This window comes from Paroedura picta, chromosome 3 (assembly GCF_049243985.1).
Source record: "Paroedura picta isolate Pp20150507F chromosome 3, Ppicta_v3.0, whole genome shotgun sequence".
Classification (NCBI taxonomy): domain Eukaryota; kingdom Metazoa; phylum Chordata; class Lepidosauria; order Squamata; family Gekkonidae; genus Paroedura; species Paroedura picta.
In genome coordinates, this window is record NC_135371.1 from 44,669,748 (window position 1) to 45,823,180 (window position 1,153,433).

Below are 1,153,433 nucleotides of genomic sequence, written 5' to 3' on the forward strand. Positions count from 1 at the left end.
ACTCAGAAGGCATTTAAAGAGCTTGCAGTCCCTTTAAATTCTATTGACAAGTGAAGAGTTTATTCTGAAGACATTTAAAGGAATTGAGCCCTTTAAATGCACTAACATCTATTTTTTGAATTTTGAATAGACAAAAGGAAACAAATGAATTAATACCCAAACAATATTGATACATTTTTCTGATTTTTTCCCCAGTTAGGATTACCCAGATACATATACCCAAAGCTCTAAATATTTTCATGTTAATGTTACAGAATTAAAATTAATGCAGACAAAATCAATGTAGTGACTACTTGTGCTCCTATCTTTCACAGTGTTAGTAGCTACACTGAGCGATTTATGTAGGAGCAATCCTACATGCCTGCATATAAAACAAGACAAGTTAAAGAGTATTGGAGAACTTGTGGTCAGAAATAGGGCTGATGATATGTATCACAGGTTTCTCTTGCGTGTTGATAAAATGTTTTCCTGATAAGCAATAAGGTACCACAAATAGTGTATACAAACTTGATTCAACTTCTCTAGGTGTCGAGAGAATAGATGTGCTTTGAATTGTTCTCTAGATAGAAGTGGCAGTGTAGAAAGCATATGAATAAAAATTACCATTGTTGGAATGCTTCCTGTTAGACATTGCATAACATGTAAGGACATGGAACAACTTGATCTCCTTTTGGATGTGCTTTTACAATTTATGCAGGTAGGTGAATTATTCAAATTGCTGAGATACTAAAATGGCTTTTGTGGTTGAATAGGCTTTATAATCTGATTGATAGACTAAAAGGTTTGGTTGGCATTTGTACAGGCAGTTAAAATCTTTGCAGGGTAGCAGTTGTAGATTTCCTTGCAAGACTATTAAAATCTGTTGAGGTAAACTTCAGCGAGCAAGGTCAAAAGAATAGGGCTGAAAAAGGGTCATTGACCTTGGTGAACCAACAAGAGATCCTCTCCTGGCACATGTGTAGCTGTTTCTGGATATGTGTGTGTATATTTAGTGCAACTTCTATTGACATTGAGATTTTATTCATTTCCCCTGTACTTAGCCACTAGTAGTGTCTAATACTAAAATCAGATTGTCAAGTAAAAATATTTTTGGAGGAAGTGGACTTACAGATGGCATGTTTGAAAAGTGGGTTAAATGCTGGTGTTGTCAGGGCTAGTTTGCATTGTATGCACATGTATGGGTACAAATGCTTTTCTTCTGAACTTTAAACTTTTTATGTATCTCCTGGATCCGGTCTGTGGTCAACTGACTGACTCAACTAGAGTATATGGGTTGAAGCCAGTTTTTCTCCCAACCGTGACCTTAGTCTTGCATGAACTTGATTCAAGTAAATTGTTTAAGAAGTTTATAACTTTGGGTGTGTATGTATACACACACACAAACCTGGCTCAAAGTGTGTGTTTTTAAGGAAGAATGTTTGCCTTATTTTAGGCATAATTAAATATGTAGTTGAGCTGGACTGGTTTTACATTTTAGCTACTGGTATATCTAAGGCGATAAGAGTCTGCTTCCACAGCTTTGTTCAGGATGAATGCTGAGGGTATCCCTATAGTAACCCTGTTGTGTGATACCCTATTAAGCAGAGATGAAATAGCCTTGAGGCAGGAGAAACATGAATTTTCACTTAGCTTTTTAAAGAAAGAAGGGCCTGGTAGTAACGTGGGCCAGTGAAGGGAAAATGCACAACTTTCCATTTTTAAGCATTCAAAACAGTTTGGACTTTTTGCTCATCACTTAATTGTAAAATTTGCAGTAGATGTCATTTGCGCAGTTCATTAGGAGTGAATATGCTATTTGGTGGAAGAACTGTATTATCTTAGTTACGGAGATACTGTTGTTCAGGTAATCAAAAGTGAAAATGTTTCTAAAATCAGATGGAAGATGTTGTGAAACAAGCTTGTAGTGTACAATGATCCTGGGGAAAGCAATTTTATATTTCTATTCCAAGGAAGGCTACAGTTTCAGAACAAACTGAAATGTAAAAATTAAATGCAGTGTGCCTGTTGGTTTAATAATCTTGCTACAGAGGCATTTTGTCAACAGAATCTTTATGGTAGTTTTCCTCTTCAAAGAAATTTGAGTCCTCTTGGGTACCTTTGTTCCAATACCTATGGTAACTTGCTCACAACCTACAAATGCCATTATCCCATTTGACACCACACTAAAATTGTTGAAAAACCAAATCTAATCATCAAAAGCGCTCAAACCACAAGTTTTGTTTGTATATTAACTAACCTTACTTGGTTACATACAGAGTTATAATTTGGATTCCATAATGCAGCTTGCTTCAGTGAAAAACGAGAGGGTTGTAGTTTGCTGTACCTTAATTCTATTATGTAATCTGCATGAGAATTATAAAATTTACAAAAATGAGAATTTTTCAAACTTTAGTGTTAAATGTCACCTGTATAACTTTCTAACAAAAGCTGCCATTGTGCCATCTAATGAATTCTTAAGTTTTGATCTGTGAACGCAAACTATTAGCACTTTGAAGTTTTCTATACATTTATTTACTCTTCTACCCTTCCTTGCAGGGTCAGGGTGGGTTTTTATAACCGTCAGTTGTTTTGGTAAAGTTGGGATCTTAGCTTAGATTTTTAAAAACACTTTATAATACAACTCTTTTAATAGTTCTGGATAATAAAATGAACTTGCTATTATGCAACTGTTGGGATAACTAATTATTATGCATAAGCAGACATAACTTAGTATGAAGCAAGACAAAGTGAAGCATGAGAATACTTAATAATTTATTCCTCATGGCAAGAACACACATAAGTTAATTGTACAAATATTCCATGTAAACAAAACCACCCGCTACAGTGCTGTTTCCTTCCATATGAATTTCTAGTTGCTGAAGATGTATCCTAAAGATACAAAATGTGGTCAGTTATTCAAGCATCCTTCAACAAATATCCATACTGTTTACACAGATATGGGTTATGATTACAGTAGTAAGTACTATAAAGTGCCAACACAACAACATGTTCATGTATCAATCTTGGAATTTTTAAAATGGTGAAATAAAGTTCTCTTCCTGGCTTATAATGCTTGGAATAAGACATGTCTCCAATTCTTTTTGCTTCTGGAGGAGGCCCTGCAAAGAGAGATGCATGAATTTATTTTACAAAAGTGATATAGTTTAGGCAGTCACCAGATTTGCACAATTTTTTATCATTATAAAACTGAAATCGAGTTCTTATACACACACACGCATACACTCAACCCCTTCTGTTTCATTCAGTTATCATTTAGCGGCATCTTGCAGGTGCTTTGCCCTAGGTTGGCTTGGTTAGCTGTCATCAGGGGAAGGCTCTTTTCAGTTGTGGCCCCTGTCCTGTGGAATGTTTTTGAATGACAGGGTTGAATTGTTTAAGTTGGCCTTTGGAGGATAACCACATATTTGGACTGTTTTAATAGTGGCATGATGATAGTCACTATTTAATGTTAATATTTTATATTTGTTTTTATGTTTTGATGAGTGAGTTTACTATTATAAGTTGCTGTGGGACCCTTCAGAAGCCTAAAAAACATATTTTTACACACACACCCACACATGCTTGAATTTTCTAGCTATGAAGGTGGTAGCTGGACAGGAGAAAAAAGGCAGTTGAACTACTAAAAATTAGGAGTATTTCTTGAAAAACAAGTGATGGTATTCTGCAAAGAAATTGGGCATGAATAAGGAGTTGAACTGAGGGCAGTACTGAGTCTATCTGGGAACATAATTTTGAGTCTGTGTTGGAGCACAGAGGAGTTCAGCCCTAGCATAAAACTGAATTATCCTTTTTCTACCACCTCTTCCTTTTGGCTGTGCTGTTAACTACTTTAGACGTTGGATGCTGTTTCAACCTAAATGAAAACCACTAATAACATTGAGACATCTACACATTTTGACTGTAGGTGAAATATTAAAATTAGTAGCTTCATCAAACTAAATCTAGTGGCCTAATCCTATCCTAAATAAATGCAGGGCGGAAGTCATTGTTAATTCTGGTGTTTGCTTGAGAGTAACTAAGAAAAGATATATTTGTTGATTAAAGATGCAAAGTGTGGGAAAAAGGGCTTCTATACCAAGAAAAAGTATAGTGGCAATTCTACTTTTTCATTAGATTCCTGTCTTGTGGTACAAAGTGCATTAGCATAAATATTATCCAAAATCCATTCCATGAAATGGAAGGGAATGCACTGTTTTCTACAGGGCACAAGAGATTGCTGCCATCCAACATTTATGTAACTACAGTGATATGAGGATATATATTTTATTTTTACAAACAGTGGAGAATATTCTGAATTTGAGCCAATGAACTACGAAAGGAGAAAAACAGGTGCTAATCCTGTGTTGTGAATGCACAATAGTACACTACACAAAGCTATTACAGGTTCCCCAAGGTGAATGTCGCACTTGGGCTCAGTTCGGATGTATATTGATGTATTAATTGTGGTTAGTTTCTGAAAGGGAGGGAAGGCATCAGGGTTTATATTTGGATGAGGGCCCACCAAGGAAAATTCTACAGAGAAAGGAAATTGCAAAACTTCTTACTTGCCTTGAAAGCTCTGTGGTTCTAGGGTCATTATCTGTTGGTTGTGACTGACAGCATATACATCAGTATTCACTCCCATTTAAAAACAATAAATATGCCAAGATGACATACTACATTTTCTAGAGCTCTCTTGTAAATTAAAATATATACATAATTTATGAAACCAGGAATCTTCTGCTTGTATCTATCATTCAAATCCTGGTTTGCCTCCACAATTATAACTAGGAAGTATGTGATCATATCACCAGGGACCAAGATCAGCATTCATGAGCCACAAACAACCACAAGGTAAGATTGTGGCTACTCAAGAGTTTCAAACTCTGGTCTCAGATCCAGTATGTGATAATGTGCCCTGCAGACAATTACACCACCAATAGATACAACTATAGTTTTGCATTGTTTGTAATGAGTCTCTATTTTATTTTTCTTGTACAATACTTAAGCATGAACTCCTGCATATGGAATGGTACATGTTGGATATAACTGAGCTTTCTTCATTCTCCCCTTCTTCCCTATGGAGACCCACACAGGAAAGGTGATTTAGATATGGATACGGTCTAAATTGCTTTTATATGTTTTCACAAAATCCAGTTACAATTTCCTTGCTGAACAACATCTTAGTTTAGGTCTTGGATTACATTAAGGAGTTTCAGTGAATTGTATAAATCAATCCTAAAGTAACTGGCATCATCATCTAAGATACTTCTAAGTTATTCCATCCAGCAAATCGCCAGTTCATCTCTAAGTTAGATCTGAAGAATTCTTTTATTACAGTAGGGTTCATCTACTTTACTTACACTGGAAGCTGCTTCATTATATATTTCAGTCACAACAGGTACACACATCAATTTCTGTATTTAAATCGATGCATTAACAACTAACAATTCTGTTTCTGCAAGATGTAAATAGGGCTACACATAAAACTGAACAGCCGAACAATGAAATATTTATGGGAGAGCCATCCATAATGCTGGATGTGAGGCTGTCATCAATGCTGTAAAATAAACATTGAAGAATTCTAAGTGGAAAACAAAAGATTTCTTGCAGTTTTCAGTCAACAAAGTTTACAACAAAATTAATTTTAAAAATTCTGATTCAACAATTTGGAGAACTCTTTCCTAAGGTATGCAGCCAGCATTCTTAACTTCATGTAGAATCTAACAATATTCTCCCTGCTGTGTGGTTTTTCCTGTTTCATTACATTATCATTCATGTCCAAATTATTGAGACTGGAAAACTCTTCATTGGACTCCTGTAACAACACTCGGAAATGTAGTTACTGGAAAACTACCCACGATAAAAAAATCTGAAAATGCATAACCTTCATTCAAGATTTCTAAATGGATAACCCTTGAAATACTGAAGACCTACAAGCCTATCTGTGATTCCTTACCAAGCAGTGCACCATTTTAGTAATGTACCATCATTTAGTTAAGCAGAGTTAGATTCAATTTTATTTTTCAACATCTCAATTAAGGTAGTAGCGTATATGTATCATAAACTTTGACTAAATCCCAGTACAAATGTTCAATCTACTGTTAATGTATGGCCTTCTAACATAGAACCCTACTTTAAAGTCCTGTTTTGTTAAACGGGATATTTTACATGTTTCTACCACATTCAATAAAGCATATATTCTCTGATACAGGTCTACTGTAAGACAAGTTATTGCTGGCCTTACCTGGACATCGTCTTGAACATTTAGCTAAGTTATTTTGCATCAAAATTTTGAGGTTACCAGTATATTAAATTCTTTAGCAAGATATACAAATTCATTAATAAATATAAAATAGGTATTCTGTTTGGTATTCATTAACATATGCATTTCAACACATTTTTATTCCACCCTTCCTTCAAGTTGGTCAAGGCAGCATATAATGTAGGCCATACCTGTCACACAGAAAAAAGCTAAAAAGACGAAGGGCTATAGAATCCCTAAACATGAAAATGTTATAACTCCTGCCTATTTTCTGTAAACTTTAAAGGAGTAGAGTCTATTAGAGGGCCTCTGTTTACCACAGATAATATGACAAGAAATATGGCAACGCGTAGACTTTTAAAAAAAGATATTGCACTAATTTTTGAGGCACAATTGGGTGAAGAATTCTGAAGGAAGGTAAACCAAGTTGATCAATCCCCACAGAAGCATGTACAGCTGTTTTACTTTGGTTCACAAACACAGCCTAATTTCAATTGGCACGTTGTTTTACACAAAGAGTGACTACAACACAAAAACCTGTCAACAAATTGGATAGCATAACCATGAAAGGACTTACACACCAGTTTCACAGTTACTAGAAATTGGTTTGAAAGGGCAGGAGCTACTTGTTTTCCAAAGAAGCAGAAATATTTTTGCAGCAGGATCAATAATAATGGGTTCTAGGAAAAAATTATCTTGATGCCTACACCAGTGCATGGTCTGACAACACCAATTTCTTACTTCAACCTAGGTTGGTACTGTGTACCATATAAAAATGGCACTGTCACAGTAGAGGTGAGCTTTTATTTGTAATGCAAGTAGTACGCAATTTGGTGCTGGAAATCCATTGAATCTGCAAGTGGTCACAGGGGCTTCCTCATCCTGAGATATTTGAAACCAGAAGCAATAAAGAGAGCAAAGAAGGAAGCTAACATTGAGGATATACTTTGTGACTGTTCCCTGTAAATGCTTCTGAACTCAAATTCATTAAAACAATGGCCAGATTATTTTGCACATATCAGTATTCCCATTCAGAAGTCTCAGTAATTCTAGAATCAGTGTATATTCACCAGTTCTTCTGAATCTTCAAACATTCATTTGTAGCTCATTTCTATTCTCCGTCCCTGCTATGGACAAGGGTAGGTGCACTATGTTACAATATCCCTACAAGCCTGAAGACATTCATGAAACGTAAAGAGGTGGATCCAACAAGCCACAGCAAGAATTCCTGTATATACATAATCAATATAAAGCAGTACATAAGGTGATAGGCACAAAGGGAGGTGAATCCAATTATTTGATTTGTTGTTGTTAGGTGCAAAGTCGTGTCCAACCCATTGCAACCTCACGGACAATGATCCTCCAGGCCTTCCTGTCCTCTACCATTCCTTGAAGTCCATTTAAGTTTGCACCAACTGCTTCAGTAACTCCATCCAGCCATCTCATTCTCTGTCGTCCCCTTCTTCTTTTGCCCTCAATCGTTCCCAGCATTAGGCTCTTCTCCAGGGAGTCCTTCCGTCACATAAGGTGGCCAAAGTATTTCAGTTTCAGGATCTGGCCTTCTAAGGAGCAGTCAGGGCTGATCTCCTCTAGGACTGACCGGTTTGTTCGCCTTGCAGTCCAAGGGACTTGCAAGAGTCTTCTCCAGCACCAGAATTCAAAAGCCTCAATTCTTTGACGCTCGGCCTTCCTTATGGTCCAACTTTTGCAGCCATACATTGCAACTGGGAATACCATAGCCTTGATTAAACGCACTTTTGTTGGCAGGGTGATGTCTCTGCTTTTTAGGGTGTCTAGATTTGCCATAGCTTTCCTCCCTAGGAGCAAGAGTCCTTTGTTATTTGATAATGTAGCATAACTGTGGACACCTCCCCCCAGCCTCCAGAAAGTTGAAACAAGCACAAATAAGATAGCAATTAAAGAAGCATGAGCAGAATGTTCTTAACACCTTCAACAAATTAATATCATCAAACAGGATTAGGGGAAAGTAGCTGTTTAATTTATACACAGGTGATAGATAGTAGATTAGCCCTCTCTAGCTAATCCACTGGCTAACTTTGGTACTGCCACATTTGGTCCATATTTCAAACAGTACAGTGGAATTGGGTCGCACCGATCTCTGTGCAAGGATCCACATAATTCAATGACAGTTCTGATTGAGGGCAAGATCCCGGATATAAATCTGCTGCTGCCATCTTTCATGGATTAACCTCTGGAGCAATTCATAATACTTCAACATGTCAAGAAAATGATCTCATAAATGATCTCATAAATGATCTCATAAACATGTCAAGAAAATGATCTCTTCAACATGTCAAGAAAATGAACTATCCTTACATTTTAAGGCAAAACCTCTGCATCTAAGTCAACTGCAGATGTAGCAGTGGCTTCCATTGCTATAGATTCAGAATGTGAACTAAAAAAAGGACTCAAACATTTGAGCTCATTTTGAAGGCATACTTATTTTCCAAGTCAAAGTAGTAAACAACAGAAAGATTCTCAATGTTTTCATCTACAATTATACTGCAAACCCAATAGTATACAAAGATGGCAGAGTCACTAGCTACTTATTGAGACAGATGACTAAATAATTTCCCTACAACAAGATGGGGCCGTTTCTGTGGAGAGCATGCCAGAATCTTGGACATGTGTTGTTAGAATGGTTTAGCCTTCATGAAGAACAAGGAACAATGCTTAAAATGGAAATGGTTTGGTATATTAATGCTTAAAACCAGAAGACAATAAAAAAAACAAATATAACATATTCAAAAATGTTATTTTGATCATTTGATGTCAATGCTGTTTTGGCTTTTTTGGCTGATGCAAGAGCCTGGAAGATTTCAGTAACCAGCCGCCATTCATTCAGCAATGCAAGAGAAGAAAGAATACCCTCTTGAAAGTTAACCAAATAAATATGAATTGTGCAGCTTGAAGCAATCTTCACTCAGATCAAGGATAATGCACATTTTGCTAGTTAACGCTTTCTTTTTCAGTTAAAGAATGCTAAATCAAAACAAGCATGTGCACTTACTACTAACTATCCACTTTTAAATTCTACCAGGCTTCAGACTGGCTTAACTGTGAAAACCTGGGACAACAAGCATGATCTCCCATTTACAGCATATACTAGAGTGTTTTCACTCTGTAACCAGAAGAGACAACTAAGATTTCCATTCTGTATTATCAACAGCTATTACCTTAGTCTTGCATCAGCAGTTGCTGCACAATGACATCAGAAATCTGCAAAATATGTACAGTAGCCGTATTCTGATATTTTCTATCTCTTGGCATTTATAGTATACGGAATTGACGATAAGTCTTGACAACAAAATTGTACCTGGACTTTACACAACTGAGCAACCACAAAATCTATTTACTTACTTACACATGCAATATAAAATCTTTCTTCTAATAACTATTGTAGAATTATGTTTTTATTACCTGTTCCTTTCTCAATCTTCATTCACAAGTTTATTTGTTTTATTGAAGATTTAAAAAAATTGTAAAGCTTTATAATGGAATTGTAACATTTTGTAAAATGTGAACTACTTTTGAAACTTGATATAAATCTAAACATGAATATATGTACAGAAATGTGTAACAGGCACACTATGAGGAAAAGATTAGTGGCTCATCGAAAACAAAATATAAATGTTTTTACTTGGTCTTCTAACAAAAGACTTTCCATAAACAACTAACATCATCATAGTTATTTCGAGAGTTCTATACTAAAGAGTCATCATAAAAAGCCTAAATTTTTGAAATGTATAATCTGAATCTATATCCTATCTCTTCCTACAGGCTATTTTGCAAAGGAATATGTTGTTGAGTTGACTCCCAGAGGTTTGTCACCTAACCATTTGCTGACTGTACAATCAATCTAACTCCAAAGTAAGTTGAATGCATGTTGATGCTTACAAATTTAATTCACTCTCAAGTTTAAAAAAGTGAAACTGTAATGATTAAGTACCTTTGAAATACCACAGACTGGATCATATGGAAAAGGCTGTAGAAGGAATTGGTGAAGCAGTTCTTTCCCCCAGCAACTTAAAGTTTATCCAAAAAATCCTTTCACGGGGGAAAAGAGCTTTCATCCAATCTTCCCTTTTCATTACAACCCCCCCCCCGAACTGTGATTTGTTCAATAGCATTCCTTAGTCTTGGAAAATAATCTGCCAATTCCTCCTATGAGTATTTTCCATGACATCCAAGTCTATAGATCTTATATCTATCTTTGTAAATTGATTGATAAATATACCAAATATGACACAAAAATTATGCTGTCTAAAACAATCTAAAAAGTACACAGAATGACTTGGTAGAATCCCAAATGTATTTACTGAAAAATCAATCTCATTTTATGCAATGGGGATTACTTTTTAGAAAGTGTTGAGGATTGCAGCCTGTGTCACTTCACTAACTGTATTAATAGCCCTCCTTATATAGCAAGCTTCTTAGCCTGGATCCAGAAGTCTGATGTTGCAAGTATTGCAGATAATTTCCAATATTCTCCCCTCCAAGGCCCTCCCAATTCCAAATGTTGACATTTATATGGGTTAGTAGCCATGTGTGTAAGGTGTTTAGTATTAAGAATGGCAATGCTACCTTCTCCCTCTTGCATAAACTCCAGCTCTTCTAACATAAGAGGTAAGGGGTAAACTTTTTGTCTTGATGCTGCATTCAAAACTATCACCCTTCACATGCAGTCTAAGTCATATAGTCCACAACTCAACCAGTTTCTTCTTCATTGTATGTAAGTAGTCTATTGTATAAATAAGTTCATCTTATTTCTTACTCCTCGTTGCTCTCTTCTGCACCATCTCAATTTTGTCCACATAACTTACAAATACTTTGACAATTAAAAGAAAAAAAACAACTTCAGCAAGAGTCATAATGTTCATACTACAATGATCCTTAAAATATAGCACTAACTATAGGATATCAGAATAATTCCATGGTAAAAGGGTAATAAGAGAAAAGAACTCATGACAATACAAAGACAGGAGATGGAATATGTATGAAACACTAATACAGGAAAACATGATGCCAAAACATTCATTATGAATTCAGTTCATACAGTACCTGTCGTAGTTCTGAGAGTCCTTTCAGTATGGCCTGCTGCCTGTCTCTCACCACATTGGGATTAAAAAGTGGATCCCTTACATGATCAGAGCTAAAAATCTGTCGTGGAGTATGGTAAGAATCTAAAGGTAAATATAGATGAAATCAGCTAAACAGCATTACATTTTCTGAATATTGTACAGGAATGAACGTCTTAATTATTCTCCTAAAATTGTTCTAAAGGAAAGAAGACAAATCAATAGAGTTTCAGAAGAATTAAATGTTTAATGTATCTGTAACAAATTGTTACAAATTAGTGTGTTCATTTTAAAATTATTTTAATTAAGTTATTACTTCATGAGATTATCACTAGAATTTACCAGTCTGTGAGACATGTGTGTGGGAGATCCCATTCCACCGCCTTCTCACAACCATTGCTGGGCCTGATATGTCTCATGGTTTAGCTGCTGTAACTAGGCCTGGGCCAATCTCCATCATAACCAATACTGGGCCTGGCATGGCTACTGGAAGCCACTAAAGGCAATCACAGAGAACGCTCTTTTACTTTGGGGGGAACCTAACCGCCCTCCCCCCAGTGCATTAAAAAAAAAAATCAGATTTTTCTGCAAACCTGGGAAGTCACCCAAGTTTCAAGAAAAATCTGTTTAGCATGTATGGCCCCAATCTGTAGATTTAATGGAGGCTACACTTGAGAAATGGACATATACAAAGATATTTATACATTATTGTACTAGAAGCAGTTAATTGTGCTTTTACAAATACAATTTTAAATGTAGAGGATTGATAAAATAGTCATCATTAATCTTAGGCAATTATCTAAATCTATGTTTTAGTACCGTTCCGCTGTTGGTATTGCAGATCATGTGTCGAAGGTCTAGTCATGGGTGCATCTGGATCCAGGTAATACACTTCGTTTGTTCGCACATAGGGAACAAAGTATGCTGATGGGGGCCTTTCAATTTCAGTACTTGGAGCAGATCTTTCATTCTGATGCTTATCTTTATATATACTCTTCTCTTTCACATCATTGCTATTATTACATGACAAATCAGAAGCCTTCATTGGTCTTTGTAATCTGCTTTTAACTGCTGGAACAGGTGGTGAGTCGGATCTGTGGACATACCATTATGAGTAAGATTTTAGACAGTTTCTTATGAGTCTTTATCATCCCCGTCCCAACACTCTTTTATTTTAGTTTAATATTTACTATTCTTGTTAATCTTTTTTTTTCTCACCTAGGTAGCTACTTATTTAAAATTCTGATAATAGTTATTTAAAATCAGTTAAATGGGGATATAGAAAAAGCAGGGACAGTGGTGTGAAAGGGTCAGACAGTAATATATACAATGCTGAAACTTTGTACAAAATATGCAGTAAAAAGACAACCTAAGTAACTGTACCGACAGAGAGCTTCATTGATTTTTTGATTGTTTAGATCAATATTTGCTTGTGTGTATATTTTTTGTGGCTTATTCAATTGTGTTCAGCAAAACTGGGCCACTGCTAACTGGAAATCTTTAGAACTGCCATATATTTCTAGATCATGGTTTCCTCTGCTCAGCTTTGAAAATATCTGCTTACTTGAGGCATTCGTAATTGTGTTCTGCCACAGCCAACTGCAGAGGCCGACATTCTACTTGTAATGAGGCATTTGGGTTTTTTTTGTTTCTGGTGCTTAAAATTAGTTGTACTTTAAGACTACTGAAAGCTAGATCTGCTTAAGCCAGTGGTCCCCAGGCCTTCAGGGAATAACAAAGTTTAGCCCATATTGATAGGATATAGGAATATGAATAAGATAAAGTTAAGCGTCATTCAGACATTAATGTGAACTACACATGAATCTTTCTGGATGCTTGGCTTGCTATGCACACTTTACTTCTCTCATCTCACACAAGGAAGAAATACAGTTTAAACAAGCTCCATTTATTCATGATATACTACTGTAGGCGCACAATTTAACTAGAATTGGTTTCCCCTTCCACAAGCCAGCATTCTAAACTTGGGTTATATTGTGGCTTACACTGGGGTGGGATATCTTGTCTGAGGAAAACTAGCTCATCTTAAGCCATGTGCATTCGTACCTCAAAGGTAACTGGAGTTAACTTTAAAGCAGGATTCCTACACTATGCTCTATATAAGGGAGGAAAGGGAGAGTAGCAATTTGCATATACAAAGTAGCAATGAACCAGGTTTGTTCATATTCAAACTTAATGTTGATGATATGTCTGAATTAGGGCTTAAAGATCTCATGGGGGAAGAAAAATAAATACATTAAGAATAGTTGCACCAGAATGGCCCATTATGCACGGCCGCCGAAACGGCGATTTCGGGTCACATGGAAAACGCGGAGGGGGAAGACGTGACACACACCGGTTATGCACGGGGCGGGGCGCGACGGCGGCAAAACCCAGGGTAACCGATTATGCACGCGGCGATCCGGGCGCCGCTTCTGGTTGCGCCCCGGTCACCCGGAAGCTGCGCTTTCTTCCGCGTTTCACTGATGCGGCTTTTTCGGCGGCATGCACCGAAGCTGCGGCCGGTTGCAGCCGGCTCCGTGCGTTATCGGTGATTTTAGTCGCCGCCATTCCACCCCGAATGTGCGCTAAAACCCCTGTGCATAATGGGTCTATGTCAGGAAGTAGGGAACATGGTTAGAAATAAACACAATAGTAACTAGCAATAATAATAATACATGGTACATTTTGATGGGTGGGTAAATGGATTTCCAGTCCCACTTAACCACTGTTATTTACAGCCTCTTCCACCCTTATCCCATGTATTTTCTTTGCACTGCAGAACTCAGTGGAAGCCATTGAGGATTGACTCAATCCTTATCTACCTACCCCTATCATGCACTACATGGATTGGCCTGGGCCTTGTTTGCTGGACATCCAAGTGTAATAGAATGGTAGAATAATGGGAAAGAGGTGGGATTATAGCAGTTGACATGAAATAATAGATTGTTTCATTTGTGTTAAACTTTGGCTTTCTCTGGAATAATGTGTATGGTTTGGTGATGGGAGGATTTTCTACTCTGCCTTCAACATGAATTCACCATTACTGGTGAGTAGATAAAAACTCTTTAGTGAATGCAACTGAATACAGATTAGAGCACCTTATCATGCCTACCATGTGGTAGTGAAAGCAGCAAAGCAAGCTCACTGTCACCAGTGGCTCTGCATAGTGCTGTCCAGTGGTGCTTTCCCAACTTGTGAAGGAGTCGTTATATCAAGCCCCAGGGGATGTTAACTCAGTATACAAATATGTCTAGTGCAATTTCATTGCAAAGCATTTTGCAGAAAAAATTGCTCTCATTCACCATGACTTAGATACTACAGTTGGACTGGTCCAATTTCAAGATGTTATTGGAGTGCAATATGGTTGTATGTTCAGATGGTGAGGCCTGATTAAATGGTCAAGGTGCTTTGAAGTGTACCCACCACCACATCCATGTTTGATCTTTCCCTCGTGGCTAATAGTATAATGCTGGGCTGGGCTGGCTGACAGGGTCCAGGAGGTAATAAAGGCCTCTCTGCACAAAGCTATAATTAAAAACACTTCAAAAGGGGTGGTTTTGACACCTTTCATGAAGAAAGCATCCTCAGACTCAAAGGACCTAAACATCTCCCTGCCAGTGGCTAGCAAATCTGTTCTTAGGGCAGGTGCTCAGGTCAGTGGTGGCTACACTGCTTCAGGTAGACTTGTAAGAGACGGTGACAGAAAAAGCCTTGGTATTCCTTACTAATGATCTTTGCTCGGGGAGTATTCCCTGTTGATTCTCCTGGACCTCCCAGCAACTTTTGATACCATTCACCATGATATCTTTCTGGAGAAGCAGGAAGGGAGGGGGCACCATGGTTCTGCTCTTACTTGACTGATTGCAGAAGGTGGTGCTGGGGGACAGCTGCTGGGTTCCTTGGTATTTATGCTGGGGGTACCTGTGTCCCCATACTATGAAAGCGTTGAAAGAGGTCATCCAAGGATGTGGAATAAAGCATCACCAATATATATCACCAATATACCTAAGGCTATATCTCCTTAACCAGTAGGCTAAAGTAGGTAGGTTTGTAGAGTTCCTGATAAATACCTGAAGAAGGTATGCAAGACAATACACTGAAGCTCAGTCCAGACAGTCTATGGAGAAGCTGCTTGGGAACTATAGAGTCAACCTCTCCTGGAATGGGTTGCACTCCCACTGAAGGAAAAGATTCATAGCTTGGGGGTGCTACTGGATCCTGGTTTATAGACAGAAGCAGATGATTTGTCAACTACAGCTGTTACTTCAAAAGTGTGATCTGGCCACAGTAATCCACACTTCGATAACAGCTGTTAGATTACTGCAATGTGCTCTATGGGGGGGGGGGGGGCTGCTTTTGAATATAGTCCAGAAACTTCAGTTGATACAAAATGTAGTGGTCAGGTTATTGTCAAGTTGGTTAGATCAGTGGTTCTCAACCTGGGGGTCAGGACCCCTTCAGAGGTCCAAAGACACTTCCACAGGGGCTGTGGCATGGCAAGCAGCTTGGCCGGGGGAGCACCATCCCCCAACTGCCACATGCTGCCGTCTGCCACCGCAGTGGAGGGCAACCCCAAATGGGGTCCCGACTTCAAGGTTGAGAACCACTGTTTTAGGCACTAGACCAAAACATCTCTCTTTACTCTCTTTACTCTCTACACTTTTTACATTATGGATTGTCTGGTTCTGTTTTATGAACAGTTTTTATTTTATGCTATGTTCAATGCTTTTTTAAAATATTGTGATGTTTTAATTTTAAATTAACTTGAGCAGGATTTTGAAGAGGCAACATAGAATTATCCTAAAGAAATATTCTAAAATACATTTTAAAAAGTTGGATTTTACATTTTGAGTCTAAGGAATCTTTTGCAGGTGTAAAATCTATCACTTGTACTTAAAAATTTATTTCCAAATGTTAGTAATAATACAGATCTTGTAAATTCAGCTACCATAACAATACATCTTTAATAAGTAAAGTAAATACCTACCTTGGTTCAATCAAATTATTTTTTGGAGATGGTTCTTCCTAAAATGAGACCAAATAATGAAATTATAATTTCTTACCTCTCTGTGTTTATAGTTAATATCTTTATTACTGTGTGGATTGGATTCCTTTTTTTACCATTTACAATTTGTTTGGCATTTGTATGGTTTATACTACCATGAGTGAAAACTAGCAGCACTTTTTAAGCATGCAGGAGGGGACAGATAAGGCCTTCCCTTCTTCACCATTTTCCCAACTCAGAATGAGTTGTGGAGCTACTAGTTGTTCTATTGGGGCAAACATACTAGTCAGGAAAACTGCAGAGATGAGAGCTTAATCCCCTTCTCCTTGTGTCATGGTTCCAGTCTAAACTGGTCCTCTACATATCTACAGAAACACAAAACAGTGGAAGGTTGTATTCATTGAATTCCTAGCATAGTGTCCGGTTTGGTGTACCTAGTCAAAGAATGCCTGCTAGTTCAAGAATCTCTGATAGCTTTGCCTAAGTACAGAACAACATGGAGGCATTTAGTTCCTAGGGTACATTGGGATAGCTGAAAATTATTATGGGTTGTGTCTTACAATACCTGGAATAAACGTGTATCATTTTGTGCAAACATGCTGGCATACAAAATATAGTGGGGTATGGTGTGGCTTCACCCATATCTGATGTTTTCGCACAACAATGGAAGCCCCTTCCATTTCAGTTACCTTTTGTATGAAAAATACCAGTGCACAATCAGCTGAGTTGATTACTTGAAGTGTGTGTATATATGTGTGTGTGTGATCACCAGTTTTTGGACATTAATGTGCATGTAGAAGAAAATGTGTGGAGTAAAAATAACAGATACATACACGCATTAAGAGTCTGTGCTTTTTGCTGTAGAATTAATGAATGTTGAAATTTATATTTTGGGCTTTTTAATTGGTGCTGTTAATGGCTGGCTCCACATTTGTATTGTTGACTATCTGGGAATGTGGCATATGAAACTGTATATAAATAAAAGTGGATAAGCAATTAGTGGTAAGTTCACATGAAGTAATGAATAGCTTCCAGTAAGTGTTCTTATGACTACAGCCTCAGGGTCATTCTGAAAGATGTTTGTTATTTGTTGTATGCAATGTCCAACTCTTCTCTTCAAAGCTGTATTGTTTTTGTAGAGATATTGCATTTTTTTCAACTGTGATTCTCCCAAACTGCACTTTTCATCATCATCATCATCAAGATTATATAGATTTATTGGCTGCCCCTCCCTGGCAACAGGCTTGGGCGGCTGACAATAACAAAAACATATACAAATAAAAACATTAACAGATTAACAGTTAAAAAGTTTAGGCTATGAACCCCCACAGAATGCTCTTTTTCTGGCCAAAAGGTTCTGGCATTTATGTTATGTCCACCTTCAGATGGTGAGAGAAATGGAGGGTCTCTTTCTGATGTCATATTGTACATAAGTTGACCTCAACCTGGTGGAAGAGTGCTGTCCTGCAGGCCCTTCGGAACTTTGTCAGCTCTTTTAGGGCCTGGATCTCAGCTGGCAACTCATTCCATCAGGCCAATCACTCTTCTTGGGAGCTGGGGACTTCCAGGAAGCTGGAATTTGTGGATCACAACTGTCTCCAGGGGACAGAGAGGCAGTCCCTCAGGTATGCAGGTCTTGAACCATGTAAAGCCTTAAAGGTCAGAACTAGTACCTTAAACTTGATCCAGAATTCAACGGAACCAGTGCAGCTGCTGGAGTGTCCTCCATGGGGTCCTTGTAAGGACCCAAACTGCTGCATTCTGGACCAGCTGTAGTTTCAAGGTCAAGGGTAGGCTCACGTACAGTGAGTTAGAGGTCTAGCCTGGAGGTGACTGTTGTGTGGATCACTGTGGCTAGGTGTTCTGGATCCAGGTAGAACGATAGTAGCTCTGCTTAGCATAGGTGGAAAAATGCCCACTGAGCTACCCTAGTAATCTGCACCCCCATAGTAAGGGAGGCATTGAGGATCACCTCTAAGTTCCGAACGATGCGTGCTGCTTCCAGCTATACTCCATCCAGACAGGGGAGGCATGCTTTCTGTTCTGGTCCCTTCCTTTCTATCCAGAGGATTGCTGTCTTCACGGGGTTAAATTTCAGATGGCACTGCTGGAGCCACTCCCTCATGGCTCCGTGAAGCTTGGTCAAGGAATTGGGTGGAGTATTTGGCTGGCCACTCATCAAGTGGTAGAGCTGGGTGTCATCCACTTACTGGTGACATCCCAGCCTATATACCCAAACAAGCTGAGCTAGAGGGCACATAAAGATGTCCAATAGTATCAGGGAGAGAATTGTGCCTTATGGTAATCCACATTGGAGTTGACAGTGGCACAACCGCTCTTTCCCAATGACGATCCTCTGACCCCAACCTTGAAGAAAAGAAACCAGCCACTGCAAAGCTGGCCCTTGTATCCCCGTATTAGTGAGCCAAACATTCCTGGCCTACCAAGTCAAACACTGCCATCAGATGCAAATGCATGTGTTCTACAGGGCTGTACTGGATTCTGTCTGTGGGATAGCTGTCAACATACATCTCTATTCCACCACAGACTTTTGTGAATTACTTTTAAGTTCTATTTTGGGATTTTTTAATTAGAGGCTTTGCATTTCCTGACAACAAACTCCACTGCAAGAATGGCCATCCAACCATCTTTCTTCTGAAGATGCCAACACTAACAATGCCATCACATCACACTCTTACTATCACTGAAAAGAGATTTGCAGGATCGGTATACAAGACATAAATCTGTTTGGACAACAACTGATTGTATGGAAAAGATCCTTTGAAAATAATCTCATTAGCAGTGCCATTGAAGAGGAGACAGATGAAGAACAATCCAGCAGAAGTTGGTAACAATCATGGCTGCAACCCTCTGCATGATTAAAGATTAGTCTCATGGAAATCTACTTCTGAATAAAGATGTATACAATTATGCTTTGCCCTGTAATTAAACAATTACCTTTAATACTATTCAAATATCTCAAATAAACACTAATATCAACCAAGAGCCTAAGAAAGGCAAATGAATCTTACAAGTGGACTTCATTCTAGGCACTCTTTTTAGTTTCATGTTCCCAACCTTTTATGCAATGATTGGAATTATATTAAAAACATTCACAAATATTTAATTTTTACCTTAATTAAATGTTGGTTATATATATTACATACACTATCTGTATCTAATATATTATCATTTGTATTGTCCTACTTCTGAAGTTTTCCCCAATTTTTACCCTGTAATCCACCTCGAGTCTAAATGGGGAAAAGAAAGACTATAAATAAAGTAAATAAGATAAAATAAATAGAAAGTTGTTATGAATGGATTAATATGCACTAGGATGGAGAAAATGGTTTTGAAATAATAAAGCATCACCTTTCTTACTGCATTCACTTTATCTTCATGATGAGGCAAGGGAGACGGATCTGGAGAAATACTTTTCTTTTGACAAAGATTGCCAGGGCTATTTCTTTCAACCAGCTGGAGCAATTCCATTTGCCGTCTTGCTTTCTTTTCTTCTCTTTGTTTCTGAAGGCATCTTGGATATCTTTCTGACGCTGGAACAAACCTTTTGCAAGGTTTGTTTATGTTCCAGTCCGGTCTTTTATCATTCCTTTCCAGTGGCTTGATATGTTTCAGTCTTTGCATAGTCGGCTCGTTTAAATTGCTGAAGCTGACAATATTTTCTTTTTCGGACATTTTCTTTTTATCTGTATACTGTGGCTCTTTCTTACATTTTTTGCTGTTAGAGTCCACTTTATATTCTATAGAAATATCTGGAGACATACAGTCCACGCTTCCACTCCTAGTTTGCTCAGTGCACACATCAGTGTTAACACTATCTAAAAGGTAAATACATACATGCATTGAAGGCACGCCAAAGAGCAACTGATTTACATTTGGACATGGTACATTTACACTTATTCAGATTTTGTCCCAGGCATTTTCCATTGGGTGATTTGCAAAGAAAAAAATATACATTCGGCATAAAAGAGCATTTATTTAAAACAAACAGGCAAAAGTGAAGACTAACCTACCTCTTCTGTAAAGCTAAAATTGCAAATTATCAACTATAGCCTTAATGTGAAAACATAATTCAACATTTCTATGATGGCATTTTCCCTGCTGTTTCACAAAATGGATGTTCATTTTCCCTTTTGAATTTTTGTTTTTCTACCAATAATTACTTTTCAATTACAAGTTTCATGACTATTACTTTTATATTATTAGCACTATCATAAAGTGATCCTTTTATGTTAGTGCTGATTTATCTATCAAGTGATAAAGATTCTATTACTGATAAAAACTATTCCTGGGCACATTACTTCAAGTCTAAGTAGAAATGTTCAGTTAATTGGTGTTACCAACATGTCATAACTAAAATTAGGGTTTTTTTAAACAATGCAGTCCTAAGAAGAGTTACTTCCAAGTTCACTGAAAACAGTGGAGTTTTGGATTATTACATAAATTGGGTGTTTTTTTACATTAAGTATTTTTAACTAGCATTAATATTAGGCACTTTGTCTGTTCTTAATGAACTTCATGGTTTATACTTAACAATGTTTGACTATATATTGAGCCTATTTCAGACACACAATTTAGCTGAAAAACCTTTTATTGCATTCTCTCTCTTGTAGTATACTATCTGAAAGAATGGAAGAGACAGCCTTGCCATTCTGATTAGTCTAAAGGGTAGGAGTACTACATTCAAATTTATACTATATCGTGATAAGAATAGCAAATCTATATTCATGCTGCAGTAAATTTTCTTAGGGAATCAAAGATGTAATGTGCATGCTTTGTGGAAGCTTTTCTTTATATTATTTAGATTAGAAGTAGCCTTTAAAGCTTGTACTAAAAAAAGTTATTTCCTAGAACTGACATATATCTTTCGGTTGCCAGGAGTACAGCTTTGTTTAGTCATAGTATTTCAGCATGAGTGTTTGTAAACAGGAATACATTTCATGTACAACAAGGACAGAACTCCACTAAAGTTGTTAAAAAAACTGTCCTAATTACATGGCGGATACTTCATATAAAACAACTTACAATGTGTAGAAACACACTGGATTTATTTTCTGAGTGGCAACCATAATACAGAATAATGTGCATGCAAGTGTATACTTCATACAGGTTTTTTTGCTAAAACACAAAAAGCAGAACTAATGAACAACCCAGAACTGCTACTATATAATTGAGGAGTTAAATGCTAAGAAAATGATTGAAAATTATGTACAAGTAAATAAATGTTCAGCAGGAACTGAATGGTAGACTCCAATAATGGAAAGCCTAGGACATTAAAATGAAATTATATTGAAAGGCATATGACTGGACATTAAAGGAAGAGGCAAGATGCCTAAATGTTAACAGAAGTTTGTCATGTTTCTGTCCTTACAAAGACAAGGGTCTTCTACACTTTTGGAGACAAAGGTGACTTGATCCTTCCTTTCAGCTCTTCCCCTCTTTACAAATATGTTGTTGGCTGGCAATTTACCATATCCTGCCACCATGTATTTCTCTTGTCCCCCAACACCAGATATCACATGATACCATTCTTACTGCACATAAGAAGTTGCACAATCCTATATCCCATTGTACATTCTCTAGTTTAAACACCAAAAATCAGTTTATATTGTATTTGGAACTTGCTTCATACAGTTCAGTTAGCACCACAGATCTCAGGAATGGATGTATAATGATGAATATTTTAGCATGCTGAATGTGAACCATCTACCAAGGCATATCATTGCCAGTAAGAGTGGGTTTGTTGTCCATCAATTAGTCAGATTTAACATCTAAATATTCCCTGCACTAGGAATTGCTCTATGAATTAATACTAAACCCATTTAATCAAATTATCTTTTGAAGAAATAGCCTTTTTAATCTACAAGAATAAAGAAACCCCATCTAGAAACCCCCATCTTTTTCCTGTGTCATTAAAATGCCATATCAAGATAATGAACATACTACTTAATGAACTAGTGTACCTGTCTGCACAGCAGTGTCCTTCCGAGGAGAGAGGACAGTTTTGATATCTTGATTTACCATTCCGGCACTCTCTGCAGAACAATGATCATGAAGTTGGATGTCATCTGGAAAGCCATTCAGGTCAGCACTATAACTCTCTTGGAACGTATCACCTAAAAGGGGAGGGGGGAGCCAAAAGCTTGTTCAAATAGTCCTGATACTATTCTATCGAAATAATATCAGCATAACATGTCTAATTTAAAATGTATTGTTTTCTATTTTAATGTTTTTTATTTTTATGTTATTACATATTTATAACGCCCTTGTGGCTCAGGGTGGTTGCCAGTGAATTTGTCGTTTTTCATTAGCATCAACCAAAAGCCTAGTGGAAGAGCTCAATTTTGCAGGCCTTGCAAGACTGTTTTAGCTCTGGCAGGACCCTGATCTTTTCTGGGAGGTCATTTCACCAGATAGGGACCAGGACAGAGAAAGCCCTGGCTCTGGTCAAGGTCAGGTGAGCCTCCTTGGGGCCAGGGATCACCAGTTTGTTGATGTTTGCTGAATGTAGTGCTTTCTGGGAGACCTAGGCAGCAAGATGGTTCCTTATGCACTCAGGGCTCAGCCCACATATGGCCTTAAAAGTAATTACCAGAACCTTAAGTCTGATCTGGAATTCAACTGGTAACCAGTGCAGCTGTTGCAACTGGTAACCAGTGCAGCACGGGAACACCCTCCAAGATGCTCCCGTGAGAATCTTGGCTGCTGTATTCTGGACTAGTTGTAGTTTCTGGATCAGGGATAAAAATAGGCCCATGTAGAGTGAGTTACAGAAATCCAGTCTAGGGATGACCGTTGAATGGATCACTATGGCTAGATGTTCTGGAGCCAGGTAGGGTGCTTGCAGCTTAGGTTGGCGCAGGTGGAAGAACACCATCTATGCTACTCTTGTAATCTATTTCTCCATGGAAAGGGAGGTGTCAAAGGTCATGCCTAGGTTTCTGGCTGAGTGTGCTATTGATAGCTGTACCCCATCCAGGTAGGGCAACTGTGCATCCTCACTAGGACCCTTCCTACCGAACCATAGGACCCTCGTCTTTGAAGTACTAAGTTTCAGACAGCTCTACTTGAGCCATCCCATCACAGCTTCCAGATATCTGGCTAATGAGTATGGGGGTGAATCAGAGTGGCCATCCATCAGGAAGGAAAAGCTGGGTATAATCAGTGTATTGATGGTATCAGAGTCTGAAACTCCATACCAGTTGAGAAAGAGGGTGCATAAAAATATTGAACAGAAATGAGAACTGCTTTCTGTGGCACACCGCACAGGAGTTGACAGTGCCGAGATTGGTTCTCTCCAATTGCTTCCCTTTGTCTGTGACCTCAGAGGAAGGAGATCAGCCACTGAAGGGCTTTCCCTCATATCCTGGTGTTGGTGAGGCAGTGAGCTAGTAGCTCATGGTCGACTGTGTCAAACACCGCCATGACATCAAGTAATATGAGCAGCACTGACCCGCCTTGGTACAGCTGGTGATGGAGATCATCTATCAGGGCAACCAGCACTGTTCCAACCCCCTTGGCCAGGTTGGAATCCCAACTGGGCTGGGTGCAAGGCCAAAGCTTTGTCCAGGAATACTGATAGTTGGTCCACAGCAGCTCTTTCCACCACCTTCACTAGAAATGCGACAGGTAGTTGGCAGGTTCCTGCGGATCCAAGGTTTTTTTTTTCCAATAAAGGCCCTACCACCACCCTTTTAGGTTGCTGAATATTTTGTATCATGTTATTGTATTGTACTATTCTCTTGGATTCATAGCATGAATTATTCTCTGTCATCCATCTATCCCCCAGTCCCACTAATGTGTCTCATGGCAGGTACCAGTAGTTGACCCACATTAAAATCCCACTAAAAACAATAATAAAATACTTATAACCCACTCCCTAGGCAATGAAAAATTCCCAACTCCCCCCAGTACCGCAGACCCTGCGGTATGTCTCAGGAGGTAACTCCAGGGGCACCCGATGACCTGGCTAGCCAGCGAGGGGCCCAGATCTAACTTCACTGGCCTCAACCAAAGACCTGGTAGAAGAGCTCCATCTTGGAGGCCCTGCAGAACTGAGAATGTACCAAGCCACAACCAGTAACCAATTCAGCTGCCTTAGCACCAGCTGGATGTGGGCCATCCAAGATGTTCCTGTGATGACCCTAGCAGTTGCATTTTTCACCAGCTTCAATTTCCAGGTCAGGGACAAAGGTATATGAACTAAGCAAAAATTAAAATTGCCAGACAAATTGTTAAAAATCAGGAACAATGATGTAATATATTTTTACTAAAACCAACAACACTTAACAGTGTTCCACAGAACTCAACAGGCTGGATGTTCAATACCAAACAAAAAGGGGAAGGATAAAAAAAAGATGTTCCAGGATACTAAGGGAAAAGCTATCAACTATGGATTTTGTGTTATGCTGCTGTTACAGCTTGAAACACTAGATTATTACACATAAAATGTTGGAGGCCAAAGGAGGCTTTCCCAAGATGCAACCCCCCCCCCCACAAGAATAAGTGATGGTATTTTTGTTTTACTGAAAAACATTCAGCCAATTCTACTGAAGTTTGGTACTTACCACCACTAAGATTCTTCTGCAGTTTGGAAATATCATGCCCTTTCTGAGCCAATTCTTTAATACGCTGCTCTTGTTTCAATCTCTGGGCTAACTCTTGTGCTCGTTGCATTGACTGATACAGTTCATTTGTTTTAAGGGTCATGATCTCCTATCACAATGAAAAATATATAAAAACATTAATAAGGTAACAAAAGGAGGAAAAAACTTGATACTATATCTGAATATTGCAATATATGTTTTTTTAATGCATGTGGCTCTGTCTGTGCAGCACGCAGTTAGATGCCCACCTCTTTTTGCTTTTGTCTGAGCAGATCTTCTTCAAACTGCTTTTTCATCAGTTCTTGTTCTCTTGCAAGCCGGCATTCTTCTTCCTGCTCTTCCTGCTTCCTCTGCTCCTCTTCAAGTTGCTTCTTCATTCGTTTTTCCTCTACTTGAGCCATTATTGCTTTCTATGAGAATACGATTGAGAAAATGCTCTAAAATTAATGAAGAGGTAAAATATGGCCTAGAGAAAATGGTTGAATGTGACTGCAATCCTTTAGTTTTTTCTTTGTATGCGGTAGCTTTGATAATTGGCTTTATATGTCACATATATTACATTTAAAAGAAACAGAAATAAATATAATATAGAAAAAAACACTCTTTGTGTATTAACTTCCACCAGGGTTTTTTTTTTCATCGCTATAAGGTTTTAACAAACCATGCAGATCTGCTGAATACCTGCCCTATTGACCATAGCTATAGTGGCATTGCTTGAGCTACTTGCATATCTCTCTTCTACCTCCTTCTAATAGTTGGGCAAAGATATGTGTGCATATGCAAGAGGGAGAATGGAAGGGGCAGTGCAGCAGCTGTTCTATGAGGGTGAAAGCAGACTAGTCATACTGTCATATCCTGTAGCAATTCTCCCCAAGAAGGTAACTCGGAATCTTAGAAAAAATCTTCAGTAGTTTATTAGAAGAAGAGCTGTTTTTTTTTTTTTTGTACCCAGCTTTTTACTATACAAAAAACTCTCAAAGTGGCTTATAATCTACTCTTCATCTTCCCAGAACAGACACCCTGAGAGATAGGTGAGTCTGAGAGAACTGTGACTGCCCCAGGTCACCCAGCTGGCTTCATGTGAAGGAGTGGGAAATCAAACCCAGTTCTCCAGATTAGACACCACTGATCTTAACCACTACACCAAACTGGCTCTGGAGAGACATACTAATTGCTACATAGAATGTTAATTGCTGAAACTGACCACATACAGAATGCAAGACAATTGTAGAGCCTGACTTGCCACCCCATGCCAGTTGTTTTCCCACAGTCTGTGATCTTACTGAATTTGTCCCTTATCTGCAAAATGAAATTTTATAACTTGGCATCCAGAGGCAGAAAGAGCAGTCATAACATACAAAACATAATAAGAAACCAGATGGCCCCTATGGCTGGAGGAACCTTGATAAAACAGGAGGAGGAACTCAGAGGAGTAGAAACAACCAAGTTCCCAGTGGCCATCTTAGGACACTGGTCAGGCCATCACAGCGTGAGCCAAAGGTTAACTTGACACATATGCATTTTCCTCAGTACAGGAGAGAATTTATAACTTCAAGATTAAACTCTATCTCTTCACAAGTAATGCAACATCAAATGCAAAGGACCATATATACTGACAGACATTGTGATTGTGCTTCTGGATAGACAGAAACTCACTAGAATGTGGTGTCTTTTGCAGTATTATTATTATTATTATTATTATTATTATTATTATTATTATTATTATTATTATTATTATTAATATTATTATTAAATTTATATCCCGCCTCCCCCCGGAGGCTCGAGGCGGGTCACATAAAAACCAATCCCCTAAAACAATAAAAGCACAATAAAACATAATACAATGCAAAAGTTAAGACAAGAATGGCGGCAAAATTCAATATAACTAACCCAATTCCACACCCACTAAGAAGGGAAAGGGAGGGAGCAGATGACAGACGCAACCATCACATTTGTGAGGGGGCTAGACCTTCTTGCTGCCCGGTCTCAATCAAAAGCCTGGCAGAAGAGCTCCGTGTTGCAGGCTCTGCGGAATGATGACAATTCCCACAGGGCCCGCAGCTCTTCCGGGAGCTCATTCCACCAGGTTGGGGCCAGGACCGAAAAGGCCTTGGGCCCTGGTCGAGGCCAGGCAAGCTTCCTTGGGACTGGGAACGACCAATAGGTTAGCCCCCGCAGAGCGTAAGGCCCTGTGGGGGGGGGCATAGGGTGATAGGCGGTCCCTCATATACACTGGGCCCAGACCATGGATGGCCTTGAAGGTCAAAACCAAAACCTTGAACCTGATCCGGAAGATAACCGGTAGCCAATGCAGCTGCCTCAGCACTGGCTGAATATGTGCCCTCCAAGGTGTAGCCGTGAGGACCCTAGCAGCCGCATTTTGGGTCAGTTGCAGTTTCCGGATCAAGCCCAGAGGCAGGCTAGTGTAGAGCGAGTTACAGAAATCTAATCTGGAGGTGACTGTCGCATGGATCACTGTGGCCAAGTGTTCAGAGGACAGATAGGGCGCTAGTAGCCGAGCCTGGCGGAGATGGAAAAATGCCTGGCCAGCTACCTGTTTGACCTGTGCCTTGAGTGTTAGTGAGGGATTTGTGGGATTTGTGGACTGCTCCTCTTTTCTGCAATAACAGGGAGCTGTCAACACCAGATATGGTTAAGAAACTTGTGGCACGCATAGATTTAGGAGTTATATTGGCTGTAGCTAATTTTTTGTTCACATAATTCAAAGGACCTCAAGCATGGTTACTGGTTGATTATTTAAATTATTTCTTTTTCATTGTACCTTGTGTGACACTGAGTAAGATCTGTAGGCTACATGAACAATATAATTAAGGTAAAGATTAGTTATAAGTGAGGACAAAAATTCCTCTACTATTGCAAGATGAATGGTTTAACTTAAAAGTGTAACCTGAATTTGGGACAAGTAAGAAGCCATGTGTCACAGAAAAGATTTAGGGACTTTGCTTCAATTCTTATCTTTCCCTTTTTTAAAAAAATGAATGTTAGTGCCTTCTCTGATTTTGTAGTCTTTGTAGAAAAGTGGGTTATAAACTAGCAAGGCTGATCAGAAGCTAATGATTCTACCTGGTGTTCTATCTGCTTCTGCCGTCGCCTTTCTCTTTCTTCAATTTGAGCGGGATCCAAAAGGGCAGTCATTGAACGAAGGAAACTATGAAAAAAAAGAGTATTTAAATTAAAAAACACATACGTGTGTGTATATAGAGCCCTATGTAGGAATGTAGAGAGTCTTTGACAGTTCTGTATATCAGCTTTTATAATAATCTCACATAATAATCTTAATAGCTGTGGAATGTCAATGCAGTAAACTAAGATTAAAGCAAATTATTCCACTGTTCCAAAATGTTGGAAAGGTAGCTATGAAAACTAAAGGGAACTCTCACCTGCCTTTCTGATTTGGCTCTGAAATATGGCTCCCAACTGATTTTCCTGAACTTTCCACCTCTGTAGGTGTAAAAGTAATTGAGTCTCGAGGCTCAGGAGAAAAATGTAAAGTTTCAGTAGGCTTTTTGTATGTTGTATTTAAAGGATATTGTGAAGAAGAGTAAGCATGATTCCTGAAAGAATCAAAATGCATCGTCCATCGGTCATGCTCTTCAGCCTAAGAAAAAGATGAAGAAAATATTAAGGGTTTTTATACTTAAACATATATTCTGCTTTTGTGTAAAAATTTAGAAATATTTTTATATCTTAAACTTTAAGATTTACATATTATAATTGTAAAACACATAGAAAGTGCAGAAGAGTTTAACGGAGTTATCAATGAACCTAAGGATGTTTCTTCAATAGCTTGGATCCAACAAAGCATAAGCAATTAGTGCTTGGACTCACAGACCTTACCTACTTCCCGTCTTCCCCAGCAGCTACTGTGGCTTCCCCAAAACTGATACTGAGGGTTGGACACCCTTGTGAACACAACTTCACATGGCACAGGAGGCTGACATGAGGAAGATGGAGGTAGTTCCATCCAACACTTTCCTCACTGCTGCCCCATACTCTGCATGGTATTTTGTCCACGAGTAGTATGCAATACAAAGCCATATGCTTGATGGACTAATAAATTTAACACTTCTTCTGGATGAATCTAGAGTGGCAGGAATGGAAAATGACCACTGGACTTACTAGTAAGGAGGACATCTATAGATATGGATTTTCTCTTCAGTTATTCACAGAGACAGAAGAAAAACACCTTCCTTTAATTTCCTTTGGCAGTCTGGGTACTCTGAAAGCCGTAGAGCTGTTTTAACTGTAACTACAACTTTTCAAACTTTGTAAATATTATAATTAATTTTTTTTTGTAACAGGAAGCTATAAGGGCAGGTAGAGGAGGAGGAAAAATTTACAGACTTTATGAAAAAGGATTGCTGTGCCTCTGCTAAGCTCAGTATACTGAGTGATGTCCTGAACACAAGAAATGAAGGGTGGGAGCAGACGTCCTCCTTACTCCAGAGAAGAAGGACCATCTTCAGTAAGTACAGTGGTTGTTCACCCCATGGTATGGGGGACATCTGTAGATATGATTCCTTCTCCAGAGAATGGTTCTTTCTCTAGAGCCTAATAAGTCCCATGCAGGGTATTACTTATTGGGTCCAGTACATGCTTCAGTACTCAGCTGCCATACGCTGTATCATCAGAACTATACTTGTCAATTTTATAGTGTCTCGTGAAGGTTACTATCAAAGCCCATGTTGCTGCCTACAGGCCTCTATGATTGAGGCCCTATTTGCCAGTGCCGCATTAGTAGAGGTGCTTCAGATAGTGTGTGCAGTAATTCCTGGGGGAACTGTCATTCTCAATTATTTGTAGGTCTCAGCTATGCAGGTACACAGACACCTGCTTATTCCTGGCTTCAATGTCTTGTGGCCAAAATTAGGAGCAGTTCCTGAGATGAATAAGCTGTCAGACCTTCTAATGGGTTTAGTGAGAATGAGATATACCGTAATGGTTCATCTATCATCCAAGATGTACCACTCCTATTCCTTAGGATGTTTGGGATGTGGGCAAAAGGATGGGAGGATGATCTGGTGATGTGTGAAACATTGTGTCTATTTTGTTGCTCTTTGTTTGGGACCAGGAACTGGATTTCACCAGGACGTCTAGCTAGGGATGGAGATGTATTCCCTTCTTTCTGAGGATTAAAATGAGATTGAACACTAATTTCAAGAAAATTCTTGGGGCAGTTGGTGACCTGAATGGAAGGATATGTTGAAAATGGCTATTTCCCATCCAAAACCTCAGAAAGCAATGATGGGATGGATAAATCGGCACATGGAGGTATGCTTCAATGAGATCTTGCGATTTTAGGAATTCGCCATCCTGCAATGACTCAGCTATTGATTGAAGTGTTTTCATGTGAATCTTCTTGAGCTTAATGTGTCTGTTTGTGAATTTTAAATCGAGAATGGCTTCCAGTTTCCATTTGGTTTTGGAACTATGAAGAAGTATGAGTACACTCCTTTGAAGTGCTCTAAAACAGGAATTGGCTCAATAGCTTGGATGGAAAGACATTGATTTACTGCCTGGGTTAGAATTTGCTAGTTGTTTTCACTCTGAGGTAGAGTTGAAAATACAAACCTCTCTGGTGGAAGATGCTCGAATTCTATTCTGTAACCATGGGCCACAGTTTCTATTGCTCATTTGTCTATCTATCTATTTTTCTTTGAACAGTGCCAGCGACCTTCCACAAGGCCCTGAAATCATGCTCTGTTGGTCTCTCAATCACTTTTCTTGTATCTGTTAACTGACGCTTTGGGTGGTCTGCAGAATTCTGTCCCCACCAAAACTTAGACCAGGAGCCTCAGTGATTTTCTTGGCAAACTTTTTGTAGGGTGCCTTGTGTATGAAAGGACTCTGCATGGAAGGATGTTATCAGTGTTCCGCCTGACATACCGACCCATTACTCTTTTCTAGTCTTTGGTTTCTATTAATCTGCGTTCCAAAAAGGCGATTACATTGGAAGGGATAGGTGGCCACTACAGATTTTGATTGGTTGTTAGCAGACCAAGGCTTTAGCTACAGGAGTCTCCTTGCCACTGCTGTGGACTCTAGAGTCTGTCTACTGTCTAGGGTCATGACTGAGAAGAAGGAGACTGCCTTTAAAAATCTATTGGCCCCCTCCAGGATCCTAGCGTTTTCTGCTGGTAAAAGTTATATTAGCTTCCTTGCCCAAATTATGGCAGATCTAGATAAAATGGAAGTTATTGTTATTGCCCTTACTGTGATGCCATCACCTCATACACCTCATACACTCTGCAGAGTGACATCTCTGTTTTTCTATCTATTGGGTATCTGATGTTCCCCTTTCTGTCTTCAGATACTACACCTGGAGAATGAATAGCCACTACAGGTGCATCGACAGATGAGACCTGGAGTACTTCTTCCCTGTATTCATGCAGGCTGTATAGCTTTTTAATAAGAGTCCTCACAGGAACATCGTGGAGGGCCCCTATCCAGCCTGTGCCGAGACAGCTGCACTGGTTGCCAGTTGCTGTCCGGATCAGGTTCAAAGTTTTGGTTTTAACCTTTAAGGCCTTACGCAGGTTGGGATTCACTAGACATACTGTAACCCACCACGAGCCTGCTTGGGAGTGGCAAGTAATAAATTAAATTAAATTAAAAAATAGTAATAGTAATAGTAATAAAACAAATGTGGGGAACTATTTGTTCATTAGTGTTTTTTCCCCACTCTGCTCTCATTTCCCCCCCCAAAAAACATTGGGAGGGGAAATGACTTGGGGCTGCTTTAGTTGTTGGAAAAAACTCCTCTGCACCTAAGGTAACTCTGCTCTTTTTGGCAGGGAGTTCCTGTGGATCTGGTTCATCAGAGTGTTTTAAGTTAACTGCTGCCATTGCTCTAGGAAGCAGGTATTGAATAGACTTCCTGCTTGAAAAACCTAATAGCCTGGTCTGGTCCTTGAACCTCCTCAGTAGTTTCCTTTTCTGAGAGGAACTCTACCTCATCTTTAATATTTTGTTCACTGCCTGAAGAATCATAATGTACAGAAGCACAATTTCCCCTTGTTCTGGCTGCTTTTGTAAGCTAGTTTTAAGTGTGCTCAGGGACAGATTCCTCATTAAAGTCATGTCTATCAGAACAAGCGGAATAGTGATGGGAATGAGCGCCTTCTGATAGGGGACCCCCTTTTTGGCAAAAATGAAATAATTTCCTCTCTCGTGGTCATGTAAAAAAAATGGTAACATTTCATCACTAAAGAGATTTTCTCCCCTTGCACTCACATGAACCTCTTCAGGAGTATCCAAGCTTGGATTCTTCAGCAAATCTGGCTGTTGAAGCTTGCTCAGAGTCTTATATTTTCTCTGGGTCCGTTGCCTCTTTATTCAAGGTCCCCAAGGGGACCTCAAGATTATCCTCTGAGAGAAAGTCTTCCCTATCTGGGAATGAAACCTTTCTGTTTGGCTGGCTAATTAAACTGAGTCCCAATGCGAGGGGAAACCACTGTGGCAGCTTTAAGCCACGCTTTTAAAGTGGTCATGGCTTTTCTCTTCTTCACTCCCCCCATTTCTGATCATCTCTCAACAAACGATTGAGAGGAATGGTTAAGGTAGGAACTGTGGAAAAGGAGGGAGGGGAAGAATTAGGAAAGTAAAAGGGTAAAGGTATCCCCTGTGCAAGCATTGGGTCATGTTTGTGCAAGCACTGGGTCACGCCCTCTAGCGTTTTCATGGCAGACTCAATATGGGGTGGTTTGCCAGTGCCTTCCCCAGTCATTACCGTTTACCCCCCAGCAAGCTGGGTTCGCATTTTACCAACCTTGGAAGGATGGAAGGCTGAGTCAACCTTGAGCCGGCTGCTGGGATTGAACTCCCAGCCTCATGGGCAGAGCTTTCAGACTGCATGTCTGCTGCCTTACCACTCTGCACCACAAGAGGCTCTATTAGGAAAGTAGGCACAGATAAAAGGTTTCCTTCGCAGAAAGCAATAGTTACGCTCTCCCTATTTGAGGCAGGAGAAAGACTGGTGAAGAAGACGCAGTGCTGAGGACAGTAAATGGAAGGAGAGCATTTTTCTTCTTTTGGCTCCCTGAGTACCTGAAAACTCATATCTACAGTCATCTTCCATTTCAGGGGGAGAACAGTTGATATATACTTTTTTATTTAAAGACATCTTCACAAACAGTAACTACCTTTGATAAATCACATTTTTCTTCTTTTTTTCGTAATTTTGCAGCTTCTTTTTGTTTATCAAGTTCTTCAAGCCACTTTTTTTGTTGTTCACGTTTTACAGCACTGAAAGGATGCTCTACGGGAGTGGCTTCCTAAAAGAAGAAGAAAAATTGTACTTCTTCTGACCCTTCTGTCAGGCCATTCTTTTCCCATTTCAACATTTTACTATAAAATTTGATCTGTCACTTAGAAGTATAATAAATATGTGCTTAAATCATGGAGTTTTTTGTGTTTTCATCATCATTTTATTTCAATCATAAGCTGCCTTGAGTTCCACATGATAGAAAAGTGGATAATAAATGTTTTAAATAAATTTAAAAATAATCGCAGTGGCTTCTTATAAAAGACTGTCTCATATTATTTTAGTTTCTGTATAAACCTGTAGCAGCTGCATGTCTTGCCATTTGTGGTCATACTACCAGTGACAGTCAAAGAAGAATCAACTAGAGAAGGAATAGGATAAGAAGTTCTGCCTTGACTCACTAGGAGGTATGCTATATACTTACTGGCCACTCTCCTTATCAGCCAGCTTGGTGTAGTGGTTAGGAGTGCAGACTTCTAATCTGGTGAGCTGGGTTTGATTCCGCGCTCCCCCACATGCAGCCAGCTGAGTGACCTTGGGCTCACCACAGTACTGATAAAACTGTTCTGACTGAGCAGTAATATCAGGGCTCTCTCAGCCTCACCTACCTCACAGGGTGTCTACTGTGGGGAGAGGAAAGGTAAGCCACTTTTAGACTCCTTTAGGGAGAGAAAAGCGGCATATAAGAACCAACTTTTCTTCATGGACTACTTTTTAAGTGTTCCCAGTTGGATGGAAATGTGTCTAGAAATGTAGTCTATGAAGCAAACAGATTTGTGAAAGACAAAGATTTGTCGACAAAGTCCTGCTCACCTCTCCCCTTCAGTTAATTCAGCTTAGAATGCTGCACAAATGAGTTAGATCACTGTATACATTAGTCACTGGAATGCATCACATATGCATGCTACCCTAAAGAATTTGTTGAAATTCAAAAATGTTTTGTGAATCCCAAATTCCCAATTTAATATAATCCAATTTAAGACAATAACTTGTTCTGGAAATGCAGTCAAAAACTTTTTAAAAAATGTAGTATGGGCAACAGGAGAACTGACAAGCACTATACTAGGGTTTTTTTAAAAAATATAACACTCCTAGTTGTTGTTCCTTACTTATTTACATGGCTGTAATAGCAGCATTCTTTAATTTTTAATTCCATTATTAGGTGGACATTGTTTTAATATCCACATCTAGTTCCATTCAGCTGTCACTAACAGAGATCCATCTACATTCTCAGCAGTTAACCTATCAATTTCTTCCACATTCTGTATACTTTTTTGTTGTTCTAAAACAAACACTGTATACTCAAAGAACATGCTGTTTTTAGTGCATGTACAAAATTAAAATTAAGATTAAACTAGAATAAAATGTACTGGAGAGACATCTTCCCCTAATACTTTATTACACAAAAACTGGAAACAACCTTTAAATATTTACACAACTAACAGAATCAGAGATGAAAGTAGCCAATCTAATCACACCTAGACCTTAAAAACTGCCCAGTCAATCTCTTGGAATATCTTTTAGGCAGCCCATTCCAGAACTAGAGAAATCTGAGGCTTAAATACAAAATGTCTGAAATCTCAGGCTTAAATACAAAATGTTGCATGCAAGTAATTTCTTACCCCTAACACAAACGATGATCGAATGGCAGCTGGCAGGTCCGGAGAACTGAAACTAGAGAACTGTCCAGTTTGGCCACTTGAAATACTGGGTGAAAGCTCACTAGCCTCAGTGGTTGAACTTCCACAGATACGGCTATCTTCTGTTGCAGCATTTAGATCCTCTGAAATTGGCATCTACAAAGGAAATATTTTGATGACTTCAAGCTACTTTTATGGTGTATCTGAATGTGTTCTATATCTTGCAGATATTCTTGTTCAGTACAAATAACTCACTACTCTGTATTCAGGTGGGAGCCATCTCGCTCAACTTTTTTACCACTGAGAAACTCCTGAAACATTCTTCAGACTTCGAGAAACCCCATAAGTGGTGCGACCATGCAGCATAACTGTGAACACACCCACTCAGTGCCCCTCTCCTTCCCACCCCCTCCAGACCCATCATTGGCCATTGGGAGGGTTGACATGACCATCCAATAAATGTTTAACACATCTTAAAAATATATAAAACATTAATTACAGTATTTGCTGGCGTATAAGACTACTTTCCCCCCCTGAAAAACATGCCTCCAAGTGGGAGGGTCGTCTTATACGCTGGGTGCACTTCAGTTGAGATAGACATAGCTGCCCATAGTGGCCCATAGTACTGTATTTTGAGTGGAAATGTTGGGGGGTCGTCTTATACGCCCAGTCATCTTATACGCCGGCAAATACGGTAAGTCCCATTCATTCAGGAAACCCTTCCAGTGCCATCAACAAACCCCAGGGTTTCACAAAACCCAGGTTGAGAAAGCCTGGTCTGAAGCAACAGAACAAAGTTAAAGTTCAGGGGCACCTTTAAATCCAACAAAGTTTAATTCTGTGTATAAGCTTTCATGTACATGCACACTTCTTCAGATACATTGAAACAAGACTTCCTCAACCACTACATATAAGTAAAGAGAGGATGGATGGGGAGAGTAGTAGCCAGGAAGGACTGTTTAGAGTCAAGATACATAGGTATCAGAGTGGTAAGTTTAGCTTAGATTGGATTTAAAAAAGTTTTAAGACCTGTGAACAGCAGCAAATTCACATACAGATAATAACAAGCCCATGAAAGCTTAGATACAGAATTAAGCTCTGTTGTTCTCAAAGGCGCCACTGGATTCAAACTTTACTGTTATTTATCACATGCTAATTTAAGGATTGGAGAACATGCCCCACTATTTTTAAGTAATGGCCTAAAAAGCTTTTGCTTGAAATTGCAGTAGTCTTTCCAAACTTGCTGTCCATTCATTGGAACTATATTTTTCTGTGTCTAACTTGGAAGAAAAACTGCAGTTACTCTGAAGGATAGACAATTAGAACTGAAAATGCAAATATCTACTGATCAATCAAAAGTAAAATCAGGATTTAATAAGTAACATAAATAAGCCAGTATGATGTAGTGAAATTCAACCCCCCATTTGCTGGGTCACCTTGGGCCAGTCACACACTATCTTAACCTACCCCACAGGGTTGTTGTAAGGATAAAATGGAGGTGAGGAGAACAATCTCCATTGAGGAGAAAGGTGGGATATAAATGAAGTGACTACAAATACAAAGCAAAGTGGTTTTCTTACCTGACCTTGATTAACCATCTGTCCTTTTTCTAAGCAATTTTTAACTGCATCTGCTTTCCGCCACAGGTGACATTTTGACTCTAAATTTTCTTTGAGTTTCTTCTTTAAAGCTACCTGCTCATCTTTAAGAACAGAAAAACAGGCTTATGGAGCTATTCAAAAGCTTCAAAAAGCAGTAGTTTTAAGTTTTAAATTACCAGAATTAGAGAAAAGTCATCTTTTAAAAACTGAACTTCAATGGAAGTTCTTAAATTTAGCACAATGAAAATGATTACACAGAACTTTAAAATAAGGTAAAAGAAACATATCTCCAAAAATCAGAAGAATATCAGGAACATAGCCACTTATTTATTCCTTAAACATATATTCTGTCTTTCCTAAGGAGCTCAGAGTTAAAATAAATAAAATAACTAGAAAGAGTAATGTTTCATTTCGCACGACTTAAAAATGTGAATGCCTGGAATATAATAATGAAAAATGTAAAAATAGGGGTGTAGATCCCATCCCATGTTTCTGCAGGTACAAGGACTTCTGCATGCAGAGCATTATTTTTGCAGCTCCCTCTCCTCACTGAAGCACTCCAAAATGACCATTCCAACTGCCAAGGGAAGGGGAAGTATGAAAGTTTTGCTCTATAAGAGGAGGTGTTTGTGCATTCAGAAACATGGAGCAAGATCTGCTCTAATCAATTTATCATTCTCAATGTGGTTCCATCTGTGGATACTTAAATCCAGAGACTCGTGCCATAAAACCTCCTAAAATGATAGAAGCAGCACCTGTAGCTTTAAGAAACAAATGTTTTCAGTAGTCATTGCCAGGCAGCCACAATAGTACAGCCAGCCTTCAAATGCTGGTTTCTGTCAAAAAAGGCTGAGGGAGGGGACAGGCCTGTTCTGGCCTTCGGGGAGGACTTCCTGGGGCCACACCTATCAGCAACCAACAAGCCACTCACTACTGCACAACTTCCATGAATCACTCAGAACCAGCTTCTTCCTACTGTTCAAACACCAATCATCAGATTATCTGAGTTGTAAAGACTACATTCCTATGGGGATGGAGGGGTTGAAATCATGCCATATTCTACAACTGGAGCTTGCCTCCTCCTCAGTGCAGTCTCCTGCTGAGTAGGAATATGAATTCTCAGGGTCAGAAGGAATGTTAAATTGAGGGGAAAGTGACAAACATTTATTTATTTTATATTTATATACCGCCCTTCCCCAAAGGCTCGGTTTCATCTGTAACTGATAACATCCCCTACTACTACTGATGCACTACTGTGTTTTAATCTATTCATCATACAACATAAAATCATGACCATTCTACCCAATGACATCCTGGGCTTCTGATTGGCTCTCAGTGGGGGCCTACGCATCCTCTGCAGGTGCTTAGCTGACATGGTTCTCTGTGGCCACCCTGTTGCTCAACCATGTATCCTCACCACAGGACAGCCGGCCACAAGGATCCACCATACCTGCCTGCCCACCTTGGAGCGCTGCGGACATCTGTCCACGCTCTCTGCAGCTGCCTCACCCTTGAGGCAGAGGTGGGAGAGGGTTGCTGCATCCTCTGCTATGGTCCTGGCACTCTTCTTGCCCTAGGAGCTGCAGATGGAGGATGGAGAAACCCCTCCCATATGTGGTCTGCTGCAAGAGCTGTATGTAGGGGGTATCCCTGCCTGTTTTAAAAATGGGCTTCTCCACTAGTGAGACTATAAAAAGCTGACAAATGGTGCAGGTATTTTAAGTATCAGCTACATTGGATTAACATATATAATTAAGAGGGTGACAAACTATTTGACATTTAAATGTCAAATTCTTGCCTAGTTTAAATATTGATTACCTATGTGTATAATACAAAATGGAACTAAATTAGAAACATGGATTAACAATAGAATAATTGCATATAGAAATTGATTAACCACACTGACCAAATATTTGCATAAAATGATAAGGCTATTTAATAACCAGTTCTGCAGTATACAAATGCAGCCAATTATATGGTACCTAGTTCCTTCTTCCATTGGGACTTCTTAGCATCCAACAAGGGTTTATCCCTTTCCCTTTCACCCAGAGTACTAAACATGTCAGCTGGTTTCCATGAGTTCCTGTTAAAGAAAATTTTGAGAAAATGAAGGGAATTATATATTAGTACTGTGAACATACTAAAATATTAGAAATGGGGCTAGGAATAAATTTAAAGTAGGTCTACACTGCTGTACCCCTGCAATTCTTCCTGCCTTGTATCTCTTTCCTGGGCTACCAAGATTCTTCCACACGTTGTACAGGCGAGAATAAGTGTTTTCCCTTGTCTATTGCTCCTTGTAGACTAGTGATTGTAATTTGACTCTATTGACTTGTTCATGTTACACACATCCAGAGCTACTGGAAATTCCATACCACATCAAAGTTGTGTGAATACAGGCATCATGAGGAAGAGCCCATGGCTCTTATAAAAATTATTTGCCTTACCACACAGTACAGTAGACAACACCTGGTTGTGAAAAATATAAAATACCTTAAATATACATAATACATTCAAAGAGTATTTAGAAATGTGCATGAAGAAAAAATTCAGTACTTTTCGGATTCAGGGTTTCCTGATTGGGTACAACTTGAATCAACTGAATCACTGATTGATTCAATATATTGCTTTGAGTTTGGCTGATTCAGGAACCCTGAACCTATTTGGCCAGAACAGCAGCCAGACAGCAGCTCTCCTCACTCCAGCCTTCCTGGGCAGTGAAAAGTAACATTTAAAGAGACCCCAAACAGCTGACACTGAAAATCAACTGTTTGGTATCTCTTTCTACTCCTTTACCAGGCTGCAGAGAGCAGGCTGTTTGGTGGATTCTTCTCAATGCCCCAATTTCAAACCAGCCAAGTGATTTGGCTGGTTTAGACATGAGATGTTTCATTTGGCCTGGGTAAGTACGAAATGTACTTGAATCTGGATTTGGGTATTTTCGGGCATATCCAAGCCAAATTGCCCATCCCTATTTGTAACCACTAAGGAAGGCTGTAGAAGCCAAAACACATCTAATTTTATGTGATTCATAGGACATATTCATCCACCAGGAATGTTGGTAAATTGTACAGTCTGACATATTTAATTTTACATCTGCACACTGTATAATAAATATTGTATTGTTTGTTGTAGTTTCACCCTTTTGACAGAAGTTATTCAAATTAAAGCTGTATACATGTTTACCTGCTTAATAACTACCATGACTCTTTGACCACTGTCAGAAATAGAGGCAATGAAATGTCTACTGTACAATTCCTGGAACATCTACTACTTGAATTTTTGTGCAACTATCCTTGTATAATTCTTTAATAGTGCATTTTGTGTACTATATATTTATGTATTTATTCGATTTTTAACCTGTCCCCCCCACACACAGTGGCTTGTGGTGGGTAACAGCAAATGGTCCCCACAATAAAACCCATTAAAATTATAAAATCAAACCCACTCATAGCAATGATAAATAACACCCCCCCCTGCTCCCCAGGCTTCAATTTAGTGCCTCAAGGGATACTCCCAGGGCTGGCCAATGACCTGGCTGTTTCAGGGAGGGGTCCCCAGATCTTATTGCTCTGGCCTCAACCAAAGACCTGGGGAAGAGCTGTTTTTTAGGTGCTGCAGAACTGGAAAAGTTCTGTCAGGACCTTCAGCTCTCCTGGGAACTCATTCCATCAGGTTGGGGCCAGAACCTAAAAGGCCCTTGCCCTGGTTGAGGCTAGGCAAACCTCTCTTGGGCAATAGATTTGCACCCACAGTGCAAAGTGCCCTGCAGGGGGCATAAGGAGATAAGACAAGCTTTAAAGGTTAATACCAGGACCTTGAATGCATTCCGGGCTGCAACTGGAAGCCAGTGCAGCTACCTCAGGACAGGCTGGATATGGGCCCTCCAAGATGTTCCTATGAGGACCCTAGCAGCCGCATTCTGCACTAGCAGCAATTTCTGGGTCACAGAAAAGGGTAGGCCTGCATAGAGTAAGTTGCAGAAGTCCAGTCTAGAGGTGACCATTGCATGGATCACTGTAGCCAAGCAATCCAAGGACAGATAGGGCACTAGTAGCCTCGCCCTAATATAAGGGGCCATCCATCTACCTTGAAATTTATATTATCTTTCAAAAGCATTTATATTATAGAAATTCAAACTGATTTGAATTCTTAACTGAAAAGGTTTACATACGTGTTAATATTCAGTTCAGGCTGCTTCAATGCTTCTTTATTTCTTAAACTATTTTCACTTGGAACAAATAGAGTTTCACCAGCTTTCTGAAGTAATCCCATTATGTTTTCTTCTTCTGGTACATGATCAGCAAGAGGATTAGTATCTAGACTGTTTTGAACTGGAAAATAAAAAAGTGTTCTTTAAACTTAAGTTCAGTAGTTTCTCCATTTATAATCCTTTAAAAGGAAAGCGAAACTGAGTAGGTCATACAAAAGGCCATAACATTACTATTTTTGTTCAAGAAAGATATCCATCAGTCTGTGATTTCTGATTAGCCAAGGATTAGAAACTTATTTGAGTAAACTGACATTTTTATAAAAGAAGTCAGCAAAATGATATTGAAAAACTGCTCTCTTCTGTACTGGAAAAACAAATATCAAAGTTGAGTTCAACCTTACATATATTTGAAAGCTTTTTAGTTGGTTACTTGTATGATTTATATTGTGTATATTTTGTCATTTAATTTTCACATAAAAAGTCATCCTGTGATGAAAACCATGTTGTTTAGTTTTCTACTTTTTAGAAGAGATATATCCCACATTTTCACTTTTTCCAAAAAAGCACTGTATAAGATTTATAAGTAAGTGCTTTTGGGAGGGAAGGAGGCACTGTATAGTCTGATCTTGGATATTAAGCAGGTTTAGTACTTGGCTGGGAGACCACCAAGAAAAACATTGCAGAGGAAGGCAATGGCAAACCACCTCTGCTTCTCAGTTGCCTTGAAAGCCCCTTGAATGGGGACACCATAAGTTGGTTGTTACTTGATAGCAGAGACAAACATAACTATCTCACTCCAGTTTAAAAACAATAAAAATACTAACACATACCACTGTTTCTGTTCATCTTCTTGTAATTTTGTTATTCACTTATGTCTAGAACAGCCAGCATATTGGTGGACTATTTCACAGTTGCTTTTTAAATTGGTTTAAATTTGGGTGCCTGAATTTAAAATTAATGTAACAGGATTCCTTGTGACTGAACATAATAAGCACACTGCTGGATCTGACCAGTGGTCATTTAGTCCAGCAGCCTATTTCACACAGCAGGCAACTAGTTGTTCTGAAGGACCAAACAACAGATATAAAAGCCAAAGATGCCTCCCTAGCACTGATAGGCAAAGGTTTCCTACCTCTGAATATGGAGGTTTCTTTTAGCCACCATGGCTTGTAACACTCTCAGGACTTTCCCATTTTAAAGAAATTGCCAGTTTCAAGGGTTTTTTAAAATTACTCTCACTTACTTAAGACACAGATTCTCTTTCCATTTACAACATTGTTGAAGCACAGGATCAACCTAACGTGTTCAAAAGCTCAAGGACAGTAGACTTGGTGTGCTATAAGACCTTACAGCTACCAACCTGCTATTGCGGATCCTACCTCATGGGATTGTTTGCCGGAGGAAGTCAGGAAAGTTCCCATTCCTTTGGCTTTCCATAACTTTACAAAATGGAATTATACAAAAGGGTTTTTCTATGCAGGAAATAGGATACCTCTGTGCAAAATGGTTCACAAGATTACTTGACAAATTATTACAGGTTGTGGTTTACATCACTGTGCATAGTTGGTTGTAAGCTAGATCCTACTATCTTGCATAATTTAATTTGTAACATTAACACACATGCTTTGCTTCATTTAGTTCTTTTTAAAAAGATTTCTTGTTAGGTCTAAAATCCAAATCCTATTTTGTCGCTTAATGAATATCCCATCCTGTTGATTGTATTGACTCGAGGGTAATCTGCCTGGAGTTCCAGTGAGAAAGGCAGACTATAAATAACAAAAATAATAAAAAATAATTTATCTACTTGATCTTCTGGTATTTACTTTCCCAAATAATTATGAATTTCCACACTTACCTAATGGTGATATTTATATGGAAATGCCTAAAACCTAAGAGCCTCTTGTGGCGCAGGGTGGTAAGGCAGCCGACATGCTGTCTGAAGCTCTGACCATGAGGCTGGGAGTTCAATCCCAGCAGCCGGCTCAAGGTTGACTCAGCCTTCCATCCTTCCGAGGTCGGTAAAATGAGTACCCAGCTTGATGGGGGATAAAACAGTAATGACTGGGGACGGGAATGGCAAACCACCCTGTATTGAGTCTGCCACCCCAAGGGTCAGACATGACTCGGTGCTTGCACAGGGGATACCTTTACCTTTTACCTAAAACCTATTGTGAACAATTTTGTTTATATCAGGTTAATTTCTCCATGGTGTCAGATAAAACTAACTTTAGGTAAATTGTACTGCAGTTTGGTGCTACATAAGATATTAGGGACCAAGATACAGATGGAAAAACTTTATAAGATGCTTTCCTGTCAGGCATGGTTAACAGAGGCTATAGCACATGCAGTGTTACCTAATCCAGGTGGTTTTCCTAAGACCTCCCACCAAACTGTGGTTTATACTAATCAGTTTTGAATCCAAATCATCTTTTGAGCTTCAAAATACATGCCTTGCCATTCCCATTCCCATTCTCTTGTGCATCTTGTTTCCCCATTCTGAAGTTCTACTTCAGGCAATGAAAACTGTGATGAAAGTTTAGCATTTCAAGCACAAAACCAAAACCATTCTTATAAAATGAATAAGGTTGTAAATGTCTGTGGAATTCAAAGCAGACTTTATTGCTCATATTATGCACAAAACCAGGTTGTAGTTAATGTCTGTGGAATTCACAGCAGACTTTATTGCTCATATTATGCAGTTTCTTATTGCACTGTTCTCCAGTCTTATAATCCTGCTTGGTCTAAATTATACTGTGTTTCAATGCCCAGTTTTCTAATATTGTTGGTTGTATAAATTATACTGTTCTCATTACATTGTTTTAAAATGTAATCTGCCATGAGCCTTAGCGATGAAGGATTGTAGACATCTAAATCATGGTTGGGCTTCTACGTCCATGCTTTATTTTAATCATATAGAAAATTTCAAGCTCAAATGAACCTGCCCAAGGAAGCTTATATATATATATATATAATTTAACATAATAAAAAGCAAAATGTCTTTTAAAAAGAACCAAACACGTTATACCATAAAACAACAGGAATCAGCTTTATACCATAAAACAATACGAAACAATCTTAAATCTTAAAGAGACACTATAAAATGATGATTAAGAGTCCAGGTAAACAAATATTTTGGACTGACACCTAAAAAAAGTGGTATTGGTGCGACTCAGGCCTCAAGGGGAAGGGGCATTCCATGAGTGAGATGTCACCACTGCAAAAGCCCTGCCTCTGATCAGGACCTGCCTCAACTCCAAAGGAAACAGGATTTGCAAGGACAACCTTGGTTGGCAAACTGGAAAATACGGGGTGGGAGCAGGGATCAATTACTTGTGTACCCTGGCCCCAAACAATTTAGGGCTTCCAAGGCAAGAACCAGCATTTTGAATTGTGCTTGGAAATAAATGGACAGCCAGTGCAAATCTTTTAGCGCTGTGCTGATAAGGGTCCCTTTATCCCACCCCCTGACAGTAGCCTGGATGCAACATTTTGGCTGAATGGAATTTTTCTGACTCCTTCTGACTTCAAAGGCAGCCCCACGTAGAACTCACTACAGTAATCTAACATGAATGTAATCAGAGCATGAATCACTGTTGCTAGATCATGATGTTCAAAGAACATCAGTAGCTGGCATGTCAGACACTGTTGATAAAAGGCACTATGTGCCACAGAGTAGATCTGGATCCAGCTAGAGGCCAGGATCCAGCATCATCTCCAAGACCCATTATGCACGGAGGGGAAGGTCCACCTCAGAGCTGGGACAATGCTGGTGGAAATCCCCGATAATGCATGCTGCTGGTGGAAATCCCCGATAATGCATGCTGCTGGTGGAAATCCCCGATAATGCATGCTGCTGGTGGAAATCTCCGATAATGCATGCTGCTGGCAGCATCCGAGTGAGGTTTGATGCAGGCTGCCGAAAAAGCTGTTAGGGAAACATGGAAGAAAGTGAAGACTGACGCCTGGCTAGGGCGCAACCAGACACAGCGCCGGAGAGAGTGTGCATAATCAGGGAGGGCCGGGGGTGCCCAGGCAGCGCTACCCTGGAGGCGGGCGCGAGAACGCCACGTCCAGCAGGCACCCCCAGCAGTGTACAGCGCAGCCTCAGTCAGCGCATGGGAATGAATGTAACGGGGACCGAACAGCGGCCGTGGAGTCCAGGACGCAAAGGCGGGAGCCTCAGGCCGGGTGGGGGGCGTCCTACAGGGGAGGGGAAGTCGCCTGATTGATGGGCCAGGTCCGGGAAGCCCCGCGCTGCATTCCTGTCCTGTTTGCTCCGCATTGCCTTCTCTTCGGCTGTCGCCACTGCTGCTCCGGGCGTTGCTGCCGTGCCATTCATACATGGCTTGCCGCGTACCTTCCTCCATCGCATCTTCTATCCAACCCCCACCCGCCGTAACGGAAGCTGTGCATAATGGGTCTAAGCTATGAAACTGCTTTATCAAGGGGAGTTCAATCCCCTCCATGATAGTCTCATTCCTCAGTCCTCTGGCTTGTTAGTATGCTCTAATTTGAATTTTATTTCACCTACTATCCTCTAGCTGTCTGCTCAGCTACTTCATCATCCTAAGCTCCTCAGTGAACCACCAAGTATTGTGATCTCTGAAGGAGGGAACAGGGTGATCAAAGGGCAGGGTGATTCTCCCTTCTCTACTCTCTCATTTTAACTACTGCTTCACTATGTAGCATAGATAACATCATTGTTTCCTTCATCAGAAACATTGTTACTGCTTGGGAAGAGAGACTGTAATTTGGCCAACTGGATCTATCAATTAAAAACAATGAACATAGATGATAATAGGCAGATTTTTTTTTAAGTACAGAAGCTGACAATTTTTCTCTTCTTTCAGGGAACAAGTTTATCCCCAGTATAATTCATGCCACAAGGTGTAATCAAGTTGAAAAATACTAGTATCACTCCTGTAAAAGCAACCGGTTTACAAGAGCTATTGCAGCACAGAGAAACTAAACTATACTTAGGGAAACACAGGTTCAAATCTCTACTCTGCCATCCTCAGGAGCATTCCACCCTCCTGTTCTTTCTAGTGAAACCAATTACAAAGCTTTATTCAAAATGTGTTGTGTGAAAATTTTATATAGGAGGACTTAGAAGGGTGCCTAGCATGAATCTACAGGTGACTTTGAGCCAGTCTTTTTCTCTCAGCCTAACCTAGCTTGTGGGGTTGTTGTAAGGAGACCAAGTTCCTTGCAGGAAGGATATGTAAAATCTAATACCATTTCCAATTGATCACTGATACTATTATTAATAGTGGAAAACAAGGGAATACAAATTTTTCCCTTCCCTCTTAAGAGGATTTCTTTATAAAAATAACAATGAAATTATTTCAGAAGTGCACACAGGCAGAGAAAATATGCTGGGGATTCCACACTAGGATCTTTGAGCATATTACAATAATTAGACAGGATTAGACTAAAGTCTGGTCAAGAGTGGCGGCTTCTAATCTGGAATCCCCACTCCTCCACATGCAGCCAGCTGGGTGACCTTGTTAGAACTGTTCTCAAAGAACAGTTTCTTTCAGAGCTCTCTCAGCCTCACCTTTCTCACAGGGTATCTGTTGTGGGGAGAGGAAGGGAAGGCAATGGTAAGCCACTTTCGGACTCCTTTGGGTAGTCCGAAAAGCAGGGTATGCTAACCACCACTTCTTGTTCTTCTAAAGAGAAATATGACTTTTCTTCTAAGCCCCCAAAACTGAAATTATACGTTATGTGACTAGCACAGAACTATTCAAGAATTTTAAAAACCTTTATTGCTTTTACTTAAATAATAGCCTATTTGATCATTAAATGCTGAAGCAAATATTTCATTACGAGTTAGGCTTGCTTAAAAACTACTAGGAAAACAATGTAATTGTTATGAAAATTAACCATCTTACGTGTTTCTTCTCCCTTTTCATCCTGACACTGTGACACTCCTTTGGTTCTTCCTTTTACAGCCATCAAGATCTGTTCAAGCTGCTGTTGTGTTAAACATACCAAACTGTCTCTTAGATCTTCAACAGAAATAGGAGTTTTTTTGGACTTCTTATTGGAGACCAAAGGCTTTTTAACAGAAACTCTGGTGGTGTAGATATCAGGCTTTGCAGTTGTACTGTCCTTGTGGATGATAAAAGCATGGTCTTTCTGGCTGAACTCCTTAGTTGGTGTTAGAATTTCTTTTGTGGCTGAAAGACTTGATCCAGTTCGGTGTTTTGTTAAGCATCCATTCTTCTCACAGATTGTTTGCACTGATTTCAAAACATTTCCATTCTGTTTTGTTCTCAATGTATGTTTTAAGACTTTATTTTTATTGCACGTCTGATAAAACAATAACAAATGCACCCGTTATAATATAACAGAAACCTCTAAGCTATACTACTGAAACAGATTTTTACGAAACTGCCCTACCTAAGCAAACAGGACACTTGTCTTGTTCAGTTCATTTTAAGATGACAGTCTATTACAATGGATTTGTACAGATAGAAAGCAAGAGTATACTACTCTTGAATAAGGCAAAGTTCTATTGTTTTTCTCTAGATACTAGAAGTACACATTTTGCTTAGTAATTTTTGAAAAAGACATGTGGACATGGGGACAAAAAATTGCATTACACTTCTTTTCAAGATTTATACTCTTTTGGCCCATTCATCTTCAAGATGGATAACAACAGATTAAAATAGGCCCTTAAACTGTCTGAATCTGGTGGGACTTTTGAAATGTTGATGAAAAGATAGTGGATATCAACCACAAAATGATTAGAAAGGTTGAAGGCAAACCCCCTGTAACCAAGGAAAGTGTTTCTGAATGGACTGCCGTGGTATGTGTCTTCGCAAACTGCTTTCAAAACTGAACTGGTATTGCAGCCTGCTCTTCCAAGGGGGGAGTGGGGGAAGACGGACACCTCAGCTCCTACTGGCTCTCACAATTTCTGTATTTATCAGAAACAGCCTGAGTCTAATGAAGTCTTATTTGGAAACTTCCTCTAAACTAAACAAGGGATCAGGATCAGGATACTGCTCTGCTAAAGATAATCATTTAATAAAGCTCATTGTTTGAAATATAAAGTAAAATTTTATATTTTCTTGAAATACAGCACCATCTAGTAAAAAGCAAAACTAGAAGAAATTTAGGTGGAAATCTTCTACAACTGATGCATTCAAATGGCAACTTGTAAATTACAGGGTCTGCTTAATTATGCTGAAATTCTAAAAACATACCTTTACACTTGATTTGGATTTACCCACTGTAAAAGGAAGAAACATGGACAAATGAGAACTAGGAACATTACAATGTTTAGCATTAGAAATGTTATCAACTGTGATGATATCACCAGCAATGCTAGGATGAGGGCCTTCATGTTCAATCTCGCAAAATGATCACTTGTAGAGAAGAGTGGGAGATATATGTATGTTGTAAATTAAATGTAATGTATTGTTCTGACTGGCTACAGTTCTGGCATCCCTCTCCTCAAAGCAGTCAAGTTAGCAACCTTTTAACAACATATGTAAGTGGGGTACCTGTAAGATACAGACATTTTGAGAGTTAAATCCTACTGTTCAGCCATGCAACCTGATCTTTGTGAGCAGCAACCAACATTATTATTATTATTATTATTATTATTATTATTATTATTATTATTATTATTAAATTTCTTACCCGCCACTCCCAGAAAAGCTCATGGCTGAGTACAAAATGTGCATAAAACCCTCAATAAAACTTCCCCTTAAAACACAACCAGAAATTGTGTTTCTGATCTGCCCCCCTACCACCCAACCACAGGACCTCTATCTTGGAGGGTTTGAGTCTCAGGCGACTCTGCTCAAGCCATCCAGCCATGGCTTCCAAACATCTGGCAAATGGTTCCAGGGGAAAGTCAGGGTGGCCGCCCATGAGGAGATACAACTGGGTGTCATCTGCATATTGATGACAACCCAAGTCAAAGCTCCGCACCAGCTGGGCCAGAGTGCATGAAGATGTTAAACAGCGTGAGAAAGAAAACCAAACCCTGAGGAATCCCACAAGGGAGTCAATAAGGACTCGATAACTCCTCCCCCACCGCCACCCTCTGTTTAGGAGAAAGGAGCGTATCCAGCTAAGAGCTATGCCCTGTATCCCCGTCCCAGAAAGGTGGCAAGCCAGCAGTTCATGGTCAGCCATGTCAAATGCGGCCAACAGATCTAATAGAACCAGCAAGGCTGATCTGCCCCGATCCAGCTGGCTTAGTTAGTACATATTAATTTCAATATATTGCAAAAACTTTGTTAACATGCATCCTTGGGGAATGAGGATAGCCAATATTCCTGTTAACAAAGCTTTTACTCGATGGCAAGAGGGCAATATAATAAACTGGGGCTGTGGTTAAGCCCAGGACCAGACTGGGAGCCACAGCCTGCTTCACTGCCACCTGCTTGGCACTGCTGCTCTCTCACCATCACCAGGCTGAGAGGTGCTTGCACAAGTGTCTCGCCGACTTGAACCTGTGTGAGAGACACACTTAGATTCAATTGCACAGAAACTGCTCATCTGCTGATTCCTCTGCACTTAGGACTCCTGTTATAGTAGGCATTGTTCTACATTACACATGTGTGTGGTCAAATAATTCATCCAAAATTTAATTACTGCTAGGAATTAATTTAAGACAAGACAACAAGAGATCTATAGTAGAGATCTAAATGCTTGGAACTAAATCCTGCTTCAACTAGACATTTCTTAGAAAGTGTATTTACATTTACAGCAATGGTGTTAGAACCAGTGGAAGGATCTGTGGTCCCAGCTTTCTACTCGTTCCCTGAGCAGCCATTTCTGAGCCTGGAGAAGTTTATTCCCAGGATCTGGGAACAGCCACAAGGCCCAGGAGGATGCAGTGGGAAGGGAACAAATTTGCTGCCTTCTACTTCTTCCATGAGCAGAAGTAACAGCACCTTTAGCTGAGAGATCACAGGATCCCAATCCATACAGTGCAATCCTAAACAGTAAGCCCATTGATATCAATGGACTTAGAAGGCTCTAATTCTATTTAGGACTGCACTGTTACTGTTAGGACTGCTCAAGCACACTAAAACAGCATTCTTCCCTTGCCTATCACTTCATAGAAAGACAAGTATGTTCAACAATGAAAGGCAAATTTCATATAATGTCAGAGGGCTTGTGAATTTTTGCTGCCCTAAGTGACACTTATAGGTGAAGTATGACCCTTTTTTGATTGATGAGGGGAACTGCCTATATCAGAAGTAACAGAAATGTTCAGATTCATTCTCAGAAGATACTACATTACTCCAGATAACTCTCTGATGCTTCAGGGAGCAACCTAAAGTAGGAACAGAACTCAGAACACTTGAAGCTTCTGCCAAGATCCTCTCTGAACTGCACTATTGGCTCAAGTTGCTGCCTATCACTCTCCCTGTACGTGGTGGAGTCAGTCCTAACTCACAGTCATGACTTCTTTCCTTCTAATAACATGATATCCTGCCAAAGTGATCATATTCACCTAATGCCCTGATTAATCCACACAGTTCTTTAGAATCCATTACTACAATGCCCATGATATGCTTGGATTTTCAAATAATGCATGGTAAATAAGCTATGCAACTTAATAACATGCACTTCCCATGAGAGCTGCTGGAAGTTATTTCAAGTATACTTTGAAAGAACTCTGACATTCAGTTTCAACAGATCATTCCTTCTGGGAGGAAGACTGCTACATGTCCCAATATTTTTATTGGCCTGGGTCCTATGCTTTTAACCGCAGTGTGGCATGAAGACATTTTATCAGATGAAACTTTTCTATGAACTGACAAAGGGATTGGAAAACTTTGCCAGCTTTAAATTTCTGTAGGTCAGCCTGCTTTGAAAGGAGAAGAAGGGTATACTTCGGGGAGGGCGTCATAAAAATATAATAAATAAATAAACAAACAAACAAACAAACCGATTGGGAAGCTTGTGCTTGCAGTCATTCCAGAACACAGTACAAGTAAATCTCTAGAAAATGGCTATCACTATTCAACACAGCCTTAATTTGAATGGCCCAAGTTGGCCTGATCTTGTCAGATCTTGGAAGCTAAGCAGGGTTGGCCCTGATTAGGACCTGGATGGGGGACCACCAAAGAAGTTCAGGTTTGATACATGAAAGCAGGCAATGGTAATCCACCTCTGAATTTCTCTTGTTTTGTAAACTCTACAGGGTCACCATAAAAAAGCTGCAACTTAACAGCAAACAAATGAAATGTGGTGTGAGCAGTAATATGCATGCTTACACAGAAATTTCATTGTAGTCAACTGGGGTATAGCTAAGTAAATCTACCAGGATTGCAGACATCATTCCTTTTGTGATATCTGCCCCCCAAGTACAGCATCATTTCAGTTCCCATCAATCTTCAAAAATAATTGCATTATATGAATTAATGTTTGCGTATACTGCTTGGAAATTGCAAAGTCCATCTTAAACTCTTAAATTTGTTCAACAATATATTTTAAACATTTCAAATTTAATGTAAGCTGAACACAGTAGTCATCTAACAGAGCTATATCTACATCTCTTGTGTTGGATGGGGCCAGCCTCTTCAACATATATGTGTGGAACTAAACTACAGTAACTCAAGGACATCAGTAAGATATGTTCTAATATAATCAAATGTGTATTTGTGAAAAATATGCAGCTAAACAAGGATTCTAATAATTCATGTGATTATATGCAAAGATGATCATACCAGAAGGAGCCAATATCAGCCTAGTTTTCCCATCCAGTATTTCAGTTTCAAGCTTTAAACCATCCCTGTAAAATAATATAAAATGGTATGTTGTCATCATTGTAACAGCTAAGCAAAATACAGAATACAATTTTAAAATGTTTACCATGAATTACTAACAAATGTAAGACTTTTCACTATAGTAAACTTAATATAGGTTACAGTATGCCATCTGGTTTATTATCCTATTTCCTCTCCTCTCCCACCCTGTTGTTTTCCATTACCACCACATAATCCAATTACAGATTATACAGAAGAAGAGCTCAACTGCTTTTGTAGCATCATCCACCATCGCTGGGAATAGAAAGATAAACAAGACTGTGTGGGATGCATAGATATTCAGATGTCCACCACATTCTGTTTTACAAGATGAAAATGAAAATAACCCCTAGTGAAACCTCATAATTAAATTCCAGGTTTTTTTTTTTAATCCTACCAACAAATGTTTGGATTTAGACTTTGGTAAACTACATTCTAAACAGTTTTTGAGCGCAACTGACGCAGTGAGAGTATTACAAGGCCACATCTAAATATTCAGAGACTTTGATGGAACTTTAAACCTTCTCCCATGGGAGGCACTATCTATCTTACTGGGGCAAACATATGGCTACTTGTATGTTTTTCCGAAAAGGCAAACAGCAGCTGCCTGGTGACATTTTTAAAATCAGAAAACAGCACAGGGAGAAGGTTTATCCCCGCCACCACCACCACTGTACTGGCACACCTCCAACCCAAACTGGGAGACCATGCCTATTAACCAAGTTTTTAAAAATACCAGAAGTTGCAGAAATGATCCACCATGTAAGGAAGTTCTTTAACAGTTACAAAGAAGCCTTCATTAGTCGACTCATATATAGCATAGTGATTTGATAGGCAAGGAAGCATTAATGTCTTATGCTGCATAAAAATGTGGGGGGAGCATATTACAGTTGTAATCTTTTCAGGGAATGAAGTGCCACACTGACTTGCAGGTCTAAGTACGGAGTGTGGATTCACTCTATCTAAAAACTGTACGCTGTTATAATTTTGAAAATTGTCTGTTCATGTACATGACCCAAAGCTGACACCGATCATCCTACAACATTCATCTTGGGGTTGTGAGCAGAACATATTTTTAGAGTGATCATGCCATACATACAGTAAGTGTCCCTTAAAATACTGTAGATTCTGAATTTAATGCATACATATCAATTTCTGAAAACTGAATTTATGGCCTACTTATGTAAAGCTGCTTTGTGGCGAAACATCTTCACCAGTCATCAGGCAATACAAGTTCATGTGCTTATATTATGGCTTGATACAGAAGTCAGGGACTGGCAAGTTGCCTGGTCTCCACAGCTGATTCATTATTTCTAAAGGCCAAAGCCATGTATGTTTACCTTCACTCTCACAGGAAACACTGACACAATATCATAATTACTATAAAATCAGAGTCCAGTAGCACCTTTAAGACCAACAAAGATTTATTCAAGGCGTGAGCTTTCGAGCGCAAGCACCCTTCGTCAGACTAATTACTAGTAGTTCTTGCTGTCCTAAGGGCAGACGGGCAAGGGAGCAGGCAGTGCAATACAGCAAGCACACAAAAATAGGGTTGGAGGTGCAACAGGTCACAGCCCACCTGCTGTAGGTATGCCTTAAGTGGATCCCTTGTCGTCTGAGTGGAGCTAAGCAACAGCCCTCACACTCGGCATGTCGCTCACTGGCTCCACCGCCAAAGCCATGAAAGAGGGTCCCCAAGCAGGGGATGTGGACACACAAGCAGAGCCCCCCTTCCCGAATGGATCTGAACCAATGCCTTTAAGCACCACAAGAGCCAGGCAAAGCTGCCTACTCCCGCGACTATTAGCAATTCTTATTTGTGGTTGACATTATTCACCTTTTTGTTGGAACAGAGCAGGGTAAGACACAGCTCATAACTAACAAAAGAGGAGGCGCTGACTAAAATGGAAAGGTGTGCTGGGAACCTTCAGCGGAGGTGTCAGGAGAGGCGGCGCCGCCTCCTTAAAGAAGCCCTCCGGCGATAACAATGGGGAGAGATCCCCGAAGCACGCGCGGCCGCCCAGCGCAGAGGAGAAGAGACGCCCGCTCTGCTGCTGCCTTACCCCAGATTCATGGCTCTTCCACGGGCACAGAAGCCAGCAGCCAGCCCCTCGGAGCAAAGGCGGCGGCGGCGGCAGCAGCACGAGGCGGAACAAGAGCGGCCCCGCACAGCCCTCGAGGATGCTGAGGCAGGACCGATCTCTGTTTAATGTGTGTACGTTGGTTGCTGCCACCGCACAATGAGAGGACCGCTGATAGGCCTGCCGGGTCCTCGGTCCTTTCGCCAATGAGGTCCTCTCACACTGAGCGAGTAGCACGGGCAGCCTGCGAGGCATTGTGGGAGTTGGAGTCCAGCCCGAATCTGGAGTCTTCCCGCTTTCTCTGCCGCTCTACAGCGGCGCGCCCTTGCCGAGGAACGCCCCAGGAGCCGTTGGGCGGGCGGGCGGGCACCGCAGGGCGGCTGAACGTTCCAACGCCTGCGGCGTCTCAAGCGCGGAATCCTGCTGTCTTGGCGCGCCTAAAATCATGCTATTTCACGGGAAGGCTCCATCACCCCTCGACACAGTCCCTATATTATATTGAACCACGAGGGTGCACCGGCTAAACATCTGAAAGTGGTGCTGGCTGTAGCACAGTTCTGGAAAAGACGTTATTACCCGTGCTTCGTAATTTTCGAAATGGAGAAATGTGATCTCCAGGTGACCAAGATCATTTTTCCTGGAGAAAGTGGCGGATTTTTTTTTTTTTGGGGGGGGGGGGGTTGGACACAAATGTTGCAACCTGCTGAGGTGTTCCCCCCCATCCCCACCACCACTTTCTCCAGACTCCATGCCCCCAAATCCCCAGGTATTTTGCAACCCAGAGGGGGTAGCCCTGTGTATTTCTCCAGATTTTTGTGGTATGTTTTCTGGGCAATCTATCCAGTAGGATGGTCTATGCAGCCCCTTGATTATGATACGGAATTCAAAACGTATTGAGCAACTTTATAAAAGATTATATTATTTAAAGGCAGAAAATTGAAGGTCTTTTCTTATTCCCAGTGTATTCCAGATCAATTAAAACAAGAACCCAACAAGTGCTGGAATCTGCCAATTGGAATCTGTATAAAATTTATTGTGAAGATTGTGCTGGAAATATAATTATTCATCAATTGAAAATGGATCAAAAAAAGAGACACAACTAGGCAACACTACCAGCGAATCAGGGTACTTAAGACAGTACAGGGTACTTAAGTAGCTGTAGATTAAAGAACAGCTAACAACCACAGCATATTAAGCATCTGGCCAGATATTTGCCACCACACTGCAACAGTAAGATTTACCTGCCACTTTCAGGTATAAACGCCCTTGAGTAGCTGGTGTGGAAAAATATCAAGCATTAAATAGTACTTGCCTAAAGAAAGACCAATGGTCTCTCTCAACTAGATATTTTTGTAATGATTTGCCTAATAAGTAACTATTTTTAATGGTGCTGTTACTGGAAGAAAATTACAGTTGATGGGATGTGTCCAACCACACAGTTCTTCAAACAGAATATTTGTGTTTGCAGAGGTGGGGTGGTAAATTCCACCAATACCCCTCCCCACTGCAAATCCACCCACCCTCATTCTGTTCTTGAGTGTATGCTCACTCCAGAAACAAATTGCAGCTGCAATAGAAAAGGAAGCAAAAAAGAGGATTAGGGAGAAGTACCTAGAACTTCAGGAAGAAGATATGTTGTTGTTGTTGTTGTTAGGTGCAAGGTCGTGTCCGACCCATCGCGACCCCATGGACAATGATCCTCCAGGCCTTCCTGTCCTGTACCATTCCCCAGAGTCCATTTAAGTTTGCACCGACTGCTTCAGGACTCCAGCCAGCCACCTCATTCTCTGTCGTCCCCTTCTTTTGCCCTCAATCTCTACCAGCATTAGGCTCTTCTCCAGGGAGTCCTTCCTTCTCATGAGGTAGCCAAAGTATTTGAGTTTCATCTTCAGGATCTGGCTTTCTAAGGAGCAGTCAGGGCTGATCTCCTCTGGGACTGACCGGTTTGTTCACCTTGCAGTCTAAGGGACTCGCAAGAGTCTTCTCCAGCACCAGAGTTCAAAAGCCTCAATTCTTTGACGCTTGGCCTTATGGTCCAACTTTTGCAGCCATACATTGCAACTGGGAATACCATAGCCTTGATTAAACGCACTTTTGTTGGCAGGGTGATGTCTCTGCTTTTTAGGATGCTGTCTAGATTTGCCATAGCTTTCCTCCCCAGGAGCAAGCGTCTTTTAATTTCTTTGCTGCAGTCCCCATCTGCAGTGATCTTGGAGCCCAGGAAAATCTCCATTTCTTCCCCATCTATTTGCCAGGAATTGAGAGGGCCGGATGCCATGATCTTTGTTTTCTTGATGTTGAGTTTCAAGCCAACTTTTGCACTCTCCTCCTTCTCCTGCATCAACAGGCTCTTTAGTTCCTCTTCACTTTCTGCCATTAGAGTGGTATCATCTGCATATCTGAGGTTGTTGATATTTCTCCCTGCAATCTTGATCCGAATTTGTGACTCCTCTAATCCCGCCTTTCTCATGATGTGCTCCGCATACTAGTTAAATAGGCAAGGCGACAGTATACAGCCTTGCCGAACTCCTTTCTCAATTTTAAACCAATCAGTGATTCCATGTTCAGTTCTTACTGTTGCTTCTTGACCTGCATATAAGTTTCTCAAGAGACAAATAAGATGCTCTGGTATTCCCATCTCTTTAAGAACTTGCCACAATTTGTTGTGCTTCACACAATCAAAAGCTTTAGCATAGTCAATGAAGCAGAAGTAGATGTACTTCTGGAACTCCCCAGCTTTCTCCATGATCCAGTGTATGTTGGCAATTTGATCTCTAGTTCCTCTGCCTCTTCGAAATCCTGCCTGTACTTCTGGAAGTTCTCAGTCCACATATTGCTGGAGCCTAGCTTGTAAAATTTTGAGTATAACTTTTCTAGCATGAGAAATGAGTGCAATGGTGCGGTAGTTTGAATATTCTTTGGCATTGCCCTTCTTTGGGATTGGAATGTAAACTGACCTTTTCCAGTCCTGTGGCCATTGTTGCGTTTTCCAAATTTGCTGGCATATTGAGTGTAGCACTTTTACTGCATCATCTTTTAAGATTTTGAATAGTTCAACTGGAATGCTGTCACCACCACTAGCTTTATTGTTGCTCAGACTTCCTAAGGCCCATTTGACTTCACATTCCAGGATGTCTAGCTCCAGGTCAGTAACTACCCCTTTTGTGGTTATCAGGGATGTTAAGCTCGCTCTTGTATAGTGTTTCTGTATAATTTTGCTACCTCCCAATTTGTAGCAAATGCAAAAACTCTGATGAGTCCTTATGGTTTTGGTGTTCTGCCCTTGTGTTAACTGCATCGCTGTTGTTTTTTTGTCAATTTTTTCCTTTTTATTTACATTCGTATAGATCCCCCTGATGCATATGTGAAATGTGAGCAGTATTGTCCATAATAAGTAAATGTAAGGCACCTGCATGTGTACATGTGATTTTTCACATGCCTTCAATGGTGACTAGATAATGGAGTAGTTGGAGTGGGGTATGGAACGAGTCCTGTGCCCTCCAAGGCAACACCCACTGCTAGCAAATTTCTTTGTTATGACCCTTTGCCTAGAAGCCACAGAGAGATCATAAAAGGAAAAAGTTTCATTTCTCAATCAAATGTATCATAGGGATCTGCAAACTTGAGAAAATGCAAGTAATCAGTCAGCAGCACAGTTACAGGCTACAGTGGATCGATCTCTTGAGAGGGAATAAAAGAGACTCCTTAGTGTCTACGCTAAAAGCAATTAATGAGACTCTGAGGAGTATGTTCACAGGCTAATAGCAGCTGCGGAGAGCACTCTAGCAGAGTTTGCCGCTCCCCTAGTGAGCTCCAACAAGTGTGTGTAAAGTTCACAGCTATATGTATCTCCAAAGTCACCTAGTCCTTGTCTCAATTGAGGATTAGGGAGAAGTACCTAGAACTTCAGGAAGAAGAGATGAAACAAATGCAAAAGCTCTGATAAGTTCTTATGGTTTTGGTGTTCTGCCCTTGTGTTAACTGCATAGCTGTTCTTTTATTACTATTTTTCCTTGACCCCCCCCCCTAATGCGTATGTGAAATGTGAGCAGTATAATTGAACAAAATAATTTTTCTTCCTACTAAAGTATTTTTCTTTTTTGTACACAAGAAAAGGGCCTCACACCTTAGAGTTTTTACTGTTTGATAGCATTCCTCAGCACTGGGAGAAAGCCAAGAGAGAATTATTAAGTACAGAAAATGTTTAAAAGCCAATATTGTACATTTGTTATTGTTTATTTTTAGCCTGGCATTCCATGTTGCTCAGGATGGCTAATACCCTTGTATAGATTTACTCTTGTCTGGCCATGTGGAAAATAGGTAAAGGTAAAGGTATCCCCTGTGCAAGCACCGAGTCATGTCTGACCCTTGTGGCGACGCCCTCTAGCGTTTTCATGGCAGACTCAATACGGGGTGGTTTGCCAGTGCCTTCCCCAATGTGGAAAGTAGCAGGGTCTAAACTTCCATGCATGAAATAGAAAGTCTTGCCTGAGATTCAAAGTTATGTTCTTTTTTCCTCGTCTTAAATAGAGGGTAAGTCAGATTTTGAACTGAGAGGGACTTAAACTGTTTAACCATGTTAAACGGTGCTTGTGTATTTTTGTGCTGCAATTCCTTCTTATAATAAACATTAGAAATAGACACTGGCTCAGAACCCAAATATTTTTGTCTGAAAATATTTTCCAAAAGAATATCTTTCTGATGAAAAAATCCTGGGCTGTGGTCCATACTGGTGCCCTTAGTCTTCACGATGGAGTCTCTACAAAAAGGACAAATCTATGACAAGTGGTTGTCTTCTCTGGAACTCCTTTGTCCATAGATAAATTGGACTTCCCCTGTCGGGATACCTCTGCTCCCTCTTCTGTGTCTTGGATTTAACAACCCCAACCCCCTAATCATCCTGGTTGCCTTGTTGTGAACTATTTTCCAGGTCTACGATATAATGTAAGACAGGGGTAGTCAAACTGCGGCCCTCCAGATGTCCATGGACTACAATTCCCAGAAGCCCCTGCCAGCATTCGCATTCGCTGGCAGGGGCTCCTGTGAATTGTAGTCCATGGATATCTGGAGGGCCGCAGTTTGACTACCCCTGATGTAAGATATGATGACCAGAACTGCACCAAGTATTCCAAATGAATACCATACATCTATACAAGGGTATTAGCCATCATGAGCAACATGGAACGCCAGGCTAAAAATAAAAATAAACAACAAAAAATTTACAATATTGGCTTCTAAACATTTTCTGTACTTAATAATTCTCTCTTTAATTATGGTTTCTATTTTATCTGGAACAGATGTTAAGCCAACTTGTTTGTATTTCCCAGGATTTCCTCTAGACCTTTTAAAAAACCTGGGATGTTTGCCACTTTTCAGTGAAGAAATCGGTTTTAGCAGCATTACATATACGGGTTAGTAACTATTGATCTATCTAGCACAGTACTGCTAGCCTGGCTGCAGCTCTTGAAATTATCAGGCAGAGAAAACTGTCTTTCCCAGCTTTGGCCAAGAAGCCCTCCCAAGAAGATCTGATATTAATGCTGAGAAATTAAGATCAATAGTAAACATAGACCTGAACCAGCCACTTCCCACTGTCCCCAATACTCCTATGGTAGCCACTGCCAATCCATCCAACCTACAGAGCCATCAGTATGCATTAGTTGATTTAATGTTCTCCCCATTGTTCTACCATTCTACTATGTTTTCTACCACTGTATAATTATCGTTATAAATACTGAGTTATCTGTTTTGTTCCTGTTTTATGTAAACCACCCTGAGCCTTCGGGGAGGGCGGTATATAAATATAATAAATAAAATAAATAGTAACATGCCTGAGATCCAAACTACACATTACATTTATGTGATCATTATTTGCAGCAATGCAGCAGCTGAGAATTCCCTGTGACAACTTAGGAGCAGAAGTCCCACCTCTCTTGCACATGGTCACGTACACAAAATCACACCCCTGTAGCACTCCTACATTGAGTTGCTATGAGGAAGTTGCAGCTGTTGTCTTGTTATAAGTGACCATACGTTAAATGTAAGGTGTAAAGCTTAGATTCTTTTAAAAGTTGTGCATTATCTTAAAAACAAATTAACAATTTGAATACTGTTCTTTATGCTGTCTGGTGGCTTTCATCTTGATCTGGAGATTTGTTCTCTTGTCATCTTCATTTCAATCAGTAGGTGGCAGAAGACTCAAGCACTTTAGAAAGAACCATCCTCCGTAAATTGATAAGATATAGCCCCAATAGAACTTCTTATCTAGCCCAAATAAAAGAATATTATCTAGATCCTGCCATACAGATAGAATCATAGAATCATAGAGTTGGAAGGGGCCATACAGGCCATCTAGTCCAACCCCCTGCTCAACGCAGAATCAGCCCAAAGCATCCTAAGGCATCCAAGAAAAGTGTGTATCCAACCTTTGCTTGAAGACTGCCAGGGAGGGGGAGCTCACCACCTCCTTAGGCAGCCTATTCCACTGCTGAACTACTCTGACTATGAAAAATGTTTTCCTGATATCTAGCCTATATCGTTGTACTTGTAGTTTAAACCCATTACTGTGTGTCCTTTCCTCTGCAGCCAATGGGAACAGCATCCTGCCCTCCTCCAAATGATAACCTTTCAAATACTTAAAGAGGGCTATCATGTCCCCTCTCAACCTCCTTTTCTCCAGGCTGAACATTCCCAAATCCCTCAACCTATCTTCATAGGGCTTGGTCCCTTGGCCCCAGATCATCCTCGTCACTCTCCTCTGTACCCTTTCAATTTTATCTACGTCCATCTTGAAGTGAGGCCTCCAGAAATGCACACAGTACTCCAGGTGTGGTCTGACCAGTGCCGTATACAATGGGACTATGACATCTTGTGATTTTGATGTGATGCCCCTGTTGATACAGCCCAAAATGGCATTTGCCTTTTTTAGCGCTGCATCACACTGCCTGCTCATGTTTAGTTTACAATCCACAAGTACCCCAAGGTCTCGTTCAGACACAGTGTTACCTAGAAGTGTATCCCCAATCCAGTAGGTATGCTTTTCATTTTTCTGACCCAGATGCAGAACTTTACACTTATCTTTATTAAATTGCATCTTGTTCTCATTTGCCCATTTTTCCATTGTGTTCAGATCTCGTTGAACTCTGTCTCTATCTTCTGGAGTATTTGCCAGGCCTCCCAATTTGGTGTGCGGTTCTCTAACCAATTCCCTATCCACCTAACTATCTGAAAATCCAGATTGCAGTCCTTCAATTTATCCATCAGAACATTATGGGGAACCTTATCAAAAGCTTTACTAAAATCCAAGTAAACTACATCAACCGAATTTCCATGATCCAGCAAACCTGTCACTTGGTCAAAAAAGGAAACCAGATTGGTCTGACAGGACCTGTTGGAGACAAATCCATGCTGACTTCCGTGGATCACCAAATTGTCCTCCAGATGTTTGCAGATCGCTCCCTTTAATATCTGCTCCATTATCTTACCCACAACAGAGGTCAGAGGTCAGACTCACTGGTCTGTAGTTTCCCGGGTCATCCTTGGACAGAGTTTGTGCAAGTTCTCCGAAAAGTTCTTTGAGCACTCTCGGGTGCATTTCATCTGGCCCAGGGGATTTGAATTCATCCAGTGCAGCTAAATGCCTCTCAACAACCTCTCTGTCCATGTCAACCTGCCACCCAGACACTATCTCTTGGCTACTGCCATCTCTAGATGTGCCTAAACCCTTTGACCTGTGGGTAAAAACACATGTAAAATAGGCACTGAGCCTTTCTGCTTTCTCTGCATCCTCCGTTAGAGTTTGTCCATCCGCACCCAACAGTGGGCCTATTGTCTCCTTTACTTTACGTTTGCTCCTCACATAACTGAAAAATCTTTTCTTGTTACAGTGGGCTTCCCTGGCCAATTTTAGCTTACTCTCAGCTTTGGTCTTTCTGATGAGTGATCTACAGTGCCTAGTAACCTGTAGGTACTCTTCTTTAGAGCTCTGTCCTTCCCTCCATTTCCCTCCATTTCCCTTTTCTTTCTTAGTTCCTCTTGAAGTTCTCTTCAAACATGTTTGAAGACAAAAATTTTACTGTTTGAAGACAAAAATTCCATGGCATACCTGTAGATGATATTTTGTTTACTGAAATACCACAAACGTTAGCCTTATTGCATAATTCCATACTAATTTTATTTCATCAAATCTCTGTTAAGCTATCAACAGCCTACCAGACTGTGTTTCCACTTTGCCGAACTGGGCCAGCCTGCAGAGTGCAAAACCTCTAGCAACCTCTAGCAAGCTTTCATAGCAAATCATATTCTGAGACTCTAAGCACTATATAAAAAGGTAAAGGTAAAGGTATCCCCTGTGCAAGCACCGAGTCATGTCTGACCCTTGGGGTGACGCCCTCCAGCGTTTTCATGGCAGACTCAATACGGGGTGGTTTGCCAGTGCCTTCCCCAGTCATTACCGTTTACCCCCAGCAAGCTGGGTACTCATTTTACTGACCTCGGAAGGATGGAAGGCTGAGTCAACCTTGAGCCGGCTGCTGGGATTGAACTCCCAGCCTCATGGGCAAAGCTTTCAGATGGCTGCCTTACCACTCTGCGCCACAAGAGGCTCATAAGCACTATATACGACACATTATTTTCATTTTACATAGGTGTACACATATACACATATTCATGCACATGCCTGTGTAGTGAAAGAATGGTTTCAATTTCTGCTTTTGTAAAACTTTGGTTCACAAGTTTCCAGCAAGCCAGAAAAAGAATTTTATTTTCTGTGCAAATATGTGCTACCCAATTACCCACCTGTGTCCTTGATGATTGGCTCACCAGTGCTAACTCTGATAAGGTAACTAGTTCAAGATGTTTCCATTTTGAGAAATGGGTTTCTAGCTAGATGAAGTCAGCATTCCATCTTTAGGCCTAGGATTTGCTCTTCTTGTGTCTTCTGCTCTGACACCGGTAATTCTATACATTCACAAATAGTCCTGATTGGTTTTTGTGTCTGGAATCTTATGTGGGAATACCCCATAAAGAAACTTAATTTGTTACAACATTTTGTCAGTCCTCTGTCATACCCTACCTGTGCCTGCAACTTGCTTGTGGTTTGACATTCTGTATCTTTGGCCTTTGAAACTCTGCTTATGAACTTTGTCACTCCTACCATGTGAGTATAATGTGTTAGCTAAAGATATTTCACTATGTACTTATTTTTTACTGCTTAGTATAAAGTATCTATGTGCACCTTAATAAAAACAAAATAATTAAAAAAACTTTTGTGTGATTCTTGAACAAGCTAAGTGGTGACCCATTCCTTGCTTTGTGTTACTCTACCAATTCTGTGTTGTGGACTCTTGACTTTGGACTGAGTCAAGACTCCTGTTAATTCCCTGATAGGCCTCAAGATCACTCCTGAGTCTTGAAAGCCTAAGGAACCATTCAGACGTGGTGGCAGTCCTACCTAGCAGGGGGTTTAGAATATCTAACTTCCTTGGTTTTTGTAATCTTGTGTTTTGTCCCATCTTGTGGACACTACCGTTAGCTGAGCAGCGTGTGACCACAGCATGGGTATACAATTTGTAAACAGTAGGGGCAAAAGCTGTGATTCTACTTACCATTGAGAAGGTCACCTGACTTGTTCCCTTCATCACAGACAGCTGAGACAATATTTTTGCTGATGTTCTTCATACTCAAAGTCCAAACAAGGAGGACAAAAAGTGAGGCACCGGGTTTGCACTTAGATTTCATACTTGGCTTAAAAGAATGTCAGGGATGAGTAATTGTAGAGGGCTTCAATTGGCTGCTGATTTAGTTAGCATTCTAAGGTGTGCTGGTACGTGGAGGTGGGGTGGCAAGTGTAGTAAGACCAGATCAGTGGACCTGGCAATCCTAAATATCATGGTTCTATGATTAGGCAAACTGCTATATTAGTAAAATATCCAAATAATTCTACAGTAAAGGAATCTCTCAGTAATCTCTCTTATTTAGAGAACCACCTTAAGTGGTTCTAGTCAGGGCTATTAAATGGGACTTACGTCTAGGAAAGTGTTTTTAGGATTGTACTAAGAGCAACTTAATTTCATCTAGGCTGGTAAGCACAGAATTCCAAATAAGCCATAATTGTGAAGTCTGTACAATACTGTACAGGAGATGCTGTATATCTGTCACTATCTCTAATCATAAAGCTATACTGAATTCCTGTTGCCAGTCTTTGATATGCAGAAACCCATCGGCCTTGAAATAAATGTGTGCATTATGGTGCCAACATTGACAAATGTGAGCAGCACTATGATTAATATTTAAAGCATATGCTTGGTTATGTTAAAGACTGTATTTTGCACGTTTTGTTGTTAGTTGCTTTCTTTTAGCAGCTCTGCCTGACTGCATATTCAAGAATGGAAATGTAGTAATGGGAATGGATGAAGTCAGAATTAAATTGTCCATGTAATCTCTCTTGATACATCCTCTGCATAAACAGCTGATTAACTGCTGACATGACTCGCTCCAACAACCTTCCATTCCCATAAAATATGACTCGGGACTAGCTCCAGCAGTGGTATGATGCAAGAAAATAAGGTTGACCATTAGAACTGTAAAAAATTTACTGACAGTCTGACTCTCAGAGGGTATGTGGAACACATACCTGCTCTGGGGCTACTTGATGAGGGCCCCCTCCCTCCCCTGCAAACACACACACACGCACAAAGAGACTCCCTTCTCTTTCCCCTTTACCTGTTGGATTCCCAACCTTCTCCTTGGTTCCTCTCCCCTCCCTGACTCGCAAACACACACAGACCCCCTTCCCTTTCCCCCTCCTGTTCCTCATTGACCTCGGGCTGCCTCCACCACTTCCTCAGCCCCTGTTGGCATCATAGGTGCTGGCTGAGCCCCCGGGGGGCACCGTGGCACAATGGCTTCCTCACACACTGCTGGTGTTGCAGGTGCTGGCTGGATCCCTGGGAGGCGCCGTGACCTCAGCCTCTGCAGCAGTGTAGCCCTTCCTTGGTCCCCAGTGGTGTAGAAGGCGTTGGCTGAGCCCACGGGGGGGGCACCATGGCATCTGCCTTGGAGGGAGCACGGCCACTTCCTCACCCCCCTCGCTGGTGTTGCAGGTGCTGGCTGGGCCCCCGGGGGGTGCTGTGGCCTCTGCCTCCTCAGCTCCCTTGCCTCTTCTGCCTCTTCTGGCATGCTCCCTGGGGTGAGACTACGGATGTCATGTCTGTACTCATATCTGTTTGAGGAGACTCACCAGAAGATGTGTCCCACATCAAAAAGAAAAGAAGAATACCTATTTGTTAGTTTGAAGATTACGGTGAATAGTTTCAGAAAAAAGGTCAGTGTGTACTGCAGCCATATTTCAAAATGTTTCTGAACCTGGCAACCTCACTGTATATTGTTCAAACCATTTTTGTTCCTGCTCAGTTCTGATAGTTACCTTTTCCAAAGAAGACTTGGTTTTCTTGCTTTCCATTACTAATTTGCTCTATTTCTTCTTCTTCCTTCAGCTCCTTTTCTTCCTTTTCCTCCTTGAAGTCTTAATCTATTTATATAATCTGTGATTTTTCTTTCTTTAGCTTCCTAAAGAAGCTTTGTCTTTGTCTTTTTGTCTATATCCCCCTTTCTTTGAGCCCCTACTCTCCTTGGCACATCAGTACTGTTTTGTTTCCCTTTGTGTTTTTTTCTATTGCACACTGGGTCACCATCCCACACTGTTTCCTCAGTATCTCACTACTGTTTCTTTGGCACATGAACAGAAAGTCCTGAATAATGCTGCAACATGTCATATTGGCATTCTTCCAATTGTTCTTCTATTCCGGCTCATTCTTTCATTTCTCGCAAAGTTTGTGTATCAAACCTTCCCTATGATTCACATCTAACAGTGTCTGAAGCTCATCACATGACATGAAAGCTGAGGCGCAATGCTCAGTTACTTAGGAGTAGGTTTTAATGAATTCATTGACATTTAAACATGTATATCTTGGGACTTTATATTTTAACTTACTCTTTGTTATGATACATTTTCACACTACTTATTATTCCATGGTAAATTAAGCATTGTCCCATGTTGAAAGGATGCTCTTCATCAGTTGAATTCCCTTAATTTTTGAAAAGCATACTGTAATTTGCTTCAATTGGTTCCCTCTTGCTTTGTTTGAATTATGCTTGGGGTTTCATCACACTGTGTGGTAGGGGTAGTGTGGGCTTGGGTGAGGAACTGATAGAATGGCATCCTGGTGCACATTTAAAGAGAGGTAGAGTGCTTAAAGTGCTCTCCACAGGGCTTGAGTAGCTTGAGAAGTTGGCTAGTGGCTATATAACGATCTCAACACAGGTTTCTCTCCTTCTCACATATTTTCCAGCCAATACACTCTTTCTGGCCCTAATGTTAAGTGTGGACTCACCTTGTCCGCTTGACCCAAGTAGCTTGACAAATGCTTTGTCTATTGGTGCATTTGCTGGAAGAGACATTGATACAACAGAGAAAAAGATAACCAACTTCAATGACGAGTCAAAAAAAATATATATCCAATTTTTCTTCAGTGGCTTTTCTCTACACAATAAATAGTAATAATAAATAATAACAACCAATTAATCATTCTAAATTGTACCTTATTAATTATATACAATGTAAATGTATGTGAAGACATAGAAGTAGGAATTATGATTATTTACTCAAATAGGGCTTGCGAGACATTGAATCTATGTTTTTCTTCCCATTCTTTGTAGTGTTGCTAGGCATTGTGTGTGCTGTAATGTCTTTGACGAATGCACAGAAGCAGCATATCCTTGCTACATTAATATCCTCCAACCCATCCCTGAGTCTCTGGAGGCACTCCAATCCTTCACTGTTTGCAGGGACTCATTATATGGATGCAAGGTTTGTAATCACTGTTGTCTCTCCCCTAAACATTTTCCCCAAGGATGTGTGTGGGAGCTAAATCCATTTTTTCTGGCCCATGTTCATGTGTTTCTTTGGGGATGATGTGAAAAAAGAATGGATTTAATTCCTGGGCTGTTTCAAAACCCAGATGCCACCTAAAGGCAATATAATGTTGTTATTATTGAATTGGATCCAATACTAATCAAATTTTCACTTCTTCCTAAACGTGATATGAATTCAAAGACAGTTTCTGATTCTGGCTTGCATCAAAACTCAAGGAATATGAAATCACATTTTGTTTTTATTTTTTAAATAGGTTTCCAGGAAAAAGTCGGCTTTCTATAATCAAATGTCAGTATGAGAGTTCATTAACTGATTAGCATTCCTGAGAATAAAGATCCAAGCACAAAACAATACCCCCACCCTGGCTTGGCAACCAAGGTTATTTGCTGAAATCAAACAAAAAACTTCTTACAAGCATTGATTGAGAGAAGTCATCAGGCTTGAAGTATAGCAGTGTCTGCCGTTGGGTAACCTGTACCTTGACATTCTTTTGTTTGTTGTTGTTATCCTTGAGTCCCAAAATCAAACCTACTGTATCCTTTATGCCCAGAAATACATTTTCCCCTTCCTTTGACTGAGAGAGTCACTTTCTGTGTGAGGAAACACCCACAATTGTTAAGAAACATTGACATACTTCTCTACTGGAACCCAAAAGACTGATGCACTTCCTTTTGACTTACATATATGAATACACTAGCATTAGCCAATAGCATCCAAATCTTCTGGAGATGGTTGTGCTGCTGACTCAAGAGTTTGTACCTTGAGAAAGGATAGTCACATGTAGTGTTGTCTTGATAACATGAGGCTGGAACACCAAAACTGTAATGATTGAACAGAGTTTTATTAAATGGGACATGTGTACAAGGAACTGTTTGAGCAAAGAAGAAAAAGAAAGGGATTTTTTTTAGTTCAGATGAGGCAATACATTGGAATCAGGATAATGCTCAGTCCTGAATCAAAGGACAATTGGTGAGATATTTATTTACCTATTTACATTCTGCCTTTCTTCACACCCAGCAGCCACTGAGTGGGTTCTTGAAAGAACATTTTGCTCATTTGATGGTATCTGAACAGAGCAGGCTGTACTAGAAATCTTTTTGGTACTTGCATTTTCTCATCCTGTCAATAACCAGGCAATTGATCCTTGCAGAATGAAAAAAAAATATTTGAGTGGCAATTATGTTAAGTTGAGCATCTGAAAAATATCCCAGGAAGCTTCTGTAACAGGTGTCTGCATTGTGGCCTATGGCTCAGTACAGAACCAAATATGGCTTAAAAAAAAAGAAAGCCAAATGTTAAAGTATATTGGAGGATTAGATGGGATGCCGCAATAACCAGTTTTTAAAGAGAAGAGCAAACAAAAAACATGGGCTAAAGTTCATACTTTATGAAAAGGGAATGATGGAGGTGTACACTTGCTATTTATCCATGGGTGAACTAGGCACATTTTAATGTTGGTTTACTATAATAATTGTCTAGGGCCACTCCTATGTATATGTATTCTCTTCAGACGGCTCTCTCAACCCGAAGTGGACGGGTTGCTAGGGAGGATGAGGGCGACCACTTGCCCCCTCAACCCCTGTCCATCTTGGCTCCTTAAGAGGAGCGGTGAATGGATAGGTGTTCAGCTCAGGGACATTGTCAACTGCTCTCTCCAGTCGGGGGAGTAGCCTGAAGCATTGAAGGAGGCGGTGGTATGCCCTCTGCTCAAGAAACCTTCTCTGGACCCGCATGACCCCGCAAGCTACTGCCCAGTAGCGCATTTAGCGTTCCTGGGTAAGGTGGTAGAAAGGGCTGTGGCGGACCAGCTCCTAGCGTTACTGGAAGATACTTCGGCGCTCGATCCATATCAGTCTGGCTTCCTTCCTGGCCATGGGGTCAAGACGTGCTGGTCTCCCTGTTGGATGACCTCCGTCACCAGCTTGACCGAGGCGGCTCTGCTGTGCTAGTTCTTCTAGATCTGTCAGCCGCATTTGATGTGGTTGATCATAAGCTGCTAGCGAGCTGCCTCGCTAGTACGGGGATAAGGGGTACGGCGTTACGCTGGATATGCTCTTTTCTCCAAAACTGGACTCAGAGGGTAGCAGTGGGAGAGGAGTTATCGGGCCCTTACCTTGTGGGTCCCTTGTGGGGTCCCACAGGGCTCGGTGTTCTCTCCCACATTATTTAACATCTTTATGCGCCCTCTGGCTCAACTGGTACGGAGTTATGGGCTGGGTTGTAATCAGTATGCTGATGACACCCAGCTCTTTCTCCTCATGGATGGGCACCCGAACTCCCCCCCAGATCCATTTGCCAGATGTTTGGAAGCCGTAGCTGGATGGCTCGAGCAGAGTCACCTGAAACTCAACCCCTCCAAGACAGAGGTCCTGTGGTTGGACCGTAAGGAAGCAGATCAGGAAGCGCATTTACCCTCTCTGGCCGGGATGCAACTTAATATCGCGTCTCAGGTCAGGAATTTGGGGGTAACCATTGATGCCTCATTAACACTCGAGGCACAGGTTAAGCAGGTAGCTGGCCAGGCATTTTTCCACCTTTGCCAGGCCCATCTACTAGTGCCCTATCTGTCCTCTGAACACCTAGCCACAGTGATCCATGCGACGGTCACCTCCAGACTAGATTTCTGTAACTCGCTCTACACTGGCCTGCTTCTGGGCTTGATCCGGAAACTACAACTAGTCCAAAATGCAGCTGCTAGAGTCCTCACAGCTACACCATGGAGGACCCATATCCAGCCAGTCCTGAGGCAGCTGCATTGGTTACCAGTTATATTCCGGATCAGGTTCAAGGTTTTGGTTTTGACCTTTAAGGCCATTCGTGGTCTGGGCCCAGCATATATGAGGGACCGCCTTTCGCCCTATATCCCCCGCAGGGCTTTACGCTCAGCAGGGACCAACTTGTTGGTTATTCCCGGCCCCAAGGAAGCCCGCCTGGCCTCTACCAGGGCCAGGGCCTTTTCGGTCCTGGCCCCGACCTGGTGGAATGAGCTCCCAGAAGAGCTGAGGGCCTTGCGGGAATTACCAGCATTCCGCAGGGCCTGTAAAACAGAGCTCTTCCGCCAAGCCTATGGTGAGGCTGGGTGGTGAGGAGGATCAGGCCTCCCCCCATGAAATCTGGCGGTAGTGAGTGAGCACTAGTTTCCTCCACCTCCTGGTAACTGAGGTGGCGGAGACTCGATGATTAGTATTGCCATATATTGCTGTTATTGTTGTTATTGTTTAATTGGTTATTGTAATTTTATGTGATTGTTATGGATTTTAAGGGAGGGTTTTTTATGTGAGCCGCCTCGAGCCTTCAGGGGGAGGTGGGATATAAATAATAATAATAATAATTATAATATTACTTATTGTGAGATCATCTTTGTGCCACTTACTAATAAGGGACTCAACAGCCTGTGTTTTGGCTTCAGAAATTGCATGGGTTATTAATATGTTGATTATCAGTAACATTAAGTTTTGTATTTTCACTTATGCAAATAGGGATCAGTACTGGCTTTTTATTGATCTCTTGCTCTGAATTTTGATGTAGTTTAGCTCCTTAGTCATAAAAAGCTGCAGAATCCTGATTTATAGCAACAGTCCCCTTTGTGGTGCCTCTGGGCACAATTGCACCCACCTGTACCTTCCTTGGTACCCACCAAATATTTGTAGGAAATGGGAGGGGGCCAGTTGGGCTTTTTGAGTTTTTTATGTGTATTGTTATAATGCAGATATAAATTACTTGTTCAAATAGCAAAGTGATACTCTATAAATACAATGAGAGTTGATTCTGACTAAACATAATTGGGTTAAGTGGCTAATACGCTTAATGAACCTAAATGGAACATCTATTGAAGTTATCTTCCTAGTTTTAATGTATTTCTGTAATTCAGGTGGAAATCCAGTTTTGCTCAGTTTTCAAAAAGTGCTGTCATTTTTTTCAAATAATAGTGCCGGTTCAAAATTGTACCTACCCAAGCAATAAATTAATGGAGGCAGATACACTGCCAAGTCTTTCTCCAATGCCATAGGTTATTTATTTATTTGATTTATATTTACTAGCACTCCTGGGCTAGCTGGCTTATGGAGGCTTACAATAATAAAACAGTAAAAACATTGTTTACAATCATAATTACCCACATAACACAGCAATAGCTCCCAATGAGTTATACTCCCCCCAAACACCCTCCTGCCAGATCCCTCACCTCGAGAGAGATGGTTGAGATATAGGTGACACCTTCCCTTTGGCAAGGGCCACTCCTCCAAGATCCTGATCAGGCTCTGAGTTGGAACTGCTGTCCCTTATCCAAAAGGGAGTAGTACATGTGGTTCCTGACTTGGATCTCATCACAGGTTTCTACTCTTGCTTTTCCTGATCCCCAAGAAAGATGGAGGCTTTAGGCCAATCCTGGGTCTAAGGACCTGAGTTTTTTCCTGAATATTAGGAAGTTCAAAATGTTACCTTTGGTTAGTTTTGCAGCTGTTAACACTGAACTGCTAGTTTTGTGTACTTCACCTTCAGGACACTTATTTCCACACAGCTGTAGCTAACAGCAAGAGTTATACTTCCAGCCTTCTCCAAAGGTTTCCTTTTTTGGGGACCTTTCTGGACGTTACAGTGGCCAGAGCTTTCCTACCAATGGACAGGGCCTTATACATCAAAGCACTGATTAGGTGTCTGCCTAACAACAGATTTCAACTAGTCCTTTTCCTTCCGAAGCTGCTAGGGCTGATGGCCTTTACCCCATCCACAGGCACACATCCACACATGATGCAACCTTTGCAGAACTGGTTTTTAAGTAAATTTCACCCTGGCATGGATTCCCAGCATACTAGGTTCATAATACTTAGATCCATAGTACAGCAATTGGGCTGGTGGGTGTGCAATAGTAACCATTTGGGGGACATCTGCTTGAGCTTTCTATCAACTCTGATGCATTGTTACAGGGCTCAGGAACCCACTGCAAGCCAATTCCCATTTAGAATGTGTGGTTGCCTGAAGAAAGGGGTTTGCATATTAGCCTCTTTAAGAGTTACATGCAGGATATTACACCCTTTCCACGTTTGCAGAGCTCAACAAGGGAAAAGTCATTCAGGCCATTACATTCAATTCTATAGCAATGACCTATATAAGCTGACAAGGAAGCGCAGTTTCAGCAGCTGTGTGCAGGAAAGCCACTTTGATTTGGGAATTGTTCATAGCCCCTTCAACCAATGCATAAGAGCGGACAACCTCAGCAAAATATGGCAATCAGAACATGAATGGTCTCTGCGGAAAAATTATATCTTACCAATTTTTCAACGGGTTTTCTGGGAGTGGGCCTTTTTGCCACCTACACCAAAGTGAAAGCCCTGCTGTGGTGTTTCAGGGTGGGTGCCGATCATGTACATTCCAAATCTCATTGACAGGCACTCTGTTTTATGCCTTCCTGTCATTTCCATTTATCCATAAGATGCTGAACAAAATCTGAGAGGAGCACACATGGTGTATCCTAATCACACTCTTTTGGTCCAGACAAATTTGGTTTCAGGGCCTCCTATCATTATCCAAGGGCAGACCTACTTTGCAGGCCCAAGCTGACATCTTGGCTGCTGAACTATCCCAGTTTGAGTTCTCTACCAGGTACCAAATGCCCTCCTTAATGCCCACAGACCTTCTACTAGGAAATCTTATATGAGTAAATGGATCCATTTTTTTCTGATTGGGCCCAGACACAGAGAATTGCCCTATTACCCTGGTATTAGAATATCTACTGACTCTTAAAGAATTTGGTCTGGTGGTTTCTTCACTTAAGGTAATTTAAGTAGAGAACTATATCTGCCTACCATGTCAATATCCAGGACAAGACACAGTCTCCTCACCAAGCATCCAAGAGATTTTTAAAGGGATTGTTTGTTTCGTCCATGGCCACCTATAGTGCTGCAGTGGTTGTCAGTGGTTCTCTTCCAACTCACGCTAGCACCATTCGAAAAGCTAGCTTCTTATAGTTAACATTGTTGGTATTATTTCACATTACACTGTCCCAGATGATTTATTAGCAGAATTATAGGAAATAATAAAGACCTGAGAGAGTGGGCTTTCTTCCAGGATGCAGAAATTGACAGATCTTTAATTGTGCAGTCCAGGTGTGCTCCATGGTTTAAGACCCTTAAAAAAGATCACAGCAGAGCCCTGTATCTGGGTCATATAAATGTGAGCAAGCTAAGGGTAGCGTTTTCAGCCCTGAGATTTCAGTCAATGCCCTCTTCTGTTTTGACTGGGTAAAAGGTAAAGGTATCCCCTGTGCAAGCACCGAGTCATGTCTGACCCTTGGGGTGACGCCCTCTAGCGTTTTCATGGCAGACTCAATACGGGGTGGTTTGCCAGTGCCTTCCCCAGTCATTACCGTTTACCCCCAGCAAGCTGGGTACTCATTTTACCGACCTCGGAAGGATGGAAGGCTGAGTCAACCTTGAGCCAGCTACTGGGATTGAACTCCCAGCCTCATGGGCAGACAGATTCAGACAGCATTTCTGCTGCCTTACCACTCTGCGCCACAAGAGGCTAATTTTTGACTGGGAGATATGCTCAAATTCCTCTTTTACAACGGTCTCTGTATTTGTGGGTACCCAGTAGTTGAAGATCTGCCATACTATCTACTGGAATGTCCACTTTACACAGATCCAAGGAGGAAATTTCTAAATAAAATTCTTCCAGGGGCATTTTCTTCAGCTCATGATAAATTAAGGTATTTGCTTTCCGATACGGACCCATTTGTGACACCTTTGCTTTGGCCTCAAGAAAGATTCGAGCTGCCCTTGTGGCAAATACTGTGGGCTCATGAGTAGAATGAATGGGTTAAGTGTAATTTTTATTCTGCGTTTGTTTTTAACAATTTTATTGTATCTGATTTTGCGATGGCTTATGGCCTAGTGCAATAAAGTTAACTAGTTAACATTATTCCAGGTTTATTAAGCTCCAGACTAGCTATATAGTTCTGAGACCCAGTTTATGAATTTTTTTAACCTAAGGTGGTCTCTAGTTTCTACCTTGCTAAGGACGTTGTCCTTCCTTCCTTACCTTGGAGGCTAAAAAAACACTGCATTCCTTAGATGTCAAGTTATCTTTATTGTTTTACTGAAACAGAACAAAAGGCTTCTGGCAGTCCTTATGCCTTTTTGTGTGCTAGTCTGGTAGCTCAAGAGGGAAGCCAGTCTCAGCACGGATCATTTCTACATGGGTATTCTTGGATGGGGTGTGCAAAAGATTGTTGGTGTTTACCTCGCTAGCTAACATTTCATGGTTGTACCAATTAACCGGGGTCAGAATTCCAAAAGTGCCTGCATGTGGGGAAAGCTTGGGGAGTCCTGATTTACAGCATTTGGTGAAGGCACCGTACTGTCTACTGCACTCTAAAATATCACCAGCAGAGGGAGAGGTTCAAGGATAAGATCTCCTATAGAGGCAGCTGTTCCCATATTGAGTATCATTTAGAAATATTCCACTTCCCATTAATGCAAATGTGTAGAAGTAATACAAGTTTTCCGATTATATTCTTTTCCTTTATTCATGAAAGCATTGCATAATGCAGAAAGAAAACTCACATTCATGAGCTGAGAGAAAATGATTATGAATATGATGTGCTAGGGGGAAGAAAAAGGAATGAAGCCGTCAGATTTAACCAGCTGCATAAATATAATACCAAACGACAGCTTTATCTAATGAATGCTGGTAATTATATCTGCATCATTCTGTGATATATTGAGCTGGCTGTTTCTTGGTATAAAACCAAACTTATTCAGCAGCTAAATTACAGACTTCCAGAACTTTGGCTAAGGTACAGTCGAGATACAATGGGATATCTATCCATCTATCCTTCTTTTGCTCGGATAAAAATGGGGCATGCTTCTTTTGTCTGCTTGTCTCCGTTGCTTGCTGCCTCTCTCCCTACTGCTGCTGGATTATTTATTTCAGACACATGAACCACTCTTCCAAAGAAAGCTCGAAGCAGCTATCACACAAATTAAATACAATTAAACTTCAGTATACAGCTATGGTAATTAAAATAAAAACACGACTCAGCCCATAATTTCTGTGTAGGCACACATTCCCTCCCTCCTACCCCACTGTGAGTTCATAGAATGTAGTTACATTTATGACACTTGTGGTGGCTCAGGAGGACTGTGGAAAAAGGAGTTTTCTGTAAACCATGCTGAGCTGCAAGGGGAAGGCGGTATATAAATATAAGAAATAAAATCAAATGAATACTAATAAAAGGAATTAAACCCTCATTCCCATAAAAAACCCCAAGAATGTACAGATTTTACCATTTCATTTCCACTTAGTAACTGTCAGGAACAGGCTCCGTGAAACAACCAGATCCTACAGGCTTTTAGGAAGCATTTGGCATAGCTCTTCAGGAAGATTATTCTGCAATTGGGAACAGCCACAGAAAGAACCCAGTTTCTCTCTGAAGCCAACTACACTGCCTAAGAAGAAGACATGGAATTGGGAAAAAATTGTTTGCCTAACCTTACATGTCTATACTACTGTAGCCCCTTAGACTGTTTATGCACTGGAGGTTTCATGCCAGCCTGCAAGTTGTTTTAGTCGTAGCAGGTTGCCCCACCTCTCCCTGCACTCACACAGAGGAGCATTTGGCTCAGTGCACCTCATCCACCCCTGATTTGTGCTCCTGCACGGGAGCTGGGGCAGTGAAGTTCCCATTGCATAAACGGTCTTAGAGATACATGGTCATGCAAGGTTACTGAAGTAATAGCCTGCATCTTGAATTGAACCCTGAACGCAACTGGAAGCCAACTCAATTGTCTCCAAATTAGTATGATATGTTCAAATCTACCTGCTCCAATGAGCAGCTGTATTTGGCAGTAGCTGCTGCTTTTGTCCTAAAGGACAGCCCCACAGAAACCATCCTACATAAATCCAGCATTGACTTTACAGTGAAGTGACTCTCTGTGGCCAAATGAGTTGTATCTAAAAGGAGCACAATTTACTAGCCAACTGTAGTGAACAAGAGTTGAGATGTGTGGTCAAAGACAGGCGTGGAAGTAGGCAGAAAAGACTGCAATACAGCGATGACAGGATGATGAAGGGGATGGGTAAGAGAAGCATGAAACAATGTTTATAGAGTGGGTAACCTTTCTTGCTAGTGTTTGGAAAGTTCAAAAAGATAGGATTGAATACAAATAAATAAATAAGGAAATAAATAAATAAATAGTGTCTATTTTTTTTAAATAGAGTTCACGTGAGATCATTCCTGTATTCTGAAGTGATACAGCACACAAAGATTTACTATTTATTCTACAGTTTGTGATAAACAGATCTAAAAAAATATACTAGAAAGAAGTAGGGGACCTGCAAGTACTTGTGGGGGTGTCTCATATTCCTCCTTCCCACTATTTCTTCTTTCTTTTCCCTGAAGGCTCCATAGCCTCTTTCCTTGCCCTGCTTTCTTCTTTGCTTTCCACCAACAAGACAGCCTACTTTATCTTCCTTTCCTTCAGCTTTCCCTTCTTCCTCCCTCTTTGCAGTCTCGCACCCCTGGAAAACTCTGGCTGAGTTGACCAGTACAGGCTGTTGGGCATACATAGTTGCATGGTAGGGAATATATATATATATATATATATATTACTTGCAACATAAGTACAATTTGCCAGGTGCCCCCAGATGTCCCTCCAAAAGTGGGACAATCTGGTCACTCTACCAAAGTGGCGATTGGCATTTTACTGGGCATGCAAGAAAGGGCCACAAGAGCCAAGTACTGACCCAATCTCTTCTGCCACACACTCACAATCTGTCTAGCAGAATCAGCATTTCTGTGAGGTGGCTATCTAGCCTCTGCTTAAAAGCTTCCAAGGAAGGAGAACCTATCACCTCACAAGGAAGCCTGTTCCACTGAGGAACTGCTCTGTCAGGAACTTCTTCCTGATATTTAGCTGAAAATTCTTTTGAATTATTTTCATCCCATTGGTTCTAGTCCTACCCTCTGCGACAACAGAAAACAACTCTGCTGCATCCTTTATGTGACAGCCCTTCAAGTACTTGAAGATGGCTATCATATCACCTCTTAATCAACTTCTCTTCAGACTAAACAGACCAAGCTCTCTCAACCTTTCCTCATATGTCTTAATCTCCAAACCCCTCACCATTTTCATTGTTCCCCTCTGGATGCACTCCAGTTTGTCTACATCCTACAATTCTGGTGCCCAAAATTAACACAGTATTCTAAATGAGGTCTAACCAGAGCAGAGTAAAATGGTACTATCACTTCACACAACCTGGACACTATACTTCTTTTGATACAGCGCAAAGGACAGGAAGTCTTAGATATTAGAACTTGACGATATAGTGTGATGGGCAATTAAAAAACAAAAACAAAAGCACAGCCATCTCATGTCACCTAACAAAATCCTGAGAATAAACCAGTTATCCAAATCAGGTATATAAGCCACATCTGCTCCTCAGAGCAGAAGCAGGTCATTGTAATATCAAGTGTGTCTGGTCCCTAGCCTTCTGCTCTACTGCTACCTTTGTTATACAAATCAAAATATAAAAGCAATTTCCATCTGGCTGATGAAAGAGATTCATATTCAGGACAACCTTCTCTCATCTGTTGAACCATCATCAGTTGTAAATTTGGCATAAGATCTATTTGCCTCTTCATCAGTTGAAAACGAAAGAAAAACTTACCCCAAGGCTACTAGCAATGTTTGCAAACTTTATACAGAATACAGAAAAATAAGATAAAAGGTCTCTTCTTTCTGTGTGGCTTTATTGCAGGATCCAACCAAAACGGATTTCGAGATATCTCCCGTTTTCATGGTAAATTTTCCTCAGTGGTTGTTCCTAAACATAAATGCTCCCATTTAGTACCTTATAACATTGAAAAATATATACATATATAAATAAAGCTATACTCTACCTCTCACTTATAAATGAATTGGTACTTCAATACCTGAAAAGGATATAATCCTAAAATCATAAATGTTCTCTCACATAATATGCTGAAATGTCCCCAAATCTTGCATATATCTTACCTCTATGAAAATAAATTATTTAAAGTATACCCTGGCCTTTGGCTCTGCAGTGTAGGGATGCTAGTAATCCAACTGCTCCTGACCACACCTTATCACCCTCGTTGTTTTGTACATTTCTTCACACCCACTTTCCCCCTCATCCTTCAGAAACCCACTGCCTTCTCCAATCCTCCAGGGACACAAAATGTCTTGCTTGTTACAACACCGCAGCATTGTAATGTGATAACCTAAAAAAAAACAAAAACACCTCGGGTGAAGGGGAGGAGGCAAAGGAACACGGAATGAAAGGGCACAAAAAAACAATAGGTGCAAGCAGGCCCCAATTTGCAAAAAGAAAGTCCTTTTGGAATGGAGAATGGAGCAAAGCATTATTGGAGGCTGCCTCTTTTCCCCAATGTGGAAAACATATGCTGAATTACAGCCTGGAAAAGGAGAGGAGGATATCCCAAATGTGGAAAGCAGAGTGCCAACTCATATCATCCAGTCAAAGTCCAAAGTGAGTCTAAAATGAGGTATGTCTTGTAATGCAGAAACAGTCCCAGCTACACTGACTTCAGATTAGAGACCAGATCTCACCTTTAAAGCCCTAAACAGTCTGGGACCGTCGTATCTATAGGACCACTTCATACACTATGTTCTTCAAAGAGCATTATGTTCTAGTGAACAAAAAGTGTTCAGTATCCCTGGCCCCAAGGAAGTAAAACTAATCTCAATCAGGCCTGGTAGAATGCTCTGCCGAATGAGCTCAGGGCCTTTCAGGACCTTAAACAGCTCCACAGGGCAAAGACACAGTTGTTCTACCCAGCCTGTGATTGAGACCTAGGTGTAAACTGCACGGAGCTTTTATTCCAACCCCAGATCGATTCAGTCCCTGCCCTCTACACAGAATGCAATTTCTGTTTGGATTTTGGGCGATTTTAATTTTCCTTCTGCAGCAAGAAGGATTGATCCGGAGTGACCCTACCTTTATTGTGCAATATCTCAGACTGCTTTTAAGCCTGAATATCCAGCTTGGGAAAGAAAGCTCCGGATTGGGAAAGAAAGCTCCGTGGTAGAGAACCTCTGATAGGCTACAGCTGGTCATGTGACACGCTTGCCTTAAAGGAGAAGCCCTAATTTCTCTCAACTTCTGTCGGTCCTGGATTTTTCCTCCCTTCTCTGCCTTCTTCGATCCTCTCTCCCCCCCCTCCAAGAAAAGAAAGAGGCTCCCTGCCTGGCTCCTCTCCCACTCCCCCTTCTAGAAAAGAAAGAAAGAGGCTTGGCTCCCCCCCCCCACCTTCTGAGCCTCCCTAACCACGTGCAGAAGACTTTCCTGTTTTCAAGGAAGGTTTTAAGGTTCACTTTGTAGCTGTAGGTGACTGAAAAAGCTGCTTAACACAACTCTGTTTCTGCCTCTCTCTCTATTCACACATACACCTATACACAGGCTACATTTCTTCACTTCTGGTTAACTCATATCGAGTAATGACTGCATACTGATCCTAGACAGGCAATAATAAAGATTGATTAGAAATATGCATTTAAGTGACATGGGGAAATACACTTTTCTTGTACTAGACTATGAATGCCCTAGCAATCTCTTTAAAACTTGGAAAATAAGCAAAGTAACCCCTTGGTAATATTTGGATGGGAGACCTCCAAGAAATACCAGGGGTGTGATGCGGAGGCAGTCAGGGGCAAAACACCTTTGAATGTCTCTTGCCTTGAAAACCCTACAGCAGGGGTAGTCATCCTGTGGTCCTCCAGTTGTGCATGGACTACAATTCCAATGAGCCCCTCCCAGTGCTTGCTGGCAGGGTCTCATGGGAATTGTAGTCCATGAACATCTGGAGGACCACAGGTTGACTACCCCTGCCCTACAGGATCAGAATAAATTATCTGTGACTTGACAGCACTTTCCACCACCACCATGAATGCTGTAAGGTGGTTCAACTGTTTTAAAAGGTAATTCATCTATGAGTTGCAGCATTTATAAACCGGTTTGTATATCTCCTTTCTCAGTTGCTTTTCTTTTTTCTCTGCCAGTTCCAGCCTCCAAGCAAAGATATGTATTCTGACTTGTTGCAAATCATTGCATTTTCCTATCAAAATGGACAGAAAATTTAAACTAACAAAAAATCCTCATGGTTTATGCAATGTGACACTTCCTCTGATGCAACACAATAAATCTTAACTTATGTTAAGTTTTATTTCTAAATAAAATGCTTTGACTACAATTTGGACTGTAATCCATTTTGTATTGAGGTTTGAATTTATCTCAAAAATAATCGTAATAAGAAAGCTCAGTCAGTGTTATTTGCAGTATGCAGTGGAGCGTTTCTTTCTTTTTTAATCTGTGCTTTTGAATTTCTGAAGATTAAAATTCACTTAATCCTTTTTTCAACTGCATAGAAGAGGAGGAGTTTTATTGGGTGATAATTGTGTTTCCCCCCTCTTCTTTTAAAAATAAGGACTATAATCAGATGTGTAGAATCCTTGCTGAGAGAAAAGCTTTGTTTTGTTTCCACCAGGGAAGTTATACACATTTATGTCCTTCCTCTGTAAGCCTTGGAAGATTGTGTAGTTAAATTAGATAAGCTTGAATAGAAATATATAGGGATACTGGTAATCAGGATATTCCTTTTCAATGGACCAAAAAGCTTTGTTGGGGGGAACAGGTGATAAAGATTTTGAGCTATGGCTTTCAAAAATGTTATTGCTGGCTTCAAAGGAGAAATATGTTTGTCTGTCTGTCTACCAGATGAGATTAAAATTGTGTTGGCATGCATGGCGAGGCGTAATGTTGCTAGCTGTGGCTCAAGCCACGCTGCTAGTGCTTTATCCTGCAACGGTTTCTTCTGCAATGCACCACATGCTGCTTTCTGTATGTATACACTCCCCCCCCCCTACATATAGACACTCACAAGACAGAAGCAATCTGTACTAATGGCAGGCTTGCTTTGTCTTCAAGGAGTCTCCCCTTCTCTACGTCTCTGAAATCAATGGCATTTGTTTCCTGATACACTGAGAGCTCTGGAAGATCAAAATTTGTTGTAAAAGAAAGAAAATGGCACAGAGATCTATATTCTCCACAGCATGTATTCTCCCAGGCCTTTGTAATTTGTTGACCATTAGCATACTCTAAATTTCCTCAGGCAAACAGAAACAGAGGAGTGAATTGAGCTGCATTTATTAAACACTAATCTCTCGCCCCACCGGTAGATTCCAAACAACCATAAATGACCATAAATCCCAAATAATAATTGTTGGGAATATAGTAATATCTCTTTATTTACCAAAAATCCACTGTGCTGTCAAAAGGTTTTTGCACATAGCCATAATTCAGAAAAGAAAGAACCCAAATTGCACGAATCAACAAGAATGTGTAGACTGGGCCTCAAATAATATTTTTGAAATTCTTATATAGTTGTTGCTAAGATATAACCATTTATTAATTCAGGGGAAAAAGAGTAAGATTAGGAGCACCAAATCAGCAATGCAATTATGAAAGGGAAGTATAAAATCTAGTGAGTCCTACGTAGGCCTTTGAAAGCTGTATATAGGTTAGTGAAAGCTGTATATTGAAAGATGATGATTTATTAAGTGCAAAGCAGTCCTTTTGAACATCTTTTAATGGATTCCTTTAAAGAATGATTTAGAAGAAGGTTGGTTTTTATACCCCACTTTTCACTACTCAAAGGAGTCTCAAAGTGGCTTAAAATTGCCTTCCTACAACAAACACCATGTGAACTAAGTAGGGCTGAGAGAGCTCTGAGAGAAACTGATCTGTGAGAACAGTTCTAATGGGACTGAGACTAGCCCAAGATCACACAATTGGTTGAGGAGGAGCAAGGAATCAGACCCAGCTCTCCAGATTAGAGGTTGCCGCTCTTAACCACCGCACCAAGCTAGCTCTCCTCTCCCTGCAGTGGCCTCACTAAATGTTCAAATTGTATCTTCCACAGACTGTAGATAATAGATTTCCCACTGTATTCCCTTTAGTGGCCTTGGCCATCTCCTGCTATTTTCAACACTATAGACTTGACATATATTTTTTCTGGTGGGAAGGAAAACAATTTTTGCCAGGGAGCATTCTTTTTTAATGGGTTGTATTCCATCTGCTCTGTTTGGGGGTTCATGTAAAGGTGGAATGACACCCTCCTCTCATTCAAGAGTCTGGGCTAGGGGGGAAAGCTGAGCACTGCACAAGAGGAATGCTCTAGAGCTGTGCATAGCAGCTGCTTGAGGCCAGGGCAGTTGTCACTTTCTAGGTAAAATTATGAGTTGTACACTCTTTGTTGGCAGGATACATCAGAGAAAATAAGGTGCACAGGAATTTGGCATCCTGTGCTATCTGCAGATAATTTCTCATGGCATATCTACTCTTTGTATCCTGCTGGTAAGGCTGTCAAGTTACAGTCTAGGGCAGACAAATGGCATCGAAATCTTGATGATTTTGTGCAGCAGGATGTGCTGATGTTGCTTCAGAATTCTGGTTGTGGGTTGGGAGAACTGAGGGGGTGGGGGAACAGAGGAGGGAGAATGAGGAATGGAACAGGCCACTTGATGAGCTGGATCCAGTGCAGAGACCTTGTGAATTCCAAGCAAAACCCCCAATCTTACTGGTTCTGCCCTCCAACAGTATCCAGTTCTGGCCCTGGGAAAGCTTATTCCCTGAGTTGTGGGAACTTCGTGGAGTAACACCTATGCAGATCTGGAGCATGCAGCAGGAAGCCTTCTTCCATTAGCAAAGCTCTGCTCTGCTTCCACACAAGAAGCAGAAGGGAGGGATTTCAGCCTAGCCCCCTTTCCCCAACCCAAATGCCTATTACTCTGTGTTGATCTCACATTTGATCTCACATTTGATCTCACATTTCCCCAGGGTTGGACATGTCTGCTGCTGAGAGGGAAGAGCCAGAAGGCCCACACTCACTAGTGTTCTGCTGACAAATTATGGAATCCAACCACCTATCAGGTACATGATTATATAGCCAATACTTCTGTGTCCCTGTTTCCGTTGTGATGAGAACATGTGTTAGTGTTTGGCCCCTCTTAATCCCCTTTTAAACCCCCTGATATAGATTGCAAAGAGCTTCCTGGCAAACATATCCCAATGATGATGCAGTCAACAGGCTGTTAGCTGCAAGGATGAACGTCTGAGCTAACTTTTGCACCCACCCAAAGGTTTCTTCTCTAACTCCTTTAGATTTATGCCAGGTAACTTCCCTTCCTCCATCACTTGGACTGCCTAGCATCTACTTAATACTAGGAAGATGTCTGAAGAAACAAGGGTAATTTCTATCTGTACCCAGAATAACTGTGGTGTAATGGTATCATCAGACTAATATTTGCGAGAAATCCCCACGTACCATAGAAGCTTACTGGATGACCTTGGGTCACTAACATTCTCAGCCTAACCTTGAATAAATCCCTGTTGGTCTTAAAGGTGCTACTGGACTCTGATTATTGTTGTGCTACTTCAGACCAACACGGCTGCCCACTTGAATCTAATTCTCATGGTTTTTGTGTGGATGTTGAGGAGACGAGAATTACGTAAGCTACTTTGGGTGCTTACTGGGGAGAGACATGGGGTATAAATGAAGTTAAATACATTTTTGTGGTTTGAAGCACACATGGTCTCTGACCTCCACATTTTCCCAAGTTAGTGGCCTCCTGCCACTACGACCAAAGCTGTTAAAATGTATAACAATCTTAGCATTTCAACAAATTGCCCAGAAACCCAAAGGTAGTCATGGCAGCCTTTTAAGTATCAAACAAAACAGAATGTTGGTAGGTTCTTTGATACAGGCTGAATGAAGGTTCCTTGACTCATATGAATAACAGCCAAACCACCTTTGTTGTGCAATGCATTGAAACCCAAGCGGTTAGATGCAGATAACATTGGGAACATTTTAACATAAACATTCTCCCTAGAAAAAGGAGCAGGTGGTTTTGTTTCTTTCATGAGACATTCCTTGGGAATGAAAGCATCAAGATTTACACTTTGAAGATGAAAACAGAAAACATTCTAAATTAAAGGTAATAAATAGTCAATAATCTTTCCATATAAATCAGCAATATTTCCTCTATTTATCCCCTTGTTGAACTTTGCCTGGGAGAGGAGTGCTTACTATCCTGGGTCTTGCTACATTATTATTGTTGTTGTTGTTATTCAATTTATTTCCCGCCTCTCCCTACAGGCTCGAGGCGGTTGACAATAGTCTCAACCCCATTAAAACCCATTAAAAGCCCCATTAAGACTTTAAAATACTGACATGATGGCAGAGAATCCCCATCCCTCCCCATATTGATATCGGAGATAATGGAACAGAGTGATGTACACTTCCTGACTCGGGGGGGGGGGGTGATGTTCCTAGTTTGCTGACCCCAGCCTCAACCATAGACCTGGTAGAAGAGTTCCATTTTCCAGGCCCTGCGGAAGGCTGACAAATCCTGCGGGGCCCACAGCTCACCCGGGAACTCATTCCACCAGGTAGGGGCCAGGACCGAAAAGGCTCTGGCCCTAGTCGAGGCTAGGCACACTTCCTTAGGGCCGGGAATGATCAATAGGTTCTCACTCACAGAGCATAAAGCCCTGCGGGGAGCATAGGGCGGCAGGCAGTCCCTCAGGTATGTGGGTCTGAACTCACGTATGGCCTTAAAGGTTAGAACCAGAACCTTGAACCGGATCCGGGCAGCTATTGGTAGCCAATGCAGCTGCCTCAGCATGGACTAGATGTGGGCTCTCCAAGGTGTACCAGTGAGGACCCTAGCAGCTGCGTTTTGCACCAGCTGAAGTTTCCGGGTCAGGGACAAGGGTAGGCCAGCGTAGAGCGAGTTACAGAAATCTAATCTGGAGGTGACTGTTGCATGGCCATGTGGTCAGGGGACAGGTAGGGCGCTAGTAGCTGGGCCTGGCGAAGATGGAAGGATGCCTGGTTCGCTACTCTCTTGACCTGCGCCTCCATAGTCAGGGAGGCATCAATGGTCACACCCAAGTTCCTAGCTTGGGGCATGATGTTCAGTTGCGCCCATGCCAGGGTGGGTAAGCACGCTGCCTGTTCCCGACCCCTGCCTCCCAACCACAGGACCTCCATCTTGGAGGGGTTGAGTTTCAGGTGACTCTGCTCGAACCATTCAGATACTGCTTCCAAACATCTGGCAAATGGTTCTGGGGGAGAGTCCGGGCGGCCGTCCATTAGGAGATAGAGCTGGGTGTCATCAGCGTAATGATGGCAACCCAGTCCAAAACCAGCTGGGCCAGAGGCCGCATAAAGATGTTGAACTATGTGGGAGGGAGGACCGCGCCCTGAGGGACCCCACAAGGGAGTCTGTAGGGCTGTGAGAACTCCTCCCTCACAGCAACCCTCTGGGACTGGTTCTGGAGGAAGGAGCATATCCAACGTAAGGCTGTGCTCTGTATCTCTGTGCTGGCTAAGAGGTGGACCAACAGCTTGTGGTCCACAATGTCAAAGGCCGCCTACAGGAGAACCAACATGGCTGACCCGCCTCCATCTGGCGGCGGTGGTCATCCAATAGGGCGACCAGCACCGTCTCTACCCCGTGGCCAGGACAGAAGCCAGACTGATATGGATCGAGTGCTGAAGTTTCCTCCAAGAATGCCAGGAGCTGGTCTGCCATAGGTCTTTCCACCACCTTGCCCAGGGACGCTAAGTGCAATACTGGGTGGTATTTGGCAGGGTTCTGCGGATCCAGTGATGGTTTTTTCAGGAGAGGGCGAACCACCGCCTCCTTGAGCTGCTCAGGTAGAAGTTGATGATGTCTCTGAGCTGGCCTCCTATCTTCTGGCCACCTCCCTTGAGGAGCCAAGAAGGACAGGGGTCAAGGGGGCAGGTAGTCACCCTAACCGACCCTAGCAACTTGTCCACTTCGGAGGAAGAGAGCCGCCTGAAGCCATCAAACCTCACTACCAAAGGCAGCCAATAGGTCTCTAGTTTGTTTACTTTATTAATTGTGGCAGGAAGGTCACGGCGCAGCGACAAGACTTTATCCGCAAAATAGCTTGCTAATGCCTGGCAGTCAAGTTCCAATTGTCTAATATTTTGGTGACCCTCAAGGGCGGTAAGAGATCTAACTATCTTAACTCCCGCCCGCGGCGCCACAGGCGCCGCAGACTAAATAAAGCCGTAAGGGCTTGGGGGGAGGAGTTAGGGTGGGCTCTGTCCAGGATGAGGAGGGGTGCCGATTGGACCCTTCATCCGGACAGACCATCGGAGGGGCCATTCAGCAGGCGCAAAGCGCCTGCCGATTGGCCTCTTCGATTGCCGCCCCGCCGCCAAGGGAGCAATTGAGAGCCGCGCGCAGCGCAGCTCGCAGTTGCTCCCTTACCGGCGGCCTGACATGTCGGGAGGCGCGAAGCACCTCCGATGAGTCAGGCAGCCATGTCCCGCGTGCCATCAGCCTGCCGACTCGCCGGCCGCGAGAACATGATCTAGCGCCTGCTGTAATAAATAATAAATAATTGGGCTGGGCCAGAGCTTGTGGATGCGATTTCCATGGCGTAGAAATCTTGCTTCGCCACTTTCACCGCCATCTCATACGCCCTCATAAGCGTGTGATAAGATATTCTTGCAGCTTCATCGCGCATCTTCCGCCACACTCACTCCAGTTGTCTCACTTTCCTTTTCTTCTCCTGGAGCACCTCCGTTTATCAGGGGGCTGTGTGAGTCGAGGGCAGAGAAGACGTTTAGGGGTGAACTCAACTATGGCGGCCGTCAGGTGGGACTGCCAGTCCTCGACCATGCCCGCAAGTGAGTCGCCAGGAGGCATTGGGTCTCGCAGAGCATTCCAGAAACCAAGTGGATCCATGAGTCTTGGTGGGCGGGCATGAATACGCCCGCCGCCAAACTGGGAAAGGGGTGGTATCCCAAGCCGGGCCCGTAGGACATAGTGGTCTGACCATGGTACAGCCAAAGCTGCATCCAGCTCTACCTCTTTCCCAGCACCGAAATTAAATCGAGTGTGTGGCCGGCATGATGGGTGGGCCCGGCAACAAATTGCGAGAGCCCTAGTGTCGCCATGGACGACACCAGGTCCCCACCAAGTCCTGAAGAGGGCGAGTCTGCATGAACATTGAAATCACCCAGGATTAAAAGCCTGGGAAACTGCAATGCCCAGGCAGCGGCCGCCTCCAGCTGGCGGGGCAGGGTGTCTGGTGGTGCATTGGGCAGATTAGCCAGATGGCCAAGCTCTCGACCGTATCCCACCCAATGTTGTTTGTATGATGTCCCTGATGGTGGAAATACTTCTACCCAACTTTGGAATCTAAAACCTATAAGCAATTGGTGCAAAGGCAGAGAGGATGCTAGAGGGGAGTTGGTAGTTTAGCACTGGTGATAGAATCAGAGGGAACTATAAAGGAGGCAGGTGATGTTTAGCTGGCGTTAAGTAAAACTGATTCATCCTTGAGTTATGTTCACTTTCTAGAATTCCGCTGATTGCTTTAGAAGTGTATTTGCTTCCACAGTGCTAGAGGTAGCCAAATAGTCTCTTATCCAGATGAAACTAACCCCATAGCAGAATTTCCCACTACTTAACAGTACTTTAAGGTTATTTCCCAGTTGGTTAATCTCACCCCCTTTATTTGTCTGTATGTATCCTTTTAGTCCACTCACAGCTTTAAAAAAAAATCATATGCCCAATGAAATGTCATCTTTTTGCCCACTTTTCTCTCACCATTTGAAAGAACAGTTCCACATTTCCCCACCCAGATGCAATCCAGTCAATCAAACACTCTCCCCCAAGTCTAGTCCTGAAGAAATTATGGAAGTAGGGGAAGATATGGCAAAGGCAGTGCCTGTCTTTTAAAAAGGAAGCAAGAAACAGGGAAGATGTGGGAGTCATATAATAAACCCAGACGTCTGTAAAAATATGTTTAAGAATAACATACTCAGAAAAAATATCAGCTGGGATTTGGAGTGGAGGTCACACTGACATCAGATAGGCAGCAATGTGTCATACTCCTGTGTCCAGTTCCTGCTCTTGGAGTAGGAGCTGCCACTTGTCGGCACCTGCCCTCCCACTGCCAGTTTCCATGCAGCTGCCACCACCACTGTCTGAACAAGAGGGAGAAGGATGGAGTGGTGAGGTGCAGAAGCACGATCGGCAAATTCCAAGCCCCAAACGAGGAGCAACTGGGTTCCAGACAGGTTGACACTCTGGCCTCTTCACCAGCTGTGCCTTTAACTGCACCAGGACCCCAGCCCAGCCCGGACAGCTTGCTGGAATGCCGAAGATGGAGACAGTGAGCAGATTTCACAGAGCGCTGCAGGAGCACCCAGCTCATGGCGTGCTGTGAAAGCTGATGGGGCCCAGGTTAGGGCACTTGGACAGACGATGCCTGAGGTCTCTGGTGGGGCCATTCAGCTCAGTAAGGAGGTTGCACATAAGCAAGGTCGAAACAGCATTTCCATGTGGGTGCAACCTATGTGTTGAACCTACTTGTTGCCTTGACCTCAGTTTCCATCTCACATTTGCTTAAGCTTTGTTCAACTGACTCCTGGTTTCTTAACTCCTGGTTTTCGGCTCTTGGACTACTGTTTTGGTATCTGGAATCACTTGGTTTTTGAACTCTGCTTCTCTGGTTCCTGACCTCGGCATGCTGAACGACCATCCTCTCGGCTCACTCCTGGACTCTGACTTGCCAGATTAGTGCTAAGACCAGGACTGAACTTTGACTTTGCAATCTGCTTCTAACTGGGGCTTGGCTTATTGGCCGAGGGCATACTACTCAAGACTTCCTTTGGGTGCGGCCAGCTAGGGAAGCACATTATGGCTCATGTTGCACTTCCTATTTGCCACATACAGTATCCTTACAGAATAGGAAACGTACCAATAACATCTGGCAGCCAAGACTAATTAGTGAACTGTATGCATTTTCACTATAGCAGGTGAAATGAGTCTCTGATGTGGTTGCCAGCTCTGGATTAGTAAATATCTGGCCATTTGCGGGAGGAGCCTGAAGAGGCCAGGTATGCTGCCCTATCCGGCTGCACCCAGTGGCAGCTGGGCGGGAGGTGTCTGGGCTGCAGAGTCTAGCCTGAGTTCACACCAGAGCAAGGTCAATGTCCAGTCCAGGTCATTACATATCAAAGCAAGCACAGTTAGGGGGGAGGCGAAGAGTAGTCAAAGGACAGCCAAGGTCAGAATCCAGATAAGCATATAGTCAGCAAAGCCAGTCAAATTACCGGGAGCGTAGTCAAGAGCCATATGCTAGAAGTCAGGCAAGCCAATAGGGAGTTCGCAGAGCCCAAGGAATCCAAGCTGGACAGGAGGGTTTCTGCATAGATTGCCCCCACGCCGAAACTCTGCTGCAGCCCTGCCTAAAAGCAGCCCTGCTAATGAGCTGAGTGATTCCAGCTCGGCCATCAATCACTCTCCTCCAAAGCTGCATCAGCTGTGTCTGGTCTATGCTGACATTGAGCCAGCAGCCTTGCACTTCTGCGTTGTTCCATTGGCATTGTTCATTCTCTCCGTCTCAAGCACCCAATCAGCTCCTCTGGCTGTCATCTGAGTCTGGCTGTGCTGGAACTCAGTCTGGGCTAATGACCAGCTTCTTCCTTTTGCTCCTTGCTTGATCTGCATTGGGTTTGAAGGCATCTTCAGCCTACACTGGCTGCCCAGATGATGTATGTGGAACAGCTGGCTCTGGTTGCTGTGGCAATGCCTCAGAGGGCCGAGGAGGCATCGGTGGGGGCATGACACCAGGTTATGGGGAGTGGAGGAGCAGCCACAAGGTAAAATGACAAAGAGTCCACCTTCCAAAGCAGCCTTTTTCTACAGATGAACTAATATCTGTCACATGAAGATCTTCATCCACCACCTGGAGACTGGCAACCCTAATGTTAGAGAGAACTTTCAGAACATATTGCAGACAGTTTGAGGGGAAGGGAAGGCATGCTCAGTCAACACCTTCTATGATGTTCTCTGGTGGATGCAATTCAATATTTGCAACATGCAAAATGTCTATTCCTTTGTGTAACTCTTCATCTCTAGCATTTTTTTCCATGACAAATAAGCTTCCTGCTTTTATATTTGCATGGAAGAAGATACAGATGCTTGCCCGATGGAAAAAACACACAAAAATATTGCAAAAGAAAGCAGCAAGTTTCCTACAGCTACCCTTTGTCATGTCTTGGTAGGTTAAGGAATCACCAGGAACTCTTATCCTTATATAATGTATTTATTTTATTTATTTAGATTTTTATACTACCCTTCCCTATGTCTCTGAGTGATTTACATAAAAGATTGTAGAACATTTACATAGAACATACCTTATTTTTCTTTTTAGTTATTCTCCCAGAATTCTGCCCCATCCCCACAACCCTCCTGCTGGATTGCCAGGCAATGGAATGAAAGCCTAGGATGACAGGCATCTGGGCAGATGTGTAGCCATCAAATCATCCTGTGGAGTGACATCTCAAGAGGACTGCCAGAGATCCCCAGTATATCAGCACTTTCTTAAATCTTAATAAACTTCATTTTAGGTGCAAGCAATTTGGCCTTTTCCTATTTATTTGTTTATTTGTTCCCCCGAGTTTACATGGAACTGAAGAAAAAAACTGCAAATAACATGATAAGTTGAACAATAGTGATACAGTCATAACAGGAGAACAATAACATAATGAAACAAACATGGTGAGAATGTCCATTTTAACTGTAACTTACTGACAGCCCCATGGGATGGACATGTCAGTGCTGGTTTCCATAGGAGGAGGGGAGGCTCAGGGGCCAATAGGAAGTGATTGAATTCAGGTCAACCTCAACCAAAACCCTGATGGAAGAGCTCCCTTTTGCAGGCCCTGGGGAACTGTTTAACTCTGGGAGCTTGTTCCACCAGGTGGGGGCCAGGATGGAAAAGGCTCTGGCCCTGGTTGAGGGTGAGCTTCCTTGGGGCCAGGGATCACTAGTCAGCTGGTAGTAGCAAAGCGTAAGGCTCTTTGAGAGGTATAGGGAGAGAGGTGATCCCTTAGGTACACTGGGCCCATACCGTGGATGGCCTTAAAGGTGATTACCAGAACCTTAAGCCTCATCCGGAATTCGACTGGAAGCCAGTGCAGTTGTTGGAGGATGGGCCAAATGTGGGACCTCCATAGTGTTGCTGTGAGCACCCTGGCCACAATGTTCTGCACCAGTTGCAGTTTCCGGGTCAAGGTTAAGGGCAGGCCTGCGTAGAGCGAGTTACAGAAGTCTAGTCTAGAGGTGACTGTCTTGAGCATCCTTTGAACTTACAAGCAAAGCTGGGCAGACTCTGAGTTTAAAGACAAGAACATCTTCCTAATGGGCATTCCAAGGAAAACTGCCATTTCTGTGGCTGCACTTTCCCCCCTCGTGAATAATAAACTTTCAATCAAGTGTGGGCACAAGTTTGCTATCCAACAGGAAAGCCCAGGCCAAGTATTTCATGATAATATGCTTTAAGATGGGTTGTAGAATTCATATTCCCACCCAACATTATGTTTCTTTAAGAATGAATGGATTAGTTCCAGTTGGGTGGCATAATGATAAAGTGTTTGGTAAAGAACTTCTCTACATCTCTAAAATAATCCTGTATATTTTATTATTTGAAATATGACATCATGGTGCTTTTCATTTCATTTTAGCACTCACAGAACTATTGAGTGAATTTCACTGTGAACACTCAATAAAAATGACAAAATGAAAGCCTCTTGAGCTATGCCATATCTCTAACAGGAAATCATCTCCACATGACATTCATGTAAATTGTATGTGAAATAATTTCCTGTTATATGAACAATTTACTTTTATCTTATCAATTCAGTTCCATAGGAAAATATTGTTGGGTTGTTTTCAACTTGTATAACTAGATAATAAAACACACAACAGCATTTGAAGAAGACCGTTGCATTAGGTGGATTGCTTACCTAAATATCAAAGACAAATTAATTTTGTGAAAAAGGATTCTGCAAGAGCCAGAAAGTGAATTACTGAATCATCAGTTTTTGCCCACCTAATTATAAATAGCTCCTGAGCAATATTGTCAGCTAGAAACAGCACTCCAGGACAGCACTTTTAGAAATGATGGAGTTTGTAATAACTGTTGGCTAACAGGCTGAATCATACAAGTTCTTTATCACACATTATTCATGTATCTATCCCATACTGTACTAGCAAGATTAGTGCTGGATATGATTGAAGAAATAACTTGCACATATTCTCCGTGCTTGGCAGGAGCATTTTATTCTAAAGAGAACCTCCTTAGAACTTCTTCTACTTTCCCCTATCATCAAATAAGTTCCAGAGATAATTTGCGCATCAAATCATGTACAAACTTTCCTTCAGACTTTACAGGAATCATTGCAAACAAAATGGAGAAGTGGTTGTGTTTTTGGATTTTTGCATTTATCCAACAACATCAAAAGCTGTTCTTGTTATTTAGGATGAGTTATAATGACTGTCGTGTCAGCATACTGTCGTAGCCTATTATGTGGAAGGACTATTATAAATTAGCTTAAAAAAACATCAGCATAATCGGATGGGTCGTTGCCACATACTGAGAACAACTGCTATGGCCTGGTGGAATTCAGCACAAAGCTATAAGAGTGTGTTGAAATGTGGAGAGAGATTAGATAGGATATGAATACAGTGGGATAGAGGCAGAATTAGAAATTATATACAAACCCACCATCCAAAGACCAGTATGTTGGTTAAAAGTTGTGCAGTTAATATTGTGTCTTCACGTAGAATTTGAGCTGGCATAGGGATATGATTTTGCTCCACTTGCCTCATGCAAGATGTCACAATACAAACAACTCTCTAAGTATGCCACTCTGAGAGTCAATATGGTCTTTTATTTATTTGGACTGACAAAAAATTTAAACCAGCCATAGTGAGTCTATATGTTAGATAAGAAGAAAATACTTCATTCTTACTTGGTCCAAACAAGGTTGTAGAAAGCTATTATCTATACTATAAGAAGTAATTTTGTGATAATCTTATGTGAACATGTGCCAATGAATTCTGTGGAACTTAAGTCAGTCCACGCATATGGACTGGTTGTGTAGGCTACTATCTCCATTTCTAGTATAGTTTTGTCAATTCCCTTTTTCAAAAGTTGACATTGCTCTTTATATTCTAGTTTTGAATAAATGTAATCATACCTGGAACTAATTCTCTTCATGGTAATGGGTACACAGGGGTAATCAACCTGTGGTCCTCCAGATGTTCGTGGACTACAATTCCTATGAGCCCCTGCCAGTGCTTGCTGACAGGGGCTCATGGGAATTGTAGTCCATGAACATCTGGAGGACCACAGGTTGACTACCCCTGCACTAAAGAATTCACGATAATTCTAGTCCCATTCAAGTCTATGGGGAAAAATCCTATTTAGTATTTCAGGCATGGCACCAGTTTAAGTAATCCGTTGGCTTAATAAACAGTCTCATTTCCATCCCATTCTGTAGGTGGGAAGGGTACATCAGGTGATGCATCCCTGCTTAGTGAGTATTGATAAACAATATTTGATATACATGAAAATAAGGAAATAGGATTTTTAAAAATGATGACACTGGATAGTCTAAATTTGTAAATATGCCTGCATGTATTTCTCCCCATTTTGATCACCAAGAGAAATGTCTTTTTAACCATAATTCCTATGAAATTTATCCATGTGAAAGAAGAACTTTTCTGTACCCCGACATTCAGCTTCATGCTGAGAACTCTGAAGTAGTCAAATTAGGCTTCCCAAATGCTGCTGTTATACACACTTGGATGCTGATTGCAAGTATTATCTTAAGAGACTAATTTGTTATATTTGTAGAAAATTGCTGCTCTTTAAAGGCCCTATTTTGTGCTTTCATGCTTTTTCTGATGGCTTCACAACAGTTTCAACAGGAGGTGGTGAATAACAGCATCTTCCCTTTCAAATAGTTGCTTTATTCTGGCAGAAAAAAGTGAAAGAAAAAACAAAAAAACTCAAACCCAAATATCTGGAAAAAAGAATCTCATTCTGTTGAAGAACAAAAGGGCAGATTGTGTCGCAGTTTGCAACCACTTTGGTTTACATGCACAAAAGATTGATGGTAAGATTAAAGTAGAATCTACTAGTGGGGATTATTTGTTTCCTCCTTACTTTATAGCTCAGTGCAGTAGAGTCTCTTTGCAAGGACCCTGCTGGTTTACTGAAATGTGGTACCACCTATACACAAGTAAGAGAGGAAGCTCTTTCCTATAGTGCTTTGTAATAATGTCATAAGAACTGTGTACAGGGAAGAATATATTGCGGTTCCCTTTGTGTGTTCATTCAGTTCTTCATTATTCTTGTAGCTTCAGGAAGAATCATAAGTTGCTTGGCCTCTAACTCAGTGGTCCCCAACCTTTTTATCACCAGGGACCACTCAACGCCAGGGACCACTCACCAGGGACCACTCAACGCCTTTTACTGATGCCTGGTGGGGGGGTATTTCTCTACTCTGAACCACTGCCCTAATGCTCTCTGATCGCTATGGTAATGTTTAAACATCCCTTCAAAATAAGATACAAACACGCCAAAACTATGAACATAAGGAACATTTTATTTTCATGGAAATTTTAACTCATGACAATGACAAATCAATGGGAACCCTGAGCTTGTTTCTCTGCAACGAGATAGTCCCATCTGGGAGTGATGGGAGACAATGACACCCGAAGTGTGTTGTAAAGGCCCAGGGGGGGATGAAGGGCCGGGGGGGGGGGAGAAGGCATCCTTCGGGGCCCACCTCCAATTTGTCAAAAGACCACATGTGGTCCGCAGCCCACAGTTTGGGCATCGCTACTCTAACTGAAGGATCTACAGTCTATGGCTCTGGAGCCAAATGTGACTCAATACAGAACCAAACATGGCTCTTGAAAAAACAAGCCAAGGTATAGCAGAGGGGTAGGTAGTTCACTGCAATAGCCAGTATGTGGTGATGAGCATGACAGTAAAAAGTCTTTCATGAGACTAAAGGGCTTCTTTGAGATGCTTTACAGAAAGAGAAACAATACACATGAATAGCTATATCCAAGTCCAGTAGCACATTAAGAGACCAACAAGATTTTCAAGGCATAAGCTTTCAAGAGTCAAAGCTTTCTTTGTAATATCTGACTTGGAATAGAGATCTTTGAGTCTTTATATCCCAGTCACAAGGTGGGAGGGGTGTTGCAAGGAAGGAACTCAGGACATGGTGGAACAATGTTCATTGCAATCAATAAAATCAGAGTCCAGTAGCACCTTTAAGACCAACAAAGATTTATTCAAGGTGTGAGCTTTCAAGTGCAAGCACTCTTCCTCAGACTAAGAACTGTGATTAGAACAGAGGGGAAATGCTTCAGGGCAGAGAATCAACAAATGCAGAGGGAGAACTATCTGATGTCCCTATTAAAGCCCTGGGGGTCCACTGTTCTGAATTTGTGAATGAACCCATATTCAGCTATTTCACATTGTAAACTCTCCTTGGACCTTCTCTGTTTGAGGACTGCCACTCATAGGTCAAAAGTGGAATGTCCTGGAAGATTAAAATGTTCTACTGGTTTGGGAGAACCAGTGGAAAGGCATCGATGATATTTGGTGGCATATATAATGTTGGAAGATGAAAAGTGAATTAACATGAGATAGCATGCCTGGTTTTGTTTGGTCTGGTGATTGTGATGTCATAATGACTATGGGGAGAGAGTTGGCATTTGGGGTTCTTGCACGCTCTTGTCATAGAGTCTATGCCCATGTTAGGAAGTGCATTGTTGTGGGAGATAAGTTGGCATGAAAAGATTTGTCCCCCAATACCTATGAGAAACAAGTTTCACTGTCCAGTCTAGGCTGCAAGTTGTTAATGATGTGTTGAACTGGTATGAGTTGAGAGCTGTATGTGACCATCAGTGGTTGTTTTTGTTTTGTTTAGGCCTATCTTGTAGTAGATTATCCCTTAGTATCATTCTGGTTTGGTTGATCCATTTCCTTACTGGTAATTCCAAAAATGTTTGTTGTAGATCCTGCAGTTGAGAATCTCTGAGAGATGTGGCTGGAGACAATGGATTGTTTTGTGTGTTCAGTGTGGGGACTGGAGGCAAACATATATTTGGCAACTAGTAGATTTCTCGTAGAACGTGGTTTTTATGCTTCCTTTATGTATTTGTACACTGGTGTCTAGAAGATGTACTTCTTGTTTGGATTGGTTCATAGTCAGGTTGATGTTGAGGTGTAGGTTGCTGAAGGTCTAGATTCACAGAATCTTAACACCGCCCGTGGCACCATGGGCGCCACGGACTAAATAAAAGGGTAAGGGGTTCTGGGGCGGGATGTGTCCGGGATGAGGAAGGGTCCGGATTGGACCCTTCCTCCGGACAGACAATCGGAGGGACCAATCGGCAGGCGCGCAGCGCCTGCTGATTGGTCCCTCCGATTCCCAGCCCCAGCAGCGTGGCTCACAGTTGCTCCTTTGCTGCCGGCCTGATGCTTCGGAGGCGCGAGGCGTCAGGCCGCCCGCAAGGAAGCCCCCGGCAGTCGTGCAGAGCGTCAGGCCGCCGGGCAGGCCACGTCAGGCCGCCGGGCAGAGAGCCGCGTTGGGCCGCCGGGCAGGGGGCTCCCTTGCCTAACGCCCGCTGTATTTATTTTACAGCGGGCTTGATCACTAGTCATAGAATAATATAGTTGGAAGGGACCTCATGGGTCATCTAGTCCAACCCCCTGTACTATGCAGGACACTCACATCCCAATCGCTCATTTGCTGTAACCTGCCACCCCTTTGTCTTCACAGAATCAGCCTCTCCGTCAAATGGCTATCTGGCCTCTGTTTAAAAATTTCCTAAGATGGAGAACCCACCACCTCCCGAGGAAGCCTGTTCCACTGAGAAACCGCTCTAACTGTCAGGAACTTCTTCCGGATGTTTAGATGGAATTTCTTTTGAATTAATTTCATCCCATTTGTGAAATTTCTCTAGTGCCTCTTTCCCATGTGTCCAAATGACAAAAATGTGAGAACAAAATAAATTAGTTACATCATTATATCATTTATCAGCAGCTAAGTTCACAAGACTTAGGTCATTAGATCAACAAGAACTGAAAACTCAGGGGCTTACTTTTGTGGGGACTAGCATAACTTGCAAGTATTCTTTCATATATAGAAGCTCAGGCTCATGAGGAAATTTCCCCAAAGAAAGGGCAAGGTTGATAACCTTTTGGATAGGAACTCCCACCTGCTCATCAGCTGTTTTTAGGAGCCATGAGGGGGAGAGATCCAGTGGGCATGTGATCAGTCTCACCATGACTGGCGGCCTATCCATTTCACCTTGGGTCAGGCACCTGAAACTACCAAAAGTCTCCTCCAAAGGTGGCCAAGGAGCATCCAGTTCATCTTCTGCATTAAGTGCTGGCAGTCAGCTGCAGCAGAGTGACAAGACTTTATCTGCAAAATGGCTTGCAAAAGCCTCACAGCTGATGTCCAGTTCCCTAACTTTTGAATGCCCTTCTTTGAGGGTGGTGAGCAATTAAATTACTCTAAACAATTGTGCTGGTCATGAGCTTGCAATGGAAGTGGTAAAGTACTCTCTCTTTGCTGTCTTCACCACCATCTCATAGGCTCTCATAAGCGTGCAATTAGATGTTCTCATTACCTCATTGAGCGTCTTCCTTCAAACTGCTCTAGTCATCTAAGCATGAATGCAAACCAGTATTATTGTAATTACTAGATTTAAAGCCCATTGTATCTGGAAATACAATGGTCGCTAGCAGCCCCTGTCCTGGGCCTGTGCCAAGACTCCCCCCTGGGCCCCTCCCCCTGACTCCCTGGCCCCTTCCCCAGCCCCTTCCCACCCGATGGGCCATCTGCTATGTGGCCCAAGGAGCAGGCCTGCTCCATTGCCGCTGAAGCATTCCCCCCGCCCCCTGCCCCGCCTCCCGATTGGCTGCCTTGCTGTCAGGCCAGGGCCAATTGGGAGCTGCTCACTGGACGGCTCCCAATTGGACAGTTGGCCCTGGACTGACAATTGGAGGGGGGCAATCGGGAGCCACTTCATGGCTCTCAATTGGCCCCTTTGAGTTTTTATCCCAGACTCACCCCCCCCCCCCCATTCTCCTCCCAACTAGGCCTTACTGTCTTATTCTTACCGCTCCTGCGGAGCACTTTACAGATGGGCCAAGTTGCAAGATAAACAAATTGAATACAGTTTCTAGGCATTTGCCTTTTCTTTTTGGGTAGAGGTGAATTTAGGTAATACTCCTTTTGTTTCCTCCTAAAAATATCCTCAGGCCTTTTTAGAGAAATTCAGACAAGCTACTAAATTGTGTCATAATTACAAAAATGGGAAAATGTGGAAATCATGGGACACTATTACTGGCTTCTTGACAATTTTGCCTTCAGTGTTAGAGAACACTTTCTCATGGGTTAGCACATATTGAGTAATGTGTGGTGGAGACAGGCACAAATACAGTTCAGAAGGAGTGGGGAAAAACCATGATTTCCCAAGGGTTGGAAGGCTGTTGCTTGCCCCATTAAAGAATGAAGAATATATTATGCCATTTCCTTATTTGTTGAGGATTTTGGAGGTCCAAGGAATGAGAAGGAAGAAAAAATCTCATTAATTATCCTCCAATAATTACACAGCAGATGACTTTCAATCTGGCTGGAAAGCTACTTCATAGTGCTTGTTACCAGGCAGTTAATCTAGAATATTCCTCCTAGCTTTCAAATTTAAATGAGAAGCATTTTTCTTAAAGAGTTAGATTTGGATCCCATTGGACTCTTAGGTAGTTAACAGATGGCTGAATCAGCAATAGCTACTGTGCCATATACTATGCAGGGTCTACTGTATACAGGCCTATACCCTGTAAGGGAATATTTATCAACTCTTCACTCCTCTGCTCAGTCTAGATAAGTCTTCACAACCATTTTATTATTGTGTTTATATCTATTCCTATACTTTAACGTGTTATTAAAAACAGCAACAGGGTTAAAATTTGAGTCCAGTGGCACTTTTAAGACCAACAAAGTTTTATTCAAGGTATAATATTTTGTGTGCATGTGCACTTTTTCAGATACATTGAAATAGAAGTTACCAGTTCATACACAGAGGCAGAGGAAGAGCAACAAACTAACATGCAGCAAAATGAAAATGTTTAACTGATACAAGAACCAAACAGGAATAACAAGCTTAGTTTATATGGTCAACATTTATCTGGAATTAATTCCAGGGGAAAATGTGGTGAAGCAAATAAACATATAAAACTTTGAGATTGATGTGTAAATGTACCCTTAATTGTGGAATGCCGAGAGTAATTTAATCCCTTCTGCTTCAGACCAACATGGTTACTCACCCAAATCTAGGAACAGGGATGTAACAGACACCTACAAAACACTATTGCATGATTTTCTACAGAAAAGTGTTCCTAGTTGCCTCATTGTAATGTGACCCTAATTGTCCTATTTGCAACAAATCTTACTGCAGATAGTACTAATCACAGGATTCATATGTAAGGTACAACTAGTTCTAAAATCCAATACATACTTCTCTGCATTGGAGTCTGAACACACTGTGGCATTTAATCAAGTTGGAAAACAGCAATAACAAGAAGTAAAAGGGGTGGACACAAGCAGAATTTGAGACACTGAGGAGCAGCCAAGTGACTACCTTAGCTCACCTGTTGTGGTGTTTTGAAGGAAGGTTTACCACAGTCTAGATATAGTGCTAAAGGAGATGGGAATCACCAAAATCCTAGGTGGGGTGGGGGGAGAGTCCTACTAGAAACAAGAGCTGCACGCCACCTTTGCCTCCTTCAGCACCTTGGACAGCAGTCTATTTGCTAATTTATGTTTGTTTAAAACCAACTTAGAATGGAGTGTTAAAGTGCTCCTTCCTTTCCTGTAGGAGCAGTATTCAGGAGTTTTCAGGGCATATGTTGAGAGCTCAATTTACAAATTTAGCAGCAGCTTAGGTCCCTTTCATGAAGGCACACTTTGGCTTCTGAAGGCAAACATTTTAAAAAAGGTTTCACACAACTCATAGTGAGAGGCAATATATATATTAAATGAAGAAAGAAAGAACAGTAAAATACCATTGCATGGTTAGGTGTGCACTTAAGATGGCACTGGAATCTAGCAGCTTTCCTGTATCAAATCATTAATCTCCTGACAACAGAGTGGGTGTAGTATACAAGTAAAAACATTACTAGACAGTCTTGCTTACATTTTAGCAGTTTATTAACAGTCTCTTTCTTATTCACAGTTTTAACATAGTATTATAAGAAAGTGATAATTTGAACCCATTAGAATAGCTTAACTAAAACAAGCAGTTTATAGGTAAGATCTGTTTCAAAATCTACTTCTAATGTGGCTGATTTTGTTGGCGAACTAATTATAATTACAATCACCATTCAGACTGTCCAAGTTTAGGCTGGCACCTGGGGCAAGAAGCAAGAAGCATAGTCTGAACATAGTCCAGAGTCAAAGCACAGATACTGAAAAGTCCAAGCATCAAAGCAAAAGGACAAACCCAAAGAGCACTAACCAAGTCACTGCCTAGCAAATAAAACACACTGCAGTCTAGATCATTAGCAGGAACACAAGAGCTCTTGATAAGCTGCTTCCACACTGGCTCATCTTGTTTTTTTTATGGCTGCTTTTATCAGGAAAATCCTGCTGAGTCATTCAGGGAGAAGTGTAAGTCATCAGTGGGTGAGCAGCCTACTGGATCCTGTGGTGACTCAAACACACAAGCAGAGGTTGACTGGTGCAGGGCTGCCAGTCCTGCACCTCACTGGTGGCTTCAGGGCTTCTACTTTAACTATAGGTCATGGGTTGTGGGACTGAGGGGCATGGAATGCTGACTTCAGCCTGAGATTCCTCCTCCGCACTTGATGGAGTCTCTACCTTGTCTGGCGGGTCTTCCTGCAGCATTTGAAGGCTGTGCCTGGCTTCCTCATCAGAGGAGGCATTGGCAGGCCGAACTACAGCACAAACTGATTTATATAGGGATATCTTATTAAAACAATGTTAGTTCATTCTTCTATTTTATGCCATAATAGAGAATATAGGGATACCAAGTTTTTCATACATACTCCCCATCATTTATCTATTTCTTCTCTCCTATATTTAGACATTCAGCAGCATATATCTATTGTTTCTAATCTACAAAAGGAAGCATTAGTCTGTTAATCCTTTGTTCATTGTCCAATTCCAGAATTATTATTATTGTAGGCCTCTGGATTTCCGATATCCCAGTGTTTAGCTGAGAGACTAGGCCAGCTCTGATTCTGGCCTGCAGAAGTATTCTTCATCATATTTTAGTCAAGACCAACAATTGCATTCTCATGTTTCTGGTTAAATCCATGACAACCTGCTTTGGCTTCTAAAGGCAAACAGATTTTATAAAGTTTAACACACCTTATGGATAAAATGCTGCCTCCTACAGTTAATTAAGCATTAATTTGGGTTTGCAAAACCTGTTCTGTTTCTATTGTTTTATCCTTAGGTGTAGGAAACTTAAAAATTCAATTTGCCTTTAGAAGCCAGTTTGGGTAAAAGAGCCTACTTAAAAGGTACCTTATTGCAAGAAAAGTAAGGGTGATATTCAGTTCAGATCTAATATGAGTTAAAAAGAACTCCCAACAAAATCCATAAAGGCAAAAAATAGCATCAGAGAGCTAAATATGCACCCTTGTACTCTAAATACCTTGCACCAGTGATACATATAGAAGATATGTCTTCCTTTTTCTCTGCCAATGCGGATAGGTCAGAACAGCTCAGTAATAAAGTAGAATGAACTGAACAAGACAAGAGTAGAGCAGACTTGACAAAGAACAAGTGCTATGGTCTTCATTTCATTGGTTATTTTAAAGCCAACACCTAGACATCCCATCATCTGAATCTCAATTGACAAACTGCAGATCATTCCCCTTATCTGGTCACATGAAGGTTTCATGGACAAAACTGTGATGTGGGGAAACTAAACTAAATAAATGGAATGGGCAGATACTAGGATATCTTTATTCCCTGGATGTGATATCAACTCTATTGAGCCTTCTTGCCATCTGATAACATCCCAGGATTCTGGAGACACAAACTATCTGAACAAGTGAACAAGAGGACAAGTGAATGGCACATCACCATACCTGTCACCAGTGGTAGATGAAACCTCCAAGAAGTGGGCAATCTCTACAAATTCAACCCATTTTGCCAGTCTAATCAAGCTTTCCCTTGGCTTTACACACTTAAAACCCTTCCTACCTGTTCTATCCCAGATTTATCGATGAATGTCTTCCTATCAGTCATGTTAGATGAAATCTCCATGGCCAGCAACTGAATACCATGTGCTGGGACAAGAACAAAGCACTGGAGATTGTTTAACAGAGCATTCAGGGTTTACAGTTTATACTGTTTTATTGGAACTATAGACTGAGAATTTTAAATGCTGTATACGCCCCGAGCCTAAAAGCTAGGAAGGAATGGTCTATAAATGAATGAAATAATGAATGCATGGCTTTAAAGCTCTCTAGAGGTATTCTAAGTGCTAGATTAGATGTAGACAAGGGATTTGCACAAGTCTACAAGCTAAAAATGAGGCAAAATAATGGTTTCTCAAGCTTCCTTCTCCAAAAGTACCTTGTTTGGTAGTCCACCATCAGCTACATTGTCAAAATCATGCCTGATATTTGCCATGTCTCTGCTTTGAAGTTCTTTGTGCATTGTTTTATGACTCCCTGGTTAGTCACCTGATAGCTGGATGTTCTCATAGTCCCTCCCATGTTGTGACTTTAAAATGCAACTGGTTTCTTCCTATGTCAACCTCTAGGTGCAAAATGCCAGGCTCCAGACCATTGCTAGGGTTACTATCAGCCTTGGTACTTGAACTGGACTTATCCATCAACAGTGTGTTCATACTCAAAACTGTTTGGTGCTGGGAGTTACAAATTGATAAGGGGAACCTCTTCCGAGAATCCTTGGCTTTGGCAAAGACCCCATGAAGAGATATTCACTTCTCTTAAATAAGCTACTTACTTTTTCTTAAATGAAGTCTGTTTTTTGAGAGGGTTCAGAGTTTCTCACATGCATGGCTTGTCAAGATTACACATCAATTGAAGCATCCCTTATATGTAAATTGGTCTCCTAAACCAGCATTTCTATGTGAGAATATCCCTAAGCACTATTGACAGTATAAGTGCCCTTGTTATTCTCATGCAGCCTTGCAGTCAATGAAGACATATCCAGAAATCATGTATTTATCAGAATATTTGGTGAAATGATGGAACATAGCAATGAAATTAATACAGAGCATCTTATGCAACATTTAAATATGTTTCATTAAGCAGATAATTTCAGAGAAATTTCTGAGGCAGGCTAATAGATGTTGGAGATACTTGCAACCAAAACAACTCCAGTATTGACAACGACAATGTATTGACAACGACAACACCAAATTGTTCTGCACTGACCTCCTTAGAAGTATTATTCAGCACCTAAGGAAACTGAGAACAATCCATGAAAGCATAAGTGGTTTCATTCCTGAAAAAGATAATGTCATTGATCACTACTTTACAATGCAAATGCTCATAGATGAACACCCACAGAAACAAGAATGGGAAAAGGGAGGAAATAGGGAAAATAGGTACATTTTACTGAGGTTCTTAGATCTAGAGGGTCTGTTTGTGTTGCAAATCTATTAATATAGTAAGATTTCTCTATGACATTTCATTGCTTTCATGACTCATAAGATTGATGCAGAAGATGGAATCAAGAAATTGGGACCATATTGCACATATGGGCCCCTAAAACAAGAAAGGAGATATTTATCTGCTTCCTTGACTTCAAAGATATGGTCCATATGATCTAGCATTCAAGTTTACTCTTAAGATTGCTGTGAAATGAAGCGTATGATCTTATTACATCCATATGCAAATTCATCAAGTGCCAAATATACATTAGGAGAAGGGGGAAAGCATTCTAAGGTCTGTAGGAAAGGATTGTAAAATGAGACTGTGCTGTCAGGGATCTGCCAGGCTTCAGAGCTGTCATCAAAACTGTAACTGTCTAAGTGACTTAGAAATATTGACTGTATGGTGATGACTTGGTCAATCTGTTGCCTATAAAAGAAATAATGGTTAAAAGTATAGCTTTGTAACAAAATTGATTACTATAGTAAATTTAATTCTAGAGCCTTGGATTAAGAAGAGATGAGAATACAGAAATAAACAATTTTTTCAGCATTTTTAAACTGTAGTAGAATTGCTATACTTTAATATTTTTATGTTATATACAAGATTCCAGCAATTATATATGCAGTATAAGATCTGAAGCTGTTATTACACAACTTTTTCTCTTTTAGCTGTGCGGATCATGTCAGTCAAAGCAGCATGTAACAAAAACTAGAAAACCAAAGTGTTATTTCAATGCAAGCTGTGCTTATGTATCATAATTAAGTGAATAAAAATCTGCTGTACTGCTATAAAATGTTTATTTTTATTTAGATACCTTAAGCTGCCTATGCAGAAATAGCTTAGAGAGAATAGTTGCAAAAATTTTATGATTCTGAGTACAATCCATAAGCTGTGGTAGACACAGCTATTTTGTGTAAGAACATGAGCTGGACCTGATCAATGAATCATCTCGACCAGAATCCTGCAGCAGTCAACCAGATGCCTGGAAGGTCCAAGCCTCCTCCAGCTGTTGCCCCCTCAACTACAGGCACTCAGAAATTTACGTGCAATTCTGAGAATGCTTTCCTGGGAGTAAGCCCCAATGGACAGTCCTGAGTAGGAGTCTGAGTAGATGTGTTTAGAATTGTACTGATACTGCCTCTGCACATCATTCAGCCATTGTGGTTCATAGCCATATCTAGACATATCTTCCTTGGGTTTGTTTAATTCCCTTTGAAAGCCACCTAAGATAGTGTCTATCACCATATCCCATGGCAGCGAGTTTCATGAATATGGCATAGTATGTCTGTCCTTGGTCTTCTAGCCATCCATTTCATCAAGAACTAGAATCTTGAGACAGCATTCCTTTTACCCATTTTCTCCATGCCACGAATAATTTTATAAACTTCTATCATGTCCTCTTTTAATCATCTTTTGTAATAACCAAAAACCCACAACCACTGAACTTTTCCTCATTGTTTTTCACTTGATCATTTTGGTTGCTCTTTGTGGATTCCTTTCTATCTGTACAATATTGTACAATATACTTTTTGGGATGGGGCAATCAGCACTACATATACACTATTCCATATGTGGAATAGTTAAACTGCACAATCAGAATTCTGAATGAAATCTCATCCTCAGTATTAAGCTCTAAATTTTCTCTCTGCTTAGCTGATAGTAACAAACTAGATCTCTTGAAATGGCCTGTCACTTGAGGTTCTCAGGAGAATTAACCCTTCACTGTTCTTTATCTGTTTGTACAACACCAAACTGCAGTGTGCAGAACTGTGGGAGCTTATAACTGAGGGTGTTAAATTTGCCATAGAACTATCCAGAAGATGCATGCAAAGTCACACCAAAATGCACTTAGAAGTTCTAGTCATCTTTTGGTGGGGTGTAGCTTGAAGCGTATTCAAAACTAGTCTCACCAAGGACCATGTCCAAATACACTCTTAAATGAGGCTTACATCCATGGTGGCAGTCCCTGAGCCTCTGGGGAAGGCTGAGGTATAAAATCAAAACTAAATACATAGTTTGTTGTTGTTAGGTGCGAAGTCATGTCCGACCCATCACAACCCCATGGACAATGATCCTCCAGGCCTTCCTCTACCATTCCTCGAAGTCCATTTAAGGTTGCACCGACTGCTTCAGTGACTCCATCCAGCCACCTCATTCTCTGTCGTCCCCTTCTTCTTTTGCTCTCGATCGCTCCCAGCATTAGGCTCTTCTCCAGGGAGTCCTTCCTTCTCATGAGGTAGCCAAAGTATTTGAGTTTCATCTTCAGGATCTGGCCTTCTAAGGATCAGTCAGGGCTGATCTCCTCTAGGACTGACTGGATTGTTCGCCTTGCAGTCCAAGGGACTCGCAAGAGTCTTCTCCAGCACCAGAGTGCAAAAGTAAATACATAGTTTATAATGTACAAAATGTGTAAATTACATGCATTCCCAGGTGTGATTTACTCAGAGGCTGCATGGAGGGGACCAGGGCACTTAATTTTTCAAACTTCACTCAGCTTCACTAAAATAAATCAGGTTTCTTGAATAGTTGTTAGCAGCTTTAAAAGAAAAGCATGTCACTTTAAAACCCACCTTCAGAGAACACTAAAAGGTAGTGAGACAGATCTAGAAGCCACATTGTTTTTATTCAGCAGGGCTTGACAATTTAAGCTTTAATGATACTTTCAGTCAATTTACCCCAAACAGATATTAAGCTAACGGGCCTGTAATTTCTCAGGTTCCCCAGGATACGTTTTAAAAAATGCGTGCTGAACTGGCCACTCTCCAGTCCTTCAGCACAGAGGCTGATCTTACAGACATGTAACAAATCTTTGTTAGAAGATCAGCAATTTCACATTTGAATTGTTTAAGAACTCTAGGATGGTTACCATCTGGTCCTGGTGGTCTGTTAATTTGAAATTTGTCTGTATATTCCAGAACTTTGTCCCTTGGCACCACTATTTGCCCAGGCTCTACATCTTTCTCTCCTGAAAACATCTGTTCAGGAATGTGTATCTGCTTTATTATATCTTCAGCAGTGAAGACAGCTGAGTATTCATTTTAGTTCTCAACAGTTGTCTTTTCCACCTCTAGTACTCCTTGAATTCCATTGTCAGCCAGTGGTCCACCTGCCTCCCTTGCAGTCTTCTTGCTCCTGATGTATTTAATGAATTATTGATTGTGGGCCTTGAAATTAATGCTTTTAGTGATATGTTCCTCAAAATCTGTTTTTGCATCTCTGATTGTTTGCTTGCATTTCCTTTGTGCAAGTTTATGTTTACCTCAATTGGGCAAGACTTCCAGTTTCTGAAGAAATCCTTTTCACTTTAATAACTTCCCTAACCTAATGTCAGCCATGCTCTTGGACTTTATGCAACTTTTCCTGACCTCTGGTACACATTTTGAGCCTCAAGTACTGTGGGTTTGAGTAACTCAAACATTTTCAGGAGATTTTATCATTCTGACTATTCCTTTCAACTTTCTTTTTACCAGATTTCTCATTTTAGAGAAGTTTCATTTTGTGAAGTCAAATATGACCATGCTTGAGTTCCCTGGTACTTTCTCACACACATACAAATTAACTGTGATGCCATTGCAGTGACTATTTCCAGTCAGTTGAACCACATTCACATATTGCACTATATCTTGGGCAGCACCCCCCCCCCCATGGCCAGCTGTTCTAGGGCAACAGTCATTTACCTAGAAAACTTACCTTTTTGGTATGACCAGAACACACATTTATCCAGTCAATATCGGGTAAAGTTGCCCATTATTAGAACTTCCTGTCTTTTGGGGTGTCCGCCTGATTTCATTTTCTGTCTCAAAATCACCCTGAGCATTTTGGTCAGCGGGCTGACAGCATCTCCCCAGTATTAAATTATATTTGCCTAGAATATGAAGCCCATCTGATCTGGAAGCAGAATTTCAGAGCCCAGGACCAACATCCCTATTGGTAGTCAATATTATTACCACATCAGTCCTATTAAAATACATACAGCAATTTTATTGATAAATTGTTTGACCTCCACATAAAAACATTTCAAGTCAATATGCTCCTTGAAATATATTGGATTTCCTTGAGGCTTCCTTGGTAGAAATAAGAAACATACACAGAATGCTGGTTTGTTATATGTATTAGGGGAATATTCAGCAAAGAATCTGTTCTGGAACACGGTATTACAAAGAGCATTACAATGTAGTTATTTTCATTATAAAGTATGTATTTCCAATCTCATGCATGGTGGAACAGGCTCTTTAAAGCAGGAGCAAAACTAAACATGAAGTTAAAAATAATCCCATTTTATTATGCAAAAGCCAGTAAAATACACAAGGAACGTGAAAAAAAGAAAAGAAAAAAGAACAGGATTTATGTTAAAAGGCTATAAAGTACAAATTACAATATTCTTTCCCCTGGTAGGTTCCATGGCCAGCTATTTGGTCTTCCAGCAGATGCAATGGCTGCTAGCTGAATTCTGGTTGGTTCTAACCCGAGCATCTAAGGGGCCACCTCTCCCAATATACCCCCAGTGGAACTCTTAAGATCTGCAAATGCTAATATGCTGGTGGCCCCTAGCCATGAAGAAATACCCTGGTGAAATATGCAGAGATGCAGACCCTGATGGAACTATAAAAGTACCACAGGGCCTGCAAAATGGTGCTATTCCACCTGAGGCCAGGATGCACAGATAAACTGTATGGGTACCCCCAAATACCCAAGCCACCCAGAATTCGATGAAGCATTGGGGATACAGTTTATTATTTATAACTACAGTTTTATAGATTTATACATTCATCATGAAAATTTTATCACTGTTGAAGAAATGTATGCTGTATAGCACCCCGAGTCTGGATGCAGACACTAAAGAAACTTGTGTATCACAAAGTGAGGATGGACATCTAGCTAGCCAATTAAATGGAATCCTCGTGCATATTACAATGGTGTGACATAACTGAATCTCATTGGCAGCATACAGTACAAACATCAAGGAAGTCATATTCAGAAGTCGGTCTCTACACAGAGACCTCTTTTGCTGAACTTGCCCTGTTGTTTATCTTTAAGTTTAAAAGAACAGCAATGATTTATACATTTGAGATACCGTACTAGACTGAAAAAGATCAAAGGAAGGAGTATATCCATAACAGCTTCATAAGCTGTTTCACATATGCAACTCTGACGAACCTTGCTCTCCAGGCAGGGACAGACAACTGTCATCAATCCATTTTTGAAGCTGTCCTGCTTAATACCCGCTTGGAACAGTGATCATCTGCTCATGGGGTGGGACCCTCAAGTGAACTGTGGAGCCTTTCCTCCTTGGTCACAAATTGCTATTTTATATTTGATTTGCCTTTTGAAATGTCAGCTTTATAGAGCCTGGCCATTCCTTCTGCCTCTCTTTGCCTGCATGATGAAAAGAGCAACTGGAGGACAAGGTGAGGTCATTCAGTGGTAGAGAGGACTCTACAGTAGTTCTGACTTTCAACCTATTGCTTATTGTGGTATAATTCTTGGTGCTTGGCTTGTTATATAACCCCTGATCATGTGCTTGCAGTTTAGTGGCTCCTAAGTTCTGAGAGTTTGAATTAAGATGTTTTCCACTAACTAGTACTGTTTTCAGTTACTATATGGAACAATAGAGCTTGCAGTCTATGGGGTATATTGTGCATTCTGTACACTTAACATGTTCCCTGATATTACGAGTTCATGTGAATCTTTCCCATTTTTCAGTGGCTGATAACACAGCGGAGAAACCCTTAGTGCTCTGCAACATGGAAAGCAGGGTTTCTCTGCTGCTTGTCAGGTTTTTTTTTTTAAGTTCTGCACTGAGATTGCTCCCTTTGCCTGCCTTCATTTCTATTCCATTACATGTAGTGAACTAACACTTGCCCAAAACCAGAACCATGAGGATTTAAATGGAAGGTGCTTGCTGGACTTTACTGTACAGCTGCAATAGGGCAATTGCACAGATTAAAAAACTCAGACCTTTGGACATCCACATATCAACCTAAGAAGAGTTTGCGTTTTTTAAAAAAAAAAACTTAGGTGATATTTATGGTTTTCACTCCCCTTATTCTGTAATTATCACGTTAAAATCAATATGTTAATGTTGGATTCAATAGTGTGAGGACTGACACAGCACAAGTCAATCTTGCCCTTTGGCAGTAAACATTAAGAATTCTGTTCTATCTGAGTTGTTATTAATTGCAAATTAATAGAATAAACTAATAGAATTGCAAATTAGTAGAACTGAATGAAAATAAAAGCTGAAAATGCCACTGAGGGCAGACTCCCCTTTCTATGCCACGGCAGCTTAGAGTTAACCAACATTGAGCTACCCGAACAGAATGTGGACAAGATGGGAAGTAAACTGTAAAGGAGTGTTTGTATACATCTCTAGATGACTAAGCAAATGAGCAAAGGTTCCCACTTTGGATGCAGATAAAAATGGAATGTTATTTTAGCAATGCTATTTAAAATGCCTGCCTTTTCATTTCTTTCATATTTATTACTCTGAAGAAGAGTCATAGGGAACAGAAGAATATTACATTGGTTTTTCATTGCAATCACTTCTTTGGTTCTATTCTTTCAGGATTTTTTAAAAAGGCATTGATTTCCCCCCTCTTTGGAAGAGATGCTTTGTGCTCTTCCAGTCATCATCACATCTTACCCTGGACAGTTCCTGTTCAAACTGTGCTCTCTTTGTGAAAAAGTAAACTGAAAACGTTGGTGAATCATAACTTTATATAACGTGTGCGTCACTTTTCCAAAGCATTCAATATATAATTTCGACAAAGGGTGAAGCATGAGCCCCTGTTTGATCTCCCTTTTTAAGTTACTGCAATGGAAAGTGGGAAGCTGAAGGCAGCTTTGCCATTACGGAGGTCTAGATAACAGTGGCAGAGCCAGAAAATTAAGAATGACACTTAAATTCATCCTTCTCCCTCTTTTTTTGACATGAAGCACACACCAATTGTAAGCCTCTTTGAGACTCCTGGTAGAGAAAAGCAGCATATAAGAACCAACTCTTCTTCTTCTACCTGTGGTTGCTACTTTCAGCTGAGCAATGACTGAGTGCTATTTACATTTGATTTTTTCTTCAGAGGAAAAAAACCCTCCCGCTATGCAGCTCTAATAGTCTCCATTTTAACAGAAAGGGACCAGCTGTTTCTGATAGGTAATTGGCACAGGTAAGGAGAGATGAGAAAAGCTTGGGTGAAACTGAAGGCAATCAACAAAATCATTTACCTTTAACTCAATATGAATAAGCCAAGTTCTTGACCAAGTATCTGTATCTGAAATAAGAATAATAAACTAAAGTGGAAACAGCAGTAGATTTTTCTATCACAGAGTTGTCAGTTCTAAACAACAAAAGGCAACATTTTGAACAAGATTTCCAATAATAATGCTAAGCATTTGTTGTTGTTGTTGTAAGGTGCGAAGTCGTGTCCAACCCATCGTGACCCCATGGACAATGATCCTCCACCATTCCTCGAAGTCCATTTAATGCTAAGCATAGCTTTATCAAAGTTGGTTTACAAGTGACTGTGTTGCGACCATGTCTTACAAATACTAACACTCTATGACAGTGATGAGCAAACATCTATACACATTTTATTTGCAAAATTACAATGAATGTATCCTAGGGTAGAAAAATATCCCACCAAAAAGATCTGCATTAGTGTCCAAAGTTGAACAATTCCAAGAGCCTGTTTCAAACACCCAAAGCTTTGATCTGCATTGTCTTGTGAGGTAGATTGTTAAGGTTTAGACTCCACACACCTTGTGCATATTTAATACCTCACATTAGTTTTATGGAGTGTCATAAGGTTATCATTCTATGAAGGGAGGGGTTGTTTCAGTTTAGATCATTGAGCAATGCTTAGAACCAAAAAGATTGACAAGTCTAAACATTATTATTATAGCTATCTATTAAATACACATTTTATTGTATAGCGGTAAAGGTCTATTAAAAACAATGCATTAAAATCTCAGTAGAAAATATACAAGAATGCTATGAGTAACATAAACTATGTCACAGATTACAAATGATCAGCTATACAATCTAGTCGTAGGAGTACATGCTATTTTCAGATTTATTAGGTGTGAAACTTTTCCCACTATCATTTCATTTTCCTCTGTTCCTAAAAGTGGATCAGGGCTGGAGATAAAGTGAAAGAGCTGATATACACATAACACAAAACAGTAAGTAGGTAGAGGATTGGTTGGGAAAATTTTTAACTGAAATTAATTTGGCTTTAAAATTTCTAGCATAGTTGACCAAGGTCAATGCACTTTTCATAATATTATTTTTCTACACAAATTTTTGCAGTGCTTCAAAAAACAAACCTTCTCCCTTAAAGGAAGAGAGACTGTATAAATAAGGCTAAAATATTATATAAACATTGTCATGCCTACATCTGTGCTGCTGAACCCTGCAGCTGGGAAGTGTAAACTATCCTTTACAGTGGAAATATCTGTTGGAGGTAAAACCATCAAAAATTCTTTCAGACTTAACAGTTCTCTGGAGATCAAGCTTGTTGCTTTCATATTTTGACTGAAATTCTCGTGTGGATTGAGAGCACATTACAAGGAGAAATCAATTATGCTGCATGACATAATTACTTTTTTCCCTTTTAAGAAGAATTTGCTCTTTTTTTGCACTTGCAGTAAACTTACAACTGGCAGGGAAGATCACTTTGGATCACAGATGCCTAGTTTCTTTGCTCCATGAAATAACCAACTGAGTGTAGATGCTCAGCATTAAAGTTATTTAAGTAAATATGACAGCATGTCTAAATCACAGCATACCTGCACACAGAATTTGCCTTGCTGCTCATGTTATTACTACTTGGGCACTGTTGCTACTGCACAGAAGGAAGCATGATTAGTACAAATGTATTGGACACAAGTGAAGGACAACCCTTATGCAAGTAACACTGCTAAAATTGTTCCTGTCTACTTGAGCTAAGAGAAAACAATTATATTTCTACTATCCAGATCAATCATAAGCAGAATTATACCCTTGTGTTTAGGATGACACAGATAATTTCCACATGTGAAAGAGACGGCAAGTTATTTCTTTTGATACAATTTTTAAAAATTAAATACAATCATGTGAGCTGTCTGTTATATATTCCATTGTTCCATGTGTACATTTTGAATGTATTATTGGTTTTTATCTGTTTTTATTAATTTTATAAATACTTTGTTTTAATTACTGGTTTAATGTATAAATGTTTTAATGTTTGTTATGTTGATATATGTGCTGCTCTTGTTGCAGTTGTTATAGCCTTGTGCTGTTGCTTGCATTGATTGTCCTTTCCTGATCTTCCCTTGCTGTATCCAAACCAGTAATTTATACATAGTTTTACATAGGAGCATTAAAGATATCTGATTAAAAGGAGACTTTCTAAAGTGATCGAAACAAGATACATTCACTGTGGTATAAAATATGGTTAGTTCTTCAGAGTTTTAAAAAACCCTCTTTAAGACAGGACTCTAAATTTAGATTGCGTAGATAGATGTATGCAGCTGTCAGATACAGACCCAGAGCTGGTTCACTACCTATGCAACCCAGTGATTTCCACAGGTGACAAACGAGCAGAGGAACGTAGTATGGGAAGAGATAAAAAGTGGTGTTTTCACGCATGCTAAATAATGTAGTTTCAATCCACTTCAGCAACCATTTGCAAGTGGATTTTGCCACTTCACATAATGAAATCCAGCTGCAGAGTGCATTGGAAGTGCATTACAGGGTGTGTGAAAGAGCCCTGCTAGATCAGACCAGTGGTTTAACTAGTACAGCATCCTGTCTCACACAGTGGCTAACCAGTTTCTCTGGAAGGCTAAAAACAGGGCACACTGGGATTCAGAGATTGGATATGGAGGTTCCCTTTGGTCAACATGACTAGTAGAAAGATAGCCCTATCATTTACAACAATGGCCTGTGTCTGTTGTCTTTTCCCAGCCTCTGGATACTGCATCTGCAGACTGCCTTTCACCTGGTATGAGTAACGGGAGGAGGAATATACCTCTATGCTCTTGCCACTGCTGCCTAGCATGAGAGGCATGGGTAGAGGAACTGGGGCCATTTTACTGCTTTGGTCACCAAATAAGCAGAGGGCAGAAGTTTGGGAGGATGCAAAGGGCATGGCTTGCACTATTCACCAAGCTGCTGCCCAGCTTGGCTCACATGAGGCAGCACCTCTTCAACCCAGATTGGAGTCTGTCTGGGAGGAAGCACAGGCCCTCCCCTCTCTTCTGTTCTTCTTCCATGGTTGAAGGGACGCTGCCCCTAGAGCTTGGTTTGAAGAATCCCTATAGCTCTTGTGGTGGCAAACTACCATGAGTCAATTTTGCATATCCAGGAGTGGATTTGTAGGAATGGCTTAAAGTAAAAATCAATAAGAAATATATTAAAATATGCTAATCTCTAGGGCTGGAGATGGCAAGCCAGATTTTTATAATTAATACTAGCTTCAAAGCCCGTTACTAAGAACAGGCTTTGAAAGGGTCTTCTCCCCTGGCCCCCAGGCAGGCAGCTTAAGGCGGCTTTGGGCTGCAGCTCACAGCCAGATCAAGTGGGGTGGGTGGGGGCCAGCCAGCTTGTTAGCAGGCCCGGGACAGAGCTTGTTAGCAAGCAGCCAGGAGGCCCTCGTTAGCAAGCCCTGCTTAGCAGGTTGGAAGGCCCTTGTCAGCAGGCCCAGCCTAGCAGGCCAAGAGGCCCTCATTAGCAGACACTGCTTAGCAGGGCAAGAGCCCTTGTTAGCAGGCCCTCCACCACGACCCTTTGCCCAGGGAGCTCTCCCCTTACCTGCTGCTGGCTCCAGGCACTGAAGTGTGTCTGAGAGCAAAGAGGCTAGAGTCCAGGGACAGAGGGCGGGAGCTGCAGGGGCAGGGCCAATCTGGCTGCATCCTGATTGGCCCTATTCCAACTTGGACAGCCGGACATGTTCCATCTCCCAGGTTGTTTCACAAATATATAGAGGAACCATGGATGGATAAGGATAATAGTAATAAAATTTCCTGTATGTTCAACAGTGAATAACTAGACAAGTGCTGTCTGCATTAATTGTTTAGTTTGAACTGTCAAGAAGTCCTTATCATGAGTAGTGTCTCAGTGGCAAGGCAGTGAAACATTCCTGAGTTAGGTAATAAATATGTTTTAATTGGTTTTGTCAGGACAAAGAATATTATGAAATTGATACTGGGGTGTGTTTCTTGAGAAAGTTGGGAAGGGTTTAGGGAAATAACATTATGAACATGTAAATGCATAAATACAGGTTGCATTTTGGATTTAGGGGCCTTCTGTTTGGTGATTTTCTCTGCAGCTGCTGAATAAAGATGTTTTCTTTTCACACATATTTATTGGTTAATAAGTAAAATTGGTCTGATTACTGCAGTTGTTTCTAGCACCAAGTCATGAATCTAGAAATATGACAATGAACCCAACTGACTGGCCATTAAGGCTGAGAACCTGCCCCCCACCTTCCGTGCACAGGGGCCACCTGATTCCAGAGGCTACCACCCTTCCAATATACTGAAGCACATGGGAGCCCTTCCTGGCTTTCCCTTGCTCAGTGAGAGATGGGACATGGCCACTCCACCTGGATTCACCTCTCCCAGCACAGGACAGGATGGGACTGTTCTGCCTGTCCTCCTCTTTCTTGGTGAGGGATGGGATGGGGCAACCCCATCTTGCCTCACTATGGCAACGGTGAAGGCCACCTTATTGGCAGGAAGACTCCGCCCAGGCTCACCAGATGTTTTACCCAGACACCTCTTTGCTCCGGGGCTGGCCAGGGACACACTCCCTTCTGAGTTTTGGGAGTGCTGTTAGTAGGCTTGCCATCCTCCATGCAGGGGCAGGAGTTTCTACAGAATGGCAATCTTCAGACTACAGAGCTCAGTTCACCCAGAGAAAATGGCTACTTCGGAGGGTGGACTCCATGGCATCACAGCCTGCCGAAGCCCCTCCCCTCCTCCAAATCCTACTCCCAAATGTCCAGTGTTAGCAACCCTAGGCAGGACTCTTTTCTAGACTCCCCTCTCCGTCCTTCATACACCGTATGACAACCTTTTATGCATTGTAAAATGCCACTGCGTACCCTGACGGCAAGATGAGGGGAAAGGGGGGTTTTGCCTACACACCTGGGTGTACTTTTCAGTGTTCTCACCAGCAGAACTCTCTCCCCGCCGCATTCGCGGTGGGGGCGCGAAGGTGCCGCCAGGGAGGCAGCCGGGTGGGAAAGCTTCACGGCGCCGCTTTGAGCTTTGCCTTGCAGCCGGCCTGTTCTTAGCGAGGAAGCTCGCGGCTGCCTCTTGCGGCGGGCCGCTCCGCCCCAGTGAAGAGAGGCGCTTCCTCGGGAATGCTGGGAATGTTGAGTCAGGGATTGGCGAGGCGGCGAGTGTTTAGGCTCGCGGCTGACTGAAAGGAGCTTCAGTCGAGGGGCGGAAAAAGGAGGGCTCGGAAGACGGGCGCCTCTCCTGACTGCAGCAGGTCCTCCCGTCTTCTTTCGCCTCGGACCTGTTCGCCCGCTCCTCCTCCTCTTTCTTCACCCGCAATGGGCTGGCCGCGAGACGTGATGTTGTAAAATCCATGTGAGGAGGGACGCGAGACAGAGGCAATGATTTGAAAGGTGAGGAGCTTAAAGCACGAATATGGCCATTCTGCATGTCACCAGTTCGGAGCCACGGGGGAAAAAACGATGCTGCTGTGGCCATAGAACCGTTTAGGGACCGAGAAGGGGACGAGGGGGGTGGGGAATATGCAGGGAAGGGAAGCCTGTCTGTGGAGGGAGCGTTCCTTTTCTTAAATTCATTGCAATAACTGTGCCTATGCGAGCAATGAGTGCCTCTTCTATACAAAACCATCGACCAGAGGTTTCTTGGAATGGAAAACAGCCACGCGAGATTGCTGGATTTCTGTGGGCTTTAAAAATTATTTCATAAGAATGCCTATATGATAGTTGACACATGTAAAGCTTTGGATTTTCAATAAACGTAAAGAGGCTTTCTCCTACTACCTTTACATCAGGAGTGTTTCTACTAAGGTGCAAAGATGTTATATTAACGTTTATATCATAAGCAAATGCACAAAGAGGTTGCACATCTAAGATGCTCTGTGATTTACAGATTATTTTAGGAGGCATAAGATTATGGTGCAGAATATAGTTCTCCAAGAATATATATATTTTAGTGCATACATCTGTTTTGTAAGTATATATATACAAAGATGTAAAAATAATGTGGCTAGGGAGGGGGAGGGGAGATACCTGTTTTTATTAGTGTATGATTGATTTCTAGGCGGCTACCTGCTAAGCCTGGAATGGATGGTGGGGAATCTACTCCCTTAGCTGCGAATTGACATTTCTGTTTTGATGGACAAACCAATAGACCACTTGCATTTACAGGAATGGACTCCTTACAATAAACTCGGCCAATCAGTGCAGCCAGGAGGAGGGCAAATCCTCTTGTCAGGGTTAGTTTCCTGGTTGGCTTTTTAAATCAGTGGTTTCACTTAACTATTTGTTTGCTATCTCATCCCCTCCCTTTCCCCCATCTGCAGTGAAATAAAGCAGCACTAAAACCAGAGGGGATTTCCCCCTTCCCATTGGTATTCTTTCACATACCCTTTCCAGGTTTTTGCCAGAGTCCCCTGGGAGGGGAGGGAAGCCTCATGTAAAAAAGCAGCTTTTCTGTCCTTCTCTGTTTCTTGGGTACAAAAAGGCTCATCATGTCCCTGGGAGAGTGGCAATGGCTCAGAGAAGCAAAATTTGATTTCTTTAGCTGAGCTGTTTTCAGAAATGGAGCTGCTGCCTGCACTTCTAGGCTTTCCTTTCAAAGAAGCTGCATGGAGAGTCCTTAGGTAACCTGCTCACTTTTGGCTAACCTGTACTTCCTGTTGAAAGCCACAGGAGCATCCCCCCCCCCCATCCCAGTATCTTAAATGTTCTATATAGAACATGGCATAGACCAGCCTTACTCTACTCTTCCTTCTTGTGTCTTGCATAAATATTATTTGTGATATATTTGTTCATTTCCACATGAACAGATAACTTTTTAAAAAGGCATGTAACGACTGAGTCTGATCATGTTTTTTTATTTGCTTTCCTTTGGAACAGAAGTTGCATCTCCCCCTTTCCTCCCAAATATTTGCTTTTGACATGTCTGGTTTTAGATATAAGCAATGTCAGAAGCTGACTTGAATAATTTTGGACTTCGTTGTTCCAATCTTAAAAGTATGAGAGCCAGAAGCACGTTGGATGACTTTGTAAGCCTGTGGGCAGGGTTCCATACCTTTTTTGAAATGGTTTTTGTATAGCACCTAAGAATCTAAGGTTCTTTTAAAATAGCATATTGCTGGTTGTGTTTGGATCTTCTGGAATCTGGCAAAGATATTGTGCTACTTTTTAACACCCCTATATCAAAATTTCACCACTAAAGAAGCTTGTGTGCATCTTCCCCTAAGGCTAATTACCATCTATGTTGTACTATATATAGGTATTTGCAGCTACGTTGAGGTAAATAGCATGTTTTAATTTGTTGGACTAAAGATATAGTGTGTGCAGAGTTGTGCAAGGTTTTTTACTACTGTTGTTGCTTCTTTGTCAATAATGCCATATCTATATCCTTTACTCCTATAAACCTTCAATGTGCTCTGGTAGTCTTTCATCTATAAGTCTGTAGGGCCCTTCTTGTTACATTCCCCATCTATTGTTTCTCTTTCTGCAACCAATATAGAGGGCATAATTAAACACAACCTGTTTTTTTTTTTTTTTTGCTTTACTGGGTTTACCATTCTGGACTGACTTCGTATCATAGATATTAAAATTAAAAATCTAGTTCTTACTTTTAAAACAGGACACTCATCTCTCCTGCTTTTTCTAATCCCTTTTAGCTCATCTCCTGTTTAGAATCATTTAACTTCTGCCTCAGTGTCCTCTGTTGTATTCCTAACATACACTCTCTGTCCTGAATCATACTCAATTTTAGATGGTTTATCTGAAACCACCATAGCAGTCTTATCTGCCCCTCTACTGCCATTTGATTATTTTATGTTTCTTCTTGAATTCAGTCTTCATCTTATGTCTTCCCTTTAATAACTATTTCTCAAATATTGATGGACATGAAGAATCCTAGTCTTTGTATGATCACACCTGTTCAGCATCCTATTCTAGGTTTTTTTCCAATCAAGAGAATGAGATAGTACATTTCCAAGCTGAATATTTGCAGAAGTGGTAATTATTATGTGAGCAGGATGTTGGAGCCAGGTATCTGTACAGCATGTATATATGGCATGTGTTAAAAGACCGAAATGTCCAAAAAGAGAGAGCTGCCTATATCTGTGAAACTCACAAAACTAGACATTAAAAAGTTACTGAGTTTTTAAATTTGAAATATGAAAGATTGTAAAACATAAATATTTCAGCTGAAAAAGTCTGATTGCAAGGAATTCTAAAAAGCCTTGAACATTCCACAAGATGTTATCTTAGAACTTGTGATTTTTAACAAATGCTTAGCCACCTTGTGGAATGTTCTGTTTGAGGAAAGCATGGTGTATTGTGCTTTGGGATGGTCAAATTTTTTTTGATATCTTTCGGGTGTCATTACTTCTAAATACATGATAGAGGATGCTGTCTCTAATGTAATGATGTATTTAGCATTTACTGGTATTAAAACATTTGCTGCTATTTACCAAGCTCTGTTTTTTTGTATCTGTCTCTGGTAAGTCACAACTAATTTTCTCCCAATTATATCTTTGAGGCCTACCTTATTAATTTTTAGTATCAATTTTCAGAGTTCTTTTGTCTTCCCATAGTACAGGCTTTCCCAACCAAGAAACCCTGGGGTTTCTTGACGGCCCTGGAACGGTTTCTTGAATAGGTTTGCACTTTAGAACCTGTGAGCCATTTTCACTTTCCACAAATGAAACATATGTTGCAATGTAGAACACATAAGTGAATGACATTTGCTTTTCTACTTTCCATACTGTCAAATCTCTGAAGGATTTGATTGTTTCTAATTTATCCACAAGTTCTATTTTGTATTCTTTTCCCTTTCTGGTTTTTATCCATCTCCCCCCCCCCCAAGTGTTAAAACTATTCTGCTGCCTTGCACTTTCTTTCTTTGTTTCATCGGTATAACCGTGATGTGGATGGCCAAAGGATTTTAATTAAATATCACATGAGACTGTCATTTGTTGAATAATTTGTTTCACTCTGACCAATAGATAGGATCTATTAAGGGGGGAATTGGTACTTCCTTACTAATAATCAGTTTTATTTGTCATTTAACTTGATGGTGTAGACATTGAACTCTCTTGTCTCAGAATGTCAGATTTTGTTGATTATTTTTCAACTATGATGATGGTACTGAACAAAGCTGCACAGCTGCAAAAATTTATTTAGTTTATTTACTTTATTCATGGCCTACTTTTCATACCGGGCATCATAGCAAATTATATGACATAAACAATGCAATAGGACCAGGATTACAGAAATTGGATGCATTGAAAAAAGTATTATTTAAACAAGATATAAACAATGCAGTAAGAGCAAGACAGTTTATAGTAAACAGTGAAATATACAGTGAAACATACTATAATCTTGTTCCATATAAGCACCCTCTTGAAGTATTATATTATACAACAGCTTTAGTCCTTTTTAAAAATTCCATCCTATCAGTTATGTAGTGATTAAGAGTGATGGACTCTACTTTGGAGAACCAGGTTTGATTCCCCACTGTTCTACATGAGGCCTACTGCATGACCAGTCACAGTTTTCTCAGCCCCACGTGCCTCACCAGGTGCCTGTTTTGGGGAGAGGAAGAGAAGGAGATTGTAAACCAATTAGTGACTCTATGAGATAAAGAAAAGTGGGGTATAAAAGCTTACTCCCCCTCCTGAACTTTTCAGGGAGGCAATTCCGAAAGGTGGTAGCCACAACAGGGAATGCACGCCTATGGGCATCCATTGGTCTCACCTATTTGCATGGTGGCATCTTCAGCAGACTTTGATCAGATGAGCAATGTTATCACATTGCAGTACAGTAAAAGAGTCCTTCAGATATGCAAGTTGAAGGTCTTTGTATGTGATAGCCAATACCTTGACTTGAACATGGTCATTGATCGGTAAGAAGAAGATTTAGTTTTTATATGCCACTTTTCTATACCAGGAGTATCAAAGCAGCTTACAATCATCTTCCCTTTCCTTTCTCTACAATAGACACGTAAGGTAGGTGAGGCTGAGAGAGCCCTGATATTATTGTTCGGTCAGAACAGCACTATCAGGGCTGTGACAAGCCCAAGGTCACCCAACTGGCTGCATGTTGGGGAGCGGTGAATCAGACCCAGCCTGCCAGATTAGAAGTCCGCACTTCTAAGCACTATATCACGTTGGCTCTCCCTGATACCTACTTCTGTCCCCAGGCATCTCAACAAGATAGCATGGTTCATGCTATCAAATATTTTTGATAAATTCAGTAAGAGCAACTAATAGGCATGACCCTTGCTGACATTCAAATTGGACACCATCAGTTAAAGCTACCAGTATTGTCTCTGTCTCATAGCCTCACTGAAAAACAGGTTGAAAAGAATAAGTGTCATTCAAGAAGACCTAGAGTTGTTCCATAACTCTCCTCTCAATCATCTTGTCCAGAAAAGGCAGATTACAGACTTGAATGATAATTTCAGCTGGGATAGTGAATAAAATGGATGTTGCTATACGTTGCAAATAAGTGAGGGCAGATCAGAAGATACAATATGTTTTATGAGCTGGTTTAAATGTAACAGATAATTGTAGATGACGTTTCAGTGTCCCACATGGCAGTTTTCACCATGTGGTGAACTGTCTGTGTCCATTCATCATAGCACTTGGGCAATTTCCCCTATGCCACTGCAAACCAGTAGCTTAGAGAAAAGGGTGTGTAGTACATGGTGAGCCACTGCACATTTATGTATTAAAATGACCTCCATGTGATAGCTGTAACATGTAAATTGATATTATATTCTTGTAAGTTAAAGTAAATGTCAGTGGAGAGAGTGAGAAGGGTATGACTAGTGTGTTTAATGCTCAGAAATACTATACTGAGAAGAAATAATATATTCCTCCTAAAGAAAAGTAGTTTAGGTATACGTCTATTTTTTTCATTGAATTTATGCACTTGGTCATGCTGCTCATTTAAAGGTGCATCTTAAAATGCTTATATCAATTAAAATATGACAGTGAACATGACAATGCCTTAATACTTCTATATAAAATGCATCTATAAAAGTCTTGAGCTGTCATAGAGAAGATGAAGCAAAGTTGTTTTCTGTTGCCCCAGAGTGTCAGACCAGAACCAGTGGGTTAAAATTAATTCAAAAGAATTTTCGGCTAAACATCTGGAAGAAGTTCCTGACAGACTGGTTCCTCCATGGAACAGGCATCCTTGGGAGGTGGTTTCCCCTTCTTTGGAAGTTTTAAAGCAGAGGCTAGATAGTAATCTGACAGAAATGCTGATTTTATGAATTTATGCAGATTGTGAGTGGATGGGCAGGGGGTTGGACTAGATGACCCTGGAGATCCCCTCCAACTCTATGATTCTAAGTCATATCGGACTTATGGCGACCCTATAGGGTTTTCAGGGCAGGAGATGTTCAGAAATGGTTTGCAATTGCCCATGTCTGTGTCATGAACCTGTTAATTCCTTGGTGGTCTCCCATCCAATGCAGACTGGGACCAAGCCTGCTCAGCTTCTGCAGTGTAATGAGATGAGATCAGGCTAGCTAACGTGGGCATGGAAACTATTTAAGATATATACTATTCTGTGTATTTCCTCCAGTTTCCTTCAGTCTTGCTTTGTGTATGCTAACACTGTGTTTTCCTAACCTTGTCTTCTTTTACCCCTTGCATACCTTGATGTCTTTGAAATTTATGTTGCTTTGAGGCTTGAAATAAAAAGTCTGTATAGTGAGGATTGCACCTTGTGTGTTAAAGAATGTGTTTCAGGCTATTTTGGTTTATTAGAAAATCTGGAAAACTCACTGTTATAGTTCTACTAGATCTAGGGTTGCTAATAGGCTTGGTGAAAAATGAAATGCTCCTTTAATATAGTCTTAATTTGTGGAAATGGACAACTGAAACTTTTCCTGTGATGGAGATAAATAGTATCCCAGGGTAAATAACATCCCATGAAGATTCCATGTGACAGACAGGAGCTGTCCTACTCCTGAAAGAATGAGCAGTTATACAGCTGAGCCGATGGGAGTGCTGCTCCAATTACATTTCAAAGATTGGATGGAATATTGCAGGATTATATATACGCATAAATGTTCATGCCCGCACTACTTATGAGGAGGGTGTCCTTCCCTCCCACTTTCTCACTAGGCCTGTGCCCAGCATGAATCCTGGGCCTGCACCGCTGCTACTAGTGAGTCTGGAATGACTCCCAAATTGCACACCGATAGTAGCATGCCCAGCACAGCTCCTGGGTTGCATCAATGGGGGCGGCATTCCCAGAGCAGCCGCTTCCAGGCCCAGTATGGAGGCCTAGGCTGTGCAGCTCCCTAGTGCCATCTGTATTGTCTGCCGGAGGTAAGCACTTTTACTTTTGAGGGGATTTAAAGCCCACTTTCCTTTTTTTAAAAAATAATATTCAGATTTTTTCTGCAAATTTCAAGAGTGGCCCCAATCCATGGATTTAACTATCCACAGATGGGGGAAACACATGTGTGTATGAAATGAAATCAATAATAATTGCTATATGGCCCCTACTACCTCTGTATTTTAGAGATTTCCCCCCTAGTACATAACAGTTGCTGACGTTTATATCATCTCAATATGTTTACTAGACTGTTGAAATATTAAGGTTTCATATTTGGGTACCATTTAAAAATAGTTTTGCCTTTTGGAGTTATAAAAATGCAGCAGTGAGCAAAACTATTCTACTTGTTAGCCTATCTACAGTTTGCATATGGCAGGGAGAATGATAATTCTTTTCCTGGATGACACTTAAAAGCAGAAGATGGGAATGCAAGAGTGTGTGCGTTTGTGTATAGCTCTTAGTGTGTGGCAGGATCCTATGCATGCTTCAGTGGAAGCAAGTTCCACTCACCTATTGTCTTCTAAGTAAGTGTACATGAAACATTATTACAATTTTTAACATTTTAATTGTTTTCAATTTTTGTTTGAATGAGGTTAAGTTATTTGCTCTCCTCTTATAAAAAAGATCCTTCAGAAAAAAAGCAGACTGGATTTTATGATAGGCTGGACAATCAAGAAGAACTAGCTTTTTTTGTATCCTGCTTTTTACTATCCAAAGGAGTCTCAAAGCAGCTTATAATCACCTTCCCTTCCTCTCCTCACAACAAGACACCCTGTGAGGTAGGTTAGCTCTGAGAAAACTGACTGGCCCAAGATCACTGAGCTGGCTGCATGTGGAGGAATGGGGAATTAAACCCAGAGCTCCAGATTAGAGGCTGTTGCTCTTAATCAGGGGTAGTCAAACTGCAGTCCTCCAGATGTCCATGTACTACAATTCCCATGAGCCCCTGTCAGCGAATGATGCAGGGGCTCATGAGAATTGTAGTCCATGAGCATCTGGAGGGCTGCAGTTTGACTACCCCTGCTCTTAACCATTACACTGTGCTGGGTCTCACTTGGCCCTTTTCCCTTTCCTCTCTTCTGCTTCATATAATTACTATAGTACATTAAGAGTGGGGAATCTGCAAGGATTAAAAAATAAACACTGTAGGAACAAAAAGTTGTGTTATTGATGCTTCTGGGTTTGTACCAAGTTCTATGTGAATTTATTATGTAAACAGTGTTTACAAAATCTGAAAAAAATATACTATCCATGCTGGAACTTCTGTATGGGCGCTGATAGGACATTCATACTGGTGTTTCTATTGCCAAATTTACCTTGAATTTTGAGTTTTACAGTCCCTTTCTTTCTTTGACACTGTCAAGAATTACAATGGAACTAATACTTTTGTAACAGTGAATGTGGCACGATCCTCTACAAGTTCTGTCCAGCTCTAATGAGTATAGCTGTGGGCCTGAAACATCTCTTCCCCACTCCTTTTAGCATCTGGCTTGAAGACAATTTCTGCAGAAATAACTATCAAATATTATTATAATTTTATTTAAATACCAAAATTGCATGGATTCTATTTGTTTAAAATTTTCTTTAGACGAGCATGGCTGTTTGAAACCTTTTTATTTCCTGTATTGTGTTGGAAGTAACCTTAAGCTGCCAGCATGGTAATATATGCTCTGAAAGTTAAAGTGGCTGGCATGTAAAAGTGTCCACTGACAGCACTTTAGAGAGTGGATTGAGTACTGAGTCAGAGGGAATTTACTGAATTGTCAGCAGTGCTTCACACAGCCAGTGTTTCTTGAAGGGCTCCAATCCAAATCCAGAAATCCATTCATTTTCTAAATTGTGATGAGGAAGCAGCTTCAGATGTTATGGATGTAAGTCATACTACAAATATGTATACATCTGCATGCAAAATATCCCTGTCAGCTAAAAATGGATTTTGCTTTAAATTGATATATAAAATTAAATATACATTTTGCTTTTTATGCTTTGTATTTTTGTAATATTAAATAATCCACTATGTTACCTGTCACAAGACTTTTAAAGAAAAAAATTGTTCTGGAGGTTTGTCCTATTCCTTCACACTGTATGTTCACTTCTGTTAACTCCACAAACTCTACTATTGGAATGGTAGTTAAAAAAATAACAAAATATTCTATGTAATTTACTGAGGTTTTAATATTGTAGTTTTGTGCTGCATTTATTCTAAACTAGAAGTAAAACCCTATGCAGTCAGTAATGCACCGGGTGCTAGGTTGGGGCTTGAGGAGAAGGATTTAAAGGGAGTGGGCACAGAGAGGCTTCTATCTGCACCTTCTACAGAAGGGGCGGTTAAGGAGCTGGGCAATGTCTCTCCACATTTGGAGAGGCACCGGCTAGCTCCCTGGCCCCTGCACTTTTCCTCTAGGGCAGGGGTAGTCAACCTGTGGACCTCCAGATGTTCATGGACTACAATTCCCATGAGCCCCTGCCAGCAAATGCCAGCATCTGGAGGACCACAGGTTGACTACCCCTGCTCTAGGGTACAGAGAGGCTTCAGATCTAGAATAAAAGTTTGCTGGTCTTAAAGGCATCATGGACTCCAAATTTGATCTGCTTGGACACACATGCATGTGTGCACACACAGAAAGCTCATACCTAGAATAAATGTTTGCTGGTCTTGAAGCTGCCAGTGGGCTCCAAAGTTGTTCTGCTAGGACACACGCGAGGGAAGGGGGGGGGCACTGGGGTTTGCAGACAGATGGAGACGGTGAAGGAGTCATCTTACAGGAGCTAGAATAATTGACTCTTTTAAAATGAGAGGCAAGGAGAAGACAGGGGGAGGAATCAATTCTTGGGGAAGGGGGAGTACAGGCAGCCAGGTGGGAGTATGGGGAAGAGAGTAAAGGGAAGACTTACGAAGAGAAGCCACCATGCGGTCTGTGTGCTGGGGCAGACTATCCCTGTCACCTCAAGAAGCCCTCTATACCTGAGGAATCAGGAGCACTTGAAAAGTAGAGGGCATTAACCAAGAGGCTCTCCCTCTGCACCAAGCTATTGCACATGCTTCTAAAGGGGCTGTTCTTTGAAAGTGAGGAAAAAGCCAAAAGGGGCCTACTCAAGTGCAGGGAAAGCTAACATCAGCGAGCCCTTTAAATATCCACCCAGCTTCCAAGCAAAGTATAAGCTTGGAAGGGGGAGTGAATGCCTCCCTCATGTCACAAACAACTGTATGGTGAAGGGCCCTGAGTTCCTTTGACTGCCAGCCTCCCCCTCCCTCAATGTGTTGAAGGTTCTAAGCCTCCAGGAATGGGTGGGGCTCATTCTTGAGGTTTAGAATGTTGAGCATATGATCAGCAGTATGAATCAGATGTTATGAATAAGATGATTATTAAAGATAAAAGTAATATTCAAGAATAGCACTGGTTACTGTAAATGCAAAGTAATTAAATCTGGATGCTAAATAATATTGTCAAGAAACTGTACCCTTTAAGTAGTTTCTTGTTTAATTCAAACAATGGTTCAGAGTGAGGCCTAGAAAAGATGGAAGTTTCTCTGAAAATAGGTCAGGCTGCTTGTAGTTTCAAATACTGTGATAAGTGAGATGGGAGGTACCCGAGTGCCAATCATATCATTAGAACTGGCAGTTTCAAGGCCACAAAAATGGGTTGGGCGTGGGCATTCCATCTGGTTGGTGCCTGAGCTCATGGATAGGAGAAGGTGCTTGCTTTATTGGATCTGATGCAGCTGTAGGGTATTTGGTCTAACTGGCAAATCCATCTAATTGGTTGAATCACCTGGTTAGCAACATACATAATTGGTCAAGTAGCAGCAATTGCTATACATTTGATTGCTTAACTAGAATCAGGCTAATGCAGCTGACTGATCATATAGGATGAAGCTCTCATTCTTGTTTGTCCTATGTTTGGACCATACTGATTGGAAAATTTATTCTGGACTTTGGAACCCTATTGGATTTGGTCTCATGGGTTATGTCTGGAACCCATGATTGGAACAGGCTTTAGTCTGAATCCTGGCTATAGCTACCTGGTTAATTGTTTTGTGAAACTTGCCTTGAAACCATCCTCCTTTGTAAGAGTGACTCTCTTGATCTTAGTACCAGGAAAGTTATAGGCTCCGACCCTGGCTATCTGGGTAGGAGAAAGGGGCTAGTGGTAATGCTGCCCTGGAGTGTGAAGATTCACATTTCAGCCTTTTTGCTTTTGTCATACTTGAGCTGTCTCTAAGGGCCTGACAATATTCACTTGACATCTTGACTATTAAACTATTGAAGAAAGTTAGCAGTTCGTGTTCAGACTGAGAATTTGCAGTTCAGAAGAGGGAGGATAATGTTCTGCCAGGCCTATGGTTGAGGAGACCAGGAAATTAGCACCAACAAAATATTGGCCTCCCTATCTGAAACCATCCTGGCAAATAGATGGGGAAGAAATGGAGGTAGTGACAGATTTTATTTTCCTGGGATCCAAGATCACTGCAGATGGGGACTGCAGCAAAGAAATTAAAAGACGCTTGCTCCTGGGGAGGAAAGCTATGGCAAATCTAGACAGCATCCTAAAAAGCAGAGACATCACCCTGCCAACAAAAGTGCGTCCAGTCAAGGCTATGGTCTTCCCAGTTGCAATGTATGGCTGTGAAAGTTGGACCATAAGGAAGGCCGAGCGTCAAAGAATTGAGGCTTTTGAACTCTGGTGCTGGAGAAGACTCTTGCAAGTCCCTTGGACTGCAAGGCGAACAAACCGGTCAATCCTAGAGGAGATCAGCCCTGCCTGCTCCTTAGAAGGCCAGATCCTGAAGATGAAACTCAAATACTTTGGCCACCTCATGAGAAGGAAGGACTCCCTGGAGAAGAGCCTGATGGTGGGAGCGATTGAGGGCAAAAGAAGAAGGGGACGACAGAGAATGAGGTGGCTGGCTGGAGTCACTGAAGCAGTAGGTGCAAACTTAAATGGACTCCGGGGAATGGTAGAAGGCCTGGAGGATCATTGTCCATGGGGTCGCGATGGGTCGGACACGACTTTGCACCTAACAACAACAACAATCTGAAACCATCTTGACGAAAGCTGCCCAAAAACTGACCAAGCCCCTCTCCATAGAAGGATTTTAATTACAGTATTTGCTGGCGTATAAGACTACTTTCCCTCCCTGAAAAACATGCCTCCAAGTGGTGGGGGGTCGTCCTATACGCCGGGTGCACTTCTGTTGGGATAGACATAGCTGCACATAGTGGCCCATAGTACTGTAATGTAATGTTAACTAACTCTATATTTTGAGTGGAAATGTTGGGGGGGGGGCGTCTTATACGCCAGCAAATACGGTACATGTAAAGGTGGCTTTTAACCTATTTAATTTTAAAACCTAAATAGGGTTTATTTATAAATTACTGGATAGTATTTTATTGAATGCTTTTCATCAATGTTAACCTTCCCTGAGCCTACCAGGAAAGTCTGGGCTATAAGAATAACACAATAATAATAATAATAATAATTATTATTATTATTATATGCAATGGAAAGCAAGAAAAAATAGGTAATTGGAGCCAGATGTTTTTTTTGTTAGCTGCCTGGAGCAGGTTTCTGGAGAGGTGGCCTGTATGTTTTTGAGATAAATATAAACTGAATGACACTTGCAGACCTTCCCAGTGTTTTCAAAAGGGAACAATAGTATCTGTGTGGAGCCCTGATTCAGACTAATGCTACAATGAAGAGGGAGAAGGTTCAGGTCTTCCTTCCATGTAGGTCTACTTATTGACTTTTCCCAGCCATTATTAGCCCTGGAAAAGAAAAAAAGGCAGGCATACTTTCTTTGCTTGGATGATGTTTTGATTGGAGTTTGGGAAGACTGAATGGGTGAAGTGTTAAAAGCCTTTCACATGCTGTGACTTCCATCCATCTTGGAGTTATGGCTGCAGTTTAACTTAAAGATGTTAGGTAAAATGGAAGTAAAATGGAAATTTAGAGAATGGATGTGAGGTAAGAGTGCATGGGAGATAAGGAATGAAGTTCATTGAAGTAGTAGTGGTAACTATGAGGGCTTTTGTTGACAACTGTAGAGATGATGGATTAATTATTAAAAGGATGGTGATAGAGTGAGTGAGGAAAGAGGAAAGAGATGGCAGTAGAAAAAAGGGTAGCTATTTGTGTTTTTGTCCCTTCCTTATTTGTACAATATAATTTACTTTGTGGTAAAATATATGGTCTATAACAGTAGTCCTTTTTATCACCAGGGACCCCTCCACGCTTGACAATTTTACTGAGGCCCGGGGGGGGGGGAGTCTTTTGCCGAGGGACGTCACCACCGTCTGAGTCCCTGCTCCACTTGCTTTCCAACCGGCGCCCTTGACTTCCCACCGCCCACTGGGGGGCGCTGCCCGCAGCAGCTGCACAGTGCCACACCGAGGGGGCGCCCCAGCCATGGCAGATGCTGGAGAGCACCAAAGGTGAGCTAGCAGCAGAGTGACAGGGCAGCCCCCGAGGCAGCAGCCGGGGAGGAGGACGAGGAGTAGCTGCGGACCAGTACCAGTTCCCGGACTGGGGGTTTGGGACCACTGGTCTATAACATATTTTGTATGCCAGTTGTTGCATCCAATGGAATGTAACACCTAGTATTTTATTTTTTCCTCAGGAACAGGTAGATAGCATTTTTCATCCTGTTTGCAGTGTGAATCATGTACCTTTACTGTGGTTTTTGGCAAGGGTGTCTGAAGAACGAAACCAAATTGAGATGACTAGAGATAAAGTTCTAGAACTACTACCAGGCAAACTGTAATAGAAGTCTTCAGGTAGATGGAATACTCCCAAAGGTTCTTGAACTCAAAACTAAAATTGTTGATTTACTAACTAGTAGATGTAACTTTCCACTAACTTTGACCTCTATACTAGAGAACTGGAAAGTAGCAAACACTGCATTTTTCAAAAAAGGGGGTCTAGAGGGGATCCATGGAATTACAGACCATCTGCTCCAGGTAAATTAGTAGAAACCATTATTAGACACAGAATAATTAAATGCGTGAATAAACAAAGCCTGCTGAGGGGAAATCAACATGCTCCTGTAAAGGGAAGTCTCCCCTCATTAGCCTTTTAATGTCCTTTGAAAAGGTTAAGAAATATATAGATAAGAGGGATTCAGCAGATATGATATTCTTGGATTTACAAAAGGCTTTTGACAAAGTAGTTCACCAAAGATTCCTGAGTAAGCTTAGTCGTCATGGGATAAGAGGTTCTCTTGTGGATTAAAAATTGATTAAATTACAAAAAATCAAGAGTAGGACATGGACAGTTCTCGCAGTGGGGTCCTACAAGGATCTGGTACTGGGACTGGTGCTATTTAATTTGTTCATAAATGATCTGAAATTGGGGGTGAAAAAATATAGTGATTAAATTTGGTGAGAGCCAAATTATTCAGGGTAGCGAAAACGAAGGTAGATTGTGAAGAACTCCAGCAGGATCTCTTTTAATTGGGTGAGTGAGCAACATTGTTGTCAATGACATTTAATGCAGGCAAGCATAAACAGAATATTCTGACCTAAACACTCTCTAGTGGGGCTGAATCTAAACTGGCTCTGTCTCAGGGAAAAAGATCTCAATGAAAATGCTGACTTAGTCTGTGGCAGTGGTATAAAAACCAAGCCCCATATGGGAAATTATTAGGAAAGAGAGTTAAAATAAAATCATTCATATTGTAATGCTCTATTATAGATCTCTGATGAGGCCTCATCTGAAGCACTGTGTGCAGGTCTCATGTATATATCTCAAAAACTTGTGAAAAAGTACAGAATAGGGAAACAAAGAGAATTAAGCATTGGAGCACTTTTGTTGGGAACTGTTTGTGTGTAGTGATATATACTCTTAAGATTTGGAAACTGCTATAAGCCTGGTGGCCAATCACTGCAAGCAAAAGTGTGTATGGCAGGGAGAAATTGCACTTGACCAAGTACCATATGGCATTTTAATGCAAGGCATTAAAACATCAATGTAAATTATCTGTGGTTTTGGTTTAGTGGCTTTATTGACACTTAGGTGTGTTTGCTGCTAAAGCTGCACCCAGCCTCTACCATGCTGCCAGTGGTACATGTGCAGCTTGGATATGTTGCACATGCTTCTCCTTGTGGGACATATAATTGGTCTGGCCAAATCTGTCTTCTGGTGAAGGTAGATTCTGTGCAAAGGCATGCTTAAGTAAGAGGTTCCCACAGTGCTTGGAAAGTACTAGAATTTTCAGCATGGTTGGCCACTAGGTGTATATTAGCCTTTTAGATTCTTACATTGTAAGCTGGATCTTTATCTGGTGGGCATCTTGCCTAGTATACAGCTTCTGCCCATTTCTTGTAGGCAGTCAAGTAGGCATGTGGATGTGATGTAGATGAGTATTTAAAGTGACAAAGAGCTTTTTCTTTTTGCTGTAATACACTATCCTGTTCTAGAATGTGTTAGCTCCTGCATATTGCAAAATATGGTAAATATATTGATTTGCACATTCCATGACTTCTGTTTAGTTTTATAAAGGCATGAAATAGATTTATTTCTAATTTTACAGAAATGTACAAGTAAGTGCTGATAGTCACATTTAGGTGACCATCAGGTTTGACTGTGGTATTGCTCAATTTTAGGCAATACAGAAAATTTGTGTGGTATTGCCAGCACTTGCATGTCTGAAATTTAACAAAATGTAACATACATATATATAAACATAATTCTTTTAAAGTCACAGTGGAGATAATCTGGACTGCCCTGACAAGATCCATACAATTTGACAATAGAATTATTGTCCCTTAACTATTTTTTTAATGTATACCATGATCCATCACCAGTGGTTTGTATTGGTATGCAGACTAGAGATATCACTGGCATTGTAAGAACTGAAAATTCAGGTGTTCCAGATATTTGGATCCAGCAAATCTGCACAGTGGCTGCCTCCTTGAACTTTTCCAGGTATTGAAAGGATATATTTAGTTCCAAAAGTGTGACGCTTTTTTCTTCATGTTCAGCCACTGTATAAATATGATGAATTCAAGACTGACAGTGAACTAGGTCTAACCATGGTCCTTTCCAGTCTGCTTGGTTTTCAGTAGCACTCTCACCACATGCAAAGTTGCTCCTAAGGATAATGACCTCAGCATGTGATAACAGTAGACGGGAAGAACTGCTGCAGCTGGAATGGAAGTCTGCAGAAATAAAAAACCCTTGCTTGCATAAGCACCAGTGCTTTCTGCCCATGTCAAGGCTGTTTTGAATCTAATGAAAAGGAAAAAATAACATATCTGGGAAACTGTAAACTGCTTGTGTCTGTCTGACTTTTTCTGTTATTTGCGCACTTTAATTTTTTTCTTTCTGTGAAACTGCAAACATAACTTAATATTTATATAAAGCATTATTTTTAAAAAGTGTGTGTGTTTTACAGAAAGTCTTTAGTAAAGGACAAAGATTTTTCGAGTGTGTTGCGCTTTCTAATCTTGTTGATTCTAAATGTGTGTCAGTGTCTTGATCTCTAGGGATCAGTGCAGGTGTAAATACTGAGTCCTGATTATTTAATCATGGTTAAGGAACTGGAAGTGGTCTGTGGGATCATGCACTTGCTCTCTACCCCTCTTGTGTGCAAATTACCCCACCCACAAAAGTTGAGGGATGTATTGAGGCTGACAATAAGCAAGGTCAAATGTTCCCAAGGTATACTGAAAATTAGAATTTGCAGCCAGCTTTAATTATGGAAAAATTGGCAAGTACTCATGCTTGGGATCTTAATGACTGATTTGAGATTGGGGAGGAATTGGCCACCAAATTGGCATTTGGATCTCATTTGAGTGAACTGCAAGTACCTTGCACTGCAAGTACCTTCTTTGTAACATTTCCTCTCTACATTGTGGCCTGCATTTGTGATGGACTGTGCTTTGAAAACTCATAAGTGTTGTATAAACATGTGATGGACTGTGAAGGATTAATACCTCACAGAACCATAGAGCCTTGTGCCACAGGCTACTCAAACAGATTTCATTGGCTAGCATCAGTTGATAAGAAAGAGTTGGAAATGGACTACTGAAGAGAATTCATTTTAACACTGAATGATGTCTGGGAAGGTGGCAAGGAGGATTGCTGAAGACCCTCATTTGGGCCAGAAAAAGGGACAAAGAGAAGTAGTTTCCTGCCCAGTTGAAAAGGGAGACAGCTCTAAAGAGTGCAGTGATCCCTGATTTGTTTAGGCAGGGAATTTGGATACTTTGTCTTGTGATATCTCTGCCTTCTGAGAATTGAAGAGTCAGTTAAATTAAGAATTTATACTGGTGTGTTTAGCAGACACTGAAAATAAAGCCTGTAATCTCAAGTGTCTAAGACTTCTTGAAAAGAAGAGCAATTGTTTTTTATACCCCACTCTTCACTATTTGAAGGCATCTCAAGGGACTTACAAGTGTCTTCCCTTCCTCTCCTCATAATAGATACCCTGTGAGGTAGGTGGGTCTGAGAAAGCTTTGAGAACTCTGACTAGCCCAAGGTCACCCAACTGGCTGCAGTGTGGAGGAGCAGGGAATCAAACCTAGCTCTCCAGATTAGAGGCTGCTGCTCTTAACCACTTCACCGTGTACTCTACTGCAGTGGTCCCCAATCTTTTTATCACCGGGGACCAGTCAATGCTTGACAATTTTACTGAGGCCTGGGGGGGGGGGTAGTCTTTTGCCAAGGGATGTCATCGCTGCCTCCTGAGCCCCTGCTGCCTGAGGCCCTGCTCCACTTGCTTTCCCACCGGTGCCCCTAACTTCCCGCTGCGGGCAGTAGCAGCTGCGCAGTGCCATGCCGAGGGGGAGCCCCAGCCATGGCAGCCGCTGGAGAGCACCAAAGGTGAGCTGGTGGCAGAGTGGCAGGGCAGCCCCTGAGGCAGCAGCCGGGGAGGAGGACGAGGAGGAGCTGGGCCCGGTACTGACTGCTCCAGTACCGGTCACTGGACTGGGGGTTGGGGACAGTTGCTCTACTGTATGTTTGTTTATACGTAAACCTCTGACTTGCTGGAAAAATATTAATTGGAGTTAACTGCAATAATAAAGGTAAAGGTAAAGGTAAAGGTACCCCCTGTGCAAGCACCGGGTCATGTCACCTTGGGGTGACGCCCTCTAGCATTTTCATGGCAGACTCAATACGGGGTGGTTTGCCAGTGCCTTCCCCAGTCATGACCGTTTACCCCCCAGCAAGCTGGGTACTCATTTTACCGATCTCGGAAGGATGGAAGGCTGAGTCAACCTTGAACCGGCTGCTGGGATTGAACTCCCGGCCTCATGGACAGACAGCTTTAGACAGCATTTCTGCTGCCTTACCACCCTGCGCCACAAGAGACTCCTAATAACAAAGTTACCTCTGAGTTATTACTAATTAATCTAAAATATTTTACCCCTGATTTCACATGAATTTTTGCCCTTTACATTGAACAAATTATTTATTTTTGAAATTTCAAAGTCTCTTGTGTGCCATTTTCAGAAGTATAAGTTAAGGAAGTGATCTTGCCACTTCCCACAAATCCCTGGGCTGAGTTAGCATCAAAACATCATAATGTGACTGGATGGGACAGCCACAATCCTTCAAATAAGAAGAAAATAGATAAAGGGCTGCTCAGTCAGGAAGCAAAAGAAAGAAATTTTTTTTAGGGGAAATCCTACATGTGTGGGAGGGAAGAGGATGAGATCACCACAGCATTACATTATGTTGTGGTCAAGACTGTGCATCTGTGGGAGATGAATTTATTACTGGGATTAGATGACCTTTATTCTCTTTCAGCTCTGATTCTATGGATTGTATTTTATGGAAGGCATAGCCTTAGTAATTAGCAGCTAAACAGTAGAGTGTATGCTATTATGTTGAACTGTTCAGGTCCTAGAATATTTCTTCCTTATATTCCCTCTGGTGTCTTCCCATGCACTAATTTATTTTCTTTTTCCTATATTTATGCTTTGTACAAATCTGCAGTCCATTAATAGGAATTTTTATATGTTTGACATTATCCTCTCAATGTCTTCCACTTCTAACATAGTTAAAATATCAGAACCAATAGCTTTGTTTATAGAAGAAAGTTAAGGGAATAGCATTACAAATGTATTGTGTATTAATAATCTTAAATACTATGAAAACCTTGAAAAAATATTAGAGTGTCAGGTGATGGGAAGAAAGCAGTACATTTGTAAATTTGTATGCATGAAGGATTACATGTGTTTTCCAGTAAACATGTGCAGGTTAGGGACCATACTTGCTGTTGTAATGTAACTTTTTGTGCTCTCTTCATTCTCCCTAGAATCTTAGGGAAAAGGACTTATGCAAAATCAAAAATGGAAACCAAACCCCAACCTAACCAGAAAAATTAGGAACCCAAAGGTTGAGCTTGAATTTTTTTTAATTTTCAAATATTTATTACATAAATTGCACTTCAACATATTAATAACATAGTAATCATATTTTAAAAACATCACATTTCTAACTACACATGTAATAGACCAATATAGAATGGACCAAACATGTTTCGACCCAGAGAGGGCTTCCTCAGTGGTCAAAATATTGTGAGGAATGTACTCACGTATAAAATCAAAGGGCTTTCTGGGTGGCAAAGAAAACATGTTAGGTGCTTTCTAATGTAAAGTTATCTATTTTTGAGCCCACCCTCTAAAATCTGTACTTCCAGAGGCCACCACACTCAGCTTTTGCCCAGCTCTAAATCACCAGTGCATTCCCACATGTGTCAGAAAGCTTTGTCACGATTCAACCAGCATTTTATGCTAAATTTAAACAAAATAAAACAATCTAAAATATCTAAGATTTAGAAACCATAGATAACATAATGAAGACCTTTTTTTTTTAGTGAAATTCAAGTGATGCGTTAAGGCAGAAATTGAAAATAAGTGAATCCTAATTTAGAACCACCACCAAGTCTTTTCCTAAAATAGACTATTCTCTGTTTAACATATTTGGGGCAGATGTTATAGTTAAAACCAACAAAAACAAAATCTGGACTGCTTCCATTTTCACTCTGTTGTCTTTCTTTGCTGCCCTGTTCCAGTGTTGTATTTAGGTACATTTGTCCAAAATCTGGAGTCTTTAATTTACAGTTCATATCAAAAGTCCATGAAAGATAAATTGAAAAGTCATAATGAAATAAGAAATATTGCACAGTAATCTTAAAGCAACCATATCTGTTACTTCTAATGGAAATTAGTTAAAGAAAAGGCAATCCAAATTTAAGCAGAAAATAATAATTTTGCCCTGTAGAAAATACCACCATAGGCTTCATTCACATGTCACAACAAACTGTAATTAAACTGAAATCGGACACAAACACAGCTTGTTGCCATGCTTCCTTACTCCCCTTTATCCTCCCTTCTTGTTCATGAAGCATTATTGAAACTTCCTGTTCTGATTAAGTTCCAGTTTGCTATGATGGCCAAATGAGGAATCTTGACAAATTAATCCATTTCCACACACAAACCAGGATTCTAAATCATAGTTAAATCTTACTAAAATCCTATACTTGTGGTGAGTAAACACATTCCAGTTTGCTGAAGTACCTGTATTCAGACTTCTTGCAATCTGGAGTCTAATCAGAAAGTTTACATAAAGCTCCATGCAAGGACAAAATAAGTAGGCGAGAGGAAATGTATGTATGGCACAATTGGTCTTCATGCCTGATCAGTTTACATACAGCTTGCATCAGAGAAGGGGCTATAGTTTACTTGTAGGACATCTGCTTTGCCTGCAGATAGTATCATTTTAAAATGTAGGCATTTCCAGATTAAAAAATATTCCAGATGTTTGTAGTGGGAAAGAGGCTTGCTTGAGACCATTCAGAATGACCATGATGCTAACCTTGGTCCATAAAATTCCTGACGTTAGTATAAAGCAGCATTAGAATGGAGCATGAATCCGATGGTATCTCTTCTAAACTTGGAGAAAAGATTTCTTGGGCAACTGTGGGAATTCAGTTTTCTGAGTAGCCAAATGTCACCTCAGTCACTGATTCTACTAGCTAAAAATCCAAAAATGTATTGCCCATATGGTTAGTGGATACTCGAGATATTTGAAGAACCTTTATCATAGGATATCATTTTTATCTTTTTCATAATTGTCAAGATTTAATTTAATTTAATAATTACAAGTACTATTTTGGTACAATCTGTCAACCAGTTATTGATTCATCTGACAGAATTAGGATCCATACTGCATTTTACCAACTTGTCAACAAGAATATCATGTTGAACCGTATCAAAAGCTGTACTGAAATACAGATAAACTATGTCCACGGCATTCCCCTGATCTAGCAAGGTAGTCACTTTCTCGAAAAAAGAGGTAAGATTGGTCTGACACGACTTGTTCTTGCGAAACTCATGCTGAGTCTTAGAAATCACAGCCATCTGTTCCAGCTGCTCAAGGACCGACCGTCTGATGATTTGTTCCAGAAATTTGCTATCAACAGATGTCAAGATGACAGGTTGGTAGTTACCCGGATCCTGCTTTCCCCCTTTCTTGAAGATGGGGACAACATTCGCCTGCCTCCAATCATCTGGCACCTCACCTGTTCTCTAAGAAGTGTCAAAAATAAGGTTCAGATATGACATCTGCAAGTTCTTTTAGTACCCTTGGATGCAATTCATCTGACCCAGAAGACTTTGTTTCATTTAAAGAAACTAGGTGTTTATGGACTGCCTCCATAGTGATCCTATGACACCATTCCCACCCACCCCTGTTGTAATACATTTTTGCCACATTGAGCACTATTTCCCTCACAAGAGAAGACTGAGGAGAAATAGGAGTTAAGTAGTTCAGCCTTCTCTTTATCATCTGTTATCATTTCACTTTCTTTCCCTTGCAGTGGTTCTACAGATTCCCTACTCTTTCTCTTACTTGAAATATAACTAAAGAAGCCTTTTTTCTTTTTGCTATGTTTAGCACTTCTTGCTAACCTAAGCTCATATTGAGGTTTTGTTTTTCTAACATTCTTCCGACAATCATTGGTTATTTGTTTATACTCATTTTTGGTAATAAGGCCTTCCTTCCATTTCCTAAATGACTCTTTTTTTATTAAATCATTTGACAGCTCCTTATGGAGCCACCTTGGCTTTCTTAGGCTTCTTCCATCTTTTCTTCTCATGGGAATTATTCATGTATTTCATTTTTAAGAGACTTTAAGTCTTTCTGGCCATGGGACTCTACCCAACATACCTTTAAGTCAATTAAAATCTGCTTTCCTGAAGTCAGAAAGCTAGATTCAAGAAATTGGTGCTGAGGAGCTGCTGGTCAGCTCTTTGGTCTTTGGACTGTGGAGTCCTGTAGAGTTCCATCTTGTCCCTGCTGACTTTAACACTGACATGAAACTATTGGTGAGGTCATCTGGAGATTTGGGCTGGTTCATCAATATGCTGACAACAATCAGATCTGTCTTGTACTTCCAACTGATCACAGGGAGTTTGTAGAAATTCTGAACTGGTGCCTGGGGGCAGTTTTGGAGTGGATGCAGGCTAATAACCTGAAGCTTAATCCCTAAATCATATAATCTAAATCCCCTGAAGACAGAGGTCCTGTGGCTGGGTAGGAAGGGACCAGAAGAGGAAGCACACCTTCCCTATCTTGATGTAGTGGAGCTTCAGGCAGCATAGTCAGTCAAGAATCTGGGAATGGAGGTGCAGGTCACTAAGGTAGCATGCCAGGTGTTTTTCTTTTTACACCAGTTAACACTAGTAGTGCCTATCTAGCTCCAGAACACATAGCCACAATCATCCATGAGATGGTCACCATCAGGTTAGACTACTGTAATTCATTCTATGTGGGCCTGCCCTTATCCCTGACCCAGAAATTACAGTTGGTACAAAATACAATGCCCAGGTCCTCACGAGGACCCCACAGAGAAACCCACATTTGACTTGTTCTCCAGCAACTGTATTGGTTGCTGATTGAATTCCAGACCAAACTTAAGATGTTGGTTTTAACCTTCAAGGCCTTATACGGTCTGAGACCTGTGTACCTGAGGGACTCCCCCTGAAGAGCTCTTTGCTCAGCAAGTTCTAATATACTGATAATTCCTGGCCTCGAAGTGGTGCATCTAGTCTTGACCAGACCCAGGGCACCTTTGACCTGTGGAATATGTTGCTGGCAGAGATGTGGACCCTTAAGGAAGTTCTGAAGGACCTGCAAAACAGCAGTCTTCCACCAGGAATTTGGTTGAGTTCCAGGCTGCACCTCTAACATTTATATGGGCCCCTTGCCTGTCCCACATCTGGGGCTCTCACCCAGATTGCAAGCTTGCATTTTGAGCCAGGCCATACAGTTAGCCATCATAATTGTATACCTGGCTCATTAGGGTGTATTTTTGGGACAAAGTGACTACAGTAAGAATCATTGTTTTTGATTTTAGCATGTTGTCTTGTCATCATCAGCATTAGACATAATAAAGCTCAACTTGACAACTCACTCCCTTTCTGATTGGCCCTTTCTGGAGGTGTGCAGCCAATAGAGAACACTGCCAATGAGGGCCAATCAGTTCAAATTGTATTCTGCCAATGAGGGCAAATCATCTCAAATTGCACTCTGCCAATGAGGGCCCACAGCCAGGAATGGCTTTCCCTGGGAGTTTAGCCCCAATCAGTAGGGAACCCTAGGGCTAATAAGGAGTCAGCTCTCTACTTCCAACTTCTTGCTGGTTTCAGAAATTTGCTGGGTGGAAGAGGAGGCAGTCTTAGAGCATACCTTGCTCTTTCAACTTAGCAGATGGGGGGGGGAGTTGGGGCTGACTGCTGGCACAACCCCTGTGTGCCTTCTGGAGGGGGGGCCTGTGGGAGGCACTGAAACTGCCACCTGTTGGCTCTCTTGGACACATGACATCCAGAAAAAGCCTCTGCCCTGGGAATGTTTACTCATGAGTAAGTCGTGTTAGGATTGCAAATCTTTGAAGGGAGGATTGCTTTGTGGGTAACCTTTCAATTTTAACTACGTCCTCACTTCAAGAAAGGGTACAGAGGAGAGCGACGAGGATGATCTGGGGCCAAGGGACCAAGCCCTATGAAGATAGCTTGAGGGACTTGGGAATATTCAGCCTGGAGAAAAGGAGGTTGAGAGGGGACATGATAGCCCTCTTTAAGTATTTGAAAGGTTGTCACTTGGAGGAGGGCAGGAAGCTGTTCCCGTTGGCTGCAGAGAAAAGGACGTGCAGTAATGGGTTTAAACTACAAATACAATGATATAGGCTAGATATCAGGAAAAATGTTTTCACAGTCAGAGTAGTTCAGCAGTGGAATAGGCTGCCTAAGGAGATGGTGAGCTCCCCCTCTCTGGCAGTCTTCAAGCAAAGGTTGGATACACATCTAGGATACTTTAGGATGCTTTGGGCTGATCCTGCGTTGAGCAGGGGGTTGGACTAGATGGCCTGTATGGCCCCTTCCAACTCTATGATTCTATGATCACAGGCAATTGCAACAGGGGAAATAATGCTGATGTGGGTGGGGCTGGGGAGATGTAGACTTTTCTTTTCCATGTGCCTTGGTCTTGCTGCAATCTTTCCAAGACCATCACAACAAGACACATTTGAGACCAATGGCATGGAAGATGAAGAAACTGTATATGGGGCAAAGACGCACTATGAGGAATTGGGATATTTGGAGTTGGGAAACACTGTTTCCCAGGAGCACCTTCCCAGTAGAAGAGTTGGTTTTTATACCCTGCTTTTCATTGCCTTCCCTTCCTCTCCCTACAACAGACATTGTGTAAGTTAGGTGAGGCTGAGAGAGCTCTGAGATAAACTGCTGTATGGGAACAGTTTCTAACAGGACTGTGACTAGCCCAAGGTTGCCCAGCTTTTGGAAGAGCAGGGGATCAAATCCACATTAAAAGCAGCTGCTCTTAACCACTACACCAAGCTATTGCTTTAAAGAGATGTAGCTGGAGCACAGGCAGAAGAAACTGTTTCAGGAAGATGGTGTAAGTCTTTTTTGATTTCCTCATTGACTGATAAGAGATTTTTTTCCTTTAAATTTGAACCTTCTAGCCAAGGGCTTCTCAGAGCAATCCAAGGAGGGAGACACTCAGGTATTTCCCTCATGATGACGTGATTGTGTAGTTAATAAGGTTTGCTATTTGAGAAGGAAGGAATGCTTTTATCTTCTGTGTTCTCTCCTCCCTCTCTCTCTTTCTGTATGTATGTGTAGAGGGGAGTACTACAAAGCCCACTGTCCCTGTTCCAAGTAGCCCTTTTCTCCAGGGCAACTGATCTCTGCAATCTGGAGAGGAGTTTTCATTCTGGAGGTTCTCCAGGTCCCACCCGGAGCCTGGCATCGCTGAACAGTGTCAGGGATGTCAGCCTCCAGCTGGGGCATTGAGAAACCCTGTAAGTGGGATCCCCCAAGCCTGAAGAATATTTCAGGGGTTTTCTCAATGGTAAAAAAGTTGAGAAGAGCTGACATAAATAGGCAATAATTTAGAAAACCCCTGTAAATTCTTTGCCAGTGAATGTTTCATTATAATATACAACTATTTTTATTTACTTTGATGATATTGAACTGAAGAACATACTGATTGAAAGGTTTTCAGTTCTTCAAGCGAATTTTGCTAGCAATCAAATATTTTCATCAAAGGAAGGAACTGTGACAAGTTTATGAATTATTGTTGTTTATTATTATTAGCAATTACTGCCACACAGTAATTTCACTTTGGTTCCCACATGGAGCCTGGCATCCCTGCACTTCCATGGGATCCAAAGCTAGAGAGTCCCCCATTCCAAGTCTTCCTTTTCTCCATGGGACTAGTCTCTGTTGCCTGGAAATGACCTGCAATTCCCCGGGTCCCAAGTGGAGACTGGCATCCTGCAACTTCTCTGAGGCACGGTGCCACAGAGTTCTCCCCTCCCAATCAAGCCCTTTCAACTCTAGGAGCCTGGAAAGGAGTTATCATTGCAGAGTCTCCACCCCCCCCCAAAAAAAGAGCCATTTTCCCCTGGGGAGCTGATCTCTATAGTCTGCAGATTACCTCCAATTCTAGGAGATTTTCAGGCCACACCTGGAGGTTGTTGACCCCTGAATCAGGAATGTTCCTTGAGGTTTGGACATGGGGCCTCAAGAGTCCAGGGGTGGGCAGGAGCTTTTGCCATGTAGCCAGCCCCCAGGAAGGCCACAGGGCAGGGGTGCATCCAGTGCCCATTGTATCCTTGGGTCCATCCCTGGGTGCAACAGGCTTTGCCTCTAGATTTATATAAAGTTGTATTAGATTTATTTGTTATAACTTGATGTAAGCTACCCCAGGACCATGCTGAAGAGGGGTTGTGTAGAAGTCTCAGAAAGAAAGAAAGAAAGACAGATGGAAGGAGACAGACAGACAGACATACTGGTGAGTGGAAACCCAGGATTTTAAGGTGTCACTCTCCTTGAATGAACAGGTCCATAGTCTGGTTATCCAGACCTACCACTGGATAAAGAAGTGGCAACTCTGCCCAGAAGGGGGTTTTATCAGCTTTGGCTTGCTAGTAACCTGTGGGCTTTCCTGGTCAAAAAAGATCTTTCGACTCTGGTGCATACCTGGTTACATCTAGATTAGATTACTGCACTGCATCATATGTGGGGGTGCCTTTCATAACTTCAATTGGGGCAGAATGCTACCACCAGGTTGTGAACAAGTAAATTGTAGCGGCCATCCCACTCTAGTGTTGGTCCTTGTACACTGGATTTCAGTATGTTTGTGGATGAAATTCAGGGTGCTGGTGTTGCTCTTTAGAGCCCTGCATGGGTTGGGACAAAGATACCTGAAAGGTCTTTTCCCTTAAAAACCTACCCAACCATTATGGTTCTCTTTCACAGTGCCCTGCTACAGATGCCCCTGCCTTCTGAGATTAAGTGGGTGGTAAAGTAGGAGGGGGCGTTCTTGATCATGGCACCAAAATTCTGGAATTGGCTTCCCAGGCACATCCACCTGTTCCATTCTGTCATTATCTTCCACCATCAGTGAAGATGGACGGGGCGGCCCTGCAGCCCTCACTGGCAGCCGCACTTTGGGAAGGGCGCGGATGGGAGTACAGGCCGCTGGCACGCTTGCCGGCAAGGTAGGCGCGTCGGCGGCAGCCAAAAAGCGGGGTCGTCGTGTGGACGTGGCGGCCCTGCTTGCATGCGGGCAGGCCCGACCCTGGGCAAGACGGCTTGCTTGGCGCACGGAAAGAAGCAGGGCCTCCGCGTCTTCAACGCGGCAGCCCTGCTCCTTTCCCAGCGGGGAGGATTTACTTGAGGGCGAGCGCAGAGGCGAGGACGGGCGCCTCGCTGGATGGCCAACTTGCTGGAGCGCTCAGCCAAGGACGGACCAAGTAACCAAAGTGCAGCTCCCCATTGGCCACTTGGCCCTCGAGTGCCACTCGGAGGGGCCAATCAGGAGCTGCTTTGCGGCTCCTGTTTGTCCCCTCTGAGTTTTTATCATGGATCAGGCCCACCCTCTCTCCCCTTTAGCCCTTAGCCTTTTATTAATACCGCTCCGCTGGAGCGGTTACAAATGTTGAAATTTGTTATCCCTTTGGTGACTTTTATAAGAGTATAAAGACAGAGTACAAGATGAATATTTTCAGTTCTGCTTACACCAAGAGAGGGCATAAGAGCCCAGTGTGTATGCTTGCCATAACTTTTATACTACTATCGTAGGTGAATGAGTCCTATGTTCAGAACTTTTTTTTAATTGTAAAAAGGAAAAAGTTGCAAGTACTCATATGTCAGATTGTTACAATTCCTCCTGCCTTTGCAAATCCCTTGAAGGATGTTCTGGAACAACCTTTTTCTCTGGCTGAGTGTGGTGGGCTGGTACATGAAGATCAGGATTTGGGAGCACTGCAAAGAAGGTGATGGTACTCAGTAACAATGATTACTGACACCAAAAAAAGCCCTGCCTATATTTTCAAATATTTAGAGAACTGACATCTCCAAGAAGATGGTAGATGAACCAGCACAAATTATTAAAAAGGAAGAAGAAATTGTAATAGTAAATGTTATTAAATCAGAAAAATTGCAGTTTTGCACTTAGTTGAGGGTTTATAGGACTATTGTATATAACTGACAGATGAATGTTCTCCATAACTTCAGCATTTAGTAATCAATGGAACATTTCGTTCAACACAGTGATATTTCAGTGTAGCTTCTTCTTTTTCTTTTGAATAAAGTAACCAATTCAGTAGGCATACCTAAGTAAAAGCAGAAGCAATACCAAAATCAAGTATTAAAAATGTGAATATTTGAATGGCATTTGAAAAGTATATAATGGTAGTGGTTGTAGAAAGTAGCATCAAGTCACATCTGACTTATGGCATGTGGTTTTCAAGGCAGCAGTCATTCAGAGATGGTTTGTTATTGCCCAATTTTGTGTCGTAACAGTGGTATTCCTTGGAGGTCTCCCATCCAAATATTTGTCAGGACCAGCCTCAGCTTCCAAGATACAATGAGATTGGGCTAACCTGGGCTATCTCAAATCTTTACATGGAGGGCAGTCAGTTAATGGGGTGTGGGAAGATATCCCACTGTTACTGGAGAAAATGGTTACTTTGGAGGGTGAGCTCTATGGTATTGTACCATGAAAAGGTCCCTCTCCTTGCCAAATCCTGCTTTCCCTAGGCTCCACTCCCAAAATCTCTGTGAATATCCCAACCCACAACTGGCAACCCTTAGGGACTGCTGCTGCTGAAAATGCTCCTTCAACTACTGCTTGCTTTATTTCTGAATGTAGAGAAACCCAAGCAGGGCCTCTGAGGCAGATCAAGGACTGAGCATGTTCGTAGTGGATTATTGGTTCTGTATATGCAGGTTTTCAAATGATGACTGTAGGTACAACATGAATAATATAACTGTATGGACCCTTAAATCTGCATTTTTTTCTGCAGCAGTTAAGAAGGGCAAAGCAAAGGTATAAATAATTCAATGATGCTTTCTCCATGGCACTTATGTACTTGCAGACTTGTTCTTTCTAGGCAAAATACTTTCTATATTTAGGCATTCTTTATCTGCTTCTTCTTGAGAATAGTTAACTTTTTTCTCCAAATATATTGATCACTCAGCCTTAGCATTCTGTTTATATAGCATGCTGTCATTTTTACAATTTTTATCCTTACTGTAAATTAATAGTTCAGAGACAACAGAAGTAAGTATAGCATACAGAAGCATTCTTATTTCTAAACAACATAAAACCCTAAATAAGAGCAACTGTAGTTTCACATTCTGGTTCATCAAAATCACTTTTTTTACTAATGTATAATTGTATTTTAATTTTCAGATCTTCTGTCTGGAGAAGTAATTTTAAGGCATTTAGTAGTCTACTGGAAGAATGCTCTGAAACTGCTTGCCAACGGTAACACGTGGAACTAGAGGTTAAATATCCCACTTAAGTGTGATTAATTTCTTATTAAGTAGTACCTCACATTAGAATAAAAATGTATGGAAGTGCAAGAACAATCAGCAATTTGGAAGGCAGTCCTGCCAGATCTCCTCGTTTGCCAAGATCTCCTCGTCTGGGCCACAGGCGAACAAGTAGTGGAGGAGGTGGGGGGACTGGTAAGACCTTATCGATGGAGAACATCCAGTCACTTAATGCTGCCTATGCAACATCTGGACCAATGTACCTGAGTGATCATGAAGGTGTGGCATCAACTACTTTCCCAAAGGGCACAATGACTCTTGGAAGGGCTACAAACCGAGCTGTGTATGGTGGTCGAGTTACAGCCATGGGGAGCAGTCCTAATATTGCTTCTGCTGGTCTTTCCCATTCGGATCTCCTTTCATACACTGATCAGCATGGGGGGTTGACAACATCTTCACATCATCACCATCATCAGATCCCATCTATGCTGAGACAGATAAGGGACAGCACCATGCTTGATCTACAAGCTCAGCTTAAGGAGTTGCAGCGAGAGAATGATCTTCTAAGGAAAGAACTGGATATTAAAGACAGCAAGCTTGGCTCTTCCATGAACAGCATCAAGACCTTCTGGAGTCCTGAGCTCAAAAAGGAAAGAGTCTTGAGGAAAGAAGAAGCAGCCAGAATGTCTGTTTTAAAAGAGCAGATGAGAGTTTCTCATGAAGAGAATCAGGTAAGCAATTGTAAATAAAGAAATGTTAATTAAGAAGACAAATTATTGCTTTACTTTTTTATCCAGTAATGGCCTACTGGTAATATGTGTTTGACTTTGTAGCAGAATGGTTTCTTGTCAGTACTGGTGGTCCTTGTCTGCTAAACAGGAAGGAAGAGGTATAATAAGCTGCAAGTAACTTTTTTCATATAACTGTCCTCTATTGTTGCAGACCCTAGTTGTTGATCAATTTCCATTTTATTTTAAGAGACTTTTTGTAACAATAGTTTAAATATACTCAGCAAATTTTACTACTTAAACATGCTGTATCTTTACTGGATTGATCTATAGTGTTAGAATGTCAATAATTTAAGTATTCATTAAGCTCAAAAGGAAGCCTGGGAAAACCATCTGAGCTACTACTGGAAAATTCTGATGACCGTACTCTGTAGTAAATCTGTTAACAGCAGTGGAGGAAGTGGAATCTACTACCTCACTTGAAACATTGAATTATTTCACACTGGTAGTTACACTGTTAAATTCCCTGTATACAAATACACTTTGTTTCACACATATTTGCATGGGGAAATTGGCTTATGAAAATGAACTAAGTTCGTACTGAGTTATAAATGATTGTTGAGATTTTCAAGATCATGGCAGCTCCAGAAAGGACAATCGTGTAAGTGGGGTACAGATCTGCTACTATTTCTGCCTCAGACATTACTTCCTTAATTTGTGTGGATATATTTGTTTTCACCATTTTAAAGCGACCTTTATTTAACAAGATTCCCATTTCCATTAACCATGACTGATCAGTGGAGTAGCCTCAGTAAAAAGGATTTATGTAAAATAACAAGAACTGGCTTGTGTTGAAGCTAGAATCAACAGAAGTGCTTCTTGCATCATATTTCATTAGAGTCCCAACAACAATCAGCTTCTGAGTTCTACTCCAGTTAGTGTTCAAACAAACTCAAGCAAGTAAGAATACAAGGAGATTCATATGTAGGTAATGGAATGTCACCACTATTTTTAGGGACTGGCCCAAGGGTGTCAAAGTAACAGTTGCATTCTACTTTGTATTAGACTGGCATATAAAAATGTAGAGCAGAATTTAGCTAATACTATTGCACCATGGATTTAAGTACTGTGTCCATGCCACAAGAAAGCTGTAGACCTATTTAAATAGGTGTAGAAGAGGACTGTGAAAATGACCAGCCGTCAGTTTCTTTTGTTCCAGAGTTGTTTCCTTTAGTTAGTTAGTTACTTGTTCTCTGTTAATATGTAAATGTGTCAACTATGGATGGGTTTGCGGAATTTTCAATTTACAAAGGTACTCCCAGCCTCCTGGCACTCATCATCTCATACCAGAGTTGTTCAGGCCCTGTGCAGCTGTTGATGTATTGCAATCTTATTTCTTCTTTTGCAGAACAGATACATTGCTGCACTGGTTTTAGAGGCTAACAAGATTTATTGATTATAAAGAACAGTAAACAGACCAAGGCTTGACAGAGACCAGCAATCCATACCTCACTCTAAACACTGCCATCTTTGCCCTCAGGGCAGCTCCCCCCCCCCAAAAAAAAAGCCCACCCACCCTCCTGAGATTTTACTTCAGGATTCCATTTATACGAACAGCCAACACAGACAGAAATCTTACCTATATGTTGACTGACTTGAGGGGGTGGCTCACAGCCCTTCACTTGGACTGTGAGCCATATTAAATACCCATGTGTTTAGTTTTTAGAGTTGTTCAGGAGATGGTCAGTTCTACCTCTTCAGGCATTCCTGTGGAGTAGTCTTCTCCTGGAATATCTCTCTGACACCTACTATATCTCAGCCTTAGAGGCTAAGTTTCCCAGTCTTGGCTACATCCAGGAGAAGGGACCTATCAAAATATGCATGGATATGTCTACTCCCTATGTTCTCTTATCTAGAATGTAGGTAAGAAATGTTTGTAGCCCGAGTGTTGTATCTTTTAACATTGAAGCAAGCATATAACACAGAAAGGATATGGAAAGAGTAGGGCAAATAATTAAAAGATGGTTGTTCCTTAGTTCAGTACTCAGCAACAATGCCAGTTTGGGATTTCTGAACTAACACATGGAAATTCACAACTTAATGTAAAAGAAGATTTTAAAGTGGCATTTTTATACAGTTTAAATTTTATACAGTTTAAAATAGTGCTTCTTTCCCCAGACTTATGGAATTTGACACATGTGTAGTTTTTATGCTGGTTTCCAACCTAGCAGGTAAATCATGTTCTCTTTATTTGTAAAAGCTTTAAGTGGTTTGGCCATGTAGGAGGGAGTATGATATTCTAGTAAAGATGTAAACAGTCCTGAGGCAAGACAAAAGGGGAAAAATGTTTGGAAGCAACTCTATTCAATGAGCTGTGAAACCTAAAGTTTGTATGGAACAAAGATTAGTTCATAGAATCATAGAATCATAGAGTTGGAAGGGTCCTCCTGGGTCATCTAGTCCAACCCCCTGTTGCACTTGAGGGTGGATTTACTGTATCGTTTTTAGAACTTTAAGCCAGATCACAAGTATTCAGAATTTTATTCTTACTGACACAAGAAGATCTCTGATCCAGTATCATGTTTTCCTGGGCAGAAGGCTGGGGTGAGTGGCCTTGCTCCTGGTAGTGATAGGCTACAGTCCCATCAACTAGCTGAAGTAGGGAGTTAACATTTTGAAATCAGAAAGAAATGGGAAGAGGTTCAGAAAAGAGTAATACATTGTTGTTAGGATGGTGAATGATACCATGCTGGTAGAAGACTTCTGGGAAGTGTTTTAAAGGACTCTACATATCTTCCCATGCTCGATTCTGCAGCAGGGGAGTTTCTAAAAAATGAAATATAAAAGAAAAGCAGAGATTGGTACAGTCCCAGATGGAAAAGGAATGGCACCAGCCATCATGAGTGATACTATTGGCTATCAAATTATGATACCCATGCAATAGCATTCACAGTTGCACTAAATGCACTAGTGTGCACTCTGTATAGTAGTGTTTTTCTCATACAAATAATCATTATAGATTCTAGTAGGATAGCTGTTAGATCAGGTTTTCTTGATGGTTCTGGAAGGGTTTCTTGATTAGGTGGGAGTTAATTAATTTTGTATATATCTTTAACATATGTAAGCGTTTACTGGGTGATATGACTGTATATCATCATGTTGACCCATCCCCCACTCCCAGAATAGCCAGTGGTGGGCCTGGAGGGAAGGGGAGGGGCCCCAAGTGGGCATGAACACAGCTATGGTTCCCAGTCATATTCTGCATGATTACAAAACTTTGGGGGTTTCCTCAAAGCCTGAAGAATGTTTCAGTGGTTTCTCAATGGTTAAAAAGTTGAGAAAGGCTGTGTTAGACTGTCGCAGCAGAAATTGAAAAACGGCAGCTCAAACACCACCTGCTGGCTAGATGGGTCTCTCCGTTGCAATGAATCAATGCAGATTCGTTGCAACGTGTTTTTTTTTTTTTAAACCTGCCTTAATGGGAAAGGGGCATGAAAACGGCTGCCCATTGGCTGCTCGTTTGATTGACGGCCAGGGGCAGGACAAAGCTCGGCAATATCGCTTCCTGGCTAGCGATTTTTGCCGAGACCAGAAACTTGTGGGAAACGATAGAAACGCAACTGGATTCCACTACAAAGGCAGGTATGCATAACGACAAATTCCATTATTTAAAATGGCGTTTTTTTGTTCCGCAACCAATTTGCAACATAGATCCTGGTGCAGAATGGCCCTAACTCTTTTCAGATGATTTCTCATGTATGTAAAACTCTGAGACCCCTGCCTTCATCACACCCTTGTTTATTTAATTATTAAACTTGTATACCATCACTCCCAGCAAGTTGGCTCATGGTGGTTCACATAATATAAACATCATATAAAATTTATAAAACATCTTATGACATAATAAAATCCCCGTAATAAAACATAGAGCCTCTTGTGGCGCAGAGTGGTAAGGCAGCCGTCTGAAAGCTTTGCCCATGAGGCTGGGAGTTCAATCCCAGCAGCCGGCTCAAGGTTGACTCAGCCTTCCATCCTTCCGAGGTCGGTAAAATGAGTACCCAGCTTGCTGGGGGGTAAACGGTAATGACTGGGGAAGGCACTGGCAAACCACCCCATATTGAGTCTGCCATGAAAACGCAAGAGGGCGTCACCCCAAGGGTCAGACATGACTCGGTGCTTGCACAGGGGATACCTTTACCTTTAATAAAACATACCCTTTCAATAATCTCACCAAACAACAATAGTTAATATGGCTGTAATAACAACTCAACTTCTCCCCTATATACTCATGGCTAAGGCATCAGCAGGGTTACAAGCATCATGCAATTAGATGGGGGGAAAAGAGACTGACAAAGAAAAAGTGCAATGAGGAAGGGATGTTCTGTAGAGAAGAGAAAGTCTGGTTCTTACGAACTCCATTCCATTCTGTGTGTCAAAAATAAACAAAAGAAAGCTGGCAATTGAGGAAAGTATGGCTCCCCCATCCTCCAAATACATTTAACTCCTACTGCCATTGTTGCTTGAAGTATTCTGTTTCCTGCATATGTAAATAGCTTTGTCTTTTTTTGGGTAGAGGGGATAGTAATGGGTGCACTAATGCAATGTTCCAGATACAGCAAAACATTTCCCTATCTTTGGGATTGGTTAGGACAGTGGTCCCCAACCTGCGGGCCGCGGCCCGGCGCCGAGCCGCAAAGGCCAAGGCGCCGGGCCGCGGCTCCCTCTCCCCGCCCCCCCCCGCAGTAAAAAACCCCCGCAGTAAAAAACCCGGGAAACTACTTACTGCGGGAGGGCGGGGAGAGGGAATCAGGGCCGGCTGCGCCCGTGCAGGCCGCGCCCGCGCGGTCCGCGGGTGCGGCCCGATCCACGGGCGCGGCTCGCGGGCGCGGCCGGGCGCGGCTCGCGGGCGCGGCCCGATCCGCGGGTGCGGCCCACGGGCGCGGCCGGGCGCGGCCCGCGGGCGCGGCCCGATCCGTGGGCGCGGCTCGCGGGCGCGGCCCGATCCGCAGGCGCGGCCCACGGGCGCGGCCCAAAGCGTGGGCGTGGCCGCGGGCCCTGCGGGCGCGGCCCGATGCCCTGCCGGTCCCCAGCCTAATAAAGGTTGGGGACCACTGGGTTAGGAGATACGTTGTGCTCTCTCAAGTATTTCTGCAGTATAGAACAGATAATGGTGGCCATTTAGCTAGTTTTAATGTTGCTTGGGTTTTTTGAATTTCTTCATATTTAAAGATATATCTGTTCAGCATGAAGATTTTTCAGTCACAACCTGATTAGTTTAAATTAGGTTGAGATGTATGATTTGTTTTAAATACTGTTGTTTTAATTTCTGGGCATTACCTTAAAGATAAACATCATGACCAACAAGGATCATACTAAATAAGGATTGATTGTTAAACATATCAGAAAAGGTATCCTACACAGACTTGTTCCACATTGCCAGGGGTTTCAAGAAAGGTGTAAAGCAGTCAGCTTTGCTTGAAATCCAGACTGATAGTTTTGATTTCAGCTGGTTGGTCCTTCATATTCAATAATGTGGGCCCTTTGTGGATCTGTTATATCTTTGTGATGACAATGGTGCTCCTTCTTTACTCGCAGCAGTATGCATATATATAATGACAGTAAGGCTTGCTGTTATATATTGTGAATAATATTCAGATGTATAATGAAAAAGAAACTGTTAGTTTATATAAGTTACCCATTCTAAGGTCTTATTCATAGATTATATGACTATTTCCAACTTTAGCTCCTCAGATTTGGTACTTGTGATTTAGAAGAGTTAATTTAGGTATTCTGTAAGATTAAAGATGGTACTAAGACGTTTCTACTGTAAAAGGCAGAGTTGCCACCTTTTGTGTTTGAATACTCTTGAGCAGTGGTCCTCAACCTTTTTATCACCGGGGACAGCTTGACAATTTTACTGAGGCCCGGGGGAGGGGGGAGTAGTCTTTTGCCGAGGGATGTCACCGCCGCCTGAGCCCCTGCTCAACTTGCTTTCCCGCCTGCGCCACTGACTTCCCAGCCATGGCAGCCGTTGGAGAGCATCAAAGGTGAGCCAGCAGCAGAGTGGCAGGGCGGCCCCTGAGGCAGCAGCTGTGGAGGAGGGCAAGGAGGAGCCGTGGCCCAGTACCGACTGATCTACGGAACGGTACCGGTTCCTGGACCGGGGGTTGGGGATCACTGCTCTTGAGAGTTTTCATGAATACATGAAGGCTGTGCTTCCTTGTTTCTTTTGTTGTCCTTAGGCTGCCTAGGCCTGCTAAGCTGCACTCATGATTTTCCTGGGCTTAGAGTGCCAGGGACCATGAAGGATAAGACGGCTGGAGTCACCTGACTTGAGCAGGATAAGCCCAGAGTGTTTTTCATGTTGATTTTCCTGAACATAGAAACCAGCACATACTTGTGTAATCTAAAGTGACCAGAGTTTGAAGGAGGTAAGGTGGGACGTGCTGCTGCCATAGTGGTGGTGGCGGCACCCCCCCTTCCCTCCCTCTCTCCCTCTCTGCCTCACCGTTGCCTCCTGAGCGTGGTGGCTGCAGCATGGTGGCACCCCCATTCCCTCCCTCCCTGCCCTATGTTCCCTCCCTCCCCGGCTCACTGTCGCCTTGCGAGTGTGGCAGTGGCAGCGCAGAGGCTCCCCTGTTCCCTCCCTTGCTTCCCGGCTCACTTAATCTCAATTAATATACCTGGAAAAATTGGCAGAGGTTATCTCTACATATCTCTGGCAGAGGTAAGCATTCACGTATGGTTGCATGGCATGTCAGCAGTGGAAGTCATGGTACATAGCATTCATTCTAAGAATGACAGCAAAAAAGCAACTCTGGATGTCTTCCTCTTGATTTCACATCTTCCAATTCTGGCAACCAGCTATAAAAGTAGAATTCTGGCCAGTTGTTAGCCCAATATCCAATGATGATGGAGAAAAATCTTTATTCATGCCAACAAACAAATGCAAGAAGCCAAAACTCCAAATATCACTAAATTACTACTTCAGCCTGGTATAGACTGTGTATAAAGGTTTGTTTTGTTTTGTGCAGTAGAGGTGGAAACTATAAAATCTAGACAGGGATTGTATCTAGAAAAGCAGCTTTCATTTTGTGATGTAACTGATTTTAAAGGTGAATTGCTTAATTTTTAAATTTTTTACTGGCTGACTTTGTTTTTGGCACATATGATCTGATATTTTATTTTTAATTTCCTTATATGATCTCATTTTAGTGATTCATAAAAGGTGTAAGAAAAAGTTACTTAAAATATTAATAGTTCAAATGTATGTGAGTTTTAATTTGACTACCCATTTATGAAAGATGTTGTCAGTAATAATTCAATGAAGTGTAAGACGTCCAGGAGAAACAACCCCATAAATTTGTAAACATGGCACAAAATTTGCTCTTTTACCAATTTGAAATGTGTTCCATCCATGATCATATCATTTATAGATCAATCCTAGCACAGTTAGCTCAGTCTAAGAAAGCCATTTATTTCAAGGCTTTTAGACTGAAAAAAAAACTGTGTATGACTGCATAGCCAAACATTAGACGTACATGGGTATTTTGCTGTATATTGTATGGGTTTCTGATCAAGTCAGTTTTATAGTAACCTTGTTTATAATTCTTCTGTATTTTGTTTACATGCATATGCAATATTATGGCTGAGATTTCTTATAGAAAATCACTGTGAAATACATTTAGGTAATTCCTAAACTGTTCCTCGTGTTAACAGCTTGTCCATTATTAAAATAATGCATTTAAAACATCTGTCATAAAAACATCTGTCATGACATCTGTCATTAAATGTTCTGGGTTTTTGTGATCATTGTTGATTTATTTTAATTTTTATGTTTTTAAGTTCTTTAATTGCTGGCTTTAACCTTATTTTGGATTGCATTTTATTTTCTTTTATTTCTTTCATTACTTTCATTCATTGAAACTGAGGATATTTAGGTAAGTAACATTATCTTTCCATTTCATGTTTCTGACCAGAATGTGAGAAATTAATGAGAAATGTTGGAGAGTGGCAAAATGTGGTGGTTGGTTGTGTCTATTCTTGTGTGGTTCATGAATGTATATTTAGATATGAAAATATCTAGCTGAAATATAAAGTTCTCATTGCTCACTTTGATATGTGGAATATTATTTCAGAAAACCAAATCACTATAGTATAAAACATATAACAATCACTGAGGAATGTAAGAGAAAAATTGGTATAATAGGTACTGTGTGTGTGATACAGACCTCTGTTCTGAATTCTTTCTCGCAGTAGATACAGCCTGTAGTCTAGCAGCCCTCTGGACGGTATCTTCTTATGAAATAATCCTTCACAAGGTCATAGAATCACAGAGTTGGAAAGGACTTCCAGGGTCATTTAGTCTAACCCCCCTGCAGAATAAGCCCTCTTATTATTTTTCTCTAAATAAGGCACTTAGTGTGATACAGGGAATATCTCATAAGCATTTGCTTTTATTTACTCTTGATATTTTAGCTTCCTCTCCCAACTTCCTGAATTGTAATTTTTTTGGTCAGATTGTTGACCCTGCCATCTGGTTCAATCAGTTTGCAGTAGAGGATGCTGCCTGATAGATGGTATCTGATACACAAAACTCTGCCCTATGGAACATTAATAAATAAACCATATATACACTTGTATATGTGTCATACTCATTTAAAAAAAGATCTCCCATATGGTATTTATTTTGTTGCCTGATGTTGTAGCATGGTTTCTTTTGCATTATAGATATTCATGAGTTTTTAACTGTAGTGTTTCTGGGAAAACATTCCTTCAACGAAAATGGTAACCCAATAGGGGATGAATATCAGTGTATGCTTGCATCTTGGAGTGTGCCTGTTGAGTCACTGAGGAAGAATGATTGAGGAATATGTCTTTTTTGCCAGCTTCTGTGTTTTAAGATGTTTCATCGTACAACTACATTCTGTCTTTGTCTTCATACCAGATGGATAGTAATGATTCATGTCAGTCAATAGAGGAGACCTGCTACTTCAGGTTTTTGCTATGAAGCTGAAATCAGTTGGATTGGTTCTGGTAACATTTGTAAAGATTCTTGTTATGTTATTTGTATGGAAAACTAAAATTTTAGTTTTGTTGCCTTTAGGAGAAACAAAGGGCAATTCCGCACATTGAAAAAATTAGTTTACGTCAGCGCAATGGGCGTAATGCTAAAAATAACGCACCTCCCGCCATTCCTTACCTCTAGGCTCTCTCACTTCCCTCTGCTGCCTTCTCTCGCTTCTTGGCATTCTACATGCCTGCCTGTAATGACAGAAGAGAGCTACACTATATACACACTTCTCCACCTGTCAGTCATGCAAGTCAGCCAATCACCTTTCTCCCTTTTTTAAAGGGGCTGCAAGGCAAGCTAGATTTTTCTCTGTTTAGACGCCTATGCATATATTCAAATATGCTTAGTACTTCTTTTTAATGCCACTCCTTTTGTAGTCATGAGCTCTGTAGCCTTTACAAATTGATCTTATTCCTGAATTGGGGGAGGGGGGGTTATAGAGGCATGCTTTGTGTGTTAACTGGAGGGGAATTTTTTTTTTTTTTGCTTTCCATGGACAATTAAACACCTACACCAGGCACTTTACTTAAAAAAAGAAAAGAAAAGAAACCCCGTCCTTGGGAGAAGGAGGTGGCGGCAGGCACTGGAGGCAGAGATAGCGCTCCATTGGCTCCGCACAGTTCCTTGGCGTATTGCTTGCTGGGTGCTCTCCTCCTGGTCCCGCTACATGGCTGGCAGAATCCACTTTATGCGATTCCCCAGCTAGCACTTTAAAATGGAGGAAGCAGCTGCTGGTTTGCTGCTGGGATGCTGGATGTTGGCAACATCGTGCAAAAACACCAAAATTTGGTGTCTGCAAAAGGTAAGTATTTCACTACATTTGTTGAGTGCAGAATTGCCCAAAGTATTTTTAATCAATTGCTTTAGAAATTTTTGCTTGTAGAATGACAGATTTTAACTTAAGATGCAAAATGTTGTTAGATATATCTGCCACAACTTGGTTATTTCCATGGCTTTCTGGAACACTAATAGGAAATATAGTATGGTTGCCAGCCTCCAGGTTGGGACTGAAGATCTGCTAGAATTACAGCTCTACTTGAAGGGTGGACTCCGTGGCATTTTATTCTACTGAGGTCCCTGCCCTCCTTAGGCTCCACACCAAGATCCCCAGGAATTTCCCATTCCAGGATTGGTAACCCTCAAATGTGGTGATTCTTCAGATTCTGTTTGAGCAATCATCATACTAAGAAGACAAGTCTAATTTAGTTCCTGGAAAACACTTAAGGCCAACAATTATTGTATGCCTAATTGCTGTATGTGAAGAAAAGAAAGATTCTACTTTATAATAATGTTAACAGAGTTCTAGTTACTTTTGAGATGTAACAGAGGGTATGATTTTTCTTTTGTGTTTTTTTTTGAAAAAAGTTATATTTTTATAGAGAAAGTCAGCTGACTGCTGCCCTTGCCTCTTGTTGCATTGTTGTTGTTGTTGGGTGCGAAGTCGTGTCCGACCCATCGCAACCCCATGGACAATGATCCTCCAGGCTTTCCTGTTCTCTACCATTCCCCGGAGTCCATTTAAGTTCGCATCTTGTTGCATAATCTCATTTTATCTTTATAAAAATCCTCTCTTTAAGAAAAAATGAATGCATTATGCTTACCGGCCAATTACATGGCAGAGTGAAGCATGCTTTGAACCCCCTGAAATCCATAAGCAAGTATGCAAAATGGTTTACAATAGAAGCAGGATCAGGTATGCTTCTGGGCCTTTCCAGATAATGGGTGGAATGCAGTCTAATATTTCTATGGATACTAGAGCTTCTAATCAACAGGTAGGGCCCAGAGGTCTCCCAGAATTACAACTAACTTCCAGACTACATAGGTCAATTCCTCTGGAGAAAATGCCAGCTTTGGAGGATAAACTCTAGGGCATCACATCCCTGCTGAGTGCCCCCGTTTCCTGAACTCTACCTTCTCCAAGTTTCACCCCCAAGGAAGTTTCTGACTGGGAGCAAGGATTTCTGTTCACGGGACAGGATTCCTAGCTCCTCCTGCCACAGGCTGAAATCTTGTTTCTTAAGCCCCTTTCCTCTGAGAACAACATTTTGGATGTTGTGAGAGGTGGGAAAATTACATTCCATGAGCAGAAATCCTTTGCTCACAAGAAATGTCTTTGCTTTTATGTCATGTTTTCTGCTCAGAAGGCTTACTGAACATGATATTCTCTTTGCTGCTTTCTGTTGAACAAAATCTTTTATCTTTGCTACTTCCTGGCTCCTGCTGACTGTGCCTGAATTTAACACCCTGGTCAGGTTCCAAGATTGCCTGACAGTTTAACTCTTGTGCTAAATCTCAACTGTTGCTACCCTTTCTTCTTGCTTGCCTCTACCAGGGTGGTTCCTTTATTTCCAGGTCATCTGGCCCTATAGAACACTGAGAGATCCTGTCTTGTCTAAGAGGCAGTGTGATTCATATTAAATATTTTGCACAGTCATATCCATGGAGTCCTTTGCATATGTAGAAACTCCTGTTTTGTTCTTGTGTATTTTTTACTATCGTACTGAGAGGCAAGGACAATTGAAATGAATAATAGGAGTTATTGGGAAATACGAGAGATCAATGACGATGATGGCTGGGGGTTAGTGGTACCTTAAAGACTAACACTTTCCCTTCCTAACAAAAGTTTTCATGTGCCTCATCCCATGTCATCATGCATTTGACAATTATAGTCTTGTCCATGTAGTATTAAGTTGTTAGTGCCAGAACACTCCTATTTTCTTTTTGCTGCAATAGACTCGCATGGCTGTGACTCTGGAATTATCATAATATTCTTGGTTATTACTCCTAGTTATGCTTTTGTGTTTTAAAAAACACTATTCTGCTAGATAGACTGAAGCATATTGTTTTTTCAAGGTAATATTATAGTTCTCAAAATAAATGGCTTGGCCAAGCTACAATGCTAGTTTCTGATATTTGCATTACTTGTTAGTCATTATCAATGCCTAGTCTTGTCAGATTTTGGAAGGAAAGCAGGATTGGCCCTGGTTAGGATGAGAGACCACTAGAATACCAGGGCTTGCTATGTAGAGGCAGGCAATGACAAACAACCTCTAAATGCTGCTCACCTTGAAAACCTTACAGAATTATCATGTCAGCTATGATGTTATTAATAATTTGATCAGGTCTTTATTCTAATAGTAAACATGTGCAACAATGGTAAACCAAATAACAGATTTTAGAAGGAGCTCCTAGATAAAAGTGCAACAGAATTCTCTTTTCTATATGTTTATCCATCCATAATAAATGATGAACATCCCTTGGGCAAGAGCAATGCCCTTGTTAAGAAAGTTGATGATACAGATAGTATAACTGTTTTTTTAAAGAACTGGTAAACTACAGTGATTTGGATAGCATAATGCGTGCATCTTTTCTATAGAAAAGCACATAGCAATCAGGAATATAACAATATGAATGATCATATTCCTGTTGAAGATAAACAATATTTTTAAAAGTTTGTTATTAAAATGTATTCTGAGTTCTACAGAAAATATAAAATTGAACAGCAAACTCAGTTTTGAGTTCACTGTCAGTCTTTTCACTTATGTACAGTTATAGATAAAAATAATTATACAGCTGTTATTAGCTGAGCATTAATAACTATGAACTGAATTTTGTTCTAACCTAACATAAGCTACAGAATCTGATATATTGGAAAAATGTGGTTGTATTTGTTAAAATTAATCCAGCACATTTTAAAGGAGAAAATCTTATAAAAATATTTATGAATTATTTTTTTAATATAGTGTATACAGTCATTAGAAACTTATCCAGCTATAGCCACTTATGATAACACAGTTGAACATGCTATAAATTGGATGTAAGGAAGAGAGACATTACGCAACTGTATGCATATCATATTACATATTAAAACTGGTTGGGGTGAGAGACCATAGTAGCACAACTTTTTCGTGAGTGCAATTTGCCATGGTTCGACGAATGTGTCTATCACTATTAGAATTGCAAGACCTTGCTGTTGGAAAAGTAGTTTTAGCCAGAATGTAAAGGTAGCTATCCAAAGCCCGGACTGAACGTTGACCATACCTGTCTCAAACCTAACTGCTACGTTTGAGATGTTGTTTGGTATTGCCAAAATTGCCCTCAGAAACTTAGACTGGACCTTTTCTAGACTGCCCAATCTGCCCGTTATACTAATTGGAGCCCCATATGTTAGCTGAGCAAGAGCCTTAGCCTTGAAGATATTAATTTAGCCTTGAAGATGTTAATTGGTGCTGGAATGTACCGGCCTCCTTTCTGCTAGAAGAATTTCAACTGTACTTTTCTGTGCATTTAAAGAGATGTTATTAATATGGGCAGATCTTGAATAGGTTGCCTGGAAAATAACACCAACATATTTATACTGTTGTTCTAGTAGGGCGCCATTTAGTCTCCAGATATGAGATTTAGGTCTCTTACCACATACCATAATCTTGGTCTTATCATGGTTAATTACCAGGCTATTCAATTGACAGTAGGAGTTTTGTGCTCTTAAGGCTCTTCTCAGTCCTATAGGGGTTCTGGTAAATATGGCTAAGTCATTAGCGTATAGTAAAAGTGAGGTATGTCTTTCCCCAATTTTTGGTGGATGGAAATTTGGTTTCTTCAGAGAGTTGCCAATATCGTTTATAAAGAAATTGAAAAGGAGAGGGGCTAAGATACAGCCCTGCTTAACTCCCTTTCCAGAGTTAATTATATTAGTTAGATGGCCTTGAGGAGTACACTTAACTCTGATAGCTGTGTTTTTGTATACGGTTTTAATTAAGAAAAGTAGACGTCTGTCAATGGATGTCCTTTCTAATTTGGCCCATAGTAAATTTCTAGAAATAGAATCAAATGCAGATTTAAAATTAACGAAGGCAATATAGAGGGAGTACACCGTTTTAGATGAATATTTAGCTATCAGGTGGTCAACTAACATACAGTGGCCCAGCGTTGACCTTTTCTAAAGCCTCCTTGTTCCTCTATGAGCAGGTTATCTTCCTCCAGCCAGTCCTGGAATTTCCAAATTCCTTGCATATAATTTGCTTACAGTACTCAATAAACTATAGGCCTATAGTTCTGTGGGCCATTCCTGTCACCTTTTTGTAGATTGGAACCACCACTGCGACCTTTGGAAGTCTGCCTGATCTGTCAATTACTTTAAAGAGCTTGGCTAGGGGGGGGGGAGAAGGCGTCCTTCGGGGCCCACCTCCAATTTGTTGAAGGACCACATGTGGTCCCCGGCCCACAGGTTGGGGATTGTTATTGTAAAGGGCTGGGGGGGGGATGAACTAAAGGGCCGGGGGGGGGGAGAAGGCATCCTTCGCAGCCCACCTCCAATTAGTCGATGGACCACATGTGGTCCGCGGCCCACAGGTTGGGGATTGCTAATCTACAATGCTCATGTAAAGAATGAAGCCACTTTTTCCATCTCAATTAACACTTTTCACTATGCTGGAATTTTTAGCTTAGAAATAACTTGGTACTGAGTATTGGATGATATATGAATGCTAGCATTAAAAGAGCTTTAATGCAATTTACTTCATTGCTATTCTGAAGTTGTTAAAGTTCAGGTGTTTTTTCCCCCTTAATGTAAGTGCCAGCAGTATCATTCAGTGGTATCAGTTAATTTTAGTTCTTCTGTTTCTAAATGGTGAGATCAAACATCAGTCTGCTAGGTAGTGAAGAATGCCAGAGGTGTAATCTCACTTCCCATAACAAAAGTAGGTGTTGCAGTATTAAGGAGTGAATTTAGACACAGATGATATTGTGAGACATGTCAGAAGGGTAATTGCTGAATTGTTTAGCAGCAATGATTGAATAAGTATTGTACCAAAAATAAATAAGGCCCTTACATATGTCACATGGCTTTCTTTTAAAGGTAAAGGTAAAGGTATCCTCTGTGCAAGCACCGAGTCATGTCTGACCCTTGGGGTGACGCCCTCTAGCGTTTTCATGGCAGACTCAGTACGGGGTGGTTTGCCAGTGCCTTCCCCAGTCATTACCGTTTTACCCCCCAGCAGCAAGCTGGGTACTCATTTTACCGACCTCGGAAGGATGGAAGGCTGAGTCAACCTTGAGCCGGCTGCTGGGATCGAACTCCCAGCCTCATGGGCAAAGCTTTCAGACGGCTGCCTTACCACTCTGCGCCACAAGAGGCTTTCTTTTAAATGTTAGTAATTGATATGAAGAGCCTCTTTTGGCGCAGAGTGGTAAGGCAGCAGACATGCAGTCTGAAAGCTCTACCCATGAGGCTGGGAGTTCAATCCCAGCAGCCGGCTCAAGGTTGACTTGATATGAATTGGTCATATTTTTGTTTTTCTGTTGACCAGATCCAAAGATCGATTTGTGCTCAAGATTTGTGCTCATTTGCATGCACAGCATACCTAATTTATTTCAAAAACAGAGTGGGGGGATTTGTTTATGCATAGGAATGAGTTACTTTGATCAGTTTCCTCCATAGCCATTTCACTGTAGAAACTGGCTGCTATCTTAGTGCTATGATATTCTTCAAGGAAAATTCCTTTACCTTAAATGGCACAAAATAGTTGAATGGTGGCCTCCTCCTCTTTCCTCTATAACGTAAAAACATCATCCAGCAGGTGGCTGGAAGTGAATAAAATTCAGTCATGCCTGTGGAAAACTGGCCTGTCAATTCTTCCTATAAATGCAGCTGCTGGCTCACCAGCAGCCTGCTGTTAGCAATGTAGCTGGGTCCAGCCACAAAGAATGGTGCCACTGGGCTCCCTTCCCCCCTTTCCCCTGCACGCCCACCACGAGAGCTGAAAGGCGCTAGCTTACCCGGCTGCAGTGGGGTTGAGGGGGGCGGGGCTGGGCTGGGAGTGTGCGTGGGAGGACCTCCCTTTGTTGACAACTCCCAGCATGTATCATCTCCCTACCCTCCTTTCTCCTTGACCTGTTGATACAGTGCGGTTGCTGTTGTTAAAATGCAGCTTGTTGTTATTCATGTTCTTTGTCGGTAAGGGGCGGATTCTAGTTTTTGTGGAGATCAGGCCTGTGTGCCGGGCCTGGATGGTATTGGGGGTCTCCGTAAGAGGCTGGGTGCATGTTGAGCAGTGGCTCCTCAAAAGGGGAGGAGCTGCTTTTCTGTGTGGGTGATGGTGGAATACCTAATAGAGACTAATGTCCGTGGGGCTCCCATCGATGCCACCCTCCCGTGGAGCCCAGCAGGCCTAGTGGTTGGGTTGAGCTGGACCATGGGTGTCCCTCCATCCCCAAAGGCGTTGGCCTACTGGAGTGGTGGGGCTTGTGAATGGTCCACTTACCATTCGTAAGCTGGATCCGCCCTCTTGGTGCGCCAACACTCATGTTCTCAATAAAGCTGTGGCCTTTATATGCTAGGAAGCAATAGTTTCCCGAGTCATCCGTGTTTGTGGCTGTGTTTTCTGCGCGGCCAGGCACATCTCAGCCTGCTAGGTAATTAACACCTATGACATCTGCTGCAGTGTTTTGAACAAGTTGAAGTTTCCAGACAGTCTTCAGAGGCAGCCTCATAGTGAGTGCATTGCAGAAGTCAAACCAGGTTTAATCAGTGTTAAACAAGACCAAATCATTCTCCTGAAAGAAGGGCCATAGCTGTTGCACCAGTTGAAGCTGATTAAAGTTACCATGTGCCTTCATCTGAAGGCTTATTAATATACCCCCATGCTGCAAACCTGCTTTTTAAGGGGTGATGTAATCCAGTAAAGACAGACAAAAGATGTTTGTAGGGTCACATAGGACTTGGTAGAGGAAGAAAACTTATTTATTTATTCATGTTTGGATTTCTATAGCTGCTGCTCTCAGTGCTTGCGGCAGTTTGCAATCATATAAATACACATTCAAAACAATATAATAACCATTTAATAATCCCTAATTAAAATAAGTCTAAAAACTCAACTACACAGTTGATGGCGATACTGATTAATTTAGTTAAAATGCATTTCACACAGCGAGACCACTGGCCAATCTAAAAAAGTAGATTTAGCAGTTGGGCTGATACAACCAGGGGATAGGTCACCTCATGGATTAAAGGCCAGTCTAATACTGGCCCAGTACCTGCAGTCTTCCCCAACCCCCAGGCCGTGGACTGGTACAGGACTGCAGTGGGGGGGGGGGAGGCACGGGCGCCAAGGTGCCAGTGGGTGTGCCTCCCTCCCCCTGTGGCATGGTGCGGCGCTCACTGTGCCAGGAGCTTCTGCGTCTGCCCAGTTGCACCCGCCAGTGTGCTGGCGCCTCCCTCTCCCCCCGGTCCCCAGCTCAAAAAAGGTTGGGGACCACTGCCCTAAGGGGAGGGTGGAACCCAATCTTAAACTCCGGGACCACCTCCTGGCCTCAGACAAACGGCTTGGCAGAAGAGCTCCATTTTACAGGCCCTGTGAAATTCAGAGAGTTTTGTTAGGGTCTGCAGCTTTTCAAAGAGCTCATTCCACAAGGTAGGGGCCAGGACAGAAAAAGGAATGCTTCTCGGGGTCCTGGGACCAACAGCATATTCATACCTGCAGAATGGAGTGCTCTGCCGGGGCATAAGGATGTAAGCAGTCCCTCAAGTATGTAGGGCCTAAACCACATGTAGCTTTAAAGGTTAAAACCAAAACCTTGAACCTAATCCAGGAACAGACTGGTAGCCAATGCAGCTGCTTCAGCAAAGGCTGTACAAGGGTTGCATGGATCACAGTGGCCAGGTGGCCGGAAGCAGGTAGGGACTAGTAACTGTGCTTGGCAGGGAAGATGCGCTTCCTGCTCCTGCCCCCTTCGACCCAGCCAGAGGAGCTCTGTTTTGGAGGGGTTGTATTTCAGGTGCCTCTTCCATCCAGCCACTACTTCCAAATAACTGGCAAATGTTTCTGGGGGCTGATCCAGTCAGCTGTCCACCAAGAGATAGAATTGGGTGTCATCAATGTACTGATGACATCCCAGCCCATAACTCCGGATCAATTGGGCAAGAGGGCGCATATAGATATTAAACAAAGTGAGGGAGAGTACCGCTCTGTGTGGCACCCCACACAGTAGTGCAAAGGAATCAGATAACTCATCCCTCACTGCAACCCTCTGTGACCTGTTCTCTAGAAAGGTCAGCCATTTAAGAGCTGTCCGTCCAATCTCAACATCAGGGAGGCAGTGGACCAAGAGCTCATGGCCGTCCACATCAAATGTGGCCGACAGGTCTAATAACACAAGAATAGCCGGTCCACCTTGATCTAGTTGGCACTGGAGATCATCTGTCAGGGTGACCAACATGGTCTCCACCCCATGGCCAGGATGAAAGCCAGACTGGTATGGATCCAAGGCCGAGGTTTCCTCCAAAAATGCTAGGAGCTGGTCTGCAGCAGCCCTCTGAACTACCCTACCCAGGAATGCAAGATGCGATACTGTGTGGTAACTGGTGGGGTCCCATGGATCGAGTGATGGCTTTTTCAGAAGAGGGCAAACCACTGCCACCTTGAGTTGCTGAGGGAATTCTCCCAATGAAAGGGAGAGATTTATAATATCCCTCAGGATCACTTATCTGCGGGTCACCGATTTGAGTAACCACGACGGACAAGGATCAAGGGGCAAGTGGTCACCCTTACTGACCCCAGCAATTTGTCCACTTCAGATTAAGAGAGGCGCCTGAAGCCATCAAACCTAATCCCCCATAACGGCCATGGTGCTTCTAGTTCACAATCTATATCAACTAGGGTTGTGCGTGGCTGCGTCCGAATTGGCTGCTCCAGGCCGCTGCAATCAGTGCCTCACCGTGGCCACGCACCCCCCCCCCCGCGGTGAGGCACTGGCTGCAGCGGCCTGGAGCGTCTGATTTGGACACAGCCGCGCACAACCCTAGTATCAACCGTGGGAGTAAGGTCACTGTGGAGTGACAAGATTTTATCCGCAAAATAGTTCACAAAGCCCTCACAGCCAATTTCCAATTGACTACTATTTTTGCACCCTCCCTCGAGGGTGGTAAGAGTCCAAACTACCCTATATAATTGAGCCGGGTGAGAGCTAGCAGATGCAATTTCTGCCAGCTTTCACCTAGTGCTGGATTGGTCCATAACACAGGACTTTATTGCTTTGGACAGATTCCCTCAATGGAGCCTGCCGAAACACATAGGGATGCGTTATCCCGAAACGCATATCATTTCAATCAACTATCACTGGGCACTTTTCTGCTTTTTTATTCTGTTGGCACATTGCTGGGTGTGACCCGTTTTTTCTTTTTACTATGTTAAGGACCAAGGACATTTGAAGGAGGCCACAGACTGAAAAATGCGAGAAGGGGAGCCCAAAGGGTTTATTTGCCCACTCGATAACTGAACTGATGAAATCATGTATTTTTCACATATGACATCATTAATTGCTAGAAAGAAAATAGTGTAATCTGTTCTCTTTGTTGAATATTCTATTAATCTGTTTCACATATATATATGACAAGGTATGTCAACTATAGTTAGTTCACTCTTAGTTTAGGCCTTTTTAGTCTAGCTCATTGCGCAAGTGGCCAACCTACTGCAGAGGGCCTTGGAACCTGAGAAGAGCTACTAAAAGGGCCGTGGCCAAAAAAAGGTTGAGAATCAGGGTGTGAACTGTGAGCTGCATCTCTGCGATATCACAGAGCTGCTATTGGAGATTTATCACATTATAGGCCTGAATGCTTAATATTGCCACGTCAGGAGAGATTAGAAGCTATTTTGGTTGTGATCTATTATTGTAAAAGGGACTAATAAAATATGCTGCACTTCAGTTTCTCATAAAAACACCTATTTTGAGGTTTAGATAGTGTGCACATTAAAAAGTGAAAATTCTAAAGTCAGATTATTAATAAGCTAAAATAGTTTAGCAGGTTTATTATCCATTTTGTTCATTCTAGTTTCTTTGCTTTCTTCCTTTGCATTGTGGATTTTGCAAGGCTTGTTCTTTAGATACAAGATTCTGAAGCTTATTTTCATTTCACTCAGTTCATCTCTTTTAAAGAAACAAAGCTGAGAGTCTAATGATTTGTATATGTGGTTCCATCCCCTAATTGCCAGGAATTCCCCAACAATGGAACTGGCAATCTACGTATTGCCTGTCTTCTCCCCTGCTATCCTGGCTCGACTACCTCTGCATCCAATCAGGAATCAGAAAGGCTAAGGTTACTTGCCCTTTTTCCTTTAGCCCTCCTTAAAAGCAGCCTGGCAAGCTGTCCATGCCCTATAGGGCTTCCAAACACTCCTGAGTTTCCTTCTTGCAAGTGTGGAACCATAGTGATTGGCAGGATTGTTGTGGCAACCCAAATTATAACTGGATTCTCAGGTGAAGAAGGAATCTCATGAGAGTCCAGAAAGCCCTCTGTGGAATGTATGACTTTCTATGCTATTTTTAAAGAGGTTCACAGAGAAAGCGGAAGGAAGGTTAGCAGCCGCTCAGGTTTCTCAGTGATGGCATGGTCAGTAGATGTGATGATGGTGAATGGCCAAAGGCTGCAAAATGTTTTGAGTCTGAAAGAAGTGGTATCAAGTTTTCATAAAGGTCCACTTAAACTCTGATATGTTTTCACATACCTGAAGGAAAGATAATGTTTCTAAGATGAGTGCAAGTGTGTAGCGCCAAGTGCATTGGCTGCAACTCTGTGAATGTTATTTGGTTGTTGCAGGCTTGAAGGCCTTATACTAGATTGCACTCCATGTGAACTGGATAGGGTTGCTAGTCTGCAGCATGGCCTGCCAGAATTACCACTGATCTGCAGATGACAGAGAACAGTTCACATGGAGAAAATGGCTGCCTTTAGGGATGGACTGCATGGCCTCACATCCCCATTGAGATCTCTTTCCAAACCATGTCCTCTCTAAACTCCACCCACCAATCTCCAGGAATTTACAGTCGAAGAACTGTGGAGTACATGCCTGACTCCAGAATGTGAAGGACTTCCAGGGCAGACCAGATGACGTGAACTGCTTTCCATGAAAGATTTGAAAACCCCTTACCTAAGACATATTTTGGAACATATTTTTAACATTTATATTATTTTGTCTCAAACACTATATATATATATATATATTTGCACTGTCTATGCATTTGTATTGTGTATACGCACACACACATATACACACACACAAATACATATATTTGTACTGTAAATTCTTTTTAGTGTCTCAAATGTTTCAATGCTTGCCCTCATAGGGACCCTGAACTGGGAGGAAAGGCGTAATGGAAATGTTTTAAATAAATAAACTGTACCAGTAACATGAATTTTCAAGGTGCAGAACAGTATTAGATTGTGCTGAAATAAAAAACACTGCAAACATTTATCTTGCTCATTGTTATCTTTGTAATTTATAACAGAGAAATTTATTGCATATAGCAAATATACAATCATCTCAACTAAGCTACAGTTTCAAATTACAATATGAAATCACTATTATTGGTTACAGAGAATTTAAGCAAATCAAATGTTGCAAACCTGTTCCTGATTTTCATTGCAGCTAAAGCAAATAAAGCAACACTATCAGTTGTACAAGTGTCCAGATCTGACAAGAGCAAGCATAATTTCTCTGGCTCTGTGTACCCTTTGTAAACAAGAAGCTTTCCCAAAAATTTCAGTCTCGACTGAATAGTCGAGTATATAATGGAAGTGGAAGTGGAGTATATAATGATGTATGGTGTGCCTTGCCTGGGGCCACACCATTTCAGGTGCAGTGGGCAGGGCCAGAAGAGACGTGAGAGCATACCCGGCCACCAGTAGCCTGTTGAGGGTGCAAGCGGCCAAGGGCAACAAGTCTGTTGGGCCAGCCCCTGCACTGGTGAAGGGGCAGGCAAGGTGGGGCCGTGCAGCCCCCCATTATTTAAGCGGCCGCACACACGTCAGAACTCCCTCTTCCTATTAGCTGGCGCGATGCTTCCCATACACCCTCCCTGTGCCAATCAGGATCCTCAGTTCTCCCAGGAGCTCATTCTACCTGGTCAGGGCCAGGACCAAAAATGCCTTGGCCCAGGTCGAGGCCAAGCGTGCTTCCTTAGGGCCAGTACCTCCAACCGATTAGCACCTGCAGAGCAAAGGGCCCTGTGGGGGACATAAGGAGACAAGCGGTCTTTCAGATAGGTAGGGCCCAAGCCACGGATGGCCTTAAAAGTGAGCTCCAGAACCTTGAACGTGAACTGGGATACAACTGGCAATGCGAGCAGCTGTCTCAGCACAGGCTGGATATGGGCCCTCCAAGATGTCCCTGTGAGGACCCTAGCAGCTGCATTCTGCACCAGCTGAGGTTTCCGGATCAAGGACAAGGATAGGCCAGCATAGAGTGAGTTACAGAAGTCCAGTCTAGAGGTGATCATTGCATGGATCATTATGGCATCCTGGCGAAAGACCCATTCCTGAATGGCAATCCCCATTACATTGATTGTAGTTTATATAATATAGGAATAAGTGCCAGGATTAGTAGATGGCAGAAAGACAGAGAAAACTTGCTTTCAATCAGTTCCTGCACACTTTATTGAAAAATAATTTTGAGATTTGCATTGATATACTGTAATTCTCTGCCTGGAATATTATATCATATATCATTTCATTAATAATAGACTAATGCATTTAAAAAAACCACTCTTTGAATGAGGCAGTTGCTAAGGATATAGATTTCTACTTCAGTACTTAAAATCAGTTTTTCTGCTTAATGTATGAATTACTGACATATAAGCAGTTCAATGATATACATGTTCAACTGATATTATTGGAGTGCTGATCTGTCAGTAGTTCTTAAATTAAGCAGAACTGAGTCTTAGTGGTGAGTAATGAAAAGGTGAAACCACCATTAATGAAAGCTTGTCTGCTACTACCACAGAAGACTAACTGTGCATTTTTAGCCTTGTTAGAATCTTGATGAAAAAAAATCCAATATAACTGGAATTAGGAATTGCAAGCTTTTTATCATTCTTTCTTTATGGTACCTCAGAGAAATCCTAAAATCTGCAACATAAGTAAGCAGTACTGGCAGCTGCAGTATTCTTTCAGATCCTTTTAAGTATTGAATTTTAGCAGACGGGTTTGTATTTTGGACAGGTGGTTGTATTCATTTTGGATTTTTTTTTAGTTTAACCACCCACTTACCAGCTTGCCTTGAGTCTAATGAACACACATGTTATGAAACTGTTCCCAAGGACTTTATGTTACACCAACCTGAAGTGGGTTTCATGTGTGAATACAACTTTAATTTTAATCCTTGTAAATCTTCCTCTGCATTAACTATTACAGCTAGTAGTAGTAGTAGTAGTAGTAGTAGTAGTAGTAGTAGTAGTAGTAGTAGTAGTAGGTTGATTATGGAATTATACCAGAGCAATAGAAAATACAAAATATACCTATTCACACCAAAGTAATACAGGAGAAGTAGGATGCAACAAAATATACCTAGTATAATTTACCACATAATACAAAGGACAAGCTATTACAGCTATGGGTCTCCACTGTGTTCCTTCCTGCGATATTCTTTTTGCATCCCAATGAAAATATGCTTCTTAGACATCAAGAGGCTTTCTGATTTTGGTGGAGCACAAATGACAACAGTGTGAAAGGAAAGCTGGTAACCCCTTCTCCTGAAAACATAAGTGTATTATGCTTACTTCATGGGACTGTTTGGATCTTAGAAAGTGCTGAGCTGGGTTTAGGAGCAAGCTATGTAAATAGTTTAAGGTGTTAAATCATAATCTGGCCCTAATCCTTGAATTATGAGAGATTGAGCAAAAACTATGTGTTTCAGTATGTTGCCACATTTATTTGTGCAACATTATTTGCTATCAATAATTGATAGCAAAATTATTTTAGTAACTGCTGACAGAAACACTAATAAAGATTTTGAATAATATTTCTATTGTTTCTATTGGATGTTTAAATGTGGCTGTTTTTGAGAAAATCCTTTGATCTTTAAAGTTTTAGTACCAATTAGAGGCTTGGTTTGTTCCTAGATCTGAACTTGTATTTTTCAGTTCTCCCATGCTGTGTGGATAAATAAACTAAAAAGAGAATGAAAAGCATTTTGGGATTTGACGTGGCATCCTGCCCTGCTCTACAATAAACCCAAGCATTTACTGCAGTCTACATTGCCTCTTTGGAGGCCAGTCTTCTGATTTAGTTATCACTTGTACAAATTTGATATAATAAACCAAGATCATGTGTATGGCTTGCCTTCTGATGGCTCTATATAACAGACCCTGGTTTGTGTAGAGAAGGGAGAAAAGGAAACTGAAGAGCGATGATTTTCTGTCTTGTTGTGAGTCAGCTGGATTACAGAAGACCTTTCCTGTAATTCAGAAAGCATGGGGCATTCCAGATTTTGGCATAAAATTCTTGTTTTATCATATTAGTTTGCTTCACTAGGGGCAAAGCCCATTGTATTCAGGAATACAACAGGTGCTAGAGCTTGGCGGTGGGAAGAGGAAGGGGAGGAGTTGTCCAGTCTGTAAGGGCATGGGATTGAATGTGTGTGTTGTGTGGGAGGTTGTGGTGATGTGGAGACAAATTAGGGCATGGGTGTGGAGATATGGGTGTCAAGAACCTGTGGTTTGGAATGTTTGTTGAATGTGGTAGAGGACTGACCTTTGGGAATTTTGGCATAGTGGTTACAGATGAGCTTTCCAGAACCATGTCTTCAGACATGTGAAGGGAAAATCAGACTGGAGACTCTTCCTAGGGGGAAATTACATGGCAACCAATTCCCCCCAGTTCTGCATTCAACATCATTTATCTTCTTGTCCCCCTGTCCTAATACACATGGGATAGTCACAGAACACAGGTGTCCACCCTGCTTCTTCTGTCTCCATTTTTTTACTTTTGATAAAATGTTATGTGCCCAAATGCTTCTTTCACGTTTCCTCCTTAGAAGAAGAAGAGCTGGATTTTTGTACCCTTCTGTTTACTACTCAAAGGAGTCTCAAAGTGGTTTACAAACACCTTTTCCCTTCGTTAGTTAGTTTAGTTAGTTTATTCCATTTTAGCCCACCACTCACACAAGGCTCGTGGTGGGTTACAACAGATAAAACTCCCGGATAAAATTCCCCTAAAAAAATATACAATCCAGAATCTTTTATCTAGTCCAAAATATTCTGTCATCCTTATCCTTTGTTGTTCCTCTATATATTTCTGAAACAGCCTAGGGGGTGGGACGTGTCTGGCTCTCCAGAATAGGGCCAATCAGGGTGCAGCCAGCTTTGTCCTGATTGGCCCTCCCCCTGCGGCTCCGGCCCTGGACTCTAGCCTCTTTGCTCTCAAATGCCTCAGTGCCTGGAGCCAGCAGCATGTGAGAGGGCCCTGGTCAAAGGGTTGTGGTGGAGGGCTAGCTAACGAGGGCCTCCCGGCCTGTTGGCTGTCTGGTAAGGAGCCCTGCTAACGAGCTGCTCAGCCCCCACCCGCCACACTGCGGCCCAAAGCCACCTTAAGCTGCCTGGCCAGGGCCCAGGTGAGGGGACCCTTTCAAGGCCCATTCTTAGGAATGGGCTTTGAAGCTAGTATAATATATAATATGTAATATGGCGGCGTAAGAACAACTAAGAACTACCCCTTAAAATAACACCTCTTGAGGTGGACATGGGAGAAGGATCACCAGTCACCAGTAGAATGATCCAAGAGGGGGGTCCAGATCTCCTTTAGCACGTTGGCCTCAACCATAGACCTGGCAGAAGAACTCCATCTTGCAGTCCCCACAATAGACAACCTATGAGGGATGTGGGACTGTGAGAGGTCTGAGAGAATTGGTAATGGGTCACAGTGACCCAGCAGTCTTCAGGTGTCTCAAAGCAGTTTCCAATCGCCTTCCCTTCCTCTCCCCATAGCAGATTCTCTGTGTGGGTGGTGGGGTAGAAAGCGTCACTTGGAAGATGGCAACCCTAAGAGGAGGTCCCTCTGTGCACAGCAGTCTTAATCTTAGTCAGGTTTATGCACACCTAGGTAGTGTAGAATTCCAGAAGATGAATCTACACCAATTTGGCAACCTTACCTCCTCTCTGCAATGTTTTCTTGACCTAAAATAGTTCGGGGGTGCTAAGGTAGCTGTGGGGGCATTACACACTTTTGAGGCCCCACTTTCTAACTTCAAGGAATATATTCAGACCAGGTACAGCCAACCTCCAGGTGGGGCCTGGAATTGCTGCTCTTCTCCAGGCTATACAGACCAGCTCCACAGACAAAAATGGCTACTTTGGAGGGGTGACTGTGTAGCATTGCATCCCCCTGAGATTTAGGGATGCCAGCTTCCAGGTGGGGTCCGAGAATCCCCTGGAAGTACAGCTCATCTCTAGGCAGTTAGGCTGAAGGGAACGCTCTCTCCCCTCACATGCATCCCTTCAAAAGGAATGCACATAACTCCAGAATCCACTTGGTTGCTTGGCTGGTGATGTCTGCCCTTCTGAAGCCTGAGACCTACTGCTGGCAACTGCAGTCCCTGTTATGGTCTGTAAGGCCAAGTCGTTGCCTAATAAAAGTAGATCGCCTAGTTTCCCCACTAGTAGTTTCACTGTCTACTTTCCTGTAAAGCTAACTACACTTGAAATTCTGGGCCACTTTTGTCTTTGAGTTCATAGGAGTTTTTTTTTTTTTACTAGGCCAAGCTTGAAAAAAATCACTTTAGTTCCCATATCTCTCTAGCCGTTTACTTGTTCACTATTTACAGTTTCAGGCTGTAAATATTCTTTATTTAGATCTTCCTGAACTTTCCAGACTCAGGATTGATATTGGTCTGAATGTCTCTCTGCACCCCAAGCTACAAACAGTTGCTGGTAAGGGCTGAGCCTCTACCATCCTCTCTAGATTGCTGCTCATCTCTGGATTACAATGATCAGCTCTGCAGGCAAAATGGCTATTTTGGAGGCTGGACTCTGAGGCATTGTATGATTTTAAGGGCCTCCTCCAAACCTCCAGGAACATCTCCAATCCAGGGGTAGCCAATTTCCAGGTGGGGCCTGGAGAGCTCCTGGAATTACAGCTCATCTGCAGAGTATCAGCTGCCTAGGCAGATAGGGCTTCTATGGAGATTGGACAGGGTTGAGGAGAAGAAACATTTAAGGACTCCCGTGCAGGTTGTTGTGGAGTTGAAACCCTTGAGGCCTAGAAGAAGAAGATGTCGCTTTTCCCTACCCGAAGGAGGCTCAAGGCGGCTTACAGCTGCCTTCCCATTCCTCTCCCCACAACAGACACCCTGTGGGGTTGGTGAGGCTGAGAGAGCCCTGATATCATTGCTCGGTCAGAACAGTTTTATCAGTGCTGTGGCGAGCCCAAGGTCACCCGGATGGTTGCATGTGGGGGAGCGCAGCATCAAACCTGGCATGCCAGATTAGAAGTCCGCACTCCTAACCACTACACCAAATTGGCTATTGCACAGGGTTGTTGTGCAGATGAAACAGGAGGCAAAAGAACCTCTGTAACAGCTTCCAGTTTCACCTAAACAACAACACTGTGTGGTCGGTCTTAAATCTGCAGAGAGTTGCTTGGCTGTTTCTTACCTCCAGCAGCATGGCCGGCCAGAGCAGTATTTTAAGTGAGAAGGGGCTTTTCTGTGGCCTCCCTGTCAGCCAACTATTTGGCAGAAGGGGAAAGCCCTCACCCATGCCAGAGTCCTCTGCATTGCTCTCAGAAATGCCTACCTCCCCTCAGTCAGGGGCTATCAGAGGCTCCTTCGCAGCTGGCCTGAAGGGAGAGGGAGGGAGAGTACTCACCAGCCTCCTGCCAGCTCTGTCAGGGTTCTGAGGCAGAGTGAGGCAATTTACAGTTGGACATGACAGTTAGGGCAGCCTTGGGGTGAAAAGGGCTGGCACAACCTGTCCAAGCCTCTGTTCTTATCCCCCTTGGCAGCCCTACTGACCTCCTCTCCCTGTGTTGGTCAGGGGCAGATTGGCAGCAATGTCCCAAATTGCCCCTGGGTGGGCGGGCCCTGTCAGAACTTTGCCCCAATGATTGGGCCAAATTCCTGAGTGGGTGTGACCTGTCTGAGGCAGGGCCCAATTGGAACATGCTTTGCGCGTCCCGATTGGGCCCTGGCTCTGACAGGCCACTACTTGGTGGCTCTGACAGGCCACTACTTGGCAGCCCTACTGACCTCCTCTCCCTGTGTTGGTCAGGGGCAGATTGGCAGCAATGTCCCAAATTGCCCCTGGGTGGGCGGGCCCTGTCAGAACTTTGCCCCAATGATTGGGCCAAATTCCTGAGTGGGTGTGACCTGTCTGAGGCAGGGCCCAATTGGAACATGCTTTGCGCGTCCCGATTGGGCCCTGGCTCTGACAGGCCACGCCCAGTTAGCCCTTAGCACTGTTACAGATGTTTAAGATAATTTAGAAGTTTTATTACTACATCTGAGATCAGATTAATGTCCAGTCATACCTTAATGTTTGATTGTTTCACACTTAAAAGTGTATAGTTATCCATTAAATAATCTTCTAGTGTCATATAAGAAAAATGATAAAGATGGCAGCATAATCTCAGAAATGACTGAGGTATCAAAACATTTTTTTTATTTCCCCCCCCATGCTACAATCCTACCATTGTCCCTAACTGATTAATTAAAACAGATGTTAACATTAATCAGATTAGTTAACAGATGAGTCCATTTGTTTTTCATTAAATGAAATAAAACATTTAATACATACAAGCATTGTTAGACTTTTATTATCATGGCAATATGTACCAGCACATCATACGCACATCTGCTGGCTATGTAGGAAGAAATTATTGTTTGTAATGACTGTCTAGCAGCAAATAGTACAAACAATTATAGAGACTTATACAATTATTTAAGTATTTAATAATGAATTCTTGGCAATAATGAGGAATACAAGAAAGAAAAAAGAGTAAGTAAGGGCACACAAGTATTGGCCTGTTTAAAATTCCCCTCCCTGAACAAAAAAAGGGTCCCCAGATTGATATGTCAAATATATTATCTGTGCTAATATATATTTATTCTAGTTCAGCTGTGAATATGTGCTTGCTATATAACTTTAAGTAGTACATCCGTGTGATTGCTTTTGAGAGGAATTAAAATTGACTAGATGTCTTGCTGGGGACCTTTTTCTCTGAGCTATATTGAGAAACAGTAATAAGATTTCTTTTCCTGCATATGGAAATCGAATAGCTACAATGTAAAATGTAGCTTCCTACTCCTATTGTCACCCTCTCTAGCTTCTGACCCTCACCGTTTCTTATCAAGTGTATGCAGCCGCAGCAGAGTCAGTGGCAGCAGGAACTGCTGCATAGTAGTCACCTCTCCCAATGCAGGGTGTGGACATCTGTCCTGGTTGCCCAGGGTAGGCTTCCAGTGACTGAAGTACTCAGCTATGTAGATGCTGAGTATGCTGTTTGTATGATTGTCCAATGTTATACTTTTGTGGATGGTATTCAACAGAACTGAATACTGGTTCTTTTTTTTTGGAGGGTTTTTTTTGTCTAAGTCTTCATTGTTGTGTGCAGGTCTGCCTTGCTCAGCCAAGGAAACTCAGAGTGGATTCCAGGGGGGATCTGCGGTAGGGGTGAAATCAATGGAAATCACACAGCCTTACATATGAATACTGATACCTTTCATTTTACAAAACAACAGCATTGAATTATGAAAGACAAAAGACCCAAAAAGTATAATTCATGCACAGAACATCCTATAGGTTTACCTTAAACTGGGAAACCTGTTTGTTCAAGGTTTTCAAGGTTTACACAGTGAATTAGTTTCCCCATACATATATTATTTATTTTAAAATCCAGTCATAAATTAATAAAAAAGCTCCAATTGAACTCTGTATATTCATTAAGGCAATGTCATTTTAATTCCATATTCATACATATACAAAGAAGTATTATACAACTAGAATTTAAGCCCCCTTTTGGAGGGAGGGAGGGGGGAAGGAGGGAAGGTACGCAGGCAGGCATAGAGAAAGGGAGAGAGAGAGGGAGAGGAAGGAAGGAAAGAAGGAGATTGGAAGTGGAGTGGGAACGAAGGAAGGTAGGAGATAGAGAAAGAGGAAGGAAGGAGACAGGAAGGAAGGAAGGAAGGAAGGAAGGAAGGAAGGTGGGTGCCATGGAAGGGGACGAGGCAGAGGGGGAAGGAGGGGGGTAGAAGGAGGGAGGAGGGGTCTGCAGGTCGTGTGTGTGTGGGGGGGGGGAGCTGGAGGGTTCCCTCCCCGGGAAGGGTTTTCCCCCAGCCTGAGCCTTGCCCTGCCGGCCAAGCCGCGTGGTCGCCGGATCTTTGAGCTGGCAGCTATGCTGCCCGGGCAGCAGGGAAGGGATTGCCCCCCCCCCAGCTGAGTCTTTCCTTGCCGGCCGGGCAGCATGGTCGCTGGCTCAAGACCGGTGGCCGTGCTGCCCAGCCGGCAGGGAAGGGATTCCCCCCCCCCTGGCCTGAGCCTTTCCCTGCCGGCCGGGCAGCACGGTCACCAGCTCAAGAGTTCTGTACTGCCTTCCCCCTTCTGATAGCTTATTACAGGAGTGCAAGTATTTGTTTAATAAGTAAGTGAATCAGTTAAAGCCATGCAGGCCAATGCAATCTATGTGTACACAAAAGGAAGTCTTACTTTTGTGAATGGGGATTATTCCCAGGTAAATATAGAGAGAATTGCAGCCTTACTTGAGAAACTAATGGCGCTGAAGTTTACTGGTACATTTAGGGAGAGATTTGATGCTATTTTGGTTGTGATCTATTACAGTAAAAGAGAATAATTAAGTTGTAATGGTTACATCTACCAGTCAATAGTATAAAAATGTCCTCTTGGAACAATTCTGTTTTATGTAGTTTGTGGAATAGCAGATGTCCAGCATTCCACAAGGTGGTAAGAAATGAATAAATACAGTTATGTTTTAGTTGCAGTAATGGTCTGACTTATATTAGTCCAATGAAAAACATAACCCAGGACTCTGTTGTTTGCACTGTAAACGATGTTGGTAAGGACAGTTTTTTTAGTGATTTCCTTTACAACAGGCCTGAAATAAAGTTAAGCTGAGAATCAGTGGCTTGCTCAGGTTATCTCTGGAAATTAATAGCAAAAAGTCAGACCAGATAATTAACAATCCATGAACTGGCTCTCCTGTTCACCCCCCTCCCCTTACTTCAGCAATGTAGAATAGCTAATTTTCATGGAATAAGCAGCCTGCACAGATGTGTTCCACTGTTTCCTGTACACACTGTTTTGTACACAACAAAAGCAGAGTTCAGTAGCAACTTTAAGGCCAACAAAGATTTATTCAAGGCGTTGGTCTTAAAGATGCTATTGGACTCTGATTTTGTTGTGCTACTTCAGATCAACATGGCTACCCACTTGAATCTATCTTCAAGTTACAGTAAGCTATACCAGATAGTGGAGAAAGCACAGAAGCAATAATCTCTTCTGTGGTGGATCGTATCAGCTTCGTGGTGGGGGTGGGGGAGAATAAGGAACAGGCACATTTTGCTGATGCTTCCTAATTGTGTGGTTATGCTTTGAGAATAGGGCTATGGTAAAACAGATTCCCACTGTTTTATGATAATTGGATTCCAAAGGACCTTTTAGGGCAGTAATTCCAAATGTGGTGCCCATTTGCTTCTTCACCGAACCCTATATTTCCCAAAACTAAGAGCTAATCGTGGTTTTCTTCCCCTTACATTGGAATAGGAGAACCAGAATCTACTGACTTCATCCTTAACACTATTTCACTCCCTTATATTTGGGAAACAGCCTCCTGAGACTGTCCAGGGCCCTGTCCGTCCAGGTCCACCTGATTGGCGCTCCCCTTCCAGCTCCGACCCTTCCTTCTTGCCTGCTAGAAGCCTTGTGGCTGTCGCCCATGAGGAGAGAGGCAGTGACTGGGCTTTGTGGCCCGCAGGTACGCTCCTGCTGGGAGGCAACTGGGGGGGGGGGAGTTTGCAGCCTCCCTGCGGGCCCCAAAGCCCTGTTGCTGCCACCAGGGGGGGGGCGCTTCCCACTCCCTTTAGCCCACGGCGAAAGCGCTTGCTGGCCCAAAGGGAGCCTCCTGTGGCAGCGCTGCCAGTGGGGGGAGGGCTTTCCACTTCCTTTAGCCCACTATGCGGGCCAAAGGGAGCCACCGCCACCCTCTCATGCCCTCCTGCCTGCCACCCCTTTCAAAGCCCATTTTAAAAATGGGTTTTGATACTGGTAGTAGCATGATATTTGCTTTGCAACTTCCCAACATAGGCCCTAGTACCCTGTGGTGCTATTTTCAGATAGACTTTTCATGGCACCATTTTGTGGTGGCACTCTTTGCCTGTTCCCAACATTCTAAATGTGTCCACAGTCTCAACAAGATTGGGAATCCCTGATTTAGGCTTATGTGTGGGGCTTCTACTAAACCAATCAGTTTTTTAAAAATTAAAAATATCTCATAACCCAGTATATCAAAAACTGCTTTTGAAACTCTCTGCGGTGTCTAAAAGCTGTTAGACAGCATAGGGCAGCTACTCGGTGAGAAATTTTAATGGCCCGTTGCAAGCTGGTTGTGTGTTATCTGAAGCAAAGGGGAAAAGAAAACATCAGAAAGTCTGGTAGAATACAGGTAGAAAGTACCTGTAGAAGAAATGAAGTTGACAATAGTGAAGATAATCCATACACAGGAAAAACAATGAAAGCAGGAGGCCTGAGCAAAGAGTAAAATACTGGGGAAATTGACAGTTGGTTTGGCAGGCTGATCAATTTAAAAACTGCAGCTAATTTCTTAAAGTTATGGCAGATTTGGTGAGAGAATGGATATAGACTGAATCCACAGACCAGTTTCTGAGACTGAAGGAAAACATAGCAAAGTGAGACGTAGTAGTAAAAAAATAAATTAAAAAAATAAAAATCATACAGACAGAAAAGAGATGGAAAACAGGTATATCTGAGGAAAAGAAAAAGAAAGGGAGGATAAGACATTGACAGGACCAAACCATTTATAGATTAGGTCTGTGCAGCTCCACACATGATTTTAAAAAATGGGTCCATGTGTGTGTGGATACTTAATCCACTTTCCTTGTTCCATTTTATTGCTCAGAATCCCTGCTTGCCTCACATTGGGAAAAATATAAAATCTGTTTACCTTTCCACCAATGTGACAAAAAAAAACCCCTGAAGAATAGTTATGATTATGAAAATGGTGCAAGGAGAATTATTCTCCATATATCGTGCTGTCCTGGGGGAAAAAAAAACTATTCCTGGGATCAAAAGAGGCTGCATGGGAGAAGGGGAAAAGTTGGAAAATTGGGAATCTCTTTCAGTCCTTACACTAAATCCAGCCCTATGTGAAGTTAACCCAGCCACTGTCCACTGAAATTAGTCAAAAAGCTTAAACTAGAATAGCTCTGCATGGATTTGGACTGCTAGCAAGGAGAGACATTAATAGCTGGAAAACAAATTGTAGGAATTGAAATATAAAAGCCAACTGGCATAAAGCTATGTGTGGGTGAAATATATGAAGATGGATAATGCATGAATGTTTCTAAAACAGATTGAAGAATATTTCAGATTACATTGTTAGTCTATAAAAACACTAATATACAAGCTCTATACCATACAGTAAGGGTAGTTAACAAAGCAGAAAGTTAAAAAGATCAAAAATATCAGAATCAGAGGGAAAGGGGTGGGGGGAGTGCCCAAGGATATGTTACATCACCATCTCTCTCTATATATTTGTTCCTACATTCTTCTTCAGTGGGGGAAGTAATCCGTGGCTGGTTAGGTCATGTGTCCGCTCACTCAGATAGGGCTATTCAAATGTGAATGAGTTATATGGCTTTACTGGGTGACCGTGGACTGGCCTTTCCAGTTTTGGATAGCCCTCTGCCCAGGTATATAAACAGTAGATGTGACGAATAGATTTAAGGAATCAGATGTGATAGACAGAGTGCCTGAAGAACTATGGACGGAGGTTCGCAACATTGTACAAGAAGTAGCAACTAAAACCATCCCAAAGAAAAAGAAATGCAAGAAATCAAAATGGCCATCTGAAGAAGCTTTACAAATAGCTAAAGAGAGAAGGGAAGTGAAAGGCAAGGGAGAAAGAGAAAGATACACCCAACTGATTGCAAAATTCCAGAGAAAAGCTAGAAGAGATAAGAATGCCTTCTTAAATGAACAGTGCAAACAAATAGAAACAATAGAATGGGGATGACCAGAGATCTTTTCAAGAAAATTGGAGATATGAAGAGAACGTTTCATGCAAATATGGGTATGATAAGGGACCAAGATGGTAGGGACCTCACAGAAGCAGAAGAGATTAAAAAAAGGTGGCAAAATTATACAGAAGAACTATACACGAGCGAGCTTAACATCCCTGATAACCACAGTGGGGTAGTTACTGACCTGGAGCCAGACATCCTGGAATGTGAAGTCAAATGGGCCTTAGGAAGTCTGAGCAACAATAAAGCTAGTGGTGGTGACAGCATTCCAGTTGAACTATTCAAAATCTTAAAAGACGATGCAGTAAAAGTGCTACACTCAATATGCCAGCAAATTTGGAAAACTCAACAGTGGCCACAGGATTGGAAAAGGTCAGTTTACATTCCAATCCCAAAGAAGGGCAATGCCAAAGAATGTTCAAACTACCACACCATTGCACTCATTTCTCATGCTAGCAAAGTTATGCTCAAAATCCTACAAGTTAGGCTCCAGCAATATGTGGACCGAGAACTTCCAGAAGTACAGGCAGGATTTTGAAGAGGCAGAAGAACTAGAGATGAAATTGCCAACATATGCTGGATCATGGAGAAAGCTAGGGAGTTCCAGAAGAACATCTACTTCTGCTTCATTGACTATGCTAAAGCCTTTGATTGTGTGGAGCACAACAAATTGTGGCAAGTTCTTAAAGAGATGGGAATACCAGAGCATCTTATTTGTCTCTTGAGAAACTTATATGCAGGTCAAGAAGCAACAGTGAGAACTGAACATGGAATCACTGATTGGTTCAAAATTGAGAAAGGAGTTCGGCAAGGCTGTATACTGTCGCCTTGCCTATTTAACTCGTATGCGGAGCACATCATGAGAAAGGCGGGATTAGAGGAGTCACAAATTGGGATCAAGATTGCAGGGAGAAATATCAACAACCTCAGATATGCAGATGATACCACTCTAATGGCAGAAAGCTAAGAGGAACTAAAGAGCCTGTTGATGCGGGTGAAGGAGGAGAGTGCAAAAGTTGGCTTGAAACTCAACATCAAGAAAACGAAGATCATGGCATCCGGCCCTCTCAATTCCTGGCAAATAGATGGGGAAGAAATGGAGATAGTGACAGATTTTATTTTTCTGGGCTCCAAGATCACTGCAGATGGGGACTGCAGCAAAGAAATTAAAAGACGCTTGCTCCTGGGGAGGAAAGCTATGGCAAATCTAGACAGCATCCTAAAAAGCAGAGACATCACCCTGCCAACAAAAGTGCGTTTAGTCAAGTCTATGGTATTCCCAGTTGCAATGTATGGCTGCGAAAGTTGGACCATAAAATAGGCAGAGCATCAAAGAATTGAGGCTTTTGAACTCTGGTGCTGGAGAAGAGTCCCTTGGACTGCAAGGTGAACAAACCGGTCAGTCTTAGAGGAGATCAGCCCTGACTGCTCCTTAGAAGTCCAGATCCTGAAGATGAAACTCAAATATTTTGGCCACCTCATGAGAAGGAAGGACTCCCTGGAGAAGAGCCTAATGGTGGGAGCGATCGAGGGCAAAAGAAGAAGGGGACGACAGAGAATGAGGGGGCTGGATGGAGTCACTGAAGCAGTAGGTGCAAACTTAAATGGACTCCGGGGAATGGTAGAGGACAGGAAGGCCTGGAGGATCATTGTCCATGGGGTCACGATGGGTCGGACACGACATCGCACCTAACAACAACAATAACATAACAACTGCCCAGGGGGTTAGGCTCATGGCTGGCTCCACTCATTAGTCTAGATAGGTTGGATACTCCTTTTGCTACAATTTCTACATGGAGGGGAAATCCAAGAATCTGAAGAAGATATTTGCAGAGGCTGGGCAGGAGAAGCTCCACGGGTGTTCATCAAGGTTATTTTGGTCATGGTAGCATGAAGGAATTCATGTCTATCCGTTTCTCAACAATCTCCTGATCTGGGCTCCTGATTGTCCTACAGCAGAGAGGGTTACTGTGCAGACCATCCCCCTGCTGGAGGGTCATGGCTTCCTGATCAATTTTCCCAAGAGTCATCTGAATCTGACTACGGGCATCATTAATCTGAGAGCACGGATAGACACTCTGCAGGCCATGGTGTTCTTGCCCCATGAGAAACAGATAAAGATGAGCTTGGTTTGTGACCTCTTGATTGCCCCCTTTACTCCTCTCATGCACCTGTCAACTGTGATAGGGATGCTGATCAACATGATCCCATGCGGATGATTCCATGCCAGGCCCTGCAGCGGGTGCTCCTTCCTTATCAAAGGGCAATTGCTTGGAAGGCATACAAAGTGATCTGGTTGTCGGAAGAACCAGAAGGTGGTGGCCTTCCTGTCCAGATTTTTTGACCCATGGGCCGTGTGAGTAGATGCCATGACTCATTGCTATCCTCTGGATATGCTGAACACATTCCCTCTGGTCCCACTAATCAGCCATCTGGTTAACAGAGTGGGTGGACTCTGTTGACCAGATTGCTCTCTTCTGGCCACGTTGCCCATGGTTTTCCAACCTCATGCACTTGGCAATCAAGGACCCCTGGCACCTACCAAGCAGATCTGATCTTCTATGGCAAGGACCAGTGCTCCATCTGGGTCTGGCCTGGCTTTGCCTGACAGCCTGGAGGTTGAAAGGCAGGATCTAGAGAGGGCTGGGCTTCTCTAGAGAGATCATAGATACCATGTTGCACTCTTGGCAGCCAGCCACTATGCGTATGTATAACCACACCTGGCAAGACTTTTGTAGGTGGGCAGCGCTTCACAAGGTGAACCTGCTGGAGCCACAAGAAACTGAGGTGGTGCAGTTTCTATTCAATGCCTAGAAGAGGGGTTTACATCTGAATACCCTGAAAAGGCAGCTTGCCGCTGTCAGTGCAAATCTTGGGCACAGACGACACAGGTGTTTGAGCAGCAGCACATACATTAGACACTTCCTCAAGGGTCTGACTCAACTGCTGCTCCCGGTGCACCACTGTTTTCCTTCTTGGAAGTTGTCTACTGTCCTGAAGGCCTTGACGTGGGCATCTTTCGAGCCTCTTTGTGAAGCGGATTTCAGATTCCAAAACTGGAAGGTTGTTTTCTTAGCAGCTGTGACATCGGCGTGCCAGGTCTCGGAAATTGTAACCCTGTCACCCTCTGTATTTTCAAAAAGCACTCAGTAACTCTCTTCACTGATCCTTCCTCTGTTCCTAAGGTTAATTCAACATTCCACAGAAGCCAATGCCTCATTCTGACCACCTTCTATCCTAAGCCTAAGGACTCTAAGGAGTAGGAGTAGCACACTCTGGACGTGCACAGGACTGCGCATTTACCTGTGAAGGACAGCAACCATTAGGCTGTCAGACTCTTTTGTTTGTTTCTCATAGTGCACAGAATTTAGGGAAAGTTGTGTCGAAGTCCACCATTGCATGTTAGCTGAAGTGCTGCATTTGTAAGGCCTATGAAGTGCTCAGAGCCTCAGACTCGGTCTGCCATTAGGAGTTACAGCGCATTTCACGCGTACTATGGCGATGTCAGCAACATTTACTTACTAGGGCACCGGTGGAATTTTCAGAGTGGCGACATGTTAATGATCTCGACCTTTGTTAGACATTATAAAATGGACTAAGCCACCTTGGAGGAGGTGGGTTTTGGCAGGAGAGTTCTCCTGCATGTTGAGGATTTGCGTGGGTATAGTTTTTTGCTACCCTAGAGCACATGGTTTGGGCATGACTAACCAGCCTTTGATGGCTTCCCCTACTGAAGTAGAATGAAACATTGGTCTTTCCTGAAGGTTTCTTCTCTTCAGTGTGGCAAAGTCATCCACTTTCTGCCTGAGAGAAGCAAAACAAACAAAAAGGAACAAAAGAGAAAAGGGGCAAATACATTAAGAGATGGCGGACAGGGGATGAAAACAGCTGTGACAGTCAAACTTATCTGCCAATTATGGATGTTGTTCAAGAGCAGCCAAGATATCGCTACAATATCAACTTACGCAACGTTCCTGTTGAACCCTCCAGGACTGGTGAATTTTGAATAGAGGAGCTTGCAATAAACTGGAAAGGCCAGTCCTTAGCCAGTAGAGCCGCACAATTTATTTACATTTGAATAGCCCTACCTGAGCGAGCAGAGGCATGACATAACCAGCTTTGGATGACTAACCAGCCTTGGATGACGTCCCACTGAAGAGAAGAAACCTTCAGGTAAGATCAGTGTTTCATTCTGCATCTATACTCTGCTCCAAACATTAGAGCTATCTCTCACTGGTGTTAGAAGCAAGAGGTAGTGTTCAGGCTTGCTGACTTGCTTAAAGAACAACACATCTTAGTTTTTCATTGTCATTGAGCCACAATGCAGCAGAAAGCTTTCTGGTGCTCTGCCAGTTGAAGCAGTCATCCTGTGCTCATGAATGACGTTATTTCCAGTAATCAATGAAACAGTATTGTAGGATGAGACAGCTAGTATGGTAGGAGTGATAGGCTATGATGGGGGAAACTTGGGTTCAAAGATTGGACTCCCCAATTTCCAGAATTCTTTTGCAACATAAATGCCATCCCTTGCTGATCCAGAGATCCAGGAATTATGTTCTTGGGGTTTTGAAGGGGCTGTAGCAGGAAAGAGGTGGTAGGAAAGCCCAGCTGCACTTTTATAATTTTAAAATTAAGAAACCTGCACAGAATAGGAGAGTAAGCAGTACACGTAAGGAAAAAGTGTTTGACCAAGGACATTTATTATGTTTTGTACACAATAATGGTATATAATAAAATTTAAGAAGTTTTGAAACCAAGATAATTCTGCATTTAATGTATTATTAATAAGAAAGGGTTGGATGGATGGGAATTTTACAACAGAAAAAAAGAAAGATGAAAAGTATGTAAAACAAGAGCCAGTTTGGTGTAGAGGTTAGGAGTGCGGATTTCTAATCTGGCATGCCGGGTTCGATTCTGCACTAACCGACATACAGCCAGCTGGGTGACCTTGGGCTTGCCACAGCACTGATGAAACTGTTCTCACCAAGCACTGATATCAGGGCTCTCTCAGCCTCACCTACCTCACAGGGTGACTGTTGTGGGAAGAGGAAAGGGAAGGCGACTGTAAGCTGCTTTGAGACTCCTTTGGGTAGAGAAAAGTGACATATAAGAACCAACTCTTCTTCTCCTCCTCCTCCTCCTCCTCCTCCTCCTCCTCCTCCTAAAATAGAACAATTTTTCTTGGGTTTACACTTGCAATACTTAGGAGTCATTTAGCTCTACAGACTGTTGTTGTTGTTGTTGTTTTAGTTGCAAAGCCGTGTCCGACCCATCGCGACCCTATGGACAATGATCCTCCAGGCCTTCTTGTCCTTTACCATTCCCCAGAATCCATTTTACCTCGCACCGATTGTTTCAGTGACTCCATCCAGCCACCTTGTTCTTTTGCCCTCAATTGCTTCCAGCATTAGGGTCTTTTCCAGGGAGTCCTTGCTTCTCATGAGGTGGCCAAAGTATTTGAGTTTCATCTTCAGTATCTGGCTTTCTAAAGAGCAGTCAGGGCTGATCTCCTCTAGGACTTGGCGGGTTTGTTCACCTTGCAATCCAAGGGACTCACAGGAGTCTTCTCCAGCACCAGAGTTGAAAAGCCTCAATTCTTTGATGCTCGGACTTTCTTATGGTCCAACTTTCTTATGGTCCAACTTATGGTCCATACATTGCAACTGGGAAGACCATAGCCTTGACTAGATGCCCTTTTGTTGGCAGGTTGATGTCTTTGCTTTTTAGGATGCTGTCTAGATTTGCCATAGCTTTCCTCCTCAGGAGCAAATAAAATCTGTCACTACCTCCATTTCTTCCCCATCTATTTGCCAGGAATTGAGAGGACCTGATGCCACTTTCTCGATATTGAGTTTCAAGACAACTTTTGCAATGGTGTGGTAGTTTGAACATTCTTTGGCATTGCCCTTCCTTGGGATTGGAATGTAAACTGACCTTTTCCAATCCTGTGGCCACTGTTGAGTTTTTCAAATTTGCTGGCATATTGAATGTAGTACTTTTACTGCATCGTCTTTTAAGATTTTGAATAGTTTAACTCCAATGCTGTCACCTCCACTATTGTTGCTCAGACTTCTTAAGGCCCATTTGACTTCACATTCCAGGATGTCTGGCTCCAGGTCAGTGACTATCCCATTGTGGTTATCAGGGATGTTAAGCTCGCTCTTGTATAGTTCTTCTGTATAATTTTGCCACCTTTTAAAAATCTCTTCTGCTTCTGCCACTTTGGTCCTTTACCATACCCATCTTTGCATGAAACATTCTCTTCACATCTCCAATTTTCTTGAAGAGATCTCTGGTCCTCCCTATTCTATTGTTTTCTTGTATTTGTTTGCACTGTTCATTTAAGAAGGCATTCTTATCTCTTCTAGCTCTACAGACTGTGTTAGTATAAAAAGTGCTTTGCATACCTAGCCACTTTTAAGGGCACTTTATAAATAATAGATTAAAAACACAATTTCAATACTCTTTTATTATATGTGTATTGTAAGGTAGGCCATTAGTGATTAGCCACCTATTAAAGGTAGAAGGCTGAGATATAATGGCTGACCTAAGGCCGCTCAGTGGATTCCTGTCTAATTTGCTATCTAAAGAATAAATCTCATAAGACACATTGTATTAATTATGTTCATATATTTTAATGTGATGTTCATAGGTAAAGGTAAAGGTATCCCCTGTGCAAGCACCGAGTCATGTCTGACCCTTGGGGTCACGCCCTCTAGCGTTTTCATGGCAGACTCAATACGGGGTGGTTTGCCAGTGCCTTCCCCAATCATTACCGTTTACCCCCCAGCAAGCTGGGTACTCATTTTACCGACCTCGGAAGGATGGAAGGCTGAGTCAACCTTGAGCCGGCTGCTGGGATGATGTTCATAGTGATGTTCATAGAAACGTATTAAAACTTTACTTTTTGAAATACCTCTTTTCCAATGTATTTGATAAAGATGTAATATTATATATAAAAAATCAATAGGCTGTATGTTGGTATTTCAGCTAAACATTTCTCACTTTTGTAATTCATGGTCATATGTCCCTATTTTCACCTAGTTTTTATGCTGTCCTCTGTATCCATAATTCCTGAGACTCTCTTTACTTTCAGCCATCTTTTCTTAGTCCAGTCTGTTTATTTTGACTTGTGTTTATTTAAATATTTATTATACCTTACTTTTCCAGCTTGAGACCCAAAGCTGAACAGAATATTGTTTCCCCTCTCTTTTATCCTCTGCAAGGTAGGTTAAGCTGAAAGAGAATGAGTGGCCTAAAGGTACCCAGCAAGCTTCCATGCTAGAGTGGGGACTGGACCAGGGTCTTTTAGATCCTAATTTGACACTGCAACTGATATGCCACACTAGCTGCGAAGAGTCACCCCCCTCCCCCAAAAAGTCCTTTTTCATCTGCCATCATTCTTGCCAGGTCCAGCCTAAAAGTTGTAGTAAAACAAATCACATGACTTGCCCAGGATCCCAAGTGGACCAAAACTCCTGGAATTTTATCTGCCTATCCTTTCAACCTTGTGGTGGCCCTGTTTTTCTCTTTTCTTGCCTGTTCTGCCTTTAAAACTACCAATTATGGTTTGGGTAGCTAAAAGAATAACAACTGGAATTTTGTCTGCCTGCTGAGCTCTGTGGTAGCAGCTGCTAATCATTGTCAGAGACTTTTAATATCTCAACAGAATTCCTTAGAATTGTCTCAATTTAGATATACATCTTATATTTACCTGCACATTCAGTTTTTAAAATAAAATGGAAATTTAGCAGAACACAGCTGTTGTGTATTACATTAGGTTTTGAGGACAGCAAGATTGCCTTTCTTTATAAAAATAATGGCATGGTCTCATGCCATTTTAAAAGTACAAACACCTAATAGGCGATTATGTGTTTAATTAAACTTCTCTCGGCTTAGCTGTTCAGAGCCCTGGGGGATGACAGTTTGTTTCTGAGAAAGATTTGATGCACAAGGACCTGATTCATCTCTCTCATTAGCATTGCTTTTACACTGGCTCAGCTCTGCTGCCTTCAGTAGCTACTCCATGACTGAATATTTGTGGAAGTGAGAGAGGAATTTGGCTGCAGTACCCTTTTTGTTTGTTTCTGCAGATGTCCCAGTTTTAGCATGTTTCACTGGGACTGTAGGTGTAAATTAATCCTGTTGGATGTTCAATTATCTATTAAAATAATTTTTGACTGTTGAAGGAGAGAGATCACTCACAGTTTTCAAGCGCAGACAGAAATAGTTCTTGTTTCAAATTTGTTCTTTATTTGGACAGCAGATTCAAAAATCAGTTGAGCATTCATATGTGTCTTCATATATCTACCAAAGAATCATTTGTCAGTGAGGAGATGAGAGGAACAGCATGTTTCCTTGTCCTGAGAGTATTTCTTCCTGTCTCAAAATACTAGAACTTGAGGGGATCCAGTGAAGCTGATGGGCAGTAGGTTCAGAACAGACAAAAGGCAATATAACTTTACACAGAGAGCAATTAAAATGTGGAATTCACTGCCAGAGGGTGTAGTGATCACCACAGGAATAAACAGCTTTAAAAAGGGATTAGACAGATTCAAGGAGAATAGGTCTATCAGTGGCTACTAGCCATGGTGACTGAGAGGAACATCTCCATTCAGTGGCTCTAGTCCTCCAAATCCCAGAGCCGAGAGGCAACATCAGAAGAAGGCTCTGGCCTCTATGCCCTGCTGTAGGATGTCCAGAGGAACTGGTTGTCCAGAGGAACTGGGATGTTGGCCTAAGTCTGATCCAGCAGGGCTCGTCTTGTGTTCTTATGTTCCAAGTCCAGTTCCATCCTGCTATACTTTCAGGAATGGCCTTTCACATCAAATGAATATACAATCAAACCGGAGGGTCCTTGTTCCCTTTCATCCTCTACAGCTCCCAGCTGGCTGAATATTAATGCTTACACACTTTTGAATGCTTCACGCAGCCTTCACTCATAGGCAGCCTTTTTGATATTGAGGTGAGACAGGAGTTGTTCTGAATGCTTTGCCAGATGGAGCTTAATTCGATCCTATAAGGCAATTCTTGTGTAGTGGAAGGAATGTTGGCAGGTGACTCTTTATACTGGCAGCTTTGTATGTCATGATAATCTGCACATGCTGAAATTCTACAAAGCTGTCAAAGGTACAGGAGCCATGTGTCCTATTATCATCCTAACTACATTGATAATGGTTGTGTTGTCCTGCCTGTTTTTCAACAGTACTGCTGGATCATTGTAGGCTTTGTTTTGGTTTTGGCACTACAGAATTGTTTTAGAATAGCTTTGTGTTTTATTATTACACTTTATACTGTTCCAGGGTAGGTAAGGCCCAGGTTAGATGCTTTTCTGTGGATTGAAACTTTCTGCTTAAAGTCAAAATGTATATACATACCTGGATCATCTGGATTAAAATAAGTACTTGTGTAGTGCTAAATCTTTCTGGAAAGAAGTAAAACTTTCTCAACAGAAATTTACCAGTTAAAATCAAAGGAATGCCTTAAATGGCTTGATGGTTTCACAACACAATTGGCAGCTCATCAGGAAACCTTCCATGCCATCTGCATGGTTTTTTTTTGCCTGCAACAATGTGGAGGTGGTTGTCATTCAGAATAAAAATATATCCCATCTGTAAACCTTGAAATAAAGAACGTTGTACAAATTTCTGACATTTTGGAGAGTATTATTCAAAGTCCACCTGTGCCACCTGAATAGTGCCATGGTCACACCAGTATTATGCCAACACAGTGTGATCAATGTGCTGTATGCTGTTATGATCAAATTGAAAATTACAAAGGTAGTAAGAAATAGAAACAATAACCACTGTAGCAAGACAGCCAGCTACAACCCTGCTTTTGTTGTTGTTGTTGTTATGTGCGAAGTCGTGTCCGACCCATCGCGACCCCATGGACAATGATCCTCCAGGCCTTCCTGTCCTCTACCATTCCCCGGAGTCCATTTAAGTTTGCACCTACTGCTTCAGTGACTCCATCCATCCACCTCATTCTCTGTCGTCCCCTTCTTCTTTTGCCCTCGATCTCTCCCAGCATTAGGCTCTTCTCCAGGGAGTCCTTCCTTCTCATGAGGTGGCCAAAATATTTGAGTTTCATCTTCAGGATCTGGCCTTCTAAAGAGCAGTCAGGGCTGATCTCCTCTAGGACTGACTGGTTTGTTCGCCTTGCAGTCCAAGGGACTCGCAAGAGTCTTCTCCAGCACCAGAGTTCAAAAGCCTCAATTCTTTGACGCTCGGCCTTCCTTATGGTCCAACTTTCGCAGCCATACATTGCAACTGGGAAGACCATAGCCTTGACTAAACGCACTTTTGTTGGCAGGGTGATGTCTCTGCTTTTTAGGATGCTGTCTAGATTTGCCATAGCTTTCCTCCCCAGGAGCAAGCGTCTTTTAATTTCTTTGCTGCAGTCCCCATCTGCAGTGATCTTGGAGCCCAGGAAAATAAAATCTGTCACTATCTCCATTTCTTCCCCTTCTATTTGCCAGGACTTGAGAGGGCCGGATGCCATGATCTTTGTTTTCTTGATGTTGAGTTTCAAGCCAACTTTGGCACTCTCCTCCTTCACCCGCATCAACAGGCTCTTTAGTTCCTCTTCACTTTCTGCCATTAGAGTGGTATCATCTGCATATCTGAGGTTGTTGATATTTCTCCCTGCAATCTTGATCCCAATTTGTGACTCCTCTAATCCCGCATTTCTCATGATGTGCTCTGCATACAAGTTAAATAGGCAAGGCGACAGTATACAGCCTTGCCGAACTCCTTTCTCAATTTTGAACCAGTCAGTGATTCCATGTTCAGTTCTCACTGTTGCTTCTTGACCTGCATATAAATTTCTCAAGAGACAAATAAGATGCTCTGGTATTCCCATCTCTTTAAGAACTTGCCACAATTTGTTGTGCTCCACACAATCAAAGGCTTTAGCATAGTCAATGAAGCAGAAGTAGACGTTCTTCTGGTACTCCCTAGCTTTCTCCATGATCCAGCGTATGTTGGCAATTTGATCTCTAGTTCCTCTGCCTCTTCGAAATCCTGCCTGTACTTCTGGAAGTTCTCGGTCCACATATTGCTGGAGCCTAGCTTGTAGGATTTTGAGCATAACTTTGCTAGCATGAGAAATTAGTGCGATGGTGCGGTAGTTTGAACATTCTTTGGCATTGCCCTTCTTTGGGATTGGAATGTAAACTGACCTTTTCCAATCCTGTGGCCATTGTTGAGTTTTCCAAATTTGCTGGCATATTGAGTGTAGCACTTTTACTGCATCGTCCTTTAAGATTTTGAATAGTTCAACTGGAATGCTGTCACTACCACTAGCTTTATTGTTGCTCAGACTTCCTAAGGCCCATTTGACTTCACATTCCAGGATGTCTGGCTCCAGGTCAGTAACTACCCCATTGTGGTCATCAGGGATGTTAAGCTCGCTCTTGTATAGTTCTTCTGTATAATTTTGCCACCTTTGTTTGATCTCTTCTGCTTCTGTGAGGTCCCTACCATTTTGGTCCCTTATCATACCCATCTTTGCATGAAACGTTCTCTTCATATCTCCAATTTTCTTGAAAAGATCTCTGGTCCTCCCCATTCTATTGTTTTCTTCTATTTGTTTGCACTGTTCATTTAAGAAGGCATTCTTATCTCTTCTAGCTTTTCTCTGGAATTCTGCATTCAATTGGGTGTATCTTTCTCTTTCTCCCTTGCCTTTCACTTCCCTTCTCTCCTTAGCTATTTGTAAAGCTTCCTCAGACAGCCATTTTGATTTCTTGCATTTCTTTTTCTTTGGGATGGTTTTAGTTGCTACCTCTTGTACAATGTTGCGAACCTCCGTCCATAGTTCTTCAGGCACTCTGTCTATCAGATCTAATTCCTTAAATCTATTTGTCACCTCCACTGTGTATTCGTCAGGGATATGATTTAGTTCATACCTGAGTGGCCTAGTGCTTTTCCCTACTTTCTTCAATTTAAGCCTAAATTTTGCAACAAGAAGCTCATGATCTGAACCACAATCAGCTCCTGGTCTTGTTTTTATTGACTGGATAGAACTTTTCCATCTTTGGCTGCAGAGCACATAGTCAATCTGATTTCTGTGTTGACCGTCTGGTGATGTCCATGTGTAGAGTCGTCTCTTGGGTTGCTGGAAAAGAGTGTTTGCTATGACCATTGTATTCTCTTGACAAAATTCTACCAGCCTGTGCCCTGCTTCATTTTGTACTCCAAGGCCAAACTTGCCTGTTATCCCGGTTATCTTTTGGCTTCCTACTTTAGCATTCCAATCCCCCATGATGATAAGCACATCATTTTTGGGCGTTGCTTCTAGAAGGTGTTGTAGGGCTTCATAGAACTGATCAACTTCATCCTCTTCAGCAGCAGTGGTTGGGGCGTAGACCTGGATCACTGTGATGTTTAATGGTTTGCCTTGGATTCGAACTGAGATCATTCTGTCATTTTGGGGATTGTATCCCAAGACTGCTTTTCCTACTCTCTTATTGATTATGAATGCTACTCCATTTCTTCTGCGAGATTCTTGTCCACAGTAGTATACCTGATGGTCATCTGAATTAAATTCACCCATTCCTGTCCATTTTAGTTCACTGATTCCTAAAATGTCGATGTTCAGTCTTCTCATTTCTTGTTTAACCACGTCCAGCTTGCCTTGATTCATGGATCTGACGTTCCAGGTTCCTATGGAATAAAAATCTTTACAGCATCGGACTGTCTTTTCGCCACCAGTTACTTCCACAACTGAGCGTCCTTTCGGCTTTGGCCCAGCCGCTTCATTCATTCTGGCGCTACTCGTACTAGCCGTCTGCTCATCCCCAGTAGCATATTGGACACCTTCCGACCTGAGGGGCTCATCTTCCAGCGTCATATCGTTATGCCTATTGGAACTGTCCATAGAGTTTTCATGGCAAAGATACTGGAGTGGTTTGCCATTGCCTTCTCCAGTGGATCACCTTTTGTCAGAGCTCTCAGCTATGACCTGTCCGTCTTGGGTGGCCCTGCACGGCATAGCTCATAGCTTCACTGAACTACGCAAGCCCCCTTGCCACAACAAGGCAGCGATCCTTGAAGGGGGACAACCCTGCTACTACCCACCAATTGTGCTGGTACACACTGTTTTTGCTATCACTATATATATACTAGTATCAAAGTCCATTTTAAAAATGGGCTTTGAAAGTGGTGGCAGGCAGGAGGGCTCCTGCAGAGCTTGGCAGCCCAACATGGCACTACAAAGTACAACCGGCTGGCTTTCTCCCACGCCCTTGCAAGCAGGAGACCTGCAAGAACAGGGGACCAGTCATGGGACCTGGACCACCAGGGTCACCACTGCACTCACAGTAGAGCGTGACCAGGCAGTCCCCCCCCCCACTCTCTGGAAAGCGGGAGACCTAGGAATACAGTGGCCCAGCTGGCAAGTTGAGCTGCCAGTGCAGCCAATCTTTCACCCCCAGTCTGGCTTACCTTCTGCTGGCTCATCCTGCAGCCTTTCCTGGCCTCTGCGAGCCTGCCCGGAGCGAAGGGGAGGGCTGACTGGGACTTGCCTTCCCCCCCACCCCTGGCCCAGGCAGGCTGGCTGAGGCCAGGAAATACTGTGGCACGCCTTCTGGGGGTTGGGGGAAGGGAGGAGGAGAGTCCCAGCCAGGGCTCCCGTTCACCCTAAGAAGGCCTGGTGTGGCCTTTCTCAGGCTCAGCAAGCCTGCCCGGGGGTGAATGGGAGCCCTGGTTGGGACTAGGGATGAGCACTCCAGCGTGTTTTGGTTGCTTCGGTGAGCACTGATGACCATGGTGGTATGATATGATATGATGATGATATGGAAAGTACCACATCACCGAATGTCAGGTGAAGGAATTTCCTTGTGACATCATCATATTCAGTACAAAATCTTCCACATATACAAAGCATGTGTTAACTAAGGATAGTCCACTACACCCTATGACCCCTCACCCTCCATGGTACAGTAGAGAACAAACAATAGGCATGGCTAGAAGGGACTACGTCCCAGAGAATATTTTCTGTGTTTGTGTTAGGTTCCAGATTCACCCCTGGGATCTCCTGTTAAATGGATCAAGTATCAGGTGATATCCACTAGAGACCTGCCAGTCAGAAAAGATAACTGTGACCTTGATAGATCAACATTATGTTTCATTATAAGGCAGCTTCATGTTTTCGTTCCAAAAACCAACAGCTTAAAGGCTGAATTAAATAATAACCCACACATCGGTAGCATGCTGACAACCACCATCTTGCTAACCAAACTGATTTTTTATTTTTTATTTATAATTAAATTTCTAGACCACTCTTATTGACATATCTGTCTTGGGACTGTTCATGGCATTGATAAAATACAGTGACAAGTAAAACATTAGAACAAATTAAACAATTTAACCCAAATTAACCCAGAACTGCCAATTAGCTTAGTAGGAAGGTCCTTCTTGTTTATCTCCATCTGCATCTTGTCCTTCAAATACAAAGTTCAAGATATGTGATCTCTATTAACCTGATATAGAAATACAATTTTAGTCTCACAGGATTTCAAATAAGAGACCTTTAGGGAATACATTGCTTACACCAGCCTTTTTCAATCTTTTGACCATGGAAGTACTGCTGAAATATTTTTCAGGTTTTGAGGTACCAGGAAGTGATGTCAGCTGGCCACACCTCTCTGCCATACCTCCTGGAAGTAAAAAGAACCTTGGGCCACAAATGTTTAAATGGCGATGGCCCTTCCCCTTCCTACCCCTTCCACACTCATCATTGACCACTTTGGGAGAGGGCAGGTCAACCTGTCCAAATAAGGGTGGAATTTGTCTTTAAAAAATTAAAACCCTTTTTCTTTCACAAGGTGGGAGAGTTTTCTCTAGCTGCTATTTTGAAAACCACTGTGCTGAGGGGTCTTCGTGGTACCATGGTGTGGCTTGCACACTACCAGTTCTTTAATTTAAAGCTTTTATTTTATTGTGCCAGTCAGGGTATAAAGAATCTATATGAGATGCTGGAGTGGTGAACTGGATATTCTTTAGTCAAGAAAATAGTTGCCTCAGAGCTCCCCCATTTCAGCTGTCACGGCTGTGTAAGCAAATTTCCAGGCTGAATTTCTAGTTGTAGTCTTCCACTACAAAAGTCTGGGGGAGCTGCATGTACAGTGCAGTGCCATAGTCAAGATTGAAGATTTGGTTCAGGATCCAATTGAAATAATTACCTTCCATTTTCCAACCTGTCTTTATCCAGCCAGCCAGGGCTACTTAGAGACTACTGTTTACAGTTTTAGCCATTCCCCTTGCCTCCCTCTCCAAAGATTGTTAGCTGTCCGCATCTCTCCCCCTCTCTACTGTTATTAGCTTACACTGTTAGCTTCAGGACTATGTAGGCATCGGCACGAGCGTAAGGATAGCCAGGCGCACCGCCTGCAGAGGCGCACCTGCCCAGGCGCAGGGCAGAAAGAGGGAGGAGGCAGAGGGCAACCCCTGTGAAAGAGCTGTTCAACCCCCAAATGGGTCACGACCCACAGGTTGAGAACCACCGTTGTAGAGGATCCTAACCATTCTCAGTATGTATTTCTTATCCAGAGGATGCCAAAAGTTGGGTGGAACATTTGCTGACAGTTCTGAGGACATCTACTGGAATAAAACAGTTAAAGCTCTTTTTGAAACAAGACTTTTATTCACAGAATTAAAATACACACAGGAGGCAGTGCTAAATTCTAATTTCAGTCTTTTCCCACACAGCAGCGCTTTATTTTTTTTATCTGTAAATATTCCACCTGTTGAATTAAAGGGCTCTCAAGGTTGCTTACAATGGTTTAAAAATGCAATAGAACTAAATCTCATTAAGTAATATACATTAAAACCAGAGGTGATAAAGAGTGTATGCCTGGACTAGGGCATTGCTGTCAGTGTGCCATGATTCACTGTCATTAATGGCAATCCTGTCTTCCCTTTTGGCTTTAGGGGCAAGGATGGTGGCAGTTGGAGCTGAAATGTAAGAAACCAAAGAGGAATTTTTATATAGCCCCCCCCCCTTGCATGAGTAACATCACAGTGGGGTGATTTGTGTATGGGAAAGGAGAAGAAGAATCAACCTGAGAGCACAGGATTCTGATGAAGCCCATTATTCCCATGAATACCAGATGCTGCCTGGTTTTGCTTCTTGTACCACTGTGTACTGGTTATACTTGTAAAGTAACATAGATTCAACAGTAGTATTACATTGCCATGTGTACTATACCAGCTTCTTCAGTTAGTGCAAGAGGATTTCGTAGCAATCCTATGCTTATCTAGCTGGAATCATTTGAGAATAGGACTGCTATACTAAGTCCTTGAAACAACCCGTACACATAAATGACATATTCACAAGGCTCTGACAATTCACAAGGCTGGAAGGTCACACTTCTGTTCTGCTGTTTCTTCTGAATTCTCCTTTTGGAATCGTCTCTTGCTATGAAGCATGGATTTATTTGATCACTTGATGGTCACTTGAATAATATCCGGTCATGCCTTTACAGTTTTAATAGCTGCGTCTTATACAGTTAACTTTCTTCCTGGCTTCTGCTTTATTTGTATGAGTTCTGCATACTTTGTTGTATATTGTGACATTTTATTAATCTTATTCCCTTCATAGCTAAAGCAATCAGTATTTAGAAGAATACTTTTTTTGAAAAAAGATAATTTTCTACATTCCCGCTAATGACAGTGCAACACAATTTTCCCAACTTTTATGCTATGCCTAAAATATACTACATAACAGATATCTAGGAAGCATTAAATATTGTTGTGACCATATCTGCTAAACTATTATGCGAACGCCGTGGAAGTTTAAGAAGCAAAGAGAATAGGGAAGCTTCTTTGTTATTTTAATTTGGCCATACAATCAAGGTAACATTTCGGTTATAAGTTTTCAGTATTAATTTCCTGTAGCTGTTGAAAAGATTATTGCTGTGGTTACATTATATTTTTGAAACTTTCATTAGATGTCGACTTTTCTTATGATGTGCTCATCACATATGAGCAAAAAATGCATAAATTACATGGGATGAACTTATTATCATATGAATGGACTATTTACTATGTGTCAGTCAGCCCTCAGCTGTAGAGAGGCATCAAGTATAGATATTATAAAAAGACAGAAAACCTATATCCATAAAGGCCCAATTGACTATAGAGGTGTGTTAGGTAAAAAGCTGAATCAATCCTCCCACCGATCACAGATTATCTAGTGGAGAGTAGCATACAACTAGTTTGTGTTGCCAAGTAGTCAGTAAAATTAAATGTAGATAGTAAGAAGGTTGAATAATGTACTGACGTTACTACGTGGACCTATGGATGGCTGTCTAGTTTTCAGTAGATTATTTAGACCCTCTCCCTTCCCTTCCTTTCTTTTTGCTCATACATCTATCTTATTTTAGCAACATAATAATACAATCCCTTCATTAAGTCTATCCATTTTACATTAGGTCTTCCTCTTCCCACCGCCTTCAGTTTTTCATAGCATTTTTTAATCTGATCATTATAGATGTCTCTTTTCTGGAATTATTCTACCTTCTAGTATTGTTAAGAATGTAAGAGTGGATCCTCCATCATTCATTTAATCTAGCATTTGGTCTTTTTTCAGCCAGATATCTTTGGAAGGTCATGAATACGTTGCCTGTAGAATTGACCACTGTTTGTCCTTCAACTCCTTTCACAGTGGCTTTTTAACAACTAATTTTTTTTATGGCAACTGTCTTTTGTGGTGAATGTTGTCTTATAATGATGTGACCAAAGTATGCTAGCCTTAGTTTAGTTATTTTAACTTGTAGAGAGAATTCAGACAGGATTTGATCTGGAACCCACTTATTTATCTTCTTGGTAGTCCATGGTGTCTGTAAAACTTTCCTCCAGTGCTACATTTCAAATTAATCAACTTTCTTCTTGTCAGCTTTATTCATTGTTCAATTTTATAGTAATGCAGAATACTAGGATAATGAACTATCTTGATTTTGGTCTCCAGTTGCATGCCTTTACACTTATGGAACTTTTCTAGATCTTTCCTTCCCATTTTCAGTCTCCTGATTTCTTTGTTGCAGTTGAAAATTGAGCCACGGATGTGTCTGAGCCCTAATTACTTATAACTGCCCTTCATTGTCTAGACTCCCTTACAACCTACCCCATCTCTCACAGAGGACCCACAGGATCTTATTGATTGGAAAGTCTAGGAGTTAATTATAACATAAGGGATCAGGGATTAGCTATAACACTTGGAGGGTGGAACTAGAATATTTTCATCATAACAAGTGAGGTCCAAAACAGAAGTATTTTGTATATAGAGACCTGGTACCAGTTAAAGTTCACTTTTGTATTTGGTCATCACAGATGTATTTATTCAGGTTTATGTATACTCACTTCAAAACTTGAAAATGGCAGTACATGGGTGAATTATATGCTCTCATATTTGTCATATGGGTACTGAATATGCAGTTTGTAGTGACTTTGAACTTTAATCTCAGTTTTTCAGGATGTCTAATAATGAGCAGGCTCATTCTGATTAACTAGTGAATGGAATCACTGAGGCTGCTTTTAGTTGTCAGGGTAGAGAATCACATCTTGCAGTTACCATGGAACTGAGGATTAGTGGCTATTGAGAATCTTTACTTTCCTGAGCTAAACTAGGCTATGAATTTTATAGTGTGAACCTGAAAATATTCTGCACACAAAGCACAATAAAAATGAGATATTGTAAATGGATGGTGGGGCGTATCTTTTTTGAGGAAAGACTGTAATGCTCTTTGAACTCAGTAGAATGTTTGGTTAATAAAATAACAGTGTTATTAAGACCGTTTATGCACTGGGAACTTCACTGCCCCAGCTCCTATGCAGGAGCACAACTCAGGGGTGGATGAGGTGCACTGGGCCAAAAGCTCTCCTTTGTGGATGCAGGAAGAGGTGGACAAACCTGCCATGACTAAAACTGCAGCCTGCAGTCCGGCATGAAACCTCCAGTGCATAAACGGTCTAAGAGAGCATTCAGCAGTGAGGAATCTACAAATACTACCAAGCATGAAAAATTCTACTGTGAGGCTCCTTCTCCACTGCCCCTGCACTTTTGCTATGATGGTACCAACCAGGGTAGGCATCTCCAGGCCTCAGAACAGGAATGAGAGGAGGTTACACTAACTGGACACTCTCTTTCTTGGAACTATCCTTCATTCTTAAGGTGCCACCTTCTTTTAATCCTTCAGCAGTCAATCATCCTGAGATATGTTCCTTTTAATGCTTTGCACCTATTTTCCTGTTACCCTTCTCTAGTCAGCTTCCCTGTCTAAGTGGCCATCTCCCACCAGTTGTCAGACCTAGCCCCTCTCCTTCATCTTCTTCCTCCTTCCCCCATTGATGCCTCCCAACCTTATCCTGACTAGAAGCTCAGTTCTGGCTTTGCCCCTGCCCATGCTGGCCTGCGCCAGCCCTTGGCTCTTTCCTGGTTTGCAACTGCAGGGTAGTCATTGGAGGGCCTGAGATGCTCCTTTGGAGTGATGGCTCCCTCCCTTGTTGGCCTGGGAGATTTCTGGGGCCCTGCTTTGGGCACTGTCATCTTCTTCCAGTTGGTACTTTGATCTGTTATCAGCCCTAGTGCTGGTGCTCCTTCTCATGCAGCTGGGGATGTCCCAAGCTCCTTGCTTGCTGTGGTGGTTTAGAGAACACTATCAAGAGCCGCTGCTGTGCTCCTGCTGGTCCCATCTAAGATTCTGGCAGTCCCACTGTGGGGGTTTGTTGTGTTCAACTACAAGGAAGGCCTCACTGTTGCTGGGGAGGGAGAGCAAAGTCTGGGCCTGCAGTTAGTTTTGGACAGCTGCAAATAATGCATTTTTTGTGTGAAATTGTTTTTAAATTATTTGTGACAATATTTAAATGTTTAAGAGCATATCCATAATGTCCATTTGCTTTCAAAAGGAAAGGTAGCCCAGTTCATCAAGATTGTGTGCTGCTGATGCTGTTGTGATACCAACATACCTAGTGAGTATTTTATATTGTTGCAGGGCAGAGCAGGACCACAAGAAAAGATCTTAACCCTAGAAGCTGAGAGCATAGCAGCAGCATAATAGTCCATAACAACACCACTAATAACCATCAGTCATGCAATGGTACCAAGTAATGGAATGGTGACCATCAGTTACTGAATACTGATTAATAGCATTTGTTTGCCCCTATAGATAATTTATACCACTTCACATAGTAGCTCTCAGTTTGGGGCTGGCCTTATCAATAAAAGATCCTTGTTGGCTTCTTGAGAAATCATTTTATTAAGGACAGCCAAGAGCAGAACAAGCTGGAAATACTTTATGTCAGTCTGTGCTGCTTTTGTTTCGAAGGAAGGCAAAAAACAACAACAAAGAGATGGCAAAGAGACTATGAGGAGATGACAGAAGGAATCAGGATAACATGGGCAGGAAGCTAAGAAACAGGACCAGAGAGAGCAATATATTGATAAAGGCACTAGAGGCCTGAGAGAAAGAAAAGCAGAATAATAGAAAATCCAATGAGTTCAGTTCAAAACTTTCCCTAAGTCCAAGGGAAAGGAAGAGGGGTGTAAGGATAGGCAAGGGAGACTGTGATTCAAGGAGCCCAACAAAGTAGTTTTGGAGAGGAGGCACACAATGAATTTACTCTGTTGATATGAACAAATTAGCCACATTATTGGCTGCATGTCTGTAGAGTCTAATTAATTTCATGTAGTTCTCTTCCTGTACAGGGTTTGCAATAGTTGTCTTGTTTTGCTCTCTAAGAGAGGTGGTTATTCTAGTGCTACAAAGTGGTAACTGATGCCAAGAGAAGAATTTGCTCAATGCTGTCGTGTGCAGTGAATGACTGATTTTTTTTCTTCTTGTACCACCATGAAAATTGTTTCAGAAAGCTGCAAGCTAGCTGGCAATGATGCTGGCTGTTTATTTGTTAAACACGTTCATATTCCCTCCTTTTTCCTGAGTATCTCAGACTCCAAGCTAAACATCAATGGTATGCAAGAAGAGTTTCTACTCTATCCTCCAGTGATCATTCATGTGAAAACTGATCTTCATCCAGTGTTTATACTTTACTGTTTTTCATTTTAATCAAAAACATCATTTTCATGGGAAAACTCAGTGCATGTAGTTCTGTTCTATCCCTTTTAGTATGCTTGAAATAAGCAGGTAATAGTAGTTTATGTGATGGTGTAGGGTGAATATCCCTGATTCCTCAGCTGTGCACCATGGAAGGGGAAGCCAAGCATCCTTACTGGCTGGAAAGGGGAAACAGCACAGCTGATGGGTCATGGCTGCAGCATTGTATGGATGTGCTGTAGAACTTGGTGCCAGTATCTAACTTGTGCTGGGTTCCATTGGCTGCTACAAGCGTTAGCATTTGCACAGAACTGTGGTCCTGGCAGCTCTGCCATTGCCTCTTATCTCTTAAGGTGCCACATTCTCCTCTTTCAGCAGCTCACAGTGGTGGATGCTAACATACTTCCCTTATACCGGGGGTCATCAACCCCTGGTCCGCGGCCTGGTACCGGGCCGGTAATGGGCCGGCGGCGGCCACGCCTGCCTCTCCCCCCTGCCCACAGCCAAAGTGGCCACTTCGCTTGCAGCCCGGCTAGCTTCTTGCTGCGAGAGGGGGGGGGAAAGAGGCAGGCTCGGGCACAAACACACATGCGTGGAGCTGCTGTGTATGTGCGGTAGTGCCCCCTGCTGGTGAAAACATGCATGCGTGGCAGCTCCGCGCATGTGCGTTTTCACCACCAGGGGCGCTAACGCGCATACGCAGTGCCTGGGCCACTGGCTCTTCCCCACCCCCCGGAGCCGGTCCTCAACCATAAAAAGTAAAACTGAAAATACACCTAGGAGTTCTGATCCAATATGCATCCCCAAGGCAGAATCTACCTGTTAGTGATAAATTATTTCCTCTAACCACTCAATCTGCTTCAACAGCCTTTCTATATACAATTAAATGCTGGCACTTTACTTCTAAAATACCAGTAATACAATCTACAATGGTAAATCAATTACAGTGTACACAAGCAGAAGGCGTATGGGAATCAAGGTGTATTAATGCAAGTGTTTCCTGGTGTTATAAGGAGCTAAGTAGTAGGATTTAAGAGCAAAACACAAATTCCCTTTGTGGTCCCTGAAGGGGAAGATGGCAGAATATTTGGCAGTGATGGAGCTGAAGTGCTTTTTGTTGTATGTGCAGCTAACGTACAAGGTAAGGCATTTTACATGAGCTAGGGACAACCTCTATTTTACCCCAACTTGTATCTAATCCCAAGTGGAGGAATGAAGAACCAAGGAAGTTAGAGCCTCTCTCCTCCACACATCAGTACATATGTAGGCCCTTGGATAAAAGATAACATTCATTGCTATCTTTTTATGAGGAAGGTGTTAATCTCCACACCAAAAGAGAAAGCTGAATTGGTTCTGGTATATATTAGGATATTTATTGATGCCAGTAATATATGAATACTGGAAGTGAATGCTTCTGAGGCTGGGTTGACAGGCTCCAGTAGGTCAGCCAGCAAAAATGTTCCCGGTGCCAAGGAATCAGGATGGCCCTCAGCCAGGCACCTTCCCAGAAAGCAATCTTTGGCTGCCTTTCACTAATGTTAAAGAGCTAAGTTACTTTGCAGGAGGAGCTGGAGCAGAGGAGGCCTTTTGCAAGCATCCGTTCAAAGGCATAATATCATAGATATCCATTTGCAAAGTGCCTATGTAGTGTACTGCAAGACTAAACAGGGTCCATTACCTGATTGTTTACATTTTTGTTACAAATACAAAATCAAACAATGCAGAATGATAAAACATCAATTAAAATTACATCCATTCCTTTTATAAGATAACTAGGGGCAAAGCCCGTTGTCCCCAAGAATACAATGGGCGCTAGAGCTTGGCAGTGGGAAGAGAAAGGGGAGGGGTTGTCCAGTCTGTAAGGGCATGAGGTTGAATGTTGAGGCCCACTGCACAGGGTTGTTGTGCAGATGAAACAGGAGACAAAAAAAAAACAGTTTCATCTGCAGAATAACGCTGTGCAGTGGCCTCAAACCTGCAGAGTTGCAAAGAAGACACATGGCTTGGCTGTGTCTAACCCTGGCCCAGAGCAGCATTTTAAGTGAAAAGGGGCTTTTCTGTGGCCTTCCTGTCAGCCAACTGTTTGGCAGAAGGGGAAAGTCCCCCCCCCTCAAAAGGAAGGCCCTCAGGCTCCCCTGCGTTGCTCTTGGAAAGGCCTCCTTCCCTCAGTCAGGGCCTGTCAGAGGTTCCTTCGCAGCAGGCCTGAAGGGGGGGAGGTGGAGCACTCTGCAGCCTCCTGCAAGCTCTGTCAGGGTTCTGAGGCAATTTACAGTTGGACATGACAGTTAGGACAGTTTGGGGGGAAAAGGGTTAGCGCAGCATGTCCAAGCCTCTGTTCTCACCCCCCTTGGCAGCCCTACTGACCTCCTCTCCCTGCGGTGGTCAGGAGCAGACTGGCAGCCAGACTGGGCTGGGTGAATGGAATTTTGGTCTGTCCTGGTGAGGGGCCAATAGGAAGGCGCTTTGTGTGCCTCCCCATTGGCTGCTTGGCCCTGAATGGACACTCAGAGGACCCAATCAGGAGCCGCTTTGCGGCTCCTGATTGAGCCCTCTGAGTTTTTATCCTGGACAGGGCCCGCCCTAACTCCTCCCCAGGTGGCCTTACCCTTTTATTTAACCGCAGGAGCGGTTAAAGATACTTACAGTGCTCTGGAATGAAAGATTTCCCTCATACATAGCATTCCACATAATAAATTTAAAAAGAACAGAAATGTTTGAATGCTGAAATCTCAGAATTCAGTGGTCATGAAATAAAGCCCATTTCTCAGAAACTTACCTGATTATTTATTTACTGATACTATCAATTACATGAATTTATAGAAAAATTGACCAAACTGCTCCACCAGAGGAAGATCTGATCCCGCCCCCCCAATAGAAGGCAATACACATTTTAATAGTTGGTAACAGATTCATTACTAATTGTGTGTGTGTGTGTAAAGTTCCATCAAGTCACAGTTAGTTTACACAATCCCCGCAAGGGGCTTTCAAGGGAAGTAAGAAGCAGAGGTGGTTTGCAGAGTCTTCCTTGGAAGTCTTCCTCCATGCTTAGCTTCTGAGGTCTGATGAGACTGGTTTATACCATACTGCCTACCCTCCCTTCATCACTAATTACTGGTTACTAGATATTTATTGCACCTTTTAAATACTCAAGCAAAACTGGGATTAGGAAGTTGAATGTAGACTGATCCAGCTGATTTCACAGAAGCTATTGATACTGGACACCCCATTTTTATATGAATTCAGCTGTCTCCTTTGAACATTACTTGGCTTCCCAGGAACCTGCATGCTTTTGGTAACTAATAAAATGCTGATATGTAGGGTTGCCAAGTGCTGCTGTGCTGTTGACAGGTGAGGGTGGTGCTCCCTGGGAAGTTCTCGCTGTACTTACCCAAACCCAGAACAGTGTTTGGCATGCTGATGTCACCCGGAGATGGTGTTGGCAGGTTGGAGATGTTCTTTCTGGTCGGTATGGGAGCAGGAGGTCTTGGGGGGGGGGGGAGAGGATCACTGCAAAAGCTGCTGTTTTGGGTGGTACTTCCCCCACTTTCTAAAAACGACAAATTGGGGGGAGGAACACCAGAGTGGGGATCCTCCAGCTGGGGTCTGGCATCCCTACTGATATGGCCCAATGAGCTGAATAATGTTAAGAAGGAAACCATCAAAATAGTATTGTACAGTCAGTGAGGCCTGATGGCACCTTTTAGGACAATCAGTATTTGTTCCTGGCATTATCTGAATTATTCTTGTTGCCCTCATAAGGAATTCTTCCTCTATGCTATGCTGAGAACCAACTAGATTAACCTTCAGGAAATATGTAATAGAAATGTATGTGCATTATGTTTACTCATTTTATAAAACTTACATAAACATACAAAGCTTAGTAGACTTGTTTGGAGTGAAACACACAGAAAAACAAAAAATTTCCTGGTTATCTGGAGAATGTCAGTAACCCTCTTTATTCATTTGAGCTGAGCTGGCTCTAAATTTCTTTATCTTTCCAAGATTGGAAATAACACTGTCCTCTCCTTGTTTCCTTTTCACTTGTACTGTCTGGAGAAGGCAGAGGAGTGCTGCCAATAGAGCAGTATTTTTCTTTGATGTAACTGTTTGACCATTATATAAAACAAGTTGCTGGTCTGATCTAGCTGGGCTTGTCTTACACATAGTCTTTCCAAGACAAGCTAACTATCATAATATAAAGGGAGAGAGTAATGTAGGAACCTTTTATTGATTTGTAAATTTAAAAATGGTTTCTTCTTTATCTGCATTGGCACAGGCTAAAGGCCAGGCATTAATGATGGCATTGCATCAGGTGAAACATGAAGTTGCTTATACCATCATACTAGTGATCTATCAAGGTGAATATTGTCTATTGACTGGCAACCTCTTTACAGCAGTTCAAGTAAAGTTCTTTCACATCACCTACTACTTGATGACTAGGAAATGCAGTGGTTTAGAATGAGTTTGGAAATAAAATTCTTTACCTTCTGAGGAGTGGGGTAGAAGCATTTATTTTATTCAGATGAACTGTTATATCTGTGAAGTTCAGTTTGTGTTTTAATACAGCGGTTTTTGCCGTGCCCTGTGCAAGCACCGAGTCATGTCTGACCCTTGGGGTGACGCCCTCTAGCGTTTTCATGGCAGACTCAATACGGGGTGGTTTGCCAGTGCCTTCCCCAGTCATGACCGTTTACCCCCCAGCAAGCTGGGTACTCATTTTACCGACCTCGGAAGGATGGAAGGCTGAGTCAACCTTGAGCCGGCTGCTGGGATTGAACTCCCAGCCTTATGGGCAAAGCTTTCAGACGGCTGCCTTACCACTCTGCGCCACAAGAGGCTCTTTTTGCCGTGCTATAGTCTACAGTAAAGTTCCACGGTGACTCAGTGATGCAAACAAATGGAACCAGAGTTCACATGGCAAAAATATATATGAATCAGCTTACAAGCTATTTTATGCAAAGGAGGATATCTCTCGTGATTCTTTTTTAGGTGGCTAGTACTAGCTAAATTTGAAATTGGCTTTCGTGATTCCATGCAATACAGTGAAGCGATAGTCTAATAATTGTTCAGCCTTTTTTTCTTGTTGGGATAGAATGAGCAATCAATCAAAACAACAAACAAATGTATAAAAATAAATATGGCTTCATGTTGAATGTCTTTATTTTATTTCAGTGCTTTATAATGGACTTCCTGTGGTTTGTGGTATTGGCACAATAGTTTGTGAGCATTCTTTGCAAATTGTATTAGAAATTGTAGTGATTCCCTTGTGGGTAAGGAAGAGTATTATTGCTATACTATTTTTAGGTCTGATGAGTGTTAGATTGTGTTGCGGGAGCAAGGCATTGTTCACATTCACTGAATGGGAATGGGTCTGCATGGTTGCTGCCTGTGGTTTGCTGACAGAATTTCAACTGTGTGAGTGCCCAGGGAATGACTTTTACCTAACTACTTCCTCTCTATCTCTTCCTGGTCACTTAGGACAGTGGTCCCCAAACTTTTATCACCGGGGACCGGTCAATGCTTGACAATTTTACTGAGGCCCGGGGGAGGGTTAGTCTTTTGCCGAGGGACGTCGCTGCTGCATGAGCCCCTGTTCCACTTGCTTTCCCACTGGCACCCTTGACTTCCTGCCGGCCTTTGGGGGGCGCTGCCAATAGCAGCTGCGCAGTGCCACGCCGAGGGGGAGCCCCAGCCATGGCGGCCTCTGGAGAAAACCAAAAGTAGGCCAACAGCAGAGTGGCAGGGCAGCCCCGAGGCAGCAGCCGGGGAGGAGGATGAGGAGGAAGCATGGCCTGGTGCTGATCCATGGACTGGTCCCGGCCCCAGACCGGGGGTTGGGGACCGCTGACTTTGGAGATAGATTTGTTTAGAATGCATGGTCCTACTTCCTTGCCCGAGGAACCAATTAGTTTTGGGCCTTTCCAACAGGTTGGGTAGATTGTCCAGAACCCCAGAATCAAGGAGCTTACTGGACACAGACAATGGACACAGTCTGGGTGGGAAGCAGAACTAGGAGGCTTTTCCCTTTGCCCAGTGCTTTTGAGGGAGTGGGTGGCAATGCAGAAATCCGGGGCAACATAGATTCACCCAAATGGTTCAGATTTCTATGCCCTGAAACAGAAGAATCATTCACATATGATGAAGAAAGGTACTGTGTACAGTGGTTAAACAGATTTGTTTACAAATAGATCTTTCCCAACAGATACAGTTATAAGCAAAATCCTATTCAAGTTGCTGTCTATGCAGTATCATATAACATAATAAAAAGATGTATTTTTAGTCTGATGGTGTGACTGAGGACACAGAGGTCAGGAGTTTTTGATCTTTCCTTTGGGCATTTATGCCATTTTAAAATCACAATGGCAGCACTGCTTCCTGCTGTTCTATTGTCTCCTAGTATTAAAACCACAAAATTCTCCATGACTGTTTCTTCAACAGTTCTGACTATTTGTTCAGCAGTATAGCAGGAGTCCATATAAACTATTTTGGCTCCAGATGTTGTAATTTAGATGAAAGCAATGATAGGAAACAACAGGACTGAAATGGAAATCCTGTAAGTGCACCACAACTAGCAACCATGCATTCCCCTCTCTTGTTGCTTGTCACCTGTCAGTGAATAAATGTTCCTCCTTCACAGATCTATGAACTAACCAAATAAGCCAGCACTCATAGCATTCACAGCATTCACACATTCAATTAAGTATTTAGTATACTGTATTAGACGCCATGAAAATGATATAATGATAGTTTTCAAATTTCTGTAACCACTGACTTTCAGTATCATTCTTTCATATGCCCATTTAAGATTAAATTGGCCTACAAAAATTCACAAATAGCAAGTGGGACAATTCTGAAACGGAGTGACATTTTTATTGCACATTATGCAGTTTTATAAGTACATTAAACATGTACGTGTAATATAGTAGACTGGTGAAATGAGCACTCTCAGATTTTTAGCAGTAAGTATTTTAAGATGAAATAGCCAGCTAGTAGAACTGAAAGTGAAATATATGACCCCTTTAATGGATGTCATTAAAATTAAGAATTAAAATATCTCATTGCCTGTAGTATTTGGTTCAAATCCACATACTCAAAATATACTCTTAAAATTTGCAGTCATGACTGATACTGCAGCAGCAGAAGAACAAAAGTAATTACATGTCTAATTCAATCTCTTTCGCCAGGCATCTGACAGGTTCCTCTCTTTTATAATCAGAAGGAACCAGCCAAAGAGCTCCAGCTTGGCAGGTGAGTTGGGTGGTTCTTTATTTTAAGGAGGTCAGGATATTAGCATTCCTGGAAAGAATCCTCTCCAGTTTTAGCTTCCATTTGACGAAGCTTCTTAATACATATTAGGGACAAGCTGAACGGTAAACTTATCAGGGGAAAGTACAGGATTTATAGGAGTTCAACATTTTTCTAAAACACTTGTAAAATCAAAATAGCACTCGCTTACTATAAAGACTGCTTGTAAAATGAGGCTGTGTTTTTAGTTTGTCAGAGATTATTCATATTATTACTATAGCTTTCTGGAAATAATAACTTTTCAGAATGGTCTCAAAACTAGAAAAAGGAGAAAGGGGCAGAACATGACTCCGTTCTTCTGCATAATAAAATAGCAGTTTATCATTTGATAAGCCCCTGTCCCCCTTCTGTAGATCTATACAGAACCCCCCTCCCCCACTTTTTGCTTTACGTGACAGCCTTCTTTTCCCATTTCTACAGAGAGGCTGTAGGCAGTTATAAAGGAGGTTCTGGTTGCTTACTTTTCCCTTGCTTCCTACACAGCTGGCATCAGAGGAAGAGTTTATACACACAAGTCTTAATCCATAGAACGGTAGATTTGCTAAAGGCAATCAAATCAAATAAAGTAACAACTAACATAACTTCCCATTAATTTTAATAGAACAGTACTATTAACTTACTTTGGCTTGGGGTTGTGTTACGTTGAAGCAATTGCTGTGACAAACATACACTCCAAGGATATTTGGCATACTTTTGTCTATCTAAAGCAGTCTTTTTTAGCCTTTTGATTGTGGAGAAGTCCCTAAAATAAATTTTCAGGCATCGAGAACCCCCAGGCATGCTGCTATTTGAGTGAAATGGAGAACCTGGTGTTAGTATCTAACTTGTACTTGTGCTGGGTTCCATTGGCTGCTACAAGCATTGCATTTGCATAAAACTGTGGTCCTGGCAGCTCTGTCATTACCTCTTATCTCTTAAGGTGCCGCCTTCTCTTCTTTCGGCAGCTCACAGTGGTGGATGCTAGCATGCTTCCCTTATACTACTATTGAAACTGGGCATATTTAGCCTAATACGGGGGGGTGTGTGTGGACTAGATGGCCTGTATGGCCCATTCCAACTCTTTGGAATGTAGATGTTGTACTATTTGGGTGTGGTGACCACAGTGGTATTAAGTTCAGCATTCTTGTCAACAGAAAGTTATCTCTAAGGTTCAAAACATTTTATTTTTTAAAAGAGTGAACTTCATAAATATAAGGAAATTAGTTAAAAGGGAACTGAAAGGAAAAACCTTCCTTTCCTCAGAGGATGCTTGGAACCTATCTAAAACCACGCTAATTAAGGCCCAGCTAGAATTTGTTCTCTTGGTTAGAAAAGGTATTGCCAAGCCTCAGAAAATTCCCACATGACTAACAATTTAAGTCAAGGAAGCCACAAAAAGCCAAAAAGCTTATTTTAAAAAGTGGGCAGTTTGCCCCAGTGAAGTGAAAAGAAAGGGTCCAGGATTTGGCAAAAGAAATGTAACCTAATTATTAGTAGGTTAATCATTATCCTAATCCACCTGTGTAGACTGGGATAAGAAATATGGCTCTTCTTTCAGAGTTATAAAGTTCTCATATGGGTGCACACTGAACAAATAAAATTGGTACTATTATTATATGATGATAGATTAGGGGATGACTAGGTGTCCTAACTACATTTCAAAATCGTGACCTCCATCTCTGTGGCATACATGGATCTCCCCAGTCTTGTACAATCCTCACAACTACTCTGTGAGGCAGAGAGAGTGACTGCCCAAGTGAAATAAATTTGAACTTGGATCTCCTTACTGTCAATCTAGTCCTCTAACCCTTACATTATTCCTAAAATGACCAAATTTCTCCTGGTTGAACAGGGACATTTTGTCCTCATGACGCTTTTGGGAACTATGCCTTTCAAATTTTATTATTTTCTTCAATAGCTGCTGAAACATTTGTGGGTCTAAATATATGCACAGCAATTACTGCAACAGAATTTTGCTTTGTTTCTATCAGGAACAAATTGTCCAATGGAACAAATGTTAATCATAGTGAAATTTAGTAGAAACTGAAATTCATGCTGTTAACTTGATCAATTTTATATCAATGACATTTGTTTAAATCTAATTTTCATTCTGAATTTTAAGGAGATTAGTAAAAGTACATTTGGTGATTCTGTTGACAGTTGTTAATGAGGGTGGTGCTTTTCTGTTGTTTTTGTGTTAGAAAAATCTCTTTCATAAGACAATATTATCTAATATATGAAAAATATATTTGCACTACATATTAATCTTCAGATTGTATTCTTTTCTCTTTGAGGCCTGTCTTATATTGATAGATCTGGGTTCCAGACTGGGGTTGTAGGTATGTTTCTTCACTCTGTGTATATTGTAATTTCACAAATACCCGTTCCAAATCCTCCAGTTTCTATGTCTGTGGGCAAGGAGTTGGAGGAAATATAGCCCTAGTGTTTGGCTGCGAACAGTGGATTATGTGATTTGTTCAGGGTGATAACTGCAAATAGATAGATATGTGTAGTAGATTCCTAAAATAGTATGTTTGCTGGTGCATCCTTCATGTATAGAACAACACCAGTTGTCACCGCTAGCTCTCAAGTTAAACCAGTCCATCATCAGTAGGGGTGTGCACCCCTCCCCCAAATAAAAGGAATTTCTGGAATTCCTGATTTTTGGGGGGTCCAATATATCGAAGAAGAAAAATACTGATTTAAAAAGCCAACCTGACCCTGGCCTTGGCTTCTCCTGCAGCACAGTTTAAAATGTGCTGCAAAAAAAAGTGGTCCCAGGATCTGCATTTGTCACAGAGGTCTCTCCCACTGCACAGAAACCTGGCAGGGAGTTTTCAGTTCCCACTGCCCCAACTGATCCCAGGCTAACTCTTCTTGCAGTTTGGTTTAAACTGAGTCACAAGGGGAGTCAGCCTCAGATGAGATGGTGTGGAGCTCTCAGTTCCCGCTGATCTTCAGTATAGCTGTATATACTTGAATAAAAGCTTTAAAAAAATTAGCATTATTCGGGTTAGCCAATCAGATTCTCTGATCTGTATTCAACTTAAATAATACCCAAAATACTGTTAAGGTATTTTGGGGATTTTTTTCCAGCTCAGTTTATGCCAAATGCATAAGCATTAGTATGCCCATCCTGCTTACAAACTCTGGATAACAGACCTTTCTTTGCTTACAAGCACCCTCTCCTCAATTAAAACAAATTCTTACGAGCAACAGCAGGCCACCTAACCAAAACTGGTACACACAAATGCGTACTAAACTCATCAATAAGTCAAGATGTTGGCTTTATCATGCCATACACACTGGTAATATATGCACAGGACCTGATATATCAGCTTACCATCTTGGTGTAATCTGTTTGCTCTTCCTTCAGTAGTGTGATTTTGGCCATCATGTGCCAACAGTGCTCTTCTGTTTTAGAATAAATGATACTAATATAAACAATAACAATATTCAGAAACTGGTGGGAAACCATTCCAGACTTTCAGGGCATTGTGTAATAGATTTAAAAGTCACAATTCTTCAACAAAGATGGTAGAGACTCCAGCATGAAACTTCTCAAATAGCATCAAACTGTTTCATTAATTCTTACATGACCACCCCCATCCCCAACACAAAACAATTCTTGGGAATTCTAGCTCATTGTAATTGTTGAATGTCTTAGCTATACCTTGGGCTCCTCACCCTCAAGACTTGGGATTTCTAACTCACTACCACTATTAAATAACTTGATTAAACCCATAACTCTCCAGCCTTTTACAGAATCCAGGTAATTTCACTGAATCAATGCATGGTCTCTGTGTTTTTCTTAATTAGATTTGCATTTTGCATGAAGCTTTTCACCTTGTACTTCCATTGAATATCTTTGTATCTGGATCTTGTTTTATCTGTATCCTACAAGAGACTGGGATGTCTGGCCTATCTCTGCATTCACTTTGTGTAACAAATCCATCCACTGAAATCCCTTTAACAGGGATCCATATCACAATGATTTACAAGAAGTCTCTCTCTACTACAATTCCTCATTTCCAGCTTGTTTGCATCTAGGATTGTTTACATGTCTGAGAAATGTTTAGATGCTTCATGTATCAAATCTGAATCATGGGTCTGAGTTGGGAAAGCTTATTCTAAAAGGCAGTCTTAAAAGTTCCACAAGGCTCTTGTTTTGCTTGATGTAGTTATGCTTTTTTAGGACTCTTGTAAAAATATAGAAGAAAAGTGGTGCAACCATTATAAATAATTGACGGTATTAAATTATTTTTGGCCATTGCTTCTGTTTTTCTTCAGTTCTTTCCTGCTCAGATTCCTTTGGAAATATAGTCCCTATCTGTGTGCTGTGCCAAAATACAGCTCTCTTGGGATAAAGATTTTGTTTTGAATCACATTAATGACTACTTGTTCCCACTGCTAGTTCCTGCTGTCAGTAAATCAACAGGTCAAATGCATTAGACATTTTAGGAGTGCAAAATTGCTCTAATTTGGCACGAGCTTCTCATCCTCAAAATCCCCATGCTTGGATCCCTTCTTGAACTGAGCTTGCCAGATGGCAAACCTGTCCACCTTTTATTTTCTCATGTAGATCAGTGCCATTGGCAAGCCTGACTATGATGAGTTTTCTGCCAGTAAAAAATATTTATACCAAGAGCAAAGACAGATTTGGAGTAAGGTTGTAGGAGCATGTGGGCAGGCAAGGAATGGGGGAGGATGGGGAACCAAAATTGTAGGAAAGATATTTGCTATGAGAAAGAATAAGTGTTTGAGCATGTTAGGTTTCATGGTGAAACAGGTGGCAAGCCTTTTAAAGAGAACAATGATCTTTACCCCTTATTTATTGTAAAAACAATAAAATAATGCATTGTGCCTTCTGGAAATGTCAAATCTAGACTGAATACCTCCCCACACTTGAATGTATGATTGCATCTTGTGTTGTGCATGAACAAGTTGGATAACAATTGACTAGAGCCATTTTGATGGGAGTGAAATTAAGTTGGTAGCTGTTTGAAGATTGGTCTCCTGCAAAATAGAGGAAATATTAATTTTAGTTGTTTTAATAATTCATAAAGTAAATGAATTCCAGTGTGTGACAGTAAAATAAAGGTGAGTATCAATTGTAAGCAAATTATTGAATGAATAATTCCTTTGGGAAACTGGATAAAATAGATGTTTATTGCAGATAGACATATTTGGGTATGCTTTTTAATCTTATAGCGCTGTCTGTATAGAATTGGAGTTTCAGTGCCTAGTTGGATTAATACTACCAAGGGCCAAACTGTGCCTGACCCATAGATGCTGCTACTATTTTAAAACAAGCTGACATACTCTTGTTTCTAGCCCTGTGCTTTCAGATGCCAAAACAGTCATGGGCATGTATAGACCTTGTAGTTCTTGAAAGACATGCAGGAAGAAACCAGAGAGCCTCAGTCCACTATGGCCATGAGGCATTTTAAAATTGCTTTAAAATGGCATTGTCATTCATGGATTGAACCCATGGACACTGTTATGTCTAGTATGGACCTAAGAAAGGTGAAGCAAAGAACTGTTTTTCAGCATAGTTTTTTACTTCCCAAAGGAATCTCAAAGCATCTTACAATCACCTACCTTTCCTCTCCCCACAACAGACACCCTGTGAGGTATATGAGGATGAGATAGCTCTGAGAGAACTGCAACTGGCCCAAGGCCACACAACTGGCTGCATGTGGAACAATGGGAAATGGAAACCATGTACTCCAGATTAGTGGTTCCTGCTCTTCATCACTACCAAACTGGCTCTCAGATGTTAAATCAGGACCAAGCTCCTTTTGCCATTTAAAAGAAAAATGTTAAACCACTTGTGACAGTGTGAAGTCTTCTCCCCCTTTCCTATCTGTTATGGTGGAACAGTCCTGCTCTTACCTGCAGGCCCTATTCCACCATGCCCTCCAAAGTCTTTCCAACACCTGGAGGGGATTTTCTCTTTCTTTGTTCACCCATGGCCACTACCTGGCTTTGTAGGAATTGTTCACTGGGAGAACCAGACTCCCAGCTTCCCTTTCAAGCCTTGCTTCTATATTTCCTGCTACCAGTACTACAGGGACAGTGTAAAGTCTTGTTCACCACTGGAGGAGTAGCCTCTTTCCAGCTGCCTGTGTCTTTCCATTTCTCCTGGTGCTCCTTTTAAAATAGCATGTCCAAGAGGGTGGAGGTCTGTGTGGTAGAAAGAACCACAACCAGTAACAAAATTTAGGATGTGATCTGAGCCCATATCCTGGAAATTATTAACCTATCCCTAACTTCAGGGACATTCCCAGTGGAACTAAAAGAAGTCATCACGTCTAACTACTGCCTAATGCTGCATCTAGCATTCTTGGACAAGGGGGTTGAACAGGCAGCTGCAGGACAACCACAAAATTTCTTAGAAGATACATTGCACTTGACCCATTTAAATCCAGTTTCAGACATGACCATGGGGTGGAGATGGCTATGGCTGCCCTAGCAGATGATCTCTGGAGAAAGCTGAACCTAGGTGGGTTGGCACTGCTGTTCTTACTAGATCTGATGACAGTGTTTCATAGGTTTTGGTGTACTGCCTACCTGATGTGGAGATTCAGGGCATGGCCCTTCAATGTCTGCCGTCCTTTCTCCATGGGCAGAGACAGAGGGTGGGACTGGGGGGAGCAGGCCCTATACTGTGGGGGTCTGCAGGAAGCAATACTCTCCCTGATGTTATTCAACATCTGCATGCACTCCCTTGCCCAGCTGATCCAGAGTTTAAAGTTGGGGTGTCACCAATATGCAGATGACACTCAGCTATTTCTGTTAACTATCTGTCAACACCCTCAGACAACCTGGTCAGATATTTGGAGGCTGTGGTGGACTGGCTCACACGAAGTTGGCTGAAATGGAATCCAGCCAAGATGGAGGTCCTCTGGCTGTGCTGGCATGCCAAGAGGCTGATGGTGAAGATCTCGGCTCTTGAAGGAGTCCAATTGACATATGTGATCTCTGCCAGGAACCTGGGCATGATTTCAGACTTCTGCTTATCAATTGAGGCCCAAATTCTGAATGTCACACACCAAGTATGACAACTGGCAACCTACCTCTTGGCTCCTGTCCTAGCCAGGGTGATCAGTGCAACCCTCACTTCTAGACTACACTTCTGCAACTCATTCTACAAGGGCTTCCCTTGAGACTGATTTGAAGACTCCAACTGGTCCAAAATGCAATGGCATAGATCCCAGTGGATGTCACATATGACACCAGTGCTTACCCAACTGCATTGGCTCCAGATTGGAGACCAGATTAGACTCAAGGTTTTGGTACTAACCTTCAAAGCCCTAAAATAGTCTGGTACCATTGTACCTGTGGGATCACCTATCATTATGCCCTCCCCAAGTACTACAGTCTAGTAACAAAGATCTGTTCAGGGTTCCTGGCCCCAAAGAGGTGAGAGTGGCCTTGACCAGAGCAAGGGCTTTTTCAGCCCTGATTCTGGCCTGGTGGAATGCTCTGCTAATTGAGATCAGGACCCTGTGGGACCTTGACCAGTTCTGCCGGCCTGTAAGACAGAACTATTCTGTCAGGCTTATGGTTGAGACCAGGAAGAGAACACCTATAACACCTATTGGCTGGTTTCCCTTGAAGTACCTGGAAGAACTCAAAAATCAATCAGGACACCATGAGAAGATACAAATCCATACAAAAATATGGATACCTTAATATTTAATATCTAATACTTAATGTTATATTCATATAATATTTAATTGGCAAAAGAGGGGCTACTGAGGGGCAATAGAGGGTTTTACTATAACTTCTGATTTTAATGTATTCTAATGTATGTATAAATGCTACCTGCTCTGAGACTTGTGGAAGAGTGGGATAGAAAAATGAAGAGTTATTATTACTAAAATTTATAAAGAATTTAAGAAACAAATTGTTATTATTTACTTTGGTTTACGGTGTTTACCTTTGTCTTCTGTGTAGTACTAATCAGGGTTAACTGAAGTGGAACTGGCATTTTCTACAAAAGATCCTCCACTAATGTCCTTTTCCACAACTGCTGCTGTCCAGTACTCTTCAATGATTCCTCTAACCCATTTGCCCCATCACTGTTGGAATTGTTCTTTCTCTGATGTGGCTGTTTTTATCATAGTGAAGGAAGTGGCTTGAATTTGGATTTTCCTGCCCAAAGCATATTATTGGCCACCCCTGCCACCTTAGCTTGTCACATCAACCTATCTACCAGAACCGTTTTCTCATCTGCTCAATCCTGGGTGTGCATATTTATTGCCAGTTACGCTTCTCAAATTTATGCTGAGTGACAGTATGACTGTTTACGCACTGGGAACTTCACTGCCCCAGCTCCTTTGCAGGAGCACAAATTGGGGGCAGATGAGGTGTACCGGGTCAAATGCTCCCCCATGGGGGTGCAGGAAGAAGTGGGGCAACCTGCCATGACTAAAATTCCAGCCTGAAGCCCAGCATGAAACCTCCAGTGTAAACGGTCTATGGGAGGCCAGTGGGCAGTTCCCCAAGCACATTCATCATGGGTCCATACAGTCCTTCACCACTCCATGCGTCATTGATCTGTTGGGTCTTTACATTGATGAAAGTCAACAATACTAGTTCATTTATCTTCATTATGTTTTAGATGTTCTCGTTGTTCAGGAAAGGTAAAAATATTTGTTGTTTCTTTTGGAGACTCTGCTGTGGCATTCCAGATGGCTAGGATGGGTAATGGTAGAGGTTATATCAACCAAAATAGTGGTGTATTGCTTTAAAATGGAAGCAAAGTAAAAAGAGGAGTCCAGATTTCCTCTTCAAATATAGACGTGTTAGGCTGGGCTAATAAATGTATACTCCGTGGATCTGATGAAGTCACTTTCAAAAGAATATACTGAAATAAAATTTGTTAGTCTTTAATGTACCAAGTTTAATTTTGAGTACCCCTAAATTATTTTCTGTGGCAATCCCACATCTGTACACCGCCCGTGGCGCCGCGGGCACCACGGACTAAATAAAGGAGTAAGGCGTTCTGAGGCGGCAAGTGTCCGGGATGAGGAAGGGTCCGGATTGGACCCTTCCTCATGACAGACGATTGGAGGGACCAATCGGCAGGCGCAAAGCGCCTGCCGATTGGTCCCTCTGCTTCCCAGCTCCAGCAATTGTGAGCCGCGTGCAGCGCGGCTCGCAGTTGCTCCCAGCCTGGCATGGCGAGAGGCGCGAAGCGCCTCTCGCCGCATCAGGCCGCCGCCCGAGGGAGCCCCCGGCAGTCGCGCCCAGTGCGGCTGCCGGGGGCTCCCTGCCTGGCGGCCTGACGCGGCAACCGCCGGGGGCTCCCTCGGGAGAAGCCTCCCTGGATGGCTTCACGTGGCGCCGCAGGACGGAGCCCTTCGCCTGGCCCGCCCACGTGGCGGCGTCTTGCCGGGCTTTACGGGCCGCGGGACTCGGCGGAGCTCAGCGCCGAGAGGAGCGAAGTCTCTATCATCGCACCCTGGCCGCGCCTGTACCCGGCGCCTTTCCCGCGCCTCCCTTGAGCCCGGCCCCTCCTCCCTCTGCTTCCCTCCACACTGTTGCCTGCCTGCGCTCCTGGGGCGCCTCTCGGCTCCCGCACCGGTCAGGCTCAAGGTGAAGCTCCCCGTGATCGCCATAGCGGACCCCAGCCAGGAAACCGAGCCATGCAGCCTGCCCCGGGCAGCGGAGCTAGGTGGCTGTCGCCTCCCCGCTCTCCCGATGCAAGAAATCCACTGCCCGAGGCCTCCCTGCTTCATGCCTCCTGATCCGCCCACCTCCAACCTCGCCCGTCTGCTAACAAGACGCGCCAGCCCCGGTCAGCCGTCACAGACGCCTGGAGAGGCACCTGGCCCTGCTCGCCCGTGCACGCACCCCGCGCCATTGCTGCAAATGAGCTGCCCGACCCCGCTCTCTACCAAGCCTACCCTCTCCAGCCTCGCCCAGCTGCCGCCATTGGCTGCATAGCCGCCCACACGAGCCAACAGCCTCTGCATCCGCTGATAAGACGCCCCACCCACGACCAGGCCCAAGAGGCGGCACCCGCCGGCCGCGCCCGCCTACCGCCACCAGCAGCAAGACGACAATGCCACGCCCGCGGCTCGCATGCCCTGCCCAGAAAGCCCGCTGCGAGAGCCGCTGCCCCCCCGCCGCCGATCTTGAGAGGGCTGCTGCCCGGAGGATGTCGACGCCGCAACAGGCACCTGGCCCCGCCCGCACCCAGCACCGCCGCCGCCAATGAGCTGCCCAACCCCGCTCTCTCCCGAGCCCACCTCTGACACTCAGTTCTACGCAGACATCACCAACGGTAGGAAGGCTCCAAGCCCGCCACCTGGCCAGCCTCACCTGCGGGGGTCCCGGTGGGGATGCTGCCAGCCGGGCCGGGAAGGGTCTCATGGTGCCTAGCTCCCGCTGTATTTAGGAGACAGCGGGCTTATTTACTAGTTTAAGGAATAATTTCTGGAAATTGCCCCCTCAGTTTTGAGTAGGCAGCTGAGGGCAGCTTAATTCATAATGACATTTGATTAGTTTTTCTGCCTACTGATGGTTTTAATGTGTTTTATGTATTTTATTATATTTTACATTGTAAGTAGACTTTAGTTCCTTTAAGGTAGACAAGCAGCTACTACATGTTTAAAATAAATAAATATATATTGTGGCATTTAGTGAGGCTTGGAACTGGAGAATGTACATAATGTTAATTTTGGCAGTTTCAAAGGATTCCTCATGAAAGTTGTGTGTCATTACTGACTGCATTTTTATCCTACTCTTCCTTCAAGAAGTTCATGGTAATGTACATTGTACTTCTGTTCTTTATTTTTGCTATAACCATTTGAAGCATTAGGCTGAAAGAGAAAGACTGGCCCATATTAATAAGTTTTCTGATGAGCAAGAATTTGAATCCAGATGTTTCCAGTGCTAATGTTACACACTATATGACAGAGTCTGTCATGTTATATAGATCAGTAGCTCTGCTGCTGTTCTCTGCACCTCCTCCACCAGATTTTCTAACTAGGATGGGTAATGGTAGAGGTTATATCAACCAAAATAGTGGTGTATTGCTTTAGAATGGAGAGGATGCTCAGTATAGGAAATAAGAAAACTGAATAGCCCTTTAGGCCAGTGGTCCCCAACCCCCGGTCCGGTGACCAGTACTGGTCCATGGATCAGTTGGTACTGGGCCGTGGTTCCTCCTCGTCCTCCTCCCCGGCTGCTGCCTCAGGGGCTGCCCTGCCACTCTGCTGCTGGCTCGCCTTTGGTGCTCTCCAGCGGCCGCCATGGCTGGGGCTCCCCATCGGCGTGGCACTGCGTAGCTACTGCTGGCAGCGCCCTCCAGTGGGTGGTGGGAAGTCAGGGGCACCAGCGGGAAAGCAAGTAGAGCAGGAGCTCAGTCAGCAGCGGTGACGTTCCTTGGTAAAAGACTACCCCTCCCCAGGCCTCAGTAAAATTGTCAAGCGTTGACTGGTCCCCGGTGATCAAAAGGTTGGGGACCAGTGCTTTAGGCTATCAATTATATTGTGGCATAAAATGTATTCTGCTTTGAATCCCAGTGAAAACGAAGGATTATAAATCTGAACATATGAATAAAATGTTAAGAGGGAGAGTTGGGACTCATCACCTAACCAACAATCAGGTAGGCTGTCCTGGCTGTGCAATCCCTTATTGGCTGTCTGTCCAATGAATGGCCAATCAGAAGGATGCCCCACCCCTGACTGCATCTTCCTCCAACTTCTTCCATATGGGGATGGAGAGCGGAGGAAGGGAGCCCCCACCAGTGCTTGCCTCTGCCCTTAGCAGCCTTGGCTGTCGGCTCACCAGGCATTGGTGGTGCTGCCGGAGGAGGGAAACAGTGAGCCAGTCCCCTTTTGGGAGCAGCGGGGGAGGAGCTGAGTCCCCAAGGGACATCGTTGCCGCCTGAGCCCCTGCTCCACCTGCTTTCCCACCAGTGCCCCTGATTTCCTGCCGCCTACTGGGGGGCGCTGCCAGCAGCAGCTGCACAGTGCCATGCTGAGGGAAGCCCCAGCCATGGCAGCCGCTGGAGAGCACCAAAGGTGAGCCGATGGAAGAGTGGCAGGGCAGCCCCCGAGGCAGCAGCAGGGGGGGAGGATGAGGAGGAGCCACGGCCTGGTACCAACTGATCCACGGATCGCTCCCGGTCTCCTGACCAGGGGTTGGGGACCACAGTACTAATGCATTTAGGAAAGATTTTTTAAAAATAATTTTGTCCTTTTTTTGCTGTAAGTGAAAGCTATTGCTCTTAACCTTGAAATTGTGCTATTGAGTCAGAACAGCTAGTATATAAATACTTTCTCTGATAATGGCCTGCAATGAGTTACCTGCACTGATATTCATGCATCTTGAACCAAGAAGAATGCTAGGCTTTAATGACTTGAATTAAAGCATCTGTGGCCTCGTTTTTCGGAAGTGCTATTCTCTCTTTCTCGGGGAAGCACAGAGTGAAAAGCACCTGTGAAGTGAGGTCATAACATTTCTTCATTACTGCCAAGGGGAATTCAGAGCATATTCAAAGAAATTTTGGCAGTGTCACAAATAATTTATAAACCTAATTTCTGCATAGAGGTTCTAGTACTGAAAAAGACTTGTGCCAACTTTCAGTGAAGGTAAGGAGATATATATATATATATATATATATATATATATATATATATATATATATATACATATATATATATATACATATATACATATACATATATATATATATACATATATACATATATACATATATACATATATACATATACATATACATACACATATATATACATACATACATACATACATACATATATACATATACATACATACATACATACATACATACATACATACATACATACATACATACATACATACATATATATATATATATATATATATATATATATCTGTAAACCGCCCGTGGCGCCGCGGGCGCCACGGACTAAATAAAACAGTAAGGGGTCCTGGGGCGGGATGAGTCCGGGATGAGGAAGGGTCCAGATTGGACCCTTCCTCATGACAGACAATCGGAGGGACCAATCGGCAGTCCCAGGAATCGGCAGTCCCAGGAATCGGCAGTCCCAGGAATCGGCAGTCCCAGGAACTGCGAGCCGCGCGCAGCGCGGCTCGCAGTTGCTCCCAGCCTGACGCGGCGAGAGGCGCGAAGCGCCTCTCGCCGCGTCAGGCCGCCTGAGGGAGACCCCGGCAGTCGCGCGGAGCGCGGCTGCCGGGGGCTCCCTGTCCGCTGGCCTGACGCGGCGAGAGGCGCAAAGCGCCTCTCGCCGCGTCAGGCCGCCGCCTGGGGGAACCCACGGACTCCTCGAAGAAAAAAAAACACCCGCCGCTCGGACCGCCGCCTGGGGGGACTCCCGGACTACAAAACAAAACAAAAACAGAGACCCGCCGCTCGGGCCGCTGCCTGGGGGGACTCCCGGAATTAAAAAAACCCAAAAAAAGAGACCCGCCGCTCGGGCCGCCGCCTGGGGGGACTCCCGGACTAAAAAAAACCCAAAAAAAGAGACCCGCCGCTCGGGCCGCCGCCTGGGGGGACTCCCGGACTAAAAAAAACCCCAAAAAATAGACCCGCCGCTCGGGCCGCCGCCTGGGGGGACTCCCGCACTAAAAAAAACCCAAAAAAAGAGACCCGCCGCTCGGCCCGCCGCCTGGGGGGACTCCCGGACTAAAAAAAACCCAAAAAAAGAGACCCGCCGCTCGGGCCGCCGCCTGGGGGGACTCCCGCACTAAAAAAAACCCAAAAAAAGAGACCCGCCGCTCGGGCCGCCGCCTGGGGGGACTCCCGCACTAAAAAAAACCCAAAAAAAGAGACCCGCCGCTCGGCCCGCCGCCTGGGGGGACTCCCGCACTAAAAAAAACCCAAAAAAAGAGACCCGCCGCTCGGGCCGCCGCCTGGGGGGACTCCCGGACTCAAAAAAAAACCAAACAAAGGGAGCCCTAGGGAGCCCTCGGCGGCCATCGCGCCCAGCGCGGCCGCCGGGGCCTCCCTCGGGATAATCCTCCCTGGACGGCTTCACGCAGCGCCGCAGGACGGAGCCCTTCGCTTTGCCCGCCCACGTCGCGGCTTCTTGTGTCCTGCCGTTGACTGTGTCCTCGCGTAGCTCTCCATTTGCAGATGGGCCTCCACGTTCTACCGCCTTCCGAGGCCGGGGGAAAGGACTTCGCCTAACCCTTTCTCCTTGCAACCCCTCCCCTCCCCAATTGCTCTCGCTGTCCCTGAACGCCTGGGCTCCAGCCAGGAAACCGAGCCGTCAGGCCGCCGCCCGAGGGAACCCCCGGCGGTCGCGCGCAGCGCCGCCACCGGGCCCTCCCTCGGGAGAAGCCTCCCTGGACGGCTGCACGCAGCGCCGCAGGACGGAGCCCTTCGCCTGGCCCGCCCACGTGGCGGCTTCTTCCCTTCATGCTCTCGCTGTCCCTGAACACCTGGGCTTCGCTTCTTACCAAGTGCATTGCCAGGGGCAGCAGTAGGAAGAAAAGCCATAGGTAGAGATGAAAGCTGTTAGTAAATTGGCCTCCCGCGCCGGCCAGCCTCACGGTGAAGCTCCCCGCGATCGGCAGAGTGGACCGCAGCCAGGAAACCAAGCCGCGCCACCCGCCCTGGCCAGCGGAGCTAGGTGGCTGTCGCCTCCCCGCTCTCCCGATGCTAGAAATCCACCACCGAGCTTCCCTGGCGCCTCCCGCAGCTCCATTGCCTTGCCCTTTAAACAGAGAAGCCGGCTCGCCAGGGCTTTCAAGAGAAGCCTCCCTGGCTGGCTTTAGCTTCTAACACTGGATGGCGCCCGGAGAACCCTCGCAAAGATGGCTGCCGCCGCCGGGCTGGCACGCTGGGGCTCTGCGGCATTCTCCCGCATGCTGCGGGCGCCTCGCCCGGACAAGCCCTGAAGACGTCCACTCCCACGGAGCCGACACAAGGTCAGTCTAGCGCCCATTTTATTACGAAATATAAAATGGGCTTATTTTCTAGTATATATATATTAAAATACACAATCTCTAGCTTTTGCTTCTGTTAAATTATGTTTTTAACATTAAAACCTGTATGGCGTCATGCACTGCAGGAAGATATTAATGGAAATGTTCTTCTCTAGAGATGCGGGTAGAGCTGAATAATAAAGAAGAGCTATTTTTTGTACCCCACTTTCACTATTCAAAGGAGTCTCAAAGTGACTTACAATTGCCTACCCTTCCTCTCCCCACAACAGACATCCTGTGAGGTAGGTGGGGCTAAGACAGCTGTTAAAGAACTGTGAGTGGTCCAAGGTCTCCCAGCCAGCTGCATGTGTAGGAGTAGAGAATTAAACCCAGTCCTTCAGATTAGATGCTGCCCATCTTAACTAACACATGAAACAAGCTCTCCTTGATCCTTGAGAATTGTTATTATTATTATTATTATTATTATTTTGGTGATAGGAATGTAGTCTGCTTTTGTGTAACTTATTCAAATATTTTTGTTCAACTTCTTTTAGCTAACATACATTGATAGCTAAAGCAGTAAAATCTCCAAAGCATCAGACCAACTCTTATTCATTCATTCATTCATTCATTCATTCATTCATTCATCCATTCATTCATTTATTTTATTTAGATTTCTATACCGCCCATTTCTTTGCAGCTCTGGGCGGTTAGGGTAACTACTGATGTCTTAGAGCGAGCACATTGACCTAACCACAGCCCTTATGCTAGTAAGATGGAAGACATTGGTGGTAGTGTCCTGACATATTCCTGCCCAGTGCAGTACATTTTATTACTCTTATGAGAGTAGAATTTGGAGGTAGTGTGGAAAGGACTGGACCCGCTCTTGTCCTTTGGCATGACATTTTTAATAGGATCTATAGGTCCATAGGAGCTGCAGGAATGGGTACAAAGCTGAACTTCCCAAAGTAAAATAATTTGGGAGGGGAGGACTTGTGTGGTATGTGTATATATAGAAGCTGAGTTTAAGTTGTGTTGCTGACTCCCAAATTGGGAAATTCTTGGAGATTTGGGGATGGAGCCTGGTGAGGAAAGGGCTTAAGAAGAACAGGGACTTCATCAGGGTATAAAGAGAGTTTATTGTCGGATGCAGCCACTTTCTCATCTGAAACTAATGTCTATAGCTTAGGCCAGGCTTTCTCAAACAGGGTTTTGTGAAACCCTGAGGTTTCTTGACAGTGCTGGAAGGATTTCCTGAATTGTTGGGAGATGGTTAATTTTTAATATATGTTTTTAATGGGGCAAACATTTATTGGGTTATTGTTAGGTGCAAAGTTGTGTCCGACCCATCGCGACCCCATGGACAATGATCCTCCAGGCCTTCCTGTCCTCTACCATTCCTCAAAGTCCATTTAAGTTTGTACCAACTGCTTAAGTGACTCCATCCAGCCACCACATTCTCTGTCATCCCCTTCTTCTTTTGCCTTCAATCGCTCCCAGCATTAGGCTCTTCTCCAGGGAGTCCTTCCTTCTCATGAGATGGCCAAAGTATTTGAGTTTCATCTTCAGGATCTGGCTTTCTAAGGAGCAGTCAGGGCTGATCTCCTCTAGGACTGACCGGTTTGTTCGCCTTGCAGTCCAAGGGACTCGCAAGAGTCTTCTCCAGCACCAGAGTTCAAAAGCCTCAATTCTTTGATGCTCAGCCTTCCTTATGGTCCAACTTTCGCAGCCATACATTGCAACTGGGAATACCATAGCCTTGACTAGATGCACTTTTGTTGGCAGGGTGATGTCTCTGCTTTTTAGGATGCTTTTTAGGATACTGTTTCTTCCCCATCTATTTGCCAGATAAGATGCTCTGGTATTTATTGGGTAGTAAGGCCATATATGGTTGTCAACTCACCCACTTCTCCCAAAATGGCCAGTGATGGGCCAAGAGGCGGTGGGAAGGGGAGGGGCCTTGGGTGAGATGTACACAGCTAAGCTTCCCAACTATATTCTGCATGATTGCACCAGTTCTGGGGTTTCTCGAATTCTGAAGGATGTTTCAGGGGTTTCTCAAGAAATGCTGGTTTAGAGATTGCTTGCAATTCTGGGAGATCTCCAGATGACACCTTGAGGTTAGCAGTCCTGTCGGCAGATTCAGAGTGTCTGTTAGGGGAAGTAAGGATTTCAGTTCCTTACTAAAATGTATCACCATAAACTGTGGGCATAATCCAGTCAAAATTAGGCATGTTTTAAGTCACATTTTAATAGGATACTAAACGGGTGCATACCTCCCCTCCATCCTGAAACCAATGGGACTCAGAGGTACTTAATTTTGATTTGACTGTGTGCTAGCTTCTAAATATTGCAGATTAGATTTTAAAACCATTAAATTTCTGTATGCAGACACACAGAGAGAAAGATTTAGTGACTGAGTAGTAATTTTCCTAAGGACTTGAAGTGTTTCAAGTAACCTGTTCCAATAATACATACAGCAACCCTGGGTATCATGGCAGTATCATTCTTCTCATATTATAGGGGAAGAAGCTGCGGCTGTGAGATGATGGCTTGCCTTAAAATTGTCTTATCACTGCTGCAAAATTTGAACCAGAAATACCACATCCTTGGTTAGTTCTGGACCTAGCTCAGGGTGTAGCATATTGTGCTGATTGGTTTTTAACACCTTAGAATCATAGAGTTGGAAGGGACCTCGGGATGCACAGTACAGGAACTCACAACTAGCTGCCCACTAACAGTGACCCCAATTTCGTGCTCAAGTGATCCCTCCACTAAAAATCTCCAGAATCCAGCCTTGCCTGGAGGAAATTAACCCACCATCCCACTGTGGCGATTAGCAAGGTGTTTATTGCAGTAAGAGTGATAAAATCCTTACAATAATCCTGTGAGTAGATTGTTTCAGTTCCCAATCCAGGAACAGGAGTAAAACAGGAATTTTCCTGAGCTTGTTCAGCACAGTTAATGACAGCATGTATCTTAAGCATAGAATCATAGAGTTGGAAGGGGCCATACAGGCCATCTAGTCCAACCCCCTGCTCAATGCAGGATCAGCCCAAAGCATCCTAAAGCATCCAAGAAAAGTGTGTATCCAACCTTTGCTTGAAGACTGCCACTGAGGGGGAGCTCACCACCTCCTTAGGCAGCCTATTCCACTGCTGAACTACTCTAACTGTGAACATTTTTTGTGTGATATCTAGCCTATATCGTTGTACTTGTAATTTAAACCCATTACTGCGTGTCCTCTCCTCTGCAGCCAATGGAAACAGCATCCTGCCCTCCTACAAGTGACAACCTTTCAAATACTTAAAGAGGGCTATCATGTCCCCTCTCAACTTCCTTTTCTCCAGGCTGAACATTCCCAAGTCCCTCAACCTATCTTCATAGGGCTTGGTCCCTTGGCCCCAGATCATCCTCGTCGCTCTCCTCTGTACCCTTTCAATTTTATCTACGTCCTTCTTGAAGTGAGGCCTCCAGAACTGCACACAGTACTCCAGGTGTGGTCTAACCACTATGGTACTATGACATCATGTGATTTTGATGTGATGCCCCTGTTGATACAGCCCCAAATGGCATTTGCCTTTTTTATCGCTGCATCACACTGCCTGCTCATCTTTAGCTTACAATCCACAAGTACCCCAAGGTCTCGTTCACACACAGTGTTACCTAGAAGCGTATCCCCCATCCAGTAGGCATGCTTTTCATTTTTCTGACCCAGATGCAGAACTTTACTTATCTTTATTAAATTGCATCTTGTTCTCATTTGCCCATTTTTCCATTGTGTTCAGATCTTGTTGAACTCTGTCTCTATCTTCTGGAGTATTTGCCAGTCCTCCCAATTTGGTGTCATCTGCAAACTTGATGAGTAGTCCCTCCACCCCCTCATCTAGATCATTAATAAATATGTTAAGAAGTACCGGGCTGAGCACCGAGCCCTGAGGTACCCCGCTACTCACCTCTCTCCAGTCTGATGAAACACCATTGACAACAACTCTTTGAGTGCGGTTCTCTAACCAATTCCCTATCCACCTAACTATCTGAAAATCCAGATTGCAGTCCTTCAACTTATCCATCAGAACATCATGGGGAACCTTGTCAAAAGCTTTACTAAAATCCAAGTAAACGACATCAACCGAATTTCCCCAATCCAGCAAACCTGTTACTTGGTCAAAAAAGGAAACCAGGTTGGTCTGACAGGACCTGTTGGAGACAAATCCATGCTGACTTCCTTGGGTCACCAAATTGTCCTCCAGATGTTTGCAGATCGCTCTCTTTAATATCTGCTCCATTATCTTCCCCACAACAGAGGTCAGACTCACTGGTATGTAGTTTCCCAGGTCATCCTTCCTCCCTTTTCTGAAGATCGGAATAACGTTTGCATAGAATTCCCAGTGTTAAATTTATAAATTACTAACCATGCTTGTGTGGAATAGATCAGAAAGGCTTTGCTGTGTAAGTGTTATGGTGTAACAAGATGTTTGTATGATTGTACAAAGCTTGGAAGTAACACTCCATTAAGTTGTATTAGAATGGTGGATACAATATTGCTGAAATACACCATTCCAGACCTTTCCTTTGGTCATTTTGCTTCTGGTCCTCATCTGTAAGATAGGTACTTAGTGCCATCTTGTGGAAAACGTTAGGATTACATGTTTCTTTTTTATTTCATATGTCATTGGGAAGGAAAAATGAATCAGACTGGGGAGGGGGGACAGGGTTAATTGGCAGCAGGGAATATGAACCTCCTTTGCTTAGATGTTTTATGTTGTGGGTTTTTGAAACTTCTGCTCTTCCACTCAATACCCCTCTAACTCATCTTTTAGATTTTATTATTTCAGGGTAAAATATTATCATTTTCTCTGTTGGAGTATCCTGAAGGTTGCTTTGATCATAGCTAATGTAGCCTCTGCAGTTGTCTCTTGCACCTTACCATCTCTGACTGAACATAGAGACAGGCATACTTTTCACTGCATTTGAATAGAAACTGATTAGGCACTGTAATTACTTAGTTCTCATAGCAATTGCCAGTCTGTGCTGGAAAGCATGAATAGGCTTTGCTGTTTTGAGAGCGTTGTATTTCCTTTAAGTACCAAAATGTCCTGTGAATGGGGACTGATGTACTTACTTCTTGCCTAGTTTCAGGATTGTCAGGAATGAGTTTATTACACTCAATAATGCGCCTCCCCCTCTCGTTGGCCAGTCTGTAGGGATCCAGTTTTACTAGGAAGGGCAGGAGCTGAGACTATACTATCCCACCTCCTGCCCTCTCTTATAAGCTGGGAGCCAGAACTGGTCTGTCCTCCTGGACTCCTCCCTCAAGGCTTTTAAGAAGCCCTAGCCCAGTTTGGGGCATGGCCAGGGGCCTCCCTGTGAGGGCGTAGCTAAGCCAGTGAGGGACCAATAGTACATATCTGCCCTGTTACACCCCATCCCTGCCCCCAGAGTGGAGCTTCCTATCAGCAGATTGTGAGACGTCTGACTGTCAAAGAATTACCTGTGAAAACCAGTCTGATTCTTAAAGGACAAGCCCACAAACCTTTACAAGGTTTTCCTGTGACCCTCTATGCCTGGTGGATGGTGGATGCCAGGCTTGACAATGCGAGGGCTAAGAAAGGTGGAGCTGGTTTTGTCTCCCTCCCTACAAACAATGTGTTACATTTCACTGTCTAGAGATTTTGGCAGAAATGGACATACAGTGTTGGATTCAGCAGAAAATTTCTGCTTGCACTGGCATTCTTATACAAGTGGAAAAGGAAGAAAATGATCATGGTAATAACACAAAAGCAGTTTTTTAAATCCCCACTTTCATTTCCACATGCAAATTGTGCAAACAATTCTGGTGCACTAAAATATATAAGAAGGGAATTGCATTGCTTGGCATGGCTGTTTTGCTCAAGTGGAACGGAGCTACATCTTTTCCTCTTACATGTTGCTGGATCCAGGCGATGATTAAGATGTTACTGTTGGTTGTAGCTATATGTAGCCATAGCAATTTTTAAAAAAATTGTATTTAAAGCCATTCTTTTGTATGAAGTTTTTTTTTTTGGGGGGGGGGCAACACATAGACATTTTCTTAAGATAGGAGATAGTGTAGCATAGAAGCAGGAAATGTACTGAGAGTTAGTGCAGTTTCTGTGGGTGTTAGGAGCATGAATTTCTCCCTTCAGTCCAGAGTACTCTTCAGGGTGCTTTTCCTGGGGTTCATCACAAGCAGCACTAAGGTAGGGCATTTGTGGCTTGGTGGGCAATTTGCTTATCCAAGTTACTGAATTAGACACCAGGTTTTTATTATGCTTTTTCAGGATTAGTCTTCACATGCAGTATATTTTTGTTTGATGGTTTTTAAAATTAAAAAGGGGGAACAAATTTTTTTTTAAAAACCTACCAACTCCAGATTTAACCATTTAATTCTGCTGCACATGTAGATCAATTTTCAACCTGAGTCACTAACAGGGAGTAGCTCCAATAGCTCAAATGCTGGCTCATCTTAATGGCTTCTGTGTCTAACTGGGACTGCACATGCCCAGGACAGTCATGGAGATTAAAGTTCTAACGCTTTCCAGTATTTTTTGTAGTGTGAGGAGCATTCCCAGCAGACATGCTCTAGCCCTTTCCCCAACAAAACCAAACAGGGGCACATTCCTTTCCTCAGTTCTCCTGTCACCACTGTGGAGCATCCCAGGATGCTTAGAACAGAGAGGGAAAGGGAGACAGGGATGTCTGCCTGTACAGAAGACCACCCAGTGTAAAACATGTAAATGTGTTCCATGAAGACACAGACTGATTTGTTTTATATGCATATTGATGCTCATTGTAGATAGTCTCGGAGAAAGCAGGACAAAGAAGGTGATGGAAAGTTCACATGGATAGAGACTATTTCACCGCAGCTAAGACTCATGCAGATGGTAATGGAAAGTATCTAAGTGTACATGCGCACAAAAGTTTATACCTTAAGTAAAACTTTGTTGGTCTTAAAGATGCTACTGGACTCAAACTTTGCTTTACATTAGTTTCTTTCCTTGGAACACTATGATCAAACCAAACCAAATCTTGGAGTATATGCCAAGACGTAAAGATTTTGCTGATTCTTAGTCTTCAAGTACAATAGAAATACAAAATAAATAACATTAAAATTAAAAATAAAGTCTGTTCAGAATAACTTGCTTTCAGTTTGGATCACAAGCTGCAGTGGGTAGGGCAGTTGAAATCCATAAAACGTTAAAGGCATGAACAGCCTTTTCAGATAAGTGTTTGTGTATGTGGATTCTATGCTGTATATTTCGGTCTGCTGACTTCACTTGTTGCACTGGAATTACTACTCTTCACTATAACTTCCCATTACAATAATATGCTTAGCATTGACTTGTCTTAACGTGTAAAAGTAATTTATTTAAATCTGTATTTAAGCATTATTGCAAATGATTGAGTAAATTTCTAACCTGCCAAACCTTTCAAAAAATGTAATTGAAACTGATTTAACTTTGATCATCAGAAAACAAAGTTTTAAAAAATCAGCTATATAAAGTCTCCTTTCCAATGATCCCTCTTTTAATCTGCTAACACAGCCATTCTCAATGCATTTTTTGCCCACGGCCCTTTTGAGAGCACTTCTCAGATTCCAGAGCACCCTGCAGTAGGCTGTCATATTGCACCATTAGCTAGGCTAAAAAAGGCCTATGCTAAGTGTGAACTTACCTTATCTTATATATATACTAGTAAATAAGCCTGCTGTAGTGTAAATACAGCGGGCGCTAGCGGCCTCTAGACCCTTGCCGGGGCGCGTGGCAGGGTTGGTGGGGCCCCCCCAGAAGCCAAGGCCTACCTGCGTCCCCGGCGGCAAAGCAGCAGATGTCGTCGGTGGGCCGGCGGTGGGGGCGAAGCGTGTGTGCCAGCCGGTGTGAGGAGTGGAGGCGGGCTCAGGAGAGAGTGGAGTCGGGCGGTGGCCTGGTGCTGTGGGCAGGAGCTGCATTTGCCGGGCGCTGCCAGCGATGGGCACCAGCCCCGCCGCAGTGCGCCGGCGGCCGTGGCCTCTTTCTGCTTGCAGCGATGGGTGGTGGCGGCGGCTGGTGGCACCGGCTGCCGCCGCGGCCGACCGGCTCGTTGTGGCCGCGGCTCTTGCCGCGGGGCGCAACGTCTTGGCGTCGGCTCTGACGGCCGGCCGTTGGAGCCACATGTTCGTGCCACGGCAGCTGAGCCTCGCAGGGTGCCGCTCATCTGAGCGGCGATGCTGCAAATGGCGGCAGGTGGGCTCCGGCGGCAGTTGAGGCGTCTTGAAGGCGGCTTTAGGGGGGAGGCTCGTGGAGGTCCCCTGGTCCGTTGTAGGGGAGTCTTCGCGCGGGGTGGTCCTTTGTCCCACGTAGTTTGGCGGTGAGGCTCTGCAGAGGGAAGGGCTTTGATGTGGCGGCCCTGCTCCTTTGCCCCGCGGGGAAGCATCTGGGCGGCCAGTCCTGGGCAGGCCAAGTGGCCAATAGGGAGGCGCAATATGCACGCCTCCCAATTGGCCACTTGGTCCCCAAGTGGCAGTCAGAGGGGCCCAATCAGGAGCCGTTTCACGGTTCCTAATTGGAACTCTCTGAGTTTTTATCCTGGACGGGTCCCGCCCTAAATCCTCCCACAGAGGCCTTACAGAATTATTTAGTCCGCGGTGTGCTGCGCCGCGGGCGGCGTTTAAAGATGAGACAGACTTCTAGAACATTCAGCCAAGAGAAGCATTTTTTTTTCTTGAGTGCATTAATTCAAGCACACACAAAGGAACAGATTGCATTATTTCTTTTTCTTTCCTGTGACAAAGGTTGAACTTTCTAGCAATTAATGATGTCATATGTAATAAAAAGGGTTTTATAAAGGTTAGTTACTGGGATTTTGATTTCTGTCAATATCTTAACTGGGGGAAAAATATGATGAAATCTTTTGTGGAAGCTGGTCAATTTACACTGATCTCCCAGTCAGTTTGTTCAGCAGAGAGAGAGAAATTGTACATTATCAACAGCAATTCCTTAGTTATTCTCTTCTTATTTTAAATAATAAGGTCTATCATCTTCTGTAGTAATAATGAATATGTTTACTTAAGCACTAGAGAACAGTCAAACACAATCTTTAATAGTATTTTTTTCTCTACACTAAAATCTGGTCTTCAAAGATACACTTACATAAAATTCACATAAAGTTAACAATCTGGTTGTTCCATTGTTTCGTTTGATATTCACAATGCAGAAGTAGTGATGACTCTGCATTTTCTGACAGATGAACCTGAACAGAGACTCCCAGTCTAGTCTCTTACTTTCCCTCTCACAGACACCCAACTGACAAAAGCTGTCAAATGGAACTCTCCCATCATGCATCACTTCAGTCTCAGAGTGTGCAAGGATGCAAGGATGCAAAACAAGAATGCCAACATTTCATTGGTTCAGTTACCGGGACTGCCCCAAACCCTTTGTGCTCCCCCTTCTCACGTTTTCATTCTATGGACCTTCTTCAAATGTGCCATAACCGCTCTAAGCCCATTGATGTCAATGCTTTAGGATCATAATAATTGCTTCCCACACCTCTGAAATTTTTTTAGCTGTTGGCAAATTATAATGGCACAGATGTGAAATAGCAGAAAATTTTGCACCACCCCAGTAATTTTAAGGAAAATTGAAATGTTGGCCATAAATTTCAAAATTTACTACTTTAACATCATAAAATGCATAATTATAATATAGTTATCATGTAAAATTGTACTATTTGGTATATTTATGGAATTTAAAAGAATAGCAGTATAATCGTATGACGATTTGCAGGAATAACTACATAGGTGAGTCTGTTGGTCTGAAGCAGTAGAACAAAGTTTGAGTCTAGTATTGTTGAATAAAACTTTGTTGGTCTTAATGGTCCCACTGAGCTCAAACTTTATTCTTCTGCATAGGATTATGCTGCTTTAGTTTTTCATAAGAAAGAATATTAAATTACCCGAGTGAATGTATTATTTGAGCAGTCTCATACAGTCCTTATATATATTATAGTATATTAGATATGGACAACATTAGTCACATTGTTTGAAACATGGTGTGTATGTTGATGGCATATACAGGACTTACCATTATTTAATGCAGATGATATTCACAAAGGGAAAATATTTTATAAGAGTGTTCTGCCCCCAGGTGCCCCCCCCCAATTTCCATTTTAAAAAATTAAACATTGGTGGAAACAGAATGTTTTTACTTACCTGGCAGGGGACACACCATGATCAAAATTCTGGGCCAGGAGTAAAAGCTGAGAAAAATTATATAAGGCCTCCCCTGGCAATTCATTGCCCACTTCTCCAATTCCCTCCTTTCCTTCCATTTGTTATTTTTATAATAAATTGGTTTGGAAAGGATTCTATTTATTTCATACCTAGTTCTTGATATATTCTTTTAAACAAATGTATACAATTTTAAGTGATAAAGAAATATGATCCCACAGAGTGCACTATATTATGTTTTCTTTCAGGCAAGAGAAAGTCCTGTTCTTAGATATTCATTAATAAGGCTATCTATAGGGATATTTTTCCTTGCTGTTTTAAAAGGGCTTATGTGAATCTGAGATCCCTTAACATTCTGTTGAATGTCTAATTGCTAGAGAAGAAATTAATTTTGGGGTTCTTTTCAACGATTTCAGAATAGATATGTATAGTTAACAGTATGATTCAAATTCTGAGAACTTTTGTAAGAAAGATACATATGGAAACCCAAACTTAAGTGGGAATGGTTAGGCTGGCTTTTAGTTTTTGTGAGGAATCCCGTGGAACAGAGACATTTTTGAATCCAAACAGAAAAGGTCTGTGGAGAAGAAATGTTAGTATGCCTTGTAATTTAAGGGTTGAAGTTTTGTGTTTTTATTGTGGGAATTTTTTATTGTAACCCGCCATGAGCCAGTTGTACGAGAGTGGTGGGTTATAATAATAATAATAAAGACAATGACAATGATAATAATATACTGATATTCTTATTTATTTATTTACTTCACAAACAACATGTCTTTCTTGCTAAGACTCAAGGCAGAATACGAAATGTTAAAAAAATATATTAAGAAAAATGAAAGTGAAGATGAACCTTAAATTTTGTTAAAAGACCATTGTTCCAGATTTAAATCTCTTATGTTTTAAATCCTTCTACTCATTTCATCATAAGCCCAGTTGAATTTAGTAAAATATGCTTCTGAGTAGACCGAAATGTGAATTTAAGAAACTATTTTTTTGTAAGAATTGCATAAGCAGGTTTTTGCTTTGGAAAATGATTGATATTATCAATAGATTATCTCTGTCTGTGGCATGAGAGAAAATGCTCCTCTGTGTATTTCCAGGTCATTCTTCACCTACTCCAATAACAATAAAAAACCATTAAAATGCCATTAAAAACATTCTAAGACTCAACCCGATCTCTGGCGATATACAATTTAATTTAAATCCTGCACAAGCCTGTGGGTGGATCAAAGACAGCCAATGGAAATTGGGATGTTGTCACTGGGGACCTATTGAGTCAGGCTAGTCTATTACTGGCGCCAACCCTAAGGGGAGAGGATAGCCAGATCTTAATCCCTGGGATCACCTCCCAGCCTCAGACAAACACTGGTGGAAGAGCTCTGTTTTGCAGGCCCTGCAGAACTCAGAGAGCTCCACAGCTCTTCAGGGAGCTCATTCTACCAGGTAGGGGCCAGGACCAAAAAGGCCCTGGCTCTTGTTGAGACTAGGGGCCATTCCGCACCGGGATCCATGTAGCAAATTGTTTGCTGAACGAAAAATCGCCATTTTAAATAGTGGAATTCAGCATAACGCATACCTGCCTTTGTAGTGGAATCCAGTTGCGTTTCTATCGTTTCCCACAGGTTTCCGATCTCTGCAAAAATCGCTAGCCAGGAAGCGCTATTGCTAAGCTGTGTCCCACCCCTGGCCGTCAAGCAGCCAATGGGCAGCCGTTATCATGCTCCCAAACAGCCCTTTTCCCTTTAAGGAAGGTTTTTTAAAAAAAAAAACACCCGTTGCAACGAATATGCATTGATTCGTTGCAATGGAGAGACCCATACAGCTAGCAGGTGGTGTTTGAGCTGCCGTTTCATCGTTGTCACGCTCCCCCCCGAGTGAAAAAAAAATCCCCCCCCCCTCACGGGCGCGATTTTCGTCCGAAAACAGTGTGAAAAATAAAGTGAAAATAAACCAGCAAACGGGCCTCTGCGATGCTTGTGCTTGGTGACTTTAAACAGAGGGGCTGCAGCCAGGGAAGCCTCGCTGGGTAAACAAAGGCTCGCTGGTGTGTTGATCTCTGCTCGCTCGGAGAAAAAAAAATGGCAATCGCTTCGCCGGAAGATCAGAGGAGAGAGCCAGGGGGAGGGACTTTGCAGAAACCGCAACAATGGTAACGCACAGAACTTTCCCGCTAGTGTTGCAGATTGGTTGCAGGAGTGTAGCACTTTCCGGAGGATGAATCCACTTTTTGGGGTTTCCCTGAAAGCGCTACAACGAAGCGCTTTTTGCAGATCGGTTTCAGGAGTGTTGCAGATTGTCAACGATGTTGTGCATAATGGCAAAACTGTAGCGATTTCAATTAGTAACCATTGTGCTATTTTGGACGAAAGCGGAACGGCCCTAGGCGTGCTTCCCGGGGTCCTGGCCGGTGTCTAATTGTATTTCTATTTTCCCTTCCTTCGTCATACAAGGGTTATAAAGTGGATGGATCTGCATTTTCTGTATTTGTGTTAGAGCAGTTACATTGAGATCTTCGACTATATTTTTATATTTGGAATGCTTGTATATAACTTGTTCTTAAAAGAACAAATATGGAATTTTTGGCAAAATGCATTACTTTTCTTACACTTGTTTTAAAGCTATAATGGGAAAGAATTTTGTATTACAGTGATTATTTATTGTACCCTTTACAGCTGCTGCAATAAACAAGTACTCAAATTCAGGTGCAGCTGACATTTTCTGAGCATTACATTTTAAAGGGGACATTGAGACTTACAAGCATTTAACTTTTGTGGGAGTATACACATCCAAAGCTTAACTAAACCCACAACATGTTAAGTTTCTCTCAAAGTTCCTCTTATTTGGTACAGGCTTAACTAACAGTTTTTAGCATTAAAGCCCTACATCGATTGTTACCAAGGCATCTGAAGAAATGTATATTCCATATATCCCATATATATTCCCTATATGGGAATTAAGGCCCTCCTGACTACCCCACCGGTCAAAGAAACTTGTTTGGTTGGTGCATGAGAGAGGCCTGTCCAGTAGCAGCCCCACAATGATGGAACAACCTCCCCAGAAGGATGCATGTCCCCACTCACTCTCAATCTGTAGGACGCAGATGAAGACAGTTCGATTTGACTGATTTTTTATTAATTGGCATTCCGAACTGGAGATCTTAAACTGTGGTCTTTATGTGTTTTATAACCATTGTTTTATGTTTTATTTACATTATAAGCTGCCTTGACTTCTGCAAGGTAGAGAGGTGGCAAAGAATTATGTACATACATACATGCCAACTCCAAAACTAAATTTATATTAGCCATATGTTCAATATAATGGGAATGGGATTGATATTTTAAGGAAATTGAAGTGTCTTATTTCAGAAAAACAAAAGCAAAAACTGACAAGTAGTAATGTTCCTTGAGAACAAATGCAATTCTGAATTCATGGTGCTAAACTCTTGAGACTATACTGGTTCAAAATATATGTTTGTAACATGTCTGAAACTCACCTGAACATAATGGAAAAGGCTACATTAAAACTATTGTCTGTAATTCATGAAGTGTATATGTGAACATTTTTAAATATTAGTGTGTTTGTGGGGGATTGTAATTCAACCTTGTTTTCATTGCCCAACTTTCATTCCTCGGGGGGGGGGTGTGGGCTGTATCATCTCATAACTGTTCTGATCTGAGGTCTAATAATACTGGGCTGGTAATCGTTAGACCCAATACATGAACTCTAGGTTGGATCCAAAGTTGCTTGTGTGCATCAGGAGTACACCACGAAAAAAGGACGGTTCGAAATGAATATGATAACAGAAAAAAGAGCCTACCCTAAGCTATAATAAACATTTAAACAATTTAACAATAAATACAAATAGAAATGTCTTGTCTCTTCTTTTAATCGTCTTTTGACTAAGCTTCCCATACCTTTAAGCCTATATATATATAGTTTAAATTCTGTGAAGAAGAATAGAAGAATTGATCATAGCGAAGGACTAGACAATCAGCAAATATTAAGTTGTTTTATGATGATTGAAAGAAGAGATAAGACATTTCTATTTGTATTTATTGTTAAATTGTTTAAATGTTAATTATAGCCTAGGGTAGGTTCGTTTTTCTGTTATCATGTGTGTATCTGGAAGCAGAAGAGCTTTCACATGTTGTTCTGTAGTATTGCATTAGAAAATTCAAACCAAACTCAAAGATGTTCTTATGCTTGCACCAGCCATTTAGTGTATTTTTATCTTGCTTTCTCCAAGGAGCTCACTGTGGTGTATGTGGTTCTTCCTTTCACACTTTATTTTCACAATAACACTGCGAGGCTGAGAGAGAGAGTTGATTCAGACAAGTTTTCCCAGCAACTTTCATAACAGTCTGCAGATCTGAACTCAGGTCTTTGGTACCCCGGCCACTACACTACATCAGTGCTCTTCAATAAGCATGATAAGCGCTATAAACCTATTTCAGTCCTGTGTGATTATTCTTACCAGCATGTGCGTAAGCATTTGAAGAACAGTGTCATAGCTGTCTTTAGTCTGTTTGTGGTTCTCTGGATTCAACTCAAGATCTTTCAGTTCTTTATTATAATTGTGACAGCATGAGTTGTGTGCATGTGTGTGAGAACTGCAAAGTTATGTTTTATAAAAGAATAAAAAATGTGTTCTTTTATGTTAATGGTATTTTGAAATCAATTTTTTTTCTGTTGAATTTTCTTTGCTTGCACCTAAACTTTATGTTGATTTGCTTCATTTTTTTTCATTTCCCATGCTGTTCAGTTTTTGGATGCCAGGAGAACAAAGGTTTGTTCACTCTTTGCAGTAAATATATTTGCAAAAATGCAGTCTTGCTTGATGATTTTTTTTATTTGCTTGTTATTGATGTGACAAGCCTGCTCACTATACAGACATAGTTTTCATTACCAGTACCATTTAACAATATCCTTTACTTCCATTCAGAATGCTTAGAACAAATAACCCCTACAGTGGAACAGAGAAGCAGACATCTAGTCTGAGAGAACCAAATACAGGGCACAAGAGATGCTATATTTGCTAATGGCAGTGCCACTGTTTAACATATATATTTTAAATACAATTAAAAAAAAACTCCTTAGAATTTGTTTATTTCCAGTTCCTCTAGTAATTGTAATTTCCATTGTGTCTTTACGTATGCATTCATCTCTTCATGGTTTCCAGCAGTAACTGAGAAGCTTCATTACAAATGATGTCATTTGCACATTTAGATTTTCACCACTGATTATATTAATTATCATGACATATTTTTGAAGTTCAGCAGGATAAAATTTCATTTTGATTTTCCTTTTGCATTGCAGCATCTTCAGCTAACTATTCAGGCACTTCAGGATGAACTTCGAACCCAGAGAGACCTTAATCATCTCCTCCAACAAGAAAGTGGAAATCGCGGTGCTGAGCATTTTACCATTGAGCTTACGGAGGAGAATTTTCGAAGACTACAGGCTGAACATGACAGGCAGGCAAAAGAGTTATTTCTTTTGAGAAAAACTCTGGAAGAAATGGAGCTGAGAATTGAAACACAGAAACAGACACTAAATGCCAGAGATGAATCCATCAAAAAGCTGTTAGAAATGTTGCAGAGTAAAGGTTTGCCATCCAAAGGAATGGATGATGACAATGAAAGAACTCGAAGGATGGCGGAGGCTGAATCTCAGGTTAATCATTTAGAAGTGATTTTAGACCAGAAAGAGAAGGAAAACATACATCTTAGAGAGGTAAGAAAAGCACATTCATTTTAAAAGCAGCTTGTTTAAAATTATACTTTTTGTCACAATTTGAGAATGGAAACAGAAAACGTTTTTTCTTTACCATTTTGTCACGCTGTCCCAATTTAATAATCTTCTTGTTAAAGTACATGAGAAAATTGGAACATGGGTTTAAAACTAGGTTATTCCAGCAGAGTCTTATGAATATGTCACTTACATTTCTTTGGAGGTTAAGTTACATCCTTATATTTCTGGTGATTGATGAAAGACTAATTCTAACTTTAAAAAAAAGTATCTTATTGTGTAGTATCTTATTGTGTAGTACTTTTAGTAGCTGTATTCAGGAATGATTTTTTTTTTGTGCAACTGTGTTGAAATAGTCTGGTCAAATGCAATCAGTTCCCCACATGTACTGGTACCTACCAACAGAGAACAATTGAAGCACTTTTTGGGGAAAGTGACAAGTAGAAAACTCCTCACTTTCTGTTTCCTCATTCCCTTCTTATGGCAGCCCCATATTCTCCTCATTTCCTACTTTCTTCTCCCCCCAGTCTATTATGTGCCCCCCCTAATCTTCAGCTATTTTAATTTATGAACTCTGTTTATACCCTACCTTTTTCTCCAATGGGGAACAAAAACAGTTTACATGTTTCTCCTGTTATATTTTATCCTCACAACAACCCTGTGAGGTAAATTAAGCCAGACTTATGACTGGCTTAAGGTCATCCAGCAAGCTTCTATGGCAGAGTGGGAATCTTGATGTGGGTCTCCCTAACCTATAACTCTAATTACTCTAAATTTGGTCAACTTGGCTTATAGAGCAGTGGTTCTTTTTTAGGCTGCTGTCCCCTTGGGTCTCAGGCCACATTCCTGGTGCTCCCCCACATACAGATACATACTTTTCCCCCTGAGTGTGGTCTGCATGGGGCTTTTTACCCACTCCCATCGACACCGAATGAATGAATCCCACCCATCTACAACATCTACACCAGTGGTCCCCAACTCCCGGTCCAGGGACCGGCACCAGTCTGTGGATCAGTTGGTACCAGGCCGCAGCTCCTCCTCGTCCTCCTCCCCAGCTGCTCCCTTGGGGGCTGCCCTGCCACTCTGCAGTCGGTTCACCTTTGGTGCTCTCCAGCAGCCACCATGGTTGGGCCCCCCCCCTTGGTGTGGCACTGCACAGCTGCTGCTGGCAGCGCCCCCCAACGGGCGGCGGGAAGTCAGGGGTGCCGGCAGGAAAGCAAGTGGCTCAGGTGGCAGTAGCAACATCCCTTGGCAAAAGACTACCTTCCCCCCTCGGGCCTCAGTAATATTTTCCAGCATTGACCAGTCCCCGGTGATAAAAAGGTTGGGGACCACTGATCTACACCATCTACACTGAATTTGATTTCCATTTTGATTTTGGGCACTTTAAATTTTCCCTCTGCAATATGCATGACTGATCCGGAGTGACCCTACCTTTGCCTCACAATATCCAGAAGTGGATATAACCCTCAATATTTGAAAAATTAGCATCAGTAGGGGATAGAGGAAGACCTGAGTTCAAATCGATCTGAATTCAGCAGAATCCACACCAGGAAAAAAAGTAAGTGCAGAATCAGCCTTAGTATTAGGTCTGCTGAAAATTCAAACCACTATATTGCCTACATTTATTTTTTGTTTGTTTGTTCAATCAAATTTATTTGATACAGCACTGTGGCCAGATAATTGTTTGTTTGTTGTGCAGTGGCAATATTTTAGTCTGGAAAAAACATACTTCTTTGTAAAAGTCTCATAAAGGTAAAGGTAAAGGTATCCCCTGTGCAAGCACCGAGTCATGTCTGACCCTTGGAGTGACGCCCTCTAGCGTTTTCATGGCAGACTCAATACGGGGTGGTTTGCCAGTGCCTTCCCCAGTCATTACCGTTTACCCCCCAGCAAGCTGGGTACTCATTTTACCGACCTCGGAAGGATGGAAGGCTGAGTCAACCTTGAGCCGGCTGCTAGGATTGAACTCCCAGCCTCATGGGCAAAGCTTTCAGACGGCTGCCTTACCACTCTGCGCCACAAGAGGCTCTTAAAAGTCTCATAACTGGGGAGAAAGGCAGATGGGGAGAGAGAGAGAGGGAGAGGGAGCAATGGAAAATCCCATGGCCAGGAGCAAACAGGCGAAGGCTTTTCAAGTCTCCAAAAGCTGGAAAATTTTGAGGATGCATTGCCAACCTCTGGTTAAGGAATTCCTAGAGTTCCAGGATGTGGCATGGGAGGGACCATGTCTGAGGAGAGGAAGGAGCTCAGCAGGAATATGATACTATCCAGTCTAACTTCTGAAGCTGTCATTTTTTCCAGGAAACTATGCTGGGCTGGCCCTGGTCAGCACTGGGATGGGATACCACTGAAGAAGTCCAGAGTTGGTACTACTCAGAGGCAGGCAATGGCAAGCTACCTTGGAATATCTCTCACTAGGAAAATGCAGCCACAGCAGGAAGAGTTGGACTGCTGCCCCCTCTACTGCCCCTAAATTCCGCACTGTCTTCCTGGATTGTTCCACTGTCTTGGGCGGGGGGCTACCACCCACTTCGGTAACTCTTATTTTAGAGCATACAAGCAGGGACCCACAGGAAACTCGTGGGGAGGGGACATCACCACAACTTTGCTCACTTCACTTGTTGCCTTCTCTATCAGTGCTCCCCCTTTCTTTCTGTCCAATCCTTTATCTATCAAACTCCCTCATCACTCTTTCTACCTTACCCCTTCTATGTCAGACTCCCTCCACTCCCTATCTCGCCCCCTTTCTCATGCCTTCTCAGATAATCTGCCACTCTTCCCCCTCACCTCAATTTCCCCCCTTATTTTCCCATGCCACCCCTTCTCAGGCAATGCTCACTTCTTAGACAACTCCCCTGTTTTCTTTCCCCATTGTGGCGGTTGTGGCATCAACTGCAGCAGGGCCTGCAAGAGCCATTGCACTGGCCCCAGGACTCCTGGGAGCTGCCCCAATAATGGTGTAGTAGTTGGGAGCCACAGAAGCTTTGACAGAACCCCCAGTTACATTGGCCTCAGGGCCACCTTCTGGTATGTCCTCCCTTCATATGTAGCAAATGTATTTGTTTGGGGGGATTAAAACACCTCAACAAATTAAAAAAATGCTTTTAGATTTTTCTGTAAAATTGGGGGCTCCCACAGGTTTGGGAAAAATCATCTTTCTCTCAGTGCAGATCTGACCCACAGATTTAGATATCCACAGATCCACCCGTGCTTGAGATGATAATCATGCAGATTAAGTAGGTAACAGGAACAGGGAGGGTGAGAATCCATCTCACCTCTGCCTGTCTCACAATTGCTGTTTGATGCAATTTTAGCTTCCACATTTTCCTTGCTGTCGGCAACATCACTGAAAAAAGATGAAGGAACTGCATATAAAACTCAATTCTTCATTTAGCTAAAGATCTACATGGGGTCTACATGTTCAAACATTAATCTATGCCATTCTTCACTTTAGCAACAGCCAGTATTTTGATTCAATCACTTATTTATTAAGTGAAATGTGAAAGAATCCTGTGTGCTGTAAACATCTTTACTGTATAACTATTAAAGATATCTGTGATGCAGGTATTGAATGTTGATGGCAGTTTTATATCAATTCAGGAAATGCCTGACTTGGCAGTTGGTTCATATGAAGGAGATACAAAGATAAAGTAATACTGGCTATTTGTTAGGGATTAGATCACTTCTTTTATCACATAAACCCATTAGCAATTACCTGGAGTTGGATATATAGTAGGAACATGTGAACTATTTTGTTAAAATAAGAATGACATGAACAGGAAAGTATGAGGAACGCTTTTTTTTGTTACCCTGCAGAAATATTGAGTCATTTTGGGAAACATAGAATCATAGAGTCACACAGTAATAGAGTTGGAAGGGACCTCATGGGTCATCTAGTCCAACCCCCCCACACCATGCAGGACACCCATAACCCCATCGCTCATCCACTGTAACCTGTCACCCCCTTAAGCCTTCACAGAACCAGCCTCTCTGTCACATGACTATCCAGCCTCTGTTTAAAAATTTCCAAAGATGGAGAACCCACCACCTTCCGAGGAAGCCTGTTCCACTGAGAAACTGCTCTAACTGTCAGGAACTTCTTCCGGATGTTGAGCTGGAATTTCTTTTGAATTAATTTCATCCCATTGGTTCTGGTTCGTCCCTCCGGGGCAAGAGAGAACAACTCTGCTCTATCCTCTATATCAGGGGTAGTCAACCGGTGGTCCTCCAGATGTCAATGGACTACAATTCCCATGAGCCGCTGCTAGTGTTTGCTGGCAGGGGCTCATGGGAATTGTAGTCCATGGACATCTGGAGGACCACAGGTTGACTACCCCTGCTCTATATGGCAGCCTTTTAAATACTTGATGGTTATCAAATCCCCTCTCAGTCATCTCCTCTCCAGGATAAACAGACCAACCTTTCTTCATATGCCATGGTCTCCAAACCCCTCACCATCTTTGTTGCCCTACTCTGGACACACTCCAGTTTGTCTACATCCCTCTTCAACTGGGGGCCCCAAAACTGAACACAGTACTCCAAGTGAGGCCAAACCAGACCAGAGTAAAATGGTACCATCACCTCCCATGATCTGGACATGATACTCCATTTGATACAGCTTCAAATCCCATTTGCCATTTTAGCCACACACTGTTGACTCATGTTCAATGTGTGATCTACTAAGACTCCTAGATCCTTTTCACATTTGCTACTGCCAAGACATCTCTCCCCCATCCTATATTGGTGTATTTGGTTTTTCCTTCCTAAATGCAGAACTTTACATTTGTCCCTATTGAACTTCATTTTATTCAGTTTAGCTCACTTTTCGAGCCTATCCTGTATTCTGATTCTGTCTTTGGTTGTGTTTGCTACCCCTCACAGTTTAGTATCGTCTGCAGATTTAATGAGTATTCCCTCTAAACCCTCATCCAAATAATTTATAAATATGTTGAACAACACAGGCCCCAGGACAGAGCCCTTGGGAACTCCACTTGTCACTCTTCTCCAAGAGGATGCTGAACTGTTAACAAGTACCCTTTGGCTACGATCTGTCAACCAGTTATCGATTCACCTCACAGAATAAGGATCCATACAGCATTTTGCCAACTTGTCAACAAGAATATCATGTGGAACCTTATCAAACGCTTTACTGAAATCCAGATAAGCTATGTCCACAGCATTCCCCTGATCCAGCAATGTAGTCACAAAAGACATGGTCTGACTTGATTTGTTCTTGTGAAACTCGTGCTGAGTCTTAGAAATCACAGCTCTCTGTTCCAGCTGCTCAAAGACTGACTGTTTGATCATTTGTTCCAAAATTTTGCCAGCTACAGATGTCAAGCTGACAGGTTAATAGTTACTTGGAAAATGTAAAGCTATTCTTGGAAGAATAAAAAAATTTAGAATTAAGAAAAGCAATGGAGTGATAGAAATGGCATCAATAATTTAAAAATCAGAGTCCAGTAGCACCTTTAAGACCAACAAAGATTTATTCAAGGCGTGAGCTTTCGAGTGCAAGTACTCTTCCTTAGACTATGAACTGACCATCAAGACACGGCTACTCATTTGAATCAATAATTTTGTTACTGTTAAAGAAATGTATTTATACTTGAAAGCTTAGTACTGAAATCTGTCTAATCCATTTTTATTTTGATCTTTATCAAACAATCTTTTCCCAATAATCTCAGGGTGATGAGCCCATTTTTATCTTCACAACAACCCTGTGGCCCTTATTGCAGCACTGGAAGTAGGTGGGCTACTGTTTCATAAAAAAATAAAATGTGCTTGGAAATATGTTGTTTTTTTACATCAGTGCTAGCAGTACACACTCTAGGTAGCTTGAGATGTTCATTTTAATTTTAATTTTTATTTTTGCAGCCGATTCATGACTTGCTCTTGCGTTGGCATCCTCATGAAAAATATGTGAGAACTAGTATCAAAGCCTATTTTAAAAATGGGCTTTGAAAGGGGCAGCAGGCAGGAGGGCATGAGGGGTTGGCTGCGGCTCCCTTTGGCTCACAAAGCGGGCTAAAGGGAGTGGAAAGAGCCCCCCCTGCCGGTGGTGACAGGACTTTGTGGCTCATAGGGAGGCTGCAAACTCCCGCCCCCTCCGGATCCCTCCCAGCAGGAGTGTACCTGCAGGCCGCAAAGCCCTGTTGCTGCCTGTCTCCTCATGGGTGACAATGGAGGCCGCAGCCACAAGGCATCTAGCAGGCAAGAAGGGAGGGTGGGAGCTGGAGGGGGAGGGCCAATCAGGGTGGACCTGGACGGACAGGGCCCTGGATAGTCTCCTCCCAGGAGGCTGTTCCCCAAATATATAAGGGAGCGAAATTGTGTTAAGGATTTAAAGGAGATCTTTTAAAGAGCAGAATAAAACCCATGTGGTTCTAATTTTAATTTTTTTGCTAGCAGATAGAGGCAAAAGTTTCTGCATTTTTCAAAACCATAAAAATGTGTTACAGCCAATCCAGCTCTGTGCCTCATTTGATTTAGCAGCAATCCCTGCCATAATGGTCAGGACTTTTCTAAATCAATTCAAACCAATCTTTCATTTTTAACCTTCCTAAATCTAGTTAAAGCCAGTGTTAAAGATGGAAATGGTACAAAAGACAAGAATTGCGCCTGTTGTCAAAACTGGCACTCTTGAAATGCTTCCCATATTTTCTCTCATTTGCACCCAGTGTGGATATGCATGCAGGACTCTTAGTTCTGACAGCTTTTATGAAATATATAAAAAAGAAGGTGGAGGGAGAATCTTTTCTCTATAGCATACTGATCTATGGATGATGAGAGCCTTATAACACCTTGCCTTATATAATGGAAGAAGTAGTCATTGTGTTAACTGTTTGTACTATTGTTATTCAAATGCCTGTGCCTCCACATATGAGGCCATCTTTCTTCTTTATTTTATCATGTTTTTGAAACATAGGGTTGGAACATAGGGTTGGAACAGGGGATAAATATTGTTCAACAAATTATCTTATTGTCTGTCTGTCTAATTTATAGACCAGCCTTTTCAGCCAGGCTGGCTCGTGGAGATTTACATAAAAACATAGAGATTAAAAATAAGAGTAGGTAAAACTACCAATGCAGCCAAAGAATGGCGGCAGCAATCAACAACCTAAGTTCCCCCCCATGCCCACCCTCAACCCTTCCATTAGTATTTGCTGTTGCCCTGGTAGATGTTCACTGGCAATGGTCGGCCTAGGGGGCTACAGGCTACAAGGTTACAGAGGGAGGCGACTAATCTTACTACCTCAGCCTCAACTAAACACATGGTGGAAGAGCTCCATCTTACAGGCCCTGTGGAACCCAGAAAGCTCCTTTGGGTCTGTCAGCTCTTCTGGAAGCATATTCCACCAGGTCGGGGCCAGAACCAAGAAGGCTCTGGCCCTGGTCATGGCCAGGCGAACTTGCCAGGGACCTGGGATCACCAGGAGATTCATACCCGCAGAGCAAAGTGCCCTGCGGTGGGCATAAGGAGATAAGCGGTCCCTCAGATAGGTAGGACCCAGGCCGCATATATAAGCTGGTAGCATTATTTCTTACATTTGTCTAGATGTCTTAGCTAATTTATTTATTATTTTATTTTATTTACTGTATTTATATACTGCCCTCCCTGAAGGCTCAGGGTAGTTTACATGGAACAAGAAAAACAATACAGGTAACATCATTTCTGGAACAACAAGGTGAACAACAACAACAACAACAATATTGATATTGTCTAACTATTTTGTTCAACATTTCTTACTAACTCACAACTGAAAATTTTAACAAACATTTAGTCATCTGGGACCGATTAGCTGCATGGATATTTTTAGATGAAATGAAATGGTTTGCTTGAAGGAGAAAGATTATTGAAAAAAGCTATCAATCCTATTAGTATGCTTTTTACATCAAAGGTATACAGTTTTGATGATGATGATGATACATTGGTCCCACTTCAGCTAATTGTGACTAACATGTTTTATTGAGTTTAATCTGAAGTTTTAGATCTACTAGGAAAATGAAAAAAACCATATGTCTCAAGGTCTGAAGGCATAACTTCCAAAAATTCTTAGGGAACAAAAATCTGAAAATGTTGATCCAATTTCAGATTGTTGACCCAGAAGAAGAGTTGGTTTTTACCCCACTTTTCACTACCCAAAGGAGTCTCAAAGTAGCTTATAATTTCCTTCCCTTCCTCTCCCAATAATAGGCACCCTGTGGGGTAAGTGGTGCTGAGAGAGCTCTGACAGAACTACTCTGCAAAATTGTTCTAACAGGACTATGACCCCAAGGTCACCCAGCTGGTTGGATGTGGAGGAGTGGGGAATCAAACCTAGATTTTCAGATTAGAGGCTACTTTTCTTAACCAATATACCAAGCTGACTCAAATGTGTAGCTTTACAGTAAATTTACCCATTGTTCCAGAAGACTGAAGAAAGCAGTCTGGAGGGGAACTCAGAGGAAATTCGTTCTTACAGCTAAAGAAGCTACTTCTTTTTACATTTCAGATTTTTAGTGCAAACTTGAAGCTTTTCTCAGGTTTGTAGAATTCCCTACTATCCCTGGATTGGTATTTAGATTCATCCTCTATTGCCTATTTTAGAGTTAGATGTAATGATTTGGTTACATTTATAAGGTAAAGGTAAAGGTATCCCCTGTGCAAGCACTGGGTCATGTCTGACCCTTGGGGTGATGCCCTCTAGCATTTTCATGGCAGACTCAATATGGGGTGGTTTGCCAGTACCTTCCCCAGTCATTACAGTTTACCCCCCAGCAAGCTGGGTACTCATTTTACCGACCTCGGAAAGATGGAAGGCTGAGTCAACCTTGAGCTGGCTGCTGGGATTGAACTCCCAGCCTCATGGGCAGAGCTTTCAGACTGCATGTCTGCTGCCTTACCACTCTGCGCCACAAGAGGCTCTTAGGTTACATTTATAGCCTGCTCTTATTTCAAGGAGCCCAGAATGGCTGTTTAACCTTATACCTCCCCTTTCAGGTAGGTCAGGTCTAGCACTTGTCTGAGGCTGCCCCAAAGTTTCTCAAGTTCAAGGTGAGTCTCAGTTAAAGCTTATAAACTATATTTATTTATATATTTGTTTTGCTTAGGAATTTATGCTGCCTGTCCAGGTAGCCTGCTTGTGGCAGGTTACAAAATAGAACATCATAAAACTAGGGTCCCCACCTCCTCCAAGCCCAAACAACATGTTTGAACTTTGAAGAGGCATGCTTCAGCACCAGTACCACCTTTGCTCCCCAGGACCCTTCCCTGGCATCTGTCTTTTGAGGGTGAGGGCAGCTCTTTCAGCATTTCTCCTAACTTGGCTGTCTTCTCTTCTGACTGAGCTGTCAGGAAAGCCCCAACCCTATCCAGGCCTCCTAGCCAAAAATACCAGACATGTAATCTTTTTTTCTGGTCACAGTGGAAATACTGGACAGTCCTGCTCAATTCTGGACACCAGGCAACCTTAATAAAAAATATAACGCTCCATAAAAGTAATTAAAAACTAAAACCTACGCAGTATTACAAACTGTGCCAGAGTACTTAAACAGCATAGAACATTTAGCAGCTTAAAACACATCTCATAAAACAATTCTCAGGCTAGAAGCACACTCTAAAAATGATTTTAAAAGTTGACCTCTTCCTTTAATTAAAAGCATTGCTGAAAATAAATATTTCAGCCTGGTGCCTAAAGCAGAATATGGTAGACACTAGGCAAGACTCTAAGTGAAGAACTCAGAAAGCTGCACTTATGAGGATGATCTTAACTGGTGGGCTGACAGCATGGGAGGAGTAGGATTGCGACGTGTCTGAACTGTCCAGCGTTTCCATGGACTGTTCAGGAAAAATCCTGAGAAAATGCCAGACGTATAAATGCCATGTGTTTTCTTTTAAAGTTCAGAAGTAACGGGGCTTGAGAGGCGCAGCTGGTCGACAGCAGTGGCTAAAGGCAGTAAAGTCTATCTCTGTTGGGGTCTAGATCAGTCACATATGTATGAGGCTGGGCTGAGGGTTGCCATTCTCCAGGTCGTGACTGGAGATTTCTGGAGATCTTCAGACAACAGATATCAGTTCCCCTAGATAAAATGGCCATGTTGGAAGGTGGACTCTGTGGCATTAAACTGCATTGAAGTTTCTCCCATCTTTAAACCCCACCAACTGTAGTCTCTACCCCCAAATCTCCTGGTATTTCCCAGCCTTAGCTGGGCCAGCAAAGGTGGGGCAGAGGAAGCTGCAGGGAGGTGATTTGGATCAGGGTCAGGGCACTGAGGATAATTTTAAGTTCCTTTTCTTTGATTCTCATTTTCCTAATCTTAGTCTCTCACCAATAGAGCTACTAATGGTATATGTTTGCTTTATTCCATGGATATGTGAAATAAGATGAGAGGGACATAGGAAAGGGGTTAAATTACCTCTACTATCATTGCTGTAATCCAGATTCCTTCCACATTCACAACTTTAAATAACTATGGAAGATGTAGGTTGTACTGGCAGGATTCAGTGTTGAGAGAAATGTACTCTGCACTAACCCAGTGACGCTTAGAATGTTTCTGGCAGCCCTGAGCTAAAATGCAGCCTTTTTCTCCTGTTTACTACCTCTGCCATGCAAGATATTTAGTGGTAATTCTGAGAACCAGAAATACTTTCTGGAGAGTTCAGTTTGCAGTAGTGTTTCTCCCAGGATACTTAAAAGATACCTGTGGACAGTTCAGAAGTCTCTGATAAGTTCTACATCCTGGTCAAAGAGAAGCTTACAGTGTCAGACTAGGATCTGGGAGACTCTGGTTTGAATCCCCACGCTGCCAAGGATGTTAACTGGGTGATCTTGGGACTGGGTGACCTTGAGACAGTCCTTTGTCAGTCTACTCAGATGGAAGTCCTAGAATTAAATGCACATGTGGGGAGGGGTCAATAAATCTTTATCAAGTAGGGTTGAGTCTGCATAGGGCTTTTTATCCAATCCCAGCCTGAATAAATCCCTCTCGTCTGCACTGAATCGATTTTCATTTTGATTTTGGGTGCTTTAAATTTTCCCTCTGCAACACGCATGATTGATCCATGGTGACCCTACCTTAACCCCGCGATATCCAGGAGTGGAGATAAGCTGTGATATTTGAAAAACTGCCACCAATATAAGGGTAGATCTCTGCTTTTTGCAAATTAACTTACTGCTCCGTACCTCATAGCAAAGCATTCTTCCCTGATTGGTCAGGGTTTCCGTTCAAAGACTTCCTGATTCCCAGTTGGCAAGGCTTCCCTCCCTGTTTTAAAGTTATGGCACTCTAAAAGCCCACACTTCTCTCAACAGAGATTTGCCTTGTTCTCTGAGAGGCTGCTACTGGCTCGGGAGTCAAAAGAGAAGAAATAAAGTACTAAGGCCGGCTGGACTTTAAGGCCTGCCCCCCCCCTTTCAGGAAAGGTAGTTCAACTTCATGACCATTGCTCCCCTCCCTTCCTCCCTCCCCCCTTCCCCAGTCAAGTGCAGAAGGCTTTCTGTTTCAATTGGGGGGGGGAGGAAGGGAAAAGACTGGAGTTAAAATTGATCTGAATTCAGAAGGCTCGAAAATGGGGGGGGGGGGGAAGTAAGTGCAGAATCAGCCAAGGCGTACTGTTTTTGTTTAAACCATCTGGCAAACTTACAAAAGAGTTAGTCCTTCAATTACTCTGGCCCAAATCCATTTAGGGCCTTAAAGGTAAGAACTGGCATTTTGTCATTCTGCCCAGAAATAGATGGGGAACAATACATTTTTCACAAAGGAAAAATGGGCAAATGAGAACAAGATGCAATTTAATAAAAATAAGTGTAAAGTTCTGCATCTGGGTCAGAAAAATGAAAATCATGCCTACTGGATGGGGGATACACCTCTAGGTAACACTGTGTGTAAACGAGACCTTGGGGTACTTGTGGATTGTAAACTAAACATGAGCAGGCAGTGTGATGCAGTGGTAAAAAAGTGAATGCCATTTTGGGCTGTATCAACAGGGACATCACATCAAAATCACAAGATGTCATAGTCCCATTGTATATGGCACTGGTCAGACCACACCTGGAGTACTGTGTGCAGTTCTGGAGGCCTCACTTCAAGAAGGACATAGATAAAATTGAAAGGGTACAGAGGAGAGCAATGAGGATGATCTGGGGCCAAGGGACCAAGCCCTATGAAGATAGGTTGAGGGATTTGGGAATGTTCAGCCTGGAAAAAAAGGAGGTTGAGAGGGGACATGATAGCCCTCTTTAAGTATTTGAAAGGTTGTCATTTGGAAAAGGGCAGGATGCTGTTCCCATTGGCTGCAGAGGAAAGGACATGCAGTAATGGGTTTAAACTACAATTACACCGATATAGGCTAGATATCAGGAAAAAATAGGCTACCTAAGGAGGTGGTGAGCTCCCCCTCACTGGCAGTCTTCAAGCAAAGGTTGGATACACACTTTTCCTGGATGTTTTAGGATGCTTTGGGCTGATTCTGCATTGAGCAGGGGGTTGGACTAGATGGCCTGTATGGCCCCTTCCAACTCTATGATTCTATAATTCTATAATACAGTTCTTTTAGCACAGGGACTCTGATGATAGCATGGCTCCAATATTTTAGATGTTCTAAAGTTTCTGGATAATTTTCCTGAACACTGAAGTAATTTAACCGGGATATGATTATAACATGGATTATCATGGCCAGATCATACATTATTATTTCAAAACATTGAGTGCCTGCTTTCATTTTTTACATTAGTTATCATGGCTGGTGCTTTAACTTTTTAAAACTCTTTTGTCTCTGTGAATGTGTTTTTTTATCATGTGGAAATCTGACACAGATGTTTGGTATTACTTTTTCTTAAACATGGTGATCACACATGCTTTACCCTAAGTACCATTAAGTATTTTTTATTATTCATATTAAAATCTTGCCTTCAGCAAAGTCCGACTAACTCTGCAGTAAAGTTTAATGTTAAAATTCCAGCAGGTTCTTTATACATACATATAATCTCATACACACTCTCTGTATATACCCTTACATACTTATTTTGTTCACTACATTCAGAATCCAGTGTTATAATGACATGTCATTACTTTTAAGTCCATACATTTTATGAGACTCATAGGGTTGCATTGTAAGTATCAGGTTAGTGTGTATCCTTTTTTTAAATTAATTTGAAAATTTTAGATTTGAAGAAATTTAAATCTGCTTCTGTCTTGAGAAATATCCATGTTAAAAGATGAACTTTGGTGATGGAAGCTGAGCTGCTTATCTGAATTGTTTATTGTATAGTTTTCTGAAGTTCTTAACAGAGCAAAGTTCCTTCTTCCATAGACCAAATGTTCTGCAGACTTTTCGTGTTTACTGTGAATGCCTTTCACTGGTGCCAGTAGTAATTTACTAAGGAAATATTTAAATGATATTGGACTTTTGTTCTCCTACCCCTTTTGAGAAGTAAGCAGCATATATTAACAATCACTTCAGCTCCAGCCTATTTATTAAATCCATTAGTGTTTCTCTTCTTTTTACTTCTTTTGGCCACGCTCGGAATATTAAATTAATAAGTGGTAAAAATACCCTTTATTTAAGTGTGTGTGTGTTTGTGTGTGTGTATACGTATGCATGTATGTATATGTGTACATACATACATGCATATATGCATGCATGCATACATACATATACATAGAAAGAGAGAGAGAGGATATAACTGCCTTCGCCACAAAGAGCTGAGATTTTTTAAAAAATACTTTTTCTGCTATCAATATTTTCCTATAGAAAATACTGTCCTCAAGCAATTATTTTCTTTTAAAATTCAGTGGACACACCAAAATGCAATATTTTGAAGTGTCTAAATAGGTGTGGATGAGAATTTTGTACTTGGCAAGCATCTCAGATGGGGTGGGGGGGGGTCCAACCAATTATACTCTACAGAACCGCAATTACTTTTCATGTAAGGTGGTTAAGCTGTATTTATGGCTCGCATTTTTTTGCCAGTGTACTCAGTTATATTATTTTTAAAAAATGAGTATATTAAAGATTGTAAGGCATTATCCTGGACTTGGCGGGTGGGGAGGGAGCATGGATAGGATGTATCAGGCCTCTGTGGCACCATGGCTGGTTCTAGATTTTGGGAGGTCCTGGGCAGGGAGTTTCCAGGGGGCCCCTTTCCTTGCCTGCCTATTACCACCTGATTCCCTCCCAGCCATCTTCATGTCTCCCAATGTATTAAAAAAAATTCCAGATTCCAGATTTTTCTGCAAACCCGGTATGCTTTTCATATTTGTAGTAATATCTGTATTGTCCATTCATAATTTTTTATATTTAAGTATACCCAGACTTGGATGGATTGAGAAGTTGAATATGCAAGTAGGAGACTTGCAAGGCATTGTGTGTGGGGGATCTCTTTTTACCCAACCCTACTATCTTCTTTTTCCCTTCCCTAAAACACCCTATCCTCTTTTCTTGCCTCTTCTCCTTCCTTCCCACCAGCTGACTCCCCCCACCCCCCAGTCTTCAGTATTATTTCCTTCCCTACCCACTGGCAGACTTTCCCCTGGTAAATTATGGTCCAGTTGTGTAGTGCTAAGCTTGCCTTATTTGCTTGGGGGAGGGGGGTTGAAACCTGAGAGTTCTTTCTTTGCTCAGATGTTATTAATCAGTTCTTAATCAATGATTCCTTTTCTTCTTGAAACCAATGACAGTTTATACAACTAAAGGTAATTTTTTCTTATTCTGAGACAGGTGTTATATAATCTGTCTCTGTACCCATTGGTTCATGCATATCAATATACAAAAACAAGAGATTTATGTCTCACCTTTTCCTCAATGGCCTATATTTCTATGCTCTCTTCCATTCAGGCCTCCCAACTGTTGGCAGAGTAAATAAGTCATTGAAGTTGCACATGCTGTATTAAGAATAGGAAAAAGGATTTATTAAAGAATCACCATACTTGATAGGGCTGTGGAGAGACAGAGACAGACCTGACTACATGCCTAGCTAAGAGAGAGAGAGACTGGAAGTTGTGGCTTCTGAGAAGAAGCAGGAAACTGCCCCTAAGAGTAGCAGTCTGGAGACAAAGAGTGACACTTAACAGGAGAGAAGGTCCTGACCTCACTATCCTATCTAGCACTCTTCTTGCTGCCCCCTTCAAAATCTTCTCGTCTTTGTACACCAGACATTATCTATTACAATACCCCTTCTCAAGTGTACAAAGTCCACAAGGTTCATCTTCTTACGTAGACTTCGAAACTTTTCTCTGGAGAGTGACTGCAATCATTTTGTTTGTAGCACAGTAGTCCAGCTCAACAAGCCCATTTTCCTTCATGTTCCTTATAAGGTGATGCTTCACATCAATATGTTTAGTTCTTGAGTTGATCTTTTCTGTTAGTGCAAGCTTTACGCACCCTCGGTTGTCTTCATAAAGTTGCACTGGTTTGGGTTCCTCTATCCCAAAGTCTTGCAGTAGTTGCAGTATCCATTTCAGTTGTCTGCATGCTTCTGCTACGGATACATATTCAGCTTCAGTTGTGGATACAGCTATGCTTTCTTGCTTCCTCTGCTCCAGCTGATCACTCTGCTGCCATAGTAGAATAAGTGTCCAGTTATTGACTTTCTGTCATTAGTATCTCCTGCCCAATCGGCATCCATGTACCCCACCAATCTGGGATTGTCACATGTTGGTAACTTCAGCTTCAGATGTGCAGTGCCAGTCAGATACTTTGTAAGTTGCTTGACTGCATTCCAGTACCATTTGCTTGGTGATTCCACCTTCCTGCATAATAGGCCCTCAGCTGTCATGACATGTCAATGGACACGTCAATGTGCTTACGTATAGAAGTTTTCCATTTGATTTTCTGAATTGCTTGTTATCAAGAAAAGGTTCACTAATTCCTCTCCTCAAGTAGTTTTTCTTCATAGGAGTTGGTGCTGGCTTAAGTTCTTTCATAAAGTCCAAAAATTCTAAGATTTTCTGATTCTCATCGAGAAGATAACTTCCATCTTCTTTTTGTTCTATTTGTATTCCAAGATAGTACTCAATGTCTCCAAGTTCTTTCACTTCTACTTCTTGATTCAGATGTTGGACTATTTCATCACAGTCCTTCTTGGCTTCATAACATAATAGGAGATCATCTTTATACATTAGAACATAATTCCATTTGTTGTCTCTATATCTTGAGTAGAGACATGGTTCTGATTTGCCTTGCTCAAACCCTTCCTTGGTTAGCAATTAATGAAGTTTCTCATTCCAACACTTGCAGCCTGTTTTAGTCCATAGATGCTCTTTTTCATTTTACACACAAGATCACTCAAATCCTGTCACTCAAATCCTGGTGGCTGTTCCATGTTGCAGTGCTTTATCTTTCTCCGTTGATGTAGATTCACTAATGTCCTCTTTCTTCATACTTCTTGGGTTCTCATTAATGTGCACCATATTGCAGATCTTGACTGTGTCTGTATGGCCTATTATGCACGGCCACTGAAACGGCGGTGAGGAGAACGCGGAGGAGGAAGAAGCGAAGAAAACCGCAAACGCACAGGATGGAACGCAATGGCGGCAAAACCCAGAGCAGCCAATTATACTCATAGCCAATCCGGATCCACTTCTGGTTGCACCCTGGTCGCCCAGGAAGCTCCACTTTCTTCCACATTTCGCTAATGCAGCTTTTTCAGTGGCATACGTTGACTCTGCGCCCGGTTGCCTTCTGTGGCATGCTTAATTGGTGATTTTAGCCACCGCCATTCCACCCTGAATGCGGACCTTCCACTCCGTGCATAATAGGCCTATGTGGGTCAAGGATTCTGTAACCTTTGCATCCTGGTGTGCATCCTAGCCAACCAAATGCTGTCTTCTCCAAGAAGGTCCATCTTGGCCTACTTCTCTTTAGGAATGTAGGTGTATGCCTTTGATCCAAACACCTTTAGGTGATTCACACTAGGCTTGTGCCCATACCATAGTTCATATGGCGTAGCACCTTTCGTAAGTAATCTGTTTTGCGGGTAGGTAGCAGTGTTGATCACTTCTCCTCAATACCTTTTAGGTAGATCTGCTTCAAAGAGCATACATTTACACGTTTGAGTGAGAGTGGTTCTTCCTTTCTGCCACACCATTCTGCTCTGGAGTGTATGGGACAGTAAGGTGTTGCTCTATTCTTTGTTCAGTCAAATAATTCTTCATTTCATGTCCCACATATTCTCCCCCATTATTTGAGAAAAGTACTAGTGGCTTGGCTCCTTTAAACCTGTTGCTGACCAATGCCACATATTCTTTAAATTTTTCCAGCACATGACTTTTCTCTTTAATCAGATAAGTAATTGTAAACCTTGAATAATCATTAGTGAAACTCAAAATGTATCTGTTTCCACAAGGGGTTGCTGTCTTCATTGGACCACAAACATCACTGTGTATCAGTTCTATAGGTTTTTGTGCCTTTCTTATGCCTTGCTGGCCTTTAAAGCTAGGTCTTGTCCCCTTCATTTTAGTGCAGCACACATCTCTCCTCAGTAGGACACGTCCTCACTTGCATGCCTTTAGTTAAATTCTGGCTTTCAAGTTGCTTAATTGAATAACAATCGCTGTGACCCAAACGCTTGTGCCATAACAAAGAGCAGTCTCTGTGGTTGCATTTCTCAGCAAGATTCACACTCTGTACACATATAACAAGTGCATACAAATCCAAGGCCCCATTTAATGAGGCAATCGCAAAAGATCATAGAATCATAGAATCATAGAGTTGGAAGGGGCCATACAGGCCATCTAGTTCAACCCCCTGCTCAACGCAGGATTAGCCCTAAGCATCCTAAAGCATCCAAGAAAAGTGTGTATCCAACCTTTGCTTGAAGACTTCCAGTGAGGGGGAGCTCATCACCTCCTTAGGCAGCCTATTCCACTGCTGAACTACTCTGACTATGAAAAACTTATTCCTGATATCTAGCCTATATCATTGTACTTGAAGTTTAAACCCATTACTGCGTGTCCTCTCCTCTGCAGCCAGCAGAAACAGCATCCTGCCCTCGTCCAAGTGACAACCGTTTAAAGAGGGCTATCATGTCCCCTCTCAACCTCCTTTTCTCCAGGCTGAACATTTCCAAGTCCCTCAACCTATCTTCATAGGGCTTGGTCCCTTGGCCCCAGATCATCTTCGTCGCTCTCCTCTGTACCCTTTCAATTTTATCGACGTCCTTCTTGAAGTGAGGCCTCCAGAACTGCACACAGTACTCCAGGTGTGGTCTGACCAGTGCCGTATACAATGGGACTATGACATCTTCCGATTTTGATGTGATGCCCCTGTTGATACAGCCCAAAATGGCATTTGCCTTTTTTACCGCTGCATCACACTGCCTGCTCATGTTTAGTTTACAATCCACAAGTACCCCAAGGTCTCGTTCACACACAGTGCTACCTAGAAGCGTATCCCCCATCCAGTAGGCATTCTTTTCATTTTTCTGACCCAGATGCAGAACTTTACACTTATCTTTATTCAATTGCATCTTGTTCTCATTTGCCCATTTTTCCATTGTGTTCATATCTTGTTGAACTCTGTCTCTATCTTCCGGAGTATTTGCCAGTCCTCCCAATTTGGTGTCATCTGCAAACTTGATGAGTAGTCCCTCCACCCCCTCATCTAGATCATTAATAAATATGTTAAAAAGTACCAGGCCGAGCACCGAGCCCTGAGGTACCCCGCTACTCACCTCTCTCCAGTCTGATGAAACACCATTGACAACAACTCTTTGAGTGAGGTTCTCTAACCAATTCCCTATCCACCTAACTATCTGAAAATCCAGATTGCAGTCCTTCAACTTATCCATCAGAACATCATGGGGAACCTTGTCAAAAGCTTTACTAAAATCCAAGTAAATGACATCAACCGAATTTCCCCGATCCAGCAAACCTGTTACTTGGTCAAAAAAGGAAACTAGGTTGGTCTGGCAGGACCTGTTGGAGACAAATCCATGCTGACTTCCTTGGATCACCAAATTGTCCTCCAGATGTTTGCAGATTGCTCCCTTTAATATCTGCTCCATTATCTTCCCCACAACAGAGGTCAGACTCACTGGTCTGTAGTTTCCTGGATCATCCTTCCTCCCTTTTTTTGAAGATCGGAATAACGTTTGCTCTTTTCCAGTCCTCCGGGACATCTCCAGTCCTTAAAGAGGTTCCGAAGATGATGGACAAGGGCTGTGCAAGTTCTCTGGAAAGTTCTTTGAGTACTCTCGGGTGCATTTCATCCGGACCAGGGGATTTGAACTCATCCAGTGCAGCTAAATGCCTCTTGACCACCTCTCTATCCATGTTAACCTGCCACCCAGACACTATCCTTTGGCTACGGCCATCTCTAGATGTGCCTAAACACTTTGACCTGTGGGAAAAAACAGATGTAAAATAGGCACTAAGCCTTTCTGCTTTCTCTGCATCTTTCGTTAGAGTTTGTCCATCCGCACCCAACAGTGGGCCTATTGCCTCCTTTACTTTACGTTTGCTCCTCACATAACTGAAAAATCTTTTCTTGTTACAATGGGCTTCCCTGGCCAATCTTAGCTCACTCTCAGCTTTGGCCTTTCTTATGATTGATCTACAGTGCCTAGTAACCTGTAGGTACTCTTCTTTAGAGCTCTGTCCTTCCCTCCATTTCCTGAACATTTTCCTTTTCTTTCTTAGTTCCTCTTGAAGTTCTCTGTTCATCCAAACAGGCTTCTTAGAGCTCCTGCAGTGTTTTCGTCTTTCTGGGATAGTCATTGATTGAGCATGCAATAGCTCTTGTTTGAGTAGCGCCCACCCTTCACATGCTCCCTTCCCTTCCAGCACTTTCATCCATACTGATACTGTCATTCCTTTCCTTGTAAGAGCTCTCACAGAGATAGGATTGTTTGCAAGGCAAGGCAATCCTTTACCAAGAACTTCTTGAATTACACTGGTAGGCAATCTACATTTCAATACAACTTCTCTGATACCTTGAGCCATTGCAGAGCGTCCATCAGCAACATGCAAAGTTTCTTTCCTTTCTTCATCTAAAGTCTCAAAAAGATCTCGATTTCCCATCATATGATTCAAAGTTCTGCTATCAATTAGCCATAAATCATTTTTATAAACATTCTGTGATATTATAAAGCATTTTCTTAAATCTCCATTTTGCTTTCTCTCAGCATTTTTCTCTCTGCGCTTCCAAGTACCTTCGCTTTGTTTAGAAACATTACAGCACCTCTTGATGTGTCCCTTTTGACCACATTGGTAGCAGCTCACTTCTTTGTTATTCACATTCAGAGCTAACTGCTGCTCATTAAGCTGCAGTTGCTTTTCAAACATCCTGTTTTTATAGACTTCTTCTAACATGTTTAAAACTTCATTGAGGTATCAATTCTCTTTTGATTCAATCTGAGGTACTATATATTTGTATGAACCAGAAAGACTTATAAGAGTTATTACAGCCAACTTCTTTCCCAGAGCTATGTAATTGTTGTGCTAATGTAAGCATTTCATTAAGGTGATCTCTCAGACTCATCCCCTCTTTCATTCTAGCAGAATACAACCACTTTAATAGGTACATTTGACTTTTTAAGGAGGAATTAATGTAAAGTCTTTCAAGTTCCTCCCAAACTTCCTTAGTAGTAGACTTGTCTTATACTCTTAAAACATCTCTATCTGTTAATCCTTTTATTGTCAAACTTCTCTCACTTTCATGTTGTGAGTGTCCCATGTCTTTTGCAATTCCGGAGTGGAGTCACCAGGTCGTGGTGTATTGTAAAGGTAAAGGTAAAGGTATCCCCTGTGCAAGCACCGAGTCATGTCTGACCCTTGGGGTGACGCCCTCTAGCGTTTTCATGGCAGACTCAATACGGGGTGGTTTGCCAGTGCCTTCCCCAGTCATGACCGTTTATCCCCCAGCAAGCTGGGTACTCATTTTACCGACCTCGGAAGGATGGAAGGCTGAGTCAACCTTGAGCCGGCTGCTGGGATTGAACTCCCAGCCTCATGGGCAAAGCTTTCAGACGGCTGCCTTACCACTCTGTGCCACAAGAGGCTCTTGTGGTGTATTGAGGGCATAGTAAATACCATCTTCAAGCAGACTAGTCTTTATTCGTTCCTTCCAGATGAGGTAGTTGTTCTCCGTAAGCCATTCTATCAAGTGTCCATGCTGTACTCCACAGGTGGCCATCTTTGGTCTTTGTCCTCGCCTGCTCACATCGAGCCCCTGGCAATTCTCCTATCTTATACAGCTATGTATTTAATCCTGGGCCCATAACCCTTTGTTGGCAGAGTAAATAAGTCACTGAAGTTGCACTCACTGTATTTAGAATGGAAAAAAAGATTTATTAAAGAATTACCATACTTGATAGTGCAGAGGAGAGACAGATCTGACTACACGCCAAGTTGAGAGAGAGAGACTGGAAGTTGTGGCTTCCGAGAAGAAGTTAGAGTAGCAATCTGGAGACAGACAAGAGTGACACTTAACAGGAGAGAAGGTCCTGACCTCACTATCCTATCTAGCACTCTTCTTGCTGCCCCCTTCAAAATCTTCTCGTCTTTGTACACCAGACATTGCCTATTCAAACACCAACGATCTGTAAGGTATGAGGCTGAGAGATGTGACTGGCTCAAAGTCACGTAGAAAATCTTCAGAGCAGACTGGGGGAGGGGGGTCAAAAATGGTTTCCAATATCCTAGTTCAGCATCTCTAACCACTACATCACACTGGCTCATGGACAGGCTAATAGCTTAACAAGCAAGATTTTCTTACATCTATGGTGGTTTAGAGTAGAAGGGTGATTCTTGATTTAATACAACTCTTGTAAAAGAAATTGAGAATCTGAGTTGCAGGTTATGAGACAACACAACCTGCAAGGAATTTGAATGTGCTTGGTGACTAACAAATTGGATAGATGATGTGGAGTTCTAGTAGCTGGAGACTTCAGTCAGGTGACAAATTCTACATCCATCATGGTAGAAAGGAGTGCTTATCAGAACACTTTTACTGCAGCTGTTTGTGGGATTGGTTTAAAAAGTGATCTAGAAACTTTAGTGCAAAATGTAACTGTCCACTTTCTTATGAACACCGGGAAATGTGAATATATTCACCCTGCATTGTGTCATCTCCATTAGCTGCCTATATGCTTCTGGGACTAGTTCAGGGTTCTGGCTTTAACATTTAAAGCCCTTTACCATGTGGGACTCACTAGAGATATACACTTACTTCTCCTTGTGTCTGTCCCCTCATCAATTGCGTTCTTCAGTTCTTCAGACTTGGTTTTGTCCCATCAGTGTTGGAGGTGAAAACTTTGGAGGCTGTGGAGTGAACTTCCTCCTTGATGTTTTTTGTTGCCATTTAGGTTAGATAACAAAGGCATACTTATTTCAATTGCCTTTGGTTTTAATTGGTTAGGGTGTAGGAATTTTGTTGAGGCAATTCTAATAATGAGTATACACTATTTTATTTTGTGTTTTTTAATATTTCTTCTTTAAATGTTCTATTTTTTATTATAACTTGGTGGTAGTCTAGAATTGTTCTGTAATTAACAGAATATAAAAATAATGATTTTGAGTTAGGTAACTAGAGTCCCGCCTTCAGTATGCCTTCAGGTTATGTCACCTCTAACCAAGGGTTGTTCTAGTTTATTCTCCATATCCCTCCCCTCTCAGTTTCCTTTCAAATAGGCTCTTTAACTTATTTCAGCTTCCATAGGCAAACAGATTTTAGTAAAGATATCATACATCTTCAGGATAAAACACTGTTCTCCCATAGTTATTGAAGGTTTAATTCAGGTTTTTCAGAACCTGTTTTGCTATGGTTTTTGTTTTTGTGCTTTATCCTTAAAGTGTTTGAAACCTTACAAAGAAACCTATATGCCTTTGAAAGCTAAAGTGGTTTAAAAGAAGTGCCTATATAGAAAGGACTTTAGTGGTGACTTAGGATACACTGTAGATTTCTCCAACAACCTGGTCTCCCTTTTTTGCAGGCCATTTACAGAAGAAGGGGAGCACAGTTGTGCCAAAGAATATTAGTCACGGTAGCTCAGTCTAAAACAACCTGGAGGTCATTCATGACAGGTATGAACTGAATTAGTGGTTGGACTTGCACTCTTCTTTCTGTCTCCCTCTTCCTCTTATGTGATGTATTTGTCTTCAGTTAATTTCAGACTGTCATGATGCTAAAATGTGGGAGCCTTAATAAATAGACATTTGCTTTTATCTTTATAATCCAAGATTCTTAACCATAGTTTCTGATTAAGACATCTGGTAATTGAGAGAGGTTAAATTGATTTTATTAAGGTGCTCTCTTTTGGATGTAGAATAAATGGGAGATTTTCCATTGTGTTATGTGAAGGAAATGACAAGGAGGAATTGAGCAAGTTCAACAATTAATCAGGTTCATTTCTATTATGAAAAAAATCCTCCAGTTTGTTCATATTGTACAAAGCCAGAGAATACCTAGGGGAGGGGGTATACTGGATGAGCAATAAGAAGTAAGATAGAGAGCAGAAAATATCTTGTGAAGATAGAGAGCAGAAAAATTTCTCTGGAAGTTTTCTCAAATGTAAGTTTTAGTTATAAAAGTTTTTTTTTTCCCTGAGCAAAGTTTTCTATGTTTCATAAAACTAATAACAATGAAGAGATGGCATGGCCAGTAAAATATTAGACAAGCAAGTAGTATTTAATTTTCTCAGGTGATTATCACTAGGAATTATGTAATTCCTAGGAATTGTCTAATACATACGTGTACTAATCAAATATGTCAGTTTGAATATTTGAGACATAAAATTAACATGGCTTGCCATTAAAAATATTTATGAAATACAAATAAAGTAAAGAATGCCTAGGGTTTCCATCTCTGGGTTGGGAAATACCTAGAGATTCGGGGTGGGGGTGGGGGGGAAGAACCTAGGGAGGAGAGGGTTTGGGGAGGACCGCTACAGGGCCAATACCATGAAGTCCACTCTCCAAAGCAGACATTTTCTCTAAGGGAACCGAACTTGGTTGTCTGGAGGCTGGCAGCCCTAAACATGCTAAATCAGATCACACACATTGAATAAATCTCTCAGAGCTCTCAGTCTCACCTTCCTTATAGAATGTCTGTTGTGGGGAGAGGAAGAGTAGGCAATTGTAAGCTGCTTTGTGACATCTTCGGGTAATAAAAATCAGGTTTCAAAAAATCAGCCCTTCTTATTGCAGAAAGATAAAAATTAGGAAAGCAGCAGCTTAATGCTGCAAGATATGGGACAGACTACAATAGCAAATCAGTCTTTAGCACTGTGATAAGGAGATATTCATGGTTACACTTAGCTCTGCCATTATAGATGAGACTATAATAGATGAGACAGATTGTGACTTTATCACTTATGAAAACATAGAGGACCTCCCATTTGAAGATCAAGACCAGTTCAGTGACCATACCAATGCAATTTTGGATAGGATTGTGAAGAACAAACTAACAGCAAGATTTGTGGGTATAACCCAGTCAAATACTGTGCCTTTCAAACCAAAGTACTTCCCAAGGAAAAATACTAGATATTCGCAATCAAGGCCTTGTGGAGTGTAGGGATATAGGTACCAATCCTCTTCACCCATTCATCTGGGTTCTCAACCACCGTACACACACCTTACACCCAACAGGTAGATTAGACAAAGGGGTTCAAATCTTCCAAAATATCCCAGAGATCAGCAGGGACCTCCTCATGTCTGTGAAGAAAACTGATGGAAGGAGTGCTCACCCTGTCTCTGTCATGTGATCCTTTGGGCAGGAAAAGGGATCTCTGGAGACAGAGGGGAGAAGGGGGTACTCCAGAAACCTAGAAGATTTAATGAAATGGTTGGGAGATCATCTTAGTTAACTAGTTCTATATGTGCCTGCAGAGCCTCTTGTGGTGCAGGGTGGTAAGGCAGCAGAAATGCTGTCTGAAGCTCTGCCCATGAGGTTGGGAGTTCGATCCCAGCAGCCGGCTCAAGGTTGACTCAGCCTTCCATCCTTCCGAGGTCGGTAAAATGAGGACCCAGCTTGCTGGGGGGTAAACGGTAATGACTGGGGAAGGCACTGGCAAACCACCCCGTATTGAGTCTGTCATGGAAACGCTAGAGGGCATCACCCCAAGGATCAGACATGACCCGGTGCTTGCACAGGGGATACCTTTACCTTTTACCTTTATATGAACAGTAGTTACAGGTAAGTAAAATGCAGTCTTCCAACAGAAAAGATGTTGGGCAGTCTTCCAACAGAAAAGATGGCATGCTGTATGCATTTAAACAATAAAATGTGTAAAACTCAGTCCTTATAACTTACATTTCAGTAACTATTAGTACAAATGTAATCTAAAGATCTTCTATTTAGGTTCTGCATTCATCTCTGCACCAAGTAATAGAACACTATCTTAATTACAAGTACTGGGCGGAAGGGGGGGTGGAGTAGCTACAGTAACCTCTTCCTGATAGTTTTAAATCTGGAGATTCATATTACATGATAAAGCTAATTTGGCTAATTTCAAAATTGGTCATAAATGTATACAATTTGTGAAGAAGAAGATTGGTTTTTTATACCCTGCTTTTCACTACCTGAAATGGCTTACAAACACCTTTTCCTTTCTCTCCCCACAACAGACACCCTGTGAAGTAGGTAGAGCTGAGAGAACTCTGGCAGAACTTCTGTGTGAGAATAGCTATCAGAGAACTGTGACTAGCCCAAGGTCACCCAGCTGGCTCCATGTGGAGCAGTAGGGAATCAAACTCAGTTCTCCATATTAGAGTCCGCTGCTCTTAACCACTACAGTACACTTGTTCCTTCAGTGATTCAAGGATGTTCCCCCCCCCTTAGACACAGACATGCTTCCCCCTGCAATATGGTATTTGTTGAGTGAGGCTTCAACTCCCACCTTTAGAAAACATCCCCCTATAACTTTGTGGCTTCACCAAGCAGAACCATTTCGTTTTCAGGAGAACACTTAAAATTAATCTGTATGGTCTCTTACCAAATTGATACTTTGCATTCCACTTGCACAGATTGTGACTTTATCACTTATGAAAAAAAGGTTAAATACATTTGGATAATTACACAAGGACATAAATTATAATTAATAGTGCCATTACTTACAACTGTGTATTTTCACTAGATGGCACTCTTGAGTGAGGATTGTGACTGAATAAGAAACCAGGGATAATCCTTTTCAATATGCTGATAGAATATTAAAATGATTACTGGAATATTTCAGAGGCATCTGCAAATTAATAGTTTCCCTGGATGCAGAAAGGAGGAATGATTGTTTCATAAAATTTGGTTGCTTCATAGAATCCTTTGGTTACATCACACATACATTTTTCTTACATAACTAATATTTTATATATAATCTCTTCTGAGAATATTAAGAATAAACATTTGCTAGACTTTTAATATTGATCTGAAATTGCTAAATAAGTAGCATTATTTATGTTAGGCATAATATATACTTTTACAATTGCAGCACAATTCTATAATGCTTATATTTCAGGAGTATCACTACAATGGTTCTTACTACAGTGTGCATGTATATAAGCATTTGTTTGTTTACAAGATTTGTATCCTACCTTTCAAAGCAATCAGACACCATTAAGACAAGATACCTACTTAAGGAATTATATTACAAGTATTAACACTTGCATTCATATTTTCATATTTCTTATTTTGAGAGGAAAGGATAATGTTCAAAAGCTATTTTTCTGTGTTTGGCCAAACTTCTAATACTAGTACACTAATATTGCAGTTCTGAGTTACTGAAGAAAACTGAAATCAGAAGACTCAGACTATGATCACTCTATTACAGACCAGCCAGACCAGAGCACAAAAATATTAGAGAATAAGACTGCAAAATTACATAGACTTATCTGAATTCAACGAAACTTAATCTTGGGTAGACATGCATTGGATCAGCTGAACTATGGCTAAACAAAATGCTTAGTTGTAAAATATTTTTAGCTTGGAGCTGATATTCAAATTTTTGCTAAGCTGGTGTGAACATAAATATCAATACAGTTTTAATTCTGTCCATTTGGAAACAATACCTGCAGTATTTCCAGAATAATGACAGCTCCCCATTATGTACAAAAATAGATGTTTTGTAATGTATTTGACAAATAAGACATATGAAGTTCTTTATGTTCTTGTAACTTTTCTGTGATTACCTGACTACATTCTCTTACAATTGATAAAACAATTTACGTCAAGTCAATTTTGTTGTTGTTATGTGCGAAGTCGTGTCCGACCCATCGCGACCCCATGGACAATGATCCTCCAGGCCTTCCTGTCCTCTACCATTCCCTGGAGTCCTTTTAAGTTTGCACCTACTGCTTCAGTTACTCCATCCATCCACCTGATTCTCTGTCGTCCCCTTCTTCTTTTGCCCTCGATCACTCCCAGCATTAGGCTCTTCTCCAGGGAATCCTTCCTTCTCATGAGGTGGCCAAAGTATTTGAGTTTCATCTTCAGGATCTGGCCTTCTAAAGAGCAGTCAGGGCTGATCTCCTCTAGGACTGACCGGTTTGTTCGCCTTGCAGTCCAAGGGACTCACAAGAGTCTTCTCCAGCACCAGAGTTCAAAAGCCTCGATTCTTTGACGCTCGGCCTTCTTTATGGTCCAACTTTCGCAGCCATACATTGCAACTGGGAATACCATAGCCTTGACTAAACGCACTTTTGTTGGCAGGGTGATGTCTCTGCTTTTTAGGATGCTGTCTAGATTTGCCATAGCTTTCTTCCCCAGGAGCAAGCGTCTTTTAATTTCTTGGCTGCAGTCCCCATCTGCAGTGATCTTGGAGCCCAGGAAAATAAAATCTGTCACTACCTCCATTTCTTCCCCATCTATTTGCCAGGAATTGAGAGGGCCGGCTGCCATGATCTTTGTTTTCTTGATGTTGAGTTTCAAGCCAACTTTTGCACTCTCCACCTTCACCCGCATCAACAGGCTCTTTAGTTCCTCTTCACTTTCTGCCATTAGAGTGGTATCATCTGCATATCTGACAAGTCAATAAAAAACATTAATTAATTAATAACTGAATTGCAATATTTGCAATGGAATTCTTTAAAAAAATGAAAATAAATATTAAGGCAAAACCTGTGGTTCATTTGTTCAAGCATGCTCTCTCTTTCTTCCCCTGCCAACTACTCCACCTGAAAAGATTTATGCAAAATCCCTGATCGGGGCAAAATGAGCATATCAATATATCTAATAGTGGCATGTATCCTCCATCTATCTTTAGATATCTAAGTCTGTGGATTGGGGTCACAGTGCCACTAAATGGATTTTCTTGCAAACTTGTGAAATCCACCAGATTTGCAGAAAAAATTGCAATCTAAAAAAACACAATGCAGATTTTACCCCATCCCCAGGAAAGTGTTGCCTGCATATGTGTGGACAGTGTATTTACCTTGATTCTAAAGAGCTGGTAGTGGCAGGCTTGGGAAGCCCTTCTGGGCCCAGCTGCATTGGTGGTGGACTTCAGGAGCCACTCTGGGCCTGGCCCTGGAGGTGGGTGAAGCAAAAAGCAGCTTACAGCCAGATGGCAGCTGACAGTTTTTCAAGAATACTATTCTGAAGCATTGCAAGGGCTCCAACATAGTAGCTTGGTTTAATTCCCATATCTTGGGTTAATCTTCAGTCCTCCATGTAGTCCCACAGACACCAGAGGCTCTTGTACGTTTAGAAGCTGTATTTCCACCTTATGGTCACATGCTCTGCAGGAAGGCACCCTCTCCCCTTCCCTCAGTCTTTTCTTTGCTGCTGCTTTGTAAGGGCATGTTCTTTTCAGCTCTGGTTGTTGTCAGTTTTTCAAAGTTTTATTTACTCCCTGGAGCCTCTCTCCTCCTTGGGAAATGTCACAGAAAGCTTTGTTTAAAAATATACCCAGTGCAATACAAAAATGACTCATTTGGATGAACACTTTCTCTGCCTTTTCTGTTTCAATGAGGTCCATAATACAGCCACATGCAAGATTTTCCTCTAGTTTGCCCCCTAAGCTTGCTCAGATTGAACAGTATGCTTAAAAGCAGGGTTACGGGAGAAAATACTCTATTGCTCTAATAACCCAGCAACAAAAACATCTGCCCAGCAGAGCACAGTCAATCCTTGCCTTGAAATTGCTGGTTAGAACCAATCAACTTGTGAGCCTACTACTGAGCATCTTGTTTCCTTATAGTAATAATAAATTTTAATTTGTATCCCGCCCTTGTTGGCTCAGGGAGGATAAAAAACTGGCATGAAACATCATACAGAAATGCAAGTATTAAAACATTTTGAAAACCACCCCCTTTTAATAATTTAAACCTTTCTGAGAGGGTGATCGGAGCTTGGAGGGATTTTATTGGTGGATGGATTCTTGTCCAGGACCAAGAACCGAATTGTTGGGTCCAACAACGCAGCGCGTGCAGCAAGAGGCGGGGCCAGGAGCGGACGATTTAGGACGCTGCCTGGGGCGTTTTCCCACCTCTTGCCGAGACGGCTCAAGTTGCCCTCCCTCCCTCCCTAGTTTTATTGCTTGTTGTTGTATGTTTGTCACAGCGGGGTCTGCACTGGATAATGAGCCAGTTGTGTGGGGAGCCGGTGTGCGATCGGTCTCCCCACAAGGGGAGGGGCCCCTTTAACGGGGTGGTAAGTCACGAGCAGGCCTATCCGGCGGGGTAGGTTAATGCGGCTCGTTATTGACCGGGCGGATCTGGGGGATGCCAAGGAGATTTGCGCCCTTTGGCTCCCCAGTAGGGTCGTCTCCCATTTAGATGATCCACATAAGGAGACCCGTATCCCAGCGGGGAGTAGTGATGGGCTCCTTATTGGTGGCTCTTGGGATAGCAGCCAGCTGGCTGCTCAGGTGGCTCATTGTCCAGGCAGCGCCAACCCTCCTTTCTGGGAGGCAGGTTTGTTAAATAAAAGCTGTGGCCTATCTAAGCCAAACAAATGACTGTTGCGTCCTTATTCCGCTAGCACTGCCCTCTTACCCGCCAAATGTCTTCTTCACACACTGATGCATATATTAGTTCAAATAGAGTTTATTCTTTAACAAATGATGAAATACATTGTTGTCTGCTGAAGCTAATGTTTCAATAAATCTCAGGGTTTCTGCCATTGTTTAGAGTGCTGGTGAGAGAATTAAAAGAAAGGCCTTAGGGCTGACAGCATGATGTCACTTCCAGGAAAAAACTATGAAGTGATATTTCCTGAAATGTCATGTCATCACTGAAACTGCCTCATGTTCCTGTCCCCCCTCCCCATCGCTCACTGATTGTCAGGCCATTCCTGACAACACTAATAAACTTGTTAATCTTTAGGGTAACACAAAACTCCTTTTTGATTTCACTGCAGCAGATGAACACAGCTGCTCCATTGGATAATCGACTGTTGATTGGGGAAAGCTAATATGTTCCAGCATTTTTGATCCTTTGACAGCAAACACTATATGAATACTAGATCTATTTTTACAATTTCTTTAAACAGTTAAAACATAGGAACCTTAATGGATTCAGGAAAGTTTAAAAAAATGTGTTGCAGTGAGCTTTCAGCTTAAAACCATTTCCCATGAACCTGAGCACAGTAGCATTTTTTAAAAATCTACAGTGAATTTAGGAAGCTGGGTGTTATATGTCTAAAACTTTGCTGGCTTCAGAAATACCATCTAAAATGACGCTGCCATAGTGATCTGTATTCATTTACATGGTAAAATGCTTTTAGAAAGTTGTGTTGTGGGGACAGGAGAAGCTGGAATTTCTTTTGAAAACAAAAATAAAGCCATGTTGTATTTGTAGTAGGGCTGTCTGATTAAACCCCAGATAGACATTTGGAGAATTTGAACTGAAGGACTAAATAATCTTTTTTGGAAAACAAATGATTTCTACATGCCATGACACTAATGGAATGAAATATATGTAAACTGTGTATAGAATTTTGGTTTCAGATTTTTGTGCTGTAAAGCCAGACCAGGTCATGTTGTTATAAGGTAGCACAGACCTGCAAACAAATTAACTAGATGAGAAATCAAGCTGCCAGTTTTGCTCTTAGCTTCCAACATAAAGATTTCTTGGCCTGATCGCTACATATTCAAATATGTTTGGCATATTTTTAAAAAACACTGCTTTACTATACTTAACATTTACAGTACTGGACTTTGTCTTTAATACAGGAAGCCCCTCCGGGATTCTGTAATGTGCTAAAAAAGATCTTGTCTAAAACTCATGAAAATAAATAACATCTAAATCTGGTTTGAATAAATGAGTAAAACGAACAAAAACCTTTTTGTGCGTTCATAGTTTATTTGTTATGTACAGTTTATGTGCATGTTTATATATGTGCCTATTCTGACATCCCTATAGCTACAGGGTCACATATATTATGAAACTCACATTCAGACATCAAAGAGGTTTTTCACTCCTCTCTCTCTCTCTCTCTCTCTCTCTCTCTCTCTCTCTCTCTCTCTCTCTCTCACCTTAATGTGATCCACTTTTCTTCTTCATCCCATTGAAAAATAGAAAAGGGCCTGTAATCTTATTGATTGTTAGTTTTTGAGCTTTACTTTGGTATTTCCCCCCAAGTAATCTGCTCATTGTGAGTATGCCACCATAAATCGAAGCATGATTTATTTTTGTAATAGGTGTTGAAATATGATTACTTTAAACATGACTTTTGTATAATACAGTTTACTGTGGAAATAGGCAGTCATGAATGGGAGCAACCGTCAGGGAAGTGGCAATGCCTTCTGTTTGGGCAAATGGGGGTTCAAAATTTTCTGAAATTTGCCCTGTAAGCTGCAGCTCTCAGGACTGTATCCCATGCTATTTGTGAGGGTCCCCTGAAGCAGGGGTAGTCAACCTGTGGTCCTCCAGATGTCCATGGACTACAATTCCCAGCATTTGCTGGCAGGGACTCATGGGAATTGTAGTCCATGGACATCTGGAGGACCACAGGTTGACTACCCCTGCCCTGAAGGACACTATTTTCAGTCATAGCTTGAAGCCAAGGAGGGAGACTTGACTACGTGGTACGTCTATGCTGATTGTTACATCCAGTATGCATGCTTCTCTTTTTTGTGATCCAGATATAGAGCTCTGCACTTCTTATTGAATTGCAGTAAATAAAAAGAACACTCTTGCCAGAATAGTCATGGCTTGAGCAAGCAATAGCTCTGGTTTAAGGAGAGCCCACCCATCACTTGCTCCTTTCTCTTCCAGCATTCTTGTCCATGGAATGACTCTCATCGTGTCTCTGACTTTATTAAAGTCTGCTCTATGAAAGTCTAGCAAAACATGTCTGATTATGAACTTCCTTGGCCTCCCAGCTCAAAAGAAATTCTAGGACCACAAGGTTCCCCCCTGCATCACTACTCCTTCACCCCATCCATCAGCTCTTTCCTGTTGGTCAGTATTAAGTCAAGTATGGCGAAGCCTCTTTTAGGTTCTTCCACTATTTGATAAATGAAATTGCTGGCCAGGCAGGTCAGAAAGCTGCACGATTCTGGATGCTTTGAAGAGTTTGTTTCCTGGCACACATCAAAGAAATTGAAGTCACTCATAATTACAAGGATATTCTATCAAGCTGCTCAAGGAGGGTCAGGTAGTCTGTAGTAGATGCCAACCACTATACTCTTTATTTTTCCCTCCCTTATCTACACTCAGATATTTTCTACTGGAGTGTTACTCTCCTCTAGTATTTATTGACAGGCAAGCTGTCTCCTCACATACGGTGCCACTTCTCCTCTTTGTCTTTTCTGTTTTTTTTTTGAACAATTCATATCCACCCACTACTGCAATTCCAGTCATAGGAATCATTCCACCAAGCCTACTAAATCATATCTCTCTTTCTGCATGAGAAGTTCCACCTCTTCCATTTTATTGCCCATGCTTTGGGCTTTGGTATATTCTGTAGTCCCAGAATCCAAATCCCACCTGCTGACACCACCAATGCAGCCAGCAGTTCACCTTCATTATCTTTCTTTGGAAAGTCTTCCTCAAGGTGTCTAATATCCATTTGGTGCTAGACATTTTTTTGCACAGACTTTTAACCTAGAGTTTCCAGCTTTTTGAGTTGTTTTATAATCTTCCCCCAGGCCTGAGGACTGCTTTATGAAAATCATTTTGGACTATTTTGTGGTCTTTTAATACCCTGACAAGCTCTTATTTGGTTTTTATTGGTATGTTTTTTTATTTTGTTTTTATTTGTGTTTGTACCAAGTGAGACTTCATACTTCAAAATGTATTGAAGACGAAGATGTATGTATAGAATGCAAAGTATAGAATGCATACTGCTTCTGGACATGTCCTATGACTAATTTAACAAGTGCCATTATAGAGCTGCAGAAATTATTGTCTGATAGTAATAATTAACAATCGGTTTGGCTCAAATGGAGTGTTTCTGTAGGTGGAAGTATTTGGTAGGGGGCATTTTGGGCTGCAACTACAGAGAGCACTGCTCCAATATGAAATATCACCTAGCAGGATCAGATATTGTAGGAGCTGCAGTGAAGCAAGTAAGGTAAAGGTAAAGGTATCCCCTGTGCAAGCACCGAGTCATGTCTGACCCTTGGGATGATGCCTTCCAGCATTTTCATGGCAGACTCAATACGGAGTGGTTTGCCAGTGCCTTCCCCAGTCATTACCATTTACCTCATTTTACCGACCTCAGAAGGATGGAAGGCTGAGTCAACCTTGAGCCAGCTGCTGTGATTGAACTCCCAGCTTCATGGGCAGAGCTTCAGACTGCATTTCTGCTGCCTTACCACTCTGCGCCACAAGAGGCTCAGTGAAGGAAGTATATGTGTGTTTAGTTCCTACCCACCTCCAAAAGATCCTTTCAGCTATAGTGGAACTACCACTTGCATTTTAAGGAACTGCAGAAGGTTGAGCATAATGGTGTCAGACGGAGGGGTGCCATAGGGAGTGTATTTTAAAATCCCAAGGGTATGCTATGAGAATGGATGAACATCCTAAGGTAAAAGGTAGGAAGGAACTGTATTCAAACAACAAACTTCCTTTAAGAGGAATTCCAGCTTTCCCTTTCTTCCAGGAAATGTTCATGACTACCCATTTGTAAATAATAATGATGTTGAGGAATGAGGAACCCTATATGACAAACAAACCACTAAACATTTGTAAATATTTTATTAGTACTATTTAATCCTGACAAATATTAGTTACTTTTACACATTTTTATTATTGTTCCATTCACTAACGTTTTCCTCATGTTGAAGATTAGTTTTCATGCAGGCCTTGATGTTTTTGGCTCATTTAATAGATTTCTTTCATAAATACAGATTCTTGATTGAAACTTCAGAAATGTCACGCTCTCTGCTGCAGTAGGAAATCTTGTAGCCTGGATTGCAACAGCTAGTGTATTCATTGCCTTTATAAGTTCTTGACTCAGTTGATGTATTGGATATGGATGCAGGTGTGTGGATGTTTCGAGTTTACATCTCTAAATTCAGAAGTGCTGGTTGGAATTAGGACAGGTATTCTTTTATTTTGCCACTCTCTGAATTCTGTTTGAACCCTAAAGCTTATTTGTCATGGTATGAAAGTATTAGGCTTAATCAAAGGCTGTGATCCTGAAACCTGAGGCAGCAGAATGAACTCCATTCACTGTGTGCACTGAAGATCAGGCTCCAGTCTAAACAAGGCTATTTATTCTTATACACCAATTAACAGAGATGGAGCAAACTGAGAACAACTGCTATGTTACTAGTTGTATTCTTGTATCCTTGTTCCACTTTTAGGAAGATTTTAAAAGAGAACCATCAATCATATTTCATTCTGGAAATAATTTTAAACGATACAAGAAGGTGACAAGTAGTTTCAGAGAGTATGCATTGTATTTATACCATGCATTCTTTTCAGGGACATACAAGAAAACCTGGTAATGGTAGGTCACAAGAAACAATAACTATGGTTATTACTTATACCAACTATCCCTTTTATCAGGCAGTGGGCAAACACTGTGCTAATTGAAGGCATATGTATTCTCAGTTAAAGTTGAGGTTAAAACAACATTAGAACTCAAGGGGAGGCGTTTCTTTTGGAACAAACATGGAAGACTACTTATCAGTATGTAGTTGGCATTGAGTCACTTGGAGGGGCAGATCTGTTACATCTCATTTGCTTATTTTCTAAATATAATTACTGTGTTTATAATTTACAAATTATATAGGTGTTTCCACCCCCCCCGGGAAATTAAGGGCTTTTATGCTGCAGTTCATTTCAAATCTGCCTATCTTGATATGGATTTCTAGTTCATCGCATTCCAAAGGATTAGGATAGGTTGGGCAGTCAGTGGGTTTGGTATCCCTAAACTTAGAATGGCTTCTTTGAGTTTTTGAGGTACAGAAGAATGCTGAGACTGAAACACTACACAGGCCTGCGGATGCCGCATTGTACACACTTGTGTGTGGTGGGATTGACAGGTAAAAGGCTAAAACTAAGAAGAAAAGACCTATCCTTATAGCATTAAACAATAATACAAATTGGCCGATGGCTCAAAATAGTATGGAGATCCTGGTCCAAAAAGACAAGGTAAAAAGGCTAGGCAACTATTATAGACCATGAATTTCTCACAGTATTTATTTGTAATGCTACTTTGGATGCTTGAGGAGAAAAGTGGGTTATAAATGAGGTAAATAAAGCATTATGAACAACAATAGCTTCATGTGAGCAACCATTCTGTTTGTGAATGCATCAGAACATCATATTATATCACTGCTGGGAATATTTACATGCAGGAGACTGACAGATAAATTAAATTTTCCATGTATAGTACAAACTTTCATTAATAGGCTAACAAAAAGAGTTCTTAAACATGATTTCTGCTTCCAGTACAATTAGGAATGTAGGAATGTGGATTTTTTTAAACTTGTAGTGTGAAGCAATTCCTTACTCTACTGACAATTTCCAGTGAGGGTTACTATCATGTAGCAAAACTGCATTCTGAAATGAGTTCTACATATTTTTATATTGGAACATTTTGCAGATGTAGATGATGTTTAAAAAGGGTGTGGGGGTCTTTTCTAGTGATTTCTCCAACAAATGACCTGTCAAAAATCTGCCTGGAAAAGGAAATGCATTTTTCAAAAGCATTCAGTTTACTGGTAGGCAGGTCTAATAAATGGAAATCTAAGGATGGATTTATACACAGCAGTATCCGGAAAAATCAAATGACCAATGTTATTATTGTGAAGATTAAATTGAAAGTGAATTATTGCCACTACTAAGTTGAATTTGAGAGTCAGAGTTATTTTATTACATGCTTTTGTGGTATTAGATACTAGCTTTTTGCAATGCAAGGGACTGGCATCTATGTGCTGAAAAAAGTAAGAGTCATGAAGTAGGAAAAAAGTGAATATTTTATGTTTGTAAGATAGTAGAAAATAATGCTGCTTTCACTTTGAAACTGGATAGTGAATGACAGGGCAGGACTGTTGCCACCTGATAAGGAAAACATGGGCCATTTTTCTTCTTTATTCACTCGTATGGTAAAATCCTTCATTTTGATTTATTTCGCATGTAAGCAATTAGTATGATTTGCAGATATTAACACAGTAAAACTGATTACTATTTGTTTAAATCAGTTATTTGCTTTGGCTTATGCACAAGAAAGAACAGTTGCAGTTTGAAAAAAGGGATACTTGGTTAAAGACTTCTGTGTCTTTTTGTAGAATTTGTTATATAGTTATCTGTACAACTGACATAAAATAAAGGTCTTAGCAACTCTTTTAGGTTGGGCAGTCCCTGAGATAACCAAGCCGCTGATTTTCTAACCTATCAAGTTAACTTTTTTGTTGTTCTTTTCTCTTGTATCATTTGTAACGGAATTAATTTCTTTTCCTGCTTTATCGGTTATCCAAAAGATGGATATAAAATAAAGCTTTCTGAAGTGTGCATACTTTCCTTGGTATTTATGAAGTAATCTAATATTTCTAAACAGGACCATATATGCTGTAGTTATGGGGTGATCCTAGTTTCTGCATTCTCTGAAACTTATATCGTAACATACCATCTTGTTTGTTTTGAGATTTTCAAAGTAGGGGTGATCTTGGAGCCTGAAAGCCCCAAACATCATGCATTTAGTTACGGTGTTGAAGGCAGTTTTGAAGATTATTTATATTTATATATCAAAGTAGGTTGACATAGGTTTTTAAAAGACAACAAAAATGGCACATGCAGCTTCAATTGGAATTAGATTAATCTCTTTTCTGTTGAGCTTTGTTTATATCAGATCAGAAGTATTTTGATGAGAATGTCAGTAGTGTTTGTTGCAAAATAAAAGCAGATTGGTGTGGCTGAATTTAAAAGAGTTCTCCTGTTTGTAAGAGTTATTGCTCTTAGGTCTAGCCTGTCTACAGGCACAGACAAAGTGGGACACCATAGATAGCTTGACATTTCACTCCAGGCCTGATCCTTCTTTCTGCTCCAGAATAACTAGCTAAAGCAGGCCATGGCAGACACAATAGTAAGCAGTTTGGGCCAGTGCCAAACTAAAGGGTACTGAGGATTATTGATACCATGGCATACAAATAGAGCTCTAATCAAATTATTGTAAATTTAAATATGGAATTGGAAAACTGCTCACCAGCTTAATTGTTCAAAATATGCCTAGACCACCTCTCAACCAAAGTTGAGGTATGCCTAGACCACTTCTCAACCTCACAGGGTATCTTTTGTAGGGAAAGGAAGGATTGGCAATTGTAAGCCGCTTTGAGACTCCTTTGGGTAGCCCCTCATCCAGCACTCCAAATTGCACCATTCCCTGAATGTATGGTGGTGGATGGCGGGCTTGAGAAACATGGGTTTTTATTGAAGTTTATAATCATTCAATTGTATTTTATTGCATGATATAAGCCACCACAGGCTAGCTGGCTAGGAGCATACACATTACAACAACAACAACAATAATGATGATAATAATGATGATGATAATGATAATAATGATGATAATGATGATAATAATGATAATGATAATAATAATGATAATGATAATAATAATGATAATGATAATAATAATAACAATAGTGAAAAGCAGGATATAAAATAGAATTCTTCTGATTCCTAGAATGTTGGTTGTTTGGGTGATATCTACAAGTTTTGCAGTGCTATCCTTCCCTGTGGCCCTCCCCAAAGCTTCTGGGAATCCTAGGTTCAGGCCTGGCAACCATAAAGCTAGAGCATTTCTGCACTGGAAAAGGTGAAGAAAAGAGAAACTAAAATGATTAAGAGAGTGGAACACCTTCCATGTAAGTGTGTGTGTGTGTATAGTGCTTTTATAAAATACTAGAGGCAAAGCCCGTTGTATCCAATAATACAACGGGCGCTAGAGCTTGGCAGTGGGAAGAGGAAGGGGAGGAGTTGTCCGGTCTGTAAGGGAATGGGGTTGAATGTGTGTGTTGTGTGGGAGATTGTGGTGGCATGGTGGCAAATGAGGGTATAGGTGTGGAGATATAGGTGTCAAGAACCTGTGGTGTGGAATGTTCGTTGAGTGTGGGAGAAGACTGACCTTTGGGAATTTTGGCATAGTGGTTACAGTTGAGCTTTCCAGGTGTGGCCTGGAGAGCTCCTGGAATTACAGCTCACCTGCAGAGTATAAAGATCAACTCCCTAGGCAGAAAAGGCTACTTTGGACAGGGTTGTGGTAGAGAAGAAACATTTAAGGCTTCCCACACAGGTTGTTGTTGAATTGAAAGACTTGAGGCCTACTGCACAGGGTTGTTGTGCAGATGAAACAGGAGACAAAAGAGCCAGTTTCCTCTGCAGAAAAACGCTGTGCAGTGGCCTCAAATCTGCAGAGAATTGCAAAGAAGAAAGACACATGGCTTGGCTGTGTCTAACCTCCGGGCAGAGCAGTATTTTAAGTGAGAAGGGGCTTTTCTGTGGCCTCCCTGTCAGGCAACTGTTTGGCAGAAGGGGAAAGTCTCCCCCCTCTCAAAAGGAAGGCCCTCAGGCTCCCCTGCGTTGCTCTTGGAAAGGCCTCCTTCCCTGGGTCAGGGCCTGTCAGAGGTTCCTTCGCAGCAGGCCTGAAGGGGGGAGGGGGAGCACTCTGCAGCCTCCTGCATGCTCTGTCAGAGTTCTGAGGCAATTTACAGTTGAACATGACAGTTAGGACAGCCTTGGGGCAAAAAGGGCTGGCACAGCCTGTCCAAGCCTCTGTTCTCATCCCCCTTGGCAGCCCTACTGACCTCCTCTCCCTGCGGTGGTCAGGAGCAGACTGGCACCCAGACTGAGCTGGGTGAATGGAATTTTGGTCTGTCCTGGTGAGGGACCAATAGGAAGGCGCTTTGCGCACCTCCCCATTGGCTGCTTGGCCCAGGATGGACACTTGGAGGGCCCAATCAGGAGCCGCTTTGCGGATGCTGATTGGGCCCTCTGAGTTTTTATCCTGGACAGGGCCCGCCCTAACTCCTCCCCAGGTGGCCTTACCCTTTTATTTAATACCGCAGGAGCGGTTAAAGATTATTAGCATTTAAAATTTGCCAGTAAAGAATAGAAACTTCAGAAAAGCTTATGGAATTGTACATGGTGATCATATGATTGTTCATAGGAGCATGAGTCATATAAGGGTGTACTGAGCTTTTTTTCACAACAGAAACAATGTGAAAAAATATACAAATATCCTTTGGTAGCCATTTTCTTTTCTATGGTAACAGAAAGTCTGATAATTAAATAGTGGTCTTGGGCCATTTTTCATACTGAGCTTTAAATCTCTGCATACAAATCCAGTAGTTTTGTTTACAAGTATGTTGTTAAGCTTAATGACCACCTTGCAGGTATGTGTTTGCCAGAACTGTGTTTTATTTCTACAAGTTATTCCATAAGATTCACCACCCTAGAGATTTGGTCCTCATTCACTAAATATTGAAATTGTCACAACATACATTGTGAAGTGCAACAGCAGATATTAGAGCATGTTTAGAAGATGACAAGCATTCTCTTTGAAGACTATGAAAAATAGGTTTCAATACTGGGACTAGGAGAGTGATTGATTGTAAAATAATATAATGAGTTGAGGACTGGCTTATGTATAATCATATTTATATATTTTACTTATCTGATAGAATCAAGAGTTTATGAACTGTAATATATATCTGTGTATGTTTGTGTTTTTATCACCCTGGCTTCTGTGTTATATATCAGTGCCCATGTTATACAAAAAAACTTGATATTTTTTTCACTTTCATAAAGTAAAATAATAATAAAATCTTTATTAAAAAAACAATGAGAAATCCTAACATTACTCTTGATTATGCACACAATCTAGGTTTGAATTAGCAGCCTTCTACAAAAGTGCTTTATAAAGGATGGTAGGTATTATTTCTTTCTGTTAAAAGGAAAGTGAACACAAGAACATTGAATGACTTGGGCAAACAAGCCAAGTAAATTTAAAAAGTGGCAATGAGATGGAGTCAAGAAATCATGCTTAGGAATATCAAGTCATATTATAATATAATATGGTTTTTTTCCCAAGTGGTGATGGTAGAAAGTGCTGTCAAATTATAGCTGAACTAGAACTAAAGTCCATTTTATCTCAAAATAAAATGGGCGCTAGCGATCAGTGGCCAGGCACGGCTTTGGAGGGCGTGGGCAGGGATGCTGGACGTGGGGCATGGACCGAGGGACGGGGAGAGCCGAGGTGCGTGGCAGACATGCCGAGGCTGTATTGGGGGGACGGAGATGGCGCTGGGTAGGTGGGAAGCCTCGCGGGAAGGGTGTTCTTGGGGCGGGAGAAGGGCGCGCGGTCCCCTGGCAATGTTACCTGAGGCTTGGGGCTGGACTGGATGCCAAGGGCAGGCGGTTCAGGTGGCAGTGGGCATCGGGATGCTGGCGGGTGGTTGGGGGGAGTAGGAGGGGAACCACGCATGCTCCGGCGGCAGCGCATGCGTGGTGTCTGGTGGTTCTGTGGGCAAGGGGAGGGTGGGGGGAAGTTGGGGGGAGGGAGCCACGCATACGCCGGACTCGGCGCATGCATGGTTTAGTGTGTTGGACGTGGGCCAGCCACGCGGGTCGTGCGGTCTGGCGGCGGCGGCATGGGCTGGAGCGCAGCGGGGGAGAATGGCGCGGTCTTCGAGGGGGTGAGTGAGGTGTCGTGTGAGTGTATGTGGATGTGTGGGGGGGCGAAGGGTGGTGTGGGGTGGGTTTCGCGGGGAAGCACGGTGGTGTGGGGGGTGCTTGTAGGGGGGTGTTGGGGCGGGTCGCGAGCGTGGAGGACTGGATGTTGGGGAGTGTCGGTTGTGGCGGCGTGTTTGCGGGTGCGGGGAATGAGTTGTGAAGGGGGAGATGATGGGGGGGAGTTCGGAGAGGGGGGTAGAGCCGGTGGGCGGTGGATAGCGGCGGGTGGTGGCTGATCTGTTCCTGGTAGCGGTGGCGCCAGGGTCCTGAAGGCCAGCGGGAAGTGTGTAGGGTGTGCGGCTGGAAAGGAGCAGGGGCGCTGCATCTTCGATGCAGCATCCCTGCTCCTTTCTCTGCATAGACGCGTACTGTATGGCGGCCAAGGAGGCCGCCATACAGGTCCAGGATTGACACTCGGAGTTTTTATCCCGAGTTTTTATCCCTCCGAGTTTTTATCCCGGACAGAGCCCGCCCTAACTCCTCCCTACTTGCCCTTACTCTTTTATTTAATAACCGCAGACCGGTTTATAGATTATGGGAATCCTGAGCGGTTTTCAAGGCAAGGGACATGTGATTTCTCATTGCCTGCCTCCGTATCATGACCCTGATATTCTTTGGAAGTCTCTTATACTAGCCAGGGATGACCCTGGTTAGCTTCCAAGATCAAATGATTCAAATGCATTCATAGTATTCCTTTGAGCATTTTTTCCTGTAGCCCAGGGCAATTGTGCTCCAACTCATGCTCACACCCTTGGGAATGCATTAAGAAGTGTATTTATATTGTCAGTGTCATAGCCTAACTCTATGGACTTACTTTGTTATATAGCTTTTCCAACATGCCACCATTCATTTTAAAACGGACTTATTTTTCCTTAGGATACAGAAAGAAATACTTGAGAATTTGCTCCCACATCACTTACAAGCACACTATTATTACCAGTTGAAAACATCTTTAGCAGTATGGCAATTTTGTGAGAACAAAGATTAAAATTTCAAAAATCAAAGCATAGCTGTCAAGAACTAAGGAAATTATGCAAGAAGACTGAAAGAACTGTACAAAGCAAGGCTGACAAGTAATAAGAAGTTGTGGGTGTCTGTATGTATGCAGGAAAAAAACCCCGCTGCCCCTTAGAGTTTACAGTCACTGTGATAATGCATCTATTTCTGTCTCCAGGTTGGTAAGGCTGTTAACAAACTTTTCTGAATTTTATAAGATTATTTCAGATTTAACTCCCAGCATCTCCAGTGGAAAATCCCAGGCAGATCTGAAGTGCCGAAGAACTGCTGAGAGCAGACAACACCAAGCTCACTTAACATTTACCTAACTCTGTACATAGCAGATTCATATAATTCCTGCAGCTAGCCTCATCATGTAACTCCGGAGAATGACACACTAGTGTTCTTTTCTTTGCATACAGAAATCTTTCACCTTGCATGAAATTTTGAACTTCAAACTGATAAAGCAGCCTACATTTCAGTGCCTATGCAGGTTTGCACTCTAGATGCAAAGTCTTCTCAAAATAATTTGAGATTGAATTTTTAAGAATATGATTTCATTACTTTTTGTCTTTGAAAACCCTATGGGGTCATCGTAAGCTGGCTGCAACTTGACTGCACTTTCCACCAACTGGAATAACTAAGAAACTCATTTATTTTAGTTTTATAAGCAACATCTTAATACTTCAGGGCAAACAGTATGAAATTACTTGGATAATTTTAAGTGGTTAATTAGCTGCCTATTTCAGAAAATTTCTATTGTATCACTAATGTAATGTAATCAAGAGTTTATGAACTGTAATATATCTCTGTGTATGTTTGTGTTTTTATCACCCTGGCTTCTGTGTTAGAGATATATCAGCGCCCATGTTAGCCTATGGGACCCTGACCTGGATGGTCCAGGCTAGACTGATTATATCAGATCTAAGAAGCTAAACATGGTCAGCTCTGTTTAGCACTTGGATAGGAGATCACCAAGGGAGCCCAGGTTTGCTACACAGAGACAAGCAATGGAAAATCATTACTTGCTCTGGAGCCTTGAGCCAGTTGCATTGTCTGCCTAACTTACCTGACAGGGTGGCTGTGAGAATAAAATGGCGAGAGTAGAGCGATGTAAGCCATTTTGGGGTTCCATTGGGAAGAAAGGCAAGGTATAAATGAAATTAAATAAATAAAATTATTTTTTACCTCTGGCATATGTCAAAGCCTGCTTTGACAGACAGTAGCCTTCCAGTGTCCCAGGCTGTGGAATTTCCTTATTCTGCTGTGCAAACTGTCTTCGTGACTCTCCATCATCAAAAGCTTTTTGCATGCAGGAGAAGCTTAGAGTGTTGGTTCTTTGACACATGCAGCGTGTTTTTATGTGACAAGGCATTAAAACATACAGTTCAGTAATTCTCAAATGATACTATCTCCTGAGGACTGCAACATAGTCTTTAAAGAAAACCATGTTATGGAATTGTGAGAGCAATATAGAAGATAAAATTTAGGAAGTGCATTTTTAAAATGGAACTCCAGGTTATATTTATTTATTTTTGTATTTATATTTATATACCATTGCTTTCAAATGTCTCGTGGCGGTTTACAAAATCCATGAAAACAATAAAACCCCCTAAAATCACCCATTAAAACAAATTAGTACAATAACATAATATCAAGATGGTGGACAATAAAATACATACCCTCTGCCCTCCACGTTCAGCATGGGTATATCACTCTCTATCTGGGAGCAAGGAACTTAGTTGGTTTCAGCTAGAGATCCTCATCTGACAATGCCAGGTCCCACTCTGGCCTCAACCATATGTCTGGTGGAAGAGCTCCATTTTGCAGGCCCCGTGGAAACCTGACAAATCCTGCAGGGCCCGTAGCTCTTCTGGGAGCTCATTCCACCAGGTTGTGGCCAGGGCTGAAAAAGCCCTGGTCCTGGTCAAGTCCTTGGGGCCTGGGACAATCAGCAAATTCATACTCACAGAGCGAAGAGCCCTGTGGGGGGCATAAGCAGATAAGCGGTCCTGCAGATAAGTAGGACCCAGGCCACGTAAAGCCTTAAAGGTTAGAACCAAAACCTTAAACTTGATCTGGAAGCAAACTAGTAACCAGTGCAGATGGAGTAGCATCGGCTGGATATGGGCCCTCCACGGTGTTCCAGTGAGGACCCTTGCATCCGCACTTTGTACCAGCTGCAATTTCCGGGTCAAAGCCAGGGGTAGGCCCGCATAGAGCAAGTTACAGTAGTCTAATCTGGAAGTCACCATCGCATGGATCACTGTCACCAAGTGTTCAGAGGGCAAGTTGGGTGCTAGTAGCTGTGCTTGTTGCGCATGAAAAAACACTGTTCGGGCTACTTTTGTGACCCAAGCCTCCATGGAAAGGGAGGCATCAAAGGTCATGGCCACATGTCTGGCTACTGGTGCCGGCATTAATTGCACACCATCCAGGCATGGGAGGCTTGCTTCCTGATCCTTCCCCCTTCTACCCAGCCACAGGACCTCCATCTTGGAGGGGTTGAGTTTCAGACGACTGCCTGAGCCATCCAGCCACTGCTTCCAAACATTTGGCAAATATATCCGGGGTGGGGGGGTCTGTCCGTCCGTTCATTAGGAAGTAGAGCTGGGTGTCATCTGCATATTGATGGCAACCCAGCCCATAGCCCCGGGCTAGAGGGCACATATAGATGTTAAAAAGTGTAGGGGAGAGTATCGCCCCCTGAGGCACTCCACATGGGAGCCCAAAAGGGGCTGAAAAGTAAAAAAATTGGCTGTTGGAATTAAAAGAGCAGTTCATTCTTGTAAGCCATAGCTGGTGTTTTTATAATTACTCACTAACATACTGTTCTGCATTTGCTATAGCTTCATATTAATTCAGAAACTATTACTGAGACACAGCTTTTGCAGATATTACCTTTATCAAACTGTACTTCATGTGGGTACCTGGAAAAGTCAAGGAATTGGTAGCTTCTTTTGTAAGTGTGATACACACAATACCCAAAAGATCCTTTAAGACCAGTTATTGAACATAATAATTGGTTGGCTGTGTCAAGCAGCCGTTGTTGGACTCATGAATTAAAACCTTTCAAGAATATAATAAAACAGAGCTGTTTGCTTGACATTTTTAGTGGTTGAAATACTAGACTTCATAAGTTAAATACTTGGCTTGGCTCTGGTAGGTGTTTGGAAGTAATTGACTAGTGAAAAATATTGGGCGTAAGTTCACACTATTCTTCAAATAGACAAGTGCTCATTATCATCAATAAAAATGCTTGGCACACCATATACGTATGTAGCCACCAGCTGCATTGTGAGTGGGGGCAGATGATATAGAAGAACAACAAAAGTGGAGCAAGTACAGATACACTTCAGCCAGTGAATGCTCATGGCATGAGCCACAGAAGTAGATCCAAGACTTCTTCAGGTAAGTTTTGCCTAGTCAGTTATTACTTTTTAGTTGCCTTCATGTTGTTTTGATTGTTTTCAAAAAAGAAACCACAGTGGCATATACTGATTTTTTCCTCATTTACCCTTCCCCCTTTTATTAGAGTTACTTCATCAAATGTCCCAGGTTTTCAGAATCCTTGGAGAGAATGGGAAGAGAAAAGAAGATGAGAACACCACTTTAGTCTCTGTTTCTCTTGCCGATACCATTCAATAGCATCTGTTAGGAATTATATTGCCAGAAGAGAAGAGCATGAAAAGGAAAGGAATGATCCTCAAACTAAAGGGTTCTAACCCACGAAGGTATCATTGCTGTTCTTCCGTGTGCATATCTTTGATATACATATTGTGTTGCAACTTTATTTTATATTTATTTATTATTTTGATTTGCTTCCTGCCACTCTCGGCATGCTGGCTCATAGTGGGTGGAGAGTTGTATGGGTATGCATGACTGAGAGTGTTTATTATTGATAAGAGCATGAAGAGAAGGATATTTAATTTTTCATTTTCAAATGCTAAAGTAGTATAATGAAACTTTTTTCTCCCTCTCACAGATTTTAGGAGACCAGCACCAAGAAGGGCATTAATATATCTAACAGATTTTCTCCCAGAAATCTCATGAAGAGGAAGATGTGAAATCTAAAAAAATAAATAAATAAATAAAAAAATAAAGTGCACTTTTCTATCTGCAAACACATCATGTTATGGAATATATTTTGGAAGGATAAAAATTGCAGGATTTTTAAAACTAATCTCTCTTTATTTGATTAAAGATGTACATTTTAAAAATATAATAAGATTGCTCTTATTTGTGTGGTATAAATATCAAGTGTGCTGTAACGTCGATGAATTCATAGAGGGCAGACTTTGGGAGGGTTTATGCCTGTACAGCTATATAATTATTAATGTCCAAGTTCTGATAGCAAATTTAATGGCAATAATAAGTGAAAAATTCCATCCAGCAATATCTGTGTGATCTTGTTAATTCTGCTGGACCTCTTGGCAGCTTTGGTAGCATTCATCACTGGGTTGCCTTTTGGGACTGAGACTGGAAAGCGCTGTGCTTTTTTAGTCCCAGTCTTACCTCAGGGGTAGGTTTCAAAGTGTGATGCTGGGGGGGGGGGGCTTTCTGCTTTGGTGCTTTGGGGTTCTTCAAGGTTCCAATTTGTCCCCCATGCTTTTCAACACAAATATAAAATAGCTGGGAGAGTTCATCTAGATATTTGGGCTGAGTTGCTACCAATATGTAAATGATACTCAGCTCTTTATCATGTTGCCAGCAGATCCTAGGGAGGCAGTGGAAACTGGGAAGAGATGCCTGGATGCAGTTTTGGAATGGATAACAAGCTGAAACTTAATCCTTACAGAAGTAAGGAGAAGATCTGATGTAGGAAATTTCTAGATGGGATGATACTGGAGTGGGTTGTGGGGATCGCCAGTCTTGTTCAATCTATACTGATTTTCATTTTGCTTCTATGTTCCATTCAAGGAGCTGGTATTGATCTTTAAAGCCGTGGGATCAACATAAGGACCACCTTCTATATGAACCTAAACTTTCACTCCAGGCTTCCTTAAAGGTCCTGGTTTGGTTGTCCCAGCCATCTGAGGCTAAATGGGTATACCCTTTATAAACATAATTGGCCCTTCTCTCTGATTCTGGTATTGCTTGTACTTTTAATGAATTATGTTACAACTATAAATAAAGCCCATTTTATTTTTTAATATAATGGGCGCTAGGAGCTGATCTTCTCTCGGCCCCAGTTCTAGGAGGGGAGAATATGGCAGCTGATCCTAGGTAGGTGCTAGTGCTAATAAAGTGTATCCTCAGAACTCCCCCCCCCCCCCCACCTTCATGAACTGAATCCTGAACTGACCAACTCTTGGGGCGATAGTTATTATGTTAGTTTTGCTATGTTAGCTATGTTATTTCAGTTATGAATTATTATGCAACTGCTTTTACTTCTATTGTTCATTTGATATTACTCTGAATTGTACTTACGTTCTTGTTTCCTGTGTTATATGTAAACCACCCTGATGTGCAAGGGGAGTGTGGTATATCTACCAACCAACCAACCAACCAACCAACCAACCAACCAACCAACCAACCAACCAACCAACCAACTGCTATCAGAATGCTCCCATGTTTCTAAGGCAGGGGTCCCCAATCTTTTTTTAGCCTCTGGAGAACCTTAGAATTCTGATACAGGGTGGCAGAGGTCAGTCACAAAATGGCTGCTGCAGGAGGCAGAGGCATATACACAGAGGAAACGCAAGTGCAGGAGAGAAGAGAGGTGCTTTAACAAAATACAGTGGGAAAGAGGAACGAGGGAAAATAAAAACAGCTCTATGGAGACAGCTGCTGCTGAAACATTTTAATCTGTACAGCCAACCTATAAGAAACTATGATGTGCAAAAGCCTCACCTGTTTCCTTCCCCCCCCTTAAAAAAATTACTTGGTGGGCACCAGGAAAGCTGCCAGCTGATTTAATTCTTTAAAACACACAACCACAGTATCTAAATTCAGGTGGGTCGCTGTGTTGGTCTGAAATAGCAGAACAAAGTTTGCATCCAGAGGCATCTTTAAGACTTGGTTGGTCTTAAAGGTGCCCTGGAACTCAAGTTTTGTTCTGCAGGCTCTAAAGATGCTTCTGTCATGATTTCTCTCCGAAGTATCTACGGACACTGCCACCAGATATGCATCAGGACAATTTTGTCTCACATAGACCCATTATGCACGGGGGTTTTAGCGCACATTCGGGGTGGAATGGCGGCGACTAAAATCACGGATAACGCACGGAGCCGGCTGCAACCGGCTGCAGTTTCGGTGCATGCCGCCGAAAAAGCCGCGTCAGTGAAACGCGGAAGAAAGCGCAGCTTCCGGGTGAGCGGGGCGCAACCAGAAGCGGCGCCCGGATCGGCGCGTGCATAATCGGTTACTCTGGGTTTTGCCGCTGTCGCGCCCCGCCCCGTGTATAACCGGTATGCGTCGCGTCTTCCCCCTCCGCGTTTTCCATGTGACCCGAAATCGCCGTTTCGGCGGCCGTGCATAATGGGCCATAGTGATCAGCTATTCCTTGTTGTGGTGTTGTATGTTGACAAATTCACCCATCGTCGTGCCTCTTCATTAAGCTAGCTCTCCCCCTTGTCACGGCAAGGAATGCATTGTTGTTGACAAATTCACTTCTTTCTCATATAAATCAGTGCTTCATCTGGGTTATTTCTCCTAAGATTTATACTCCACTAAACACAAGAAACAAATATCTGTGGCTTGTATTTTACCATCTAAGCATGGAAAGTTCTTTGAGAGAGAAGCTGTGGAGAGGGGCTATGGCTTGGTGTTAGAACATCTGCTTGGCATGCAGAAGGTTCTTGGCACCTCCAGGTGAAAGGATCAGGCAGTAAAAGATACAAAAAACCTCTGTCTGAGACCCTGGAGAGCCACTGCCAGTCTGAGTAGAAAGTACTGACCTTGGATGGTCTGAATGAGGCAGCTTTATGCGTTCAAGCCATCTTCTGAGGAAAGTTCCACAACACTTTAGCTAGAGCTCAGTTTTATTTGTTTCTTCACAAACTGTATGATCCTGTAAAGCTCAAGCTCAGAGTCAACTAATAGGAAGGTTCTGCTGCTTGGTAGTTGAATGCTCTGTTGTTAGTAACTGTAAAGAAACGTTGTTGTTGTTAGGTGCAAAGTCGTGTCCAACCCATCGCGACCCCATGGACAATGATCCTCCAGGCCTTCCTGTCCTCTACCATTCCCCGGAATCCATTTAAGTTTGCACCAACTGCTTCAGTGACTCCATCCAGCCACCTCATTCTCTGTCGTCCCCTTCTACTTTTGCCCTTAATCGCTCCCACCATTAGGCTCTTCTCCAGGGAGTCCTTCCTTCTCATGAGGTGGCCAAAGTATTTGAGTTTCATCTTCAGGATCTGGCCTTCTAAGGAGCAGTCAAGGCTGATCTCCTCTAGGGCTGACCGGCTTGTTTGCCTTGCAGTCCAAGGGACTCACAAGAGTCTTCTCCAGCACCAGAGTTCAAAAGCCTCAATTCTTTGACGCTCGGCCTTCCTTATGAAAAGATACATATCCTAACCCTAATCTTAATCTTAGGGAAATATTAGTTGTTATTTATTTATTTATTCGTTTAATTTATATACCACCCCATTGCATCTCGGGGTAGTGTACTTAGAACCAGTGAAGTTGGAAACAAATATTGAAATTGTTGATGCCATAATATTTTATTTCCCCCAAGACAGACCTCTTCAGAAGAGGCAGACACACAGGTTTGATCTTTGTCTAGAGTTTGAGGTGATTGACAAGCCCCAGTTGCTACTTGCTACGAAATCTAATGCAGGGAATCTTCCCCTCTTGAACACCCTGGAAAAATGCTACCATGAAACTTGCAATTTATGGCACATAGTTGAGCATAGGAATGTAGGTGCCTGTCACAGCATACTTGCAGAATAAAAGTACACTACCAGGTTTCTACATGTCCCCCTCCCCTGGTGCAGTAATCAAGTGAAACTGCCATAGATGATATCTCTTTGAAGACTGGAAATTCCATGAACTGCGGTCATATTCACAATGATTATTTGGAGCCCATTGGTGTAACTCAAGAACACTCTTAAATTGTCAATGCTTTATGACATAGTTGCTTAGCTTCTGGCTAGAGATTTTATAATACTACAATTTACGTTTTGGAAAAATAAATGAGCACTTATCCTTTTTGGATTTATAGATGTTCATCCTTATATCTTATTCTGGAATTTGGTAAGAAAACACCCCCCCCCCTTTTTTTTTTTTTTGGTCTCTACAGCAGACTCTAAAACAGACATTTCAGTGTAGAAATGAGATATAGCTCAAGAATATCTCACCTATCTTTAAATGTTATATTGCTGTTTTCTTAGTTCTTTATACTTTATAGTTGTTCTGTCTTGGTAACAAAACCAAGGTTACTGATGATTTCTAACTTTCTCTCCTTCCCCCAGTGCCTTTCTTCTCCTTCTTCTGTGTGTTAATGAAAGGGAAAAAATAATATCTCACATTTGGCATGGTTAGGATGCTGGTTTTCATAATGGGTTGAACCCAGAGAGCTCTGAGCAGAAGGAAACTGCTAGGGGTATTGTACAAATATCCAAGAACTGTGCTAAAATTTTAAGGCACCTGTGTTTTTCAAGGGAGAAAAATGGCTAATGAATATTTTAAATAAACCTTGGCAGATTAACACAGTAGTGGTGCAAAACCTGATTAGAGTAGATAAAGGTTTTTTTAGGAACTAATATACTTGATTGGGAAGAGGAGATTCAGAGATATGTTTCTAACTACTGTATAAACTCGCATATAAGCTGAGTTTTTCAGCCCTTAAGCTGAAAAAGTCTCCCTTGGCTTATAAGCGGGTTTAAAAAAAATCTGCCAGACTAGACATGAGGGTGGGGGTGGAAGACAATTATACTTAACTGAAGAAGCAGAGGCAGGAAGAGATGCAGCAAGCCCAGCTCCCCCTCCCTGCCTTAATGAGGCTAGCACGTGCTGCTGCTGAAGGAAGCTCTGAAGCCTCTGTCTCAGAGGGAGAGCAGAGAGCAGAAGGAGGAAGCGCCCCTGGAGGGACAGAACACCTGGCTAAGAAGAAGGGAATGGAATAATAAGAAGGATTGGATATAAAAAGGCAAGAGGGGTCAGAGGGAAAGAGGGAGGAGGAGGGGAAAGAGGGAGGAGTGGGAGTGGGAGTGGGAGTGGGAAGAAAAAGGAAAAAAAAGATTCTGCCAGGAAGGGAAGGGAAGGGGGAAGAGCCACTATCCAAACACCAGCCTTGGCTTATATGCGAGTCAGTAAGGTTTTCCAGCATTTTGTGGTGAAATTGGGTGCCTTGGCTTATATGAGGATCGGCTTATATGCGAGTATATACGGTACATCTCTAGCTGAAAAAGAGTAGAGACTGAGTGAATGACTTCCAAGAAGAAAGAGGAAATTGCTCTTAGAGTAGCAATCTGGAGACAAAGAAGGAATTAATTTTATTCATTTATTACTTACATTTATATACTGCCCTTCCCTTTGGTTCATGAAAACTATATGACAGATACAAGATAAGTTCAATAACTGCAACAATTAACAATGACAGCAATAACATCACTAACAACTGAACTGTTAACAAATCAACTATAACCCCGCAGATTAGTCAGTGCGGGATTGGCCCATGATGTGCTTAATAAGCATATCTGAATGGGAAGGGATGTTGGGGGCCAATTAGATGTTGTCAATTCAATTAACCTCAGATAAATGCTTGGTGGATGAGCTTCATTTTGCTGGCCCTGTAGGACTGTGCTAGCTCTGACAGGGCCCAGATTACTGCTGGGAATTTATTCCACCAGGTTTAGGTCAGATCAGCGAATGACTTGGCCCTGGTTGAGGCCATATGTGCTTCCTTGGGGCCAGGGATCACCAGCCAGTTGAAGTTGGCAAAGCACAGTGCTCTTTATTGAGTGGATAATGTTGACGATCATTCACAGAATCTTGTTTGTACAGGATTATGTTTGTATGCAAGCTAAATTTATTTTTTTTCTGCTGGAATATTACAAATTGTGTTTATTGATTCCTGTTGGTCCATTTTGTGAGTGGTTTGGGCTATTCCAGAGAAGATCTTTTTTCATAATATAAATATTGTGAAGAAATAAACTTATTTGGAAACAGAATAGGTGGCAACAAGCCTTTACTTCAGCAGTTTAGATTACTTTCATACTGCTCTGTTTATGAATACAAAGTTGGTTGAATGACAGTTTCTTACCTTTCATCTGCTTTGAGGAGTGATTGATGTTTTGTTCAGCTAACTCATATTCAGAAATAAATTATCACTATTTTCTAACTTTTTAAACCATTACATATGTACAATTCAAAGTTACCTATTCTGTTTCACCATTCTGGTCCATTTAGGGGAGCTGTGGTTATATTTTTCCCCTCTTAGTTTCACTAAAGCCTGGCTGTCTCTCAAAACTGTGGCTGATATTCTATGGCCTTTTAGTAAGCTACCCTGAGAGCAGTATTGCTGTGACAGTCCTGTGCAGTTCTGTATAAACGTTTATGCATGTAATCAATTACATTAAAAATGCAAGCTTTCAGTTTGCATCTTCTATGTGAAATTGTTCTGTTAAAATTAGGGCAGTGCTAAATTGATACTAGACTATTACTGAAGTAAATTTGCTGTGTATAAATGGACACATGAACCTGCTGTTTACTGCATCAGCCAATTAGTCTGTCAAGGTCAGTATTATCTGCAGTGACTTGATGAACTCCTTAAAAAAACATGACATTGCTCTTTGATGTTCTAATAAATAACAACAACAAGCCAGACCCCCTCCATTCTGGAAAGCATTTTTCTTTGGAAGGAATTCTATGGCAACTGTGCTTGAATCCTCTCTGGTCTGATGCAGCTCTGAGTCGGTATTATATTGCTTCTTTCCCAGCTGTCTATGGGATGGCATTGATTTGAGACCAAGTTTTTATTTGCTTCCCTCTGGGATGTGTCTGGGACAAACATGCAACGTGACATTTCTGCAATTGTAGTTATTATTATTATTATATGTTATTAGAATTATACAGAGTTTGAGTCCAGTGGTGTCTCTACAAAGTCTTATTCTGACCATAAGTTTTCATGCACTTACATACTTGTGTGTGCACCTGACAACTTATAACCAGAATAAAATTTTGTTGATCTTAAAGGTGCCAGACCTGGTGTTAGACCAACACAGCTACTCATTTGAATATATCCAACAAAAGGGCCTGGTAACTGAATATGTTTTACTCAACATTGTATTGCAAATTAAAGCTTTTTTATTTTAAAAAGTAGTCATTATTCAGGAACACAACTCCAGGTGTATGGAGGAGGCAGTGTAAGCCCTGGACTTCCCCCTTGAACCACAAAACTGGCAGCTCTCTAGGGAGGGAACTAACTGGAGGGCGCAGCCCAGTAAACAGCATGGGCAGCAGAAGAAGCGTGAGAGCAGGAGACCCAAAGGAGGGACTGCCAAAGTATAGAAGGCTGGAAGGCCAGGCCACACCAGGCCACAAGCCTTTTCTTGCCTATCCAGGAAGTCAGGAGCTGGTGAAAAACCTGCTTAGATAGGGAAAGAAGCAGCAGTTGTCAGCAGGGAAGGCCTCAGGAGTCAGACAGGGCAAGCAAGATTTATAGGGAAGAGCCAGCTTTAGGCAAGTGTAGGGAATATGGGGGAAGCATGGATGGGCAGGAGAGACAACAAATGGGAAAGCAGGACAAGGGAGGGCGAGGTGGTCTCAGGAGGGGGAACCTGGGTATAAAGGAGACTCCAGAGTCCAGGTCAGGGAGGAATGTGATAGAGGGCCTGAGAATACAAACATTACCTCTACCAGGAAGGAGAGACATCTCCACTCAGACTGGAGAATGTAATTGCCATTCTGAGGCTTGGGAATAGTATCCCAGTGAAGGTCCCAAGATGGTGGAAGGTGGAGTCCCTCCAGGCACCCAGGCATAGTGTGACAGTTGACGTTCAATTGTGTTGTAGATATAATTGATCTTCCTAATCCATATGTAGTCTCCCTCCCCTTGCATGTTGGGATCCTAATTTGTTAGCCAATTTTACCTGGGAGTGTATGGGAAAGGCTGACATTGAGAGGTAAAGAGAATTGATACTCTTTTTTTTGTGAAAATCACCAATTGTGATGGAGCAGCATATATCCACTGCTTACAGATTTCTGTCTGGCTGAGTCATTTTTTAAAATGTGTCTTCAAGAAGGATTCAGGGAAATGCAGACATGTTCAAACTTGTATGAATTGGGATTAAAAGCTATGTGTTAGGAATGTTTGTTGATTGCATTGCATTGATAAACCTGACATTCCGCACAGCTGGTAGAAATCCGTAATCAACACTGAATATTCCATTGCTATGTATTGTAGCGTTCCATTGTCAGTTCACACTTGGCCCAAAACTCTGTTTTTCTAGCGGGACCGTTTCTCCTCCAGCATTCCTCACCTACATCCGGTTCTTGCCGAGGAGCAATGAAAACACCACAAACCTCCCTCGCCCCCTCCCACCTCAAGCATGCCAATCAACTGGACAACCAATCAGCCTTGGCTAGCCACGCAAATCCCGCCTCCCCCCTTTAAAAAAAAACAAGTAATCATTGCAACGCAATTTCATTTGTTCACAGAGGCATTGGTTATCTGTCATAGGACCGTCTTCAAGTTTTGATAGTTTCATAGCGCAAACTTATAGTTAGATACTGCTGTGCAAATCTACCCAAACGGCAGCCCCTTCTCAGAAGCAAAGAGGTGATGCTTTGGGGCCAAAAGTTTTGTCAGTGATAGGGAAACTTTATGCCTTGGTGTGTTGATTCCAACTGTGGTCTCTTCCCTTCCCTGGCAGTTAACTTGTCTGGATCTGGCAACCTCACCCCCCCATCCCCTTCCAGCAGCCAGAGGGGACCTGTCAACCCTGGGGGGGGGGGTAACTTGTAGTTTCCAGCCATTCACAAAAAACAAGAGGGGTATTTTGCTGGAGTTATACATGTGCCCCCCAATGAAAAAGAACAAAAAATAAAATGTGACACATGTGCTCACGTATAGGGCAAGGGGGCAGCCAGATAATTGAAAGGGTTCTGAAGAGACTTGTGAGTATGCGTTGCAACTCAGCATTCTCCATTTAAAAAAAAACACCCACCTCCTGTCCCCGGAAGCCACGGAGGCAGAAGCAACGGAGGGAAATCTCCCTAGCATTACAAAAACTGAAGTCTCCTCCTGACTGTAACTTGGCGGGTGATTGCGGAATCAGTCGTTATATTGCCAAGGTGAATCCCATTTTCCTGATTACACTGCTATCCCTACAAGTTGGCAGAAGTTCCGACATGAGTGCTGGTAGACTGCGGGAGGCTAACAGCATTGTCTAAAACCACAAATTTAAACTGTCAGCATCAGGTAACAATTATGCTATATTTCCCTTGTGCAGAATGGCCCCTTGAGTCCACAGGGCCAAGTTCAAAGTGTAGGGCACTGTTTTCCTACTGGGGGTCTGTGGATGCCCAAGGGTCTGCAGGGGTGAGGGGTTGGAAGGGAGCCCTGGCATTTCCCCTGCTCCCTTAGCTAGGCTTAGGAACTGACCATTTCCCTTGTTCCCCCTTACCCCCAAGCATGAGTGTTTTAGTCCATTGATGGTTTTCCTGCCTGGGAGGAGTTGGAGCTTGCATGCTTATTCCCGACTTAAACTGCCTACTGTCTCTCCCCTGCCCACAGTCCTTGTAAAGCCTGTTTGTTGGTATTTATGCTCCTTGGAGAATGTTCCTTTCCTGCAGCACTATTGGAAGGTTCTATTTTTCTGGCTAAAACTGAGTTTAGGGAAGGAAAGAGATCCAGGGTATGTGTGGGGAGGGTGGCTGGGGGGGGGGGAGAGTGAGAGAGAGACATGAGGCTGGCTCTTATTCACCCATAGCCCATCCCCCTGCTTCCTCTCATGCTGCATGCCCCAATAGCAAGAAAGAAGGCAAAAAGCAATTTTTGGGATGGGGGGTGGGGGAGGCATTATTCTGCATAAAACTGGTGAGCTTTGTAAAGGAAAGAGGGCCAGGGTTTGTGTGGGGATGGTGGTTGGGAGGGGGGAGAGAGAGACTGACAGACAGGCAGGCAGACAGACATAGCCTGTCCCCGTGCTTCCTCTCCTGCTATATGCCGCATAGCAAGGGAAAAGGCAGAGAACCAGTTGGGGGAGGAGGTTCTGCCTCAAACTGGTGAGCCTGCAAATGAAAGGGAGCCAGGGCTTGTGTGGGTAGGGTGGCTTATGGGGGAGAGAGAGGAGGCTCGCTCTTAATAGCCAATAGCTCCTCCCCCTGCTCCCTCTCCTATTGCATGCCCCAATATCAAGGAAGAAAGTAGGAAGTTCCATTTGGAGGTTGGCATTCCTGACCCTGTGTGGGGCACAATGACACAGAGTCCACCCTCCAAAGAAGCCATTTTAGGGTTGGGTGCTTCGGTGACCATTCACACCCGAAGCAGCCAGCACCGCAGCATGGGTGCTGGTACACCGGTTGACACACACACACAGGCGCAGAGCTCTGTTGCGCTGGCTGCTTCAGGTGCGAACGGCCACATTTTCTCCATGGGAACTGATCTCTGTCATCTGGAGATAAGCAGTAATGCCAGGGGATCTCCAGGTCTCACCTGGAGGCTGGCATCCCTAGCTGAGAGCTACTGCACCTAGCTGAGAGCTACTGGATCCAATGCAAGAACTGTTGTTGTTGTTGTTGTTAGGTGCGAAGTCGTGTACGATCCAATGATCCTCCAGGCCTTCCTGTCCTCTACCATTGCCCAGAGCCCATTTAAGTTTGCACCTACTGCTTCAGTTACTCCATCCAGCCACCTCATTCTCTGTCGTCCCCTTCTTCTTTTGCCCTCAATCGCTCCCAGCATTAGGCTCTTCTCCAGGGAGTCCTTCCTTCTCATGAGGTGGCCAAAGTATTTGAGTTTCATCTTCAGGATCTGGCCTTCTAAGGAGCAGTCAGGGCTGATCTCCTCTAGGACTGACCAGTTTGTTCACCTTGCAGTCCAAGGGACTCGCAAGAGTCTTCTCCAGCACCAGAGTTCAAAAGCCTCAATTCTTTGACGCTCAGCCTTCCTTATGGTCCAACTTTCGCAGCCATACATTGCAACTGGGAAGACCATAGCCTTGACTAGACGCACTTTTGTTGACAAGGGGATGTCTCTGCTTTTTAGGATGCTGTCTAGATTTGTCATAGCTTTCCTTCCCAGGAGCAAGTGTCTTTTAATTTCTTTGCTGCAGTCCCCATCTGCAGTGATCTTGGAGACCAGGAAAATAAAATCTGTCACTATCTCTATTTCTTCCTCATCTATTTGCCAGGAATTGAGAGGGCCGGATGCCATGATCTTTGTTTTCTTGATGTTGAGTTTCAAGCCAACTTTTGCACTCTCCTCCTTCACCCGCATCAACAGGCTCTTTAGTTCCTCTTCACTTTCTGCCATTAGAGTGGTATCATCTGCATATCTGAGGTTGTTGATATTTCTCCCTGCAATCTTGATCCCAATTTGTGACTCCTCTAATCCCACCTTTCTCATGATGTGCTCCGCATACAAGTTAAATAGGCAAGGCGACAGTATACAGCCTTGCCTAACTCCTTTCTCAATTTTGAACCAATCAATGATTCCATGTTCGGTTCTCACTGTTGCTTCTTGACCTGCATATAAGTTTCTCAAGAGACAAATAAGATGCTCTGGTATGCCCACCTCTTTAAGAACTTGCCACAATTTGTTGTGCTCCACACAATCAAAGGCTTTAGCATAGTCAATAAAGCAGAAGTAGACGTTCTTCTGGTACTCCCTAGCTTTCTCCATGATCCAGCGTATGTTGGCAATTTGATCTCTAGTTCCTCTGCCTCTTCGAAATCCTGCCTGTACTTCTGGAAGTTCTCAGTCCACATATTGATGGAGCCTAGCTTGTAAAATTTTGAGCATAACTTTGCTAGCATGAGAAATCAGTGCAATGGTGTGGTAGTTTGAACATTCTTTGGCATTGCCCTTCTTTGGGATTGGAATGTAAACTGACCTTTTCCAATCCTGTGGCCATTGTTGAGTTTTCCAAATTTGCTGGCATATTGAGTGTAGCACTTTTACTGCATCATCTTTTAAGATTTTGAATAGTTGAACTGGAATGCTGTCACCACCACTAGCTTTATTGGTGCTCAGACTTCCTAAGGCCCATTTTACTTCACATTCCAGGATGTCTGGCTCCAGTTCAGTAAGCTCGCTCTTGTATAGTTCTTCTGTATAATTTTGCCACCTTTTTTAAATCTCTTCTGCTTCTGTGAGGTCCCTACCATTTTGGTCCCTTATCATACCCATCTTTGCATGAAACGTTCTCTTCATATCTCCAATTTTCTTGAAAAGATCTCTGGTCCTCCCCATTCTATTGTTTTCTTCTATTTGTTTGCACTGTTCATTTAAGAAGGCATTCTTATCTCTTCTAGCTTTTCTCTGGAATTCTGCATTCAATTGGGTGTATCTTTCTCTTTCTCCCTTGCCTTTCACTTCCCTTCTCTCCTTAGCTATTTGTAAAGCTTCCTCAGACAGCCATTTTGGTTTCTTGCATTTTTTGGGGGGGATGGTTTTAGTTGCTACCTCTTGTACAATGTTGCGAACCTCCGTCCATAGTTCTTCAGGCACTCTGTCTATCAGATCTAATTCCTTAAATCTATTTGTCACCTCTACTGTATATTCGTCGGGGATATGATTTAGTTCATATCTGAGTGGCCTAGTGCTTTTCACTACTTTCTTCAATTTAAGCCTAAATTTTGCAACAAGAAGCCGATGATCTGAACCACAATCAGCTCCTGGTCTTGTTTTTATTGCCTGTATAGAACTTCTCCATCTTTGGCTGCAGAACACATAGTCAATCTGATTTCTGTGTTGACCGTCTGGTGATGTCCATGTGTAGAGTCGTCTCTTGGGTTGTCGGAAAAGAGTGTTTGCTATGACCATTGTATTCTCTTGACAAAATTCCACCAGCCTGTACCCTGCTTCATTTTGTACTCTAAGGCCAAACTTGCCTGTTTTCCCAGTTATCTTTTGGCTTCCTACTTTAGCATTCCAATCCCACATGATGATAAGCACATCATTTTTTGGTGTTACTTCTAGAAGGTGTTGTAGGGCTTCATAGAACTGATCAACTTCATCCTCTTCAGCAGCAGTGGTTGGGGCATATACCTGGATTATTGTGATGTTGAATGGTTTGCCTTGGATTCGAACTGAGATCATTCTGTCATTTTGGGGATTGTATCCCAAGACTGCTTTTCCTATTCCCTTATTGATTATGAAGGCTACTCCATTTCTTCTGTGCGATTCTTGTCCACAGTAGTATACCTGATGGTCATCTGAATTAAATTCACCCATTCCTGTCCATTTTAGTTCACTGATTCCTAAAATGTCGATGTTCAGTCTTGTCATTTCTTGTTTAACCACGTCTAGCTTGCCTTGATTCATGGATCTGATGTTCCAGGTTCCTATGGAATAAAAATCTTTACAGCATCGGATTGTCTTTTTGCCACCAGTTACTTCCACAACTGAACGTCCTTTCGGCTTTGGCCCAGTCACTTCATTCATTCTGGCACTACTCGTACTAGCCATCTGCTCATCCCCAGTAGCATATTGGACACCTTCTGACCTGAGGGGCTCATCTTCCGGCGTCATATCGTTTTGCCTTTTGAACTTGTCCATTGGGTTTTCATGGCAAAGATACTGGAGTGGTTTGCCATTTCCTTCTCCAGTGGATCACCTTTTGTCAGAGCTCTCAGCTATGACCTATCCGTCTTGGGTGGCCCTGCACGGCATAGCTCATAGCTTCACTGAGCTACGCAAGCCCCCTTGCCACGGCAAGGCAACAATCCTTGAAGTGGGCAAGGACTGTGCACAGCGTATATAAGGATTCCTTTCCCCCCAGGTTTCCTTTTGCCCTGGCAGCCATTTCTGACCCTGAAAAAATATATTATCAGATCCTAGGATTGCCAACCTCCTGGTATTGCCCGGGTATCTCCCCAGAACAAGTCCAAATCATACAGATCATTTCCCCTGAAGATAACTGCTGCTTTGCATGGTGGACTTTATGACAGCAGAGATGAATACTTCCTTGTTTTGCTCAGGAAAGTTTTGCTATTTAGGATATTGCGCACTCAAAAATGAAACTAATATCTTATTTAACAAGCCTTTTATTTTATTATCGATTAGTGATGATGCTGTGCACACCGGTGTTTTCCTATCACAGGAATTGGGATTCCCAGGCCTCTTCCTGTGTCACAAGAATTGACATATCTTTTAGACCCATCCCACTCCTGCCTTCATTTGACTTTCATATATTGGTAGAGATGTCAAGATCCAATAAACTAATAAAGATCTTTCCATGGCTGTTCAATAGTTTATTCCACAAAATGTGTATCACAACAGATAGCATGAGCCATAGTTGTTGCCTTTATGCTAGCGTACTAGATGACACCTAGGTGGTCTTAGTGATTCTGGAGCCCTGGGAAAAAGTCCAGGGTTGAGCTCCAGAATCATTGCCCTATGCAAGATGTGTATGTGAGTGGTGGTTGCTGTGCTGGTGGCTGCCCAAGCTCCAGAGTGGGCAGGTAGGTGCAGCAGCTTCCAAGCTGGCTAGCCAAGAGTTAGGGGAATTTGGTTAGGATAATGGTGAGAGTCTGCCTGCTTTTTGGTTTTCCTCCATCTGAAAGGTGGAAACATTTTGTGATCAGACCACTCCAGCCTTGGGCCCAGGACAGCAGTTGTGGATGCCCAGTAGCCAACTCCAAACTCGATAAAACCATCAGGGCCTGAGATTGATCTAAGTCCTGTTAGTTTACATAGGGAAAGAAATATGAGTTTGAGAAGCACTTCATAAGATAATAAGAACCAGTTGCTGGAACTGAACCCAAATAAACATTAGCGGCCAATGTAGTGGCTTTAGAAGTGGTTTAATATATGGTATGTATATACAGTGCGCTACCCCAGCCAATAGGTGGACTGCTGCATTTGAAACCATTTGATGTCTTACCAAATTGGTTTCAAGGGCAGCCACATACAGAGAATATTCTGGCAACCTGGATGGTTTCATATAGCCAGATCTCTATAAACTCGAAGGGAATAAAACCTACAGGCCAAATGCAAATGGAAAAGAAATTGCTCTTTTAGCAAAAACACCAATCTTGGATCCAAGAGCACCCTTAAGCATTCCTCCTGAGTGGTCAACTGCATTTCATCCAAAACAGACAGGACAATCCCTTCCAAAGAAGCAATATTTCAGCTCTCTACTAGATTTCAGCAATTGACTGAACAGATGTACTGACATATTGAGTTTCACCCTTAGGTACTCCACAGTCTGACACAGAAGTTTAGGGGAGCCCTTAGACAAACCTTTTGTGGCAGGTCAACCTGTTCATCTTAATGTTGAAATCTGATGTAACCTCATTTGGGGTCAGGCAGAAGGCTACAAGAAAGCTTTTAATCAACTTATTCTGAAGAAGAGAACTTCCAAGCTAAAAACAATTACTCATTTGATTATCTGTAGTCACCTAATCAAGCAAGTTCATTCAAACTGATAAATGCTTTTCAAAAGTATAGCTTTCCAACCCCACATTTCAGCAGATTCATAAATTATTCAAAATTTCATTTAGATAATTGTTCAATCAAAATATTATTCAGGGATGCAGAAAGAAGTAATATTCATTAAAATATCTTTATTCTAACAAAAAAAAACTGGACAGAACAATGTGTACCTTGTAAGAGCCTATAAACATTTGAATCTAATTGGAAAGGTTACGTAGAGAATAATACACTGCAAGTCATTTTCTGATCTTCTCCAGAATTCTGTTGTCTGTTGTATTCCTGTACCAGCAGGAATAGGGAAGAAAAGCTTTTAAGTAAGTTTGATTCATACTGCACAGAGAAAAGGAATTATGAGGCAAGTCTGTGTATTGTGATAGACATCTAGGAATACTCATCTCTGGCAGTCTATACATCTTTGACAAAAGAGGTGGAAACTCTGGCTTGTTTCCATTGGTGATGTATGACACTCATTTCATTCTCCAATTTTGGTAGCCTTTGGGAATTGGTCAATTTTCAAACTAACTGTAATATTTGTTGATCAAATCCTGGCAGGGTTGCTCTTTTGAATGGCCAGCTCCTCTTCTCCTTAACCCAACACAATACAGCTGTCAAATATTTTGAAGACATTGCACATTAATGTTTAACATTTCTCAATTGATTTGTTTCTTTCTTCAGGGCCAATTTGGAAGTTACTCTAAGTGTGAGGATTACAGAAACAGGAGCCGCTCAGGCTTCTGCATGCTCTGCATTTGTAATAATGTCTGAACTGGCCAACAGACTCCATTGAAACAGACACAATCAAGCCAAAGTTAAGCTCATCCAAGTCCCCTTTATTTCAACTTGAAAATCTAAATACATTATTAAATCGTTTCCATTTAAGCCAGTGGTAGCTAAAAGTTCTTTGACTGGTTTACATCCTTAATAAAAAAGAGAGCTGTTTGGAAATGTGTGATGTTAGCACTAGTGCTTCAACTTCAACAACTATTTTTAAATACATTTCAGAATTGTATCTATAGCTCAAAAATTCTTCAAGATAATGAGCAAAATTTACTAGAAATATATTATTGCATCATGTTGCCATAGAAAAGAGATACAATAAAAAGATACAATATGAAGCAATGCATTTTAATTGAGTAAGGTATCTTAAAGTAGATGACTAGAACAGATTATTTTTAAAGGTCCATGTTAATATAAAAGCATAATAAAATTTGTATTTATAGGGGGAAAACAGAGGGAGGGATAATGAAGGGTTCCTTAAACACTGAAGACCCCCCTTCCTCAATGCTAAGAATTTTTTTAGCTGTTATTTTTCAATCTGATGTTGCTTGGAACAGGAGAAATGAAGATAATACATCCCTATAGTGTCCACCCCATTACGAACAGCTTCTCCATTTTGCCAGGTAGTATAAAACATTTTCCCAAAGGACAGGCTTATTTCACTTGGGGTAAAATGTTAATAATAAAACAAATCCCTTGTTTTGACTTAACATTAATCTGAAATGTGTGGGTTAATGTCCTGAAGGCGGGCAAATAGGAATGCTGCAGTGGTTTATATAGGGTTATATTCAGGTTGTCTGTGAGCAGCACATTGATGGCAAGTTGCTTAGATTGAGAGCATGGCTAGCTTCACCAGCTAAATAAGGCCAAATAGAACTTTCTTGGCTCTACAGGTTGCCTGATCTTCTGGTGCAAAAAGCTGCAATATACCTTCTGGTCACTTTCAGGGGTGGTATTGCATTGCCATAGACTTCAATGCAGCACTGCCTTCTGTGTATATGTGGCTCCCACTGAGCAAGGAGTGAATAACCTGAATCTCACAGCTAGAATTTACAGTTTGAGATTCCTGGGGTAAAAACAGCAGTGGGCTTTGTGGAAATTAGTTTAATTGATACCTCATTCAAGGATAGGCACAAGAATGCCATGAAGAAAGTCTTGCTTTCTTCAGCTCAGTTTTGATCATCATCTGCACTGTCCTGGGTGATTTAATTATTATGGTTTCTGTTCTGTCTAGCATCAATGATAGAGCAATGACATTAGGGCATGCAAAAAGATATTGAGATAAGTGTTGAATTGAGATAAGTGTTGAAATATGGGACCTTCAAGTCTTTTAATTAAGGAAAAGACAGGGGTAGAAGCTTTTAATGAATGGTAAATTGATCTGAATGGAGATATGAAAAATGCGTGACATCCTTTGGAAATCATTCTGTTTTCATCTTTTTTCCTTGTCATTTATTCTTCTCATTATTATTTATTAGACTTATATCCTGCTCTTTTCTAGATATTCACGGTGGCTTACAACATAACCCCCCCATAAAATCCCCACATAAAACCATTCTATCCCAAAGACTGGCGGCCTAAATTTCTATCCCTTGAGTAGACTTCCCAAGAAGTGGGGAGTGTAGATATAAGACAACTGAGTCTGAGGAGTGGCCATGATATCCCTAGCACTTACAGGCCTTGCGGAACTGTGATAGCACCGTCAGGGCCCTCAGCTCTCCTTGGCAGCTCATTCCACCAGGTTGGGGCCAGCCCTGGTTGAGGCCAGGCATGAAGAAGAAGAAGAAGAAGAGTTGGTTCTTATATGCCGCTTTTCCCTACCCGAAGGAGGCTCAAAGCGGCTTACAGTCTCCTTCCCATTCCTCTCCCCACAACAGACACCCTGTGGGGTGGGTGAGGCTGAGAGAGCCCTGATATCACTGCCCGGTCAGAACAGCTTTATCAGTGCCGTGAGGAGCCCAAGGTCACCCAGCTGGCTGCATGTGGGGGAGTGCAGAATCGAACCCGGCATGCCAGATTAGAAGTCCGCACTCCTAACCACTACACCAAACCGGCATGCTCCCTTAGAGCCAGGGACCTCCAAAAGATTTGTGTCCGCAGAGCAAAGTGTTGTTTGGGAGGCATAAGCAGGCAAGCGGTCCCTCAGATATGCAGGGTCCAAGCCACGGATGGCCTTGAAGGGCAAACTAAAACCTTGAACTTGATCCGGGCCCAAACTGGTAGCTAATGCAGTTGCCTCAGCACTGGCTAGATATAAGTCTTCCAAGGTGTGTTCATGAGGATGTACCACTATTAATGGAAACTTTAATATATTAGTTCTTTCTGGCAGATGTTGGAGAATAGATTTTAAAACTCTGTACGGTAACCCTATCAGAACTCAATGGGTTTGTGTGTGACTAACCAGAAATAAATATGAGAGGTTTGGTTGCACTGCTCTTGCCAAATGGCTGATTGATACGTTGAGACCCAAAGGTGAATTTTATATATTAAATGATCTGTCATTTGTGTTGCCCAAGACTATTGGGTCATCATAATATTTGAAATAAATATATATTGTGTATTTAATGGTTAAAATAATACATGTTTTTTTTTAAAAAACAGTACATCAAATTACATCTTTTGATTGAGTCATAAGATCACAGACTGGACTAGGGAAAGGAATGGGCAGAATAATTCACACTTATTTTGGTCATTCCTCTGGTCATTCAATATTGGTACTGAACAGACCATGGATGTAGGAGCCAGAAAGCAATGATTATGAACACAGTGTGAGGGGGAATTTTAAAAAAGAATAAGAAAAAGTAGTCTAATCTGAAATCATCTAAATTATTCTTACTTAAATGAGCTATTTAGTGTATGTGCAGTTCACTGAAAAGTTCTTTACAAAAAACAGATTGTGTGAATGGATGCTGCTGTTGGGCAGTTGATATCCCTTTAAATGGGGCTTGTACATGCAAAATTCCTGATGGATTGTTCCCAGAAAAAAACATTTTCCTAAATATTCAACTTTGTACATGGACCTCATCCTGTTTAATTTTATTATCTATAGGCAAATACTCTGTTCCTAACAAATATTTAATTTAGGATTAAGTCTCCCTGAAATTTCTGGGATTAATTTTTGAGTAAACATGTTTTGAGATTTTGGTGTATGTTCCAAAACTAGCATATTAGAATGAAAAGAAAAGAGCCAACACAAAAAGGTACTTTAAATGGTTCTGCATCAGCTCACCATATAATTACTATTCTGTAAATGTCAGATTTGAACGTAATGTCTCTAAATTGCTTGTTCCAAATATCTGTGGAAAAACTCTATGCAGAGAAGTTCAGCTGTAGATTTTAAACGACATTTATTTCCCCCCCACCGTTTTGAATTGGCAATATAATGTACTGTAATTGAATGACTTATTATCCGATGCCTGGGCAGAGGCAGCAGTGTTGTAATCTCTTTTAGTCCAAGTACAACACACAGCCTTTGTCACAGTTGACATTAATTATTGATAAAGGTTTCAGAAATAGCGCATGTGCTGGCAGCAGCCTTTGTAATGTAAGATACGAGTCTGTAGTGATGCTAGGGGGATTTATAGGCAAAGATGCACCTGTAGCATTTGAGCTTGTGTATGTCTGAACACTGAACTTTGGATTCTGCTATGAACTGTAATATATCTGAGCAACTGATGAAGTAATGGAAGGATGAATCGTCAAGCTTACTTTTATCGTGTCCCTCCACAGGAACTGCACAGAAGAACCCAACTTCAGCCTGAGCCAGCTAAAACAAAAGCTCTTCAGACTGTCATAGAGATGAAGGTATGGATTTTGGAATGCTTGCTAATACTTTTTAGTTTGATCACTATTCATGCCTCTTGGTTTAATGAAAGTTTTAGCTGTTATGATAGAAAATACATTGGTCTGCAACATATCACTTCAGCCACCCATGTTTGTTCTTAAATGGGTGTAAATCTGTTTATGCCTAGTGCATTGCATAGTTTGAGTCTAAGCAACATCCTTATATTAAGGCTTAATAATAATTGTTTACCTAGAGGGGATTATCTTTTGTGTTACAGTTCACCCAGGTGAAATTATTCCCTCCCCTCTTCCTCCAGCAAATATTACATTTTCTCAAGCAAGTAGTTTCATGAGATATTCGTAGCACTGAATATGACAAGCTGATAAATTACTTATAAAAGGCATAATTGGTTGTTTCACATTGTATAAAAGCAAATTACTCATACTCCATTCTGCATGATCTGTTGCAATCATTCTCTGTACCTGTTGCTGTCATGCTTCATCAAGAAAAAAGATTCCTGTAGACATTTGTTCAGATGGCACCATGGAATGTTCCTCTCTTTTCTAGGTCCGATATGCAAAATTACATACCTTAGGCAGGTATGCTTGGGAATAACTCCCATTTTATTCACTGGTGCTTACTCCCTGGAAAGGAGAGCAGCCTTAATGTTGAAAAATGCATCATCCATATTAGTTGAAAAACTGGATTAAAAATGCTTGAAATTCCAGAAATTTATCTCTTTCCACATGAATGCAATTATGCATATTTGGCCTGTACAATTTGGCAGGTATCTATTTATATGATATATTCTTAACTACCATGGCCAACTAATATTATACTAGTCCTTAATTTAGTCACTTTCAAGTCCTGTGAGGTAGGCCACTGTTATTCCTTTTATTTTTATTTTTATTTGTTATCTTTCTACTTTCTAGAATTCAAGGCAGCTTACCAATGTAAACAGAAAAAAACATAACTTATATAAAATATATAAATAACCACAAATTACAATCACAGATTTTACATACAGGAAATGATGTGGGAAATGTTCCCTTTTAAACTCAATCCATTTGACCATGCTGTATCTCACTATTTTGTGTTGGCATTGAGAGTGACACAGTGTGATGTAAAACGCTAGTGTGCTTGTGTTTATTTTGCTCATTATTTTCTTTACTACAAGATGACTTTGCAACTATTGCGCAGTGAGCTCCATTGTTTGGCAAAGACCATCAGGTTATGACTTGCAAAAATGTCCCCTATTGGATGGTGGATGGCACTGGAATTATCACATAATCCCTTCAAACTATTCAGCTGCATGTGAATCTCCATGCATTTACAGTTAAACAACTGAGGCTTTGAAAAATGGGGGAAAGGGTTAGCTCTCTCCAATACCATGGATCCAATCCAAACGTGAACCCCTGTGGTTGCTATTTACATTGGTAAGCATGGATAGGATATCCATTTAGATCTCTTGTTGTCACATCTAGTTGTCAGGCTTTTGTTTCTCAGGGCACTTCTAACTTTGCCCCTGTTCTTTTGCTTCTGTGGAGCCAATATGAGGTATAGATCCAAGCACAGAATATGTATTTAGATAATTTCTCCAAGATAGCTGCAAGATTTTAAGCAGATCTGTAATGATGTGGCTGCCTGGGATGCAGACATTTACACAAATGGCTGTCTGATATATGCAAGTGAATCTGTGATGCTCTATACATTCTGGTGCCCTTAAAAACTATAAATGGCAGCTATAAGGACTCCTGTTTTGGATCTAGGCTGCAGCATAGCAAGAGAAGTAAGGATTGACTGGATCCTTTCCAGTTTGATTTCACTCCCTGCTTGTGGGAGTGAAACATCCTTAGTCATCCTGGCATTTAACTAGCACTGGCAGATGAACAGAGTGAGTGCAACTCTTTGATTCTCCAGGACTGTTCAGCAGCTTTGGATACCATCAATCAAGATATATTCTATAGGCCTTTCTGGGCTGAGACTGAGAGGTACTGTTTTTGGTGGTCCTGGTTCTACCTGGAGTGGAGATACAGAAGGTGATGCTGAGGGACTTCTGTTTAATCTATTGGCCTTTGACTTGTGGGGCTTTCAAGGCTCTATTTTGTCCCCTGTGCCTTAAAACACTACAGGAAACTTCTGGGTGAGGTCATCTAAAGACATAGGCTATGTTTTCACCCATCAATGAGTGCCAGCTTTATCTTGCACTTTTGACTGATCTCAGGGAGGATTTAGGAACCCTGAACCAGTGCCTGGACACAGCTTTTCAATAGATGCGGGCTAACAAACCAAAGCTTGATCTTGACAAGGTGGAAGTATTGCTGGTGAGCAAAAAGTCCTACCTAGGTTTTGAGATAGAGAGGGTTGTTCTCTCCTTGAAATAACAGACCCAGCTATGTCAAGAGAGGTAGTTTCTAATCTGGAGAGCCGAGTTTGATTCCCTGCTCCTCCACATGCAGCCAGCTGGGTGACCTTGGGCTAATCACAGCCCTGATAGTGCTGTTCTGACAAAGCATTTCTGTCAGAGCTCTCTCCACCCCACCTAGCTCACAGGGTATCTGTTGTGGGAAGAGGAAGGGAAGGCAATTATAAACCGCTTTGAGGCTCTTTAGAGTAGTGAAAAATGGGGTATAAAACCAACTCTTCTTCTTCTAGTCAGAGTGCTCTTTGACCTAGCTTAACTACCAGCTTCAATGTGTTAGTCAGCTTCACAGCTTCAGCCTTTCTTGGGCAGAAAAGGTCTGGCCACTGTGGTGTATGCTTTGGTTACATCTAGATTAGATTACTATGTTGGATTCTACATGGGGTTTCCTTTGAAAAGTGTCCATAATTAGTGCAGCCATAGTCTTGATTAGACCATATCATAGGGACCATATCATTCTGGTCTTGGCCCATCTATGCTGACTTCCAGTTTGCTTCAGGCCTTCACACAAGATGATCATACTGACCTTTAAAGCCCTGTCAGCTTACTACAGTATTAAAATGTATGAGAAGCCCATTTGCAGATCCTTTATTGTTATATCTAGTTTGACTGTTAAGCATTGACTCTTCAAAGCAGTACTTCTCATAGCCTTCCTTAAGAGTTCTTCCTCCAAACAGCTAATTTCATAGCATCCCTGCTTCTGTCCTGGATTTTTTTTCCATCCAGTTTTTTGAATTTTTATACTGCCTGTCATAAAGGTCACAAGTTTCTTAAAATCCTCAATGGAGTTTACCTAATCTTTTATTTTTCTCATAAAACTTTCATTGTTTGTAAGCATTTGTTGTTGATAACTTTTTCTAGAGCACTTAAAGTGTTAATGAACCTTCCATGGCATTGCATCTGGTCAGGCTGACAACAGTTGATTCCTGAATGTTTCATATGAATTAGGGTTCCAACATAAGAGAGTAAAACTCACACAAAGTAAAGCAACAAAACCCAGGAGAATAAGCCCACATTATCAAAACTGTTGTGTAACAGTACTTCTGCTTTTCTTCTTCATGTTTTATGTATCCCAAACATAATTTTTCTGATGGAAAGATTGTTTCAGCAAGGTTGTGAAATCTTGATATCACACTGTAAAAACTAATTTTGTGGGTCACATCAGCCATCTTAATGAATGAAGTATATATCAAAGCTTGGCTGTTCATTTCAGTAATGAATACTGGCTGTCAGTGCATTTTGTTCTGAAGGAAACATAATTCTTGCAAGCATATTTATTACTGTGGGTGATTTTTTTGGGAGTGGGGTCAATATTCTTGTGAGGGTTTTTTTTGTGTGTATATTATATGCTGGTGAATTGCTTCCAATTTATGGTAACCTTATAAATTATTGACTGCAAAAAATGTGCTATCATTAACAACCTTGCTCATCTTGCAAACTGACTCAACAAAGGAAGTCACAATCTTCAGCCTATTTCATGTTAGTCTTTCTCTTTTCCTACTGCCTTCAGTTTTTCCTAGTACTGTCTTTTTCAGTGATTCTTGTCTTCTTGTGATGTTATGAAAATACAGTAATCTCAGTTTAGCCATTCTAGCATCCAGAGAGAATTGATTTGATCTAGGATATACTTATTTCTCTTTTTGATGGTACATGGTATAATATTCAATATTGTTCTCCAATATCAACTTATAATACTTACACTTATAATACTTATACTTATTCTTACTGAAGTACTAAAGAACTTTAAATGACTATTTCACAGTTAAACCCTTAGATTTCTTAAATAAATGGGATGAGGAGAAGGAGCCACTTTTTTATCTCATTGCAATCAGCCAGACTTGATCTCCTGCTCCTTCCCTCCGAGGGAGATAGTAAAAATATGAAGGACCAGAGAATGCTAAAAGGATCTGCAGGTGCCAGGGGTCTCCAGTTAGCAGTTGGCTCTTTGCCAAGTAGGGGGGGGGGCTTGGCAGGTGCAAACTCCTTGATGCTGGCTGTGTTCCTTGAACCATTGCATCACTTTGGAGACCTATATGTTTTCTTGAGCTCAACTTACTTTAGTGCCTATTCACTCATGCACCACTAATTGGATGGTGGCATTTCCTGTCTCTGGTTCATTTATGCTTGCCATTGCGTGGGTAATAAAGTAATTCAGACAGAACTGAACTGAATAATTGGTTCTTCATTCTACTCCTACCAATATACCATTCTGCTTCCGAATCCTGAAAGGTTTTTCTTTGTTCCTCAGCACCGCAAGTCCTAGTATGTTTTCTCCTCTCCCAATCCAGCTTAGTCAGGAGTGTCTTTTGGAAATTAACCTCAGCTTCTCTTCCCAGTCAAGTTCAGCTTCAACTCTGGAGAAGTCCTCTAGCATGCTATAGGTTCTGATTCTGAAGAAGAGACTTTGTAAGCCTATGACATGTTTTGCATTTTAGCCTTTATTTCCTCTATGTCATGGATAAAATATTACTATCATTTTAAATAATATGCACTTCTTTTGTATGTATCATAGGACTTCTGATTTCCCTTCTGCAATGTGAAGCTTGCATCAGTAGAAAACTGATTTCAAAACTCAGGGGAACTTTGAAAGTAGCATCTGAGATTGAAATATCACATGAAGTTGTTCCAAGAGAAATCTGGTTGCAAGGGTCTTCTTATATTATGATTTTTAGCTGTAATTTTGGACTAAATATTCATTTGCAGCCAAATATCTCATCATATTCTTCTGTACACATATTACAGTGCCTACAGTAGCATCCTAGTTTATCCTGATAAGGTTTGCGTTGCAATCTAAGACCTTGATGATGCCCAATATAATATAAATAAAATCTGTACAGGAAGTTCATATGGGAGAGACACAAAACATTAGATCCATTGCTGTTAAAATAAACAGAAGATTTGCAAACCATCTGCTGCAATGCATTAATTTCAAAGGGCGAATCATTAGGATTAGGTGCCAAATTATTTCTATGAGTGAGTGCTGCAGAATTTACATATTAAAAAGTAGTGACTTATTTCCTGCATGCTGTGGCTGAGGTAGAAAGAGGAAAATGTGAACACAATAAGTTCTTAAATGAGTGAAAATAGTTGTGGTTTGCCTTGCTTCTTGCAGAAAGAACCATCTGTATGTATAGATCCAGCTATAGTATTTCAGGTATGTTTACAGCATTGTTGCTGAAAATCTGAGTGTCTTGTGTGTGGTGCCCTGTACTTACTTTGCACAAGGTTGCCTTTTGTCTTGTTTCACATTAAAATTTGTAATTACTCTAAAATGAATTCAACATGTATGAGAACAAATTTACTGTGTACCGTGCATGATATGAGGATTCTTTTTACAGTGAGAATTTCCTTTTCCTAAGTCTGCTGTGTTTGCTGTGAAAAATGTACCTGCTGTAGGTACATTTTATTGTTTCTTTTATGATATGTGACATATAATGACATTGTATTGGATTATATCATAATAATTATGATTATAGTTAATATGATAATATACTAAGGTGGATACTGTCACAGTGAACTCAAAGTAGGAAACTCTCCCATACAGCCACTCATCAAATGTGATACACTTTGAACAGTAAGTAAATAATGTTAGAGGGCAAAGACCTACCCATCCATTTGGCCCACCTTGTCATATTTCCCATTACTCTCCCCACTGGCCTGGTAGCTTCCTCACTTAGCTAGTGGAGAGTATCTTGGTTACATTCTTCTTAACCACCACCCTGTTCCATTTAAAGGCAGCCCTACAGATACCACATGTCTTTTGCCATCTCCATCCTCTCTCATGACTGCTTTTACCCACAGGAGGTAAAAATCTAGCCAAAGCAGAGACCTCCTTCCCTCCAAGCCACTCCATGGAGTTGCTGCAGTAGTTTCCCATTTGCTTTGCAACAGCTTGCAGACTGGATGGGATGGGAGGGATATTCTCATCCTCAAACAACTAAGAAATATCCAACATCTAAGAAAATGTCCAGCTACAAGTATATTTTATTTTTCTAGCCTACGTTTAAGCTTTCTAAACTGACCATATATTATGACTTATACTGCTGATGAAAAGCTGTTTTTTTTTGTATGCTGCTTTTTAATACCCAAAGGTATCTCAAAGCAGCCCATAGTAGCCTTACCTAACTCACCCCACAACAGCCTACTATATTTTATACCGCCCTGAGATGGCTTGCTGGGAGGGCAATATAAAAGTGAAATAAATTATAAAAATAAAAATGAAGCAATGAATTATGAGGATACTAGGGACAAAGCCCATTGCATTTAGGAATACAGCGGATGCTAGATTGTGGGTGGGGGTAGAAGAACTCTGAAGATGGCTTCTCACTCCCCCTAGGACTTGGAAAGACTGCAGGCTGGAGGCCCTGATCAGGGAACTCACCAGCAGGGGCAGCTCTCATGTGGCAAGGATCTGCAGCCTCTGAGCCTCAAAGGAAGTGGAAGGAGGAGGGGGTGGTCAGGGGTGGGGGACAGAAGGCGATTGACTGGCCGCTGGACAGACAGGCAAGCCGGTTGGAGGAGGAGGCACTTAGGGGAGGGACAGCCACCCTGAGTGGGTGTTAAACACTGAGTAAGCCATGAGACCAGCTCCTCCTCCAGGGCCTTCCCAGAAATATTAAGATGTCACCACTCTACAAAACAGTGAAATAAGTACGATGTACATAGAACTGTTTATTAGTGTTCTTATGTAAATTAATTTGCTTTGGCTACCATTAGTCATTAAAATAATTTTAGTACTTCCTTTTAAATACTGTAGCTTTATCACACTATGACTGATTATACATGGGGTGGAATGCCTGGGCTAGCAGCAATAAAGTTGCGGGGCTTATCCCAATGTTGCTGACATCATAGGCGCCACCAAGCCCTGGCCCGACTCAGGCCCTCAGATGCCCCATGGTAAAGGAACACAGAGTAATCCGCATTTCCTGAGATGCTGTGGGTGCCATCGCGGCCTATGGTGGGCCAGCCCTGAGCATGATCACCGACCTATGGCATCCTTGCAGGGACACCCGACATCCTGCCAGTTCTGCGGAGCTGCAGAGCTGGACGGGTCAGCCCAGTCACTGCCAGCGGGGGGGGGGGGGGAGCTTCCCACTTCCTTTAGCCTGGGAAGCGCTCTTGCCGCTTGCCAAAGGGAGCCTCCTGTGGCAGCGCTGCCGGGGGGGGGCTTCCCACTCCCTTTAGCCCACTTTGCGGGCCAAAGGGAGCTGCGACCACCCTCTCATGCCCTCCTGTCTGCTGCCTCTTTCAAAGCCCATTTTAATTTTTTTTAATGGGCTTTGATACTAGTTTATTTAATAATGCTTATATACCACCATATCTCTTGAGAGAAGTATAAATGATAAGATTACCAATGCAACAAAAATTATAAAACATAATATACAACATGGCAGCAGCTACCCAATCAACCCAAATCCAATAATAACCTCATAATCTTATAAATAAATAGCACTTAAATAAGATAGATTTTCATTGGGTTTGGAAACAAACCAATGCTGCTGACAAAAATTGGGACACTTCAACATACCGTGTCAGGCAGCAGGCAGGGCACTTGTTAATCAGATCTAGACAACTGAACCTTTTGAACTACTAAAACAGCTTTTCATAGAGCTTGTTATGATACTCTAATCTAGATTTTACCAGGCTATGTATAACTGGCCAGGTCAGCTCATTCCATGAATGGGCACAGTTGATGAATCAGTCTGGAAAGCAGTCATTACAGAAGCAGGGACAGGATCAGGAACACTATAAGACTACGAAATTGGTCCTTCAGGGGTACCACAATCAATTCAGGAGATGGCTGAACAGTATAACATTAACCTGTATCTCCATTTTACAGACTTACATCTTGTCTAAGCTCAGTATATTAGTTCTTACATTTATTTATGACCAGCCTTGCTGGTAATTTTCCCTCTTTGTACTTTTAATGGAATGGCAAGGTTTGACTACATCGTGCTTCAGATCAGAACATCTTCCTTTATGAGTTATGAAATACAATGAAGCCTCGCCCTTTTGTTTATAAAATAAGGATTTGTACTTCTTTTGTAATATAATTATTTTAAGGTCTATTCCAGTGAGATAGACTTGAATCAGATCCAGGTTCTTGTGCTGACATTATTCTTTTGCTTTGATGCCCTGTGAGGATCTTGTGTTGCAGTTTATATGTGCTCCTTTCTTATAAACAATTCTTATAATAATTGCATAACAACACTATTTTTTTAATTAGGACACAAAAATAGCTTCACTGGAACGTAATATAAGAGACCTTGAAGATGAAATACAGATGTTGAAGACAAATGGAGTTCTGAACACAGAAGACCGAGAAGAAGAAATCAAACAAATAGAAGTTTACAAGAGTCACTCAAAGTTCATGAAAAATAAGGTACGTTTAAATAATAAAATGAGAGCAATTTAGGTTCAGATAGAGACTGAGAGGACAATTTACCCTCTATCTATTATTTTTATATATTATTTAATTAATAAACAGCATCTTAGACTAACAAAATTGGAGATAAGGAATTAGCTTTCATGAATCACTGCTCACTGCTTCAGATAGAACTAGGATGTGAGCCCATCTGTCCTATGTATTAGGAAGATTTCAGATGCCAAATGACATAAGCAGGCAAATGACAATAGCAGGAATGATTGGATTAAGTGTAATATGCAGAGAGGTACTAGACATGGAAAAATCAGCATTGGTGATGAGACAGGAAATCTAGGTCTTGATTCAGTCCCGGTGGATGCATTATCAGTTGCAATTCAGCAGTCTCTCTTTCTGATCACCCATTGAAATTACTTTGTAAAATAACTGCAACTTTTAGGTCAGACACTGAATGTCCTGGAAGGTTGTTGTTGTTGTTGTTGTTGTTGTTGTTATGACATTTCTTAACCGCCTCCCCTCGAAGGCTTGAGGCGGTTTACAGCATATATAAAGCCTCCAACAACACTTAAAACCAATAAAAATACACAATAAACATCCACCCCCTACAACAAGATGCAGCGGCATAAAAACACTTCCCAGACCCAAAACTCCCAACTAATTCCAGAGGGGAAAGGGGCAAAGAGGGTGCTGATGGTATTCGCTACCGCCATTCCAGTGCGGGAGCCATGATCTTCCTTGCTGCCTGGCTTCAACTATAGACCCAGTGGAAGAGCTCCGTTTTGCAGGTCGAAAGCGTTAAAAGGGTCTGCTGATGGCTGACATCTTGCAGTACTTGGTACCATAGCCCATACTACTGTTAAGTAGTTTGTCATTGCAGATGTGAAGTTGCTTTAGGTTATCAGGTGCTGGGGGGCTGACTTCCTGCTTGCAGGCATCCTGTGAACCTAAAGCAACTTCTCAGAAGAAGAAGAGTTGGTTCTTATATTCTGCTTTTCTCTACCCAAAGGAGTCTCAAAGTGGCTTTCAGTCTCCTTTCCTTTCCTCTCCCCACAACAGACACCCTGTGTGATAGGTGAGAGAGCCCTGATATTACTGCTTGGTCAGAACAGCTTTATCAGTGCTGTGGGGAAGCTAAAGTCACCCAGGTGGCTGCATATGGAAGAGCACAGAATCAAGCCTGGTTCGTCAGATTAGAAGTCCGCACTGCTAACCACTACAACAAGCTGGCTCTCACCCACACTGATAAACTACTTAACAGAAAAACAGACTGTGGTACCAACAAATCAAGATGCCGTCTTTGTCATCATTATAGCAACAACATCAGTGGAAGTAGCGATATCAGCCATACAATTTCAGGTTCATACTCCTGCTCATCCTCTAATGTGATTTATGCCATTGCACATTAGCAGTGGCTTTCCACCCTCTACACTGGACAAACAGACCAAGCCCTTTGACAAAGAATTGATGGACATAAGTCTGACACCAGAAACCACAGCATTAAAAAAAAAAAGTGGGAGAACATTTTAACCTTCCAGGACATTCAGTTGATGACAGCATCCCTGTTATCAGTCCTCTACAATATCCCCTTGGCTTAAGTAATTATAGTAAATGCACAAGTGGGATTGAAGACCACTAAGAGCTCCTTCATGTGGTAGGTTTTCTTCACATGAACAAATATTTATGTTTTGATATCAGTATAAAGCAAATGAAAAGTGTTTAGCCATTTCTCCAACTTTTATTTGCTGTAGAGATTTATAATCTGCTCTAATAAAAATACTCAGAACAACTTTTAAACATAGACCCCAAGAGTTATTAGGTAGACACTGTTGCTTCAATAAAGGAACCACTAAATACAAATATAAATAAATGCAAATGTGCTTTATTTACACAGCAATTATCAGGAATGCCCTTATAAGTTTGAGTTCATATATGGGTGGGTTGGAAAAGGAAGTTATAACGGGAGGAAAGAGATTTTTTGACTTCTAAAAAACAGATGAACGAAAGGAAGACGGTTGCATGGCATTGTTTTGTCATACCTGTCGGATCAGTCCTTTGATTATCATGCTACATTCTGATGAAAGTCTGTACAACCTCTGTCAGCAGTCCTGTCCTTCCTCTTACAATTGAGATTTGCAGCAAAAGATACTACTTCTGCCATTCATCATAGAACCTTTCAAGGCGGAAAAAAATATTTATATGCTTGTCAGCAAGGAGATCTTATTATACCCCATCTGTCGAACCTGAGATCACTGATAACAACCTCTGATAAATATAAGTCATGATTGATGGCAGACAGAAGAACAAGGCTCTTTTCATAATCAACAACTCTAGGTGTTATAATGCTCTTTAAAATAAGTTATATTTAAGGACTAAATGTTTAATGAACTTTAGGATTTGAATGGGAAAAAATGGATGTATATCTACAAAAGGCAGACCACTGTGGAACGTTGCTTATTTCCCTAGAAGGCTATAATTTATCAAGGACTTCTGCTTTTTCCTGTATAGAATTCTAAGCCATTAATAATAAACACTTCCTTCCAAGATTCTCAAACATACAGACTTTTATAGTCGAATTAAGAAATAGATGGAAAATTGGAAAGCAAAGTGGGTAGAGTGGAAAAATTGCTAGAAAGACTTCACTCAGCATTACATTTTTCTGGGGCATATTTGTGCCACACTGAGAAAGAGTACTGTCTTGCATGATTGGTTTTGCCTAACGTGAAAATATAAACCTAGGCATTTTTTAGATCTTTCCAACATACCATAGATGGAAACAAAATGTGAATCAAGATTATAAATATCAGAAATGAAATAGGTGTTTTGATGTGCTGTTCCCTAGAAATTCAAGTGCAAGCAACGGTTCTCACTAATACTGCAGAAAAAGGATTCTCATCCTGCCCCATTACGCACGGAGGTTTTAGCGCACATTCGGGGTGGAATGGCGGTGACTAAAATCACCGATAACACACGGTGCCGGCTGCAACCGGCTGCAGCTTCGGTGCATGCCGCCGAAAAAGCCGCGTTAGCGAAACGCGGAAGAAAGCGCAGCTTCCGGGTGACCGGGGCGCAGCCAGAAGCGGCGTCCGGATCGCCGCATGCATAATCTGTTACTCTGGGTTTTGCTGCCATCGCACCCCACCCCGTGTATAACTGGTGTGTGTCGCGTCTTCCCCCTCCGCGTTTTCCATGTGACCCGAAATCGCCATTTCGGCGGCCGTGCATAATGGGCCCCTGACAGAACGATTTGCTCGAAACTCTTCATTTCCCTCCCTTGCTGTTAACTATGGCTGGTTCTTGTTTGTACTGAGTTCAAAACATCCATAGCAGTATTGAAAATGTGGAAGTATCACCAGTTTGACTGTTCCAGAGGAAGCTGCCTAGCCAGCCCTGGTGCCATGGTCCTTAGGCAGGCCTTGTAGGCTGAAAGCACCTTTATTTCCCCTTCATTATAGGGGTGTGGCTTGTTCTCTATGTCTTGTACGCACACTAGTTTGTCAGAGGATCAATATAGATGTCTGTTTAACATAGTATACCTATATTTGATACTCTAGCCCAGGGATTCCCAACCAGGTTCTGCCCCTGTCTTAAAGGGATGCAACCAATCTGGGTAAAGTTCCCCAAAAGAGGCATGTGCCATATGATGAATAAATAAACAAACTGGCAAGATTCCTTATACAGATCTGGAAGAAATATCTTTCTTGACTGGAAACATACTACCTTGAGTATGTTTCCAGTCAGAAAAACTAAATTATCAAACCTTTTCTATATTACTTGTCCTAGCTAATACAACTAATATAATAAACTCAGAGAGTGCTTTATTGACCAGAGTGATATTGGGCAGGCAAAAAGCTCTGCTTGTGGGAATAAAAGCATAACAGGATATAGGCAGTGTGTGTTTTGGGTACCTATTCTGGTTTCAGTGATAAGGCAGAAACTTAAATTTAAAATAAAGGATACCCTTATTTGGCTTTGGACAAGAGAGGGAGAAGAAAGGAATTCCTATCACTTGGAAATATGCTCAGAGCAGGAAGGAAATAAGTTGGAGCAGGAAGAAAATCTTTACCTAGCTTTTGTGAGCAAGATTCCATTTGGCAGTTGCATGAAGCGTTACATGAAATTGGCAGATAGATTTCTTCTCAAAGCTGTATCTAAAAGGAAGGTGATTCCTTTTGCTTAGATGATCCATTATTACTCTCCTTTGAGACTTGTGGGGGATACCATAAAATATTGCTATTTACCAGTTATAGGTCTGAGCTGAAAGTGAGGGCACATTTTATAAATGTTCCATGAAATACCCTATTTCTATGACTGTTGAAGCAGAAAAATCGCCTTATTTAAAGAAATGACCAGAAACATTTCCCTTTCATGGTTGTTTTGGCTTCTCGATGTCATCACATAATGAAATCAGAATGTTTTTTATATCTAGGAAGATTTGCTGGTATCATCAGATTGCCAGGCATGATAGACTGTGTGATGGTATGTTATCACATTTGTCCATATGATTGCCTCTGAAAGAAACTCATTTTTAAAAGTTGCTGAAGTTTCAGATTGAGAAAAGGAACGGCTGCAAACAGGTGAAGAGCAATTTGCAAAGGTGACCACAGATTGTCATGAAACTTTCCATCCCTCCCAAACCCTGCCTTTGTCACCCAAAAGTTATTAAACTAAAATTTTATGTATCCCTAAAAACTATGAGATGGTACTTTACATATTAAAAGAGCCCAAGTCTTGTCTTCTTTTAGTATTAAATAACTTGCTTCATATCTACTTATTTTAAATGTGTCTCAGATTTTTCTTAATGTTATGAATTTCAACACTTCTTGCCAGATTGCACATCATCTAGCTGAAGTATGCTTTCCAATGAGGAGCAATGTGGACTATATCTGCAATGAAATTGTCACCATGTTTTTGACTGCTTGTCTATCAGGGAGTTTGTTGTCTTATAGATAAAATTAGAAAGATCTTTTGGTAGAGATTAGGCAGTGCGATGGCCACATGGGATTTATATAAACCACATGCTCTAGTACACAATGACTTCGAAACCCTCCCCATTCATATTACTCTCACCTTATTTTTTATAGGTTTTGGCACTGTTTCTGTGTTTGGCTTATAATGAGTTAGTGGTTCTTTGCCATATGCATGGAAGATTGCCATTTGTATAGAAAAAAAGCTTTAAAAAAGAAATATGCTTCAGAGTATGTGGGGTTCTCTGCTTCAGTTTTAATCTTGAATGAAGTCATCCTTTTAATTATAATGCAAAATTGAGGATTCCTTCTTTCTTCACCTTTTTAATCTTTAGAGTGTAAGCCTGTGCAGGGGTCCTGCATTATATTCTATATATTCAGTGTCTAGCTAATTCTTAAAAATGATTAATGAGTCTCCCTCTTGGATGCGCACACTGATGTGGTAAGGGGGGTTATGTGTGTCAAAAAATCTGTGATCAATACCTTCGGGAGCTGAAACTATCAAGAGGCTAAACTCTTGGAGAGTCACTCAAGGAGAAATGGTTACAGTTGAGACTCCAGTCTTGGAAGTATCCACCCCCTTCAGGAATCAACAGCCAGACCAGCAGAAGAGAATGGACAGTTCCAATGGTGATGTGGGCAGAGGTAGCTATTTGGAAGAAATAGTAGTGGAAAGTAAGGATGGGTGATTTGGTTTGGATAAGCCAAACTTTTCAGACCTATCTGAACCAAATCACCCATCCCTGCACTTTAAACTGGCCAAATCAGTGGTGGCCAAATTGTGATTTGGCAATTTGACCATGATTCTTCCAGTTTAAAGGAAGGTCTGGGTTTGGGAGAGCGCACACCAAGCAGCTGATGTGTCATGATCAACTACTTGGTGGGCCCCTTAAATGGCTTCCTCCCAACTTTCTAAGGCAGTGGAGATGCTGCCAGAGAAGGGGGGGGCACTTAAAGGGCTTGCCAAGCAGCTGATCATAACACATCAGCCGTTTTCCATCTCCTTTAAAAGCCTCCTCCCACTTTTTCAGACAGTGCCTGACAGAACTTTTAAATACCTCCCCACTAAGTAGCTGCTCATAGCCTTTTGGCTGCTAGGTATGCCCTTTAAATGCCTCACCCTGCTTTCTCACACTAACCACTGATTGGGAATGCGGAAGGGGGCAGGTGCAGGGGAAAAAAATCAGACCACTTGCAGTTGTGAGCCACAGCCAGGAGAAGGGGAGAGCACACTGGGACAAAAGTTTCCCTTATCCCTTTCTTCTGGCTGTGCAACCAGGAGAAGGAGAGTGGTCACCCAGGAAGAGACTGCCCTTCCCCCTTTCTTGTAGCCATAGTGGGCTGCAGCCAGAAGGAAAGGGGGGGGGGAGTTGCCTGGAAGAAGCCATCGCCAGAAGAAGGGTTGGGGGTTGCTGGGGTAAAGACTTCTCCTTTTCTCTTTGCAGTCCAGCAAGGAGAAAGGGAGAGTGGATTGCCAGGGAAGAGACTCTCCCTTTCTCCTGGCCTCTGCAAGCCATGCTCAGCAGAAAGGTGAGGGTGAAGTTTCACTGGGAGGGCTCTTTACTCCTTCCATTTAAGTCCTTTCTGCTCACTGTGGTTTTTGTTTCCCATGAAAAGCATGGGGAGCCAAACAGGTGAGCACCAGGGCGCTCCCTGGGAGCTCTCCTGAAGTGTAGAAAGCAGGGGTAAACTTGTGATTTCTGCTCTTCATGAACCATCCCAAGTCACCACTAAATGTGCTAAAATGTGTGTTACTTCATCCCACTTCTTCAGTTCACGGACTCTCATTCTCAAACCCCAAACAGGACTGAAGAATGCTCATACCTGATGCCAAGTGAATCTGTTCACCTATTTATCTAGGTTTTGTGGTTTCAGTTCCCTTTTCCTACAATAAATCTGTATCCTACTTTGTTTCCTGCTTGTATGTTGTTACCCTTAGGCTGTGTTAATGTGCTCCCTTTAGCAGACCTAACAGATTTAGAGAAATCCCTCATAAGCAGAGCTCAGGTTGTAGAATTTATTGCATATTTTTTGTTCTCCTGCAAGATGCATGCAGAGCAAAGAGCAGTTATTTTAGCTCCATTAAAGTCTACCTATCCAGCCCATTATATGGATTATCATCTGTTAAACTTTCTTTCAGGATCTGACAGGACAACTACAGAAACAAAATTACTCTCCTGGGCACTAAAACAACATGATCATGTCCTGAAACTGTCCTGATTGTTCAAAAGACGAATCTAAGTTAGATCATGGGCTTTTAAATAATTTACTTAACTTTTAAAATACAGTAGTCCCATTATTTTATGATGTTTGAATTTGAAATGAGTGCATCTACTTATTGTATTTTATGGAATGTCCTTATTAGACTTACTTTGAGTAAGCCCAGCAAGCTTTTAGGCTTTGCAGCCTATTTTGTTGATAATAAACTGGAACAGCTGGTACCACATTACTGGCAGAATATAGAGAAGACTTGAAACTGCTACTGATGAAGTTAAAGCATAAAGTATCAAAGCAGGCTTACAGCTGCATATCAAGAAGACAAAAGTACTGACTACTAAAGAATTGTACAACTTTAAGGTTTGTGATGAAACATTTTCTGTTCCTTGGCTTCATCATCAACCAAAAGGGAAACTGCAACCCAGAAATCAGAAGGAAGTTGAAACTGGGAAGACAGCAATGAAGATCCTTAAGTATAGGTTGCTGGCAACCAAGATCAAGTTAACTTATACTATAGTAATCTCCATTACTACTGATGGGTTTGAAAGTTGGGCAATGAAGAAATCTGACAGGAAGGAAATTGATTTCTTTGAAATGTGTTATGCATGCTAGCCTGACATTTCCCCCTTTGCATATTCGGTCATATGCCAACATTTTCATGGCAGACCTAGAACAGCATGTTTGGAATTCCTACCCATTAGCACTTTTTTAAAAAACTTCAGATTCATTGATGACATTTTCATTGTCTGGGTCCATGGCAAAGAAGCCCTCAGAAGATTTCACCAAGGTTTCAAGAACTTCCACCCCACCATCAATATAAATATGAATTACTCTATACAATAAATTTCCAGGATACCACAGTACAGATACATAAGTACCACATTATACTGGAAACTGACAGATTGGCAAACATATATACATGCCTCCTGCTACCCCCCCATACCGCATCAAACTACCCATCATCTGTAGCCTAGAAATACACGATAGTCCCATTGGCTCCAACCCCAGATGGAGATACTCATTTGAAGGATCTATAGCAGGCATTTTGCAACTACAATATCTTCCTGGTAGAGTAAGAAAGATGATTGGATACCGCAGATAACTACAACAGAACAGAACATCACTGTTGGTCACATACAGCTCATAACTCAAGCCAGTTCAACATCTTATTAATGACCTATGACCCATGTTGGATAGTAACATTTTCCTCACGCAGGAGGGAAGGCCAACCTTTTCTTGAAAATAGCCTGCTAAACTAAACTAATTTCTCACCTGCAATGATAAGCAACTGGAGTGTGGTATCAAGTATCTCAATAAACCAAGATGCTAACTTTGCTCTCATAGGCCCATTAAACATGGACCATAATGCCCGCGCTGGTGATGGCAGTGCTTCGGGGAAAATCCCAGACAATGCTCTCTGCCGCCATCAGCTGCTGGGTCCGATTGCTCTGGCAAATCGGGAGAAAGCAGCGGGAGCGTGACACACCCCCTGCCCCCACCAGCAGTGTGTGTGGAGGGGGCCTGCCCCCCCACTCCCCCTGGCTCCTCCCCACCTCCCCCCTGCCACTTTACTTACCTCGACTGGAAGCAATCCGGCCCTCCTCGCCATGGTGTAAAGTGCATGCGCTACGCCGGGGCAACCCAACATGTCCCCCCTGTGCATATACGGGGAACGGCGGGGCATCGTGCCCTGCTGCAATGGCCCGGGGGCAGCGCGGGGTAGCTGCCACCGTGCATAAAAGTCTTATAGATTCAAGTAACACCATCAGTGGATGCAGCAACATTAGTCACACCATATCAGGTTCATACTCCCGAGTATCCTCACATGTGATTCGTTCTACCATGTATCAGCAATACTCTTCAGCCCTCTACAATGGACAAACAGGCTAGCTCATAAGACAAAAATTAAATGGACACAAATGTGAGAATAGAAACAACATTCAAAAATCAGTAGGGGAACATTTTAACCTTCCAGGACATTCAGTTGCTGACCTGTAATGTTCCAATAGCCCTGTAATGTCTAAGACCATTTATGCACTGGGAACTTCACTGCCCCATCAACCGTGCAGGAGCACAGATCAAGGACAGATAAGGTGCATCAGGCCAAATGCTCCCCCGTATGGGTGCAGGAAGAGGTGGGGCAACCTGCTATGACTAGAACTCCAGCCTGCAGCCCGGCATGAAACCTCCAGTGCATAAACAGTCTTAAGGGCTCCTCCTTTTTTCCTGACTAGTGTTCCAAATATCAACCTTTGTGTTTAAATATGTAAGAAGCAAGATACATTCATACAATCCTGATGAAGAGCAATAAAAAGTTTATCAAATTGAAAGGTTACTGATCCTAAAATTAATCACTTATGTTGACATTTAGATTTTCATTTGTCTGGAATATAATGTTAATTGTTATTTCTCTGACTCAATACAATCATGTAGCATGGAAAATAGTGGGCTTTTTTTTTAAATTGCAGATTGACCAGCTGAAGCAGGAGCTTTCAAAGAAAGAGTCAGAACTTCTTGCCTTACAAACTAAGCTTGAAACCCTTAGCAATCAGAATTCAGATTGCAAACAACACATTGAAGTGCTTAAAGAGTCGCTTACTGCCAAAGAACAGAGAGCTGCCATACTTCAGACAGAGGTAAAGTATTTTATTATCATCTACAGCAGTATAAATGTTTCGTTAATAGCGTGTGTCAGAATTAAAATGATATAGTGGTTACAAGGCTGCACAGAAGACATAATTCGACCTTTTTTCTACTTGTTACAAAAAATATCTTGAGGTACTAGTTGATGCTAATATCATCTTTGTAGTCGTTCAAAATATCTACTGACTCAGGTAGCAGGTTAGCATATGGTGGAACAGGAAGATTTCTAGCGGGAAACTCAAACAAGGGTATGTATATATAATTTAATTTCCCTCTTGCTGCTAGTATTTTATACAGTTGTTTTCATTTATCTCTTTTATAAGGCTTTTAGTTGTAATTTGAAATTGGCTCACAGTTCAGAAGAATACATACATTTGTACTAAGCAAATAATCACTTGACTTTCAGGAAAAAAATGTGCTAAATGAACATTACAGAACTCTCTGTGTTATGGCCAAAGCATGCGTTATAAGGGAGATATGTGGCTGTTTCCCAAAACTTTTGAATTTCTATGACTCTTTGACTTTCATTGGAGACACAGTGGAGGTGAGGAGATTGTTTGATCGTTTCTCTACAGATATGTTTTTAAAATCAAAATCATTCTTTCTCACACAAGTAAAAAATAGGACAAGTGGGTCGCCTTTTTCCTGCTGGTTGGAAAACAGTTTAGAGAAGACCGTATTGATCAGAAAAACAGTGTGGAGAAAGAGTTAAGCACTCTTGGCTCCCCTGCCATTTCTTCAATAATAGTACAGTCCCTCTAAGGCTGAAACTATTTTTAAAAAGATTTCATAATCTGCCACATATAGTGCAACAAAAAATTCCTAAAACAACTGCAGGTTTACTTCTGACATCATCATGATAACAATAAAAGAATTACCTGTAACCTGATCTTTAGCCTTACAATTATATTGACACACGTTAATGTTATCATGGCTGAATACCTTCTTTCATTTGCTGAAATGAAGATTATGATGCAGACATCAGTTTAGCCACTCTTAAAATGTTATTTTTCTGGTCAGCAGGTGGGTTCAATCACCTCAGTTGTGATATCTCCTGCATCCTAAGACTGAATGGAGCAAGGGGAGTGAATATTCATCTTTATGAGACTGAACTAAATCAAAGAGTCCCTAGACATCATCTTAAAAATTAAGATTTAAGGCTTGCCATGTGATCAGTTCTTGGAGTTGAACCAACATGATAAAATGTTACTGATCTCTTTGTTTCCTCGTTACTCCATTCTGTCTCTTTTGGTAGATTACAAACAGTTCAAGTTTGAGCAGGAAGCAATTTGTTGTAATTTGTCATGTAATTATGTGTCAGTGTCTCTTTTTCCATTAAATAGAAGGTCTGTCAGAAACATAAAACAGAGGATATGGAAAACACGCCTCCGGTCTTTAACTGATTTAATCGATCATTAATTAATTAAAGCTGTAGTTGAGGGTTCAAATAGTGTTGGCAAATTATATTCCATGAGTCTATGAGTTAAAGTATACACATTTCTTTTCAATTTATTTTGGTTATTATAAAATGACAATACTGAAGATAGTCTTTGCCACTAACAGTGGTAGGGCCTGATGATAGAATTGCAAGCAATCTCAACTGTCCGTATTCACAAAATAATACAGCATACATTTCTTTTACATGTGGATTATGCACGCCTCTTTCCTCACAGGGGTATTTGCTGTTTAATACTGTTGCTGCTATAGATGCAGAGACATTTGAAGTGATGACAGCTTATATATGAAGGTTTTCCCTATATTGTCTCATGCTGACTGTACTCCCCTTGTCTTTGGTAGAATTTCTGTCTTAGTTAAAAATTTTAGTATCAATATTACTATAGTTTTAGAACCATAGGATTTTGGAGAGGTGCTGTGGTCCAGTAGCGGAGCACCTGCTTGGCATACAGAAGGTTAAATCCTAGCAATAGTAATTTTTTAAAAAGAAAAGGTAATAGGTGATGTGAATAACCTCTGTCTAAGACTGCGAGGAGCTATTGCCTGTCAGAGTAGAAATACTGACCTTGATGGACCAGTGATCTGACAGTTTCATGTAGAATCATAGAATTCTAGAGTTGGAAGGGACCTCCAGGGTTATCTAGTCCAACCCCCTGCAGAATGCAGGAAATTCACAACTACCTGTGCACCCACAGTGACCTCAATTCCATGCCCAGATGATGCCCCCCCCAAAAAAAAACAGAATCCCTGGCCAGTCTGGCCTGGAGGAAATTTGCTTTCCAACCCCAAAGTGGTGATTGGCATTTCCCTGGGCGTGCAAGAAACAGCCAGAAGCGCTAAAAATGGATGCAGTCCCTTGTGCCCAGCCAGTAACTATCTCCCTAAATTCATAGAATCAGCATGTCTGTGAGATGGCTATCTAGCCTTTGCTTAAAAACTTCCAAGGATGGAGAACCCACTACCGCCTGTTCCATTGAGGAAACACTTAGGAACTTCTTCCGGATGGATTCTAGTAGGTGGCCATGTTGGTCTGAAGAAGCAAAACAAATATAAAGTCCAGTGGCACCTTTAAAACCAACAAAGTTTTATTCAAGGCATCAGCTTCTTCAGATACAATGTCATGGAATGGAAGTAATCACGTCAAACGTACAGATAGAGTGTGAGAATAAATTAACATACAGCATAATGAAAATGGTTAGCAAGTTACAGAGACCTTGAATAACACTTTGTTGGTCTTAAAGGTGTCACTGGACTCTATATGTGTTCTTCTGGATGTTCAGCTGAAAAATCTTTTGGATTAATTTCATCCCATTGGTTCTGGTCTGACCCTCCGGGGCAACAGAAAACAACTCTGTTCTATGTGACAGCCCTTCAAGTACTTGAAGATGGCTATCATATCATCTCTTAGTTGTCTTCTCTGCAGGCTAAACAGACCAAGTGATTTCAACTTGTCCTCATACTTCTTGATTTCCAAACCCCTCACCATTTTTGTTGCCCTTCTTGGGATTGACTCCAGTTTGTCTACATCCTTGTTCAATTGTGGCCCCCAAAACTGAACACAGTATTCTAAGTGAGGTCTAACCAGAGCAGAGTAAAGCAGTACCATCACCTTGCACAGTCTGGACACTATACTTAGTTTGATACAGCCCAAAATACCATTTGCCTTTTTAGCCACTGAGTCACACTGCTGACTCATGTTCAGTGTATGGTCTACTAAGACCCCAAAATCCTTATTGCATGTACTACTACCAAGACAGGTCTTCCTGATTCTATAATGATGCATTTGATTTTTCCTACTTAATTTTACTTTTTTGTCCTTACATTGGTCTTACCGTGTCCTTACGCTTTTCTTACTCTGAACATAACTAAAGAAACTTTTTTTGTTGTGTTTAGCATTTCTTGCTAGCCTAAGCTCATACTGAACTTTAGCTTTTCTAACCCTCTCCCTAAAAGCATTGGCTATCTTTAACCGCTTCTAGCGGAGCGGATAAAATAAAGCAGTAAGGGCCCTGAGGGCGGGCCCTGTCTGGGATGAGGAAGGGTGCCGATAGGCCCCTTCCCCCAGACTGACAATCGCAGCGCAGCTTGCAATTGGTCCCTTGCTGCTGGACTGACGAATCTGTCCCCCTCCCAGTTCGCTCGGACACCGCAGGCCGCCACCATTACCTCGCTTCCCCTCGACGGTGCAGGTCGACGCCTGCCCGTGGGGACAGGAGTCCCTAGCAGCGCGCCTGTGGTGGCGGTGCCGACGCAGCCACTGCCACCAACGTCACACCTCCCTGCTGGCCCCCTCACATGAGAGCAGGCTGCGCTGCCAGCCGCCGGCGCCTTAAATGGCGCTGTCACCATGGGCCGCCGCCCACCCCACCCGCACCCAACACAGCTCGGCCGAAGACACACACGGCCACCAGCGCCCAGCAGCGCTTCGTCTGGGAGCCCTGGCTCTGCCCCAGCCCGCCACAAGCAGTCACCCTGTGGGCTGTAGTTGGACCCGGTGCCACCGGCAGGGGCAGCTGCCGCAGTGCCAGCCCCACCAAGTGCTCCAGCCTCGCACCGGCAGCTGGCTCCTGCCCTCCATGCCAGCCATCGCCACTGCCAGCCCCCACGCCGTAGCTCAGGTTGCCAGATCCAGGTAGGCCGCGGAGCGCGTGCCCTCGTCGACCACTCACACCGCCTCACAGGTCGCCCTGCGCCCGGCCTTGGGTCCGGGGCCTGGCCCCAGAAAGCCACGCCGCCGACCTCTTCAGCCCCGCTAGCGCCTGCTGTATTTCGGGGGCAGTTGGCTTATTTACTAGTTTGTTTATATTTATCCTTAGTTATAAGCCCATCCTTCCATTTCCTTTATGAGTCTTTTTTATTTCTCAAATCTTTTGAAAGTGGAGCCACACGGGCTTCTTTGGGCTCCTCCCATTTTTCCTTCTCAAGTGAATTGTTTGCGATTGTGCCTTCAGCATTTCACTTTTTAAAAACTCCCCTCCTGGTTGAAACTAGTTTTATTTCATTAAGGCAGGGAAAGGCGGTCCCGTAGATATGATGGTCCCAGACTATTTAGAGCTTTAAGAGTAATAACCAAGTTTTAATTCTAAAATTACTTGGGCCCAGAATATCTGAAAGAGTGCCTACTCCCATAGTATCCAGCCTATTTTCTAAGATCTACCCAGGAACCTTCCTCTGAGAACGAGTTTTAATAGGGAGGGTGTTGGCTTCCAGGAATGTTCAGAATCATAAATTGATGCTTTGAAGCAGTGTTATAGGTTATTACTGATGTTATTGTAAGAAGAATGCCACAAACTGCCTTGGTGATTTTTTTTTTGTTGAAATGCAGTTTCTAAATAAAAACTAACATGACCAATTGTACAAACTGACTATAGGGGAAAAGTTTAGGAAAAGTGGCTCAAATCTCACTAGTTCAATCCACTAAGGAGGGAATCTGTGCACTAAATTGGGCTTTTGTCACTAAAATTAAATTATAAAATTTTGGCATGTGATCAGTCAAACATTATTTCAGGGGGTTGGACTATGCGAGTTGTGATGCTCCTGCCAACACCATAATTATATGCAATGAATGACTAGGTACTTAAAATTATACTTTTAACATAAATAAGTATATTAACAGAAGAGTTTTTCAATTATAAAGTATATTTTTCTCAAAAATTCTGGAATCTTAACAGCTAACTCTGGTATAGAACTTAGATGACATTTTTAACAATTAGTGTCACACTTAAATAATTAAATGGCCTAATAAAATGATGTAACTTTGAAGCACAGCATGCTACTTTATATGTCTCATTGAGGGCTAGGTGATTTCCATTCAGTCCTTTGAAGTATGTAGCGTGAGCGTAATGATTTTATTGGACAGCATCACAAAGAACTTTATTCTCTGTCTTTAAGAGTTCTTTGTAAAAGGAAATGGAGAAAGTTTCTTAATGATGTCCACCTCTTACAGGAAGCAATTTGGTTAAAATTAGCTGTAATTGTTCATGTGCAAGAGGTATTTGGCAGCAGAACTGTATACATTAAAGACACCGTTTTCTGAGGGGATCAGATGGAAATGAGAACCTCCAAATTTGTAATAGGTTAATAGGACACTTAAACTTAATGCAGTGGTGCTCATTTCATAAGGGTGAAGAAATGCCAAGAATTGCAAGGCAAAGACATGCTAGTTTACATAAAATGATCTTACCGATTAATTTCTTAATTTTTTAAAAGTTGATTAAGAAACAGCAATAAACACCAGGGGTAGCGAATGATCTGTTGCCTGGCACAAATCAAATTCATCCTTGTATCTGTATATTTTTGTCACATTTAATATTGATTTTATGAATTAATATTTTGAATTTAAATAATAGTCCTTGTGAGATAAGGTTAAATACATTTATTTGTGGATTCAGTTATTTCGTCAGTCAGTCAGTAACCTTTTATTGGCATAAAATGTATAAGACATATAAAATAGGGTTTAAAATTTCAACAAAATAATAAAATGGGGTTACATGACCAAACAGATCTTAAAATGATTAAATAAACTATAAGAGATAAAATACAAGGTAGGCAGCATATTATAAAAGCATCTTAGTTAAAACTCTGGCAACTAAAATGGTTATCTCTGGGGGCCATTTCGCACGGCTTCAAAGTAGCAGGATGGTTGCCAATTGGAAACGCTACAAATTTGCCATAACTCACGACGTCGTACACAATCTGCAACAGTCCTGCAACCGACCCGCAAAAAGCGCTTCGTTGTAGCGCTTCTAGGGGAATCCAGAAAAGTGGATTCACCCTCCGGATAGCGATACACTCCTGCAACCAATCTGCGACAATAGCGCCACAGACTTGTGCGTTACCATTGTTGCGGTTTCTTCAAAGTCCCTCCTCCCGAGCCTTTCCTCCTAACTTCCGGCGAACTGTCCGCCATTTTTTTTCTCCGAGCGAGCGGGGATCTACGAGGCAACGAGACAGCGACTGGCTTTCAAGCACGATCACTTTCTGAAATTCTGCCCGGACACCACAATAGTTTTTCAAAAGCACAGTGGCACACACCGTCACGTTCCAAACATTTGCCCAAAGCTTAAAACCCCGTCTACCTTCGGCCAGTACTAGCGGAGTCAACGTACGGGGATCATTTTTAAAAACTTTCCTCTGAGCGTGCCAACGAACGTTCGCCGCTCGCAGTCTCCTGTTTAGATTACTGGGGTTCAATAGATATGATTCGAGGTGATTTCATGAGGGGCGGTTTATGTGTAGTGGGTCTTTGTGTGGTTCCGGGTGCGTGGTTGTGCTTGGGTGCGGACAACCCCTTCCATCGGCGGCTAGACCTCCGGCAAGCGGAGTCGCCGTCCGCCGTTCATTTTAAAAAACTGTCCGCTGAGCGTGACAACGGACGTTCGCCAGTTACATGTCATTGATTTATGCTTTGGTTGGTGAATATTATTGGGGAACTGTCGCGTACCGCTGCAATTGCTCTCGGTTTTACACCGGCATGCGTTTTTGTAATGGCGGACATTTCACTAAAATGGCTCCCGCTGCATGTTCAAACTGCTCTTCCCGCGTGTGGACGAATCAGCGCATGCAAGAAGTCAAACAAAAGGCGCTAATCTGGCCATTAGGAGCAGATCCTGTTCCCGCGCGAGGAGTTTTGAACGTGACATGTGACCTAATGTGGCCAATGTGCGTGTCCCCTACTGCCCTCTACCAATCAGGAGCCGGCTAGTCCCTTTGTCTTTGTGTGCGGGAAGGTATATGATCCGTTGCACCCTGCACCTCGCACCACCATTTTGCTCAGCTACTAGCGAAAGCACCATGGAATCCTCTTCGCAAGCCTCGTCCGTCCCTGCAACCGGCCGTGGCCCAACTTGGAGGGACGCAGAGATCAGGGACCTGATCGCGATTTTCTCGGAAGAGAAAATCCAGGACGCCTTCCAGTCCTCTCACAGGAATAGGGAGGTCTTCGAGCAAGTGGCCATAAAGATGCGTGCCCTGGGCCACAACAGGACCGGCCTTGAATGCCGGTCCAAAACTAAAACAATGAGGGCGGAGTACATGCGTGCCGTGAACCATAACAAGGGTTCCGGCAACGAAAAGGTGACCTGCCCCTACTTCGAGGAGCAGCGCCAGCTGTACGGCGACGGGGAAGGAGCCGGCAGGCCGAAGCGCGTCGGGAGGAGCCTTAAGGTGGTTCGGAAGCCGGCTGCCCCGGTCGAGGAACCACCCGCTGAGGAGGATCCCGGCGAGGGCACCTCGTCCAGCTTTCGGCCTCCACCCCCCGTCCAGCAACGACCAGCGGAATTGGTAACGGTGGACCTGATGGCCATCGCTCCTGGGGAGCCAGAGGAGGTTCCTGAGCAAACGCCCCTTGCCTCCGGTAAGTAATTTTCTTTTTATTTTATATTTCATTTTGAGCAAATGTGTGTTCTGACGTTTAGGCATCGTTTTCTCGTGTGTTCGTTGCAACGCATGCTATGCTTGGATGTTTGTGGATTGCTTTGGGTGGCTTTTTAAAACGGTTGTGTTTAACCAACAACCCAAACAGTTTTGCTGCATGCCTCAGCCATAGGCCTTCTGCAGTGCTTTAGCCACTACTTTGGGACCTTGATGTGTGGTTCAGGTTGTATGCTTGCTCCTTTTTCACTATTTTCTGCTCTTGTCCACAGAGACACAGATGCCTGGGACGGTGGTCCTCGAGTCCCCTGCAGCGGTGGCAGAGGACAGTGATTCTGGGGCGTCCACAAATGTTGGTAAGTATCAGTTGCAATAAGGGGGGGGGTTTAACTGCTTTGTGCTTTTCTGTTTGTGCAGGGCAGCAGCACTGCCAAGAGACAGAAGAGAGTCCCTCAACGTTGCTGCTTTAGGGTTTGAAGCTTGCTTTGCCACACTTTGGTCCTAAATCATGTTCTTTTTTCCCTTTTTTCAGATTTCATACCCGGGACGCAGGAGGAGGAGGAGCGTGGGGTGGCTGGACCTCCTGCCGTGCGCAGGCGTATACAGATACAAGATGGTGAGCGTGCATGAACTGTTCCTTTTGAGCCATGGCTGCAGGGCAATGTCTGTGTGCAATAACTGTGTGCTTCCTTTTCATTTTTGTGCTCCCCTGGCATTGTTCTGAGTCTTGGTTTAACATGTAACCAAGAAAGGCCACCATGGGCAAACAAACAATAACCATGTGCTCCCCTGGCATTGTTCTGAGTCTTGGTTTAACAATATGTAACCAAGAAAGGCCACCATGTGCACCAGGGTGGGTTTTGACTGTCTCGATGTTACTAACAGTTCTGTTTCTCTTTTTTTGCCAACAGAGGTCCTTTCAGAAGACGACGAGCCAGCTGGCTCACCACCCAGGGGTGCTCTCCAAGCTGAGGAGAGGCTGGCCAGGGAATGCGGCAGGCTGCGGCGCGTCTCCGTCCTGACTAGTGTGGGAGAAAGGATCCTGGAGCACTGCCAGGAGGAGTCCAGGCGTGCCGCTGCCGCAGACCAGGCGATGCTCTCCCTCGTGGCCCAGGAGGGCAAAAAATTCCGTGCCATCCTTAGAGATTCGAACAACTCACTACGCGAAAGCGTGGAGGAGGTTCGAATGATAAGGAGGCTGATGGAGAGGGCGGTCGCGGTTATGGAGGCGGCCACCCCTCCTCAGATTACAGTGCACGTCCCCCCCCCACACCCCCCCACCACCTCCAGCACCCACCCCACCCACCCCCTCTCAGAATGCCGCGACCCAAACGAGAAGGAGGACTGTTCTCGGGAAGAGAGTCGTTAAACCCGCGGACAAGTTCTCCCCCTCCTAGTTTGGGCCAGTTTGTCTAGTTATCTGTGTTTGCTGTTGTCTGTTAAATAAAGTTTATGTTTTTGACTCTGTCTCTGTGTACCCTCTCTAGTGATTGTGCCTATTCTGGCACCGTTGTGTGGGTTGGAGGTTGGAGGGTGTTTTAAAGGTTAAAGGTGTTTTAGGAGTTTGGGGTGAAAGGTGTGCAAGGAGTCACACTGGAGTCTTTTTCAGGAAATTTACAATAACATTTTATTTTCAGAAACAGTTCAACAGGGGAAAAAAACAAGGGAATGTAACTTGGACCCCCCCACCACCACCACCACCCTCCAAGAAAGCCAACTTTTTTTTAACAAATTCAAATATTTAACAAGGATAGAAAAATGGGCAAAGTAACTGGGAACCCCCCCAACACCCCCCACCCCAAAACACAAAAAGAAAACAAAACTTAGGTCCCACTGCTCCCCTCCCCAGCCCCTTCCATCTCCCTCACTCTCCTGCACAACCGTCCCATGGTCCCCCTAACTTTGCGGCGGAAGAGGTCTTCGTCCTCCTTCTTCTTAACTGTGTGGGGAGGGAGAAAAAGTACACATTAGTGCCACACATATTTTCCCATTTTTTTAGTTTACATGCATACACTTTTGAGTGGCCTTAGCCACTGTGTGAGAAGAGTTGGGCAGTGGGGAACATAACCTACGTTCTTCCGCCTCCCTCCGCTGCCTTTGCTGCTCAATCTCCCCTTTCAGCTCTGCCACTTCTGCCTCCAAGGAAGTCACCCTGGCCTCCATGGCACGCAGCCTTGCCTCCATAGTTTCTGCTATAGAAATCAAACAAAGAATTTGATCACACTTCAAATGGAAGCATCACATCAGGCTCCCATATGGCTCCATGGGGGTACACACACATGGGTCTCCCTCACAGACATAAAATTCTCACCTGCAGCCTGTCCTGAGGTGGAAGGTCCCTCTTCCTCCCCCTCCTCACGCTCAGGTGCTTTTGCCATCTTGGATGGTGATTGTGTGGCTGGGCAAAGAAAAAGAGAAATCATAAGTAAAAGCACACAAACCAGAGATGAAACACAGCTGGTGGACACACCGCAGTTAGAGTCAAAGCGCATAACCAAAGTGGTTCTACACAGTACTGGCGGGCTAAGTCAGAGGGGGTTGACAGCATCTAAATACTTTCTCGAATTTCATTGGGGACAGTAGGGGAAAGAGGCAGCTAGTCATGCCATGCATGTTTAAGGGAAAAACACAACGAGGGCAGCACTCACCCATATGCCTCCTCATTTCCAGGGGGGGCTTCCCAGCCTTCTCCCATATTTTCACCATCTGGTCGTGGAAGACCGTCCTCCCACTTGGCTGCGGGACCCCCCCCCACTGTTCCAGACTGTTGAGGAAGTCCAGCTTCACCCTCTTAAATTTTGTCCGGACCTGCTCCCAGGTCCGGACATAGCCCCTCTCCCTCAGCTTTGATGCCAACACCAGGTAAGCACCCTTGGTGTGGCAGTGGGTGCTGGCCATAAGGCGGCCAACACTTTTCGATTGGAGCACCAGCTCCAGAAGTGCCTCAGCCTCGGCGCGCTGCCAGAAGGAGCCCTTCTGTGGCTTCGGCATCTTCGGAATGACGGTTAGGGAACGAACGTGCGTTGCTCCGATCGACCACCCCTCTATTTTAAATGTATCAAAGCTGCCCACCAATAAAATTATTCCTTGGAACATAAGTGTATTGATCCTCCGGTTTGACAGGGGTCGCCAATACTTCCTGGCTACCCGCCTCCCCGAACTTTCCCCGTTCAGCGCTTCCGTATTGTGTGTGTCAATTTCAGTGGGGAGTTAGCATTTAGGGCTGTCAAAGTGCTTTTGGACCAGAGAATCCCCGTTTTTTTGCTGGCTAAGTACACAAACCGCACAAGACAAGGTTAAACAAAGAACACAAAACTTTATTCAACAACAGAGTAGGAAAAACAATTAAACACGCCTCCTGTTTCTGTAGATGTGGGTGGCTATGGCGTCCCGAACCTTGCACCCCTCAGCATAGATCCTTTTTCTCCTTGCTTCAGGGATGTCTTGAGTGTCCTCAAGAACTACAGGATCAGGTTCATCCACAGGGAAGGGGATGTTATGTCCCTTGTCCTCGCATATGTTGTGCAAAATGACACACGCGATGATCAGCGGAGTCACATTGTCTATATGCACATGGAGTCGGGACATCAGGCAACGGAACCGGGACTTCAAACGTCCAAAGGCACGCTCCACTACATTCCTTGCCCGGGAGTGACTGAGGTTGTAGTGGCTCTGCACGTCTGTCCTTGGCCGCTTATAGGGAGTCATGAGCCAGCGTCGTAATGGGTAGGCTCCGTCCCCGAGCACCAACGCCGGCACACGCACGCCCTCAATGGTGGCGGTGGGGTTTCCTGGAACAAAGACCCCTTCGTCCATGGCTTTCCTGAGGTTCGATTCCCTGAAAACAAGGGCATCATGCCTCCTGCCACTCCACCCCACCTCGGCATCGATAAACCGGCCGGAGAAGTCCACAGTTCCTTGCAGGAGAACAGAACAAAAGTCCTTCCTGTTCCCGTACTCCTTTATGCTTCCCCCGGGGGCACGGATAGGGATGTGGCTTCCATCGACGGCCGCAAAACAATGCGGGAATCCAAGCCTGGCAAACCCGTCCATACTCTGGAATAAGGGAAAGAAAAGAATATAAGCCATGGCATGTCAGCGTGGGGTGTATCGCGTCTTCATTGCTGACCTGTCAAACAAGAAAAAAAATTTAAAGGGCAAAGGGGATAGAATGACACTCACCGCTCCAAGCCGGTCTCCGAGGCACACGACTTTGCTGAACAATTCCGCCTCCATGGCGAGGCAGAACTCCTTAAGGATATCGCCAACCGTAGTGACTCCGAGTCCGAATTGCTGGGCTACTGTCCGGAAGTACTGAGGGGTGGCCAAGTACCACAATGCGACCGCCACCCTTTTTTCCACTGGCACGGGGCGCCGCATGCCAGTGACTTGCCTCTCCATGCGTCCACGTAGAGCCTCCACGAGTTCAAAAAATGTCCCCCTAGACATTCTAAAGTTGGCAATCCAGTGGTCATCATCCCAGCGAGCCCACACAAAATTTTCCCACCAGTCAGAGGATCTTTCGTCCGCCCAGAACCGGGGGGGGAACCGGACCTCTGCCAGAGCTTGCCAGTGCCTCTTTGCCGCCATGGTTGCCCGTAGAGAACGTCTTGTGCTGCTGGTCATCGCTCTGGCAATACGTTCTCGGTATTCCTCTGAAGCAGCCCTCCTATGCTGCACAGTGGTGCGGATACGCTGGACCACCGCAAGCATCTGAGCCAACAATTGAACAATAATCCTCTCCATTTCAACGTTAACCTGTGCTACGGGCAGTAGGCTACGCAAACAAAGAGAGGCCGACCGCGTGTCTGCCCAGGTGCATATAAGCAGGTAACCTGTGGGCGTGTACTGTGGGCGGGGATTAACCTATCAAACATATCAATGCATCAACCTCTGGTTCATAGAAAACAATAGAAAACACGTTCCAAGGGCGCCAATGATTTGACGATAACGCGTTGCTACGGGTTTTCCTGGGTTTTTTTAAAAAAAAGGGAACCCTGCCAAGTCCGGCTTTAGGGTCGAGGTCAAAGGTGTGCCCGCAGTTTGATTGACGGGCACGGGAGGCCAGAAGCGCTAAAAAGGGACCTCCTTTGTAGCGAAAAGACGGAGAACCGGAAGCCTGTGGGTTACGAAAGTGACGAGAAGTGAAAGTGCTAAATTCCGCAAAAACCGCAGCTGTGCGTTACGGGCACAGCTAGTTACATTTCGCTAGTTGAAGTAGCGATTTCGCTAACAGCAACCAAATAGCAACTTTGAGCTCTGTGCGAAATGGCCCTGGGTCTTTGTCAGAGAGCAGAAATTGCAAGGTCATAGATTTACTTACAGAAGGCTTGTTTCGCAGCAAAGCAACAAAGCTGTCATCCCGACACTGCTCATATAAGGGGCAATCTAACAAAATGTGTGAGACAGAGTCAGGGCAACCAGAACCACACGGACAGAGTCTCGCATGGTATGGGATATGGTGGAATCTTCCCTCTAAGACCTTTGAGGGGAAAGCATTCATTCGTGCGAGGAGAAAAGCTCTTCTCAGGGGTGGGACATCAAGGAGATGCAAATATGTAGGCATAATATTTCTCTGCATAATGATGCCATAGAATGCTGGTGAGCAGACTCGAGGCTGGGTAGGTATGAGTTCCTGCTGCTCATGGTCTAAAATTCTCTGTTTAATAATCCGGAAGATACATTTTTCTTCCAGAGGTAGAAGGGAGTTCAGATCGATGCCAATGGAGACTAATTTTTGTTCAATAGCCTGGAACCATTGAAATTTAAGAGGGTCACTTTTTAGACAAGTTAAAAGGCTGCCAGTTTCTATTCTAAAAAACAGTCTGACCCAAAATATAAAAGTAGCTATCCAGGCCCTTGTCTCTACCCTAATTTGGCCAAATTCTGCGCAGATGGCATGGTAGGAGACACAGTTGGGAACCCCTGCAATTTGCCTATAAAAAGCAGATTGAACACCCTCAATAGATTTATTAAAGGCAGGAACCCATAAGGGGCATCCAAACAGGAGCTGGGACATTACTTTGGCATTAAAAATTTTAATTGCTGCAGGGATAAATTGGTTACCTTTCGCAGAGAAAAAGAACTGTTTTATCAAAGAAGATGAGGATTTGGCCAGATTGATAGCTCGTTGGCAGTGGGAGCTCCATTTCTGGTTATACTGGAAGGTAACACCTAGATACTTAAATGTTTTGACTTGTTCTATTGAAGTGCCTCCAATAGACCAAGTCATTGCATGCCAGCTCTTAGAGAAAACCAAAACTTTTGTTTTATCATAGTTAATTGTAATCCGTGACTTCTTCGGGTGGTAAAAAGTTCCAGCTCTTCAAGTTATTTCAGTTATTTATTCATTTACTTTCTAAATGTAATTCAGAAAATATTTCGAATAAAATTTTCTTCCCACTGTACACTTGTGTTCCTTCTCTTTGTTCGAAGTGGTACAATACTTTTTCTTCTCTAGTAAGACTGAGAGAAACACCTGCCAAATCTGAAATGGTGTTTTCTTCCCAATTTTTCTTCCCCATTAAGTATCTTTGTGTTGTCGTGAGCTTACTTTTTTTAGTAAATAGAAATATTTTAAAGTATTTTTTCCCAGTTGAGTACTTTTTGAGAGCAAAATTGAAGACTCTTCATTCAGTGGGACTTATTTGTGACTCGTCTGTATTTAATTTATTGTGCTCTTCAGTATTCTTGCTAAGCTTTTGGTTAGGAAGTTGTTGTTGTTGTTGTTGTTGTTGTTAGGTGCGAAGTCATGTCTGACCCATCGCGACCCCATGGACAATATTCCTCCAGGCCTTCCTGCCCTCTACCATTCCTCGAAGTCCATTTAAGTTCGCACCGACTGCTTCAGTGACTCCATCCAGCCACCTCATTTTGTCGTCCCCTTCTTCTTTTGCCCTCAATCACTCCCAACATTAGGCTCTTCTCCTTCTCATATTTGAGTTTCATCTTCAGGATCTGGCCTTCCAAGGAGCAGTCAGGACTGATCTCCTCTAGGACTGACCGGTTTGTTCGCCTTGCAGTCCAAGGGACTCGCAAGAGTCTTCTCCAGCACCAGAGTAGGCTTGTGCGATTCGGCCGCTTTGGCGGCCGTTCCCTCCGGGCGCAGCCAATGCCGCGCCGTGGGGGGGAGGGCGGTGCTGGCAGCGGCGTGACAGCGGGCGCAACCACACAGGCACAGAATTCAGCGTGGTGCTGGCTGCACCCGGAGGGAACAGCTGCCAAAGCGGCCAAATCGCACAAGCCTACACCAGAGTTCAAAAGCCTCAATTCTTTGACGCTCGGCCTTCCTTATGGTCCAAATGTCACAGCCATACATTGCAACTGGAAGGACCATAGCCTTGACTAGATACGCTTTTGATGACAGGGTGATGTCTCTGCTTTTTAGGATGCTGTCTAGATTTGCCATAGCTTTTATCCCCAGGAGCAAGCATCTTTTAATTTATTTGCTGCAGTCCCTAACTGCAGTGATCTTGGAGCCCAAGAAAATAAAATCTTTCACCACCTCCATTTCTTCCCCATCTATTTGCCAGGAATTGAGAGGGCCGGATGCCATGATCTTTGTTTTCTTGATGTTGAGTTTCAAGCCAACTTTTGCACTCTCCTCCTTCACCCGCATCAAGAGGCTCTTTAGGATGTTTTGGTCCATTCTACCAGATCTGCAGAAACATAAGCAACATTTTCTGCTAATGTTCTGATAGAAGAAATTTGCAATATTGTAACCTGGTTCATCTTTTATATCTGTGTGAGACCATTTGGTGGGACTAATTAAAATCTGCAGTAGTTTCATCTGAGAGAAAAGTACATCATAATGGTAGAACAGAATAAAAATGAAAATGAAAATGAGGATCCCACCCAAGTTGTAATGTAGTTTGAATGACTTCCCTGAAGGTTTCTTCTCTTCAGTGAGGCAAATTACACCACATCATCATCATCTTCATCATCTTCATCATCATCTCTAGTCAGATGCAAAATCTGTTACTAAGACTGGAGGGTCAGTCTTGTTCTGAGCCAATACAGTTTACACAAATTTTGATATCCCTGCTTGGAGTGAGAGGAGATGTCACCTAACCAGTTTGGATAACTTTACCCCACTGAAGAAAAGAAACCTTCAGGTAAATTCCACTGTTTTGTTCTTTAAGCATCATGTCCTCTTTTCTTTGCTGTTTTACCAAATAATTCTATTAGTGGTATCAGGATTTGGTATTATATTTGGTTATTTGTGAGTTGGGTGTATGTGTGTCGACTCTTTAGGATGCTTTGGGCTGATCCTGTGTTGAGCAGGGGGTTGGATAGATGGCCTGTATGGCCCCTTCCAACTCTATGACTCTATGATTCTTTGTCAAGGAATCTATGGTGGCACTGGGCAGCTATCTTCCCTCTGGTTAAAATTTATATTAAAGACCTTTTTTTGAGAGAAAAGGAAACTATTTTTGTTTATATGTATTCCCTGTGTATTAATCTCTTCTTGAATTGCTAGGCAAGAGGTTCAACAAAGAGAGTAAACAGGAGAGGAGAGAGTGGGCATCCCTGCTTCAAACTCAGTGATTTTGAAAGGCTTATCTTAATTAATTAAAAGTTTAGTGGATGAATATGAATAGATTAAGGTAATCCAATTCCAGTTACCCCTTTCTTAATAGTCCTTAAAGTGTTAATAAAATTCTGTTTTAAAACCATCTGTATCTAGATATTTTTAAAATTCTTAAATTGTTTTATTTCAATATTTAATTCTTCTATCAAGAAGGGGGCTTCCATTAGATTCAAATCTGTCTCACTGACTTGGGTGATCATGATGCTAGAGATTAAACTTGCTACATAATATACAATTGAGATTTTTGATGTATAGGATCTCTGGTAACATTGGTTAACTTGTTCAGCAGTTTTTCCTCTGATGTAATTTTTTGGTTATCCTTCATTAATAAGGAAATTATCTTATTATTTAGCCAAAATAATTTAAAGATATTGTTATCAAACTCAAAATGTATCCACTCAATAAAGTTAAATTTGCTCAATTTTATATAAACGCTTAATCTCAATTTGTAGCTTCAGGGATTCATTTCCCCCATAATCTGAGGATCTCTACTTACTTCATGATCTCATCTTGCTATAATAATCTCCTGTTATACTTTTTAAAGCTTTTCAGTATTTTTTAAAATTAAAACTACTGTTACATATTATTTTGCTACATCCCATATAATATGTCAGCGAATGTCTGGTTTTACATTAAAGCAGACAAAGGTGTCAGACTCTAAATGGATATTATACCTAAATTCCTCATTTTCTGATCTCTATTGCCTAAAACACTTCATCCATGAATGCGTCTATGAAAGAGTAACTGGGACATGGTTAGCATAGAACATAAATTTGATATTTGATTCTTGAACCTATGTCATTATATAAGGCAATAATAAGAGAAAAAAATTAAATATTTGGTAGAGAAATGAATGTATAATATCTGTCCAGGTGCAGTATTCACCATCAATTAATTATAAAACTTCAAAAACCGTTTTATGTAAATGCTTAACTATACCATCTGTCTTAAATCTTTTGAGCAAATGGAGTACTTTATTGAAATCACTTCCCATAATAACACGTCCTATCTTACACTCCTCAATATATTTGAACAGAATTTTAGCACAGTATAAACACAAATCAGCATATGCTTCTGACCAAAAAAGTTACCTTTAATCATGTCATCTTTAAAAGTAGTTTGCACCATTTTTAAATTTCTTAATATTGGAACTAATTTCCTATTTTAGTAAAATTTGTATGTGAATAAACACAACCTAATTTGTTTTAGATAACATTCATGACTTGTTTTAGATGTGTTTCCTGTAGAAACAAAATATCATGGCATTTTTAAACCCTTCTCTTTCAAGTAAAAAACCTTGAAAGAACCCATTTTACTATAGTTTTAATCCACTAAATCTAACACACTAAATCTACTTATTTAGTCTCTAATATATTTAATTTTGCACTAGTTTATTAAGTGTATCTTTCAGCTTTTTTCTGTTGTTTCAAAAATAGTTAATTTGTCCTGTTTTTCTAATTCATTTTTTCAATTTATTATTTATTTATTCTGCTTTTAATCCAAATCCCTCCTCTAATTTTTAATTCCTTAGAAAAGTCTCTTAATGAGGCAGCTATATTCTGTAGATCATTCCAGTTTTCTTCTTTCCTAGAGTCTACATTTCTGTGCCTTTTTTCTTTTCCATACTTTGAAACTAATTTGTTAACTTGTTAGATCTTGGGATCATGGTATATAGTCCAATTAAAGTGTCAACCATGTGTGCTGCAGTGGTGAAAATGGCAAACTCAGTATTGGGGATTATTAGGAAAGGGAATGAAAAAAAATTGCTAATATTATAATGCCCCAGTGTAGATGTATGGTGCAACATTTGAAATATGGTGTCTGGACCTGATTCTGGTCATTTCATCTCAAAAAGGACATTGCAGAACTAGAAAAAGTACAAAGGGCAACCTTCTGTATGAGAACAGGCTGAAGGGTCTGGAACTTTTCAGTTTAGAAAAGAGACAAGTAAGGGGGGGGGACATCAGAGTTTTATGAAATTATATAAGAGGTGAAGCTTGTTGCATCCAGAGTGCAATAGGTGCTAGCCCACTTGACCAGTCCTCCCACCCCCAGGTCCCTTGCTTAGTGGGAAGGCAGTGTCAGGGCTAGTGGACATGTAGGACTAATGATGGCAATAGGCAATGGGACTGGAGCAGGCCAGGTGGTGAGAAGGGGCACTAGGTGGGAGGCAGCATGGGGACTAGAGGGGACTGGCTGATGATTAGGCCTTCTGGGACCAGCCCTCTGCATGCACCACTGCTGAGCATGGCCTGCCCTTTTGCCCCCGCTCTTTCATGGGTGGATTGTGGTATCAGGACCAGAGCAGCCCAGCTGATAAGCAGGTATGGCCTTCCTCCCATAGCACGGCTGAATGTTTTTAGGATGGGCCTGAAGTGGTTCAGCTGGGGAACAGGGGCACTACATCTTGCTCTCTGCCCACAGCATCACTGAGCATGGCCAAGCAGGACATGGGGGAACTGTAGTCACCCAGTTGTTCAAGCCAGGCCACCAAAGCTGGCCCTCCCTCCACTCACCTGGCTTACCTTTGCCATCTTGCTGCAGAGCAGAGCTGGCTCTGCCCCCACCCTGGTAAGTGGCAGAAAGGAGGGGAGGGAAGACCAGTGATTGGCCCTGACTGGGGGAGTGCTCTCTCCCTATCGGTTGTGTATCCCCCATTGAAAGCCAGTCTTGCAGAGTTTTGCCTTGGGCTTTGGAATGTTCAGTACGTTGTCAGAAGCATGTGCATAATTTTATATGTTACTAGAGGCAAAGCCCGTTGTATCCAAGAATACAACGGACGCTAGAGCTTGGCAGTGGGAAGAGGAAGGGGAGGAGTTGCCCAGTCTGTAAGGGCATGGGGTTCAATGTGTGTGTTGTGTGGGAGGTTGTGGTGGCGTGGTGGCAAATGAGGGCATGGGTGTGGAGATATGGGTGTCAAGAACCTGTGGTGAGAAATGTTCATTGAGTATGGGAGAGGACTGACCTTTGGGAATTTTGGCATAGTGGTTACAGATGAGCTTTCCAGAGCCATGTCCTCAGATATGTGAAGGGAAAATCAGACTGGAGACTCTTCTTAGGGGAAGATTACATGGCAACCAATTCCTCCCAGTTCTGTGTCATTTCCCTTCTTGTGTGAATTAGGCCACATTCACCAAAATGCCCCTCTGCCCTAACACACACGGGGTAGTCACAGGTGTTCACCCTATTCCTTCTGTCTCCCATGTTTTCACTGTTGGTAAATTGCTATGTGCCCACATGCTTCTTTCATGGTTGCTCCTTAGAAGAATGGATTTTTGTACCCTATTGCTTACTACCCAAAGGACTCTCAAAGCGGTTTACAAACACCTTTTCCATTTGTCTCTCCACAATAGTCAACCTGGGAGGTATGTGGGGTTGTGAGAGATCTGAGAGAACTGGGAATGGGCCGCAGTGACCCAGCAGGCCTCAGGTGTCAAAGCATTTTCCAGTCGTCTTCCCTTTCTCTCCCCATAGCAGACTCCACATGAGGGAGGTGGGGTAGCGAGCCTCACAGGGAAGCTGGCAACCCTAAGAGGAAGACTCTCTGTGCACAGCAGTCTTGACCTTAGTAAGGTTTTTTATACAGTTTTTTTATTTGCCAGGCCAAGGTTATTTGCCAGGCCAATAAGTCATTCATTTACTATGTGTCTCCAGATATTTACTTGTTCTCTATTTACAGTTTCAGGCTGTAAATATTTATTTAGATATTCCTGCACTTTCCAGACTCACAGGACTGATGCTGGTCTGCCTGTCTGTGCCCCAGAATACAAACAGTTGCTGGTAACGACTGGCCATAACCCATAGGCCAGGAGGGACATTCCTGCACCACTCCCTACCAACTGCAGGCAAAAATGGCTCATTTGAAGGCTGGACTCTGAGGCATTGTATGATTTTGAAGTTCCACCTCCAAACCTCCAGGAATATTTCCAACCCAGGGGTAGCCAACCTACAGGTGTGGCCTGGAAAGCTCCTGGAATTACAGCTCACCTGCAGAGTATTAAGATCAGCTCCCCAGGCAGAAAGGGCTACTTTGGACAGGGTTGTGGTAGAGAAGAAACATTTAAGTCTTCCCACACAGGTTGTTGTTGAATTGAAAGACTTGAGGCCTACTGCACAGGTTTGTTGTGCAGATGAAACAGGAGACAAAAGAGCCAGTTTCCTCTGCAGAATAACGCAGTGCAGTGGCCTCAAATCTGCAGAGAGTTGCAAACAAGAAAGCCAAATGGCTTGGCTGTGTCTAACCTCCGGCCAGAGCAGTATTTTAATTGAGAAGGGGCTTTTCTGTGGCCTCCCTGTCAGGCAACTGTTTGACAGAAGGGGAAAGTCCCCCCCCCCCTCAAAAGGAAGGCCCTCAGTCTCCCCTGCGTTGCTCTTGGAAAGGCCTCCTTCCCCTCAGTCAGGGCCTGTCAGAGGCTTCTTCGCAGCAGGCCTGAAGGGGGGAGGGGGAGCACTCTGCAGCCTCCTGCCAGCTCTGTCAGGGTTCTGAGGCAATTTACAGTTGGACATGGCAGTTAGGACAGCCTTGGGGCGAAAAGGGCTGGTGCATCCTGTCCAAGCCTCTGTTCTCATCCCCCTTGGCAGCCCTACTGACCTCCTCTCCCTTTGGTGGTCAGGAACAGACTGGAAGCCAGACTGGGCTGGGTGAATGGAATTTTGGTCTGTCCTGGTGAGGGGCCAATAGGAAAGCGCTTTGCGCGCCTCCCCATTGGCTGTTTGGCCCTGGATGGACACTCGGAGGGCCCAATCAGGAGCCGCTTCACGGCTCCTGATTGGGCCCTCTGAGTTTTTATCCTGGACAGGGCCCGCCCTAACTCCTCCCCAGGCCTTACTCTTTTATTTAATAGGAATGATTAAAGATGGTGGGCAGGATGGATAGAGTTACCAAACAGAACTTTTATTTCCCTCTCCCAAAATATTAGAATCAAGGGCATCCATTGTAGGTGATTGTCAGTAGAATTAGGACACTCAGTGTGTGATTAAAATATGGAATTAGCTGTCAGAGGCTATAATGATGTTAATAGGCATAGCATTAAAAAGGGATTAGACAGGTTCATCGAGTATAGGTCTATCATTGGCTACTAGCACTGGTGACTAAAAGGAACTTCCACATTCAGTAGTAAATATCTGGATCCCAGTGCCAGGAGGCAACATCAGGGAAAAGGTTCTTGGCTTCTATGCCCTGTTGTTGGCCCACCAGAGGAACTGCTTGGCCTGTGTGTGAGGCAGGATGCTAGACTTGATGGGCTGCTAGTCTGATCTAGCAGTGGTCTTCTTATGTTTTTATCATAAGACTATTTTTCTTTCATCAGCTAATACATAATACTTAGTGATCGTTATGAAGCTTTTCTCATTTACCTTCTGATTGATCAGAAGCATGCTATGCTATACTATTCTAACGAGTAGCTGTGTTGGTCTGAAGTAGCACAATAAAATCAGAGTCTAGTAGCACCTTTAAGACCAACAAAGATTTATTCAAGGCGTGAGCTTTCGAGTGCAAGCACCCTTCATCAGACTATCCTTTCCTATGCAATACTATACTAATACTGTACAATACAGTCTGCATTAAGTCATGTATCTTAAGTACCCATCACTGATTAATAAACCTACCCATTAATCACTACAATGGTCACACAATTCACGATATAATTATGAAACAATGTTAAACAACATAAAACAACTTCCTAATCTGTAATATGCAAATACACCAGAAGTTTCATGAATTTATGACTCCTAATGTAAATTTAAAGTCCCTGACAGATAAGTTGCCAGTCTCCAGCTTTATAAATGATCTCTTGAACAAATCCAAAGTCACAAAGTTCATTGTTGTTTTAATTCCAAAATTTTACTTTCAGTTCCAAATAACATTGACTAATACTCTTGAATATCATAAACTGCAGTTCTTCCAAAATAACAGGAGGGGATCAGATGACCTACAAAGAAAAGTGCTTTACTCCAATGGTGGCTATAAGGAAGTCCTTTGTATCCACCTGGCCATTCTGAGGAGGAATAAAGCCCTCTTGAGTAACACCATGTACCAGATAATTGACACAGGCTTCAGATGGCAACTGCCTCTGCTCCTTGCACTGTTCTCCCAAGCATCTACTATTTTGCTTGTGTTTGGTATTTCCTAGTGTTACATGCATCTTTCCTAGTGTTATATGAACAGAATATAAATAAATGCTTTATACAAGCTAATCTTATTAATATTGCTCTCTATTTTAGTCAGTATTTCAAAATCTGATTTGAGAAACCATTATAACAGATAGTTAAATAAAATGAGCAAAATACCTCCACATAAAGTAATCTCTCTGTGACATCTATTGTCCATATCGGGGTCATTGAGTGACCTGGCATCTCAGAACTTTTTATTGACTTAAAACTTAATGTCTGAATACTGCTGACAAGAATTAGCCATAACAGTAATATATTTCCCTGTTGTAATGTCTGTAATGATTTCTGGGCGGGGGTTCTGTAAAATGGATTTATCATCAACTGTTACAAGGTTCATTGCTTCTGCTGCCTCCATTAGTTCCATTTTAAGGGTACCCATTGATGGCATTGCTGAACTATGCAAATATCTCTTACCCAAATTTATATAAAGTTTGTTTAGTTTCTTTCACTATTCATGGTGGGAAAATAGTAGGGTCATACAGAAATGAGCTAAGGTCATCCTTCTCTAGCTTCAGTACATTTAAAATACCATTATACTCTATGGACCATTGGTAAAGGAAATATATTACAGTTATGGGATTCCTTTGTTTTTAGAAGATTTTAGCCTACACATGTAATCATTTTAAACATAACTATATGCTCTTCCAGAAAGATGTTACTAAATCTATAACGAATTTTTATTTTGTCCATTTTCTTTTGAAATATGAACATGCAGGTATATATTATCTCTAAGTTAAGTCTAGTTGCAAGTATCATAAGATAATGCTGCAAGCCATATTCCCTGGCTTTCTTTGTGTACAGAGTTCAGACTTCAATATGAGCACATATTGTTAAGGAATTATACATGGTGATACAGAGACTTTCATGGGAAGTTCTGAAGTACAAGTTCAATTTGTAAGCTGATCCTGACATATGTGGATTTAGAGCCAGCTTTATAAACAATACAAATCCAAAGTGACTGATGTGCGTGAATATAAATAAAATATAAAATAGGTAGCCACCCAAAAGCAAAATCTGCAAACTTAGAATGTATTCCTGTTAACAAATGAAGCTGATGAGAAAGATACATTTGAGTTATAACTGAACCCTTTTTGGTGCTCATAAACAGTCAGAGGGAAATGATAGTAGTTCAGTATTTGTTTCAAACAAATTCCAAGTGATTACTTCTGCTTCTTAGTTTTCAGTGCCATCAAATAATGTTTGAGTGAGATCACAAAGGCATTCTCACCATGTTTATGTGATGGGTTGTGTGTGTATGAACACATACAGACATCTAACGTAATGAAGACTATCATCAGTAGCCTGTATAATTACATTCTTCTGTCTCATGTTATGAGTCACAGTAGCAGTATTTGTGGGAATAGCCGTCTTCCACGACTCATCCTCTCACCTGAGACCTAGTGGGACAAAGGAGATATCCATTAAACTGCCAGCAGGGAGTGAGTAGATGCTATAATGCCTGTTAGCCTAGCAGATAGTGGGCAAATATGAATGGGTGTCCAGCTGTCAGAATCAGCCACACAAGAGGACTGATGCTCCGCTGAGTGTGCCTGAAGAGAGGAAGGTTGTGAGTGACCTAATGGGATGGAGGCCAGATGGTCCAACTAACATAACAGATGTAGGTCACCAGTAGAAGGGAGAAAGTGGTGTGGGAGCAAGGGTGTGTCTGAAGGAGAGCAGACTAGATGACCGATTATGCATGCAGCTGAGGCTGTGCTGGGCTGCTGCCAATTCTTAGTGGCAGGCAGTATGCCCTGCCACTTCACATGTATACACAGTGGATGAAATTCCCTGTAATACATAGTTTTCTCTGGAGTTGTTGTGCATATGCACACCTCTGAGGCAAGAAAGGTCCACTGTGCCTTGTGGTGGCTGCAGCAGTAGGGGGCAGAGGGGCTCCCACCGCATGATGGTGGGATAGCATGCCACTATCCTACCATCACAGGGGGGTGTACAAATGCCCCATTTGGCTCTGCAGCACTGCAAAGACAAATGGGGTATTTCATGTCCTTGCAGGGTCACCATGGGAGGGGAGGGAGGAGCTGGGCATCAAAAGCCCAGCTTTTCCCTTGTACATGGGCCTGCCCCGGCCAGGCCTCTGATGGCCACTGCAGCAAGACAGGGAATGCGGAACAATCCATGTTCCCTTGCTATGGGTCGCCAGAGGCCCTAACATGAGGTAGGGCCCAGCAGGGGCCTGGACAGTGCTGGCGTCATGCATAAGTGGGGATTAGCCCCACTGACATGCAGGCACTGGCCCGCCTTTCCCAACCCGAAGTGGAGTTGAGACAGTGCCTGAGAAGGAAAATTTTTAAAGTGGGAGCAGAATAAGTGCAGATGAGAAAGCAACGGAGAAAGACAAAAGGGAAGGAGAGGAGATGGAGAAGTATTTGATCAAGGCCCCTCAAAGAGACTCTGGTGCAGTTAAGTGCAGTTCATAACATAAAGAAAAGCACTGCTGAAGCCTTCTTTTCAGTGAGATGTCATTCAGAAGACTGTACAATCATCCAGAACTGCAGGCCAAAGTTATGCTGTGCTGCCAGGTTTCCTTGCTCGCCTCCAGATGAAATGCACCCGAGAGTACTCAAAGAACTTTCCAGAGAACTTGCACAGCCCTTGTCCATCATCTTCGGAACCTCTTTAAGGACTGGAGATGTCCCGGAGGACTGGAAAAGAGCAAACGTTATTCCGATCTTCAAAAAAGGCAGGAAGGATGACCCGGGAAACTACAGACCAGTGAGTCTGACCTCTGTTGTGGGGAAGATAATGGAGCAGATATTAAAGGGAGCGATCTGCAAACATCTGGAGGACAATTTGGTGATCCAAGGAAGTCAGCATGGATTTGTCTCCAACAGGTCCTGCCAGACCAACCTAGTTTCCTTTTTTGACCAAGTAACAGGTTTGCTGGATCGGGGAAATTTGGTTGATGTCATTTACTTGGATTTTAGTAAAGCTTTTGACAAGGTTCCCCATGATGTTCTGATGGATAAGTTGAAGGACTGCAATCTGGATTTTCAGATCGTTAGGTGGATAGGGAATTGGTTAGAGAACCGCACTCAAAGAGTTGTTGTCAATGGTGTTTCATCAGACTGGAGAGAGGTGAGTAGCGGGGTACCTCAGGGTTCGGTGCTCGGCCCGGTACTTTTTAACATATTTATTAATGATCTAGATGAGGGGGTGGAGGGACTACTCATCAAGTTTGCAGATGACACCAAATTGGGAGGACTGGCAAATACTCCGGAAGATAGAGACAGAGTTCAACGAGATCTGAACACAATGGAAAAATGGGCAAATGAGAACAAGATGCAATTTAATAAAGATAAGTGTAAAGTTCTGCATCTGGGTCAGAAAAATGAAAAGCATGCCTACTGGATGGGGGATACGCTTCTAGGTAGCACTGTGTGTGAACGAGACCTTGGGGTACTTGTGGATTGTAAACTAAACATGAGCAGGCAGTGTGATGCAGCGGTAAAAAAGGCAAATGCCATTTTGGGCTGTATCAACAGAGGCATCACATCAAAATCACAAGATGTCATAGTCCCATTGTATACGGCACTGGTCAGACCACACCTGGAGTACTGTGTGCAGTTCTGGAGGCCTCACTTCAAGAAGGACATCGATAAAATTGAAAGGGTACAGAGGAGAGCGACGAAGATGATCTGGGGCCAAGGGACCAAGCCCTATGAAGATAGGTTGAGGGACTTGGGAATGTTCAGCCTGGAGAAAAGGAGGTTGAGAGGGGACATGATAGCCCTCTTTAAGTATTTGAAAGGTTGTCACTTGGAGGAGGGCAGGATGCTGTTTCTGCTGGCTGCAGAGGAAAGGACACGCAGTAATGGGTTTAAACTTCAAGTACAACGATATAGGCTAGATATCAGGAAAAAGTTTTTCTCAGTCAGAGTAGTTCAGCAGTGGAATAGGCTGCCTAAGGAGGTGGTGAGCTCCCCCTCACTGGAAGTCTTCAAGCAAAGGTTGGATACACACTTTTCTTGGATGCTTTAGGATGCTTAGGGCTAGTCCTGCGTTGAGCAGGGGGTTGGACTAGATGGCCTGTATGGCCCCTTCCAACTCTATGATTCTATGATTCTATGATTCTATGATTCTATGAAGCATGGGCGAAGGGTGACTGTTTAATAGTACATCAGAAATATTTCTGTTATATTATGGCTCAAAAACAAAAAAACAAACAAAATCTGAATCCATCTTCATGTGATCCAAAAGTGGGTGTTGGTTGTGATTGCTGATACATTCTATGAATTTAGTACTGTAAAGACGCTACTATGTACTGTTGCTGCATTATCTATGCAGGTAGTCCACTGACATTTCTTGATCCCATAGGATCATAAAAGGGTTCCAATCAAGGCTGGATTTTGCGTGGGCAATGAGTACTTGCCGCTGTATTTGTCGGGTTGGCTCCATGTTGACTTTTGTATTACCTGGTGAAGTATGCGACTATTTTCTGAGGCTGCCATCCCAGAGAGTGATATTTCCTACGTGTACTTGTCCAGCCACTGGCATTGTGCAACTGTCATAGAAGAAACACTACACTGACTCTAGATAATATCCAATAGTTACACATAGTTGCCAACCAATTACCTTGAAAGGACAACATACAGAAAGGCCCTTGAGGCTGGCTTCTATCACTGGTGAGTGTCTCTTTAATCAGTAGTAAAAGGATTACACTAGTCACTAAGAGGTAAAAATAAGTCCAAGGCTAATGGTGCAAGTATTGAAAAAAAATATGTTTTATTATTCTGCTGAAAAGGGAGGTAGATTGCAGCATTTTATGTAAAATAGATAGATGATAGAAAAAAAACTTGATAGTGATGAATACTAAACTGTCCTTCCATTGGTAATTGCTACTGGTTTTATAATCTTGTTGAAGGAACACTGAAAGGCTAGCAGGTTTGTAACATTCATATAAACAAAGGAAAGATTCTTTTTAAAACTGAGCCAAAACCTGCAGAGTACTGGGAAGATTATTTTTATATCATTCTTTCTTACTTTCCTTCATGCAATCTTAATGATAGAATAAGTGTCAGTGGTTATACTTATTGTTTTGATATGACAATATACAAATTGTGATTTTAAAAAAAGAATGCATTTTATGGTCATAAATGGCAAAGGTTTCATATTTGGGCTTCAGGTATGGGATTGGATGCCACATCCTGTTCACTTCTGGATATTTTGCAATACCTTCTAAGTCTTGAGGGGGGTTGGCCACATCCTCAGTGAAAGTGCACTTAGCAGCTATCTCTGCCAGTCACACTTTAATTGATGGAATAACATTTTTTGCCTCCTCAGATGTTAGGGCGTTCATAATAGGTTTAAATCATTTACACCCTCCACACATTATCCCCCCAGTGCAGTTTGAGGTTCATAGTAAGCTTATGTTAATTCATAAGCCGTTCAAGCCAATGGCAGTGATGGACATTTCTTTTGTTTCTTTCAAAACTTTGTTTCTTGTGGCAATTACTTCTGCTAGAAGGGTTGGGGAATTGGCAGCTTTGTCGTGTGATCTACCTTTTACCCAGTTTTTCCCAAATAATATAATTTTTAGACCCTCACTTGGTTTCCTCCCTAAAATGGTGTCCAGATTTCATTTGGGTCTGGTGATAATACTTCCCATATTCTTCTCATCTCCCACTTCTCAGAGAGAAGACTGCTAAATCTATATGGGTGCTTTTATTTTATTTAGATAGGGTGGCACATTTTAGGGCCAATAGAAATATTTTTGTGTGTTTTAAAGGCCAAAACAAAGGGAAGCAAGCATTGTCTCAGACTGGTTGGTCTCACATTGATTGGTCTCACATTAGTTGGTCTCAGCTATACGTTTGGCATATGTGGAGGCAAAGGTAGCTGCCATGGCAGCTTCTTTGGCATTCTCAACGGGCCTCCTGTTGGACAACATTTGCAAGGCAGTGAGTTGGTCCACAGCATCGACCTTCATCTGGCATTAGTCTATAGATGCCCTGGTGAAGAAGGAGGCTGCAGTGGGAAGAGCAGTACTACAATCATTATCTGCCTAGCCATGCCCACACCCTCCTCCATGGTGAGGGATCTTGCTAATCTCCTATGTGGGAATGCACAGACACCACAAGGATGAAAACAGGGTTGCACTCACCTGTAACTGTTGTTTATTGAGTGGCGCTCTGTGTATTCACACATCCTTACCTGCATTCCCCACTGTGGGCATTCTGTCAATCATACATATCTAAAAGATGGCGGCAGGGGAGGAGAACTAAGGGAGGAGTGCTAGCCCTTCCCAGGACTTGTGACTTTTGGGCAGGAAAAGTCTCCTCATTCTATGAGAAGGGAGGGGGATAGCACTCTTGGGAGTTAATCTTTCCTGAGTGAACTTGCTAGCTCCTCTCCATGGCACACTCTACTGCGCATCCAATATGTGAATGCACAGAGCACCACTCGATGAACAACAGTTACTGGTAAGCGCAACCCTGTTTTGCTTTGGTTCTCGCTATGAAGAAAGGTGGTCTATAAATGAAATAAATTAATGTTAAATGTAGCTGAAGATGGGAGGCAGATATGATATGTCAGGCATATGGCTGAGGAGAAGAGAATCGGGCAGGGAAAGGGCAGAGGATATGGGGGTTGCCAGTAGGAGAGAAAGATAATGTGGGGAGGGAGAGTCAGGGGAAGATGAAATGCCACTGTACAAATCCTTGAGGATTTTCTGCCATGGAAGTGGGCGTGACTCAGTGACTGGCACCAAACAACTGGGCAACAGTTTTCTTAGGCAGAAGCTGCCATTAGATGGAGTTTAAAACAGGGGCAGAAAAATGTAGACTGGATGATAGAAAATTATAGAGATTTCAGGGTGGAGCCTGAGAACTCTAAAAAAAGAAGGAAGCAGAGAAATGGAGGCTTACAGCAAAGGCATAGAGGAAATAATGGAGGGAAATGAGATGCTTCCCACAACTGCTATTTGTATATTATAATAGTAAAGTCATCCAGATCTGAGGATATTTAAATCCAGAGACTGGAAAGGTGAATGAATAAAATGGATCTTTCAACAAACCTGAAGAATGCCTCAGGTTTGGAGAAAAATCTGAAATCATTGGTCAGTTAAAAAAAAAAACCCAAATGATAAACAGATCCCCTTTAACTTTACTGGACAGAGTCTCTCAACAGTTTTCAGTGTCTGTTGCTTGGCAATCACAACAGTTTGGCCAGCATTCCAGGCTTGATATCTGCTTTGTTTCTGTCAGTAAAAAGAAAGGGAGGGGTGTTTTGGCTTTTAAGTGGGGGACTCATTGGAGCTAGGCCTGGCAGCAACCACCAGGCAACTTGATACCACCCAGTTTGCTTAATTTACCCAGTCCAGGCTGCTTACTAGTGTTTAGCAAATGCAAAGCCTAATAAAAGCAATGCAGTGTAGTGGTTAGAATTACAAACTGGGACCTCAAATTTCCATTCTATTGTTGAAGATAACCTTGGGACATTTACATATTTTTCAGCCTACCTTACAGGGTTCTTCAGAGGATAAAATGGAGGATACATGAATAATTTAAGCTGCATTCTTCATTATGGAGAAAGACAGGATATGAATGAAATAAATAAATGATGGGGATTGGTGAACCCAATTTTATATTTTCAAGTAGGGTCTAACGAGGTCTAATTCCAGGCTGTTCAGTGTGGAAATGCATGCATTTGGGTTTTTCATTGTGCCTGCCATTTTGAATCATTTGCGTATGTCCCTTTCTTTGTCACCATCCTCCCTCCCCTCCCTTATTCTGAAAAATCTGCCTTAAAAAAGGGGGTGATAGCATTACAACACTGTTTCTAAAGTTAAAAAGCAGTCTTGCACACTAGCATTATAATGTTACTAGATCTAAAGCCCATTTCACTCAGGAATGAAATGGGCACTAGATTGCGTGGGAGCGGGGCCACCCCCCACCCGAGGCTCTCTCGAGCCTTCTCCCAGCCGTCGGAGCGGCCAGGAGAAGGCGGCCAGGCCTACCCGCCCCCTGAGGCTCTCTCGAGGCTTCTCCCGGTCGGCGGAGCGGCCTCGCCACGTCTACGACGCAGCGAGGCCGCTCCGCCGGCCGGGAGAAGGCTTCCAGGCCTCCCGCCCCCCGAGGCTCTCTCGAGCCTTCTCCCGGCCTTTATACATATTTTGATGTATAAAGTATGCTGTTTCTGTTGATAACATTCTTCAGAAGTATAGATTTAACTTAGGGGTTCAAATGCACTTCTCCCCAAAGCCCTCAGATATGTGCCTGCACTGAATTTGATTAAATTGATATGGTTCCTGCTTATTGAATATCAAGATTGCTATAGGTAGGCATGTACCATTCATGATGTTGCTATGACAACTTCTCATCTTTTCCTGTTGTTTTGATTCTGCTGCCCCCACTAAAGCATGTGTTGCATCTGCTATTTAAAAAAGGAGAGATAATTACAGGCAACCTTGAAAACCTCACTGACGGAATAAAGGTGCAGGACAATAAATTAATGGATAAGAGAGAAGAGATCAACAGATTAGTGAGTTGTTCTATGGAGAAATGCGGCTTCATGAACAGCACATCCTGAACTAACTGTTCTGTAACCTGTGACAGGAACATGTAATATTTCAGTATTACTCTGTCTACAATCAAGACATTTTATTATGAATCATCTATGTGAGTTTTCAGCTCTGCTTTTGACACATATCTTCAACCCAACTATCATTTAATAATATGACATTTACTAGATTCTATACCTGTTTCCTTCAGCTCTTGGATTCATAGATTAGGAAAAAAAATTAAGAATACTTCTTCCTTTAGTATACTTATGAGTTCATATCTATTCAATTTTGAATGATGTGATTTTGTTCCAATTCAACTACCTGGGAGAAAGCCATAGAACAGTTAAGACGGCTACCTTTTATGCTTTTGACGAACATAGGGTGTTTAAATATGAATTTAATTTTTTTTCAAGGTGTGATATAGGTTTGCTTTACGGTACAGCAGACAGATATTATGCTTCATTTTTTCCATTTGAAAAAGTAGGCACTGGTTACTGAACGCAACAAAATGGAGCTGAAAGCTGATTTTTATAGTTAAAATGTAGCCTCTAGCCATATGCTATGTCCAGAACTGGAAATTTGACAAATTTGACATATAGTTCTGAAATTGTATGGTAATGATAATAGACCCAAGGCATTTTTGGAGAAAGCAGGTGAATGATTATTAGAAGGAAGGCAGAAATGGAGTAATTCCCTATCTTGATGGTCCATTATTGCTGTCGTACTTGAGTACGTGACAGTCTTGCATCACCTTGGTCTTCAAGACCAAAGATGCCAGATTACAATATAATTTTAATTTCTATGGATCTACAAGGGATGCCTCTGGGGCCAATCTAGGCTGTCCTAACCAATAAAAGGAAGGAATGTCTGAGACTAGTATCAGCTTATCAAGTAAAATGTGATTAATAGCATAAAACAGTATAACAATTCTCAAATAATAAAATGAAGGTGTATTGCTCTTCATGAAAAACTGCTTCAGCTTCCCGCCACTAAGTTGCTTTATCCCAGTGAAAAGCCATCCTTTACTTTGCTCAAGCCAGTTCTTTTTTCTCTAGGAAAACCTGCAACTGGCTAACCAGACAAAATTTTAAATGGCACTCCTTTGATTTAGAATTTCATGATGTTTTTCTGAAAATTTCTGTAATGAAATGGTTGACAAATACTCTTGAATTGGATGTTGATTTTGAATTAGAGCTATATATAATTTTGCAAAATAATCAACAAAAATATGTTGAATATCATTCTATTTCTGAAACTCATTTCCATTTACTTTCTTCCTTGTGATTGTCTTTTTTTCTGATTCTTTCCTTAATCTGTGAGCTAATCATCTTCCGGGTTTATCAGCATATTCAACATTTTTCTGCATTCTAAATCTTAATTTTTCCTCATTTCTTATGTCTCTATTAAGTCTCTTTCTAAGTTGCAATGCCTTCATTTGCTTTAAAGTGTTTTTGCAGTGATTTCTGATGTTTTTCTGTCCTTTGCAGTTGTTTTAAAGTAAAAGGTATCCCCTGTGCAAGCACCGTGTCATGTCTGACCCTTGGGGTGACGTCCTCTAGCGTTTTCATGGCAGACTCAATATGGGGTGGTTTGCCAGTGCCTTCCCCAGTCATTACCGTTTACCCCCCAGCAAGCTAGGTACTCATTTTACTGACCTCGAAAGGATGGAAGGCTGAGTCAACCTTGAGCCGGCTGCTGGGATCGAACTCCCAGCCTCATGGGCAGGGCTTTCAGACTGCATGTCTGCTGCCTTAATACTCTGCACCACAAGAGGCTCTGTTTTAAAGTACTCTCTACTTTTTCCCTTTTCCTTTTCAATGCTGCATTATGGCTGATAAATCTTCCCTTCATATTGGCTTTACTTGCTTCCCAAATAGTAGTTTGGCTTACATCAGGTGTATTGTTAAGTTGAAAAAGCTCTTTAAGTTCTTCTTGGCACTGTGTTAAAATTTGTGGTTCCTCCAAAATAACATTAACACTCCATCTTCTGACTCCTATTCTTTGTTTTAAAAAGGTAAATTCCAGTGGCAAATGATCAGCAACAGTATGTGGAAAAATTTCAATATTATCATTGATAGCATTGATCAATCCTTGAATAAGACTGATGATGAGCTGAAAAAAAAGTATATTTACATTTAGTTTTATTTATTTCTCTTTACAAATCTATATATGATAATTGTTTCAGATAGTTCATAAATATTTTGGTAAGTTTGGTGCCTAATTTCCTCTTCAATCTATCAGAAGATCTGGAACTGCATTCAAATTGCCAATAATTATTGCATCTCCATCTACTGTTTCCAAATATTCCAAATTTCAGAGTACTTCAAAACCATTTTTTATGGAATTATTTGGAGTGTAAAGATTGATCAGAGTCTTTGAGCTAATGTTCAAAAATATGTATCTTCCTTGTGAATCAGCAAATATTACTTTAGGAGTTGGTTTAGAGTTTGTAACTGTTTTTTTTTACTTTCGGAGATGCTGCATATACACTTAATGATTTCTTTGACTCCAACAAATGTTCACAGCCATTCTTTATATGTGTTTCTTGTAAACAAATTATATCTGCTCCTAGTTTTTTTTTCATTCTGTGTATTTTCTTTTCCCAGAGGAGTTCAATCCATTAACATTAACTGATATCAATTTAAGCTTATCCATTTTACTTTTTGGACATGCTTGTTTGCTCTTCTTTCCTGTTTTTTGAAGGCTTTTAGTTGGTCTGCTAATTGTTGTGCCTCTTGTAACATTTTAATTGTTGTAACATTTTAATATTGACCAGCTGGAAGAATAATCTCTAATTCAAAGGGATTTTTCCAAAAATACTGTATCTCTTTTTGAATCAATATTTGCCTCAGGAAATGAAATTCAGCTCTCTTTCAAAGCAAATTTGAAGTGAGATCTTGAAACACAATTACCTCTTGACTTGGATTTCGAATGGTGTCTTTGTCCTCATGTAACATCATGTCTCTTATCTTCTTGTCTGTTGGTTGCTTACTTCTTATCGCCACTTTTGAGTAGACTCTGTAAATCTTCTGAATTTTAATTTCCTCTTCTTCCAAATGCTCTTGTAAATATTCTTGAATTGAATTCTTAAGCTGTTTTTAGCCAAACTTTTTAACCAAAATCTTCTGGAACTCCTCAAAGTCTGAGATTACAGTTCTTCCCTTGTACTTCTAATATTTTAAGTCTTTCTTCTGTTGACTCTTGTCTCTTTTCCATAGAGCTTTGTCTTTCATTTATTTATTTAACTTCTTTAGAGGTTTCCTTAAACTGTTTCTGTATTTCCTCTATCTGTTTTGGGGCAGCAATCACAGTTTCTTAAGATCAGCAATACTGGCTGCTAATTCTTTTTTACAGTCTGCCACTCCTTTTCTTATATCTTTTGTCAGATAATTTTTCATGCTCCTCAGTTCTTTTGTAAGTGCACTCAAATCACAAAGGACACCCACTATATCATCTTGGTCTTCTTCTTCCTACAAGTTCTTCCTCTGTTTGAATGGTATGTGTTGTTTATGATGCCTCCAAAATTCAGGTAACTCAGAGGCACTTCTGCACATTTTTGGAGATTTTAAAAAATATCTTGGTTTGAAATTATACATAATTGGTTAATCGAAAAGATGTAACTTTGTATCCAACCAATCTGTCTGATTAAAATATAAAATTGATATTTAAATCCCCCAGAAATACTCATTCTTTGATGTATATGATATGATAAATTATTCAAAAATACTCAAATCACCATATTAATAATCATTTATCAGTTCATCTGTTCAACAATTCATCAGTTTACTCTGTTATTTTCTATAAACAATATAACAATATAATAATTGATACCTGACTGTCAGTATTGCTTGCAATATATTAAGATATAAAAGATTTAAAAAGAATAAAGCATTAACCTAATGTCTAAAGCAACATATTTATAAGATTCTTTTCATTATGATATCTCTGATACTCTCCACAAGAGTTTAAGAATAGTTATACCAAAGAAACCTTCAACTAGCTCTTCTATTCTTTATCTTTGGTTCTTCTTCCATTCTCTCATCTTTCTTTCTCCCAGTGCCCACCTGATGACTGAATCAAAATAACTGCAATCTTTAAATAAAAGCCTAAGGGGTAAAGGGGAGGAGAAGGGGCGGGCTGAGTACGTAATAAAAACTCAAAGGGGCCAATCAGGAGCCACTGATTGTTACTCCCCCTTTGGCTGCTTGGACCATCCTTGGCTGGCCCAACTCGCCGGCCATGGTCTTCTCCCCGTGCCGAGTGCCGCCTGCTGCAGGGGGGGGGGCGGGGAGTGTGGCACGTCCAGCCGTGGGACTGCCAGGCCCTGGGAAGCCTTCGCCCTACAAAAGCTTTGCAGGGGAGGGGGCCTAGTGCTAGTCCAGGTATAATTGACTTCTGACATCTGTTTGGTAAGCTTAAAACCCCTGTCTGTTTACTTTATTGCAGTTCTTGCTTGGAGAGTGGTCTTATTCTAATGAAGCTTTGCTATGAAATTTTATTAAATAAAAAAGCATTTAATTTTCTCAACATCTGGATGGGCTCCCCCTACATTGTCCCTTGCCTGGGTTTCTCCCATGTTGCTCTCCCCCATCTGAGTAATTGGATCTCCATCTTTTGTAATTTTAGGCCTGTTATGGGTGTTTATATAGTGGAACAAGTGATTAGTAAATTTGTGAAGTTCTGTTGATTATTATGAATAAAAATGCTGGCAACCAGATTCTCAGCCATTATGTGGAAACATACCACATAATGGCTGGAGTGACAGCTGGCAAGTTCAGGTGCTAGGCCCTGTCTGCCGTGCTGGCTCCTCCACCTGTCCGTGTTCTCCTGAGGTAAGGGATGGGCTCGGAGGACAGGCACAGCAAACCAGACTGGGTTCTGAGGCATGCCAGCTCTTTGAGGCTGCCCGCAATCTGCTGAGGGCAGAGGTAGCCTCGGAGAACAAGCAGTGGCGATGCATTGCAAGACCCAGAGCCATGCCACATTCTCTGCTCCTGCTTGTCTCTGAGGCTGCCCGCACTCTCCTGATGGTGCGGGTGGCCTTGGAGGACAGGTGGCAGCAGTGCGGCGAATGGTGCTCAGCTCTGAGCCTAGCTGGCCGCAACCTGTTTCTTAGGCTGCCGGCGCTTTCCTGAGGATGGGGGCAATCTCAGAGGACTAGTAGTGGGGTGGGACTAGCACTGTAGCTGCAGGAAGTCACAGTGCAGCAAATGGGGTTTGGCTCTGAGCCTAGCCAGCCACTGCCGTCACTTCTTTCCAAGGCTGCCTGTGCTCTCCTGTTGGTGGGGGCAGCATCAGAGGCCAAGCAATAGCGGCAGATTATGAGGCCTGGAGCTGAGATCTGTTCACTGCTCCCGCTTGCCCTCCAAAGCTGCCCTTCCTCTCCTGAGGCCATGGGCAGCCTTGGAGGACAGGAAGCAGCAGTGCGGCAAATGTGGCTTGGCTTTGAACCTAGCTAGCCACCACTGCCACCACCTGTTCCCTAGGCTTCCCTCACTCTCTTGAGGGCCTGGGCAGTCTCAGAGGACTGGCAGCAGCAGCACAGAAAATGGGGCTTGGCTCTGAGCCTAGCCAGCCACTGCCGCTTGTTTCTGAGCCTGCTCATGCTCACCAGTGGGTGGGGGTGGCCTCAGAGGACAATCACTGGTGAAGGGTGGCAAGGCCCAGAGCCATGCTCTGTTCACTGCTCCTGCTCATCCTCTGAGGCTGCCCACACTCTCCTGAGGGCATGGGCAGCCTTGGAGGACAGGCAGCGGCAGCATGGTGCATAGGGCTTGGCTCTGAGCCTTGCCGCTTGTTCTTTGGGCCGGCCGCATTCTCCATCTACTGGCATGGTCCCGGGGGGTGGGACTACAGATGTCATGTCCATAGACTTCCATTTGAAGTCTACTGGGCTATGCCAGTAGATGTTTCCAGATCAATAAGCAGTCTTTCCTGAAGGAAAATCTCTTTATTGAAAAGAATAGTGAACTGATCATCATGTAGTTCTTGCTAAGACTAAAGATCCTGCCTCTACAGCCCCCTTATTTACCCTCCACCCAATGGTTTTGGTGCAAAGGCATCTTCCTGATCAAATGGCCAGGACAGATGGAGGTGCTAGCAAAGTATCAAAGACATTTGGAAAGATAGTTGTTCCTATCGCTTCAAACACAGGGCCTCTACATAAAAGCTTGGGCTGCTTGGCTACATTCACATGTATGCTAATCAATCAACAATGTATCAAATGCTCATACAGGATCAAAGACCACAGTGATATGCAGATAAGACAGGAAGCAAACCATAGCAAGTCAGGTCAAGTGATACAAGGTAAAAGTATAAATATGGTTATGACATCAAAACAGCCCATGGCAAGGCTGGTCAAGCAATACAGACAATACATCACATAACAAAAGCATAAAATATGGTATTGACAATATTTAAATAGATTAATTGTATGACTTTTTAGCATTTTATTGTATTAGGGAACTGTATTTATAGCTGTTGTAAGCCACCCTGAGACCTCTTTAGAGAGAAGTGACTAAGAAATCAAGGAAACAAATAAATGATCAGTTTATCTTTCTTGTGGTTTAAGGAATTTCTATTCCTATTTTTCTATTTCTAGACTGATATTAAGCTTAAAGGGACTGACTACATGAAATAATGCATAGAAAGAAATGCAAGTTTAATCTTTCAGGCAAATTAATACTGAAGTTAAAAATCAGAAGGGGTATTCTTTTAGCAGCATATTTATATTAATTTTTAAATTTTTAACATGAACCATTCAAAATATGTGGCTGTGTGATTTTCTTGTCTGAGAGGGCCCACATTCAGCCGGTGCTTCGTCATCTGCACTGGTTACCAGTCTGTTTCTGAATCAGAGTCAAGGTATTGGTATTGACCTTTAAGGCTATACGCGGCCTGGGTCCCGTCTACCTGCGGGACCACTTGGTTGCTTATGCCCCACGCAGGGCACTCCGCTCTGCGGGTATGAATTTACTGGTTGTCCCGGGCCCACGGGATGTTCGCCTGGCCTCGACCCGGGCCAGGGCCTTTTCAGTCCTGGCCCCAACCTGGTGGAATGAGCTCCCAGAAGAGCTAAGGGCCCTGTGGGATCTACCAGCTTTCTGCAGGGCCTGTAAGACGGAGCTCTTCTGCCAGGCATATGGTTGAGGCCAGGGCAGCTCTCCCACAAATCCATCAGAGGATCCCCTCCAATATTGAGATCTCTAACATCGAGATCATTGTTAGATCTATTGTATTGGTACCACCCTCTTCTGAATATTATTCTCCCCACCAGGCTGAACTTGGGGGGAAGTCAGGTAACTAAGATCAGAATTGTGACCACCACCACTTATATGTTATATGTAACTTTTGTTGATGTTAATTGGGGTTTTTATGGGGATTTTATTATATTTTAACTATTTATGTTGTAAACTGCCCAGAGACCTATTTGGAGAAGGGCAGTCTAAAAATTAAATCATCATCATCATCATCATCATCATCATCAATATATCAGATTTAGAAATACCAAGTAAGGGCTAGTTAACATCATGAAGGGAAACCTATATTTCCCCCTTATCCATTGAGCCCAGGCATGACTCTCCTCTCCTGTTGGCAAGCCTGCCATGACTCCAGGCCTCCACATCCACCTCTCGGCCCAGTCACAGTGGCAGCAATATCCAGGAGCCACTCTGATCCTAGAGTGTCTCCCAGACGCTGAGACCTCTGTGCCCAGAGCAGCTTCTAGGCTTTTATGGATATGGTTGGGCCTGGAGTGATTTCTTAGACTCCACCACCAAGTTTGCAGAAGTATCTGTTTTATGTCTGTGTGACCCCAATCTGCAGATTTAAGTATCAGCAAATTAGGTCACACTTGACTATTAAAAGCTTTGTATGTAAATTGGCATTTGTGATGGTAATAAGTAAGATATGAATCTCATTCACTTTAAAATATACTTGGCTCAGATATAACAAACCATGTCAGTTTGCTGAGATTTTTCATTTTCTTTTCTGTCCTTTTACCAGAAATAAATGTCTGTTAACACTGTATAATGGCGAAGTTCTAGTTTTTGTCATTGTGCAAACAAGCTTGCTATTGTGTACATGTTTACAATGAACTTCATGCAAATACATCAGGCTGCATTTATTTTTAATTTTTCTCTTGTGATGCTGTGGCCTCCTCATCTACAACCCTCCCTATAAGGAGTTCAAATGCTGTTCTGGTTAAATGCAATATTAAAGATTTTCAGAATATGTTACGAGTTGTAGTCAGAGATTCTTTGTTTTCAGTTTCAGCTAACAAAGCTATCCAACTTTTCAGGTGAATCAACAACAGTTATATGAATAAACCAAATGTCTCCAATAAAGGAAAACAGGGGAAAGACTGCTTTTATGATGTAAACTTTTAGCTTTACAACTTTACCATGTTAAACCATGGCTTTTTTTCAGTTGTGTTGCCTGAAGATTTTAGCAATTAAATCATCTGCTGACTAGCTGCCAAGAACATGAGGGAACAATTTTCTTAGTTTTTGGTTGCTGCAGGGAGGAATTACAGTGGTTGAACCCAGAACAAATTTGAGTAGTAGCACCTTTAACACCAACAGAGTACACATACTTCTTCAGATACAACAGAATTGAGATTGCCAGGTAGAGGGTAAGCTTTAAATTATCATACAACATAATAAGGATGTTTACAAGATTCAAGGACGCAACAGGAATAACAAGTTTTAGTCTATATGGTTACCATTTGCTTAGGTTTAATTCTGGAGGAGAACATAGTAAAGGTTGAACACAGTGAGCCATGAAAGTTGTAGTTGAGCCTACATATATTACTTAGGCGCCAAAATGGTTGTCTATTTTTGTTTTAATTTTATTTTGTTTACATTACCGTATACATTTGCATATAAGCTGAGGCACCTAATTTTACCACAAAATCTCAAAGCGGCTTACAATCACTTTCCCTTCCTCTTTTGATGTTGGACAACCTGAGAGAGCACTGACAGAACTGCTATGTGAGAACAGCTTTGGCAGGAGAACCAAACAGTGTCCCCCAGGCCAGCAAATCAGAGCAGAACAATGGTACCTGAAGTTGGAAACCTACTACAATAAGTACAACAGCTACCAAACTGGGAGAATGGACAGCTCTAACCACAACTTCACCCCCCCCCCAAGAAAAAACACTGAAATAAAGAATTTTAAAAATCAACTTTTAAAGGAAACACAACCCCAAGAAGAAAAGGCAAACAGTGCTGCCCCTTCAGATAAAAGAAGAAACACTAGGAGAAAGAAACAGTAAATCCCAAAAGCACCCCCAAAACCCACCCCACTCACAGAAACCAAAAGAATAATTTGGAAGAAGCGATTAGGAAAAGAAGGAAAAAAGATCAGAATTCCTCAGTCAAACCATTGATGTCCTACAAGCTGCCAGAGCAAGCTCAGCTTTCAAGACCTTTGCAGAAGGCAATGCTACGATTGGCTGGCTGGCTAGGAGCAGGCTGTTATTTCAATTACCCGCGTATAAGCCAAGGAGGGCTTTTTCAGTGTTAAAAAAGCTGTGCTGAAAACTCGGCTTATACACAAGTATATATGGTATTTATATTTATAAACTGCTTTTTCATCGAGACTCATGGCAGATTACACAGAGTAAATCAATACTATTACTCAGATGGGACATTTAATAATGCAATATGAGTAATTGATGGAAAATTACATATTAGGATCCTACTTATAGCAAACTATAGATTGCAGCCCCATATAATATATCAAAGTAATTTTATGCATCATTTTCTGTAGTGCTATTCCATTGCCTGCATTAAAAACCCTCCTGAATATTTGTTTTGTGTAGTTTAATTTTATTCTTCCAGAGTATGTTTTAAATAATACTTCTAACAGACTAATAGAGGATATTTAGCTATGTCTTCTGTATATTTAGCCCTGTAATTTATATATTATACTAGAGGCAAATTCCATTATATCCAGGAATACAACAGGTGCTAGAGCTTGGCAGTGGGAACAGGAAGGGGAGGAGTTGTCCATTCGGTAAGGGCATGGGGTTGAATGTGTGTGTTCTCTGTTCTCTGCTTTACAAATACTTTTTCCCTTCGACTCCCCACAATAGAAAACCTGTGAGTAATGTGGGACTGTGAAGGGTCTGAGAGAACTGGAAATGGGTCACAGTGACCCAGCAGTCTTCAGGTGTCTCAAAGCAGTTTCCAATTGCCTTCCCTTCCTCTCCCCATAGCAGATTCTCTGTGTGGGTGGTGGGGTAGAGAGTGTTACTTGGAAGATGGCAACCCTAAGAGGAGGTCCCTCTGTGCACAGCAGTCTTGATCTTAGTCAGGTTTATCCACACCTAGGTAATGTGGAATTCCAGAAGATGAATCTACACCAATCTGGGTACCTTACCTCCTCTCTGCAATGTTTTCTTAACCTAAAATAGGTCAGGGGATGCTAGGTAGCTGTGGGGGCATTACACACTTTTGAGGCCCCACTTTCAAACTTCAAGGAATATGTTCAGACCAGGGACAGTCAACCTCCAGGTGGGGCCTGGAATTGCTGCTCATTTCCAGACTATACAGAAACTTGGTGAAATGATACTCATGACTGGAATGTAATAGTGGATGGATATGAACTGTTCAGAAAAAACAGAATAGATCGAAGAAGTGGAGGAGTGGCACTGTATGTGAGGAAAGGGCTTACCTGTCAGGAAATTCTAGTGAAGGAGAGTATATCGACAGTTGAAAGCATCTGGGTGAAAATAAGCAAGGGGAAAACAAACAGTGTGGTGGTTGGTGTCTGCTACCGACCGCCTGACCAACGAGAGGATGTGGATGCTGCACTTTGTGAGCAGCTTGAGAAAATATCCAAGCATCAGGACCTTGTCATCATGGTTACTTCAATTTCCCAGATGTGTGCTGGGAAACAAACTCTGCAAAGCATCCTCAGTCATGCAAGTTTCTGACCTGCCTGGCTGACAATTTCATTTATCAAATGGTAGATGAACCCACAAGAGGTTCAGCCATACTGGACTTAATACTGACCAACAGGCAAGAGTTGGTGGATGAGGTGAAGGAGGTGGGGACCCTAGGGGGAAGTGACCATGTCCTCATAGAATTCCTTTTGAGATGGGGAGGCAAGGAAGCTTGTAGCCAGACACGGATGTTGGATTTTCGTAGGGCAAACTTTAATAAACTCAGAGACATGATGAGTGTCATACCATGGACGAGAATGCTGGAAGGGAAGGGAGCATGTGAAAGGTGGGCGCTATTCAAACAAGAGCTATTGCATGCTCAATCAATGACTATCCCAGAAAGATGAAAACACTGCAGGAGCTCTAAGAAACCTATTTGGATGAACAGAGAACTTCAAGAGGAACTAAGAAAGAAAAGGGAGATGTTCAGGAAATGGAGGGAAGGACAGAGCTCTAAAGAAAAGTACCTACAGGTTACTAGGCACTGTAGATCAATCATCAGAAAGGCCAAAGCTGAGAGTGAGCTAAGATTGGCCAGGGAAGCCCACTGTAACAAGAAAAGATTTTTCTTGTGAGGAGCAAACGTAAAGGAGGCAATAGGCCCACTGTTGGGTGCAGCTGGACAAACTCTAACGGAGGATGCAGAGAAAGCAGAAAGGCATAGTGCCTATTTTACATCTCTTTTTTCCCACAGATCAAAGGGTTTAGGCACATCTACAGATGGCAGTAGCCAAGAGATAGTGTCTGGGTGGCAGGTTGACATGGACAGAGAGGTTGTTGAGAGGCATTTAGCTGCACTGGATGAGTTCAAATCCCCTGGGCCGGATGAAATGCACCCCAGAGTGCTCAAAGAACTTTATGGAGAATTTGCAGAACCCTTGTCCATCATCTTTGGGACCTCTTTAAAGACTGGAGATGTCCCGGAGAACTGGAAGAGAGCAAATGTTATTCCGATCTTCAAAAAAGGGAGGAAGGATGACCCGGGAAACTATAGACCAGTGAGTCTGACCTCTGTTGTGGGTAAGATAATGGAGCAGATATTAAAGGGAGCGATCTGCAAACATCTGGAGGACAATTTGGTGATCCAAGGAAGTCAGCATGGATTTGTCTCCAACAGGTCCTGTCAGACCAACCTGGTTTCCTTTTTTGACCAAGTGACAGGTTTGCTGGATCGTGGAAATTCGGTTGATGTCGTTTACTTGGATTTTAGTAAAGCTTTTGATAAGGTTCCCCATGATGTTCAGATGGATAAATTGAAGGACTGCAATCTGGATTTTCAGATAGTTAGGTGGATAGGGAATTGGTTAGAGAACTGCACTCAAAAAGTTGTCATTGGTGTCTCATCAGACTGGAGGGAGGTGAGTAGCGGGGTACCTCAGGGCTCGGTGCTCGGTCCGGTACTTTTTAACATATTTATTAATGATCTAGATGAGGGGGTGGAAGGACTACTCATCAAGTTTGCAGACGACACCAAATTGGGAGGACTGGCAAATACTCCAGAACTTAGAGACAGAGTTCAACGAGATCTGAACACAATGGAAAAATGGGCAAATGAGAACAAGATGCAATTTAATAAAGATAAGTGTAAAGTTCTGCATCTGGGTCAGAAAAATGAAAAGCATGCCTACTGGATGGGGGATACGCTTCTAGGTAACACTGTGTGTGAACGAGACCTTGGGGTACTTGTGGATTGTAAACTAAACATGAGCAGGCAGTGTGGTGCAGCGGTAAAAAAGGCAAATGCCATTTTGGGCTGTATCAACAGGGGCATAACATTAAAATCACCAGATGTCATAGTCCCATTGTACACGGCACTGGTCAGACCACACCTGGAGTACTGTGTGCAGTTCTGGAGGCCTCACTTCAAGAAGGACGTCGATAAAATTGAAAGGGTACAGAGATGAGCGACGTGGATGATCTGGGGCCAAGGGACCAAGCCCTATGAAGATAGGTTGAGGGACTTAGGAATGTTCAGCCTGGAGAAAAGGAAGTTGAGAGGGGACATGATAGCCCTCTTTAAGTATTTGAAAGGTTGTCATTTGGAGGAGGGTACGATGCTGTTCCCATTGGCTGCAGAGGAAAGGTCACGCAGTAATGGGTTTAAACTACAAGTACAATGATATAGGCTAGATATCAGGAAAAAAATTTCACAGTCAGAGTAGTTCAGCAGTGGAATAGGCTGCCTAAGGAGGTGGTGAACTCCCCCTCACTGGCAGTCTTCAAGCAAAGGTTGGATACACACTTCTCTTGGATGCTTTAGGATGCTTAGGGCTGATCCTGCGTTGAACAAGGGGGTTGGACTAGATGGCCTGTATGGCCCCTTCCAACTCTATGATTCTATGATTCTTCTATGACTAGTTCTGCAGGCAAAAATGGCTACTTTGGATGGGTGATGGTGTAGCATTGTATCCCCCTAAAGTTTAGGGATGCCAGCCTCCAGGTGAGGTCCAAGAATCCACTGGAAGTACAGCTCATCTCTAGGTAGTTAGGCTGAAGGGAAAGCTCTCTCCCCTCACACGCATCCCTTCAAAAGGAACGCACATGGCCCCAGAATCCACTTGGTTGCTTGCCTGGTGATGTCTGCCCTTCTGAAGCCTGAGACCTACTGCTGGCTACTGCAGTCCCTCTTGTTGTCTGCAAGGACAAGTCGTTGCCTAATAAAAGTGGATCACCTAGTTTCCCCCAAAGTCTCACTGTCTACTTTCCTGTAAAGCTAGCTACACTTGAAAATCTATGCCACTTATGTCTTTGAGTTCATAGGAGTTTTTATTTACCAGGCCAAGCTTGAAAAAAAGTCACTTTAGTTCCCATGTCTCTCCAGCCATTCACTTGTTCATTATTTACAGTTTCAGGCTGTAAATATTCTTTATTTAGATCTTCCTGAACATTCCAGACTCGCAGGAATGATATTGGTCTGTCTGTCTGTCTCTCTGCACCTAAAAATAGGTGCTGGTAAAGGCTGGCCAAAGCCCTTAGCCCACAGGAGGGACACACCCGCAACCACTCCACCACAACCTCTAACATCCTCTCTAGATCACTGCTCATCTCTAGATTATAATGATCAGCTCTTCAGGCAGAAATGGCTACTTCGGAGGCCGGACTCTGAGGCATTGTACGATTTTAAGGCCTTCCTCCAAACCGCCAGGAATATCTCCAACCTAGGAGTAGACAACCTCCAGGTGGGGCCTGGAGAGCTTTTGGAATTACAGTTCATCTGCAGAATATAAAGATCAGCTGCCCAGGCAGAAAGGGCTCCTATGAAGTTTGGACACGGTTGAAGAGAAGAAACATTTAAGGTCTCCCACGCAGGTTGTTGTGGAGTTGAAACCCTTGAGGCCTACTGCACAGGGTTGTTGTGCAGATGAAACAGGAGGCAAAAGAACCTCTGCAACAGCTTCCAGTTTCACCTGCACAACAGCCCTGTGTGGTAGGTCTCAAATCTGCAGAGAATTGCTTGCTGCTTCTTCCCTCCAGCAGCATGGCCTGCCACAGCAGTATCTTAAGTTAGAAGGGGCTTTTTTGTGGCCTCCCTGTCAGCCAACTGTTTGGCAAGAGGGGAAAGCTCCCCCACCCTCAAAAGGAAGGCCCACACCCATGCTCTCAGACTCCCCTGAGTTACTCTCAGAAATACCTCCCTTCCCTTAGTCAGGGGCTGTCAGAGGCTCCTTCACAGCAGGCCTGAAGGGAGGGGGAGGGAGTGCACGCACCAGCCTCCAGCCAGCTCTGTCAGTGTTCTGAGGCAATTTACAGTTGGACATAATAGTTAGGACAGCCTTGCGGTGCAATGGGGTGGTGCAGCCTGTCCAAGCCTCTGTTCTCATCCCCCTTAGCAGCCCTACTGACCTCCTCTCCCTGAGGTGGTCAGAAGCAGACTGGCAGTGATGTCTCCAGATTGCCCCTGGGTGGGCAGGCCCTGTCAGAACTTTGGCCCAATTACTGGGCATCCCAGCTTCATGCCTCCTGGCTGGCTAGAACTCTTGTCCATACTGGTGAGGGCCCCACCCACTCTCCGCCCACTTATCCCTTAACCAAATAGGTATACCACTCTTTGAGCGGTTTAAAAATGATGATATAATCCCTGTTTTTTAAATATTTGCTTCTAGCTTATTTGGATGCATTTTTGAAGATGGAGATGGATCCCTCATGTCCTTTTTATAATAGTTTTTGCATATTACAGTTTCAGTAACTTCCAAGTTGTGACTTGAACAGTAATTCATAGATCAGGTACTCTGTTATTGTCTCCACATCTTCAGTAAATCTCTTGCTGTCTCTAAATATATGTTATTTGCATGCATCCATTAACCCTACTCTGTATTTCCCCTGCAACTTCTTTCTTTTACTAAAAGACTGGCATTAGCAAGGTGTGGAGTTGTATACTGTTACTGTCCTTGGCTTGGGTTATGCTGTAACACGTGTGCCAGTGATATACTGAGAAGATAATGTTTTTTTTCTCATGCTTCTGTATGGTTTAGTCTCTGACTTTTACTTCACTGTCTTTATGAACACAACAGGTGCTCTGTATTCATAAAAGCAACTCTTGTCTTTTCCCCTTTTGCCTTACATTTCTAGATAAGCTAGAAAATCAGTAGCAGGGTGGGAAAGACTAAGTAGCTTGTAGTCATGGATTGTGTTCACTGTTTTAGTCAATGTGATAACTTCATTTTAATGAAATTGTAAATTGCTCTTTCTCTAAGAAAATTTTCATTTTATGTTGAAGGGGTTTGTCAACCATAATGCTCTTTGGGGAACTACCTCTCCCATTACTTCCCCCAAAGAGTCAGCTGACCTAAATTTGATCAGGCTCTCTGGCCCCAAAAAAATGGATCTGCCCTCAACCAGGGCAAGGGCTTTTTTGGCCCTGGACTCTGCCTGGTTGATGCTCTGTCAACTGAGGTCAGGGCCCTGCGGGACTTTAATTTCTCAGGGCCTGTAAGACAGAGCTATTCCACCAGGGCTTTGGTTGAGGCTGGGAATATAACACCCATAATATTGGACTGGCTGGCCTCCCTGGAAGAAATTTTACTCAAGCATCAATAAAAAATACCATCCAAAGAATGGAAACCCTTTCTGTGATTGAGTAAATTGGAGAATGCACAGATAAAAATGTTTAACTATTTTAGAATATTTTAATGCTATTTATGATTGTCTATAAATTGATGTTACCTACCCTGAGTTTCATGGCAAGGGCAAGTTAGAAAAATAAAGATTATTATTATTATCATTCTATCATTTTTGTACAAAAACCTGTTGATTAAAAATGTTACTATGATAGTTTAAATTATTATTTAGCTGACAAGATGGATCTTTTGACAAATGCACAAATACCCTAGGTTTACAGAAACCCATATCTGCAGGTTAAATACTCAAAATGATAAAAAGAACATCTGTAGATTTAAGAAAGGACGCCCTCAGTGGCTGTTGCCAAGCAACCACAACAGATTGGCCAGTATTCTAGGCTTGGTTTCTGTCAGTAAAAGGCAATGGGGCACAATGTCCTTTCAGGTGCTGTGTTGGCCTTTGAGGGAGGTCTCATTGGGACCAGGCCTGTTATTAACCACTAGGCTACTTGGCACCTTACAACTTGTATGACTTAACCAGGATTGGCTGTTTGCTGTTTTTCAACAGCAGCCATCCCACGAGATCCATTGTGCTGTAGTAGTTAGAGTTTCATACTGGAACCTTAAATCCCCATTCTGCTATGGAAACTAATTCAATGGCTTTGAGACATTGACACACTGACAAATTCTTCACCTAACTTTCCTCACAGCATTATTTTGAGGATAAAATGGAGGAAAGAAGAATGTTGTAAGCTGCATTGGGTCCCCATTGTGGAGAAAAGCAGGATATAAATGAAGTAAATAAATAAGATGGGGGACACATAAAAGGTACACTAATGGGTGAGTATGAAAGAGAGAGAAAAGCAAGGAAAAGAATGGTCATAGGATGAGGGAAGGAGTAAATACTATTGATTGATTCATTGATTGATTGATTTGTTATTTGCCCTCTCTGTGGACTCATAGGGAGGGGAGGCAGAAGAAGAACTGTGTTTTTTTTAATACCACACTGGTTCTCCAGATTAGAGACCACTACTCTTAACCACTATGCTACACTGGTGCCTCCTCACAACTTCTTGCAAGTTCCCCAAAGCTCAACTGGGTCATAGTTTTCCATGGGAGAGCCTATTGAGGGTGGGAACAACAGAAAGAAAGCTTATAACAGGAGGGTAGGTAAAGTTAAGTTAACTGCTAGGTGGAAAGGAGAGAAGGAAGCAGGGGAAAGGGGGGATCAGTTAAGAAAAAAGGGAAATGTTGGAGGAGGGGAAATGAAGTGCCCCGCAAGTCCTTGGTAGCCACTTGCTTGTTATACACTATTAAATACCTTTCATTATGATGGGTTGACTCTGCGAGGGCTATAGGTAGGCACAATGTCTGTGCAAAGAGGCATTGCTCCACTGGTATCCCTCTTAGCATAGCCCAGCCTTTTATTCCATAGCAAAGGAAAGGAAGAAAATGTTCTAGTGTTTAATTCTTCCACTGAGAAGAGGAAGAAAATTAAAGATTAATTTTTTCCAGAAATTTAGTAGCATGTATTTTATAACCCACTAAGCAAAACTTGAAGCCTTCCTCTAGCCTATGAGGACAGAGTTGGAGAAAGGCTGGAAACATGCTAATGAATGGATGCCATTGACAATACAATGTTAAACATTCTTATTATTGTAATGTTCAAAGTTAATGTTCATCTTCATGGCTTTTATGCAGTTCCACTTGGGACTGGGCTTTTGCAGGCTTGCCACAGAGAGGAACCAGAAAACTTTAAAAAGATGTTTCTAGATCTCAAGAGTGCTCACTCCTCCCCTCACAGAGGAGGCTGACTTTCCCACCCAAAAGTCATGTGATGTGAGAGGAATGAGCAGTCTCCGCTTAGTTCTCTTTTTGCTGCCTGATAGAGGACTGTTTAGCAAGCTGAAGCATGTAAAGATAGAGAAATTACTTCATTACTATACTTGAAAAAGAGAGAATTGAATATAGGCTTTCTTTCAAGATGGCCTTCTTCAAAAAATGGGATAAAATGGCCCAAAATTACAATTACTAGGCCTGTCTCTTTTGCTTGGAAGAACACCATAATACTGCCTCATGTGCAGCTTGTTACCAGCTCACCCAGAAAGCAAAGGAGGGAAGAACAGTTTATTTAAGAAGAGACCTTCAATGCCTCAAATCCACAGGGAGAGGAGACCAAATGGAGGGTTAGAAGCCTAAAGTGTGTGTCAGGAGCTTCTAAGATGGTAGGGAAATCATAGAATCAGAAGGGACCTCCAGGGTCATCTAGTCCAACCCCCCACACAATGCAGGAACTCACAACTACCTGCCTACCCACAGTGACCCTAACTTCAGGCTCAAGTGATCCCCCCCACCAAAAATTTCCAGAATTCAGTCTGGCCTGGAGGGAGTTTACTTACCATCCCACAGTGGTGATCAGTAATTCCCTGAGTATGTATGTAAGGGCCAGAAGGGACAAACGCTGGCATGTCCCTTCCTGCCCACCCACTCATAATATGCCTAAATTCATAAAATCAGCATTTATGTTAGATGACAGTCTAGCCTCAAGTGTGTCTGGGGTTACATCTGAGCTGCTAGCAAAAGAACAGAAGAATAATAGAAAAATCAGGTGTCGTCTCATCGGTCAACCACATTTGTTCTTCCCCTCAAGACTGACAATCACCATCTCCTTGATGGTGAGATTAAATGACATTGACAGATTCCCCATAGACACTAATCCTCTATTAGGATTCCTGGTGTCAAGACTCTTTGATGCTGGAAGTTATGGGTAACTTTGATGTGTATCATCAATATATGTAGCTGACATCAAGCACCCAGAACACTATCAACATTAAGACACAACTTCTTGACACTGACAGACTCCGATGATGATATATGTCAGATACTATCCCACAGGACCTCAAAGTACAGAGAGTTGGAAGAGTCCTCAGAGTACTTTTCCACAACTTTTCCATTGATAGTTCCCCCAAACTGGAAGGAATAGGATAGACACCACATGCCAACATTCAGCTTTGACAACTGGCAGCAGATCAAAGGTCCCTCTGATTGACTGGATGCTGAGGTTTTCGTCCATGGTTCCAGCTTCGTGTAGTGGCCTCTAATCTGGAGAGCCAGCATTGGTTCCCTGGTTTTCTACATTCAGCCAGCTGGGTGACCTTGGGCTAGTCACAGTTCTGTTAGAACTGTTCTCACAGAGCAGTTGTCAGACTAGTTTCTTGCTATTAGTTCAAACACAGATTACCAAGGGGCTTTTTGCACGGCTTCAAAATCGCACAATGGTTGCCAATTGGAAACGCTATTGATTTGCCATAATGCACGACGTCGTAGACAATCTGCAACACTCCTGAAACCGATCAGCAAAAAGCGCTTCGTTGTAGCGCTTTCAGGGGAATCCCAAAAAGTGGATTCACCCTCCGGAAAGCGCTACACTCTTGCAAACAATCTGCAACACTAGCGATAAAGACCTGTGCGTTAACATTGTTGCGGTTTCTTCAAAGTCCCTCCTCCTGAGCCTGTCCTCCAAACTTCCGGCGAAACGATCGCCATTTTTTTTTCTCCGAGCGAGCGGGGATAAACACACCAGCGAGCCTCTTTCTGTTTAGAGGCTTCCCTGGCTTCAGTCCTTCACCTTTAGTCACTAAGCACAAACAACATAAAAGCCCGTTTGCTGAAATAAAGTCCCTTTATTTTTTACACATTAATTCAGCCGAAAATCGGGCCGTGAGAGGGGGGGGGGGATTTTTTTTTTATCACTCGAGGCAGCGTGGCAACGATCATACGATCAAACGACAGCTCACATTAGGCAGCTGGATGGGTCTCTCCGTTGCAACGAATCTACACAGATTCGTTACAATGGGTCTGTTTTTTTTTTTAAAAAAAAAACCCTTTCTTAAAGGGAAAGGGGCTGTTTGGGAGCATGCTAACGGCTGCCCATTGGCTGCTTGACGGCCAGGGGCGGGACGAGCTTGGCAATAGCACTTCCTTTTCTGCCGAGACCGGAAGCTGTGGGAAACGCTACAAAACGCAACTGGATTCCACTACAAAGGCAGGTATGCATAACGACGAATTCCACTATTTTAAATGGCGATTTTTCGTTCAGTGACCAATTTGCAACAAAGATCCCGGTGCGTAAAGCCCCCAAGTTTTCCCTATGTTTGGGAAACAATTATAAATAGCAGGATGCAGGCGACAAATAGCAGGTTGCACTTATCTGTAACTGCTGTTCATCGAGTGCACTTCTATGCAGGCACACATCCCTCCCTCTTCTTCCCACTGTGGGCTATGCTAACAGACTGATAGTTACCTAGCTATATTGGTGAAGGGAGAACTGAGGGGAGAGTGCTTTTTCCTCCCACATCATGTGACTTTTGTGTGGGAAAGTCAGCTTCCTATGTAAGGGAGAGGGGAGCAGGCTTAAGAAACATCCTTTAAAAGCTTGCAGGTCCTCTCTGTGGCAGGCCTGTTAAAGCACAGTGCCAAGTGCATCTGTACAAAAGGCCACAAGATGAGCAGTTACAGGTACATTCAACCCTGACTTTTCTTAGATGATTAACTGTCGGAATTGTTTGAATGAATACATACATTTTTAATTGATTTGTAAATGGGATGGGGATAAAAATACAAATACTGATGTAATATAAGCTAAATAAAAATCAAGTGAGTCCACCTGATTTGCTTTGTAGTTGCTCGTTATGTGTATTAAGAGGCATGTCTCATCCATTAAGAGTGATTACTGTATATACTCGCATGTAAGCTGGAATTTTCTGCCCTTTTTTTAAGCTGAAAAAGTCCCCTTCGGTTTATATGTGGCTATTAAAAAAACAGCTTCCAGACAAGACTGGAGGGTGGGGGTGGGAGACAAGTATACTTGCCTGAAGAAGCAAAGGCAGGAACAGCAGAGACGCAGCAAGCCTGGGTGGGAAAGAACAGTCTCTGCCTCCCCGCCTCACTGCCTTAACGAGGCTAGCACGAGGCTAGCATGTGTTGCAGGAAATTCTGCAGGAAGCTCTGAAGCCTCTGTCTCAGAGGGAGAACAGAGAGCAGAAGGAGGAAACACTCCTAGAGGAAGAAATAAAGTCAAGAGGGGTCAGAGGTAAAGAGGAGGGGGGAGGAAGGGGGGAAGAAAAGGGGAAAAAATCCTGCCTAAAGTAGGGGGGAGGGGAGGAAAAGAGAAAAAGCCACTATCCAAACACCGCCCTTGACTTATATGTGAGTCAATAAGATTTTCCATCATTTTGTGGTGTAATTAGGTGCCTCGGCTTATATGCAGGTCAGTTTATATGCAAGTATATACGGTAGATAAAATGTTGTAACCAATAGGGCAAAGGAATGTTATACTTTTAGAAATCTGCTCTGATTTTCTCTTGTGAAATTGTGTTTTGTACTAGAAAGGTTTATTTAACCCTTCAAGTAATTTTCTGAAATAATCTAGATTTGAATTATGGTGAACAGTTTTCTCAGCTATAACCATTAGCAACATAGCTAAGGTTCTGTTGGTAGTGTCAAGCCACAAATGCAGTAGAATCAATTAAACAAGATTTAAATTTTATAATAAATTATTATTAATAATCTTGCAATGTTTTATTTTTAAGTGTAGGTATATGCTTTAATAGGTCTTAATGTAGCTCTGTCTACTTTAATGCACATTAAGACTAGGAAAGACAGTATTGTCAACTAACCAACACTAAGAAGAAATACACTCTCTTAAAAAACTTGCTTGTGCCAAGATTGAATGATTTACCATAAATGTCAAAAACTATATAGACAGGAACAGAACTGTGGCTTCAGTTTCCCCTCTATTTTTTACTCAGGCTGATGCTTCTTAAACTACTCAAATGACTCTCTTTGAAAAGTTGAGATATTACTGGACAGTACAGCCTGAGGGCTAAACTAGACAGGCAATGGACCAGAGCTCATACTTATATTTTTCTTCCAATGTACTAATTGCAGCTTCAGGGGGATGCTTTTAATCATCGAAGAACATCCCTTCCATTACTTACCCTTCCTCAATTTCAGAACACCTGCGTGGGAATGCTAATTGCCTTAAGAAAACCTGAAAGAGATCCTAATCCTGGGTCTTATGTCTCATGTCTAATTTTGGCTCTCAAAATTACTGTACTACTAAAACTGATAATACATAAGAATGCATTGCACTAGCCCTCGCCACCTTGCTGAGTTTTCTTTGCAGGGATATTCTAGCATTAACTAGAATTCAGTGGCTGACAAAGTTTGAGTCCATTGGCACCTTTAAGACTGGCAAAGTTTTATTCAAGGCATAAGCTTTTGTATTTATGCAGACTTCTTCAGATACAATGAAAAAAATTTTCTCAGTAGACAACAAAAGAGGGAACAAAATAACCCAATCTGTGCATACAAGCTAGGAACTTTAGAGCAGTAGTCCCCAGCCCCCGGTCTGGGGACTTGTACCGGTCCATGGATCAGTCAGTACTGGGCCGCGTCTCCTCCTCATCCTCCTCCCCGGCTGCTGCCTCAGGGGCTGCCCTGTCACTTTGCCGCTGGCTCACATTTGGTGCTCTCCATTGGGCACCATGGCTGGAGCTCCCCCTCGCCGTGGCACTGCACAGCTGCTGTTGGGAAGTCAGGGGCACCGGTGGGAAAGCAAGTGGAGCAGGGGCTTAAGAGGCGGCGACATCTCTCGGCAACAGACTACCCCTTCCCCGGGCCTCAGTAAAATTGTCAAGCGTTGACCGGTCCCTGGTGATAAAAAGGTTGGGGACCACTGCCTTAGAGGTGGAGCAGAAGAATATACTTAGACCATTTCCGCATGAAGAGGTAAAACGCGAGTGGCTTCCTGCTTACAAATAGCAGATGGTAAATCTTGTGTTTGTAGTCCTCCTCATGGGGAGACCCCTCCAGTGTTTTCCCTCTGCCTATTCGCGGCTTTTTGCCTCCTGACAAGACTGCAAGGAAAAGCAATACAATTTTCTCCCTCTGCTCTTTGGCTTGTCACAGCAAGTCACCAATTACAGCAATTCTCTTGTGAACTGAAAATTTCTCCCCCCCCCCGAGCCCCCAAAATAGTTTTTTAAGGCACTTACACATTGCTATGTGGTAATGCCACAACACAGATGCATTTTAAATAAAAATCAACAGTGTTGTATTGCTATGGAGAAATGCCAGAATGATAAGCTCCCCCCCCCCTTTTTGGAATTTCTGTCTGGGTGGATTTCTGAGATGCTGAACATGGTCCCTGGAGCCAAAAAAGATATTTTGTGCTAATGGTTGGTTTTAAAACATAGCACTCAGACCCCTGTATGATAAGGAGAAGGCAGCCTGATCACCCCTTCCTCTTTCCCAGCTCATTTCCCACCCCCAGAAAACATAAACAGGGCTGCTTTTGCCTGTCTGAGTTGTGAGAAACCTGGGCAGGTAACTGAAGCCCAAAAAACATTTTGTGTAAATGGTTGGCTTTAAAACAGGGTGCTCCAACCCCTGTATGATCAGGAGAAGGTTACTTGATCACCCACCCACCCCTCTCTCGTAGCTGATTCCCCACCTCCAGAAAACAGAAAAGGGGCTGTGATCTGCCTGCCTAATCTTGAAAAGACTGTGGACACTTTAAATATAATTGTATTTCACTTTTGACAGTGTAGGTTTGCGGTTGTGCTGCAACACGGACCACACCATTTAAAGAAAACAAATTAATCAGAGTGGGAAATGGAGAGGGGAGGGCAGGTGTGAGGGTGGGGCAAAGCTGTTGAGACTATCTTGCGTTTCCCCCTCCGTACGGTCTATTCCCTGGTTGCTCACTGGTTGCTCTCCGATGGGATGCGTGATTTTGGGTGGTAAATCCAGTTTAGGCCATTCCTGAAACTGCGAGTTAAAAATGGCCAGATTGTGACTTGACTACTGGACAGCCTCAGGATGCAGGCGACATCATGTGTAGCGGGCTTTAGAACCTGCCAACATTTGAAGGCTGTCCAGGAACATATTTCTCATGTGGAAATAGTCTAAAGTTAAAATACAAATACTTATTACTATTCATGTGCATGTTTAAGATTTAAAAAACATCAGTATTAATTATATACTGTTGCACAGATCCAAAACATATTGACACATGGATAAAGTGACCTAATACAAAGGTCCAAGCACATTTCAGTCCCTTTTGGGGTCTTCCTGAGTAGCTGGATATTAAAATGAACTGGTACAATGTTGCAATACAGACTAGAAGGTGTTAAAAGTATTTCAGAGAAGAGGCTCCTACTAGTATAAAATGGGTCCAGATAAATCTTTCTAGGAGTCCACCGTACAAAATGTTTATTTTTCAAAATTCCACCCTTATTATTGTTTTCTCTTAGCCTGAGTACATTCTGATGTCCAATCTGATGTCAGTTTAGAAGAGTTCCTAACAAAAATTCATGGCCACTACATATATATATAGAGAGAGAACATGGACACCAGTACCAGAACTTACAATAAACCCAGCCACCAATTTTGCTGCCACATACACCCAGACAGCGCAATCCCTTGGCATAATAACATAACTGCACCATCTCACTTGTTCACTTATTCACTTGCTCGTCTTCTATATTCTAATGTTATTGTTGTTGTTAGGTGCGAAGTCGTGTCCGACCCATCGCGACCCCATGGACAATGATCCTCCAGGCCTTCCTGTCCTCTACTATTCCCCGGAGTCCATTTAAGTATGCACCTACTGCTTCAGTAACTCCATCCAGCCACCTCATTCTCTGTCGTCCCCTTCTTCTTTTCCCCTCAATTGCTCCCAGCATTAGGCTCTTCTCCAGGGAGTCCTTGCTTCTCATGAGGTGGCCAAAGTATTTGAGTTTCATCTTCAGGATCTGGCCTTCTAAGGAGCAGTCAGGGCTGATCTCCTCTAGGACTGACCAGTTTGTTCGCCTTGCAGTCCAAGGGACTTGCAAGAGTCTTCTCCAGCACCAGAGTTCAAAAGCCTCAATTCTTTGACGCTCGGCCTTCCTTATGGTGCAATTTTCACAGTCATACATTGCAACTGGGAATACCATAGCCTTGACTAGATGCACTTTTGTTGGCAGGGTGATGCCTCTGCTTTTTAGGATGCTGTCTAGATTTGCCATAGCTTTCCTCCCCTGGAGTAAGCGTCTTTTAATTTTTTTGCTGCAGTCCCCATCTGCAGTGATCTTGGAGCCCAGGAAAATAATTCTAATGTTATATATGACATTAAATAAATGCCAACAATACCCTTTTGTTCTCTACGTAGAGCACACAGGTCAAATGTGATGCCATAGGATACATGGACACAAATCTGACATTGGGAATCACAAAACTGAGAAAATCTGTAGGAGAACATTTCAACTTCCTGGGGAACTCAATGGGAGACCTTAAAGTAGCTGTTTTATTGCAAATGAATTTTCAGATAGGTAATGATCAAGCAACTGGTTCCAATGTTTGAAAAGTTGCTTCAACTCTTTAGCCACAGTACTATGGCCTCATTTTCAGCAGTTAATAAACTCAAAAGAGGTCAATCTGAGTTAACCATAATTAAACAAACACACAGAAGCAAGATGTGCATTTAATCTTAGTTCTTCAAAAACCTATCTGGAAAGGCTTTTTGTGAAACTTGATTCAGCTTTCACAGATAATGGTGTGTCTATTTAGAAAGTAACAGGAGCCTACCCACTCAGTCATCTTCTGAGGCATTGTTCCAAGGTCTTAAACTGATGGTTAGTTGCAACAGGGCCTTCTCTATTGGTTCTGGAACTAAAGTTACGGGTTACTTTACCAAAGGAAGTACATCTAATTCCTACACTGCTTTGATCTAGGATGCAGATGAAGACTGTTTTGTTTTGGTGAGCTTATAGAGCAGTTGATGTTCTTTATTTGGCTGACTGTTCAGTTATTCTTGTTTGCTGTATTTAATATTTTAATTTTGATATATTTTATTGTTTTCTGAATTTAACCTATTTCATATATCTTTCAGGATCTTAATGTTTCAATTAATTATAGATAAATAATATAAGCACAGGAGCATGTTAAGTTGCAGAGGATCAAATTATTTATAATTTCAGTATTCAAAGTAGAGATCTTTCCAATCTTTATTGTGTGTTTGCTACATAACCAGTGCATTTCTCATGAGAAGGGGAGATTAACAGTCCATAATCTTCTGTGGTATTATGAATCTGCTCATCTGTACAGGGTAGGATAGTGGCTATTTATGATGTCTGAAATCCAGAACACATTAGAGCAAAAATGATTTATATTCCTCTGGACATATGAACATAAGTATACAAAAATGTGTGGAAAGCCTTTCATGGTCAAAAGATTATTCCATTTCAGAACCTGATATTCTTGGGTGGGTGGAAAATAATACAAGAATGTTAAGTGATGAAGTGTCTTCACTTAGCATCAGTGATAAGATAACTGGGAGAGTTCTCTCAGCAATGACTTCCTCCTTAAAATTATTAATAATAGCCATATCATATGAGAACAAAATCAAAGTTGGATTGCTATGTGGGTTCAGTACTTGTGGATGTGACACCGAGGCTTATTTGCACATACACAAGAATGAGGAAAAGAGCTAAAGTAGATTAGAGCACATTATATCAGACTGTACGAAAAAGGATCATGTTTAGGAATCCTCCCCTGAGTTCGTAAACTCCCTAGAAGAAGAAGAAGAAGAAGAAGAAGAAGAAGAAGAAGAAGAAGAGTAGGTTCTTATATGCTGCTTTTCTCTACCCAAAGGAGTTTCAAAGTGGCTTACAATCGCCTTCCCTTCTCTCTCCCCACAACAGACACCCTGTGAGGTAGGTGAGGCTGAGAGAGCCCTGATATTACCGCTTAGTCAGAACAGCTTTATCAGTGCTGTGGCAAGTCCAAGGTCACCCAGCTGGTTGCAAGTGGGGGAGCGCGGAATCAAACCCGGCTCGCCAGATTAGAAGTCCACACTCCTAACCACTATACCAAGCTGGCTCTTAACTGGAAAGCAGCACATCAAGCAAAGAAATGAGGTGGAAACTTTCCCCCTTCTCTTTTGGTTTTCTGTTTGCCATTCTTAAACAAGGTAAGTGAATGAGTGGTAGTTGGCCAGCTTCAGGGATTTCTGAATGATGCAGATTATTTAGATCCATTCCAGTCTGGTTTTTGGCATATCACAGCCTTGGTCACTCTGATAGATGATGCGTTGGAAGATGGATAGGGTTAATTCTACTGGACCGCATGGTGACTTACATAGCGTTTGTCTGGATTACCTTTTGGGACTGGGAGGCACTGTTCTATGGTGGTTCTGGTCCTAACTCAATAGTAGGTTTCAGAGTGTGGTGCTGTGGGATTACTGTTCTGTCTCTTGGCCCCTAGCCTACAGAGTTCCCCAGGGTCTCATCTTGTCCCTCATGCTGTTCAATTTCTAAAGCAGCTGAGAGTGATCAATCAGAGGTTTAAGATGAGTTGCCACCAATATGTGCATGATACTTGGCTCTATCTCATACTTCCTGCAGATCCCAGGGAGGTTGTGGTAACCATAAACAGTTGGGAACAGTTTTGGAATGGATGAAAGCTAAGAAGCCGATGCTTAATCCCAATAAAACAGAAGTGCTACTGATGGAGGGAGGTTCTGACACAGGAAATTTGTTATCCCCTGTTCTTGATGGGGTTGAACTCCCCCCCCCCCACTCCAAAGGACCAGGTTTGTAGCTTGGGGATGCTCCTGGATCAAGGTCTACTATGAGATAAACAGGTGTCAATGGTGACCAGGGGTGCCTTTTAACAATTTCACCTGGTGAGCTCGCTGCAGCACTTCCTAGGCAGAAAAGATCTTGCCACGGTGGTGCATTTCCTGGTTACTTTAAGACTGCATTACTACAAAGGGATGCCATTATTATTATTATTATTATTATTATTATTATTATTATTATTATTATTATTATTATTATTATTATTATTATTATTATTATTATTTCTATACTGCCATCCTGGAACTGGCTCAGAGTGGAGTACATCAAACAGTTACAAATAGTTATAATGATGATGATGTTGATGTTATCCGTTCAGTTGTGTCCGACTCTTGGCGATTCTGTAGGAAAGTTTTCACCATACGTTTCTGTCAATGACTGCTTCTTTTAGTTGGTTCATAGTCATCCCTCTATTGGCTTTGATTGTGTTGAGCTAGTGGATCGTTTGGCGACCACATTTCCTTTTGCCACTGACCATGCCGAGCATTAATGATTTCTTCAACGAGTTTGATCGCATGATGTGTTCAAAGTAAGTGAGCTTTAGCCATAATATCTTCCCTTCTAATGACATAGTTGGTTTGCTCCTCTCTAAAACTATCTTGTTGGTAACTTTGGCTGTCCATGGTATTCGCGGCATTCATCTCCAACACCATAATTCCAAAGCATCTATTCTTCTCCTGTCTTCTTTCTTCAGGGTCCAGCTTTTGCATCCATAGCTTGTTATGGGGAAGACAATGGCGTTGACTAGCTGGCGCTTTGTATTAAGGCTGATATCCTTATCTTTCCATATTTGGTTCATGCTTAACATTGCGTTCCGCCCCAATGTTATTCGCCATTTGATTTCACAGCTGCATCCACCAGATGAAATCATCAATACATTCAATGTTCTCATTGTCAATCGTGTCTTTGGTGCTACTGCCATTAGTTGCCATGATCTTGGTCTTTTTGGTATTTAGGTATAGTCTCATCTTTTCACTTTCTTCTCTTTATCAGAGTCTTCAGATCACATTCCAATTCAGCAAGGAGTGTTGTATCATCTGCATAGAGGAGATTATTGATGTTATGTCCTCCAATTTTGACTCTGATTGTAGATTCTTCCAGATTAAGCTTCCACATAATAACTCTGCATATAGGTTAAAAAGAAAGGATGATAAGATACACCCTTATCTCACTCCTTGGCTGACCTTGAACCAATCAGTATCTCCATATATTGTTCGTATTGTGGCCTCCTGGTTGGTGTACAATGAACTGACAAGGTGGGTTAAGTGGGACGACACTCCCAATTCATGTAAGGCATCCCATAGCTTCTTATGATCAACACAATCAAATGCTTTAGAATAATCAATAAAGAATATATAGATGGCCTTTTGATATTCAAGGTTTTTTTCAAGAATCCAGCGCAAATTTGCAAAGTGGTCTTGGATGCCATGACCATGTTGAAAACCTGCCTGAACATCCGGTACCTGAACATCAATGATTGATTTGAGATAGTTCTGAATGATCTTCAATAAGATTTTACTCACATGGGAGATCAGAGCTATAGTTTGATAGTTTGAGCAGATGCGAGCATCACCTTTCTTTAGTAATGGGATAACAATGGACCTTTTCCAGTCTATTGGCTATGTGCCAGTTCCCCAGAGTTTTGGCATAATGCTGTGATTGCTGCTGGTGGAACAAATCTGAGTAGTTCCATTGGAATGGTATCTATGCCAGGAGCCTTATTATTTGGAAGCTTTTTCAGAGTCCAGATCACTTCTTCTTCCAGTATAGGCAGTTCTAATTCATGTCAGGTGTTTTTGGCTGGTGACTGAGGCATCTTGGTATTTGCATATAATTCTTCTGCATAGTGTTGCCATGGATCCTTGATGTTGGCTTGGTCAGTCAAGTCTTTTCTATTCTTGTCTTTGATGGTCACTTTACAAGCAGTGAAGGTGCTCTGGACTTGTTTCACCTGAGCAAAGAGGCTTCTGGTGTGGCCTCTAGTAAACTTCTTTTCCAGTCGCTTGCATCATTGCTTCTAATAACATAAAATAACAATAAAATATTGAATTATTTTAAAATGTATGAGCAGTATTTACAACCAGTAGCAGCATCAATTATTGTCATTCAACTCAGGGATTGGTCACTATCAAAAGATTTTCCAGATTAAAATGTATCCATGGGGATGTATTTGTCAGGGAGTTCTGCTATTGAAGACTGTCCAGAAACTGCACTTGGGACAGCATGCTACTGATAGAGTATTAACTGGATTATGGGACCCTTGCCACTCCAGTTGTGTTCCATCTATATTGGCTTCCCAATTTGCTTTTAGACTCCATTCAGGGTGCTTGTGTTCACCCCTGAAACTCAGCATGGCCCAGGAGCAACATATATTAAGAAAGCCTTCTTCTTGTTCAGAGCCAGACTGCTGTAGTGGTTAAGAGCAGCAGCTTTTAATCTGGTGAGCTGAGTTTGGTTCCCCATTGTTCCACATGCAGCCACTGGGTGATCTTGGGCTAGTCACAATCTTATTAGAAACTGTTTTCAGAGAGTAGTTTCCCTTAGAGCCCTCTTAGCCCTACCTACCTCACAGGGTATCTGCTGTTGTGAGAGGAGGGGAAGGTGATTGTAAGCCACTTTGTATCTCCTTTGGACAGTGAAAAGTGAGGCATAAAAACCAACTCTTCTTCTTATGGTCTTCCTTTTCCCATATGAATATCCTTTCACTCTAGTCACATTTGTAAGCCTTGTTTTGGTGACCCATGCCATCTGAGGCTAGATGTATAGCAACCTGAGAAAGGGAATTCTCAATGTCTACAAAATTTTGGTGAGTCCCTCTGTTGGTGTATTCCACCAGCGGATGAAGATTTCTTGGTTTGTTTTATTTGGCATATACCCAATAATGGTTATTGGCCACCGCTCTCCTTCTGGTGCTCTGTGTTTATGTATTTTTACTGAATTATTTTAATAATTTTAAATGTTTTAAATTGTTCAAAGGTCTAAATGTTACCACGTTCATTGCCGTAGGGACTCCGATCAAGTGGAAGGCAAGAATAATGTTTGAAATAAATTATACATAAATATCTGTGCAAGATGTTTTAGAAAGTAAATTAGCATTCTAAACTGGAATTTGTCACCTGTACTGTGTGTTGTGGTGCAGCCTAGCATACCTAATTCTTCTGAAGCCTTAATTGTACAAGACTCAAGAATTGGAGAACAATTAAAGAAACCATAAAATGTCAAAAAAGCATGAGTAAGAGTATTATTTCAAATTTATTCTTGTTCTAGTAACTAAGAAAGACAGTTATAAATTTAAATAACTGAACGAACGCAAAATAAAATTAGAATATTTTCTTTTTTGTGTATAGTTAAAGGAAATCATGTACAAATTTATATCCTGTTGAACTATTACCATGATTAAGTTAAGGTCTTCAGTCTAACAGGTTTAAATGCTTGAAACAGCATGCAGAACATGCCAATTTCTTTTTCTTGTGGTCTTTTCCCCCAAATGCTACATTATTCTGCTGAAGCCTGAGCAGAACAAGAGGGGGCAACTAATAAGAAAGAAAGGACTAGAGGCAGAAGCTTGAGCCGAACAAGAGGGGGCAACTAATAAGAAAGAAAGGGCTAGAGGCAGACTAGAGCCAGTTTGGTGTAGTGGTTAGGAGTGCGGACTTCTAATCTGGCATGCCGGGTTCGATTCTGCGCTCCCCCACATGCAACCAGCTGGGTGACCTTGGGCTCGCCACGGCAATGATAAAACTGTTCTGCCTGAGCAGTGATATCAGGGCTCTCTCAGCCTCACCTACCCCACAGGGTGTCTGTTGTGGGGAGAGGAAAGGGAAGGCGACTGTAAGCTGCTTTGAGCCTCCTTCGGGTAGGGAAAAGCAGCATATAAGAACCAACTCTTCTTCTTCTTCTTAATCACATGTGTAAAATTATTGCACAGATTAATCATAACTGCTATATTTCAAATGATTGACATAAAATTAAGACTTGTTCAGTTAACAGTTTTATTGGATTATCTGAATGAAGGGTATCACAGATCTTCTGTATAGTGTTTGCTGCAGTTATCTGGGTGAACTACTAGAAACCTAATACAATTTGAATAGCTATAGCAGCCTTTCTCAACCTTTTTTTACCATTGAGAATCCCCAGAAACATTATTCAGACTTCAAGAATCCCCAAAAGTGGCACAATCATGCAGAATACAGTTGGGAAGTATAGCTGTGTACATGTCCACATGGGGCCCCTTCCCTTCTCACCCTCTCTAAGCTCATCATGGCCATTTTGGGAATGAGTGAGTGGGCCAACTTGACCATATATGATCATGTCACCTGATAAATGTTTAATTTTTTTAAATCTTAAAATTAATTAACTCCCACCCATTCAGATTACCCTTCCAGGGCCTTCAAGAATCCCCAGGATTTCATGAAGCTCTGGTTGTGAAAGCCTGAGCTATAGTATAGGATAGGATTGAGGTGAAAAGTACACTAGTAATTTTTCTAGATGAAGAGAAATCAGTAGACCTGGAAATAAGTACTAGAATACTTATTGTAATATCATTCAGCTGTACCTTTGTTATGCTTTGAAAGGGAATGTTCCCTACCCCTATAAGCATGAGGAAATCCCCCACCTCCATAAGTTTATGCAAGATAGAATTCACTGCCATAAAGCTGTGTGAGTTAATCATGTGTCTGTTCTGGATGAAATAGTAGTTGATGACACAAAACAGCTACAGTTATAGATGTCCATAGAAACAAACGTTTCTGAAATCTGACACTGAGAAAGGGTCAAAACATTTGACCCAAAATATATTGGGGAAGTTACGGAAGTATGATAAGACTAGGGGCAAAGCCTGTTGTATCCAAGAATACAATGGGCACTAGAGCTTGGCAGTGGGAAGAGGAAGGGGAGGAGTTGTCCAGTCCGTAAGGGCATGGGGTTGAATGTGTGTGTTGTGTGAAAGGTTGTGGTGGCGTGGTGGCAAATGAGAGCATGGGTGTGGAGATATGGGTGTCAAGAACCTGTGGTTTGGAATGTTCATTGAGTGTGGGAGAGAACTGACCTTTGGGAATTGTGGCATAGTGGTTACAGATGAGCTTTCCAGAGCCATGTCCTCAGATATGTGAAGGAAAAATCAGACTGGAGATTCTTCTTAGGGGAAGATTACATGGCGATCAACTCCCTCCAGTTCTGCGTCATTTCCCTTCTTGTGTGAATTAGGCCACAGACACCAAAATGCCCCTCTGCCCTAATACACATGGGGTAATCACAGTACACAGGTGTCCACTCTGTTCCTTCTTTTCTATTTTTTCACTGTTGATAAAATGTTATGTGCCCACATGCTTCTTTCACGGTTGCTCCTTAGAAGAAGAACGGATTTTTGTACCCTGTTGTTTACTACCCAAAGGAGTCTCAAAGTGGTTTACAAATACCTTTTCCATTCGTCTCCCCACAATAGTCAACCTGTGAGTTATGTGGGGCCGTGAGAGGTCTGAGAGAACTGGGAATGGGCCGCAGTGACCCAGCAGGCCTCAGGTGTCTCAAAGCATTTTCCAATCATCTTCCCTTCCTCTCCCCATAGCAGACTCCCCATGAGGGAGGTGGGGTAGAGAGCCTCACAGGAAGGCTGGCAACCCTAAGAGGAAGACTCTCTGTGCACAGCAGTCTTGACCTTAGTAAGGTTTTTTATACTGGTTTTTTATTTTCCAGGCCAAGGTTGAAAAAAGTCATTTAATTTGATATCAATTGCTGTGACATTTAGATCTTCCGGCACTTTCCAGACTCACAGAACTGATGCTGGTCTGCCTGTCTGTGCCCCAGAATACAAACAGTTGCTGGTAAGGGCTGGCCATAGCCCATAGCCCAGGAGGGACACACCTGCACCACTCCCTCCCAACTGCAGACAAAAATGGCTTCTTTGAAGGCTGGACTCTGAGGCATTGTACAATTTTGAAGTCCTACTTCCAAACCTCCAGGAATATTTCCAGCCCAGGGGTAGCCAACCTCCAGGTGGGGCCTGGAGAGCTCCTGGAATTACAGCTCACCTGCAGAGTAGCTCCCCAGGCAGAAAGGGCTACTTTGGACAGGGTTGTGGTAGAGAAGAAACATTTAAGGCTTCCCGCACAGGTTGTTGTTGAATTGAAAGACTTGAGGCCTACTGCACAGGGTTGTTGTGCTGATGAAACAGGAGACAAAAGAACCAGTTTTGTCTGCAGAATAACGCTGTGCAGTGGCCTCAAATCTGCAGAGTTGCAAAGAAGAAAGAAACATGGCTTGGCTGTGTCTAACCCCCGGCTAGAGCAGTATGGGGTCAAGGGGCCAATCCGGGAGTTTTGATCATGGACACATCCCACCCCAACACCCCTTACTGTTTTATTAAGAGGGAACAGATATAGGCTGATCCTGCATTGAACAGGGGGTTGGACTAGATGGCCTGTATGGCCCCTTCCAACTTGCTATTCTATGATTTCTAAGGTACTATGAATACACAATGGATTGATATTCCCAACATTTAAAAAATCCCTTATATGAATAATGGTTCTTCTGGTAAAATGTGGCGGGCCATGACCCCCTTCAATATTCGTAAATATGCAAAATCCCTCCCATACTTTAATGTGATTAACATAAGCATACACACCTGCCACATAAAGTGTGAACTAGCGTTGAGTCAAGATTGGTTTACTTAAATTGTTAGATACAATGAGGGGAAAAAATTATTGTCCAAGATATATGACTTGGTATGAATTGTCAGTATTTGAAACCAATCAACCTTTCCCGTACAATGTATGGTTAAAGGTTTTAAAAATGAATGTAAGATGAAGAGTGTTTTTAAACAAGAGTCAAGAACCTCCTGGACTTGATTGACTTGAATTAGCTTGATTGCCTTTTATCAATTGCAGCTGCTCTGTTTAGCATAAAAATGCAAAACATCTAAAAATCATTTGCCTTGCAGCATAGTAGAAAGATGGTTTTGCTTAGTTTTAAGATGTTTCGAATGTTTATTTTATACAGATTCTCTGAGAATACATCCATAATGTATCTTGTTACAGAGAATTAGTACAAATTTTGTAAACTTTAAAAAAATTAATTGAAGAAAATATGCTGCTAAATGAATGACATATTTAGGTATTTTTAAGCTTTTAACTGTTGTAAATTAAACATTTCAGAGATGTTTGTCATAGTGTTATAATCAAACATCTGTTGCTAAAGATTCAAAGAAAAGTCTCCAGAACTTTTCACATAATGTACAATTAGTCTTACTTGGCTGAACACCGTCATGGTTCAAAGAAAAATCCAGAAGTCATGTAAAACTAATTTTCTGTCAAAATCAGAGGAGAGACTTTTAGCCTGTTATCGTATATTGCAACCTGATTTTGAATTCATGTTTTGATTTAAATAAAGTAGAATGCACTTGAATGGGTTCTGTGAGGCTGTTGGCAGAATGTTATAGGGGGAGACACCTTGGCCCCTGTGGCTAAGACAGGCTTTCTCAACTAGGATTTCTCACTCCATCTGTAAGTCTGAACTGATTATTTTCATTCCATGATATTGTATCTGAGGAAGTGTGCTTGCTCATGAAAGCTCATACCTTGAATAAAACTTTGTTGATCTTAAAGATGCCACTGGACTCTAAATTTGTTCTGCTGCTTCAGACCAACATGGCTATTCACTTGAATATATCTTCCTGGGGTTTCTTGACAGTCCTGGAAGGGTTTCCTAAATTTTACTATGGGGTTTTAAGCATTGTAACCCTCCACGAGCCAACCAGTCTAGGAGTGGCAGGTAATACATTGAAAAATAAGTAAGTAAGTAAGTAATAAAATGAAAGGTTCTGTCATGGCTGATTTTTCAACAGCACTCACAGCTACAAATTCAACCACTGTTCCGTTAGCATTCCTTAGTCTCTGGGGTGTAGTGGGACTGGGCCAGGCCTGCCCATGCATAACAACTGTGGTGCTCATGGAGCTGTCTTAGTTTCTACAGATTCTTCTGCTGGTCTTGGTACGTTTTGCCCCCCAACTCCTGTCTTCAGTTTTTCACCTTCTTCTTGCCACATCCACCATCTCACACTTTCACCACAAGGACTTTGGTCCCATGTGGAAAAGGACAGTGTTGTGGAACATAAGACTGTTTATTCCTGACTTCAAGAACTTTGCTAAACAACAGGTGAAAGATCTATATTGGGAATGCACATGTAGATTGTTCATAGGCTTTAGCTAATTAACTACTTTTCCTGAATGAATTCTTGTGTGTATATCTTTTAGGAGTACACAGAATATTAGGGTAATGTCAGGTTTCATTTTAGAAATCCTACAAATGTCTGCATCATATATGTAGTTTACTTATTGGCCTATCCTTCCTTCTTTATGCTTTATTTAAAAAAAATTGATTAAATTCATGTACACCCCACTTTTCTCCCCAATAAGGATCCGAGGTGTCTTACATTGTTCTTCTCTCCTCACAACTCTTCTTTGTCCTTACAACAACCCTGCGGGGTAATTTAGGCTAAGAGTCTGTGGCTGGCCTGAGGATGACCAGCAAGCTTCCTTGGCAAAGTGGCCTCCCAGATCATGGTCTGACATTCTAACCTTTACACAGCTGAGCTGGCTAGGCAAGAGAAAGAAGGGGTTAGTCCTGGCAGACTGGAGATTTTAACCTGGGTCTTCTAAATCCAAAAGAGGAGGGCCTGACTTCATGCTGCTGCCAGTAGCAGAACACAGAACCCTTCCCATACATACAGTAGTGCTTTTTCTACAATTTAAATTCATGAATGTTGGATTGGCAAAAGCAGTTCTACTAAGAGCTGTGTGTACATGCAAAGAATTTGAGTGTTTGGGACTAAACTAAACTTCAGCCTAAATATATCAAATGATGCAAAAATTGAACTTCAGTTTAAAATGACAAAACATTTAAAAAAACCCTCAAATCTCTCCCATCCTTTGATGTCTGCTGTTCAGATCCCCATGTTAGACAGGTAGGCCTTGTAACCCTTCCTGAAGACCTGCAAGGAAGTCTCTCATCACCTTTTTGGTAGCCCATTGCACAAAGTGAGAGCCACAATGTAAAAGGCCTAGATTCTGGTTGAAGCTAGACAGGCATCTGGGAAAGCCAACATATAGCTGCCAGACAACCATAGGTGACATGCAGGGACATAAGGAAACAGATGATCCTTCAAATATGTGGGTCCTTCTCAGGTTGGGAAGGGCTTTAAATGCCATAACCAGCATCTTGAATTCAGAAACAGACTGGCAGCCAGTGTAACTGTTTCAAAATGTGCAAAGTATATTCCTAGGAACTAATCCCTGACAAAGGTTGCCACATTCTGGTCCAGTTGTAATTTACAGTTGTCTTCAGGGGCAGCCCTTTGTAGAGTGTGTTTGCGGTATCTAACTGTGAAGATATAAGCATAGATCAGCATGGCCAGATTGACCTAGTCTAAGAATGAGAGAGTTGAGGAATTAGATGCAGATGACAGAAGACTCCTGGCTATTATGCAGATCTGCTTTTAAAAGAATAAAATAGGGTCCAGGAGCACACCCACACTCTTAACCTGCTCTGAAAAAGGCAACCAATGAATCTCTAGAATATCAATGTTTCTGACTAGCATTACCTCTGTCTTCTCTGGGTTCAGTGAAAGAACAGAACATTGTGGCATACCACAAGACACCCAGTATGTCCAGTCAGACAAAAGAGTGAAACTGCTGAAGGGCTATGTGCTTAACCCCAACTCCATATTCACACTGTTGGATAAGAATGGAGTGGTCAGTTGTGTCAAAACCCACTGACAGGTCCAACACTATCAACAGGGAAGATTGTCCCCTGTTCAACTTTAAATGAAGATTGTCCACCAGTGCAAATAAGGCCATCTTGATACCAAACCTAGGCATGAAATCAGAATGAAATGGATCAAATGCAATTGTGTCATCCAGGAAGTACTGGAGGTGCTCCACCATCACATGCCTCTAGGCAAATTGAAGACTGATATATAATGTGCCACCTCATCAGTAGCCAATAAAAGTTTGTTTTTTTCCCAGCAGAGATTTAATAAATATTTCCTTCAAAGGCTTAGGGAGAGCTCTCTTTATCAGAGAGGAATTGATGATTTAAACTAATGTCTCCAATAACTCCAATAACTTTTCCCAGCAATATTTAAAAAGCAAGGATCGATAGGGCTCCAGAGCACATGTGGAGATCTTCACACTCCCAAAAACTCTGACAACATCCATAGTCTCAAGATCATCGGAAACTATGCATAACAAAAGGACAAGCTAGCACTTATTAACCTCAGGTACCTAAACTTGTTCTGCAAGTCAAAATGAATGAGATGTTGTTAGCAAAGAGCCTTGCAAAAAGAATCACAACTGGGGGTGAAATTTTAATCCCTGGTAAAGTCAGATTTAGATGATCTCAAGTGATAGAGAAAGTCTTTGCTGCCATTACCACTGTCTCATAGCCCCGCAACTTGGCTTTATGTTGGGCTCTGTCTCTTTCAACCCAAATCTTTGGCCAATGTTGCTATTATCCATTAGACCAATATTATTATCTCCATATTGCAGATGCAGTGCTAAATTGAGACATAGGGACAGTGGCTTTTCTAAGGCTGCTTAATAAGTTAATGGAAAGACTGAACCTGTCCTTTGCTGGTTTGCTTCTCAGCTATGCTATAGATATTTCTAGATATCTTTGAATTCCCTAATGTTTATCTTTATGTATCACTAGTCATTAGTTGTGTTTCCTTCTGCAAGTATTATTTTTTCTTTATCACATTCTTGTACTGTGTAAATTACAGTTCTCTGTAACTTAAGTTAGCTAGGTGAAATTTGCCAGAGTTGGGAATCTGCATCCATCTGTTCATAGTGAGAAAAACCACTGAAGTGACTACTGTAGGCAGAAATGTTAGCAGCTTCTCAGCATATCACCTTTAGCTTTATCAAGTCCAGAAAACAGCTCTTCTGTTTTCTGTTTCAGTCTGTGATGATATTATGATACTCTTAAGTATGTGCCGATAAATGTAATTAAATTTGCATAGCACAGGACCCCAGGCAGATAATCTCTGGAAGACTTAATATTAAGACTCTTTCTGTATGCTGGCATTGTCCTCATCTGTGAAACGAACCTTTAGTTTTGCAATCTTTTGAAAAGATTAGAGCAAGGAGCTGAATTTCACCTCTTCAGAATAACCTAAGTCTCAAAAAAAAAAAAGATTACTCTTAGAATGCTTTCCAGGAAAAGGGAAACCAGCTAGGATTGGTATTTCTTTTGTTTTTTTAGATATTAAACATTTTTAAATGGCAGATTTATAAGGCTCCTGTGTTAATGTCGACTGTCAGTGACTGGGGAATAAAGTTTTCATATTCAGGGGGCTTCCCTCTCACCATTCTCATAAATCTGCCTTAACATTCTATTTGGTTCTGCACTGAATAAATTGCCTGATAATTATTTCTGTAGTACTATAAAGAGAGATTCCAACCCATGAGATACGTTTCTACTAAAAATTTGTTCTACATCATTTGAAAAATGTAACAACAAATGCAAAACTATTCTGGTATGATGACAATAACTCAATGGGGTGTGCATTGTCTTGATATAGTAATTCATAACATCTGTTTAATTCCACTCCCCTAAAAGAAAGAGGAAGGGTCTTTTTGCAATGTAAGAAAAAAAAATAGGAAGGTTCTTTTGAGAATGAAGGGATACTTATCAGTAAAGGACTTGTGGATATCCTTTCTGGGGGTCATCACAGTATGGCAACTGCAACCTGTAATCTGTTCTACTAACAGTTCAGTGATGGTGTTCAAATGATCCTCTTTTATTGTACAGAAATGTGAAATGGACAACAGCTACCAGTGCTACTTTTGTTATATATAATTAAGGATGTGCATGAACCAGTTCATAAGCCAAAACTCATCATTAATTTAGCTTTGTTCATTCAAGCCATTTAAACTGTCCATTTCACTCCCCCCTCCAAATGGTGTTTGGAGGTTTCCAGTGCATGTCCATCCTTACATATAATCAAGATTGACAACGACAATAGAAGGAGAATCAGATATATACCTCCTAACAGCATGCATGCCTGAGCTCTCCAGACTCGCCCAAAATATGGACAGGTTATCAACCTTTCTAATCTCCAACCCATCCTGAGAAATGCAGGGGGCAAGGCCAAGGGATATAGCCAGACTCCAACATTGATGCTGTGTAATTCCAGATCCATCATCAACAAATCCTCTACTCTGCAATCATATTTTGCGGAGGACGATGTGGGTCTGGTGTGTGTGATTGAGACCTGGGTGAGAGAGGGAAAGAGAGTTTCTCTGAAAGCTTGCTCCCTCAGATTTATTAGTAGTGCATCAATCATGGGCCTTGGAAGGAGGAGGAAGGGTGACTATCCTTGTTCAGGAGGATTCTTCCTTCAGGGCAATCCCATGCCAATGATTCCAGGAGTTGAGTGTGGGGTGGGACTTGACCAAGAGCTTGGCCATCTGGCTGATATACCATCTGCTGAATGCACTGGCAGGTGCCGTGATGTTCCTGTGAAAGGCAGCTGCTGTGTGAGCACTACAGTACTGAAGATTCATCTTGGGGGACTTCAGTGTTCATGCCTTCTCATTCAACCACTACTTTCCTCCAGTGGTTAACACATTAAAGGAACTGGAGGTCCCTCAGCCACTTTTGGAGGAGTGCTTTGACAGCTTCCGATGTTTTGTAGACAGGATGGTGTAGACAGGTTGCTAACTTCAATGAGACCTAACACTTGTCCACTAGACACAGTGATCCATGTAACCGTCACCTCCAGTCTTGACCACAGTAACATGTGCTATATGGGCCTTCCCTTGACCCTGCTCTGAAAACTGCAATTGGTCCACAATACAGCTGTCTGGGTCTCACACAAACCCCTTGGAGAGCCCATATAAGGCCAGTGCTTTGGCAGCTGTACTGCATCCCAGTTGAATTCTGGTTCTGTTATTAACCTTCAAGGCTATATATGGTCCACGCCCAGCATACTGGCTATCTGAATACATCCCCCAGGGAGGATTACAGCCAGCACTGAATGGCTAGAGTTTCCCATCTCCAAGGAAGTATGCTTGGCCCTGCCTGGAGCCAGGGCCTTCTCAGGCCTGACTTTCACTTGGTGGAATGAGCTCCCATAGGAGATCAGGGCCTTGATAAAGCTTACTACGTTCTACAGGACCTGCAAGATGGAGCTATTCTGCTAAGCATATAGTTGAGGCCAGGAGAAACCCACCTAATACATCTGTTTGGACCTCCCACTCCTCTCCTCCACTGCCGCCCTTATTTTCTGAAGACCAAAATTTGATATCAATTGCTGTGACATTTATTGATAATTTTAAACTATTTTAATATTTCTCCTTTATTGTATTATAAATTTCACTCTTTTTAGCCTCTGTAACTGATGTCTATGGGCTGAATGTTGTACACCGCCCCCAGACAACATGTTTGGGAGGAGAAAAATAATAAATAAAATAAATAGATAGACCTGGCACATGTGACGGAGACCTGGGGGAGGAGGGTGAGATGGACACCTTAAATATCTGGCCCTACCTGGGGTTGCAGTCCTTCACCAGTCTTGGCTCCATGGTGGGTGGAGGGTGGCAATTCTAGTCTAGGAGGCTTTCACCTACAGTGCTCTCTGGGTGCCATTGATCATTTGACTGGAGTGTGCTAGAGTGGAGGGGAGGAGGGTCAGTGGCTATCTAGGTGGTTTACTATCTGCCCAGCACTCTTCCAGTAAGTCTGTCAAGTCTTCTGGAAGTGGTGATGTCTTGGATGCTCCAGTACCCTAGGCTTTTAAACCTTGGGAGACTTCAATGTCCATGCTGATTCACCTGCCTCTGGGTCTCATGACCTCATGTCCACTATGGCAACACTAGGTTTTTTCCAATTTGTTGCTGGACCTACCCAGCAGGCCAGCCACACACTTGATTTGATCTTTGGTGCTGGGGTAGAGGTGGATTTGATGGCAGTTAAAGTTGATCCCATGGTCTGATCACTTTGCCGTGAAGACCCGGCTCAAGATAGAACTCCTTCCCTGTGTGGGTGGCAGGCTTATTTTAGACCACCGGTGGAGACCTATGGATCTGATTGGATTCCTGAATGTTCTGTGAGATCTGATGCCCCCTGGAGACTCATTGGGAGCATTGGTGGAGGACTGGCAGTCCCACCTAATGTCCACCATTGACAAGATTGCTCCTGGGTGCCCCCTTTACCCTCACCTCAAATTGACCCCCTGGTATATGGGGGGAGACACTTATGAGGGCATATTAGATGGTGGTTAGGGCAGCTCAATGAGAGTTTTATGCCACCTCTTTTGCATCTGTGATCTCTTGCCCAGTAATTATTTATGGTAGTTCAATCTTTGTCCGCCCTCGAGGAAGAGGGCCAAAATAGCAGCAAATTGGCATTAGCAAGCTTTTTCATGGACAATGTCTTGTCACTTCGCTGGGGCATTACCGCCGCCTTTAATATAGAGAGGGAACTAGAAGCTTATTGGCCGTTGTGGGGGAATATATTTGATGGCTTCAGGCAGCTCTCGGAAACCCAAGTTGACAAGTTTCTGGGTGACCACATGCCCTCTTGATCCCTGCCTGTTTTGGTTTCTGAACACAAGTGACCAGTGGACTAGGACATATTGTCAACCTCTCCCGGACTACTGGGGTATTCCCAGAGGGACTGAAGGAGGCAGTGGACAGTCATTTGCTGAAAAAACCATTGCTGGACCTATGAGACCCAGCCAGCTACCACCCAGTTTCACATCTTTCATTTCTGGGAAAGGGCTGTGGCAGACCAGCTGCTGGCATACTTGGAGGAAGCTTTGGCACTCGACCCATACTAGTTAGGCTTCTGTCCTGGCCATGGGGTGGAGATGGCTTTAGTGGATGATCTGCAACACCAGCTGGATTCAGGTGGTTTGGCCATACTCACGATGTGGTCAACCATGACTTATAGGCCTATTGCTTTACTGGGGCCAGGATTCAGGGGACAGTCCTTCAATGGCTATGCTCCTTCTTCCAAAACCAGACATAGAAGGTAGTCATGAGGGAGGTTCTGTTATGCCCCTGTTGACTCCCTTCTGGGGTCCCACAATGGTCAGTACTCTCCCCCACATTATTTAACATCTAAGACAGCTGATGTAGAGTTATGTGGTGGAGTGTCACCAATATGCCGATGACACCGCAATATATCTCCTCATGAATGACCACTTGGACTCCTCCCTGGATACATTTGCCAGATGTTTGGAAGCTGTTGCTGGATGGGTAGAGCAGAGTCACCTGAAACTCAACCCCTCCAAGTTGGAGTTCTTGTGGCTGAACAGGAAAGGGGCAAGGCAGGAAGTGAGTCTTACCTCCTTTCCTGGAGCACAGCTTACCATTTTGCAGATGGGAAGGAACTTGGGGTGATTCTGGATGCCTTCCTTTCTATGGAGACCCTGGTCACAGGAGTAGCATGCATGGCGTTTTACCATTTTCTCAAGGTGAGGCTACCAGCACCCTACCTGCTTCCAGACTACCTGGCCACAGTGATCCATGTGATGGTCACCTCTGGACTGAACTTCTGTAACTCATTGTACACTGGCCTACCCTTGTCCTTGACCTGGAAACTCCAGCTGGTGCAGAATGCAGCTGCTAGGGTCCTCACTGGTTCACTGTGGAAAACCCATATTCAGCCTGTGCTGAGGCAGGTGCATTGGTTGCCTGTTGTGGTCTGGATCAGGTTTGAGGTATTGATTTTGACCTTTTAAGGCCATCCGCAGCTTGGGCCCTACCTATCTGAGGGATGACTCTTCTCCTTATGCCCCCTGCAGGGCACTCTGCTCTGCGTGACCCTGGCCTAGAGAAATATGCCTGGCCCTGAACCAGGCCGGGGCCTTTTCAATCCTGGCCCCGACCTGGTGGATTGAGCTTCCGTGAGAGCTAAGGGCCCTGATGGAGCTGTCAAAGTTGTGCAGAGCCTGTAAGATGGACCTGTTCTGCCATATCTTCAGTTGAGGCCTTGATTAAGAATTAGTTGCCCCCCTCAGGCTTTTCTGTACCATCTAGCAACCATCCTTGGGGATTGGTTGTGGGTAGAGGGAAGTTTTTAGCTATCTTATTTGATGAGATTATCTGGTTTTATGGGGTAAGGGTTTTATTAGGTTTAATGTAACCCACCTTGAGTAGCTTGACAGAGGCAGGCTAAAAATGGTGGTTCACCCCCTCCTGAAGAAATCTACGCTGGATCTGCGGGACCCCGCCAGCTATCGCCAGTATCGCACTTGGCGTTCCTGGGCAAGATGGTTGAAAGGGCCACGGCAGACCAGCTCCTGGCATTCTTGGAAGAAACTTCGGCACTCGATCCATATCAGTCTGGCTTTCGACCTGGCCACAGGGTGGAGACGGTGCTGGTCACCCTGTTGGATGACCTCTGTTGCCAGCTGGATAAGGGCGGGTCGGCAGTGCTGGTTCTTCTGGACCTGTCAGCCGCTTTCGACATTGTGGACCACAAGCTGTTGGTCCACCGCCTTGCCGGCACGGGGATATGGGGCACAGTGCTATGCTGGATACGCTCCTTTCTCCAGGACCGGACCCAAAGGGTTGCAGTGGGGGATGAGTTCTCGCGTTCCTATAGACTCTCTTGTGGGGTCCCTCAGGGCGCGGTCCTCTCCCCCACATTATTCAACATCTTTATGCGCCCTCTGGCCCAGCTGGTATGGAGTTTTGGACTGGGTTGCCACCAGTACGCTGATGACACCCAGCTCTATCTCCTCATGGACGGCCGCCCGGACTCCCAAAACCATTCGCCAGATGTTTGGAAGCAGTGACAGAATGGTTCAAGCAGAGTTGCCTGAAACTCAACCCCTCCAAGACGGAGGTCCTGTGGCTGGGACGTAGGGGGCAGGACCAGGAAGCACGCTTACCCACCCTGGCAGGGACGCAACTCACCATCACGTCCCAGGCCAGGAACTTGGGTGTGACCATTGATGCCTCCCTGACTTTGGAGACGCAGGTCAAAAAAGTAGCGGGCCAGGCGTTTTTCCACCTTCGCCAGGCCCGACTACTAGTGCCCTACCTGTCCCCCGAACACTTAGCCACAGTGATCCATGCAACGGTCACCTCCAGAATAGATTTCTGTAACTCGCTCTACGTGGGCCTTTCCTTGCCCTTGATCCGGAAACTTCAGCTAGTGCAAAACGCAGCTGCTAGGGTCCTCACTGGAACATCTTGGAGGGCCCACATCCAGCCAGTGCTGAGGCTGCCCGGATCCGGTTCAAGGTTCTGGTTCTAACCTTCAAGGCTTTACGCGAGTTGGGACCCACATACCTGAGGGACCGCCTATCGCCCTATGCCCCTCGCAGGGCCTTGCGCTCTGCGGGTGAAAATCTGTTGGTCGTTCCTGGCCCTAGGGAAGCACTCCTGGCCTCGACCAGGGCCAGGGCCTTTTCGGTCCTGGCCCCTGCCTGGTGGAATGAGCTCCTGGGAGAGCTGCGGGCCCTGCGGGATCTCTCAACGTTCCGCAGGGCTTGCAAGATGGAGCTCTTCCACCAGGTTTATGGTTGAGGCCGGGGCTGATAATAGATCTATGCCCCCCCCCGGGGACTCGGGTTATGGACCCAAAGCAAAACATCATCAGGACTTCCTCTCCACCCGCTAGTAGTGGGAGGGAGGGGGGGAAGTTGAGCTGCTGTTCTTGCCATGCTGGTAATATTGGCAATGTTATTATTGTTTTTATGGGGTTTTAATGGGGATTTGTGATATTGTTACCCACCACGAGCCGCAAGGGAGTGGTGGGATATAAATCTAATAATAATAATAATAATAATAATAATAATAATAATAATAATAATAATAATAATAATAATAATAGAATAAACAAATAAATAAATAAATAAAAATTCAAGGTGTGAGTATCACAGAATATTTTAGTGATTTCTGCTAGTATTTCTTTTCTTTTTTTTTTGTATTTTCAGATGTATAATCTCAGGAGTTGATTGTACAAATATCAATATATCTGAACTTACAAAGATAAAAGAAAATGTTCACTAGAATCCCATCTGAATGTAAAGTAACGGTATTATATTTTTATATATAAAATTTCTCATTTGCTTTTCCCCCATAGTGCTCACAGTCAAGTATGACACAGTCAAGTATGACACTGAGATTTAGAATTTGGAATGGGAGAGATATGGAAGGGAAGAAAAGGAATACGTGAGGTAACACAAAACACTCCAAATATTAAAGGTGGAGAATTCCATAAATATTTGGACTATAAAACTTAAAAGAGCGACTTTATAAGTTCTTAAATCACCATTGACGTGGCATGTTGTGATTTCACATTTTTCAGTTGATATAGTAGTCAAACTGTCAAACTGCCTTCAATATTTATATGTATACATGTTCAGTCCACAGTTCTGACAGACTACAAGCATTCATGGAGAATTTTTTAGATGTAAGAGAATTTAAAGAAACTGAATCTATGTACTTTTATTCCAATTGAATATCTTCAAATCAGCTGTTAGAATATAACCTACCTTAACAAGGGAATTACATACTCTGATATTTACAGAATCCCATGCTATACACAGGTCATCATAAATTGGATGACACTTAACACACACAAACTATGCACTTCTACATAAGGGTGGATAACATTCTGGAGTTTGTCAAATCACCCTGACAACAAAAGTGACTTGGATTTCTCTATCTATGTACTATTAGCCACCTGTGGCTGTTGTCTGCTGATATCTAAATCCATGAATCAAGGTCATATGGAGGCTAAAGAGATTTTTTTCCTGCACATTTGGGACACTTGCCAAGTATGTAGAAAAATCTGAATGAAAAAAAATACATGGGATATTTAAATCCCTCCAAACTTAATTACACTAACTTCAGTGGTGGTTGCACTAGGGAGCTGCCATGGTAGCAGCTACGCAGCCCAAAGCTCTGTGCTGGGTCTGGCAACCACCATGCAGCCCAGGAAACACCGGACATGATGCCTGAGAGATGTGCTAGTCCTGTAGTGGTAACTGATGCCATCATAGCCTGGGAGATATGCCAGACATGCTACCGCTAGTGGAGTAACCTGGAAGTCATGCCTGGCCTCCTGATGATGGAGGTACACACCTGGAGTTGGCAGGCTGCAGGACAGGTGAAAGCATTGAGGGAGGGAACCCCCACAAGTATTGTGGGCATATATTTGTTTAACGTAATTTTGAATACTTCACCAGAATCTATTTTTTAGATATGTTTATTTTCTTATTCTTCAGACCCTTTTCTCTTTGATTAATTGTTGTTTGCCCTATTTCATTACTCTTTGTTTACATGTAACCCTGTAAATCTGCAACCTCTGACCTCTCTCACCATCCATTATGTGTAAAAATCAAAACTGTTCCAGTTCCTTACATGGAAATAGACATTAAAGATGTATGTCAAGATTCACTCCAATCCTCTCTCTGTTCTAACTCCTTCTTCCATCCTTCTTCTGTGACTTTCTTTCCAAAACAATCATAAAGCTCAAGTTGATAATTCACTCCCTACCTGATTGGCCCTCCCTGGGGTAGTACTGCCAATAGAGAGCACTCTGCCAATGAAGACCAATAAGTTCAAATTGTACATTGCCAATGAGGGCCAGTCAGGTCGAATTGCATGCACACAACTCTCTCCCTACCTGATTGTCCCTCCCTGGGGGTGAGCTGCCAATAGGGAGAGAGAGCACTCTGCCAATGGGGGCCAATCAGTTCAAATTGTAATCTGCCATTGAGGGCCAATCAGGTTAAATTTTACATTGCCAATGAGGACCAGCCAGCTGAAATTGCATGCAGAAAATTTACTCCCTAACTAATTGGCACCCTCAGAAATATTCCCTTAATAAGAGAACCTACAGCCAGGAATGGCCCACACTGGTAATTTAGCCCCAGTCAGGAGGGAACCCTCAGCCAGGAAGGGCTAATAAATGGTCATCTCTCTCCATCTTCCTGCTGGTTTCAGAAGTTTTCTGGGTGGAAGAAGAGCTTCAGAGCATGCCTTATTGCCAGTAGGTTGCCCTGCACTCTTTCAGAGGACATTGGAGGGAGGGCGAGCCAATCAGGACGGAGCTCTCAAGCAGGAAAGCCTGGCTCTCCGCCTTCAATTTCTTGCCAGTTTCATAAGTTTGCTGGGTGGAAGAGGAGCTGGCTGCAGAGCATGCCCTGAAGCTAGTGGGTTTCCCTGGAAAAAAAGAGCACTGAATACGGGTGCCAGGTAGAAATGGGCTAGCGGTGGAGGGATTTGGTGGTGTGGTCTGAGATCTCCCCTGTGACATGAAAATTAGGTCAGTACATCGGAGACACTGGGGGCAACACTTTGGCTCTAGAGTTTTATGCCAAAATCAGAGTGGGGACTACATTATGCGCTTGCTTCCCCACCCCCGAAACTCACAGGGCCACTGCAGATACTGCCTGACAACATTGTGCCCACTCTCTTCCACTTTTACTGTCCCTTAACCAGGCCTAAAAACAGATTGGAAAAGATGTAAAGAGTTTGGCTCATCCAGGAAAGCCTGCAGTTGTCCAACCACCACTCTCAATCACATTGCTCACGAATGGCATATTTGAGACAAATCAACAATTGTTGATATCTCCTGGGTTCAGAGTATGCTTCCTTAGAAATGGGTGTAACTACTCCTTCCCTCAAGGAGGCATTAACTACCTCTCAAAGCCATTATGTACACACAATGGTGGCAGAAGGGTATTGTTTCTTTGTCCCGACACTCCCATGAAGTATGCTTTTGCCTATGACATATTGAATTAATCTGGAGTCTTCCTTCACTGTCGCTCTAGTCATCATCCCTGCTTTTTTACTATGCACAGCCCCTCAGTAAACCAAGGCTCTACCATCAAGGCTCTAACATCTGAAGGGAGGGTACTTGGGAGCAATTGTGTCTACTGCCCAGGTTATTCTATCATTTCTGAAATCTGTCAGAGCATCAGTAGGAAAATCCCTCAGAGCTATCAGAAAGCCACTTGGATCTGTCCAGCCTTAGGGGCTAATCATTTAAATAGATTCCCCATTCCTGCAGAGTCCATGAGGGGAACAGTTTCCAGTCCCCATTATCTTTACTTTCTCAAATGAAAAAGCAGCCTGTGAATCTTATTCTGAGCTGGAAAAATGATTAAGAAGAAAGGGTTTGGTGGCTACTTTTGTGTGCCCTTTCTCTGTTCAGAGAAAGTTGGTAGCTGTGGGCAATCTGCACAAAAACAAATACAAACAAATTTAAAAACAACCAACCACCACACAACTCCCTGGAGTAAAGAATCATGTAACTCTGTGTAATGTGTGGTACCATGTCTTAGTTTTCTCTAAATGAAATATATTTTCAATTCATAATGATTTGGCTGGATTTTGTAGTTTAGACTGGAGTTTATATTTGTAGATTATTCAACTTTTATTCCCTTATTGAGTGAACACTTACTTTTTCAAGTTATATTAAGGGTTTTAATTTTAAATGAAAAACTGCAGCTGCTAAAAAAAATCTCTTCCAATATTTTTATGACTGCAGACTTTCACAGCATATAAACACATCATATAAACACATCACAAACCTAATAATGGATTTAGTTTAGTACAGAAAAATATTTTTTAATGTGAAAGGTAGATGATTAGAGATGAATGAATCAAATTTGCTTCCAATTTTACATTCAAGATTACTTGTATATGGATGTGTTATGTAGACAAGAATATTTAAAAAGTTAGTATAGATTTTAAAAGAAATTACATAGATTTGCAATTTATGCCTCCTTATGTCCTTAGACTTCAGTCCTATGTGTGCTTCTTTGGAAATAACCCATGTTGAAACCAGGTTTCTACACCACATCATTGCTCTTGAGGAAACATAAGATCAGGCTATAGGAGTCACTGCTGTAGCTGATAGTGCTGGGTTTTGATACCTGCTAATGTCATTAGATTGTATCATTCAGTTGGCATCTGGCTTCCCTGGTATCAGTCTAGAAACTCGAAGGCCTAGCAAGAGAACTCCTGAAATTTATTTTAGTTTGATTGATAAGTATTTGTTATATACAAAGCAAAATTTAGACAGTAAAATACGGAAGTAAATCAGCATTTCTTGGGTTAGTACATGAGAACAGTAAAGATAGAATATCACAATATATATAATATATAAAATGAATATACCAAGATGGGGGCTTTCATAAAAGTGATGGGGGCTTTTGTAAAAGTTTTTTAGCTTGAATATTCTTGGCAGCCATTGTGCAAAAACGGCCATTCTGTATGAAACACAGGAATTGGCATTGCATAACAGATAGGTGAGTTTGTCCAAAGTGTAAAGTAGAGAGTGAATTGGGTATTATCTTGGCAAGGAATTTGTCCCTAGGTTCTGAATACAAGGGCAGGCTAAGACATAGTGGGGAAGGTCTCCCAAAGCTAAATTCCCACATATACAACTGTCTTTGAGCCAGTGTATGCCCAGAAAACTTAGCTGATGATGTTAATGCCATCAGCCACCATGCCGGGAGGAGTGGGGTATAAATAGAAAATTAAATAACAATTTTAAAAATTAAAGATTGTATGCTGATATGTTTACCAAATAGCATGCACTGCAATGAACTTTTTAATTTATTTTGTGTCACGGGACTGATTTCGATTGCAGGATTAAAGAGCAGTCTATCAATGTATCGTTTTTGTATACCCACTCATGTACATCAGAAGTACTGACTGATATGTACAGCAAATCATCTAGTATAGTATAGCGGGAAAGGATGGAGCTATAATAATCAGATTAAGTCTTGTCTTAGAAGAGCTTAAAGCTTTGGTGATTTAAAGAGTTTAGTTTTGCTGTTGCATTTTTCTTCCAAGATTTCAGAATGCCTAAGTTGGTGTGGACTCTGACCAATGGAAGGCCCAGCACAGTCCTCATCAGGATTGCAGCAAACCCTTTTGGAAATGCTAAGACTTGTCTAAGAAAGAGATTTAGAATAGGAGCCTGAGGCCAATTCCACACTGGCGTGGGCAATCCAGACTGCCACCAGTGCGTTGCAGTGGAGCTGTATGCTCCGCTGCTTCTGTGTCCCCATGGGAGACACATTTCAGCAACTGACTGGTCCACCACTTCTGTGTACCCATGAGGGATGCAGCCACGGTGGAACAGTGCCTCAGTGTGTTTGTGTGTGTGTGTGGGGGGAGTGATTTGCAGGAAGGTGGGATTGTGTTCTCACACAATCCCACCTTCCTGCAAAACAAAAAAAAACAAATTCCCCATTCGGCCCAATGGCAAAGCACCACAAAGCTGAGTGGAGCATTTTCAGCCCCCTCTGAGCCTCCATAGGATGGGAAGGAGCTGGGCCTGGAAGGCCTGACTTTTACCTTTCCACATGGGCCTTCCACTGGACACCACTTTGAAAAAGGGAATGTGGATTCTTCTACATTCCCTTTGTGTGGAGTAAACAAGGGCCTGATCCGCAGCAGGCCCAGGAGGGCCTGTTGGCAGCATCATATAAAATTGGGGGTTAGCCCTGCTTCCATGTGGGCTCCCTTATGCCCTTTTCCACTCGTGTGGAATCAGCCCGAGTATAGTTCATGCAATATAAATAGCAGGCTTTTGTCAATGTTAGTTTCCCTCAACTTCATTCGGAGTCTGTCTGTGTCAGTGGCATCAAAGGTTGTAGCTAGGCTGATAAAAGCTGCATACAGGGCTCTCATAGGTACTTTCCTGCCAAGTAAACTAAGTAATGGAGGGCTTGGCAATGGTCAATAGTAGATTATCCTCTTCTAAATCTGCTTTGTGTGGGTGTATGATGTAATTATCAGCAACCCAGCCCTCTAATTTATGGAACAAAAATTTTCCATCATTTTTAGATGCAATATTTTGAAAACTGACAGGACAGTAATTTTCTAGTTCAGTCTTGTTGCCTTTTTTGTAGTTAGGGACCATTATGCTCTTCGAGCCATAAGTAAAGATACGTGATTCATTTATCTGGGTAAAGGCTTGGGCTAAAATTGAAGCTCACTAGTTAGGGAAGCCTTTGAATAAGTCAGGTGGAATCAGATCTTCCCCAGGTGATTTTTCAGAAGCTAGAGATTTAATAAGGATTCTGATTTTCTCTCTGTATCTGGGGGCCAAGCTGGTAGATTTGTAGGTTCAATGTGATTGACCAGGGAACTTGTTTCTGTAGATAGTGAAAAGGATGGGTGAGCTCCATAATTCTGGAAAAGCGTGTGTACCAAATGTTTCCAGGTATTCAGGCTTCAAGCTGTTGGGGGAATTGTCGAATCCCAAATTGACAATGTCTCAGGACTAATTCTTCTCCTTTACTATAAGATCTAATTCATCCCATAGATGTTTAGCATAATCAGATTTCTTTCTTTTTAGAAGGCTCTTGTATTGGGATGTTAACATGGTGAGCTCTGGCATCCTGTTATCTTCTTTGCTATGACATTTTAGCCTCATTTCAGTGATTGAATATGTAAACTTTAGATGGAAAAAAATCTTACTCATCCTATGTATGTGGCATCTGTAGAAATGGATTAGTTTCACATCTATGTCAGTGGAGGCTTTACTGGGAAAGAAAAGAATATTGTGGAAGAGCAAAATACATATCCTGTTTTGTTTTCTAGTATATTTAATGCTTTGAGACTAAATCACAAGTCTGGTAATATCCATCCACCCACATAGATATAAAATGTCATTTTTCACTTTTACACCCAATAGGAACCAAACGTGGTTTAGATCAATCTCCTTTCCTCTATTGAGTCCTCATAACAGCCCTTTGAGATGCCTGAGTCTGGCAGGCCTAAGGTTACCTAGCAAAGTCCATGGCAGTGTGGGATCTTAAACCTGGTCTCCAAGATCCTAATTCGGCACTCAAACCATTACGTGATTCTGTCTCATATGCGCTTTTCCAAACAAAATTAAAATATTTTCAAGGCTAGAAATTTAGTCAGACTTCAACCCTGCCATTGCAGTATCCAGCAATGTTTTAAATATTTATTACATACATGGCATGAAACATTGCAATTCAGTTTGTTTGCATGCACATAAATCAGATTATTTCATTGTTTGATCTTGCAACATATCACTTCAGAGCGGATAATTTTCTGCCTTCTGTGTTTTTAATTAATTAAGCCTGTCAATTAAGTTCATACCTGCAAATCCATTCCACTGCTGAGAAATTGTTTAATTAGGCAAGCTTTACTCAAACTGGGACTGTTAAAATAGAACATCTTTATCTTTAACCGCTCCTGCGGAGTGGATAAAATAAAGCCCTAAGGGCTATTGGGGAGGAGTTAGGGCGGGCTCTGTCCATGATAAAAACTCGGAGGGGCAAATCAGGAGCCGTGAAGCAGCTCCTGATTTGCCCCTCCGAGTGCCACTCCAGGGCCAAGCGGCCACTGGGCCCTGGAGTGCCACTCCAGGGCCAAGTGGCCACTGGGTAGGTGCGCAAAGCGCGCCTCCCCAATGGCCACTTGGCCCGGCCTCGCCTGCCAGGGGACTCGTCGCACCAAAGGACACACTGCCTTCGCCCATAGTGAGTCCTCCTGCCTTCCCATTGTCATGGGGAAAGGAGCTGGGACACCGCATCGAACACGCAGTGTCCCTGCTGCTTTCCCGCCCCCCAAAAATCACTACGCGCCCGCACAACACCAACTACCCCCTCCATCCCCAGACCCCTTCCTGCCCCACCGCTGCTCCCCTCCCTTAAAACACCCCCCACATGCACCCTCCCACCGTCCAATCATCCCCCACCCTCCCCAGACCCCTTCCCGCCCTGCCACCGCTTCCTACGCTTCCAGCACCCCCCCAACCACACAGTCACCCAACCGACCGCCCGATCACCCCCCACCCTCCCCAGACCCCTTCCCAGCCCGCCCCGACGCCCTGACAAACAGCCGCCGCCTCTCGGCCAGCCCCCATCTCCACCCTTCCCCACCACCCCTTTCCTCGCCCGACCCAGCCTCCCCAACACGATGGTCATCTTACCCCAGTCTTCCGCATCCCTAGGCCTTCCCTTCCATTTTGCCTGCGCAGACCCCAGCCAGCGCGCTCTGCCCGGCTGCTCCCATGGCCCTGAAATGAACCAGGCATGCGCGGAGTCACACGCATGCCTGGTTGCAGAGCCCAATGCACTGTCGTGGCCCCAGCACCCCGCCCCCTGCTGCTGCATGCATGCCTGGAATCCCGAGAATGTGTCCTTCCCCTCCCCATCGCCTGCGTCGCCCCAGCCCACGCTGCGCCGCTTCCCCGCCTTCCCCCAACAGCTGCCGCCCAACACTACACTGCCTCCTCCCTCCAATGCCCTGCGAGACCACTTCTCCCAACGCCCAACCTCAGCCCATTTTTATAAATGGGCTTTATCCCTAGTAATATTATAATATACTAATATGCAATATGGAAATCTGATTAAGTTAACTCCCTCTGTCAACTACAAATCTTAGATATGAATATTAGAATTGGAAGGCACATCCTGAGTCATCTAGTCTAATCCCCTGCACTATGCAGGACACTCACAACCTTATCACTCATCCACTGTTAACCTGCCACCCCCTTGAATCTTCACAGAATTAGCCTCTCTGTCAGATGGCTATTCAGCTTCTGTTTAAAAATTTCCAAAGATGGAGAATCCACCACCTGTTCATGGACAGACAAAATGGTGTACCAATTCAGGAAATTCATTTAGAGGCCTTTGCCAGCTGAAGCCACTTTTGGGCAGAGAATTTTGAACTGCTAGTACATGATTGTTTGGAATGCTGATTCTGGGTGTATGTTTCTCCCTTTTGTGTTCACTGCTGAATAATCATTTTACTGACCAGTATCAGTACAAACTAAGGATAGAAAATGTTCTTGTGATTTCTTCCCTGTTGCTATTATTGATATTACTTCAATGTGCCCAACAAGACAATTTCAACCAAAAGTTTTGTTATTTTATCAGACTTGATTAATTTGGTTTGCTTCTCTGTAGGTAGAAGAACCCAAAACACATTTGCTTTTGCAAAATCCATCAAAACTAACATATGAGATGTTCCAGTTCTCAACCGCAAGGACCTTCAGTAAAATCAGCTGTCTGTTAGCTGACTGGAGAAAGTGCTGATCATGGAATTGTGCAATAGACAGAAAACTCATTGATCAAAGGACTAATTTCTCAGTCAGTCAAAATAGGACCTTAACAGATTCATAGCTCTGTTAATCAGATTCTGAAGTCATATCCATCTTTGACATGTTATGGTCCAACAACCAGTTTTTTTGATTCACAGAGTCATAATGCCTATTGTGACAACAAAAGCATGTGAGTTTTCCATGTGTCTTTTAAAGCAATATAAGAAGCAACATGCTCTTAAGGCTATTTCACATGCTATACTTTACACCAATAGGTTAGAATGTAAACCATCAAGGAGAAATTGAAGTCAGTTCCTGCTTTCCTGTGTGAACGCACATCTGTAACAGCGGGCTCACTGTTATAATAACTTGCTAAGGGCTAAGTGGGTGGAGAGTGGGTGTGGCCTGCTTGAATCTTGCCCAGGCCATGCCCACTCCTGCTCACCCAGCTGTCCAGGGGCTCTCTGCCACCATTGCTGGCAGTTTGCCCCAGATGCTCCCCAGGACACATGTAAGTGCCCTGGGTGTGGGGGACTCCATTCTCATTGGCCTGGGCCAACAGGAGCCAGTGGGGGGAAGGGGGGCTTCCCCTTCCCCTTCATGGTTCGACAGGAAATTGGTGTGGGGGGGAGCCAGCAGGGGTGGCTTTCCCTTGCCCATTGGGTCATGAAGCCCTCTCACTGCATCTCAGAGATGCCGAGAGGGCTTTGTGGCCCAACGAGATGCTGGAATGGTGAGGGAGCCAGCAGGGGGCCCTTTTCCTTCCCCGTTGGTCCACAAAGTCCTCTTGCCACCTTGCAGAGGCACCAAGACGGTTTTGCGGCCCAACAGGATGCTAGCGCGGTGACGGAGCCGGTGAGGGGGGGGGGCTTTCCATTGCCCATTGGCCCGCAAAGCCCTCTCGCTGCCTCGCAGTGGTGACCCAATGGGCTTCATGACCCAATGGGATGCTGGTGCGGAGGGGGGAGGGTTTCCCTTACCCCTTCGGTTTTCCCTTATCCGTTGGACCCCTTACAAAACACATTTTTAAAATGGGCTTTTGATACTAATATATTATAAATATTTTATATTTCTAAATTTTTTCAGTATACAATATGCAATATACAGTATACAATAACAAAATTCAGTATACAATAACAAACAATGTGTATAGTCCTTTGTCTCAGATCTGTTTTTAATTGCATATTGTTTCTATTAACAAGATGAAGCAGCAGACACATATTTAAAGGGCACATCCAGAGATTCTGAAAGGTTCTGATGAAGTTTTTTATTTAAAAAATCCTATGGGAGAATAGTTTCCCATTACGAATCTTTATATTTGCCCTCTATATGTGTTCTGAGGGTGATTAGTAACAAAAAGGGCAAATTTTCTAACTTTCTCTGTAGTTCTTTCTCTGTAGTTCTACCAAGTAACTATTGGTAGCAGCTAGTTCCAAGGAAACTTGAATTATGCTTGTAATTAAATAAATATATAGCTGACAGGGGAATTTATCTAAAAATAAAATCTCCTTTCATTATAAGCTCTGTCCGATTAGGATCAGGAAGTGTTGCCAAAAGCTCTGAATTTTTATGTATGCAATAGTTATGCAGCAGCTAGCTTCTGTAAGTACTTCTGTATATTTGTTGTCATTATAGTCAAAGTAAATCATGTTTTCCCCTCAAAGCTGAGTATTTATGGATGACTCTTCCCCCCACAGCAACTTTCCATTCTCCTTTCATTTTTATCTTTGAAGATTTGAAGATGTCAGTTTCTGTGTCTTCAGGACTGAACTGATGATCCAGCTGGCACATCACATTTTGGTGATTCACTTCTTTGCCTTCAAACATTTCTGATAACCCTTGCTCTCTTCTTTAGTTTACTTTTGGGATAACTTATTGAGGGAGCTTTTATGGATGGTTGTCATCAGGCCTTAACTATCTAGCCTATCTAGTATGGTTTAATTAGTAGACAAGACTACCACTAATGGAGTTATTCTTGGGGAAATGTCCAAGAACCAAATCACAATTGAAAACTCAAGTGAAGCCAGGGGAAGACACTTTGTGATGTACTTCTATCTGGGGCTGCATCAAAATGGCATCTTTGAGATCTATTTCCATCCTTCTTCTTTTTTGTTTTTAATATTTGCAGTTGTATGGAGGCTGTGTACACTATATGAGAATGGCATAAGCAGTTGTTGAATTGGTTTGTCCTATAAAGATACTGTTTGCTCCTTGATCTAGTAAATCAATTCAGAGAAACTGCATTTTCCCAACAATCAAATAGAAGTTGCTTGATAAATGCAATTTTTTTTTTTTGCATAGTAGCAGTTCACTTTATACTAAATGAGATTGTTGCTCTATCAGGCTCGGTATTGTCTGCTCAGATTTTCAACAGTCTTAAGTGGAGGCCTTTGTATCACCTAGAGATGCTGGAGGTTGAACCGGGGACCTCCTACATGCAAAGCAGACACTCTACTATTGAACCAAAGCCCTCAACTCCACTTGCAGTTCCAACTCTGCTGAGTCCTTACTTGCAGACTAATCTTCCTTGAATAGCTCAAGCATACATTTGGCTACCAATGATTTCCCATTCTAGTATTTATGAAGTTCACAGCCACTTAGCTTCAGCATGTTATAGTATCAGATATATCTGATCTATTCAATCTATAAAGGTCTTGGAAAGATTCTGTCCTTCAAAGGAGTCAGTTCTCCTTTAAAAGCTAAAATAAACAGGGGTCTTTTGGCACCTGGAGCCTGCTTCTTCAGATGCTGTAAAGGGGGCTGTTGATCCAGCAGCCAGGAAACGTGGGAAAGAGGGTGCCTATAGAGCAGTGGTCCCCAACCTTTTTATCACCGGGGAACGGTCAACGCTTGACAATTTTACTGAGGCCTGGTGGTGTTTAATCTTTTGTTGAGGGATGTCGTTGCCGCCGCCTGAGCCCCTGCTCCGCTTGCTTTTCCGCCAGTACCCCTGACTTGCTGCTGCGCATTGGGGTGTGCTGCCAGCAACAGCTGTGCAGTGCCACACCGAGGAGGAGCCCCAGCCATGGCAGCCGCTAGAGAGCACCAAAGGTGAGCCAGCGGCAGAGTGGCAGGGCAGCCCCCGAGGCAGCAGCCAGGGAGGAGGATGAGGAGGAGCCACGGCCCGGTACTGACTGATCCATGTACCGGTCCCTGTCCCCAGACCGGGGTTGGGGACCACTGCTGTAGAGGACAAAGCAAGTCGATATATGTAGCATTAAAACTTGGCACATACCAGTCTACAGTGTGCAATTATGTTAGCCAATTTCTTTAGTCATTTCTCAGACATTTTAGAGGAGTCAGGAATAGGAATATGCCATCATCTGTTAACATGCAGTGTCCTTCTGCTATGTGCATGCTACAAGGAGCTAAAATAGTATTTCAGAAGAATAACTTTGACATAAATTTGACATAAAAGTGGATGTATTCAGGAAAAAGGAGGATGTTTACAGCACCACGAGGATATTCTGTTCTTCCAAAAAGGAAACTTTACAAAGGGAGATTCCAATTTGAAAATGCTGTATTTAATTTTTTAAAAAAAATATATCAGATTGCTCAATACATGAATAAATATCAGGGACTTCTCACCCACTTCTCAGATGTTAATCATTTTAGAGGAATAGAGAGACTGTTATCATCAAATAACAGCTATTGTAAATTGTCAGCATTGTTACCCAAATTGCTGAACACGTGTCCTAAAACATGTATCTTTGAGCTTGTGGGGAAGATTAGCCCAAATGCTGCGAGAGGGGGGTAACTTAGCGTTTATGGATCGAAATGCCTATATATACCAGGGTTGATTACACCCGTAGGAACTCAAGGCAAACACAGATGTAAATGGTAAAATAGTAATATAAGGTTTATTTAAAAGAAAATAACAAAAAGACACACAAATAGCTAACACACCTACAAGCAGTCATATAGAGAAGGGGGAGGAAGAGTAGAAGGCTTGATAGTTACCAGTCCAAGGAATGGAGGGTCAGAGGAAGAAGCACGAACCAGCATGGGAGGTCCCGGGTTGGAAGACACTCAGAGTGGCTGTGTGAAGCCACAGTTTTTATGGGGTTTTGGGAAGGGGGCTACGTGACAAGGCTCAGGTAAGCATGTGCTGGAAGTTTCCAGGGTCCCCGGAGATTAGGACAATGCCTGGCCAAGTGGGGGGATGGCCGTAAATGGATTTGGATAAAGGTATTAATGGCTCTGAGGAAGAGAGCCATCAGGTCTAGCTGGCAGGATGTGGGGAGGAGATTTCCCCTGGCAGAGGGGCCAAGTGTGAAAAATGTTGCAAGACAAAGGATTTTCCTAGGAGCCCTTAGGCAAACAGGAGGAAGCCAGTCCACTCGCTTAGAAATACAATGGGGGGGGGGGTGAGCTGATGCGAGCTTGAGTCCAGAGGCACCTCTGGGTCAGGCAAAGGCTGTCATTCCAAACCTAAGGCAGAGATGGAGTCTGGCCTGGCTTGGCCGACCCTAGCAGTGTCATCTTGGCTTTAGCTTAAGCCTAGACTATTGTGGGGTGCCATTGGTTATAGAAGACAGTGTGCCTGTTAATGAGGCAGGGGCCCCTGCCACACATAACAGCATGCCTATCTTGAATACAGCTTGATTTTACATTAAAATATAATACTGTACAATTTGAATTTCATGGATTTTGACCTTTTGTTATTTTTTTCTCTATTTTATAATGTGTATACATGCCTGCAGAGTGTGGGTCCACTTCAGACACCTGACCACAAGAAACAATACAATCCTATGACTGGAATAACTCTGTGTAGGATTGCTCTTTGAGCTTTTAAGGTGCGGCAAGATTCCAGTCTGTTTTTGCCACAGCATATTAATGTGGCGACCCCTCAGGAATTATACAACACAGTAAAATGGTGTAAGCACCTTTGCATATGCAACTATTTGGGGTATACTGCATAGATACAGTTTAAATGCACTTAAAACTTTAGTCACTGTCCCTTTTCATTTTTAGCAGCCTGTACTTTCCTGAGGCCAGATATTTCCCCCTAACATGCTCTGCAAACCAATCCCTTTATGTGTGTGTTTGGACAGTGTAAGCAATAGACTGAATTCTAGTATCAGGTAGCCTTCATGCAAAATTAAAGGCTTCGGCTCAAGCAGTTTTGCTGACCTAAAACCAGCATTCTTCACATGAGGCTGGAATCAATCCCGGTTTCTAAGGATCCTGTGTTATATTCTCTGTATGAAACTCGTATGCTTACATAACCTGCAGCATTAGGAGCCTTAGTTTCTCTGTATTTAATTAATCACTGGCCATATGGTAATACACAATGAAGAGGATATGGTGATAGAAGCACAATTTTTGTATTTTTTTCTAGATGCCATTAAGAATTTGCACTACCAACAATGGCTCGCTTATAGCTAAAGTTGAAGTAGAATTGGTACCATTGCCTGTGTTGCAGATACTGAAGCACAGCGTAGTGCTGTCCTATCTCAGTAACCTAAAACTACATTATTCAGCAACTCAAAAACTGTTTTCTATAATGCCCCCCCCCACATGTTATACCATTTCCCCCATTTCTTTCCACAAGGTGCAGCTGAGTGTTCTGACAGCGACTTTCAAAATGATAAAATACCAAAAACACAGGCTCCAGGCAATTGGCTATGCCTGAGGGGAAGTTACATAAAGTCTATCAACTTTCACACTGCTTTAACTTAGATTATCAAATGAAGGATTGAGCCCCCCCATGCTTCTGCTGTGCAAGTACCACAGAAGATAATGGAACAGGCACAGGTAAAGCCAAAATGCCTTCAAGCTTAGTGCCCAAAATCAGGCCCCTAGATAACCCAAGAAGATTCCATTGTTAAAATTGGATCTAACATTATTCAGGTTAACTCTGATTGGGAGAATCATGGGAGGGATTAGAAACCTGGAAAGCAAACACCTGAGCCAGAGTGTGAAGGGAGGCGTCATTTGATGTTTATAAACTGGAAAGGAATCCAAATCCTTTATAGGCATATCAGTCAGTCAGTAACCTTTTATTGGCATAAAATATGTATAAAACATATAGAAATAGGGCTTAAAATTTCAACGAAATAATAAAATAGGCCATGGGGTTACATAATCGAACAGATCGTAAAATGATTAGATAAACTATAATGATGATTAGATAAACTATAAAAGATAAAATACAAATTAGGCAGCATATTATAAAAGCATCTTAGTTAAGACTCTGGCGACTATAATGGTTACCTCTGGGTCTTTGTCAGAGAGCAGAAATTGCAAGGTTATAGACTTACTTACAGGCTTGTTTCCCAGCAAAGCAACAAAACTGTCATCCTGGCATTGCTCATATAAGGGGCAATCTAACAAAATGTGTGCGATAGAGTCCAGGCAGCCAGAATCACACGGACAGTCTCGCATGGTATGGGATACGATTAAACCTTCCTTCTAAGACCTTTGAGGGGAAAGCATTCATTCGTGCAAGGAGAAAAGCGCTTCTCAGGGGTGGGACATCAAGAAGATGTAAATATGTAGGCATAAGATTTCTCTGCATAGTGATGCCAAAGAATGCTGGAAAGCAGACTCGAGGCTGGGTAGGCATGAGTTCCTGATGCTCATGGTCTAATATTCTGTTTAATAATCCGGAAGATACATTTTTCTTCCAGAGGTAGTAGGGAGTTCAGATTGATGCCAATGGAGACTAATTTTTGTTCAATAGCCTGGAACCATCGAAATTTAAGAGGGTCACTTTAGACAAGTTAAAAGGCTGCCAGATTCTACTCTAAAATGGAGTCTGACCCAAAATTTAAAAGTAGCTATCCAGGCCCTTGTCTCTACCTTAATTTGGCCAAATTCTGGGCACATGGCATTGTAGGAGCCACAATTGGGAGCCCCTGCAATTTGTCTATAGAAAGCAGATTGAACACCCTCAACAAATTTATTAAAAACAGGAACCCATAAGGGGCATCCATACAGGAGCTGGGACATCACTTTGGCATTAAAAATTTTAATTGCTGCAGGAATAAATTGGTTACCTTTCGCAGAGAAAAAGAACTGTTTTATCAGGGAAGATGAGGATTATATAAAAGCAGTACTACAGTTGGAAGTGGAATAAAGAGACATAAAAGCAAAATTAAGTAAAAGACAAGGCAAATACATAAAGCCCACATAGGAATTGACAAATATGCAACAAATTGTCCTTAACAACAGTCTTGATGCTCTTTAATGGCACCTAGCAAAAATTTGGCCAACATTTCTGTTATTTCTGTGTTGGTGTTATCCAAAAGGAGGGAAATCTTAGGATAGTTGGGAAGTCCCTGCTTGTTTATCAAAATAGGTCTCAAATGTTTGCTATGAATTCTTATGTCAAAAGTATAATGGAAGAGAACCTGGGACAGTTTCAACATTGCTTATTTGACAAGGACAGTATCAATCTGAAAATAGAGTCTTTTTAGAATCTTCCTTTAAGGATTGCTGAAGGTAGGGCATTGCATCTTGCCAGAGAGAAAGCTCTCTGATGGTTTGGGGTTAGAAGATTGTATAAGTAAGGGGCTATCTGGCCTACCTTAGGTGGAATCCCCAAATTCAGGGGGAAGCAGATTTTATTAGCTGCACTATTGAAATTTTGAGCCTCAATGTCTAAGAGCCTGTGTTTTATAGTCCGGAAGGCCTTAGATGCCGAAAAAAGGAGTAGTGAGTCCAGTGTAATGCCTAAAGACCTAATTTTGGTTTAACTGGAAAGGTAAAGAATTCATATATCTTGACCTTTTGAAATTAAGTTTTGGAAGTTGTTCCATGATGTCTTAATTGCTGTAAAGAGTAGACTCTCAAGCCATGTTCCTTTGCAACATGGGAGCTCAGAGGTCCTGCTGCTATACCAGGTTTCCACCTGAACCCTTTGCCTTGCTCCTGAGGGTACACCAACTTCTCTCCAGGTTGTAATAACTGCCACCAACAAATCTGAAAAAGTATCTCCTGCTAGATTGATTTGTATGGACACCTAGCACTCTGTATACGCACTGCTGTTTAAAGACTCCACATCACCACTGTTGGCCCTAGCTAGTAGGAGCCAGTGCCGCACGGTATGTGTGTGGGGGGGAGGTGCAGGTGTCAGAGCACCGGAAAGCGCACACACACAGGCGCGGAGCTCCACGCTTGTGTGTGTGCGCCTGCCAGTGCGCTGACACCTGCGTCTCCCCCCCATGGCGCGGTGCTGGCTGGCTGTGTCAGGAACTAACAGCCACTTCGGGCACTGAAGCGCCCAACCCTAGTGAACCCATCACATGTCCCCTTCATCACTCATCAGAAAGGAGGGTTAGGTAGGCATGGCATATTTACAGAACAGGATTTTAATAAATAAAATGAGATTTGGAATCAGCACTCAAGCCTGCACAGCTTGGAGACACTGGCGGGTTGCAACCTCCAGGCATGGCCTGGAGTTCTGGAATCACCACTCATTTCTGTGCTTACAAAGAGGCTCTACATTTCTCTTCCTGGGAATGGGTCCAAGGTAGAGCCACAGCCTGACTGGGCTTTTCGTTGATTTTATTTATTTGGGGATTTATATAGCACCCCTCTCAGTAAAAGTGTCTTGGGTAAATTCAGTAGACTAATACAATAGCAGCATTATCAGGGCTGTGATGAGCCCAAGGTCACCCAGGTAGAATCATAGAATTGGAAAGTACCTCCTGGGTCATCTAGTCCAACCCCCTGCACTATGCAGGACACACACAACCATATCACTTATCCGCTGCAGTTAGCTGCAGGTGAAGGAATGGGGAATCAAACCTGACTCGGCAGATTAGAAGCTGCTGCCCTCAGATGACCCAGGCACAGTTTTGTCAAAACAACACGCAGAGGAGACAGACTGCTGTCTGTTAATTGTATGAGTATGTGGGCCAAAGGGAGTGTGTGCAAGGGGCTTAGGTTTGCCAACTCCAGGTTGAGATTTGGGGGTGGAATCTAGGGTGGGTAGGATTTGGGAAGGGGAGAAATCTTAGCTGAATGTAACATCAGAGAACCCTCCCTTCAAAGCAGCATTTTCCCCAGAAGAACTGACCTTTGATCATTCCTGGAGATCTCCAGGCCCCACTTGGAGGCTGACAAAGCCCCTGGTTCAAATGTCACCTCATCCACCTCCTCTCTCTCTCTCTCTCTTTCTATCTCTCATGATCTACAAAATAGGGACAGCAAACAGATAGACTAGACTACTGTAACACATTCTACAAGCCTGTCCAGAAACTGGAGTGGGTCCAAATTGCTGGTCCTCCACAGCTGGGGGCGGTGGGGGGGAGGGGGGAGAGTCCTCAAAGCCAGCTTCCTGAAGCGAGAGAGGAATGAAAAGCCAGCCTGTCCCTCCCGGCCTCTCTTCGCTCTGCACGAGCCAGATGATGCTGGAGGGGATGGGGCCAGCTCCACTTGCCGGCTCCAAACAGTGTCTTCCCACACTTTCCTACCTCCTGCTCTCCCTGTAGCTATTGCTTGTCACAGGGATGATCACGTGCATGCAGTCAGAGGGCATTAGGACCCCAAAGATTCCTTCTGGCCTCTCCTCGCTCTGCAGGACTCAGTGGAAAGACAAGAGCTAAAGCAAACTGCTGTGACTGCACGAGCCAGCCAGAGCAGCGTGAGGAGGATGCTGGTGAGGGGTGGGACCAGCTCCGCATGCCGGCTCCGAGCAGCATCTTCCCAGCCTTCCCTACCTCCTGCTCCCCCTGTAGCTATTGCAAAGCTATTGCATTAGGACCTCGAAGATTCCTCCCAGCCTCTCCTCGCTCTGCAGGACTGAGCGGTGAGACAAGAGCTAAAGCAAACAGCTGTGACTGCATGAGCCAGCCAGGCAGGACTTTTAAAAAATGCCTCGGTACAAGGAACATTCTTTTAGAAGGCGTGATTGTCCCAGGAAAAGCAGGATGGATGGGCACCCTACTCTTAAGCACTGAAGTGTTCTGTGCTTGGGGCTTGATGACTCATCCCTGGACACCTTTCCTTTTTGGTCATCTCCATTTCATAGACACAGTGAAGTCCCAATGGATGAATTATTGGAGTAATTCTAGGATAGAGAATATTTCTGCATGAATATTGCTGGCACACATAAGCCTGGGGGAAGTGGCTTGTGGTGGGTAAGAGTTAGTCCACAATAAAATCCCTTTAAAACAATAAAACCCAGTAATCCCGCCTTTGGCAGTAACCATAAAATTCTCCGCCACTCTATAGGCCTCATAGAAAAAACCTTTTTTGGGGGGGGGATGACACACCAAGGAGGTAGCCTGATGACCTGGCTTGCTCAGAGAGGGGCAACCAAAACAAGAACCTGTGTTGGCTCTAAATATCAACATGAAGAAAAACATTGTGTAGAGAAATTTATGTAAAGTTTCTTTCTTTTATTCTAATAAATCATGTGAAAGACAGAGTGTGCCTCTGTTTTGAATTTTTCTCCAGACAAGGTCTAAAACATACAGTGTAACAATTACAAACAGGCAGATAGAAACAAATACAAAACTATGGGACCAAAAACAAGAGCTCCCTTTTGCAGGCCCTGTGAAATTGTGAGAGTTCAGAGCTGTACTCCATCCAAGATGGGCAGGCACGCTTCCTCCCATGGTCCCTTCCTGCCTGGGCACAGGACGTCTGTCATTGAAGGGTTGAGCTTCAGAAGACTGTGCTTGAGCCATTTTGTCAATGCTTTCAGGCAGCTGGTTATTGCTTCTGGGGGAGAGTCAGGGCGGTGATCCATCAGGAGGAAGAGCTGGGTGTCATCTGCATATTGTTGGCAACCCAGCCCAAACCTCCATACCAGTTGAGCAAGAGGGTGCATGAAGATATTAAATAGGATAGGAGAGAGGACTGCTCCTCGTGGAACTCCACATGAGAGCTGGTGATGGCTAGATACTCTCTCTCCTATTGCTACCCTCTGTTCACAACCCCGGAGGAAGGAGATCAGCCATTTGAGGGCATGAAAGCATTTTGCATTCATTGGACAATTGAAAATGGGGTTTAATGGTTGTTTCCATTAATTAGATGGTGCTTTGATACAACTTTGCCACTTGCTGAACAATTCCTAACATGTTCAGCATTTTACCTGCAAGTTTAGGCTATGCTTTTAAAAGTAGAAGTGTAATGAAAGCTGTTATGATATCTATGGTAGCCACTGGGAGAGGTCATCCCAAGATTTGTTCTGAGCTGTCATCAATTTAACACAGCCTTAGCTGGCTCTTCCAGCAGATTCCATGAACTGGTGCTTAATGGCAGATTTGAGATGGAGGTGCTACAGGTGGGACAAAGGTTTGATCTAGGAACTGGGATGTCTCCTGGACCTATTTTGGACACCCTGACAGTGGTGTCCAGGGTTGCCTTTCACCAGCTTTGTATGTTGAGCCCTTCCTGGACAAAAGGGATCTTGTCAATGTGGTACATGGCCTGGTAACATGTAGATTAGATTACTGCAATGTACGTTATGTGGGCTGCTTCTGAAGAGAGTCTAGAAGGAACATTTGGTACAAAATGCTGTGACAGTATTTTGTCTAGAATGAGTCACAGTGACTATATCATTCCAGTCTTTTCTCACCTATATTTGCTCCCTATTTGCTTTGGGCCTAATGAAAGGTGCTGGTATTCATGATTAAAGCCCTGTATGGCGGGTCCTCACACCTGACTGCCTCCACTAATTGTACTTACCTGACCACTCTGGTCATATACAAAGACCCTGCTTTGGTTGCTCTCAGCATCTAAAGTTAAAGGGGTGGTGGTCTGAGAAAGGGCCTTCTTGGCTGCGGTGCTAAAATTGTGTAACTCCATTCCCAGGTTTTAGTTTTAGTGTAGCAAAACTTTGTGGTTTGATTTTTCTTTGTATTTTTCTAATTTCAAAAATGATTATAGACAGATTATTCAGTATTTGAAAGCCTTTCCTCAATTGATAATTTCAGAATTGTTTTTGAGTATTGTGAATTTACAACTATCATTATATTGTGAAATAACATTGACTCATGAATGACCCACTTCCTTTTGCAGTAACTCAAAAATATTATGACAGCTATAGTTTTATAGCAAACATAAAAACAATGAGGTAAGTTCAGTGAGGTAAAGCTGGTGTTGGGAGCTTTGAGGGGGAAAAATCAGGTCAAGTATTAACACATGTTACGTTTCCAAAAGATTGTGGTTTTGTGTATTTTTTTGTTGTAAGTGTACTCTAAATTCTGACTTGGTAGCTTAACCTCCTTCCCTACTCTAGTGCCAGCATTACAATTAGCTAAAATGTAATATGAATAAAGAAAATTTTACACCGTTAGCAACACCTTATTAATGCAGATATGGCTAGAATTAAAAGGTATGTAAAACAGCAGACTTGCTGAGAGAGGAGGAAGAATTATTCCATTACATGCTGTTTTCTTTCTGTCCTGTGGGGTTAAAAGGAGCTTTCAGGTGATTTTTTTGTGGAGAAAAGTGGTGCGTGGGAAGAAACTATGAGGAATTGAGCTCCCAGTAGGCACTAAGTAAGTTGCTTGGGCTTTCCTGCAATACAGGATCTCCCTAAATAACATTTTGGGTTTTAGCAGTGCCAGGCAACTGTAAATAAAGTACGGCTAGTTCAGAATCCTATTCTTTACCTAGCTTACCCCTCTTCTATGTTGGAACATACCAGATATGTACAGTGCATGACTCAAAAGGATATGAAAAATATCCTACAGGGGGCATGAGAGGAGATCTGGATTGAGCATAATTAGAACAGAAAATTCTTGATGTTTTTCAAATACTCTCCTCCAGTGTCCGGTTTGGCTCAATAGACTTTCTGCTCTCTTGAGCACACTTCCTCCCTGCTTGCCTCCAGAAGGGTAAAATTATAATAAAGTAAAATAAGCTAATATTATAGACTAAAATACAGTAAAACCAAGGGACCAAGGGACCAAGGGACCAAGCCCTATGAAGATAGGTTGAGGGACTTGGGAATGTTCAGCCTGGAGAAAAGGAGGTTGAGAGGGGACATGATAGCCCTCTTTAAGTATTTGAAAGGTTGTCACTTGGAGGAGGGCAGGATGCTGTTTCTGCTGGCTGCAGAGGAAAGGACACGCAGTAATGGGTTTAAACTTCAAGTACAACGATATAGGCTAGATATCAGGAAAAAGTTTTTCTCAGTCAGAGTCGTTCAGCAGTGGAATAGGCTGCCTAAGGAGGTGGTGAGTGCCCCCTCACTGGAAGTCTTCAAGCAAAGGTTGGATACACACTTTTCTTGGATGCTTTAGGATGCTTAGGGCTAATCCTGCGTTGAGCAGGGGGTTGGACTAGATGGCCTGTATGGCCCCTTCCAACTCTATGATTCTATGATTCTATGATTCTAAAACCAGCTGATTAAAACATCTTAATTCTAGCTTGACAAACAGCCATTAAAAATTCAGCTACACACAATGTGGTCTCTGCAGAAAGGTCATTAAGCAGAAACTGGTCAAGGGTATATGATAGCTGCGCTCCCCAGCTAGAACTTCCAAACAAGTTCGACTGGAGTAAAAGTGCCAGGCTTTGCCTGGAATGTGACACAGCTCCATTTTGCCAACCTGGGCTTGATTAGCTAGAGTTTCAGACTAAGATCTGAGACATCTACAGTTTGAATATTCATGGTGCCATGTTGCTTATTGGTTGACTATGGGCAACTGACCTCACAGGGTTGTAGTGAGGATAAAATAATATAAACTGAACAGGAGAATAATATAACATTGTCCACTTCTGACCAAGGCAGAATAGAAATGAAGTAAATAAATGATAAATGTTGTTAAAGCTAGCTAAAGATGGGGGAAAATAAAAGGTCGGTTGGTGTGTAGGAAGGAAAAAAGGAAGCAGGAAATAGTGAGGCTATGCCAGAAGAAGGAAAAGAGGAAATTATATGCAACTTGGCCAGCATTTTCCTGAAGAATGGTTGCCAAGGGAGAGGAACAATGAAGACAGAAAAAGAGAGAAGCTATGGGGGCTTTCAATAATAGGAAAGAGAAAATAGTCATTTATTTTTCCTGTTTTTCAGCCCTTATAACAGTCTCCAAGGCAGCTAACAAACACACGTTATAAAACCCCATCTTAAAATCAACAAAACACATTATTAAAACAATTCAGATTAAAACTAAAATGCATACAGGTGGGAGAGGAGAAAATCAGACACTTCCCACAAGGTCTTGCAGATCTTCTTTTACCATCAATATATCAGCTTCAGGTTGAGAACATGGATATTTAAAGCCAAAGACTGAAGCCAGGAATGGATAAGACAGATAAGACAGATCTTTGCAAGAACCTGAGAAAAGCCTCAGGTCTGCAGAAAAAACTGGAATCTGAAAAAAAAAATTAGGGTGATTTTTAAAAACCGAAATAATAGAGGTAGTACCTGCACCTTAAAAAAAATGATGCCTTCATAGTTCTCTCTTGCTTCTGTGGGGGTTTCCAGAGGTTGACAGTAGTATTACCAACCTTCAGATCTTGGTTTTTGTCACTAGAGTAGAGGGAGAAGAGCAGGGCTCATTCCAGGCATATTTTGGCCTTCTACTCAACTCCTGCTCCCCTCCTTCTTGCCCTGGAGAAAAATTTCCATTGGTCTCACACCACTGAGATGACCAGACTTTTGCCAGGTAGAGAGTTGTGCAGGGGAAGGAAAGTTGGGATCTCAGTGTGTTGTAGAGGTTATAGAGTGTCTCTGAGGTCCAGACTCCAAGCTTTCTGGGTGACCCTAGGCCAATCATACTCTCAGCTTAAACTACCTTCCAGGACTATTAAGAGGATGCAAAATACAACAATAATAAGTGAAGCAGGATGCAAGAGCTTTGTCTACAGACCAATCTGAAGTCAGAGAACCAAAGGTTCAGCCCAAGGATCAGGAAAAAGAAGGTCCTGGGCACTGGTACAGGATACAAGGTCTAAAGCAAGCAAAGGTTAAAGCCAGAACACAAGACAGCAAGTCAGGGAAATGCTGTCTTCACTAAGTAGGTCCATTCTCAGATGGATATGGCAAGCAATGTCCCAACCTTGCTCAGCACTTTCTTGTATCTGCCTCATCCTCTGAGGCCCAGGTGTTGCTTCTTTCTGATGAGTTCACCTTCTTCCAGGTATAGCTGCTTCCTAACAACCTGTCAATCCTGATTCATGGAGACTCCACCCCAAGAATTAACAGGAATTTTAAAAATTACCTAATGCTTAATTTGTGTATAACTGATATCCATATTTGAAATGGTTGAACAGGGTTCAGGAAAATAGTTTCAGTTGTTGGGAAAACCATTTTCTCTTCCTGATTGCTTCATGTGAAATTAAAGACATTAAAGACAGAGAGAATAATCAGAATTCCAAGTCCTATCTGTAGATGGGGAAAAAATGCCTATACAAGCAAGACCACACACAAAAGCATGAATATGTGCTGGAGGTTCCCTACTGGTATTCTACTCATTTCTCCATATTTTGATGACCAGGAACACTTGTTCTGTATTGTTTAGAAAGGCATAACTGTGCTAGGACTACTTACAGCTGGGAAAATAAAGTAAGCAAAGTAATGCTCCAGTGGAGCTGGAGGAATGTATGCTAGGGAATCAACTTCAGCTGTAGTTTATGTCATATTTGAATTGGTGGAGAGAGGTGTTAGAGAGAGCCACATGAGAGAAAACAGCAAGAATAAGATTCTGATATACTTTGAAACAGCACTTATGTAAAGGCTTATTCAGAATAAAATCTTGACTGATATGAGTTTTTAAACTATTGCTATAATGTTGGGTTCATCAAAATATTATTATTTTAAATTATTTGATTGTTTCAACTATATATTCATAGTATCCCACAATGCCATCATGGAGGTGATTGATTTTACTGTCATATTGTTTTCTGAAAATGACTAGATGTTTTCAATAAGATCTCTTCTGCATAACTATTTTGATGGATTCTGTTGCACATTAGTAGCTTTTCAGATAGCATTGGTAGGCCAATCTAGAGACATAGCTTGTTAAAAACTCCAAGAACATAGGGGGATGGCACCATTCTCATCCCAGTCGCTCATACCCACCCCTCTAGTTTTCTATGTACTGTTTACTTCAGAGGATTGAAAGATAGGACCACAGTCTCCAGGCTGAGACCTGCTAAGGTAGGTTTCCAGTTGCTAAGCCAAGAGTTCTTTCCCTTTTAGTGCTGGGGGAGAGATAGCAAATGTGTAAGCCTTCCAATTGGGGTAGTTGCTTACCAGTAAGATTGCCCTCACCCCCCCCCCCCCCTTACCTCAGTGCCTATGCTTCAAATGACTTAAGTGGAATAGGTGAAGTTTTTCCAGACATGCAGCCACAAGTTATAAGGAATGCTTCACTTTACAAATTATTGCCTCCTGTTCAGCTGTTAAAGGCACAGCAGCCCTTGCAGAAAAGGAGTTGTCCAGCTGACATGTCTGTTTAAGTCACCAATGTATGGTTCTGCAGCTTGGCTGCTAGAAGGGAATCTGTACTGGGATTGTATTGTCATTGTGATTATGACATTTATGAGTGATAACCGTATTTTAAAATTAATACTTGAGTTGAAATTATGTCTATAGTCATATTATTATTGGGTTGTGCCTGCATTTGAAGATTTGGATTGTTAATTCTGCTGGTAGTTCATTTGCATTCTCGCATATGCCCTCCATCCTGTACAATTGGATTGTGATGTTTGGGGTTAGGCTGCAATGAAACCTAGATGCTCTTTGATGTTGAGGGTAGGGGGTGCTTTTTTTGGGGGGGTGTTCTTGTTGAATAGAACCTTTAAAAGTTTTCTTGTGGGAGTAGCACAATTGCCTAGTCATAGCAGCTTTTAAAAGATAGCATTGACATCCTGGTAGCTGAACTGGGCATATGTTCAATTGTCCAGCAGGGGAAAAAAACAAAACAAGGCCTTTGACAATCCTATGTGAATGAATGCACTACTTTTTGAACTAGAGAGGGTGTGGGCAACAGTGGAAAGAACAAAGACAGAAGGATATGAAAGGAAAGAGAGAAGAAAGCAACTGACTTTAATGAAGCCGCACTGGCAAAGCGTTTGGGTGAGATTCGTCTGCCTATGTTTTGTTACTGTAAAGAAGTGTTAATATGCTTTCCAAGTCTATTTTTCATCATCATGTTAAGAGCTGTACTGATTTCTAACTGAGCCTCCTGCTGTTGCTTTGGATGAGGTGCTCATTAAATGCACATTAGGTTGAGATTCTTAAGCAGCAGGTGCTGGTGGAAACAAACCCTTCGTTTCATGTTTCATTTTACTTAATTTCCATCAGTGTTGGCTGCTTTATGTAATAGCATGTAACAGAAACTAGTTAGTAAGGTAGCAAAATGTGCTGGAGTCTACTGATTTTGGAAATATACCTGCATTTTCAAGGCTGTGCTATGATAAACAGCAGTTCTACTATATCCAGAATGCTTTAAGGTAAAAAATGCAAAAGAATGTAATAAGAGACTATGAGTCACAGGGCTATGTATGCAGAGTTTCTTCAAACTCACTGAAATAATTGGCCGGTGTGCCATAATGGTTAGGCTCCTGGACACAGACTAATGAGACTCAAATGTGACTTTTACACACAGCCAAAAAACAGTGACCTTTGGGGCCTTTATGCACTGTTAGGCTGACCTTCATTACAGGGTTGCAAGTGGAACAATCTATATAAGCGACCACCAAGTCCTGAAGGAAAGGCAGGATGCAGCTATAATCTGATATCCTTATCCATTGTTCTTCTTAATATTTGTGAAAAAGCCCTTGGGGTGGAGAGTGTCCTGGCTGTCTGAGATGGAATAGGGCCAATCAGAGTGCGGCCAGCTGACTGGCCCTCTCTCTCCAGCTCCTGCCCTCCTTTCCTGGACGCTAGTCACTTTGCTCTCAGACGCCTGAGAGACACACACAAAGCCACAGAGAGCCCTGCCAAACCGCAAACAGCCCCTGATTACCTGCTATGGCTCCTGCTGTGAGGGAGAGAGACAGAGACAAAGTGCAGACAAGCCCCAAACTGCAAATGACCCTTGCTTCCATGCTGAAGGAGCCCTGAAGAAGCCCTGCTAAGAGAGAGAGATCTGTGCTTGCTGGTGTCCCCTGGATTCTAGCGCCCATTGCATTCCTGGTTGCAATGGGCTTTCTTGCTAGTACACAAATAATTCAATATATGTGTTTTCTTCGTCTTTAACAATGAGGTTTTGAAGGAATATTTTGACACTACCATAAACTAAATAAAACAAGAAAATATAGTAGGATAAATGCAACTATCCTTGAATGTAAGCCTTCCTCCAATTTAAGTGTCTCTTTTGTTGATGGAAGGAATTGGGGGTACTGCACATTCAGAAGGCAGTGCTGATCTGCTACTTGGCCCCGTGGCATTTATTCCATGGGGTTTGGCAGGGTTTCATCTTGTTCTCCATGTTGTTAAACATCTACATAAAACTGCGGAGGGAGGTCATAAGGATGTTTGATGCCAGTAGTATCAAGGTGACACCTAGCTTGACATCACCTTAATAGCTAAGTCTATGGAAGATCTGAACAGGTGCCTAGAGATGGTAATAAAATGGATGCAGGCCAATAAACTGAAGATCAATCCAGGCAAGACTGAGGTATTGTTAGTCAATGACAAAGCTGTTCAAAAACTGAGGGTACTGCTGGATCCTGGCCTTCAGCTGGAGACCCAGAGCTCCTCTGTGGCACATAGTGCCTTTCATCAACTTTGACTAATAGGCAAAATTATGACTGTTCCTCAAAAAGTGTGAGAGAGCCATAGTAATCTTATGTTCTGCTTACAAACAGGTTAGATTATGGTAATTTGTTTTATGTGGGGATGTCTTTAAAAATGGTCCAGAAACATAGCTTGTCCAAAATGCCAGGCTACTGTCAGGGAAGAGATACAGTGCTGAAAGATATGGACTGGCTGATTAATTCAAAGAGCTAGTTCTTACCTTTAAATCCTTAAATGACATGGGGCCAGGGAGAGACTGCCCCGTCCCAAATGTAGTGGCTGAGACTCACCTCGGCGGCATTTGATGACATTGGTGGTGGCTGGGAAAATGTGGCGAGGCTGCGTAACCTGCATGCCAGTCACGGTGTGGTGTGTGTGGAAGACACAGCGGCAAGGCATTTGCGCTTATAAAAGGCAGTGCGTGTGCCACCCTGCCCTCTGCAGAGAGGTGCAGCTAGCAAGCTTCCCACCTTCCCTCCCTATCTTTTTTGTTTCATTCAGTCAGTATTCCTGGTGGGTTTGGAAGCCAAGGGAACTAGGACATAATTGTCACAGCTGTGGTTGAGGCACGGTAGGAGCCTGTTGGCAGGGAGTCCAGTTTGCATACTCAACTCCCTGGGGGTTGGGGGTCTCATTAACTAGACCGGCACACACACGAGCGCAGCTTACCCGGTGTGTGTGTGTGGGGGGGGCGGGGGCTCATGGCCAAGTGACCTAGGGGTGCCAAAGTGAGGTGGACGCCTGTTGGACCCGGCAATTGTCACTTCCCTGGATGCAGAGAATCTGCTCTCCCAGCTGGGATGAGGTGGGTCTCAAGGCATCCAGGACCCTCATGTGAGCAGCCAATACAGCTGCAGGTCAGGGTCCTACCATACTGGCATAAAAACCCTGTTGGGTGGCATAGAAATAAAATGGCTGCGGCCCTATTAATGCCAACAACAAGTCACATTTTCATTGATATAAGATGCTGCCCTGCCAATCAATGTCTAGCTAGCCAGCGAAGAACAGCCTCATAAACCCTGTTCTCTGTGTACTTGTCTTCAGAGGAAAGGTGGGTAGCACTCAGAAACTGGGCTTTTTCAGTAGTGGCACCTGACTTGTAGAATGCCTTTCTACTTACGGTTCACTTCATTTTTAGGCAGCAGGCGAAAACATTTCTTTTCACCTAGACTTTCAATGAAGGGGTTAAATTTATAACACTATTTTAGTCTGGAGACTTATTTTTAAAATGCCATGATCTATTTTTTTTAATTCTAGGCTTTTTAAATGTTGGCTTGCAACTAATATCTTTTAATGTTTCATTTTTATTATTTTTATTATTTATTATTTATTTTCTTCTTTTTTCTTACACCAAGACTACCAGATATCACATACTTTCTAGTTTAAAATCAGTGAAATGCTTAAAACAAAATCATTTATATCAGTGGTCCCCAACCTTTTTATCACTGGGGACCGGTCAAAACTTGACAATTTTACTGAGGCCCGGGGGGGGGGTAGTCTTTTGCTGAGGGACGTCGCCGCTGCCTGAGCTCCTGCTCAACTTGCTTTCCCGCTGGCGCCCCTGACTTCCTGCCACCCACTGGGGAGCACTGCCAGCAGCAGTTGCGCAGTGCCACACTGAGGGGGAGCCCCAGCCATGACTGCCGCTGTAGAGTACCAAAGGTGAGCCAGTGACAAGGCAGCCCCCGAGGCAGCAGCTGGGGAGGAGGACGAGGAGGAACCGCAGCCCGGTACCGACTGATCCACGGACTGGTACCAGTCTCCGGATCGGGGGTTGGGGACCACAGATTTATATGATTTGAAAAGGATCACAAGCTATTCAGATGGCACTCTGGATCTTTGCCACTGAAATAAGAAGAGTTTTTGTTTTGTTTTATATTCTGTACCAATACTGAAACACTTTTTTTTTTTTGGGGGGGTGTTATTATTTGACTATAATGTTGTCCACCACATACTATAAAACAAATGTACACATGAAGCTACTGTCAAACTGAATGTCTGTCAAACTTTTTAAAAAAATGGTGGTGATGAATCCCTGCCTGCTTGCTGTTTGGTGTCCAATATGTATCTTGAAACTTCTGGACAGTGGTTCTTCTACTCTAGAACTTACTGAGAATGTAATAGTGATTTACTGTTAAGAATGATTTTCTTAACAGTAAGAGTGAAAGGAAGAAAGAATAGTCAAGAATGGATAATTCTTGCCAGTCTGTTTTCAGTGGAGAGCAAACCTGACAGGCTGTTGTCCTCATCTGATATGTCTCTCAAGTTTGACAGTCCAGTGACAAAAGCTGATTTATGTATGGTTTTTTAAAAATAAATACTAGGGGAACTAATCAGAGGAAGAAATGTGTACAACAATACTGGATAATTCTGTTCTTTCATTTGTTAAATGTATATTCTATTTATATATATTTTGTTTTAGGTTGATGCCTTGAGATTACGTTTAGAAGAGAAAGAAAGTTTCCTTAATAAAAAAACCAAACAACTGCAAGACCTCACAGAAGAAAAGGGAACTTTAGCTGGAGAAATTCGAGATATGAAGGACATGCTAGAAGTCAAAGAAAGAAAAATTAATGTTCTTCAAAAAAAGGTAAGAGTCATGAAAAGACCCATTAGGCAGCTTTACCAGTGGCAATAAGCAATGTTTTGTGAAAGAGAATTTAAGAAAAAAAAATAGTCTGGTTTCTCCCCCCCTGTTTCTTTGCAATTCCTGGATTATCCATTCCTGGATAATTTTCTCCATTAATATTGACGGAGACAAGGGATTAAACTGCCATTTGCTGATGTTGTAAAGCTACTCAGACCCAAAATTTGAGAATGCCATTTTTAGTCATTGCATCTCCTTCGAGGAAGGTTTTTTTCAGCCCTGGATTAAAGGTTTCTAGCTTCTCTTCTGTCTTTCCATTCTTATCAGCTTTCTCCCAGCATTAGGCTCTTCTCCAGGGAGTCCTTCCTTCTCATGAGGTGGCCAAAGTATTTGAGTTTCATCTTCAGGATCTGGCTTTCTAAGGAGCAGTCCGGGCTGATCCCCTCTAGGACTGACTGGTTTGTTCACATGGTATTCTGGTATTAGAGCAATTCTGGGGGAAAAAATGTGGAAGGGTAGATTTATTATTAATGAGATTATAGTTGTATTGTAGCTACTTGCCCCTGTTACTTTAATCTGTCACTTGAACTAACTTGGCTATCTTTTAGTTCTAAAAAACCCAAAGCATTACAATTTCATGAAGCTTGTTTGTTCTAAGGAAACTTCGACTTTGAACTGGAAGATCTGGTGATCAAAACTGCATAATCAAAGCAATTTGTGGTACTAAGTACATTGTTGTTGTTAGGTGCAAAGTCGTGTCTGACCCATCGCGACCCCATGGACAATGATCCTCCAGGCCTTCCTGTCCTCTACCATTCCCTGGAGTCCATTTAAGTTTGCACCTACTGCTTCAGTGACTCCATCCAGCCACCTCATTCTCTGTCGTCCCCTTCTTCTTTTGCCCTCAATCGCTCCCAGCATTAGGCTCTTCTCCAGGGAGTCCTTGCTTCTCATGAGGTGGCCAAAGTATTTGAGTTTCATCTTCAGGATCTGGCCTTCTAGGGAGCAGTCAGGGCTGATCTCCTCTAGGACTGACCGGTTTGTTCGCCTTGCAGTCCAAGGGACTCGCAAGAGTCTTCTCCAGCACCAGAGTTCAAAAGCCTCAATTCTTTGACGCTCGGCCTTCCTTATGGTCCAATTTTCACAGCCATACATTGCACCTGGGAATACCATAGCCTTGACTAAACGCACTTTTGTTGGCAGGGTGATGTCTTTGCTTTTTAGGATTAAGTACATTAGTGGGTGCTAATTCCTAAATATGATGTATGAGAATGTTTTGAAAGTATTCCAGGCATTTTTGTTCATGCTGAAAATTGTCTGTGAAGAAATGCCATTGTTTTCTGTTATATTTGTGTCAATAGTATGCTTAATAAATAGTTGGAGAAATTTATAAAACAGGTAAACTATATGTAGCAGTCCATGAAGATGTTTGTTTGAGGACTTGTTCAGTTTTCCAGACTGAATTTTATCATAGAAAACTCGGGTTAACTCATGTTTTCACTCAGATGTTCAAGCACAATTTTTCTGCAAATGTAATGGTTTTAAATTTTATAGCAAGGATAAAAGATCAGAAAAGTACTTTAAAAAATCTCAGGTTATGACTATAGTTTCCTATGTGGCCTTCAGGAGTGCATGATTTATTTCCAACAGATGGTGTGATAAATTCATTCACAGATGATTTATCTGAAGAAAGTTTTAACTGAAACATTATCCTCTTTTCCCTCCAATTGTTTAAGTAAATTTGTATCATTATACTATAAAGAAAACCTCCATTGTTTATTTTTCCTAGGTCTGGTGTGCAGTCCCCAAGTTATACATTCAGTAGGTTTCCATTTGAATTGCAGACTTTTCTAAGTAACTTGGGGGAAAAAATTAGTCTCATTACAAAGCCCATCAGCCTTTAGACTGATTATAGAGCGTGCCTCCCTTTCTGAAAGCTGTTTCCTCCTAGCTTTATCCAGAGGGCTTACTCACCCTTTCCACAGCACCCAGTAAATAATTCTGCCCTTCAGTCATGTGATACAGAGGCTTCCTTGTCTATTTAATTTTATCACAGACATTTTGGAAAATCTACTGTCTCAGTCATAATCTTTCAAGGACTTCTGCTTTGCTTACAATAGGGTTTTTAAAAGATAGACAAGAAGATACTTTCTCATAGCAACTCATTTTGGCAATGATAATAGTTTATTTTGTTGATAATTGTTATTCTGAATAAATTGTTACTTTCTTAAGAAGAGCTAGTGATGCTTTGCCCTTGTACTGTATTTTCTGGCTAGTTCTTTCCTACTTTTTAAACTTGCTGTCTCCAGATAATCCATGTAAAAACCAAGATAACCATCTATCTTCTTTTAACTTCCCTCTCCTCACAAGCAGACAGTTCTACTCTATGGGTCAGTTATGGCTTAGCTAATGACAGCTAATGACAGTTATGGCTCAGCCTAGAAACTAATTGGAAACATATTTAGGGCAGGTTATTTAACAAAATAGAGCCTCTTGTGGCACAGAGTAGTAAGGCAGCCATGAGGCTGGGAGTTCAATCCCAGTAGCTGGCTCAAGGTTGACTCAGCCTTCCATCATTCCGAGGTCGGTAAAATGAGTACCCAGCTTGCTGGGGGGGGGGTAAACGGTAATGACTGGGGAAGGCACTGGCAAACCACCCCGTATTGAGTCTGCCATGAAAACGCTAGAGGGCGTCACCCCAAGGGTCAGATATGACTTGATGCTTGCACAGGGGATACCTTTACCTTTATTTAACAAAATATTGCCAACTCAATAAAACATGCCCTACTAAGAACATTCATGCTTCCTTCATCTGGGCACTCCTTTCAGACTCACTGGGCACTCTTTTCATACATTTCTGACTTTGTGAAGTGCATTCACTGGATCCACATTATGCTTGTCAACCTCCAGGTGGAACCTGAAGTTCTCTTGAAATTAAACTAGACCATAGACATAAATTCCCCTGGAGGATGGACTCTGGGGGCCATTCTGCACCAGGATCTATGTGGCAAATTGGTTGCGGGACAAAAAAATGCCATTTTAAATGGTTGAAATTGTCGTTATGCATACCTGGCTTTGTAGTGGAATCCAGTTGTGTTTCTATCATTTCCCACAGGTTTCCGGTCTTGGCAAAAATCGCTAGCCAGGAAGCGATATTGCCGAGCTCGTCCTGCCCCTGGCCGTCAAGCAGCCAATGGGCGGCCGTTATCATGATCCCCAAAAGCCCCTTTCCTTTTAAGGAAGTTAAAAAAACACACAGGTTTCAACGAATCTGCGTTGATTCGTTGCAACGGAGAGACCCATCTGGGTAGCAGGTGGTGTTTGAGCTGCCGTTTCATCGTTGCCACGCTCCCCCAAATGAAAAAAAATACCCCCCCGGCACGGGCATGATTTTTGGCCGAAAATACAGTAAAAAATAAAGGGAAAATAAACCAGCAAACGGGGCTGTGTGTTGTTTCATGCTTGGTGACGTAAAACAGCTCTGCAGCCAGGGAAGCCTTGCTGGGTAAACGAAGACTCACTGGTGCATTGATCTCCACTCGCTCGGAGAAAAAAAAATGGTGATCGCTTTGCCGGAAGATCAGAAGAGAGAGCTAGGGGACGGGACTTTGCAGAAACCGCAACAATGGTAACGCACAGAACTTTTTCGCTAGTGTTGCTGATTGGTTGCAAGAGTGTAGCGCTTTCCGGAGGGTGAATCCACTTTTTGGGATTTCCCTGAAAGCGCTATAATGAAGCGCTTTTTGCGGATCGGTTTCAGGAGTGTTGCAGATTGTCAACAACGTTGTGCATAATGGCAAAACTGTAGCGATTTCAATTTGTAACCATTGTGCTATTTTGGACGAGTGCGGAATGGCCCTGGGATTACACCCCACTGAGACTTGTCCCCTCCTCAAAGTACACTCTTTTCAGGATGCCTCCCCCCAATCTCCAGGGATTTCCCCATCCAGAGTTGGAAATATCATGCTACCATGGAATAGCAACTGTCAGAAGTCAGATTTAAAAATGCATATTTCAAAGTTCTGATTGAATTTTGACATCGGAATTACATTTTAGTGTTTTGAACAATATGGTTTATTTTTAAGACTCCTGTTTACCTATTTAACATAAAAAAAATTAAAAAAGATCCTCCTTTGTACTTTCAGTGGGAGAAGCAGGATAGAAACGTTTTAATTCTTAAGAGATATTCTTATTCCTATTACTGTATTCTATCCAGTGTTTTACATATAATAGGAAAACATTTGTTTGACCTTATTTGTTATTTCCATAGCCTTGAATATATATCCTTTTTTTTTTTTTACTTAATATTAACAATGGTGTATAGGAAATTTCTGAAAGAAGATTATGTACTGTTGGTTTTTTTCTGAGCATGAGAAACTTGTGGAAATATCTGTAGGCAAATTTTTGTTTTGCAGAGGATAATAATAGAATAATAATAATAGAAATAATAATAGAAAAGGATTTAAAAATTACTAATTTTTGAATGCTCAAACACTCATTTCTCATGCTAGCAAATTTATGCTCAAAATCCTACAAGCTAGGTTCCAGCAATTTGTGGACCATGAACTTCCAGAAGTACAGGCAGGATTTCGAAGAGGCAGAGGAACTAGAGATCAAATTTCCAACATATGCTGGATCATGGAGAAAGCTAGGCAGTTCCAGAAAAACATCTACTTCTGCTTCATTGACTATGCTAAAGCCTTTGATTGTGTGGAGCACAACAAATTATGGCAAGTTCTTAAAGAGATGGGAATACCAGAGCATCTTATCTGTCTCTTGAGAAACCTATATGCAGGTGAAGAAGCAACAGTGGGAACTGGGCATGGAATCACTGATTGTTTCAAAATTGAGAAAGGAGTTCGGCAAGGCTGTATACTGTTGCCTTGCCTATTTAACTTGTATGAGGAGCACATCATGAGAATGGCGGGGTTAGATGAGTCACAAATTGGGATCAAGATTGCAGAGAGAAATATCAACAACCTCAGATATGCAGATGATACCACTCTAATGGCAGAAAGCGAAGAGGAACTAAAGAGCCTGTTGATGCGGGTGAAGGAGGAGAGTGCAAAAGTCAGCTTGAAACTCAACATCAAGAAAACGAAGATCATGGCATCTGGCCCTCTCAATTCTTGGCAAATAGATGAGGAAGAAATTGAGGTAGTGACAGATTTTATTTTCCTGGGGTCCAAGATCACTGCAGATGGGGACTGCAGCAAAAAAATTAAAAGACGCTTACTCCAGGGGAGGAAAGCTATGGCAAATCTAGACAGCATCCTAAAAAGCAGAGACATCACCCTGCCAACAAAAGTGCATCTAGTCAAGGCTATGGTATTCCCAGTTGCAATGTATGGCTGTGAAAATTGCACCATAAGGAAGGCCGAGCGTCAAAGAATTGAGGCTTTTGAACTCTGGTGCTGGAGAAGACTCTTGCGAATCACTTGGACTGCAAGGCGAACAAACTGGTCAGTCCTAGAGGAGATCAGCCCTGATTGCTCCTTAGAAGGCCAGATCCTGAAGATGAAACTCAAATATTTTGGCCATCTCATGAGAAGCAAGGACTCCCTGGAGAAGAGCCTAATGCTGGGAGCAATTGAGGGAAAAAGAAGAAGGGGACGACAGAGAATGAGGTGCTGGATGGAGTCACTGAAGCAGTAGGTGCAAACTTAAATGGACTCCGGGGAATGGTAGAGGACAGGAAGGCCTGGAGGATCATTGTCCATGGGGTCGCAATGGGTCGGACATGACTTTGCACCTAACAACAACAACAACTTTTACCTGCAAAGCTTTCCATGTAAAATTAGTATAATTTGCATATTTAATGACAGGTGAGTTATAACTGATGGCGTCATATGACATGCTGCTCTAACAAGCTAATTAGAGTTAGCAGTAGGTGTCAGTAAAACTATAACTATAATGAAATATATCCCCATTGTTCCCTTATTTAATTCTGCATTTCTGTGCTATTTTCCTGCTCATTAATTCCCACTGCCCTATCTGATTGGCTGTTGTGAGACCTGTTAATTTGCCAATTATGTCATAATTCTGATTATATATGTGTGTATGTGAGCCTGAGCGTTTTTTAATGGCTTTTCTATGGGTGCAAGGATTGCAGATTTCCCCCCTGATAGCAGTAATTTTCAGGTGTTTCTGAATCTGCTTGGACTAAAAAACTCCTCTCCTTCTCTCCCATTAGTGACGTTCTGCTAACAGAACAGGCAGAAAGAGTGATGACTTTTCTTTTCCCCACAGCAGCATTTGGACCATGACCATAGAAACATTTTCCAGGACTTCTGGGGAAATGGAACTAGAAGAAGATCGATGACCATTAGTGCTGACAGATCATGGAATCCAAAATGGAATCCAAGCAATTGAAAAATACACAAAACAGATTAAAAGAGGATGGGGAAAACAGCTACTGGTTATGAAACCAGGATGCAAAAAATGCCCCACCCAGTCTTATATAACAAAACGTGTTGTGTACTTCTGACATGTTGAAAGTTCCAAAGTCGCCTGTTGGTGGAATCCCCCCCCCCCATCAGGGTCAATTACTGCTCTTGCTCAGGATTCCTCACCCCGCCCTTTCAGGCCTGTTCTGAAGGAAGCCTCTAACAGCTCCTGACGGAGGCAAGGGCAGCATTTCCAAAAGCAACTCAGGAGAGTCTGTGGGTGTCTGTGTGCTTTTCTTTGAAGGGGGGGGGGACCTTTCCCCTTCAGCCTAACTACCTGGAGATGAGCTGTACTGCTGGAAGATCCTCAGATCCCACCTGGAGGCTGGCATCCCTAAATCTCTGTGGGGTACAATACTAAAGAGTCCCCCCTCCCAAAGCAGCCATTTTTGCCTGGGGAGCTGATCTTTATACTCTGGAGGTGAGCATTAATTCCAGGAAATCTCCATGCCCCACATGGAGGATATAATGCCTCGACATAGTTTCCCCTGGCCTATTCCAGGTTAAGAAAATGTTGCAGAGAAGTGGTTAGGTTTCCAGATTGGTGTAGGTTCAGGTTCTGGAATTCCACATTTCCTAAGTGTGCTTGAATCTGACTTGGGTCAGGACTGCTGTGCAGTCTCCCTCTTAGGCTTGACAGCTTCCAAGTGAGGCACTAAACCCACATCAAACCATGAGCTAGCACCCATTGCATCACAGCATGCAATGGGCTTTACTACTAGTAATCTTAAATAAACTAACTAACAACAAATAAATAAGAAGCTTGATCAAAGTTTGGTTTAGAAACTATATATATCTAGTGCTAGGCAAGTGGTTAAAGTGGCGAGGCATTGCACATTGGGTGGTGGTGGGAGAAGAATTATTGAGTCCCTATCAACTCCCTTGTGGGGTCCCACAGGGAGCGGTCCTTTCCCCCACATTGTTTAACATCTTTATGAACCCTCTGGCACAGCTGGTCCAGAGCTATGTGCTGGGTTGTCACCAATATATAGATGACACCCATCTCCATCTCCTCATGACAGCCACCCAGCCCTTCTTCAGGCTGGGCATTACAACTTGCATTCCACCTCTAGATTAGTCTGCTAATCTTGGAGGCTTTGTTTGGGGTTTTATTGATTTATGAAATTTTATCATTGTAACCCTCCATGAGACTTGTGAGAGTGGTGGGATAGAAATCTAAAAATAAATAATATAAATCTTAAAAATATAAACATTTTGGCAGTTATGACTTAAAAGGGCCTATTTCTTAGACAAGCCTGAAAATCCTCAGTTAATATTTAGTTAGTTGGTTTTGTTTTATGTGGGCTGTTTTCTAGTTTGGGTTATATTTTTAAACTGAGATATTTTAATGTTTTACCTGTTGTTAGCCACTTTGAGACTGCCTGTCAGTGAGAGGAAGCATATACATTTAATGAAGTAAATAAATGATGACAAGTGAAGCAGGAATTGCTATCAATTCACAGGATTCCATTTATTTAAAACATTTATATTTCATCTTCTCTCATGATCCAAAGTGGCTTACAATAATAGTTGAAACATTTTCTGATAACCCCCCCCAAAATATATAGCAAAGCTCAATTCTCTCTTCCTTAAAAGATTTTCTGATAATCCCCCAAAAATATATAGCAAAGCTCCATTCTCTCTTCCTTAAAAGATACCTACCATTCAAATTCCCTCAAAAGCTCTAGTAAACAAGTAGGTCTTGCCATATTTCCTGAAGATCGCCAAGAGGGTCACTCTCACGTCTTCAGAGAACCTATCTCTCAGAGCTGGACTCTAGTTATTGCCAGATGGGCCACCGTACGTAGGATAGCCAAAAGATGGCTCTTTAATGACCATAGTTGGCACACAGGGGCATATCGAAGGAGATGGTCCTTCAAATACAATCACAAGTGGTGTCACAGGCAAGCCAGTTAAATGACAGTGATGGCAAAAGAGAAGATCTAAAGGGTTAAGAGGCAAATACTACCAGAGGACCAGAAAAGATTTAAACAGCACCTAAATAATGGTGATGTGAATCTATCTCCAGTAATTAGTTTAATCGTGTTATGAATGCCTATTTGGATGGAAAACACTGAAGTTAGTGAACGTTCAGCACAGTTCAAAATGCTGCTGCACCTTCTCAGCTCTGGTCGTGTTAATAGCTGGAATGTTCATTTTCATTATTTTTCTGTGCAGCACTTGGCTTAGGATATTATTTTATTTATTTATTGTGGGATTTATAGTCTGCCCTGTCTTTGGAGACTCAGGAAAAAACAAACTATTTCTGATGCAATTTTCCAACTTGTTCGGCACAAACTTTTCCTGTAGTTTTAACATATACACCCCTGCAGAGAAGCAAGTTTTAATTTAAATCTGTCTAAAACTATTAGTAATATTTAATTGGTAAATAGGATAATTTGGTTAATGCTTTCAAACCTAGCTAATATAAAACCATAAATTATTTTATTAAAAGTTTTTAACAGTAAAACTGGTGATATTCAATAATGGTAATCTCCCTTTTAAAATATTAGAAATACAGGCAGTAAATGAACCATCATATTTTAATACATTTACAAAAGAGTGTAGCATCTGCTTAGCATGGAAAAAATGCCAGGTTTAATCCCTGGTATCACCAGTTAAAAGGACTAGTTTGGAGGTGATGTGAAAGACCCCGGAGAGCCGCTGCTAGACTGAGTAGATCTAGGTGGAGCAATGGCCTGATTCAGTGTAAGGAAGCTTCACACATGTTCCTAGTCACACCAGTTTACAATGGCATTGTAATATAAAAGAAGTAATTTTGTAAAATTTATATCCCCTGTATTCTTAGCTATTGTTCTTGCCTAGGCAAGTACAGACTTTTGTTGTTCATTTGTAGTTCATTAAAGTTTGAGGAACCCTGCTAAATTTCTGCTTGGAACTTTTCCAACCAAGTTGCACAATCAATTTTATTCTCTTCTTCCAGATAATTTTCCTTCTAGAAATTTACAAATTTACACACATTCTGCCTAGAAATTTATTGCATACTAGGCAATGTGACTAGTTAAGCATTTGTAATATCCTTAAACTCTTCTGTTGGAACTGGGACCAGGGAACCAGTTACATGCAGAGAGCGAAGATTATATCATCAGTATGAAATAAAGAAGAATAGAAAATGGTAGCACTTCATTGTTTTATTACTTTGGTAGTGTAGCCCCTTGCAGCAAGGATGTTAAAATTTTGTTAGCCTGTTCATTAGATTTGTTTGCTTCTTCCATCTTTTTAATGATTCTGTGAAACCCCCGATCCTCAATATCAAAGGTATGAGTTTCAGATGCCTTGATACTGCTAGATTTTGTAAAATGAAGCAGCACCCTAAATAATGTGTTTGATTGTCTGTGTTTAAAAGAATGGGAATCCTAAGCTGTGTGAGTATAATTGAATAATGGAAGGCAGTTTCCATGCTTCCTCCTAATGCAAACTTCTTTGCACCCCTGCACCCCAAATTTGTGCTTCTCTGGGTCAGGGAATTTGGTGTAAGAAATCGGCAAAAAGCTCCCTCCCTTTCTCCACAGACAGAAAAGAGATTCCATTGGACCATTTATGCATGGCAGTAGCCACACTGGGCCACTGCTGATAAGTTGCGGTGAAGCAGCATGCTCCACTGTTTCTTGTGTCCCCATGGGAGACGCACTTCAGCAGCGGAACTGATCCACCACTTTCTGCATCCCTGTAGGGGACATGTTTTGCTGAAGTAGCAGCTCCACTGCCAAAATGCATCCCCCTGAGAAATGCAGATGCAGTGGTTGGGTTCTGCCACATGGGGGTAATGTTTGTTTGGGGTTTTTTTGCAGGAAGGTTGGATTGTGAAAGGTGAATGGGGCATTTTCAGCCCCCCCCCCCAGGCCACTGTAGCATGGGGAGGAGCTGGGCTTTAGGTCCAGCTCTTCCTTTGTGCACGGGTCTGGCCCGGCCTGGCCACCAATGGTGGCTGTGGCATAAAGGGGAACACTGAAAAATCAGCATTCCATTGTTGTGGGCCATCAGAGGCCCTAAAGTGGGCCAAGGCCAGGAGGTGGCCAGGTCGATATAGTTCATAAGCAGGGGAAAGCCCCACTGTTGTACACAAATTGGCTTGTCCTTTCCTGCCTGAGCATAATCGGTCTTCGAGAAGCTGACAGAATAGCTGTTTAGGAACAAAACCATTAAAGATATATGTACTCATGTTTGTCTGCCACTCCTCCCCTTAGAGCAATAACCCTCAGTCTTTTTGTAGTGGTGGGGACACTTATATTAACATTTGAGCCTAACAGTTGGCAAAACCAATCCATTGGCTGTCACCTATCCTGAGAGCTGGGCAGTACATCTCTTAATATATCTTCACTGTAATAATGGCCATGCTCATATCTTTATTTGGCATAATGCATTGTACTCCTTGGGAGTGCCTGCCTGTGCTTGGGAAGCCTTCATTTTGAATATTGCTGTAACCATAAAAATGCTGACATTTAGGTAGATCTGCAGGGTTTTTCCTACTTGGCTACAGTCCTAAGCACATGGACTTAAATATAAGCTCCACATATCAATGAGACTTACTTCCAGATAAAGGTGGTTAGAATTGGGGTGTGAGATGAGCATGAGTATTCCCAGATACATGGTGATCTTATCAGCCTCTTTTGGCTGGCCTCTTTTGGCTGGCTTCCTCACAACTGGTTTTTTTTTTTTTTAAGTTATGCTCATACTCTCACTCATCTGAAGTCTGGCAACAGAAGCCAGTCCCCTGAACAAGAACTTTTACTCCTTTGACTCCCTTCTTCTCTCTTGACATAGTCTGCCCTGGAGCAGCTTTTATAGCCTTGTAAAAATGTCATCTGGCTTGAGGGCTGCTGCCTCCCTGAGGCTTGTACTCTTCTAGCATTTTTTCATGTATGACTTAGTTGCTTTGAATTCAATTAGTACTTCCCCCAAAATGGGTACCTACTTGCCTCTCATTCATCACCTAATGGGAGAAAAGGCAGTACCCATTACACTTAGCAGAGTATTAATAACAAGTCAAAATTGCTGCATATGCAAACAAATACATGGATTAAAAATTAGTTGAAAACAAATATTCCATGATAAGTTGTGCAGAGGACTCATAGCTGATGCACAATCCTTTCTGAACTGTCCCTTGTAGTTTAGGTGAGTTACACGGGTGAATGGTCTCTCATGTAAATTTGAATCCTCTTATGTGGCAAGCTGGCATATTCAAGGGAGAGGCTCTAGACATGCCAGCTTTCCAAGAACAGAAAGTTTTTACATAGAACATTAAAATCTATACCTCTAATTCCAAAGTGAAATAATGCTGTCAGGGGAAGATTATGGTATATGCTATTTAAGTAGCTTAAAAATGTATGTATATTAAAAGAGCAGTTAGGGAGATAATGGCTATAATCCTTTGTACACTTGCTTGGGAAAAGCTGTTTAAGACATCTAGATAGACAATGCATTGGATTGGGCTGCAATTAATATATATTGTTTGATTATCTGTATTTTAATTTTGTTATGGTTTGTCATATATTTTTGATGATTCTGTGAGTTGGCCTGAACATATGGACATGTTTTAAAATTAAGACACTAACTGAACTGTTTGTTGCAAACATGTGGGGAACAGTTTTAAATTGTTTTGTATTTTAAAACAATTATATTTTGCTTACTGATCAAGGGCTTAAGGCAGCTAATGGCTGTAAAATAATTTCATAAAAGTTAGCTACTCAAAATACGTAAATAAGAATATAAACCCCAAAGAAAACCCATTCTCTAGTTTATTCTCAGTAATAAAACACAAAACCTGTTCCAGAGAGTAACAACATAAAAACCTTTGATAAAGAAGTCTTTTACAAGAATCCTAAAAGGTAGCAACAATGAGGCTTTTGGGGGTGGGAGAGGCACCTGTGCTCTTCCTAAGGTCTAGGGCAAAAGAAGCAAAGGGTGATTTCTGGTGGAGAGTGTGTAAGCAAAAAAGGGGGCAAGAGAATCCTATAAATGTTTCTAGGTATTTCCTTGGCGATATTCAGGCTCATACTAGGCGAGCCAGTCCTTTACATAGGTGAGTATCAGGTTATATAGAACAGGGGTAGTCAACTTGTGGTCAACCTGAAGTAGAGGATTAAAGGTTATAATTAGCATCTTGAACAGAACTCAGAAACAAACAGATAACCAATAAGCAATGTGTTCATGGCTGTGAGAGTCATTTAATAGGTGAGCAGCCACATTTTGTATCATCTGATGCTATGGAGTGGCTTTCAAGGTATGGTTTTTTTGGTATTGGATGCCTTATTTTTTAAGAGATTTGTATTGCCAAGCTTACTATTAACATAGTTCTCAAGATAATTGCTTGCAGATTTCATACTTTGTTTTCCAACTTTCCTTAGGCAAGCATTCTTTCAGCATTCCTTAGTCAAGAAGAAAATATATATCTTCGTTGTCGTCATCTGAATAGTCATCAACAGTGCACTTCTGCTTTTAATGTTAGAATAACATTTTAACATATTTGTTTGCTTATTACCTGTGAGTGGGGTGGAACCTGGGGGAAGCCTTTCACAGAGATCTTTGGAAGACCTATGAAGCAGTGGTGATAGCAACAAAAAAATTATTTCTCAGCCATCATTGCAACAGTTAGCTCACAACCATCCCAGTTATTTAAGATATCTCAGGATCTTCTGATTTCTGAAATTGAGCCCCTGTAGTCTCAGGAACCAGAAATCAATTTATTGTCGATAAAAGCTTTCATGTATGTTATGAGCTGGATGCTAGTTGTAATTTTGTTTAGACAGATTACATGTCTAATGCATTTTCTTGTTCGATTTTTGGATCATGATGAATGTTGACAGGATCTTGGGATATATTAAATCTCTGGTTGGGTGCTTTGGCTGCCAAAGCGGCTGTTCCAGCTCGAAGCAGCCAGCGCTGCACCATGACGGGAGGGGTGGTGCCAGTGCTGGCATGCCAGTCGGTACATGCACGCAGGTGCACCTGCATGTGGGCGCCAACTGGCGCGCTGACACCGGCGCCTCCCCCCGGGGCGGGGCCTCTGAAAACATGGGGCCTGTAGCACGTGCTACAAGTGCTAAATGGTTAATCTGGTAGTGCATCATAACTAAATCATTGGCATAGGGTATCTCCCTGTAGCAACTCAAAGAGGTGGTTATCTGCCCACTACTTTAAAAACAATCCCTACTGAAAAATAATGTGGCCAATTTTTCTGTCTCTAACTTGCCCTTTCTAAGCAAAGTATTAGAGAGAGCAGTGGAAGACTAACTCCAGGTCTTCTGGGATAACTCGTCTGGTCTGGATGATTTTCAGTCTGGTTTCAGGCAGAGCTCTGGTGTGTAGACAGCACTGGTCAATTTAGACGATAATCTCCATCTGAATTTAGGCAAAGGCTAAGCCTCTTTATTGAGTCCATTAGATTTATCTGCAGCTTTTGATCATATCATATCATCTTACTGAGAGGTTTGGAGACAGGAGTAGGTATTTGTTTTGTACTGGTTGAAATTGTTTTTTGCAGATCAGTCTCTAAGAGTTGCTATCAGAGACTAGCAGTCATTGGTGTAAGACTTGGCCTTTAGGGTTCCACAGTGTGCAGACTTTTCCTCTTAGTATTCAACCTCTTTGTAAAGCCCTTAGGAGAAATAATTCTTTGTACTGGAACTTGGTGTCATCAATATCCTAGTGGCATCCTGTTCTATATCTCACTATTGAAATCTTCTGGTGCTGTAGTAGCTGTCTTGGGCCACTGCCTGACTAATGTGGTTACAAGGCTAAGAGAGAACAGATCAAAACAATCCTGATGAGATGGAAGAATTGCTAGTTGGGAAGTCTGAATCTTTGAAGGACATCATACTGCCTACCTTTGATGAAGCTCAGTTGATCCATTCTGCTGACTTGGTAAAGAGTCTTGGGTTTATACTGTATCTAGCATTACTGCTGGAGAAGCAAATTATTGAAACTGCAAAAATTGCTTTCTTCCAACACCGTCAAGCCTAGAAGATGGTGCCTTATCTTGATCCAAACAACGGTGCCACTTGGTTACATGCCACGGTAACTATTGTAATGCAGTCTACATAGGTCTGCCCTTGAACTCAACTTGAATACTCCATTTAGTAGAGAATGACATACCTCAATGATTATCAGGAGCTTGAAGGGCATGCACTTTATACTGATTTTGTAGTCATTAAATTGACTGCTCATTTACTACTGGTTTCATTAGAAAGGTTGTATTCAATGGTCTAGATCAGGCTTTCTCACCCAGAGCATTGTGAAACCCTGGGGTTTCTTGACATTCCTGGAAGGGTTTTCCAAAAGAGTGGGAGTTAAATAATATCTAAATATATATTTTAAAATGCATTAAACATTGATCAGGTGATATGACCATTTAAGGTCATGTCAACCTGGACCCCTCTTTCAAAATGGCTAATGATGAGCCTGGAGGAGATGGGAAGGGGAGGGGCCTCAGGTGGGCGTGTTCACATCTATGCTTCCCAACCATGTTCTGCATGATCACACCACTTCTAGGGTCTCTCAAAGCCTGAAGAATGTGTCATTTTTTTTACTTCTGTGCAGTCCCAACTAGGACTGTGCAAGCCAGCAGTGGAGATGAATATTCCAAAGCTTTCTAGAAGACTTGAAGCACTAACAATCCTCTTTGTCCCTTCTGTCTTGTACCAAAGTTCCCCTACCCAAATGGGCACATGACAACATCAGGTGCTCCTCCTTCAGTTCTCTCTTTATCACTGCAGAGGCAGCAAGTGTTCTGAAATTTTTCTCAGGATCATTTTTTCATATCAACTCCTGTATGAAACCTGAAGGATCACCCTTTTTAGAAAATGTAAGGACTGTGGGGCAAAAATGCTCCAGAATAATAAGCATGACTTGTATCTGCTCTGTCCAGAGGAAGGACATAACACCTCAGCTCATCAGAAAACACTGCTAGACTTAACACCGTGCTCTGGGGAAAATGCATGCCCCCTTACCAATACTTAATCCAATAAACATCCAGCTCATCTGGAATGAAGGACCCATATACCCCCAGTTTTGTCTGTGTCTTCCATCCCAATGTCGAATCTGACTGATGAAATATTGACCGATGCGATGGGATTGGAGCCTCTATCTCTGTGAAGGAAAAGACGAAGCATGTCACTCCAGTTTCCTCTTGGCACCATCCATCATCTTGCACTAAAAATCTCCATCTCCTCAATACTGAAACTCACCATGGTCCATTATGCACGGCCGCCGAAACAGCGATTTCGGGTCACAAGGAAAACACGGAGGGGGAAGACACGAAGCAAACCAGTTATGCACGGGACGGGGTGTAACGGCAGCAAAATCCGGAGCAGCGGGCGTCGATGTGGAGCCAAGGGGAAGCAAGGCGAGTGTACCGCTGTGTCGGCAAGCGGGCGCCGCGTTGGAGGCAGACGCTAGGAAGGGCGGCTGCAGCCTGCGCAGGCACAGCCCTGGCGGGTCCGACAAGCACAGAGTGGGAGGGAGCAAGTGCTTAGCAAGCGGAGGTGGAGGGAGCAAATGACTCCACTTCTGCTGGACCCTCCTCAGCACCAACATGAGCTGCCGCCACGGATGCCGCCATCCTGAAGCTGGACTTTGGGGGGGGGGTTCTGGTGTCCGCGCATTCCCGTCCCCTTAGTTTGTTCCCAGTTTGCCCCTCCCCTTGTTTGCTGCCCCGTTTCCTCTGCCCCCTAGTTCGTCCCCTTTAATACTGTTTACCCCTCGCTTTTTGAGTTTGTCTTGCTGTTCACACTTGTTTGTATTACTGTTTTGCACTGTTTTATACTGTTTTACTGTTTTATAAAGTTTGTTTATTTGCATACACCCCCTCGCCTGTGCTGTCGTTTGTGGTAGGGGGAGGGTTTGGGGATTGGTGGGTGATCGGTGTAGTGGCCTCTGTGCCATCCCTAGATAGGGACATGCTGCCTTCTGTTCCCCACTGGTGCTATGTGCTCCGGCCCGCTGCCTGCGGTGCTCCCCTGATCCCCCTCCCCTTTGGGCTCCCCGGCTGCCTTTCTGTCCCCGTTCCCTTTGGTGCCCTCCTGCCTGCCACGGCGTTCCAGCAGCTGCTTCGATTGTGGCTCTGGCGCTCAACCCGGTACTCCCCGGTTATGCATGCGGCACCTTTGGCGCCGCTTCTGATTGGGCCCTGATCAGCAGGGAAGCTGCGGCTTCTTCCGCGTTTCGCTAACGCAGCTTTTTCAGCGGCCTGCATCAAATCCGCAGCCAGTTGCAGCCGGCACCGTGCATTATTGGTGATTTAATCGCTGCCATTCCACCCTGAATGCGTGCTATTCCCCCCGTGCATAATGGGTCCATGTCCTTAGTGCTGAGCATTACAGTCAAGGATGCTGTCTGGCCATGGATGCTGTCTACTTCAGTGTGGCCACCTGAATCACCTCAGTCTTCTGATGAGGAGGTATTTCAGGTGCCTCCATCACATGTGATTTTGATGCAACAGTTGCAAAATGTACCTTACCAGCCACGGAAGCATACCTAGCATGCCTTTCCTATGGGGCCCACCTCAAATCCCTTGGTGTTGATATCCTCCTATGTATTTGCCTCAATGAAACAATCAGCCCACATATCCATTTCTGTTTGGGTGGGAACACTCTGGGGAGGAGGGGGGATGCTCCCAGTCCATTGAATTGTCCAGGAAGTTTTAGAACTGTCATCTCTGCAGCTGGCCTGGTCCTGCACAGTCTTGTGTGTGCTGGTGCAGAAAACTCCTCAAAGAACAACTGTTACCGGTAAGTGCAACCCTGTTTCCCGTGTATGCAGTATGCAATGGCTGCTTTGCATTAAAATATGTTTATTAGTCTTGCTGTAGGTAATGATTGTTTTTACTATAGGTTTTTTTGCACTGGATAATGTACAACTACAGTTTAGTAATGGAAATATGTGGAGAGACAAGAAGTACATCAGCATTCAATTATATCGTATCTAAGTGTGTTGTGTAAAATACTATTTAGATTTTTATTAGTTCCTTGTTCAATTTACACATTAGAGCCGTGAATATCTTGGTGGAGGCTTAAATAAATACAAATGTAACTCCAACAGAGCAGACTTAGTGTGGCATGTCTTATTAATTTCCTGTCTCATGCATTCCCTTTGGAATTTTGACTTAAAATAACTAAAAATAGGTATGCCTCATTGCAACCAGACTCCTCTTGATAAAAGTCCGCCTGCCTTGGCTTTGTTCAAATTTATTATCTTGGATCTCTTTACTATGTCTTGTAGTATTTGGTTGATTCTCAAAAGGGAGCATAAACTCTTGGAGCAACTTAACAAGTCTCTTGTTCAAAGAGTGATATGTCCAAAAATGTTCTATTGGTGTCGTACATCATATGACAGTTTTGATACACCCTTTGGTTGCTACTTTTTAAAATAATTGCTGTTAGTTAGTTTGTCCTTGTGCAAGGGTTGAAGCTTCAGGAATGAATTCCTTGTTTTGCTTGGCTGTTTAGTTTTCAGTGAGACAAAGTAAGTTGATACCTTTTATTGGATTAGCATGTGTTAGTAAAGTGTACACATTTTTGCAGAAGCTGGAAACCTTGCACACTGTTGCCAGCAAAATATGGTCTTACAAATCACCTTATCTACTTTGATGTTCTTTCTTTAAAACCAGTATGGCAATTACATGGCAAACATTTAATTTCATTTTCAGTGGCTCAGGCACTGGGTAATAAATATATTAGAACTTCCCTGAGCATTCTGTTTACCTCCTAGGTTGTGATCTTAAGCATTCTTGCTTGGAAGTCTGTTTAACTGAATTCAGTAGGATTTGCTAAATGTTTAAGATCATTGTACAAGACTTTAAAAAAACCCAGAAATCAAAGCTATATGCTACTTTCCACCAATTTACATCCAGAAAGCAATATTACATGCTAAATAAATTGATATCCTAAACATCAGAAACTGGCAATGACATTTTGAGTAGAAACTTAGCAAATTCTAAAAAATTAAGACTTGATTAAATTACAAAAACAGAAACCAAATGAAAAATACAAAAAAAATAAAAATTAGTATGACTTATTTTGGAAATATATGTAGTTCAGTGAAACAACATCCTAACCCCACCCACGGCGCCGCGGGCGCCGCGGACTAAATAAAGCCGTAAAGGCTTGGGGGGAGGAGTTAGGGCGGGCTCTGTCCAGGATGAGGAAGGGTGCCCATTGGCCCCTTCCTCCGGACAGACCATCGGCGGGGCTAATCTCCGATTCCCACCCTGCCGCCAAGGGAGCAATTGTGAGCCGCGCGCAACACGGCTCACAGTTGCTTCCTTGCCGGTGGCCTGACGCGTCGGGAGGCGCAAAGCGCCTCCGACATGTCAGGCCACCGGCACGCGGGACATGGTGGCCTGCCGACTCACCGGCCATGCACTGTCCCGCTAGCGCCCGCTGTATTGTACGTACAGCGGGCTTGCTTACTAGTGGAAGTATAATTCAGATTATAATATCACTCATCATAATACAAGTGCACTTGCATCAATTCATTTGCCATAGCTGTCAGGGCAAATGGTTTATAGACAGTTCTGTTTGCTTCTATATTCTTATGAACTCTTCTCCCGTACCTCAGCCTGCCTTTTAAACAGGGCAAAGGGGGAAGCCAATCGTTTGGCATGCCTAGGCAGATATATGGAAGGGTTTTTTTTTAATTAGTACTGATTTAATTAGCCTTTGCTACTCAGTTATATGCTACCAGTGCTTCCCAAACTAAAAAGGGTGGGTAGAGAATCATGTTGGAAGCCCTGAGAACACAGGAATGGGGGGTGGACTTTCAATGTGCATTGGGGGTTAAGGGAAACTACAACTAACAGAGGGAGAAAACAGATTAACCTCTGCTGTCAGGAATTCCCCTTAATAGCAAGAAAATAAATAGCCACATCAGTCACAGGATATAAAAAAACTAATGGTGAAAAATTAGATAAAATATTTTATTATTCATTATGTCTCAAAAAATTCCATACTCATTTTGCAAAAAGCTTAATTAAGGGAATCTCTTCCTCTTTCAGTTGTTCATAAAAAAAGTTAGTAAGCAAACTGGAATAGCTTCCTTGGTGCATTGTTTACCTGGGTCTCCTAGATTGTGATTATAATCATTCTTGTTTGGAAGTCAGTTTAACTGAATTCAGCAGCACTTAGACCCCTTGCAAGGGTGAGTTCATACATAATTGTATCAGCCATTTGACCATCATGGAAACCACTTGGTGTGGAAGCAGCTATAGATACAAAAATAACAATATTTTCAGTTATCTTTATGTTAAGAACATGGTTCTTAAGAAACCTCATGAATCCGCTAAGCAGATTAGAACTTTCGTATTGGGGCTTTTCTACTTCCTTTACCTGTGGTAGCACATTACGGTCCTGAATTTCATTTCCTTATGAATAGCTTAAAGGAATCAGTGAAAATCACCTATCCTCCTCCAGTGGAAGTCCTCTTGTGCCAGTGAAACCAAACTTTAGGATTCAAGTCAAGTGTTTGTTTCAGAACTAGATGGTACATGGCAACCATTCTTCAGATCACTGCCATTCCACTCCTTCTTTATACATTGTCATCTCTTAACCTATTGGTTTATTTCACTTGTCATGCATCCTTCATTCTGCCTTTTTCCACATGCTTGCAGTATTTTTCCTATTCCTTTGCTCACAGAGTACCTACTAGATTCTTTCTGTCCTTGCAAATATATCTCACAAATACATTTTTCTCCATAAAACCTTGCTTGGGAAGAAATGACATATTCTGCACAAAATGCTACTAATTTTTTGTATGTTGATTTACATATCCATTTAGTTCACTGTTCCTTATTCTCATTTTTCTCATACTTACTTGCATTTTAGATTGTTAGTCTACATAACCTATGCTTCTCTGTGTTCCTCATAACATCTGCCATGCTGTTGTGGTCATGCAAATATATTAAATAACGACCATTTTGAGTGTATGATACAACTATGATATTTCTAAAGGCATTTTAACCATTGGCTCTTAAATAAAGTTGAAAGGGCCATCTGGGTGGTGCTGTCCGGATCTCCCCTCTGCTGTCTGGGTCTGTCCAGGCGTAGGAATCCAGAGGCAGCGGGCCAATCCCGACCGGCCCCTGTTGTGCCCACCTCCATCAGGCGAGCACCTGCTGCTTGCCCAGCCTCTGCAGCAGAAGGTTCCTCGCCGCCGAGGACACCACATGCCCACTTCGCACCCTTCCCATTCCTCCGCCACGACCCCAGCAGCCAGCAGCAGAGCCCAGTTAAGTTAAGCCCCGGCAGATCCTGAGCTGCGCCACCGCCAGGGCGGAGGGAAGCCTATCCAATGCAATGGAGCCCCTGGCTGCCCAATAGAGATAACAGAGAAATGAGCTTTCAAGAGTCATGTCTTCAGATATGTGAAGGGAAAATCAGATTCGAGACTGATTGGCATGGCAGCCAATTCCTCCCCGTTCTGCTTTCAACCTCATTTCCTTTATTGTATGAATTAGGCCATAGATACTGAAATGTCCCCCTGCCCTACCACACATGGGATAGTCACAGTACACCTGTGTCCACCCTGCTCCTTCTGTCTCCTTTTTTTTTTACTATTGATAAAATGTTATCTGCCGATATGCTTCTTTCACTGTTGCCCCTTAGAAGAAGAGCTGGATTTTTGCACCCTGCTGTTTACTACCCAAAGGAGTCTCAAAGCGGTTAAAACCAATAAAAATTTCTGTCACTTTAAAAAATAATTTTTATGTATACAAATATTTATATTCCACCTTTCCTCTTAGTTCAAGGTAGCTTGAATGACAATGCATTTGTCCTAATCCTGTGAGGATGATAAAGTTTTAGAAGATCACTTGATTCAGCCATAAAAATCCCCTGGATCAGTAACCAGGAAGTCAAGATAGCGGTCTGTACGTGGTTCCTGCTGCTGACTGCATATACTGCCAAAGCTTCATATCTGATTCTTGCTGTTTAAAATGGAACCATGTCTATGGTCTTGGTCAGCTGTTGGACTTTGCTGATTTGATAGTACTGATCACATGTTTGGAAGGAGGGGGATGACTTTATTCTACCTGCTTCTCCAAATAATTAAGTACTATCAAAGCTGAGCCACTGAATATGTATGCACAATATTTCGCAAGTAGCTGCATATTCTTTGGATCATAACTATAACCATGATTGTGGGAACCATTATTTAATACACACAGCTCACCAAATGCTACTGCCTTTGTGCCTATCATAGAAGAAGGGTGGAAATAATTTACCTGCTAATTCTATAGATACATCTTTTGAATGACCTACATCTATCTGGTCTATTCGGTGCTGGCTGGGGAATGGACCTTGTGGTATATTCAAGTAGCCAGTATCTGCCCGTCTCTTGCTATATACAGTGCAAAGATCTATAGTGGCTTTTCTTACCAGCTTAATATTTTCTGTTGAAATCTGCTGTGTTTGTTTAGTGTTTCTGAGTGGCCGGGCATTAAACACAGCATTTTGTTTAATCCTTAAAACAACACTATGGTGGATCATGTTATCTGTAACTATAATAGAAGGCCTAATGGCTTTGGGGCTTCACAATTTAAGGGTGTTTGTTTGTTTGTTTGTTTGTCCCAGTTCTCTCAGAGCTCTCTTAGCCTCACATCCCTCACAGGTTGTCTATTGTGGGGAGAGGAAGGGAAAAGGTGCTTGCAAACCACTTTGAGACTCCTTTGGGTAGTAAACAGCAGGGTACAAAAATCCAACTCTTCTTCTAAGGGGCAACAGTGAAAGAAGCATATTGGCAGATAACATTTTATCAACAGTAAAAAAAAATGGAGACAGGAGCAGGGTGGACACCGGTGTACTGTGACTATCCCATGTGTGGTAGGGCAGGGGGACATTTCAGTATCTATGGCCTAATTCATACAATAAAGGAAATGAGGTTGAAAGCAGAACGGGGAGGAATTGGCTGCCATGCCAATCAGTCTCGAATCTGATTTTCCCTTCACATATCTGAAGACATGACTCTTGAAAGCTCATTTCTCTGTTATCTCTATGCCACAAGTCCCAAAGGTCAGTCCTCTCCCACACTCAGTGAACATTCCAAACCACACTTTCTTGACACCCATCTCTCCACTCCCATGCCCTCATTTACCACTGTGCCACCACAACCCCCCGTACAACACACACATTCAACCCCATGTCCTTACAGACTGGACAACTCCTCCCCTTCCTCTTCCCACCACCAAGCTCTAGCACCCATTATATTCCTGGGCTTTGCCCTTAGTTTCATAATATGGCAATTGTAGGAGTAGGTCAGAGCTGATGGCTTGCCTGAGGCATATACTGAGTTCCTGATGGATGTGAGATTGGAAGTCCTGAGATTTTGATTCATAGTTCTTTTTCCTTTTACTTGATTTTAGGCATTTAAAAAGGGACTTAAATTCTATATAGAACAAGTTTATGTGAAAAGAAGTTATTTAATGTGGAGGTGGAAGGGAAATTAGGGATATTTTTAGCCTATATTTTATCTATTTTATTCTTATTTCCAGGTTTATTGTAAAGCCTTATTATGTTAGCTGCCCCCAGACTCTATGAGGGGTGGAATACAAATTAAATAATTAATAAATAAACAAATGTCAATATGACACCAGTTAGTTCTCTTAATGTGCCACAAAGTAATGTAGTCTAGAATAAGTTTTAAAATGCATGCCACTTTTTAGTAAGTAGAACTGAAAATGTTTTTGAATGATCAGCCGTGTTTTTGGTAAACTTTGTTTTTAATTAGTAACATAACCAGTCTTGGATTCACTTTGCTCCAACTTGTTTAATTCGTTCCATAATCTAAAACTAAATTTTGAAAACGAACAGAGAAACTGAGAACCAAAACTAATCAACTTGAAAATCAACATGTTCTCAATCTTTACTTTAGTGTCAGTTACATTAAAAAAATTTATAAAAGGAAACTATGTTTAATTGTATGTATTAAGAAAGTTTCATTAAAAGACTGTTCAGAAAATTCTAGTTTTATTTTTAAAGTAATATTTAAAACATCCTTTCCAGTATTGGTAGTCGTGCCATTTTGTTATTAGCCTTGAATTTCCAGTGCGCTGTCTTTAAAAGCTGATAATTCAAGTTATTTCTACTTAAATATCTACAGAACATAAAGCTTGTCTGCAGGTGAGATTTAGTTTAATCCTTTGAGTATTTAAGAAGCATTCCAGAAACATTTACCAAAAAAGGGACAAGATTAGCACTTGAAATTTTATTGACAGGATGTGTAATTGAAAAGCATGTATATGAAAGGTTTTAATGATTTTTGATAGATATAGTGGCAGTTGTAAATGCAGCAATTATATTCATCTATTCAAATACCATAGGATTATGTGAAGTCATTTTTGTTAATAGGTAATGGTACAATATCACTGCAGTTTTAACAGGTGGAGATTACGCATTAATAGTGCATGCAAGATTTAGCTTGTCTGGTCTTGTCAGTTGCATGAAAGACAGAAACGAAACATTAGCTTTATGGTGAATGTATAAATACACAATTTTGTTTTTTATCAGAGTAGAAAGTCTTTTGGCACCTTAAAGGCTAACAGATCAAACTATCTAGGGGAGTGGTGAGCTTTCCCTTTATGGATATCTTCAGGCAGAGGCCGGACAGCCGTCTTTTAGGAATGCCCTTTCAACCCTGTGATGTAAAATGTATTATGGCATTAGACGTTTATTTATTATTTATTTAGATTTTTATACCGCCCATTTCTTTGCAGCTCTGGGCGGTTGTGAGTAAAAGTTGTGAGTAAAAGTCTACTCTGTCAGATGCATGAAGGGTTGCAATCATTTTATCGAAAGATTTATATCCAAAACTTCAAACATCAGAATGGGGGAGGGGAAGTTAATGCAAAGAAAATCAAGAAGATCCCATTTCCCAGGGCACAGGCATGTTTTACTACATGAAACAGCTACAATGAAAACAAAATAGAGTGAAGAGTAAGCAGACCAGTTAGAAATTGTGTGCATCGTCTTAAGTGTGGATAGGGTTGCCAAGCAAATTCTGGGTAGGAAATGAACAGGGGTGTGGACTACACAAAGGCAGGCTATGGCAAACCAAATATGAACACAGCATTCCAAAAGCTGCAATGTCACTTCCAAGTATGCTGATGCAGTGCTCTAGAATTTCCCTCAAGCTCTGTGGTTTTACTATAGACTTTTTGTAGAGTCCTAGAGTGTTGTACCAACACAATGATGTTATTTCTGAAGCCAAACCAGAACGGATGTTGTGGTGTTGGCATGGCATGTATTTCCCGCATTTCCCCCCACTCTGCTGACTGCTGGCATGAGGAGCTGCAGAGCTGGAGGCCATAATTGTTGATTAATCAGCATAGTGGGATAAATCTACACATAACCTTACTATGAGGGATTGTGTATTGTGTAGTATGGCTTTCAGTTTGCAAGAGCTGAGTATGACTGTTAAAACAGGAGATTTGGGGAGAATATTAATTCATAGGTTCACTATAAATTGAGAATTTGTTGACAGCGTTTAATACATACCAACTAATGATTCTAAGAACACTTGAACAGCAACAATTATTCCTAATTTTTGTTTCCACATGTAGACTACCACAACTAGTATTTAAGTTAAAAACTATATATTGGTTCTTAGCTACCGATAAGGATGGAAAGATAAGGTAAAAATATTTTAATGCAATAAAAATAAGTATTGGTTATGGAAGACTTTCCACAAAATAGAGTTTATCAGTACCATAAAAGTGAATTCTCTCTCTCTTTCCCTCTGTGTGGTATATGCACAAGGATGCATATATTTAATAGTTCTGAAATAGGATTTAGGACTTTAATCCTAAGGCTTTTCCATCTTCTGAGAAAGGGAATGATGATTTTATTTATTCCTCCTTTATGTTGCAGACCACCAGCTTTCTACCCACAGTTTTTGTTGTTGTTATGTGCGAAGTCGTGTCCGACCCATCGCGACCCCATGGACAATGATCCTCCAGGCCTTCCTGTCCTCTACCATTCCCCGGAGTCCATTTAAGTTTGCACCTACTGCTTCAGTGACTCCATCCAGCCACCTCATTCTCTGTCGTCCCCTTCTTCTTTTGCCCTCGATCGCTCCCAGCATTAGGCTCTTCTCCAGGGAGTCCTTCCTTCTCATGAGGTGGCCAAAATATTTGAGTTTCATCTTCAGGATCTGGCCTTCTAAAGAGCAGTCAGGGCTGATCTCCTCTAGGACTGACTGGTTTGTTCGCCTTGCAGTCCAAGGGACTCGCAAGAGTCTTCTCCAGCACCAGAGTTCAAAAGCCACAGTTTTAGAGAGGAATAATTTTGGAAGAAATTGGAAGAAGCAGGAAAGGCTGCTATGAGAAGTGGAGGTGGTCAAACTACCTTCCCCTGTTGCAGCTCTGCTCATTTTGAACTAATTAAAAAATCCTTGTATAATTCCTGCCTTTTCTAAGCACGGTGATGGTTATACAATTTTATTAGCAAATAAAGACAACTCTTCAAATATGGTTTCATTTAAATATGAATTGATTTGCCATTGGAATTTGAAATACTGGAGGATTGTTTCTAAGAAAATCTTTGTTAAAAAATAAATCCCAAAAATAAATCCCATTCTAGTAGATACATAATAGTAAAATGATGATAGCACCTCAAGAATAGCATCTGGCACCCACAAATAAAGGCTCATTCACTTTGAATACCAGTTTTAAATGGTAATCAAAAACTGAGGAATCTGGAGGGTTGGGGTGGGGGTGGGGGAGGGAATTGGGTTGTCTCCCATGTTTGTAGAAGAATCTCCACTTCCATCCATAGCCCCATTGTACATTTTTTTAATGCACATGCTGGGGAGGGGACAGAGGTTTGATCTTAGATACAGGATATGTCTAAAAGCATCTGTAAGCAACAAGATAGCTGGAATCTATTTAATAAATAACATCAACTAAGAGAGTATGATGAAATTAATCTCTTTCATTCTTGATGCCCTCCCAATAGCCAAATCTTCTGAGAAGCCATTAGGGCAATTGCGTCTTTCAGTGTTCTATGATCTACAAGCTGCGTTGGAAAAGATATATTATAAAAATGCCTGTTTGCTGCCCACACTGTGCATCTAAGAAGAGCATTTTGCTAAATGTACCATTTGGGAATTTGCTTTTTTGAATAAGACTAGAGCTATTAAAATTAGTTTTTAAATGGGAGGAAATAATGTAAATACAATGGCATGCAGATAAATAACAAAGAGATAATAACTGGGTTTAATTTGGGTGTCTGGAGTGCGTACTCTAATCTGATTGTAACAAAACAGCGGGTCCCTGCTCTGAATACTAATTACATTTTTCACTATCCTGTTCTGTATAAGGCTTTAGCTTGTTGAAATAAAATGTGCAGTGGCTTCAGTATACCACAGGGTGTCATAAGGTAGTTGTGAGAACCTTTATTCATGCTGTAGAAAGAAATGGGCATGCTACCTTTTCCTTTGAACCACCAGCTTGTACCAGATTTGGAAGTAACTAATACACACACTAGAACATAACAAATTCTTAACTTCTAGGCATGTATATTTTTTCAGTATTCCCATAAAATATAAACACATCCACAAAAACATTCCAAATATTTTTTCAGTGGGGTACTATTCCATCTAATATATTCTTTATACAACTTACATATTTGTAAAATGGAAGCAGTGATTACATAATATCAAATCTGTAGGTGTCTAATGACTCCAGATTAAGGTTGGGGTTTTGTTAGTGGGTGAGAAATACTTAAAACATCCTAATTTTCTCACATATTTGGTTGACTTTCCCCCTTCTTCCTTCTCAATACCAGTCTCACAATGGCTTGCTGTAGCAGTGCATGGCCAAACTTCTTCAGAAGATCTCACAGCTAGATTACATAAATAAATAAGTCACATGGCGACAGAAAAACATAACTGAAATGAAAAGTTATTTGGTTGTATCTTCCATACACTGGCCAGATTTAGTGCAAGATGGAATTGTGTTTTTCTCTGGAATGCTTGTTCATTTGATCTTTCCTCACAACTTTTTGTACTGTGCAACCAGCATTTGCAAGTGCTGTATAATCTGATCACCAAGACATAGGTTATTTGGACAGTTGAACATTTCCGTTTGTTATTAATGCTGGGTTTGTTTCATATTGTTTTAACATTGCTATTATTTTATATAAGCCACCTCAGCTGTCTAAATAGGTGCTGTGATAAAGAGTAGTTATATACTATCATTAAGGTGACCAGATTGGTCGCCTTAATGATAGTAAGGTGACCAATCTGGTAGTAAGGTGACCAATTTGCCAGGTACCCCCAGATGGAGGGACATCTGGGGGTACCTGGCAAATTGTACTTATGTTGAAATTAAAAAATAAATATTACAATACTACTTTTGCATTCTGTGCGTTCTATGCAACTTTTTGTTGCTCCATATAGAACAAATTTTTAATTAAGACCCCCCCCCCCCCCGGTCAATGGTGTTATGCTGTACCAATGTTAAAATCTGGTCACCTTAAATGTAACCTATATCAGCTTTAAGGGCTTTGAGAAAGTAAATATTGTGAAGAGTGATATATTTTTATCCTACATGAGTAACTGCAAGTTGAATAATAAACAGTAACAAATAATGCTTTATTTGCTCATTCCTGCTTTTGATTTAAAATCAGAAGTAAACAATGATGACACCTTTCCCAAGTCTTATAAGCAAAGTAAGCCTGTGAGAGCTTGTGCCGTATAAAATCTGATGCAATAATCACAGCACACGATATCTTGTTCCTAAAGTTGACACTGTGAACTGGCTTTTTGCCTGCACTAAATTATTAGTGCTGCTGAAGCTGCAATCAGTGAAGCTCAGGCTACCCTGTGTGGCAAGCTCAGAGAGATGGATATTGGCTGCTAATGGCATTTTCACCCACTTTGCAAGACTTCTTTAAATAGTCATCCAAAGACAGCATTGCACCCCAAAAAACTGTTAGTGGACAAAAGGATGTTAATGTTACTACATCAGCTTCTCTTTGAATTACTCCATATGAGACTGCTGACTGATGGTTCAATTCTAATGTTATAATTGTAATACTATTATGTATTCTCTGGTGAGTTACATACTGTCATGTGCCAGCAATTCTCTTTAGTCATTTACATTGGCCAAATTGGACAGTCTCTATTAAAAGCATAAATGAACATAAGTTAATACTAGTTTCAGATTATACCTTTAGTAATAACTTTATATTTTAAATTTAAATTTTATTTACTATTTATCATTGGTAAATCAGGGCAGAATTCTAATTTCAGGCCTAAATTTAAGCTGCTGGAAAGATAGGGAAGAAATTTGCAGTGGCAGGAAGCAAACAGCCAGCAATATATGCCTTGATTTGTTTTTACCAGGACAATTAGAGAATCTGCCTCTTCTGAAATCAATGATGCATAATGTTTGTGATTTTTTTTTTAAAGATTGAAAATCTTCAGGAACAACTTAGGGATAAAGACAAGCAGCTGACGAACCTGAAAGACAGAGTGAAATCATTACAGACTGATTCCAGTAACACTGACACTGCTCTAGCAACATTGGAAGAAGCTCTATCAGAGAAGGTAGAGTCTAGCATTTTACATTTTGCTTTAAAGGGTACTTCAGATGTTTGAGGTTTTGACTCTTTTGCACAAACTACTTCTTGTGAGTAATCTAACCATGGGAACAACACTTTGTAAAAGGTTTGTATATCACTGTAGTCTTGCTAAAATGAGTTGAATGTGGTTGATACAAACCTTTCTGTCACTGCAGTTTAGTTCCTGCTTGCTCTTGTGATAAAAAATGCTTGTAGATTAGAGCTGTTAGGATATAGATAAATGTACTAGGAGTGCTTGCCAATGCAAATAAGACTAGAAAGGATCCATTGTTGGGATTTCATCATATTGGGACTTAATCAACAAAAATATGGTATATTAGGTTTTCTAATATGTGTTTTCAATGTGTAATGGAGATTACAATTCCTTTCATCTTCATTTTGCACTTGGGGATGTTATTTAGACTTTAATAAATACAAAATATGCTTCTGTAGAATGTCAGGGCCCTGATGTAGCTGACACAGTTCCATAGGACCTGCAAGACGGAGCTCTTCTGCTGGGCATATGGTTGAGGACAGTGCGCCTGGGAGATTGATAGCATTATATCCACCACCCCCCCACACACACTGACTTTTAGGCTCTCCTATAACTAGTCAGGTGATAATTGATACTGACTCTTTTCTTAGATTAATTCAAACTCTAAACTACATTTTCAACAATCTCTCAGAAAGGCCAAATGTCCTCTGTATTTTAATTTATCTCTTAAATGAAATAATTTATTTGAACAGGCAGCTTGTATGTAACTATGACCTTTTCTGCATGGAGGCATCTAAGGTGTTCCACCTCCTGTTTTGAATTCTGCACTCTGCTAAAGTGCGGTTGCTCATTCCTGGATGGGAGTCTTCTCCTACGTTTGCCGACTGCCTTGTCTTGGGTTTTTGCTTCCTGACAAATCTGGTGGCTGAGCGGAAATCAGGACAATCCCCCTCCCCCATTTTGGCTTGTCAATCACTGTGTTGTTGCATCAGCCACCAAAAATTTCAGCACCATATTCTTGCATGCTAGAGCCCCCCCAAACATAGAAAAATATTTTTATTAAAAAAATCAAGATCCACGTAGCAACACAGAACCACCGCAACGTATATTGATTTAAAGTTAGCAAAGTGGTGGTTTCATGTCCCCCCCCCTTTGCAGGAGAGCTCAATTTGTGAGCAGTGCAGAGAAGTGAAGGAGAAAGCAACTGCTTTTCCTTGGCTCTGCAGCATGGTTCAAAACAGAGCAGTGCAGTGGGATGAAGGAGAAAGCAGCAAGGCAACCTGGCTCTCTGCCTCCACTCCCTCCCACATGTTCATGCTACAATCCCTTTAAAAAAAGGAAGAAAGTAAAGAATGCATCTCTCCCGCTCGGCACCACCTATGCATGAGTCAAAAGGCAGGGGGGAAGAGGACAGAAGTGACTCTTGGGGTGGGTGGGTAGTTGGGAGTGTGGGGAAAAGGACAGCCTGAGTTTTTCCTTCTTCACATTCCTGCTGCAACTTGCTGCTCGTTGTCTCCTTTGATAAAAAAGGGAATGCTGATTTATCAGTATTTCTTTATCATGGGGCAGTGGCCAGGTAGAGTCATGCCAGCCCTAGGAAAGCCTTGAGTGGGAGACAATGTCATGAGAAAGACTGAATAAACTCCATGAACAAGCAGAAGGTGAGCCAAGGAAAATGACTCATGTGGAAATGGTATCTGACCAGTATAATGCAATGTAGTTTGGAATATTATATATATGCTTTTCTCTGGTCCGTGAACAGAAACAGCCAAATGCTCAACTTCTAAGAAGTTGATGCCCTAAGATGCTTCAGAGGCAGGGGGCAAAAGGGCAAGATCTCAGCTAACTGCTGTCAGCAATTGATTATCTATTTGCCCATTATTATCAAATTGCAGCATATTTATTGTACGCCAAATGTTTCTCATGCAGTTCAGTTCAGTCTCAAGTGAACACAAACAAATCCAAATTTCTGTTTTTCCTATTTATCTCTTTGAATCTTTTAACCATTTTCATATTGCTGCACATTAATTTGTACTCTCACATTCTACCTATAAGTTTGAACTGATTACTCCCATCCCATTATATTGTATCTGAGGAAGTGTGCATGCAAACAAAAGCTAATACCTTGAATAAAATTTAGTTGGCCTCAAAGGTGCCACTGAACTCTAAATTTGTTCTGCTGCTTCAGACCAATGTGGCTGCCTACTTGAATCTATGAAAGAACAACTGTGCTGCTAAGTTCTGATTTTCATCTATATTAATGTATTATTAATGTATAGTATGGTTTTAATGTATATATGTGTACATTGTTGTGAGCCTCCCCAAGATGACTGGCTCAACAGGGACGGCCCATAAATATAAATAAAAAAATTAAAAGTATGAACAACAGCTGAAATGTTTTATTGGGACCAGAGGTATATCACTAGGTTAATGGTAAGGGTTTCAACTGAACCTTCAAGTTTAACAAAATAAATATTTGTAAATTTGAGTTTTATAAATAATAATAATCTGAAATAGAAATAAACAGATTTGATGGGTTACTCTCCCATCTACTGACTGGATATCCAAATAGTATTTCCTTCCTTTTCTGACATTCTTTCCTTTTCTCTTTTATAACCACAATAAATTATTTAAAAAACAAAAGATGGGCACATGCTTTGCTCATATAAATTCTAGAACAACATGTTTTAGAAAGACGATGGTTGACTGTGGATTAGTATTATATTTTTATTTCTAGGCCACCCCCTCCCTAGCAACAGTTTGGGGTGGCTAACAAAAGTTAAAATTTCATACATAAAGTAAAACCATTTATATTTAAAACCATCTGTTAAAAATAAAAACATGTTCTTGCACTAAAACCTGGGGACAGATGAATCAGAATTTCAACACAGGCTTAGATGGGGAAGAGGGGGCAGGGGGGCCCATTCAGATGTCAATAGGCGTTGGCCTTGACCTCAATCATATATCTGGTGGGAAAGTACCATTTTACAGGCCCTTTAGAACTTTGACAGTTCCGAAAGGGCCCAAATCTCAGCTGGCAACTCATTCCACCAGGCTAGAGTCTGGGCCTAAAAGACTTTGGCTCTGGACGAGGCCAGTCACACTCTTCTGGGGCCTGGTATCACCAACAGATTGCTCCTCAGAGGGGGGTATTCTCAGGGAAGTGGTCCCTAAGATACACAGGTCCCAGACTGCATAAGGCCTTAATGGATAAAACCAACACACACCTGATTCAGAACTTGACTGGCAGTCAGTGTAGCTGCTGGAGAACTGGTCGAATCCATGAGCTCCTTGTGAGGATCTGGGCAGCTGCGTTCTGAAGCAGTTGTAATTTCTGGGGCAGGGACAAGGGAAGGTCTGAGTAGAGCAAGTTAAAGTATTCTAGCCTGAATGTGACTATCACATGGATCACTATGGCTATGTGTTCTGGGTTCAGGTAGGGTGCTTGTAGCTTCACCTAGTGAAGATGGAAAAATGCCTGCTGAACTACTTTAATGACCTGTACCTAGAATCATAGAATAATAGGGTTGGAAGGGACCTCATGGAATCCCCATGGTTGAAAGTGTTGAAGGTGACCCACAAATTCCTGATGGTCTGTGCAGCTTATAGCTGCATTCTGTCAAGATGGGGTGGCACACTTCCTCCTCTGTTCCCTTCCTACCCAGCCACAGGACCTGGAGCCACTTTATCTTGGCTGCTAGACACCTGTTCAAGGAATTGGGTGAGGTATTCAGACAGCTGCTCATTAATAGGTAGAGCTGAGTGTCATCCACATATTCGTGACACTGAAGTCTGAACTCCCAGATATGCTGGATAAGAGGGCACATAAAGATGTTGAATTGTATTGGGGAGAGAATCATGCCCCTTGGTACTTCACACTGGAGTTGGCAACTGTGCAATTGTTCTTTCCCAATAGAGACCCTCTATCCCCAACTTTGGAGCAGGGAGACTAGCCACTGCAAAGCTGTCCCTGTATCCCTGCATCGGTGAAGTGGTGAGACAGCAGCTCATGATGTACAAAATCAAATGCTGCTGTGAGGTCTAGAAGCACTAGCAGTGCGAATCTGCATCAGTCCAGTTGTCCTTGCAGGTAGTTTGTCTGAGCGACCAAAGCCATTTTCACTCCATGGCCAGGTTGGAAACCAGACTGGAGCTGGTCCAGAACCAATACTTTATCTAGGTACCCCTTTATTTGGACCACAGCTCCTTGCTCAGACACTTTCCCCAGAAACACTAAGTACAAGACAGGGTGGCAGCTGGCCAGGCCCTGAAGATCCAATTATGTTTTCTTTGGTAAGGGCCACTGCCCCACTAGAGAACCAAAGATAAAAAGTGTAACGGACAGAATGGCACTTCATCAGCTCTGAACCTATGAGAATGAGAAGTGTGGGAGACAAGGAATTGGATAAATGGGTGGCTTGGAGTTGCTTAGAATTGCAGGTTGGGAAACTGGAGCTACTTAAGAAACTTTTCTTTATGCATATATTCAAGTTATTTCCTCTTCCCCTCCCCCCATTTTCTTTTACAAGGTTTTAAAAGGAGTTTTTGATAAAGTATTTTACTTGATTTTTTTCAGAATGCAATTATTCTGAAAAGATAAAAATTTCAAAATTTTCCAAGAACTAAGGAATCATATGTGAAAACATATTGTATCTCATCCTAGGGTTATTAGTAAGTTTGCATAATAATATAAATATAATATATAATGATTTATATAATGATATAAATGACTACTTTCAAATTCTAAGTGTATCAAAATTTGTTAATGTTTTATTTAAGAAGCTGACTCTAAGTCTATTGTGGCTCAGCACTTGTCATCAGTTTAAATTTCTCTGAATTTCTATTGATTATAATATAATAATCAAAAGAGATAAAGATGATCATCTCTGAATGTGAAGGCAAGGGGAGTTCTCTTTTAAAACAGAGCTTAGGATTTCCTGCACTTCTAAAAATTGCAGTTAGAAATGCAGTAGCTAATAATACCTGTTCTGTAACAACATTCTCATTTCAAGATCATTGGTCTTAGAGCTGATTATTTTTTTATGTCAAAAAGATCCAAATGTATATGCTTGGAAAGTCCCTCGACTGAGGCCTTATTACTTGGTTAAATAAATGTCTTCACTTGAATGTTAAAAATTTCATAATAATATTAAACATTAGTTATATATTTGTACATTTGACACAATAGAAGGCTTTTGCCGTAGTATTGATCAAACAGAAAGCACTTTCGTGTGATATACTATATCATATTACAGGAGTAAAGAGCAAAGCTTCTTAGAGAAACACAAATATTTGCACTCAAAGTCAGTCTACTGCTACATTCAAAATTTACACCTGAGTACACCTCACATTCGGCTTCAATGAGAGAGATCTTTGCTGGTTCCTCCCATCCACATAATAGGTTGATGGTAATGATAATGATATATCCAGTAGGAAATGGAATGTGGTAGTAGTGGAAGTAGTATTGGAAGTCTAGCAGTGTAATCTTAAATAAAGTTATCTGGGAGCAACCTCCCATTGAATAACATGGGACTTACTTCTGAGTAGGCCTGTTTAGGATTACATTGGGAGATCCACTAATGGTGCATTCGCTATTCAAGTGAGTTCCGCCTTGGTGTGGGAGGGCAACACATAAATGTTTTAAACTATTAAAAATAATGTTTTAAGTTTTCTATACGATAGAGGCACTGTTGTGACCTACTAAGTCAAATGCAGCCAAATAGCTTTGCATGGCAGATTCCTAGGGCTTGGTAAATTATATATTTTTGCTGCCTGCTTGGGACCACAAAAGCAGGAAGTGGGAGAATGGTTCTCAAGTGCCTGGCAAATCAGGTATACTGTCTGGTGGGCTAAGTTGAGCTTGGTGGGCCTAATATATGTTCCCAGAGCTGCTAACACAGTTATTTGAATTGTGAGCTCATTCTTAACATCTTGCTCTGAAAAGGTAATATGCACATTTTTAAAGCTGCTGGTTCAAGTTATAAAGATTACTTTATATTTTCACTTTTTAGGAGAGAATTATAGAGCGATTAAAGGAGCAGAGGGAGAGAGATGACCGTGAAAGGCTTGAAGAAATTGAATCCTTCAAAAAAGAAAACAAAGATCTAAAGGAAAAAGTTAATGCTTTACAAGCAGAGTTGACAGAAAAAGAGGTTAGTATTTGTAATTAGTTAACTGTTTGTATTGCTGTGATTCAAGGTATGGTACAAAATTTTACACTGAAGGATAAATGGTTGATTCAAAGCATATCTCCCACACAGTGTTCAGAGAGTCAATAGGATCTGAGAGGTCAGATCACTACTGTGCCATGAAAGTTTGCTGAATGTCTGATAATTCTCACAGCTTAGCCTACCTCACAAGGTTGTTGAGAGGATAAAATGGAGGATAAGAGAATATTGTAAGCCACATTGGGTTCCCATTTGGGAAGAAGTGGGGCATAAATGAAGTGAATAAATAAATAATTTCTCTCCATCATTTTGGCACATTTTAAAGTTTTGTTTGATGGGGTCACCATGAATCACTTGTGCACATCCTTTTTTTTCCTTCTATTACAAATGTGTCAGTGCTTACTATCAGTGCTTATCTGTCTGTACATTTTTGAGTATATACTTGTTTCTTGTCTGCAAAAGCATACATATTCTCTTCCTATTCTGTTTTATCCTGTTTGAATGGTTGTATCCTTATGAGCAAGGAAACTTGTGATTTAGATGGCCTTTCTGAAAGTGGTATTCTTTCAGTCACGCATCTAAAAATGGCCTTAAAATACTGAGGTAATATGTTTGAAGTTCTTTGAAGACTCTAAAGCAGCGGTCGCCAACCTTCTTGTAGTCGGTGACTGACTCCGAGGGTGGGAGAGAGCCGGTGGCCCGGCCACCGCAGCTGCATGTAAACGTGCATGCGCAGTTGCTGCGCATGCGCGTTTTCGCCACTAGGTGGCGCTAACGTGCATGCTCGAGCTGCTGTGCATGCGCGTTTTTGCCAGCAGGGGGCGCAAACACGCATGCGCGGCACCTCCGTGCATGCACGTTTGCGTCGCTGGCGTGCCATCGGCTGTGCCTGCCTCTTCCCTCCATCTCGCTGCGGGGCGGGAAGGCAGGCGCGGCCGCTGGCGGTCCGGTACCATGGCCTTTGCGGCCTGGTACCGGGCCGCAGACCGGGGGTTGAGGACCCCTGCTCTAAAGTGTTATATGAATGTTGCAGCTCCTGATACCTTAAAATTATTCTAGTGAACTGTTCTGCTTTAGGTTTTCAGGGGAATGAGTTGGGTGTTGAACCTCAGGCAAACATGAAAATGGGGATGAATTTGGGGAGGGCCCTGAAAGGCCATGGATATCAGTAACTGGAGACTTTTCCAGCTATGGTCATGGGAGGAGATACTACACTATTAGCGGCAGGAGATAGTGACACTCGGGTTCTCGCAAGTTGTTACCAGTCCTACTGACTAAGCAGGCCACATTGAGGACTTGATCTTTGACACAGGTGAGGATGCGGATCCGATGGTGGTTAACTCCATCCCACTGTCAGACCACTATGCTATGAAGGTCTGGCTCCGTGTACCACCCTCTCCCTGTATAGGCAGAAGGGCTCTCAGGGCCCCCATGAGCCCTGCCCTCACAAATGGACTTCTGGAGATCACCCTGAGCGATTGGCAGCCTGAATGGGAGAATGGCAACCTTGTAGGAAAGTTCAGAGCCACCTCAGCATCAGGAGAGATGGCTGCAGTAGCTTCAAAGGCAACTAACATGAAGGTGGAGCTGAGGAAATTCATGGCAGCAAGCCCTGCAGCCACAGGAAAACTAGATCAAGCCACCCCAGGCTGAAGCAAGGATGCTGCCACCGCACCTGATGCTGCCAAAGTGAATAAGCTGACAGAGAAGAGGGAAGGTAACCCAGGGTGAGCCCCAACCCAAGGGGGTCAGTGCCTTGGGAAGGCACTCGGGGAAGGGACAGACCGGTGAAGGGTTGGCGTGGATGAAGAGAAGCACTAAGGGGATAGGGAAAGTCAATGGAGGAAGGAAACATGTTGAGGAAGGGGATAGGGGGAAAAAAGAAGGGAAAGCCCACGGCCCTTCTGCCTCAAACTCTCCACAGTTACGTGTAGCCTTAGGGAGAGGCTGTAGCTGTTGAGGGGAAGGAACTTCCCAGCAGAGGATTGCTGGACTACCAGAATACCTCCAGCAACTCTGTGGGCCATTCCACACAACTGGCAATGTTGCTAAATCTGAGTGCTATTGAAAAGTGCTGCAATCAATAGCGGCAGGTCTCGGTAACACACACAGCCATTTCTCTCGGAAAAACAGCTCTCCCACTAGTGCAGTTCTCGTAACGCACAAGTTTCCGGTCTTGCTGAAATCGCAACAAAGGAGACAATATTTTTCCGTGCTTCCTCCTGCCCCTGGCTGCCAATCAAACAGAACAGCCAATTAACTGTTATATTCGTGCTTCCCTTTAAGAATTGTTTTTTAAAAAAAACCCAAAACACCTGTAGCAATGCATATTTGTTCATTCGATGTATCAGAAAGACCTTTTTTGCTGGCATAGGAGCTGGCGCTTAATCGTTTACACACTCTTAAAGTTAAAAAAAATCCCTCCCGGGTGCAATTTATGGCCGAAATTACTGGCAGTGTCGAACAGGGTGCTGTATTGTGCTTGGAAACTTTACTGACAATTGCTTGTGGCGGGATTTCAGCCGAATAAGCATCGCTTATGGCGATCGCGACGCCGGAAGCTCGGGTGTGGGAGCTTAGGTAGGGACATGCTTGCTACCACTATATTGACAATGCATATGTCTTTTTCGGATGTGTTGCAGGTTGTTCTCTAGAGTCTAGTAGTTTTTAAAGGGGGAATCCACTTTTGTGAATTCCCTGAAAAGCATTACAACAAACCGATTTTTGAGGAAGTGTTGCAGGAGTGTTGCAGATTGTGTACAACGTTGTGCATAATGTTAAAAAAAATACCATTACACAATGGTAAGATAGCGTTACACAAAATAGTGTTACACAATTCAGCAACGTTAATGCTGTGCGGAATGGCCCCGAATCTTCATCTGGCAGCTCTACAGGGAGCCTTGTGGCCTGCTACACCCCCACCTCCAGCTTCTTACTTGTAGCTACCCAATCCTCAATAAAATCCTCAAGTTGCTCCAACCCTGTATTGGGGCCTGCTTCTTTCAACATAGAGGGCATCCAGGAGCAACCCTGGGGTCACGGGGACCCCAAAAAGCCTCACAAGCTTGCTGGCAGAAACTTATGGATCTAGATTAATTACTGAATACCCTGCAAGATCTGATGCCTCCTTGTGCTTCATTAATCAATTTAGTTAGGAACTGGCATGATTGGATGCTGGTTGCCATCAATGAGATAGCTCCCCAATTCCCTCTCCACCCTCACCTCAGTCTAGTACCTTGGTATAACAAGCAGCTACAGAAGCTGAGAAGACTAGAGTGAGTGTGGAGGAAGACTTGCAGTGAAGCATCGAGAACATCCTATAAGATGCTGATGTGATCCTGTGAGATGGCTGTGAAGGTAGCTAAACATGAGTTTTATGCTACCTCCATTGCATCTGAGAACGAATGGTCAACACAATTATTTAAGGTAATTCAGTCTCTTATAGCCCTTGAGGATGGGTACACAAAGTGTAATCAGTCGGAAATCAACTGTGAGGCATTAGTGAGCCATTTTTGTGGATAAAGTCTCATCACTCTGCCATGACCTTCCACACACCCTTGATACAGTAAGAGAATTGGAGACCCTTTTGCCATCTTTGAAGGCTCCATTTGAAGGCTTCAGATGGCTCTCAATAACTGAAATGGATAGGTTGCTAACTTTGATGTGGCCAACCACTTGCTTACTTGACCCTGTTCTGCTTGGCTATTCAAATTAAATGATGAGAGGATTGCAGGCCTCCTACAGGAAATTATAAATCTGTTCCTGTCTACTAGGGAGTTCCCAGGGGGATTGAAGGAGGTGGTGGATTGGCCTCTGCTGAAGAAACCATTATTGGATATGTGAGATCTGGCCAACTACCACCTCATCTCAGATATTGCATTTCTGGGGTAGGTAATTGAAAGGGCTTTTGCAGAACAACTTACAGCATACCTTGATAAAACTTTGGCCTTTGACCTGTTCTATATGGCTTCTAACCTGGCTATGTGGTGGATGGTTTGGTTGCCCTGACCACTGACCTCCAGCACTAACTGGATGTTAGACCTCATGGTGGTGGTCAGCATGGTAGACCTTGAGCTCCTTGCTGTCTGACTTGCCAGTGTAGGTATATGGGGGACAGGCTGCAATGATTGATCTTCTTCCTTTGTGATTGTGGACAGAGTGTTGCAGTGGGTGATAGTCAATTGTGCCACTTCTAGCTCTCATGTGGAGTTCCTCAGTGTGTAATTTTGTCACCCACTTGGTTCAACATCTTCATGTACCCTCTAGCTCAGTTGGTTAGGAGATTTTGGATTTAGTTGTCATCTGTGTGCTGATGACACCCACCTCTGTCTCCTAATACACAACCATCCAAATTCACCCCCAGAAACATTAATTAGTTACTTGGAAGCAGTGACAGTTTGGATCAAGCAGAGCCTTCTGAAACTCTGTCCCTCTGAGATGGAGATCCTGTGGCTGTGTAGAAAAGGTTAGGAACTTAAAAGGCTGAGCAGCAGCAGAATAGGTATAAGTATAAAAAATTAAAATGCAAATATTTATTGCAATACATTTGCACATATGAAACTTAAAATACATGAACATATATCATGTACTATTGCACAAATCCAAGCCATTTTGACACATGTATAAATGACCAAATGTGTTTCAACCCCCTTGGGGTCTTCTTCAGTGGTCTAGTATTTAAATATACTCATGTGATGTAATGAAGACTATGAGGTGTTAAACAATACGAATGGAGATGCTCCTACACTAATGAGAAGGATCCAAAAATATCTCTTGGAGCCCTCCAATTAAAATATTTATTCTTCAAAATGCCATCCTTGTCAAAACCCTCTCTGTACCTGAGTGTATTCTCATGTGTTTCATAATGTGAAAGGGCCAGTAGAGGAAGTGCACTTGCCTTGCCTAGATGGTGTACAGCTAATGGATGCACTAACTACTATGAATTTAGGCATGGTTCTTGATTCCTTCTTACCTGTGGAGGCTCAGGTCACTAAAGTAGCTCAGCTGGCATTTTAACTTATCAGTGCCTTACCTGGCTTCAGAACCCCTAGTCACAGTGTTCCATGCAATGCTCTCCTCCATGTTAGAGTCCTGTAACTCACCCTATGCATGCCTACTGTTCTCCTTGGAAATTGCAACTGGTACAGAAAGTGGAAGCACAGGTCCTCATGAGAACACCTTGGAGGGCCCATATATGGCCTTTTCTTAGGCAACTGCACTGGCTGCCAGTAGAATTCTGGATATTGACCTTCAAGGCCATCCACATTCTGGGCTTACTGTACTTGAAGGATTGCCTAATTAACTATAGCTCCTGAAGAGCACTTCACCCTGCCAATACAAACTGGCTGATGATCCCTAGCCCTAGAGAAGTACATCTGACCTCAACTAGGGCCAGGGTCTTTTTGGTCCTGGCCCACACCTGGTGGAATGAGCTCCCTGAAGAGCTGTGGGCCCTACAGGAACTTCCTCGGTTCCAAAGGGCCTGCAAGACAGAGCTCTTCTGCCAGGCTTTTGGTTGAGGTCAGAAACAACTGAATGATACCATCTGAACAGGTTCTCCCTAATAACCCCATCCCTGAATAGGATGTGGAGAGATACAAACTAATATATTCAGTTGATGCAAGTTTGAAGTTTTTAAAACTGCTTTTGAAACTTTTAAAAATTATTTATTTACTATTTTGTCTTTTAAATTATGTGAACTCCCCAAGCCAGTAATAACAAGAAATTTAATAATAAACAAACAAAAAATATAAATGCATTAAAATCTTGTCAATAAATAATATTATTTATTGTTGTCCTACTGGATTTGTTTTGACTCATATGACACAATGATGAGAGCTCTGAATCTTGCTGAAATAGCAGCCAAATTGTGCAGTATGTACTTGATGGCCCAGACGTGGCCAAAGGGAAGTCCCAGCAGATAAAATTAAATGGCAAGTTTATCAAATATTACGGTAAGACTCTCCTGTCACTCTGGAATAGAATTGGGGCTGTTTCATAGAAACATAATATAACTGTATTCAAAATAAACTAACATGAAACAAATCAAAGAGAATGAGGCCTACCAGAAGAGTATGAGAAGAGTATAAATCATTAGGAAAACATTGTTTACCACTGTTCCACATTCCGAAGCCCTGAAACATGAATTTCAAAATATTTCATATACTAGACTATGTCTAACACATGTGAAAGAGACCCAGTGGGTCTTTGTTGGACCTACTGTATCATTTCATTACATACCAGTTGCTAGATTTATATTACTACCATATACTTGTATAACTCATTCCAAGCCTCTTAGTTTACCAGAAGGGAATTCAGGAATGTGTACCTGTAGCTGCCCCATTTCAAGTGGTATGAGTAGAGGATACCACACTGACCAGTGCATGCATGTGTAACTGAATCTCTATGTTCAAAAGATGAGTATCATGACTTCCTAGGTACTGGTGAAAGGGCTCAGATCAGCATAAAGTCTTATGCTTAGCTGAACTTCTTACATATAAATTCTGTCAACCCAAATGAAGGAGATTAACAGGAAAATCTTCCCCCTTCCAGTGTTACCTTTACAATAAGTGAAGAATTAATCTGAATGCTGTACCAGGGTATGCATTTACTTTGTAATGTACATAACAGAAATGTTCTTTATAGATTCTTACCTACAAATCAGGGCTGATGAAATTAGGCCAGTACTGAAGTCTCAATAGCTTTATTGAGATACATTTGTTCTGTCTAGTGAAATATTTTTGTTTTAAAAGGAGAAGAGAAAAAGGCTATCCTGTAATTTGTCCAACAGAAACATGGAGTTGCTTCTGTTTGATATTTCTTTCCCCTTTTTCCCAGTTCAGTGTAGGATAATATAATATGCCACTAGGAATCATTCTGTGCTCCTGACAGCTAGTTTAATGGAGCAGTGGCAGTAAAATGCACAACACAAGATTATTGTCACTTACATTCAATGCATTGTACAAAAGCTTTCCATGACATAAGATTGTGGAATCGATTTATGAGGACCGTGCCTGAGATGATGGTTTCCTAGTACTCTGTGGTCTACTCTTCCAGCATATATGGGTACTGCAAACAAATGAAAGCGTTCTGATGAACGTTCAAATCTCTAGGATTTTATTTATTTATTTAAAACATTTATTAGCCACATGGAAATTTACAGTAAGGGAAAAATGCTTTTAGAAATGCCTGGAGCTGACCAGATGTGATAGACTTTATGGGTGACACTGACAGAATTATTGATATCTCTGCATTGTGTGGAAATTGGGCAACTAGAGCATTGTTATATCAAGGTCTTATTTTGCTTGCAAAGGTTTTCAAGGTGTCATTTTGCTTGCAAAGACCAAGGACTCTGAATCGTGCTGATAATCATGGTAAAGCAAATATAAAATATGAATATAATGAAACATTGTTTACAGTTGTCCAGGGGTTGGATAACTTCCATAAGTGGACCGGAGCTCACAGAATACACCTTTAAATATTTGAACTGTCTTGTTTCATTATTTAACAACATGTGAGAGCAAGTCAGAGCCCTTAAGATGAGCAGTTTTCTACTGCATAGGATGCTTTGGATAGCTCTTGGATTCACCCAGTCTGGTGTCTCCTCTGGTTGTGATGGGAAGCTGATTGTCATATTCCACAGCTGGAATAAGACATCTGGTCAGGAGGGCTATTTGTATTATTCAAATGCTGTATCTTCTCCACAAAGGGGTTAAGGAATTTGGTCTTGGGAGTGGGGGAGAATATGGTACAATGAAAGGAAAGGGAAAAAGAAGAGACAAAGAGGAATCAATGGCAATGTCTTTAAAATGAATTTTGGAAAAAGAAATACTGCTACCAATAACAACTCTTGCTAGGGAACCTTGGGTGTAGGTCACGAAAACCGGGGGCTGCAGTAAAAACAAGGGAATCTGCTGAATTCCTGCCCTCTTCCTTCAGAGGCTCTTACACTCCCGCTGCATTTTTTGAAGAGTTAACATAATAAACTACTGGTGGGAAATTCTCATTTTTTTGCATTCCACATTTGTCCCCAAGAGTTCCCTCAGCTTCAAAAGTAGCTTTTTAGGAAATACAGGAGGGTGAGGGGGGAAATGAAAGGCAGCAAATATATTTTGTGTGTACACCATACAGTTCACAGAAGTTTATAACCAGCCCAGGTTTCTCAGCATGGCATTATTCAAAGTATGTATGCCTTTGTGTGGTCAGTAATCCTCCTTTGGTTAGATCAGCTGCAAGATAGTGTGAGTGGTGGAGATAAAGAGTTACTATGCACCCATGATTTCTGTTCTCTGATACTGATGGTCCAGGAATGAGCACAAGGTTCAAAGCAGTCTGGGTTTGGGTGTGTGGCTTCTCATGGACTCTGAGACATCAGTACAGGCATTTTTTGAATGAAAGTATAAGGTTGCCTGCTCTGGGTTGGGACATACCTGGAGACTTTGGGAGTAGAGCTGGGAGTGAATGGAATTTGGGACAGGGAGGGACCTCAGTGTTGTATGATGCTATGGAATCCACCTTCCAAAGCAGCCATTTTCTCCAGGAGAACTGATCTCTTTAGTCTGGAGATGACCTGTAATTCTGAAGGATCCCATGGTCCCTCCTGGGGACAGGCATCCCTGTGAAGGTAGCATAAGGAGTTCTGTGAAAGATTTGCTAATGATCAGAATAATTTCATTGCTAATCTTCTTTTTCATTTGTCCATCTCATGTGTTTTTAGTCCAGCTTAATCGATCTGAAAGAACATGCATCATCACTGGCTTCAGCAGGGCTGAAAAGAGATTCCAAATTAAAATCTTTAGAAATAGCCATAGAACAAAAGAAGGAGGAATGCAGTAAGCTGGAAGCACAACTGAAAAAGGTAAATGCCATCTAATAACAACAGCTCTTACTTCAGATGTACGTTGTATTTTGTGAAAAGGGGTGCGGAGATATTACCTGGTATAAGTCCAAACTACTGCTGCTGTTGCTTGGAAATGTTTGCAATGTACTTTGGCAGACTTTTAGTAAAAAGCTTTCTGGTGTTAACAAAAAATGTGTCTTGGTATGTTGCAAGCTGAGATTTTCTTTGTGTGTCAACTTAAAATGTACAGGTGTTTTTCCTAAAACAAAACAAGACACCACATTTATAGCACTATCTAAAGCAGTCAGAGAGCTTTGATAGTACTGTGCTTTGGATAGTACTGTCTTTCTAGTATTGAAGTGGTTTGGGAATGTTGTTAATATATTTCTACCATACATTGTTTCTCTTTCCTGTGTCCAGTTAGTACTGTATGTGCTCATTGTTAAACACACAGTATCATCCTTATTAGTTATAAACATCATGTTGCTTTCCATACCTTGTAAATAGGTCCCATTACCCTTGGAACTAAGGACACAATCCAGGCCAACTAAATTCTTTTAACTAACTTCAAAGTCTGTAGCGCTTAAATATGCCTAGTTATGTCTGGTATGCATCCCTCCTGTTCTTCCGAACAGGTATTTATAGGTAGGTTTTCTAGATGTGATTTAACTACCACACTTTCCTTTTACATTATAACGTTAGTTTCAACAAAATCACAGCACAAGGTGCTTCACAAATTGTGCAGACAGAAGTAGATATTGTTTTACAACTTGTGTCAACTGAAGAAATGGGGTCCTTGTGTACGTTTCTATAGACCTAGATTCTATAAAGATCAAGGTGGGTGATGCCATATTAAAGGAAATAATACATGTAAAATAAAGGACATTAGACTGAAACACCAAATACAGTTTGATGAAAATATTCGATAGAATAGCCTACTAATACCACCATAAAATAAATAATATACTGAAGAACTGCAGGTCTGCAAGTGTGTGTGATTGTGGGGTGGAAATCCACTCATGAAAAACTTCTCAAGGATGTGCTAAAGTTTATAAACATGCATAGGCTTGGAGTCCCCCCCCCCTCCCCATTTCCTTTTAACTGAGAATCAGTTGTTCTCAGCATTCCATTCCTTCTGCAGCATTTTTACTCCTGGTCATGAGGTTTTGGAAAGGGCTCCCCTCCACACACTTTTAGTTTTGTTAATTTACAATTTTTTTATTCTGCATGATAAGTCCCCTGAGTATGTACACAAGGTAGGTACCTTATCTGCAGATGAGTTTGCAAGTTTGTATTCCTCCCATGGCCTATCCAGTTTATTACTACATATAGCAATTATGTCAGTGTAGGCTTTAGTGGCCCATGAATTCATGAGGGATGTGCGCTGCAGTTAAAATCTGTGCCGTAATACCTCTTTTCACACACATTTTCATATCATTGGTTGTCCTGTCCTTTCTAAAAGTTTAAATTATGATTGCCTCTCTTTGCATTTCCATGCAACCCTTATTGAGGACCTGTGGAAAGGAAACCTAAAAAAATGCTAAATAAATAAATAAATACATAGTGTTAGCTATCTGAGAGGGCTGGATTTCCCAAATGTAATGAATATCTTTCATATTAAATGGTGTTAGATAATAAAAATGTTGCTTCAATTCCAGGTGTTGCTTTTGGGACTACCTGTTAATAGTACAATCTCAGAAATGTAAAACGCATATATAAATTTTTTTTTTAAATGTAGGCAATCATTAATAACTCATAGCATTGTCACTTAAAACTGAGAATAATTATACTTCTAGAATTAGTTGAAATCCTAAATCTGTGTTTTATGACTATAGGTATAAACACATCATTTACTCATGGAAAAATAAGCAGGTTTAAAAGCCTCAAACTCTTTTTTATGTACTTAAAGGAACATGCTGCTTATGAATAAAATGCAAAGGCTTACTAAAGGAAAGCATAGAAACATAATAGTTTTTTATTATATCATAAATGCAATGTGTTTTCCCTGGTTTGTGAGGAGACCAGGTGCTTCCTGACCAAAAGAACTGCAACTTAGTGGAGAGGTTTAATTGAACAAAAACATATACTGTTAATGATAATTGTCTCCAAATAGTATTTTTAATTCCCACTTTATTTAGTATTATTTCATTAGACCTAAAATTTCAAAGATATGCCTTCAGTGTGTGAGATATGCCTTCAGATATGCAAATGTAAAGTTTTTGCAAGTTTTAATTCTTTACTGTTGTGTCCATGTATATGCTGATAAAGACTGACACTTTTCCATATAGATTTTTTTCCTTACAATTGCATGTCACAGTAGTGATGGATCAGGAAACTTGTTGCAATATGTATTAAAATGGGGAAATAGATTCAAAATGAAGCTTCAAAAGCATATTTTAAAAGGCATAATTTTAAAATCTTGCTTTTGAAAGTTGCATGTAACGTATCATTCCAAAACACCTACACAAAGAATTTTGATTTATGACATTTTAAAATAAAAAAATGACTGTTAATTACAAACTATTCAGGGAATATCAATAATATAAAAATTAGCCTAATATATGACCTGGACTTATCCACAGAAAAGATTCTTGAAACTGATGATCAACAAAATATGGACCTATATCTTTCCACTTTTATCTTCACCAAAAAATTGGGGGGGGGGGTAAAATTCAGAAATTCATCTCTGATGTGACCCTTTACTTTGTATGTACACTTTAGAATTACATCATTGAGTGTCATTTTAAATAAATGGCATAAGAATTAGAACCTTGTTTTCTTCCTTAGCATTCATTGTATTTATATCTGGTTCTAGTTTTTGTTGCTTTTCAAGCAACAATTATTATTAAGGTGCTTTTGGCTATTATAATTGTAAGGCAGCATGTGCTGTGGCTAAAACTAACATTTTATGAGATTTTATTACCACTTTAACTTTTCCCTGGTTGTTTTTTATTGTTTTTGTTTTTGAACTCAGAAAAAATGATATAGTAAATACTGATTATCAAAATTACAACTATTTTCAAATTTCATAATGCTTCACTGCATTTCAGTATGACACACTTGTACCAAGATGGGAGATGCAGAAAATCTTGAAAAATACTGAAAAATAAAATTCATGACATCTTTTACCACATATACTACTTTGCAACTTGCAATAATAGGAAAAAACTGAAGACAGAAACTGATTTTGCTTATTCTGCCTTTCTATAACTATAAATCTTGCCTGCTGGACACGTTTACCAAGGGTGAAACACAACGTGTCATGGGCAGCCCTTCAGTATACTCCATGTCATCTGAGGCCTCTCCCCGCTACAATTGGAAGAACTCTTATGGCAAGTCAAAGAGAACCTTTAGAGCACCTTCCGAAAGAGCGTGAGGAGCTTCAGTCAAGAGGGAAAATCTGGACAGCCTCACTGCACCCTTGAAAGTGCTTTGGATCCTGGCCTAATAAAACAGAGATGATGATTTGAAGTACATGAGAATTTTAAGAGAAAATGTCTTCTAGTATTGTTGTGTCAAAACACTTATAAATGTTCATTATATATTTTCCATCACTAATTTCAAAGAAGCAATAGGAATTTCCTTATTTATGACTATAATTTTTAATCCAGTTGTTCTGGGGTAGCCTCAATAAATCTTCTTTATGGATTGTGGATTTGCAATCACAGGCATATTGTTTAACTCACAAATGCTGGAGTTGTCCTAGATGAGTTCCATGGGGTTTAACTTCAGGCACATTGCTCTGGAATAAGTGCTTTATAGCTTGTGGCATATTTGTTTTGTTTCCATTATATTCTACTGCACTCCAATTGCTCTCTTTTCTTCACTGCTGCTTAGATTCCTTCACTACTGTTTGCCAAGCTGTACTGTTCAGAACTCAAATAAAACTGAAATGCAGTTTTGTGTTAATATGAAAGGAAGGCTATAAATTTAATGATAAAGTTTAATTAATCTTTTATTATTACCATCTTTGAAGCTTTGGTGATAAATTGCAGTCTTGGCCAAAAGCACTTCTAGTGATTCATTGCTAGAGAACAGCACTTAATGTATCATCAAAAGTGGACAGTTTTCTGTATTTCATGGGTTGTTTCACTTGAGAAAGGGAAAGTAACACAAACCTTAGATTTCTTACTCCAACTATTCTTTTCTAGCAGCCAAAGTAAACATTTATTTTTCCCCAGTGCCTCTCACTTTCACTAAGGAATGTTTAAAAACTTAAAATTCTCTTTTTAAAAATTCCAAGATCTTCTGTGCAATGCGCTGGATTTGCTAAGCTAATACTGTTTTCCTGGATCTTTCCTTCTTTTCCTGTCTGTGTTTGACTCCTTCCCAACTTTGCTATGTAGCAAGCTGAACAGTTGTTCAATCAGATGTACAATCCAGTAAGTCCTTTTAGAAAGCGTACGCTATAACATATGAAAGCATGAGGATCCATTGACTCACAACATGTTGTGCTCTTCCTTCGTGGAGCTTTGCAGCACTATGATGACCTCATTTGCGCTATGTCAAAATAAGTGAGCGTTGTGGACTTGAAACCCATTTTACTTAAAAGATGCAGAATGGTTTTCATTAGGATTTGGATCAATAATAAGCTTATGGTAAAAACTAAGGTGCCTTCAGGTCCCCAACAGCTTAATTGCATTTTTAAAAGCATGCAAGTATTAGGCTTTGTTGTTATTTTAATGCTTTTCTCATGGAGTACTTTATTGGATCCTTCAAATTAAAATGAATCTCTGGAATGTTATTTCAATGCTCTCTAAAATTGAGACCGACTTGTTAGAATTTTAATTTTTCTAAATATACAGAATGCTGATTTCAGTGTATCAGGTAGGTGAATTGTGTTGTTAGCATTCAATATTCATAATATAGCAGACTTAAATAAACAACTATGGCTTAACATCAATGTATGTTTTAAAGCAGAGAAACGTAAACCTTAAAACAGGTTTTAAAAACATTCAATCATATTTTACTTCTACCCTTCCTCCAAGGTGTGGCATCCATAGGTATTTCTGTTCTCTGTTATATGTTTGCAAGAACCCTGCGTGGTAGGCTAGACTAAAACATTGTGCTCGATCCAAGATCACCTGATGAGATTTATGAACAGGGATTTCAACCTATGTCTGACATGCTGGTTGATGAATCAGATGGCAATTTAAAGATTAACCAATTAAGTTATGGAATAATCTTTGTTGGCCAGAGCCTATGTTGTATGATTCAAAAATGAGTACTCAAACCCATCAGCACAGCTAAAATACATGTATTTTAATGAATTTTCCCTGTCATTATTTTTAATTTGAATAGTGGCAAGACACATGCACAAATGAAAGCTGTTTTCAGGTTTTTAATGAAACATAAACTAATACTGAAAGTTCCTCCACCCTTTTATAATTATAATACTCTAATATAGTAACCTGTATTTTAAATTACATATTATTAATATTTAATAGCCTTTTGAAGACATGGCAGGTCTCCAAGCAAGAATTTCTTTTTCTTTGTGTTTGAGTGCTTTCTGTGTTATAACAAAAATCTAATATCTAGTGAGGAGAGAATATGTCTAATAAAATGTACCACTTTTTATTCAACATTAGCTGTAATTACATTTAAGCCCTCATATAAAACTTGATTTTATCCCTATTTTACTATACGTTTTACATGGATGTTGTTTTCATTTGTTATGAATGTGTCCAATGTGCAGTTTTAGGCAGATTATTAATATTTTGTGTCCTGACCAAAACAAATAAATCTGTAGGAAGTTACTTTGGGCTAGATAACAAATATGTGTGTTTATGGCTGTTAGATGCAGAATAAGCTTTATAACTCATTCAGCATCTTATTGTTAACTTGTATGTTTGTTACAGCTACTGAATACACGTAAATCAAATTCTGGGCAGAGACATCCTGATCCATTCAATACTTAAGTAAAATTATTTCTACTGTCCTATAGTATCCTGCTTTTTTCATTTAAATTTAAAATATGACAATATTTGTAGCTATAATAAATCTAAGTTCTTAAAGGTCTAGTGAATAAGGTATACATGTGGTCCTCCTATATAGAATCTCTTGCTCACCTTTAGTGAGCAAATGTGTACATGAGAAATGTTACCTCTCTTATGATCGAAAAACTGTTTAACTGAGGTTTGTCATGTACCCTGATATAGAACCAAATGTTTGCTCCAGCAATTTGGGGCCATAGCTCATTTCTGTCTTTTAATTCTAATCTATTAATCTCTGGGTTTTAAAAACTTGAATACAAATTTGCTTTACTAACTTTGGCCTGTAGCTTGAACCAGTACAGGAAAATTCTATAGAGCAGAGAATATGATGTCCACAGCTGCAGTTTTTACTGAAAGCCAACAGAAAAAGGCTCGTGTGGGCAATCAATGCCAATAACCAGCATAGCAGTGCTGTAGCCTAAACAGGCTTCTAGTAATACACCGGTTTCAATAAATCAGCAGCAGCAGCAGCATTAGCAATCTTACATAGTCCTCTGAGTCGGAAGAATATGATGGGCACCTCTGGCTGGTTGCTTAATGAAGATTGAGATTCAACCATGTTGAGCTTGTTGCCATTCTGAGTTCGTATCCTTTTTGATAACTCATGCTGCTGCTGACGATTTATTGAATGTGGTGTGTTATTGGAATCCTTTTCAGCCTACAGCATTCCTATATTGATATATTTTCTCTTCTGAATTGTTTCCTTTTTGGGTTGCCAAGATTTGGATGTAAAATAAATAAGAGTCTTTAATATATATAGTATTATATTATTGGCATTGGTTGTATATTGTTGATTACCTACACAAGCCTGTTTTCTGTTTGCTTATACTATTTTTGTCCTTCTATTGTTTTTGGCAGGTTTTATTGTGACATCCCCCCACTGGTGGACCTCAAATTACTGTTTAAATCCACTCACGTATAAAACTCAATCTGGAATTTTTGCATTGCGTGTTACTATGGCAAAATAAAAGAAACATGACTCTGATGCACTTTGGGGGGATAGGTTTGTAGTCAGCAATATGCTCACAATCCTGAGGAAGTAAATATTTACTTTTATTCTGTATTTCCTATTCTGTAACATTATGCCTATATTTTTAAATATATCTATGAGCTTAGAATTAATCACAAATTAAGGAAATGGCAACTGATAAGATTCTAACAGTCCCCTCTGCCCAGTTTTGTCAAGTCACAGATTTTGAATGGCCAAAAGGCTGTCAAATTCAGCAACCTGCTACAATTTATATCCAGCAGGATTTATATCCAACAGTTTCCCTACTCATTATGATTTGACCACAAGATGCCATCACATTATACTAAAGGTTAGGACCATGGACACTACCATAAAATACTAACTGATCAAAGAACCTTTGCTGAGTATTGTGGCATTTTATTTAATACTGAACTAATATAAATTATTTAAATTCAGGCTATTGATCATCTGTCCCCAAATAAACCTTTCTTAAGTATGACAGATGACTTGTGCTTTGAAGCAACATTTTATACTTTGTTCAGAAGTAGAGTTGCCATCCTCTAGATTTACAGCTGATCTCCAGATTACAGAGATCAATTCCTCTAGAGGAAGCAAGAGCTTTAGAGCAGACGTAGTCAACCTGTGGTCCCCCAGATGTCCATGAACTACAATTTCCATGAGCCATTGCCAGTGTTTGCTGGTAGGGTCTCATGGGAATTGTAGTCCATGAACATTTGGAGGACCATAGGTTGACTACCCCTGCTTTAGAGGATAGATTTTATGAAATCACATCTATGCTGAACTTTCTTTCTTTGGAAGAGAGAATTGTTTCTGTTGCTCTCTATGCTCAAAAGCAGCTCTTTCAAGTGTCTCTGTCCAGTGTTCACACTTCCAGTGTACTACACAGTACCATGGATACTGGTCCATGGATGCTTCTAGAAGCATTGACCAAACAAGCCTAACAGAATTGCATTGCCCTTGTTGCTTCTGTGAATACTCCTCTCCTCCAATTACCAGCATTCCAGGGATATATTGGTCAGGCACACGTGGGTGTTCTTCTCCTTTTCCTAAACAGAAGGAGTGGATAAGGCTTGGTTTGTTATGACACCCAGGCTCAACTATTTTGTTCTTATAATCCCCTTTGTGTCAAAAAAGAAAACTCACATGACCCTTATTTTTTTTTTAAATTAAGTATCTGATTCTATTGAGATTGGAAGAGTTGGTTATATATCTGGTGAATGGATGAGATTAATTATCTGAATAATCATTACTCCACTGTCTCATAATACAGAATTAGTTTGCCAACAACATGCTTACATTTTGGCAGGTTTGTAGGATGTGGTGTTCAGGATTTATTCTTCTACTGTTGAGTGTAACCTTGCTCATCCTTTCTCTTAATGCTAATGCACAAGAAGTTGCAGTTCTACATTAAAACATTATTTTCAATTTCATTTGTTCTCTTTTGTCAGCTGTTTTATGGAAATTGTGTGATAATGAAAATAAGAAATGTGTCTTAAATGTAATTCAAAACTTCAAAAATACCAAGGAGGCTAATTTTGAAGCTCTGCCTCTAGTCAATCCCAAAATAACATCTATAGATTTTATATTACTGATCAATGAAATTTGAAGGATCTACTTAAAGTATTTTCTTGCATGTATTTTTCTGCTATCTTTTTAAATTTTTAGTCATATTGATATTTTGGTTCTTGTAAGTCATTGTGTACTGTTTTTCTTTCGTATCTGTGCTGTTGGTAAAAGAATAAATGGTGCCTGTAGCATGCTTATAAGTAAAACATGTATTCTGAATTCCTTTATATTTAGTACAACAGAGTCCATAATATTGGTGTATACAGATTTTCTATTATACAAACAAAAATGATGTGTGGTAAGCAAAGCAGACAATAATACAGCCCCTCTTTGAAACAGGCAAATTTCTGTATCATTTGTAGCTTCTCTGAACTAAAATGTAGAAGCTCAGCAAAACTTTTTAAAACAAGTCTTTAAATAGCTTAAGAATTTATTGCACTGATTAATATATACTTGTGTACAATTGGGTTTCTCCATGACCCATTATGCATGGGGGAATAACGCACATTCGGGGTGGAATGGCGGCGACTAAAATCACCGATAACGCACGGAGCCGGCGGCAACCGGCCGCAGCTTCGGTGCATGCCACCGAAAAAGCCAAGTCAGCGAAACGTGGAAGAAAGCGCAGCTTCTGGGTGACCGGCGCACAACCAGAAGCGGCGCCGGGATCGCCGCGTGCATAATCGGTTACTCTGGGTTTTGCTGCCGTCGTGCCCCCTCCCATGCATAACCGGTGTGCTTCGCATCTTCCCCCTCCACGTTTTCCATGTGACCCGAAATTGCCGTTTCAGCGGCCGTGCAAAATGGGCCCATGTGATCCATCTTGTGTAGAGTAGGATGTAGGGAAACTTCCTTGGAAATGTAGACAGTCCAGACTTAAATAAAAAAGATTGTGACAACTGCCAAACAATGTCATCAGAACTGTGCATTCATTTCCATTCCATATTGCTCAGAAATCTGCTCTTTAATAATTCACTAATAAATTGATGGGATTTAACTCTGTCAGAAATATGTAGTTGTAAAAATGTCATCCTATGAAAGGTGGAAAATTAGGATTTCAGTTGCCATAAGCTAGTCAAGGTCTGGCACATCTACAAATCTTATAATTCTGTTTTGGTTATTTCCATTTATTAGAAAAAATAGTATTAGTTGTGGCAATTCATATATGATGATTATAAGACATAAGGATATTAAATGGTATATGATTATTTACAGCGATTCTTAACTCTCCCCCTAATAGTTGCACCATTTCACTGCTATTTCTATAAATGCATTTTGAGTACCAAAGTGCATGAACTTTTGTAGTGATGGTTCAAAATAGTGCCAGAGGCTTCTGTTAGGTCTTCTTTTCCTATCTATACTTAGGGCATGATTGTGCGGTATATTCATGCTTTTATATGACAGTGCAAGTGGAGGCAACTAAGTCCTGCACAGGTCACAGGTACCTTTTAGAGGCAGTAGAAGACTGAAATAGCTGAGCTAGAATAGCCAATATTGTGCTAGAAAATTCCTGGAGATGTGAAGATGGAACCTGGGGAGGGGAGGGACTTTAAGCTGGTTATAGTGCCATATAGTCCATTCTCTAAAGCAGCCAGTTTCTCCATAGGAACTGATCTATGCAGCTTTGAGATCAATTGTAATTCTGGGAGATCTCCAAGCTCCCGCTGAAGATTGGGAACTTTGGGCTGATCATCTTCCAAAAACGCTACTTTGATATACACTGCAAACATAGAGTCCATACTCTAAGCAAGAGCAGGCTCTAGGCATTTAGGAGTAGTTGTGTCTGTGATAATAAGTGCATTGAAACTGGAAGAGGAAGACCACAATTCAGTGTATTGCATTTATCTGTGAACCTCATCTATAGATGGCTTGATCATATATCAAAGCTGTAATGACAATAGGACATGTAATACACTCTTAACTTTGTTCACTAAATTATTTGTAGGATGGTAAAAAGCAGGATTCAGAACTAGGTAGAAAATATTTGAAAGATTGTTGTACCTTCTGTGGCGATGGTATGATGCACCTGCCAGAATTTGTTTTATATTTCATGATAAAATATTTGAAAGGACTGATTCACTTGATCAGAGAAGTCCTGACATTGCTTGAGGATAGAAAAGGAATGATCAGATAGAGAGCTGGAATGTTGATACTCTTACCCTGTACTGTAGTTTCCAAGCACTTGAACAATAACAAGCTCCTTGTCAGAGCTGTTATAAAACACATCTCTGCACTTAATAAATCAATCCCACTAGGGAAGCAGAGTTTAAACCCAATCTATTTTTGTGTTGAAGACAACAAAGCTGAAGGTATATGAGTAGTTATGCTCAGTATGCACACTTCCTTCCTTTTTACAAGAGAATAGTATTCAGCAGTAGCACATGATCTTGCCTCTGGACTGTATGTGGTATGGTAGTAATCATAGAGAACTGCCACATCTTATAATGTTTTGGCCTGAGTAGGTACTCAGGTGTTATGTTATGCATGGTGCAATGCTAGCCAGTTCCCTTTTCACTTTGCCACAATCAGTGGCCATCTGTTCCTCATATCCTTGATGCACAGGCTGTTTATAACATAGGTAGAAGTAGTACTGAAAATGAGCCAGCTATGCATGCAGCAGAGTGACAAGAAAATAAAAGGGCTGCACCAGTCACAAAAGATAAAAAAAGGTCAAGGCCAATGGTGCAAAATCTGGTAAAATATATTTTATTATTCAGTTAAAATTCCCCCCAAATCCCTATGTGTTTCGACAACAGGCTTTGTGTGAGGAATCTGAAATTTTTGGCCAAGATAATCATTGGTTGGACTTCGAGGAATGGTAGCAATTAAAGAATTGCTGCAAGACAAACAAGTTTGTAACATTCATTTAAAATGTAAAATCATTTAAAAGCCACCTTTACAAAATTAGATGTACTCTCCATGGGATGGGTACATTATCACAACATCCACAGACTGCACCTGACTTCATGGAGGATTATATATCCAGATTGGCTTTCTCAGTGGAAGTACGAAATCATTGGAGTCTAGAAAACCATCCAAACTTCTTTCTTATAACCTAAAATTGATTTTTTTTCCATCCGGGAATGCATGAATCTGGACACCTTTCTCCTGTCCATTGCTAGTAATCTTAACCCCTGTTTCTCTGTGGGTGCAATTAGTAGATGGGAAAATAATGGTCCCTCATTGAATTTCTAAACAGTTTCTAAAAGGAATATTTAATATGCCCCCTGGGCCCATACAAACCTGCAATGATCCCCTAGTTTGGTTTTGTTTCAATTGATGCTTAAACCCTTTGAGCCACTGGCCACCTGTGATTTGAGACTTTTATTCATTTAGGAATTTGTATCCCTTACCTTCACCCGAGGGTCCCAGAGCTGGTGACAACAATACAGAATAAAATAATTAAAATGCATTTAAAACATTCTGCACCAGTTCTAGCTTCTAGACTGTCTTCAAAGTCTGCAGGTTACCAGAGCATGGATCACCAGGACCATGTTATCCCTATCTGGGAAAGGCTAAAGCTGGTGAACCACTCAGAGAGATGGAGATCTCTGCTCCTGGATAACTCTGTCACTTGATGCTCAAATGACAATGATAAATCCAAAAGAGTACCCAGATCCTGCATCCATTCTTTCTGAGGCCATCCAGAATCGGGTGCAACTTAACTTCCATCTAGTCCATCCTCCGGCTCAATTTATTGATCCTCATCCAGCCTATTACTGCCCCCAGGCAGAGCGAAAAGGGAGTCTGGTAAAAGAGATTCATTCTTTGTGGACTATGGCAAATCTGAGTAAGCACTGGGCCTGCCAGTTCACCCATGCAGGTGAATGAGAAAAGAAAAACAAAAAAAAACTTGTTCTGGACTGACTTGACATTTAACAGCAGCATTACTAAGGTAGTGGTACAGTTGACATGCATTCCCATATTCTGAAGGTTAGGGGGCAGAGTAGAAAGCATGACAGCCTCCAACTCCTTCTCTGGACCCTTCTTCTCTGGCTCCTATTGCCATATTTTCCCCTGCCCATCAGCACTGAAATAGGACCCCCCCCCCTCAAAGACATCCCTCTTTTCTCTCACTCAGGCACATAGTTCCTTCTGCTTTTCAGATTTTCTACCAGCAACATCACTGAATTGGTTGCAGAAAGATCTCACCCCCTATTTCTAAAATCTCATGAAGGGAAAGTCATGCTGCATCCCAGTTCAGACTTTTAAATCTATGGTGATTTCCGATTTACAACTATCCCAAGATAGATTCAAGTGGGTGGCCATGTTGATCTGAAGCAGCAGAATAAATTTAGTCCAGTGGCACCTTTAAGCCCAACAAAGTTCTATTCAAGGTGTGTGCATGCACACTTTCATGACATTGTATCTGAGGAAACATGCGTGCACATAAAAGCTTATACCTTGAATAAAACTTTGTTCATCTTAAAGGTGCCACTGGACTCTAAATTTGTTCTGTCCCAAGATATTATTCTCAGTAGTTTCCTTACACACTACTTTTGATGTAGAATGGGCCTTACATAGATTAGTTGTTCAGAGACTAGTCTTGTTCTATTTACAAAGAACCATCTCATTTAGGCCCATTATGCACGGAGTGGAAAGTCCACATTTGGGGTGGAATGGCGGTGGCTAAAATCACCAATTATGCACACTGCGGGCGGCAACCGGGCGCAGAGTCAATGTATGCCGCTGAAAAAGCCACGTTAGCGAGATGTGGAAGAAAGTGGAGCTTCCTGAGACAAGGGCGCAACCAGAAGTGGCTCCGGAGTATCCGCGTGCATAATCGGATACTCTGGGTTTTGCCGCCGTTGTGTTCCGTCCCGTGCGTAATTGGTTTGCTTCACTTCTTCCTCCTCCTCGTTCTCCATGCCGCTGTTTCAGCGGCCGTGCATAATAGGCCATTTAGGAAAGATCAACTTCTCTTTATTTGTAATGCTGCCCCCCCCCCCAGGAAAAGGTAGCAAATACTAAAATTTTATCCAGATGGATTATTGTTGTAATTAAACAGTGTTACGATCAAACTTGAGAAAGGAGTTCGGCAAGGCTGTATATTGTCGCCTTGCCTATTTAACTTATATGCGGAGTACATCATGAGAAAGGTGGGGTTAGATGAGTCACAAATTGGGATCAAGATTGCAGGGAGAAATCTCAACAACCTCAGATATGCAGATGATACCACTCTAATGGCAGAAAGCTAAGAGGAATTAAAGAGCCTATTGATGCGGGTGAAGGAGGAGAGTGCAAAAGTTGGCTTAAAATTCAACATCAAGAAAACTGAGATCATGGCATCTGGCCCTCTCAATTCCTGGCAAATAGATGGGGAAGAAATGGAGGTAGTGACAGATTTTATTTTCCTGGGCTCCAAGATCACTGCAGATGGGGACTGCAGCAAAGAAATTAGAAGATGCTTGCTCCTGGGGAGGAAAGCTATGGCAAATCTTGACAGCATCCTAAAAAGTAGAGACATCACCCTGCCAACAAAAATGCGTCTAGTCAAGTCTAAGGTCTTCCCAGTTGCAATGTATGGCTGTGAAAGTTGGACCATAAGGAAGGCCAAGCATCAAATAATTGAGGCTTTTGAACTCTGGTGCTGGAGAAGACTCTTGTGAGTCCCTTGGACTGCAAGGCGAACAAATCAGTCAGTCCTAGAGGAGATCAGCCCTGACTGCTCCTTAGAAGGCCAGATCCTCAAGATGAAACTCAGATACTTTAGCCACCTCATGAGAAGGAAGGATTCCCTGGAGAAGAGCCTAATGGTGCGAGCGATGGAGGGCAAAAGAAGAAGGGGACGACAGAGAATGAGATGGCTGGATGGAGTAACTGAAGCAGTCAGTACGAACTTAAATGGACTCCGGGGAATGGTAGAGGACAGGAAGGCCTGGAGGACCATTGTCCATGGGGTCACGATGGGTCGTATATGACTTTGCACCTAATAACAACAGCAACACGATCAAACTGGATTGTTTGGTCCACTTCCTCTTCAAGTACATTTCACATGGGCTCAGGCATCTTCCACAGCCTTTCTCCAGGGAGTCAGACTTCTGCAGAGCTTCAAGCTGATCATCTTCTGAGATCTTCATCAGACATTCTTCTGTAGTTGTAAATACAAGACAGGAGTTATCAGTGGAGATACCAGTTCTCTATTTGTTGTTTCATTGAGAGCTCAACCTTCCTCTTGGGTGAGTAGCTTGTTAACAGCCCAATGTGGGACTGCATTGAAGACCAAAGATGAAAGCAAGGTTGCACTTACCTGTAACTAATGTTTATTGAGTTGTATTCTGTGCAGACTTACATTCCCTCTCTCCTGTTTTGCTTTAAGTTCTCCATGTTCTACAATGGATAGGGCTTGTAGTGTCTCAGCAGGAACTGAATGAAGGGAATGATACTCTGTTGGAGCATGTGGCGATTTTGGAAGGAAACAGCATTCTGCACTAGAGAAAAGGAAAAAAATGGTATTGTTTCTATTCAGACTAAATTGACTCAGGTATACCCAAATCATCTGAATCCCATTATCAGTATAGAGATTCAGATTGGAGTTATTTAAGTAAGGCTGAATTGATTCGGTCACAGCCAAACAAACAGCTTATCTACAGAGATAGGCTTCTCTCCATGGATCAGCTGTTTGGGAGTGCCTGAGGGGCCATCTCTCACCATATGTTCCCCGAAGAGCTCTTTACTCTGCAAATACCAACATGTTGGTTGTCCCGAGTCAAAGAGGAGTGTACCTGGCCTCAACCAGAGCCAGGGCCTTTTTGGCCCTGGCTTCAGCCTGCTAGAATGAGTTGCTGCCAGAGATCTGGGCCCTCATGGAGCTTCCAAAGTTCTGAAGGGTCTGCAAGGCAGCAGTCTTCCACCAGATATTTGGTTGAGGGCCCAGGGTTGCACTCTTTATCATCTGAAATGGTCCCCCTGCTTGACCCTCTGCTTAGGTTCTGGCTGAGCTGTTTTCCTGCCATTCATAAATGGGATAATTATTTAATTTTATCTATTTAGCATCTGACCTGGGTGATAGTTTGTTGGTCAATTGTATTGTTTTAAATGGAGATTTTAAGATTTGTCTGTAAAGTTTTCCTATATTGTGTGTCACTCTGACGCCTTTATGGAGAGAGGTGGCTTAGAAATCTAAATAAATAAATAAATAAATAAAATTTAAATGCTTTCACCCCCAGTGCACAGCCTGATAGAGCTAAGGATCAGTTATTTGTCAGGTTCTGTTTTTTTTTTGGAGGGGGGCATTTAAAGGGGCCTAGGTCCCTTTAAATGTGTTTCCTTCAGCATGCCTCCCTCCCTCCCTCCCAGTGCAGTGCTTGATAAACTGTTGTTTCTAAGACTCTGTGCTGGAGGGGGCATTTAAATGTTCCTAGATCCTTTTAAATGCTTTTCTGCAGTGTGTTCCCCCCTCCCAGTGCAGAACCCTATGAACAGCTAATCTTTAGTCTATTTTTCATGCTCTGCAGTGGGGGGAGGTATTTAAATGACCCTCCCCACCAGCACACAGTGTGACAAACATCTGAGACTGTGCAAAACAGCTTCAGAGGAGTCTGCTGAGGAGATATTTAAAGACCCTGCCACACAGCTGATCCTCACATTCAGCTGTTTGGTGCTGTCTTTCTCAGTCAGCTGAATGAAAATCAGCAGAATCAAGCCCAAATTGATTTGTCCTTCTCTGATTCTGCTTATTTAAGCTAATGGGATATGCAATTCGGCTCAAATAAACCTGATAAATTCTTTAATTTATTCAAGCATATTAAGGCTTATCCAAAGTGATATTCCACACTCTGAGTGGGAAGGCTGTACCCTTTTACTGTTTTAGCCAGAAAATTCTCTCTGCAGCTGACCCAAGCAAACGCAGTCCTGGTCTGGGCCTGCACAGAAGATTACTGAATGAATAACAGTTGCAAGTAAGTTGAACCCTGTTAAACCAGTCTTCAGCTCTCAACACATTTGTCCATAAAAATTGGGGCATCTTTAATTCACAATCCTGTCAGCATTCTGTCTTAGTGGCCTTGAAGATGGTTTGCTTTGCTGCTTCAGATAACTTACTTTAATATTTTGGGAAAGCTCAGTTGATATGAATAACTGGTAATTCTGGAAGTTTGAATGCTAGCAGTGAATATATTTTGGATTAAGAATCAAAAGTTCATTGTTCATCCAAGTTATTTCATTTTACAAAATGAACCACACCCAACTCAACCTTTGAAATACATCACATAGAACTGATTTTACTCTTACACATTTATGTCTTTCTGAAGAATTCCAAGGCTAGTAAATAGGACAGTTACTTGCTTTTAATTCTCTTCAACTCAAATTTCACTTTTCTTGAAACAATGTACCCATCAAATAATGTACCCACAATGTCATTGGGAGGTTTTATTCCAAGTTTGCTGAGAAAATATTAGAAACTTTTATGAATTATTGGTAAAAATTTCATTGAAGTCCCATATAATGAAATGATTGGGGGTATATTAACACTGTTTATTTGATACCTTTGTATATTGTCTCTCTATTGCCCTCAAGTAAGACAAACAATATAATACAGAACAAGAAGAAAAGGAGACAGAAAGAAGAGGAAATCACTAACGCAGATAACTGACACAGTGCTCCAAAATGACCAGATGAAATAGTTGCTATGGCAAAGACTTACGAGAGGGCTAAGCCAAATGGCAGCAGGTTTCAAGCAGAGCAGTGGAGGGATCCTCTTTGTCTCACCTCCCCCTCAAGTGCAGCTGAATACTAAGTTTGTTCATGGAAGCAACTTGGAAAGGGAAGTGAAAATGGTAGTTTGACCCATGCAGGCAGATGGACGGTCTCACCACTATCGAAGGCATTATGTATATTCCTGTTTGACTTCCAAGGCTTTGCTAAAAAAAAATTAAAATCATAGTTTCTTAAGGGGTCTGGGAAATTTTCACTCTTATTAATAGATTCCCTTGTGGTAATTTTATTTATGTATATTTCTTGCCCGCCCTTCTCTGGAGGCTCAGGGCAGATATACTGGAAAGTTGGTGTTTATATTTAGTGAAGCTTTTCTGTTGTTGGCTTAACTCTGCAGCTGTTAGCAAAAATCCCATGAGAATACCTTGAGTTCTAGTTCTAGGCTTTGGGTTGGATGCTCAGGGCTGCACAGAATTTCCAGAACTCAGTGTGGATTATCAGAACAATTTTCACATTCCTAATCCTCATGCCACACCTCCCTCTCCCCAACCATCACTGAATCTGCTTCTGTTGCAGCTACATCAGGCAAACCGCAATGGACACTCAGAAGTGTGGAGGAATTTGAGAGTTCCACTGAGTTTGAAATTTTAGGCTTTGAATAGTCAATTTGCATTCTATTCAAATAAAACGTTACAGTTCCCATTTTTATTTATTTTAAATGATTGAATTTGATGTTATGGCACAATCTACCTATCATCAGAGATAAACTTGTATAAGTCCCTTCAATATGAATTGACTTACTACACTTGGTAGACTATGATCTTTGATGTATGGTGTTTTATTTATCTAAAAAAACCCCACCTATTATATGTTTGAACTCAAGGCTGCTTCAAACATGATAACTACTGGACATGTAGAACAACCCTCTTCCACAGAAAATTAGAAATCCACTGTATCTGAATGTTAAAATGATTTTATTTAAGAGCTAACCTAGTTTCTCAGTAATACTCATGCTTAAATGATATGTTACATGCAGAAAAATTATTTCTTAGTTCTTTCTATAACAATTTGATTTTTGTACATTCTCTTAAACTCATAATTTATTTTTAATGATTAAATCATTACAAAGATTGTCAACCAGTAAATTGTTAACCTTACTTTTTATTGGAACATGCATGCTTCATTGTAACTTATAGATGTTTCATTGGCTCCTTGTTTATTCCCCCAGATTAAAAAAGCTCTGTTAAAGGAAAAACAAAGTTAGCTTTTGTTCTTCATTTATTAGATAAAGGAAGGAAGGACATGCAGTTCTTCTGGGTGTCCTTAATCTTTTAAAATGTATTTGTGTACATTTAAAAAAAAGTGTTCTCTGAAATATGTGTGTTTAATGTGCACTGCAGTTAAACTACTTGTTTTCTCTCTGCCTGCTCTTTGAAGATGCCAATTAGGAATAATGGGAAACAAGGGGTAGGCTAAGATTTGCAGTGCATTCTTGTTTACATCTGTGTGTGATTATTTCAGTCTAATGTTTTAAACACTTTGGCCCATTCATTCTCTCATTGACATTAATGGGGTTCTGCTATTAGGTTTAATGGGAGCAGGACTGGGCTTTGCACTGTTGTTTTGTGTTGTGCTCATTGCATTCTTTCTTGTTTGTGAAATGACCACCCACTCATGCATGTGTTTGCCAGGTATATTTATTTGTGCTGTTCCACCAAGGGGCTTGTTTCTTCTTATGTTTCAGGTTAAGTATTGGCAGAATGAAATAAAAAGGCAAAAGAAGGATTTTGGGTAAAACTGTCAGTTAAAAGCATTCTCATCTTACCCTAAAATAAATAGTTAGCATTAAATTGTTTAATACCATTATTAAATTAAATCATATTACATGCTAGCTTATGTTCATTGGTTCAGTATTGCTGTGCTGGACAATAGTATGACTGTTAGAATAAGTTAGCATTTTCTTTTATAAAACAGGGAATAGCTGTTTGCTCTCAATAATTCAGGGATATCCCCCCCCCCCATCATGTCATAGGAATGAAAAACTGGTTAACTAATGGGATACCCATAAATCCTTTAATTATATGGCAACTGATAGAAGAGAATAGTAGAGACAAACTGAAATATTGGTAATTCTTTTTCTTAAAAAATTTAATAGGCTCATGAAGCTGAGGAAGAAGCACGGATGAACCCTGAATTTGCAGACAGAATGAAGCAGCTTGATAAAGAAGCAGCCTATTACAGGGATGAATGTGGCAAAGCTCAAGCTGAAGTTGACAGACTTCTAGAAATCCTTAAGGAAGTAGAGAATGAAAAAAATGATAAAGATAAGAAAATTGCTGAACTAGAAAGGTAAATTGTTTATCATTTTTGTTCTCTCACAAATGCATTTTACATGTAGCAAAATGTAGGAGGACATGGGACCAAAACTGAGAAAAAGGGGGGGGGAGATATTGTATGGAGTTTTTATGGATTGCTAAAGGTTGGGAATGGATTAGGTACAATAACTAACCCTCAATATATATTCCATCCTAGCCACGGAGTGGAGATGGTGCAGGTGGATGATCTCCGGCACCAGCTGGATTGGGGCAGTTCAGCCATCCTCGCAATTTTATATCTGTCAGCCATGTTTGTATTGTTGACCATGAGCTATTAGCCTGCTAGCTCTCTGGGGGTGGGATTCAGGGGACAGCCCTTCAGTGGCTGGGCTCCTTTCTCCAGAACTGGACACAGAGGGTAGCAGTGGGGGATGAACTGTGACATCCCTGCCAACTCCTATGTGAGGTTCTGCAGGGGGTGGTGCTCTCCCTTCTATTATTTAACATCTTCATATATCCTCTGGCCCAGCTGGTTTGGAGCTATGGGCTGGACTGTCATCAATATGCAGATGACACCCAGCTTTATCTCCTCATGAACAGCCGGCCAGTATCTCTCCTGGATACATTTGCCAGTTGTTTGGAAGCCATAGCTGGATAGTTAGAGCAGAATTGCCCGAAACTCAATCCGTCTAAGATTGAGGTCCTGTGGTTGAGCAGAAAGGCAGCAGGACAGAAAGCATATCTGCCCATATTGGTTGGGGTGCAGCTTAACATCTCATACTCAGCCAGGAACTTGAGCGTGACCTTGGATGCCTCCCTATCAATGGAGGCCCAGGTCTTGGGAGCAGCCCATAGGACATTTTTCCATCTATGCCAGGCTCGGCTGCTAATGTCTGACCTGTCACGGGACTGCTTGGCCAAAGTGACCCATACAATGGTCACCTCTAGATTGGACTTCTATAACTTGCTCTATGCAGGCCTACCCCTGTTTCTAACACAGAAACTGCAGCTGGTGCCAAATGCAGCTGCTAGGGTCCTCACAGGGACATCTTGGCCCCCCGTATCCAGCCTGTGCTGAGGACGGCTGTCAGTTATGGCCCAGATCAGGTTCAGAGTTTTGGTATTGAGCTTTAAGGCCATACACAGCCTGGGTCCTACATACCTGAGAGGCCACTCGCCTCCTTATGCCCCCCGCAGAGATCTCCACTCTGTGGGTGCAAATCTACTGGAGGTTCCTGTCCCTAGAGAAGTGTACCTGGCCTTGACCAAGGATAGGGCCTTTTTGGTCTTGGCCCCAACCTGATGGAACAAGCTCCCAGCAAAACTGTGGGCCCTGCCAGACCTTTTGCAGCTCTTCTGCCAGGTCTTTGGTTTAGGCCAGGGCTCGAAAGATCTGGGGCCCCTTCCTGGGCTGATCTGAACATCTGGCCTGCCCTATCCCTGAGCCACTTAAATAATGGGACCAGGTGGAGGGTGGAGGGTGAGGACAGAGTTTTACCACTGCTTGTTATGTATATGTTATGTTTTATGAAGTTTTTCTAGGGTTTTAATTGGGTTTTATTGGGTGTTTTATTGATATTGTGATCCACCACAAAGCTTTGAGAATGGTGATATAAATCCCATGACAAATAAAATAAATATAAAAACAAGATTTCTTTATCAATGGCAGAAAAAAATGATTTTCTTATGATGTGGAAGGAGAGGAAGAAAAAAGGTACATAGTATGAAGCAGAAATTGGTAGTTAAGTGATACAAACTGGCAATTTATTGAATACACAAAAGTATAAGAAAAATTGAAATGGTGTCCAATGAAATAGCAGGGGTAAAATTATTATTATTATTTTTATTTGTATACTGCAGCTCTTCCAATGGTCTCGTGGTGGTTCACAGCAATTAAACATTAAAATACAAAACAAACAAACAAACCTAAAATCATCCCTTACATCAAAGGTGGCAAGCGGTTTACTCTTAGAACTGTAGAGACAAGCATACAATTGTATTACTAAGGCGGTAGTTTTGGTGTAAGTGATTGTCATCCTTATAACTCAGTAATGAGGCCTTCTTTAACCAGTGCTATCACAGGCTGAATTAACAGGGCTGAATACCCTGGCATAATGCCCCTTGGCTATAGCTGTAGGAAGAAGGGTGGATAGTGGGTGGGATTTCATGGGGTTGGGAGGGCTGTGGATAGGCTGGTTAGTTTAGTCAACATTGTAGCTGCAGTCAGATTAGGTATAGGTCTGCTCTACTGGAAGGGGGCAAATGGAGGAGAGCGGGGATGCTGACATGGGAACCCCGCCCGGGACCTTGATCCCAGTACTTTCGGGCCAAGGCAAGTATAGCGGTGGGAGCAGATTCAATAATAGGGAGGCAGTGACATACGTAGGTCCAAGAAGGCCTAGGCCATGGAATTTCCATGGCCAACAGCCTGGTCGATACGGATGCTGCCTTTCAAATCTCCATCCCATCCCCAGGTTAGGAGGGAAGAAGGCTAGGGTGGATCCGGTGCTGATCCTATGCAATGCCAGATCAATAAACAACAAGTCCTCAACCTTGTGGGATTATTTCGCAAAGCATGAGGCCGACCTGGCATGCGTGAACGAAAGCTAAGTGAGTGAAGGTGAGACAGCTGCCTTGAAAGATCTTGCATCACCCGGGTTTTTGGTCTTGCATTATCCCCGGCTCCAGGGAAGGGGAGGGGGGTGGCAATTCTGGTCAAACAGTCTTTCTCCTTCAGGACTCTCCCTGCACCATCAATCCTGTGGATAGAGTGTGTCAGTCTGGAATGGAAGTCGATAATGTGGTTATCTGGCTGGTGTACCGATCATCCGCTGCACCTTCAGATTCCCTGCCAGGCCTGCTGGAGGCGGCGGCCACCTAAGCGTTGCAGTATCCAAAACTTCTGATTTTGGGTGACTTCAACGTCCATGCGGACGTTGCTGGTCCCACTCATTTATTGCTGGTCCCACTCATCAGGCCGGGCACACCCTCGACTTGATATTTGTTGCAGGTGTAGTGATAGATCTGGTGGCGAATAACATCGTTGCATGGTCAGACCACCACACCCTGAAGGCTTGACTGAAGATACCACCCCATCCCCATTTGGGTGACAGACAGATTTTAGTCTGCCTGCAGAGACTTATGGATTCCAAGAGATTGCTGAATGCTCTGCAGGACCTGATGCTCTCCGGTGTCTCGTTAATAGCTTTGGTTAGGACTGGCAGGTCCGCCTTACAGGTGTTATAGACTAGATTGCTCCTAGGCGTCCTCTCCGCCTTTGCCTCAAACAGGTTCCATGGTATACCCGGGAGCTCTGGGAGAGGAAGAAGGAAGTGAGATGACTTGAGCGAGTGTGGAGGAAGACTCATGATGAGGCCACATGAACCTCTAATCACACGCTTATGAAGGCGTATGAGAATGCGGTGAAAGCAGCGAAACGAGACTTCTACGCTGCAGAAATGGCATCCGCGAGCTCTCACCTGGCTCAATTATTTAGAGTGATTAGATCTCTTACCACCCTTGAAGACAGGTGCCAAACAATAAGGAAATTGGATTTAAGCTGTGCGGCTTTATCGAGATACTTCGCGGACAAAGTTCTGTCGCTCTGCCATGACCTACTTGCCACAATTGATACAGTTATTTAATTGGAAGCTCCGTGGCTGTCATGGGGGTTAGTGTTTGATGGTTTCAGATGGCTCCCGTTAATCGAAGTGGACAGATTACTAAGCTCAGTGAGGGCGACCACTTGCCCCCTAGATCCTTGTCCATCCTGCTTGCTTAAATCAGGCGACCAGCGGATAGGAGATCCTTTGAGAGAGATTATCAACCTCTCCCTAGCATCAGGAGAATTCCCCAAAGGACTTAAGGAGGCAGTGGTCTGCTCTTTACTGACGAAACCATCACTAGAACCGTGGGACCCTACCAGTTACCGCCCAGTCTCACATCTTGAGTTTCTGGGTAAGGTGATAGAGCGGGCAGCGGTGGACCAACTACTAGCCCCTGACGGACAATATCTGGCACCAGCTGGACTGGGGTGGCTCCGCCATACTCTGTTAGATCTGTCAGCTGCATTCGATGTAGTCAACCACAAGGTATTGGCTTACCACTTCGCTGGAACTGGAGTTAGAGGGACTGCGCTGCAATGGCTGGTCTCCTTCCTCCGGAACGATCGCAGAAGGTTGCAGTGGGGGATGAGTTGTCGGACCCCTGTGGGCTCCCTTGCAGGGTTCTGCAGGAAGTGATACTCTCCCCCATGCTTTATAACATCTATATGCCCATCTATATAATGGCTATGGGCTGGGATGTCACCAATATGCGGATGACACCCAGCTCTACCTCCTAATGGCCGGCTGGACTCCCCCCCCCCGGATATATTTGCCATTTGTTTGGAAGAGGTGGCTGGATGGCTCAGGCAGAGTCGTCTGAAACTCAACCCCTCCAAGACAGAGGTCCTGTGGCTAGGGAGAAGAGGGCAGGACCAGGAAGCGCGCCTCCCATGCCTGGATGGGGTGCAATTAACACCTGCACCAGTTGCCAGGAATTTGGGTGTAACTTTTGATGCCTCCCTTTCAATAGAGGTTATGAAAATAGCCAGGACGGCTTTTCTCCACCTTCACCAAGCCCAGCTACTAGCGCCCTATCTGTCCTCAGAACCCCTGGCCACTGTGATCCATACAACAGTCACTTCTAAATTAGACTACTATAACTCGCTCTACACCGGCCTACCCTTGTCCTTGATCCGGAAGTTACAGCTGGTATAAAATGCGCCTGCGAGGGTCCTCACTGTGACCCATATACAGCCAGTGCTTCATTAACAACACTGGTTACATGTCTGTTTCTGGGTCAGGTTCAAGGTATTGGTATGGATGGCTTCTCTGGAAGCATGGATAGCTTCTCTGAGTGGGATGCACCTTGCTTCCTGGTCAGTGCCATCAGAGCCAACTGCCTCCTGCCCGTTCCCACAGGCCAGTTGTTTGGTGGATGAAAGCCAGGCAGCGAAGTGGCTGACAGCTTTTCTGGCTTCTGTGTTATCTTCAAAATGATTAGCCCCTTATGAAGGCTAGCCATTTGACACTGTGATCAAAATGCCATATACGTTTCCATCTCTATTCCTCCCTTCTGATCCCAAGTTTGATAATCTTTCTCCCAGATTCTTCAGGCTCCTACTTGGACTTTTAAAAAAAGATGGAACAGAAAAACCAATAACTCTCAAGCAGATCTCCATCACATCCCTGTTATTGCTGCTAGGGAAACTGAACCCCATATAGATAGACAGCTGTAAATCTCCTTTCCTACTCCTTGGCTGATGCTTTGTAGTAGTAAATCTATCTTTAAATGCCAATTCACACAGTGTGCCATCAGACATACAAAGTAAAACAGCCATACTCACAAGTTTAATACGCATATCTTTTAAAAAACCCAATTACCCTCAGTCAACCTCTCCAGTATATGTCTTTGCATCAGCAGATTGCCAGATCTGCTAATACGCATATCTTCATGAAAAGCTTTGAAATTATGTGAGGGCCAGATCATTTCCCTAGTTTTAGTCCTGATGTCATCTCTGTACCAAAAGAGGTAAACCTGTATTTATGCTTATGTCCTAGAACTTTGCCTTCCTCCAGCAGCAGAAGAACTAACTTCCCAATAGTCTTCTTTTCCAAATATGCTACAGGGTAGGCAAGAAGTGGAACTAGTACTTGAATTAATGATAAAGGAAGGAAGAGCTGATGCTTTGTTGACATGATTTGGTTTAGCTTACATGTTATTTTATGTTAATTTGTGTAATTAATGAACTGAATAATATAAGTGATTGCATTTACAGAGTGTCCACAATATGGCATACAATTCATAAAACTTGATAATTTACCAAAACATACTTTCAAGGAACAACTAATCAATTGACATTATTGCTGCAGTTGTAAGATGCACATGTGTTTTCTGGGGTCTTTTTGCATGATCTTGATTGCACAATAAATGTGCTTTTATTTCCTGTTTCTTGCTTAAGAGCTGCACTAGTTGATGCTTTCTGGGATATTCATTTCCCTGAGTTAATTTTATTTAATAACAAAGTTGATGGCTGAGAGCCTATCAATAGGGCTGTTAACTGGGATTGCCCATAAAGGGCATGGGCTTCTGCATTCTGGGAAAGCTTTGCTTTGGAATTTTTAAAAAGACGTGGCCCATTTCAGATAACGAGACATTAACTGAGCATGCTCATTGCCCTCAGAATGCTGTGAACATTCAGGTAGAAGAAAAACAAAAACAGAAGGCAATTTTATCTACTCATAGAACAATCCTAAAAACAGTTCCTTTTGAGTGAGTCTGATTGAATAGCTCAGAGTAGCATTCTGAGGAGACCTGTTTAGAATTGCCCTGTTAGTGCCATAAACTCCCAACCCTGGACCCAGAAAATCTCAATACTTTCTGACTAGTCTTTGAGAAAAATGATTGAATGAGTGGTGGCTGAACAACTTCAGCCTTTTGATGAAACAAATTGTTTTAATCCTTTCCAATCTAGATTCAGGCCTAGCTATGGAGCTGAAACTGCATAGCTTGCTCTAGAGTAGCGATCCCCAAGCTGTGGGCCGTGGACCACATGTGGTCCTTCGACTAATTGGAGGTGGGCCCCAAAGGACGCCTTCTCCCCCCCCCCCGTCCCTTTACTTCATCCCCCCAGCCCTTTACAACACACTTCATTGTTGTGGCGTGTCTGTATCTTATTTTGAAGGGATGTTTAAACATTACCATAGCGATCAGAGAGCACTAGGGAAGTGGTTGAGAGTAGAGGAGTAAACTACCCCCCCCCACCGGGCCTCAGTAAAAGGAGTGGCCCCCGGTGAGTGGTCCCCGGCGTTGAGTGGTCCCCGGTGATAAAAAGGTTGGGGACCACTGCTCTAGAGGATGATTTACTCCAGAAGATAGACAGAGGGAGTTGGAACTCTACTGAGTCTCCTGGACCTCTCAATATCTTTCAATATCCTTCTGGACTGCTTTTCCCTGCTTGGATTGGGAAGCACTATTTTGTGCTGATTCTGGGCATACTGGAGGGTGGGTTTCAGAAGGTGGTGCTGGGAGACGGCTGCTGCCTGTGAGATCCCACAATGCTCTTTAACATCTACATGAAACTACTAGGTATGGTCACGCAGAGATTTGGACTGAGTTATTACCAATATAGTTTAACTTAGTTTCAATACATGATATTTAAATTTTAATTATGTATGTATGTATATTTACATATACTGTATGTTTTAACCATGTGATCTTCCCTGAGCCCACAGGGGAGAGTGGAATCAAAATGTAAGAAATAAATTTATGGATGACACATAGCTCTATCTCATGCTTCCAACTGATCTCAGCGAGGTTGTAGAAACCCAGAACTGGTGCCTGGAGGCAGTGTGGGAGTAGATAATAAACTGAAGCTTAATTCTGACAAGATGGAAACACTACTGGTGGGAAGAAAGCCTGACTTGGGCACTATGGTACATGCTTTGGTTATATCTAGATTAAATGACTGCAGTGTATTCTTGGTGGAGTTGTCCTTAAAAAGCGTTTGGAATTTTCTAGTTGTATAAAATGCTGCAGGCAGGATGTCAACTAGAGAGCATTATAGAAACCATATCAGTCCTTTTTTGGCTCCTAATTTGCTTCTGGGCACAACTTTGAAGCCCTATATAGTTTGGTACCAATATACAATATCTGAACCACCACCTATTCCTTTATAACCCCCCCCCCCAGCCATTACAGTCATTTGTAGAGGTCCTGCTTTCTGTGCTCCCATCTAGTAGGCAGGAAAAGTCCTTTCTGTCATGGCTCAAAATTCTGGAACTGTCCCCAGTGAAAATTTTGTTTTTCCTGCTACCAGGGCCCATTCCGCACACATAGGATAATGCACGTTCAATGTGCTTTGGCAGCTGGATTTTCCTGTGCGGAACAGGAAAATTTATTTCTAAAGTGCATTGAAAGTGCATTATCCTATGTCTGTGGAATAGTCAGCCTTTGCCAGCAGATGAAGACTTTTTTGCTTCCTTTGATTCTCCTTCAGTGTTTTAATTGATGTTTTTATGTCTTTGTATGCATTTGAGCACTGTTTTTAATTGTATTAGTAATGTGTGTTTTGGGACAGGAGGGTTGTGTTAAATGGTTTTAAAATGTGATTTTATTATGTTTTAATTTGTTAGCTGCTTTGTGGGCAGAAAGTGTAAGGATCTTCCTTAGGCGAAAAATGCAAACTCTTTACTTAAGCAAAGGTTACATTTATTAAGCTAGCAAGTACACTTATTCAAGACATTGATGGAACTGGGGTTCGAGGCACAGGTCTTTGCATATATGTTTCCCTGGTCTCTCCCCCCCTGGAATCCCATACAACTGGAGACCATTGCATAGTCAAAACATTCTGATAAGAGTCCAGACTCCAGGACACAGGGTGGGGGGGGGGAGGCAAGGAAACACAGGAGATGCTGCAAGGTGGAGGGGAGGGATGTGAAAGAATGCAGGGAGGGAATGAGATTGCTATAAACCATACATCAGAGACTGGCTGCTCTAATATACACAAGACCAAATTTTAAGCACCTAACTAATTTGTTATATATTTCATGGCAGAACCTAGGGGTTTCTGACAGAAAGGCAGAATATAAATTTTTATTAAAATTAAAACAAAAGTTTGGGAGGGGGTCTTTCCATATAAGAGTTAATGAACGTCTTCAGTTTATTATTACTTTTAGGATTTTTGTATCCCTTCATGGGAGTAACTTCTAGGAAAGCATTTTTAAAAGGCAAATTAACAGCAGCATGGTTATTCTTCCGGTCTCCCTACAAAGTGGCTTCTAATGAGTACTTGTAGAATATTGTTTTGAAAAGTATTTTGTGGCCTGGGAGCCATAATGGAGTGATAAAATAACTTAAATGTGTCTATGAGATACTTTTAGGATTCTTGTGAAAAGGCTTATAGTGAAATCAGTGGAAACATAGCATTTGTAGTACTCGGTCCTGGTTTTCTTCTGCTTAGGGTGAAATTTGGCAAAATATAACTTCTGTTTCCTTTACTAAATCCCTCCCCCCCAACTTTTGAAATAGTTGACTTGTAGCATAGTGCAAAGAACATAAACACAGAGAAGGAAAGAGTTTATGAAAGGATCTTATGGTTTTCTTCATGCATATGAATGTGATTTCCTGCATGAGATTTGTTTTGTATGTGTGATTTATGTGAACTTTCTGAACCTTTCAGAATATAGAGCCATTTTGACAATTTACTGTCTATAGAATACAGAGTAAAGGCTGAATTCTTAGGAGTGTTTCTGTTAGATGAATTTCAGATGTATACAGAATAGAACAAAATGGGTGGCATTCTTATAACATAAGGTGATGAGCTTTATCTCTTAGTAGCTGGTTATGACTAATGAATGATCGCAAATATTTATGATTTTCAATCTAGACCCTGCACTGATTGTGATTCCTTGCAGTAGTGTGTGAAAATATCAACCTTTTTTAAAATTCAGATGTATTAGACCTGGGAAAAAATAAATAGTTCCAAAAAAGTCACACGTCTGAATACCAGTATGGTATTTGAATCGCCCCCCCCCCCAAGAAATCCTAATCTTTTCCATGACAGGAAGAAAAGTCTGTTGCTTTTTTAAAGTCAGTCTGCCCCTGGGGCTGGCTTGGGTCCTTTTGCAGTGCAGTTTAAACTGTCACCAGGATATTACCTAAATGGGTCAAATTAACTGAATAAATCTTTGACTGACTGACTGACTGTCCCCAGGATTTGTGTGCAGTGGGGAGATCTCTTGCCACTGCATGCACACTTGGGAGGACCAGCTGGTTTGGTGAGAGCTGAGATCACTGTGCCACCCTGGCCTTTCCTGGGAGGGCTCCTTTTGCAGCTCAATTTTTAAAAATTTGGTTTTTATTCAAGCTCACCTATACTGGTAGCTGATCAGAGCAGAGAATCTATAATCAGTTTAATTAATACCTGGAAAATACTGCTAAGTTTTTTGGGGGCTTTGTTTAGCTGAATGCATACGCCTAGTGGTAGTTTGTGACCAATTTCTCAACGTTTCAGCAGTATTCACTTATTGTAGTTTGCCTATTGAGGAAGGGGAAGAGAACCCATAATCTGAACAGTTTACAGGAGTTTATAAAGGAGTTCAGAGGTTACAGATAAGTGGGGTCTATATCAAATCAAGCCTGAATTTTCCTAGGCAGCTAAAATGGCTATACTGAGGCTATCGTATTTTTGTCACCCCGTGAGAAGACAAGACTCATTGGAAAAGAAAATAATGCTAGGAAAAGCAATGCTAGGTAGCAAGTCTAATTTGATATACACTAAAGCAATAAAGACAACCACAACCTTCAGTTTCCAAGACCTGGGTTAATCTGTAATGTTTTGGAGGTCTTTAATTCAAAGCACACCACAAATTAATGTCTAAATCCAAGCTCAAACATGCTCACTACCTCTTGGCTAACTTTTTTCACACAATGGCCAGCCTATGAAATGGCTGCCAGACATTTAAACTTAACAGTTGATGCCAGCCATTAGACCCATTGGTTTTACCCCCCTCTCCCCATTTCAAAGCAGGGGGAAGCAAAATAGATGGGTTAAATGGCCTCCTTGAGTCAGATTTTCTTCGTTAATGCCCATCCCTACAGGAAAGTATTCTTAGGAAGGCATGATTGATTTTACCACATCTCATTTCTCTGACATGTGGCATCCATGAGAACCCCTGATTTAAAGGAACAAAATACTGTTTGCCTGCTTAATGTCATATGGCAACACTCATTGTGGCTTGCAGTTGATAAATTCTATACATTTGTATGCTTTTAGTTCATTTGTTCTTTTAAAGTTTACAAAGTTGGGGAACATGTATAGTAAACATAACCTAATTTATGCTAACTAGTTACAAACTGTCAGAAAGTACAACTGGAAGGTGACAAAAGATGGACGTTGTTTTACAGGGTGTATGGGAAATAGTAATTAAAGGAGTTGCATTGTCTCCCTTTAAGCAGATTGACATGCAATGTCCTTTCATGTTTATGGCCTACCCAGTGTGGATTTTAGTTTTTCTTTATTATATGGGCATATTTTCAGCATTGGCCTTCATAACAACAAGTGTGTCAGTTGGGAAAGGGGCTTCAGCTAAAATGCAAGCAATTCAGGTAAAGAAAGTGATTCAAGTAAATAAATAAATATGCCTTATATATGTGAAGCAAATTTTTGGATGTTGAAAATAAATCATCTTTTGAAAAATGGTGCAGGAAAGTACACCTGTGATGGCTCTGGGACTATTTTAGCACAGCATTGGATAAGATGTGTTTGTGTGCATCTATGTGTATATGTGCATATGTGTGTGTGTGTGCTTTGGCTATAAGAAAAGACATGTTGGATATTTTTTAATTAAAAAAATAAGTTACTGGGCATCTGGATATTCTCAGCAATGAAGAATTAGTCTTATTCTCAGGACTGAAAAAGGGTTATTCTCAGCTTGGAAAGGGCTATATTTCTATGGGAAAGAAGTGGAGTCTTTGATCAGTGTAAGTGATCAGTACTTAATGAGAATCATTGAGATGAAACTCTTTGAACATGTAGCCAAACCATTCAACTTCCTTTATTTTTCATGGGTGAAGATGACTTGCTATATATGAGTCATCCTCAAATCCATATTGGTTCAAAAATGGCTTTTAAGAAACATGTATGCCTCCTGCCAACCATATGTCATAGCACCTGTCACAATTCCCTTGTTTCCCACTTGTATATGTATATGCTGTGGTTGTATACGTATTCAAAGGTAGCTTTCCCATAGTTCATAAGCTACAAGGTTCCTTCCACTTTAGCTGTTGCTTTGCTCATCACTCATCAAAAAAACACTGTACAGTACTAATGCTATATGATAATATCCCTTTAAAAATACTGCTGATATAACATCTGCACACTTTTTATGTTGAAGAACTAATGTTGTCCCTCCCTTTATTTCTTTGCTATCTCCCTTCTTTTGTATTTACTCTCCAAACTGCTGCTTTCATCCTTGCTCCAACCAGCTTGACTCCCAGGTCAGTACCTTTGGTATCTTTTTCTCGCACACCACTCACTTATCAAATCCACTGTCATCTTTTAGGTGATAAGCATAAGTTACGATGGTTATTTGCTTTTATCTGTTTTTATCCTGCATCCCTTATTTGCTTTCATTTTTAAAAACATTTTTTTAGCTGCTTATTAGGCACTCTTGTTTTCAGATGAAACATTAGTTGGAAAATAATCATTGGGATAATCTGGCAGTTTAACATTCCTGACAAAACTAAAGGTACCACAACACTCTCTCGCAAAACAATTCAGTATATCAGAGTGTTCTGAAATATGCTATGGTTAGTAAGACACCGAGTATTCATGTCTTTTTGTCTGTGAAGCTTTGTTAAGGGCATTTTCATCCAAGCAGATTGCCACATTTATCCCAAACAGTCCAAATGCAGTTAAAGAATTAGAACAATGACATCAGAATGAGGTGGCTTTTGGGATTATAAAAATTGGGCAGTTATGTCAGAACAGCTGGATATTTCCCTGGCTGAATTAATAGGAATGCAGTGATATTAAAAATGTTAAGCTTGGAACCAAGAATATGAGTAATATGAATAACATTTTTACTGCCTACTGAGGAATAATTAGTTGCGAGCTCAGCTGATTTGGGATTTGATTATAGAATGACCATCACATGCTAATAGCTGCCAATAAAGAAAAGCCAATGTAAACAAGAATGAGAAAATATTAACCTATCAGGAGGCCAGGATGATCACATCAAAGGAAACTATAAGAATGGAGTCTATTTGCAAGACTGTCTCTCTTCCAAATGGGGAACAGCTGAGTACAGTAGCAGGAGCACAAGGTTTCTTAGTTTTGTACAAAGAGCCATTTTATCTGCTTATGGTTCCAGTGTCTGGATTTAAATATCCACAAATTTGGCCGCATTAAGAATCACATTAAGAATTTCTTAGCACATAGTACTCACAATTTCTTCAGGCGTTATCTTTTGTATCCCAGGTCTACCTACCTTAAGGTGACCAGATTTTAACATTGGTAAAGTGGGACACCATTGACCGGGGGGGGGGGTTCTTGATTAAAAATTTGTATATGGAACAACAAGAGCCATATATATATATGAGCACAATATAAGAGCACAATATATATATATATATATATATATATATATATATATATATATATATATATATATATATATATATATATATATATATATATATATATATATATATATATATATATATATATATATAATTTCAACATAAGTACAATTTGCCAGGTGCCCCCAGATGTCCCTCCAAAAGTGGGACAATCTGGTCACCTTAACCTACCTCTCTTTTGAGTTCGTATGTCCCAAATAATTTAGAATATTAGGAGGCTGTAAACAAGCTTGATCTTGAAGGCAAAGAAGGCCAGTGTGGATACTAGACTATACACTTCCTCCATCCCAGTAGTTGTCAAGGATTCCATAATGCAAACTATACCATAGCAGTCTGGTCTCCATTTATGACAAAAGGTGTGAATGTTGACCACTAAGTCGGAGGCTGAGAAAGGGTCATAGTAAATGGATTTTGTAACAGGCACTATTAGTGACTGTAACTGCTGAAACCTGGAGATCCAATCACAGTGTTCAATGAAAGAGCATTCTAAAGCTATAAGCCTGCATTAATATGCAATACTGGTCCTTGCCAATAATATCTTCTATCCATTGTATATCCTATCTCTTGATTTAAGTTTCTAGTACTACTCCTTAATAATTACAGAAAACAAGTAAACAATGAGGCTGTTGGATTTAGGTCAGATTAAATAAAAAAACAGACTAGGACATCACTGGTGTGGAATTTAATTCATCAGCAAATGTTCATAGCTCTAATGATTAGTTATTTGTCTAGTAGTACTGATTCAGGTGTTGATAGAGCTAGCTGAGAAGTGTAAATACCTGATTGTGTGGGAGGTATAGTTATAGGAAGAGATTTGAAAGAGATTCCTGTGAAAGACTGCAGAGATTTTAATTTTCCAGTGTGCCTGTCTCCAGAAGAAGCTGTGGCTACATCCCTAAAGTCTGTTTTTGACTTGATATTGTTCATATGAATGGGGCCATTATTATCCAGCTCTAATAATGTCCAAGCTGCCTTTTTGACTGTCTTGCTAGAGGTGAATGCTGTTCAGATCATCTACCAAGATGTAAACTGTACCAAGAGTTTTAGAAAGAGATAATAGGATACAAACATAATCTGCATAATGTGAGCTAATCTGTATCTTGCAGATGCAGATAAAGTAATCCCCGTGCACGATAAGAGGGGCTTTGCAAGTCTGTTTCTCAGGTAGTTTATCCAGCAGACTGCTCTTTTTACCTGAAGCAGATGTCTCCCATACATTTGCAGACAGAACTGGAAAAAAACAGGCCTATTCACAAATCATCCATTTTTTTGGTGATAGTTGGAGTATAATAAAAGGAGAGAATATATTTTTTCTGCATATGTTTCCCAGGTGGATAATTTTTGTTATCTAATATTTTTATTTGCAGGCAGGGTTCCAGGTATCAGATGGGCCTAGGGGCACATTTATTTGACTTAGAGCTGTAACAGACTCTCCAGCATGCATTTGTATGATTACAAAAATATGAGATCAGCAGTACAATTTAAAATGAAACTGAGCTACATATTTAATCAGTGATGCTCATATATTAAGGCTAGTTCAGATTATCATTTAGGGTAACAAAATCTTGTATTTACACACACAGAGAAATTGGCTATTGCTGGCTATAAATTAATTTATAAAAAGGAAGAAAAAAGAATAGCTAAGGCCTAGCTGACTCATGAGGTGAGGTGATACACTTACTTGAGGTGGTGAACTTGGTGGAAGGGCATAACCTCCAATTTCTTCTTCCCTCACCCTTATGGCTGCCTTTTCACTGCCTCTGCCCAGGAACAGAGGGATAATGCTTTTCATCCCTATGCTCTTTGAAGCCTCTCGAAAAGCATTTTGGCAAACCATAAATAAGCAAATGATTTCTTGTTATAACTTCTGTTTCCCACTCAAATTTGATGAAATTCGATAAGAAAAAAATCCTTATGCAGTGAAGCATGCCAATCTAGTTTTAGAAAGATGGGAGACTCAAGGTTTTATATGCACTTAAAATAAATACTTTAAAAATAATCTTCAAAAATAAAAAAATCAGACAGTATAGCGTCTATTTTTTAATTTATTTCTTTAGATGTCTATGCTGCAGTACTGAGGCTGACAGCTCATGATAGCTTACAATATTTAAAATATACAATAAAATCAGTAACATTAAAACTGCCCATAAAATAACCCATCAGTATCATCATATAGAAATTAAATACAGTATACATTGCAGTTAGTTCCAGCTGTGATCTTCTAAGAGCATGAGGCATCATTGTGCAGGGACTTGGACTAGATGATCCTGGAGGTACCTTCCAATTCTGTGATTCTAAGGTTTTGAGGAGGGGACCAAATGGAATGTGTCAGTTTCCCAACCTCAACAAAACACCTGACAGAAGAGCTAAGTCTTACAGGCCCAGCGGAACTGAGCCAATTCCATCAGGGCCTTCAGCTCTTCTGGGAGCTCATTGCATCAGGTTGGGGTCAGGACTGCAAAGACCCTGGTCAAGGCCATGTGGATTTCTCTCAGGCTGGGGACAACCAACCTGCTGGTATTCAAAGAGCTAAATGCTCTCCAGTAGGCAAAGGCAGAGAGGTGGTCCCTCAGATATGCTGGGCCCAGCCGCACGTGGCCTTGAAGTTCAAAACCAATACCTTCGGGGGTGGACATGGGAGAATTGATCTTCCCGCCACCAACAAGATGATTAAAGGAGGAGGGGGGGGGTCCAGATCTTCCTTCGTGTGCCAGCTTCAATCATAGACCTGGCAGACGAGCTCCGTCTTGCAGGCCTTTTGGAATGCCGGAAGTTCCTGCAGGGCCCTCAGGTCTTCTGGGAGCCTGGCAAAGATGTAAGAATGCCAACTGGGTACTCGGGTGATCTGTGCTTCCACAGAAAGGGAAGCATTGATGATCACACTCAGATTTCTGGCAGACGGTGCAAGCTGAAGCAATCTAGAAAACTACCCAACATGTCAGACCACTGATGGACTCTCATTGGGGAACATGCTCCCAATAGGATGATGGCACTCCCCCACTGATAGCCAATCAAAGGCTCTTCCCAGCCCCATCCTTATTTTGAATTTGTTTCTGCATTTTAATAAATTTATATGATGTTCCTCTAAGTTTGCTTCTTGCATGCATAATAAACACTCTATCTCTCCTCAGATTTCAAAATTAATCTGTTTATCAAATAGGTTGCTAATTTTGCCATTACTGCATAGTCAGCAAGTTTATTTTCCCATCCTTCTATGCTTGAACCGATGTCTGGTTTCCATTTCACTCATTGGTCCGCAACCATTTTATCACCGGGGACCGGTCAACGCTTGACAATTTTACTGAGGCCCGGGGGAGTAGTCTTTTGCCAAGGGACGTCACCACTGCCTTAGTCCCTGCTCCGCTTGCTTTCCCGCCAGTTTCCCTGACATCCCGCCACTTGCAGGGGAGTGCTGCCAGCAGCAGCTGCGCAGTGCCACGCCGAGGGTGAGCCCCAGCCATAGGGAGCTTCCTCTCCACCCAGCGGCCGGATGGCTTCCTGGGGGCCTGGAAAGCTTGAAGAGGCCCTGGGTGTGCTTTCCAGGCCTTTGGGAAGTCCCCCCTGTCCCCCCATGACTAGGTGGCTTCCCGGAGGCCTGGAAAGCACACCTGGGGCCTCCGCAAATCTCCCGGTGTGCTTTCCAGGCCTTTGGACGCGCTCCCCCTCCCCCCTCTCACCATGGCTGGATGGCTTCCTGGGGGCCTGGAAAGCACACCTGGGGCCTCCGCAAATCTCCCGGTGTGCTTTCCAGGCCTTTGGACGCGCTCCCCCTCCCACCATGGGTGGATGGCTTCCTGGGGGCCTGGAAAGCACACCTGGGACCTCCGCTAGGCCCTGGGTGTGCTTTCCAGGCCTTTGGGAAGTGGCCCCTCCCCCCCATGGCTGGATGGCTTTCCAGGGGCCTGGAAAGCATACCCGGGGGCTCTGTGAGGCCCCGGGTGTGCTTTCCAGTCCCCCTGGAAGCACTCCCTCTCCTCCCCCCATGGCTGGGCCTCTTACATGGGGCCCTGCAAGTGGAGCGGCGGAGGCACATCCGTGAGGCAAGGAGTGAGAGCTTGGTGAGGGAGGGCAGGAGCTATAGGGGCAGGCCCTATGATGAGAGAGAGAGAGAGAGAGAGAGAGAGAGAGAGAGAGAGAGAGAGAGAGTATTTGGAATAAAAGATTTAATTTTTGTGATGCATTCATTTTAATTGCTAAAATTATTCCCAGCCATGAATATATTTACCAGTAAAATTCTATTATGTTACAATAGGTATTTGTCTTTTATGACTGGAAACTTTCAGTGTGCATTTCATGTCTTCCAGCCCTGCTACCTTAGCAAGATTTGCCAGCCTGCAGGTACACTCTATAGATCTTCCAGAATTACAGCTGAGCTATAGATGATAAAGATCAGTTCCCCTGAAAAAAGTGTCTGCTTTGTGGGATGGACTCCGTGGAATTATAGCTTGCTGAGGTTCCTCCCTCCTCAAATCCTTACTTCCCTAGGCTCTGCCCCCAAATCTGTAGAAATTTCCCATCACAGAGTTAGCAGCAAGTGCAAATTAGCGGCTCTGCTGGAGGAGAAGGTCCGCAGATTAGAGAAACGATTGATTACAATGCAGGAGGAGGTAACTCTATCAAAACAAAATCAGGAGCACCTAATACAGGAGTGTAATAATAAGGAGAAGGTCTGACCCACTGATGCTCAGCAATCAGTTCCAAGGTCTGCCTGAAGAGGTTGATTCAGGAACCCAAGAACACGTGCAGTCCCCCATGAAGAACAAGACCCAATATAGACCTTATCGAAAGCTTTACTGAAATCCAGATAAACGATGTCCACGGCATTCTCCTGATCCAGCAAGGTAGTCACTTTCTCGAAAAAAGAGATAAGGTTGGTCTGATATGACTTGTTCTTGCAAAACCCATGCTGAGTCTTAGAAATCACAGCTCTCAGTTCCAGCTGCTCAAGGACCATTTGATTATTTGTTCCAAAATTTTGCCAGCTATAGATGTCAAGCTGATGGGTCGATAATTACCTGGATCCTCCTTTTTCCCTTTCTTGAAGATGGGGACAACATTTGCCCACCTCCAATTGTCTGGCTTCGTACCTGTTCTCCAAAAAGTGTCAAAAATAATGGACAGAGGTTCAGAGATGACACCTGAAATTTCTTTTAGTACCCTTTGATGCAGTTCTTCTGGCCCAGAAGACTTTGTTTCATTTAAAGAAACTAGGTATTTGTGGACTGTTCCAACAGTGATCCTAGGCCACCATTCCCGTCCCCTGTGTTGTGTTATGTTTTTGTGGGCTAAGCAAACACTCTGGTAGGGTGGGCAAGTTCAGCAATGTTGAAGATCTTCATGGGAAAAAGCACATGTAGTTATGGGTGGTTTATGACCAAAGCTTATCAACCTCAAAATGAATGGCAGAACTTTTTCATGTGTCCCCCCAGCTCTTCTCCTTTGGTCCCATGTTTGAGGGTCCCATTATTGAGGATAAAGCCATGGTCCCAAACTAATGTGTGTTACACTGAGACTTTTAAGTGCTATTGTGGGGGGGGGGGCTCATCTTTTGAACAATTTGACATTTGGAAACTCAATTACAATTCAAGATGGGCAAAATCTGTCTGGCACTGCCTGATATTTCACATAGTTGTGTTGTCTAGTATATTGAAATGGAGTATAAAATGTAAAAAAAAATTGGAACAGAATCTATAAATCCCTGAATACTGACCGTTTGTCCTTGCACTTAGGCCAATCTTGGCAATATGAAGGCAACAAAAAGGCAGATGTGCAAAGCAGCATACTAGTATTAAGCTGCAGAATAATTTATGCTTGACATTACACTTCTCAGCTATGCTTTGCTCCTTAGGTAAGATAAACCTGGGGTAATAGCACCCTTGATAATGAAATCTAAAGATATTATGTGGCCCATCCATTTGCAGAAAAGGTCTTCCATTTAACAGAAGAGTATTGTGCTAAGAAAAGTCAATTTGATACAAATTCACTCTTTTTGTCAGTACTATTACAAAAGTTTGCAGAACAGTGCAAGGTTTGATTGAATTCTGCTGGCAAGTTTTAGAATCATGTTGATTTTGTATAATAATACATATATTTTCTCCAATGCCATATCAACATATACAATTGCATTATAGAAAGTTACTGGACAGGAGTACGTGGTTAGGTCTCTTGTAGATAACCAAGTTTTCTTGTGTGTTAAGGTCTGATTTTCCTTTGAGAATGCAGGTTGGTTGTTATATCAATGAAGTAGGTAAAATTGGCAGACTCTTCATGCCTCTTCTATTTAAAAAAATATGTTGTGAAAGGCAAATGTTCTCCGCTGTGTGTTGTTAGGGGTTAGGAGGACTCTTTACCTATTTAATAATATTTATATAATACAATAATACAAGAGGAAGCAAGCCAACTCAGGGAGGAGAGTTGTTCTCATTTTGAGGTATGAGTGTACCTTTTGTGTTTTTAATATAAATACTGAAAAAAGACTTGTAAACAGGGTTTAAAATAATGTTTAAAAAGTTGTTTATCTTTTAAAATAAAAATGTGAAAATTATCTTTAAAAATTGCATGCACAGCATTGTTTCTGGTGGTTCCATTTGAGTCACTTCCTCTTAAAAGCAGACAATAAGGTGTACATTTTGCATGCTTAGGGCCTAGACACCATTTATAGAGCTATAAAAGAGAATGAGGAAGGTGGTGCAGATGGCTGATTACAGGTTTTAGCCTTGTTGCTTGATGAGTAACAAGTAGTTTTAGTAGCTTTGCTGTCATTTATTGCATAAAATTGGAGCTGATAAGGAGACAGAAGAATTCAAAGCTCAAAATTAAAAATAAAAGGCTTTGTAGGAGGGAAGGATGTAAAAATGATAAGACTCTTAATTACAACTCTGAGCTCCTCCAGGCTCTGTTCTGCATGTTGTTACAGTGATCATATAAATTATAACAAAGATAATGCAAGATAATGATCAGCCCATAATACATTTCAGATCAGTTTCAGGCACGTATTTGTCACAACTTTCAGGAACAAATACCCGGTGATGGTCTTTTGCATATGGCAACTGATTTCTGTTTCTTCCAGTTCTGAAATTGCCCCTTGCCTGGAATTTGAACTCAGTGCATAATATATGACTGGGAAGGCACGAGAAGTTAATCTGGTCTTTCCCCCCTCCAAAACTGATGAACAAGTATAGAAATAGCTTTCTATGTTTCTCACGGTTTGTTATAAAGATGTTTTTGTATGGAACTTGCTGTGTTTTATAAAGATGCTTACAGAATTTATTCCATCTAAATTGATCCCCAGAGTTTGAAGTTCCAAGTGACATGATCTCATTTGCAGAGTAACAGTGCATTCAGGGCTCTTCATTATTCTCCTTTTGATTCCTCAGTTTCTTTTGCTACAGTATTTGCTGGCATATAAGACTACTCCCCCCCCCCGAAAAACATGCCTCCAAGTGGGGGGGGGGTTGTCCTATATGCTGGGTGCGCTTCTGTTGGGATAGACATAGCTGCCCATAGTGGCCTCCTGATGCCCGCCCACCTCATTCTACATACCATCCAGTATCGTGCAGTATCCAGCGCGGCCACAGCGGTTCATCAGCGAGGCTGCGGCGAGCATCGTCAGCGAGACGGGTGGCAGCCTTTTCAGCATGACCAGCCCGTTCTGCTTGGTAGGAAGCAGCGGCACTCCAGCCCGCCCCTTGTCTACGCAGAGCTCACACATGTGCACGTGTGCATTAGAGCCAGTCACAGGGAGATGCAGGGATGGGCCAGAGGTGCCGTGGTCATGCTGCGGCCATACAATGGTGACAATGACAGGTACTGTAATGTAATGTAACAAACTCTATATTTTGAGTGGAAATGTTGGGGGTCGTCTTATACACCCAGTCGTCTTATACGCTGGCAAATACGGTATGTATGAACCGTTTGCTGCAGTTTCAGTCACATCAAGATTCCTTTTTGTTCATACAGCCTAATCAGTATGTATATCTGCATATGTGGATCAAAACATGTAAGAAAAAATGAACTAAAGTTTTGGCAACTGCATATGCATTAAGTATGAAAATAATTTTAGATATTTTCCAATGTAATCCCACATGGAGCCAGAGCAACTCATGGAGAAAAGCCAACCCATGGAAAGATAACAGTTCAGACTGAGAACATATGTTTATTCCTACTGTATTAAATTAGCATCCCCAGCATAACTTATGTTGTTCCTCCCAAAATCATTATACTAAGCAAGTTTGATGTGTTTCTTCCACTTTTTATATATGTAAATAATATAAGATTTTGGTAGAGATTTGAATTGGGACTGTCTACATGTATAGGATGTGAGAACCAGTTTATTGAAAACTGGGGGAAAGCATCTTAGCATCTTTTTCACCTGGCATCATAGTAGCTTTGCTGGGCATAGATGGAAAATACCTGCTGACCTACAAGAAGAAGAAAAGTTGCTTTTTATACCTCACATTTCCCTATTGGAAAGCGTCTCAAAGCAACTTACAATCATCTTCCCTTCCTTTCCTCATAACAGACACCCTGTGAGGTATGTGCAGCTGAGTGAGCTCTGACAGGACTGCTCTGTAAGAACAGCACTATCAGGACTGTGATGAGCCCAGGTTTGCTGAGCTGTGTGTATGTAGAAGATTAGGGAATCAAACCTGGCTTGCCAGATAAGAAGCCCTGAACCACTATGCCAAGCTACTCTTATGACTTGCGCCTCCATTGTAAGGGGAGCATTGAAGAGCACCCCCAAATTCCTGATGTTATGTGCAGTTTTAAGTTGCACCCCATCAAGGCAGGGGAGATGTGTCCTTCTGGAGCCTTACCCCCTAGCCACAGAACCTCATCTTCATTGGGTTAAGCTTCAGGTGACTTTGCTGGCACCATTCTATCATGGCTCCCAAGCTCCTGGCAATGGATTCGGGCAGTGTATTCGGCCCAGCTGTTCATTAACAGATAGACATACTGATGACACCCGAGCCCATATTCCTAGACCAGCTATGCTAGAGGGCTCATAAAGATGTTAAATAATATCAGAGGAAATCACACCCTGCAGCAACCTGCATTCGAGTCAGCAACAGTACAACTGTTCTTCTTTAACCTTGGAGAAAGGAGACTAACTACTGTAAAGCTGATCCTCATATCCTTGCATCGGCAAGGCAGTGTGCTAAGTGCTAATGATCTACTACAGTGGTCCCCAACCTTTCTGAGGCTGGGGACCGGCAGGGCATCGGGCCACGCCCACACTGACCACGCCCGCGCAGGCCATGCCCACGCATTGGGTCGCGCCCGCGCGATGCACGGCCCGGCCCTGATTCCCTCTCCCCGCCCTCCCGCAGTAAGAAGCTTCCCGGGCCGCAAGCTTGCATCCTGGGAAGTTTTTTACTGCGGGGGGGCGGGGAGAGGGGGCCGCGGCCCGGCGCCATGGCCTTCGTGGCCCGGCACCGGGCCGCAGCCCGCAGGTTGGGGACCACTGATCTACTATACTGAGTGCTAACATGAAAGCTAACATGAAATCTATACTGAGTGCTAACATGCCGATCTGCCTCAATTCAGTTGTGATAACAACAAAAGCCATCTCCACCCCATAGTCACAGCAGAAGTTGGACTGGAATGTGTCCAGGATGACACTTCATATAGATATACTTTTAGTTGATCAGTGGCTGCCCACTCAACTACCTTCCCCAGAAATGCTACATGTGAGATGGAGAGATGGCTGGCAAAGTTCCGCCCATCAAGTGATGGTTTCTTCATTAGGGGCTGAACCACTGCCCTCTTTAGGGCCCCTGGGAATGTCTCTGGTGACAGGGACAGATTTATTATTTCTCAGAGAAGCTTGCTGATCCTCTTGTCACTTGTTTTTATGAGCCACAAAGGGCAGGGGTCCAGAGGGCAATACAACTTTTTTTTTTTATGTATGTACTCCACAAACAGTAGTGGAGGGTAGATTGCCTGTCATTGCTCAAGTTAGGCTCGGGATTTTGTGACATTTGTGAGAATTAGAAGCTGTTGCTCATGGTGAAGTAGCACAGAAGCCTTGTGGTATGGAGGTCAAGTATGTAGGGCAGCGTAGCTCCAGCTATGGGTTTTAGAAGCACTTCCAACAAAGCTTGGGACTTTCCCAATTGTGTAAATATCTCCCAGTGTCATCTTCCAAGAGCAGCTAATCGAGTAGGCTGCCAGAAGTGGGAATTAACAATTTCCTAGTTCTGAGGGGTGCTTTCACAGTTTGACCTGCTGGCTACAGTTTAAGGAAGGTTGAACGAACTGTGACATATGAAGTTATCAAGCTATGTTTCCCAACTAAAAAATAAATCCTGAAATCAAGCCTAAACCAGCTGTGGAATAGATTCTGCTACTATTTTTATGTGCTTCAGCAAATAAATCAAATAAATCTCAGCAGTTAAAGTGGAAAGTGTTTTGTAATTTGTGAAATCACATGTCCACTTTATTGAAAAATCACAGGATACAAAACTATTTAAGTTAATTTACTTTCATACTGTTAAAGTATGCAAATAGTTTTAACTATTTTGAATTACCCAAATTTTGGGTGGACCTGGTACAAAAAAAATTCAGCATGGTATTTTAGCTTCTCCCTTCTCCAGTTGTTCAGTTTAACATATTTAGCTCATTAACTCTCCAATTTATTTGTTCAAAGCAGTCAATTGTTAATAAGAACAAAAAATCCAACAACAGAACAACATGCAACAGTAGATTCAAACCTCAAGCAGAGCAAATACTCAGGTAATAACAGTAGACACAGCAGAGAGGACATTGGCCAAAATGTTTATTAAAATTAAAACATTGTTTTAATAAATAAATTTAACAAACTTAAACCACAGCTATAAAAACTAATAATCAGTATTTTAAGACAGCAGCAAGCAAAAACCAGTCTAGAATCAGGCATAGAAATGGTCAGATAATAGAATAAGGATAAGATAAACTTCAAGGGGGAGATTATTCCATAGTCATGGAACAGCTGTGGAGAAATCTTCATGTCTAGTTGCTAAGATTACTAGCTCCAGGTTCAAAAATACCTGGAGATTTGAGTTTGGAGCAAAGGGTTTAAAGAGTGGATAGACCTTGGAAGGGTATAATGCCATGGAATCCACCTTCCAAAGCAGCCATTTTCTCTAGCAGAAGTGGCTCAAATGTTTTAAATAAACAAGGAACCTATGTAGTCAGGAGACTACATTCACCTGATACAGATCACTTCCATGAGCATGGCATCAAGAGTAAAACGTGAAAGGATGGATCCCAGCTAACAAGCTGGACAGTACAAGGAGAAAATCATCTTTTTGTTATAACCTTACCATGTTTCAATTAGATTTAATCTTTCCAAAGAGGTTTGTTAGGTGGTGGTTTGAATACTTTCTGGGAGGCTGGTCTCAGAAGGTGGTCCTGGGGAATTTCTACTCTGCCCCATGGCCATTGGCTTCTAGGATTTGCAAGATTCTCTCTTACTTCTTGTGAGATTTAATATTTGTATAAAACCACTGGGAGAAGTGATCAGGAGGGTTGGGCTGCAGTGTCACCAATATTCAGATGGTATCCAGCTCTACCTTTTTTCCCTACCTAATGCTGAACCAGTGCTCAGAATTGGTAATAGGCTAGATCAGCAGTTCTCAATTGCCATAATGCCATGATCCCAACTGCAGCGGTGGCAGCATACACAGGCATGAACACATATACACAGGCGTGCGCGCAGGCGCTCAACGATCTGAAGGCAGCGTGGAGGCGGCCAGTGCCATGGCTCCACCACCACCATCCACTGCCCACCATCTGCCACTGCCCACCACCTGCCACCACCACTAACCTGTCCTGGCGACCCCGCGGAAGGGGCCAGGCAACCCCAGTTGGGGTCAGGACACCAAGGTTGAGAACTACTGGGCTAGATGATGGTGAACAAGTTGAAACTTAAACTTGAGTCTGAAACTGAATTCTGATAATGCAGAAATTCTTTGAGTTAGTAGAAAAACAGACCTGGGAGTTGAGACCTCTCCTGTTTTGGATGGGGTTATACTCCCTTTGAAAATCCAGGTTTGCAACTTGGGAGTTCTGCTCAACACAATGATCAAACTAGAAAGTCAGGTGGTTGCTGTTGTTTGTAGTGCATTTGCCCAGTTTTGTCTGGTGCACCAGCTGCACCCATTCCTAGTTCAGTTTGATGTAGCCACAGTGATCCATGCCTAGTTATCTTTAGACTGGACTATTGTAGTGCTTTCTACTTGCAGATTCCCATTGTTCAGAGACAGTACTAAATGCTGCAGCTAGATTGTTGGTTGAGGTTAGCTACTGGGAACATGTGCCTGATACTGCAGCCATTACACTGGCTTCCAGACTGTTCCTCAGGCCAATTTGAACTGTTGGTTTTGACCTTTAAAGCCCTATGTAGTTTGGAACCAGGGTATCTGAAGGATAGTATTCTCCCATATGTTCTTGACTGGGAACTAAGATCACAGGAGAGACCCTAGTGACTGTCACATCAACCACATCAAGGAAGCTCATCTGGTGAAGACACTAGAGAGGGTCTTTTCAGTGGCAGCCCCAAGATTATGGGGCAACTTCCACAGGGTGGTGCACCTGGCCCTCTCACTTTTGATATTTAGGAGGTAGTTTAAGATTTGGTCCGTTCTGCCTACTGGCAGTTTTGAATTATTAATTTAAATTTGTGACTTTGTGTCTTATGTAATATTTTATTATTATTTAGATTATTTATGTTGTAAACTACTTTGAGATCATATAAGGTGGAATGTAATAGATTTCTATTTATTTTTTCCATTGTATTTATAATTGATAGAATTATAATATGCCCCCTGTTGCTTTTTTGTAAACTAACAAGCCATAAACTGTCCATTGCATCACCATTGGAAATATACTTTAACCATATCTTTTAATGTAGCTTTAGTAGCAAAAATTTTAATTTCAGCATAACTTTTCATTTTATGTATTAAATATAATATAATGTACTAAATATAATATAGGGTTGCATATGAACTTGAAAGTAAGATACAAAGATTTCTAATGTGTTGTAGATTTTTGTAACTAGCTCTCAGTCCCATTATAATAATGTTTAATGTGTTGAAAAGAATTGGAAGCAAACTATTCTTTAGGGGGCCATTAACAGACTCTACTTCTTCCTTGTGTAGAGTTTTTTCTATATCTGCACGTTGCAAGGATTTTCTAACCAAGCAATTTAAAAATTTTTAAGATGGATAAATACTACCTTGTCCATGAAATACTGCTTATTTTTGGCTGAAGTTTCTTTGCATTTGGCAAGAGTATCAAGATGAAAATTTAACATAGTTTAACATAGTTTTTTGGATTCCTGTAAATAGCAGATGCAAGACATAGAAGCAAGAAAAAACTAAAATTGTCTAAGTTTGTAGAAGCCCTATTCCTGTTATAGCTCATAGTATAACAGCTAGATTTTTTCTGCACAGTTCCAGGTGGACAGAATTTATATATTAGAGAGGAGTGCACGGGAATGTTCTTCCTATAAAACATTTCTGTTTGATTCCAGGTGGTATGCATCCATAGCTTTTAATTCTTAAACTCCAGAAGGTGAACCATAATGCCTTTAAATGTAAATACAGTATACAGTGTATTAATGATGTAAATGCAAAGTATTTCTGTTTAGCTTAGACACAATATCCATATATAATTAGTGATATATTTAGAAAGCAATTTTTTTTAAAGATACGGGAATATATAGTTGGATTAATATAGCAGAGTTTGCCAGTCATAGAAGTGTGATACTGAGTGCATTAAATAAATATCCCAAGAAGTATATTGCAAAAAAGGTAAACTGGCATGTAGATCCAGTTTACATTCAGGTTGCTGTGAAAGGAAGAGAAAGATGCCTAATCTAAAAAGTTATTTCCCTATTACAAATGACCAGCTTGTCTGGCATCGGGTGTGTGGGAGTATGAGGGCATTGTATCTGTAGACCTGCAGAGACGTGGAACACCTTGTAGACAGTAAGAGAATGGAGGGGGGGGGGAAAGAGTCAGAGGGCAGCTCCCAGGTTAAGAAAAAGAATCCAATTCAAGGAAATAACACCTATACACACTTAAAGTAGTGCCCCTCCCCAATGTTCAGGCATGCTGAATTGATCTCTCTAACAATTTCAAGAAATAAAGTTGTATTTTTTTAAAGGTATTTAGTAGACTTGTGCACTAAGGGTCCTATCCAAACCAATTTGACTTGGGATGAAGCCACCTTGAACCACGTCGGAAGCATCCAAATCACTTAGGTGCCCATGAAAGTCAATGGCACCATTGACTTTAATGGGAATTTTTGCTTTTCCGCCTTTCTCAGGACCTGGGGTGGGGTTTAAGTTGCAGCCTCCAAACTTTCTGGGTAGCTCTGGGAGGCTCTTTCCTGACTCTCCTCAAAATTTCAAAAAGATTGGATCAAGGGATCCAATTCTAGGGGCTCCCAAAGAGGGTGCCTTGATCCACACCATTATATCCAATGGGACGGACTCTCAATTGGATAGAATGGAGAGATGGGGGCACCCTCTTTGGGAGCCCCTAGGATTGGACCCCCAGGTCCAATCTTCTTGACACTTGGAGGAGAGTCACAGAAGAGGCTCTCAGAGCTACCCAGAATGTTTGGAGGCTACAACTTAAAACCCCACCACCTAGGCTCTGGAAAAGGCAGAAAAGTCAACATTTCCATTAAAGTCAATGGTGCTAAGACCTCAGCATTTTCATTGCATTTGCAGAACCAAATGTATTGCAATGAATCGCTGGCCTCCTACAGAGAGGCCAGCCATTGGTCTCCCTCCCTCCCCCTTCCCTTTGCCCCGGTCGGGCCAGGGTGGGAAAACAGACTGACAACTGCTGGGGCCTGGGAAGGAAAGTTAAGTGCCCCTTTAACTTTTAAGCAGCCACCACCAAAGCACACCGAAGCACTTCAAATCGTTCTGAAGCAGTCTGCTCTGGTTCTAGATTTTTGATGGGTTGTGTGGTTCAGACCACCTTGAAGTGATCTGTCTCCGAAGCAGGGCCATTTTGGAGTGATTTGATATGAATCTCACAACCCTAATATTTATTTGAATGGTGCTAGTGCCATTCTGTTCTACAGTAGCATGATGAATACTGCAGATAATATTTCTTTACCAGCTAAGGGAAATGTTCTCTTGTAATATCTTTCTCTTCCAGTCATCATGTCTTCTGAAATTGGTGACTATTGGTGCTTAGTACATACTAGAATGGAATGGTGATTAGCTGGTAGTAATACAATAAACATTTCCCTGGGGCAACAGGAATCTATGCCTGCAGTAAAGATATTTTTGCTTATCTCCACTCTCCAGAAACCTACATTTTGGTTGGGGCTATTCTCCACACATTAAATATCTCTTTTCCAGCAGATTCAATTCAGGCCGGATATTTGCTGGGTGAACGGGTGCAGATTTCCGACGCACAATGAGCACACATGCAAGAGTTTTTTGTTTGGCATAAAACAGTGCCACGGCTTTATTAAAACACAAATCTCATGCCATGAGCATAGGCACACCCCTGATGGGGGAGGAAGATTCATGACCACCCCCTCCCTGCTGCAATACACTGACAGCCTGATGGAGGGAGGGGGTGAGCACCTCTAGCGGGCCCACCCATGGCGACCGGGCGATTGTTTGCCCAGCTCCCCTAACCTAGAGGCCCATTAACCTGCTGGGAAGGCAAGCCTAGGGAAGCCCCACAGGCATCAACCTCGATTGGAGCCTCCATGGCTCCCTCACCATGTGCTGAGGCCAACTTCCCATCTATGAAGCTGCCCCCCAGATTCACATGACACCCTGTTATTGAGGTTCCCACCAAATAGGCCTCAACCCAGCTCACAGTCAGCAAAGGCTGCCGCATGCTAAAGGCTGCCGGCAGCGGCAGCTGTATATTGATCATGACAATTAATTAGGCTTAATTGTGCTTTCGGTCTACCCAAATCAGTGTGTTGACAAGGGGGAGGGGGATGGATTTTATTATGTGGCAGCTATACTGAAATTATACCAACTAAGTGATCTTAGAATTCAGTTGTTTCATGAATTTGTCCCAGTGTTAACAGAAGAACTACAACAATGTAATGTGGTGAATATGAAAATGCACAGCATCTATTTATCTGATTTATTGATTTACTTGGCTGTATCTTTCTGGGTTTATCCATCTAATTAAAATTTTCTAGTTCTTATAATCATTTATTTTGTTTGGCTAATGGATATAATTCTGTCTCTCTTAATTCAATTTCCATCTTTCATAAAACTGTGATTCAGTTAATGTATTTAAAATTACAGCAGTTTTACCAAATTAATAGTTTTGATAGGACACTGCTCAGAAATATAACTTTTTATTTTTTATGATACTATGTACAATAGTGATACATTAAAACTTTATCGATTGCTCAGGCAGCACTGATTTGAGGAGGAAAAGTTTCAGAGTAGGAAATTAATGAGGAAATCGCATGGCAAACCTTTGCATTTTGTTCATAGTGCTGCCTCTCTGAACCATGCTTTATTATGCTTCAGAGTTATAGTCCCATTTTTGTAAATACTGCTGTTTAGATTTTTGAACTATGGAGCTGTTAAGCTCTCACCTTATACTTTAAAACTCCCCAGTGAAAACATAGCATTCCTACACCATTACCTCATCCATATCTAATTCTCTGATAGTTTAACAAATGGCTGCACAGGGTATCCTATAAAAAGTGGGCCTATTGTACTTTGGGTGGTCCGCTTACTGAACAGCATTTGCATCATGACAGTTTCCCTTTCTATTAAAACAATATATTGCTTTTCAGATTGAGAAACAACATAAGGGAGCACTCAAAATTATAGCTAATCAAGCTGGATATTCAAACAACATGTTCAGCATAAATATTAAGCCATAACTATTCAATGCCATCATGTTAGTGAAAATTGGTCTTCCCTTTGTAATAGACAACTACATAATAAAATCAGACTTGGAGCCAGTTCCCCCAAGGAGCATGGCATTATTCTAGTTTGTTTACTTCATTTATAAGCCACCTTTCTTACTGGAAGTTTCAGAGGGTAGCCATGTTGTTCTGCAAAATAATAGCTAGATTTGAGTCCCATAGCACCCAATAAAGGGAGCTTTATATCTCAAAATTTTTGTTGGCCTCTAAGGTCTGTCTGGTCTCAGATCTAGCTTTCTGGCTGAGACTCGAGAAAGATCACACTATTAAAGTAATATAAAGGTATAACCCATACAAACATTGCAAAAAACCCTGTATTTCAGAATTGGAGAATATGCTAGGAAAGTGTATAATCCATACCCAAAAAGGTAGGATAAAAAAATTGGAATTGAAACTATCATTATTGCATGATGCAATGAAGACTACCTATAATTCCACAATCTTTAAGTAGAACCCTGTTTCCTTTATAGAATGGCCTCCAGAGCAATTCTACACATTCTGTGGAATGGTAGAATAATGGGAGCTTTTCAGACCTCATTAAGCTGGCCATTCCATTGGTGCGCGTGTGTATATGTGGGAGGGAGGACTCATAGACTGGGCACTTATGTTCTGTTAAGTGAATAACTGAGTGCTCCATTGCAGGCATAAGCAGCTTGCTGTATTTCTGCATTTTTTTAGATATCTGAGGAGTCATGGGCTATGCTTAAAACAACCCATGTTAAGGGTTGTGACTTTCGTGCAGTAGTTGTTAAGTTCCTACATTCTGTAGGGCAGGGGTAGTCAACCTGTGGTCCTCCAGATGTTCACGGACTACAATTCCCATGAGCCCCTGCCAGAAAATGCTGGCAGTGGCTCATGGGAATTGTAGTCCGTGAACATCTGGAGGACCACAGGTTGACTACCCCTGCTGTAGGGGGTTAGACTAGATGACCCTGGAGGTGCCTTCCAACTCTATGATTCTATGGTACAAATACACAATCATGTTAACCATACTTTGAAGAGTTCCTCTCTATTATGTTTGCTGGCAGGGAATTGTAGTCCATGAACTACAATTATGGTTGCTGGCAGGGAATTGTAGTCCAGGCTCATGGGAATTGTAATCCATGAACATCTGGAGAGCCACAGGTTGACTACCCCTGGCCTAGAGGAATTATCTAGAGCAGAGGTAATCAAACTGCAGCCCTCCAGATGTTCATGGACTACAATTCCCATGAGCCCCTGCCAGCATTTGCTGGCAGGGATTCATGGGAATTGTAGTCCATGAGCATCTGGAGGGCTACAGTTTGACTACCCCTGCTCTAGAAACATGGTCATTCTTCTCCTAGCTGATTGTGGTATAGGTATACAATTCCAATTGTCACCTTCTGGACCTATTGGGAACACATTTCTAATGTTTAATATACATGATGCACTAAACCATATTGCTGCATTGCTTTGGATAACCTTTCTACCCAGTCTACAAATATATGACCATGACTGATGATCAGTGTGTTTCGACATGTGTAATTGCAATAAGTAAAAGGAAGTAATTATATTTTTCTAACCTCTTTCCCCGCTCCATTCTTCAAATTATATAATGATAGCCTTTAACCAAAAATCTGAGCTGGAAAACTGATGGGAGATCTTGAGGTGTTAGCTTGTTCTCTTGAAGCAAGTTTATAGACTAGCTCCAAAGTAGCCTTTGTGCAAACAGAAGATACTAAGCTTTGCAGTTTTCCTCTGTGCTGCATCCTGCATGATTTCCAAGGATACCCTGGTCCTCAGGAACAGCTTTCATGTGGCACTCAGAAGATGGGGGACATAAGAAGGATCTGTGTAAAATTCCAACTTACTGGGTTGGGTCCTGCAATCTGCAATTGCAGGAATAGGGAATCTTTCATGTATTCCCTTCCCCTAGCAGTTTATTCCTAGGATTATAGGGCCCATGTGGTCTAGTAACCATATGGGCTGGGCTGCATTGGGAAGGAAACATATCACAGTATTCTCCATTTTCTTTCATTCTGAAATCAAAATTCCCAGGATTAAAAGGGGCTAACACAGAGAGAGTGATGTGGGTTGAATCTGGAAATGCACATGAACTGGGTCTGAAATAAAGTTTACAGCAAAAAACACCACATTTTGTATGTGTACATATACAATAATACAATAAATTGTTAATGAAGAATTATAAGTCCTGTGTATTATACAATCCTTGACAAGTCTGAGGGGAAATTCTCAAAAATACATGCTGAATGGGATTTTGGTACAAACAAAATCTGTTTCATGACAATCTTCAGCAGCATTAGCAAACGGCTTAAAACTAACAACATTAAAGATATATGAGAACCATATTGGACAATCTCATTATGCATAAAAATAATATGCATAAAACTCACCAAAATATCAGAACATAAGCTCTCAATGGAATCTGGCACATAGTGGCTTGTGTCCCAATTTTAACCTATATGTCATTAACAAGAGAAAGTGAGACTTATCCTCTGGACATGAAGATCTGTGTGGGGATTTTGTGATCCTGGTTTTTACTACCCAAAGGACTCTCAAAGTGGCTTTCATTCACCTAACCTCCTCTCACCACAAGACACTCGGTGAGGTAGATGAGGCTGAGAGAGCTCTGAGAGAACTGTGACTGACCTAAGCTGGCTGCATGTGGAAAAGTAGGGAATCAAACCCAGTTCTCCAGATTAGAGGCTGCCACTCTTAATCACTACTATATGTCTGGGGTCTCAGTTATGGATCCCCAGAAAATGTTCCCTACTCCTTTTTCTTGCTTGGTATATGTTACCAAGCCTATCGCAAATCATGTAGGCCAGTTTGAAGATGGCTGGGGTTGTGGGGGGCTTTGTTAGTTTATTAGTTTTTAAAAATGTTTATGATGTTTTCATTGTCTATGAATGTTTTAATCTATTTGTAATCCACGTCAGGCCCACTAACAGAGAGGAGTGGTCTATAAGTCAAATAATAAATAAATAAAATACACCAAGCGAGTTCTCACCCCTGGCAGTCTGCCACACTGGGGAGAGTGCAGAATTGTTTCCAAATTGTGGGGTTTTCTCCATCCTCTGATTCAGTGTTCTCTGAGTCTTCCTCTCCAAATGCTGGTTTCTCTGGGCAGTGCTAGCAACTATTTTTTTCTCCTTTGTGAAGAGTCCCAGAAACAGATCAGGTGAAGGAAGCTCTGATACCTCTGGTGATGGCCTTCCGGGGCCAGGTTCCAATGGCCTGGCATGATGGCTTTGGTGCCCAGGGACAATGGCCTGTGGAACACAGGGAGGACTTCTTCCCAGATGAGCACTTTTTGCACCCACTATCATAGCACACAGAGGTGTGGTTGACCTTTTGGGCAGATCCCTAACTGGGACCCCAGAAATATAATCAATCCCCAACTTGGTGAGATTGTAGATGTGCAGGTGGCAGAGAGGGGTTCCTTGCATGTTTGATGTGCGTAGCTTGCAAGGGGTTAATTCTATACACTTTTGAACCTGAGTTGGACATTTCCCTCAAAAGCACTTTCCTGTGGGCATCTTCTTTGGGGCACCATAACTTAGACCCCAAGTGCAATCTACACATAAATTAGAGGGCATGTAGAGGAAAATCATGGTGAGGTCTCCCACATGTTTGATGCCTCTTACTTGCACAGTCCATTCTATGCTATCCTGAATGTCCTGAACCTCTGCTTGGCATTTCCTTAGAAAATACTTCCTTGAACGCAGCTTCTTTTGGTGGCTGTAAATCCATTCCTCACCAAACTTGAGCATAGGTAGAAGAGAGTCAGCCTTAGAAGTTCTATAATTTTTCTTTTTCTAGCGCATTGGTGGTGGTGGATGTTCTACCGCGTCACGAACCTCATGAACTGATCTGGGTTTTTAGGCCCTTAAAGTTCTGACTGTGGTTTGCAAACTAGGAATGCTATGAGCCATGACCTGAACTGAACTGCATTTTCTAGGTTTATATACATTGCTAGTTAAAGAAGGACCATTCAGCATCTTTAGGGATTGGTGCTAGACTTCTACCTCTGGAATTATAGTGTACTGTGACTTTTCATGTCATTGTCATCTACCTTTATCTAATAATAGTAGACAGTTTTATAAAGCTTTGCTATAATCATAACTTTCCAATAAAGACCTTAAGTACTAGTGTGTAGAGTGTCACAAGGTAAATGTACAGGGGCATAGAAGGAATATGAGAATATTAACCAATATCTACAGCATATTGATGAACTGATAAGTTGTAAATAAACTTTTTTTACTGTAGTAAAGAAGAACATAAAGAATTAGAAGAAACTGGAACATTTCCAGTGATCATATGGGCATTAACAAATATTCATTCCCTTTGCCAAAAATGGATTAGTGTGTAGATCTCATTTGGAATTTGCACATGATTATTATTATATAGATAAAAAGAAGGGCATTCCTCAAAATCATGAGAAAGTCAAATAAATTATTATCTAAGAGTCCAAGCATGTAGAAACAGTTTTCTGTGATTAGGTGCTCAGGTTTTATGGTAGTGGCTTATCAAATAAAGACAAACATGGACATATTCTTTAAAAAAAATCGCGTTGTTATGCATTACCAACATTTTAACTTTTTTTAGTGGTAATTTATTTTATCATCATTAAGCATGAATTTGTTTATGTGTTTTAAATTGCATTGCATCAAAACATTTCTTCAATTGAGTGAAAAAATTAGCTCTGAATTACATCCTACCATTTAATTGATATTTTGAAAAAAACAGTGAATCTTATTAATATGTTCATTCCTCAGAAATCAAGCCTACAAGCCCTAACTCAAAGCAGATGGGCAAATAGAAAAGTTGGATTAATAACACTATCCTTGTTATGGGAATATTTCACCAACTTTAGTAGCAAAATGATAGCTGATTGAAAAATTTTGTCCTAAAATTAGTGAGAGGATTTTTTGAGGATCTAGCCATTGTCTAAAACCATACCAAAGAAGCAGCCTAATAACAAATCTGAATGAAGTGAAATCATGATATTTTTGTTTAAATATCTCCTTATGCAATTGTTAAATTGTATGAAGGTGCTATCATGCTCTAATACTTGCTAGAAGATTCCTTTTGAATAATATCTCAATAACTGAGATAATTGTTTTTAACATGAAAAGGCACATTTCATGTTCAGTATGCTGATTTTTGAATGCCAACATGGCTCTTCAATATAAGTAATTATTCACGTTAATTATTTATACCATATTTATACCTATGCATGGCCATATTAACAGAGCCATTAGAATTAATAGGTATTTCTAACAATTCTTAGACATATGAAAGACCAAAACAAGAAGGTGGCCAACCTGAAGCACAATCAACAAATAGAAAAGAAGAAGAATGCTCAATTGCTAGAAGAAGTCCGTAGGCGTGAAGACAATATGACAGATAATTCTCAGCATTTACAGGTTAGTTTCTTCATTGTTTACCTTTCAAAATCAGCAGGGACATATTTCTTATTTCATTCTGGAGGCATTGTGTTGTACATTCAAATAAAGAAATTCAGTTAAGTCCTGAGTGAATGTGAACAGAATAAAAGTGGGCATGATGATAAGCAAATAATGGTTTTGGGGAACTCTTTCTCATTGTGACAACTATCAAGATGTAATAAAGTTATTTCATGTACATAATTCATGTACTTTAGCAAGTCAACAGTGGGTTGACCTGATTTGTCCCATTCTGTTTCTTTATTGTGCCAAGGGCTTGTTCTCCCATGCATTCGTTCCTTCCCAAAATTTATTTGAGCTAAAAGTCTTTTTTCCAGAAGTACAGGCAAGATTCCAGAAGTACAGGCAGGATTTCGAAGAGGCAGAGGAACTAGAGATCAAATTGCCAACATACGATGGATCATGGTGAAAGCTAAGGAGTTCCAGAAAAACATCTACTTCTGCTTCATTGACTATGCTAAAGCCTTTGATTGTGTGGAGCACAACAAATTGTGGCAAGTTCTTAAAGAGATGGGAATACCAGAGCATCTTCTCAGTCTCTTGAGAAACCTATATGCAGGTGAAGAAGCAACTGTGAGAACCGGGCATGGAATCATTGATGGGTTCAAAATTGAGAAAGGATTTTGGCAAGGCTTTATACTGTCCCCTTGCCTATTTAACTTGTATGTGGAGCACATCATGAGAAAGGCGGGGTTAGATGAGTCACAAATTGGGATCAAGATTGCAGGGAGAAATATCAACAACCTCAGATATGCAGATGATACCACTCTAATGGCAGAAAGCGAAGAGGAACTGAAGAGCCTCTTGATGCGGGTGAAGGAGGAGAGTGCAAAAGTTGGCTTGAAACTCAACATCAAGAAAACGAAGATCATGGCATCCGGCCTTCTCAATTCCTGGCAAATAGATGGGGAAGAAATGGAGGTAGTGACAGATTTTATTTTCCTGGGCTCCAAGATCACTGCAGATGGGGATTGCAGCAAAGAAATTAAAAGACGCTTGCTCCTGGGGAGGAAAGCTAATCTAGACAGCATCCTAAAAAGCAGAGACATCACCCTGGCAATGAAAGTGTGTCTAGTCAAGGCTATGGACTTCCCAGTTGGCAATGTATGGCTGTGAAAGTTGGACCATAAGTAAGGCCGAGCGTCAAAGAATTGAGGCTTTTGAACTCTGGTGCTGGAGAAGACTCTTGTGAGTCCCTTGGACTGCAAGGCAAACAAACCGGTCAGTCCTAGAGGAGATCAGCCCTGACTGCTCCTTAGAAGGCCAGATCCTGAAGATGAAACTCAAATACTATGGCCACCTCATGAGAAGGATGGACTCCCTGGAGAAGAGCCTAATGCTGGGAGTGATTGAGGGCAAAAGAAGGGGACGACAGAGAGTGAGGTGGTTGGATGGAGTCACTGAAGCAGTCGGTGCAAATTTAAATGGACTCTGGGGAATGGTAGAGGACAGGAAGGCCTGGAGGATCATTATTCATGGGGTCGTGATGGGTCGGACATGACTTTGCACCTAACAACAACAACAAGTCTTTCCCATAATAAAACTGACATTAATACTGTATTCAGGTGGTGGGTGAGAAGGACTGTGAGCCTCTTCTACGACCCCCAACATTGCCACCCCTCCATGACCAATATGTTGTCATAACGATGCCACAAAAACTACTTTAATGGCCAGAACAGCCTAGAGAAAGATGGCTGGGGAGGCAGGCACAGTGGTAGAGAGGGGACAGGAAATTGAGCTAACCATTCCCTGTGAAACAGATTTAGAGTCCAGTGGTATTTTTAAGACCAACAAATTTTATTCAAGGGATGAGCTTTCATGTACATGCACATATCTTCAGACCAACACGGCTACCCCCTTGAGTAGAGAAATAGAGAGAAAGATTCATGGAGAAAGGGAGGGGACGAAAGAGGAAGAAGGAGTGACAGAAGGGGAAGAATGGACAAAAAGGTGTGATAAAAGGGGTGAGAGGAGAAGGAAAGAGAAAGAGAAAGAAACAAATTCCATCCAAATTCCTTGTGGGTCCCAACTTGTTCTATTTTATTTTGCTTAAATGCTGGCTGCTATTTTCTATGGTAAAGCTGTCTACATTATACTGTACTATGTCGTGTTTTATTCATATTTCAAAAGGATTTTTCCCAATAAGACCTGAATTATTATAGCTTTTCTATGAAAGCAGACATAATGCAGGAACTGGAAATTATATGAGGTGGGAAGAGTGAAGCATCTTAATAGAGGCTAGACTGGCTGAAAAAAGGAGATACCTTTCTGAGTGCAAGGTTCATTATTTTCCATAGGTAGTGGTACAATCCAGTAGTGCATGCCTAATGTGAGGCTCAACAAAATCAGAGTCCAGTGGCACCTTTAAGACCAACAAAGATGTTATTCAACGTGTGAGCTTTCGAGTGCATGCACCCCTCCTCAAACTTGCTTGCACGTGAAAGCTCACGACTTGAATAAAACTTTGTGGTCTTAAAGGTGCCACTGGATTCTGATTTTATTGTGCTACTTCAGACCAACCCGGCTACCCACCTGAATCTAATGTGAAGCTGTTCATCTTCTGTTTGACTCTATATCTGCTTCTACCTATCTTTATTTTCTCAGTAAGGGGATTTGTGCTGAATGATTACTTATTTTAGGCCACTGTATTAATTCCATTTACTCTGCTTTATGATGGAATAACTCCTGCATGATACAATAGGATGTCCAGGTGAAATAGGTTGCAAGGCTTCCATAGCTTTTTCTTGGAGTTTCAGTGAAAGAATCTTGCTGGGCAGCTTATTGTGGAAGAGTGAGAAAATGTGCCAAATTGTATATATTTTTTCTTGAGTAACATTCAGGTATATTTTTGAACTTAATCCTCTCTAGACAAAATTCTGTGGCTGAAACATCATTCCAAAGGTCTCAGATCTGTATTTTCTTGTAATTTAAAGATGTTGCTGTTTCTTCTATCCTTGTATACATTTAACACTTCTTTTTCTTCCCCTGGACATCTTTTAACATATTTGAAAACAAAGTACACCCAATTAATTTTGGTGGCCCCTGTGAGGGCAGAAAGGCAAGATATATGTTTTGTCAAATAACAGGAATAAATAGATAAATGGTCTAAATCAAATAGTGATTTACTGAATCTTGAGGAAGTGCAACCTAAAACATGATTTCTCTTTTGCACTAGTGGGTTTTAAAATCCAGTAGCCCGCTATAACTATCCATTCTCTTTTTGAAGTTCTTCTAACTACCCAGTTTGCTGGAATGTAAGCCGTATGCTTAATTATATCCAATTTAAATCAGTGGGGCTTAAAAGCTTTTGGGGGAAATGGTGTCAGAATTTGACACTTGCATTGTCAGTGATGAATTCCATGGTATTATCTCCTTAAATCTGTTTGGATTCCAAAAGGTGTATCAAACATGCACAATTGTGCTTGGTTGTTGCCCTTTATGGATTTTACAGAGGTACACTCCACTGCTTTAACCAAGCATTCTCTTCCCTGTCCCATGCGGTCTTTTTATTACAGTATTTGCTGGCGTATAAGACTACTTTTCCCCCCTGAAAAACATGCCTCCAAGTCGGGGGGGGGGGTCGTCCTATACGCCGGGTGCACTTCAGGTAGAATAGACATAGCTGCCCATAGTGGCCCATAGTACCGTAATGTAATGTAACAAACTCTAGTTTGAGTGGAAATGTTAGGGGGTCATCTTATATGCCCAGTCGTCTTATTCGCCGGCAAATACGGTATGACTTTTTAAAGTGCAGCAGTTCAGTAAGCTGAATAACCCCCTTATGATAATGTTTTAGACCATATTCCTCAAGCACCTCAACCAAATCCCCATTGGCTTGGATTCAGCGGAAACATGAATAGATTTAATACAGCTCTGTTTGCTCGAGATCTTGTGAAACTACTATCTTCTGTATTATAGTGCCCAGAAATTGGTTTTAAATGTCTCAAACAAGTGGAAATGCAAATGGAGATACAATTAACACCGATGGCTACCAAGATCTTTTGTGTCTGTGTGTTCTGACTCATGCAAGAGCTCTAGCTCAAGCCCAAATTTTGCAGTGGATCTGACCACTTGCAGCCTCAGATTTCCCTGATTCAGGTTATGGCCAGGACATGAGGGAAGAGATTATTGGCTTTTCTTGTGCCATTTTCATCACCTTATATATCCTGCTGAGGCAGCTTTTTGTGCCATTGCATGAAAAGCTATGGGGCATCTGATTGTGTTCCCCAACAAGATGAATGGCCTGACATGGATAGGCCAGAACAGCCTATTCTCATCATATGGGAGACTACCAAGGAATACCAGAGTCACTACACAGAGGTAGTCAATGGCAAACCTTCTCTAAATATAATTTACCTTAAATCCCCTTTTGGGCTGCGTGAAGTCAGCAATTTGATAGCAAAACTGAGGTAAATAGCATATTACTATACTGCATTTGAGTTTAGCCAAATAGCATGAGAAAAGGGTTAACACTCCCCTTTCCTCATGCCACAGCTTCAGTTCAATTTGGGGCCCCTGGCAGGTGCTATTTGATTATTAAAATGCCGGAGATCAGTTCAAGAACCTTGCCACTTCATAAGCTTTGACCTGTCCATAAAGGTGCATCAGGTGCAGAGTTGTTTTGGAGGATGATTCAATAGCCTCCTAAATTCTAAATTAACAGTGGAATGGATAAATTAAGTTTATTTGTATCCTGATTGATGTTCCTATCATTATGCCCTAGATTTAGGAACTCAGCTGGAATCTGTTCCACATAATATATTTCTGGTAAGGCCTTGGAGGAGGAGCGTGTCTCATGACTTAAGTGCCACTCAGTGCTTAACACCCATTAAGGGCGGCTGTCCTGCCCCTAAGTGTCTCCTCCTCCAACCGGCTTGCCTGTCTGCCCAGCAACCAGCCAACCGCCTTCCATCCCCCACCCCTGACCACCGCTCCTCCTTCCACTTCCCTCCATTGCTCAGAGGCTAGAGATCCCTGCTGCATGAGAGCTGCCCCTGCCAGTGAGTTCCCTTCCTGGGATTCCTCCAGCCTGCAGCCTTTCCACATCCTGGGGGGAGGGAGAGGCCATCCACAGAGTTCTTCCACCACCACCCCTAATCTAGCGCCCATTGTATTTCTGAATGCAATGGGCTTGGCCCCTAGTGTTAGAGGTAAGTGGCAGTTTCATATGAATTTTTCATTACTTACATTAGATATACTTTTTTAGTCTTTTAAATCGTTTTTGGGAAAGCAACTTGATTCTAAATACAAATGAGTAATGCTAGTCATTTTTGGCTAGGTTTGTGATCGTTCTCTCCCATTCACTCTCAAGTCTATTAAATTAATGAACTAACATATGAAGACATATAAGAGCCAATATTTTATGCCAGTTTTCTACATTCTCTCCAACTCATTGCCTGAAAAGTAAAGCATATTCTTGTGTGCTTCTGCTTTGAAATTATAGGTTCTTTGGGAATAGCAAAATTGCTTTTGTCTCAGTGGTTAGAATCATAGAATCATAGAATCATAGAGTTGGAAGGGGCCATACAGGCCATCTAGTCCAACCCCCTGCTCAACGCAGGATTAGCCCTAAGCATCCTAAAGCATCCAAGAAAAGTGTGTATCCAACCTTTGCTTGAAGACTTCCAGTGAGGGGGCACTCACCACCTCCTTAGGCAGCCTATTCCACTGCTGAATGACTCTGACTGAGAAAAACTTTTTCCTGATATCTAGCCTATATCGTTGTACTTGAAGTTTAAACCCATTACTGCGTGTCCTTTCCTCTGCAGCCAGCAGAAACAGCATCCTGCCCTCCTCCAAGTGACAACCTTTCAAATACTTAAAGAGGGCTATCATGTCCCCTCTCAACCTCCTTTTCTCCAGGCTGAACATTCCCAAGTCCCTCAACCTATCTTCATAGGGCTTGGTCCCTTGGCCCCAGATCATCTTCGTCGCTCTCCTCTGTACCCTTTCAATTTTATCGATGTCCTTCTTGAAGTGAGGCCTCCAGAACTGCACACAGTACTCCAGGTGTGGTCTGACCAGTGCCGTATACAATGGGACTATGACATCTTGTGATTTTGATGTGATGCCTCTGTTGATACAGCCCAAAATGGCATTTGCCTTTTTTACCGCTGCATCACACTGCCTGCTCATGTTTAGTTTACAATCCACAAGTACCCCAAGGTCTCGTTCACACACAGTGCTACCTAGAAGCGTATCCCCCATCCAGTAGGCATGCTTTTCATTTTTCTGACCCAGATGCAGAACTTTACACTTATCTTTATTAAATTGCATCTTGTTCTCATTTGCCCATTTTTCCATTGTGTTCAGATCTCGTTGAACTCTGTCTCTATCTTCCGGAGTATTTGCCAGTCCTCCCAATTTGGTGTCATCTGCAAACTTGATGAGTAGTCCCTCCACCCCCTCATCTAGATCATTAATAAATATGTTAAAAAGTACCGGGCCGAGCACCGAACCCTGAGGTACCCCGCTACTCACCTCTCTCCAGTCTGATGAAACACCATTGACAACAACTCTTTGAGTGCGGTTCTCTAACCAATTCCCTATCCACCTAACGATCTGAAAATCCAGATTGCAGTCCTTCAACTTATCCATCAGAACATCATGGGGAACCTTGTCAAAAGCTTTACTAAAATCCAAGTAAATGACATCAACCAAATTTCCCCGATCCAGCAAACCTGTTACTTGGTCAAAAAAGGAAACTAGGTTGGTCTGGCAGGACCTGTTGGAGACAAATCCATGCTGACTTCCTTGGATCACCAAATTGTCCTCCAGATGTTTGCAGATCGCTCCCTTTAATATCTGCTCCATTATCTTCCCCACAACAGAGGTCAGACTCACTGGTCTGTAGTTTCCCGGGTCATCCTTCCTCCCTTTTTTGAAGATCGGAATAACGTTTGCTCTTTTCCAGTCCTCCGGGACATCTCCAGTCCTTAAAGAGGTTCCGAAGATGATGGACAAGGGCTGTGCAAGTTCTCTGGAAAGTTCTTTGAGTACTCTCGGGTGCATTTCATCTGGACCAGGGGATTTGAACTCATCCAGTGCAGCTAAATGCCTCTCGACCACCTCTCTATCCATGTTAACCTGCCACCCAAACACTATCCTTTGGCTACAGCCATCTCTAGATGTGCCTAAACACTTAGACCTGTGGGAAAAAACAGATGTAAAATAGGCACTAAGCCTTTCTGCTTTCTCTGCATCTTTCGTTACAGTTTGTCCATCCGCACCCAACAGCGGGCCTATTGCCTCCTTTACTTTACGTTTGCTCCTCACGTAACTGAAAAATCTTTTCTTGTTACAATGGGCTTCCCTGGCCAATCTTAGCTCACTCTCAGCTTTGGCCTTTCTGATGATTGATCTACAGTGCCTAGTAACCTGTAGGTACTCTTCTTTAGAGCTCTGTCCTTCCCTCCATTTCCTGAACATTTTCCTTTTCTTTCTTAGTTCCTCTTGAAGTTCTCTGTTCATCCAAATAGGCTTCTTAGAGCTCCTGCAGTGTTTTCGTCTTTCTGGAATAGTCATTGATTGAGCATGCAATAGCTCTTGTTTGAGTAGCGCCCACCCTTCACATGCTCCCTTCCCTTCCAGCATTCTCGTTAATCTGAAGTCTAATCACCATGAAAGAATAAGGTTCCTATGCATATTAAATACATGCACTTTGACATAACAAAAGGCATGGATTTGGAAAAAACAAAAAACCTAAGACAGGTCTCTAGGGAATATTATACAAAAGTATGTGTTGGTGATTTGTCCATAGGACCTTCCCTTGCCATTTCTCTGCTCCTCTAATTACAGCTGCATTGTGCCAGGATAGGAAGTTGAACTAATAACTTCAACCTCAAAAATGTCTGCCTTTCAGAAAATGTACATTGCCTTCTTAATTTCACACACTTCAGTAAGATTTTTTCCCCTCTTACTTTTTTTGCTTCAGTAAATGCTTTTTAAAATGTTCATGCATCTCCATGTGGTTAAACATTTAGTATATCTTTACATCCTTTCTTCAGTTAAGCAAATATTTGTACGAATTGACCTTTGGATGTTAATTCAGTCTTCGCATTATCTTCTATAGTTTTATGATGGGACAAAAACAAACTTCACCACTTACAATTTACTTCAACAGCTTTAAAAGGGGTTAGCATAATCACAAAATTGGGATAATCAGAGCCATCTTATTTTTAAGATTGTTACATAGGGAAGAATATTTTCCTTTTAGAAGTTTCTTTTCAGTAATTTCTGAATTTTGTCTGAATTTCAGTTTAAGTAGGAGAATTTCTAAGAGGATACTATAGTCCCATCCCAGGACCTTTCCCATAGTTGCTCCACTGCTCTTGGCTACAAACTGCTTTCTCCCTTCCTCTCTTCCAGAGACTATTCAGAAGAAAAAGTTTTGGGAGTGTTAGGCTATTGATTTTAGTTTGCTGAATATTCTTAGAGGAATTTGGGTTTTAAGCTGCCATTAATTATCTGTCTGGAATGGGATATATAGCATAATTTGCCAACCTGAGCCCATTTTTTGTGGGGAAAGGCATTCCAGGAATATTTTAATAAGCTGTTTAGAAACAGTAATAAAATTACTTTGGAAGCTCTGTTAAAGTGTTCAAGTGGAAGCTTGAACTCAGATTAAATTTTAACCAGAGTTTCTGAATTAGTCAAGATTATTTTGAAATTGTTTGTATACCATAGAAACTAGGCAAAATCTTCTATGGTTTGTCAGGTGTGAAGTCCAGGTTCTTAAATTATTCTGAAACAGAGTTAGTGTGACATAGCACTTAACCAATGTGCCTTCTATCCATAGTCCTCTAATAACCCAAATGGCTTCTGAATGTAATAAGGCCAACTCCCAAGAAATAGAAACAAGAAAAAAGTAACTTTTATTTGTTCCCAGGAATATACAAATAAGGAGGCTCAAGATCTATTTACAGGTAAAAGACATCCTTGCTGGGTCTATTCATTTATAACATTTCACCTGAATATTTAGGAGTGCAGAGTGCAGTTAGCAGCCAAGTCTTCCCTAGTCATTATAGTCTAAGATACCACAGTCTCCTAGCAAAGATTTTCTTTCAGATACTCTCTCTACACCTTTACTGTTTCTGCTTTTTCTTGCTCAAAAGGCAGACTCTGGAACTTTTGACATTTTCAAAACAGGACCTCACTAACTCTGGAACTTCAAGCTAAACAGAACTAAAAACTGAGAGGGTCTCAATTTTTCCCCCTCAATTCTTCCCTCCCATCTGGCTCCTCCAATTTTTCCATGCATCTTGGTTTGCTGTTAGCTGCTTTGCTTACAAACCAAATAGGACTAAGGGAGGTTTTTTTTTAATGGACAAGAACTTTGCCCATTTATCACATTCGAGTATATGTGCATGACCACAGCTTGTACAGGATGGCAGCAGGTAATCAGTGGTGAGGTCAGATAGCAGGATACAGGAAGGGACAGTGAGTTTTTCCAGAAACAGGATTTCTGAGACCATGGACAGCTCCTAGGGCAGCAGTCTCTTTTATCCATGGGCTATAGAGCTGGAATAAGTTCTTACCTCTGGGTTCATCAAGCCTTTTTCACTGGACTCCAAAAAATGCTTTGGCTTTAGTAAATGTCAGGTGTACTAGAACCAAAGGGGGAAAAACATTAACATTTCTGTGTATCCTTATTATTGTAACATTCCAGCAAAGCTGGGCACTGCTGGATTGGGATGGCCCCTGGAGCAGCTGCCTGCAGTGTCCGCTCCTCCTCGGCGAAGCCCTTCCCCACCAGCCACCGCACCAACCGGCTGCCATGCCAATGAGGGCACCTCCATTCAGACTGCCTGCTGCTGGCCGCCACCCTCGAATTCTTTACCTCACCACTGGGCTCCCTGCGCCTCCCCCAAATGGACTTCCAGCCCAGCCAGCCCAATACCCGCCTCAGCTCCATCGTGCAGCAGTGCCCCTCGGCAGCGGCCTGGGTGCCTGGAGGCAGCCAGCCCAGCCGCACAAAGCTTGTGCTGTCATTGGCCTGCCTACTACCTCCCTTGGTGGAGCCATGCCCGCCCAGACACCGCCCTACTCCCTGGCCATGTTGCAGCCCAACCTCCCAGCTCCAGGTACGCTGCTAGAGCAATGGGCTTTCCTCCAGGAATGCAATGAGCTTTCCTCCTGGTATAGCTTATAAATGAAATATTTCCGTTTAGTGTGAAAACAGTTTCTTATTTTGCATATTCCGTAAAGGAATATTTACATATTCTTCTCGCATTAAAAAAAAATCATACATTGATTTGGTTTATTTCTTTAATTGATGTGTCACTTATCAACCTATAATTGCCCCCAAAGCTAATAATGTTTTACAACAAAAATTTCTTTTAAAAACATGATTTATTTAACTTTATTTAGAATTACATTTTTATTGCTGCTGCTCATGAACCTGCTATATGACAAGCCTGCCATCAAAGCACAAGCAACCTGCCATTAGGAGCATTTAAGCCTGTTGGCTAACTGCTTAGTAGTCTTGTGTGCTCTTTGAATTATTATTTATAATAATTGAAATACAATTAATCTGCCATCCAAACAGCCTATAATGACAATACCCTCCCATAGTTTTCTTTAATTTTGTTCTTTCATTGTTGTTGCTGCAGTCTTTGTTCTTCACAAGGCAGCCAGAATTTTCTTAATAAGCAGCATAGAGAAAGCACAGAGTTCCTTAAGAGGAGTGGGGAGAGAGGCTCTGTGCTTTCGTAATTGACTGCATAATGTAGGTAGATCTCTGGTGTTATAAAAAGAGAGAGTAAGAGGGAGTAACTTTAAATACAAACAAATAATAAACAAAAATATAAAGGATCTATACTAGGCACCTGACAATTAATTCCCTAAGTAACGCATACAAGAGGGCACACATAAAAAGTAGAAGGGAGGAAATTGGGAAATTTAGGGAAGGAACATACAACCTGAAATTGTGAGTGTGAGGTCTGGAGAGGTCTAGGGTAAACACAGCCGAGGTCCAAGGAGCAGAGCAAGTAGCCAGCTAAGCAAGGCAAAAAAGCCTACAAAGTGCAGCAGAGGTTCTCAGCAGGAAACCAGAGTTCTGACTAGCAAAGATCTGGACCAAGAATCTATGGAATGAGGTCCTTCTTTTATGGACAGAAGATCTCTGGGATTGGTGGGATTTGGACCATCCAGGTTTTAGATTGGGTCAAGATAAAAAGTTTACTATGGTAAAACTTTGGTGGGAAAAATACCTTGATTAGGCTGTTGTGAGCCACATGGGCACAAAGAGCCTGGTTGAGGCAATGTGATTAACATGATTAAATATATTTTAATTAGGTTGAAGTAAACCAGATCAGCTTTGGAACAAAAGTCTGGGTGACTCAAGATAGCTCCTAAAACACTATATCAGTGACTTGAGTGCCCTTCTTGTTTGAATCTAAAAAGGGAAAAAAAGAACTAGGTATTAGTTAATGAAATAAGTAATTTCCTTGTCCTGGGCATATGCTTCTGGGGTATTGAATGATGTCTCTAGTGTTGAAAAGTCTTTTGTTATTGAGAACAGTATGTCACTGAGCTAGGGAAGAGTGCATTTGATCATTTCTAATTCAGCACACTTTTCAAGTGCCACCATGGCTATGCCCAAGTGCCTTTACTAAATTCACCAAGTTTCAGGTCCATTTGGTACTTAGGCTGTTAAAGGGGGTGCCTGTTAAAAGAGTTAAGTCCAATATAAGAGGGGGACTTCACTAACCAAGGGGATCTTGGCTGGAGGAGGGAGTAGGGTCCTCACAGAGCCTTGCTAGACAAAGACCCATTATGCACGGGGGTTTTAGCGCACATTCGGGGTGGAATGGCGGCGACTAAAATCACGGATAACGCACGGAGCCGGCTGCAACCGGCTGCAGCTTCGGTGCATGCCGCCGAAAAAGCCGCGTCAGTGAAACGCGGAAGAAAGCGCAGCTTCCGGGTGAGCGGGGCGCAACCAGAAGCGGCGCCCGGATCGGCGCGTGCATAATCGGTTACTCTGGGTTTTGCCGCCGTCGCGCCCCGCCCCGTGTATAACCGGTATGCGTCGCGTCTTCCCCCTCCGCGTTTTCCATGTGACCCGAAATCGCCGTTTCGGCGGCCGTGCATAATGGGCCAAAGAGAGTCAGCAAACCTATTCATTTTACTTGTTTATAGAACTGTTCTTGATGCTGTTCAATTAACGATACAGTTGATTCAAAGCTGTGTCTCTGCTTTAATAGGAATAAGAGATAGGGCCCTATGACCAAACCCTGCTTATTACTAGCTTTTGCTGTCTTTAGCTTTGGATTCATTCTTGAGTCCAGTGTCTACCGGTGTCTCCAAGCAATGTCTACTGGTGTCTCCAGGTTCACTATTTCCTTGTTCACTATTCAAATATGATAAATCATGATAACTCCCCAATGAGGACAGGAAATGGAGGACAAGAATTGTAGGGATGAATTTTAGCAGTCAGTTTCATGATTGCTGCAGAAGGATGAACATGTGTGAAAGAGCAGAGCAAAATGACCAGACTCTGAGGTACCAAGTCATCATAGATGGTTTGTCCTTAATGATATGGTATGAGAAAGCAAAATGCCAGCTTTGCTTAGGACTCCTTCCAGGACTGTCTGATTGCTACCCCTACACAGAACTTAAATTGTGGGTCAAATGCATGCTAAGCATGAATTCTTAGTGCTAGTTCTAAGAATGCTGTATTCCAGTTCTGTGAGTTTCTCTACAGTCTTTTCCACTCTTATGTATGACTGGTTTTGATACCAGGACCAAGAGAGGGTTCCAAATGTATCGTGATACGTCTTTAGCATAAGGTTTTATGAACATGTGGCTTCTAGTCCTTTCCATTGCTTCTATTCTGCCTCTTAGTTGTTTGCTGCTAGCCAAAATGTGAGCATTACCTTATTCCTACCTTTCCACCATGGTGGGATCCAAATTCATTCACTCTTGTTTCTTATGTAAGTTCATTTTCTTCTGGGGTGGAGGGATGACAAAATTGCCTCCTGTACATGCCTTCTGTTAGGAGTATTCATTGTCTGCATATATTCAATTGCTATATCATAAATTTTGCTCAAAGGGGATATGGAACATCTTACTTTTTTCTGCTCTCAAAAACCCTGCAGTTTACTGTTCTCTTAATACCCTCAAAAACACAGCTAGTTCCTAAATCCAAGGACAAAGAAGGATGAATGTAGTTACTTGTGCTGAATTTATATGCTCAGAGGAACTTCATGCTTTAGTTGGTAAGAATCAGAAAATTTAGTAGTAGTAGTAGTAGTAGTAGTAGTAGAAGAAGAAGAAGAAGAAGAAGAAGAAGAGTTGGTTCTAATATGCTGCTTTTCCTTATCCTGAAGGAAGCTCAAAGCAGCTTACAGTCGCCTTCCCATTCCTCTGCCCACAACAGACACCCTGATATTCCTGCTCGGTCATAACAGTTTTATCAGTGCCGTGGCGAGCCCAAGGTCACCCAGCTGGTTGCATGTGGGGGAGTGCAGAATCGAACCTGGCATGCCAGATTAGAAGTCATGCATTTTTATTTATATTGATTTTATGCATATCAGTGCTCTCCAATATTTCTCATATAATTTTTTATCTAACAATCTCATGTATTACTCAGTTATTTAAAAATATTTTTTCACCATAGTATTGAGTGATTTTTGGCTGGAGAATCCAAGGATTTCATATTGAACTTGCAATAAATAAATAAAATTCTGAATTGTGGCCTGGACATAAGATGGAAACCAGAAACAACACCTTATATGGGTATAAAAAGCCACAACCTTATTTACTACAGCTGTAGAGGTTTGGCATTGCATAGGGAGATGGATCCAAGGCACTTCCATGCTGCCTGGGTTACCTATTATATGGCAAATCCCTGTCCCTCAGCCCGATTGCTGAGGGAAAAGATCCTGGGATGGTGGCCCACTGGGAACGCTTGGGAAAAGATATTGTGTGATCACTTTGTCACTTTTGGATAAGAAAAGCCAAGTAGCCTCCTTAAGCTTTGGCCCACACGATCTCTTAATAGGACCACCAACTGGGATGATGGACACACAGGCCTAATCTTCCCCCAAATGGATTCAGCTTAACAAGTAGTGGTAAAAACCATGCTGAGGGTGAATATGGACCCAGGCATGTGTTAGGCAGCCAGACCAGACTGAAGAATGGCCCCTGCAGCCATGTCCAGAAAAAAATCCATTTTAAACTGTAAAATAGAAGGAAACTACATCTAGTCCCCATCTCAGTTTTAGATGGAGAATCAAACATGGTCAGTACTTGGTGATTCATATGTCCTAGAAGAACCCATTTGAAATAGCATTAATTGAACTGAACAAATAGAAGTAGGGAATATTTTTCTATCCCTAGATTACAAAATGTGACTAAATAATTGTCCCGTATAATACTTAAAATATTACAGGAAAAGATTGGACAAATGCTTGTTTTGATTTTCCCACTAAAGCTTAAACTAATAAAATGTGGGCCCTTAGATCACAGTTGTTGTGCTGATAATGGGAAATATTTAAAAGGAAGCATTTGATACTAACTTTATAATACCTACTTTTATTACTCCAGACAATAAAGTATCTCACTAATGAGCAGATGCTGACAGATTCCTTCTGTATCACTAGCCGAGGCTCTCTTTATTTTGTCTCTGGAGAAAGATCCACAGTAGGAGCCTTGAGCAATAGATAAGTTTATTAGCCATTGCCTAGGATGCCAGGAGCAAGGAATGTTGGAAACATTGAAATCAACCACAACAATGAATGGGATTTTGTTCTCCTTGAGCAGCACTTGGTGTTTTATAATTTTAGAATGCAATGTATAAACTACTATTCATACTTGAGAACTACTTATATTTCAGTTTTATTCAATGTTTATTAAATGCAGATATAATCTGCAAGATAACGACAGTTCTGCATACCAACTTTACATAGCAAGGCCACAGAAGCAGTTCTAGTAAATAACTGGAATATCAAGTGTAATTTTTTATTTTATTTTATGGACAGTATTTTAATTGAGTATAGCCTGATGTTTCCATCTTTCACAGATTATTTGGAAAGCTGCTTTGTGTACATTTTGTAAATATTCAGAATCTTTTTACTGTCTGGCATAGCAGCATATTAAGTCTGCCACACTGACCATGGCATACAGAGCAAACTCACCCAAATCACCATGGGAACCCCCATGTTGAGAGTATAGGTAGATAAATGTTCGTGGAGGTAAACATTTCAAAATAAATGTTTTGGAACTATTTTACATTAGAGAGTTTATTGTTGACTTTAAAGAGGTATGATAAGCAAATGTCAAAATGAGCTGAATGTTTTCAAACCGGTTCTTACTTAATTACCTGGTAAATTAAATTTTGAACTGTTCTACTTTAACATTCCCAGAATATATTACAATAAAGATGATGCTCTTCTAAGAATAAACTTGTTTTGCTCTACGAATTCAGCAGAATTGTTTGAGGAAGACACCAAAGTAATTTCCTCTCTTTTTTAATTAAGCCACTTAAAGTTCTTGAAAATGCTTCCATTGTCAAAATCCAGATATAGGTGCAGATTTGTCCTTTATATAACCAGACGCTTGAAGTATGCAGTGTTGATTTTAGTGCACTAAATTACTGGTATGCTGTCAAAGCCAATTATACGTGCTGAAAATGAAGCACACAGCTTCCCTGTGTCATTACATTAGATTTGTTTTTGTTTTGGTAGCACTTTCTCGTTGTGAAAGAAGCTTTATGCAAAACTCAAAAACCACAGTTTCTAAAATGTTCACAGGTGAACAATATCCTTGAATGTTTGTCTGCTGAATTCCAGAGCAACCAGAAGGTCTTGATTTTTAAGTGAAAAACTCCTCTCTTAACCTGATTAAGTTATTGGTTTGGATAATTAGTCATTTTCTAGGGATTTTTTTAAAGCTCTTGCTCAGCTTTGAGAACAGTACTTGCAACTAAACTGTAGCTTAGTGTAGAATATATACTTTTCCTGTACATCTTCTAAAAGGGATTTGGAAGCATTTGCCTTGTAACTCACATAGAAATTTTCAACAAAAACTTTTATTCTCCAGCAAGATTATGATGTTGCCATCACTCTCTGGTTAATGACCAGGAAATAGAATTGCAAGCCATTTACACCCTAGAATGAATTATATGCCTACTGATTAGTGAGTTGTAGGTTAGCATAGTCATATGTTTGAAAATTTGGGCTAGAAGAATGAAGCAAAGCAGGACAGTGACTTCTAGAATTCTGTGAAGACAACAAATTGTTCATTACAAACACATTTCAGGCAACCTAACAGACAATTGTATACATGGGCATCCAGGAGCTGATGGTGGTACATGCCAAGGATTGTTACTATGCAAAATTAGAATAAACCTGAAGATAAACACCAATATATTCATAATGCCAAAATACTATCTAAACAACATTCCTCATAAGTTTAATAATCATGTAAAGAGTAGATTTTCTTTACTAAGTTTATGTGAATCAGAAAAACTATAAATTGAAACCAAAGATATTTTCAAGGAAGAAAGCACAAAGAGCATTCATGTAGCCAAAAGAAATTAAATGAAGAATTTCAATGGATGACTTATGAAGGGGAAACAAAAATAAAAGGTTACAGAAATAAAATCAGATGTCTAAATACAAAGTTCCAGTGACTGGCATATAGAGACAAAGATAACAAATATAAATACTTATTTAAAGACATAGTAAAGGACAACAACAACAGAACAAGAACAAGAGATCATTTCTACAAGATCCAAAAAATCAAGAGGAAGTTTAAAGAACAGTTAGGCATGCTTCAAAAGCAACACATTAGCTGAACAAGACAAAATAGGGGGAAATGGGCACAATACACTCAAAAACTATACAGAAGAAAAGATTCCTTTCAATGAGAATCTTTTGAAGAGGAACTTGCAGTTTTAGAAAGTGAAGTGAAAGCTGCACTAAAAACAGTTGGGAGAAACAAATCATGAGGAGAGGGATATCCATATGGCTATTTCAAGCCACAGAAACAGAGTCCAAAATATTAGCAAGAATATGCCAACAAATATTTAAAAAAAAATGGCCCATAGACTGGAATTGATCAATCTGTATTTCACTTTTGAATAAAGAATGCATTAAAGACTACAAGCTATTGGACCATCATATGAATTTCTCACACAAGTAAGTGATACTCAAAATCTTACAACAAAGATTGTTGTCACATTTGAAATGAGGAACTTCAGATTTTCAGCTGGATTCAGAAAAGTAAGATCATACAGCAAATTTATGTCAGGTACTGGAGAATATGGCAGAATTTCAAAAGAAAAACATCATGTGTTTCATAGATTATTGTTAAATTTTTGACTGTATGGATCATGAAAAGCCATGGCTGATATAAAAAGAAACAGGAGAGCTGCAGCCTACTGGAAGGATGGTAGATGAAAAAACAGAATTTTTTTTCAATTGGCAAATGTATTAGACAAGGATGCACTTTATCTCCCAATTTATTCAAAATATTTGCAGAACATATTGCAATGAAAACTGGATTAGATTTAGATGAAGGCGGTCTGAAAACTGGTGGCAAAAACATTGAGATATGTAAATGACACCACATTACTGACACAAAATGATCCCTGTCCATCTTGGCTACTCCCATTACATGACCAGTGGATAAGAGGCCCCTTTGGGGTATTATAAATCTCTCCATGTGATCCAGGGAGTTTCCTAGGAGTGCTGAAGGGGCTGGTGGTTTTCCCTTTGCTGAAGAAACCAATGCTTGATCCGCGGGACCTGGCCAACTATTGCCCAGTCTTGCATATCGCATTTCTGGGTAAGGTGGTTACAAGGGCTGCTGCGGATCAGTTCCTGGCATTCTTGGAGAAAACATTGGTTCTTTATCCATACCAGTCAGGCTTCCATCCTGATCATGGGGTGGATACGGTGGTGGTCACCTTGATGGATGATCTCTGGCACCAGCTGGGCATTGGCGGTTCAGCTAACTTCATGTTGTTATATCTGTTGGACATGTTTGACATGATTAACCATGAGTCGTTGGCCTACCACCTCACTGGGGCTGGAATTTATGGGAGAGCCTTCCAATGGCTGGTCTCTTTTTTCCAGATCATGACACAGAGGGTTCTGGTGGGGGAGCATTTGTCGCACTAGTGCCATATCTGTCCTCGAAGCCCATAGCCACAGTGCATGCAAAAGTCACCTTCTGGCTTGATTTCTGTAACACTGGTACTTCACCCTGGTACTTCACCCAGAAATGGCAGCTGGTACAGAATGCAGCTGCTAGGGTTATTTTTATTTATTTGTTATTTATTCTTCAATTTATAGACCGCCGCTCTCCAAAAGGGCTTGTGGCAGGTTACATCATAAAGCAATAAAAACACATAACCCCAATAAAACCTTCCCAATGTATCAGAAATAAGAACAAAGGCAGCAGTGGTCATGCATCTCATCCCATCAGCCTAGTAGGTAAGTTGTCTTTCTGTGAGAGTGGAAACAGAATTAGTAAGCTTTGGGAGGGGATCCTTGATCAAAATGCCAGGAATATGTCACAGGAACATCTTGGATGGCCCAAATCCAGCCGGTGCTGAGGCTGCTGCACTCATTGCCTGTTGCATTCCAGATCACGTTCAAGGTACTAGGGGTTAATATAGGTGAACCTCCACCCCTGCCTCCTTTGGCATCTCTGGTGCACTCTCTGATATGTCTGATATGTTTGATATGTCTGCAGTGAAGGACTTTGGTGCACCTGGGCAAGGTGGGGTGCTGTGAAGTGACGACTGAGTAGGATTTTCATTAAGTGCTTGAGCCCTGCATAGCTATTATAGTATAACTGTAATAACATTTGAATCCTATGACCATATGTTCAAGTATCAGGAAATATTTCCCTTGTTTCCCTCCCCTTTATGGACCATGTAAGCTAATAACCATAAAGATTGGGAGGCTGTTGTAGATAGAATGCTGCTGTAGATAGGAAAATCAGCCTTTTTATTCCTTAGTGCAGTCGTCCCCAACCTTTTTATCACCGGGGACTGGTCAACGCTTGACAATTTTACTGAGGCCCGGGGGGGGGGTAGTATTTTGCTGAGGGACATTGCTGCTGCCACCTGAGTCCCTGCTCCACTTGCTTTCCCGCTGGCATCCCTGACTTCCCACCACCCACTGGGGGGCGCTGCCAGCAGCAGCTGCACAGTGCCATGCATGGGGCTGTTGGAGAGCACCAAAGATGAGCCAGTGGCAGGGCAGCCCCCAAGGCAGAAGCTGGGGAGAACGAGGAGGAGCCACAGCTCGGTACCGACTGACCCACAGGCCCGTACCGGTCTACGAACCGGTACCGGTTTATGAACCTATACCGGTCTATGGACTGGGGCTTGGGGACCACTGCCTTAGTATAATTCTTTTTTTATTTTATTTTCTGTAAAGACTGTGCAGTTTGTTGAGCACTATTGATTATTCGTGTCTCTCTTTTCTGTCCAGATTACTGGTTCAGACAAGCACTTGCACATATTGATGAAATGCTGCACGAAAAGGAATCCAATTTTATTATGCTAACTTGACCAAGAATTTTCCGATTTTAATAATAATTTAAGAGGAAAATACTGAAATATAGAGTCTAACAGCAAGTGGCAACCATTATCTCAGTAACTGTTCTTCCTGCACGTGATTTACATTGAAATCAACAGAAGAAGGGATAGTTTAAAAGCTCACTACCTTGGAGAATTCTTCTGGGGAACAGGAGGGAATTTGAACTGGAAAGTGAATATGCCTAGAACTATAGAAAACTGTGCTAAGTGAAGTTCAGACCAAATACACCATGCAGTTTAGAAGACTTTAGGTAATCCTGGTGTGATTTATGGTTGCAGGAGGAGTTCTTGAATTTTGCATTATTTGACCCCAGATCTAGAAAGAATCATTTGGGTTTTGGCTAACTTCCAAATTGAACTTTGATTTTCTTAGCTGAAATATCAAAGCAACTTTTGGGAAGGGAATGAAAGCTAAATGTGCACACACACACACACACACACACACACACACACATGAAATAATGGATGTGCTGTAATAATTATAATAGCTTCCTATATTCTTTTCACCTTTCCTCTAATGTATACAAAGATATACAACAGTACAATGAATGTGCTTAGTAGCAAGAAACAGACTTTGCTTGCACAATTAACTCTGGAGGCACTTCATCTGCATAGATGAATAAGGCTTGTTTTCATATATAGTTCATTGATAAGGCCAGCATTTTACTTTTCATGCTTGTGTTACTCTTGTGATTGTGTCTCCCTATTGAATAGCACTGGAAAAAAGGGGGTGCAATATTTCAAATAAGGGAAACTTTGTTGAGTTTTCATGTCTTGTATACAGTTGCTGTTTGATATGAATTGTTCTAAATGGCACCATGTGGGAAAGAAAGGGTCCTGCCTCCCAAAGCTATTTTATTTATTTATTATATTTTTATACCACCCTTCCCTCATGGGCTCAGGACGGTTTACAACATACATAAATAAAATCACAGTCACAATTATAATAGCAGTTTATTGATGTGGGAACATCTCTAGTAACAGCCTGGGGGAGAAATGCAGTGGAAGTCTACACTCCCCCCTCCTTACCCCCGCCTAGGGCTGGACAGCAGGCCAAGCTTCTTCGTCCCTTCTAGCCATCCCACTCTTTGGCCCAGCTTGCCTTTGAGAAGGGGGCCAGAAGAGGGGGCTGGCTCTTCTTCCAGCAAGAGGAGGCCAGGGGCAGGAAAGACTCACTATTGTCCCTCCATGAGAGAGTGGACACTCCTGAGGGTCAATCTGGTAGGGTATGAGTTGTCCTCACACAACTTGAACCGTATTATGGCTAAAGAAAATGTGGTTTAAGATAAAGAAAAGAATTAATGTAGTTAGTTTAATTTTTTTTCATCTGTTATACAGAAATCTTTATAAATGTGCAGACTAAAGCCAAAAGCAATTTGACTAAACTATTGTATAGCTGATCAAGATTTATTTTTTTTAAGGTTTTATATAGTACTAGAAATCAAGCCCATTTTAATCTGGAATAAAATGGGCGCTAGATGGGCACGGCCTCCTGCCCCCGACTCCCAAAGGCTTCCGCAGCTGTGGGGCCGCAGAAGTCTTTATCCTCCTCCCCCCTCCGGCTGGGGGGAAGCGGCCTACCTGTCTTGATGGGCGGCAGCGAGGCAGTCACGGCGGTAGCGGCTCGGGTGGGGGCGGCGGCGGCGGCGGCTCGCTGGCGGCGGCGGTGTCCATTTTGGGCGGCTGGCTCGCTGGCAGCGGCGGCAGCTGGCTGGTAGGCTGCGGCGGCGTCCATTTTCAGCGGCGGCTGGGTGGCAGGCGGCGGCGGGGGCTGGCTTGCGGCGGCGGCCGCAGCCATTTTCGGCCATTTTCGGCCATTTTCGGCCATTTTCGGCCATTTTCGGCGGCGGCTGGCTGGCGGCGGCTGCTGGCTGGCGGCGGCGGCCATTTTCGGCGGCGGCTGGCTGGCGGCGGCGGCGGCCATTTTGAGAGGTCCGTTGCTGGCGGGTGCTCCCTTGCCGGCGGCCTGAGGGGGGAGCACCCGCCAGCAACGGACCTCTCAAAATGGCCGCCGCCGCCGACAGCCAGCCGCCGCTGCTGCCGACAGCCAGCCGCCGCCGAAAATGGACTTCGCGCCTCCCGAGCCGTCAGGCCGCCGGGCAGGGAGCACCCGCCAGCCGCGCTAAGCAAGTGAAGCAGGGAATTGCCTGTTTGGTCCGGGATGGACACTTGGAGGGGCCAATCAGGAGCCGCTTCGCGGCTCCTGATTGGCCCCTCCGAGTTTTTATCCCGGACCGGTCCCGCCCTAACTCCTCCCCACTACCCCTTACTCCTTTATACAGTCCGTGGCGCCCGTGGCGCCACGGGCTGTTTACAGATTGATATAGCAGGATTTTTGCTGCATATATAGCCTTGGAATAAGTGTAAGATTCTGCTTTTAAATATAAAATGATCAAGGCTTAGTCACTTGGAAGCATGATTCTCTAATATGCACTATATATCACAGTCTAGTAATAAATAAACCTTATTTTTATTGGAGGCATACTTAATATGTGATTTGATCCAAGATAATATATCATTTGAGGAATAATTTTCAATGTGCAAGTCTGCAGGGCACCTTGATACCACTGCCTAAGACACACATCCCACTAAAGAGTATCACTTATGTGAGAGAGAAAAAATATACTAACAATATGTATTTCAGTTTGGGCTTTTTGTGAGTCATAGCTTACTTCTTCAGAGCAAATGAAATCAGTGAAGTTCACAAAAGAGCTGTTAGCTGATGTATTAAATTTAGTAAATGATACGCAAAAACAAGTACAGTATTTGCTGGCGTATAAGACTACTTTCCCCCCCTGAAAAACATGCCTCCAAGTGGGAGGGTCGTCTTATATGCCGGGTGCACTTCAGTTGGGATAGACATAGCTGCTCATAGTGGCCCATAGTACTGTATTTTGAGTGGAAATGTTGGGGGATCATCTTATACACCCAGTCATACGCCGGCAAATACGGTATATAGTTTAAGCTTTAAGAAATCAATAAAAACATTATAGCTTTTGTGGTAATGGAGCCATAGTCATCCTTCCACTTTAAAATATATATTTACGTATAAAAAGGTAAAGGTATCCCCCATGCAAGCACCTGGTCATGTCTGACCCTTGGGGTGATGCCCTCTAGCATTTTCTTGGCAGACTCAATACGGGGTGGTTTGCCAGTGCCTTCCCCAGTCATTACCGTTTACCCCCAGCAAAGCTGGGTACTCATTTTACCAACCTTGAAAGGATGGAAGGCTGAGTCAACCTTGAGCCGGCTGCTGGGATTGAACTACCAGCCTCATGGGCAGAGCTTTCAGACTGCGTGTCTGCTGCCTTACCACTCTGCACCACAAGAGGCTCTTTATATTTATGTATATGGTTTTTTTAATGTTTGCATTTTTGCTTGCTGTTAGCTTTAAAACATATCCTGGTTATGCTTTTTTTTAAAAAAATAATAGTTTTGTGGACATTTGATCAAGCAAATTTGAGTTATAGCGACATTTTAAATTCAGGGCAGGGCAGGTAATTTGGATAAGACTTAGCTGAGGACAATGATAGGAAAATACACACAATAGAATACTTTTTAATAATCTTGGGGGGGGGTCAACATTACCATTTTAACTGTCCATTGAAACATTTGCTGCAGAACTTCACCTCTTGGATGGGTTCTTAAGATTGTAGTTGTCAGCTTGTCTATATGGAAGCAATCATAATAGTTGATTTGAGTTACTTGAAGTTATGATTGATCTGAGTTTATCTGAGTTACCATTTTGAAGGTATCTACTGTGCTGCCGCAGTTGTGTGTTTGGTTATCAGTGGATTGCTGCATAACCTGGGGGATGAAGTAGGGAATGAAGTACTCTAAAGATTCTTTTGTTGATGCTTGAGGACGTTTCCCACATTGACCATTCCCAGTGTGGCTTTCATAGGATTTGCAGGAATCAAAACTTCTTTCTAGATATCTTCAGGCCATCCTTGAAATAGTTTAAACATTAAAATACTCACTTGTTGGAAGATAAATTTTAGATGTATGTTATATAGCTAAGAGCACTTTGGGGAAGTAGGAAAACAGTGTAGATTTTTGTCAAATGATCAGGAACCAAGGAGATAATTAGGATGAATGCTTGCAGTATAATTACTAATAGAAATATAATAGACTTCTCCCCTGCACTTTATACTGTATATCAAACCCCTTTACTCCCCATCCTTTCAATGAAATAAATAAAAATGTATTAAAAAGAAAAAAAAGAAATATAATAGACTAGCCTGAAAGCCCATTGCATCCAGGAATGCAACAGGCGCTAGCGATGGCTCTCCCCAGGGTGCTGCCACCGCCCTACCTGTGCATACCACTGGCAGCTCAATCGAAGATCCCAAAAGCTGGTATCTGGGTCAAGCGGCAAGCTGGCCAGGGCACCGCAGGAGCACCCTCCTCGGTGGCCAGGGAACGTGTAGCTGTGAGGTTGTGTGTGCACCTCATGGCCAGCTTCTGAGGGTGGGTGCTCCAGGAGCTGGATCAAACTGGGTGTGCCCAGCTTTTCTGGGTGTGCCTGTATTGGCCCGTGGAGCCAGAAGCAATGTCCAGACACCTGGACAGATCCCGGACACCACTCCACCCACAGTGACTCTGCCAAAATATATAATGGTAAGGATTAAGTATATACTATGTGTACTGTATCATTTAGATCCTTTTGATGTCTATCAATCACTGTTTAATTTTTCCTATGAGTGTCATATGAGCAATCCCTACATATGCAGTAAAAACCCTAACAAGCAAAGTGAGGAACAAAATTTCTTGACTGCAAAATTCTTTGAATTTTCAACACTGTTACGAAACTGACAATGCAAACCTCAAGACAGTGATAACAGCAGCTGAGAACTGAAGCAGAGAAGAATCTAGGGTCAGGAGAGCAGCACTAGAAACATCTGGCAACATCAGCAGACCATATTGCTTTGGTAGCTGCAAGTTTTACTTCACAGAATCTCTCTTGAGACAAACAAAAAACCCATTCCCTAATTACCATCTGTTACCTGAAAGTCTATTTGGAAAACGTTGGACTTGTCATCTTTGTATTTGCACACCTCCCTGACCTGGTTTTGAGAATCTTCTGCAATTAATGGCAAAACATTCTTCCACAACTCTCTTTTTCCTACCCCCATCCCCTTTCTTGCTTTGAGGCACTGAAATATTTTATGGCTGACAGTGGGAAGAATTTAGATTCAGGACAACTCTCAAGGGCAGTTTGTCTAGCAAACAAATGAAGAAAGCATGTAACATAGATTTACAGCTCAGAGGAAGTCTATAAAGATTGACTATAAGTTGAGTATAGGAAAACAGATGCAGGTCTATATGCAAAAAGGAAATGTGTTTTCATTGAAAAGTAATTTCAGAAGTGCTGAGAACCCATGAATCCCATTGAAGCCAACGGGTGACAGAAGTTCTCAGCAACGTTGAATATCAGCCTACTTCATTTTTATTAAGTGCCAGGACTTAAATACATTTGACCTCAGCCTGAACAATATTGCGTTATTTCCATTTATTGCTGGAAAATGGTATAGGATGCACTCCTCTGTAGCACAAAGGAACCTACTTAAGACCCCTGCTGTGGCATATTGCTTAACGTTTATTGCACTTACAATTCTGTGTGAAGTTTTATACCTGCATATGAAAACTTCCTTTATTCTTTCTTAGTTCACTTTATCTCTCAGTTCTTCACAGGATGAGTACATTGACCATTTTGCAGCTCATCTACTAGTAGGCTCTTATCCCGCCTAAAACTGGTCCATTTATCTGGAGAAATGAAATGTGAATAGAAAAGCTTCAAAGCTTTACCTTCTCATGCCCTTATGCATTTGCAAGTGGTCATCTTCGTAAGCTGTCTTAAAGGTTCCAGAACATGGTGAATACTTCATACACATGCTTTATTTTTACATGTACACTTTACTACCAAATTTGATTGAATTATTCAAAGTTGAACAGCAAAAGTACCAATGATACACAACTTCATATATGTAGCACAATACATTACATTCTCTGATTTTTGCTATTAGATCAGGTTTTTATCTGTGGGTCAGATGTTTCCATAAGCAACTTTCGCGTTCCCCAAGAGCACAATATTCCTTCTACTTAAGGTGTTCCTTAGTGATTTTATGTTAATAATTTTTCCAGAGTTACCTTTCTTTCAGGTTTGCAAAATATCTGTCACAATGATGCACACGTTTTTCTGTTGTCATTCAGTAGAAGAGTGTGTGTGCGTATTATCAATCTCTGTACTCTGAACAATATTGAATATATATTGGTCCCTTTTGGTAAGGCAAGGCATCAGAGAAAAATTTTGGCTTCACTGTTTCATTGGTTGGAAGCCAAATAACACCTTGTGGAACCGAATGGCATTAATCATTCAGATTTCCACTGGTTTGCCAATCTTACTAATTCCACATGCTATTCTGGGGAGGTTCACCAACCATCAGGAACAGCTGCCAGGGACAACTCTGTTGGAAGTTCTCACCATCTTGTACATTATCCCTAGAGGCATAATTTTATTTTTGGCAATATGAGTGCAGGACAATCATTGATTTATTCAGGAGAAAATAAGCAGAGATTCAGATATATGTTGTCAAGGATCAGGTCAATTGGACCCCATAGGTTCCCAGGATATGTGCAAATAAACAGATGTTTTATTTAAAAAATATTTAAAGTTTATTATTTAAATATATACCTTTACCTTTACCTTATTTAAATATAGAAAAGTATTTATTAGAAATGTAAATCAATACAACACAGGACTCACAAGATAAACAACACAAACCATGAAAATATTAGTTTACTACCTGATACTCATTTACCTGCATAAGGTGATTCATCCTTAGTTTCATAAGGAAGCAAGCCCCAAGCCAAAAGCTTTCTGCATCAGCTGTAGTATTTCATAGCAGTGGGGCACATAAGAATCCCAACTAGTACCTAGCCTCTCAGTCATAGGCCCAGATTTTAACTTTTCAGCTTAGTTGTGAGTGTCCATAGTGCAGGGGGTTGGACTAGATGATCCAGGAGGTCTCTTCCAACTCTATGATTCTGTGATTCTATTCTATGATTCTATAATAGTGTGGGCAGGGGATCTACGAAGGTCAGTCTGATACCATTGTTGAGGGAAACTATCAGAACGTTACTTCATCCTTCTACTCATCTTCCCTCCCATCACAAAAGCACAAGTTTCTTACAGCAGCAATTATCCAAGACAGAGAACTAACCTTGGGGTGATAAGAACACCAGCTAGGACCAGGCACTAATTATGAACACAGCCTGCAAGCTGGAATCATTGAGTATACCATGTATTAATCCTTGGAGATGCTTTGCTTGACATACACTATGGGATGTGGCTAGTTAAATCTCACCGAAGTTTCCCTGTATCTAGATGTTTTGCTTATACACTCTTGTAGTCTGCTTACTCTGTTAGGCATTTGGGACATAAGTCTGCTTTTTATACTATGCCCTTTCAGTTGTGTATCCCCATTAAGGGTTCTATTGTTGCTGATTTATTAGAATGTGTGATGATAGAATCAAAAATATGCTTTTACTCTATAGTGAGATGATTTCCATATTCATCTAGAACAGTGGTTCCAAACTTTTTTTGGCTGCCACCCCCTTGGTTCCCTGGCCACATCCCTAGTGCCCCCTACACACACACACACCCCTACACCTCTTTTCTTGTGTTAGGTCTACTGCAGAACACACTATATTGCTGACACTTCTTTTTGGGTTCTTAAGCAGTGGTTCTATTTTAGACTGGGGGGAAAATGCAACTTCTTTGTATAAGTCATATGTAAAATCCACCAGATCCTCATTGGTGAGAAAGACAGATGGGAAATGAAGGAGAGAAGCAAGCAATGGAAAATCCCATGGCCAGGAACAAGACAGAGATGGCTTTTCCAGGCTCCCAAAGATAGAGACTTTTGGAGGAGGGTTGCCAACCCTGGGTTTAGAAATTCGTGGAGATCTGGGAAGGACAGAGGAGGAGAAAGAGTTCAGCAGGAATATGATCCCCTCTAGGCCACCTTCTGAAGCTGTCATTTTGGTGCCTCCTTATCTATGGTGCAGGTCTCAAGAGTAGTATGGCTGGCATTTTCTTGCCTTTGCCAAGTCAAATTACTAGTGCCCTACTTAACCCCGAAACACCTAGCCACACTTCTGTAACTCACTCTACACAGGCCTACCCTTAACTTTGCTCTGGAAATTGCAACTGGAACATTGCAAGATAACACTCTGGCCCAAAGGAGATATGTCTGGCCTCAACCAGGGCCAGGACATTTTCCATCCTGGCCCCTAACTGGTGGAATGAGCTCCCAGAACATATCCAGGCCCTGTCAGAGCTAGTGCAGCTCTGCAGGTTCTGTAAGATGGAGCTCTTTCACAAGGCTTGGGGTTAGGGCCAATGAATTGTAAACATCTAACTTCTGTTGGGCCCAACCTACCCACATGTCTACTATCTAACACTGACTGAGGGAGATCCAGACCATAGTCTGACTGGACTTAGACGGAAGAAGACTCAACAAGCCACACTGCTGACTCTGAATATATTTTTAACTGGAAGTTGTTACTATTGTTATTTAAAACTGTTTTAGTTTTGTAATCTTTCTGTACATGCATGTGCTATGTTGTATACTGCCCAAAGCCGGTCTATTGGGATAGGCAGTATAAAAAATCAATCAAATAAATAACTAAAATGGGTAATTTCCCTTACCTCTTCTTTTTTGAAACTAACAGGAAAGCCCTTTTAGGGTTTGGATTGGGAGAACTGAATTGTAGGCCTATGGAGGTTTCTTCAAAATGCTTTTTTCCTTGGCATTTCAACATGTACTGTTATTGCCTACACATAAGGAAACATCTTTGCATTTAGGACTCAGCTTGTTAGATTTCAGACAGATAACTCTTCTTTTGTTTTGTATTTTCTTTTCCTTTGTATTTTCAAGAATCATATTTTTATTAACATGAAGTTTCATGGTCTCCCAATGTGTAATATTTTAATCTTTGCCATTTATATTTTTTTACATCCTAAAAGATGTCCTTGAATTTACCAAATACAATATACTTTATTGCAACACACATGTGGAATCACAGTCACTACTGAACATTACCCTCTTAGATTATTTTCTTTGCTTTTCTTTCCAGTTACTTTTATTTATTTTATTTTTTCAATGGTGATTTTCATAAAGTGCTGGTGATATGAGTGGCATTGTGATGGCAGCAGAGCACGCAACTAACTTCACAAAACACTCCCAGCAGAATTTTTATTTCCCTATCACCTGTTCTTTGCTTCGTAGAGCTACATTTCCTTGTGCTGTATTCCTGTTACATTTCTCAAATGGAACAAGGTCAGTCTGGTTCAATGTTTCCTTGGTAGGCCTGTTCAGAGTTACCCAGGGATACTATGAAGAAGCAGAGATGATGTTTTGGACAATAGGCTTTGAATTACAGGAGGAGCTATCTTTCAGAGGTGATATAAAGACCACATGTGGTCGTTTACAATTCCTTGGTCCTTTCCTTTGCAATAAGAATGTTAATCCCAGTGCCCTGGACTAATTCCAGTTTCTGTAATTGCTGTACATTCTACCTTCTAAAATTCCCACTTCAGTGTAAATTTGATACAGTCTAATTCTTAACTTCCTAGCTTAAACATTTGTGGTAGGTTGGTATGTATGGCTAAACAGCTGGTGATTTTGCCCCAAAATAAGCTGCATTTCAATAGCACGATGAGTAATATTTATCAGGTATGGATCATATGGTGTTGAAGCCAAAGGCTTGATTGTGGTATATATTCTAAAGCCAGGAAAATCCCGCAGGTTATACTATGTACTGGTTGGAAGGTGTGGGTGGAGAACAAGTCTAATATGTACAATCTGTTTTTTGTATTCGGTTGATGAAAACTGATATTGCTGGTGTTATTCGTGTTCATTTACTGTCTGTTGCAGAAAGCAGATGAATATGACTTATCTCCTTTCTTCATCTACTTCTTTCATTTCTGAATTGCTGGGGATATGAGTGAAGAGGGCTGAGGCCGTCCTCCTTGGTCTCTTATCCAGCTGAATAAGGGTCTCCTTTGACCCAATGAACAGGCTTCTTTTTTGTGTGTGTTGTTCCTCTTTCCATTGCACAATTATCTTTCCTTTCTCTGTCATTCCAAAAACCAAGGGGACAAATCTGTGCAGTGTTGCTCAGTACACAATTCTTTTTTTTTTTAAGTACAGATGAGGCTTCTGCTATTTTCCTCGTGTAATTTGTGTGTGAACCTTATACAACTGTTGCATTGGAGTAAGCCATAATTATATTGTTTATGTCTCTAGATCAATGGCGTTCACTAATCCAATAATGTTCAGAACTTCCTATTGTTCCAGTGTGGCACTGGAGTATTAATGCCTTGTTGTGATTCTACCATCAGACCATATAATACCAATTTACCTGTTTTTTCTAAGATACTAAGGACTTCCTGAGGAAAGCATAATATAGATAATCTTCTAGAAAATACTACCCTGGTTTCTACAGATATTAAAACTATACCATCTACGTCTGGCCTAAAATCCAGCTACGGCATACCTGGCCACCAAGATTTCCCATATGTGTATTCTCCACAATCTGAAAAAAATAGGGTCTTGATTTGTAAAGGCCATCTTACATAAATGAAGATGGCTATTTCCCCACAATTAATTTGTACATAAATGTAAGGTATTTTAGCAGTACTTTAGCCACTGAAAGATCTGGCAGAAGGGCTACTACCAATCGTTCTTGTACAGCTGCGGTCACTTATGTCTTGTTCCTTTTCTCTGAGCAATGCCAGCTGTGATGGCTGGATTATGCTACCCAAAAGAATTGGACCTTTCTCACCCTTCTGTTGGTGAGCTCTACTGCTTGTGATGGTGGCAAGGGCCAAGCTTCTGTTTCCCCACAAGAAGAAAGGTTGCTGCAGCTGGTGCTTTATACTGTTCACTTGCTGCCTGAATGAGCTGCCCCCATTGAAGGATAGAGTAGTAGGCAAGTGATCTGAGGCCATTCTGAATGATGGAATTGAGTCAGTCTCTTTTAAAGCATACCTGTGGTACCTGGGTGCTGATTAAGATCCACTAGACAGGATCTGAGGACAGCTGTTTCTCTGACTCCTGCTCAGGGTTGTATATGTGTAATATGGTGAGCTGCTGCATTTGCGCAACATTTCATAGGCTCAGAATATAAAAAACATTTAATTTCTTCCTAGCTCCAATATGCTTTTCAGCAATATAAATGCACTAAGCTTGAATGAATTATTCTGAAGAATGCAAACATATATATTTTTACCCACATTTTCTTTGGCATTCATCATTTACCATGCCCTCTGGTTTTTATTTTTTTTATTAGAAAATCAAATAAGTTTTCCTGCCGCATGTGATCATGCTACATCCTGCATTGTGCAAGTGTTTGTTTATGGAAAGTGTCAAGATGTTATTTAGGGTAGTGTGGAATGGACTTCATCATCATGATAGTTAAAGACCCATTGGGATTTGATACCTACCAGCCTCCAGTAACATTAGAGCAGACAGGTGGTAGTGGGTTGAGAAAAATACAGATGTAGCCTCAAGCAGATACTCGGGTCATGCAGCTGTTTCATGTGTTCTGCCAAGATGACTTATTGAAAATCAAAGAATGACTTTCTGCCAATATTTCTTTACCTGCACATAAAACCAGTTGTCCTTTTCTTTATAAAAACATGATAATTCAAGAGACATTAAAATGTACAGTTTCTCAGGCAGAATTTATAACTAGCTGTAGGGTAATCCATGTGAAATGGATTAAGATTTCACTTTATCAGCCAATTAAAACTTTAAATGTTTTTACAATACATTTTATAATTTTTGAAGTTAGATTTCAGTCTGAATATAAAAAGAACATACTCAAATGTATATTGAATTTTTGATTACTGGAATTTTTACAGACTTACATCAAGTGGCGTTCACAGGGCAATTGATACTTTGCATGTTTAACAGAAGCTTAAGCTGCTACAGGAACTATAAGATAGAGCTATTTATCTGTTTTGGTGGTACACTGTCTTGACTATTTTTTAAAAAAATTCTTTATAATATTCCCAAAGAAGCCTTATGCATGGTAAGAAAGATAAAACAACATGCTCTATGAGCAGTCCATTGTGAAGATCAATTAATCTCTCCCAAGTGAATTTTTGCTTACTAAACGTTGAGTAGGAAAAATTGATTCCCTATATTTCGATCCAGCCAAGCAAAGGAAAATGTCACATTTGACCTTGAGGTCTCCAAGTACAGAGATGTAGCAAAGAAAATAAATGTCTGTAATTGACAAATTAGCACATGCACTCATGGTCACCATTCATATTGGAGCCATGCAGGGAGGAGGGATTATATTTGTTTAGATATCTATATTGTGCTGTGGGGAAGCCACAGTAGATTCTAACAGGATTCTAACAGGATTCTCCCTTTCATTCTCTGTTGTATGCCTTAAACTACTATTTAAGGTAGCTTAGGCTAAGAGTTTGACCAGCCCGGTAGCTTTAATGGCAGAACTGAGTTTCAAACATGGGTCTCCCAGATCCTAGTCTGAGCACTGTGCCACACTGGTTACAACCCTTCTAGTGCTTGCCAACCTATGCCTCCTGGGAAACACTCTGCTCTTCTAACACAAATAGGTTGGTGATCCATGACATGAGGGAAGACTGCCTAGCCTCGGCCAGAGCCAGGGCCTTTTTAGTCCTGGCCCGCAACTGGTGGAAAGAGCTCCCGGAGAATCTTAGGGCCCTAATGGAACAATATAAGTTCCACAGGGCCTAAGATAGAGCTCTTCTACAATCCATTTGGTTGAGGCTAGGATAGCGATTCGGGTCACCTTGGGCATCTCTTTGAAACCTTTCAACCTAGAAATCTCAAATCTACTTCCTTCCACAACCAGAGAAGAACACCTGTCTGGTCATGGTTCGGTTTTAATGCTGTTTGTTGTTGTTGTTGATTAATGTTTTATTTAATAGTGTTGATGTTGATATTAGTTTACTAGTTTTGAAGGTTGTTTTATATTGTATTTTAAAGTGTTGTAAGTGAGGTTGGGCGCTTTGGCATCTGAAGCGGCTGTTCATGCCCGAAGCAGCCCGTGCCATGGCGTGGGGGAGGGGAAGGCACTGGTGCACCGGTTGGCACAAACATGCAGGCACAGAGCTCTATGCCTGCATGCAGGTGCCGGGTTGCAAGCCACCACTGGTGCCTCCCCTCCCACCCTGCACTGCGGTGCTGGCTGCTTTGGGTGTGAACTGCCACTTTGGACACCAAAGAGGTCTATGATCTACGTTTTTGTAAGCTCCTTGATTTCTGTTGTCCAGTGTAAATTCTAAGCAGGTACATACATAAATCATTAGATTTGTATTTTTCTAATGGTGTATGGGCAAGTGAAACAGATCCCTCCCCCTCTGTTTGAGATAGATGTTAGAATTATTTCAAATATCCTCTATTTCTTGCTTCTTCAAGTATCGCATTAGACCAGGTGGCCTCTTGCTATTTCAGATATCCTCTATTTCTGGCTTGTTCAAGTATCACATTAGACCAGGTGGCCTCTTGTTATCTTTTGAAAAGTTAACAGGAGATGCAATGTTTTCACCCGATCCTTTAGCAATAAGAGAGCAGTGAAAACCTGAGTTGGGCCACATGTAAAGGCAACAAGGTATGTGTGTGTGGAGCAGGGTGGGATTAGTTTTCAATCTGCACATAAGGAGCATCTCAGCACTACATTATTCCCTAATGTAATAAAGAGCAATTATCAAATTCAAAAGCAAAGAGCCTTCATTAATCCAAATGTAATTATTGCATGGAGGAGCATCATTACAACTTTCTGTCAGGACAGTATAATAAACAAAGGAAACGAAGGGTATAAGCAGTGAGTGAAGGCGCCCTTGCAGTGTGTTATCATGCGCATAGAGTTACTAATGTTCTTCTTGTGCTGGATTGTAAATTCTAGAAAGAATTTATCAAGTGCCTCATTGAACTGTTCTGATGACAGTTCATATGGTTATTATTTTGTTTATAAATTGGTGTTATACAATTTATTTCCTATATCATATTTTTGATTAAAACAACAACTGTGCTTCTATAAAATTGTTGCAATCAAATTTGACAAGGTCATACTCCAGGGCTGACATTTCTTTTCAATGAATTTCACAAATTTAAACATGCATGATACCTGTAATTGTAGTAATGGAACAGATGTGTAATAATTCATTTGTTATATTTTGGGGTGGAAGCTTAACGTGTTATGAGGTTGGTCATGCATACTTTTTGCCTTTTTGTTGTTATTGTTGTTATGTGCGAAGTCGTGTCCGACCCATCGCGACCCCATGGACAATGTTCCTCCAGGCCTTCCTGTCCTCTACCATTCCACAGAGTCCATTTAAGTTTGCACCTACTGCTTCAGTGACTCCATCCAGCCACCTCATTCTCTGTCGTCCCCTTCTTCTTTTGCCCTCGATCGCTCCCAGCATTAGGCTCTTCTCCAGGGAGTCCTTCCTTCTCATGAGGTGGCCAAAGTATTTGAGTTTCATCTTCAGGATCTGGCCTTCTAAAGAGCAGTCAGGGTTGATCTCCTCTAGGACTGACCGGTTTGTTCGCCTTGCAGTCCAAGGGACTCGCAAGAGTTTTCTCCAGCACCAGAGTTCAAAAGCTTCAATTCTTTGACTCTCGGCCTTCCTTATGGTCCAACTTTCGCAGCCATACAATGCAACTGGGAAGACCATAGCCTTGACTAAACGCACTTTTGTTGGCAGGGTGATGTCTCTGCTTTTTAGGATGCTGTCTAGATTTGCCATAGCTTTCCTCCCCAGGAACAAGCGTCTTTTAATTTCTTTGCTGCAGTCCCCATCTGCAGTGATCTTAGAGCCCAGGAAAATAAAATCTGTCACTATCTCCATTTATTCCCCATCTATTTGCCAGGAATTGAGAGGGCCGGATGCCATGATCTTTGTTTTCTTGATGTTGAGTTTCAAGCCAACCTTTGCACTCTCCTCCTTCACCCGCATCAACAGGCTCTTTAGTTCCTCTTCACTTTCTGCCATTTGCCTTTTTACCATATGGAAAAACTGAGTGGTCTGCATACATTTGACTACATTCTGTCTCTTACCACCCTTTGTTTGCAGAGACAGAACAGGTAGACAAGAGAAACATCACATTCAAATAAATGGCAAAACGCCCAGTTTCTTTGTAGCCACATGAAGCGTCCTCAAACATTGTTTGCTTATGGTGTACTAATTGTGATATTAACATCCATACTTCTTTAGTGATGCATACATATGCTGATTTTAAAACACCAGTTATTACATGTGAGACTTACAAGTGTCCAGAGTGCTTATCCTTTCCTAGTTCCCCTCAGAGTAATCCTTTGTAATAAACCACAATTATATGTATTTTACAGGTGAAGAACTGAGTCTGAGTGACTGAATTTCCCCAAATCTGTGATTTCGTTTTAAATGTCTTTGAGATTACCTGAGGGCCAGTAATTAACACCCTTTATAATTTCTATCTCTCTTTCATCAAGGTACAAATTATGACACATCTTCCCAATAATTTATCTTGCTTTAGGCTGCAGTGCTCCCTGCATTTGGCTTGGGAGTAAATCTCATTAACCTCAGTTTGGCTTAACCATAAGCATGTATGTGGGGAGTGTGTGTGTGTGTGTGTGGGGGAGTAGCATTTCCCCCTGTAATGTTATTATGAGTTATATTTTATTCAGAAAAGCACCAATCATTTAAAATTACTTAAAACAAGATTTTCTGCTTAACAGATTCTTCTTTAATTATTTTTTTCAGATTGTCACAATTTTTAAAACACAGTTTTCTGTGTTTTGAAAACAGTTTTCCATTGTTTGGACATGCTTGTCATAATTGTCGTACCATATGATTATCCCATAAAGTCTCTCACTGGCACTGTCTTGAGAAGAAAATTGGCATACACCATTTAAAAAGTGGCTGCATGCCCATGTTCATCCTTGAGTCAGCAGCATTTCCTTCTGTACTCCATGTTCCTTTCCTTGGCCATATGATAGGCCTTGTGGATCCGTTCCAGCATGCTGGACTTCAGAGGTCATTGACATGGGACTCATGGAATAAGCTTAGCCCTCATCCTGTGCCCAATCTGTTTTCTTAAGCTATAGATACTCTGATCTGCCATGTAAGAAAGGTGGGACCAGAATATAGGAGAGAGGATGAAGTGGGAAGGAAAACAGTTCGGAAGTGATGCAAAATGCCAGATAAACAATTCAAAAATTATAGTTCCAAGAATGGGAATTAGGGGAGCAGGAATCATGCAGGGGATGTAAAGAAGACCAACTTCAGATCTTTACTAAGTTGCTATGTGGTATATACTGTTATTAAAGCAATGGCCCATTATGCACGGCGGCAGCTACTCCTGGCTGCCGCTGTGCCATTCCCTGTGTATGCAGGGGGGTGAGGCGTACAGGGCTGCCCCGGCGTAGTACATGCACATGCGCTTTGCACCAGGGCCAGGAAGCCTGGGATGCTGCCAGGCAGGGTAAACGGCAGTGGCTGGGGGCGGGGGGAGAGATGGGGTGGGTCCCCTCCACATGCTGTGGTGGGGACAGGGGGATGCCCCTGCTAGCTCCGCAGAGCCCGCAGGGGCATGTGGTATCCCTACAGGGACACCATAGGTTGGGGCCAGGTGGGCCGAAAGCCCACGCTGTCAATTATGCACAGTGCTGGCCCGCCCCAGCCCCTGCAGGCACCCATGGTATCCAGGAAGCTGTGGAAGTTCCTGCACTGGCATAATGCGGGTCTTCCATGGCCCTGGGCTGGGCCATGCCCGCACTGGCAGCAGGGACATGCATAATCGGGGATTTTCCCCGCTACCCTGCCGCCACCAGCGCAGGCATTCCGGCCCCTGCATAATGGGTCAATGTCTAGGTTGCTTTGGAACCTTTTGCCACAAAACAACCAGCTGTCTAAGTTCAAAAAGCTATGAGGTAAAGCAGTTTTAGTCTGTTAAATGGATGCTGATGAAAGCCTGTGTCTTGGGGACTCAAACTGAAAAGCACTATGGGAGACACAGACTTTGCTGGGTTATTCTTGCTAGTGAAAGGGAGAAATAATCTGCACAGAGAGGAGATAGTAAGGAAGGGGCAAAGTGGGCAACATAGTTCAGAAATGAGATAAAAGGTTCTTGGTGGGAGACTAATGGACTGGGGAAGAATAAATTACAGTAATCAAGACAGGAAATGATGAGAGTTGGAGTTAGACTCATGGTAAAATCAATAAAGGGTCTATTCTTTATTGATAAGAGTTGTTTTGAGACTCAATTTTCTGGAAAGCAGCCTATGTAATAAATAGTAATCATAAATACCTGATTTGAGAAAACTGGGAATAGGGCTAATCTGAGTGTATTGCTGTAGTAACTCTTGAAATGGGGTTGACTGTGGAGTGGAAGCACTATACAACTGGGGAAATAGAGGGTTTACCTGTCACATGAAAAGCCAAAACACTAACAGCATTTTTCTATTGTTAGGTTGATTGTGTTTCCTTTAACCTGATGTGGATAGCCCGGGGTGGCCTGTCTTTTCAGATTTTGGAAGCTGAGCATGGTCAGCCCTCATAATTGGATGGAAAACCACCAAGGAAGTCCAAGGCTGCAACGCACAGGCAGACAATGGCCAACCACCTCTGAATGTCTCTTGCCATTAAATTCTATGCAGTCACCATAAGTAGAATGCCACTTGATGGCAAAAAAGGACATTCCTTTAAAGTAATATGTCCAGATTTGACAAACAACTTAAGACCAACATCACTTTACATGTACATGATGGCAGTATGATGATTCCAGAAATATAGATGAACCCTATTCTTTCCTCCCTTTGAAATTGTCTCAAGCCCTATCCACCCCAAGTTTAGTATTGTAGCTCAACTGCTTTAGTGTTAAAAGAAAAAAGAAAAGAAGGAAAATGGAGACAGGAGAAATGGGAAGATATAGTGTTATGAAAGAAATACCCACATATATCGTTTACCCTTGTAGATAATTGTTTCTTTCTACCTCTATATAAATTTAACTTTGAATAATTTTAGACTCACCACACCTTGATCTTCTTGGTTTTGACTTCTGTTTCATAAAGTAGATGACTTGGATCACAGGGACTCAAGCAGCTTGTGCAGGACTTTATTTGTCTATATATGGTGAGTTTGTATAGCTGAGAGTCATTTTCAGACGGGAAGGCACACTAACGTCATTAGATACAGTTCATTTGGTGCAGAAGGAAAGTGTGGATAACCAGAACCATACTGTGATTTTGAACTTTTGCCTACTAGCTACCTTAATTAAGGTGAAGAAAGCATGTATTTATGCTGTGCTCATGTATATTTAACTTCAGTAATGTATTAAAACTTGAATTTAGGCATTACCTTATAATTTCATATTGTTTTGCTAAAGGTTTTAATGAAAAAGTGCAAACTCTTTTATTTACAAGATGACAAATATTTGTTGGTAGGAGTATTGCAGATGTTTCTTTCTGAGGAGACCCCCACATATCAAGGATTGGAAAGAATAGCTTCCAGGCGGTAGTGTTTCCAAACCTATTTGGAAATTCCTCACAATTCCTCACAATTTATTTTAATTGGGATTATGTGAATGTTAGTAATATGTAATGTAATTTTGAATTCTACTTTCTGGTACCAGAACAAGATCACTGCCAGCTTAGCTTCTACTTGTAAGAAAGTTTCCCACTGGTATGGAGACAGATGGGGCTGGCAGTAAATAGTAGGGTGTGAGCCATGGATCACTGGCTTTGACAGTTTTATTTCTGATATGTCTTTGTGAACTACAAATGGGTTTGAGGGGGTTGATTGGCTGGTTTGGCAGGTAGTTATCATGTGGCCGTGTGTGGATGCTGTGACACAGTTTACTAATGTAACAGGATTAACTTTTGCTTATATATTCCTACTGTTATGATGGTCAGTTCTTAGTCTGACAAAGAGTGCTTGCACTCGAAAGCTCATGCCTTGAATAAATTTGTCGGTCTTAAAGGTGCTACTGGACTCTGATTTTATTTTCCAAACCTACTGGCATTCCCTTTTCCACATATTAAGCTCTGTTTTTAAAGACGTTTCTGCTGATTGACAATATTTTCAAAATAATGCTTTTTTTCCTCCTTGGAAATTATATTGATAATCTTTTGAAATACATGCATCCTTAATAGTCTTATCTTTCTGATGATGCTTGGTATATTCTTTTTAAAGCTAGGCTGCTATCTGCAGTGTAAGCTGAGGCAGATGCGATAGGAATTAGACATTTAAAAAAAACTGAAGGTAGACTTCTCCATTAATGACCTGAATGTAGATCAACTCTATGCTACACCAATACACTGCAGTGGATTCCAGACATAAGTCTATAGCTGACATCACAGATCCTGTAAGATTTTTGGTGCTTTGGTTCAGTTGCCTCATATTGCCTTGTGTGAACTGAAGAAGAAGAAGAAGAAGAAGAAGAAGAAGAAGAAGAAGAAGAAGAAGAAGAAGAAGAAGAAGAAGAAGAAGAAGAAGAAGAAGAGTTGGTCCTTTTATGCCACTTTTCCCTACCCGAAGGAGGCTCAAAGTGGCTTACAGTCGCCTTCCCATTCTGACTATGCAGCGTAATAACATGCCCATGCATCCGCACATTGCAGAGGAAGGTCGATACTAGTAGCCTTGCAGGAAAGCTCATCTGTATTTTGAGCTGCTCTGCTTCTATGGATTGTCAGCTTTTCTGGAAACATAGTATGAAAACAATGTTGGAAAGGAGTATTATTCGCTCTGCAAGTCAAATCCTATTTACCTCTCAGTCTTACATCCATGGCATAATATTTACCTCAATAACCATCTTGAATTGCTAAAGGAAGTAGACAGTTCTCTTGAAACAAATAGCACTACTCAGAGATGTGTTTTACTGAAAACATTATGATACAATGAAGTAAAGAAAAGAAAAGAAAGGGGCATGGGTGAGGGGAAGTTTTTTGTTCCTATATGTTACAGATTACTCTTTGCTGACATTTAGAAAAGGTACCTGTTCTTTGTCTTGTCATGCTAAGTGATTTCATGAAAGCTTCTTCAATAATCTGGACTAATCTTGATCAAATCATTCCTGGACAAATCAAGTGTAAGCTAAAATCCTAAATATCCATCCAGAAATGTGTTTGATGTTTCCCACCATTCATATCTATGAAAGAAATTTCATGAATTATCGGAGACTCTTAGTAAGCTTTGTTTTGAAGGTGATTCCAATGGAATCCATATCAGCTAGAGGAAAGAATTTTAGTGCCCTTCATTTGTGAGTGTGCAAATATGATCCTGACGGTCTTATGCATATAACAAGAAACTGGAGAAATTGGATATTTGAGAATGGAAATTGGTGGTCTTCCAAGCAATATAGGATCTGAAAGTGCTAAATCCTTTAATAAATAAACCCTGATTCAGACTGGAATGTCTTGGCTTGATCTTAAAGGTGATACTATGCGGGCCTTCTAACCGATGACTGGCCTTAAAGATAATTATCTGTGCATTTCAGTCTTGTTTCTGCCATCCGTAATGCCTGGGGTCTCAATGAAATAAATGTTATTTCCAGTGCAAGTATATTATATTTAGACTAGCCTCACTCCCAAGGATTTTATATAAACTTTGCTGCTTACTGAAACTACATGATGAAGGAAAAATACCATTTCTATTTACTGTGAAACCTGCTGGTCAGAGCTGTTTATCTAAGTGTTATTGTTATATATTATCATATTACATCACATAATGAATTCATGCTCAGTTTGTACAATTTGCGTTAATAATCCCTATTCTCTATTTATCACAGTTGTTCTGTGGGGAAAAAAAGTTTTACAACAGTTTTCTTCTGTACATTCTTGAGGTTGAAACACACAGTGTTTAACTTCCTCAAAATTTTGGTCACAGTCCAGACTCTATATCAGGCAAAACATTATTTGGTAAAAGTATGGTGCAATTCTTTGGCTAATTTGGCACAATGAAAAAGGCCCTCTGATTGAATATCTATAACCTATGCACTGCTGGGAGAGGGCAGATTTAACTATTTCAATTGTAGTCTATTGGCTTTCATTGTCAGCAGAGTGCCAATGAACTTATTTCTGCCAGGATGAGTATCCAATGCTATTTGGAACAGTGAGCTGATAATATAACTATACTATAATATAACCTCTACTTGCCATCAAGTTAAATTTAATAAATGCCAAAGTGAGCTATTAATATAAGGCAACGCAACACAGTAGCCTCACAGACTAGTTCATTTGGAAAGCAATGATAAATGTTGGGAAGGAAAAGCTTTTGTTTCCTTTCCTGAATATCTGTTACATTTGCAGTCAGAAGCATTCAAAGACAATCTGCATAAAAGTTACCCTCTGGACAGAACATACCGATTGAAATAAATTATTAATTAATTAATTAATTACATTTTATATTAAGGAATTTAGGATTGTGTGTATATATATTACAAACTTATTTATATTATATATATATATATTTAGGATATATATATCCTAAATATATCCTAAAGCATGATTGAAATACATTATTGATTTGAAATAAACTCCAGACTTTCTACTTAATTATTACATAAGCATATATACATGGCTGCTGTAACAATTTCAGCTTCTGTTGGCAGTTATCTAGTGCCTACCTCTTTGCTATTCAAAAGCATAGCCTTGGTCTTGCTGATTATAAAGAATGAGCTGATATTTGTTTGTAAAACCTATTATGTACAGGTGTTTTTTTTCTCACTTCTACTGTGCATGTCTGCTGAATTTTCTTTGTCATTCTGCTTTGATTATCCTCCCTTCAGAGCTCAGTTCAGTTTAGGGTTGCTGTTTCCCTGGATTTTTGAAGAGTACTTTTGTGTTGTTTTTCCCCATGTTCAGTCCCAAACCAAAGGTAATTCAAAAGTATACAGATTCCTTTTGATATCCCCCCCTTGATATCCCCCCACCTTGAAGATCACTCCCTTGTTAACATTGAGGTCATTCTGCCCACTCTGCATAGTCTGCCATATCATTCATCAGCGAACAAGCTCCACTTTTCCCTTATTTAAATTTTTAATTCTTTTTGACAAGCAGCAAAGTGTAGCGATATGAGACTATTTATGTATGTATGTAATTATGTAATTTCCATGCCATCACTCCTAGTCAGCTAGTCCATGGTGGCTCACAACACTCAATAAAAAGTAATTCAGTAATCATAAAGCAACAGTAAGCATCCCTTCCCCCTCTCAGAACCCCCACTTTTCTGGAGCCTGCTATCAACTGCTAGTCTGTTTCAACAGTGTGTTTTCCCCCTCCTTGCCTGCATTCTTTTCTGTTCCCTTTCATTCAAGGAACTAATACTAAAATGCATGTACAAAACCTAAATCACAGAGATTTAAATCGAGGGTGCTTGCTGAATGCTACTGTACAAGTGCAACAGGGAAATTGGATAAGGTTTTTTGTAAGTTTGGATATCACCCCCCCACACACACGTCACAAGTGATGTTCCACTGCAATTCTAAAAGTGTGTGTTTTTAAACCAGTAGCTTCAGAATACATACACCTAAGAAAAAAGAATGGTGCATAAGGCAGACTTTGATCCAAAGTCAAGGTTAAAGGCTGACTTCAGATTTTCAGTAAGATGTACATGCCTCTCTCTGCAGAAATTTAAGGACACACGGGAAGACCCATTTGTTTAAAAACTATCTACCTAGAACTTTCCAGACTTAATGGCTGGTGGGTGCAGAACACAAGTGTATTTTATCATGGCATGTATATGAAATAAAATGTCCATGTAGTTTAAGTAATTTACTTTGAACAATAATTAATAAAATATTAACTACTCAGAATTTCAACCAATCATCTGGTTACTCTCACTGTTCCTCTCTGAACAGTCCTCCTCTTCTGCAATTTTTCCATTACTTAGTACTTCTTTACCTCCCTTATACTCACCTAAATTGGCTAAAAACATTCTCCCGTTTCCTGCTTTATCCTCACAACAAATCTGCAAGGTAAGTTAGGCTAAGAGGGCATGACTGCTCTGTGGTCACCTGGCATGCTTCCATGGCAGAGAGGGGATTCTGACCTGGGTTTCCAAGCTCATAGTCTGTCACTCTAACTAGTATACTGCATGGGCTGTCAATAGTGGATACTGGTGGATGCTGGGAAAGAGGGGAGAAATTTCCATTGTTGAGCCAACTAGATCGATGCTTCCTTGCCTTGAAATAATAAAGCATAGTTGACTAATTGTAGCAGAATGTAGATAGGGATGTATGCTCAGATGCATAACCTGCTGAAGTCCTGCCCCTCCCCAAACCTTGTCCCCCTGTGGTTCCCCCCTTTCTCCAGGGTGAGTGTTTCCCAACCAGCAGCTAGCAACCTTAATTTCAACCAGTTACAGGAAAAAACAGGTCTTTGCTGGTTTGAGTCTTTCAGAAGTTTGGGAGGGTCTAGTTGGCAATGAAAATGTACCAGCAGTGGTGGTTCATACTTTAACCATTGAGAAAATTTGATATGAGAAGAAAAGAAAGGACTACAGTTCCTCCATTATTTTGTGACTTTGTGTTGTCTTTTACAATCATTCCACAGTATCTAAGGTATGGGGTAACTAAACTTCAATGTTCTTTTTCCCATTTGACTCCAAATGCATCAAGTATCAGAATTATTTGGCCACTAGTAGTAAAGCCTGTTGCATGCTAAAGGGCAATGGCACTCGTCAGTGGCCTGGTGTGGGTTTTGCCAGAGGAAACAATACAAAGAAACATGCATGTCCTCACAAACTGCTCATCTTCAGACCGTAAAGATCAGCTCTGCAATGAAAAATGGCTGTGTTGGAGGGCGGACTGTTAGGAATTGTGTCGTTTTGAAGCCCCACCTCTAAACCTCAAGGAATATCCCCAACCCAAAGGTAGCCAACCTTCAGGTGAGATCAGGTGATCTCCTGTAATTAGACCTCATCTGCAGACTATAGAGATCAGCTCCCCAAGAGGAAATGGCTGCTTTGTAGGGGGAAATCTGTAGCATTATGCCTCACTGAGGTTTAGGGATACCAAGCTCCAGGTGGGATCTGGGGATACCCTGGAATTACAGCTCATTTCTAGGCAACAAAGATAAGTTCCCCTGAAGAAAATGGCTGTTTTGGAGGGTGGACCTGCTGTCAGGGGAGCACCTGCTGTCAGGGGAGCAACAAACTTTCACAGATCAGAGCAGTACTCTCCTGCCAGCAGCATGACACCCTCTGCTCCCTGGCTCATCCCAGTGCACAGGTGACTTCCCATGGCTTGCCTCTCTGCCGTCACTGAAGGGCTGGCCAGAAAAGGGCAAGTCCTGGGTACAGTCCCAGCATACTCCAGCTGGCCAGCCAAAGCACCCTCCTCACCCTTCTCCAGCCACCCCTGGGGACTCACCTGAGGCCTACCTCCCATACCAGTCTTTGGCTCATGGCTGCTCAGGCCCCTCAGTGAGATATCAGCCCTTATAGTTGGGGTCTTCAGGCTCCTCTCTTTTACCTAGGGGGGTGAGTGATATGGTGGCAGCAGCTTCAAGGGGTGGCTAGGCTTTCTCTTGGTGGGGTATGGTCATCGGTGGCCGCACAGGCATCTTGGCCTCCCAGGGAAGTGGGCGGAATTAGACAACAGCTGCCACAGCTGGCATCGCTCAGTGCTTCCTCTGGTGAAGAGGCTACCTGCAATTCTAGTCCCAGCCTTGTGTGGTTAGCTGTGAAAAGGCAGGTCAACTGGGGGAGGCAGCACAGCCACATAACCTTCTCTTGGAATTGGGGATATTCCACCAAGGCCTTCCGGGTTAGTCAGCAGTTGCCGGCAGATTCCTTGGATTGCCTTTTTCCTATTGGTAGAACACCCTCCCACACACACACTCAGGGCCAATCACATCTTTTTTGAAGGAGTGTGTCATCGGGGGCACAAAATGTCATTTATTATAGAGAAAGAAAGATTCCTGTATATCCTTGGTTCATTTTCTTCAGGCTTTTTGAAGGAGTCTGTGCTTGTACACAGGGTTGGTAGGCTTAAGGCCCACAGATCTTTCCTTCCCAAATTATATTAAACTACTATCTAAGATCAAGCTTGGAAGGGAAATTGGTAATGGATTTAGATGAGCTGACTGACTCAAGATGCAACTCTAAAGGTTTGGTTTATTTGTTGTTTTTCAGAAATAAAACAGCAATGTTTCTTTCGTGAGATTGATATGGAATTGGCAAGGCAAGGAAAGACCTGTTCCAAATTTGTACCGGGTTTGGGAAAACTGAGTAAGGAGCCACCCTTGTGTTTGCCATGGCCCTGAGACTTCATGCCTACAGAGAAAGTATTTGGCATGATTCTCTCTGACTAGAGTTTCTTGTTTCCAACTGCAAATTGGGAAATTCCTAGATATTTGTGGGTAGAGCTTGGGAAATGACCGTTGTGCGGTATATTGCCATAGAGGTCACATTCCAAAACAGCCATTTTCTCCAAGGCAAATGTTGTCTATAGTCTGGAGATTGTCAAGAGCTTGGCAATCCTACTTTTTCATATGTGAGGGCCAAGTGACGCAATAAGACATGTCTTGGTTCCTGGATCCAACTTGATTTCCCTGTCATGACACAATAACTATGGGAAATCGTCCTTTTAAAATCTGCAGAGGCCCAATTTGGCTTCATAAATGTAGATATGCAAGAGCAATCTGACCTTGCTTACAGAGATATTTGGACCATGAACAACCATGGTCTCAAAAATGATTTTTGATGGTTTTATTTCAATATCTACTATCGGGGCGGCAGGTTGGAGGATGTGGCTCCCTTTGGCCCGCAAAATGGGCTAAAGGGAGTGGAAAGCCCCCTCCCCACTGGTGGTGACAGGGCTTTGTGGCCCGCAGGGAGACTGAAAACTGCCCCCCACCCCGGCTCCCTCCCAGCGGGATCATACCTGTGGACCACAAATCCCTATCACTGCCTCTCTCCTCATGGGCGACAATGGAGGTCGCAGCTACAAGGCTTCTAGCAGGCAAGGAGGGTGGGTGGGAACTGGAGGGGGAGGGCCAATCAGGATGGACCAGAACAGGCAGGGCCCCAGACAGTCTCCTCCCAGGAAACTGTATCCCAAATATATAAGGGAGTGAAATATTAAGGATGAACTGGCCCTACTGCTTGTGAGTGTTTTTAAACTTAGGTAAGAAATGCTGTATTTTGTATTTTGAATAATTTTACTTTATAGTGTGTATTTTAATAATGTGTACCACTGAAGACGGCTTTATGGCCGTAACATGTTTGGTTTTAATTGAACATTTTATTTCTATTTGTCATGTTATTAATTTAACATATGTCACCAATTAGTATTTAGTCTGTTATCAGGCTTTTTGTCAGCCTTCTTGGTGACTTATTTTTTTCAGGGTTGAAGTTTTTTCTTCTCTTTTCTGCTCAGGGTTTGAGGGGCCCAATTCAGTTCCCCTTCTCAACATTTTCCTAAGCTAAAACTGCCTTGGAGCAAGTTATCTGTCCATTTGGGAACCTAATTAAAATGTGTATTGTGTAGTTTGCTCTGCCAAACTACACAATACAAATTTTAACTAGGTTCCCAAATGGAGTATGAACAGTACACATGATTAGTCAGAGTCAAGGTGGAGTTGGCCAGTTTGGACAGATGCTTAGGTAGAGAAGGTCAGATCCTTTCTGTAATATAAAGTTATGAGTCCATTTAGTCCTTCACTTATTTCTGTCTGCTGTCTTCATTCTGAGTCTGTTTGCAACTATTACCTAGCAACAATCTAGATAGCTTTATAGCAAAACTGCTTTAAGAAAAAATAAGAGGGGCAGGGATTGCATTAATATCAATCTCTTCTGGCCACACTTTACAGTAATACTGCTAAATAAAAATGTACATCCCTCAAAGACGTAGTTTTAAAAACCTTACTTGGCTTGTAGCTATCATTTTATTTTTAACTGAAACCAACATATCACATTGTATCTGTTGTGAATTGCACCGCACCTGAACCTTTCTTTATTGTCAATAAATACATTTTAATGTGTAACAGCAATATCAAGCAAAAAGATCCCCAGAACTTTCAATAATCTTGTAACAGCATGTCTCCTTTCTTACTCACAACTTCTAGTTGGCTAAGCATCCCTTGCTTTTATGCTTCACTGTAATGGATAAAAGGAAATGGAGAAGTTGCTTTGTGCTAAGAATCTGATTTTGGCAAGAGCACTCCCAGTTTGCCCTCTCTCCCTTCAGTTGACCTGGGAGATGAAATAGTAGATGTGTGTATGATTCTAGGCATGCCTTCTCCAAAGATCAACATTTGTACACACTTTAGTCACCTTTTATACGTAGTGCTATTGACGTTAACCAGAGAGGCCAGCCTGACAGCACTGTACTAAAGAGCTGCTTTGCTCTACTTGCATGGTTTATCTAAAGGGATTCCACAGAAAAAGCACAAGCCTAATTGTTTTCCATCTAAGAGAATTTTCTTCATAGCATACTCTCCTATACCATAAGAGGATTACTATGAAGGTTGGAATGGACATAATTTTGAAAGCAAGGTCTAAATAATACCCTCTCCCTCATTATCAAAGTATCTCCACTCCAGTGTACAGATCTGTTATGTAGGGAAAGGGAGGAAATGACAGACCAGCAGGGTTGCTGCATTCTGGATAGAGAGACCCAGAGGTATGCAAGTAAATTGTGTTTTTTTTTTAATCATACACTCTAAAATCCAAACCACAACTTATGGAAACGAAGAGCTTTACATATACGCTCCCTTCATGATGTCAACAAATAATTGCAGAGGAGTACAGTGTACAGACTTGAAGCCATAGGTTTGCTTGCTTTTTTTTTGCACAGTTTCCAAAGTAGGGTGGAAGAGCTGGGTTGGAAGATATGTGTCTTCAGGTATGCATCTTTTGAATTCAAGTTTCTCCCACCCTACCTAAAAGTACTTAAGTTGCAAGGAAGACTGGGGAGAAAATGTAGAACTGCTTCTTCCAAACAAATTCATTCATTCTGAGAAACTCATCTGTAGTGTGAACACTGTGCTGACTCTACGGTTTCTGGTTCTTCTCTCCTGCCTGTTTGACCTTTTTGCTTGCCACGGCCATGGACCGGGTTGCCTTGTTGATTCCTGACTTCTGGCCCTGACCTCACTTCTGTTAGATCCGCCGATTTCTTGCTCATCTCTGGCTCCTGACCCCTGTTGTGATTTTGAACTCTTTCATACAGTTTTCATACAGGAGCAAACCAACTATATTGTTAGAAGGGAAGATATTACAGCTAAAGCTCACTTACTTTGGACACATCATGCGATCAAACTTGCTAGAAAAATCATTAATGCTCGGCATGGTCAACGGGAAAAGGAAACGTAGTCGCCAAAGGATCCGCTGGTTTTACACGATCAAAGCCGACACAGGGATGACCATGAACCAACTAAAAGAAGCAGTCAGAGACAGGGGTGCATGGCAAAGACTTTCCTATAGAATTGCCGAGGGTCAGACACAACTGAATGGATGACATCTACATCATCATCATCATCATACAGCTTTACCTGTTCCTCACTGCTGCACCTGACACCACCACAGAAAAGTCTGAGGATTGTGTTGATGCCAAGTTTACCATTTGCTGTCCCCAGGAAATATTTTAGTTGTCAAGGTTATGTTCTTTCAGAGTCCAGTCCAGGAATTTGTTCGCAGCTTTTAAAATATTAAAACATAATTGAGTTGACAGGTACTTTAATTTGCTGAGGAAGGCATTACTGACTTTTGTTAAAATGGGACAATTTCAAAATTGGGAAACCATATGTATGTACATATAACAAACACATCACCCCTATCCTACCTAGTAAATCAGCCAGGGAACTGCTGCTTTCTTCTCCAATATCACTTCACTGCCATAAGCATATGTATTTGTAGATACAAGATGGTGTTTATAGCACATGGTCTACAGTAACAAAGAAATAAAAGCAACTTTCTGTTACTTGAAATTACTGCAGAAATACCCACTTGAACTATTTTTAACATTGTCTAACAAAAACAATGTCAATCCAATCAGTAGTAGACTGGTTGTTCATTTGTAAATGGCCATGGTGACCACTTAATTAATCTCTGATTTTTAGTTAGAAGAACTAAGGAATGCCCTGGATAAGACCAGACAAGAACTAGATGCCACCAAAGCACGCCTTAGCTCAACCCAGCAGTCTCTGGCTGAAAAAGAAGCACATCTGGCCAATTTAAGAATAGAACGAAGAAAACAGCTAGAAGAGATACTGGAAATGAAGTGAGTACATTTTGATATTCTAGATGCATGCTTATTTTTGCTTTCATTTTCTCCTTTTTTGTGCTAGTTAAAAGTTTTAATGATTTTTAAAAGTACCATTTTCTATACAAAGCTGCAAAAATGACAAAGTATAATTTGTGAAATCTTAGGATCATCCCATACTATTGCCATGCCCATACTTAAGAAACTGAAAAAAGAAGAGAGCAATATAACTTAATCAGTTTTGTCTTCCACCATCAGAGTAGTTATATACTATGATATATTTGTGACACAATTTTGATGTTGATGGAATTTATGTCTAAAAGAAGGAATAATAACAGATAATTAAGAAATTATCCTTGTCTGCATAAAGTAATAATTCTATATAAATAATTTTATGATGAAGAATATTGCACATATAAAAAGTGATTTTTAAATTATATTTAGATGTTAGCTATGTTGAAACTTGGATAATTGTCACTACCAACTATATAGATGAGAACATGAGGGTTAGTGGATAAATAGCAGTAATGAATATCATAAATAAAGCATATTTAGTTTATATTTTCTTATCTGCTTTCCCTCTAGTTAGAATGCGCTCATGTAAACTGGATTCTATGGCTAAAAACAATAAACGTTGACATTCATTTTTCTGCCTAGCATCCAAAGAGCTTCATTATAGTGCTCAAAGCCAGTAATCACCCAGTAAGAGTTTGGCTTGATTAATCGGAGTCATGGCCCTTTCCCTGATCCATATCACAAACTGTTTTTGCTATTCCTCTTAGCTGCAAAACTAGCTTGCCTGTACCATTAGAAGGCACAAGAAACGTATGTTCAAAGCCAGCTTCAGAAGGCTGAACTAGCTCCACATTTATTGATTATTTTAATTTTAATTTGTAATAAATGGCTTGGATCCATTGGACCATTTTTGCAGACAGAAGGATTTCCAGCTATAGAACTTAATTTACCTCCTCCTACCACTGCGGTCCAAAATGGCTCCTGAAATGCTGTTCCTGGGGGTTTCCTGTGTTTGATGCAATTCCCCAGAGCTCCTGCATCCAGGGAGAAAACATCTACTGTAGTGGACCCCAGGTGTCTTGTCAGGGATGAGTAGCACAGCAGCAAAGGTTTCCCCTCCAAATATCTCTCAAGCTGATGTTAGAAGTCTCTATAATGAACTATTTTGTTCAAAGGGCATGTCTGCCTTCCATCTTGCTAGTGATGGTGTGTACACCTGCTTTTTGAATAAAAAATGCTGCCTCTGGCTGAAGAACTATTGTTGACAGTCGCAGAGGAGGGAAAATGGATGGCACTGTGGTTGAATGTAGTTCTAAATGTGGTTAAGGGTTTTTTGAAATTTTACTGTTCTTTGCATGGGAATTAGATGATGCTTAATTAGCGCTACTAAGAGCGAATATGAAATTTGTTAAAACGAGCAGGGAACCCATAAAGGAAGGAGTCTATTAATTATTCCTTTTATTCCCCTCACCACAATATTTTCTCTTTTCTCCTGGCAGCCCCTGTATCTTCTCCCCTTTTCCTACTTCCTTTTATCTGCTCTCCTGTTTTCAGCTTTATTATTTACTTCATTTATAACCCATCTTTCTCCATAATGGGGACCCAAAGATGCTTTCAACATTCTTTCCTCCTTCATTTTAATTTCCCAGAAGAACCCTGGGATATGAATTAGGCTGAGACTGTTTACAAATTTATTTTAGCTTTGCTTTGCATTTTGATTGGATGCTGCGAGATGACACTTTGCTGTTTGCATTTGGGCTTTCCTCCCCTCATTTCTCAGGCTGAAATTCACCATATGTTTTCCACATTGAGAGTCGGAAGGAGGCAGCTGACCATGATGCTTTGCTACCTTTCCGTCCCCCCCCCCGATTTTCTTTTGTTTTGCAAAATGATGCCTGCTTGCACCTTTCTTTTCATTGTGCCCCTTCATCCCACCATTCTGTGTCCTTGATCACCTTCCCCCTTCCCCCCAGGTATACTGGGTGGGATTAAAAAAAAACTAGTTTTTTTTTTACAGTGTTGCTGCAGTGTAATGTACGACCGCTTTTTAAAATACCTAGAAACAGTGAAAGCAACAGGATCATCTGGGCAATGGCTGCTTGGGGCATGACAGCATGCTCTTGAGTGGCTGGCTGATCACACTGACTGCCTGGCCAAATCACTCTTGAGCCCCTGATTGTGCACATGGGTTCAACAGCACCCCGTGTCAGTAGGTTGACATCTGAAGCATCTTATGTCCATTCCACACAAGGTTCAATGTGGCAAATTGCTTTCGGAAAGATAAAATGGAATTTTAAATAGTGAAATTCGGTGTAACGCATACCCGCCTTTGTAGTGGAATCCAGTTGCGTTTCAATCGTTTCCCACAGGTTTCCGGTCTCAGCAAAAATCGCTAGAAAGGAAGCGATTTTTTCCGTGCTTTGTCCCGCCCCTGGCCATGAATCAAACGAGCAGCCAATGGGCGGTTGTTACCATGCTCCAGAAAAGCCCCTTTGCCTTTAAGAACAGTTTTTTTTTAAAAAAAGAAAGAAAAACACACGTTGCAACGAATATGCCTTGATTCCTTGATTCCTTGCTTCCTCCTAACGTAGAGACCCATCCAGCTGGCAGCTGGCGTGTGAGCTGCCATTTCATCATTGCCATGCTCCCCCGAGTGAAAAACACACACACACACACACACACACACACACACACACCGTGCACGGGTGCGATTTTTGGCTGAAAATAAAGGGAACTGGCAAACGGGGCTGTGTTGTGCTTAGTGACTTGAGGGGAGCTTTAAAGCAGCTCTGTGGAGGGACTGCAGTCCGAGAAGCCTCGCTGGGTGAATGAAAGCTCGCCAGTTCATTGCTCTCCGCTCGCTCCGAGAAAAAAAATGGCGATCGCTTCACCAGAAGTTCAGAAGAGACAGCCAGGGGGAGGGACTTTGCTGAAACCGCATCAATGGTAATGCACAGAACTTTTTCGAAACTGTTGCAGATTGTTTGCAAGAGTGTAGCGCTTTCCAGAGGGTGAATCCACTTTTTGGGATTTCCCTGGAAGCGCTACAACGAAGCGCTTTTAGTGGGACTGTTTCAGGAGTTTGGTAGATTGTGTACGACGTTGTGCATAACTGCATATTAGTAGCGATTACAATTTGCCACACTCCTGCTACATTAAACTTGTGCAGAATGGACCTTAGTATTTCCTTTGCCTACTGACATGGGGTGCTGTTGAATCCATGTGCATAATCAGGGGCTTGAGAGTGATTTAGTCAGGCCTTTGGGAATGTGCTATCATGCTTGCAGCAGTCATCACCCAGATGGTTGCTGCTTTCACTTTGGCAGATGAAATCGCTGTAAGTAGAAATTTCCTATATGCGCAGTGAGAGGGCATTTGGGTGTGCAATGCGGAAATGGATCAAAAAGTTGGCCCTTTAAAGATGCAAATCCAAACTAAACCACTAGTGTGGAAATGGTCTGAAACTGGTCCAAGATTATTCAGCAAGCTACTGTGGTAGAGTGGATATTTGAACTTGGGTTTCATAGATCTTCATGTGAAACCCTAACCACTATACCACCCTGGGTCTCAAATGGTATCAAATACAGAGAGGTGGCAACTATGGCTGAGGGATAGTTTTTTCCTTCTCTAAGATTTATAATTTTTTTGATGGGAAATGTATTCAGTTTATTTTTAATAACTTGCCAGCCTACAAATATCCAGTTTTAACTACTACAATGTGTTATCTAAAAAGAAGTCAGAAAATGGATACTGCCAGATATGAATTGGTTTAGAACAATTTTGATTATTAGGATAATAATTATGATATTCATATGTAACACAAATAAACCACAACAAAAAGAAAATTTTGTTATGGCTATGTGCAATTTCATTTGTCATTAGGTTTTCGATATTTTCCATTTTATTATTGTGACTGTTGGCTTATATCAGATATGCATGCATTGTGTACTTAAGAGCTTTCATTATGATTTCCTATGCTTACATTATGTCGAAGTTTTGAATCTAGCTTTCTTTTCTAGCCTTCTTTGCCTTATATTGCTAAGATTCATCTTAATTTATTGTGTATAATCAATTGTCAGGCTGAAGACAACTGCTTCAGTTATCATAACAAACCTTTTTTTTAAATGGAGGCAATTTATAAGACAGTGGCTCTCAAAGTTTCAGACTACTTCCCAGCTCCCCATAACCGCACACAGGAACCTGACTTTAGTTAAAACTTAATAACTTTGTGTTTCAGTTTTCATGCTAATATTAATAAATATATAGCACTAGTGAACAATAAACTGCAAAATAGCCATGCAAGGAAACCCTAGTTTGCTATCAAGACTCCAAGAGCCTTACCTCCCAGTCCGTCTGCAGCCTACATTTGGTACCATGGCTCATGCAATGACCAAATGGTCTGCCAAATGGAAATGCTTTTGCTCATGGTACAAAAATCAACACTTGGACCCTGTCTCATGTCCCTTAGAGCAGTGGTCCCCAACCTTTTTATCACCGGGGACCACTCAATGCTGGGGACCACTCACCGGGGACCACTCAACGCCTTTTACTGAGGCCCGTGGGGGGGGGTAGTTTACTCCTCTACTCTCAACCACTGCCCTAACACTCTCTGATCGTTATGGTAATGTTTAAACATCCCTTCAAAATAAGATACAGACACACCACAACAATGAAGTGAAGGGCTGGGGGGGATGAAGTAAAGGGCCGGGGGGCGGGGGAGAAGGCGTCCATCGGGGCCCACCTCCAATTAGTCGAAGGACCACATGTGGTCCGCAGCCCACAGGTTGGGGATCGCTACCTTAGAGAATGATTTCAAGTACCTTCTAAACCTAGATCAAGGGAAACTATCATCTACCTTCATTAGGTTCCATTTAATAGCCATAGCCTGCTTCCACACACACACTGTGGGAAAATCATTATTCCCCCAAAGAAAGTGAAAGTTATTCTTAAGAAGATAATTCTTAATTCTTAAGAAGAATTATTAAACCAATATCCCCTGGTTCAGTCCCCAGTTTTTCAGTGGAGCTTATTGTTTCTACTGTAACTCTCAGGCAAACCATGTGAGCCCATGAATACTTGCACCCTACACCAGGTTAGCATGAAAACAACATTCTTGGTTATTTTTAGATGGATAATCACCTACATCAAGCTGTGCTATAAACAAGTTAACTGTCCTCTATAGCGTCACACTCATTCTACTGAAGTCACTTGAGCCACATTTTGCTGTGGTTTCTCAATTATTTTTATTTGTTTGTTTGATTTATTTCCCACTGCTATTGAAAAAATCAGCTCGTGTCAGATTACGATTACGATAAAAACCTTTAAAACCTCAACATAGTCTGACAACAAGAAGTAAAATAATTAATAAATAACCCAACCTCCTCCCTGCCTAGCACTTCAGGGTAGAATTCCCATGGTGCCGATTATCCCAAATATGAGTTGTTCTTGAATATGTTCTCAAATATGGAGGGGCCCCTAGATCTTCCATACCCTGATCTCATCCAAAGACCTGGCAGAAGAGCTCCATCTTACAGGCCCTGTGGAACTGCAAAAGCTCCTACAGGACCCTCAGCTCTTCTGGGAGCTCATTCCCCCAGATCAGGGCCAGGACCGAGAAGGCCCTGGCCCTGGTTGAGGTCAGGCAAATTTCCCATGGGCCAGGAATTATCAACTGATTACTATCCATTGAGTGCAAGGCCCCGCAGGGAGTATAAGGCAACAGGTAGATATGTGGGTCCAATACTGCGAAGGGCCTTAAAGGTGAACACCAGAACTGTGAAGCAAAACACCAGAACTGTGGGCCAAAACCAGGAACCAATGAAGCTGCCTTTGCACTGGCTGGATATGGGCCCTCCAAGATGTTCCTGTGAGGATCCTAACAGCTGCATTTTGTACCAGCTGCAATTTCTGGATCAAAGACAAGGGCAGGCCTGCGTAGAGTGAGTCACAGAAGTCAATCCTGGGGGTGACCATCACATGGATCACTGTGGCCAGATATTCCAGGGACAGGTCGGCTGGCAAATATGGAAATATGCCAGCTGCATTACTCTTGTGCCTCCATAGTGAGGGACGTGTTGAAGCTCACTCCTAGGTTCCTAGCACAGGGTGAGATGTTAAGTTGCACCCCAGCCAGCTTGGGAAATCACGCTTCCTGGGATGCCCCCTTCCTTCACAGCCACAGGACCTCCATCTTGGAGAGGTTGAGTTTCAGGTGATTCTGCCTGAACTGCCCAGCTACATCTTCCAAACAATTGGCAAATGTATCCGGGGGAGAGTCTGGACGGCCGTCCATGAGAAGACTGAGATGGGTGTCATCAGCATACTGATGACAACCCAGCCCAAAGCTCCAGACCAGCTGGACGGTGCATAAAGATGTTAAAGAGCATGGGGGAGAGGATCGCTCCCTGAGGAACTCCACAAGATAGTTGAAAGGGGTGTGACAACTCTTCCCCCACTGTGTCTAATTTCATAGTAAGGAGAGCAGCCACTGAAGAGCTGTCACATGAATCCTGGTCCCAGCAAGGCGGTGGGCCAAGAGCTTGTGGTTGACCACATCAAATGCAGCTGACAGACATTACTAGAATGTCTGACTCGCCCCTATTCAACTGGTGACGGAGATCTTCCATCAAGGCAGCCAGCACCATCTCCACCCTATGGCCAGGATGGAAGCCAGACTGATATGAATCAAGCGCCGAAGCTTCCTCCAAGAAAGCTAGGAGCTGATCCACAGCAACCTTCTCAATCACCTTATTTAGAAATGCAAGATGTGAGATTGGACAGTAGCTGGTCAGGTCCTGTGGATCAAGAGATGGTTTCTTAAGCAAGGGACAGACCATAGACTTATTCTACAAGGCTACAATGTACTTATCCTTGTGCCCCTTCACCAGACAGTATTCTAGGATTATTGATGCCACAAGAGATGTAGCAGTAGGAAGAATAATGCTATAAACTCTATTCAAGTCTGTAAGAACTCACATGCATCTTTGTAGACTTGGTAAGTCAGCTCACTACTCTCCATTTGGGACTGTTCAGGTACCACAATGATAAAAACAGAGTTGCACTTACCTGTAACTGTTGCCTATAATTGGCTTTTTGGTAAGCTGAATAGAACATTTTTGCCCTCCTTATCCCATTGCAGCCCTCATTTCCTCAAAATGTTGCTCTTGTGGGTCTTGTTAACAGAAACCAAATTTTAGATCCAAGCTGTGTCCCATGGGTTCATTTACAGCATTTACAACATTTAATGGCACACAACCATGCGGACAAGGCCAATAGGGTTGCCATATCTGGCTTGGAAAACTTCTGAAGATTTGGGGTCGGTTCTTGAGGAGAGTAGAGTTTGGGAAGGGGAGGGACCTCAGTGGGGATGTGATGCCATTCACCCTTCAAATTTGCCATTTTCTGAGCTCTATAGTCTGGAGATCAGTTGTAATTCTGGCCTCAGATAGAAACTGGCAACACTACAACAGGTTCCTTTAGTGGTCTTGAAAAAGACCTGTGATAGGTGATTAGGTCTTGCTCATGTGATTGTCAGCCTTTAAAAAGTACACAAATGCACTGGTGTGAATCACAGAAACACACCTTCATAACACTAGTGTGTTGTGAAATTACCTTGATGCACTCTCTCAGTATCTTTCCTAAGTTAGCTTATATGTACAAAGGGGGGGGGGAAACATCAGCCAGAAGCATTGCTCCATTTTTCTTCCTCCCACCATGACTTTAATATATGCAGCTTGGTTTATTGACCACAACCCCCGCCCCACCCCCATTTATTCAACATCGATAAGTTTATTGAATATTGCCCTGTGTGCATATATATGTACTTTAGCTGCTACTGATGCATGGGCTTCCCAATATAGCCTTTTTTGTGACGGCAATGAAACTGATCTCATAATGGAAAGTATCCTATTTCACCCCATGAACTGACAGCTCTAGATTGTATAACTTTTTAAAATGTGGGGGTTCTTTTTTTTCTTTTTTTCTTTTTAGAAAACAAGGATATATATTCTACAAATGATTTCCTTTGTTCCGACACAAAGCTCTATATACTTCTGCCAACACTCTGGGAATTATAATTGTGTTTTGATCTGGGTAAATGATCATTTGGAGAGTTCGGCATGCATTTGGTGAAGAAAACTGATATAAATTATTTCAGCAGCAAATACTGCTTTGTGGCAAGAATTTTTTTGTTCTTGAATGTATTTATGTACTCTTTCAGTAAACAGGTATATAGAGTGTCTCAGCAAAACCTACTCTTTGATAAATAGAACACTTGGTTGGATTTTACAACCTGTGGTGTGCTTTCATTTAATTGTAGAATCCATGCTGAGAGCATAGAGAGTCATATCCCAAATTAAATACAAACAAAACAGCAGGATGTTGATACAACTGTGACTTCCACAGGAAGTAGTTAGGATGGTAATGTGGCCTCCTTGGAACTTTGAGGAAAGTCTCCAGGACTCCTATTTTTGCCCTATAGATCTCTCCTGCAGCATGCTTTGAGTAACTTTTTTGACACCAACTTGCTAGAGTTGTAAAGATTTGAAGAACCCCAATGGAAGCTTTGTACTTTAAAAAGTGTGAAGTTAAAAAAAAATTAAAGAGACAGAAGGCAATAAATAGCTCCTCTTCAGGAACGATTTGACTGAGCTGTTTACTCTGAAATCTGTGACAGTCACTTAAAAGATATGTGAACCGACTCCAAGTTTCTGCCTATTTGTAAGCAACTGATTATCAGAATGAAACATGTTTACCCATTACTTCTTAGCTTTACACTAAAAAATGATGTTCAGATTCTCCCTACAGGAATAAAAATAGAGAGTATGACAAGATTTGCTTAGTGCTGCATTTTTAAATTAGTGCTTGATTCCATGAACAATTGCAGTCAAAATAACCTTTGCAGTCAATGACCAGGTTGTGCTTCATATACTGAAGCTACTATCCTCCCTTGCATGCATGAACCAATGGATACCATCATTATCTCTGAAAGCGAGTATTGTGCTAATAGGCGCAACTGAGTTATCATTTTAATATGGACTATGCTGGAACGGCTGATATCAAATTGCTGGGATGAATTAGATAAATATGCTTATGTAAAATGATAAAGGACAAAACAGCTATTAATTTGATAAACCTCAGAAGATTTTCTCCAGCCGTTTTACTCATGAATTATCAGACTTAGATTCAGTGCTTTCAGGAAGTGTTTACCCACAACATTCTGCTACAGATGTGAACCTCCTGGAGCTTCCTTGTGTAAAAAATGGAATTAACCTGCCTGCATGACTGCCTTCCCTTCCTTTCCCCACAACAGACATCCTGTGAGGTAGGTGGAGCTGAGAAAGCTCTGACAGAACTGTTCTGTGAGAACAGCTCAAACAGGGCTGTGACTGGCCCAAGGTCACCCAGCTGGTTGCACATGGAGGAGCAGGGAGTCATGCACTAAAAGAAATGCCTATGCAAATAATTGATTGAAGTATAACCATAATAACATAATAATTTCTGAAGGTGTCGTTGTCCAATATCTTTCCCTGCAATTTATTGTTTGAAGTCAAGATTGAAATCAAGATGTGACTATCACAGAAGCCTGAGGGATAAGTGTAGACTAAGCTGCGAATGAAACTCTGTATATTTTTGAAAGGTCTTCTTGAAGTATATGGACAAAATTTCTTTTTATATGAATTATCAATTGAGAAAAGTCATATCATCTTGATGTTTTTGTGAACACTTCAAGCAATGTATTGACGGAAAAGACTCTGTACAGTACTTGCAGAAATTGTATATTATACTTCAAGCCATTATTTGCATAGCCATTTCTTTTTAATATATTTTAAATATTTCGTTTAAATATCTCTGGACAAACCCTTATTCTTATTGTTAATACCTTAGAGCAGGGAATCAGACCTGGCTCTCCAGATTAGAGGCCGCCGTCCTAATCGCTACACCGCTCTGGCTCTCTGAGCAAAGGCTTCTGCAGATGCCATCCTGCAAATGGCAAAATCAACAACGGCCTGAACATTTACATTCTCCATTGTGCCCCGCCTGTCTGATGAAGTCAGCAAGGCTCCTACATCCTGGCTTTCCACAAACTAAGCAAAATTGAATTATTCCGGAGGGTTTTTCTACCCAGGTAATAGGAATGTACTGTGACAAAATGGTTCAGAAAGTTACTTGGGTAAAGGGTTAAGAACTGTGATCTATACCAGTGGTCCCCAACCTTTTTCGGGCTGGGGACCAGGGTGGAGGGGGAGGCCCGGGGACCAGGGGGGAGAGGAAGGGGCGGGCACCGGCGCACTGGCACCCGCAAACCAGCAGGCACACCTCCCTTCCCCCCATGGCACAGCGCTCGCTGCACCAGGAGTGATCAGCCGCCTCCTGGTGCAGCAAGTGCCGAGCTGCGGGGGGGGAGGTGTGGGTGCTGGTGCAAACGCACCGGTGCGGCAAGTCTGCGCCAGCACATTTGTGGGTGCAGGCTCACAGGTGCCTACAAATGCCCGTTGGTGCCCGTGCCTCCCTCCCACAGCATGGTGCACACTGCGCCGGGAGGCGGAGATTGCTCCCGGCGCAGCGAGTGAGCACCGCAGGGGGGAGGAAGATGCACCTGCTGGCGTGTGTGCACCTGCTGGCACGCGGGCGCCTGCGCCTCCCTCCCCCCTGTTGCGGCCCGGTACCGAGGCCTCCACAGCCTGGTACCGGACCGCGGCCTCGTGGTTGGGGAATACCAATCTGTACTACTGTTCATAGCTTGTACTGCCTTTTACTGTAAGTAGGAACCTACTATGTAATGTTTGCATTGTTTAATGCATTGTGTTAATACTTATACACTGCTTCAGTTCTGTTTTCAGAATTCTGGTGGATTCCATATTTCTATAATCCAAACCCTATTTCATTGTTTATTGCATATCACATCCTGTTTATTGTCTTGACTTACACTGTGTAATCTGCCTTGAGTCCCTATTAGAAAGGCACACTATAGTTAATATATACAGCATGTATATGGGATCTTGTAATAGCTATGCCATTTTCCAGTATGCTTCCAGACCCAATTCAAGTTGAAAACTCTGAGATGTAAAGTTCTATGCAATCTAGAGACAGTTTATTTGAAGGACTGTTTCTCCTATTATGAGCCTGGCCAATTCATCAATTCACATCCTCCGAGTGTTAGTTCCTGGTTGATCTCTCCCTATGAACTGTCTAAAACAGTCACAGTGCAAATCTGTTCTTTTTTGGTAGCAGTTCTGGAATTATGGAATGTCTGTTTTCTATAATAAAAGTAGCTCCCCTGGAAAAAAAATGGCTGGTAAAGGGAGTAGACTCCATATCATCACATCCCTGCTGAACTTAATCTCCCCCAAACTCTAACTTCCGCAGCCTCCAACCCCAAATCTCTAGGGATTTCCAAACCCAGATGGTGGCAGTCCTGCTCCTTCCATGCTAGGTAAGCTGCAGAAGCCACAATATAGAAGAAGAAGAGTTGGTTCTTATATGCCACTTTTCTCTACCCGAAGGAGGCTCAAAGCGGTTTACAGTTGTCTTCCCTTTCCTCTCCCAACAACAGACACCCTGTGAGGTGGGTGAGGCTGAGCCCTGATATCACTGCTTGGTCAGAACAGTTTTATCAGTGCTGTGGTGAGCCCAAGGTCACCCAGCTGGTTGCATGTGGGGGAGCGCAGAATCGAACCTGGCATGCCAGATTAGAAGTCCGCACTCCTAACCATTACACCAAACTGGCTTTCAGGATGGCAGTGTGTGGCAATGTGCATACCTTCTCCCATGACACTCCTATCTGTCTGGTGCCTTAAATCTGACTTTGCTTTGCTTAGTTGCTAAACCAGCTCTGCCTGGCAGTGCTTGGAGTCTTCAAGCATAGTGTGCCATGCAGTTTATCAAGGAGAGTGAGCCACTTGCTCATTTAGCACATTCTGCTTGAGGCCTAAGCTCCAGCTATTAGCAAAGACAAGTAGTTTAATAACTTTGCCATGAACCTCTGCCTCCTGGGAAAGGGTGTGAATAAAAGTGAGCAAAGCTATTTATGAGTAGATCATTGTCCCACTTACCCTCGTATGTACCTCTCTCATTCATAAAAGTTCAACAAGAATTTCAAAGGCCTGATGGTACTTAGAAGTTTCATAAACAAAAGTCCTTTATTTTAATCTAAACTAAGATGACCTCATACACTACATGGGCATTTAACCCATTTAATTGTATGTATGTATTTAATGTATGTTTTTTTTTTTAAATATGTATGCATGTATTGAAAACATGCAATAATGATTTAAAGAAATAAACTATATAACTGGTTTTAGATGCATGCCTTTGGTAAAAATTTAGCACTAGAATTATTTGCAAAAAAAGGGAGGGGGGAGTCTGAGGAAATAAAATGTACTCTGTCAAGGCTGATCCCAGCCAAAATCTTCCTTTATTTAGGATCATTGGAAACATGTTTTCTCAAAGTTTTATTAACTGAGGAAATAGTAATGAGGAAAATGATGAAATAGGATCATATTTATATTGAGTTGAAGCCAGCAAGGGAATGTGTGGGCTTCCATCTCTGATATGAGAGTCAGGGCTCAGGAGTACAAATGGTTCAAAAGACAGCAGTGATGGTGAGGGAGCAGATGACTGGAAAGAAAAGCTAAGCTTCTGTTTTCAGGGATATCTTTCTCCTCTCCCGCTCCCTTTCTCTTTTTCTTTTTTTCTGAGTCTGACTGAATTACACCCTTGTCTACTGAAACCCTCTTAGTTTAATTCCCACAGGCCTCAGTGACACCTAGGGCAGCACTGATCAACTGCAGGCTCCCACATTGCTAACCTCAGCCAACAAACTGATTATGATTTTAGCAGATGTTACAAAAGAGAAAGGGTCCATTTTTCCCCCTTCTTCAAATGGTAAATGCTGTATGTTTGAGCCTTACAGCATTACAGTTGTATAACAGGGATGAAGATCTCTCCAGTGGGGCATTATTGGATACTTGATGTACTTGTATTTATAAGACAGAGTAGCCCAACAGATTAAAGGGACTCAGTTCGTGTAAGAGAAACAATGTTGTTGCCTTGTTGATTTGATTTTGTGCAAGACATATGCCTGGGAATATTTTAGAGACGTGTACACAGAAATAGTATACATATTTAAAATGCCCCAGAAATGGTGCATGTGTTTGAAACGCCCAACCTAACCATTGGACAAGATCAAAATGACCGTGAGAGGAGTCAAACTGGTAGGATGGGATTTTCTACCCCCTCACCTTCTGCCCACTGCATCCCCTAACATTCTACTTCTAGAGGGTCAGAAGACCATCATGAATAGTGGTGGGTAGGCTAGCCAACCTCCATATGGTAGCTGGAGATCTCCTGAGATTACAACTGATCTCCAAATGACAGAGATCAGTCCACCTTGAGAAAATGGCTTTTGGGGAGGTTGGTCTCAATGGCACTATATCCTTTTGAAGACTTTCACCTCTCCAAATATTGCCTTTGAGCATTATACCCTGCTGAATCCCTTTCCCTTCCCAAATTCCCTTAGGCTCTACTCCCCAAATCTCTAGGTATTTCCCAGCCCAGAGCTGGCAACCCAAGTGATGGGAGTGGATGGGGAATGGGCATTCGTAGTAAAAGAGGGTATAATAAAAATCATATCCTTTTAGTATTAAACAAAGTGTTATTCTGCTAGAGCAGCCTTTATCAACTATTTTAGCACTGAGAAACCCCTGAAACATTCTTACAGCTTTGGAAAACCCCAGACATCATGTAAAAATGCAGAATATGGATGGAAAGTATAGCTGCATACATGCCCAACTGGAGATGCTCCCCTTCCCACCCCATAGAGGCCCATCATTGGCCATTTTGGGAGGGGGGTGGAAACAAGTCAACATGACCATATATGGTCATATCACCCAATATGGTCATATTGCAAATTAACAAATTTTAAAAATATGTTAAGAATTAATTAATTGCCACCCATTCAGATAACTCTTCCAAGCCTGTCAAGAAACCCTAGGGTTTCACAAGAAAGCCTGTGCTAGTGTAAATGCCATTATGCTGGCAGAATAGTAGTTTTGAGTCTAATCTATTCTTAAATAATCTTATTTTAAATTTTATAGTGTATTAGCAGAACATAATATTAAAAACAAAGAGTTTGATGTGGTTAGTCAGGTTTGTAAACCAAAGTACTCCTCATGCAAATCTCTGTCGCAATCCCATGTTAGATATTTCTGTTTTGTTGGTTTCCTGGACATTTAGTTACAACTCAATTGAAATAATTGTTGTTAAAATGTATCAGATTTGGTTTTCTTTGATTTATCACACACAAGTCACGATCTGAAACAAAATCTTCAGTGTGTGCATATCCCCAGATTTACAGCCTAGGATAGATCATGCTCATATATAGTTCAGTACTGGATAAGTATGTAACCATCAGACCCACTGAGTCAGGTTTCTCTGGCCTTATCCCAAATACGAACCTGACAGTACTTTTCCCTGATCTAAATCAACAATATAAATTTGTAAAGAATGTATTTAATCCAGACCCACACTGACATTTAAAACACTCATGCTTGCTAAATAATTTCAAAGAAATTATTCTAAGCATGCTCGGTTTTGTTATAGGAAACAGATTTGTTCAAATTTTGCTTCTTAAGATACTACCCTCTTCTCTGCCCTGTTCTTTGACTATTAAAGGATAGATTGCACACTCAAAGCAACAGACATGGGTATTTTTTTTTTCTCTCTTCAGTTTTATCCCTACAACATCCTACGAGGTAGGCTAAAATGAGAGGGAAAGTCTGACCCAAGGTCACCCACTGAATTCCATGGCAAGGAGTATTCTGGCAATTAATACACAAGTTGTCCTAACAAAGAGGACTCCATTTTACCCTGCCACAAAATACATGGGAGTCCATATCAAATTTCTTTGATGCTTAGCCTTGATAGAGTATGTGTCTGTGAATACAGTGCTAACAGTACCATCCTAAGCAGATGGATTCCAGTACATTGCAGCAAACCCTAAGTGGCAATAAACATGCCATCCTGGCTCCTTAAATATTTTCGCTGATTTATTATGTGGACTCCAAACTGGTCTGCATCCTAATTTTGCGCTTTGTCCTATGAGGAGGGATATTGTTCATGACTCCTGGCAATTCTTGATGCACATGTTCAGAGACCAGCTAGGGCCTGATGGAGACCCTGCCACAATCCCTTGAAGTTTGCAAAGTGTGGAGAACTCAGAGCCGGGAGAGAGATGATTTGGAACTAGTGCAAGCTAATAGTTTGGGCTGGTTTGAATTTAGTAAATCAATTTTTTGTAGTCCTGCTCTCCTCATTTAAGCTTCCTCTTCTTCCCACCCATCATTTGGAGGGTGATCTCTATGGCATTGTACTCCAGTAAGCTTCCTGACCTCCCCAATCTCCATTTTCAAATCTCCAATACCCTTTTCACACCTGGAATTTGATGCAACTCATCCAATCAGGGCAAATTCTGGGGGCCATTCCGCACAGCGTTAACGTTGCTGAAGTCTTACCATTATGTGACATTATTTTTTTAACATTACGTATGATGTCATACACAATCTGCAACACTCCTGTAACACTCCCGCAAAAATCGCTTCGTTGTAGCGCTTTTTGGGGAATCCACAAAAGTTTCAGGGAATCCACAAAAGTGGATTCCCCCTTTAAAATCCAATGGACTCTTGACAGCAACCTGTAACACATCCAAAAAAGACATGTGCGTTCTCAATATAGCAGTAACAAGCATGTTCCTCCCTAAGCTCTTGCACCCGAGCTTCTGGCATCGTGATCGCCATTTCCCCCCCCCCCTTAAACCGGAAAAGCAACAAATAAGCGATGCTTCTTTGGCTGAAATCCCTCCACAAGAAATTGTCTGTAAAGTTTCCAAGCACAATACAGCCCCTTGTTCGACACTGCCCGTAATTTCAGCCAGAAATTGCACGGGGGGGATTTTTAAAAAACTTTAACAGCATGTAAACGATTAAGCGCCAGCTCGTATGCCAGCGAAAAACGACTTTCTGCTATATCGAATGAACAAATATGCATTGCTACAGTTGTTTTCGGGTTTTTAAAAAAACAGTTTTTAAAGGGAAGCAGGAGCACAACAGTTAATTGGTTGTTCTGTTTGATTGACCGCCAGGGGCAGGAGAAAGCGTGGAAAAATATCACCTCCTTTTTTGCAATTTTGGTGAGACTGGAAACGTGTGCGTGATGAGAACTGCACTAGTGGGAGAGCCTTTTTTTCGATAGAAACGGCTGTGAGCGTTACCGAGACCTACCGCTATTGATTGCAGCGCTTTTCAATAGTGCACAGATAACATTGCCTATTGTGCGGAATGGCCCTGGGTTTCTCATGATGTTGGCACCAGCCTGGCCCAACTCAGGCTCTCGTTTGCCCTGCAGCAAGGGAGTGCAGATGAATCAGCATTCCCTTTTTGGCCCTCGGCCTCAACAGGGCCTATGTCAGGCCGGGACTGTCTGGAAGGGAAGAGTTGGTCCATCCTGTCCTGGCTCCTCCCCACGCTCACATGGCTATGGAATCCTGGAAGGGACAAAAAAAATGCCCCATGAGGCTCTGTCACGCTACTCAGTGTGGTGGAGCCACCTGGGGCATTTTTTTTTGTTTAAGAGCATTGTATTGCATTGTTACGCTATACCACTTTCTTAAACAAACAAAAAGACCCACACCATCCCCACAGTGCAGTAGAACTTGTTGCCCCAGCTGCCATGCAGGAGCACAAATTCAGGGTGGGTGAGGTGCAGCAGTCCAAATGCTCCCCAATGCGGGAGCAGGAAGAGGCAGGACAACCTGCCCCAGTTCAAACATTAGGTGGCAGCCCAGCATGGTACCTCCTGAATGGTAAAGGTCCAGGAGTTTCCCAACCCCGACCTAGCAGCTCTAGAATAGTAATGCTGAACAGTTCATCCATAGTAGCATTTACTTGTGACCCTGAAGGCAATTTCATTGTTTATTACAATTAAAGGTTTGTCTCTTGGTCCTCTTTTTTTCACCCTGATCCTAAACAAATACTCTTGGAAATTGAGCTTACTGCTTTCAACAGAATTTGCCATCAAGTCAATATGTTTAGGATCTCAGCCATAGGAACGTTCCATATTCATGGAACAATACTTTGTTTAGTCTAACTAATGCAAGATTCTGTTAGTATATAAGCTAAAAATGAATTTAATTAACAGATGTATTTAGGAAATCCCAACTGTAATGTGGTCATTAACTGAATGGGGGCTATCCATGTTTGACAAACAACTTGCATTTAAGGGTAATGTAACCATTACTTCATTAGAGGTGCAACTTTACGCTCAAAACATAAAAGTCTTTATTGAATGTAAACAATAATTTTGACAGAGGACTGCCTGGATTTAAAAATGGCTTTGTGAAATTCATTCTGTCCATATTGATGCTGACTTGTTTTATAAATGTTTACATTATAATTTATTGTGATTCAAACCCTGCAGATGCTCTGTCTTCGGGTAAACTCAACAATTCTTTAAAAATTTAGAGAGGGGGGAGGGTAGAGGGAGGGTACAAAAAACAGTCCAACTTTAGAGAGAGGCCCCTTACAGACCATATGAATCCACTTACATGTAAATTACTTGTCTATATGAATTAAGGTGAAGGTTATGAAAGAACTGCTTTCCTATGTTTACTGTAGGATTTTTGACAGTCTCTTTCCTCTTTCAAGTAAATTTGGCTTAAGTCCATAGTCAGTACAGTTTTAAGTAAACTCCTCTTTTGTTACGTTAACAAGGTTATAACATCACTGAGGCAGATTTCCAGCTGCATGAATTGAGGCCTAAGAGTGCTGGCTGAGAGGGATAATTAAAACCTTAGGGTGGGGAGAGTTTAAACCATCAAGTAAAATTGGATAAAAGGCTAATTGTCCATAGCAACATAATACATATTTCTAAATACCTGTGAAATGAAGATAAATAATAGTGGTATTTTTAATGCCCCTTTAAACATTTGGTTTGAAATTTTTGTATTTTAGTCCATGAGAAGATCAAGTATGCTTTAGAAGTATTTCTGTATTTTAGTACTGTGAAGTTATATATATATATATATATATATATATATATATATATATATATATATATATATATATATATATATATATATATATATATATATATATATATATATATATATATATATATATATATATATATATATATAATATATATAATTTCTCATGTTCAGGCACTTATTTAAGAACAGCTAGATATTTTATGTCTGAGGAACATGAGTATAAGATGTAGAAAAGAATATAACAGATCATGCTGTTCCATTCTTTGTCAAAGTCTGCCATGCCTTAAAAACGTTTTTGAGAGTTACATACCTTTGTTGACCTTCCAGAAGATGACATACAGTCAGGCAAGATGATGCATTACCACAAAGGTTTCTTTAAAAGCAAAATGAGTTGTAATGGCAGTTTGTATGAACTAAATAAATTGTGAAGTCCCATTTGTTATTCATTAGGAGCAGTAGAGCAGGATTACTATTCTCCTTTCACATGGTGCTTTGAATGTAATATTCTTTTCCACTGTCTTAGTGTCATAGACAATACTTAATTCATGTTTAACAGCTTTCACTGTTCCACATATTTCAATTGCATTGGTTGAATACTGGATGTAATGAGAATGTTCAGAAATAGAGTTGGGGAAAGTAAATATGCTGGAGGAAGAAAAGAACAGACGAACAGATGGACAGAGTTTAAATATAGGCATACGAAGTGATACCAAATAACTCTACATAACAGACTGCTGGGAAGTACTACAGGATGGTTCCTACTTACTTAAAATGCTTTGTGGGATCAGCATGTGTCTTTGCTTTAGTATAGGGGTACAATGAATTCTTTAAAGTGTACCCTGGAGTATCTGAAACCTGCAGGGGAGTTTGGGGGAAAATTTTTTAAATAAGCATTCCATTGCCATAAACCAGTTGACAAGGAGATATGACTGTGGTCTACCCTCCTAACAGTTACAGTTTTTGATATCTTTGGTGTCAGATAATAGGCCAGTTCACACATGAATCAATTTTACTTGATCACGTGTTCAAGATTTGAGCAAAATATTAAATAATATACTGAACAATGCTTATCACACCTCCAGGACAAAAACAGAATTGACAGTATCACATTGCCACACACTCAAGGATACATCCCAAATTCTATAGTTAACCAGGTCATATGTTGGCACATGCTCTAAATTCTCCTGCAGGGTTCCAGCTATGACTGGCAACCCTGGTCCCAATTGTGTTTCCTACAGTTGTTTACTAGTTCTTACTTATTCTTGCAAAACACAGACTCCAACAGTGTCCCCTGCAGAACTTGAGGTTCAGCTAGACTCAACACATCCTGTTATTTAGTCTAAAGTCTGTTTCCCAAGGCTTTATCTTGCTCTGAAGGCCAGAAGACATCACTGAGGATAAACCACAAGATTGCACTGCTGGCTGTTGTCTAAATCTGAGCTATCTGTTGGTCACCCTCATGATGTTCCTTTGTCTTGATCTTTGTTGTCTTGAACATTAGGATCCCCCATGCCTCCCTCCTGGGCCTTCTGAAAGCATGTAAACATATACATACATGCATTCCAATGCAACTGATATGATCTAATTATTAACTTAATTGGATTATTAGCTAAATTAATCATATGAGCTAGGCCCAATCCAGCATTGGTTTGGGGAAGCCAGATTTCCATGTTTACAGTCCCAAATAAAGGAAGCAAATAATGTGCAAAATTATTCAAATATTACAGAGCCGGGTTCTTGGTATTTTTGCAGAATTATGCAGTATGTTCCAGTTGATTTGTTCTCTATTAGCTCTATATTATCAGAAGCACTGACAAATGAATGTATTAAAATGATTTTATAAAACCTGCTATTGAAATACATAATACATACAGATTTCTTTTTTGTTCCTCTGATGAACAATGGTTATAGCTTACAAAGTGTTGATACCTATCATATACTTTGTGATAATGGCCATTTTGGGGTGTCATCCTGTGTGTAATGTGTAGTTTGACAAGTAAGGGCATCAACCCAAATGATATGACCTTAAGACTATCTGGGAATGTAGAGTATAGATCATGTGTAGTCTAACTGTGGCCCTCCAGATGTTCATGGACTACAATTCCCATGAGTCCCTGCAAGTAAATGCTGGCAGGGGCCCATGGGAATTGTAGTCCATGGACATCTGGAGGGCCACAGTTTGACTACCCATGCTATAGATCCAAGAGGAACTGGAGATTTAAACCCCCCCAAGATGTATAGTTTTAAACATAGTAAATTATTGGTTCACTGAAATCTGATGGTACTGGTAGCTCTTGCTTATGTCCAAGAGCTGCCGTGGAAACTTGGAAGGGCTCCCAAGTGTACTAGACTTGTTTAACCATGCATCTTCAGTTCTAAAGGGCTTTAGCAACAATATTTTCTGGGGAACAGTAGATGCATTGCTGGAATCCCCAATCTGATATTATATTATATCCTTAATTGTCTCATTTTGTTCATTTTAGAATTTTCCTGAGTAAGTACTCCTATTATGAAATATTAAATACTCCTATGAATTCTAAACTTATACAATATATGAAATAATGGTTAAGGAATATTCCCATAACTGTCTGTAAGTACGCATGACCCGCCCCCCTTTCGACCCCTAACTATTCAGACAACATGTACTTCTCAAGCTAGTGAGGGACTATATGGCTTCATTACAAAGGATGTCATGTGCCTGGGCCTTGTGCTCTTCATGACAGTTGCCTATCACTGGACTTGATGGCTTGGGTCCAAACTGGACTTCTGTCCATACAGCTTGCTCTTCCTTCCTTCACCTGGTGTGGCAGCTTGAAATACACACACACACACACATGCAAAGAGAGATTCAAATGAGTAGCCCAGTTGGTGTGAAGCAGAGAGAGAGAGAGAGAGAGAGAGAGAGAGAGAAGCTGCTGCCCTACAGTGAGCTCTCAACATCAGGTGGGATAGCAGAACCTCATACATTTTGGGTGAGGATATCAGATTTGTGAAATAATGTTCATGCTCCTGAAGTTGAAAAAGTGGCATTTCAAAATTAATCTCTGATAAATCTTTTGCAGAGAGAGAAATCATATTTATTCCCCTTCATTCTTCTCAATATGTTTCTAGTTAAATGGTCACCTCAACAGCAACAAAGCCTGAAATCCTCATCCAAAGTAGTTAGTCTGTGTGTTTCAGACTGCATATACAATGTCTTTTATGCTAATCACATTGTTCTTTTTGGAGCCAAGAAAGTAGAATGAAATATAAAGTACGCCAAATGATATACACAACAAAGCCAGCTCATGTTGTTCATTGTGCAAGCGGATTTCGGTGAGTAATTTAATTAAGATATTGCCAGTGGACAAATCACAGAATTGGAGCCCATTTGAATGAGCGTGTTGGAACTATAAGCAGGTGAAAAACTAAAATTTTACCTTCAAACCTGCCATTTTGATGGGGACAATGACAGCAATATTCTTTCTGGCTTTCTTTTCATGAAGCTATTCAGCGTCTTGTCCAAAGTGAAATTCTTTCCTCATAAACAGGATTTCTGGGCAAGTTGACAGAACATATTTTATAAAATTTTGAAGCATGAAGAAGTAAAGCAATTGCATAGGTGATAGATATTGTTTTTCCTGGATTATCCCATGAAGATAAAAGTAAAAGGTAAAGGTATCCCCTGTGCAAGCACCAGGTCATGTCTGACCCTTAGGGTGACGCCCTCTAGTGTTTTCTTGGCAGACTCAATACGGGGTGGTTTGCCAGTGCCTTCCCCAGTCATTACTGTTTACCCCCCAGCAAGCTGGGTACTCATTTTACCGACCTCGGAAGGATGGAAGGCTGAGTCAACCTTGAGCCGGCTGCTGGGATCGAACTCCCAGCCTCATGGGCAGAGCTTTCAGACTGCATGACTGCTGCCTTACCACTCTGCGCCACAAGAAGATATGAGCTCCCTTTTTAGTAGCTACTCTTTTCAGTAGCAGGACACCCCATCCAGCTGACATGTCCAGACACTATACTTCGATAGTTTGAAACCTGCATCTTTTGCTTCTCCTGATTAATCAGAATAGATTTCCCCCATTGCCAACCTATCCCTAACATTGAGTGAGTTCCCTGAAGGGCTAAAGGAGGCAGTGGTTTGTCCTCTTCTGAAAGAACGGTCACTGGATCTGCAGGACTCTGCCAGCTACCGCCCAGTTTCACATCTTGTGTTTCTGGGAAAGGTGGCTTCTGGCATTCTTGGAGGAAACTTCGGCCTTGGACCCATTCCAGTCTGGTTTCCATCCACGCCATGGGGTGGAGAATGCACTGGCTGTGCTGATGGATGATTTCCAATGCTAGCGGATCGGGGTGGTTCGGCTATCCTCTTGCTCTTAGATCTGTCAGCTGCATTTGATGTGGTTGACCATGAGTTGTTAGCCCATTGCCTCACTTGTATGGGAATTAAGAGGATAGCCTTACAGTGGCTCATCTCCTTCCTTAAGAACCGAACCAAGAGGGTTGCAGTGGGGGAAGAATTATCTGACATCTTTGTGCTCTCCCCCATGCTTTTTAACATCTATATGTGCCCTCTAGCAAAGCTGATCTGGGGATTTGGGCTAGGGTAATACCAGTATGCAGATGACACCCAGCTCTGTCTCCTGATGGCTGGCTGGCCGGACTCTCCCTTGGAAACATTTGCCAAATGTTTGGATGCAGTGTCTGGATGGCTCGGGCAGAGTTGTCTGAAACTCAACCCCTACAAGATGGAGGTCTTGTAGCTAGGCAGAAAGGGACAGGATCAGGAAGTGTGCCTCCTCTGCCTGGATGGGGTGCACCTTATGCCTGTTTCTGCAGCCAAGAATCTGGGGACGATCCTTGACATCTCCTTATCTATGGAGTCTCAGATCATGAAGATAGCACAAATGGCATTTTTCCACCTGCACCAAGATAGGCTGTTAGTGCTTACCTGTCCTCAGAACACTTGGCCACAGTGATCCAGACTAGAGTTCTGTAACTCACTCTATTTGGGCCTTCCCTTTCTCTCACCCAGAAATTGCAATTGGTACAAAATACAGTTACTAGGGTCCTCACAAGGTCATCTTGGAGGGCCCATGTCCAGCCTATGCTGAGTCAGCTGCATTGGTTACCAGTTAGCTCCCAGGTTCTGAAAGCTTTCAGGTTCAAGGTTCTGGTCTTAATGTTTAAGGCTATATGTGGCCTGGGCCCCACTTATCTGAGGAACCACTTATTTCCTTATGCCCCCTGCAGAGCTCTTCGATCTGTGGATATGAATCTGCTGGTCATCCCCAGCCCCCAGGAGGCATGCCTGGCCTCGAATGGGGCGAGAGCCTTCTCAGTCCTGGTCCTGACCTGGTAGAATGAGCTCCCAGAAGGGCTGAGGGCACTGAGGCTAGGAAAATCGTGTCCCTCCTGTTTATAGCCCTCTAGGCCAGACATTGCCAGTGAAGTCCTCTGGGGCAAAGGTTACATTCAGGGCCTTGTTCAGGCATTGTAAACTGAGGGCTGTGAGTTCCTTTATTAAGTCAATCTGTCTCATAAAATCATAGAGTTGGAAGGGACATCTGTGGTTATCTTGTCCAAACCCCTGTACAATGCAGGAATGCACAACTATCTGCCCACCCACATTTACCCCAATTTCATGCCCAAGTGACCTCCTCCCCCCAAAAAACCCCAGAATCCAGCCTGGCCTGGGGAAAATTCACCTACCATCTCATGTTGGATCATAGAATCATAGAATCATAGAGTTGGAAGGGGCCATACAAGCCATCTAGTCCAACCCCCTGCTCAACGCAGGATCAGCCCTAACCATCCTAAAGCATCCAAGAAAAGTGTGTATCCAGCCTTTGCTTGAAGACTGCCAGTGAGGGGGAGTTCACCACCTCCTTAGGCAGCCTATTCCACTGCTGAACTACTCTGAACTACTCATCTTTTTCTGCTGCCTTTATCTTTTCCCAGGATTATTGTCGTTTCAGTTATTCTTGTTGTTTCATAATGTGACCAAAGTATAACAGTCTGAGTTTAGTTATTTTAGCTTCTATAAAGCATTCAGGCTTCATTTGAGCCAGTGTAGTGGTGTGGTTAAGAGCAGCGGCCTCTAATCTGGAGAACTGGGTTTGATTCCCCACTTCTCCACATACGGCCCACTGTGTAATCTTGGGCCAGTCATAGTTATTTCAGAGCTCTCTCAGTACCGCCTACCGCACAGAGTATCTGTTGTGGGAAGAGAAAAGGAGAGCCATTGTAAGCCGCTTTGGGACTCTTTTAGATAGTGAAAAGCGGGGTATGAAAACCAACTCTTCTGTTTCATCTTTTTGACAGATTATGCACTGGAGGTTTCATGCTGGACTGCAGGTTGGAGTTTTAGTCATGGCAGGTTGCCTCACCTTTTCCTGCACTCACATGGGGGTGCATTTGGCTTGGTGCACCTCATCTGACCCCAATTTGTGCTCCTGCATGGAAGCTAGGGCAGTGACGTTCTCAGTGCATAAATCTCCACCAACACCACATTTAAAAGGAATCTACTTTCTTCCTATCAGCTTTCTTCATTGTCTATGCATACATAATAACATGGAATATTATGGCATAAATTAACTTGATCTTGGTTACCAGTGACATATCCTTACATATAAGAATTTTTTCTAGGTCCTACATGACTGTTCTTCCCAATCTCAATCTCCTTCCAATTTCTTGGTTGCAGTCTCTCTTTTAGTTGATGATGGATCCAAGGAATAGAAAATCTTTAACAATTTCCATTTATTTATTGTGAACTTTAGAGTTGTGTAATTCTCCAGTAGTCATTACTATTGTTTTATTGATGTTCAGCTATAATCTTGCTTTGGCACTTTCTGCTTTAACCTTCATTGGTAGTTGTTTCAAATCTATAGAATTTTTTTCTACCTCTCCCAAAATACTAGAACTCGAGGGCATCTAATGAAGCTGATGGGAAGTATATTGAGGACAGACAAAAGTAAATACTTCTTTATACAGACAGTGATCGTGTGGAATTTGCTGCCAGAGGATGTAATGATGGCAACAGGAATAAATAGTCTTAAAGGGGGATTAGATAGCTCTATTAGCCATAGTGAGTGAGCGGATCCTCCATATTCAGAGGAATTAAACCTCTGAATCACAGAGCCAGAAGACAACATTAAGGAAGGTCTAAATCTAATACAGCTGTACTTGTAACATATTCTGCATATAGATTGAAGACATAGGGAGATAAAATACAAATTGTCAATTGGAAACCACTCCATTTCTCCATATTCAGTCCCAACAGAAACCTCTTTCCAAGAGTATAGGTTCAAATCAAAATGGTCAGATGCTAGAGCAAATCCATTTTGCAACAAGTGAACGGCATACATTCAGGGCCAAACTAGACATTAGGACCCAGGGGCCAGACTCATAGACATAGTGCCTTTTTAAAACTGAACTAGGCCATTGAAAAATGCTGCAAGGACCCATCCTAATCAGATCTGCAGCACAGTGGGACCAAGTGATATCCCCTTGCCTGTTTTTGAATGCCAAAGACTGTTTCAGCACTTGAAAAGTGTGTGTGTGTGTGGAGAGATTATCTAGATCCATCCTGCTATGGGCCTGATCTCAGGTCTTCACAACATTTCAAAATGGCTAAATTTAGATTAAAAATGACAGTTAGGTCCACAGCTCAGCACTGTGTTCTAATGTCTAGTTTACCTCTCAGAGTAACTGTGTTACTACCCAAGTAATATGAGTATACGCATACCTCTGTGGACTAAGAAATTTAAATGGCTATCTGATATTCCTATGGATGCTGAATGGTATGGTATAGCCAGATGTTTCGAAGCTAAGCAGAGTCAGTACTTGGATGGGAGACCACTGAGGAAGAGTCTGCAGTATTAGGCAATGGCAATCTACCGCTGCTTCTTGTTGAAGTCACCGTAACTTGGTTGTGACTTCATGACACTTACATTTATGATTTTTGTTATTGTTATAGAGGACCATCTTTGAATCACAGCTATTAGTACACTGTAATTTTCTTGGCTGAGAATAATAATTATTCTGTCTAGCAAAGGTCTTTTCAAGCTGGAATTATGAACCCCCTCATCTAATGTTATTTTTCTTCTGTTACTGTTCTGGGTCTTGGCAAGGCACTATTCAGCAGACAGGTACCATGAGTGCCTATTGCTGGAAGCTGATTTAGTTGGAATCAGTCAGGACCTTTTGGCATGAGCTAATCAGAGATAGAGGGATGGATATGCAGAGTTACGGCAGCAACATTATCCTTAAATTCTGAAAGGATATAGTGGGAGTAGAACAGGCAAGAAGAAGAGGCTTTGTTAGTACATTTCATGTGGCCTCTAATCCTACCAATTATAGATAGAGTGAGGTCAGGGGAAAGTTAGTGCAGTAAAATTCCAGAGATGTTAATGGTGCTTTTTTCAATGTTAGAATTTAGGAAATTGTGCAAGGGTTAGGACTTAGGAAGCACAGAAATTGTAATTGAACTGTGTGTGTGTGTTTGAGAGAGGGTTGGCAGCAAAGGAAGGGCATTATATGGTTTGTTTGGCATTTACAACCTGGGAAGAGGGATAACTGGTTCCAAATCATTCTGGGAGATAATGCTCGGATGGAATTGTAACCTAAGATGAATTCTAACATTCTATAACACTCTTGCAGAAATTAGGTAATATGCCAGGGTGGTGTTAAGAGTGATGGCCTCTAGTCTCGACTAGGGGTAGTCAACCTGTGGTCCTCCAGATATCCGTGGACTACAATTCCCATGAGCCCATGCCAGCAAACACTGGCAGGGGCTCATGGGATTTGTAGTCCATGGACATCTGGAGGACCACAGGTTGACTACCCCTGCCACAGAATACATGTAGTCCATGGATTTCCAGGGCCATTTCAGGACAGGGAACAGAAGTCAGAGTCTTTTGGGCTCCTTGGTCTCAGTTTGAATTGAGCCTCTGTGTACACCTAGGAAATAAGTTCTCAGATGGGAATTTCTAGTGTACATATGATAAAAACAGGAGACTTCCATTGAGGCATCTTTAGACTCTTGCTACTGCTTCGTATGGTAGTAAGGGAAAGAGTGGTGGGGATGGTCATTACTCCATTAGTATGATATTATTAAGGGTGCAAGCCTGGAAGTGACATCATCACATCCCTTCAACTCAATGATGTCAGTTTGAGATTTGCTCCAGAAGTGACATTGCACTTTTGAACCACCAGCTATTTACATGTTCCTGCCTCCTGCTGTCTCCCACCAGTTGCCAGTGCTGGGCTGACAACCCTAGATCAGAGGCAGTCTTTGCCTGAAGGCCTCTCATGGCTTTTGGAATCCTTGAAATTTAAGACAATGAAGATAGAAGTGTTGCTGGTTGAAAGTCAAGCAGACTCAAGTTAGGTTTACAGTCCTTTCTGTAAGGTGCTTATTGATGGATTTTGCTGTTTTGAAATGTCTTGCTTGCTGCTGTTATCTTTTCTTTTCTTTTGGTGCAGGCTTTTGGGTTTTTTTAATGAATGATTGCACTGCGTTTGTATGTTTGCCTTCAGAACAGATTTTATTCAGCAGAAAAGCTTGATATGAATCTTATAAACCAGATATGGTTCAGAATTTCATTTTTATTTTATTTCTTCATTTCACTACACATAAAGATGAACTTTGTATAACACATTTCAGTGAGATGAGATGCACCCCAGAATTGGAAATTTATGCTCATGGAAGCTGCTCGGGTTCTACTCTGCAACTAAATATGCAAATAAGTATAAATTACATGGGATAAACGGTGTGTATATTGTCTCCCTTTATTACTAAATGCTTTTTTATTCAGTGAAGCAGCTGATAGTTTAATAAGGTGTTTCCACAACAAAAATGAGAATTGAATACATTTTGTAGTTGTTTTAGTGTTGTAAAAATGGTATGCATATAATTTTGCCCTTCTAGTTGCCAGTGCAAGAAAAATGAAAATTAAATGAAAACTTGTGGCTGATAGGAACTGTCATATGTGTAATATTTTTGTCTGAAGACTTTCAGCAAAGGAATAGTCTGAGATGACTTTTAATTTTAAATACCTCTGTCATTTGCATTGGCCAGCTGATCAAGTAATGCAACAATTAGAAAAGTTACACATTATCTAACTCAAGGAACAATGAAACATTAATTATTTTATAGGAATATTTCATATATTAATATAATGCACAGATTTTGCCTACCTTGACTTGTTCCCTAATGCTACAACAATGTTAGTCTTATAAAGAGAAATATCATTTTTAAACACAATATACCTGGAAGGTGGTAAATGGGGGTAGCCAGGGGGTCAAGAGCTATCAAACCCAGATAACTACATGACAGAGTTCGCCCTTCATCCAAGCTGTTGGAAACGTGAGATCTGACTTTGAACTAGATTGTAATTCTAGATGCAGATCTGTTAAGAGGTCAAACAAGCTGACAGATTTCATTGGAGACAAGCTCCTGATTAAATGGGGTTAGCGTTAAGGAGCCGTATTCATGTCACAGTTGGGCAAAGACAGATGTGCAGATGAATAGTCAAAATTAACAGCAGACTCTTTAAAGGGCTAACTAATCTGCCAGAAGAGTGTCTGTCTCTTTTCTTCCCACAAATGTATCAGCTCATAAAAATACAATTGAACATAATAGCAGCAAGAACCTAGGAAGACCCCTCCTCATTAGTAAAATTTCAGAGACACATTTCCTGTGGTACTATATCCTTTTCTGGCCAAGTATTTTGGGAAGTACTAGTCAACAAAAGTTCATAGGAAACAATTGGCAACCTACTTTATCCTCTGCTCACTTTAATGAGCTTGAGACATGATCAATCAAGTCTGTCTTTCCACATGTCTTTCCATAAGGAGAAGTATGTGTCAGCAGGGTTCCACTGAAGAATTATTTCATTATTCTTACTCTTCCTTCCTTTACTTCAGGGCTTCCTGTTATGACTTCCTCACAGGTTAAGCAGGCTTTTCCAGTAACATTGCCATATTTCGAATTAAGTTTTTCCCAATCTTTGCTGCTAGTGCTAGCCAGATGAGCCACATTTTAGTATGATGCTATAACAGGTTGAAGTAGATCTCATCATTTAAAACATGGAAATAGTAGGAATGCTGAAAATGTCAATACGCAGTCAGTGTAGCATACTAGTTAGAGTGACAGACTAGGATGGAAAAGACTTGGGTTCAGGTACCCACTCTGCCATGAAACTCACTGGGTGATCATGGGCTGGATACTTTCTCAGCCTACTCAAAGACTTGAACAGGAAGCATTATATATGCAATATACTGAGTTCCTTGCAAGATTTTTAAAAATTCCAGATAGACTTATCTAAATTCTTCCTTTCTTCTCTGCTACATAAGAGGCCTCTTGAGGAAGATTGTGAACCTCTCTTGAAACTCAACTCCTCCAAGATGGAGGTCCTGTGGTTGGGTAGTGAAGGCAGGATCAGGAAGTGTGCCTCCTATGCATGGACAGGGTTCAATTAAGACCTGCACCCACTGCCAGGAATTTGGGAGTGACCTTTAATGTCTCCCTTTCAATGGAGGTTCAGATCACTAAGGTAGCCAGGATGGCATTTTTCCATCTGCACCAAGGGCTGCTACTAGTGCCCTACTTGTCCTCTGAACACTTGGCCATGGTGATCCATGCAACGGTCACTTCTAGGTTAGGCTTCTATAATTCGCTCTATGCGGGCCTACCCTTGTCTTTGATTTGGAAGTTACAGCTGGTACAAAATGCGGCTGCTAGGGTCCTCACTGGGATACTTTATAGGGTCCACATTCAGCCAGTACTTCGTCGTGTTCATTGGTTACCAGGCTGTTTCTGGATCAAGTTCAAGGTTTTGACCTTTAAGGTTTTGACCTTTAAGGCCATACGTGGCTTGGGCCCTACTTATCTGCAGGACCATCTATCTCCTTATGCCCACTGCAGGGCTCTTTGCTTTGTGGGTAGGAATTTGCTGGCAGTCGCGGACCCCCAGGGCATCCGCCTGACCTTAACCAGGACCACGGCTTTTTCAGCCCTGGCCCAAGCCTGGTAGAATAAGCTCCCAGAAGAGCTACGGGCCCTGTTGGATTTGTCAGCTTTCAGTAGGGCCTGTAAGATGGAGCTCTTCCACCAGGCCCTGTGGAAAGCTGACAAATCCAATGGTTGAGGCCATTGTGGGTGCCCTCAGAGTTACCATCATGGGATCCATTGAAGGTAGTGAGATCAGTACCCTCGCTCCCAATGAGAAAAAGAGCTCTTGACTGCTAGTTGGACTGGGGGCGAGGGGGGGGATGAGAACTCTTGTATTTCCATCTTGCTGTGTTCATGGTTAATATAAATGCTAATGTTTTTAATTGATCTTAGAGGTTTCCTGGTTTTTACTCTTTTGATTGTGAACTAACATGAATTCAAATGGAGTGTGGTAGCATACAAATTTGAAAATGAATAAATAAAGAGTAATATATTTCTGCAAAATATATAAGAGCATAAAAACATCTCTGCTGTGTCAGACTCAGGTTTTATCTAGTCTGGCTTCCTGTTTCCAGCAGTAACAAACCAAACATTCATGGGTAGGGATATACCAAGTACTATCTCTGGGTTCAAATTCATGGACATAGTTTGACATAACCAGAATATACAAATTAATTCTGCTGCTTAGTTAATGATGATGATGATGTTATCCGTTCAGTCATGTCCAAACCTGAGCGATTCTATTGGAAAGCCTCTGCCATGCACCCCTGTCTCTGACTGCTTCTTTTAATTGGTTCATGGTCATCTCTGTATCGGCTTTGATTTTGTCAAGCCAGCAGATCCTTTGGTAACCACATTTCCTTTTGCCACTGACCATGCCAAGCATTAATGATTTTTCTAGCGAGTTTGATCTTTAGTTTGTTCTTTAGTACAGTGTCCCCAACCCCCGGGCAGCGGACCAGTACTGGGCCGTGAAGCCCTCGGTACTGAGCTGAGTCAGGGGGAGGGAGGCGTGGGCACCGGCGCACCAGTGGGCACATCTCCCTCCCCCCGTGGCACAGCACTCGCTGCGCCGGAGGCAATTGGCAGCTTTGCGTCTCCCTCCCCCCCGCGGTGCGGTGCTCTTGGCAGGTATGGGCGCGGGTGGGTGCAAACGGGCAGGTACGGCAGCTCCATGTTTGCGCGTTTGTGCCGGCGGGTTCACCAGCACTCGCGCTTCCCTCCCTCCCCCTGGTCCCCGGGCCTCCCTCTCCCCCTTGGTCTCCAGCCCGAAAAAGGTGGGGACCACTGCTTTAGTACATTGTGGGTTAAGAGGCAGAGTGATGAATATTGAGCAAAAAAAATGCTCCTTGATTCACAAAGGCATTGGAGTTGGAGGTCATAGAATCCATGCAGATCGACAAGACAAGATTGGTTCATGGAAGTCAAAACCCAACCGGAACATATTTTATGCCACAGTGTTTGAAATCCACTTTGTTTTGTAGATGTTGAGAGAGTTGAAGCTAGGTTTCCATTGTTTGCTGATCGGATTCAACTGGTGATTGTACTTGTAATTTTACTTTCAGAACTGAGGCAGAAGAGCAGTTCTTCTAGCCCTTCCATTAGAATCTGTTGATCCTGAGACTAGTGACCCAGACTTATTAAGTATATACGACTAAAGACCATGAACAAGATATCCCTATTATTTCTGAAGTCATTATTTTTCAATATAGCATTTTGTTCTGGTCTTTTTAACTTTTAAATATACTTTACCTATTGTAACTTTTAAATATTGACTGTGTTGTGATGTTCAAGCTGTATTTTACCATTTTCAGGCAGAGAAACATTTTTTTGTTTTAATTTTATTTTATTTTTGCTGACACGGGTCACTGGGCTAGCATGACAAGCAGAAACTCAATTAATGAGGGTTTTCTTAAATGGAGATGCAGTACTGTAATGTTTCAGCTGATTAATTTCTCCCTCAAATAGTTGTTCAGGACTGAGCAATATAGCCAAAAAAGGCAGTTCTCCTAATTAAAGGAAGATTTATATAGGTGTCTGTTTTTTTGCAAAGAAGGATTCTTTAACCTTTTGATTATCATAGTGAAGACTCCATTCATGCCTATTTTGAAAAAGGAATCTTTACCCAGACTGCTATATTCCCAAGATCAATGTTTCTGATGCCACAGATATTACCAATTATGGCAGTTGCAAGTTAAGATTTTGGAATGCTGTAAATATTAGCTGGCATGTTCTAATTTTATTTGAAGATGAATAGATTTCAACAGAGCTTCAGTTTAGCATTACATCAGCTATTTATGACAGTGGCAGATAATCAGTTTTACCTAAAATACTGACTTTTATCCAAAGCTGCTTGTGTTAAGTCATAATATAGTCTCTTGAGGTATATGGAAGTGTCCCATTACCTGTCTTCCCAGCAAAACAAATTAGCTACCTGTCAGTTTTGTACAGAGTTTATTTATGTTTGACACAATAGGGGTGGCCTGCACTTTATCATCCATCGTCTCTATTTGCATAACCTTTCAGAGCTAATGGCTGCCATCTTGACAAATTAAGCTGGTTTCCTATGTCTTTCATGGATCAAGCCCTCTTGGACAATTTGTACTTTAGTTTAATTCTTATACAGTGTTTGCTAAGTGTTGTAAACCATACGGTCATTCATTTTATTCTATTGATATGTGACATATGTATTTGCTAGGAATTTTGAAATATATTTGGCATTAAGCTCTGTAATAATAATATCAATGCCAACACCTTGAAAAGGATATCTGCATTAGATGTTCTGTGTGTAAATGGACAGTTTGTAATAAATAGAATAAGAAAACTACAGTATTAAAATCTATATTTTAAAAAGATAGAGAGCTTTCTCCATCTACCTTCTAGTTCTTTCCCAGATTTTTTTCTTTTTATATGCAGTGTCATTTTATAGCAAATGAGAATCTGAATTAAATGAAAGTCCCCAGCTAAATAGAATTAGGATTAATGGATGTAGTAGCAGTTTTATTGAATCACATTAACTTTGAAGTTCTCTAACAACTGAAAATATTTGAAATTCTAAGGACTGTATTAAAAATACTTCCAAACACTGAAAAGTACTCTCATTTAGAGTAACATTTTGATATGAATGCTGCTAGTTCCTAGTCCCAGCATTCTAGTGTACATATGCATAGCAATATGGATACACCAGAAATTAAGTCTAGGAAACTAATAGTAAATGGGTGGGATGGGCCCTGCAAATCTGTTCTGGTAATGATCACATCTTTCCCAGGTGACTTGTCTCAGGTAGGGACACTGTGGTGGAAGAAGGTAACATCATTAGCAGCCCAGATCTGTTGTTTACACACACACACATGCAGGCACACACACACATGTGTTTACAATGTGAAAATTTAAGAGCCACATTAAAGTCAAATTCATTTATAGATACTTGTATCTACTGGCTATATTTCACAGGCTCAGTACAAAGATCAAAGAGACCATAGATTTATGAGATAGAATGTTACATTCCTGATACCATAAGAGCGACTGGAAAGCTGTAGATGATTTTTGAAACAACCCCCCCCCCCAATAGTTTGTATAATGTGACTCCCATGAGGTAGTATATAGCCCTGTAATCCTTGGCTATGTGATGCATAGGTAGGGATGCCACTCCATAGGTGGGATCCGGGGATTCCCCAGTTTTACAGCTCATCTCCAGGCAACAGATATCAGTTCCCCCGGAGCAAATGGCTGCTTTGGAGGGAGGACTCCATAGCATTACACTCCTTTGGGGTCTCTCCATGCACCAAATCCCACACAATCCTGACTCCAAAGACTCCAGCTATTTCCCAACCCAGAGTTGGAAGTGGCTGACCAATGGGAAGAATATTTTACTACCTGTATAAGGTGACTTTAAAAAATAAAGAATGAATATCTATATCTGTTAAAGCTGATAATGTTAATTGTTTATATTGATAATAATGCCTAATATATTATTAATATCGGCAATAATATAAATTCTTATTGCTTCTCCTTATCCACAGTATACTGTAGTAATGTCAAGAATATTTTATTTCTTACATTTTGTAAAAGTGCACAGTCTGCACTCTTCCCTGGCTCATAGTTATGCTCTTCAGGAATGAATTCCTTCCAGCTAAGTGAAAATTAGTAGTCACTTTCACTCCACCTGGCACAATCTTAACCCCCGCCCGCGGCGCCATGGGCGCCGCGGACTATATAAAGCCGGAAGGGCTTAGGGGGGAGAGTTAGGGCGGGCTCTGTCTGGGATGAGGAAGGGTGCCGATTGGCCCCTTCCTCCGGACAGACCTCCGACGCGTCAGGCCGCCAGCAAGGGAGCACCCACCAGCCGCGCGCTCCCTGGCCACCATGTCCCGCGTGCTGGCAACCTGCTGACTCGCCAGCCGCAAGATCATTATCTAGAGCCCACTGTATTGTTAGTACAGCGGGCTTGATTACTAGTCCCTCTCTGGCTTCATTTCATGCTCCTAGCCCAAATCTTCCAACTGTATTCTATTTTGTTTTGTCTACAACTGTGGCGTTCCAGTAGCCTATAATTATCAGCATATCTTCAGCATATCTTATGTAGGTGTTTGATCAATTTCTTTCTGGACAAATGCATAAAAGCTTTCAAGTTCTATAGTTGGGGCATACACTTGAATGATGATTATATTGATGGGCTTTCCATGAAGTATAATTTATATTATTTGGTCAGACTTGGCATTAATGCCCCTAACTGCCTGTGCTACCATCGGCATGATAGTGTAACATCACAAAGAGGGAATACTAGCAAGTGATGTCAATCTGTTCTAGAAATCATTGATTTTGCTATAGCGTTTCTGGTGATTCTTAGAGGGATATGACATCACATCCAGATTTCTTCCAAAGTATAGGTGTCCATTTTAAAATGAATTTTTCTCCCAGCCACTAACAGAGAAGTTGGGGGAAGCAGGGGTTGCTGGAAGGAAGTATCCTGCCATAGCGGGAGACTGACAACCTTATCTACATGTAACTTTCACTTTTCAACAGTCGGCAAATCAAGACATTGGAGCAGTCTTTCTCAACTTTTTCCCTGTTGAGTAACACCTGAAATATTCTTCAAGCTTCAAGAAAGCCCAGAAGTGGCATGATCATACAGAATAAGGTTGGGAAAGCATAGCTGTGTACATACCCACTCGGGAACCCTCTCCTTCCCACCCCATCCAGGCCCATCATTGGCCATTTTCGGAGGGGGAGCAACATGACCATATATGGTGATATCACCCAATTAATGTTTAACAAATTTAAAAATATATAACAAATTAATTAACTCCCACTCATTTGGGAAACTGTACCAGGGTCATCAAGAAACCCCAGGGTCTTCAAGAAACCCCAGGGTTTCACAAAACCCTGGTTGAGAAAGCCTGAATTGGACTGAATAAAGAATCATGTGGAGTGGCTGCCAAGTAATCCTTCCCCGAGATGTCAGGTTACAACTTATTGTGCATGTATGATTGTGTTTTTTTTTAAATGTTAGGTGACCAGCTAGTGATCTTTCAGCAAATTTTGCTGAGCTGGTGAGAATCAGACCTCAAATGAATCTTATAATATTCAATAGTTACCTGTAAATTATGTCCCCAAGATATTACTTGTACAAACACCTCCTCCCATATTTCTCTTCTCTTCTCTGTGTAATCTTTAAATTAGCTGTAGCTATATCAACAACTTAAATGGACTCTGGGGAATGGTAGAGGACAGGAAGGCCTGGAGGATCATTGTCCATGGAGTCATGATGGGTCGGACACGACTTCACACCTAACAACAACAACAACAACAACAACATCATCAACAACAAAAATATCAATCAGAATTCTTTATTTGCTTCCCTAGCTTATTTAGAAGTCTGGGCATCCTACTAAGAAATCTGAAGGTTCTTTATTAAACTGACAGTCATCACAGAAGGAAACAATAGCTCTCTTTCGTGAACAAAGCCAGAAGTACATCCTGTACTGTCACAACAAATGCTATCATCTGATGGGCTAGTGCAACTGCTTGATTTACACATCTGGTGGTTGGATAGTCTTAGCAGTGGGTGACTTTCCACGGGGATCTAACAGGGATGACCTATCTTTATCCTTGGGGCACAGTACAAGAACCATTTCCGTTCTCAGAGATAATGTTTTCCTTGGGGATCACAGCCAACTCAGCACTACATGGCATTGTCCCAGATATCATCAGTACTTGCTTTGTAGGCCATATGAATCAAAGGACAAGAGCAAGAGGCAAATTAGTTGTCACATTGAAATTTAATTGTGAATATATTGCTGTAAACATTTTCAGATCCTGGCTTAATATAACTGGAACATTACTCTAGTCCTATCCTCTTGCTTCTCTAAGGACATACATTCTGCAGAACTTCAAGGGACGACAGCAGTGAGGATACCTTCTCAGGATGTTTGGCTTTGACGTTCACTGCCTATACATACAGCTGAAATGCAGATTTGTTGCTAGGTATTATGTAAAACAACCCACAGAGTATTCCTTTCTTCAGCATAATTTCAAAATTCAAACCATAGGATAGTTGCTAGGTATTTCTTGTGGTTCACCTGAACAACTATTGAGTTTGTTACCCTGACAAAGTAGACCTCTCTAAATTATTCATAGTTGCCCATACTATTGGACTGTTTCCTTTTAATCATAGTCAATGATCAACTGAATCATCATTGTTTCCCCATATTTCCCCACAGGTAATCCAATTTCTACCATGTTAATCCAAATCGGAAAGCTTGATTAATGATTTAGGAAGTGTGTTATTCTCATATCAGAAGGACATTAGCTATTTCAAAGCACACTGAGAAAGTTCTATGTAAAACTCCCTGAGCTGCAGGGGAGGGTGGCATATAAATAAATAAAGTTCTGCTGTTCTCTTTTTGTGTTTTGTGTAAATGGCTTTAAGCTTTTAATTGGTTTTATTTCTGTAAATTCTAATTTTTATATGCTTTATATGCTTGTGTAACCACGTGGTGGAAAAGAGGGATGTAATTGTTGTTGTTAGTATTAGTCATTTTTGGTCATAACTGGAGCTACAAAAAAGGAAACTGTCAGATGCATTGATGCTAATGATGGCATATTATGTTCGTGCATAGCTTGAGTCCTTGCAGAAAATAAAGTCAAGTGGGTTGCCAACTTACGATCAAAACTGAATTTCTGACTTTTTGATCGTCACATAATTCTGTATCATCTGCAAGTGATGCATCATTCAGCACAAATGGGAGATAAGATATATTTGCTGTACATCTCCTTGTGATACAGCTGGTAAGGCAAAGGCACCTCTTTCAAATTAGCACATAGCCCAACATACCTGCCTTTTATGTATACTTTGACTTTGTTGGTCATTTAGTTACTGTTTATAAAAACAAATGAACAAGCAAATAAAATCAGTGACCCTAAGTGATGTCCATAATTTGTTTCTAGTTTAATTAATTCCCTCTCAAAAGTATGTACAAACTCTATTCAGAACCACAGGAGATATTAATTTAATGCTGGCAGTTGCATTTTATCTTTTACTTTTTATCTGTTTGCACATGAAGCCTCTGATCTTCCGTTTTCCATTAGCACAGTCTTCATCTCTTTAGAGGCTGGACTCCCAGTGGCTGCTTCTCTGACTGAATCATAGATCTCACTTCCCAGACATTATGGGAGACCAGTCGTGTTTGTTATTGTCTGCAGTGCAGCTGCAGTTTGCATTTTCAAGACAGATCCAAACATACATAGCCTGAGCATGGAAAAAGGCCCACTCAAAGCATAATTTTTTTTATTGTGCTAAGTAAACAAGCCAAAGAACTGTTTTTCCTTTGGAACAATATAACTTCTAATGAACTACCCTACTGCTTTTACTTCCTACACCTGTTTGCTTTGTGAAGAAGTTTCTGCTCTTAAAGAGAGATTGTTCTTTTTTTTTTGCCTGAAACACTGACAAATCATTCATTCAAGAAGACACCATTGCATCAGTATTCAGTAAAACAATAGAAATGTTTCATATCCTCACAATACTGACAAACTGAAACCTTTCTAGTTTTCTATTCACTGTAATTCACAAAACACCCCTATTGTATGACACCTGGTCCAGAGACTTATGGGCAGTGAATTTTTGGAGGCTGCTATTGCTCAGTGCTGTAGATTTGATATGCATGTTTTTGTTTTATATTTTTAACCTGTTGATGTATTGTACTCTTTAAAATTATTGTTAATTTTAACTTATTTTGTACACCTCCCTGGGCCATATTGGGAGAGCTGTATAAAAATTTAATTTATTAATTATTAATATAATTAATATTAATGCTAGATCCTCTTGTGGTACAGAGTGTAAGCGGCAGAAATGCTGCCTGAAGCTGTCTGTCCATGAGGTTGGGAGTTCCATCCCAGCAGCTGGCTCAAGGTTGACTCAGCCTTCCATCCTTCCGAGGTCGGTAAATTGAGTACCCAGCTTGCTGCTGGGGGGTAAAATGGTAATGACTGGGGAAGGCACTGGCAAACCACCCCATATTGAGTCTGCCATGAAAACACTGGAGGGCATCACCCCAAGGGTCAGACATGACTCGGTGCTTGCACAGGGGATATCTTTACCTTTGCCTTTAATATTAATGCTATTAATAATAGGATGAAAATATTTCTGCTTAATCTGTTTTTAAGTCACATTTATTAACCTTTTAAAATACTCATCATATTTATATCACAGAAGCAGAAATTCATCAGCATGCTTGGGATAACAAAAGTACTTGGAACTTTAAACTTTGAAAGGATAGTTAGTCACCAAGTCATTTTCCATGCTAATCTTAAAATTTTACTATAAGTGACAAAGCAAAGTGACAGAATTAATTAGAATAGTGTCTATTGGACATGATTCAGTCAAGGCTCAGATTTTTTAAAATCCATTTGCTTTCAATAACAGCATTGGGCACATGCTTTCCCATGATAATCAGTAGGAACTGACTGGCTGACTGGCTGCCCTTTTTATTAACTATGGAAAAATACCAAAGATTTCCTCACTTATTGTTATTTACATAGTTTGATGATCATTATTGATTTTAAATGAAAAAATGCACCATATTCCATGTGAAAAAAATTATTTTTATAGTAAAGTGTCGTCATCCTTTGAACATCTGTTCTTGCTATTCAAGGGATAAATATTAAGCATAAAGTATTGTTTCTATCTTGTCGCATTTAACACTAATATAGCCAAATCTAGAGGTTTCTGTGTCCAATTGTTTTCCAGATCACCTTCACAGAAGTGACTCCTCAAATAGATTTTTTATTTCCTTTCTGTCCCCCTCTTTCCTGCTTAATGTTTAACTTGTTTTGGTGTGATTCCCACAATAGTTAAGATTCCATCTTCTTGCCTGCTACTTTTCATTCCATTAAGAACAATGGACACAAAGTGAAGGGTTTTCAAGTGCCATTGGGGTAGATTTAAACATTGCTTAATTTTTCCTGGATCATAGACACAATTTCCAAGATTATAAATTTTATGCTGCACATAATATTGGATTGGCGCCAAAGAACTGTAAATACAATTTTCTTCATGTTACAGCCTTCTGTGCTCCTCCAGTTCAGAAACACTATAGGTTCTAGTAAGTCCTCCATGAGAAAGGGGAATCTGCAGAAATTGCCAGCTTGTCCTTCTACTTAGAGGCTTAGTTGTGGATGGTAACTTTCTATCTCCATAAAATACATCCATAAATCACATATTTTTAAAAAGGGTTGTGTGAGCATGTGAGAAATTTTTTTTTTAATTGTCTTCTTACACTCATACATATCTTGGTGCTGACTTCTTGTATGCACCAAATAGTAACTTTCATGATATCCCCTCAGGGACAGCTGGGATGTTCTGGAATAGCATTCCAAAATGGCACGTGTCTCTGCCATTTTAATATTATCATTAGCGAATAGAAGGTTCCCACAAGTGGGAAATCAAGAATGTAATTGGATCCCACTCTGTTTGTGTGGTAGAAAATTTCTATGCACCACATGTCTTCCTACAATATCTATTCAAGATCTGCCAAAATAAATATTTTATTACATTTATTTTTAGTTGGTATTGCATGTGCCCTCTTAAGATTGAACAGTCAAAGGTTGGGAAAGTTTATCTGAACTGCAGTTTTAAATTAGTTGCTTGGTACATTGTGTGTGCACGTGCATATAGGTATATATGTTTCTTGATTAGAAGTTGAGGAGGTTTCTTTACTAAAGAGGAGCAAAGCCATCATTATCTGTCATACATGGAATTCAGTGGCCGCTAATCAAAGCTGTGCTGCATCTGGTTAAAATATACTTGGCAAAGACTTGTTTCAATTGAAGATTTTGCCATGTCAAGGGAATCTTTCACTCAAAGCAGCGACCCATATTGTGCTGAACAAACACATGAGTTTTTCATTGAGAACAATAGCCTCACAAACCACTTCCCGGGAACACTGAAAGCAAAATATGCGCCTTTGGCAGTTCCTGCCCTGAACAGTGTTTATTTGAAAACACTTCAAATGTGTCTGTATTAAATATATAAAATAAAAAATATTGAAAATAAATCAAACCCTTCCTTTGCAATTAACTGATCTGATTTAAGGAAATTAAAATGCAGTAATGAGCTGTGAAAAAAGTTTCATATAGTGACAATAGTTTATCATAAATAGACAATAGTCTGTACATACTCTCTTAAATGAAGGCCAACATCGTACAAAGCACAGAAATTTCAGAGGGCAAAGGTTTATTCACAGGTTGGGTAATTCCTCTTTATTTACTAATGTAAAATGAATGCCTGTGCTGGACACTGAGAAGCCAAACAGGAAAGGACTGAGGGAAGGTCCCGGCAGATGAAAAGGATCCATGAGGCATATAGAGAAATCCTTCTCTGGAAAGGAAAAATTCTGGCCTGAACCCCCCCCCCCAAAAAAAAACAAAAAAAACAAACCCCAAACATTAGTGAGGTACAAGGAGTATGTATGTTACCAGTGAACTACTGTATCTGGTGGAACCCTTTGTGCTTAAAGGGTGTATTCTTGGAGCCCAGTTATCAGACCAAATTTTCCTCCTTCCAATTTACATTTTAAACTGTAAAAATCACAGAGTGAATTAGCTATGCCTCCAAATGCAAAATTGGGAAGGGAGAGTAAAAACAGACTCAGGTAACTTCTTTGGAGCAAGTAAAAACAGAATACAAATGGAAAAATACAAACTATTATTCATGGTCTACACTTATAAATTTTAAAGGGTATTTTCTTTGGGGGCTGAATGCTTTTGAATTTATGCTCTTAAAAATTCTATAAGATTTTTACAACCTTCTCTATCTAGCACCCTTGGATGCACTTATTTTGGTGGAACAATCTATTATGGTAATGGAGGTAAAACAGAGTTCTACTGTCTGCAAGAGAATTTTGGTGATTCCAGCAGTGATAAAATCTCACAACTCCTTTTATGATCAATAATTAATATTTATTATTAACTTAATATTTATTATTATTATTAGTTTGATAGTGTTGTTCCAATGTAAAAGGTGATAAGACTTGATAGACCCTGGGATAACCAAACACTGATTTGGAAATCAGTTCAGTTTGTTTGTTGGTAACTATTTTTCAAGAAGCAATTTGAAGAAAATCTTTTCTACTGACCCTGGGAGTTCCTCACAGTGCAACCATATATATAATACCACCTACTAACTTAGAAAACTATATTAGGATACAATAAATAGGCCAGCCTATCAGTTAAATGATGACAGTGATTTGCAGATGCAAATAAAAAGACAATAAAACCAGCTGACAGAATCAAAGCAAAATGAATTCAATGCACATTTGGGAAACCAAAGAATTCATGACTTCCTAGAAAGTATTTGCTGTGAATGGAAAGAAGGGCTTGATATTGCATGCAAGTGATTATTATTATTATTATTATTATTATTATTATTATTATTATTATTATTATTATTATTATTATTATTATTATTATTATCTTTCGATTTATTGCCCGCCACTCCCTTACGGCTCGTGGCGGGTTACAACATTTTAAAACCCCCAATAAAATCCATTAAAAACCCTCAGCAACAATTACAATATAACATTAGCAAGCTAACCTGGCAAGATAGGCTAATCAACCTCCCCCTCCTACTACAAGCAGGTGGAGAGGGGATACTGATGGTACTAATCCCCAATCTCAATCCCAGGTCCCGGGTCCCGGATCCCTGGGGGGGGCATAGATGTTAGCCTCGTCCTCAACCGTAAACCTGGCGGAAGAGCTCCGTCTTGCAGGCCCTGCGGAATGATGGAAGATCTCGCAGGGCCCGCAGCTCTCCCGGGAGCTCATTCCACCAGGTAGGGGCCAGGACCGAAAAGGCCCTGGCCCTGGTCGAGGCCAGGCGTGCTTCCCTGGGGCCGGGAACGACCAGCAGATTTTCTCCCGCAGAACGTAAGGCTCTGCGGGGGGCATAGGGCGATAGGCGGTCCCTCAGGTATGTGGGTCCCAACTCGCGTAAAGCCTTGAAGGTTAAAACCAAAACCTTAGATTAGAGTCCTCTGGTCTAACAAGGGGGGAAAGCTAGTAAAATGAAAGTATATGTTTGATTAAAATCTGAAGCCTATCTTGAATACTTTAAAAAGCCATGTAGTGAGGAGCCAACATTGAGAAGCAGCAACCAGTATAACATTCAGGGTTATAAATCATGCCTAGTGTCATATTGGAATTTCATTCACTGGCTGTAAAGGCCACAGCATTATTGTTATGCATATAAGCATAGGGACCAAGGTGGGCAGATTCCAGGCCCTGCCCCCTAGGATCCACCCACCCCCAAATCCACAAACTGTGACAAAAGAAGTAGATAAACAAAGAATGGAACGATAATAGAAAACAAATTTAAAGTCTAAATCAATGGAAGGGTGGATGGGAAAAACTTCTGGTGGTGCAGAAGATAGCAGGGGAGCATCCCCCAGGCCCATCTGCCTTTTAAAATTGGTCCAAGTGACACACCCTACCCCAGTTGCATACCTTATCCAGGTAATGTGACAACTTGTTCAAGTATAGCTAGAAATTGTCTTGAGACACCTTAAGAGTTAGTTAAAAACTCAATACAATTAATAGTGTTTCAAGAGAAGGCATTTGAGTACTGGAAAGAGTGCACCATCCTTCTGCAAACCAAAAGTTAGAGAAAACACTGGAACAAAAACCTCACAACATATTTTTAGTAACTCTGAATAGCTTAAGAAACTCTCGTTAGCCTGAAACATAAGAACTGAAGCCCATGCATGTATTGGTTTTACCTCAGAAATTTCAACCCCTAATTTCATCTGACCTTTCCCCTCTGTGTTGACTAGAATATTTTGTTAATTTAGAATATTTAAACTTCTTGAATGCCATTTAAGTCATAAGAGGGGGCTACCATTCTTTCCTTCAGGTTCCTGAGCTGAACAAACAGCCAGAATATTATACATGACAGGGTAGGATAGCCAGAATTATTCAGGAAAGAAAAAAAAAGCAGACAACTAGGGCAGCTCAATCACAAAGGGAAAGAAAAATGGAGGGAATCTTGCTCCTGAGGGAAGAAACTGGATGAGGCTGTCATTCCTGTGTAAAAGAAAAAGAAAGAGGAGTACAAATTCTCCACTCCATTCTCTTATATTTAAACAGTTTCTTTTGTGTGTGTACAGTTTTGTAAGGATTTAGGGGTGGGGTGCAACATTGTACACATGTTGGCAAAACAGCTCTATCTCACATAGCAAGATGGTCTGGAATGTGAGTCTTAATGGAAGACGCCTGGAGGTTATGGTTAAACACAGTTTTATTATGGCCATTGTACTCAACACTAGAAGGACTTAATTAGCTAATAAGTAAAGGAAGTTATTTCAACCCTTTATTTATGAGTGAGTTAAAAGATTCAGTTGGACCATGTGGCTGTATTTAAGTTTCCTGTTTATTTTTTCTCCCCCACCCCATGTTTTTCACAGTTCAGCTGTGTTCTTTGTATTAATCTTGGGGTTCAATGGAATTGCACTAAATTATACCAACAACAAAACCAAACAGTTTGCATCTATGTGACGATAAAAGCTAGATATTAGTTTTATGCCACATACACCCAAAGAGTATGTTAATAATTGGAGCATATATTCATATTCTGCTTTTTTTTTTAGAGAGAAAGGTAATGGACAATTAACTACATGTTCAATAGAGAAAGATGAATTGTAATATAATATAGGTTTTACGAAATGCAGTACAAGCTAACAATAAATCGTGCCCCCTGCAAATTTAAGCACTTTAAATCCTATTGGTTTCAGTATGAATGAAGTCCATGCTTAGGTCCCAGTAAAATCAATGAAATGTAAAAAAAATCCTAAATTTGACTGGCTTATACCCATGATAAATAAGTAAATAAACTACTGTAGCATATTGTATGTCTCCTATTTTTTTTGCAATTATATTTCACTTAAGTTAATCACTAAAAATAACTTATTATAATGGAGAAATAGCTCTATCAAGCAATCTTCCACTCAGGAAACTACTCATTATATGTAATTTTCATGTTCAAGAAGAGATTGCTGATCTATCCTATAAGAATACAAACACTGGTTCTACCACACAATCTAAATTCCAATACTTGTAGATGTTTCAATTATCAGTGCTAAGTTCAGTAATAAGTATAGCTAAAGTCAGATAAATAAACATTGTTAGACACTAGTATGACTAGCTAAATCAGATAATAAATTCTGTAAAGGACCATCTATGCCATTTTTTGTTTTAGATTGGTATGCACAAACCACTAATTTTACTACTATAAAATATTTATGAATGTAGTCCAATTTCAGTATGAATTAAATATTTTCAGTTGAGAACTTATAAATCAATTGCTAACACATTCTTTTAACTTTTTCTCTCTCTTCCTTTCTTTTTAAACAAATGCTCTGCAAAATAACTCAAGAACTGCATAATAACAAGAACAGTCCTGGGGGATCAGATCAAAAGCCACTTAATCCAGCATCCTGTTTCCCATATTGACCAATCAGACCTATTTATTTATTTAAAACAACTATTAGCCCCAACTTACTATAGAAATAGAGCCTCTTGTGGTGCAGAGTGGTAAGGCAGCAGACATGCTGTCTGAACCTGTATGCCCATGAGGCTGGGAGTTCGATCCCATCAGCCAGCTCAAGGTTGACTCAGCCTTCCATCCTTCCGAGGTCGGTAAAATGAGTACCCAACTTGCTGGGGGGTAAACGGTAATGACTGGGGAAGGCACTGGCAAACCACCCCGTATTGAGTCTGCCATGAAAACGCAAACGCTGCTTGCACAGGGGATACCTTTACCTTTACCTTTACTATAGAAATAAAACAATTATTAGAAAATTTACATTGAAAACCAAAATTTAAAATTTCAATTAGGACTACCACTAAATAAAAAATTAATCAAATGCAGTACTAAATAAAGCTGTCTTCGACCGTTTACACACTGGAGGTTTCATGCTGGGCTGCAGGCTGGAGTTTTAGCCATGGCAGGTTGTCCCACCTCTTCCTGCACCCACATTGGGGAGCATTTGGCCTGGTGCACCTCATCTGCCCCTGATTTGTGCTCCTCCACAGGAACTGGGGCGAGGAAGTTCCCAGTGCATAAACGGTCTTCAACAGCCTCCTGAAGATCAGAAGTGATGAGCCAAGCTCACCTTCTTGGGGAGGTTGTTCCAGTATATTGGGCTACCATCAAAATGGCCCTACCAGTTGAGTTTATTTGATTGTTGGGACAGTTAGGAGGGCCTCTTCCTGTGATCTTAATTCCCAAGCAGGAATGTCTGAGAAAAGATGGACCTTCAGATACTCCTGTCCCAAGGCATGGAGTGCTTTAAAGCAGTGGTCCCCAACCCCCTGTCCGGTGACCAGTACTGGTCCGTGGAGCAGTCGATACCGGGCCGTGGCTCCTCCTTGTCCTCCTCCCCAGCTGCTGCCTTGGAGGCTGCCCTGTCTCTCTGCCGCCGGCTCACCTTTGGTGCTCTCCAGCGGCTGCCATGGCTGGGGCTCCCCCTCAGCATGGCACTACTCAGTTGCTGCTGGCAGCGCCTCGCAGTGGGCAGCGGGAAGTCAGGGGTGCCAGCAGGAAAGCAAGCGGAGCAGGGGCTCAGGCAGTGATGGTGACGTCACTTGGCAAAAGACTACCCCCCTGGGCCTCAGTAAAATTGTCAAGCGTTGACCAGTCCCCGGTGATAAAAAGGTTGGGGACCACTGATTTAAAGGACAGATATGGATTGCGCTCAGGAGCAGATTGGTAAGCAATGTAATAATATCAGGGACACATATTCCCAGTAGCTGACCTCCAACCATCAATTTAGCTACAGCATTCTGTACTACCTGCGGCGTTAAAATAATGGTGGCTACAATTAGTTTGAGTTGCAACAGTCCAGTCTAGATGAAACTATGGATGTTGTGTCCTTGGGCATTTTCAAAAGGATTGCAGCCCAGGCTTCCCCTTTCATCCCATTGGATGACCCTCAAGACACTGGATGGATGTCTTTGCTGCCCTTTAGCTTCCAGCACAACTGCCTCAGATGCAAAGATACCCTTCATTTTTCATGTACCCCCCTCTCTCTTTTTCTCTGCTTTTCCTGCCCCCTGCCATTGTTTCTCAGGGCATCACCTTTTATCCTCCTCTCCCTTCACCATTCCTCCCCCCCCCCCGAGGGCTTAAAGGTCATAGTCAGCTGTCTTCCCTCTTCCCTCAAGGGGTGGGGGGAGGGGTGCTTGCTCAGTGACTTGGGCCTGGCATGTTCCTCTCCTGATGGCCTGGGTTTTTTCCTTCCTCAGCTGTGGTGGCAGGCGGCTGGGTGGTGTTGTTTGTCTTCCTCCCCCACAGTGCAACCGGTCAATACATTTTGACTTTCTCCCCATGGAAGGAGCTGGGGATTGGCTTGCTTTGTGACTGAGGGCTCCACATGAGTTGGGGAAGGGAACCCTGACATAAGAACACTGGCCAAAAGCCACCTGATTTTTCAAGGGCACTGCTGTGTCAAGTAACAATCCCAAGCTGCAAACTTGACTTTTCAAAGGAAGTATAACTTTCTCCAAAGCAGGAGAGAACTCAAGTCCCTGGTCTGTCTTTTTACTAAGACACCTCTGTCTTGTCAGGATTAAATTTCCACTTGTTCACACTCATCCAGCCCATAAGTGACTCCAAGAAGTGATTCTGAACTTCATTAAAGTGCCAGGAAGTAAGTGGAAGAGAAAAGGAGTGATGGGTATCATCTATATATTGATGACACTATAGCCCCTACCTCCTAATAATCTCTCCCAGTAGCTTTGTATAAATACTAGATCTAAACCCCATTTTACTTGCCATAAAATGGGCGCTAGGTTGCAGTGGCGTCCGGCGGCGTACTGTGGAGGGGTAGGGCTGGACGGTGTGGGGCAGCCCAGCGAGGGTGGCGACACTGTCCGTGGGGGCGCAGAAGGCGTTCCCCCCCCCGGCACAGCGCGGAAGGTGTTGTCGGGCCCAGGGCTGCATGGCGGGGAAGCAGCCTACCTTCGGGCGGCGGCAGCGGCTTCTAAGCTGGCTGTAGGTTCCTGGAGGTCGTTGTTCGGGTGGGATGGAGGCGGACGGCCATGTTGTGGGCTGCGGGGGTGGCGGCAGAGCAGTGGCGGTGGCGGCGGTGTGGCGTGGGCCGCAGATCGGCTCGGCAACACGCCCTGAGTCCACATCGCCATCTTGGGTGAGCGGGATGTGTTGTGGGCGGCGAAGAGCATAGCAAGCGGGGAGGCGGCGGCAGAAGGCTGCGGCCATTGGTGGCAGCGGGGAAGCGGAGAAAGGCGGCAAGGCGAGGCGAGGCAAGGAGAGGAGCGGCTAGTGGGGGAGTGGGGGTGGGATGGGCGCAGCCGTATGGGGCTGGGGATGTGAGTAGTCGGGCGGGAAGTGCGGGGGTTGTGGCGGGTGGGGACGGACGTTCGGGGTGGGAGTGAGAAGGGCTGGGGGTGGCGGGTGGAGGCCCGTAGGCGGGGTAGGGCATGCAGTCAGCGGAGGGGAAGGTTTTTCCCTGAAGTCCTCGGCCGTGGGGCAATGCTCCTGCCCAGCAGCCATCCCGCAAGGATGGCGGGTCGGGCAGAGTGTGGAGTTCGCGGCGGGCTGTCCTTGAGACAGGCCAAGTGTCCAATAGCACACCTCCCAATTGGACACTTGGCCCTGGAGTGGCTTCGCGGCTCCTGATTCGCTCCTCCGAGTTTTTATCCCGGACAGAGCCCACCCTAACTCCTCCCCACCAGCCCTTACTCTTTTATTTAGTCTGCGGCGCCCGTGGCGCCGCGGGCGGTTTAAAGATTAAATTGAATAGCATAAAGGGTAAGACTGAATCCTGCAGTGGTCAATGGCAATGGGACAGAGCAGGAATCTCCCAACACACTACCTTCAGAGATTGACCTTCCAGGTAAGCCTTAAACCAGTGGTCCCCAACCTGCAGGCCGCGGCCCCGGGCCGCGGCTCCCTCTCCCCGCCCCCCCCCGCAGTAAAAAACTTCCCAGGCCGCAAGCTTGCGGCCCGGGAAGCTTCTTACTGCGGGGAGGGCGGGGAGAGGGAATCAGGGCCGGGCCGATCCACGGGTGCGGCCCGCGGGCGCGGCCGGGCGCGGCTCGCGGGCGCGGCCTGATTCGCTCGCGGGCGCGGCCCGATCCGCGGGTGCGGCCCGTGGGCGCGGCCGGGCGCGGCCCGCGGGTGCGGCCCGTGGGCGCGGCCCGATTCGCGGGTGCGGCTCGCGGGCGCGGCCGGGCGCGGCTCGTGGGCGTGGCCCGCGCGGTCCCTGCGGGCGCGGCCCGATGCCCTGCCGGTCCCCAGCCTAATAAAGGTTGGGGACCACTGCCTTAAACCACTGCCATAACACAGTGCCCATCAGTCCCAGCACAGAGGGGTGGCTCAGTAGGATACTATGATTGATAATATAGAATGACCACATTCTCTAGTGCCTTGCCCAAGATCAGAAAATGAGAGACTGGCAAGAAGTTCTACAGCATTGTAGGTCTCTGGCTCATAAACTGAAAAATAACCACATAGATTAGAGAAGCAGATACCAAAGATATGTCATGTGAATATATATCCATGTCAGCATTCAACTAAAAGTGGATCTAGGTTATTTGGTCTGCAAGATAAGTAGCAAACTGATCCCAGTGGGTTGTTATGTGGTCAGAGTTCAGTTCCTTGGGACTTTGATATCAAAATTTCTTGAACCACAAAAAACAGCTCAGCTAGATAATTATGTGCAGATGCAATGGTGGTAGAAAAATATTGTCTTTTCACCATCATCACCACCACAGAATAGGCTGTAATATGAGTGATTGAGGGCAAAAGAAGAAGGGGATGACAGAGTATGAGGTGGCTGAATGGAGTCACTGAAGCAGTCGGTGCAAGCTTAAATGGACTCCAGGGAATGGTAGAGGACAGAAGTCCTGGAGGATCATTGTCCATGGGGTCACGATGGGTCAGCTACGACTTCGCACATAACAACAACAATGGGCTCTATATTGTGTTCAGTCTTGCTCCAATTTTTCTGCCAGCAGCACTCTACCCATCTTATTTCCTGTTTCATCACCATGAGTTCCCAAGTGAACCAGGGAGACTAGTAGGCTCCTTCCAGAGCAGGAGTATGCTTAGGGGTAATTGTGCCAACAGTCTGGGCCATCTCTCTGTTTCAGAGAGTGGTCAGGGCCTCAACATAAGCATTAGCAGCCAAAGTGGAAAAATCCCCAAGCGCCAACAGGAACTCATCAGGATCCATTATGCCATTATGCACCTGGGGCAGACCATCTTAATAGTTCTATCACCTCTGCAGAGGAAAGAGGAAGCAGTAAGACAGAAATCTATCAGCTAATGTTCTGTCCATGACAAGGGAGTCAACTTTAACTCCCTTATCTCCAGATCACCCTCCCATCAGTATAATAGATCGAATTCATTATGTATCATTGCTAAAAGTGTAGGGCCAGTAATTATTTGGGATAGGCCATCATAGAGGCCATGGAATCCTGACTCACACCTGAGAGCTTGGCCTCAGCACAGATGTTACACTCAGGACCGACAATATTCGGGTCTTCACTGGCATGACTGAGACCAGATCAGTACCCAGATATCTCAGAGAAGTTCATTAACAAGAAATAAATGCCTCCCCCTGTCATTGTCCTTCAGCAAATGATTTTCAGAGATATGTTGTCTTTGAACATGGGTATTTGCCATCATAATGTATAGCTGTTTTAAGAAGTATTTTCCTTGTTTTTCTCTTGTAGTTTCTCATGAAGTTTATCTTCCTTACCTATATGGAAGCACACCTTTGATTCTATTAACTCTAAGATGTTTGCTTCTGAATTTGTTCAAAGTGTTCATCTGGAAGTGGGCTTCTTGGATGTTATATTCATAGTTGGAAGTACGGATGGTACGGATAAATCTCTGACATATTCTACAAAGGTGGTGTTCATTTTTATTATTCATATGTTGACAACATATTGGGAAACATAGACTTAGGTCTTCCAGGAGGGATTTTGCTGATTTTCCACCTCCCAAAGCAAACCTTTGATTCCCTTCCTCATGCTGTTTGAGAGAATCTTATGTCCCAAGGAGCCATGGAGGGAGGGAGCATTTTAGACACTGTCAAGAGGTGAGAGGTGAGCAAGTCATGCTCTATGGTTGGAAAACCCTTCTATCTGTAGAAACTTGTCAGTGTATCCAAGCTTTGAAAGTACACATTTTAACAAGGACTTTGCAAATGATGTTGGTCTTTGGCTGTCAGTATGCGAGTGCAGAAATGCGAAATCTAATTTAATATTCTGCACTCAAGATACAAATAAGAGAATGGGCTGTTTTATGGGAAGGTGGGAAAACAGTTCAGAGTCCCATAATGTCATTCCTTATTGGCATTTTTAGGCAAAGTTCATAACTTGAAGTTTCTAATGGCTTTAAGGACAATCTTCATGAAAACGAACATTACAAGCAGTGGTTAACAATGACTTAACTGAACCAGAAATATATTATAAAACTTCATATTTAAATACAAGGGAAATAATTGAATAACTCTGTGTCTAATCAAGAAGTTCAAAGGAATCCTGATTCTGATCCTTGTAATCAGAATTCTGGGCCAGTTGATAGGTACCATACCATCACTTATTTTAGTAAGCTATCCTAGAATTTACTTTTTTGAAGAGTATGCTATTTGATTTTAAACTGTTCCCTTTTCAAACCTCAATTAAAATACTTTCTCAAGGTGAAAACAACAGTTTACTCACCAGATTATCAATGAAATGCTCTAAAACCATATGTGCTTTGAGGGTGGATCCATCTATGTTTGTTGGTTTGTTATTATAACTAATCCTTTCATTTATTTTGTTTAAAAAGTTATATCCTTTCCAAAATTTAAGGCTGCATTCAGTTAATTATTTAAGACAATATAACAGATTCAGTGCTTTGTACATAAAATCCAAAAGCAATAACCCATAATTTCACAAATTACTAAACAACTACAAAACCACTGTACCAGATTTTTTAAAAAAACAAAGCACAAAAGTTATACATTGCATTAAAAAGTCATAGCCTCCATTTGATTAAGCATATGATCCCATATCATGCAGAAGATTTTTTTTAAGGAAGATGGTAGCTACTGTATTATCAGTTGGTGGATCCACCTATTATTTTTACTATTATTTATTTTGGAGGAACAGATTTTTGTGTGTAGTTACCACTGCAAGATCATTTTTCGGAGAATTTGGATACACATGATTCCAACAGAGGTATGGATAATAAAAGTTAAAGAATTTTAATTGCTTGTTTATATGTAAAAGGTAAAGGTAAAGGTATCCCCTGTGCAAGCACCGAGGCATGTCTGACCCTTGGGGTGACGCCCTCCAGCATTTTCTTGGCAGACTCAATACAGGGTGGTTTGTCTTAAGCCGGCTGCTGGGATCGAACTCCCAGCCTCATGGGCAGAGCTTCAGACAACATGTTGGCTGCCTCACCACCCTGCGCCACAAGAGGCTCCGTTTAAATATATGGCTCCCCAAAAGTCACTAGATGAGAACAGATCAGTGAATTACCAGCAATTTTAACATCACTACATTACTTGTGACATTTTTCATGTTAGAGACTATCATAATAGTCCAAACCACGAGAAAGAATGTGATTGTGCTATAGCCTGTAACTAAAGCTTCAGAGGCCTCTTCTAATACATGTTTCCTGTAATGGAAGAGAGTATTAGATTCCGTTAGCTCAAAGATGCTCGCTTCTGAAATGTCTGAAATGTTCATTTGGAAGTGGGTTTCTTGGAAGAGATGTTGTGTTGATAAACATTGTTGGAAGTACTGATGATGGTAAGGATAAATCTCTGACATATTCTGCAAAGGTAGTATTCATTTTCATTATTCATACATTGGCAACATATTGGAAAACAGGCTTGGGTCTTCCAGGGGGAATTTTGCTGATTCTCCACCTCCCACAGCAAGCCTTTGATTCTACTCCTAATGCTGTTTGAGAGAATCTCATGCCCAAGGAAATATATTAGACTCTATCGGGGGGGGGGGGGGGGAGGTTAGGTGCAAAATGCACTTTAGTATGAGAGCCAGCTTGGTTTCCTGGTTAGGAGCACTGACTTCTAATCTGGTGAGCTGGGTTTGATTCCCTGCTTCTCCTCCACATGCAGCCATCTGGGTGACCTTGGTCTCGCCACTGTTCTGACTGAGCAGAAATATCAGGGCTCTCTCAGCCTCACCTACCTGACAGAGTGTCTGTTGTGGGGAGAGGAAAGGAAAGGCGATTGTAAGCCACTTCGAGATTCCACTAGTGGAAAAAAGTGGTATATAAGAACCAAGTATTGTTCTTGGCTTTCTAGATCAAAATGAAAATCTTGGCAACATTTAGAAATGTTTATACTTCATTAGCAAAATATCATGGAAATGAGCACACACACATTCTAGAAATACATTTTGTAACCAATTAGAATGTTCACTTTAAATATGAAGTATACTAGGGGCTAGAGCTTGGTGGTGGGAAGAGGAAGGGGAGGAGTTGTTCAGTCTGTAAGGGCATGGGGTTGAATGCGCGTGTGTTGTGTGGGAGGTTGTGGTGGCGTGGTGACAAATGGGAGCATGGGTGTGGAGAGATGGGTGTCAAGAACTTGTGGTTTGGAATGTTCATTGAGTGTGGGAGAGGACTGACCTTTGGGAATTGTGGCATAGTGGTTACAGATGAGCTTTCCTGAGCCATGTCTTCAGATATGTGAAGGGAAAATCAGACTGGACACTCTTCTTAGGGGGAGATTACATGGCAACCAATTCCTCCCAGTTCTGCGTCATTTCCCTTTGTGTGTGAATTAGGCCACAGACACCAAAATGTCCCCCTGCCCTAATACACATGGGGTAGTCACAGTACACAGATGTCCACCCTGCTCCTTCTGTCTCCATTCTTTCAGTGTTGATAAAATGTTATGTGCCCCCATGCTTCTTTCATGGCTGCTTCTTAGAAGAAGAACTGTTTTTTTTGTGCCCTGTTTACTACCCAAAGAAGTCTCAAAGAGGTTTACAAACATCTTTTCCTTTTGTCTCCCCTCAATAGATGACCTATGAGGGACGTGGGGCTGTGAGAGGTTTGAGAGAACTGGGAATAGGCTGCAGTGAACCAGCAGGCAGTTTCCAATCATCTTCCCTTCCTCTCCCCATAGCAGACTCCCCATGACGGAGGTAGGGTACAGAGCCTCACATAGAAGCTGGCAACCCTAAGAGGAGGTCGCTCTGTGCACAGCAGTCTTGACCTTAGTAAGATTTTGTATACTATCTTTTATTTGCCAGGCTAAGCTTGAAAAAGTCACATCAGTTCCCATGCCTCTGCAGCCACTTACTTGTTCACTGTTTACAGTTTCAGGCTGTAAATTTATTTAGATCTTCCTGCACTTTCCAGACTCACAGGACTGATGCTGGCCTGTCTGTCTCTCTGCACCCCAGAATACAAACAGTTGCTGGTAAGGGCTGGCCATAGCCCATAGCCCAGGAGGGACACACCTACACAATTCCCCCCCCCCCTCAACTGCAGTATGCAAGCCTCTACCATAGTACCTAGATCACTGCTCATCTCTAGATTATAATGATCAGCTGTGCAGGCAAAAATGGCTACTTTGGAGGCCAGACTCTGAGGCATTGTATGTTTTTGAAGTCCTACCTCCAAACCTCCAGGAATATTTCTAACCCAGGGGTAGCCAACCTCCAGGTGGGGTCTGGAGAGCTCCTGGAATTACAGCTCATCTTCAGATTATAAAGATCAGCTCCCTATGCAGAAAGGGCTACTTTGGATAAATACAAACAGTTGCTGGTATGGGTTGTGGTGGAGAAGAAACATTTAAGGCCTCCCACACAGGTTGTTGTTGAATTGAAATACTTGAGGCCTACTGTACAGAGTTGTTGTGCAGATGAAACAGGAGACAAAAGAACCTCCGCAATAGCATCCAATTTCGTCTGCAGAATAATGCTGTGCAGTAGGCTTCAAATCTGCAGAGAGTTGTGCAGAAGAAATTCACATGGCTTGCCTGTGTCTTACCTCCGGCCAGGGCAGTATTTTAAATTAGAAGGGGCTTTTCTGTGGCCTCCCTGTCAGCCAACTGTTTGGCAGAAGGGGAAAGTTCCCCACTCTCAAAAGGAAGGCCCTCAGGCTCCCCTGCATTGCTCCCGGAAACATCTCCCTCCCCTCAGTCAGGGGCTGTTAAAGGCTCCTTCACAGCAGGCCTGAAGGGGGGGAGGGGAGCACTCTGCAGCCTCCTGCCAGCTCTGTCAGGGTTCTGAGGCAATTTACAGTTGGACATGGCAGTTAGGACAGCCTTGGGGCGAAAAGGGCTGGCACAGCCTGTCCAAGCCTCTGTTCTCATCCTCCTTGGCAGCCCTACTGACCTCCTCTCCCTGAGGTGGTCAGGGGCTGACTAGCAGTGATGCCTCCAGATTGCCTCTGGCTGAGCAGGGCCTGTCAGAACTATGGCCCAATGATTGGGCCAACCGCCCACTTAGCCCTTAGGCTCCGCGGGTGAGGGGGCGGGGCGGGAGGCGCTTTGTGCCTCTAAACTGGGTAGAACTCTGGCCTGTCCTGGTGAGGGCCTGCCCACTCTCTGCCCCCCAGGCCCTTAACCAAATATGATACCACTTACCGAGCAGTTACAGATATTTGGATCTGTTCCACATTATAATGAAATTGCAGAACTAGAAGCATTAATAACTTGAGCGGCCACTTTGAATCAAATGCAGCACAGGATGATCATGTATGCAGATTTGTGTGTCCACTCCTGACTTTTGAAATCCAAGGACTGTGCAGGGAGAAAAATTAAGTTCCTATATTACAGTAGAAGAAGATAAATAATAAGCATAAGTCAAACAGGTTTCTTCTTTGGTAACTTCTGTGTTATCAGCATATATCTGAAGATCTCTTTTTACATTAGTATTGTAATGTGCAAGCTGTCAAAACCCACTTACATATTGCAGTGACACACTCAGAGACTGGAATGTTTGTAAGCTTTTTCTTTGGTTAACTTTATATTTTATCTTATTAATAATAAAAGGAATATTTGTCAAACTTAAAATCAGAGGCCTAAATGTTCTTAGTTGCCCTGAATAGAAGGTAACAAGGAAAGCAGCTACAGTGCTAAATATGGGTTTGATTTTTTATTCAGAAAATCTATGTTTTATTTTCTAATGCTTTATTGTGATGAATGGCTGCCTTTTTATTTTAATGACTGGGTCACCAAACTTTAGGTAATCCTTTTGCTCTGCAGTTGACAAGAGAAGCCCTTTTTGTCTTACTTTGCTAAATCCAGCTGCCTGCTGGATTCAGAGTTATTTGACTCATTATTTTTGTGTTCCAGTCAACAATTCTAGTCTTGTATATGGGTTCTCTGAAATCAATGAACTTCCGTGTTTGGATTAAATTTATATCATTCCAGCCCATATGCTAAGCTTAAAAGTTTTTTAAACAGAAGAAATATTATGTTGGAAGATGTTGGGCTTGTACTGTAGAATGCTTGTGATCTGTCCCTGATAAGGAGGGAAACTGTCAGAGGCTTAGATTTTGCCCTTCTGATTTTGATTCCACACCATTATTCCAGAAACTATGTCTCCAGTTAAAAGGTTTTCATGCCACTACAAGATATTCATCATTTATCAGTCCATGAGGGAGCTGATGCTGCAAGCAAGACTAGCAACAAGGAGCTACATTGGTTATAAAATGGTTTTGTCATAAGCAAAATGTACTTTTCATATCAGACATTGTAGCTTTTTTCAAACAGTATGTGTATGAGAAGCCTGTCAGCTGCACATATCAGGAACATCTACTACTCCTGATCCCTTTGATGCTCATGGTTTTCATGTTGTATAAGCATAGGAGCAATGTAGTTATTAACTATGTATGTTCAACTGTGGTATGTATAAACATGAGCCCTGCAAACTTTAGTAGGTTGTTTGCATGGCATGGAACTATACCTGCATGTGAAGTACATATGTTGGTTCTTATATTTTTAGGTCTATGTTTTTATGTATGCCATGATCCAGCCAGGCCCAATGTGGCAGTCTATAATTACAATCTGGAACCGCTCCAGTGGAGCAGTATCATAATTGGTTAAGGGGTAAGTGGGCGGATAGTGGGCAGGGCCAGTCCAGGTGAGGGGCCAATCGGAAGGCGCAAAGCGCCTTCCAATTGGCCCCTCACCTGTACAGACAGGAGCTCCAGCCAGTCGGGTGAGGGTCCTATTGGCCCATCACTCGACTGTCTGCATTTCAAACCAGTCCGGAGGTGCTTCCCCATGGGGAGGAGGCTCATGGCACTTGGAAAGAAGGCTGGGGGGAGTGGCATGGCACTTGGGAAGAGGAGGGAGGGGAGTTGGGAAGAAGGCTATGGGGAGGGGTCTGGGTGGGAGTTGGGAACCAGGCTAGGGAAGGGTCTGAGGGGAGGGGAGTTTGGGAAGAAGCCAAGGCCCTTCAAAGCCTGTCCTTAGGGATGGGCTTTGATCTAGTAATAAATAAAAATAAATAAATCCATGCAACACAGTTGACACATATGGAGGATTTGTATGCAGTTGATAGATTCTTGCTGTGCGTTATAATAAATGCAAAAAAGGTTATGAGTTTACTTAACCACATAGTAAATACCGATAAATAAGAAAATAGAATCAGTTTTTGTATTAATGGAACTAAGGAGTAATGAGGTAAATGTTGATTTCAGTGCAGTTAGTGTTTTTTTAAAACCAATCAAACATGGCCAAGGTACAAGTTTTTCTCGTTTTAAAGAAATATCTTTTTTATTGTTTAAATTCCGTGGATGGCAGATAATTTGGTAAGAATATCATGCATTAATAAACCCAACTTTCATAGGAAAAAAAATGAAGGAAAAGGATGTAAACTCAGTTCATTTGAATTATACATTGTGTATTTAGTCTACAGTAGAAATAGTATGTTTATCTGTTGACTTCCACTAAAATTTAGTGTCTATTCCTAGTTAATAACTTACATTTGGAGTGTTTGACATGTATTTTATGTCTTCCATGTCCATGGACATGTAAGATACACAATCGTGGGTGAGAAAAAGTGCAGCACTATACGGTGCTGTACTAAGGAGGATGAAATGCAGAATATTTTTGTTCTATTAATTTATTGATTGCCTCCTCCTTTATGTAGAGGCGGCATTAAGTTACTAGCAGAAACGGAACATGGTTTGTAACTTGCATTAGTTTAAGGAAGTTATGTTTAACTCTCAGACAATCTAGTACTATAACTTAGATTGATCAGTGTTTCCATTGCTATATGTATAAGAGCACAAATTTGCCTTAAACCTTATCACCTGTATATGAATAGAAAAACAAGCTAAAAATAGTTCTTACTCAAACCTGTTTGTTTAAGAACCTGTTTGTTCTTAAAACCCTTAACCTTTAAAATAAACATATTTGTATTTATTGCATTTACTGCCCATCCTTTTGCAACCCTACACAATCATACATGCCAGTTTAGCCATCTGACCATCTTACACATTGCTTCTAGGTGTATTCTTCAGTTGATTGTATATTTCCTGTGTGAAGTTCTTCCATGAGGTTTCCCATAAAAGGTATGCATAAGATTTGGCAGATCTCCAGTAAAAACAAGTTCCAAAATTATAGACTAAGAAAGCCTTTCTGTGTTCCCATGTCAGAACTGTTATGATTTTTATCCGTGGTGACCTTTAAGAATTCTGTAGCATCATCCTACACCAATATTTCCAGTGGTAGCTCTATGTACAGTGTATTGTGACAATCTACTGTTCTGTGATCAGTACATCTTCTGAAGGGTCAAAACAACCAGTATTGGCCCATACAGGAGAATGCGACTATGTACAGTGATGATCTGAAGATTTGGGTGTATTGGCAACTTCAAGCTATGAACTTGTTCCTTCAGAAGAAATATAACACTACTTAGGACAGGCTGACACCTCAATCCTAGCATACCTTCCATATTGACCAATAGAATCTCCATTTTATCTGGAATATGCATGCATTTAGTGATCTTCATCAAACGCATAACTGGTCAGGCACTGGTCCATAATCTCAGTTGATCCAGGTGAACAAGAAATAGCACTGCGTATCATCTGAATAATGATCACACTTCATTCTAATTTCATATTTATTCCAGATCTTCCAGCAACTTTATATAGATGTTAAAAACCATAGCTGACATGACAAATGCTTGTAGTACCCCACAGCATAAATAATACGAGCTCAAAAAATAGCTATCCAGCTCTACCTTCAGGAATTGATCAGCCAGCTTGGAATAAAATAACCAGAGCAAGCTGTCTGTGATTCCCACATTAGCCAACCAACCCAGAAGGATGTCATAGTTCACACTAGGGTGACATCTTCTCTGGCTCTATCCTGGTAAGGCTTATACTCAAGAGTAGTTAGAGAGCGTCTGTTTCAGACCTAGGACTAAAATAGATCAAGGTACTCTGCCTCATAAAAATGCTTGGAAGTATTCTACTCCAAATGGTTATGTTGGCCACTACCCCTGACCTATTAAATTATTTTAGGTTCATATACAGCTTTTTTTTTGGGGGGGGGGGAGATCAAACTCCACACTTTAGCAATGCATTTATAAACTCAGCCCACAATTTTAAATTCCTCCTGAACTAGCTTTAATTATCCAGGAAGGGTAGAGGTCAAGCACTGAGAATTTCAGCAGGATTCTTCCAAGCAATTTGTCTGCATCTTTCTGCTACATTAACTGAAAGTCATCCAAACAACTACAATTAGATAGTGCTTTGATAACATTCCGAAACTGAACCAAAGAACGGATGGAAACTAATCACAATGAATGCAAGTGATTTCTTCTACAAAATGACTTTAAAAAATGTTAATAGTTACAGATAACTCTGGTTCAGCTTTATCAGGGTTTAAATCATCATCAGTACCAAGTAGGTTCAGTAACAAACTCTGTGTTTGGTAGTATGCACTTGAAGTATGCGCTTCCCTTGCCTGCAATTGAGGTGTCTTCCCATTTCATTGTCCTGGCTTTTAAGTATAAGGATTTGACCAGGCTATATGAAACTGAAGAGGGTACTTAAGAATGATCAGAGCAACCACCTAGACCAGGGGTAGTCAACCTGTGGTCCCCCAGATGTTCATGGACTACAATTCCCATGAGTCCCTGTCATCATTGTAGTCCATGAACATCTGGAGGACCACAGGTTGACTATCCCTGACCTAGACCATTTTCTAATGCCAGAGATAATCCTGACCATTAGCAGCCATGTCAGCAGGAATCTATCACTATCCATCTTAAAGGTGAGTACCTTAACACGTTTCATGTAAAGATGGGTATGATAAGGGACCAAAATGGTAGGGACCTCACAAAAGCAGAAGAGATTTTAAAAAAAGGTGGCAAAATTATACAGAAGAACTATACAAGGGCGAGCTTAACATCCCTGATAACCACAATGGGGTAGTTACTGACCTGGAGCCAGACATCCTGGAATGTGAAGTCAAATGGGCCTTAGGAAGTCTGAGCAACAATAAAGCTAGTGGTGGTGACAGCATTCCAATTAACTATTCAAAATCTAAAAAGAGGATGCAGTTAAAAGTGCTGCACTCAATATGCCAGCAAATTTGGAAAACTTAACAGTGGCCACAGGATTGGAAAGGGTCAGTTTACATTCCAATCCCAAAGAAGGGCAATGCCAAAGAATGTTCAAACTACCGCACCATTGCACTCATTTCTCATGCTAGCAAAGTTATGTTCAAAATTTTACAAGCTAGGCTCCAGCAATATGTGGACCGAGAACGTCCAGAAGTACAGGCAGGATTTCGAAGAGGCAGAGGAACTAGAGATCAAATTGCTAACATACGTTGGATCATGGAGAAAGCTAGGGAGTTCCAGAAGAACATCTACTTCTGCTTCATTGACTATGCTAAAGCCTTTGATTGTGTGGAGCACAACAAATTGTGACAAGTTCTTAAAGAGATGGGAATACCAGAGCATCTTATTTGTCTCTTGAGAAACTTATATGCAGGTCAAGAAGCAACAGTGAGAACTGAACATGGAATCACTGATTGGTTCACAATTGAGAAAGGAGTTCGGCAAGGCTGTATACTGTCGCCTTGCCTATTTAACTTGTATGCAGAGCACATCATGAGAAAGGTGGGATTAGAGGAGTCACAAATTGGGATCAAGATTGCAGGGAGAAATATCAACAACCTCAGATATGCAGATGATACCACTCTAATGGTAGAAAGTGAAGAGGAATTAAAGAGCCTGTTGATGAGGGTGAAGGAGGAGAGTGCAAAAGTTGGCTTGAAACTCAACATCAAGAAAACAAAGATCATGGCATCTGGCCCTCTCAATTCCTGGCAAATAGATGGGGAAGAAATGGAGATAGTGACAGATTTTATTTTCCTGGGCTCCAAGATCACTGCAGATGGGGACTGCAGCAAAGAAATTAAAAGACGCTTGCTCCTGGGGAGGAAAGCTATGGCAAATCTAGACAGCATCCTAAAAAGCAGAGACATTACCCTGCCAACAAAAGTGCGTCTAGTCAAGGCTATGGTATTCCCAGTTGCAATGTATGGCTGTGAAAGTTGGACCATAAGGAAGGCCGAGCGTCAAAGAATTGAGGCTTTTGAACTTTGGTGCTGGAGAAGACTCTTGTGAGTCCCTTGGACCGCAAGGCGAACAAACCGGTCAGTCCTAGACGAGATGAGTCCTGACTGCTCCTTAGAAGGCCAGATCCTGAAGATGAAACTCAAATACTTTGGCCACCTCATGAGAAGGAAGGACTCCCTGGAGAAGAGCCTAATGCTGGAAGCGATCGAGGGCAAAATAAGAAGGGGATGACAGAGAAGGGGCTGGATGGAGTCACTGAAGCAGTAGGTTCAAACTTACTCCGTGGAATGGTAGAGGACAGGAAGGCCTGGAGGATCATTGTCCATGGGGTCGCAATGGGTTGGACACAACTTCACACCTAACAACAACAACACCTTAACATATGTCCCACCCATGCAGAATAGTTTGTTTGTTCCTTTATATGACTCTATCTAAATACAAAGAACCAGACTAAGGTCAGGTAGCAAGAGGTGGGAATCAGAACCAGACAAGAGGTCAGTAGGTCATCTGAGAGATAAGGTCAGTCACAGCCAGAGTCCATGGGGGCAGGCTGAGAGCTTCCAGAGGCTATTAGGATTAAGTGAGAAATTTAGTACTAGTGGTATACCTGGTCATCTGAATTAAATTCATACATTCCTGTCCATTTTAGTTCACTGATTCCTAAAATGTCCATGTTCAATCTTGTCATCTCTTGTTTGACCACGTCCAGCTTGCCTTGATTCATGGATCTGACATTCCAGGTTCCTATGGAATAAAAGTCTTTACAGGACTGTCTTTTTACCACCAGTTCACAACTGTGTGTCCTTTCGGCTTTGGCCCAGTCGCTTCATTCATTCTGGGGCTACTCGTACTAGCCATCTGCTCATCCCCAGTAGCATATTGGACACCTTCCAACCTGAGGGGCTCATCTTCCGGCATCACATCGTTTTGCCTTTTGGAACTATCCATAGAGTTTTCATGGCAAAGATACTGGAGTGGTTTGCCATTTCCTTCTCCAGTGGATCAACTTTTGTCAGAGCTCTCAGCTATAACCTGTCCGTCTTGGTGGCCCTGCACGGCATAGCTCATAGCTTCACTGAACTACGCAAGCCCCCTTGCCACAACAAGGCAGCGATCCTTGAGGGGGTTACTGATAGTACAGAAGCCTTTTCCCGGCAGCTTTTGATAATGTCTCCACAAAGAAGAACAAAAGTAAATATTGTTTACCTTCATTTCCCCATAGTGTAATGGATTCTGAACATCACTGGCACGTATCACACTAACTCCAATTTCATTTCCCTTAACGGTCATTAGTCCCTTAACGGTCACTGTGGCAACATTTTGGTTAGATGTGGACCAGGTGAAGTTGCCACTTCCACCTTGAGCTTAAAATCATAAATGAAAAAAGAATCAAACAAACATAATTGTATTATTACAAATACCTTAAGACATGGACATCCTCCAATTAGATATTAGCTACTGTAATATATATTCCCCCAAAGTACCGTATTTGCCGGCGTATAAGACGACTGGGCGTATAAGACGACCCCCCAATATTTCCACTCAAAATATAGAGTTTGTTACAGTACTATGGGCCATTATGGGCAGCTATGTCTATCCCAGCTGAAGTGCACCCGGCGTATAGGACGACCCCCCCACTTGGAGGCATGTTTTTCAGGGGGGGAAAGTAGTCTTATATGCCAGCAAATACTGTATATAATAACAACAGCGCAGTTTGGAACTGTCAATTATAAGGTTGCCTGAACATCTGCCAGTGTCAATTAAGGTAATCATTTTGTCACTTGGGCTATTCACTTGTTCACAAGCTGTTCACGTGCATTTGCAGGAACAGGTTAAGTCTCAACCATCAGAAGCCAATTCCTACCTGATGAAGGAACAACTAGGAGCTGGGTCCTGATCTCATGCTGGGGAAATATTTCCTTCATGTGCCGCTGTGGGGTGGGGGTAGGTGGTGGAATTCTAACTGATCATAGGCATCAAGCTGTCCCTTTCTTCCTCTCCTGCATTTTCCCCACAAGCAAAGTGACTTCATCACAAAGTGAGCTTTTTAAAGTGGGTGGCCAGGGGAGGGTAGTGATCTCTGCATCAATTCTTCGAGCTGCATCAATCCTCTGGGCTGGCAGGGAAGAGGTGGGCAGGCAGGATTGGCATCCTTTTCTTCCCACCTGCTGCTGCCCCTGTTCCCTCCCAAGGATGACTGGGAAGGCAGGTGGGACATTGGAGACTTTCTCCTGCCAGAGTCTCTGGCTGCTGTGGGGCTCTTGTCTGACAATCTTGGCCAGCCACTGTTCCGGTCAGTGAGGCAGCACCTGCCTTTGTTTTCAAACCTTCCTAGATATACTTTCTCCTGAAGCAGAGCAACCCCATTACAAAGCGAGCCTATATATTAATGATGAGATACATGATGGGAGGCAGCATGGACCTCTTCTGAATTCATTAAGCATGTTCAACCATTGCTTAAAAGCCCTATTGTGGAATGCGTTTCACAAATTTTAAAATTAAAATGAGGCTTCAATGCGATGTTAAAACAAGGTAAGCTTTTACGGCAAAATGGTCTCCGTGAACATTTGTGTACTCTCTTTTGAATGGCCTTTGACTAAAGTAGCGAAATCTTTATAAAAACAAGCACAGCTAATAGTAGTCTGAATGTACCAAGTCAAATTTATATATAGTGTCTGTTAATAAACACAATAGTAAATATATAGGTATACAAAATGAATTTAATCTCTAGTTATTAATTTCAATGTGTTGCACAACTTTTAGAGAGCAAAAGGGAAAAAGAAATCAAGTGTTTATATTCTTAAAACACTGAACAGATTGTAGAAACTGCAATAATTTGTCTTTCTGTGAAATAGTTTCATGATCAAGTTCTGAGTAATATTTCAGGCTCTTAATATAGCAAGATTGTTTTTAGCTTCTTCTGCTTTCAAATCTATCTTTGTAAATAATTACATATTGATGAATGAAAGAGAAAAGTCTGACAAGCCAGAGTTAAAATAATGTCCCCCTGGAGAAACTATGTTCAATGAAATTATGACCTAACAGTACAAGTTAGGGCTAAGCCTTATATGAAAAATAAATTGTAATACTAGATCAGTGAAGAAATACCCCCAAAAGTGAGGTACTGCCTGTTTATATATGTGGAGGAATTTGTCCAAATATGTCTCATCATTCATTTGTTTAACATTCTGAATGAACTTTAAGTTTTTCTTTCATACTTTCAACTGTACAAGTAGACATCTTAGTTCATAAATTTAATTGTAAAAGATTCCTATGAAATTCCATTACCATGAATAGCTGCATCAACTTTAACTGATATCATTTTCAAACTATTGGTTCTTTTATAGCCTTGCTTCTATGTTCATGCTTGAGCCATGGTTTACAAAACAACATTGTATACTTTGGCACTTTGACTGCAGTGTACACTTATCATTCTGTTAGTCTAGTTTCCATAAATCTAACCTAGCAAGAAGTTGGATCTTTAGTTCTGACTTTAAAAATTCTGAATAGCAGTTTTCTTTGCTGGTGAAACTGGAATCTCATTAGTACACTTCATATGGCTGGAGGATTGTGCATTCTTACTCACTCATGTAAGAGAGGGTTTGCGATAATATGCACTCACTGTGTGTTAGCAGGAAAATCCTCTCTAGAATTCATGAGCAGTCAGGAAGATATCTATAAAGTTGCATATCAAATAATCAGATTTGCATGCAGTGTAGTATCTTTCTTGATGCTGATTCCCCTTTCCTTTCTTGCATATTTACTGCTGTTCATACATTCCATTCTTATAAACTCTGTAATATGGATACCAATTCTGTGGCAATATTGATTATCCATTTCTCTGCTAATCTCTTTCTACCAAGAACACATAGCTCCTAACCCTGGCATGTGCTGGCAATATTTTTTGTAAACTCACCCTCACTGCTGCCATGACTGATGCAGCTCCTGGCCATCCACTATCACTTATGGGCCCATTGCATCTTCCGGCTCTACCACCAGACCCAGCACAACTTCTTCCCCCAACATTGCAGCCATTCCTGGGACCCTTCCCACCCCTCCCCCCCTGCTGATTCTGGTGATATACTTGGGAGTGCCCCCTGGCCTTGCCACTAAGCCCACCCCAGCTTCTTCTCCTCTCCTGAATTTCCTACAGTTCCCAGGGCCACTGCAGCTCCTGCCCCCCCCCCCATTCCTGACAACAATGCTGGTGCTCTTGCTGAGGTAGCTCTTGTACTTTATGAGGAAATTGAACTTTCCAGTGAATTTTTTAAAGATTTCTAATCTTTGTGTAAACTTGGACAGTCACTAAATTTAAAGAAAATCTATTGAAAGTTGGTGTGGCCTGAATCAGTGTATTTAGGTGTCCACAGATGAGGGTCATGTAATGAAGTCGTATATTGATAACTGCTCAGCATCTCTGCCAATGGGTAGGCAGGTCTATTAAAATATACTGCAATCATAGCTGCAGAAGTTCAAGCAACTGTAGAATTAGATTGCTGTTGTTTTATTTTACAACTAGAGGCAAAGCCCGTTGTATCCAGGAATACAACAGGCGCTAGAGCTTGGCGTGGGAAGAGGAAGGGGAGGAGATGTCCAGTCCGTAAGGGCGTGGGGTTGAATGTGTGTTGTGCGGGAGGTTGTGGTGGTGTGGTGACAAATGAGGGCATGAGTGTGGAGATATGGGTGTCAAGAACCTGTAGTGTGGAATGTTCATTGAGTACGGGAGAGGACTGACCTTTGGAAATTGTGGCATAGTGGTTACAGATGAGCTTTCCAGAGCCATGTCTTCAGATATGTGAAGGGGAAATCAGACTGGAAACTCTTCTTAGGAGGAAATTACACGGCAATCAATTCCTCCCACTTCTGCATTCAACATCATTTCCCTTCTTATCCCCGTACCCTAATACACATGGGATAGTCACAGTAAACAGGTGTCTACCCTGCTTCTTCTGTCTCCATTTTTTTACTATTGATAAAATGTTATGTGGACAAATGCATTTTTCATGGTTGCTCCTTAGAAGAAGAAGCACTGAATTTTTGTACCCTGCTGTTTCCTACCCAAAGGAGTCTCAATGTGGTTTACAAACACCTTTGTCCTTTGTCTCCCCACAATGGACAACCGGTGAGGGCTGTGGGGCTGTGAGAGGTCTGAGAGAACTGGGAATGGGCCGCAGTGACCCAGCAGGCTTCAGGTGTCTCAAAGCAGTTTCCAATCGCCTTCCCTTCCTCTCCCCATAGCAGACTCTCCATGAGGGTGGTGGAATAGAGAGCCTCACTTGGAAGATGGCAACCCTAAGTGGAGGTCTCTCCCTGCACAGCAGTCTTGACCTTAGTCAGGTTTATGCACACCTAGATAGTGTGGAATTCCAGAAGATGAATCTACACCAATCTGGCAACCTTACTTCCTCTCTGCAATGTTTTCTTGACCTAAAATATGTCAGGGGATGCTAGGTAACTGTGGGGGCATTACACACTTTTGAGGCCCCATGACTGATGCAGACTTCAAGTAATATCTTCAGACCAGGGACAGTCAACCTCCAGGTGGGGCCTGGAATTGCTGCTCATCTCCAGACTATACAGACCAGCTCTGCAGGCAAAAATGGCTACTTTGGAGGGGTGACTGTGTAGCATTGTATCCCCCTGAGGTTTAGGGAAGCCAGCCTCCAGTGGGGTCTGAGAATCCCCTGGAAGTACAGCTCATCTATAGGCAGGCTGAAGGAAAAGCTCTCCCCCCACTCATGCACCCCTTCAAAAGTAATGTACATGGCCCCAGAATGCTCTTGGTTGCTTGGCTGGTGATGTCTGACCTTATAAAGCCTGAGACCTACTGCTGGCAACAGCAGTCCCTGTTGTTGTCCGCAAGGCCAAGTCGTTGCCTAATAAAGGTGGATCACGTAGTTTACCCCAAAGTCTCACTGTCTACTTTCCTGTAAAGCTAAATACACTTGAAATTCTGGGCCACTTATGTCTTTGAGTTCATAGGAGTTTTTATTTACCAGGCCAAGCTTGAAAAAAGTCACTTTAGTTCCCGTGTTTCCCCAGCCATTTACTTGTTCACTATTTACAGTTTCAGGCTGTAAATATTCTTTATTTAGATCTTCCTGAACTTTCCAGACTCACAGGATTGATATTGGTAAGTCTGTCTGTCTCTCTGCACCCCAAAATACAAACAATTGCTGGTAAGGGCTGGCCAAAGCCCGTAGTCCAGGAGGGACACACCCACAACCACTCCACCCCAACCACAGTCTGTGAGCATTGCTCTTGGAAATGCCTTCCTCCCCTCAGTCAGGGCCTGTCAGAGGCTCCTTTGCAGCAGGCCTGAAGGGGGGGGGAGCACTCTGTAGCCTCCTGCCAGCTCTGTCAGGGTTCTGAGGCAATTTACAGTTGGACATGACAGGACAGCCTTGGGGCAAAAAGGGCTGGTGCAGCCTGTCCTCTGTTCTCATCCCCCTTGGCAGCCCTACTGACCTCTCCCTGCGGTGCCAGCAGACTGGCAGCAATGTCTCCAGATTGCCCCTGGCTGGGCTGGCTGGGCGGGTTGCATCTCCTGACTGGATGGAACTCTGGTCTGTCCTGGTGAGAGCCCTATCGGATTGTCCCGTTGGCCCCTGGCTGCGCGCGCCTCCGGGTTGGCTTCTTGGCCCCAGACTGACAAGCGGAGGGGCCACTCAGAAGGCGCTTCACAACTTCCGATTGGCCCCTCTGCTTGTCAGTCCAGGCCCAAGGGTCCAATTGTTGCCTCCCCCCCATGCCGGACTGAGCCCATCCCCACATCCCTTAGCCTTTTATTTATACTGAGGAACACAGTTTACAGATAAGGCTAGCCGTCTTCGGTTAAGAAAATTGTAGACTGCATTTGCCTCTAGTTTTCTGTTTTGTCATGTTTATCTGAACATTCAAAGCAAAATGTCTGCAAATCTATGTGATCTGTACTTATTTGATACCTCATACTCGACCTAGGCAGCTCAGGCAAAGCTAATCCCATTAGCTCACAAAAGTTAAGCAGACCAGGCACTGGCTAGCACTATTACAATACCAGGGTCATTACACAGAGGCAGGCAATCACAAGCCACCTCTGAATGTCTCTTGCCCGACTGTAAGACAAGCTTAGGATCTGCACTATACGTTACAGACATAAATAGTAATAAATGATACCTTATGAGATTGGTCTGCCCCTGAGAGGAAAAACAGTGGCACAGTTGAGCCTATGGAAATGCAGATCAAACATCCAATTTTTTTCAGAGGAATAGAATATTGGAGGATAGCACAGTGACCGTCATACTTTAGATCTGCCTCAGGGAGAGTGCAGATGGTAGGTCTGACAGTTTGCAGACTAGCTCTTCCTGACTAAGTTTGACAATACTTCTGGAAGAGAACAGAGTACCTGGTTTTCAGGCCTGTCTCTGGTAATGAGCAGACCTTGGGAAAGAGCGGACTGATGTGGGTGGTATCCTGTATATATGAGAGCAGCAGTCCACAACCCTTTGGCAACTGCGGACCACTGTGCTGGGGTGGGGGGAGAGGGCAACCCGGGGCCCCGCACACGCGCGGCAGCCCTGGAGCAAACGCGCATGCGCAGACTTGCCATGCGTGCATGTTTGCGTCTGGCCGGACACGTTTGCGCCGCCGGCATGCTGGCAGCCGTGGCTCCCTCTCCCCGCCCCTCCGAGCCACGAGGAAATCAGCCGCCGAAGCGGCCGATTAGCTTGCAGCCCAGCAAGCTTCTCTTCCCCCCCCCCCCCGAAGCAAGAAGCTTGCCGGGCCGCAAGCTAATTGGCCGCTTTGGCGGCCGATTTGCTCGCGGCCTGGCGAGCTTCTCGCTGTGGGGGGGGGACGGGAAGAGGGAGACACGGCCCGGCGCCGAGGCCTTCACAGCCCAGCACCGGGCCACGGCCCGGAGGTTGGAGAGCACTGAATGAGAGGATACAGCCCAGTGGCAAGTCAGTAAAAGCTTGTTTGTATCTGAAAGCATTAATGAAAGTTCAGATCACACTCTGAAGCCATAATGAGCTTAAACTTCTGTGTTTCAGATTTCTCCTTTTAACCACCTGGAGACTGTGCTGCCATTCTGTTCTTTGAAACCAACCTATAAATAAATATTCTTTGTTCCCTCATTGATCTCCATTTTCTACTTGCTCACCACAAAACTTAGCTCATGGCAGTGAACCTACCTGTTACCTTAAAAACACATGGCAACTGAGGGGAAGGTTTACTGTTTAAAACAAATCTGTTTCCCAAAATTGCAGAAGTCTGTATGTGTCCCCTCAATTGGCAGAAAAAGCCTTTGGATAGTTATTTTATTTTGCTAATATCAACTACTACAACCACCTCTCTCCAGTTAAAAATAACCCTGCAGACCACATTTACCTCATTTTTGGTCACATTTATCTGAGTGTTTAAAGTGAAATGCCTGCTATTTTCCTGCAAATTGATATGTTCTCTGCTTAAGTTGATACCTCATTCATCTCTCTACAACAACACAAAGTGCCTTAAAAGGTCATCCAAAACTGGCTTTTACTTCAACACATAGATAGACAGCTATTCCACCAGCACGTCTGAGAATCCCACTTATTGCATACTTTAGATCTGTAAAAAATTCATATGACCTTTGGTTCATTAACCTCTTAAAAAAACAAAACAATTAAGCAAGGTTGCTTTTCATTTTTAAAAGTGAAAACCTGTGGCCTTGAACCGGAAAACACTTCATTTCATGATTTCACCTGGGCTGGAATTGAGGCTTTGTTGTCAGAACACTCCTGACTGTCCTGTGCCAAGAAGAGGATTACTTCCATTATTTTCTGCTGCCGAAACCACACCCAAATCCTGCTGGCTTCTTTATTCCAGAATACTTAGTAGTGTTGTTGTATTTCTGCCTTTCCTATTCATGTTATTTTTTCTACCTCCAACGGAGAATAGGTGTATACATAACTGTTGAGGCATAGGCTTCTGTGCCCCATTTTCCCTTGGTCTTCTACCCTAGGTGTTGGCAGGCTAGCACTGATAGCAGTGACTATCAATCAGTAAACAGCTATAAAGCAGGGAACTGGAGAAGGACTAGGTAGCCTGTTGCCTTTTTTATTTATTCTATTTTATTATTATATCCTTATATCCCACCCTCACTTGTGGTTCAGGGCGGTTTACAATGAAAATGGAGGTTTGGGGCCATTCACAGAGAAAATAGAGAAATGGAGGTACAATGGAAATTTGTGGCACAATACCCAGCATCATGAACTCATAACTTTTCTAACATCAAAGGGCATTTTAAACTTTTCGTGCAGTAGAAACACAGGGCAACTCCAGAAACTGAAAATATTCCCAAAAATTGAAGCACAGCTATTGCAGTTAACACCTATGCAGACCTGAAACTTTAGTTTGATGGTGGGAGGGATCCCTGGGTTGCTAGCTGGTGGTGTTTTCATTGGTCCTGACCAAAGGCTTGGTGGAAGAGCTCCATTTTGCAGGTGCTGCAAAATTATTTTAGCTTTGGCAGGACCCTGATCTCTTCTGGGAGGTCATTCCAGGAAGTGGGGACCAGGACCAAAAATCCCTGACACTGGTTGAGGCCAGCTGAGCTTCATTGGGGTCAGGGATCACCAGTTTGTTGATATTTGTGGAACATTTGTGGGAGATGTAGGCAGAGAGGACAGCATATTTCCTTGAAGGTGATTGCCAGAAACTTAAGCCTGATCTGATATTCAACTGATAACCAGTGCAGCTATTTGAGCATGGGATGGGTATGATCCCAAGGTGTTCCTGGCTGCTGCCTCTTTCTTATTTTGCCTTTGCAGCATGAGAGCCACTCCTCAACAGGTTTCTCCAATGCTGATTGGGTGTCATTACAAGCCATAGCCTACATCTGCAGAGCTCTTGCTGTGGCTGCTCCCCATGCCAGCATTGCCCCTTCTAGAAAATGGAGCAGAGCTGGAATTAGAAAGAGCTGCTGTGTGGACTACTCCCACCCTGCCTAGAGTTTTTCATATTATCTGAGCAGCAGGGTGCTGCCACTGAAGTAAGATTTTTAAAAAGACCTATTAAAGTCTGTTGCTACCTTACTGTGACAGAAGGATAGGGTTACCAGCCCTTGAATGGCACTTCCCACCCCCACCCCCCACTCCGATAGGAGCATTGGTAGTCAGGGACTACAGAAATTGTTTTTTAATGTAGAGATTCTAGTAAGTTCTAGAGCATCATGCAATGCCAGTCCCCAATGCTTTTGAGCAGCTGTGGGAACCTGGGCTGGGGGCAATCTGCCTCACTTTGCAAAATGTTGGGCTGATCCAGGTTTTCTTAACCAAGATTTCATGAAATTCTGCAGGTTCTAGAAGGGTCTCCTGAATGGATGGGTTAATTAATTTTTAGTATATTTTAAAAAATTTGCTAAATATTGGATGATATTACCATATATGGTCTTATCTAACTGCCCCCTTTCCAAATTGGCCAATGATAGGCTTGGAGGGGTGGGTAGGGGCGTGGTCCCAGGTGGGCATGTACACAGCCATGCTTCTCAACCATATTCTGCCTGATTACACTACTTCTGGGATTTCGTGAAGCCTGAAGAATATTTCAGGGGTTTCTGCAATGGTAAAAAAGTTGAGAAAGGCTGGTCTGGTCTTTAGTACCCGTGCCCTTGTTTCTTTTTGTTAACATTACAATAGCTCCTGAAAATCTCAGACCTAACAAGTGGCTCATTATCATCTGAAGGGATTAATGCCAAATAGGATTACCATGTTTCTTTCAGAAGCCCTTTCCAGCCAGCTCACAATGCCCAACATTTCCAGGTTAGCATGAGCAGATTTTCTGGAAGTCACCAATAATGAACAGCCTTTTTAGTATTCAAAAGATCCAGATCCCAACTCACTCCTTGGAAAATGATGACTTGAAACAAGAATTGTACTTGAAACAAGAAGATACTTAGGACAATAAAAAGAAAATAGTACCTTTTATTTTATGTCACCTTTTGCTTTTTCACTGATAACTGAGGTCCTTCCAGAGGCTCATTAGTGGCACTTCTTTAGCATGGATGTTTCTTAGCTTTAGAGGGAAACATGCATCTTCCTGACCTAGTTTTGACCATCTGAAATATGCTACGTTTCTTTATCTTTCAAACACTTACAAAGTATTTCTCTTTCAAATGTTCAAGGTATGTGTTAATTAGTGGAGCTTTCCACTTCATGGGGAGCAATGGTCAACTTTCTGGAGATACTGTGTTCAATTAGCAAAGAAAAAAAGATCTTACATCCCCACAGCTGTTATAAATACATAATATTTCTAATCTCATTTTGTTTTGAACAAAGATGTGATTACATTGAAGGATTTCTCTGTAATATCTTTAGATGACTGATACAGCCTTACAAGAACTGCCTAATGGTGTTGCCTTTTAAGGGACAAGTAGTTCAGTGTGATGTGATACAGCATCTGCTCTTCTGTAGGTATTTACTTGTGTACATAAATATCACTCCATCATGAGTTTATCCACACATGATGCTCTTCTATGCCTATGTACTCTTCCATGCCTTACAGATGTCAAAAATGTATGATGATCATCTAGTACTGTCCTAAGAATAGGTAACATACCCAAAGAATCCTACAACCTTCATATGCACCTTTTTGTCCTGAAATTCCTCCAAGATTTGCAACTATGCATGGGATAGAAAAGGTAGACAGAGATAATTTTTTCTGATTCTTCCAAAGTACTAGAATTCAAGAGCATCCAATGGGCAGTAGGTTTCGGATAGACCAAAGGAAATATGTCTCTACACAATGAATGATTCAACTATGAAATCCCATGCCAGTGGATGTATTGATGGCTATGGGCATAGTTGGCTGTAAGAGGGGATTCGACAGATAAATCCACAGCACTCAGGTATAATTTTGTAAGTCTTTCAGGTTTAATCTAAATAATGCAGACATCTTGGGAATTTTTATCTTTTTATGTGACATATTAGTTTATTTAGGAGAGAGTCAGTGTGCTAGAGTGTTGGACTAAGACCTGGGAAACTGAGGTTCAGAACTCCAGTCTTATATGGAAGTTTGCTAGGTGACCTTGGGCTCTTAATTTTACACTCTAAGTCTAATCTACTCTACAGTGTGGTTGTGAGATTAAAATACAACAATGTAAGATGCTTTGGGACCCCACTGGGGAGAAAGAAGGAGGTATACATAAAGAAATCAGACTTACCATGAATTTGCCTCAGCTATGATGTCTCTGATCTCTTCGGCCTATGGCAAGTAGAACATAGGCATATTTTTAGGAAAGAAAACTTTCAGTATCAGATGACCACAGAGTTGAGATTCCAAACTGCTTGAAAGAACAGGATGATCTAGCCACTCTGTGGTTCTCTTCCTCCTTTTAGGAAGCTTTCAATGTTTTATAGGATGAGTCTTCCAATGCTTGAGGGAAAGGGGAAGAAATACATAATGCAATTCAATTAGCATTTTCAATGATCAATCCTCATAGCAATGTTCTTGCCAGACACATCATATAACCACCCAGGAACATGCCCAACTTATTGTCTAGTCATAGCTTCACTCCCAGGAGAGTTCTAGACCTTGGACACCTTCCTTAACTCAGTCTTCTGGTATGGCAGCTCATTTCACTCTTTTACTTGCAACTTCCCACTCCTAATTGTCCAAGACCAACTGTAAAAAGCTTGACTGACTCTTGTTTGTGTTCCTTATTGATTGGTTCAGAACATGATTATCATTGTCTCCTGCATTGCTAGAGTAATTTTTTACTGCTGTACCTCTCAGGAACTATTGTCCTGCCCTCCTTCTATCACTGAATTTCAGTAGAAGGTGAAAATTGTCACATTTCATCTTGCTTGAACATGTTATGCAATCAGGATCAGATGCTGAATTTCCTGATGAACAGTCAGTTGTGCAGAAAGAAATGCTGAAAAAACAACAATTTTTAGTGCACGATTCTGAAAGAAGCAGAGGGGGGCTTGGCAAGATGAAAAAAAGATTGTTTTATGATACTATATATAATATATATACTTCATAGGGGACATGTCTGTAAATCATTCAAAACATTATAGTGAGTGTTCTGAGCCAAACTTTCCCCTGGTGTTTTCCTATTGAAATCATGAGAGTTGCTCCAGGGATTGAAGTCTTAGATTTTTTTCGACCAGTTTGAGTATACATATATGGATATGCATGCATTTGTATTTTCTGTATGTGCATGGCTTATGTAAAATTTGCTGTAGAGAAACTACTCTTACGGGGTTGCAGTAGATAAACTGAGGCTGCTCAGGAAGAAAGACAGAAACTGCTTAAATAATCTATAACATAGTTACTTATGAATATTGATAACAACTTCATAATATTAACCAACTGACCTTTCTTTTAGTATATCTGTAACCAAGTGATTCTCCATTCTTTCCTGCCACAACGTTTTCTCTCAGTTTACCAAGGCATTCTCTTCCTTTATGTAAGTTGTAAAGACCCACAAATAACACTTACTCAGTCTTACTTGCACTTTACTTTCATGGGAAAACCCCCCCCCCCCATTCTCAATCATACCCATTGTTCCATAATCTCTCCCTGTTCCTAGTTTTGTCCATCTCTAACATATATAAACATCTTTTGACTAGCAGGTAGTATTGCATTTGTGCTAGAGGCAGTGCAGTTGATATGGGTTTAAATTCCTACACAGTAGCTCACTTGGTAAGCTTGGGCCAGCCATTATTTGACAGCCTAACACATTTGGATCAAAAGATAAAATAATATAATGCTATTTATTCCACCGTGGCTTAGAAGTTGTTACAAAGAATTAATAAGGAACTATTACACAATTCCAATGAAGCCTTACTGTCTTTTACGTGCACTCCCAAAAAACGTTTTTTGTAATGCTATTATTAGGCCACCTTTTAGAGGAAGAAACAAAGCAAAGCATGCTTGTCTTCAGTCTACAACATCATGAAGATAAATAGTAGACAGAATGTCTGAAAATAAGTAGAGAGCAGACATCTACAAGACTATTTGCCCTTGAATGAGGTTTGTGAATCTTGAGTGCTTTGCCAGCTGGCCAGTTCTCTCTCTCTCTTTGTATTGGTTCCCTCCCCACCCCCTACTTTTGGATTAGTTTTGTTTTCATGCCATTTTATCTTTACATAGCGTTTCTTAGATACCATGACAATGAATGGCTTGTAAATACACATAGGGTTGGAGATTAAGAATAATATAAGGGTGCTGATATTTTACTGTCCTTACAGGAAAAAAATTACTTGTATGTAGCTTTAGTTCATACTTTAAAGAGGAAAGAGGGCTAGATTAAAATCAGAATAAGCAATTTTGCTAGTTCAGATAATGTTTTGTGAAGTTCAACAGGCCAATCTAACTTGAAAAACAGTGAAATTCCTTTGGGGACACTTTGGGAATTAGCAACATACTGTAGAAGAAAATGTAAATAATGAAAGAGCAAAGAGCAAGGTCACAGAGAACCTAGTCTGTTAACAGAAGGCTCTTAATATGGAATGACTGCATCTCTATAAATTCTGTCAGCAGAAAAGTCATAATCTTTAAATTGTAGACCTGTGTTAGGCAATCTGGTTTGAATGTTTTGCATATATTGATTGTGGCCACACTCCTGAGAAATCTTATTTGGCACTAGGTTGTATTAACAGCAGTCAGACTTACTTCAAAGTCAGTGTGCTTACAGTCAGAATATCAGAGTACTAAGGAAATAAAAGTGCAAGAGCATATATTTAAGTCGTTAATTGGATTTGTTCAATTAAAATCCAGTAATACAGTTTGTACAGAAACTCATTTTTGTCCAGAAAGGTAGCAACCAATATTAGAACTTCTGCATTTCTAAAGCTTTAGCGGTATAGCTCTGCATTCCTTAAAAGCTCAGATGAAAACCTGCATGCCGGCAATTGAGTAAGATAGTGGCATTTCTGGGCTCTTTCAGTTGTAATCAACCTGGACAGTCCAATCAAAGGTTGCTGAAGGGAAGCTGGAATGTTAAGTAGAGAGTCAGATCATAATTAAGTAAATGAAGAAGGTACTATATTCCTGAGCTCTGAGACTGAAGCAGAACTACAAGAAACAACTCGATCCCTAAGCAGTGTATGTGGAGGGCATGCTGCAAGGGTCAGCACAAGCACAAGCATGCCAGGACCTAAGTAGGAGCAACTCTGGTCCAGATTTCCCATTACCACAGCGCCACATGTCAGAACTCACATGGCAAGATATAGAGCAGTCATTCCTCCACACGTTCAATGGAAATAGTGATCAACATATACTATACATTATTTCTAGTTGCTTGGAATACTCCTGGATGCTTGTAAGTAATACAAGAGGAAGAAATATCTCTTACCAGGGAAAAATAGCACTGAAGTGGCAGCAGGTAGGGGAAACACTCCCCCAGCATGAAGGCCCTGGAATCACCTCTTCCTGGTACAGCTGCCTGGGTCAGGGAGGGGGAGCCAAGGTGGTCCTGTCAACACTTGCCCGCATCCCAAGCAGTCACACCATAGCTCACAGGGCCTTGGCAATGCCCACCTGGGTTGGGGGGGGAGTCAGGGAGGCTCTGCCACTGCTTGCCCCTGCACCAAACTGCCCTGTTGCTGCCTCAGTGGCACCCGTCTGGGTTGGAGAGGGCTAGAGCCCGTTGTATGGCCTATTTGGCTAGAAATGTTCTAATATTCAAAATGTTATGAGTTCAAATCATTAATGTATTTGTTGTACTGTACTAGTATCACAGTGAATTTTGAACTGTGAACCCTCACTGTAAACCCCCCTGAGCTGCAAGGGAGGACTGTATAAAAATTAAAATGTAATAATAAAATAAAACAAATAAGTTCTTTTTTCCTGCCTCAGCCTAGCAAATACCTGTTTGAATATCAATATATATAAAAAAACCTGGATGTTTACGTTTTGGAAAAAGTGTTGGATTTACTGAGAAATTGGGAGCAACACAGTCCAGACAATTTTTAAAACCATTATATTATCATATTCATCTTGCATTGTGTTTTTCAGTACAGGAGTTGAAATAGCTCACAAATGTAATGATTGCGTGGCATCCTACAGTGTTTCCTAACCTTTGAATCCTGATCCAAAAGCTTTTGTGATTTTATTGATTTGTGCATGCTCTTTTTAAGTGTGTCATCAATCCAAGAACATCTGGACTTGTGGGGGTCATCCAAGAAAGATTGGGAACCACTGGTGCAGTAGACTGAATGTTTTTCTTTTATTCATTAAAGTCTTTTGCATTTTTATTTCAGTGTAGTAGCTTGCTTTTGTAATAAAGGAAAGGCAGAAATATTTTCAAAGATTGTACAGGATTTGCCAAGAGAAAATCCTGAACAGCATTCCAGGTTGTGGCAGCTGTGCTCAAAAACTCTCTAGGTCAGTGCAGTGAAAAAATGACCACCAATAAAATCTAGCCAGCTGGCTTCTCTCTTGACCCTTGCAACACTCTCAGCAGGTTCACATGGAAAGATCTGGGCTGGTAAATGCAAACACCTCTGAGGACAATAATATTAGAAATCCCTACATTTGATATTCTTACATTAAAGAGCAAGTGTTGGTGTTGCTATAGATTTTGTAGAAGCTGGTGTGAAGGTTGTTCTTAATGTCAGTATTTCCTTTGCCTTATATATGAGGCTGTCTGTGCTTTACAATGATTTTTCCTCTTCATTGTAGAGCTACGAAACACCAAATCTGCTGTGTTTGTAGGATATATAGTTGCTGTGAAAACTTTGAATATTACTGTCCAGGAAAATAATCTTACAATTTGAATTTAGTATTCCTCTTGTCCATTTTGTCCACTCTGATGGCTTATAGTGATTGCTAGCAATCCAAGGTTAGTATAGTAGCATATTTATGGCAATGTACCAGTCACAATGGGAAAATGGAGTGCCTGGAAGAAAGTGAAGGCCGACCCCTCTCTCTTCATCTCTTCTGGTTTGCATGGTTGCAAAAGTCTACAGTGCTGGAATACCAAATTGCTTAACCTTTAGACTGTTGTGCACCACAGACAGACATCAGCCATTACTCTTGTGTGGTGATATGTATTATTGTTAACCATATACTTGATGGTCATCCACTAAATGACGCATGAAAGCAGTGCAGTAGCAATAGAATCCAGGAATGTCTTTTTTGTTTTTTTTAAAGCATCAAGGATAGCTGAGACATTATGCCAGGAAGCTTCTCTTATTTATTTCAGGACTGAACCGTAAACTATGTAGCCACTGGGGTGCTGTATTGTGAAGGTACATTAGATTTTCAAAACTGTACCAGTATAATACCTGAGTAGTTTATTCATTGTAAAATCAAGATGATTTGTCCAATCAGTTTGAAACTTGGCATGGAGAATCTGCCTAGAGAGCTGTATAATCTGGCCAAATGTCATGAAAACCTGATGTAAAATGGCTGAGTTATAGCTGCTTTAAAAAGTGCCTTGATCTTGAAGCTGCTGAGAGTTTGTAGCTGCATGGGGTCTAAATTGTAAGGAAACACTAAGTGCCAATCTGTACAACATCTGTACTGCTCACACAGCCTAAATGGCAGCCTTAATTTACATTTTCCCTGTTTTCTGGATCATTAATAAAATTGTGCATGCCTTATTTTCTAGTCTAAAATGAAGCATTTTGGATTTTAGAATACTGTTGTGAATTATTTCTATATTGCCACCACGATTTAATGGCAGTTTTACACTGTGATATAAACAAAAGGACAGATTCTCTGCCCCAAAGAATTTACAATATAAAGTTCAACAGCAGAGGAGACAACAAAGGGAGAGAGGAAATGGGCAGACTGTTTAATGTGAACAAATGCAGTTTATTGGTGCTTAGCTATAGTTTCAAATAGGGCATTTTCATTTCATTCTGCCTCAATTTAACCTTTCGGTATCTTAGGATAATTTTGTAAAGTTCTAGCTAAAGATTTCATTTCAGTCTTCTCACTTCTTTACAAATAAAAGATTAAAATGGTATCAATTTATTTTTTTCCTAAGGAAACAAGCTTTGTGCATTTATTTTTGTGAGTTAATCTATTATCTCCACTTCTCTGATAACCGTCAAGCTGTTTCTACTTTAGATAGCTGATTGGGAATACATTTTATTGCCCTTGAAACAAAGTATTTCAGTCTAAAGAATGTAATTGGTGTGATTTACTACATTTTAAACATACAGACAAGAGACTCTGAGGCATTGCACTTAGGCATTGTAGACAAAGAAGAACTCATTGAACCTGAGCAGAATTGTTTTCTTTTTGCTACAGAGGGAAAATATATTTTATCTCTCTTTAAGTGCATTTCTGTTTTATAATGTATAATAAAACCTAAAAGTGTCTATCATTCAGGTAATTGAAAAATGAATGAACAGATGCCTGAATGAACAGGCAAATGCCTGAATGAACAGATGCTAAATTAACTACTGGATACAGGGCTGGTTCTAAGTTTTCAGGGGCCATGGGCAGACCCCCCCCCCTCCCCCAGGGTATGCAGAAACCAGCCCTGACTGAATACACTGCAAAAAACAAGGTTTTCTGTGGAATCACCATGTTTTATGCAAAATATCCCCTGTATATGTTTTGCAAGAGTGGCCCTTGCACTGAATTAGTAGTCTGTTTAAACTTTCATCCTTGAAGTCATCAAACTACCATGTTTAGCAATTTGACTTGTAAGTATCAGACAGTACCACTGGAATGCTTCCTCCTGTTGTGGAGAAGATGAAAAAACCCACTGAACATGGCTTTCTTTATTACATAATAGTATGGACAAGGCATAACTTGAGAGCCATTCCACACCCGATAAAGGGAAATATTCACCTTATGCAGAAGCCATATTTTTGGCATTTTGTATAACATCGCTAACATCCAGCGTTCCAGCAGCAAACATCCTCCATTTTAAAGCGATAGCTGGGGAATCCCCAAAAGTGGTTTCCCCCAGCCATGTTGCGCAAGGAGGAGGAGAGTAATCAGCAAGTCAAGGACATGTATTACCAAAGTGGGCAAAGTAGCGCGATCTCCATATCCTGGGCCTGCCCTTGAGCCCGCCTCCCTCTCCCTTCTACCTGGAATGGGTTGTTTTTGGGAGGAGCAAACTGCCTGGAGCAATGAATACTCCTTGCTTAACCTCAGCAGATTAAAAAAAAAATCCCCCACCAGTTGATGGACAAAGCATGCTTCCCAGACCCCCCTGCCCCGAAAAAAAATATTGTGGACATTTTATTTTCTTGAGCTTCAAGACTGGGGGGTGGCATTGAAATGAGCACTATGCATCTATGAATAGATGCATAGGTGTCCCAATGAAGAAGTTTGACTTTTAAAAAAGCATCACTGTTCCTTTAAAACAGGGAGAAACATGATTGGCTGCCTGTCGTGAGTGACAGGTGGGGGGAGAGTTGCGTGTATAGCACGTTCTTCCCCTCTGCCATTTCAGGCAGCCATTCAGAGTGCCAGGAAGCAGCAAAAAGTGACCAAAGAAAGTGGGAGCACATGAAGGTGAGAAACGGCGGGAGGCGCAATTTTAATAGTGTCATTCAATTTCTCTGGCATGACACTATTTTTTTAGATGTGCGGAAAAGCCCTGAGTCTTGTAGCAAATGTGAACAAATGTATTGTGGCATAAGTTTTTTGGAGCCAGGTGCAGGAAGTGTTACATGATTGGTTCCTGAAAAAAATAAACTATGGAGACCTCCTCAGAACACTTGTTCCACTTGGGGGTGCAGTGACAATTTTAATAGCTATGACTGCAGATGTATCCTTGGGCAGGAAACTTGAGGAATTCAATAGGATTGTCTTCCTGAGTGTTCAAAAAAGATAGAGAAATTAAATGGATCACAGATACGTATCTATATGGCCTATCGTCTTGTTTCATGGTGCATGACAAGCTGGTGTTACAGGCAGGAAGGCAAGGATCGGCTGGGTGGAGCAAAAGTAAGACAGAGAAGCAAGGCAGGTCAGTAGGAAGGAGCAGGGATACAGCCACTTCGTTGCTCATCAGGATAACTTCATTGCACAGACCAAAGAGCAAGGCTGACCTAGCCCCAGCAGCTATGATGACTTAGGTTTATCATGTTACCCATGTCTGTTACTATTTATTTGATGAACTTTGTGGTCTCTCTATGATGCCTGGAACTGCATCATGCCAGGCCTGCACTCTATAGCAGGCCTGCATTTGAATACTCACCTCCTTCTTAGGAGTGGGTATTCAGGTGGTGGCCCCTCTAAGAATGGAAGGGTATCTGCCCACAGGAGCAACCACGGATCTGCAATAAGCAGCACTGGTGGCCTCACATCCCTCCTTAGGAGCCAGTGTGTTGCACAGCAACAGAGTGAAGGATGAGAGTGGTGTGGAGCCAAAGCTAATGGGTGCCAGAAGAGAGACACCAAATGTGGCTGTATGTGGTGGCCAGAGGGCCACAATCCCATAGGTGCCAAAGAACCAGTTATGGAAACAGAATTGATTCATGAACCACAGCAAGTCCATTCCAGAGACCCCAACATAATGGCACCTAGGGATTTGTGCTTTAGATATAACTGTCACACACACACACACACACACACACATACACACACAATGAGTTACCAGTATTTTCTTATATATTCTGCTGTCCAATGGTATCCAGGGCAGGCTGGCATACTGGTTAAATGGGTTCTGAAAATTTCTGGAAATATTTGGTATTAAGTGGAAGTATAAAGAGCTATCATTTCAAGGTACCCAAGACTGTTTTTTCTTTCTTGTTGGCAGAAAAATTCACATAGCAATGGTGCACAACCTGAATAAAGAGTGGATAAAGGTTTGTTTAATATATTGCTGTAGATTCTCAGGCTGTATATTGTCTGGGTTGTCTGATGTCACATTGCAACTGTTGCATGCAGTGGTGTTTTTAGGTTTGGCTTGGGTGATTCTTGGGCTGTACCTTGGCATGGATTCTTGGGTTTACTTTTTGCTACCTGACTACATTAATAATTAGACTGAAAGGGCAGAAGGGAGTGGTAATGCCTACTAAACTGATAGACGTTGTAAAGTGATCTGCTACTTTTAGCCACTTTCAAACAGGGCAGGTTCAACATTCCCCTCCTGCATTTTCCATAGAACAAACAAAAGTATATGAGAATAAATAATAAATTGCATAACCCGTAATGAATTATTTGGCAGATACTCAGGTAGTCCAACTGAGGAGTCTGCTTGTGTGGAAATGTGAAGACAGAAACACATGCCCATTATTTTAATTCAGTTGTGATTTATATTCTTCTGTAAGATCTTTTATTTCTCCTTTGATCTCATACTTCCCAGTGTGTTCATACAATTTCCATTAATTATATTTGTTATCTGGCAAAGATAAGGTTAAGTAATCCGTAGCTTGTTACTGAAATGCTGCCATGAAGATTCATCCAAAGGTATAATTAATTCATGCCTAAATGCTTATTTGCATACAGGTACCATTTTGCAGAAAGAGCCTCTTGTGGCACAGGGTGGTAAGGCAGCAGAAATGCTGTCTGAAGCTGTATGCCCATGAGGCTGGGAGTTCAATCCCAGCAGCCGGCTCAAGGTTGACTCAGCCTTCCATCCTTCAGAGGTCGGTGAAATGAGTACCCAGCTTGCTAGGGGGTAAACGGTAATGACTGGGGAAGGCACTGGCAAACCACCCTGTATTGAGTCTGCCATGAAAACGCTAGAGGGCGTCACCCCAAGGGTTAGGCATGACCCAGTGCTTGCAAAGGGGATACCTTTATCTTTACCATTTTGCAGCAGTACTGAAATGGGAATAAATTGCATGATCCTGTAGTGCAATCTCAGCCCTGCACCATTTCCACAGAAACATTGTGAAAGCAGCCAGGACTGCATGGGGATAGGGGGCTGAAAATCTCCTGTGCCAACATGAGGCGTGGGTTTGTATGTAAAACTTTCAAAGCTCTGCATTTAAGTCTGTGTGAAGGCAATTGCCTGACACAAACAAACATAAAAAACACCTCTCAAAGCAAAATCAGCTGGTCTTAGCATATGATGTTTACTGTAGCACATATATAGATATATAAGTGATTTGTATCGTTTGCTAGGCGAATACCCAAAACTGAGATGAGGCTAGTGAAAGTATGCCATTGTATCTTTTCAACAGAGAGATAGTGTTTCAATTTGTAAACATTATATGTTAACTCTTACCCTTGCGAACTGTAGACTTTTTAAGGCATTAAGTCTGCCAAATTATAGCCACTTATTTTGGCTTGATCTATTTTCAGCTAAGAGCCATGCAGAAAGGCTGCCAAACTTGTTTCTTTTCATTACCTGTTCTATGTCTGGCTTAAAGTTTAGATTTTAGAAAATGGAAAAAAGCTGTTTGTGAAATCACAAGGCTCTAGAGCTCTTAGTTTCCTCTTAGTATCAACATTTATTTATTTAGTTTTGGGCTGGGTTTCAAACAGTCAAAATTGGAAACAGAGAAGGTGACTCTGAATACCATTTATCTGTATGTAAGCGAACATTCGGTGTACATTTAATTTTTAAAAATTGCTATTTCCTACGAGAGGGAGATATTTTTCACATTGTTAAAACATTTTTAGAGGTCGCTAGGTGGTCATGTCACCAGCAGGGAGTTTTTGTTTGGCAGGCTGCATTAGCAGTTAGTAACAAATGCCTCCCAAGATTCTGTGTTCAAAAGGAGTTGCTTTGCAAGTAACAAATGCTTACAACCTGGAAACTGAAGTATAAAAAGTAGTGACAAGGGAAAAATGTTTGGAAATGTAAAACAGTATTTTTAGTGTTCAAATTGGGCCATTTGAGGGCTTAAAGATTACATGTCTGCTTTATAATTCAGCTCAGCATTTACTGAAGCAATAATATCTTAGCTACTGTACTTGGAAATCACTTTTTTACTGGTTATTAGAGCAGTGATAATTTGTGCCTAGATTCATATTGCCTACGTTAGGCATATGGATTTTCTTATTGTAATTATTCTCAAGTAATTTGGCTTTAACAAATTCTTCCCACTATGTTTCACATTTGCATATATACTGGAAATAGGTAAGATGAGAAATTCTTCATATGGGGTTTCTGCCTCCTTTTCTGTAATGAAATGTCATGCCAAAGATTCTGGGAGCCAGTGCGTTTCTCCTATGTAATATCTAGTATGGATGTGTAGGATGAGGTGTCATAAATATGTTGAGATTTCTATATGCATGATTTGTATTGAACACATGTGGAATATTTCTGCAGGTCACTGATTTATGGGAAAGAATCCCAAGTATGCTGTTGAATTTTCTTTGAACACAATTGTTGTAACATGTATTGGATCAATTTCATTGACTATCATGGGAATAATTGATTTGAGAGTCATAATTTGAAGAAAATGAGCAGAAGGGTTTTTGTTTCTGTAAAAATTCATATGGGACATGTAAATTTCATTAAGTACATGAGGGTTTTTTTCTGATTCAGAATGTTTAAAGTTTTATTAATGCAAAAGAGAGATTAAATCAAGCATCAGTACATATGACTCAGAAAGGGTTTTTAAAAATGTATTTCATTTCAGTAGAAGCATGTGTTGTTACAGAGCTTGCCAGTTTGTTTTCTGCTTTTTTACGAACAGGCAGTTTTGGAATGCATAGTTTATTCTTCTTAGTAAATGGGATGCAGATTTTAAATCAATAGTGATGTAAGAAAGATGGAACTTTCTGTAATTGTTGACATATAAAGTGTATACATAAATGTTTTAAGGAATGTCTGAAGGAATATATTATTTTACATATTCTTTGAGCATGATGTTTCCATGCAGTGCTTTTATTTTTTTGCTAATAGATGCACACACAGAGTGAATGAAATTTTCCTCAGTGCAGCATTGGACAGAATATTGGAGATGGAAATCAACATATCTAGTTCTCAACATGGTCAAATCTATGGGCTCATGGACAGATAAGACAGATCTTTCTACAAACCTGACAAGAAGCTGCAGGTTTGCAGAAAAAATTGAAATCTTGGGGGGGGGGCATTGGTGAATTACCCCCCCCTTAAGAAAATAGTGGAGGCACTTAAAGAAACACTTTAAGAAACACAGACCATCTCAGTGGCCATTGTTGGAGCTTGATAAACAATCTCAACATTATTGCTAGCATTCAAGCCTTTTATGACTAGTTGGAAGAAATTACCTCACTCCTTCCATGACCAGATAATTAATTCTAACCTCCAACCCAATAGAACCTGGGACCATTTGCATGCTAAGCAGATGTTCTACCACAGAGCCATGGACCTTCCCTAAAGGCAACAGGTTCTGGAGAATGTGATGTGACAGATTACACAAGCAGCCTCTATATATGGATCCAGTCTTGTGCTTTCCCATTTGCCTAATGCAGGGACTTTTATCACTAAGGCCAATTTTGCACAGGCAGAAAAGGCCAAGAAGGCAGTCATATGCAAGCGGGGCTAATCCCCATTTCCAAATCATGCAGCCTCTGGGTAAATCCCCCTCCAAGGCCTGCCATGGATCAGGCCATCAGTTACCCTGGACAAAGGGAACACTGGATAATCTATGTTCCCTTAGTCCCATGGCAGGCCTGTGTGGACAGGGAACAGCCGGGCCTTTCAAGTCCTGATTCTCCCTGCCCTACACTGGCCCAGGGGCCCAAAAAATGCCCCAGTCAGCTTCGCAGTGCTTCACTGTGCCATGAGGCAGACCAGGGCATTTCTTTTTGGACATGTGGGCTGATCCTGCGTTGAGCAGGGGGTTGGACTAGATGGCCTGTATGGCCCCTTCCAACTCTATGATTCTATGATTCTTATGTTGCAGGAAGGTGGGATTGTGTTCCATGCAATCCCACCATTCTGCAAAATAAAAAAAAAAATCCTATCTCCCACCCCACCACGCAGCAGAACCATTCCCCCGCTGTTTAGTTTCCCAGGGGACACATTTCAGCACCGGAGCGGACACAGAAAGCTGCGGGCGATAAAGTTCTGCAACACCACACACTGGAGGTCTGGCACAGCCCCCACTGTGTAGAATGGGCCTAAGAGAAGATAGAATGAAAGAGACTGACAGCAGGCACTTCTGCTTAAAGCTGACTACACAAGGCAGCCAATATGACCTTAGTGTTAATGTGAGTCTTGCAACCTTCGAAATGGTCTGCCTTGGTTGAGACTTCTACCTTGTTTCCTAAATCCAAAAAATTCCACAGCTGAGTCCTGCATTCAATACAAGTGGGGAGTGAGGATAAGCTCTTTGTTCCTCAGCAATTCAAATGAAGGTGATGAAATGACATTAGTTGAAGAGGGGCTTTGTTTTTGTTTGATTTTTATCCCACTTAACTCTACAAGGGCTTAATATGACATACATTAAAAGCACCACAGTAAAATAGTAACATTAAAGCTTTTAAAAGATGGCCTTGTTTCCTACTACAGTAATCCTAGTCCTATTGCATTGTTTATTGGCAGTTTTATACAGTTTGGTTGAATTGCTTTTCATATTTTGTAATTTGCCTTGCGTCTCAGTGAGAAACTTGGACTATAAACAGGGAGAGTATGGAATTAAATAAATTAAGGTTATTGGAACCGTATCACACTTATAATAGCATAAGGTTTTGGGAGTCGGAACATCAGATGCATGAAGTATAATATGATGAAGTGACTCATGGACTCATGGAGTTCTGACTCATGGACAATATATAATAAACTAGTAATCAAGCCCGCTGTGACTAATGCAGCAGGCCCTAGGGCAGGCAGCCCCCAGCAGTCACGCGGAGCGCGGCTGCCGGGGGCTGCCTCGGCCAGTAGCCTGAAGACATAAAGAGGGCGTCAGACGGCCGGGCAGGGAGCCCCCAGCAGCTGCGCTCCGCGCGACTGCCGGGGGCTGCATTGGGTGGAGGCCTGATGCGGTGAGAGGCGCTTTGTGCCTCTCGCCGCGTCAGGGCGCTGGCAAGGGAGCTCCCAGCAGCCGCGCTCCATGCGGCTGGCGGGGGCTCCCTGGCCAGCCGCCTGATGTGTCGGAGGCGTCAGGGCGCCGGCAAGGAAGCAACTGCGAGCCGCGCTCTGCGTGGCTCGCAGTTGCTTCCTTGTTGGAAGGGCGGGAATCGGCCCCTTCCTCATCACAGACAAAGCCCGCCCTAACTCCTCCCCCAAAGCGCTTAGTGGTTTATTTAGTCCGCGGCACCTGCACCGCGGGCGTGTTAAGGATTAGTTAGCCTTTCGGGTGAGATGAACGTCTTGGTTACTTTGGCTGCAGCAGACTGGAATGGCAACCTATTTGGAGCTATAGGTATTAGCTTGCTAAAATAGCAAGAACCACCCAATCCCAACAATAAATACTGTGGCCCCAGCACCACCTATTGGAAAAGACCAACTGGACATTATTCATGAAACTCCAGACATAATACATGGACTAAAATCTGCAAGAAATTTGTTCTACATTCTTGGGTGTATTATTACATAAACTAGTTCTGTTCCATATTAGTTTTGATGAAACATAGAGTTTCCTGCGTTCTTGAAATATTGTTGTCATTTATTTATTGGATTTATCTCTTTAACCCAATGGATTCGGAGCTAAATACAGCAGTTTTTCCAGTGGCAAGAGGGGCGGGGGAACTGTATGGAAGCTGGAGGCAAAGTATTTTAAGTGAAAGAGTTACTCCCTAGACTAGAATTGTTTCATTAAATAACTGTTTCCAGTTGACCTAATGAAACTCCTTTTCAGCATTAGAATAAACAATACCATGGGGATCTGTGAGTACTGATGGAATATTGTGACTGAGGAAATGTTAGTATTTTAAAGAATTATACAAATTCTTAATAGAGTTTAATTTCAAACTACCTGTGAAAATCTCTTTCTATTCAGTGATAATGGCCAATATTTTTCATCCAGTGTGGGTATGGTACGCTTCCAAAACAAGGAAGCTTGATTTTACTGAACTGCATTAAATGTCAGACTTTAGGGGCAGCTATGGCTCAAAATTGAGATTGTTTTTGGCCTAGTGTTTTGGATACAAAACTTCAAAGGAAACATCTACATTTTAGCATTCCTTGTTCATTCTTTTTGTATTACTATTTTTTTTCAGGCAAGCAGTGGGTTCATAGTCAGTTTGATCTGTTCATTGATGTAAGTTCTATAGCCATTATTTTGGTATTACGAGGAATTGTTACAAGGCTGGCATACGTAGGAAGAGTGGATTTCATTTATATTGTGCTTGAATGAAGAATATGAAGATTTGTATTAAGTGGCATTTAATAGGACAGCCATGGCACTTGACAGGGCAAGCTCTCAAATATGCATAACAATGAAAACAGCCCATCAGTATATAAGCACTGTTCCTGTCAATATTGGGTTTTGTTTTGTTTTTTTGGATTATTGCATTTAATATTTATTTTTATTTATTTACTAGATTCAAAGTCCATTTAAAAATGGGCTTTGAAAGGGGGTAAGGGGTAAGGGGAAGAGAAGGAGAAGGGGGAAGCCCACTCCCCTCAGCCTACCTTCTCCTGGCATCCCAGGTGCATCCTCGGCTTCTGGAGTGGGACAGCTGCTCCGGCGGAGAGGGGCCCTTGGGGAGAGGGGCAGCGGAGAGGCCCCTGGCTGCACCAGCGGAGAGCTGCACCATGTCGAAAGGCCTTCCTGGATGCAGGGGCAGTCATGAGTTCCCTCCCAACCTGGCACGCCGGTGGAGAGCTGCCCCTGGGACCGGGACAGCCTCTTGCCACAGCGAAAGGCCTTCCCAGACCCAGGGGCAGCGGAGAGGCCTCTCCCCACTAGGCGTGCCAGCGGAGAGCTGCTCCTGGGTCCAAGAAGGCCTCTCACTATAGTGAAAGGCCTTCCCAGACCCAGGGGCAGCAGAGAGGTCCCTTCCCACTGGGCGTGCCAGCGGAGAGCTGCTCCTGGGTCCAAGAAGGCCTCTCGCTGCAGCAAAAGGCCTTCCTGGACCCAGGAGCAGTAGAGAGGCCCCTCCCTGCAAGGCATGCTGGTGGAGAGCTGCTGGTGGAGAGCTGCCCCTGGGTCTGGGAAGGCCTTTTGCTGCTGGCCGTACCCTGATTGGCCCCATTCCATCTTGGACAGCTGGACTGGCTCCACCCAAGGGCCAGTTTCATAAATATAAAGAGGAACCATGGAGAAGGATAATTTACTTTCTAGACTCCCCCTCCATGCAAACAGGGCTGAGTCAGTTTACAACATATCTTTATTCAAACCAGTTTGATAAAAACATGACAAAAATTCAAATGAACTTCAAAAAACAAAATACCCGAATCTTTCACATTCATACAGAATTTGCCACCTGTGCCTGAGGATCACTGCTGCCACCAGTTGTTGTATTGCGGTGATCTTCCTCCCAGCTGGCCTCTTTCATTTTGAGGAGGGACTTGCCAGTGGTAGCTCTCCTGGGGTCTTGTTGGCACCCAGGGAGACCAGCTGAGGGGACACGCAGCTCATCCGCGCTGCTGCATGTGTGCCTGGGAACTCACATCAGTGATTCTTTGGGTTGCGTGAGCAGCAAAAGTGATTGCCAAGGAGTAGGGAGTGCCTTGGTTGGGGGGGGGTCCCCTCTCCTTTTAGTGGTGCTGGGCTTTCCCTGGCAAGGAAAAAACCCAGGTAGGCTGATGGAGGGCATATGCAAGCATATCCTCACCACTTCATCATGCAGCTGGGCTGACATATGGGGGCTCCATGAAGGAGGGGATGTGTGGCCCACACCTGCACTTCTGGGCAAGTCCAGGGGAGGCGCCACTTGAGGACTTGTCATGTTATGGGGTCAGGTACTTCGGTATTTCCACACATTCCCAATTTTCCTGGGCAGCTGTTATAGGGAAATGTGTAGCTATAATGGTTGTCATGAGCTTTTACTTTGTGAAAGAGTTACACATTTTGGAATTTCTGCATTGGTTTCCTATCTATCCATTGCCAGTATTCACTAATGATGAATTTCAGAGTGGGATTAAGGCAGTAAATTAGATTTTCTATCCAGCCATTGTCGATTTCTGGACTGCCAGGGCTTGAAGCCAGCTTGCCACCAAGTTGTGTGACTCTGAGGAAGCCCATTCCCCCAGCCTCACTAACCACTGGGTTGAATTGGCAACTCCTCTCAGTGGTGGTCCTAACCTAGTGGAACAAGATGAGGGGGCTACTGAAAAGAATGGGGGGGCATCTTTACAAAGAAGTCTAATAATGGAACAGTGCTGGAGGTTGGGGATAGTATTGCAGCCTCTTGCAAAGTTATAGGTATATGCTGTATGTATGTATGTGTGTGTGTGTGTGTGTGTGTGTGTGTGTGTGTGTATATATATATATATGTATGTATGAAAACACACACACACACACACACACACACACACACACACACACACACACACACACACACACACACACACACACACACACACACACACACACATATATATATATATATATATATATATATATATATATATATATATATATATATATGAAAACACACACACACATATATATATATATATATATGTTTTTCTTTCCAGTTTTGTCTGTGATAGTCTCTGCTTTTAGGACCCATTGTCACACCATGAATAGTTTGTTGCATTATTTTCCAGTTTTGTCACTTTATTCCTGCTTTGTTTATTGGAAGTCTTGGCTGTGTGATTGTATTGCCTTTCATCTATTGTAATCCCCCTTGAGTCTCAGTGAGAAAGAAAGGCTATGAATGAATTGTATTGCCTTTCATCTATTGTAATCCCCCTTGAGTCTCAGTGAGAAAGAAAGGCTATGAATGGAGCCATTATTAGTGATAATGGAGGTAATAATAATAATAATTCTCAGCAACCAAACACAAACAGTATATTTCTTCCTCCCTAAAAGGGGGATGGGCTCTGGCTCAGGGGTGGGGCATCTGTAACAGGCGGATGGTGAGTAACATGGGGCCACAGATTCATAGAGTTGGAAGGGACCTCCAGGGTCATATGGTCCCACCCCCTGATGAAGGCAGGAAATTTACAACTACCTGCCCACCAATGGTCAGTTTTTAACCTGTCTGCATAAGGACTGTTGAGCGAGTAATGAAATACCCCCCACCTTGCACCTCAGTCAGCAGAGCGTCTGCTTGGCATGCAGAAGGCTCCTGGTTCAGCCTCCGGCATCTCCTGTTATGGGAACAGGCAATGGGTGTGGGAAAGCCTTCCACCTGTGATCCTGGGGGGTCGCAGTCATTCTGAGCAATGATACCCTTATGGATTGAGGGCCTGTGTCAGGAGAGAGCAGCTTCATGTAATCTAACCTCAGTATTAGGAGAGAACACTGACCTTGTGGGACCCTTAGGTCTAATGTTGTATACTGGATTTTCAGTGGCCAGTGTGCAAATTCTTTTCCCCATGCATAGCAGCTTGCGCCTAGGGGACACCAGTTTCCCCTTTCTGCTTCATGTTCAAGAATATCCTTTCTCCACCAAGAACAGCATTTCTGGGAGATCATTAGTTTTCAGCAGGAGGGAGAAACAGGAAATTGCTCTTCAGGTGATAGAAATATCTTGTGAGAGTGGGAAACTAGTCTGGATCCAACCATTTAGTTTCACCTACCAAAAGTACAACTTAAAAAAATTGTGTTAGTTTTAATACATCATGAATTTTAAATTACACAATATGATCCTTTTTATCAGTCATGCACAAAGGGAAAGCAAAATTTCAATTGTGGAATAAGGAGTTCCATGGAGGTTTGTCATCCTTGATGTTGCTTAGCATTACTGGCCTCTGTTTGCTGCGTTGTATTACTCATTTTAGGGCGACTTTTGCCTTGCATAGACCTTACTCATGGCATGAATAAAATGATTGGACATACATCCATTATCACCGAATCTTTATAGAATATCCCAAGCACCATGAGTTACAATAAAACAATGTTGTTTTGTGCTAGCCATAGGTGACAAAAATGTTAATCAATGGGATTAGTGTACCATGTTGATGTGGCTTTTTGTGATCGGTAAAGTCCAGGGTTTTCTTAGGCTTGTTTTATTTTATTATTTCCCCCCATTTATATGCTTCTATTCTTCCATCATGGAACTCAAGATGGCTTACATGGAAATCCTAGGAGGTCTCCCATTCAGCCACTAACCAAACCCAGACCTGCTTAGCTTCAGTGTGTGTGCTGTGTCATGGGACCCCTCTTTTGTCTGTTTCAGAGCACCACTGTAATCACTCTCCTATTTTGTGATCAGTGCACCCTCTTTTCCAAAGTCTTTACATCTGCCTTTTGTAAACGCTGGTTTCTTAGTCTGTAACAAATTTGGAAACCATTTACCCACCAAAGAAGATCAATGAATGAGTTGCCTGACTCAAATTTGAATCATATGACAAGCATGCTCCTGGAAATGCCTGCAGCCACTCCTTTAACAAGGAAGTCATAATTAGTCAACATGAATCTGGTATCTGACTTCTTTTCATTCCCATCTTTAAAGTACTAATTAAGGAAATATTTGTGTGCTGTTGTCTGAAATCCTCCTCTCCTTGATTCTTGAAATAACCTGGATCTGTTCCATATTTTCCTCACCTCTTAGAAATGTTCTCTCTTCAGTATTGTTGCATTTTGATACTATTCAGCTCTTTGAGCGCAGATATCCTGAGGTTAGGAAGGCATTTTATCATTCTATACAGTGATCTTGTTTTCATTAATTTTAACAGCACTTATCACAGTACAACTTCACTCTTGAGGGGAACAAAGTGGATTAAAATTCAGATATTTGGTTTTAAGTGCTTCAAAATTAGTTTCTTTAGATATTTTGCTGAATGTTTCTTTAAATACTTAGCTATTCAAATTGTTGCTTTAGGTAAGCCCACTGGGATCTTGGACCACTGTCATTCAGATATTAGATGGTTATGCCAGTATGCTTTTGAATTTCCCAAAAGTTTCAAAGGTATGCTGAAAATCACAGATTTAAAGACCCCTTAGGCATGCAGATGTAGTGGCATGGCTCTTTAGATCTAAGTAATTCAAAAGTATGTTTGTGTTTTTCTAGTCATATCATTAGTGAAATTTTTGAATATTTGAAAAAAAACAAATGCATAATCTGTGTTATCCCATTGATGACCCATCACCATGTTAATTTCCAAAGCTTCATTTATTTTAATAGATGTGGGTTATAACCGCCACCTGCTGGATTCAGTCATTTGCAAAATTATTTGCATATGTTTCCTGGTGATTCTAAGGTGTGCTTAACTGTGGGTGAAAAGGCAATTTTATATTTAGTTTATTCCCTAGAATCAGCAGAACGCATATATTCTAGCATGAACAGGTATGTAGACATATAATAAAAACAGGCTGAAAGAAATTGTTTCAGGAAATGAATTCACTGAAGCAATGGTGTACCTAGCATATTTGTCACCGTTTGTGGGTCATTTTATAACACCCTCTGCTTCTGTATGCCTTGTGTTCCCCACAGCCTCACCCTGCTCCCCTTTTGCTTTCTGGCAAAGCAAACTTTGGAGGAGCCACCCCTGGGATCTGTCACCCTGTTTGGAGGGGCCAGGGAATCCAGAGCCTATCCAGTTATCCCCAGACCACTGCAGCAGCATGCATGCATGGTGCTATAGGTACACATGGTGGGTGAGGAAGGGAAGCAGTAAAGGAAGGAAGGAGCTGGACACAGAAAGGGTGGGAAGCTCATTGGCCTTCTGCTTTCCAAACCCACCAATGGGCAAGAAGAGAATTTGAATATTCTGGATTTGAGAAAGGCAACAGAGACCTTGCTGGTAGCAAGATGCAGACTCCACTGGTTTGAGTTTTCAGCTAGGCATCCTGTCCCTTGCCTTGATTTTTTTTGCCTGAATTAGCACCCTCCCCTTCTTCTGCCCTGAATTCCACCTGAGATTTCTCCCTCACCTTTCCCATTGTATAGTGAAGAAAATAGTGGGGGAAACTGGTCCTAGTAGGGAATAAAACTTTAATATTTGTGAAACCCCAATGCATTTCACATCAAGCTGCTTCAGGGGGGATATCATTGTAGTAATGTAAGAATAAGAACAATATTCAATACATAATTGTATAAAATTAAATTTAAAACATTCAAATATATAGAATAGACTAGCTTCAAAGCCTGTCCCCTCCCCTTGCCCCTGGCCAGGCAGCTTAAGATGACTTTGGGCCACAGCTTGTAGCCAGATCAAGTGGGGTGGGTGGGGGCTGGCTAGCTCATTAGCAGGGCCAGGACAGAGCTTCTTAGCAGGCAGTCAGCAGGCTGGGAGGCCCTCGTTAGCAGGCCCAGCCTAGCAGACCCACCACCATGACCCTTTGCCCAGGGCCCTCTCCCCCTTACCTGCTGCTGGCTCCAGGCACTGAGGCGCGTCTGAGAGCAAAGAGGCTAGAGTTCAGGGATGGAGGGCGGGAGCTGCATGGGCAGGGCCAATCATGGTGCAGCCAGCTTTGCCCTTGGACAGCCGGACACGTTCCACCCCCTTGGTTGTTTCACAAATATATAGAGGAACCATGGATAAGAATATACAGAGCATATACAGAGTATAATATAATACATCAGTGAACCAGATACAACAGTTTATTTATACATAATCATATTACCCGATTACAATAATTTTAGCTGTTGAAATTAAATAGCCAGATCCTTAATAGAATATTATTGCCCTTTCTGCAAATATTCAAATGAATGAGCTGCCCAGGCATGTGCCAATCCTTATACCTTAAAGTGTTAAATGACAGAATTACTTAGCAGCCACTCCTATAAATAAATGAGAATAATCAGAGAAAAGGTCGGAGAACCGTGATGTCCTCAATTAATTCATTAAGTCATTTAATTAAACACGGTGTCTTCCCAACTCTGGAATTCTCCTAGAGGCTTCAGTTTACTCTTGCCTATAACGATGGGAAACCTGCCATGAGGAAGCCCCATTGCTGCTGCAGTGTATCAGAAGCTATAACAGTAATAAGAAGACTTCACAAACCTATCTCCATGTGGAGACCACAGGTGTGATTTGTTCAGATTCAGCCTTACCTACGGGACTCTAAATACAAAATGTCTCCTGGTTTCTGTGGTCTGTTCAGTCCCTGGAGAAAGTAGGAGAGAAATGAAAAAATGTGAAACCCTCCTGGGTTACACACTGGGGATCCGAAGAGCAGTCCAATGAGGAGGACCCAAATATGATTGTAAAATCAATTGTTATACAATTTGGTAATCATTCCTGGCATTAAGGCATCCATATTCTGGAAGATTAAAAGATGCCTTTGCTATGTGACAATAGTTTGATTCTGAATTATTTGTTTTTTAAAAAATATATTTCCCCACAAAGAATGTAATTTTGGAGAGCTCAAAAACACTGGTTGAAAAATATGCTCAAGGGATCAAACCATTTTTTTTACAAACTGCTTTTATCTTTGTCCTTTATAAACACAAAGAGCCATGTTGAAAGATAGTAGCCTGACAGTGACAGATTACCTATAGCTTTGTTCATCCTGTTTGGCTTAGCTGGACTTTGGGCAAAGCTGTATTTTACACAAACAAAACCTTTGTAGGCTTATATCATTGGATTCACCCTGAAGTATTTCTCAACTTGTATGCTGTTATATTTTCTTGATAGCAGGTTGCAGGCAAAAGCATTTGGACACATTCAGTTTCTGCATTTAAAAAAATGGCTACTTACTTGAATGGGGGGAGTAAATATAAGTAAATATAAATAATTCCATTAAAATGCCTTTTAGAAAATTGCTGCAACCTAATTTGCATATACCACTTATCATAATTCGGTTGCTACATAATTGCTACATTTTTTAAACCAATGTGGCATTAGCATAATTCACGGCTTTCTAAAGCAGGTTTGTTTAAAATATTTATATCCTACCTTTTCACAGTGCCCAAGGTAAGATGCAAGATATAAGCACATAAAATTAAAAACACACTTAGGCATATGAATTAAAATACGAGGGATTTCAAAAAGTTTCCACACTAATATATTTTCATTGGAAATGGTGAGGGCCGGAGGAATAGTAATTGATTGTGTCTGAGAGGGTCATGTGACTAGTCTGCCTGGCAAGATGGCTGACTGTGCAGTTCAGTATAAGGGCTATCATGCTGTGGTGAAAATGGCTGTGAAATTTACAAATAGCACCAAAAAGGAACAGCGTTCTGTCTTACACTTTTTGTCGGCAGAAGGTATGCTGGGAGCACAAATTAAATCTCTGCATGTGTGCTCAGTATGGAGATAAAGGCTGTACTAGAACGACAGATGCAGAGTGCTCCAGACTTCCAGCTACAGCCATGAGCACAAGGAACAAAGAAAGAACCCTGGAACTGATTCGTGAAAACAGAAGAATAACAGTTGAAGAGGATGCAAGAAAGCTGAATGTGATTGTTGGAGCTTCCTGTGCCCTGATTCATGACAGCCTTACGTTCAGTAAAGTGTGTTGCAGGTGGGTGCCTAAGCAACTGACAGAGGAGCATAAGCACAAGCGCTTAGACATTTGTTCCTGACACTTGGCCCATTATCATGAAGAAGGTGACAGTTTTCTGCAGCAGATATTCACGGGTGATGAAACGTGGGTTCACCATTGCGAGCCTGAAAGCAAGCAGCAGAGTATGCAGTGGAAGCATCCATCATCTCCTGTAGCAAAGAAATTCAAGATGCAACCATTGGCAGGAAAGTTGATGCTGACCATCTTTAGGGACTCTTGTGGTCATGGCTGTAGCTGGACGTTCGCGAGACCCCAAAGGAGATAGCCTGGTCTAGACCACTTTGCCCTGTTCTGACCTGGACCATTCCAGGGTCTGGGCATGACATGGAATGTGCTAGTTATACCTGCTTCCCAGTAGGCATCATCCACAACATTCCATTTCCCAAGTATAATGAGTGAGGGATGCATTGGGGAGGTATACATTAACCACAAGCTTCAGGCTTAAAGTCTGGCAGCAGCATCCAGCTTTTGAGACTGAGTTCTAAGGTTTCTCTGAGCATTTCTTTTTGCTGTCTCTCCTCAGAGAAGAGCCAGTAGTAGTACATAAAATACCACATTGCTCTTGGCAGCACTGTAGAAAGGACTGTAGGTCTTGGTATGTCAGGAACTTGATCTAGAATGGTTGCAAAATAAAAGAGTGTCAATTGAACATTTTCTAAAACAATTCATATTAAGTAATCCTATTTCAGATTTGGCCAGGTAGAATTCAAACAAGTGGAGTAAAGAACTAGATACTTTGGAAGAACATTCCTAGCTTTTCATAAGCTAGGGCTTATGCAGATGCATATTGTGATCATTTTATCTCATATTACTCTATCTGTATCAACCACCAATTTTGGCTTCCTTTGTGACTTAGCATTCCATGAAGAGACTAAATACTGTGGTCATTACAAGGCATTGGTCTTCTGCTATCAATCTATCACATGATGATTTTGAATTGGCTTTCAGCAACTCTTGATGATATAGCGATACCTACTCATTTCTAACTACTATTAGCAGGTGAATTTCCACTGGGCCAGGCCAGATTCTGGAGATTTTTGGTGCGTGTGGAGGATCACTTGGACATGAAATTGTGTGAGCAGGTAGTTGTTTCCTGCATTGTGCAGGTGGTTGGACTACATGACCCTGGGGGTCCCATCCTACATGAAACCATCCTTGAAGATTATGCAGAGACAGTAGCAAATGCACAGTATTCTGGCCTGTGTTATGTTGTGGTTTAGGATTCCAAGAAAACTTGGTGATTTCTGCAGTGATTTCAAGGCAGTTTCTAAACGCATTTTAGATTGCTGCAAGTAACAAGTAAAAGACTCTCTAGACTGCATGCAGATATATTCTATGACAACTGAGTGAAAAACACCCTTCAGTATTAGTCCAAGTTCCAGACGGAGTCTGATAATGATTTCCTTTTTGGACTTACTTTGATTGTTCTTATTGGCAAAACTGTTTTATCATTTGCAGATCTGGAACAATCCCACTTTTATCAGTGATTAGAGTTTGAGTCCAGTGGCACCTTTAAGAGCAACAAAGTTTTATTCTGGGTATAAGCATTCTGATCTTTCAGAATTATAAATCATGGGTACTGGTGCATTTCCTAAAGCAGATATCACCCCCATGTTTGTTTTCTTGAAGGTAGATATGCATCCATAAATGATTCATGGTATGTTTTAACACATTTTTTCCCTTTTGACGATGAAACAAAGGAGCTATTTCAAACAAAATCTCTCATCGCTACCTCTCTGAAATTACCTCCTACTGAACCTTGAGTTGAATACCCAAGGTCATAAGGGAAAGAAAACAAAAATTAAGGAGAAAATCGATTGAGCTGTTTCTTTTCCATTTAATTATAATCAGAACATGAAAAGTGTGATATGCATTTTTATTTCAAATATTTTAATTGTATTTTAATAGGGTTTTTTTCTTATACAAAATGCTTTACCAAATCACAGTTGTAACAATTACAGTCACTGGGAATAATCTGTTCTTCAAATGCTAAATGCTTTATTTTATATCAAAACAACCTTTCATTTACCTGTTTAGGTAACTATAATGGTATCTGTTAATAAAGCTTAGCAAATTGTTCTCTGAGTAACATAATTGAAAAATAAAACTTAAGTTTTTACATTCTTAAATGGATAGTGATATTTAGCAAGACAACATATTACAGTTAGTGGTTTCTGATAGACCCTTCAAGAATGTTAAATTGCAAGACAGCAAAGACTTTTGCAAAAAAAGCATTCATCTTTGGATTTATTTGTCCAGTGTTTAATGCTGCAGAGAATGCTTTGGAGCAGTGGTCCCCAACCTTTTTATCGCCGGGGACCACTCAACGCCGGGAAGCACTCACTGGGGACCACTCAACGCCTTTTACTGAGGCCCGGTGGGGTGGGGGTAATTTACTCCTCTACTCTCAACCACTGCCCTAGCGCTCTCTGATCGCTATGGTAATGTTTAAACATCCCTTCAAAATAAGATACGGACACGCCACAACAATGAAGTGTGTTGTAAAGGGCTGGGGGGGATGAAGTAAAGGGCCGGGGGGGGGGAGAAGGTGTCCTTCGGGGCCCACCTCCAATTAGTCAAAGGACCACATGTGGTCCACGGCCCACAGGTTGGGGATCGCTACTTTGGAGGATGGATAATTTACTTTTACATGTTTTATTTGCTGTCTTGATTGCTTTTAACCAGCTGAATGACAATTTAGTGTTATGAAATAAGTATATGTTATCTTTCCTCCATTGTTATTTCTATTTGTTACTTTAAAAAATATTTCTTTTGATATTATTCATGGAGCTTTGACTCTTGAAAGCCTTTCTAAGTTGCTACTGCAAAATCTGAGTCCAATGGCACCTTTTAGACCTTTTAGACAAAGATTTATTCAGGACGTGAGCTTTTGTGTGTATGCACACTTCCACAGACAATGCATGCACATGAAAGCTCACAACTTGAATAAATCTTTGTTGGTCTTAAAGGTGCCATTGGACTCAAATTTTGTTGTGCTACTTCAGACCAACAGGGCTGCTTACTTGAATCTAAGGTGCTACTGGACTCAGATCTAGCTCTCTCAGGCTGTGGTTGTCTCTTTTTACTGCATTCACTCACAGAGAAATATCGATGTATGTTGTCTCTCAGATGCTAGTACATCCATTTATGTACACAGTTTCTCTTATATAGTTGGATACCGGCCACATTTTTGCAGTTCAATTTGTAGTTTGTAGACTATGAACCTATATTAATTGGAAAGTTGGTTCATTACCCCAGCTTTCTGCTCTCCACTGCTTTTTTGCAGGAAGCAGAAAGCAGAGGTTTAGATGGTTTGGGACTAAACGCAAGAAAGCCCCTTTAAACAGAGGAGCTATGTGGAACAAACTGTTCCATATGACTCAGCTTTCTAAAGGGTCTTTCTTGTTCATGAAAAGCCCATTTAAATATCTGAGCTGTGGGAACAGGCTCAGCTGTTTAGAGCCTGAAACAGCTGAGCTACAGGAGCAAGCTCCCCCCACAGCTCAGCTCATGAAATCACAGGGCTTTTTCACACCCAATAAAAACAGTGTAATACCCACTGAGTGGAAGCTGAATATTCCGGCCCTCCATATGATGTTGCCCACATCCAGCGTCTTGCCAGCTACATCCTCCATTATAAAGCGCTTCTTTGGGAATCACATAAAGTAGATTCACCAGCCTAATAAGTGTGATCTCCCAGCATACAACCAGCCAGAAAGCAGCAGAAGGAAAATATGGACACTCAAATGGGCTACAGTCGTCTGCTTCGTCCCGCCCTCGCACCCACCTCCCACTCCATTGTTCCTAGGAATGGGAATTTCTTTTCTTTTTAGAAATGATAATGTGCCTGGAGCAACGAATAGGTGAACATATGTATAGGCAATGCCAGAAATAAATAATATTTTATTCAATGTCGTGACATAAAACATGCCTCTTGAAAGTTTTCTTCCCCAAAGTCAGGAACGATATTAATTTATCAAAGGACTCGTGATCCCATAAGGGGTGGCATTCAAAAAGCACTATGCATCTATGATTCCATGCATAAGCATTTTAATTGATAAGCATGAATTTAAAAACAATTAGCAGTCATCATGGGAGCTTTAAACTGCATCAAAATACAGAGGAAGGGGATTGGTTGCCTGAATTGATTGACAGACCAAAGTGTGACATATATAAGGTGCATTGCTTTCTTCCACCTTTTCCAGCAGCAGATGAGGAGGGTGAGATGTACGAAAAGATGGCAGACAGAGCTGGGACAACAAAAAGGTGATGAGGGCCTTGGAGGAGTGATTTAATTTAGAACTTTGCCATTCTGCGGGTGTAACACTATTTTTACTAATGTACACAATTCCCATAGTGTTGGAAGGGGTATACAGAATCATCTAGCCCAACCAAACCCCTGAACAATGCAGGAACTCACAACTAACTGCCCACACAGTGATTCAAATTTCATGCCCAAGTGATACCCCACCAAAAATCTCCAGAATCCAGCCTGGCCTGGAGGAAATTCATCTACCATCCCACAGCGGTAATCAATTACCTGGATATGCAAGGGAGATGTTTCCTGTCAAAACAGCTGAGTGGCCAGGAGCAGACTGCAAGGCTGTCTGGTTCAGATCTCAGGATCTGATGTAGCAGGTGCTCAGAAAGCCCTTTCTCTGCCTGAGAGCCACTACCAGTCAGAATAGACAACAGGGAGCTACATGTTTAAATAGCTTGACACCATATGAAGCAGCTTCATATTTACATATATACACACACAGCATGCACACAGCCAGTGTGAGGTTCTGTTTTACTAAAATATTTTACTTTATATTATAATTGTGTATAGATTAAAATTAGACATATCTAACCATTGGATAAATATAATTGCATAAATATTAGACATTTGAACGTTAGATCTGTAAAACAGGATAAAAATTGCTGAACGCATGAGATGTTTCAAACTTGCTTCCAAATATGGGGGGGAAATGTCACAATAGAGCTTCTCTTGGAGAATTTGGCATCTCACCTGTGATCACTATCAATATCAGGAAGCACAGAGATGTGCAAGAATTAAAAGTAATGTGATAAAGTGGGAAATTTGATCTTTTTATAGTCTTACCAGTTGAATTTTAAAGTGCCTGAACTAGCTCTTCCATTACTAATTGCAGCTCTGTTCTCAGTTACACTAGAAAGACTTTTTCATGTATTGTGCCTTTGTATAGTTGACTATAGCATCAATTTAGCATCTGATGTGAATCCCTGAAATTGGGTAGCACTGTACCTTTATGAAGCCATAGAATGAATCTGTGTTTAAAAAGACCCTTCTGTTCTTATAGGCTTAAAGACCAAAGCTTTTGTATGCTTTTTGATCAGAAAAGCATTGCATGCTTTTATCTGTGAATCTTTTATTTTACTATTCTTGCATTGGCCATATTGAAGCACTGTGCACTGTAATTTTCCCACTTGTACTATATTCTATTTCCCAGTTGTACTGTGTCCTCTAATCCAGGGGTAGTCAACCTGTGGTCCTCCAGATGTCCATGGACTACAATTCCTATGAGCCCCTGCCAGCAAATGCTGGCTAGGGCTCATGGAAGTTGTAATCCATGAACATCTGGAGGACCACAGGTTGACTACCCCTGCTCTAATCGAATGCAAAGCTCACTAAGGCCCATTATGCACGGCCGCCGAAACGGCGATTTCGGGTCACATGGAAAACGCGGAGGGGGAAGACGCGATGCACACCGGTTATGCACGGGGCGGGGCGCGGCGGCGGCAAAACCCAGAGTAACCAATTATGCACGCGGCGATCCGGGCGCCGCTTCTGGTTGCGCCCTGGTCACCCGGAAGCTGCGCTTTCTTCCACGTTTCACTGACACGGCTTTTTCGGCGGCATGCACCGAAGCTGCGGCCGGTTGCAGTCGGCTCCGTGCGTTATCGGTGATTTTAGTCGCCGCCATTCCACCCCGAATGTGCATTATTTCCCCCGTGCATAATGGGTCCAAGTGAGGTTTTTTAAACTTCTTGTCACTAATTGACTTCTGTACACCAGTGGTCCCCAACCCCCGGGCCGGGGACCAGTACTGGTCCGTGGATCAGTCAGTACTGGGCCGCAGCTCCTCCTCGTCCTCTTCCCTGGCTGCTGCCTCGGAGGCTGCCCTGCCACTCCGCCGCTGGCTCACCTTTGGTAGTCTTCAGTGGCCGCCATGACTGGGGCTCCCCCTCAGCATGGCAGCTGCTGCTGGCAGTGCCCTCCCCAGCGGGCGGTGGGAAGTAAGTGGTGCTGGCAGGAAAGCAAGTGGAGCAGGGGCTCAGGCAGTGGCGACATCCCTCGGCAAAAGACTACCCCTGCCCTCCCGGCCTCAGTAAAATTTTCAAGCGTTGACCGGTCCCCAGTGATAAAAAACTTGGGGACCACTGCTGTACACTGTTGATTAGTGGTATGATTTGTAGTATGTGCCAGCTTGTATCATCTTGAATCACTTTTCTGAAATGGAGGATAGAGATGATCACTGGGCTTTGCAACATAGCTTCAGGAACTTGAGTTGCTAAGCCCCAGACTAGGTGTGACCCAGGAGAGTTTGATAAGGGTCCCCGTGGTGGCCATTCCTTCTCATAATACAAGGGGAAGCTTTTTGCTGTTTTTTAAAACAGTCTTGCCAAAATACCACTATATTTATATGCAAAAAAAAAAACCCCTCAAAAATCCCTTGATGGCATAGAGCAGTGGTCCCCAACCTTTTTCAGGCTGGGGACCGGCGGCAGCAGGAAGGAGGATTGCATTTTCGGCCACGCATGCACATTGCGTGTGCGCAGCCCTGCTTCCCTCTCCCCCCCTCCCACAGTAAGAAGCTTGCCGGGCCGCAAGCTTGCGGCCTGGGAAGTTTCTTACTGCGGGGGGGGGGGCTGCGGCCTGGTGTGCCGGGCCGCGGCACGATGGTTGGGGTCCACTGGCATAGAGGGAATGGCTGCTATGTAGACAAAACCAGGCAAATCCATACTTTCGCCACTATGTGTCAACCAACCTGTTTTTGGTGTAATCTTTCTCTAAAAACCACAGCATAGCAGATCTGGGCTAGGGTATAGGGGAATCACGGGAAACCTGGGTGGGGCACAAAAGCCCACTTCACAACAGCATTGGCCCCAGGGCATATCATCTGTGGATGAAACTGCCTATGTTGATTTCCTTCAGGGAAATTATATTGGTGGGGTTGCCTCATCTCCCCCCAGTGTCACAATTCAGATCTTTAGGATTTAGCCCGGGGGGGGGAATCTACAGGGAATCCTGATTATGGGTGTTCTGGGTTGTATCTACTTTTATCTTTAGGTGTGTGGTGAGCACAGTGCCATTCAGGCTGTTGCCTGGGACAGAGTAGCTTTTAAAATGATCATGAGGCATTAATGTTGAGTTAACTGGCATTTTGCCTTTTCAGGCAGGCATCCCCCCAAGAGGTTGTATCTCATAGATTAGCAAATTCTTGTGGCCTCACTCTGGAAATCCAGCAATATCAAATTATTTTTTGTAACAATTCTATATTGAATGCCTGATGTGCACTAGCTGTTAATAAAAAAAAATAATGTCTGTGGCAACAACCATTTAACTCAGCATTGAAAAATCTTTTGAGCACATTATGGACAGACTAAGATACATCATGTTTCTATGATGCCTAATAAAATGTATCTATTTTGCGTCTGAGTTATTCAAACATTCAATTAAAAGGGGGGGAGCTTCAGGAATTTTAATTCATTTTATTTTTGTCTTATCAGGCAGGAAGCTTTACTTGCTGCCATCAGTGAAAAAGATGCAAATATTGCCTTGCTTGAATTGTCAGCCTCAAAGAAAAAGAAAACACAAGAAGAAGTGATGGCTTTGAAAAGAGAAAAAGACAGATTAGTCCATCAGTTAAAACAGCAGGTTGGAAAAGTTTTTTTTTTTAACTATTCTTTCTGGGAACATGAAATTATTTTCTCTGTGTTATACTTCTGCTGAAAGTCTTTGAGTTAAGCCTGCCTTGTGACATCAGGAGACAAGGTAGGATAAAGATCCATGTCACTTGACTATTATTTCATTGGTGTTTATTATTTAGTTGCATGTTGGTTTGGCTTGTCTAATGTATTCTAATGTACATTGCCTCCTTCCCTTTCCACATTTAACACTTAACTGCACAGACTAGAGTACCAAGATACTTTCCATCTGTAGAATCCTATTAACCCTTCCTACTGAACGCTGTCTGAATATAGGTGTATTATAGTCGCTCGTTCAGAAGGTTCCTTTCTAGCTTTTTGCAAGGTTATCTGGAAGTAATAAGTGTTGTTATCTGGCCTATAATTCACTACAGTTCTAAATTTCAGATGGCGTAAATGTTTCCTAATAGATATATGCTTTAGATGCAAATATTCTATTACATTTGTGTTTTCCATTATAAGAAAAATAATCACAGAATACAACCAATGACATACTTGCAATACCCCACTATCTAGTCCACATATTGTTTAACTGAGACTGTATATATTTTTGGCAACTCTCAACATTATAACAAGTCTGTTTGCCATGCCTGCATTAAGGAAGGAGGAAGAATGCTCAGATAACCTCAGCATCAAAGCTGTGCCGTGTGGCATAGAAATGTATCATTGGCCCCTTTTCTCTTCTAGAAATCTTAGAAAAAGTGCGAAGGATGCTTTAGAATGAGTCGATTGCATTTATTGAATGTTTTTGTTCGTGTGGTAATAGCATCTCTGGGATTTATTGCTGTTATATGTGAAGCAGGAAAACCTTCTAGGGGCTGATCTTTCTCTACAGAATACAAGTTACCAGTGTGTTCTTCCAGGACTCAGTCATTCCCAGATAAGCATGCCTGTGTCAGGTACCTCCGATGTGTCAATGTCATGATTCTCCTCCATGAATCATACATTGTGTGTTGTAGCTTTCTGTTCATTAAGCAACAGAAATAAAAGCTGCTGCTTTGACACCTAAACTCCCAGGCCCTTGCACAATTCTGACCTCCTGCACCTAATCATGACAGCTTTTTCCCACAGGTCTGTAGAAATAGGAAACAGCCCCAGAGCATGAACATGTCATCCATTTGTGATGCTGACTTCATGACAGACACTGGTGCCAAGTACCTGGGTTCCCGACATGATTCACACACTCTTCAGGTCAGTCAGCTGTGCAGGAGAGATTTCACCCAAATGTTGTCAGCCTGGTAGAATCACCTAGAACTGATGCCTGAAGTGTCTGTAGCCACAGCTAAATGGCAAGGATGAAAACACTGTTACCATTATTTATTTGGTAGGCAACAACAGATATATCTGACTAAGATAATTTTATGTTATTAGATAATATCCTTTTCTTTTCATGCTGTATTTGTTCTTGGAAACAGATTTTAAAAACAAATCCAAGTCCCCACATTTTGTCATAAAGTAGCATAATAAAGAGACAGCCCCCTACTTCTGACATTGTAACATACCTCACAGGATTGTTTGGAGGAAAAAATGGAGGAGGCAAAAACAATGTAACCGGCATTGTTATCCCCACTGGAGAGAAAAGCAGGATATAAATGAAGTAAGCAGAATCTACAACACCTTCTAAATACAATTGAGAATAAAATGTAATGGATTATTTAATGGATATAGTATTGGTTGAGTGGCAACTTCTATGCAGAGTTATTGCTCCATTTTGGCATCCAAACCAGTGTGTTGGAGGGGATGACTTTGGGGGGGGGGCATATCCAGAAGATGTTATCCCACTTTCATATTTTCTCTCCCTTGGCTGTGATCGTTTCAAATCTGGTTTGGTATGACATTTGTTGAGGAATCAGAAAGGAGATGTGTATGCCACTGTGAGCCAATACAGCTGCCTAAGCACAGGGCACATATGAGCCTCCACAGTGTTCTAGTGAGGACTCTGGCAGCTGCATTTTCAATCAGCCTTACTTTCTGGAAAAGGGACAAGGGAAGGCCTCCATAGAGCGAGTTACAGCGAGGTGACTTGCACGAATGACTGTGGCTAAGTGATCTGGGACCAGGTAGAGTGCTAGGAGCCTAGCAAGGTGTAGGTGGTTAAACACCTGATGAGCTACTTTGATGACCTGAGCCTCCATGGAAAGGGACATATCAAATAATCACCCCCTGATGGTCTGTGATTCCTGATGGTCTGTGAAGCAGTAAGCTGTATGCTTCCTCTGCTGTTCCCTTCCTACCCAGCCACAGGACCATGCCTTTGAAGGGTTCAGCTTCAGATGACTATGCTTTAACCAGTCAGCCACAGCTGCCAGACACCTGGCAAGTTGTTCTGTGGGGGAGTCTGGCTGGTCACCCATCAGGAGGTAGAGCTGGGTGTCATCTGCAAATTGATGACACCCAAGCCCAAACCGTCAGACCAGCTGGACAAGATGGTGCATGAAGATGTTGACTACATTTGTGGAAATGACTGCCCCCTGTGGGATGCCACATTGGAGTATCCAGTAGCAGAATTGGTCTTCCCCTACTGCAACCCTCTGTATTCGACGCTGGAGAAAGGAGACTAGCTACATAAATGCTATAGCCCAATCCCATTATTGACAAGGTGGCGAGCTAACAGTTTGTGATTGACAACATCATATGCTGCTATGAGATGTAGCATTACAAAGCACTGATCTGCATTGGTTCAGCTGTCTCCAATGGTCATCCATCAGGGTGGTCTGCACTATCTCCAATCTATGGCCAGGCCAGAAGCCAGACTGAAAGGGATCCAGGATTGAAGCTTCTTCTAAATATGCTAGAACTTGGGCTACAGTGGCCCATTCAACCACCTTTTCCAAGATGCGAGATAGGACATTAGCTCATGGGTCTTCAGGAGAAGCCAAACCACAGCACCCTTCAGTCCTTCCAAGAATAGCCCCAAAGAGAGAGAAAGGTTGATGATTTCTCAAAGAGGTTCTCCCACCCCTCATTGGCTGTTTTTAAAAGCCATGGGGGCAGGGATCCAATGGGAATGTGATCAGTCTTACCACAATGTATCCATCCTGGGACAGGCACCTGAAGCTATCAAAAGTCACCTCCAGAGGTGGCCAAGGGGCCTCCAGTTTACTGAGACTTTCTAGTAGCAACATCAATAATGCTTACACATCAACAATTAGATCAGTGGATGTATTTTAACACTCTAGTACATTGCCTTCCTATTCCCAAAATAAGACATCACACAAGATACATAACATAACTGGGATTGTATTAATTTACAGATTTTCCTTATCAAGATACACATATTGTATGTGCGCCCTACTTAATGGGCTACCAAAAGCATGCCAGCAGTGAGGACATCCTACCCTGCCTACAAATCCACCCTTCGCTTATCTGACTGCATGCAATAGTATGCCAAGGGGAGATGTACCTCTGCTGTTCATACTAGGGAACACTAAGGATCAAACTGATGGTGCCTGAAAGAGCATCATCCCCAAACTGGTAAGAAATGCCTCAAAGAAATTCTTCATCGTGTATGGCAAAACATTCCCCACTTAAGCAAGTCCCACATGGGTTCCAGTCAATCTCAGCCAGGATCTAACTAGTCCTAAAAGCAAATAGCCTCATCCTGAGAAATGGCAAAAAAAATAAAAAAAAACAAAAAAAAACAAAGAACAAATAAACCAAGTCTCTTCTAGCCTAACTAAAAGAGTAAAAAAAAAAAAAAACACCCAACCCCACTTGGCTCCAGTGCCAGCTATTAATCGTGTCCTAACAAATACAGGAACAGGTGAGTTGCAGCTCATCACAGCCAGAGGTAAGGGGGACAGAGATCACTCTGGAAGGGACTTCCACCTTTCTCCCAGCCGCAGCTTGCCGCAGCCAGGACTTCCTCTCCTCATTCTCCTGGCCACAGGGGGATCACCTGGGAAGTGGCTTCATTTAACCTTTGGATTTGCTCCATTCAGATTCTGTGCCACTCAGTTTTCCCTGCCAATTTGAAAGTGTGGGGAGCAAAACTAGAGGATCAATTATGGGGATGAAGTGCCTCCCAGCGGGCATTTCACCTCCTCCTTTCTACTGGCCCAGCTGTCTTGGGTTTCCTTCTGCATCCCTTTTTAATATACCCAGATTTACTTCAGGCATAGATAAAAATTAAACATTCTAAACAATGTGATAGACTTCCTACCTTAGGTAGAACCTAACAGGCTATTCATAACTTTCCCACACATCAGTTTCTAAGGAACGTGGTAACTTTAATTGTACTTGAAATGGTTTAGAACAAGGACCATTATTTTGTAATGGAATAATGGACTACGATTGGATCCCAGCAGCTGACACTTACAAACGGAACAAAATACTATGTGAAGATGAAGCTTTACAGGCAAGCATTTCTGATCTCAAACAGATAAGGCACAGCAGTTTAAAATATGGTTTGACTGTTTATTAGTAGAAACTGTGTCTGTGAAACTCATGTCTTTTTTTGGTTCACAGTGTGTCTTTCAATAATAACTCCACATAATTGAAGATCACTCAAAGAACCCTTATTTATAATATATGTTCATTAGCTGCTAGGTCTAATTTTTGTAATTATTGTTTTAAGCTGTTCTGCAATCTTTTGAACCAGTTTTGAAACAGTGTTGCAGAGAAATTACTACTCCATTTAAATAGTTTAATATCTTGTATATCTAACATAGTTCATTTTCCATCTTCTGGTGCCCCCTCACACTAAGACTGTGCTTGTGCTTGCCAGGCGTAGTGTAGACATTTTATTCCTAGCTATTAAAATTCTAATACTGGGGTGCTCTGTCCTGAAAAGGTCCAGCACATGCATGGTTTTCCCCACCATAGTCATTATACACTTTCCCTCAGTTCCTTTTTTGCCACTGCAAAAGTAGGAAGCACCTTGCACTCACTCCAGTCTTAGATCATTTGCCTTCAGTGTTTGCTCACTGTTCTTCTCCCAAAAAGTCTCTTCACAACTTTCAGGACTTTTTCTCTGTGAATGAATCTCTGTAGTCTGGAAGTCCCAGGCCTTATTTAAAAAATTCAAAAAATGTCCTGATTGGGCATCAAGATTTAAGGCTGCTTTATGGAGAAAATCCTTATTGGCATCAGCCTTTCCCAAGACAGCCCAAAGTGCTCTAGTGCCAACCTAGCTTGCAATTGTGTTGGTTCCATCATCCATTCCAGGTTGGACCCACCATAGATTCATTTGGTTCTGGCAGAATCAACCAAAAATTAGCTTAAATCCCTCTACAAAGAGCCTCTTCAGCAGCTCCTGAGACTAGGACAAGATGGTTCCACTACCGATCTCCACTACTGAAGACTTTGGTTCTAGCTGGACCACAAAAAAGGTCAAAGTATAAGGAAAAGAGGGATTTGGCATCTGACGGGAGAGCCAGTGAAGATTATGGAACTTGTCCTGGAACTGAGCTCAGTTACTCCACACACATCATCCTCCCACTTGGAGCCCAGACTGGGCTTGTTCTCTGAGACCCTTGATGGATGTATTATTCCTGCTGGTCACTTGTGGCCTTCCTTCAATTCAAGGCCCCACTTAACCTGGGTGAAAATTTGACATTATATGGTGAACAAATGCTTAGAATAGCCAATGTGTTGGACATCAAAATGTCTATGTCCAACAACCAGACTAAGTGTAAAATTCGTAGCCATTTATTTTTCAAAACCTGTATTGGAAGGCTTGTTGGACATGATGGGTCCAATTAGGGCAAAACCATTGCTCGTGCTAGCCACCTCTAGAAAAGCTGGACATTTATATAGGGTTCAGCAGAGCTCCTGTGATGCTCTGTCTACTCATTCCCAAACTTCCTCAGTTGTAACAGAAGGCTAGACAGGGCCTGGGCCATCATAATTCACCAACTGTTAGGGCGAGTTGCCAACTGGATTTCTTGGGGCAAAAGTTTTACTAATCCTCACCCACTATCAAACAATAATGGGGGTCTACCAGTTATTTCTTTGGGAATAAACCTGTACCTGGACAGGCTACCAGATGACCAGAAATTGATGGACAAGTTAATTCAATCTAAGAGGATCTGACTCTCCAAACAGAAGATCAGTGCTGGCTAGCATTCAGCAGAGGTAGCAGCAAGGTCTATGGCTCTTGGATTGCAGGATTTCATATTAACCATTTGAGAGTTTTACCTTATTTCTCACTCCACAGATGAGTTTCTAATAAATATCAAAAAGAATCACCAGACTGTGAGATTGCTTAATGTTTCCTTGTCAGCCTTCTGTTCTCATCTCTGTTTTCTGCAGCATTGTAACAGCTTTGCCACCCCTTTCTAAGGGACTCTGTCCCATTCCAGCAATTATTTCAGCAGCAGGCATACTTGTTACCTCAACATTCCTTCCAGTCTCCAACACAGAAAAGGAAAGGGAATCCACACCTGTGATTTCATCAAAATCCCCAGAGGTACCAGGGTCCACAGTAGTCAAAATTCTAACTTACTGCCAGTGTGGCTGCAGACATACAGGGAGTCATGGATTGATTCAGATTAAGAAAAGCTTTATTGGCATAAAATTCATTTTGCATAGTCAACAAAAGGTAAAATTTCCAAACAGAGACATATGAATAACATTTTTTTGCTGTCCACAATCATTGAAGGTTCCTTCTCATTTAGCATCTTCTTTACCAGATGTTTCTCTTTGGCACAGAAATATTTCAGTTTTTCCATATATTCCCTGAGATAATGATGGAACATCAGAAATTTAGGTCAACTAAATAATAGATGTAGAAATGTATCTGGGGCATTGCATCCATGCAGACACATTCTCTCATTGTGCAGAATTTGACAGAAATGACCTCTTGATGAATTGGAAGAAAAAATATTTAATCAAGCTAGGAGGAAAGCCCTTTTAAGGGGATAGTAATCCACTACTTGAAAGTATAATGACATTGATTTATATGACCAAGATATATCCCAGTGACTTCTAATATTTGTGTTATCAACTTTATGATTGTACATTCATCTTAATTGACTACAGTTGGTTTGTCTAATCCTAAGCAACGAAGTTTATGAGAAATTGTTTCATTAAAGCCCTTAATAAAGTAAGGATCTCCTAACAGATTAAAAAGCAAGGATTGAGGGTGAAGATTAAAATAAATTTTTAACCAATGTTTAAATGTACACATCCAAGGGATTCATGGATAGATTGACTAATTTTGCCCGTGCTTGGAGCCTCATGTCAGAAGACGCTTGGTTCTTGGTCATTATCATCTATTTATTTATTATTGGATTTGTATGACTGCTGTTCTCAGTGAACTGACTTATAGCAGTCTACAAGCATGTAAGATACAGATCTGATCCATAACAATAAGACAACAGTATCGTCAATAGTATAAAACAATCTCCCTATTGAAGGTTATTAGTTTCTTTCCCAACCATTGTGTGCCCCAGCCACTTTTGCTGCAGATAATCCCTACCCTGAGTTCCATATTATGCTAAAAGAGCTCATTCAGAAGGGAACAGTAGAGGTTATACCTGGGGGTTTGGATTATTACCGGGTTTTTCTTTCTCCTTTTCTTGGTTCCGAAAAAGAATGGAGGGCTCAGGTTCATAATATACCTGAGAAAGTTAAATGAGTTTATAAAGGGTTCTAAATTTTTAGTGGTCTCCCTTTCATTTGTTATTGGGTTTCTTTCTCTGGGGGGATTGGTTTGCTGTCCTTGATTTAAAGGACACTTATTTTCATATTTCTATTCATTGATCCCACAGGAAGTTTCTAAGCTTTAGACAGAGCTCAAATACCTATCATTATAATGCCCTAACATTCGACATTACTATGGTACCAAGTGCACAGCAGTAGTAGTAGCCTACTTGAGGGTGCAGAAATGTATCTTCCCATAATTGGACAATTGGCTGCTACTTACTAAAAATTGAAATTAGTCATTAGATCAAATACACATAACCAGGGCCTTGGAACTGTTGATTAATTGGAAGAAGTCACAGTACCTTCTCAGAGGATTCATTTTATTGGGGCTTCCTTGGACTAACTAGTGGTTAGAGCATATTTACCCATGGATAGAGCTGCTAGAATCATGACTTTCTTTAAGAAATACTGGATCTGTCAAGAATATCCAGAGATTATTGGGGTTAATGACATCTACGGCTGTGGCCATTCCTTTGGCCAGGCCTCACATATTTGGTTTGACAGAAAGTTCTTAACCTTTAGGTGGGTATTCATTTCATTGGATTATGGAGTGTATGGACCTAACTCAAAAAACTCTCACGTATTTGAAGGACCATATTTTTCCATTTGTCTCTGTGCACTAGCTACAGTCATTAGACAGCCATCTGTTTGCTATCTCACCACTGAACAGAACCCAGGCCTTTTACATCATGCCTCTGGCTCTGTGGAATGGGTTCCTGAAGAAAGGTGTGTGTGTCAGGGACAAAGGTTCATTCCCTAAAATCTCCCTTTAAAAGTCAGGTAGTAGGTGATGTGAAAGGCGTCTGCCTGGGATCCTAGACAATTGCTGCCAGTGTGAGTAAACTTTTATGAACCGAAGTACAAGGCAGCTTCATGACTTCATGTATATGTATTTGTATTTTTTTTAATAAAGGAAATAAGAGAGCAATTCATTAAACTGATAAACTCCATTTGCTTAAATATCTATGCTACATTTTAATAAGCACCTGATAGTCCTATGTTTTTACTTGAGGGTTGTATAATACTCCCAGTGGTGATGTATTAAGAGAAAAATCAATGTTTGCTTGCAGTTGAATAAGTGAATTCTCTGTTGTTTCCAGTTAGAATTTCTTTTGAGAATTCAAAGATAAATGCTGCTAGTGAAATTTGTACAATGATGTAATTCTCTTTGAAATAGCTTGCCTAAAAGCTATAATTAAAAATCCTCAAAGGATTGTTAAGAGCAACAGATGTATTTCCCAATTGTCTTTTTCACTATTGAAACTGTCAGCCAAAAATGTAAATGGAGTTGGCCAAAAATTGCTAGAGATGAGCATTACTGTAGAAATTTTCCAGCTACTTCAAGTCCACAGGTGTCCATTATACATCAGCCAGACAACGCTAGTACTTGGCAACCTCTAATAACTTGGCTCACTACTTTATAAAAGTATTTGGAAACGAAAAGGTGACTCTGAAATCTTGTAATAGTGGGGCTGCACCCAGATGAACAGCAGTATTTTCTGATTCAAATATTTGTCTTTAAGAATTTGTCTACAAATATCTTTGCTCAAAGTAAAGAAAATGATTTAAAAGTAGCATATACTCTGCAACAAGATGCTACAAAACATCAGGAAATTTTACTGATTAAGAGTTGTGACATATAGAGCCAAGTCAACATTAGCCAATCAAAAGCCCTTGACGTTTGGAGGGAGGGGGAAGTAAAGGAGCAGAAGAAACAATAACCTTTTAATGGATGAGACCTGTTCTGCATAATGACCCTATTCCCAAACTTCTGTGGAGTTTGATCGCCAAGTTTTGGAATTGCCTGGGAATCAAATGTTCCACACCTTGTATTTTTTTCTGTACTACTTCCTGATTTAAATTCAGTGTTCTTCTGGGTCACAAGTTTTAAATTTTGAGACTGGTGGACATCAGCAATGTCATTGCTGGTGTTAGATCACCTTCCCCCCCTTTAAAAATTTGCAAAAATTATACTGTGCAGAAGTGCTAAATTGAGATTGATCACCCAACACAGCACATGTTAAATTTGCAGTGTGCCAGGTTGTTCTTGTAATAATTTAAAACCCACCATTATAAAATCATTGAAACATGGCTATTGATTGTGCATTATTATTATTATTATTATTATTATTATTATTATTATTATATTTATATTTGTATTTGTATTTGTATTTGTATTTGTATTTGTATTTGTATTTGTATTTGTATTTGTATTTGTATTTGTATTTGTATTTATATTTATATTTATATTTATATTTATATTTATATTTATATTTATATTTATATTTATATTTATATTTATATTTATATTTATATTTATATTTATATTTATATTTATATTTATATTTATACCCCGCCTCCCCCCGAAGGCTCGAGGTGGCTTACATAACCCCATCCCCTAAAACCATAAAATGACAATAAAAACCAATAATTTACAGTAATTGTAACAGCGATGGCGTAATCTACTCATCAATTATCCTGTGCCGTTTTAAATAATGCCTCAATGAAAGTCCATTGTGCAAGCAAATGGACAATTTGGATAAAAGTCTCAAAGTTTACAAGAAATAATCAAAATAATCCAAACTCGGAATAATAATAATTTTTCCAGGGGTGAACAGTTGCCTTTGCAATTATATTAAAGCACTATTGCATATATAATCATCTAAAAACAATAGCACTTAACAATACATTAATGCACTATGACTAATCTTGATTTAAAAAAAAATGCATGCCGGGGAAGGGGGGTGAAGGGGAAGGGGGATAGAAAAGATAGAACACAGTGTGGAAAAAGAGGAGTATGTTCAAAGGAAGTGTGGATCACTGCTACAAAAAATAATAAGCGTGATTTGCTCAGGAAATAAAGTGGAAGAGTTGGTTCTTATATGCTGCTTTTCTCTGCAAGAAGGAGTTTCAAAGAAGAATCATAGAATAATAGAGTTGGAAGGGACTTCCTAGGTAATCTAGTCCAACCCCCTGCACTATGCAGGACACTCACATCCCTATTGTTCATCCGCTATATCTTGCCATCCCCTTGAACCTTCATAGAATCAGCCTCTCCATCAAATAGCTATCCAGACTCTGTTAAAAAATTTCCAAAGATGGAAAACCCACCACCTCCTGAGGAAGCCTATTCCACTGAGAAACTGCTCTAACTGTCAGGAACTTCTTCCAGATGTTTAGATGGAATTTCTTTTGAATTAATTTCATCCCATTGGTTCTGGTCTATCCCTTCATGGCAAGAGACAAGAACTCTGTTCCATCTTCTATATGGCAGCCTTTTAAATACTTGAAGGTGGTTTTCAGAAAATTCCTTCTCAGTCATCTCCTTTCCAGGCTAAATAGACCAAGCTCCCCCAACCTTTCTTCATACATCTTGATCTCCAAACCCCTCACCAGCTTTGTTGCCTTCCTCTGGACACGCTCCAGTTTGTCTACATCCCTCTTCAACTGGGGTGCCCAAAACTGAACACAGTACTCCAAGTGAGGCCAAACTAGAGCAGAGTAAAGTGGTACCATCACCTCCCATGATCTGGACATGATACTCTGTTTGAAACAGCCCAAAATCCCATTCGCCTTTTTAGCCACCAAGTCTCACTGCTGACTAATGTTCAATATATGGTCTATTAAGATTCCTAGATCCTTTTTGTACATACTAATGCCAAGGCAAGTATTACCTACACCAGTGGTCCCCAACCCCCAGTTCGGAGACCGGTGTCTGTGGATCAGTCGGTACCGGGCTGTGGCTCCTCCTTATCCTCCTAGCTGGCTGCTGTCTCGGGGGCTGCCCTGCCACTCTGCCGTCAGCTAACCTTTGGTGCTCTTCAGCAGCCGCCATGGCTGGGGCTCCCCCTCAGTGTGGCACTGCGTGGCACTGCGCAGCTGCCCCCCAGCAGGCAGCAGGAAGTCAGGGGCGCTGGTGGGAAAGCAAGTGGAGCAGGGACTCAGGTGGTGGTGGCGTCCCTCAGTAAACGACTACCCCCCCAGGCCTCAGTAAAATTGTCAAGCGTTGACCGGTCTCCGGTGATATAAAGGTTGGGAACAACGGGTCTACACCAGCCTAAATCTACACCATCCTATATTGGTGTAGATGTTTTTTCCTACATAAATGCAGATCTTTACATTTGTCCCCATTGAATTTCATTTTATTCCATTTAGACCTGTTCTTAAACCTGTCAAGATCATCCTGAATTCTGATTCTGTCTTCTGTTGTGTTTGCTACCCCTCCCAGTTTAGTATTGTCTGCAAATTTAATAAATACCCCCTCTAATCCTTCATCCAAAGCATCTGTAAACCGCTCCGCGGTATTAAATAAAAGAGTAAGGGGTAAGTGGGAGGAGAGTGGGCAAGCGCTGTCCGGGATAAAAACTCAGAGGAGCACCACTCCAGGGCCAGATAGCCAATGGGGAGGCCAGATAGCCATGGCCGCTGCGGAGGAGATTCCCCACACGCTGCTGGGCTGAGGGAAACCTTCCATGCCCTCTGAGCTTGGCCCTACCCCCCCTGCACCTCCCCAAATGCCTCTCCGCCCCCCACCGACGAGCCCTTCCCACCACGGCCTGCACGTCGCTTCCCGGACCCCTACGCCTTCTCCCAGCCCCAACTTATCATTTGCCCCTTCAGCCGCTTCCCTGCTGCTTTTGTCGCTGCTTTCCTCGCCGCCACGCCACCAGGGCTGCCTGAACACGTGACGCTGCTATTCCCTCTGCAGCCTCGCTGCCGCCGCCATCGCCCCTGGCCACGCTGATGGCCACGAGCTGGGGCTGCACCCGCGACCAGCAAAGAGCTGGCCTTTGCTTCGCTCCCATTGCCCCCACGCCCTGGCTGCGCCGATGGCTACAGGGCGTGCCCGCGCCCAGGAACAATGCTGAGCCGGCCTGCCGCTCCTGCCGCCCTCCATGCCGTCGCCCCTGGGCCCCGGCCGCGCCAATGGCTACAGGGCAGGGCCGTGCCCGCAAACAACGCTCAGCCGGCCCGCAGCCTCCGCCACGCCTCGATCCAGTCACCCCGTGCCCTGGCCACGCCGATGGCTACAGTCCAGTGCTGGGGCTGCGCCCGCGAACAACGCTCAGCCGGCCCGCAGCCTCCGCCACGCCTCACTGACATCACCTTCTTCCCGCAGCCTTCGCCCTGCCGCACGCCCTGATCCTCTGGCCTGCGCCCGCACCCCCACCCTACAGCAGCTAGCGCCCACTGTATTCTAAGGACAGCGGGCTTTATTTCTAGTTTATAAATATGTTGAACAATACAGGCCCGAGGACAGATACCTGGGGCACTCCACTTGCCACTGTTCTCCAAGAGGATGCTGAACCATTAACAAGTACCCTTTGGGTATGACCTGTCAACCAGTGAGGCCGAACCAGTTATCGATCCACCTGACAGAAGTAGGATCCATACTGCATTTTACCAACTTATCAACAAGAATGTCATGTGGAACCTTATCAAAAGCTTTACTGAAATCCATATAAAGTATGTCCACAGCATTCCCCTGATCCAGCAAGGTAGTCATTTCCTCGAAAAAAGAGATAAGGTTGGTCTGACATGACTTGTTCTTGTGAAACCCATTCTGAGTCTTAAAAATCACACCTGTCTGTTCTAGCTCCTCAAGGACCAGTTGTTGGATGATTTGTTCCAAAATTTTGGCAGCTACAGATGTCAAGCTGACGGTTCGGTAGTTACCTGGATCTTCCTTTTTTCCTTTTTTGAAGATGGGGACAGCATTTGCCCACCTCCAGTCATCTAGCACTTCACCTATTCTCCAAGAAGTTTAAAAAATAATGGACAGAGGTTCAGAAATTACATCTGCAAGTTCTTTTAGTACCCTTGGATGCAATTCATCTGGCCCAGAAGACTTTGTTTCATTTAAAGCAATTAGGTGTTGCTTTAATAGACTGCCCCCACAGTGATCCCAGGCCACCATTCCCACCCACCCCTGTTGTGATATGTTTTTGCAAGAGAAGAATAAGGAGAAATAGGGGTTAAGCAGTTCAGCCCTCTCTTCATCATCTGTTATAATTTCACTTTCTTTTCTTCGCAGTGGTCCTACAGAGTCCCTACTCTTTCTTATTTGAAATATAACTAAAGAAGCCTTTTTTGCTATGCTTAGTTCTTCTTGCTAGTCTTACTGAGATTTAGCTTTTCTAACACTCTCCCTGTAATCATTGGTTATTTGTTTATGCTCATCCTTGGTAATATGGCCAAGCTTACAATCTTCCCCCCACAACAGACACCTGTGAAGTAGGTGAGGCTGAGAGAGCCCTGATGTTACTGCTCAGTCAGAACAGCTTTAGCAGTGCTGTGGTGAGTCCAAGGTCACCCAGCTGGCTGCATGTGGAGGAGGAGCAGGGAATCAAACCTGGCTCGCCAGATTGGAAACTGCTGCTCTTAACCACTACACAAAGCTGGCTACATCACTAACCACTACATCAAGCCAATTTATGTCCTGAAAATAAAATTGCCATATAAGTGCTCTGGAAAAATCCCTGCAAATAAACCAACAGAACTCTGGCATAGAGAAAAAGAATTGCAGAACAAAAAAAAAAATTGAGACATTGTAACACAATATCCAAGATATGTATATATGTGGCATGTTCCTGAATCTAATAGGGTTTAGAGGTGTCTTAGGCAGCTTAGAGATTTTGTTCTGCCTCCACTTATTTCAGGTGGAAGTGGACTATAAAAGGGTTGGAAACATGTGGAAGTTGTTAGCAGAGCATTGAGCCCCACCACTGAGGCCTGTTTGTTGCTCTGGCAAGTGTCTTCCAATGCCGGTCCTGTCCTGTGACTGGCCCTAGGTTCAAGGTCACACAGCAGGCTGCATGAGGAAGAGGGGTGGGGAATCAATCCTTGGTCTCCAGATTAGAGGCTGCCACTCTTAACCACTGCACCAAGCTTCTCTTGGCATGAGTTATAGGAATCTCATCTTGCTAGTTTTAAAAGATTCCAGGAGGAATTTAAAGTAAGCGCATGCATTTTTTAAAAATTGGTATTTTTCAGTTTGGGTGTATTGGCCATGAAAACCTTTTTCTATTTCCAAAAAATCCTGGCTCTTAATACCGGTATGGTATGGTATTTGGATCCGGGATATTTCAGAAATCCTGATTTTTTTTGGGGGGGGGACCACTAGACCCAAGAAGAAAAGTATCAGTAAAAAAAGGTCTCTCCCCACTGCATGCCAAGTCATCCCCAGGATCCAAAAATTCCAGCTCTGTCCAAATGGCCACTGGCTAGTTTTACTGGAAGTTGGATGGGTGAGCAGCACATGGTAAGTATGCCTCAAAGAAAGTCCTGTTTAAGCATTCTATCAAGTCCTCTTATAGTCTGGATACTTTACAGGCCTGCCAATTGTTTCTCATGCCTCATTCGAACAGGAGGTGCTGGAACAGGAACACTTGGCCATGGTTGAATGTATGGCTCATATTTGTTTGTTTATAAGCCAGTACATTAAAAGTTGGAATAGTTAAAAGACACTTGGATGTTTTAGGAGTGAAGGAAAACAAGAGTCTACCAAAAACGTACTTTTAAAACATTTACATATTTTAGAATTATACCGTTTGAGGGCTTACATGTCCATTTTTGTGGGAAGAATTTAAGCTTGTGCTTAATATTTCCTGACTGAAATCTATGGAACATAAGAAGTGCATAACTTCGATAGTGCTCTAGTGCTCTATTTTTGTTATAAGAGTGTTGTATTCTCAGAATTATGGAAGATACAATGTATAGCAGTTTTGCTCTGAAAAGTTTGAAATTCAAATGGTGTATCCAAGACAATTCTACCTGAGTTTGACTTTTATATCATGCATAACACTGATTACTGATCATGTTAAAAGTGGTGTAAAATTTGATCCCATGTTGGCTTCTTGCCTATGACATAGTGTTAACAGACAAGACTGGCACATTTACAGCAAAAACTTGTTGAAAGCATGTTTCTCCACTGAAACCAGAACCACATAAAGGTATACTGTTTTTGTGCACCATTTTCCATCTTCTTTAAACAAAAAATATGGATTACATACAAATCAATAGGCCTCTCCATTTCTGCTGTGTCTGGTAAATGAGAACTCATGCAGTTTTATAATGAAACTTATTTTCTTTCTCATGAAGCCAATGCTGACCATTACTGCATTGGCCTGGAAATAAGTCCCATGGATTTCAATGTGATTCGATTCCAATTTGATTATGTTTAGGACTGCAGCCCAGGAGAAATAGGCACAAGGAGAAATTACAAGCCAAGTACATACAGCTCACATTTCCATGCTTACAAAAATAGGAATGATGGCGGGTCTAGATTTTTTCCACATTAAGTATCTTATCATCTGCTGTGGTTTTCTAAATAGTCCTGCTCTTAAATGATTATTATAGAGAATTATCTGTCTAATGAGTCGTTTCCAGTCATGGAAAGAAAGGGATCCCTACCACCTTATATTGCCTGAATGCGTTAGAGACTTAGTCTAAAATGTCTCTAGCCAGCTCTGTTTTAAAAGTGATAATTATATCTTTCTAGCCTACTTCTTTGTGTTTTTCTTCTTTTATCCTTCTGCATAATTACCACGTTCAGTATTTGGGACTAGGACAAATAGTTTTCGCATGAGTGTAGCTTATGTATTACTGTCGACCCTGCAGTACGTGACATTTCCTGTGCTCTGTGCCATGCATTCAGCTTCCAGAACTCGTAAAGATTTTTAAAAGACAAGTTCAAAATGTGGTGACCACTACAGAAAGTCTGATGGATTGTGTTCAAATTAACATAATTTTTATTCACTCACAAATGTCACAAAAGTTGAAATTTAGCCATAGCACTTGAGATAAGTGTCTGCTTGGCACTTGGAACTGCCGCCTTTCTTACTCTGCCAAGTGTCTTAATGTACCAACTGGGGTTTGTGAAAGCACTATTTCCCTGTCAGTAACTGAAAGAAGGAAATGTAGATTTGCCTTGGACTAAGCCAGGCCCTCTTGATAATGCCACTTAGTGACAGGTATCAAAATTGTTAATATGACATTACAGCTTAATTTGCAAACAACTTAAATCAATGCATAGCCTTTCTGCTACTGGCAAAATGTGTAGGCTGAGATCTTTGACAGGGCAATTGTAAGTGTTCTTCGAAAATAATTTCTATCAAATATGAAAGGGGGAGCCCACTAAGGAAAGGGAGCCAGGAGAGAGTGAGGTACCCCTTGCAAGTATGTACATGTTCCCCATGGCAACTGGGCCCAGTCCAGCAGGTGGTAAAGTGCAAATGCTCCATAGGTTTCCTAGGTAGAGGTTGTCAGGAAGAGAAGAGGAGGGAAAGCCAAAATTGGGGGGGAGTAGATAAATATAGGTTGGCTGGTAAATGGTAAACAGAAGAAAACAAGATAAGGGGGGAAACTATGGTTTCACAAAAGGAAAAGAGAAAATAGCAGATGAGGGGGGAAATGAGATGGGATGGACCAGAACCAATGAGATGAAATTAATTCAGAAGAAATTCCATCTAAACATCCAGAAGAAGTTCCTGACAGTTAGAGCAGTTTCTCAGTGGAACAGGCTTCCTCAGGAGGTGGTAGGTTCTCCATCTTTGCCATTTTTAAAGAGAGGCTGGATAGCCATCTGATGGAGAGGCTGATTCTGTGAAGGTTCAGGGGGTAGCAGGTTAGAGTGGATGAGTGAAAGGGTTGTGAGGGTTCTGCATAGTGCAGGAGGTTGTTGTAGATGACCCAGGAGGTCCCTTCCAACTCTGTGATTCTATGATTCTAAGTCTTCTATTATTCTAAGCCCCCTCCACACACACACACACACACACACACACACACACACACACCACTTGTTTTCTCCTGGTGCTGTCTTTAATGTGAATTATATATTTTATCATGGGGTAGTTATTGAGTTCTGTGAATGTAAGGAAACAACATATACTTTGAGCAGACAAATCCTTTAATATTATATGAGTTCATTTTTTCTGTGGTTTTTTTTAACTGTGACATAAACTGCCATGAGCTGCCTGGACTGGGAGTGGCGGTCAACAAATTTATTAAAGAAATAATGGACCCAAGTCCATTTCCATTCTCTGGAAGATGATGATAGTCTGTTTTGGATTCTGAGGTAGCCTTACAACTGGTTCAGGATACTGGTGATTTTGGACAGATGTCTTCTATGGAGGATCTTCACTTATATGAGGAGCATATTGATATTAAGGTGACGCCAAAGATAAAATTTTGGGCAGATGATATCAAGACACCTCAGAGTTTGTGGCTTTTATTTTTATTGCAGGGATTGTGGACATGGCAACCAATCTTTGGGCCAACCCCACCTTCATTCCAGCCATGACTAGGTGGGTTGAGAGCATGTACAAGGGAGCACATGAGAGTTGTCCCTGCCTCTTCTTGCCCCCACCTGCATCTTCAATCATTGCCAAGAAGATGAAGGGTAAATATAGGACTGGAATCCAGTCATCTCCAGCTGATAAGGAAGGGAGAAAAATTGACACACTGAGCAAGAAGGTTTATGCTACATGCTCACTCAGTCTCTAAAAATGATTGGTGGAGGTGTTACAAATGGAGGCCCTCCAGTTGTCCAAACAGCAGCTTAATGTAGGAAAGCACACAGCAGATGCTTCAGTCAGGGGTTTAGCTTCAGTGAAAATGCTGAACAAGCATGCCTGGTTGAGGACACCAGCAGTCCCCCCTAGAGACACATGCGACACTTCCCCCAGAGATTCCCCTTTGAAGGAACTTTACCTTTTGAAGAAAAACAATGAATTTATCCATCAAACTAAGAAAAGCAAACAGACAGCATGAGTTTCATCCACTCCTTCACAGCAATTCAAGCCTCAGTTCCAGCAGGTGTATCAACCTTATCAATGGCCTTACTATCACCATTCTTACCAGCATCAGCTGTATCCTCAGGGCAGTTAGCCGGGTAGATGCAGATGACCTTTGAAACCAGGATCAAACCAGCACACATGGTTTTATGGAAAGCACACAGTGAGGATTTGGGATTGGGCATAAACAAATCTGGCAGCCTTAGAAACCAAATAGACTGCCAATGTTTGGAATATCATGGCAGATTGTCTAAGCAGGCTGACAGAGCATCACAACAAGTGATCCTTATATCCTTGCTGTGTAACACCCATTTTTCAATGTTGGGGTTTCCCAGATGTGGACTTATTTGCCACAAGGGACAACTCAAAAGCCCCTCAGTTTTGCCCAGGAGCGAGAAGAGATCCTCTGTCTCTATGGGACACTGTTCAGATCCAGTGGAATTGGCTACTACTATATGACTTTTGTCCCTTTCCTCTGATAAAAAGTATAGTAGCCAAAGTTGTAGAGGGACAATTCCCATTGCATATTGATGACCCCATTCTGGCTCAGACAAATATGGTATCATATCCTCCAGGAGAGACTGAAGGGCAGATTCATATACCTGCTCCTAGACCAGGACCTTCTAAAATTTTAACGGTCCATGCACCCGGAAATCTCTCTACTCAAACTGACACCTTTGCTCCTCTCAACAACATAGTAGATTCTCTAACCCAGTAGTAGAGGTGATCCAAAATTCTAGGAAGTCTCCCACAAAAGCTCCCCATAAATTCAAGTGACAATATTTTATAAGATGGCTGGCACAGGAGGAAAGAGCACCCTTTCCCAAATATTTTTGATTATCTGGTTATGTTAAAATAGTCAGGTTTATCAAATTCATCTGTCAAGATGCATTTAGTGCAAACTTTTGTTTTTCCCTGCTATAGGTTTGCCCATGCAAGAGGTTTCTTAAGGGATTAACAAAGCTTTATCCCTCCCTTGCCCCCAGGGTACTGCAATGGTATTTGTCTCTGGTTCTCTCTCACCTGATGAGAGAGCCTATGGTTTCCTGTTTGATAGAACACCTGTCTTACAATGTATCCTTCTTAGTGGCTATCACATCAGCCAGACAGGTTAGTGAGTTATCAACTCTTAGACCCATTATGCATGGGCCAGGATGGCAATGACAGGGTTTCGGGGAAAATCCCCGATTATGCCCGACATTTCCAGGCCTTTGGAAGACCCGCATTAACAAAACGTAGGTTCTTCCAGAGTCCTGGGACTCCCGAGGGTGCAGTTGAGCCCAATTGAGCCCTGTGCATAATTGGAGGAGCTGGGCCTGCAGGGATGCCTCATGCCCCTGCTGGCTCCACGAAGCCGACAGGGGTGACCCCCACCCCCACCATGGTGAGAGAGCAGCTTGCTGCTCCCCACCATCCTGCAGTGGGGGCCCCCCGCCCCCAATCCTCCTCCACAGCCACTTCCGCCGCTTAGCAGTCTTCCTGGCGTTTCCGACCCCACGTTGTGTGCACAGGGCCGTTGCCTTGGCACAGCTGGAGGAGCTCCACCCCGTGCATACAGGGGGGACGATGGGGCTTTTGGCCCTACCACAACAGCACAGCAGCAGCACGGCGTAGCTGCCACCGTGCATAATGGGTCTTAGAGTGGATTACCCTTTCATTAAGTTCCATGAAAATAGAGTTGTGTTGTGACCCAGTTTCAATTTTTTACCTAAGATAGCGTGGTACATTCATTTAAACCAGGACCTTTCTTTGCCAACTGTTTCTCCACACCCTTCCTTTCCTGCCGAAAAAGAATTGCATGCTCTGGATGTTAAATGGGCGTTATTATTTATTTGAAAAAATCACAAGAATTCAGGAAATCTTCCCTATTGTTCATCTGTTTTGCAGGTAAGACTAGGGGAGGCCTGGCCCCTTCCTAATTACTTTCCAGATAGGTTTTGTCTATGATTATATGCACCTATAATGAAGCAGGTGTAGAGTACCCTTTGTGCATCACAGCCCATTCTACCAGAGCTCAGGCTATGTCTTGTAAGAGAAGTGTCCGCTTGCAGACATTTGTCAGGCTACCACATGGACATCTGTTGCTATGCTAACTTGATATTTTTCACTGATGGCTGGCCTGCACATGTGCCTATAAAAGGACAACTCGTTGAACAACTCGTTGAACTAAGATGGCATCCTGATTGCATTCATGGTTTCCAACATAGGTTAGTAGAGATATCTGCATAGATCCACCAGTTCTGTCATGTTGTATATCTCTGGATATGATTCCCTGGACCTGCTATACTATGCCAAAACAACAAAAGACCCAGTGCAGTGTCTGTTGTTGAGAAAGGAAAGCAAGACAATTGTAAGCCATTCTCAGAGTGCCAGACTAGAATCTGGGAGACCCAAGTTCAAATCTTCACTCTACCACAGAAATTTGCTAGGTTATCTTTATTTATGAGTTTAAAATGGAGTGAAGATGTTGTAAGATGCTTTATGGAGGGGAGAGTGCTTTAGGTCCCCCTTGGGTGATAAGTGGTGTGCATGTGTGTATGCATTTACCACAAAGACAAGCAGCCCTACAGCAGCTGTGACTTCCTAGTGGAAACTTCATTTCGATGTGTCACAGAGGCCTGAGTTTGATCACAATTTTTCTATGGAGCAAGGTATTTTTCCCCCCCCCCCATGCTGTTTCTCAAAGCCAAAATGTTATGCTCATTTTAAGTGTCCTGTCCTTGCCACCCCTCTAATACGTAATTTGGCCCCTACTTTCTTTCCTTTCCTAGTAGCCTAATACCTCCGACTCTGCTCTAATGAAGATTGCTTCTACACTAGGTGCCTCCTTTGAAACTGCTGGGATTTATTCATATCATTATTCCAAAGAACCCAGATGGGATTTGCTGCTAAATCATTGTAGGCCTGTATCTTCTGAATTGTTTTCTCATTTCCCCACACACTGGTTTGTGGCAACTGTTTTTTTAAAAAATAGAACTGTAGCACCGATACAATGCTGTTAATAAACCTGGCCCCACCATCTCCTTGTTGTTGTACCTTTCAAAACATCCAACAACATAATCTCTCCACCAATTTTTAAAAACAACCTGACATTACAGAAAAGAAAAAGACCAAGAAATGTTTAATTAATGGGTGGAAGTATACATGTGGAGAGAAATAAAAGTATAAAAATAAAAATTATGGGAGTAAATTGCTGGAAAATGTGAAAATTTTATCAAAATTGTTTAGTTCTCTCTGTGTGAATAGTGGAATAACACCACAGACAGATCAATTAAAATGAAAGAGCAAATGGCAGGAACGCAAAGCAAAAAGCTCAAAAATGATTAAATAAAAGACAGATTACAAAAGTGATGTAAGGGCTCTTAAATTTGGAGGGGTGTGTGTGTTTTAATGTGTGGAACAATTACAAATGATATTTTCAGATTGATGCACAATGACAAGCTAACATACTAGAAACCACAAGATCTGCAAAGAGTTCCTGTAAGGCTGCTGGAAACTGCAAGAATATCATAGGAACAAACTGTGTTGAGTGCTGCTGCCTGAAACCAACCCAGGAAGACAAAAATACAGATTTTGGGGGGCTTTACATATTGTCAGCGGCCTCTTGTGGTGCAGAGTGGTAAGCAGCAGACATGCTATCTGAAGCTATGTCCATGAGGCTGGAAGTTCGATTCCCAGCAGCCGGCTCAAGGTTGACTCAGCCTTCCATCCTTTCGAAGTCGGTAAAATAAATACCCAGCTTGCTGCTGGGGGTAAACGGTAATGACTAGGGAAGGCACTGTCAAGGCCACCCCGTATTGAGTCTGCTATGAAAACGCTGGAGGGCGTCACCCCAAGGGTCAGACATGACCCGGTGCTTGCACAGGGGATACCTTTACCTTTACATATTTTTAAAATACACAGGGAAAGCCTTCCTGTATTTAATGCACTTATGATTGGGAGCGAGATGGGAGGGGAGCAGGGCTCAAGTCTTACAAAGGGAAATCAGACCTCAGTCATTACTTTGCTGCCCCTTTGACATCTGTCTTGATGCTGAGCCCTTGAATATTGTAGTGGAGAGCTTACATGACATTGTGCCATGTGGGGGTCACAGTTTGAATTCTGCTTCTGCCTAGGACCATAGTACAACCGTAGTGCTAAAAGATCCAAGTGTAGAAAAGACCCAGCTCACCTGGGACAAACTGCTAGGCTGCACAGCACTTGGCTCGGTGCTTTGAACTGAGTGTGGAAAATGTGTGCTCCTCCTGCTGCTGTTGCAGCCATCCAAGGAAAGATCCAAGTAGAGCAGACTCGTGCGAAAAGAGCCTGCTATGAAAAAGTCAGTTTATTTGTCTTCAAGTAAAGCCATTCTGCTAATAAACACTCTAAAAGCATCATTTCTTTTACTGCACTTTTGAGTAATTCCTTAACAATTTCTATAATGATAGAAGCCAAATTGGCACTGATAGCCTTTTCAAAAGGCTCCCAGTCTCAGTGTTTTTCTCTTTTTTTTACTTTAACTTTAGGATTGTTGTTAGCGTTAGCAGTTGTGAAAATGCAAAAGGGGTTGGGAACTGAGCATACATTCATTTTTGCAATTGCTCAACAAACAAAAGCACTTCCCCCTGCTTTATCCTGGACTTTGGCCTGAATAAACTAGCCATAAGGAAAGTCAGTTTAAGAGGGCTATGTAACCTCTGCCCAACTTATTGGGTGACAGCTGTTTTGTCCAAACATAGTTCCTGCCATATCTTATATTAATGCAAATACATCATTTATTGTATCTTACAGTTATCATGGGTACAGTCTCAATGAACTCGGAAGGAAATCCACACCCATATTGATAATAAAAGCTGAAAGATTACCAGCCATGTATGTGAAACTCTTTGAACATTTAATTCTAGAATGTGATGAAATTGTTAGAGTTTTGAACTAGGAATGGGTAGGCCTGGGTTCAAATCCCCTCTGAGATATGAAATATACTTGGTGACCATTCTGTCTTTCTGCTCTACCTCACAGGCTTTTTATAAGAGTAAAATGGACGTGAGAATAATGCATGAGAACCTGAGTTGCTTGAGGGATCAATAGAATAATAATGTGATAGACTGGAACAGAACAGTCTTTCCTTCTAAGGAAATGGTAGAAATTGGCTTCTTTAATGTAGCACTTACACAACACAAATCATCTGTGCTGCACCAATCATTGTCACCCCCCCCCCACTCCTAGAATATTGTGACAATTTCCGCATGCGGAATCTGTTCCTGGACAGCCTTTGAATGTTGGCGGGTTTTAAAGCCCCCACCACATGATGTCCCAAGGCTGTCCAGTAGCTGGGTTGAGTTTTGGCCATTTTTAACTCACATTTTTGGGAATCACCAAAACTGGATTTAGATCCCTAACTCATGAGCAACCAGGGATAAGCCTGTATGAAGGGGAAAACAAACTATAGTCTTGGCAGCTTTGTCCTGCCTTCACACCTGTCCTCCCCTCTCCATTTCCTGTTCTGAGTAATTTTTTTTAATGGCACAATCCACATTGCAGTTTTCTGGAGGTGGGGAATGAACTGGGAAAGGGGGGGGGGGTGATAGGGCAGCTTTCTCCCAATCATACAAGGGTCTGAGTGCTCTGTTTTTAACCTGACCATTAACACAAAATGTCTTTTTGAGCTCCAGAGACCATATGCAGCCTTCTCACAACTCAGGTAGGCAAAAACAGCCCTATTTCTGTTTTCTGGAGGTGGGAAATGAGATGGGAAAGAGGGGACGTGGGTGATCAGGCAGTCTTCTCCCGATCATACAGGCGTCTGAGCACCTTGTTTTTAAGCCAACCATTAACACAAAATGTCTTTTTGGGCACCAGGGCAGCGGGGGAGGGGAGTTTCAGTCCATCAGAGAACTGCTGTGCTTGATCGGTGACTTGCTGTGATTGACAAGCCAAGGAGCAGAAGGAGACGTTCGGCTTATTTTCCCTTGTCAGGAGGCAAAAAGCCGCAATGGGGTGGAAGGAAAACACAGGAGGGGTCTCCCCATGAGGAGGGCTGCAAACGCTTTTATTAGGTTATCAGACTTCAGATAAGCAAATCTCATAAACAAACTTTAGACAGAAATTCTAAATTCTGTTTATGGTGAAGGGTGAAAAAAAGAGAGAATGAAGAGGATACCTTCAAGAAAGCCACAACTGACAAATTATATTCTCTGTTTCTTATCAATATCATAATTATTATTTTTAGTTAAGAATACAGAAATATATAATTGTTAACTTAATCTGGATATCTTGTCACAGCTTAATTTTTGCAGACTCACCAAGATTTTATAGTAAAAGTGTTTTTCAGGATTGGTATTTGTAGCCTGGAGAAACTTCCTTCACTCTGAGAAGCCTTCTTTGAACTTAATAGTTCTTCTGTCGCAGGAGGAGCCACTTAAGATGGAAGAACAAAATTTGGGTTTGGTATTAACTTAAAGACAAACCAAATTTTCCAAGGTACAAGCTTTCATGTATCAAAGCTCATTTCATCTCATACCTTATGAAGTGAGTTACCTATTGAAATGTACTTTGACTCATAAAACTTAATTTCCGGGAAAATTTTGTTGATCTTTCAGGGACTACTGGACTTGAGTTTTGTTCAACCTACTACAGATTAACTTGGGTTCCCACCTGAAAGTATGTTGGAGGACAGCTCCCTATTCTGGAAACAGATTTCTTTCTTTGCTCAGCATTGTACTGGCTGTTTTGCTAGGCAATCAAAGGTTCTTTTTAAGTTCCATTTTAATATTTCTAGAATTCTAGAAAGATTTGTATGTGTATAGATAAATGGATAAATAAATACTGTATATCCTCGCATATAAGCTGATCCGCATATAAGCCGAGGCACCTAATTTTACCACAAAATCTGGGCAAATTTATTGACTCGCATATAAACCAAGGGTGGGAAATGCAGCAGCTACTGGTAAACGTACAGAGTAGCCTAAGTGCTTAATCCATGCTCCATCATAACAGGCTCTCCCATTCAACCTCCCCCCCCCCCAATACGGAAAAGTCAAGAGGACGAATAGCTGCTGGTTTTTGTACCCCGCTTTTCATGAACCAAAGGAGTCTCAAAGCGGCTTACAATCGCCTTCACTTCCTTTCTTGATGCCAGACTCCTGGAGAGAGCACTGACAGAACTACTCTGTGAAAACAGCTCTGGCAGGAGAACCAAACAGTGCCCCCCAGACCAGCAAACCGGAGCAGAACAATAGTACCCGAACTTGGTAACCTACTACAACAAGTAGCATTGGTCGCCCTGACAGATGATCACTGGAGACAGCTGGATTTAGGTAGCTGAACTACAACTACAGTGCCTCCAGAACAAAACACTGAAATAAAGACCTATAAAACTGAATACTGAAAGAAAGAACTGTAAAAATAAACTTTTTAAAGAAATATAACCTCAAGAAGAAAAGGCAAAAAATGCTGCCCCTCAGATAAAAGAAGAAACTCTAGGAGAAAGAAACAGTAAATCCCAAAGCACCCCCAAAACCCACCCCACACATAGAAACCAAAAGAATAGTTTGGAAGAAGTGATTAGGAAGAGAAGAAAATCAGAGTCCCTCGGTCAAACCATTGATGTCCTACAAGCTGCCAGAGCAAGCTCAGCTTTCAAGAAGGCAATGCTACGATTGGCTGGCTGGGAGCAACAAGCTCAGCTTTCAAGACCTTTGCAGAAGGCAGTGCTACGTTTGGCTGGCTGGGAGCAGACTGTTATTTCAATTACCTATATACCCACGTCTAAGCCAAGGAGGGCTTTTTCAGTGTGAAATACTGTGCTGAAAAACTCATATGCAAGTATATACAGTAAATATTTTTCTAACCCTGGCTCAGGGTGGGTAACATCATTCAATAAATAAAATTGTAAATATTAATTAATTAACATTTAATATGTTAAACATTTTGTTGCTATTTCCCTCAAATCTGCGAATTTATTTGCGGGTTGAGGAAGTCTTTCCTTTGGATGGGCTGATCTAAATTTTAATTTTCATTAATGATATATAAACTAAAACCACACCAGAAAAAAACAAAACATCAGATTACACATACAGAAACCATTCCAAGTGATCTAAAGGTCATCTTTCTTTTTTCTCCCCTGAATTAATCTAATTTTATTCATAAATTTCTCTAGTGCTGTTATATTCCTTTTTTCATACCACCTCCAGGAAATCCCTATAGCATTCTTCCAGCTAGATTGTTTATTAGCATTGGCTAATAAACAATCTAGACTAAAAGATAATTAATCAGCATTTTTGTTTACATTGGGTGTTTTCATTAAGACATACATTGAGCAAGGCCAATTCAATGGTAATTTTTATTTGTTCCTGGGTGATTTTTACATGATCTGTAAATATTGATTTCTAAAATTTTGCTATAATTGGTGTATCTAATGTTTGATGGTTAAGCAGATGTTTTCACTGGGGATACCAGCCATTAGGTGTAACAGGTGTTGTATTCCCCGCCTCAACCATATGCCCAGCAAAATAGCTCTGTCTTAAAGGTCCTGTGGAACTTATTAAGATCCCGCAGGGTACTGATCAATTGGCAGAACATTCCACCAGCTCAATTTCACCTCTCCAGGCCTGAGCAGGTTTTGATCCGATGACTGTAGTGCTCTTTGGGGGGGCATAATAGGAGAGGCAGTCCCATAGATAAACCAATCCCATCCAATTTATAGCTTTGAAGGTCAGCACCAAAAATTTGAATCTGATCCTGTCTCCAATCTGGAGCCAATGCTATTGGGCAAGCACTGGTTTCATGTGTGCCCTCCCCTGGGTCCTGATTAAGACCTGTGCCACTGCAATTGATGTCTCTGGATCAGTTTTAAGGAAAATCCTGCATAGAGCAAGTTGCAAAAATCTAGCCTGGAGGTGACAGTTGTGTGGATCACCATGGCCTTCGGGGAGGGCGGTATATAAATCTAAATAAATAAAATAAAATAAATAAAATAAATGGCTAGGTTGAGTATTGAGAATTAGGGTGCTAGTTGTAGTCTGGCACAGATGGGAAAATGCCAGGCAAGCAACATTCAGAATCTGGCGTCTATTGATAAGGAGGAGACCAGGATCATGTCTAGGCTCCTGGCAGAGACCCATAAAGAGCCAATACATTCACCATCTTTCTCTCAGCATGTTGGCCCATCCTGTCAAGACTGGATTCAACTTCAGCCAACTGCACTTGAGCCAGTCCACCACAGCCTACAAGCAGCTGGCTAGATTGTCCAGGGGTTTTGATGGCTAGCTGTCCATTAACAGAAACAGCTAGTTATCATCCACAAATTGGGCAAGGGAGCACATATAGATGTTAAATAACATTGAAGAGAGCATTGTTCCCTTTGGGATCCCCCTGTTTAGAGCCTGGCACTTGGAAAGGCTCCTCCTGGCACCACCCTCTGTCTTTGGCCATGGAGAAAGGATTGCAGCCATTGAAGGGCTGTGCCTTGGATCTCCACATCAGCTAGGTGATTGGCCAGAAGCCTGTGGTCAACTGTCTCAAAAACTGCTGTCAGATCCAATAATAACAGCACTGACCACCTAGATCCAGCTGTTTCCAGTGATCATCTGTCAGGGCGACCAGTACTATCTCTACCCCATGGCCAGATAGGAAGGTAGACTGGAATGGATGGAATGAGCCTGTTTGTGGAGTGATAACCTCTCTGGACCAATTTGCATGACAAAATGAATAATCCCAGGCATGGTTATGCCCTAGAAATGAAGTTAGAATTCCCTAAAACTATAGTTTTTCCTGAAGTCATGGATTATGCCTTGCACCAAATCTACATTCTAAATTCCTACCCAAATATAACTCCTATTATACGTCTTTGTGAGAGTGTGGCCCGGCACAATACCCAAGAGGGAATCAGGATATATTGCATTCATTCTGTATTTCATGTTATTGTTAGGACAGTAAATTGAATTGAGATTCCTCTCCTAATTGTTGAAATGAAGTATCAAGAACTGATTAGAGGGAAATGTTTTGTAGAGGAAAGCTAAGCTTCACAGAGTTGTGACGCTGTTTACATCATTCAAGAACAGCTACATTTAGCAAGCTAAACTCTTACTATACTGTTTCTAAATTATCTGAAATGCATGTTCTAAAATGCACATAAAACTGAAACAGAATATATGGATTTATTTTGCTTTGCTATCCCTTGCTAAGAGGTTTAGTCAGGAATGGGCTTGGAATAATTTAACGAGCCTGCAGGAAGTGGTAGCACTATAAAGTCAGTAGGTGGCAATCTTCCCTCCAGATCAAGATTGTTCAACATATTTCCATGGGACACGGTGCTGTTTTTCAGATAAACTAATCTTTTAAGCACATGTGGTCAATAAAAATCCCATCACTTTTGTGTATGTGTGTGTGCAAGTGTAGAGGTATAAAGCCCTTGGGGTGCTGGACAAATTCCAATCTAGTTAATTAATTTCTTCCTGGAATAAAACTGTACCTGGCTTTTCAAAGCCTACTGAACCTTAAAAGAATTAGTAAGTAAAACAGGCAGCAGTAATTCCCAGTATTTCATTTAAAAGCTTGATACAGATAAATATAATCATCACGTATTTTCCAGGTTCTTTTTGCTTTCTTCCCCTCAAAACCAAATATCATGCAGTAGCCTAATTAATGACTGTTGAAGTCCATATTTTAAATCAGAAAAAACATCCTATTGAAAGAGTAGTTCAGTATTATTATTATATTCTTATAAAACAAGACATTCCACTCTGGTGTCTTTTTAGAATTCTGGTACTCTTAAAAAGATCATCAAGTATAATAAAAAGACATAAAAAGTTTAGGATGTCTTGTGAAACTGTGAAAGCCCATACACCATTAGCAGTGGCTCTGTGGATGCTTTCCTTGTGTTTTGGATTCATAGGAAAGAAACATTAAATGTGGTTTATTTATATTTCAGCACCAAATTAAGAAGATGGCATCATTCATTCACAGTTCTTATTCCATGACAAGCCTAATCCCCAACACCTCATTACAGGAAACATTTTCAGGATTGCATATATCATCTTGTTTAACTTGTGCATTTTTATAGGATACAGTTGAAAGGTAGGAAATTTAAAGCCATTCCTTGATAAGAAAATAAACAAAAAAAAAGGAGAAAGATGTTATAAGACTTGCAGTAACTGAGCTGCTAAGAGCATCTTCTCCGTCTTTGGTCGGATAAATTTTTTCTTGTTGGGTACATATATTTATTTGGGCGGAGGCAGTACTTGAAATACATTAGAATACTTGGCACTGTGTAGATGGGAAAGGTGTTTTCACCATGTGATTTGTGTTACTATGTTTAAGACTCAATAAAGAACATTCAACTGCAGGTCAGTAACAAGCTTTCTTTATTCTGCAAGCCGGTCCAAATTAGGATGCCAGCCGCCAAATCATATTAAATTATGACTTCAGTCATTCAGCGAAAAGTAAACCCACATTACCCTTTAGATAACATTTTTGGCCTTCAAGAAGAATGTTGCATTAGCCTCATTCCTAGGGTCAATTCACACATTATGTTTTTCAGCATCAGATTGATCTTGCAAGTGATTTCCATATCTATATCCTGATAAAATTATTTCTTGAATATTTTACTTTTCAACCTGTGCTCTCCAATTCTGACTTTAGACATTTGTGGGCAGAAAACCTGAATATATTACATTTTCCAGGAATTTAGCCTTATGAACCCTAGGAATGATCCTTCACTCATTGCTAGACAATAAAGGCATGCCATGCCATGTGAAGCTAAATTTGGATGTAATATTTCTTTTCCACATATGACACATTTCATAGATTGAGTTGACTGGAAGATGTCTACTTTTCTGATGACATTTGAATTATGAAGTGCAGAAGATGCTATGGCCAAAGATGTAATGTCAGTTTTACATACAGTTAGAACAGACTGCACCTGGATTGCACAGGTTTTCTTTCTAGAAGTGATCCCTCAATAGTCTAGAGAAAATTTCCACCCAGTTTCAGTTTCTTGGGTGGAATTCACAAACTTTTTCATTATATTACTTTGTCACTGGCACACTGGTCCCCAAATTACTTCCACATTACATTTACAGTTTTATTTCTGTAAACAAACAAGCATCTGGGACATAAAACAACAACACCTCAAGCATACATTGATTTTACCACTGGAGTGCTTTTTAATTATAGACCTGTCAATGAAATGTATTAAGGTATAACTTGTGTCCCATGAATTTTTGTAATTGAATTTTTGTAATTTGTAATCCTTGGAAAGGTTCAAGGGCAATAGATGTCAGCAAGCTGGAACAAACAATAGACTTTCCCTGGAGAACATTCCTCACCACAGAGATATGTTCTTGGTTTAGGATAATAACCTCAAATACCAACAGTGTTAGTAAACAATAGTGACAGATTTCTCCCCTCAATTTATGGCAGCTTATGTTGATTGTCTAATATCTTGGGTTCAAAATATAGCTTTTGATGTTTCTAATGTGAAGTGAAAATAGTACTGTTATAGAGAAACAGAACAGGTACAAGGTGGAAAATATATTGGGGAGGTGGGGGGAGGGCTGAGATCTCTTTCATGTAAAAATGTATGTCCAGACTTGGAATGTTTAAATATTGTGCAATATTCACTTTTGCCTGCATAAACATGAATTACTTAATGACAGTTTACTACTTCAAAGTACATTGAAACTTGGCTTAGGGATTTGCATATGTATCCCAAATATGTATATACATTTTTAAACTGTTGCTTCATGTGTAATATTTTAAAAGCTTAGTCCTGTTTAAAGAAAGGACCATCAGAATATTAATATGGAATGTGATATGGTTCAATGAGTCTGATACAGTGGAAATGGGGTTTCTAATGTCACCACAATACTATTTCTGGCTGCAAAATGGAAGTGATGTTACCATGTTGCATTGGTGCTCTAGAACTGATGCTCTGGAACTCCTGCTGATCAGTATGGTTTAGCCAAAGTGAGCTAGGTAAGTCCTAGAGCAGTGGTCCCCAACCTGCGGGCCGCGGCCCAGTGCCAGGCCACGAAGGCCATGGCGTCGGGCCGCGGCTCCCTCTCCCCACCCCACCCCCCCCGCAGTAAAAAACTTCCCAGGCCGCAAGCTTGCGGCCCGGGAAGCTTCTTACTGCGGGAGGGCGGGGAGAGGGAATTAGGGCAGGGCTACGCATCGGGCTGCGATTTGGGCCGCGATTTGGCCACGCATGGTGCATTTGCACAATGTGCGGGCGCGGTCTGCGGTCGCGGCCTGATGCGTGGGCGCGGCCCGATGCCCTGCCGGTCCCCAGTCTCAGAAAGGTTGGGGACCACTGTCCTAGAGCATCATAGCTACATGGTGACATTATGGATGGTTTTCAGACCAGAAATGATATACTGGTATTATGTAACACCATTTTCTCCTCCATGTTACCTCTGCTGCTAAATCTAAGGAATGATCTGGAAACCTGCAGAGCTTGAAGGTGTGAAGCTGATCAGCTGCTTGGACCAGAAAGAGTTGGGAAGCCCCATATGAATATGAATAAATATATAAATATATATTTTAAAAACAGTTTCCCTTCCTAATTGTAAAGTAGACTTGCAAATCAACCACAGTGCACCAGTCATATACTGTGGCCTGGCAGGCTTAACAGCAGCTCTGCTGTTTTTGCAGGCCCAAGAAGGTTGCTAAGAGAGGAGCCACATATAGTTGGTGAGCTGTGTTTGGCTAGTGCAACAAAAGATATGAAGGACTGTTTCAAAGACTGGTACAAGAAGTAGAGGTGAAAATGTTGTTGGGGTCTTGATGCACACTGAACTACCAAATAGTCATGATACAGACTGAGCTTCCAAATGGAGTGGTATGCTGTTTGACATAACAAACTAGCATTTAGAGGTGTTGTCTTTGCTTTTCTTCCAAAAGACACAGAACAGGATGAAACTGATGGCAGACAATTATGACGATGATCATCACCACTACCACCATCACCACCACCACCACCACCACAGATCTCCTGGGAGGACACAGCACACCAATCACAGACCCTCTCCAGAACAGGTCAGTCTTATCTCTCATTTCCTTACCTTCACACTTCCCTTCATTTTCAAGGACAAAATAAACATTCATAAAAAGAATAAAAACTGTGTGTTATGTTCTTTGAACTGAAATTAATACCTTTGTTATTTATTTCCATCATTCAGAAAAAATCTAACCATTTTCCTTCCTCTTTCTAGTTGGCTTTTGTTACTGTTCTTGTGGTTTTCTTTCATAGCATTTTTGAAGATTCCCAGTTCAATGATCTAAAATAATGTTGCTGAAGATTTGCTTTTAAAAATGGACTTTAGGCCTTTTGGTTAGATTGCTGCTCAAGTATAATTTGTTTTTTTTACTAACTCACTCTTGCCATAAGAATATAGGTAGTCTGAATCTGCTCACCAGCATTAACATAATATTAATATTATAGAAGTAACATTTCAGAACAACTCAGCAACTATATTTGCTTCTGGTTTTAGAAGGCAAACTTGCAATAAACATGCTTTGATATTTTGTTGTCAGAAGCACTAGCTAAATTCCAAGAAAAGAAAGCTAATATTCTTTCACTTTGTCATATATTTAAAAGATGAAAATGGAAGAGAAATTGCTTTAACAAAATTAGGATCCCCCCCCCCCCGAGACACACCTACATTACATAGTAGAGATTGGAAGCTGAGGGATATGGGAAACATATAAATTCCAGATAGTGTTTGGTGTTAGTAATGTGGTATAAAGTTGCATCAGGAAAGAGAAGAAAAAATTGGTTACTCTCTAGTCATGATGGGTGTCATCAGAGATGGGAGGGGCTAGAGAAGGGATTAGAATGTAGGTATAGGTTTGTGGGGGAAAAGAATAGTGAGGAAAAAGGAAAGTCAGGAATGACTCAGTTGACAGGAGTGAATTTTTTCCATCTTCAGCAGAATGAGAGAAAACTCTTTGGAGCCAAAAGTTCTGAATGAATGACTTTGTTAAGAAAACCAAGCTGAGTTATTGCTTTGACTTGCAGGGTGGTATTTGGCCAATCAAGACACAAGTCATGCTTCTTTGGCAAAGTGAAGGCTTTATTAGCCACATAAACATAGGGTTGGCCTGGCACAAGGGTAGAGCATCCCCTGTGCAGCAGTCTGGCTGCTGACATGGGCTCAAGTGGTGCCCTGGGTTGCCTCCCTCCCAGCCAGGAGAGTGGGTCCCTTGCCTCTTGATGCCCTCCGCAGGGAGGAAGCTGGTTAAATGGTTGCTGGGCATCCACCTTATCCAACCATTCCTACCTCCAACTGTGTAAGGTCACGCTCAATATTAGCTGGTCTCTTACTAAGGCCTCCAACTCCAGAGTCCCAGTACACAAACTGGTCCCTGACCAAAACTCAACTTCATGCCCCCCCTTGTTCTGCCACAGAGCACGGGCCAGCCGGTCCCATTCCCACCAAACCTAAACTACCCCGAAACCATTCCAACAGAGCTGCCCTCAAACCATGCACAAATCCTGCCCCCATTCAGAGAAGTGCACTCCATCCCTTCGAAACAATGGAGCTAACTTGTGAGTTATGTCCAAGAGACAAATCACCCCCCCTAATTCCGCTAACAATTTGCAACCCTCCTTGTTAATCTTTTATTTCACAAAGTGTACCCTCTCAGGCCTGATGGCATTCCACCATACACACTTGTCCAAAAATTCCAACCATAGCAGGTACGTTCCAGGCAGCCTGTGTCTCAGGACCTTCAGATCCTTGACAATCATCCGGCGGAGGTGAAGTCCTGATATCTCTGAGAGGTCATTCTCTTCAAGCTGCACGATCAAGACCACTGGGGTGCTGCCTTCATGAACTTTGAAGGCTACCACCTCCAGCAACAAGGACTACACCATCCCTTGGTAACCAGACCACTGGACACATAGTTGCTTGCCCAACCCCACATGGGGTCCCCATCCAGATGCTCCAACATAACAACATACCCAGTAAGGAATGCTGAGCTTCACAATGAGGACTTTTAGTTTCACCGGGAGCAGTCCTGCAACATGGAATAGGTTACCACATAGGATTGGCATGAACATACAAATTGTATGTGCCCTAGCGCCACCTGCTGAGTTCCATAATCTCCCATGCAGAAGCCCCATCTTGAAAGGCCCATTATTCAATCCTGAATGAATGGGTCCCATACCAATTGGGACAAAACCACTGTTTCATCACTGCCATAAACTGAAACCTTGAAGATATGTTCCATCTTGATGGATGAACAAAATTACTGGCACCCTGGGGCACACCCATAAATATTGCAAGAGATGCCACACTGGGCATGTGCTGTGCTGGACAAACCTCTCTAACAAAATTGCCATGCCTCTGCCCCTCTGATCCATTTTGGACCTCTGCAGCCATAGCTCCATGCCCTTGGCTGTAAAGTTCGCAACCTCTACCCAGAGTGTGGGCAAAGCCAAGGCCAGTCTGGAAAGGGCGACCAATTTCCAACACCTAAAGGCCCCATGGTATCCCAGGGTGAATGTGGTATGCCTCAAACCCTGAAAAATATGCCTGCCCCAGATGGCACACCAACTGTTCCAGTACTGACAGCGTGATGCGGCACCTGGCATCTGGGCCGCTTCAGACCAACCATCTCCACACTTTCACCACTTTATTGGCCTGGAAAGAAGTGTTTGGGTCCCATCCCCCAGTAGCCTTGCTGAAAAAAGCAAGCAAACCCTGCCATGGTTACAGACAATGATTTGTGGGACAACCCCAGGCTTTTAAAATGTGTCAAATAGTGAAGTAGCAGTTGTTCACACATAGGCCCTGGGTGTTCCCAACCCTCTTCCCGGGCAAAGGCCACAAAGTCTGTTACAACCCAGCTTTGCTGGGTTGAGTGGGCAACAGACCCCAATACGCTTTCCCAAATCATTTGGCTCCAAGATCCCAGAGGCTGTCTGGAAATGCTTCTGGGACCAGCCATGCCAGGGAGGCGAGCTATCAAAAATTCTCTATCTGTAATTGAGACAAAGAATCAGCAATCTTATTCCACACCCCGGCAATGTGCTTGGCCTGGAAAGAAATATTGAACTCTAGGGAAACCAACACAAAGTGTCAGACCAACCGCATGACCCTTTCTATCCTGGCGGTTTGCTTGTTCAATATGCGGACTGTTGCCTGGTTGTCACACCAGAATTCAGTTCTTTTATTGGCAAAGTGCTCCTTCCAGAGGACCACTGCCACCACCAATGGAAAACATTCCAGAAATGTGATGTCCCTGCTCAGTTCTGCTGACCACCGGCATGGCCATTCCTTGGTACACTTCTGGTTCCCATACATGACCCCAAACCCTATACCACCTGCTGCATCAGAGAGTCATGCAGATCCAAATTGGTCTGCCATATACCAATCCTGTTAAAACGTGCCAGGAAGTCCCTCCAAACCTTGAGGTCCTCCCTATTGTCCTTGGTGATGCACAAGTGGTGGTAAGGCTGCATCAGCCCCCTAGTGGTATGTGCCAGGCATGTACAAAATGCCCGCTCCAGGGCAACCACTTTGCATGCAAAGTTCAAATGCCCCAAAAGGACCAGCATGTCCTTCAAGGTACATTTTCTCTTCACCGGGATGAGGCTGATCAGCTTTCTGAGCAACACCAGTTTTTCCTCCTGTAAACTGGAGTTCCCCTGTATGGAATCAAGCTGAATGCCTAACTACATAAGCCTAGTAGTGGGCCCCTCTCTCTTGTCCTTGGCCAAGGGGACCCCCAGCTTGAACATCAGTGCCTGAAATGCACTCAACCTGTCAGCACACTCCTGTGAGCCATGAGGACCAGCATACAAAAAGTCATCTAAAAAATGGGTGATGTCTTGGAACCAACCCCTGTGCTTCACTGCCCATTACAAGAATGTGCTGAACAACTTGAATGCCATGCATACCACTGAACAGCCCATGGGCATAGCTTTATCAACATATGATTAATCGTTAAACTTGATTCCCTGGAGGCTGAAATTCTCGGGGTGAATGGGAAGCAGCTGGAACACCAATTGGACGCCACTCTTGGCAAGGTCACCATGCCTACAGGCCCGCAGCATGGCAACGACAGCATCAAAAGATGTGTAGTGGACCATACATAATTCAGGGGGTATGACATCATTGAAAGATCCTGCTCTCAGCTAGGACAGGTGATGGATCAGTCTACGTTGTCCATCAGCTTTCTTAGGCACCACCCCTAATGGTAGGACCCTAAGGTTCAGCATGGGTGGATTCCCAAAAGGGCCCACCATCCACCCTGCCAAACATTCCTTGTGCAACTTATCTGCCACAATTTCAGGGCAGTTCCAAGTGGAGTGCAAATTTCCTGATGTAGTGGCAATATGGTCCCCTGTGAAGGGAATCTGAAAACCCTCTGTAAGCCCCTTGGCCAAGTAAAGCACCACTTTCATATTGAGGTATTTCTTAAGCCAGTCTACACGGGGGCTCGATTTAATGGGCATTGAAGCCTAGTTCCAAAGAGCCAATGGAATATTAGGCAGATTTTATGTGCCAATGGAACCTGTACCGCCCGACCCCCCTCCTTATTTCAAGAGAGCTGGTTCCCTCGAAAGGGCCCACTGTCTGACACACCTCTGCTTGCAGCCAGTCTAGATATAATCCCAGCATACGAATCATGCCAATGTTTTGCTGGGAACCACAGATTTTGCCTTGTCCTTGTGCTGTCTGACGCTGAGTCCAACTTGCACAATCCATGTGTCATGGTGTTTAAGGTCCCAATAGACAAGGGGGTTATGATATGCTAGCTCCCTGAATTCCCAGTCATATTCCAGGGTAGCCTCATCACCTGCCAAATGCCTCACTTCAAGCATGTGCAAAAGGTATTTACATAAATGCCACCCCCATTCAGGGTAAGCAGCAGCTATGATGAACATATGTTCCACAAAGCCCCTTAACCAGTTATCAAAATTCTTCTCCACTGGGGGCTTGTCTTTCTTTTTTACTTTCTTATGCTTCCCTGTGTCCCCCCCCCCTTTCCCCTGACCCCTCAATAGGGAAGAGATATCCATGAAAAATCCTTCCCAGGTCTGCTTGGCCACTAAATGTATACCAGGAGGCGCATCCGTGTTCGTGAACTAAACTGTGGGCTCCCTTTCTTCTCCCAAAACCCCTTCATTGTCTAGCAGCTGCTGCACTTCACTATGTCTGTTAGGATCAGTCACCAAGGCAAGCCAGGGATGAAAGCACCCTCCATACCATCCTTCTCTCAATTCCTCCTCCCCCTCCCTTGAAGAGGAATCACCAGAAGAGGGGATGTGCCAAGGTTTCCTACGTTCTTCCTGGGACTCCCCCCCCTTCCCCTGCAGAGGCACAGGATCCAGAAAGGATGTTGGGTGGCTTGTGGCAGCAGAGAGGCCAAGATCAGCCATAAGGTGCCTCAAATAGGCACCCTGAAGCCCCGCTCCTCACGCTGCCAACTCTGTGTGCCACCTGCATGCCTCCCCCACCATCCTGGATGCAGCTGCGTCCTTCTTGTCCTCCCCCACCTGCCATGCCAACTGTTGTCTTAGGTAAGTCACAGCCACTTTTTCTTTGGGAGGATGGAACTTGAAATACGTAGGCATGGTTAGATAAAACAATACATTGTGAATGATGTGACATTGATTAATTTAGGAATCAGATACAGAAAAGGAAATGATGGAGAAGTTAAATAGATTATTTCAAGGCATTAAATAAGGGCACTGCATTTAGATTGTTGAAATAATATAAAATTCAGGGAATATTTGAGAAAACATGTAAACATAATAGTTATCTGAAACTGCAAATTATCTAGAGTGGCCACCTGGCCACATGTAAGCATGTCTTCATTATAATTAAGGAGGTTTTTCTTTCATATTTTAGCTCAAACTCAACTATTGTAAAGTAGCATGTTTTGTGATGGCTTACATCACAAGAAATTACATATTTGTGTTCCCTAGCCATTATTAATTTAATGGAAAAGTAGCAACCCAGAATATCAGAGATCTTTAGAACTGATGTTCAGATAATAAAAATGGTAGGAAAAAAAGCAAAAGAGCAAGAATGGTTCGTAAAATAAGGCAGGATAAGATAATAAAACTACACAAATAAATAAAAAAATGTATGTGTAAATGTAAGTATAATCTCAACATTAAATACAAATGAATTAAACCACTAAATGTCAGTAGTCATTAGGAAGGCCATTAATTGACTTCTGCCCAATAAATCACGCTTTGCAAATTTTCTCATATGAATCCTCTTTTTGCTTTTGTGTGTCTTCTCATTTGCCATTCCATGAACTTCTAGCCATTTCATTAGTCCAGTGTTAATCATTCATTGGCAATGAATAGCAAGTGACAGAGCCATATCAGTACTGTATGTCCTGTGCACTGCCCCCACCAAGCAATAATATAACATACTATAATATAACTATTCATGTTGTGAGCTCCCCCTCACTGGCAGTCTTCAAGCAAAGGTTGGATACACACTTTTCTTGGATGCTTTAGGATGCTTAGGGCTGATCCTGCGTTGAGCAGGGGGTTGGACTAGATGGCCTGTATGGCCCCTTCCAACTCTATGATTCTATGTTGTACATGATGCTACATTTATAAATGACTAGAGTTCATGTAGAATGGCCTCTCCTTACCACTAGTCAATCTTAACCGGTTCTTGGGTCTTGAGAACAAATGTTTCCTTCTCTGCCTTTCCTCTCTCTCCACAACATGAGGCTTAGCAGGTCAAGTGAGAGAGTGACATTGCCATAGTTCCTGGAGGACCAGCTGGTAGAGAAGGCACTAAAGCTACCACTACAACCTCACTGTGGCTAGTTTCTCTTTTCTTGGATGCCTACTCTTTTCTTGGATGCCTACATTCCCAGTTCCTCCATTTGTAGCTATCCATTTGTTGTGGGAACTGCTTGCCAATCACAATCTGTACTAAGCAATGACCTTGACAACTTTTCTGGAATATGGGAAGGGTGCAGGATTGGCAAAGAGCCACAGTTCGCATGGCAGAGAGCCACAGATGGGTCCAAGATGGGTCCTCAAGGTGGCAAACATTAAAACAGCACTTAAAATAAAGTATATATAAAACAATTTAATAAAAACATATATACGCAATTAAGGCTCCCCAGCCACAGAATGAGTACACTGTATCATTACTCTGTGGATATATTATACAAAATTTGTTTCTTCTTTATAACATGTATCACACACATGTTTCATAATAGTGGTGTAAAAACAACATAATACTCTGGGGAACTAATAAATTTCTCATGGTCAAGAAGTATTTATATTTTTTAAAGAAAAATGCTATATGTTTACAATGCCTGACATTAGAGATTAATTAATTAAATTTATTTATTCATTCAGTTTATATACTGCCCACCTAATCCCCAATTTGAACTGAAAGTATATGTTCTATATGAATCCTAATAATCGTCTAGTTTGAATTAAAGTTACTCAAAATACAAAAATAAAATTGACAGTGCCATCATCCTATGCAGAGTTACACCCAAGTGTATTGACTTCAGCGACGAGTTAGATGGATTTAGTTCTGCTAAGGAATGTACTACAAAGTTCCTACTTTTCTATTGCTCCCATAACAAACAGAATTTCTTCTTTTTAGTTTATGCTCCCTTATATTAGCAATTTGAAGTTATAGCTAATGGCATTCTTAAGTAAAGTTATGCCCTTCTAAGCTTCAGTGGATTTAGGAGGGTATAATTCTGTTTAAGATTGCATGTAAAATGTGGATTTAGAAGGATAATGACATAGATTTATCAGACTAGAACTGGGAAACACTCAAGAGCCAACTAGTGCAATTATCATCATAAGAATAGTTTTGAAACACATCTACCCCACTTATGGACAGGTCAAATTTGTGCTCATTTTGAGAGCAAACCTAAGCATTTCTACTCAATAGTAGGCATTCCCAGGAACTAGTCATCAGTAGAACTTTATCTGGCAGGCAGTAGATCTGCACAACTGATCTGTATGCGTTCTCCTGTTAAATCTATTCATGCTGGATATAAGTAAAGTTCTGGGCATCAATAAATTGTATTTGACCTTAAATGTTTCTTGTAAATTGACTGAGGAGGATTAGCACAGTGACAGAATTTGTTTTTTAAACAAACGGCCTTATGTACTTTAAAAACATGAAGACTTTTCAGGCCACAGCAAGTAAAATGTTTGTAACAAGAAATGAAATACCTTATGTGGCAAGCAGAATATAAAAATGGTATTGTTTGCAGCATGCAAAAAGCTTTCACAGTCTCAGGGGCCAGTAGTTACATGTTTGACAACTCAAAGCATCAGTTGCAGGCAGCAGACAATAAGTCAAGAAGATGATGCTTAAAAAAAGACTATTTCATGAGATGAGCACATTATCACTAGAATTACTTAACTCAGCTTGAGATATTAAGTCTTTGCGCTAAGGGATTTGAAAGGCATTTCGTGACAAGTCTTGTCAGGTACAATTTTCCATTGAATGAAGAAGTCAGGGGAGTGTAATTCAGAAGTTCTGCATTTATCTGCATTGTGAAAGCATTTTTGATTGAGCCTCTATGCTCCCATGTATTTTAGAATCACTTCATTGTATACAGATGTCGCAATTACATTCAGTTGTGGTTCTTCTTTAAGTCACTTTTGTACAACTTGAATCTTGGTAAGCTGCCGATCTGATCATTCACTGAAATAATACGTTAAGTGAATGTCAGGGTTCAGAAATGCAAACCCCTGGCTCATTTAAGAAGATAATTAGGGTTGTCTTTTCGTTTGCCCAGTTCCCTTCATTCCACTCCACCTTTCCCCCCACCCATGTTCATTTACTTAATTGCTGTTTCTTATGTTAAATCTACTAGTTATTCTCTCATTAGACGTTGTATTCTCTCACATCAGTTTGCCCTTCCATGTGCAGCCCAGTAGCATGGTTTTATTATCATATTTTGCCTGTCATTTCTGTAAACCACCATTACAACTGTTACTACTAAAACAGTCAAACGTTTACCAAATAAAATTAGTAGTAGAGTGAGTTTGGATTTAACACAGAGGGTTACCCACTTTTCAGTAGCAGGGCTTCCATGCACTTGAAAGCAACAAAAGATGGCGTAGCTTTTGCTATCACTGCATATCTCTGCTGGGTATGGCTCATTACTGGTTGTCACGCAACTTTCTAAGTTCTAGGAGCTTTAGAACAAAAAAGATGAAGACATATAATATTGGTCACTGCTGTTACTGCTGGAAGCCTTTTGAGTGGTCAGCATAGATGGTGGTAAATGAGAAAGATTATTTCTTGGTTCTGTGAATGTAATGGCCACCTGATTATATATGGAGATAATATGAATGTGGGAAAAGTCACTGCAGGGAACTGAAATAATCTCTGTGTATTTTTTGTGATTATTGTACATCTGTCTGTTACCTTGCAAGAACATAAGTAGGACATTAGTTGCATTTGGGATCTTGTGGCCAATAGCATGCTTATCTGGTATACTCTTTTTGTGGAACATTGTTATTACTGCAGAGTAAACTTGTTAAGCCAGTGTATAGAATTACTTGTAAGAAGCCAAGGAAAATGTAGATATGGGCACCTGACTCAAACCCATTGAAGTGGGGGGGGGGAGAGAAAGGGAATAGGTCCTGTAGAATGATATGGTTCCATATGGCATAACTTGAGATATATTATTCCCTTTCCAGACTTACATACTTTTGATACAGTACTGTGATAATCTACAGGTTGTCGGAAAATTACTGTCCATTCTGATGGTAGAGTCAAAAGCAGGGCTGTGATTGACAATTAGCCTCTAGACAAAGATCACATCAGAGATCTATCATGCCTATCACAAATTTAAGAACATTTAAAGAAATGGAAAATTAAAAAGGTAAAAAAGAAAGAAAAAAGTGCTGCACAAATTAGGGAAAGTGAAAGATCCACTGAATTCAGTGAGATTTACTGGTGCTTTACTCAGCATAGAAAAGAGAGAGAGAGATGAGTACTTTTGTAGACAGACTCATGATGACTGAAGGGAATCTCTAAATGCAGAGGCAGGAAACCTCTGAACCCTAATGCTGGGAGGCAGCAGCAGGGGAGGGGCTTAGCCCTTGTGTTCTGTTTGTCCTCCAAGGCAACTGGTTGACCACTATGTGAAACAGGATGTGCTGGACTAGATGGACCTTTGATCTTGATCCAGGAGGGCTCTTCTGATGTTCTTATTTACAGCGAGGAAGAGAAAGAAGCTCGCTAAGGAAAACGAAAAACCTCCCTAGAAATGCAGATTATTTTTACTTTAACCCTTCACCTGGCAAGCATAGCAAGTACTATCTTGCAGAAGAAGAACACTTGCTCTGAATTCCAGTCAATCAAAGGATTAAAGCGAACAATTTGGGTTTCCTACAAAGGCTTCTAATTTTTGCTGAAAGCCTGAAAGTTAACTTGTTGGCTCAGCCCAACACATATTGTGCTGGCTTGTTTTTCCAGAGAGCAAATAGAGGTAGATAGACTGTATGATTGCTCAGGCCCTCAGAACAATCTCCAGTCCATCCCCCTTTGGGGCAGCTTTGGGAAGGCGTGGGATTAGTTGTTTTGGAATCTTCATTAATCATGAATTATTCTAACTTCATCCTGGCTGTGAAAATCAAAAAAGTTTAGGCTTTGGATTTTATTTTATTTTTTAAAATTTATTATCATTCTTTTAACCTTCCCTACTTCGAAGACTCAGGGTGGGTTACAAAAGGTAAAGACATTCAACATTTTATAAAATTAAAAATGTAAAATCTTAACTTTAAATTTACTTAACAATATTGTTCTAATAATACAGAATTGCAGCATTAGCACAGTACAGCCCTTATTGCCCAATGCAGCAACCTAACTAAAGAAAGAGTTGAGTTTCATTAGAGTTGGTTTGATGGATTTAGGGAAGGAGGAAAGCCAGCTGAAAGTCAGATGTACCCTGAAGCTTCAGCAATAGGCCTGGTGGAACAACTCTGTCTTATAGGCCCTGCTGAACTGTTTAAGGCCCCACAGAACACTCATGAGGCAGAATGCTTCACTAGGCCAGGTCCAGGGTGTAAACTGCACGGAGCTTTTATTCCAACCCCAGATCGATTCAGTCCCTGCCCTCTACACAGAATGTGATTTCCGTTTGGATTTGGGGTGATTTAAAATTCCCTTCTGCAGCAAGAAGGATTGATCCGGAGTGACCCTACCTTGATTGGCCACAGGTGGTCATGTGACAAATTTGCCTTAAAGGAGAAGCCCCTAATTTCTCTCAACTTCTGTCAGTCCTGGATTTTTTCTCCCTTCTCTGCCTTTTTCGATCCTCTCCCACCCCCCGCCCCTCCAAGAAAAGAAAGAGGCTCCCTGCTTGGCTTCCCCCCCCCCTTCAAGAAAAGAAAGAAAGAGGCTTGGCTCCCCCCCTTCTGAACTACCCTAACCATGTGCAGAACACTTTCCTGTTTCAATGGGGAGGGGGGGGAGAGGAAGATCCAAGTTCAAAGCGATCTGAATTCAACAGGATTGACAATGGAATAAACAAAGTGCAGACTCTACCCAGGATTGAAAAGGCCCTGACTGAGACCACTTTGATTTCTTTGGGGCTAGAGATCTTGTGCAGATTTGATTTCTTGTAATATTGGGAAAGGCAGTCCTGCAGATATGATAGTCTCAAACTGTTTCGGACTTGAATGGTTAAAACCAGGACATTGAGCCTGATTCAGCCTTCAATCAGGAACCAGTGTAGTTGGGAAAGCACAGGTCAAATATTTGCTTTCCATTGGGTTTCTGTGATTCTGGACCAGCTGAAGTTTCAGCCCTGCTTAGAGCAAGTTACAGTAGTCAAACCTGGGGGTGACCATTGCATGGAACACAGTGGCTAGATCAGAACACCAACAGGTAAGGTGCTAATCTTTGTGCCTGTGAAGATAGTAGAATCCCCAGGGGACAATATTGGTGACCTGGGCTTCCATAGACAAGAGGCATCCAAGACCACCCGCAGATTCCCCAGACAGTCACTGAAGCTGTTAATTGGACTCCATCAAGATTTGTATTGTCTCAACTCGAGCATGATGGCTCAGCCAGAGGACCTCTATGTTAGCTGGATTTAACTTCAGTCATCTCCACTTGAGACAATCTGTTAGGGCCTCCAGTTATCTGGCCAAAGTCTCGGGGGGGGGGGGGCAGACAGATGGCTACCCATCAATAAATAAATCTAGGTTTCAACTGCATATTGATGACAACCTAGGCCAAAGCCTGGGCAAGGGAATGCCTGTAGATGTTGAACAACGCTGGGGAGAGAATAGCTCCTTGAAGAACACCACATTATCAGGACATACCATTTAGAGGGTATCTCTCCTAGCATAACCTTCTGTTTCCAACCTTGGAGAAAAGATTGTGGCCATTTGAGTGTGAAAACTTGGATCCCCATGTCAGATTGTTGGCCATAACTTGAATCTTCCCATAATATAGCTCTCTTTGTAATAAAAAAAAATTCAATCCAGAAAATGATGAATATTATTCAGTAAGAATGGTGGAGAAGTTTATGCATGTAGTGCATAATATGTTGTCAAAAATAACATCATCAAGTCAAAATAATGTTGAGGCTTGCCTGGGGCTTCTTATTAATATGTTAGAATTATAAAATTCCATCTGAAGTTTTTAACTTGATTACCATATTAGTAGCATTAGTAAGCAAACATGTCATAGAAAATGAATGGGCTGCATCCCAATCCTTAAACGATATGCCTTAACAAGAGCAGTTGGGATGTGTTCTACTAGAGTGTTGTGAGCTGGATTATGTACAAATTCAAGCAACTTGTTATACAAAATAGAGACATAAACTTTCAGTGCTTAAGGAAGATTTCTACATGGAAAAATACTTTTTACATAGAATAATTTGTAATGCCTATTCATTTTCAAAAATTTAACTAATTAAACCAATTAATTTGGTAGTAGGGGGAGAACTAGACAATGAAGGAACATACAAAGAGAGCTACAAATTGAAACTAATTAATTAATAAATTAAAAGGAGTACCATAAAGTCCACCTGAATATAACCCCACTGCAATTACCATTAAAATTAATTGCCCTAATTAATTCTTGTTAAGGCATATTGTTTCTGACAGACTTCTGTGCTTAGTATAGCAATATGCATACCAAGTGCCTTAATATCCATTTAAATTGTAGCATTTAGTTGTTCATTATATAGCTTGATAGGGCTAAAATTTGGTACTTTCAGTGTATATTTGCATAATGAAGAGCATGACATAGTTAAATCACAATTACAGGAAATTTAGTTGGTTTTAATTAGCAGTAAACTGGATATCATCAGAATTTCCAAGGTTAATATATTCCATCTCTTAGCCTGTATTAGGTAATAATATGGCACAAGCATGATTAAAAATATATCATTCAGTGGGCACAATTTAGTGAATATGATGCCTGTGTAGCTTTATCAGGACTCATTTGAAACAGTGGCTGTGGAGTGGGGGTGGGAAAGCATGTTGGATGGAGTCAATGTATTCTCCAATGTATGTCTCCAATGGTAATATAGTTTCATTAGAGGTATGGATGAATGGGCAGGATTGGCAGTATACAAAATTAGGTTTTAATAGATTTTGATTCTTTACCAGGCTTTATTATACCTCTTTTTCTCAAAAAAAAAATAAAACTAGTCGATTCTCATAATTATTGATATTTTACACAAGCTATGACATTTATTTCTGCAATTGTTCTGAATATGCATTTTGCAAAACTCTAAAGCTACCCCATCTGATCATCTAGACACAAGGTTTTAACTGGATGGAAGGAAGGTTGCCACTAGTCTTGGTTTAGTTGCTGTATATAATTACTGCTTGCATTTCATAACTTTTTTTGATAAGCTCTGCTTTTATCAATGAAGATCTTCAACTGCACCAAGGTAACTAATCCTTTCTTCTTTCATCCCAATGCTAACACCTCTATGCATCTTCTAATATCTGGCTCGCAGGATGATGAGGAGGGTATATGGGCATAGCCGGTTCCTATAAACCAAAGTTCCAGTTTTGTTTTGAGGGGTGAGATACAATTTTTTATTCTTTACTTGGATGCACGTTGATATTTGAATTTTAAATTACATTGATAGGCATGTGTCATGAAAATATAAAATAAATGTTTTCCTCTGAAGTGACAGAATGGACATCATTCTGGATAACAATGGTTGAACATAGTTATGGATGATAATGTGCACAGATAACATTTCTTTATTAATTCTAATACTTTCTTTACTAAGAACTCAGTCTTTTTTCTCATAATATGTTATATTCATTACATGCAGCCCATTTGCCTTTGATCAGATTACAGCAGGACTGATAGTGAATGAATTGCACATGTCTATGCTTATCTTGGTGTCATTTATTTTTCTGGTTTCAAATTGTTGCAATGCTGTATTTGTATGTTGGTTTTAACAGCTTTTAATGTGAGATTTTATTTTTTAACTAGATTTAAAGCCCGTTGTATGTTTAAATACAATGGGTGCTAGAAAGGGTGGAGTGTCCTTGGTGGCTGGGTGTTTGTCTCCTTTCTGCATCTTTCTTTCTTTCTTTCTCTGCTTCTATCTCTGTATCTCTCTGCCTCTCTCTCTGTCTTGCTGTCTTCATTCCCTCTATCCTTCTATTCCTCTATCCTTATATCATGCCCCCCATCCATCCATCCATCCATCCATCCATCCCTTAATCTCCTTTCTGTCTGTCATGCATCCCTGTATCTTCTAACCTGTTGACTTTCTGTCTGCGTTTCTGTCTGGCATCCGTTAATTTCCCTTTCTCTCCTGTCTTCCTTCCTTGGTACTGTTGTGTCTCTCCTTTCTTTCTCTTTCTCTCTGCCTGTATGTCTCCAGCTCTCCTTCTGTCTCTCTGTCTTGCTATCTTCCTTCCTTGTATGGCTCCACCTAACTACCCATGCATCCCTATGTCTCCCATTGAAATAGTGTGCTTCTAGAAGTGCCAGTCACAAATTTTTCCTTGGAATAGGCACTTTTAGAAGCCGGGAGATCGTCGGAGGTGGGCGGGAGCGGCTTCTGCCGGGCCGGGCGCTCCTTCGCCGCGGCGAAACAATATATAAATTTATTTATGAAAATGTCAAGCACAGTTTAGTCAAATCATATGGCAAAGAGGGCACCTGAACATTTATCTTCTTTACACATGGAATGTATCTGTAATAATGCATTGTTGCCACTAAGCCTGGTGCTGCCACCCGTGCATGATCACGTCACTGGTGCTTTTTCCTTCCTTTCCCCAAACTGAATCAAAGCTCTGAGTGGCTGAAATTCACTTTAAAACATGCTGGGAATATCCAGGTGCAACTTTCCTAGAGCCCCCCTCCCCCCATTTTACCTTCATGTCACTTAACTGCTAGCATTAGTCCCTATGAAAAATCCACCAATGTTTTTTTGCAGTAGATGCATTGGAGGGGGGGGGGGAGGAACTGACATACAAACATGTGAAACTTTAGCAGACAGTGAAACTTGCTTATCACACACTATCTGTACATTTTTCAGCCATGCATGAAGTGATAATATTTTTGCCTTGCTAGAGTCTAAAAGCATTTCAGAATTCAGTTCATACAGCCCAAGACATATCTCCTTTCTGAGCTGATGCTTTTCATCAACTTGGTTTCCTGCATACTCATGGAAAAGTGATGATCTGAGCACTCTTATCACAAACCAAGATTTACAACAACAGCACTCAATCCACTTATGCCTGTTGCTGACTCACAGTTATGTCGACTCAAAAGTTCTCTGGTAGCTCTGCAGCACACTTGAGCTATTACAGGTGCTCCATTTCTTCTTTTGCAGGATGCTTTTGGAATCCAGATGTATCAGTGTCTGATGGGTTCCAATCTAGAAGATGAGCTAGGAGTCAGAGTGAACGGCTTAAATATGATCTTGCCAACTGTATTTTTCGCCATGGTGAAGGAGCGCCTGGCCCGGCAGAAGCTGGGAGAACGTCGGAGGTGGGCAGGACGGGCTTCTGCCGGACCGGGCGCTCCCTCGCCACACCGAGGGAGCGCCCGGCCTCGCAGAAGCCGGGAGAACGTCAGAGGTGGGCGGGACGGGCTTCTACCGGGCCGGGCGCTCCCTCGCCGCGCCGAGGGAGCGACCGGCCCTGCAAAAGTCAGGAGAAGGTCGGAGGTTGGAGGATGCGGCTTCTGCCGGGGCCAGGCTGGGGCCGGGGCGGCAGCGAAGGAGTGCCTGGGCCGGCCCCGGCAGAAGCGTCTGTCGTGGGTTCCTGCGGGCAGCGGCCTGACGCGGCGAGAGGCGCTTCGCGCCTCTTGCCACGTCAGGCCGCCGGGTAGGGAGCCCCCGGCAGCCGCGCTTCACGCGTCTGCCAGGGGCTCCCTTGGGCGGCGGCCTGAAGCGGCGAGAGGCGCTTTGCGCCTCTTGCCGCGTCAGGCCGAGAGCAACTGCGAGCGCCTGCCGATTGATCCCTCCGATTGTCTGTCATGAGGAAGGGTCCAATCCGGACCCTTCCTCATCCCAGACACATCCCGCCCCAGAACGCCTTACTCCTTTATTTAGTCCATGGCGCCCACGGCGCCACGGGCGGTGTATAGATGTTTATAGTCCTATGAGGGCAGAAAGGTAGGGTTAAAATCTTGTTAAATACAAACAATGAACAAACAAATTCATAGTATTTCATTGGTATACAACAGCTGTGAATGTGTTGCCAAAAGCCAAGGAGGAATTGTCATATTATTATTATTATTATTATTATTATTATTATTATTATTATTATTATTATTATTATTATTATTATTATTATTATTATTATTATTATTATATTTATAGCCCGCCACTCCCTTGCGGCTCGTGGCGGGTAACAATATCGCAATTCCCCATTAAAACCCCATAAAACAATAATAACATTGCCAATATTGCCGGCATGGCAAGAATGGCAGCTCAACTCCCCCCCCTCCCTCCCACTACTAGCGGCTTGATCTAGTGCTATCATGATCATAGATATAATGGGGGAAATATATTTATACAAAATATTCCCAAACTTGAAATCTTTTAATATATTTAGTACAGTTGTCATTGTTTGTCACCTACTCTATAACGTTTTGCGTGCCCTAGTTTGAACTGGCAATTCTCTGGTGAAATGCCATATCAATTCTCTAAATAAATGAATGAAATAAATATTAAATGGATCACATTTCCAGGCACTGAAGCCCTTATTAGTCAAAGATAGATGTATATTGTTGCAGTATTTTTAAAAGATACTGTGTGTGTCTAACAATGAACGATAATGCAACCTGCAAAATTTATTTCAACAAATGCTTATGAATTGCTGCCCTAAGCAAGTGCAAAACTCACCAGAAGAATTTTAAATTTTTTCCGACCCTGAAAATGAACTTTAAGGAAATCCAGCCACTGATTCTCATTCCTTCACTTCACCTAAATGTATTCCATATAGATATTTTATTCAACATGATGGTGAACTGCAGATTTTTATACTTTTACTGATACCTAACCAGTGATTCTAACATTTGTTTTACTCACAGTTGTGTGACATGGGTACCATATCACAAGGTTAAGATGGCTTAGCTTCAAAGGTTTGAAAATAGCAAGAAAGCCTGCTTTTTTGGTGTGAAAGGAATAGCAAGCTATGAATGGTTTGTTATGAAAAATTGAAATATTATGAGAGAGGTATACAGTGCTTATTCATTTAAGCATAACTCAATATTTTTAAAAAGTAAAAGCATAACTGTTTCTGAAGTAGCCAGCAGAATTTCTAGATAAAGATTTGGAAAATATAGAATGAATATAATATTTGAACCAAATTGTCAGTTTTTGCATCGTTCACAAGAAGTTGAATACTTGGTTCTACTTACTCACAGGTTTGCATATTGCTGCTAATTTGCTGTTGCATCTGTCCAAAAAAAGATATACAACACTAAATTTTGATATGTGTGCATTATAATCCCTCTCCAACTGTTTATTCTTTCGGATCCCAATTCTCCCTGCCCTTTACCTTCTTCTACATAAACTGAGGCATAAGCAGAACACTTATTTGTTTACCCGGAGCAGGGAGAACAGGTGACTGCATTCTCATGGGCTCACATTGGAATCTTGCTTGGGAAAACTTAACAGGCCTTTCCTGCCTTGCTTCTTCTTCTCTGTCTTTCTTCCTTCTCCCCTCTTCCTTCGAATTTCTTCCACCCCTTGTTTCTATGGCAGCTACTGGTGATGGCAGCAGGTGGGAAGTTATTCTATCCTGTTCTTGCATCCTGACCTCCTCATTTCCTTTCACCTTGAACACTTGGGATATATTGCCCATTGACATATTGAAGACATGCAGAGAGACAGAAATGGAGGCAGTGCTTGTCCAGTGCCCAGACATAGCAGCAGCCTCTGTTTTCAGGGGGTGAGAAAGGGTAGAGGGAGTAGAAAGTGAAAGGAGTCCATCTCTGGCTCAGTCATACAGTCCGAACAAGAGAAGATCCTGGCATTTGAAAGCACTCCTTGTCTTGAAGGTTGAACACTGCAAGCTGTAATTTATGAAAGAGATGGGTTGAAAGCATTTGAAATTAACGTTGTTAATTACAGTAATGGAATTTTGTGACAGAAATCTGAATTATGATCCTAAGCATATTTGAAATTAGATTTTGGTGGATTTAAGCCTATGGCACCATGTATTTGTTAGTGGTGTGGTTAGAGTGCCAGGTTAGATTCCAATAGACTTTTATTTGAATCCCCACTCTGCAAGGATTAGGGATGCTGGTTCCCTGGTGGGACCTGAGGATGCCCTGGAATTATAGCTCAACTCCAGGCAGCAGAGAAGATGGCTGCTTCGTAGGGTGGAATCCATAGCATTATACTCCTTCCTTACCCAAAGTTACCCATTCCCAGCTCTGCTCTCAAATTTTCCATGTATTTCCCAACCCAGAGCTGGCAACCCTAGCAAGAGTTCTGTAGCCCAATTGATTTTTTGTCCATTGGAATTTCAGAAGCTGTCTGGACAGAACTCTAAAACTACTATCTAACTGTAGAAACAATGTGATTTGTCACAAAGTCTTTTAAAGGAGAAACTTGAGGGAAATGTTGTGTACTCACTGTGACATTTACCTTATAAATTTCTCAACCCAAGAGTTTAAAGAGCTGTTTGAGGGGCTGTGGAATGTCTAAAACAGCAAGCCAAAGAACTGATAGGTAAATGCCCATAATGTGTTTGCCTCTGGATCCTGTACCAAGTATTTATTGGGTTAAAGGTAAAAAAATTCATTTGTATTGGAAGCACAGAAACTTTCTAACAGTATCTCTGATTCTCCATCATTCTCAGTTAAGGGGAAAATGCTGTTCAAACAAATTACAAAAATGATCTGACTCCAGTGGTAACAAGAGAAAGGAATTTTACTTCCAAAAATAGAATCACATTTTATATGATGTATTCATGTATGTTCATTGAACGTAAACATATTCAGTTCAGAAAGGTTCAATTGCCACAGCTCCAAGCTCAGGTAAGAGAGAAACTGAGGAGGTCCTATATATATAAGATAAAACAGAAGGAAAACAATGGCCAAAGATGCTCAACATCTATCTGATGAGAGGGTGGGTCAAAGTGTCAGGCATGCCTGAGTGAGACAATTCTCTTAACCCTTTCCCTATCAGATTCTCTTGTGTGCTGAGTTAAAATACCCAGCAGTATTAAACGGAACAGATGGTTTTGAGTTCTAAAATGTAAATGCTCTCAAAGGAGTCCTGAATATATCAGACATGATCTTCAACAGACTTGTCCAATCCAATGAAAAGAACAAGAGTCAGAGAAATCAAAATATGACTAGTGTATAATTAAGTTCTGGAGTTTCTTACATTTAGTATACAGACGCGTTTATACATAACCAAGTAATAAAAACGGGATAGAAAGATACAAGGTTAAAAAATTATATTTGTATAAAGCTAAAGAATGGAAAATCTATTTCTAAGATTCAGCAGCTTAACCGGACCCCAAATAATGTTCTTGCCTCCACATTTCTTGTACTATATTCATAGCTATAGACTATTATTGTAGCAGTGCACTGAATTAAATATTTATAAATAATATTTTAGGTTTGCTGATACACTTTGATTTCAGGAAACTGTAAACCTCCAATTAAGAAAGGAATGTAATTATGTAATCAAAATGATTGAACAGAATGGAAACAATAATAATCAGAAATGCAAATTTATCAATGATATACCTTTCAAAGTAACATTTCTATCATCTCATTTGAACCCAATCTTGCCCCTCCAAACCAAAAACTCACATTATTGAATTGTGGTCCCTGTGCATCACGCTGATAGCTGTTGGCCACAAATGTCCCAGTGCAGAGATAGATCAGCTGACTATCTGTTCCTGGGAGCTGCATTCCTTAAGATCTCACGTGTATGCCTTGTTTTTCATTTTATTTGCTTTTGGGTTTTGGGGAGGGGGTGGTTGCCTTCTACCTGTTTCATTTACAATCTAGGTCCAAGGGAAAGATGACAATGGATTGCTTGGCCTACACCCTGGTCAATACTGTATTTGGCCACATTGTACAAAGGGCCATTCCGTTTTCCTAGCGGGACTGTTTCTCCTCCAGCATTCCTCACCTACTTCCAGTACTTGCTGAGGAACAATGAAAATGCCACAAACTTCCCTCTCCCCCCTCCCCCCTCGAGCCTGCCAATCAACCAGACAACCAATCAGCCTTGGCTAGCCATGCAAAGCCTGCCTCCTCCCCTTCTTTAAAAACAAAACAAAAAATTGAAGTAATCATTGCAACGCAATTTCATTTGTTCACAGAGGCATTGGTTTTCTGTCACAGCTCTGTCTTCAAGTTTTGATAGTTTCATAGCGCAAACTTATATTTAGAGACTGCTGTGCAAATCTTCCCAAACGGCAGCCCCTTCTCAGAAGCAAAGAGGTGATGCTTTGGGGCCAAAAGATTTGTCAATGATAGGAAAAATTTATGCCTTGGAGAGTTGATTCCACCTGTGGTCTCTGCCCTTCTCTGGCAGTTAACTTGTCTGCATCTGGCAACCTCACCCCCCCCCCCATCCCCTTCCAGCAGCCAGAGGGGACCTGTCAACCCTGGGGGGGGGGGTGAACCTGTAGTTTCCAGCCATTCACAAACAAAAAACAAGGGGGGTATTTTGCTGGAGTTATACATGTGCCCCCCAATGAAAAAGAACAAAAAAAAAATGTGACACACATGCTCACGTATAGGGCAAGGGGGCAGCCAGATAACTGAAAAGGGTTCTGAAAAGGCTTGCAAGTATGCGTTGCTACTCAGCATTCTCCATTTTTAAAAAACACCCACCTCCCCATCCTTGGAAGCCATGGAGGCGGGAGCAAGGGAGGGACATCTCCCTAACATTAAAAAAACTGAAGTCCCCTCCTGACTGTAACTTGGCGGGTGATTGCGGAATCCATCGTTATATTGCCAAGGTGAATCCCATTTTCCCTATTACACTGCTATCACTACAAGTTGGCAGAAGTTCCGACATGAGCGCTGGTAGTCTGCGGAAGGCTGGCATTGTCGTCTAAAACCACAAATTTAAATCGGTAACAATTGTGCTATATTTCCCTCATGCGGAATGACCCTGATTATTGCATCAACCTACCCAAGGTACGAAATCTTGTAAACCAAAATGACAGGAGGCTTCTTCATCGAGATGGCCTCCACATGCTGTAACACTTGTTGCCATAAATCAGTCCCTAAAGCACAAGCCTTGTTAGACTTTTCTTCAAAGATTCACTTGAATTGTAATATAGAAAGTAAAATATAAGCCACTAACTTCAAAATTTCAACTCAAAAAAAGTTTGTGTGTGGTTTTTAATTCTATTAATAGTAATAAAAATTAAAATCATGTCCCACATGATCCAGTCTATTTGGGTGCCTTCCAAAGAAATTTTTATTGAACTTGAGATCAATTTACTATTACTTCTACTCATTCCCCCAAAAAAGATTTAAAAGATGATAGCAGAAGAGCCAAGGAAATTGGATATATTTCTTAAGTGTCGGCGGCTGCCTGTTACAAACAGGAGGCTGTCTTATCTTGAAAAGAAAAACAGCCATCCTGTTGTTGCATCCCTGAATTTATGGGAGTGCTGTTCCAGCTTCCCTATCAGAAGGGGTTTTTGGTCTGCATCAAGGAAGAGAGCAAACAATTTGGAGGATAGCTTTGCCTGGTAGCATCTCAGAGACCTTTTACGCACTGGGAACTTCACTGTCCCAGCTCCCGTGAAGGAGCACAAATCAGGGGTGGATGAGGTGCACCAGGCCAAATGCTCCCCCATGTGGGTGCAGGAAGAGGTGGGGCAACCTGCCACAACTAAAACTCCATCCTGCAGCCCAGCATGAAACCTCCAGTGCATAAACGGTCAGAGTGGTTTAAGATTGTGGAGCCTGTCTCTGGTGAGGAGCAGATCTTGTACAATTTAGTCTCACTCTTGGGAAAGCATAACCTGGGGTGGGTGGAATCCTGTGTCTGCAAAACAAACAAACAAAACGGTGAAAGCTTACTTGTACCCGCAAGCATTAAAGAGAATTCAACTATGAAGTCATAATGAGCTTAGGTTTATGTATCTCAGCCAGGCTTTTCCTTTGATTGTCTGGAGACCTGTGCTGTTGATTTGTTCTTTAAAAACAGCCTGTAAACAAATCAAACTTCTTTATTATTTATGTACAATTCTTGCTTTAATTATCTTTGTGTTCTGCTTGCTTGCCACAAAACTTACCTCATGGCAGTGAACTAAAAGCCTCTACACTAGTTATTTTGCAGTTTACAGTTCAAAAGAAACCTGGTTCCACATAGTCATTAACAGGCTGTGTAGGGCTTCATCGAGTCATTCCCCACAAGAAAATTTTAAAGTAGTCAGCAGAACAATCAAGAAAAATAGATACAGTATGAGTTAACTAGGAATAAAGCCCATTATACAAAACAATGGGCTCTAGAAAACTATTGTTGGTCATTTCTTTAATATTTCATGAAACATTAAAATATAGAGTGTGGAGGCATTTGCAAAATGATAATCCTCTCAGGGCAAGAGTTGTGGACTCTCTTCCATATGCTGGCCCATGGTGTTCATAGTCTTTTTAGTTTGTGAGGTTTTTTATCGTGTTGTATTTTTCACGTTTTCTTTTTTAAAAACTTTTTGTTGTGTTCGTCTATTATATAATGCCACACATTGTATGCAGGATTATGCTGATAAGTATGTATGAAAATAAATAAAAACTAAGATGGAACACTGTATCTGGGCAGTGATGCACTGTCTTCCTGATGCTTGAAGGGACATATTGGGAAGGCTTCTGGAATTCTGGCCTGCTGGTGCACCTCCTAATGGCATGTAGATTGTGGCCACTGTGTGACAGAGTGTTGGACTGGATGGGCAACTGGCATGATGCAGCATGACTTCTCTTATGTTCTTATGTCTGGGGCCGTGATACTCAGTATTCTGGGTGTTTAGGGGACCACACAGTGGGAAGGCTTCTGGAGTTACGACATGCTGATGGTCTCTGGGTTTTGATCAGGAGATATTTTTTGGAGGAATGGTGAGATACAGTTTCAAAATGTTAAGTTCCTTAACTAATAAAACTAGTGGAATGTGCCATCAAGTAACAGCTGCTGATTTATGGTGCCCCCATAGGTTGTCAAAGCCAAAACATTCAGTGGTGTTTTGCCATTGCCTGCCTCCTCCTCATGGGCCTGGTATTTCTTGGAGGTCATCCAAATATTAGCCAGGGCCACTCCTGCTTAGCTTCTGAAATATTATGAGGTCATGCTATCCTCTGTTTTCCAGGTGAGGATTTACATAAAATTAGACTTATTCTGTTTGAATATACAAAGCAAAATCCCTGCATCATATTATTCTTTATAAAGTGTTATAATGAAGGATGTTTCTTTCCATAGGTACTCCAAAAAATGCAAAGGGTTTTTTTTAAAGAAATAAATAATTTTAAAAAAGCTAATCTCCCCCTCCCCCATCATAAGCTGCTTTGACGCTCTTCCCATCCCCCAGTGTCAAAGGCAGTTGAATATATAGTATACGGGACTGCTGTTCAAACTTTTTCATGGGCACTGGGAAGTAGACCACTAGTTCTTTTGAATCATGGCCTTCCCTTCTCAATCAAGGAAACATGTTTGTGCCTTTCAGGATTTCCAGGAGGCCATCATATCAAAGGACCTGTTTGCATTTTTTTTCCCTTGAAGCTGTTGGTAATCCCCCTTTCCTCTGTGAACCTGAGGTGGGAATTACTTTCTTGAATCTGTTCCATGTAATACTAGGAAGGCCTGAGATTTCTGCCCAAGTTTAGGACCAAATAACATATGCCATGCAGTTGGATAGAACTCTGATCTGAACCTTTCCCCCCCTTATCTTTTTTAAAGCAACAAGAAGCTGCAATCCTAACTGTGAAAGACATGGGAAAGGGAGGCTTCTCCTTTTCATCCAGTGCATTTTCCCCCATTCCAAACTCACACATCACACACAGCTAGTTTTCTCCCTTAACCTGCTCCTTGAGTAATTAAAGCTTGTAACTTCACTGGTATTCCCCCATCCTGGCTTTTTCTGGGAACTGTCCGAAGTTCTTTAGATTTTTTAAATGAGTGAATACTTATTGCATTCTTGCCAAAATTCCAATCTGATTCTGTGAAAGTCATCTCATGGGAAAAAATGAGGATGCAATGAACTTTGCAGCAAACATCTTCAGCAGGTGAATGTACCATATTTGAAGCTTTAACAAATGTTTGAGCTGAGGCTTGGATATCCTCAGCTTGTCCCCTGCTGCAGAGCAGCTGTTTTGTTTCAATTTAATGACTTTCAGCCTTGAAAGCTACTTTTGCATCTGTGCCATAGGTGAAACCACTTCTCCCCCAGGTTCATGGTTGTTTCAGTTAGGTAATTAAGTTGTGACAGGAGGCTATTTCAACTCCCATAAGGAAGAGAAAAAATGTGCATGCAAAAAACAACTTCAGTGATAAGACAAATTTCAACAAATACGGGAGCCGCCCATCTATTGGTACATGTAAGGTGCCAAAGGTGACCACCTGTACTATTTAGGATTGCCAGCTCTGGAGGTTTCGGAGCTGGAATTTGAGGAAGGTGTGGCTTGGGAAATGGAGCAGGATATAGTTCCAGAGAGTCCACCTTACAAAGAGGCAGTGGTTTGCCCACAACAGCCCAACAACTATTGTCCCATCTTGCAGCTAGAATTTCTGGGAAAGATGCCTGAAAGGGCTGTCATGGACCAACTGTCAGCATTATTGGAGGAAGCTTCAGTTTTAGATCTATCCCAGTCAGGTTTCCAGCCTGGCCATGGGGTAGAAACAGTGCTAGTCACCCTGATGGATTACTTCCATTGACAATTGGACTGGGGCTGGTCGGTGCTGCTCTTATTATGAGATCTCTCAGCAGCATTCAACATAGTTGATCATGAGTTCCTAGCTCACCACATTGCCAGAGCTGGGATTTGGGGGCCTGCCCTTCAGTGGCTGACCTCCTTTCTCCAGGATCATGGACAGAGGTTTTCAATAGGAGAGAGTTCATCAAGCCACCACCAGCTTGCTGGTGGAGTCCCTCAGGGAGCAGTTCTCTCTCAAATCCTATTCAACATCTTCATGCACCCTCTTGCTCTACTGGTGCAGAAGTTTGGACTGGGTTGTCACCAATATGCTGATGACACCCAGCTCCGCCTCCAGATGGATGACTGCCCTGATTCTCTCCCAGAAGCATTAGCCAGCTGCTTAGAAGCAGTGATGGAGTGGCTCAAGCAGAGTTGTCTGAAGCTCAACCCTTCAAAGATGGAGCTCCTGTGGCTGGGTAAGAAGGGTCCAAGTGAGGAAGTTCACCTCCCCAACTTGGATGGAGTACAGCTATCAGTGGCTCACTCCAACAGGAACCTGGGTGTGATTCTCGATGCCTCTCTCTCAGTAGAGGCTCAGGTCACGAAAGTAGCATGGCTGGCATTCTATCACCTTTGCCAAGCCAAATTACTAGCACCCTGCCTGGCCCCAGAACACCTAGCCACAGTGATCCATGCAGTGGTCACCTCTAGACTGGACTTCTGTAACTCTCTCTAAGCACACCCTTAATATTGATCTGGAAAGTACAGCTGGTCCAGAATGCAGTGGCCAGGGTCCTCACAGCAATACCTTGGAGGTCCCACATCTGGCCCATTCTATATCAACTGTACTGGCTTCCAATCAAATTCCAGATCAGACTTAAGCTTCTGGTAATTGCCTTTAAGGCCATACATATTCAGGGCCCAGTGTACCTGAGGGACCGCCTCCCTGCCTAAGCCCCTCAAAGAGCTTTACTCTCCACCACCTCCAACTATCTGTCAATCCTTGGCCCCAAGGAAGCTCGCTTGACCTCAATCAGGGCCAGAGCTTTCTCCGTCCTGGCCCCCACCTGGTGGAATGAGCTCCCAGAGGAGATCAGGGCCCTAACGGATATAGAACAATTCTGCAGGGCCTGCAAAAGGGAAGTCCTCTGCCAGACATTCGGTTGAGGTCCACTAGCTCCAACTTCTTCCACTGGGCTCCCGAGCCTCCCTCCCAGGAAACTGAAACTAATGCCTGTGCCGACCATTCATGGACCCATCAACATGTTTTAGTAATGAATTTATTATTCTACTGTTTCCCATTTATTGTTCCTTTGTTCTTTGTTTAATGACTAATGACTTCTCTGTATTGTTCCTGTTCCTATGTTCCATGTAAACCTATGTTCCTATGTTCCATCCTCCATCCTCGAGGGAGGATGGTATATAATGGTATATAAATTTAATAAATAAACTATTTTAATTATTTTTGTCCAGCTTTCCCAGCTTATGATAATTCATGGTTAATGTAAGAGCAATTAGTGTGTTTTGCAGTAAAACCAAGAAATTTTATGGTATTTTGCTAGCTGATACCTCTATTATAACATTATTATTTTTATTTATTTATTTTTATTAGATTTTTATACTGCCCTTCCAAGTGGCTCAAGGCGGTTTACATATAACATTGCAGGGTGATACATGGAACAACCAAAACATATAACACAGTCAATAATAATATCAAAAATAATCCAACAGTGGTTCTGAATCAACACAATTTCAATGGTCTTAATCAACAACAATATAACAGGAATAGCAACTTAGATAAGGCCCCCAGAGAGGTGAGACTGGTTCAGACCTGGAGGGGATGTCTAAGGGGGACCTGTGGATGTTAGTGGGTTTGGTCGGTCTCAGGCAAATACATGGTGGAGGACCTCCCTTTTGCAGGCCCTGTGAAATTGTGGGAGTTCAGGCAGGGCTCTGATCTCATCCAGAAGCTCATTCCACCAGGTGGAGGCGAGGTCAGAAAAAGCTCTGGCCTTTGTTGAGGATTGATGTACTTGTTTGGGGCCAGGGATCACCAGCCAGTTGGCGGTGGCAGAGCATAATGCTCTTTTGGAGGTATAGGCAGAGAGATGGTCTCTCAGGTACCCTGGGCCCAGTCCACGCGTGGCCTTGAAAGTGATTACCAGAACTTTAAGCTTGATCCGGAATTCAATTGGGAGCCAGTTGAGTTGTTGAAGTCTAGGCCAAGGATAAGGGTAGGCCTGCATAGAGCGAGTTGCAGCAGTCTAGAGATGACCGTCATATGGATCACTGTGGCTAGTTGTTCTGGTGCCAAGTAGGGTACTAGTAGCTTGGCTTATGTTTATTTTTATAGCTCAAAAATTTGATATGTAGGGAGAGGATGCCAATGTTTATAATTAATAAGGACTCTGTATTTTTGCCATAGCCTGTATAATTTCTATATAAAAAGATAATGTATATAAAAAGTTTTGAACATTTTGGGAAAGTGATTAATATAAATGGTAGAAGTAATTGTGTTTTAAAGATATGAAATGTTTCTACTTTTTGCATTATTAGAGTTATTTTCAGGTTAGGGAAAGGAGTTTGTCTATATAAATACTAAGCTCAGTAATATATATTCTCCTACTCTTTTATTTCCTTGTTTTGATATGTAGCTAGGTGCAATAGCCATACTGGTACTTTCTAGTATTGACTTGAATTTCATGGGATAGTGGAATTAACTGTTGCTCTCTTTTTCATTCACCTTGATGTGATTGCGTGTTTGAGAAAAAATGCTCCATACAAATCCCTGCTATGAAAATCTTTGTGATTACAAAGGGTGTTTCCTATTTACCATATATTGTTTGCTGCTGGCACAAGACGGTTCTGAAGAAGTAGGGAAATGCAGTTTCGGAGGTCACTGGTTTGGCTGTTGAAGCAGATTAACATGTTAGTTTCTAAGCTACAGTTAATATTTTGAAAAAGAAATGGAAGAAACGGGGGGGGGGGGGGAGAACCATAGACATTTTAAAAGACATTTTGGACCTGGAAATATTTGCTTTAGTTTGTAGTAGAGACTTGAACTGTAATCCATTTGGAGATGTGATCTCTTTAAATACCAGTCCACTCCTCTTTAGTTTCTAATTCCTATGTGCTCTACTTGCTTTGTCTGGGTTTTAAAAATGGAATAAGATTTCTAATTGGATTGATAAAATTGTTTTGGATTGAGTTGCCAGGCTGAGGGAGAGACTTACCAGGGGGACGGGGAATCTCCTATGATGTGATCAACAAACAGAGGTTTGTCATGAGGTACGAGTGCTAACGTGTTGTTTCAAGGCAGACACAGAGTTTTTTATACTGAAATTCTGTACAAATTCTTGTTGAGATTCTAAGAGTTAAAAAATTAAGAATTAAATAAAGACTAAAAAAATAAAAAATAAAATAGAATTATTGAGCTTTGAATGCTGTCATTATGATATGTTCTAGAATCCAGTAATCTATAGCTTTTTTTGGTCAAATTTGCAACAAGAGAAAAAAATCCGTTTGTTTCATAGTAGGTTTTGACAGGAACTCAATTTGAAGGATAAATGTCTAATTGTTCTTATGAGAATGTGAGTCAAGTTATTGATTAAGGAATTGTAGAAGAGAAGATTCAGTGGTGGGACAAGTTTTGGCAGCAGAGGCAACTCTACTGGTTTGATCTTGTTAGAAGAAAAACATTTATTTTGTGTTTTGAAATAATAAAGTAGAATGCTTTTAGAGTAAGAGTGTACTGCTAACTGCCATGGATGAACGAAGCCACCTGGCTTTCAGACATTAGAATATGACACACCTGAAGTGCATGGGCCTGAAATAACAGTGCCGTTTTCTTTTCTCATTAATAAGTATATCAGAGAAATGTTGAACTACTGGGGGGAAAGCAAATCAAATTTGCAATTGCAAATCTCACAGGAAATCAGCTAGTTATTCATTTGAGACTACACTGAAGATCCGGGATACTATGCTGACACAATCATGACACACCAATATTCTGTAGTTTCTGGAGATCAACCAGTCCACTAGCTCAATACCATCTTTGGGAAGCTGTGGAAGACTTTGATAACAGTGATACACTGAACAGGATTTACAGTCTGCATTAATTCTGAGCTGACTCTCTGCACCTTATTGGTCTACAACCTGCTGTGCTGTGTTTATTCCCATAAACTATCTCCTGGGGGAAAAAATGTTTATCATCTTTTTAAAACAAGGTATTATTGGCATCAACTGTCCCAAAGTTTTTTTTTTTGAAATAACTCCCAGATATTATTCTAATCTAACTGAATTGTGGTTCTTTGGTAATTTCAAGGTTAGGAGTGTGGACGTCTAATCCGGCGAGCCGGGTTCAATTCTGCGCTCCCCCACATGCAGCCAGCTGGGTGGCCTTGGGATCGACACGGCACTGATAAAACTTTTCTGACTGAGCAGTGGAAGTGAAATTACTGCATTGCCAGCAATGTTGCTGCGGTGCCAGCCTAAACCTCTCTCATCTGCCAGTAAGTCTTCTGTCAGTCAGCTGATTGGCAGCTGGATCCTAGTTGTTGTGTGGCAGGGAAAGAAGGAAGTGGGAAATGGAAAAGACTATGGGGGGGAATTGTGGGGGAGAAGAAAATGAAATGCTTACTAGTCAGAAAGCCTGACATTAAGCTGGTACATCTTGTTCTTAAACTGTTTACCTATGATCCCTTAAGGCATATATACCCAGTTCCTCCCCCCCTCTGATTTCCCTCCTTGTTGCTGTTTAGTCTTGAGGTCATGGAACCCTCATATCTGATGAACCACTTCTTCTAATATGTACTTGTGTGCCACCTTAGATCTTTATGGCATTGTCTGCTGCCTCTCTTTGCTTTTTTCAAATTATGTTGCCCCAGTCCTCTGAAACAATGTGCCTGAGGCCATGGGGCAAGCTCCAACAGCACTGTACTTTAGGAATGCTTGTAAGACATTACTTTTTCAAAGGACTTGATACTTAGGGTAATTGATTTTTTGTGGTTGTTAATACAGCCAATTTCTGTACTTTTCTTGAAAGTAGAAGGCTCTTTATAGATTTAGAATTTTAACCTAGTTAAATAGATCAGATTGTCATAGTACTGTTTGGTTTTTGCCATTTTATTCACATGAAATGCTGTACAGTAGTTGTTCTGAAGTTCTCAAGTGTACTACAGCATTTCCTTAAAACATCACTTTTAGCTGACAATCCTAGGCAATTGAAGCTGGTGCAAAGATAAGAGTTGCCAGCCTCCAGGTGAAGATCTCCTGGAATGAGAACTGATCTCAAGGCAACAGAGATCAATTTCTCTGGAGAAATATTGCACTGAGGTCTCTCCCCTCTACAAACCCTTATTTTCCCAGACCTCACCCCCCCCCCAAGTCTCCAGGCATTTCCCAACCCAGAGTTGGCAAAACTATGCAAAGGAGGCAGAGCAAACTATAACAGGATTGTGGTGGACAGGAGGACATAGAGGACAGGAGAACAATGAAAGCCACCTTGGGTGAGTATTAGGAACTCAATATGTTAAAAATCTAATTTGGCCTACAGTTCACCAAAAAAGGGTTATTGATTTTGGTTTTGCTTCATTGGGTATTTCTGCAGCTTCTGGCAGTAGTTAGAATTGTGTATTTATTATTAAAGCATATTAATATTAAAGCAATATTAAATATTATAATGCGGATGAAGGAGGAGAGTGCAAAAGCTGGCTTGAAACTCAACATCAAGAAAACAAAGATCATGGCATCCGGCCCTCTCAATTCCTGGCAAATAGATGGGGAAGAAATGGAAGTAGTGACAGATTTTATTTTCCTGGGCTCCAAGATCACTGCAGATGGGGACTGCAGCAAAGAAATTAAAAGACGCTTGCTCTGGGGAGGAAAGCTATGGCAAATATTGACAGCATCCTAAAAAGCAGAGATTTCACCCTGCCAAAAAAAAGTACGTTTAATCAAGGCTATGGTCTTCCCAGTTGCAATCTATGGCTGTGAAAGTTGGACCATAAGGAAGGCCGAGCGTCAAAGAATTGAGGCTTTTGAACTCTGTTGCTGGAGAAGACTCTTGCGAGTCACTTGGACTGCAAGGTGAACAAACCGGTCAGTCCTAGAGGAGATCAGCCCTGACTGCTCTTTAGAAGGCCAGATCCTGAAGATGAAACTCAAATACTTTGGCCACCTCATGAGAAGGAAGGACTCCCTGGAGAAGAGCCTAATGCTGGGAGCGATTGAGGGCAAAAGAAGACGGGGACGACAGAGAATGAGGTGGCTGGATGGAGTAACTGAAGCAGTAGGTGCAAACTTAAATGGACTCCGGGGAATGGTAGAGGACAGGAAAGCCTGGAGGATCATTGTCCATGGGGTCGCAATGGGTCGGACACGACTTCGCACCTAACAACAACAATAACAAAATATTATAAGTGCAGTGATTTAATTTACAATGGGGTATTGTAAGTCCCACCTTGCCTATGTAACACCATACCACCCTCTATTACTATCTGTCGCTGTAGTCAGCAGCAGGACATTTGGTTCTGTTGTACTTATGCATTTCTAATTGGCCAATAAATTCTGTTAGAACATATTGACCAAACCTGTTGTTTTTTCCTTATTTTATTTATTTATTTTTCCATTTGTGTACCACGCTTCCCCAGGGCATTTAAGGTAAGGTGACCAGATTTTAACATTGGTAAAGTGGGACACCATTGATGGGGGGGGGGGTTATTGATTAAAAATTTGGACTATATATAATTTCAACATAAATACAATTTGCCAGTTGCCCCCAGATATCCCTCCAAAAGTGGAACCATCTGGTCACCTTAATTTAAGGTGGCTCCACATGTATCACATAAAATCATATAAAATCAATAAAGCCATACATATGCTAAAATTATTGACATTAACATTAAATCGCACAATTTCTGACAGATCATTTCTTTCTGTTCTGAGAGAGAGGGGCACATAAAGAGCATCCTTTGATTGGGAATGGTGGTGTTAGTATATTGGGCGTAGGGAGGCCAGACTTTTGATGTTATTTCTTGGCATCAACCATAGCCCTCAATTTTAATATGCCAGATCCTCTTTTTGTACTTTCCATGGGACATCTAAGGACTGGGTCCCAGAAAAGAGCCTGTACCTTCAAGCAGAGTGGAGAAAAAAGCCCTGTAGTTCTAGTGGCATGGAGGAATTTGGCTGAGGATCATAAAGACTAGAACTGATTAAGCAGCTGAAAACCTGAAAAAAGTTCATTGAAGGTATTTCTGTTCTTTTACCATTAAGGAGGTAAGCAGTAGGGAGCTGAACTGAGTGGAGCACTGCCCCCTTTGCTCCAATCTGATCACCATGTCTCTCTTTCTCAGCCAGAAGTATTATGGGGTAGCATTTGTCAGATTACTTTCCTTGCTACTTCAACTAGCCGCTAAAGAGGGTTTCCCATTTGTATGCCTCTCATACCACCAGTAGCAGAAAGTTGTATGCTGAAGCTGAGAATAGAATCATAGAGTTGGAAGGGACCTCCTGGGTTGGGTTGGTTATGTTGGCCATGGAGAACTCCCCTATCCCTCTGTGGTACCATAAGGAGTCACCAAATGTTGTGTATCTGAAGATGCGACCACAGAATTTGATGAGCACCTGAAACAGTGCATTCTTCTCCCACACGCCAGTTCCCTTGAGTCATTGAGCAACAGAGTACTTTTCAGCAGCAAATGGTACAGATTGTGCCTTTCCTAGTAAAATCTCCCCCCCCCAGAGCTGAGACTGAAGTGGACCCCCTAAATGCTGAATATTGTATAGAAGAGCTCTTTGATAAATGAGAGAATAATGGTGTCTCCTCTTAACACTGCATAATAAGGCTCCCCTAACTTTCCTTAACTTTAGGCACTGACTTGTCTTAACGCAGGTTGGGATTAATTCATTCTGTTACATACAGATCTTTAAAACCAGGAACATATTTTCTAGCTGGCAAATCCCAGTGGAATAGAATTAAAGAATTATTCCTTCTCACAGATCTTAAATTTTTTACTTTACAAGGATTTGCTAAGGGTTTATGAGTTGCTGTAGTTCCCTAAAGCTTCACAATTCTACCACTTCAGTTGCTGAAGCTGCCAAGTGAGAACAGCTGGTAAATTCACAGCCTTGCATATTTGGTGTAGATTTTAAGGGGAAAAAATCTTCTTCCAGGATTCTCCATTTGAGACATAGCTAATTTATAAATAAGATAAGATGCTTCTGGTTCTCATCATCATTTTGAAGGCATTTTGGCTATTATTCTGTTGATGGTCCAATCAAACAGAATAGACATGTATGCTGTAATTCTGAGCTCCTTTCACATCCCTTATTTTGTGCCACCTTTTAAAATAAATTTAGGTAACAACAATGGTGCTACACTGGGTGATAAGATCTGAGTTTCTATTTCTGCTCAGTCATAAAGCTCACTCCATGGTAGGGCTTGCAAACAGTGGGGGTAGGAACATGGGGAGTAGCTTTCGTCAACAGTATAATATCACATCTAGCAATTACCAGGATCTTTATGGTAAAACCATAGAGTTTTTGATGATGCCCAGCCAGTTTGCTGGGAGTGGTGGTCTAGAAGTCAAATTATAAATAAATAATAAAAATACATTCCAGAAGAGGACTGACCTTTTCTGGTAAACCCCAGAAGTGATATTATGTCACCACTCTGAGCAGTGTTGGGAAATGAATAGTGAATGAGGGATCCCCCACCTCCACAGGGGGCTGGCACGCCTACTCAGTGGTGTTGAGTTGGTTGCTCTCCCTCTGTCTCCTGGAGTAGCTAGTAAGTCTCACTTCGGGCTGATAATGTAACAGATTATTTCTTTTCATTTACAAAATTCAGGTCTGCCATTTTTTGCTGAGACACACAAGTGGCTATTTTCCAGTAGGGCATGTACCACAATGCACTTAGAGTAATGGTGTTCTTCCCACAGTCTCCAGTAACGCTAGTGCATTCTGCTCCACTCCCCTTCCAATTTACTGCACTGCAATGAGTAGTAATAAATTCTAAGGGTCATGAAATCAACGTGCCTCTAACCATCCAAGATCCTCTGCTTCCTGCAAATTCTACACGTGTTTTAACACTGCTGCTGTTAACACTGAGTGACCAGAAGAGTGAAAAGTCCCCACCCTCTTCCTGACCCTATAATTATGATGGAAATGGCAGTGGCTGTACAGGAATGCATGGCCTACCTTTCGTAAGCACCCTGGCCTTTCCTGTCTGTGCAGCCTCTTGCAAGGCCTTATAGAGCACCTCTCTTCATAAGACCTTTTTATGCCATTAGGATCATCAGCGGAGACCCTCCCTGGGTGACACTTATCTGTGAAGTAACATCAACTGGGATGAAGAGCAGGGGCCTTTATGGTTCTAAGGGGGGAAATGTTTTAATGCAGGAATGTTTAAACAAGTCTGGAGATAGGGAGGGGGGAGAGAGAAGGTTTCCATCTCTGTGATTGATGGGAGACATAATGGCATAGAGCTGTCAACTACTGAAAAGCTAAAATGTTCAATAAAGTTTCACTACTGGGAAGCCAAGGAAGTTGCTGTTCAGAATTATTTTTTTACCTATGCAGTTATTTTAGTTAGGGATTCATGGTGAGTGTTTTAAAAAAACACGCACACCAAAAAAAACACCCCAAACCAAAACACTCAATTTTTTTTCATTGCTACTTCAGTTTTGTCGGTCAAACTTTGATCTTACATTGACATTTTCAAAAGCTGCCCATGTTGCAAGATTTTGGAAAATCTGATCTTACAGGTTTAATTTAAATATTGTTTCCATTTTGAAGCCTGTCATGTGGGTGCACCACAAAAGAGTATTTGGTTTTAGCCTTGATGCCTTGGGTGGTAGTATGCAATAAGTAACAAAATACTGAGAATAAAAGAAAAGTCCTGAAATGTATCCCTCCAGCTATTGCTCAGTTGAGAGAGAGTGAGAAGAGAGACAGCATGTAAAGTAAAACCAGGATTTCTCCCTCTGATCAAAGGAGAGATTCTCCTAATACCCAGTGGGCAATTAACACATAAAGAAATTCTCTTGTAAAAGCCATTGATGGGAAAAAAGCAGGTATCTACTTAGCACCTAGAAAGTAAGCTTTATTTATCTTGAATGCAGCTTTAGAAAGAAAAAGAAAGAGCAGCCTCTTTCCAAGCTAAGGGTTATAAGCAAACGTCATCTTCTCCAACAACTGTCGGCAAGGCGGCTGTTCTCTGAACAAAGTCTCTGGAATCCTCTACTGTGTTTGTAAAAAGAGAACACAGAACATTTCTTCCTACAGTGTAGTAATAAAATAAGTGTTGAGATTCAGATAATGTGTTCTGCTTATTTTTGCTGTTTGTTATCAGTATTAAGAAAACTATTTCCCCCCACATTCAGTGGATATTGTTTTGTAGGGGATCAGCTGAATAATCAGTTCCATTTTGAGACTGCCGGCATCCCCTTTTTTATTATGTAGCTTTCTGAAGCTCCACCAAATATCTTGATGCTTGTCCTTAACATGATGTCATGAAATCTGTCAATCACCTGCTGCTTTAAGTAGCCAGGCAGCCTTCTGAACGTCCTCCGGCCAACTTCTTGTTGACATTTCTGATACAAAGAGCCTAGCATTGTTGTTACACCTGCCGGGGTTCAGTGTCACTGACCTCTCATTTATGGCATCATTGAATGTGTATTTTTAAAGAGTTAAATGGACCAAACTTAGAGATTTTGTTATGTGCTACTGCCTACTGCTGAGCAAGAAAGAATAGAAATGCTAATTCATTGGAAACTAACCTTGAAACTCCAGAGTAGTATAGTGGTTAAGAGCAGGGGATTCTAATCTGGAGAATGGGGTTTGATTCCGATTCTTCAACATGCGGCCAGCTGGGTGACCTTGGACTATTTATAGTTCTCTTAGAGCTGTTCTCACAGAGCAGTTCTCTTAGAACTCTCTCGGCCCCAACTACCTCACAGAAGGTCTGTTGTGGGGAGAGGAAGGGAAATGTGTTTGTAAACTGCTTTGGGATTCCTTCAGGTTGTGAAAAGTGGGGGATAAAAAAACAGCTTTATCTTCCTCCTTTTTATGACTGGTCTAAGCTTGAGGTGGATGATGACATCTCTACCAAGAGCCAGTTTGAGTTTTGTTGGTGTTTGTACATGCACACAAATAAGATTACCATTCTGTGCACAGAAACTTGGAACTATCTCATTGAGATTTCCTTTAGAGTAGACAGGCATTGAGTTGCACATTTTCTGGCACAGTATAGTGAGCTGCAGCTAAATCGCTATAAATAAGAGTGTGTTGTGGATAATTGAAATGAAAGTGCAAGATAACTATCTCTGTGAAACGATCATACAAGGAAGATGTTAGATATTTGAGGTGCTTCACTCAGCAAGTTAAAAGGGTGTGTTCATAATACACAAACCAGTAAAAACATGTAACAATAAAACAATCCCAATTCCCTCCAACCTAATACAACCTAATGAATTCTAATAAAATGCCACATTTTATTTATTCCTCATCTTTCTTAATCATGGAATTCCATGCAGCATGCATAGGATTTCCTGGGAAATGTCCCATCCAATTTCTGAGTAAGATGTATCGTCCATTCACATCTGGGACCACTTTAAATACTGAATACAGCCTATGCAAAGTAGGGGAGCATCATTTGAGCAGGCCTGTCCCACCTCTGAAAATGTCAGATATAATGCTGGAATAGGATCTAATTACATACAATTTAGGGTAATTTACCAGCTAGGGCAGGAGAGGCCTTGCCTCCAGCTCCCAGAAAAAAAAAATTGCGGTTAGCATGACAGTGGTTTGTTACTTCTGGAGAAAACCCAGAAGAGACATCACTCCACTCTAGGAATTGCTGTAAATTCTATGGTTTTGCCGTATGATTTCTAGAGCGGAGTGACATCACTTCCAGGTTTTCCCCAGAAGTAATGTAATTAAATTGCAGCAATGATGACCCACTAAGCCCCCCATCCTGATGCTGGTTGTGAGGCCTTTTCTGCATGTGTCTATTACTTCAGTGTTGTTATTTATTTTTATTTATACTTATGTATTTATTTAATTTTTAGCCTGCTACTCCCCCACAGTGGCTTGTGGCAGGTAACAGCATATAGTCCCAATGATAAAACCCATCTTTATCCATGGTTCCGCTATATATTTGTGCAACAACCTGGGGGGGGGGGGGACATGTCCAGCTGTCCAAGTTGGAATAGGGCCAATCAGGTGGCTGCACCCTGATTGGCCCTGCCCCTGCAGTTCCTGCCCTGTGTCCCTGGACTCTAGCCTTTTTGCTCTCAGGCACACCTCAGTTCCTGGAGCCAGCAGCACGTAAGGGGAGAGGGCCCTGAGCAAAAGGTCATGGTGGATGGCCTGCTAATGAGGGCCTCTTGGCCGCTAGGCTGGGCCTGCTAATGACAGCCTCCCGGCCTGCTGACTGTCTTCTGAGGAGCTCTGTCCCAGGCCTGCTAATAAACTGGCCAGCCCCCACCCGCCCCACTTGATCCGGCTGCGAGCTGCGGCCCAAACCCACCTCAAGCTGCCTGGCCGGGGGCCAGGTGAGGGGACCCTTTCAAGGCCCATTCTTAGGAACAGGCTTTGAAGCTAGTTAAAATAATAATGTCAATTGAACCCACCCATAGTGGCGAAAAATAAGCCACCCCCTGCTCCCAAGGCTTTGATCCAGTTCCTCAGGGGACAATCCTGGGATTGGCCAATAGCCCAGTTATGTATTAGCTCATTGTTTTAAGAGATAAAAAGAATTCTTGTCTGGAGAACAAATACTTTTATTTACAAACAGCCTCCCCCCCCCCCAGATAACATATGAATAGCCTTTAACAATCTGTACATAAATAATACCCCCAGCCATCAACCACAAACAAAAAACTAGCTACAGAAACAACCAACCCACCCAACCCTAAACAATTAACATTATAACACCCCCTACTGCTGCTGTTACTTCATATGGTTGAGTTGCCTCTCCAGTTATGTCTGCTGTTTTTCCAGCTTCACCACTATCTTAACTAGTTTCCTCTGGTGGTGTTTTACAGTTGATAGATGCCTATTCATTGATTTCACTATGTGAGTGGGGCATAGGTGACTAGAAGTGCCTTAATTAATCTGTCTGCAATGCAGTGCTGATTATGCACTTACTATGGTCCATGTACTGCTTCGGGAGAGGCTGCATTGACCCCCGTGTCTGAGTCCACTGCATCCTGCACCTGCCCTCCTCTTTTCTACCTTGATGGTTTTGATGGAAGGGAGGCTGGGAGGCTGTACCTCTGCAGAGGTTTTCTGTAGCAGAAACATTGCTTGCATTTCTTTAATTAAGCACATCAGACAAAATCATCTGTTTAATGTCACCTCACAAAAATTTGTACGTGTAAAAAAGAAGCAGTTACTTACCTGTTACTGGGGAAACTGGTAGACTTGCTTTCTGGCCTTCCTCTGGTCCTTCAGCCTGCCCCAACTCTGCCTCCAGCTCCTCTCTTTCTGGCATGGTACACACAGATGCTGTTGTGAGAGAAAAACAAAAGGGTCCACATACTCCCTGGCAGAAGTACTGCTTGCACAACAAAACTGTAGCATGCAACAAAGGATGGAGGAGTCCCCTAGGTAGGCAACGCTCCTTCTTAAATTTGTAAGAGCCAAAAAGTTGGAGGAATGCACTAATGTGAAGGAGAGGAGCTGTTTTTTACTGCCCCAGCTTTCAATATCCGAAGGAGTCCCAAAGTGGCTTACAAACAACTTACCCTTTCTCCCCCCACGCTGGACACCCTGTGAGGTAGGTGTGCCTGAGAGAGCTCTGACAGAACTGCTCTGCAAAAACAGCCCTAAGAGAACTGTGATTAGTCCAAGGTCACCCAGCTGACTGCAGGTGGAGCAGTGGAAACTCAAACCCAGTCCTCCAAGTTAGAGGCCACCCCATTTTAACCACTACACCACACTGTGCACAATTAAACGGTCTTTCCGTGATGGGGGAATATGTATCCAATTGCTGGCTATGCATTCCAGTTCTAGGATAGTATATGTTTTTAATGAATGGGAAGGGTTTCAAATTGCTGCAGTTGAAGGCTTCCCCTTGGAGGGCCAGCCTCTTGGCGTCATCCACTTTGCGGGAGGGTTGTTTATATTGGAGCAGATAAAAAGTCAATATCCTGGCTTGCTGTTGGGATCCATTCAAATTTCCATAGGGGGTCTCACTCAGATATAAAAAGCAGAATCCCTAGCATCCAACCCCCCTCCCCCCCATCATTCCACAGTAATGTTTTGGGGAGATTACATTTTTGGGTACTGAAAAGGGGAACTGTTAAACAGTCAAGAGCAGAGAACTTTGAGAGTACAAGAAGGGGGAATTCTGAATTGCAGAACCATACCTGTATGATTGCTGATCTTCCCAGCATGGCCTTCCGGCTGCCTCCCATAGCTGCATCAATGGAGCCTGGATGCTTTCTCTGGGCATGTCCTGCCCTGCTTCCAGAGCAGCCACAAATTCCTTCTTTTCTCATTGGCATTGCCAATTCCTTGCCTCTTCTTATCTGTCTATATTTTTGAGATGGGTGGTTACCATGAGGTCACCTACATGCCTTGATTGAAAAATTATCTCCAAGATATCTCCTGCTACAAAGAATGAAAAAAATGCTATGCCTGGTTGGTGGCATTTTCAGCGATATGGAGATGGATGGAATGCATGCCCATGAATTTATAGAAGAATGCTGTGGTTTCTTAAATCAAACTGGTCTATGGCAGGGATGGCCAAACTACATCTTTCCTGATATCTATGGATTATAATTACCACAATCCCCTGCCATTTGACCATGTTGGCTTAGGATGGTAATTTTAGTCCATGAACATCTGAAGAGCCACAGTTTGGCCACCCCTGATCTATGGTATCCCTTCCCCACAACTGTTGTTATATTGAACTTTGATTTAATTTATAAGTGTATGTGGAACTGCAGTCAATACATCTCCCCCCCCCCCAAGGGCTAATGAAGTCCTGCAAGATGAAGCCATGCTGGAGAAACAGCAACCTGCACCGGAGTAACTTTGGATATGTAGTTAAGGTGCAATGGTGTTCCCTATTGTCTTTGAGGAGAACATGACATCTATGGTCACAGCAAACATTATTTTATGCACCATTTGTGAAGAGAAGGGACATGATGTCCTGATGGATTGCTGCGTTCTGGGTTTGTACAGTCATTCAAAAATTGCCAAAAAAGGATAGGCTGTTTAAAGGCAATCAGTGGTTCCTTATGTGTTTTCAGGAGTGAGGGGGGGGGGGGCAAGTAAACATGTGGGCAGTCACCTGACCACTTTCCCCAAGGTTTTTTTCTTAAAGTGCCAGCCTCTAGCCTGTTAATCTAACTGACCATTTTGCTACATTGCTGCTCTAATACATTAACACTCGGGGGAGATGGCAGTGTGTGAAAGGCAGTTCCACATACACTTATGAGTTGAATCAAAGCTCAAAATAACACTTATTGGGGAGGAAAGATCAGCATGAATCAGTGCTGGCACAGACATACCATATAGGGTGATTGTGGGGTTCCCTGGAACAAAAGCACCCATGTTCATTTCTGCACAGAATGCAGAGCTGCAAAACACAAGGTGTCAATGGTCTCTGCCTTTTCATCCAACCTCTGTGTCAATGAATTGGCTGGTATGCTCTACAACTCCCTGGAAGAGGATGGAGCAGAATTTCTTCCTGTTACCACCCTGGTCAATCCTCCTGCTTGGTGACCATATTGTTATGTGCGGCCTGTTGATTGATCCAACACAGTGCGGGAACTCCAAATACACAAAGCCATCCTCTATCTCAGTGGTTCCCAAACTTATCTGGCCTACCACCCCCTTTCCAGAAAAAATATTACTCAGCGCCCTGGAAATTAATTTTTCAAAAATTTTAATAGTTATTGCCCCCAAATGCACCTGTGGCCCATCGCCGCCCCCTGGATTGCTTCAGCACCCACCAGGGGGCGGTAGCGCCCACTTTGGGAATCACTGCCTATCTGAAGATGAAAAACCATAAGAGCATCCCTTGTAACCAAAGTAGATTACTGTCATTAACAAAGAAGCATATCATTATTTAGTTATCCCAGTACAGTATCTATAGAAAAGGGGAAGTTTTTAAAAAGGGGTTACATTTGCAGCTTGGTTGCCTAGGCATAGTCTTTTGATACAGCTTGAATTTCAGAATGAAGCAGACTACATTTACAATCTCTCTAACTGTTGAGAGTTCCACAATGAATGGCTCCTGTTCTTCCCTGTAGCCACTGGCATTCACCACTGGTTACTGCAACTTGCTTCTGCACTGTGATTGGCTCTCACTTGGTGGTTTGCTGCCACAGTAGTCAACCTCTAAGCTAAGAGCTGATATTATTTCCATAATAGCCTGCCAGGTCATCATCCAAAATTGGCTATGTCCTGCTCATCATGCCACACTTCCAGCACAAAGTTTACCCATCAGTCCTGGATCTGAGGGTAGACTCCATGTTGCTAAAATTAACGAAGTGTGAAGGAGTGCTGAAAAGCCAAATCCATGGCTAGAGGGCTGGATGTGTGGAAAATGGTTGCTAGTATAATTCAATGTGTGTGTGTGTGCACATACACACATACAAACACACACACACACACACACACAGATTTCATTATGCTATTACATTTTTTTAGGTTGCCTTTAATAGCATATAGTATTACATTTAATTTGTACTTGTAAAGGAGGACTAGTATACCAGAGAATGACATGTCCTTGCTCCTGTACCACTCAGAATGTGAATAAAGTCCAGCACTGTAGACAAACTGTTAGAATCAACTGGCTGATTTAGTCGATATGAAAATGCAGGGAAGAAAACAGTAAATTTGTTGCAACTTGACTGCTGAGTATTGGAAAATTTTGTTCATCTAGTAATTTATTTTAGGAAATTCATATAAAGTGAGGTTTTTTTGGGGGGCGGGGGATTCTTTCACCAGCTATAGTTGCATCATAGGCTTGTACCCCAGATAATTGTTCTTAAATGTAAATTATTGCACAATATTTCAGCTTTTCTGATGGCAATAAGCAGAGAGCAACACAAGTGTTGGAAACAAGATGCCAGTTAGAGTTATTTTTAAGGGATACCTACTTTGATATGCACGTTGAAAAAAATTGTACTGAACTTTTCTTCAACAATAAACATGTGGGTTGAGCATTGCAAATGCATATGGCTGAATATCAAAATAACTTTTATTGCGGTTATAATTAGTCTTGCAGTGGACATTTTGTATGTGTTCCTGGCTATTACAGCAGATAGTGAATTATAAAATATTTTTACAGAGTGAGAAAGATAGGGTCAGCTAAAGATCATTCTTATAAATTGTCTCATGTATTTGGAATTATCTTCCCATACTCTTTCAGTTACAGTCATGATGGACATGGGTGGTTTAATGGTTCTGGGGGCTTATGCAAAAGTCCAGGATAGGGCTTCAGAATCAACTGCCACCCCCACTACAACCTTATCAAGCAAGGGGTTGCCCTTGTCCCATGTGAGGTAGACAGAGAGCCACAGGCAGAAGCCAGTGGCCCAAGCCCCAGATGGAACTGGTATATGTGATGGTGGGAATATGTTCTTTTCCTCCCCCTTTCCAGTTAGATTGGGTCCCCATTGTCCATTCCCCAAAAATGCCCTGATGGAGGGTTGTGGTTGAGGTTCTCCTAGCCTCCACCAGGGCCAGGGCCTTTTTTATCCTGACCCCTGCCTGGTGGAATGAGTTTCTGGAAGAACTGAGGGCCCTGTTGGAGCCTCTCCAATTCTGCAGGGCTCACAAGATGGAGCTCTTCCATCAGACATTCAGTTGAGGTGAGGCTGAGGAAGATCTGGCCCCTTCTCCAGCATCTGGTGCCTCTGCATTCTGATTTACATCTTCAGGGCACATTGCAGGACTTTGGCAGCTTGGTAAGGCGGGGAAAGGATTTTGGAGGAAGGGTTGGGGTGGGTGGGTGGGTGGGAAGGGACTTTTATTGATGTTGTAAGCTGCTGTGGGCTAGCAGTGCTAGGAATGGCAGCCAAAAAGTCTAACCATCAAATAAACAAACAAACTTGTAATTGGTGCTATAGATCACTAACTGTGAGCCTCTTGTGGCGCAGAGTGGTAAGGCAGCCGTCTGAAAGCTTTGCCCATGAGGCTGGGAGTTCAATCCCAGCAGCCGGCTCAAGGTTGACTCAGCCTTCCATCCTTCCGAGGTCGGTAAAATGAGTACCCAGCTTGCTGGGGGGTAAACGGTCATGACTGGGGAAGGCACTGGCAAACCACCCCGTATTGAGTCTGCCATGAAAACGCTGGAGGGCATCACCCCAAGGGTCAGACATGACTCGGTGCTTGCACAGGGGATACCTTTACCTTTACCTATCACTAACTGTAAAATTATAGTTCCATGGTACCAGAATCTGGAGCTGTTTAAGACCATAAGAGAAGGCACATTGGATCAGGCCAGTGGTTCATCTAGTCCAACTCTGTGTCACCCAGTGGCCAAAACTCAGGTGCCATCAGAAGGTCCACCAGCAAGTCTAGAACTCCAGAAGCCCCCCAATCACTAAGAATACAGAACATCACTATCCAGACAGAACGTTCCATCTGTTCCTTGTGACTAATAAACACTGATGGATTCTCTCCATATGGTTATCAAATTCCCCCCTTGAAGCTGTATATAAGAACATATTTCAGCTCAGGTTTTCCTTATGGCTCTGGGTAACCTGGTTAGCAAGGCTGCTTTGAAGGCCTTGCGTTCCTTCCTGAATAAAATTAAACTTTGTTTACTTAGAGGAAAGACCCTCAGCATATCCCTAAGTGAGTGTGGCATCTTAAACTAATGTGTTCAGATATTTATGGCTTTGGATAAACAAACCTCTACCAACAAGCAGAAAACATTAAGAACTGAGGATATTCATGGAACTCTGGAGAAATTAGTTCAGAATTCTGTGCACAGGTCAGAGGGGGTGTTGCTAAATGAGTTAAGGGAATAGTAGAATAGGAGCTAGCCTATTAGTTGAAGGTTTTGCCTGGATGAGGAATGGCAAAATTCCTGCCATACTAAAATGTATCTCTGCTCCAGAATTAAACTCCCCACCTTTCACCGCAGTGTTCCAGTTTTTCACCTGGGAAACATAATCACTCTGTAAGGAAAAATGAGAAGATTGTTACCTGCAGTCAGACCACTTATTTTCAGCACCAGCTGCCACTACCAAAAGAAATATCCTCCATTTATACAAAACAGCAGGTGGTATTATAGAGTTACCTATCCAGACCAGCTGTATTGTTATTTTTGAAAATCACTGCAAAAGAACTTTGACACAAGTACATGTTTTTATTGCATTCCAACAATGCTGTTTTGTTTAAGATGGAGTCACAGAGAAATTAAAAACTCAAGAATTCCTAAAATGTGACTTAAAATTAAATGGCTGTTGGTTCTTGTACATCAGCAATGTTAGTACTTGTCCAGTGGTAAAGTAAAAAATTGTAGATTCACAGGAAAATGTTAAAAAGCTGTATGAGCCTTTTCTAGGAGGATAAGCTATTGAAGGTTAATCTGGCAAAATTCTGATACATTTATTATGTAAGGAATTCTGCTTAAATCTGAAACAATGGAAATCAGCATAGCTACTGGCAGTTAAGTAACTTGTTATGTTGTAATACAGTTTATGCTAACAAGAAAACTTTAAGGATAGAAGGAACCAGTGTTCCCAGTAATTCAACTTGGGGTCAGTTAGTTTTCATGAATACCCCCTGTGATGGGATTGTTACTCAAAGACTGTTTATGCACTGGAGGCTTCATGCCAGGCTGCAGGCTGGAATTTTAGTTGTGGCAGGTTGCCCCACCTCTTCCTGCACCTACATGGGGCAGCATTTGGCCCGGTGCCCCTCATCCGCCCCCGATCTGTGCTCCTGCATGGGAGCTGGGGCAGTGAAGTTCCCAGTGCGCAAACAGTCAAACTGTTGTACATGCTGAAGTTCTTTAATTAGCAAAAGTTCCCCCTTGCTAATCTGGAGAAAACACATGTATATGGGAGTAAGAGATAATTGAGGTCTTTACCCTATGTATACTGAGATTGAGGCTTAGACCAGTACTCAAAAGCATGAGGGAAAATAACTTTTTCCTAAAGAGAAGAGGTTTTTGTTTAATTAACTAAAAATACAATTAACTAAATATAATTCACTAAAAATATAATTAAAAGAGTCTCTTGTGGCGCAGAGTGGTAAGGCAGCAGAAATGCTGTCTGAAGCTGTCTGTCTATGAAGTTGGGAGTTCAATCCCAGCATCCGGCTCAAGGTTGACTCAGCCTTCCATCCTTCCGAGGTCGGTAAAATGAGTACCCAGCTTGCTGGGGGGTAAATGGTAATGCCTGGGGAAGGCACTGGAAAACCACCCTGTATTGAGTCTGCCATGAAAATGCTCTAGGGCATCACCCCAAGGGTCAGACATGACTCGGTGCTTGCACAGGGGATACCTTTACCTTTACCTTTTATAATTAACTAAAAAATAATTAACTAAAAAAAATAATTGTAAGCGTTTGCAATGTAAAATGAAAATATACAGAGAGGAAAACAACATGACACAAACAAAGCCTTTCCCTAATAAACTACCTGCCTACAGGGGGGAAACTGGAAGGGGAAAATACAAACAAACAAGCAAGCACAGAAGTCTTCTCAGAGAAGTAGTGGGCTGTGGGAGATTCTTTGGCAGCAATGAGGCTGCTCTGGAGGCTTGAAGCTGATCAGGTAAGTGAAGGGAAAGCATCAGAGCAGGTCCATGGAGTGCTAAAAGAGGCCAACTGTGAAGGTTGGGGTAATTGGAGGGATCCTAAACTGGCTACAAAAATTGGGGCTGAAGAGTAATCTTTTAAATACTTTTGGTAAGAATGGGGAGGAGAAGGGATGTTGGTGTGTGTGTGTGGGGGGCTGAAATATTGATTCAATCTCTCTGGAGATGGGCTAGTTTGCAAAGAAAGTCTTTGTCAGCATTGTGGAGGGGAGTTTTCCTTGTTTTCAACACAATATTTTTTGGGAGAGATTGAGGAGTTCAACATCAACGGCTAATTATTTCGCATGATTGATTCAGGTCAGAAACCTTCCTCTCCAGCCATTATGATAAGGAGGATAAGAAGGAAAGAGATGAGAACAGCCCATTGCTTATTGTTCTGGATCTTTGGGTCTTTGGTTTAGATCAGTTTATCAGATAGGATACTCTGAAATCCATGGGGAAATGGCCTTCTCCTAACCACTACACCAAAATGATGGTCATTGTGAGGCATCGTACAGATGAACATTTTGTTAAACATAAGAGGCCAGTTTGGTGTAGTGGTTAGGAGTGCGGATTTCTAATCTGGCATGCCGGGTTCGATTCTGCACTCCCCCACATGCAACCAGCTGGGTGACCTTGGGCTAGCCATGGCACTGATAAAACTGTTCTGACCGAGCAGTGATATCAGGGCTCTCTCAGCCTCACCCACCCCACAGGGTGTCTGTTGTGGGGAGAGGAATGGGAAGGCGACTGTAAGCCGCTTTGAGCCTCCTTCGGGTAGGGAAAAGCGGCATATAAGAACCAACTCTTCTTCTTCTTCTAAAATGTGACTTTGCTTCTTTCTACTCTCCTGAAAACACACCTTCACTCAGTGTGATCTGGATATACAATATGTGGGCTAATCTTTTAGAGCAGGGGTAGTCAAACAGCGGCCATGCAGATGTCCATGGACTACAATTCCCATGAGCCCCTGCCAGAATTTCCTGGAATTGTAGTCCATGGAATTGTAGTCCATGGACATCTGGAGGGCCGCAGCTTGACTACTCCTGTTCTAGAGGCTGATATGGATTAATCTTGGGGAAAGGAGCCAATCACTGTGTGGTTCAGTTGTTGCATTTTAGGTCAAAGAGGATTTCCCCCAAGAAGTTTAACTAGGCATTTATGGTTTGGAAGGATTGTTAGTAGGTTGAATTTTCCTGGGGGATGTAGGGATTGCATAGACTTTCAGTGGAGAATTAGCATGAATGGACCAATGCTTTTCAACACACCTTGGGGAAAACTAATTCCTTTATTCGGTAACTTGTTGAGTAACAACAGTTATCCATGCATAAAGATTCAAAGAAACAATTACAGAAAATAGTATTATGGGTTGTTTGGAAAACCTGTTGTACTACTACTTCTGAAAAAAAATTGAATAATTTTCACTTTCAGCATAAACAGCTCCTATCTTTAGGTTTAATGCCACATATACACAAGTGCCTTCTAGACTATCTTCTACAGTAAAATCTTATCTGTGCTCCACATATATAGTTACTTTAAGAATCTGACTTCTCTAGCACTCTACAGCTTTTTCTGATTTCATTAATTACAATAAATGTTTGTGTTCCTTGCCTGTTTATTTCCTCGAAAGAAGAAAAGGGCTGCACCAAGTCCAATGAAGAACACATTGGTACCTGCAGGGAAAGGTTCTTTAAAATTTGGGAAGCCCCAATGTGTTTCTTCAGGGGAATATCACTTAAGATTTCCTGTAGAATGTTACTTTCTTTTCTGTATGTATTAAAGTTTAAAGTCCCCTTCTCACTGTTGGAGAGGGTGTCTTCATGGGAGGGAACCAGGGCTCCTCAGCGTGGGTGGATGCAGCCCCTAGATGGTCCATTGTTAATGTGGGCAGTGGGAGCCATTTGATGCAGATCCTGGGGCTATGCAGGTCACAAAAAGGGTGGTAGCTGCAGCGGTATCTGAGGACCCCATGGGTGGATCCTAGGACCAGACCAGGTTCTTACGGCGTGCAGTGGGATCCTTTCCCCTTTTTATTTTTCTACCTCTCTTCTGTTTGATGGAGGCCTGTGTCTTTATGAGTGTGAGCTGGAGGCTGCGGGTGTGACCTGGTTCTGCATGGGCCCTCCCCACTGCTCCTCTCCTTACTTATTCCCAGGGGTCTTTTCCTGTGTCTGCTGTCCTGTCATTTGTTTTCCCCATGCCCATCCTTTCCCCCTGCCAGTCCCACCCTCGTGATGTCATTTGGAAGCAGTACTATAGTTTCGTGGCACACAGTAATGGCCTGTGCAGCCCCACTGAATGTGCTTTTGCCTGTGCATTTTCTCCTTAAGGAATGTACCAGTGACACGGCAGTGAAGCTGGTGGCTTGGCACAGTGATCCTCAAGATTACATTCCCTATCCCATAATTTCCCATTGCACAGGTAGTTCTTCATTGTGAAGTGCATTCTTTTTGCACTGGCCATATTCTGTTCCTTCCGGAGTATGAACAGAAAGCACGTCATGCCAAAGGACCACACTCTATATGTCGAGGCAAAGTACAGGTTCTAAGCAGTTTGGAAGTCATCATTTGATCCGTACAGCCATTTCAAGAGTACCTATGCTTGTGGCCATCACTATACCTACTGGCAGTTAGTTCCCCAAGCTTAATTATTTGTTCAGTAAAGATGTACTGAACATCCCCCAGGAAAAGTGTTAGATTTGAAGGGAGATAGGAAAACATGAGTGTTTACAAATTGCTCGTGAGAACACAGCATTTGCCACATATGTGTGATAAGATGTCAGCTATTCCTGTACACTTTAGACCAGAGGTTTCTTGTTCAGGAAATACCTATCAGATCCCTTAGCAATTATTCCTTTGTACCAAACCATGGTTGGTCTGGTCTAGATGAATAGCATTCCCTGAAGAGGTATGTAGTCTAATATAACTGAATTTCTTGTCGGATGTTGATATGTCCCCAGATGCTTGAAAGGTTAGCAGTCTTTGCTTGGATTCATGTTCTGATATTGCAAAAGAATGCTATCAATAAAAAGGACCTCTCACTTTAGATGCATCTCCTTTCTCCTTACATGAAATCTAACTTCAGATGAATTATTCTCACCATAATAAAATTCCTACACCAAAGGGTTTCTTAAAAAAAAAACATTTAAAGGCTTCTTATATTTGTGCTGTCAATGACTAATTTCTCTGTAAAAGGATGGCAGCTGTTCAGTGATTGAAACATGAAGAAAGATGTGTTGGAGTCAGATAAGCATCACTTCCAAAGCAGCTTTACCTCTCCCCATTTGCTAGCCTTTGTAATGTTAATAGCAGTTAAGGAATGTTGAAATTGAGCTTTATGCTTGATTTGAATCATAATCTCATAAGATATATTTAAATCTACCTTTAGGATGTTTTGGGTTGCTTTTTTATACTCCTCTTGCAACAGAAGGCTTATACAGCATAGAAGACTAAAATCATAATCAAGAGAGATATCCTGTCACCTTTGATAGTAGTACTATGAGGGTTATTCTTGTCATCCCTTATGGTTATGATTTGCCTTTTTGATGGCTTATAAGACCCTCCCCCCTTCTTTCCCTTGCTTTTCTGAAGTGATTTGTAGCTGAACAGCATTACTTGCTTTTATCTTTGTTTCCAAAGCTGTGCTTGTAAGACTACATTCAGCAGCAGATTAATCCCCAAATAGCTTGGTTCAGCTTTCACAGCTGCTGCCAAATAGGCCTTCCTTCGCAGCCTTTTTCATAGTTTATGGTACTTATAATTAACAATTACTCATGGCAAGGTTGTTCCTGCATTTCACAGGGGGGGAAATAGGCTCTTATTAATGTAAATTAAAAGCAGGAGTTGCTATTTAGAGCAGATATAAGGCAAAGTATTGTTTCAGTGTACTGAAGTAATATTGTGGTAATTAATCAATAATCTTAAGCAAGTTATCCAGAAATTCAGGAGAAATCCTCGAGTTTAAGATGCCCTTTGATGATGACAATATCCCTGGATCACCAATAAGTCTACCCATTTCTTTGGTCATAACTGTCTTCTCAATTCCCTCAACACAGATTTTTGGTGTTGTTTCCTCTGTGCCAGACACTGCTAAACAGATACCAAGACTGCCACTATTATGATCATTCCAGTGTTGAAGTTTCCTTTGCTTTGCTTCATTGGAAGTGGAATTATAGGGACTGAAATACTATTTTAAAGAAAACCTAGCCAAGTGATAAATTTACTTCCCATTTTCTTTGTGGCCAGATTTATACCTTGAATGAAATGACAACTTGATACAATATCCTTTTTCAGTTCTAAGAATAGGGATGGGCATGAACCGGCTATCAAACTAACGTTCCTCATGAATTTCAGCTGGTTCCTTGATTTGCAAAGCAATGTTCATCATGTTGAGGTGACCAGCATGAACATTCCACAAACTTTCAGGCTGTTCCTGGCAGTTTGTGGATGGATATATTTCCAGACAGATGATCTCTGTTCAATTATAAGCTATTTATAAAGCTTCAGAGAACAAAGAGAGCCGAATTCTCCAGACTTGGAAACACCAATAGAGACTCTCCAAAGCTTAACAGGCACTACTGGCTGCCTATAACAGAGTTCCCATTCTGCTTGATGGGATCAGAATGCCATATGTACTTTCAACTCATCTCACATTGTCTCCTCAATTGGCTGTTGGCAGTTAGATAGAGAGTCAGGAAACTTCTTAAAAGCAGAGAACATAAATTTATTCCTGATTGTAAACACCTGCTCCCTGCTGGGATTTGGGTGTTAGGTGGACTCAGGACTCTGAGCCACCCCATCTTTCCATTCACACCAAGTAGAGGGACTTAACTACTGGGTACCTTGATAAGGACCACATTTTGTAAATTCCTCACCCCTGCTAAGCTTTGGGTGGTCTCTGGGCTCTGAGCCACCTTATATATCTGCTCATGCTGAATGTTGGAGCTTAGCCCCCAAAAGGGAGACTGCAACCAAGAAATCAGAAGTATATTGAACATGGGCAGGGTAGCCATGAAGGAACTAGGAAAGATTCTTAAGGGTAAGAAAGTGTCTCTGGTGACCAAGATCAAGATAATTCATAATTTCTCCTATGTTTGTGTGAATAACAGCTGAATTTCAAGGGGATTGATTGGCTGTTTTGGCAAAGAATTGGCTGTATTTGGATGTGTGACATACTAATGTAACAGAATTAAATTTTGCTATATATTCCCATGGTCATGTAAAGAGTTCTTAGTCTGATGAAGAGTGCTTGCACTCGAAAGCTCACGCACTGAATAAATCTTTGTTGGTCTTAAAGGTGCTACTGGACTCTGATTCTATTGGAAAAGACAGTAATCCTAGAAAAGGTTGAAGACAGCAGGTAAAAATGAAGACCCATCATGAGATGAATTGACTCAAAAAAGGAAGTCAGGCTCACACTTTGCAAGACCAGAGCAAGACTTCTAATAATAGGACATTTTGGAAGACATTAATCCATAGGATTACCATAGAAATTTAACAGCACTTAACATATACGCACAGAGACATGAACACACACAATATGGTCTTGAATACATATGCCCGGATGTGTTTTAAAGCTTTTTGTTTTCATTATTATTATCCTTTCACTAATAGATTATTCTGAAGAAGATAGCTACCAATGGTTTGTAAACCAAGCTTGAGCGGTAGAGCATAAACTGATAAATTACCAGTTGCTGCAAATCTTCCTCCAATAAGTAATTGATAGTACAGTTGGCTTGTGACATATGTTGTGGGTTTGGAGTATTTCTCATTTAGCATGCTGCAAGACAACACCATCCCATGAGTAAAAAACTGTGGTTGATGTCTTTCAGTATGTTTTGTTGCTTGGGGCTTGGAGGCTAGACATATTGCAGAATGACTGGAAACCTACCAGTGAAAGAGAATTTACATTCTACACAATCTCTTTTTAATTCCTAACATTGTAATTTGTTTCCCACTTGTTTGTTTATTATATTTATATACTGCCCTTCTTCACAACTCAGGGCAGTATACATAGGACATAGGGATTGAATACAGTTCAACAACTTTAAACAATATAATAGTAATTAGTAGTTTCAGCAACCAGTAACAACTGTTCCATACTACGATTCCAGCACCAATGGTGACAAGTAGGGTTGCACCCTCCAGGGTGGTTTGGCCACTTCGGAGATCACCGAACCTCAAGGCAGCCAGCACTGCGGCATGGAGAAGAGGAGCGGTGCTAGTGCCAGCACACCACCCGATGCCCGCGCATAGATGCAGAGCTCTGTGCCTGTGTGTGTAAACCAGCAGGTGTGCTGCCACTGCCACCGACACCCCTCCTCTCTGTGCCATGGCACTGGCTGCCTCAGGCTTCGGTGATTGCCGAATCAGCCAAACTGTGCTCGAGCGCGCAACCCTAGTGACAACATTGTCAACTTTCCAATAGGTTGGTTGGTTCAAGAATCAGTTCCTAGGGAGTGGTTTTCTGGGGGGCCCAGCAGGTGTTGCTGGTTCAGTTGACCTCAACCAAATGCCTGGCAGAAGAGCTCCATTAATTCAAGAAAGAGGGAAGTCATCTTTAATATTCTCTTCTTTTTAAAAGTTGAAATGTGAGGTATGAAACACTCCCTGTTACAGACTCATACCAGAAACACAATAGCTTTAAACTCTACAGTACGATATGAAGCCAGTAAATTCAGTGGAGCTTATTCCTAAGTAAGTTCTTTGATTTGATTAATCACACAATTTATTATACCTGCCGCTGAAAGCTGATGCTAACATTTAGATAAACATACTAAAGCTGAGAAATCATGTTGGCTGTTTCTATTATAATGCACATAATGCAGCAGCATATAGGATTTAAAAGAAATATTGGGCAGTGTGATTTTTCCACATGAAACAAAGTTTTAAACTACATCGTGACAAAAAATAAAGATATATTGAATGGTCTACACAATGCTTTTCTGCCTAATGACAGGTTATAAAGATGGTTTAATCTTACAGTGTAAGTGAATGCTCTACTGACAGGTTCTCATATTAACAGATTAGGCTTTCATTTTAGACATTTTTATCATATTGATTCATTCCTTTGGAAGAATGTTGGCTTTTACATTGTTAGAAATGATTCCAAGTTGCTTGTCCAGATTACATCTTGCATTTGAATTTCAGCTGGGATTACTGTAGATTGACAATACATAATAAGTCTATTTCAGACAATATAGGAGAAAGTAGACAGACTTGAATTAATGTCTCTGTATGTGAATAATAGGTTAAAGGTAGCTTTGTATATGATGGGCTTGGAAAAGTCAAGTTATACTACTGGAAGTGTGCATGTACACAAATGTTTATACCAAGATTAAAATTTTGTCGAACTTAAAGATGCCACTAAGAATCAAATTTTGTTCTGCTGCTTCAGACCAACAGGGCTACACACTTGAATCTATCGAAATAAAACTATGTATTTACGAGGGGCCAAGCTCATTGCATTCAGGAATACAATGGGCACCAGATTAGGGGGTGGAGTGGAAGAACTCTGCAGATGGCCTCCTCTTCCCCCCAGGACCTGGAAAGGCTGCAGGCAGCTGTTATGAAACTCACCAGCAGGGGCAGCTCTCATGCAGCAGGGATCTGCAGCCTCCGAACCTCAGAGGGAAGTGGAAGGAGGAGGGGGTAGTCAGGGGTGGGGGATGGAAAGCGATTGGCTGGCCACTGGACACACAGGCAAGTCAATTGGAGGATGAGGCACTCAGGGGTCGGTCAACCGCTCTGAGTAGGTGTTAAGCGCTGAGTGGCACTTAAGCCATGAGACACACTCCTCCGCCAAGGCCTTACCAGAAATATTAAGTGGAACAGATAGTTTGGATTATTATTTAGGAATAGAGGAAATGCCAGGAATAATTTGCAGTCTTATTCCCATTAAAAAATTCAAATTACTATCAATGTATTTGCATGACAGAAATTGCATCAGTTTCTGACTCAAACTGAATTAACAGCCAGTATTTTGTTTATTTATTACCTCTTTTAATTACTTCTTTAATTACCTTGGGAAGAGGTAAATAGTCTAAAAGGAGTGACCTGCTTTTAATTCAAACATTTCTGGCATGAAAGTGCTTCTTTAAATTAAATAGATCCATCAGTTTCTAAAAAAAATGGGGCTCTTAACCTGCAGTTGCCTTGTTTCTGCTGAACATGGTTCCCTCTGTAATTAATGTATGAAAAGACTCAGCACCATGGCCAGCCAGAGCTTGAGTACCTGTCCAGTATGTTGAGCCAGTGACCTCATTAAGAGGAGGAGAAACGATTTTTGAAGCTGGCTTTTTTCAATGCTAGCTTCCAACAAAACAGCAGTTTCTTAAGGAGTGTGTGTGTCAAACTTGTAATTTCTTTGATGGAGTACATTTTGTTCTCCTGAATATAAGTAACACAGCAGTAGAAGAACATGCTCTCGAAACTGGGGGAAGTGCTCGGAGTACTCTTTCGAGAGAGGGAGCTGAGAATGCTCCCGTTTCAGCAATAATGTTTCAGCTCTTTTAGTTCAGCGGACACATTTTATTTCCAAAATGAAAGCTCCACTGTCTTTGCTTATCGCATGCTCAGGCTGATCTCTTGTCCTTGGATTAAAAGCTACAGGAAAAAGAAAGTTTGTCACTAGCCTGAATAATTTAGCTCTGTAGATATGTATACTCTGTCAGACTGCTTGCCAGTCAGCCCATAGCCTCTCACACAACAAGTTATTCAAGTCAGCTGTCATTGTTGTCAAGGAATGATGTACTGGAAGAAAACAGTATTCCATTTTAAGCCACTATTTACTCCAAGATGCAAACCAGTTTCATAAGCTATTGTTTTGATTTAGTGGTTTACAAAACATCAGTTAGCGTGCAACAATAAAATGTGATTAAAAAGAACCACCAGTAATTGGTGATTAATACAAATTACAGTCTATTAAATTTGTTGGAAAACAAAAGCAACAACAGAGGCTTTCTGCCTCATCCATGCATGTCAGCTGGAATATGGAGTTTTGCGGGAAGGTGGGGGGAAATAAGAACAGAGTTAGCTTGGCCTGGGAAGAGAATTCAAAGTGTGCTACTTGCTTCTCCTCACAACTACTGTAATTTCAGGTAGAGAAGACGTTCTTGTCTGAGTAAGTAGGCTTACAAGGGTGTAACTCTTCATAGGATGACACTCATATGCTGCAGCTGGTAAGACAGCTCATGTTAGAGGTGTATACTTGGGATAAAACTAGTATTTTTAAAATTCAGATTTCAGAAAGGGAATAAACACCAGTATTTGATATTGTTCAGGCCCCTGGTACTATTTCAAGATTGATTTTTTAAATTTTTTCTTCTGGGAAATCTGGAATGATTTGAGTTCCATTATTCTTTATGGGAAACTTTCGGGGGACGGGAAGCTGGAGTAACTTTTTCAACCAAATGATGCCAGAATTTCAGCAGTGCTAGTACTGCCCATCCTCTAAACCAGAGGTAGTCAACCTGTGATCCTCCAGATGTTCATTGACTACAATTCCCATGAGCCTCTGCCAGAAAATTCTGGCAGGGGCTCGTGGGAATTGCAGTCCATGAACATCTGGAGGACCACAGGTTGACTACCCCTGCTCTAAACAACCCTCCAGATTTAACCAAGGGATCCAGTTCTACAGGTCCCTTGGGAAGGCACCCCTACTTATCCTAATTGCAGGCATGTGGACTGGGAGGAAAACAAACTCTAGGAAAAGGCCCACAAAGAAGGGAGGTAAACAGAAAGAGCCAGACAGACCCACAGCTCTGTTGTATCTTGTGCTTGGCTCATGCCATCTGGAAGCTATCTTCCTGGGCTGAGCAAGTCTTGTGCTGGACAGGAACTGCCTTCCTTTTGCCTGGGAAATATGTTAAAAAAAAAGGGGGGGACAGGCCTGAGATCCTAAAATGCTAGTCCCAGATATTCCTGAATATTTCTGGAAATATATGGGTCCTGGATACCAGCATTCCTGAGAATCCTGAATACTCTTCTTATATCTGAATATACTCAAAAATGCTGATTTAGAATTTTTCACAGATATATGTAGAGCATATATCCTTAGATCCTATTTATTTAGGTTGCCTGGGGCCAGGCCATTTTAAAGATGAAAACTGGCACCAAGAACAAACTGAGAGCCAATCAAATATTTCTGCCCTAGTAAAATGTATTTCCGATGTCACAGCTGTCCGATTGACCACCTTCGGAACAAATGTTTTGAACAGATGGTCTTTGAAGGCAGGTAATGTACAGGGCATTGCAGTAGCCCAGCAAGACATTTACAAAGGCAAATGTAATAGTGGGTATGTTGACTTACTTTATTTCAGGCCATAGTTTATATGCAAGGCAGCCTAACGTAGTATAAGGTGTGTGCCAACGAGTTCTGTACAGAGGAAAGTCCAGCTCCTAGATCAATTAGACCTCCCACCAGTAAGATCTCTTGAACATAAGTTTTTTTCACTTTCAGTCTGTCACTTACCATGACTGTCACTGGCTCAGCTGGCACCATTTTTAAAGAGTGGTGAGTGCCATAATGAAGACATCTTCATTAAGTACCTTTGGAAAACCTCCCCTACCAGTTACATAGAAATTAGAGACAATAGAACACCTGCTGGTTTGGCTAATGTCCTGTTTGCCAGTTGTGAGGAGTCCAACAATTCATCAATTCATTTGCAGGTGTTTGGCTAGTTGCTTCTGAGAAAAGATTAGATTAATCTGGAGGAGGGGGAAGAAAAATGATTTTAAAGATAATTTTGACTAGCTTTTGTCATATATGTAATTCAGTTTCCAGAATCAGTTCATTTGAAAACATTCTTTGATTGGATGAAGACCCTTTTCTGAAACTTTTGACTAAGGTATCCAGGAGTTACATTGGAAGATGTTGTCCTTTAAAAATGAATTTAATGAAACTGTAGAATAGTGGCCACATTTGATGGGAGTTTTTCCCCCTCCCCATTTTCCTTTCCTTTCCCCTTTTTTCTTGTTTTTTGGTTCGTGTATTTCATCCTTTTCCTGTGTGTTCCCTTTAGTGGTTGGAGCAATGCCAAGATATGGTATATTGTCTCTATATTGGATGTGAATTGTTAGATAGTTTTGTTTTTCTGTGCTTTCCGTTGTGGCATTTGTGTTTTGTGGGTAAAATAAATAAAATTATTTTTAAAAATTGCAGATGTTTTGCAGGTAGTTTCACAGTGTTCCTTTCTAATAGCACAGTGTAATATTATCAGCTTTTTCTGCAGCTGTGTGCTCCTTTCTCCAAAAGAACATTTAAAAATAGATAATTAGTATTGCAAAAGGGCATGTTAATATTTTAACAGTCCATTGCCATGATTTCTGAATCACCACTCTTCATTCAGAACTCGGCAAGGGAAAGGGTTAGCTTCATTTTGTAGAAGAAAGCCGGACGTTCAGAGATTGTGACATTTGTGCACACTTTAGTGAACTAGTGAGCATTAGTAGAAATTTTAAAGAAGCCTTTCAGCAGCAGGGCAGGTGGAACATCCAAGGGGGATGGCGGCTTGCTGTCTTGTATGCAAACGTATAAGTTAAAATTAATCATACATATATAAATGCTGCTTTTTGTGGAAAAGATATCTCTTGGTATTCATCTAAGTAGTCCTTAGTGGAGATAATGGTGGGCTATTGTCATGTTTGGATCCACAGTGTTTTGACACATGCTCATTTTGGGAGGGGGTGAATACAAAACTGTTTAGCAAGCATTCCAGTCATTCAGCCTGAATTGAGCAGACCAGAGAATTGGTTCTTATCTGATCATTGCGTTCAGACATGGCAAGATCAGTTGTCTAACATTTTTGACAAATTAGCACCATCCTTAATGGCAACATAGCACTGGAGGGCTCCTAGCCTGGCAGTAGGGAGGAAAAGCTGCTGGCTGAACCATCAGTATTCACCCAGGTAGTCAATCAAGTGATAGCAAGTTGAGTAAAGCATTCCATGAGTCAAAAACAGTTTAATATCCTGAATGTCTCTATTAGCATTCAGTACAAATTGTATATAAGAGCCTCTTGTGCCGCAGAGTGGTAAGGCAGCAGGCATGCAGTCTGAAGCTCTGCCCATGAGGCTGGGAGTTCAATCCCAGCAGCCAGCTCAAGGTTGACTCAGCCTTCCATGCTTCTGAGGTCAGTAAAATGAGTACCCAGCTTGCTTGCTGGGGGGTAAAACGGTAATGACTGGGGAAGGGAATGGCAAACCATTCCGTATTGAGTCTTCCATGAAAACGCTAGAGGGCGTCACCCCAAGGGTCAGACATGACCCGGTGCTTGCACAGGGGATACCTTTACCTTTACCTTAACACATTGTATAATGCACTTTCAATGCACTTTTTGCACAGGAAAATCCAGTTGAAAAAGCACACTGAAAATGTATTATCCAACATGTGCAAAATAGGCATAGGGGCCCATTGATCCCTGTTTGATGGATCATCATAGTATTTTTGTATTCTTCAAATCCAAAGGAACAAAGATGGTGTTGGGTTTTGAACTATGTATTTATTTTGATTATTCACAGTATACTGATTACCAAAAACTAGTATTTCTTATCTTTCTGTTTGCCAATATGGAATTTTTGCTTCTTTTAGGATCACATCATTCTCATCTTCCCTGTTTATCCCCACAACCACCATGTGACGTAGTTTAGGATGAGAGAGGTTGGGTAGCCCAAGGTCACTTCATTGAGTAGAGACTGGAACCAAGGTGCCCACAGACACACTCCCTCTTAAAGGAGGACCCTGACTGGGTGGAAAAGTAGAATAAACATGTTTCAAATGGCTCAAGAGGGGTGACCTATATATTTACATAATTTATATAATTAATAAAGACAGAAAATACATGGTCACAGTAATGGAAATACATGAGACCATATTTCCATTTGCACTATCAGATACAGTCAGAAATTGTATGAAATTGTAAAATATTCCTTCTGTTATAGTGTTTAAGATGTTAAGGATTAAAATATAGACTGATAACTAGATTTAGATTGGGCATTGGAAACAGTATAGTACACACTTCTACACATATTTCCCCATTGCCTTATATTACAACATTTAGCTGTTACAAGGGAATCATAAAGAAACACAAAGAATACAATATGTAGAAAAGAGAATGGGAACCTGAGTTTTTGTGTGGTTAATATTTTTTAAAACAGTGTTTTATTGCTAATTCATAAACTCCTAGTAAATGACATTTACAGTGGAAACAGTGACTGTGCCTTAATTGTAGTCATGGAAATGGCAAGGATCTGGTGACATGCCATTTGTTGATTGTGCCATTAGTTTTTGTGCACCCAAGGAGTGAAGGAGGGGACGTTCATATTTTGTGAATGATTTAAGATATGTCACAAAGGCCAAAACCAAATATCTCCCATATGTTGGCACACTGGTATGAAAACTAGATAGAGTTATTGCTACAGTAACAAACTTGACATTATTTTAGCCTTTAAAATTGCCAACATGGGTGGCAGGAAGTGGAATGGAGAAGTTTAAAGAGGCCACCGCTGATGAATGGCAGCAGCTATAGACGTACCAAAGGGAAACTCAAGGAAGCACCTAAGGAAAGGGATATCTGTCAGCACTGTGTAAGGGCACAGCTCCAGACTGTCTAACTACATGTTCCTTGAGTACTGACCTGCAACAAACAGTCACATGAGGCCTATAATTCAGTGGTAGAGTACACACTTTGCATGCAGAAGATCCCAGATTCAATCCTCAGCATCTCAATGTAAGAGAAAAATCTTTACCTTGCTGATAACTTTGAGAGGCACTGTTAGAGTAGGCACTACTTAGCTACATGAATAAATGAATGATCCAAGCATAATCTACAACATGATATATGAAAGTGTTCTTTGGCAAGAGGCAAGAAAACAAAGAGTTGCACCAATCACAGAGCTGCTTTGGATAAAAAGACATCATCATCGTCGTCGTCGTCGTCGTCGTCGTCATCATCATCATCATCATCATCATCATCATCATCATCATCATCAATTAGACTTGTATCCCGCCGCTTTCTAGAGACTCATGGCGACTACAACATAACCCCCCCCCCAAAATCCCCACATAAAACCATTCTATCCCAAAGATTGACGGCCTAAAATCCCTCCCTCTAGCAGACCTTCCAACAGGTGGAGGGTGTTGATATAAGACAAGTGAGCCTGAGGAGAGGCCATGATATCCCTAGCACTAGCACTGACCTCAACCAAAGACCTGGTGAAAGATCTCTGTTTTACAGTCCCTGCAAAACTGTGGTAGTTCCATCAAGGCCTTCAGGTCTCCTGGGAGCTCATTCCACCAGGTTGGGGCCATGAATGAAAAGGCCCTAGCCCTGGTCGAGGACAAGGCTGGGTCTGCACTTTGCTTTCTATCCTCTCCCAGCCTGAATAAATCCTTCCCCTCTGCACTGTATTTGATTTCCATTTTGATTTTTGGCGTTTTAAATTTTCCCTCCGCAACATGCATGATTGATCTGTGGTGACCCAACCTTTCCTCGACGAAATCCAGGAGCAGATATAACTTTTTCCAATGCTGATGTAGCAAAGCAGTCTTCCCTGATTGGCCAGGGCGTCAGTTCAAAGACTTCCTGGTTCCCGGTTACAAGACTTCCCTCTTTTTGGGCTCTGCTTTAAAGTGATCACACTCCAAAAGCCCACACTTCTTTCAACAGAGATTTGCCTCATTTTTCTCTATGAGGCTGCTGCTGCTGCTGGCTCCCCTCTCTCCCGACTCCCTCCTCAATTAGGAAAAGAAATTAAATGTCTTGTGCTTGGCTCCTCCCCAGTTTGCTCTGGCTTGGGAGTAAAATAAAATGCTCCTTTAATGCCAGCTGGATTTCACCCCCCCACCAACTTTTTCCAACCACCACTCCTCTCCCCGCTTTGAGCTTCTCCAATCAAGTGCAGAACCCTTTATGTTTCAATTCAGGGGGATAGGAAAGAGGAAAACACAGGTTCACATTGATCTGAATTCATCAGGATCAATAACGGGGGAAAAAAGTAAGTGCAGAACCAGTCCAGGTGTGCTTCCTTAGGGCCAGGGACCCCCAAAAGATTCATGCCTGCAGAGTGAAGTGTTCTGCTGGGGGGCATAAGTAGGCAAGCAGCCCCTCAATGTAGCTTGTTCAAAATGATATTCCAATGAAAATCACATACATCTGTCCATGTCTGATTGCATGTGACTGTTTCTCAGGAGGACACGTATATGCTGAAGTCACCGGACTAACAAAAGAGGCTGCTGATTTGGTCTGTGAACTAGGTATATATACTTAGGGTATGAAAAGTAACCATGACAGTAGTTAAACAGGTGTCCTTCATGGGAGCAATATATAGTTTAAGATAAAAAAAGAGCTTTAAACCTTGCTGGAAATCTTACAATGGCCATCGGAAATTTATTTATTTATTTATTTATTTATTGCCCTATGTCCCCCGCAGGGCCTTACGCTCCGTGGGTACAAACTTATTGGTCATCCCTGGCCCCAGAGAAGTGTGCCTGGACTCGACCTGGTGGAAATAGCTCCCGGAAGAGCTGTGGGCCTTGCGGGAGCTCTCAGCGTTCCACAGGGCCTGCAAAACGGAGCTCTTCTGCCTGGTCATGGGTTGAGTCTGGGCCACATGGAAGATCAGGCCCCCCCTTACAGCAGCAGTAGGGTACTACATCTGGCATCCTCTGTCCTCCCTCCCCCTCAAGTGGGTTACCAAGGGGTAGAGTTGAAATGACCCGAGTTTTTACTACATCTTGGTCTATTGTTTGGGGATTCATGTATGATATGTTTTATATGCTTTATTGTATGTTTTTATTGGGGGTTTTGTATGTCTGTGACTGGCCTTGTGTTTCTAGGGAGAGGCGAGGAATAATTCTAATATATGTACTAATTTTTTCAATTACGCATTCTTTTCTATGCTCTAAAACTGGGGAGAATTTCATATTCACAGTCTTTATCAAAACTGAAGGTACTCATTATTGGAACAATACTGTCTTTCAAATGAATGCAATTCTGTGTGCAGAGTTTCCTGATCTGCTCCAATTAATTGTTGTTAAACCTAATCAATATTGCACCTGGGGAAGTTGGGCAAGGTTTGGTGATATCTTAGGTAGACCTTGGTGATGTTGGGGTGGGGGCCTGAATCTATAACTGCCCAAGAGAAATGTCTGCCCATACCTTAGGCCTGCCCCATCACCAGGCTTCTCACTGCCTTCCCTGTGGGTAGCAGCCACTTCATGCCACGAGTCCCCCATCAATCCAGGCCATGGGGGGGGGGTTGCATTGGCCAGGGCGGGTATTGAGTAGTGCATCATTGTGGAAGGGTACTGTGCTATGCTTTTGCACCATAGTGCTTTTGCACCAAACAGGCTGCTGTTGCCATCCTCCACCAACAGGCCAGGTAGGGCACCTAGGGCCACTGGTAGGATCCTATGGCAGGCCTCTTCTGGCAGCTGACAGGGCATGGGTTTCAGCATCTCAGAGAACCTGTATGGTGTAGTGGTTAATCTGGAGATCCAGATTTGATTCCTCTATGTGCAGCCAGTTGGGTGTCTTTGGGTTAGTCACAGTCCTGTTAGAGCTGTTCTCACAGACTAGTTCTCTCAGTTCACTCAGCCCTGCCTATCTCAGAGAGCCAGTGTAGGGTAGTGGTTATGAGTGCAGACTTCTAATCTGGAGAGCCGAGTTCTGAGCTCTCCCATATGCAGCCAGCTGGATGACCTTGAGCTTGCCACAGCACTGATAAAGCTGACCGAGCAGGGCTCTCTCAGCCGCACCTATCTCGCAGGGTGTCTATTGTGGGGAGAGGAAAGGGAAGGCAAATGTAAGCCACTTTGAGACTCCTCTGCATAGAGAAAAGCAGCATATAAGAACCAACTCTTCTTCTGCATAAATGGAGTCTGTTGTGGGGAGAGAAAGGGAAGATGAGTGTAAGCTACTTTAAAACTCTTTCAGGTAGTGAAAAGTAGGGCATAAAAACCAATTCTTCTTCCCTCCCATGCACCCCCATCAAATGACACCAAGGTACTTGTCCTGGCTGTCCCCCTAGATATACTTCTGGTTAGATCAAACAGTCCTCAAAGTAGAAACTTCTTACTACTGCATTTGACACAAGATGTTTGCCCCAGTGTATAGATAGTTGTATTCAAATCCCAGTTAAATCATTGGGGTTTGAATAAGTTATGTTTTGCTTAAGCTCCACTGATTTCAGCAGATTTAAAGGTAAGTAAATTCCTTGACATGTGATTGATAATTCTAAGAATCACATTTTTAAATAGTTGCTATATAGGTGTTATTGCATTAAATGAATAATTTTATTTCTGTGACCCAACAGTACTGATGTTTTATGTAGAAACCGCAGCCCCCCGCCAAGGAAGCCATCCACGCTGGTCTTTATTAAAATCCTGAAAGTGGGAAAGTGGATCTGAGATATTAACATTTAGGATAATGTTGGGTATAATGACATCTAGACCCGTCTTGAATGCTTACAGGGCTCGGCATGAGCTTTGTCACTCAGAAACCATCATGGTCTTACCTTTAACCTACTTCTTTTTATGTTCTGCTGAAAATTTAAAACTGTGTTTAATACTTGACCAGTGCAGGCTGGCAATCAGTAGACCATTTTGAATTGGCCTTTGTATATTTTGTTATACAGCAGAGCTTTTCAGACTATTTTGAATTTCCATAGCTAGCACTCTGTCTCCAGCAGGAAAGGTTTTAATAAATTTTAATTTCTAGCGTTCATCATGTCAGTCATACATATTTCTGCAATAATACTGTTTCTTAGAATTCTGTTCTTGCAGATCTCCCAGACTGCTCTTTTTTGATGCCATGTTATAGAATATTGGCTTTTAAGGCACTGCTTGTTGTTTAGGAAAGTCTTTACTAGTAAAACAAATATGCTTTTTATGTTTACACAGTCTAACATACTAGTGGAAAATTAGTTTTTCTTAGCTTTTGTTGTATAGTTTTTGTAATTAACACATATTAAATGAGAACATCTGAAATCTTCCTTGCAACTCTATACCGTATGTTCTTCCATCAAGACTATTTACCATCCCAAAATTAGACAAATATAGCCCATTTTCAAATAAACTGAGTCTTTACTATTGTCCAAATGTGTTGCTTGCTTTGTGTAGTAGTTAGAATTTCAGACTTGAATCCAGGACAGCCAGATTGGAATCCCCACCCTGCCAAGAGCTCTTTGGATGGCCTCAGTCTAATCATTTTGTCTCGGCCTAACCTCCCTTGCAGAGTGCTTCTTGTTGAAAGAATGGGCTCTTTGGATCCCCTTAGAAATAAAGGAAAGGTATAAACAAGCAAATGAATACAATAAAATAAAGGAGCTGAACAAAAATGGAATGATTTTTATGTGAAGCAGAATTTACCCACTCTAAGAAATTACTAATATAAACTAGGAGAAAACATGAATGGATGTGAAGGTTTTAGACTATGAAATTTTAAGTTCTCATTGTCCAGATTGACAACTCCTGCTGATGCTTGTGCTACAGAAGGTGGGAGTTTGTGGGAGTTTGTGGGAGTTTGTGGGAGTTTGTAAAGCCAAACAAACAAAAATCCATTCTGATTTCTTCTGTACTGGTACCAGTAACTGATGAGAGTTATATTTCAGTTATTTCAACAGCAGTATCTAATAGCTGAATGCATTTTATAGCACACTAGCTTTATAGCACACTAGCTTTGAAAGTGTCCTCCCCGTAAACTTCCCGACTGCTTTACAGGCCGCCGAGAAGCGCTGAGGGCGAGGGGGGGAGGGAGTGCTTCCGGGGGGGCTGGCAAGCACACCCGTGGCCTCTGTGAGGCCCCGGATGTGCTTGCCAGGCCCCCGGGAAGCGCTCCCTCTCCCCCAGGCCCCCCTGCGGGCAGATGACTTTCCAGGGGCAAGTACAAAAGGATGGATAAGAGTGCTTATAATGTCTTTTAGATGTCTGACTCTGGAACTGAAGCAGAAGAGTGGTTTTGAGAGTGTCAGCCAAGCTAGTCACATCTGGTGGCATTTTGTAGGATCTATTGGTGAAGAGTTCTGGGTGGTTGTTCTGTGGTTGCTGCTACAATATTTAGAAAATTAAATGCTGTCCTTGTGGCAATCCAGCATGTTGGGTGGGCAGAATGCTAATTTAATTTTGTGGTTCTCTTCCATGATACTGAAGCATTCGGTGGAGGAGCTCATGATCACTTTGTTTAGAGCTGCGACACTGAATTGATGTATTGATTAGACTAAAACTAGAAAGATACCTTTGATCTAATCAGGCAGAAACATTGTATAAATGCTGATTATTTTTAATGAAAAACAAAAACTGAGTCCAATAGCACCTTTAAGACCAACAAAGATTTATTCAAGGTGTGAGCTTTCAAGTGCAAGCACTCTTCCCCAGGCAAAATGGAACAAGGATCATAAGAGTGCAGTTATAAGGCAAAAGTAAATTAGTGGTAAATTTATAAACTGTGTAATGTCCACACTATGCAGTCTGGTAATTCTTTGCTAATCAGTTCTTTTGAGTTCAGTTGTAGTTCACAAAAACTGGAGAAATAAAAATATCAAGATGAGTAATTAATGGCAGACACTTTCCCAGTTGTGAAGAGAAATAATTTTAAAAGACTAGTTGCTTGCCCCACCTGTCTCCACTCAAGCATGGGAGCATCCCCACAAGTGATAATGTGCTCAGCCTGTTATCTTAGACTCTGAATTACATTACATCACATTACAGTCACATTACAGTCACATTAATAAATTAAAAGAAGATGGGATTGTAAGGAATGTGTATATAAGAGTTTGATGAGATTAGCATATGCAGTGAGATAAAAAAATCTATGTCCTTGTTGAGTCCAGGGTATTCCATTATTTTGAGTGTTGTAATAACTTTCATTTCTGCAGTCTCCCTTTCTAGTCTGTTCTTGAGGTTCCTTTGCAATGAAACAGCTATTCTGAGATCCCTTATTGAATGTCTTGGAAGGTTGAAGTGTTCCCCGACAGTCCTGTGTCCATTTATTCTTTGGTAGAGGGTTTGACCTGCTTGCCCTATTTAGAGAACAGAGGGGCATTATTGGCATTTATAATCGCATATACAATATTGTTGTTGTTAGGTGCTAAGTCGTGTTCGACCCATTGCGACCCCACGGACAATGATCCTCCAGGCCTTCCTGTCCTCTACCATTCCCTGGAGTTCATTTAAATTTGCACCAACTGCTTCAGGGACTCCATCCAGCCACCTCATTCTCTGTGGTCCCCTTCTTCTTTTGCTCTCAATCGCTGCCAGCATTAGGCTCGTCTCCAGGGAGTCCTTCCTTCTCATGAGATGGCCAAAGTATTTCAGTTTCATCTTTGGGATCTGGCCTTCTAAGGAGCAGTCAGGGCTGATCTCCTCTAGGACTGGCTGGTTTGTTTGTCTTGCAGTCCAAGGGACTCTCAAGAGTCTTCTCCAGCACCAGAGTTAGAAAGCCTCAATTCTCTGATGCTCAGCCTTCCTTATGCATCTCAACAACAAAAGATTGGTTGAAGAATCATCTGGGCATGGAATTGGGTCACTGTGGGTTGGCAGGTAGATGTGAATTACCTCCAATCTGCCTGGGGTTGGACTGGATGACCATGGAGGTCCCTTCCTGCTTTATGATTATATAATTCTATGATTCTAAGTCTGTTCTGCTTATTTTATCAAATAGCATTTTAATTAATTTGCACATTGTGGTTCAGTAGCTATGCTTTCTGAACATCAGAAATGACTGACAGTGTCATCCTGAGAGAAGCTAATTCTTCTAAGGCCATTGACTTCAAGGGCGGGACTTAGCTTAGGATACGATTGAGTTGCTGTTAATGATCCATCAGTAACAGATAATATGAACTTTAAAAAAATCTATGGCTCTCCTAAAAAATTGTTTCTACTTTAACAGTTTGGGTACATCATTTCAAATTTATCAAGGACTAGGATTGCCAGCTCTGGGTTGGAACATATCTCAAGACCTTGGGGGGAAGCCAGGTGTGGATGGAATTTAAGGCAGGGAAGAATGTCGGTGGAGCAAAATGTTATGGAGTCCATCCTCCAAAGCAGCCATTTTCTCCAGAGGAACAGATCTCTTTAGTCTGGAGATGAGCTATAATTCCAGGGTATCCCACCTGGGGCCTGGCATCCCTATGGATGCTTTTTAAAATGGCAAGAATGCAAGTTAAAGATGCAAGGCTGGAATTAATACCTAGAAGGAATTTGATTCTAGCTCAAATTTAATTGCCTTTCATTTTCCATCTCTATACAGGCCTAAATACATTTCTGCATCTGTTTATATTGAATAAGAAAACCTGCCTCAAATGAAATTATTTTAAACATTCTTTTAATAAATAAAGTGAAATCAGATGCATCTTGTTACATACACTCCTTTGTGGTATTAAGGATGTTTCTTTGCAAATATATGTAGGATTGAACTTCTACAGCTAGGCCACAGGAATGTTCTCTGAAAGCAACTGAGAGGCATCCATGCAAACTCTTAAATTTAATTCAGTAGTTTAACAAAATAATGCATCCTGGATTTAATGCATATTAATACCTTATGTTGCTGACCTAACAGTCCCTTGAATAAAATGCCACATATTTTCTGGGTTTTTTAAAATATGAATTACCTTTCATTCTTCCAGTTAACTGTTTCATCTCAAACTTTTAGTTAAAAAGTGATCAACTAAATCAAAATGATTTCATTTTTGGAGTAAGAAGACAAGGGGAAAAAAATAAAAGGAGCTTTCTAATTTATAGCAACATTCTTGGGAGCTATCCATTATAATATAATGTATATTAATTTAAATAGATTCTTGGAACCAGAGGCCATATTCATAAACATTACAGGAAAATGTTAAATATACAGTCTAGATCAAGGATTTTCAACCTTCCTAATGCCACAACCCTTTAACATAGTTCCTCATGTTGTGGTGACCCCCAACCATAAAATTATGCAAGTGTTCTTTCACAGAAATTAAACCAAAACTGACCAATGGCATGAAGATCCATTGTTCATGATTGTATATAATTTTCCCCCCCAGGGTTCAGTTCTGCCTTTTGTCCCACTGAGCTGCACTGCCACCTGGATCACCAGGCAGTAGACTGTGCTGTGCTGGAACAGCTGGCGGCCAAGCGCGGGCACCTGCAGGAGGAGCAGCAACAGTGGCAGCGCCACCGCATCCCCCCCAGCCAAGCTGTTCGCCCTGCCACAACTTTTGTGAAAGGGTTTTTTGACCCCCAAAGGGGTCCCGAACCCCAGGCTGAGAACCACTTGTCTAGATAATGTCTTTCCACCATTTACTCCTTTATCCAGGAATGGACATGAACTGGCTCACAAACTAAAATTTGTAATGAAATTTGTCCAATTCCTGTATTTCCTTTTAGTAGACCACTCTGCTGGCCACAAGTACATGATTTTGGTTCTGTGGGGCTTGCAAAAAAAAAAAATAATCCTTCAGTTCCTACTGAGAGATTCTCAAGGTTAACCTTAGAACCAAGGGAAGATGGGCTTGCAAAACATCCCCTCCCCCTTCAATTTATATTGCAAGATTTTCTGGCTTAACCGCAGTGCTGTTGAGTTTGCACTGCCACAAGGGCACTGATTCGGCTAGGCATATTGTAGTCACAGTGGTCCCCAACCTTTTTAGCACTGGGGACTAGTAAATGCTTGACAATTTTACTGAGGCCTGGGGGGGGGGTACTCTTTTGCCCAGTTTCAGACCAACATGGCTACCCACTTGAATTTATCTCTCTGGGGTTATATTTATCAGATTATTTTTTAACACCAACTGCTTTTTGGCTATAGCCCCCCCTTACCCCATCACAAATGCTAGTGACTGTATAGTTAATATGAGTTAGTAAATATCTTTTTGGTTTTCCCCCCTCTTTCCTCACTTATTCAAGTGGGAAATGGCTGATACTCTGAGGTTGCATGGTGTGTAGATTTTTTTTTTACGTAAGTTATTTATACTCAGGAAAAATTGAAAGACAGACCAGCACCAAAGCAGACTGTGAAGAGGAAATAAGACAGTTGTCGTTCACTGTAATGTTTGCTAAGTTTAAGAAACAGGAGTGGAAATCTATTCCCCACTATTGTTTTAAATGGGAAATATACTGTGATCACCATGTTAAATAGAAAAATAACATTGTCAAGAATAATACTACCCTTCTTTGGTTGTTTTAACTTTTATCATGAATCAGTTTTGTGACTCTTTCAAATTGTTGCTCTGGTTGTTTTAATGATATGTGTAGCATGTTTTGTAAATCATTGATCTGTGCTTCAGAAAGTTAACTGTCCTAATTGTTTTTAATTGAATTGATTGGAGTTCACATTAGCTGTGTTATCTATGAGATGAAACAATTATTAGACAATTGGAAGAAAGCTAAATAGTTTTAAGAGAGGCAGGAAAACAATATAAAATTACAGTTAACAGTTAACACTTGGTGGAATCAGTGAAAGGATATGATCCAGTAGGCAGGTTGACATGGCAGATTTGGGGATATTTAAAGGAAAACAATTTGGTATTTTTTTACAGTTCATCTCCATGGGACATGGCTACCAACCTCTATCAGGACCTGGCACTCTCTCAGAATTCAGCTGATCTACAGACTACAGGGATCAGTTCTCATGGAGAAAACAATTGTTTTGGAAGGTGTAATGTATAGCATTATACCCTATTGAGGTCCTCACCCCCCAAGAAAACCCTTGCCCTCATCAGGATCTGCCCCAAATTTCTGGGAATTTCCCAACCTGGAGTTGGCAACCTTACTAAGAGAACACATATATAGTACAGTAAAATACCACGGGGTATGTTAATTTTTCATATATATATTAATAATTTCTGCTGATAACCCAAAACTTTTATATGATCAGTAAAATGAGTTCTTCAAATTTGCAAGTGTTTGGAGTTTCTGGCACCACAACTTTCAGTTTTGTGTTAATTTTATCTTACAATCATTATCCAGCCTAAATTTTTATCACACCAGGTGTGGGGCAGTATGCCTTCAATATGGAAAAAGTTCTAAACCTGGAACAAATTATTCAATTATGGAGGAGGCATTTGAGTGCAAAAGCACTTAAGAGTACAAGCTCTGTTGCACATGAAATCTATAATACAGGACTTCTTGCTTTTTGTTTGACCTTCTGCTTTTAAATGTTGCTGCAATGAGATATGTCCTTTGCTTTTTTTTCTTTCCGTTGCTTTTTTTAAGTGCTCTTGATGCTTGCAGTACTTCTCTCCCAGTAATTATTAAGATTTTAAAATGTACTCTTTCTAGAACACATTAAAATTATTTTAGTGTGGAAATTAAAGTTAGGAAAATGGAAGTTAATTTAATTTAAGAAGGAGTTTATTACTAACAAATGAGTATGATTCTCTTTGGTTTTTGGGGGGTCTTTTTCATTCAAATTAGTGTGCTTTCATAATAACTCTTAAACCATTGCCAGAATTTTTTTTTTTGCTGGAATATCTAATAGATAAAGCATTCTCTATGGCAGGGGTAGTCAAACTGCGGCCCTCCAGATGTCCATGGACTACAATTCCCGTGAGCCCCTGCCAGCAAACGCTGGCAGGGGCTCATGGGAATTGTAGTCCATGGACATCTGGAGGACCGCAGTTTGACTACCCTTGCTCTATGGCAATGAATAGGCAGTTGCAGAAGTAGAAGGCATGAGTAGTTCCTTATTTTTGCAGATTCTTCCCTTCTCTGGTATCTTCCCACTATATCTTATGCTGTTCTTATGCCTCGACCTGCTTTTCATGGGCCGTGGAATCTGCATTGAGAAGGCAGCGAGAAGAAGCAGAACTTTGCTTGCAGGGTTTAGAATTCAAAAGTGTGCAAACCTAACTGTCACTAACGGTATCAAGTTTGAAGTGCTAGCAAAGCACACATTTTCAGCCAGGTGTTTTGTAGCTATGGTCATCATGGAAATCATTCTGAAATGATTTTGTTTTTTTGTTTTTGTTTGTTTTTGTATTCATAAATATACTCAGACTCAGAAAAGTTAAGTGGTAGTCAGATAAGTTTGTTAAATTGCCTGGAGTCTTTTTTTCCTGGGTGAATTTAGCATCATTGTGGAAACAAAAGGCAATTAGCCCCTTAGGTTTTTTTTGGAGCCAAATTACTGGCATTCAGCAGGTAACTACTGAATTGTCAGAACTGTATTAAATATTCTAGAGGGTTTTTAAAATAAATGCAAGGGCACTTCAGGGAACCCACTATCAAAATATCATAGGACCTGTGATGTAGCAGTGATATTCCCTAGTACCTCTGCTGAAATAATGTATGGCTGAGGACAACTGATATAGCCTTAGTTAGTTCACATTCAATCCAATTGTGAAGAACTTTTTTTTTAATACCTCACTTTTCATTACCTGAAGGAGTCCCAAAGTGGCTTATAAACACCTTTCCCTTTTTTCTCCCCACAATAGACACCCTTTGAGGTAGGTGGGACTGGGAGAGCTGCTTTGTGAGTAGAACTCTAAGAGAACTGTGACTAACCCAAGGTCACCACTGCATGTGGAGGAGTGGGGGAATCAGACCTGGAGCCACCATTCTTACCCACTACACCACACTCAATATCTGCTGATGCCTCCATCTGATCCTCTGCTGTCCCAAAAACTGACTGTTAACTGTGATATTTTTACCATATTAAGAATATGCTTTGATTTGAATGTCAGGTATGACATCGGTACACCAAAAGAATGGGCTATTACACCCCCTGACCTATCTGTGGATAATTTTGACCCAGTTTCTCTGATGAATGTGGACAAGACCTGAGTTCTTCAGAGGACCTGCATCTCTTTAAACTTTAAACAACATACACAATGCTTATTCTTTTCCTCCAGTGATCCAAGTTTTGCGAGGAACTTATTATAGGCAAGAATCTAAAGTTTCCTTGAATCCAAGATAAAAGCTTTCCCCCCCCTAAACTTCAGTCACCCACCACCATATGGTAAATGTTTTTTGAACTGGAGTGCAATACTAAACACATAAGGGGATGAAGGGAATCCTGGCATATTTACACAGATCCTGATCTGATCGTTACTGAAGACAGGAATCCACACTGTTGAGATGGACTGAGATACCAAACAGGCCCTGCCCTCTGGTGTGCCACTTCCAATGGAGGGATTGGGAAGGAGGAAGAACAGGCTGAAAGCAAAGGCTGCCATTTTGCAGTGGATCGTACTCACTGGCTCATGCAAAGTGAGGGCTGCCTGCTCATGCGGGTGGCAGCCCCTGCCCACCCAATCTTGTGCAAAGTGAGAGCTACTAACTTGAGGCAACAATGGCATTTGCCTCGTAGAAGCCTTACCTCACTTGGATGACCTGATGATGGGGGCAAGACCTTTGGCCCATTGAAACTGTTCCTGGTAGCCTTAATGACCCTGGGGATCAGACAGGGCTATTTAAAAAATAGACCCCCCTGTTATAGACATAAATGGCTAGATATACATGTATACAGTGTGAATGTCAAGAGAGGGAGAAAAAATCCAAATTGTATTAGCAATAAGCATGCCTTTGAGTGGATCTGAATTGTCGTGTTAGATCTCAGCTGTGTTTTATCTCATTCAGAGATCTGTGCTTTAGTTATTACACTACTGCTAAAGAATGATGCAGTGGAGAAAAGACTGCCTCCTGGTATTGTCTGAGAAGAGTAATGGGTAGTTGCTGCTTCCAGGGCACTATTTGTGAATAAAACCTGTTGAGTTCCTGAATGACCATAGGGGATCCGTTTTTGAGAAACCTTAAGGATCCTTCAGTAACAATACAGAAAAAAGTGACTATTCTATATAGAAGAAGCTTCTTTTCTAGGTTAAAAAGATTAAACCCACTACCCAAGTGCATCAGGTTTAATTTCAGAATATGTATTTAGAGTAGTGCTTTGATGCTCCCAAGCTTGCTATGTTTTGTACATGACAGAAAAAAGCGCAAGACAAAAAGCCCTTGTCAAACACCAACAAAGAGATCAACAAATTGTTGAACTGTTTGTCCAAAGTCAGTTCTCTGTTTGCAAATGGAGAACAGGACATGAGACAAAGAGATGCATCCCTACTCCAGAGTAGGTCATAGTTCTCTCATACCTCCGCTGAGAACAACTGATCCTTGTGTATCCATTTGTCACCAAAGAATAAGGTATTTATGTCAGACTAGCTGGAAATTTGGCAACAAATTTCTTTTCTAGGTTTGCATTGTGAGTCACAGTTTAGAAAAGAATTGGCTAAGGGGACACATGATAGAGGGCGTAGTGAGAGTGGACAGAAGTTACCTTTTCTGCCTCTCTGAAAATACCAGAACATGAGGGCATGCAATGAAGCTGATAGGCAAAGGATTCAGAATGGACAAAATAAACTACTTCTTTGCACAAGCGGTTAAAATGTGGAGCCTGCTACCAGAGTATGTAGAGATGTTACTGGAGTTGCTTGGCCATTTTCAGCTGTACACTTAAATTCTGGAAAAGGGTTCCATAAACTTGTGGGATGCTACTGGTTATGGTTCCAGGAAGTTATTATTTTTTCTGCATCTGAATAAATCTTTTGGTTTTGGTTATATCTAAATTATGTTAGTGGAAAAACATTTAGTCAGACACGCAAATTAGGGTCTCCGGTTTGCGATACCATGATTAAGTCAGTAGGGTTAGCATAAAGATGGCAACTCCTAGATCTTGGAATCCCATTATTGGTTCCAATACAGGGGTTAAATAAATATTGCAAAGGAGCAACACACCATTCTCCTTTTTGGCTACAGAAATGCATACTTATTTTTCAGTTTTTGTTTCTAAGTTGACCTTCTATGTTCTGAAACTAATTTGCTATACTGCTTTGGAAAGTCTGCTCAAGGGCTTCCTCCGCTAAATAATGTGCTTCTTATTAAGAACATCCTATAAAACTCAAGAGAATTGCACACAAAGGAAACAAGACTGAGACACATGAATTTCCATCCTCCTGTCAGATATATGATATTGATGACCAAGATGTATATCAAGGTTATTGTTCAGAAGACAAAGGAAGAGAACTATGGTAAATGTCTGACTAACCGACTGTGTCTATAGGCAACCATGACATGTGAAGTATAACTTGCCAAAAAGATAAATACTGGCACTAATCCAAAAATGTTATATAGGGTGCAATCAGCCAAAGTTTATTACGTATTTAATTAACAGATTTATACTTTATTTCATGCAAGTTGGACATGGCTTGCAGTAAAACTTAAAATAAAACCTGATGATATAAATAGAACATATAAAATGTTGTTCCCAAGGTTCTGTCACATTCCGGTATCACATTAAGGATCTGAAGCCTGGGTGGCTCTATGCAGATAAAGGAGTGATGCTATGTAAATAAAGGGCTGCCTCAGTTATTAATGGCTCCTGCTGAATTTTATGAGATGAAGTAAATGGGTTGTAATCTTGTGCACAGTTAAGGAACCCAAAGCTATCTATTTTAGATATGGATATCATGAGGACTAAGAGATAGCTTTCACTGCCATGGTGTTACAGGAATATAAAAAGTGTTCTGCTGGATTGGATCAGTGGTCTCAACCAAAATTCTGTTTCCCACAGTAGCCGGATACAAGCTCTTAGTCTTTGCCTGTTATTTTTGCTCCCAAGCAACTGTTAGTCAGAAGTATACTACTTCTGCACATGGAATTCCATTTAGTTCTCTTGGGTAATGACCATTAATGGACCTTTTTTTCCTTGTATTTGTCTAATACCCTTTTAAAGCCTTAGCTAGAGGGCATCCCTGCATTCTGTGACAGTGAGGTCTGTAAGTTAATTATTAATAGGATGAAGAAGTAATTTAGTTTATTTGTCCTCTGCCCATCAACAACATTATATGCCCCTCATTTTGTCCATCCTTAACTGCTCCTGCGAAGTGGATAAAATAAAAGAGTAAGGGCCCTGAGGGCAGGCCCTGTCCAGGATGAGGAAGGGTGCCCATTGGCCCCTTCCCCTGGACTGACAAGCGGAGGCCCCAATTGGGAGGCGTGAAGTACCTCCCGATTGGGCCCTCCACTTGTCAGTCCAGCCCCAAACAGCCAATCAGCAACCGCGCACAGCGCGGCAGCTGATTGGCTGTTTGGCCCGGCAAGCACCAATTGGGAGGCGCAAAGCTTCGCACCTCCCAACCCGCCCCACTCCCCACAAGGGCAAATCTTTGCCCCATGGCAGCCATTCGTCTGCTGGCCGCTGAGAGGGAAGGTAGGCCCGCAGCGTCCTGTCACCTCGTGGAAAAAGGCTCCCCAGGCCCCGGCCAGGCCCATCAGGGCTTATCTTTGCCAGCCACACTCTATAATTTCCTTGAGTCAGAGAAGATACAGCTTCTTCCTTAGTCCCAGTCAATTCGTAGAATAAGCAGAACAGGAGAATAGAAGATGTGTAGGAGCACCAATTGGCAACATCTCTACTAGTCAAAGGACTCAATTCTAATATCTAATATTGCAAGCCACTGAACTCACTCAGCATCATCTTGGGCAATTAATCTTTATAACTACAGCAGACATTTAGAAATCTGGTATTTTCTGTTATTGTATTTCACTATGACCAATCAATCAAATTAGTTACCTTGCCCAACACTCATAGGCTCAATATATAATGACAAATTATTGTAGACAATACATGAAAGATTCTACCAAATCATACTCCTAGTATCTTCTTACTAAATTCTATACAAATAATGTCAGTCATTAAGTAATTTCATGATTGGTAAGGAATACATCACCCAATATTTCCACCCAAATAGGGCTTTTAAGCCTTTCAGAAGAAAATAATTCATTATATCAGAGTAGGTAGAATGGTTGCAATCATAAAGTTTATCTAAAATAATTGGATAACTTGCTTACAGATTAAAAACATGTGTTAGCTGAATCCTTTTATGTTTTAGGCCTTAGAATCAATCGCTGACAGCACAGAGCAGACCAAACAAAAATAATTTGCATCAACTCATAGTAAAGAAACCTAACAAGTATGTGTATAACTCTGCTTCATGTTTTGGGTAGCAAACCATACAGAATCCAAAGACTATAGTTCAGTACTATATAAAGAAAAGACTATGGATTTTAAAGGTGAAGAATAAGAAAAATCCTCTGCCTCCCATCATGCTTGTCAGCATCACCCAGCTGTCCTCCCTCTGGGCTTATTGTAGAGTATCGGAAAAAAAATAGAAAGCAAATGTTAGGAAAGCATCTACTTTTCACGAGCCATAACAATTTTGATTGTGGGTTGTTGTTTTTTAGCCCGTACTGAAATCATCACTAGTGAAAATAAAACTGTGATTTACTGGTATGATTACACAGTAACGCAACTGATAGGAAATCATTTCTCTTTTAAGCAAAATCTTATCCCCAAAATCTTGTCGTTTTTAATACCATTTGAATTCATTTGAGAAGGAAGAGGCAGGGAAGAAAGAGGTAGATCTCAAAGTTAGGAAGGTAGCTGTGTAATAAGGACTGCTTTTTCATTTTTCGCTTTGGTGTAGAGTCTAGTTAAACAAGATCTTTCTGCTTAAAGAGATTCCACAATCAATCTCAGAACCCATGTATTTATTATGATAGACCCAGGTCTGAGCTCTTTGCCCCACTGCTGGCAAAATTAGTATATAGATAAGGTTGCCTAATGGCAAGTAAGAGTTTTGCATTTTATTATTTATTTATTTATCTATTTATTTATTCATTATATTTATATACCGCCCTCCCCAAACAAGAAAAAGATACAGAAAACATCATATATGGTAACAACAACTGATAACAACAATAACATTAAAATGATAACAACAATAACATTAGAGAATGATGGAACAGCAAAAGAGCCTCAACTCAACTCTTACTGAGACCCAGTGGATTGGGCAGATTCATAGCAGTTGTAGTAGGGGGGGGCACAAATGGCTGCAGAAGTTGAACAAGTCCAATATTTTCAAACCTAGAAGCAGATAAACATATTTCCTATCTTGACTGTTTTATGTGAAATATTTTTGCTACTTGTTGATATAATGTATCTAAGAGAGATGAGCATGAGCCATGTGACTGGCTAAAACATGTACTGAATTCTGGCCAGGAGATGATGTTCAGACACGCATGGTCTTTGAAGAAAGTCTTAGGGAACAGCTAGAGGCAGCTTAGAAAATGAATCCCACTCAGAAAAAAATGCTTGACAACACTGGGAGTTGTGTTTCCAAGCCTTGAAAACACAAATAGGGACCCTCCAAAGCTTGACAGGCACTGCTGCCTGTCAATAACAGAGTACCCATTTGTCACAATGGGACTTAGATCTATATAAGTGTAGGAAAAGTGTGCATTCCTTTTGATGGCATTGTGTCCTCTCCCCTTGTTAGAGAGGGTGTACTCGCAAAAGAGCTTTGCGGCTGGGCATGGCTGATGCCTACGGACCTGCTTCGCTTGGGAGGGGGGGATGTGTGTTTGATCTGTGTGTGACAGCCTGCTTGTCTGTACCCAGACTGCTATGGGAACTGTTCCAGTCTCAAGGAATGATTTGAGGTGATTTTGGTGTCTAGTTCTCCATGTCTGAAGAGCCTCTTGCAGCGCAGAGTGGTAAGGCAGCAGAAATGAAAGCTCTGCCCATGAGGCTGGGAGTTCAATACCAACAAGAGAGGGAGGGAAGGGTCACAACAGTGGCTGCGGGAGGATGCCAAGTGGCCACAGGCAATTAGCCCAGTCCCCCACCAGCAAAGGAAGTGTCCAGCACATCATCGGTGGGGATGCATACTCCCCTTCCACGTCCCTAGATTCCTAGTTTCCTGCTGCTCCTGTTTCCATTGATACACCACCATCTAGCACTCCATGACCCAACACCAAGAAGAAACTATGCCTCCTACCTGCTCCAACCATGGTTGTTGAGACATGGTTCCACTGTGGTGTTTGGAAATACTACTGGACCCTAATGAGTGACCCATAGTGATAGAGTGCCAGGTGTGCCACCCCATGTCCAGAGGGGCTGGAATCTGCAACACTTAGCCACCAATGTTCTGCAGAGTCACCTGCAAGGGCAGTTTGTTGCTGCTGGAGGAAGGAGTGCTGACCACTAATGGAAGGCAGAAGAAGCACACTCCCGCTCAGCAGGAGGAAGCAGCTCATAGATACTGGCACCAACTTGCGGGTGATTACGAGAGGTGTTCACTTCAGGAACATCATTTTTCTGGGGCACACAGGCTGCACCTGATGGTGAGGGATGCCCTTGGGCTGGGGAGCACTGCTAAGGGGGGTGGGATGCTGCCCCCTTACAGATCACAGGTGGAAAAAATAAACCTGAAAGCCCAGTGACTAATAATTAGCAACATCTTATAAAATATGTAAATAAGCAATTTAAATAATTCCCTGAACCTGTGATATTAAACATTGTATACATGATAGTATACATTTCTTACCAGAGGAATTATTTCTTTAATTTTGCTTTTATTAAAACTTTTATTCCCAGTGTATGGAACCACACACACACAGAGCAGAAAAAAAGAATTTGCAAAGGAATCTAAATATGGAGATATTGAAAAATATTGGATTAGATGAACTATGACAGAATATTTTGAGTGGCCAAGTAACAGCGGGGTTTCAACTTTAAAAACAGCATGAACTTGCTCTTTCCAGTCGTGAGTGACATATTGCAAGCAAAATGGTTGATAAAGTGGCATGTGAACTGATAAATGTGAGCTTGCACTTTATAAAGGACCTGATTCGAGAATTTTGGGAATTCTTTGGGTGACTTTTAAGGGTTTGTGTTTGGAAAGCTGTTTCTCTAAACAGAAATAACAAGAAATTATAACCCTAAAGAACTGAGAAAAGATAAGAATCAAAAGGTTAGCAGCACAAAGATCATAGAACTACAGCATAATATCAGAGTTGCTGCCTTCATGGTTTTAAATCATGTGAGAACTCCCACAAATTCCTCTGGTGTCTCAAGTGTTGAAATTAAAAAGAGCTTATATCTTGGGAAGGGTCTGTAGAAGGGTCTAGGATTCACAGCAGACGCTGTAAAACGGATGCAGAAGCTGTGGGCTCTATGGTCTGAAATGGCAAGTAGAGGCTTGGAGTTGATGTATCTAGATTTGTGAGTGAAGTATACTTGGAGATGTTGTAGGGAAGATCATTATTTAGAGCCTTTACACCAGATCTGGGGACAGAGTCTAACAGCAGGAGCTCTAAGGATGTACCTTGCCTGTGTCTGTGATTTCCTGTGGTATGATTAAATCGCACCGCCTTTAAGAACTTAAGACCTGCCTTGCCAGAGGAAACTGAAGTCCATCTTATCAGGCATTCTGTTTCCAACAGCAGTGCCAACCCTCAGCATACTTTCCATGTATTTGGCTCCCTGCTCGATTGGAGTACACTGACGCGGACATTGGAATCACAAGCTGGGACATGATTTATGCTTGCCTTGACCAGGACCTATTTTTGAGAATGTAGAGACCTCCATTTATTTTATCTGACCTGATGTTATTATTTTCTCACTGTCTGTTTTCTCAACTCCTTGTTTTGTAACGTGTGAACGCTTAACCAAGGTACTGGGTGATGGTGGGGCCATACTCCCAGATACTACATAGATAAGGAGTCAGGCCTTCTGGCAGTCTACCACCTCCTTCTGGTAGTCTACCACCACCGCTTTGTCCCAAGGCCTAGGAGGTCCAAGAGCAACCCCAAAGGCCTGTCTGGGAATAAAGTGGGATGTCTCAACCTGAGCCTCGGATGAGAGACCCCAAAACAAATGGCTTCAGGTAGCTGTAACCAAGCAAGGCACTGGGTAGGTAGTTCCTATGATATGTTCAAGAATCAGACAAAGGTTTTAAAAATTAATTAATGTTTATTAAGGTGCACAAGACAAACTATACTAGTCAGAGATAAAATAATAAAAAGTATATAATATAACTGTGGCTATAATACTCAATACTCACAAGGAGGAGGATTTTGAATCAATAATCAAATGTCTTAGAGCATAGACTAAGTCCATAACACAAGAAATGTGACCCACAAAGGATACAGTGTCCAAGAAGGTCAGGCATAGCAACAGCACAGAATGGTCAGACCCCAGAGGTAAGACAACTAACCAACAGTCCACATAGTGTTCACTGTCCATATCTGCTAAGACTCTGTCTACATAAAAGAGCTAATATATTACAAAATTAATTATACATATCTTGTATGATGTACATATATGCATGCCAGGCCATTGATAAATGCGGCAATGCCGAAACATGCTTTATCAGTGTCATTGAGACATTAGTATGTTCATAGGATTGGATTTTATCTGAGGCTATGCATAAAGCTTTTTTCAGTTTAAGTCTCATTCAATAATAGTGGTGTTTCTATAACTATATTTTAGAAACTTTATGGTGGGCCATCATTAGGGGGCCCACCATAAAGTTTCCATTTTTGTTAAACTTCTTTGGGTTCCTGGACTCTAATAGCAGTCAGCCAGATGAGTTTGGAAGCTCACTAACCTACATGTTATAATGATGCATTGGTGGAGAAAACTGGGGCCCAAACTAAGCGTCTGTGTCTGCGCAGCCGCTTCTAAAACTGGGCTGCCTCCCAATCCTAAACATCTAAATCTTATACAGATGACCGACCTAGACATGGCAAAAACTCTGTGGTGAATATGCTTGGCAGGCAAACATACCATTTTTGACAGCTGTGATCCATTGTGAATCAAGCCTCAGATCAGCTTATCTCACCTTCTGACTTGAACACTGCGTCAAGCACCTTTGCGGCTATACAGTGGCTGTAGTGGTCGAGTTTCGTTTCCTTCTGTCTTGTAGCTCCTTTTGCACTTATGCATTAATTGAAATTTGTTTTTCCCAATGGTTGGGTCAGGTAATTAAGTGCATGGGGGTATGTGGAAAACTATGACAATCGTGAGCCAGTGTGTGATAATACATATACGCAAATATGCAGATCTATACAAATGATGAGGATTATCTCATCATACATGTGCGATAGAATTTTAGTTGGGATTAGCTTCCAGTCTCCATTTTGCAGCAGCGGAGATTCAAAATAAAGGAAGCCTGCCATTGGATCTTGCAGCTCTTTTATCTTTCTATGGTGACTTCACAGAAATAATGTATGAAGGCTGTTGGGAATATTTAATAAATGTTTCAGCTCCTGTAAGGGGGAAAAGTTAATTCAGTCAAGGCTTAGAATATGATAATGCTACATAAAAAGAGGAGGAAAACTGATTGCCCACAGATTTATAATCTTTTAAAATTTAGAAATAAATCCCATGCAAGGATGAAGCAAGTCCCATCTGTAAGAAGCTATTGCATAAAGTGTTCACACTTGTTTAATTTAGCAGCTGACCCTTTCTGTTGAGACAAAATGAAGAACCAAAACTTTATAATTTGAGGTAATATTTTTACTGGTCCATATAGGATTTTCTCCTGTATGTAAAAGGAAGGTCATGTTTCCGTTTTATGTTAACTTATACAACACCTTCTGATTGAGATGCCATGTGATATATGACTTTAACAGATGCAGACATTTCCCCCTCCTTAAAGCAATCAAAATTAGATATATAGTGGTGTAATTCAATATAGTGGTTTCCAAATGTATATTTTTGGGTATGCGGCTTAAATTTTGGAATCTTAGACCAAGTTTTTATACATTTTTGCTAGGTACCTCAATGAATTTTGCTTTGCTAAGCCACTAAAGCAAAGATGTTCTTTATGTAGCTGGGTTAAACTGGTGTCTATGAATTTCCAATTTAGGAAGTATTACAAGGATGTGGGTGGAATAACAGAAGGAAAATGAGAAGAAGGGAACAAGGATGGCAAACACTAGGGGCCATTCCACACCTAGAAAATATAGTGAGTCACTTACCTTTTGCAGACTCCATATTTTTGGCATTTCAAATCACATCACCTGCATCCAGCTTCCCAGCAGAAAACTGGCAGCTATATTCTCCAATTTAAAGCACTAGCTGGGGAATCCTGAAAACTGGATTCCACCAGCTTTGTAGTGAGAGCAGCAGGACAGCAACCAGCAATCACTCGCAAAATGGCTGTGCATAACTAAAGCAAACAAAGTAGCAAAATCTCCATGTTATATGCCCACCCTCCTGCCTCCCTCTCCCTTCTCCCAACAACAGAGCTTTTTGTTTTCTTTAGCAAAGTGTCCAGAGCAATGCATACTCATTGCTCCAGCCAGGAAGTACAAAAAAAAAAAAATCCCCCAATAGTTGATGCACAAGCATGCCTCTCAGACCCCCCCCTGCCCAAAAAGGTGAAAAAATTACTTCTCCTAAGCTTCAAGGCTGGGGGGGTTGACATTAAAATAAGCACAATGCATCTGTGGGTAAATACATAGGCACAGCAATGGAGAAGTTTCACTTTTTAAAAAAGATCACTTTCTCTTTAAAACTGGGGAGAAAGGTGATTGGCTTGCTGCCATGATTGACAGGCAGGGAGAGTCTCACGGGTATAGCAAGTCCCTCTCCTCCATTTTAATTAGCCATGCAGAGTGCCAGGAAGCAGGAGAAAAAAGCCAGGAGAGCAAGGAGTTGAGGAATGGTGGGGGTGCGATTTTTTATAGCATTAATCCATTGTGCTGGCTTAACGTTATTTTTGAGACATGCAGAATTGTCCTGGGATTTATGGAAAACTAGGAATCAAGCCCGCTGTAGTCACAATACAGCGGGCGCTAGGTTATGGTCTTGGTGCTGGCGAGCCTGCAGGCCGCCGGCATGTGGGACATGGCGGCCTGACGCGGTGAGGCCGCCGGCCAGGGAGCCCCCGCCAGCTGCGCTGTGCGTGGCTGCCGGGGGCTCCCTAGCCGGCGGTCTGATGCGTCGGAGGTGCTTTGCGCCTCCCGACACGTCAGGCCGCCAGCAAGGGAGCAACTGTGAACCGCACAATGCGCGGTTCGCATTTGCTCCCTTGTTGGCAGGGCGGGAATCGGAGAGGCCAATTGGCAGGCGCTTTGCGCCTGCCGATTGGCCCCGCCGATGGTCTGTCTGGAGGAAGGGGCCAATCGGAGGAAGGGGCCAATTGGCACTCTTCCTCATCCCGGACAGAGCCTGCCCTAACTCCTCCCCCTAATCCCTTATGGCTTTATTTAGTCCGCGGCGCCGGCGGGGTTAGGATGTTTCTCTTATAAAGTGGAGAAAAAATGTGGCAATGAAGAAAGAGTATGAGAATGGTCATGCTGAGTCAGATATCATATCAGGCTTCCAAGGGTGTACTCTAATTTTCCGTTTTGTACATCCATCTCTGAATACCCAATTTCAAAACACACATGCCCCTCCCATTCCTTTTGCATTATCAAAGTCCATTCCTTGTGCAAGCAAATTGAAATATTTCCATTCATTTCAGTGGGTTTTGCATCAGATTTTAGTTTTGCTTGAAAAAGATGCAAACTTACGTATTTGAATGGCTGTCTTTCTTCTGAAATAAATAGATGAACAAACTGGCAGCAAGCTACTGGCTGCTGAAATGCAGCACTGACTGATTTTTTTTTTGATACTGCCAATAACATTTCTGTGGTAAAAGTACCCATATTTATTTTTTGATTGCAACTTAAAAGAAGTAGTCATAGAAAGGAAATGTGCAATATAGAATTCAGTTCCCCTGGTCCATGTGGCTCGATTGTACACTATACTCCCCCATGCCTGCTTTTTGCCACTAATTGTATCAGGGGATCTGTTTATGGAGCCCCAATGTCATTTGCAGACTGGCCCTAATTCAACTGGTCAAATATTAGCATGAACTAATATCCCAATATGGAACCATTTGGTACAATTGTGGTGTGTAAAATGACGGCAAATGTTCATTTGTGGCTTACTAGGAAGATCATCATCTCTGGATTTATTTTGCATTACATTACTTGTAAGTGGCCCCCTGGCAGTATTAATTTGATTAATTTGCAGTTCTCCTATTTCTTAATTTTAAGCCACATTGTTTTATTTCAGACTATGAATTATTTCAATGTGACCGAACAAAATAATTGATCTAGATTCTGGAGGATAAAACTCTGTGAGTGAAATTACATAACAAGTTTTAATTACATAATTATAGTCTTTTAAGGTGTGGAGGTGAAAGGTTACTGTTAGATGTCAAAGTCATGAGGAGGAACGCAAAAATAAACCATGTGTTTAAATCTGCATTTCTCTGGATTTTTATACAAGAAGTTCAGTGAGATCTATCCTTGACCTTGGACACTGGGTGATTATAGCAAATAATATAGCGCTGTTATGGTTTTTAGAATCAGAGACACCTTTGTAAATCGCTAAGTGCACTTTAGCAAAGACTCCATTTAGATTTAACACACTATGTAGGTAATCAGTGGTGGGAACCTAACTGACAGCAATTTAACGTGATTAGGTAAGGTAATTACATAATTACCAGTAGTGTTTATAAATGCATAAGGATATTTTTATTGGAGGAAAAAACTAATTGCTTTCTTACTAAGAAGAAAACTAAATAAACAAATTTGTTGTCACAGGTTAAGAGGACGTGCTTTGCTCCTTTATGAAATGTGTTATTGTGTAGTGAAGTGTGTTTGTTTTTCTGTGCAGTCTTTTTCTGTTTTCCATGAAAGTTGTGCAATATAGCCTTTTTAATCTGAAGCATGTCTGGGATATCAGGTGGCTGTTTTGTGCACTAAAGGCTATAGAGCTCCCAATTACTTTGGCCTCTTTGAGAATCCAGGGAGAAATTGTTAAATTTTGAGTTATGGTCTGAATGTATTTTAGCAAGTTGTTAGCACTCTTAAGTGTGACTTTTGTTTCCTTCTGAACAAGCCACACACATGAACACACATTTAGCTATCTTATACTGAATCAAGGTCAGTATAGTCTACACAGACTGGTAGCTACTCTCCAGGATCTCAGGGGTCTTTCATGTCACCTGCTGCCTAGTCCTTTTAACTGGAGATGCCAGGGACTGAACCTGGGACTTTCTGCATGCCAGTTGGGACCAAATGCTCTATCACTGAGCCACTGCCCCTCCCATTCCTTTTGTGTTATCAAAGTCCATTGCTTGTGCAAGCAAATTGAAATATTTCCATTAATTTCAGTGGGTTTTGCATCAGATTTTAGATTAGCTTATTTAGTGTTGTAGATCATAACGGTGGCTCCATAGCACACTAAATGATGTAATCAGAAAAAAGAAATTTGCTACCAAGAACATCTTGCCTTTTTTTAGTGGTTTTGAATAGCTGAATCATAAATGCAATAAAAATCTAAGAAACAGTTCCCAGAGAACTGCTGTATGAATGAAAGTAAACCCAGTCAATTAAATACTTAATACTTGCTATAAAAACACATTTTTTCACTCTCCACATGAGTTATTTAGCTTCTTTGTCAGGTCAAATGTTACATGTTTACTTTATTTCTTTTGACTAGATGATCCAGTCACTGTTGGAGGCACATTGCCACGGCAAAAATCTCATGCTGTACATTGATCACCTGTCCAACCTTTGCCTAGAGTGAGATCCCCAGTTCCTTCAAGAGATCCAACTTTACCTGTCTATAAAGAAGAAGAGGAGGGAGACATCTGGGACAACCAAGCATCAGAGCATTAACACCAGAGCAGGTTATCTTACAATTTATAATAATGTTATACTGAATTTCCTATCCTGTTTCTCTTAATGATGTTTCATCCACAGGTGACCTACATTTGCCTGATTGAAAGTCATGTTTGAAGGATCCACTAACAATGGTGAGGGTGAATGATGAATGGCTCTTAGGAATCTTAGCTACATTTTTCTTGCTGGGTATGGGTAATGGGGAATGTACCTTCCTACCCTGTTCCTTCCTCTGCCATTATCTGGAAAGCGTACATGGTTTTACTTACTGTCTTAAGGACTGCCTCTTAGGGGTCTAGCACAGCCCACACACAATCTTGAAATATGTGCAGGCTTTCGTCTAAGCAGAATGTGAACCAGTGACCTTGTGCGCCTCAGGCGAGAGGGCTACCTACTGAGCCACTGATACCCATGCCATCAATAAGTTTTAAATGCCAGCTGCAGACTTCAGAGAGATAATGATTTCAATGTGTAACATGGTTTGTTGTGCAGTTCACAGATGGTGTGACAGAATAAATGTGCTGATATCGTATATAACTTGGTCTTGTTACAACATTTCAATACCTGCAAAATTGTTAATATACTTAAAGAGATACTTTCAAATAGATTTCAGAGAGCTTGTTCTAAAAGAAGGATGAAACTCCATACTGTCCACAAAAATGACTGAAATATTTTTTTAAAATATAAACACTCCCTTGTTTGGATTTAAATCCCAGGTTTTGTAACGGAAGTTACAATGTTGTATTAAGTTGAATGGGAAATAAAAACTGAAAATGGAAGTAAGTGAGAATATGAAGTTGAGCTAACAGAAAACAGTGTCAAAAATGGCAAGTTTATTTTTATTGTCATCTCTATGATGTTGAATTAAGCTTTTAAAAAATAAGCAAATTGGATGATCTTATTAAAAAGTCACGTTACATATTAGCAATCTTATATTTGGTAATGGTTGCTTTTCCTAAGGCACTTTAATAAAATATTATTGTTAAGAGTTCTCTTGCATTTTTCATATAAAATTATAACTTTAGTTTGCATACTTCTTGTAACAAAATGTTACAAACTTAAATTACCCCCTTTATTTTATTTATATTACAAGAATTATATCCCACCTTTCTGTCCTCCTAAGATCTACCTTTCAGTGCATTTCATGGATGCTTTAGCCTGATCCTGCATTGCGCAGGGGGGGGGGGTTGGACTTGATGACCTGTATGGCCCCTTTATGCTTCTATAATATTTATTTCATTTAGAGCCCCGCATGCAGGCTGCATCCCATTGACTTGGATGGAATTTGTATGATGTGTGCAGAACACCAGCCTCGTATTGCAATTCTGCAAAAGTTATTTGTAATACATTCCCAGTGGTCCATGTTAGTTGAAACTCATAAGCCCCACCATTTTCAGTAGGGCTTAGTAACAATTTCCTGTAACGGGGTCAAGTGCTTAAACAGGAAATGAATTATCAGCTGCATATTAACAACCATTGTTCAATCCATATAATAATTTTACATTTGTAAAGTTGTTGAAGAGGTTAGTGAAACCAATGAGCATCCTTTTGTGTGTCCTTATTGAACAAAGTACATATAAACTCTAAATTGATACTTTGAACAGTATTTAGTTAGAAAAGTCACATTCGAAGCAATCACAATGTCTTCATATGATTTTAGGGTAATTCAGATAGATTACAGAATAGTTTTTTTTCCTATTGAAATTATTGACCAATTGATATAATTTCAGACAGGAGTGGTTTAAGGATTTGCAGGACCTGTAGCACCAGAGCCAGTTTAAGATTCACAGGTCCCTAGCAGAGTATAATCACTGTGGGAACAAACAGATTGGAGGCAGAGGGGAGCCCCATAGTGAAAAGGGGTGTCACTCCAATTGGAGGAGAGAGGCTATGGCCTGATCCCTAGGGGGGAGGGCACCACATGGGGTCCCTGGGAGCTTGGGGCCCATAGCATATGTTACATGTGCAATATGGATAAACTGGCCCTGATTTCATATAGTTGTTCATTTGCAAATAGAGAGAAGAGAGCTGTTTTTTTGTTCCCCAATTTTCACTATCTGAAGAAGCCTCCAAGAAGCTTACCTATCTTTCCTCCCTTCACAACAAGTAACTTGTGGGGTAGGTGGGGCTGAGAAAGTTCTTTAAGAATTGTAACTGACCCAAGGCTTCACCACATGAGATCTGCTCTGAAGTTGTGACCAGTTCCAGTGCTTTAGTCCATATATTTGTATGTTCCCCATTTCTATATGTCCATAAACTTCATCTCATTCAGTTATACATGGGGACGGGGAGCTTCTATGGCTCAACAAATCTTTTTAAAGACATGTTTGATTGACATAACTCAGATTAGTGAAACTGATAGTCTGATGTAGCAGTTTAGATATTAAAATAAAATGAAGATATTGAAATACAACATTAAAATATAAATATGAGTATTTCTACCATCCTGACTTATTAAATAAAACTGCAGCTTTGATGTTTTTAACAGAACATTTTGCAAAACCTTAGGTAATCACCATTAGTACTACTCAAACATCTCCCTTACATACAATAGACTAGTATTCGTTTTAGTAACAATTGCCAGAGGACTGTGTATAGGCTTTGTCTGGGATCTATATTAGCATGCAGTATGGAGGATACCTGCTCAGGCTCTTTTGTTTTCCCATTTAAACTTTTAGGAATGATAGTTGGTATGTGGCTTGAAATAATCTCTCTTCCTAGGATAGGCAATTTAGCCCTGGAGACCAAATCCACAACTTCTGCAATTTTTAAAAATAGATTGAACACTATTGTAGATAGTACAAGGGCATTTTTGTTGTATTTTTTTTTCTTTCTGACCAGAACGCATTAATTCAGTATGACCAATAATTTTTGGCTGCATAGTGCCCATGAACAGTGTATTTTGATATCGTAAATTGTGGAATTTGCGTAGGCTGTGTCGTTCACAAGGAAGAAGCTGATAAAAAAATCACATTGGTGCATTGTACATATTTTGTCTTATTGTTTCCTACAGTTGTTATGAATTGATTACTGGAAACAGGGAAAGGGTTTTCTGCAAATGCACAAGTAAAAAGATAAACTGTTGATATAATTATATACCATCGTTGTAGTCACAGCATTTCTAAATATAGTTTTTTTCTCAATGTTAATAATAAATCTAGCAGCTAAGCTCAGGCTTAGTCCATACCATTTCTGTATGAAGGTTTTCTCTCCAATGGTCTACAAAGACACCATTTGCAATGTAATTGTGACATGTTCATTTTCCCACTAGAAAACAGCTGGAATCCATTATGAATTGTGAATGGATTTACAAACAGTAACAGATGTCGCATTCAGGGTGCGGGGGAGGATATTTCTTTCAGCATATTTACCTGTATGAGAAACTACCATTGCTTCTGTTATTATGCCTATACCTCTGAGCATTGTCCCTGCCCATCCAAAAGATGGATTCTAGCATTTGTGAACTACTGATTGCATAATAAAGGAATAATACTTGCCTCTATTTTAAACTTGAAACCAGTTGTGGCTGTGTACAAGCCTATCTAGACTCTATGTTGATGAGCTAAAATATTTGGTGGGTTGGACCCTAGGGGACCCTTCCAACTCTATTCTATGAACTAGCAGAGGTATTTAGAGTATGGTTTTAGACCAAGCATGATTCCACAAACAGAGGGGTTAGTTTGGATCTGGGTTTAAATTCTCACTCAGCTATGAGACTGAGTGACCTTAAACATGTCTCTGCTTTTCAACCTAACTCACAGGATTGTTGGGAGGATAAAATGTCACTCTGAGATTCTTGGAGAAAGTACATAATATAACTGTAACACATAAAATTACTTTTACCTGTGCTTGCATCTTCTAATCTATGAACAGTGATCCCACCATAATGACTGGATCATGGATACCATTCTCTAGAATGCAGCACCCCTTGGTGATACATTGACCTTGAGCATTGGATCAGCTCTCCTGTTCAAGAAATTGAGATGTCATTCTGAATTTAGCAACTTGTCAATGACTGATGGCTGAGGATTTGAACAGCACTCCAGAGTTTGCCTAATAATTTTAACCAGCCTGTCAAAGAACTTTAATCCAGTCATATGGGAACACAGACTGTGTAGCAGCCACTTGTGAAACATGAAACTACAAGAGCAGCTGAATAAATTTCTAAGACTTTTGAACATTCTATGCTTTGTCTAAACAAAGATCTGATAATATAGAATAAGAACAAATGCCAATTTATTTTGTTCTTGTTCTTCATTTCAGTAGCTGTAAAGACTTAACATTTTCTTATGGTTGGTGGCTTAACAAAGTATTAGCCAAGGATTTTTTTTCACACTACGGTATATATTTAGTCCCGTATGTAGTCTATTCCTTCTCACTCATTAAGGAATGAATCTGGTTTCTGTTTTGTTCAATACTGTATATACATTGCACCCATAAATATTTGAACTAAGTAAATATAGTATCTCAAACATGGAAAAGCTTTCATTATAAATTGGGGGCTGGGAGGGTCTCTTAAAACATTCTATTCATCAGCCAAATGTTGCCCTTTGGAAAAAAAAGTCCATAAGCCAAAAAATATGATGTATTTCTGTTTGCTATATTGCTGTAGACTCTTTCTCAGATTATGCCTTGATTTTTTGAGGAGAGGCTTGTAGATACCCATTTCAGAAACACATGGCCAGCTTTAAGCTATATCTGGGGCTAATTTCCTTCTTTTGCTTCATTTAAGGTGCCTCATTCTGGTTTACAAGCATGCAGTAGAATTGCAAGTAATTTTCTTACTTGGGAGTAGGTTGAGTTTGTTTTTAAGTGGGAGTAGGAGTCAAAATTTATTTTTTCAAAGTGCTAAACAAAACCAGGATAACCTAAAATAGTTTTCCATCATTAATTGGTGTGAAACAGAGAGATTGGCTGTTTTGAGAATTTTCTACAAATAGTTGCCTTGGAAAGGTAGCTAAGAGGAATGAGCAACAAAAAAAGGTTTTATATCTAGGCTGATAGCGATTTCATAAATTGACTGCATATGTGTGCCCTTAAGCATGTTGGTAATTATGCTGATTGAGGGCAAAACATTATTTCATCTTTTTTTTTTTTTTAAGTTGAGACATTCACATGAATAAAATGAAATTCAAACATGTTTGGTACCTGGATCTTAAAAGACTTTTATTCCATAGCTATAAAGAATTTAGGTGTGTAATTAGAATTGTGTACTCTTATAAAAATGAATTATACAAGCATTTAAATAGCGGGTGGTCTAGTGGCACCCACCTAAGCCAAAGGTGCTGACGTGATCAAGGCAGAACAGTTTCTGCAGACAAAGGAATCTGGTCAGCTTTGTCTTCCGTAGCTGGATCACACATGCATGCTTGTGACTTGAATCCCTTCACCACCAGTTGCTAACTCTCAGCTAGATGTGTGCATTGCTCCCATCAAAAAGTATTGCGCTTGAATTGACATGGAGTCATAAGAATATTCTACCTGTGGTGATTGCTGTGGGGTGGTCTACTTAATGCATGCTGTTCACCACATTGCTATAGCTGATAATGTACAGACTTATGTGAGCAGGCTCTGGATCTTTGACAACTCAACTAGTTGTACTGAAGGCTGCCACACACGGTGAGACCAAGTATGAAAACTCAGACCTTCTGTATAATGCTCAGGTTTCTTATTTTCCACAGTGCTGTGAGAAGTAGGATACTGGAAATATGGAGAGCACTGTATCTGATATTTAACATGATGGATTCCTTTTATGTGAAGCAAAAATTGGCTGTTGCCTCTGTACATATTTACAATATATTTCCATTTATTTTAACCAATATGTTATAATTAACAGAACAAATGATGCTTGCTTGATGGAGTTCATTTCTGTCAGAATTTCTTCCCTGTATGTTGCTTTCCTTTAACAGCCCAAGTTTTACTGACCAAAAGCTGTAACCTAACTTAGTTCCCAGATGTGCTTGTCATGCAGATATTAAGTGATCAGGATCGTACCACCATTTTTATATTTTGTATTTTAATTAAGTGGTATACTGGTAAATCTCTATGCAGATCTGCTTTTTCTCACAGAGGCAGTATTCCAAAATAATGAATGATTAGAGAAAGGGAAGTAAATTATGCATTCATGAATTCATGATGTAGGCACAAACATTTAAATGCTCTTAATGACAACAAGCTACACTTCTGGAAATAATGTTTTGCAAAAGGGCTTGTTGAGATCTGCCTTCTTCTATATAACGATTCATACATAAGATTAACATTTTCAATCAAAGCCAGCATTAGGAAACAGAATGCATGAGGAAGAGCAGGAATTTCAGTAAACGAATTAACATATATTTCTATAACTCATTTCTGAAGTCATTTTTCCATCTGTTTTAAGTAAGAATCATGCTATTGTAGTCCTATAGAATTTACAAAATGTATTGCCTGCTTGATGAGACATGATTCTTGTATTACTATATTCTTCCTTTTAGAGTGCTGAAAGCAGGACAAATAGAATCTTTAGTCTGTTCTTTTCTTTGAAGGACTTTTTATAATCCATCTCATTTGCCCTACTCTCAGCCTCACCTAGATTTTCACGAAAAAACAAAAAACAAACTAGTTATGCTCCTTCTCTGTTTCTGCCCCTTTCTGACATTTCTTCACACTAAGGCCACGTTAATCTCTAAATAACTATAGAAATGGTCCAACCGTATTGACCAGATTGTTAGACCGATGTGTTTCCTTGGAAAATATTGAACAACTAATTATTAACTGTAAGGAAATAACCTTTATAATGTTCTCTAGGCCTGCATTTACTGCATCACTTCTCTACAGTCGTGTACATTAAATCATGTAGAATGCTGGTCTAGAAAAGCATTTTTCCCTCCTCTTTTCTCAGAAGATGGAGAGACATTAAAGCAAAAAGTCAAATAGTATCTTTAAATAGTAGTAGAAAAGAGCAAGAATGCAGCAGCACCTTAAAACAAATATTTGTGGCAAGGTATGAGCTTCTGTTCATCACTGCTTACTTCTGTGCAATGGCTCATGAAAGCTGATGCCCTGCCACAAATTAGTCTTTAAGGTGCTACTGGACTTTGACCTTTTCTTCTGCTACAGACATACTAACATGGCTACCCATCTTGTTCTTGTGCTACTCTAGTCACAAATATAAAGATGGCTGGCCTGGAAGACCATGTGGAAATAACCTCCTAAATATACCTTTCTGTCCAGCTGTCTTTCTAACCCATTTGGAGGCACCTTTTCAATATGAATGGGCCACTCTGCCCAGAAGGTTTAAAACCTGTGTTGTTATTGAAGTAAAGGGTATTCTATAACCATTATTTTCCTTGGAAGGCTTTTGTCCTGCCACATGGTACCAAGAACCTCTTCTGTTCTCAGAAGGTTCAATGAAAGTCAGATTCCATATGTATGACTGCACAAGAAAAGCCAGTTAGGTTGTCAATCCAGTTTTACCATTTCTTCTGGGTTCAAATTGAAAGGACGCCTACAGCCCAGTTGCATAGGTCTAGCATGGGGCATAGTCAGGTTTTGGCAATCCCCCCCTTACACATACACACACACATAAAAGTAGCATTGCTAGGTGCTTGTGAAATAGACTGAAGAATGTGCAATATTATTTCTTAGTTAGCCTCTGACTTGGGGTAGGGGAGAAAACATGCAATGAGAATTGAGATCCTCTCTTTCTCCTGACTCTTCAGGTTTTTATGCTCCCCATCAACTCTTTACTGTAGCACAAATATATTTACCTGACTCAAACACATCCATAATAATGATTATTATCAACTGATTCTTGCTTCCTGAATATTGTCAGATCCTCCTGCGATATGTTTTCATACTGTGCCTGATAGTGCCTTATGAAGCTTCAAGAACAGATATATGTACAGGTGGCACTTATGAAAATGAGAATGAGGCATATGAGTGTGTATTTTGGAAAAAATGATAAAATTTGGAAGTAGGAGTCACCAAATCCCAGCTTTGCCTGGTTCAGGTTTATTTTTGTGGGATTAATGAGGCCATTGTTTTTTATGGGGGAATTGGACTTTGTATGAGTCCAAAGTTAGAGCAATTGACACCAAATTTGCAGGGAATCTTCTCTTTCCTAAAGACCACCCAAGTTGGATATGGATTGGACATTCTCCAACCAATCTGGTCTCCATTTTCCTAGTGGGGATAGGGGATTTTCCTGGGGTCTTAAATGGCATTTGTAGAAAAATTTCAGGTATTGCCCTCTGTCCTAAAGACTCTCCCTCAAGTTTAAAGGGGATCGAGCAAAGGGGTATATATAAAGGTGCCCCCAGTGATCCTGTTTTTCACTACAAACGTAGAGTCTGGTGACACCATTAAGACAAACAAAGTTTAATTCAAGGTATGAGTTTCCATGTGCATGCATACTTTCTCAGATACAATGTGATGAAATAGAAGTGATCAGTTCATACTTATAGGTATGAGGGTAAATTGACATACAGAATAATGAAAATGGTTAACAGATTCCAGAGACAAATGGGAAAAAACAGCAATTTGGATTGAATTGCATGGGAAACATTTTGAGTTCAATAATATGTCTACATTAAGAGAACAATGGATGACTAGATAATCAATTGCTGATTTGCTGTTAGTTTATCTCTTAATTGGAATAATTAAGTTACATGCAAACTATTATTAGTATAATGCAATGTTGTATGGAATACTATACCTATGCTTTTCTCTGTGAACAGGAACAGCAATATGCTCTACTTCAAAGAAATTGATGCCTTAAGATGCTTCCGTGCTTGAGAGGACAGACAGGGGGAAGAAGAGAAAGATCTCAGCTAACTGCTGTCACCAGCTTGAATGAAAAGATTTAGGGACAGCACCTCTGGAAGACAGAGTACTGAAAGGAGAAGGAGCTGCATGTGGATGTGATACTAAAGATACAGGCCTGTGAAGCTGCCTTTTCCTCCCAGTAGACTGACTTCTATAGTCTGCAGACGAGCTGTAATTAGAGTTACCAGATGTCCTCTTTTTTTTTTGTTTTGGTCCATTCTCTTTGAGGCTCTTTTTAAAAAAATGATGAAAATGTCCTCATTTGGGGTTGGAAGGTTAGGAATATTCCTAGTTAGTAGCAATTATCATAGGTTAAATAGTAGGGCTATTTAAAATGAGATTTTTCATAGTGATCAACTGTTTGAAATAATCCATTGGAAAATATGTCTCCCCCCCCCCTTTTTTTTTTGGCTTTTCAAAATATGGTAACCCTAGCTATAATTCCAGGACAACTTCTGGCCCCATCATGAGGTTGGTAAACAGGCACCCAGTGGGTGGATTAGGAGGACCCAGCATTGCAGGATAAATGTTTATTTCAAAATGAAGTTTCATGTCCTTAAAGTTCTTACTTGAAATGACAAAAGGTCACTTTAAAAGTCACCAGAAACTCTGTGGTAGCTCATAAGGATACCCTATCCCACCCAATTTTGGTTTTTTTCCCCAGAATGCCAAACAGTTTTACAATTCCATTTTTTTGTTCCTTAAATACGCATAAGACCAGCTTAGTATAATGCTTAGGAGTGCCGTCTTCTAATCTGATGAGCTGGGTTTGACTCCCTGCTCCTCCTCCACATGTAACCAGCTGGGTGACCTTGGGCTTGCCATGGCACTGATAAAGCTGTTCTGACCGAGCAGTGATATCAGGGCTCTCTCAGACTCACCCACCTCACAGGGTGTCTGTTGTGGGGAGAGAAAAGGGAAGGTGACTGTAAACCGCTTTGAGCCTCCTTCGGTTAGAGAATTAGCGGCATATAAGAACCAACTTTTCTCCATCATAATAATAACACAAGATGCATTTGGGAATATATATATTTTTCCCCTTGGGAATTTCAGTATTCATATCCCTAAAGGGGGAAAAGCCTCATGAAAAGTATCACCTCATGGACAAATAAGTGGATAAAGGAAGTGACTGGGATTGCTCCTACTGAACCTGCCCCACTTCTGATCAATGACCTCTATGTGATTTCTAGTTCCATGTTTTCAGCATACAACTGGTGCATGAAGGTTCATGCAAACAAGACCTTGTACACGTGAAGTTGGGGTGGGCATGATCTTATTTGTCCCCCTTTGTTAATTTGCATAGTCACTGGCCATGATATAAAGATGAATGCTGCAATGGACTAATTAGTGAAAGTGTAAAAAAATGAGGTTATGAAGGATTGATGAAGCTGAGAGGGAAAAGAGATATAGAAAACATACAGCCCCTATAGAGAGGAGACTTCTTGGCACTCTCTTATCTTCATTGTCTTCGCCAAGGAAGGAAAACCATTGTCGATATTTTGACAAAAAGATGCAAATTGATTAAAAACGGTTCTTCCTTCTCATGAAGGCACAGTCAAGGAAGGAATGGTTTGTTTTATGTTTGCTTGTTGCCTGGCTCTAGGTAGAACAGGGTGATAATGAACATTAAATAGTTCCAATAAAACTGTTAGTTCCCTAACTACCTAGTATGCTGACATTTTCATTATATCCAAGGGCTGAAGCACATCCGGCTTTTGTTGTAACTCCACCCCCCCCCCCAAAAAAAACCCTTTATGTGTAAGGACTAAATACGCTGCCCTTGGGAGATATCTGACTGTCACCTGCTCTTAAATTGAAAATTACTTGGTCAGCAGACATTTTATTGGAAAATATAATGGTATTTTTTTCCAATCAGAGCACTTTGAAGTGGAGTTGGACAAGACCATACAATAACCTAACCTTTCTAAGAGCCCCTACACTTTGCATTAAACAAGTAACTAAAAAGTTACCTCATGTTCCCCATCTACCGAGATTACTCAGTAAACAAGACATTTTGAATACTACATGCAGCAGACTACATAGGTCATTATTTTTATATACATTGAAGTGGTAGCACTTTCAACTGCATACTTTCTTCCAAGAATCAGGAAGTATGGTGAACTAGTAGTAAAGCTCATTGCATGCTGTAATTCACACAGAATACCTTTATTAGCAAAATAAACAGAGATAGGATATATCAGTCAGTTTTTTTAAAAACTGAAGACAGAAATTCAGCCATAATAAAAGTGACATTGGCATCCAAGGAGAGGAATGGGAAGGTGACTGTAAGCCGCTTTGAGCCTCCTTTGGGTAGGGAAAAGCGACATATAAGAACCAACTCCTCTTCTTCTTCTTCAATAAAAATTGGCAGATCAGGTCTTTTCTCCATTTCGGTATAAAAGGTATAATATGCCGTCGCTGGACAATAAACAAGGGATAATCCAGTAATATATGTTGCAAGGTGTCAGGAGTGTTTAATTCACAGGGACAGTCTATTTTCGAAAGGAATCTGGGCAAATCTCCCTTGTAATACTTTGGACATGCTGTAATGCAACAGGCACTAGCTCGTGGTTTGGTGTGGGTTTAATGCCTCACTTAGAAGCTGGCAACCCTAAGAGGAGGTCCCTGTGTGCACCACAGTCCTGACCCAAGTCAGGTTCATGCATACCTAGGAAATGTGGAATTCCAGAACATAAGCCTACACCTATCTGGCAACCTTACCTCCTCTCTACAATGTTTTCTTCACTTGAAGAGGCCAGGGCGTGCTATGTGGCTGGTTAGCAGTAAGGACAGCCACAGAAGTATTCTAAGTGACAGGGGGCATTTCTGTGCCCTCCTTATCAGCCATCTGCTAGGCAGCGGTGAAAAGCTTTCCCCCCTCAAAAGGAATGCATGTGCATGTGCACGCTCACAGACTCCCCTGCGTTACTCTTGGAAACACATTCCTTACTCCAGTCAGTGGCTGTTAGAGGCTCCCTTCACAGCAGGCCTGAAGGAAGGGGGGGGATGCAGACTCCTGAGCAAGAGCAACAATTGGCTCTAAGTGGGGGGGGGGTGATTCCACCAATAGGTGGCTTTGGATCCTTCAGCATGTTGTGAAAAGTACACAACACATTTTATTATATTAAATAATACAGGAAACAGGAATGTATGATAATAAAACATGGATGCTCATATATAGAAGAAGAAGAAGAAGAGTTGGTTCTTATATGCCGCTTTTCCCTACCCGAAGGAGGCTCAAAGCGGCTTACAGTCGCCTTCCCATTCCTCTCCCCACAACAGACACCCTGTGAGGTAGGTGAGGCTGAGAGAGCCCTGATATCACTGCTCGGTCAGAACAGTTTTTATCAGTGCCGTGACGAGCCCAAGGTCACCCAGCTGGTTGCATGTGGGGGAGTGCAGAATCGAACCCGGCATGCCAGATTAGAAGTCCACGCTCCTAACCACTACACCAAACTGGCTCTCATACAGACACCTTCCCCACGTGGACACTCAACAGGGATGAAATGTATGTAGATAGTAAGCCTGCCCTATGCATGTTTCATAGCTTTTTTGTTTATTATCATCCGTTTGTGTCATTTATAGCAGGAGTCCCCAAAACTTTGGCATATGGGGGCCACATTAGTGTGCCCAGTGACTAAAAACGGCCACACCTTAAACCCAAATATAACAAAATTATTAAACTACTTATTTAGATCAAAAGTAAACATTTAATGGTAAATGAAGAAATGTTAACTCTAATGCAATCCATATTAGAACAATATTTCACTGTGGAATCATTTAGCTACACATGCTTACCTAGTCAATGTGATTTTTGTGGCTGTTTTCTGTTAGCCAGGGCATTGGTGTCAAAGTCAAGGTTTGTGACAGACACTCTTAAAATGTCATGCAAATGTCCATCTGTTAGCCTTCATCTACACTTTGATTTCACTATTTTTTAACTTGGAAAAGCTTTGTTCACTGATGTATATGGTACCAAAGACTGCAACAAATTTCTTTAGGTTGATAAATATATCAGGTAAATCAGAATAGAAATCTAACAAACTATTTTCTTTGTAAATAACTCTTCGATGATCACTGGCTTGCAAATCAATTAGTTCCATCTAAAAAAAGTCACTTACATCTTCTGGTGCTACTTCCAACGGATTCTGAAACATTCTTATTTCCTTTCCAAGTTTATGGCAATCAGTAAATCTGTTCTAAAATTCCACCTGCAATAGGTTCACTGCTTTGATGTGACTTTCAACATTGAATTGTAAATTCCCATCCTTCTTGAACGTTAGTCCATTGCAGCATGAGAAGTTTGAAAAGTTGCCTTCACTAACTTGCTTCACAAAAATGTTCAGTTTTGCTTCAAAAGCTTTCAATTCAGTATCCATGTCACTCACAAGCTTTCCTTTCCCCTGCAACCTTAGATTCAATATGTTCAGATGCTCTGTGATATCCATTAAGAAAACCAAATCAAAATTCCATTCAGGGTCAGAAAGTGCTTCTTGACCTTTTCCTTTCTTCTTAATAAAGACATCAATTTCATGAGAAAGACTGAAAAAATGTTTGAGGATTTTGCCTCTGCTAAGCCACCTGACTTCTCCATGGTATAATACATCCCGATATTCTGCATCTATCTCTGAGAGAAAATTTTGAAACTGCCGATGAGCAAGGCCATGATGCCTGATACATGCTGGATACAACAATATGCCTCATGCTTTTCCACAGAAGAATCTTACTACATAAGGTTTGCTGATGGATGATGCAGTGAAATTGCATTAGAAGTGTACCATTTAATTACAATATATCTTCATTGATTTTTGCAGCTACACCAGTTTTACTTCCCACCATATTTCTTGCACCATCAGTTGTGATGCTTTTAATTTATCCCAACTCAGACCAAGATTTTTTACTGATTTACATATCTTCAAGAATATACTTTCTGCAGATGTGGTGTCTTTCAAACTCTGCAGTCCATACAACTCTTCTGTAATTCTGAAGTTGGAGTCTATCCCCCTGATAAAAATTGAACCAGTGACATATGTAGCTTTTCTCCTAGTTCTTCAACATGCCTGGTGATTGTTGATCCAGATAAACTGACACAACTAACACAAGAGACTTTTTCAGGGCACATTCCCTCCATTACGTTAACCATGCACTTTTAAACAAATTCACCATCAGAGAATGGTCTACCACTCTTAGCAATAAATTTAGCAACATGATAGCTGGCCCTCATAGTAGACACTCTCTTCAACACAGTGGTCCCCAACCCCTGGTCCGGGGACCGGTACCTGTCTGTAGATCAGTCGGTACCAGACCGCGGCTCCTTCTTGTCCTCCTCCCCAGCTACTGCCTCTGGGGTTGCCCTGCCACTCTGCCACTGGCTCACCTTTGGTGCTCTCCAGCGGCCGCCATCGCTGGGGCTCCCCCTCAGTGTGGCACTGCACAGCTGCGGGTGGTGGGAAGTCAGGGGCGCCGGCAGGAAAGCAAGTGGAGCAGGGGTCAGGCGGCAGCGATGTCCCTTGGCAAAAGACTACCCCCCGGGCCTCAGTAAAATTGTCAAGTGTTGACCAGTCCCCGGTGATAAAAAGGTTGGGGACCACTGCTTCAACATGCTTTCTAAAATTTGCACCTCTCCTTGATATATTGAGTAGCTCTTGTGATGGGATTCAAATTGCCTTTTAATATTGTACTCCTTTAATACTCAGTTTCAAGACATATCAAACAAACTGCTTTATCCTTGCTTAAAACAAAGAAATACTCAGTAGTCCATTTGTCAGTAAAGACACGGTGCTCATCTGCAATTTTTCATTTCTTTGAAACAGAACTTCCTTTTGCAGACATCTTACAGGGTTTTTAACAGAGCAGCAGTTGCAGAATTTCAATGTTATCCTTGAATAAATAAAAAAAATATGAGTAGTATACTTTTAGGGACCTAACTCCTCCCCTTCCCCATTAAATCATTCCACTCTAGCTGCTAATAGATTTTCAATTCGACCATGGCAAAGATGAGAAGAAACCCCTGCCCCCATGCACTGCAGTTCTCAGAAGCACTGGGCTACATACACAGGCTAGGAACAATTTCTAAATAATGGATTGTGATTCTGGCCTATCAGATGGTAGAATTACAATCCTAAGTACATTGAATACTATGATATATGTTTCTAATAAACACAGTCTCTTGAAGTTTAAATATACATCTGCTAAAATGTTTTAATTTCAATATGTTAAAAATTGGGGTCCCTCCAGAAACAAGAGGGGACTGACAGAAGGAACCATGGAGACCAAATCAAACAATGTTGCTATTGTCTTTTTTGCAAGAAAAGGACAGGATGAACAGTAGTAGATGGTGCCTCTTGAGGCATGAAGAACTGTATGGGTCTTAGGGAAAATGCCTTGAGGGTGATAGCAGAAGACAAGCAGATAGGAGGGCTGCACAGAAAGAAGCTGGGGGCTGCATGTGGCCTGCAGGCCTCCGGTTGGGGACCCCTGATTTACAGTATACCTTTCTCACGGATTTAAGACAGTTTACATATAGTGAGTCAATACCATTGACAGGATAAGGTATACAATAAAAAATACAGTAAAATTGGAGTTGTAGAATCATCAATAAAATAAATAATAAAATCAGAACTGAAGCAAAGCATAAATCTTAACATGACACTTTAAATTATATAAATTACATGGTAGGATCCTCGTTTCATGAAGCTAAACCCAGTAGTTATATCTAGTGTATTCATTGTAGGAAGAAAATATTACAAACAGATGTGTTTTAAATGTACTGCTCTTCTGAAAGAAAGGCTTGAGTGATCTTTCCAAGTTACTGAATTTGCAAGGTACAGCCCACCTACCACACCTGTCTACCAGCCTTGATTAAAATCTGCTCAAGACAGCTCACAAGTAAAAGCAATACCATAAAATCATAAATTCAAATGAGTAGCCGTGTTGGTCTGAAGTAGCACAATAAAATCATAAAAACAACAGAAATTATAAATCTTGAAAATAAGCCATTAAGAATGAATCAGGGGCATAAAAACAACAAAACAATTACTGGTTTGTCTAAAGATATCCATAAAACAGTGTTTAGACTAGAGGCAAAATATAAAGAACTTTTATTTAAAAGTTTGGTAAAAAAAAAATATTTTGGCCTGGCACCAAAAATGTGGTAAAGACAGGTGAACCTCACAGGTTAGGATATTCCAAAGCGAGGTCCTACTAATGAAACAAAAACCCCTATATGTAGTTGATGCTTATCTTGCCTCTGCATTCAGGGGTGCAGACGTCAGAGTCCAGAAGACTGATATTAACTAGTGGGATGAAGAATATGGGAGGAGGCTATCTTTCAACCCCCTTGCTCCAAGGCATTTAGTTCTTTTGCCTTGGCAGCATCAAGTTTCAATCAGGCCTATTGTTCCCATCTCTGTACTTGTTATTTTACAAAATACATTCTATTGAATCCTAAAGTCTTTGCAGATTCCAAGTGGTCATTTTGCATGACTCAGATTGTTTATAAATTTAACTGTTCCCGCTGTTTCATAATGATCTTCTATAACACTGATGGGGAATAATCATTCATCACCTAAACTTAATAGGTTTTCTTGTCTCTATTTTCAGCCGTCAAAGCTGTCTCTTCAGATTTTGGGGTCTTTTTAGAAGGGGAATATTTAATAGCATCAGGTACTACAGGTCATCAGTGCCAACCATCAGCAGCTCTTACCTTCCTTGGTAAAGCTGCAAGGTCCATATGGAAATAATTTACTTTAGGCATGTAGTTTACCAATAACCACCTTTCTGTCCTGGACGCGGCGTATTGCTTCAAACCAAAACAGTGAAAAGGCAAAATTAAACAGTTTTTATCCAATTGTGCTGCTAACATGATTTTCACATGAACCCAAAAGCATAAGAAAATAATCCCACTCAGAATGACTGATCAAATTACTGCCTCAGTCTTGAAGGACCAACCACCAGTGTATACCACTTCCACTAAGAGGGGGAAATTGCAAAATGAATAGAAAAGAAAAACAGCAGCTTTGCCTCTTATTTTCAAAATTTTCAGAGGTTAATGTCTATTCACGTTGTGCTTGATGCCTTCCCTCAACAGACTGATGAGAGAATTATTATTAGTATATTTGTGGTTAAGTGCCATGTGTATTAAATGATGCCAAATTTAATTCACATATTTAAGGCTAGTAGAAGTGGGCAGAAATGGCTGCAGATACTTTGCCCACATGCCATGCCATTATCTAATGCCATTTTGAAAGAAAGAAAGAAAGAAAGAAAGAAAGAAAGAAAGAAAGAAAGAAAGAAAGAAAGAAAGAAAGAAAGAAAGAACGAACAAATAGTGGCATGTTTCATTGCCACTGCATGCTGCTGTCTACTGGTATAAACAGAAGATGAAATAGTTTTAAATGAAGGTAGTAATGAGAAAGAAGAGTGAAATCACCTTCCTTCCACTAATGTGCCATAAGAATGCTGAAAGGAAATAAATATTGTTCTTCTGGTTCATAAAATCCAGTACCCTGATCAGATTTGTATGACTAAGTGCCATTGATTCAATCACTGAGGAAAAAAAACCTTGCTCTTATTGAAATATTCAGACTAGAGTAATTGCATAGGATTTCAGCTGTTAATTTTAAATTCCGTGAACTGCATAATATTGTGTATTGGGTACTGTATTTTGGTGCTTAAAGACTGTCAGTGCTTTCACGTACCGCAAATTTGTTGCTAAACAATCCAAAGCAACCTGTTTAAAGTAGCAGCAAACAGAGAGGAAGCAACTTAATCGGTAAATAGTGGGGATGGGCATGAATTAGCTCACAAGCCAAACTTTGGCACAAACTTGGGCTCATAGCCATTTAAACCTAACAGGTTCATGACAGACTGGCTGAGCTGTTATGTTTAAATAGATGGGATCCATTTAACTGTTCAGTTTTGTTCCTTGTTCTCCTCAGACAGTTTTAATGTGAGAGAAAAGCATGCCAGAACTTGCAGTGCTTATGAACATTCCATAGAATTACTGCAGCTTGACCAATGGCTGGAAAGGGCTTGCAGACAAGCCGACTGGTGACAGTCCACTGTATGTTTACTAAGAGTGTGATGAAATTAAAATGCTGTCTTTTATAGCTAAGCATGTTTCTGAAGAACACATAGTAGATTTTTATATAGAAATTGTGAATTGATAATGCTTCATCTTGTCTGGTGTACTCTTTCGATACAGAAGTTCATTTGTTATTTTCAAGTAATTTAAAAATACACTTAAGAAAACTATATCTTGTGATATAAATGTTAAATAACTTTTTATTTATAAAGAAGTGTTTAGATGGCAGGGGGAAAGTCACTGAATGCCTAGTGGAATAGTTTCTTTTTAGACTCTCTGACCATTTCTGCTGTTATACATTTGTCAGGCTGTTTTCTAAATGTGGACTCCGAATTTCAGCCTGGCATTTTGCATCTGTGGTTTTCTTCTGGCATTTTCATTGAGAGAGTGGGTGGGCCTGCCTCCCATCATGTCACCCCCCACCCTTTTGGTCAGTGCATCACAATAGTGAATCATAATGCAATTTAAAATGTCAGCCATAATAATTTAGCATGCTGATGCTCACAGGTTGTCAGTTCCCATGCTTGAAGCATAATTTTGTGTTTGAGCTGCTTTTTGTTCCCTTCCTGTGTGAACACAGACTTAGCGTCACCCCACCCCAAGATTTTGCTAGCAAGCTGGGGAGGGGGGGTCTTGTGTTGATGTGAGCTCTTTGAAGACAAAGCATGTTGGCCACCATTACACAACTATTTATCAGCACAAAACTTGACAACAGTAGGGTGATATGAAATAAACCTTAAAAATTGAAAATTTGCCTAACAAAATACCAAATCAGGGATCAGCAATGCTCTGTAAACCAACTACCCATTTCACAGTACTATTTACCTTAGGAAATAGGAAAGCTGCACATTTGGTCTGATCTCTTAAATGGCGTGGAGTTCTGGTGGCAGAGATTATGATAAAAAAAATAAAGTGCCCAGTAGCACCTTAGATCATGAAAGTGCATTTAGATGCTGGAGGGGGAAACAAGGGGAACAGTGTGGAGTCCTAGTTCTTTTTTTAAGAATATGTTTTTTATAGTTTAATCAATAAAGAAAAGAAAAGATAGTTGATTAAATTGGAGTCCTAGTTCTTGACAGCCTTACAATCCCAAACAACTGCCAACATAGGTTCCCTCTTGAAAGAACCTTCTCATATTAAAAGCGGAGAAACAAACCAAGTCAGATAACTTTCTGGAGCAGAAAATAAACCAAGTCAGATAACTTTCTGGAGCATTCCCTAAAGTGGGCACCATTGTCATTACAAATTTGCATTGTAATGTGATCATGTTCAAAATGTACAGAGGGGAGAAGGGGCCAGGTGGGAGGAGAGGCAGGTAGCATGCGAAGTTGATACATATCTGTGATGACATAGCTGGAAGTGGAAAGGGAGGAGGAAGCAGACTTGAATCCCAAAGTTCCTCGTGGATAACTTCAAATTGCCTTCCAGAAGAGAGTGATTTCTGAAGATTCACAAACTGTCGGGCAAACATGGATTACATTCAAATCTGCTCCTTAAGAGCCAGAGTTTTGTGTAAAACATTTGTTATTCCATGGGACTTTAAAAGTGCTGGAGTGGCATTTTTCTCACCTGCTTCACAACATTTGATCCTGACTCTTCCATATTCAGGTTCCACACTTTCACTGTGCCAAATTGATACGGCATGTGTAAAAGAACTCTTCACTTTATAGGTATGTTAAAACTTTTATTTTAAATGCGTATACTGGCTTGGATCCTGCAATCAATCAGTGGAAAGCATTGGTCATTGTAACCTATGCCCACCTATGGAATCCTTCCCCATAAAAGGCTCTGTACAGTTGACCAAATCAGTGGGAATTATGCCAGCTTTCCCACTACTACCTGAACACCTCTGCAATTCTGTTGCAGGTTCCTCTCCTGAACTCAAATCCAAGATCTCAGGTTGTATGTCCCTTTCCTAAAATTTCCCAGTTTCTCTCTCCTACCTTTTATAAGTGTGCTCTCTTTTGTGTGTGTGTATGTGATTACTAAGGGAATTTGTTCTCAGATGCATGCTGTAGGTTCTTTATATTTTTACCTCTTTTATTTTCTTTCATATACAAAAACATTATAGTGGTTATGGTTATTTATCTTCCACCCTCTTCATAATTTTATTGTGGAGTACCATCCTGTTATATACAAACCTACAGGTCCCTGTATTATTCCTTTCTGGAACCCTTTTTAAAGCTAAAGAGAGCCAGTTTGGTGTAGTGGTTAGGAGTGCGGACCTCGAATCTGGCGAGTCAGGTTTGATTCTGCACTCCCCCACATGCAGTCAGCTGGGTGACCTTGGGCTCACCACACCACTGATAAAACTGTTCTGACCAAGCAGTATCAGGGCTCTCTCAGCCTCACCCACCTCACAGGGTGTCTGTTGTGGGGAGAGGAAAGGGAAGACAAACATAAGCTGCTTTGAGCCTTCAGGTAGAGAAAAGCAGCATATAAGAACCAACTCTTCTTCTTCTAATTTCCCCTTCTCTGGGTTCAATTGGGTAACAGCTTAATTATTGGAAGAATGTGGGTAATTTAATTATATGTTATTTCTTTCTGGAACCTTTTTAGACGCTAATTTCCCCAGTTTGAATAACAATAGTTGATGGAAGTAGCTTATAAGGAACATGGGCCAAAAAAAGGCACATCAAAAGACAGTTTAAAAAGCCCTAACAGACTAGATATTACAGCACCCCCCAAACAGCTAACAAAAATGCCAATATTGCAGGACAAAGGATTTGACATTTCTTAGGCACTGATCTGCATGGCCAGCTGGCTGAGTCCAAGACCTTCTGAGTTTTTTTGGGCGGGAAGTATCTTGCACCCGTGTTGACCTGATTTTCTGATAGAGCATAACCTAATAAAACCTGCAGTCTCTTCTAAGAGTCTATCATATTTTTCACTCGGGGGAGCATGGCAACGATGAATCGCCAGCTCATACACCACCTGCCAGCTAGATGGGTCTCTCCATTGCAACGAATCAACGCAGATTCGTTGCAACGTGTGTTTTATTTTTTTTTAGTAAAGGTAAAGGTAAAGGTATCCCCTGTGCAAGCACCGAGTCATGTCTGACCCTTGGGGTGACGCCCTCTAGCGTTTTCATGGCAGACTCAATACGGGGTGGTTTGCCAGTGCCTTCCCCAGTCATTACCGTTTACCCCCCAGCAAGCTGGGTACTCATTTTTTTTTAAACCTGTCTTAAAGGGAAAGGGGCTTTTCGGGAGCATGATAATGGCCGCCCATTGGCTGTTCGTTTGAGTGACGGCCAGGGGCGGGACAAAGCACAGAAAAAATCGCTTCCTTTCTAGCGATTTTTGGCAAGACCGGAAACCTGTGGGAAACGATTGCAAAGCTACTGAATTCAACTACAAAGGCAGGTATGCATAACGCCGAATTCCACTATTTTAAATTCCGGAATTGCTTAGTGTAAACAATTGGCCACATTGATTCTTGTGTGGAATGGGCCTCATTTTCTTCAGTAGACTGATGTCTTATCAGTAGTCAAATTAAAACTGGCTCTGAGGCTTCTGAAGTTGCTGCTCTGTGTCCATGTTATTGGAATAGCAGAGAAAATGGCAAAGAAAAGCTAAAATGGGCAGTTCCTGTTGTCTAGTGATAACCTTTGATATGCCTTTTGAATGGGAAAAATCCAGCGAATCCCAAATAACTTGATTTTTAAATTTTCAAAGTTTTTCTTTCCAGACAGTGATAGCAGGGGAGTCAAAGGCCAGATAGATTATAAAGGATGATGAAAGATAGACCCCACATGAAAAGAGAGTGACTAGAGGTCTAGGCTATAAACCTCCTACATTTTACCACTTGGTTTTTGCCTTTGAAATTCCATTGTTTTAAAATCAAAGAAACCCCTCCCTAAAGTCTGTTAATATTGTTAAATACAATAAAATTCAGGTGGGAGGGAACCATTTTAACACTGATAAATTTGAACACTATGGTTGCATTCATTTTGTACATGTATACATGTAATAATTTGGTATGTAGACATTTCTTGATTCTCTCATGAACATTAAATTCATAAATGACATTTTAAATTGAATAACAGAGTTAATCCAGATTAATTGATGTATAGTACAAGGATTAAGTTTAAAATTGCATAATCTGTAGCAGGGTCTGAATGTATCACATACTTTTGAGTGAAACATTTCTTTTGTCTATCTAGTACACACTTTCTGCATGCTTTACACACACACACATACATATCATGACAACTCTGAGCCCCAGTCATCCTCAGGGGAAGTTTGAGTGCTTCTGGACAAAAATCCTGTATAAAACCAGTGCTTCCATGCTTGGCCCGTTTCTGTTCCTATATCCTGCCTCACAGGTCCAAGTCAGGGATGGCCCTCACTTTATGTGTCTGGGAGCCACTGCTGTCTCCAGATGCCATGGATGGCAGGCTTGCCAAATGCTTGGGGGAAAACATCCTATCCTAACCCTATAATGAAGGTGTAATGGGGTATTTACCAGGTGGGGTTTCCTGCCTGTCATGGTGAAAAAGATTCAGCTGTCTGTTACTACACATGAAGCCTCTCTTAAAAGGACAACACACTTAGAATCATAGTGTTGGAAGATGCCATACAGGCAACTTCCTTCTCAATGCAGGGTCAACGGTTGCTTGAAGACTGCCAATGAAGGGGAGCTCATAACCTTCTTAGGCAGCCTATTGCACTGCCAAACTGACTGTGAAATATTTTTTTCCTGATTTCTTGCCAATATCATTCTCCATACAGAAGAAGAAGAAGAGTTGGTTCTTATATGCCACTTTTCTCTACCCGTAAGAGGCTCAAAGCGGCTTACAGTCGCCTTCCCTTTCCTCTCCCCACAACAGACACCCTGTGAGGCTGAGAGAGCCCTGATATCACTGCTTGGTCAGAACAGTCTTATCAGTGGTGTGGCAAGCCCAAGGTCATCCAGCTGGCTGCATGTGGGGGATTGCAGAATCAAACCAGGCATGCCAGATTAGTTTAAACACATTACTTCAGGTCCTATCCCCTGCTGCTAACAAGAAGTTTTCCCTGCCCTCCTCCACGTGAAAACATTTGAAATACTTAAAGAGAGCAATCATCCCCTCTCAACCCCCTCTTCTCCAGGTTGAACATTCCCATGTCCCTCGGCCTTTCCTTATGAGGTTGGGTCCCCAAGCCCCAGATCATTCTCGTTTGGAACCCAGTGTTATGGGTGTTGTTGTTATGATTGCAATGTATATCCCTACATTTTGTGTAAACCACTCTGAGCCTCATGGGAGGGCGGTGTATAAATATATAATAAATAAATAGCTAGCTAGCTAGCTGCTGGTGCCTTTCCTCAAGAAAACCTTCAATAGAGGGGGGAAAGGCATTTAAACTTGAAAGGGAATAGGGTCCCTTAAAAATGTAAATACTTTGTACAAGCTGTGGCAGTGGCACAATTGAACTCCGAAGGGACGGGCTGAAAGCTACAAATGTTTCCGATACCACCTTTGGCAAGTTTTGCTGTATGCAAAACATTTTAAATTGCACAGAAAATGACATCTTGCTGTTTATGGGAAGGGTAAGAGATTGAAAAGATTAGTATGATATTATTAACAATAATTGTTGAATATACTCAGTCAGTGAAAAAAACATTTAGATATGTACTTTTGTTGTTGCCATTGGTTATAATTGGAATCCAGGTCTTTAATTTGAGAATGTTTTGCTGTTTGGGGACTACCAGGACATGAAGGGTTTTACTCATTAATTTATGGGAGACAGATTAACCAAAGCCATTGTTAATAAGAAATAGTTTAAAATAAAAATACAAATTTGGCATATGCAACAAATAATTGCTGGTGATTTCCAAACCTTCCCCCCCTCCCAATTCCAAAAGGTTTCAAAAACAAGAAACAACAATCATAGCCATTAATAATTTGTCATGACTTAGAAAAAGATTAATAGGCTGAAATGTTTTTAAATTCTTGACTTAATTGAAGTCAGTGTTTATATAATGCACCAAAGTGAGAAATGTGTGTGACAGCCTAAAAGTGTCGGAAAAGGGCTGTTGAGCACATCAGATGCAAAAGCCCTGGAAAAACCACTCATCTACTTTAATTATCATCTTATGCCAAAAACGTTAATATGATAGCTTTGAAGAGTAATTGGTATAAAAAAAGATCCTCAAGGAGAAACGTTTCCACAAGTCTGGGCTATATCTCAGCCCTCATTAAAGTATTTTTTTCTAGGCTGAAGGTTCCTCAGAGGAGAGGCCTCCTTTTTAGCCTATGAATATCTTAAGTGCTTACCTTTATCACATTATTAGGCCCTTCTAAGATTCCCTCTGCTGATCTTGCCCAGATAATGATCTCTATGGAGGGCTTTTAAATCTGTTAGTATTGAAAGCCCAAATATCTGTATGTCTTCTTTATTTGTTTAATCAGAATAGTTAGGAAGCTTATTGCGGTCAGTTTGTTTGCCAGACATAGGACACCTTCTTGAGCAGTAATGGCCTCCTCAGACACATCTGTTTTCCTTTAAAAAGATAGACACAAAAGTCAAATCTAGTTTACCAAACCAAAGGAAGAAATTAATCATAGACTAAAAGTGCAAGAATGTAAAAGAAATAGATGCTTTAGATAGCAGAGTTCCTCTTTCTGGCTCTACCTATTAGTTCTTGTTTCTCTTACTCATTTTTATAAGATTGTCTATGAATGTATGAAATTATTGGTTCTTCTACATGCTGCTTAAAGCTGCACATATGTGAACCCTGGGTGGAGCCTTCTTGAAAACTCAGACATTTCTTACCTAGGCTAACTTTTCCCCAGCTTTAGGTCCATTCTGAGATGTGAAGCAGCACCTCACAGAAATCTCTCTGTCAATTGTGATATAATGATTTCCTCAGACTTTCACAGATGTAGTTTTTTCCTTCTTCAAATAACAGGTGAATAAATTGCATATACTTACTTTCCAGTCTTTTATGAGTTTGTGACAAACTCTGGTTTCTGCTATTTTTGTTTAATCCTAACATGCATTTTATCCCAGTTAAACCACTGATATTTCACTGGAGCTCAGTTTTTGTTTTTTTAATTTAGAATCAGGAAACATATAAGTTTTCCTTGCTGATAGCTACAACCTGTTCTTGCTTTACCTATATGAACAAAAAGTTGGTTAAATCTTTGAAACTTGTCAGCAGCTTTCACAAGAATATATAGAAAGAGAGAGGGAAGGCAGGGAAAACTCTTTCAAACTATGTCCAAAAAAAGTTTTGGCTGCTGCATCTTTTGAATTGTTAGGCAGATCAACATTGGCCCTTGCCCACTGGACCAGATCTGAGGGATTAACTGCCCTGGCTGTGCACCCACAGACACTAAGCAGAACAACTTCTGTACTCATTGTGGTGAAATTGTAGCTCTTTCCCCTGTGGAGGAATGCACACAGTCCTCTAGAATCTACTTGGAAATCCAGGACTAGGAGCAAGTGAAGAAAGTTAATATAAAAATAGCTGGATAGATAAAATATAAGTAACAGATAGGCATGGACCCCAAAACTTCTGCTAATCCCTCTTTATTTGTCCAAACCTTTAAGGGCTTAGCAGAACAGACAAAACTCTTGCGGCTTGTCTGTTGTAAGTAACAACACACAAGCCGTGAGAAATACATTTGTCTAAGAGAAAATTAACAAACAAGTCTGTTGCTTATTAGTGAGAGAAAATAACGAACCAGCACATAATGAGTTCTACTGGTACTTTTGCCTCATTTAAAATATGTCAGAAGGAAAGCAGCAGAACAATGAAATCCAAAACTAGCCATGAGATTTACAGCCTTATAGCTATGCGCAATGATGTTTATTGCTTCCTACGAATCTTCTCAATGGGGCGCTATGTCCTAACACTTCTGGGTTTGAGTGGAAACCATCTGCATTGCCTATTGCATTCTTTGCTGTTCGGGACTGGGCTTTGGCACAGCATCTTTCTCATGATCACAGGTTTCTCAAGTTTGTACACACTGCAAGCTGTTGCTAGGCTTTGTATTGACAGTTGTTTCTTGCAGCTTAGTCACTGACTGTAAAGTAAATGTCAGAAACTGAGCCATGGGTGAGAATGTGTTGCACCACCAAGTCTCAGGCAACAATTAATGTGCTCTTAAAGTGCTCCTATATAATTAGGTTCTTTAACCCTTAAAGTTGCAGTGATGTGTGAAATAGGCCTGATGAAAAGCCTGCTTAATGAAAAGATTAGAAGTTGTCAAAAAAAGGGACTATTAAGAGATTAAAAATTCCCTCTGAAACAGTATTAAATTGATGCATACATGTAATGTTCCTTTTGGGCCTCTATATGCTTATTATGGAACATTTTACTCGAGTGCAGTGCATAGAGATAGCGAAAATGAAGGATTCATTCCAAAGGATTACCAAACAATATTATTCATACTGGACACCAAAATTATTTATCTAGCAGTGGTCATGTTATCATTTTAATAACGTACCACTGTCATAGGTGACTAAGGAACAGCTGTATTGTTGTGGAGTTTGCATATGTGGGGGATTGCATTACATAAATGTCAATCTGGAATCCCTCCCCCCCTAAAAAAATTTTTCGCCACTGTAGGTTCATAGATAGCCACAAGCAACATTGTACATCCAGAAATATAACATCCCTTAATAATTATGCTTAGTTATTCTTCTGTAAAATTCCTCTCTTAAAATCCTTCTCTCAGAATTCCTCAGAATTTAAGTCCCTGAGGTTGTAATTCAGCTGTCACCCAACCACACCTAAGATTAATGCCTTTTGTCATCTCCCTTTTATATTTCTATGAACAGCTGGGTTTGATTAAAGCTATCCATCCTTTGCCAGTGGTCTGAGAACTAGTTGCTCATTCATTTCAATGGAAGATGCTAATTTCTTTTACACATGTAGATGAGCTCCTTTCTTGAAATGGATCACAGAGTATGGAAGAGCCATCAGAAGCATGGATAAACCATTTTGATAGTCTACATGCTGGCTCTGGCCTTAGTCATGTTTTTAAAACTTGCTTCAGGATTTCCAGAATGTATAGAATCAGCAGATAGTACATCTTACTGCAATTTTCAGATGGGTCTTTTTTTCATACACAAATTACCAGCACAGATATTGGGTTCATTAAATCACAAGATTATGTTTGCATGTTGTTTTAGAACAAATCAGATGATATGTAGGATCCTTTGTGTCTTTGAATTTCTAGAAACAGCTGCTGTGAAGGGACCCAAATTGGATCGGGACTGCAGAGTTGGTGTAGGAAAATCTCCCCCTGGACTAAAGTAAATCCTCCGTTGCTCAGATATTTTTTTCCAAATAGTGAAAACAGATGGGTATACAGATACATATCAGTGAACATCTGCACTCATCTTCCTCTATAGAGCAAAAAATGTATACTAAAAACAGCAACCAGAAAACTACACATTCTCCCAAACCTAAACAGAGTCAAGAAACTGCAGTATTGGTCTACAAACAAGAGGGAGTAATTTGGAGCTCCAGGACCTAGAAGAAAATTCAGATTAACCCAAGCCTTTTCCAGAAATTATAGATTTATGTCAGTTGGTCCCTTATCTTTCGAAAAACATTGCCTATTTTCCTTTCATATGTTTTTGAGTAAGAGGGCATGTTCCACTTAAGAATGTTCCCTTGATTATGGATACATAAGTACAGGCAAACATTATAGGTACCAGCCTTTGGCTAACGTAATTTTTTCCTATCTCTTTGATAAGGCATGATTGTCTGAGATGCCTAGTGGTTCAACTCCCTTTTATAATGAGACAGTTCATTTTTCCATCATAATAAACAAGAAAATTAGCAGTTTGTTCTCTCACTTTCTGCAGAATGATACACGTTGTGCTAGGTTGTGCCAGGGTTCATAGCATAACAAACACAGCTTGAACATTCTTCAAGAACAGAAACCCCAAAGGATATGTATGTAAGGTTAGGAAACGGTCTGTGTTGTATGCAGGAAGACCGGACCAAGTTTAACTAACACAAAAAACTGAAGTTTAAACATAATTGCAGTTTTATAAAACAAAGATTAGACATTCTACCCACCACTACTTGGCTTAAATCAACATAGCAATTCAATGTTTTTTTCAGTTAATTTATACATTGTTATGGTCAAATTATGTTTTAACATGTTAATTGTTGTATTTGTTCCATTTGGAGAAAGGAATTATTTTCACTGTTTCCAATAAGATTGTGAATATCTAAATGGCAGTAAGCACATCTATTCTAGATTGTTCTGGTTAGTCCTTCATAGAGTTCAGAATTTGAATACATTCTCCTGCACTGATATAGAAATTGTTCTAAATTCTGTCTCAGTAGGAATTTTTATGAGAATGTGCTATTCTACAACCATGTCATGGAACAAAACTGCATGTATGTTCTTTCCATCCGTATTCTGTCGGCAGATGCTGGATTTGAGAGAGAGGGAACAGTGACTTTTAAGTAGATGTTATTAACATGGAAGTATTAAATAGCGATGCATATAAAGCACATACCATGTGAGCATTCATGCAAGCAAAGTCCATAGAAAGTCTCATTGGATCATTAGAATGATGCAGAATAGTGCGCCAAAGCTATGGAAAAAGAACAGAATGGAACTGAATGTCAACTCTATTCAATCAATTCTATTAAAGTCTCACCTTTCATGTATTGTAAAAGTTAGACCTCTGATTTAATTCTGATCACTGTAAATCTGGATTAATATCAATATTGATCCCAATTTGGCCAATAGCACTGAAATTACACCAGCAAAATATATCCAAATAATTTACATTTTCAGTCCAATGGCCACCGCATGTGTACCAATTGTTTTTCATATCCTGTTAGACTTGTTGATCATATGACACCAGCAACCCTCAGTAGTCTCTATTTTGTGCTCATCATTCTCACTTCTTCTCTGCTAAATGTGCTGTAGACTACTTACCTAGGCGACCTGAGTCCTCTGGCTTCTCCAGGTTCCCCTGTCAGATCCAATTGATGCATTTATCAGAATGACATGGCTGCTGCTTCCCCGAATCCCACACCAGAAAAAACTGTGCGCACATGGGTAGTTTGTGCACCAGCAGCTCAGACTAGTAGAGTGGGTAGTAACTGCATGACTCACCCATCCCATGTGATCCCACTCTAGAAATGGTTTATAAAGCAATATTTTGGAGCTCTATAAGTAATAACATGAACAAATGTTATTTAACCAATATGGAATCTATCCACATTTTCCTAAATTGCCTGCTAGGCATCCTTAGTTTTGACTGTCCTAAGGTTATATGTAGATTTTTGCCCTGCCTGAAGATTGAGCTATGTGTGACATTCTCTCATATGTTATTTATCTCCAATACTATTGTGTATATCTTGTGGCGCAGAGTGGTAAGGCAGCCGTCTGACAGCTTTGCCCATAAGGCTGGGAGTTCAATCCCAGCAGCCGGCTCAAGGTTGACTCAGCCTTCCATCCTTCCGAGGTCGGTAAAATGAGTACCCAGCTTGCTGCTGGGGGGTAAACGGTAATGACTGGGGAAGGCACTGGCAAACCACCCCATAATGAGTCTGCCATGAAAACGCTAGAGGGCGTCACCCCAAGGGTCAGACATGACTCGGTGCTTGCACAGGGGATACCTTTACCTTTACCTTTACTATTGTGTGTGTTGTTCTTACTCCTCGTCTCCTGCTGTTTTTCTACTAAAAAAAGATCTTCCTTTTTCAGCTGCTTTGTGTAACACAAGAGACCTTTCAGAAGGGAATAAGTAGCTGGAAAGAGAAGTTTTAGTAGAAAAGAAAGGGTTAAGAACACAGATCCTACCAATATTAGTCTTGCACTTCAGTTTGTAACCCCTCTGGAACAAACTACACACAAGTGAGCATCACTTGTTATTTGATTCTGAATGTACTTCCTCTTGCAAAACACAGCCTTGCTGCTTGACTAGAAAAACTCAGTTCTTTTTTTTTTAATTGACCATGGTCAATTGATTAGATTCTGTTTATTTATCAGGACAATGCTTGGCCTCTGACTTCCTCATGTTTGTTGTCTAACGCTGTTCTCCCACTACTATTTTCGTGTATATTCATTTCTATCCTTTACATAGTCTTTGAATTAATAAGTTTTTGGAGGTTAGAACAACTTCTTGCAGTGCTTGACACAATAAGTTCAATATAAAACTGCTCTCTGCATGCTATTGTAATGAAGAGTGATAGTACAAGATGGTGTAATCATCCCTTTTGAACTAAACAATCCTCCCCTACCATATTCCCGAAAGAATGGAAATATACATTGAAAGAATTTGTATTAGCACCGTAGTATGTATTATGTTGGCTTGCAGACACATAAAAGTTAAGCAAACATGTCTTTGGCTGACTACTGTGTCTTTGAACACCCCTCATTCCACTCTTCCTTTGTTGACCAAGATTAATTATACAGAAGGGAGGACTTCCATCTTCCATCTAAGAATGTGAAAATTCTTTCTATTACTTTCACATTCCTGGAGTTGTTACTTTGTTATCAACCTTTCTATACTCTCTATGTTTCATAGCTTTGTTTGTGTAGGGGAATATATATATAACACTCTTGTACTTTCTATTTTTCTGTTCATAAATACTGTCTGCTTCTAGCTATTTTTAATTTGTAGCTCCTTCTCATATAATATTTTTATAATATGTCTGCATTTTGTTCAAATCTTGATTAGTCTTTATAGCTTCTTTTTCTCCCAGTTTAGTTCTTTATTATCTCTAATTTACGTAATTAAAGCATCACTGTCAATAACTGAAGTCATTGCCTACTGCAGACAGAGAAAGGAGACAAAGGGTTTTGCATATTAGGGGGATCTCCCACATAGGTAGAAAAACTAATACTTGAAATTGTGTCCCAAATGTATAAGAATAAGCTTTAAAGTGTGCAATTGCCAAGACAACCAAAATGACACCAAGAATCTTGTGCAGCCATGTGATTTCATAGCTAACACTTTTAGTTGCCAAAGCCTTTGCCTTCTGATCTGCCTCAGGAAATCATCTCAAGAATGTAGGGTCTGTTCTTCCGTTTCCCACTTTCCCCTCCAAATGACAGGGATAATAAGGGGGCAAGCCAGAGGAGAAGTAGGAGCAGAAGTTCATGGAGGGAGCCAGAGGAAAGCAGGAGCCAAATATTTTATTTTATTTATTTTATTTATCGTTGGATTTATATACCACTCCTCTCAATTAGTCTCACAGCAATTTACAATAAAGCAATAAAATACAGTAGAATCCCTAAAAACGCCTTAAATCATTAGACATTAAAAGATGGCGATTCCATAGAATGGAAGTTCAAATCAGGAGCAGGGTAGATGCGGAAGCAGAACAGAGCCAGGAGGGAAAGTAGGAGCCAGAAGATGCTGGGAAACAGGAACAGAAGCCAAAGTGTGGAGGGGGAAACAGGAGCTAATGCAGGAAACCAGAAGGAAACGTGAACAGACGTTTGAAGGCAAAGCAGAAGCTGAAGCAGAGAGGGGAAAGCAGGAACTGGGGGGGATGTCAACATAGGAAAAGTAACAACAACAAGAACATGAATCAAAGAGGAAAAGGAAAGCAGGAGGATGATTCCTTCCATGATTCCTTGTGCATACTACTTCACTTAAAAGCATTCTGATGTATTAGCCTGTTTAAAATTCAAACGGAAATGTGCAGTACTTTGTTCATAATTATATAGTAGTTTTAAATTAAAATTACAACCTGACAAGGTTTTGACTGATGGTAGAATTTATATCATAGTTAAGGCAATGCAAACATATTTTTGGCAGAACTTTAATTAAATTAAGAATTTCTGTTTTTCCTCTTCTTGTGAACATTTGTATTGATTATTAAAACACTTGAAGCATGTCTAAAGGAATCACAGAATCCACATTATGTTAATTTCTTGTGATCATTTTTCCAATTTTTTGTCTAGATTGCAGACCTTAAGGGCTATAAAAGTGCTTCATTGACATATTTTTTGTCCGAGTCCTGTACACAATTGCACATCAGCCAAAGCAAGACAAAAGTTCCCAAAGGCTGAATGTTTAGATTCAAGGGAACTGCATGTTTACTATGGTAAGCCTCAGGAAATAATCTGATGGCCAAATGGCCAAATTAGGGTTCTTTTGTCCTTCCCCAGTGAATCACACTGAGAGAAAAACCTTTTTATATTTTTACTGCAGAAGAAATATAGACACAGAGGTGTTCCCAAATCTGTGCGGAGAACAATACAATTACATGGGATTAAATAACTTCCAATTGGAGGCAGGGAAAGATGATGCCTTTAGGGGTAAAGCCAATAACCTGGGGTCTCCACTCCTTGGACATCCCACGTGACCACCCTGCAGTCGCCAAGCCAGCCCCCCCCCAAGTTGCTGACAAGTTGCTTTCATTATTTCCCCATCCTGCCCAATTGTTTACACAGACAGTAGTGACACGCTATTCTTCCATTTCTCTAACCTTGAGGAAGACTATCTCAGCTATAATATAAACTTTGGTCTTGTAAGCGAGCTCATCAAAAACTACATTCCAGAGAGGAACAGGCCGTTTTCTCTGCCTGGTCAGAACCACAGACTTGAACCAGGACAGGATGAAGAATTATAGCCACTCTCTAATAAATATATGATCAATCAGAAGGTTGCAGTCATTTTCTTTACCACCAGTCCATCACTTCCCAACCTTGGAAGCAGGGGAACTGCCAGAGTCCTGAGCTTGCTTGTGCAACACTGAGAAAGCTCCATTATTGAATGAGCTAGATTATAGTCAGAGCCCATTATGTCAGCATAGGTTTACCCATAGTTTCTGGTTTTATCTTGAATGGTGAAGGTACACTTGGAGGATGCCTCTGCTTCAACTCAGTTAGACTGAAGTTTCCCTAAAACTTGTCAATCAAGGGACTGCACACTTCACTTGGCTGTGAGGCTTTATCTGCCCAGTTCCTTGGATACTTTATCCTGTTCTGTCTTTGTTTTAATTAGTGTCCAGTACTTGATGTTAAAATGGTCTGCCCGTGGAGGCTGGATCATACTGGATTCCAGAATGCTTGGGGGGGGGGGGGGGAGGTAGGATCCCAAACACATGCTCAGCTGAAGATTTGGTAGGAATGTGGAATGAGAAACTCCTTGGAACTATCAACAAGTTTGCCCCTTTATGTCCCCTCCTGTCCCCTCCTGTCCCCTGATTTACCACAGAACTCGGTGACCTGAAGAATTGTAGAATCATAGAGTTGGAAGGAACTTCCAGAGTCATCTAGTCCAACCTCCTGAGAAATGCAGGAAATGGCCAAAAGAGCCAAACACCTACACAATCCCTTCTGTCCACTCACAATCAAAGTTCAAAGAATTAGCATTTCTGTCAGATGGTTATATAGCCTCTGCTTAAAAACTAGCAAAAAAGGAGAACATACCACCTCTTGAGAAAGCATGTTCCACTGACGTAACACTCTGTCAGGAACGTCTTCCAGATTTTTAGCCAAAACTTTTTTTTAATTAATTTCATCTCATTGTTTTTGGTCCAACCCTCTGGGGCAACAGCAAACAACTCTGCTCCATCCTCTATGTGATAGCCCTTCAATAAGTGAAGATAGCTATCATATTACCTCTTAGTCAGCATCTCTCCAAGCTAAACAGGCCAAGATCCCCCAATCTTTCCTCATATGTCTTGGTCTCTAAACCCAAAACTGAACACAGTACACTAAGTAAGGTCTAACCAGAGCAGAGTAAAGTGGTACCATCACCTCACATGATCTGGACATTATACTCCTTTTGAAACAGCCCAAAATCCCATTTGCCATTTTAGCCACTGAGTCACACTGCTGACTCATGTTCAGTGTATGGTCTACTAAAACTCCTAGTCTATACTTCCTGAGACTCATTTCTGAATTAAGGATGACTAGGGTGCCTATCTATTTAGGATTACATGCTTTGGAACATGCTAAGAACACAGAAAAGAAATAAAAGGATTAGGTGCTAGAAAGAAAAGTCCAGTTACAATGCAGAACCCTTATTTAGTCATGTAAAAGAAAAAAGAAAGAAAAGAAATGCTAGAATACTTTTCACAAATGGAAACTATAAATTACAGTCACCCCAAGGTCAATTATTTATGTGTAAAATTGCCCAAGATTTAAGCAGGTATTCATTAAGCTCATGTAACTGCTTAGGTAATTATGCTCTCACCTTACACTTCTCTTAAGAAAAATGTTTTCAGCCATGGAGGAAAAGGTACTAAAGAATCTGAGTTTGAATGGACAATTATCATTTAAATTCACCTGCTTTCAAGAATGAAAGAATGAAAACTCCACAAACTTATTTTGTGAGGGATCCTTGTATGATATGAACCTGTTGATAATGGTAAAGTGCAGGCATTTGTGTGAAGCACCTGTGGCGTTCTCTTCCTGAACATGTAGTTTTTAACAAAAGATTCGGGGTGGAGGAGTTGAAGCCATTGCCTCTGTTCTTAGACATGAGAATACTCTTTTAGAGGTAAACAGAAGAAAATCTTTCTTCCCACAGATTGGAGTTTCCCTAAACAGAATTAGATTGGGAGTCCAAATGGATGGTCTTAGCTATGAAAAGCTCCTACATGTCTTAGAATCCCTTTCAAAGCTCAGAATGATGGCTCCTGAGAGCTATGCTGGTGTATTTTAGAGATACCCAGTGTATCCTGAAAATATGCTGGTGACAAACCTCACCAGCATCATGTGGCTACTAGGGCAGTGTAGCAGCAGTGACAAGAGCAGCATCAAGGATGTGCTGTGTATGCAGCAGAACTTAAATTCCTACGCTCCTCTAGCCTCAGATGTGTTCCTCAAACTCACCCATAATGCACGGCTGCCGTAACAGCGGGTGGGGGTCAGATGGAAGATGCGGAGGAGGAAGGTTCATGGTAAACTGTATATGAACGGCATGGCAGCAAAACCCAGTACATCCAGCAGCAATGGCTGAAGAGATGTCAATGCGCAGAAAACAGGACGGGAGCATAGTGCAGGGCTTCCCAGTCCTGGCCCATCAAGCAGGCCGCCATGGAAGGGGGCTGAGGCAGCACATGCAGATGGCAAGGGAAGGCCACAGTCAAGGGGCAGGAGATAGCAGGATGGACTGCAGGGCAGCGGCAGCGGCAGCGGCAGCGGCAGCGGCAGTGGCACAGCTAGGCGCAGCCATCGGCGTCCTAGCCAGTGGCGTCCAGGCCCTCATGGAGACCTGTCTCATGGCAGTCTGGTACCTGCGGTAGTGAAGATGGCTCCGGAGATCACACCGTGCCATGGCAAACTGGCTCAGGAGGGGGACATGGCAAGAGGGCCTCCCTGTCATGGAGGCAGGCAGCCTGCTACTGGTGGCACATACTGTCCGCAGTGTGCGTCCCAAGGGTCGGCTGGACTGAACGCGTACCGGGGACACGTACCGGGATGTTGCCCACCAGTTCGGGGTCAGAGTGACAACGGCAGGGGAAATAATCCAGGAGGTGCGCTTTGCAATGGTGTCCGTGCTGTACCGGATGGTCATGTGCCTAGGCTACAGGGTCAATGAGGTAGGGACAAAAGGCCATTGGGGCAGGGGAGGCAGACTGGCAATGGGGCAAGGGCAGAGGGCATAACAACCCAGGGGCCCAAAACCGACCTTCCTCCTATTGTCCACAGATCATGGATGGTTTCAGATGCCTAGGGTTCCCCCACAGTATCAGAGCCGTTGATGGATGCCACATCCCCATCCGGGCACCCGAGATGCGCTATGACGAATATGGGAATTGCAAGCGCTTCTGCTCCGGCCTCCTCCAGGGGACGGTGGACCACACGGGCCGCTTCATTGACGCGGAGGCGGTCTGACGGAATGATGTCTTCATGTTCCAGCAGTCCACCCTCCACACAGCCATGAATGCTGGGGCGTAAGTCCCAGGGAACCCCACCGTCATGATCGGCGGCGTCCGGGTGCCAGCCCTGATAGTTGCCGATGGAGAGTACCCCCAATGCCATTAGCTGATGAAGTGGACCCGCCCCCCCCCCAGAACAGGGTGGAGGCATACTTCAACCAATGGCCCTAGCCATGAGTCTGGCTCCTAACGTTCCCCAGCCAGGCCCACTGTCCAGGACACACGGCCAGCACCCGTGCCATGCTCTGCACCCAGGAGTCCCAGCAGCCCCACTCCCGGCCCTAGCAACCAGCCCCTGGCATACCTCCTTGCTCTCTGTCCCATCAGACTCGTGCTCCATGTCTCCGCCCTGGCCGCTGTCCTCGGGGGGCGACACTGGCACTGTGGATGAACCTGGTGGGTGGAACGGGGTGCGGTTGGTGACCATGGCATCCCTACCCCGCCCCCCCGGGGCTCAGCCCCTGGCCCCATCTCCCTGGGTGCATTACCTGGGTGCAGTACCCGCACCATGGAAGGCCCCCATGGTGGTGCCAGGCCCCGAGCAGTAGGGGCAGATGTCGGCAACCGCCGGCCCCATTCCGGGGAACCATGTCCCCTGGCCTGGCAGGAGACCCGACACAGACTCAGGCTCCTGGCCACCTGCTGAGGCCGGCCACTGCCCCTCGTCCCTAGGACTTCAGCCAGCCACCAGTAGTTGGGGCATGTGGCCAGCTCTACACCCGTTCACTCATTGTGCTCCAACATACGGAATTACTCGTGGCGCAGCACCTTGGTCTTTGTCCGACACTCCAAGGTGCTGCGCTGATAGCCGTGCACACGGAGGTCCCCCGTAACACCCTCGAAGACATTGCAGTTCCAGTGGGACGTGTGGTGGGCTACCTGGATGTTGGGCTCCCCCCACATGTCCAGCAGGGCTACCACCTCGTTGCCATGCCAGCTGAGGCCCCTTCACCTGTGGTTGCCCATGCTGCCTGCTGCCAAGGAGCTGGGTGTCAGGTGGTCATCTGTCAGGGCCGGCTCCCCCTCAGGGGAGGGGAGTGGCCAGCCTAGGGTGCTGCGCTGCCATGGTGGCTCCCCTCGCTATCTCCAAGGTCTGCCACATGGACTCCCGTCTACGCTGGGCACGGGGTCTGGATGCTGTGGCCGGCCTTTATGGGGTAGCATGGTCATGGATGGGCATTCTGCTCCACTATCCCTGCGTCCATGGGACTCTGGCACTTTGTCCATCATGCGTTGGAGGTGGGCCCCATTCCCATCATGAGAGTCTGGGCAGGCTGCCACGGGGGCGTAGTGAGAAGGGGCGGGGACAGGACTTGGCTGGTTGCTTTTGACCACGCTGCGGGCTCGGTGGAATCGCCGTGAGGGGGCTCGGTGGCAATGCTGGACAATGGAACTAGTCAATTTTTTTACATATTTAGAGAGTGTCGGAGTACCTAGAGTCCGCTGGGTACTCCAGCACGCCCCGCCAGTGCTGGGAGCGCCTTTTCAGCACCATTTCCACTGAGACCCCTGCGGCACCCCCAGCACATGGCGACATCCTTGACCTGATGTGGGTAGAGGCTGAGGCGCTCACATGGATGTTGCAGCGGCAAGAGGGTGGGTATGGTGGCAACGGGTGGCTGCGTGGTCCCAGGCCACTGGCCTGGTTATGCTGTGCCGCCCTACTGCCGTGGCCCTATTGGCCCCCTTGCTCCATCTGTTGCCCTAACAGGGTCCCTATCTTTCCACCCTTGCAGGGGATGCCCCGACAGATGCTGAGGGTGCTGGGCCATCCACTGTTCCTACGTGATCCATGCTGACGTTGGAGGTGTCTCCCTGTAGCTGGATCTTGGGGGGGGGAGTTGTTGCATCCCTAATCCAGTGTCCCCATGTTTTACTCCCAGTTCTGCTGTCCCCTTGTTTGTTGCCCCAGTTGCTCTGTGTTCCATATTTATACCATTGTTTACTGTTTACTAGTGTTTTATACTGGTTTTATATTAAGTTTGTGTATTTTCTTACTCTGGTCACCTTCCTTGTCTTCTGTGGTTTGTGGGTGGGTGGGTGGGGCAGGCCCTGCGTTGTCCCTGGGGTTGGGGCTGTGGCCTTTCCTGTTTACTGGCTCCCCTGCACATCTCATGCCCCTGGGCTGCTGGAGTGCAGCGATCTCGACCCCTGTGGCCGTCATGACGTCTGTGGCGGCCTGCTGCTGGTGCCACCGTCCGACTCGCGCCCACTGGTCCCCCTCCTCTGTGCGGCATCCCCCGCCTAGTCTGGAATTGCACCCCCTGTGTCCTGGACCCCTTGCCATCTTTCTGTCCCCGTTCCCTTTGGTTCGGTCTGCTGGCTGTGGCTGCGCAGCACGCTGCGCTGTGTAGTACGTTTTTGGTGGTGGCTGGACATGGCATTCCGGTGGCCACCTCCAGCATTGCGCTGCCTTGGAACCCACGACCCTCCCCAATTATGCACATTGCTTCTCCAGCGCTGCATCTGGTTGTGCCCTGGTCAGGTGGCAGGCTTTGCTTTCTTCTACATTCCCCTGGCACAGCTTTTTCAGTGGCCTGTGTCAAATCTGCGCTCGGCTACTGCCAGCAGCGTGCATTATTCGAGATTTCTGCCGGCGCCATTCCACCTTCTGCAGTGGGAACTTCTTGGATGAGGTGCACTGGGCCAAATGCTCTCCCACACAGGAGCAGGAAAATGTGGGGCAATCTGCCCCAGCTCAAACTCCAGCCTGCAGTCCAGTGCAGAAACAGTCACAGATAAGCAAGAGAAGGGAGTGCCCCCCTCACACTAGGACTGTTGCAGCCATCTTTCCCTCCACCTTGTATCTGCCCTGTGCATTGCACAATAACTATGTCAGTCACTGGCACTCTAGCATTGAGCTGTCAGCATAATACTCTCCTGATGTTGCCCCTTACTCTGCAGGTAAAGGTCACAGGAAGTACAGCTGCCATCGGTATCTGAAGAACTGATCACTAACTCACGAAAACTCATACCCTGGCACAAATGTTGTGAGTCTTTATGATGCTAAAGGACTCTTGCTCTTTTTTGATGCTATAGACAAACATGACTACTCATCTTGATCTAGCTGTGATCTGTGTTGACTACTACCAGCTCTATTCTAATGTGTGCTATTATTGGCCAAATATCCCAGGTACATTTTGCTAAGCAGGATCAGAGCACCCTAGAGTTGCCCCAGCAGACAGTACAGACACAGTTCCAATGCAACTCCCTAAAAGGGATAGGTGAGTGTCGGCTCAGTGGTCACACTATGTTCCCCAACAAGGGCACCCCATAGTGTATGAATCCCCAAGGTGGAAGGGGAACCAGAGTTTTCTGTGCAGAAAATATAATGTCCATAGCACAACTTAGGATACCAAGCAAGTCAGCAGCCACTCCCATTCCTTCCAATCATATTCCCTTGTGGAAGTTAATCACATCCCCCTCAATACTATATAGACTATGCTGTTACTATCCTTTGCTCTTTCTAGGCTCCTTGAAGGCATCCATCAATCAGGACAGAGCCCAGGAAGCACTACATTTAGAGTATGATGCAACCATCTGCTGAGCCAATGCATGATCAACAGCTGCAGTGACCAGTGGGTTTCTTACTGCTTTGCTGTAGGGATTGCCAACTCTTGTTCTAGATTAGTGCCTGCACTATCACATTTGACAGATGTTTGACTGTAATGGGCATGCCATGATTGGGACAGCTGGTAAGCCATGCAGGTTGATAAGGAGTTGAGGATGGGCAAAGATGACTGGGGCAAGGGGGAGCAGGCAACAGTAAAGAGCCTCCTGAATGCAGGAGAGAAATGGTGTTTGGAGGCTCCCTGGCCATAATTGTAGGTGTATGAGGTGGCTAATTAGTATGAGTGGGCCATCATCCTAATGGCGTGAGATGGACCCAAAGTGTTTTGCATGCGGTGATTGAAACAGTGCCTTTCTATTGTGCCATGCCTGTCTCTTCACTCTTGTCTGTTGAGAGTAGGACTGTTGGAAGTAGAGCTGCAGGGAGATGCCTATGGCCCTATGCTGTGTCTTATTGCTCTGGACCCACTCAGATGAGCAGTTAGAATTCTCCTCCTGATCCTGTAAGGCATCAGTTCTAGACCAGCCTCTGCCTCCTTTTTGGCTTATGCTTTGTCTATTCCTGAACAAAACGTTAACTGGACAGCATCTTATTTATTGAAGATCAAACTCATGTCTTCTGTTTGCCACATGGTTGCTTTTCTTCAGTTAGGTATTGGGAAGGGTATTGCCTCTGTTGATGCTGCTGTCCTGCATGCCCTTTGGTGCTGCCCCCGCATCTGTATTTCCCATGACTGGCAAAAGATTGGTGATCCTCATTTTCATTCTAACTGGGCTCTGAACCCAAGACAGCAGGAATCTTCAGTTGTCTATTATAGTTACTTGCACAGAATGAGCTGTGGGAGAGGGTGAATGCAGTGGCCGTGTCTCCATGTGGCAAAAAGGAACTTGGTTGTAGTTGAGGATTCAAACCCCTGTCCGTGGAGACCCCTGGGATATGTGGACTTTCACCACTTATCTTCCAAATGTCTCATGAAAAAGTCATTCCCATGTGACTAGAGTAAATTTTAAAGAGCCATTGGCTTCCTTTTTCTTCTATAGTACTTAGATAAAAATTCTGGTTGAGTACTCATTATGTAACTTTTCTCCTTCCTGCTCATAAAATCTGAGTTCTAAAGATGGTTTCATAGAACATCTCAAATTAAGGTGAAGAGAAGACTCTCCACAGCTTGGTAATGCAATGCAATTTCCTGTCACATATGTTATTATAATCTTTATGATTATTACAGCAGACATACTACCTCTATAAAATCCAATTCTTTTCCAGGTTTGTCTTCTTTCTTGGCCTTTTGCCACAATGTCATTAGCTTTGCATTTCCATTCTTTTCTTTCTTATTTTTCCAACATTGTCTTTAATTATCATGCTCTTCTTATAATTTGCCTTTCTAGACCATTTCTTTTTAGGAGGGCCTACTTTCTTTAGAGAATACCTGAAATGACATCTTTCTTCAGGATATGCCCTTGGAAAACCTGCTACAGTTCCAAATTCTGTGCACAACTGCTTATGAATGTCGCACTTCTAGTTATTGTCCTTGTAAAGTGAGTACCTCACTTCACTCAAAAAGTTTTCAATAGTGTTTGGGTAGATGTCATGCCAGGAACAGTGTTCCCAGCCACATTGCCAGTTGGAGATAGTGATGGCCACATAAATAGCTTTAAAAGGGGGTTAGAAATAATTGTGAAGAAGAGTCATGGTGACTGAAGGGAGCCATCTTTCTTCAGTGTCAGCTAACCTCTCAATGCCAGTGCTAGGAGGCAGTACAGGATTGCCAGCTCTGGATTAGGAAATTCCTGGAGATTTTGGAGGTTGAACCTATGGAGGATGGGGTTTCAGTATGGGAGGGACCTCGGCAAGTTATAATGCTGTAGAGTCCACCCTCCAAAGCAGCCATTTGTTCAGGGGAACATCTCCATCTCTTGGAGATCAGTTGTATTTCCGAAAGATATCCAGACCCCACCTGGAAGTTGCCAACCCTAAGGCAGCATTGGGTAAGGGCCTCAGTATCTATACCCTTTTTGTTTGGCTCTCTAAGGCAACTGGTTGGATGCCATATGAAACACTGTGTTGGACTAAATTGACCACTGATTTGATCCAGCATGCTCTACATATGATTTTAAGTGTCATGCTAGTGACATACTCGTGAGTAGAACTCTCCAGGAATATGCATTCATCCTTCCATTTTAAATGGCAAACACACTGAAACCTGTTGCAAACCTATAATGTTAAATAAGAACATTAGAGAAGTCATGTGGATCAGGCCAGTGGCCCATCCGGTCCAACATTCTGACGTCACGAAAACCAAGCTGATATAATGAGGTCCACCAGCAGGGCCAACACTCCTGAAGCCCTCCCACTGTTGTCCCACAAGCACCCAGAATACATAGTATTACTACCTCATCTATACCTTGTGGCTAATAGCCACTGATGGACCTCTGCTCTATATGCTCATCCAGTCACCTCTTGAAGCTGTTATGTTTGTAGACACTATCATTTCCTGTGGTAGTGAAATCCATGTGTTAATTACTCTTTCGGTAAAGAAGTACTTCCTTTTATCTGTTCTATGCTTACTGCTCATTAATTTCATTGAATGCCCACGTATAACTCTGTAAATATCTGTTTAACCTATTTAACTTCTCTTCATAGGGAAGTTTTTTCCATTTCATAATCATTTTAGTTGCCCTTTTCTGTTCCTTTTCCAAGGCTATAATGCAGTGGTTCTCAACCTTGGGATCGTGACCCCAATTGAGGTTGCCTGGCCCCTTCCGTGGGGTTGCCAGGTTGGTGACCGCTGCAGTGGCGGTGGCAGGCAATGGTGGTGGGCACAGGTGGTGGCCAGCGGAGGTGGGTAGAGGCAGCCAGTGGCAACAGAGCCATGGACCATGGCTGACAAGCGGTGTAGCCACAGTAGCTGCTTGCGGGAGAAGGTCTCTGTGCAGCAGGGCTCTGGGCGTGAGTAGGTGGTGGTAGAGCAAGACTGACCTCCCCCTGTTGCAGTAGGCACAGAGGGCTCTGGGGCAGTGCTGGGGGGCAGAGGTGGTGCGGGGCCACCGAAGCTGAGAAGGCCATTATTGAAGCGCACCAGCTGGCTCTGGTTGTTGATGTTGAGCGTGCCCAAGAAGGACGAGCCACCGCTGCCCAAGTCCTCGTGCAGGGGCTTCTGCTGGTGCCCACCTACCTCCCAAGAGCCCGACAAGGGCACCTCACTTGCACCTTCTTGCCCAGCATGTGCACACACTCCCCCAGCGCAAATGTGAGCATCGCATGCATGAGCCATTGCCAGTTTGGTGTAGAGAGCCAGTTTGGTGTAGAGAGCCAGTTTGGTGTAGTGGTTAGGAGTGCGGACTTCTAATCTGGCATGCTGGGTTCGATTCTGCGCTCCCCCACATGCAACCAACTGGGTGACCTTGGGCTCGCCATGGCACTGATAAAACTGTTCTGACCGGGCAGTGATATCAGCGCTCTCTCAGCCTCACCCACTCCACAGGGTGTCTGTTGTGGGGAGAGGAATGGGAAGGCCGCTTTGTAAGCCGCTTTGAGCCTCCTTTGGGTAGGGAAAAGCTGCATATAAGAACCAACTCTTCTTCTTCTTCTTCTTCTACTACTGTCGTTGGGTTTGTGGCATTACAGCACTTGAGAACCACTGCTATAATGTCATTTTTCTGTGGTGTGATGACCAGAACTGCATACAGAATTCCAAATGAGGCTGCAGCATCAATTTATTCAGAGACCTTATGGTATGGGATGATTTGTTTTTCAGTCCCCTTCTTAATGATGCCCAGGAAGCATTTGCCTTCTTTTTTTGCAGTCACAAATTAGCAGCTATCTCCTATCCGCAATGGCTAAAGTAGAAGGGAAATTAAGATATATTGGGCTTGATCCTGTTCAACTATTAGAAGAAGGCTTAATCAAAGCAAAAAGCTTAATCCATCAATGACTTTTGGACATAGACGTCCAGAAGGAGACTTCTTTATTACCTGCCCCCTACTCTAGGTTGAAATCATGAACAAATATATGCACCCCTTATCTGGCACACCTCAATAAACCCAATCATAGATGGGACTTTTCCAGAGCATGGATGGACACACTTCTATCAGCAGAATTATTTAGGAGGTATCAGCAGCAACCTCTGCATTTGAGACGTTGTTTATGTAATAACTAGAGGCCAAGCCTATTGTATTCAGGAATACAGCAGACAATACATTAGGGGGATGGAAAGGAAGAACTCTGCAGATAGCCTCCCCCTCCCCTAGGACCTGGAAAGGCTTCAGGCAGCTGTTAGGGAGCTTACCAGCAGGGGCAGCTCTCATGCGGCAAGGATCTGCAACCTCCAAGACTCAGAGAGAAGTGGAAGGAGGAGGGGGTGGTCAGGGGTGGGGTTCGGAAGGCGATTGGCTGGCCGCTGGACAGACAGGTAAGCCGGTTGGAGGAGGAGGCACTTGGGGGTGAGACAGCTGCCCTGAGTAGGTGTTAAGCTATGAGTAGCACTTAAGCCATGAGACACGCTCCTCCTCCAAGGCCTTACCCGAAATATTAAGTGGAACCGATGCTGTGGAGACAACCTCTCACATTCTGCTTCATTGTACACTATATAAGGCTGAAAGGAACAAACTAATAATCCCTGTTCTGTCTCCCTTTTATCCCTTGGAAAGTTATTTGGAACATGCCGAGAGGCATCTTGTGACATTTTTTACTGGGAAAGAGGATTAAGTCAGTCTCAAGTGATGTAGCAAAATATTGCCTTTTAATCTCTAAGAAAAGGAAAGTTTTAGCTAATCAAATTTGCCAAGTTTACTAGCATGCTGTACTGATTTATGTCATTAAAGTTTGTTTTTTATTTGGTGATCAATTATGTATGTATGTATACATATACACATATATTTTTGCTGGTCATTGACCATATTAATAAACTAGACAATACTTGGGGCCATTCCGTACATCTAAGAACATAGCGCAATTGCTTAACGCTATTAAAAATCATGCCCCCCTCACCATTTCGCACCTCCTCATGCTCTCACTTTCTTCTCCCACTTTCTCACATTTCCTGGCACTCCGCTCGGCTGATTAAAATGGCAGAGGAGAGGGACTAATTGATACCCACGAGTCTCCTCCCACCTGTCAATCATGGCAAGCAGCCAATCACCATTCTCTCACTAGCAATCTTTTTTTAAAGTAAAAATTCTCTGTTCCTATGCATCTAATCATAGATGCATAATGCATATTTTAATGCCACCCCGTTTTTGAATTATGAGACTTGAAAATCAACAAAAGTAATTATTTTCCTGATTTGGGGGGAGGGGTTGAGAGTCATGCTTTGTGCACCAACTGGTGGGTAGAATTTGTTTTTCTCTGCCTGGATCAAGCAATGTGTATTTATTCCTCCAGGCAGCTTGCTACCAAAAATAAAGCCTCGTTCCACAGAGAAGGAAAAGGGAGGCGGGCACAAGGAGACAGAGATCGCGCTACTTCTGGACACTTTGGTTACGCACAGCTATTTCACTAGTGGTTGCTGATTGCTCTCCTCCCACTCATGCAACATAGTTGGGGGAATCCACTTTATGTGATTCCTCAACAACCACTTTAAAATGGAAGATGTAGCTGCCAGTTTGCTGCTGGAACACTGGATGCTGACGATGTCGTGTAAAACATTTTTTAAAAAGCATTTTCAAGAGGTAGCCCTTTCACTACATTTTTTGGGTGGGAATAGCCCTTGCAGTCGCACATTGAGTCAACATCTTTAGTGAGTTATCTTCCATATCTGTATGGTAGGTATACACATCAACAGAAAATATTCTTATTCTCTGTGTTCTCTCTCTCTCTGTGAATTTCGTCTCTTGCTAATTGATGTCTCTTGTATCTAAATACTCCTATCAACAGATAGGTCACAGAGACACGATATTTTACTGAGGCAGCTGTATAAAAATACCACTGTCCAGTTGACTATTCTATTCATAATTGTGAGTGTGGGATAGGTGACTGGTAGAATGTGGTTACAGATGTCACCTACTAAATGTAAATGAATTTAAATCTGGTAGGCATTTCCCTTATTCATGTTTGCTGTGTTCCAGTTTGCCTTTTGCTTCTATCCTTTAAAGTGGACTTTTAAGGATGGCGCAATTTTATCCTGGGTGGGATTCAGCCATCTTAATTACTTTTGAGTGAGCATTTTAACCGCAATAATGATGATCTATTTTGTAACAGGAAAAACTTTTGTTTCTTATTATATTCTGTTGGCATGAACTTGAACAAAGATGCCCATGGGAAGCTATGGCATTATTTCAAAGCAACCCTGCAGCAACATGAAGCAGAAAAAATAAACATGGAACAATGAAACTAGCCTTTCGGATTTCATATGTATTAATGAAGTCATGCCTCCCACTGCTCATGCCACATTGAATGCCTGGGACTCCTCAGCTGAGACAAGGGAGTCTGCTTTTAACGCCATGGAATTGTTTTGTGGATACTTTTAGCAAAAGAATGCTGTATATTATCTAATCATGCTCTTCAATGTATCTTAATGTCATTATCCACAGTCATTAGGATATGAAAGTAACCATCTTCATTTTTATATATAGGGCTGGACCTAGTGGTCTCTCTTGCCTGTTTTCTTCCTCTTTCTTCTAGAAGCCCTTTCCAGTCATGGGGAAGTGGATTCCTGTGTTGTGGGACTCATGTGGAACAATAACCATGCAGGCTGATGAGTGAAGGGAATGCATTGCACTTTCTACTCTTACATTAGCCAAGCTCCACTAACAGAGGAGGGTGAAGGGACTAATATTTCTACCTGCCTAAGGGGACCGGATTGGCACTCACTCAACAACCCATGCTCTTACTCCATGCAGATCCCATGACCCTAGGAATAAATGTTCCCAAGGATGGACATGGCAGTTAAATGAGGGGACAGTGAGGAAGATCTGCTCTCCCTGTGCTGGCAGATCACTGGTCCCAACTTCTAATATCTTTCACAGAGATATATAATCAAAATGTAGGGATAGATAGAAACTTGCAATGAAAATGTTTATTTAGCACATCTGTATCCTAACTTTCTAGACTGAGCCTTGGAGAGGGGCAGCCTGGGGGTCAGGAACCCTTTGGGGGTCGCGGAAGGGTGAGCAGCTTGGCCGGGAGGGGGCACCGCCACTGTTGCCGCTGTTCCTGAAGGCACCCGCCAATTTATATACAATTTATATACAATCATGAACAATGGATCTTCATGCCATTGGTCAATTTCAATTTAATTTCTATGAAAGAACACTTGCATAATTTTATGGTTGGGGGTCACCACAACATGAGGAACTGTATTAAAGGGTTGTGGCATTAGGAAGGTTGGGAACCACTGCTATAAATCAATAGGTAGGTAGGTAGGTAAGGTAGATTAGGTAGGTAGGTAGGTAGGTAGGTAGATAGATTTGCTCAAGACATTTCTAGAGGGATGAGAAATAAGTAACAAAGGAAGTATGAGGCAGTGGTTGCAGGGGACAAATATATGTATGCTTCCATGATGCAAGATTCTGTCCAGTATGAGAATTCAGAGGAGGACAACATCTGGCTCATACTGAATGATATGCAATATTTCTACTTTGCTTTCATCTGGATCTGAGGCATAGTGTTCCAAAAACCTAGTACAGAAAGTGTGGGGAATACCTCATGGAGTAATTTCTCAGTTTTTATGTTCTTTAAGGAATCTTCATCACACCTAAGAGGAAACTGGATTTCTTCAATAAAAATCATAAAAGGGGGATGACAGAGGGAAGCAGACTTATGATTCTAGCAGTAATGGTGTGGCATCTAAATCCTAGCAAGGGCTGCTGCTATTCAGGTAAGAGACAGCCACTGCCTTGGTTTTTGAATGAAAATGGGCACGCATCCTTGTTTGTAGCCTGGAGATAAGAGGAAGAAAAGGGGTCTTTCTTTTTACTTGCCCACAAACATTTCTGTGCTAAGCAGCTGGCTGCCTCTGATAGCATAAGTCTATTTTTTAAGCAGCAGAATGAAGCTGGACAACACTTGATACACACTGACTCACAGTCATTTTAAAACTTCTTTTTAGTCACATTCTTTTGTCACTGGCAGAAAGTTCCAGTGTTAAAAACCTATCACACCTGCTTCATGCTCAGAAGCCAGGACAACACATGGGTAGGCTGTTGGGATGGGGAATGGCGAAGGCAGAATTTGAAGTCCTTGTTTGTCCAGTATAAAGGTTTTCTTTGCTTTCGTTCATTGCTGGATGTTGGAATAAAATCAAACCCTGGCCCTGTTTCCAAGCAGACCTGTCCAAAAACAACAGAAACATTTTATATTTGACTTTATTTTGTCTTTTTTTTTTGTCCGGACTACTAGAATCCATTTTGCAGATTATGAATAGTTTCAGCTGAATTCACAGAATAATTTGACTTCATTTTCCTGGGTGCTGAGCCACAGGCATTCCTACACTGTAAATCAAAGCATAGCTGCAGCCTTTTAACACCACTGAAGTCAATGGGCTTAGAAATGTGTTATTCTGTTTACGTTGCACTGTAAATCACCTCGTGCCTTAAGTTTCCTTTCTTTCTGGAGTTCTCTTTCTGTAACTGGGCACATCCAACTGAAAAGATCTGACTGTGAAAGGGAACAGTTCTGTCCTGCTGGGGCAGCCCTCCAGTTCCCTTTTTATGTTGCATCTAGGAGTTTCCTATCCTCTAGGATAGGGTGACCAGATTTTAACTGGTCACGGGACACTTAAAGCAGGACACTTTGGTGTCAGGGGAGGGGGCTGGCCAGAGCAGGCAGAAAAGGCCTCCAGGAGCACCAGCATCAGTTTCCACAACGCGCATGTGCCCCACACCTCCTAAACCCTCCCTAAATGATGTCATCCTCACCGTCATCATCTTCACTGTCACTGCTCTCTGACCCCAGACCTTCCTTGCTGGCTTGTTTCATCCCATGGAGGTTGTGCATTTTAAGACCATCCTCTTCAGAACATATTCAGTTATTTTGTAGAGTGGCCATTTTATCTACGGGCAAGCACATCAGAAAACTGCAATTGATGCTCAGCCTCCCATCTTGAGTCCAGGCGCTGGTCTGAGGCGATGCTTCTTCAAAGGGCACGCGGCTTTATTGCCATGGTGATCACCCCACCTTTGGTTTAAAGGGGAAGGTTCATCCAGTCCCTCCACTGCTTTCTTTGCTTCTCTTCCTCCCTCCTAAATAGTTCCCCTAATTGCACTCAGAGCCTGCCAATTCCTCACATAAATAAAAGATTCCTCACATAAATTCCTCACATAAATAAATAAAACCTCCACGGGTCCCTTCTGAGCTGTTGTCTAAGCGCCCCGCCCCCCGAAGAGAGGAAGAGACCCCACTCAGCGGCAGTCTCATCCATGTGACGCACAGGCGCAGCATCACGGTGTTGAGGCATGTGTGTTGTGGGTGCATGCAGGGCCACAGGAGGGGCCGGGCGCGGTTGCTAGGAGATGGCGCCTGAGCAGCCTTGCTGAGGAGAAGCTGCAGCAGAAGCAGCTGGGTACAAGGAGGAGGCAGCGGCAGCTGAGTGGCTCAGGGGCTTGGTGCCTTGCCCTCCACCCTGGGGCCGGCTCCTCCTCCGGGGCATCCCTCCTCCTCCTCCTCCTCTGGGCCATGGGTGTCCCCCCCAGTGCCGCCACTGCCAGGAAGAGGAAGGGGTGAGGAGGGGCGAGGGGCTCTTTCTCTTTCCATCTCCCCCTCCCTCCAGGAGGCGGGGCACCAAGACTAGCTGAATTTGCTGAGTTTTACACTTGCAAAAAGCAATGATTAAGAAGTGGAAGAACACTAGTCTGCTTTTCTCAACCACAAGAGGTTTCATATCAGCTTACAACTGCCTTCCATCTTTAAACAACAGGTACCTAGTGAGGTGAGTGGGGCTGCAAGAGACTAGCGGGACTTTTTAAGACCTCGGCAGGGCGCGGGATTTTTCCCTTAAAGGCCTTAGTGTCCCATTAGAATTGGGACACATGGGCAGCTTACTCTAGGAGCGGCATTTCATTTTGGGAACTTTCAGGATAGGGGAGGTTGGCAAATGTACATCCATGCACAGAAGTTAGATTGTCTCCAACTGATTGTTGCCAAAAAGTCTACATATACATTTTTAGATTGTCTTCCAGAAATCCACAGCAATCTCCATTTCAGGCAATTGATTTATTTCTCCTCTCTTAATGCTATTCACTACATGCCTGTCAAGCATTTGTAATTATGAGGAAAGTGTAAATATGCCATGGAGCACAAAAGAATAGTTTACATTTCTCTCTCATTTCTGTGTAGGGTTGACAGCTATTAACTAGTCACCGCTACTGTGACTCTAATAGCAGCTTGATCTGTGGGCAGTGGAAGAAGGGAGATTATTTTACTGCATGAGAGGCTTTTCTATTGGAGAGGTGATTGAATGTCTATATTGCAGAGTGATTTTTTTCTGCAATACATTTGGAATAAAGGCTTGGGGTTTTACCACATGGGAATGTTTCCCAACATTTCCCATGGTTAGATTATTGACTAGTGATGTTACATGTGGAATATGTTTCCCCAAAGGAGGAGAATATGGTTATTTTCTTTAAAAGTAATCTAGTTTTTGTTTTTCTACCAGTTGCCCAAAACTCAGTTGTTAAACCAGAGAGTTTTGGGCCAATGCTAGAGTCTTGGCCTTATGTTATGACATCACATCTGGGTCAGGGTGGAAATGACATCATTTCATCACCCGAGAGGACCACCCTGCAGGCTTCTGCCAGAACACTGAATCAATATCAATAATCAAGAATTAAAAACATAATTAGAAACCAGTGGTTCATCTAATCTAGCAGACTTTCACACTGCAGCTAATTGGTTAATTTGGAGAGCCAAAGAAACATGGCAAGAAGCTAAATCCTTATCCTGACACCCAGTAGCCCTGGTATTAAGGGCAGTTTTCTATAACTCCACATGCCATACGTAATTCAGATATGCCTAGTGGTAAGTGTTACAAGAGATCCACAAAAGACAGCCAAAGTAATTTTTTTTAATGGTGCAGTGGTTGTTCTTAACTAGAAATGTTGGAGATGAAGTTTAGCTAGACAATTAAGTATAGAGTCATATGAATAATGTTCTTATGATGCTTGGTTTGGATCTGGGTGGGACAGATTGAATCTTTGTCCAGAGGCCCACGGAGGTTCTCAGCAGCCCAGGCTTTTTCTGAACTTCCCTCCCTCCAGAGCCATCTCTCTTCTCAGCATCAATATTTCCTGCCTGCCCAGACTTCCTGTCTCTCTCTGCTCTCAACAGCACACTGTTTTTATCATCTCTAGTCATTGTGTAAGACTTTCCCCCCCCCCATCCACACTGACCCTTCACTTACGTCACAAAAACCACACTGCTTGTCAATTTTCTATTGATTTTTTCTAGGGATGTTTGAGAACATTCTGTAACCTCACAACAGATCAGCCAGTGTTGATGATCACCTTGAAAGCAACAGTCAAGTATATATATGATTTAAAAAAAAACTGGAAAGCATAGACATCTTGTGTCACTGGTGTTTTTCTGCTGCTATAGCAGCAGGGATTTTAATTCCTGGAAGTGCCATAATGTTTTTTTGTTTGGCTGATATTCTACTTTATAGTAGTCTGTTTGTCATCCTTTAAAAAAAAAAAGATGATGGAATCCAAATTTCTAGCCAAAAACATTTTTCATTGCATTGAGAATAAGATTATGTAACAGATGGTGGGTTGGGGCAATTTGCTTCCAACTCAAATGATTGAATAACTCAGTGATATTCGATAGCTAAATGATTCCGCCGCCCCCCCGTGCTATATAAAAATATTTCCCAAGTTCAAATTAATCTCTGATGTCTGGCAAAGCGTAGCTTGTTTTTAAGTTGTCGTTATGTAGTTCTACCTTTTACTTTTCTTCCAGTGAAGGGCTACACATGCCAAAACACTATTGTTATGGGGATTCTGAAGTTGCCCAATCACAAGAAAAAAGGATGAAAACACACAACTTAGAACTGCTGACATTTTGAGAATGCTGCCAGAATCTTTGTAAAGAATATTCTGATATCAAATTGAAATTAAACAGAACAAGAGAAGTATGCTAGCACCAACAAATGTCCGTGTTCGTTGGTACAGAAGACATTGGGAATTTTAGAAGTTGCTAATTAATGTCAATGAAAATGGACCCTCCATGCCTTTACTACAGCTAAAAGACTCTCATTACAGCACAGGAGACATAAATGCCCACCTCCAATAAATCAATGTATTAAATACTTAGACTTTTATCAGTATCTCAGTGCATGGTATATAGAGGACAATTGTGTATGGACTTATGTGTAGATATTTGGAATCCATTTTTAGAAACTTACATGTAGTTTCTGCCATCACAATTGCTTTAGTTGCTAGAATTTGAGTTTTTCCCCTTTGTTCTTTTTTTTCTGATTTTGTTTGAAAGAAGGAAATTTCTAAAAAAATTGCAAGTTGCTAATTCACAATATGAAACAACTAGCTTAACAATTGCCTCTTAAGACTGGAAGATAAAGATTGTGCAGTCCTAAGAAGAGTTACAGCTCCCTTCTAAACTCACTATTAGAATTTGGTGGATTACATATCTAAACTCTTAAGTGGGATTGTTTTGAAGATATACCTCTGATCCATCCAATTATCTTTCTCTAGTTCAATATCTTATTTTACATCATTGGAAATTAAACATGGCATTCTACAATGTGTGTTCTGATCATGCATACATCACTTTCAGATCTTCCTGCTTGCTTGCTTGGGTCAGTGTAGGTACCTCAATTTATGAGTTTGGTTATATTAAGGCAGGCTCAGTGTGCATGCTGCTAAAGGGGAGGCCTATGTGAATGCATGCTGCTACTGAAGTTGTCATTAAAGGTTTAGAATTGCCAATGCCTCTATAACTCATAAAAGGTAAAGGTAAAGGTATCCCCTGTGCAAGCACCAGGTCATGTCTGACCCTTGGGGTGACGCCCTCTAGCGTTTTCATGGCAGACTCAATACGGGGTGGTTTGCCAGTGCCTTCCCCAGTCATTACCGTTTACCCCCCAGCAAGTTGGGTACTCATTTTACCGACCTCGGAAGGATGGAAGGCTGAGTCAACCTTGAGCTGACTGCTGGGATTGAACTCCCAGCCTCATGGGCAGAGCTTCAGACTGCATGTCTGCTGCCTTACCGCTCTGCGCCACAAGAGGCTCTTATTTAACTCATACAGTTTAACTAAATGAAAAACTTAATCCTGAACAATGGGCCATCAAAGAGTGTGACTGCTAGCAATTGCACAGTACTACTTCAGGACCATCTCTTCCAATACACCCCTCAATGGAAGTTAAGGTCTAGCTTAACTAGTATTCTGAATTTTAACCATATCAGGTTTCAGATTGTATTTTAAGTTTTTATGTAATTTAAGCATGTTGTAATCTGCCTTGAGTCAGCCAAGATAAGGTGGAATAGAAGTCTAATTATTACTGATGATGATGATGATGATGATGATGATGATGATGATGATTTCTGGTCTTCTCAGTACAGAGTTTATTTTAAATTTGCTATTTATATTGTATTTTCTATTTTCATAAAGAAGACAGGAAAATTAGATACAAAGGACAGTGAGTGCGTTCATTCTTCCATTGTCTTGGCCAAGAGCAGCAATGTAAGCTTAGGATGGTGAAGATATGGGATACGAGGACAAGTCCTCTTGTGGATTAAAAACTGGTTAATTGGCAGGAAACAAAGAATGAGTATGAATGGACAGTTTTCACATTGGAAGGTGGGGAACAGTAGAAGAAGAAGGGTTGGTTCTTATATGCCGCTTTTCTCTACCCAAAGGAGTCTCAAAGTGGCTTACATTCACCTTTCCTTTCCTCTCTCCACAGCAGACACCCTGTAAGGTAGGTGAGGCTGAGAGAACCCTGATATTACTGCTTGGTTAGAACAACTCTATCAGTGCTAAGGCTAACCCAATGTCACCCAGATGGTTGCATGTTGGGGAATGGGGAATCAAACCCGGCTTGCCAGATTAGAAGTCTGCTCTCCTAACCACTACAGCAAGCTGGCTCTCACTAAGTGGGGTAACTCAGGGTTTGGTACTAAGTCCAGTGCTTTTCAACTGGTTTATTAATGTTTTGAAATAGAGAATAAACAGTGATGTAACTAATTTTGCAGATTATACTAAATTGTTCAGGGTAGTGAGAACAAGGGAGGACTGTGAGACTGGACAAGTGGGCACAAGGCTACTGACAATTCATACTAATCACAACCATTAGTGTTATAAGTGATCATCTAGATCAGTGGTTCTCAACCTGGGGGTTGGGACCCCTTTGGGAATAGAATTACCCTTTCCCAAGGGTCACGACAGGGCAAGCAGCTTGGCGTGGAGTGCCATCCACACAACAGCCTTGCAGAGTAGATCGAGAGAGCGTTCATCTGTCTGGACCAGCGAAAAAGAGTGAGATCGGCATGGTGGGACAAGAGGCAGAACTGAATTGAGAAACCCTGGGGAAAAAAAACAATTTATATACAATTGTGAACAATGGATCTTCACACCATTGGTCAGTTTCAGTTTAATTTCTGTGAAAGAACACTTGCATAATTTTATGGTTGGGAGTCACCACAACATGAGGAACAGTATTAAATGGTCACGGCATAAGGAAGGTTGAGAACCACTGATCTAGATGAACTCAAGTGAACAGGGATTTATTAAAACACAGCATTTATTTATGGCTGATTTATATGATCTGTGACAGATTTAATTCTCTTTTTAAAATTAACTGTTGAGCAGAGAAGTTAGACAACAAGAAGAGGAACAATATAATTAAATCATCTTATGTTAAATTAAATCATGCAAGTGTGAAAAACCAATTATGCTGTAATGCATGAAGGAATACAGAGAAGCAATGTGCTGAGCACAAATTTGCTCAGAAACAGCCAAATTGAATAGCATATATGACAAAGACCAATATGGCAGGTGTTTAAATATCCTTAGTTGAGAGGGGACAGTTTGCATGTGTAGGTATGTGTATGTGTGTGGGGGGGAGGAATATAGGAAGGAGCAGTAGGTGATTGGAACAAAGTCTATAAGAGCAGATTAGGTGAAGAAACAAAGCACAGTGCAGATAATGAAGAGAGGTTTCAGGATTGAGAAAGAAGGCTGCATGAGCAAAGGGTTCTTCAGTGGGGAGGTGTATATGAAGAGGTAGTCCCTCAGGTACACAGGTCCCAGACTGTGTAAGGCCTTAAAGATTAAAACCTTAAACCTGATATGAACTCAATTGTCAACTTGCTCTACTCAGGCCTACCCTCATCCTTGATCCAGAAACTACAACTGGTACAAAACGCCACAGCCAGGATTCTCACTAAGACATCATGAAGATTTCACATCCGGCTGGTACTTCAAATACTCGGCTGGCTCCCAGTTGAATTCCAGATTAAGTTTAAGGTTTTGATAATCTCCTTTAAGGCCATATGTAGTCTGGGGCCAGTGTATCCGAGACACTGCCTCCCTGCCTATACCTCCAAAAGAGCTTTATGCTCTGCCACCTCCGAGGCATGTCGAACCTTAACAAGGGCCAGGGCCGTTTCAGTCCTGGCCCCCACCTGGTATAATGAGCTCCCTGAAGAGATGAGGGCCCTGCCTGAGCTTCCACAATTCCACAGGGCCTGCAAAAGGCATTTGCTTGAGGCCGAGTGACTCAAAACATCTACAGGTCCCGTCCCCCCCACTCAGACTGAGAGGTTGAACCCATTGTTATCCATTATATGATTGTTATATAATTGATTGTTATCCGTTATATTGCTATTGTTATCCATTATATTGATATTGTTCTAGGTAAATGTTCTACAATGTTTTATGTAAATCACCCAGAGCCATAGGGAAGGGCGGTATAAAAATCTAAATGAAATAAATCAGGACAGCTGCTGGAGAATGTCAGATATGGGTTCTCTGTGGTGTCCTTGTGAGGTCCCTGGTGGCTGTGTTCTGTACCAACTGTAATTTCTGGGTCAAGGATAAGGAAAAGGCCACATATAGTGAGTTACAGTAATCTAGCCTTGAGATGATAGTCGCATGGAACATTATGGCTAGATTCAGATAGGGCATTAGTAGCTTTGCTTGATGTAGATGGAAAAACACCTGGCAAGCTACTCTAGTGACCTGTGTCTCCATATTCAAGGTGGTGTCCAGGATCACTCCCAAATTCTTGATAGTCTGTGCAGCCTGAAGCTGTACTCCATCAAGATTGGGAAGATGGGCTTCCTTATCTGGTCTTTCCTACCCAGCCACAGGACCTCTGTCATCTGGAGGTTAAGCTTCAGGCAGCTTTGCTGGAACAACTCTGTCACAGCTCCCAGACACCTGGCCAGAGTTTCAGGTGGAGAGCTTGGCTGACCACTCATTAACAGTTAGAGCTGAGTGTCATCCACATATTGGTGACATCTCAGCTCATACCCCTGGATAAGCTGGCTTACAAGGTGCAAGAAGATATTGAAAAGTATTGTGGAGATGATCACACCTTGTGGAACCCGCATAGTAATTCATGGCAATACAACTGTCCCCCCCCCATAGTGACCCTTTGTCCTTGACTTTGGATGAAGGAGACCAATCATTACAGGGCTGACTTCTATATCCCTATGTCAGTGAAGCAGTGATCTAACAACTCATGGTTAACAGGGCCAATCTGCCTCAGACCAGTTGTCTTCAGAAATTATCTGTCAGAGTCACCAGCACCGTCTCCACTCTGTGGCCATTCTGGAAGCCAGGTTGGAATGGGTCCAAGACCAATGCTTAATCCAGGTATGCTTTTAATTGGTTCACAGTCAACCACCTTCCCCAGAAATGCTAGATGTGGGACAGGATGGTAGTTGGCAAAATCCTGTAAATCCAGAGATTTTTTTTCAATAGAGGCCAAACCACCACCTCCTTTAGCCTACCAGTTGATTATTTCATTTAAAGGCCTCCTGATCCATTCATCACCTGTTTTAAGGAGTCATGAGGAACAGGGATCCAAGGGACAGGTGGTTGGCCTCACTGAAACAAGCAACTTGTCCACCTCAGTTTGTGAAAGCTCCATGAAGCTTGTAAAAATTCCCCTGAAGATGGCCAAGGGGCTTCCAATTCTCTTACTGTATTAATTGTTGGGTGAAGGTCATTGCAGACGAACAGGATTTTATCTGTGAAAAAGCTTGGAAAAGCCTCACAGCTTAAAGCCAATTGACTATTCTTTGGGTGCCCTTTTGAGACAGTGGTAAGATACTTGATTACCTTAAACAATTGAGCAAGTGTGAGCTCATGGACACAATAAAGGCTGCGTAGGAGTCCCTCTTCTCAAGCCTTCACTGCCATCTCATAGGCTCTCATAAGTGTCCTATAAGATACTCTTGTTGCTTTATCATAAGTCTTTTTTCAAACTCTAGGTGTTTCAGCTCCCGTTTCTTTCCACTCAGTTCCTCAGTATACTAAGGGGCTGATTTGAGACAGAGGTGGAGAGGGCATCGAGGTGTGATAATGTCAGTGATTGCCGACATCTGGTTTTCCTAGTCATCAACCAAGTCATCTAGCAAATCACTGTGGGGGGAGAGGATTGGATCCTGCAGAGTTTTCAGGAATTGTACTGAATCCAAAAGTCTCCATGGACAGAGAAAGGATGGGTCAGAGAGTTTGTTGGAATGGGACACATTTAAATGGTAAAGCTGGACTGGGTGAAGATTTAAAGTGAGATCAAAGCTGCTACAACAATGTTAGATATGCAGAAGTGCCATTGCTGTTCACCATTTGAAGTAGGGTTGCCTAGGTCCCTTCAGCCTTCAGCAGGGGGGTAGAAATGCCAGATCCCGGTTGGGGAACTCTTGAAGATTTGGGGTTGGAGTCTGGGGAGGACAGGGACCTCCATGGGGTACAATGTCATAGGGTCCCTCCAAAGGATCCACTTTCTCCTCCGTAGTCTGGAAATGACCTAGAGGTGGCATCGCTAATTCAAACGGTTGGGTGGCCTCTGGGGTACAGAGAGAGTTGACACAGATAGACCTGCATTTATCTATCAGATGTTGAAACACAATTTTTTTATTTACTACCCCCCCTTCCCATGCATACAAATATGTGGTAGTACAAAGATTGGTAACATACAAGTCCTTTATTTTCATGGACAATAGGCTGATATTATAATTTGAGCTGTTATTCCTGATTTGACAAGTGCCTCTTTCTGTTCTCTCATCTATGTTTTCTCAGATGCTGAACATTATGTAATTAGTTGAGGAGTCTCAAGCCATCATTGCAGAGATGTTTCCCATTTACATTAAAGGCTTGGTCTTTTACCCAATAAGTAATTGTCTAGATCACCCCAAATCTCTTTCAGCTTGCTTTAATTGTTAAACATTAATGTAGCAGGGGGGAAAGCTTCAAAGGAGAGGAAAAAATGAAGTGCTGGAGGGACAAAATATTAATAGGTGCTTAAAATAAAAACAGCAATTCTTCCCTTTATGTGCCTGCAGCCCTTCAGGCCTAGTAGAGGAAAAAAACGACTGTATTACAGGATTATATAGTTTTCAATGACTTAAAATGAACTAAAAGCAGCTGCAAGGTTATTTACCTCAAGTCTTTATTATTAGCCATATGAGGATGAAGAGGGGGGGGGAGTTTTGTTTGAATTCAAAAATGCAATTTTAACAGTTTTGAAAAGGTGTGATAAAGACGGTGTTGCTGTTTAGCAGGAAACCAAAGAAGAAAAGGTGAAAATAACTATTCTATTTTTCTAGTATTATAATCAGCAGAAAGGCTCTTCCCAAAAAGAAAAAAATATATAGTGCTGAAACTCTCTCTCTTTTTTTAAGTTTTGTTTCTATGGCTAATCTTTGAATGTTACCACATGACACCATCTGTTCTAACATAAATTTGAGTATAGAATAGCAAAACTACACCTCCTAAATTCCTTCCACTGTGCCAAAGGAGGTAAAGATCAAAAGTACAAGCCTTCCTGAGTTGTTCTGTATTAAATGCTGCTCAACTTCTGAGGGAAACTTCCCTTGGGAAGAATGCACATGTCTAACTAGTCGGGAGTTAAAATGACTTCTTTCCTACTTGCACTTCTATCAGGAAGCTTTGTCCCCTTGTATCAATAGAGTCAAACAGAACAATCTGACAGGATTTGCAAGTCATTCTGCATAGTATATTATGACAGGCAGATAGCTTCACTTTCCCTCTACTTTTCTTTTGACTTTCTTCACGAACATGGTGACTTTTGTTCTTGCTTTGGTTCCAAAGAATTCACCATCTTGTAGAGTTGTCAGCTCCAGTTTGGGAAATTCCAGGGGATTTGGAGGTAGACCCTGAGGAGAATGAGGTTTGAGGGACCTCAGTAGGGTATAATGCCATAGCACTAAAGCAGCCATTTTTCCCAGCTGAATTGATCTCTTTAATCTGGAGATTGGTTGTGATTCCAAATCTCCAGACCCTACTTGGAGGTTGGAAACCTACCCTCTTATCAGTCTTATGCCTTCCACAGTGAACTATATCAGCCTGGACTCACAGTGTCATTCTAAACAGAGTTACATCCTTCTAAGCCTATTTACCTAAATGGACCTAGAACAATGTAATTCTGCTTAGGAAGGCACTGTTAAATACTTGCTTTCTTGACCACTGACACTGCACATGATTGGTCTGGAAAAACATCTTGTGCTATTACTGTTCTTTGCCATCATCTCTCCCTTTCTTATATCATAGAACCCCCTTTCCTGGCATTCTTTTTAAACAGTGATTTTTCACTGTGATACCCAGGCATTTATTAATTTTCATTAATTGTTTCACCTAATACTTGGATATTCCATTTCAATGTATGTTTCCTCTCTCTCTCTCTCTCTCTCTCTCTCTCTCTCTCCCTCCCCCCCACCCCCACAATTTTCAAAGCTTTAAAAAAATTACCGATGCCCAACTGGTAAATTATTTAGGAAATTATTTTAAAAGGAACAAAGTTTTATTTCCATGGTAGTAATTGAACTGGACTGAACTGAAACTTGACTGGTGAGCTTGTTTCTTAAAATATCCCTATAATTATCTATCTGTCTGTCTGTCTATCTATCATCTATCTATCATCTACCTACCTACCTACCTGTCTGTCTGTCTGTCTGTCTATCTATCTAAAGGCAAGCCATGGTGGAGATTACTCACTTTTGCCCCCAGCATTCCCTGCTGCAGCATCGGCCAATCAGAATAATGGATTACTGAAAGTGGCAGTTGCCCTGCCCCCTTTAGGGGCATACCTTCAAAATCCTGGCAACAACCATAGCCACCGGTGACCAATAGCATTCTGGCCATATGTGGGAGTGGGGTGTCCCACATGGTAGTCTGTGACCTATGATGGAGTGGCTGGTGGTAGGAGCTGAGTGTGTGCCTGCTGAGGGAAGTGCAGAGGATGGGAATGCAGACTGCAAGACCAGGGAAATCTGCAACTGCCACATTAGGTGGCTGGGATAGAAGCTCCCAGATTCTGCTTTTCAGATTAGTGCTGCTTCAAATGCCAAGGCTGGAAAACCTGCATGCCTGGCACAGCTCTTCCAACCTGCAAGCATAGTCAACCCAGGCATGGAAATACTGTAGACGGGATAAACAATGGAGCTGTATTTCCTGGGAATCAGTCCCAGTTTAGCCTGCCCTACCTTTGAGACTTCTTCCTCTTTTCTCATTTGCTTGGGGGTGGGACAGTTAGTGGGCATAAGACAAGAGGGAAATTGGGCAAGTGGCAAGCTGGCAATGAGAAGGAGGAAAGCACGAGGTCAGAGCACCAATGAAGGGGGGAAACAAGCGAGTGCTGCACTGACTGTGGGGAGAGGGTAAAGAACCAAAATGATGATGGAGAAGCAAGAGGGCATATCTCCGTGAATGACAGGAATGGGGGGCAGTCTCAGCTACAGCTGTGCAGGATGCTGGGCAGGATGGGAAGGCTGGGCTCCAGAGTCCACCCTTCAAAACAGTCATTTTCTCCAGGGGAACCAGTCACCATTGACTCAAGATGAGCTTTAATTCTGGGGGATTCTCAGCTACCACCTGGAAGTTGGCATCCCTAAACCTCAGATGGGTTCAATGCCACAGAGTCCCCCATCCCTACAGAACAGCAATTTCCACCTGGGAAGCTGATATTGATTGATTAATTGATTGATTGATTATATTTCTATACCGCCCTCCCCAGAGGCTCAGGGCAGTTTACATTAAACTTATAAACAATACATAGAACAGTCTTCATTAATAATCATACAATAATAACAGTGGTTGTAACAGAATAACAGTATAATAAACAGTATAACAATAATAATAATATAACAGTATAACAATGCAACCGTGCAAATGGCACAACAGGTCCAGAGCACTCTGGTGGAGTTCTGGGAGGAAGGGGGGGGGAAGCAGGGACCCTTTGTTCGTTGTTGGTTGTGCCTGGTCTTAACCAAATGCCTGGCGGAAGAGCTCCTTTTGCAGGCCCTGCGGAATTGTTTAAGCTCCATCAGGGCCCTGATCTCTTCTGGGAGCTCATTCCACCAGGTGGGGGCCAGGATGGAGAATGCTCTGGCCCTGGTCGAGAACAGGCGGACTTCTTTAGGGCCAGGGACTTTACTGCCTGAAAATGAGCTGTAATTTTGGGAGAGCTCCAAGTTCCACCTTGAGGTTGGCAACCCCAGGGTAGGAAATTTCTTGACATTTTGGAGATGAGGCCTCAAAGGGTCCAATGCTTCAGAGTCCAGTTTCCAAGGCAAGGGGAGATGATCTTTATAGCAGCAATGAGAGAGACAAAGGAAGACCTGCAGGCTGAGGCAGGGGTGGAGTGGCATGGCTGTGACCCACCTAGGTGATGGTCTCAGGGCAGCCCTTACCAACAACAGTTTTCTGGAGCCCATTGTATTTTTTCACACAGCATGATTTATTGCTAGTATTATAATTGGGGTACAGCATTCATGGAGAGGTGTGATATTACTTGGAGACACATTAAAACCAAAGAAAAGATCTTACATTATTACATCCCAGTGATATTGAAAAGAGTTGTGAAGGAGTGTTGCTTGTACTGATGAACATAACTGATGATATCTGAAAGAACGCTAAGCCAGAAATCTGTTCCAGAGTCCTGAAGCAGGGAATCAATGAGAATGTTCCTGTGTTTCTTTTTTGAAAGAAGATTGGCATTTCATAAAAGGGAGGTGGAGGCTACTTTTCATTGTTTCATAATCTGTTCATTCAACCTTATTACATATGGGATTAATGACTGTGAAATGTCAGCCATATTTTTACAATGTGAAGGGGTGGACTAACTTCATTGTTTCCCTATTCAAAAATATTAACTAGTGGATCAGAGATCAAAAGGAAATGTTCCTACAGTACATCAGTACTGTATAAGAAGGAAGAAGGACATTGCTTTGTGGGCCATTGTGAAAAGAAAGGGTATTTGTCTGCAAACTTTGCAACAAGCAAAAAGAAAAAGGGACAATCATAACTCTCTAAAAATCTTGACATATTTTGGGAGTTTCATCAGAGGACACAAAATTAAAACTAAAAGTTACGACCTGCAGCTGTAATCCCCACAATTCTTGTGGTTCACTAGTGTTGTATAGAAACTCTTGAGACGATGTCAAGGAGACTCTGTTCACTGTGGCACAGTGTCTAGGAATTTAAGACCAAGGACAAAATCTAGCTAAATCAAGCTGTTCTAAATCTTCTTGATCTTAGTGTGGATGTCAAGTATTCATTTAAAAGTTTGCCAGTTTTCAACTGGCCTCCCTAGTGGTTATTTTTTAATTCACCTTCTATAAAAATTAGAAACATTTCATGGCCTGAAGGTCCACACTGTGAATTTTACCCCGTGAAACTGCTGCTAAAGACATAGTTGTAGAGGCCAGTTGAAAAGCTGGCAAGCCATTATGATTAACACTTTCCCACTGAAATGCATGAGATGATTTACTGTGGCTTCATTATATCCTAAATACTTTTTAATAATATGCATTCTCTGCTTTGTAAACAGTAAGTAGCTATTAGTAAAGAATACATGTGAGACGTTGTTCTAAATGATGTGATAGAATTTTATCCCCACAACCCTACAGAAATGTACCCCCCCACACACACACACACACACACTGCACATGATCTTCTTTTACTCAGCCCTTCCAAAACAATTTTCATATTTATTCCAAATGTTTTTGCTGTGGTGAATCTACCTTAGCTTGGCATTGACCCATGACTGTATACTGCTAGGGCAGGCACAGTCTGCATTTCATTCATTCTAAATGGGGAGTTTTTAAATAGCTGCATGTAAATGAACACCAGGGACATATTATAAATGACAGTAGGTAAATATAATGATCATTAAGCAAAGGGACAATTCTTGAGAGGGGAATAAACCTTGGCATTACATCCCAAGTATTATTTTATCAGCTGTGTGGAACATTTGCCTGGCTTTCTCGGCAGTTTCTGTTTACAACTAGTGTGAGGCCTGTGTTCCTTCAAAGAGTAGTTAGTGATCAATAAGAGCTCTGAATTGTTGAAAATTACCTTGCCTTAAAGGTTTTTCAGCTCAGCAGCACATAGAGCAAAGAGAGGCACATTTCTGTAAGTAAATCTGTTGCAGTGAGCAGGTTACCGTTATTCACTTAACCAGCATTAAACGTAATCCTTTCTGATTCTCTGTGGCCTCTCCTCTTCTCCTTTTTTCTGTCACTCTTCATCTCCTGCAAAGGTAGAAATTCTGTCTTCAAAAGCCTGTGGAGAATAGGAACTTTGACCAACCTACCAAATATATTAGTTTGGGAAATTTGATATGAGCGGGCTCTCTAGATTCGCTGCAAACAAAAAAGTCGCCTCTGATACATTACCTCACAATCCAAGTATTCCCATTCTGTGCTGTTTGAATCATGTCGACGTCTTGATCTAGGAAGTCATGCTGTTTAGTTTTGTATCCCTCCTGACTCTTTCAGTGTTCTCATATTATTTTGAATTGTATTTCAACAAGCAAGCACTGTTTGCGTGGCTTTGCACTTCTTTCTGACATTTTTACCAATGTTTTTTAATAACACTTGGTAATAAAATAAAGGAAGGCACAAGATGAATTCAAGTGGATGCTCAGTAACATGGGGTTTCAATCCTAAATCCTGATCAAGTAAACAGTACTCCACCTTTCAGCAGTATGCTGATCTCTTCCACTGGGTCCTGCTACCACTCTACTCTTGTCTCTTTAAAAATAAAATAAAAAGAATCAGCTGGCATAGAATCCCCCAGTGTCACTCTTCTGCCCCCATCAGATCCTGTCAATTATCAATTAGCAGAGTAAAAAAAAATCCATCACGTATTATCATTCAGATCAGTGAGGCTGCTCCATTGTCTTTACAGGTCTGTTGGTTCAATTTCAGGACGGATCCGTCTTTTTGTTTCAGGGTGGGGAACTTCTTTATTCACTGTAGTGCCTTTACTACAGGTTTCTGTGTTTGATTGCAATACTGTCTAAGAACTTAAGGACATAAGAGAAGCCACACTGGACCAGGCCAATGGCCCATCCAGTGTCACACAATGGCTCAAGCCCAGGTGTCATCAGGGGATCCACAGTGGGTCCAGAGCTCCTGATGTCAAACAGCAAGAATACAGAGCATCAGACATAGTGCTCCATCTGTATCTTGTTTCTAATATCCACCGATGGACCTTCATATGTTTATCCAGTCTCCTTTTGAAGATGTATATGTTAGTACTTGCTAGTATACAGTAAACCTGAACTGAAAAAATACCCCAAAATACCTTATTGGCATTTTCAGGTATATTTCAGCATCCCAAATGAATCCTGAGTTCAGGAAAAATAATCCCAAGAAAATCCCAGATATATTTGAGAATTACTGGTAGATCCAAAAACAGAGGAGAGGCAACAGCAGATTGTTCCAGCTTCTCAGTTGTTTGTTGGGTGCTGTTAGGCAGAAGAAAGCCTAAGGATCAGGATCAGCTGTGCTGGAGCAAGTTGATTGTGCCTACTGGGTCAGCTTGGGGCTGTTTTCTCATGCCAGGATCAGTGGCAGGGAGTGATTTTCCTGAGGCATATAGATCATAGTTTTGCTCCTTCTGCCATAGTATTGCTCCTTTTGCTTCTTCTGCCATAAAACACAGTGCAGGAGAAGTTGGGCTTCTCATGGCACACAGATTCTAGAACTGGTCTCTCCTGCAGTATGGTTTAAATCAGGCTTCAGTAGAAGCTAAGCCAACCCCAGGAGCACGCTGGCTTTAAAATTATCAGGTGTACTAGACCAGCGTTCCCCAACTCCCGGTCCAATGACCGGTACCAGTCCATGGATCAGTCGGTACCAGGCCACGGCTCCTCCTCGTCTTCCTTCCCAGCTGCTGCCTCGGGGGCTGCCCTACCACTCTGCTGTCGGCTCACCTTTGGTGCTCTTCAGCAGCCGCCATGGCAGCCCCCTTGGCATGGCACTGTGCAGCTGCTGCTGGCAGCACCCCCCAGCAAGCGGCGGGATGTCAGGGCACTGGCAGGAAAGTAAGCGGAGCAGGGGCTCAGGTGGCAGCAGCGACGTCCCTCGGCAAAAGACTACCCCCCCCCCCGGGCCTCAGTAAAATTGTCAAGTGTTGACCTGTTCCCAGTGATAAAAAGGTTTGGGATCACTGTATTAGACCCCAAAGGGTTCAGGGTTTCTGAAAAGTACCATACCACACCACACCACACAATACTAGCATTGGGATCTGAGATTTTTTGTAACTACCCCCTCCCCGTTGGATCCAATAGACCCAAAACTCAAAAATAATAAATCTTTAAAAATTGCACCCGCCTACTTGTAGCTGTATGAGCCTCTTGTGGCGCAGAGTGGTAAGGCAGCCGTCTGAAAGCTTTGCCCATAAGGCTGGGAGTTCAATCCCAGCAGCCGGCTCAAGGTTGACTCAGCCTTCCATCCTTCCGAGGTCGGTAAAATGAGTACCCAGCTTGCTGGGGGGTAAACGGTCATGACTGGGGAAGGCACTGGCAAACCACCCCGTATTGAGTCTGCCATGAAAACGCTAGAGGGCGTCACCCCAAGGGTCAGACATGACTCGGTGCTTGCACAGGGGATACCTTTACCTTTACCTTACTTGTAGCTGCCATCAGTTCCTGCAGCAGTGAATTCCATGTTTTAACTACTCTTAGGGTGAAGAAGTACTTCCTTTAATCTTTTCAAGATCCTGCTGCTCATGAACATTTAATCTGAGAAAAAGTGAAAAGTACTTCTTTCTCTACCTTCTCTATCCCATTCATACTTTCGTAAATCTTTATCATGTCACCTCTTGGCTGTCATTTCTTCAAGCTAAAGAGCCCTAACATTTTAAACTTTCCTTCATAGAGAAAGTCTTCCAACCCCTTAATCATTTTTTGCCCTTTTATGCACCTTTTCCAATGCTATGTTTTTTGAAGTGTGGTAACCAGAACTGGAGGTGGGCATGGACTTAAACATGAACTTCAGAAAATGGGGAAGTTTGGCTTTCGCAGTCCGGTATTCATGAAGCCATGCCCACCACGATTGTGGTATCTGGGCATGTATCTTGTATCTTGTTCCCTATTGTAAGCATATGAGCCTTGCCAGATGGCCTTGGGTTTGTGAAAGAAGCCAAGGAGGGAAACATGCCTGACATGCCACACAGATGGGTTTTCCTCTGGTCTCAGATGACTTGTGTGTGCATGTGTGCTTGGCCGAGGGATTGCCTCTCCTTGGGGCATATCCTGGCTTATGACAGCTGTAAGCCTAGGGACTTTTATCTGCCTGTACCATCCCAGGTTTTTGTGATCTTTTCATGCACCCCCTCCCCCATGACTCTGTGTATCTGCATGTGCATTGGCCAATGCAAGCCTTTGGTCTCCTGGAGTCAAACAAACTAAACTCTTGGAGATAAGTGTCCAGTTGTCGAATCAAAATGTTAGAAAGGAGAATTCTATGGAGCTGTGAAGGCTATTGAATATATTATCTGGAATAAAGGGAAGTCCTTTCAAGCTAGGGTTGGTTTTATGGAAGGCTGATAATCCTGTGTCCTTTCTTCTGCCTTTGTTTAGAACATCAGAGGCACTTGGGGGTGGTCAGCCTAGAGCAGCCCCCTCTGCCAAAACAACAGACTTGAAGAAAGGGAGGGGTGTTTCCATCATTTTAATAGGTTTTTAATTGGGGTTTTTAAGTCAACTGTCACCCGCCACGAGCCTACCCAGGGAGTGGTGGGAAATAAATCTAATAATAATAATAATAATAATAATAATAATAATAATAATAATAATAATAATAATAATAATAATAATAATATCCTTGGAATCTAACCTTGTAGTATAATGTCAATCTGAGATTAGCAATATCATGTCTTAGCCAGAGATGCCCCAAGGCAATCCAGATGGTACCTTGATAATATAACTAGGCATCAGGCCACACTTCTCCTTACAAGTGGGACCATTTCACCATACTCCTGCTGAATCAACTGTTATTAGTAAGGCTGCATGCATTCCAGCTGCAGAAAACTCTTCTTCCAGGGGAGAAAGGAATGTTTGTTTGAAGGGTGCATTTTTATTTCAGAATGTGTCAGTCATGTTGATCACTGCTCATCATAATATCTCCTATGTGTGAGGTTTGGCTACAGTTTCACCTTTCGCTGGGGCAGGAATTAGGAGGACAGCCTTATGTTGGATAGTCTCCTTTCTCCAGAACCACACACAGAGGGGCGCAGTGGGTAAGGAGTTATCACAACCCTTTGTGTTCCCTTGCAGGGTGTCACAGGGGGTGATACTATCCCCTACATTATTTAATATCTATATGCACCCTCTGGCACAGCTGGTCTGGAGTTTTGGGCTGTTCTGTCACCAATATGTGGATGACACCCAGTTCTATCTCCTGATGGACAGCCAGCTGGACTCTCCCCCAGAAATATTTGCCAGATGTTTGGGAGTGGTTTCTGGATGGCTCAGGAAGAATCAATATGGAGGTCCTGTGGCTGGGTAGAAGGGGGCTGGATCAGGAAGCATATTTACCCGTCCTGGATGGAGTGCAGCTTATGGCTGGTCCTACCACCAGGAATTTAGGGGTGATTTTCGATGCCTCCCTTTCCATGGCATTTTATCATCTGTGCTAAGTAAGGCTACTAGCACCCTTCCTGTCCCCAGATCACTTGGCCACTGTGATCCATGCAATGGTCACTTCTGTAACTCGCTCTATGCTGGCCTGCCCTTATCACTGACCCTGAAATTACAGCTGGTCCAAACCACAGCTGCTGGGGTCCTCTTGGAGGGCTCATATCCAGCCTGTGCTGATGCGGCGGCATTGGTTACTGGTTATCTTCTAGATCAGGTTTAAGGTTCTGGTTCTTACCTTTAATGCCATCCACGGCCTGGGCCCGGCTTATCTGAGGGACTGCTTGTCTCCTTATGCTCCCCATAGAGCCCTTCACTCTGCAGGTTTGAATCTGTTGGTTGTTACCAGCCCCCGGCAGTGACACCTGGCCTTTACCAGGGCCAGGGCCTTTTTTCGTCGTGGCCCCAACCTAATGGAATGAGCCCTCAGAAGAACTGAGGGCCCTGATGAAGCTATCACAGTTTTGCAGAGCTTACAAGACAGAGCTCTTCTGCCAGGCATTTGGTTAAGGCTAGGCCAGGAAGATCGGGTCCCTCCCTGTATAAGCCTACTGCTGGAGCTCTGAGCAGTTGTAACCCCCTGGGATAGCGGTTAGGGCAGTGGTGGGGGTTGTTGCCAGGTGTAGAGGGGAAGAGTGGGTAAGGGTAGCTGCAAGTGTTTTGTTGTGATTTTATTGTATTGTATTGTTAGTTTTATACTGAATGTAAACCACCATCAGCTGGTTGATCTGGGAACATGGTCAATAAAAACTAATGTAAATAAAATACGTAAATATAAATTTTGAGGTCTCAGGCTTTCCTCTGCTGGGAACCCTCCAAAATACTGTCTTGATTGAAAATTCACACACCAACACCAGGGACTTTTGTTGGAGATAGTTTTAGGGGTAAACTCATTCTGAAGATCTGAAGCCTGGTCTGAATTGGGGGAGATCCCCAAATGCCCCTTTTCAGCTTTCTGCAAACTTGTCCCATGAGAGTTGTTACAGTGATTTTTACATCTCTAGCACTCCAGCATAACAAACCCAATGAACTGAACCGGTACATGAATGCAATGGAGTTTGTGTATGTTCGGGATTCACAGTTCATGATACCCCCCAATCCACAAACCCCCACAAACCTCCATTTTTTGGATTCATGCCCTCCTCTAATTAGAATTGTACACACACATAGATTTATACAGTGCATTATGATACTGGCTAATGTTTTTTCAGTTCCCTTTCTAATAATCCCCAGCATAACAGTTGCCCTTTTTTATTGCGGTTGCACAGTGAGTAAATATATTCAGCAAATTATCTATCATGACTTCAAGGTCTCTCTCCTGGTCAGTTACCACCAGTTTGGACTCCATCAATAAGCATTTATAGTTAGGAGTTTTGGCTCCAATGTACATTACTTTACACTTATCTATGCTGAACCTTGTTTGCTATGCTGATGCCACCTTGGCCAGCCTCAATAGATCCCTCAGGATCACAATCATCCTTTGTTCTGCTAATTTAGCCACATCACTGCTTACTCTCAACTCCAAATCATTAATGAACAAGTTAAAAACCACCAGTACTAAGCCCTGCAGTAGTCCACTGTTACCTACCTTCCACTGTGAAAACTGCCTATTTATACTCACTCTGTTTCCTGTTAATTAACCAGTTTTTAATTCACAAGAGGGCTTGTCCTCTTATTACACAACTGCTGAGTTTACTTAGGAACCTTTGGTGAGGAACTTTATCAAAAGCTTTCTGGTAGTCTAGGTAAACAACATCCTGTCACCCTTGTCTACATGCTTGTTTATCCCTCAAAGAACTCTAAAATGTTCATGAGACAAGATCTTTCCCTACAGGATCCATGGTGATTATTCCTCAATAGATTTTCTTCATCAGTGTGCCTACTAATTCTATCTTAAATAATGGGTTTCATCAATTTACCCAGTATTGACTTTAGAATGACTGGCTTTAATTTTCCAGATCTCCTCTAGAAACTTTAAAAAATATGTGGGTTACATTAGCTACCTCAATGGGGCCAGGATTCGGGGACAGCCCTTCAATTGACTCCCCCTCCCAGAAACATTTGCCAGATGTTTGAAAGCAGTTGCTGGATGGTTAGAGCAGACTCAGCTGAAATTCAGCCCCTCCAAGTTGGACAGGACAGGAAGCGTGTTTACCAGCCATGCACTCCCACATGCATCCAGCTGGGTGACCTTGGGTTCACCATGGCACTGATAAAACTGTTCTGACCGAGCAGTGATACCAGGGCTCTCTCAGACTCACCTCCATCACAGGGTGTCTGGTGTGGGGAGAGGTAAGGGAAGGCGACTGTAAGCCATGTTGAGCCTCCTTCGGGTAGAAAAAAGTGGCATATAAGAACCAACTCTTCTTCTTCTTCTATGGCTGGGGTTATAGAATCATAGAATCATAGAGCTGGAAGGGGCCATACAGGCCATCTAGTCCTGCTCAACGCTGGATCAGCCCAAGGCATCCTAAAGCATCCAAGAAAAGTGTGTATCCAACCTTTGCTTGAAGACTGCCAGTGAAGGGGAGATCACCACCTCCTTAGGCAACCTATTCCACTGCTGAACTACTCTGACTGTGAAAAATTTTTTCCTGATATCTAGCCTATATCGTTGTAGTTTAAACCCATTACTGTGTGTCCTTTCCTCTGCAGCCAATGGGAACAGCATCCTGCCCTCTTCCAAATGACAACCTTTCAAATACTTAAAGAGGGCTATCATGTCCCCTCTCAACCTCCTTTTCTCCAGGATGAACATTCCCAAGTCCCTCAAACTATCTTCATAGGGCTTGGTCCCTTGGCCCCAGATCATCCTCGTCGCTCTCCTCTGTACCCTTTCAATTTTATCTACGTCCTTCTTGAAGTGAGGCCTCCAGAACTGCACACAGTACTCCAGGTGTGGTCTGACCAGTGCTGTATACAATGGGACTATGACATCTTGTGATTTTGATGTGATGCCTCTGTTGATACAACCCAAAATGGCATTTGCCTTTTTTACAGCTGCATCACACTGCCTGCTCATGTTTAGTTTACAATCCACAAGTACCCCAAGGTCTCGTTCACACACAGTGTTACCTAGAAGCGTATCCCCCATCCAGTAGGCATGCTTTTCATTTTTCAGACCCAGATGCAAAACTTTACACCTATCTTTATTAAATTGCATCTTGTTCTCATTTGCCCATTTTCCCATTGTGTTCAGATCTCATTGAACTCTGTCTCTATCTTCTGGAATATTTGCCAGTCCTCCCAATTTGTTGTCATCTGCAAACTTGATGAGTAGTCCTTCCACCCCCTCATCTAGATCATTAATAAATATGTTAAAAAGTACCGGGCTGAGCACCAAGCCCTGAGGTACCCCACTACTCACCTCCCTCCAGTCTGATGAAACACCATTGACAACAACTGAGTGCGGTTCTCCAACCAATTTCCTATCCACCTAACTATCTGAAAATCCAGATTGCAGTCCTTCAATTTATCCATCAGAACATCATGGGGAACCTTATCAAAAGCTTTACTAAAATCCAAGTAAACGACATCAACCGAATTTCCACAATCCAGCAAACCTGTCACTTGGTCAAAAAAGGAAACCAGGTTGGTCTGACAGGACCTGTTGGAGACAAATCCATGCTGACTTCCTTGGATCACCAAATTGTCCTCCAGATGTTTGCAGATCGCTCCCTTTAATATCTGCTCCATTATCTTCCCCACCACAGAGGTCAGACTCACTGGTCTGTAGTTTCACGGGTCATCCTTCCTCCCTTTTTTGAAGATCAGAATAACGTTTGCTCAACTTAACTACATGCCCTTGGCCAGAAATTTGGGAGTTATTCTGGATACCTTCCTTTCTATGGAGGGCTGGGTCACAGGAGTAGCCCGCACAGCATTTTTCCACCTTTGACAGGTGAGGCTATTAGCACCCTACCTGCCCTTGGACTATGTACCCACAGTGATCCATGCTACGGTCATCCCCAGATTAGATTTCTGTAACTCGCTCTATGCAGGCCTACCCTTGTCATTCCTCAGAAGAAAGGTACTCTAGCCCCTAAATATCTTAATTACTTTTTTGAGCTCAGCAATACCCTTGTTGAGATACAGCAATTAGAACTGTAAACTATATTCCAAAACAGGTATTTGAGAAGTCAAATTGGCCTCAACCAGAGCCAGAGCTTTTTCAGCCTGGTGCTGGCCGAGTGGAAATTTCTTCTGAGATCAGAGCCTTACAAGACTTATCTCTGAAAGATAGAGCTGTTCCACCAGACATATTTATATTTATTTATTTATATTTGAATTTATTGACCATTGCTCTCAGTTCGAGGTGGTTTACAAATAAAAACACATAAAAACAGTATAAAATACAATTCTGGCAGCACAGTCCCATTTGTTCCCTCCCAACCCACAGTCCAGTCCCCGTTCAAACCACCTACTAGCCTTGCGTGAGGTAATCTGCCCAGATAGATGGGCATCTAGGGGGCTTCTAAAGGAGGGACCTAGATCTTCCTTAGCCCAGCCTCAACCAAATGCCTGGCGGAAGAGCTCTCTCTTACAGGCCCTATGGAACTGTGGTAGCTGTGTCAGGGCCCTTAACACTTCCTCTTGGTTGAAGCCTACAAATATCATCAGTAAACTGGCTTTCCTGCACAAGTGATAAACATGTATATGCCCACTCAGCAATTAACATCAAAAGACTTTACCACTCCCTTACTTTTGCCGGATAGAAGATGGTTGTTTTTAATGTAAACTTTAACAACTCTGGTTATTTTTAATGTAAACTTGATTTTAAAATGTTTTAATTATTGTTTTATCATTTGATATATTGTAAGTAATCTTGAGCCCTCAGGGAAGGGCAACATATAAATTTGAAAAAATAAATAAATTAGGCCCTCCATAGCATTATATAAGAACATTACAATATTAGCCTCTATTTAAAGTTTGGCTCTCCTGCTCACTTGCCTCCATTGCAAGAACTGTCCATTTATCCCTGTTTTCTGCTTCCTGCCATTTAACCAATTTTTAATCCATAAATCGTCTTCTTATCTCATGACCGCTATGCCTAATAATTCTGTCTTTAATAACATTTCTATTTATTTACCTGGTACAGATGTCAGACTAATTGGCCTACAATTCCCTGGATCCCTTTTGGACTGTTTTTAAAACTGAGGTGATATTTGCTACTCTCCAGTTCTCCAGTACAGAGAGCAGTACTAGGAACAAATTACATAGACCTGTTAGTGAACCAATGATTTAACATTTGAATTCTTTAGAAGTCCTTGAGTATGTGCCCTCCTGTTCTTTCTTTATTCCCCTCTGCTTCTCCGTGACTAAGGAGAAGGTAAACATTAAAGAAAGTAGGGGGAGAAAATAGTCAGGACAAAGCTAAACGGACTCGTCGGTTCTTTGTATCATTTACAAACTACGGTCCAAACAACAGCCTTAAAACAATTGTTTATTGCTTTAGCTCAAGTATATTTGATGAAAAATAAGCATATAATGGATCATTGGGCAGATTCTTATACTCAGCCCTGGCCTATGAGGCCAAAAGAAAGGTTTCTTTATTTTTAGACAGTTGGTTATCCTGCTTTTGTTCCCAAAGGGGACCCAAAGCAGCTTATGAACATAACCCAAGCATGATTTAAATAAACAATTGACATATACTAAAATTCAATTAAAACACAGAAACAAATAATTTAAAAAGCGGACCATGACCTCCTAGTGGGCTCTGGATCATTCAAAGGCCATGAGCTGAGAGCCCTTGCTCTTCCTTCCAGCTTGTGCAAAAAGGAAGGCAGGAAGGAAAAGAAAAGTTCATACTTGATGTTATACAGCTGGCAGCCTTATTCCCAAATTCCCCTACCTGGCATGCTTTATTGCATCAAGCTGTTGCGGGTGAGTGGAAGCTTGCCAAATGAAAAAAGTCAATTATATTATCTTGCTCCAGCATTGCTTACGATCACAAGTCCTAGAGCTACCCTCAGTCACTTTATTATTAATTATTATTAGTGTATTTATTATTTGCTTGTTTTGTTTGTTTGCTTGCTTGATGTGATGCTGCACAAGACTCTTTGTGGGTTCTTCATTTTTCTCCCAACATCTCTCAGAAGGGTAGTGGACAGTAAGAGCAAAGTTGGGGTATCTCTTGTTGCCAACCAGAGGAAAGAGACCCCTAGGCCTATGCTCAGAGGAGATCATTCTGATTCCTGAGAAAAACAAACATATACATTTGTGTCTTGGGGTGGGGAGTCAAGCTTATCAGGGCATGGACTTTGTGAGAGAGACCATTAAGAACTGCTAGGATCAGATTAATATGAAGATTCTGTTCACATGCTCTTGTTACCATTGCAGTGGGGAGGCTGAGTCCATTCCATGGGAAGCAGGCACATGATGTTACAAAGCCACTGAAACTGGATGGAGCCCTTCTTGACTGGTACATCTGCCCTTTCTTCTCCTCCAAAATTCTCTTTGTAGAGTCCTAGTGAAGGGCACATTTCAAGGGCTGCATATGCCTACTTGAATTAAATTAGATGCAATTAAAGGGTTTAGCATTTAACAGCCCAACCCTCCAAGCACTTACATTGGCACAAAATCCCACTGAAAACTTACCTCGTACGTTCTGCATCAGCCCATGTTACCTCTAGTCATTTTATATGATTCATTTTTCTGAAAAAAAGTGAAATCATAACATCTTTACTCTGTGTTTAGCCAAAACAAGCTGTTCAAGAATGTAAAATATACCATTTTATTGGCAGTGACTTGCAAGTGACTCAGTCGACTTCTTTTTTTTTAACCCTGCAACTAAAATTGGATTCCAACCTTCAAAAATTTATGACAATTGCTCCTTCTTGTGGCTTGAATGTTGACATATAATTAATTTGGGATTTTGTCTTAAGGTTTCCTGTCTAGGTTTGTACCTGTCACAAAAATATCCTTGCAAGTTTATCTAACAGCTGGAGCATGAACAAAGTCCATTGAAATGTAGCAAAACAGAATTATGTCAGAGGCTGAAGGAAGTGTTCCTAGCAGGATGGAATTAAGATGCAGAAAGAATATAGATTTCTTTTTATTTTTAGTATATCCCAGGCTGATAATTCCTCTTGGATCAGTATAGACTTTCCATGTGAAACCACCAGTAGCTTCTGATGGCAATTTTTTTTAACATTTTTAAAAACCATCAGTGCTGTGGTTGTCATCTGGCAGTAATGTTTATACTGACAAGCAGTTCAGCCATTGTTAGTAAAGATAATAGCTACTGGAGTGCATAGACAAGTATTTTGTCTCAAGGCCATTCCGTGCTGCTAGTAGAAAACGAGTTACGTTTATAGGAAACAGCTGCCCAACCTAGAGGGTTTAATTAGCGTGTTTTATTTTATCAGTGGTGACAAGTCTTTTCGTTTCTGAATGGCAATTTCCACACAACTCACTGCTGCCTTCCATACTTTTGATCACTTTATCTGGCTTAACTCACTTTTCTCCTAACTATTTTCAGAGAGTCCTCTCAGGCCCACTTCATTTGTTACCAAGCGATCAGCTCTAACCACAAGGGTGGAAGGAAACTGCCTATATTACCCAGAGCAAGTTAGAAACATGGTGGAATGGGGATTTCTCTGTTGCTCCTGATAATATATTAAGCGGACCCAGCTACTCCTGTGTTCAAAAACCTATCTTTCTATGTTGGTAATCAGACCCTTCATCTTTTCCATCACCAAATAGGAATCCATCTATGATCTCTGTCCTGTAATTCTCATTCTTTGCTTTTCCTTATATCAGTTTCCTTATATCATTCATTATATCAGTTGTCTGTCACTTTCATACCAGGTGGCTCCTTAGTATGTCTTTTTATTTATGCACTGCACTTCTCTTCCCAGTTCTGAGTCCCTAGGAGAAAGAGAAATAAATACAAAATCACTTGAAAGTAATAAAAGCATCATGCACTGATTAGCATATCATACTTGATCTTGGACACTGATATTCAAATCCTCACTTTGTCATCAAGCTTGCTGAATAACCTTCTGTCACCCTACCCTACCTCACAGGGTTCATGTGTGTATAAAATGGAGAACAGGAGAATAATGTATGTCACTTTGACCGATTATGCACGGCGGCAGCTATGCCAAGCTGCCGTCATGCCGTTGTGCTGGGGCCGAAAGCCCCACCATCCCCTGATCATACACGAGGGCAGGGCTTCCTGGGTGCACACTGGCTGCCCCGGAGCAATGGCCCTGTGCAGGCAACGCAGAGCCGGAAGCCCTGGGCATGTGTTGTAGTGCCGGCAGCGGCAGTGAAGGGGAGATCAGGAGCATGATGGTGGGGGGATGCCCCTGTCAGCTCCACAGAGCCATGGAGCTGGCAGGAGCGAGAGGCCTCCCTGCAGGGATGCTGTAGGTCTGGGAAGGAGCCTGGCATGAAGGCCCAGCTCCTCCAATTATGCACAGGGCTAGCCTGACCCAGCCCTTGCCTGCGTCCGCTGCACTCCCCGGCCTGTGGAAGAACCCGTGTTCCTTTAACGTGGGTCTTCTGATGGCCTGGGTCGGGCCAGGCCTCAGATTGCAGTGATGTTGGGCATAATCGGGGATTTTCCCCGAAGCCCTGTGGCCGCCACGTTGGGCATTCCGGCCTTTGCGTAATCGGTCTTAGGGACCCCATTGAGATTAAAGACAGCATATAAGTGAAGTAAGTAGGTAAATATTATCCAATGCTTCACTTTTTAAAGCAGTTTTAGGTGGCTGGGTAGAAGTTAAAACAGGTCCCTGTTGTGTATAATTTTACACACATATTATCTGTATGTGTTCTTTTTTCAAGTAGATTTTGCTTTATTTTAATGGGTCCCATTATTTTAATGCCCATGTGGACATTGTTTCTACATAGTGTGGGGATGGGAACTGAGGGGGGAAATCCATCGAAAAGTTAATTTTAAAAATCAAAATTAAGTGCATGTGACTCAGCACATCAAACCCCTTCACTAAACAGCAAACAAGCCACAATGTTTGGGATATCTGCTAACAGTTTTCTGTTAAATTAAAATCACTTTGGCACACTATATATGATTCAAACAACACACATAACTGTAAATATTTAAATATTTCAAAGTATGTAAGCAACATTGGCCATTAGGATACAGGAAAGGATAATGATGTATGCTTTTTAGAGGTATAATGGGATAAAAGTGTACTGAATAAAATAATATATGAGAGCCAGTGTGCTATAGTGGTTTGACAAGGACCTGGCCACGTTCAGATTACTGCTGTGTTATAGTATCTTACTGACTGACCTTGGGCCAGTCCCTCAGCCTAATCTACGTCACACTCTCTCAGCCTAATTCAACAGTCCCCAACCTTTTTATCACCAGGGACCAGTCAATGCTTGACAATTTTGCTGAGGCCCGGGGGGGGGTAGTCTTTTACCAAGGAATCGTCACCACAACCTAAGCCCCTACTCTACTTGCTTTCCCGCTGGTGCCCCTGACTTCCCGCTGCCCACTGGGGGGCGCTGCCGGCAGCAGCTGCGCAGTGCCACGCTGAGGGGGAGCCCCAGCCATGGTGGCTGCTGGAAAGCACCAAAGGTGAGCCGGCAGCAAAGTGGCAGGGTAGCCCCCAAGGCTGCAGCCAGGGAGGAGGACAAGGAGGAGCTGCGGCCCAGTACCAACTGATCCACGGACCGGGACCGGTCCCCGGACCGGGGGTTGGGGACCACTGGCCTAATTTATCTCACATTGTTGTAGTAAGGATAGAGGAGAATGGTGGGATAAGCTGCTTTGGGTCTCTATTGGGGAGAAAGTGAAAAATAAAAAATAAAATAAAATCCTTTTTTTAAAATGAGGCAACTGAACCTGTTTATGTAACTCATATTGTCTTATTCTGTCAACATCTCTCCAGGATCTCAGAAGAGAAGAAAAATTCTTTCCTAACATTTTCCATCAGAGGTCCTGAGGATTGATTCTGAGATCATTACATTGCAGGGCATGTTTTCTACCACTCAACATGCCCTCTCCAAAAGAACCGCTTTAAAACCAAATGTAGAACTAAGCAACTAAGAGGCTCCAAGGGCCTGAAAGAGCTTTCAGGTTGCTTTCTGAAGGCCAAAAAGGATCCTAGAGCCTGCATCTCAAGAAGTAAAGGCCTTTGTTAAAGAATTAAATGTGGGCCAATTCTACAGCTTCTGCTCGGTTGTCATCACCTCCTCACTCACTTTGGAGGTCCATTCCCCTCTTTGCAAAGAAAGCAGCAAGGAAGAGGAGTCATAGGAGGTAATAAATGGGCTGAGAAAAGTGGAAAATACTTTTGTGCCAAAGGGGCCCACCAAAGATTAGGGCCTGTTGCCATCCATGCTTTCATCATGTGTTGTCTTGGCTGGAATGAAGCTCCTTAGTTAGCATATCCCTGTTTCACCAGATTTGTCCTTGCCAGGTAAAAACCATAATTGCCAAGAATTCATCCTAGTTTCTCTTAACAGTTTCTCTTAACTTTCCAACACTGAAGAATGGACTCCCAAGCTTCCACATTCCTTCAGGTTGATTGCTGTGAATATGAAAGCCCTGCAGCCACCACACATCTTTCATTGAAGCCACATCTTTTGCTTGCTCCTCAAAGGTGATCTCTACTGCCACCAGTGACTCTGATATTACTTCCTCCCTAATGCAATCACACGACTAATACTCAATACTTGCAATGCCATTTAGGGGTTCTGCATGGCTGCTACATTTCCCACTTCTCCCTACAAGCTAGTGTGAGAGGGATCTATCATAACTTCACAATTTTGAGCTGTCACACTACACAGAGGGTGAGCGTGCCTGCTTACCCCTCCCTGTTATGACACTGCTGATAGCAAGTGAATAGGTGTGGTATGTTTCCAGTGATCACAGCATTCAAAATGTCTGTAATTTTAATAATGGATTTAAAAATATATGTGATTTGTTCAAGCATTCCGGCTGCAAGGGTACCAAGAAAAAGTGAAAACATGCAGTCCCCTTTCTTTGCAGTTAGTAATTATTCTACACAATGTTTAAGTAGGACAGGCTAATAGTACTATCAGTTTAAAGTTCAACATCACCTTAGTTTTCATGGTTGGGTCATCTCCCCTTTAGTCCTTGTGGAATCCCTAGCTAAAAGCTTTGTCCATTGCTTGTACCATCCTGGTCAGCAGCTGTAGGACATGAGAAAGTGTCTTCTCTGTGCCCAGAGAAGTTATAATTTTCTCTTGGGAATATCCCACGACCCCCTCCCCCCCTCCCCCGCACCATTCAGCTTTTCAGTGAGAATGCTTTCTGGTTATTTGGCTCTTAGTAGTCTCAGTCCCTTTGGTTGTGACTCTGTATTTTGGTATAAGGTGGTGATAAAGTGGTGAACTATTAGCTTACTTTGGCTGAAGCACCAAAGTATCCTTTGTTTCAAGGTTGTTGGCTTATTCCTGATCCCCTCGTTCTTGCAAGTTTTGGGTTGGAAGCCAGGCTTCAGTTTACACAGAGAGAGTGCTGTCAGAATGTTTAAAATAATGGGGTGAATTCTTGCGTGGAGGGTATTCTTTCACACCAATAGAAAGCTTCTCAGTTGCCCATGCTAGAGAAGAATCTCTGAAGATGAAGCAAAGTTACAAGCTCCTGCAGATTGACTTAGAAAGGACTCTGATATATGTTGGCCTAGATGTAGTTGGAAGAAAGCAGGCAATTTGACTCAGTTGAGCTTACCAAACTGAAAACTTTCTGGAAATATAAAGGAGAGGGGGAGAGGGAGGTGCTGTCAAACCAGCAAGGCAGACTACAGGTGATTCTAGTAAAGTCCAGGAAAAATTGTCCTCCATTTTGAATAAGATTCAATGTAGGAGTTGGAGATCATATGTTCATAAGCAGGAGTAGAACCACTGCAAAACTATAGCTATAGCTGCAGAATGAGGCCATGGCCAATGCTATCATAAGCCACTAAAAGGTCTTGCAGAATTAAAACCACGCTGAGCCTCTTATTTATTTATAATAAATAAAACTCTCCCTGTTATGTTACCAGTGTAGGTCTTCTATGAAGGTGACCAAGGCAGTTTCTATCTCAACACCAGGCCTGAAACCCAAGTGGAATGGGCCCCGCTAATCAATTTCCTCTAGAACTGTGTGTTTGGTTTTCATCCACAGCCCATTTACGAGGCTGTTACATTGGCACAGCAATGTTTTCTTCAGTTGAATTAAGATGGATTACAAATTCATGATCGTTTTATGGCCCACACCAATGCCAGTGCGGCTAGCCTATAAACTGAATGGTGGCGTTAGTGAGGGTTAGTTCTGAAACCAAAATAGCAGCAGTAGAAGCAGGGAAAAGTAAGGACATTAAAGACATCTAGGCATGTAGCGAGCTCCAAGTTTTAAGCACAGTGAAATTTGTAAAGGAAACAAATGGGAACAAGAAGGAGGTGGCCCCAAGTAACAGGGCATGTAGGCAAAGAAGCTCTGAGGGCATGCATGGCCCTCTGTCAACTGCCACTTGTGGCCTTTCCATAACTGAATTAACCAGTGGCTCTTCTGAGTGTCTGGTTTTTCAAGAACTTTATAAACCGGTGCAAAATGCAAGTGCTTTTTTAAAAAAATGCACAGAACTCTCCCTGTTTTTAGGAACTTGTGGTTACTCTAATTAGCAGGTGAGAGCAACCTCACACCACTCCCCAGTTGTGTGATCCCAAAGGAGGCTGGAAATAAGCATTTTCAAGGAAGTCTTTGAAACCCAGGGTCTGCCATAACCGACTTGCTTTGAAAGACAAGGAGTGTTATGCTCTGCATCAACCTGCCTTGAACAGATGAGTCTCCTTTGTGACTCCCACTTAACTTTCTGTTGGTCCTTTCACAGCTTCTGCAAGCCCTCTGGTATGAAAGAGAAGCATTTTGTAACCATCCTTGTTGCTCCTTGTGACCGTTTATGCACTGGAGGTTTCATGCCGGGCTGCAGGCTGGAGATTTAGTCATGGCAGGTTGCCCCACCTCTTCCTGCACCCGCACAGGGGAGCATTTGGCCTGGTACGCCTCATCCGCTCCTGATTTGTGCTTTTGCACAGGGGGTAGTGAAGTTCCCAGTGCATAAACGGTCTTGTCAATGAAAGGGGCTGATGCTGCATGAGTGATTTGTTGTCTTTGGTTTTCACTAGCTCTAGAGTTACTTTACTTGAAAAGGGGGGGGGCAGGTGTCATAAAAAGAAACCCTCTCCCATGGCTGCTGTTCAGCTTTTCTTCTTTACTAGCTATGCTGATTACATCCCATTGAAACCCCCCCCTCCCCGAAAAAAGTATTGATTCTGCTCCACCCCATCTGCCAAAAATAATTTGAACACGAACTCTGCCTCCCTGACAATAACAACTGTGTTTATGATGTATTTCAGCTGCCTTATTTCATTCTGCTCTTAACCAGTATTTAGAAATAAAACAGAAACACATTGAATTTGCTCAGCATGCTGTTGCCACACCGCTCCTCTAATGGGCTTACTGACCACAACCTATGGGGGCCAGAATGTGTCAACAGCAAAAGGGCCAACCCCAGTCGCTGCCTGTCCTGTTGCTAAGTTGTTACATGTCTAATTCTTTGCAGCTTAGTTCCCCTGCTGTTCTGGCGGCTCCTATCCAAGGCTCATATATTGCAGCAGCCTGCTCTACCTCCTGTTCTGCCACAGTGGTCCCAGCAGGAAATCTTTCAGTGGAGCAGACAAGCCATGGCTGGGGCAAGTGGGGCATCACAACTTCCTAGTAAGATGGCTTGTAAGATTGGGAGCACAAACAACAGCTTTGTGTTTAACCACTTCATTCCTTGGCCACAGGATCCTCGACCATGTGCCTTGTCCTGAGACCAAGACCAAGCAAAAAGCAGCATTTTCCAATTTCAGACAGGACAATGGTTGTCGCAGAACTAGCCCAGAACTTTCCTAATTGTTGTCAGCCACGTGGCTGCCTTCCTCTCCCCCCACCCTGCCCCATCCTAGAAGTCAAGAAGTCAGCCGCATCTCTGGGTTGCTGCTCTTGCCTGCTCAGCACATTGATTCTGGGAACAGAACGCCAGTGCTGAAGTGGTTAATTGAACTGAACATGCAGGCTTGGTTTCCTGCCTGCACTTGCAACTAGCCCGAGGCAGTGCCTGCTGTTCAGGAGTGAAAGAGAGCGCTTTGCCTTGTCCCAGGTGGCAGACAGGCAAACCATGTTATTAAGAAGCAGAGATCACAAAACCTTGATCTTCAAAAAAGGCCCCATAATTAGTCCCTAGCATGGGAGTAAATAGCATTCCACATCAGCAAGGAGAGAAAAAGTCTTCCTTCAGAGTTCATTAAGTCATTGGGAATATTGACAGTTTTTAGGATCTTGTATGGACTTCTTTGTTATTTGAGCCACTTCTGCCCAATGCTTTCACGCAGTTTGGTCTTTCAGAGCTTCAGACAATGTACCAGGAGTCTCTCATGCTGATTCTAAAAGGGCGATGCCTTGGTAAACAGCCACGAATGGCCAAATGGAGCTGAGGAAATGCTTGTTGACACAGTTTGTTTATCATTGTTCCCTTCTCTGAGCCTGATCCAAAGCTCAGCAAGCTGCAGCCAACAAGAGACATTGCCCTGACATCCATGGGATTTTTTACCCCAGTCCCTGCAGGGTAATATATTGATTCTGTAATGTAGACTTCTGTTTTTAATTGTGTAGAAATGACATGTTGAAAAATATGCACTCTGGCAACATTTCTATGACCTGCAGTTTGACTCTCAATATACATGTAGGATGTGTGTGTGTGCGAGAGAGAGAGACAGAGAGAGACAGAGAGAATGTCAGGTCATGTCCATTTTACTTTTTAGATTTACAGTTGTTCCCAGTGGAGACAGCATCCTGTCTAGGTAGTCAAGGTCTAGCATTTTTATTTAGTTCTGTCACCGAGTACATACTGATGTTCAAGGACAGTCATTACCCCAAGGGTTGGATCCATTTCCTTTTATGTATCCTTTGGGCATCTGCTGTTATTCCTGATTCAGATTGGTGATTTTAGCTTCTTTTTTATAACCTGGAAAGTTCATCACATCCACACACTAATTCAGACACCAGATACATGTTCAGTTTTACATCCTTGGAGTACATGAACATTATTGCATTTAAAATGAACAATAACAATATGTGATTGACTATGTCCATATTTCCTTTTCAGGTGAATTGCACTTTCCCCCTTTCTCTGCATTTTATGTTAATTTTTTAAATATTGCATAGCCATACTATATACAGTTTCTTCTTTAATCTGTAGATCCTCCAGAAGCTAGTATGGTATAATGGTTAGAATTTTGGAGCACGCATGGGGAGACCTGGGTTCAAAATATCTGCTTGCAATGAATCATCTATACTACTTTCTTGAAGGAAAGTTGAGATAACTATATAATGAATGAATAACACATAAAACAATTTCAGTCAATTAAGCTTCAACCTTCCAGTTTTTTACTCTGCATTTAAACTATCACCTTATCCCCTAATATACCGCAGCTCAAGAGCAGAACACATGCTCTGATGTTCAGTCTCTGGCATTGTCAGGTTAAAGGATCTCAGATAGTCAGAACTTCTAAAATAGACCTTTCTCTGCCTAAAACCCTGGAGAGCTGCTGCCAATCAGACTAGATGATCTTGGTGGAACAAGCTAGATTGCAACCTTTATTTTATCTATCTATCTATCTATCTGTCTGTCTGTCTGTCTGTCTGTCTGTCTGTCTGTCTGTCTGTCTGTCTGTCTATCTATCTATCTATCTATCTATCTATCTATCTATCTATCTATCTATCTATCTATCTATCTATCTATCTATCTATCTATCTATCTATCTATCTGCTCATAAAGTAAAAACAATATGATCAATATATCTGATTGGCCAGATCTGTTGATACTTAAATTAATAGACTATAGCCATGAACAGACAAGTTAGATCTTTCTCTGAAAAGGTCCCAATCTCCCCAAAAGAACAGTAGTAGTGTCTGTAGCCTTAAGAAACTCAGTTGCTATTATTGCTGTTGCTAGACAACCACAATAGTACTGCCTTGGTTTCTGTCAGTAAAAGATTGGGGTTGGGGACCTTTCCAGGGCTGTTTTGGCCTTTGAAGAACTTATGGGACCGGGCCTGACAGCCACCACCTAGCTTGGCAGCCAGCACCATGCCACTGGGCCTGGCTCAGGCTGACACAGCACACGTACCAGACCAGTCCGTTTGTTGGAACTCTGCGGTGTTTTCCCAGGGAGAAGTTGCCAGTGAGAAAACCTGAAGTAAGATGTGGTATCTAAATGTTAGCTGGCTGGTGGGTGGGAAGGAAAAAGGAAAGAGGATAGACAGAAGAAATAGTGGGGAGGGGGGGAAGAAAATGTCTACTGTAAGTTCTTGTGGTTACCCTGCTTGTAAAATAATTTTTAAAGCACCATTAGAATTATCAGTATTTAAGCACCATAAAACAAGCCAGAGGTATTAAATCAATACAAAACAACATTCAGCAGTCTAAAATAACATTTCTAAAAGGAATCCTCAGACTAGAAGTAGACCACTTGCTCAATGCCACTATCATTTGACTTGTCCAGAATTGTTAAGTGGGGTTAACCCTAATGTAAGGTGACCAGACTTCAACACTGGTAAAGCGGGACACCATTGACCGTGGGGGGGGGGGTTATTGATTAAAAATTTGGTCTATATGGAGCAACAAAAAGTTGCATAGAATGCACAGAACGCAAAAATAGTATTGTAATATATTTTTTAAAATTTCAACATAAGTACAATTTGCCAGGTGCCCCCAGATGTCCCTCCAAAAGTGGGACAATCTGGTCACCTTACCCTAATGGTTTCCCTGCCATTGGACTAAATTGGTTCTATCATTTTGATTATAACAACCCCAATTTGCAGTGATAATTCATGTTTAGGATGCCATTTTCCTTCATGTAAATTATTCCCAGGACTTTTAAAACTGAAAATGACCAGTAATTTGATAAGTAATAGTGACCTACATGAGAGTGGTTTCTCTGTAAATAAATGTGGTACATGCTGCTTTTATAAAAATTTAACAATCTTTTTTTTTCCATTAATATCTTTTATAGCTAGTCACTTTTGAAAGGAAACTAACAAAGATGTGCAGTTCATTCTCAGAAATATTTGAACATCACCAAATAATCTCATACCATTCTGAATACTGCCAAATCTGAATTTTGCAATTCTGGGTATACAAAATGTTCTTATTATTCAGAATTCCATTGGCGCCTACAGAAAGTTGGCTGAACTAGCTGGCAAAAAGAAGTGAAATGTATGGCCCCAAGGGTGATGGTCCCCATATTTTTGTTAATGGTGGGAAGGGATGGGTAAGGACAAAGTCTGTGAAAGCTGTCTGTTTCCACTGGTGAAAACCCAACGCTGCAGAGATGGAAAGAACACTTTCCTTACATAAAAAGGGCTCTGTAGCCATGCTGTACTGTTGCTGTACAGTCATTGCATCTGTTCAGCTCTTTGCACTTAGCACAAACATTGGGAAAAACTCACAGGAATCTTTTTTAAAGGGACTTGCCTTGATTTTAGTAGGGAGATTCTGTTTTCTACTAGTTCAAAGAACATCCTGAATAGTCAGAAAATCTGAATTCTACAGATTCCAAATTCAAAGAGACACAATTCCAAATTCTGATTTTAGAATTCTGAATCTGAATTTTGATGTTGGGGCACACCTCTACTGACTGGTATTATATTATTATAAAGTCAAATATTAATAAATTGTTCTCTGTTTGATTTTCCCTTGATGAGTTCTGAAATCCTTGTTGTTTTCTCAATTTTCTTTTACTTCTATATGGAACATGCTTGCCATTCAAATAAACAGATTTCCTATATCTTTGCTTAAACAGGTTCGATTTATTGATTTGAGATGTAAGAAATAAGATACCAAAACTTGGTTATTTTTACTCCAAACAATAAAGACTAACATCAGTTTTGACAACAAACAAAACCAGTTTCTGTTCTATCAGTTATGTTTAAAAGATTCCAGTTTCTAACCAAACATAACTTGTGGTTATTCTGTCAGATATTTATATAGCCACTGGGGCGCCATAGTTATTCGCCGCATACATCATTGTATTTTTAAAATGTACTTAATGAACATTTTTTTCTCTTCTGGTAACTACTTCATTGCCTTAAATGAATGCATTCCATTAGAATTTGTAACAAATGAGTACTTTGTGTTTGCATTAATGCCAAACACGTTTAACAAATTTTTAACAAGGAACACTGGCAAGAAGCCAAACTCCTAGAGGGACACTGAAGGAATGCTATAAATTTAAACTGGATTTTACCTTTTCACTTAACTCAGCAAGTGTCTTAGGTGTCTTTGGCATCTTGGTATTTTCACTTTTTCCATTTTGGGTTAGCTCAAATTTTGTACTTTTAAACATTTTTTCTCATGATTGGTTCTTCCAGTTTGATATTTTAAACACATAGGTTATTTGAAAAAGAGATATCTGATTATGCAATCATACATTTTCTTTGTACCTTTTGTTCTAATTAGCATGCTTACAAAGCTTCTGGTTGTTGCACCAATAGAAAACTTAGGTAGCAGGGGCAGTGGTATTATAATAGTTAATATTAAGCCATTAGATGGCTTTAGAAAAAGTACAGTCAACTGTCTTATGTGTGTCCTTCTGGTAGTTTTTTGTGTTCACAGCTGTGCTGCAAGATTCTGAGGTTCAATAACAAATGCAATTATAACTGGCTTGGGGCACAGTAACTGTCATATTTTTGACTGAATTGGTGGAACTTTGGAGCTCAATCACATCAGTAGGACTATGTGATAAAATGTCCATAGGAATCAGATTGCTATTATGTGTAGAATTGTCAACCTCCAGGTAGGATCTTGTCTCTGGAAATCTTCTGTAATCACAATTGATATCCAGACTGCAGATGCCTGTTCGCCTGAAGAAAATTACTACTTTGGCGGGTGGACTTCAAATCTTGCCCTCCCTAGCCTCAACCTCCAAATCTCCAGGAATTTCTTCACCCAAAGTTGGCATCCCATATTATGTAGGAGACTAATCATTTGATTGCTGCATAGCATTTTAATAGTGGAGGCAACTTTCCAAAGATTCCCACAACAATGAGAAAGTGATTAATAGAATGGAAACGGAGCTGTATTTTAGGCATGTGGTACATGACATGTAGTAGCCTGCTGTGATATTGTGACCCAGTGGTCTTCAAAAAAGGTAAAGATGAGGACTGAGTTTGGGATGACTGGTGAGGAAATGAGGGGGCAGCAGGGCTCTGTAAGTTGAAGAACTATGTAGGAACAATGAGGAGTGGCCTGTTATTCCAATTCCTATATGGGACGATCGGATATCGTGAATATGGATGCCACAAATTCTTTCTTTCTTTCTTTCTTTCTTTCTTTCTTTCTTTCTTTCTTTCTTTCTTTCTTTCTTTCTTTCTTTCGTTCGTTCGTTCGTTCGTTCGTTCGTTCGTTCGTTCATTCCTTATAATCGTATTTGTATACCACCACTCCCAGGAATACTGACTCGTGGTGGTTTACATACAAAGATAAAAGCCCCATACATATAAAACCAAGTAAAACATTCCGATAATAAAAATTTGAATCCAATTTATCAAGAAAAATAATTTCAGTTTCCAAAATGGCAGTGCAAATATTATCTGATGATGCCCCCTGAGCTGCATAACACTGTTGCCAACATCAATCTTATAAATGACAGAGGAATGTCAAAACATTGTCAGGAACAGAGGGAGGAGCAGCCCAATCTTCTCACCCCAGTTCATTCCACCTGGCCTCAACCAAAAGCCTGGTGGAAGAGCTACGGTTTGCAGGCCCTGCAGAACCCAGAGAGTTCTGACAGGGCCCACAGCTCTTCTGGGAGCTCATTCCACCAGGTAGGGAGTGAAAAGGCCCTGGTTGAGGCCACACGCACTTCCCAGGGGTAAATTCATATCCGCCAAGCAGAGTGCCTGGTGGGGGGCATAAGGAGACAAGCAATCCCGCAGGTAGGTAGGATTTGAGTATTGCTTGGTCTGTTTGCCTCCAAATCATCCAAACAGTGCATGGAAGAAAGAGGGGATAGAGAACACACAGAAAACTAGATTGAGTAAAACAGGTCACATATTTATTGATTACAACTGATGGGAGTATTGGCTTTGCATAGGCCATGGATCAAGGCATCATGCAACCCTCCTAGGATCATAGTTGAAAGGTACCTCCTGGGTCATCTAGTCCAACTCCCTGCACTCTATAGGACACTCACAATCCTATTGCTCATCCACAGTAACCTGCCACCTCCTTGAACCTTCACTGAATCAGCCTCTCTGTCAGATGGCTATCCAGCCCCTGTTTCAAAATCTCCAAAGATGGAGAACCCACCACCTCCTGAGGAAGCCTGTTCCACTGAGACACTGAGTATTGGCTAATGGAAATACATCCCCTACCCATGTGTTATGGGTAAACCCAGAGTGGCAAGTCAGTGGACCCACATGGGTACAAGCCTCTGTGTTATTTCATTTCCACCTGGGAGTGGAATGAGTTGGCAGCCCCCAAACTGGGCATGGTGCTATGTAGCCATGCCCCCAGGACCCCTTGAGGGCATCCCTACTACACAGAGGTGGACATACAGGTGCAGCCTCTCATCAAATGGATCTAGCCCAATGCCTAAAACCACCATAATACTGTCACAAGAAATGAATGACAATGCCAAATTACGCAAAACTACATGAAACCAAGCGAGGATGCGAAGAAATGTCTGAGAGTAGGCTGCAGCTTCACACACACATGCACTGGGTTTCTGGCTGTGGTGGCAAAGCTCCTGCCTGCTTCCCAACTCTCCACTTCACAGCCACAAAGGGGACCTGAGTAAGTCTAGGCCTGTAATTTGCTGTGCTCCCAGCCTAGGCACTGCCTACCAATCTCCAGGGATTTTCTGAACTAGATTTAACAACTCTGTTTGCACTGGATTTTTGCAAAATATATGAAAACTAGCAGGAAAGCCCATTGCAACCAGGAATGCAATGGGCGCTAGGACCCTGAGGACACCGGCAGGCACAGATCTCTCTCTCTCTCTCTCTCTCTCTCTCTCTCTCTCTCTCTCTCTCTCTGTCTTTCTCTGTGTCTCTCCGTTGCAGCATAGGAGGTAATCCATAGGAGGTAATCAGGGCTGGTATGTAGCAGGGAATGAGGGCTCATTTGCAGTTTGGGGTGGCTCTCTCTGTCTCTCTCTCCCTTGCAGCAGGAGCCATAGAAGGTAATGAGGGCTAGTTAGTGGTATGGCAGGACTCTCTGTGTCTCTCTCTCAGGTCCTGGCTCCTGCAGCCTATGAGAGCAGAGTGGCTAGTGTCCAGGGAGGCAGGGAGGAAGCTGTAGGTGCAGGGCCAATCAGGCCTTATTCCAACTCGGATGCCCCAGACCGTTCCACCCCCCCAGGTTGTTTCACAAATATTAAGAGGAGGAACAATGGATAAGGATATCATTAACATGTCTAATTTAACATTAAGGTTGCTAACACCAAATAATAGGATTTTAAAAGTATTTATTTATGACTGATTAATACAATTTATGAGTGATCTATTTAAACAGTTTCCTGTTGAGCAGAGCAAAAAAAGGGAAATGGAATTTCATCAGTCTATGACGTGAAAACATATGTACAAACAGGCAGTTGTGCTCTGCAGTACTCTATTGATAGGAAGGAGTATGTTGAAGCAAACTGCTGAACAGCCACAACCAGTTGGAACAGTTCATTGAAAAATCGGTTTCCTGTTTGTGACTGTGGAACAGAATGTGAGGCAAGCAGGCAAGTGTTCAAGCATTCTCAGTTGTATGTAGAGGTGCATTTTAGGTTTTTTTCCTGAACAATCAAAATTCTAGCTATCTTTTTTTTTAATTCAGCCTACAATAAAATTGTGATGACTTTCCACATCCAGATACCAAGTACATCATTCAGGTTACAGTGTGCCAAAGGTCCATAGTGAAAGTAGTTGAAAAAATAAAATATAGACTTAGTAACACAGAGAGAGAGATGATTCATGCAGTTTAATGATAATAATTCAGTACATTAATCTCATTAAATATTGTAGTGTCAAATCTATAGAAGAGTAAAAATTAGTAGGAATTTTTAAACTCAATTCTCTTCTTGTAAGTATATAGAGTCAGGTAGTTTTTGAATGTGTGTATGTATATGTGTGACACTAACAATATTTGTGTCTCTAGTAGAAGGAATCTCCCATCAAGTCATTTATTTACAGGTCAATTAGATTATTATTATTACTCTCAGGTTAGAGGAAGAAAGTAGCAGGATACAAGGAGCTGGTGTTCACTCACCTGCTCAGTAATAACTTATCCTTATGACCTTATTTCCATGCACATTTCCACCATTATTGGTGGGCATCTTGCTACTTTTCATTGATAGATTCTGCAATGTAACTGGATATTAGTGGACCTCTGGAGAAAGTTATGTGTGGTTTCAATCCTTCGCTTCTACTTGGATTAGTATGTCCCCTTGTCTTAAATTGCTTATGCCAGTGGAAATATATTGTGTAACTACACTGATTTTATACTGCAAGCACAATAATGAATAAAGTAACCATTAGAGAAAGCTGAGAGCAAATGCGGGAAACTTGTTTAAGGATATTGAGACATAGTGATGGTTAAATGACCCAGGTGGGATTATTGCTAATGAAAGATTTATAGTCCCAGAATTTGTTTATATACTAATTTTCTCGCAATAAAACAACTGTTCTGTCCCTTCCTTGCCTCCCCTGCTATATCAGTTGTTTGTCTTTTATGTGGGTACCATGTGAAACAGGTTAGAAGACTACACTTTAAGTTTTGGTGAATGGGTATCTGTTTTTGCATCCAGGTGCCTGCTCCAAACATTTGGAAAGCATCTGGAACATAAGGGACATTAACCCACATGTGAAAAATAGCCTACCTTTTACTACTGTTATTAAACAGTTCCCCCTTTAGCCCCTTTGTGTTTACCCTGTCTCTCAGAGTCATTCTGCAAATCACTCTGAAGAGAAAAGGCCTGGAAGTACAAAGTGTTAACCAGGCAGGTGTCTTTATTCAAAAGAAAAATACTCTGAAGTATAAACTATAGAACCCTTCTGCATCTTCATGCATTATTTGTTCAGGAGTTCTGGTAGTGCTGAGAGCCCAAAGTTTTCACTAAAGTCATAGAAAGGAGAGATCAGTTTCAGAGAAGGGCTTTCATTGTGCTTCTACAAAGAGGATTTCGCTGACCCTTCAAGCAAGTCCATTCACTACAACCAAGACCCATAACACACATATTGCCTGTGCACAGCCTCCCACTATTCCAGTGTCTCTCTCCAAGTGTGCTGTAATCAATGTGGTATTCTGAGCTGTGTCATTCAGGATTATAGTGAACTTTCTCATACTGCTTTGCTTGGGGCGGTTCCCATTTTTCTAGATGGGGCTTCAAAGAAATAATGGCAGATCAATGATTTCCTCATAATTAACATAAACTTTTAGAACATTGACACCAAGCTGAAGTATGCATGTGTACTTTATGAATTGCTAATGTCAGATACATGCAAGTTGAGTAACAATAGCTATCTTTAAAGTTTGGAATCTTGTGCCCATTTATCACAAACTCCTTTATTAAATAATAACTTCTGTATGTTACCTTTTACCCCCTTTAAGCACCCTGCCATGTTCATGGTCACAGTAGCTAAAGAGGGACTGTCAGGTCCACTTAAACATCGGCGCAATTTTAATCTGTGAAAAATCTGCCAATAGGAATCTTGTGTGGCCAGAACAGGGTGGTTCCAGCATTCCTATTGTTGAGAAGCATCAGCTGCCACTGATTTTTCTTTTGTCAGATATTTTATTATTGTAAAAACAAGTCCTCATTTCTAATGGAAACTCTCATGTCACAACTGCTATCTATTCTTGCTTGTGGAAAACCAGTGCCTCTGCTAAGGCTGTTTTTGGCTCAACTGTGTCTATGTGTCTAGCATTATTCCTGCTTTTTCTCTGGGCAACTCTTCATACTTCTGCTTGTGCACTGAAGTACAAAGAGGAGTGTAAATATCTTGCAGACAGATACACCATGGAATGTGACCTCGAATCACTTACAAGGAAACATGTTCCATTGATATCAATGCAACTTATTTGCAGGTAGTTTGGGGTGACTACTGTTATGTGTTTTAGCTTGCAATTCAGCATAGTAAGCTAAACAGGAATAAAAAATAAACAAAACTCAACTGTAGCAGGTGATCAGGATTTCCAGGTCCCTTGTCCTCCAGTGGGGGATAAAAGGGGGTTGCATTGTCAGATCTCCATTGAGAAACTCTTAGATATTTGGGGATGGGGTCTGGGGAGAATAGATACCTCAGTGGGGTACAATGCCACAGAGTCCATCCTCTAAAGCAGGGGTAGTCAAACTGCGGCCCTCCAGATGTCTGTGGACTACAATTCCCAGGAGCCCCTGCCAGCATTCGCTGGCAGGGGCTCCTGGGAATTGTAGTCCACGGACATCTGGAGGGCCGCAGTTTGACTACCCCTGCTCTAAAGCAGTGGTTCTCAACCTGGGGGTCGGGAACCCTTTGGGGGTTGAATGACCCTTTCACAGGAGTCGCAGCAGGGAGAGCTGCTGCCACTGCTGCTGCTTCTCCTGCAGGCACCCATGCTCGGCTCCTGCAGTGCCTTCAGCACAGCACAGTCTCCCACCAGACGCTCCAGGTGGTGGTGCAGCTCAGCGAGACAAGAGGCAGAGCTGAACTGAGAAACCTCGGGAAAACCCAATTTATATACAATCATGAACAATAGATCTTTACGCCATTGATCAGTTTCGGTTTAATTTCTGTGAAAGAACACTTGCAAAACTTTATGGTTGGGGGTCACCACAGCATGAGGAACTGTATTAAAGGGTCGCAGCATTAGGAAGGTTGAGAACCACTGCTCTAAAACTTCCATTTTCTTCAGGAGAACTGATCTCTGTAGCCTGAAGTTGAGCTGTAATTCCAGGGGATCCCCAGCTAGCATTTGGAGGCTAGAATTCCTACAGGTGATGGAAAGCAGCTATTATCTTTTTAACACTGAGAGAACCATTCTTCATTTTTTTCCTTATCTTTTTCGATTGCCAAAAAGGATTGCTTGGATGAATTGGGAAAGGAAAAATTATTTGAGAATTTTGTTACTGTTGTACAACCCATAAAGAAACAGCAATGAAACCTTAGTCATCCTTGCTGTTCTTTAATTTGAGGAAATTCTTCTCTAACATCAATGAGTGAGAATTCCTAATTCAGTTTGCATGGTTTGAAAAGCAATGGGAGGTTGGAAGCTAGTTTTGTTCAACCTGGCAAAGGAAAGGGACATAGAATGTTCTAAGTAGGTAGCTTTGACTGTAACATGTGCTTAATATTAATGTAGATGTATTCTTTGTGTCATCTCTTTGAGTTAATCTCTGTGCACCAAAGAATGAAAATTAAGAGCTGTTCACAAAATGCAATTTTGACTTAAAGTTGTTATTAGAAGTTTGCAACGATTTTACATCCCAGCACAAGTAACATGATCTGTTTCAGAAACTCTTAAACTTTTCAGCTCTCTCCAAATAATTTCTTCCTTTGCCAGATTTTTAAATCAAAATCAAATGAAGCCAATGGGAATTGCTCCATTAATTTCAAAGAGAAATGGATTAAGACTCAACTTTTAAAGCTGTGGCTGCATCTCTCTGCTGTGACTAATTGTACTGATAATTTGTTCAATGTAAATAGAAGGGTATTGTGGATAAATAATTCTAATTAAAATAACACAACTTATTTACTTTAAAGAAACTGTGTGCTTGTAAGTCAAATACAAATTAGTAGCAGCAGCAGCAGCAGTATGATATATTGTGTTTTGCACAATTTGAAATTTTAGTCAGGATTAATTTGATAACAGGGAAATTCAAGGCTGGAAGTTTGAGTTTTGGGGCAAATAGGTAATAATTGAAAAGGAGTATAGTGAGTTATTTGGAACCAGTGGAAAACTGAAAGACGTACCAAAATAAGGATTGACGTCTTCTGACCTATGGATTGCTTGCCCTAAATCAGTGGTTTCTTGGATGTTAGTGAATTATAATAAAGAGATTTTAATTCCAAAGAGCTAGTCAGCATTAGTCTGCTGAAGCAATGCATCTGGTGCACCTGGGCTTTGGCTCGTGAAATTTTATGCCACAATAAATGAATTAGTCTTTAAGGTATCACAAAACTCTGTGTTATTTTTACTATTTTGAACCCCCAAAGGCTAGTCATAATTTAAAAGACAAAATCTTCTTATTTAGTTACTTTACTGTGCAAGCAGGTATGAACTATCCCAAATCATTGAGATGTTTACTTTTCTGGATTTTGGTGGGGATGGTTAGCACACACAACACACACACCTTATAATATATGTTATAACATTATCTCCAAATTTTGGAGACACACCAGTTAAGAAGAGCATTTCTAGTAGCTCACTTAAACATCTTTCCCTCAAATGTCACCCGAGGTAGATTTTTGAAGATCCCTCCTCAGGAGAGATACTGTTTACATGGATGTAGTGTCCCTGACACGTTGTACCATATACTTCTGGTGTGTCCTAAGTTTGAAGTATTTCGTCGCCCGTTAGCTAATTATCTGAAGAAATTGAAATTCAGCTGTGTTAACAAGAAACACTGGATTAAAATGATACTAAATGTGAGGGACACAGCAACTATTATAAAAGTAGCAAAGTTTTTACTGGCAATTTTAAATGAAAATCTTTTACGATAGATTTTACATCTGAAACTGTTTGAAATTTTCATTTTACGCTTTGCAATTTTATGCCAATAAAGGTACTCTAAATCTATATGTTATAACACCAAACCATGACCTGGCACAGTGTGACTGTGCTTTGAGGGAATCTTAGTCCTTCAAGGGAAGCATGATCCCTCCCCTGCCCTTCTTCCTTTCCTCAGATGTCAGAAGCTGGTTATATATATTTCCCCCCACAAACTGCTGTTTGTCATTACCCCCAAACAGCAAACAATGTCTTGTTGTAAAAGACAAGATAACTTATTTGTTTGTAGGAGGGAAGGAAGGACAGAGGAGGAATTGCAGGAGTGAGCTTGAGACTCATTCTAATTTTCTTAATGTGTCTTCACATGAAGTGTTGGGTGTTGTCACCAAACCAGGACTGGGTACCATATCTGAACCAAGCCTGTTTCAGCCAAAATGCCCCTTTCAAAGGCACTTTACTCATGAAAAAGAATCATACTCAGCACATTGATAAATCAAATGCCCTATTCATGGACATAATGGAAATACATTTCCAGCCGTGTGAGAATTCTATTAGGTAATTTAATGTATAATGTTTGAACCACAGCCTGAGCAAATTTAATGTCCCTTTAAACGGCAAAGGATTTGTTTTAGATTTTCCTCCAATATGATGTAAAGTAAAAAGCATTCCAAGTAAGATTATTTCCAAGTATAGTACTGAAGGAATACACATTATTGATACAATGGAGAAAAAAATGCTACAACTTTATTCCAGATTTTGGCACAGCAAGTTAGGAGAATATAAATTGTTTTCCCATACAGCACAAGACCCTAACGAAGCCCTATATAATAATTATATCAATTTCAATGTTCTCTTTTAACTCCAATTTCTTGTAAATTAATCTGCAACATTGTCAAACTATGTAATGTTGTATGCAATATTAACATGGGATGAGTTGGAGCCTTCAACTGGTGAACAGAAGTTCATGGAATGGATCTTTCTCTTCTTTCTGCAGATTCTGTGACTCACCCACAAAAGCTTCTTTTGTGTGGGATACTTGGGAACATAATAGGATGAAATGTATGGGGAAAGTAGTTAGCAGAAATCACCCCCTCCCATCCACAGATTTCCACAGATGCTTGGGCAAGCGTGTATCTGTGTGTAAGCAAAGAGCAGATTGCTCCTCAAACTTCATCTTCTTCACACTTCATTCATCTCTGTTCCCAAAGGTCCTCTGTCCCTCAGGAGCAGCTGGACTTTGCCTTTATTTTGAGGAACTGCCACTGAATTCAGTGGGAAATTTTCTAAATAATAAATATTTGGAATCCCAAGAAATATGAGTACTGTTACTTTTAACAAATGGTAGAGTAGTACAGTCTTTCCTGCCAGTCCTTCTGGGCCAGTGCCCAAACCTACCAATTCTGCTAGGAATAAGTATCATTTGAGGCACTTTGGTCCTTTCTGTAACAGGCTACTTTCTATGGAGCTTCAGTGAGACAATTGCTGATCATGCTGAGACGGTCACTGGACCTGCCTATGAGGAAGCATTCTTTTAAGATATCCAGAGATTAAAACCTCTTTGGCTGAATTAAGCAACACATTTCTGCATGGCAAGTAAAAATCTCTTAAATTTTCACTCTTGCAGAATCCAGCCTTCTTACTTTAAGAGGAAAACAAATGTTTTTTTGTTTTATTTTGTTTTGTTTTTACAAAAAGGATCATTTCTGCTTAAGATATCTGCCCTGGATAGCCTTTGAATGTTGGCGGCTTTTATAGCCCCCTCCACATGATGTCGCCTGCATCCTGAGGTTGTCAGTACCTGGGTCGAGTTTTGGGCATTTTTAAATCGCAATTAGGGGAATCGCTAAAACTAGATTTACCACACTCAATCCTGTGTTCAGTTGGTGAGCAAACCATCCCGCGTTTGCAAGCAGGAAGCCACTCACATTTTGTCTCTCAGTGCAGAAATGTTTAAGGTATTCCCAAGTCCAAAATAAAACCATATATTCCTAAGTCAATAATCACTAGTTTAGTTAAACCCATTATTTAAAATCAGTCACACTATTTGGATTATATTGATATAAATAAAAGAAATTAAGGACAAATGACATGACATTCCTACTCTACCTAAATTAAACTCATTAACTGAAACTTCTGCCTGTCACATTTGCATTGAAAAGATAAGCAAGCTGCAGATTCACTGAATTCCATATCTGAGAGATGCATCACCATAGTTTTAGCCATTTATTTATTGCTCTTGCTTACAAGAGCAAACACCTGATGCTGCAGCATTGCTGGATTTTTTACATCTTAAACATGACACTCCACTGAGCATACGGTGACATTTTGCAACTCAGTACATGTTGCCAAGTTTGTAGTTTCCTTGGATTCTTCTAAGCAAGATTGTGTATAAGTGAATAGCAGAACCAAGCATTATTAACTCATTTGAATTTCATTCCAGCCAACTTGGTTATCTTGTTCAGGGTTGAATGCAGAACACCAAAACAGCAAGGGGAAAAAAATCCCTGCTGCTATTTTTTACACCAAGTCTCATAGGAACACTATTTAAAAAAAAAATAGACAATTCAGGCTTAGCAGTATTAACCAAATGGAGGAAGACCTAGAGGGATTAATATTTGAACTCTGTAGCATTACATGATTGATGTTAAATTCTACTACAATGCCACAGCAACCAACATGGTTAAATGTTTATATTTATTCATAGATATTTTTCATTGTCTTTATAGAATAGTGCTCAGCGAAAGAATAATACCACATCTCACAACATAACAATATGGTATGTTATAAAATAATTTTTAAAATTTTTAAAATGGTGCTAATAAACCACATAAATTTTAATATTATGAAAAGCCAGGGCAGACAAGGAAGCAACATTCAAATAACATTGTAAATTCTGAAACCTAGCCACCTTGGTAAGTCTGTTCTCTGCAGTCTCTGCAGATGCCACCATGAACTTAGTGACACACATAAGGCAGAGAACTCAGAGAGATCTGCTGAGTCTTTAGTTTCTTGAATATCCATGAGAGTTTTAGAATCATAGAATCATAGTGTTGGAAGGTCATCCAACCTTCCAACACTATGGGTCATCTAGACCAACCCCTACACTTTGCAGGACACTCATTCATCCATTGTAACCTGCCACCCCCTTGAACCTTTACTGAATCAGCCTCTCTGTCAGATGGCTATCCAGCCTCTGTTTAAAAATCTCCAAAGATGGAGAACCCGCCACCTCCCGAGGAAGCCTATTCCACTGAGAAACCGCCCTGTAAGGAATTTCTTCCGGATGTTTAGACGGAATTTCCTTTGGATTAATTTCGTCTCATTGGTTCTGGTCCCTCTGGGGCAGGAGAGAACAACTCTGCTCCATCCTCTATACAGCAGCCTTTTAAATACTTGAAGATGGTTATCAGATCCTCTCTCAGTTGTCTCCTCTCCAGGTTAAAAAGACCAAGTATTTTTCCTAATTCTAACAGTCTGATTTTTTTTTAACTTCTTGTAGTTATCAGAGGAGCTGGCGAAAGGAGCAGGGGGGAAATGCAGCACTGCAGGATGATGGAAAAGAAGATGAGGATATTCACTGCAGTGGAACTCTGATTGCAGCCACCACACTTGGACCACGGCCCCAGAAAGATCACAGAAATGAGTGGGGTGTGCGGATATTGCCATCAAATAATATGCTGCATAAATGGATGTCTTCTCCATTATTTCTTGTAACCTATTACAAAGTCAGATACTTTGGAAAATAATGAGGGGACTCAATTGGAAATTACAAGAACTTCATTTTCGTTAATAGGTCATATTAATTGTTCCTTTTATTTTAACAATTACCATGTGTTCTTAAAATTATTAATGAAGTTCATTGAAATAGGACCTTTAATTGGATAGACTTTTTAATTAATTTGTAATATGTAATTCAGGTTCCATTAGCTGCAATATCATCATCTGCTGATTCTGGCTAGTTACTTCTGAAGAATGAATTCTTCAAGCAGTAGATTATTACAGGTACTAGCAAGCTGTTACACAATAGTGTCAGCATTAATTGTACCCCCAGTAATGTGGGCTTTAAGGGAAATAAAATTGTAGCCTTTTCCCTCCTCTGTTTCTTATCTTTACTGTTAATCAAACCAATCACATTTTGATAGTATAACCAATATTAAGCTCTGGGCCAGGTTGGAAATGAAATCAATTTTTGGTACTAATAATTGTTGGCATATGAAAATATGGTGTGTGTCTCTGACAATGCATGGGGCATCTAAATTGATTAGAAATTATTTATATGCAGTGGTCGATGTATGCCTGGATGATAAAAGCTTGAAAAAGCATGTGTACATGTGTCCATATACATATACCTAAGCATCTGTAAGGATGTGTCAAACTTTTATCATCTAAATGCACACCGGTATTTAATATAAAAGCTGGGACTCTTGATTTTTTTATTAAAATAAGAATGTTGTGATATTTCAATATATGCATTGGGTCTCCTTTACTGGAAGGGACCAGTAATCATTGTTTTCTGGATAGGGAAACAATACTTATCATGGTTTGTAATGTATTTTAGATGTTAAACAAAAATAAAAATCAGCAAATTATGAGATAATTTTTAATTATCTGTATCAACATGAAATTCTGAAAAAATATAAACACATTAAAGCACATGCCAGGGTGAAATGTCAGAAAACTAACTGCAGATGTTATTTGTAGTTACAGAATATTATTGATAATGAAACTTCTGCTATTTCCCCAAAGTAAAGGTCTTTACTCCTCATCGAGCATTTCCGTTAGATCTGGCATACATGTGCATACAAAAGTTTGGTCCTTTTACGAGCACATGTCTTTGTCAGTAGGAAAAACATTTCTAGACTAATAAAAGTGGATACTGACTACCTGCAGTTCTAAAAGACAAATGATATGTGTGCCACACCAAGTACTGCTGTTGTGAAACTTCCTTTCATTTGAAGAAGATGGGAGCAGAGCTTTGTCAAAATGCATAGAAGTTTCACTGCAACTGTTGTTGGTGGATTGACTTTCCTGCAAAATTAAACATGTGTGGCCTTAATTCTTAGTAATGTTTTGTTTCTTCGCTGCTGTAGAAAAAAAAAGATTCTAAACAGGATGTTTCTAAAATCTTGCACTGAATTAAGAATAATTTTGTCATTATTTATGAGTATTTGGTGCAATTAACCTTGACCATCTTTACGAGCCATACATATTAACCCCCTGGAAATTATTATTTGTTTAGGACACAAGTGATTTTAGTTAGCTGCATCATCATTCTTGATGAAAAGAGCCACTTAATGCAAGCAGAATTTCTGCTGGATGTTAATTAGATTCAATAAATAGGATAAATCTGTGTAAAATCTGTATAGCATATATAATCCATATTCATATATGTTTCAAAAGTTTGTCAACAGAATTTTAAAACTTTTGGATTTTTTTTATTTGTTTTTCCTTTAAAAAAAAAAAAAAAGTAAAGCTCCTGGGAGTTTCTTTAGCACATACGACAAATGTTGCACTTGTGAACTTGGACGATAAACTCTGTTTCTTGTGACAAATTTGTTGTCCTAGTAAGGGGCAAATGGCTGGACACAGTCAGCCAGGATTTTCTCCTCCACAAGCACCATTCAAATGAATGGGAAGAGTGCCAGGACACAGCAAGAGCTCTTCTGTAACTCTCATTCACCTTACAGGGCTTTGCACAGGAGAATGTCCAGGTTGACTGTGCCCTCTGTGTCTCTTACAGTCAGGTCTTTACCTTAATTCTGCAACTGAATACTTGAAGTAGGAAATAAACTAGGAAAACATAGGGTCCTTACAAGCAAAACTGTATAGCTAGATATTTATATATATATATATATACAAATATATATATATGTGCCAATTTTGTCAGATATTATTTGGGGAGCTTTTTTTTTGCTCCACTCATGTTGGTAAGAGTATTGATCCTAACTTTTATGAAGGCTAAAGACTTAGCCTCTATAGAAGAAAATTTTGTCTAACATTGATTTTTCTTTGCTTTTCTTTTTTCATTTCACATAGTATTCTATGATGCTTGGGGGAAAATCTTTTCATACAGTAAAATAGAATCTCTGGGTTTACAATAAACACTGTGATGTTGGAAAAAAACATTTTATTCGAGCAATGTTTGGTAGTTTTCTTCCCCCTTCACAATGTTAAAAAAAATAACAACAACCCTTTGGTTAACATTTAAGATGACTATTATTTTACTGTGGGATCAAGCTTGTACTGCACATTTCTTTCATTTAAATGTACAGAATGAATTTTGTATTTAAATGAATTTTGTGTATCCAGTATGCACGTAATTGCACATTGACTTTCATTTGAAAGTGGGTTTCGATTTCCTTTTTTAAACAGCATTTATGAGAAGACTTCAGATGTATCACAAACTAGACTGGCATTTTCCTTTGGTGTAGAGTGATTGTTTGAATGTGATGTTCTGCAACAATGGGTCAGTATTCCCTATTTATCTTTGACCCTCATTTGATAGTGCTTCTTGTAATAATTTTCTTCAAGTGAGTGGCATGTTCTGGACTGTGATCTTGACACGTAATTAAGGACATTGATATGAAAACAAGGAATACTTAGAAATTCCCAGTGGGCATGTTTTAGGACAGTCATTGTAATTTTAATGTCTCGTAGAAATGTAATGTATCGAGGTATTTACCATTCATAACATTGTTATCATTGTATGAGAAGTGCTTGGTGGTGATCAGCTTGTTTGTATTCATCAAATAAATCTTGTTTCTTTCTGAAATGTGTTTTGTCATTAAGATGTATGTGGCTCTGCTATACATAGGGATCCTAGCCTCCAGCTGGGACCTGGGGATCCCCGTAATTACAGTTCATCTCCAGACAACAGAGATCAGTTCCCCTGGGCAAAATGGAGGGTGGCCCCAATGGCATTGTATACTACCAAGGTCCCTGTCCTCCCCAGGCTCCATCCCCAAATCGCCAGGACTGTCTCAACCTGGTTCTGTCAACCCTATCCCCCACCAGTGGTCAGGGGGACTTGGCAACCCTAGCTATACTGGGGCACAGCAAACGGCTAGGTTTTGAAAAGAACCTGCCTGCTTACATGCGGCAGTCACAGACACATGGAGCCCTAAACAGCTGGTGCTAGTTTTGGAAGGCCAGATGAGTGTTGTATGCCTATAGAGGCAAACCCAAAAGATATTAGTTGTGGTCAGGAAGAAACCACGTTATTTAGTGAGCCACACCAAAACGTCATTAGCAGAAGGCTTTAAAAACAAAACAAAAAAGTTTTGCTTCCAGACCACTAATAGCTATGATGTGACTAAATTATGCATAGAGAATTTCCATAAATTCACATCTGTTAGGATCCTCTGCACAAACGCCAAAATAAAGAATGGGAGGCATGAAGGAGTACAACTGTGCTCTGTGAAACAGCTCACTTTCATTTCAAAATGGTTTGGGCAAAAAGATAATCCTGTTGGGCTGTATCAGTTGTTTGTGCTTGAGAGCCAGACATAAGAGAAATGTTGTCATCTCTGCAAAGTGGACCTGTGCCTTGCCAAAATGCCCACCAGGAAGCCAGGACAGAGAGTGAAGATGGAAAGGAACTGTAAGCACCAAATTATATTCAGTTTGCTGCTTCCTTTATTACAGGGAAGTATGTCCTGCTATGTTCCCAAATTATGTACAGACCTATAATTAATTTGTTCTTTATTTTCCACCTTCGTTTATACAGAATGCTGAAGAAAACATATCCCATTATTGCTATGTAAGGTAGTCTTACAAAGAGCAAGGTTACAAAATGGAGTGCCATTCTTTTTTCCTTTCAAGACAACCTTCTGCTACAATGTTCACTGCAATGAACACCACTGTTACTCTAGACTCCTTGTCTGTCACATAAACTGGACCGCAAAATCAGGACCCGATACTACTTGTAGGGCTTCTGCATATTTATTTAAATATTCTCACAAATTATTTTACTTTCAGATAGATTAACTTCACCTAAATCAGGATTTCACTGGCAGAGGAAATCATATTCTCAGCTGTTCCCAGCTGACTGGTTATTTAAATAAACTTAGCAAGAGAAAACTTCTATAAATTATTATCATACAGACGATTGGCAATTTGTAATATTGTGAGATATATTCTGATAAGCTGTCTTCATGTTTGCTTGTGTGCTTCCCAGGAGCCTCTGAAACAGGCTGTAGGGCTAGATATGATCTTTGATTCAGTTGGTTGATTTTATGCTCTGTATTGCCCAGTACATTCAGTTTCTCTTCCATAAACAAAAAACAAATTGAAGTTCTGCAAGCAGATCATGTTACTAGATCTGAGAGAATAACATATTAATTCTATGCAACTGCTTTAGAATAAAAATGACCAAAGTAAGATTTCTAAAAGTAAAGTGAAATATCACAGTTAGATAAGTTATATTCAAGTTACAGCTAGACACATGACAGAAATTAGCTCAGCAAAGGACATGGATGGAATTGGTGATATTTTTAGCACAAAATTTCAATGTTCCAAGTAGGCATGTGCATCCCCCCAAAAATCCGGACTGCTTCAGGTTCAGAAGAACCCAATTTGGACCATTAAAAGGCCATCCAAATCAGCTGATTCGGATCTGGCTTTGGCCAAAGTGCTTTGGACATCTCCAAAGCGCTTCAGCCATTAAAGTCAATGGTGCCATCAGCAATGGTGCTATTGACTTTAATGGGGAAGTTAAGGTTTCTGCTTTCTCCGTGTCCCAGGAGTGTGAGGGTTTGTTACGGGCTCCAAACTTTCATGGTAGCTTCAGGAGGCTCCTCTCTGACTTTCCTCCATGTTTCAAAAGCTTTGGAACAATGGGTCCCATTCTAGGAGCTTCCAAAGAGGGTGCTTCCATCCTACCTCCATTATATCCAATGATGAGAAAAAATTGACTCTATTTTTTCCTCATAACTGGATATAATGGAGGTAGGAAGGGGAGCCCCTAGAATTGGATCCCCCAGTCCAATCTTCTTGAAACTCTGGTGGAAGTCAGAGAAGAAGAAGAAGAAGAAGAAGAAGAAGAAGAAGAAGAAGAAGAAGAAGAAGAAGAAGAAGAAGAAGAAGAAGAAGAAGAAGAAGAAGAAGAGCTGGTTTTATATGCCGCTTTTCCCTACCCAAAGGAGGCTCAAAGCGGCTTACATTCGCCTTCCCATTCCTCTCCCCACAACAGACACCCTGTGGGGTGGGTGAGGCTGAGAGAGCCCTGATATCACTGCCCGGTCAGAACAGTTTTATCAGTGTCGTGGCGAGCCCAAGGTCACCCAGCTGGTTGCATGTGGGGGAGTGCAGAATCGAACCCGGCATGCCAGGTTAGAAGTCCGCACTCCTAACCACTACACCAAACTGGCTCATGAAGAGGCTCATGAAGCTACGCTGAATATTTGGAACATCTAATTCACCCCCTCCCCTGAGGCCATAGAGATTGTGGACAATTGCCAAAGCAGGGGATGGACTCCTTCACTCTCAGGTCTAGCTAGCATGCAGAGGCCAACCTCCAGGAATAAACAGGAATTGCAGCTAATCCTCACAAGGGCCTTTTATGCACGGTGCCATATTTTGTGTGCTGGAGCCGTAACATTGCAGCAGGGCTAAATGCCCCGCCGTTTCCTGTGAATGCACGGGAGCGGGGCATGCTGGGTTGCCCTGGCGTAGCGTGTGCACGCGCGCTTTACGCCGGGGCTAGGAGCCCCAGCAGAGGTAAGTGCAGTGGCGTGGGCGGGAGTGGGGAGGGGCAGGGGGCAGGGGGTCGCCCCTGCCAGCTCCGTGCCACCACAGAGCCCGCAGGGGTGAGCGGTAGTCCCTTAAGGGACACTGCAGGTCGAGGCTAGGCAGTCCGACAAGCCTGGCGCTGCCGATTATGCACAGCGCAGTCCCAGCTTACCCGGGAAGCTCCGGAAGATCCCGTGTTCGCTTAATGCAGGTCTTCCGGAGCCCTGGGCCGGGAGGCGCCTGCACTTGCGGCGGCAGCATGCATTCTCGGTGAATTTAACCAAAGTGCTGCTGCCGCCAGTGCGGGCCTTATGGCCCATGCATAATGGGCCACAGAGAACAGTTCCCATTCCCATCACCTCCCCTGGGGAAAAGGGATACTGCATGCCAGAGCTGTAGCTGGCTGTCCAAGCAATGTTTAGATGCCAGCCTCCATGTGAGAACTGGAGACCCACTGAAGTCTGCACACAGCTCCTCTGATTTCCCCTGGAGAGGAGGGGGATGCCTGTCGGTATGTGTGTGTGGGGGGGTTAGTGTCACATGGACACCCTCCTCCTTAGCTGGATCAGCATGTACATCAACCCTAATTTTCCCCAATGGAGGAGCTCAGGGTGGCCTAAGTGCTGGATCCATGCTTGCATCATCACAGGCTCTCCCTTACAACCACGCCACCAACAAAAAAGAACAGTCAAGAGGAAGAATAGCTGCTGATTTTCTTACCCCACTTTTCACTACCCAAAAGGGTCTCAAAGCAGCTTACAATTGCCTTTCCCTTCCTCTTCTCATGCCAAATATCCTGGTGGGTATGAGAGAGTTGTGATAGAACTCATCTGTAAAAACAGCTCTGACAGAAGTTCGACAAAGCCTCCCAGTTGTCCACACATTGAACACTGGGTGGGGAATCAGACCCAGCTCTACAGATCACAGGCTGCCATTTAACCACCACACCAAGTGCTCGTCGTTCAACCACTTTCTTCATCCCTGGCTCCTATAATGTATATATGAACTCCTGGACACCACCTGAGAACTGATGGTTTCTTCTTGCATTTTATATGAGCTCTAAGGCTTGCCGATTGGTGAGAGGTTTTCCAAGTTTTCCAACTGAGGGACCTATATTTGATCTCTGGGGCCCTCTGGTACTCCATCTTTAGAGGTGAAAACCTAATTGGGCACCCCAAGAAGAACCAAGCAACGCTCCCCCAGGCCACAACAGCAGCAAGTAAACCAGAACAGAGCAGCGGGTCACCCACTCAGGGAACAACAGCCCTCACAGTGAGCAACCCCCCCCCCCACAAAAACAGTGAGAATGAATTAAAGCTTAAAAGTATAAAGGACAACACCACAAGAAGAAGAACTAAACAAATAGTGCACCCCACACATGCACACACACAACAGCACTTGATCAGCAGCAAACCACCAGAGCAGAGAAAAAAGAAGGGGGAAAAAATAAATAGTGAATCCCAAGCACCACAAACCTGCCTTCCTATAGGCTAACCTCCCCTCAGCCTCCTTTCCCCCTCACCTTGCTTTACTTTACAGCAAGCAAGCTTAGCAAGCTGCAAGACCTCATAATTGCAATGCATTTGCAGATACAAAATGATTTGCAATGATTGGCTGGGCTCTTACAGGGAGCCTAGCCATTGATCTGACTCCCCCCCCCCCCTTTGCCCTGGAGGATCCCGGGCAAAGGCAGGAACACAGAATGGAAAAGATAAGGCAGTTCCCTCCTGTCTGTTTCCCCTTAAACTTTAAATGGCCATCCGAAGCATTGGAGTGTGTCAGAGCAGCAGGAGCATGCTTCAGACGGCCACACTTCAGCTTTGTTTTTTATGGGGATTTTTGCCTCAGACTGTGTTCGGCCAGTCTGTCTTTGAAGCAGCCCTGCTTTGGAGATGTTTTGGCAAGTGTGGTCAGAAGTACACATGCCTTGTTTGAAGATATAATTATGATACACATAAGTGTTCTAAAATCAATATCTGTTATACATAAGTTAGGACTACCAAAGTACCTGCTCAATTTTCAGCCATATCAAAGAATCTTGGTAGAGAAATCTAACAACTCTGAATAAACATGTTTTTTAGGCAAGGAAATCATATGTCCAGCTGCTGAAAAGCTGCCCCAGGAATCCACCCCAAAGTAGTAAGCAGCTTCCAGATGTTCTGGCAGTTAAATAACACAGCAGGTCTTTGACTTTATGATACAGTTGGCCAGCTCCAACTGACTCAACCAATTAGGGAATGGGAAGATCATGAAGATAGAGGCCTTCAGAATGCATCAATCTAACTTGAAATAGCTCCAGACTGTCTTACTTTTTAATGGTTATATAACTATATAGCAAGCTTTTAACTTATCCTTATCCATGGTTCCTCTATATATTTGTGAAACAGCCTGGGGGGTGGAACGTGTCCAGCTGTCCAAGTTGGAATAGGGCCAGTCAGGGTGCAGCCAGTAAAGCTGGCTGCACCCTGATTGGCCCTACCCCTGCAGCTCCCACCCTCTCTCCCTGGACTCTAGCCTCTTTGCAGTCAGACACACCTCAGAGCCTTGAGCCAGGAGCAAGTAGGGGGAGAGGGCCCTGGGCAAAGGGTCATGGTGGAGGACCTCTAGACCTGCTAGGCTGGGCCTACTAATGAGGGCCTCCCAGCCTGCTGACCGCCTGCTAAGGACCTCTGTCCCGGGCCTGCTAACAAGTTGGCCAGCCATTTGATCTGGCTGTGAGCTGCAGCCCAAAGCCACCTTAAGCTGTCTGGCCAGGGACCAGGGGAGGGGAATCCTTTCAAGGCCCGCATAGGAACAGGCTTTAAAGCTAGTATTTATAATAAAAGCATTTTAAAGATGACATACTGTTTGTTTGTTCATTCATTATGTAGAAAAAAATTGTGCTACTATAATGAACAAAGTGACAATAGGAAAAACACAGGATGGTCTCAGATAACTCAAACCAAGAAGAAAAGACCTATCCTTATAGCATTAAACAATAATAAAGAAGGTTTTTTAAACAATGGCCTTTTTTGAGTTTACTTTTAGTTTATTTCATTCCAAAGATGTCAGCCAGAACAGTTTTCTAGATAAAATCAGTTTTCTATTTTTTCCTCAGTGGCAAGACCTCTCTTCTTTTAAATGCACTAAATCTAAGCAGTGTTTTTTCCACAACCTCAATACCATTTGTAATATAAATTGGCCAATGGCTCAAAATAGTATGGAGACAAGATCCCCAAATTTTAGAGCAAACCATCAGTTGGTTCTTGAGCAGCTAGAGCAGATGGCTGTAATTACTAAAAGTCAGCACAGCTTTCTCAAGAACAAGTCATGTCGGACTAACATCTCTTTTTCTTGTTGTTAGATCAGGGGAATTCTGTGGACATATTTTATCTTGAGGTTCCACATGATATTCTTATTGATAAGTTGGTAAAATGCAGTATAGATTGAGAGCTGGTTGACAGATCGCACCCGAAGGGTGCTTGTAAATGGTTTGTCATCTTCTTGGGGAAGAGCAATTTGAATGGAGTGCTCAGGGATCTGTCTTGGGCCCTGTGTTGTTAAACACATTAATAAATGATTTGGATGAAGCAATTATTAGTATTATTGTTATTATTATTGTTGTTGTTATTATTATTATTATTAAATGTTTAATTTTAAATTATTAAATTTGTTATTATTAAATTTGCAGATGACACTAAACCGGGAGAGGTTGCAAACAAATTAGAAGGCAGAATCAGAATACAGGATGATCTTGACAAGCTAGAAAGCTGGGCTAAAATGAATTTCAGTAATGATAAATGTAAAGTTCTTCATTTAGGAAGGAAAAATAATATACATCACTATAGGATGTGCAAGACTTGTCTTGGCAGTAGTACATGTGAAAAGGATCTGGGGGTCTCAGTAGACCATACACTGAACATGAGTTAGCAGTGTGACTAAAGGCTAAGAAGGCAAATGGGTTTGGGGGATATATTAAAAGAAGTATCGTGTCCAGATCACACGAGGTAGGGTTACTGCTTTACTCCACTAAGGTAAGATCTCGCTTGTTCAATTTTGGACACCACAGCTGAAGAAATATGTAGAGCAACTGGAATGTGTCCAGAGGAGGGCTACAAAGTTGGTGAGGGGTTTGGAGACCAAGTCGTATGAGGAAAGGTTGAGGGAGCTTGGTCTGTTAACCTTGAAAGAAAATGACTAAGAGGTGATATGATAACCTTCAAATACTGTAATATAGATGAAGGAGCAGAGTTGTTTTCTGTTGCCCCAGAGGGTCTAACCAGAACCAATGAGTTAATTCAAAAGGATTTTTGGCTAAAAATCTGGAAGAAGTTCCTGAGAGTTAGAGCGGTTCCTCAGTGGAACAGGCTTCCTCAGAAGGTGGTGAGTTCTCCTTTTTTGGAAGTTTCTAAGCAGAAGCTAGAGAGTCATCTGACAGAAATGCTGATTTTATGAACTTAGGCAGATTGTGAGTGGGTGGGCAGGAAGGGATGTGTTAAAGTTTGTATCTTGTGGTCCTTCCTTGCATACCCAGGGAATTGCTGTTTGCCAGTGTGGGATGGTAGGTGAATTTTCTCTAAGCCAGGCTGGATTCTGGAGATTTTTAGTGGGGGAGATCATTTGGGCATGAAATTGGGGTCACTGCGGTTAGGCAGGTAGTTGTTTGTGCAGGGGGTTGGACTAGACAACCTTGGAGGTGCCTTCCAACACATAGTCTATGAAATGGAATTCTACAGTAGTGACAATTAAGAGTGACAGTTGAGAGTGACAGTTAAGTTAGTATTTAATTAAGCACAGTGAAAGGAACAAGGGGGATCCTGAATTAGAAAAGTAGGTCCAGTAGTCCTTCCCTGAGGGAAATATCTCCTAGTATATGGGGGTGGTCCCTGTCAAGTGTTTATGAAGCTAAATTGGAACTTGTGTGTATGTTTCTGCCTCACAAATTTTAGTAATTTTATGACAAAGAAGTGCATACCTGTTTAAGCATTGACTGCCAAGAGATCACTCTCCACAGTTTTAAAGGCCTGTCTGTATAACAAAACAGCAACTTTATTGGGACAAACTGTTATATATATTTATACAAAGTTACTTCATCCCTGTTTACCTGCCAAGTTTAAACCCGATACTTACCTGTTTCCTCCTAGAAGTGAAATAAAATAGTCTGTTTATTTTGCATATCAATGCCATAATATGACTTATATAAACAAAGTATTTTTGTTGGTTCCTCCATTTCCTGGGCTGTGTCAGCATTTATTTATACATTTAAACAACTGGGTGGGACAGACAGTGAAACAACAAAGAAGAAAAGGGGCTGCCCAGCTATAGAATAATTAACACCGGTTCCCAGGAATTTGGGGGTGACCTTTGATGCCTCCCTTTCCATGGAGGCTCTTGTCACTAAAGTAGCCTGGTTGGCATTTCTCCACCTTCACCAAGCTCAGACACTAGCACCCTACCTGTCTTTGGAACATTTGGCCACAGTGATCCATGCAATGGTCACTTCCAAACTAGACTAGTGTAACTCACTCTGCAGGGGCCTGCCCTTGATGTTGATCCAGAAGTTACAGCTGGTACAAAATGCGGTTACCAGGGTCCTCACTAGAACACCTTGGAGGGCCCATATTCAGCCGGTGCTTCGTCGTCTGCACTGGTTACCAATCTGTTTCCAGGTAAAGTTCAAGGTTTTGGTATTAACCTTTAAGGCCATACGCGGCTTGGGTCCTACTTGCCTGCGAGACTGCTTGATTGCTTATGCCCCCTGCAGGGCCCTATGCTCTGTGGGTATGAATTTACTGGTTGTCCCAGGCCCCTAGAATGCTCGCCTGGCCTTGACGGAGGCTAGAGCCCTTTCGGTCCTGGCCCCAACTTGGTGGAATGAGTTCCCAGGAGAGCTAAGGACTCTGCCAGATTTCTCAGCTTTCTGCTGGGCCTGCAAGATGGAGCTCTTCCACCAGGCACATGGTTGAGGTCAGGGCAGAACCCAGGCATTCCAACTAGGACCCCTTCCCATGGTTTAGTAGATCTGCACCCACTTCCCATTAGAAGAAGACTTGGCCTCCTGCTGAACAAGGAGGGAGGGGACCGATTGACTAGAAGTTGTCGCCGCTTGTTGTATGTTGTGGGGGTTTTATGGAGTTTTACTGGCTTTTAACATTTCATTATGTTAACCGCCACGGGTTCTTAGGAAAAGTGGCATTATATAAATTGAAAGAAGAAGAAGAAGAAGAAGAAGAAGAAGAAGAAGAAGAAGAAGAAGAAGAAGAAGAAGAAGAAGAAGAAGAAGAAGAAGAAGAAGAAGAAGAGTTGGTTCTTATATGCTGCTTTTCTCTAACCGAAGGAGGCTCGAAGTGGCTTACAATTGCCTTCCCTTTCCTCTCCCCACAACAGACACCCAGTGGTGTAGGTGAGGCTGAGAGAGCCTTGATAGAATCGAACCCGGCATGCCAGATTAGAAGTCCGCTTTAAATTTAAGAACCACCCCTTTATATTGTGCCCAGAAATAAATGGACAGCTAGTGCAGATCTTTTAGCATACAATAATTTTCACTCCACGATCAACCTGACAGTAACCCAATATATGCAAGAAATACATTTTCTGGACACTACTTTAAAAATAAACAATGGATGCCAAGAGACCACCTTATACTGAAAACTTACAGACTGATAAACATACCTGCATGTCTCTAGTTACCATCCTAAACATACCAAACAATCCATTGTGTACAGCCAGGCTCTATATTACAACTGTATCTCCTCCAATCCCACAGAGATTCTCACCTGAAAGATCTACAGCAAACCTTCTTGGAACTAAAGTACCAACCCAATGAGGTCAAGAAACAGATTGACAGAGCCAGAAGGATACCCAGAGAAAAATCTGTTGGAAGACAGGTCCCAAAGAGATAATAACAGAACATCACTAGTGGTTACATATAGCTCTCAACTCAAAACAGTTCAGCGCATCATCAGTGATTTACAGCCTCCACAGGAAAATGACAGTTCTCTTTCCCAGTACGGGGTTGGGGGCAAACTTTTTCTTGAGTATAGACAACCTCCCAGTCTCAAACAACTCCTCACCCACAGCAATGCAACATCTAATTTGAACATGGACACTGATACCAGCACTTGCAATAAACCCAGATTCCACATACATTCCAATCACTGGACCTAACAACATCACCTATACCACCAAAGACTTATTCACATGCTCATCTGCTAACATTGTATATGTCATTAAATGTCAGCCATGCCTCTCTGTTCTCTTCATAGGACAAACAGGTCAAACCCTCTGCCAAAGAATTAATGGACACAAGTCTGACATCAAAAATCAGACTGAGAACAGGGGAACACTTCAGCCTTCCAGGACATTCAATAAGGGACCTCAAAGTAGCTGTTTTATTGCAAAGAAATGTCAAGAAAAGCTTAGAAAGAGAGACTGCAGTAATGCAAGTTATTACAACACTCAAAACAATAGAATCCCCAGGACTCAACAAGAATATTGGTTTCTTATCTCACTACGTATATCAACCTCATTCAACTCATATCCAAATTCCTTACAATCCCCTCTTCTTTTTATTTTATTTGGGACAATGAGACTGTTATGTGATGTAAATAAGTATGCAACATTATTTAGAATCTAACTCTGTTTTCTGGCAGTTTAACATACACAGCACAACATGTCACTTGCAGGGATTCCTCCATGCTTGGGTGGAGATGGATGGGGCTAACAAGTCTCTTTTAAAATCAGAGTCCAGTAGCACCTTTAAGACCAACAAAGATTTATTCCAGGTGTGAGCTTTCGAGTGCAAGTGCTCTTCCTCAGACTATGAACTTCCATCATGACAGTGGCAATATAAAGCAAAAGTTAATTCTGAGGAAGACTGCTTGCACTCGAAAGCTCACACGTGGAATAAATCTTTGTTAGTCTTAAAGGTGCTACTGGATTCTGATTTTATTGTGTCACCTCAAACCAACACAGCTACCCATTTTGGTCTCTTTTAATTACTTTTCACAAGGGGGAAAGTGTCTGCCATGAATCAATAACTTTATATTTTTATTACTCCAATGTTTTTGTGAATGACAGTTGAACCCACAGGGCTTATTGGTTTTTCTAGCAAAGAATTATCATGCTGCATATTTGGACTAATAGTGCTATTTACTAATTTGCTACTGTTTTATACTTTCATTGGCTGAGGAAGTGTGCATGCACACAAAAGCTCATGCCCTCGATAAAGCTTTGTTGGTCTTAAAGGTGTCATTGGACTCAAATTTTGTTGTACAACCTCAGACCAACATGGCTATCCCTTGAATCTATTTTAGCACAGGAGTGACAGAATCCCTGTATCCCACATCCGACAGTAGCTTGGCTATTGCATTTTTGGAACAGTTGAAATCCCCAGATTTTTTCCAAAGAGCACTAATCACATTACAGTTGTATAACCTGGATCACAAAGCATGGATCACAGTGGCCAGATCACATTTTTTTATCTGTCTTCTTTGCTCAAAGTCTATTGCTTATTTTCTGGTGCAAATGAGATCTAACCCAACTGCAAATCCAACTAAAAATATTTATTCTGCCTTTCTTCACCTCAGAATGTTCCAGGTTTCCTTCAAGTAAGTACAATTAGAACATACATTATAACATACATATAATTTACTTGGTGTGCTGGGGGACAACTTACTTTTTAAAACAGGAGACAATTAGATCAGAGCCCTGGAGAGGAGACAGGACTTTGGGGAATGATTGCCACAAGAGTTCAATTGGCTGTTTCTTCTGCAGTTGCTGGGATAACAGCTTCCGGGCTGGTGCATTTTTCTGTACAATGGTCAGCTGGTGTAGAGAAGGTAATCAACCTGCCATATTAGCTGGGGGACTGGATGGGGAGGGGGCTGAGGGAATCACTGATGGAGTTAGCCCTCATGAGGAATGGTGTTGAAGGGTTCATGGGTTTAGAAAAAAGCCTTTCTAAAAAGAAAAAGAAAACTATGAGAAACATATGCTCTTATAGGTTGTGGTTTAGACAGAGCCTTGAATAGATGCGTTGGGTTGGGGTGAGATAAGGGGTAATGGAAAATAACAACATTTGAATAACTAAAGCAACTGATAAACTTAGAACAGTTCTACAGGCAACTTCCCTCAGAATTTAGGTGGTTGCTGAGGAATACAAAAACTAAAAACAGTGGATGAAGCTGTTACTTTATTATATAAGATTGAGGGGGATTTGGGCAGGATCTCTGTTCCCACCTCCCATAAAGAAATATAATGTTCAGGGAACCACAGATGAAATCAAGCCATCAAATGGCTTGTGGGGACTACTCTGTGGGGTGGAACACTCCCATACAAAATAGGCAAGTCGGGAAAATGTGTCATCACTGTCAGTAAGGTGGATGTATAAAAGTGCATTGTCCAAAATTAGAGAAAGGAAAAGCCCAAATATCATCCAAAACTGTCAAAATAGTAATAATAATTATAATTTTATAAAAGCAGAAACAGTCATTGAAATCCCAGTAACATACTTGGAGCCAAAGGAAGCATGAACAGACAGACCAGTAAGGGTTCTACGAGTCTAGAGAGTACCGGAAGATCTAAATGAGGAATATTTAGAGCCTGTAACTGTAAATGGTGAATAAGTAACTGGCAGGAGAGACACAGGGGCTGGAGTGACTTTGGTAAAACCTGGCCTGGTAAATAAAAATCAGTATTTGCCAGGAGGTTCCTACAAAATGAAACATAAATGGAGTTAGCTGAACTCCCAATTAAATGCAAAGGCTTTACTGGGAAGTGAACAGAAGGAGTTTGATGGGAATTAGGCTGGCATCCCTAAACCTCAGTGGGGTACAATGTCTCAGAGTCCCCCATCCAAAGCAGTCAATTTTGCTGAGGGAGCAGGTCTTTATAGTCTGGAGATGAGCTGAAATTCCAGGCGAGCTCGACATCCCACTTGGAGGTTGGCTACACCTAGGTTGAAATATTCCTTCAGGTTTGGAGGTGGGGCCTCAAAAAGGTACAATGCCTCAAAGCCCACCCTCCAAGGCAGCCACTTGTGCCCGGGGAGCTGATAGTTATAGTCTGCAGATGAGCAGCGCAGGCTGAGGTGGGGGTGGAGTGGCATGGCTGTGACCCACCTGGGTGATGGCCTCTGGGCAGCCTTTACCAACAAGTTTTCTAGAGTTCATTGTACTTTTTTGCACAACAGGCTTTATTGCTAGAATTTTAATAACCACCATCAAAACTCTTGTATAGCTATTTGGCATTGGGCATTCAAGAAAATAAATGGAGGGAAGACAGATCAGGGTAGGGATGAGATTAAATTCTTGTCTCCAAAATGTTTTAGTTTTTAAAAAATATAAAGTTCTTATAGATGTGTAGCCCTGTCTTTTACATATTACAAAAAAACTCCACTGAGTTATCCCAAGAAAATGAATTTAGGGTTACAGCTTTTAGAATAAAAATGTTGTCAGGTTACTGAGCTGAAAAAAACAATGAAAGAATTCCTACTGCAAGAGTAAAATACTAGCATTGACCAAAACCAGTTCCTTGTAAAGTAGACTACAATTAGGGAGGGTTTCTAGATGATGTTATCATGATTCTCTTTATATTTTCAAATCAGCCACTTAATAAAGAGACAGGGCAGCACTGCAATCCCCCCCCCCCATTTATTTCTAGAATCTGCTTCCTCCTCATGTCTTTACATGTTACAACAAGAATGGGGTGTATGTACGCAAGAAAGAGCAGAAACCATAGATTACAATTTCTGAGGTAGATTCAAAAGATTCAAAAGATTCAGACAGAACCACCCATCTTGGTAACTTTAAAAACATGTAGGCATATTCACATCTGTTCGTTTATTAGGACTGGCCAGTGGGAGAGTGTTTGACATTGAAATTTGCAGTGGGCGAGAAGTCAGATCTGAGGAGGATTTGGTGTGCACATGGAGCTGCCCGAATTAACCCTCATCCCAAGTAAGCAAGAGGAATCCTATTCTCTTCGTTATTTATTTAGAAATGTCTTATCACCTCATAGACTTTCTTGAAGTTGCTCATAGCCAAAATAATACAACGCAACTTTATGGCCATTTAAGGAATCCCATTTAAAACAAGATAGAGCATAAAAAGCAAACCATTCAAAACTGCCCAGACCATAAAAACTCTGACCAGCCTGAAGCTAGCCTGATCCCCATGCTAGCCTGATCTCATCAGTGTTGGCCCTGCCAAGTATTTGGAGGGGAGACCACCATGGAATACCAGGATCATGATATGGAGGCAAGCAATGGCAAACAACCTTTGAATGTCTCTTAGCTTGAAAACCCCACATTAGTTGCAACTTGACAGCAAAAAAACAACAACACACATACATAGAAAACAAGCCACAACAACTTTGCATTTATTATATTCATACAATTACATTGTACAGTTCCTGAATAACCATACTGAAGAACTGAATGGATTCCAGGTTTGGCCCTTGCATTTTTGTCTATGTACCTGTGACCTGGAAGGTTTCAAAGAACACAGGAATCAATTTTGTCACCTTTTGAAGTTTGTATCTGAGGTAAGGGAAACTGGTATTAGCAAAACCAAACATTGCAGACTTTGTTCCATACGACAAGTGCCAATATTGATGCCATGTTGCCTTCCCCATCAGTTCCAGGGCAAAAGTCAATAAGCCTAGCTCACAACTGCTTTAAAATCAGGTTGTCGCAAGCTAATTATAAGAGGAAAATACAAAGGAGCCAGCATGATTGTTAAATCACAGTCCTTTCCAAATGAATGGCTTGCAAAGGATCTGTTTAAATTCTGACAGTGTTTCTCATGTCAGAATTATTCCAAGTCAAGTTAAACAACCAAATTCTACATCTGAAAGGTAGATGTAAATCTCCCTGGTGGATGTTGCCAAGAAATGGAAGGAAAGTTTTTAACTACTACTTGTACATTCTCAACGAATATGAGCGAAAACTGAAAGCAAGAAGGCCAGTCAATAAACCACTGGGCTCTGAGTCATGCAGAAACAGGCTTGTTCAGCTGATGTGATAAGGAACGTGTTCATGGTCAGCAGAAAACAAAGTGATGCATTGGCATCTGCTGGAAACCTCACTGCAACTGGTTAATTAAACAAGAATTGCTGCAAAGACTGAGAATGGTCAGAGTAATTTGTTTCAACATGACTAGAGATTCTATGCTGTTTTTCCTCTTTCTGTTTTATAGAATGAACTAGTAATTAAGCCCGCTGCGACTAATGCAGCAGGCGCTAGGGCAGGCAGCTCCCGGCAGTCACGCGGAGCGTGGCTGCCGGGGGCTGCCTCGGCCGGCGGCCTGGCACCAGGGGGCTGCCTTGGCGCGACTGCCGGGGGCTGCCTTGGCTGGCGGCCTGAAGCGGCGAGAGGCTTTGCGCCTCTCACCGCGTCAGGGCGCCGGCAAGGGAGCCCCCAGCAGCCGCGCTCTGCGCGGCTGCCGGGGGCTCCCTGGCCGGCCGCCTGACGCGTGGGAGGCGCTTTGCGTCACCCGACATGTCAGGGCACCGGCAAGGAAGCAACTGCGAGCCGCGCTCTGTGCGACTCGCAGTTGCTTCCTTGTTGGAATGGCGGGAATCGGCCGGGCCGATGGTCTGTCTGGAGGAAGGGGCCAATCAGGCCCCTTCCTCATCACGAACAAAGCCCACCCTAACTCCTCCCCCAAAGCGCTTAGTGCTTTATTTAGTCCGCGGCGCCCACGCCGTGGGTGTGTTAAGGATTATATTATATACTCTCTATAGATTCAGGTGGCCTGACGCATGCATACAAAAGCTTATACCCACAATTAAAATGTATTGGTCTTAAAGTGGCCCCTGAATTCAATCTTTATTCTATAATCTTTAGGGATGTGCAATTTGGTTCAGATAAGCCTGAAAAAAAATGCTAATTTGGGTATTTTTCGGGTTTATCTGAGCTGAATTGCAATCACTTTTAGTTCTAATGGGCTGGATGACAGAATCTTGAAGCAACTGGCTGATTGAGAAAGACCTTGCTAAACAGCTGATCCCCAAAATATTTAAAGACTCTGCTAAACAGCTGGTCCTCAGGATCAGCTGTTGAGCAGGTTCTTTCTCCCCAGCAGACCTTTCTGAGGCTGTGGAGACTGAGGTTTCCGCAGTTTCAAATGGGTTTGTCCAGCTTTCCTTCTTCCCATTGTACCAAATACTAAACACTGCAATCCTAAGAATGCTTTCCTGGAGGAACTGCACAATGAATAACATGGACCTTATTTCTGAGTAAACCTGTTCAGAATTTCTCCTACAATATCAGAACAGGGTGTAGCTGGGAAACATTCAAATATTCTCCCAATTAAAAATCACCAAGACCCTTCCTGCCTATCAAAGGGTTTTTAGCATAGTTTCCCCTGATTTTCTAGTTTTTCATATTGAGGGACATGATGTGTGCCTATATGCTGAAGCAGTACAGTTCAAGAAGGCAGTAAACCTGGCCTTCGTGAACTGTAGTTTAACTGGCTTCTATTATTACAGTGGTGGTTCACCATGTTTGGCTTCTTTCAGCACTTGGTGCTTTTTTTTTTTTTTGTATTTACTTATTTTATCCAATGCTTCCATAATAGAACACCTGTATATATTCAGTTTATTCTAAAGCAACTGAGCTGTCTTGACATGTATAAAGGTGGATTCCAGTTTCTGTTTTTCTCATTGGATCCCTTCCAGTCTGTTTAGATCTCTCTGTGTGTTGTTGTTATAGTAGTAGTAAAAACATGACAAGGGTATAGTTCAACTATTACAACTACTTATTTTGAAGGAACAATTTGAAATTGCGAGTTAGGAGGGCGGTTTGTAGCACACAAAAACATTGACACAATGGTTTTTGGCATAAACTCGTCACTGCTTTATTGTCATAGACATGACCGAAGGTACACCAAAGGTGAGGGAGAAGATCCTATATGCCCCTCCCCTGCTGCAGCCAGCAGACTGCAGCCCCACAGGGAAAGAAACCCCATCCACAGACCTACCCATGGGGACCAACCAACCCACTGGTCAAGCTCCCTCTAATCATCAGTCCTGCTGGATCCTGGGAAGGTAAGCATAAGAAAACCCCACAGGCATCAACCTTTTTAGTGCTCTCCCCACCACCCCGGATTGCGATGCAGGCAACTCCCCAGCCAGGAAGTGGCCTCAATGTGCAGCTTCTTGAGGAAGCTCCCACAAATGGGCAACAACCCGTCCTGCAGGCACAGGTTGTGCCCCATAAGGATCCAACCCCCCCCCCCATACAAACCGCCACCAAGTGGGAAAGGTTAAACCGGCTCCTGTTCCCTCCAACGCTCATGCCCACTTGAGCCCCAAGAAGGCTGCCCTGATATTACCCAGCCAATCTGACAAATGTACACCATCCCCATGGAATAGAGCCTCCAAACTGAACATGATATCCGGGTGAGGCAACACCTTGCAAAAACCAGATACACAAGGTTGCGACACTATCCTACAAATCTTCCATCTTGCAAAGTTAGCTTTTCTGGGGTTCAGGGCACCCCACCATATCTGCTGCACCAGCAGTTCGGACCATAATACATCAGCAGCTAGGACCTGGGGCAGATCAGCTAAATGATGAACAAGTCCTGCAGTATGGCCCAAGGTGGAAGGCAAATCATTCCCACCAAGCTGTATGATGATGACATCTGAGCACCCATGTGGTTGTCTGTACCTGCAACATACTTAGCAGTAAAAGCATTTTGCACAGCATGCACTTCTGCCACGTCAGCAAGTGAGACAAGCAGTCAGACAAGGCCCTGACCTTATCCATAGGCAGGCAGGAACATCCAGCCTCAGCATCAGTGGAGATCCCAGGTAAGTGAGGCACATGGTAGAGCCATCCATTTTCTCTTATGCCGATGGCACAGCCAGTTCGCCTGCCAGCTCCTGAAAAAGAACCAGGTATTCAGCACACTCCAAGATGCTCATCCATCCTATAAACAAAATCTCATCTGAATAGCGTGTGATATAAGGGTAGCCTGGCCTGAACTTCCCGGCCCACTCCCGGAAGATGCTAAAGGACTCAAAAGCCGCACAAGCCACCGAACACCCTATGAGTTTGTGATTCTTTATTGGACTGACAACAGTAGAACTTCTACAATGTTGCTATTCTGACTTTTGACTTTGACTTGAACCTGCTCTTGTTGCAATGTTGCTGACTTTGTGTATGACCTGGAAACTGGACTCTGGCCACACTGCACCGGTTGTGCCTTCACTTTGCCTTTCTCACACATCAGCTCAGTTGACCTGCCCTGGACCTAATGTATTCCAGGTCAATTTCCAAACTGGCAATGCCCTACATGAATATTAGCTATTACAGAGGAAAAAATGCCCCCTAACCCTGAATAAAAAGATATATGATTTATTTCTTGGTGCACACACTTAGGCTCAAGGCAGAAATTACACTGCTTCTTGGGTGCCTTATTCTGTCTGATTTATTCTTTGTAATCTGCCTTGAGTTTCAGGGGAAAAGACAGGCTAGAAATAAATTAATCATTTTTCTAGCCTTCCTTTCCTAACCAGCATAGATCACCCTTTTTCATTGTTGCTATATACTGAATGAACATTTTCCTTCTACCACAAGCCCAAGATCTCTTTCCTGAACCATCACTGTTAATTCAGAGTCATACCTTGTCCCTGTATACCAGGGTGTAAACTGCAAGGAGCTTTTATGCCAATCCCAGGTTGATTCAGTCCCTGCCCTCTACACAGAATGCGATTTCCATTTTGATTTGGGGCGATTTAAATTTTCCTTCTGCAGCAAGAAGGATTGATCCAGAGTGACCCTACCTTTATTGTGTGATATCTCAGAGTGCTTTTAATGCTCAATATTTAAATAATCAAATTGAGAAAGCAGGCTGTTTTGAATCTGGGCTCTCCTGATTGGCCAAAGCTGATCATGTGACAAGCTTGCCTTAAAGGAGAAGCCCCTAATTTCTCTGAACTTCTGTTGGCCCAGGTTTAAAAAAAACAGTGGCATCTGCCTTCTTTGATCCTCTCCCCCCTCCTCCAAGAAAAGAAAGAGGCTCCCTGCTTGGCTCTTCTCCCCCCCCTTCAAAAAAAGAAAGAAAGAGGCTTGGCTCCCCCCCCCCTTCTGAACTACCCTAACCACATGCAGAACACTTTCCTGTTTCAATGGGTGGGGGGAGAGGAAGACCTGAGTTCAAATCGATCTGAATTCAACAGGATTGACAATGGAATAAATAAAGTAAGTGCAGACTCTGCCCCGGTGAGGTTTTTTTTTTTTGTAATATGCACCACTTACTTACAAGGTCTTCTGCATCAGCTGGGCAACAACTATTCTCCCTCTCACGTACAAACATGTCCACAGCATTTCAGTGTTCATGCTTGTTTTGCTCAGTTTTGCCATCATGTTTTACAATAACAAAGAAAATTATCATTTATACAGCTGAGGTAGGAGAGACACTTTACACAGAAAAAAAACAACAACTGAAATGAACACAAAGCACTAGAATAAAAGGACTTTTCTTAAACACTTCCCCTCTGTGTCATAATGAAATTTAATACTGTCCTTCACAGCATTTCTTCATGTTAGCAGAAACTTTCCTCTGGAACCTGCTGCTTTCATCTGATCTTGTTGGATACTGTTGTGTTGCTTCTTTGGGGTCCTTTCTGTCAGATGTTTCTGTATAAGTAAGAGACTGTCATTTAACATATCCCCAAATCAGTTGTGCCATTTTACTTGTGAGCTGCCTCAAGCTTGAGGTTCCCTATTGCATAACTAGGTGAGATTCAAGCAGCACTGCACAACTTGGCCCTTGTTATCTCAGAAAGAGACTGCCAGCGAGAGGGAAGAACAGAAAGAGGAAGAAGTATGTTAGCAGGTGTAAAGGACATAAAGAAGCAGGAATGGGAAGAGGTTATGGGGATTTTCAGGGAAGAGAAAGGAGAAATAGTGGGAGAAGGGAAAATGAGATATCCCATGTAAGTCCTTGCAGATCTCATGCTTGTCCTAGATCTAATTCTGATCCTGCCCTCCATGTGGAATCACAGATGGAGAATGGGACCATACACAGACAAGAGTCATTTTTCTACAAATCTGAGAAACCTCCCAGGATTGCAGAAGAATCCAAATACATACATGGGCCAGGTAAGTGTGGGAGGAGAAATGGCAGCTACAGTGGGAGTGACTGGGTGAAAGGGGGGAGGAGGGAGAGCACTGTTGCTGCTGCCCCTTAGGGGTCCCTCCTCTGTCACCTGAGCAGATGGTCAGTGAGGGGGAAGAAGAGCAGGAACTACATTGCCCTCCCCCCACACTGATGGCAGAGCCAATAGATGGGCAAGAAAGAGGAGAGCAGGGAAGGAGTCACCACTGCACCCATCACTACATGAGCTGGCCAGACAAACAGGAATGGTCGGAGAGTGAGGACTGGGAGCCACTGCTGCCACCTTATTCTCTGCCTGCCAGACTGCCACGCAGCCCTGCTGTGTTTGCCCACAGAAGAGAGCAGCCAGCTTTCCTTTTTCTGGTTTACTGCCCCATTATAGACGATCTGTTCCAAACACTGGTGATCACACTTTCAGCTAGCAGGTAGGTGGAACATGAATTCCAGTGGCCAGTTTTTCATGCACTACTTTGAACTGGGCTGACAAAATGAAACCAGCAGATCAACACTCATCAGAGAATTTCAAAGAGTATTCTGACTAAGCGAGCTGTCCTTCAAAGGATTCCATTTTCTAATTGCATAAAATCCAAGAAGTAACTTTGAGAAACAGGCTTTATACTAATTTATGTGCTTTGGCATAGATGACAACAAGAAAATATATCCTGTGGATTTAATATATTTATTGTGCTCACTGCATTAGTAATCTGGAAATCCTGATTAATTCATCAGTGTATACAATTATCTTAAAACAATACAACGGCACAAAGTAGAACACCAGCACAAACGATTTCTATCCTTTTCTGGCAGAAGCCTGTTCGGTTGCCACTGACTGCCATAGCACTGAACGGTGTTCAGCCCTTCCCAAGGCAGGTCTCTAAGTACCATGCCCGTTTGATGTTCTGCACAAAAGGATTATGTTCTATTTGTTAAGGTGTCTGAGATGATTGAAGCACATCAGAGAATTCAAAGAAGATTATTCTGAATGAGCCATTCTTCAAAGGATTCCATTTTCTAATCAGTTGGCTCTTAGGATTACAAGCCCCCCCCCCTCCAGCTCTTACTCCTTCTAAATGCTCCCAGTGACACACATGACCTTGCCTGTTTGTTAAATGACACATTCTTAAAGAGGAATTATGAGCAACTGGCTGTTCTGAAAGGGCATTCTCCCCCTCCCCGATAGTGCCTTGTCAGATTGAAGATTGCATCCAAATTCTCGTAAGAGTGCAATTCCTTTCAAAGCCAAAGACACCGAAAAAGAGACAGAGAACAAGATAAATAACTGCTTGTTCGATTGGGGCAGAACAGATGAAACCAATCAAGCATGATGCTGTGATGCCACGATAGAAGTCCCATGCTTTTATGCTGTTCAGCCATGTGTAGAGTTAGGAAGTTTCTCGAGTTTAGGGGGAAATACCCAGAGATCTATATGTTTTGCTAACTTTCATCCTATCTGCATATTCAAGACATTTGGAAGCAACTTACATAACCCATATGTTATAAGGAAGGCCATGGTTGACGAGATAGTTTTGATGTTATGCATATTTTTATTTGCACCACAGGAATTGAGATGCAAGGGACACTTGCCTTTTTTTCCACTACAGATTCCTGGTATATTTTGGCAATTACACTACAAAGGCAAGCTTAACAGTTATGATTAAATACAGGAGATCAAGCTCAAATGAATACCACATTGGTAGGAAGAGACTTTGACCAAGATTTCAAGCAATCTGATTTCACTTTGGGCTAGTTTTCAGATTCCTGTCCCCCCAGAAAAAGAAGAAGCAACAAAAGCCTTTAGATTGCATGTCATTTTGGGGGTAGCAGTGCAATAGGAGAAACGGATACATTTTTGCTTGAATGGGACTCAAAACAGTCTCATCTTATACCTGACTTTTTAAAAGATAAATTTTCTCAGGAAGTTGGCAATTGCCTGGAGGAAAATGTCCCATCCCTTTAATAAAGAAATGTTGTTTATCAGGTGATGTTATTTACCTCCAAGCCAGGGGAAACCATTTCCACAAATTAAAGGTTCTATTAAAGAAAAGGATCCTAGGAAAAAGTGTAGTACCTGGGAGTTGGCAACTAGGAAGCAGAGAGGGAAAAGGGGATATCTCATTGAGTGAAGCTGTGAAGAAGAGCTGCTTACAGTTGACTGAAAATAGTGAATTGGTAACACAGCATCCCACACAAATCCAATATAGTCATGGGCACAAACCAGGAAAATGCAGTTTGGTTCATGTTTCATGGTGTGCCCGGTTTACAAACCACAAACTGCTATGAATCTTTAGCAGCGAAATGAACTGGTTCAATTTGCGAGGTTTGTGCCTCTGTAAAATGGATACTGGGCAAGCTAGAGACACCAAATCTGCTTTCTGGGGAAAGGACAGGTGCAGGTTCAGGAGTTTCATTAGCTCATAGAACAGCAAGTGAGAGACATTACACTGGCAGTGGACCTCCTGCAGATGCTCTTTTATATGCCCTCTAAATTGTTGCTTTGAGGTTTAGCAGACATGTAGATTGTGTGGAGACTGTCTGTCTGGAAATGTACAAGTTCACATAGTGGCATGAACCTCCCTGAACAGCAAGGAAGTTCATGGAAAATTCATGCCAGTTGACCAGCTGCAGCAGTCACTTCGCCAACCACGAACCAGCCAAAATTCATCACAAACTTTCATTTGTGAGCTAATTTATTCCCATCCCTAGTTCAGTGAAAGCAGAATGTTACTTCTACCTTACTTTCTTCAGTGTGATGGCCATACCATAAATAAAAGATAATGTCTTGTTTTGTGTGGGCTGAACATCTCAGGGAAACACACACACATTAATATCTCAGTCTACACATGTCTTATGTCTTGAGCTGGGTGGCTCAGGTTAGCCCAATCCCATCAGATTTTAGAAGCTAAGCAGCATTGGCCCTGGCAAGCATTTGGATGGGAGACCTCCAAGGGTCTTGGGGTAGAGGCAAGCAATGGCAAACCTTCTTGCCTTGAAAACCCTACAGCAGTGGTCCCCAACCTTTTTATCACTGGGGTCCACTCACCGCCGGGGACCACTCACCGGGGACCACTCAATGCCTTTTACTGAGGCCTGGTGGGGGGGTAGTTTACTCCTCTACTCTCAACCACTGCCCTAGCGCTCTCTGATCGCTATGGTAATGTTTAAACATCCCTTCAAAATAAGATACAGACACGCCACAACAATGAAGTGTGTTGCAAAGGGCTGGGGGGGGGATAAAGTAAAGGGCTGGGGGGGGAGAAGGCGTCCTTCGGGGCCCACCTCCAATTAGTCAAAGGACCACATGTGGTCTGCGGCTTACAGGTTGGGGATCGCTACCCTACAGGGTCACCCTAAGACAGCTGTGACTTGGCAGCACTTTCCACCACCATATATGTATTATAGTAGCAGTCCGCTACCTTGCGGCTGCCATGGACAGCTGTGCTGGAGTGGGGGGAGAGGGCAGCCCAGGGCCCCGCACACGCGCGGCAGCCCCAGCGCAAATGCACATGCGTGGACTTGCCACGCGTGCACATTTGCGCCTGGCGGGGGGCGCAAACGCGTGTGCGCGGCAATCCGCACAGGTGCGCTTACGCCACTGCCATGCCGGCAGCCGCAGCTCTCTCTCTCCGCCCCTCCGGGCCACCAGTTGGTGGCCTGGCAAGCTTCTCTCCCCGCCCCCCAAACAAGAAGCTTGCCGGGCCGCAAGCTAATCGGCCGCTTCAGCGGCCGATTTGCTCATGGCCTGGCGAGCTTCTCGCTTCGGGGGGTGGGAAGTGGGAGCCGCAGCCTGGTGCCGAGGCCTTCGCGGCCTGGCACTGGGCCGCGGGCCGCGGGCCGCAGGCCACGGGTTGGGGACCACTATATTATAGGATATGAATAAATGATGGCAGTGCGTAAATGCCATCTCTGTGTGAGTGGGGACCTGTTATTAAAGAGGGATGGGCTACCCTGTCTCTCGATGTCTGTGTGAGTGAGAGAGAGGACTGGAGGTGTGAGATGGTCATGGAACTACTTTAAAAGAGACAAGGAGAGTAGAGAATGTGACATGATTCCTGACTTGTTATCTTGAACCTGAGAGATATGGATTCAAATGAGTAGCCATGCTGGTCTGAAGTAGCACAATAAAATCAGAGTCCAGTAGCACCTTTAAGACCAACAAAGATTTATTCAAGGCGTGAGCTTTTGACTGCAAGCACTCTTCGTCAGACTAAGAACTGACCATCATATACTCATCTTCAAACTTGGTACATGCCATCAAATGCCAACAATGCCCTCTGTTCTCTACATAGGGCAAACAGGTCAAACCCTCTGCCAAAGAATTAACGGACACAAGTCTGACATCAAAAGCCACAGGACTGAAAAACCTGTAGGGGAACACTTTAACCTTCCAGGACATTCTATAAGGCAGGGGTAGTCAAACTGTGGTCCTCCAGATGTTCATGGACTACAATTCCCATGAGCCCCTGCCAGCAAATGCTGGCAGGGGCTCATGGTAATTGTAGTCCATGAACAACTGGAGTACCACATGTTGACTACCCCTGCTATAAGGGACTTGAAAGTAGCTGTTTTATTACAAAGAAACTTCAAGAACAGGCTAGAAAGGGAGATTGCAGAAATGCAAGTTATTACAACACTCAATACTTTGACATACCCTGGACTCAACAAGGACAAAGGTTTTTTTATCTCACTATGCATGCTAACCTTATGTAACTTGTGTACCTCCATTCCTGACAATTTATTTTAATTGGGATTATGTGACTGTTAGTAATATGTAATGTCATTTTGAATTCTACTTTCTGGTACCAGGACAAGATTGCTGCCAGCTTAGCTTCTAAAGGTAAAGGTAAAGGTATCCCCTTGTGCAAGCACCAGGGCATGTCTGACCCTTGGGGTGACGCCCTCCAGCGTTTTCATGGCAGACTCAATACGGGGTGGTTTGCCAGTGCCTTCCCCAGTCATTACCGTTTTACCCTCCAGCAAGCTGGGTACTCATTTTACCAACCTCGGAAGGATGGAAGGCTGAGTCAATCTTGAGCCGGCTGCTGGGATTGAACTCCCAGCCTCATGGGCAAAGCTTTCAGACAGCTGCCTTACCACTCTGTGCCACAAGAGGCTTAGCTTCTACTTATAAGAAAATTTCACACTGGTATGGAGACAGATGGGGCTGGCAGTAAATAGTAGGGTGTGAGCCGTGGATCACTGGCTTTGACAGTTTTATTTCTAATATGTCCATGTGAACTACAAATGGGTTCGACGGGTTTGATTGGCTGGTTTGGCAGGGGGTTATCATGTGGCTGTGTGTGGATGCTATGACATAGTTCACTAATGTAACAAGATTAAATTTTGTTTATATATTCCTACTGTTATGATGGTCAGTTCTTAGGGCCATTCTGCACTCGTCCAAAATAGCACAATGGTTACAAATTGAAATCGCTACAGTTTTGCCATTATGCACAACGTTATTGACAATCTGCCACACTCCTGAAACCGATCCGCAAAAAGCGCTTCGTTGTAGTGCTTTCAGGGAAATCCCAAAAAGTGGATTCACCCTCTGGAAAGCGCTACACTCTTGCAACCAATCAGCAACACTAGCGAAAAAGTTCTGTGCATTACCATTGTTGCGGTTTCTGCAAAGTCCCGCCCCCTAGCTCTCTCCTCTGATCTTCCGGCGAAGCGATTGCCATTTTTTTTCTCCAAGCGAGCGGAGATGAACGCACCGGCGAGCCTTCATTTACCCAGCGAGGCTTCCCTGGCTGCAGAGCTGTTTTAAGTCACTAAGCACGAAACAACATACAGCCCCATTTGCTGGTTTATTTTCCCTTTATTTTTTACTGTATTTTCGGCCGAAAATCGCGCCCATGCCGGGGGGGGGGGTTCCACTCGGTGGGAGCGTGGCAACGATGAAACGCAGCTCAAACACCACCTGCTACCTAGATTGGTCTCTCCGTTGCAACGAATCAACACAGATTCGTTGCAACATGTTTTTTTTAACTTCCTTAAAGGGAAAGGGGCTTTTTGGGATCATGATAACAGCCGCCCATTGGCTGCTTGACGGCCAGGGGCGGGACGAGCTTTTTGCAGAGACCGGAAACCTGTGGGAAATGATAGAAATGCAACTGGATTCCACTACAAAGCCAGGTATGCATAACAACGAATTCCACTATTTAAAATGGCGTTTTTTCGTCCTGCAACCAGTTTGCCACATAGATCCTGGTGCGGAATGGCCCTTAGTCTGACAAAGAGTGCTTGTACTCGAAAGCTCATGCCTTGAATAAATCTTTGTTGGTCTTAAAGGAGCTACTGGACTCTGATTTTACTGAGAGAGATGGTAAGTACTCTATGGTAGTGATCCCTAACCTGTGGGATGCGGACCACATGTGGTCCTTCGACTAACTGGAGGTGGGCCTTCTCTCCCCCCCCCCCCGGCCCTTTACTTCATCCACGATCCGGCAGACGCACATGGGACTATCTCGTTGCAGAGAAACAAGCTCAGGGTTCCCATTGATTTGTCATTGTCATGAGTTAAAATTTCCATGAAAATAAAATGTCCCTTATGTTCATTGTTGTGGCGTGTCTGTATCTTATTTTGAAGGGATGTTTAAACATTACCATAGCGACCAGAGTTAGGGCAGTGGGCCTCAGTAAAATTGTCAAGCATTGAGTGGTCCCCGGTGATAAAAAGGTTGGGGACCACTGCTCTATGGGACTGGGAAGGGATTTCACAGTCAGTCTTTTCTACTTTGACAGGCAGCAGCTCTTCAACATCTCAGGCAGAGATCTTGCACAGCACCTACTGTTCTAAGCATTTGATCTGAGATGCTGGGAACTGAACCTGGGGCTTGCTGCCTGCTAAGCAGATGCTCTACTCCTGAGCCATGGCCTGCCCCTGGTCAGGGCCCTCTGAGTGTGAACTAATAGGCTGAGCTGCATGCTCCAGGCCCTGCACCGGCCATAGGGTGAGCAGAGGAATTCCCTTATCTCTGTGCCATCTGAGCATCTGTAATTTGTGTGTGAGGACCTACTCAGAAGGGCTAAGGAATACTGAGCTGTTGCTCTGCTGCCACTGCTGGTGCTGCTGTGCAATGACAGGAGGAGGAGATTTCACAGACCTGCAGATCCTTGGGAGCAGGATTTGGCTACCATTAGTTGTGTCTCTCTGTCCATAGGAAAACCTCTGCACTCTGGCTGGCTGGTGCTTTGTGTAGCAATACTGATCATAGTAACAAAACTATGGAAGTGGAAAATTTTGGATATAAACTGGGGGGCCCTGAAGAATTTCCCCCAACCCAAGTTTCCCCTTCCATGCTGCTATTGGCTCCATCTCCTTCTATTGCTCTACTTTCTCCCATTTACTTACTCTTGGCAGCTCTACACATTCCAAAAATAATGACTATTCTCATCAGGCTGGAGGGAAGGTGTTTTGGGAGGGAAATTGCAAACTTTCCCTCCTTGCTAGCAGTCAGACCCCTCCTCTTGCAAAGGGGCAGTTTATAGAGAAACACCTCTCCATACATCATTCCAATATCCTAATTCAGGGCACTGCTTGGGCCAAAATGGACCAAGAAGGATACTGGCCAGGCATAAACCTAGGAAAATTTCAAAATGCAAGTCAGAACAGCTGACTGGCTACATCCACCTTGCCCTGGAGAGATGCTTGACAATGGGTTTCCCAGGATTTATGGATTCACTTGGAATAATCCCATCAACACCCCAACCTCACTTCCCCTCAGCCATTACCCCTTGATTAAGCAACAATTAATAAATGCTTATATCTGTTCACCTTTCCAAATGCCCTCCCTATCCAGTGCTTGTGGAGTCATCAAGCATCTCATACCTTTTAGTCTACCTCTGGATAAACCATTAATTGTTTTCTGGCAAGCACATTATCCCCACATATGGCCACATTTTGCCCTATGGCTGGGCCATCCTGCTACTCCAGCAGTGAGTGTGTGTGCGTGTGTGCGTGTGTGCATGCACTTTGGATCCCTTCTCACCCCTACCACCCCGCCCAGTTGCCTGTGGGACTACTCTTCACTTCCCAAAACATATTTGACTCTTTGATTGCTGCTTCCATGGACCTCTTCAAGATTGGTAATTATTGCACTGCCCTAAACATCTCTCCTCTTCCTCCCTGATGTCTTAGTTCTTCTGTGTGTTTATCTCTGTGCTTCTCTGTACATGTGTTTTTGTTTTCGTTTTCTTTTTAATAAAAACAATTGCAGTTTAAGATCTACCTGGTTTATTTTGAAAGTTGTTTAAAGGGGGAATCCTGGGCCCATTCCACACACTTTCAGTGTGCTTTAGCAGCTACATTTTCCTGTGCAAAACAGGAAAATCTACTTCTAAAGTGCATTGAAAGTGTATTGTGTGTTGTGTGCAGAATAGGCCCTGGTATACATAGGTGGTGAATCCCAGTTAACAGCCTCTTGCTCTGTCTCCTCTCCTAAGTCCCCCAACTCATTAGGAGACAATCTATTTGGATAACAACCTAATGTGGGCTCCTTTCATTACCTTCCTGATGGACAATCACGAAAAGTCGATGTGATGCAGTTGTAGGAGTATTGGATGATTGTACGGCAGACCATGGAAGCATGCTAGGCAACCTTGGGTCAGTCAAACACTTCCAACCAAACGAACCTCATAGGATTGTCACGAGGATAACATGGAGGAGGGGAGAATATGGCAACCAACTTTGGGTCCCCATGGGGGAAAACATGAGGTATACATGAAATAAACAGACGGTTGCTGTTAAAGGGAGCAAGCTGAAAGAAATGGTTGAGCAAAGAGCACAGTTTGGAAATTTTCCTACACAACTCCCCAGCCAGGAGATCTAAGTTCACACAGGTTTCCACAGTCCAATCACTCCCTTGCCCCTACCCTGTTCCTGATGGACAATCAGCAGTCTATGCATCCTGGAGCATGCTAAATCCTCCTTTCTTTTTTCTTGTTTTGGTTAATGTACAAATATATAATTGTCTTCATTTCTATGGGATGCCTTTAATACATAGAAGAGCCTACCTTGTCTATGGATGGCTTGGTTTTGTGACTGTTTTCTTGACTGATGTGAGCCCCCCACTTTGGCTGCAGCAATAATGAATTGACGATTAATCCCATGATGCCTTCTCAGAAGCTCTGCAGTGACCTGAGTTTTCTGGCTTTCTTCTCATGTCTGTGTACGTAATAGAATTGTTCACATGCATTATGTTCCGTAGTTTTCATAACTAGTCTTTTATATCTGGTTTTATGTGATGTCTTCCAGTTCTTGGCTGTAATCACATCTGTGGTGGGAGTCATATTTCTGACTGAATTCACATGAGCCAGAGACACTGATTCCTTTAACAAATTCAGCTGACAAAAAAAAATTAACCAGGACAACCTAGCTGTAATCATATGTAAAACAATATCTAAAACCATTTTTAAAATAAATGTACCATTCTACTTATAAGACCATCAATATATCCATGGTTGCCTTGCCTGCTCACAACAATATCAACAGATATCAGACTGTTGTACAGCATCTTCATTCTGAGAAGAGTGCAATACTGCCATCATAAGATCTTCAAACAGATGATTGCTTTGTGTTTCCCCCCCCCCCCCCATACAAGTATTGCTCCACAGGTCACCCTTTGTAATCAGTTGGGCATGGCAACAATAAGGGATTTGCAGTTTTATTGATTTCAAGGGCAATTTTTTTCTTTAAAGCCAGTTTGGTGTAGTGGTTAGGAGTGCAGACTTCTAATCTGGCATGCCAGGTTCGATTCTGCATTCCCCCACATGCAGCCAGCTGGGTGACCTTGGGCTCGCCACGGCACTGATAAAACTGTTCTGACCGAGTAGTGATATCAGGGCTCTCTCAGCCTCACCCACCCCACAGGGTGTCTGTTGTGGGGAGAGGAATGGGAAGGCGACCGTAAGCCGCTTTGAGCCTCCTTTGGGTAGAGAAAAGCGACATATAAGAACCAACTCTTCTCCTTCTTCTAAACTTTCTCATCCCAATCAAAGAGACTTTCATTAATTCCTGCCTTTTATATTAGATCTCTTATCGCTTATGCTGTTATGTGTTGTTCCTAATTTCCAAAAAGTGAGCTGTACTTAAGTCACAACTTCCTGAAACCCATGGATTTCAATGGGACTTGATCACAATTTTCTCTTGATAGACCAGGTCGATGAAGCTGGATACAGCTGAAATAACAATGCTAGTAAATCCTAGTAAGTGTCAGAGTATTTTATGGTAGTTCTAAGTTTATCAGCTGCTGATAAATGTCCATTTACTACTGATTTGTAGATTTTGGGTTGGATCTGACAAACAGAACAAAAGTAGCCACTAGTACAGTAGCATAAACACAGTGATTTTTTGTCATGTGTTAAGGGGAAGGTTGCACATTATTCCATAAATGAACAAATCTTAGTTTCACTTTTCTAGTGCAACACTCTAAGTCATAGGCAAAGCAGACTTTCTGCATCCAGAAGAGCATTTCTGAAATTCAATTTAGACATAGACATACACACACAACAAATGATTCATACAGTATACTACAGCATTGTATATAGTGGCAATAGTGGCACCCGATTCTACCAGCACTAATGGAAGATGTATTCATGTTTTGTAGGTCTGCCACATATGGATTGGCTTTAGAGCCACATAGTTTAATATGTCTGTGCGTGGAAAAATAGGATTTATGCAGAGATTGGCCTTTGGTACATTTTTATTTATATTGGGTGTCATTGTGGAACTAGTCTGAACTAAGAGACAACCTGGATACAAACGCAGATCTGGATCAATTTTTGCATATAAGTATCCATAGACTAGTTCCAAAATTCTTATTTTTTCATTATTATCCCAATATAGATATTTCAAGTCAATTATGAACCTCTACACATCTCACTTTTTTTCTCTCCAAGTGAAATTGCAACTCTTTGAAATGCCATTTAAGGAAGAAAAAACAAAAAAATTAAGACCTGTGATTTCAGCTTCAAATTAATTAGTTTTATAGGTAGGTATTACCCCACGCTATTATGGCTTTCTATCTAATAGGTTATCTAAAATTATACTATAACCAGTATTAAGGGTGAATACACAGTCTCCTCTTAGACTATCATACCTTAAATATTGTGATATTGCTTTATAACTATATAGTCATGGTATTCTGTAGCCACCTCAAACTGCAAAAGTGAACACATGCTACCTGGTTTGGGCGTTCTGAGGTGATGCATCAATTGATTGTAAGCCTGACCACCCACTGAATAGCCATACATTCTGGCCAAAATGACCATCTTTAGGCCTCTCCTCTTTAAAGCATCTTATCAAAGCCGGAGATGACATTCTGATTCTTAGGCCATCTGGCCTAATAACAGGAGTTGTGCTATTAGCACACCAAAGAGAGTGACATAAATCACCTTGGTATTCTAAATTCCTTCGGGCCCTGTGCTAGCTTGAGATGCCAGGCCACCCAATTTCCTAGAAGTATGTAGGCAAAGGATAGTTGTATAGATCCAGCTGTTCTTACTCCAGCTGGCAGGTTGGGGATGCAGCTGCGATGGTACAAGGCATTGCTGATGGTGTCATGGCTAAAAGAGCTGCATCAGGTAAGCCATTAACTATTCATTTCTCCCTGACTATAGGAAACAATGAGAAATGGCTAATTCCCAGGGCGACTGACTAAACTCTGGTCAATAAAAGTGGCGTGCTCACTTACAAATGACTCACTGTAGGCATTTTATTCTCTGGAAGGGTTGTTAAAATATAGTACACATGGGGGCAGGGAAGACTGCCAAATATTTTAAAGGTATACCTGTAGCAATGTGTATTTCCCTTTTTCTTTTCTTTTTCTTTTTTGATCCTTAAAGTGGTACTTTCTTTAAATGTATGACAATCTGCATGGAGGAGGAGTTTGTTTTTATATCTGTTTACTTTTGAATATGGGAAATAATAGGCATAGGTTTTGCATTACAGATGCACTTGTGGGGGGTGGGAGTGTGGAAGTGTTCCCATCCTGAACCAGGGAGGAGAAAGACATCATTGGACATCATTCCCCCTTTCTTCCTACGCTCAATGAATTCAGTAGCTGGAAGGAGAACCCAGCAGCCACACATGGGAAATCAGGACCATGTTTCCACAAGAGCTTCTTGAGAATGAAGTGGGGGCTTTCCCATGGGTGGGTGGTGCCTCGCTGGATCCCAATATCCCTATATTATAATGTATGTAGATTTTTACTCCGAATGGAATGTTACATATTTTCAAGTGCTTTCCTTTACAGAGGTTTCTTACGTGAGTAACTGGACACCAGTAGATGTTTACAGTATAGCAACTCTCTCCTGCTTCACTGAAGCCTTTTCGGCATGCTGGAGTTACTCCTGATTACCTTGGCAGCTGATCTGCAAGCTCTGGAGCTGGTTGCAGCAGGGTCCTCCCACATGCCTGCCCTCCCTGTGCTTTTTTACAACCATTGGGTCAGTTTATTTTCTTCCACAAATGGCTTAAATAAGGAGGATCTTCAAGGGAGGCCTCTATCCTCATCGATGCTGTTATCAGTGGCATCAAAACAGCACCCCCTTTTAAAGACCTTAAAAATATCAACAGATTACTATTGTGTTGTAGTGACTGTTTAGACAGGTTCTCTGGATTCCCAGCTGCCTTTTAATTTTTAAGTAAGCTTCCCTCATGGAGATGCACCTTTTCCGTGTCTTGACCATACACGGCCCTTGTCTTCATTGTCTTCATCTATGCCTGGCCTTTCTCTCCAATGGAGACCCCAAATGGCTTTCACTGATCTGCCTTCCATTTTATTTGTACAACCACCCTGCAAGGAAGACTAGGTGAGAGTGACACTGCCAAGGCTTTAAGCTATGACTGAGTGGGAAATTCCGACCTTAGTTTTCTTATGCTTAACCATCCCGCCCCGCCCCCGCTCTGGAGGAACACATTGGTCAAATGGTGGCCCACAGCCCTGGGCGCCTTGTGGCCATGGAGGAACAGAAAGATCATTGATAAATCCACCCATGAGAATGGCTCTCCGGGAACGTTGATGGGTAAATCCTCAGCAGAGCTCTGCAGCCAGGGGACCCCGCTGCCTCACAGGCTGGGCCTGGAGGCAGAGGCCAGACTTAAAAAGCTTCTTAGGGGGCGAACTTTTCATACTCTTCATAAAACTGCCCGCTGCGGGGCTTTTTAATGAGCTGTGCGTTGCTGCTGGCGCAAACGTTGCGCTCGCTTGCAGCTAACGGCAGGAGAATAAGTCCTCTGTTAAGTCCAGATCTCGCCCCCCCCCCCAATAAAAAGACAGGAAAACAAAAGCTGGCGAAACCTGAGCGGCTTGTAGAGTTGTTGACCCTTCCTCCTCCGCCCCCTTTTGCCTCGCCCAGCTGTTTTAATTGCGAGGGGGGAGGCAAGGCGGCGGGGCGGGGTGGGGGGATGTCTCTGGATGCTGCCAGGGCTGACTTTATTTCCACTTCTCTCTACGAAAGGTGCCGCTGTCTTTTTTCTTTCTTTCTATTTTTACGAGTCATCCTTTGTTCAGTAATGCTTATTTGTTTCTTGTTTAAAAGGGAAAGGCGAGAGCAAGGGTCCAGCGACCCAAAAGATGCAGCATTCGTTTGGACTTGTGCTAATACCTACCTGCGCCTGCCTGCCTGCCTCCCCCCTCCCCAGTTGTTGACCTCCCCCCTGTCCAGGCGCTTTCCTCCGGCCGACTACGACATTGGTCAATTACACCCTGAGAAACATCCAAGCAAACAGATTGAAGGACCCTTTATTGGTTTATTTCAGGCGGGTAGGCCTGTTTTACTGCCCCTCCCCTCCCCCCCCCCTTTACAGTTTTCTGCTATTCTTTACTAATTCCAGTGATTTGAGAAATGACCTTTAACCTGTGCAGTTTGCAGACTCCTAAAGGGGATCATTGAAATGCCACAGTAAGCCAAAGGCAATAAAATATTATTTACTAGGCATAAAACTTGGAGGCTGCTAAGAAAGAAAGAAAGAAAGAAAGAAAGAAAGAAAGAAAGAAAGAAAGAAAGAAAGAAAGAAAGAAAGAAAGAAAGAAAGAAAGAAAGAAAGAAAGAAAGATTATATTTTTTTCCATTTGGAAGTAGGTTTCTGCAGAGCGATGTGATTCATACATTTTCTATCATCATTTCTGCTGAATCAATCAAAGTTCAGTCTGATTCATTAATCATGGAGTACATGTTCATGAGAATCCTGTAATACGATTTGTCCAGTGCAATGAGGCACTATATGCAGAGAATGCTCCCCTGTTTTCCATATTATATGTTCATGTTCACCATATCCATGTATGTGCACACCAGGCTCCTCATTTGGGGGTATCTGCATATTTCAAATGACATGCACTTATTCTTCAGTACCATCTATATCTGATTATTATGGGATATAATAAAGTTACCACACCCAGGGGATGTGATTCCCCTCTCAGTTTAGTCTTGGACGTACCCAAGGGCAAACCTTCAGGTGTTGCTGTAACTCCCCCCTCCCCATTCTTATTCCACCCTAGATTGAAACCTGAAGTGGCATGCACGTACAAATGCATCTTAGATAATTATAGTTTGGTACAGACTAAACTTTGTCCTTTTATGGCATATAGATTGGTAGACAGTTTGTCATTTTTAACTGTGCTGCATTAAAGGCCAGTTCTCACTGTACTTTTGTACCGGGCAACTCCTGGGATTAGCCGCACCCAAGTTCAAAAGGTAAAGAGGGAATCATCCTCAATGGAGGCAAACTAAGTGATGTGGTGATGTCCCTGGACTCAATTTCTGCTAGCCTACAGCAAGGCCATCTTTAGAGTTCTACAGCAGGCAGGCAGCACAGAAAAAGAAGCAAATTGACCACAGGCTGTCCAATAAAAACATTTTATTCAAAAACCATAAGAAGTCTCAAAAATGTTTTTATATAATTCAAGACACACATTCAAAGCAAAAAACTGAGATCACCAGAACACCGAAAGAGGTACCTAGGCTCCGTCCCATTCTGGTGACCTGGTGAGACTTCTTATGGTTTTTGAATAAAACATTTTTATTGGGCAGCCAGTGGTCGATTTGCTTCTTGGCTTGCATCTGCATTGGACTGATAGTCCTTCTCTGGTGCAGAAAGAGAGGCAGACAGACTGAGCAAGATGAAAGCCACATAACACCTTAAAGACCAATGAGATTTCCAGGATACAAGCTCCCTTTGTCTCATTGGGCTTCAACATGCTACTGGACTTGAATCTTGTTTTTTTTACTGCAAGACACGTAGCCCTGTTAGTCTATCTGTAGCAGCAGAAATGAGCTAGAGACTGGGAGCATCTTAAAGACTAACACAGTTTGTGAGTCACTGAAGAAGTGAGCAGTGACTCAGGGAAGCTCATGCCCTGCCACAAATGTGGTCAGTGTTCAAGGTGCTGCTGGACCCCTGCTCTTTTCTTCTGCTGCTGCAGGCCAACAGGACTCCCCAGCTGACCCTATCTTCATGAAAGACAGGGAAGGGAGGGTAGAAAGGAACTGACAGGGTCACTACTGTGTGGGATTGGGATGGGAGAGTTGTGGTTCAAAGCTCAGTCTGCTGCGTAGCTCCTTGATTAAGCCTGGTCCACTTACTGTCTCCCTCAGCCTAACGTTCCTCACAGCATTGTGATGAGTACACAACAGAGGTCAAGACAATTGCTTATGCTGGGAGGAAGGAAGGAAGTGTAGCATTAACAGAAGGTGCAAATTAATTCCAAAACAGGGGGCATTGGCCAGCAGTGTGAGTGGTCAAGGGGCAGGAGAACATATACCACTGTATTTTTTTTCAGAGACTGAATGCTGTCTTTCCTAAAAGAAACTCAGGACAGCAAATAAGTACCTGAACTATTGGTCTACATTGTAGAATTTATGATGTATACATATGGATTATAGGTAAACAACTAGAAATAGTTGAGGTAAAAAAGCATGGATGTACAGCAGGAGTTTTATGTTATCCTCTAGCTGTTCACTTTCTGGGCTTCCCCCTGATCTTGGTCTGGGACATTCTTTCCAGAAACACAGTCCCAATGCATGGGCAAGTCAGCTGCATGGAAAAGTTCTGCCCTCATTTGGCACCTGCTGTCAGCATTTTTCCTGTTGTGGCAGTGGAAGCTTATTTTTCTTATCTTTTTTTTTAAACCTAGGAACTGCAATTGCACTAGTAAGAAATAATGATCCCTTGCCATGATCTAAAAGTTCCTCTGAATCCCCAGTTTCTATTTGTTTAAATCAGCCTTTTCATTGCAGAGATATAAGGAGAAAGGTAACTGGGGAATATATTTATGATCCATTATTATGATTAAATGGTTCCTCTGAATTCCTAGGTTTTAGTTACCATTTTAATAAACCCTCCTCTAGTGGCACAGTTGGGACACATATTGGGGGCTTGCTTGCCTGGTGTGCCACACCCAAAGAGAGATGTAATAAAAAGATTCTGAAGGTAGACAAACTGTTTATTGCAATATAAGAGGGAATCTTCAGCACTCAGGCCAGAAAATCGTTTAATTGACACAAGTGTTCATCTTATATACCTTTTGAAAAATTATTTGTAAGTACATATGCATGCATCACATAACTAAACTAATACTTATTCATATAACACCCTTGATAGGTGCACAAGCTGTGCATTACACAAGTTTTGCACAGGTTACTGTTTTTCTTTCTGTCACCATTTTGCAGTCTGTATACAAGCTTTGACCATGTCTTATTTCTTAATTTTTCTACTAAGCTACGTTCTGGACTTGAAATAACTGTTGCCAGTCATGAAGGGAGATGACTATATTAGCTTTAATTATTACTTGCAATTGATTATAAGATTAGCAGCAATAACTGATCCTTCACAGTGTGGCAGGGTGGTGCTGGCAAAATAGCTCCTGGTGGAGGGAAGTGCATACAAGATTCCTGTGTGGACTCTCTAGTAGTGGAAATGCCTGTGCATTTGGGTGGCAATGACACGGAAACAGAATCATTGCCTAATGGATGCTGCAGCCAAATAAAGGATTTTGTGGTACCTTTAATAGTAATGGACATTGTGTTTGTTGTGAGACTAAGATTAAACCATTACAAATATCGTAGTTTTCAACATCCCGCAAGACTGCCATTGATGACTCAGTAGAACTGTAGAATGTGGAGATATAGGAAGCCTTTTTCCTTTCTTTAAATACTAGCAAGAAAGCCCATTGCAAGCAGGAATACAATGGGCGCTAGGACCCAGGAAACATCGGGAGGTTCAGATCTCTCTCTCTGTGTGTCTCTCTCCCTCTCCCTGCTCTGTCTGTCTCTCTCTGCCTCCCTCGCAGCAGAGGCGGCTCTTTCTGTGTCGCTGTCAGCAGCTTTGGGCAGTTCTCTCTGCCTCCCTTGGAGCAGGAGTGATAGGAGAGAATGAAGGCTTATGTTCGGTCTGGCAGGGCTCTGTGTGTCTCTCACTGTCTCTGGTATGTCGGAGAGGCACATGGCTAGCTTCCAGGGAGGGAGGGAGGGCGTTGTAGTGGCAGAGCCAATCAGGGTGCAGCCAGCGTTGTTGGCTGCACCCTGATTGGCCCTATTCCAACTTGGACAGCCGGACACATCCCACCCCCCAGGCTGTTTCACAAATATATAGAGGAACCATGGATAAGGATATGTCTAAGAGCCTGAGCTAGGTAACAAATATAACAGATTAAAAACTAGTTACTTATTGTTGTTGTCCGACCCATCGCAACCCCATGGACAATGATCCTCCAGGCCTTCCTGTCCTTTACCATTCCCCGGAGTCCATTAAAGTTTGCACCTACTGCTTCAGTGACTCCATCCAGCCATCTCATTCTCTGTCATCCCCTTCTTCTTTTGCCCTTGATCACTCCCAGCATTAGGCTCTTCTCCAGGGAGTCCTTCCTTCTCATGAGGTGGCCAAAGTATTTCAGTTTCATCTTCAGGATCTGGCCTTCTAAGGAGCAGTCAGGGCTGATCTCATCTAGGACTGACCGGTTTGTTCGCCTTGCAGTCCAAGGGACTCGCATGATTCTTCTCCAGCACCAGAGTTCAAAAGCCTCAATTCTTTGACGCTCGGCCTTCCTTATGGTCCAACTTTCACAGCCATACATTGCAACTGGGAAGACCATAGCCTTGACTAAACGCACTTTTGTTGGCACGGTTATGCCTCTGCTTTTTAGGATGCTGTCTAGATTTGCCATAGCTTTCCTCCCTAGGAGCAAGCGTCTTTTAATTTCTTTGCTGCAGTCCCCATCTGCCGTGATCTTGGAGCCCAGGAAAATAAAATCTGTCTCTATCTCCATTTCTTCCCCATCTGGGAAGATGGGGAAGAAATGGAGTTACTTATAGTCACTTGAAAACAGAGAAATGATCACTTTCAGCTCATCTGCCTAATGGCTTAACTTTTACTCCGAAAGCCTCCTCAAATTAAAATGACATACCTTTCCTGAAAGATGCTCAGGCATGCGTGTTCATCACTCAGCATCTGCAACATCCAGCACAAAAGTCAGGACAGCTAGAAAACTCATGTGCCTGGCACTGCTTCGCACACAAAAGAGGCAGTACCCAAGTTCTGCTGGGAAGCATCAAGCAATGTACCTGTGTTTGTAAACCTCAGCCTAAGTCAAGTGTGGATGGAAGACCATTCATAGCGGCCAGGAGGATTCAGGAGCTCTCTACATTACATTTTTAGCACTATAATTTACTGATTTATTTTACTGAGTTTAGACTCTGCACAGATATTCATGGTGCAAGGACATTATACAGGGATATTCATAGCACATATGACTAACTGCATCCACACATCATTTACTGAATCATTAAAACATTTGTACCCTACTTTTCCTCCAGTCTCAGGGCAGCTATCACACACGCCTTATGCTACAGCAATTATTCTCCTGTTGGCTTGTTTTATCTACACAGGAAAATCCAGTAAGGAATGATTGCCTAGGGCAGGGGTGGCCAAACTGACTCTCCAGATGACTATGGACTGCAATTCCCATGAGCCCCTGCTATTTGGACATCTGGAGAGCTACAGTTTGGCCACCCCTGCCAGTGGAATGTGCAATATCCCTCCAGGTGGGGATGTAGCCTCTTTGCCATATGGAAATATGCACACATTAGGAGCATTGCCAAATGCAATTGAATATCTGTTAAATACCCCAGGGATCTGTCAACATATGTATTTATAAATAATTTGGATGAGGGATTAGAGAGGATACTTATTAAATTTGCAGAAAATACTAAACTGGAAGGGATAGCAAACACAACAGAAGACAGCAACAGAATACAGGATGATCTTGATAGGCTCAAGAAGTGGGCTAAACTGAATAAAATGAAGTTCAATCGGGAAAAATATAAAGTTCTGCATTTAGGTAGGAAAAACCAAATACACCAATACAGGTTGGGGGAGACTTGTCTTGGCAGCAGCATGTGAGAAAAGGATCTATGCATCTTAGTAGACCATACATTGAACATGAGTCAGCAGTGTGACTTGGTGGCTAAAAAGGCAAATGGGGTTTTGGGCTGTATCAAACAGAGTATCGTGTCCAGATCATGGGAGATGATGGTATCGCTTTACTCTGCTCTGGTTCAGCCTCACTTGGAGTACTGTGTTCAGTTTTGGGCACCCCAGTTGAAGAGAGATGAAGACAAACTTGAGTGTCTCCAGAGGAGAGCAACAAAGATGGTGAGGGGTTTGGAGACCAAGATGTATGAAGAAAGATTGGGGGAGCTTGGTCTGTTTAGCCAGGAGAGGAGACGATTGAGAGGGGATCTGATAACCACCTTCAAGTAGTTAAAAGGGCGCCATATAGAGGATGAAGTAGAGTTGTTCTCTCTTGCCCCAGAGGGATGGACCAGAACCAATGGGATTAAATTAATTCAAAAGAAATTCCGTCTAAACATCTGGAAGAAGTTCCTGACAGTTGGAGCAGTTTTTCAGTGGAACAGGCTTCTTTGGGAGGTGGTGGGTTCTCCATCTTTGGAAAATTTTAAACAGATCAAGAAAATATGCAACAGTCTCAAGGGTGGAGACCATATATGTGACCCTAATCTGTTCTCAGGGGACATGTTCAGATGGCCACGATGGCTGGTGGTCGAAACTACAAAGATTCCATTTTAAAAAGCACTGCTTTTGAAGAGATCGGTACAAAACTCTGCCAGAAGACATTTGGTCTAAGGTGGCTCATCCAGATGAGGCTGCACCCGCATGATGCCACTCAACTCAAATCAAGATGTAGGTGGTGGCGGGTCTTAGACGTCCCCAGGCCATTAGGCAGGAAACAGAGGGGGAGGAGAGGGAACATGAAAGAGCAGCACATTGTTGTCTGCTGTTTCATTTACGATTATAGGGCGGGAGGCGGCCATTTGGATTGGTCCTTCCTCTGGTGCCCAAATGTCTGACACGGCTTTGAAGTTCCTGGCAGTGGTTAGATCCCTCCCCCACCCCCGGAGTTCTGGTTCTGTGGGCCTGAACGATCGGCAGCGCGCTTCCCTGCGCGTCAAACGGGTCCTCGGCGGCGGCAGCGCTGGTTGGTGCGCTGGAGGAACCCTTCGGGCATCGCGCGGCTTTCTCGGGGGCGACCCTTCGCCTGAGCGCCGTCGCTCCGACTCCTCCTCGCCCGCGCCTTTGAGCCTGGGCGGCAGGGCGCGGAGGCGGGGCCGCAGCCTGGAGATGCGGGGGGGGGAGGGCGGCAGGCGCGCCGGGCCGGAGAGAAGAGCAGGCGGCAGAGGCGCGGGAGGGCGACGGGCGCTGTGCCGGAGGCGCCGTTGCAAGCGCCGCTTCAGAGGAGGCGGCGCGAGCGGCCCGGGCTCCGCGCCCTCCTGCCCCTCCGTCGCCCCCAAGGCGTGGCGCGAGTCCTGCGTCCGGCAGCAGGGAAACGGGGGCCGAGAGCGGCGGGGCCGGAGGACGCGGCGGCACTTCGGAGAGGCAGTCCGAGCCGAGGAGGGGGCAGCAGAAGAAGGTCCCCTGGACGCGCCCGGTGGCTCAGCCCAGGCCCTACTGTGAGGGTTCCAAAATCCGGGGCCTGGCAGAGGACAGGCCGGGAGCGCGAGCTCGCAAGCAGAGGAGACAATAAACCTGTTTCGGGGTCAGCCCATGGACAGCGGTGGAAGGCGCCACCCCCCCCCCCCTCAGGGAATGCATATGGAGATCCTCTGGGCCTGTGACACCAAAGGCTCAGCAGAGAGGGAGCTTCTGTCCTTCGCTGTTAGGTGTGAAGCGGCGCATCAAGTGGGAGGGCGGCCAGAGGAATCCGTGCCCACCCCAAGTTATCCGCAGGGGAATGGATGACTGGCAACCACAGATTAGCAGTGCAGCCCTGCCCAGAGTTACTCCAGTTTAAGCCCACTCAAAGGAATGGACTTTGACTGAAGAAACTCGACATTGGTTGCACTTGCATCGGGAAACCATCCAGTGGAAAATGGCTAAGGAGACTTCAGGTAGTCAGCAACTATATAAAACAGAAACCGTGATATGAGGGACATTGAGCAAAAAGCTGGCAAGATCCAACCTCATGCCTCTGCAGAACTTGTGCTACCCCATTGTCTCTTGCTGTTTGCATGGTGTATCATGTAGAGGTTAAAGAGTGATGGCCTCTGATCTGGAGAACCAGATTTGATTTCCCATTCCTTCTCCACATGAAGCCATCTGGGCCAGTCACAGTTTTCTTAGAGCTGTTCTCAGCAGTTCTCACAGAGCTCACTCAACTTCACCTATCTCACAGGATGCCTGTTGTGGGGAGAGGAAGGGAAAGGTGTTTGCAAGATGCTTTGGGACTCCTTTGGGTCATGAAAAGGGGGATTAAAAAACAATTCTTCTCAGTGTCCCAAATGGCTGTGGATCAGCTGCAAGGGCAAATGGCTAGTTCTTTGTCTCCTTCCCAATCTGGCCAAATGGAGACTGAATCAGCACGGCCTTGAGAACATAAGGAGGAGTCCGTGACAGAAGCTGACTTTGAACTAGTCACCACAAATCAAAGTCAGTGGTCAGCAGGGCAGGGCATCTGCCAGGGCACATGCGTCAGCAGGGAGCCTACGGGTGGCTGTCATTCTGACCATGCTGCTGGATACTGGCAGCTCCTCACCATTGCTGGTCAGCAGAACCTGGGTTTCAAGGCACCTGGCTGTGCACTTATTGCCACCCAGCCGAGCTTGCTGCCTGGTGAGAGGGTGAGGCCAGAGTGGAGAGTGAATGCAAAGATCCTGGCTGATGCAGTTGATTGTAGGGCTGGATTTCCAGATGCCCTTCAGCTCATCCCTAAAGTGGGGTGGATGGAGGGTGGCAGCAATGAGGGGGGTGGGGCACAAAGGGAGAGGCAGGCAAGGAATCTGGCAGTGGTGGACTTGATCTTGAGTGCTTAGGGCTGAAGGTTTGGCACTCTGTCGATTTCAGTAGCTTGTTTGCAAGCAGGGCCCAGCTCACTAGCCCACTTTTGCAGGGCTTAATTCTGGGACATGTTTGCCTCGATGAGTTAGTAAAAGCAGTGAAATAAAGAACATTCAGTAAACCAAAGTAAAAGCAGTGAAATAATGCTTTGAAGCATGTGCAAAGTCTCTTGCAAGGCCCATCTGTTAGCAAAGCTTTAGGACCCCTGCCTTACCTGAATCTCAACATCTCTAAGGAAGCCCTGGCAGGCTTGACTCTCAGGGTCTCTCATGATGTGGGGGCTTTTTCTCTCTAAATCAGTGTGTCTGTATGTGTGTGTGTCTGTGGGGCGGTCCTGGTAGCCCAATCCTGGAAGTCAACCCCACTGCGTTTTATGGGAGACTGAAGAATCTTAACTATGTCTACACAGAAGGCTGGCCCTTGGATGGGAAAGCATTTGGCTGCCAGGAAAGGGCATTTAGCATCTAGTCTTCCAAGTAATGTTTGATATTGACTCAGAGCTTTGGCCCGTGCAAAGGGCATTGCAAACAACATTACAAGGCAAGGAAACATTAACACCTTTATTTGTTCCTACAGGATTCCGGTAGCTGTTCAAGTATTTCATAAATATGGCAAGAGGGGTGGGGAAGAGGGGACTGAGCGGGACAAATGAGTGCCTTGCAGAAGTCAGCTCCCAGGGGAGGAAACTGCAGATCTCGATAGGCTGACTCCATGTTTCATGCGTAGCCTAGCTGTGTAGCAAATGTGTCCCCGCTGGCTGGGTTTCTTGGCCATTTGCGAGAGCCAAATGACCGGAGGAGCCTCAAGGGGCTTTCCTAACTCAGGCGCGCTCCCCGCTGTGTGTGTGTGTCGGGGGGGGGGAGTTTATGGAAGGAGGGCCATGGGGACTGCGGGATGGGGATTTGATATCGCCGCGTTCGTGCCTCCCCTGCTGCAAACCGCCGGCAGCCGCCTGCGCTCCCCCGCCCGCGTGAACTCTCAGGCTCCGTCCGGAGCCCTTGGCCGACAGTCCTTGGCTTGGCGGGCCGCCAGGCGACCGCTCTCTGCCTGCCGCGGGCATCCCTCCACTCCGCAGGGGGCAAGGGCCTGCCCGGCCGGCCGACTGACTCTGCGGGGCCTTGGGCAGCAGAGCGAGGCAAGAAGGGCGGCCCGAGCGCCAGCCTTGGCAGAGCCCTACAAAGGGCCGCCGGTGGCACAAAAGGGGCAGCCACCCTTGGCATCCGCAGCCCGCCTGGCTCGACCGAGCGTGGCCCGTCGGCGGGCTGTCAAGGTGACAACAGAAACGCGCCCGGAGAAGGCAGCCGGGGCTCTACCGCTCAGCTGGGGGGGGGGGTGCGCACGCAAATAAGTGTGCGGGAGGAGGAGATCGCACCTCAGAATAGCCATATCTCCTCGCAAGTAGGGCTCGGCATGTGCCAAGGGGCGTCAAGGCCGAGAGGATCGCAGACATAAAAGGTGTGTGTGTGGGGGGGGGCGAACATTAGGGAGGGGAGTTTTGTGCAGTGTGTGATTCCGGGGGGGGGGGCTTTTACTCGGGAGTAGACCCCGAGGATTCCAGAAAGTCTTTTCCTGTTAAACATCCTGAGGAAAGGCCAAGTATCTGGGTGGCCTCTGGTGCTACTCTGCCAATTCAGTCCACAATGGTGTTGCAGGGAGATAGGGCTGATGGAGCACTTCTGGAGGCTAGTTGCCCATGAACTCGCTTGGGCTCCGGGAGTCACAAGATCGTTGGCCAGGAGGTAGATACTTGGGAGGACATCCTGGTACAGATAGGCCTGGAGCTTTTCCTGGGGTTCATTAATAAGCTTTGAGATTTTGATCATTATGCTGTAAATGGCTTCGAGAGCCTGAAGGAAGGGAAGGCAAATAACATGAAAAATATGGGAGGGGGTAAAAGTCAGATCTACATGATTTTAAATGGATCCTCATGAATGCATATGATTTTTACATTAACACAAAATAAAACCACCATTATAATTTAGGCCATGTCTTAGTCTACAGACTGCCTCACAAAAATCACAGATCCACACCTTCTGGGCAGAACCAGGGAGCAAAAACTGGGCTCCAAAGCATGGATCCTCCAGGTTTTTGCATCAGTTCATCCGAAACTCACCACCAAATCACATAATATGTCCATAGCTACAACTGACACCACAAATGTCATGGATCCACACCTCCATAGCAACACCAGGAAGCAAGAACAGGGTTCCAAAGCAAGGGTCCTCAGGGTTTTTGCATCAGATCACCCCCCCCCCCCCCATCAAATCCTGTATGTAACTAAAGATTTAGCTACAAGAATCATAGACCCAGAATTTCATGGCACCAACACAACACAAAAACATACTTTTGAAGCATGGATCTTCTTGGATCCTTGGGACGTCTGCATTATGACACCCCAAACTCACCACATAACATATTGCACAGATTGCACCTCCCCAGCTTGCTGGAAGGTCAGAATATGAATAAATTAAACAAATATTTTTTAAAAACCATTGATCCACTGCTTTGTGATGCAAAAACACTGTTCCAAAGCATGAATCCTCATGGTTACTTAGTATTTTTGCATCGGGTCATCTCAGAATAACCAAAAAATCACATATCATGTCAATAGCCACCAATAATAATAATTTTTAAAAACTCACATATTTGATTATTTATGATGCCACCCCAGCATCAAAATGTGATTCCAAAGCACAGATCCCCATGGATACTCTGGAGCATATGGCCACAGATTTCAATACAAGAAGCATTGATCCACTGTTTTGTGGTGTTGCCATGGTGGCAATCCATGGTTTCAAAGCATGGATCGTAAGGATATTTGTGTTGGTACTGCCAAGACTCACAGTCACTTATCATTTCCATACCAGCAGAGGACAACACAGAAATCATGAATCCACTGCATCTTGGCTTCTTCACATCCAATACTATCTTTATCCAATTGCCTATAATATCTATGTCCCCAGATGGCACCCAGAAAATCATGAATCCATCACTCTGTGCAAAAAAGCATTTACAAACTATGGATCATGGATCATGTATCATGGAGCGAAAGGGTTGTGAGTGTCCTGCACAGTGCAGGGGGTTGGACTAGATGACCCACGAGGTACCTTCCAACTCTATTATTCTATGATTCTATGAGGTTATTTGCATTTGGTCATCTGCATTTACTGTCCAATCACATATCATGTTCAATAGCCACCAAGAGCACCACAGAAATCATGGATCCACTGCTTTATGGTAGTGCCATGGCAAAAAAAGTGGTTTTGAAGCATAGATCCTCATTTTGTTTGCATTTGGTCACCCATATTCACTGTCTAGAACAGTGGTCCCCAACCCCCGGTCTGGGGACTGGGACCGGTCCGTGGATCAGTCTGTACCGGGCCTCGGCTCCTCCTCGCCCTCCTCCCTGGCTGCTGCCTTGGGGGCTGACCTGCCACTCTGCCACTGGCTCACCTTTAGTGCTCTCCAGTGGCCACCATGGCTGGGGCTCCCCCTCGGCATGGCACTGCACAGCTGCTGCTGGCAGCGCCCCCCAGTGGGAGGCGGGAAGTCAGGGGCACCAGCGGGAAAGCAAGTGGAGCAGAGGCTCAGGCGGCAGCAGCGACATCCCTCAGCAAAAGACTACATCCCCCCCCCTCGGCCACATTAAAATTGTCAAGCATTGACAGGTCCCCGGTGATAAAAAGGTTGGGGACCACTGGTCTAGAACACCCGTTTCAAACTTTCAACCATGGAGGAGCCCCTAAAATAATGTTTCAAGGTTCAAGGAGCCACAGAAATAATGTTAGCTGGCCCCACCTCCCTGTCACACCCCCATTAGTTGCATGTCACTGGAAGTGACATGACCCCCTGCCTTAACAAGCATTACTGAGAAGAACTGAGTTGGAGAGAGACAGAATATGGTTTGAGTTTAGGTGTGCAGGCTCGCCTCCCTCCCAGGTACATAAACTACAAGACAGCTCATGCTCTGGAGGAGGAGCAAGGGAAGCTGCTGGTTCTTAGCTTGAGATTTAATCAATTAAGACAGGGCGGAAATGTCACAGACCCCCTCCAGAGCTCCTGCACATTCCTGGGGGGTCCATGGACCCCTGGTTGGGAATCTCTGGTCTAGAAGCATGATTTGGAAGTGGCCATCCAGCCCAACCCTCTGCTGAATGCAGGATCAAGTTAAAGCATCCATGATAAGTATTTGTCCAGCCACTGGTTAAAGAGCACCAGTGAGGGGGAGCTCACCATGTCCCTGGGCAGCTCAATCCACCACTCAACTACTCTGACATGACAAGTCTGGGTCTGATTACTCCCATGATCTACAACCCCCATAACGGCACAGTCCCCTTTCTTGACCTAGGATGTGCAAACTTGCTTCCTGCCATGTGTGGGCTTGTGTAAAGGCTCTGGAGAGGTATCGACTGCTTTGGGGAAATATGAAAGCAGCATTCATACATGGTGTGACCCCCCATGTAAAGGGCTTTATCACTAAGAGGGAAAACCAGTTCACCAAATGGCATGACTTGCTTATCCGGTGGGTGATGCAGCAGAAGTCCAAAAGGGCAAGGGGGGGAGGGGGATAGAGGAAGACCCGAGTTCAAATCGATCTGAATTCAGCAGGATTCACAACAGAATAAACAAAGTAAGTGCAGAATCAGCCCTGGTCTGTCCGCCATAAGAAATAATCGAGGTTAGATGGGGTACCCTCTTTGGATGCCCAGAGGGTCCAATCTTCTTGAAACTTGGGGGTTCTTTTGAGAAGAGGGTCCTGCAGTTATCCTGCAAATTTTATTTCTGTACCTCAAACACTGCCCCTGCAGAACCCAGAAAAAACAGAAAGGGGTAAATCCCCATTGACTTGAATGGCACCATTGGTTTTAATGGCAGCAAATCGATTTGGACGCATCCAAATGCATTCAGACAAATACTATACTGTGGGTGATTTGGACTATGGTAATTGATTCAGTCTGAATCACCCTCTCCTTGCACAAGCCTCTGAATACCAGGACCAGGAGGCAGCTCCAGACTCTCTACATGTTCACTGGCCACACAGGGCAGTTGGTTGGCCACTGTGCGAAGGTGCCCTGGGGCTCATGGACACCACTTTGGACTCCACTGATTTAGGAGTTTGCAGTTACAAAATCTGTTGGGCAAAAAAGATCACAGCGAAATCTACATTCATAATTACAAATAAAAACCCCTCCAAACAATCAATGCAAGACAGATTATTGCTTTTCATGATTACTTTGGTGGTCTCCATGTAGTGGGTTTGATATTCTACATTCACAGGTAAGACCATAACAATCTCTGCCTTGGCTATTTTTGCAGCTTGGTGGCATCAGCTGCAGTTGTTTACAGTGAATGAATGTGATTTCCCATTTTAATACAGTATTCATGTTAACGTAGAACCATTTCAGATATCTTTTTGTGGGTATTCCATGGACATTGGTGTGATCTCACAATGTATTTTGGTGTAGCCCATTTCACAATCACGAGGAGCCACGAGGATCAAAGTATTTAATACAGTGTTTGTACCTTGGCCGTTCTTGTTTTTTTTGGGTTCATTTGTGATCATAGACATGAAGTGTGACTTGATGGTGCATTCAAGGTGACAAAACATTTAAGGACCCTAAGGATCCATGATGTTCTGTGCATTGGAAGAATGTTTTTATTCCACAGCAGTGAAACAAAGGTCTCAATGTCCTTTTTATGACTATGGACAACTTATGTGAGTGGATAATGAATACAGAGTGACCAACAAAACTGTGCCTGTGTTTTTGTGGCATAAGCTATGGCAGTGGACATGATATCTGATTTTCTAGTTAATGTGGGGGCAACACAATGCAAAAACACTCAGGATTTTGCTCCCTGGTGTTGCCGCAAAGGCATGGATCCATAATTTTTGTGGTGCATGGTCACAATATCTTATTTGATAGGGAGTTTAGGGTGACCCAATGCAAGAACTCTGAGGACCTATGAGAATCTGGGTTTTGAAACAATGTTTCTGCTCTGTGGTGTCTCCATGAAAGCATGGCTCTGTGATTTTTTTGTGGTACAAGCTGTGGCCATGGACATGATATGTGATTTGATGGTGAATTTGGGTGACCTGATGCAAAACCCCTGAAGATCCATAAGGATCCATGCTTTGGAACCCTGCTTTTGCTCCCTGGTGTTGCCACGAACACATGGATCCATTGCTGTGGTATCAGCTGTGGCTGTGGAGATATGTGATTTGGTGGTGAATTCTGGGTGATCTGATGAAAAAATCTTGAAGATCCATGAAGATTCATGCTTTGGAACCCTGTTTTTATTCTCTGGTGATGATGCCACAAAGGTGTGGATCCATTTTTGTGGTGCAAACTGTGCCATGATATGTAAGCTGAGGATACAGGGGGAATCCATGCTTTGGAACCCTGTTTTTGCTCTCTGGTGTTGCCATGTCATTTTTGTGATGCTAGCTGTGGCCATGGACATATGAGACTTGATGTTGTTGCAATGATCCAATGCAAAAACACTGAGGATCATGTGAATCCTTGCTTTGGAACCCTGCTTTTGTTCCACAGTGTTGCCACGAAGCCATGGATTTGTGATTTTTGTAGTGCATGTTGAGGCTATCAATATTATAGATGAACTTATGGTGAATTTGGGATGATCTAGTGCAAAAATCATGAGGATCCATGTATTTCAACTATGTTTTTGTGCCATTGTGGCCCCATGACACAGTGGATGTGTGATTTTTGTGGTGCTGCCTAGTTTAAGACACGGTCAAGGTGTTGTTGTTTTTTAAATATAAAAAACATGAATTACTGAGGATCCATGCCTCAGATCTACATTTTTGTGCTGCTGCAGTGCCACAAGGTATTGGATCCATTTTTTAATGGTCCAGTCCAGGGGTAGTCAAACTGTGGCCCTCCAGGTGTCCATGGACTACAATTCCCATGAGCCCCTGCCAGCATTTGCATTTGCTGGCAGGGACTCATGGGAATTGTAGTCCATAGACATCTGGAGGGCTGCAGTTTGACTACCCTTGGTCCAGTCCATAGTCCTGGCTTCCACATGTGATTTGGTACTGGATTTGTTAGAGTTCAGTTTTAAAAAGTGGAGGATCCATGTGTAAATCTTGTAGTTTCTTCCAAAACATATATGCATGGTATCAATTCACCAAGACAGAAACTCACATGTGGCTGTTTATATACACTGTAATATACACAGTTGTAGGTCTTATGCTCCTTTCTGCATAAGCATGTGGTGACTGCCAGGCTTATCAGCATGTCTTCCAACTCCCAACTTCTCTAGCCAATCTGATCTATCTTCAAAGTTTGAGTCCAGTGGCACCTTTAAGAGCAACAGAATTTTATTCAAGGTATATAAGCTTTGCTTTGCAAGCACACTTCTTCAGACACACAAAAGCTTTTTGCCTTGAATAAAACTTTGTTGGAGTCCAAGGAGATGGAATGGAACTTTGCTCTGCTCCTTCAGACAACACAGCAACCCACCAGAATCGCTCTTCAACACGGATGCTCTGTCGATCTCTGTTCTACCCCCGGACTTCACAGGACACTCGAGGAGTCCTTGGTTGCTTCTAGGATCTACCCATCTGAAGGTGAGGCATGCACAGGCATAGACGTTTTGCGTGTCAATACCAACCTTGAAACCACGGACTCTCCCCTTTGGTAGGACTATTCATGCCTTAAGAAAAAGGACTCTTGCTCATGTTCAGAGACACTACGGCTCCTTTGTCTGTCGGCCAAGCGTGGCCTCTGTCCCTCAACGTGTACATTCAGATCTCCCACTTTGCCTCGACCCTGGACTAAATCTGTCCCGGTGTACCATAGGAGAAGACGGAGATGGCGCAAGAACGAAGCTGAAGACTGGGTCCCATGCGGGAGATCGGGACTGACCGCCCAGCCCTTGACAGAGCTTTGCCTGCCAAGAGCGCTCAATAATAAAGCAACGTCACGGAATATTAATAACTCCAAAACCACACCCCACCGCCCTATAAAAGCCCAGTCACATCCCGAGTGACCACCGCCGATGAGGGTGGACAGTGGCATCGGGCAGAGTGTCTCCTCCGGGTGGTCAAAGCCTGCGATTCCAACACGCGGAGCGGCCGAGGGCGCATCTCGCAGCTCCTCCGTCGGGTGTGCGTCCCCGCGATGGACTAGCGCGCCGCGCGCCCCGGCCCGCACTTCCCCGGCTGCGTCCTCAAGGTGCCCGCGGGGCGGGGCGGGGCGGGCGGGGCGGGGAGGCGCGCCCGCTCCTGAGGTACGAGTTAAAAGCTCGCTCTGGGTTGCCATAGGTGGAAGCGCGGCGCATGCGCAGGGCGGCGAGGGCTCTCCGACCCCCCTCCGCTCGCTCTCAGAGGCTGTTGCAGGCGCTGCAACTTTTCTTCCACTTGGCAGGAGCGCGGAGGAGGAGGAGGGCAGCGGCGCAGCACCAGCGCCCGAGGAGGGGCCCGTCCGAGCCTGGCAGCCGCGCCGCGCGCCATGGAGCCGGCCCTTGGAAGCGCCCCCGCCCGCTCCCACATGGACCGGGGCGGCCGCTGAAGCTGCCTCACTCGCCCGTCCGCCCTCCCGCGCCGCGCCGCATTCGCTCGCTTGCAATGGAGGGAGCCAGCCTGGGCACGGCTCGGCAGCAAGGGGCGCCCGGGGGCCGCGGGTAGGCAGGAGGCGAGCAGCGGGGGAAGCCTGCCGGGAGCGAGCAGCCAGTTAGCCAGCCCGCCCCGTGCGGGCAGCGGCCCCGGCAGCAGCAGACAGAGTGATCCCCGCGAGGCGCTTGGAGCTTCCCGCTCGTCCCGTCCCGTCTCCCTCGCTCTGTGTCCTGCTTCGTCGCCACCGCGGATGGACCTTGCGAAGGAGGCTTCTCTGCCCCGTCGCCGGAGCTGCCGGCCTGGCCGGACCGTGTCTTCGCCTCCCCGCTCGGCTGCCGACCTCTGCCTCGGGGGAGACCGCGACACCGCCCTGGGCGCCGGGCTTTTGACGCGCTTGGATTACTTGGCTGCGGAAGGCGACTGAAGGGTCTCCTGAGGCGCTCCCCCCACCCCCGCCCCCCTCCCGGCCACAATGGAGGTGAGTAGGGCTCGGGGACCCGGCAGGGGAAGCGGGCGCCGGAGGACTGCGGGAGGGGGGCCCGAAACCCGCGGCGCCGTCGACGAGATGCAGGAGGAGAATGGGCCGGGCCGGGTCCGCCCGCCCGCCCTGGGCTCGGGCCGCCAACGACCAGGAAGAGCCAGCTGGGAGAGAAGGTGGAATTGACGCGCGCTCTGGGGGACGTCGGGGGGGGTGTGTGTGTGTGGAGAGGCTGTCTTTTGCGCGGCTCTTTCTGTCCCGGGCCGCCGGACCTGTTGCTCCGAAGCGCTCCGACCTTTGCCGTCGGTCCGGGAAGGAGCCTCCGTGCCGGGTGCCTCGGAGTGGCCTCTTTGTCCCTTCTCCTGCAGATCCCGCAGCCGCCGCGGCTCTCTCGCTCCAAATAGGCAGCGCTTCTTCGCCGGCGGCCGTGTAAGCGACGGGGGCCAGGCTGCCGGGGAGGCTTGTGCCTTTAAGAGACTTTGGCCGACGGCCAGTGACAAAGCCCGGGACGGGTGGCTCCTGCTCGCCGCGTCTCTCCGCTCCTGCCTGTGGCGGCGGGGGGGGGGGGGTTCCACGGGGCATCTCGATGGGGTCCCCGCTCGTCCGCAGGGGAGTGGCACCCCTCCCCCCCGCTGCCGTAGTCTCCTCGTGGCCCCTGGGATGCCGGCCCCGTGGGGCAGCGCGCGGCGTGTTTGTTTGTCCTTGCCAATTGTCTGCGAAATTCGTTACAGTCGCGGGGTCAGCGAGAGTTCAGCGTCACCCAGAAAGTCACCTCTCCTCAGGGAGGGAGCGAAATGTCTTCCTTGAAATTTGGTGGGTGGGGTGGGGTGCGGAGTCGAGGAAACCCCCCTCCCTTCTCCCCCACCCCCTTCTAAGGTTATATGAGCGCCTTGGCTGGTCTCTAAACTGAAGCCCATAAAACTTTGCAGGACTTGGTCCTCCTTTCTTTCCAGAACTCCTCTCCCCCCCTCCGCCCCCCAGCTGCGTGGAAGGCTCTATTTGTGTGTGTCTGTGTGTGTGCACGGGGGTGAGTGGGGGGAGATCGTTCATGGCCAAACATTGGCTCGAAAGCCGCCGAGCCGGCCAGTCTGTGCAATTGTTCCTGCGTTTTACAACCCCCCAGAGCCGAGGGGGGCTCTCGCAGTCTGCGTGCCTACCTATCCAGGGCAGATCTAGTATTAAAACGTCGGCTATAAAACCAGATGCCCTAACAAACTTTCCAGACTCCCCCCCCCCTCCCCCGGTGTTTTTAAAAGCGAGAGAGAAAGGAAAAAACCACCCAGGATCGCAGGCGGATCAGCCACCCTGGCTGCTGGGGAGGGGGCAGTTCTGTAAAAGAGCCTCATTTTCGACGCAGGCTGCTCTATGCTGGGCCGCCTTTGGAAGCAGGCTCTCCGCAGCCCCTGGCACGGTTTGGCCGGGTACAGACAAGCGTTCAAGAGGTCTCTGGAGGAAATCAGCTGCTTTTAAAATAAAAATATCCATTGCTGTGATGCTTCCCTTTGGGGGATTTTTCTACTTTCGGTTGGCCTGAGCAATCTCAAGAAAGAGTTAAACAAAAAGAAGAAAAGGGAGGGGGTGTGAATAAAGAAACGAAGGTGGAGGTCTCCGCAGCACCTCTGCGTTTCGCGGTTGCGGCTGCCCCCTCTTGGTGGAATGGGAGAATGGCTCTCCCTTGATACCGGGCTGCGAGGTTCGCTTTCCTTACCGGCCGCTGCTTCTCTTTCAGTTAACTTGCCTTTTATTCTCATGAGACACTTTAAAAAGGCAGAGCCGCTCGCGATCGCTGTAAAGAAATTGCCTTTGCCAGTTTTTTTTGTATTTTAATTAACTGCCCCATCCTTTAAAGACAGTATACTTTTAAAAGGCCCTTTATCACCTTTTAAAGCCAGCCAGGATCCAAGTAAAAGTTCCTAGATGCGGGCGCTATCCTTCGCAGCCAGCGCATGACAACCCCGAGGCCGATGGATGTGACAGATCGTACAGCCCCTCTGGTTGGGGGCTTGCTTTCAGATGGCCATATCCTCTGCCTCCTCTGGTTCTAGTCTGGACACACTGAGGTCTTTCAAAGGAGATCCGGGACGGGTGTCAGCCTTGCCGAGGTGAGGGCGGCTTATCCCGAAAAGTGGATTTCTTGAGGAGCCCCTGGGTGCTGGGTCAGCACGTGGCTCCATGAGAAAACTTTTTCCGTAGATTCCTTCCTCGTCCCGGTCAATCCCCGGCTGGACCCGGTTTGGGTTGGTGAGATGCCCCTCCTGGTCTCCTTCGGTGAACCCGGGTGGCTTGCTTCTCCGATGCTGCGAGGCACGCAGCGCCCCGGTAACCCTTGATGGATTCCGCACCGCTGGCTCTCCCAGTAACCCCGAGGTAGTAACCCTGTGAAGCGGACTGCGGTAATCAGGCCAGGAGCGGGAGATACGCCTAAGGCCAGGAGAGCTCTCTGTGGCAGAGAGGCGTGTGGGACTTGCGGCGCAAGCCCGCTCGGGGGCAGACCACCCTTGCCTTGCCGGGCGTCGGAGCTTCCTCCGCGGTGGCTCCTCGGACTGCTTGGCAGGCCCTCAATCCCCCAGAAGCAGAAACGCGCACTCTCCGGCCTGTTTCCCCGAAGTGATTGCTGCCTTGTGATTGCTGCTCTGCCGGAACAAATGGGCTATCCGGGGAAGGGAAATTAAATAGCGGTGTTTCTGATGGGAATCTTACTTAGCGGGAACACTCTGGGGGCTGGGGCCGATCTCCGGCCGGGAACATCCCTTCGCCAGGCTTCCTCTGAGCGCACTAGAGGCCAGCTCCTCAAGCCGGGCCTCGGTTTCCCTTGCGCCGCCCGTTCTTGGACCTGTTCGGGGAAACAAGCGGCGCTGTGCAGGGTCCCAGGGGCCACCCCGAAGACGGAAGAGGGATGGCGCGCCAGGTTCCGAGTGGGAAAGAGCGCGCTTGGCTTAGGAACCCACTCGTCGCAGCGCCTTTGAGACGGCAAGTGTCGCCCGGGCCAAAATGTGAGAGAAGCGCCCGGCTGGGCGAAGAGCAGCGTCGCCAGTCACTTCAGCCGCCGACCGTGGAAAGGGCTCGAGGGCCGAGCAGCACGACGGGGCAAGTAGTTCGTGTGACTGAAAGGCGTCTTGGGAGCGAGTCTGAGCACCTTGGCGGAGCCGATGGCCCGACGCCTGCTAAAAGGATTCATGGAAACCACAAGGGGAAGGGGATTGTTTCTTTGTTCGCTCGACGGTAAGGACACTTCGGCCGCGGTCCTTTCAGGGCCCTTCCATGTAAGGATGCCTTGGAATCCAAGACTGAACCCTGGGCATGTTTCCTAGGCACCAACCCCCGCAGGACACAATGGAATCACCAAAGGATTTGGGGACAACCGGCTTTTCCCCCCCCCCTTTCCCCCTCGTCGCCTTTGGACTGCAGGCCGACATCCACCGTGCTGTGCCGGGAGACGTCAAAGACACGTCGCCTAAAAGTGCCACCTTGAACCGCGTGGGACGCGACGTGGACAACAGAACGACGCCGTCGGGGTGCGCCTGTGGACGAGGCCCTACAGACACCTTGTAAGGGGACCGGAGCTCGGACCTGCGGAGCCCTCCTTGACCCTGGAAGCAACCCGGAGGCCATGCTTCGAGCTGTTAAACTCGAGAGGAGGTGTTCACCGGCCTTGGCTTCGCCCATGGCCCTGCCCCGGTGGGCTCCTGCGGTTGTCCGCGCCGGGATTCACAAAGACCCGGCATCCCTACTGGCCTACAACTGTCGGGGGTGAGTGCGCGTGTGGAGGGAAGCGGGGCTTGGCTCCGGAGGGAGAAGACGCGGAAGAAGGACTCACGTCGAGCCTGCTGGAGGGCAAAGGGGTGTGTGTGTTTGTGTGTATGTGCGCGATGTGCCCTCAAATCGCTTCCGCCGTCTGGAGACAGCCTCCAAGACGTCCTCTTCTTAATAGCCGTTCGTACGTATTGCCAAATGAGGGCCGTGGCTGCCTTGAGGGAGTCGGTCCGTCTCCGGGTGGAAAAGGTCCGCCTTGGGTTGTTCTCATCCGGTTTCGCTTCCCTTGACTATCACTTGGCGGGGGAGAAAGGGAAGCCTCCCCGCTCCCCACTATGCGCTTGAGAAACGCTGCCTAATCCTTTCGCCTCCCGACGCGCGCAGCGAAGGAGAGCAAGCAGAACGGGCTGCGCGCCCCAGGGGGAGATGCTTCGCTCCAGAGAGGGCGGCCCGGGACTGCTAACGAATAGCTTCCAGACTGGTCCCACGCCCTCCCCCCAAAAAGGGGGGGGATCTGCTCTCTCCCGGGCCACCTCGTCGTCCGGCTACCTCCCTGGCAGGTCGCCCCTCCTTCCCCCGCGGCTGGGGCGAGGCTTTCCCATCCTTCCTCCGGCCCGCCAGGCTTCCCCTCCCCCGCCGCCGCGGGGGGCCCGGGCGCGCCTGCACTGCAGGCAGGGCTTGACTCGGCTCGTTCCGCTCCAGGGGTCTCGCTGGCTCTGCTCCGGGTGGGGGGGGGGGGGAGGGAAGGAGGCAGAACTTGGGAAGCTGCTGAGCTGATCTGGGCTGGGGAGGAGCGAGGCGGATGGCCGGCAGCAGAAAACGTGCCTCCCGGACACCTTCCAGAACGGGATCCCCGTCGATGATTCCCATCTGGAAGCGGCTGCCATAATTATTGTGAGCAGGGAGGTGGTGGTGGGGGCGATGAGGACGTTGTTAATTCGGAGCTGAGTGCTCTCTCTCTCTCTCTCTCTCTCTCTCTCTCTCTCTCTCTCTCTCTCTCTCTCTCTCTCTCTCTCTCTCTCTCTCTCTCTCTCTCTCTGCTTCCCCACCCCTGGAACACACCCGCTGCCCAGAGCCTGGGATCCCTTCCCTACTAGTTGCTCTTCCTGCGGCAGGCAAGAAAGCAAGCGCTAAGGTGCCCTGGCTGGCTCTCTTTGCTCTGTTGGGGAGGGGGGGGGTCGATGCTACAGGCTTTCTGGAAAGGCTAAACTTGCCCAGTGAAGGTCCGGGAATGGACTCCTCCATCTCCTGCTGCCCTGTGGGAAAGGACAGCTGCTTCCCAAAGAAAGCCGGGTTGAAGATGATCTGAGCCCCCACCTCCAGCACTAAAGGTCTGCCCCTTCTCTTTCTCCCCTCCAGAAGTCCATGGGAGCCTTGGCCCACGGTGGAGCTTTGTGGATGTTGGGCAGGGCAATGACTTCCCGGTCCCTCTTCCTGGGACTTGCCATCTGCTCCTCACTTCTCCAAGTGGTGATAGAAGCCAGCTCTTGGTGGTAAGCACTTAAAAATGTGTGTGTGTGTGTGTGTGTGTGTACCCTGTACAGCAGTGGACAAAGTTTCCTTTATGAAACTCTGCAAAAGGAAAGAAACAGAAGATGAACAAGGTCTGGGCTGGTCTTGCCAAAACTGTTGCCATCAGTCGCAGGCTAGAAATGCAGCTATTACGTCCATCCCTTTTGTGAGGAAATAGGTTTATATTGTCATTTAAATCCTGGTTTGGGATGAAATGAAGCTGATTTTGTAACAAAGATGATTCTCCCTCCCATCATCGGGATTCAAGAGAAAGTGAATGGGGACAGGTTGTCATTGTTTTACAGTATGATTGTTATAACACTCTTAGTGTTTTCTTTTTCAAAGAAAATACAAATTAAGTCACAAACTAAGATTTCTTTTCGGCTTTCCTGAAAACTTTTTTCTTTAGTAAATTATTTTCTAAGGTTTCCCCCACTTTCACCCTCCGAGTAAGAATTAGATTCAACCCACTTATGAATGATTTTTGATTGTGCATTTGAAATGTCAGCCCTGTGGGACAGCATCCATTTAGAAGTGCTGTTCTCAGCTACCTTTCACTTGCAGAGGGAATTTTCAATTTTTGTCAAGGGTAAGGGTGAACTGTCTGAAATCTGTTCTCAATCCGTTCGTATTTTTTTTTAATGATGGTCATATTATAGAGAAGTACCTTCTGCCTGACTTGATCTACAAAGTTGCGAGTAGATCATCTAGTATTTTCTTTAAAAATGTGTAAGGATTATATGAAAACTGAAAGTTAGGAGGAAAGTTGGGCTGGAGGGAGGCAAGCATTACATTGAGAGCATGACATACATTTGATGCTTGCCTTAAGAACTTCATGCATATGGTTTGCTTTAACTTTCCATCCATTAAACAAAGCTGAAGATTAGCCCCCCCCCCTACTTTCCACATTTTGGCTGCTGTCCCCAGCACAAGGAGGGATTTACTCCCAAGTAAATGCTCTTGAGGCTGGATCCCACAGGCACCCTTATCTTCAGATTCTAAGACCAGTGTTAGATCAGAATTCCAGGCTGACTTGTGATTGCAGAATTTGTGACTTGCTCTCGATACTTTGCCTTGTTAATATAATTCCTCTTTTTACACAGGTCTCTGGGCATGAACCACATGAATCCAATGAACCCCGTCCAGATGCCAGAGGTGTACATAATCGGAGCCCAGCCGTTGTGCAGCCAGCTGGCGGGGCTTTCTCAAGGACAGAAGAAGCTCTGCCACTTGTACCAGGACCACATGCAGTACATTGGAGAGGGAGCAAAGACGGGGATTAAGGAATGCCAGTATCAGTTCCGCCACAGACGATGGAATTGTAGCACTGTGGATAATAACTCTGTTTTTGGCAGAGTCATGCAGATAGGTAGGAAGTGCCTTGGAGGATATGCGTACAGCATTTGCTTAATGTTCTGTGTTAAAAGTTCTTGCCAGGTTTCTTAAGCGCCAGTGAAACCTGGCAAGAGAGGGAAAGCATCGCTGCCTTCCGCCAGCGGTGGTCCCCAGGGGGAAGTCAGGGGCAACATGAGCCTGCTGGTGATGTGCAAAGGGGACTCTGCTTCTCAGCTTGTCTGGATGTGGCAGTGGTGAAAAGTATGTCCAAAAATGTAGGGAGAGAAATGTAACGAGGAGCATTGCAGGGATATTTAAACTGTATGACAACTGGATTTACCTCCAGTTAGCTGCACATCTGTATCTTCTAATCTCATGTTTTCTTTTTAAACATGCGGTCCATTCACACCGAATCTCTGTGCAGTCCATTCACACGGAGCCAAAAGCATGTGGGTAATAGTGGAGTTCAGTTTAGCAGTGAAATGTGTTGGCACTTGCAACCAGTGTGCTGCTTAGAAAGTGAAATGAACATGTAGGTGGTTGCATGCCTCCAGGTAATTATTACTGTCAATTAAAAATGCTATCATTAGGATCTTTCCTATCCTTGTGTTCTGACTCGCATTGGGAAGCTCATGTCAGCACAAACATTGCTCCCCCTCTCCGTACAACTGAAGGGCTCCCTCAAATCCCCTCTGTGAGAAGTTGGACTTTAGGGTGGCACATGGATCACTGGCGTCTTGAGGGCTTGCTTTCCACTTCTAATAACATCCCCACCTCCAAGTCCATTCCCTTTGCAAACAACTTTTGGAAAACGAACAGCTCATAACTTGGGAATAGCAGCCGTCCAGAATCCTAAAAGCGAAATCTAATTCTGAACTCTTCTTTTTGAAACAGGATAGGAAAGGATTGGAATGGGTTTAAAATTAGATTAAAGGTTAACTTCATTTATGCATAGGCTTCTGCATGGCTTGAAGGGACGGTGCTAAGCCACATCGACTCTGGAAGTTAATTTTATGTAAAAATAAGCTTTACAAAAGATCAGATTAAACATTTTCAGTGCCATTTTTTAAAATAAATGCAGTAAGTGGAAACACTTGCTCCTTAATGACTTAAGTATTCCCCGGTAGTCTTGTGTTACAGATGCTGTGGCACTTACAATAGGGATAGATTGCCATTGGCCTGCTCTGAAAACCCCAAAACAAATGGAATGATAGAGGCACTGCATGACTGAAATCTCAAGTACTGGCTTCTAATGAGGCTATAAACCTCATGTTCTAACTGCTAAGCTATGTGCTAGTGCACAGGAGGGGCATTCTCGTAATGTCTGCCTTAGTAAAGCCCATGACTATAAGAATATTAGGACTGGTCCCCATCCATTGCCTATCCATATATCTGCCATTTACTTGGTATAGTAGGGTAATTAGCCACTTACATTAATTGAAAATAGAGACATCTAGCTCTTAAAGATTCTGGGAAGTGTGTATTCATTGGGGGGGGGGGAGTATACATTTTTGCTTCAAAGCAGAGGCTATTTTGTGATTTTTGTGATTGGTTGATGTTTCTCTTGAAAGGGGGACAAGATTTCTGCTTTAGTCCCCTGCCTCTTGCTTATGCACACTACTAATTGCTGAGAACAGTTCCTATTGAAGACGGTGTCAGCTAGACCCTGAATCTTCCAAGGGTTTTTAAAAAAATAATTACTGATAGAATTGCTGAAATTATAAGGAGCTACAAGCTTGATATGCCATCCCTAATCCTAGAAATCTATATATTATCTGAGGCTAACGCTGATGTCCAAATTCCATTGCTGTCAATAACAAAACACCAATACCTTGGTATTGTTTTTAAATGAATGCGTTGTTCCTGAAATAGCAAATTGAAACCTGGTTATGGTATCAAGAAGAATCCTGATTAGAGAAGAACTTGTTATTCCCTCAGAGTCGTAATCCTAATTGGAGAAAGTCATTGCAAGCTTTGGCCAGGAACGTCAGTGGGTGTGAATCAGCGAGCTGCAATAGCCCTGGCCACCGTGGAAACGTGCCTCTTCCTTGTGTCTGAATGATCCTGGAAAGTTAGTTGCATAATAAGAGAATGACTGTGTGTTGCTGGAGGGAGAGCGTGAGCAATAAACTGCAAACAAGCAATAAGGAATTCCACCCCCCTCTCAAAAAAAGTCTGATTGGGCCTCCCCGGGGGGAGAAAAGTTCTACTATCTTGGCTATAATAGTGGAATCTGTGCCACGGGTTATGAAAACTTATCTGAGGAAACAGGACTTGGAATCTTAACAAATTTTGGAGTACGTTTGTGAAAAAGGACGGCTGCGCTCCATGCAGATGGGCTGCTTTGGACCTTTGGATGCCAGCAGCCTAACTGTGCAGGATTAGTTGAAAAGAACAAGAGTCCCAGAGCACCTTAAAGACGAACAGCATCTGTAGCAAGGTATGCACTGCCGTGAGTCACTGCTCAGTTCTTCAGGAAAGCTCACAGACTGCGAGAGATTTAGCTAGTCTTGAAGGTGCTATGAGACTCTTGCTCTTTTCTACTCCTACAAACAGACTACCATGGCTACCCGTCTTGATCTGTGCAGGGGGGCAGCCCAAACATTCTTTTGGATAAAGGTCAGTTGCTATTCTTGCTCACTCTGAGGCCTTTCTCTGGAAATGGTGTCAGCATGGGGAGGGCTTTCTTTTCTCTCCATTGGAAATGGGCATAAGAAATACACCTAGGAATTCTCTTTGGCTGCATAGAGAAAGCATGTTTACACTTCTTGTAGAGTGAGGCTCTTCCAAACTGGCCAACATTCGGCAGGCATCCAGGCTTTCACTAATGTCAAGGTTGAAACATCTTGCTTTACTGTATGATTATTATTTTTATTTATTAAAACATTTCTACCCTGCCTATCCTGGTCATTCAAGGCGGCTCACAATAATAAATATGCTTCAACCGGGCATCTATGGCAAGGATAAACTTGCTCAAACAATTCTTGCTTCCTCTCGAGCAAGTCAGCTTCTCCCACCTGTTGTTCATCTTTAGCAGGACACTCGTTTCTAATTTTTGGCCTTGATGCACATTTGAAATGGGGAAGGGTTGGGGTGACCTAAATGTTGCAGTTTTCTAGCATATATGGAAAAGCGAATTAAAGAGAGGCAAAACTCTCCTGCAGCTCAGTGCAAATCTTAGTGGAGTGGAGATTTTAATTATACTTATATTCTGCCATTCTCAGCACAGCTGGCTGATGTACATAACAGAGACGAACTGGAGTCTCATTTTAAGATCTAATCAATAGTTGCCATCAGGTTTTTTTTAAATGAATAAATACTTCACAAGCATTATAAACACAAGAACTGGATAACTTGTATCAATATAGGTATTTCTTGGAGACTGCCATATTCTCAGATATGGACTTTGTTGTATGTATCTTTGGGTGTAGAATTTATTTCTAAAGAGATCTCTTTCAGTTTCATTTCATAGAACAACTTGTAGCAAATCTCTTCTGAAGCATTTGGTCATTGGAATATATCATTGTCTTAAAAATATAGGTCCTTGATGAAAAGTGTCTCAGGATTATGATTGTAAAACTTGCTGGCTTTTAGAACTTCACGGAGAACCTCTTGAAGAGGGCCTTCAAAAACAGTTTTACCCTGATTCCTTGGGAATCCCTGCTGTAAAAGGGTTTGAGGATCGGGGCCATAATGTTGGTTTCCTTTCTTAGTTTTTTTTTTTTTTTTGAAAACTGGAAATGTGAGTTTCCAGGAGACCAGAAGCAAACTTTGACTTTGGTAAAATGTATTCCAGCTGTTAATGTGGTGCTCTTTTTTCCTGTCAAATGAAGTTTGTCTAGCTGAATTCTATCTGAGTAAAATGGGATGAGGTAATGCATTAACAAATGAATTTCCTTTCAAGCTGTCCCCTGAGAACTCCCATAATCTGTTTGTCAAGAAATCTGCCATGAAAAACTACTTATAAATTACAAATCAGTCAATCAATGTGCAAAATATTCTACTCTTTTCCTATATGGTCATTATATATGGAACACATTTTTGAGAAACCTTTTCTCATTTTTCTCTGTCATGCATGGAAGAGGTGACCAGTCCAGAAGCTTCTCCAGTGACAGGATCCTTCCTTCTTAGCTTACTTCAAGATGGCAAATTCCTTTGATCAGCTATTTTCACTACTGGTGTCCCAAACAAAAAGCACTTTGGTGCTCCCCCCTCCCCAACCTTTGTATGATACAGAAAATCCTGGTGAAATATTGTACCTTGTTTCTTTGTTGCAATTCACTTTTTTAAAAGAAGTACATGAGTCATGTGGGTTTTGTTGGAGGGGGGGGGACTCATAATGTATAGTATAAATCCCTATCTCCTGCCCTGTACTGAACAGTGGCTCTTTTTTGTTTTTCCTTGCAGGCAGCAGGGAGACTGCCTTCACTTATGCTGTCAGTGCTGCTGGAGTGGTCAATGCAATGAGCCGGGCCTGCCGAGAGGGGGAGCTCTCTTCCTGCGGTTGCAGCAGGGCTGCCCGACCGAAAGATTTACCTCGGGACTGGCTGTGGGGTGGCTGTGGGGACAACATTGAATATGGCTATCGCTTTGCCAAAGAATTTGTGGATGCCCGCGAGCGAGAGAGAATATATCAGAAAGGGTCTTACGAGAGTTCTAGGATCTTGATGAACCTGCATAACAATGAAGCGGGGAGAAGAGTAAGTAGCCAAACAGAACTTTTTTCCTGCCATTTCCTCTTACCAGAGTGTGGTTTCCAAGCACTATTTTGTTTGTTGAATCTATTTCCTGAAAATTGGGCCTGTTGGCATGGCAGGATGAATTTTCATCCCAGTTACTTTCAAGTGAGATTTGATGGCTGAACTCAGAAGTGTTAACGGTACTTCTTTTTAGATGCAGAAATGTTATTCAGTCCAAATGAGAGAAATGTTATTCAATTCAAATGGAAGGAGGAGAATGAGCTTCTGGAAATATAAGGGCTATTGACTAGTTTTCTTCTTCCATATTGGTCTTAAGATAGGGTTGCCAACTCCAGGTTGGGAAATACCTGGAGATTTTGGAAGTGGAGCTGTGGGAGGGAAGGGTTTGGGGAAAGATATCAACCAAGTTTAATGCCAAAGAGTTCACCCTTCTAAGCAGCCATTTTCTTCAGGGAAACCGATCTCCGGAGATCAGTTGTAATTATGTTGTAAATCAGGCCCTGCCTGGAGGTTGACAACTATCTAAAGGACACCTTTCCCTTTTAGTATGTTCTAGTAAAACTGTTGAAAGCACAGCAAATTTTATGCAGGATAGGATTTTATGGGTTTACATTTCCAACTGATCCAGTTTTCTTTGGAGGGGAACAATGAAGCCCCATGATTCCCAGAGTGCAATCCTATTCCGGGGGTGGGTGGGGGTGGGACACATTCTACTTCTTCCTTGTGAGGCTGTGAAAAAAAGGGCCTTTCGCTGTATTATTAGAAAACATGTTCTGTGGTAGAAGTTTGGTTTTTATGGCTTTTTTAATCTTCAGAATCTTTTAAACGAAGGAGTGTAAACTTCATTTTATTGCTCTGGAGTAAAGGAGCCAAAGTCATTATTTTCCTAGAACTGACGGTGCCAGGAGTAGTCGGCTGGAGACTTTAGACTCATGTTTCAAGGTGAATTAGGATGAAGGATAATTGAAAATTAATAGCATTTAAATGTGAGAAGAAGGCATCTGAAAAGCAGTGGAAAGGCTGATTTGCCGCTTGACGGAAGAAAAATGACTCCTCTTGCAGTTGCCTACATAGCCTTCCAGTGGTTCCTCGCTCCCCCGCCCCCTTTGAGCTCCCTTCCTGCCAGGCCATTTGGCAGAGCTTGAATTCCCCTCCCCCTTCTAATGCTGGGTGGAAGTGGCATTTAGCATCCACCTTAATGTGTCAGACCCCAGGATATTTGGGGCTGTGTCAACATTGACTCATGTCTATTTATACGGGGTAAATTATCAAAGCCTCTTTGCCAAGGCTTTACAGAGAGGATATTGCGATGTAGGCCTGTCCTTTACCCAAAGGCAATTGCTTTTTTCAAGCTTTGTTGGAGTCTCTGTGCCATGCAGGGAGCTTGGTGTGGAAGGGACCTCTGAACCAAGAGTGGAATGTCTGCTGTTGGGCCTGCCTGCCTTTCTTGGAGGATGGGAGGAAAAGAAAATGCCAGTCTCTAAGACAAGGCTAGTCTTGGCAGGGCAGTCCACTGCATCACTAATCAGGAATGACTTATTCAAAGCTTGTTAGAAAGATAAATTTAAGGGACTACTGTGGCTGGGGTCTAGGGGGTTGAATGGAGACCCGTTTCTCGTTTTGGAATGGTTCGCCTATAGCTGTCGTCCCATACAGCTTCTCTGTAACTGCCCTTGAGGTTTTAAAGGAACCCAAACATTTCTGGAATTACATAAAATGGCAGTTCAAAGGGAAATTGGCACCAGTGCATGCATAGTATCCCCCTTCCCAGCACTACCCTTAAACCACTGTTCTGCCTTACTCCCCTAAGCTACGAGTACAAGTCAATCAATATTAGATGCTTTTAACAGCCATTTATTTCGATAGAAGCAAATTTAAGTGTCTGCTTTAATCTCTTCAGCTAAAATCAGTAGCCTTTAAATGTGCCTGGATTAGGCCCTGATTTTTTAAAATTAGAGGTTAAAGAAAAGATTGGAGGGTTCAAGAGGGATAATTTTGAAAGATAAAACTCTGGTGGAAAATAGTGTACACACAAAACTACTTAAGTGGTGCTGTTCTGAATCCCGGTTGACAGGCACAATTCTGCAGAGGTTAACAGAGATCGAGTCCCATGGTATTGATTTCACTGGGACTTCGTCATGACGAACATTTTGCTGGATTCTGTTGTTAAATTATTTTTATGTCAGTCTTTCAAAAGCTTAGGAAGCAGCACTGAAAAAAAAACACAACCCACACACATTACCATTACAAAGGAGAGCCACAGAAATGACTCTAAAGGTAGCAGGCAGCTACCTTCCTCATCATTCTTCTCCCTTTCACTGACCACTATTTATTCCTGGCAGCATCTTCATATATCAGTTCAGAATGAGTTTCTCTTAACTAAAGCCAATGGGGGATCAATTCAGATTATGTCTGAATTTGTTCAGGTTAAAATTAATTCCATTCGGAGCTCCAGGCTAAGTTTTGTGACACCCTGACATCCTGACATCATGAGGAATGTGACAAAAGCTGGACATCCTGTTTGTTGGACCCCCCCTTGTTTCCTCTCAAATTTACTTTCCAGTAGCAGAAAAGGAGGAAAGGGTGACACAAAGGGAATGCTGCTTTTTAGCTCCCTAGACAGCTATCAATAGATGCTTCCTTATGCAAAGATCTCTGGGCTAGGGCTTTGGGGGTCTTTGTAAGAGTCCAGAAATCCAAGCAACCCAACAACTTGTGCACTGGGGAATACCTGTTAGTAAGTACTTGGGGCCCTGACCCAAATATTCCAGGCTAGGACTGATCTTCTGGACCTAGCAAGCTACCTTGTCAGTACTTGGATGGGAGACTACCAAAAAATCCATGGTTGCTATGTAGAGACAGGCAATGCAGTATTACTTCTGAACAACTCTTGTCTTGAAAACCTTACAGAATTGCCATAAGTTGACTATTATTTGACAACCAAAAAAGCAAAAGATTTAGGATCAAATAGATTCAAGAACCAGTCCTACCCATCATTGCTACTGGAAAGATAACTTGGAGGACAGGAATGGTCTGGAGCTGTTAGGAGTGGAGCCAAGCTTTATTCAAAGGGATCTTGGCTTGGATTATAGTTAGTTCGGTGTTTCTCAGTCGGGTGGGATCACTTCTGTATCCTCCCTACCATTTCAAGACTTCTTCACTATGCTTATTTAATACTTGGTCAACAACAACTGTAGTGTGGCTATTCGGAAATTGCTGTCTTGATCACCCATGATCGAGCCAGAAACAAGATTTCGAGGCTGAGAACAAAAGATGTCTAGTGGTTCTTTGAAGACTCTCAGAGTCATTGAAACATGACCTTTTGGGAGCCTGCTTAATCAGATGCCCATTCAGATTTTCCATCAGCAGAATGTATGAATAGCAAAGAAAAAAATGGGGTTCAAATATGGTATGTCTCTGGTAAGTTTTTAACTTGCTCTTCCTCCAAGGAGCTCATGGCTGTCTTCACATCCCATGCTATCCTCACAACAACCCTGTGAAGAAAGGGAGACTGGCCTGGACCAGAGTCACCTAGACCGTTTATGCACTGGAGGTTTCATGCTGGGTTGCAGGTTGGAGTTTTAGTCATGGCAGGTTGCCTCACCTCTTCCTGCACTCACATGGGGGCACATTTGGCTTGGTGCACCTCATGTGCCCCCGATTTGTGCTCCTGCATGGAAGCTAGGGCAGTGAAGTTCCCAGTGCGTAAACGATCCTAGTGAGTTTCATGGCAAAGTGTGGATTTGAACACAGGCCTCAAAGCTCCTAATCTGACCCTTCATTTTGCTGTCTTTCAGTGCTTTGTGACACTGCTATGTAAAGGAATGCATGTATTATTAAAAATGCTGACCCCATCCCACAACAAAGGGACATCAAAGGAAGAGTCCAATGTGAAATTTCTGGATTAGAATTAATTATTATATCAACCAGGAGCTGAACAGATCTGACACCTTTAATTTCAAAAGGGTTGCCATATTGGTTTGTTGTATCAAAATTAATTTAAAATCATGTGGAACTTTTTAAGACTAACCAGGTTTATTTCAACATACACTTTTGGAATATTTCTGCATATGTACATATGCATGTCTATTATATTGTACTGTTTTATGAAAATTTCCAGTGTAAAGTGCCCTGAGCCACAAGGGAGGGCACTATATATAAATATTATAAAATAATAAACAAACATACATATATTCTTATTTAGAGGCTAACTTTGGTTAGCCATAAGTATAGATCACCAGATATTGAATGTCAGTCACAGTAGCTCATGTCGTTATCAGGTAGTGGAGGGTTTTCTTTTCCAAAGCTTGTCCATTCATTTTAGTGGTGGAAGCAGATACTAGGCATCCAGCATATGCTGTAATCCCATACATTCATTAGAGCATTTGTTAAGAGCTTTGGGGACATGTCTTCCATAATGACTCAGAAACAATCCAATTAGACAAACGGAGACCACCATTTCAATCAGTCAGCTTCCTGGTGCTATTTCACTCACTGTGTCCTTGCTAATCCAAATGCCTGGGGGAGGGGGGAATCCAGAAGAATTGCCCAACAGGTATCCCAATCCAGAAGAATTGCCCAACAGCAGTTTATGATATCCTCCAATGGGTGTCATGGGGACAGTACTAACTCAGGGAACACCAGGAGCAACTGATATACTACAGGGAAGGCTTCCTTACTAATCTGGGAGATACATGACAGGCATCCTTTTGTCTTGGGCCACTGTTATTGATCATTCAACTGAGTAATCCCCAATATTATGACAGGCAGACCATGCAGAGGTTCTCCTTTCTGATTTCCGCTCTGATTCATAGAGCCCAATGGGTTAATTTATATATTAAAACTTTTTTTTACAAAGAGAAGCGATGGGGCAAGTTCCTCTTTCTGTAGGGCATCCCACATTTGCCACGCATCAGCTGGGAGCTAAAGGCAAGTGGTCCGTATTTGTAAAGGAAACAAATTCTTCACAGTAAGCACTACTTACTCTCAGCCCGCATGCATTTCAGAAAAGTGACCATAGTGAGACAAGGACCTGCTGTAGACTGTGACAGCTTCCTGTTGGGAAGGCCGCACTGAAATCATGTTTGAGTACATTTTGCAGTGGTGGTACTGACCTTTCCCCTTTTTCCCCATTGCCTTTAGACAGTGTACAGCTTGGCCGACGTGGCCTGTAAATGTCATGGTGTGTCTGGATCCTGCAGTCTCAAGACCTGCTGGCTACAGTTGGCGGACTTCCGCAAAGTTGGCGATGCTCTGAAGGAGAAATATGATAGCGCAGCGGCCATGAAACTCAACACCCGGGGCAAACTGGTGCAGGTGAACAGCCGCTTCAATGCCCCAACCATCCACGATCTTGTGTACATTGATCCTAGCCCAGACTACTGTGTGCGCAACGAGAGCACTGGGTCCCTGGGCACTCAGGGCCGGCTCTGCAATAAGACTTCCGAAGGCATGGATGGCTGTGAACTCATGTGTTGCGGGCGAGGCTATGACCAGTTCAAGACAGTGCAGACAGAACGCTGCCACTGCAAGTTCCATTGGTGCTGCTATGTGAAATGCAAGAAGTGCACAGAAATTGTGGACCAGTTTGTCTGCAAATAGGTGTGGTTGGGTGGGAGGAGCTCTTCCAGTCCACCAACAGGGGTCGCTGTCCTGAGATGATTTCCGCTCTTATTTATAGAGCCCAGTGGGTTGCTTTCCTTGTTTATATATTAAAAAAAACTTTTTTACCAAGAGAAATGATGGGAAAAGTTACTGCACCCGGCTAAGACTGTGCATAGTTTTATATTTTTTGAAACAGTGGAAGAGAACCTGAGAGAATATTTATTTTACACAACCAGAATTAAGACTCTTAAAAAAAATAGAGTAGTTAAAGGGAAATTCAGCCTATCATCATTTAGTCTCATGAATAACACAGTACATGTGCAGTAGATAAAATGTTTGCTTGGGTTCGGAGCATGATCCATACAGACTCGGTGACTTGCAGGTCTGTCCATGGTGTTTCTTCTTAGCTTTAGTGACCAAAAAGAATGGGTAAAGTCAGATGCAACACTGATCGGGATGTCCAGAAGTCGTAGCATGGAGGCTGCCTGAGCACTGGCCATGTGGCAGCAAGAAGAAACGGAGGGCATACATTTTCACCCGTGCTGCTAGGTAACACCGAGAGGTCCAGTAATTTAACATGGTGTTCTGCATTTACATTAGATGCAATAATGCATTGTGTGAATAGAAATGCAAGGAAAGGCCTCCATGACAGTAAATTCCAGCTTGCTTGCTGGCATCATTCACATGATGTATTTTCTCAGGAGCTGTAGGAGACAGAAGGAAACATATATGGGGGAATGGGATCAGGCCAATTCTTGTTTCCAACAACTAGCAAAATCAATGGGCAGTCCATGCCCCTTTGACTTCACGGTGTAGATCAAAGCAGCCTTTGGAACATTTCCACTTGGAGTAGAATGTGCCTGCCTCATGCACAGTCAGTAAACCTTTACTGCCTTACTGAAAAAGAATATCAGAGAAATAGCTGTGGAATTTTCTGCACGGCACAGACAAGCTGGCGGCACTGGAGTAGAAATGGCAGTGCTATTGTGCTTGAAAAGCCCTTGAAAAAAAATCCCCCCCCAGTATTATTTTGAAAACATCTTTTTCCTTTGTTATAAAATGGTGTGAATCCTTGGATCCCTTTTGAAACTAGAGTTGAGTGACAGCCCCTGTGGAATATTAAAAACACTGAGTTGATGATGCGATAACTTGGATGTTTCCCTAAGGGGTTCAGGGCAGTGTTGCAGCGATGCCTACTTTACCAGCCTCTGGCCTTCAAAGAACAACCACCACAACAAAAACTGCACAGTGCTTTAGAAATATATTGCAGCTATGCACTAACTGCTCAGACTGTACTTGAGCGGTTTGCTTATATATGGGAAAACTACGGTCTGTGTGTGTTTGGTATCTCAAACCCTTTAAAACATATATGTTGTCAGTACAAACCAATGATTTTTAATATCAAACCATTCAGATTACCAGGATAATTTTTTTGCTTAGACTGAGTGTATTATTGTCTTCTGCCCCCGTAGCCTTTTCACAATCTAACAGTTCACTTAGAGAGCAATCTTAATCAGGTCAACTCAGAATTCTGCCCAAGTCTGTTTGTGAGACTTTCTTCCAGGAAAGTGTTCTTAGCACTGGCACTGTTAAGGGTGTTTCTTTAGGCTAGATTCCAGCCCCTTTAGCAGAGTCTCCTAGCATGCGAGTATTGAAAAGTCAGCCGATCACAAATTCATTTCAGCTTTTGTCAGACAACCAAAAAGAATCTAATGATCCTAGTTACAGCTTCTGCTGTATTAGCCTGTATTAGCCTTCCAGTATGTTGTGTACTTAGCTGGTACAGGATTCATAATGCATCTGATTACACTGGCCAACAACCCTCCTTACCTTTCCCACAAGGGCCTTATTGCTGATAATGGAAATAGATGTACGAAGGTTTCCCAGGCAAATGATGGCCCAGTGTCCCCATCAAAAGAGTAATCTGTTTGCTTTTCCTACTTGTCATAAACCCATTGTGTGATTTTTTTCATTGGTTCCAACAGCTCTCCGTAAACTCATTCATTCTGCTCACTAAAGTAACCTGGAATTCATGCCAACCTTAGAATTGCAAGACTAGAAGCTTTAATTTCTCACAAGCCTACAAACTGCCACATTAATCCCATCATGATGATAATCTCTTAAAATGAGGATTGCTCTTAATTTATTGTGCAAAGAAATATTTACCTCCACGGTACCTGATATTTGCAAACCAATGTCAACATTTAAAAATTGAAGCACTAGTTCCTTGAATATGTCACTTTTGGTTTTTATTATACAAAAACCACAATCCTTTTTAATACATTGAATCACCTACTTCTTTATAATGGCTACTCTCTGTGAGCAGAGACAAGTCTAATGATCCTAGCTATTAAAATGCTATTTAATGTAAAATATTTCATTTGTTTTCATCAGATATTATGTAAATCTTCTATGTTCTCTTCTTTGTCCTGTACATTTAATGTACATATTTCCATCTTGTGTGATTTGTATATTTCACTGGTTTTTTTTAAAGGCTTATGCCATAATGGAAGATAGACTATAAGAATAAAATGTTGGTTATATATTGGGGAGGTAGTTTTTAATTCTTTTAGAAGGAGGTTTGTTAAACCATGAATAATGCTGATGAAAACAATTCTATGTGGTGACGTAGAAGACCAGAAGCACTTAACGCTGATCCTTAACTGTATCACTTAGACCCTTTCCATGGCAGCGGCACTACACCGGGCTGCTGTCAGTTCTTTGCAACAGGGCAGTTTGCCCTGCCCCTTCCTGGGTCTAGAGGGGGAAAGATTTTCCCCACCAGACCCAGTCCACCTCTAATGACTTGCCTCCACACAAGACAGCTGGGGTGGAGAGGTTCTGCCATGTTTTGTCACAGCATGTGGGGGGGGGGGGGTTATTTTCAAGAAGGTGGGATTGCATTACAACCCGCCTTTGTGAAGATATAAAAAAGAATGCCCCGGTTGGCTTGGCATTGCTGCAAAGATCCGTGGAATGGACTGGGGCATTTTTTGTCACTTCTGGGATGCCATAGGTGGGGGAAGAGCTGGGCCTGGAAGGCCCAACTCTTCCCTTTCCACACAGGCTGGTCCTGAGATAGGCTCCATTGGTGCACGGGGTGAAAAGGGGAATGTGGAGATATCTGCATTTCCTTGCCATTGGGCAATGGAGAGCCTGATTTGGGCCAGGCCCAAGCCATGCTCAGACAGGCACCGATGTCATCTGGAAGTGGGAATTAGCCCCAGTACCAGACAAGTGCCGGCCCAGTCTTTAATTGTCATGCGGAAAAGGTATTCAAGGACAATCCTAAGCAATTTACTGATACAAACTACTTGGGAGTCAGTGTGTAACACTGAAGCTTCTGCTACATTAATTAGAATTTTTTTTAGCTCATGGTCTTCAGACAGTGAACATTTCCCCCCAGTCTAGCTAGGGGTTATACAGATGAGAGTGCATGTGTACAAATGGGTCCTGTATATGCAATTTCCCTTTGCTGATTCAGTAGCTGGCACAGCCCTTTCAAAAACTAAAATCCTGCTGATACCAGAGGTAGAACTGACTTTGGTCCCCATGCTGTTTCCTCTTCCTTGCCAAACAGCAGATGATTGAAATTTTAACTTTTCAAAAGGCACATCTAGGCACATCTCCCACTGTTGTGGGCTACTTCTAATGCGCTGTGTTTGCCACATGGTTTTAAAATGGGATGAAAAATATCCATGAAGGCCAAAAGTGAGGGGGAATGAAGGGGGAAAGCCTTTGATTACTAGTTTTGTAACTGTTGAAAAGATTTTTAGAAAGGGTTTTAATTTAATTGCATGGAAGAGAGTTAGCTTCAACCAGCATTGCTGATTGCTAAGTTGCCTGTGTTCTTACCAGGTGGCTTTGGATCTAGTCACCATACCTATGATTTTCCAAACTGGCAGACAGCAAAACAAACACGGTTGTCCATGACACCATCCAGATTTCCATTTGTATGTGCCATGTTCTGAACAGACTAGACAGTAGAAGAGCATGTTGGCCCTTCCATTGGTGGCATTGATTTGGAATGCTGGAAGCCAATGAGGCAGCCTTCTGGGTTTTTTCCCCCACTGGGCCTTTGTTTGTGGCCATCCTAACTTCATGGAGTGGGAATCAGCTATGTAACTTATAGGCAAGTTTCCTGCAGGGCTGCTGCCCTAGGAGGCCACTGCTGGCCAGGAGGGAGCAGAGCCAAGCACCAATAACTCTCCCTGAGCCACAGGAGTTGTTTGGCACAGCCCATTCATCAGCAATAGCATTTGGTTTCAGCTCATCAGATGTTTCCTCCTGCAGCGCTTTAAGTTTGGGAGATGATGCAGGGGGTGAATTCGTGCCCACTGCGAGCATTACTGAGCTGAGTGGCCCTACAGTTCTGGCTTGTACCACAGCAGCTTAACTTGCTTCAGGGTCACTGTTACTTGCCAGTCTGCTCCTGAGTCACAGTGCTGGAGTTTTCTTTAAGGAACTAAGAATTCTTCATGGGTGAGGGATTATTACCATTCATTGGTTTTAAGGTAACTGCTTTAGTATAGCACAATCAAGCTTAGCAGCTGAAGGACTTCTCAAACGAGGCTTCTGATGTTTCTGTTCAAAGCAGGCTTTCCAATTAAGATGAGCGCCTGAGGGTTTAACTATTTGGTCCACTGGAAGTTCTTTGTACATACCTCCAAACATTTTTTATAACTGGTTTACCATATGATTGGGACCACAGTACAACAGGAAAGGGCTTTTAAACCTTCCTGGTGCTGTTTTCCTGATCAAAAACTGCTCCAAGAACACTACTCAGCTGGTTGTGAAAATATTTATGTACTGTATGTGTTCTGTACATGAAACTCTCAACGTATCATGTAGTTACAACCTGAATTACATTCTGAAAATCAGAGAATATGATTACAGGTTAAAGATTCTTTCTGGGGAAAGCATGGCCAACACCTAAATTCAAGGATTTCACTGGACAAAAACACAATAAATTATACAAACAGAAACTTGCTCCTGCCCACACCAATTTCTTGAATGTGCCTCTGAAATCTTTGCCACATCAGCAAACCTGATAGATTAGCTGTCTTTTCAAAAAGGCTCGCCTAACGTACCGAAACTCTCTTGGGCTGCCAAGAATGTATTATGCCACAAAAACAGAAGATCAACATGTAGTGTGCTTTAAAATAGCACTTCTGGGTAAATGCAATTTCTGTGGTCCTATTACTCACATCTGGTTCCGTTTTTCTTCACTTGTATATTGACCAGTGTTCTTTATTGCAAAAACACCGACCTCTAGTTGTATAGGTCAGCATTTCTGGCGGGACTGGAGTGTATTCAAATTCTTCTTTCCAATAACAGGGAAATTAACAGATTTATACACTGGAAGCAGCAGAATAGCTGTGTGACAGGCAGCAGGGCTTTAGGCTCCAGTAGAGTTTATCTGCTCTTGGTTCTTTACAGCATTACCCTGACTGAAAATTCTCTAATTTTTGAAACTCTGTGTTAACATTTTTGTCAAGCATATTGTTTTCCAGCACAAGTTTTATCTATAGCTCATTGATTAACAATAGGAAACAATTCCATGTGAAATAATATAGCCAATAACCTTCATGACTTCAGGAAGAAATCAAGATGATGTAATTCAGACTGACTCATGATGATCAGAATAAGTGAGAATATTTTAATGAATGATTATCTGTCCTGCAGCCCCAGGATACAATTCCAATTAATACTTGTTCTTTCTGAGGGAAGGTGTCATTTTAAAAGAACTTCATAAGATCTTTGAAGGTGAATGTTAGATGATCTTCCTCTAGCACTAATAAAACTAAGGTGAAAATTTAAAAAAATATACATTGCATTATAAGGGAATGAAGGGAAACCCCTCAACTTGCAATGGTGGAATAAGACTTTAGAAGATTGGGAGAATATGTAATGTGAATACCTGGTAAGAAGAGCCAGAGGAAGGACTTTTCACTGAGTGAAAAGGCATTTTAGAAATTATATTGCTTTAATGTTGCTGTTCTTTTTCTTTTTTCCTTTCTGGCTTTGTTTATTTCTTTTGTTCATTTATGATATTATGTGAATCTTCTTTTAAAACTGCAAAGCTGTAAACAAATAGGAGTTCAATCTTTTTTGTTTGTTGAACTCTCTGGAAAATATTAAGCCCTTCTCCTAGCACATTAGCAATGCTAATTAAAATTAAAACTTTTATTGCTATTAATTAAATAAAAGGAATATTTCAAATATCAGTTAAACTAAGGAGCTAATTGACTGCCACTAAATACTAAACATCTCTTTTATCTCGAAATTATCCTTTTTTGACATAACTTATGAATAATAACCTACAGATTATAAGTGTTCAGAATATAAATGTTATAAACCTGATTTTGTCCCTGTGGACATTGCAGTGCAGATTGAGTTGAGAGCTGAACTCAGTGGCTTTTTTGTCTCCCAAGCTAACTTGCATAGGAATTTAGTATAAAGCAGTTACCTGTTTTCACCCATAATCCAATACATAGTTTCAACAATGTGTGTTGCACTGTATGAATATTCTTGCACTTAAGAGCTCTACTGTGTGGTTGGCAGTGTTCTTTCACCATATGTTACCGGCCCGGTTCAACATGCCAAAATCCCCTGAAAAACTCAATTTATGTTAATTTTACTTTACAAATAGGGATGGGATTGCCCCTAAACTGCCTTGAATTCAAGTATGTTATCTAGTTATATTAATACCTAATGGAAAGGGTAGCTGGAAAACCTGAAACATTCTAGAGAACAAGTTGCTTGAGTAGAAGGCATGGCTTCACTTGCTCTGCACAGAAGTTGCTGATTTTTAGATTCTTTGGTTTTCCTTAGCTGAGGAGCTTAGCTTTAAGGCAACTGGAAGCAAATTATTCTTATCCAGAATACAGAAGGCTCAAGATATGATCCAAAAGTTTATGCTTTCTGTGACAAACCTACTGAAGTTAAGTCTGGTCTGTGCCTGAATGAAAGACTTTCTAGGTATTCCTTGAACACTATCTTTTGTTCCACAATTCAAGGAAAACCGGATATAAATGAAATAAATTGAAACAGCACTGAAAACACCATGAATTCTTGTGGCATGTACATTAGCAGTGGTTCGTGCATACTGCTTTTTCCACTCCTGTTTCTATAACATGGGATGTCTGGTATGTACAGTTTTATATCAGCTAGGACAAACTGAAGTAATTTTGGCCTGGGGCTTCACCCATTGTTTGCCCCCCTCCCTTTTTGTAAAAGAAAGGAGGTCCTTTAGGACATAGTCTAGACATACATTTCTTTCAGTATTAATTGTGAAAATGAGGTGTTCCATAATTATTGTAATTGATACGAAAAACATCAATTCCCCATTTAAACAGCCTATAATACCTCCCCGCCAAGCCCCAATTTGCCATGATTTTCTTTCATTTTGTCCACTTTCATTCCTTAATGCAGTCTTGCTCCTTTCTGACTCCACTGGCTTAACTTGTAGCAAGGCAGCCAGTTTTCCTAAGGAGGACATAAGCCGTGCTTCTTAACAAGAAGGAGAGGAATGATTCTGGGCTTTCCTGCCATTGCCAGCTGTAGCTGGATTATATGATGTGTGTGAGGTATTCCAGTCCTGTAGTTTATAGGGTATGGCTTCACCTGCTTTCCTCCCAGTCTTTGCCCTGCTGTGCCAAATGTGGCTACAATGCCATATCGCTTCACTGCAAGCTGATGTTTGTATTATTGTGTGGAATCTTTCCCAGCAATTCTCCAGTAAACATTCATGTTTAACACAGGTGCCTTTCATTGCTTCAAAAAAGCCCTTCACGTTATCTGCCTGGAATTTGATGGTGTGCATGCTCTAAGGCAGGGGCAGTCAAACTGCGGCCCTCCAGATGTCCATGGACTACAATTCATATCTTGAGCCTGTAGCTGAACTTCCTCATGGGAATTGTAGTCCATGGACATCTGGAGGGCTGCAGTTTGACTACCCCTGCTCTAAGGGATCCTGATCTGCATATCCCAGGCTAGCTCAATCTCATCAGATCTTGGAAGTGAAGCAGTGTTGGCTCTGGCTACTATTTAGCTGGGGGACCTTCAAGGAAAAACAGGGTGGTGATGTGAAAGCAGGTAATGGCAAATTAACTGGGAACATCTCTTGGATTGAAAACATTGTGGGGTTGCTTTAAGTCAGCTGCAACTTGGCAAAAAAATGCTTTAAGGGAATGCTGCAATCCCCCTGAAGCTTGTCAAATTGGAATAAAAAAACATGAAGGTACAAACTGACAGTAGCCATCCCCCAGTTCCTGTTTTCTTCTGCAGCTTAGAGTGGTGATGTTAGATTTAACACGCACACACACACACACACACGGCTGGCAGGCTTATGACATGACATAATTTCTACAGGAAACTCAGAGATAACATCACACTTCTCTAGGAATCACTAGAAATTCTATGGGAAAACCATAGTTTTCAGTAATTCCTAGATAGGATTGATGTAACTTCCAGGTTTCCCTTGGAAGAACTATCACATCATCACCAACTTCCCGGCCCCAATTTTCCTGCCCCGATAGTCTTCTAATGAATCCCTGAATGTATCTGGCAAGACACAGTCACAAGAAAAGGATGGCATCTTCCACTAAAACCAATGGGAAATAATAATAAAATAGAATTATGAAATGAATTAACAATAATGAAAGAATAATGAAAAACAGTCCCTTGTAGAATTAATAACAAAACCAAAAGAAACAAAACAAACTCTAATATAGCCTTTATATGTCATTCGAAATATCATATTATCATCATCATTTATTACATTTTTATACTGCCCTCCCAATATGGCTCAGGGCAGTGTACAAAATGGGTTAAAATTAACACTGAATTTAAAAACAAACACAATACATCAATATTAAAAATAAGAAAGAATAAAAACATAAATAGCAAACTGGCAGCATTAGCAATACTAGCATCCAGACATTTCACTGCCCATAGACCTCCAGATTGGATGCCACTCAATGGGGGTGTTTTGCAAGGGAGAGTCACAGATGTTATTAAGTCATTGGCCCCAACCACAAGCTTGGTGGAAGATCAGTTTTACAGGCCCTGCAGAACTGTGTCAGCTCTGACAGTGCCTGGGTCTCCTTCACTGAGGCCAATATATTTCCTTGAGGGCAGGGACCACCAACCGGTTGGAATTTGCAGACTGGAGTGCACTTTGGGAGACACAGATGGAGAGGTAGTCCCTCAGATATGCTGGACCCAGACCTTCGGTGGCTTTTAAACTTGATCTGGAATGTGGGACCTCCAAGGTTCCTGAGAGGAACCAGGGCACTGCATTCTGAACCAACAGCAATTTCTGGATCAGGGATAAGGGAAGGCCTGCATAGAGTAAGTTACAGAAGTCCAATCTTAGTGGTGCCTGTCACATGGATCAACGTGGCTAGGGGTTCTAGAGCAGGGGTAATCAACCTGTGGTCCTCCAGATGTTCATGGACTCCAATTCCCATGAGCCCCTGCCAGCAATTGCTGGCAGGGGCTCATGGGAATTGTAGTCCATGAACATTTGGAGGACCACAGGTTGACTACCCCTGTTCTAGAGCCAAATTGAACAGTAGTAGTTTGATAGAGATGGAAAAATGCCAGCTCTGCTACTCTCATGATCCATGCCTCCATAGTAAGGGAGGTATAAAAGATCACACCTAAGTTCCTGGCTGAATGTGCAGGTATAACCTGCATTCCATCCAGGCTGGGGAGCCATACTTCCTCATATGGACCTTTCCTAACTAGCCAGAGAGCCTTTCTCTTTGAAGGATTGTGTTTCAGGTGACTGTTTAATCCATCCTGTCACGGTTTCCAGATGTCTGGGAGTGAGTCAGGGTGGCCATTCATTAGGAGGTAGAACTGGGTGTAATCGGTAACTTGATGACACTCCAATCTGAACCCTCTGACAAGCTGGGCAAGAGGGCACATAAAGAAGTTAAATAAGGTTGGGGAGAGGACCGCACCCTGCAGAACTCCACAAGGGATCTGGCAGCAGCACGGTACATTCTCTCCAAGTGCAGCCCTGTGTCCACAACCATGGAGAAAGGAGATCAGTCACTATAAAGTTGTCCCCCATATCCCCACATCAGCAAGGCGGTGAGCTAAAATCTCATGATTGACTATGCTGAACGCTGCCATGAGATCACATACCACGAGCCGTGCTAACCCACCTTGACCCAGCTGTCATCTGAGGTTGTCCATCAGGGCAACCAGCACCATCTCCACCCCATGGCCAGGCCGGAAGACAGACTGGAATGGATTCAAGACTGAAGCTTCCTCTAGAAATGCTAATAACAGATCCGCAGTGGCCCTTCCAACAACATTCCCAAGGAACACCAGTTGTGATATGTGATTGTAGTTGGCTGGGTTGCATGGATCCAAGGATTCCCCCCCCCCCCAGCCACTGCCTCCTTAAGCACTCTTGGGAACTGTCCCATTGAGAAGGACAGTTATATGTCTTTCTTACACTTTTAAAAAAACTTCATGCTATTATGTGTCTTGTGATATGATTCTGGGGTGAGAACTTGGTCTAACTATATGTTACAAATTCCCTGTGTTTCCTTCATGTCTCCCGCTGTATGGTTGATCCAACATGTACTGGGAGATCCATGCTTGAAACTTAATTTCCAAGCACATGTTAGCCCAAGTCACGTCAGGATTATGGGAAGAGATGGCTTTTTTTTTGGGTAGGTGGGGGTGGGGGTGTAGGGTAGCCATGCCATGCCTGGAAAACACTGGGGGCTAGGGACACTGAGAGACACATGCTAGCATTCTGTACACTGTGTCATCACTTCTGGAAACTGGAAGTGACACAATATATCTCTAGGAATTGTTGGAAACTGTGTGACTTAATTTTTTTCTCTCCTGCTGCTGTTCAGAATGGTGGTGGGCCACAAGGTTGCCAGTGGGAGGTTTTCTATAACTCAACAGGATATTTGAAAACCCTAAATTGGGGAAGCAGGGGAGAGATGAGGACAATGTAACATATGGTATAGAAAGGTCCTGAACAGCCAAGGACAAATGAACACTGTATCTGCCATATTGCTATGCCTATCAATAAGATCCTTTTGAACTCTGGTGTTGGAGAAGGCTCTTGCGAGTCCCTTGGACTGCAAGGCGAACAAACCAGTCAGTCCTAGAGGAGATCAGCCCTGACTGCTCCTTAGAAGGCCAGATCCTGAAGATGAAACTGAAATACTTCGGCCACCTCATGAAAAGGAAGGACTCCCTGGAGAAGAGCCTAATGCTGGGAGCAATTGAGGGCAAAAGAAGAAGGGGACGACAGAGAATGAGGTGGCTGGATGGAGTCACTGAAGCAGTCGGTGCAAACTTAAATGGACTCTGGGGAATGGTAGAGGACAGGAAGGCCTGGAGGATCATTGTCCATGGGGTCGCGATGGGTCGGACACAACTTTGCACCTAACAACAACAACAAAGTCAATAACCTTCTGAATTTTAACTTTAAATATAGAGATCTTAAGTTGGTGAAGAGGGTACATTCCCAGGAAGCATCAAGAAATCAGTGGTTCGGCTCCTACTGAAGAATATATCATTTTATCCACAGGATCCTGCCAATTACTGTCCTGTTTTGCATCTAGCATTTCTAGAAAGGGTAGTTGAGTGGACAGCTGTGAATCAATTTCAAGCATACCTTGATGAAGCATTAGTAATAGATTCATTCTGGGGTGGAAGCTGCTTTGGTTGCCTTGGCAGATGACCACCGAAGACAGTTGAACTGAGGTGGGTCAGTGCTGCTCATGTTGTTAGATCTCATGGCACTGTTTGACTTGGAGCTGCTAGCTTGCCATCTCGTCAATGTGGGGATATGGCAACTAACTTTACAGTGGCTGGTTTCCTTTCTCCAAGGTTGAGGACCAAGAATAGCAATTGAGGTCTCCAGGGCACTCCTTGTGGGGTGCTCTAGGGCAGTGGTCCGCAACCACTGCTCTAGGGCAGTGGTCCGTAGGACGGGAGGGCAATCCAGCCTCCATGCATGGACGACAGCCCATGAGCAAACACACATATGCGGCAGGTCTGCGCAAGCACGTTTATGCCATGCGTGGTTGCAAACGCGCATGCACGGATCTGCCACGCATGCGCGTTTGCACCAGCGGCTGTGCTTCCCTCTCCCCCCCCCCCCTTCTGCAGAAAGAAGCTTGCCGGGCCGCAAGCTAATCGGCCGCTTCTGCGGCCTGGAAAGTTTCTCACTGCGGGGTGGGGGGGGTGGGGAGAGGGAGCTGCGGCCCTATCTGCTAATGAGTGGGCAGCTGGATATATCCTCAGATTTACTGGCCAGGTGTCTGGATGTGGTGATGGAGTGGCTCCAGTAGAGCCATCTGAAGCTCAACCCTGAGAATACGGAAGTTCTGTGGCTTGACAGGAAAGGGTTTCTTTCTGTGGGGGGGGGGAGAGGGAAGTGCGGCCGCCGGCGCAAATGCAGAACTCCCTCAGTTTTCCAAGGCCTACAAGACAACACTCTTCCTCCTGGCATTTGGTTGAGGCCAGACTGAGCCAGTGCCAACAGAATCTACAGGCCTCCCTTTACTGAATCCTCCACCCCGAATTAAAATTAAACATCACCTGTAGGTGGATCTGCAGAACACCTGCAAGCACAATGGAGCATTGAACTGTTTGAATTGTTTTAATGTTATTTTAATTAATTATGATTTTATTGTGATTTATGTGTTTATATGTTATATTGTAAATTCCCAAGCTTGCCCTGCAAGGATGGGTAGTATATAAAACCAATAATAAAATACATTCATAAAACAAAATAATACTCAGAAAGAGCTGCAGTTCTGCTTTGTTGTGGCTTCAAATTTAAATATGCTTCCTCTTCAGATGTATTTATCACATCCACTGACAAGTGAGCATCATGATGGAACATCTCGTTCAGAGGTTGGCCTGCACAATCTGTCTATGTGGTTCTCTTCAACTCAAGTGAGACAAAAGTCTATTGTGTGAAAAAGGAAAAAGAAAGCATATTTGTGCCCTTTTTCGAGCTTGGGGATAATCCTGTAGGCTGCAAGCCAGAAAATATATTGTGCAACTAAAACAATGTTGACATGCACATAATTTCCACAGAGGCATGATCCGGGGAACCACTAACTGTAATCTTTTTATGAAGGCAATTGCCTTGGTGTTCCATTTGCATTTCTCAACCTTTTGTGAGCTTGCAAAATTATTCATGATTATGGCAGTGCGGTGAGTGCAAAAGACAAAGGGGAGACAGTGCCAACTCATTTATCCAAATAGCTTACTAGACATCCGTAAGTGTCTAGTCTGAAGTTCAGCTAAACGAGTTTAGACTTCGAAAGGCCTGCTACAGGCATCTTTAAACACAAATCCTAAACTCATATAAGAACCAACTTCTTCTTCTTCTTCTTCCTCTTCTTCCTCTTCTTCTTCTTCTTCTTCTTCTTCTTCTTCTTCTAGACACTGTAAGACAAATAAGTGGATTCAAATCAAGGCTGAACTGTCCCTAATGACTAAACCGAGGCTATCATACTTTCTATTTTGGTCACATTCTGAGAAGGTAAGATTCACTGGAAAAGACCATAATGCTAGAAAAAGTTGAAGGCAGCAGGAAGACCTGAGATGGAGTGACTCATATGGCAATCCCCACCTCTTGCCTCCATCACAGGATCCCCCTTTTTCTTCTTTCTTTCTTGTTGAGTGGCTCCTACATTTATTTTCTTCTTATTAATTGGTCTATTGCTATCCCACCCTGTCATATTATTAAATATTTTGATGCTGGCCCAGCACAGGAACTAAAGGAAGAGACAAAATCACCTTATATTCTACTTCTTTAATGGCACATGAGAGGCTTTTGAAAGCTCAAAATAAATAAGATATTTTATTTAACTTGGTGGAAAAGTCAGATGGAATCAGGGGTAGGATGTATGAGGTGAATCAATAATCAAATCGAGTTAGCTTTGTAATCACATGAAATCCAGCTAATATGCTATTTTTTCTTATTTATCTCTGGAATCTGTTAACCATTTTCATTGTTGTTGTTGTTGTTGTTAGGTGTGAAGTCGTGTCCGACCCATCGCAACCCCCTGGACAATGATCCTCCAGGCCTTCCTGTCCTCTACCATTCCCCGGAGTCCATTTAAGTTTGCACCAACTGCTTCAGTTACTCCATCCAGCCACCTCATTCTCTGTCGTCCCCTTCTTCTTTTGGCCTCAATCGCTCCCAGCATTAGGCTCTTCTCCAGGGAGTCCTTCCTTCTCATGAGGTGGCCAAAGTATTTGAGTTTCATCCTCAGGATCTGGACTTCTAAGGAGCAGTCAGGGCTGATCTCCTCTAGGACTGACCGGTTTGTTCACCTTGCAGTCCAAGGGACTTGCAAGAGTCTTCTCCAGCACCAGAGTTCAAAAGCCTCCATTCTCTGACGCTCGGCCTTCCTTATGGTCCAACTTTCACAGCCATACATTGCAACTGGGAATACCATAGCCTTGACTAAATGCACTTTTGTTGGCAGGGTGATGTCTCTGCTTTTTAGGATACTGTCTAGATTTGCCATAGCTTTCCTCCCCAGGAGCAAACGTCTTTTAATTTCTTTGCTGCAGTCCCCATCTGCAGTGATTTTGGAGCCTAGGAAAATAAAATCTGTCACTACCTCCATTTCTTCCCCATCTATTTGCCAGGAATTGAGAGGGCTGGATGCCATGATCTTTGTTTTCTTGATGTTGAGTTTCAAGCCAACTTTTGCACTCTCCTCCATTTTCCTCCATTTTCGTTATGCTGTATGTTAATTTACTCTCACACTTTGCCTATAAGTATGAACTTATTACTTCTATTCTGTTTCATTGTATCTAAAAAAGTGTGCATGCATATGAAAGTTCATACCTTGAATAAAATTTTGTTGGTCTTAAAGGTGTCACTGGACTCTAAATTCTTATATTCCCAAAATTGTTTTTGGTTTTCAACAGAGTCTTTAAAACTTTAGGTAGAGAGGCTTTCTTTTCATATTCTGCTTTAAGCATAGGTTTCTGAGTTTCAGTGAAACTTCATATTTAGAAGGCAGGAACATACAACAAAGCCCCCTCCTCCCAAAGCTGTCCAGGGATCACTTCTCTATCAATGACAATATCCTTTTTAAGAAGCAATTTCTTTTTGGCTTGAATGGGGATCCTTATTAATCCACCCACTCCTTCTGCCACTTGCCCAGTCTACAGTTGGGGCTAAGCTAAATTTCATGGATGCTTTAGGCTGATCTTGCATTGAGCAGGGGGTTGGACTAGATAACCTAGATAACCCTTCCAACTCTATGATTCAATGATTCTTCAAGTGTTAGTTCCCAACAGTATACTAACTGTATAGAGTCCTTCTATATAGTCTTCTTCTGACAGCTTTACTTTTAAGCATCCACTTGGTGGCCATTACGTTGCATTTTTGACCTCTTTAAGTGACTGTAAGGAATTTATTACATCCTCTATAATATTTCATATACTTTTTCTATTTCTGCATCAGTATACAAAACCACATATACTCAATCAAAAGGGCAATTGACAGATTATGCATTCACAAGTTTATTAAATATACCTGTACCCTGCTCTCTCAGTTGTTTAGTTGTCAGGGTGGTTTCTGCTACAGGCAAAACTTCAAAGTGATTATACAGGCAAAACTTCAAAATGATTATACAGGCTAAAATTCTGAAAAAAATTAAATTTGTGGGGCAAGGAAAAGCACAGGCTAGTCCTCACTAATCTTCTCAAATTAATAAAGGATGTAACTTGGCAGCCTTCTTGGGAAGCTTTCTGAGCCTTTGTTGAATGAATTTGAAGCCCAGTGTCCTCTGAAGAGCTCAAATATTGATACTTCGAATGGAACCATGTGGTTCCTTCATTATGTTGTCCTCAGACTGCCTAGGGCTTTAAAGCTCAGCACGGTGGAGTCAAAACTAGCAGATCTATCAGAGCAGTTTCAATGTACTTTGGATGGACATTACTTGACAGGACAGCAAAATCTAGAATCAGTAAATGCTTTTGCAAGAACATTTCTGCTTTTTAAAAATCCCTCATTAGCCACTAATGACAAAGTGCTTAAGGACACAAGGGATGGCTGCCTAACATACCAGCCTGGAATTGGGTTGCCAACTTCTTGGAGAAAAAAGTTCTGTTCCTTTAATAGGAACTTAATGGCTATTTATCAGGTGATAGTCTTTGTTTCTATGTAATGAAAGCTTCAGCTGCCTCGTTCCATATATTAAGACAGTATATTTTGGTCAAGGCTTGTTGATAACCTTAGTTTGAACCCTAGACCAATGCTGCAGAAGGGGAGAAAGAGAAAATGTGTTTTGGGACTGAATGATATTCTCTCCCCTGTACTTCCCTTGCCCCCAGATATAGACGTTTATCTCAGATAAAGCAAAAGCTATAACTCCCTAAGAAAAGCACAGGTCAATCTTAAAGGAAAGCATGGGATGTAACACTTGCTCACAGCAAGACCTGGAAACCTCTTGGCTCCTAACTCAGTTCTTTTATCACTGATCCTCATTTCAGTAAAGGAGTATAATCCAGATCCAGCTTTGTACAACATCAGGTTTCTGTGCCTGGCAATGCTTCTGTGTTTATTCCCTTCTTTTTTTCTGGATGTGGAAGAGGATACACTTCCGAATCTAGGCCTGGTGTTCTAGCATCCAACCACAGCTGAACGAAGGTCGTTATCTTTCCCCCAGCATTCTCTGGCAATGCTAAAAACCTAGCAATTTTATGACTGATGTAGTTTCAGAATCCCTCTTTATGAGATGATGAGTATTTCTTATACTTTCCCCTTCCTGTTGAAAATTACTTATGGTATTCTTTGTTCCCTAGGCTTTCAATGCATCCTGATCTCAGCAGAGATATGATTACTTAAAAAAACAGTACTTAGGGTTCCCTTGTTCTGCTTTTGCTTGAGGTGAACTGGCAGCATGGCAGCAATCCTTGAACAAATGTGAACAGGAGTCCAAAGGCCTGACTGTTTGCTGTCCAACAACAGTTTTTGTATCCTACATTTGTCCTACAGGCAACAAATTCAGGATAAGGGGTTTTTTTTTAAAATTAAAAATGAATGAGAACAGCTAGAGCTGCAGAAGAGAATGGGTATTGGGGGAGAAGTGATTCAATTGATTGGGGTGGTTCAGGGCTTAATTACCAAAATGTTACTTTCCGGATCACAACGTTTAGACTGTATAGAATCTCACATTAAAAAATGATTTAATTTTTCTCACTGTCCTTCAAGAACAAAGTACGCCACTGATCTTTAAAGATTTGGCCTTTTTAATGAGCCCCTTCATGGGCCTATTAGTGTTTTTAAAAGTTTGAAAATAAACGAAATGCAATTTGAACACATTTCTGGAAATGATATCCTGGGGGGGGGTTGCCACTTAGGGTGGATGATACAGACTTTATAGGCAGACGTGTATAATTTTATTATATTTACTTACAAGTGAATCGATACATTAAAGATGCTTCATTTTGTCTGGAACTTCAGTTAAGATCCACTATGGATTTCTCTTGGCCCTTTGTGATATTAGGTTGGATCCCCAGGAGGATTTTAGTGGACAGGAAATTATCTGCAAATAATTATTTCTTCACATCCTCCTTTCACCACAGCTTCAAATGCCTCCCAAATGCTGCTCCCAGGGGGACAGGAATCTCCCCAGAAGAGTATATCTGTATCGAGAGAGACCCCCCCATTTTATCTGTGAAAATATTCTGTGCCATCAACTCATTGCTTTCCCTCCCATTCCTCTCAGTCATTACAGATTCATTTAGAAATTGCAATAAATGATGCTTTATATAATTCTGGTTAGTCTATTTGGCATAAATTTTTAAAATCCTGGTTTATGCATAGATCGTGGTTTGTCTCTTGCATGCCTTCCCCCTTTATCTTGCAGCATTTCCTGTCCTTCTTCATGGCTGGAGAGCCATAAGGGAAAGTGCTACTCAATAAACTACAGTTTGTGAGGTCAAACATCAAAACAAGCCATATATAATACTAACTGTAATAAACAAATCAGTATGGAATCCTCGCTGGACGCCAACCAACAAATCTTGGTTTGTTTGATTATATGCATTCAAGGTGTCACAGCTAATTGGAGTATGATGAAAGCATGGTTTATAAATATTCTTTCATTAATTCTGGTGTTAGCTGGCATGAGGTTGTGCCCACTGTCCTTTACCTTGGGTGGACTCAGTGGATGAGTAGAGAACCATTTATGCTCCCTTGAGCTGCTTGGAGGAACAAATGCAATGAATAGAATTCAGTAGGCTGCCAGAAAGGTTTACTTATCAAAATTGTTCAGACTATAAGGAAAATAAGAGCCTCTTGTGGCGCAGAGTGGTAAGGCAGCAGACATGCAGTCTGACAACTCTGCCCATGAGTCTGGGAGTTCAATCCCAGCAGCTGGCTCAAGGTTGACTCAGCCTTCCATCTTTCTGAGGTTGGTAAAATGAGTACCCAGCTTGCTTGTTGGGGGGTAAACGGTAATGACTGGGGAAGGCACTGGCAAACCACCCTGTATTGAGTCTGCCATAAAAACGCTAGAGGGCATCACCTCAAGGGTCAGACATGACTCGAAGCTTACACAGGGGATACCTTTACCTTTACCTTATAAGGAAAATACAGAGTTACATATAATTCTTCAAACAAAAAGGAAACATTTGCTGGCTGTTGGTTTACTTATGTAAGGCTAAGGTCGATAAGGAGCCTCAAAAGGAGAACTTAACAAACTGGAAATGCAATCATAAGAGAGATAGACAAAAGAGATGGTGGAAAAGACATTGCTATGAATGAGATAAACACAGGTTGTGGTAGGCAAATACCCTTTTAATCAACAGCTGTATTCTGGAGTTGCAGTTTTCAAAGGAAGTGTATTCAGAAAGAACAGGAGTGTTCGTCTGTTTTCTTGGGATATAAATCAAAAGCAAATGATAAATGGTTGGGAGTGGTTCTTTGGTAGTTACCTACTTTATATGGCTCAATTATTTGCTAGTTAAGAATGTATGGAGATCTATCCACACTACTACCTGAAAGCAGGGTGGGGTTAATTTCTGCTTTGCCTTTTTACAGAGGTAATAAATCAGAATTTGTCTTTCCTTTTAAGAAGTGCATTCATGCTTTGACTAACTTTGCTGGTTTGAAATGGAAGCTGATTTGACTGAATAGTGTTCATAAAGTCAGGGTTGGTCTTTAAACAGTTGCATCCTTCGTGGAAATGTTATCATGGTGTTCCTTGTCTCACTTCACTTGAGTCTTGGAATTCTGGGGGGCAGTGATCTTTCCCAGAATTCTTGGTAAAGTCTTGTAGACTCCTGGTTTCATCGGGGGAACTCCATTGATCCATCTCCTATCTTGCCGTCTTATATCCACATATCAAAGTCCCACAGTACCCAGTTGTCAGTTTTCAACAGGACAGGCTGCACATAACTTTATCACCATTTCCTGCCCTACTTGACCCCTTTCCCTATTTCTCTTGTATACATCTGACTGCCAGCCTATTTCGGTGCTCCAGAGGGTTTACTCACCTTCAAGAGCAGTGTTTGAGATAAGAGTGCTTCCTGACTCACAGAATACTTTTTAGACATTGTTACACAGTTAGAAGTCTTATTCTGGGTCACTATAGTACAGTGGTTGGCATGTGACCTCTGGCATAACATCCCTGCAGTGTTGGCACCATGGTGTGGAACTTTGCTCTGGCTCATCAGTTATACCTCAGAGTGATCCAGTACGGTGGTGAGGCATATGCGTGAGATGCTGACTTCAGGAAATGAAAATATAGAAGCAAGCATAAAGATGAGAAGCCAACAGCCTGATCCCATACATGTTTATGTGGAAGCATTGTGCTTTGTGAGGTGTACTCCTAGGTGAATGTGCATAGGACTGCAGTGTTCAGCTGCCATCTTTATAAATCTTAATAGTCATACTCAGGAAATGTCAAAACAAAGTGCACTAAACTCTTGCAAACTCTCATGACTGGTGCCGATTAATTTAATATTCGCCTGTAGAACAAAAAGTTCAAAGCTTGAATGGTTCTTTAATAGCTGTCCAAAAATGTGTTTCTCCAAGCCGAAGGCAATTCTGAACCATCTAAAGCAAAACAGAAAGCACAAACATTTCAGCTTCTTTAAAGAATTGCTTTCCAGGTAGTTGTAATGAAGACAGAAAGCTACAGGACTATGGGTATACTCTGAGTGTGGATACAATCAAAATAATTTAGTTCATATGTGTCACTCATCTTGAAGATGGATTTTTTGGGGGTGGGGAGGTGGCTATATAGGACTATGGATTGCAGCAACCAGTTCATTCTAATATTAAGCGATATTTTGGTTCTACAGAACTTTCTGATGTGCAGAATACCTTAAAACAGTTCCTTATTTCTTTTTCACAATACCATCATGAATGATTAATTCATACTAAAAGTAGAGAAATGAGCCTTGTAGATTGAGATTGGGCTAAAACCAAAGAAGGGAATTTATGACTAAACTTGTTATATCTACCTGAATAGTCCAGTTCAGCATCTCTTGGTTTGACTAGGAGCTCTAATGAGTTCACTTCATAATGTGAAAGGGCAAGTATTCAATATACAGAGTTGCTCCCCATTCATGGAAATGGGAAGTCAGCTTGTGCTGAACATGTCCACACAGACTGCCAGGCCAGGGAGAAACTTCCCTTGGTCAAATTCTAATAGGACTCCATTGGCTGTTAGTTGATATATAATGTCATATAAGCTCACTGAGGTCAGTGGAACTACTTTGAAGTAAGTGGTTTGAGAAAAGAAGTCCTAGCCATTGCTGCAGGGAGAGAAATCATGAAAGTGAAGATAAATGACTCATAGAAGGTGATGGGAAGGTGACTCAAGCTAGAACTTGTCATGAGCAGCATAGCTGTGGTAGAAATTGAAAGATTTCTGTGGTTTAGCAATAATATCACACAGTGAACTGGTAGGAAGTTTTAACTGGTGGTTTGTATACTCTCCAAACCATTTAACAGCATGTGGGCTTTGATAATTCAGGTGGCTGATTTATTTTTCTTGTTCCTTTTGTTTCCCCATGTTCTCTTATGATAATGAGAAGGAAATGGTCACCCTGATGATGGATGGGACAGGCATGAAGTGAAGCTCTGTACTGGTATCCCAAAAGGGGGTCCTTGGAAGTGGAGGCTGAACCATTTACTGTCAGAGTTGGACTCATTCGATTCCCAGTTCCTTGTCACCAAGTGTAGAATTTTCCTGCGTTTCCAAAAAAGGGTATTCCTTTCAAGATATTATTGGAAAGAAGGGTGAGACGTGCCTTAGCTATTACTGTATCTTGGTTATAGCAGCACTTACAGCAAATTGTAAATACAGAAATTAAGGTTGGTACTGAGAAATAGACTAGACCCTACTCCAGACCTACGCTGGTTTCAGAAGAGCCAAGGCGTGTTTAAATGATGACTGACTGCTTGATATCACAGTCTGACATAGAATTTCACAGCCTTCTATTTGAAAATAGTCCTTGAAGAAATCTTGTAAGTGCCACACCCATGAAGCTGCTGATATAGATTAGATTATTTGCTCTGGATTAAACATTATTCCTGGGTTTAAGCACTGGCTCAGGTAAAACTCATATCCAAAATTAACAATTTGTGGGCCAATCTGTTGAAAGGGCAATAGCTGGTGCAGAATGCAGCTGCTAGGGTCCTCACTGGTACACCTTGGAGGGTCCAGCCTATGCTGAGGCAGCTGCACTGGTTGCCAGTCCTGGCCCAGATCAGTTTCAAGGTTTTGGTGTTGACCTTTAAGGCCATCCCCGGCTTGGGCCCTGCCTATCTGAGGGATCTCTTGTCTCCTTATGCCCCCCACAGAACACTTTGCTCTGTGGGTGCTAATCTACTGAAGGGCCCTGGCCCTAAAGAAACATACCTGGCCTCAACCTGGGCCATGGCCTTTTTGGTCCTGGCCTTGACCTGATGGAATGAGCTCTGGGGAGACCTGAGGGCCCTAACGTAGCTATCAGAATTCTACAGGGCCTGCAAAGCAGAGCTCTTCCACCAGGTCTTTGGTTGAGGTTAGAGCCAGGAACAATGGGGGTTCTTCCTCAGGCTATGCGGCAACATCCAGCATACTGCACCCTGGAGGGTGGACAGCTGCAGGGATGGGGGGAGGGACTATACCAGCAATCTTATTTTATTTTCTTTTTTAGCTATGTTCTGTTATGGGATGAGATTTTATCATGTTTTATGGGGGGGGGGTTATATCATACCCCACTACAAGTTTCCAGATAGTGGCGGCCTAAAAATCTAATAAACAAACAAACAAACAAATAAATAAACAAACAAACACATAAATATGAAAATAAATAAGTAAATAAATAAAATAACAATTTATAGACATGCCCTTAGATTTGATTTACCCACAGCATTCTCTATATTCAAAATTAACTTTTTGAACACATTTCTCCACTAATAATATCTAGGATCTAAGATTCCCATGGCAATGTACAAACATTTCTGGGCAAACACCTATATTTATCCTGCAGCTAGAGTTCTCTGTGCTACATTTGATACCAGTCTACATCCTTGCATTTTGGGATTGTGTTGTCATGTGACATGTGGATCTGAAGTCTAAAAGTTTCTTTCTAAAAGCCTTCTGGGCATACAGAAGCTCCCCACAACCTGATGCTTTGGATTTTATAATCTCCCCTTTAAGGGGGATTATAAAAATGAATTATGTCTCTCTTATGTTGAGTTTTATATACAGCAAGAAAACATTTAATTAAGAGAGGAAATATTTAGAATAGTTCCACATCTTGGTGTCTATTAAGGATATAATTTACCCACGCTGACACATTATTTTTGCTATTAATCATTTTTAGTGAAAGTCTGTCAGACTTCACATTTCGCCTCAGTTCCTGCTGGGTTTTTCATATCTTGATACGTTTTGAGCTCTTAGGGCCATGTGAAAAAATTCAATCTGCTTTGGGTTTTGTTTTCATTTAAAAAAGTAAGTGATTTGTAATGCTCGAAAATTGAATTAGCAGCCCATTTTTCATTGGGAGGTTGGAATAACACATTGGATAAGATATTAATGATGATGCCTAACCCGACTACAGCTTCTAGCATGGAAAGAAAGGGACAAACTTTTGGCTTCTATTCTGTCTTCGCATAAGTGTCTATGATGTTGGTTGAGATAGTGGGCAAAGAGAATGTTTAAACATGATTGTGAAGTACAAGTAGTGACATGACAGTTGGCAAAACAGATAGAGAAGGTGGATGGTGCGCCTGTGTGAGTCTCTCTGTGTGTAACTGGGGCCCCTAGCCCATTGACTGCAGTGAATTTGGCACTACACTGTTTCATTAACATAAGTGCTTGTATTATCTCTAAGGCTTTTAACACAACTGCAATCACTTATGGTAATGAAAAGATGCAATGCCAAACTCACCACACCCTGTAAGAGTGTTTATGTGTCTATAAGAGGATTCGCATATGACTCTTCCACCCCATTGCTGATATAGCAGCGATCATATTGTTGCTTATGATGTGCTATGATCATCATATAGTAAATAAGACCATAAACAATAATTAAAAAAAACTAATTAAATTGGGTTTCAGGACTGAAACAGTTTTGTTGGCCTGCAGCTGGATAAGGGCAATCCGTTGCTGTTGGTATCGCTGGACCTGTCAGCAGCATTTGATATGGCTAATCATAGTATTTTGATGATCAGCTGCAATCAACATCAAAGAGTTTTCAAAAGTGAGGCAAAATTAACTGGTCGAGACCTACCTTAGGGTGCATTTTATCCACTGTGCTCTTTAATCTGTATCCACAACCTTGACGGAGAGCATTAGGAGTTTTGGAGTCTGCTCATGTAAAGCCATACTGCAAAAAAGAGGACGATTAACTTGTCTTCTCTCTTCCCACACTTACTTTGCATGTGACCTTTATGAAAAATGTCCCAGCACATCACTGGGTCAGACAAAAGAGGAACCAGTTGAGACTCACCTGTCAGCTACACAGAGTGGGCTGGTTGGCCCATGGAGTTGCTCTGGAGGCCAGTCTGCAGGACACTTGAGGAAGGGTGCCAGGAGGCCTCATGTGAACCAGGGGCTGCTCTACTATTATGGCTGCACATTTTCTGGCACTTTGTCTTATGGAAATGGCTGCTATCCTCAGTTATGTTACCTACAGTAGCATTTAGGAACGGTCTTTTAAACATACACCCCACCAGTTAGCATTTGGAAAGCCTGCAAACTGCCACCTGAATAGTCTGGGAGTAGGATCTTTTGCCTTGAACCCCCCCCCCCATGGGATCACCAAAGGTCAACTATGATTTGATGGCAAAAAAACAAACAAAAAGGATGTGGAGGAATCAAACGCAGTTTGCTAGATTAGAGGTTGTCGCTCTTAACCACTACACCAAGTTGGCTCTCACATGGAGGAGGAATGGGGAATCAACCCGGTTTTTCGGAATGGAGTCTACTAGTCTTAACCACTGTACTACGCTGGCTCTCCTGTGAACTCAGGTTGGTGTATATCAGTGTCCCATTTTATTTACACAACAATCTCATGAGCTAAGATTAGGCCATGTGAAAGTAACTGAACCAATGTTATCCAGTGAACTTCATGACTGTGAGCATAGGTCTCTCAGTCGTAGTCTCCTACTCTGACTATGACACTGCCTTGGCTGTCACTATAAAAAGAAATGTGGTTCTTATTTTAGTCTCTGCACAACTCAGACCAGAGGGGTGCCCTACTTTTGCATAGGAAATAGTCGTCTATCCTGCTAAAACTAGACATGCTGTTTTGATTGTGAAGCTAAAGCTCTTGCACTTTTTAGAGGAAAATGCTGCCAGTGAACTGAAATCATTGCTAGACTCCCATACTATAGTGCATTGCTGTTTCTCATGGACATCATCATAACCCTAATCAAAAATGTGTGCACCACCTGCGCCTTTCCACCGCTGCTCCTGGCATCCAGGGAATTTTAAAACTCAATACCATCATCTGTATAAGCAGTGTAGGAAAGAATCCAAAAGATGTTAAAAGATAGTTTGAGATGCTGTAAAATGATTTTAAGATCTACATTGACACTCTTAGTTATGAGGTGTAGAAGGACCATGCAGTCATGGTCTGATTCCCACAGGAACGAAGCTGATCATCCAAATATGCTCTCAATAATTTTTATTGCATCACAATGGTGGTTTTTTGAGGGATGTTGTTTTTGAGCCAAAGATATGTAGAAAGTTCTCTTGACTTATGGCTTTGAGTATGTTTCATGTCAGATGATACCCAGATTGCACACAGGGTTAGAGCAGGCGTCCACATGCAGCTGTTAATGCACCACTTCAAGAGACGTGATCTTTTAGCTAAAAATGTTCATATGGCAATTTGGAAAGGATAGGTTAAATGGCTGTGCTACAGGAAATAACAGTTTAACAAAGGATTCACCTATCATGTGCATGAGGGTCCTGCAAGCTGGTGACATAACTCACCAGGAGGAACAGGGGAAAAGGGGAGACGAGAGAGCCTTTAAACAATTATGCTGGCTTGTGAGTTGTCAATGGAACATGTAAAATGTAAATGGTTGACTAGGCTGCCAGTGGGTTGTGGTTAAGGACTTGGGGACAGCAGCAAAGAGCCAAGGAGGTGGAGACAACCTAGGTCAGGAAGGAGCAATCTAGGAATAGACAAATATGCACTTTCCAAATATTTTTGTTTCCAGATGTTACCACTGTGAATTATCTGATCATTTTCATTCCTGCTATTGATCGTTCTTTAGTTCTTTTACAAGCTTTAATATAATAATGCGCTATTTACACAGCATATATTTATGCACATAATAAACCATTAAATATGCTAATTTATTGACATATAAATAACACTGACATATCAGCAGAAATACCCCCTTCCCCCAATTATCTGTATCTTTTCCTGTTTCCTTTAAACTGCCCTGACCCCTTGGGGAGGGTGGTATATAAACAAACAAACAAACAAATAAATTTGAAATGGCCGTATGAATCAAGTCTCATAGCTTAATCTTGCAGAAGAGAAAAACAAAATCAAAACAAATATTTGACTCGGACCAATAATCTTCCAAAATTCAATAGGATCTGTAGAATAAACTTGTCAGATGTTTGTCATCCATGATTGTTAGTCTGGCCTGAACAAAGACAAAGTTCCATTAGAGGTCGCCCTGGCTAAAAAGAAAATAGAACCACTGGGCCTAACAAAGCACAAGCTGATCAGATTTTGAAATCCATCATTTTTGTTTCTAGCTACCATTTGAGCTGGATGGAGCTATACTTTGTAAGGTCCGATGGGCTAGCCAGCTCTTGGATCCATTCTGGATTGAACTGTGAGAATGAATAGAGGTTTTTTAAAAAGCTGTTGCTGTGAATTGTTCTTATTTTATGTATTTACTAGGGGCCAAGCCCATTGCAGTCAGGAATACAGAGAGTGCTAGATTAGGGGGGTGAGGCAAAAGAATTCTGCAGATGGCTTTCCTCTCCTCCCAGAACCTGGAAAGGCTGCAGGAAGCTGTTAGGGAACTTACCGGTAAGGGTAGCTCTCACACGGCTGGGATCTGCAGCCTCTGAGCCCCAAAGGGAAGTGGAAGGAGGAGGGGGTAGTCAGGGATGGGGGATGGAAGGTGATTGGCTGGCTGCTGGACAGACAGGCAAGCCAGTTGAAGGAGGTATTCAGGGGTGGGACAGCCACTCTGAGTGGGTGTTGTGCTGAGTGGAACTTAAGCCATGAGACATGCTCCTCCTCCAAGACCTTATCAGAAATATTAAGTGGAACAGATGTATTTATATTCATAACCTCATAATAACCATAGCAATATCAGAACCAAACAACTGTAATCCCTTTCCTAATTTTTTAAAGCAGAGAGATTTGTGACTTTGGCATACATACCTAATACATGTGACCATTCATTCACAGCTCATAGCAATAGTCATTCAGTGTGTAGTTGAGATAGGCAGTCATAATCATATGTGGACTGAAATGGGGATGCAGGGAGGACAATCCATCTCTGTCCTCCCTAAATGACCTGCCTTCAGTGATCTTGTCTCCCAGACTGTAAAGATCTTGGTATATTTCCTAAACATCGGTTCTCATATATTTTGGTCTCTCATGAAGGTTATTTAAGAACAATGGGTAAGAGACTGAGCTCTTGACCAAGGACTTTTTGCCTTAACTATAGTTGCCCAAGGCATGCCTCTTTTTTCTTAGTCATCACCACTGAAGCCACAATTTGGGAATAAAATAGGTTCTCTTAAGAAAGGATTCCTACATTGGCAACTATTCAGGTATAGGTGATTGTGACTAATTGTCCTCAGTGAGACAGGCAGCTAGTTTTTATTGTAATACTCTAATACTGCAGTCCTATGTAGAATGTCTATAACGTCAGTCTGTTGAAGTAATTGGACTTACACTAGGATCAGTCTGTAGGATTGCATTATCCATTAGTATATAAATTGTATGTTTTCATATCATTTAAAATTATGATGAGATCTGAGTTGCTGCTGAGCTGGTTCATCTGTAACAGCAGGCTCGCTGTTATAATAACATGCTAAGGGCTAAGTGGGCAGACATTGGGTGTGGCTTGTCTGAGCCAGGGCCCAATCATGTATCCCAATTGGGCCCTGCCTTACACAGGATATACCCACTCCTGACCACCCAGCTGGCCAGGAGCTCTCTGCCAGCATTGCCGGCAGTTGGCCCCTGGACACTGCCCAGGACACTGCCCAGGACACATGACTATTTTGCTGGATCAGGAGAATGCTGTGGACATAGTTTATCTGAATTTCAGTAATGCGTTTGGTAAGATTCGACATGATATTCTTGTTGGCAAGTTGGTAAAATGTGGTATGGATCCTAATTCTGTCAGGTGGATCAATAACTGGTTGACAGATCATAACCAAAGGGTACTTGTTAATGGTTCAGCATCCTCTTGGAGAAGAGTGACAAGTGGAGTTCCGCATGGATTTGTCCTGGGGCCTCTGTTGTTCAACATATTTATAAATGATTTGGATGAGGGTTTAGAGGGGATATTTATTACATTTGCAGACAATACTAAACTGGGAGGGGTAGCAAACACAACCAAAGACAGAATCAGAATACAGGATGATCTTAATAAACTCGAGAAGTGGACTAAACTAAATAAAATGAAGTTCCATAGGGACAAATGTAAAGTTTAGGTAGGAAAAACCAGATACACCAATACAGGATGGTGGAGACTTGTCTTGCCAGTAGCAAGTGCAAAAAGGATCTAGGAGTCTTAGTAGACCACACGTTGAACATGAGTCAACAGTGTGACTCGGTGGATAAAAAGGCAAATGGGATTTTGGGCTATATCAAAAGGAGTATTGTGTCCAGATCACAGGAGGTGATGGTACCGCTTTACTCTGCTCTGATTCGGCCTCACTTGGAGTAGTGTGTTCAGTTTTGGGCAGCCTAGTTGAAGAGGGATGTAGACAAACTGGAGTGTGTCCAGAGGAGGGCAACAAAGATGGTGAAGGGTTTGGAGACCAAAACATATGAAGGAAAGTTGGGGGAGCTTGGTCTGTTTAGCCTGGAGAGGAGACAACTGAGAGGGGATTTGATAACCATCTTCAAGTATTTAAAAGGCTGCCATATAGAGCAGTGGCCCCCAACCTTTTTGAGGCTGGGGACCGGGGGGGGGGCGCGAGGGAGGCCCGTGGACTGGTGGGGGGAGAGGGAGGCATGGGCACCAGTGCCCAGCGACCGAAAACCAGTAGGCGTGCCTCCCTCCCCCCGCCTCCCTCCCCCCCACTCGTTGCGCTGGGAGCGATTGGCCACCTCCTGGCACAGTGAGCGTGTGCCGTGCGGGGGAGGGAGGCATGCCTGCTGGTGTGCCAGCACCTGCACATCCGTCCCCTTCGCCGTGGCCCAGTGGGGAACACCGATATAGATGGAGCAGAGTTGTTCTCTCTTGCCCCAGAGGACCAGAACCAATGGGATAAAATTAATTCAAAAGAAATTCCATCTCAACATCCGGAAGAAGTTCCTGACAGTTAGAGCAGTTTCTCAGTGGAACAGGCTTCCTCGGGAGGTGGTGGGTTCTCCATCTTTGGAAATTTTTAAACAGAGGCCGGATAGCCATCTGACGGAGAGGCTGATTCTGTGAAGGCTTAAGGGGGTGGCAGGTTACAGTGGATGAGTGATAGGGTTGTGAGTGTCTTGCATAGTGCAGGGGGACTAGGTGATCCCTGAGGTCCCTTCCAACTCTATGATTCTATGATTCTATGATTCTATAAATATACTCCATAGAACATTAAAAGAACTGAAAAGCAGAACAATCAGTTTTCAATGCAAGTTTAACCAGTTAAAAAGTTTTAAACCCCAGAAATAGCTGGGTCTCTTCCTGTATTTTGGAATGGTTCTAGCTTTAACATTCAGAAGAATGATTTATGGATTTGAGACTCTGCAGTATAGGCCTGTGAGGGGTTTCTTGCTCAGGTGTTTTCCTGGTCTGTCTGCACTGTAGATAGCCGGCAGCAACCAGCATAAGCTGTGGAGACCTTGTGTGGAATTTAGTGGTGTCTCTGAGGGGGGGAAAACCCTGCCATTTCCACATCTGAAGTGAAAAAATAACATTACACCCCCATAAACACACCTGCAATCTGAGTTCATTTTTAAAAAACTGACACAAAGACACAGATTGGGAATGGAATGACTAATTGCTACAAACAGGATTTACAGCTCTTTTTAGCCTAGTGCTCTGAACCACTATATACATGCTGTTTGCATATCAGTTTTGGCTAGAGCTATGCCCATTTACACATGAATAAATGTGGTCCATAGAATGTAACCTGTTACTGAAGATCCTGTCTCTTGTCCTCTCATAGTTAGGCTTGAAATGTTAGGATGTTCTGAAGAGGTGATTTTCCACAGTGCTGCCAACTGCCAGGTGAGAGCGGAAGTTCTCTTGGGATTACAGCTGATATCCAGAGTCCAGACTACAAAAATCAGTTTCTCTGGAGAGAATGGCAGCTTTAGAGGGGCCCTCTAGGTAGGGCATCACATCCCTGCTGAGTTCCCTTCCTCCTTCTCCCAAACTGTTTTCTCTCTAACCTCCAAATCGACAGGGATTTTTTTGTGTGTGGTTCGACTTGCATTGTGTTTATCGAAACCAAGGGGAAGACAAAAGGGTACGGAGGGAGATCCAGCTCTTAGAGTCAGAGGAGGAAGGGCCCATTCCCATTTTTAAACATGATGAACCAATCTTGCTGTTTGCAGCTTAAATTCACCTGCTGTTTCAGTTTCTCCTTCAAATGCCAAGGACTAGAAACTTCCTGCCATTTTTAATTAAATGGGGGTGGGGGGTGGGGAGATTGCACAAGAAAGCCCTTTTTCTGTAACAGAGGAGGGGGGAAAGGAGGGCAGCACCTCTATAGAGCCCTTCCGGCACTGCGTTTTAGGATAGAAGCAAGGCATTTTCTGAGCCTAGAGTTGGCAACCCAATTTCTTCAGCAGCGGAGAGCTACATCCATTAATTTTTCCATTTTCCAAGTTTCAGATATTGCTTCTTTATTTAAACCACAGACTGATATATAACTATCTTAGAAGAGCCAAAGGCTTTTATGCTCTAATAGGATTACCACCTGTCCACATTTTATGGATATTTATATCTGTCATGCTAGTTAGTTGTCCTAAGGGTGCTCTTCTCAGCAACTCTTTGCTTAGCCTAGGACTTTTTTTTTACACACATAATCAAATAGTTTTTAATAATGTGGTTATGGAGCTTTCAAAAATTTGTATCTAGCATGAAAAGAACATGAAGAAAACTGGTATCAGTGTTATTATGGGACGCAATGCTGCAGGAGCATTAGGACTCAACACTGTCCTGGCATTAACAAGATCTCCAGTTATCATTAAGAGATCTAATTCCTAACACGGCCTCATCTGTAGATAGTAAAATCTGGAGACTGGAGCCATGAACAGACAGACAAAAACCAAGTATTTGCAGGGGAAAAATGTATATCTATAGATAGACATAGAGATAGAATACACTGCATCATCAGTGTTGCCATGCTACTACAGCCTGTCCTGAAACTGTCTGCTTTGAGCCTTTCTTTCAGATTGTTTTAAAATAAATCATTAATTATCCCTTGATGAGAATCCAAACTTCAGAGGCTGATGGGAAATAGATACTCTTTAGTGGGGTCAGGGACATGGGCTTCTAGCCCATTATCAGTATCTGATCCATTTATGTTATTTAAGAAAAGTTTCTTTTTCTTTTATGTCTCATGGGCTAGGATAGGACGGTGTTGGTAGGCTTGTATTACTAGTTTTCATTGGACCCATAGAAACAATGCCTAAAAGTCAGGGTTACTGGGGATCAGAGGAATCAAAAAGGCATTGTTTGAACCTTGAAAGGCAACACCTATTCATGATGATCTGTGAAGTCTAAAAGCATTAGGAGTTTTGTCAATGCAAAGGGATCCTCCCACTGACTACAACTGTAGGTTACCTCCCTGTAGCCTCTCCCTCCAGGAAGTATTGGACGTGGGGAGGCTTCAGCTCCCCTCCTTTGCATGCCTTTTGTCCTCTGAAAATCACCCCTCCCGCCTGCAATATGATTGGCAGAGCCAGGTTTAACTGCAGTATACCTCTGTCATGTCTAATTTGACCTAATAGTGTGAGCAATCTTCCCTGGGGAGGAGAGGGAATGTGTGTTTGCATGATTCACGTTTATTCTTGTGGACTTGAATTTGGGCTTTATGAAGTACTTGTGAGAGCTGACCAGAATGGATCCCAAACTGAGAAATGAATTTTGCAAGCAGATTGGGAGGAGGAGAATGAAAAGTGGTGGTGAAAAGAGGCCTTAGCGATTTGACTTTTATGAAAGTGCTGCACGAATGAAATGAGTTGACTGAAGCAATTTTTAAGGCCTAGACCAATGTTATCATAAATGGCCCACCACCACAACCTGTACTGCCTTCCCACACTTTTCTTTGATGTTTACTTAAAAGAGATGCATGACATGATATTACCTTTTTCTAGCAAATGTAAGGTAAATGAGGCCAGTGGCTCACTGTTGGGTAAAGATTGAGAAACTCTGACAGGACAAAGAGAAAGCAGAAAGGCTCAGTACATATTTTGCTTCTGTGTTTTCCCAGACACATCTAGGGGTGGTAGTAGGCAAGGTGCAGTGTCTGGGTGATGGGTTGGCATGGACAGAGAGGCTGGTGAGAGGCACCTGGCTAACTGGATGAGTTCAAATCCCTGAGCTGAATGGTGTGTAACTGGGAGCACTCAAAGAACTTTCTGGAGAGCCTGCAAAACCTTTGTGCCAGAAGGCTGGAGGAGAGCAAATGTTATCCCAGTCTTCAGAAAAAGGAGGAGAGGTCAAACTACAGGCCAGTGACTCTGACCTCAATTGCAGGGAATAGATTTTAAAGGGGGCAATCTGCAAATATCTGAAGGACAATTTGATCTGGGGAAATCAGCATGGATTTGTCTCCCACAGGTTCTGCCAGACCAGCCTGGTTTTCTTCTTTGACTAAATGACAGGCTTACTAGACCAGGGAAGCTCAGTGGATGTTTACCTGGATTTCAGCAAAGGCTTTTGACAAGGTTTCCCATGATGTTCTGATGTGTAAACTTGAAGATTGAGGGCAGGATTTTCAGATGGTTAGGTAGATAGGGAACTGGTTAGAAAACCACACCCCAAAAGGGGTTGCCAATAGTATTTCATCAAATTGAAGAGAGGTGAGAAATAGGGTGCCACAGGGCTCAGTTCTGGGTCTGATAATTATCAACATTTTTATCAATGATCTAGATGGGGTGTGGGAGGTGGGACTACTCATTAAATGTGCAGATGACACCAAACTGGAAGGAGTAGCGAACATCCAAGAAAGAGTTCAACAAGAGCTGAACATGCTGGAAAAGTGGGAAAATGAGAACAAGATGCAATTCGATGACCATTTATACACTGGAGGTTTATGCCGGGCTGCAGGCTGGAGTTTTAGTCGTGGCAGGTTGCCCCAGCTCTTCCTGCACCCACATGGGGGAGTATTTGGCCTGGTGCACCTCATCCGCCCCTGATTTGCACTCCTACATGAGAGCTGGGGCAGTTAAGTTCCCAGTGCATAAACAGTCAATAAAGGTAAGTGCAGAGTTCTGGGTCACAAGAATAGGGAGTATGCACACTGGATTGGAGACACACTTCTGGGTAGCAGTGTGTGTGTGAACGAGATCTTGGTGTACTTGTGGATTGTAAGCTAAATATGAGCAGTATTGTTCCTTCAGGTCCACAACCCTGCAGAAGCACAGGGAACAAAGACTGTAGCTGTGATCAGGGCTGCTGAGAGCTATGATAGGCCTCCAGACAAAGATTCCACCTGAACCCCGCATGACCTTGATCTAAACCATGTGGCTAATTTTGTAATTTTATATTTGTACACTATAGAAATACAAATTTTATTTTGTACCAATATAAAATGCACTTCATGCCTCTGATGAAGTGGGCTGCAATTCATAAAATAACTTCACAAATCTTTAATAAGCAAACCAGTCAGAAATCTGTATAACCCCTGTACCTTTAGCTAGGGCAGAGTCTGCACTTACTTTGTTTATTCCATTGTCAATGCTGTTGAATTCAGATCGATTTGAACTTGGGTCTTCCCCCCTTCCCCCCTGCCCATTGAAACAGAAAAGTGTTCTGCACGTGGTTAGGGTAGTTCAGAAGGGGGGGGGGGAGAGCCAATCACAGCCTCTTTCTTTCTTTTCTTGAAGGGTGGGGGAGAGGATTGGAAAACAGCAGAGGAGGGAGAAAAGAATCCAAGACCGACAGAAGTTGAGAGAAATTAGGGGCTTCTCCTTTGTGGCAAGCTTGTCACATGGGCACCTTTGGCCAATCAGGGCATCTCTACCACGGAGGAGAGCCCAGATTCAAAACTGCCTGCTTTCTCAATTCAAATCTTAACATATTGAGGTTTAAAAGCTCTCTAAGATATTGAACAATAAAGGTAGGGTCACTCCAGATCAATCCTGCTTGTTGCAGAAGGACAATTTAAGTCGCCCAAAATCAAAACGGAAATCGCATTCTGCATAGACAGCAGGGACTGAATCGACCTGGGATTGGAATAAAAGCTCTGTGCAGTTTACACCTAGGATAGTGGTGCTAGATGAGAAGTACTGGGATCACTGGGATAGATTTTGCTAACATATTTCGTTAAAAGGTTGTATGATTTGTTATGTGACACGAAGTTTCATGTCTGCAGTAAGAAAATGGCATTTACAGAGATATTAGATGTCTCACCAATACAACAGCAATAACCACTGCCTGCACAATATTTAAAATATAAATACATCTCTTTGAGGGAAGGGGAGAAGTTCTAGCTTGTGTTCCACAAGTTTAACTACTAAGACAGATTAACATTCTGTTACCATGCATGCAAAGGGGCCCCCACATTCTTTTACTAGTGTCACAGATGATGAAGTATTAACTTCTCCCTACTTCTGTTCAAAATACTAACAAGAGTTTGCTGCTATACTACTATTAAATATTTCTAAGTTGCCAACCAGTTGCCAACATCATGAATGTAGAAATCAGACCAAAACTGAGAAATGGGGGGGGGGGGTTTACAAAGGGGGAGAGTGAAATATGAAAAAAAGAGCAAAATGGAGAAAAGTGTGGAAAAGAGGAAGCCAAATTAAGAGAAGAAGAAAGGTTGTTTTATTTTCCTACAACACACTATCAAGAAATATCTGGCCAAGCAAACAAAACTATGGCGATAGGTGGCAGGAAAGGAAGAGGGAAACAGACTGCTAGAAACAGCCTGGTAAGGACTGTAGCAGCTGTGAACTGGGTTGGCTGTTCTTGCCTTTTACAAGCTCTGGCTTGGTTGATGAATTTAGCAAAATGTTCAAATATTTGCTTCCCTGAATGGTTGCAATCTAGAACATCATTAGAATCTGAATACATCAAGACTCTGGCTTCAGGGGCCCTCTAGCTGACTTGCCTCCACTGAATTTTGTCACCCACCCCCCCACACTCAGTAGCTCTGAATGTAAAAGGCAGGTGGGGGAGGGGGGTTGCCTTACTCTAACTTGTTTTAGAACCCGGGCTTTATTCCATAGTGAGCAACTACTTATACAGTGTGTTGTTTGGGGTCTAATGCCATTAAACTGATCACACAAATGGTTATTGTAATATTGTACAAACTAGGGGCAAAGCCCGTTGTATCCAAGAATACAACGGGCACTAGAACTTGGCGGTGGGAAGAGGAAGGGGAGGAATTGTCCAGTCAGTAAGGGCATGGGGTTGAATGTGTGTGTTGTGTGGGAGGTTGTGGTGGCGTGGTGGCAAATGAGGGCATGGGTGTGGAGATATGGTTGTCAAGAACCTGTGGTTTGGAATGTTCATTGAGTGTGGGAGAGGACTGACCTTTGGGAATTGTGGCATAGTGGTTACAGATGAGCTTTCCAGAGCCATGTCTTCAGATATGTGAAGAGAAAATCAGACTGGAGATTCTTCTTAGGGGAAGATTACATGGCAACCAATTCCCCCCAGTTCTGCATCATTTCTCTTCTTGTGTGAATTAGGCCACAGACACCTAAATGCCCCTCTGCCCTAATACACATGGGGTAGTCACAGTACACAGGTGTCTACCCTGTTTGTTCTCCGTTTTTTCACTGTTGATAAAATGTTATGTGCCCATATGCTTCTTTCATGGTTGCTCCTTAGAAGAACGGATTTTTGTACCGTGTTGTTTACTACCCAAAGGAGTCTCAAAGTGGTTTACAAACACCTTTTCCATTCGTCTCCCCATAATAGTCAACCTGTAAGTTATGCGGGGCTGTGAGAGGTCTGAGAGAACTGGGAATGGGCCACAGTGACCCAGCAGGCCTCAGGTGTCTCAAAGCATTTTTCAATCATCTTCCCTTCCTCTCCTCATAGGAGACTCCTAATGAGGGAGGTCTGCCTGTCTGTGCCCCAGAATACACACAGTTGCTGGTAAGGGCTGACCATAGCTCATAGCCCAGGAGGGACATACCTGCACCACTCCCTCCCAACTGCAGGCAAAAATGGCTCCTTTGAAGGCTGGATTCTGAGGCATTGTACGATTTTGAAGTCCCACCTCCAAACCTCTAGGAATATATCCAACCCTGGGGTAGCCAACCTCCAGGTGGGGTCTGGACAGCTCCTGGGATTACAGCTCACCTGCAGACTATAAAGATCAGGTCCCCAGGCAAAAAGGGCTACTTTGGACAGGGTTGTGGTAGAGAAGAAACATTTAAAGCCTTTTAAATTGAAAGACTTGAGGCCTATTGCACAGGGTTGTTGTGCAGATGAAACAGGAGACAAAAGAACCAGTTTCATCTGCAGAATAACTCTGTGCAGTGGCCTCAAATCTGCAGAGAGTTGCAAAGAAGAAAGACACATGGCTTGGCTGTGTCTACCCCCGGCCACAGCAGTATTTTAAGTGAGAAGAGGCTTTTCTGTGGCCTTCCTGTCAGCCAACTGTTTGGCAGCAGGGGAAAGTTCCTCACCCTCAAAAGGAAGGCCCTCAGGCCCCCCTGCGTTGCTTTTCGAAATGCATCCCTCCCCTCAGTTAGGGCCTGTCAGAGGCTCCTTCCCAGCAGGCCTGAAGGGGGGGGAGGGGGAGCACTCTGCAGCCTCCTGCCAGCTCTGTCAAGGTTCTGAGGCAATTTACAGTTGGACATGACAGTTAGGACAGCCTTGGGGCGAAAAGGGCTGGCACAGCCTGTCCAAGCCTCTGTTCTCATTCCCCTTGGCAGCCCTGCTGACCTCCTCTCCCTGCGGTGGTCAGGAGCAGACTGGCAGCCAGGCGCTTTGCGCCTTCCGATTGGCCCCTCCACTTGTCAGTCTGGGGCCCAGGGGCCAATCCGGGAGTTTTGATCACAGACACAGCTCACCCCAACACCCCTTACTGTTTTATTAATAGGGGACAGATAATTAAGAATAATAAACTCCTTGGAAATGCTGATGAGTCGTATCAGTAGGTGATATATTTATTATGGGCTGCATCACCCTTAGTGTCTTGTTGATTTCATAGAATGCTATATCCATTTGGACTCCTCGTGTTTTCATAAGCTTTAATTTTGAATGCAGGGGGAAAGAAACCTCCTCCTCTCTGCAATAAGGGTTTTTCCACAGATGAGAAGAAAATGGAATCCCAGCTTATTGCCAGGTTGTGTGAAGTATGTTTACCTTTTATGCAGTTATTTGTGAGAAAAGTGTGTGTGTGTGTGGGGGGGGGAACTCATGAAAAATATATAGAACTTCACAAGAGTATTTGCCTATCCGTGCTGCTCTTTAAAATACTGTCAATTTGGAGACATCTCTGTGTTTCTAAGGTATGAGATCACGTTGTTTCTTAATTCCTTTTTTGGCTTTGTTAGGTGTTCTCTCCATGCCCCTCTCCCACCTTTCATTCACTTTTCCTGAAAGGAAGAAGAGAGTTTTGCTATATTTATAGCTGTTTGAATTGCAGTGAATGATCTGTATAACATTTTCAGATTTGGTATGTCTCTGGGAAAGTTTTCATAGAATATACGTGCTTTCATTTCTTACTAATTGTCCACAGTTTTCAACAGGATTCCATTTTCTCCACCCATCTTCCCTGCTCATCTCTTCTTGCCTTTCTTTAATTATTTCATGCTTAGGGATAGGCTTGAATATTCATTGTCAGCGGTTTAGATAAAACATGCATGGGATAAAATAAGCATTGGAATGCTGTTAGATATTACTATCTTGTGCTTCCATGTGGTTACTATAGTAACTAAAGTCCAGTCATATGTGTGCTGTGAGGGGGATAGCAAAGGGAATATTGTCCAGCCAGTAGAGCTTTCTTTCACAAAGCATCTACTGAAATTATTATCTGAACACTCATATGCAAGACATTTATTTCACTTCCCAATTCTGGTTTTGCTGTGTTGGCCTTCTTATTGTCTTCAGAACTTTCACTAGAGAGCGATGATGTGGCCTAGGCATACACAGATGGTCTTCTGACTTCAATACTATGAACATTCATTAGATTTTCAAGATTAGGCACTCACTATCTGAAGGCACCAAAAAGAACAACCACTCTCATCAAAAAGCATCTTGAAAGTTGACTATAGTTTAGGTTATGGACAATTAGAACCCCAAAAGGATGGCAAACCTAAAGCAGATCTCTATTATATTTTCTCATTGGCCATCCGGGCATTTTAGAAAAACAAACAGTCTTCCAATTTGCTCTTGTTTCCTCCCAAACTCCATGTTTATTCAAATAGCTTTCCTTTCTGCTTGAGATAGCAGGCCAACTTTAAGAACACAAGCCATGTTTTTGGCTTTCTTTGTGGCCATTCTAAATCTTTAAAATGAAGCCACCTGGCCATTATAGATCAAATCCTTGAGTGCGTCAGATCATTGATAACAGCTCCTCCTTCCCCTATATGTGGAAGTGGTTTGATGGAAGAAGTGGTCTGTATGTCATGGCAGCTTTACATTGCTTTCATAGCTCTGTAGCACTGGACTGCAAGGAAATTCGTGTAACTGTACTATGTTCTGCAGCTATGTTCATTGCAAGGGTTTGCTCCCTCCCAATAGTTTAAAATGTAACAAGTATTCTTGTGACTTTTAAATGTGCTTTGGAAACAGAGATGCTCTCCATAAATAAAGTGAACAATAAAGCAGTGGCAAAGACGAATGAGAAGAAGGATCAATCAATCAAACTTTATTACAGTCATTCAGACCAAGTTATATGAAGTCAATACACAAAAGACCAAAAGAATATGGTCATTTAATGTAATACAATTTAAATCAGATCATAAAATAGAACTTAAAATTATGCTACTTTAGAGCATCGGATTTTTATGACGGCGGCACAAAACTTAGTCAGCTGAGTTGTCACCTGGGCGGACTCATCACTTAGCAGCTTCTTTGCTCAATCTACATCATGATGTTCTGGCAACTTTTTAAGGAGAGGTTCAATCAAACTGCTACGAAGAAAGAATTTCACAAGATTCTGGGAAGCTTTGTTAGGCATGTGCTACTTGCTGCATTGTTCTTGAAGAGGGCAAAATGAGATCAAGTATAAAGAAGAAAAGGAAGAGAAATCAGACAAGGAAAGGACAAAGTAGTTTTACAATGGAGAAGTAAAGAGTTCTCCTGGAAATCAGTATTGCCCATGAGAAACACTGGTCATGCCACCGAAATTTCAGTCAGGTGTTAACTATGACTACAGCTTTGTTCTTGGGTTACACACAAACATACACACCCAAACTCAAAAACAATCCCACATATAAACACTGAAGTGCTTGGTAATATCCTTTCTTTTTGAGGGATAGGAAACCCAAGGGAGCCATAACAGGGTCATTAGATGGAAACTCATGGCAGTGTGGTTCTAATGTCTCTCTATTTATGAATGCACCGTGTTGATTAGATATCATTATTTGTTGCATATACACTCCATTTTTCAGCTAGTCTGGATCCCAGGATGTCTGACAATTAGAATCTGCCACACTGTACGTGTGGGCTAAGAAAGTGTAGAAGCAGGAAGGACAGTTTGCTCCTTGCCTTGTTTTTGCCACAGCCTGCTTGACTAGTTTATTCCTTCCATGTATAGTTTAAATTAAAGCTAATTGCTCATCCTTCAAAGGAGCACAGTCAGTATTCTGCTGAGTGTTGGGAAATGTACATCTCTGTTTTTTTCCATGTTTCACAAAATACTCCAGCATCTGCTAGTAAAGCACTGCCTATCAGGTGGGATAGCATCCTAAGGCCAAAACCATATGATGGTGGAGATCTGTGATCAGATCTTACAGGTATTTTAATTCTCTTTAATTCAGACTGGCATTAACCCCTTCAACCTCTGCATGGATTTGTCAACTGAGACTAGCCCAGTCTACTACCACTTGAAGCTGGCAACAGGCATTCCCAGATACAACTGTCACCTGCTTATCCAGCAGCAGACCTGTTATCAAGGCATCCCCAGACGACATACCTGTTCCTTCAAGGGGAATGCAGCCCCATCCAAAATGGGTGACACGTTAAATCTTGGGTCAGTTCTTGTCCATCTTGTCAGGATTAAACTTCAGTTTATTAGCCCGCATTGACCCCCAAACTGCTCTCAGCCACAGAGATTAGTTCACCTGGAGAAAATGGTGAACTATGTAATGCCTATGGCATTATAACTCATTGGAAGATGGACTCTATGGCATTATACCTCATCGAGGCCCCCTGCCCCTGCCCTCCTCAGGCTCTACCCTTCAAATCTCCAGGTATTTTCTAACCTAGAGCTGGCAACCCTAGGTATGGGAGATTTTACCTGCAGAATGCTTAGCAAAACAGTCAGAGTAGGCCACCAAACTACTTCCTCCTGCAGGCCAGATCTCAACAGATCTCTGACCATACTGTGGTCCAGTAGCCTATACTGTGAAGACATAGTGGGAGCAGAAAATGGTTGTTTCTTTGTGTGACCAGATTGTCCCACTTTTAGAGGGACATCTGGGGATACCTGGCAAATTGTACTTATGTTGAAATTTATATATATATATATATATATATATATATATATTATTTTATATATTACAATACTATTTTTGCATTCTATGCATTCTATGAAACTTTTTGTTTTTCCATATAGACCAGATTTTTAATCAAGAACCCCCCTGGTCAATGGTGTCCCGCTTTACCAGTATTAAAATCTGGTCACCTTACCTTAAAATCATCTCTTGCCTATGTCTTACCAGATTGTAAATGCTTGCTCATTCACCAGTTGGGCTTATGATGCTAGTTTTTGCTTTTCTCTTGATTTTGTCTCACCTTCAAGAAAGTGAAATTTTAACACTGCAATCCGAAATAAGAATTACAGCCTTCTGAGTCCATTGGAGACAAAGGTTTCAGGGCAGAACAATTGTGTTTAAGACTGTCTGTTACTTTCTCACTTGAGGCAAGACTGCCATTCCCACCACATTAAGTGAATAAGATTATTTGGGCTGCATCTCCATAGTTCTTACATGAAGTTCTAGTATACCATGTTTTTAATTTCCGCCTTGTTGTCCAAGCATCTAAGAATGTATCAGTGTTTCAATTTCATAATTTCTACTTTAGACAGTTCACTAGAATGAGATAAAAATAGTTAAACTCTTGCACTAGGTAATAATTCAAAGACCTAATGCATATCCCATCCATGATTTACAGCCTAGGAGGTTGTGGGAGCAACCGGACACCATCTGTCTGCACACTGCCCCACTCCAGCAGTACATGCAGTCATTTCATGAGTATTCCCTAAAGGAAATATTTATTTACAAAATGATTTTAGACTGGTGTGATCAACAGTAAAACACTTTTCATCTGCTTCTTGAGCTTTATGTATTTTTCTAGATTAATAGTGATTGGCTGTTCCTGAAAATCATATGAAACTTGCTGATTTGAAATGCTGCAAAAGCCACTGTAAAGTAGCTGTAAGTCAGTAGAAGTGATGTGGGACCTTTTGCCATAAAGCACTTCTACTCCTGCAAAACAATAAGACTCAGTATGTGTACAGCCCCATATATGTAAAGTTCTGCATAGGATTACCAAACCTGGCAACAAACAAGAAACTGAGTGTGGCAATGATGTGAGTTCCTTTAACTCAAAATTATTGGCGTGTTGTAAATAAATTATTTTAAATTATTTCATGTCTGTGATTGTATAAGTCCATACGATAACCTCTATATGAAGGTCTGCAAGTCACAATAGCTTCTGATAGTGCCATAATGGTCCCCCCCCCGAAGATCTACAGTGAAATTACTTGTACAGAGGCTAGATTTATATTATATTCAGAGAACTATGGCCTTTACATAATCTCCAGTTAGAGCAAAATGTTACAGCTTTTTTTTTTAATGAAGAGGAGATGACAGGAATGTATTAAATGTATTGCAGAGGGGGACCCCTGTACTGGCTACTTGTCAAATACCATGCATGTTTTGAAATTGCTCTCCTTCTTTGTAATTTATTACAGGGCCCTGGCCTGTCTCACTGACTGCCTTTGTCACTTTCTTGGTCTTTTTCTTTTTTCTTTTTTCTTTTAACATCTACTCAATCTCATGGGGTTTCATCCCACCAAATATTTTTGCTGATGAAAAGGGGCAGATGGCATATCTCCCCTCATTCCATTCCTAGGCGTCCCCTGTCTCCTATCCCCTATCCCCCAGGAGCACTATTTTAGGGGAGGACTTTTGGATAGCAATGGGGGGAGGCATGAAAGGTGTGCTACTCTGACATCATTGGTAATTTTTGGCAGGATCCAAGCCATTGCTTGGTTGCTTTAGAATTTATCTAATGAAACACCTATATAATGCTTTCCTGTTGTATCACAAGAATGCTAAACTTGACAAAGTGGGCACTTAAACTTTTGCTATCACCACCAGAGGCCATGTTAGTATGGAAACAGGTGAGATGGTTTATATGGCTGTTGCTTTGAAATGTTCCATATTGTGTGTTCAACTGTATGGAGTATTGTCTAGACTCTGGCCATGTGGGGTGCTGACATTTACTGCACTTCTGGGGCTGTGTTTGCTGGATTGTGAGATCAGGAAATACAGAATACAGCTCTTTCAGGTAGAACCCTCTAAAAGAGCAGCTATGTAATTTCTCACTAATACTAATTTTCTGCCCATAAGCATTTCTCCTCTGCTTTAATCAAGCTAATTACATTTCACAGTGTACCTTTACTTCTTGAATACTTTCTTTGCAATACACTTCCCACCTTCAGACTGGGATATAGGATTCCATTCCTGTTCATATTAGCAGAAGACAGCTTTGGTTCTGGAAAGTTCATATCCCCTCACCCCCCCCCAAAAAAAACCCAACAAAACAAAACAAAACAGCTACCCTTAAAACAGCACCATATCTTATGTTTAGGACCTCTTTCTGATATTTTATTAATTTTTCACATTTATATACCGCCCTCCCCAAAGGCTCAGGGTGGTTTACATGGAACTGAAGAAACTATACATGAAACATTACGTATAACTAATTATAACATTAATATTATTATCTTCACAAATGGTTGTGTATGGTAGCTAAAGTGCAGTCTTTTAAAACAGTTTTTTCTTTTGAAAAAAGCTTTTACCCATATCAGCCTGAAGGTCAGCGGGTGGAACTGGAAACTGCTGGTTTATTTTTACTACTAGTTTATGTTTATTTTGTCCAAGCCACTGAGGTTGTTGACTTCGCCCCTATTCCCACAGGGATATCATCTTTCTTCTTGCTGCTTAATGCTTTACAGTTTAATTAAGCTCATTCTGTCATTTGAAAACCACAAATGGGTGGTTTTTCATACTAAAATAAGGTGGTTGCCTAGGATCAAATAAAACATGGCCATTGCCACCCACTACTTCACAGCATATAGTAACCTATGAGGGAATTGCTACCCACACACCTGCAGGCCAAGATCTGAGGAATGATGCCTGTATCAACAATGCCTTCCCAAACCACAACTAAAAGTACAGTAGCAAAAGAAATCCTATTTTGGAACAGTGGGATTGAAATGATGTTTAGAAAGAGGGAAATAGATGCTGACCAAAACTTTAGCACGACCATTTTTAAAAGAAAGGAATACAGTCATAATTTCTTGAGCATAAAAAGTATTTCAACAGAATGAAATGGAAGAAAATATTATATACATATTTTAGTCCTCTGCTGCTAGGTCACCTCTGAACTGAATTTTTGGGTTCTCTTGGAATTTTGAGAAGTATGCCACCACAAAATTTGTTGCCAGTCACAAAATGTTGAGAAATTCTATATACCAAGTATCATTAAAATTCATGCTATGAAGATACATATAAGGGAGATAAAAGAGTAAGCCCTATCAAATCAAACTGGACTTCCTTCTAAGGAGACTTGTTTAGGATTGCTCCCGATCTGTTTGTTTGTTTGCTTATTTATTATGTTTTGATTTATTTCCACTCTTGGCCAAGTCAACTCAGGGTGGTGTACAACTTAATAAATTTACAGGCTTCACAATAAAATATAAACATTGAATTCAAATTAAATTAAAGGATACTTCACATTAAAATTTGACATCTTGTCATCTAGTTCAATTAATGAAATAATCCAGTGTTAAAATAGTATGGGGAGGAGGGATGGAAATATCAGACTAGAATAGAATGGAAATGGGGAGGCCCAAGCTAGATGGTAGTCTGGAGGTGCTTTCCAAACTGGCCTCAACAATAGGCTTGGTGGAAGAGCTCTTGTTTTGTAGATCCTGCAAAACTCAGTGAGCTCTGACAGGGCCCTGGTCTCCTTTGGGAGCTCATTTCACCAAGCCAGCTCCAGGGCTGAAAAGATCCTGGCTTGGGTCAATGCCAGATGCACCTTCCCGGGGCTGGGGATTCTTAGCTTGTTGGCATTTGAAGAATGAAGCATTCTACAGGGAACATAGACAAGTAGTCCCTCAGATATCCTGGCCCAGACAACATATGGCCTTAAAGGTTAAGCCCAAAATCTTGAACCAAATCTGGAAATCTACTGGAAGTCATTGCATCTGCTGAATAATTGGTCTTATGTGGGCCCTCCATGGTGTTTGAGTGAAGACCTGGGCAGCTGTGTTCTGGAACAATTGAAGCTTCCAGGACAGGGCCAAGGGCAGCCCAGCATACACCGAGTTATAGTAGTAGAGCCTGGAGGTGACCTTCATGTAGATCACTGTAGCTCGGGGCTGGATAGGATGCTAGTAGTTTTGCTTGGTGGAGATGGAATAATGCTAGCTGAGTTACTCTTGTAACTTGAGTTTCCATGGATGAGGAGGCATCAAATGTAACATCCAGTTCCTGGCCTAATGTGCAATTGAAAGCTACAAACTGTACAGCCTGGGAAGGTGTGCTTCCTGGTCTAGGTCTTTCCTCCCTAGTCACAGGACGTCCATCTTTGAAGGGCTAAATTTCAGGTGGCTCACCTTGAGCCAGTCCATCACATTCTCCAAGCATGGGTCCACTAAGCAAGAGGGTGCAGAAAGATGAGAGAATTGCACCCTGTGGGACCCCACATTGGAGTTGACAACATTGTGATTGATTCTCACCAACCACTACTCTCTGTCCTTGACCATGGAGAAAGGAAATCAGTCCCCCACATCCCCATGTTGATGTAATCTATCAAGTCAAATGCTGCTGTGAGGTCAAGCAACACCAGCAACACTAACCCATCATGGTCTCTGGAGATCATCCATCAAGTCAACCAGAGCTGTCTCCATCCCATGGCCAGGGTGGGAGCCAGATTGGAATTGGTCAAACACTGAAGCTTCATTTAGTATGCTAGTAATTCGTCTGCAACCACTCACTACTTTCCCCAGAAAAGCCAAGATGCGAGACTGATCAGGTTCATATTATAGAATCATAGAATCATAGAATCATAGAATCATAGAATCATAGAATCATAGAGTTGAAAGGGGCCATACAGGCCATCTAGTCCAACCCCCTGCTCAACGCAGGATCAGCCCAAAGCATCCTAAAGCATCCAATTCATGGTGATTTGTGAATGGATACATTTCCACACAGACTGCCTCTGACCAATTCCTGTTTTAAAATCTTCAGAAAAAGGGGGGAGGTGGACTTCTCCAGCCTTGAAAACAGCAATATAGGTCCTCCAAAGCTTGACAGTCACTGCTGGCTGCCAACAACAGAGTTCTCATTGTGCTCTATGGAATCAGAATTTATGTATGTACTAGTAAAAAAGCCCACTGCAATCAAAATGCAGTGGGCGCTAGGAGGGCACGCCATGAGGGCAGCGGGTCTCTGCGGGCTGGCTTGGGAAGGCCGGGTTTGCGCTGTGGGGCCGGGGGCTCACGGTCTACCTGGATTGCGGTAGGCTGGCAGGCTGTGGTGGAGGGCATCGGCAGCGTTGGGGAGGCTCCTGAAGGGTGTTGCTGGCGGCGGCGGTCCTGAGCCGTCCTCCGGTGGGCAGCGGTGGCTGGACAGCCCGAGGGGGCGATGTCCTGTGGCAGCGCATCCGGCGGCGACTCAGGAGGCGGGTAGGGAGCCCCCGGCAGCCGCGCTGTGTGCGGCTGCTGGGAGCTCCCTTGCGGGCGGCCTGATGCATGGAGGCGCTTTGCGCCTCCAACAAGTCAGGCCGCCGGCAAAGGAGCAACTGCGAGCTGCGCTGCACGCGGCTCGCAGTTGCTCAGGGCTTGGAATCGGAGGGACCAATCGACAGGCGCTTCGCGCCTGCCGACTGGTCCCTCCGATTGTCTGTCCAGAGGAAGGGTCCAAACCGGACCCTTCCTCATCCCGGACAGATCCCGCCCAAGAACCCCTTACAGCTTTATTTAGTCCGCGGCGCCCACGGCGCCGCGGGCGGTGTTGTGATGTATGTATGTATGTATGTATGTAGGCTGAAGGCTCAGGGCAGTTTACATGAAAACAAAATGGCACAGGTAACATAATTCTGGTAACAGTAAAGCGGTAACAACAATAACATTAACATGATAACAATAACAATTAAAGGATGGTGAAACTGCAAAGAGCTTTAGCTCAACTCATACCGAGACCCAGGAGTTGGGTGGATTTATTAACAGTCATTGTAGGAGGGGAGGGCTTGGGGGGCTAATTGGAAGCGATGAATAGGTCAACCTCAACCAAATGCCTGGTGGAGGATCTCCCTTTTGCAGGCCCTGTGGAACTGCTTTAGTATGTATATATTCTGTATGTATACCTTCAGCACACCTCCCCATCCTCTCCTCTGTTAGCTGCTGGCAGACACAGAGGCAGAGAACTTGTTGAAAGCAAAGCACATTATTTCATTCCTGATTGGGAACTCCTCTCCTTTGCTGGGGTTTGGGCCCTAGGTTGACTCAGGGCTCTGAGCCATTCCATCTTTCTACTCTTGCTGAGGGAGCTAGCTCCTGATTGTGAACACCTCTGTCCCATGAAGGTGAAAGTTCCTCCCCCTGTACCACAGCTTCTGATCCCCTTATTAAATTGTTACGAAGATAAAATGGAAGAAAGGAGAACCAGGTGCAATGACATGAGTTAGGGTTGGGCATTTTGGCCACCAAAGCGGCCGTTCCAGCGTGAAGCAGCCAGTGCCACAGCGTGGGATGAGGGGGAGGGACAAAGCGGCCAACCTTGAGTTCCTTGGAGGAAGGATGGGATAAAATATGTTTATATAAGAATCAGAATACCTTTATTGGCATATAGAAGACAACATATTAAAAATTAGACATTTAAAGGGTTACAGAATTCATGAAATCATGAGTCTAATTTAGAATAGCCCACAGTATCTTAGCTACCATCACCATAAATGCAGGGTCTTTATTACTTAATAGTACATTAATCAAATGCTTCTCATCCACCCAGAAAAAAATAATTTTCTTCAAGTAACTCACTAAAGGATGACACAGTTGAACAAGCTGAGGACATTCAAAAAGTATATGGTAAGGTGTGTCAGGAACATTACATTCTTACACATAAAATCTCTTAGAAGTGGGAATTCGGAGAAATCTGCCCTGAGTTACCATCTGTCTGAGGAGAATATGTTTAAGTGTGCTAACAGATATGCTCTTCTTCATGGGTATACGTCTAAAGTCTGGAGGTGTACTGGGATAGTCTTATATGATATAAAGAATGTTTATTTAAATAAATATCAATTCAACGAATAATCACTTCTAGTAGCTTCCAACAAACTTTCACACTGCAACAATGATTTTGTATGAAATATTATCTTCCTTTGTAAGGTCTAATAGTCACTTTTCCTTCCCAACTTTCCTGGCCTCTCATGTGTCTGGCTAAGATGAAGTTAGCTTGTTACTGCTTCTCTTTAAAGTAATTTGAGCCCCTGTGGAATCTCCCACAATACAAAAAATGAATTATGATAATACATGATAAATACAGGCCTACTTTTCATTCAGTCATCAGCCATGCATAAGACACCCCAGAAGCCCTTTTTATGTTCGGAGTTTATGTGCCAATCAGCCTGAAGTCTCTGGCTACTTTACCTACCAAGGTTTGTGGGGAGAAGAAGCCTGCATTTGTGAGAGAAATCTCTACTGGAGACAATACCAAAAAAGTGAATGTGGTAAACTGCATGAACAGCTAGATTTTGAATCTGTCTTGATTTTCTCCAGGGTCATTCTTAAGACAGTCTTCCCTTCCTTCTTGCCATCTTTAAATCAGGGAAGTCATTCACTTTTGCATCAAAATTCTTTGCTGTTACATTTTTGTGTGGAGTGCCAAAAGCAGGACAACCGTGAACTAGAATGAAAAATTAGTCAATTGTCTTGTGGTCTATTCTCTTTTAACACTTCACAACCACAAAGGGTAGGCACATGAAAGGGAACTGAGTAGCTGCATTTCTCTCTCCAACTGTGAGTGAATGAGGAGTCAGGTTCTATTGCCAGCAGCAGAACACCTAGCAGCAGATCTCTGAATCGATTGATTTCAAACTTGGATAATCATATCTTTTTGGGATAAGGCAACTTATCTTGACAGGTTTGGCGAGAATCAGCTCTCCCGTAGCTTAGCACTGAGGCAAGTATCGTCATTAATGTTGTAAGACTTAATACAAAAAGACTATGGAGTGTAAGAAATGCTGAGCATTTGCTTCCCGCAGAAGGCTTATACAACCAAAGTCCCAACAACCTCACAACAGGTCACCAGTCATTACTGGTGGCCTACAAGAGTAATCAACAATTTTGTATAGAGATGCATAAGAAGCTCAGCAAACCAGCTGTTTTGTTGCTTGCCTAGAGATGGAAAGATTGGGGGGTTATAAAACAAAAATATATACCTGACCCTTCTGCCTTCATCTAATCTATTAGGTGGCTAACAGATTAAATATTTATGTAATAAAACACATCTTCAGAGGTAGGATACGGCAATATGGGAATCTCTGTTATTCTGATCTTGCTGCGTCCTGCCTCCGATGCCTGCCGCAGTTAGTGGAGAAACCTCAGGGACTAAAGCTGCCAAACAATGGTGAAACAGCCTAAAATACCCAATGTTAGACTTAATGGGAATTCAGAGGAACCAAAAGTCTCATGAGATAGGATGGTTAATAAACGTAATTATAATTTTAAAAAATCTGAGCAATTCAAATAATTAGTTACTGATACAATGCAGTCTTTTAACAGGTTTGTCACCACACAAAGGTGTATGTGTTAGTAGAACTGGGAAAATATTCTAAATTCTAATAGCCCACATATAGAGTTGCATTCTATAAAATTAACAGGGTGTTAACTAACTGGGGACCTTCCACTGACAGAACATTTTTCACAAGGAGTTTGTCCCCTTTGCTGGAATAGTTCACCTGAAGAACCCATAGTTAATTCCCTCTGCAGTGATGCTCCTTCTCTCTACCAGTAAGTAAATTCCCAAAGGTCTCTGTGCTGTTTGACGACCTAACACTTTTTGAAATTCTGTTGTTGCGGTAAACTTTATCGAAAACAGCTCTGCATTTGTAGGACTGGATTACTTCTTTAACTGTTCTAACTGTATGCAGGTTGTTGAAGTTAATGGGATGGCTCCAACCAGCTTTTCTGCTGGAGAAATAATGGATTAACCTCTTTAGATTTATTCCCCTTCCCATAGTCATGGATGGTTGAATTGGATAAATAAATGATGCAGGGCAAGGAAGTGACTGCGACTCCAAGAAGGAAGATAACTTTGGGAAGACTTCTTTAAAAACCAAATAAAAAGACTTCTTTAAAAACACTGCCTGGTTCCATAGAATCATAGAGCTGGAAGGGGCCATCCATGCCATCTAGTCCCACCCCATGCACAATGAAAGAATAGCCTAAAACATCCATGACAAGTATCTGTCCAGCTGCTGCTTGAAGATGGCTGGGGAGGGGGAGCTCACTGCTTTTATGTCTTATGTCCACTCTTTATTTAAACAACTTCCTACAGAGCGGTCCACAGCCAGATCAGGTCTCGGAGAGGGATACCAGGACTCCCACTGACATGTGTCAGAACACACAGGTATGAAATGCTGCTGATTGCACTCTGCTGTACAGCCGGCTATGTAGGAGGGAGTCACTAAACAGCCCATGAACAGCTGAACTGCGTAACAGACTTTCAGCTCTCTGCACATGTCAGCCAAATGGATGGATGTTTAAGCATCCCTATTCTCAAACATGTCATTGGTTTATGTAATGCTGGTGACTGGCACTATAGTGTTTGTCACTTTGTAAGAGAGAATATGCCAGATCTAGAGGCAGTGGTGTCATTACCATTTTAAACTTATTCTGAATAGGTATTTGCCAGCACAAATCTCCACAGGCTTTTAAATATACTATTAAGAGGCTGAGTAGTCCCTCTCCCTCTCTCTTCTTCTCACCCGTACATCTGCTTTCCCACTCTCAGCATAACATTATTGTTATTCTACTTTCATTCACTTTGATGAGGCCACTCTTGATCTCTAAACTAATAATTGCTTAAGCTTCATTCACTGATGTTTGACAAGAGGTTGTGCAAATATAAATGACAAAATTTTCTGTAAAATCTCTTGTGTCATTTAAGGTTGCCAGATGGCTCCATAACTTTTAATAATAAGCACCTCTGCCCCCCAAAGCAAGCATAATGTCATTTCATATTTGAAGCTATATTTCTAGAATGCCTTTTATTTTTGAGAATTGTAACTTTGGACTGATTTTTTTAATTGCACTGATTGGCAAAGTAACTTGAGCAAGCATACATGGACCCTTGCATTGTGCATATACATGGATATCACCAGATGATTTGTTCTCTCTTAATAACACAGTAAGAGGTATTGGGGTGAGCTGTTTCTGTAATCAAAACTCCTGGATTGGCCCCTTGGCCCCAGACTGGCAAGCGGAGGGGCCAACTGGAAGGCGCAAAGCAGTTGGCTGACAGGGAGGCCACAGAAAAGTCCCTTCTCACTTAAAATACTGCTCTGGCTGGGGGTTAGACACAGCCAAGCCATGTGTCTTTCTTCTTTGCAACTCTCTGCAGATTTGAGGCCACTGCACAGCATTATTCCGCAGATGAAACTGGTTCTTTTGTGTCCTGTTTCATCTGCACCACAACCCTGTGCAGTAAGCCTCAAGTCTTTCAATTCTACAACTACCTGTGTGGGAGGCCTTAAATGTTTCTTCTCTAAGACAACTCTGTCCAAAGTAGCCCTTTCTGCCTGGGGAGCTGATCTTTATACTCTGCAGGTGAGCTGTAATTCTAGGAGCTCTCCAGGCCCCACCTGGAGGTTGACTACCCCTGGGTTGGAAATATTCCTGGAGGTTTGGAGGTGGGACTTCAAAATCGTACAATGCCTCAGAGTCCAGCCTTAAAAGGAGCCATTTTTGCCTACAGTTGGGAGAGAGTGCTGCAGGTGTATCCTTCCTGGGCTATGGGCTATGGCCAGCCCTTACCAGCAACTGTTTGTATTCTGGGGCACAGACAGGCAGACCAGTATCAGTCCTGTGGAAAGATGACTGGAAAAATGCTTTGAGCCACCTGAGGCCTGCTGGGTCACTGTGGCCCATTCCCAGTTCTCTCAGACCTCTCACAGCCCCACATAACTCACAGGTTGACTATTGTGGGGAGATCAACGGAAAAGGTGTTTGTAAACCGCTTTGAGACTCCTTTGGGTAGTAAACAACAGGGTACAAAAATCCGTGAAACATGTGGGCACATAATGTTGTATCAACATTGAAAAAATGGAAAAGAAGGAACAGGGTGAACACCTGTGTACTGTGACTACCCCATGTGTATTAGGGCAGAGGGATATTTCAGTGTCTGTGGCCTAATTCACACAAGAAGAGAAATGATGTAGAACTGGGGGGAATTGGTTGCCATGTAAAATCTTCCCCTAAGAAGAATCTCCAGTCTGATTTTCCGTTCACATATCTGAAGACATGGCTCTGGAAAGCTAAACTGTAACCACTATGCCACAATTTCCAAAGGTCAGTCCTCTCCCATACTCAACGAACATTCCACACCACAGGTTCTTGACACCCATATCTCCACATCTATGCCCTCATTTGCCACCATGCCACCACAACCTCCCACACAACACACACATTCAACCCCATTCCCTTACAGACTGGACAACTCCTCCCCTTCCTCTTCCCACTGCCAAGCTCTAGCACCCGTTGTATTCTTGGATACAATGGGCTTTGCCCATATAATTCAAATAGATTAAATAATCAGAAGCAGAAGATAAGATGCTCTATTCTGTCTACTAAAACGAGACAAGGATCTGTTTTGGGTGCAGACTATGCATAGTAAACATAAAAAATTAAAATGAGGCTAAAGAACAATAACACCAAAACAGTCATAGTGCCAAAATACAATCTAAACAACATTCTTGAAGACATTGAAGACCACGAAAAGAGCAAAATGACTAAATTCAAGTACCTGTGAACAGAAAGAACTATGTATTGAAACCAGAAGTATTATTAAGGAAGAATGCACAAAGACTATTACTGTAGCCAAAGAAATGAAAAGCCTCGGTGTATGACTGAGGAAACTCATAAATTTGCTAGAGATAGATGAGAAGAAAAGTAAAAGGTGAAAGAATCAGAAGTCTTAATGCTGTGTTCCAGTGACTGGTATGTAGGGACAAAGAGAACTATTATTATCTCTAAACAGCATTTGCTGTTTACATAAAAGGCTAAGCCCTTAGTAGGTGGAGAGTGGACGGAGCCGGTACGGATGAGGGGCCAATTGGAAGGCACTTTGTGCCTTCCAATTGGCCCCTCACCAGAATAGACAGCAGTTCTAGCCAGTCGGGTGAGGGCCTTCCGATTGGGCCCTCACCAGCACAAGCCAGAGCTATCTCCAGAAGCCGCACTGACCACTGTGAGTAGGCAGTCATTCCAGCCATTGGGCTCACCGCTGGGGAAGGGAGCTGAGGATCGCTTCCCCAGGGCCCACCGAGAAGGCCTGCAGGTGGCCCTGCTCTGAGGGCCCAGGGGAAACTGCGGCATCAGGGGAGCGGGGATGGTTTCTCCTGGGCCTACTGAGCAGGCCCGCCACCTTTGTGAGGCAACAGGCATGTTCAGAGGGCCCCGCGGAAGCCAAAGCATTGGCAGCGAGGGGGGCTGGGAACAGTGTCCCTGGGTTCCGCTGAGCACACCTGCCACCTCACTTGCTGGCTGCCAGCTACGGCGGTGGCGGTGGGAGGGCCCTTATATACATACACACTCATATATACATACACATATATATATTTACACTGATATACAGCCCTCCCCTCCCAGGGGAAGCCGCGACATCGGTGGGGGGGCAGGGATGGATGGCTTCCCCTGGGCCCAACGAGAAGGGCCACCGCCTTGCAGAGGCACTGCTCTGAGGGCCCAGGGGAAGCCATGGAATTGGCAGGGGGTGTGGGGATGGCTTTCCCTGGGCTCGCCAAGCAGGCCCAGGGGTTAGGGTTAAGGTTAAGGTGCAAGGTGGTGAGCATGCTTGGAGGGCCTCGCAGAAACCATGGCATTGGCAGGGAGCAGGGCCAGGCGTGCTCGGAGGGCCCCAACAAAGCCGCGGCTCCGGGTGTGCTGGCCAGCCATGACAGTGGGGAGGGCCTTCAATGCCTGTTCTTAGGAACGGGTGTTGAATCTAGTAGTGAATAAATTAATAATAATAATAATAATAAATTTAAAAACAACAACCCATCTCTCTCATTTATATTTATATTTATATTTATATTTATATTTATATTTATATTTATATTTATACTGATATACAGCCCTATACACACACACACACACACACACACACATAGGCTCTATGTGTGCATATGTGTACAGAAAAGTATATGTATTAGAATGAATCAAAAGTCTATATGTATTATAAAGTTGAACAATCATACAAATTTAGTGTTTGTAAAGTTTTCCATTTATAATAGAGAAAAAGTTCAGCAGTTGTATTGATGCCTTAGCCTAGTTAGACAGGAACCAATCAAAGAGCAGGGACAATGTAGGAATCCTATAGGCCCCTTTAGCAAACTTTGATAGGAGCCAATCAAAATTTAGATTTTTCAATCTTCCTATGAGTAGACATTGCTTGATCAGGCACAGATGAAGCAAAGGAAGAGCTCTGAAGAATGTCAGAAAACAGCTGAAATCTGTAGCAGAGAATTCCATCAGAAGGTAGAAGCTGCCTAAGAGCTGAGGAAGCTGTAGACCATGCAAGGCTGTGCAGGGAGCTCATCCCCAGTAGCCTGATAACAGCCGGTCTCAAGGCAAAGTCCATGACGGAAACTGCTACCACACATATCAGAATGATCACAGAAAATGCCTCAGAATACTGTACATTTGGATTGAAATATAATAAGAACAAAGACAGCTCTCCTGTAACCAGGCCTGCAGTTTTCTATTGTTCCTGTAAAGCTCGTGTTAAATATTCAGGAATACAATTTGCCTGGAACTGAGGAGAAATGTGTTGTTCTTTTACTTGGGAAGCACGCACCGAAGGCCTTATCTAACTAACCCACTGCATCTGACCATCATAATGAGAGAATTAAGTTAAGCAAATACTTAACCAACTTCTATTGAAATAATTAAGACTTGGGAGTGACTAGTATGCCACAACATTTTTTCCTAGGTTCCTTCTATGTTATTAAAAATATTCTAAGGGCAGCTTTGCATGTGTATTCAGCACATGCAAGGGGGTGGGGGAGAGGAAACCACTTGTGCAAACTCTTTCCATGTACACATCTGGATGATCCAGCTCAATGTGCTTGTCACCAGCACAAAAGAACCAATATGCTTCTGTCACTTCTAAACAATGATTATATGAAGTCTGGGTTGAATTGCACAATCCATCAGCAGAGTGTGGAATGCAGGAAAGATCTGCAATCCATATGTTTGTGGACTGCAGGATCCAACCCATTATATCCTGGCTCTTCACATGTTTGCTGCAAGGGGTAATATGAAATAAAGGCATTATTCATTAAAGGTATCCATTATATGGATATATGCTCCCATTATATTGGAGTACTATAAGTCTGGAAACAAAGATGTGCAAGTTACACTTCATCTTCAGTCAAGCTTCTAGATATTTAACAGTTTTGAAGTACTTTCAACTGAAAAAAATACCTGAAGTGGGGCCTTTTCTGTGCTGGCAGCCTCCATGTTGTGGAATACTGTCCCCTGCGACTCTTGCTTGCTTTGATTTTGAAGAGCCAGCATGAGGTAGTTAGCAGCTAAAGTGCCAGACTAGGATCTGGAAAACCGAGTGTGAATCTTCACACTGCCATGGAAGCTTGCTGGGTGACTTTAAGCCAGTTATACACTCTTGGCCTAACCTACCTCAAGGAGTTGTTGCTGAGGATAAAACAGGAGAGGAGAATGATGTCAACCACTTTGGGCATCCACTAGGGAGAAAAGCAAGATATAAATAAAGCAAATGCACTTACCATACTGCATTGTTTCTTATACTTGGATAGTTTTCGAAGTAGGTAGAAATCCCTGCCTTGTCAGTGAGTGGCCCGATTTTCCCCATCCATGTGGGGGCAGTCAATTATTAGCTGCAGGCATTCATCTAATTTAAGAAGAGATTGCTTCAATGAGCAATATGCCCATCCATGGGTCCCCCCCCCTTTTTCTCCTCAATATGATTCTCTGCACTTAGTCCTGTTTTGGATTCCAGAGTTTCAGAAACACAAGTCCCCCTCTGTATGTGAGACCAAGGGTATCTGCTCTTCTTTGTAGCTGCTTAAAGATAGTCCTGCATGCAGCTGAAATTCCTGTTCAAAGGAATAATGTCTCATCATTAGGCCAGCTGTCAACAAGCCAGTGATTTGTCATTTCTGCCCTGCAGCTGGTACTGTTTCTTTTGCTGTCTTTTTAATTTGTCTTCACTCTCGTTCTTTCCTTCTTGCTCCTCACATCCTTTCTTTGGCTGGTTTCATGTTCTTTGTTTGTTGGATATAGGATTAGCCTGTGCAAACTACAACCAGTCTAATAGTGTTGCAGAGTGTGCGGCCTTACCAGGTTTACATGAAGGATTTCCGGCTATCAGAAATCCATAGAACAAAATGGATGCAAAGGGCATCACTTATCTTTTAGGGGAAGAAAGGCCTCCGCATGATTTGGCAGGATCTCAGCTGTGTAAAAGGCAATGTTTAAAAAAGAGAACTATAAAAAAGTGGAGTCATCTAACATTGTTTCCAGTGATAGAAATCACTGCATCTGTGCAGAGCCTTCCAATGTTACCTTAGCAGACACTTGTGTGAATGTGTGTATCTGGATTGTGCAGGAATTACTGGCGATTCCTGCAGCTTCCACTGTTCTCATAGTAACATAGGAAGAAAGTGTTGGGATATGCAAGATCTGCAGTGTGCATGATTGAACAGAATATGAAGAGTCTCCTGCAGGGAGCATCAGAGGAGATATGTATTTAGCATAGTTGGAAGAGGAACTTCCTGAGGTTTTTAAAATAATACTCTCCAGTGTCCTGATTGGCTCATATGGAGACCCTGCTCCATTGAGCATACTTCTTCCCTGCTTGCTTCCAGAGCAGGACTGACTTCATGCAGAACAACAATTAGAGGGGTCTCTATCCCCTTTCTACACAAAGTTTGTTTCTTTCCACAATAAAGCTATTTTCTTCTTTTAAGCAACCTTTTTGTTGTTGTTAGGTGCGAAGTTGTATCCGACCCATCACGACCCCATGGACAATGATCCTCCAGGCCTTCCTGTCCTCTACCATTCCCCAGAGTCCATTTAAGTTTGCACCTACTGCTTCAGTGACTCCATCCAGCCACCTCATTCTCTGTCATCCCCTTCTTCTTTTGTCCTCAATCCCTCCCAGCATTAGGCTCTTCTCCAGGGAGTCCTTCCTTCTCATGAGGTGGCCAAAGTATTTCAGTTTTATCTTCAGGATCTGGCCTTCTAAGGAGCAGTCAGGGCTGATCTCCTCTAGGACTGACCGGTTTGTTCGCCTTGCAGTCCAAGGGACTCGCAAGAGTCTTCTCCAGCACCAGGGTTCAAAAGCCTCAATTCTTTGACGCTCGGCCTTCCTTATGGTCCAACTTTCACGGCCATACATTGCAACTGGGAAGACCATAGCCTTGACTAAACGCACTTTTGTTGGCAGGGTGATGTCTCTGCTTTTTAGGATGCTGTCTAGATTTGCCATAGCTTTCCTCCCCAGGAGCAAGCGTCTTTTAATTTCTTTGCTGCAGTCCCCATCCGCAGTGATCTTGGAGCCCAGGAAAATAAAATCTGTCACTATCTCCATTTCTTCCCCATCTATTTGCCAGGAATTGAGAGGGCCGGATGCCATGATCTTCATTGTCTTGATGTTGAGTTTCAAAGCAACCTTTGAACTCTCCTCTTTCACCCGCATCAACAAGCTTTAGTTCCTCTTTACTTTCTGCCATTAGAGTGGTATCATCTGCATATCTGAGGTTGTTGATATTTCTCCCTGCAATCTTGATCCCAATTTGTGACTCCTCTAATCCCGCCTTTCTCATGATGTGCTCCACATACAAGTTAAATAGGCAAGGCGACAGTATACAGCCTTGCCGAACTCCTTTCTCAATTTTGAACCAATCAGTGATTCCATGTTCAGTTCTCACTGTTGCTTCTTGACCTGCATATAAATTTCTCAAGAGACAAATAAGATCTCTGGTATTCCCATCTCTTTAAGAACTTGCCACAATTTGTTGTGCTCCACACAATCAAAGGCTTTAGCATAGTCAATGAAGCAGAAGTAGATGTTCTTCTGGAACTCCCCAGCTTTCTCCATGATCCAGCATATGTTGGCAATTTGATCTTTAGTTCCTCTTCAAAATCCTGCCTGTACTTCTGGAATTTCTCGGTCCACATATTGCTGGAGCCTAGCTTGTAGGATTTTGAGCATAACTTTGCTAGCAACCTGGTGTTTTGCAGTTCTTTGCAAATTTAAACTCTGCCAACAGAAAGTCATGCTGCAGTCAGTGGTTCCCATGAAGAAGAAAAGTTTTTGTTTTTTTTACTTCCCAAAGGAGTCTTAAAGAAACTTACAATTCCTTTCCCTTCCTCTCCCCACAACAGAAACCCTGTGAGGGGGGTGAGGCTGAGAAAGCTCTGAGAGAACTGTGACTGGCCCAAGGTCATCCAGCTGTCTGGATATGGAAGAGGAGTGGGGAATCAAACCCAGTTCTCCAGATTTGAGATCACTAAAACCTACACCAAGCTTACTCACTTAAGCCCAGTCACGGCTGTATCTCAATAAGTAAAATCCTATAGGAATTTTAGACTATTGGGACAGTCGCCGTATTGGCAACTCATGAAGTGGTTACCCTTTAGGAGCCCCTGTTTTTGTGGAGACTTATTGGTACAGTTTCCCCCCTCAAGAATTCTCTAACTTCTACTTGATTTAGAATTATTAGTCTTTTCTATGTAATGAGCAGCTTCACTGACTGATGCCTGGATATCCAAAGACACCAGAACAATCCAGGCTTGGGAGGGGTTGGTTATTTGGAAATCCATAGCAGTGTGCTTTGTGTGTGTGTGTGTGCAGGAGCCCTCCCAGGGTCAGTTCTTCTTTCCACCCAGCCCCTGATATATAGCAGTTCTGCACCACATGAAGCATGTTGCCAACTAATGTACCTATGAACCAGGCCATTGATTCCATATTTAGGCATATTTATACATTATAAATTTTAGGCATAGTTATAAATTATGGCCAACTTCATTCTTATTTACATTATTCTTCAGCAGCACAAATTTTGCAACCAGTTCCCATAAATGTACAATTTTCTTTGCTTCCCTGTTAATCCAGACTATGTTTGCTTTTACTTAGTTCTTGTATAATCACTGGAACAAAAGGCTATGATGACCACTTTTCTTGGCCTGTGAGGATAGGCACTGGATTTTAATTAATATCTTTCAATGTTTTGTCTTTATTGATTTTATTTTGTAAATCATTTGGGGCAAATTCCTCGAGAGGCGGCATTAAAATGTTCACGATAAATAACAGATTTTGTAAATGGTTTTTCTATCTAAGCTTATTACTTTTTCCAAATGAGGTGCAGCAAATGACATTTCTAGAGAAGTATGCAGTAATTCACATTGCTAGAGAGTAAGTGTATTTTCATGCTTTAATATTCACAAGTAATGCTTTGATAAATGGAACTAGTTGATAGTTCCCCTTTAAACAGAGGGACTGCAGCCGGGGAAGCCTCATTGGGTAAATGAAGGCTTGCCGGTGCGTTGATCTCCACTCGCTTGGAGAAAAAAAAATGGCGATCGCTTCGCCGGAAGATCAGAGGAGACAGCCAGGGGGAGCGACTTTGCAGAAACCGCAACAATGGTAACGCACAGAACTTTCCCGCTTGTGTTGCAGATTGGTTGTAGGAGTGTAACGCTTTCCGGAGGGTGAATCCACTTTTTGGGATTTCCCTGAAAGCGCTACAACGAAGCGCTTTTTGAGGATTAATTTCAGGAGTGTTGCAGATTGTTGCATAACGGCAAAACTGTAGCGATTTCAATTGGTAACCATTGTGCTATTTTGGACGAATGCGGAACGGCCCTGAGTATAAACAAGTTTTGACTTTGCCAAATATAAGAATGGTGGCTTTTCAGGGGGGGGGGGGGAGAGAAGGGAAAGAAAAAAGAAAATCAATACTTAGGCTAACCCATTCAATAGCTTATTACACCGGCATTTTCCACCAAAATGTTAGTAGTGCTTAATTTATTTTAGCTGTGCCCTCTTGTTTCCTGTAGTGTTTTACGCCAAGCTTCTGTCCTATGGTAGAGGAATTCCAGTACTGGGGAAAAAAGTTTTAATTAAAAATATTAGGTTGAAAAGTATTAGTCTACCCTTGCTTTATTGATAACAGATTGTTGGCATTTGAAAAAGTAGAATTATATATTCTGAACTCCCACATGTTATTTTACTGAAACAATTTTCAGCATAGCACAATGCAGTTGATAAGTGGTTGTGTTGCAGATGTTTTCTTTCCCAATCTGCCTCTTTGCAAAGGCTTGGGGGCAACCCATCAACTGATAGAAATCAATGTTCAGTTCAGGCTGCAGTCCTATGCTTACTTAATTAGAAGAAAGTTTCATTGTATTTGGTGGGGCTTAGTTCAAAGTAAACATGCGTAGATGGCACATCTTCAAACAAACTGGAATTAGTGCTTTCAAAGCTGATTTCAGGCCTGATTCTAAACACCCCAACCAGAAAGCACATATGATTAGGTACTTGGCCACCTAGATCAAGTTGTACCTAGAGAATGAGTGTCTCTTCGTTTTCTCTTCTAAGTGTTCAACATTGTTTTTAACTGTACACATGCATTTCTTCGCAATTTTGATGTATGGCTCATGAGCGTAATTGATCCTTTTTGTAAGATGTTACATTTATACACAGCTGGATATGTTAATTTTTATTCATGCCATATATAATCTCATGGTGTGTTACAATGACATCATTAGTACCATAAATGTAATCACATGCACAATGGTTCACTGTCTGGGCACTAACGTTGCAAATGGTCCAATGACTAGAACATGAACAGTAAAGCAGTGCTGATCATATAGGTCAGTGTTGCCAGCTTTACAAATGGAAATGCACTGCTTTTTGCACTGTTCATTGCAGATATTGAGTGGATGGTGGAACTGACTGTTGCTGTGATCTCTGTACCCCCACCCCTATAATGCCTAGTTGTCTGGTCCAAATTTCAGCCATATAGTTCTGGCATCAGAACTAGATTTCCAAGGATACCATTTCAACCTTTGATATAGAATGATAAGAATACTTAAGTTGGAAGAAAAAAAATCATATCAAGATTAAAAAGCAGTGTATTTTACAAATTAAATTGTGGGAAAGTATATTTTATAAGCATTTTATATTTGTTGTAATAGCCAAGACCTAGAAGTTCCATATAGTCTGAAACGAAGCAGGAGGTAGTAGAAAGTACAATAGAGAGGACTAATGTGGATCTCATAGTAAGCAAGTTAATGCAAACCGTATCAGTCTGGGCAGAAATAGAAATACTAAGATGTGAAATATGATGACCAGAGAGTAGAATATTGCAATGATCAAGATGAGAAAAGATTAAAGACTTTAAAAAGTTTGAAGTGGAAACAGAAAGAAAAGAACAATTATTAAAACGGAAAACATGACAAGACCTGGCAAGTGAAACTGTCTTGTGGGGAAAGTACAACATAGGAAAGATAATACCAAGACCATGTACATGATCAAAGGAGTGTTACATAAATTCAGCAACAGAAAGAATAAGAGCCAATATACACATTATTTGGCCTACAGGGAAGCCACTGAAAAACTGCATCCTCAGAGTGAATGGTCCCTGACCCAGAAGGAGTATCCGAGACCCCTTAGCACATGATGTAATGGCAACTCAGTGTGTGTTTCTCTGAATCAACCACTGAATCAACCACTAAGAATGGATGGGGTTGAGAAAACTCACATTGTGATAATGCTTTTATCTGACCAAAGCAGGACAAATGCATAATTTTACAGCACCAGTGATCTTTCCTGAGGGTGATGCTTCTTCTCTTCCCTTTGGCCTTTGGCTTATTGAATTCCTTAGGGGTCCATCTGGTTTCCCATGCTTCAAAACAATTGAATGAAATTGCAGGGTCATATAATCCATACGTTTAGAATCCAGAGTCATCAACAAGCTAACAACAGTCTCTTTGGCGTGTTTTTTGTACCTTGAATCAGCAAATAAGGAGATATACACAGAGCTTGATATAAACAGGCTGTATTTTGGGCTGTATCAAACGGAGTATCGTGTCCAGATCATGGGAGGTGATGGTACCACTTTACTCTGCTCTGGTTCGGCCTCACTTGGATTACTGTGTTCAGTTTTGGGCATCCCAGTTGAAGAGGGATGTTGACAAACCGGAATGTGTCCAGAGGAGGGCAACAAAGATGGTGAGGGATTCAGAGACCAAGACATATGAAGAAAGGTTGGGGGAACTTGGTCTGTTTAGCCTAGACAGGAGACGACTGAGAGGGGATCTGATAACCATCTTCAAGTATTTAAAAGGGTGCCATATGGAGAATGGAGCAGAATTGTTCTCTCTTGCCCCAGAGGGACAGACCAGAATGAATGGGATGAAATTAATTCAAAAGAAATCCCATCTAAACATCCGGAAAAAGTTCCTGACAGAGTGGTTTCTCAGTGGAACAGGGTTTCTTGGGAGGTGGTGGGTTCTCCATCTTTGGAAATTTTTAAACATAGGCTAGATAGCCATCTGATGGAGAGGCTGATTCTGTGAAGTCAAAGGGGTGGCAGGTTACAGTAGATGAGTGATTGGGATGTGAGTGTCCTGAAAAATGCAGGGGGTTGGACTAGATGATCCATGAGGTCCCTTCCAACTCTATGAGTCTATGATTCTAGGCTTTACTTTTGTTGCTACAGCTTCTGTCAGATTATATATACCCAATGATTGCAAGAGACTATTCAAGGTGAATCATGTGGATAAAACTGAGAGTGTACAGAGGACAGTGACAAGAGTGATGTGGGGCCTAGTGACCAAACCCTATCAAGAAAGGCTAAGGAAATTGGGAATGTTCAGTCTGGAGAAGAGGAAGCTGAAAGGGACATGATTGTTCTCTTTAACTATCTGAAAGGCTGTCACTTGGAGGAAGGCAGGGAGCAGATCCTGTTGGCAGCAGAGGACCTGCAGTAATGGGTTTAAACTATGTGTAGAATAGTACCGGCTAGATATTGGGGGGGGGGGGTGGATTCATAGAGTAGTTCAGCAGTGGAATCAGCTGCCTAAGGAGGTGATGAGCTCCCTCTCACTGGCAGTCTTCAAGCAGCGGCTGGGCAGATATTTATCATGGATGCTTTAGGCTGATCCTGCATTGATCAGGGGGCTGGACTAGATGGCCTGTATTACCCCTTCTAGCTTTATGATTCTACTAGTAATCAAGCCCGCTGCAGCTAAATGCAGCGGGCACTAGGCAGTTACTATGGGTGGGGGTCTTTCTGCGGCGTCGGTGTTTCAGCGGCGGTGGTCTGATGGGCGGTGGCTGGCTTGGGCGGCGTTCTTTCGGCGGCAGCAGCCTGACACGGAGAGAGGCGCTTTGCGCCTCTCGCCGCATTAGGCCGGGAGCCAATGCGAGCCGCGCTGTGCGCAGCTCGCAGTTGCTGGGGCTGGGAATCGGAGGGACCAATCGGCAGGCGCTTCGCGCCTGCCGATTGGTCCCTCCGATTGTCTGTCGTGAGGAAGGGTCCAATCCAGACCCTTCCTCATCATGGACAAATCCCACCTCAAGACCCCTTAATCATTTATTTAGTCTGTGGCGCCCGTGGCGCCACGGGCGGTTTAAAGATGTGGCGCCCATGGCGCCACGGGCGGTTTAAAGATGATTGTATGTTGAGCCCAAAAGAAATCGGTGCATTACATTCAGTGATTCACAGATGCAAAGACTGCACATTTCTTCCACATTCTTGCCTTCCAAACAGTCCTTTCTGACTACAGAAAAGTTTATTTCTAAGCCTAGAGGATCTATGTGGACTAATAGCCTTACGATTTAGGTGGCTGAAATGAGGAGGGGGAAGTTATGACATTGCCATCCTGCAGGACAAAAGAGAAGGATTTTGGTCCTTTCTCTCTCCCCTTTATAGTCTCCCGATCCTCTTGGCTATGAGTTCCCAAAGGTCCCATGACTGGAAAGGACTGTTATGGGAGAAGAATGCAGGAAAAATCTGCATCCATAGATGGGTCACTAGATCCAGCCCAGTGATGTGAACTCATGCAGCCTCACAGGTTCTAGTGCAAGGATGCAACTAACAGCTGACCTATGCACACAGGTCTCTATATACAGCTCCCTAAACTCACTTAAGGGGTCAGTCCTTTAGGGAGGGAGAGCTGATAGAAAGTAACCCATACTCATCCCTCCCTACATACATGACAGCCAAGCAACATTTCCATCAAATCAGTGAACAGATGTTATCACAAGGAAGGCAAAATCTTAGGTCCCTGGCATGCTAGTTAGGACATGATAGAATTACCTTCTAGTTCTATAAACCAACCAGGGCCAGTTTATCCATGTAGCACATGTAGCATGTGCTATGAGATCCATGCTTCTAGGGGCCCCACACAGTTTCTCCCCCCCCCCAATGGATCAGGGCTGTAGCCTCTGTCCTTCCCCCTTTTCTTTCTTTAAGAACACTTGGAGTGACACCTCTTTCCACTGGAGGTGGGCTTCTGAGTCTTTAGCCTGGCTGCTCCCACTGGAATTGTACTCCGCTAGCGGCCCCACAAATGCTTACATTGGCACTGATGCTATGGGCCCCATGTATCCTTAAACCACACCTGAAACCAGCATCTGATCAAACTCCATGGCAAAGGAATTGGATACACCACAGAAAACATAAACATGGTAAGTGAGGTGCACTAGCTCCACACCTGGTTCATGACCCCTATATCCATCTGACATGTACTACAATGCTGTGGTTGCCACCAAGGTATTGAATCTAGCTGCCTAACCATGAGGGCACCAGTCTGGTTTCTTTGCATACTGGGAACAAACAAGTTTTCCCACTAGATAGGGATGCCAGCTATAATGGACACCCAAGCAGGAGAATTTGGTGTTGCATCAATATGCAAAGTCACCTCCAGCTTTTGGGATGAAATCTAGAGAGCTGCTCTGACACAATGACATCACTTCTGGTTTTGTGCTGTTGGTATGACGCTGAATCCCCCTTCCTAATTTTCCTCACTAGCCAGACCAGGTGTTGTATGGAACAGGAGGTCCAGGCTGGGATCGTCACAACCAGAAAATGGGAACTGTACATAAACAGAATCATTTGGAGCAAAATCTTCAATTTTCAACCAGCTTTGCAATTATCATTGTACTCATATTAAAGCAACCTCCTTCCTCACACTGTTAGAACACCCCCCCCCAAGCATTTATAAAAAAAATATTAAGTGTGGTATTTTGTATTTGACTTTTTTATTGGTCTTTTGTGTTAACCAGGCAAGAAAAGTAATGGGATAGGATGAAAACATATCATGGAGTATTATAATAAAAGATGTGTTACTGAAACAGTATGTGCAATTTTTATGCTTTTCTTCCCTTATTTTTCATTTTTATCAGTGCAGATTATGTAAACCTGACACATTTGTGTATGTGAAGCAGATGCAAAATGAAGCAGTTTCTTCTGTTGTGAACATATTTTTTCAATCACAGATAAGATTAATGGAAATGTTCTTCTCTGGAAAAAAGTGGTCTTGCTAAGTGAAAAAAACCCCACACATTAATTATATATCTAACACAAAGTTTTTCTGGATATGTCTGGAAGCTAGGAAACATAATTTTTTTAATGAAAAAACATATTGTTTCCTTACTGAACCAAAGTTCATTTGTACCAAAATGGATAACAGCACAATGTTATTACAGAAAGGCATGCAGAGAATCATGTGGGAGGTTTTAAAATCTGGCTTCCTTATTTTGTTTTAAAATAATAATGTAGCAGCCAGGGTCTCTGCAGTTTTGTGTTAATGCTGATTCCTCATTGATTCAGCATAAACCATGGCCAATACTTCCAAATAAACATAAACTGATAGTCCATCTAGATCCAAGTCATATTTTGGGAGATCTGGATCAAATTATCTGGAAGGAGGTACCAAGATGTTTTTGGGAAATTACCTTTAACTGAATCTCTAAACTGGTGCATAATTGTTTAAGGGGCTGCCCTGCATTCCCGTCCCCCTTTGGCATAACTCACGGCCTTTTGGCTCCTCTTATAACTTCTAGGCCCACGCTTTGGTGCACATGTGTAGAAAGGGGATTTATAATTTATAGGGAAAAAAGGATTCTCCTGGGGTGAGGCATCAACTATATATGAGAAATTTCTATTTCAAATTTCATTTTGGCCACGAAAAGAAGGACAAAGTATCCTACAAATTATTATGAGCACCTGTTTTTTCCCCCCTTCTCCTTTCTAGGGTTAATAGTGGTACCAAGACATGACTGAGGATCTAATAAGGAAATAAAAGGATAATCCCCCTTTCCTCCGTCCTGATCCAAACTCTCCTCACACAGCATGACTGCTACTTAATGCTAAAGAAAGTATAATAAAATCCAGTCATGAATCTCTCCTGTGTCATGAGATTGGCCCTCAACTGATTAACTGGGCAAGCAATCCTAAACAAACTTACTCAGAAGCAATATCATTATACTTAATGGGGTTTAATCCCAGGAAACTATTCCTAGGATTGCACCTAATAGTGCCACCCTGGGCAGAGTTACACCCTTCTAAGCTCAATACCTTCTGAAGATTTAGAGGGATGCAACCCTGCTTAAGAGTACACTGTCAAGTAAAAGGTTATTAGCCATCTCTTAGCCCCCTTATGGACATCACCATACTGGCCTACCTGATGAATTGAAGAGCCTCTATCTCTTAGGGAGAGCAATTACAACTATTCTGGGCCATCCTACTCCCTTGTATCCATGTCACACGTTCATTTACTATTTCTCTTCTTTTGCTGCTTCTCAGTTGCAGAAGAAAAGGTGCTGAGATTTTGTTGGGGTAGCTGCTAGCGATGGTACAGAGGGACTTTCCCCATTGCATGAAAAGAGCTCCTTATTTTCCAAGTACAGGACAGGAGGACTCCATTGCAAAGATAAAAATATAACTGTCTTTGGCCACGATCATTAAAAAATATATATCTTTCAATGGAGATATTATTCATAACCCTGACAGGATTCAAAATGATTCAAAAGGAAGACATTGTCCTTTACCAAAGGTTGGGGAAAACAAATGGAATGTGCTCTTTGGAAATACAGATGAGCACCCAGTGCTTAATATCCACTGACCTGCCGTCCTGGTAGACCTCATTCCCTAAGGCACTTTTGGATAGTTTTAGCTCACCAAACAGGGCAAACGTCTGCCTCGTTTAGCTTCAAGAGTTGCCTAATCCAGTTTCAAAGAATTAATCCCTCCTGACAGCAGTTCTCAGACTGTGCTCTGTGCAGTGCTGGTGGTCTGCAGAGACTTGGTACAGCCCTCCCCTACAACCCTCACTTCCCCCTGCCAAATCTCCTAAAATAAAAGTTGAAGTACAGGACACATCTCTTCAATATTAGTTCCTTTTGTCAGTAATTGCTATAGAATAGTCATTTGGCAATAAAAATAATGAAAATTATGTGGCCCACACAAGAAATTGTAATGCAAACTGACACCACGTGAGACTATTTCCTTGTCACCTACAATATATGAATTAATCTAAACAAAATCTATCTCACTAAAATCTGCAGTTTAAATAGTGAGGTAATATGTTTTGCTTTTACCTCATGCAGTACTTTAAACAAAATAGGTTTAACAAATTGGAATTTATCATAGGGGAAATGTGGGTTGCTAGCATTGATAGGGCTGCAAAACAGGGCAAAGAAAGGAATATGTTCTGCTGGATTGTGATATTTTCCAGGTTGAATGTCCCAGGTCTGAAGTATTACAAACAGCAAAAGCACAACAACGTTTTGTAAATACAGAGGAGTGTATATCTGGTGAAGGTACTTCCAAAATTATTTTTTAAAGACATGAGAGTTCTCTTTTTATGAACACTCTGTTAGTGTTTAAAAGGACTTTAAACATGTCATTGGCAAGGAGGTTGGGAAATAATACATACATATAATTCACAAGAAGATTTTTTATTATAAGACTGAGTTATCAACTTCATAAAACCTGTGACAGGATGTGATTCTGGGAGGCAGTGTTAACTGGATTATCCTGTAGCTGCTAGCAGACACCTGCTTGTTGTTCAAGGAACTGATTGAGGAAGTGTATCTATATAGAATGTAAAAATATAAGAAGAGCCCTTCTAGATCAGAGCATTGGTCCATCTAATCCAGCATTCGGTTTCACACAGTGGTTAATCAGTTGCCCTGAAGGCCCAGCAAACAGGGTATACAGGTCAAAACTTCCCTCCTCGCATTAGTATTTGGAGGTTTGTTGCCTTTGTATATAGTCATTCCCTTTACTCATCATGACTAGTAGCTAATGTAAAGCCATCCATAATAAAAGCCATCACTGCATCCTCTGTCGGTCAACACCATTGACTAAACACAAGTTCTAATTCCACAATTAATTGTAAAGAAAAGGCATATTTCTTTTGTTCTGTATTTATTACCCTGAAGCTCCATTGACTGACCACAATGACAGCATGAGAAATTCTATCTCTCCATTCTCTGGAGTTTTTTAGCAGAGCTGCCTGGGGCATTTTTTGTCTCTTCTGAGATGCCGTACTTGGGTGCGGGTGGGGAGGAGCTGGGCCACGATGGCCCGACTCTTCTGCAGATGCATGGCCCAGCAGATGCTGATGCATGGTGGTAGAGATGCTCCATCTGGTTCTAATATATAACACTTTAGAACAGTGGTCCCCAACCCCCAGTCCGGAGACCGGTGCCGGTCCGTAGATCAGTTGGTACTGGACTGTGGCTCCACCTTGTCCTCCTCCCTGGCTGTTGCCTCAGGGGCTGCCCTGCCACTCTGCCACCGGCTCATCTTTGGTGCTCTCCAGTGGCCACCATGGCTGGGGCTCCCCCTCAGTGTGGCACTGCGCAGCTACTGCTGGCAGCGCCCTCCAGCGGGCAGCGGGAAGTCAGGGGCGTCGGCGGGAAAGCAAGTGGAGCAGGAGCTCAGGCAGTGGCACCAACGGCAAAATACTACTCCCTCCTGCCGCCGGGCCTCAGTAAAATTGTCAAGAGTTGACCGGTCCTCGGTGATAAAAAGGTTGGGGACCACTGCTTTAGAATACCAGAGGAAGAACACACCATCCCTCTAACTTAGATATTGTGTATCCAAACATGGAGAAAGAGTGATAAGCAGTGGTAGTACAGAAGAAAGAGACAGTACCAAAGGGAAAAAAAAGGAAAAGGGGGTTTGGTTAGAATGTTTTGCTTAGGGTTCACAAAAACCTGGATCCAATCCTGCCATGTGTGGTCAGGGAAAAGTGTGTACCCTATGTGTCAGTCTGAATATGACTTACTTTTTGCAACCCTTCTTTTATGCATTTCATGCTGATTGGATGTCAGCGGCTGTCTCTGAATCAGTATGTGCACAGCCATTGCACAAAGATTAAGGCACAGTTGGAGCATGTATCTTGATAAGCTCTAGTCTCTCATATAGTGGTTTACATACTAGATTCTTAACAGTTTGGCCTGGCAAGAACTTTTGTTGCCATAATTAAATTGTAACCTGTAGCTTGGAATATATGAATTTAATAATAATTTATAGTTATATAAATGGCAATTAAAACGTCTCAATTTTTCAATTCACAGGCAGGATTTATTATCTGATCAACATTGCTTGTTGGACTCCACAGAAAAGTTTGTATTTTGGCAATATTAGAACATAGGGAATTCCCATGGAACTCGAGTGGGTGGCTTTGAGCATCAAAATGCTTTTGCTGTGGTGCCCTGAGGAGATGAACATATTTATATTCCCTCCTTCCTACCAATGGAATTCTTATACTGTTATCCAGAATGGCTTCTAGTCAAGCAGCTATAGTGAGATGCCAACTGAGGCAGAACAGCGAAGACCGTGGTGCAATTTTGCACATCCATTGATGATCTATTGCACTTCATTGCCATCTTATGTGGGACCACATGGAGACACAGAACAAGTGCTCCAAGGCGATCCAATAATTATCTCAGTAACGTAGATAGAAGCCATGTATCATTCTCCTACTTAAATATCACTCAAGCAAAGTCTACTACATCTCTTCTAGCAATGGAGGTCATTCCTGAAGTCTTAGCATTGACAAATGTTTCTGCAACACAATGTACTGTATTGGGTGATGGAACTACTCCAGTCCTATAAAGCTGCACAGGAGACCTGCACTTGATATTTATTTGCCCATGTAGGACTTTATTGGACAGGATGCTAAGGGACTGACATTTACTACAGTCTCTAGAAAGTTTTTTTTTTTTAATAATGCTTTAAAATTGATTTTAAAGAAAAGAATTCAAAATGGAATGTACTATAAATAAGATCATAACTTTAAAAAGCAAGAAAGGGTATCAAATATTGACCTTTTGGTACGCATAAATTATTTAGTGTAGGAAAGACCATTATTTTGGGGAGTGGAAGTTTTTTCTTCTGAAATACTGTTAGATATAACCATCAGTTCTTACTCTATTTTCTTCCTTTGATCAAGAACAGAATTGATTAGAAACTGACTCCAAATTCCCCCCCAAAAAAAGAGAGGAAAAGAAAATGGATTAGAAACTGGAGAGGAAGTAGCTGGCAGAAATTTTGCCATTCTGAAAAAGAGAAGAATGAGATGTGGCAAGAATGAATGTCTGGAGTAAAGGGAAAGGAAATATATGGAGCAGGTTGAGAAAGACAAGCTGTAGAGAATGAATTGTTTGCATTGGGATGGAGGCAATCAAAAATAGGTTGCAAATATTGATATTTTAAAATTAGTGCAGGAAGAAAGCTTGAAAGCTATTATGGGGATTGTGGGGGTGCAGCTAGGAATATAAACCATAGGAGTACTGAATATTTCATCATGTCTTCAGTTACATTGTGAACAAAAAAAGCTGGACCTAGACCCTTTAAGGGATCCTTTAAGAATGAGGGAAAACAACAGTTTTCTTCTGTTCCATAATTATACTCTTGGCCAGTCAATTTCCCCCCCTTAAAGTCTCCCCCCCCCCACAATCCACATAACTTATACTGTCAATGTTTGTTCTTTATTATTTACATGACAAATCTTTGTTTGTATATAGGGTGGCATGCTTCACGTGTTGCTCATTAAAAAAAATCTCACAGAAGCAATACTAAACTCCATCACAGAAGGATCTTACAGGAGAAAACAAAGACTCAAGGTTAGCTTTGAACTTGCAACATTCCCATACTGCAAATCAAGCGCATTGCCTGAGAAACAACAGGTGGACACCACATGTACAGGTTAAAATGTACAGGTCCTGTGTGGCATGAAGACAGTTGTGTGTTTAATGTGTGCATTTTTTGAGGCTTCTAAAAACCCAAGCTTTTGTTCTTTAAATTATAGAGGCGGAGAGTAAATCTAGAGGAAACCATTTTCTTTCCTTTATTAGTTGCTTTTGGAGAACTAATAATTATATACAATGATGACCACCTCCCCCTGGTTCAGTGATTAGTTACAGATTTGGAACTTGCATGACTTGAATTATTAAAAACCCTTTGGCTGAGCGATAATTGTTAAATCCCTCAAACTGTTTGTGTAGACACTAGGAAACCTTTTCAAGTTGGGGAAATCTATTAGCCCCTGACGGAATGAGATGCACGTCTGACAAAGAGACGGAAACAGATTTGGACCTAGACATGTTTTTGTGGATGACAGAATCATGCTGGGGCAGACAGAAATTACCTGATTTAATCTGTTCCATGAAGTTTCAAAGGAATATTTCACATGGATCCTTCTGTTTTGTACCAAGCTGAAACGAAGAGAAAACGAATGTACATAGACATGCATGCACACATCTATATTTTGACAAAAGTTTTCATTATAATATAAAGTAAATCAATTAGGGATGAGCTCAAGCCAGCTCATGCTGAATTTGGGGCAGTTTGGAGTCCCTGAATTGATGTTTGGGGAATATGCCTTCCCTGAACATTTACTGGACTTTTGTACCATTTAAGAGCTGAGCAGTGATTTAAGTGTCTGCAAGTAATTTCACTGGTTGGTTTCAATTCCCCTATTTGAAAGCGAGGGAAAGCAACATGGACTGGTGAGAAGGCTGGCAACCATTTAAACCTAACAGCTGACAGGTGCATCCACCCCGCTGTTAGGTTGAAATGGCTGCGAGCTATTTTGCTGATCAGTTTTGCTATCCACCACTTCCAAGTGGAGAAAAGTGAAATGGAACAGTGAAATGGCTGCCATCCATTTCAGCCTAACAGTTGATAGGTGCACACACCCAACTTTTAGCTTGAAAGGGTTACTAATCATTTCAGTCTAATAGCTGACAGGTACATCCACCCTACTTTTAGGTTGAAATGGTTGCCAGCCATTTAAACATAATGGCAGGTTGGGTCTACCTGTCAGCTGTTAGGTTTAAATTGTTGTAAGTCACTAAACCCCTCAAAGTGGGGGAAGAGAAATAGATAGATTAAATGTCCACCCTAAACCCAGAACCAAACTGGGTTTTTTAGATTCATGCCTTTCCCGAAAATCAGTTACCCTGTACTTTTTACCCACAAAGAATGCATAGGTAGAAGACCAGTTGTCTCAGTGTGGTATATCCTCATTGCACATTCCAATTCTGAGCCCTAGGTTGCTTTACTTTAAAAAAAGCTCTCAGGGCAATGCTTCTGCAGAACATAAATTTGTGTGTGTATGTAGGGGGGGGGCAGAATTTTATTCTCTACCTCTTGGGCTTTAAATAAAAATTATAGGCAGACTCTGCCTTACAAGATTCTCTCAATAGATTGCATGTTGTATGATTAGTGTTCTATCAATCTAATTATGCTATATTCGTGTGATCTACAGATTTCACTTTATTAATTCCATTTATTTTCTACACTACCTCAGATTACAAGGGATTTGTACTACTCAAGATGCAAGCTGAAACCATCCTATTCTTAATTTTTTTTAACTTTTAAATTTATTTCTTTATTCGATTTTTAGCCTGCCACTCTCTACAGACTCATGGTACATTATAATATAAAAATTTCCAATATAAATATTACCATAAAACATATGAAACCCCATCTAGTCCCATAACAGTGCCAACAAGAAGAGTGCATGCGCTTGAAAGCTCATGCCTTGAATAGGTCTTTGTTGGTCTTAAAGGTGCTATTGGATTCAATTTTTATTGTGCTACTTCAGACCAACACGGCTACATACCTGGATAAACCAAGATTGGCAGCATAACCCTCCGCCCCCATTTCCTGCAGCCATCTGCCCCCCGCCTGCCCTGATCACCGCATAGTCTGAGGAGGGGCCTCGTTGTTCCACCCCTGACCTCAACCAAAGAACTGGTGGAAGAAGAAGAAGAAGAAGAAGAAGAAGAAGAAGAAGAAGAGCTGGTTCTTATATGCTGCTTTTTTTCTACCCAAAGGAGGCTCAAAGCGGCCTTCCCTTTCCGCTCCCCACAACAGACACCCTGTGAGGTAGGTGAGGCTGAAAGAGCCTTGATATTACTGCTCGGTCAGAACAGCTTTATTGGTGCTGTGGCGAGCCCAAGGTCACACAGCTGACTGCATGTAGGGGAGTGGGGATTCAACCCGGCTTGCCAGATTAGAAGTCTGCACTCCTAACCATGCTGAAAGCTTTGTCAAGGCCCTAAGGTCTCCCAGGAGCTCATTCTCTTCAATTTTATTTTTTAAATGGGAGGGAAGAGAAATGAGTTTTCTCATCTCCCTTTTGCAACTTCACTGCATAGCTGTTTTACTGAGCGAGCAAGATCAGAACATGACTCCTACCTGATCCTCAGATCAGCTATAGCAGCAAATTTTTTCAGTAGCTGTTTGAGTTATTCAGTGCACTCTGAACATATCCCTGATCACAAGTGTCTAAGTCTGAGCACTGAGTAAGGTTGCTGAGAAATCTGTGGCATCCCTAGTGAGGCACCATGTCTTTTTCAATCTAGCTGCAGGAGTGAAGTTCCCAGTGGGTATTACTATTGGAAACCTTGAGACAGGATTCTTAGCTTTATGTATGTTCCAAGCACCATCGAATAGTAAATGTCAAGAGGAAAACATGAGCTTAGAGATATGCTAACTTTGGTAAGATGGTGGGTAAATTTACATATTTTAGGTATGACCCACAGCATGACACCTAGTGGTCATAATACTAGAGGAAGAGGAGGAGGAGAAAAATATTTTCAACATCCTGAATCAGTTAACTTCTCTATGTTGCTTGACAACATGACAGCATCGATCAGCTCAAGTAAGCAACTTCTGGCATCACACACCCTTATTCAGAACATGTGGTGGTGAGTCAAAACCAAGTAACAAAAGCGTTTATTTTCCCACAAGGACCAATGGCTTCATAAAATGTTACTCACATATTTGTGGCATCCCTACATGTTATTCTCACTTGCTGCAGAGGGCTTCACATCTTTCATAACAGTGGAATAGAACTGAAATCCTTGAAGAGTCTAAGAAATCTGCTTATTCATTTCCATACAGATAATATATACATAGTTCAACATGACAGATGTTATCTTCAGTGGCTAGATGTGGGAGGAAGCAGCTTATTTTTATTAATTGGGTGCGATCCTCTATTTGTACTCACTTGTGGCCTCATTTCACTCAACTGATCATGAATATTGCGGTCATTCTTAGCTCATAAAAATAAATACCTTTTGGGATGCTTTACTGAAGCGCAGTGAGTCTTTGATGGTGTTTCTCTTGTAACGGGCACACAAAATGCCACATAGTTCTTAGCCATTTGCGCTTATGAGGTAAACATACAATAGGAAGGAGTTTGAGAAAAAAGGCAACATCACAAGAATGGAGATTTGTGGCTTCATAACAAAGTCCCTTTCTGAAGACTTGTGTTATTAGCCCAATATTTTTCATGTACAAGACAACTGCAGGTTGAGAGGAGCAGAGATAAATGGCAGAGCCCCCCCCCCTGAAATGTGAGATGCTGGATGGCGTGCTAAAAAGCATTTAGATAATTTCTGAATCCAAGCCTTTCGTCAGTATTTATGCACACCTGCTACCAGTGCCCACTTTTCTTCTTATGAAACATTCCAGCTCTTATCGTTTCATCAGGCTTCTCTTCCATGGAAAGGGCCAGACTCTGCAGCTGCTTCAGATGCCAGATTTTGAAATTACTCAATTATCTCATTTTTAAAAAATAAAGAGGGACAGGGCTTGTCATGCACCTGAGCTTAAAAATGTAGACAGGCTTGGTTTTAGGGTTCTTCAGTGTAAGATCTTTTGTGTTTGTTTCACTTCTTTTCTCAATATATTTTCTTTACATTGAGAGCTATAGCTTCAAAACGTATACAGTCATAACAAAATAGACTGCGGCATGCTTTTCACATGTGACCATTGTTTCCACATGCAAAGATCATTTCTATATTGGAATGATATCTCTTATGAAACAACTCACAGAATAATGGGCATCACAGTTATTAGAATGTTATCTGTTTCACTCCATTGGTTTCAGTCCTGGCTCCAACCTGGTAGATTGAGCTCCTAGAAAAGCTGAGGGCCCTGACGGAGCTGTCTTAGTTTAACAGGGCCTGCAAAACAGAACATTCAATTGAGGCCAGGCTGTGGGAGGTCTTGAGTTCCTCCTCAGAATGGCTTAAGCATCAGGGCCTGGAGGTGTGCCTCCAGTGAGGCCTGTAGGAGGTGTATGCAGGCGAAGGGCCATTCTGGTCCATGCTAGACTAGTGAGTTGGGAGGGGGGTATTTGGATTTTATGCTGTCAGCTGATTTTTGTGACTTAATTTATGCTTTATTGGGGTTTCACTGTAAACTGCCACAAGCTAGCTTGGTCTGAAAATGGTAGTCAAGAAACTATATAATAAATAAATAAATGTTAAATAAAACTTATTGGAAATGTCTTAAAAATGCAAAATGTATCTTAGAAAATCATTGTGGTATAGTTGTGTGTGTATCAGTTTAGCAATGAAGGTGGGGGGCAGGGGTGCCTGGGTTCAGACTGCCATTCAGTTCTGTGGCCTGGGCCTTCAATGTTTCTGAGTCTCACAGGGATATTGTACCCATATAAAAGGAGGAAAGAAGAATTATATTTACTGTTCTGCTAGAATCACTAAATAAAATACAGTGATCAGGGTAGTTTGTGTGACAGGAATTGCACTTTGAACACTCCCACTTGCTCTAAAGAGGAATTTTTTTCACGGTGCCCGCTTATGCATACACCCCATTTTCCTTTCAAAGAGCTGAAATGGACTGTCATATGTTTCCCAGGCAAGTCTCCCATCTGGGTAGCATTCTGAGCCAAATTTCCTTTGCTCTAGCAATAGGACTGCACCCTGATCCTTGAGACTGTTCCCAGAAACTCTTGTGATTGACCACACAGCAACAAAACTGAGATCAAAGAATGCTGCCATATGGACTTGTCCAACTGTTCAAAAATTGGAATGGCATCAGCATTTTGGAAGATGATATCCTTATTCAAACTGCATAACAAATTTGAATGGTTAGGTTTGTTACAAACATTGCCATTGGTGAATACTAAGTGGGTTGAGTCCCACCATGTGATAGCAGAACTGTGTTCAGTTCTCCTTTGCAAGACATTGTGCAAGACAGTTATTATAAGAGATCCAGCATGTTATTGTGTCTAGAGCAGAGGTGTCAAACTAATCCATTACAAGGGCTGGATCTGGCACAAATGTTGCTTTGTTGGACCAGACCATGTGTGCCATAAATGTAATGCCAGGTGTGATGGACTGCACTTTTTAAAAGCTTAGCCATGCAAACAGTTGAGAGACTATGAAAGGTTACTTCTTCCCAGAAACAGAGAATCTCAAGTGACAGACTGCTCCAAGCAATCTGATTGGTTAGCATCAGCTGAGTAGAGAAAGACTTCTGAACTGAATGCTGAGGAGTCAGTCAGATTTCTGCCTTGATTGAGTTGAGTTTGATTTTAGCCTTAGCTGAGAGCAGTTTTACACATATGGAGAACTGGGGGAGAATCGGCAAGGAAGTTTGGGAAGGAGGCAAAGACTCCCATTTGGCCCAAAGAAAGGGAATAGATCTTCTAGTGAAGGGAGAATTTCCCTACGCAGTCAAACTTGGAATTGGCTCTGAAGAATGCAGAGATTCCTGGTGTGGTGTGATTAGAAAATGCCTATAGAAACCTTAAGAGTCAGTTAAAAACTTAATATGAGTATTGGTGTTTCAAGAGAGGACGGTTGGGTGTACCATCCTTCTGGAAACCAAGAGTCAGAGAATACTCAAAGAAAATGTACAGAAGTGTTTGGGGAAAGCACTGGAAGAAAAGCCTCTCAACATGAAAGATTTTAAGTAGCTATGGATAGCTTAAGAAACTCTTAAAAATAAGATGTGTTAAGATGACAGGGCGGGACAGCCAGAATTATTCAGGAAAGGAGAAAATGGATAACTAGGGTAGCTCGGTCACAGAAGGGAAAGAAAAATGGAGTGGAAATCTTAGGGGCTTTCCGCACCGGGATCCTTGTAGCAAATTGTTTGCTGAACGAAAAATCGCCATTTAAAATAGTGGAATTCGTCATTATGCATACCTGACTTTGTAGTGGAATCCAGTTGCATTTCCATCGTTTCCCACAAGCTTCCGGTCTCAGCAAAAATCGCTAGAAAGGAAGCGCTATTGCTGAGCTCGTCCCGCCCCTGGCCGTCAAGCAGCCAATGGGCGGCCGTTAGCATGCTCCCAAACAGCCCCTTTCCCTTTAAGAAAGGTTTTTTTAAAAAAAAACACACCCGTTGCAACGAATATGCGTTGATTCGTTGCAACTGAGAGACCCATCCAGCTGGCAGGTGTGTTTGAGCTGCCGTTTCATCGTTGCCACGCTCCCCCCGAGTGAAAAAAAAAATTCCCCCCCCTCACGGGTGCGATTTTCAGCCGAAAACAGTGTGAAAAATAAAGGGAAAATACATCAGCAAACGGGCTTCTCTGTTGTTTGTGCTTAGTGACTAAACAGCTCTGGGGAGGGACTGAAGCCAGGGAAGCCTCTAAACGGAGGCTCGCCGGTGCGTTGATCTCTGCTCGCTCGGAGAAAAAAAAATGGTGATCGCTTCGCCGGAAGATCAGAGGAGAGAGCCAGGGGGAGGGACTTTGTAGAAACCACAACAATGGTAACGCACAGAACTTTCCCGCTAGTGTTGCAGATTGGTTGCAGGAGTGTAGCGCTTTCCGGAGGGTGAATCCACTTTGGGGGATTTCCCTGAAAGCGCTACAAGGAAGCGCTTTTTGCGGATTGGTTTCAGGTGTGTGGCAGATTGTCAACGACGTTGTGCATAATGGCAAAACTGTAGCGTTTTCAATTGGCAACCATTGTGCGATTTTGAAGGAGTGCGGAAAGCCCCTTACATTTGACGCCAATTCCACATGGTGGTGGCCGCACTGGGCTGCCGCTGATGCGTAGCTGCAGAGCTGCATGCTCTGCAGCTTTCTGCATCCTCACGGGACACATTTCAGCACCGGATCTGCACTGGTGCCAAAATGTGTCCCCATGGGGGACACAGCCACAGTGGAGAAGTTCTGCCATGCAGGGTGGCGGTATGGCTTTTTTTATTTTGCAGGACAGTGGGATTGCGTGGGGCTACATAGGTGCATTGATCCCCACAGGGGGCAAAGGAAACACCGATTCCTTTATTTATTCCTTTATTTATTGATTGATTTGTATATCACCGCTTAATAATAAGTTAATAATAAGTTAAAATAATCCCCAACAATAAATAAGATGGCAGTACACAATAAAAACTCTTCCCCGTGCATCAGACCATTAGAGTCAGTTTGAGTAACATTAAAGTTGGTAATAAAGATGGAATAAATGGGGCCATCCACCAATGACTCTTGGCACAGTCTAGCACTGTGCATTGGAGCCTCGGGGGGGGGGTACCTGATATCATACTCAGGATCCCCTGCCAGGCCTCAGCCAAATTTCTGGCAGTAGAGCTCCATTTTGCAGGCCCTGTGGAACTCTGAGAGTCCCGTCAGGGCCTACTGCTTGTCCGGGAGCTCATTCCACCAGGTAGGGGCCAGGACCAAAAGGGCTCTGGCCTTGGTCGAGATCAGGCATACCTCCTGGGAGGCCAGGACCATCAGTAAATTCATACCTGCAGAGTGGAGTGCCCTGTGGGAGGCATAAAGAGGTAGGTGGTACTGTAGGTAAGTCGGGCCCATCAAATGCATCTGATAGGTATAACAACATGAGAATGGCCAACCCGCCTTGATCCAGATGGCACCGGAGTCCATCCATCAGGGCAGCCAGCATGGTCTCCACCTCATGGCCAGGATGGAAGCCTGAGTGGTATGGATCCAGGGTCAAAGTTTTTTCCAAAAATTCCAGGAGCTGGTTTCCCACGGCCCTCTCGAATATTTTGCCCAAGAACACAAGATGCGATACTGGGTGGTAGCTGGTGGGGTCCCGCAGGTCCAGAAATGTTTTTTTTTTTTTTTAGGAGAGAGCAAATAAGGACTTGATCTACAGCAGGCCCTGAAGGTGGCCAGAAAGGTGGTGATGTCATGTAGACATGGGGATTAGCCGTACTGACACCGCCCCAGACTTTTCTGCCTGTGAGTGAGGGAAGTGGACGGAGGCTGTCATACCAGGTGGCAGAGATATAAAGTTTATATCTATGCTACCTGGTCAGCTCTGAGTTGGTGTGTCCTCATGAGCTAGACGGTTTGTGTGTGCAGAGGATGAGTGTGTCCTCATGAGCTAGACGGTTTGTGTGTGCAGAGGTTTGTGTGTGCAGAGGAAAACATACTTGGACAGTCTGGAGACCCTGTGGCCCCCTGCACTGCCCATAGAGTGAAGCAAGCTCCTTCCCTAACCCACTCATACAACCAGTGCTTTGAGCCCAGGCCACAGGGGGTAAATTCAAAATGACTGGGAATTGCAACTCCCCTTGGCCTCAAGCTGCTACAGAAGGAGATCATAAAGATGAGTTTAACTAACTTTCCCTGTGGGGGTCAGTTGCAAGACTGTATGCATGGTTGGACCCAGGCCCAGCAAAGCCTAATAAGCTAGAGAGGCTCTTGTGGTGGCCCCTGCCTCTGGCTAAAGCCACTAGGCGACTTCACCTTGAACCCCATAAGCTGGTGTGAATGTGGCTATGGTGGTCTCCAATTTACCAGTGAGACAGCTGCCAAAGTGAAGGGGTTCTGTTTGATAGTTGCAGACAAGGTTGTTTCACTGGGCCATTCCGCACGACTTAAATGTAGCAGACGTCTTACCTTTGGTAAACGCTATTAATTCAACGTTCCGCGTGATGTCGTACATAATCTGCAACACTCCTGCAACACTCCCTCAAAAATCGCTTCATTGTAGCGCTTTTCAGGAAATCCAGAAAAGTGGATTCCCATAAAAAATGCTAGACTCTTGAGAACAACCTGCAACACACCTGAAAAAGACATGTGCGTTCTCAATATAGCGGTAGAAAGAATGTCCCTCCCTCGCTCTCGCCCCCGAGCTTCTGGAGATGTGATCACCATTTTTTTTCCTTAGACCAGCGAAAGCAACAAACGAGTGATGCTTCTTTGGCTAAGTCCCTCCACAGAAGTGATTAACAGTAAAACAAAGCTCCCTACTGGTGTCTTTAAAGTTCTCAAGCACAATACAGCCCCTGTTCGACACTGGCTGTAATTTCGGCCACAAATCGCGCTCATGGGGGGGGGGGTTTACTTGAAGAGTGTGTAAATGATTAAGCGCCAGATCCTACGCCAGCAAAAAAGGTCTTTCTGAGACAATGAATGAACTCATATTCATTGCTACTGGTGTTTTCAGCTTTTTAAAAGACAGTTTTTAAAGGGAAAGGGGCTTTTCGGGAGCATGAACACAACAGTTCATTGGCTGTTCTGTTGGATTGATGGCCAGGGGCGAGAAGAAACGTGGAAGAATATTGCTTCCTTTGTTGCGATTCCAGCGAGATCAGAAACCTGTGGGGAATGAATACAACGCTACTGGGACTTCAATATTCCACTAAAATTAAAGGTATGTGGAATGACGAAATTCCACTATTTAATATAGCGTTTCTGCATACTGAAAACATTCAGCAAAATTGGTCCTTGTGCGGAAAGTCCCACTGTATTGAAGTCACAATTGAAGTTGCTCCACCGGCTCATCCCTCCCCTCTCAAGCAGCCTCCTGTTTCCTCCCTCATACCAGTTGCTCACAGGCCCTGAATGGGCTGGTTTTGGCTCACAGGTCAGATGTTTGACACCCTTTGGATAGACTGCCAGACTAGGATCTGGGAGAGTCCTATGCAAATCCCCCAATGTGCTATCCAAGCTTAATGGGTAACCTTTGGCTAATTATTCTATCTCAGTTTAAACAATCTCACAGGATTTTTTTTTGAGGATTAAATGAAGAAGGGAATAAGTTTGCCAATTGGTTGGGTCTCCATTGGGGAGAAAAATGGGGTATAAATATCTAAGTAAATAAATATAGGCTCAAACACTAGTTTTTAATTTCTGATCATTGCTGCTGTGAACAAAAATCAAAAGGCCAAACAGGATGTTTCATGCAGTCATTATAGTCCAATTTGGAAGTACAATATAATTTGATCAAAAACAGATACTCCTTTTTCACTTTATCTCCTAAGAGAATCCTTTCAGCATTCTCCCTCTGTGTCCTCCAGAATTGTATCTCTGTATCTCCCTCTATATCCTGCAGAATTATCCATGTGTCCATGTGTACAAAGCTCTATCAGGCCATGTTGCAATATAATCAGGCAACAAATCGGGAGAAGCCATAGCTTCTTTCTTATATTAATGAAGGGGATGCTATTCATCCCAGGGAAGTCTGCAAGGCCCCAGGATGTCCATCAGATGAGCCAGATTTCATGTTTAATGATTGCTTTTCACTAGCTGTTTGGTGATATGAGTGTGTGCAATCTTGAGCTCCGTTTTAGCCCCAAACAGGATTTAACAAGAACTGTTTCTCATCATAGCTTATGGCTGTGGAATTTCCTTACCACCTAAGTCGAGGGGGAGCTCTAGCCATGCCACCTTCAGGGCATAGTGCATACTGCAGTAAATCCCCCTCCCTGCTGAGTTGTGAAATGGCCTGGGTGGCTGCATATATCTGGAAATCAACCAACTAGGGAGAAGGATTGCTCCTTAGTAAGTGGCTTCAGTCAGTATTCTTCTTTGAGGGAGTGGGTGTACATTTTAATGCATATCCCAATGGGTAGGAAAAACAACAAGGCTATAGCCCCAGTTTTCTATGAAGAAGAAGGTTCATGCAGAAGAACTTTTGGTAGGGTGAAAATTAGTTGTACAAGTTTCCACTTCTCCCCAAATATTTTAGCTTATGGCAATTTCTCTCAATGAGTTGAGCACATGATTGTATTCCCCACCTAAATCTCACCCAGACATGCCGCCCTTCCTCAGATTTTTCCATAGTGGCCCCTCTGGGTGTTTAGTAGGCTAGATGATGCCTTTGCATGCAAGCTGCACTTATTTAATAACAAAAAATGGAGCCTGTGAGAAAGATGAGGAAATTAAGATGAACAGATACAACTTCAAGGGAAATTGCTTGCTTAACGTTTTATTTAATTTTTCTCATCCTGTGGGTTTTATTGCCCTCTTTTTAAAGATTTGCCAACAAATTTGTTTCATTTTATTAAAAAGTTTTAAAATGACACCAAACATTGCCCCAGGGCTATTACTTGCAATGTGAGATGGACTTTGAAGATTTCTAGCCCAACTCTCACAAAAATGGCACTCCTGGGCAATATCTCTTAAATATAACTGGATCTTGAATAAATGTTTATTATATTTATTACACTTTTGGAGATATACTTTCAACATATCCATGTTTCTTTGGCTGTGCTCTACCATCAGCTATGACATGGTGTCAACAGCCAGTGGCCTTGGTAAATCATGAAAACTCAGCAGTGCCAAAAACATAGTGCCTACTGATCAGAAGCAGATAGGCAAAATCTCTCACAACTTAAATAAAATGGAGCAAGAACCCCCCAATCAATTGTATCATTAGCTATAAGAAAAGAATGGAGAATTCTAGCATGAAGTACATCCTATGAGGGTTATTTCATAAGTAAAATACTTTCTTAATCTACAGTCACACAGGTCAATGCAAGCAGCCATATAAAACCAGAGCATGTTATAGGACACTTCACTAGTAATGCTTTTCGTACCATTCAGAAATGCAAACTTTCTTCATCTTTTCATATGACAATATGATATGAGATCCACTATAGCCTCACCTGGGGGGGGAGTTGTAAAGAACCCGTTTGGTGTAGTGGCTAGGAGTGCGGACTTCTAACTGGCATGTCGGGTTCGATTCTGCGCTCCCCCTCATGCAACCAGCTGGGTGACCTTGGGCTCGCCACAGCACTGATAAAACTATTCTGACCAAGCAGTGATATCAGGGCTCTCTCAGCCTCGCCCACCCCACAGGGTGTCTGTTGTGGGGAGAAGAAAGGGAAGGTGATTGGAAGCTGCTTTGAGACTTCTTTGGGTAGAGAAAAGTGGCATATAAGAATCAACTCTTCTTCTTCTTCTAAAGAAGTAAAGCCATTTCTTGTCCCTTCTCTACTACCTTGGACCTTAGATTTGATGTTATCCAGTTGCAGCCCTCAGTTGTAGATAGTAGTGAAAGTGGGTACCACAACTCATTGGCTTCTGCACAGGGGCAGGATAGAAGGAGAAGGCCTTTGGGATCTACTTCTTAGCCCTTGCAGAGGACAAGATCCCTTAGTGAAGCTCCCTAGAGAAAATAGGGAATATCTGCCCTGATTTACCTAGGCTAAAAAAATGGCATAGGGGAAGTAGCAAGGCTTGGTCTATAAACTTGGTGACTGCAAAAAAGGAAAGATATCCTCCAAGATTAAAAAAAGGCCAAGTTATTATATTTTAAAACAACATTTATATCCTGTTTTTCATTCCTTGAAAATTTGAAGCTTGCCTTTCTCCTGGATCAGGTGAGGGGCCCCTAATCCAGTCAACAACTCTATGCAAAAGCACCTTCAAGTAATCACTGCACACTAAATGACCCATTTTTTGGGACCTTGGTTGTTTGCTTGTCTGCTTAAACCAGTGGTTCTCAGCCCTCCTAATGCCACGACTCTTTAATACAGTTCCTCATGTTGTGGTGACCCCCAACCATAAAATTATGCAAGTATTCTTTCATAGAAATTAAACTTAAACTGACCAATGGCGTGAAGATCCATTGTTCGTGATTGTATATAAATTGGCGGGTGCCTTCAGGAGGAGCGGCAACAGTGGCAGCGCCCCCCCAGCCAAGCTGCTCACTCTGCCACAACCCCTGTGAAAGGATTATTTGACCCCCAAAGTGATCCCAACCCCCAGGCTGAGAACCACAGGTTTAAATCATGTAGCCACGTATTGCTGTTCATGTTGGCTAACAACAGTATAACAAAACAATACAAGCACAGTTATAATCTCAACTGTAAAGCAATAGAAAAAAAATATCACACTAAGTTCAGGCTCAGTTGTTGTCACTAAAGCCAAACACCCTCTGAAACAGCTGTTTTCAATAAGCATTTGAAACCATGCAGTGAGGGAGCCAAACAGCCTGCTCACCGAAAGGCAATTCAGAGCCAGTGCCACTACCAAAAAGGTCTTGTCTAATATGCCAACCCACTGGAGGGAAACAATTATTTCAGCTGCAAGTGCTGAAAGGAATGTATTATCAAACCTCCAGCAGGATGTATGAAAGGAACAGCTCCTTTAAAACTTCTCATTCTGTGGGGGAGAGCAATCTAATTTGACTCTCTGATAAGAATCTTAGAAAAAATCTATTCTACACATGATGTCTGTCAAGATTTTAAATAGGGAGTGTTTCTATTAGACATGAATATCAAAATGACAGAACAATTGCTTTGAATGCCATGGAAGTGTGTCGGATGTTTGGCAAACAAATTGCTTAAAGTTTCAGCTTCCAGATAACTCGAATGTTTGGGGATTATGTGCCTTCACTCCATTTAAATATTACTCCCGAACAATAGAAGTCTCTCAACATTGCTGAGCTTCCAAAAATCTGATATAAAACAACTTGCTGGTTTAAATCACTGCATTGTGACCAGCACAGGTCACAAACAGTAGAGCTCAGAACATCCACTCCAGCTTCCCTGTTAACCAGGATCAGCCAGTGTTTTTGTGACACCTGTCATTAGGCATCACAAAAACAGAGTCTTTTCCTATTTTGCCTTTTGGGAGACAGTAGAAATTATGTTTTGAAATGTTACAATGAACACAAATGCTCTGGCTCTCTTCCAGACCTCCACTCCAGGTCATTAGAAATTAAATCTTGAATCCATTGCTCTTGCATCCATATTTTTAAATAAATCTAAAAAATATACAGTTTCCCTTCCACTCTCTCTACTTATCCAATTAATATTAACAAAAATTCAAATATTTATCAGAGGAGGCTGTGCATCAATGGTCTCTGGAAGTGGTTAGAAAATCAGACTAAAGTCTGGGACTGCCATTCTCAGTGGGGCCATATGGCCTCACAGGGGTCACAGGCTGAAAAATGTGAAAAGGGGAACCCAAAGGGTTTATGGGGGGGCATAGTAACTGAATACCTTTTTTGTAATGTATGGCATCATTAATTGCTAGAAAGATTGACCTTCCTCAAGGGAAAGACAAAAAATATAATCCATTCCTTTGTGTGTGCTTGAATTAATGCATTCAAGAAAAAAATGTACATGCTTCTCTGGATTGAAAGTTCTATATATCTTAGTGCATATATAACACAAGGAATGTTGAGCATACTTAGTTCACTCTTTGCTTAGGCCTTTGTCTAGTCTAGCTCATTGTGCAAGTGGCCATCCTACTGCAGGGGGCCTGGGAACCTGAGAAGAGTTTCTAAAAGGGCTGTGCCCCCCCCAAAAAAAGTTGAGATTGGTTGGTCTAGGACATGGGTAGTCAACCTGTGGTCCTCCAGATGTTCATGGACTACAATTCCCATGAGCCTCTACCAGCATTTGACTAACCCTGGTCTAGGAGACCCAGGTCTGACTCCCCACATTGCCATGGAAGCATACGGTCAGTCACTCTCTCAGACAAACCTATCTCACAAGTTCCTTGTCACAAACATAAGATGGAGGAAGGGAGAACACAGCTGTAAGCTACTTTGATTCTACATTGGTGAAGAAAGCAAGGCATAAATATCTAAATCTAAATAAATAAACAAGTTGCTACATATTGGGCCACATTACTTTGATTATAGAAGTTGGAGATGTGCCATTATGATCCTGTGAATTATTGTGACCCTTTCCACATAGAGGGGTAAAACGCGAGTGGCTTCCTGCTTAGAAATGCGGGATGGTAAATCTTGTGTTTGCAGCCCTCTTCATGGGAAGACACCAGTTGCGTTTTCCCTCTTTCCCGTTGTGTACTATGAGAATACAAAAGGGCTAATGGGATAGAATGTTACCTTCCCAGAATGCAACAATTGTTGCACAGTTTTCCTTCACAAAAAAGTTTACATAGTCATAGACTTGCGGTTCACAGATTAATTCCAATTTATTGATGGGGAATTGAAACCGACAAGAAACAAGAAGTTTGAATGACATTTCTGTAGGATCCCTCTTTCTTCTCTTCTAAATTATCAGAGTTTCATGGAAAGAAGCAACAGAGAAAGGATTAACATTTTCCTCAGTAATACCACAGATCTTATGTAGACAACAGCAAATGGGGTACTGTGGGGCTTTTGAGAGCCTCCCAGAAGAGCTGAGGTCCCTGTGGGAGCTGTCAGCTTTTTGCAGGGCCTGTAAGATGGAGCAATCCTGCTAAGTCTAGTTAGTTTGTATCATCTTGTGCTGGTCTATGATCATAATAAAACTAACTAACTAACTAACTAACTAACTAACTAACTAACTAACTAAATAAATAAATAAATAAATAAATAAATAAATCTTTAAACAGCCCCCTGGCGCGGAGCGCCACGGACTGTATAAAGGAGTAAGGGCACTGTGGGAGGAGTTAGGGTGGGCCCTGTCCGGGATAAAAACTCGGAGTGGCCAATCATGATTGGCCCCTCCAAGTGTCCATCCCGGCCCAAACAGGCAATGGAGAGCCGCGCAAAGCGCGGCTCCCCATTCCCTGCTTCACTTGCAAGGGAGCACCCGCCAGCCGCGCTTAGCGCGGCTGGTGGGTGCTCCCTGCCTGGCAGCCTGACGATTCGGGAGGCGCAAAGCGCCTCCCGAGCCGTCAGGCCGCCGGCAAGGGAGCACCTGCCAGCAACGGACCTCTCAAAATGGCCACCGCCGCCGACAGCCAGCCACCGCTGCCGCCGACAGCCAGCCGCCGCCGAAAATGGCCGCTGCCGACAGCCAGCAGCCGCCGAAAATGGCCGAAAATGGCCGAAAATGGCCGAAAATGGCCGCGGCCGCAGCCTACCAGCCAGCCGCCGCCGCTGCCAGTGAGCCAGCCGCCCAAAATGGCCGCCGCCGCCAGCGAGCTGCCGCCGCCACCGCCGCCGCCCCCACCCGAGCCGCTACCGCCGTGACTGCCCCGCTGCCGCCCATCAAGACAGGTAGGCCGCTTCCCCCCAGCCCCAGCCCCACTGTACCCTTATGCCGGCCGGAGGGGGGAGGAGGATAAAGACTTCTGCGGCCCCACAGCTGCGGAAGCCTTTGGGAGTCGGGGGCAGGAGGCCGTGCCCATCTAGCGCCCATTTTATTCCAGATTAAAATGGGCTTGATTTCTAGTAAATAAATAAATAAATAAAAACTGCTAGGTCTATGGTTGAGGCCAGTGTTGGGGGAAGGTCTGTCTTCCCCCCAAAGAGGATATGCCACCTGCTTAGAACATCATGGGTGATGATTGACTGACATAGCCTTCTCCTGCCCCTGTGGCAGGGATATTGTTATGAGGAAAGGACTGGTTTTGCCACCATGTTGTTTTAGTAATGTTTTGTAATCTTAATGGGGTTTTAATGGTTTTTAAACAATTAATGTGGATATTTATATGATGTAACCCACCACAAGACGGTTTCCGTCTTGTGGTGGGTTATATCATATAAATATGAACTACCTTTCTGTGCCCTTAGCTTCTGGCCATCCTGGTGGGTTTGGCTGTCACACTGGGTTGATGGGAGTCTTGCTGTTGAGGGGGAAGGTCTGTGCCATCTGTCTTGTATCAGTGGTCTCTGGGTGGCTGTGTTGAGGCACAGGCATCTGTGCCTTGCCTAAGTGACCTAGTGTCCTCCCATTGGGGCACCAGGGGAGGCTGATTCTGGCTGCCTTCCTGGAAGGCAGTGTGTAGGTGTAAGGTCCTTGATTCTTTCCTGAGCTCCCAGAGTGGCTGGACAAGAGGAGAGGCCTCACAAATTAGGCTCTCCTGGAGGGCATCCCAGACAGGGACTATAACTAAGTTTCTTAGATCAACACCCAACTCTTTGTCCTCATTAAAATACTGGCAGTTGTTTGGGGTTTATTTTCATTTACTTATTATTGAATTTATATCTTGCCCTTCCCTGGAAGTGCAGGGCAGCTTACAGAAAGGGTAAAAATACATCATGAAATTAAATTTTAATTTGGGTTTAAAAATTTTAAAATTAATAATTAAAATTAAAATGGAATAGTTAACTCCATTAATTGAAAACTCTACAGCTGCTTCCTCTTATGAGAGACTTTAAATGTCTGCTAACTTGAGGGGGAGGCATATGGAGTTCTTGGAGAGTTTGTCTAAGGGGTGGGCTTTCAGGCAGGGTTGCCAGCATATTCTTGGTGTTATTTCTAGACCTGGACCATAGACTTGGCAGAACAGCTCAATCTTACAGGCCCTACAGAACTGATTAAGGTCCCACAAGGCCCTGATCTAATTAGGTAGAGCATTCCATTAAGCCAGGGCCAGGCTGAAAAGGCAGTTGTTGAAGACAATTTCATCTCTTTGGGGCCTGCGACACTAAGCAAATTTTGGCTGATGGTTCTTAGTGTTCTTTGGGAGGCAAGGGGGAAGAGATGATCTTATAGTTATGAGGGCCCAGACCATTTAGAGCTCTAAAGGTTAACAAAAGAAAAACCCCTTGAATCTGATCCAGTCTCCAATTTGAAACCTGTGCAGCTGGGAGAACACAGGTTGAATATATACTCTCCATTGGATCCGAGTAAGGGCCTGAACAGCCACATTCTGTACCAGCTGAAGTTTCTGGAGCAGCTTCAAGGGCAGCACTGCATAGGATGAGTTACAGTAGTCTCATCTGGAGGTCACTGTTGCATGGATCATGGTGGTTAGGTTGAATGTCAACAGGTAAAATGCTAGTTGTTTATCTGATGAAGATGGTAAAGCTCTTGGTGGACAACATTTGTCATCTGGGCCTCCAAATATAGGGAGCCATCCAGAATCATATCCAGCCTCTTGACAGTGGTTGATGATGTCAATTGGACCTGATCAAGAGCCAAGAATTGCATTACTCTACCTGTGGCATGTGGAACCAGCCAAAGAACCTCTGTTTTACCTAGATTCAACTTCAGCTGACTCTGAGCCAGTCTATCACAGCCTCCAGACAGCTGGATAATGAATATGGTGGTGCAGATGGATGGCTGTCCATCAACAGAAATAGTTGGGTGTTATCAGCATATTGGTGACAATCCAACCCAAAGCTCTGGATCAGCTGGGCAAAGGGATGCATGTAGATGTTAAATATCATTAAATATCATTAGGAAGTGAATAGCTCCCTGCGGGACACTGCATACCAGGGCCTGCCACCAGGAATATTCCTCCATTAGCATGACCCTCTGTCCCTGACCTTAGAGAAAAGACTGTAGCCATTTGTGGGTACACTTTGTACCCCCAAGTTGGCTAGAGGTTGAGCTAACAGCCCATGATCAACAGTGTCGAACACCACTGTCAAGTCTAGCAAAAACAGCAGCGCTAACCTTAGATCCAGCTATCTCCAGAGATCATCCATGAGGGCAACCAGAGCTGTGGGAGGCAAGCCTCATGAAATTCACTTGTATTGCAAACCTCTATGTGCTTCACCTCTTTTGCAGACTTAGTTTTCTTTTCTTCATTTTGCCTTCCCAACAACCTTGTAACAATGGTCCTTGATCATGGTGTACCTCTCTATCCATGACATTTCATTGGCTCTCTTATGGAAGCTTCTGGGGTTACTGAATAAAATGTGTTGAACAGCTAAAATTATCCATCTAGTCAGGGAGAAAGCCTTTTTGTGGTCCAGCTCTGCAACTCCAGAGTTTCTTCTCTGCACATTAGGAGCACTACGTGCTAATAGTGAAGCAGCTGCTGAGAACAGGAAGGAGCTTGCTGTGCTTTTGCCCAAAGGTTAACGCTTTCATCAGCCAGACTATACAGTGGAGATTTCAAAACACACCACTCCTTTTCTCCAGGTAAATCAACAGAGCTGAAAACAGAGCATGTTGTTATCCAAAGCACCCCTGGAAAAAAAAAGTGAGATTGGTGTTAAAACATTTATGTCTCATTGCTGTAAAATTACTCATCTTTAATAAAATGCCCACAGACTGTACAATTCACTTTTGCACAACAGGGGTCTGTTTCCCCCCCTCCTTTTCCTGAAAATATACAAAAACAGGTGGCCGGTCTTCCTGAGAAATTCCATTTTTAAATGTTTACTTGTTTTCAGGTGCACTTTGGAATGTTGAACAGTCGTTTAAAAATGTGTACATTAATACTAGCTGCCCACAGTGCAGCTTTCTTTCTTTGCAAACAAAAAGTAATACAGGTTTTTAGCATATTTCCATAGCCCCCCCTCCCCCATTCAACTTTTTAGATAATAAAAGTGACGTTTAAGTGAAAGTCAGTAGATTTCCAGTGGAAAATTCCTCCTCTCCCAGCAGTTAAAATCGGGTGCTCAGAACAAGTAGTTAATCTTTTCCCAAATGGTGCTGGGATTGTAATAGAACTATTAAAATCATAATTATATGCATTGATTTAATGAGATAATACAAATCCCACTATCCCAATGCAGAGTTCTGGGTGGGCTACAGTTCACACATGGAGGTCTTGCCAGGGAAGCCTGTCCCCTTCTGCTCTGCGGAGCAAGCAGCTCCATATGGACAAAGGAATGCCTGCACAGATCCGCTTTCTCCATTGAAGGGAGTGGGGATGTCTTTGTGGTTAGCATTGCTCCTTGTATACATTTGAAGTCCCCTGCACAGAACAGATGGACAAAGCAGGGCTGGTCTTTTAAGACATTTCAGAGAAAGTCAAAAGACCATTTCTTAAGGGGTGGTTTCAATTTTCACACTCCGTCTCCTTCACCTCCCAAATCTATGTTCTAATTTCACTTCTCCATTGTGGCAATCGGGCTTGGGCTTCTTCACTTTTTGCATCATTTTCTGTTCCGTTATAGTGCAGTTTCCCTGTCAAATCTATTTCAGTACTATTTGGCATTAATAAACCAACACACATGAATGCACAAGTGAAGGTGCTTTACAATACCTTACCCTTGATAAATCGAGGACTGTTTCCACACTGGAGACTTTGTGCCTGGCTGCAAGCCGGAGTTTGAGCTGGGGCAGGTTGCTCCGCTTCTTCCTGCTCCCGCGGGGGGAGTGTTTGGCTCAATGCACCTAGTCTGCACCGGAATTGTGCTCCCACATAGAAGCTGGGGAAGACTAGGGTCAGTATTGTCAGTATTGTCTACTCAGACTGGCAGTGGCCTTCTATGTTTTGGAGACAGAGGTTTACCATATTAGACATTAGTCCCAAGCTAGCCTGGGAAGCTATTAGAGTGTAAAAGCTCTGGTGACCTTGGGCAGCCCTCCTCTCTCAGCTTGACCTACTTATTATTATTATTATTATTATCATTATCATTATCATTATCATTATCATTATCATTATCATTATCATTATCATTATCATTATCATTATCATTATAGATTTATTTCCTGCCACTCCCGAGCCGGCTCGTGGTGGGTTACAAGTCATAAACCCCCCATTAAGACCCCCCAATTAAAACATAATCCCCAACATGGTGGAAAACCCCCCCCCCCACTATTAGAGGGAGGGGAAGGAGGTAGATGCAATATTCATACCTGGAGAGAAGGGTGTAGATCTACCTTGCCGGCCCCAGCCTCAACTGTGGTGGAAGAGCTCCATTTTACAGGCCCTGTGGAATGCCGTAAGCTCCCGCAGGGCCTGTGGCTCACCCAGGAGCTCATTCCACCAGTTTGGGACCAGGACGGGACAGGCCCTGGCCCTGGTTGAGGCTAGGTGCGCTTCCCTGGGGCCTTCACACATACTTCACAGGGTTGCTGTGAGGATACAATGCAGGAGGGAGAATGAGGCACCCTTTTGGAAATACTTTGGATAAAGGCTGGGATAAAAATATAATAATATAAATACATATGTCTATATGTCATACACTGTGTCTATAAATTACTGAAAAATTAAATGCCTACAGAGTGTAAATAAATGTCTGAAGCAGAAAGCAGAGAACAAGAATTATTACCAGCATGTAAATGAATATCAGAAGAAATGAAAAAGTGAGCCCTTGCTCATTTAGCATTTTGGTGGTCTAGTAATTCTTTCAAAAGTTGATAACGCTTACACTGTTCTCACCCCCCACTACCCCAATTTTCCTTAAAAAGCAGTTTTACGTGGTTTCTTTCAAGAAAATGAAATATAATTTTTATACTCATGGTCTATTCTTTTTCCATACTGCACAGGTCTTCTTACCCCTTCCTACCCTATGTCACCTAATTAAATTTAGTATGTGGTTCTGCTAGTATTTTTGGCAGAGGGTTCTTCTTTGAAGGTTTCAGTGGAGATTTTTCAAGGCCCGTGAATAATTTTGCCATGATAATTGATATTATTACACATAACACTGTGGTGTGACACTAAGCATGAGTAAAACAAATTGCTTCTCTAAGCCATTTAAATCATGTGACCATGCAAGTGAGAGGACCAAGTGTTTATAGGTTGCAAGGCAGGGGTAGGAAGGAAGCATAATGAGTGGTTGGGGGTAGGAAGGAAGGATATCAAGCTGAATACTGAGCCACCCAGAGCCCCCAGTGGAAAGAGGGTGTGTAGTTTAAAATATATAAATATAGTCCAGGGTGCTGAAAACCCAAAGTTTCCACCATTTTGTGATTTGATCAAGTATAAGGCTTTGCATGACAGGACTCACAAGACCTGTCTCCTATGATCAATCTTTGGGATTTTGCACTCGCCCGCTTTAATGCACTTCTGTCTGCAAAGCCCTCCCTCCCCCCACAGGAATGAACTGATTTAGCCCAGTTGGTTGGAGTCTGTGTGGGGATGCCACCTCTAGGTGAGACCATTTCGTATTGTCATAATTTGTTGTGATTTATTTTTTTACAGAGCAGTAACAGCAAACCAAGGATCATGGATCTTTCCCATGTTCCCCCCTTGCCAGCCATCCTTTCCAACCCGGATAAAGTTAATTTCTGAATTCACAAGGCTCAGCTGTCATAAAGGCTGGAATGGGTAGGAGAAGAGAATAAAATCATTCCTTTCTGTCTTTTCTGTCAGTGCAGATTGATGCCCTTCCCTCACCACACTGCAGCCTCCGGACCTTTGTGGCTATTAGTCCACATTCATCCTGTGAAATTGGGGTTGATTCTGCCTCAACGGCATCGCTCTGCAGTTTCTTGTGTCCCCAAGGAGCATGCATTTTGTCAGTGGAGCTGGTCTGCTGCTTTCTGTGTCCCTGAAGGGGACACATTTCAGTAGGCAACTGGTTGCCCACTGAAATGGGCCTCCCCTGTGAACGCATCCATGGTGGAATGGTTCTGCCATGGGGGGGGGGCAGCAGGGGGGGTTGTTTAGTAAGGTGGGATTGCTCAAGAACACAATCCCAACTTCTTGCAAAAAAACTCCCAAATGTCCCATTCAGGCCTGCAGTGCTATGAAGTAACATGGAGCTGAGTGAGGCATTTTGTGTTCCCCCCAGGTTTCCATAAGGCAGGGAGGAGCCTAGCCTTCCATCCACATGGGCCTCCACTGGGCTACGCTCCGTGGTCCCCGGGCACACTTAAGGGAACATGGAAAATATCCACATTCCCTTAAAGCAAGGCAACGGTGGCCTGGGAGAGGGCCGGTCTGGCACCTGCATCATGTGGAAGCAGGGATTCCCCCCTTCCATATTAGGACCCTCTCAGCCTTTTGCATCTTTGCAGAATTGGCCTGGGAGTAACTCAGGAAAGATATGCAACCATCAGTGCCTTCGACTTACCGATCACCAGATCCAAATCAAGGGCCTCACATTTGTTGTTGTTGTTAGGTGTGAAGTTGTGTTCAGTGACTCCATCCAGCCACCTCATTCTCTGTCGTCCTCTTATTCTTTTACCCTCGATCACTCCCAGCATTAGGCTTTTCTCCAGGGAGTCCTTCCTTCTCATGAGGTGGCCAAAGTATTTGAGTTTCATCTTCAGGATCTGGCCTTCTAAGGAGCAGTCAGGGCTGATCTCCTCTAGGACTTGGCGGGTTTGTTCACCTTGCAATCCAAGGGTCTCACAGGAGTCTTCTCCAGCACCAGAGTTCAAAAGCCTCAATTCTTTGACGCTAGGCCTTTTTTATGGTCCAACTTTCACAGCCATACATTGCAACTGGGAATACCATAGCCTTGACTAAATGCACTTTTGTTGGCAGGGTGATGTCTCAGCTTTTTAGGATGCTGTCTAGATTTGCCATAGCTTTCCTCCCCAGGAGCAAGCGTCTTTTAATTTCTTTGCTGCAGTCCCCATCTGCAGTCATCTTGGAGCCAGGAAAATAAAATCTATCTATTTGCCAGGAATTGTGAGGGCCGGATGTCAGGATCTTTGTTTTCTTGATGTTGAGTTTCAAGCCAACTTTTGCACTCTCTTCCTTCACCTGTATCAACAGGCTCTTTAGTTCCTCTTCACTTTCTGCCATTAGAGTGATATCATCTGCATATCTGAGGTTGTTGATATTTCTCCCTGCAATCTTGATCCCAATTTGTGACTCCTCTAATCCCGCCTTTCTCATGATGTGCTCCGCATACAAGTTAAATAGGCAAGGCGACAGTATACAGCCTTGCCGAACTCCTTTCTCAATTTTGAACCAATCAGTGAGTCCATGTTCAGTTCTCACTGTTGCTTCTTGACCTGCATATAAGTTTCTCAAGAGACAAATAAGATGCTCTGGTATGCCCATCTCTTTAAGAACTTGCCACAATTTGTTGTGGTCCACACAATCAAAGGCTTTAGCATAGTCAATGAAGCAGAAATAGATGTTCTTCTCGAACTCCTTAGCTTTCTCCATGATCCAGCGTATGTTGGCAATTTGATCTCTAGTTCCACTGTCTCTTCAAAATCCTGCCTGTACTTCTGGAAGTTCTCGGTCCACATATTGCTGGAGCCTAGCTTGTAGGATTTTGAGCATAACTTTGCTAGCATGAGAAATGAATGCAATGGTATGGTAGTTTGAACATTCTTTGGCATTGCCCTTCTTTGGGAATGAAATGTAAACTGACCGTTTCCAATCCTGTGGCCATTGTTGAGTTTTCCAAATTTGCTGGCATATTGAGTGCAGCACTTTTACTGCATCGTCTTTTAAGATTTTGAATAATTCAGCTGGAATGCTGTCACCACTACTAGCTTTATTGTTGCTCAGACTTCCTAAGGCCCATTTGACTTCACATTCCAGGATGTCTGGCTCCAGGTCAGTAACTACCCCATTGTGGTCATCAGGGATGTTAAGCTCGCTCTTGTATAGTTCCTCTGTAGAATTTTGCCACCTTTGTTTAATCTCTTCTTCTTCTGTGAGGTCCCTACCATTTTGGTCCCTTATCATACCCATCTTTGCATGATATGTTCTCTTCATATCTCCAATTTTCTTGAAAAGATCTCTGGTCCTCCCCATTCTATTGTTTTCTTCTGTTTGTTTGCACTGTTCATTTAAGAAGGTATTCTTATCTCTTCTAGCTTTTCTCTGGAATTCTGCATTCAATTGGGTGTGTCTTTCTCTTTCTCCCTTGCCTTTCACTTCCCTTCTCTCCTTAGCTATTTGTAAAGCTTCCTGAGATAGCCATTTTGATTTTGCTCCTATTAAAAAAGACTATCAAGATCTGGGGAGGAAGCTCAAGCAAATGGGGGCACAAGTGGTATTCTCTTCAATCTTGCCTGGCAAGGGAAGAGGAATGCGTTGGGAGAGGAAGATAAAGGAGGTGAATCACTGGCTGCGTAGTTGGTGCCGGCAGGAGATATTTGGTTTCTGGGACCATGGGATAGGATTTCTTGAGGAAGGCCTACTACCACCTGATGGACTGCACTTATCGAAGCTGGGGAAGAATGTGTTTGGCAGGAACCTGGGGAGATTCATTAGGAGAGCTTTAAACTGAAGCCACAAGGGGAAAGAGACAATCAACATAGGGAGTGTAAGGAAGGAGAATGATCGGGGGCAGCCCAACCGGCAAGGCCAGCTCATAGGGAACCAAAAGTAAAAGGATTCAGATGTCTTTATACTAATGCCCGAAGTATGGGCAATAAGAAGGAAGAGCTGGAACTTCTCATGCTGATGGAAAGGTACGATCTAGTAGGTATCACAGAAACTTGGTGGAATGATTCTCATGACTGGAATGTAATGGTGGATGGATATTAACTCTTCAGAAAAAAACAGAATAGATCGAAGAGGTGGCGGAGTGGCACTGTATCTGAGGAAGGGGCTCACCTGTCAGGAAATTCCTGTCAGGTGAAATTTACTTGTCAGGTGAAAATAAGCGAGGGGAAAACAAAAAGTGTGGTGGTTGGTGTCTGCTACCGACTGCCTGACCAACGAGAGGATGTGGATGCTGCACTTTGTGAGCAGCTTGAGAAAATATCCAAGTGGCAGGACCCTGTCATCATGGGTGACTTCAATTTCCCAGATGTGTGCTGGGAAACAAACTCTGCGAAGCGTCCTCAGTCATGCAACTTTCTGACCTGCCTGGATGACAATTTCATTTATCAAATGGTAGATGAACCCACAAGAGGTTCAGCCATACTGGACTTAATACTGACAAACAGGCAAGAGTTGGTGGATGAGGTGAAGGAGGTGGGGATCCTAGGGGGAAGTGACCATGTCCTCATAGAATTCCTTTTGAGATGGGGAGCCAAGGAAGCTTATAGCCAGACACGGATGTTGGATTTTCGTAGGGCAAACTTTAATAAACTCAGAGACATGATTATAATCCTTTGTCAAAACATTTATCATTGGTTGTATTTGGTTGTGACACAGTCTACTGATGTAACAGAACTGATTTTTGCTATATATTCCCTGTCATGTAAGAAGATCATAGTCTGACAAATGGTGCTTGGACTCAAAAGCTCACGCCCTGCATAAATCTTTGTTGGTCTTAAAGGTGCTACTGGACTCTGATTTTATTAGAATACCAAAAATAACCCACTCAGTTGTTATATGCTAATAAAGTATATTGAGAAAGGGCATAGCTTCAGACTGTGCTGATATCACATTGTTATCTTCCCTAGATACAAATCCATTGAACATTGACTGGGGTTTGTTCTCCTCCATGTCACTGCAATCCCAATTACCCCACAAATGATGCCCCTTAGGTATGAGGGACCCCCAGAGATGGCATGAAGTGGGAATTAGAGGTCTGCACACTAGAGAGGAATCAGCAAAAAAAATAAAATTAATAACATTAAATTTTTTTTAAAAAGAGGGAGAGAAAAAATCCCCACCAATTTGTATCAACAGAACTATTAAGTAGGATCCAATGCATGGCAAGGAATCTTTTGCAATTTGACTGTGGACCCAGACAAGATTTATCATCTTCTTGTCCATGAAAGACTACCTTGGTCTCCCCAGTGCATATAACCACATACACAGCTATACATATGCATCTATCTATAATCAATATTTTTCCAATGCTGTAGCGCATGCAGTTAATGTCTCCTGGGAACTGCTGCACTTTGACCATTCATTGACAAATGATCAGTAAAAGAATACATCTAAAGGGACATAGATTCTGATGCACACAGCTTTCCCCTCCAAGTTCCAGTGGGTAATAATAGGAAAGTCTGGCACATGTGGACCAGCTCATACTTCATCCCCCAGTCATTCCATCAGTGCAAGATACATTACTGTGATGCAGAAGTCACAGACTGTAGAACAGCTCATGTTCAAAGCAGTAATTGAAATGTCTGGTGTTTATTAAGCACCCAGATGTTTGTAATAGGAGGGACAATTGTAGTGGATGAGAAGGGAAAGCCGTAATTTGCTGCTTCCCAGCGTAGCTGTTGCGCATTCATTTGAATAGCTTTATTCCTCGTCTTTCTCATAAAGAACCTTCATCCTGTAACTTTTCTTGAATGGCCAATGCCCTGACAATATGGAATGCATTGGGGAGTGAAGTATTTATTGCAGTGTTAATTAAATAAAAGCATTGTGATCTTTCAAAAGCGAACCATTCTGTTCACATTTGAACATTTTAAAACAGAAAATCTTTCATGCACTAATTGTGTCGCGTAATGAAAAGCACGTGTCACGGAAATTTTAATCAAAACGAATAGTGGTCTTATTGGAACTTTTTTTTTTTTTTGCAATATAAAATGCCGATCTTACTTTTTATTAGAGACCCTGCCACAACCAGCTTAGTTTCAAGACTTGTGACCTTTGAGCGTGCTCTGTTATTTCTAAACTGATAGGCCACCCTTGCATACCAGTTGGCTAACCCTTTAAACATCAAAGTTACTGCTTGGCTACCAGCCTCAGACCATGACAGCCTGGCTGCCTTCCCAAATCTTGACAGCCTGGCCCTAGGCCCCGCCGCTCAAGCTGACAGGCTTTTCTGCAGAAGTCTGATGAATAGTTTCTGGCAGTTTGTACTGTATTCTGACTGACTGTGAGAATACTATTCAGTCACAAATATGTGCATGGAACCTCCATAGGTCTTTGGTGCATGGCTCCCTGCCGAATATCCAGATGAACCGTGCATTCACACCCAAGTTTATTGTATATGGTTTCATTGGACATGATTTCTGCGACTGCCATTTCATGCCATTGTGACTGTGGACTTCATCAGACAGAGATCGGGAATGTACCTGTGTGCATATACAAGGATATTTGAAATTGCTATTTAAAAGGCATTAAAAATTATCCTTTCAGCTTTGGTGGGTAGATCCATATGTAAACTGTTGTGCCAAGTCTAGCTGCTGCGGATACAATAGGAGAGGACTGTGAATCTGGAGAGATGCTTCTAATTGTGATGCTTTTTGTTCTTTGGCACCCTGTTTTGAAACTGTGTAGATACATCCATCCATAAAATATTTTCACTCCACTGTCTTGAATCCAGCATTTATAAAATGAGACAGCTTAGCAAAACATTTTGGCAACAGTCCTGTCAGTGTTCTAAGGAAGGCATGCGGGCCAAACACTTTACTGCAAAGCTTGGCAGAAGCAATTGTTAAGACGATTACAAAAGGGGTTGGAATAATTTGTTGTAAGATCTATTGCCTTGACAAGGGGATGCAATTGTGCTGTAAAGGGAGCAGCCCATTCTTTGACATCTGAAATTTTGCAGGGATTACCAAGAGATTTGATGATGAATCTCCACAAATGCTCACCTTTTATAGCAATACAAGCTATAATTAAAAGGTATCAATGCTGCATTGTCAGAGCACTCTTGAGTGTGCTCTAGAAGCAAATTCCTGCTTGCATTATCTTTAAAAAGGAACAATTATTTATACGGATATTTCCCAGTAATCCAACATAATGACTAAGCATATACAGATATATTCAGAGAAGTACATGAGTACAAGTGAAAAGCATGTTATGCTGTTAGGCAGGGCAAAGAGGCATGTTTTATAGTTGAAGTGGAGTTAAAAAAAACACTTCAGTCAGGTTAGACAGAGAGTAATCTTCATGGATGTGGAAATCAAGGAGGCTATTAAATACAAGAGAAATCTTGAACATTTGGCAAGTTATTTAGACTCAGTTTACTGGAAATTCTCTTTTATTCTACTCACAAATTCTTTCCCACCCATTAAACTTACCTGTCCACAGGCCCATGGAAAAATTTCTCACCACCCAAGCTGACCTTTCACAGCAACAGAGCTAATTGCTCAGGATTCTGTGGTTAGCTGCTTTAATAAATGTGAGATGTAAATGTATTTGATGCTATGAATGATATGGCCAATAACGTACGTAATTCAGAATAGAGATCATATCAGACCGTCCATCCCCCAGCATTTTCACAGACAAAATCAGAGATATACTCCTAACACTTAAATTGCAATTAAGGGTTACCTTAAAGATCACTTCCCCAAAATACTATTTATAGTAGGAATATAAATTATATGAAGGAATATAAGTGGCATGTTTGGTTAAGGATATACATAGTTATCCTCTACAGTAGGTTTTCAGTAGTTTGAAATACAGTGCAACAAATGCAGCTTGTGAAATAACAGACTGTGCCCTACTTACTGCATTAGAGTTCATGAATATGTCTGGCCTATGGACAGGTGCCAATTGCCAAACAACAAGGCCACAGGTATTGGCATCATACCCATGAAACTGCTGAGACCTGTACCAATCAAAACCATGACAGCTTTGTGCCAGAAAATCTGGGAAACTAATAACTGGCCAAAGGAATGGAAACAATCTGTTTTCATCCCGCTACCTAAAAAGGGTGACTCAGAAAGCTGTTCCAATTACTGTACAATAGTCCTCATGTCTCATGCTAGTAAGATCCTGCTCAAAATCATACAACAACACATAGCAACAACCATTGAAACAGAATTACCAGATGTTCAAGCTGACTTCCAATGGGGGCATGGTACTCATGTTCACATAGCAAACCTGTGATGGATTTTGGAATAGTCACAGGAATATCAGAAGGATGTCTACATCTGCTTTTTTGACTACAATAAAGCTTTATATTGTGTGAATCACAACAAATTGTGGCAAGCCCCGCAAAATTTGATTAAACTGCATTTGATTAAACAGATGCAGTCACTCTGCACAAACCAAGAAGCCACTGTACGTACACCATTTGGTGACACTGACTGGTTCAAAATAGAGAAAGGAGTGTGACAAGGTTGTATTATTTCCCCCTTCCTGTTTAACTTGTATGCTGAGATCATTATGAAAGAGCATGAACTCAAGGAATCAAACACTGGAATTAAGATTGGATGAAGGAATATAAATAATTTTGGTATGCTGATGACATGACCCTCCTGTCAGAAACTAAGGAAGGCCTAAGAACAACTGATTACAAAGGTCAATGAAGTAAGAAATCTGGCCGCACTGCAATATACAGACATGTCACAATAACAATTGATGGTGAATACATTCAAGAATTCATTTTTCTTGGATCACAAATTGATGTGAGTGGCAATTGCAGTAAGAAAATAAAATGTCGAATTGCTCTGGGCTGCTCAGCAATGACAAATTTGAACCAAACATGGAAAAGCAAGGACATAAGCCTGACTATCAATTGTAAATTAGTTGAATTTGATTTTTGAATTTATTATTAAATACAGCATAATGCCAGCCATTCTTCAATAAAAGGAATACAAACTATGTAGTATAAAACATTAAAAAATAATATTAAAATTCCTGATCTTCTGACAGATGAAGCATTGGGGAGGAATCACTACGGAAGGTAGCATTAATTTGCTTCCATATATAATTTCTGTAGACTAATGGCTGTTGAACAAAACTTAGCTGTCTGCTTACGTACAGTGCTCTTCTCTTCCCATAAAAGGAACTTGATTTCTCCCTGGTCAGTAATGCCAGATGTCTCCTAGTTCAAAGGTGATATAATTTTAGAATGGAATTATATGTAAAATGGGCATTTGAAGATGTAGATTAGTTAGACCTATCATATTTCCAATAGTCCCTCATGGCTGTGAAAGTTGGACAATGAAAAAATTGGACAAGAGAAGAATCAATTCATTCATTTGAACTCTGGTGTTGGCGAAGGCTTTTGTGGATTCCATGGACAGCAGAAGTCACAAACACGAAAATACTATAGTGCATAAAGTCTGATATACTACTGGTAGGCAAAATCATGAAACCCTAGCTCACTCACTTTGGATATATCATGCGATCCAACACAATGAGGAAGGAAATGATGTTAAGATTGGTCAGTGGAAAAAGGAAACAAGGCTGACAAAGGGCATGGTAGTTAGACGTGGTCGGGATGGACACCAGCCAGAACATTGCATGGCTGAGGGAGGCAGTGCGGGATCAGAGATCGTGGCCATGGGATTGCCAAGAGTTGTACTCAGCTGAATGTATGACAACAATAATGAGCAGGTATGTAGTGGTGGTGGGAAATAGCAAAATAAAAGAGAATATATTGTAGAAGCATGGACTAGCCTTAAATTTTGGATTTGTAATCCAGATTCAGATTTTGAAAATTAGACCCTTTGGATACAGAATTCTGAATATAGGAAACACAGAAATTCAGAATATCAGGAACCCTATTAAAGTCACCAGGAATAGACTTTTTCCTCTTTAAAAAGACATGAAAAACTACCTTCACTGCAAGCTGGGCATTAGTGGTTAGAGTGTTGGACTATGTTCTGGGAGATCCAGGTTCAAATCCCTGCTCTATTATGGAAACTTGCTGGGACAGTTTCCGCACTGGGAACTTTGCTGCTCTGGCTCCTGTGCGACAAGGTGGACAAAGTGCACCAGGCCAAATGCTCCCCCATGAGCAGGAAGAGATGAGGCAACCTGCCCCAGCTCAAACTCCAGCCTGCAGGCTGTCATGAAGCCTCCGATGTGGTGACATTAAGCCACTCATCCACTCTAAGCCTTATCTCGATTTCAGGGTTGTCTTGAAGGAAAAAATGGAGAATGATGTAAAGCAGTGGTTCCCAACCTTTTTCAGGCTGGGGACCGGCAGCAGCAGGAAGGGCGATTGCCCGGCCGTGCATGCTGCACGTGCGTGGCCATGTATGTACAATGCGCATGCACAGCCAGGCCGTGCATGTGCGCATGCAACATGTGCGGCCGAAAACACGAATGTGCGGCACTTTTGCGCATGCCAGGCCGCACATGCACATTGTGCATGCGCGGCCCTGCTTCCCTCCCCCTCCTCCCACAGTTTATTACTGCGAGGGGGGGCGGGGAGAGGGAGCAGTGGCCCCGTGCCAGGGACTTTGCGGCCCGGCACTGGGCTGCTGCATGGTGGTTGGGGACCACTAATGTAAAGGATACCAAGTTTGGTGATAAGCTGGACATAGATTACATAAATAATACAGCTGATGAAGAGGAGCATCTGAAAGATAGTTGGGTGATGGGAAGGAAAGAAGGAGGGACAGGTGAGAATATGTGGGATTTTCAGCAGCAGTGATACAATTATGTGGGGAAGATGGTAAAGGGAAAATCCCACAGATTCCTCACACCACAACTGGGCCTGGCCCGGTGGCCACCAACTGGAACATATTTTTCTTGGGTAGAGGGTGCCTGGTGGGAAGAAGGAAAACTGAAGACAGGAGGCAGATAAAGGTAGTGAAAGGGAAAGAGACAAGGAAACAGTTCAAGGGAAAAGGCTATGGGGGCTTTCTGGGAATGGAGGCAGGTGATTGTGAGTTGTGCAGGGAGTTTGACTAGATGACCCTGGCGGTCCCTTCCAACTCTTTGATTCTATGAGATAGTGGGGGATACTAATATGCTGATGACTCCAAGTTCTTTATCCTGATGGATGGCTGCCCTGATTTCTCCCAGAAAGATTAGACTGGAAACAGTGATCAGGTGGTTCAAGCAGAGTCGTCTGAAGCTCAATCTTTCAAAGACAGATGTCCTATGGTTTGGTAGGAAGGGTCCAAGTGAGGAAGTGCATCTGCCCAACCTGGACAGAGTGCAACTAACAGTGGATCACTCTGACAGGAAGCTGGATGTGTGTCAGAATCAGTTGATTCTCAGTGTGATTCTCGATGCCTCCTTCTCAATGGAGGCTCAGGTCTGAAAGTAGCACAGCTGGCCGTCTACCACCTTCACCAAGCCAAACTACTAGTCCCTTACTTGGCCCCAGAACACCTAGCCACAGTGATCCATGTGATGGTCACCTCTAGACTTGACTTCTGCAGCTCATTGTATGCAGGCCTACCCTTAATCTTGATCCCAAAACTACAGCTGGTCCAGAATGCAGTGGCCAGGATCCTCACAGCAATACCATCGAGGTCCAACATTCGGCCCATCCTCCAACAGCTGTGCTGGCTTCCCATAGAATTTCAGATCAGGCTTACGGTTCTGGTAATCACCTTTAAGGCCATACACCTTAAGGGAGAGGGAGGCGGGTGTGAGGGTGGGACATTGGAGGCGGAGGTAGCGCTTCTTTGCCTCCATTCATGTTTTTGTCTGGTGGCCTGCGGGTTGTCTGCTGGGGGATAGCGCCTTTTAGGTTGGTGAATCCACTTTTTGGGATTCACTAACTTGTGCTTTAAAATAGCATATATAGCGAGCAGTTTGCTGGCTGGACACGGGAGTTTGGTGATGTCATGTGGAGCGCCTGGAATATAGTGTCTTCGGAGGGTAAGTATGATGCCAAATTAATGGTGTGCAGAAAAGCCCCATGTGTTAATTACTCTTTGGTAGAAAAAGTATTTCCTTTAATCTGTTTTAAGCCTATTGCTCATTGATTTCATTGAATACCCATGAATTCTGTATTGTGAGAAAGGGAGAAAAGTACTTCTTTCTCTGCCTTCTTTTTCCTATGCATAATTTTCTAAACTGCTATAATGTTAGCCATCACTCACCATTTCTCCAAGCTAAAAAGGCCTAACCTCTTTCTTCATAGGGAAGGTTTTCCATCCCCTTAATCATTTTAGTTATCTTTTTTTTGCTCTTTTCCCAATGTTATAGTATCTTTTTTGAGGTGTGGTGACCAGAACTGTACGCAGTATTCCAAATGGGGCTACAACATAGATTTATACAGAGGCATTATGATACTGGCTGATTTGTTTCCAATTCCCCCTTCCTAATAATCCCCATCATTTCATCTGCCTTTTAAAATTGCAGTTGCACTCTGAGTCAACATTTTCAGTGAGTCATCTACCATGACTCCAAAATCTTTCTCCTGGTCAGTTACGGTGGACCACATCAACATATATTTAAAGTTAGGCTTCCGTGTATATTGCTTTGCACTTGCCCATGCTGAACCTCATTTGCCATCCTGACACCCTCCTGCCCCCCCCCCCCAAGCTTTGACAGATCCCTCTGGAATGCCTCATAGTCCTCCCTGGTTCTCACTGCCCTGAACAACTTAGTGTCATACGCAAACCTAGATATTTCACTGCTTACTCCCAACTCCAAATCGTTAATGAACAAGTTAAAAAGCATCAGATCATGTTCTGAGCCCTCAGGTACCACATGGCTTTTCACCTTCCATTGTGAAATCTGTCTGTTTATATTCGCTCTCTGTTTCTTGTTAATTAACCAGTTTCTAATCCACAAGAAAACTTGTCCTCTTATCCCATGACTGCTGAGCTTACTTAGGAGCCTTTGATGAGGATCTTTATCAAAAGTCTAGGTAAACAAAATCTACCCGCTCACTATTGTGCACGTATTTGTTTATCCTTTAAAGGGACTAAAAGAACTTTGCTTAGATAATCCATGCTGATTCTTTCTCAATTGTTTTTGTTCAAGTATCTGCCCAGAAATTCTATCTTTAATAATGGATTCCACCAACTTACCCAGTGTTGACATTAAACGAAAGGAGCCTCGAATTTCCTGGATCTTCTCTGGATCCTTTATTATGATGGGGGTTATATTATCTACCTTACAGTCCGGTCTTCCTCAACATTTTTTTTTTACCATTGAGAACCCCCTGGCTTCAAAAACCCCCAGAAGTGGCACAATCATGCAGAAGCATATCTGTGTACATGTCCACCTGGGGCCCTTCACCTTCCTACCCCCTCACCCATAATTGGCCACTTTGGCAGGGGACGTGGATAAACATGACCATATATGATCATATCATCTGATACATTTTTAACAAGTTTTAAAAATTAATTAACCCCCTGCCATTCGGGAAACCCTTTCAAGGCCCTCAAGGAACTCTAGGGTTTCATGAAATCCTGGTTGAGAAAGCCTTTCCCAGTCTTTGGGAATCGAGGGAGATTTTAATGATTGCATATTTTTGTCAGGAGATCCACAAGTTCACTTTTGAGCTCTTTCAGAACTCTTGGAGGTATGCCATCTGGGCTTGGTGATTTGTGAGTTTTTAATTTGTCCATCAGTCATAGGACCTCCTGAAATTGGTGGTTCTAGAGTAGGTAAGCACCTTCCATCTTCCATAGTGAAAACAGAGGCAAACAAAAATTCAGCTTCTCTATCATCCTTTAGTAATTATTTAACATTTTAATCATCCACTGTGTCCATATTTGGCTTTCTGCTTCTAATGTATTTGAATAAATTTTTATTGTTGGTCTTTATGTTCTCTACACTGCAGCATGTTCTTCATTCCTTTTGCCAGTCTGTTTACCACCTTACCTCACTTGGATTAGCCTTCCGCTGCTTAAAGGAATCCTTCTTACCTTTTACTACTTCCATTATTTTGTTCATTAACAAATATGTATTTGCACCTTTCCTAATCTGTGGTATACATTTTGTCTGAGTTTCCAGATTGTTGTTTTCAATAGTTTCCAAGCTTCCTGAAGGGATTTGATTCTCCTTACATTTCTTTTCAGTTTCTTCCTCACAATCCCCTTATATCTTCTAAAGTAAAATGCGGTTGTGCTGGTCTTTTTACACAAATCTATCTAAAGAGCAGCTATCTCTTTACATAAATGCTAAACTTAATAGCATTATGGTCACTGTTCCCAACTGGTGCTATCACATTTACATCTCTCACCATGTCCTAAACATTACTTAGGACCAAGTCCAGGATCAGCTCTACACTACTGGGTTCTGTGACCATCTGCTTCATGACACAGTAATTGACCATTTATGCACTGGGAACTTCACTGCCCCAGCTCTCATGAAGGAGTACAAATCCGGGCTGGATGAGGTGCACCAGGCCAAATGCTCCCCCATGTGGGTGCAGGAAGAGGTGGGGCAACCTGCCATGACTAAAACTCCAGCCTGCAGCCCGGCATGAATCTTCCAGTGCATAAACGGTCATTGAGAGCATCTAAAAATCCAGTCTCTTTCTACTGACTTGTACACATATTGGCCCAATCAATGTTGTGTCGTTAAAATCACTCATTACAACACAGTTATTTTGTCTAGCTGTTTTCCTTAATTCTCTTGCTGTTTTTAAATCATCCTCTAACCTTTGATCTGGTGGGTGAGATAAACTCATAGATCTAGAAACTCAGCTAGTGTTAGATTACTAACTTGGCTAGCATTATGAGCAAGTGAACATCTTTCCACAGAAAATGGCATTTGTTTCATCACACAATTGGAAAAGTTCATATTCCAAGCCTCTAAAGGAAATTTCATGTTTGCTGTTCCATGTCCAGTCTGTTAGTGAAGGAAAAATTACCTCTTAATCCTTCTGCATTCAGATGTTTGGAGCAAAATATCATAACGTGGAAGCAAGCAGGCTAAGAGGACAGTCAGCTGAATCAAGTGGCGGGAATCTTGAATCGCAGCTGGAATGAGGGAGTCATTTCCTGGCATTTCAGTTTGGGATAATTATTACTATGGCAGCAACTGGGAGTTTGTCTCCATTCCTTTCCCTTCTTCTTTTACAAGTAGAGGCTACCAAAAAGATTCTGAGGAAGCACTTCGCTTCTTTCCTGAGCCAAATAAGGATTTGGAGGGAAATAATGGGGCTACTTCTTTTATTGTTCCAAAACCTTTTCACTTTCTTTAATATTGGAATTAAAGCCAGCCATATTAAGGAAGCAAGCCAATTGCTATTTCACTGATTTCAAAGAGAAACATTTACTGCTTGTTTAAAATGTGATATGTTAATACTTCTATTACATTGCCAGTATGACATTATGGCTAAGAATGCTGGACTAGTATCTGGGAGATCCGGGTTTGAACCCCACTCATACCATGGAAGCTTGCTGGGTGATCTGGGGCCAGTCATAGTCTCTCAGCCTACCCTAACTCACAAGGTTGTGATGATAAAATGGAGGAGAAGAGAATTATGTAAATTGTTTGGGTCCTTTTGGGAAGAAAGGTGATATACAAATGAATTAAAAATTTTAAAAACTGGATGCCCTAACCTGCTGATTGTATTAACGTACACTGTATCATCTGCTGAACAAAGTTTGAGTTTAGGGGCACCTTTAAGTCCAACAAACTGTTATTCAAGGTATAAGCTTTCATGTGCAGGCACACTTCTTCATATACTTCAGATGTGTAATCTACCATAAACCACAGTGAGAAAGGCAAATGATGGATGGATGGATGGATGGATGGATGGATGGATGGATGGATGGATGGATGGATGGATGGATGGATGGATGGATGGATGGATGGATAGATAGATAGATAGATAGATAGATAGATAGATAGATAGATAGATAGATAGATAGATAGATAGATAGATAGATAGATAGAGGCTGAAACTGTGGTGGATTGATTTGTTAGCAAAGAGAACAAATTAGGCATGTGCGCTTTGGGCCACTCCGATCAAAAAAATCTCTGAAACCGGTCTACTATGGTGACAAATTGACCAAATATGGTCCAAAGTGCAAAATCCTATTGGGAGACAGCTGAAGTGGCTGTCCGAAGCAAGCTTTGGCACTTTGTTGCACTTCGGTCACCACTTGGCATCTTGTCCATTTGCCCAGCCTGGAGCGATGTTTCTCTCTCGCAAGGCCTGAGGAGAGTGAGAACCCCAACCTTGGCCCACTCCCTGCCCAGGATGCTGTCGCCACTCCCTCCCTTCCTCACCTGTGGCCAGTCTTCCATCCAGAGGGAGATCCAGAGGTTTGAATCCCAGTCATACCATGGAAGCTTGCTGGGTGATCTGGGGCCAGTGACAGTCTTTCAGCCTACCCTTCCTCACCTGCGACCGGAGGGGTGATGAGCAGCAGTCTCTGAGGCTGCCACCTCCCCCAGGCACCACGGTGTAAATACGCTGCTGAAGGGACCATCTGTCCCGCTGGACATCAAGGCACATCACCCTGCTGCCCAGGTGAGGCTAAGCTGGGAGCTGCACCAGCCTGGGAAGGCAGCCATATCAGCTTGTTTGCCCCGGAGCTGCAGAGGGTGAGCTTTGAGGAGGGGAAGGTGGGCCCTTGCTTTTCCTGCCCTCCAAAGTGAGCCCCATGCAGCTTCGGCCTGCCCAGTGGAGCAGGAAACTGGGGTGAGACTTCAATGTCCAAAGTGCTTTGGAGACATCCGAAGCAGCCGCTTCAGCTTTTCATGGTCCAGAGCAGGTTCTTCCAAACCTGAAGTGGTCCAGATTTTTTCATTAGCGCATTTGCCTACAAGAAACCATGAATACATTCTTCTGGGCCTTGAGTTACAATTAACAGGAATTATAAGTGACATGACTGGGAATGGCATCCTGCCACAGTATTTTGATGGGGAGAAGGGAAAACACAGGGTTGTGCTCTGGAATACACGAGGCATTGGGTGGGTCAGATGAGCTAGAGCACAACTGAGATGATGCATAGTCACAACTGGTATATTGTGGTCAGAGTTCAGCTCTTAGTTCAAACATGCGGCAAGCAATTTGGCAGCAAGAGCAGGTTGAGGGGCAAATCCAGAAGTTGGAGTCTGAACATAGCCCACACTCATGAGGCAGAGTCAGTCACAGTGAGTAAGATGATGCATGGCTTTCATTTTCTTTATAACAGAGATGCTCTTCTCTTGCAGCTGGATTGTATCATGTAGGTGTGTGGATGGTGTAATGCTTCCTGATTCTAAGCCAGGGGACTGAGAAGCTGGGGTGCTGCTGTTAGGCTGCAAATCGTTATTTGGAAGGGCAGAATCAGCTTTCTATAGCAGACTGTAACTGGCTGCAGGCTATGTCCTCCTTCACTGACCCACGCAGGAGGATTAAAGGCCGGGGCAGCAGTCATCTAGTAACATCTAGCTAATCCCCACTTCCACATGATGTCAGTGCCAGCCTGGCCTTGGCCTGAATCAGGCCCTCCATTGGATATTTCTGAGGATATTTCTGTGTTCTGTTTTTCGCCCAGGGCACCAACGGGTTCTATCTCAGGCTATGCCAATGTGGAAGGGGAAGTGTTGGGCCTTTCAGGCTGGACTCCTTCCCCCCACCTATGGTGCCCAGAAGGGACACAAAATGCCCCAGTCAGTTCTGTAGGGCTTCAGGAAGAGGGTTAATGCATTATTGCAAAGAACTGGAGGCAGCCCAGAGTGTCGGTGCCAGTGAAGAATGGACCTCAGTGAGCTGGAGTCTAAAAAGGATGATCAACAGCACACTGGATGCCATGCAGCGGATGGAGATTTACATCTGTACACCGCCCGTGGCGCCGCGGGCGCCATCTGTACACCGCCCGTGGCGCCGCGGGCGCCATCTGTACACCGCCCGTGGCGCCGCGGGCGCCATCTGTACACCGCCCGTGGCGCCGTGGGCGCCACGGACTAAATAATTCGTTAAGGGGCCTTGAGGTGGGCTTTGTCCGTGATGAGGAAGGGTCCGGATTGGACCCTTCCTCACGACAGACAATCGGAGGGACCAATCGGCAGGCGCAAAGCGCCTGCCGATTGGTCCCTCCGATTCCCAGCCCCAGCAACTGCGAGCTGCACGCAGCGCGCCTCGCAGTTGCTCCCGGCCTGACGCGGCGAGAGGCGCAAAGCGCCTCTCACCGCGTCAGGCCGGACCCCAAGGGAGCCGCCGATGCAAACACAAGACTCCAGCCGCCGAGAAGCTGGAGAGAAAAAAAAAACACCCCCAGAGGAGCCTTTCGCAGCTCCAAGCCGGCGCCCACGAGAGCCAGCAGAAAAAAAAACCCTGTAGGAGCCTTTCGCAGCTCCAAGCCGGCGCCCACGAGAGCCAGCAGACAAAAACAAACTCCTGTAGGAGCCCTTCGCAGCTCCAAGCCGGCGCCCAGGAGAGCCAGCAGGAAAAAAAACTCCTGTAGGAGCCCTTCGCAGCTCCAAGCCAGCACGCCCACGAGAGCCAGCAGAAAAAAAAACTCCTGTAGGAGCCTTTCGCAGCTCCAAGCCGGCGCCCAGGAGAGCCAGCAGGAAAAAAAACTCCTGTAGGAGCCTTTCGCAGCTCCAAGCCGGCGCCCAGGAGAGCCAGCAGGAAAAAAAACTCCTGTAGGAGCCCTTCGCAGCTCCAAGCCGGCGCCCAGGAGAGCCAGCAGGAAAAAAAACTCCTGTAGGAGCCTTTCGCAGCTCCAAGCCGGCGCCCAGGAGAGCCAGCAGGAAAAAAAACTCCTGTAGGAGCCCTTCGCAGCTCCAAGCCAGCACGCCCACGAGAGCCAGCAGAAAAAAAAACTCCTGTAGGAGCCTTTCGCAGCTCCAAGCCGGCGCCCAGGAGAGCCAGCAGAAAAAAAAACTCCTGTAGGAGCCTTTCGCAGCTCCAAGCCGACGCCCAGGAGAGCCAGCAGGAAAAAAAAACTCCTGTAGGAGCCTTTCGCAGCTCCAAGCCAGCACGCCCACGAGAGCCAGCAAAAAAAAAAACTCCTGTAGGAGCCCTTCGCAGCTCCAAGCCAGCACGCCCACGAGAGCCAGCAGAAAAACATTAACCCTGTAGGAGCCTTTTGCAGCTCCAAGCCGGCGCCCACGAGAGCCAGCAGACAAAAACAAACTCCTGTAGGAGCCCTTCGCAGCTCCAAGCCGGCGCCCAGGAGAGCCAGCAGAAAAAAAAACCCCTGTAGGAGCCCTTCGCAGCTCCAAGCCGCCGCCCAGGAGACCCAGCAGGAAAAAAAACTCCTGTAGGAGCCTTTCGCAACTCCAAGCCGGCACGCCCAAGAGAGCCAGCAGAAAAAAAAACCCTGTAGGAGCCTTTCGCAGCTCCAAGCCGGCACGCCCACGAGAGCCAGCAGAAAAAAAAATCCCCTGGAGGAGCCTTTCGCCGCTTCAAGCCGGCGCCCTGGGAGCCCCGGCAGCCGCCCACAGCGCAGCTGCTGGGTGCTCCCTGCCCTCATGGCCCCAGAACACAATGGAGCCGCCGGGAAAGCCGCAGAAGAACAAAAAAATGCAGAGGAGACGCCGCCCGCCTCCTCTTTCAGGTAGCCTGTCCCTCGCTCTGTCCCTCGCCTGCCGCTCGCTCTGGTCCCCACCTGCTAGCGCCCATTGTCTTCTTCAAACAATGGGCTTTTTTACTAGTCTTGCCATATTTCAGTGTTTCATGTCAGAGAATTTTCAGAACACAGGAAATACAGCAACTAAGACAGTAAAGCAACCCAGTGGCAGAGTATAGCCAAGATGTTTGGGTCCGTGACCCAAACCTTAACCTTCAGATCTTGTTGCCCAAATCCAACAGCTGTTTTTGTTCCATGAATGGATGTTTGGCACTCATGTACAATTCTAAGCAATTTTCAGTACTCCAGAGCCACAGCCATTTACAGTGTATGGAATTACAGTGGTGTTTATATTTCCATGTGAAAACCATCGATATGACGACTTAGTCATTTATGTAACTTTAGAGGATAGATGAAGATGGGGATCCTGGCTCCCTTCCACCTCCAACCAGTCCTGTTTGTAACATTACACTGAGTTTTTTCTGCATTGATGAATTTGTGATTAATGAGGTTTTATCAAAAAATTCTGTACACAACTATAAATCATATGCAATTATGTGTGCAGAAACAAACTAAAAGATATTTGCTTTGGAGCTTGATTTGGCTACAGCTGCTGGTTACACGCAACTGAGTTTGGTAGATTTTGCAAGAAAAATAAAGTAATTAAATAATAGGCTACTTTTGCATCCAAATGGAGACACACTGCAGTTACTTATTGCTCAGTTCAGTACAACAAAATGGACATAAATTCATGCCTTCTGTCGCTCTAGCATTAAATATGTGAAACCTTCATATCCTTGGGGGGGAGGAGAGAGGGAGGTTAAAAGGCACGGAATACACTGACTTCTTTCTGTATATGTCCAATCTCACTCATTACTGTGGAAATGCAAGATATAACTGAAGTGTGGGAAGAAATTTGACTCTACTGTTTGAACTTAAATGAATGTGCTGTCTTGTCAAGGCTGAATGGAGTGAGGTGAAGGATGCCTCACATCTTCCAAGATTTAACATTGTGAACTGAGTGGAACACATATTAAATATTTTGGTTGCTTATTTAATACAATTAAGTAAATTAGGATTTAAGTTGCTCTTTAAACAAGAGAGCACAAAGCTGGAAGGGCAGCATCGTGTCTATGGGGCTTAGGGTAACAAGCATACACCCCCCCCACCAAGTATTTGTCTCTGTCCTGTGCAGATGTAGTTGTATGTCAAGGATTGACTGTAGACAGTGGATCATGCGATGTCTTCTAGACAGTGGCTGGAAGTACATAACAAGTGAAGCAGTCTGTAAGTGTTAAATTATGGCCTGCTTCATTCAATACCCTAAACTTCAATTCTCCATGCTGGCCGGGGGATATTCAAAACTCATAAATACCCAGAGGTTTCAATATATTAAAGGGCTGTTTATTTTAGAGTTATCTTGGCACTGGATCACACAAGCGGTGCATAATGAATTCAAATAAACTGGATAATTGATGTTGGGTGAATTGAACTGGATGATTGCATAGAAAAGAAAAAACTTTAATCCCATCCTCTACCTGTATATAAAGAAAACTGAAAACTATGGAATTGAGTACTCTGGCAAGGGACATGCTTATTGAAGACAATGACCACAATTCAAGGCACAGGAGGAAACCCAGACAAAGAAAAGCTGAAATTTTGTCTGTACTTGGCAGGCAGGCACCCAATTTGTCTGGGTGTTTGTTTGTTTTTTGAGCAGCAAGAATGAGCCAGCTGGCTACTAGGAAAGCCATTGTCAAAGTGTGAGTGTATCAGTCCCAGTTCATGTGCAGTCTTTCAGCTCACTGTCAAAGTGCACAAGAAACAATGTCATTTCTCTATGATGTTCTATTCTCTAGACTGAAGTTTTTTAAAATATAAGGGGAAACATTAAAAATACGATCTTCAGTTTGCAGCCTAACGTGGTGTGGAACTGGCATGATTCTTCCATGTGATCTTTTTTACACTTGTCAATCAACTGTAAGCATTATGTTTGGGGATCAAATGTACCCATGCATTGCGAAGGTCACTGCCATACAGATGGGGGAGAAGTTCAGCTTTGCAAAGTTCATCTAACTGATAAGGTTGGATGTGAAAATGGGTGAAATTGTGCAGCTTGTATTCTCCCCCCTCCGCTTCCATAATCGCCTGCTGCTGTAAATGCAGCCTTATAGTTTTTTACCTGAATGTATTTGTATCTCAGATTGGTAGAAGCCCTTTTCAATCAGGGAGAAGAAGCTCCCATGTATAAGGGAGATCACATGAGGCATCATCCTCTCTATATGCATGGTCACTAAGGTTGCCAATCTTTTAGAGGGACTGGAATTCTCCATGAATTACAGCATCTGAAGACCATGGAAAAAGGGTGGCCAAACTGGCTCTCCTCATGCCCATGGAGTACATTTCTCATGAGCTCTGCCAGCATGGGGATGTGCCAGCACGGACATCTGGAGAGCCATAGTTTGGCCACCCCTGCTGTAAAGATCTGTTCCTCTGAAGGAAGTGGCATCTTTAGGGAGTGGGTTCTATAGCATGACATCCCCACTAAGCTCCTTCACTCCCCCAGACTCAACTCTCTCTAGGCACCACTGATAAATTTCCAGGAATTTCCCTAGCTGGAGTTGGCATCCCCAAAATGGTTGCATTTTTTTTTGTGAACAGGGCAACATGCAAATCTTCCAGCTTCAGTAGATCTGGGTTTTCTGATCATGCAGGAATATACATGCGCTGCCCTGTTTATACAACATGGAGAAAATTTCTGCACAGCTGGACAGCTGGTTGTAATGATTGAAAAGGACTAGAGAAAGGTCAGGGATAGTCTTAGGTCCATTCCGCACGACTTTAATATAGCACTAGTATTACATTTTGTTTTCGCCACTAAAACTATGTTCCGCATGACGTCGTGAGCAATCTGCAACACTCCTGCAACACTAGTGCCAAAATCGCTTCATTGTAGTGATTTCCGGGGAATCCAGAAAAGTGGATTCACCCTCAGAAAATTGCTACACTCTTGCTAACAACCTGCAACACTTGTGGAAAAGACCTGTGCATTCTCAATGTAGCAGTTGCTACAAGGTCCCTCCCCCTGGCTCTCTCCTCCGAAATTCTGGCGAAGCGATCACCATTTTTCTTTTCTCGGAGCAGGGAAAGCAACGAACCAGTGAGGCTTGATTCACCCAGCGAGGCTTCTCCGGCTACAGTCCCTCCACAGAAGTGCTTTAAAGCTTCCCTAAGTCCCCAAGCACAACACAGCCCCCTGTTTGCCAGTTCCCTTTAATTTTGGCCAAAAATCGCGCCCATGCGGGGGGGGGGGATTTTTTTCCACTCGGGGGAGCATGGTAACAATGACTCGCCAGCTCACATGCCAGCTAGATGGGTCTCTACTACGTTGCGAGGAATCAAGGCATATTAGTTGAAACGTGTGTGTGTTTTTTTTAAACTGTGCTTGAAGGGAAAGGGGCTTTTCGGGAGCATGATAACAGCCACCCATTGGCTGTTCCATTTGATTGATGGCCAGGGGTGGGAACAAGCACAGAAAAAAATCGCTTCCTTTCTAGCGATTCCTGTGAGACCGGAAACCTGTGGGGAACGAATGAAACGCTACTGGATTCCACTACAAATGAAGGTATGCGGAACGCCAAGATTCCACTATTTAAAATAGCATTTCCGCTTTGTGAAACCAATTGGCAACATTGTTCCTTGTGCGGAATGGTGATTCTGCGCAAAAGTCAAGAATGTAGCCTTTGTATACTCTTGAGCCCTACCCAGCCCACTCTGAAGCAGAGTAAAGTACCCAATTTTCATAATGATGTTTCAAAAAAGCACCATGGTTTGTGCTTTGACTTTCAGTAAACCTCTGAAACCTAGAGCCAGGAGGCAATATCAGGAGAATACTTCAGTCTCTGTCCTGTTATTGATCTTCCAGAAAAAGTGGTCACTGTATGAGAAAGGCTGCTGGACTGGATGGATCATTTGTCTGATCTGGCAGGGCTCTTCTTATGCTATCTTGCTGTTATTTCCCCCCCCCCCCCAAACACTATTATCTGCCACTGCCCATCAGCCATTGCCCCTCCCTTGCAAGTGTCAGGTCTTGGGCAATTGCCCAAGCTTTCCCAGAGGTAACACCATACAGTTTCTGGGTCAGCACCTACCTGTATCACAAAAACATTGGCAGTGCAGTGTGCCTTAATATTACAAACAAGAGGCATAATTTAGGTTGCAAATGATTTTTTATGAAGCACACTTTCTGTTTCATTCATTCAGATCCTTAAAATAAATGTTTTTTTACTGATCAATCATAAAGAGCTGCCTTGAGATTTTTAAAATAAACTTAATAATAACCCACTGTAATATTAGAATATAATACTTGGCACTCTCATTGGTGTGAAGAATAGCATGTTATTTTTAGACAGCCCATTTTTGCTTCAGTTCTTAGCCATGTTACAATTCCTTTTGGCATTCACCCTTTAGACGCAAACATTTATCTAATCAAATCATTAACACCTTACAAACCCAATTTATAAAGGCTTCTCCCCTCCTCATAGCCCATCCAAAATTTTGGGAACGACTAAATTTTTTTTCTGTAGACTTCCTTTAAACCTTATTACAGTTCCAAACTATGTAGTTATTATTTCATTTCATTTTCCCATAACGGTTCACATTGGCAGTCGGATGTTGACAACTACAGCAATTTCCCACAAACTCAATCTCTATGTGCTTTGTGCTGAATAATTTCTAGTGATTTAGGAAGGGGAATGGTTTTCAAGCGTATCTGCATTTCAGTCCTAAAAATCAAATAGATGCACAAACCATGTGTGCTGAGATTTCTAGCTAGCATTTTAATTTTAATCAAAAGGCAAAGTTATGCTTGCCAACTCATTTTCTTCAGAGTGGAATATAACCAGTGCATTTCATTACACATTTCTTCCCTTCTAAAGTATACCCCAAGTGTTCCTATTGACAGAGATAGTCCATGTTTTCTGGTCCTGTCCTTAGAAAAGTATCGTTCCTATTCTTGTCTTTTAGGATGGAAAATCACGGACATTTCCGCACCCTTTAAATGTAGTGAAATGCTTACCTTATATAGTCATTATATTCCGGCCCCTCCATATGACGTCGCCAACATCCAGTGTCTGGGCAGTAGCCGGCCGGCTACATTCTCCATTTTAAAGTGCTAGTTGGGAAATTGCATAAAGTGGATTTCCCAAACTATTTAGCATGAGCTACAGGAGAGCAACCAGCAGGCAACCATCAGAGGGAAGGTATGGAGGCTCAAACATGCCAAAGGTGCTTGCCTCATCCCACCCTCACACCCACCTCCCTCTCCTTTGTTCCCAGGGACGGGAATATCTTTTTAAAAATGGCTAACATCTTGGAGCAATGAATAAGCGGACAAGCATGCAGTCAATGCCAGAAATAAATTTTACCCCCAAAGTTGTAATACAAAGCATACCTTTGTAGCACAAAGTTTCCCCACCCCCAAATCATGAACGAGATTGAGTTACATGCATCTAGGCATTTAAACACAGACCTATGAATTTCCAGACCGCAGCAATCATTTTTTCCTTGAGGAAATGGCAGCTTCAGACATTGCATACCCATTGAGCTCCCGCCTAGCCCCAAACTCATGGGTGTATGTGTGTAAAGGGCTGTAAAATTGCATCTTACTTATAGAGACTCCAGTAAGGGGCTTTCAAGGCCTGTGTGAAGCACAGACAATTTTCCATTGCCTTCCTCCACAGAGTCTTCCAAGTACCAACCCTGCTTAACTTTGAAGCACTGTTGAGATTTAGTGATACCATGCTGACTTCCTTCCCCCATCCTCAGGTATCACCTTGAAATCTCCAGGTATTTCCCAAGCCAGAGTTGGCAACCCTATTTTTTGTCAGTTCTTGATTAGTAAAATTATATCTGCATATGTTTTCTGGGGATACCTCTTACCTCCTAGAAAAGAATGAAGCAGATTTGTCAAGTGCTATTATGCAGTGACCAGCCTTTCTGCTATGGTATGCTAGGGATTTTTTTTTTAATTGAAGAAGAAGAAGAGGAAGAAGAAGAGGAAGAAGAAGAGGAAGAAGAAGAGTTAGTTCTTATATGCCGCTTTTCTCTACCCGAAGGAGTCTCAAAGTGGCTTACAGACACCTTCCCTTTCCTCTCCTCCTGTGAGGTAGCTGAGGCTGAGAGAGCTCTGATATTCCTGCTCGGTTGGAACAACTTAATCAGTGCTGTGGCAAGCCCAAGGTCACCCAGCTGGCTGCATGTGGGGGAGTGCAGAATCGAACCCGGCTTGCCAGATTAGAAGTCCGCACTCCTAACCACTACACCAAACATAGGAAGCATTCAAAATGGCATCCTCCACCTGCACCTTTGTGCAATGCTCATGAAATCATTTTCCTATGCTGCCTGAGTGGATCAGGCCCTAAGCTGAGATCTAAGCCTACTTCTATATAATTTCTATTGTAACCTGTGGGGCTTCTGCCCGGATGATTACATTTGAAGTAGTGATAAAAGGCAAGCTGAGTACTTGCTGGCGTTCTGGAACCATATTCCCAGGGATTCAATAGCTCAGCAGCCCACTTACCTTGAAACATCTGATCAGTTGAGCCAAAAGGCATCCAAGTAGCTTTTAGACTTTGTGGTTATATGGAATACAAAATGAGCTTTCCATTCCAGAGCGCTCTTTAGTTTTGTTTTTCTGAAACACTGTCTCATTGGTTATTATCTGTCTGTTGAAGTCTTGTTTTTTAAGCATGGTGCCATCCTTTTTCCAGTGAGCAAATGTATTCTTTTTATCTAACCAGAACTAGTCATAATAACTATCCCTTTCTTAAATATAAATTTGCTATCATTCTTTCACATGCTTGAATGTTCTCCCACCTGTCCTCAATTTAATCCACAAATGTAAACCCATAAATCTTCATGACATTTTTGGCAAAAATCACCTATTTTCAGATGGCTCCTTTAGGAAACACTGAATCCAGGTGTTTGGTTTTTGCATAAGCTGTTGCAAAATAAGAATTTCAACATAACTCTGCAAATAAAGGTAGAAGGAATCCCATTTGAATGATTGGAAAAGCAGGGAATAGTTTGTTCTCAGACTTTATGTTCACCATCCACACCTTAAGTTAAATTCAGACAGCAAACTTATAATTACAGCACCATCTGTAAAGAGGAAAGTATAGTTCAAGGCTTTTTTTTTTAAAGATACCAGCATTTGACCATGTGCTCTTTATTTATAACAAGTATAGTTTACTTTTTTAATTCTCAAGTTCAACAACAAAAAAAGATCAAAAATGGGTCACTGATCTCAAAATAGGAGGAGGAAAATAAAGAGAAAAGATGAAACAATTGACTTAAAAATATATACTAGCTGGTTTCCAAGTTGTTTGGAAGCTTGATCACACAATAGTTTGAAACAAAATGGGAATCCTTTGAATTTTTGTACGTAGAATTGAAGAATTTATTATTTGTTTGTTTGTTTTATTTCTTCGACTTATAGCCCTCCACTCCCACGAGGCTTGTGGCGGCTCACATATCCTAAAACCCCCTAATACAATACCATAAACCCCCCTAATACAATAAAACATTCTAAGAACCCAACCACCCAACCAAACCAGCAGTGGCAGTGTTGACCCACATAGCACATAACTCCAGGGAAGGAATAGTGAATCACCATGAACAAGACCCTAAAAGGTGGGAGAGGGGGCCTGATCTACCATAGACGCGCCAGCCTCAACCATAAGCCTGGCGGAAGAGCTCCATTTTGTAGGCCCTGCAGAAAGCTGGTAAATCCCGCAGGGCCTGCAGCTCTTCCGAGAGTTCATTCCACCAGGTGGGGACCAGGACCAAAAAGGCCCTGGCCCTGGTCGAGGCTAGACATACCTCCTGGGAGCTGGGAACAACCAACAAATTTGTACCTGCAGAGCGCAAGGCCCTGCGGGAGGCATAGGGTACAAGGCGGTCCCTCAAGTATGTGGGTCCCAGACCACAGAGGGCCTTAAAGGTTAAAACCAAAACCTTGAATCTAATCCGGCCATCAATCGGTAGCCAATGCAGCTGCCTCAGCACAGGCTGGATGTGGGTCCTCCGAGATGTCCCTGTGAAGACTCTAGCAGCCGCATTTTGCACTAGCTGTAATTTCTGGATAAGGCGCAAGGGTAGTCCTGCACAGAGCGAGTCACAGAAATCTATTCTGGAGGTGACCGTCGCATGGATCATTGTGGCTAAGTGGTCAGGAGACAGATAGGGCACTAGTAGCTGAGCCTGACGAAGATGGAAAAAAGCTTGGCCCGCTACCTTCTTGACCTTATTGGTTTACTTTCCAAATGATTTTTACTGTTATCATTGTAACATTTTATTTATTTTTATAAGGGAATCATTGATGAAGTTCTAAAGAATGAAAATGTTTGCTTACCCATCAACATTTTGATTTATTAAAAGATTTGGAGAAGGCAGTTGTTCGTCAGCTTTGTTCATCTTGTTGGACCCTTCCTGCCCCAGCAGAATCCAGCCTTCAAGGTTTGCACTTGTGCCCAAAAAAGCTGCATTGTGCCAATTTTATTACTGTAGGCTCCCCGGCAGAGAATTCAGCCACATGAATTTTGACAGTTCAAGATGTACAGGGCTGGACTTCAGGGGATGGACATATCAAGCAATGCAGGAAGATGAGCATGCTTGGATGTTCCAAAAGTCCCTACTGCACATGCTTATCCATAGACAAAAGAAGCTGAGTACAGCAAAGCAGTAAAGTTTTGTGATGACAGGTTCTGAAATGAACAGCGTACATGTCATCCTTTGTTTCAATCTAAGAAGGTAGGCTCATTTTAACACTGCAGTGCACTTGCACTGGCTTCCAGTTTATATCTGGGCTTAATTCAACCTCTAAAGCCCTTCAGGACCTGGGATCACATATTTAAAGGGTCATCTCTTCAGATATATGCCCACCTATATTGCTGTCTTGTCAGGAAGCCCATTTGTCTTCTAAAAGAGCCTTCTAAAACAGTCTTCTCAGCAATTGTTCCTACCCTGTAGAAAGTCAAAATAGGACCACAGAGACCAATTTCTCTTTTTAAAAAATTAGAAAGTTGTGAAAGATAACACTATCTCAGCAGGCCTTTGGCATATGACATCGGATTGATATCTATAATGTCTGATTTCCGCCCCTCTCCATACACACACACTTTGACAGCTTAGATGAGGTGAACTGTGAAGGTACATAGATTTTTGAGTCTAAGTAAAAGATCAGTTGGGGAGTTTTGACTTCTGCATAATTTTAATCTGAATTTGTCAGCTGGACTTTTAAAACTCTGTTATTACCTATTGTGTCTAGTTCTGTATATACAATTTTATTGGCCATAGATATGTTTGGTCATTTGCAAGCCTTTCTCTGCTGTGAAGAAGTGGGATGAAATAAATAAATAAAGGTAGACTTATAGACTTCACTGGATGCCCATTAGCCTTGGGATCTCACTCCTCCTATGAACTGGTACATGGGCTTTCCTCATGGGATGGCTAACGATGTAATGGCTGAACCATACCCAGTGCTTTTTGCACAAGGGTGGCACAGGGGATCCCCAGTTTTTGTCTCTGGAGGATTTTGCTTGGTTGTATCACTGGTTGTATCTGCTCTGAATGTCTTCCTTCAAGGTTGTGCATCTGTGCTATCCTTCAGTATTTTCTACTGGGGGGCAGTGTCATCGCTAAATGTTTCAATGGGTTTTCTGTGGCAATGCAGACATCACAGGTTTCTACTAGATGCTATTTCCAAAAGGATTAATTATAATGCTCATGTTATTTTGAACCCTTTTTCTTTTTCAATTATTAATTTTTAAAAACCTCTTCAGACACTATGCGCTGTCCTTTTTGTACGTTTGGAGTGTGGGAGTGCTCAGGGGTTTTTTTAAGTAGAAAAAGGCAGTAAGACTCTTCATAAAGCCATTTTTCTGTATTGTTTTGGGAGTGGGAGGAGCAGCTCCCATTCAGTGTTTAGTTAACTAAGAGGGGAGTTGGTTTACTGGTGGTTACCGGAAGATGTCTGAGGTCTTGAGAGGCTGAGCCCTTGAATGCCATGGGCATGTCTCCATCCTTGTACATGCCACACAGCACACATTTATAGCAGGAACCATGTTGCTCCTTCTACTGATATAAGATATAACCATGAACAGATGACGCTATCTTAATGTAAGTTCACTGGGTCATCTAACTCATCGTAGCATGTTCTAACTAGAGTGTCTTTCTGGGGTCTCAGGATCCTCTCTCAGGTCCCCTTCACTGAAGATGCCAAGAGTTGAAACAAGGGACCTTTTGTGTGTAAAACAGATTTTCAGGTCATGGGCATGGTGTTAGGGTGGCTTCCAGAAGAGCAACTACTGATGGACAGTGTAGGCTGACATTCAAGTGGCTGAATTATGTGTATATTATTCTGCCAATCTGGCAGCAGTACATTTACTGGACTACAGGTTTGAGTGAGCAATGCTAAGCAGATCAACTCAGAAACTTACTTGGGTCTATTTAGAGTGGTTTACTCATAGGAAAAAGTTCTTACTAGTGCATTGTAAATATCACAGTCATCTCCTGAGTAGCCTATATAGAAATTGGAGTGCTCTGCACATTTGCATCTTTAACGTCAGGCTCACAAATATTACAATCATAGTTCTTTCTTTCTTTCTTTCTTTCTTTCTTTCTTTCTTTCTTTCTTTCTTTCTTTCTTTCTTTCTTTCTTTCTTTCTTTCTTTCTTTCTTTCTTTCTTTCTTTCTTTCTTTCTTTCTTTCCACTGGGGGTTTATTCTCAAATGGTCCCATAGATGCTTGTGCTATGGTTACTTTTTTAGCATCATCCAAGGCAATTTAAAATCTTAATTTCCCACAAGCGAATCTATTCAAATAGAATTTCTGGTGGCAAGAATGCCTGCTGATTGTCCTAATCTCCTGACTATGTGAAAAAAGCTTCCTTTTGCTCCTTCCCTACAGTATAAGAGACTTCATTGTGTGTTTCACACAGTGTGCATAAATGAACCAACCCCCTGCTTGCAAACAGGAGGAAAAGTTTTATTCTTAACTATTCAGTTCATGTTGGCATCTTCCCTTTAAACAAATAGGCTTCCCCAGGGCTGAGAGTGATAGGGATTTTGAGTTGCCAAAAATAGACTCATATTCTACTGAATGGAGAAAATAGCTTTACTGTTTAGCAATAATGCATTGACAGGTCACTGCAACAGCTCAGAATGGCACAGAGATTAAGCAGCTTTTTATTGATAAAACATTAATGAAGACTTTCTCTTTGCTATGAGCTCATACCAAGAACACGCACATATTATATATATATATATATAAACTTACGAAGGATGAAGACCAGTTAACAAAGACTCTTAAGGCACAGTTTTATTACTGGGACCCACGAAGCACATTTCCTACACACAAAACAAAATATTTGCATCTCCCCGCAAGCACAGAGGCTTGGATCCCACAGAGGATTTCTGTCTATGGAGCATGACTTCTTTGCTGCCTCCCTCTCCTACTGCAGCCCAAATCCCCCCTCCAATGCTGTTCCTTGAGACTCCTAAGATTAGCACAAGGGGGGGAGTCAGAGGTCTGCAGTGTGGAGGAGAAGCAGGGAAGATCACCCTTGACAAATCCGCTGCAGTACTTCACAGATTCCAGTCCTTCACATGAGGCAGCTTATTTGTTTTCTGTAACAAGAGATGCAAAGATCCTTCTGAACATGATGGAAATGCAGAAAATCCTCCGGGGCATGATGGAGAATCTCAGAGACAGGAATGACAAAGCCATTGGGTATATTGTCCCCCATAAATCTTCATCACTGCTGGAGGCTGAAATCATTGTGGTATCTCACTTTATACACTATTTAATTTGGAGGCAGTGCTTGTGTGGTGATTACAGTGCCAGGCTAGGATCCGGAACACGCAGCTTGAACTTCGAAAATTGCCGGGTGACCTTGGCCAACACTCTGCTGAATGTCCCTCGCAGGGTTGTGAGGCTAAAATGGAGGAGGGGAGAATGAAGTGAATAATGCATTAGTTATTAGCGTCTCACCTAATATACAATGTCACTGTATGTTGGGGCTATAAGTGGTTACTAGGGTGGGCAGCCTCCAGGTGGGATGTAGAATTTCAGCTGATTTCCAGACTACAGAGATCAGTTGCCCTGGAGAAAATGCCTGCTTTGGAAGGCAGGCTCTGCGTTATACTTAACTGAGGTCCCTCCCTCCCCAAACCTCATCTTCCTCAGGTCCCCCCCCCCCAAAAGAAAATATTCAGAAATTTCCCAACCTGGAAATGGTAACCATACTAACCTGAAAGGTATCTTTTACAACTCAGGTGGTCTAACTTCAGGGGATGGAGAATTTGGAACCTGAAGTGCAGGGTGATGAAGATATAAAGCAAGGGCTTGATTACTTATCCTAGACGCGGCCAGTTCAGAGGCCTCATATTGCCTGTTATGGACTGATGTTGCATAATGCTGTTCTTTCCGCACCCAAACAGGATTCTAAAGCCTCATCAAACACGATCTGTTGCAGGTAACTTAGAATGTATTCCATAATTCCCAGCCTGCAGCGATGAGGTTTTGGATCTTTTCCTTATGCTGAACCAAAGACGAGTCTCCCCTAAGTTATTCCCTGTCTAGGAGTGTTGTCTTAGCCAAACACCTGTAATTACTAGGTCTATTGCTATTCTAATTGCTTTGTTGACAGAACTTAGACTGGGCAACTTTTTAATGTGCATGCTCAATCAGGGCGGGTTTTGTTTTTTGGGCATTCGCATAAGGAATATTTTTTTAAAGCACTATTATCTCATTATTCATCAGGGGGGAAACCCCACATTAATTTTTATGATAAGGAATAGATGTCCTACAGAACAAAAAAAGAAAGTCAAAAAATTCTGTGTTAAAAAACACACCCATCATTTATAACCAGTTCCCCGTGTGGGCTTGCTTTATTGTTTTTGAGTGTTTGGGTTAGTATTCCAGATTTGTGAGAATTCTTCACATGTCGCTCACTTTGCTTACTCTATTTCGCTTAGAATTTGTATCTATCTCAAAGTCATTTTAAAACTCTAGTATCAATATTTGTAAGAATGGATGCATATAATGAAGAATTATATGAATGTAACTAGGTGTTCCCCATTCCAAAAGAAAATTAGTAATGTAATAAACTTTATGACTTTGTGTAGTCCAATCAAATGGATGTAAAAAACCTAATTCTCCTCTAAAGTGCATCTGCTACATTGGTGCCAAAGAAAGCACAATTCATGTCTGTTTTATTGGTGTCCCTGGGCCTGTGGAGTCATTTATGCCTAAGTAAAGCAGTGAATGCCTGCCAACATTGTAAGGAAGTGGAAAATTCTCACTCAGTAGCATTTAACCACTGCTATTTCACACTCTCTCTCAACTCATGTGGAAGATCAGACCATAGAGGAAGACAAGAGAGTTAAAAAGACCCTGAAATGTAGTCCTTGTACTATTCCTAACCTTTAGCACAGAATTCTACACAGACTTCCAATATGAACAACTAATTCTTGTATGATGGTAAGGAATGAATGAATGAATATAACCTCTCCATTATGTTCAAAGTGCACGACATACTTTTTAATGTTATACTCTCATAACAGCCCTGCAAGGTAGATCAATGGCATGATGACAGCATTGCTAATGAGAAGAGGCTGTGACTAAAAGAGACTGGCTCGCCTTGGGATGCCCATTAAATTAATTGCAAACTTGAGATTTCAAGCATGGAAGAGTAGTCCTTCCTTCCTTCCTTCCTTCCTTCCTTCCTTCCTTCCTTCCTTCCTTCCTTCCTTCCTTCCTTCCTTCCTTCCTTCCTTCCTAGGTTTTTTTCTGTTTAATAGAATGGCTGTGGTTTGATGAAAAAGTGAATGGGGGGGGGAGAAGAATTATAAACAAATTCAAGAATCAGCTCCTCCATGATACATGGCTTAATTGGATTATGAGAGACAATTCCGGGAACTATTTATTTATGACATTTTTATTGTACTTTTCCACCAAAGAGCTCTGGGTGGTCTCTCTTCCTCCACTTCACCCGCATAAAAACCCTGTGAGGTTAGTTAGGGTGACAGAACATCATGACAATCATCTCCAAAAGTCCTGTCTTTCTTCCAGGGCTCTGAACTAACCTTTGTGAATTTGGCCTCCCAGGGTGTGAGATCTGGTCCCTCCCTTCCCCCGCTGGTTCCTGTGTGTGGTATTAGACTGCAACAGGAGCCCAATGTTATCTTATCAAAAACTGACAATCAATATTGCCATCGGCACCAGTCCCAAGGGTCCAATGTGTGAGAAGAGGGTTTTAATATCAAACTGTGTATACTGCCATCTTATATTGTTTTTATGATTATTGGGGATTGTTTTAGGATATATTTTAATATGCAACTTCTTGTATATTGTTTTATTCTTTCTGTGAACCTCCATGAGCCAGCTTGCTATTTAATGATTTAGTCACAAAGTATTCACTGCCATTGGAAATCTCTGTGGGGTGAAGAGTCCAATAAGAGACCTGTATTTAAATTTAAGCTTGAGTCACCCATTTACCTGATTTTGAGCAAATGGGGTTTAAAAGAAACAAGAGTTTAGAGATTAGGTTTGGTCATTTTAGAAAAGCATACCAGTAGATGCACCTGAGATGTATCAATATCAGTATACTATAACAATAAATATAATCCTTAACCTCAGTGTTGAGGTTACATTGTCTCCTTTTTCTTCTCCATAACTGCCAGAATATGACTTCCTCTAACATCACCCATCAAGTTTCATGGTAGAGTGGGGCTTTAAACTTGGGGCCCCCAGTTCTTAGTCCAACACTTTACCCACTACACCAAGCTGCATCTCAATAGCTTCCAAGTCAATGGAAAGGGCTTCACTGTCTCATCTCCCTCTCTATCACACACACACACACACACACATTTATTTATTTATTTTCATAAAGATAGAAATATAGAAATAAGACAGTATAAGTTGTTAATACAAAGAACAGTAAAATATAGTCTTCATTTGTTACACTTAAACCCCCTCCATTAAGTGTCTCCTTTTAGTTAAGCTTTGAGTTTGGGCTGGGAGGCACTGCGGAGATATATTTAATAATACAGATTCATCTTACATAGGAAATCTAAGACCCCACATTAACTACACAATGGTATGAACTTTTGCCCAGAACCTATAAGCTTTTTCACATTTCCACCACATTTAGAAAAAGAAGCCTACTTTATCACCACATTTCCAACATTTGTTAACATAGTTTTTAGCAATTTTAGCAGTCACTTTTGGTGTCACATAAAAAACCCCCACTTTATCATGACATTTCCAGCACTTACAATTATATTGCCTTAAAAGTCTGCAGAAGAAGAATAAAGAAAAGATTTCAATCATTTTGTTCCCCCTTTCCTTTGCTTCTCCTTTCCCTTCCCCAAACTTCTTAAGGGGGTCTCATATCAAGGCTTATTGCATCTTGTTGTTCCCGTAGACTTATATTCTGTCCAGTTAGGCTTTGGCGTTGAAAGTGCAGTTGTACTCTTTTCCGCAGAATATTCACCGATGAATCTTGAGGCAGTTGCACCTCCTGGACTCTGATATCAGTACAATTTTTTTCCCTGAGAAGCTCCTTTAAATTGATTACTTTCAAAACAGATCCATGTATCTTTTGGTTGATTCTTGTGTACTGTTGCTTTGAAATGGCTGTATGTCTTTTTAAGAAGGGTGTCCTTATCTGGGCTGCGATGCTCCGACATCCCCTTTTCCATCTCCATAATTTCAGATTTTTCTTCTGCTGATGATTTCCAACCTTGTTTAGTGCTGTCATCAACCACTGTTATTGATCCATCAATCTTGTTAAAAACTTCTTCCTTGCCATCTTGGATCTCCTTGAAAATATTCTTAAGCAAACCTTCTGTAAATGCTTTCAAATCTTGGGTTTGTTTCTCTATTAGATGGGCCATTCTTTTTAACATAGACATGTTTTAGGCTTATAAGTCAGCAGCCAATCTCAGACAATATTGCAAATAGCCAGGAGAGGTTCTATACAGTCCTAGGCAAAAGTGAAAGTCTGTTTAGTCCTCCGATGTTCTTCAGTGTAGAATGAAAAAACTAAAAAAAAAACAACAGAAGACCAAAAAACAGCACAGAAATTAAAAACAGGGCAATTCAGAACTAAAGCACTTTCAGCAAGTTGAATTTAGTGTAGCCAAAAAAGGTGTCGTTTAAGAGCTGGTCACATATCAGAATTTCCTGGCACTAGTAGATGACATTTTGAAGTCAGTGAAGCCAATAGTCTCATCCTGGAGCAGAGTTCTCGTGAGATCTTCCCAATCACGGCTCTTATCTCCGGAAACCAAAACAATTGCTGTAAAAGCTATTGCTAGTTAATCTAAGTCCTCTTCTTCTACTTAAGAAAATTAGCCTGCCTCGAATCGAGGTGGCTACTCAGGCAGAGCGAGGGAAAGAGAAAGGCGAAAAGCGGCTCGGACGGAGAGATTACTTACTGTTATTTATTGAAGCATTGATTAATGGCTTTCATTGAGACTGCCAGATGCTGTCCTCCACCCAGTCCACCACGTTCACTTGCAGTAAATAAATTGTAGAGGAGGGTTAAAGCAGTTTTTTTTAAGAGAGAAAGAAAGAAAAATAGTCCAAGATAGAATATGGCAGTCGTCCTCTTGACCTGAAATGCTGACAGCCTGTAATCTGGGGAGATAAACTCCCTAAAGGATTGGAGGCGGCCCAAAGAGTTCACTAGGACTTCCTGGGTAGAAAAAGTGAGTTGGGTTTGCATACCCCTCCTCTTGTCTGCCAATTGCTTCCACAATTGGCCCCTGTCAGGCTCCAGTCGCCTCAGGACGACATCTTTAGCCACACCCCTCTATCTCACATCTGTTAGCCTCTGGACTAGCACATCATCAGTGGAGCATATGGTGAGGTACTGAACAAGGGTTGTCAGCTTAGTCTTGGCAACCCCCATGATACACAAAAGGTGTGATTTTCAATGCACAGTTTTTCCACAGTCACATCAATGATGACATCACTTCCAGGTGTGCAACCAGAAGTGACATCATGGTCTTATTTTTATCTTTTAGCTGGCGATTAGTGGAGCAGGCTGTCCTCTCAGCCAATATTCTGCTGTAGGTGCCGCTGGATTTTTTGCCTTGTGTATACTGTTTCCACTCTTGGTGATTAGTGGCGGTAATTTTGTCCATATGGATAGTCAATCGCTGGTTTCTAAGGTCTTCCTCGATCTGTTTAAGACATGTTTTCTTTGGCACCAGTTGTTGGATCTTCCATTCAGTTGGTCGTTCTTGCCAGAGGAGTTTGAGGCAGTCTGCTGGTGTTCATTCTGCAGGCATGGCCAAACCATTGCAGTCAGCGCTTTTGCTTTGGTTTTTTAATTTGCAGCTGGTTGTCACATTTTGTCCAAATTGTCTCATTTTGATTATGATCACATCTCACCCAGAATCTGCCACAGGCATTGCATTTGGAAGGTCTCAGATTTGTTTATGATGTTCATGGTGTTGGAACAATGTTGAACCTCCCCACCCCCTCTAAACACATTTGGCTCCTACTTCTCCACCAAGCAGGAGTAGGGACAGCCAAGCCCATGGTAGAAGGCCTCTTGCTAGAGCTGGAAAACTAGTGATCCTGTACTGATCTCTCTGAATAGAAAACAAACACAATATAGAGATGCAACTCAAAGAACATTTACTCACTTCACTGCCCCAGCTTCCGCACAGGAGAACAAATTGGGGGTGGATAAGGTGATCTGGGCCAAATGCTCCCTTGTTTGGCTGCAGAAAGAGGTGGGGCAACCTGCCATGACTAAAACTCCAGCCTGCAGCCTGTCATGAAACCTCCAGTGCATAAACAGTCAAAGAGGGGAATTCTGCACAAGGACCAATGTTGCCAAATGTTTTCAGAACACAGAAACGCTATATTAAATAGTGGAATTTTGTCATTCCGCATACCTTTAACTTTGGTGGAATATTGAAGTCCTGGTAGCGTTGATTCATTCCCCACAGGTTTCCGGTTTCACTAGAATTGCAACAAAGGAAGCGAGATTTTTCTGCGCTTCTTCACGGCCCTGGCCGTCAATCAAATGGAACAGCCAATAGGTTGTTGTGTTCATGCTCCTGAAAAGCCCCTCTCCCTGTAAGAACTATTTTTTAAAAACGCAAACACACCAGTTGCAATGAATCTGTGTTCAATCATTGTTTTGGAAAGACCTTTTTTGCTGGCGTAGGAGCTGGTGCTTAATCATTTACACGCTCCTCAAGTAAACCCCCCCCCCCATGGGCGCGATTTATAACTAAAATTACGGGCAGTGTTGAACAGGGGGCTGTATTGTGCTTGGGAACTTTAAAGACACTTGCAGTAGGGAGCTTTTGTTTCACTGTTAATCACTTCTGTGGAGGGACTTTAGCCAGAGAAGCCTCGCTTGTTCGTTGCTTTCACTGGTCTAAGGAAAAAAAATGGCGATCGCTTCTCCGAAGTTTGGGCGCGAGAGCAGGGGAGGGACATTCTTACTACCACTATATTGAGAACACACATGTCTTTTGCTGATGTGTTGCAGCTTGTGCTCAGAAGTGTAGCAGTTTTTTCAGGGGGAATCCACTTTTCCCGATTCCCTGAAAAGCGCTACAACGAAGCGATTTCTGCGGGAGTGTTGCAGGAGTGTTGCAGATTATGTGTGACATCATACGGAATGTCAAATTAATAGCGTGTACCAAAGGTAAGACTTCTGCTGCATTTAAGTTGTGCGTAATGGACCAGAGTTTTTTTCAGAATGCAAAAGACAGGATTGAGAGGAGGAAGGGAGGGAGGAAGGGAAAGAGCAGCTAACAGCCCATTTCATCATACCCTAAAGGTTGTTGGAATTGGCACCATGCTGTCTTTGCAAATAATCTAAGATGTTTTCAGGGATGCTGGAATGCAAATGAGCTCTGTCGGCCTGATTCCTTTGCCTTGTAACAGGCAGGAGTCTCTGCTTGCTTTCTAGAACATAACATCAAGGGCTACCCAGCAGGTTCACCGCACCTCATGCACAGGTGACACTTTTATAAAGCGTTCAAAGGATTAATAATTTACTTTGGGTTTTGCTTTGATATAAATGGTCCTCTAAACGTGTCGATATATGCTGGGAAGAAATACAAATACACATATTGCTCTGTGATTGCTAGTAGGAATTTGTGTATTTTTAAAATATTTATAATCTGCTTTTTCACAATGTACAAGGAATCTTACAAAAGATAAATATATTTAGTTAAATCATAGTTAAAACATGTAAATGAATGCACCTCAAATAAATATTAGAGGTGCGCTTTCAGGTTTGCCTGAACTTAATTGTATTTTCCAAGTACATTTCATCTTCCCAAATGTATCTGGGATTTTTCAGCAGAGCTAGGGGAAAAAACCCTGAAAAAAATCTCAGATATATTTTGGGATTACAGGCAAAACTAGGCTGCTCAGCAGAGCCCTAGCCAATTCTGTGGGGAGAACTCTCCCCACAGGATTGGCTGTTGGGCAGGCTATGGTGAACAGCTGGGTATAAACCAGGCTGCCCAGCAGAGCCCCAGAAGAGCCTTTGAGAGAGTTCTCCCTGCAGGATCAGCTGCTGGGCGGGCTCTGTTGGACAATCCAGTCTAAACCAGGCTGCCCAGCAGAGCCTGTGGGGATACTTCTCCCCGCAGAATCGGCTCTTTGGCAAGCTCTGTTGAGCAGTTCAATCTAAACTGGGCTGTCCAGCATAGCCCCAGCTGATCCTGTGCAGAGCTTCATGGTGGGCTTTGTTGGACAGTCCAGTAAAAACCAGGATGCCCGGCAGAATCCCAGCCAATCCTGCAAGGATAGTTCTCCCAGCTGGATCAGCTACTTGGCAAGCTCTTTTTCGCAGTCTGACTAAGCTGCCTCTCAGTTGTTTTAATGGGTTTGCCACTGCTTTTTATAATTGGTGTTTTCTGGTCTTGGGTCTATTGGACCCCCTACAATGGATCCCAAACAAAATAACAGTCATAATAATAATTGCACACTCCTTGTTAATACTGCAACTGTTAACACTGGCTGGTGTGCTGACTACCTAATGTACCAGTGGATGCTCTTTTGAATTTACAAAAGGCAGCAGGTGCCTGGGCATTGTTGTATTCCCATGGTACTTATCCTGGGGGATTTCAGCAACCAAATGGATGAGCCTGCCTCTAGCCAGAATCTTGTCCTAGTGTCTTGCATTGCAGCTCTAGAATAATAAAATAACACCATAGAATAACAGAGTTTGAAGGGACCTCTCGGGTCATTTAGTCCAACCCCCCGTACAATGCAGGACACTCACAACCCTATCGCTCACCCACTGTAACCTGCCACCCCCTTGAACCTTCACAGAATCAGCCTCTCTGTCAGGTGAGGATACTGTGAAGACTTATCCAATTGGTTTCCTGAATGATATGCAGGACTCCCAGCAACTCAGCTGATGAATTAGTTGAGGACTGGCAACACAGGCTATCAACTGAGATTGATAAGATTGATGTCCTATCCACTCTCACCTCAAGCTAGCACCCTGGTATACCAGGAAGCTTCATGTGAAGAAATGGGAGTTGAGATGACTAGTTTGGAGGAAGACTCACAATGAAGCATCAAGAACATCCTGTAAGAGCCTTATGAAGAGCTATGAGATGGCAGTGAAAAGCATGGAGTACTTTGTGGCTTCAAGTGAAGCTGTTAGCCTGGCACATTTAGAATAATTTGGTCATTTACAGCCCTAGAAAAAGGGTACCCAAACTGTATCCAATTGGCTCTCAGCTTTTGAGAGTTCGTTTGTTGATAAAATGTTGATGCTCGACTGTGATCTTCCATAAAATCTTGATAAAGTAAATAAGCTGGATGCCCCTTGGCCATCTCAAAGAGTGGTCTTGAATAGTTTCAGGGGGTTCACTCAAACTAATATGGATAGGGTGCTTGCTTTGGTGCTCACTTTCCCCCTGAATTCCTTTCCTTCATGGCTAATGAAGGCAGGTGATGAGAGAATCAGAAACCTCTTGGGAAAATTCTAAATCTGTCCTTGTCTTCAGAGACATTCCTGGGGAGCCTAAAAGAGGCAGTGGTCTGGCCTCTACTGAAGAAACCATTGCTTGATGCATGGGGCCCCACCAACTACTACCCAGTTTCAGACTTAGTGTTTCTGGGCAAGGTGGTTGAACTGGCAGCCTCAGAAACTACAAGCATTTCTAGAGGAAACATCAGTCCTGGATCCATTTCCTTGATGTTATTCAACATGTGCCCTCATGCATAGACAGTCTGGGGGTATGGGCAAGGGTGCCACCTGTCCCTGGGCCTAAAGATATCTGCCTGGCCTCCACAAGAGCCAAGGTCTTTTCAGCCCTGGCTCCAAGTTGATGAAATAAGTTGCCAGCCAAAATGCAGGTCCTGATGGAGCTGTCCTGATGGAGCTGGAGAAAAGGAGGTTGAGAGGGGACATGATAGCCCTCTTTAAGTATTTGAAAGGTTGTCATTTGGAGGAGGGCAGGATGCTGTTCCCATTGGCTGCAGAGGCAAGGACACACAGTAAAGGGTTTAAACTACAAGAACAACAATATAGGCTAGATATCAGGAAAAACATTTTCACAGTCAGAGTAGTTCAGCAGTGGAATAGGCTGCCTAAGGAGGTGGTGAGCTCCCCCTCACTGGAAGTCTTCAAGCAAAGGTTGGATACACACTTTTCTTGGATGCTTTAGGATGCTTAGGGCTGATCTTGCGTTGAGCAGGGGGGTTGGAATATATGGCCTGTATGGCCCCTTCCAACTCTATGATTCTATGATTCTATGAGGGGCAGATTAAAAAATCAAATTGTAAATAAATAAAATAAACTCCTGTATTGTATATCACCACCAGCTGCCAATCAAAGGCTTTCATTTGTTACTTCTACCATTATATGAAAGTGGGGGTGAACTATGGTCACCTATTGGAATGTTCCTATGACTGGTTCATCATACGAAAAACCCCACCAACATTCCCAACACTATGACTGACCCACCATCATTAAAATCTAGCAGTGTAAAAAAAAAAATCCTTGTTTGAAAAGGACCTCTGTCTCAGCTCCAAGTCTTCAACGTGATTAAAAAAGAAGAATCTGAAATCCCCACTTGATGGGAGTGTTGTCAGTGGCTCTGATACTCTGGGGCTGTAGCTGCAGGACAGCATGTAAGTTCCTTGATTTGTTGACAGAATAAGGCCAACACCCTTGGTTCTGAGAAACCTCATTCTCCCTGGGCAATTTTATTTTGGCTGGGTAATGCATTAGTACTACCTATCCTGAATAGATTTTTCCGCTGAGCTTGGCTAGGCTAATACCTATACTGTACCCTCTCCTGGTAGACAAGAACCTTGCTACTACCATCACCAGTGTTTCAATAATCTCATAGATTAATCACCACAATGCACTCTACATAGTCCTCCTAGCTTTGAAAATTGTTGGATAATGCTGAATCCAAAAGAGATTCAAGTAGTTGGCAGAATAGGGAACAGGTTCGTGAAGTTGAGATTGCTCCCATATTGCTGATATTGTACATATGATTTCTTTTACTTTTCTTGAGCAGTATCACAGTAAATAACCCACCAGTTACCACACCTGAAATCCTTTAAATTTAATCATGTGAACCAATTTTTTGGCTACAACCAGTGTAACTTCCATATCCACACCTGCCAAAAGTTTTTCAACCTTATCTGATGTTAACAACCCCTCATTGTCACAGAAAAGAGGAATGAACCACAAATCTCCAGCATCGCAAAAGGAACTGCATTCCAATAAGTGATGCTCCAATGTTTCTGTCTGTCTAGAACAGGGGTAGTCAAACTGCGGCCCTCCAGATGTCCATGGACTACAATTCCCAGGAGCCCCCTGCCAGCGTTCGCTGGCAGGGGGCTCCTGGGAATTGTAGTCCATGGACATCTGGAGGGCCACAGTTTGACTACCCCTGGTCTAGAAGCAGTTGCAAAGTCTATCCGAGTTTAGGATTCTTTGCATTTGACCCTGCATTATTTGAGAGGGGAAATACTTTAATCTTGTCACAAATGTTCTCCTGTATGGACGAACAGTTAAAAAAAAATCTAAATAAGGTAAGGGCACCCATGGGTAACACGATAACAAGTACAGAAGGGAGTATGCCCTATGGGTTCTCTTCATGGTGCTATTAGTCCAAATTGTACAGGTGTTTGTTCACAGCCAAGTGTGCTGCTGATCTTCCCAATATCTTCAGCTAACTACTACTAAAACCTAAGAGCTGGAGTCATCTCAAGTCTCCATTAATTTCCTCCATGGTGTAGCAAAGGAGTTAGATTTTGATAAACAGAAAGACTCGTTATCTTCTGTAACAAATAACTTTTTCAGCCAAAACCCTTGCTCATGTTTCCACAGATCATAAACCTAATCCCACCCTTAAAGAGATGTTAGCCATGCAACTTGACATTCCTGAAATCTTCCACACATACACAAAAATGACAAAAGTGAATCTAATCTCTCTCTACTGGCCTTGATCTGTATCAGAGCTAAATAGAGAAACTGACCACCTGGCCCTTACTTAGGCATTAAAAACTGAAATAATGGCAGGGAAAACCCAGCATATATATCTTATAGCCTGGCAATATAGCCAATGAGCATGAAACACAAGTTTAAAATAAACCATCTGTCAAAAAGAGGTCATCATTTAGGACAGTGTTTTCTAACCAGGGGTCCAGGGACCCCCAGGGGTCTGAGGTGAGGTTGGAAGGGGTCCCTGGCATTTCCCCTGCTGTCTTAGCTAGGCTTGGAAACTACTCATTTCCCTTGTTGACCCTTCCCCTCAAGCATGAGTGGTTTAGTTGGCTGATGGTTTTCCCTGTTGGGAGGAGATGAAGCCTGCATACTTATTCCCAACTTAAATTGCCTCTCTCTCCCACCCATAGTTGTTGTCAAGCCTGCTTGTTAGTATTTATGCTCCTTGGAGAACGTTCCTTTCCAGCAGCACTATTGGGAGGTTCTGTTTTTCTGCCTAAAACTGTGAAGGAAGGAAGGAAAGGCATCCAGGGTTTGTATGAGGATGGTGGCTGGGGGAGGGGGGGTGAGAGACAGGCAGAAGGTTGGCTCTGAACCCCCCATGGCCCATCTCCCTGGTTCCTCTCCTGCTGTATGACCCATAGCAAGGAAAGAGGCAGAGAGACAGGTTTTTTTTGGGGGGGGGAGGGGGTTCTGCCTAAAACTGGTGAGCTGGGCTTGCAAAGGAAAGGGAGCCAGGGCTTGTGTGGGGAAGGTGGCAAGGGTGGGGGGCTGGCTCCCTCTCCTGTTGCATGCCATAGTAGCAAGGAAGAAAGTAGGGAGCCCCACCTGGAGGCTGGCATCTCTGACCCTGGCATCTCTGACCCTCTGACAATGCCACAAAGTCCACCCTCCAATGCAGCCATTTTCTCCATGGGAACTGATCTCTGTCATCTGGAGATGAGCAGTAATTCCAGGGGATCCCCAGGTCCCACCTGGAGGCTGACACTCCTAGCCAAGAGCTACTACACCTGGATCCAGTGCAAGGACTGTACACAGCATGCATAATGATTCCTTTCTTTCCAGGTTTCCCTTTGCCCTGGCAGCCATTTCTGACCCTGAAAAAAATATATTCTCAGGTCCTAGGATTGCCAACCTCCTGGTATGGATCTCTCCAGAACAAGTCCAAATCATACAGATCATTTCTCCTGAAGATAACTTCTGCTTTGCATGGTGGCCAAATCTCAGTGACCATCAAGAGCCCTTGTGCCACACAGGGAAGGACGTGTGAATTACAAGTCCCCAGAGTCCCTGTGTCAGAAACTAACCAATCGGAAAATGCTTCTGGAGTTCTGTCCCTACTGGTGGGCCTCCTGATGGCCCCTGGGTTTTGGCTAACCCCTTCACCACTCTGGCTGGCATCTCTAGCAATGTGTGAAAGTCAAATGTAGGTGGGGGTGGGTCTAATAGATAAGTAAATTCTGGTGATACAGTAAGGGGCCTGGTAACACCGATTCCTGTGATGTGGGAGTGGTCTGTTGATGTCACATCCAGTGGCAGTGTCTGGACGATGTCACTTCTGGTGGCACATGACTTCCGTGTGTGTAGCCAGCTGACTTCGAAGCCTGAAGAATACTTCAGGGGCTCCTCCATGGTCAAAAGGTTTAAAAACACTGGTTTAGGACATCAAGTACAATCCAATGTTATTTTTGAAGCAACATAATACAGGTATGCCACAGAAATGCCATTCTGTTAGGTGCAATTTAATTTTACAAACTAAAATGCATCCACTTTTTGGAAACAAGAGAGCAAGGCTATGTGTCACAGAAGAAAAAGGGTTGGATTAGCCCACTTTAATCCAATGAACATATAACGGTTAAACTAAATGCAAACTTTTGGCTTTGGTTCTGGGCATTACATCCCTATGGAAAGGCCATTGTTAGTCCTAACTCTCTTATACTGCCAAGTAAAGGTACATTCCGTCAACACAAAGATATGACTAAGGTAGGGGACTAGGGCTTCCAGGTGATACCAGGCAATCACCAAGAGGATTGCAGTGGGCATAGCATTACAGGAGATTTTGTAAATGTAGTCTTATGTACTTAACAGAAGTTCATACAGGATAGTAGCGTCAGGAATCACCAAAAGCTTTGTGGTAAAACAGTAAAGTCTCTGGCAATTCCTAGATCTATTCTTTGTCAATTTCTATATAAACTTCCAGTAAGTACATTTTCCCTTTAATTTTCTCCCACCACTGCTCTGAGTGGTAATCCAGCAATGGAATTGGGAATCCTCTGCCCCCATTGGGGCCTTAGCAATCTTATTGGAATGGTCATCTTTCTCGTATTGATTCAGCAGGTATTAGTCACTGTGAGAGTAAATCCATAACACCAAAGTGACATATGAAGAATGTGGGTAGAATGGATCTACGCAGAGTTGTGGTGCGTCCCGATTTCTAGTGACCCATATTTACCAAGCCACTGCTTAATGCACATTGCTATGGCACAATAACTACAGATTTGTAACATGAGCAGAGGGTAAACAAATCACATGGCCATCACTGCACATGATAACCTCTACATAAGTCCTTTAAATGTGCCAATTTTGTCACTTGAAATTATTCTGAGAGAAGTGCTCAAGAACCCGCGAAGACTACAGAGGTAGATAGCAAGGACAGTCTTTTCTATATGTCTGCTCATCTGTACTATGAAATTTGATAGTCCTTTACGCCGGTATTTCACTGCCACTGAAACTGATAAACTGGACTCTTAAGCTCCTTTTCTTGCACCACTGAGATGTGTTCTTTACAATAGGAAAAACTGCAGGCCAAGCTCAACAACTATGTCCTGAATGCCCCCAACACTCGAAATTCTAGCTTCTCTCAAGCCAAAACCTAAATTCTTCAACATTGATGTGTTCTTCTGACCAAAGAAAGAACAGGAGGGAACAAGCCAAGAGCAGTTTGTGCCCATTCTCCATTTTTATTGCAAACTAATCCAGCCCAACTAAATTCAAATTCAGCTTCCTGGAATAAATCTAAAATTACCTTGCTGAAATCTATCACACGAATCCAAATTAAACATAAAACATATTTGACCCGTTTACTATTATTTATGCTACTAGAGGATCTGTTCTGTCTCTCCTTGAATACCCCCGGAGAATCAGAGCACACTGAGAAAAAAAACCTTGAATATCTATCTGCTCCAATGTAGTCAGAGAATTATGGCCCCCACCAGCACTTTATGGAATGTTTTCCTCATTCAGACTGTATAAATAAATATCACAAAATGCTTTTGGGGCTCTGCCTTCTCTGTTATTGAGACCAAAAGCCTTCATGCTTCCAAAGAGACCCACTGAAGCTTGCTTTACATTCACAGAGCTATTCAGATTGGCAGGCAGCCACTGGACAACTTATTGAAAACCCTCCTGAAATATTCTATGCCCCATGGAAATCCAATTTATGGGGAGTAAAAGGGAGAGCATGGCCAATGGAAATGTGACAACAGGGATAACTGTCATGTGAAAAACATCAGCAAAGAAAAACTTTCCCAACAAAAACAGAGATCTCTTTTCCTAAATGTTCCAGAGATGATTTACTAACATTTTGTAAATCATAACTTCATTTTCCTCTCAGAGTTCTTCGAGACAAGTTAATTGCCTGTTTGAAAAAGCTGAGAAATATCTATCAGCTATATGTAAAGCTCTAGCAATGAGATCAAACTTGCCTTACTGATTCCATCAGATTGTAGAGACATGAGATTCTGAGAGGGCTGAAGCGAGATGCTCACTGGAGACCTGCCTTTCATCTCATCACGCTCTGTGTCAATCTCATTTTTTCTTAGTTGTAAAAATAGATATCTCATTTAAAACTTGGTCCCAAAGTACAGATAAAAAGCATTCCCCAAAAGCATTTAAAAGCCATAAAATGGGGGGGGGGGAGGGGAAGGCTCCTTTTAAATAGTGCAAAGTCTGCCCCAATGAAGTGAACAGTAGGGAGCACAGGGTCTGGCAACAGAAGTGCAAATTAATTATATATGCAAAAAGAGAAATAGAGGAATGGGTTGATAAAAGCATCAAAACAAACAATAAAGATTTCTTTATTCAGAGCAGAAAAACAGCCAGGCAAACCTCAGGATGAGGGAAATTACAAAAAGTGGATTTGCCACTTTTTATCTTGCATCCCATCAGTGAGCAACCAGAGACAAGCGTAAGGGGGGAGGTGCTAAAGTCTCTGCAGCCTTGTCCCGTTCCTCTCCATTTCCTGCTCTGAGTAATAAAAAAAAAATAGGATGGTCTGCATTGCAGAGCGACTGCAAAGCTACATTATCAAAATAAAATAAAATCTTCTGCAAAGTGCCCATGGTCTTTTTGGGATCAGGCAGGCAAAACACAGCCCTGTTTCTGTTTTCTGGAGGTGGGGAATGAGCTGGGAAAGGGGTGGTGGTGGTGATCAAACAGCCTTCTCCCGATCATACAGGGGACTGGTCGCTTTGTTTTTATAAGCCAACCATTTAAATATATATATATATATATTTGTTTTGGGCTCCAGTTACCATGTTCAGCATCTCAAAAATCCACCCAGACAGAAATAAAGTGCAAAAGAACATGAATACCCAAAAGGGGGAGGGGGGATGCTGTATCATAGATTTATAGAATCATAGAGTTGGAAGGGGCCATACAGGCCATCTAGTCCAACCCCCTCCTCAAAGCAGGATCAGCCCAAAGCATCATAAAGTAGGATCATTCTGCCATTTCCCCATAGCAATTTGGCAGGGTTAATTTTGTATTAAAAATGCATCTGTGTTGTGGCACTATCGCATAGCAACGCATAAGTGCCTTTGACAAAAATTAATTTTGGGGCTTGTGGAGGGGGAGATAACTGCTGTGCAGTGATTGGTGGCTTGCTGTAATTGACAAGCCAAGGAGCAGGGGGAGAACTTTGGCTTGTTTTCCCATGCAGGCTTGTCTGGAGGCAAAAAGCCATGACGGGGCAGAGGGAAGATGCGGGAGGAGCCTCCTGTGAGGAGAGCTACTAGAAGGTTTACCATCCTGTGTTTGCAAGCAGGAGGCCATGCATGTTTTACCCCTCCATATGGAAATGTTCTAGGATTTCTTGCTTCTGCTGACTGGGATGATGGCTCTGTTGCTCTACCTTCTAGCTAAGACATCAGCCAAGCTACTGGTTTGTCTGGGAGTGCTGTAAAGAGAAAGAGGGGAAAAGTCTCTTATGGTGCTTAAAACTGCAAACAGAACACACATGAAGAGTAGATATCTTCACACACATAATTGTGGTGCAGAGCAAATCCAAAGTACTGAATTTATTTATGGTCTTCTAATCTTTCAGTACTTTTAATACTGAAACACATTACAGCTTATCATTGTTTCTGAGATGCCTTCTATGTGTAAACCTGAGTACAATTTCACCCAATTCCATCCCTTTAAGAAGGCCTTAACAAGCCTGCCATCAATCCCTCCCCCTACTCTCCATGTATTCTTTATTTTAGAACATCATGTTGAAGACACTACCTATCCCTTACTGAAATGTCATCTTTTCAAAAATTACATGCTAAGTTCTACTTCAAAAGTTGTTTTTACTTTTAGTATCCCTTGCTTCCTGTTTCTTAGGAGTTTCTCGGGAGATATGGAATCATCACTGCATGTACATAAAGTAGTTGAGATTTATGTATGATCTGCACTATGGACACATTTTCGCCACATGGTGGCCTTTCTTACAGAACTATTGTCAGGATTACAGGATAATGTATGTAAAGTGCTTTATTCAATGCTAGGCAAGGTCTCAGTGATTATAATGGTGTATACGACCAGTACTCTACTGGCTGCAAATTGAACTCCAAATTGAAGACAGGATTGGGTTCAAGGTTCTTTCCTTCAAAGCCCTAAATGGTCTAGGGCCATCATACCAGGAGAACCACCTCTCTCACTAAGAGCATTAAGATCTTGTGAGCAAAATCTGCTCATGATCCCTGGTCCCAAGGAAATTAATCTTTCCTCAACCAGGTCCAGAATTTTTTCGGCCCTGGTCTTGCCTGGTGGATTGCTCTGCCCAGTGAGATCAGCATCCTATGGGCCCCTAAACAGTTCTGTAGGGGCTGTAAAACAGAACTTTTCCACTGGGCTTATAGTGAGGCCTTGAAATAACATCAAAATCTGCTGACCTCCCTATCAAAGTCCACCAAAATAAATTCCATTGGAGGATTATCCTGTATGGCCTCCTCATGTCTCCTTTATGAGGGAGCTGGCTTCAAACAATTTAGTTGTCAGTTTTAGAATTTTTAAAACTTAATGCAATTCTATTTTTATCACACTGAGCCCTCAGGGAAGGGAAGAATATAAATATAAATTAAAATAAATGCTGTTTTAAAATTTCCCCCACATTATTTCTACAACCTTTTCTCTTCCAGGTACAGAGGTGAAGAAGAATAATGCTGCTGTCTGCTCTACCTGTCATTGGCTCGGTTGTTTAGTGTGTCATCACCTGTATTACTCTGATGTCAGTGAAGCCCTAGCCAGATTCCCTGGTCCTTTGCAGAAAACCATGGAATCTGAATTCTAAGATTCATGAGCATTCCGTGAGCCACCTCATACATGGCGGCTTGCCAGCAGCAGGCGAAAGACAACACACAGATGTGGATTGACTAAACAGTCTAGGAACCTTTCATCCAAAAGCACTTTAGCTGCTTATAAAATAGGATTATCATTATTTTTACCCCCAAATATAGAAGAAAAATGTCAGTGCAAATCAATGCATAAGTGAGGCTGGATTGCTGTTGCCCCATTTGTTCAGGGTTAGTCAGCTGATTCACTTCCAAGAGTAACTTGGTCTCAGTCTTACATCACAGCAAATAACATTAAAAGAAGTTAAATGAGCACAGAGATCAAAGATCCAGGAATAAATGTTCTTTCAAACAACAGTGATTTAGGATTGGCACTCAAATTGGCTGACTTTCACAAAGATGGTAGAACCATCAAGAGAATTATAACTCAGGTGTAAGAGAATTAAGTTATGTGAAAAATGAATTAATGTTTATAACTATTAATATGAATGTGTAGAGATCTGGGATGTTTAGGTTTTCCCTATACTCCAGCCCCACCCCTTCAGTCCGAGCTGAGCTTCCAAGCCTTCAGATTCTGAGAGGGAAGGGGATTAACTTCACCTTATTCCCTCTTTCCTCAGGTATCTTCTCCCCAGCCTGGAGAAAACCTGAAGGCTCCTCCCTAGCCTGCCTTTTTGCCATCCATGTTTAATTGTGTGCAAGCCCAACAGCCTACCTTGAGCTCCTACATCTGTCCCTTTTTTGCCTGATGGGCTGGCCAAAGTTGCTGTCAATAGCCTCTTACAGAGGCTGCTCAGTGAGGTGGTGGTGCTGTACTTCCACCAGCTGGTTGGGACTCAGGGTGGCTGTAGGGGCAAGTCAGCAACCTAAAGTTTGGAGCTGGTGGCATGTTTGCCTAGTGCATCTAGTGTGAACTTGGGGGCCAAGCTTCAAGCTTGGACAGTATGCTTGGGCCAGTTAACATGGCCAAATAGTACACAAGGCCATCCTAATGCTGTCCACATGATCATGTATCTTTAGGCCAGTGCATGTACCACTGAGATTGTTCTATTTATCATGTTCTCAATGAACTTATCCTCTTAGCAGGCATTACAATATAGAAGACTGCCAAGGTTTGGATAGGAGCAGGCTGAAAAGTAATCTGTGCTTATAAATACTTCCCCAAGTCATATTTTTGTTTGAGCTACAGTTGCTAATTCTTGGAAATAATTAATCTGGGATGCAGGGCACAGCTTGATGTGGTAGGCCATTCACCTACTCAGGTCAAGCACAACAAAGACCACTCAACTAGGCTTGCTCAAGGAGCATTACAACTTTGCAGTCCACCCCTTCCTTCCTTCCTTCCTTCCTTCCTTCCTTCCTTCCTTCCTTCCTTCCTTCCTTCCTTCCTTCCTTCCTTCCTTCCTTCCTTCCTTCCTTCCTTCCTTCCTTCCTTCCTTCCTTCCTTCCTTCCTTCCTTCCTGAGAAGGCATCAGGAGGAAAAGTGGAGCAGAAAAGGCAACCAAGGGGCAGTTCAAAATCAGACTGCCTCCACCATATTTAAAAGCTCATAACTGACAACCAGACAGAAGAGGCAGGGAAACCAGTCATACCAGAAGATCACTGACCAATTTTATTAAGGCAAATTTGAGTTAAAAGGAATAAACTGGCTATAAATAGAATAGTTGTGTGATGACCCCTTTGATGAACAGATATTAGAGTGAATTCCTGTCCAACATATAGATACTTAACTCTATCAAGGGTTTCTCTCAGCCTATGCTAAAAAGTCCAAATATTGTTTTTAGGCAAAGCTTGCTGAAGAGCTCCTGGAAAAGAATAATAGATTTGGAGAATCTCGCCAAATAAAAAAGAAGGTATCAAAGCAATGCAAAATAATGCAGATAAAGCATATGGAATATGTCTCTTGGCCACTGGATGTCACTGATGACCTCAGAAATACATCAGGGAATGGATTCTATTTATAAACTATGTACAGGTGAAGATAAGCAGCAGGGAATTCTTTGCCAACTTATCATTTGGATAACTCTGGGAGGCTTGAGGGTGGCTTCAGGAAGTGAAATGGTTACTTTCATAGTTACGTTCATCACATGGTAAACGAAATGGCAACAACTCATCTTTCTTTATGTAACTGGTCTGCATGTTCTGCATCTTTTTGAGGGAGATGTAGCTAGCCATAATAAAACCCTGTTGTGAATTTCATTAGGACTCTTTGGCTACTAAAATGTTGTCCCTAGGGGCAGATTGGCATTAGGACACTGTTACTATTTATTTATTTATTTATTTATTTATTTATTTATTTATTTATTTATTTATTTATTTATTTATTTATTTATTTATTTATTTATTTATTTATTTATTTATATCTAGGGCCATTTCGCACGGCTTCAAAGTAGCAGAATGGTTGCTATTTGGAAACGCTACTAATTTGACATAACCCACGACGTCGTAGACAATCTGCAACAATCCTGAAACCAATCAGCAAAAAGCGCTTCGTTGTGGCGCTTTCAGGGGAATCCAGAAAAGTGGATTCACCCTCCGGATAGCGATACACTCCTGCAACCAATCTGCAACAGTAGCGCTAAAGACCTGTGCGTTACCATTGTTGCTGGTTCTTCAAAGTCCCTCCCCCTGGCTCTCTCCTCCAAACTTCCGGCGAAGCGATCGCCATTTTTTTTTCTCCGAGCGAGCGGGGATAAACGCACCGGCGAGCCTCTTTCTGTTTAGAGGCTTCCCTGGCTTCAGTCCTTCACCTTTAGTCACTAAGCACAAACAACTGAAAAGCCCGTTTGCTGAAATAAAGTCCCTTTATTTTTTACAAATAAATTCAGCCGAAAATCGTGCCCGTGAGAGGGGGGGGGGATTTTTTTTTTTATCACTCGAGGCAGCGTGCAAATGATCATACAATCAAACGACAGCTCACATTAGGCAGCTGGATGGGTCTCTCCGTAGCAACGAATCTACCTAGATTCATTGCTATGGGTCGTTTTTTTTTTTTAAAAAACCTTTCTTAAAGGGAAAGGGGCTGTTTGGGAGCATGCTAACGGCTGCCCATTGGCTGCTTGACGGCCAGGGGCGGGACGAGCTTGGCAATAGCGCTTCCTTTCTAGCGATTTCTGCCGAGACCGGAAGCCTGTGGGAAACGCTAAAAAACGCAACTGATTCCACTACAAAGGCAGGTATGCATAACGACGAATTCCACTATTTTAAATGGCGATTTTTCATTCCGCAAACAATTTGCAACAAAGATCCCTGTGCGAAAAGGCCCCTAGCTTATCTAGTTTATATGCCGCCCCTCCTGGACCAGCCAACTCGGGGCAGTTCACAATAAAACATAATAGTAAATCCAGTAGTCATTAAAATACAGCCTCACATAACCCACACCGCTGGACCCAGACCGCATATAGCCTTGAAGGTCAAAACCGACACCTTGAACTATCATGATGATGATGATGAACATAATCCCACCAGTGTGTGTGGTGTGGCACTTATTTACCAAGTTGCAAACAAGAAGATAAAATCCTTACCTGAGGAGCATGCAATTCAAACCATAGGAGGACAACACAGGGAGAGAAGGAATCTAAGACATGAAGGGAGTAGGAAGAAGTTCATGAAACTTAGAGCCTAACTAGGCATTATAAATGGCATGAGTTCATCATGAGGACCTGCAGCTATAATGTAGCTGCCAGTTTCTAGTGGCAACTCATGCCCAAATGCACAGCAGGCTTTCCCTCAGCTCCGGATGTCTGCAACGGCAAAGGACAGTTTCAGAAGATACTTGAGCTGTCCTGTAGTGGAACAGGTAGATCAGAGTCCAACAACACTTTAGAGAGCAGCAAGATTTTCAGGGCATAAGGTCTTAAGAGTCAAAGTTTCCTTCCTCAGATACCCTGCCTCCTCTCTGTGCTGTTGTTGGCAGCTGAAACAACTCCGGGAAAATGTGGGAAGCCATTATTTTGGGGGAGGGAAGCCAGCACAGGCAAGTGTTCTCTGTAATTGCTGGTTCCCAGTGGAGCAAATTACCCTCACCCTTAGGATCATTAGGCCTTTTCAGCTGCTGAAAACAGCACTAAAGGGAGAAAGCAGGCATTCCTCCTTCTCCCATGCAGAAATTTCAATCCAATCAGGTCTTCATGCACATTTGTTGATGAGGGGCTGCAGCTCAGTGAAAGAGCCTCTGCTTTGCATGCAAAAGCTCCCGTGTTCAGTCCCCAGCATCTCCAGGTGCAGGTGCAGGTAGGAGGTGATATGGAAGCCTGAGATCCTGAAGAATCACTGCCAGTCCAAATGGACAATATTGACTCTTATGGACCGATGATCTGAGCCAGCTTGGTGTCATGGTTAAGAGCAGCAGCTTCTCATCTGGTGAGCTGGGTTTGATTCCTTGCTCTTCCACATGCAGTCAGCTGGATGACCTTGGGCCAGTCACAGTCCTGTTTGAGCTGTTCTCACAGAAGAGTTCTGTTGGAGCTCTCTCGGTCCCACCTACCTCACAGAGTGTTTATTGTGGGGAGAGGAAGGGAAGGTGATCGTAAGCCTCTTTGGGACTCCTTCAAGTAGTGAAAAGTGGGGCATAAAAACCAAGGCCCATTCCGCACAAGGTTCAATGTGGCGAATTGGTTTCGGAAAGAAAAAACGGAATTTAAAACAGTGGAATTCAGCGTAACGCATACCTGCCTTTGTAGTGGAATCCAGTTGCGTTTCAATCGTTTCTCACAGGTTTCCGGTCTCAGCAAAAATTGCTAGAAAGGAAGCGATTTTTTCCATGCTTTGTCCCGCCCCTGGCTGTCAATCAAGCGAGCAGCCAATGGGCGGTTGTTACCATGCTCCGGAAAAGCCCCTTTGCCTTTAAGAACAGTTTTTTTTTAAAAAAGAAAAACACACGTTGCAACGAATATTCCTTGATTCCTTGCTTCCTCCTAATGTAGAGTCCCATCTAGCTGGCAGCTGGCCTGTGAGCTGCCGATTCATCGTTGCCATGCTCCCCCCGAGTGACCCCCCCTGTGCATGGGCGCGAAAATAAAGGGAACTTGCAAACGGGGCTGTGTTGTGCTTGGTGACTTGAGGCGAGCTTTAAAGCAGCTCTGTGGAGGGACTGCAGCCGGAGAAGCCTCACTGGGTGAATGAAGGCTGGCGAGTCATCATGACCACGCTCGCCCGAGTGAAAAAAAATCCCCCCCCCGTGCACAGGCTCGATTTTCAGACGAAAATAAAGGTAACTTGCAAACAGGGCTGTGTTGTGCTTGGTGACTTAGGGGAGCTTTAAAGCAGCTCTGTGCAGGGACTGTAGCTGGAGAAGCCTCACTGGGTGAATGAAGGCTTGCTGGTTCGTTGCTCTCCGCTCGCTCCGAGAGAAAAAAATGGCGATCACTTAGCCGGAAGTTCAGAGGAGAGAGCCAGGGGGAGGGACTTTGCTGAAACGGCAACAATATTAACGCACAGGTCTTTTTTGCTAGTGTTGCAGATTGCTTGCAAGAGAGTAGCGCTTTTCGGAGGGTGAATCCACTTTTTGGGATTTCCCTAGAAGCGCTTCAATGAATCGCTTTTAGCGGGACTATTTCAGGAGTGTGGCAGATTATGTACGACGTCGTGCATAACCGCATATTAGTAGCGATTACAATTTGCCACACTCCTGCAACATTGAGCTTGTGTGGAATGGACCCAGGTCTTCTTCTTCAGTATAAGGCTGCTCCATGTGAGCTGCCACCAGGAATTAGTGGCTACAGTATAGCTGCAAGACCAGATGAAGAACTCATGCAGTTTGTACCACTGAGCTACGCTCTTAGTTTCAGGAGGGAGTTCATCTTAAGAAATGAAGTAACCTCTTTCACAGAACATGCTGGAATAGAGAAGGGAATCTTATGGATGAGGCGCAGCATCATAGGAATTCTGGGGGTAATGTAAAAACGAGACTTTAATACGGTTAGTTGTGTTTCTGTGACACTTCAGAAATAGCCTAAAGCCATCTTCTGTACAGAAGATGCATGACTGCCAGTCAGTGAAATGCATAAAGAAATATAAATGTAAATCAAATGACTAGCACCAAAAGGACTAATCTAATGAGCAGAAGTAATAAGACTGATCTTCCTATGTGCAGGCCTGGTGTGAGGTAGAGCTTTTCTGACACATGGCCTAACTAAGATCTGGATCCTGTTTTTGTAAGTACAGTATTTGCTGGCGTATAAGACTACTTTCCCCCCCTGAAAAACATGCCTCCAAGTGGGGTGGGGGGTCGTCCTATATGCCAGGTGCACTTCAGTTGGGATAGACAAAGCTGCCCATAGTGGCCCATAGTACAAACTCTATATTTTGAGTGGAAATGTTGGGGGGGTCGTCTTATGCGCCCAGTTGTCTTATATGCCGGCAAATACGTTACTCTAAAACAAAAGTCTGGCACCCAGGGCAACATCAGACCATATACTTTGAGCTAGAATTTTGTATTTCCCAGGTCTGGATAGGTGTGCGGGGCATGTAGACTTTTTGTAGGGACATTCCAACGTTTCTGTTAATACACATCTTTTCCCCTTCTATGTGACCAAAATGCACACAAGCATTGACAAAATACTGCATAAGTGAAACTGGATATGTTTGTATTTATTTCTTGGTCAGGATTCTTTTTTGTATGGTGTTTTACCAAACAACATTAGCACATCAATCAAGCACTACACAAAAGAGCCTCAATGGAATTATACATACGATGATCTCAAGGATTTTTTTTGTAGTGTTTTATCAATATGCATGAGAGCGTCAAAAATGCAGAAAGGGGAAAAGGTGGAAATGAACCAAAAGACCTGATAGCAACTGAAAACTGCAGAAGCCAACAACAGAAATGATTTTAGTCCTTCTATTAAAATAGAATTAAGAATGACAGTAAATTTCAACTCATTATCGCACATATTTTATGTCCCTCTGAAGAGGTTGCCTGCTTGTGATTTCTATGCATGTAAAAATACAATAATTGTCCTTATGCTTAATAGGTGAATGGACCGAATAAGTGAATAGAGAAGGGCTCTGTCCTGGGACCTATCCTGTAAGGATAATCCCACCCCCCTTGATATGAGGCAACAGGTTGATTAGTTCCAGATAACACTAAAAGCTCTCTCACTCTTGCTTAGATCATGAATTTTGGAATATCTTCGCATCTGAAAATAGAGAGACTAAATTGTTTGAAGAGACCTATTAGTGTGCATGTTTTAGCTTTCCATCTTTTTCATGTTGAGTTCCTAAGAGGAAAAACATTCTATTTTGCTATGAACATCTGTTTCATGTTTGTCTCAATGCACACTTAGCATGATGATATTTCAAGGGTATGGGATGAGGTAGACCAATCCTGACAGAGAGCCAGACAAGCCTAATACTGTCATAGTACAGTTTTGAGAGGGCATCAGCTACAGCTTCTCCTCTGTGCATGAGCAGAAGGCAGCATTTTGTTCTTCCAGTCAGGTATGTGGGAATACGATTGGGAAATGACCCAAGGTAAATAAATTTTCCTGTTTTCTACATGAGCCCCCCCCCCCAGCCTCCTGCTTGCTCCCCAAGTCATGATTTTGTTACACTATCATGTAATGTTGTAATAAATGCACCAATGGCACAAGAAAGATTCCTCCTGACTGTTGTCTAGTGGGCAACTGGAATTTGTAGCTGGATTTCTTCTTATCTCGCAAGGTGTTTATGACAGCTGACAAGAATACCCTGTGGAAGTAATAATTGAAAAACATAGCCTTAGCATCCACTGCAACAGGCAGACAAATAAAACAGAATGAGTTTTGCAAGCCACAAGGACAAGGAGAGCAGTGTTAGAGGCAGCGGCACATGTAACCAGAGAAGCAGATAACAAAATTGCTGGGCTGTGCAATCATTTTCTTCCACTGTTGTGTTCTTTTTTCTTTTTAAGAAAAGCCCTGCGTGTGAGTGCTGAAATGTCAGCTGGTTCTGCATGTGTGAAAAGATCTTGCACAGAGGTCCTGTGTCTAAGAACATGCATCTGGTATTTTTACAGCAAAAAATAATGTTGGTTTGTAATGCCCAAATATAGACTGTTTTTCACTAGAGCTGCGAGAGCTTAGAAAAACTTAGCAGGCAAGCAAACTGGTAGGTTGTGTGCCTTTTATATTGAAAGGCCACCTAAACGTGCTGGTGAAATGCAAGACATATAGAAGGAGAAAAGCAAAGCAAACAAAAACATACAAGGAGAAAGGGGGGGGGGGAGGAGGAAACAGGGATACCACAATGAATGTCAAAGTATTATTACAGGTCTGTAGATCTAGGCTTGTGTTGCATCTTGTGGGCCTAGGGGTTTGGGAGGCAGTGAAAGACAAAGCAAACACAACACAACAATAGGTGATAAGAACCAGCTGACGGCCTCCCAAAGACTCCCCTCCAAGAAACCTGAACAGGGCCCAAAGCAGGGGATGTGGGCACACAATGGATCCAGCCCCGTGGATCGTCTCCCACCCCAATGAATTTGGCCCAACACCCAAACCACCACAAGAGCTCACCCAGCTCCTGCAGGTAGCACTGAGTGGCCTGGCTAAATAGGGGAGGGGAGTGGCAGCCTGAAGAGGGATCATGCATGTTAGGCAGTACATGTGTGCAAGAATGGCTGCCTGCCAATGCTGCTGTCTGACCCATCCCCTATAAGCAGCATGCTGCTGGTAAGAGCTAGCAAACAACCTCCCTTTCTCCATTCCGAGCCCCCAGACCACAAACAGAACCCCAGCTAAGACCAGGGCCATTTCTTCTTATCCTTCTGAAGGAGGGTGGACTGGGACATACTTATAATGGTCAGCAATAAATCTTTGGTAACTCAAAGATATACTGATGAAGTGGAACCTCATCTATGAACATTCATAGTTGTGTCACTTTTTTCAAGCCACAATCCTATGTTATTAATGATGTTACAGACTAAGAACTGCTTTCCCAGAATGCTTGTAGAAGATTTTACAATAAACATTGTTTATTGTACAATAAACTATTGTATAATAAACTATTTTAAAATAAACGTTATACTTGTATACTGCCCCATTCCTGTTAAGATGCTTAGGCACAATGGAAACCTCCTCTAGATGTGGCTGAAGAAATAATGATAGGTTTAGTTAGGCTTAGAAGAGGCTCAACCAATGTGTTAGATCCCACAGTAAATTTCCACTAACAGATGAGACGATTGATTTTCAACAGTCCTCCTTTTCCCTGCAGACATTTGAGTCATTCCTCATAGTGTTCCTGGGGATCATGGCATTTCGGACAGCAGTGGGAGGCGGGAGGTGAGGAAGCCCCATGCTGTTTGTTAGTAGAGATTTACTACAGCACCAAAGATGACCAACTGGTAAATCATCATGGGAACTGTTGGTGGTGGGAGGCGGGAGGATTGGCTAATTTGAACTAGGCTTGGCCAAAAATAGGCTGTCCAGGAAAAATAGATTTGCAGAGCTGCAGACCGTTTGCAGGTATTGGTTGCATTTTGTAGATTAGGCACAGATCCAAACTCACATCACTTGAGGTTTAAAAAGAATAATCTTTACTAGGAAAGATTATACACAAATACCGTATTTGCCGGCGTATAAGACGACTGGGCGTATAAGATGACCCCCCAACATTTCCACTCAAAATACAGTACTATGGGCCACTATGGGCAGCTATGTCTATCCCAACTGAAGGGCACCTGGCGTATAAGACGACCCCCCCACTTGGAGGCATGTTTTTCAGGGAGGAAAAGTAGTCTTATATGCCAGCAAATACTGTATATCTTTTTCATGTATATGAAACACATATATATCATATTCATCTGCTTCCATCTCCTCACTGAAAGTTAAAAAAAAAAAACATTCTTTTGAAAGTTTCCAAAAGAAACACATTGCAAGCCCCTTTTGCCGGCTTGCCAGCAGTACTACATGCCAACACATCAGCAGATGGGAGAGATCAGAGACTAATGGAGGATCCTTCCTCTTTCCAAGGCAAAGGTCTTTCTCTTCCTGAAGAGCAGGAAGTGGGCAGTGGCCTGAACTTAAGCAAAGGAATTTCCTAGCCTAGTGGCAAGAAAAATTCCAAGCACATGTCTAGAAAATTGACTACTATCTCAGCAGTGACAGGGTACAGCTTTGCTGCTTAACAACAACCTTTTGAGGTTGACTTCACCAAATTACTTATTGATTACTATTCCAACAGGAATACAGTTTTTTTTTAAAAGCTCACTGACTGCCAACTAGTATTGGAGCATAATTCAAAGCTAATTTTTAAAGCCCCAAACAAAGGGACCAGAAGGACTGATTACTCCCATGTGTAAAAAGTCACTTTCAGAAGTTTTGTTCTGTGCACCTCAGTCTTTGGAAGTGAGGCAAGAGATGAGACCTTTTCATCCACTGAATTCTTACCATTTAGACATTTTCCTGGTGCCTCCTTCTTGATTTGATATATGTTAAAGATGCTTTTGTTCTTACCAGGATTTGGCTATAATTAGCTTTATGTCTTGGTACTGATTGATATTTTTCATTCTTCTTGTAGCAGTAGTATTTAACTTGTTTTTTGTTACCTTTTTATTATTCAGTTTTTACTAAAGTGTTACTGAGATTCCCCCACCTACTTCCAGGGCCATTTCGCACGGCTTCAAAGTAGCAGGATGGTTGCCAATTGGAAACGCTACAAATTTGCCATAACCCACGACGTCGTACACAATCTGCAACAGTCCTGCAACCGACCCGCAAAAAGCGCTTCGTTGTAGCGCTTCTAGGGGAATCCAGAAAAGTGGATTCACCCTCCGGATAGCGATACACTCCTGCAACCAATCTGCGACAATAGCGCCACAGACTTGTGCGTTACCATTGTTGCGGTTTCTTCAAAGTCCCTCCTCCCGAGCCTTTCCTCCTAACTTCCGGCGAACTGTCCGCCATTTTTTTTCTCCGAGCGAGCGGGGATCTACGAGGCAACGAGACAGCGACTGGCTTTCAAGCACGATCACTTTCTGAAATTCTGCCCGGACACCACAATAGTTTTTCAAAAGCACAGTGGCACACACCGTCACGTTCCAAACATTTGCCCAAAGCTTAAAACCCCGTCTACCTTCGGCCAGTACTAGCGGAGTCAACGTACGGGGATCATTTTTAAAAACTTTCCTCTGAGCGTGCCAACGAACGTTCGCCGCTCGCAGTCTCATGTTTAGATTACTGGGGTTCAATAGATATGATTCGAGGTGATTTCATGAGGGGCGGTTTATGTGTAGTGGGTCTTTGTGTGGTTCCGGGTGCGTGGTTGTGCTTGGGTGCGGACAACCCCTTCCATCGGCGGCTAGACCTCCAGCAAGCGGAGTCGCCATCCGCCGTTCATTTTAAAAAACTTTCCGCTGAGCGTGCCAACGAACGTTCACCGCTCGCAGTCTCCAGTTTAGCTTAGAGGGGTTCAATAGAAATGATTCTAGCATGAGGGGCGGTTTATGTGTAGTGGGTCTTTGTGTGGTTCCGGGTGCGTGGTTGTGCTTGGGTGCGGACAACCCCTTCCATCGGCGGCTAGACCTCCGGCAAGCGGAGTCGCCGTCCGCCGTTCATTTTAAAAAACTGTCCGCTGAGCGTGACAACGAACGTTCGCCAGTTACATGTCATTGATTTATGCTTTGGTTGGTGAATATTATTGGGGAACTGTCGCGTACCGCTGCAATTGCTCTCGGTTTTACACCGGCATGCGTTTTTGTAATGGCGGACATTTCACTAAAATGGCTCCCGCTGCATGTTCAAACTGCTCTTCCCGCGTGTGGACGAATCAGCGCATGCGAGAAGTCAAACAAAAGGCGCTAATCTGGCCATTAGGAGCAGATCCTGTTCCCGCGCGAGGAGTTTTGAACGTGACATGTGACCTAATGTGGCCAATGTGCGTGTCCCCTACTGCCCTCTACCAATCAGGAGCCGGCTAGTCCCTTTGTCTTTGTGTGCGGGAAGGTATATGATCCGTTGCACCCTGCACCTCGCACCACCATTTTGCTCAGCTACTAGCGAAAGCACTATGGAATCCTCTTCGCAAGCCTCGTCCGTCCCTGCAACCGGCCGTGGCCCAACTTGGAGGGACGCGGAGATCAGGGACCTGATCGCGATTTTCTCGGAAGAGAAAATCCAGGACGCCTTCCAGTCCTCTCACAGGAATAGGGAGGTCTTCGAGCAAGTGGCCATAAAGATGCGTGCCCTAGGCCACAACAGGACCGGCCTTGAATGCCGGTCCAAAACTAAAACAATGAGGGCGGAGTACATGCGTGCCGTGAACCATAACAAGGGTTCCGGCAACGAAAAGGTGACCTGCCCCTACTTCGAGGAGCAGCGCCAGCTGTACGGCGACGGGGAAGGAGCCGGCAGGCCGAAGCGCGTCGGGAGGAGCCTTAAGGTGGTTCGGAAGCCGGCTGCCCCGGTCGAGGAACCACCCGCTGAGGAGGATCCCGGCGAGGGCACCTCGTCCAGCTTTCGGCCTCCACCCCCCGTCCAGCAACGACCAGCGGAATTGGTAACGGTGGACCTGATGGCCATCGCTCCTGGGGAGCCAGAGGAGGTTCCTGAGCAAACGCCCCTTGCCTCCGGTAAGTAATTTTCTTTTTATTTTATATTTCATTTTGAGCAAATGTGTGTTCTGACGTTTAGGCATCGTTTTCTCGTGTGTTCGTTGCAACGCATAATATGCTAGGATGTTTGTGGATTGCTTTGGGTGGCTTTTTAAAACGGTTGTGTTTAACCAACAACCCAAACAGTTTTGCTGCATGCCTCAGCCATAGGCCTTCTGCAGCGCTCTAGCCACTCCTTTGGGACCTTGATGTGTGGTTCAGGTTGTATGCTTGCTCCTTTTTCACTATTGTATGCCTTGTGTTCGTTGCAACGCATGCTATGCTAGGATGTTTGTGGATAGCTTTGGGTGGCTTTTTAAAACGGTTGTGTTTAACCAACAACCCAAACAGTTTTGCTGCATGCCTCAGCCATAGGCCTTCTGCAGTGCTTTAGCCACTACTTTGGGAGCTTGCTGTGTGGTTCAGGTTGTATGCTTGCTCCTTTTTCACTATTTTCTGCTCTTGTCCACAGAGACACAGATGCCTGGGACGGTGGTCCTCGAGTCCCCTGCAGCGGTGGCAGAGGACAGTGATTCTGGGGCGTCCACAAATGTTGGTAAGTATCAGTTGCAATAAGGGGGGGGGGGTTAACTGCTTTGTGCTTTTCTGTTTGTGCAGGGCAGCAGCACTGCCAAGAGACAGAAGAGAGTCCCTCAACGTTGCTGCTTTAGGGTTTGAAGCTTGCTTTGCCACACTTTGGTCTTAAATCATGTTCTTTTTTCCCTTTTTTCAGATTTCATACCCGGGACGCAGGAGGAGGAGGAGCGTGGGGTGGCTGGACCTCTTGCCGTGCGCAGGCGTATACAGATACAAGATGGTGAGCGTGCATGAACTGTTCCTTTCGAGCCATGGCTGCAGGGCAATGTCTGTGTGCAATAACTGTGTGCTTCCTTTTCATTTTTGTGCTCCCCTGGCATTGTTCTGAGTCTTGGTTTAACATGTAACCAAGAAAGGCCACCATGGGCAAACAAACAATAACCATATGCTCAACTGGCATTGTTCTGAGTCTTGGTTTAACAATATGTAACCAAGAAAGGCCACCATGTGCACCAGGGTGGGTTTTGACTGTCTCGATGTTACTAACAGTTCTGTTTCTCTTTTTTTGCCAACAGAGGTCCTTTCAGAAGACGACGAGCCAGCTGGCTCACCACCCAGGGGTGCTCTCCAGGCTGAGGAGAGGCTGGCCAGGGAACGCGGCAGGCTGCGGCGCGTCTCCGTCCTGACTAGTGTGGGAGAAAGGATCCTGGAGCACTGCCAGGAGGAGTCCAGGCGTGCCGCTGCCGCAGACCAGGCGATGCTCTCCCTCGTGGCCCAGGAGGGCAAAAAATTCCGTGCCATCCTTAGAGACTCGAACAACTCACTACGCGAAAGCGTGGAGGAGGTTCGAATGATAAGGAGGCTGATGGAGAGGGCGGTCGCGGTTATGGAGGCGGCCACCCCTCCTCAGATTACAGTGCACGTCCCCCCCCCACCCACACCCCCCACCACCACCTCCAGCACCCACCCCACCCACCCCCTCTCAGAATGCCGCGACCCAAACGAGAAGGAGGACTGTTCTCGGGAAGAGAGTCGTTAAACCCGCGGACAAGTTCTCCCCCTCCTAGTTTGGGCCAGTTTGTCTAGTTATCTGTGTTTGCTGTTGTCTGTTCAATAAAGTTTATGTTTTTGACTCTGTCTCTGTGTACCCTCTCTAGTGATTGTGCCTATTCTGGCACCGTTGTGTGGGTTGGAGGTTGGAGGGTGTTTTAAAGGTTAAAGGTGTTTTAGGAGTTTGGGGTGAAAGGTGTGCAAGGAGTCACACTGGAGTCTTTTTCAGGAAATTTACAATAACATTTTATTTTCAGAAACAGTTCAACAGGGGAAAAAAACAAGGGAATGTAACTTGGACCCCCCCACCACCACCACCACCCTCCAAGAAAGCCAACTGTTTTTTAACAAATTCAAATATTTAACAGGGATAGAAAAATGGGCAAAGTAACTGGGAACCCCCCCAACACCCCCCACCCCAAAACACAAAAAGAAAACAAAACTTAGGTCCCACTGCTCCCCTCCCCAGCCCCTTCCATCTCCCTCACTCTCCTGCACAACCGTCCCATGGTCCCCCTAACTTTGCGGCGGAAGAGGTCTTCGTCCTCCTTCTTCTTAACTGTGTGGGGAGGGAGAAAAAGTACACATTAGTGCCACACATATTTTCCAATTTTTTTAGTTTACATGCATACACTTTTTGGTGGCCTTAGCCACAGTGTGAGAAGAGTTGGGCAGTGGGGAACATAACCTACGTTCTTCCGCCTCCCTCTGCTGCCTTTGCTGCTCTAACTCCCCTTTCAGGTCTGCCACTTCAGCCTCTAAGGCAGTCACCCTGGCCTCCATGGCACGCATCCTTGCCTCCATAGTTTCTGCTATAGAAATCAAACAAAGAATTTAATCACACTTCAAATGGAAGCATCACAGCAGGCTCCCATATGGCTCCATGGGGGTACACACACATGGGTCTCCCGCACAGACATAAAACTCTCACCTGCAGCCTGTCCTGAGGTGGAAGGTCCCTCTTCCTCCCCCTCCTCACGCTCAGGTGCTTTTGCCATCTTGGATGGTGATTGTGTGGCTGGGCAAAGAAAAAGAGAAATCATAAAAACACACAAACCAGAGATGAAACACAGCTGGTAGACACACCACAGTTAGAGTCAAAGCGCATAACCAAAGTGGTTCTACACAGTACTGGCGGGCTAAGTCAGAGGGGGTTGACAGCATCTAAATACTTTCTCGAATTTCATTGGGGACAGTAGGGGAAAGAGGCAGCTAGTCATGCCATGCATGTTTAAGGGCAAAACACAACGAGGGCAGCACTCACCCATATGCCTCCTCATTTCCAGGGGGGGCTTCCCAGCCTTCTCCCATATTTTCACCATCTGGTCGTGGAAGACCGTCCTCCCACTTGGTTGCGGGACCCCCCCCCCCACTGTTCCAGACTGTTGAGGAAGTCCAGCTTCACCCTCTTAAATTTTGTCCGGACCTGCTCCCAGGTCCGGACATAGCCCCTCTCCCTCAGCTTTGATGCCAACACCAGGTAAGCACCCTTGGTGTGGCAGTGGGTGCTGGCCATAAGGCGGCCAACACTTTTCGATTGGAGCACCAGCTCCAGAAGTGCCTCAGCCTCGGCGCGCTGCCAGAAGGAGCCCTTCCGTGGCTTCGGCATCTTCGGAATGACGGTTAGGGAACGAACGTGCGTTGCTCCGATCGACCACCCCTATTTTAAATGTATCAAAGCTGCCCACCAATAAAATTATTCCTTGGAACATAAGTGGATTGATCCTCCGGTTTGACAGGGGTCGCCAATACTTCCTGGCTACCTGCCTCCCCGAACTTTCCCCGTTCAGCGCTTCCGTATTGTGTGTGTCAATTTCAGTGGGGAGTTAGCATTTAGGGCTGTCAAAGTGCTTTTGGACCAGAGAATCCCCGTTTTTTTGCTGGCAAAGTACACAAACCGCACAAGACAAGGTTAAACAAAGAACACCAAACTTTATTCAACAACAGAGTGGGAAAAACAAATAAACACGCCTCCTGTTTCTGTAGATGTGGGTGGCTATGGCGTCCCGAACCTTGCACCCCTCAGCATAGATCCTTTTTCTCCTTGCTTCAGGGATGTCTTGAGTGTCCTCAAGGACTACAGGATCAGGTTCATCCACAGGGAAGGGGATGTTATGTCCCTTGTCCTCGCATATGTTGTGCAAAATGACACACGCGATGATCAGCGGAGTCACATTGTCTATATGCACATGGAGTCGGGACATCAGGCAACGGAACCGGGACTTCAGACGTCCAAAGGCACGCTCCACTACATTCCTTGCCCGGGAGTGACTGAGGTTGTAGTGGCTTCCCTGAAAACAAGGGCATCATGCCTCCTGCCACTCCACCCCACCTCGGCATCGATAAACCGGCCGGAGAAGTCCACAGTTCCTTGCAGGAGAACAGAACAAAAGTCCTTCCTGTTCCCGTACTCCTTTATGCTTCCCCCGGGGGCACGGATAGGGATGTGGCTTCCATCGACGGCCACAAAACAATGCGGGAATCCAAGCCTGGCAAACCCGTCCATACTCTGGAATAAGGGAAAGAAAAGAATATAAGCCATGGCATGTCAGCGTGGGGTGTATCGCGTCTTCGTTGCTGACCTGTCAAACAAGAAAAAAAATTTAAAGGGCAAAGGGGATAGAATGACACTCACTGCTCCAAGCCGGTCACCGAGGCACACGACTTTGCTGAACAATTCCACCTCCATGGCGAGGCAGAACTCCTTAAGGATATCGCCAACCGTAGTGACTCCGAGTCCGAATTGCTGGGCTACTGTCCGGAAGTACTGAGGGGTGGCCAAGTACCACAATGCGACCGCCACCCTTTTTTCCACTGGCACGGGGCGCCGCATGCCAGTGACTTGCCTCTCCATGCGTCCACGTAGAGCCTCCATGAGTTCAAAAAATGTCCCCCTAGACATTCTAAAGTTGGCAATCCAGTGGTCATCATCCCAGCGAGCCCACACAAAATTTTCCCACCAGTCAGAGGATCTTTCGTCCGCCCAGAACCGGGGGGGGAACCGGACCTCTGCCAGAGCTTGCCAGTGCCTCTTTGCCGCCATGGTTGCCCGTAGAGAACGTCTTGTGCTGCTGGTCATCGCTCTGGCAATACGTTCTCGGTATTCCTCTGAAGCAGCCCTCCTATGCTGCACAGTGGTGCGGATACGCTGGACCACCGCAAGCATCTGAGCCAACAATTGAACAATAATCCTCTCCATTTCAACGTTAACCTGTGATGCGGGCAGTAGGCTACGCAAACAAAGAGAGGCCGACCGCGTGTCTGCCCAGGTGCATATAAGCAGGTAACCTGTGAGCGTGTACTGTGGGCGGGGATTAACCTATCAAACATATCAATGCATCAACCTCTGGTTCATAGAAAACAATAGAAAACACGTTCCAAGGGCGCCAATGATTTGACGATAACGCGTTGCTACGGGTTTTCCTGGTTTTTTTTTAAAAAAAGGGAACCCCGACAAGTCCGGCTTTAGGGTCGAGGTCAAAGGTGTGCCCGCAGTTTGATTGACGGGCACGGGAGGCCAGAAGCGCTAAAAAGGGACCTCCTTTGTAGCGAAAAGACGGAGAACCGGAAGCCTGTGGGTTACGAAAGTGACGAGAAGTGAAAGTGCTAAATTCCGCAAAAACCGCAGCTGTGCGTTACGGGCACAGCTAGTTACATTTCGCTAGTTGAAGTAGCGATTTCGCTAACAGCAACCAAATAGCAACTTTGAGCTCTGTGCGAAATGGCCCCCAGTATTTGTACTATTTCTCATGCTGTGAATTTCTATAGGAATTTCAGTTCAAATATGGTCGAGAAATCTCTTACATTAATAAACCTGCAAAAATATGTAATGGTCAAGGACGTGGTCAATAGTTCCATTTTGCTTGACACTGTTATGTATTAACTAGATATGCTTCAGAGAAAGATGTGACCTAACACTTGTTAGAAGAGCAGGGCCTATTCTGCATACAATAGATAATGCACTTTCAATGCACTTTAGAGGTAGATTTTCCTGTTCTGCACAGGAAAATCCAGCTGCCAAAGCACATTGAAAGTGCATTATCCTATGTGTGCAGAATGGGCCCTGCTCTCCATAAAGCCTTGATTCAGACCACCAAGTCAAGGAGAATGAGTGTGAACGGCCTGCTTCATAGTAGCTTACCCTGGAAGAACTGGGGTTAGTCTTTTATGCAGAAGGGACTACTGACCTGTTTTTTTCTGTGAATGTTATACTGAGACCCAACATGCTGTGGTAGTTAAGAACAGTGGACTCTAATCTGGAGAACCATTCCCCAGTCCTTCACATGCAGCCAGCTGGATGACATTAGGCCAATCACAGTTCTCTCAGCAGCTTTGAAACTCCTTAGATAGAGAAAAGAGAGGAAGAAGAATGGTGGAGGGGGTTATATCCTGCTTTTCACTACCCAGAGGAATCCCTTTTCCTTCTCCTTCCAACAACAGACTACCCTGTGAATTAGGTGGGACTGAGAGCTCAAACTAAACTGCTCTGCAAGAACACCTCTAAGAGAACTGTAGGGTGTTCTTATTTACTTGTTGCATTGGCAGCCTGAAATCTCTAAGGCAGCGTGGAAATACTGAAAACTCAGTAGTAAGAAAATGGCTGGGAGGGGGAAGAATGTGGAGCCTGGAACACAGTGTGTCTCTTAAAATTTTGCTTCTAGCATCCTCTCCATTAGCAAGAGTTCATGGAGGGTTTCTGGTTTGTATTATGCTTTGTAAGGCAATGGGAACAACTTAGTTGAGGTTTCCTGAGTTTCCTCGTTCAATTCCCATGTGTTCTCAGGCATTAGATCAAGTGCTTAAAAAGTCAAGTGTTCCCATGGCAAGTATCCACCAACGATCCTTTCATCTAATACAATGGCAAGAAGCCCATTCTTTTGCTCCATCAAATCATTCTGCCCCATTACATTCTAGTGATGGGTGAGCTCCCCCCTGCCCTGTTCAGAATTAGCTTGCTTTTTCAAAGCTTTCTCACTTCATGATTGGAAGCCCTCTCAGGGTTTGTAACACTGGAGCACCTGTGGGAGTGCTTTGCCAGCTCTCTCTAATAATCCCTGCCATTGCCAAAACGTACCCTGTCATGGGGGAGTCAGGCTTCTAGCAGTCATAGAGGACCCAGAAGTAGAAACCCCTGCTTTACAGATGGACCCATGTAAATAGTGTCTATTGACGCTGGGGAGTCGGTAAGACTGAGTTTATAATGCCCATTAGTTCAGCAGAAAAGCACTGAAAGCTCTATTTCCTAGCCTCCCAGGATGAACCCTGCGAGTGTCCTGGCCTAGAAGATGAGACTTAGGTGCTGCAGGAGCTGCAAAACCTGCTTGCAACCAGGCCCTCCTTCCCTCAAGGATCAGTCTTAGAAAAACCCTCAGCTTCAGAGAGGATTTGAGCTGACTTCATAATGGCTTAAACTTTTCCAGGATTTTTTTTCAATATGGGGAACTTCATTTTGGAATGCTCTAGTTCTGTGTTTTGCTGCCACTAATGCACTTAGAACTCTTATAAAGCTCACTATAGAACAATGAATTAGCTTAGGGATGCCATTAATTTTGCAACAAGCTTGTTTGGCACCTGAGCATACTATGTCCAATGCACTCATGATCAGAATGCAGGCTATGGATCCCAGTATCCAGATGGAACTTTGGGATCCCTATCAATTACAGCTGATCTCCAGACTACAGAGAATAGATTTCCTGCAGAAAAGGGATTCTTTCGAGGAAGGGGGAGGGCTCTGGGGCATTGTATCCCACTGAGGTCCCTGTCCTTCTCAGGCTTCATCCCCAAATTTCAAGGAGTTTCTCAAATATATAAATGTGAAAAATAAAATACAACAATACTAAATAAAGATAAATAAATTGGATCTGGCAATTCCAACCACCCTTTTCCTCCTTGTAAAATAAAATATTTTGTTTGCTGATTGGTACTCTAAAGAGGGTTTTAAGAAAAAAGGGCTCTTACACCTTCCAAAAATAGTTCCAGGACTGGGTTAAAGCCAAAAGATCTGTCAGTCAAAGGGTACAACAGCCAGCTTTATTTTATAACAAAGAAACCATGCTACAAGAGCTGCTCAGTCTGTGCGGGAACAACATTTCATTTCGGAGGGGGAAAATTACTTCAGAGTGGGGAAGTATGTGTGGGTTCCACCCACACTCATGAACTGCATGAACTACTCTCAACGTTCTTGAAAGATTGTGGAAAGTCTGTGCTGGTTGACCTACCATGAACTTCAGTTTGCAAGCCATGAACAAGCCCAAATTCACCATGAACTTTAGTTCATGAGCTGGTTTGTGCCTATACCTACCAGGGGGGCTGTATCCCTGGACATCCGAAACCATCTTTCAGCTGATCCTTACAGTCTGCAGAGAATCTGATCTACCTACCAAACCTTTCTGGGTTGCTGCAAACTCTGACTGTTTAAGCACTGAGAACTTCACTGCCCCAGCTCCTGTGCAGGAGCACAAATTGGGGGCAGATGAGGTGCCAAATGCTCCCCCATGTGGGTGCAGGAAGAGGTGGGGCAACCTGCCATGACTAAAACTCCTGCCTGCATCCTGGCATGAAACCTCCAGTGCATAAACAGTCTCTGGGACCCAGTGAGACTTTCCCAACAGAAGGTCAAAAGCTGATTTCCAGTTGATGGGGGTCAGCTTTGGATCCCGTGCTGCAAATAGTCTGTTGCTAGATTTGAAGTATGATCATTAAATGAATTCTATGCTTCATTAATTTTAGAATTGCTACTCAATCTCTCCTCATTTGTATGTTTTAATGTCTATGTATGCTGATGTATGCTGATGGGAGTGATTGAGGACAAAAGAAGAAGGGGGCGACAGAGAATGAGGTGGCTGGATGGAGTCACTGATGCAGTCGGTGCGAACTTAAATGGACTCCGGGGAATAGAGGACAGGAAGGCCTGGAGGATCATTGTGCATGGGGTCGTGATGGGTCGGACACAACTTCACAACTAACAACAACATGTATGTATATATGTGTATGTATGCATATGTGTGTGTGTGTACGTATGTATGTAGGTATGTATGTATTTTAAATACTTTAAAATATTGAAATGTTTTAATGTTTGCAGGGTTTTAATGACTGCCACCTTGAGGAATCTGAATTAGGTGAAGTGATAGCACAGAATTTTAAATGAATAAATAATTCTGCTGCAAGCTAAGTTAGGTTTAAATTCAGCAATTCAGGAAATTTTTTGAAGAAATTTACTGAAATTGACAATTTTTTCTGTTGAATCTACTGAGTCTTCATTCATTGAGGACATGCTGTAGTATAGTACACACTGTAGAAGGAACATGGTTTACCTGTGAGTTCAGTGTTTTACCATTTTGGTGATAAGCCCCCTTAGCCAATGACAGATAATGTTTCCCTCCAAACAGATTATATATACACCCAAAATTGAATTTGATAACTTTTTCTCTTGTGCACAGCAATGTTTTTCCAAATACTGAAAATACACAGAATTGGCAGAAATTTGAAAAGGATCAAGGCCGTTGCTATTATTAATCAACCAATATTACTATTGTGTTATACTTTGACAATAAAAAACAAAAAAGGATTTGGATCCCATTTGAAAACTTCTGTATGGGATCTGAGAAAAGGAGTGTGAGGTCTCAATGTTCTCACCATAATACATGTATTAGAAGGTGAGTAAAATTACACAGAAAAGGAAGTGACTGGCTATCCTTGAGTCTTTCCCCTGGACTTAGTGGCATGCCTAAATTGAAGAGGTGTCCAGATCTCCTGGCAGTCCTGAATGATTCCCAGGTGAACCACCCCACCCCATGTGAGGATAAACCTGGGAGGAAACTTCAGTGACAGAGAATTGGACCCTCACTCCACAGTGAGAATGCCACTGACTAAGGCCCATTATGCACGGCCGCCGAAACGGCGATTTCGGGTCACAAGGAAAACGCGGAAGGGGAAGACGTGAAGCAAACCAGTTATGCACAGGACGGGGTGTAACGGCGGCAAAATCTGGAGTGGCAGGCGTTGATGCGGATCCAAGGGGAAGCGAAGCGAGTGCACCGGTGTGTCGGCAAGCGGGCGCTGCGTTGGAGGCGGAAGCCAGGAAGGGCGGCTGCAGCCTGTGCAGGCACAGGCGCAGCCCTGCCGAGTCCGACGGGCACGGAGGGTGAGGAAACAAGCACTGAGCAAGCGGAGGGGGAGGGAGCAAGTGACTCCACTGCTGCCGGACCCTCCTCAGCGCCAACGTGAGCTGCCACCATGGATGCCACCATCCTGAAGCTGGACTTTGGGGGGGGGGGTTCCTGGTGTCCACGGATTCCCGTCCCCTTAGTTTGCTCCCAGTTCACCCCTCCCCTTGTTTGCTGCCCCGTTTCCTCTGCCCCCTAGTTCGTCCCCTTTAATACTGTTTACCCCTCGCGTTTTGAGTTTGTCTTGCTGTTCATTCTTGTTTGTATTATGGTTTTGTACTGTTTTTTACTGTTTTACTGTTTTATAAAGTTTGTTTGCATACACCCCCTCGCCTGTGCTGTCGTTTGTGGTTGGGGGAGGGTTCGGGGATTGGTGGGTGATGGGTGCGGTGGCCTCTGTGCCATCCCTAGATAGGGACATGCTTCCCTCTGTTCCCCACTGGTGCTCTGCACCCCGGCCCGCTGCCTGCGGTGCTCCCCTGATCCCCCTCCCCTTTGGGCTCCCCGGCTGCCTTTCTGTTCCCTTTCCCTTTGGTGCCCTCCTGCCTGCCGCGGCGTTCCAGCAGCTGCTTTGATTGTGGCTCTGGTGCTCAACCCGGAACTCCCCAGTTATGCACGCAGCGCCTTTGGCGCCGCTTCTAATTGGGCCCTGGTCGCCAGGGAAGCTGCGGTTTCTTCCACGTTTCGCTAACGCGGCTTTTTCAGCAGCGTGCATCATATCTGCAGCCAGTTGCAGCTGGCACCATGCATTATCGGTGATTTTAGTCGCCACCATTCCACCCCGAATGCGCGCTATTCCCCCCGTGCATAATGGGTCAAGATGGGCTCACTTTAGTGAAACAGCAGGGGAGAAACACAGGTCAAGTAATCAAATTTATTGTATGTGGACATAGGCCATCACAAAACATCCACAAAACAAGACTCTGCCATAATGCAAAGACCATCTGAGGGGCCCAGCAGACCCAGAAGGGGGAAATCCCATGGGAAAAGAAGGCAGAAACAAGCGAGGCCACGCAGATGTCTTATCAAAGGTAAAACACTGGACATCACCATTCCCCTAAAGGGCAAAGTTGTCAGAAGCATAGTACAGCGGAGGAAGGCAGACATGGAAGAGGGGGAGAAAAGGTACAGGGTTGATTGGCAGAAGAGGCAGAGCAGGAAGAAAGGAGAGGGGGAGCTGCATGTGAAGTGGGGGGTGGAGCAATTCTCCCTATAAAAAAGAGAGCTTTGGGGGGACCAAGTAGGATGCAGGCTGGAGGACAACATTTTGGTGGAGTTGATGAGCCAGGGTGAGGGAGGATTTATTTAATCCTGTCCCTGAGGACAGGAAGCACCACAGCAGAAAAGCAGCCAAGGGAGCAAACCAGACTGATGTACCACAAAATGGAACCTAATTTTTCTCCAGGCACATTTGTAGGGTTCTTCCTCCTTGGTATTTTTTTCCTCTCTTGCCCCTGGGACCTCAAAAACATATTACATGAAATATTTGAAGGCACAGGAACAAAGAACTGGGGTGAAATGATAAAGAATGTGAAATTCTAACTCCTTTATATCTTCTTCAATTTTGTGGTCCAAATATGAGGCAACTGTAATTTTGTAGTCCAAATATGAGGCAACTGTAATATTGGTCAGTAGGCATTCTGTTTTAGATTCAGTGAGAATGGGAGAGGCTTGGGGAACAAATTCTGGAAGCCCTCATCGCTCTAGCAGCCCATGAACCTGGACAGGTTATGTGATTTGTTTACTTATGATGTTTAGCTTGGGTCTCTGTGGTATGAGAAGGTGTCCCTGAGAGAATCTTTGTTATGGGTTGCCTGATTACTCTTTGAAAACTGGTTATTTCCCCACCTTATGACTCATGTTTATATGGAACTTCAACTTTTGCTGGTCCATTCAATTTGGAACTCAGTCAGCCTAGCAGCTTTCCCATAAGAAGAACAGACATCTATTTGAATATGCTCTCTTATTCTGGTTTGCACTTGCTCACACTGAAAAAGTGAGGTGATGAAGCCTACTGTTAGTCACACTGAGGAACAGATTGCCACACAGAGAACTCCAGCTGACTCAATACATCAAAGTCACAATCCAACTGGAAATGTATTAATTTCTTCCCTTTCTGAAAATCACTCCCCTTCGCTGAGCAAGTAAATAAGCCCCCAGAATGCCTTAACTGCCTCTTTTCACCAGCCTTAGTGTTCTCCCACACTCTAAATATTTTAGTCTCTACAATAGAGCAATTTGATGGGATTTAATGCCACAGGGGGGTATTTTAACACAAAAACGCGACTAGGTTCATATGGATTTCCAGTAACTATTCAGACATTCCTTTGCTAATAAACTTCTTTACCACAACTGCTAATGTGCAGGTGTGCATTTTTTAACAATGAAATGTCAATTTAAAAGTGGGTTGAACCAAACCCTGCAAAAAGCAAGATTAGTCTTACATACCGCAGCCTTTTATTTTGGTTCTCCGTATTCTTGGATGGACCTGTAAAAAGAGTGCTCAGCATTCTGTTCTTATTTTAATGCAAATAAATGCAAATAAAAGCATCAATAAAATGAAGAGTCTGTCTTTATTCTGACAAGAGGAGAAAAGACACATGCTGATTATTATTATTATTAACCATACAAAACAGATGAATCCTTAAAATAACCTTCTGGAACTTTTCTGTTTATCTTTGTATATCAAAAAGTATTGCATATCAAAAAGTATAGCTACACAATAATAGAAACCTGTATTAAACAAAAATATCAAGCCATATCCTCCTACATCTAGGTCTATACACTTCCAAAAGCAGTGTTTCCATCTCTCTAACCCTCCTGCCATCTTTGCTTGACACCATATCAAAATGGCAGTTTTGTCATCCTGAAGGAATTTAAATCATATTCTTTTTAAATGATCTTTGAGTTTTGGGAACAAAAAGAAGTCTGAAGGGGCAAGATCAGGGTTGTGAGGTAGATGGGGTAAAGTTTTCTAATGAAATTCTTGTAGTACCTTCCACATGTATGAAATATGCACCAGGGTCAGCCTTCCTCCCACAGCACTGCAAGTGTGGCCAGGCTGGGATCAGAGCAGTGCAGCTGAAGAGCAAGAGTAGCCCTCTGGCTACAGCATTGTCAAGCATGGTTAGGGAGGATCCATGTGGACCAGTGATTGGCCCTGAGTGGGAGAGCCTGATATAGAAGGAGGCTGTCCTTCATATATATGTGTCTCAGACCATGAAGGACATTCAGCATAAGCACCATAACCTTGAACTGAGCCTAGAAGCATTCTGATAACCAGTACAGTGAGCCAGTGAGAGGAAAGAAGGTATTCCAGACAACAGCCTTTCCATGAATGAGGTTAAGTGCAAAGGCATACCTCTACTGTTTACCTAATTGAGTAGGGACAGCCAAACTCCACCTAAACTCTACCTAAAGTTGGCAGATCACCACTGGCCTATCGAACATCACAACCTTCTTTCTGGGCAGTTTCAGCTTATTCACCCTCATCCACTTTAGGTGCTGGCTTAGGTTTAATTCAATTGTTTTATTGATGACAGGTATAGCTGTGTCATCATCATATTAATGAAGCCTAACTCCAGTGCTGGAAGGGAAGGTGGCATGATATAGCTGATATCATCAGATCTTGGAAGCTAAACATGGACAGTAGTTGCATGGAGGACCACCTGAGAAGACTTTGTAAAGGAAGACAATAACAGACTCCCTTGGCTTCTCCTTTGCCTTGAAGCTCTTTGCTGGGTTGTCATAAGTCTGTTGTGACTAGGCATGTGCAATTCATTTTGGATAGTCTGAAAAGTACTCGAATCAATGATGATTTGGATACTTTTTGGACAAATCAGGTCTGATTCACAGTTGCCTGAATCAGCCTTGGTCAAATTGCTGAACTGTGATTTGGGAGGCAGAGACTGGGCAGTCTAAAATTTAAAGGAACCAACATTTTCCTTTTCTGTCTGGTGGGTGGGAGTTTGAGGTAAAGGTATCCCCTGTGCAAGCACCGAGTCATGTCTGACCCTTGGGGAGTTTGATGTAGAGGCATCAAAATTGCAGTATAGCTGCAAGAGCCTCTCTTCAAAAGAACCCCCAAGTTTAATAAAGGTAGGACCAGGGGGTCCAATTCTATGGGCACCCAAAGAGGGTATCCCCATCTGACCTCCATTGTTTCCAATGGCCGGGGGGGGGGTGAGAATCCCACAGCTACATTGCAAATTTGAGGCATCTACTTCAAACCCCTGCCCTTCAAATATGGAATAGATAGAAAGGGAATTTTTAATTGTCAATTTAAACAATTGCCTTCTGAAGGAGAGCAAGGATGAGGGTGTATGCTGTATCTGTAGACCTGCTGACGACCAAACTTGAGGTCTGAGGCAGGATCATAGCTTACAGTGTACTTGACCAATGGGTGGGTAGATCCTGTCTGCTGGATCCAGTCAGTTTATTGAAACTGAATAATATTGTGTTGTGGCAGGAACATCCAGGGCCATTTCGCACGGCTTCAAAATAGCACAATGGTTGCTAATTGAAAACGCTACTAATTTGCCATAACCCACGACGTCGTAGACAATCTGCAACAATCCTGAAACCAATCAGCAACAAGCGCTTTGTTGTGGCGCTTTCAGGGGAATCCAGAAAAGTGGATTCACCCTCCGGATAGCGATACACTCCTGCAACCAATCTGCAACAGTAGCGCTAAAGACCTGTGCGTTACCATTGTTGCTGGTTCTTCAAAGTCCCTCCTCCTGGCTCTCTCCTCCAAACTTCCGGCGAAGCGATCGCCATTTTTTTTTCTCCGAGCGAGCGGGGATAAATGCACCGGCGAGCCTCTTTCTGTTTAGAGGCTTCCCTGGCTTCAGTCCTTCACCTTTAGTCACTAAGCACAAACCACTTAAAAGCCCGTTTGCTGAAATAAAGTCCCTTTATTTTTTACACATAAATTCAGCCGAAAACCGGGCCCGTGAGAAGGGGGGGGGATTTTTTTTTATCACTCGAGGCAGCGTGCAAACAATCATACAATCAAACGACAGCTCACATTAGGCAGCTGGATGGGTCTCTCCGTAGCAACGAATCTACATAGATTCGTTGCTATGGGTCTGTTTTTTTTTTTAAAAAACCTTTCTTAAAGGGAAAGGGGCTGTTTGGGAGCATGCTAACGGCTGCCCATTGGCTGCTTGACGGCCAGGGGCGGGACGAGCTTGGCAATAGCGCTTCCTTTCTAGCGATTTCTGCCGAGACCGGAAGCCTGTGGGAAACGCTAAAAAACGCAACTGATTCCACTACAAAGGCAGGTATGCATAACGACGAATTCCACTATTTTAAATGGCGATTTTTCATTCCGCAAACAATTTGCAACAAAGATCCCCGTGCGAAAAGGCCCCCATTATTTGCTTGTGTACATTTGGTATTTTTGGTGGGTTTCTTGGTCCAGTTCAGTTCTTCTTGTACCATGTTGGGGGCACAATAAAGAGCTCAAATCACTTCCAATGCCTGTGCCCACCTCTGAACCCATGGCTTTAACAGAGTAGTAGAACTCAGTCAGGCTGTGTGAGAGCGCACATGCACCAAAACTCAATTCACTGTTCTGCATGGCTGGGAAGGAATATTGTGAAGAAACCTGCTGAACAGCCACTAACCAGCTGACAAACAGCTGAATAATCAGCTCCCTGAACAGGATGTGAGAGAACTGACAGGTGTGTAAATATCCCTGCCCATGTTCTGTTTTGGTAGCACAGTTAGAGTGGAAGACCTGGGGAGGGCAGCGGGTTGTTGTTGTTTTTTGTCTCCTCTCTGAATTCAATGGGAACATTTTAATTGGTTTTAATGTTGGCATTGTATTGCTATTGGTTGGCTTTATAAAATGTTAGATGCCCTGAAGCCTTTTTAAAAGCATGTGGCAGGATATAAATTAATAGACAGATAAATAAATACATTAAAAACACCAACACACTTAAAAAAAATCCTTACCTAATAGCACTCTCCTGCATGTTGCACTAGAATTTGGAAAAATCCTTTAAATAGAGATTTTCTGTCTTTTTACAACCCAGGTTATTTTGTGTTAATAATGGGCATACATTAGGCTTCAGATAATTACTTTATGCAAGCTGAGGTTTGGTTTTCAGTTAAACAAACATACTGTGTGTTCACAGGTGCATTGTCCTCAAGGGCATTCTGCTTTTAGGGGTGGCAGCTGTGGCCAAGGTGTTGCTGATACAGCTCTGTGTATAATTTATTGGAAACAGGTGCTGGCCTATGATGAAGATAGAAAGGACACTGAGGCAGACAACAGTGTTCAGCCACCATTTTCAAAGTTCACACTATGCAAAGCAGATTTCTGTCTGGCACACAAGGATGACTGGATATTGCCATTGGTGTTGCATTTGCCCATAGATCACCATATGGAACAAAATGGCCTGTCAGCACACAGATTACTGGATCTGCAGTAGAGGACTAGTTCCACTGTCTATGACTTAAGGTACTTCTACCGTATTATCTAACAATGCAGAAACAGGAAGATAACATCCTCTCAGCATACCAGTGAAGACTGTACTACCAAAGAGCCACTATGTTCCTGTTGGTAGAATTTAAATATGCAAAGAATGTAAAGCACCAGGTATAAAGTGCCAATAAAAATATAAAGTTTAAAATATAAAGTTATGTTAAAAAGAGAAATAACTTTGTATAGAAATGGCTGAGGCAGCTAATGAGGGCTGGTACCGAGCCCCACTGGCTGTGCTGCCATTGCAGCCCATCTTCTGAGGTTGTCCTTGCTCTCCTGAGGGCAGGACTGGCCTTGGAAGATGGGTGGCAGTCACAGAAGAGCACTAAGCATGGCTGAGCACTGGGCCATGCCGCTCTGCTGCCACCACCTCCGCTGCCCATCACCCAAGGCCAGTCCCGCTCTCCTGAGGATGGGACCATCCTCAGAAAATGGGCAGTGGCAGCACAGCTGTTGCCTGGGCCTCTGGAGTCAGTGCGGCCACTGCCTTGGCCTCCTCGGGCTCCTCAGCTGGCTGTCTCCCTGCATCTTCTGGCACGCTCCGTGGGGTGGGACTACAGACATGATGTTTCCATTTCAGGGGCGTGCCAGAAGATGTGTACCACATCAAAAAGGCAGTAGGCAAACAGGAAGACCCACCATGAGATGGACTTACTCAATAAAGGAAGCCATAGCCTTTAGTTAGCAAGACTTTGGCAGGGTTGTTAATGATGGAACATTGCATGGGGGATTCATTAATTCTGACAGTAAGTTGGAAGCAATTTGATGGCACATAACAAACAGACAGCAATGGCTACTAGCTATGGTGACTAAAATATACTTCATTATTGCAAATCTCTGGATACCATACGACACCAGGAGAAGTCCTTGATCTCTGTCCTGTTTTTTAGCCCACTGATGCAACTTATTGACCACTGTGTGAAACATGATGCCAGACTAGATAGATGACTGATCCCGTAGGGCTCTTTTTATGTTCTCACAGAGGTAGGGCATTATATCTGTGACAGAAACCCTAAAACTTATCTTGGCCTAGAGTGTTTGGGATCTTCGACCCCTGGAGGGCTGCATTAGAATAACCCGTTCACTTCCATTCCACATTGGACCAGACTTAATCCCTTTTGGACAAATGACAATCTTGTTTGGGCCAGAACCCCTATTTGTTAAGGGGACTCAGAGCCATTACCAGATATTTGATGGCAATGGGAATATATACTTTTAGATAGAAGGCTGGCTTAGTATCTTTACTACAAACCGCTCTGAGGGCGGTATATAATTATAATAAATAAATACCTGGACATTTGGGATTTTCCCTTATCTTCAATGTTCAGTCTTCAATGAAAATTGAATCCACTGGAGGTTGAATAGGAATTAATGACCTATTAAACTCTTGTTCCTGCAAGGAACTCTGTACATGCTCCGCGGAACCTGCTACAGCATAAATGTGTGTTTAGTTTAATTAGTCCCTATTTGTTTGAATATTTCTGTGCTGTTGATGCTGCATGCCTTTCCCTGTATTGTGTTATTTGCCTCTTTCCCACCATCTTTTAAACCTCGTCTCCCTTGTGATTTCCCCCCTCTCTTTTATAATAAATCCTTTTCTCCTTATAAAGACTGGGGTGTCTTTGCTCAGCTCAGTTTATTTCTCTGGGATATTTCTTCTTAATCTCTTCCAACATGCTAGATTGTACAGGTGCTACTTGGTTACTTTAAATGTATTTTCTAGGGTTTCTGCTCTGTCACTTCATTATTGCTCTAGTAGTGTGCTGAAATAATACCTCCTCAGTAGGTTAGTCTCAATGTTCTCAGGAGACACTGAGTGGCAGCAGTGGCTTATCAATGTGTTTTCCAGGGAAATCCTGGTCTAAAGGAGCTTCCCAGCAAGGAAAGACCATTTCCCTCTTCTTACCATAATAAAACCTATATTACAATGGCTTACCTAAAGCCACACTGAGAGTATGGCAGATTTTAACAGATTTCCAAATAATCTGCTAGCCACTATGGTAAAGAAACAGATCGTTTGCATCAGATTTCTGAACGAGACACATTTTAATCATATTGGTGTTAGATTTCAGAGGCATTGAGGTTCTGGCTGGGACTCCTCTTAGGTCCTATCCTACTCCTCACTCATTCCCAGGAACTCTGTATCTTCAAAAGTTTATGTTGTGTGATATAGTTGTATTCAAGCTATAGCTATGGGTGTTGATCCAGAGCTCCAGTTTATTTTCACTGCAACAGCCTAACATAGTTATCCCTAAGGGAAAGAAATCACATTGTAATGTCTCTGTTTTATTCAGCCACTTATAACTGATTACATGAACAAAGTAATTTGCCTGACTCTAATGATAACTATATAGTGCTTGCCAAGATAAATGGTTACAATGACTTTTAGTAAAGTTTCAATGGTCTGTTCAAATTGTAATAGACTTTTAAAATGTGCAGCTTTCCCCTTAAGCATTGAACTTGGATGAGTTGAGTCTTGGGCCATTTCTCTGATGAAGCACAGAGAACAAGAGTCATGAAGAATGCGAGGATACAGTTTAAAATAACACCACTATGTTGAGTTCCTTTCTCCCCCTCCACAACATCTAGTACAGTTTGCCTTATTTTCTGGCATCATTGTGCTGTTTCCATGTCCTTGCACCACATCACTGGCTTCTTCTGACAGGGTCAGGAAAATGCACATCAGAATGATATTCAGTATGGGGTGGCTTGATTTTAATACTTACAGTAGTTCTGTTTTAACAGATAATTCGATTATCTCCCGCACTTATAAATGAATTCTGGATAGGGATTAAGGTCTAGTAATGACGCTTTAAAAAGTTATACTGTTGCTTACATCTGGCTGGAAATCACCCTTGTGAATCATAGAGTTGAGTGAGGGAAGGACATTCTACATATGCTCTGAAGTACCTTTTTTGTTACTCCTTTGGATAGTGAAAAGCAGGATATAAAACCCAACTCTTCTTCATCATCACCTTGGGCCTGTCACATGCTCACCTACATCCCAGGGTTGTAGGGTAGATAAAATGGAAGATTGTAAGCCACGTAGGGTCTCTATTGAGAAGAAAGGTGTGAAGTAAATGAAGTAAATAAATAAATAAATAATGGTACAAAGGCTTCTGGTGGAAAAAAAAATCCTATGAACTCAACAGATTCCTTCAGCAAACTTTGGATCAATTCCTGTAGGAATAATAGAACTTTTGTTCCACAAAGTAGAGAAGTTAGACTATTCATAATGTTTCTATTACTTGAGTTGTTTTATGTCTTTCTTTCTTACCCTGTACATTTTAAAAAAGAGAAACTATTTCATTCAGGAGAAGTACATGTTAGTGTTTATTCATGGACAGGCGTATGCATATTTTTGAAGCCAATCACTAGTTTAATCTCTAATGCTCAAGACTCATGGGTAGTAAATATGCACACTAAATGTTTTCAAAAGAAGTGAGACTCTAGGAACAGTATTTAAACCTCAAACCTTAAAAATTGTGGAGATTTACATTTTAAGAATATGCCTAAAGGCATCTCACATCGCATTAAGGCCTAGTAGACTGCCAATTTTTTCCTGAATATTTGAGCATAAGGGGGAAAGCATCTAAAATAACAAAATTAGATAAAGAAAATACAGACCCCAGGCAGGGGCAGAGCGTGCCAAAAATATTGAGAAAACTTTATACTACCCCTAGCAGCTATGTTCTGTTTAACATAAGCTGCACAAGTAAATACAGCTTGTCTTTTGCAAGTAGAGATATGTTCCTAGCTGCCACTGAAACCTCCCTTTCCACAGTCTGAGGATTATTAATGCACATGAAGGGCAAACTCTGATATCCTGTATTTAGCGGCCTATGTGGCTTGTTCAGTTTTTAGAAATAGGTTCCTAGATACTAATTTAAATACTTGCTGTCTCTCTCTCTGAGCCTGATTCAAACACATGAAGGTTGAGATTCTAGCAATAGTTCTCTTTTACTTTGGACTGCAGAAATCAGAATGCATTCTAGAGTTCACGCCAGTATATGCTAGGGCTGAGAGCCTAGTTAGCCTCTTTGGTCATGCCTAAAGGCCTCCAGTCCAAAAGGGATCTGCATTTTAACATTTCAGTATCAACTTAGAGTTAAGGATCTGCCAGACAATGCCACATATTTGTTTTGCGTGTGTAATCCATCCAGCAGTAAAGATACAACACTGCCATACCAGAAACTGGGGAATTAGGAATGCTAGTCTCCAGGTAGGACCTGAGGATTCTCAGAATTATAGCTCATCTCCAGAGATTATAGCTCATCTACAGAGATACAGATCCCCTGGAGAAAATGGATGCTTTGGAGAGTGGACTCTATGGGATTGTAGTCTGTTGAAATCCCTGTCTTCTCTGGGTTCCATCCCCAAATATCCAGGGGTTTCCCAATCTGGATCTTGCAACCCTACTCTCCCATACCTATTCGTGACCAGGGGGGGGGGATCTTCCAGCTCTAGTTGATACATTTTCAGAATGGTCCCCAAATCTATTATTTCACTATGTTTCTGCCCTAGTTAATGTTTAGAGTTCCAACCTGGGTGCTGAGTGGAATGGAATGGCATCCCGAAATTCCACATCCCTGAGTTTTATTCCATATATACTTAATGTTATCAGCTCTGACTTGGGGGAATTCCTGGAGATTTGAAAGCAGTGCCTGGGGAAGAAGGGATTTAGGAAGTTGATGGAGCTCAAGGGAGATGTGGTAGCATTGATTTAAGCCTCCAAAACTATTATTCCTCCCAAATATCAGTTTTCTATCTAGTATGGGAGGACACCAACAATTTTGATATCTTTAGAGCAAGACAGAGGGTGGCAAAGGCAAACACGTTCTCTTGGACAAGACAGCTGATTGCAACATCTCCTCCAAAGCCCTTTACTTGACCTTGAAAGATCAGCCATTCTAGGTGCGAAATAATTCTATTTTCATGCTTCTCCAGTCTTGGTTTTTGCTTGACAGAGATTTAGGAAAGGAAAGCAAACAGCTGATGGAATAATAAACCCTCTTATTAAAAATATGTAGAGAACCTTTATTTATAGTGGAACCCACTCAAATAAATATGCCGTTAACAAACTTGTGTAAGGAATTATAGTGTTACATAGTGTACCCAGTGATGAAATAAAATGCCACAAGACAAGTGGTGAAACCTGATGATTGATTATCGGACTTTTAAAGCAAATAAACCAGTGCCAGCTAATGATAATCCTTTTTGATGAACGTCTCATTACATTAATGCCCAATAAGGAAATAAACCAGTTACAGAAACCAATAGCTTACATTCAAAGCTGAATATTCTTAAACTGGATAAATGGTATGGAGAATTGGGTGTAACAAATTTATTTGTGTAATGTATACTGATGATTCTTGTTTTTCAGTGGATAAAGTACTTGGCTTAGACATGAGAGACATGCATTCAGACAGTTGCTTTATTTGTTATTATTATGTGCATACGTTATTTGTTATTATTATTTAAATAATTTAAATTTACAGCCATATAAATTAAACAAAATTTAAAATCCACTCAAAGCTTAACTTCATTCATCAGGGCTACAAGCTGCTGAGATTGAGATCCCTGGATTTAAGTCACTGGCATCCTATGGAAATGCAAAGGACTGAATTGACTTCAGTCTTGGCGCTCTGGACTGTTGAACTGGACTGTGCACCAGTCTATTGTCTGCAGAGATACTGGGTTTAACAAGAACAATAGGTGAACATAGGACATTAGCTTTCATTGTAGGCATGATGTTTTGGTTTGCTTTTAAATTAACAAAAGGGAACTGGAGAAGAACAGCACATCAACACCACATGTAAAATGTGGTTACTTATACCCTGATGATTAAAGAACAACTAAAAAGGCCACAGCTTGACGGTTAGACAAACAAAAACAAATTAGCCCCACAGGCTAAAATGCCTGGCAGCTAATGAAAGGAAAATGGAGGACAGTTCATTTTTCCATTATTAGTTGTATTACTTTCAGAGAGAAAGCCTCAACAATAGGGGCTCCTAGTGCCCTTGAAATGCCTTACGGTGGTATTCCATGAGGTCTCAACATGCGTGATGATCTTTGCTTTAGCAAGGTCACAGGCCCAAGTTTACATGGCACTTGTATTCATATGAGCATCATCTGATCGAGACAGCTTCTTGAACAGCATCATTAAGGTACTGTGGACAGTTAGAATTGCAACTGATGTTTGGGTATATAAAACGCCACCAGTCTGTAATGAATGCACCTGCATTCTCCTAAATTTCAGGTTTATGTAACTCTGACAAATTAAAACATTGGCAGCACTCTGAGAAAAATCGCACACTAATTGTATTCTGGGATCTGGTTCTACCTCAAGGCAAATTCCACTGTGTCTTAGGGTAGAAAAATGTTCCATGATTTTTTTTTAATGTGGTGGCAAAAGACTTGGTATTTTATAATCCCAAACACCTAGAGCCTGAAAACATATTTTCTCAGGAGGAAGAAAATTATTCCATTAGTAATGACACTGAAGTTTTTAATTTTTTTGTGGGGAGTTATTTTCCACCCCTTGAAATATTCTGCGGAGGTAAATGTTCTCCAGGTTACCAGAAAGGGTCACCACTTCTCAGGCAGAGCCGTAGGTATCCAAAGCACTTGAAATACTTCCCTAGAACGGTGTTACGTGTGGGGAGGGGGGGCTCCTGAATATTTTTTAAAATCACAACAATATTTATACTGCAAACCTAAGAAAAATTTCTTGGGAGTAAGCCCTACTGAATAGACCTGGGCAGGATTCCGAGTAGGCCTGCTTCAGATTTTAATGAGCTGCAATAAAAAAGTACCTCAGACATAAAAATCAATATGTTTCTGGGGAGCTTTTTGTGTATAAAATCTTTAAGGACATGGTTTATTAACATGCAGGTGAAAATGTCCTCAGTCATAGAACCACTTCTATATACATTCTGGCTAAAAAGTGAATGGAGCCAGTGAGGTATGGTTTGTAGACTGAAGCTCAATCCATATTAGATAATAGTATTGTGAGTAGGTGGTTTAGTGAAATTGTTAAGACAGGTCTACTTCCTCTTCGATCCTGCTGAATTCAGATTTGAACCTGGGTCTTCCTCCTTCCTCCCCACCCCCCGAATTGAAACAGAGTGTTCTGCACTTGATTGGGGAAACTCTGAGTGAGAAGGGGAGGCAAGTGCAGCACGAGGCTCTTTCTTTTCCTGAATGAGGGGGGGGGGGATTGGAGACAGCAGCCTCACAGAGGAGGAGAGGGAAATAAATCCAAGAGGCAAATCTCTGCAGAGAGAAGTGTGAGCTTCTGGAGTGTAAGTACTTCAAAACAGGGCAAAAATAAGTCTTGGGAGGGAAGCCTTGCAACCTGGAGCCAGGAAGTCTTTGAACTGATGCCCTGGCCAATCAGGGAAGACGGCTTTGCTACATCAGTATTGCAGGCATGGGCAGGAAGTTAATCCGCAAAATGCAGAACATCTACACCTATACTGGGGACTTTAAAAGCCAGGTGTTCAAATATAGCGACTTATATCCTGGATATTGCAGGAGAAAGGTAGGGCCACTGTGGATTAATTATGGAAGTTGCAGAGGGAAAATTTAAAGTGCCCAAAAATCAAAATGGAAATTGAATACAGTGTAGAGGGGAGGGTTTTTTCAGGCTGGGAGAGGATAAAAGGCAAAGTACAGACTCGACCCAGGTTTGCACCTTGAGATGTTTTTATTGTATTAGCAGCAACCTAGCTTTCTGTCTACTTGAAATATTTTTGTTCACATAGATCAGTGGTTCTCAACCTAGGCATCCTGACCCCATTTGGGGTCACCTGGCCCCTTCTGTGGGGTCCCCAGGTTGTTGGCCACTGCCACCACAGTAGCAAGCGGCAGGCAGCAGGCAGCAACAGTGGGTGGCAGCCAGAGGCAGCAGAGCCATTACAATGACTGCCTCCTCACTGCCCTGCACACTGTTGTGCGGCTGTGCAAACGTGTGTGAATGCTCGCATGCGCGCTGACTGTGTGCGTGCACACTGATGACGACCCCGCTGCAGCTGGGGTTGCGGCATCAGAGCGGTTGAGATCCGCTGTCATAGTTACTGTGGATAAAACTATTTTCAATGGTCTTTTTATGAACTTTTGCTGGATTATCATGGTGTTTCTACTTATCTGTATTGGTTGTTTTTATGCATGATTTTTGTTATTTTTAGAAGTTTAATTGAAGTTTGAAGGGGGATAGAAATCTTCTAAATAAATAAATCAGTGCCCAATATAAATAAATTCTCGAGGTTGCATTGTTTCTGAGCTGTTTGTGCTGTATTTGTATGTAGCTTTTGGGGAGTGCTTTTGCACATCGTCCTGCTGACAGGGGTTTTTGTTAGAGTGTGGTGAGACAGCTGAGAAGAGGTCAGACTGTGGGAGGCATATCAGGATCCATGTGGTGCTTACTCCTGGGGCTTGTGACCAGTGCTTTGAACAGGGCTTCTGACAGGGGAGTTGAACTTGGGAGGTTGAGGGTAGACACGAAAGGTGCATCATCAGAACATGCATCCATGCAGCTGTCTAGCCCAGAGCTTATCTGAACAATTTAAGTGGCAAATTGATCACAGCAGGCCACTGTGTGGTCATATTCCAAATCCTGGAATGCAAAAGTCCCTGAGCTACACCAAAAACCTTAACAGGATGATTATATGCCAATGCCAGGGTGAAGAAATATGCCTCACATATTGCCACAAGGATTGGTATTAAAGGTTAAATAAATATCAGATAAATATAAAAGTTTTGTAAGAGAGCCCTACAGTAGCCCTGTTCACAAATTACAGTGAACACATGTCCCATCTATGGAGAACAATATACACTGGATTTGTTAATAGACTAGAGGCAAAGCCCAATGCACCCAGGAATACAATGGGTGCTAGCACATACACCTGCACTGTGACATTCCTAGGTTCTGGCCTTCCACACACACCCTGCTCCCCACCGGATCTTGAGATCCAGAGCTGTAAAGAATGACTACTCCTCCGTATGCAGCGATCTGGGTTACCAACTTCCAGGTGGGGGCCTGGAAACCTTCAGGAAGATAAAAGAGAGATCAACAGGATGAAAGAGAAAGAAAGAGACAGAGAAAGAAAAAGTGATGAGGGAAGGAAAGCATCAGTTCTCCTGGAGAAAACAGCTCCTTTGTAGGGGCACTGGCCCTCCTACCCCCACATGCAGGCAACAGTGGCTACACATCAACCCCCACATCTTCCAAAGGCCAGGCTGGACAGGCCACGGACAGGTAGGTTGCCACCTTCCTGCCCCCCCTTTCCCAATGGCTAAGCTAGGCAGAGAAGGCTGCTGGGGGGCTACATCTTGCCACCCCTCCCTCCACATATCCCAAAGGCCAGGCTGGGTAAGGAAGGCCATGGAGGGTAGGTACTGCCTCTTTCCTACCCATCCCTACATCTTCCAAAGACCAGGCTGTTTAGGGAGGACCATCCCCATCTCCCAAAGGGCAGGCCAGGAAGGCTGTGGGGGGAGGCTGCCTTCTTCCCACCCCTCCCCATATCTTCCAAAGGCCAAGCTGGGTGGAGAAGGCCATGGCAGATGGGCTACCTCTTTTGCACTTACCCCCACATCTCCCAAAGACCAGGCTACTTGGGGAAGGCTGCCTCCTTCCCACTCTTCCTCTTCCAAATGGCAGACCAGACATGGAGGGCTGTGTGGAGGTGGCCTTCCCATCCCCAACGTGGCTCAAAGGCTGTCAGGCTGGGTAAGGAAGACCGTGGGGGTGCTGCTTCCTTCCTATTTCCCCACATCGCCCAAGGCTGGGTGGGGAATACTGCTGAATCCCCCCAGCCCCTCTGAGGAGAGGCAGGGTGGGGGGAAACAAAGAACACTGTGATGGCCAGCTGCATGGCCATGAGGAGATGTTGTGAGGCCAGGCCCTGTTAGGGAGGATTCCTCAAAGGAAAAGCTATGCCAGGAGCTCCCAACTTTACCCGAACCTCAGCTGGATGAGAGCTTAGCACAGCCAGATGTTCAACAGGCAGAGAGCTCTGACCAGCAGGAGGGGATGGAGCTGAGGACAAACCAAGGCTTAGATTCCACTGTTGTTATAGGAGCTCCTCATTCCTCTGCTCAACCTCCAGATGCAGCTCCCTGCCTTGACAGCCCACCTGGCTCACCTTAGCCAATTAAGTGATGTCAGCTACGTACTGGAAGAGAGCTCCGGTATATAAGGCACCACACCATGTTAGCGAGGCATGCTAGCTGACTGCAGAAGACTGAGTTACCACAGAGTGAGGACTGAGAGGATGCTGACAGTCTATATTAACTTGAGGCTGGAAGGCCCGGGTTGTGAAACTGCTCCTTTGCTGATGCCCTTGGATTGCTTGAACAAATCTTTGACTCACTTGACTGAGTTAAGACATTCATTGCATTCTATCTGTCCCTTGGCATTCTGTTTTTGAAATACTAATTCTCTCTGCCTTTCTGGCAGCTCATCAGTGCTTCCTTCTAGCAGAGAGCTGAAACCTGAGACCAACACAGGAGGAAAAGGAATCTGCTGGCTTCCCTCCCTTGCTTGGGAGAGATGGAGAGTAGATGGGGGCAACTTACCAGCAGCAGGGCCTTTCAGAGAGGCCAGCACCTCTTCTACCTGGCAAGCAGCAGGAAGAGGAAGAAGAGGACAGATAAGCCCCACAACTGGCCCTCATTGGAAGAGTTCTTGCTCCCTATTTGCAGCACACCCCCAGGAAGGGCCCCTCAGGTAGAGAGAGAGTTGTCTGCATGCAATTTGAATTGATTGGCTGTGACTGGCAGGATGCTCTCTGTCTATTGGCAGCACCTCCCCAGAGACGGCCAATCAGGTAGCAAGTTATTTGTCTACACACAATTTGAACTGATTGATCCTCATTGGCAGAGTGTAATTGGAGCCTACAACATGGCCAATAGCTGCAAGAACAATATGCATCCAGTGAGCCTCCTCTAACATTGCCAACCCTCTTGTTCTAGCCTGTTTCCTGACTCACTGCCAACTGTTCAAAAAATTTGACCACCACAGTTGTTCTTCTCATGGGCATTCACTGACAGGGACAACTCTTTCAGTGATTCTGTCCTCTTGTCAGTACACTTTGAAAGGAGGGGCCATGGCTCAGTGGTGGAGCATTTGCATCACATGCAGCAAGTCTCAGGCTTAATCCACAGGATCCCCAGTTAAGAGGATCAGGTAATAGATGATGTGAAAGACCTCTGCCTGAGAGCCTGGAGAGCTGATGCCAGTCAGAATGGACAATAGTCACATTGCTTGATCAAGGGCTGGGATACAATACAAGGCAGCATCCTGTATTCTCCCTGCAAAAGCTCAGGAACAGAAGAGTTTGCAACTCTACTCAAAGGAGGAATACGATAAAACCCAGAGGTCACCTGCCTCCTCAGGTATGTTCTTTGTCTGTTGCTCTCTAAGCTCTGAGCTCTGATCTGACCTGGTTACCCTTGTCTCCTGCTTCTAAATATGCCTTTAGTCTTTCAAAAGTACTAGGCTGTCTCAATACTCACATAATGCAATTTTTATATACTCTCAAATCCCCTTGAATATTCATGTCAGTTTCTTCACAATTTAAAGATAAGGACTTCACACAAATATCCTTTCACACGAGCTGCAATAAAAAGCTCAAAGTGGCAGGGGGAGGGGGAGGAATAGCTAATGCAGTCTATTCCCCTCCACGATCCCTGCCATCACTCCCAGCCAGCTGTGCCAAAAACCAAATTCAAACTGGCTAATCTTCACAGTATCTTCTTGCTCAGAGTATAATGAGACATATTCACAATAACAGCCGAACAGCAGTTGCTCTCCCCCCCCCCAAAGTGTTATGCCAAGAACTACAAAATCCAAGCATGACAAACATCCATAGGCTTTTGTAAAGAATATGAAAACAGGTAGGGGAATGCAGCAAAGCCTACCAATAAATGTAAAAGATAGTAATCAGGAATATGCTGAGAGCCAGTAGAAAGCTAACTTTTCTGTAGGGGAACACCAAACAACAGCCACAGGACCTGTCTTGATGATCATTTGGCAGGCAATCAGTTCCCACAGAAACACGTACTGGGAACAGTACATGTTGTTATAATGTATGTAGCTACAGTTGCATCCTTTCAAGGCAGCTGGGCCAACTCCATCTTGCTATGTGGCTCATGAGTTGCAGTTCCCATGATAAAAGCTTGATATTATCTGCACACATTTGTATTAATGCAACTGTTCCTGTAGCAGCCAGAAGACTATAGATGGGTTGATCATCACAGCCAGTTTCATCCCAAAAACACTCTCTGTGTGAGTGTGTATGTACTCTCTTGTCAACGGAATGGACCAGAACGGCATTGCTGCTGTTTTCAAAACTCCTGGCAACTTGTGTTGCTTCCACACAAAGACCTTGATCCAAGTGCTCCCTTAAGCTGCAACTGGTCTTGGAGAGGACTTCCTCATGACAGTGTCATGCAGTTATATAACTTCTGAGTTATCCTTCGTTTTGCTTTGTAAAGTCCCAAACTCACTCTGGTATTAACTTTCATTAAATATAATTCTCAAAGAATGTTTCAGGTCAGGGTAGATGTT

General features: G+C 42.3%; 4 protein-coding genes and 2 long non-coding RNA genes across 10 annotated transcripts; 4 read left to right on the forward strand and 2 right to left on the reverse strand.

Moving 5' to 3' along the window:
- Positions 1-2,738: 2,738 nt before the first annotated feature.
- CCDC66 (coiled-coil domain containing 66) lies at positions 2,739-53,825 on the reverse strand. Of its 3 annotated transcripts, none has more exons than XM_077325502.1 (19): positions 53,558-53,825; positions 51,417-51,481; positions 47,928-47,953; positions 46,608-47,028; positions 40,675-40,834; positions 38,483-38,583; positions 36,480-36,601; positions 34,882-35,055; positions 33,138-33,269; positions 28,377-28,594; positions 28,060-28,144; positions 25,224-25,385; positions 24,937-25,084; positions 22,333-22,485; positions 19,721-20,187; positions 16,331-16,368; positions 12,163-12,437; positions 11,327-11,448; positions 2,739-9,484 (listed from the first exon to the last, which is right to left on the reverse strand). In XM_077325502.1, the coding sequence occupies exons 1-19, from the start codon at positions 53,566-53,568 to the stop codon at positions 9,443-9,445; spliced, it is 2,922 nt and encodes a 973-aa protein (XP_077181617.1). In that variant the 5' UTR covers positions 53,569-53,825; the 3' UTR covers positions 2,739-9,442. The 3 variants fall into 3 exon arrangements, with proteins under 3 accessions (XP_077181617.1, XP_077181616.1, XP_077181618.1); XM_077325501.1 differs by having other exon boundaries at positions 2,739-3,098; positions 53,558-53,824; XM_077325503.1 differs by lacking the exon at positions 33,138-33,269 and having other exon boundaries at positions 2,739-3,098.
- Positions 53,826-82,141: 28,316 nt separating this feature from the next.
- ERC2 (ELKS/RAB6-interacting/CAST family member 2) lies at positions 82,142-902,063 on the forward strand. Of its 2 annotated transcripts, none has more exons than XM_077325500.1 (20): positions 82,142-82,478; positions 144,934-145,747; positions 238,097-238,120; positions 238,651-239,067; positions 305,171-305,245; positions 313,874-314,029; positions 323,679-323,846; positions 430,786-430,953; positions 459,816-459,953; positions 465,974-466,114; positions 474,846-474,986; positions 479,315-479,350; positions 494,329-494,522; positions 529,869-530,004; positions 578,708-578,868; positions 683,027-683,174; positions 684,296-684,415; positions 715,546-715,680; positions 801,044-801,233; positions 898,791-902,063. In XM_077325500.1, the coding sequence occupies exons 2-19, from the start codon at positions 145,091-145,093 to the stop codon at positions 801,128-801,130; spliced, it is 3,102 nt and encodes a 1,033-aa protein (XP_077181615.1). In that variant the 5' UTR covers positions 82,142-82,478; positions 144,934-145,090; the 3' UTR covers positions 801,131-801,233; positions 898,791-902,063. The 2 variants fall into 2 exon arrangements, with proteins under 2 accessions (XP_077181615.1, XP_077181614.1); XM_077325499.1 differs by lacking the exon at positions 82,142-82,478 and adding an exon at positions 115,454-115,756.
- On the forward strand, positions 284,436-285,197 carry LOC143831929 (uncharacterized). The gene is made up of 3 exons (XR_013229017.1): positions 284,436-284,529; positions 284,654-284,852; positions 285,104-285,197. It is a non-coding gene; the product is annotated as an uncharacterized LOC143831929 (long non-coding RNA).
- Positions 331,201-332,702, forward strand: LOC143833779 (uncharacterized). The gene is made up of 5 exons (XM_077330010.1): positions 331,201-331,663; positions 331,953-332,036; positions 332,213-332,296; positions 332,592-332,636; positions 332,680-332,702. The coding sequence occupies exons 1-5, from the start codon at positions 331,270-331,272 to the stop codon at positions 332,700-332,702; spliced, it is 630 nt and encodes a 209-aa protein (XP_077186125.1). The 5' UTR covers positions 331,201-331,269.
- Positions 333,508-334,143, reverse strand: LOC143831928 (uncharacterized). The gene is made up of 3 exons (XR_013229016.1): positions 333,992-334,143; positions 333,753-333,872; positions 333,508-333,619 (listed from the first exon to the last, which is right to left on the reverse strand). It is a non-coding gene; the product is annotated as an uncharacterized LOC143831928 (long non-coding RNA).
- A 50,774-nt stretch (positions 902,064-952,837) lies between the features above and the next one.
- Positions 952,838-972,987, forward strand: WNT5A (Wnt family member 5A). Of its 2 annotated transcripts, none has more exons than XM_077325510.1 (5): positions 952,838-953,535; positions 958,648-958,781; positions 959,904-960,169; positions 964,543-964,835; positions 969,978-972,987. In XM_077325510.1, exons 1-5 carry the CDS (start codon positions 953,530-953,532, stop codon positions 970,434-970,436), a joined length of 1,158 nt encoding a protein of 385 aa, XP_077181625.1. In that variant the 5' UTR covers positions 952,838-953,529; the 3' UTR covers positions 970,437-972,987. The 2 variants fall into 2 exon arrangements, with proteins under 2 accessions (XP_077181625.1, XP_077181626.1); XM_077325511.1 differs by lacking the exon at positions 952,838-953,535 and adding an exon at positions 958,021-958,182.
- The last annotated feature ends 180,446 nt before the right edge of the window (positions 972,988-1,153,433 follow it).

Bases quoted from the DNA above. Each gene is read 5' to 3' on its own strand.
- WNT5A (XM_077325510.1), top strand. The intron at 960,170-964,542 runs GTAGGAAGTGCC...TTTTCCTTGCAG, and splicing joins TGGCAGAGTCATGCAGATAG to GCAGCAGGGAGACTGCCTTC. The intron at 964,836-969,977 runs GTAAGTAGCCAA...CATTGCCTTTAG, and splicing joins ACAATGAAGCGGGGAGAAGA to ACAGTGTACAGCTTGGCCGA.
- LOC143833779 (XM_077330010.1), top strand. From the start codon at position 331,270: ATGCGTGCCCTGGGCCACAACAGGACCGGCCTTGAATGCCGGTCCAAA. The intron at 332,037-332,212 runs GTAAGTATCAGT...CCCTTTTTTCAG, and splicing joins TGGGGCGTCCACAAATGTTG to ATTTCATACCCGGGACGCAG. The intron at 332,297-332,591 runs GTGAGCGTGCAT...TTTTGCCAACAG, and splicing joins GCGTATACAGATACAAGATG to AGGTCCTTTCAGAAGACGAC.
- ERC2 (XM_077325500.1), top strand. From the start codon at position 145,091: ATGTATGGAAGTGCAAGAACAATCAGCAATTTGGAAGGCAGTCCTGCC. The intron at 238,121-238,650 runs GTTTGTTCACTC...TTTGCATTGCAG, and splicing joins TGGATGCCAGGAGAACAAAG to CATCTTCAGCTAACTATTCA. The intron at 430,954-459,815 runs GTAAGAGTCATG...TTTTTTTTAAAG, and splicing joins TTAATGTTCTTCAAAAAAAG to ATTGAAAATCTTCAGGAACA.
- CCDC66 (XM_077325501.1), bottom strand. The intron at 28,145-28,376 runs GTGAGAGTTCCC...TTTTTTTCATAG, and splicing joins GAGCCAAATCAGAAAGGCAG to TTTCCTTCGTTCAATGACTG. The intron at 25,386-28,059 runs GTAGAATCATTA...GTATTCTCATAG, and splicing joins AGAAGCAGATAGAACACCAG to AAAGCAATAATGGCTCAAGT.